At 39.6% G+C, this 953,240-nt stretch overlaps 109 protein-coding genes and 11 long non-coding RNA genes across 323 annotated transcripts; 58 read left to right on the top strand and 62 right to left on the bottom strand.

The window, feature by feature from the left end:
* The first annotated feature begins 12,547 nt into the window (after positions 1-12,547).
* Positions 12,548-24,878, top strand: LOC100880975 (cilia- and flagella-associated protein 74). Its single transcript, XM_076534483.1, has 21 exons — positions 12,548-12,650; positions 12,719-12,779; positions 12,839-13,099; positions 13,173-13,379; positions 13,449-13,565; positions 13,641-13,849; positions 13,932-14,119; positions 14,177-14,379; positions 14,436-14,559; positions 14,616-14,769; positions 14,823-14,956; positions 15,013-15,268; positions 15,352-15,581; positions 15,647-15,810; positions 15,949-16,240; positions 16,312-16,624; positions 16,698-16,830; positions 18,771-18,923; positions 21,803-22,105; positions 24,307-24,377; positions 24,767-24,878. Exons 3-21 carry the CDS (start codon positions 12,899-12,901, stop codon positions 24,876-24,878), a joined length of 3,564 nt encoding a protein of 1,187 aa, XP_076390598.1. The 5' UTR covers positions 12,548-12,650; positions 12,719-12,779; positions 12,839-12,898.
* Positions 16,846-19,006, bottom strand: LOC143264966 (ciliary microtubule-associated protein 2). Its single transcript, XM_076534281.1, has 6 exons — positions 18,341-19,006; positions 18,025-18,260; positions 17,823-17,961; positions 17,642-17,724; positions 17,413-17,560; positions 16,846-17,241 (listed from the first exon to the last, which is right to left on the bottom strand). Exons 1-6 carry the CDS (start codon positions 18,568-18,570, stop codon positions 16,932-16,934), a joined length of 1,146 nt encoding a protein of 381 aa, XP_076390396.1. The 5' UTR covers positions 18,571-19,006; the 3' UTR covers positions 16,846-16,931.
* Positions 22,180-59,034, bottom strand: LOC100880751 (QRFP-like peptide receptor). Of its 6 annotated transcripts, none has more exons than XR_001095832.2 (11): positions 58,828-59,034; positions 50,676-51,065; positions 49,964-50,094; positions 33,369-33,490; positions 31,057-31,180; positions 29,650-29,855; positions 28,083-28,206; positions 26,598-26,758; positions 26,156-26,317; positions 25,857-26,017; positions 22,180-25,329 (listed from the first exon to the last, which is right to left on the bottom strand). XR_001095832.2 is itself a non-coding variant. In XM_012283954.2 (11 exons), the coding sequence occupies exons 2-11, from the start codon at positions 50,806-50,808 to the stop codon at positions 25,320-25,322; spliced, it is 1,209 nt and encodes a 402-aa protein (XP_012139344.1). In that variant the 5' UTR covers positions 50,809-51,065; positions 58,828-59,034; the 3' UTR covers positions 22,215-25,319. The 6 variants fall into 6 exon arrangements, 5 of the variants coding, with proteins under 5 accessions (XP_012139344.1, XP_076390395.1, XP_076390394.1 ...); XM_012283954.2 differs by having other exon boundaries at positions 22,215-25,329; positions 25,982-26,017; XM_076534280.1 differs by lacking the exon at positions 58,828-59,034 and adding an exon at positions 56,883-57,013 and having other exon boundaries at positions 22,215-25,329; positions 25,982-26,017.
* A 759-nt stretch (positions 59,035-59,793) lies between these two features.
* Positions 59,794-62,103, top strand: LOC100876538 (protein LSM12). The gene is made up of 3 exons (XM_003702700.3): positions 59,794-59,961; positions 60,491-60,867; positions 60,926-62,103. The coding sequence occupies exons 1-3, from the start codon at positions 59,841-59,843 to the stop codon at positions 61,019-61,021; spliced, it is 594 nt and encodes a 197-aa protein (XP_003702748.1). The 5' UTR covers positions 59,794-59,840; the 3' UTR covers positions 61,022-62,103.
* LOC100875517 (NACHT and WD repeat domain-containing protein 2) lies at positions 61,572-70,410 on the bottom strand. Of its 2 annotated transcripts, XM_076534679.1 has the most exons (23): positions 69,784-70,410; positions 69,640-69,728; positions 69,297-69,413; positions 69,022-69,225; positions 68,580-68,950; positions 68,078-68,519; positions 67,816-68,013; positions 67,556-67,695; positions 66,894-67,496; positions 66,722-66,827; positions 66,493-66,665; positions 66,212-66,431; positions 65,938-66,150; positions 65,608-65,809; positions 65,415-65,538; positions 64,778-65,350; positions 64,554-64,700; positions 64,274-64,479; positions 64,001-64,200; positions 63,769-63,938; positions 63,551-63,709; positions 63,300-63,489; positions 61,572-62,327 (listed from the first exon to the last, which is right to left on the bottom strand). In XM_076534679.1, the coding sequence occupies exons 1-23, from the start codon at positions 69,884-69,886 to the stop codon at positions 62,181-62,183; spliced, it is 5,097 nt and encodes a 1,698-aa protein (XP_076390794.1). In that variant the 5' UTR covers positions 69,887-70,410; the 3' UTR covers positions 61,572-62,180. The 2 variants fall into 2 exon arrangements, with proteins under 2 accessions (XP_076390794.1, XP_076390793.1); XM_076534678.1 differs by lacking the exons at positions 61,572-62,327; positions 69,784-70,410 and having other exon boundaries at positions 63,357-63,489; positions 63,551-63,689; positions 69,640-69,723.
* Positions 70,411-70,450: 40 nt separating this feature from the next.
* On the top strand, positions 70,451-87,725 carry Nipped-A (Transcription-associated protein Nipped-A). Of its 2 annotated transcripts, none has more exons than XM_003702910.3 (12): positions 70,451-70,583; positions 70,661-70,960; positions 71,034-71,228; positions 71,305-79,074; positions 79,154-80,512; positions 80,592-80,766; positions 80,843-81,074; positions 81,148-81,790; positions 81,874-82,087; positions 82,161-87,286; positions 87,347-87,488; positions 87,548-87,725. In XM_003702910.3, exons 1-10 carry the CDS (start codon positions 70,458-70,460, stop codon positions 82,502-82,504), a joined length of 11,358 nt encoding a protein of 3,785 aa, XP_003702958.1. In that variant the 5' UTR covers positions 70,451-70,457; the 3' UTR covers positions 82,505-87,286; positions 87,347-87,488; positions 87,548-87,725. The 2 variants fall into 2 exon arrangements, with proteins under 2 accessions (XP_003702958.1, XP_012139337.1); XM_012283947.2 differs by having other exon boundaries at positions 70,458-70,583; positions 70,724-70,960.
* MED24 (mediator complex subunit 24) lies at positions 83,091-86,660 on the bottom strand. 2 transcript variants are annotated; one of them, XR_013039113.1, is made up of 8 exons: positions 86,526-86,660; positions 86,329-86,454; positions 84,494-86,259; positions 84,336-84,428; positions 83,968-84,258; positions 83,632-83,899; positions 83,452-83,570; positions 83,214-83,379 (listed from the first exon to the last, which is right to left on the bottom strand). XR_013039113.1 is itself a non-coding variant. In XM_003702826.3 (7 exons), the coding sequence occupies exons 1-7, from the start codon at positions 86,652-86,654 to the stop codon at positions 83,233-83,235; spliced, it is 3,000 nt and encodes a 999-aa protein (XP_003702874.1). In that variant the 5' UTR covers positions 86,655-86,660; the 3' UTR covers positions 83,091-83,232. The 2 variants fall into 2 exon arrangements, 1 of the variants encoding a protein (XP_003702874.1); XM_003702826.3 differs by having other exon boundaries at positions 83,091-83,379; positions 83,452-83,899.
* A 483-nt stretch (positions 87,726-88,208) lies between the features above and the next one.
* On the top strand, positions 88,209-98,347 carry LOC100883027 (uncharacterized). 2 transcript variants are annotated; one of them, XM_003702756.3, is made up of 5 exons: positions 88,209-88,849; positions 91,489-91,936; positions 92,569-92,837; positions 93,141-93,678; positions 95,913-98,347. In XM_003702756.3, exons 1-5 carry the CDS (start codon positions 88,733-88,735, stop codon positions 96,323-96,325), a joined length of 1,785 nt encoding a protein of 594 aa, XP_003702804.1. In that variant the 5' UTR covers positions 88,209-88,732; the 3' UTR covers positions 96,326-98,347. The 2 variants fall into 2 exon arrangements, with proteins under 2 accessions (XP_003702804.1, XP_076390795.1); XM_076534680.1 differs by lacking the exon at positions 88,209-88,849 and adding an exon at positions 90,654-90,674.
* A 139-nt stretch (positions 98,348-98,486) lies between these two features.
* DNApol-alpha50 (DNA primase small subunit) lies at positions 98,487-100,568 on the top strand. The gene is made up of 7 exons (XM_012283952.2): positions 98,487-98,754; positions 98,822-98,972; positions 99,035-99,210; positions 99,301-99,499; positions 99,583-99,787; positions 99,860-100,253; positions 100,330-100,568. Exons 1-7 carry the CDS (start codon positions 98,658-98,660, stop codon positions 100,347-100,349), a joined length of 1,242 nt encoding a protein of 413 aa, XP_012139342.1. The 5' UTR covers positions 98,487-98,657; the 3' UTR covers positions 100,350-100,568.
* Positions 100,569-123,980: 23,412 nt separating this feature from the next.
* On the top strand, positions 123,981-135,109 carry LOC105664115 (uncharacterized). Its single transcript, XM_012297287.2, has 2 exons — positions 123,981-124,252; positions 133,150-135,109. The coding sequence occupies exon 2, from the start codon at positions 133,155-133,157 to the stop codon at positions 134,076-134,078; it is 924 nt and encodes a 307-aa protein (XP_012152677.2). The 5' UTR covers positions 123,981-124,252; positions 133,150-133,154; the 3' UTR covers positions 134,079-135,109.
* Positions 135,110-135,995: 886 nt separating this feature from the next.
* Positions 135,996-155,089, bottom strand: LOC100876033 (uncharacterized). The gene is made up of 2 exons (XM_012297291.2): positions 154,912-155,089; positions 135,996-137,834 (listed from the first exon to the last, which is right to left on the bottom strand). The coding sequence occupies exons 1-2, from the start codon at positions 154,926-154,928 to the stop codon at positions 136,847-136,849; spliced, it is 1,005 nt and encodes a 334-aa protein (XP_012152681.2). The 5' UTR covers positions 154,929-155,089; the 3' UTR covers positions 135,996-136,846.
* A 2,224-nt stretch (positions 155,090-157,313) lies between these two features.
* Positions 157,314-160,411, top strand: LOC100875920 (uncharacterized). Of its 3 annotated transcripts, none has more exons than XM_076534742.1 (4): positions 157,314-157,849; positions 159,109-159,366; positions 159,442-159,594; positions 159,858-160,411. In XM_076534742.1, the coding sequence occupies exons 1-4, from the start codon at positions 157,731-157,733 to the stop codon at positions 160,150-160,152; spliced, it is 825 nt and encodes a 274-aa protein (XP_076390857.1). In that variant the 5' UTR covers positions 157,314-157,730; the 3' UTR covers positions 160,153-160,411. The 3 variants fall into 3 exon arrangements, with proteins under 3 accessions (XP_076390857.1, XP_076390855.1, XP_076390856.1); XM_076534740.1 differs by having other exon boundaries at positions 157,344-157,849; positions 159,442-159,618; XM_076534741.1 differs by having other exon boundaries at positions 157,345-157,849; positions 159,112-159,366; positions 159,442-159,618.
* A 536-nt stretch (positions 160,412-160,947) lies between these two features.
* Sce (E3 ubiquitin-protein ligase Sce) lies at positions 160,948-163,557 on the bottom strand. Its single transcript, XM_012297293.2, has 4 exons — positions 163,274-163,557; positions 162,250-162,682; positions 161,872-162,174; positions 160,948-161,797 (listed from the first exon to the last, which is right to left on the bottom strand). The coding sequence occupies exons 1-4, from the start codon at positions 163,514-163,516 to the stop codon at positions 161,580-161,582; spliced, it is 1,197 nt and encodes a 398-aa protein (XP_012152683.1). The 5' UTR covers positions 163,517-163,557; the 3' UTR covers positions 160,948-161,579.
* Positions 163,558-168,536: 4,979 nt separating this feature from the next.
* On the top strand, positions 168,537-202,008 carry mwh (multiple wing hairs). Of its 4 annotated transcripts, XM_012297295.2 has the most exons (9): positions 171,425-171,533; positions 171,655-171,874; positions 171,983-172,218; positions 172,556-172,744; positions 187,708-187,780; positions 190,599-190,828; positions 197,722-198,013; positions 198,807-199,025; positions 199,096-202,008. In XM_012297295.2, exons 5-9 carry the CDS (start codon positions 187,718-187,720, stop codon positions 201,466-201,468), a joined length of 3,177 nt encoding a protein of 1,058 aa, XP_012152685.1. In that variant the 5' UTR covers positions 171,425-171,533; positions 171,655-171,874; positions 171,983-172,218; positions 172,556-172,744; positions 187,708-187,717; the 3' UTR covers positions 201,469-202,008. The 4 variants fall into 4 exon arrangements, with proteins under 4 accessions (XP_003708292.2, XP_012152685.1, XP_012152686.1 ...); XM_012297296.2 differs by lacking the exon at positions 172,556-172,744; XM_076534737.1 differs by lacking the exons at positions 171,983-172,218; positions 172,556-172,744.
* A 363-nt stretch (positions 202,009-202,371) lies between these two features.
* LOC100880363 (sodium-independent sulfate anion transporter) lies at positions 202,372-206,240 on the bottom strand. 2 transcript variants are annotated; one of them, XM_003708243.3, is made up of 9 exons: positions 205,961-206,240; positions 204,611-204,834; positions 204,340-204,535; positions 204,053-204,273; positions 203,412-203,976; positions 203,112-203,338; positions 202,856-203,029; positions 202,627-202,789; positions 202,372-202,546 (listed from the first exon to the last, which is right to left on the bottom strand). In XM_003708243.3, exons 2-9 carry the CDS (start codon positions 204,818-204,820, stop codon positions 202,395-202,397), a joined length of 1,908 nt encoding a protein of 635 aa, XP_003708291.1. In that variant the 5' UTR covers positions 204,821-204,834; positions 205,961-206,240; the 3' UTR covers positions 202,372-202,394. The 2 variants fall into 2 exon arrangements, with proteins under 2 accessions (XP_003708291.1, XP_012152676.1); XM_012297286.2 differs by lacking the exon at positions 205,961-206,240 and adding an exon at positions 205,047-205,192.
* A 193-nt stretch (positions 206,241-206,433) lies between these two features.
* LOC100880249 (uncharacterized) lies at positions 206,434-213,708 on the top strand. 5 transcript variants are annotated; one of them, XM_012297282.2, is made up of 6 exons: positions 206,434-206,754; positions 207,220-207,337; positions 207,655-208,077; positions 208,161-208,363; positions 208,441-210,587; positions 210,672-213,708. In XM_012297282.2, the coding sequence occupies exons 2-6, from the start codon at positions 207,225-207,227 to the stop codon at positions 211,323-211,325; spliced, it is 3,540 nt and encodes a 1,179-aa protein (XP_012152672.2). In that variant the 5' UTR covers positions 206,434-206,754; positions 207,220-207,224; the 3' UTR covers positions 211,326-213,708. The 5 variants fall into 5 exon arrangements, with proteins under 5 accessions (XP_012152672.2, XP_012152674.2, XP_012152671.2 ...); XM_012297284.2 differs by having other exon boundaries at positions 208,441-210,096; positions 210,295-213,708; XM_012297281.2 differs by having other exon boundaries at positions 208,441-213,708.
* On the bottom strand, positions 211,015-217,171 carry LOC100880133 (sodium-independent sulfate anion transporter). Of its 4 annotated transcripts, none has more exons than XM_076534738.1 (10): positions 216,536-217,171; positions 215,749-215,949; positions 215,508-215,662; positions 214,828-215,125; positions 214,390-214,702; positions 214,149-214,310; positions 213,932-214,072; positions 213,647-213,792; positions 213,344-213,535; positions 211,015-213,034 (listed from the first exon to the last, which is right to left on the bottom strand). In XM_076534738.1, exons 2-10 carry the CDS (start codon positions 215,881-215,883, stop codon positions 212,771-212,773), a joined length of 1,806 nt encoding a protein of 601 aa, XP_076390853.1. In that variant the 5' UTR covers positions 215,884-215,949; positions 216,536-217,171; the 3' UTR covers positions 211,015-212,770. The 4 variants fall into 4 exon arrangements, with proteins under 4 accessions (XP_076390853.1, XP_012152675.1, XP_003708289.1 ...); XM_012297285.2 differs by having other exon boundaries at positions 216,514-217,171; XM_003708241.3 differs by lacking the exon at positions 216,536-217,171 and adding an exon at positions 216,231-216,502.
* Positions 217,172-234,227: 17,056 nt separating this feature from the next.
* On the top strand, positions 234,228-248,427 carry LOC100875809 (uncharacterized). 2 transcript variants are annotated; one of them, XM_076534445.1, is made up of 5 exons: positions 234,228-234,822; positions 241,872-241,956; positions 242,037-244,142; positions 244,217-247,158; positions 247,235-248,427. In XM_076534445.1, the coding sequence occupies exons 2-5, from the start codon at positions 241,890-241,892 to the stop codon at positions 247,529-247,531; spliced, it is 5,412 nt and encodes a 1,803-aa protein (XP_076390560.1). In that variant the 5' UTR covers positions 234,228-234,822; positions 241,872-241,889; the 3' UTR covers positions 247,532-248,427. The 2 variants fall into 2 exon arrangements, with proteins under 2 accessions (XP_076390560.1, XP_076390561.1); XM_076534446.1 differs by lacking the exon at positions 234,228-234,822 and adding an exon at positions 239,340-241,089.
* A 263-nt stretch (positions 248,428-248,690) lies between these two features.
* Hrs (Hepatocyte growth factor regulated tyrosine kinase substrate) lies at positions 248,691-252,482 on the top strand. 2 transcript variants are annotated; one of them, XM_012297268.2, is made up of 12 exons: positions 248,691-248,882; positions 248,961-249,045; positions 249,291-249,366; positions 249,456-249,644; positions 249,723-249,997; positions 250,071-250,146; positions 250,218-250,394; positions 250,456-250,811; positions 250,888-251,201; positions 251,272-251,564; positions 251,683-252,160; positions 252,230-252,482. In XM_012297268.2, the coding sequence occupies exons 1-12, from the start codon at positions 248,846-248,848 to the stop codon at positions 252,298-252,300; spliced, it is 2,427 nt and encodes an 808-aa protein (XP_012152658.2). In that variant the 5' UTR covers positions 248,691-248,845; the 3' UTR covers positions 252,301-252,482. The 2 variants fall into 2 exon arrangements, with proteins under 2 accessions (XP_012152658.2, XP_076390568.1); XM_076534453.1 differs by having other exon boundaries at positions 251,683-252,482.
* Mt2 (tRNA (cytosine(38)-C(5))-methyltransferase) lies at positions 252,247-259,248 on the top strand. 2 transcript variants are annotated; one of them, XM_076534456.1, is made up of 3 exons: positions 252,247-252,347; positions 257,653-257,757; positions 258,187-259,248. In XM_076534456.1, exons 2-3 carry the CDS (start codon positions 257,685-257,687, stop codon positions 259,209-259,211), a joined length of 1,098 nt encoding a protein of 365 aa, XP_076390571.1. In that variant the 5' UTR covers positions 252,247-252,347; positions 257,653-257,684; the 3' UTR covers positions 259,212-259,248. The 2 variants fall into 2 exon arrangements, with proteins under 2 accessions (XP_076390571.1, XP_003708333.2); XM_003708285.3 differs by lacking the exons at positions 252,247-252,347; positions 257,653-257,757 and adding an exon at positions 257,915-258,057.
* Positions 252,611-257,414, bottom strand: ema (C-type lectin domain containing ema). 4 transcript variants are annotated; one of them, XM_003708238.3, is made up of 14 exons: positions 257,278-257,414; positions 257,081-257,209; positions 256,853-256,986; positions 256,620-256,768; positions 256,118-256,347; positions 255,852-256,044; positions 255,135-255,782; positions 254,941-255,061; positions 254,714-254,868; positions 254,476-254,637; positions 254,234-254,372; positions 253,837-254,140; positions 253,636-253,766; positions 252,611-253,561 (listed from the first exon to the last, which is right to left on the bottom strand). In XM_003708238.3, exons 1-14 carry the CDS (start codon positions 257,349-257,351, stop codon positions 253,119-253,121), a joined length of 3,012 nt encoding a protein of 1,003 aa, XP_003708286.1. In that variant the 5' UTR covers positions 257,352-257,414; the 3' UTR covers positions 252,611-253,118. The 4 variants fall into 4 exon arrangements, with proteins under 4 accessions (XP_003708286.1, XP_076390566.1, XP_012152663.1 ...); XM_076534451.1 differs by having other exon boundaries at positions 254,234-254,396; XM_012297273.2 differs by having other exon boundaries at positions 256,611-256,768.
* maf-S (MAF bZIP transcription factor K) lies at positions 259,160-260,453 on the bottom strand. Its single transcript, XM_003708237.3, has 2 exons — positions 260,214-260,453; positions 259,160-259,957 (listed from the first exon to the last, which is right to left on the bottom strand). The coding sequence occupies exons 1-2, from the start codon at positions 260,238-260,240 to the stop codon at positions 259,592-259,594; spliced, it is 393 nt and encodes a 130-aa protein (XP_003708285.1). The 5' UTR covers positions 260,241-260,453; the 3' UTR covers positions 259,160-259,591.
* A 254-nt stretch (positions 260,454-260,707) lies between these two features.
* On the top strand, positions 260,708-336,418 carry wake (ankyrin repeat and fibronectin type III domain containing protein wide awake). Of its 9 annotated transcripts, none has more exons than XM_012297279.2 (17): positions 260,708-260,851; positions 261,907-262,046; positions 279,466-279,602; positions 301,596-301,744; positions 301,969-302,094; positions 302,402-302,591; positions 305,664-305,920; positions 326,378-326,539; positions 326,821-326,899; positions 328,270-328,373; positions 329,447-329,707; positions 329,789-330,091; positions 330,339-330,778; positions 330,861-331,240; positions 331,312-331,918; positions 332,018-332,812; positions 333,800-336,418. In XM_012297279.2, exons 3-17 carry the CDS (start codon positions 279,490-279,492, stop codon positions 334,133-334,135), a joined length of 4,302 nt encoding a protein of 1,433 aa, XP_012152669.1. In that variant the 5' UTR covers positions 260,708-260,851; positions 261,907-262,046; positions 279,466-279,489; the 3' UTR covers positions 334,136-336,418. The 9 variants fall into 9 exon arrangements, 8 of the variants coding, with proteins under 8 accessions (XP_012152669.1, XP_076390564.1, XP_012152664.1 ...); XM_076534449.1 differs by lacking the exon at positions 260,708-260,851 and adding an exon at positions 261,272-261,431; XM_012297274.2 differs by lacking the exons at positions 260,708-260,851; positions 261,907-262,046 and adding an exon at positions 264,321-264,632.
* On the bottom strand, positions 266,562-273,135 carry LOC143264986 (uncharacterized). The gene is made up of 3 exons (XR_013039033.1): positions 272,591-273,135; positions 272,347-272,540; positions 266,562-267,788 (listed from the first exon to the last, which is right to left on the bottom strand). It is a non-coding gene; the product is annotated as an uncharacterized LOC143264986 (long non-coding RNA).
* Positions 336,419-341,599: 5,181 nt separating the features above from the next.
* Positions 341,600-350,154, top strand: LOC100875470 (uncharacterized). The gene is made up of 11 exons (XM_012297259.2): positions 341,600-342,276; positions 342,969-343,573; positions 344,460-344,586; positions 344,672-344,857; positions 344,921-345,099; positions 345,169-345,254; positions 345,327-345,546; positions 345,632-345,934; positions 346,019-346,201; positions 346,383-348,696; positions 349,206-350,154. Exons 1-11 carry the CDS (start codon positions 342,260-342,262, stop codon positions 349,339-349,341), a joined length of 4,356 nt encoding a protein of 1,451 aa, XP_012152649.2. The 5' UTR covers positions 341,600-342,259; the 3' UTR covers positions 349,342-350,154.
* Positions 342,969-344,465, bottom strand: LOC143264988 (uncharacterized). The gene is made up of 2 exons (XR_013039035.1): positions 344,107-344,465; positions 342,969-344,004 (listed from the first exon to the last, which is right to left on the bottom strand). It is a non-coding gene; the product is annotated as an uncharacterized LOC143264988 (long non-coding RNA).
* A 1,710-nt stretch (positions 350,155-351,864) lies between the features above and the next one.
* Positions 351,865-357,827, bottom strand: LOC143264987 (uncharacterized). Its single transcript, XR_013039034.1, has 3 exons — positions 357,089-357,827; positions 353,409-356,981; positions 351,865-352,849 (listed from the first exon to the last, which is right to left on the bottom strand). It is a non-coding gene; the product is annotated as an uncharacterized LOC143264987 (long non-coding RNA).
* On the top strand, positions 352,142-381,971 carry LOC100875359 (prominin-like protein). Of its 3 annotated transcripts, XM_012297260.2 has the most exons (16): positions 352,142-352,702; positions 370,071-370,338; positions 370,664-371,016; positions 371,100-371,221; positions 371,313-371,336; positions 372,310-372,605; positions 372,691-372,840; positions 372,919-373,134; positions 373,207-373,762; positions 373,827-373,985; positions 374,066-374,187; positions 375,028-375,078; positions 375,976-376,143; positions 376,515-376,604; positions 377,665-377,781; positions 377,918-381,971. In XM_012297260.2, exons 1-16 carry the CDS (start codon positions 352,375-352,377, stop codon positions 377,928-377,930), a joined length of 3,033 nt encoding a protein of 1,010 aa, XP_012152650.1. In that variant the 5' UTR covers positions 352,142-352,374; the 3' UTR covers positions 377,931-381,971. The 3 variants fall into 3 exon arrangements, with proteins under 3 accessions (XP_012152650.1, XP_012152651.1, XP_076390567.1); XM_012297261.2 differs by lacking the exon at positions 371,313-371,336 and having other exon boundaries at positions 352,210-352,702; XM_076534452.1 differs by lacking the exons at positions 371,313-371,336; positions 375,028-375,078; positions 376,515-376,604 and having other exon boundaries at positions 352,245-352,702.
* Positions 381,972-382,001: 30 nt separating this feature from the next.
* Ttc26 (tetratricopeptide repeat domain 26) lies at positions 382,002-384,754 on the bottom strand. Of its 3 annotated transcripts, none has more exons than XM_076534455.1 (8): positions 384,428-384,754; positions 383,771-384,297; positions 383,610-383,702; positions 383,256-383,505; positions 382,987-383,196; positions 382,624-382,930; positions 382,319-382,559; positions 382,002-382,258 (listed from the first exon to the last, which is right to left on the bottom strand). In XM_076534455.1, exons 2-8 carry the CDS (start codon positions 384,127-384,129, stop codon positions 382,147-382,149), a joined length of 1,572 nt encoding a protein of 523 aa, XP_076390570.1. In that variant the 5' UTR covers positions 384,130-384,297; positions 384,428-384,754; the 3' UTR covers positions 382,002-382,146. The 3 variants fall into 3 exon arrangements, with proteins under 3 accessions (XP_076390570.1, XP_076390569.1, XP_012152648.2); XM_076534454.1 differs by having other exon boundaries at positions 384,381-384,754; XM_012297258.2 differs by lacking the exon at positions 383,610-383,702 and having other exon boundaries at positions 384,381-384,754.
* A 130-nt stretch (positions 384,755-384,884) lies between these two features.
* On the top strand, positions 384,885-390,893 carry Nubp2 (NUBP iron-sulfur cluster assembly factor 2). Of its 2 annotated transcripts, none has more exons than XM_003708236.3 (6): positions 384,885-385,075; positions 385,138-385,226; positions 385,370-385,591; positions 385,882-386,035; positions 386,107-386,309; positions 388,781-390,893. In XM_003708236.3, exons 1-6 carry the CDS (start codon positions 384,965-384,967, stop codon positions 388,800-388,802), a joined length of 801 nt encoding a protein of 266 aa, XP_003708284.2. In that variant the 5' UTR covers positions 384,885-384,964; the 3' UTR covers positions 388,803-390,893. The 2 variants fall into 2 exon arrangements, with proteins under 2 accessions (XP_003708284.2, XP_012152646.1); XM_012297256.2 differs by having other exon boundaries at positions 390,521-390,893.
* On the bottom strand, positions 386,482-388,786 carry r-l (rudimentary-like). The gene is made up of 3 exons (XM_012297255.2): positions 388,375-388,786; positions 387,793-388,276; positions 386,482-387,725 (listed from the first exon to the last, which is right to left on the bottom strand). The coding sequence occupies exons 1-3, from the start codon at positions 388,534-388,536 to the stop codon at positions 386,932-386,934; spliced, it is 1,440 nt and encodes a 479-aa protein (XP_012152645.2). The 5' UTR covers positions 388,537-388,786; the 3' UTR covers positions 386,482-386,931.
* Srp68 (signal recognition particle 68) lies at positions 388,915-391,339 on the bottom strand. Its single transcript, XM_003708233.3, has 3 exons — positions 391,030-391,339; positions 390,432-390,769; positions 388,915-390,371 (listed from the first exon to the last, which is right to left on the bottom strand). Exons 1-3 carry the CDS (start codon positions 391,127-391,129, stop codon positions 389,076-389,078), a joined length of 1,734 nt encoding a protein of 577 aa, XP_003708281.1. The 5' UTR covers positions 391,130-391,339; the 3' UTR covers positions 388,915-389,075.
* Positions 391,340-394,260: 2,921 nt separating this feature from the next.
* Positions 394,261-433,039, bottom strand: LOC100875135 (extracellular serine/threonine protein CG31145). Of its 4 annotated transcripts, none has more exons than XR_001097396.2 (9): positions 431,001-433,036; positions 410,748-410,872; positions 408,087-408,162; positions 402,965-403,057; positions 402,514-402,818; positions 402,145-402,418; positions 398,716-399,000; positions 394,631-394,903; positions 394,261-394,508 (listed from the first exon to the last, which is right to left on the bottom strand). XR_001097396.2 is itself a non-coding variant. In XM_012297226.2 (7 exons), exons 1-7 carry the CDS (start codon positions 431,465-431,467, stop codon positions 398,799-398,801), a joined length of 1,542 nt encoding a protein of 513 aa, XP_012152616.1. In that variant the 5' UTR covers positions 431,468-433,036; the 3' UTR covers positions 396,274-398,798. The 4 variants fall into 4 exon arrangements, 1 of the variants encoding a protein (XP_012152616.1); XR_013039231.1 differs by having other exon boundaries at positions 398,703-399,000; XR_013039232.1 differs by lacking the exon at positions 398,716-399,000 and having other exon boundaries at positions 431,001-433,039.
* A 26-nt stretch (positions 433,040-433,065) lies between these two features.
* Positions 433,066-512,794, bottom strand: LOC143265084 (uncharacterized). The gene is made up of 5 exons (XR_013039240.1): positions 512,652-512,794; positions 512,493-512,566; positions 512,168-512,336; positions 511,928-512,079; positions 433,066-433,185 (listed from the first exon to the last, which is right to left on the bottom strand). It is a non-coding gene; the product is annotated as an uncharacterized LOC143265084 (long non-coding RNA).
* LOC100879054 (coiled-coil domain-containing protein 137) lies at positions 449,864-470,087 on the bottom strand. Of its 4 annotated transcripts, none has more exons than XR_013039238.1 (5): positions 468,909-470,087; positions 468,198-468,840; positions 467,910-468,120; positions 460,373-460,577; positions 449,864-449,931 (listed from the first exon to the last, which is right to left on the bottom strand). XR_013039238.1 is itself a non-coding variant. In XM_076535152.1 (5 exons), exons 2-4 carry the CDS (start codon positions 468,983-468,985, stop codon positions 467,911-467,913), a joined length of 930 nt encoding a protein of 309 aa, XP_076391267.1. In that variant the 5' UTR covers positions 468,986-469,091; positions 469,263-470,087; the 3' UTR covers positions 449,864-449,931; position 467,910. The 4 variants fall into 4 exon arrangements, 3 of the variants coding, with proteins under 3 accessions (XP_076391267.1, XP_076391266.1, XP_076391268.1); XM_076535152.1 differs by lacking the exon at positions 460,373-460,577 and having other exon boundaries at positions 468,909-469,091; positions 469,263-470,087; XM_076535151.1 differs by lacking the exon at positions 460,373-460,577.
* BORCS5 (BLOC-1 related complex subunit 5) lies at positions 465,620-467,775 on the top strand. The gene is made up of 3 exons (XM_012297227.2): positions 465,620-465,826; positions 465,957-466,829; positions 466,967-467,775. Exons 2-3 carry the CDS (start codon positions 466,516-466,518, stop codon positions 467,460-467,462), a joined length of 810 nt encoding a protein of 269 aa, XP_012152617.1. The 5' UTR covers positions 465,620-465,826; positions 465,957-466,515; the 3' UTR covers positions 467,463-467,775.
* LOC100875023 (ATP-sensitive inward rectifier potassium channel 12) lies at positions 471,953-500,293 on the top strand. 5 transcript variants are annotated; one of them, XM_012297239.2, is made up of 10 exons: positions 471,958-474,354; positions 479,613-479,727; positions 480,128-480,366; positions 481,084-481,357; positions 481,478-481,670; positions 481,870-482,091; positions 482,556-482,791; positions 482,943-483,241; positions 483,329-483,596; positions 500,155-500,293. In XM_012297239.2, the coding sequence occupies exons 1-9, from the start codon at positions 474,077-474,079 to the stop codon at positions 483,594-483,596; spliced, it is 2,124 nt and encodes a 707-aa protein (XP_012152629.2). In that variant the 5' UTR covers positions 471,958-474,076; the 3' UTR covers positions 500,155-500,293. The 5 variants fall into 5 exon arrangements, with proteins under 5 accessions (XP_076391243.1, XP_012152629.2, XP_012152627.2 ...); XM_012297237.2 differs by lacking the exon at positions 500,155-500,293 and adding an exon at positions 491,202-491,340 and having other exon boundaries at positions 472,111-474,354; XM_076535127.1 differs by lacking the exons at positions 471,958-474,354; positions 500,155-500,293 and adding exons at positions 474,599-474,642; positions 491,202-491,340.
* LOC100878943 (Inwardly rectifying potassium channel 2) lies at positions 488,031-507,897 on the top strand. Of its 7 annotated transcripts, XM_076535121.1 has the most exons (8): positions 491,559-491,800; positions 500,155-501,212; positions 506,435-506,669; positions 506,745-506,877; positions 506,942-507,138; positions 507,204-507,350; positions 507,447-507,620; positions 507,690-507,897. In XM_076535121.1, the coding sequence occupies exons 1-8, from the start codon at positions 491,565-491,567 to the stop codon at positions 507,820-507,822; spliced, it is 2,313 nt and encodes a 770-aa protein (XP_076391236.1). In that variant the 5' UTR covers positions 491,559-491,564; the 3' UTR covers positions 507,823-507,897. The 7 variants fall into 7 exon arrangements, with proteins under 7 accessions (XP_012152632.1, XP_076391236.1, XP_003708278.1 ...); XM_012297243.2 differs by lacking the exons at positions 491,559-491,800; positions 506,435-506,669; positions 506,745-506,877; ... (2 more) ...; positions 507,447-507,620; positions 507,690-507,897 and adding exons at positions 498,116-498,996; positions 499,417-499,457; positions 502,563-505,441; XM_012297242.2 differs by lacking the exons at positions 491,559-491,800; positions 506,435-506,669; positions 506,745-506,877; ... (2 more) ...; positions 507,447-507,620; positions 507,690-507,897 and adding exons at positions 488,031-488,357; positions 502,563-505,441.
* On the bottom strand, positions 507,810-508,901 carry LOC100884127 (uncharacterized). Its single transcript, XM_076535169.1, has 4 exons — positions 508,771-508,901; positions 508,375-508,698; positions 508,101-508,254; positions 507,810-508,015 (listed from the first exon to the last, which is right to left on the bottom strand). Exons 1-4 carry the CDS (start codon positions 508,825-508,827, stop codon positions 507,954-507,956), a joined length of 597 nt encoding a protein of 198 aa, XP_076391284.1. The 5' UTR covers positions 508,828-508,901; the 3' UTR covers positions 507,810-507,953.
* Positions 509,005-511,926, top strand: LOC100878836 (uncharacterized). 4 transcript variants are annotated; one of them, XM_076535157.1, is made up of 6 exons: positions 509,005-509,147; positions 509,567-509,653; positions 509,860-509,944; positions 510,072-510,160; positions 510,223-510,724; positions 511,471-511,667. In XM_076535157.1, exons 1-5 carry the CDS (start codon positions 509,079-509,081, stop codon positions 510,418-510,420), a joined length of 528 nt encoding a protein of 175 aa, XP_076391272.1. In that variant the 5' UTR covers positions 509,005-509,078; the 3' UTR covers positions 510,421-510,724; positions 511,471-511,667. The 4 variants fall into 4 exon arrangements, with proteins under 4 accessions (XP_076391272.1, XP_076391273.1, XP_076391271.1 ...); XM_076535158.1 differs by lacking the exon at positions 511,471-511,667 and having other exon boundaries at positions 509,012-509,147; positions 509,570-509,653; positions 510,223-510,531; XM_076535156.1 differs by lacking the exons at positions 509,005-509,147; positions 509,567-509,653; positions 509,860-509,944; positions 510,072-510,160 and adding exons at positions 510,803-510,944; positions 511,091-511,324 and having other exon boundaries at positions 510,425-510,724; positions 511,471-511,926.
* Positions 512,795-513,224: 430 nt separating the features above from the next.
* Positions 513,225-525,756, top strand: Nasp (Nuclear autoantigenic sperm protein). The gene is made up of 3 exons (XM_012297249.2): positions 513,225-513,479; positions 523,735-524,511; positions 524,612-525,756. The coding sequence occupies exons 2-3, from the start codon at positions 523,735-523,737 to the stop codon at positions 525,263-525,265; spliced, it is 1,431 nt and encodes a 476-aa protein (XP_012152639.2). The 5' UTR covers positions 513,225-513,479; the 3' UTR covers positions 525,266-525,756.
* LOC100878722 (uncharacterized) lies at positions 514,182-522,608 on the bottom strand. Its single transcript, XM_012297248.2, has 5 exons — positions 522,281-522,608; positions 520,258-520,482; positions 517,227-517,334; positions 516,553-516,690; positions 514,182-516,104 (listed from the first exon to the last, which is right to left on the bottom strand). The coding sequence occupies exons 1-5, from the start codon at positions 522,357-522,359 to the stop codon at positions 515,845-515,847; spliced, it is 810 nt and encodes a 269-aa protein (XP_012152638.2). The 5' UTR covers positions 522,360-522,608; the 3' UTR covers positions 514,182-515,844.
* Positions 525,535-531,214, bottom strand: rempA (intraflagellar transport protein rempA). Of its 2 annotated transcripts, XM_012297250.2 has the most exons (7): positions 531,083-531,214; positions 530,303-530,603; positions 529,966-530,213; positions 529,586-529,904; positions 529,297-529,513; positions 526,260-529,230; positions 525,535-526,165 (listed from the first exon to the last, which is right to left on the bottom strand). In XM_012297250.2, exons 2-7 carry the CDS (start codon positions 530,564-530,566, stop codon positions 525,853-525,855), a joined length of 4,332 nt encoding a protein of 1,443 aa, XP_012152640.1. In that variant the 5' UTR covers positions 530,567-530,603; positions 531,083-531,214; the 3' UTR covers positions 525,535-525,852. The 2 variants fall into 2 exon arrangements, with proteins under 2 accessions (XP_012152640.1, XP_003708275.2); XM_003708227.3 differs by lacking the exon at positions 531,083-531,214 and having other exon boundaries at positions 530,303-530,939.
* On the bottom strand, positions 530,883-532,929 carry LOC100883904 (uncharacterized). Its single transcript, XM_012297251.2, has 6 exons — positions 532,561-532,929; positions 532,351-532,489; positions 532,157-532,289; positions 531,606-532,089; positions 531,329-531,529; positions 530,883-531,271 (listed from the first exon to the last, which is right to left on the bottom strand). Exons 1-6 carry the CDS (start codon positions 532,828-532,830, stop codon positions 531,074-531,076), a joined length of 1,425 nt encoding a protein of 474 aa, XP_012152641.2. The 5' UTR covers positions 532,831-532,929; the 3' UTR covers positions 530,883-531,073.
* A 219-nt stretch (positions 532,930-533,148) lies between these two features.
* LOC100878387 (hexosaminidase D) lies at positions 533,149-536,144 on the bottom strand. Its single transcript, XM_003708225.2, has 9 exons — positions 536,041-536,144; positions 535,897-535,951; positions 535,362-535,577; positions 534,949-535,297; positions 534,798-534,872; positions 534,525-534,720; positions 534,192-534,467; positions 534,036-534,122; positions 533,149-533,968 (listed from the first exon to the last, which is right to left on the bottom strand). The coding sequence occupies exons 1-9, from the start codon at positions 536,142-536,144 to the stop codon at positions 533,794-533,796; spliced, it is 1,533 nt and encodes a 510-aa protein (XP_003708273.2). The 3' UTR covers positions 533,149-533,793.
* A 364-nt stretch (positions 536,145-536,508) lies between these two features.
* not (ubiquitin carboxyl-terminal hydrolase nonstop) lies at positions 536,509-542,224 on the bottom strand. 4 transcript variants are annotated; one of them, XM_003708226.3, is made up of 6 exons: positions 541,411-542,224; positions 539,737-539,869; positions 539,449-539,664; positions 538,969-539,383; positions 538,328-538,894; positions 536,509-538,252 (listed from the first exon to the last, which is right to left on the bottom strand). In XM_003708226.3, the coding sequence occupies exons 1-6, from the start codon at positions 541,528-541,530 to the stop codon at positions 538,195-538,197; spliced, it is 1,509 nt and encodes a 502-aa protein (XP_003708274.1). In that variant the 5' UTR covers positions 541,531-542,224; the 3' UTR covers positions 536,509-538,194. The 4 variants fall into 4 exon arrangements, with proteins under 4 accessions (XP_003708274.1, XP_012152642.1, XP_012152644.1 ...); XM_012297252.2 differs by lacking the exon at positions 541,411-542,224 and adding an exon at positions 540,091-540,299; XM_012297254.2 differs by lacking the exon at positions 541,411-542,224 and adding an exon at positions 539,965-540,105.
* Positions 542,225-542,536: 312 nt separating this feature from the next.
* On the top strand, positions 542,537-543,729 carry LOC143265090 (uncharacterized). The gene is made up of 2 exons (XR_013039254.1): positions 542,537-543,400; positions 543,581-543,729. It is a non-coding gene; the product is annotated as an uncharacterized LOC143265090 (long non-coding RNA).
* Positions 543,730-546,877: 3,148 nt separating this feature from the next.
* Positions 546,878-550,146, top strand: LOC100883791 (cilia- and flagella-associated protein 100). Its single transcript, XM_076535175.1, has 8 exons — positions 546,878-547,096; positions 547,334-547,515; positions 547,579-547,786; positions 547,881-548,138; positions 548,412-548,778; positions 548,955-549,184; positions 549,304-549,627; positions 549,698-550,146. The coding sequence occupies exons 2-8, from the start codon at positions 547,433-547,435 to the stop codon at positions 550,004-550,006; spliced, it is 1,779 nt and encodes a 592-aa protein (XP_076391290.1). The 5' UTR covers positions 546,878-547,096; positions 547,334-547,432; the 3' UTR covers positions 550,007-550,146.
* LOC143263931 (uncharacterized) lies at positions 548,134-576,266 on the bottom strand. Of its 5 annotated transcripts, XR_013039245.1 has the most exons (5): positions 574,534-576,266; positions 554,576-554,699; positions 554,019-554,119; positions 548,919-550,682; positions 548,134-548,829 (listed from the first exon to the last, which is right to left on the bottom strand). It is a non-coding gene; the product is annotated as an uncharacterized LOC143263931 (long non-coding RNA). The 5 variants fall into 5 exon arrangements; XR_013039247.1 differs by lacking the exon at positions 554,019-554,119 and having other exon boundaries at positions 548,919-549,178; XR_013039246.1 differs by lacking the exon at positions 554,019-554,119 and having other exon boundaries at positions 548,919-549,619.
* Positions 554,978-574,536, bottom strand: Arl4 (ADP ribosylation factor-like 4). Its single transcript, XM_076535168.1, has 4 exons — positions 574,274-574,536; positions 561,710-562,588; positions 560,839-561,054; positions 554,978-560,516 (listed from the first exon to the last, which is right to left on the bottom strand). The coding sequence occupies exons 2-4, from the start codon at positions 561,918-561,920 to the stop codon at positions 560,320-560,322; spliced, it is 624 nt and encodes a 207-aa protein (XP_076391283.1). The 5' UTR covers positions 561,921-562,588; positions 574,274-574,536; the 3' UTR covers positions 554,978-560,319.
* Positions 576,267-576,289: 23 nt separating the features above from the next.
* On the top strand, positions 576,290-577,862 carry LOC100878274 (uncharacterized). The gene is made up of 5 exons (XM_003708224.3): positions 576,290-576,427; positions 576,576-576,673; positions 577,039-577,179; positions 577,245-577,375; positions 577,462-577,862. Exons 1-5 carry the CDS (start codon positions 576,418-576,420, stop codon positions 577,676-577,678), a joined length of 597 nt encoding a protein of 198 aa, XP_003708272.1. The 5' UTR covers positions 576,290-576,417; the 3' UTR covers positions 577,679-577,862.
* Positions 577,863-578,117: 255 nt separating this feature from the next.
* frj (membrane bound O-acyltransferase domain containing farjavit) lies at positions 578,118-580,689 on the top strand. Its single transcript, XM_003708223.3, has 6 exons — positions 578,118-578,383; positions 578,834-579,105; positions 579,184-579,335; positions 579,407-579,615; positions 579,693-580,014; positions 580,083-580,689. Exons 1-6 carry the CDS (start codon positions 578,118-578,120, stop codon positions 580,302-580,304), a joined length of 1,443 nt encoding a protein of 480 aa, XP_003708271.2. The 3' UTR covers positions 580,305-580,689.
* A 1,612-nt stretch (positions 580,690-582,301) lies between these two features.
* Positions 582,302-584,473, bottom strand: SC35 (SR family splicing factor SC35). Its single transcript, XM_003708222.3, has 4 exons — positions 584,163-584,473; positions 583,834-583,977; positions 583,538-583,735; positions 582,302-583,456 (listed from the first exon to the last, which is right to left on the bottom strand). The coding sequence occupies exons 1-4, from the start codon at positions 584,342-584,344 to the stop codon at positions 583,450-583,452; spliced, it is 531 nt and encodes a 176-aa protein (XP_003708270.1). The 5' UTR covers positions 584,345-584,473; the 3' UTR covers positions 582,302-583,449.
* Positions 584,474-585,409: 936 nt separating this feature from the next.
* LOC100877935 (uncharacterized) lies at positions 585,410-597,872 on the bottom strand. Of its 4 annotated transcripts, none has more exons than XM_012297202.2 (8): positions 597,508-597,871; positions 596,616-596,771; positions 595,663-596,114; positions 594,977-595,223; positions 593,947-594,129; positions 593,607-593,853; positions 593,077-593,276; positions 585,410-593,000 (listed from the first exon to the last, which is right to left on the bottom strand). In XM_012297202.2, the coding sequence occupies exons 1-8, from the start codon at positions 597,643-597,645 to the stop codon at positions 592,866-592,868; spliced, it is 1,758 nt and encodes a 585-aa protein (XP_012152592.1). In that variant the 5' UTR covers positions 597,646-597,871; the 3' UTR covers positions 585,410-592,865. The 4 variants fall into 4 exon arrangements, with proteins under 4 accessions (XP_012152592.1, XP_003708269.1, XP_012152594.1 ...); XM_003708221.3 differs by having other exon boundaries at positions 595,663-596,117; XM_012297204.2 differs by lacking the exon at positions 596,616-596,771 and having other exon boundaries at positions 597,508-597,872.
* LOC143265086 (uncharacterized) lies at positions 597,630-598,871 on the top strand. The gene is made up of 2 exons (XR_013039249.1): positions 597,630-597,766; positions 597,890-598,871. It is a non-coding gene; the product is annotated as an uncharacterized LOC143265086 (long non-coding RNA).
* A 965-nt stretch (positions 598,872-599,836) lies between these two features.
* Positions 599,837-603,377, bottom strand: LOC100883456 (thioredoxin domain-containing protein 11). 3 transcript variants are annotated; one of them, XM_003708270.3, is made up of 10 exons: positions 603,160-603,377; positions 602,790-603,000; positions 602,493-602,723; positions 602,209-602,415; positions 601,894-602,091; positions 601,385-601,824; positions 601,016-601,322; positions 600,719-600,949; positions 600,434-600,627; positions 599,837-600,372 (listed from the first exon to the last, which is right to left on the bottom strand). In XM_003708270.3, the coding sequence occupies exons 1-10, from the start codon at positions 603,375-603,377 to the stop codon at positions 599,874-599,876; spliced, it is 2,736 nt and encodes a 911-aa protein (XP_003708318.1). In that variant the 3' UTR covers positions 599,837-599,873. The 3 variants fall into 3 exon arrangements, with proteins under 3 accessions (XP_003708318.1, XP_012152597.1, XP_012152599.1); XM_012297207.2 differs by having other exon boundaries at positions 603,153-603,291; XM_012297209.2 differs by having other exon boundaries at positions 600,224-600,367.
* On the top strand, positions 603,272-608,385 carry PIG-Q (phosphatidylinositol glycan anchor biosynthesis class Q). The gene is given in 9 exon segments (XM_076534484.1): positions 603,272-603,412; positions 604,095-605,387; positions 605,458-605,650; positions 605,715-605,829; positions 605,912-606,099; positions 607,110-607,215; positions 607,331-607,586; positions 607,703-607,871; positions 607,932-608,385. Coding segments are annotated over 8 exon segments (2,448 nt in total). The 5' UTR covers positions 603,272-603,412; positions 604,095-604,242; the 3' UTR covers positions 608,208-608,385.
* On the bottom strand, positions 606,081-607,088 carry LOC100883345 (uncharacterized). Its single transcript, XM_003708269.3, has 2 exons — positions 606,651-607,088; positions 606,081-606,511 (listed from the first exon to the last, which is right to left on the bottom strand). Exons 1-2 carry the CDS (start codon positions 606,713-606,715, stop codon positions 606,193-606,195), a joined length of 384 nt encoding a protein of 127 aa, XP_003708317.1. The 5' UTR covers positions 606,716-607,088; the 3' UTR covers positions 606,081-606,192.
* Positions 608,369-609,258, bottom strand: LOC100877598 (thioredoxin, mitochondrial). Its single transcript, XM_003708218.3, has 3 exons — positions 608,934-609,258; positions 608,732-608,855; positions 608,369-608,656 (listed from the first exon to the last, which is right to left on the bottom strand). Exons 1-3 carry the CDS (start codon positions 609,104-609,106, stop codon positions 608,543-608,545), a joined length of 411 nt encoding a protein of 136 aa, XP_003708266.1. The 5' UTR covers positions 609,107-609,258; the 3' UTR covers positions 608,369-608,542.
* Positions 609,259-620,632: 11,374 nt separating this feature from the next.
* Positions 620,633-623,937, top strand: LOC100877492 (L-dopachrome tautomerase yellow-h). The gene has a single exon (XM_012297201.2). The coding sequence runs from the start codon at positions 620,633-620,635 to the stop codon at positions 621,929-621,931; it is 1,299 nt and encodes a 432-aa protein (XP_012152591.1). The 3' UTR covers positions 621,932-623,937.
* LOC105664110 (DET1- and DDB1-associated protein 1) lies at positions 622,814-629,115 on the bottom strand. The gene is made up of 5 exons (XM_076535171.1): positions 628,975-629,115; positions 628,575-628,713; positions 628,435-628,496; positions 626,743-628,349; positions 622,814-626,459 (listed from the first exon to the last, which is right to left on the bottom strand). The coding sequence occupies exons 1-4, from the start codon at positions 629,023-629,025 to the stop codon at positions 628,242-628,244; spliced, it is 360 nt and encodes a 119-aa protein (XP_076391286.1). The 5' UTR covers positions 629,026-629,115; the 3' UTR covers positions 622,814-626,459; positions 626,743-628,241.
* Positions 629,116-629,559: 444 nt separating this feature from the next.
* LOC100883233 (TBC1 domain family member 31) lies at positions 629,560-633,331 on the top strand. Its single transcript, XM_003708268.3, has 5 exons — positions 629,560-630,945; positions 631,031-631,500; positions 631,570-631,799; positions 631,872-632,125; positions 632,749-633,331. The coding sequence occupies exons 1-5, from the start codon at positions 629,560-629,562 to the stop codon at positions 632,803-632,805; spliced, it is 2,397 nt and encodes a 798-aa protein (XP_003708316.2). The 3' UTR covers positions 632,806-633,331.
* On the bottom strand, positions 632,214-633,310 carry Aprt (adenine phosphoribosyltransferase). Its single transcript, XM_003708215.3, has 4 exons — positions 633,171-633,310; positions 632,833-633,064; positions 632,676-632,754; positions 632,214-632,595 (listed from the first exon to the last, which is right to left on the bottom strand). The coding sequence occupies exons 1-4, from the start codon at positions 633,254-633,256 to the stop codon at positions 632,456-632,458; spliced, it is 537 nt and encodes a 178-aa protein (XP_003708263.2). The 5' UTR covers positions 633,257-633,310; the 3' UTR covers positions 632,214-632,455.
* Positions 633,332-633,930: 599 nt separating the features above from the next.
* Positions 633,931-636,363, bottom strand: Herp (Homocysteine-induced endoplasmic reticulum protein). Of its 2 annotated transcripts, none has more exons than XM_003708213.3 (4): positions 635,914-636,363; positions 635,272-635,660; positions 634,867-635,193; positions 633,931-634,796 (listed from the first exon to the last, which is right to left on the bottom strand). In XM_003708213.3, the coding sequence occupies exons 1-4, from the start codon at positions 636,046-636,048 to the stop codon at positions 634,511-634,513; spliced, it is 1,137 nt and encodes a 378-aa protein (XP_003708261.1). In that variant the 5' UTR covers positions 636,049-636,363; the 3' UTR covers positions 633,931-634,510. The 2 variants fall into 2 exon arrangements, with proteins under 2 accessions (XP_003708261.1, XP_076391265.1); XM_076535150.1 differs by lacking the exon at positions 635,914-636,363 and adding an exon at positions 635,740-635,778.
* A 339-nt stretch (positions 636,364-636,702) lies between these two features.
* LOC100883122 (uncharacterized) lies at positions 636,703-641,324 on the top strand. 3 transcript variants are annotated; one of them, XM_012297195.2, is made up of 8 exons: positions 636,703-636,876; positions 637,123-637,165; positions 637,248-637,378; positions 637,469-640,363; positions 640,443-640,606; positions 640,680-640,884; positions 640,959-641,081; positions 641,151-641,324. In XM_012297195.2, coding segments are annotated over exons 1-8 (3,690 nt in total). In that variant the 5' UTR covers positions 636,703-636,874; the 3' UTR covers positions 641,278-641,324. The 3 variants fall into 3 exon arrangements, with proteins under 3 accessions (XP_012152585.1, XP_076391217.1, XP_076391218.1); XM_076535102.1 differs by lacking the exon at positions 636,703-636,876 and adding an exon at positions 636,946-637,019; XM_076535103.1 differs by lacking the exons at positions 636,703-636,876; positions 640,959-641,081; positions 641,151-641,324 and adding an exon at positions 636,946-637,019 and having other exon boundaries at positions 640,666-640,804.
* Positions 641,196-653,187, top strand: Lrt (Leucine-rich tendon-specific protein). 4 transcript variants are annotated; one of them, XM_076535123.1, is made up of 6 exons: positions 641,511-641,751; positions 641,967-643,765; positions 649,196-649,595; positions 650,049-650,363; positions 650,458-650,790; positions 650,867-653,187. In XM_076535123.1, exons 3-6 carry the CDS (start codon positions 649,197-649,199, stop codon positions 652,238-652,240), a joined length of 2,421 nt encoding a protein of 806 aa, XP_076391238.1. In that variant the 5' UTR covers positions 641,511-641,751; positions 641,967-643,765; position 649,196; the 3' UTR covers positions 652,241-653,187. The 4 variants fall into 4 exon arrangements, with proteins under 4 accessions (XP_076391241.1, XP_076391240.1, XP_076391238.1 ...); XM_076535122.1 differs by having other exon boundaries at positions 641,967-642,266; XM_076535126.1 differs by lacking the exons at positions 641,511-641,751; positions 641,967-643,765 and adding an exon at positions 641,196-641,336.
* LOC100883012 (IQ and AAA domain-containing protein 1-like) lies at positions 644,723-648,820 on the bottom strand. Of its 2 annotated transcripts, none has more exons than XM_076535116.1 (9): positions 648,675-648,820; positions 648,454-648,606; positions 648,223-648,356; positions 647,850-648,107; positions 647,476-647,777; positions 646,745-647,261; positions 646,220-646,572; positions 645,885-646,133; positions 644,723-645,172 (listed from the first exon to the last, which is right to left on the bottom strand). In XM_076535116.1, exons 1-9 carry the CDS (start codon positions 648,818-648,820, stop codon positions 644,723-644,725), a joined length of 2,562 nt encoding a protein of 853 aa, XP_076391231.1. The 2 variants fall into 2 exon arrangements, with proteins under 2 accessions (XP_076391231.1, XP_076391229.1); XM_076535114.1 differs by having other exon boundaries at positions 647,850-648,113.
* Positions 653,188-653,432: 245 nt separating the features above from the next.
* On the top strand, positions 653,433-657,464 carry Coq8 (ubiquinone biosynthesis protein COQ8, mitochondrial). Of its 6 annotated transcripts, none has more exons than XM_012297189.2 (11): positions 653,433-654,033; positions 654,500-654,713; positions 654,904-655,413; positions 655,485-655,704; positions 655,780-655,989; positions 656,064-656,179; positions 656,252-656,414; positions 656,475-656,677; positions 656,762-656,914; positions 657,006-657,106; positions 657,183-657,464. In XM_012297189.2, the coding sequence occupies exons 2-11, from the start codon at positions 654,522-654,524 to the stop codon at positions 657,355-657,357; spliced, it is 2,043 nt and encodes a 680-aa protein (XP_012152579.1). In that variant the 5' UTR covers positions 653,433-654,033; positions 654,500-654,521; the 3' UTR covers positions 657,358-657,464. The 6 variants fall into 6 exon arrangements, with proteins under 6 accessions (XP_012152579.1, XP_012152577.1, XP_012152578.1 ...); XM_012297187.2 differs by having other exon boundaries at positions 653,434-654,033; positions 654,493-654,713; XM_012297188.2 differs by lacking the exon at positions 653,433-654,033 and adding an exon at positions 654,058-654,154 and having other exon boundaries at positions 654,493-654,713.
* Positions 657,465-657,569: 105 nt separating this feature from the next.
* Positions 657,570-659,058, top strand: LOC143263918 (gamma-glutamylcyclotransferase). Its single transcript, XM_076535170.1, has 4 exons — positions 657,570-657,844; positions 658,018-658,316; positions 658,415-658,519; positions 658,762-659,058. Exons 1-4 carry the CDS (start codon positions 657,740-657,742, stop codon positions 658,781-658,783), a joined length of 531 nt encoding a protein of 176 aa, XP_076391285.1. The 5' UTR covers positions 657,570-657,739; the 3' UTR covers positions 658,784-659,058.
* On the bottom strand, positions 658,527-666,539 carry LeuRS-m (Leucyl-tRNA synthetase, mitochondrial). 3 transcript variants are annotated; one of them, XM_076535112.1, is made up of 10 exons: positions 666,493-666,539; positions 666,099-666,192; positions 661,840-661,885; positions 661,556-661,763; positions 661,092-661,485; positions 660,141-661,018; positions 659,694-660,050; positions 659,377-659,617; positions 659,060-659,297; positions 658,527-658,919 (listed from the first exon to the last, which is right to left on the bottom strand). In XM_076535112.1, exons 4-10 carry the CDS (start codon positions 661,740-661,742, stop codon positions 658,704-658,706), a joined length of 2,511 nt encoding a protein of 836 aa, XP_076391227.1. In that variant the 5' UTR covers positions 661,743-661,763; positions 661,840-661,885; positions 666,099-666,192; positions 666,493-666,539; the 3' UTR covers positions 658,527-658,703. The 3 variants fall into 3 exon arrangements, with proteins under 3 accessions (XP_076391227.1, XP_012152687.1, XP_076391228.1); XM_012297297.2 differs by lacking the exons at positions 666,099-666,192; positions 666,493-666,539 and having other exon boundaries at positions 661,840-662,090; XM_076535113.1 differs by lacking the exons at positions 659,060-659,297; positions 666,099-666,192; positions 666,493-666,539 and having other exon boundaries at positions 658,726-658,919; positions 661,840-662,090.
* On the top strand, positions 662,175-663,567 carry RpL13 (ribosomal protein L13). Of its 2 annotated transcripts, none has more exons than XM_003708309.3 (4): positions 662,175-662,268; positions 662,693-662,842; positions 662,921-663,170; positions 663,242-663,567. In XM_003708309.3, exons 2-4 carry the CDS (start codon positions 662,700-662,702, stop codon positions 663,506-663,508), a joined length of 660 nt encoding a protein of 219 aa, XP_003708357.1. In that variant the 5' UTR covers positions 662,175-662,268; positions 662,693-662,699; the 3' UTR covers positions 663,509-663,567. The 2 variants fall into 2 exon arrangements, with proteins under 2 accessions (XP_003708357.1, XP_076391278.1); XM_076535163.1 differs by having other exon boundaries at positions 662,229-662,330.
* On the top strand, positions 663,713-668,604 carry LOC100878019 (kinesin-like protein KIF23). The gene is made up of 15 exons (XM_003708306.3): positions 663,713-664,349; positions 664,462-665,037; positions 665,101-665,271; positions 665,352-665,550; positions 665,620-665,758; positions 665,833-666,032; positions 666,111-666,215; positions 666,275-666,360; positions 666,433-666,563; positions 666,632-666,735; positions 666,792-666,896; positions 666,951-667,097; positions 667,169-667,327; positions 667,396-667,632; positions 667,705-668,604. The coding sequence occupies exons 1-15, from the start codon at positions 664,339-664,341 to the stop codon at positions 667,897-667,899; spliced, it is 2,565 nt and encodes an 854-aa protein (XP_003708354.1). The 5' UTR covers positions 663,713-664,338; the 3' UTR covers positions 667,900-668,604.
* On the bottom strand, positions 668,256-669,861 carry LOC100878473 (dual specificity protein phosphatase 3). Of its 4 annotated transcripts, none has more exons than XM_076535164.1 (5): positions 669,706-669,861; positions 669,367-669,563; positions 668,967-669,157; positions 668,660-668,883; positions 668,256-668,561 (listed from the first exon to the last, which is right to left on the bottom strand). In XM_076535164.1, exons 2-5 carry the CDS (start codon positions 669,397-669,399, stop codon positions 668,365-668,367), a joined length of 645 nt encoding a protein of 214 aa, XP_076391279.1. In that variant the 5' UTR covers positions 669,400-669,563; positions 669,706-669,861; the 3' UTR covers positions 668,256-668,364. The 4 variants fall into 4 exon arrangements, with proteins under 4 accessions (XP_076391279.1, XP_003708359.2, XP_012152575.1 ...); XM_003708311.3 differs by having other exon boundaries at positions 668,967-669,154; positions 669,706-669,855; XM_012297185.2 differs by lacking the exon at positions 669,367-669,563 and having other exon boundaries at positions 669,608-669,858.
* Positions 669,862-670,453: 592 nt separating this feature from the next.
* Positions 670,454-671,921, top strand: shrb (charged multivesicular body protein shrub). The gene is made up of 4 exons (XM_003708307.3): positions 670,454-670,840; positions 671,111-671,288; positions 671,362-671,612; positions 671,692-671,921. Exons 1-4 carry the CDS (start codon positions 670,660-670,662, stop codon positions 671,745-671,747), a joined length of 666 nt encoding a protein of 221 aa, XP_003708355.1. The 5' UTR covers positions 670,454-670,659; the 3' UTR covers positions 671,748-671,921.
* Positions 671,922-674,535: 2,614 nt separating this feature from the next.
* LOC100882900 (pyruvate dehydrogenase phosphatase regulatory subunit, mitochondrial) lies at positions 674,536-678,368 on the bottom strand. Of its 4 annotated transcripts, XM_012297176.2 has the most exons (13): positions 678,226-678,368; positions 677,898-678,145; positions 677,586-677,817; positions 677,245-677,508; positions 676,995-677,157; positions 676,647-676,928; positions 676,280-676,582; positions 676,062-676,201; positions 675,794-675,999; positions 675,578-675,719; positions 675,242-675,511; positions 674,964-675,136; positions 674,536-674,876 (listed from the first exon to the last, which is right to left on the bottom strand). In XM_012297176.2, the coding sequence occupies exons 1-13, from the start codon at positions 678,241-678,243 to the stop codon at positions 674,615-674,617; spliced, it is 2,703 nt and encodes a 900-aa protein (XP_012152566.1). In that variant the 5' UTR covers positions 678,244-678,368; the 3' UTR covers positions 674,536-674,614. The 4 variants fall into 4 exon arrangements, with proteins under 4 accessions (XP_012152566.1, XP_012152565.1, XP_012152564.1 ...); XM_012297175.2 differs by having other exon boundaries at positions 676,062-676,198; positions 677,898-678,330; XM_012297174.2 differs by having other exon boundaries at positions 677,898-678,325.
* Positions 678,369-678,401: 33 nt separating this feature from the next.
* Positions 678,402-680,394, top strand: LOC100882789 (uncharacterized). Of its 3 annotated transcripts, XM_076535166.1 has the most exons (9): positions 678,403-678,898; positions 678,969-679,001; positions 679,075-679,119; positions 679,232-679,297; positions 679,540-679,677; positions 679,755-679,826; positions 679,897-679,966; positions 680,074-680,105; positions 680,207-680,394. In XM_076535166.1, the coding sequence occupies exons 1-9, from the start codon at positions 678,806-678,808 to the stop codon at positions 680,222-680,224; spliced, it is 567 nt and encodes a 188-aa protein (XP_076391281.1). In that variant the 5' UTR covers positions 678,403-678,805; the 3' UTR covers positions 680,225-680,394. The 3 variants fall into 3 exon arrangements, with proteins under 3 accessions (XP_076391282.1, XP_076391281.1, XP_076391280.1); XM_076535165.1 differs by having other exon boundaries at positions 678,404-678,898; positions 680,074-680,394; XM_076535167.1 differs by lacking the exons at positions 678,969-679,001; positions 679,075-679,119 and having other exon boundaries at positions 678,402-678,898; positions 680,074-680,394.
* A 297-nt stretch (positions 680,395-680,691) lies between these two features.
* LOC143265083 (uncharacterized) lies at positions 680,692-682,792 on the bottom strand. Of its 2 annotated transcripts, XM_076535172.1 has the most exons (4): positions 682,662-682,792; positions 682,218-682,417; positions 681,592-681,892; positions 680,692-681,371 (listed from the first exon to the last, which is right to left on the bottom strand). In XM_076535172.1, the coding sequence occupies exons 2-3, from the start codon at positions 682,255-682,257 to the stop codon at positions 681,603-681,605; spliced, it is 330 nt and encodes a 109-aa protein (XP_076391287.1). In that variant the 5' UTR covers positions 682,258-682,417; positions 682,662-682,792; the 3' UTR covers positions 680,692-681,371; positions 681,592-681,602. The 2 variants fall into 2 exon arrangements, with proteins under 2 accessions (XP_076391287.1, XP_076391288.1); XM_076535173.1 differs by lacking the exon at positions 682,662-682,792 and having other exon boundaries at positions 681,592-681,886; positions 682,218-682,414.
* Positions 682,793-683,057: 265 nt separating this feature from the next.
* Liprin-alpha (PTPRF interacting protein alpha) lies at positions 683,058-708,174 on the top strand. Of its 18 annotated transcripts, none has more exons than XM_076535101.1 (23): positions 683,071-684,312; positions 684,489-684,782; positions 697,554-697,655; positions 697,761-697,925; positions 698,189-698,263; positions 698,355-698,450; positions 699,274-699,480; positions 700,416-700,703; positions 700,793-700,936; positions 701,596-701,755; positions 701,833-702,194; positions 702,258-702,500; positions 702,568-702,750; positions 702,820-702,912; positions 702,989-703,149; positions 703,522-703,569; positions 705,193-705,445; positions 705,519-705,664; positions 705,767-705,979; positions 706,051-706,314; positions 706,401-706,557; positions 706,629-706,745; positions 706,823-708,174. In XM_076535101.1, exons 2-23 carry the CDS (start codon positions 684,534-684,536, stop codon positions 706,910-706,912), a joined length of 3,816 nt encoding a protein of 1,271 aa, XP_076391216.1. In that variant the 5' UTR covers positions 683,071-684,312; positions 684,489-684,533; the 3' UTR covers positions 706,913-708,174. The 18 variants fall into 18 exon arrangements, with proteins under 18 accessions (XP_076391215.1, XP_076391204.1, XP_076391203.1 ...); XM_076535093.1 differs by having other exon boundaries at positions 702,995-703,149; positions 705,749-705,979; XM_076535090.1 differs by having other exon boundaries at positions 683,072-684,312; positions 705,749-705,979.
* On the bottom strand, positions 687,123-697,874 carry LOC143265089 (uncharacterized). The gene is made up of 2 exons (XR_013039253.1): positions 697,734-697,874; positions 687,123-697,103 (listed from the first exon to the last, which is right to left on the bottom strand). It is a non-coding gene; the product is annotated as an uncharacterized LOC143265089 (long non-coding RNA).
* Positions 708,175-711,827: 3,653 nt separating the features above from the next.
* On the bottom strand, positions 711,828-716,692 carry Pldn (biogenesis of lysosomal organelles complex 1 subunit pallidin). 2 transcript variants are annotated; one of them, XM_012297159.2, is made up of 6 exons: positions 716,547-716,692; positions 716,352-716,462; positions 715,872-715,959; positions 715,693-715,779; positions 715,533-715,629; positions 711,828-713,541 (listed from the first exon to the last, which is right to left on the bottom strand). In XM_012297159.2, exons 1-6 carry the CDS (start codon positions 716,609-716,611, stop codon positions 713,483-713,485), a joined length of 507 nt encoding a protein of 168 aa, XP_012152549.1. In that variant the 5' UTR covers positions 716,612-716,692; the 3' UTR covers positions 711,828-713,482. The 2 variants fall into 2 exon arrangements, with proteins under 2 accessions (XP_012152549.1, XP_012152550.1); XM_012297160.2 differs by lacking the exon at positions 711,828-713,541 and adding an exon at positions 714,277-714,566.
* O-fut2 (O-fucosyltransferase 2) lies at positions 713,527-715,472 on the top strand. Of its 4 annotated transcripts, none has more exons than XM_076535145.1 (8): positions 713,527-713,702; positions 713,846-713,911; positions 713,985-714,110; positions 714,170-714,437; positions 714,525-714,717; positions 714,776-714,953; positions 715,011-715,140; positions 715,214-715,472. In XM_076535145.1, the coding sequence occupies exons 1-8, from the start codon at positions 713,624-713,626 to the stop codon at positions 715,362-715,364; spliced, it is 1,191 nt and encodes a 396-aa protein (XP_076391260.1). In that variant the 5' UTR covers positions 713,527-713,623; the 3' UTR covers positions 715,365-715,472. The 4 variants fall into 4 exon arrangements, with proteins under 4 accessions (XP_076391260.1, XP_012152548.1, XP_076391259.1 ...); XM_012297158.2 differs by having other exon boundaries at positions 713,540-713,702; positions 713,775-713,911; XM_076535144.1 differs by having other exon boundaries at positions 713,540-713,702; positions 713,775-713,911; positions 715,225-715,472.
* Positions 716,693-716,992: 300 nt separating the features above from the next.
* On the top strand, positions 716,993-722,612 carry tamo (PUB and ZnF_RBZ domain-containing protein tamozhennic). Of its 2 annotated transcripts, XM_076535135.1 has the most exons (6): positions 716,993-717,276; positions 717,333-717,401; positions 717,617-717,757; positions 717,830-718,029; positions 718,108-718,287; positions 718,363-722,612. In XM_076535135.1, exons 3-6 carry the CDS (start codon positions 717,625-717,627, stop codon positions 719,701-719,703), a joined length of 1,854 nt encoding a protein of 617 aa, XP_076391250.1. In that variant the 5' UTR covers positions 716,993-717,276; positions 717,333-717,401; positions 717,617-717,624; the 3' UTR covers positions 719,704-722,612. The 2 variants fall into 2 exon arrangements, with proteins under 2 accessions (XP_076391250.1, XP_003708349.1); XM_003708301.3 differs by having other exon boundaries at positions 717,260-717,401.
* On the bottom strand, positions 720,974-731,821 carry LOC100877379 (activating signal cointegrator 1). 6 transcript variants are annotated; one of them, XM_076535139.1, is made up of 12 exons: positions 731,535-731,821; positions 728,077-728,143; positions 723,900-723,996; positions 723,718-723,830; positions 723,537-723,655; positions 723,372-723,471; positions 723,025-723,292; positions 722,648-722,951; positions 722,390-722,553; positions 722,201-722,322; positions 721,934-722,125; positions 720,974-721,858 (listed from the first exon to the last, which is right to left on the bottom strand). In XM_076535139.1, the coding sequence occupies exons 3-12, from the start codon at positions 723,965-723,967 to the stop codon at positions 721,782-721,784; spliced, it is 1,527 nt and encodes a 508-aa protein (XP_076391254.1). In that variant the 5' UTR covers positions 723,968-723,996; positions 728,077-728,143; positions 731,535-731,821; the 3' UTR covers positions 720,974-721,781. The 6 variants fall into 6 exon arrangements, with proteins under 6 accessions (XP_076391254.1, XP_076391253.1, XP_076391256.1 ...); XM_076535138.1 differs by lacking the exon at positions 731,535-731,821 and adding an exon at positions 729,220-729,447; XM_076535141.1 differs by lacking the exon at positions 731,535-731,821 and adding an exon at positions 728,379-729,190.
* Positions 727,603-734,262, top strand: LOC100882572 (uncharacterized). Of its 6 annotated transcripts, XM_012297164.2 has the most exons (8): positions 727,603-727,882; positions 728,217-728,350; positions 730,776-731,102; positions 731,847-731,917; positions 732,015-732,267; positions 732,354-732,482; positions 732,567-732,843; positions 732,913-734,262. In XM_012297164.2, exons 3-8 carry the CDS (start codon positions 730,909-730,911, stop codon positions 733,870-733,872), a joined length of 1,884 nt encoding a protein of 627 aa, XP_012152554.1. In that variant the 5' UTR covers positions 727,603-727,882; positions 728,217-728,350; positions 730,776-730,908; the 3' UTR covers positions 733,873-734,262. The 6 variants fall into 6 exon arrangements, with proteins under 6 accessions (XP_012152554.1, XP_003708310.1, XP_012152557.1 ...); XM_003708262.3 differs by lacking the exon at positions 728,217-728,350; XM_012297165.2 differs by lacking the exons at positions 727,603-727,882; positions 728,217-728,350 and adding an exon at positions 730,048-730,180.
* LOC100877149 (HEAT repeat-containing protein 3) lies at positions 734,200-736,957 on the bottom strand. Of its 2 annotated transcripts, XM_012297168.2 has the most exons (7): positions 736,766-736,957; positions 736,539-736,696; positions 736,201-736,461; positions 735,178-736,127; positions 734,748-735,030; positions 734,495-734,668; positions 734,200-734,416 (listed from the first exon to the last, which is right to left on the bottom strand). In XM_012297168.2, the coding sequence occupies exons 2-7, from the start codon at positions 736,680-736,682 to the stop codon at positions 734,306-734,308; spliced, it is 1,923 nt and encodes a 640-aa protein (XP_012152558.1). In that variant the 5' UTR covers positions 736,683-736,696; positions 736,766-736,957; the 3' UTR covers positions 734,200-734,305. The 2 variants fall into 2 exon arrangements, with proteins under 2 accessions (XP_012152558.1, XP_003708346.1); XM_003708298.3 differs by having other exon boundaries at positions 736,539-736,957.
* A 341-nt stretch (positions 736,958-737,298) lies between these two features.
* On the top strand, positions 737,299-743,117 carry aub (aubergine). 3 transcript variants are annotated; one of them, XM_012297171.2, is made up of 11 exons: positions 737,299-737,457; positions 738,549-738,747; positions 738,988-739,017; positions 739,356-739,443; positions 739,688-739,795; positions 739,866-740,074; positions 740,168-740,353; positions 740,452-740,622; positions 740,697-740,976; positions 741,064-741,419; positions 741,594-743,117. In XM_012297171.2, exons 2-11 carry the CDS (start codon positions 738,565-738,567, stop codon positions 742,641-742,643), a joined length of 2,661 nt encoding a protein of 886 aa, XP_012152561.1. In that variant the 5' UTR covers positions 737,299-737,457; positions 738,549-738,564; the 3' UTR covers positions 742,644-743,117. The 3 variants fall into 3 exon arrangements, with proteins under 3 accessions (XP_012152561.1, XP_003708345.1, XP_012152563.1); XM_012297173.2 differs by lacking the exon at positions 737,299-737,457 and adding an exon at positions 737,927-738,065; XM_003708297.3 differs by lacking the exon at positions 738,988-739,017.
* LOC143265087 (uncharacterized) lies at positions 740,382-741,142 on the bottom strand. Its single transcript, XR_013039250.1, has 2 exons — positions 741,005-741,142; positions 740,382-740,615 (listed from the first exon to the last, which is right to left on the bottom strand). It is a non-coding gene; the product is annotated as an uncharacterized LOC143265087 (long non-coding RNA).
* A 296-nt stretch (positions 743,118-743,413) lies between the features above and the next one.
* LOC100876929 (coiled-coil domain-containing protein 130 homolog) lies at positions 743,414-745,312 on the top strand. Its single transcript, XM_012297148.2, has 5 exons — positions 743,414-743,587; positions 743,775-744,090; positions 744,155-744,415; positions 744,513-744,645; positions 744,741-745,312. Exons 2-5 carry the CDS (start codon positions 743,779-743,781, stop codon positions 744,968-744,970), a joined length of 936 nt encoding a protein of 311 aa, XP_012152538.1. The 5' UTR covers positions 743,414-743,587; positions 743,775-743,778; the 3' UTR covers positions 744,971-745,312.
* Lamtor4 (Late endosomal/lysosomal adaptor, MAPK and MTOR activator 4) lies at positions 745,002-745,958 on the bottom strand. The gene is made up of 4 exons (XM_003708295.3): positions 745,897-745,958; positions 745,721-745,801; positions 745,408-745,644; positions 745,002-745,237 (listed from the first exon to the last, which is right to left on the bottom strand). The coding sequence occupies exons 2-4, from the start codon at positions 745,790-745,792 to the stop codon at positions 745,217-745,219; spliced, it is 330 nt and encodes a 109-aa protein (XP_003708343.2). The 5' UTR covers positions 745,793-745,801; positions 745,897-745,958; the 3' UTR covers positions 745,002-745,216.
* A 322-nt stretch (positions 745,959-746,280) lies between these two features.
* Positions 746,281-790,997, top strand: L (zinc finger protein Lobe). 10 transcript variants are annotated; one of them, XM_076535079.1, is made up of 11 exons: positions 747,210-747,349; positions 753,629-753,709; positions 753,789-753,851; positions 761,977-762,048; positions 779,893-779,946; positions 782,833-783,071; positions 783,867-784,009; positions 785,337-787,080; positions 787,193-788,281; positions 788,341-788,565; positions 788,645-790,997. In XM_076535079.1, the coding sequence occupies exons 1-11, from the start codon at positions 747,310-747,312 to the stop codon at positions 789,038-789,040; spliced, it is 4,146 nt and encodes a 1,381-aa protein (XP_076391194.1). In that variant the 5' UTR covers positions 747,210-747,309; the 3' UTR covers positions 789,041-790,997. The 10 variants fall into 10 exon arrangements, with proteins under 10 accessions (XP_076391199.1, XP_076391200.1, XP_076391194.1 ...); XM_076535080.1 differs by lacking the exon at positions 747,210-747,349 and adding an exon at positions 752,578-752,712; XM_076535084.1 differs by lacking the exon at positions 782,833-783,071 and having other exon boundaries at positions 746,281-747,349.
* Positions 790,998-794,797: 3,800 nt separating this feature from the next.
* On the bottom strand, positions 794,798-796,783 carry LOC100882349 (uncharacterized). 5 transcript variants are annotated; one of them, XM_012297144.2, is made up of 5 exons: positions 796,584-796,783; positions 796,014-796,236; positions 795,767-795,936; positions 795,481-795,665; positions 794,798-795,418 (listed from the first exon to the last, which is right to left on the bottom strand). In XM_012297144.2, the coding sequence occupies exons 2-5, from the start codon at positions 796,214-796,216 to the stop codon at positions 795,143-795,145; spliced, it is 834 nt and encodes a 277-aa protein (XP_012152534.1). In that variant the 5' UTR covers positions 796,217-796,236; positions 796,584-796,783; the 3' UTR covers positions 794,798-795,142. The 5 variants fall into 5 exon arrangements, with proteins under 5 accessions (XP_012152534.1, XP_012152533.1, XP_012152535.1 ...); XM_012297143.2 differs by having other exon boundaries at positions 796,014-796,243; positions 796,584-796,782; XM_012297145.2 differs by having other exon boundaries at positions 795,776-795,936; positions 796,014-796,243; positions 796,584-796,778.
* Positions 796,784-796,880: 97 nt separating this feature from the next.
* On the top strand, positions 796,881-800,450 carry LOC100876599 (uncharacterized). 3 transcript variants are annotated; one of them, XM_012297146.2, is made up of 6 exons: positions 796,881-797,177; positions 798,313-798,506; positions 798,579-798,741; positions 798,800-798,963; positions 799,055-799,414; positions 799,491-800,450. In XM_012297146.2, the coding sequence occupies exons 1-6, from the start codon at positions 797,117-797,119 to the stop codon at positions 799,632-799,634; spliced, it is 1,086 nt and encodes a 361-aa protein (XP_012152536.1). In that variant the 5' UTR covers positions 796,881-797,116; the 3' UTR covers positions 799,635-800,450. The 3 variants fall into 3 exon arrangements, with proteins under 3 accessions (XP_012152536.1, XP_003708341.1, XP_012152537.1); XM_003708293.3 differs by having other exon boundaries at positions 796,882-797,177; positions 798,821-798,963; XM_012297147.2 differs by lacking the exon at positions 796,881-797,177 and adding an exon at positions 797,311-797,734.
* A 264-nt stretch (positions 800,451-800,714) lies between these two features.
* LOC100882129 (prostatic acid phosphatase) lies at positions 800,715-804,311 on the top strand. 2 transcript variants are annotated; one of them, XM_012297107.2, is made up of 7 exons: positions 800,715-801,267; positions 801,399-801,497; positions 801,679-802,101; positions 802,269-802,392; positions 802,472-802,683; positions 802,756-802,936; positions 804,045-804,311. In XM_012297107.2, the coding sequence occupies exons 1-7, from the start codon at positions 801,169-801,171 to the stop codon at positions 804,053-804,055; spliced, it is 1,149 nt and encodes a 382-aa protein (XP_012152497.1). In that variant the 5' UTR covers positions 800,715-801,168; the 3' UTR covers positions 804,056-804,311. The 2 variants fall into 2 exon arrangements, with proteins under 2 accessions (XP_012152497.1, XP_012152496.1); XM_012297106.2 differs by having other exon boundaries at positions 800,725-801,267; positions 803,046-804,311.
* A 597-nt stretch (positions 804,312-804,908) lies between these two features.
* Positions 804,909-813,118, bottom strand: Mvl (solute carrier family member malvolio). Of its 10 annotated transcripts, XM_012297112.2 has the most exons (14): positions 809,657-809,771; positions 808,875-809,071; positions 808,656-808,778; positions 808,330-808,556; positions 808,099-808,237; positions 807,843-807,998; positions 807,561-807,719; positions 807,423-807,473; positions 806,954-807,336; positions 806,670-806,880; positions 806,516-806,586; positions 805,496-805,528; positions 805,224-805,238; positions 804,909-805,094 (listed from the first exon to the last, which is right to left on the bottom strand). In XM_012297112.2, coding segments are annotated over exons 1-13 (1,866 nt in total). In that variant the 3' UTR covers positions 804,909-805,094; positions 805,224-805,237. The 10 variants fall into 10 exon arrangements, with proteins under 10 accessions (XP_012152502.1, XP_012152499.1, XP_076391246.1 ...); XM_012297109.2 differs by lacking the exon at positions 805,496-805,528; XM_076535131.1 differs by lacking the exon at positions 805,224-805,238.
* Zyx (lipoma-preferred partner zyxin) lies at positions 811,960-816,144 on the top strand. Of its 4 annotated transcripts, none has more exons than XM_012297116.2 (7): positions 811,960-812,672; positions 812,766-812,831; positions 813,264-813,402; positions 813,573-814,074; positions 814,181-814,518; positions 814,619-815,034; positions 815,117-816,144. In XM_012297116.2, exons 3-7 carry the CDS (start codon positions 813,268-813,270, stop codon positions 815,367-815,369), a joined length of 1,644 nt encoding a protein of 547 aa, XP_012152506.1. In that variant the 5' UTR covers positions 811,960-812,672; positions 812,766-812,831; positions 813,264-813,267; the 3' UTR covers positions 815,370-816,144. The 4 variants fall into 4 exon arrangements, with proteins under 4 accessions (XP_012152506.1, XP_012152504.1, XP_012152508.1 ...); XM_012297114.2 differs by having other exon boundaries at positions 812,149-812,672; positions 812,766-812,982; XM_012297118.2 differs by having other exon boundaries at positions 812,171-812,672; positions 812,766-812,982; positions 813,585-814,074.
* A 126-nt stretch (positions 816,145-816,270) lies between these two features.
* Positions 816,271-827,237, bottom strand: LOC100876378 (uncharacterized). 2 transcript variants are annotated; one of them, XM_076535117.1, is made up of 8 exons: positions 826,850-827,237; positions 825,820-826,110; positions 824,015-824,299; positions 823,795-823,930; positions 823,587-823,706; positions 823,400-823,503; positions 821,928-822,353; positions 816,271-821,624 (listed from the first exon to the last, which is right to left on the bottom strand). In XM_076535117.1, the coding sequence occupies exons 2-8, from the start codon at positions 825,820-825,822 to the stop codon at positions 820,167-820,169; spliced, it is 2,532 nt and encodes an 843-aa protein (XP_076391232.1). In that variant the 5' UTR covers positions 825,823-826,110; positions 826,850-827,237; the 3' UTR covers positions 816,271-820,166. The 2 variants fall into 2 exon arrangements, with proteins under 2 accessions (XP_076391232.1, XP_076391233.1); XM_076535118.1 differs by having other exon boundaries at positions 824,015-824,312.
* A 144-nt stretch (positions 827,238-827,381) lies between these two features.
* Positions 827,382-842,811, bottom strand: LOC100881804 (uncharacterized). 19 transcript variants are annotated; one of them, XM_076535070.1, is made up of 9 exons: positions 842,459-842,805; positions 841,265-841,406; positions 839,208-839,567; positions 838,989-839,069; positions 835,391-838,883; positions 834,199-834,477; positions 831,953-832,151; positions 829,048-829,102; positions 827,924-828,099 (listed from the first exon to the last, which is right to left on the bottom strand). In XM_076535070.1, exons 2-8 carry the CDS (start codon positions 841,310-841,312, stop codon positions 829,066-829,068), a joined length of 4,497 nt encoding a protein of 1,498 aa, XP_076391185.1. In that variant the 5' UTR covers positions 841,313-841,406; positions 842,459-842,805; the 3' UTR covers positions 827,924-828,099; positions 829,048-829,065. The 19 variants fall into 19 exon arrangements, with proteins under 19 accessions (XP_012152529.1, XP_076391185.1, XP_076391192.1 ...); XM_076535069.1 differs by lacking the exon at positions 827,924-828,099 and adding an exon at positions 828,159-828,718; XM_012297139.2 differs by lacking the exons at positions 827,924-828,099; positions 829,048-829,102 and adding an exon at positions 827,382-827,604 and having other exon boundaries at positions 842,459-842,804.
* Positions 842,812-842,956: 145 nt separating this feature from the next.
* LOC100881588 (protein dj-1beta) lies at positions 842,957-844,003 on the top strand. The gene is made up of 4 exons (XM_003708254.3): positions 842,957-843,188; positions 843,262-843,420; positions 843,496-843,685; positions 843,779-844,003. The coding sequence occupies exons 1-4, from the start codon at positions 843,006-843,008 to the stop codon at positions 843,898-843,900; spliced, it is 654 nt and encodes a 217-aa protein (XP_003708302.1). The 5' UTR covers positions 842,957-843,005; the 3' UTR covers positions 843,901-844,003.
* A 76-nt stretch (positions 844,004-844,079) lies between these two features.
* On the top strand, positions 844,080-846,532 carry LOC105664103 (uncharacterized). The gene is made up of 2 exons (XM_012297104.2): positions 844,080-844,273; positions 844,367-846,532. The coding sequence occupies exons 1-2, from the start codon at positions 844,241-844,243 to the stop codon at positions 846,410-846,412; spliced, it is 2,079 nt and encodes a 692-aa protein (XP_012152494.1). The 5' UTR covers positions 844,080-844,240; the 3' UTR covers positions 846,413-846,532.
* A 2,172-nt stretch (positions 846,533-848,704) lies between these two features.
* Positions 848,705-859,623, top strand: LOC100876262 (polyamine-transporting ATPase 13A3). 5 transcript variants are annotated; one of them, XM_076535106.1, is made up of 19 exons: positions 848,705-848,822; positions 849,134-849,293; positions 852,788-852,896; positions 853,921-853,988; positions 854,051-854,218; positions 854,446-854,516; positions 854,605-854,871; positions 854,970-855,174; positions 855,259-855,457; positions 855,530-855,641; positions 855,727-855,916; positions 855,979-856,179; positions 856,337-856,522; positions 856,596-856,973; positions 857,058-857,199; positions 857,283-857,431; positions 857,516-857,744; positions 857,830-857,911; positions 858,075-859,623. In XM_076535106.1, the coding sequence occupies exons 3-19, from the start codon at positions 852,881-852,883 to the stop codon at positions 859,102-859,104; spliced, it is 3,693 nt and encodes a 1,230-aa protein (XP_076391221.1). In that variant the 5' UTR covers positions 848,705-848,822; positions 849,134-849,293; positions 852,788-852,880; the 3' UTR covers positions 859,105-859,623. The 5 variants fall into 5 exon arrangements, with proteins under 5 accessions (XP_076391221.1, XP_076391219.1, XP_076391223.1 ...); XM_076535105.1 differs by having other exon boundaries at positions 848,729-848,822; positions 849,001-849,293; XM_076535104.1 differs by having other exon boundaries at positions 848,725-849,287.
* LOC100876148 (testis-expressed protein 10 homolog) lies at positions 859,429-861,696 on the bottom strand. Its single transcript, XM_003708289.3, has 5 exons — positions 861,496-861,696; positions 860,262-861,426; positions 859,941-860,178; positions 859,661-859,815; positions 859,429-859,583 (listed from the first exon to the last, which is right to left on the bottom strand). Exons 1-5 carry the CDS (start codon positions 861,694-861,696, stop codon positions 859,480-859,482), a joined length of 1,863 nt encoding a protein of 620 aa, XP_003708337.1. The 3' UTR covers positions 859,429-859,479.
* A 273-nt stretch (positions 861,697-861,969) lies between these two features.
* Positions 861,970-865,980, top strand: Hmt-1 (ABC transporter ATP-binding protein/permease Hmt-1). Its single transcript, XM_003708253.3, has 11 exons — positions 861,970-862,111; positions 862,483-862,956; positions 863,023-863,222; positions 863,343-863,505; positions 863,566-863,774; positions 863,846-863,992; positions 864,064-864,287; positions 864,399-864,679; positions 864,743-864,843; positions 864,918-865,419; positions 865,502-865,980. The coding sequence occupies exons 2-11, from the start codon at positions 862,648-862,650 to the stop codon at positions 865,880-865,882; spliced, it is 2,517 nt and encodes an 838-aa protein (XP_003708301.1). The 5' UTR covers positions 861,970-862,111; positions 862,483-862,647; the 3' UTR covers positions 865,883-865,980.
* On the bottom strand, positions 865,776-866,589 carry LOC143265085 (uncharacterized). Of its 3 annotated transcripts, none has more exons than XR_013039243.1 (3): positions 866,449-866,589; positions 866,162-866,330; positions 865,776-865,963 (listed from the first exon to the last, which is right to left on the bottom strand). It is a non-coding gene; the product is annotated as an uncharacterized LOC143265085 (long non-coding RNA). The 3 variants fall into 3 exon arrangements; XR_013039242.1 differs by having other exon boundaries at positions 866,125-866,330; XR_013039241.1 differs by having other exon boundaries at positions 865,776-866,330.
* A 164-nt stretch (positions 866,590-866,753) lies between these two features.
* On the top strand, positions 866,754-868,680 carry LOC100881371 (serine/threonine-protein kinase 16). The gene is made up of 6 exons (XM_003708252.3): positions 866,754-866,890; positions 867,158-867,392; positions 867,475-867,679; positions 867,750-867,904; positions 867,984-868,118; positions 868,190-868,680. Exons 1-6 carry the CDS (start codon positions 866,781-866,783, stop codon positions 868,304-868,306), a joined length of 957 nt encoding a protein of 318 aa, XP_003708300.1. The 5' UTR covers positions 866,754-866,780; the 3' UTR covers positions 868,307-868,680.
* An 867-nt stretch (positions 868,681-869,547) lies between these two features.
* On the top strand, positions 869,548-878,533 carry ATPCL (ATP-citrate synthase). 2 transcript variants are annotated; one of them, XM_003708271.3, is made up of 11 exons: positions 869,548-869,694; positions 873,701-874,056; positions 874,124-874,317; positions 874,401-874,711; positions 874,856-875,174; positions 875,271-875,703; positions 875,788-876,113; positions 876,200-876,719; positions 876,846-877,151; positions 877,248-877,665; positions 877,742-878,533. In XM_003708271.3, the coding sequence occupies exons 2-11, from the start codon at positions 873,715-873,717 to the stop codon at positions 877,831-877,833; spliced, it is 3,261 nt and encodes a 1,086-aa protein (XP_003708319.1). In that variant the 5' UTR covers positions 869,548-869,694; positions 873,701-873,714; the 3' UTR covers positions 877,834-878,533. The 2 variants fall into 2 exon arrangements, with proteins under 2 accessions (XP_003708319.1, XP_012152486.1); XM_012297096.2 differs by lacking the exon at positions 869,548-869,694 and adding an exon at positions 872,294-872,453.
* Positions 878,534-878,771: 238 nt separating this feature from the next.
* On the bottom strand, positions 878,772-882,080 carry Tango9 (transport and golgi organization 9). Of its 2 annotated transcripts, XM_012297097.2 has the most exons (9): positions 881,763-882,080; positions 881,168-881,295; positions 880,995-881,081; positions 880,782-880,929; positions 880,350-880,697; positions 880,185-880,269; positions 879,915-880,073; positions 879,687-879,841; positions 878,772-879,567 (listed from the first exon to the last, which is right to left on the bottom strand). In XM_012297097.2, the coding sequence occupies exons 3-9, from the start codon at positions 881,069-881,071 to the stop codon at positions 879,391-879,393; spliced, it is 1,149 nt and encodes a 382-aa protein (XP_012152487.1). In that variant the 5' UTR covers positions 881,072-881,081; positions 881,168-881,295; positions 881,763-882,080; the 3' UTR covers positions 878,772-879,390. The 2 variants fall into 2 exon arrangements, with proteins under 2 accessions (XP_012152487.1, XP_003708299.1); XM_003708251.3 differs by lacking the exon at positions 881,168-881,295.
* A 699-nt stretch (positions 882,081-882,779) lies between these two features.
* LOC100881696 (integrator complex assembly factor Brat1) lies at positions 882,780-886,825 on the top strand. 2 transcript variants are annotated; one of them, XM_076535110.1, is made up of 11 exons: positions 882,780-882,961; positions 883,030-883,199; positions 883,348-883,653; positions 883,733-884,376; positions 884,446-884,658; positions 884,736-885,053; positions 885,119-885,317; positions 885,382-885,554; positions 885,642-885,739; positions 885,824-886,085; positions 886,152-886,825. In XM_076535110.1, the coding sequence occupies exons 2-11, from the start codon at positions 883,070-883,072 to the stop codon at positions 886,671-886,673; spliced, it is 2,865 nt and encodes a 954-aa protein (XP_076391225.1). In that variant the 5' UTR covers positions 882,780-882,961; positions 883,030-883,069; the 3' UTR covers positions 886,674-886,825. The 2 variants fall into 2 exon arrangements, with proteins under 2 accessions (XP_076391225.1, XP_012152485.1); XM_012297095.2 differs by having other exon boundaries at positions 883,053-883,199.
* Positions 886,152-893,929, bottom strand: LOC143265088 (uncharacterized). Of its 2 annotated transcripts, none has more exons than XR_013039251.1 (2): positions 888,251-893,929; positions 886,152-887,906 (listed from the first exon to the last, which is right to left on the bottom strand). It is a non-coding gene; the product is annotated as an uncharacterized LOC143265088 (long non-coding RNA). The 2 variants fall into 2 exon arrangements; XR_013039252.1 differs by having other exon boundaries at positions 886,152-888,167.
* stv (BAG domain-containing protein starvin) lies at positions 887,263-901,562 on the top strand. Of its 2 annotated transcripts, none has more exons than XM_003708250.3 (2): positions 887,263-887,622; positions 897,002-901,562. In XM_003708250.3, the coding sequence occupies exons 1-2, from the start codon at positions 887,449-887,451 to the stop codon at positions 899,075-899,077; spliced, it is 2,250 nt and encodes a 749-aa protein (XP_003708298.1). In that variant the 5' UTR covers positions 887,263-887,448; the 3' UTR covers positions 899,078-901,562. The 2 variants fall into 2 exon arrangements, with proteins under 2 accessions (XP_003708298.1, XP_012152482.1); XM_012297092.2 differs by lacking the exon at positions 887,263-887,622 and adding an exon at positions 893,965-894,317.
* Positions 901,563-902,905: 1,343 nt separating this feature from the next.
* LOC100881037 (abscission/NoCut checkpoint regulator) lies at positions 902,906-904,878 on the bottom strand. Of its 2 annotated transcripts, none has more exons than XM_012297093.2 (6): positions 904,609-904,878; positions 904,233-904,432; positions 903,905-904,133; positions 903,687-903,842; positions 903,471-903,611; positions 902,906-903,407 (listed from the first exon to the last, which is right to left on the bottom strand). In XM_012297093.2, the coding sequence occupies exons 1-6, from the start codon at positions 904,654-904,656 to the stop codon at positions 903,219-903,221; spliced, it is 963 nt and encodes a 320-aa protein (XP_012152483.1). In that variant the 5' UTR covers positions 904,657-904,878; the 3' UTR covers positions 902,906-903,218. The 2 variants fall into 2 exon arrangements, with proteins under 2 accessions (XP_012152483.1, XP_012152484.1); XM_012297094.2 differs by having other exon boundaries at positions 904,233-904,365; positions 904,609-904,871.
* Positions 904,879-909,497: 4,619 nt separating this feature from the next.
* On the bottom strand, positions 909,498-910,433 carry LOC105662583 (uncharacterized). The gene has a single exon (XM_012286192.2). The coding sequence runs from the start codon at positions 910,431-910,433 to the stop codon at positions 909,498-909,500; it is 936 nt and encodes a 311-aa protein (XP_012141582.1).
* Positions 910,434-911,090: 657 nt separating this feature from the next.
* On the bottom strand, positions 911,091-915,517 carry LOC100879394 (solute carrier family 12 member 9). Of its 2 annotated transcripts, XM_012297090.2 has the most exons (11): positions 915,363-915,514; positions 915,080-915,106; positions 914,827-914,993; positions 914,575-914,709; positions 914,111-914,448; positions 913,821-914,034; positions 913,463-913,732; positions 913,186-913,393; positions 912,309-913,097; positions 911,802-912,233; positions 911,091-911,720 (listed from the first exon to the last, which is right to left on the bottom strand). In XM_012297090.2, the coding sequence occupies exons 3-11, from the start codon at positions 914,855-914,857 to the stop codon at positions 911,522-911,524; spliced, it is 2,616 nt and encodes an 871-aa protein (XP_012152480.1). In that variant the 5' UTR covers positions 914,858-914,993; positions 915,080-915,106; positions 915,363-915,514; the 3' UTR covers positions 911,091-911,521. The 2 variants fall into 2 exon arrangements, with proteins under 2 accessions (XP_012152480.1, XP_012152479.1); XM_012297089.2 differs by having other exon boundaries at positions 914,827-915,106; positions 915,363-915,517.
* Positions 915,518-915,627: 110 nt separating this feature from the next.
* On the top strand, positions 915,628-917,256 carry LOC100880923 (enoyl-[acyl-carrier-protein] reductase, mitochondrial). Its single transcript, XM_003708248.3, has 5 exons — positions 915,628-915,987; positions 916,073-916,309; positions 916,390-916,611; positions 916,671-916,901; positions 916,984-917,256. Exons 1-5 carry the CDS (start codon positions 915,796-915,798, stop codon positions 917,212-917,214), a joined length of 1,113 nt encoding a protein of 370 aa, XP_003708296.1. The 5' UTR covers positions 915,628-915,795; the 3' UTR covers positions 917,215-917,256.
* A 355-nt stretch (positions 917,257-917,611) lies between these two features.
* On the bottom strand, positions 917,612-921,676 carry OSCP1 (Organic solute carrier partner 1). Of its 4 annotated transcripts, none has more exons than XM_012297078.2 (4): positions 921,499-921,676; positions 918,453-918,772; positions 918,117-918,394; positions 917,612-918,059 (listed from the first exon to the last, which is right to left on the bottom strand). In XM_012297078.2, the coding sequence occupies exons 1-4, from the start codon at positions 921,674-921,676 to the stop codon at positions 917,684-917,686; spliced, it is 1,152 nt and encodes a 383-aa protein (XP_012152468.1). In that variant the 3' UTR covers positions 917,612-917,683. The 4 variants fall into 4 exon arrangements, with proteins under 4 accessions (XP_012152468.1, XP_012152469.1, XP_076391263.1 ...); XM_012297079.2 differs by having other exon boundaries at positions 919,714-921,641; XM_076535148.1 differs by having other exon boundaries at positions 918,903-921,641.
* On the bottom strand, positions 921,621-926,271 carry LOC100877148 (uncharacterized). Of its 6 annotated transcripts, XM_012297080.2 has the most exons (10): positions 925,781-926,257; positions 925,223-925,288; positions 924,228-924,395; positions 923,995-924,157; positions 923,664-923,735; positions 923,429-923,548; positions 923,044-923,148; positions 922,270-922,572; positions 922,102-922,197; positions 921,621-922,024 (listed from the first exon to the last, which is right to left on the bottom strand). In XM_012297080.2, exons 1-10 carry the CDS (start codon positions 925,858-925,860, stop codon positions 921,914-921,916), a joined length of 1,284 nt encoding a protein of 427 aa, XP_012152470.1. In that variant the 5' UTR covers positions 925,861-926,257; the 3' UTR covers positions 921,621-921,913. The 6 variants fall into 6 exon arrangements, with proteins under 6 accessions (XP_012152470.1, XP_076391261.1, XP_012152473.1 ...); XM_076535146.1 differs by lacking the exon at positions 923,664-923,735 and having other exon boundaries at positions 925,781-926,271; XM_012297083.2 differs by lacking the exon at positions 924,228-924,395 and having other exon boundaries at positions 925,781-926,265.
* Positions 926,272-926,367: 96 nt separating this feature from the next.
* On the top strand, positions 926,368-937,334 carry smid (nuclear valosin-containing protein-like smid). The gene is made up of 11 exons (XM_003708308.3): positions 926,368-926,747; positions 926,981-927,202; positions 927,268-927,519; positions 927,667-928,020; positions 928,111-928,330; positions 928,404-928,686; positions 928,780-929,239; positions 929,365-929,532; positions 929,629-929,955; positions 930,041-930,265; positions 930,330-937,334. Exons 1-11 carry the CDS (start codon positions 926,565-926,567, stop codon positions 930,453-930,455), a joined length of 2,820 nt encoding a protein of 939 aa, XP_003708356.2. The 5' UTR covers positions 926,368-926,564; the 3' UTR covers positions 930,456-937,334.
* Positions 931,031-932,928, bottom strand: LOC100877266 (aurora kinase C). The gene is made up of 3 exons (XM_003708299.3): positions 932,387-932,928; positions 931,720-932,245; positions 931,031-931,638 (listed from the first exon to the last, which is right to left on the bottom strand). Exons 1-3 carry the CDS (start codon positions 932,926-932,928, stop codon positions 931,540-931,542), a joined length of 1,167 nt encoding a protein of 388 aa, XP_003708347.1. The 3' UTR covers positions 931,031-931,539.
* Positions 934,027-937,130, bottom strand: Fer1HCH (ferritin 1 heavy chain). The gene is made up of 5 exons (XM_003708292.3): positions 936,877-937,130; positions 934,994-935,112; positions 934,762-934,923; positions 934,522-934,662; positions 934,027-934,434 (listed from the first exon to the last, which is right to left on the bottom strand). Exons 1-5 carry the CDS (start codon positions 936,944-936,946, stop codon positions 934,279-934,281), a joined length of 648 nt encoding a protein of 215 aa, XP_003708340.1. The 5' UTR covers positions 936,947-937,130; the 3' UTR covers positions 934,027-934,278.
* On the top strand, positions 937,187-938,953 carry Fer2LCH (ferritin 2 light chain). 3 transcript variants are annotated; one of them, XM_003708277.3, is made up of 4 exons: positions 937,187-937,334; positions 937,867-937,974; positions 938,053-938,330; positions 938,429-938,953. In XM_003708277.3, the coding sequence occupies exons 2-4, from the start codon at positions 937,872-937,874 to the stop codon at positions 938,717-938,719; spliced, it is 672 nt and encodes a 223-aa protein (XP_003708325.1). In that variant the 5' UTR covers positions 937,187-937,334; positions 937,867-937,871; the 3' UTR covers positions 938,720-938,953. The 3 variants fall into 3 exon arrangements, with proteins under 3 accessions (XP_003708325.1, XP_076391277.1, XP_076391276.1); XM_076535162.1 differs by having other exon boundaries at positions 937,195-937,330; XM_076535161.1 differs by lacking the exon at positions 937,187-937,334 and adding an exon at positions 937,575-937,694.
* sl (small wing phospholipase C gamma 1) lies at positions 938,827-945,390 on the bottom strand. Of its 2 annotated transcripts, none has more exons than XM_076535109.1 (19): positions 945,117-945,390; positions 944,905-945,054; positions 944,690-944,828; positions 944,446-944,608; positions 944,067-944,392; positions 943,773-943,979; positions 943,260-943,692; positions 942,875-943,186; positions 942,602-942,783; positions 942,336-942,513; positions 942,209-942,274; positions 941,949-942,140; positions 941,617-941,838; positions 941,336-941,542; positions 940,872-941,253; positions 940,656-940,795; positions 940,470-940,577; positions 940,300-940,375; positions 938,827-940,224 (listed from the first exon to the last, which is right to left on the bottom strand). In XM_076535109.1, exons 1-18 carry the CDS (start codon positions 945,289-945,291, stop codon positions 940,355-940,357), a joined length of 3,603 nt encoding a protein of 1,200 aa, XP_076391224.1. In that variant the 5' UTR covers positions 945,292-945,390; the 3' UTR covers positions 938,827-940,224; positions 940,300-940,354. The 2 variants fall into 2 exon arrangements, with proteins under 2 accessions (XP_076391224.1, XP_012152464.1); XM_012297074.2 differs by having other exon boundaries at positions 944,067-944,380; positions 945,117-945,389.
* Positions 945,391-953,240: the final 7,850 nt, after the last annotated feature.

Consider the following 953,240-nt stretch of genomic DNA (forward strand, 5'->3'; position numbering starts at 1 on the left):
TAATTCTTCGAGACATTCTTCGAATACTTTTCGATCGCGTGCGTTTACTTTTCCTAATATAAGATTTTGCTGGAGTCGAACCATACACGACTTACGTAATTACGTCAAAGTAAAGTGTTAAAGTTGCTCAACGCGAGAAACACGTAATTCCTTGAATTCGGAATCTACCTTTTTTCGCGAGAGGGAGGAAACATCTCATCAAGGACTGGGTGTAACAAAATTAATCGATATTGGTGTCTCGCGTGTGCCGGATTGCACGTGTCAATCAAGCAAGTCGGCATTATGCACGAAAATGAGAGCGGCTTTCGACGCGCCGCAGGCGCGAAGCCTCGTTGTACGGTCAAACTAATCAAGCTTCTGGAATTAGTCCGTGCACGAAGAGCGACGAAGAGGGACATAAAGGAATCGAAGGAGGATAAAAAAACGAGGCGAGAATATGAAATTTTTCCCTGGGGGCGCAGCGGGTCGTCGGGAAGAAAAAAAGAAAAGGAAAAGGGAGGGGGCACAATGCGCCCCAATTTTTATTCCGACCTCACGTTGCTCGTTTCGTCGGCTCCATGGACTTTGTTCCTTTTTGCTCGGGACACTGGTACACGGAATTCTCCGGCCCATGAATGAACCACGACTCCGGTATCATTAATTAAACTTTCGGGCTACCGGGCTAGCGGTACTCAACTCATTTCTCCCAACATATTCGATGAATTTTCGAGTCTTTTGAAATTTCCTCCATTCCGCCAGCAGGAATATGAAAAGAAAGTGTCCGTTTAATTTCACCTGCTGAAATTGATCCTCGATGAGTCAGTATAGCTCGCTTTATAACAAGGTTTTTCACTTTTTAAACGCGCTCGTCGAGCGAATACGAGAAGCAAACTTTGTATAAAAGTTGCCTATGGATAAACGTTTCGTTACAGCGTTAACGAACTCGGGGACCCCAGAGTTTAAGATGTTCAATTTCGATCGAGATTATCGAAGGATCTGTCTCGGTACACTTGTCTACTCTATCTTCCGGCCTTCGATAAAGACGCTGTACCGTTAGGAAGGACATCCTGTAACCAGGGGGAAAAAGCAGCGTCAGAGTCGAAAATGAGATCAAAACGGAGAAGCGAACGAAGAGGGACGCGGATAAGGATAAGGATAAGGATAAGAAGTAGAATAAGAGGAAGAAGAGGATCAGGGAGGAGAAGTATCCGCGTCGGCTCGATCAAGCGTCGATGACTGGACAAGTTTCCGCGGATGGGTATCCTGGTAGGGCCGAGAAATGGCGGCCGAGGCGACAGCCTCTCCCGCCCACCTTCTTCTGCACACCGCTGGAAACCGTCGGGGCAAATTAGGTAAAAACAAAAACACCTCACCCTCTTCCCTGTCGAAGGAGCCTGGCGGATCGACCGAGGCGAGAGAAGAGGTGTTACAGGCCCCTCCGGCTTCATTGTGCTGCCGATAATGGGCCTCGAGTAATTAACCTGGCCAGTTCGACGTTTCTTGGCTACGATCCGTGCGCGAAAAATCTTGCGAGTCGCCAGACTGACAGACATTCCTCGATTGTCGGCGTTTCTGCTCGCGCACACTCGCACAGTCATCGAAGGGCGTGAGACTTCGTTTCACACGCCGAGTCTTCTTTGCCGGATTCCTTGCTTCTCTTCTATTTCTTCCTCGACGGATTACCTTCGATGGCAGGAAGTACAGATTCCAACATTTCATTCCAATCAATTTTGTTTTTCCTCCTTTCTCGGAGGAGAAGAGACAGCCTTTTATTAGCCGTGAAACTTTCTCGATCAAAGGCATCTTCGACAATTCCTATGGATTTTCGTATTTTGACTTCGTTAATACACTCTTTAAAATCCTTTTATTACGGGCTTTCATGCTAACGTCCCCTTCAGGTCCCTTTCTCTTCTTTCTTTTGCTCAACCTTCAACTTCGTCTTCCGAACTCATTATTCATCTTCTTCAGCTTGCTCTAAATCTCTTTCTGATTATAGCAATATTAATATATCTTCTATCATAATTCCCGACTTTATCTTACGGAACGTTGTTGAAATCCATCAGCAATAATTGTCGAGTGTTTTTCTAAGCGATAATGGTATCGCGTAAGGAACGTTGAAAGAAAATTCCTCGGATCGTCTCGTAAAGGTTTCGTTTTAAATCGAATTTTATCCAACTCCCGATCCCCTGGATCCCTGTTAAATCATTCATTCGTTCCCGAATTCGTCTTCCCTTTCTTCCTGCCGCTGCCCCCGAGATTTCTTCGTATGTTAAATCCGGTAGCTGATTGCGATCCGACACGGCACGATCGTAACGGCCAGATAACTCTCCGTGCACGATCGCTAAACAAATGATCCCGATCTCTCCGAGAGCGATGCTTTTAATTAACCACCGACACGATGACGTGAGCCCATTACCGGTTACCTCGTAGACGTCATCGTGTTTGCCGTTGAATCGTCGCTTTTTTTATCAGCCACAGAATACACGTATATCTATATATCTCTTCCTTTTTCTTGCCGTTCGATCAAATCGTTTCACGACCAGGCTATAACGAGCATCGCACGTTGCAAGGCATTATAATCACTTCTTTATTTTGCCTTCGAGCGATCGAAACTTCTTTAATGAGAATTCTCGAAATCGAAATGACAGGGATTTATTTAGAAGATAGTTTGTTTGACAAGTATAAGAAGATAACCTATGCAGACTCTAGATCCCAGAGACACACCAAAGTCTAGGATCATAGATCAGGATTTAGGAAAAGCCTAGAACCCAACAACATTTATCTCGACCAGAGATTGTACTATAGAAGGAGCATCTAGCAACACCTCGCGACAATTCGAATTGAGATCTAACAAGGATAATGGTTGTAGCGATCTCGGGGATAAACGCATTCCTCGCGGAGTGTTCGTCGATGATGGGCCGTCTGGAAAACAATGAAGAGCGACCGGCTCGTTTTCGAGTGGGTTGATTAGTCATTATCTGTATAGGTGGTGCATCATCCTTTGGATGCTGCTGGCCGTATCACAGGTAGCACGCCGAGAATCGTGCCCTGGACATCCATTGTGCGTAGTGGCCAGGAAAAACTCGAATCTACCGAGAAGGAATAATAAAAAAAGAAATAAAGCGGAGAAAGATGGAGAGAAAAAGAGGTGGCAAGGGGAGGAGAGGAAGAAAAGGAAAGAAAAAGCAGACGAGGTTGGAGAGATTCTCGTTTGAGGTAGCCGCCGGCTCATTCACGTTTCGAAATGAGATCGTCGTCCTTCCTTCTCTTTTGATCCTGTTTCTTTCTCTTCCATTCCCTTTTCTTTTCTTCTCGGGACCCGTGTAACCTCCTCTATCACGATCTTGTTGCATATTAGACCCGATACGAACGACGATCTTGCTTCGACAATCGTGATTCCATCAAGGTCGATCAAATATAAAGGCTCGCGTTGAAACGTTTGTACACGATAGTAGTAGTTACCGGACAATAAGTAGCTAGTGCAATTACACGGACCCCACACCGCCATTGTAAGACAACGGATGGAGAATCAGCAATGTTCTACCGTTGAAACTTCCCTTTGTGTTTTCTTTACGATCCCGATTTATTGTTTCGTTCGATCGATTCGAGTTTCCCTACTGCGGAGATACTCGAGATTTCTGAAAAGTCCGAACAACTTCTAACCGAAAAGGTTAGACGCGACAAAAATAGGGAAAATCGAGCGAGCAGAAGAAAGGGAAGACGAAGCGGTTTCGCTCACCCGGTAGCATGTAATGGCGTCATTTCCTTGTCAGGCGTTTCCGGTGCAAATTAATTTATCAACACAGCGAGCCACTCCTGGCCAACAGGCATTCCGAGCGTCGCATCTCGTCGCTCGGCTGGACCAGCCACGAAATTACAACGCTTTTTTGTTCGAAGCCATCCTTAAATTAGGAGCCAATTGGTCCGCGCGCGATCGGTGCCCCGCTGATCTCGCTATTCCCCGCCGAAGAAAATTGGATTTCGTGCCTTGGTGTCCGACTCGGGGACGAAATCGCGGCAAGATTGATGACCATCGCCATAGGAACCTCTAAGGAAATTTTTTTCGAACCGTTTCACCGGGGCCAAACGCGAACCACCGCAAACGCTTTCTTGCCGCTTCTCCGTACAGTTTTGCTTTCGTTGCCGAAGAAAATGCCTCTTCTTGCTCGCCTTCATTTTCTTCTCTTTGTCATCGTCAGCTTTTTTGCTCTCTTTGTCGCTCAAAATTGCCGTATGCAACCACGTACAATTTTATCGTTCTTGTACAATCGCGCGGAACACCGCAATTAATCGAGATCGAAGATTTCGGTTACGGAATTTCGATGAAATATCATTGCGAGCGTAGTACAAAGGATGACGCGCGATCAACGTAATCAAGGCTGGATTCGGTCGAAGTATCTCAGGCAACGAGGATTTCGGTCCCGGATGAATGTTCCGACGTTTTCACGGATGCCATCAGGTGTAAAGACCGATCCTGTGACTATAAATAAGCAAAAGCACGTGTCAGCGAGACCGCGGTGCTCACCTATTATTAGTGGCAAATAATGAGATACGCTTTCTGCGGAGAACGTATCCGTGGTAACGCGCGTTCGACTCGCCTATCTCCCCGTGGAAACTTCCTACCAGCCTAATTGCGGCCGCTTATGTTCTCGTCAAAGCATTCTCGACTTCGCGCCTCGCTCTTTCGCCTCGACTCATTGCTCGCCTACCCCCGTTTCGAGCTTCCTCCCGAGACTAGGTGTCGAAGCGAATCTTTTTTCTTTCCTGTCTTACTTTTAACCCTCGAGTCTTTAGTCCTGCGAAGCACGAAAAAATGTGCTCCTAAGCGCGCGTGTCGAGTGCACGCTCGTTCAGCTTTCAACCTTCGACGTTGAAATTCCTTTCGTAAGGTCTCTTGCGTAACGTACGAGACAATAGCTTCGACTTCTGTTTAAGAGATCTCACGCGTGTCCACCCTAATCCTGTTGTTACCAAAACATTTGCTCAGTCCATCGTGAAGACGTTTGACAGCATTAACCAGATTATCTCGAAAGTTTAGCCAATTCGCAGCGCGAACCGAGTGCCAACAGTCCGCCTAATCCTCCGCTAATATGGCCACCGCTGAAAGCCAAAGGGCGACTCCTTTTCGTGGTTAATCCCATAATCCCTCTAGTCTGTTATGTGACCGCTCGTGGTGACTGTCCATTAACCGGTCCCGTGGGGCCAATAACCGAACAAACAACCGCAAACGAACACAGGCAAATAAGGGTTGTGGTTATTCGACAGAGAATTCTTTTTATTCAGACGATTCGAGCATGGTTGAGAGAAAGAAGTCGTTGTAAATTTGTCAAAATGTCCTTTGGCCAAGGAAAGGCTCACCACGCCCATCGAACGCTGTTAATCCTTTTCTCCGATTTCTCAGCCTCTGCAAGCAGCCAGGATTGTTCTCCGGTGTTTTGTATTTCCTCCTGTTGTTCCTCCTTGTTGCTCTATCGACATATTCTCGAAATTACTCCGAGCGGGCTTGGACAGCAGCGACACGGCAATACCACGGTGTTGCTCGCTCGTAGCTTCGTTTAACTTTACGATAACTTATTTGCGGTAAAAACTTAGAATCTAACGCGCGCACGTTCGTATAATCGTAAATTCGTTAAGACCCGATACTCCAAAAGATCCGCCAATAAATGCATAAAGCGAGGTCGTAAACGCGTGAGCAAAAGTCTTTTCAAGGCTCGATGGAAATCAAGTGGGCGAAAATTTACGATAGTTTGGCCGCGCACGCCGGCCAAGGCCTCGAGAGGGTGCAAGGATCGCGTACGAAAAGTTAACGCCGTAAAACCGTTTATCCGGTTATACGACCGGTCGCAGGCAACCAGAAATTGGAGCTAATTATTAGCAGTCGGGGACAGATTTTACCGTGAATTACGACTAATTGTCGGAGATAGTGTACCTTGGTTCCTCGTTTAATGCTTGCTTACGGACTGGTTGCGAGGCTGAGGGTATACCTTCGTTTCTTACGAACCCTTTCGAAGGATGCCTCTCTCGTCTTCGGGGTTGAAATGGATCGATTCGAGGATCGATCGCTTGGACAAAATACCTTCGGGTTCAAAGCATTAACCCTTTCGCAAATGGGAGAGTCCTTGGGATTGTTTCATTTTTTCTATACAACGGTATCGAATACTTCGTTGAAATTATTAACTCCGATGATGGTCCATAGCGTTCGACGTTGAACTCGAGGACCGTGAATCGATCATCGGACTCGGAAATTGGTATACCAAGAACAACGAACCGTGTCCAATTCGCTTAATTTCGAAATTAACGAATACCGATCATGCCATCAGGTTTTTTGTCGAGTTACGCGTCTCGAGTACCGTTCGCCCCCATAAAATATCAAAGGACCGATATCGCGAAGATAGCGCCGTTTTTGCTCGGCTCGTATCGAGAAGTTCTTGCGACTGGAATGAAACAAGGATAAGGATTATCGCGAAGTCGCTGACATTTATCCCCCACTTTAGGATTCGATGCAAAGCCCCACTACGATCGCGAAAGCGACCAAGTGTGGGCGTTACGGAGGCTGGCCATACGAACCCCACCATTCTCAACCTTCTTCGACGTGGGTGTTTCGGTTCCTTGGAAATGCACCCTTTGTTCCGTGTCTCGAGTTCCTCGCTAGGCGCCGATCGGCTTTCTTCTTTCAAAATTTTACACGAAAATATTTAACGAATCGACAATCTGGTAGAAAATCGACCAATCGTGGTTCGAAGAATTTTCCTATACGTCCAAGTCAGTCGATCGACTTAATTTTCGGAGAAACCGAAAGGGTTGAAGCAAGAAAAAACGTTATGCTATCCGCGATAAAAAAGATTATTCGTGTATCTTGTTCGTGGAACGAAAAATTACTCGAAGGCTGCACCGTCCCTTTCGTGCCACGTTATTCAATTTTAGCGGAGCAAAAAAGGGCAAAAAACGGTCACAGTTTCCCAAACGTTGATTTTCCACGGTGTGGAAAAAGAGAACGCGTAAGTACGCGTTACACAGACGTCATAGGAGCCGAGATCAAACGAGACGCGATCGCGGCACCCTCAAAGGAACGAAATACGACTTCCTCGTTTCTTCGTCTCGTATTTGACTCGGTTTTACGAAGCGTTCTCCCTTACCAAAGAATAAAAGGTCCACCGGCATCTATCGGTAAATCTCGACATTTTCCGTGCGTTGCGCGTAACACGCTTATCGAATCGATAAATCATAATCTATGTATTACGTTTCCTTCCAATTTTTACTCTCGATCGGAATTACGGGGATCCGTTTATTTTCTATAATTTTTTCGTTTGCAAACTGCTTATTACGATAGAAAAGAGAATAAAATATTTTCAAAATTATAAAGACCAAATGTACTGCTATTCCTACTGTGGTATTAACGCGTTGACTAGCACAGTGAAAGTTGTCGTTTGTAGTCAGACAGGCATATAATTGCAGTTCATTAAAATCTGACCGCTCCGTATTATAATTGAAGCATTCAACACGCAAGTTTGTAATGAAGATACTTAAAGTTTAATGATCTGTCAGTAGGCACGAAGAGAAGGAAATGACCAGACGGAAAATTCCGTTGGAAAAGGGAGAAAATGTGCGGTGAAGTTTGGAAAAAGTGCCGGGTGCCTGAGACTTTTCGACCGATCCCTGCTCTTCTGCGCGTGTGTATTATTAGAGGTTATGATTTACGAGGTCATCGTCGAAGGAATGCGAGCGAAAATCAACTTTTATGAGTTGACGAGTTTATGGGGGTACCCGATGGTGGCCGGCGTGTGGCCGTCGTCCGACCAGACGAAATTTGTCGTCGAATCCACGATTTTCACGTTTCTCTCAAATGGACGCAGCCTCCTTCTTCGAGGCCACGACCTTTCGTTTTTTTGATTTATTGAACAGGCCCTAAAATAAATTTTCCTGCGTTCCTCAAATTTCTATCTTCGTTCATTCAGTTTCTAACGAGTGCCTTGGCTGCGTTAAAAATTTCAGAAACTATATAAATTTTGTTTAAATTTTAATATGTTTAAACAATCGTACATGTATGAACAGAATTTTATATTTTCTAGTGAAGATATTTTAACAACTTTTTATATGTTTGCAAGCGATCGATATTGATTGAAAATATTAAAAAAATTTTTTTGAAAATTTGGGAATTGGGAATTTGTTTGTAACTGCAGATTGGGAAGTTGCAAAAGGCGATGGAAGTTAAAAGTAAGGAGAAAACAAGGGACAAGACCCAGCCGTGTCCCGAAGGACGTGCAACAGGGATTTTACGATCGTATTTATGGCCAATTTTATAGCTAAGTCCCGTGAAATGTCCTTTGTCCATTCTCGTCTTTTCGTGTTCGAGGACAACGGTCCGGAAATGAACACGAGCTTTCCAAAAATCTCCGCAGAATGCACTCGTTGCAGCTTTGCGAAAAATTTGCAGACGGGTACATTCTCGGAATAATTGAAATACCTTCAGCCTTAGCATTAAATTGAAACTATAGAATCTAGTAGGTAATATTCCTTCGCTTAACACTTTAAGTATCGTAGCAAATTTGTTCCGTTAGTCGGAATCCAATAAATTTTAAGTGGAAAAATATCAGTGTTGGCACGGAAAGTGTTATAATACTAATTAGAAAACAAACCGATACAACTATCGACCTAATTTGAAAACCTGTTGCGGCATAAACACACTGTAGAGAGTAAGAATCGGTTATAGAGTACACGAATATCGAACACGTTTCTAATTTCTAGTTTCCAGAATGGAACAGGATATTACGATCCTCTCGATGATGCTAATTACATACACAAAAAAGCAAATAATCGCTACCGGTGTTTCGGCATCCTCTAAACTCCCCTTGATCGTTTTCCGAACCATGATGTGGCAGATTTCCAGCATCCGTTTCTAACCAGGTGAATCGATCGACACTGGGTTGATGAATTCCTCGCTTCACGATCACCTGAACGTTTAGAGAATACAGTGATTCGAAATTTGTTAGTTCAATATCTTCTATGGCTTTAGAGAAATTTAAACGTTTGCTTCGACGAATGCAGAATATTGGACCAATGCCAAAACTTATTTTTCCAAAAATTCAAAAATTCTTACGTCCGCAAAGTGTACAATGGAACTCCCTTTTTTTGCGCTTTAAAAAAAAAAGTTCATAAAAGTACTACCTACACTCCAAGCTTGATTTATACAAGGGCAATCTCTTTGACCGATTTCCGATTCTCCGTTCGCCTCAGACTGCAATAAAATGAGAAAACTCGTGCTCTCGACTAGTCATCAAACGCTGCTACCGTAAGGCCATTTTCACGAAAAACCAACGGCTACCGTAAAACTATATTCACGAAAAACCATTGGCTACCGTGTGCCAATAAAATTTATGAGACCTTGCGGTGCCCACTCTGCCCATCTACCTTGGCTTTTTGACCAGAACAAGTCCCTACTGACCTACTATTGCCGTCATTGTTCCATCGAGCTGACCTTGACCGGTAAGGGCGACTTCTGCCCCATCGGTCCTTGGAATTTTCCTCGAGAGCCAATGTGGGTTACCGGGACATCGCAATCTCGATACTTAAGGTCATATACCCTTAAGATTGCTTCGGAATATCCTCCAAGACCAGTAGAGTAAACCGAGTTTAAATAAAAAATTAAAGGTTCCATCGATTGTTGCACAGAAAAAAGTTCTTATAGCGTTTAAAATACAATCGTATCGTCATCGCTCAGAGAATTAAACTGCTTTCACCGAGAATAAACCAGCCACGAAGATCACCGTTGAAGAGGGTGAAAAAAAAGAACCGCGAGGGCAGGTCCGATTTCGTGCGCAGTTTTCTGGAGGCTCATATTGAAATTTGTCGCGGCGTTCACGGCTATCTTTCTCCGTACAGCTGTTTAACCAGCTGTAACGCATCACACACCTCCCCTCGTGGCGGTTTTACGGACCCGTGGCACCGTTGCCCACCGTCTACACGGCGGAATTTTTTCACAAAAAGGCACGCGTGCATCGATAATACGTTGGGTGTTGCGTGACCGGTGTTTCCGTTCGCTAACCAACCACGATTTTTACTCTAAATGCCGGAGAAAGTTTGCGTTTCGTTGAAACTGTTGATATACCTGGGCGGGCGTTTCGAATCTACTCTTCGTTCCTTTGATTTTTTTCCGAATCTAATACATGGTTGACAAGAATTTGCTACTTGAACCAATATTATTCCCAGGACTTATACCTATGCCAGAACTTCTTAAACTTTAGACCTAGACCTAGTAATGCACTATTTTTCAAAGTCACAAATTGAATGGTTCGACACCCACATTTTGGGTCACTCTCAAAGTCTTTCCTTCATTATCTTCTAACATTTTCCAACTTTCTCGAGGAAAGACCTATCAACCTGTCGCTGAACTTCTCCGAAGTACGACCTTGAAATATTCGGGTCACGAGACCGACCATCGAATGTTTAGCTCGTTGAACGAACACCGAGGGAGAATTTATGCGTTTATAACCCGTACGAACACCAGTAGCGATCGCAGCTACGGCGAACATTATTCCAGGCAAGCACTCGTGGCGGGACATCTCCATTGTCGAACCCAGTAGCCAGCCGTAAAAGTGGAAAGTCTGGAAGAAAGGTTCTGGTGGCTGGCACAGTTTTCGAAAATTTAGGGCCACTGGGTCTCTGGGCCAGATCGAGAGGGCTTTGGGAACGAGACGCGAGCTGAATTTTCACCAGATCCACGCTTTTCTTCCGAGAGAGAACGACACGACGCGTTCTCGCCCCCGTCGAGGAGGCTGATTTACGACCAACCATCCGAGAAAATACTCGACCGACTTCTGTTTGGCCACGCGACCCTCTGCACGAGACCAACAGAGAGAAAGATGTCTCTCTTTCACCACCCCCTTTAAGACGTTTGACAAATAACCTTTCCAGAGAGAGCTACTCGCCCACCCGTGGTCCATTCGCGACCAGATCGAGATGTTTTCAAAATGTTTGGAATTGTTTGACAGGGGGCACGTGCCTTGTCCTACTCCGACGTCGTTCGAAAGTCCTTCGACACCTCCGTTAGATCTACAAAGTGAAATTTTTCAAATTTGTTTCTTTAAGCGTTTAAGAAACGTTATAGGTGCCAAAGAAAAGTCGAACTTTCCATTTCTGAGCGACTTTGTCGAGCTGAAATGGTTCTATAATGTTTCTGTAACAAGCTGAAAGATACAAGAAACGTTCAAGCACCCTGATTATTTACTAGGCAAGGAGAACAAGGTGTCGAGAGCTGCTGCTCGTAAATTACAAAGTTATTAGTGGCCAATTGGATGTCGATTAATTAACCCCGGCGAACAATGAGCACGCTTTGTACGAGCGTGTTACGTAGCCCTCATCTATGGGAGTATCTATACGGGTGTCAGTTGCTCCGTGAAATTCTTCATCAATCTACAAAATTATTCGACATATGGTTGCTGGAGAATCGCTTTTTTTGTGCATCTCGTACTATACGTGCAACTTCCGGTTTAACCGTTTGAATGCTTAACGAAAATCGTTGGTACACCAACGTTAAGAACTCTACGGCGTAAATTAAAAAAAAAAATGATTATGAATTCCTGGAAAAGGTGGAGTGAAAAGGTTCAAAGTTCGAAGCACGAGTATAAATTATGCATTCGGTGCAGCATGTATAATGGTACGGTGCATCTCAAAGGTTTCTGTTACGATTTCATTTGATACGAAATATCTCGCAGTTTCAAGAAACCACGGACAAAAAAAAAGTTCCAGGATATTTACCCGAGGGCAGATCAATTTCAAGAGATTTCAAGAATAATTTGTACTTGCAGAAAAATAACTCAACGATGTCAAACATATTTATTTGTTTCTAATTATACTTTAGAAAGAACCTTCGATTATTCCTCGCTCTTTTTTTTCCACGTTACAGCCGATGTGTTGGCAAGAATCACGAAATATTAAAATATGGCAATAACGAAGAAAAAGGTAACTAAGATGTTTCTCAAATTATATGTGTTTGTTTAAAGATCTTTTCTTCGAAAGAACTGTACCTACCCTTTGGATGAAAAGACATTAGCACGGCTCGAAAGAGAAGCTCTGCAAACCTTGAAAGGTAAAATTTCGTATTTAAAAGACTGAAAAAATATTAATTTCTATTGCACTTCAAGGTCTGTTAACGTTAAGAATTTGCAGAGGGTTTTGTAAAAAAAGAGCTTCGGAATCACGAAAGAAAGGACAAGATGGAACCGAAAAGGTTAGAGTATCAAAAATTGTCTACTTAACATATTTGAATTAATTTAATTTATATACACCAGGAAGCCGAGACAAAAGAATCGAAGGAAATTGTTAAACCTACCGGTAAACTAAATATCTTATTACTTATCGAGCATTTGACAAATCTATTGGAACGTTCTCTTAAACGTAGGTTATAAATGTGCAAAGGCATTGATATTAAAAACGCTGCGATCGATAAGGGAGAAGCAGAGAAGAGAAGCATTTACGAATCAGTACAAAAGATGGAAGTTTTACACTTCTTTAATTAAACTAAAGGTATCATCGATTATAATGATTAAATAATAAATTGAAAGGAACAACTAAACATTTTAGACCAATCTACTGAATCAAAAATGGGATTACTGTTGCCATTTGAAAGAGAGGACAATTATTCGAGAAAGCAAACGTCTAGAAACTATTGAAAGGTATATCAAATGAAATATTAAGGAGATTGTTAATAAAATACGCAGTTCTTGAAGATTACTATTTACAGATTGAGATGGGAATACAACGTTGACGCAACTGTACCTCCGGATTCTATAATTTTTGACAAAGTTAGTTTCTATTCGTATGTTGACAATTTTTAAAAACTAATTTACGCAATAAAAAACAGATTTTGAGATATAAACGAGAAAGAAGGAAGCAAATAAAACTTCGAAAAGAAAGAACGATTATGATCATCGAGAGGATAACAAAGGAAATGATCAATGGAATTCGAATGCACAAAAGACCTGCAGACATTCGTGTTATAAAAAAGATGAGAGAGACAAAATTTGAAATATATGATGAAGAGAGTTCTACAGAAATTCATTTCGAAGAAGCTCAAAACGAGGAAGAAGATTCAGACAATCGATTAAAAAATATCGCTATAACCGTAAAGTATATTCGAATGAAATGTCAATTATTAATAAAAAAAGCGAAGTTAATATTGCATTAAAAACTCATAGGAAATCACAGACAAATCGGTAAAGAAAAATGTGACAGAAGGACAGAAAAGCACTAAATCTAAACACGAATCGGTTAAGGACTCGATTAAAAGTGAACACATTGATAAAAATCTTACAATTGCAGCAAGAAAAAGAACTGAGTCGGTGCAGAAACTTTATCCAGAAGATACTTGTTTCTTCGCAACTCCGAGCACGGTCATTTTCGATGTAAATTTGCTAATTTTTTTTAAATTTCTGAGTGTCATAAAATGATAATATAGCACGCTTTTCAATCAGGATTTCAAAGTGAACAAGGTATATAACAAGAAAGTAACGATCACGAACAAAACGACAAAGTGGGCGTACCTCAGATTTCATGAAGTGTACACTGACGTTTGGGAACCTGTTGTGGAGGTTTTACGATCATAATTGTTTGTTTGATTTTAAAATAAATAAAGTAAATGGAGTAAACGATCGTTCGAAAAACAGATTGACATCATCGATGCCGCGAAAGTCAAACCTGGTCTACACGTAACAGTAAATGTGAAATTTTCACCTGTCAACGATGAGAAAGTGACAGCAGAGATTTCTTTTCTCACTCTGAATCCCGACCATCCGAACACTTTCCACAAATTTCGTGTTCCCGTTCGGTGCACACCAGAGAGTCCCGTGCCTATCGTGGATCCTAGGGAATTGAAGTAAAAGAAAATTAAGAGCGTCGCTTAAGAAAATTCGTTGGCAATGTTCGGCCGATTAAAATAAATAATTACCTGAGAACAGATTTCCCTCGGCTCCGATTTGGAAATATAACGATTCAAAGTTTAAGGAAAAGGCTCTTACTATCTCTAACGAAGGTAGAAAACCGTTTTCGATCTTGATCGGAGAAAGAAAAGATTCCCACGATTGTTTTCTCTGGTTCTTCGACGAAGGGGAAGTGCAAACTGCAAGATCGTCCATTTTAGCCTCAGGTTTATATCAATATCCTAAATAGTTTAACTAATACTATCAGAAAATGTACCTTTCAGAAAAAGATTCAAATGTAGAAAACAATTCGGAAGAAGCTGAGAACGATTTGGACCGTAAGGAGTCTCAAAAAATGTATCAAATCGAGGTTCCTCCAAAATTTAAATGCACTTTAAGAATAACTTTTCAACCAAGATACATTGGTCTACATCACGAAGTCCTGGAAATCTATTTCTCCAGCAACGAATACATATTTAACAAGCAGGTATGATTAATCGTGAAAAATAATCGAATGAAAAGGAGTTACAATTTTGTGAATAGGACGTACCAATTTGGGCAGAAGTCACTGGATACGAAATTCATTTAGACCCACCCTGTGTTGATCTGGGCATCGTGATGATCGATTCTGACGTCCGTCAACAAAGTTTTAATATCGTTAACACTGGTATCGTTTAGTGTATGATTAAGATATGATATTGTAATTAAGAGTAACTATTGCAGCACGGTATGTCGTTGAGGTATCGATGAAGACTCCAAAACGTTTGGGATCTCAAGTAACAGTATATCCAAAATCGACGATCATACAACCTGAAACATTTTCTACGATTAGCGTGAGACTAATACCCGAATCGAGCATCGTCAGCTTGTCAAAACGGTATTGATATAAAAAATAGTTAAATAAGTGTCCACTGTTACAACTGTTTCCAGATTTTATGATCGAACGTCGAAGATGCTGGAGTTCCCGATTCGTGTTCAAATTCTAACTCGAGAATCGGAACAGCCACCGCCATTGATTTTGAAAGTTCTCGCCACTTTAACAACCTGTCAAAGTCTAGTTTTAGGTCAGTGTTCTTTTAATCCCCTATCTCGACTATTAGAACTTCGTAATTATTTGTAGAACCATCATACGTTGACTTGGGCCTCGTGTACACGCACGAATCAGTTAACACAGAATTATCGCTAACGAACAAGAGTTTATTGATTCAAGAATACGCGTTTTTTAATTTACCGCCGTTCATGGAAATTCATCCGAATCATGGCTTTGGAGCTATTTTACCCGGGGAAACTATCAACCTTCATTTAATTTATTCCGCTTGCTTGATGGATATTCCTGGCAACGAAATTGGAGCAAATGGCATGGCTGGCGAAAGAATGTTATTAAATTTTGGCATTCTCTTTACTCTTCAGTACCTACTGACAATAATTTCATACGTTTATTTCAATAAGCAATTATTAGATTTCAGGTACAAGTAGTATCATTGGCAGAACTCGCAGGGAGAAAAGGAAGAACACAATTAAATAAATTGAAAAATTTACAAAATGTACAATCTATGATTACAAGAAAATGCAACGGTCTCCCCCCGCCAATGTCTCTAAAATTAATAAACGAGACAGCTAATGATAATCACAGTAATCGAACAAAAGAAATGAACAATGACTTTACCGACAAAGAAAATTCGGACGAGGGTAAAACTAAATTACTTTGGAAAAAAGATTATGAATATACTGCACGTACAATTTTTGTATGTTAGATTACGAGGAGTCCGAAGACGCAACGACGGAGAAATCGTATCGTCTTCGTAAAAGAAAGAAGAAAAATGTGATGGATGTTCGCGTTTACATCGTGGACACGTTTTGCGAGTTAAGCGAACAAATCATCGAGTTTCCTGCCACACCTTGTGGCTCGTTTTCAATGGTAAATCAATTACTAATTTACTGAAGATTGATTCAACTCTTGTGTAACATAAAATTCTTCTTCTCCCCGAGCACTTTAGTCGTTTACACAAAAATGATGTTACGTTTGATTTCATTTAAAAAAACTTCGTAAACTTAGGTCTCTATCCATCTCAGAGGATTCAATGTGTCTTCTTATCCTCACTGCACTTGTGGAATAGTGAAGAATCAAGTTAAAGAATTCACAGCTCGATTCAAGTTTAAATCCTCCTCCGACCAAATGGAGGTTGTACCTCCACATGGTGTTTTGTACAGTAACCAGTATATTCAGGTAAATTTTATCTTCAAACCAAGATTGCCTCAAAACGTGGTCTTCGATAGAGATAACAAATTGAAGATAGATATCGAAGAAGAAAAAAAATTCACTAAAGACGATAAGTCCGTAAAAAAAGGTAATCGAAAAATATACAGTATAATCTCGATGAGAGAAAATGTAGCTACCTAATTTCTGATTTCTAAAAAGGAAAAGCTTCGAAGAAAGCTTCGAAGAAAAAGGAAAGCTCGGAAGAACAGAAAGAGCAAATAAATGAATTACCCAGTGAAATAGATCCATTAGAAACTCTTGAACCATCTATTTCCACGATTTTCGTAACGTGCGTTATCGACCTGGAGACGAGAGATAATAAAAATCACAACGAACTGCTGTTCGCAAAATTAATTTGTCCGGTTACAAAGCCAGACATTATAATTTTGAAGGGGCATGAAATTGATTTTGGATCGACAGGAATTGGTCTCTCTTCGAGACAATTGCTGTTCGTTAAAAATATTTCCACCAGGTATAAAATTCTATTTATCAAATAAAATTGCTTCTAATCTCAATTTGTTAACAGAAATGTTTGCCTTCGTTAGGAGCGTAAAGGTGGACGTTAGTTTACTGGATCCATACGGACCATTTTTCATCCCGCCAGGTAAAATTGTCGAAACTGGTTCTATTTTGAAGCTTCCTGTTACATATCGGCCCACTCAAGAGGGACAGGAAGAAGTAGGCCATATATAAATTTAACTTACGCTACCTTTTATTTCGTAAAACACACCGAGTAGGTAGAAAGGTCTTTATTTGAGAAATTAGCATTTCTCGAGAAACTAGAAAGCATTGTACGTAGGGATAACAATGAAATTTGTTCGAGGTGCTTTGCTTTTGAAGACAAAGGTCCACCCATGCCCTTTGATGATATCTTTGCCCTTGATATTGTATCTTCCTGGACCAGGTTGAGTATCCGTCAAAATGACTGGCCTAACAAACTCTACGTTCATGTCGAAAGGATAATTCTTCGCGTTTTTCGGTTTTCTCGGGGATTTAGGATCATAGTGGCCAGGTCCCGGGTGTTTCGGATCCTTGTAACACAAGGCTATATCTTGCAACACCATTCTTATCCCTGGTACTTTGGGAAACCTAATTTTTATTAATCCTTTAATGCCAGCAAAATTTCTTTGCAAATTTAAATTACTATCCATACGATATTTAATTGTACACTATTGAATCCTCAAACGGTTTTCGTATATCGAATCGTAATATACCTCGTGAATGGAATTTACCTGGCGGCTATAAATTTAATGAGAATACCTTGGGCAGGTGATCCAACGTCCTTTAAAATAGTTCGACTTGTGCAACAGTTTGTCGAGTTCGCTTGGCAACAATTTAGGCCAGTCGCCGTTATCTTCCAATTTCGCGGTAGTAAGGTAGCTTTTGATGGTGCTACTGTCTCTCGGCCCTGAAAGAACGTCAAATAACAGAGAAAAATGACCAACAATCACTCTTTCGAGTATTGGTATTTCTTTTTTGTTCAAGAGACCTGTGAACAAATCGTAGGGACCTCTTTTCCCGGTGGTCTTCTTCAAAAAAGCTTCGATGGTATCTGGGTGCTTCACGTTATATCTATTGAAACGTGTTTTAAAATATTTACAACGAACGTTTCGACACTTCCTCAAAGAAATTCTAAGTTTTCAACAAATCTAAAGTATAAAAATGCCTACAAATTGCATGGCAAGGACCAGCTTTTGGAAACCCTACGAAATCTAGGCTGCAGACCATCGTATTCGAAAGTGGGTATACGAGACAAACCCTCCTGTCTTCTTTTATCTATGTAATAATAAGGATTCTTCCTCGTGTATCCTAAAACGAACGAATAAAATCGTCAGTAAAATACTTTGCAAAATCAACGCTGAAAGATATCACCAGGTCCAGGGATTTCAGGGATGGAATCAAGTTTAAATAAAGGGACTGTTCCAAATCCAACATCTGTTCGAACGGTTTTACAAGATTTTTTCAAAATATCATCGGGCCATTGAATAATCTCGTGCGTTCCTGGACCACGTCCTGTTCTCATCAGGTTTCTTTGCGTTACATATTTCTCCAAAAGTCTTCCCCCCATGGTTGCAGAAAATTCTTCTACTTCCAGCTCCCTCTTCCAGCTGGTTCGTGAAAAATTTTCCTCCAAAATTGGTACACGAAGAAAAGTAGGAAAAATTGTTAGGTAAAAATTTATGTTTACTCTCTGGCGACTGATTTGCATTTAAGGCGCGGAATATCGTAAGTTCCCACAGGAGGTGCATCCGATTTGCTCGCATAAAATTTTGGATGCAATCCAATCTTAGCGTCGCGTTCCGAACTGCTGTTGAACGGTGGCCGAGGTTTCTTCTCTCGAGGAATTAAACACTGACATCGCCATTTACACCCGCATTTACATAGCTTAAAAGTCTGCGTCTTGTATTCGCACGGCATTCTGACTTTTTGCCCCTTGCTTGAGTACAAAATTGAGAAGGTTGAGATGTTAACGAGTACAAGAAAAGGTTAGTAACCAGGTTCGATCGTAACCAGGCACGTTGGAGTCGATTTTTCGCATTTATTTTGTACACAAATTTTCGAAGACATTAATTTGTTAAATGGATGAGTATCCACGATATATTTATTTATGAATTCAGGAATATTTCGAAGTGGGTAGTCCTGAAACGAGAACAAGATGGCGTCTAAGAGTCGCAGGATGCGGAGTGGTGCCATCTTATGTCGTGAAACCTAAATTTGGAGTCGCCCGTTACGAAGTTATCGGTGATGAACCGGTAGAACTGAAGATGGCTGTACGTTCACTAGTCGTTATAAATATTCTCCAAATTGTTATAATTTAATATCGTATAAAGATTAAGTAATCGACAAACCTACAAAATCTAAAGTCGAGATATCAACAGATAGTAGGAACACTGTAAGTGCAAAATAATTCTATCAACAGACGATAAAACACTTCCCTGCTATTATCTATAAAGTCTATCTTATCATCTCTTTGATCTTTATTGAAGAAACATGTACTAAAAAGACGAAACATTTATTGGACAACATATTTCATTACAATATTAAATTTCACGAGTACATAATTCAAATTATTGCCTTGAGCGATAGAATCTTTCAATATTAACGATTGATTAAATTTCTAAAGTTCTCCTGGATTCAGATTGCGCAGTGTTATCAAAACGCGCAGAATGATAAGAGCAACTAATCACTTAAACAGGTCGAATTAGGAGACAGGGTACGGTGGACGCGTTTGAATAATTTAATCCTGAAAATGCAATCACTAACAGGATAATAGTAATTAGATCCTGTAAACGTATGAAAGGATCGTTACAAGATTAATTAGAGAATCGACACGCGAGAGCACACTAATTATCCACAGTAATGCGACGAATTAATTGAGAAGCATTATCTTTCATTTCATCTTATCGATCGACGATTATGCCACGCGTTGAACTATAACAGTCTGCAAATTTTAGTGACGCTGTTCAGCTACGGTTCTCCCCAATATTTACCTTTCGTTGCGATCGTTCGTTTGCTCGATTAAGCGCTCTTGAAAAACTAATTTAAACAGAAGTAATTACTTTCTCTTTAAACTACTTTTTCCCAACATTTCACAGATTTAATCTGTTAACCATAAAATTATATGAAACAAAAAGAATAGAAAAGGATAGATGTACACAGACGAGAGATAAAACTTTATTTCCGGAAAATTACAGTATAAAGTCGAGTCACGACGTAAAAAACACCGGTGTTTGCTCTTTCCAGATTTAAGCAGGTTTTTCGCTTATCAAGTTTATAGCTTACACGCGATCCCACGACGTTGTTGAGTAAGATAAAATCGTGTTTCGTATTGCCTGAAACTCACGTACCGAATGAAGATCCTTAGGCCACAAGGGACGCAGATAGAGCTATCGGCATCCGTCGTTTCTTCACACCCCTTTACGATACTTGCCCTAGGCGATTTACAATATTTTACCAGCGAAACCACGAATCTTTTGATGGAGCATCCTCGTCTCTTTTGTTGAACTTTGTATATCCGATGTGCTTTGCTTAAAGCACGACCGGTTTGCTCAAGATAAAATTGAAACCTACGATAACGAGGGATCATTGCTAGTCTTCGTATAAGTCCCTGTAAAGATGACGTTAACGAGAAGCTGCCATACTTCGCGTCGTGTCAAATAAATAAATCTCATTTATTTTTCGTCGATAACGATGCTAGAGATATCGATGTTATTATAGTAATTAAAATGTAGGAACCCATTTCAGAGAGATTATAAGATAAAAGGACATCCATGAAAATCCGACCACGCTTCCTAGTACGATCGATTAATAAGCTGCTTCGATATTGTGTCGTCCTGTTTCATTTTATTTACGTTCCGCTATAATCCATCCTGTTAATTAAAATAAGGTCGCACTTAATCGCTCTTGAAAGTTCATCTCTGAAATTCGAACTAGTAAATTTCCTGTCAATTGAGCTCGTTATTTTCACTGTCTTGAAACTTTGAGCATCCTCCGTTCGATCTGCTTAAACACCACCAACTTCCGGCCCTTTAACCCTCAAAGTAACCACACGAGAATTTCATCTGAACAATTTCCGCTCGTGGTTTCACCATGGACAAAGCTGCAATGCGATCGAGCGAAAGATCTTACAAAAAAACTTGATCTAGGCAAAATAATAACTAGCTTATCGACATCGGGGGATGATCACGGTAGGTTAGCAACATTGGAAATTGCGAACTGAAAGTTCAATCAACGCGGCAGAAAATTGAACGGGTTCGATGAATAAATTTTACGGTGAAATATTTAACAAAGGTTTCGAATAAATTTGGTACATGACGAGGTTAAACTCGAATGATAAATCATTTCATTTATATGCACGGAATATGGTAGTGATTTTATCACGACTGATTGTAGAGGATAGAGGTGCGATTGATATTTGAATACCTCGGATAGTAAATACGTCGTGACAATTTCTCGCCGATAACCAGTTCGTTAAATTAAGTATTGAAAGATGCAGTTACACAGAAATTGCATTACAGTTAAATTCCTTGGGCATTCGTTCCCTACTTCCCTTCATTTCACTTTAAAATGAAATTCAGCAGCCTCCTTACTCGCATAATGAAAGCTGCTTCATTTGACAGATGTCCTGAATGGATAGACAAAACCAGTCAAAGAACTTTCAGTCTTTGGTAGCACGCTGATGGTAATAACTTAATTAACTCGATGATAAATTACTACATCTTTGTCAATTCAGTGATACGAGAGATCTAAGGCAAACGAATCGAGGAATTTCAACCATCGGTGCGCGAGAATGCACACCATTTGCACATCCGTGCATCGCGACTTCCAAGACAGTTCTTGGTCTTTGTTCTAAAACACGTCTCTTGATATGCATAGAATACGTTGTCGTACAAACTTTCTTAACGTACATCACGAACATAGAAATTCCAAGATGACACATTTCTCTAGCTTATTCGTTTCAAACAAACTGAATTAAGAACCAAGAAACTACCTTGCTAGTCTTCTTGTTTTTTCCTCCTTTTTCTTATAAAAATTTTACCCTCAATTTGAATTCTGTCAGACTCTTACTACTACTGAAATACTAATTGTACCATTGACAAGGTAATAAGATGAAATAGTAAGCTTCTGTTTGCTTATCACGGGTTTTCAGATACAAAACACCGGAACTTGCCCCTTGATATTTCAACTATGCATAATTGACGTGCTCGAAGGTAATATTCCGCGGGAGCAACAAGAATCTCCAGATGAACCGAAGAAAGGTAAAAAGAAAAAAACAGTGGACGGTGGTGGCGATAGAAGTTCATCGAGAAAAGCGGAATTTAGAGATAATCTACAACCGCAGGAAGCATCGGCGATATTTGGCGAGAATTTGAAGCAATCTCCCAATCGTCGCTACTTTTCTTTCGGGAATTTGGATGAAAATATGCAGTTAATTGTTCACGAAAACAAAAAGGTATTCTATATTTAACCAGATTCGAAATATCTGCAAATCCAATAGAGATTTATATATGAAATTAAATTCCATCGTTTGATCAACGTCTTTTATCGCATATTTCATACTCTACAAAAGAACGGTTTATAATAGCTGACATTAGGACAAAACATAGTAGAATCGAGCAATAGAAAACAAGTAAAAATATTACATCGATTTTAGAAAAAGAAAAATGGTTGAAAAGATAATTTCTGAAGAAACTCTCCACTTACAAATTTACATTACCACTTTTTCTTTTTCCCTTTCCGAGTTAAAATGTATCGAATTCACCAATATCCGAATGTTTACACGATTGGAAAGCTGAAGCAAACTTTGAAAACTTTTTCCTTCCGTTCACAGGCGGAATTTATCGTTCGATTTCAATTGCGAAACGAAGAGAAAATAAGTGAAGATAAAAACACCGAAGTGATATCAAAGAAAGGGAAAAAATCGCAAAAATCAATGAAACAGGAGGAGAACGAGAAATTAAATTACTATTACGTAGCTCTGTTGAAATTAATGCTTGGAAGCTCAATCAGCGTACACGACTTCGTAATGATATGCTCGACAAAATAGACACTTATCCGTTTTTGCTCGAATCCGATAAATTTCATTAAACTTCGGGGATAATTCTGCTTGTTACTTGTGCACGCTCATTGATCCAATCAATTTCTACGAATATTATTTCGATAACATTTCGTTTTATTCCGTTCAACATTCTGCGATCATACGAAATGCAAGGAAAGTTCGTCGTGACGATCGAATTTTAAGTATTCATCCGCAATTTGTAGGAAACGTGATTCGAGAGTTGATCAGAAATTCAGAACAACTGGAACATCAATCGAATTATTTATGCGGTTTCCTTGAACTTTTTTTGGTGTTACAGAATTTATTTATACAAGCAATTCGCGGTAAAACGGAAAAATTTCTAATACAACTCACTTTCGCCACCGATATTACCAGGCTTTAGATTTGTAAATTTTAGATTCCTGTTTATACAATTATTACAACAATATTTATAATAGTCATACTTACTAAGAGTTCGCTAAAGAAACGGCACAACGTCGATCGATGTACCTTTAAGAGTTTATTCGTATATTTACATGCGAATGTCCACGTAAAAATCGAATACGCTTCCGCGTAATCGTCACCGATGTAAAAACGAATTACAAAGAAAGCTGATAAAAGGTCTAAAAAAATCGAGCTTACGGAATAACAGTTTGTTCGTTGAGAAAAAAATCGGCTCGCAATAAAGCGTTGAGTCGCAAACGCTCGCGACGTGCACTGTTTTAACAGAATAAAAATTCACGCACAGACACACACGGTTCTCACAATAACACGCAAACTATACGTAGATTCAACGAATTCGTAATTAATGCGAACGGAAGCTTGTCGATCGATCGGCGAGCTTCATTAAGCATCGCCATCGTTCTCGCATCGCTTAATTAGTCAACTAATTGAGCCGTCGTCGCGTGTCAGAAGAATCTTACAAAAAAATGCTCTCGGACGAAACGTTTTCTTGCATCGTTTCTTACTGTTCCTGTTACGGATGTAACACAGATATAATCAGAGATAAATACGAAAGATTTTCTCTTCTGTCGTATTCTAAGTATTCGCTATTCTAACGATACACCGACAAAAGCACGATTTCGAAAATTCTTCGTCTAGAATGAATATATAGAGTAAAATGCCCGAGGAATTTCCACAGAATTTCCTCGAGTACTGGAATTTGTCTTACGTCACTGCAAACGTGTCGTGTTATAAGCGATAAAAGCTACAATTCTCGTTTCTTTTTTTTTTATCTGAGGGGTACACAGATTGACGTAGAAATATTATATGTTTCTCTGTCAGTCGATTAGCGATTTTTTTCCCCATTTCATGAAAACCATTCGAGATTTTCATTGATAAGCTATTAACACTTAACTCTGATTCAGGATTATCGACCTATTCTGCGAATTACTGATCATTACAGCACGGCATCAAGATAAACGGTACGAGGTATAATCCTATTATCCCGTACGTTAATTTTTGCACAGTTACGCCACTGTCGAAAATCTCGAGTGTCGATTATATTTAAAATACTCCAAAACAGGAGAATACTGAATAAATTCATATGTACAAATACATGTTTCACAATCAATTACATCGAATACTAGAAAAGATACTATTTCTTCTTTTTGTAGGAACAGCTGGAAAGATTTACCTCGAAAGATTCAAAGAGTGTACATCATTTCTTATTTCCTACGCTTACAAAGTAAGAAACGCCTAAGTGGACCTATTTACTACTTAAAATATGGAAAAGATTTCGCTAATTGTTTCATTCGAGCCCATCGTCGAATCTTTCTCATCGAATTTATCGAATATGCATCGATTCAAGATTTTTGCTGGATCCTTTCCTACAATCGTAGAGAGTACAAATTTTCACGCACACGTAAATCGATTAAATTTCTGTCGCGTGGACGAATAATCACATAAATCTTTCATAAATGATTATTTACTCGATGAACAGGTTTCTGTTTACGTCCAGAAAAATGGTTAACACCTTGTCACAAAAACGATCATAAAGTTCCTTTAAACGAATCGGTATCCCGTTCGATGTTCGAGTCAACAAATGTTCTTAATTTATGAGTGTTTGTATTGCAGTTGGGAGCAACAGTACAGAACAGTGATGGACAACTATGCCCGCGAGGTACACGGACATGCAAGCAGTGCGTATTCACGAGCACTGGAGAGTAATCTGAATTTCTTAACTTGAAAGTACTATATTTCTCAATTTCAATGCGTGGATGTCCGTCAACTCAACATTGCAGACATCGTGCACGCTGATATCCGTGAGCTCTTTGTCGGGCACGTATTCCGCCCATCACTGTTTTTGGAGTTGCTTTCTAAGCGAGAACAGACAGAGAAAAAGAAGAAAAATCTCTTCCCGTTCCACTACCTCGACTATGAAACATATTTTTGAGACGCGTGGAATTCACAAAAGAGAGCGTTTTTGCACAATTTACACGAACGTTCTTGAAGATAATCGGCTTGAGTGTCGTGGAGAAATGTGGTCTTCCTGGGTTGGAATCTCGGGCAAAAAAAAACAGTTTTCTCAGGATGGCGCTGGCCTCTTGTTCTCCTTCGGCACTGCTGTTACCGCGGTTTTTTTACCTGTGAAAAGCTGCCTCGACGTGGGCCGGCCACGACGAAAAAATCAAGTCCATCTGAAAAAGCAAACGCGGTGGAAAGGGTCGAAATAGAAAATGGAAATGGTTCGCGAGATACATATTTCAACGTTCCACCGACGCGACGAAAGGGTGCGAAGCCAATACTCGAGATCGATATCGAGCTATCAATTCTTTAAACGTTACGAACACTTGGTACGGGTTAATTTTTCTCCGTTATCTGATTACATATATCGATATAACGCGAATTAACCAAGCTGCCACTTATAAAGATAAGTAATTTCGAAACTCGTAACAATGTTCTGAAAATTGAATCCTTACGACAGAATTTCATTACGCGAATTCGTGAAGCATGCTACTAAACGGCAAGTGCGCGTAAATTTTACGAACATCGAGTTTTTTCTACCGACTTCTCGGAAGCTTCGAAAGAAGCCTGACGGTCGGAAGAGAACGAAACTGATGTTAATTAAATTAAAAGAAAACAGAAGAAAGTAAGATTCGTACTAACATATTGCGAATAAAAATATTGAGTTAATCGAACAAATATATAGAAGAAAAATACAGACCATCCAAGGCAGAGGAACGACGACAGAAATAAATGTTTTTTGATCAGCAAATTACACGACTAAACGAACGCATACAATGCATTTTTTTGCGGTGTATATGATTTACTGGCGTGCACAGTACCTACCGCCTCAGGGTATCATACATATTTATCCATATCAATCTGAAATTCAAAATAGTGATTCTTCGGCTACGCCTGCTGCGTTCCTCGTTATGTTAAGCAGCAAAAGACAGAAGCAAAGTGAAATAAAAAATAAAGAAAAATAAGGCGAGAATAGGCGTGCTATCACGGGTCGCGTACCTGACACTGGTCGTCCTGGTTTGGCTGAGGCTAGGATGCCTCTTCACCGGGGCCCTGTAACCTCTTCTGGGACAACAGATCCACCAACCACCGCAAGCCGCGGATAAGAAACTCTCCCTGAAGTGCTTCGACATAAATCCATAGATGATCGGATTTATGCAACTGAAATTCAACGTTTTTCCGACTGACAGATCTCGCATGAATTCGACTCGACGCATTACGCTATCGATATTGGATGAACTGTTTCCGACGATATATTGTAACAGGAATTCGATATCTGACGGTACGATACATCGACATTATTGTGATTTAATACGATAAAAATTATTGTAATTTAAGACGATACAAAAGTCCTTAATATCAGAATACAACAGTTGGTTAACGTAGTATAAATCCTGCAGAAATGAAGAGTTATACGATCGTTTCAAGACTTTAACTTTACCTGTTAAAATAAGCCATCAACTGAAACGCCGTGTTAAGGTGTTTATGCATTCCCGTTTTCACTCGCGGCAGATAACCATAAGCGGTGAGGGTGTTGTCTACAAGAATTGGACCCCAACAGATGGCGAATAACACCACCACAGCCACCAGCATTTTCACCACCTACCGTGCAACACGACGCAAATAAATTTCAGATCCTTCTTTTACGATTAAAGGGAGCTGACTCGCTTTCACTTATATTTTCTTCACCTTTTATTGCGATAATCGGCTATACTGCGGGAAGTTAGGAAAGGTCAAGGAAAAATAAGTTTTTCGTTAATCCCATTCCTTCCGTAATCGAAGTTTTCAAAAGTTTAGCCTGACTTCGTTCCCTTTTAGTCGCCTCTTACAACAAGCAGAGAATGCCGTGAGCGAATTCTATCCCCCAAGCCACAGAGGCTAACTTTGCCAATCGATACTGGATGCCTACAAATTGTTTTCGACTCGACAATGACGTGCAAACTCATTAATTTTAAAGTTCCATCGATTCGATTACATTTCCCGAACACCTGACATCGTATCAACTTAATTATAGTTTACGATTGTGCTCGAATCGTAAAAATCAATTTATTGTATCCGGTGGTTTGTGCGCGTATCGACGAAAACATTAAAGAACCACAAAAAATCGGAAGGATTAAGTGAATGACGGCCCCGTTTACGATACTATTAACATAAACGAGATCGCGTTTTATTTATTCGTAAGTGCTGCTTGAAATGCACAATAATTAGCATTCGAATGAGGGAGGTGGTTTACTTAGGCAAATTGTCTCTCGTGAAACGAATCTTGTTGCGACAGAAACGATATCGAACTTTTATCAATTCTAATTATATGCTATCGAGACTTTTCCGAGCTAACGAGTTTCTATCTCGTGACTCGACTTCCAACGAATTCACGATGTTAACACGGTGTTAATTGTTGACGAGGGAACTCGTGTTTCGAATAACTCGACTACTAATTGTAATTATCGCCACAGAACGTGTCAGATTTCAAAACAGTGTTAAAATAGTTTGGTACAATTAACACCAATATACACTTTAATAAATGAAATAATGGCAAGGGTGGCTACCTAAATGCTAAAGCTGATTTGCGGCATTTTAATTATTAGGTTAGCAAATAAATTCGCGACTTTTTCACTGCTTTTACGCAAAAATTTGTGATGAAGATATGTTTTCGTGTTTATAGCAGCTTTCGCAAAAAAATCACGGATTTAACTGCCAAACTAATACTTTCCAAATTATTAATTACTATGTGGTATTTACCTGAAACCCGTGAATAATTTAATACGATAAAGTTTCCTCAAACCTGTGAATAACTTTACAAGGTAAATCCTTAAACTAGTTTCATCATTATTAACGATTATTATAATAACTATCATATAATAATATAGATAAGAACGATTAAAATCTTTAGTGTTTTCTGCAAATAGTTGCAGAATAATTAACAAACCTGTTTCATCGTGCGGGATTCTTCTTCGGTCTGTCCGTCTTCTCGATAAGTACGACGACCGTTCCGCATGCTCTGCCTTTGTGTCATGGGTATCGATTCCGTATCAGCATTGTTCGGGCTCAGCCTGCAACAAATCGGAAGAAATTATCAACTTACAATACCCAAAGCATCCGCTCTTATTTGCATTTTCAAACATGCGAGAATTGCAACTTGTACTCCTAATAATAGTCACGTAAATTACGAGAGGAATATATTACGATACTTGTATCGGAAAACAGGATCTCCTTGAAGAAATATCGTTGTCACGACCAACTATATTGATCTCGTTCATCAAACTTTTTAACGAGTACGCCAAACGACAATGGATCCCGAAAGATACTAGGTTGGAGTTCAAGATCGACAACGAGGTATCGTGCACAAGCTGCGATCAAAACTTTCGACAAACTTTGACGGTTCTTCTCGAGAGTTGCGATTTCGTAAAATACCGAAACAATAAAGTTACCTACCGTTTAACCCGCGTCGCATTTACAACGGTGGAAACTTTCCCCGAACTTGTTCAACAAGTTAAACATTTTTTTGCGCAAAAATATTTCCCATTTTTATCGAAATCTGTTTCGCTTCGTTGTTTTTACCTTAACTTTCTCCAAGTACAATTTTAATCGTTCGAAAGTCATGTTTTGTTATCCGAAAATTGAACGCTTGAATCGACTAACAAGGATTACAATTCGAGAGTAACTCCATCGATAATGCTCTTGAGTTGAACAAGCTCGAAGATAATTTTAGAACACATTTATCCGATCGCGTAAAGAGCTTTAAAGATTACTTTAAGCCCTCTACGGCGCTTAAGAGTCGAAATACAAGACTCTGTACTTCACTTAACACATTCGAAACGACCATGTACGCGTCTGAAAAATTTATGACGTCCAGAGAAGACAATTTCTCAGCGACATGTTCCGCGCGAGATTTCTCCTCTTTCTTAGTATATGTGCAAAATATATTCGAATGGAACAATGCATCAATGTAATTACTCAAATTTTTTTTCCGAACATTCAGATATCCTAGAAATTGTAAACGTTGCATATTTTCGATCGACGTTTACAAGGAATTGTCACGAAACGCGATCGCAATTCTAGTCACGTCGAATCGATACACGAAATACACGATAAAAATTATTTGGGAGATTGTAGACATATGTTTGCAGTTCCATAACAAACTCGAGACACGGTCTAACAGGTTTCGCTTTATATTCTGTTTTCGATTGTTACTCATTTTTCGTACAATAGTTCAAACATGTTTGCCGGATTTAATGAAACTTTAAAACGGTACTGAATAGCAGCCAGAAATGTTTGATTTCACGTTTTTTATTTGCTTCCTCGTGTTTCGCATGAAAAAGAATTTCACGTGTTCCATTTAATTTCTCAGTGAAACTGTTCTCCACCCCTTAGAAGGTGTCACGATATAGCGCGTGACCATATGTATAATGCATAACGATCTAATGACCCCCATCGGATCAAAACGAATTCTAGTTACGCCAATGGGTTATGATATGAGAATCGTAGAGACTTACGCGTGACGCGACGTCATGTGGTATCGCCGTTTCATGACTAGCCAAATTTCCCAACAAATAGCGGTGTAACAAAACGCCATAACCGTTAAAGGCAACACCAGAACTAACACGAGCATGTAAACTTCGTGTGCACGCCATAAAAGTCCTGCATCCGAATCCCGAACGCACCAGTAAGCGATCACCCTTAATCCAACCACTTTGTGTGTCTGTAAAAAGCAAAACACCGATATCAGCTGACATTGCGCTAATTAACACACCAGAACTTTTATTTAGATAATTAACGGAATTATCGACTAAAGCTGGTAAATGTACGAAAACTCGGTTCATGTAATTAACATAATTAATTAGCCGGGGGAGCTTAAATTTCGAAACACGTAATTTCAAAGTTTAATGCATTATCAATTACGAAAATAATAAATAGCTACAAAAGAACGAATGTAGGTACGAAAACGATTACGTGTAGCATATTTTTCTCTCGCGAAAAACCTTGCGAATACTTCATGAAACAAGCTTTCAGGATTTCGCATAAAGAAGAACGTTATTACACGATTCGTATACATACATCCTTCACGAGGCCTGTTTATCGTTTCGTTCGCGCCCTTTACTGTACGCGACACACGCGACCCGCGTTCCTACAGATTCCATTAATTTCCTCGTCCCTTTGTTCTTCCCTCGAATCTCCTTCTATTCCGAAAGAAAAAGGATCTCGTTTAAAACCGGCTCACGAATAGTTTCCACTTTGAACGAACGAATCCAGGTTGTAAGTTGACTTGTATACAAAGCTGGATGCAATTAATTAACAAAAGTAACGAAGGAACGGAACGGGCAACAGATATTCGCGGAGCAAAGCGTTTACGAAGCTTGAGAAAGTCATTCGGCGAATTATCTCGAGTTAGTCTTTGCCGCAATCCAGCAAAACCGGCTAAAAAAGGATCCTTTTCCTTCGCGAACCGATTTAGTACGTCGTTTCACTCGATTTTCCAGTTCCTGCTTGCTTCATCCCCTGACGAAAGTGCCTTCTTAACGCTCTGATAACCAAACGTTTCTCGATGCGATACATCGACCAAACACGCTCCCATTTTACACGTTATACACTTCCCTTCACATTTCGTATATTCGAACAAACCACCAATTTCTCCAAATGGAGTATCGGAAATTGAAATTGCAAGAAAACGGAACTATCTGCGGCCGCTGACTTCGCGACAAACCACACGGAAACTCGACCAACGGAAGACTTGACAACCGGATAACCGATCGTTTAATTTGTAAGCAGATTAAACTTTAGAACCATCCCGATGGGGCTTCGTCTCTAACATCGCGATAGTCCATGTGTCCGATACTCGTCGATGTTCCTAATTAATTCATGCTTCTAATTACGTACTGTATAGGATACGAGTGGATATTTACCTGAGTGAAAATCATTGGAATACCAAGAAGGAACGATGCCACCCAAGTTATAATCACTATTTTACGGGCTTGGCTTATAGTGCAGGTGTATTGTGCCCTCATTGGATGAACAATGGCGTAATACCTGAAACACACGAATAGAACTTTCAATTAGTTCCCTTCGGAACGACAACTCTGCAATTCAACTTATATTAATTAGTTTACGCATTTTCTATGAATAGACGCAAGGATGATCGAATGAATGTACGAAGAACGAAGTTCATGGAAATATATCGGGATAAACTTTTGACATTATGTAGCAGTGCAAAGGTAAAAAAGGTGAAAGATATAAACGGGAATAAACAATGAACCTGAATAACGACGCATAGAATCTCCATGAACCATTCCTTTCACAGGCACCGCTATTTTTGCTGCTCTTTCCTGTTTTCCTCTCGTTTCAGACCTTTATCAATTAAAGGTAAAAAAGACAGGCAGATGTAACGATTATCCGGATCTCTTTCGATTAAAAGGGACTATGAATACAAAATAGCTGGAGTTTTCTGCGCCGACTGTCAATCAGCTCACCCTCCTCCACATCGAATACGAACGAATTAAACGAGCATGGCTGTAAAGTTACCGTTTAACCGTGATTGACAAGATCACGCTGTCAAGAATAAATTCTATTTAGTCCGATAAATGATTCAACCGACAGTTCTGACTTTTACGAACAGTATTCGATTTCAATCATTTGACTATTTGTAATACTACACAATAATCTCCAGATTGCGGTTGATAAATATATGTATGCTACACATATACGTTTAGCACAACTTCGAGATCAAAACGAAGACAAAATTATCAAAGAAATTACCGTTCACGCTCACTGTTCTCGTAAAAGCAGGAAGTATGATCAGTTTCGCAAAATTTATTCGTTTCATTTCACTGCAAACGACCCATAAAGGGAAACAATAAGAAGCTGAGTCTAGAGAGCAATCGATTTAGCGGCTGGAAGAGAGGCTCGCTGATAGGGAGGCTCAATTTCCCCGAAATCAAATAAATTTTCAAGGTGACCACGCGATGGCAAATGGGAGAGAAGACGTTAAATCACGTATCCTGGCCATTTTGGGGGGCCTATTTCGGTTCTTTATTGAAACGAAACGTGAGCAGCGAACTAAACCGAAGGTTCCACGAAAAATCACAAACTACAAATATTACGTGATCAGAAGATACGAAGCGTTTTAATCGCGACAAGTCGTGTTAACCGATTTCTTCGATGCGACAGAAAATGGGAACAGAAATAAAACACCTGGCGATCTTGGCTCGCTCGGAATTTGATCTGAAATGGAAAAGACAATTCCTGGATCTCTCCCTGTACTAACTGCCCTCGAAACGCGCTAAAGTAAAGAAGGGAACGAATTCGCAGAAACTACGCCAACGAACGTAAACTTTTAGATGGATCCGAATCGCTCGAGCACCGAATTCCTCTTCGCGTGAAATTGAAAGAGAACGTTCTCGATAATGAGCAGAGTCTCCAAATGAATTTTACGCCGATTCATCAGAATTTCTACCATCGATTGTCGCCTTGAATCACTGCGACTAATGGCTAGAAATATAAGATTTAAATTTATTCTCCGAATTTTCATGTTGCGTCTCGATACAAATTATCAAAAGTTCTGCCTAATGATCACGGAATGTATAATTCTGTGGGTTAAAGGAAACCCATTAATCTTGCAGGGGAATATTAAGAAGAACCTACGGTACTTTGTGATAGAACGACCTTTCCAACTATACGGACAGAAAGTGTCGACAATGAAAAATGCAGCTATAAATAAGACGGTCTTTAGACAACTCGTTCGAGCACGTTAATTAAGTGAAACTGTACTTCATGAATGTGCAACGACATTCTCGAATCGTTGCGTTAAACGATCTTACGTCTTCTATTCTTTGGACCGTTTCCCTTAATAACGTTAGAGATGACTTCCTTGCGAATAATTTTATGCTCTTCGTTTTATTTTAAAAAGGGAAATATGTTTCTTTATAGAGCGCAACTTTCGCGATTCAATTTCTTCGATGGGTTTAATCGATAGGAGAACTTTTGTAATAAATTCTGCATTCTTAAGGTTGTTGAAGAAAATTGACAAATATTCCTTTTCGTTTATCAATCTAAGGAATTAAGGTCGTTTATTAAAATAGAAACGTCGACTTAATAGGGACAAGAAATGTGAATTATAATTTTTTCTTTTTGACATGATTTTGCACGAATTGCAGATAGAAAGCTACGATATAAGGTTAAGTAATGGGCGATCTAAAGGAGGTAATAACGTTAGATTTACCTTTCGATCGACATTGCGGTTAACGTGACGACCGAGCAAATAGCCGATACGCTCTGCATATAATGCACCGACTTGCATAGGAACAGGCCCATAGTCCACGTGTAAGAGAACAGCTTGGCGATCTGCAACAAACCATTAACTATCTCGTTAGATTAAATCGTGCTAATATCGTTTAGAAGATCGTAAACCTCTCCGTTCGATATCTGACGAGAAACGTCCGATCGACACGTCCTGAAATTAACGCAAGTTCTGTGCAATAAAATTTTGCAATGCTTCATATCGAAGAAGTGACGGAAAGTAATTTTATGTAGCATTGAAGAGAGAACAAAGCTTGAAACAATAACGCAACAACGATAAGATAATTATTCCATCATTCACGGCTCTTTCCTTGACCTTTATCACTATTCTCCCATTAGTTCCAAGTCACTCGAAACACGGCAACAGCGTCGAGAAAAGTAACGAAACAATACCAGCAAGAACAAAAAATCACACCGAACAATGGAATGTGTATAGAAATGAAAGAAAGAGACCGTGAAATGAAGGAAGTACGGAAAAACGTTTCTCGGAGCTTTAGAGGTGGATAAAAAGGTCGACGTTCTCTCGCAGCAACGTGTTTAATCAACCTCTCTCAAGAGAGAGACGAAGAAGATGAATACGTTATCGAGGTATGCTTTTTGAAGCTGTTAATGAGCAGAAAACGCGTTTGGTCAAAGAATCTCTGTGTTTCGAGTTGAAACGTGTCACTGACCATTCTGAACCTGCTTCCCCTTGTAACGACCTACCGTTAAAACGAGAAATCCGAATGAAAATTATCCGTCTTCAAAAGCGTTTCAAAAGTTTATCTTTATCGCTTTTTATAAATTAACCGAGTTCAAGTTACATTCGCAACTTAAGCGATATCGGGTAATATTGCGGCAAAAGGAGAACTACTTTTCTGACGATGTCAATTTAGCAGACTGGTTCGCGTTTTACATCATTTGCTCGTACATTTCGGAGCATCTGTCACTTCAGAATATTAAATCCGCTCAACATTTTACTTGAGAAGGTATCAGGGCGAAATAATGGAGCATAAAATTGTGAAGTACACGTTGTACCTAATTGCATAGATCATTAGGTTTACCAACTAATGCGTTCTTGATCCGGTCGTTCGAAGAAAAAAGTTTGCAGGAGAGAAAAGCGAGAATAAATTATTACTTGCAAGTATCGGATTCGTGTAAAGCTCCTAATTCGGTCGAACGGAAGTACAACGGGAGCTATAAGCGTTGGCAAGCTAAGGAATCGCAAGAACAGCCTGTTCTCAATTGCTCCAGTTAAGGTTAATGTCAGACGCAACGTGATCCAGTAAAGAACGCGTTACATGCTGAACCGAGCAATTCGCAGCTTGGAAATTTGTTGGCTGAAAGAAACGGGAACGGGAGTTCGTATTCGGAGGAAACTTAAGCGTCGAATCGATCGGATGTGGTCGAACGTGATCGTCCTTCGACGGCAAGCTGTCGGAAAAAGTCGTTATGTCAGCGGGAAAACCTTCCATCGCGGTCAGGGAGAATATCTTAAGTCGTCGGTAAAGAATGAAGTACAAAACGGAAAGCGAGGATTCAATGAAAGCAATCAACTTCGGCAAATAGGGAGGTATTTTCGGTGTCGAATGCGGCTCTGATGAAGCGTGCCGCCGTCGCTCAAACGCGACGGAGGTGTATTTTCGAATCGTTTTATTACCCGGGAGAACTGGGAAATTGCAGTCGAACATTATTGGGCCAACATCGAAAGAATAATCTCCTGAAATTGGAGAATTGTCCGAAAATTACTTGCGCGATTCTTTTATTTTAAATACTTTGTTAACGTACAAAATACTGGCACGCGTTGTTTGCAGCGCTGCATGGATTATCGATATACATAATTTACAAACGAACTGTCGCGTAACAAAGCGTTCATAAATGCTTTATTGGAAAGTTATAACGAAAATCTGAAACGTAGAATAAATCAATGTAGCTGTGTTTGCGTTTCGAAGCATCCTTCACTTTTATCTGATATTGAAATTGCTGTAGTTCGAATTTTATTACTATTTTCTTTCGTTTCACATTTTATTTCTGGCACACCTTGCAACATTTATAGGAAAAGTTATGGAACACCCTACGTCTTGTATCGTTATAGGGTAAATTTATCGGCAACCTGTAAAAGATCAAAGCGCAGTCGCCGTAAAATTTCGATTCGATAAATTAAATAGCCAGTTCATTTTCGATTCTGAGAACGCGAGCTATCACGGTTCTAGTAATTTGAATTGAATCGAATTATCCGGAAATCGTGTCTTACTCAACATTCTGGTACGCTAGATCGTACGCGAACATCTACAAGACGTTTTAATCAGATCGCAATTTACAAGAGAACGTAAGCACGAGGTGCGTGCGTTCGAACCGTCGTACAAACGGTTTCAAACATGCGGAAATAATCTCGTTACGCGTCACACTTGCTACTAGAACGTTCTCGAGTCGCTTTCTCAATAATTAGACGCTTGTTTTGCAGTCTCGGATGCTTTAAATTCGACGTAAGATATCCTGTGATTCGCGGAACAAGACGACTCCATGTAACGCAGTTATTTTCTGACTGCTTATAAATTATAAACTTCTTGGTAACCCGTTGCAAAAACTGGAGACCTCGCGTAGGATACAACGAGACGGTTATTGGATAAATAGCGTCGAAAGCGTTTCTACGTCTCGTGCGCGAGGACTCTAATTGAAATTAATACGATTAAGGGTAAAGTTTAGTCGATTACGGTAATTGTACAGGGACTAGCCGGAATGTAATACGATTACTCGAGAAAATTGTTGGAGGATGATCGTATCTAGCAAAGATTAAGTTCAAGTTTCGATCCGAGAAAGGAACTTTAATGGATCCGCTTTAATCATGATACTGGCCCGTATTTGACGGGAAAGCGGGTTAATTATGATCGCACCAGGGTCAAGATCGATCCAACTTTCAGACAAGTTGTCGCGAAATATAATTCCTCTGCCAGGATAAACTTCTTTTCGAATGTTCCACTAATCGTTCCATATTTTCTATTCTAAACGATCGTCGAATTTCCTGGTATAATTCGTTCAATAAATAACTGGCCTTTGCTCAAAACATTTAAAAGCTTCGGCCAATGTCCCATCTAATTTTAGTATGCCTAGTATCGTAATTATTTTTAGAACGACAGAAAGGAAGTTGTTCTAGGCCGAGAGATTTCGCGGTGATTTTAAAATAAAAAACATGTTTCAGCTCTGACAGAGAGAGGTGGTATATCCGAAAACTCGTGATCTTCTCCGATCGATACTTCAGGTCAAAGGTTGGACGCTTAGGGTGACAAAATGTTAAGGAAAGGGATTTGGCTACTTTAGGATACCGTTTCCGGAGTAATCTAAATCGAAGCTTCTTTAGGCCGAAATTACCAATTCAAATTTTCGAATAAAACTTACCGAATAGCCCAATACCGACTGTCGACCGTGAAACGAAACAAATTAACAGTTACCAGAACGTTCAATTTGGTTCAAAGCATCGGAAATTAATAACCTATACTACTGTACATATAATCGAAACCTGTGTGCCAATGTAAATCCTTGCGTCCCTACTAATCAAAGACATAGCACAACGAAGTAATTATTCGCTAGTTGTTAATTGAATTCCTTTCACTGTCAATTTCATCTACGATAAGAATAAGAATTAATTGCAACATAGAATCCTATATCGAACAACTACGATCATTCCGGGAATAGCTGCAGCGATTGACATTCAATTTCAGTTGTCACTTTGTCTGCTCTGGCAGTAGTCGAGAAACAGATAACCTTTGTTAATTAGAAATGCACGTGGCATGCGATTCGCGCGGCAAATATAATGTAACGTGACCCACCGCTGCTCGGTTAATTAGTAGCGGTATAACTGCACGGTTATCGTTGACGATAATCAAGCTGTTGCGATTAGACACGAGAGTTTTCTAATGTAAGTTTTAATTAAGTTAACTCGTCGTTTATCGTCGCTGCATCATTAATCCGGCTTGCGTCATTGGAACTCGAAAACAACCGATCTGTATGATCGTTGTCCTCAGTGAAATTCTGTACACGTAGACGAGTAGAACAGATCGTTCGCTCTAACGAACTTTCGTTAAAGCTGAAGAATCGTCTAACAACGCCGCCGCAGGTGCAAGTGAATAAATGTAGGTAAAGTGAACCATCGATCAATCGAAGCGATCTTGCCTACGAGTAATTCAACGGATTCGAGATTTTCGTCACGAAATAAAAACCGTTTCTATTGCTCGCCACATCATAAGAGACTTATCGGTTCGACCTTACGAAACGAAATAAACGGGATCCTGTACCATCGTTTTTTAAAGCAGGCGAAGATAAAAGTTATCGCTTGAAAGGAGCGTTCTCCGAAGGACTTAAAAATTTCTTTATGGCCGCGAAATTTTACAGACTCTGCTGATAACCGAAGCTGTCGATAACCGATGTTATATGATACAACAAACAATCGTACGTGAAAGGTCATTCTGTCGGAGGATTCACAAATCTTTCAACGTGAACCGCATCCTATATGTTAGGAGATTCTTTCTACCTGTTTTCTGTCGTGATCAATTTATCCGGCAAAAACATTAACGAAATATGTAATTAGAGAACACGCGAAACGCTGACCACCGACAATATTATCCCTCATTAAATTCCCTGGATGGTGTATCGGATTAATGGTAAAACGAAAATTTTATTGCGCTTCGTACCGAATAATTAAATTACCGATCACGTTGGCAGACTCAATCGCGATTCCGCCCAGTAATAATTACATCAACGGTATAACCCACGAGTAACGACTGTTTCGTTCTCTTTTCTCGCAAACAGTCATTAACATCGTGCAATATTCAGGAGATAATAGCAGAGCGAAGTGATAAGTAGACAATACCCGCTATTCTTGATTTAATGACGTCCTCTGCTCCGGACGTGGAGCATACTTCGCTCGCAAAATATTGTTACTTGTCTTCTCCACTATTTACAATAAATCCTCATCTTTTGTACTTAAGGTCAAATATAATATAATCACTACATCGCACAGAAAAATTCATTCGTGCGATAATTCGATGTTATACAAATTTGATAAACTAATGCGTTGTCGCAAAACTTAATGGACGTGTACAGAGGATAAATTATGGCAGTAAGAGCGGTGAAATCATCAAAGAGATATAGATTGCTTCCTATTAGCGTATATTTACGAAGGCACGAAGCGTATATATGCACACGGTTTTACGTAGTCAAAGGGTTAAGACATCGATCAAAGAGAAGAGGGGAGAAACATCTTCGGAGCGTGGGTTGCTATAAGCTGAATATACTCTGACCAACCTAAACACGGTACCGAGAGTTAAAGTTGAGAGTAAGTCAAACTTTATCATCCAACTTTTTAGAAGCTGTGACGGCACACCACCGTAACAGAGGGAAGTGACGGAAAGTGGACCCTCCATTCGCAAACAACTATCAACTAATAACAATTTTTATGAATCCCCCACGCTGCTCACGATATTTCTTCCGTAAGTTCGCAAACAAGATAACCCTAGAAGAAACGCTATCCGGGTGTTCCCTATCGATTTTCTTCCTCTTGAAAAATGCTTTTACGCGCTGCGAGATACATTTGGATTAGGTTAGAAAAGTTTAAGCTTCGTTTAAATAAACTTTATACGCCTTGAAAGATAAAGATATCCTCCACTGCATCTGCCAAATATTTTTCTAATCTTTATACTTTTAATCCTTTCGCGAAAATGTACATTTCCAAAATATTAAATATCGAAATTTTGATAATTAATTTGTCGCTCGATTATTCATACAAAGCAATGCGCTGTAAAATTGTAAACATGAAGTTACGTAATTAGTAAAATGCCAAACAAGACAGGTAAATTATAAAAGGCAAATATGACAGCGCAGGAGATTAAATTAGATGGGTTATAAAATCGATTGCTGCCAAGCTTGGAAAAAATTATTTCTCCTTTATTACCAAACGCTGCCGTCATATTTCTTTTACTACTGAAATATCGAGTAAACCTTCCAAGTTTTATGCGATACTTCGATTGATCACTGAAATTCCTCCTTCAGAATTTTACTCTGAAAAATGTAATGGGTTCGGAGGAATCGAAGCGAAATTAATTTAATAGAAAACAGTCCGTACGAAAATATACAATTTCTGAAAGCAAAACGAGATCGAAGGAAACTGCAGGAATATTCACCAAAATCTAGAAGCAACGACATCATCGGTTTTTCCAGGCTTGAAATTCGTTTTAACGAACGGACAAATTTCTTACGGAAAAAGACCCCACCTTCGTTTCTTCGAGTCGTTGGAACATTCTGCAAATTGCGAATCGTCGTGGTTTGTTGCGCGTGAAATTGTCGCGTTTTCCCTTTAAAACGGTATCCCATTCTAGAAGAAATGATAATGCGTTCCTTTCCACAGATTAAAAGGCAACTCGAACTTTTATTCGTTGACCATTTTCGACCGGATCATGAAAAAAAATTTCTTTTGTAGTCTTTCGTTGTCGAGCAATCGGTTGTCAACAATGAACGACAGGCTATCGAACCCGTTAACCTATCGACCAGTATTTTCTCTATTTTTTTAGTCGGATTGGTTTTTTCGAAAATCCATCGTACCCAGAAGCCACAGTTCGAAGAGTTGCGGTTTCACGATGTCTGGTTCGTTGATTCGACATACATTCGATTAAAAGTTAGGACGTCGAATAAACAGGATACACGACTGAATGTATTTCAGTTGTAACAACAAAAGGCACAACGGTCAAAATGCGAACGGAAGGATCAAATACAATGAACAAGAATACAAAGGAGTGATCGAGTCGCGGCTTCAATTTTCAAAATATCGACACTTTCGATAAGCAGTAAAAGAACGACGCAACCATTTTAATTATTAGAAACTTGATACGATTCGACGCTATTAGTCACGACCGCTTTAAAATGCACATAGCGTTGGAAAAACGAAAGCCGTTTACGAAACCATAAATTTGCGAACTACGACAGCACCATTTGTAGAGGTTCTCGTGAATATACTATATTTTAGTGCTTTAACGAAAGATTTAACGACGCCACGTTAAATTCGTAAATGCATTTAGAATGCATCCTCGGAGAGCGTGGTTTGCAACTTGTTTTCTCCGTAATCTTTAAATGCCGCGAAAGACCTTGATTCCACTTAAATTTCGAAATTAATTGAAGTGTAATAAAAGTACTTTTATTTCGCGACAAAATTTACTTTACGAACGTGCTTTCTACCCGCTAGGATGAAAGGTACTTTTTTCAAATAAACTGCAGTTAATAAAGTTCCATCACAAGTCGAATATTATTACGAAACTTTTGTAAATTGTAGCTGGTATGCTCGCCTCAGAAACTAAATCAAATTTTTACTCCAAACAATCGTTGGCAAACGTTAAATTTTATATCGACGATACTCTCAAGTTCAATTCGAAATATCTGCGATCAAAACGAATACGTAGTGGTTCGATACCTCTCCACGATCGTGCGCTAAAATTTAATGGAATAACAATCTCTATCTCTATAATCTACCGTGAGTGTTATAATCCACTGTGCGTTCTACGAGCAAGTATTAAATCGTTGCGCGCTGCATCGCCAAGCGAATTAGCGGTGTCTGATCCATGACGCAAAAAAAGAAAACGAGGAAATTCTGCTTCTCAGAGACGTCAATGAAGCGTGTTCTATCCTTGCTTGTACTTGAACTGAAGCTAATCGATCGAAGAAAATAAATCAATAAGAGGAAAGTATCTACTCGGAAAGCTAATACATTCATTCTCACGGTCGTTCCCGCTATTTTTCGCCCTTTAATCATCCCTCCTTATTAAATGTTTGCTGTTAACGATACACGACGCGGAAAAACAGCTTCATCACGAAAAAAATAACCGTTTCCTTTGTGTCACTGCTCGGAAAGAAAATAAGGAACATGGATATAAGATCCCATGGTATTTTTATTAAATCTCCTGCAACGTTGGTAAAGTTACCGTTTTCGTAAAGAAGCTTAAAATTACAGCCACGAAATGACGAATCTCGCTAAAAAGAAATTTACTTTTACGAGAATTTTTTTAAGGGGAATCTTGTAATCGCGATAAAAGATTATTACACGGAAATTTATTTTCAGAGTGTTCCTTTGAATTTTCTATCTCGCGTCTTAAATCGTGAGATCAGTTCTTTCGTTACGATAAAATATTTCGCTCTAGTCACGACCACGGAAAATTTGTCGAGATCATCAGCGTGACGTAAGAGGAGCTAGAAAAGCGACGACGAGAGAAAAAAACCGCGAGATCCAAGTGTAATAATAGATACGGGAACGAGTTTGAATTAAACACGCTATAAATATTTTTTCAAGACAGTATTTTGTCGAGATACGTTCGAAACCGTGAGAAAAATCCCCACAATGATTCAATTATCAAACGAAAGAAACATCGTGCAAATTTTACGACGCTTCTCGATGTATTTATGGTTTTCTTCGAATATCTATCTCGTTTTCTCGGAAATTTATTATCTCTTTTACCGGAATGAATTTTGCGAAATTCCAGGTGCGGGTCAATTTTCAATCGCAATTTTTCACCTTTCCGATCATCTTGCTTCGCGCGAATGTCGGCATAGCAACCGAACACTTGATCAATGACATTGCGTAGACATGTCAATTGATACCTCGTTAATGATTTTTTACGTAAAGCGATATTTTTACTCGTTGCTTCGAAATAAAATAACATTCACAAAATCATGTGGTCGCGTGTGCCCTGCAAGAGATAAACGAAAGGAAATATCCTGGTAGAAATTTCTCCGTGGACACGACTATGGATGTTGTAAACATAGAAACGAACCAATGTGAACAAGCAGACCCATTTGCACGTTCCTAACTTCCCAACGGCCTATTTCCACCAAGAAACAGCAACGTCTGAGTTCGCGTTTTCACGGAAAACTACGGTCTTCAAATTCCCTTCCAAGGAATACGAATGGAACTTTGTTAAAATATTCGTGGACCTTTATTCGCAAATTCCCATAGGTCTCGTAACAGAATTTCAAGAAAGTTGGACACGTCATAGCGGTCACCATGGATTGAATAACATTCGTATTATATCTAATCTCGTACACTATTATTTATGTATTTAGCTCGACCGAGTAAACAAGGCGTATTTTGAATAATTGTAATTATAATGTACCTTGCTACACCTTATCTAATCACCTTACGTCCATTTCTACCGTTACATACGATGCGTTCAATTCACATAATAGCATATATCCTCCAGAAATATAAATCATCTTTGTCGAAGCATTCGCGTTGGCAATATCTTCCAAGGAAGTCGTTTTTGTTTCGTACGGTATCCGTTTTATGTGAAACAATGGCTGTCAGAAGATGGCAGGCTCCTTGGGGAGCTTCTCGAAGGGTAGTCATTTTCCTTCGCAATCAAACTTTATGGTGTCATCAGAGAATCCAAAATCGTTTTGGAAACGACAAGGCGTTTCCGATTCTTACGGTTAAATCGAGCCGAATAATCCGAGGATTTCCACGCGTATGATTACAGTGATTTTCAACTGGCTTTCGGACGATTCCAACTTTCTCTGACCTTTAATAAGATATTTTTAGCTGCAACAGTTTACCGTCGGAGAAAGATGATAATATTCTATCTCGCGAAGGTATCCTTCCTTTCAAACATTTTCTCGCATCGAGCTCTTTCCTTTTGTTGCACAATGCATCTTCTACCGTGTAAAAATACGACTGCAAATTCCTTGCGAAACTTACGTAAAGAAATATTCCGCAAAAAAGAAATATCAGAGACTTGGTTGTAAATCGTTAATGCCGTTATTCATGCCACAAATCGACGTCCATACGAATAGCACAGGACGAATCACAATATGGCATAACCGAAGGGAAAGAGATAGAACGAAAGGAAAAAGAATATTTCTCGTCAGACTCTCTATTTTCGTTTCCACGAGAGAACGAATTCATTATATTCCACGATACGATGTATCGCAACGAATTACGGTGCAATTGTCCTATGCTAAACCCATGGCACATTCCTATCGACACGCACGCGCAAGCTGAGCATCGTTAGTGAGACATTGTTTAACGCTGACCGGTCAACTTACATTTATTCTCTGCTGAAACCGTGAAACCGAAGTTCGATAACAAGAAAACGGGGTGGTAACTTCGGTAACGGTGGTATCGATCATGATTATCGAACGTAACTTTGAATAAATACGCTCTAATTGGGATGACGACACCTGTTGTTTCGAGAATTCTATGTCAAGTGCTACCGATTATGAAATTCAATATTTCTCCTTTGTTAAATTGTTCATTTTATGGAGGAAGCGAACAAACTTCAGTCTACTTTATTTTACACCACTACATCAATTTGCGAACGATAAACAAATCGATCCTTTGTTCAGTGTATCTATAATGTCAATTATCCTCGATTTTACCGCTCTCTTCGTTTCCTTGCTGATATAATCTACACGACGCTATAGTCAGCTATTGAAAGAAAATATGGTTACACCATTAAATTGCTGCGCGATACTCAAGTGATTAAGCGGTAATTGTTTTCCTTGAGAGCACCGACGACATTGCGGTTTTAATTCGGTCGAATGAAAGAAACTAAATTGAAATCGCGTGTCTTACCACGCACAGTTATTTTTACCGAACAAATCACTGGAACCCAATGAAGATCGGGTGAAACAAGCACTGCACCGTACTATGAACAAACATTTAAAAATAAGCCAAGGCTCGTGTGATCGTAAAGTTCGATAAGCAATCGTGAACATTAATAATTCGTCGGGTTGCGTTAAACGAACGTCTAGCTCGCAAACGTTTATATTAATATGCAAATGTACGCGCAACAACGAAACGTGAGAAACGAGGACTAATCGCGGAATCAACGCAAAAGTTAGATGATTAATAAATCGTCCGAGCAGCTTGCAGGCTGGCTTCCTATTACACGGTATTCCAAAGTTTCAAGGAAACGTATGCGACGGTCAAGTAGTAAAACTCGTTATAAATCGGCCAAACTGTGTCAGTGGAACGCAAAGCCATTCGACAATATCATTCTTTTTCAGCCGAGATAAATTTGATAATCCGTTAAACATTTTACGCAACTCGACTACTTTATTTTCATCGGATATCTGCAATTTAAATGTTCGTTTATTTTTATTTATTCATCGAATCGCCAACGCGGAAAAATTAATCTAATCTGAAGAATTTGCATCGATATCGCGTTAATTGCGAGAATTCACGAGCGGCAGCTTTTTATTAAAAAATTTCAACGAACAAAAATTCAACAAGCTATTAACAGTGAAATTAATGACACAGAATCGCTCGATGGTGTACGCTTTATCTTTTACATGAGTTAAGAGATCAAAGAGGTTATGAAAACATATACGACACGCTCGATACCTAGCCCGTCAAACGCCATGAATGTAAACAAACGACAGCATTTCCGGTTACTTCCGGCAGTATCGACGTCAGGTTTATTGCTTTTTCACCTCTGGGCTATCGCGATTGCCTCGTTTCCACGTTATCTTTAACTTTCTTCCTTTTTCTCAATTTCCTTGGATCGACGCTTTAAGAGAATTAACTAATTTCAGGGCATGTTATAATTAAATTTATTCGTTAAACCCGTAGGAGGAGATCAAGCGAATAAACCTCGCAAGTGTTTTATAGAAAAGACTCGTAACTGAAATGAATTTCGATTTCCTATTACATAATTGTCTTGTTTCAAAGACCTTGCTTAGTCACGATGAGATAATGTTATGATTATCGACGCTGAAAAAGTCACCATAGTCGACACTCGAAAATAACAATTTTATTCGGGACCGTAACAGGAGAGAACACCATCGCGACAAATACGCTTTCCAAATGTTTGTTCGCTGGCAAGGAATAGTGCCAAGAAAACGTCAAAAACTCCCATTCCCCAGTAATACTTAACATTTTAATCCAACGGACCTCGCTCGCATATTCCCGATCGTTATATCGCTCGAAGCCGTAACCAGGGACAACTTCGAACCAGTCGATCGCCAAAAGGAGCGGCAAAAGATACGTCATGATATAAAACTGCCAAAGTTTCCGCGTCGATGGCGAAAGCGATTCTCGCAACACACAGTCAAGGACTTCCTGTCTGGAAAAGCTAATACTCCGAAAGCTCGACAAGCATCGAGAAGCATCGAACGTTTTCGGAAATTTCTGGCGTTACGCGTTCGAGAATAATCTCTCTGGCTAGATAATCAAATAATGCGAGAAACTTCTGCAATCTGGAATAGTGGTTCAACATTTTTTTTTTTTTCTTTTTTTTTTCGAAAGTTCAGAACACGCGATCGGTAGCTCACCGTCCAAGTTCTATTCTATTTCGCGATTCGATGAAAGGAAAGTTTCCTTCTATTTTCTTCTCGAACACGAAAGCCCACGACTACTTTTAATACTTCGCGAAAATACGTAAGTGGAACGAATTCAGGCTCGTACAGTGAACATCTGTGAAACAGTAAATCAAACTTCGCTTCAAGAGTTATGGGAAGAAGAATCTTTCCTTCTTGAGATCACACAATATTTATTGGAAAGTTGATCACGAATGGCCATGCATCGTGTATTATTTACGGACGTAACGCGATCGAGGAGAAAAGCAGACACGTACGATTTGACATGCGCAAGTAGTAAAGATCAGTGCATGATCAGCCGTTCATTCAGCAGACGCCAACACGCAAAAGCGTCGCTCTCATAATCGAACAAATAACCATTTAATTTTAGTACCAGCTCCCTCGATGTTTATCTACCTACTAATAATGGAATCTATTTTGAAAGAGGGCAAAGACTTTATCGTAATTCACTAATGTTAATAAACTACTAGTAGTGTAATAACCCTGTCGACTCCTACAATATTCGACAAGTAAATAATTTACATAAATATGAATTCGTTTAAGCGTGTGTACGACTAAACGATTACGGTTAATTGAATTATGTGTAATCAATGTATATTTTAATTCGATCATCAAAATACGATAACTATTGAATTGTTATGGAGCGTCGTAATGGTAGCACTCTATTTAATTTGTCTGTAAGGCAACAAATGTGTACATCGTTCGATAATAACCGAGGGGATTATAAAATTTCGGAATAAATTAGCGAGCTGCGAGGCAACCGATAAATTATTTCGCATCGATGGCTCTCGTACCTGTTGCTCTCTACGGTACTCAAGTTATCGTTATGCCAATAAAAATGAATTATTTTAAGTTGATAAAAATGGGTAAACACGAGGAAAAATGCAAAGCAAATAATCTACGATCGAGAAATAATATGAACAAATTAACGAGATTGTCTTCGAGAAAGTGTCGTTTCTTTCGTTGTCGCGCCTGGAAACGCGAATACAGCCCGATTCAAATAACTAAAATTACGGACTGTTTTAGAACGTATTGTGACGACAATTGTGACGTAATTTCTGTGAAAAGCACTCGCCTGAAACGGGATTGAGGGTAGTTACACGAATCGATTATAATTACCCTTCCAATAAAACTACGTTCGCGTTGCTCGCACTGGGACAAGAGAATCAACACTATACTTCTAAAGCAGAGATCTTATTACCGAGATAATATTATTTCAACGTCTGTCTTTTGTTGAATTTTTCATTTTCCTCGTGCTCGGCTCGTACCCGTAATCAGGACATAGGAGGTCAATTTAACGGGACATATTAAAACCCTTTGCGAGCTTACTTGCCCAAGGCATGGATGTCTTAACAGTTGAAATTATGCATCGATAAAGAAACTAATCATCTCTTGAGGCACGAAAACGTGTTAAAACCTAATGTATGTAATAACGTCGATATGTCATAACTAAATTCGTCTCGCTGAATGGTCGGCAACTACACAAAACCAACGATCGTCGACGTGCATAAATATTTATCAAGCTCCATTGAACCTCGTCACTCCGAACCCCATAGCCGAAAGAAGCTTGCGTTGAGCTTGAATTTCCCATTTTTCTCGCGTCGAACGCCAACCGGAATATACGGAGGATGTCGTTTCTAGCGCCACCCTTCGACTTTTTCGCCTCATGGAATGGCCAGGGCAAACCTCCAGGATATTATGTTTTTTTCCAAGAAAGGAAATAGGAGCATGGGACAGAAGAGAGATTTTATTTCTACGGCATAACGAATAAATCTGCCGGGTGCGGTGTCGTTGCTTTTATTTCGTGCTCGGGGTGTTCCCCTTCCTCTTCTACGAGTAACACGATATAAGTCGGGTTGCGTACCCGGCCAACAATGTCACCACCATAGATAATAATGATCGAACCAACGAAACACCGTGGAATTACGCAGCTGCGGGATATCAACTAATAACCTGCCAACTCAAATTTTACCCATGTACGCATACTCATTAATATACATTACTGGGTTACCTCATTATTTTCACCTAAAACAATTTCAACCAGTTCGATCATACTAAACGCGTCACGGCACTAAATATAGTGGCTGTCCTACTACAAATATTCTCACGAATAATGAGAGAAAAATTATTCGAGCTGACCCCGATAGCGGGACAAACTATAAAAGCATTAAATAAATATCTGCCCGCATACTAGCATACGTCTATTATACAGAAACGTGTATCCAGATTGAAACTCCTAAAATACCCACGGAATCCAGCGGCGAAAACTTCTTTGATAGAACGTTAAACATCTATCTCTTAATGGAAGATCAAGAATCTCGTTTGAGGAAGTTTCCTCTACTAGGAACGTTACTTTATTTCTTTCCACAAATAAATGCTAGAGACTCGATGATTTCTGCTCGGAAAACACATAACGATTATGAAGAACGACGCGGAGAATTTACATTCGGCTGGAAGTTTCAAAGAGAAACTTCGAAACATGTAAATAAGCAATTATTTCTTTCGCTTCGGTCCTATAAATTTGGGAACGTCGCGGTCTAGCGTAGCATAGAATATTTTCGACGTTCAAACTCGAAAATAAACGAGTTTCCTTTTCATCGCGTGAGCTTTGGATTCGTGGAACTTAGTTTCCTGATTTAAACAATACTCGATCATTTTGAATGGCGGTCAATGGTTCCTATGTGTAATTTGAATTGTTAAATTCATGGGGTCATTAAGAATACAACGTTCGAGCTAACGAGTAACATCGATTTAACGAGCATCAATCGGGAAACATAAACCTCCAAAGTTAATAGAGTAGAAAAAAGAAACGAAAAAAGTGACGGAAATACGTCACCCCATTCCCGGAGGCTGTCATTAAGCCTGAAAGGCTCGAATTGATCCGATAATAAATTGAATCATGACCCCTTGAAGCGTGTCGCGAAGAACGATCTCAAAGACAGCTCTCGCTGTCAACGAAACGTCGGTAAATCAACACCTCGTCATCGCCGGATTAAACTGTTGCCCCGTTTATAAAGTAATAACCACTGTCGAAAGGAGACTCGCTTTTCATGCCGACCCTTCGACCCTTTGCGAATCCCGTTCTTTCCAAACAAGGACAAGTTACGTCGAGGGATTCTCTTATCTCGAGGGAAAGCGCGAAGGCAAAATCTATCGAGATACGCAGTCTTTGAAAAAAGAAGTCAGCTCTAAACGAGTGTAATTCTTTGCAAAGAGAAGAAGTTGATTTCCATCTTGTTAAAAGAAGGAAAGATTGTTCGAATCGAAAGGAGCGAGGCAAACTCGGTAATAAAGTAAGTTTCAAACGAAATAATCAATAGTATCGCTTTTAACTTGAAAAGGGTGACTTTAATTAACTTCTTAATTATAATCTCCTTCATCCTCTGTGCATTCGCCTCGGATATTTACAGTTCGGTGCAACGAAAGAGGTGAGGAAGGAAATTTAAATGCACCTTCCAATTAATATTTTTCATCTTTTTATTTTATTCTATTCCATTTGAAAATTAAAGTAATTAATCTCGCTCGTACGCGTTCAGGTTTGCGTCTCGAGTAAAACAACTAAGAGTCCGAGGGCTAAAGATTGATTGTTTTCGAAACGAATTTCAAAGGTATCATAGAATAATCGCGTCGAAACGAAGAGAAATAAATAACGATGCTAATAAAACGCACGGGTGGCTATAACGCGTAAAGATAAAAGCAGAAAACTCGAAAATACGTGTATGTCAGAGCTTGCCAAGTTCAATTTAGCCGGCCGGAAAGAAAATAACAAAGTCGTAAGGAACGAAATGTAATTGGCCTACAATGGCTGTAAAAGAGAAACGAACGTAACGGCATACACGTACTCGACACGAGGACCGATTCTCGGATACGTAATTTTAGAACTTGGCACAATTCGATTTTATATTCATTCAGGCCAGAACATCCCGACACCTTCTTGACACTGACTTCCCGTCAGATCGAAGACAACGTGTCTCCGATTCCGTCATCAAAGTCCATCCAACCTCGTGACAATCTCGAGTTTGTTGCTTTTTAATACTTTATTAGACTTTTAAGAAAAAAGCGTTCGTGAAGGGAACAATTGAAACTCTACCACAACTTTTGAATATTAAATCACGAGGTAGTTAAACTTTGGATCTTGTTAGTAAAATTAATGTACCGAGTATATATGGTGTGTATGATAAAACTCACCTTTACAGGAATGCAGAAAGTTATAAGCAAAAGGTCAGCCGTAGCCAAACCGCCGAGGAAGACGTTGGTTGGTGTAGCTGGTAAGGGTCTCAATCTCGGGCACAACGTAGAAGCGATGATGACAACATTTCCTGAAATAAAAATTAGACATCGAACTCGTTAAATTTTCACAGATCAACCACGCATTTTTCACCCAAAGAATATTCACGAAAAATAACATTCGAATAAGTTAAAAATTATTTCGCTTGTTTATCAAAAGAATAATGACTAGTAATTTAGTGCAACTCGATCGTTACTCGTATAACAATGACATAACGGAGGAAGCGGATGATAAAATTAATCATTGCGTCGCCTCTTGAAATAATACTTTTCCAGTTCGTCCGTACAACCCGATAGGCGGACAGTAACAGCGATAAGGGAAAATCTATCGCGATAACTATGCAAACGTCCGAGCAACTTTTATTGTCAGCGTGTTTTATTTGCGGGCGAATAATTTGAAATCTATCGAGGAATTTTTATTACAACAATTTTCAAAATAAAAACTGCAATTCCATTTGGTTATACGGTCGACTTGAACCGCTCGATAAATAAAACGAACAAATTTTCAAATTAATATAACTGAGATATTGCGAATTTAAATTTCACGCGTCCCTTCGTTCGTTAATCTATTTCGGTACCGCAACAAAATAAAAAATTTCATTTATTCTCTCACCGATCAAACCGAGGAAAAATGTGAGGGAGTAGACGACTAGCGTGGGTGCCAATTCCGTCCAGTCGAAGAAGCTGAACGACTCGTTGATGTCGTAGTCGAGAAAATCGTCCGTCGCGTTAGTCTCGTTCGACATGACTGCGATTAACTTCTTAACGGCGACACTTTGGTTGCAACCACTTGTCGGCCATTTGCGACCATGTTTTCCATCGCATACCCCTGCGAGTTTCGCTTAACTGCGTCCGCAATTTGCGAACTTTCGGACCCTCGAAAGAATTCCTTGTCCGCCGATGAGTTCGCGTCGAGAAACGTTCGGGTGCTCCTCGATTATCGATCTTTTTCGCATACTTCTCTCTGCACCGTTCTTAAACACCGTAACGCGCGATTGTGATCCTGCACAGAAAAAAATCAGCGTCAGAAAAAAGGATACACTGGAGATTAATTTCTTTTTTTCTTTAGAGTTCGTACTCTAAAGTACAAACAATGGAGTTCCGCAATTCGACTAATGAAAATGTTTTTTATGCTAATATAAAGCCTAGTGTGCTGTTTCAAAGATACGAAATGCACGATCAGTATCCGCTTAGATACACAAACTATGCGCGTAGCACTGACTCATACTAATGACCACTGTGTATAATTTGCTCGTATGAAAATTGCTTTTGACGCGATCTCTCGAAACATGAAGGATTCCACTCGAATCAACGGGATTAGGATCTTTGCAAAAGCTTCAACCCTGTTAGACCAATGAAAATACATCGAGGACTCATCTTCCAAATCGTTCGATATCAGTAACTGATGAGATTATTGGAGGTAATTTTCCATTTGCATGTAATTTGAAAGAGAACGTTCTATATTTTCGACACGGACTCGCAACTGCGCACAGAAAGCTGTAAAGTTTTCGGGAAATTTCTAAGATGGAATTAATGGCGGAAACTGCGAAAGATTTAAGAGTTATCCGATTTGAACCGACTAAATACATACTTACTTTACACTTTAGGAGAAGAAAAGAACGAAGCTTTTTCACGGTGCTCAGCATTTTCTTTTCTTTCGACGTCGAAGGTCTCGGCTTCGTTTAAAAAGACTACAGCACGATACTCGCGAGGATCTACCCGGTTTCAAGGTTTTTCCACGGTATTGAAAACATGTCGAGCTTTTACTAAGGCAAACCTGCTAAAATCATCAAAAGACGCAAGCGCATCGCGTTACACAACCATGACCCCGTTTACGTGCTTCATTAAACCTGATTGCCAATCGAGATTCGTTCTATCTGTTTTCTTGAATTCGCTTCTCCAAGTAACCGTATGAAACTCCATTTTTTCGGGGATTCTCGAAAGAGAGCACCGCGGGACTCCGACGCGCGAGTAACTTAAGATCTTTAATGAAAATAATTCCAAGGAAACCTGCAGGAAATTCCAAACACCGAATGAAAAATTGAAATCGAGGAGACTATCGAATTTTAAATAATTACAACGCTTCCTCGAACATCGGTCATCGATCGAATAATCAAGGATCTCATCTGGTTAGGGGAAACGTGACGAATCCATGGTCGAGGCGAACCGGTTAAGATCGTAGCGGACGTGTGATATATTGAAGCCGTGATTCATTAATAGAGGATTCCCTCATCCCGAAATAAAGCTCTATTGACCCTCCGTGACCACGTGACTGGAAGCAAACGCTCGACAAACTCGAGAGATTCTATCAATTCCGTTCTCCGGTCTCCACGAGTGCACAGAAGGAGTGTTGGACTTTGAGAGTCGATAAAAGTACAGTTTAACAGACGGTATTTCATCCGTACCGTACTTCGAAGCCTATACCTAATAAACCGAATGTCCAAAGTGTCGTTAAACGACATTCAATTCCCAAACAAGCTTACGAGATGTTACGTGGTCTTCCCAAAATTTCAACCAACCGTAACTTACGACAAGGAAATCTCATTTGCTAAACGATCCGAGTCTGGCTGCGCTCTAATTCTGACATAATTACTTCGCGTAAATCCGGTTTAAGTATCGGTGCAACTAGACAGCTCCTTCACGAGTCGCTAATTACAACCGTGTCGCAGTTTCGTGTCAAGTTCGACGAAATTAGGCATAGAACGACCAAGAACGGAAATAAAACCAATTACATTTGCACGATACTCCTCCGTGGAACGTTGAGAAAATATTCTATTCAGACTAAGAAAATTCTTGTTTAATGCACTCGTTATCTTATCTATCTCTTTCGTTTTGAAAGCTTCTAACGAACGTTTCGCGACGAAATAAACCTATTTAAGTACTTTTAACGCGGAAAGATGTACGCGATTTTGCCACTTTCGCTGAAAACTAGTACGTAAAAAAAACTATATAAATAATTCGATAGCCACGCCGAAGTTCGATCTCTGCCCGCGTGTGTGGGCGAAAAAGAAACATTTTACGATGTATCGTTGAGCTGTTAACATAAGAGCAGTTTCGATTTCCAGACTACATCGAAGAACGTAAATCCTGCTTCTACTTCAAAGTACCAAAAATTAATTCTTGAACGCGTTCAGACAACATTTTCTATCCAAATTATGTGTTGTAGATACGTACAAATAATTCAGTTCCCAAGCAATATTGTGTTAGTTCGATTAAATTTTGAATTAACGTTACGCACAACCAATCGCATAACCAAATTCGATGGCAATCGGTCTGATCGAGTTTCAAACGATCCCTAGCTAAGAGGAGATGAGCTTTATAATATTTTCTTAAATAAACTAATCGTACCTACTCAAAGGAAATCTTGCATCGAAATTCCTCGGCTATAATTTCCGCAATTAGAATCGCGAGCTGTAAATCAGGCTCTTTGGAAACAGCCTTCGGGCTTCCACGCGAGACATAAATTCAGTCCTGTCGGATACGCTTCGAATATCCAAAAGATACAGCCCCGAAGATGATAAAGGAATAATATTTTCGAGCTTGGCGTCAACGTTACGAAAATACAGCGAATCTCGTTACATATTCCCACTGCTAAAGTCAGCGTTTCGAAAGAAAAGCGCGGAACACTAGAAACAACGGAAATTTATTTCGCTCACGTCGCTTTTCTAGATTCCTTGCCCTTTACCGCTAACGACAGCGTTTTGCGTACACAGATGCTCGACATAATGGCGCAACAAACTTTCGTTCGACACTCGAAAGGTTCGTGTTTTCCGTAGCGAAATGTCAACTTCGTAAATCACGTTCGGCTGTCGAACGATTTTATACCGTTTCGATTGAAACATTTTAAATGGAACAGCTGTGTTGTGGGTCCCTAATAGCGAGATTAAAGCGCGATAATAAAGGTAATCGCCGACGCGTCCCAACTCGCAGAAGTCACGAAACAACGCGTGCAGAGATCTATAGATCGAACTCTGCAAAGTCATTTTATTTAGCGATGATCGATAAGCGAGACTATTCGACGCGGTCAAAGCAGGAAATAGGTACGAATCCCGATAATTAAGGATTAAAGTTGATCGGAGAAAGTTCGAAAAGCAATTAAGACAGGATTAACGAAGATCCCTTTTACGCAACCTTGTCAGTTCCCACGCGCTAATAACTATCAAATCCCAAAATCTGCCCGAATTTCGCGATCGTGGACGTTAGTTTCAATGCGCCAAGCTTCCTATCTTCCAAAATGGAAGATAGCAAAATCAGCATGAAAATTATGGACGGATTAATTGATTTTCCATTGTTGTATCGGATAGCGATTTTAACGTGAAACAAAGCGAAACATTGGCGAGGAAGTTCGAATCTATTTCCAGACTTCACCGTCATATTGACCGTGCTTTCAGTTTATAAAAAAACTCTGAGTTCACTCTCCTCTCATTTAATGTATCTCCGTCTATTTATTTTTCTCCCTGTTTTTTCATTATTTTCTTTCGAACGAATATGTCGCTTTATTTTTAAATTCTGACGCCATCTTTTCGTTCGTTTCGTTAATCTATATACTCTAATGAATCCATGTAGAATCAAGATGCAATAAACATAATTTGGTCGGAAAAAAATTGTGTTAAAGATTGCTTTACTTAGATATTAAGAAAACAAGTCGAAAGAGAAATGGACCTTCTTTACCCCGAAAATACGCCACTGTCGATCGCGATAGCAAACCATGCGGGCTTTTTGCCAACAAACACCGAATTTTTGGCCGCGATATGAATTTTCGATGACAACGGTCGACCGGCATAACGACGCTTGTTGCGAATAATGACTTCGTGACTTCGACAAACGATCACGAGTTTCCAATCGATCAATGAACATTATAATTTTGAAACGTTATTTATGTAAAACTAAACAATTTTTCTTATCATACTATCTCGTGTTGTTCGAACCATTATAAAAATTACTCGAGCAACATTTATTCGTGTCGCTGATAAGGAAATCGCGTTACATAATATACCATAGTAAAACTTCGTTTTCCGCTTTTCTTGCTACGCATCTACACCTCTAGATAAAACTTATAGCGAAAAATTCAACTAATTTAGAGGATATTGGAGGAAACTAATTCTAATGCGTTATCTATTAAATTGACAAATTCGTGAGGTTATCAGTTTCGTATTTGTAGAATTTTGTCACTCTTTAACGAATAACGGAGCTTAATCAAAGTGAGTACTATTCGAATAAAGTATTGCCACGTCATGCGAATTTTTCCTTCACTGCGGAATTCGTAGTTTTGAAGAAAAATACGCAAACTCCTACGAGAGCTTATCATTGATTTTCCAAAATATAATAGGAGAAACAAAATATCCGAAAATAATAAATTACGTTTCTTCGTAACAGCAGCGCTGTTTTCGATGAATTTTGTGACGACAAGCAAAATATCGAGTGGGGAAAACTTGTGAAATTTGCACCGTAGTTAAGGCACAATTAGCCCGAGAATTAACCAAAATATGGACCGAAACAATGGCCATAAATGAAACTTCAAAGACACGTCTAACAAAATTAGAAATGAAGCACGCAAGTAATTTTCGCATAAACTTAATTTGCCGGTACATCAAAGTTTGATAACGGAACATAATTTATGCGTCTAAACAAGTGGCACGTGTTCGCAATAAGTTAGTATTTATAGGACGTAGCTAAGTCGGCCCTGCGCTACTTCAAACGCGAGTTCATTTTCGACGATACTTCGTCAAACTACTACCTTTCTCTATTGTAAATCATTCTCGACTCGAAAATATATGCAGCGAACATAATTCTCTCTTTCATGTACAAAGTCTACTACGAATATTCAGCAACTTCCATCGACGTAGCTAGGTAGAGGTCAAAGTGGCACTGATCCCCCAAAATACGAGCTAGCCTTCTTCCTGTGAAATCTGATCGTTTTAAATTTTTAACAAGACTGATCCGCCCAATAAAAAAGTTCATAGGAACACGCCAGTGGTAAAATGAAGTGAATTCGATAACGAACGATTCTGGAATACAATATTTATTCTATGCGGATTGCGAATCGAAAAACACGGAATGTGTAAATACAAACAGAAGGAAACAGAGTTTATGAACTTTCCTTGCAAAGAAAAAATATGTTGCACAGAGTTTTAAGCGAAAGAAACTTTAAAGGAAAAAATTGTTTGCACGGATTGAAATAGCAGACACGAAAATGAACCCAGTTTGGCCTAGTTCTACTGTATAGCTAAAAGATGGCCGCACAATAGTGCAATACGAACGTCCTACTGATTTATGCTCGCCGGATCGTATCCCATACTCCTATACACACAAATAAGCGGAGTCTATCTATAAACACGTGACACGGACAATCGTTCCTGCTCTAATTGTGTTTACCGACATCGGCCACTGAAAAAAACGTGTTTAAATGAACGAGCAAATCGTAAATAACGTCTACGTTTTCACGAGACGAAACCACGAAAAATCGAAGTTCGACACAAATCTTTTACGTCCTTCAATAAATAGCATTTTAACGAGCCTTGTCTTCCTGTTCTAAACTTTCTAATTTACCACCGCTAATGCATGTAAAATGAGACATTCGCTAATTTCGACTATACAATAATCCTTTAATTGTTCCGCGTACTAAGAGGATGAACGTCGCTCCCAAAACAATACCCACCTTATCCGGTTGAACTTTTGTGCAAGCGGATTAACGAGAGAAGGTGGTGGTTCGTAAATGCAAGACTTCGTGTTAAAATTGCACGTAAGAAAACGAATGATTGTATCGGTACGAGTACAACTTTTTAATTAACTTTGAGACAAATGTACAATGAGTAATAACCTTATTACGATGTTTTAATAAGCTTCTGAACGTTCCTCGTAGAATTTGAAATCCACGTGGCACGGTAATTGATTCCAATCGATGAAACTAGGCAAATAGAATCGTTGTTCCGTGATATACATTATTTTCCCATTTATCGAATGCTCACATAGTTAAATGGTCCCGGATATTTTTCGGTCGAATTTACGAACACACGGGCCTGCGATTCTCAATGACTACGATCTAATCGAACTCGAAAATTCATGGCCAAAGATGCGGGCGTTTCGCGTTATCGAACAAACGTACACGAATGCCTGTTGTTTCATGCAGATTAACGATGGCTATAGAATTCATTAAAGATCTTCGCAATGTTTTATGTAGAGAAAATTCAAAATGAAATAAAATAGCTACAAAGTCACGGACAATCATTTTGTCGTAAAAATACACGATATTCGTACTTGATTTTCTTGTTGCACAAGTTACAAAGCATAATACTTTTTATAGGAATTTTATTATGCGAAAATTGGTCGATTGATTATCGGTCAAATTTTTTATATCGTTTGAAGCGTACGAAAATTTCCAATATCAGCGTGAAAATCCACGTTACAGCCAATCGAACTTTATCGGATGAATCTATCGGCGGAACAATTTTTCACGACTCGTCCCACGTGGAAAAGACGACAAAGCTGCGAATTTTTCCCGAAGGTAAAAGCTCCGAAACAATTTCAATCAAGCCTGTTCAGTGCCAGAAAACGAGCACAAACGTATCTGAGCTTTTTTTTACAAACAACAAATTCTAGTTTAAACAAACAACTGCAACGTTCTTGATACGAGGTACATAAATTATTCCTGAACTTCTACAAAGTTTAGCAGAATAACGTATGCTGGTGCTTTGTATGCATTTCGTAATCCGAGGTGCATAACTAGCGTCAGAAAACATAGACAAGATATGCATGCACATAATTCTGAACACAAACGTATCGATCACTAGACAAAAACTGAGCTGGTAAAATTACAATCAGGTCATTAAGGAGCTACTATAACACCGCGTCATATTATTTACATTTCGACACCCTCGATCGGCGGCTACTGTTGTTCGGAACAGTACCAACCGCCTTACAGTTTTCGAAAGTTCTAGTTGATGTTTCGCCTCGAGCATCGTTACGAACTCTAAGAAAGAAGCACGCTCTCCACGATGCAACGATCTTAAACTTTGAGAACTTCAACCGAATAACGCGTTTCACAACGTTTATTTCGTCCCGCAACATGAAAATAACATTACGTTGTAATTTAAAATGCAAAAATCTAACGGACGCATAATTCGGTAATTTAATATAATTTGGAAACTGTTTGCACTAGAGTTCTATACTTTCGAATATTAAATATATTTCAACGAGATAGAACAGAATATCTTATGTCAAACATACAAGAATCTGGAATTAAAATTAAAAACTAATTTCCTTAAAAATTTATTAACAACATATGTCTTTTCAGAAAAAGAAAAGTAACGTGTTCAAACATGTCTTACGGTGACGTCTAATGTGTCAAAATGGCCGCCAATAATGTAGCGTTTTAAACATTAATTTAATTAATACAATATCTCATGCGTCCGTTAATCCGGATAAGACACTGTGAGATTAATAATCTTGGCTGAAAAGCTTTTTACCGACAAAAAGCGTCATCACGACATATTTCAGACTAAACTTCAGGGGAGGTGTTTCATAAAACAGAATAACTTTACCGTGAAATTATGATCCTAATCCCCTTTCCGTACGAACAGTTAAATGAAATGAACTGAGTCTACAAATCAACCTACTTCTATCCTCAAAATATATTAAAACGCGTTGACAGCAATTTAATCATCGATATTTTACATTATTAATCAAATTATGTATGAGTTCTGATATGATATTTACTTATATATAAAAATATATAAACTACGCAACAAAAAATATAGTTAACTTACCCTGAGAAGAATTCTGAAGAACTGATGAAAAGATGAGCATCACCCTCAACCATCGTGTACATGTCCATGCTGATGAACTGGGGAAAGTAGAAACACTCACAAATAATGTCACTTAATTAATTATTAAAAAAAAATTTTGAAAATTTGACAACACACGCGTTACGACGTATCACGACGGAGCGAAATCTATAGACTGGAAGCCGGACAGAAGCCACGCGATCGTGAAACTACCCGCCAAGCCGATTCCCTCCGATGTACCCCGGACACGACCGAAGGATTACGAACACCGTACGAAGGCAGCCGAAATTATTCGCAATGCTTGAACCATGCACCACGCAATATAAAAGCCAGTGAAATTAATAAAAGATGAATGTAATTGTTTGAAGGTAATAAATTTTACTCGCAATAATAATCTTTTATAATTTGATTCATTTATATACGTGTCTTCAATTTACCTTAATTCCATTTGTCTAAAGATGAAATTTTATTAATTATCTTTATACGTATAAGAAAGCAATTGTCAAATAATTATTAATAAGAGAACAATAAATCGAAAATTATTAAAAGCTATTTAATATATATAAATGTTGTTGCCTCTTGGAACATAGTTCTGCACTTTTGATAGATAAATTTATTATCAAAATTTATATCCTTCCAATTCCTTTACTCCATTATTTATTATATTTGACTCAAAATTTGTCTGAAGAGGAAACCTCTTTACCGAAGGGTACGTCTGTCGTTTTCCATAGTTTTAATTTTAATCTAATACCATAACAAGAAAATAAATTATTGCCTCAACTCTTCTTGTCTTGTTTGCGACTATTAAGATCAGCTTGTACTTTCTAATAATATAATGTTGAATTTTATTCTTCGAATAGACTGATTTAAATTCAAAAGAATTTGAGTTCTAAGTTATTCACCAAGGAGGGCGCAAATTGTACAAATTTTGAGGGACATTTGAAATCAGAACAGATGGCGATACAGAGTCCGCGGTTTAGAGTTCGTAGTGAAAAATGGCCGGCGCGAACGATTGTTTCAGCATTGGGAGTACGGTGGCCTGTAAAACCTGTTACAAGGAGGAGATCGAAGGCGAGGTGTTAGCGTTCGATCCACAAACTAAAATGCTGATCCTAAGTATCCTTTTCTCGTAAATTCCCTCAAAGTATCGCCCTTCCCGACGAATACATGTATTCAGCTCATCCGTAACTCGTTTAACATTGCCGCAGTGTAAATAACTTTCGACGTATTCGCGATAGCTTTCATTAATTTTAATATACAAGCATGAAGTTGTATTTTGCAATTTTTTACGAGGAGCGTATAAAAACGCTTGTCAATTATTTAGTGATCATCTAATCAACTGCACGAAGTCAGGTTAGTTTCGTCATTTAATCAACCATGCTGGATTTTCCGTTGCTTTTATTGTTCAACCTATTCATTCACGGCCAAATTTTCACGACGTACGGGAACACTTTCTCTGTTGTTCCTTGAAAAAATCGCGAACACGCGCGTTTCTAATCCAATAAAAGACCTCTTCTAAACGCCATGCTTATAACCTGAGAATGTATTTTCAAGCTAATTCTTATAACGGGAACGTTTGTCGAATAAAGTATATATTATTTTGCTATTTCATGGTAGACATGATTCCTTAACTAATTACAATTAGAATGTCCGTCATCTAGTGGTGCACCAACATTAAACGATGTACACATAGTAAATTTATCCTTGGTATCCGAGGTCCAAGTTAAGCGGGAAGTTAGTCCTACAACTAGTGAACCACCACAAAGCCTTAATTTGCAAAAACTAAACAGAAGAGTACGTAATCAAATTGAAGAGAAAAAAAAACTGGTAATGGCTCTGCAGGCCGGAGTATCTCCAGAAGGACAGAAACTCTTCAATACAATATCAAAGACCATTCCAGAAATCACGTGGAATGGTGCCAATATTGTTGTATTTGACAATGTCACGATTAGACCGCCGTACAAAGTGGACAATGTTCATGGAAATGCAGAGTCAGGAGCGTACAAACATGTAAAGAAAGTGGTAAGCATATATTTTGAGATTGTAAGATTACAGTGTACTATAATACGTACATTTTTAGGTGGAGAAACACATTAAAGATACGGAAGCGTCCGCGCAAGCACAACAGCGAGAACAACAGCAACAACAAAAGCAAAAAGGAGGCGCGATGCAATAAAAGTTCAAAAAGGCACTATATCACAAATAAAGCTACCATGCTTTCACGGAAGTTCCAGTCTTTGAAGAAACGTAGGAAACGACGATAATGAGATACAAAACAAAAAAAAGTAACAAAAAACCATTGCAGAACTATTAGATAAGCCTACCTTGAAAATCAGCGTCGTAGATTAAATTCAATTTGTTTCGATAAAAGAGCATTTCGTGGAAAGAAAATGCTAACGGATTATCGAAATTCAAAACGAATACCAAATACATTGATTGTATTGTATGAGCAGCATTTTGTAAAGAAACGAAACACACCGTACTCGATTTTTAACACAGAGCATAAAGTCTTCGACGAAGGACGCTGTTTATTTTATCTAAGCTGCCATACAACCTTATGTTCTGCTGGAACTATTGTTCGTACATGTGCTCTGATGCAGGTGTGTTTTAGTTTAGTTTAACATTGTTACAAAATACGTTTAATAGTTGTTTACAGATCACTGATATACAAGATGGTAGCATGATTCTATCGCCATACAAGTATCAGGTTTTTAAAATACAAATCGGTCATCGTGGTATGATTTAAGCCCGTATGAAACGGTTCAACCTTTTTAACTAATACCGTAAATGACAAAACAACAAACGATCAACGAAAATTTTCATACGCGAATCATCCGATTTCAATATTGACTGAAATCTTACGTTCATTCGTAAACTGTAATACCATTTCTTTTAAATCACTCATCATAGTAATTTCGAGTGCGTCAAATTTGTAAACAAACAAAGAAAAAACGAAAAATATAAACGTTCAATACTTGATCACGCCTGCGTCGGCACGAGACGTCTTCAGTTATTAAATTAATGTCGTTGCAAGATGATAAAGGACATATTCCCTTGCATAGAACAAGCTACACAATTGTTATTTAAAGAAACAATGACTTGATTTATGCAAGGGTATCCGTCTTGCATCGACGAAACACGGAATTCGTCTCGTGCCCTTTACTTTTTGAACGCGGAGAAAAAATGTAAGAGAAAGAAAAAAAGATTATAAAAATTAATTACACTAAAAGACACAAATAAATGTAATATAAATTCTAACATTGCAATTTTACATTTATTATACCTACATTATTCTTTTAACCAGGAAAAGGTTTTCTACATAATAACCATAATCTTTATTCAATATTTTCATCTACTTCTTCGATTGTTTCTGCAACATTTGAATTCCTTATGATCGCATTCAACTCGTGCGTTACACGAGCAATTCGAGCAGCAGCTTTGAATTTAATAGTTGCTCGTTGTTTTTCAGTTTTCCTTTTCCACTGGAAAAGTAATAAAATCATTTTAATTTTTATTCTCAATTACAGATACTGAATAAATTTTTATATTATTAAACAAAATTTAGAAGTTACAATAATGTGTAATGCATTGAACCCGTTATAGCTTTCAACAATCTATAAATGTAATTTCCAAATCGATCACTTACAGACCAAAATGAAATTAATATCGTTAAATCTAATTTTTATGAATAAAAAATGAGAAATTTATACGGTCAACGTTTTATTATAAGTGACCAATGAAATCATGATGCATCTAGTAAAATAAAACGCATCGCGACAGTATTCCTTGTTAGCAACGGTTGGTACGAAACTTAACTAAATTCGATGCTCTCGTTTCCCTAGGCCAAAGGATAAAGTAAGAAAGAAAGAATATCGTGGTTGAGTGTTTTGAGTGAACGTTTTGGTTTGTTGGGCTGTACTCGTGGTGTGTGTATAATTTTCTATTTTTTCTAGCCAAACGAACTAAGGTAATTTTAATCGATCTTACCGAGAAAAAGATATTTTTTACTGTTTGTTTTACATCGTACCGGCCTGGACGTAAAAACTACATCGAGTTTCATGTTTGAGCGGGACATTCTTATGATTAAAATTTTGGCAAAAACAATAATGAAAAATATGTTGTAAAATGTGCTGAGTTCTACTAAATTTGCTCGTTAAGCATAGTTGGTTTATGAAGCTTGATAGTAATTTTTATGTATTTTTTATACGACAATGCGGCAAGTGTTTATCCTAACCTATTTTGATAGTTGACAAATCAGTGACAGAATTACGTCCAAACTATTTGTGCTAGACAAATCAAATCGAAATTTTGTTCATAGGATTTGATTATAAAAAGAGTATAGATTAAATTCCATAAGAATTATAAGATAGTTCTCCTGTGTATCGTTTCTACAATATCTAGGATCATTTGTATTTTGTTTACTAACAGAGTATTATAAGCAATTGTTTACTTACATCTTCATCACGGGATGGTAAGTTTGCTATATACTCTTTCATCTTCTCCTTTTTAGGATCTGCTATGACTAAAACAGACACGCACCCATCTACTGTTCCTAAAACAATACTTTTACCATCGTAGGTGCTGTCTATCGCGCTAAGTTCTGCCTGAACCCTATAGTTTGCTATCATCTTGCAGTCTGATGATCTATAAGCAAAAAAGTATGGAATTCACATATTTTATGTTCGTTAATTTCACACATGTTTACCTGAACACTCTTATAGTTTTTCTTCCACTATGGTAATATAGAACATATTCATCTGTACGATTGAACATTGATATTACAGTAAATACACCTTCTGCTACCTTTGGAATGTAGGTCTTTACCGTGGTACCTTTCTTTAGCTCTAAAAGTTCCAAACCTCCCCTGTTATATAAACATAACTGTAAACATTTTGTCTAATTATTTCACATACTGAAATCTACCTGCTAGGTGCATATAAGGTATATTTTCCATCTTTGCTGATGTTTCCACTCCATTTTGGTATTGTTCGGATAATTTTCTTCTTATTTATGTCCAAAATAATACCCTTATCGGATCCAATAACCCCCACCCATTGTGGTTTATTTGGCATTGGAGTGATGCACAAAATATCCTAATAAAACATTTAATATATAATAGAAGCATCACCATGCAATATTTAAGCAATGTCCTTACTTTAAATCCTGGTAACTTTACGGGAATTTTATTTATTAATGCACCTGTTTTTGCATTATATATGATAACGCAATCTCTGTTGCCCTTATCAGCTGCTGGTGCAATCAGATACAAATTGTCAGAAGTAATTACAATATTACGAAACGGAGTACTCGTTTGACTTCTGACTGGATATTCCAACGAGAACGTCGTTGTACCATCTGTTAATCGATATTTATGATACATTTACGGTAATCAAATCATTCGGAAACATTGTGCTGATAACTAGCGTACCAGGTATCGTTCTCATAAAAAGTGTAGCAGTTGTTTTCATATTTTCTACTCCAACAGGATTCTTAGGTCTTGAAACAGCCATAAACTTGGATGAATTTTCGATCAGTGTCAGTTGTTTCACGTGTTGTTGCTCCTCCTTGAATAACACCTGCTCCGTAATCCGGTTCCATATTAATACATTACCTGATTCTATCGAAACGATGTATCTAAAACGAGAAACAAGTTATTCCACCTGCTTGTCAGAGTTATAAATTTAAAATTTATTAACATAATTAGTGACCTGCCATCGTGCGTTATGCAGGCATGCGTTACGATTGCCCCCAAAGGACTGTCGGCTAATTTGGAAATCAACTTTCCTGTTTGCAAGTCCCAAATACCTACGCAATCTCTGGTTACCGTTGCTGCTAAATTACATTCTTCTGCCAGGCTATTAATACAAATGGAAAATCATAGCAATTACGATCGAATCACGTTCGAGGAGTAATGTAACGAAATATTGGATACCTTATCATGTCTATCTGCAACTCGTGTCTGTCTATTACGTGAACCTGTTCGAATATGTTATTTATATTCCATACTTTAACGCTTCTGTCGATACTGGACGTTACCACGCTATTCCAGTTTCCTACAGTCAGTGCTTCGAGTTGAATTATTCTCGCGAAATGAGCATCCAGTGTCTTTACCAGCTCCCTTGTTTCGAGACTCCAAACGTATAAATTTTTTCTAACACCAGCAACAGCGTAATTCTTAGTGCCACTGATCATTATAGAATTCGAGCACATCATCTTAGTACTGATGTTCCTGACTCCGTTTGGCAGCATCAAAACATACGCATCGCTTTTGCTTTCCAAAAACCAAACGACGAAACCATTCGCACTCGTAGCCAGCAGCATTTCCTCTTCCCTGTCCAGTTTCAGTTGCAACAGGTACTCGACGTGATCGTTGAAAGCTCTAGGCATGTCGAAAGCCTTTTCCCATTCGGAAGAGGTATCGTCGATGGTGTATTTCGTGACTCGATAATCGTCGTTACTTGTACACGCGTACAAAACTTTCTTATCGTTGGTCATTACCAAGGCGCTATACAATTTTTGTGAAGAGAATGCTCATAATTAGTTGACGATGGATTAATTCGATATCTTACCTGTGAAAACGTAAGGGCTCTAGAAGTCCTTTTTTCCTGTAAGTGTGCAACAACATATTGGTTTCCTCTATGTTCCCTGACCAGAACACTATTCTGTATTCGTCTAAATTCGTATGTTCCACCCCTTTAAAGGTAGATACAGGTTAAAAAAAAGATTTACTCGTACCATTTTCATATTCACAATATAACTTACATAAAATTGGCCACTTATTCGAATCCTCAGGATTCGTATGAGTCTCCAATAAATTTCCTCGCAAGTCGAATCTGCACCAGCCTAATTTACCATAGACGAAGAAAAATTGATTCGTCATGTGAACTCCGCACACTGGATCCTCGTTTGGAAGTGGATTATCGAGGACGACGAACTCGCTGGTCAGAGTATTCAACACGACGCTCTGTTTTCGAAATTATTGAACGTTGGAAATAATTTTGTTGCGTTAAACGCGAAGAAATAGTGACTATTTCAATGCGTTAACATAATTCGCGCTTCGAGGGTAATCTGTACCGATCTATCTCTAAACACCTGATTATTGGTCGTAAACGCAGCGGCGTATCTGTTATCAGGGCTCAGGACCAAGTTTTGCATAATTCCCTCTACGCCAGGATTAACATCCCTGGTCATGTCGCTGGTGCTCAGATCCCAGGTGATAAATCTGTTGGATATCGAGACCACGTAACGGTAATCGGACGTCAGACAAAATCCAAATACGGCGAATTGATGTCCCTCCAGCGAATACTGAAAGATATCCACAGATTAAGAGGATATTTCGATTAATAGAGGAAGTTTATCGAGTTACTTTAAGCGGTCCACCAGGAGTATGTAAACAGTGATAAACAGGAAGTAGAGCAGAATCTTTCGCGCCGTCGTTATCGCACGCTCGTAGTAGCATTTTTACGTTCTCGTTTCCCCCGATTTCTGGCAACAATCGGCCGATCAGCTGAGGTGCTAACATGTCCGGGTGAGAACCCAAGATTGCACCGCCTAATCTGAGCGCGTCGGCTACTAGCATGAGTTCTCTGCAACCAATCATGTTTCTTCATAAGAATCTGTCACGATTGTTTGTCACGGTATTATTACCTGACGATACTCTGATTATCGATGAAATTGCACGCGTCTTCAAAATCTGATAGCACTGCCTGCAGCGGACAAGAACTGAGTTTGGCGTGAAGCCATTCGTAGTTGAACAAAACGTTTTCGAAGAGATCATTGAAACGACGCGATCTGACCAAGTGAAAGGGTAATTCGCCAAACTGAAATTAAAAATTGCTTATCAAATCGAAACTGATACAAAGACTTCTCTGTCTACCTTTCTCAAATTATATCTGGTAATCGTGCCATCTTTCGAGTAGAATGCCAGGGGTTGTTCGGGTACTTTTCTATCTGCCACGCCTTCCTTGTCCGCCAAATTAAATCTACAAATATTCGGTACTGAGAAAATTCTTCAGAGTTCCTTGTTAACGTCAGGATCAATCTTTTACCGATGTCTTTGAATCTCGGTGTACTTAAAGGGCTTAGGGCGTCCACCTCCCCAAATGCCAAGGTAGTAATCGGCGATCATCGAGTGAAAATACATTGCCATGTTCATGTTCTTGAAGTATCTCTCCTTGGCGGTGTCTCTAAATTGTCTGTGGTACCAATTAAGGACACTGACGCCATCGGCTTCTCTTTCGCTAAGATAATTGGGCAAATCGTTACGTATTCTGGTCCAAAGCAACGGTGGGATTCGTCTAACCGGTGGCAAGTGATACTGGTACACGTCGTCCAACACCTTGTCGTCCAACGAAATCAGATCTTCCAGTTCGGATTCCGATAATCCCGACTTAGCAGCGGTTATGTAGGCCAACGCATGAAACACCAAAATCTTTCCGTGTTGCTTTTCGATCCTTTCGAACAGCATCATGATGCTATCCATCACGGTACACGTCAGATGAGTATCCGCTGGCTTCGTGTAACTTCTCCACCTGCAGATTTCTGCGAATACGAGCTTTACGAAAATCGGCAGGGAACACTTCGATATAGCGTTCGCCACCAAGCGCCATTGATAATTGTTCAGATCTCTATGAGCTGTTTTCATCCACATTCTGCAACAATTACTTTCCAGATTAGTTCGATAGTATTATTTTCTCGTTAATAAATTTACCGTATCACTTCCATAGCCAGGTCTTCGCCCAAGGCAACGACCTCGATGAAGTTTTCCTCGGTATCGATCATCCTTCGTAATAATTGATAATCTCGAGATATTACGGGATTCGATTCCTCCGCTGCGCAAGACAAGATCATCTAAAAGGAATTTGACTTCCTTTAGTTCGCAAGGCGAACTTTAGATATAATTAAAGGAGAACAGAGGGAGAACCCACGAAGAAGCTAAGGCGTAAAGGAAGCCTTCAATATACTCTGTACCTTGCAATTTGTCGGAAGTCTAGTAGGTAACCACGATAACTTATTCCCTTGCACTCCAGTTAACTGATCGACACTATCCAGGAATAATAGAATCGGTTGTTCGGAGGTAGCTAGAGTGAGTAAATATTTGAAATAGGCTGTCAGTGGTACTAAATCATCAGGGATCTCTTCAAAGGGTAGCATAAAGTTGTAGGAGATCTACGACAGAAAATATCTCCATTGCGAGAGTGTAATGTAAAACATTGTAATAAAAAAAAAATACCTGTTGGCAAATGGAAATCAGAGTGGGTGTCAAAGCGCTGCTGTCAGGTGTAGTGCCAAGGAATCGAATTATGTTAATTGGCTTTTTACCGGTAAGCCATACGCTGCTCGTCAATCCTGCACTTTTCGCTAACAAAGACGTCTTTCCGCACCCACCTTCTCCGTACAAAACCAGGGGTTTATCGCTGTCTCCCAACATGTACTCTTTGATGTTCTCCAAGGTATCTTCTCGTCCATAAAACACCTTCACCGAATTATTACAAGCGTGTAAATGTTGCAAAATTTCTGTTATGATCTGCCCCTGTGCCGAACTGTCTTCTTTTCTCATTGCACGATCCACGAGTTTTACTATGTTTCGATAGAAGTGTGTAATAAAATGTTGAAGGTACTCGCTGTGCGTTTCTGGATCTAAACCTTCTCGACCAATCCATTCCACCGTGTATCTGAGTAAGATATAATAGAAAAATTAATCGTGTAATTGGCTTCTGTAACATAAGTATTACCTTTGTAAATTTGTGCTTTCGATTTTATCCGGAAGTCTTTCGTCCCTCAAGTTGGCCAATAGTTTAGAAGCTTCGTTGTCCAAACTTCTATTGACGATGTCCAAGAACAAACTAGCTTTTCTCAGATTTTGAAGATTTATGTTGTTTATGTATCGTATGTATGCCAGACAGTGATTCTTGGTGTTTTTCACGTTCAAGATACCATTGATTACTTCCCTTTCGGTGACTGACATAAAATAATTGTGCATCGTATCCTTGTCAAACTTTCCTGCATTGTACAAAGACTGTGCACCTTTTCTAAACAGTTTTTGCATCTTTACCATGGTGTCCCACCATTTAGCCTGATCCTCTTGTTGCAACTTCGGTATTCTCTAAGTTCCATAAAAATTTAATGTTCAAATGTTGCAATTTTTCGTGTCGTGTAAAAAGAGAACTTGATTACTTTGTTATTAAAATTTTTCAAGATCGACGATATAGGTTGCAAGATACTCGTCGCTGGTACAGCATTGCTATCCTTCTTGTACCATTTATCTAAGACACTAACATCCATTCCTTGACTTTCCAGCTCCGTTCGCAACATTTCCAATTCAGAGCTTCGAACGTAGGTCGGTATAGGACGATATCCATACTTTTGCCCAAGGAAAACCTATGAATTCACAAAAATATTGTGTATTCTCGTCATCGTACTAAGGTGTACTGCTGTAATTTGATTTGTACCACGAAATTCGGGCCCATCGAGAGCCTTTGGCAATTTTCTATTTCTCTCATACACAATTCTGTTGTCATATGATCGTCGGTAGCTTCGTCTCGTACACCCCATCTCATATCAACTACCTGTAATTATAATTTTGTAGAAATCCTAATTGAATATCATCAGGTGTAATTTGTTACGTCGAGTAGGAAATTTAGGAAAGTTCGGAAAACTATCGTTCGTGCCACGATTTGGTACCTGGTACGATGGAAATCAATTTTCTCTTCAAGGTCGATTAATCCTGCTTGTACGATACAGATATCCTTCTCATACATATATATATTTTATAACTATTCATTTTTTGATTACCTGAAATTCTAATCCATGTTTTTCCCTACAATAATCTTTGAGCTTAGGGTAACATTGGGCCATTAACGTGTTTCGTTCCATCGCCGTATCTGAATCAAAAGGATGATTATTTTTTTTAAATGTACACTCAGAATGGAAACTTACCCGTGAAAGTGGAACTTGTGAATATTCGAACGATTTTAGAGCTAACAGCTGGGAGGGACTTCAAAGATCCCGCGAAGATCGAATCGATCACGGCTTCATCCATTTTTATTCCTTTTTATCTATTTTCCGGATTATTAAAAATAGTTCTTCGCTGGTGAATTTGAGTTGCATCAGGTCACGTGCAACATTTCAGAGGTACTGAGATCGAGTCCAGAAGTTCGTGAGCATTTATAGGGTGTGGATATATATTCATATGTGACTACCATTTTTGCGCGAACTTTCACCCCTTCTAACTATACGACTTAATTGGTTGATCTCGTTCTGTCTTTCGTTTAAAAATTTGAACCATTAGCTTCGCGAAGATATTAAGGGAAAAATGATTGCTAATGAAACGCGCAATTATTTTGGTACTTCGGTTTAAACGGTGATTATAAGAAGGAGCATTTACGTGGTTGCTAGGGATTGTTTATTCAGGTCAAAGGGTATCTCATCGATTTCAGGAAAACGATATAGGTTCCTTTATGTGATTCTGACGAGTGAAATTAATTTTTCTGTGCACAATTGCTTTCACGAATTTCACCAGTAAACTAACGTGATGTTTTCTTTGCAATTTTACGCAGGTTTTCTAATGGACCAGACGTAGCATAAGCGGAAATTTTGATTAAACAATCAAAATGGCACCACCGGACCCAGTGACGCAGATGAACACGTACAGATCGTACGTGACCATGTTGGCAGATCCTGTTTCGAAAGATGAATTGAAACTGAAAGCAGCTCAAGAATTGTCGGAGAATTTCGAGGTATCCGCTGATCGGTCACGCATTTAATTCATTCGTTTCTGCTCTTACTAAACTATTTAATGATCTTTGTTACGTAGGTCATCATGTGTTCCTCGCAATATCCGGCATTTCTTGACCACATGATGAAAATTTTTTTAAAGATACTTCAAGAGGGTGAACCACACTTCATCTCGGAGTACAACATTCAACAAGTTAGAAAGCTGATTTTAGAAATGATACACAGATTGCCTAGTAACGATTACCTGCGTCCTTACGTGAAACAGATTTTAAGCTTGATGTCGAAATTATTGGAAACCGATAACGAGGAGAACGTACTGGTCTGTCTGAGAATCATCATCGAGTTGCACAAACAGTACAAACCAACCTTTAATCCAGAAGTAAGGATCTTTTTCTAATTGTATCTACACGTGTCTGTAGCAGGATATTAATTCGATTGTATCGCACTTATAGATACAGTATTTTTTGCAATTCGTTAAATCGGTGTACAGTGAGTTACCAAAGAACTTGCCAAAAATATTTGAACCTAGGCCGCCGTTAAGGGTGAAAGATTTATCAGAAATTAATATAGACGCGCTGCTAAAGGAAACTTTCACAATCACGGCCATTCAAAGCGAGAAGAAAGCCGCAGACGGTACTGTCGTTACGGTGAGTATCGCTCGATATCATCAAATATTCTAGGGAAATATGAAAATAACGATAGCGACGACAATTTGTGTTCCAGTATAATCTTATTCCAAAGGCAGTACTGTCTTTGAAAGTGCTTCAAGAGTTACCAATTATCGTAGTACTTATGAACCAACTATACAAACAGAACGTGCACCAAGACGTATCGGATTTCATTCCTCTCGTTATAACAACGATAACGCTGCAGCCGAGTCCTCAACATCGTGCATCGCCTGGCTTTAACAAGGAAGTTTTCGTCGATTTCATGGGTGCTCAGATCAAGACTCTATCCTTTTTAGCGTACGTTATCAGGGTTTATCAAGACGTGGTATCCCAACATAGTTCGCTATTGGTGAAAGGTATTCTTGGACTGTTTACTTTGTGCCCGATGGAAGTAGCGCATTTGCGGAAAGAATTGGTGATCGCCTCGAGACATATATTGGCGACCGATCTTCGAAACAAATTTATACCGCACATGGAGTGTTTTTTCGATGAAGACATCTTCATTGGACGCGGTTGGACAACACACGAGAGTCTCAGGCCTTTAGCCTACTCCACGCTCGCTGATTTGGTTCATCATGTTAGATTATTGTTACCGTTGAGCGACGTTTCTAGAGCGGTACACCTGTATAGCAAGAATTTGCTCGATCAAAGTCTTCCAACAGCCGTGCAAATGGTATCCTGTAAGCTTCTGATGAACTTGGTAGACACGGTCAGACAGAGATCCGATGCTGAGAACAGTAACCAAGGTAGGGAACTGTTGATGCGCATTCTTTTGGTGTTCGTGTTGAAGTTCAAAACAATCGCGAAGATCTACATACCGATTCTTCGGAACAAGGCCAAGCAGATGACGCCTCCTGGTTTGGACGTCAAAACCGAAGACGTCAAGCCAGTTATCCCTGACCTGAACGATGACAAGGAGACAGGAAAATCAAAGTTTGGGTTTCCATCTTCTCAGGCTATGAGTTACAACGTGGCCGACTACAGAAACTTGGTGAAGAGTCTGGTGCACGGTGCTAAAGCTATTACAGCGAACTGTATAAATAGCAAGACCAGCGAGGTCACGCAGTCCAACCAATTTCAATCGAAAGAAACATTGGTTTACATTAAATTAGTCAAATGGGCATTGCCGGCGTTAGACATTTACACGATAGGTCCTCCAACGATTGGAGCGATCCCTCAACCGGGTAGGCCAGCACAGTCTCAAACTATAAGAACACGCGAAGAGAAGGAGGTGCTGGAGCTATTCGGGAACGTATTCACCCAGATGAATCCACAGACATTCCAGGAAATATTTTCGACTTCGATCGACTACATGGTCGAAAGAATCTTCAAAAATTGCGCGTTGCAAATCATCGGAAGTGCCTTTCTGTCTAGCCCCACGATATCGTCCACGTTCGCTACAATATTGGTAGAGTACTTATTGGAGAGAATGGGTGACATGGGTTCTAACGTGGAAAGAAGTAATTTATATTTGAGATTATTCAAACTCGTATTCGGCAGCGTGTCACTTTTCCCGGCCGATAACGAACATATGTTGAGGCCGCACTTGAATCAAATTGTCAATCGAGCCATAGAACTAGCCATGTCGGCTAAAGAACCTTATAATTACTTCCTCTTATTAAGAGCTCTATTCAGATCTATCGGAGGTGGTTCTCACGACCTTTTGTATCAGGAATTTTTACCGTTGCTGCCGAACATGTTGGAAGGCTTGAACCGATTGCAATCTGGTTTACATAGGCAGCACATGAAGGATCTTTTCGTCGAGTTATGTTTAACGGTTCCGGTAAGGCTTAGCTCTCTTCTGCCTTATCTTCCGATGCTGATGGATCCTTTGGTTTCCGCGTTGAACGGAAGTTATTGCTTAGTGAGTCAAGGCTTACGCACTTTGGAGCTGTGCGTGGACAATCTTCAACCTGATTTTCTGTACGAGCACATACAGCCGGTACGAGCCGATCTAATGCAAGCTCTTTGGAGAACCCTACACAATCCGACCGATCAGGCTCACGTAGCTTTCCGAGTGTTGGGAAAATTCGGCGGTGGAAATCGGAAAATGATGATTGAGCCACAGAAATTAGAATACAACGACCGAGAAACCAATTCACCGGCTGTCGTAGTCTACTTTCAAGAACCCACGAAACCCATCGATTTTCCTGTCGAGAAGGTTATCGAAACCGCTTTCAACGCTTTGAAATCGAACAACACCGATTCGTTTTATCGTAGACAATGTTGGGAAGTGATAAGCTGCTATTTAGCCGCTTCGCTTCGGTTAGACGACAACAACGCGATTCTTTATAAACTATTTATGCATCCTGCTTTCAAAGAAGGCAAAATTCCGCATCAGCAAGGTCCCCATTATAAATGTCCAGACGCTGTCGCGAGAAATGTTCAGCAAACCGCACTCACCGGATTATTCGTAGCCGCAGAAATTAAGGAGTTGAGACATTCCGTGTTAGGTACAGTCGTGTCGATCGTAAGGCACTACACTATGGTCGCGATTGCGCAGCAAGCTGGTCCATTTTGTCTAACCGGAAGACAGATTCGTATGCAGGGCCAGGATCCTCTGGTGTTGATCGATGCCCTGGCCGTCATCATGGGCCATGAAGAGAAAGAGTTGTACAAATCTGGTCATCTGGCTCTAGTTTTAATTCTCGAGACGGCAACCAATATTTTAGGTTCGAAAGAACGAGCCTGTCAACTACCTCTGATGGAATATCTAGCCGAAAAGATGTGTTCCCTCTGTTACGAGCGTGCTTGGTATGCGAAACTCGGTGGTTGTATAGCGATTAAGTTTCTTTTCGAACGAATGGCAACCAAGTGGGTGTTGAATCACTTGTTCGTGTTTCTCAAGGCTTTGATGTTCGTAATGATGGATTTAACGGAGGAAGTGTCAAACGGTGCTATAGACATGGCCAAGGCCAACCTGGAGAAAATGCTGAGGGTATGCGTAAATCCTGGCATCCAAGACGGAAACACTGAACTGATAGAAGCGCAGAATAAAAGTCTGTACGAGGTAACCCACGAGCTTGTGAGACAGGTTACTTCCCCTCACACTTTGGTACGAGAACAGGCTATGGCTTCGTTGCGATTGCTCGCTGAGATACAAAACAAAACCGTAACGGAAGTAATGGAACCGCACAAAGAAGTTTTGGCTGACATGATTCCTCCGAAGAAACATTTGCTCAGACATCAACCGGCGAACGCTCAAATCGGTCTCATGGATGGAAATACGTTTTGTACCACGTTGAATCCTCGTCTTTTCACCATCGATTTGACGGTCATGGAGCACAAAGTTTTCTTTCAGGAATTGTTGGCTCTCAGCGAGGCGGAAGATGCGAATCTCAACAAACTACCTTGCTACAAATCTGTCTCGAATCTCATACCTTTGAGAAAATCGGCGTTGAGAGCGCTTGCCGCTTGTCATTACATCGTGGCATGTCGAGAAAAAATTTTTGGGGTTCTCTACAAAGCTTTGGAGAAACCGAACGCGGAATTACAAGAAGCGGCTTTCGAATGCATGCAAAAGTTCATCGCTGGCTACCAAATCGATATGGAGTCCGTCCACGCGATCATGCGACCAATGCTCCTAACTTTGGGCGATCATAGGAATTTGAGTCTGAACTGCGTAAAACGACTGTCGTATTTGACTCAACTGTTCCCTAGTACTTTCAGTATTACGCTTTGCGAGCAGTTGTTACAGCATTTGAAGAAGCTTTTGGAAAATTTGATACAAGCACACAAAGGTATATCGAAATCCGGCGAAAATGAACAGAAAATTGCTACTATTATAGGGATATTTCACGAAATTCCTGCGGCTACTCCAAAATTCATCGACGTTCTTTGCAGACTCGTCTTGCAAACAGAAAAATCACTTATGGTCGAAGTATCCAGTCCATTTCGCATTCCTTTGATGAAATTTTTGTTACGATACCCCACAGAAACTCTGAATCTGTTTCTACACGATAATAATATTAAAGATCAGCAGTGGAGTAGGTATTTGGAATTCCTTATTAAACAAAAAGAAGGGAAACCGATTCGTGACGTGTTGCACAATAGTACAGCGAGATTAATAACGATGTTGCTCGCGCATTCACAGACCAACTCGAATTTGACACACAACGAGAAGAGCGAACTTCAGCATCAAGCGATCAAGATCATTTCCATTCTGATCAAATTCGACGAGCAATGGTTATCGACGCAGACACAGCTGGTAGGTGCACTGAAGCAGATTTGGTGCAACGACGAATATCAGGCATTGCACAAAAAAGTCGAAAGCGTAGATTATTGTCATTGGAAGGAACCGAAGTTGATCGTGAAGATCCTGTTGCATTATTTCCGTCATCATCCAAACGATATCGATCTTCTTTTTCAATTATTACGAGCTACGTGCGACAGATTTATTCCTGATTTTCAGTTCTTACGAGACTTCTTGGAGCACACCGTAGCACAAGAGTATACCGTTGAATGGAAACGAAGCGCCTTCTTTAGATTCGTCGATCACTTTCCTACGAACAATTTATCGCAAGAGTTGAAAGCGAACGTATTGCAGTTAATCATCATCCCCTGTTTCGCCGTGAGCTTCGAAAGAGGAGAAGGCACGAAATTGGTCGGTGGTGCACCGATGCCTTATCAAGACAACCCAGAGAACGTTGTCTCCGTGTTCATCAGCAAAATAATCGATCCTGACAATCCTTTCGGTTCGGCCGACTGCGTTCGCATCTCTTTGCTTCAATTTTCGTGTTTGTTAGTCGAGCAAGCGTCTCAACATATTCACGACGTCAGTAACAAGAGACAGGGTAATAAATTACGTAGACTGATGACTTTCGCTTGGCCCTGTCTTCTGGGCAAAAACTGCGTCGATCCAACTACTAGATACCACGGTCACTTGCTCCTCAGTCACATAATTGCTAAATTCGCTATTCATAAGAGGATAGTTTTGCAAGTTTTTCACAGTTTACTGAAGGCACACGCGTTGGATGCGAGAAACGTCGTGAGACAGGCACTGGAGATCTTAACTCCGGCCATGCCTGTGAGAATGGAGGACGGTAACACGATGCTGACGCACTGGACGAAGAAAATCATCGTGGAGGAAGGACATTCCATGCAACAATTATTTCATATTCTACAATTGGTCGTGAGGCATTACAAAGTGTACTATCCTGTCAGGCACCACTTGGTTCAACACATAGTGAACTCTATTCAAAGATTAGGATTCAGTCCTACCGCCACGATAGAACACAGGCGATTAGCCGTAGAATTGGCAGAAGTGATCATCAAGTGGGAGCTGCACAGAATCAAAGACGAAGCCGAAAACGCGGAATCCGGTGGCAACAAAGGAACGATGGGATCCGTAAAACGACCGATGAGCGAAGATCCAATGGGACCCAAACGTATGACTACCCAAGGAGCCACGGGTAGCTCCACAGTTCCCGTAATTATGCCCAGAATAGAACCAGGTTCCACGAAACCCATCGAACGCGCTCATGCCGACGCGATTCTAAATTTTCTGCTTCGATTAGCTTGTCAGGTGAACGACGTTACGACGATTCATGGTAATCCTGGAGAACAGTTGTCCAGAAGATGCGTAGCCCTGTTGAAGATGGCTCTGAAACCTGATGTTTGGCCACAATCCTGCGATCTTAAATTAGCGTGGTTAGACAAAGTGTTGGCTAGCGTGGACAGTGCTCAACCGAACTACGGCAACATTTCTACGGCTTTGGAAGTGTTAACGTTCCTGCTTGGCGTGATGAAGAGGGAACAAATTCTAGCCGGCTTTAAACCTTTACAACGCGGAATCGGAGCTTGCATCGCGAGCAGTAATACCAAAGTTATTCGTTTGGTTCATGGACTGCTGTCTCGTTTGATGACCATTTTCCCAGCAGAACCGACTTCGTCCACTGTGGCTTCCAAGTACGAGGAGCTGGATACCTTGTACACCACCGTTGGCAAATTTATAGTCGACGGATTGGCAACGTACGAGAAGAATACCACAGCCTCTCCGAGTTCGTTGTTCGGAACGCTGATGATGCTGAAAGCTGCCTGCACGAACAATCAAAGTTACATCGATCGATTGATCACTCCGTTCATGAGGGTTCTTCACAGAATGGCCAAAGATCACTTGCACTCTACTCAAACAGAGGCCAATCCGGTTGGCAGTGAACTGTTGATTCTGAGTTTAGATCTTGTAAAGAATCGAGTGGTAGTAATGGGAGGGGAGATGAGAAAATCGTTCATAGGCTCGATTTTGGTTGGACTGATCGAGAAAACGCAAGACATAAAAGTGATGAAAGCGATCACGAAGATGCTCGAAGAGTGGATGAAGAACAAGAATCCTATTGCGATGAACCAAGCGCCTAGTTTGAGAGAGAAATCGATCTTACTAGTTAAAATGATGCAGTACGTCGAGAAACGTTTTCCCGATGATTTAGAACTGAACAGACAATTTTTGGAACTCGTTAATTTCATCTACAGAGACGAAGCTTTAAAATCGTCCGAATTAACTTCGAAATTGGAGCCAGCATTTCTTTCGGGTCTGAGGTGTGTTCAGCCTCAAATACGAGCGAAATTTTTTGAAGTATTCGATGGATCGATGAGGAGACGTCTTCACGATAGACTTCTATACATTATTTGCAGCCAAAGCTGGGACGCGATCGGTCCGCACTATTGGATCAAACAGTGCATCGAATTGCTCCTCGTTACCGCGAACTCGACCACCCAAATACAAATGTCCAATCAGGACACCTTATTGCCGAGCGTAACGTCCGTGATAAATATGGCAGACAGTGAAGAGCACAAAAACTTCATGATATACAGTTCCGTAAAGGAAGAACCTCAGGATATTTCCGAAACAACCGATGTAAAAGACGAAATTCTAGACATGGATTTATCCAACGTGGATTCGACCACCGTACCCGAAGAAATTATCACTACTGGAAAAGCCACGTTGACGCAGTTGATCGCGAAACAAGGGGAATTCATAGACTACGCCAAGAAAATCAGAACAGAACAATTACTATTGGCCGCGGCGCAACTTTGCCACATGGACACAAACTTGGCTGAACGCGTTTGGTTGGACACTTTCCCACGCATCTGGAGCATCCTGGATGAACATCAACACAATACATTAATCGCGGAGGTAGTGCCGTTTATCTGTAGCGGTACGCATGTCATTCAAAAAGATTGCCATCCAAGCGCGATCGCCACGTTCGTCGAAGCGATATCTCATTGTAATCCTCCGGTGCCAATGCGGCCAGCCTTGATGAAGTACTTGGGTAGATCTCATAATCTCTGGCACAGAATGACCTTGAGTTTGGAGCAAATGGCTTTTGACAATGGAAATAATCAGTTCAAGGTGAAAAGGGAGTCCGATTGCTACGATTTCGAGCCCGACAACAGTCCTCATGCCGAAATTCTGGACTCGTTGTCGGACATGTACTCTTTGCTATGCGAGGAGGACATGTGGTCCGGCCTCTGGCAGAAACATGCTCATTACAAGGAAACTTTGCAAGCTACCGCTCTCGAGCAGCAAGGATTTTTCGAACAAGCACAAGGAGCTTACGACGTGGCGATGACAAAGTTTAAGCAAGACTACGTGTCCACTCCGGCTCCTTTCAAGATACAACGCGAAGCTATGCTTTGGGAACAACATTGGATAAGGTGCGCGAAGGAATTGAACCAGTGGGACTTATTACTGGACTATGGTAGTAAAAAAGCAGAAAAGAATCCGTTTTTGATTCTGGAAAGTTCTTGGCGCATTCCCAATTGGACATTGATGAAAGAAGCTCTCGCTCAGGTAGAGCATAATTGTCCAAAGGAAATGGCCTGGAAGGTAAAACATATTTATTCAGTTTTATTGTTTAAACAAGTTTGTACAATATTCTGCATGTTCAAATACAAAATTTTCACAGGTGAACTTGTATCGTGGCTTCTTGGCGATATGCAACAGCGAGGATCAACACTTGAACGCGGTTGAACGATACGTGGAATTAGCATCCGGCCTCTGTATGCGCGAATGGCGCAGATTACCTCATATCGTGAGTCACGTACACTTACCGTTGCTTCAAGCTGCCCAGCAGATCATGGAACTGCAAGAGGCGATGCAAATTCATCAAGGACTATTGCATGGAAGAAGTACGTCGTTGCACGACATGAAAGCTATCGTAAAAACCTGGAGAAATCGGTTGCCCGTAATAGCCGACGATTTGAGTCACTGGTCGGACATTTTCACTTGGCGACAACATCATTATACCTTCATTTCGAGTCATTACGATTCTCAGCAAGATCAAACGACTAATCATTCGATGCTTGGCGTTCATGCGTCCGTCCAAGCGATCATACACTTTGGTAAAATAGCCAGGAAGCATAATCTTTGCGGCGTATGCTTGGATTCTTTGTCTAGGATCTACACGATACCCAGCGTTCCTATAGTGGACTGTTTCCAGAAGATCAGGCAGCAGGTTAAGTGTTACTTGCAAATGGCATCAGTCAGTGGCAAGAATGAATTGCAAGAAGGCCTGGAAGTGATCGAGTCCACGAACCTTCGATACTTTACCAAGGAAATGACCGCCGAATTCTATGCGTTGAAAGGTATGCTGTTGTCGCAGATAGGTCGATCCGATGACGCCAATAAAGCCTTCTCAGCTGCTGTTCAACTACACGACACTCTGGTAAAAGCTTGGGCACTATGGGGCGATTACTTGGAACACATCTTTACTCGCGATGCTCGTCAGATATCAATTGGAATCTCAGCGATAACCTGTTTCCTTCACGCGTGCAGACATCAAAATGAGTCCAAGTCTAGAAAGTATTTAGCGAAAGTATTGTGGTTACTCACCTACGACGACGACAAATCTTCCTTGATGGAGGCTGTTGATAAATACGCCGTGGGTGTTCCACCCATTCAATGGCTACCATGGATACCTCAACTGTTGATGTGTTTGGTCAGACACGAGGGCAACGTAATTCTGAATTTATTGAGTCAAGTTGGGAGAATGTTCCCGCAAGCCGTTTACTTCTCTATCAGAACTTTGTATCTGACGCTGAAGATCGAGCAACGAGAGAGATACAAGAGCGCGGAATTGGCTGCTGGAAAGAATCAAGAAGGCGTGGAAGGCCGTGGTGCTGCTGGAAATGTGCAGCAGCAAGGAGTACCTGAAACGGGACCAATTCGAGCTACGCCGCCAATGTGGAGATGCTCGAAAATCATGCATATGCAAAGAGACATTCATCCTACTATTTTGTCTAGCTTGGAGGGAATCGTAGATCAGGTTAGTGTGTATAAGTTACTATTTTCTTTCTCCAATAATCTGTGTTCAACGTAAAATGCTATCGTATCGATATTGGTAGATGGTGTGGTTCCGAGAAACGTGGTACGAAGAAGTCCTGAGGCAATTGAGACAAGGCCTAGCCAAGTGTTACGCGATAGCTTTTGAAAATCGTGGTGCAGTGAGCGAAGCAACCATAACTCCGCACACACTGAACTTCGTGAAGAAGCTGGTGTCGACGTTTGGCATAGGAATTGGTGAGTTCAAATAGAAGGTTGTTCGAATCTTTACTCTGTAAGAGAAATCGATTAAGACGAGTTTTCTAAATCGTAGAAAATATATCCTCGTCTCAAAATGTGAACAACACGTTTGGCTCAGCGGCTTCAGAATCCTTGGCGCGCAGGGCTCAAGCTACCGTTCAGGATCCCGTCTTCCAGAAAATGAAAGGACAATTCACCAGCGATTTCGATTTCACCGTACCTGGAGCAAGGTTGCTTCACAATCTGATCAGCAAACTTAAAAAATGGATCAAGATTCTCGAGGGAAAGACTAAGCAATTACCAAAGTAAGAATCGTTTCTTGGAAAATTTATAACATCTAATGTTCAATTTTTGTAACGAATTAAACATTTTTGACAGGTCCTTCTTGATCGAGGAAAAGTGTCGATTCCTGAGTAATTTTAGTCTAAAGACTGCCGAGGTGGAACTTCCGGGCGAATTTCTATTACCTAAACATTCTCACTACTACGTCAGGATAGCCAGGTTCATGCCAAGAGTCGAAGTTGTTCAACGACACAATACCGCAGCCAGGAGGTTACGTATTCGCGGTCACAATGGTCGTCTGTATCCTTACTTGGTCGTGAACGATGCCGGACTCGGTGATGCAAGACGAGAAGAGCGTGTTCTACAATTGTTACGAATGTTGAATCACTATTTAGCAAAGCAGAAAGAAACTTCCAGACGATTTTTGCACTTTACCGTACCTCGAGTTGTCGCGGTTTCGCCGCAAATGAGGCTAGTCGAGGATAACCCAGCTTCCGTTTCTCTGTTGGACATATACAAGCAAGGTTGCGCGAAATTAGGTATAGAACATGACGCGCCTATCGCTAGATATTACGATAGGCTAGCAACGGTGCAAGCGAGAGGAGCGCAAGCGAGTCATCAGGTATTAAGAGACATACTTAAAGAGGTACAAACGACGATGGTTTCCAAGACTATGTTGAAAGATTGGGCGGTGAAAACTTTCCCAGGTGCAACTGATTACTGGACCTTTAGAAAAATGGTAAAATTACATGCAACCATATACCAAAGTATAATTACTTTTCGTTCAATGTAGTAATTGTTTCGTTTATTACTGTTTAACAGTTTACCCTGCAATTATCTTTGGCTTGCTTCGCGGAGTATGTACTTCATCTGACCAGATTAAACCCTGATATGATGTACGTGCATCAGGATTCGGGACTCATCAACATCGCTTACTTCAAGTTCGACGTTGACGACACATCCGGTGAGCTAGATGCCAACAGACCAGTACCGTTCCGATTGACTCCGAATATTCTTGAATTCCTCACGAGTACAGGTTCGTATAATTGGTATTAATTGTACGATGACTAAATATAGTTCGGTATTTAAAAAAAAATTATCTTTACCAGGTGTCTCTGGGCCATTGACTGCCAGTGCCATTGCCACGGCACGATGCCTAGTGCAACCGTCCTTCAAAGTACATACGATCCTCCGTGCGATCTTACGAGACGAAGTAATCGCGGATCACAACAAGAAACAGGAAGATGCAGAGAATGCGTCTCAAACTCCGACAGACATGAAAGGCGAACTTCTGATAACGATGGTTACCCGTGCGGTGAACGCGATCGTTGGCAGACTTAATTCTTTGGCCAACTTCGATGGGACCGACAGTAAAGTTAGTACACTCGTTGCTGCGGCCAACAGTCACGATAACCTGTGCAGAATGGACCCGTCTTGGCATCCGTGGCTATAGACGCGTTTTCAGATAGGCCTACTTGTGCTTCCAATAGAAATTAAATGCAGGGAACATCGATGGGCGTGGATGATTTCGTTTGGAGAACAACTACGAGCATCGATATTCCCTGGACTTTGGATCTCTTGATACACACAGCTTTCATTTCAGATCAAATGCTTCGTTCTTGTGTAATTTCAGTCGGAAAGAATGATTGTAATTCGTGTAAATATTACGTGAAAACGTTAGGGATCGTTTGCAAGGGACGTTTCCAAGATCGAAGAGGGAATGAAATTGTTCGATTAAACGTTTCTTGCGTCGAAAAATTTCGATCGTTTATTCTCGACCTGTTTATACCGTGTAAAAATTCTCGTTTCGAGAATACTCTATTGTATCATTTACTGTACATATTTTTAAATGTAAGCGTTATTTATAGCGATTTGTCAGAAAGTGTTTATAAAGTGAAAGAAAAGAGAGAAAAAATGCGAGAGAGCGAGAGAGAGAAAGAGAAATAAACTATGTAAAGTAATTACCTTTTCTGAATTCGGCTGTTTCGTTCTTTATATTCCTCGATAAATCAGTCGAAACGAAGAAGAAAACATTAAAATTGAGTTCGTATTAAATTCATATATTTTAAAATAATTATACAATCGAATGTCTCGCTATCGTGTACACCTGTTTTCCTCCTATAAAAAGAATTGTTCGTCCAAAGAAAAAGGCGCCCCGTGTCTTTGACGCGCCGTTACTAATTATTTAGTAGGTTTCAGATTGATATTTCGTAGCATGCACAAATCTCGTGCCGTTGCCTTCCTACCAGCTGCTGTCTGAATATCGTAAAATCTTAATAAAATGTCAGTCGTGAACAATTCAGGCAGTGCTTTGAGAAGACAAGGTACCTACAACATAATCGCAATCATAAAAATATTTTACTCTTCTAGCATCACACGATAGAAAAAATAATGGCTCACCAATGTTTGTGGCATTCCTTGCAATACAATGCGAGTTCTGTCTTTCCCACATTGTACCATCAGACGTAAAAATTGAAGTATAAAATGAGTTTGTTGTGATACCTCGCCGTCCCTACCAGCTAAAAACGTGAATATCGTAAATAATCCGTTCAAGGAAGAGAGAAGAGGATCCCTCAATACCACCGATTTCTGGCCATTGGTTGATCCTTGAGATTGCGGACTCTGGGAACCAAATATAGGATTCGAGTCGCCTGCTTCGTTTAGCCTCAGAATTTTATTTGCTGGGACGCCCAAAGCATCCAGCTCGTCCGCATCCAAATCACGTCGTACTCGTTTTCTATTGTTTCCGCGACACGGGTTCGAATTGTTGTATTCTAACGTAGAAAATATACAGTACACGCACAGCTTCGCTAACACCGAGGACTGTGGTTCGACTAATTCTTCGCTTCTACAAGAACATTTAAAATCATTGAAAGATAAATAATTTAAAAGAAATTTAAGAAGAATGAAACTTACTGCAATGAGTTGTATAAATATTGTGGAATGATATGATTGATGAGATCTAATGTACAGTTCTCGATGTCGAGATGAAAAATAGCGAACGCTAAGTCTACGGCTTGGTCCAGTTCTTCCTGATAACGATACTTCAACACCTCCTTCACTATGTTCGACACGAACCATAACGAGCCACCAGTGTTTAATAAGGATTCTAAAGATTGTGTCGCCTGAATATTTATCCATCCCCGTTGATTTATATTTTTCCATACAGTTTCCAACTGTTCCAGTATTGGTTGCCTCGAGATAATGCTAACGATAAACAGAAAAAGAAACATTAAATAACTAAAATATAAATCAATGGAACTCTGCAAAGCTATACGAAATACCTATGCGACATCGAAAGTACTTTCGTTTTCGACTGAGTCGGAGGATGTACATCGTACTGCATTTTACGAATGATTTGAGACATCAAACTGGATCTAAAAAGTAATTACAGTAATCGTAACTCAATACCGACCAAAACGCTAACTTTCATAATACCAACCGCTCTTTGAGGTTGTCCTGCATTTCGTCGCCAGGAAGAGGAGTCAAAAAGTGTTGGACCATGTTCATGGGTTTCAAAAGAGCATCTTGGTGCGTAATGCTCATATACGCGCATAGCCAAGCAGCCGCACAAACGGGCAAACAGCAGGCAGTTGCACGTAGGCCGTCTAAAGCTCTCTTAACATCGCCAGCGCCAAGCACATCGCTTTCCCACGCGCAGAGAAGCTCTTTCACGGCACCCATCGCCGATTGACACGCGATGTGCCATTTAATATTGCTAGATTTAAAATCAGGATCCGGAGAATTGATTTGTGCCAGTAACGCATCCACCCTTGCAGGGTCAATGTTCTGTAACATTTTTTGGGGTGACTTTGGTTGGTTCCGTTCAGGCATGCATTCGCGCACCCATTGCTCGAAAAACGAGTCTCCTCCTCCTTCTTCCAACACGGCATCAGATCCATACGTTTGCACTATAGAACACAGCATGAGGAATGATACATCGAACAACATTGCTCTTGTCGCGGCAGTCTTTGGTTGAACAGGTTCATTTATTTGTTTGCTACACTCATTGAATTTAATTAGTTTTGTAACGAAGGTTTTCAGTTTTCCCTCTACAGTGGCCACAGCCAACATCAGCTCAAAGCTCTTTCCAGACAGAACTTGATACAACATGCTCAGCAACGCTTCGTGTATTTTCGTGTAATCGGCGTTCAAAGTTTTCAAGATTCCGGATAATGTTGGCTCCGCTCGAACGATTACTTTTGGAATGGAAGGTGTGGACGTAGAAGACTCCAGCTTTTGTAAACTCGCTGTGACACCCTCCCTTCTGCTGCTCAATTGTTTCGCTTGTTTTTCCGTGACTAAACTAACTTTTTGTAAAGCATTTAGTAAACATTCTACGCTATTGCAGGAACACGCCGTATCCATTATATCAAGAAGAGGCGTGAATTGAAGCAGAAATTCAAACGCATCTAAAATGTCCTGAGAATATTCCGATTTATCATCCCCGTTTGAATGAGCCATATGCAGCTCTTTCAATATTAGAGGTACTTTCAGGAACGTGAAAGCACCCCACTGGGATTCTTTGAACGTTCCTGCAACGTTATGCAGGCACATCAAACAGGCACGAATGATTTCGCAGTATAGTCTCGCGTTCGTGTAATTCTTTAGTCTTTGAACCATTAACATTTGATTAACAAACACAGCCGTTTCCGTGCTAGGATTCAGCAACACTTGAACCGCGAATAAAGGTTGCAGGCAGTGTGTTATAGATTCCATTTGCGTCATTTCAGGAGACAGAGTTAGGCAATCGATTTCCAAATTGCACAGCTTCTTCAGAGAGTCTTCTATCGGTACCGAAGACTTTAAACTACTAGTTTTTAACAATGTTTCGATTTCTTGACACTTTTTCACGACTTCTACGTACAAATCCTTATCGTCGTATTTGGCTAAGTACATCATGGCGCAAAGAAAATCAGAACTGAGCATCTGTTTCAATATGCTGGCAGGTTTGTCCATCAATTCGGTCGGTTGCGGAGTTAACGGACTATTCTGCGGCATTTTCGTTAAAGCGTGCAAGTAACACTGTAACAACCAATGCACAATGGATAACACTGCTGCAGCCAAAAGATCTTCTTCAGGTTTACCACGACACGTTATTCCTATCTGAATAGATTCTAAAAATTCTAGTAAACTTAAAATACAATGTGGCTTGTGAAAAGCATCGTATTTACTTATTCTTTGAAGTACAGCAGCATAGGAGACCAACTGAAAAATATATTTATACTCATGAATATTATAAGAGATACTGGAAATTAATTTACAAGCTATGCGTACCTGAGAACTTAGAGAATGTTTCAAATATGATAGTACTAACTGATTTGGACCAAGTCCTACCAATGCCTGCTGCAATATACAGTCTGCTAAATTATATACATCTCCGCTAACACCTCTTGGTAAAATCTGAAAGAAAATGATAGAAATGTCATTGACAGTTGTTCAAGAAATATTTCTATAGTAAAATCATTACTCACCGTTTTAATATTAATACCCCATTGTAGATCACTCCAACGTTCTCTCCATGCCCTTAACAAAAGAGCTTTTAAACTGCTGGTTTTACTAGTAACTTTAGTCTCCATAGCCGATGTCAGGAGATTACACATAATTTCTTCTACTTAAGTAAAGTCTGCAAAACATAGCAACATTCAACATTTTTGTGAAACAATAACTCGTGTAAAAGACTATAAAAATTGCTTCTCAACAAATAAATTAATTGTATACAATATGACTTTAACACAGTATATAACCTCACAAATACTTCAAGAATACAAGGAATTGTGCTCACTTAAGAAGAGAGAGCCAAGAAAAATTGTTAGCCTTTCAGTTTAAGCAATCATTTTGCCTACCTCATTTCAGAGAAATATAATTATTTAATAAATTACTATAATTTGCATATTTTTGGTACAGCTCGAGCTTGCAACCTTTTCACAGCGGCCATGATCAGCGCCATGGTGTGACTGATTTGAAAATATTTCAAACAAGCCGCGATACGTGCCGGCAAGCGTCAAACGAATAATCGATACTTGTATCGTTTTACGTATCGTTTGCAATAGTTAAATTACAAATGTTCATCTACAAATAACCAAAGTACATCTCGACAAAACTCCTAACAAAATTATTATGAAACATGTTTTAATCAAAACCTTTTTCTGTTAAAATCTATTGAAATTCACATGTCAATTACTATCATTTATCATGAACAACCACCTCCAACTATAATTCCAAACGTTCAAAGGTTAAAAATAAATGTATTTGTAACAAAACGAAAATTTACGTTACGCTCTATTTGAAACAGTTTTATCAATGAAAAGATGGGTGTCTGTACGAGAAGAAGCTTAGCAACTGGAGTTTCATTCTACGCTTGGAGAGGATGGAGCTTTTTAACTTTTATTGGACTACTCGTGGGAATTGGACTGTTTTATTACCATTACATTCATGTACGTGTATTTACCCTCCAATAACGCGAAAAGTTTTTACCGTATCTGATATATTACAGAAAGGCTCATGAATGAATAATAACGATTCCATTCCAAACCTGACTGTGCTCAAAGGGAGGAAGGTTTATGACCTAATCCTTTTTATGACTCGGATTAGGGGGCCGTGCATTCCAACTTAAACTTCGATTCAAATGTTATGCTGTAAACGATCGACAAATAAAGGAACACCTGTTTATATATTGTTTACAAAACTCAATTTCATGTTTCACGTGCATCTTGATGTAAAGAGAAGCGCAATTATCTATAAAAGATGCTTATAAAATGTCGTCCAATTCTAACCTATGAGTCAGCGAGGCATGCGAAAAGCATGATGCACTTTTCAAGAGTTTAAATCGATTAGTCTGATGTAATACCAAGGCCAGAAACTATAACTTGAATTTTAACGACGCATGCAATCTGCGCGCTTTATTTCAATCGTTTTATCTCTTTGATATCTCTTACAAAATATCTATCAACTTTCGTTTCTACTCGAAATCTTTAAAGCCTAACCTAACGCATAAATCATAGTACGCGAATAAAAATTTCGTTTAATAAGCATCAACGATTTCATCATATTCGAAAAAGCGATTCAACCCTGACGCCGCGTCGCGGGTCTCGAGAAATCGACCTATCGCTATCCACTGGTCGGCTCGTCCAATCATTTCGCCGCAAGTGGTGCGCCTCCGTGACGCACTTACTGCCACGCTGGCAGTTCAATTGACAATTGCGGGATTCGAAGATCGCGTCTTGGGCATCCTCGCGTAAAAAACAACAACAAGCGGTTGTCCGAGGTGCTGGTGAACGCGTTTCGTATCGAGTTTCTCGCCGTTGAACGTACGACCCAAGTGAACGGGTCCAAAGTGGCACGCTAGAAAAATGTTGGAACGAAGAGCAGGCAGACTCTGAACACCGGTCTCTCTCGTTCTTTCGGTGTTCTTCCTTCCTCACTCGATGCAGTAAAATCTTTAGGGTGGGGCGAACAGGCCAAACGTCCGTCTGTCTGTCCGTGACGAGTTCTTTCGCTCCGTTAGTCCGGTTAGTCGGCTGGTGTGTCGTATCGCGTCGAGGTGCAACGTCGGTGCAGTGTAGTGTTTTTGATGGAAACATAACGCGGTGCATATACACGCACACGCGCGCGCGCACACATACACGCGTGTACACGACAGGCAAACAGACAGTGATTGCGTTGACCAACGAGGATCGAGATGTCGTCGGATATGAATCTGATGGATTTCCTGTTCCCGCGGGAGGATGCATTCTTGAAAGGCGATATCAAAGACGAGCCTTTCATAGATCAAGCCTATAACGATGACGCCATCGCGGTAAGTCTTTACAGCACACTTGTCCCGTCTTCGTTTTTCAATTTTTCTTTATTTTTTCTTTTTAACGTACACGCCCATTTTCAAGTACGTTCCTGCCGCGATAACAAGGTCTTGATAAGTGCGTGCACTATGGACTGACTTTTTCTCGACGCAAGATCGCGTACCGATAATCACTGCTTAGGGAAAAACAAGCACATACAGCGAGATGCTTGTACTCGCTGATTTCAAAGTTCTTGGAAATTGGCGCTGAAATAGATCCGTCTTTATATAACGCGTACGTAGTGAAGCAGGAAAAATTCCGACCAACGAAAAGAATCGAAAGTTTTGGTTATTCGGAATGCCGAAAAAAAATGATTCGTAGGGTTCGGTGAACTCTTCTCGCGTTGGAAACCACGGGGAAAACCGGTGTCTCAAATGTTGACGTTCACCGATTAAAATTTCGTCCGACGACAGTTAACTGTATCGGAGTAAAAAGCGGAGTAAAGTAACTGTATGCTGTTGTTCCACTTTCGAATTTCATGCGGATTATTCGCAAATTTGACGGAGAAAAATATACGCGATTCCGTTCCATTCAGCGACGGGAGAACGGTTCGAAGACGCGAAAAAACTACGGTAACGTTTCACCGCGATCCGTGCCACTTTCATCGTATCTTCGATTCACCGTTCGATCAACACCACCGAAGCATCCTTTGCTTTCGTTGCTAACGATTATATCCAATTACGCTCAACGAGCCACGAAACAAACTGTATTCGTACGATTCTTTGAACCGCGAAGCGCTAATTCGTCTAATATACTCGGTGAAACGAAGGATTATGCTAGATAGCCTCGTGAAATAGTTGTCACGATTAATCCATATTCGAAGAGATGAGTTTCTGTATGAACTGATATACTCGAACAAATATTCTTCGTAAATAAGTATGTTAACATGCATTAAAGCGTGCATAGTTTGCAGTAGCCCCTATAATTCGAAGGTGAATTAAACAAAAGGACCGTTATCTGTTCATTTGCCGTTGAATCGTAGTAACATATGGCGTGTGCAACCCACGTGTCGGACGTCTCGTAAATCATAAATCGTCGCTGCGACGATCGTTTTACCGCTCGATGTACGCACGTCTATCGTTATGCCTTATCATCGTACCGACACAATTTATCGTTAAGTGTCATATATATATAATTATCAAAATGCGATGTAATTACCACAAGCGCGTCAAAAACAAATTATTCTTGTTTGAATAATTTATACAGACATATTTCTGTTGCGTAACAATTTTATTCATCGATTTCTTTGACGCGTCTGTCAAATTATTATCACACGGTTAACGATGCTCGAATATTTCATTGATTAATGAAAAATAGATTAAAACATTATGTTATTACGTAATCGCGTTGGATTGTTTGTAACATATGGAATGGTCCGGTGCACGTGCCGGCAAGCACCGCCATATTGGAGCTTTCGAACAGTTACCTGTACGATGATCACGTTAATCCTTCATTTTCAAATCGTAGACAAACATTAACGACCCGGATCTTTTGTTCAATGGATAATCGTTAAACTCGATGAATCGATGAGTCATAGTCAATTAGACAAGTCTCTAAGGCAATACTTTCTTTCCTTATGACTAAGTTTACCGTAAATAGAGCTTTATCCTTGATTTATGGTGTTATACGTTAGCGGGGGTAAATATCTTTATGCATGGAATAAGAAAAAGAATGAGAAGTTATTCATGGTGGCGAGCGACCTTCGAACGGGAAGTACCGTTAGCTTACGGGACTTTTCGTAAATAGTCTCAAAAATTGGCCCCTCGTTTTTAACCGGAAACAATGGTGCGTAATTGTCTCGGAATGTACACAGGTGCTTTTGTGTTTTCATTATTTCGATCTTGCATCAGAAATATTCGCGGCTACGAATAAACGAATCCATTAAAAGTCGGGAGAAAATTTCACGATAAATTTTGTAAGGAATGCACGAATTTTGAACGATAAGAAAATGTACAGAATTTGATCCGGCAAGAACCTCGGAGTAAGTCGTGTAAATACAGTTTGTGTTAGTTCAGACTTATTTTTAGTCCTTCTACGCTGTATGGAGAAAATTGAATTAAAGTCACACGTTGTTTCCTCGTAGAATTTTGATCGACTTTACGAGCCAAGTACAATTATAAAGTTTGAAAATTTGAACGACTGTTTTCCGTGAGCGCTTTAGCGTATTTATGATTACTCGCTGCTTAAAAACTGGGTTACCGACATTGGCTAAACGCTTGATTCACGCGAGCCGAATGACAAGCACAATGCAAACGGGCATTTTTCTGGCTCCGCTAAGCTAATTAAAAAGTGGTATTCCCACTATTTGGAACGTACAGATCGAGCCGTTCTAGCTGTTCTGCTCGATGCAAAAATATAGCATGGATCTACCGGGTCAATAATCTGATCTAAATGAGAGACCATGCGCGAAACACGCGCCAAAGAGCACGGTGAATCCACCAGTTACCGTAGAGTCAAGTAAAAGTCTGCTTTATTTCGAACAAATTTTAACTACTTTTCATTTTCTACGCGCACCTCTGCAATCGCGTTTCTAAAATTAAATTCTAAATTAACGCAAAGGAAACTAACCGTATTCTCGTTTCGTGTTTGTTTTTTCAAGGCGGAAGAATGGCCGACGAACACGGACGACTTCCTCGAGTCGATCTTCAAATTAGAGGACAATCAATTCGATTTAATCGAGAATGATTTAGACACGATTCCGTCCTCCTCTTCCGACAGTGGACTCTCCAGTGCTCTCAGTTTATCCTGCGAACAACAACTGAGTCCTCTTTTGCCGATCGAGGAGGATCAGATAGAGATGAGCAACTCCGAGAGCAGCAGTCCTCAGGATGTCATGGACTTCGATCCGTTGGGCAGTTCTAATCAATCGATGATCAGCGTCGATAGTCCTGTGAGATCGATCGTCGGATCCAACATTGGTTCACCGGGTTGTGCCGAAGTTGCCGAAGAGATGGACGTCGAACACACTCTCGTAGCAGTAGTGAATCCAAACAACACATTCACGGATGGAAGTTTAGTCGTGACGGAGCAACCGGTTGCCGATATAGGTACGATTTGATAGAACGTATTTGAAACAGATAGTCAGGAAGGTCAAGGTTTGATTCGCGCTGCCCCCAATACTTATCTCTCGTCAATTTTAACGTTACGTAATAGAGTTCCAGAACGTAACAGTCTTTATTTTTTATAAAATACTATAATATCGTGGATACTCTCAGATCTTAGAATACTAAAAATTATAACGGGTTAAGCAGAATAATTTCGAGCATTCTAAAGCATCTTATCGTCTAAATCGACTCGTCGAATGCGTGGTTGCTCGTTAGTCGGTCACACCTAGGAAACTTGGCGTCGTCGAATTCCTCTCGCAGATCCGAAATGGTAAAGAGTAAAGACAGAACGAGCGAAGCAGATCTAAAGGAATGTGTGTCACAAAACGTGTCGCGGTTATTGTTCGTTCTAGCATGATGAAACGTCTTTCTTTGTAAAACAAAATTAAGTTATTCGAACACATGTTGCCGTTGTTTATCGCCAATTGAAACCGAACAAGGTGATAACACTTGTTCGAATTGAATTAATTTATCGAAACGATATATCGAAAACATTGATAATATTTCAAAAATAATAAGAAGCTTCTAGATTCTAGAGTTAGGATTCTTAAATATAAAAATCTTTCGATTTCTAGACAAAACACCGAAACAACAAATCCACGTTGCATCGCAGGAAAGCAACACGGTAAATGTTCGTAACATCGCGTGCAATGGAAAACGAAATATCAGACAGTTGATTCGTGTTACGCCGATGGGGTCAGGGAATCCAAGATCCATCCTATTGCCAGTAACTCTAAAAGACATGAAGGAAGTGCGAACTATCAAAATCATCAACGCGTCGCAAGCGAGAAACCTGAAGGGATTCAAGATCAACCAGGCGAACATCGTTAACAAACCAGTTCAGGTAGATCTTATCAAATTCCCTCGCTAATCGCGTAGTGCTAATCTTTCGAATCAAAAATGCGATGCCGAAATCACGAATTCGCGTGTTAACGTTGCGTAAGAAACCGAGTTCGCGCTTCAACGTTAAACATTTGTATTTTAACTAACGTAAGTCGACGTAAAAGTATCGAAAGAACGGGGGATTCTGTACGGTGTTAAAAACGAAATAGGATTCTTGGTATTCGCGCGAGGGTCAACGCGATTTTCCTTCGAATAAAACATTGAACGCGCTTGCATAATGTCCTTGTTTCCGTTCGTCGCGCAGATGACTATCAAACAAGAAGATTCCAGCAGCGAAAAGGGATGCAATTCGAGCGACGAGATTTCAGAAACGGATTCTCCGTATCCGAGGTTAAAACTGAACGCAGAAGAGAAACGATTGCTCCAAAAGGAAGGAATCACGTTGCCCACTCATTATCCACTGACAAAGTACGAGGAACGCGAGTTGAAGAGGATCAGGCGCAAGATACGCAACAAAATATCCGCCCAGGATTCACGGAAGAGGAAAAAGGAGTACGTGGACGGGCTGGAGGATCGCGTGAAGCAATGCACCGAGGAGAACATGACGTTGTTGAAACGCATCAAGGCGCTTCAATTGCAGAATCAGAGTCTGGCCGGCCAACTGAAACGACTTCAGGCTCTTTTGCAAAAGGGCAACAAGAGTGCCCAACCAGCCACTTGTCTCATGGTTTTGCTGCTCTCTTTGGCTCTCGTTGCCGTACCGAATCTGCGACCGCACTCCAATACCAGCAACGAACTCTCGCAAGAACAGGAACAACCTGAAAAAATGCCACCGTTAGCGGGTGAGTTGATTGATTTTATTTTTCGCCACTGTAAATATCCTATGCGGTCTATACCACACAATCGAAACACGTGCGTCCAGACGTGTGTATCCCTTTGCAGACTTTTACATAGTTGGACTCCTATATCCTCTTAGCTATGTCCCTGGTTAAATATTGAAAATTGTCAGTCACTACGAGTTACGTTAGACTCGAATGCGTCAAATTTCTGTACGAATAAAAATGAACAAAGCATTCTGTACAAAACAATGACTCATGTTTCATCGAAAGCTTGACACGTTATTAGAGTTTCTAGTAATAGATCTAGATTATTTAATCATTTAAAATGATAATCGTTTCGTTACCGATTTGTACATGCTCCGTTTTAAATCGTTTTTGTAAAACGATTATTATTAGATAATGCAACTACGATGCGTTTATGTAACACTTCCAGTTTATTTCTAAGCCGTAGAAATTGATATCAGGTACTTATCAGGTACTTGTCGCATGCCCGCCCACGAAATAAAATGTTATCTAATCGATCGGTTAACTTAATCGCGTTGATTTTGATTTGAAACTTTGTAAAAAGGGAATAGCCGCGATCGAAAAGATATAACGTTCCAAGCAATTCCACCACGATCGAAGCTTTTCGAACCGTTACATTAGCGGTTACACGGGTCCAATGGGTATGATAGCACCGCATTGGCCTGGAACATTGAACCCCGTGCCCATAGGGTCGTGAAAGGCACGGTCGTGTTGGACGTGCTTCTTCTTTTTTCTCGCTGCACCTTGTTGCATTTCAGGCCTCGCACGGTTCATCGAGTATTTACCTGCCTGAAAAATGAAACGAAGATCCGACTTTTTTTATTTCTCCGCATACTACCATCGGTTCGTATAATGTAACTTCGACCGCGGTGAGGGAGGTTCGTAGGCAATATTACCATACAAATCGAAAGTAAAAATAACATCGTTTCGACGGATATTCGAACGACTAAAAGTCCATCAAACATGAGTTTCATTTTCAAGGACTTTGAGCTCGATATTTCGAAGTTACTATCGTTTCATAAGAGCTGCGTTCATTATCGAATATAATTTGTATTCGTGCAACTTCTTCGACTTAACGAGACGAATGGAAGACGCATCATCGTCGATAATATAACACGCGTATCGATGCGTATTGTTATCTCCAGTTGCGACTGAGTAACCTTGGATAAAATTAATTCGCACTGGCCGAATTTCACGTGTAATCGTTGCGCCGATCAATTTTGGTATCTTCTTGAAAAAAGTTTCATCTTTTTACGGTTAACGATTAATTTTACTGCACTGTCGAACGATTGGATACCGAATTCCATTGATTGCTCGCGTGGGACTCGAGTTACAAATAATTGGCGAAAAACGATACGGTATCAGCGATATTTCTCAGATTGCGAAATAAATTCGTTTCGCATTTTTTATTTCTAAGTCATCGTTCGAGTAATACGAATATCGAATTCGAAATTGCTTTCGAAATGTATAGCGTCTAATCGAATTATCGAAACCGAGAAGTATCTCCTATCTGGTAGATGCTTTATCAAAAATACGTGATTGATCTCTATAGAGAAGATACGTATGACATTTCGAAATCAAAAGGTATGGGGTCGATATTAACACCGGTATGGTGAAACCGGAGCAGGCTATGGTCGAAGTTGTTCAGCTACTTTCTAAAACGAGAACAAGAAAGCTTGGATCCTTTCTCAACGCTCCTTACTGGACGATCCTTTTTCATCGCGTTGTAATCTTTATTTTTAGCTATTTTCGACAAATGCGTATTGCGTCATATGATTTTCCACTTTCAAACGAGTAACGTATTTTACGTAACTTTCATTCATTGCTCGTCATTAGCGTAGCGACTCCAAATCGGGAAAGGTGCGGTCAAAACTTTACGGTGTCATTGACCTTCGTTAAAATTCGAACACCAATATCGTAGGGCCGTTCGTACGTGGAAAGCCTCATAACCAGTTTCTCCTTATGGTTACGAAATGATCGCACCGACCCGATCGAATTGTAGATGCAGCCATCATCGACGCTAAGCTTAGATAATTAGTCTACAGGGGCGATAACGACAAATGTACAAACACGATAACTCTGTTTCGTCAACTTTCGTACCGATATTGCGATGTTGAAATTTGCAACAGTCTCGAATCGACGTGAATCCTTTATACGCGAACAATTAAATGATATTTGGATAATTAACTAACGTAAACAAATATTAATTACAGGGCGTTCCCGAACACTGCTCTACACGAAACAGCTGATGGACGAGGAGCTGCAGCAATACAGCGAGGAGTTGCTGCAGGAGGTTGAGGGTCTCCTGGATCATGATTACAGTCCAGCGATTCAGCCACCCCTCTACAAACGTCCTCGCATGGACACGGAACCGGCGCCAAAGTGCGTCTCGTCTTCGGATCACGTTGGCGGAACGCTTCGTGGACGGCAGGATGTACCTGCGTCGAAAGCAGCTAGGAAGTACATTGAACCGCCATTGGATGACGTTTGGCCACCACCTAATCCAGGCGGACAGAACACGAAGGTGGTCGACAAGCTCGGAGCGTTAACGAACGAGCTTAAGATCAACATTTCCGATTCCGAGGGCACGAGAACGGTTCTCCTAAAGTTCCCTCAGGAACAATAGGTCAATGATCATCCCACGATTTCGTTGGAAATCATTGTCACGATCTTTCTATATAATTTTTATAACCCTTTGCGAGATTTAATAAGATTTTTAAGGATGTTCCTTTCAAAACAGCCGAGAAAGATGGAAAAGTATCTGGTATATTAAAATACAGTAATTGCACTGTCCAGCGTAGCGAGTATAAATATCTCGAATAATTAGAATATTGTTATCCACTGTTTTGAGCAGCGTGTCTTTCGTTCGTTATGAAAGATTTAGCAAGAAATCGCAAAGAGTTAATCGTTGGTGAAAGTAAACTTCTTCGAAAAGAGAGTTTGTGTATTTTCAAACTGATCTTTCGCACGAACGTTTTATCCGGTTTACCGAGAATCCGTTGAGCTAATGTCTCGTAATAGTTACCGAGCATGCTGCGACACCGATGAGGTTGAACACTTTTATTTAACAATTTATAAGTTTAAGAGTTATTTTGTTTTTTCTTTTGTAGAAAAAAGTTCATCTTCACGCGTTCCTCGTTAAGACTCGTATTCGTCGATAAATCGTATTGCGAGTTTGATTTTTCACCAACTTTTTCGTCCATTAGTCACATGCATCGTCACCCTTTAGATCAATTATTCTTAGATCATTTTTCAAAATGTTTTTATCGATTAAGCGACATTTAACATTTATCTATTTATAAGGAGAATTTATTACGAGAGTTTTACAGTTATTATTGCTGTTGGCGATGGTAAGAGATACTTGTAAATAGTCACGATACGAATCGTCAAAATGACACAGAGAGAGTTATATATATATATATATACATATATATGTATATGTATTAAAAATATATCGTAGCTTTAATTTAACGAGATACAATTTATAATTCTGTACTATTATACACGAGAGAAGCTATTTACAAAAGTATAGTATACAGATCGCCAGTAACTCGTTGATGAAATCTGTTCATAAGTACATGCGAAGAAATGTGTAGTATACACGGAAGTGCAATGTAGACTTCTTTGTTAGTCGAAGAAAACATAGGCTTTCCCTAGATTTCTTTTGGATTTGCCTGGAATCTCCGTGGGTTCCCTCTGAGTTCGCTTTAGGTCCTCTCCCTAGGATTTCGTTTTAGTAGTTCTCCGAAATTGTAAAGGCTAAAATCTCTTCCCACGATTATTCTTAGTCGATGGAAGTCCGCGTTGTACCCGAGTGCGCGTTTCCATCCTTCGATACGTGATAGATTCCATTAGTAAACGAATCAATTTCGTCGTATACTTTTTGGGGGGGCTGGGCTATCGCAGAGTATAATTAATTTAGGATCATATCACGCGAAATATTTGCGAGCGATCCAACGAAAGTGAACCCATTTTACTATGACCACGTTCAACCGTAAAACGTATTTAAGTGATTACTGCGTGTTGTCGACACCAGATCCGAAGACTGTATCATATGTTAGTCATATAATAACGTTTTCTTCAAACTCGATACATATTCCTCGCCCCATCCTTCATTTTTCGTACATTTAAGTTAAGTTAAGCGAATGTCGAATCTATTTTTACTTTATATACAACAAACGATGCATGTTCGTACGCGTCTATTCATCGAATTGTAAATAAACACACGAAAACAATCGTATGCAATGAGAAAACATTTCATTCGTTGTTTAATAGTTTGTACTTATGTTAATCGTATTATAATTATTTTTTTCTCGACGAAACTTGAGGAAGAAGACAAACGCGCACAGAGACGAACGAACACTCGAGCTAAATTTCTTTTTCTTCTACGAAATGGTCAAATTTTGCGCACTTCGAAACATTGTCGTTCTTCCAAAAGGGAATCGTAAAGTGCACGTAGATGCGAATGTAGGAATATCGACGATTTTTATTTAGATAAGTTCAACGATACATTCCTGTTCCAGTAATGTTTATTCAAAAATAGATCGATTCTATTTTTGCACCTATGTAAAAGGGTTGAAGGTATTGCACTCTAAATTTCATTCACTATACGTGTAACGACATTAGGGAATAAAAGTTACAACTTGAATATTATTCTTGTATTTTTTCGTCCCTGTTTCAAAAACAGACAGAGATCATTGCTTTTAAAGAAAATTATATACTTTGAAAAATGAAAAATAATTCAAACTTGGCGCCTTTTTACATAGTCTATGATCGTTCTTCCAGTGTTTCGCGTAAGAAACAGAAATTCCCTATGAGCCTAGCCAACTGCATTCCACGATATATTTATTTTCCCGCCACAATCTATCCATAACACTTTGTTTTGAATAATGACAGTACATTGTACGTATCGCAAAGGTATTTATATTTGTTGAATTGTCGACAAGTTAAGAAAAAAAATGGGAGATTTGGAAAATTTGGCCGATTTACTACCGACCTATTACGCGAGATTATTTCCTTTCAATGATTATTATCGTTGGCTTAGCTATGGGAGCGGTAAGTCGTGTTTAATATACTTTTCAAGCATTATTAATACATTAGTAACGTGATTATGTCGTTTTAGCGGATTTATTTAATCGCAGAGAATTTTCTTTTACCCTGCAAGATGACATTTACCTTCGTTTTCAAGCGTATAGAAATTTGAGTCAATTGGAGTGTGAAATGAAAAGGCTTGTTCCATTTAAAATAGATATAGGAGCTGTATACAATTTGTGGTATGTATAACATGTTAATTGTACTACTGTTATACTGTTTTACAATGTTTATATGTTACCAGTCCAAAGAATCAGCGTAAAGGCACAAATTTTCAACCTGTTGAGAGAGAATTGGTATTTGATATTGACATGACAGACTACGATGAAGTAAGGACGTGCTGCAGTGGGGCTGATATCTGTTCTAAATGTTGGAAATTCATGGTGCTTGCCTGTAAAATTTTGGACAGCTCATTAAGATGTATGCATATATATAATATCTGATCAAATATGATATAGAAATATTAATTTTTCATTGAATTAGTTTTCTCAATTAATGTTTCAATTCCAGTGGATTTTGGATACAACCATATTTTATGGGTTTTCTCTGGTAGAAGAGGTTTACATTGTTGGGTATGTGATCCTTCTGCACGTAGCTTAGGTTCATATGAGCGTGGAGCAGTAGCAGAGTACTTGCAAATTTTAGATGGTGGAGAATACATGAAGAAGAAAGTCAATTTGTCTGGTGATAAAATACATACATCTATCAGGTAAGGTTTTGAATGTTTTTGGAACAAAGTTAATTAGACCTTTGGTTTTTATCGCATAAGACAAAAGGATTTCATGACTGCAGGCGTGCACTGGATCACATAGAAGCAGTTTTTGTGCCAGTATGCATAGAAGAGCAAAATATACTTGGTACAAACGAAGGAGTGGAAAAATTCTTGAATGTATTTCCAGAAGAGGATAGACAAGAAGCGAAAGCATTGTTCGGTCAATACAATTCTAGCAAAGATAGGTGGAACGCGTTTGTTAAACACGTTAGAAATAAAAATCAGGTACCATTTAATTTTTGTACAATCAGAGCAGATCATCGAAGATGTTTTTTTAACAAAATTTGTATACCTCAGGGTGATAAAAAATGGAAACAGTATCGACATCTTGTAGAAGAAGTAATGCTACAGTACGCGTATCCCAGATTAGATATAAATGTTACCAAAGGAATGAACCATCTCTTAAAGTCTCCTTTCTGCGTTCATCCGAAAACCGGCAAAATTTGCGTACCATTCGCACCAAGTGCAGTGGATAAATTTCAATTAGATCAGGTTCCAACTATCACGACAGTGATCGAAGAAATAAACGAGTTCGATCAGAAAGAAAAGGTAGAACAGGAAACGTACGAATTAAGCGCGAAAAGAATAAAAGATTACAAGAAGACTAGTATCAATAAATCACTCCGCGTCTTTCAAGAGTTTTTGTGGGGTTTAGAAAAAGAACGAAAGGGACAAAAAATTAAAGAAAGCGGTAAGTGCTTGATAAGTTTTTTTTATGCTTGAAGTATGGATATTTTAAAGTACGTTCCGTTTTACTTATTTTACAGACGAGAAAATGGAATTTTAATTACAAACTGCAAATTCTCCAAAGATCGAAGACTTTTTCACAAAATCAATAAAAAAGTAATTTTTTAAAGTATTTGCGAATAATACTGATGGAATAAAGACAAGAAATGCGTTAGAAAATTATTTTTGTACACAAACCTACGAGCAACAATAATTGTATATTATAAAGAAAGCTGTACTATAATTAATTATACTAATAAAATCAACTATATTAATTGAATTTAATGGAAAAGACACGTGGCGCCGTCCTGTGGCAGTGTGGAGAATTAATGAAACTACAGTTTCAAAACCGTGTAGTTCACCCTGTTCGCCGGAGAGATGGCGTTACTTCGATTTTCGTTGATGACGTCACTTTTTAAAAAACTGCGCGTAAAACTTTCACAAAATATGAAACTATCATGTGTTCAAAACAGTTTGCACACTGTACTGAGTCTCTCCGGTAATAAATAATTATAAAGAATTACATAAAGATAAATTTGAATACAATAATTCGTAGATAATTTACAAGATACTCGCACGAAAAACTTATGAAAATAATGAATTACAATAATTAATTTATATAATAATGAGTTACAAAAAGAAACATAATATATTAATTGACAATCATTTTACAACATATCTGCTAGAGTAAGTTAATAAAAACGACGAATTCGAATAGTTACAACAACAACTTATTAAATAAATAACTAAAAAATTATTAATTGCAGTAAAATATATCGTAATATATTAATTAACAATCATTTTGCAACATATCCTCAAAAGTAAGTTAAAAAAAATAATAAATTTAAATAGTTACAACAATAAATTTGTTAATAAACAATCGAAAAATATAAAATTATACAAAAATTAACATTAGAATAATAATACAACATGCAATCATAGTGGCTGCACGCTATTGGTCGATTACATGATGTCTAATTGGTTACTGTAAATCACCAATCACTAAGGAGATCGAATTAGATCGATTGATGGATCATTACGATGTCTAATTGGCTGTTGTCAACTACCAATAGCTCTCACAGTGGAGGGAGGTCAAATGCTCTCAGTTTTATTTTGGAAGTCGAGGAGGTCAGACGGCACCTGTCAACACTTACCGGTACGAGTCAAGGCTCACTTATCCGATATTGTGCTTGTCCTCGGGTTACCTACAGTACTACTACTAGTCTTTAGTGTGCTTTAACAAATATTTTTTAATAAATACGTGGGTGTAATAATAAAATTTATGGTGTAATTCTACAAGTGTCAGTGACTTTAACAGTGTGTTTCCTGCATGCATATACGGATATATAAGTGTACCTAGTGTACTAATACTAGTGTTTAGTGTGCATTAATAAATATTTTTTATTAAATATGGGGGTGTATTAACAAAATTTATGGTGTGGTTCTACAAGTATCAGTGACTTTACTAGTGTGTTTCCTTAAGTGATTATGCGTGTGTATACGGATTTATTAGTGTGTTCTATGGTGTGGTTATTTAAATGTTTTATTAATTTTTTAGTGTTTTAATGTATTTTGTGAAGTGATTATTTAAGTGTTTTTACAAATTGTTAGTGGTTATTAGTGCACTTTATGTAATGGTTATTTAAGTGTATTGGCATAGTGTTACTGGTGCTTTAGTGTATTTTATGCAATGATTATTTGAATGATTTGACATAGCGTTACTGGTGCTTTAGTGTATTTTGTGGAATAATTATTTAAGTGTTATGACATATTGTTACTGGTGCTTCAGTGTATTTTATGGAATAATTATTTAAGTGTTTTGACATATTGTTACTGGTGCTGTAGTATATTTTATGGAGTGGTTATTTAAATATTTTAACAAATTGTTATTAGTGTTTTAATGTGTTTTACAATGTAGTTATTTATTTATTTTAGTATAAATTTGCAAACGTTTTAACATGTGGCATACAATAATTATTCAAGTGCTTTGACATACTTTTTTGAATATTTTCTAATGTTTTACTGAGTGACTATACGTTTTGATGCACGTTTGCAAATTTATTACCAGTTTTTGTAATGTAGTTGTATGTAGTTTTGCATGCATGCTTATCAAAGTCACAAAAACTAATCGAAATGCAAATTGATAGACAATTACTAAATTGTTGTCCTGCTATGATTACAGAGAGTCACTTTGCCAATCCAATGGTCACTCTGCCAATCCAATGGTCACTCTACCAATCCGATGGTCACTCTGCCAATCCAATGGTCAACTTGCCAAATCCAAACGTTGCCAAAGCAGTCCAAACCAATCCAAAGCAGTCCGAAGCAGCACGAATCTCTGATGCTTTACCGGTAAAACAATCGCAGTGACGCAAGTCAGCGATCGGTGAGTCGCATGCTTTACGATTCCTCCGGTTCCCATCATGTCGTAGGACGAATGGTCCGAAGCGACACGGGAACTGGTTGTATTTTATATTTTTGAGCGAGCATAGTGACCACGACTGTACGATCGTGTAAAATTCGTACACACTATTTATTTCATTTATTAGCTCAGGTCAGGGTTTTCTTGTACATCGCGTTTTAACTTCTTTACAATTTAAAATTAAAATTAGTACATAGAAGTCGGATGACCCTCCGATTTCACAGTAGTTTTCGAGTCATTTTGATAAAGTTATCGAGTCACTTTCAATTTTTACGTACGCGTGAAAATTTTTTAAATAAATGTACAAGAAAGCATCGCGAGAAACAGATTTCGATATCAAAGTTATTTACGAATGTTTGAGTCATTTAGAAATGTACTTTGATATCACAAATCTGTTAAAAATGAAACAATCGTATACTTAGATTTTTGCGAAGTGATCTTCCATTTTCCATTTTGAACATTTTTGAAGTTAGAGTAAATTTTTGCTGGAAGACACTTCATTAGCATGTTTCTAATCATGTTTTTTAGCTCAGGATTTTCAGCACACATGAAGAAAACTGGTAGGTAAAAATACATGTGGCCGTGTTCATTTTTATGCCCTAAATTCATGCGCGTGCTTAGTTGCTACTCGCATGAGTTAGGACAGGTGGACACGGTTTAGTTTTAAGATGTTTGGCGATCGACAAATTGACAGTGAATTATCGACACAAGTTACACGTGTGTGTGTGTGGTTAGGTCGTGGACCTTGTGTCGATTAAATTTATTTTTTAAATTTTGCAAAATTCTATTTGAAAATGCATAGAAATGCAAGTAGAGTCATTTGAAAATGCATACAAAATGCAAGTCGAGTCATTTGAAAATTTTATAAAATGAATAAGTTAGAAAATTATATGAGTAGTTAAAATTATTACAAGTGCATATTACATTAAATATTCGAAAGAGTACGAAAATGAAATATGTTCAATATTCACTGTCGATTGTCGATCGATTTCAGCAAAAAGGTATGAACTTAGAGTGTGAATGTAGTATTGAACTCGGGTGTCGGAGACGTCCCGGGACGTACTCCCTAGGATTAGGCTTTTTTGCACCCGGGTGGTATGTGTGAGAACCGTGGAGTGTGTTTTTGTGAGAGTGGACTTTGCAATTTTTTAAATATAGCGATAGGCAGGCAGGTAGTTTACTTCTGGTATGAATGAGTTAGTTTTAAGTAGGTAGGGCCAGAGCAAGCTTTCACGTTTCTCTTTCCTCCTCTCTCACACGTGAGATGCTTGCATCTGGGGGGTTCACGAAAAATCGAGAAGAGAAAAATATTAAATATAAATTTATTTAATATTCTCTTGAACTCGATTGTTCGTTCAGGCCAGGCCTTTTAGTTTGTAAGTCGTAGTCGGGTTCTAGATCCGACTGCAAAAATGAAGTATAAGTGAAGTGAAGTGAAGTGCAGTGAAATAAAATATTCTGCTCGGACATTCTTTTACGGACAGCGCATTCTGAGAATCGCTGGTCGTATCTTTTTATTTTCTTTCTTATTAATTTAACTTATTACATAGAATTTCGATTTTGTTATCGATCGAAATAAATGGATAGTGGTGCAATTTTATTTCTATAAAATTGTTTGCTATCTGTTTATGGAGATTGATAGCAAAATTGAAATTTTATGTGAAAAATAAGAATATCCGAGTTACCGTAAAAATTCGCGAGTGATTTTTGTGAGGCTTTGCCGAAGAGAGAAGAGGCTATATGCCGAAGAGCCCCGGCAAAAGTTGCCAAAGAAGAGGGGAACTATTAATGAATGTCCATCCTAAGATCTTAGGATGGACAGTCATTCTGTCACTATGCTCGCTATTATTTTCTTGTATTTTACATGTGTTTTTTGAACGATACAAAATGTATCGTCAAGCTTTGCTCAAATTTTTACGAGCATAGCCACTCGCGATTTTATTCGCGATTCGAGATTTTTATGCCCTCCCTATTAAATTCCGCGATTAGAGATTTTTGTATAACTTTGCGATTACATTTTGAGATTAGAGATTTGCATATCCCTTCGCGATTCGAGATTTTTATGCCCTCCCTATAAAATTTCGCGATTAGAGATTTTCGTATAACTTTGCAATTACGTTTTGAGATTAGAGATTTTTATATCCCTTCGCGATTATATTTTGAGATTCGCGATTTTTATATCCCTTCGCGATTTTAATTTCTCCCAATTTTATGTGTTAATTATTTTTCTCTGTTTCAGGAATTGATTTTGTATAAATTGTTTTATTGTTGATTGATTTTATTGCGTTTTCATTGCGTTTTGTATTTTTTGAAATTCTTGTATGAAATAAAGAAAAATTTTCCACCCTCTCCCACAATTTTCTGTGTTAATAAATTTTTCTATGTTTCAGAATTTAATTTTTGGTAAGCTATGTTCTCTGTTCTCAAATTTCTGTGTTAATAAACTTTTGTTTGTTTCAGAATTTAATTTTTTGGTAAGTTATGTTGTTCTCTCTTCTGAAATCCGCAATTTTCATTGCGTTTTGTATTTTTTGAAATTTTTGTATGGAATAAAGAAAAATTTTGCACCCTCTCCCACCATTTTCTGTGTTAATAAAATTTTGTCTATTTCAGCATTTAATTTTTGGTAAGTTCTTACATTGATCTCTATTCTCAAATTTTCTATGTTAATAAATTTTTGTCTGTTTTAGTATTTCTTCTTTGGTAAGTTGTGTTGCCTCCTCAAATCCGCAATTTTCATTGCGTTCTGTATGTTTTTATATTCTTGTGTGAAATAAAGAAAGATTCTGCTCCCTCTCCCATAATTTTCTATGTTAACAAAATTTTGTCTGTTTCAGATTTTTATTTCAAGTAAGTAATGAAATAATTTATATTTGTCTTAATAAAATTTTATCTGTTTCAGAATTTAATTTTTGGTAAGTTCTGTTTAATGCATTAGTTTTACATTAATTCCGAGCTTGTGGGTGGAAGGGTGGGCTCGGGCGCAGGTTTTTCGTCACGACATGTGACGAAAAACCTGCGCACATTGTAAGTGCCTTTTGTTCTAACTTGCACTCATCTTTACGTCAATTTTTTACCTTTTTACTTATTAGATTGTAGTAATAGCCTATCATTTTTATTGCTAATTGTTCGAAACTTAAAAGAAAGTTCTTCTAACTTTCTTCTTTACCCCTTTTCTTTACAAAATTTTACACTATACGAGTGCAATTTTAGAACAAAAGGCACATTTAGGGCTTTTAATATTGTAGTATGCGTGAGTGTGTGAAAATGTGAGTACAGGATGCAGGACTTATTCGTCACATCGTGGGATCATAGAGTTTTTCAAATTCTAAATGATTTTATTTTCCTCTTCCAGAGATTTCCAGTTTCTTCTCTGTTTTACATCTGGCACAGAAGTTTCTAAGTCTCCTCTCTATTTTATTTCTCCCCTGTTTTACTTTATTATTTCATTGGTTTTTAATACTTGTACTTTCTTTTCAATTTCTCTTTCATTTCTTGAGATTTTTATTTCAGATTTGAGGTTCTCAAACAGTATCGTGATTTTATTTCAAGTTTTGAAGTTTCTGAATCTCTTTGTCTTTTTATTTCGGAGTTAAGGTTTCCGAATCCATAATTTCATTTCGGATTTTAAGGTTTTCAAAACTTAAGATCTCTATTTTTCATAAGTTTCGTTTCGAATAAAGGGAGATTTCATTTCTTGCTCCTTCAATTTTCTGTCTTAATGACTTTTGTCCGTTTCAGGTTTTTATTTTAAGTATGTAACTCAATGTTTTATATGTATATGTCTAATTACATTTCTCTGTTTCAGATTTTTATTTCAAGTAAGTAATTCAAGTTTTCATGTGTCTAATAATATTTGTTTGTTTCAGATTTTTATTTCAAGTAAGTAATACAATTTTTCATATGTGTCTAATTATATTTGTTTGTTTCAGATTTTTATTTCAAGTAAGTAATTCAATTTTTCATGTATCTAATAATAATTGTCTGTTTCAGATTTTTATTTTAAGTAAGTAATACAATTTTTCATATGTGTCTAATTATATTTGTTTGTTTCAGATTTTTATTTCAAGTAAGTAATTCAATTTTTCATGTATCTAATAATAATTGTCTGTTTCAGATTTTTATTTTAAGTAAGTAATTCAATTTTTCATGTGTCTAATAATAATTGTCTGTTTCAGATTTTTATTTTAAGTAAGTAATACAATTTTTCATATGTGTCTAATTACATTTCTGTTTCAGATTTTTATTTCAAGTAAGTAATACAATTTTTCATATGTGTCTAATTATATTTGTTTGTTTCAGATTTTTATTTTAAGTAAGTAATTTAATTTTTCATGTGTCTAATTACATTTCTGTTTCAGATTTTTATTTCAAGTAAGTAATGCAATTTTTCATATGTGTCTAATAACATTTCGTCTGCTTCAGATTTTTATTTTAAATAAGTTATTTAATTATTAATATGTGTCTTAATTATTTTTGTATGTTTCAGGCTTTTATTTTAATAATTCGTGTTTGTTTTAATTTCACTCAAATGTTTCAGATTTTTATTTTAATTACGTAATGAAATGTTTCATATGTATCTTAATTACACTTTTATGTTGCAGATTTTTATTGTAAATAAGTAATTGAGTATTTCCCAAGTATATTGTAATTTTATTTAGGTATTTTTATCGAGTCGACTCGAGTTTTATTTCACTTTTATTCTGAAAATGTTAATATTAATTTTGCATGTTAGCATGAATTGTGCATGCCTATATATTATAATGTTGCTAATCTTGCATTTGCTTCTCTGTTTCCTCCTTTCATTGTTACAGCTAATTATTGTATAGGTAATGAATATGTCATCATTGAAGACATCCTTCGTGGGATCTCATCAAGTAATGCGCTACTTTTAAGTTAATTTTAAGTTAATTTTAAGTTGCGTCCATTGTAATACATTGTAGTATGAATGAGTACATGTGTGAATGGCGTATACGCGAAGATTGAAGACATCGATCATCGAGGTATCATCGAGGCATCATCGTGGGATGCGCGCGTTAGTTTTAAGTTAATTTTATTCGTGCGTTAGTTTTAAGTGTATGCTTGTGGGTAGGGCGGGTGGGTCCCTGTAAGTGCCTCTTATTCTAACTTGCACTCGTCTTCTGAATTCTCAATCTTTGTACGCGTTAGTTTGTAGTATGCTCAGTTATTTTTTGTCAATTGTCCCGAACCCAAGTGGATCATTGGGGGTTCATAGCGCCGTGAACACGCGGCAGAGGTGAGCTGCAAGTGCTGGTGTAGCGCCTGGGACACATCTCTGCGGGGCCGATCGATCGATGAACCATCTCGATCTGCCGCCTCACGGCAGGGGTCTCCTCTCTGCGGTCAGACTTGCTTCAAACGCAAGCGGGGAGAAATGGGAGACCCTCCGCGGATGTGTCACTCGTTCTTACCAGCATTTTCGGTTCATCTCTGTCTCGTGGTTCACGTAAGTCACTATGGACTACCCTTTGACCCATGGAAGGCGAGGTTCACTTGGCCAAAAATACTGATCCCCTTTTTTCACAGAAAGTTCTTCTAACTTTCTTTTCTTTTAGTAGAAAGTTCTTCTAACTTTCTTTTCTTCCCCTTTGCTTTTTGACTTCGTCATAGATTATTTGAGTGCAATATTAGAATAAGAGGTACCCTGCGTTAAGCGTGTGTGTGTGATCCCATGGGATTAGTATTAAGTTAATGTATGCGTGCGCGTGTGATACAAGTTCTTTGCAAATTTGTGGTAAAGAACTTGTATGCGAGCCTATGAGCTAAGTAGAGTCAGAACTCATTTATCCTTCTGATAAATGAGGTTGCAATGGAGGGTGGTAGGGATTTGGAGTTAGGGCGGGTCACTATTGTAACGTAGCCACCTCCTCGTGGTGTGACCTGGTAATCGATGTCGTTTTTTAAATATTTTTCACGAAATTAACTTTAGAAAACGATATCGAGCTAAGAGCTACGATTATAACTTCTCAATTTCATATCTAAATTACATTAATTCCGAGCTGTGGGAGGAAGGGTGGGCTCGGGCGCAGGCTTTTCGTCACATGTGGCGAAAAGCTTGCGCAAATTGTGCCTTTTGTTCTAACTTGCACTTATCTTTACAAATATTCTTTAACTTGTTACATATTAGATTGTAGAAATAGCCATTTTTATTGTCAGTTGCTCGAAACTTAAAAGAAAGTTCTTCCAACTTTCTTCTTTACCCCTTTTCTCTACATAGTTTTAAATTATACGAGTGCAATTTTAGAACAAAAGGCACATTTAGGGCTTAATCATTTTTGTATGTTTCAGGTTTTTATTTTATGTATGCAATTTATTTATTCATATGTGTCTCAATTGTATTTGTATGTTTCAGGGTTCAATTTTAAGGATTCTTGTTTGCTTCAATTTCATTGAGATGTCCCAGGTTTTTGTGTTAATAATACTTGTTTGCCTTAATTTCAGTCAGATATTTCATGTTTTTATTTTAACTAGACTTTATTTTAACTCATGTTTTTATTTTCCTTTTCTGTTTCCTTTCTTCATTCTCACACCTATTTATTTTACAGGTAATGAATAGTTCATCATTGAAGACATCGATCATCGTGGGATCATCGTGGGATCATCGTGGGATCATCGTGGGATCATCGTGGGATCATCGAGGGACCATCGGGGGATGCGTGCGCTAGTTTTAAGTTAATTTTCTGCGTGCGCTAGTTTTAAGTTAATTGTATGCGTGTGTTAGTTTGAAGTTAATTGTAATCGTGTGGGTAGGGCGGGTGGGTCCTTGTAAGTACCTCTCATTCCAACTTGCACTCATCTTCACAATTCTCAATCTTTGTACGCGTTAGCTTGTAGTATACCCTCTTATTTTTTGTCAATCGTTCTGCGCCCAAGTGGATCATTGGGGGTTCATAGCGCTGTGAACACGCGGTAGAGGTGAGCTGCAAGTGCCGGTGTAGCGCGAGTGATATTCTTTGCCCGGCGGGGCCGAACGGGGGGAGCACCTCTCATAGCATGATGTGCCCCCCCGATCTGCCGCCATACTGCCAAGGGGCATCACGGCAAGGGTGTCCTCTGTATAAGTCGCCCGCGCGTCAGAAATGGGAAACCCTCCGCCAACTGGGGTGTATCACTCGTTCTTACCAAAGGTATCTTCGGTTCATCTTTGCCGTCGTGGTTCACGTAAGCCACTATGGGCTACCCTTTGACCCATGGAAAGCAAGGTTCGCTTGGCGAGAAATAATGGTCCCCTTTTTTTACAGAAAGTTCTTCTAACTTTCTTTTCTTTTAGTAGAAAGTTCTTCTAACTTTCTTTGCTTTTAGTAGAAAGTTCTTCTAACTTTCTTTTTTGCCCCTTTGCTTTTTGAATTCGTCATAGATTATTTGAGTGCAATCTTAGAATGAGAGGTACCGTGCGGCGTTTAGAATAAGTTAAGCGTGCGTGTGTGGGATCCCATGCGATTTGTATTAAGTTAATGTATGCGTGTGCGTTTGTGTGTGTGATACAAGTTCTTTACTGGATTGTGGTAAAGAACTTGTATATAGAGTGAGAACTCATTTATCCTTCTGATAAATGAGGTTGCATTTGGAGGGTGGAAGGGATTTGGAGTTAGGGTGGGTCACTCTCTAACGTAGCCACCTCCTCGTGGTGTGACCCGGTAATCGATGTCGTTTTTTAAATATTTTTCACGAAAGTAACTTTAGAAAACGATATCGAGCTAAGAGCTACGATTATAACTTCTGAATTTCATATCTAGATGACATTAATTCCGAGCTGTGGGAGGAAGGGTGGGCTCGGGCGCAGGTTTTTCGTCACTTGTCGTGACGAAAAGCCTGCGCACATTATAAGTACCTATTATTCTAATTTGCACTCATCTTTGTCAATTTTTAAACTTACATATTAGACTGTAGTAATAGTTTCTGTCTTTTTCTCAATTTCCCCAAACATAAAAGAAAGTTCTTCCAACTTTCTTTCCTATCTTCTTGCAATTTTTACAAAGTTTTATATACGAGTGCAATTTTAGAATAAGAGGTACATGTAGGGCTTTTAGAATGTATTACAGTATGCGTGAGTGTGTGAATGGTGTGTGTCCTGATTTTTATTTTAAGTAAGTAATGTTTCATATGTGTCTAATTATATTTTTATGTTTCAGATTTTTATTTCAAATAAGTAATTCAATTTTTCTTATGTGTCTTAATAATATCTCTCTGTTTCAGGTTTTTATCGAGTCGATTCGAGGTTTATTTTATTTTTATTCTGAAAGTGTTAATATAAATTTAAATGTTAACATGAATTGTGCATGCCTACACATTACAACATTACTAATCTTGCGTTTGCTTCTCTGTTTCCTCTTTTCATTGTTACAGCTATTTATTCTATAGGTAATGAATAGGTCATCATTGAAGACATCAATCATCGAGGGATCATCGTGGGATCATCGAGGGATGCGTGCGTTAGTTTTAAGTTATTTTTATGCGTGCGTAAGTTTTAAGTTAATTTTGTGCGTGCGTTAATTCTAAGTTAAGTGTGGTCGTGGGCAGGGCGGGTGGGTCCTTGTAAGTGCCTCTCATTCTAAATTGCACTCATCTTATCAATCCTCAAACTTTGTACGCGTTAGCTTGTAGTATGTTCAGCTATTTTTTGTCAATTGTTCCGAACCCAAGTGGATCATTGGGGAGTTCATAGTGCCGTGAACACGCGGCAGAGGTGAGCTGCAAGTGCTGGTGTAGCGCCAGGGACACATCTCTGCGGGGCCGATCGATCGATGTACCATCTCGATTTGCCGCCTCACGGCAGGGGTCTCCTCTCTGTGGTCAGACTTGTTTAAAACGCAAGCGGCGGGGAAATGGGAGACCCTCCGCGGATGTGTCACTCGTTCTTGCCAGCATTTTCGGTTCATCTCTGTCTCGTGGTTCACGTAAGTCACTATGGACTACCCTTTGACCCATGGAAGGCGAGGTTCGCTTGGTGAAAAATACTGATCCCCTTTTTTCACAGAAAGTTCTTCTAACTTTCTTCCCTTTGCTTTTTGAATTCGTCATTGATTATTTGAGTGCAATCTTAGAATGAGAGGTACCGTGCGGCGTTTAGAATAAGTTAAGCGTATGTGTGTGAAATCCCATGCGATTAGTATTAAGTTAATGTATGTGTGTGCGTGTGATACAAGTTCTTTGCAATTTTGTGGTAAAGAATTTGTATATGCGAGCCTATGAGCTAAGTAGAGTCAGAACTCATTTATCCTTCCGATGAATGAGCGATTCGCAAATGGAGGGTGGTAGGGATTTGGAGTTAGGGTGGGTCACTCTCTAACGTAGCCACCTCCTCGTGGTGTGACCCGGTAATCGATGTCGTTTTCTAAATATTTTTCACGAAATTAACTTTAGAAAATGACATCGAGCTGAGAGCTACGATTATAACTTCACAATTTCATATCTAGATTACATTAATTCCGAGCTGTGGGAGGAAGGGTGGGCTCGGGCGCAGGTTTTTCGTCACACTTGGCGAAAAGCTTGCGCAAATTGTAAGTGCCTTTTGTTCTAACTTGCACTCATCTTTACAATTTTTTAACTTGTTACATATTAGATTGTTACAAATTAGATTGTGACATATTAGATTGTAGTAATAGTCTATCATTTTTAAAGTCAATTGCTAGGAACTTAAAAGAAACTTCTTCCAACTTTCTTCTTTAACCCTTTTCTTTACAAAGTTTTAAATTATACGAGTGCATTTTAGAACAAAAGGCACATTTAGGGCTTTTGTTATAAGTATTATAGTATGCGTGAGTGTGTGAGTGAGTGAAAATGTGAGTATTAAAAGTTGCGTCTATTGTAATACATTGTAGTGTGAATGAGTGCATATGTGAATGGCGCAAACGCAAAGATTCAAAACATTTGTCATCTAGGTATCATCTAGGGATCATCGAGGGATCATCGAGGGATCATCGCGGGATCATCGAGGGATGCGTGCGTTAATTTTAAGTCATTTTTATGCGTGCGTTAATTTTAAGTTATTTTTATGCGTGCGTTAATTTTAAGCTATTTTAATGCGTGCGATAATTTTATGTTAAGTGTGCTCGTGGGTGGGCGGGTGGGTCCCTGTAAGTGCCTCTCATTCCAACTTGCACTCATCTTCTCAATCCTCAATCTTTGTACGCGTTAGCTTGTAGTATGCTCAGTTATTTTTTGTCAATCGTTCCGAACCCAAGTGGATCATTGGGGGTTCATAGCGCCGTGAACACGCGGCGGAGGTGAGCTGCAAGTGCTGGTGTAGCGCCAGGGACACATCTCTGCGGGGCCGATCGATCGATGTACCATCTCGATTTGTCGCCTCACGGCAGGGGTCTCCTCTCTGTGGTCAGACTTGTTTAAAACGCAAGCGGCGGGGAAATGGGAGACCCTCCGCGGATGTGTCACTCGTTCTTGCCAGCATTTTCGGTTCATCTCTGTCTCGTGGTTCACGTAAGTCACTATGGACTACCCTTTGACCCATGGAAGGCAAGGTTCGCTTAGCGAAAAATACTGATCCCCTATTTTCACAGAAAGTTCTTCTAACTTTCTTTTTTTTTAGTAGAAAGTTCTTCTAACTTTCTTCCCTTTGCTTTTTGAATTCGTCATTGATTATTTGAGTGCAATCTTAGAATGAGAGGTACCGTGCGGCGTTTAGAATAAGTTAAACGTATGCGTGTGGGATCCCATGTCATTAGTATTAAGTTAATGTACTTATGTGTGTGTGTGTGATACAAGTTCTTTGCTGGATTGTGGTAAAGAACTTGTATATGCAAGCCTATGAGCTAAGTAGAGTCAGAACTCATTTATCCTTCCTGATAAATGAGGTTGCATTTGGAGGGTGGAAGGGATTTGGAGTTAGGGTGGGTCACTATCGTAGCCACCTCCACGTGGTGTGACCTGGTAATCGATATTGTTTTCTAAAAATGTTTTTAAGAATAATTTTTAGAAAACGATATCGAGCTAAGAGCTACGATTAGAACTTAAGTTCTAATTTTACTGGCGTTTCGCTAGTTAGTAATTATATGATTAAACAATAAGTTTAATTAAGTTATGCACTGTATGAAAAGTGGTGAAAATAAAGAAAAATTTATGAACAAACATTGTCTATTTATTGTTACCCAACAAACCCACCCGAATAAAAATTTACATATTCGAAAGAGAGAATTTGTATGAAGAGAACATCAGAATTCTAGGAATTTGACGTCACAAAAATTCCAAGAAGTAGCACGAATACCTCCTCGCAATTTATGTTCTCCTGATACAAATTTCCAAAATTGATCGGTGGAATTTGAAAAATTTCGCACGGGAATTCTTGGAATTTGACGTCACAAAAATCCCAGGAAGTGGCACGAAGGATACCTCCTCACAATTTATGTTCTCCTGATACAAATTTCCAAAATCGGTCTGTGGATTTTTAAAAATCTCGCCCGGGAATTCTTGGAATTTGACGTCACAAAAATTCTGGGAAATGGCACGAATACCTCCTCACAACTTATGTTCTCCTGATACAAATTTCCGAAATCGGTCGTCGGACTTTCAAAAATCCCGCCCGGGAATTCTTGGAATTTGACGTCATCAAAATTCCAAGAAATGGCACGAAGGATACCTCCTCACAACTTATGTTCTCCTGATACAAATTTCCAAAATCGGTCTGTGGACTTTCAAAAATCCCGCCCGGGAATTCTTGGAATTTGACGTCATGAAAATTCCAGGAAGTGGCACGAATACCTCCTCACAAGTTATGTTCTCCTGCTACAAATTTCCAAAATCGGTCGGTGGAATTTGTAAAATTTCGCTCGGGAATTCTTGGAATTTGACGTCACGAAAATTCCAGGAAGTGGCACGAAGGATACCTCCTCACAACTTATGTTCTCCTGATACAAATTCTCAAAATCGGTCGGTGGAATTTCGAAAATCCCGCCTGGGAATTCTTGGAATTTGACGTCATGAAAATTCCAGGAAGTGGCACGAATACCTCCTCGCACCTTATGTTCTCCTGATACAAATTTCCAAAATCGGTCGGTGGAATTTGAAAAATTTTGCTCGGGAATTCTTGGAATCTGACGTCACGAAAATTCCAGGAAGTGGCACGAGTACCTCCTCATAACTTATGTTCTCCTGATACAAATTTCCAAAATCGGTCGGTGGAATTTCAAAAATCGCGCCCCGAGAATTCTTGATATGACGTTATGGAAATTCCATGAAATACAAAGAATACCTCCTCATAATGCATGTTCTCCTGGTACAAATTCTCAGTATTCGGTTTTTTATTTTTCTTTTTTTTAAGTTTGGAGCAATTTTTGGGGATTGGGATGACGGGTTGTGTAAATAAGTAAATACGTAAATACATGTTTTATTCATATTTATTTTCAAACGCTTTTGTACATCAAATAGCTTAATATACATTTTTTATTAATACATAGATACATTATTGACACTTAATTCTAGTACGCAATTATCATAATAATATGTATATATTAGTGTGCGCTGTTGTGCAGGTCGTAGAAAGTGTGTGGTGTAATAAATGTCGTTCACATTAAGCTATTTTCACTTCTTCTTGTACTAATCCGAACGCCCTCTTATAATGGGCCGGGGCAGCGCCATCTAGCAGTGATACCCGGAACTTCAGTTAAATGTCGTTCATATTAGGCTAGTTTGAGAGACATTTGCCTGATCTGAACGACCCCTTCAGGTAAGCTTGCTGCAGCGCCATCTAGCGGCGGTACGCGAAACTTTAATTAAATGACGTTCATATTAGGCTGTTTTGACTGGCAGTTGCCTAATCTGAACGCCCCCTTTATGCTGCGGCGCAGCAGCGCCATCTAGCGGTGATACGCAGAACTCCCATCGAAATTCCGCGGTTGTAGTTCCGCGCACTACCGCTAGATGGCGCTGCGGCGCCCCGCCGTAAAGGGGCGTTCAGATTAGGCAACTACCTGTCAAAATAGCCTAATATGAACGTCATCTAATTAAAGTTCCGCCTACCACCGCTAGATGGTGCTAACATGAGTGGTGATGGTACATTACCGTTGAAGTGTAATCGATTAATTACCGACAGTATCCGGTCGGTACTTACGCGTATTCATCACAGTTCAGCAGTTTGTTGTTAGATGGCGCTGCATATGTTTGTCCATAAAATGACCTTTTTTTTTATTTTCCTTTCCAGAGTTTTTAGCAAGCTTTTATGACATTATTTCGCTTCTAGTTGCATTATATAACACTGCACAAATCTCCAAGATTCTTAAAATTCGCTCATTTTGTCGCAAATTGCATTTTTTAATTTTTGTAGTTCCACCTTTCACCGCAAGATGGACGGCAATTTTTTTTGCCATCCTCGCAGGAGATACATTTCTGAAAACGAAGAGAAGCAATTAGAAATCTTTTTCCGAACTTTTCAATCAATGCCGAAAGAAATAGAGATGCTCATTGCATTGTTTCAACAATCTTACAAACGTTCTTAGGTTTTCTTCGAATAAGTTATATTTAAAATTGTAAGCAATTCTCCAGAAAAGCAAATATTTATCGAGATAATATTTAGAGACGCTAAATAATGTTCTGACGAAGGTTGGAAAGCGAAGTATAAAATGTTCTATAGCTGCGAAACGTCGGAACGAGAGATTTTAGACCCGAAGAGACAAAATAAATTGTGTTACAGTAGTCGTGTAAAGACAGAATCGCCAATTGTTTGATCATTTATTCATTCGATCGCTTTCCGTACCGAGATAATCTATCTTTCGAGACGATCGGCGCGACGTTCTTCAACTGGCAAGATCGATTGCCAAGTTTTCTAAAAAAAAAATCACTTTCTCCCACGTGTGTCTGCCTATTCCGTCCACCGTGACTTTTTCTCGTTTTCTCGTGAAATACTGCAGAAACGTGAAACGATTCTTCCATCGTTTGTTCGCATCCCATTGTCCTCCGTTCGATTCGGTAAGTAGCTTCTTTTGGCAGTGGTTCTTCGCGAGCAAACGATATATCGCCATTAACGATCTCACGAGTGCGATCACGGTGTAGACTCGTAAATATTTGAATTCACGCGTATTCGTATGAATCAGTCAGTGTCACGTGTCTCTGAAAACGTGCGGCCGTATCGAAAATCATCGCACGTTTCGCCAGTCCTTCGACTAAAGTACACCGAAGTGACTGTGCAGCATCTTCTCTTCGCGAACAAAAGCAAACATTTGTCATCTTGAAAATACAGATAAGTATGCTCGACAAATGTCCGTGTCGAACAAATTGGCAGCTGCCGGTGTGAAACTAGCTTCTCGTATACGACAGAGCGTTAAACGAGTCTCACCACCGTGAATCTCTCGTTTCTAGATAATAATATCGTCCCGTCCTTTCGGTCTCGAATAGACACGGCCCTCGTCAACGGGACGAACTTTCTCGCTGCGATTTCTGACCGACGATAGCGACTAGATCACGACAGGTGTTTCGCGCAATGGATATAGTCATTAACCGATGGAAAAATTCTATATACCAGAAATGGGTTAATTATCTTTAAAAGATGGCTCGTTTCTCGCTGCGAGAGCGATCATTACGTTCTCCGGAATTGCTAAATAAATTGGGCGTCATGGGCGGAACGAGGCAGGGCTTCAGGAATGCGAGGATTCGACGCGTGGTCGTATAATTTTTCATTTTCGACAAGATCGCGATATTATCGAGAGAAGGGATTCTCGCACGGGCGACCCTTGTTCCTTTCTCGTCCACCTTTCGATCCATCTCCGTATTGTTGAAAGCAAAGCACAGTTACGCGAAACCGAATGTCCCGAAACAAGTCCGAGGAACGTTCCTTTTTCAGCATCGCTGTAAATTTCGAGCCTCACGCGATACTTTAATTTTATAACGATTTCATTCGTTGGTTTCCATCGAAATTATAGGTTTCGGTGGGGCCGATTAAGCTCGCGTGAATCTCGTTCAATCTGTCTGGACATTTCACTCGAGTAAATAGCAATTACTCGATTCGCGTGCCATTACGAGCAGAGTTTATCGCGCGCGTGTTTGCTCGACTTTCATATATCCCCCCGAATAAAAAGGAGGAATCCGCTGCACCCGGACAATTTCTTCTCACGAAAGTATTTGAAAGTACATAATTCCAGAAGCAGAAAACTTAACCTAAAAATCGTGAAAGTTTTCTCGCGGGAGGACGACGATCACCGGTTCCGCGTTACCGAATCTGTTTTGCCTTTTTCCTTTTCTCGACAGCGAAACGGCTAATTCGCTCGTTCCGCTATTTTTTTCATTTTCGTACGGTAATACGGATTTGACTAGAAATCGATACCGTCCTTGTTAGCCCGTGTCCATTACGCTCGAACGCAAGTGGGTGGATCTCGATGGAAAGCGAATCGAAAGATCGACCATAAGTTTTTGCCGGTGTCGTGTTAGCGAAGTCTCGCGGCGATCAAATTCTTTCCTCGAATATTACCAATTATGATATTAATCGAGTGTGACCGAACGAACGCGAGAACCTTAACGAAGCAGCGAGCTAAATTAAACTTTCTTTCGCGATGATCCTCCTCGATCGATTTTAAATGGAGGCATTCCGCAGCGTGTCCTTCCTTTTTCCTAATAAAAATCTTGCGTTCGTTCGATCTTGCTCGTGATCGGATTAAAAGCGAGGTTCCTTCTTTTCTTCGTCGAATGCTCGAAAAGGAACATTCCTTGCAGGTGCAGCTGAATCGCGACCGATCTTGAGTCATTGTCTCTTAACGAGCATCGGTCTCTTTATTGCCATAAACGATACCTTTTCTGTTATTCCTTCGAATCGTCGATGTACGAGTATGTGGGTCAATTTCTGCGGATAAATTACTTCGAACGATGACGATATCATTGCGTTCTATTTGCGCGACGATTAGAAGACGTATTGGTACTTTCTCCGAACGTTATTAATTAACGATAAGTACGCATTAGCGTAATTGATTGGACTCCAGAGCGGACCTTGGCCCTTTAAAACGGCGCTGTAAAGGAGCAAAGCTCTACCGCCTGTTCGAACTTATTCTGCACTATATCTTTTCCGCTTGCCTCGAAAAACGTTACCGTGACGGATTCTACCGCAGACACGTTCTAAACAACGATTCTAGTTACGCCACTGTAGTCGTGAAATTGTGGCGATATCCGTGCAATCGTCAAAAAGAAGAAGAGTAAACGACCAAGAAATTTCATCGATTCGATATCCATTTGATTAGCGACGATCGAGAACAGTGAAAGCACGGATACTCGCGGAAAGACACGAATTTCTCTGTTATCGACGATGATAATCGTAAGAACGCGACTTTATCGCTTCGCGAGGAATCCTTCCCCGTTTAGATAATTAACGAATAAAAATCGACTCGACGAATTGTTCGCGTGGCGAACGTAGGTGGTTCAAAGTAAAGACGTTTGCGCGCGGTCGAGTGCAAGCGTTTTACAGTTAGACGCGTACGGCGTAAGCAGAAGAGTTAGTTTGAACAGCCTCTCTCGAATGCCCCATAGATTACCAACAGATTAAAACCGAGGGGCGAACGTGACGCGTGTTCGGAATGCTCGTCATTTTATCTGATCGCGAGCGTAACAGAAACTCTGCTGGAGGGCAGATGAGAGACGAGATGCGTGGCGAACGATACGAAATTAATAAAATCTACCTCGGTTAATTAACGCGATCTTTCCTGTTCTCGCGAATTTGAAATCTCGAGAAATCTGGCCTTCCCGCGTCATCTCGTGATTCGCGAATCGTTTCGCGTCACTGTTCCACCGAGTAGCGGTCGAAACAGCAATTTATTCGCTGGCGTATATTCGATCGAATAATTTAGGAGAAACGCCATGCTTTCGAGAGGAAAGCAAAGCGATCGTTTAAACGCGAATCGTCTAACGCCAGTTATTCGTTTATAGCATAATTACTAGTCAGTGAGAAGACCATTATATCTACGCGTAAAATCTTCGCAGTAGCTATTAAACGAACCAGTTACAGTGTTATTCTGATTAATGTGGAACGATGGGTAAAAATAGTTTACGATGCACTCGATTATATACAAATTAATATCTCTCGCTCGAACCTGCTTCGCGTCTCACGCGTTTTTTTTTTTTCATTTTTATAACGTGCCTGCCGTATAATCATTGTATCAATTCAACAGCCTAATTATCCTTTCTAATTGGTTATGAATATTCCAACGCGTACGTTTCCAATCTATTTCTAGCTATGAGCGCTCTACTCTTACTTTTCTTCGATGAACTAATTGTTTTCCGCAACGTTCGCTTCCGTATCTCCATGCCCTTTTCTCGAAACAATCGATCTCCCTCGATTCGTCGAAAGTTTGATCGCTCGGACCCCGAAGCGTGCTAACAAAAACGTCGCTCTTAAACGAGGTACCATAAATTCGTTTTTTCGTCGGTGGTTCCTCGTTCCCGTTACCTCGAATGCACGGTTCGCGTTAATGCTCGTTGCTTTAATTGCTCCGACTGTAGGCCAATTCTCACGGGGCCAGATTTGTAAGGAGCTTTGTAAGGCCGCTATTGTTGCCGAAAAGCGATACCCTGTACGCAACGCGGACCCATCTGCGCGCATCGGCGTTTTTAATTAATTCCTCGAGAAGCGGAAAAGAGAGGAAAGTAAACGGCTATTCGCGATACGCGTAAAGTACCGTTCCGAGTATGGCAACGATGTTTTAAGAAAGGAAAATCGTTCCAAAGACATATTACTCAACGGGCTAATTAACGCTTCGTTAAGATGAAATCGGTGCATTTGAGTAATTGGTTCCGCAGGAACTTTCTCACCAGCCCGAAAGTTGTCCGATGCATCGTTCGCGATTCTACCGATCGAATTTCCTTTCGACGTCGGAACGGGATAATCGTATTCCCAGAAGGTCGAAATTTACATATTTTCCAGCTTCCTAACACTCGGCGCCTCCGAAGGCATAATATTTCGATATCGCAGTTTGGGATCGCGACAGCTTCCCAAGCCGTAATTAAATTAGTCGCTTGAAAAGAAATAAAAATTATTCGTTTGAAAGCATGAACCGACACCGTCCGTGAGAGAAGCGTAAAGTTAAAAAGCCACCGTTTGATATCGGTACGGTGCATTTACCGTACACGCGTGACGAAAGCCGTTTCCTGCAGAGGGAAGAATTTTTGTAAGAAGTTAATTATGGAATCTCGTCTCGTCTCGTCTGGTCGGAGGCACACGGTAAAACGCGAAACGCGACAAGAGGGTAGAGGAGGATAGAGGGAGAGGGACTCGCACAGGTGGCATATGCCTCGACTCGTGGCCAGGGTACAGTACGGAGCAGCGGCTACCTGTCGGTGAGGAGGAACGTGATTAACAAACGTGATCGATCCTCGCGATGCCCGAGATAATTCGAGTGGGCAGTCTTCGCACGCACGATCAATATTTATAACGCGTGGTGGTCGGTGCTCCTGTTTCTTCGACGCGTGGAATCCTACGGTAGCCGCGCGTGCACCAAACGCACGATGTTCTCGCGTGCAAACGCGATCATTTTTTAAGCGTTGCGAATAGAAATCGCCGGCGCGAGGCAAACGAGAGGAAACACGGTGCTTCAACGTTCGCGCGTTTTGTACGTCCTGCTCTAAAACCTACAAATTGCACGCTAAATTATCTCTCTATTCCTACGATACTAACTTTCGTTTACCTGTACGCGAGACTTTACTTTGATCCTACCGGTGCGAAACTCGCACGCTTCCGTATCTATACCCCGAGTCGAACTCGCCTGTGAAGCGATCAAACGGAGCTTTATCTAACAGAACGACCGTTTCGACGATAACCTTGATACTACGCGTTCGAAATCCCGAACAACTTTTCTCGAGTCACGCTTCCTAAGAAGAATATTTCCTTGAAATTTTTTCCCTCGAGCAGATACCGATGTCCGATTCGAGAAAAAAATCGCCCTATCGTTCCGACGATCGCATTTCTTTCGCCGCAACCTTTTACGAATTACGGTTTCCGAGTTCACACGTTCGCTCCGAGTCCTAATTGTTCCGAACCGGAAGAGCCGCGGTTTTTTCTATTTTCGTTCGAGAAATAAATTCTCACAACGCGCGCGATTCGCGCAAAAGGACGAAGGAAATCAAACGTCACCACTCGCCTAATTAACATCGTAGCTGCTTTCTTATTTACCGTAAACGCTACTGCTTCCACTGTTTCACCGTTGTTCCTATCGTTATCGCGGAGAAAACACGTTCGACGCTTTCGTCCGCAAACAGCAATTTATCGATGTTATCGGCGTCGAGTTTGCTCATCCTTTTCCGTATCCGATGAAAAATCCCGCGTAACCGTGCCTTCATCCTAAATATCCGAACGCTTCCGCCTGACGTGTTTCTCATTTTCGTCTCGCGATCTACGCACGTATTAGATCTCGATAAGTGTAATGTACGCATCGAGCAACCAGGACAAATCGAGAACATCGCGTTCCAGATCTTAATTGATTCGAGACCGAACGAACCCGCGAGTTAATATGCAAATTCGTCGTTTACTGAAAGATCGAAAAACGTCGCTCCGATATTTGTTGGCAAGGTTACTGACGCGCGATCAAATTCCTCGACTCGCGAGGAAGATAAATCGGCACTACACCCGTTGCGTAACCTACACGCGATATTATTAATTAGCTTTCGGAGGATCGAGATAATCGCGTTGTTCGCTATATAATTTCCAGCCCTGATTTTACGACATCCGAAACGATCTCTCCGCTCGGATAAATAATTTGTTAGGAAGTTAATGGCGCGATCGTTTCATCCTCCGAATTCGTTCATCGTAATTAAGTACACCCGCGATATCAATCACCGTTACATTGTTCTCGATAAGTACCAAGTTGGCGAGTTTCGCGAAGAAAGGACTTTCCCGAAATCTCGACAGCACGGACTCGTTCTTCGCTGTCCCAGACGTCGCACGATTTAATACGTTGCTCGAAACACTTTACGAGCTCGGCAAAAAGAAACGGGAGACTCGTGGAATAGCTCAATTATTTAACGCATCGAGACACGAAAATAGGTACAATCGCTTAGGTCAAGTTTCCCTTTTCGCGCGAAAAAGTGACGAGCGAAGAAATCGCGTTTAGAGACGCGACCAGAACGATTCATCATCATCATCGTCGTCGTCTTCATCATCATTACCGCGAGCCGCTTTTTAGATCGGACGCAACGTACAACCTGTGCTTACCACCCTCGTGAAAGTTTAACGAACCGTGGTATTCTGGTTTCGCCGAAATTTCGGCCAACGCGTCCATGTTGCGCGACTAGAGATCAACGCGAGGCAGTCGATTAATCGAGTGTACCGTTCGCGAATTAACGGCGACGATCGAGACCCGTAGTTATCCATCGATATTCCCGAAAGAAATAACAAGTGTATCTAGAAAGCGTTACGACTCAACATTGTTCCATTTCGCTGCAACTCGTTCCAACGTTTCGCGTACTCCCTGTAAACGACCGTTTCCAGCAAGTACATATCTATTCCGACATGACACACATGTTTCTTGCTACTGCCATCAGATTGCACGGTGTATAAACTGTGCCAGATTATCCGCGAGTCCACGGAGAAAGTAACCGTGCGAATAATTCACGGATCAAAAGGTAGCGCGTGCCGGAGAATCGTCGCGAAAAAAGAAGGATCGTTCGGTGATGCGTCTAGTCGGGCAGAGGACCACCGTTTAACTTCGCGCGAACGCTCGAATCTCTTTTCGCTGCGTTGTCACTTTTTCACCCGGGGAAGTTGTTGTTCGTTCTTCCATTTTCTAATTTAATTCGTATCGCCAACGATTCGATTGTTAACCGCTCGGACAATTAACGCGCAAAATGAACCGTGAATCTAGCGAGAACAGTTGTATAGACGGGCGAAGAAAAAATGCGTGATTCGCGTTTTGCGGGTAATGAAAAAGCGGGCAGGCACGTTCGTAGAAAAAATGAACGATCGAACGGTGTGTCCGGCGAACACATTCAGCGAATTACTCAACCGCGTCTACGAGTTGATTTATTTGGCAAAAAACTGGTAGATTGTGCGTGCGGGAGTCTTTTAACCGCGACCCAAAGGGAACTCTGGTAATTCGATGGACGGAGAATAATGCGACGCGACGAGGCGTCTCCGCGAGGAAAGTGTCTTCGAAGAGCGAAGACGAATCGTCGAAAGAGCGACGAACCGACGAATCGACGAAAGAACGAACGAAAGTGTGTCGTCTGTTCTGGCACGTATTTCCTTTTCTATGTTCAGAGGGGGGCATAGTTGTTCGGGCCCCGACACGCCGAACAACTCGAGGAGAGCTCGGCTCCTCGCGTTGCCCCATAGTGGGGGCAGCGACATAAGTACGAGACGGCCTTAAGAAAAGCCTTCATTCTGATAGCAGATCGCGATTCATGGAGTCAGTGAATTCGTGAAACGCGGTCGCGCGACGAAAACCAAACGAAAGGCCATCGAGAGCAGATTCGCGAAATCCCTTCGATGCGCCACAGAAAACGATCCGTGGTGAGCGTTGCTGATCGTCCTCGGGTGCAGCGGGTGCAAAGGGTGCAGTTTTGATCGGAACGGAACATATTTCAAGACATCTCGAAAACTTCAGGTAGGTAATGGAATCTTGCGTAACGACCGACGGCGTTCGTTTACGTAAGTCGAAGGTCGACGATTTCCACCGCGGGAAGAATCTCTTTGAGTTCGCGCGTTAAAAATCCCCCGGTGAGGCCGTCCAACTCTTTGCGAGCCGACCTCAACTTTTTCTGCGGTGCCGTGAAAATCAACAATCTCACTGAAATAATTAACTTCCAAGCATCGTTGGAACGTTTTTCCACGATATCGAGACGGAAAAAATTGAATAAATGGAAATTATTAACTGCTCGGATATTACGATCGATCGTTATCGCGGAAAGTATATTCGACGCTTCCATGATTCGCGTATAATCGTCGGTAATCGTTTAGGAAAAAGTTAAAAGTAACGCGGCAAGAATCGAGCGGCAGGTATTACTTCTATCTACCGTTATATTTATTCCTGGGTACAATGAATTCTCATCTAATTTTCGACGATCAAAAGAATCCGTTTGCATCGGCGGTATGGTATGTTTCGTAATTTCGGACTTCGAACAATGTAAAACGGCTCGCACGTTATTCACGGAACGCGGCGTTTAATCGGATTCAAAGATGGTGCGCGACTACTCAGAGATGCGGTTTTACCACGATCCTTATCCGTTTCGTTTAAAGTTTCCCCGATTATCGGAAGTTAATGCGGCGTTCGCACAACGCGATACCGTTGCACTCTTCGGAGGACATCGGCTGAAAACTGTAATTCCCAGACACTCGGAGGACTTCCTTGTTGCCACGACGCGACGTTACGCTGTTATTCGAGCAGATACTCGCTTGCCAGTGCAACAAGTCGTTTCGTTCATTCATTTTCTGTGAGCTTCGTTTCTTCGAAATCGATCTCTTTGTCGAACCATGACGGAATTTTTTATCATCGAACGGGAATTACACAGCGCACGAGCAACAAACGATTCGTTGGAATGACTCGACGGGTTCGAGACACCGAATTTCGTGGACGATGTCCAGACAGCGATAAGGCTCGAGTAACAGTTTGAAAATAGTGTACGATCCGGTAACGCGAGTCGCCTCGCGTGTCCGTCTAACTGTTCGGAGAGTAAGCGACCACGAAAAATACATCGGAGAAGAATAGAAAAAAAGTTAGCTTGCTCGAAGCGAAGTTTCGAGGCGAACGGAGGCAGATTCGCTGCTTGTATCGTCCGGTGTTTCGCTGCAAGGACGAACGCTTCCTACGAGTAGCGAACTTTGTTCTTCGTTTTGCACTACTTGTGCGTCACGGAAAGTGCTTTCCACTCTAACATTAATGACGCCGTTGTCTAAAGCCGTCGGCCGAGTCAGCGAAACCAGTTCGATACGTGGCTCGAAACGAATTCGATTGACAAACGTCCAACAACGATAATGGAACAAGATTACAGGTGCGAGAATCGAGGAAGCTTACCATAACTAATATCTAGAAATTACCAATTGCAGACCATATATCTGCGCGATCACCAGTTACGTTAAACGTCGATCGAAACAGGAACTATGATTTCTCGCGTCTACACGCGTGCTACTTCAATACTTGATACTTTAATGTTATGCCGCTAGATCGGAATTACTTTATAACGTTGCTTAATTAACATTTCAGTAGTCACTCCTCAGCTTCGTAGTATTCACAGCTATTATTAATTTTATTATTATCCAAATAGGGCCTTCCGAAAAGATCGCGTTCGAGCGGTCCCGGAAACAAATTATTAAGTAATTACCTAGAAAGGTAAAAAGTAGTGACCTAGAAACGGACTAAACAGCGGCAAAATAAAATGCCGCGTATCACAAATTATTCGAGTTTGGGGTTAAAAAACTCGAGCGAGACTCGTCGTTTCTACTAGAACGGTTAGGTAATAAACGCTGTGTGGTCCGCCTGTAAATACTGCTCGACTCTCGATCCTGAACTTGGACAAATATGTATCTGGATATTACGCAAGCGTCTAGTTTCGACTTTCTCTCTCTTCGTACTTCTGGTTCTTCCTCGGAGTTTTAAGTTTGCTCTCCCATAAATGCTACCAGGGGAAATTATTTTACCCGATTAACGAACTAATTCGCGTTTAAACATTTGCCAAGATTTTCCGAAGAGGGATTAAATTTGGATCTCGTGGCAACAAACTTGGCGCGATATGATTCTTGGAAAGTCGATTCACGAGTAACTCGAGCGCAGGCGTGTGCATACCTTACAGTATTCGCACGTGATGCATCGGTGAGTGCACGTAACTCGTCGATCCGTCCATCCAGACATGCCGATTATCATACGAGAAACTGGCGCTTATAATCTATCGACTGATTGAAATGTGAGAGACCACCGTTCGGTTACCGCTTTCTTGGCCAACTGCCAGATTTTCTTTTCTCACCCCTTCTTCTGCATATCGTACCCTGAGAATTTGCTCAGTCATCTAACGGCGAATTATTGTACATATTGTCTCCGGAGAAATAAGCTTGAACCGGGTCTGCGTTTAGGGCGACGGAATAACGGTCCCATTTACATCGAACCGAGCTTGGATTCGCTAATTGAAAATCCGTGTAAAGCTACCCCGCTTAAGACCATTTGTGGTCGGTGTCGGTGGTCTTCCGTAATTTGTCTAATTCGCGTGGACGACATTACGGTCTAACAGTTTCAATCGAAGGCAGAAAGAATTAGAAATAAAAACGTAACCATCGCGCGTGAAAACGAAAATAATCGATAATTATAGAAAAATAGAGGCAGGACGACACCGGTTCTATCGACGCGATTCAGACAGATTGTACGGGACAATCACGATCTTTATCGCCGTTGGTGATTGGTATTCCGATACTAGCAGAGGTTGAACGTTATTCGAGCAGCGGGTATGGCATGAGAAAATCGCGAAGAATTTGTTTCGTCGACTAGCTAATCGGCACCTCGAGAGCATACAATATTTCCAACGCGAGTCGAGCCAACAAACTTCATAAAACTGGGCTCTGGCGGATCGCGGCTATCCGTGCAACGATCTGTACACGCTGCTTAAAACAATTGAACAATCGTAATTAAGAAACGGCAAACACGGAGACACCGATGCATCGGACTCTTGCGCTTTTCTCGCTTCCGTTTAATTGTCTCGAACAACGTGCGTCGAATCTTAAACGGTATCCTCGTTTCGTCGGAACTTTTCAAAAGGAGAGATGCCGCGTCGTTTTCGATGCAAAACAGGAATTCTCGAAACACGAGCTTAGAATATCGACCCAGTTGCCGAAAAATCGCTCGACTTTCGCCGTGCACTTCCAGAAATGGCCGGCGACCATCCTGTTATTTGCCAGGAAGGGGCAAAAGAACGTTCTTTCGTGCGCGCGGAGTAGATCGTTCGTGAGTAGCTTGACAATAAACGATGGGCAATTTTCGCACGCTCGCCGCGCAGCTCGACGACATATCCGACCGATTCAAAGTTTCGCTTCCTAGCGATTCCGAATACGAATCGCGACGCTCCGAATAAACGAGCTGTCCAATTGGGAAGGAAGGAAGAGTCGCGTAGCGCGAAATTAAGAAGGAAAGATTCCGTAATTTCTGAATTATCCGGTGCAACGCGTGGAAAATGACCGTCTGATTCTCCAGGCTGTTAGGGAGAAGAAAAACGCCGAGAACACGAAATGTACGTACTCTCTGCTCCTGGAGTAAAAAGCCAGACGTGATTAATTGACACCGAGACGCAACGAAATCGTTATCAAAGGTAATTACGCGTCTGAGAAAATGCTTAAAATACATACTGGGATAGAAGCGCGCGAATCTGTATCTGGGTTAATCACGGTCCGTGTAATACAATTTCCAGACGTACCGTTGCCACTGGCCATTGCGATGAAACGTTTTACGGAACGAACAACTCTAACGGTACGATGTCTCCGAAAAAAAAGAAGAATGAACGTTAACGCGTTTGACAAAAACCATTCTAATTGCTTCTAATCTGCGTAGCTAATTGATACTGATTCTTGCCACCGTTAAAGGAGCGACACGCGATCAATCCTCGCGATCGAATCGTTTATTTCTACGGAATCAATTTCAACGTTTTATCGGGTTAATTCGTATGAAAAGCTTTTAATTTATGCGCTACCACCTTATAGTCGATAAAGTCATTTAGAAATCCAGCTCGACGGCTAATATATCAGATATGGTCCGCGTTGCTGCAGCTTTCCTCACGACTACGTGATTTTCAATGACCGTTTAATCGCGTTCTTAAATACCGGGGCCAAAGTAACGAGTCACAGCTTTCACCTTGAATCGGTAATCGAAACTAATCGAGTCGCGCGTGATAATTCAGATAAGTTTTTATTCGTTAAACTGGTAGACACGTACGATACACCTCCTACTGGAATTAAAGATAGGACTTTCTAATATCATTGAAACACGAGTCCACCTAAAAATAGATATCGTATAATTTCAGGTCGATTTAGTTTTCGATCGACGCTTCGAACATCGTCGATCTCGATACCCGGACATCGAGTCCGCTCATTGTCGAATCGGTGATCTTGGAAAATATAATTAGTCGCCAAAAAGACGGTAACCGGAACAAAACAACCGATTCGAATCGCGTAATTGACGCTCGAGTCTCTTCGATATTCCGGGTTCTTTGTAAGCTTCCTTTTTTTCCCTTCGCCATTCAGATTTTTCAGCGAACGTTTATGTCGTGAGCGCGTGCGTTTCAAACGATCTCGATCCTCGTAAAAATTTGCGAAAAAACCTCGGAATCCGCTAAGGTCTCGAAAGAGGTTAATTCGGTTTTCGTAACGCGTGATCGATACCTGCCGCTTATTGTGTTTTCGAGCTACTGTATCATTATATCGTCGAAATCTACGATCTTATTACAGTTAGAGGATATCAATTTTTCGAACAGGGATTCCTTACGGTACCCCTAACATCAAAGGATCTCGTTAACTTTTACGTAACAATGCTTCACTCCGAGCGATTAAACGATTACGAGTTTAGTCGCAATTTCGCCGTTTCCAGTTCGTCACGAGTTTCGAGCATGGACGTGTTCGGTGTAGGAAGAGATCGAGAGGATCCATCTAACGGACGCGCGATCGAGATGGCCGGGCTACGAAAAGAACAATCGCGTACAGTTGTAAAATTAGAGCGCTTCTGAGAAAATCTGGAATAGCGTTGCACGCGATAATGACAGGAAGGTAGCGTCGCGTAAAGTTGAAGCACCTTGACTCGCATGATCGAGATCTCGAAGCGGCTGCAACTAATCCGGCCTTCGCTACTGCCGGTGCAATTATGAGAAAGTCTAGCAAACTCGCTTGTTAGACGAGTCACGTGCGACCTTCGATGACGCTCAAATTGGCGATACTTGAATTAGTGCTTTCGTGACTAACACTCCCCGTTAGCGCTCATCTCGCTAACGCGTTCTTTTTACCGGTACTCCTTTCATCGTCTATCGCTTCGTTATTCTCCGAGCTACGAGTTAGAAACGCGACGCTTCTTACTCCGAGCGAACACAAAATCTTCTATCTTCTGATAGCGCGATTAAACTGGAACTGGATTGTTCTTGGCGGTTGCTTTGATCCGCGACAAAAACGAACTAATAAGCGTAGTATTAGATCGCTACGAGCGGACGATTTCGAAACGTAGAAAGCCTGACACGATTCGATGACGTAAAGGTATCGGCAAACGAAAATATTTACGAAATATCGGAATGTATGCATATATATTAGCGACATTTCCGTGTCGCGAAATCGCGTCGGCGCATATTTGTATTTCGAGATGGTTCATTCGATGCGGAACAACGTAATTATTGCCGGCAAGAAACACATGTTTTTCTTGAACGTTTCATTTGCGCAGACTTGATGAGCTACCTCTTGATTGTTCGTCGGCTCTGAAACAAGTACAAAAGCAACTGGTTATTTAGATAGGACGATAACCAGTATACGGATACACAAAAGGGCCGTTTGCAAACTCCCAACACGATCATTTGCTCCAACGTGCATTTGCATTTATTCGTGCGATGAATGAATCAGACTATGAAAATTCTAGCCTGCCACGAGTCGATACGTTGCCGTGTATGTACGAATATTTACGTTATACCGTACAATGGGCAGTAGCGTAAAATTGCCCAATTAGGCATGCATCGGCAAGCACGGGCAAGAACGATGAACCAGATCACGGATCCCTTTTCTTCTTTGCCACTCGTGCCTTTGTACAAACGTTCGATCGTCTCGAATTATAATGTCGAAAATCAAATGTTAGCGACGCGAGAAGGCTCGTTTCCAAATGGAAAGAATCCACCGTGGTTGTTTATTAAAAAATTATTTGCCGTAATTATCTACCGTTGCTCGTCCAAGTCCAATTAACGAGCGAGCTTCGCGAAGTGCGCGAAAATCCATACCGGGCGAAAATCTAACCGAAACCGGAAGAAACACGTCGATACAATTTTACGGATTCCGTCGAAAACTCGTTAAAACGTAAGTATCCTTGCCTTTCGCGTTCAACGTCGATGAAACTCGAGATACACGCCAGTTTCCATGTACGTTTTATTCGATAATGACCCGTAGCTACCGATAGGAACGACCAAAATGATTATTTACGATTAAAGCGCAATTATTTTTGAAAGTCGAATAATCGGGAACGAAAGAACAAAAAATTATGATGATTTATAGAGAGTAAAACCTTACTCTTGGAAGAAAGTACAACGGTCAGCGCCGTTTCTAGAATGATAAATTAATTAGGCGGTAATGGTTCAAAAAAATTGAGCACTCCGCTGCGCAGAGACTAATTATCGCGTATAACTCTGCTTCCGTATAATTTGCACCCGTTTCTTAACGACGACGCGTTTCATCCTTAATACGTTAATGCTTTCGAATTTAATACGTTAATCCATTCTTTGGACATGATTCATTTCGACGCGTGGGCTAATGTATCCACGAAGATTCGCGCTCGAGTCTCGAGAATATCGGCAGCTAACGGAAGGGACGAATCGAAGGCGAAAGAACCGCGGGCCTCGTTCAAACGTTCTCATCCGAAAAATATGTCGAGACTCTCGATTCTCGTCTCGTCTCGTATTTCGTCTCACGAAGCATTATGTTGTTCTTGACGAAGATGCCCGTAAAAAGGAACGCGTACGCACGAAACGGCATTTTATTTCGGCAAAATAACGGTGAATCACGCATCGCGTCCCGCCGCGATAAAAAACGAGCAGCAAAACCGGAGCAGAAACCGAGAAAAGGGACGAGAGGATAACGAGGAGGCAAAACTCTGACACGGTCATTAATAAGCGACAAGTTTCATCGTGCAATTTAACTTATCATCGTTGTTGATCGATGAGAATCCTTCGCGTGCTGCGGATGCATCGCGAACGATGATTAAGGATCTTTTCGCGAAACAGCAACGCCACTTGAACGTCTCCGAAGAACGAGGAGAGCTCTTCTTTAACCGTACCGAAAAAAGAAGCATTCGCGCGACCGAAGCTCGAGAAGCGACATTACTATTAAAGCATTCGTTCGAAGAAAGAAAAATCGATTCAGCGAAGCGAACGAATCGAAATTTTATGCAAAATCGTTCGCCAGGACGTTTCGAGAGCAGCGGAGAAACGTTCGCGGACGAGACCGAAGACAGGTAAAATAAGACCAATCGTTGATAACGCAGGTTTCTGTAACCTGTCCGCGTCATCTTCGAGCGGAAAGGTAGTCCGTTTACTTTACTGACCGGGACTGGAACGGGTAAAAGGAATCCGACGTTGATAATAACGAGGTATCGATCCAACGATATTTCATCGTAATGATGACGGATCGTTAAACACTTTGAATCGTGCCAAGTTACACGGCAATTATGTTAATTAAAATAGCCAGTATCGCGTGTCAATTTTCTTTTATTTCGATACCGAGACCAATAAACGATCCGTTTTATATCGACGCAGGATAAAGCGAAGGAAGTAACACTTAAGATTCTGCGATATACCAGATAGGTCAATTAGTATCGGTTTAACGAAGCGTTTCTGCCGACACTTTATAAAGTTTCGCTGGCAAAAAAGGAGCAAAGTCTAACATCGCATCGACGTATCGCTTACGGAAGATGATCTTTACACGATTACTCGTTAATCGGTAGATTATCAAGGAGGTAGGTGGAGAGAGAGGAAACGTTTTTATCGCGGTCGGAAGCGGCGGTTACGAGATCTGCAAGTACAAAAGAACGAGATCCTTCGCGATAGGCGAATAAAAGGTTGGTCTAACGAGAAGGGCGTGGATATTACGAAATCCTGTTTCCTTTCCTCCTTCGAACGACTCTCTTCCTGGCAGCTTTTCCTTTCCTCCCTCGTGTTCGACCTTCTGCAAGGTCTTCGAGAAGAAGTTCGCGGTAGGAATGCGTGACTCGACGATTTTATAACCCGCATTCAATTACCATTCCTGGTGCTCTTGTTTCCTCGGTTTCGCGCTGCTGTGGTTGCGTTCGCGAAAAGAAAAGTTGACGCGCGGAATGTACGCGCACCGTCTAAATGCCGCTGCGAGAGTATGTCCCCTGTTCCTTTCTTCTCCGGTTCGGTCCGTTCGGTCTTTTTCTCCTTTTCGCTTATGCTGCCACGAGAACGTGATTTATTCGACGTCGGCTGAGGAGAATGGCCGGCGTAACGTGGCGAAGGAAGGAAGAGCCGTGATAGTGGTTCTCGAGGAAACGAGTTATCCTTAAGAACGTAGCAGGCAGACTCGATGGGCCGACAATTTGTTTTGGCTCGTTTGCCGATGATACGGCCGACTCGGGACCATTTTCTACCGAGACAACGTCCCCTCGATGCGACTCGCTACCCCTGCACGAAAACGAAACGCTTATCGGCTTAACGGTTTAGCGTCTCCCGACCTCCGATAACGCGCGATAACGCCAAGCGACTTCGAATCTTTCGTAGCATAGCCGTTCTTTCGCGTTCGAAAACCAGCAAACTAAATCAATGTCGTTTTTTCCAGTCATCATGCGGACGTCGTTGGTTCTACTGGCGTGGATGGTGACATCGGCGACAGCGGCGTCTTTTCGAGGCAGAGCGCGATTGTTCCCCGACGACAAGGACGATGCGCTTCCACTTTCTACGGAAACCGAGATTGTCACTGTCAAGGACGCGACGAATCAGCCGACAAGAAAGCAATCAGTGAAGACCGACAGTGGAACGAACGACTCGTTGCTAACCTCGATTCAGAATCAGGATAATCGAGCGGAAAGCAGTAAGCGCGTCAGCCAAGGCAAAGACAAAGTGGCGAAGAGAACTCGAAAGCATAAAGCCATTTTCGTTAACTACCCTGTCGTCCAGCAGCTTCGCTACGACTCGCCGTACGACGTCGATTACACCGGCAACGATTTCGATACCGAGGCGAGGTCCGTCTCGGAGCCCGACTATCAGGAGAGCGACATCTTTTACATTCGGCTGCCACCGACGCCGTACATGTTCGTCCCGGGTTTAGGCTACGTATCGCAACCACCCACCTACTCGACCGCCAACCTACGGCCACAAATCTCGTATGCGAGGCCGAGACCGAAACCGGCGCAACCCGTTAACCCGTTCATCAAGCTGCCCATAGATTTCGTGAGCAACGGGAAACCCACGGCCGTCTATCAGTGGCAAAAGAAACCTTCGAAAAAACCGACCGACAGTCCCATCACGAATCTCGACAGTTTATCGGCGGAGTTCGTCAACAACGGGAAACCGACGTCCATTTATCAGTGGCAGTCGAGTCTGAAACCGACCAAAATATCCGACGACGTGGTCAACAACCTGGACAAAGGCCCGTACACGTTCAACGGCAAACCGGCCAGATTCTTCCTGCTGAAATCCGACGGAACATCGTCGCGCCGTCAGTCTTTCCGATTCCCCGATTTCCAGCTGGACAATTCCTATTACTGAAGAATAGGCGAGACAGTCCCTCTCGTTGCTATCGAAACGTGGAAAACGTGGCTTCCTCGAGTCGTAGGAATTTGCGACTCGATCTCGAGGTCGGACGAGGTTTCCGGATCGGCGAAGCACGGGACAACGGTGAAACGAAACATTCTCGCGTAATCCGTGATTGCCGATACGAACGCTTGCACGAGACGCGAATCGACTCGAGAACGCGAGTCGATTGCTTAGAAATGGTCGTGGAAGCTCGCCAAGTTGTAATTCGCGCGTCGATAGACGGTGTGTTGTTCGTGCTCTCGATAAAGAAGTTGCGTCGGTTGAACGGTGAATTATCCGTGCCGCGTGTTCGATTACCATGTTAGAGTATAGGTTATTATTTCGATGATTACAGGGGATCCGTCGAAAGACCGACTGTTAAAAGGATAGGGTGCACCTCGTGTGAAAGTATCATTAGCGCGCGACGAATGATCGATTAATGCGTACGTAATTCGGTTCGAGATAAACGGCGAACCGAAGCAACCTAGCGACTGCAACCGTGGAATTTATAAATTCTTTTATACGCTCTGATTTTCTATTCACCTTCCACTTCGCGATAGCTCGACGCTTTGCCATGAATATATTCCGCTTAATTGAAACGTACGTTGCTACGTCCGATTTCAATGGAGCTTATCCTCGGGAAAAAACGCGTAATTGCTAAGTATAAATGTATAGTTTCTGTTTATAGATTATTCCTATTTATACGTTAATTAATTAGCGAACACTTACATTTACATTCGAGTAGGTTACACGGAGGGTAACGATTCATCGGGCAACGACGCGACAAGCGATTGCTCAAACTGAATTTTATAGAAAATCGAATGTCGCGTTCTGCTCGCGCGGATATCGTATATTTATTTGTAAATTCCAGTCATATTTATATATTTTCCTGTCGTCGTAATTATAGTTAAGAATCAATCCAGACTTTTGTTTATTTTGTACATAGGCGAAAAGTACAGGAACGCGAAAGATGGGCGAAAAATAGAGGAAAGTCGAAAGCACGAGCTGTTGGTACTTTTTCCGGAATCCTTAGCAACGTTCGCGCTCGGTTGCTGGCTGCGTCGACGAGAAAACGTGTTTCATATGGTTCCCCCTACCTCTCCCGGTCCCGACCCCACCGGTTTAACACAAATATTGACTCGGGACGCGAGTCTGTTCGGGATTATATCCTGTCTGGTTACGGGAATACTTGGCGATCTATGCTACTCGCACTCGAAGAAATTGAATTCGAAGATGACGATAATACTCCGCCAGATATCCCGGAAATTCCGGCTCGGAATGGAATCTCTCGATCGGCGACCGTTGCGCGTAAGAATTCGGGCTGCTTCGAATTCAATTTGCCATTGAAAAGGATCCTTCAGGGAATTATTCGTCTATCAAGTTATATTTTCCATTACCGAGTCATACATAAGCGTGTATCCCGCACAGGAAGCCTGTAATTTACCGCGTAATAGAAAGATACCGGTTGGATACCGGCGATATTCGTACGTTTCATTTTTTCTCACCAACAGCGAAATTATTTTTATCCCGCGACGCGATACCGATTAATTCCTGTCTCGGATGATAAATTAACTTATTAGCCGAGGGGTGAAAAGAGTAAAGAGAAAGAAGAAGCGATATCGTTCGCTCGACAAAGAAAGATAAGCATTCTTCTTGTCATTTGAGAATTCCGATGGTCAATTATCGAAAAAAATGATAGGCCCCTCGAGGCACTTTGGGGCCCATCGAGGCTGGTCGTGGCTCGATGCTATCGCAAATGTGCTGTAACGGGTTAAAAGTGGTGCTCATGCGAACGTCGAACGCTAAACGGAGTAATCGTCGATCTTTCTCCTACCGAAATAAAGAACAAACTCGTATCCCGCAACGGGCGCACGCACCGATACACGCATATAATCGTACAAAGTATTATAAATACTTTTATTCGCTACACTGAATGCCATGGTTCGATACAATTGAGCTTCCTCCTATAACGTATAATATATAAGAATATAAAAAATGTTTGCTGCTTTCACGCTCTGCGACGCAGTAGTAAAAAACCAGTAAAAAATGCTTGCGCGGCTGTATGTAGAAAAGGCATGTACATCCCGTCGAGAAGTCATATATTGTCCAGTCTTTCGTGTAAGGATCGCTCGTGACCGATTGCTCGAGAGAACGCGAGAGATCTCTCGAGTAGCGATCGCACGCAATAGCGCGAAACGGCACGTCGACGTACAAAAGTATCCGTTAAACTTATAAAAATATATTGTACAAGTTAAACGCGGCGTCAGAGGACGATCCGTAGTGAATTATTCGCAAAAAACGAAAAAAACGACACGGGGGATCGTCTCCTGATCCTTATCAAAGTCGTCGGAGTACATCCAACTCATTGTCAGTCGAGAGGCGGGCAAAATGTCCTTAAAAAACTAGCCTAATTTAAGTTCTCCTTTCCAAAGAAAGTTTCGACAACCTAGTCTAATCTCCCTAACAACTGTAACGGAAGTGGAACGGCTTGCAGGAAACGCGGTGGCCTCGAGCGAGAACGACCTCGATCGAAACGTCTGTCTCTCTTCGTCTCGTACTCGCTCCTACTGTATTTTTCTTCACGATCTCTCTCTTTTTCATTGTCAAAATTTGATCATCGTCTCACGAAACGACGGCCCCTGTTCTTGTTTCGCCGCGATCGCGCGACCACTTGGGCTAACAAGCTCACGGGCCGTTAACGCGGCACGCGATTACACACAATTTCTGCACCGTGTCACGGATTAAGGTAACAAGGGATGGTAATAGACGGGTTTGCGACTTTTCTCCATTACATAGAACGCCTTGGGTTTGCCGTTTCCGGGGAAGTTCTTGTGAATGCTGGTGGAGCCAGACTTGCCGGCGATAGGAGCGTAGTAGGACATGGCCGCCTTCTTCCGGTGTTTCTTCAGCTTCGCCGCGTTTCTCGAGCCGTGAAGTTCGTTCGTCAAGTGAATCCTGTGCACGCCCGAATCGTCCAACCTGTACGTTTTGTTGCTCGCGTTGCCGTTGCTCTTCTTCGTCGTTTCGCCTTTCTTCTTTTCCGGCTCGGGATAATTCAGTCTCTTGTCGTTGTTTCGTACGTGTTTCGACGGATTAATCTTCTGAGGAACGACCACTTTATTCCCCTCCGAAACGTACGAATACTTTCTCAGCTCCTGAGCTTCCTGATTCGCTTTCGACACCCCCTCTTGAACGCTCTGCACGAAATTCTTCGGCGACGAGTTCTGATACTTCTTCGTCTCTTCCAATTTCTTCTTGGCCTGCTCGATCTTCAGTTGAGTGTGCAGTCTCTTCTTTTCGCTCATCTTCTTCACCACCGGTAAATTCCAGTGATAAATCTTGGCGGGTTTACCGTTTCCCTGAAAACCGACTGGAAAATTAGGCCCAGTTTTGGTTATCTTTTCGTCCTTGACGAATTTGTGCGGTTTCGTGATCGTGTAATACGGCGGACTGGCCGGAAGCTTCACTATGTAGACGTGACTGTCGCGATGTCCGTGTCGACGGCTGTAAGGCTGATGAATCCTCGTCTGAGAGTTCAATCCAGGCGGCTCGGGACCGGCCAAACGCTTCTTGTGATGTCCATCGGGGACTTGAAGCGGCGCCAGGCCGAGGCGATTCAAAATCGCCGCGTTGCTCGTGTGAACCGTCTCGTAGTTCGACACCGATTGTTCGGCCGCGATTACCACGACGGCGCCGGTCCACAGGAGTAGCAGCGAAATGCCGAATAACCTGAAACAAAAAACGACACAACGATTAGAAGAGTATCTCGACACTTCTTGCGACACTGTTCCTTTCACGGTCGACACCTCTCCGAGGCGATTTTATCCTTTCGGAGATCGATTACGGCAAGTGGCTCCGTTATAAATGAAGCTATCCTTCTCGAATCGCTGCAAGCTGTAATTACGGCCGACTGATTAAAAGACGTTCCGAGTAGCATCTATTTCACGCTCGGACCCTACACAACGAAACGCGAAAGAATAGCGAGTCGATTTAAAAGTCGATTTATCAACTCGACAGGCGACCGCTGATTCAGCCATCGGCCGGTCTATCGCGTAACTTCCTCGAGCGGACAGCGAACCGAATTCTAAACTACCTAACAGATCGTGAACTAAACGGTGGGTGAAAAGAAACGAAAGCGAGGAGAAGTTTCATTGACCGCAAAAACGATGACTCGAAATTTTACGAGCGGACAAGCGCGCGACGAAAAAACGCGAACCAACCTGGAGAGGCGTTAGAAACGCGCCGCGTGCTCTTCAACCATCGAGACACCGTTCGCTGCTCGCTTATCGTCGTCGTCTCGGCTAAGGGCAACTAAGGCGATAAATCACCTTTTCCTCTTAATTACTCGCTACACGCGGTACTGTACTCGCTAATTATTCCGCAGTCGTTTTTCTCCCTTTTCTCTTTCTTTTCTCGGACGACGCTCCACGCATAATACCGAGAAACGTGCGTCCCATGCCATTAACAGTAACCCGAGTGCTTCGTCGATTGCCTGTTAATTTCGAGTTTCGACGAAAAAACCTGGCTTGCCGTGCGATTTACTGGGCGGCTTCGGAGCTCGAAGAAAAGACGAACATAAATCTAGCCGACACCGTTACGTCGTTATGTCACGATTAACTGCGAGATGCAATATTTATGCTCTGACCGTGCGATCAACGGCGATCCGTGTACTTCCTGTTATTATTTCAGACGCTGTATGCCACCTATTAGTTGAACGATTTCGCGAATGTCGATCGGTTAATTCTATTATCCAAAAACAACTCGGACAGAAATATCGGCAAAACGAATAATTAAACATCGAAGTCGCATTTGAAGAAATTAATACGCCAGCCGGGCGACTCGACACGAAATTATTTTCTCGTCCAGTCGAGGAGAGAGGTCACGCTGGCCAGACGAGCGAGCTGGATCTAAAAATAAGAGGAAAAATCACGAGTCGGCCGATTGAAAAGACCGTCAGAAAGTAAGTTATACCGCTTGACGAGTATTCATCCGGCACGCTGTTAGAACCACTCTCGACTAACAAGCTCGTTAACTAATTCCCATTAAAAAGGAATTCTTTTTTACTATCAGAAGGATCTCGATGTAACGTTACTCCCAAACAAAGCTCCATTCACGCGATTCTCTCGAATTCTAAGCCATCGGTGGTTCTATTAGTTCCGTCTGAATGCGGTTTTCTCAACGAAATCATTGTTCCACCAAAACCATTATCGTTCGACCTATCTAAAAATTGAACAGCCGGGATCGAGCAACGTGCTCGTCCGACACGTTCCTGTTTTAAATATCAACGACTGCGCACGCTGCCAGTTACAAAAAGGAACGGTAAAACCTTCCTATTGAGTAAGTAACCAACAATAACCGAACATAAATGTCCGACTGTTTGCAGGCGATCATTATTCCCGAGCCGTAAAAGCACTGGCGTAACTAGGCAGGAAGCAAGATAGAGGGCACCTGCGAAAATATTTTGTCGCGCGACACGGAGGAAATTCGAGCTCTCGGTTTGCCGATTTATCGAGAATCGATGAACGGAAAAGTATCGAAATTCGTGAAAGCGATTCGAGGGAGCAATGTAGGGGATATGGCCAGGTCAGGGAAGAAATTCTAGTTACGCCAATGACGATAACTCGATCGAGCAACCTGCATGGTAAAAAAGGTTTGGTTCGCGATTACGATGCCGGTTGGCCGGATGGCCGTGTGCCGATCGTCGGTCCATTAAGGTTCAACGCATTCGTCGAAAGCACGCGATTGGCAGGTTAGAAGAACGCGGAAGAGGACTCCTCTCTCGTAGCCGCGGAGAAGAGAGCACGACCCAAAGAGGCGAGGCGAGAGTGGATGAAAAACAAGAGAAGAAAAAGAAAGGAGAAGAACCAGAGGAGGAAGAAGTCGGAGGTAGGAGAAGGTTGAAAGACGGTGTAACCGATCGAGCGAAAGAGGCGAGCACGAAAGAGGCACGCGAGCACTCGAGGATGCGTGAGAAAAAGCTTAGCTCGAAAACGCGTGGAACTGCGTCGCGGTCACGAGGATGGAATAAAAAATGAAAGGCGAACGGCGTTGCGGTGAACCGAGATTAATCTCCGCGATCATCGGCTGGATCAACGTTTGCGGGCTATCGATTTTAACCTGCCCCAATGATTCCGGATATCGAATAATTCAATGGTATCTCGATCCGACGTATCCCGAGATCGAAATCCATCGCGATCCGATGTAGTCGTTTCCTGCGAATCTCGCACGAAAGGCACGCGCATTCTCTTCGGACGTTTCGACTCATTTGGCTAAATTAACGGGACAATCTGTATGCTTTCGCTTTAGCGGACCATAACATTTCCATCAAGGAAGATGAAAGGCCGAGTCGTTAGCCGACGCGAGCTGTAAGTACCCCCGACGATGATTGTTTCGGTGTACTTGTTATGCAGTCTGGTAATTTGCCACGTAATTACCGGGCTCGTCTCGCCGACTACCTGCGTCGATAAGTACCCCCAACGATTGAGCAAATTATCCATCATTTTTTTTTTTATTGGACAGTAAAATCGAGTACGTGGATCCGCGCACGTTCGGTCGAAGCGGTCGATTGATTCGATAACGCGTCGACAGTAGTAAGTATGTATCTCGTTTCTGCGTAGTTACGTCGCGTTCGCGAACCACTTTCCGCAACAAATCGGTTACGATCACGTGAAAGGTTAAACGGGAGAATAACACGCCAATCCGCGCTAGCTTCATTTGACCGCGAGGCGAAATAGCTCGCGCGATGGAGGGCGAAGAGGATGCAACCGAGTTCGACGAGACGTCGGTGGTTGCCGCGGGGTTGTAATGGCCCGCGAAGCCTGTAATTTGTGTCTTGGTCGAGTTAACATTCGACTACGAGAAAAGCCGAGTTGCCACCCAAGCCTCGTCCCATGCCGAGGGTAAAGCTCCTTCGTCCGAGCGATTCGAGCCGATTTAAACGACTATGCCGCCTGAAAAGTTGACAATTTTCTCAAGTTAATATTCCGTCGTTGCGCTCGTAATTGTTTCCGTTGGCGCCAACACGTAGGGTCGACACCGACGGGAAAATTGCTCGCATCGATCTCGCGATCGAGATACGTTTACCGTCTTCTTTAACTCGACGTCTACCGTTCGTGATCGCTATCGAGCATCCTGGAAAGAGATAAGAACCAGCTACTTCGATCGTCTACGGTCGCGTGATCTCGCGATATAAATTCGTTCGATATTCAGCGAAACTATGTCTCGCGTCCGAAGACAATTCGAAACTCGACGAGTTTCTAGATTGGAAACAAATCATCCCGGGGAATCGGCTGAATGGCTACAACTTCGAATAGCTCGAATTCCGCGAGACTCGGTTAAAGGATTCCAGCGGAACGACTACCTCCTCATTCCAGAAATACCGTGCGGGCGGAAAGACGTTTCTCTTATTAAAACGCGAGATTTTCTCGACTAAGAGGCGGTTAAATCCGAAATCCGCGAATCCTCGAAATTCTACCAACCACTCGTCCCGTCGCGAAACCGATGCGTCCAATTAATCCGCCCGTATACGAAGCAGATTAATCGCCGTGTGGCGTTTAAACGGAAAAGAAGATTTTTCCGCTGATCACGAAGAAGATACGAATCCTAAGTCGCGTTAACCCCGAGGCCGGAGACACGTTCCGTGGATCCGACAGAGGATTAATCCGTGGCACGAGAGAGTTTGTTCACCTTGCTGATCCGAGCAGACTATAGCGAAGACCGTAGGCTCGTGTCCACGATAGAATCGAGCGTGCACCCTCGTCGTTGAGTTCGTGCGAACATCACACGTGCTCGCGCACGCATCGCGTATCGCACACCTTTAAACGCGCGGCTTTCTCGCGTACATCGTCCCGCCGGAAAACGCTTCAACTTCTTCTCGGTGTGTTTCCGCTGAACTCCATTTAAATAAACTTTACTTCGTCGGAATGTTCGAGTTTAAAAAGCGATCAGGAAATAGATAAAAGGGGATAAATTTGCGTGACTGATTCTAAGCTCGAGAATCATGACTCGCGCGAAACAATGTTTCGTTCCGTCGTAACAAATTGTTCCGATCCAAAGTTTCGTAAGGCAATTGAAACCGTGCGACGATAGTATCATCGGCTGCTCGTAGAAAACCAGTTACCGCTGCGTCCATCATCGTGATAAGTAATTTTATGCCATCTCATCTGTACATAACCCGAGGTATATCCGGATCAACGTCTACGCGTAAGAAAAATCGATGAATGATGGCAAATGAACGGATAAAATCACGCTCGATGAAGATGCATCGACGTGCCTTGAGACGCAGCAACGAACGCGACCGGAAAAGTGGTTGATTCGATACAAAGTATCGGAACTACCGCATCCCATAGCTGTCGGTAACGGTCTTTCTTGCGATTCGTTCGATCTCTAGTGGTCACGACTCGTAATCACGCATCGCGGCGTAAAAAATTAATTGCAATCGCGGTTGATGGATGTCTTAAGAAGGCGCGTTCACCGCGAAGCGGACGACAGCGATCGGTAGACGCGTACTCAAGGAATTTAGCTGTTCCACGTGACTGAAATAATATATCGATTTCCGTCCGCTATGCTTTCGAGTATGTACGCCGTCATAACCTAACATCGCGTCACGTTCCTGCTGTAGCTAGAGAACCTGACGGACGCGCAGTCCATAAATCTCAATGCACCGAATTCGCTTGGACCTCGTCCGACTAACGTTCGTCGCAATTAACTCCTTCCTTCCGACCGCAGGATCGTTCCTCTAATTTCCATCTTTTATTCGACGCAAAATCACGTACGAGATGCTCCACCGCTGTTCGGAACGACGCAATTTTCCGGCGCATAAACATCGTCAGAGAATCGGAAAGGGGAGTTGTTACGTAAATTCTCGATGGTCCTTTGGTGGCTTTTCAATTACGTCGTCGTCGACGAGAGAGGAACGAACCGCTATTCTCGATCGAATAAATCTCGCGAGATGTTTTCTCGACTTCCTGCACCGGTGATGGACGCGAAGACACGTTGCACGAACGTACAAACGGCCATTGTATTCTCCTGGCTATTGAAAATAGAAAAGTACCACTGGACTCTACTGACTACTCTCCGTCGATTTCTCTGTAGACCGTCGTTACGAAGGCCAAGATTTTGTGCGTTCTCGAAAAACCATGACCGACGAGCAAAGTATGTCACGAGTTCCCTACGTTCTCGTCACCTGCCGAACGTGTCCGCGAAGGTTCTAAGCCGACGGACCGAGGGAGCGAACGCGCAAACCGGTCGCCGACCGGTTCGACGATTCTAGCGAGAATTTAACGAGATTTCCACTACCTCGTTCGACAGGGACGGTCGAAAAAGGTTGGCCGTCTTCGTCCGCCGCGTGGAGCCGCCAATGAAACCTCGTACCTTTTCGAGAGAGCGCATTAACGAGCACCGTGATCGCTAATGCCATGACAATTGATGAGCCACGCACGGAGGCTCGTGCATGCGCTCGGGTAATTGGAATTGTTCGAAGGTAACCGCGACCCTTGCTCGTTCGCGAAACAACAGCCGTCGCGTTGATCCGCACATAAATTTCCCATCGAACGACTCGTCTCTCTAAGAAACGTTAAGACCAGAACCAAAAGGTTCGAGCCAAAAGGAGCTGCGACGTTTTTGCTGGAGTTTTGTTAGAGAAACGGATAAATAGTCTTCCGTGTATCGCGAAATGGGAGGATCGGTAGCCGGGAAAGGTATGGCCAGCGGCGATTAGCGCGAGGAAAAGGCATCGCGGTGCTCGGAAAACCTATTAAGGGCTCTCCTCGCTGCAGCTTGTTACGCGTATCCGTAATCAGGTGACGATTCGCTGATCGATCGTGCTCCCTACATTACCAAGGTCGCGTTTCATCGGAAACGAGGAGTAATTTTACGCCGGCGTTGATTAATGAATCGGGAACACGAGCGGAGAAAACGAAAGTGAACCGTGATAAAAATAAGAAAGAACGCCGTGGGAGACCGTCATCGATTCTACGTGGCGCAGACGTCGCCTTATATAGCGTCAACCCTCCATTACGGACCATTGAATCCACGCGTACTGCCAAGAAATCGGGAAAAGATAGAGACAAAAAGGAGAACGAATAGGACGAGGAGGAAAAAGTCGATCGTATCTCAGGACAAATGCGTTCTTGCGATTCCCTTACCGCTCAGCGACGAGCAGCGATTCGAGCAGGAAGCAATTATCGCTCCTTAAAAGCGCGTTCAGATACGCATCGACACGTAACATTTTCCGAGGAATCAAGAGCGACAAGTAAGCAATTAGTCCACGCGGTGAGTTACTTTGTTCCATTTCGTTTCTCGAATTCGGCGAAAATCTTTCTATCGAACTTATGCACGCGATTCGACGATAGCAGACATGTTCGACGCATAAAATTGTTCTCCGCGTGCAAAACGGTCTGGAAACATCCGGTGGTCACGGACCGTGCTTCCGTGTACGTATCACGAGTCCCGGTATTCGAATTTTCTGCAAAAATCTATTGTTTCGAATTTACGCGTCGAATTCGTCGAGATGCAAGGGTGCAGCGTTTTCGGAGGAAAATGGGTCAGCGTCGCGAACGCGGAAACCCTTTATCGATCCGATAAGCGTGATTAAATAATGGCTGTCGTTTCGCGAGTCCGAAGACGTCTGCGCGAAGTCTCGAGAGATAAAGGAGGCTTGTCGGCGCACCGCGAAAGTGACGTGCGGCGAATTGCGAACAACGATCCTGCGGAAGAAGGAACCCGAGCCGAGAAGGACAGGGTTAGCCTCCCTTCGCATTTACATCGATCGTAAATTCGCCAGCCATAAACGTATATCTCGCCATTAGATTCCGCACCACCCGCGTCGCGTGCGCCTCGAAAATGTCGCGTACACGTAAGTACGCCGCTGTTCAAAAGGATCTCCCTGACATCAATTACGGTACCTCGACACTCGCGAGCTCGAGACTCCCAATCTATTCGCGGCGAGCAACCGCATTTTCATCGTAGTCCGTGATTAAGTTGGGCAAAGTTTACCCGTTTGCCGGTCGATGGAAAAGCGAAGCGAGCTCGCGTTTGCTCGCGAAACTTTGGCACGATCGATCGAGCGGAACCCTCTTGCGTCGTTCGAAATATAATATACGACGGACCCTCCTCTCTTTTCCTTTCGAAAGAAAAACGCACCCCAAACAAAACGATATTAAGCTACCATTAAGAAACACGAGTTCCTCGAAGAGAAACCCCTGAAGGTAATTTAGCCGGTAGCTCGTATACACCCCCGAACGGGCACAATAGAACCGCTCTCGTCGAAGGGACTCGGAGCTTCGTATCGAGAATTCGGACGCGAATCTACGGCTTCCGAGCTTTCAAAGGGAGCACTTGCCACCGTTTGCTCGCTATTTCGTGAAAAATACCGAGCATCGGTTTCTCTCGGCCAGCGAACGATCGAATACGAGGAAATAAAAGAGAAAAGAAACGACAACGGGAAGAAACGAGAAGAAAAGAGAAGAAAGGAAAAAGAAGGGGACTAAACGAACGTCAAACAATACGATCGAGTCCTATGTAACCTGAAAAGACCAGGCTAAAAGGGCATTGTTTTGGTCACGTAGCCCTTTACTCCCTTGTGCCCTATAATACACTCGAGTGTATCTTTTTACCCGCGTATCTCACGCATTCGTTCGGCGCGTAATATCCTGAACATTCTGAACGTTCCGAGGAACCTGTTACTTGGTTAGATACCAGATTATACCAGACCTTTTTTTTTTCATCCGGGATTCAGCCTCTTTCTTTCCGCGCCGGTGAGCACGTTAATTGGCGCATTTATAGGACTACGATTCGCTAATTAGTCAATTGGATTAATGAGTCCGGATGATAAACGAAAGTTCCCGAGTGTTGCGATTAACGGGACGGATAACGATAATCGGATCGCGCCGGGAAAATCGTACAAGCGACGAAACGCTATCGAAAACGATCGATCCGTGATCGTCTCGTCGACGAGATAATTCGACGAGGAGAGAATTTGTCAAAGCCTAAAGCGAGCAATTGCCATGCAAAAGCCTGTTCGACCGATCGACTCGACGAAGAACGAGACTCCACCAGTTGACGCGAGCCTTGTAATTGGCTCCACTTTGACTCTGGAGGACTCTGCTAAGGAAGTGTCTTCTCGTTCGAGTAACGGGTAACAGCGGTTCTCATCGCATCGTCTTTCAACGCGAACTTTCGCCAACCGTTTATTCCAATTTCTCGACTGCCGCTCTTCTCCCGCTCTTCTCCGAACGGGACTAACGATACGATTACGTTTCCTCTCGATGCGCTCGCTGCCGCCGCACTACCAGTGTTTTCTGGATAGTTCGAATCTTTGAAAACTCCGAGAAAACTGCGAGTCACGTCCGCGATTATCGACTCGGATCGCGAGAAATCCTTTTCAGGTTCAGTCGGTTGAAAAAAGGATCGCTCGAGCGTGGACGGGAAAATCTTTTTCACGGCGATAATAGCGAGGTGCGTCTAGAATGTTGAACGTGACGAGAGTCGGAAACGCCGTTAACGGAATCTGATGCGGCCAGGTAGAGGTCGATAAAACGAGGAAGCGCGAACGATCCCAGGAATCTCGTCGTCGCGCCGCGCCGTTTCTATTTTTCGTTCCTACGAACTCTTTCGCGTTCTCGCGTCGCTGCCACTCAGTTTCGCGTTCTTCGAGTCCGATGCAGAAGAAGGTGTCGAACGCTATTCGAAACACGGCGATTCTTTGACAAACGATAGATTCGATGGGGATGCCGAAAGCGAACGAAGAATCGAGGAATGCGATTCCGTCCGACGAACCGGAGAATTTCACTGTCTAATTACAAAGTTGTCCGAACGTTTCGTCCCTCGGCGAACGAACGAACGGAATACCTGGCATTTTTAAGTGCCACGCTTCGCGTAATTAATTCTCGAGTAATTCCGTAACGGAAGTTACGCGTTTCCATGAACAACTGCGGACCTCCCGAAAAGCGTTACGGTAGTTACTATATAACGAAATGCAAAGCGAGTTCGGGCAAGCGTTGACGATTTAATCAAAGGGAGCGCCGAGCACCGGCAATTCTTTTCGAGAAATCGAGAAACAACGATCTACGGAAAGGAAGAACAGGAAGCAGAACAAGTTGTACGCGCATGGGAGATCTCTCAGGACGCGTGTAGACACCATAAAAGTCTGCGAGAACGTACGATGTCCTGGAGCGAGTTAGCGAGCGAAAAGAATATAAAATGTAAGATCGACGAATAAAAAGCCTAGAGAAAAAACTGAGGATGAAGCTAATGAAGTTCGAAAGTAGTCTCGGAAACTACCTTACAGCTAATGCAACCATGTTTTTATCGCTTTCCGTTCAGACAATGTTCTTTTTACATTATTTCGAGAAAACTTAATGCATGCGCACGTTTTTCTCTTAGAGATTCGCGATCCCGCTGTTCTTTGCTCGATTAAACTGCCTCGGAAATCTAACGTTATGCACAGAGACGACCGCCCCGAGCGAGGAAGCAAAATGAAATCGTGGCTGGTACGAATAAACATGTTCTCTCGGGTTAATGCGTCTTTTAATAACAGTTCGCTGTTCGCTTTAATGTCTTTGCGTTACGATCCAACGATTCTGCGAAGGATTATAATGTTTACTCGCAGCTGATAATCGCGTCATTCTGATGCCTTCGGGGAAAGTGAGACATTAGTCGGTAAGCCGTTCAGAGTTTATCATCGAATCCCAAAGATTACACCTTTCGTGGATTACGGATCCCAAATAGCACGCGTCGCTACCTGAGTCTCGTTACGGCACGAGATATAGTTGAAAACGATCGAGAGGACTAGGTAGGTAACAGGCACAAGTGCAAGGGGATAAAAGATCGTCTCGACAATGGACGCACCTGTTAATCGATCCGGAGATGCTGGTAGACGAAACACGAAAATTCGATTCGCCTCTAGATGATCCACCCTCTTCCTAGTCCGCTACGGAACATTCCAGGCAACGATACGAGACGCCTGGAACATTAGACACGCGCGACTCGTTCTCTGCCGGCGTCCTTTCAACGATCGATTCGACACCCTTCGGATCTTCGGAATTTCACGAGTGTCACACTTTGGAATTTTCGGAAGTTTAGCGTCGAAACGTTTCCGTGATTCCGGCCTTTTCGACGTTCGTCGCTGACAGAAATTCTATCCTCGTGTCTCGAGTATGAATCGATCGTGGCAACGAGTCGGCGAATCGACCCCGAATAACGCGCAGGCACAATAGAGGGCAAAAAAGAAGGACCGGTAAAAGAAAACGTACGGAATGGAACGGAACGGAACAGAAAAGAGAATCCGGAGAAAGAATGGAGAAAGAGACGAAGCCTGAAGTTGGAGCAGCCAGCCGCGTCCGAAACATCCGCTGCCAGCTTCTTTTTTTCCTTCTCCCTTGACTGCCTCCTCCATTTGTCTCAAGGATTCCTCTTTGCTTTCTTTTCTCTCCTCTTCTGTTAGCCTTCCTGCCGCAGGACCTAACACGAGCTCCATTCAAGCAACGCCTCGTGAAACAGGAGGTATCTATACATACGTACAAGGCTCCGAACGGCAGGGAGTCTAGCCGTTGGCTCGTTTCGACCGGCCGAACCACCTTCGTTCTGACCAATCGCGATTAACGAATGTTCGACATCGACTCGCTTCGATTACAAATTGTCTCTCTGCTGCCTTCGACGTTTTCTATTCGAAACTTTGCTTCCAAATTTCAACTTTTCCCCACTACCATACACATCTCGATGACGAAAACCGCGAAGAAGCGCCAAGACACGGCTGCGTTCGAGGCGAACCGATAATCGAGCGAAAAATGACAAACGAGGCGAACTTTGTTACTGTCGCGGAGCAAATGACCGACGAAAATAAAGATTGATAGCGTCGATTACAAAATAAAAGACGATAATAAAAGTTCGCGAATTATCTCGGTCGGTTCGCTTTTATGGCGGAAGAGCACGTGAAACGTAATTGCAAGGCCGCGAAATTTGTGCGCTGCCCAAAGCTCCATTCCCAGATCGTTAATTCGGCGCTAGTGCTGACCCTGTCATTACGTATCTTCGGCAGTAAACTTTGATTACATGTTTCGTGCGAACGGCGAGGAGATACTCGAAGGGAAAAGAAGAAAAATGGCGTATGGGGTGAAGGCAGTCGGAACCGCGTTATCACCGATAATCGAACGCGCACCGGCTGTGATACAACCCTTTTTTCCTGCCAAATTTTCCGAGCGTTTCCGGTAAATTTACATCCACCACCCAACGTGAGACAAAAGCGAGGCAACCGCTCGAAAAGATCGATACCCACACGGTGAGCTTTTAAACCGTTATTACGAGGGTCGTCACGGATTTTATTATGACATCTCCGCGAATAAGTTTTTCCGCTACGCGCGATCGTTTTGGAGCAAAACATTTTATAACCGATTAAACTTCTACAAATATTATTTTCTACGGTGTATGCACGCAACACCTGTCACGGCTGGCGGAGTCATTAAACGGAGGTTCGAGTAAACACGCGTCAACGTCCAAAGCATAAACGCGGGAATATCCGACATCCGACGCGTTGAACCGAGTCGAGAAAACCATCTCGCCGTTTTTATCGCATAATCTTACCTCCCTGTGATACGGTGACTGGTACAGGAAGGGCGTAAAACAGGCCTAGTTGATTTTCGCGATCAGTAACGTAGCGCTATCTCTATCTTTTTGCACCGATTTTCGCGTCAAGCCGTAATAGCTCCGACTTCATTAATCTGTCCGCGCTCGAGCTTAGAACGACCGCTCGACAGTTTGTCGCGGCTACGATTTTTGATGCGGTCCATGTCTTTCGAAATTAATCGCCTTCGTCGATAGGTTAACGGTGTCGCAGCTGGAGCTTCGATCCACTTGACGACTAACCGTTAAATTTGCGAGTATTATTTCGAATATACTCAACGACAACAATTTGCAGACAACAAGCTATTCGTCGAAGCAACCTCAAATATTTGGAGCGGTTACCTCTAGGACAATCAATTATTTTGGCAAGTGCTCTTCGTACGAGTTCCCTTTTATTCGCCCCTATATTCTCCCCCAGCATAGTTTACTACCCTCTCGTACGAAACGTCCCAATTACAAGTTGCTCGCGCTGTCGGAGAGAGACGGAGGGACGCGAAGAAAACAAGAAAAAGAGAAACGTGATTTACCGACGTCAAAAACGAGATCACCGGGTAGAAAGGCAACTTGTCCCCGGTCACGCGCAGGATCATAAATCCTCGAGGAGCGTATCCTCGAACGGGGATTAACGCGAAGCACGTATGGACGTCGGAATAATTTCTGGATAAATTTAGTCCCGAACAATACGTTAGATTTTACGGTGTACGCAAAAGTGGGCCGATTTTCTCGAAAGATGTTATTTCGTTTGCCTGGGCGTGTTAAGTGCAAGCGCATGGCCAGGTTTATTCCTTTTTAGGTATTTACGAGGCATCGCACGAATAACGAAGAGGATGCCGACTAACCGATTATGCGTAAAAGTAACTACATGGCGGTAAGTGAAAAGAAGAAGCCGATTGGCAACTACCGACGCGGCTTGAATTTATAATTTCCATTTCCATGAGAGACGTACGGTGTGCGGCGAAATATCGCCACGCGGATAATACGTCGATGCGGTTTGCAAATCGCGGTGTAGCAACTAGCCTTATACGTCGAAAACAGATTTCGAAATGCAAACGAAAGCGGAATACAAGATAAGCGCTGATAGCCGGCTCTTATGCCGCGCGCTTCGAAAACAGAAATTTATCGAACGATCGGTAACGATCTACATATTCTCCACGGGATTCATTAAACGCCCCTAAACGACAGCGTCGACGCACGCTGCGGTATAAACGCGATTTAAATGCGTGCATACGCCTAACACCCCAATCGAGACGCGTGCTGCGTTCAATGGACATTCAGGAACAATCCATTTAACCCTTATTAGGTCAGTGTCAATGGCCAAGATTGAAACGCCAGCGGATAGCCGTATCGCTTCTCCTTCTCCGTTCATCAAACCTTATACTACAAAAGCGAAATGCAATATGCATATTAATTCCTAAACTCCTTCGCTTCTATATCTCTAAAACAATCAATTCTATTATCTTCCATCGCTTTATCTCAACAGCTAATATTCGTTTCCTGATCACGATTATTCCAGCAAATGGTGCGAATCGTTGCGCTTATCGAAGAAACAATCTTTTTTGAAGCTTTTACTTTTTTTGAAAGTGTAATTAGAATTGTTGGAGGTACGCGAATTATTCCGTATATTACGGTGAACAGTGCCGATCGTATTCAGTAGGTTACAAAAGTTTACTCGGACATACCGAACAGTATCCGGTGATCTTTCGACTTTTAAAACATTCATGAGTGAACCAGCCGAACGAGCATATCCGATGCACTCTCCGAACGCATCCCAGACTCTACTTCTTCCCTTCCATCCGTGCCGGCTCTTTGACCTCAGCACCATTCTGCATAACGGTGCATCGGCCTGGACGTTTGCCTATTATGTCACTATATTCGCGAAAGGATGCTGGGTACCGTAACTATAGCCTGAATCGAAGTTTCTCGGATTTTCCTTGAACCCGTACACGATCGCTTACCGCGGTACGACGCAATCATCGCGAACAAACAAGAAAATACGGACCGCGCATGGTACAATAAAACTCCGAGAATCGCGAATGTAACAGCAACGAGGACGCGGTTATGGTCTCTATCGATCTTACAAACGGATCCGTAACGCTTCTTTTCTCATCGTTTTCTTATAACTGTCGCGAGAGTTGCACAGTTATCCTTTTCGAGAATTATGGCACGATCGCAACTTAATACAGACCGAACGAATTGCCGTGCAAATTGCTGTTAAAGATAAGACTCTTATGCCCGTGTTATTGGTACTCGTAAAAACGATAGCGCTGCTTAGAACGACGGCGAATGCAACTTCTTTACGACGTCTTTCAATTGCGTCTAATATACTAATATCAACTGGAAAAGGAAGAAAATTATCTAACAATTATTTCACTTATAAATGTTTGCACTCGTTATAAACAGTGACTCGTTCGATCAACCTCAACTTTTTCGAACGTCGAGTTAGAAACAAGGAAATTGTGTTTTACGCCGTCACGGTACTACCTGCTTCCCAACGAATCGTACTCTCGACGCTGTTGAATAAAATTATTCGCGTGGACTACTTCCTTACGGTAATTTTCATACTCGAAATCCCGCAACGCTGTCTAATAATTGAAATATCACGAAACAATGTCGGTGATATCGTACGAAATGATCGAAGCGACGTTACCTATGCCTGTCGATTACGTCTAGTAAACCGATCATCGTTCTTACGCGGTTCGAACCACTCAGACGAGTTTCTCCATGCTAATCGACCTCGAAGAGAAGAAGCTTCGCGTTCAGTCAGTGACTCTAGCCGAGAAAAAGAATCGCAAAGGGGAGAAGTTGTTCCGAGAATCAAAGGGTGAAACCACTCGCAACTAAAGACCGTTTATAGCCTGGAGAGGAACTGTTCACCTCTTTCGACTCCCCTAAAAGCAGGAAGACGGGGCAAAAGAACTGGAGGAATTAGAAACATCAGAAATCGTTAGGACGCGCGTGCTCGCGTTTCCCGCATGCCAATCTCTCTCTCTTTCTCTCTTCGTTTCTTCGAACAACGTTTACACACGCATCCAGCCTGCCTATTTACGTATGCCCGTGCCTACTTATGTACGAAGCAGTCAGCACGTACGTGCCGAGCACATAATATATCGCGTGTCCCAATCGAACTGCCACCCTTCCTTCTCTTCTCGATTCTCCTTTCCTACGGGCTACAGGAGGGTCTCTCAACAAATAGACCTGCCGCCTGGAAATGGTTGTAGCCTGTGCGAGCAAACACGTACCAGCGTTTCGACGATCGTGTTATTTTTACGTGTACAACCTAAAGAAAGCTCCTTCTCACGGTCTTCGAGCAAATAATATCGAATGGACGAGGTTCGACAGATAATGTCACGTAACGCGTACGCGCATTTGTTAAAAAAAATATCGACTACTATAATCGCAACAACCAATAACGTGAATCGATTCCCGCATCAACATTTGATACGTTCAATGAACTAATAAGGTAATTGCGGATTCGATTCGCGCGAAACGACCAAAGAAACGTGTACAAATAATTACAAATTATAGTAGACACGCAGAGCACATTGCTGGTTATATCTTCGATCGATTACGACAAACGATAACTATTCTTCTCGAAATGATACCCTTTTGAAATCGATTGAACGGATTAAGGAAAGCTGATTAAGCTCAATTAAGGAAATGGTCGTTCGCGATACGAACGAGGAAACAAGAGGAACTGAAACCGGAGAGGAAAGTCGACGATCTCTGTATTACCGGTGTAATAATCCACGGCAGGAATGGTTATGCCCTTAACACGCACCAGCACAGCGTATGCAAAAGTAAACACGTCGAGCCTGTTTAACGCGTTCGATCGTGTGCGTGCCACCTTTTCTTTCTCTCGCTTTTTTTCTCCCCCTGTAACAATCATGCGAGTCCCTTTCACCCCCTATGGTCGGTGACTAACACACAAAGACAGACGGTGCCCTTACCGTAAATCGGCGACGCACACGAGCCACGAGGAGCCACGATGAGACTCGTGTCCCGCGTGTTGGTGCGTTGGCTGCCGTACGTGTCGATGCGTGGGCGACCCCTCCGAATCGCGTATCGAGTGCCGACAGACTAACGGAAAAAGTGCACAGTGCATGCTTACACCTTCTCCGCCGCGTATCACGATGCACTCCTCTCGCTATTTAACCCTGCGTTCGGACCACGTTTCTCTTCCGACATAACCATCGACCGACAAACCAGAAGTAACCACGTTTTTCTCTCGCTTCGTTCGAAGCTGCTAGCAACGTTCGTAATCCATGGAGACGCATGGTATCGATAATCCCCCATAAAGATGATTTATGCGGCGCTTCATTTCGAAACCTTATGGCAAATAGTACATAGCCGCGCGAGAGATTGTCCGTCGTTTAATACGGATCACCGCAGGACTTTTATACTCTGGTCTGGTTCCACCAAGTCAATAATTTATTACGATGGGCTTTGGCTCGAGCCAGGGTCAATATTGACCGTGCTGGGATAGAGGATACGGCGCCGTTCGCCGCGAACTACAACAAATTCGATCGAGGAGTCCATCCGCAAATGTTTGCGATTGCTTTCTAGAACTTGCTCTTTGGTCGGTGTATGAAATAAAAAAAAAATCAGACCCGTTAAAGAGAAACGACCGTGACCGAACAATCAATAACCGACAGAGATTGCTGTACCAAAATTTATTGGAAACGTAACGCGCCTTCGAGATTTATTACGGGACCGTGCGTTATGGATTTTCGATATTTACCGGTGGACACGATAAAACTACTCCATCGAGCGTCGACAATGAATGAACGAATGAATGAACTCGGAGTAACTGTTCGACGATGCGTCATGGACCGTTCGACGAAGAAAGAAAAAAAACCCGACGAAAAAAATGGAATGTATATTATCTGGACGAAACCAGCGAAGAAAACGAATCGGTAAGATTTACAGGAAGCGGTTAGATTCGTCGCTTCCGCGAGCATAGTTAACCAGAAGAATTGTTTATCGCTTTCAGCGAGCTGAGAACATTCTACGCCGTTCTGGAATCGTTCGCGAGGATTTTAAAGGATCGTAAAACACTTTTCGCCCACAGAAATTCCTAGTCGAAGGCTGTCGTTAAAAATGATGTGTACGGAAGAGGAAATCCGAAGCGTGTAAAATTTAATTCGACGGAAAAGGTATCTGTAATTTCGTTAAAAGGATCGGTGCTTACCTTTCAATGGTACACATGTCGTGGCAATATCGTTTTCAAAAGGGTACAGGTCAAGTACGGCTACTTTTATGTTGAACTTGGACCGTGAAGTTCTCTCGTGGTTGTTGAAGCACCATTAATACCCGAAGCAAACCAAACGAGCGCGCGTCAACGACTGAGTCGAGGCAGCACGAGCACGAGTTAAGAGTACCACGAAGAGCGTCGGTAACCACCGAAGACGCCCGAAGTCCCATTCGAAAAGCCGATTCTTGTCAACCCGCGACCCTACCATTTTCAACCCTTTCGTTTTATCCCTAATTAAGATTGGTAAATACGAATCTGCAACGACGTTTCAAGATACATCGTTCCCCTTCGTCCTACGTATGTCGGTTCTGCAATCTCGTATGCGTACACGACAAAAGTCACGCTTCTCTCTGACAAAACTCCCGATTTATAATTCCTCGAGGGATTAAAGCGTTTAAGCCATTTTCGAGTCGAATATCAGTCATTCCTATGGATTACGTATTTCTATAATAATTCGGTGTAAAATTTAACGAAGTTAAAATCGGCTTAACAAGTCTATGAATAGATTAAATAACGAAAGAGAGGATTATAATCTTCTTCCTGGACATTCGAGCTAAAACGTGCGGCTGTTATAGTCGATACAACGGTACACAATACTGATCCTAACGTATGAAAGGACAACCGAGAGTTTCCCACACAACATGTTCGCATCAAGCTACGTACTCGGTTGTGCATATCCGTATGCCTGTAATCGAGTCAAGAATGCCGTTGCACTTCTGTACTACAAATTACTTACACGGTAAAAACCTCGTAAATCTTAATCTCGAATCGTGAACCGTTTGAATTTTGAGTCCATAGAGTAAAGTAGCCTTGCCTTATAACCAACTAAAATTTCTCGACAAACTGATAAGGTGTCTTCGCTAACGCGTCTCCACCTAAACATTCTGTTATGACTCACGGTTCTTCGAAACGTTTCCTGTTGACACGAGTCATTTCCATGGGCGAGGAACAGTATTCAGGACAAGAACCTGAAACTTGTAAAGACGTTAACGTCTTACATGGCCCAAGTAAATATCAATGAAACACTCGTCTTGCACAGCAAGTTTAATCAAAGTTTAACGGGGATGCTCAAGAAGAAGGGATATTTTAGTTTTTTAACGAGGTGTATTCGATATCGTTTTCTTCCTCCGATGTTTCTCGACTCGTCGAGCCTTGTGGAAAAAAAGAAATCCCTTCGATTGGGCAATCGCTCTTCAGGACCGCGCCAGTCTCTATCGTACTGTCGTATATTTTCCAGCTAACCAGTACTCGCATCTTGCACTCGTGCTTCGTAATTAAAACCTGCCGACGATATCTTTTATGCAAACACGCCTCTTGTGTGTAAATCTTATTTTTCTACGCCGGGACACCCGGAACGAGATACGAAAACGAGGCTACTAGATCATTGGCGTAACTAGGCAGAGACAAAAGTAAGGTGGGATAAAAAGTCTATGGATATACAAGACGCAGAATGCCTCGCACACTTAGCGCGAGAAATTACGGATTTGCAAATTCCCAAAGCCTTCCAAAAGCCACTTGGTCATGCTTCACGTGGGACCTTGGCCCACTTCCAGACAAAAGTCTTAGTTACGCCACTGCATTAGATGCTTTAATTCAATGCGAACGTTTCCTATGGGAAACAATTAACAGACAACTGTTTCTCAGCTCGAACAATAACGATCGGAAGAGTGGCGATCGTAGCAGAATAATATGACCGATTCTCGCGTAAGAATCTCAGAGCGCGTAAAATAAAAAGTAACAAGAGGGTCGTGCAAGGTCTTTTGAACCTTTGAAATATTTAGCATTTCTCGATGCAACGAGCAATAAATAATTTTGTACCCACGTCAAGAGCAATGGGCTCCTTTCGTTTTCTCCGGGCACGTGCATAAGATATGCATCACACGCCGGCGACGCGGTTTTGCTCCCTTTTCTCGCGCCGTGCACGAATTCGAGCCAGCCTTCGCTCTTTTCGATCGTAAATAAGCACGCTTCTATTCCCCTTTTTATCCGCGATACACTCGGGGGTCTCCCGGTACCTGTCCACCGTTTATTCTCTTCTCGTGCCACGTTTTTTCCTTCTTTTCCTATACTGGCCAACCTTTCTACGGTTTCGTGATATATCATAAATACGAAACAACATATTTCACGATCTTTGTACCTCGGGAATGTTCCCTCGACACGTGCTTACAACAGGACACTGTTGCAAAAAAACGTTTATTAACATTCTGATACCGCTTCGTTTACCCGTTTAATTTATTACGTTCATTACGACCGACGAACAAAAATCGGAGAAGTGTTCGTCGAGAACGCTTCCTCCATTTTATATCACAAACCGTTTTACATCGAATACCTGAACGCAATTAAATTCCTTTAATATGCTTCGTGTTCTCGTAATTTCGAACGATCCATCGAAACAGGAGTGTTGCGGTTAATCGTGGTCAGCGATACGTTCACTGTGACATAGGAAAAAAAGTATCCCCTTATCGACTTTGGCTCCATTAAAACGATTGCACCGCGTACCACCTACCAATCTAATTCCGTTAAAACGTTCGTACCACGGTATTTCCGAGATTAATCTTGTGATCACGACTCCACCTTCCATTTTTACGTGACCATCGGAAATCTTGACCGAACGAAGGCTAACGAAATGAATCACCGAACGTACGATGAAAACTTGACCACAAACAAGAAAATGTCAACGCCTCAAAATTTCGCGTTCAACACGATTTACGTGACGACACAAAATTGCGTAAGAGGACATTTATTCGCTGAAGAATATGTCGAAGAAATCTAAAGTAAAGTCCGCGACAGGAATTTCTGAACGACGTGGAAAGAGTTTTAACGCCCCGTTGGATAACCTACACGCATCGCCTTCGTTCGTTGCAGAATTTCAAAAGTGAGTGCATGACAGTTTGGAGGAAAATCAGGAAAATCTTGGAAACTCAGAATTACACAGAACGCGCAGTAATCGAATAAAAACGAAGCTTCGAATTCCTCTGAAATTTCTTGCAAAATTTCGCGTTTATTTATTTCAATTTATTATGGTCTCTTTGTCATTCGAGATAGGAAATTGTAATGTTGAATGTAACTAGTTGCACGGCCATCGCTCAGCAACATCCGCGAGCCGTAATTCGTTCGAATGAATAATTCATGCAATTCGACGCGATTGTCATCGACAGCTGATACAATACGACTTTTATAAAGCTCTTTGCACGTCCATCGAGTGTCTCTTTCCCTCCCTTCTTCATTGTAAATTTCTCGCAAATTGCCTGTCACGATGAATTAACCGGTACAGCCCGTCAATGTAAACGTTTTTCCGTGAACGTAACGGAAATAAATGTTTCGTAACGGTGTATACGTTAATCGTATCCACGGTAGCATCGAATTAGACAGGCTACACGGCAATGCGTTTTAACCTATTTGTGTCTGGCGACCTGTCTAACGCAACAGCTACAAAAAGTAATTAAGGAACAACATAATGCTGCTCGTTGCTACTGACGTAATTAGGATTTTTGTCTGCGGTGGGGCCAGATCCCCTAGCTTTACCATTAGCATTGACAAATCGAGACTTTGAAAATTTGTAATACTAGTTATTTCACGGCCTCCGTTTCTCGCGTGGGAAAAACCAATCTGTATCTCGAGGGTCAGGCCATTCAGGCCTTTACGTAGTTACGCTAATGTTCATTACACCTTACAAATTACCTCTTACCGTAAGGTTAAGGACGACTACGTTTCCGTGACAACAGTAAATTCCTTTTTCGGCGTATTTCGGTAAATCTGTAGTTGTAACATCGTAAATAATTATAGGGCTGCTTGGTTATTACCAAGATGCGGTAACAGGCGCTTCGAAAATTGAACCCCTCAGGAAACAGGTTAAGCGTCTCAAACTCTCGATTAGGGAAACGGGAATTCTGTGTAAAAACGTACGAGAACTATTTACGGCGAACGGGATAACAAAGTTTTAAGTATAAGTAGGTTAAAAACATCGTATAAACGACTCCAACGCGATAAAGGAGGTATTTAACGAATGTAATGAGCTACAAACGAGTCTGCGCAGACATCGGCTACGCATGCGAGGGTATCTGGCCTAACAGCTTCTCGTATATTGAACTATCATTACCTTTATGTCGACTATTATCGACCAACGCTCGCCAGCAGGAAGAAAAAATCTCGCTTTCCGAAAAACTCGTTCATCGTGGAAAGCAAGGAAGCCAGTCCGAAGAAAGTTTCCAAAGATACCAGGCTAACTTCCAACCTTCCGAAAGACGCTGCTGTACACTTTGGAAGCTTTTACGGCGTCCAAGGAAACGCCAATAAATCGCAACCCCGGGAAGTCCACAGTCTTCTGGAATCTGCCAGTCCTTCCTATGCAACAACGCCTAGATTAGAATTCACCAGACAGATGGTTCAGAAGTGAATAAAAGATAAATTGAAGTAAAAACTGCGAGTTTACTGGAATATGTAGAAAATGATCCTTTAATATTCCAGGCTGGAACGAACAGCTGGCACAAAGGACTACGCGCGACAAGTGTCAGCTTTATTAGAAGAGACGGTGGAACCGCCGCATTTCAAGCTGCATTCTCCACCAGTCGAGAATTCAATTCCCGACGGGAGACACAATCCCACGGGATATCCTCTCTGGTACAAGGATCCTTATAAGATGTCGTTAGTATTCTCCCGTTAGTTGCGTTATTCGATCCATTCGGTCGTCGATGGGATTGCTCTCGTATTACCTGAAAATAGGATAGACCGTAGTGTTATAATGGCTTTCTTCTCCATTAAGAAAGAATAACGAGGACAGTCGAGTCGACAGCCTGATAATAGATAACAAGATTAAAAAGGAATTCCTGAGGGGCTGATGCGATATTCCTCTCGAGCGTTCTAATGGAACGATGCGTTTTTAGGTTTAACTCGGACGAGATTTACAAACTTCTGAAGGAGGAATACGATAACGATTCGAAGAACGCGAAAGACATATTCGAAGAGGAGATTGTGGAGCACGAATTTAACGAAGAAATAAGCAACGACGAGCAAGCGGAAGATGAAAACATGCAAGATATCGGTGCTGATCGTTTAACGGAGGAGGAAAAGTTATTGTTAAACGTACTATCTCACGAATATTCGTACACCGCCGAAGCAAAGGCCGCGAATTCGAAAAAAAGCGACGAAAGTGTGACTGTTTCTGACAATAGAGATTAACTGAAGTAAATCGTAGAATTTCCCGTACATTAACGAACCCGATGTAATTTCCACTCAACAATATTGATGCTCGTTACTTCTCGTTCCTATATACTATACGGGGATACGGTAATTAGTATCGTGTTATTAATGACTCGACCATTATCAGAATGTCTATCCTGCGATGTACAATATTCCGAGATACACTTAATTAGGATCTCTGATTATTACTTTTTTATGTTCCGTATAATTACACGTTACTAAATCGCTGTGAATCTAACGTTGCTTCTGAGTTTATTAATTACTAAAGTGAGGATTTGCGAAAGGACGAGGAAAGCCGATGATGGATTACCGGAAATTCTGTTTGCCTCGTTTCCGTCTATTTGTTGACCTTTTGAACTCAAAATTCTCATTCGACGATATACACTAAGTTTCCAATATCGGAAAGGTTCGAGAAAAATTTCTGTGGTCAATATTGGAACGGTCGAGATTTCGTACAAACTAACGAACGAAATATCCGATGTAGTTTCCCGTTTACCGAAAGAGGGTGGCATTATCCATGGTGGAGTGTTCGCATTGTTTTCGGTTCAGTGGAAATGCAAGAGGGCGCAGGATGGGGGTTGGGCTCTTATCGATTATTCCGTCTACCACTGCAAAGACGCTTTTCATGTATCTTTAACGTGATCGAAAATTAGATTTATGTATCAAAGAGTACTTCGAAGAAAAGAGGAGGAGCGAAATCGACGAATCGCGTTAAACGAATAAACGGAACCGGGCGAGGAAATTCTTTGAACCGGTAATTCAAACAGCCGTCTCTTAACGAGTACAGTATATACATTGGTTTATTTGTTCGTGAAACTATACAGAATGGTCCACAGCGAATCGTAGCTTACTTAAATAAGTTAATTAAACATTGAGGCCATCCGCTTAAAGAAGCGTATACCAGTTAGACACATCGGCTTAACATACACCTGTCAAAAAAGGGCATAGTATGAAAAATACTACGCACAAATCACTTGTGTTCGGCAACACGAAATTCATCGTTCCATTCGCAATGCAATCTGGTGAATGGCAGTTTGAACGCGCAACGAGACTCGACTGCGTTGTTTGTAAAATTAAACGCTGTACAAAGAAGCATCGATTTAAAAATCTATCCGTTTCTATGTTCGCTTCCTGTAAGGAAACACCGGTACAGCAACCAGTCCCATGAAGATAAAAATTGCACCACTGTTCGTGATTACGAGAAACTCGATTCTCATACTTCCCTCGACCTCGAACGTAAGGCGCGTCGAGGTTACCGAAGTACAGTATCATTACACTATCGATAGTTTTCTTTTGATACAATAATACGTTTTCTCTCTGTTTCGTACTTCACGCAGTACAAACATTGTTCTTTCTGGAGCTCGACACGACTAGCTCCCATCGGATTGATACTTTCGAGGCCTTCCCTAGGTCTTCTTCCACGAGTAATACATTTCCAGAGGCCGATTGACGCGCCAGAATTTGTCGTTCACCTGTCGCAACGTCTGTGATCCGCTCAATACCACTAATTGACCAGGAGAAGGCGCTATGTAGATACAAAAGTTCAGTAACCTATCCGATTCTGACAATTCCGTGTCCAGATCCAGCGTCAATCTCATAGCCAAGTATTTGCTCAAATGATCCACTGTGAATGCAACAAACATTGTTATTCCCTTATTTTCATCCGACTCTTAGATGTTGTTCTGTCAGATAATTTACCTGTCGCATTCGCGGTTGTTTTGATATATCGAATGCTGTTTTCCTTTAACGCTTTAATCAGCGAATTATCGCCGGCCATCTCTGTGGGGTGCGGTTTAAACACAAGTTCGATCTCGTTAAGCATCAACGGTTCGCTGGGACCTTCACCCTCCGTGTCCACCATGGAATCACCTCCGCCGGTTTCGGCTTCTGCACTGGACGAATCGTTCTCCGAATTCTGCAAGCTTTTTTGCCGTTTAGGTGGTTTAGGGATTTGATTCGCTGGATTTGGCGACGGCGTGGTGGAGTTTCTAGACGTCGTGCCTAAAGTATAAAAATAATCAATTTCACTTACACCGGATCTGTCTGTTCAACTACTCCTTCGCTTAACAATATTACCAGAAACAGCAGGACTACTGGCAGCTTGCGAGACGCTATTGGAACTTTGAGAATTACCGCCGCTGCTGTTGTTTAAAGGCCCTGTTGCACTCTGAGAAGAGTCGCTTTGATTTGCAGTGTTGCTAGGGTTGGGGGTTGCAGGTGCACTGACATTTTGGGAGTTGTTGTAAGAAGTCGCGTTACTGGCATTCTCTGGCTCTACATTCTTCCTGGATCGCTGAGGACGGTTCTGGCTTTGCAACTTGATTCCCTCTGTGATAGAATTCACCAATGCAGCCTGCGAATGCGACTTGTTCAACTTAGCCAACACTCTTTCCTGGTGGGCTTCATATTCATCCCGGCTTGGATAAATTTTGGAGATCAATAAATCAAAATTAGGATCTGGCCTAAGCGATCTCTTGGACACTAACTTTTTTCTACAAGTTGGACATTCCTGGAAATAAAATGAATGGCTAATGTTCCACATTCTGAGAAATATCTAACTTCTAACAATGCTTCATGATCATTAATTATAATCACAAATTAGCACAAACCGTATTGTTGGCACAAACAGATGTAGTCGAGTCCTGATCAAAGAACCTTACCTAATTACACCAAACACTTTATAAAACTTCACAATATTTTCCTTTGATAACTAATAATATAGAAACAGATAATAAAAAAATATTCCGACGCAATACAGAAACAATTTGCGACACATTTTAAAAAGCGCGCTAAACTCGGAGTACTTGACAGAAGCAAGTATAGAATACGCTCCGATTCTGTCGAAATATTTACAATATAACCTGGTTCGTAAACGCAAGAATAGTTATTACAATTCAAGGACAAAAAATAATTCTCGACAACAGATACACGTATATACATATATATATAAATACAAGGAAAAAAGTGTCACAATGCCGACAACAAGTAGTAGCAACATTTATTTATAGTGTAATAAGGATCTTTGAAAAACAGTTCGCAACGCGCTTGCGTTAAAAACTTGTTATTTTCGTGCCACAATGATTCCAGAACAATTACGTACCTTGTTACCGCTTCGAAGTGCCGTAATGATACAATCGGAACAGAAACGGTGAAGACATTCCTTCGTGGTCATGGTTTTTTTAAGCATGTCCAGACAAATTGGGCACATGAGCTCACTGTGCAAACTTCGCGGACTAACCGCGATCTCTGTATTGTCCGTAATTGCATCCTGGGGTGTCCGATGTAGCTCGTAAAGCGATAATTCCCAGGTTTTGTTCAGACCGACTTGCTCCGTGGAAGCCATCTTGACCACACACAAGCCGTCAGCTGAAAAGCTTGTACACATAGAAGCTGTTCGACAAATTTGTGGCCCTCTCGTGGTTGGAACGATAACTTCGAACATCGATCCGGTCGGTTAAGAAGTTTCGCGTTATAAAAATATACAAAATCAATTTCAATTTTCACTCCACTTCGATCCTTATTCGGACAGATGATTTTTTGAAGCTTCTATTTGGTCAAAGTACCATTTTACCGAACTCGTTTTGCAACGATTCAAAATTTAATAAAATATCAAAGCAATATAAGTCGATAAAGCCAGGCTCTATAAGTGGCGGGTCCCTTTGAAGGCGCTAATAGGAAGCGGTGCATCTTAATCATTCCGCGGCAAACGATAGAGACATCTATATAGTCGTTTAATCGACACGAATAAACGACGCATCGATAATCAACGGCGTCGAACGAAAACGACTGCACGATCGCGAAGATCGGAAAGAAAAAAAATAAAATGTGTAGTAGGCAGGAATCAGTGTAAGCGTAGGCAAAATATGTTTCTTCCGTATCAATAATATAACGGTATATAATAGGATGTAAAGATGGGCGTAGGCTCGGCTATTGCCGCGTAGATACGTCTTTCCAGCGAACGAGTTCAAACACATTCGTGCATCGATCGAACATGGCAAACTAGATCGACGAGACCTGAACCTTTTTTTAGTGACCTTAACTGTAGATAACCGTAATTGCATCTGTCGGTACTTATCGGGAAAACGTGTTTTATCACCTCTCTATAACGATTCCTCTTCTAGCATCTTCAATCTTGATAGGAAGAATTATCCATTTCTGGCTCTATTCATTGCTGTTGCTCGACCGTAATGATCCACATTCGAAATTGAAGAAAAGAACGACCAGATGGATCGTATACTCCACAGCATCGTATAAAATCCAAGGTTAATCAATCGATGCTGGGTCCAGTCGATACTGTGCCACTTCCGACCATTGGCGTAAGGATTTTTATCCGAAGTAGGCTATCTATTTTTACGAAGAATGTTAATGACTCGCTCAAGGCATAACCAAGCGAGTTTTCGAAACCTGATAATTTAGGAATTTGGAGAAATTTAGGATTCTTTTTCTGCCACATATTCACATCGATAAGAAAATGAGAAATTTTGGGCAACGAGACACTGTCGTATTCATGAAGTATAAATTTTAAATCGTGTTTAACGCAATTATTTAAAAATTCGAGTAAACTTATACTCGACAATTTATAGGTCACAGTCGTCGAATGATACAGAGCGACAGCTTGTTCCACTTAACGGCGATCTTGCACCGTCCACTTTTTAACTCTTTAATTCCCTGTCTTTACCGAAGGTCGACGCGTTAACCGTTCTCTTCGGTTTTTGTGCGCGTTTCCTTCGAAAAGAGAGATGTCTCGTCGAACAGATAAAAAACCGGAAAACCTCGTATCTCGACGACGCGCTTTCCGTACACTGTAGGTTTTCGGGAAAACGGTGATCTTAATCGAATAAAAAGGAAAAAAAGGTTGATTTCGTTGGTGGGTGGTGAAGCATGGCGGGGAAGAGTGGCGTAAGAAACAATCCGATATTAGAAAACTACGTAAAAACGGTTAGATTGCCACATTGACATGCTTTCTAACAGACAATCTTTCTCTTGAGAAACTTACGTAATTCTCCGAAGCACGTACTCCTCGTGTACTACCTACACTCGTACACAGCTACATACAATCTCGATGCCAAACCACGGTCACACGAGTATTATAGGTATTATATGTACGTCTTGTGTGTCGTTTTTGTGCATCTGCCTTTCTCATGGAATCGTATCTTCGCTTTACGTAAGATCGAACGTTGTAATAATAAACACCGCCTATCGAACCAGCAACTTCTACACTGTTGTACACACCGTACCTGTAATTTTCGAACAATATCTTTTTACGTTAGCCCAATCGGTACGCTTCCGTTTGAAAAACCGTGTAGGTAATTTTCGAATTCCTATTCGCGGTATTCGCATCGTCTGATCACTCGAAGAATGTTCGCGAGGTAGCCGAGTACAAGCTAGGGCTTTATGATCCGAACGAAACGTTTAATCGACCGTTTCGAATCGATCGACGCGATTAAACGGCATCGATCTCGACGGCGTTACAAAAGAACCAGCCATGATAATTCAACGAATTAACAGACGCGATCCTATTAACGACTAGGAAGCAGATTTACCATCCACCGTCTAATCACACAGAGAATAAAATGCTCCACTGATTTCCTCGCTCGACACACCATTTGTTCCTCTATCTACACTCTAATAATTATCATTTCTTTCGTTACTTCCTTGTTCCCGACATTGCGCAAGCATCCGGAAGGAGCGGTGTTTCTTACTGCTTGATACATGGTTACAAGGATCCGTTCAGCCCAGGTCAAGCATGAATCTGACCCACTAGAATCGCTGCAGTCAGAGATCTGTCTTGACCCACGGATTAACCGGCAGCCACGTTTAACACTTCCTACGAAACGATACTATACGATACGATGCGATGCGATGCGATGCGATGCGATGCAATCCGACGCGATCCGATGCGATGCGAGATCTTCTCTGCTCCTGAAAGGTCAGTGCCTCGCGTGAAAGGATTGAGAAGCTTTCATTCACGATGCTATTACCACGGATGGATTAACCATTAAGCGAAATAAGCACGTGCTTAGGACGCCAAAGAAAGGGAGATGCCATAGAAATCTTTCATTACCGGATTTATTATGGACCATATGTTCCAAAATTACTAACTTCTAAATCGTTCAAATTTTAAAGTTCTACGTAAATACGTACGTACACGAAGGCACGCAAATCTTGAAATTGTTCGAGACTTTTAAAGGTCTTAACGCGCCTCTGGTTGTTACGCAAATGTTACCACCAAGTAAAATAGTTTGCATGTTATCTTCTTGTTTCTCGTATCCTCCGTTCACATCGAAAGTAAGCAAAAGTAAAAATACGATGAAAAAGAACATCAGCCGTGCTTTACTTTCTTCGAACAAAAACCTACTATCCACTATCGGTAAACGTAGTCGGAGTTGTTTATTAAACATTAAAAGTCAATCTCGTGTAAATAATAACATGCATCGAGGACTTTGCCTTCTATACAGAATATGGTTATTAATACGATAAGAAACACGTACAGGAACGTAATCGAGAGGATGATGAATGGTTGCGGTTAAAAAAAACTGGAAAGTTGATACACCTAGGAATTACATTAGAACGGAAAAATCAAATCTCCAAAGACTATAATAATCATTCTAGCAGAATCCAGCTCAGGTTAGCAGCGTTTCCTTGTTTCCGGTACTGCACAAGAAGCCGGAAGCGGACACGGTTTCTTTTCACGGAGTGATATATGGTTGCGATCGTTTATTCGTCGCACCGTACATCCAAGTCTATTTTGACCGAGAAAATTCGTGAAATTGTCGCAATCTAACCACGAGACGAGTTTCCGTCGACCTTACGGTTCAACTTACAAACCACGGAACGCAGAGTTCCAGTCCGAAACCTGTTGGGTCCGCCACAAGATTTACACTGACTATTAGTACTCGTTTATGTCTTGGGTCAAACGTGAAACGCGACCCACCATCGGCTCATAATAATGTACGTATGCTTCTACGATTTGCTCAATTATACCATTGCAAACTATAGACTGTCGGAAAAAAATACGCAAGCTCTATCGGACCAACAAAAGATATTCAACGACGAACATAAAGTTATCAAAATGTACAACGCATCGAAAGAAAGAAAAACTTTTACGGATTAAACGGTACTTTAGCTTGATCAGGCTAAGTAAAGAAGTTAGTGAATCGATGACGAGAGAGCGAAATTCTTCGGACAAACCATAACTCGTTTGGCGAAAAGTATGTTTTCTTCGAGTTTTCCTGCTTCGTTGATTAAAGGGGTCTTCACGTTGCGCTAGTTACTCTGCACGGTACAGACCCATTTTCATACATGAAAACTGCATCTCCAGCGAATCCTATCATTATTTCATTGCGAAATGTAATTTCGTTTTAAATCTACCGACCGGTTTCAAAATGTTTCGATCGTTAGTGAAAATCTACGGATGCAAATGATTTTTCCACGACGAACGATTGGATCACGAAATAACATAACCTCTGGTAGATTAAAACGATCCGAAATGAAAGGACGTACCGACGGACGATGCAAATTACACTCGAAGGAAGTATCTATTTTACAAGGGGTCTTATTAATGCTGGAACGAGGCTTTACCGAGAAGAAGGCTTGCCTGGAATTTCACCTTTTACCTCGATGAGCGAAGTAATTCAAGCCCAGCTTGTAAATCAAGAAAGCCATAACAATTTCCTCTAGGCAACGATATTTTTTAAAACGCGCCGTGAATCACTTTTCTATTCGCATATACGGTATGACTGATCGTCTAATTTCTCATCAAAGTGTACCATATTTCTTTTCCAAGATATTTATAAGCTTCTCTCTGCACGTCGTAACATCGAACAAAATTAAATTGCAATTTGTTACGTTTACCGGAAAGTTCTGTCCGCGCGTCTCAAACGCATATCCATTAGGTACAATTTGCCCGAAGATATATTTCCTCCGTTGCGAAGTCAAAGTAAGGGACCCTTCACAGCTTTCGACTCTGTACAGAGACCACCGTCGTTTCGGTGAACGACGATCGGTGCAAAGAATAAAATAAAAAAGAAAACACGCATCAGAGTCAATTGAATGGAAAATTGGTATTTCAATAAAACGATAGTCGTATCGTAGAGATCACGTTCCGGCAGACTTAATCCTGGACGTTTATCTCTATCCGCGTATATTGATTTACGAGCGATCCATCGAAAGGAAGACCGAGATCGATCGTTTCTCATTAGCCAAAGATCACGAATGCACACGGGCGAGGGAGTTGACCCAGTAAGAATCGAGCTCCTTGTTTACGCGATATTTGGTGCGACCTGGAGGGCATTGGTGCGACGTAGGTCGTGGCTTGACCCACAGTCTGAGAATCCTCCTGGACGTCGGAGCCAACCGCGAGGCGAGATGTAGAGGAGTCTCGTTGGAGAGAGGCGATACTCACACGTGCACCTCGAGGCATTCACGAGTTGGCAGTCGGCTGTTGAAACCCGCCCGGTGAATGCCTCTCGAGGCTCTCCTATACGGATTTTTACCGACCTTTGGATGCACCCAAGGGGGTTCTCGTCGTTCTACGCACGCCGAACAGTTTTGCGCGTGCATACTCGTAAAAGGGAAATTTCGATCATCGGCGAACCCGAGTATCGCGTCGATCGTTGGCGCGTGACAGGGATTACGAAGAAGAAAGTGAAAATGTGATTCTGCGATGGTGAACGAGGGAATTACAAGTAACTGGATCATTGACTCCTCGATGGATTTCATTAGTTTTGTTTTAGTGATATTCAAGAGAAATCGAGCGTAATTGAAACGATTATATTAATCAGTGGGGACTCGATGCAAAACCGTTTCAGTGACTCGAACGCTGTCTCAGCGGTGATTTCGTTTCTGTGATCCGTGTTGATAAATACGACGAGTTAATTCTCTGTTCGATAAGTGTGGAATTCGAAAGGTTGGAAATTTTCGAGAAACGAAAATTGTTCGCTCCTTCACGAAAGATACGAGATCATTACAGTTTACGGTAATTTAAGTGAAAACGCGGTAAAACGTGTTACGAATAACAGTTCCACGAAAGAAAGGCGCAAGAAATCATTCGCCTTAAACGGAAGAAAAATACTCGTCGAGTTCGTAACGCAATGTAATAACGGTTCCAACGATTTTTCACGTAGCCTCAGTGGATCACTAGGTTTTCCAACCACGTCGTCTGGTTCACTTTTTGCCAAAGTTTCCACGCAACTGTTCCAGAAACGTGACGGCTAACCGGCGGTTAATTAATTTCTCGTTTCTTTTCTCCTCTAATCGAGTAACGTCGTCCGTGTTTTTAACGCGGATGCGCGTCGATTCTCGAGATTGTTATCGCGACAAATTGCAGAGCAACCGCGAAACGACAAATCAATCTGACGTTTGGTATGCGACAGGCAGAATTCGAATTCATACGGGGCGCCGTTACTTTGACTGCAAGAAACTTTTTGCGCGATGAAAGGTGTAATCGGTGTTCAAGATGAATAGCCGGGGGCATATGCGAGGGGACACGCAGGAACGTTTCGTAGGAGCTCCTTCTTTTCCATTCGAGTGCGCAAACGGTCGCGACGCGAGTGTGAGAATCCTCGAGACACCGACGACGCTGACGGTGACGACGACAGTGACGTTAATGACGTTAACGACAACGTACGACGATGCAGCGAACCGATAACGTCGCACGAAACGTAACAGGAACAAGCGTAGCGTTATCGGTAACGAGACTTTAATTGTGCACCCGCGCGAAGTAACACGATATAATTAACGCGCGCGTTAATTAAACGAAAATTCGGAATACATTTACGGTGGGAGTACATGTAAAACGCGTTCGATTCGCCATCGAAAAGGAACGATTCTAACCATAGACTAGCTTCAACATGAAACGAGCCCGCGTATAAGTCTCGAGAATAATTTATGAATCTGCATACCGGGATATCTTAATAAAGTCGCGTCGTAAAGAGGCGCCTTAATCCTTTTACTCTTCGAGGAAGCACGGCACGCAGCTATTTAATAAATGCTCTCTTCGAAGGGTGGTTGGCCAGGCCCCGTAATTACGCAAGTATGAACACAATCGCGGAGGTAAAGACAATGCAGGGGATATCGCGATATCGGTGAGACATCGCTGAAGAAAAATTTCTCATTGTCCGTGGAATGTGGGCGTATCGGGAAAGATATCTTGCAGATACGAAGAAGGATTTCGCTTCTAAAGAACTACGCGTAGCGGTTTATGGAGCACGCGCTGTCAATGTATATATTAGTTATTTAGGTTAATCGTGTAAAAGACCAGTGGAACACTTTAAATCTAATTGCAACAAAGTAATCGTATTCGCGATGTTCCAACAAGATTAAAAACAGATAAACCTACGATCCTCTGTGCTTCTAACGGAGATTAACAGAGCATTTAATGCTGTTAATTGTGATCGAGTTATAAAGAAACTTGCCAACTCGCGATGTAATGATTCAACGTTTTAAGTTCAGTGAGTTTGATAATATCAAGAAAACCGACGGTATTTGTGCAAAAATTGTTAGACCGAATTAAAAGTTGTGAAGATCGTTCGTGAAACTAGTTGCATCGCACGCTGCGAGAAAATGGGAAACGTACGATCGCAACCTTGTCGACGAGGTAAACCTCACTACCTGTTCTACCTTATCCACAAAACATGGAACATCGTAGCTGACCAACGAAAGGAACACGATCGTTCTGACAATACCGACCAGGAAACTGACTTATCGTCGAGATGCTGTGATTGCAATGGCTGCGACTACCGACAAGACAGTCTTATCTTCGACAGGTAATATAGCACGTTACGATAGCAACACTTTCAAATACGTATACGCAGCATACGATTTATAATACGATTATGAACAATATGTGCTTAATAATTATATTATGAACGAAAATTACTGCTCGAGTCTTACCTTGTGCAGTGGCTGCAACTGATGACGCAATTCCCTCTGCGATTCCACTTGCCCATTTTATTGTAAAATAAAAATGAGTTGTCCAATCTTGTGTATTGTCACAATTTATCAAAAGTTTCACTTTTATAATAAACAACAAAATATGCCATTATACATTGGTACACTCTAAACACTAGCACTTGACACGTAATAACTGTTAAAATCCGCGTCTTGCTTCTACGATCTAATGCACGCCGATATTACCGCAATCGATACATTCGATAGTACAACCAGCGCCATATTTCTCGATCGACTCCGTAACTTTCCCGCCAAATTGTTGATCGTCGGAAGCATGCGACGCCTGGTGGTTGAATGCAATACTAAAGTGGCAGTGGTTAGAATAAAAACAGGATGAAAGATTTGTTCTTTTTTTCCATTTTTGTACTCTGCTACTGCAATCTTATCGTTTAGAAGTAAATCCAGTATGGGTAAATCGACATTATTCGTTATATAATATTGCTTTTAATAGATTTCTATATTTTCATCAATTACCATGTCGTGTAAGGCTTCGCGCTTTTCAAACTAACAAATTGTTAACCTATTTCCTAGGAATTTGTTCGTTGAAAAAGGACGAGAGAGAAAGAGAGAAGATGTAGAAACGTTATTAAGCATCGATTTAACGGAAAACGAATTCCTGTTGATCATTTCTATCCCCGCAACAATATTCAAGCCGCGCAATAACTGTCGCAGTCATCTCACGAAAATTACACATTCTGAAAGCTAGTTCTACCACTCGACGTCCGTCTTGTGCTTATTTCACATGCATGCGGTAAGAAAACGACAGAATATTGACCACATACTCTTCGCGTTTATCCATTCTGCCCCTCTACGTGACGCATCACAGGATAAACTGAGATCTGGCTTACATTACGAGCAGGTGGAGGCGCCGGTGTCAGTAAACCTCCGGTCGTCTCAAAGAACGGATCGCGTCGTCTCTTCCCTCGCGGAGCCTTGGTGAACGAAAATCGTGGTAGTTCGATTTTTTGTTTCAACGATGAACGTCAATTTATCGTTGCACGTGCTAGTTCGTGAATGAATACGATTTCGTGTGTTCTTCGAAACATGTGCTGGAACAGTTGAACGAGGTGCACGTGTAACTCTCAGATAATTCAGGTAATTTCATCTAATAATCTACGTTTAAATGGATTGCGACAGACACAAAACCTTATCGATAAAAATTCGAATTTTTTGTTTTCAAGAATACATTTGTAATTCGACGTTATTGCGTTAAGGGCATTGGCATAACTAAGACTTTCATTCTATGATACCGGCCTTAGATTATCACGCGATTAGATCACCATTCGATACGTTGTTACGTGTTGTATGGTTTCTAGTTAACTTTTTGTTACTTGTACTTGTATATGTATGGATATATCTATACGTATCAATAGCGCCAAAATGATTACTCGTAGGTAAAAACGACACTGAAAGTAAACTTATTTTCATACAGGCAAACACGAAGAAGTTAGAGCTCCTTGTTATCGAATATTCTCTGAAAAATAACTTCCCAAACGCTTCTCTCCGAAGGAACACGAGTTTGAATTACTCCAAATCCGATCATCTCCTAATGCATTTTCGACTATGGAAAAGGTTTTAACGAGACGGACAATTTCGTTCACACACGACTCACCATAAAAAGGTACACAAACCCACTACTAATCAGTGCACGTAGATTTGCGCATGTACGCACGCGTGCCGAAGCGTTCCTCTGCTTGTAAATCAACGCAAGAAAACGCGTGCATACATCCTGACGCAAAAAATACGACAGTCGTTACTTCTATGCCAATTACAGCAATCATAGAATACCGTGGTTTTTTAAAATATGCAATGATTCGACGCGTTTCCTCGCGTATGATCGCATCGAGTTTATTATTCCCGGCTTGTTACATGAACGACCATGGTGCACGGTGTCGTAGAGTTCCATTGTTCTTTGAATGAAAACCTTTGCATCGTGGAACGTGTTCGAAAAACAAGCCGTGGAATCGGGACTATTATTCTTCCACGACCTGTCCGGGGCGAATAACAATTATGAAATGTTCCGTGAGACAAAGAAACATCGGAGAAATGACGCGAGGAATCGCAAACGCGGTAAAACGTTCAACACCGTTAGGACTTTCTGCACCCGTTTCAATCGGTGTTGATCGATTATTCTTTCGTTAACCGTACACCCGGTGATTTGTGACTCAACGAGTATTCTATAATCGTGTGGGCATTCGCACGCAAAAGTCATACGAAACGGTAATACGAACTCGAGTAATCATTTACGTTTAGAGCGATAGAGGAGTAGTTGCACTCGCGTTGCCTTCAACGTTCCTTACGATTTCCTGTGAAACGATCAATTTATTACCGTACGGACTAATTTTTTCGCAGCGTTCTTTGATAGTAAAAATTAATTTAAGAAAAAAAAATCATAAATTCGTGTAGACTCGGTTATCGGCTAAGAAAATCGTAGATTAGATCAAATTTCGAAAGAATACGCTCGCATCCTGTGTATACGAAGCAAACTTCACGGTTAAACATCCTCTTTCCCAACGGATAAAGTTAGCGATAATGGGAACGGTTGCCATTCCTGGGGTTAAGTAAATCAGCGCCGTTCGATGTCCATTCTCGATAGATAACGGTGCTTGGATTTCGTGCGCATAGATTCCTCCAAGTTTCAACGTAATGATTTTATTAGCACAGCGTACGCACCAATTTACGTAAATAAGCGCAACCACTTTTTCTTTGGGTGCTCGAGCATCCTCGTAATCCGTTTCACAGAGACACAAGAGGAGAACTTATTCTTCTTGGGACGGTGACTCGTTAAACGTAGCTTGTAACTCGGTACCAATTTACGTTGTAGCCGATGTACCGAACGATTTAATGCCTTCTGATGCTAATAAACCGTTTCCACGGCCTGGCTACACCGTTCTACGATAATCGTAAGATGCACGGGTCCGATCGGGCCGCGGTTGCGCGCGTTTTGTCCGGCAAAAAAGATCGATTAAAGAAGGAAACCTGCGAAAGGGATGCTGGTCGGATTAAGATCCCGGAAAGGGCTTTGAAAGGAACGATCTCGGGAATCTTTGAATCTCGCTTTACCACTGTAACCGGCCACGGTTCAAACTGGGACTAGCTGCTAATTATTCTTACGCTATTTTATCAAATTCTTATTCTTCGATCTGCGCTCCAAATATCAAAGATGGATATTGCATAGGCCGACCGAAAAACAATTGCGCAGAACAATTGTAGAATCCTCGTTAAAGCTACGGTACCGCGTTCTTATTGTCGTTTTTATTTTTATAACCTTTCTCGGACAATAATCCTACTTACGCCAATGATGCTATCGTTTAGAAACACGAGCACCCGGTTATATTACGCTTCCACGCGAACTGCAACATTCTAGTAGCTAATGAACGAATATTAATCTGGTTTACGTTGTTCGTAATTATAGATAAACGAAGGAAAGATAGCTGTAGTGATTAAACGATCGTAGAAAGTGGTAGGAAAGCAATTTCTTAGCGGGAGAAGCGTATTTTTTTACGATCGAATATTCCAGCATTCAAACAAACGGAAGTCATTTGATGAACGTTAAGGATTTAATCTATGAATCTCGCGACGTTTGTAACCAACGCAACGGCAAGAGTAGAACGCGTAATATTTTGAAAACATTGAATTGTTTTCCTGAGAACTTCCGCTCGATTCTATCCTCGCGTATTAATGAAGATAGTCTAGAGAAACGCTATTTCTTTATCGTACCTGACAGTGCGTAGCTGACTCATTAATTTATACTGGCGTCGCTTAAAAAAAGAAAGAAAAACAGCGAAGAGTCTCAGTTTTAATTGACGATACAAGTCAAGCACGAAACACGTTTTACTTTTAATCGCGTAGGATCGTATCGATAGAGTTTCTATGAGGCGACCGTAGATATTTGTCAGGATCGTGGTTAAAAAGTACAAAAGTCGATCTAAATCGAAAGCGTATGACTAGCTGTGATCTAAAGTGACTAAACGAGTTCGGTCAAAAACGATTGTTAAAAAACGTCGAAAAAAATGTTGAAAGAAAACCACTCTATTAAAGCAAACGCAATCGAGATCTAGGCGTATAAATTATCGGGTACGAGTTAATGAATACGCATCAATTACGTTTATAATAATCCGGATATGAAATAACGGGTGTAACGATGATAAATTTCTACGCACGGTTCCGAGCTAGATTACAATTAGTTAGCGGGGTGCTTGAACTTTACGCGTGTGCGCGTGTCGTAAGTACGCGTCCGTCCATAAGTTGCCGGCAATTAAAGCGAGAACCTCTCGGTAGATTGTCTCCTTGCGTTTTTACATTTGTTATTAAAGCCTCGTTCAAACTTCTATGCACCCTATCGTAAATGCAATGATGAATTTAATTTTGGTACGCGTTGGAACGCAACATTCCCTAAATTAGTCGACGACCTACATTTCGGTAATGTCTGCCTCATCTGAAATGCAGCGTAAAATCGATGATTCGATTGCGTATCGCGTTAGAAAGTAGTTCAGGGACATCTCGAAGAAACGAAGTGTTCGTGTCATTCTCTAAGTTTAACGATGTGGAACGATATCATTTGACGACATCGTAGAACGTATTCGTGTCGATCTTACCGAGGTATAACGAGTTACATTCTTATCAAAGGATTTGAGGGGACATTAATCGGCAAGGAAAAATAAAAATTATGAGGTATATAGAGCACGACGATCGGAGAGAAGGCACGCGACAATTTTCTTTCTCCGCGGTTCGCGTGCCGTTCAAGTTTCACCGCTTTACTCTTCTTCGAGGAAAGTTAACAAGAAAGTCTTCTTCCCTTATAATTACCGCGACAAACCGCGTTCGCTTCGGTTCTTAAACGCGTACTGACTAGTTGAATACTCGGTTTCGATGTACCCGCTTATGCGCGTAAGCGAGTACCTACGTGGTTAGAACGATGAATGATCGCTCGACGTACTCGCTAAAACCTTAAATCGATCTGTCCGGAATGATCGAGAATGCTAGTAGGAAAACCGAGCGCTTTAACGTTGGTAATCGGTTGACACGATAAATGACGAAGGTATTTATCAGCTGGAAAGTTGCACGGGACGCTCGCTCCGATTCAACCTGGTACACTTTAGTCTCTTTTCTCTTTGTTTTCCGGCTGCGTTATTCGTACACGATGTTTGTTGTTAAAGTTAAATGCACGAGCAGGTTCCCAGATGATATAAACATCGAAGAAAACACGCCGGCATACGTTGGTTGATCGACTGAAAGAAATGTGAGAAACAAGCGATTCGCGCTCAAACTTTCCTGGTACCGAGCATAATACTCGATGCCACAATTATCTTCGTCATCGCTGTAATCATTATCGTCATTATCATCTCTTAATTACAGACGTCCAATTACGAAGGTGGATTTTTCTTTCTGTTCCTCCATTCTTGCTTTTCCTCTTTCTTTTTCTCTCTGTCTCAAGAGGAACGCTCATTTTCGATTCCGTTCACCAGTTACCGTTCCAAACGAGATCGCGAGCACGCGTTGATCCATTATTAAACACGGCCAACTATTTATTTCCGTGTTACCGAGTTACACGCGAAAACTGCCGGGAAAACAGGGACATTCGGTCGGATTAATTAGAAGAAAGTCACAGCTGCGGAAGCAGCTTTCCAACGTGACGCGTGTCCATCAACCGAAATGATTTAATCGTTGGAATTACTGTCCTCCGTTGCTCTTCAAACATGTTTTTAATTCGTTGAATCATACGCATTTTCTTCATTGTCTTCTGCGCGAGGTAAACGGTTCTATTGTTAACAGATCCGAGGGATCATGGCTTTTCCGTAGAGTTAATAGACAGTTAGTACTTTCTATGCCGACTGAAAACGTTGCTCAACCTTACTATTAGCGTCAACGTCCCATTTCGGGCATAATAGTTTATGGAAATTGAAGCATCGATAAATTTGACGACTGTCTTACGAAAAATAACAAAATATCGTGCGATAAATCATCTCTTTGGTCTTAACTTTTGCGCGCAATCGTTGTGAAATCATCGCTCGAGATGTTCGTTGTCGATCGAGGGAAATATCTTTGTTTGACTGGACTCGGGTAAAAGGTTTCGCGAAAGGTTTTTACGAGACGTTATTTATCGAGGAGCTTCCGGAACGTCTACGAGGATTCCCAAGGCGAAACGCAAGAAAGCGAACGATGATCGTTTTGCAGTAACAGAGTAAACGGTCTGCGAACGACCCATTAAATCGACCCGTGAACGATCGAGAACCAGCTGAATGAGATAACGATTCGTTCACGCCAGCTTGCCGCTGCTACATAAACGATTCATTGTAAAAGGTATTGCGCAACAATGGAACGAGTACCGTTCCCGTTTGTCATTGCCTCGCAAGCCAAATTTGGCGTTCTGTCTCTCCCTGCCGTCGAGCAAAATTACGGTTCACCCTGTACGCTCGTTCATCGGACGGCCTTCCTTCCTTCCATCGTCGAGTTCAAGATACCGTAGTAAATAGTTTTATAGATAATTATCGTCTAACAAAATTGTTAGAAATTAGGGGATTAAGATGTTGTATATTTAACAACCAACTTCGCAGGATAGCTCGATTTGACGATATAGAGGTATTATAAAATAGCGCTTATGGCGTATAAATCCGAAGCTTAAGGTTTTATGAAAACGATCGCATAAAAGTTTCATCGATATTCTTAACGCGATGCAACCGGTTTTCCACTGAAACAATAAACCAGCAAACACACATCTGGTATTGTTTATTAACGAACCATCCATTTCGAATTAAGAGCGTCGATAAAACGTTCATGCGGATACTTTCAGCGAGCTTCGAGCTTGAAATCGATGCAATATAAATTATATTTTACGATATTTTTACGCGATCGAGCTGCGTCTAACGTTCCAAGCTGGACCGTCTAATCCATTTGGTCGGTAAGCTCGTAGCACTAAAGCGGCAATTAAAATAATTCCTACGCTATCTACTTCGCTGTGATATGATCCGATCTTGCCTGAAAGGATCATAAATCAGGCAAGACCACCTCGAGTCGAGGATGGGACCAATGCATCAGCGCGATTCGTGTAAACGCATCACGTGGGTGTAAGCACGTGTAGTAATGCCGAGCTCGGAGCGGTCCTCGTGCTGCATGCGAAATCAGGCTGGCGCGTTTGAATTTCAACCGATCGAACGTGAATTTCTGCGAGCGCATACGACTTCCTCTCGCGCATTCCATGCCCGTTACACACGGCATTCCATCCGTGGAGTTCCTAAAGCCACGTTCACAACGCGCACACGCAGCGTAGCCGCGTTCCTTTGTCTCTCGAGTGCTCTCCAATGCTCTCCAATGCTCCCGAGTGCTCCCGAGGAGAACAAAGGTACGCCAACCACGCAGGAAATGTCGATTTTGTAGGCGAAATTGTTTGGCCGTTGTTCCGAGTAAACGTTCCCACGATACGTCGCGATTCGTTTCGCGACGACAACCGCGATGCCACGCTCGATATTCATAAGTCGAGATGGAAGGAAACGATGTCGGTGTCTGTCATGCGCCGTTGCGAAATAAAACCGAACACGATGCGATCACTCGTTCGAGATCTCTCCGGCATCTTCGTTTGAATTTCTTCGGAGCGTAATCGCGCAAGAAGCTCGAACCGTCGAAGCTGGACAGGCTTGCACGGAAATAAACGTTTGCCAGGCAAAACGCCACGAATCGAAGCACGTAACGGTGCAAACGACCGTGCGCCGGACTCTAGGGCAGTTTATAGGGAGCCGTAAATTAGATTTCTCCCGGCACACCGAGTGCCGAACGTCATTTCGGATTCGTTCCTTTCCTGCTCCTATTTTTTCATCCTCTTTCTTCCGAGCGCGCGGCAACGACACGCTCGACGTTGCACGTGTGCTCGTGGAAAGGATACAGTTATGCGCTTTGCGGAGAGAAGAGATGGGTCCCCGGCAGACGAAGGATCCGTTTTATAACTAGAGATTCATAACGGCACACGATCTCACAATGGACACTAGCTGCCAAGCCACGATCGACCAAATGGCTGCGACCGCACGAATCGACGCGACACGACGTCTCTCGCGAACCACGCCACGTTGAAACGCCTCGCAGAATACACCAATTAGTAAATAGTCCAATGCAGGCAACCAGCTTCTGTTTTCGAATAATTCTATTTCTCGTCGATAGGGATATGTTTCTAGAATCGAAACATCTAGCATTAGCGAGTGCACGCGCATTTAAATGCGATAGCGTGAATAATGTACACGCTATCGGCTTGTCTTCGAGAAACCAACGTAAGAATATTTCATGAATTCTGCAAGAACTCGCTGGTACCGAAGAAGCACGTGAGAATTATTTGAAGAGTCGAGAAAATCGATAAGGGCAGAATCAACGATGAAAACGGCACCGAACGACTTGTATTAGCCACATTATTTTCCTGATTGTATAACGGGACACGGTAAACGATAGATAATAATTAATATCATTATCGGATCGAGCAGCCGAAGAATCGAGCACTGTGCGTGTCGATGAAAAGCTGGTTACGAGAAGTACGTTCGGGATATCGATTACAGCGAAGTTTATCATATTAATTACGAAAAGAAGAATCACGAGGAACGTAACGCGAGAGATCGTAAGGTTTGCAGCGTGAATTACGATATCGACGACGGTGATCGTGTTGCCGCGATCGATGCTAATTAGCGTTAACGAGTAACGCGGAAAAAGAATTTCAAGCATGCTCGAATGGTCGAAGGAACGGAGCAGAATTTCCTGCAGGAACCTTTCACGAATTCGTCGACTTATCTCTCAGACGTTTCACCGCGGGAAAAAGTATTTATCCTGTAGATCGATCTCTTCTCGCGGAAAACAGAGGAAACGCCTTCCGTTAGAAATTTCCATGGTACGCGAAACGCGAAACAGGGTAGAAAGCAGCAGTTTCGCGCGTTTCAACGGGTTAATAATCCTTCTGCGTGGATCTTCCTCCGTGATAGACGATATCTTTGCTGAAAAAAAAAGCAAAACAGAGTAAGCAGCTTTCTGCTCGCGATTCTAGATTCTAGAGAACATCGCATCGGCCCCTCGGGTAGAAAGTCCTGTTCATGGAAAGAAGCGACCAATGGGCGTATCGTCTCTCTTGGACATTAATGACTCCAATTTCCTGTAGATACGGTAATAGACATCGAGACACGAATCGTCCAACGATTATATCGTACCGATTCGCGATGGAAAATCATTTTCAATAATCTTTCAACTATACGTTGCTATCTGCTATAATGTCAAAGTTTTCGCGATCGGACAATCTTTCGAATACCATCGGCTGAAATTGAAAGTATGCAGAGATCGTTGTTTGATATTCTTGGTAAACTTGCGTTTAATCTAGCGTTCGTGATCAGTAATTTCGAATTACATTTTACACCCTCGGTTAACGAAACGCATCTTCTCTACGAATAATTTAAGAGATGAAACCGTATCAGATTTTTCGCGTTTCGACGACCTAATAATTCGGAGAAAACTCGAACAACTTCGCGCTTGCGAGACTTTTATGGGGCTCGTGATTCATACCGCAGACTGGATTTATGTTCCAAATGAGCCACACCCTCCTATCACGGACACGTATATTGTCTTTGCGCTCCTACAAATCCTTACCGTGATAAATTATTATCGTCTTAGCCAAACTGGCTAGCCGCGTTAAAACAGGCTTAATTAAATCGTAATTTGACCGGTCTCGTTTAGCAACCGCAAAAACTAAGTCTATACGGTCAGGCCGGGTTAACGAACCAGAAATATTCAAAAGCGGGCACGGCCAGCTTTTTTGAATGCATAATTTATCGCGACGAAGGGAGTGTTTCAAAGCAGTCTCGCCGTTACGTTGACTCGACGATATTACCACGGTAAAAATCTTCTTAACGTTCTGCTCTATGTTTAGACGGTCCACGGACTAACCACAGTCCACTCGTAATTCTCCCGGTGTCTTTGTTGCGCGCCCATGAACAACGTATCATTTCGCGTTGCAAAGCCTTTCGAGCGTCGTGTTAAACGCGATAACAGCCAACAATCAGCTCGGTCTACGTACGCGTGGATGAAAATGACCGAAGAAGAAAATCTTGGGTGTGTGCCGATGCCTCGGGTCTTGGTATTTTGTTCGAACTGCGTGAAAATGCGATGCATTTTACAATTAGAGCGAAGATTCTCGATACGAGCAAATAGGTCGCGGAAGAAAATACGCGTTTTCGAGCGTGGGTCGCTAGCTCTTTTAAGGAAAATGGTAACGGTGGTGTAAAGGAAAAGATTCGCGTTACCTAGCCATAAACGCTTAACGAATGCGATAAGTTCGCGGTAGCCGTAATTCGCAGCTTCTGAAGTTTGTAGCGCGGTAACGAGGAAACCGTGTAAAAGAAAAATTTTGCAATTTAAAGTAAACAACGCGAAATCGTTTACACGCGTATAGGAGAAATTTTGGAAAGCGAGAAACATGGCCAGTCATCTGGACGCTGAAATTTCTTCATTTCAGTTTCACGTGCTACAATAATAAATTCAGTAGACGTATTTATGGATATCGTTGGAAAAAGTCGGCCCATAACATTCCTGACGACTCTTTCTTAAAGAAGAAATAAAAAGAAAGAGCGTTGTCGGGCAAGAAGAATCTGAATATTTTGAAACGCATCGACACGCGATCAATTTCACTGGAGCGTCCCGTTCATGCAAATCATAGATTGGATATATACGGTCGCGTATACACTTTCGATTCCAAGTAGTACACACTTAGCGCGATCGAAACTTTTCTTCTGATCGTGGGAGAAAAAGAAGAACACCGAGGATGGAAAAGGTGTCCGCGTTCAAATCGCGGATGCACTACTTTCCTTTCATCGGCGGACTTTAGTTGGCCGCCTTATCAGTTTGAGTGGCTGTCTTGGTTGTTTATAATCGTCAACTGTGTGCTTACGGCCGTCATTTTCATCCGACCGAGCGAGCATTTACAGGACGATATTCAAATAATCTCGATCGTTGCTCGCTCGAGCGAGTCGAAACCAACAGGATGACCAAGCGAGAGATTCAATCTCGCATTTATTATCCTGAATCGCGGTAGTGGTGGTGACGTTAGTAGCTTCTTTATCCTCTTTTCTTTCGCTCCTATCGTCTCCGCGTTTCATTTTTTTTTCTAATTCCTACTTCTGTCCCAGCTACCAGGTAGCCATTCGTGAAACACTGTAATCAATACGCGCATCCGAGATCCTGGTGCATACATCCTCGAACGTTTCCGAATCATCCAGATTAAGGTCATTCTAGCTATTTTCCGTCGTCACGCATGATGGTCTTGCGAAAAGTACTCTAGCCGACCAAATGCTCGGAGAAATCATTGCTCCTAGAAACTGCTATGCATATAACCCTTGGCGTAACCTTTGTATTCGAGAATAATACTAGAACTAGCGTAATTATTGTTGCATTTCGAAGGGAAATAGGTTGCATATTATGTGCATGCTTGAAATGGAAACAGAATATTGCCAGAGAGGTTTAAAACGGTTCTCCGATGTACCTTTAGCCGTTTCTGGATGGAAAAGATAGCAATTTTTAGAAAGTGGAAATTGCAGCACTAGCATCGGCACCAGCAGCAGAGATGTACACGTAGTAAACATAGGTACCGAGAGATCTAAATTTGCAGATAACGAGATCGTAAAAAATGCTAAACAATTACCAGGACTCGAGCTCTCGAGCATTATGGTGCAGGTGGAAAAAATGGCTGGGTTAATCGTAGATTAGCCTTTTACGCTAAAGAGAGTTGTTGCCGGGCTAATTATCAACCGAGAAGGATCTCCTCGTTCATTTCTTGCTACGCGGCGAACACTTCTGTGCACCATTTTCGTCTGGCGAGGGAACGCGTCTCTGACCTCTGCAGTCGTATTTACAGTTCAGTTAATTCCAGCAATTATCGCCTTTCGTGGAACCGACGTTTCGTCTATTCTTCGAAGAAAAATCTCACGATCGTCGCTACCCTCGCGAGTCGATTCTTAGCCACGTATTACGACTTCTTTTAAACGCTCTGACCTCGGTAATTGTCTCCGCGTTCTTTCGCGGTTTTCTTTTTAAGTCCAATAGCGACGTAAAATCGCTTTAAGCTGGTACAGTTTGGTTAAAAAGTCGGCCCAGATTTTAAACGTTGGTACGGTCTCGTTTCGAAATCTCGGAGAAGGAGAAAACATTCGAATAGCGTGCGATTGGAGGAGCAAACGTTCGAAGCTCGCGTTCAGTCACGATACCATCATTGTGGTCCAGCAAACGTTTCGTCACAACCGCTATGCTTATTAACGGCGTATTAGCATTGAATGGGACCGGTTAATTGGCTACGAATTGCCTCTCGCGATGATCGTGGACGACGCGAAAGAATTTAAGAGGAGGAAAACAGGAGAGTCGTTACGCAAGAAGGTAAGCAGTTTCGCGGAGAGACAAGGGACCAAACGCCTCGGCAAATATCTGAAAGCGTTTTTCCGTAGTCGAAGGGGAATGCGAATTGACTTCTTTCTCGGCCGCTAGAAGATCAGGTATGGAAGATCGACTGCACTTCCGGGCGTCGCGCGTCGGTTAGCATTCCACCGTGCGAACAACTATGAGCGGAAAAATCTCGGTGTAGTCCGCTAATGGTCGTCAAGATCGACGATCCGAGGTCTCGATCGACGCCATTTTTCACGAGGATTCAAAGCCGGATAGGTAAAACCGCATCGAGTCGTGGCGCCTGTTTGTCCGATCCCGCTCCTTCCAACGGACCTTCTCTCTTCGTCCCTTTGCCAAGATAACCGATACCTCGAGCAAACAGCCGACGGGAAGCATTACGAGCACGGCGTCACGCTTACAATGTGTTCGCTTCTATGGATTCAACTGTATTTCCCCAGTTCGTGCGGCCTTCGCCGTAATAAGCCACCGAGCGCACATGTACGATATTTTCAATTCCCTTCGTTACGCTCTGTAATTGCTTCGAATCTTTTCCAACGTTGTACCGTTGTTGCTTTTTCCTTTTATCGCGACCATACTAACGCGACGCCCAGCGAAACCAACGTGCTATGCGACACGGTAACGTTAGTCGTTATCAACGAGTTGTGATAAATATTACGCGCGACTAAATTTCTGAACGAAAGGCGTTAGCTACAACCTTCGTGATTTTTCGGCCGCAATAAATATTCCTGAATAGTCTCTTTTCTTCGATAAGAAATTAAGCGTTCAAGGCGTGGTATAATTGGAGCGGCTTCTCAAACGCCAGCCCTTGTCCGAATGTTCGAATCACGCGATCGATTTCAGCCGACCGCAAACCGCGTAATTATCCGTTGTTTTGATCGGCCCTGAACCTTCGGACGAACCCCGAACGTTGCATGAAAATTTCTTAGCTACGAGCAGCGACGAATAGAAATAAAATTCTGTCGAAGTTTCGACGAAGAAAAAGAGAGGGCAATGGTATAATTGGCAAGATTTCGGATCGGGACTGTTTATCGACGCGATCGAAGCACAATCGGTTGAAAGCGGAGCGTACGCTATCACGAAGACGAGCTCGCGGTGCAGCCCACGGAACGGCAGAAATTCCATGTTCTCGCATATCCCACTAATGGCCTGCTCGAAGATCAACGACGCAGCATCGACGATCGTTGGATTTTTGTCGCGGTGGAAATCCGTGCCGGCAAAGCACGAGGACACCGGCTGCAACGAGTCATGGCGCCTGTTCGCGCATTGCATTACCTATTCATGAGTGGAACGTGCGTTCTCCTATGGTGCACGCGACTATTCGTTCTCGTACGCCGTGCAGCGCAGCCATCACGTCCTACCGACGACGATTCTACTCAATAACGGAGCTATTCGTGCGATGGTAATTTCAATGGAATTAAAATCTTGCCGATGCTACTTCCAAGAAACGCGCCCGTAAATTACGGAACGAACGATCATCGGTCGAATATGAAAAATATTTCCTCCGCATCGAACGTCGATGCGATGCTACCGTCGACTCCACAAAGTGGACCAAGCGTACGTCCGTTAGATCGCATCGTCCGTGCAGTTATCGCGATTGACCCGATTTCTCGAACACCGTAGTTTGGTAGACTAAAAATGAATCCATCGGTCGACGTATGGAAGTAATTTCCTGTGGCGTGGCATCGTCGATCCGTGACGGATTGCCTCGCGACTCTGACGCACGGCGAATTACCCGCCACTTTCACCGATTTTCCTTCGTCAAAGGGAATAGCAGCAGTAAACTGGAATTCCTTAAAGGACACGACGGGTAGTCGATGTATCCAGCTCGGCTGTGCGCGCATACGTACGCGGGAAGCGTGCAAAAGTGCGTGCGTATGCGTAACTAACCGCTCGCGCGCGGGTCAATGCCTCGGCTGTCCTCCTCGAGTATGTATCCACATCCAGCTAGTCGACGCGACGCGACGCGACGAGACGGCTACCTTCGCTACTACGTTATTGCCGGTACCGCGTTCAAGATCACCGAGCTGACGAGCACGCGTTCCGTATGCACGCTCGACGTTTCCGCGAGCCGCGAGGCGGCCCTCTTTGACGCGCGAACAATCATCGTGACTGCTCTCCGGCCGGTGAAACAACATTTTTCAAGATTAATGATGATGAGCAGGACATTGGATTCGGTACGATTCGTTGACAGCAACGAACGTCAACTTCTTAACGCGGTTCAGACCGCGAGACCATTCGTACCAAAAATAGTGAGCAGTGAATCGAACATCGACGTCGCCTTACATGATTTCCAGCTTCGCGAACGACTGGATTATCCCGACCACGGGGAAACTATTCGCGTGCATGAAATTATGTTTGTACCGCTCGTATATAGAGCACCGTAGGAAAATTAACAATCCTCGCGATCACGATATTTTAACGCTCGATAATTATCACGAAACGCCAATTAAATACGACGACATCCAGTTGCTTGTGGTACGTGCACGCACGTTTGCCGGACTATCATCGCTCAAGTGTTAATGCGTTAATGGCACCTCCGCAATTACTAGTCACGGAACAACGATGGAACTCGAAAGTAAAGTATTAGTAATATGCTTACGTCGTGAAAGGATATACTTCCTACGTTCACGTCTCCGAGAGCAAAGGTTTAGATCGAACGTTGACGGGTCAACGACAACGTTTACCTTTACTCGTGTACCTACGTGTGATGTACGGTCGATTAAATTACGCGATAAGCGGTACGAATTAATTTCTGAGCTCGTTCTCGTAAATCTTGCGGAAATACAGGCTACAAAACTGTCTAGTATTTCTTTGGAAATTCGCATAAAAAAGTGCGAAGCGCTGAATAATTCTTAAAACGTTGCTGCATCGATTGCTTCGGCAATGAAAACCACTTTCTGACGGTTCGATTATAATACTTTAAAGTCATCATCGCTGATAGCAGTACTTACACGAGGGAATTACTCGAATCGACACGATTCGTGGCAACCCGTAAGGTCAGGACGAGCTTGCCGAACATTACCAGCATACTTCTGATCGAGTCGGGGAGACGAAGAAGAAGTAGCAACCGTCCCTCTTTCGATATACCGCTTCTTCGTGATCGTGGTAATCGTGACTCCTATTATTATCCTGGCCAACCCACGAAATAAAGTATCCTCGACTCGTGTCCTCGCGGTGCACGTCGTTCTTCGAGTGGAACCGTTGCATTACGTCGCATCGGACCGTGAAAACTTAATACACCACCAAACAATGTTGTTCACCTGGGATCTATCCGGATAACTTGGTCTCTACATAAAACATATCGTAGACATCGATAAAAGAATTAATATTTTTTATCTGTGTCCAAGAATTTGGGGTGGGTGTCGAATTATTTGACTGTAACGAAACACTGAATTAGTTCCAGTGTTATAGTTCGCACTCGATCCCTCGGAACAATCTAAATATTGCTCAACGCGTAATCACCCAGCCAACTCCTAACGAAGTGTGAAAGTCCATAATTAATAAAATCGTTGTTCCGAACTCGTTAGGCTAATTATTATTGTGTGGCCGGGACGGGATTGACGCAAACGCGTTACAGCAGGGATAAGAATTTGTTGTGGGTTGGCATCCGTACTTCCCACAATGCGATAAATCGCGGAATCGATAGCCGTAAACCGTGTGATTCGGTACGACCTAGCGGAAACAAATTTTAGACGGTCGCGTTACAAATGTGATCGAAACGAAACACGGTAGACTCCGCTGGTATTCGTCTCCGTTGCCGCGGAACGAAACGAGTGAGCGAGGTACCGTTTGAAAATTCCACGGATGAAATTCTCCAGAGTCGTTCCGTGGAATGGACGAGCGTCGGACACGTACAACTTCCCAATTAACTGTATCGTTGACCAATAATCTCGAGGATGTAAATGAAACGACGAAAACACGGCATGGAATCCGTGCTATTCTACTCCCTCCTCGTCAAAGTATTCAAAAATAATTACCATGTAAATTATCTCGTCTCTTCCCGTTTCGTCGACGTAAACATACCGCTTACAGGTATTTCGATAACTTCGGATATAACAGTAGGATCGAAAAAAATGTCCAAGTCGCTCGATCATGTTCGACGTACGTCGATGCTGCAGGAAAAGCAGAGAAAACGAAGACCGAATTAACAGAGCATCGTTTCGTTTGTTTCAGCGAGACGGACATGGCTCCGAACGCAGAGGAGGAGTTACTGGTGGTAAAACCATGGGGACCGCAACCGGAAAAGGTAAGTAACTGATACTTACATCGAAAGGATCGCGTCGCCGATAACGAGAGTCACCGAACAAGATAAAAACTGTCTAATAGTGTGATGCCGATGCATTTGCGGTGCACAGGATGCTTTTGATTAGCATATCTCTCAACACTGATCGATATATGTATAGAGTATAGATAAGAGCACAAAGTTTTGCTCGATCGTTTTGTTCGTATCGCACCGTGAGAATCGCGTCGTGTTCACGGATAAACGATAAACAACTTCGAAATGTGTTAAAGGAACAACATTACGGGTGGTTAATCTCTCAGAATTGGCTCGTTTTCTGTCATTATATCGCCAATATTAATCTGTCTGTGGTAATCGTCGATAAAGCCGCCCTATTACGTATGCGTCGTGCTCGTCGCTCGGTTTTCTCGTAATTATCGATGCGTCGCGTAATGAAATTCTCATAGAGGATCTCGATGTTGCGGCATTTTTACGGCGGACACCCTTAAACGGGTACTAGCGACTCGTTACAAATGCAAAATGAGATTCTTCCGCTCGTTGGAATTTAGGAATGATCGAGCATTAATTTACGATACGAAAGCGATTTCCATCCGAAATTAATGAAACGATCCGAACGCGAAAACAATTTCATGAATATTCGTATAGCTTCGCTGATTAATTACCATTACCTCGACGTATTTGTAAAACGCGGTTTTGTCAAGTGTTCGTAGCACCGTCAAACACTTGATTATTATTATTATTAGCCGATTCTGAATGGTCGAAACGATCGTTCGTCTCGAGTTTCGCCGAGCCACGATTTTAATACTCACGCTTTGCATTAACTCGCGCTACTCGCGAATGCATTGAATTCTGCGCGTTCGTAATGGCTCCGCCGACATTTATACGCGTCGCAAAACTGCGAGGGAGGTAATTAGTCACGGATAATATGATTAATATCGAGAAGAGGCCACGGTCCGCCGTATTAACCCTTTCGAGTTGCACGCTCTTGCATTCCGTTCGAATTGTTTCTGCGTGCACGCGACAACGCGTTTTTCTTTCTCTTCCTGCCGCGATCAAATTTTCGAGCGATCCCCGTTGAATCGCGAGCAATCCTTGACCTTAATCGAAGACCTCGTTGTCTGCATTTTCTTATTCAAAACGATTGTTACATTATCCGCTAATGAGAGCCGCGTCTCGTTACAATGGAACGTGTCTAATGAAACGCGGAGTCGAGTCGCCCGTTACAATTCTTGATTCGAGTGCTCGTGAAAGTCGAGACTTTTACCGGGATTCGAATTCTTCACTCTAATTGAATAAAATGTGAAAAGAAGACGCGTTGAAATTGGATCGAGTTCGACGATTCTCTACGAGCAGACTTCTCGAAAGCTTCGTTCGAATTACATCCGTGCATACACGTGGTCCGTAGGTTGCGCGTAAGCGAAATTTCTTTTGTTTCGCGCGAATCTTCCGAGTGCCGACACATTATTTTAGTTGACCAGACGCCTAATTACGTGCATAATTGCCACGGTTACGACTAAACACCCCTTCTCTTTAACGATTTCCTGCTCGAAGATCCCGTTCCAGCCGTTCAACCGAACGAAAAGGAAAAAACTGAAACATGATTGATCTCTGCAGCACATCTCTACTCTATCATGATCGCCATTAGACAATTTACGTACGTGTCCGTGGTATCCGTGGCCGTATATCCCGGAAAGGAACTCTAATTACTTTATTGCCCGTCGAAAAATGCATCGTTATAGGGAAGCTCGGTATTCATCAGACGATGATGGTCCATCAGCGTCCTTCGTCGATGCCGGTTCACGAACGAGCGTATGATTGATCGCGACTCTCGACGACCTCGATCGTCCTATCAAATATTTAGTCAACCCCATTGCTCCCAAATTATGAACCGACACTCTGCAAACAGAATTCTAAGTACGCCGATGGTCACCCGATTCTGTAATTTCTCCGTCGTTCTAAATTAGAAAAATATCAATTTTAAATGTCGTGGTGGTTTTCCCCGCATCTTTTCATGTATGAAAAATCGAGCGACCGCGAAATAGAAACTTGATTTCTTGCGCAAACTTGACCGATTAACCGCTTCCAATCGAAACCACACTCGACCGAGCGATTTAATTTACACAAAACGTTCCAGGTATGCTTGAATTGCTGTTTAGAAAGCGATCACGCGGCCTTCGGCGCAAATTGACCGGATAAATAGTTGTTGAATTCTGCCCACTCGGCCATTGTAACCTACTGTGCGTTTCAGAACGTCAAATACTTGAAGGCTTCGAAGCGAGACTTAATCGGTTTCGGGACGATCGCTCGCGATTACTCGGGTTTGTTGGTTTCCGCCGATAAAACGGGAGTCGAAGGCGGTAAATTAATTTTCACGATCGATCCATGTTTCAACGGGGAATCAATCCCCATGGCAGCATTACCTACACTCTAGACCGCAACCTATGGGCCACGAGACTATAATCACTATAATCCTATCAATTTATGGTTGCGAGCACCGTGAAATTAACTACTCCCACTCGTTTCTATCTCTCGTGCGAGTACTTCGGAACTAAGTAACATATACAAATTATTCGTTCTGTTTTGTTATAAAATTGAAACGAATAGAAAATACGCGGTTGAAGATTGTCGCGCGAGTATTCCTAATTAAACGCGTAAAATTATTTTGGCGAATTTATGCTGATTAGAAGGAAGTTTTATCGGTATCACCGTAATTTATTCCGATGGATTCGTTCGTAAGATCACAGTCGCGATACGGTTTCCAGCGTTTTTCTAGAGCGATACGAACGCGTAATTACGACTGTAGACTTTGCGATTTTATTTGCAGGAGCGATTAAGACCGCCCACGTACAACGCGGAGGACTACGCGATCGCCTTGAGACGATGGGGAAGACGTCCATTAGGAAGTGTTCAAGACTCGCAGGGCACCTTGCCGTCGACAACCAGTTCGAGTTCCGGTTACGCTTCCGGAAGCGGCGAGATGACCTTGAGACAATTCACGTCGGTCAGCGAGCTTCTGAACAAGCTCAGAGCTGACCTGAGGCTGGCATTTCCAAGGTTAGTGCATCCTCGACCAGCTCGAAATTAGAAACGAGCGATCTCGCTTTCGAATAGAAATTTTTTAACGTTACTTCACGGCACGAGGAAGCACGCGTATTCGATTGTCCGTGAACAATTAAACGAAGCGATCGTACGAGAAAATTTCCGCTCTCTTGCTGGAACTAACGACAAGAGCATCTTAAAAATCGGCGATACCGATCGAACAGGAAAGAGTTCAAGCCAGCTCGAACGGGCCAGGAATTACAGTTGCTTTTTATGAATTATTTCTACAGGAGAGCCTGTTCGATTTTTGATTCGCGAGAGTTCTTCCTCGTTTCCAATTTATATCGTAAAAGAAAAAAGCGGAAATTACGTTGTGGATCATGAGAAAATGCAACGAATCGTGAATCATGACAGGTTCGATTTCTTATCTAATTAATTTTCGTTAATTACTCGTCAATTATATGGTCAAAGATTGAATTACTTCGATACGGTAGTTTTGATCGAAGTTTTCTCATCCGTGTTTTTACTCTCATTCCGATGTTCATCGTATACTCTATTTCAATAAATGCGTTTCACCGCATTCGAGGATAGCATTAACTATTTGGCAGAAAGAAGGCGCGAAAGATCGGTCATCCATCATCTTGACACCTGGCTCGTTGGTAAAAAGCTTTCTCGCAATAGGTTCGTTTTTACGCGGTTGCTCGTTGTTGATAGAATTACCGAAGGAACGAGTTTCCTCGGTGGTTCGAGCACAACTCGAATAAATAATAGTTTGATTCCTGTTAGGCGCCAGAATGATTAAAGATCAAACGTAAACGCGGAGATTTGTTTCTGGATGTCCGGTGTCTCATAGATGCAATTCGAAAGATCGACGATGTTTGCCTCGAAGTTGTTGCCCGAGGCAAGTTCGTACATACACACGCGTTCATTTATAACGCGTCTAATCACGACCGTTAGACACAAGCTTAATTGACTCGGGCGATAGAGTTACGATTTTCTCTGCTCTTCCTGTGTCGAGATTCGTATCGGTCTGTACGAGATTGAATCTCGCTCACAACCACCGGATCGTTTTCTATCGACGATAACTTTTAATTCGACGATGTGTTCGTGTTCGTTTCGCGTTTGCCAACATTTCAATTACACATATAACGTTGACGATCGTTCGAACACGCTGAACAAACGTATGGTTACCGACCAACAAATTAGAAGCAACCGTAGTAAAACGATTTTCTTAAGGGAACTTTACGCGTTTACGCGTGTTACAGGATACGTCGATCAACGACTATAATTACCGATATACACCGGGTGTTTACAGGTTCGCCAAAATACACGAGTTATTTGGACAGCTCGCGAAATCGGTCGTTCGAGAGCGGACGGTAGCGTCTATTAGCTGTCAAAGTGCAGGAAAGAGTCACATTGAAAGCATCGAAAAGCGTTCTGATAATATTCTTGAACTAACCGTTGGCCGATCGGCGTGCTCGTTTACTCTTATTAAGCGCAATTTCAACATGCACATCGGTGCACAATTTGCGGCGAACGGATATACCAACGACGCGGTGCGGCGCGGTGCGGCAAGAACTGCGGCCTGCATAGATGAAAATGATTCTAATCACGAGCCGACGAATGTAAAAGGACAGAGAGGCAAGAACGAGCTGTCGGTGGTCGTCTAGAGATGGTTCTCGTAAAAAAAAAATAGAAAAACCGGGCTATGCATGCGCGGCGTGTGAAGGATAACATCGTGTTCGAGCTTCCTTGGCCGAGCGCGCGTTTAACCACGCGACCGGCGCAATTTGCGAGCGGAGGCCTACGGCCGTTCTAAAATTAAAGTTACCGTATACCCCGTAGCCGTTTCTCCATTAACGAACGGTTTAGAGACCGATCGACGTGTCGCGATCGACAGGAATGAACGATGTAACCCCGTTACGAACTTCGATGCGGTCCTCGGTGTCACACTTTTCTTCCGTCGATTCTTAGACAGCTGCCAACCTTTCCGAACAATCAACGAATGTCCATATGTTCGACGAGATTGTCCTACATATTCGCGTTACGTTTACAAATTGTCTCGACAATTTCTTATTCTTTCAAGGAATATCGTTTATGTTCGATAGCGATTTTAATTCGATGATAGCTGGCGTTTCTTATAAAGCACCGACGAGGAACTTGAAGGACCTTCCTGTTCACCGAAGAAGGTCTACGTTGCAACAGAGTGCACATAAGTGACTCGTAACGCTAGAGAAGTTTCTTATACGACGCCTAGATTAGCCGCAAATAACGGCCCCGGATCGACGAATGTCGATATTACGAATAACTGTACCGGCTGGCCGAGCGTGGTCAATGCGCAAATCGATCTAGATGAAGCATATCCTCGAGTTTCACGATTGAATCGTGTATCGTTTGTCGGAATCTTATTAGAGCGTTTAACCGGAATTTTGTTACATCGTTTTTGCCAATGTTCCGACTGACGGAATCGATTTAGTTTCCAAGCGATCGTAATAATTGACTGTCTAGAACGATTACGTCCACGTTTCTTATGTACTTTGAAATTTCTGCCCGGAACGTGCGCGTTTTCTAGATACGTTGTGATCTCGCTGAAGTTTATGAGCCGACAAGAGTGTCGAGAATAAACTATTTTTCTCGAATTTTAGGTTGCTCGTAAAACGATATCCGGTCGAAGAAGATTTTTGCTTTTTCCTCCGCACGCTGTGCAGTTCTACCGTTTGAACGAACTTTCATCGGGAACACGCTTGTTTTTATCGTTTCTGGATATCACCTAGGCTCAAGGCGCGTGCTGCTTCGTTAATGAAAAGCTGGCGCGTTATAATGCCCTGAACAGCTGGCCACCGAAGCAAGAAAGGAAGAAAAGAATTGGCGGACCGCGTCGAGTTACTATCGGCTATTAACCCAAGCACTCGACGTTTAATTAGGCATTTGTATTGCTCTAATTACCCTAGTGGTTTGCGTTTCGAGACAAAACGATGTTAGACAAGTGCGCTTTTTTAAAGAACCGCGCAACAGATTTGTCATTGAAATACACGAAAGAGTGAAAAGAAGATACAGAAAGAACACGTGACTCGTATCGACGTTTCCTGCTGAATTTGAAAAGACTCGCGTGTCCGTTGGTCCTTGTTATGCGAATCAGGCTACCTTTCCATTGATATTCCTCGTGGTCAGCACCTTTTTTCCATCATTGTTACTTTAAACCGTTAATAGCTTTCAAAGAATCGCTTTCGATCCATTCATAAAATTCGCATCCATCCTTCGTATGCCAGAAACGAATGTTCGCCACAATAGAAGGCGTTGTACCTTGAACCTGCCGATGAACGTCAGCTTCCATTGGCGTAAGCAGTATCGCCGTCTCTTACTATAGAAATATCCAAGTGGTCGAAATTTTTCTGAAGACAGAACCCGCTACACGGTTACGCGAATATCTGATTATCCGAGAAGAGATCGGTTTTATTTATTCGTACGCGCCGAGATTACACGGTATACGATAAAATCGTACGCAACAGTTTTAATTGAACCGAAACTCGAACCGCGTAACTGGTTGGATAAAAAGGAAGAGACCCATGGTCGTGAAATTTATACGATGTATTTTGTATAAAGCGGTCTGCTTCTCCCTTTTTCCGTTTCCACGCGAAGGAATATCAACCGCGTCGAAGAAGCCTCGACCGGCCACCGAACCCACGATACCCCACGATGCTTCCGGTTCGCGTAACAGCGAATGCGTAACTGCTTCCTACTTAATGAAAACCAAGGAAGTCTTTCTCTCTCTCTCTTTCTTCTTACGCACATATATATTTTTTTCCACGCCGTATCAGATCCCGTTTCAGCTTCTTATACGGAGCGATGCATCGTGATCGAAGTAGATACTTTCGCCAGACACCCGATTGTCCTCCAAACAGATCATGAAACGCGTTTATCTCTCGACGCGTCACGTTTCCTCGGTTCGTCAACCTATTCGTATCAATTCGAACAAACTCGTACACGTATGTATATTGAACTTGCTCTTCGAAGAACGTAAAGTCAAGTTCAAGCTTCTTAGAGGCCAGTCGGTTCTGCGTTCGACGTAGAACGCGTTTCGATTCGACCGAGTGCATTTGGTAAGTGGTTTTAGAGCAGGCGTTCTTTGTCCTGGCAAAGAATATGTGCACGAGTGGCTTGCATATTATTTCCTCGTTTATTTACGACCGTGGTTTATGTCGCGTATACGAACAACGATAAAGTATTACGACGCGAAGGGATCAGAACGCGCGTTTATCGTTACCGTTTTTGTACTTCGCGGATGTTTACACGAATCGAAAGATGCTTTATATTATTTCGATTGTATCGGTGTTAAGCAATTTTCATTCCTTTTATAGTACGATGCTCGATAGTTTTCTCACTTTCCAAAGACCTTCTCGCCAGCCGAAGATAAAAGGAAAGAATGAAAAGGAGCACACGGATTATGTAACATTTTCAAAGCAGAGAGCAAAAAATGTCGCGTGAAAGAGAAACGTTTCAGCCTTTCGTTTTCTCGTGTTCGTGTCGTCCGTCGCGCTGAATTTTAGGGTGTGCCCACACAACCGGCCAATAAGGAACACTTGATATTCACGTCGCGTCCGCCGTAGGCATTCTTACGTGCACGCCGTAGTCTGCATAATGCGGGGTGTAATATAATGCACCCATTGCTGGCCGAAGCATCGTATGATGTCTCCAGGAAAGCGTGTTTTCGATAGCCGTTCTCCTTGGAACAAATTCCTCTTTATCTTCTATTCTTGTCTGCCTGTCGCGCGAAACTCTTCCACGTTCGCTGCACGAATAATACCGTATTTGAACAATTTGGACACCGCGAACTTTAGAATACCTTCGAATTGACGCGTAACACGCTCCGGAAGAATGGCTACGTTACACTCGAGTGTACTTAGAAATTCAAACGGGAGTGTTTAAGACGAATCCGAGAAAAGCGACGTACCGGTGATCGCGGCGTGAATCGTAATACCCTGGTGTATTTTACGCGCGCGCGTACACGCGCGAGTATCGCGATACGCCGTGCGGTATGCATAACACGACAGGTAACATAATGCATCTATTGTTAGAAGACAACTCTTTCTCTCTTTCTCCCTTGGCCGCTTTTAAAGGCCGTCGGTAAATAGGCGACGACTACATAGTCGGATACATAGAAAACGTTTTAATACTCATTTGCATGCATTCAACTGGCGTTACGGCGCTTATATACGATGTTTATAGAGTCACCGTCTAGACTCTAGACGAACGTCTTTCCGAACAGCTTTTTCCGTTCTAAGGCCTCTCGGCTACGTGCCGCGAACGATTTACGACTGTTTGTCCAAGTTCGCGATAAAAATTTCTCGTACGAGCGAGCGTTTATAAACTCGAAATTCCTGCGAGAAACTTCTCGGACACGCGGGATTTTCAAGAAAAATTCGCCGGGTTGTATAGTGAGCGACTGCGTCGAATAATTGGCCGAAGACGAGTGGTAATGCTCGAAAAACATCCGGGTCAATGTCGATTTATCGGTCGTTCGCGTCTCTCCCTTTATTTTTCCGCATTCTGACGACACCAGAATAACGGAACACGCGATATTTCAGATAACGTACCGATCGACCGGTCATTCTGCTTTTTGTCACTTTCTCGTACCTCGGAATTCGACAGTAGAGTCGAAGGTTCGTTCGTTGAACTCGCGTTAGCTTGTTTCGCGCATTTGCCGATCGAGAAATACGATGGAATTGCATAACGCGCACGCACACGTAGAAAGTGACAAAAGCATCGGTTGCAAGAAAATTCTCACGGCAGCGAACAGAGAAACTGCTGTAAGGTGTACAAAGCCGATGGCCTGGCTGGTGCATCGAGGGGCTACACGTGTCCCGGCTGTATAATTAAGGAAACTAACGTGACACGATCAAAGATAGCTCTCGTCCATTACGAGGATTCCATTCGAACTAAACGCGAACAAGAAACGCGATTTCCACCTCTGCAACAAACTCTCTTCCTCTCCGGCTCTGTCACCGTTTGACAGTAGTAATATCTATTTCCTCGTCCTTGCACCTGTCTACCTTAAGGCCATCACACTCGTATCCACCTGTTCAATGTGCTTGTAGCGGAAGAACTATCGTCTTGTTCTTCCTCTTCCTTCTCCTCTACCTTTTCTTTTGGAAATTAATTTTATGTTTAGGGAAAACCATACGCTAACGAGCGGATTACGCGCCGAACGATAAACGTGAGGAAATCCTACCATTTTCGTTGCCATTTGTGTCAACTGACACTTAAAACATACTGAAAATCGATAAGGCGATGCACGAGAGAACGATACGCCTACGAACGGCCGATCCAATGCTTGGCTGTACAACGTGCAACGCATTGCGATAGAATGCGTTAGAAAAGTCAAGGCAATTCTCTCCTTGAAAATTAATGCTTGATAATTTATGGAAGTCGTACGCGTAACGCGATGTTCCGATAATTGGGAGGGTGTGTAAATGTTATTGAAATATACTTTCCTGTCCAGTTCCTATGTATTTACTTTGTTAACAGTTACCGACTTTTTGCCTCGTCACTCTTATAATCGTTCCGTTGACAACGTCAAAGGAACTTGCTTACCAGTGCACCTATAAAACCGGATTGGTTTTTCTCTTAATCGCAAGGTCCCATAATTATGTAATTATACTTTTTCTTCCTTTCTCTGTCACCGGTTCAATGCCTGTTGCGCGTGCGATCGCTTCTCTTCAAGGTAAACGTACTTATACGTTCGTTTCGTTCCGCTATCGATACCCTTCCGGTTCGAGGCCGTGTCAAATCGAATAGAACTTCGGTCGATACCTTGTATAACTTGCCGTGTTTTTCTTACGACTCCAGATACAACCACTTCGACTGAAATTCTTTGCACGCTTTAATAACGCCGTCCTTTTTTCTATCAGTTTTGTCCAGGAATTCGCTTCACCACCCGCCGACGGGATTACTTTGCTACTGGAAACACTTCGAGGCGTACAACTTGCCCAAAGTTCACCACCCTCTTCCGGTCACACGGGACCGAGAGTCGGCACTAGAAGAGCTGCTCTGGACGAGTTGGGTTGCGTCGAGTGCCTGGCTGCATGCGCGGAACGATGCACAGATGCACCGAGGCTCCTGGTGCAAGCTCAACCGGGTCTTCTTGCTCTGGCAGTTTGTCTGACTAGTAGCTTGAACCGGTCCCGAGTCCTCGCACTCCAGGTAACAATCGTCACTTCCGTTCCGGCTGCCACGGTACTGTTAATCAAAAAAGATCGCGAGCAAAATCGTGCGTGCAGCATTTACATTCGTCGTATGTTTCTTCGACACCTTTCTTACAGATATACTCCTATAAGTATTATAAACTGACAGATAATCCAAGTCTAATCCGAGTTGGTCAAATACAATAATCGTACTTAATCCCGAAATATTTGCTCCGCGTTAAAAGATAATTATATTTTTCGCGTCGTTGAGATTACAGATATAATTAACCAACTCGTAGAGTATAGTGGGTCGATCTTGCTGTATTTTGCGCGCGTACAGGCTCGTTACGTCTCTGACCTATTGAGATAGTCGTAAACGCTCGTATCCAGTAAACTCGGTCCACTTGACGAGCCGTAACCCGTTATTTTGAGAGTGCTCGCTGTCAAAACCAGTTTTTATCGTCTATCCGAACGTTATTCGGCCGGCTTCATTTGCAAACGCACGGCCACTTTTTATTTTCTTCGACCGAGGAAGTGCACCCTGCAAGCATCGCGACTACGATCAGACGTTGACTGACCAAATTGGATAATTACCTCCACGCCACGTGATCACAGAAAACTACAGTGCCGAGCATTACAACGAGAATAAGGAGATCGTTATCCCGTCCTCGAAGAACATCCGCTGGACTTTACTCGCCAGCCGGACTGTTGTAAAAATCCTTAATTCCTATTTTCATGATACGCGTTTATTCCCTCTACGAAGGCAAAATTCATTCGCAGGAAGGGATATTCGAAAAGTTTCAATTTTTCAGCTGCTGACGAAGGTTTGCCAGACTCCCGGTGGTCACGCGGCCGTCTCGGAAGCCGTATCGACTTTGAGGCTAAAATACGGCGAAGGCGGAAGGTTCCGGTTCCTCGCTGGCGCACTCCTCGCTCCCAGAGCAGCGATTGCACTGAGAGTCGCAGGAGTTTCCTTCCTGAACGCCTTCCTGAAGTCTGCTCCGCGAACCCAAACAAGACTGTACATTCAGGTAAACGTATTGATCGATACTTTACGATTAGAACGAACCTCGTTACACTGTATTCGTCCACGATTCACAGGCCGAAGCCTGCGAAGCTGGATTAGAGCCGCAGGTCCTTCAAGAGTGGCTGAAAGAATTGGACGGCAGAGAGGAGGACGCTTTGAACGATCTTCTACATAAGGAGGTTCAGAAATGGACGCACAACTGCGTGGATGTGGACGCCCTGCAGCGAAGAGTCGTACGTGCCGAGGAAACTTGTAGGATTCTCAGCAAAAAGGTTTCGGCGCTGCAGACTCAGCTACAGCAGCTGCAGCTGGAAAAGCTGAACAATTACAACCTCGAGGATCGTGAGAAGATGACGTTGCTTGGCACGAAACAGTCACCGAAGGTGTCCTCGAACGCCGAGGACGAGGGTATCAGCTCCTCCGAGAGGTCGAGTAGTCCAGAGAACACGAAACACCAGTCGAGATCCAATCACCCGAAGATCAACCCGTCCCCGGATAACGATCAGGAAACGACGATAGAGGACGTGATCGAGGAACTGAGGATCATCGTGAAGGACGCGGAAGAGGAATTCGGCGACAAGAATCATGAACAGACTCGGATCGATCGTGTAGCGGATCAAGACTTTGCTCGCAACGATCACAGAGCTGGCTCCAAGATTTCGCTCGATAATTCCGAAGCTTATCTGTACGACAAAGTGTTGAAAAGAGATCATCAGACCGATCCAAAGATCCCGAAGTCTAACACGGATTCCAATGTGTCTCAAACCGTGATCAAAGGCGAACAGGTTACCTATTTCGGCAATGAACGTGATTATAGCATAGACTCGAATAGTACTAAGCGATTGAATGGCGAAACGCGACGAGTTTCGAAATCTTCCGTGGAAGGGAGCGTGAAGATCGTCATAAAAGGACCCGACGTCGAAGAAGCGATCGTCCCAACTATTCTACACCCCCAACCACCCAGAAGATCGCCACCATGTTTGTCGGCTATAATGGCTGTCAGGCACTGCGATTTCATCGACCACGAGGAACCGTACAATTCTCATGACGAGGATATCGAAGAGGAAACTCTGGGAGACGGTAGCGATTCTCTTCTCAGCGCTTCTCGACTAAAGTATAACGGCAAGAGTCAGCCATATGACGAACAGATCAGAAACACGGGCGTGGATCACTTTCAAAAGCATTGTAAAAAAGAAACGGAACACTGCAGTGAAATTAAGGCGAAGAAATCCTTGGACGATGTCCGGCATCATTTCGGTGAAAACGAGGCGAAAGACAAAAAACCGATACGGAATTATGAAAGTTCGTGCAGCGGGAAGAATAGAAGCAACGAGTCGAGATCGAGCAGCAAACAGACCGATGGGTTCGCGCAAAGACACGGATCCAAGTACAGAAGCGAAGTAGAGAAAAGGAAGCTTCTCCGTAGATCGTCGAGTCACGATTACCTCGAGTCCAGTGCCTCGAGTCCGCGCTCGAAGAGATCCTCAAAAAGCAGGGTCGAGAGTCACATAAGGAAATTTGAAAGTCTCAATTCGTTCGACGAGCACCGCAGTCTGCGAAGTTACGGAAGACCGGGTAGCTCTGAGAATTTCAGCAAAGAGGAGCAATTTTTCGGGGAAGAGAATTCGAGGAACAGGATGCGTAGGTCCGAATCCTTCCATCACGTATCCCACGTTTCTAGGAAAGAACGATGCTCCTCTCAAGGAGGAAGTGACAGCGGATTATTCTACGTGACCGACTTCAACCTGGATCCCCTGGTAACTCGAAAACCGAGATCCGTCGATGCCCCAAAGTCTCCCAGTTTGTTGACCAAGTCTTTGGATAGAATCGACGAAGGTTTGGATTCGATGGTGGATATCGTGATCACGGAGGAGAAAAATCAATGGAATTCGAACAAGTATCAATCGAAAACGAAGAAATCTCGGCAAGAAAGACAACTGGTTAGATCGAAATCGGGTAGATTGGAAGAATCGAGGAGTTGTTACGAACTTGAATCAAAAGAAAAAATGGAGGAATCAAGGAGCAAACATTTGAGGAACGATGAATTATATTCTGGACACGTAAATAACAAACAGCTGAGAAGCGACGAATTGTACGAAGAACAGAGAAATCGGGAATGGAATTGTCAGAATGAACAAAACTCTGTCAGAAAGAACGAATTAAACTTGAGTTGTACCCCTATGATATTAACGAAAAACGGCGTAAGACACAATTCTTTCAGCCAAAACGAGAGTATTGGAAATAAGTTTTCAAACAGATCCACCGATTCCGGTATTTTTGCTGGTCGAACTTATGACACTTTTGGTCTGGGGAAAAATCGATTCAATGCTGGCAAATATTCAGGAAATCGACAAGTGAAGGAAAGTCCTACCGGGAGAAGAAATACTACTCCATCGATTATTGGAAATCGTGGAAAGGTCACTGACGTTGTTTCAGGACTTTATTAATATTAAATTTGTACTTGAAATATTGTACAGTATTACTAAAATGTATTCTTGTACAGATTTTATACCTTCTAATGTCTTGTAGATGTTGAAAATATCTTTCATCGAATTCGATGCGAGCAAACATCGAAAGTGAAATGTAATATCATGTAGCTTTTAATAGTTGTCTCGATGAAACCAATACGATACTTGAGTGCAATATGTAGAAGTATTATCGGCAAAAGTTGAACACTTAATTTATATTGTAATTAATTCTGTTAATAATTGCGGTAAATATATACCAGTTTTCATAATGAAGATACATACATACGTGTTTCGGTGATGGACCAATTACACGATTTTAATCGGCTATACACGAATATATTGTATACATATGTATCTTTTTGTAACTACTATATCGCGCTAAAGACTGTAATTTATAAACACTTACAAGAACATGAACATAATATTTCTGAAGTAATGCAAAAACCAATTCATTCGATTTACTCACGCTGAAATAAAATTGTAAGTATCTTTGAAATTTAATAAAATTGTTGCCTTTAATACTGCATAGCTTTCTTCGGGATGAAAATAGAAATCTATAGTTACATAACATTTTTTTTATTTCTTATTGGTATAACAAACGTAAGAAAATAAGAAATACACTACACTTTCTCTATGTATACAAACATTTTTTTATGTATTTACATTTTCAACTAACGTATAATATGTTACGTTTATCATTTTCTGAATTATACGTTAATAATACTGAAAATTATTTAATATTAGGTAACTGAATCAGCATTTAAATGAAATGCAAAACAAAATGTATAACGCGGTGAAAATCGATGAAAAAATTCATAAATAGTGCTTAACATAAAGTCATGAGTTTAGAGCTTTAAAGGATGCGAAATAAAATTTTCGAAGTCATTAAAGTACATCTTATTATTTTAACTAGCTGTAGCGTGTAACAACGTGGTCGTAACTTCGCTCAGATCTTGGCACGAACGCCTGGTCCGATGGATAACTTCGAGATTGTTTAGCATCAAAGGTTCGTGAGATTTATCGCGTGTTATTTCTAAAAGCTGTTGCGACGATTTATCTACGAACAGGAGAAAATTAGAATATATAAATAATCATGTAATAATGAACTCAAGAGGTCAAACATTTTCACATTCCAACCTTGACAAGTTGTTAACATGTAGGAAAGTTCGTCTTGAGTCGATATGTATTGAAACTCTTCTCCGCAAGCTCCCTTAAGAACGGCTATAACATCCGATCGTGGATTGTAGAAATATAAAGCCTGTTTTCTACTATTGAATTCATTTATCAACGTAGCTATTCCCTATAACGAAAAAAATGACATTACTATCGCGTACGCGGTTTATCTTTCTATCATTTATATATTTACTTTAGCAGCAGTAAAATCAGCTCCGAGGACGTATCTACAATCAACTACGACTGGAAGTTGACTGAAACCCTGCTTTATAGCAACGTTTCCAACTGACTTTTTAATAAAATCTACGGCAGGGAAGTAAAGACTGTTCCCAGGTGTTACTAGCAAATAATCAATTCCAGAAGCAGTCTGCAATATTGAAAATTTATGTTTACCTAAAATCAAATGATGACTTGTTTAATCAACAGTCGATTATCTTTTCATTACTCACTGTACACTTATCAACGTGAACCGTAGGTCGTGCAGAAGGATATAATAAGAATGCAAGGTTTGTTCCTACACCTAGTAAGATTCCATATTCCACTCCAATAATCAAACAGAACAAGAATGTAACAAACATTGGAATTAAATCCTTTTTGCTACTTTTCCATATAAGCTTTATAACTTCATATTCAATCATATATATTACTGCACAAATAATGACTGCTGATAAAGAAGCTGCAAAAAATGATTTCTATTTAAGTATAACAAATATTTATGTCATGAATAAATTAAATGGCAAACATATTACCCTTTGGTATGAAGTAGAAATATGGTGTGAGTAACCCTAAAGCCAATAGTATTAATACTCCAGTGTACAAACCACCCATTGGAGTTTTTACACCGCTTGCATGATTCACTGCAGATCTACTGAAAGAGCCTGTAACTGGCATAGAGCTTGCACAAGATCCAAGCACATTACAAATTCCCAAAGTAATTAATTCTTGAGTAGCATCTACTTTTCCACCATTTGCAAAAGCTTTTGCAATTGCTACATTTCCAAGGACCCCGATCACAGGTACCAATGCTATGGATGTACCTAATTCTGAACACATTTCAATGAAACCAAATGTCTGATTCTTAACTTGCGTAGAGAAAGGGGGTAAACCAAAAGGTGGAAGACCAGATCTCACAGGACCAGTAAGAATAAATGGAGAACCAGAATCTGCAGAATTAAATATGTAAGCTATGGTAGAACAAACAATAACAACAAGAGCATTTCTAGCTGTTGCTATCAACCATATTATTTTTAATAGTATTCTCTGATATTTATGTGGCTTTTCATTACTGGATCCAAATTTGATGTCTTTCAATTTCTATATAATAACAAAAACATGTTTTACTTCCATCATTCAAAAAATAAATTGTAACAAATAAGCATTTTTATATTACCCTAAACAGCAGCAAAACAATGATGCAAGTGAAGCTCATGCCAGTATCCCATAAACTGGTACTGTGGATATTCTGGATTACTTTTGTTAAAGTATCTAAGAATCCTTGAGAAGAAATTTTTAATCCTAAAAGTCCCTTGAGCTGAGAAACTACAATTATAACAGATGTGGCTGAGGTGAAACCAACTGTGACTGGGATCGATATAAAATCTATAAGTACACCTACAAAATAATTATGTAGCTTAAGCATTTGTGCTTGCAACATAAATATAGAACATGATACATTACCTAAATGAAGGAAAGCCATTAAAAGTTGCAAACAGCCGCACAAAAAAGCTAACAATATTGCAAAATCAGCATTTCTACCCTGTACATATTCATGAGTCATCAATGCCATAAGTGCAGTGGGGCCAATTGTAATATCCTTGCATGAACCAAATATTATATACACCATGGCACCCATAAATGCAGAATACAGTCCATACTGCAAAAGACATAATATCATATTAGAAATTAGAAGTTGATGGAAAATTATTTATTAAAAAAAAAAATGATTCACCTGAGGTGCTAATCCAGCTAACGTTGCATAAGCTAGTCCTTGAGGCATAACGGTAAGTCCGACGGTAACGCCGGCAATGATATCATTTAAAAATTTTTCCGAATTATATTTTGGTAACCAGTCCACGATCGGTATTCGTTTTCTAATAAATTTAGTTAATCGACCGCTTTTCAATTGCCATTTTTTCTCGTCCATTGTTTCAAGGCCCATTATAGAAAATGTTCCTTTAAAAAAATCAAATTTGACGATGCAACCACCGATGCAACTATCGACACGCACAGCTTTTATAAAATTTCATGCTACATTCGAAGTCATGTGACGATTTTAATTTATCAGAATGTTACAGTAGCATCCGTTTATATCATATCATAAGATGATAAGAACCGAAGCATCCTTTTTTCTTTCTCTTTTTGAAAAAAATTGTGAAATTTTTTACCTGTGAAAGTCGGAACTTTCACCGAAGCGCAACAGCTTCCCACGCAACTTTTATATTTTCAGTTGGTCACCGTGCTATCGGAAGTCGTGACGATACGAATAAAGCGAAAAGGATATCTGATTCTAAATTTTCAATGTTTTCATTTCACGATATAACAAAGAACTGAAAGGCGTCGAAGGCCTTTCCGTTACTTATATACCCGAACAGAACGCAAAATTGGTCTCACATTTGCGGAGGAAAACTTACTGCTAGCCTTCATACTTTTTGCAGACTAATAAACTCGAGAGTAATCACGTGTATGAATAATCTTAACGTTCCACCGATTCAATAAACTATGATAAATAAAAATTCTTGACGAAAACAGAATTATCGTCCTCCATATAAAAACTCAACTTCGATTTATAAAAAAGAAGACAAAAACAAATGTCGAAGAAATTATGAATTGAATAAGTCGATAATTTTATCAATGTATCTTCTACTCCATACAACTTTTATCATCCTGAATTTATATAGTATTTCTAACTCGGTACAACACTGTCACGCATGGTAACAGTGCATTTAATATTTTTATGTAATTTCATTTTAATTCTAATCGGTGATTATGACTGTAACGAGTGAAGGTGGTTTTTTGCTATTTTACGAATCGTTGAACATTTCGGCTATACAGTAATTCTCAACATTGTTCAAATGCTATTTATTAACGAGGCCAACGTGCTTTATTAAAGGAATATAGCTACTTGACCCTTTCCATTGACAACTATCGTATACACGTTAAAAAAGTGTTACACGGTCACACGAAGAAAGATTTTATATAGATTTTCACGCGACAGTTAACTCAAAGTATCACAGTTCAATTTTAACAATCATTTAGAAAGAACATAACAATTTTATGATGCAAAAAGTATCATACATACATTTCCGTTCAACTATTCACCATCATTGAACATACGGTTAATCATTGCGAGAAGAATTTCATTCATGTAGATAATTTTCTCTATAAAAATTATCGATCGCATTTATTAGCGAGCATAACCTTTCTCAGAGCTAACTCCCTGCCATATTTTATTGACATCTTAAATATGCCATATTACAAATGAAAGTTGATGACACGCACTACTCGATCCATTCGCGAGGAAGAAATGTGCAATCAGTGTACCAATACCACGCGCCGAACGCCGAACACGATCTCACCATAAACTGAACGTAGGAATCGGTACTTTATACGAGATGGTTTCGAGAGAAAGTACAGTTTGCGTTCTTGTCAATAGAGGGACTGCATTTCTACGCTGCAGTCGGTAATTTAGAACAAACAAGTTCGGTTCACTGTTTCACCGAATAACAACCAATAAATTTTCAGTGTTTTCAAATGTCCTTCGAAGGGTGCGTTATTTGAATTTCAAAAACCGTGTTCCAGCCTTAAAGTGCCGTTTTCTAACTTAATATAATCCATAATCACGATTTATCGTACATGTCATGTATTAAAAATAGTGTCAAATAAAAGGGTTATATGAAAATCATCTTTTTTCTGTTACGTTTGAAAATTTTACTTTCGTTTGCATTTGCGCATCCTCTAGTATATCAGTATTATGGCGTCCTGTACGATGGTTGGATGTTCTTTCTAATCTCCGTATATCAAATGGAAGACAGTTTTTTCCTGCAGAAGATTCTGTTTTAATATTTCGATTTTCATCAGCAAATTTAATATACGGTAACTGGATAATTTACCATCCTTGTAACTTTTTGTGAAAGTAATTTTATATTGAAGAATCTACAGAAATTGAACATGTTCATCCGGTATCAATTGCGTCGTAAATGTACTATAATTTAGTTTTTTATCTTTGTGTTAATTAAATACAACGTAAATTTAAAACTGATTCGTTAATTAATGCTCGTTATTTTTTTTACTATTCCTCTTGTTTCGTCTATTAAACAAGTTGAGGTAGCATGTTACTTTAAGCTATCACGAAAACTGTGTCGTTCTGTTATTTCATTATTTTGTACGATTCTGTTGTAATTCATTGCAACAAATGTAAGCATTATATCTATAATTATTCCAAGACGTTTGAAATTTGATAAACTCTTAGTCTTTGGTCTAAATTACTTACAAAATAACGTTAAGCCATGATTTTCTGTGAAGAATTATATTTAGTTTTTGTAAATAAATTTCTGTTAGGTAAAATGGATTACACTGATACAGATTTACAAAAAGCATGCGATACCAAGCAGATGGCCATAATCGGCAAGATACATAATATGCCATGGCTAAAAAGTAATTCTCAGTTATCAGGCCAGTATGTTTGAATTTATTTCATATATTTTAGTTTATTTCATTCTTTGTATTTCTATATTATCTTATGTTATTTATTAATAATTTCTTTTATAAAAGACAATATACTACAAGTAAGATATTTGTAGTCAATTGCTATGTGGTATATTTGTATTGTTGATAATTATTGTGACATGTTTGTTGATATGATAAACATTGTAATGGTATGAACAAATTGTTGCTGGATGTTAGGGTAACTCTATATGTAATGATTACAAAATGTTAGGAAACGATTGAAACAAATACATTTATTAATCTTTGATGTTCATGTTTGTATTATAGCGTAAAAACGCTTCAAGGTGGAACAGAATTAAAAAATAATTCATTCAAAAGTAAAATAAATGAAGAAACAAAAGAAAGAATTGAAATTGTTTCAACTAGCACCGTTTCAACTAGTCCCAAAGTAAATCACATTGATAACGCTCTAATTAAAAACTTAAATGAAGACGATAGTATTATAAGTAAAGAAGAATTTATTAATTTACCTCAAAAAGACATGGAGACTGTTTGGAATGAAGATGTTAATGTACCTAGTACATTGTTTCCAAATTCTCAGTGTTTGGTTATGCAAAGATTGGATGAGCAGGAGAGGATAAGTATGACCTTGGCAGAGAGTATTGTTACAGTTCAGCTAGATCAATTTAGGCTTACCGAACAGGAACAAAGTAAATCAACTGATTCCCATAATGAAGCTGATAACGAATGGTAAGTAATGGGTCAACTGAAAAATTACAATTGCTGCATTGTATTGTTATCCTTCATTTTACATATGCAAATTTAATGATTAGGGATAGCGTTAATGGTATCTCTAACTTGCCAAAGTCGGACAGCGATTTAAGTAATCAAGTAAGTTCAAAGCAGTGTCACGACAACAATAATAATAATGCAAAATCTAAAAGTCAATCCACAGTAGAAACAAAGAAGGCCATGCAAAAAACAACAAAAGTTAATACCAAAAAATTAAATGAGCAAAAGACTAAAAAACAATCTGGTGAGCATTCTGTTTCTGAACTTGATTTTAATATTACAGAACACAAATTTCATGGAGTACATATTTTTCTATTGCAGGCAATTCTTTGAAAGAACCTTATGATATTTCAAAACAAGGTTCTAAATCTAAGGATGACTTGTTGAATTTATGTAATGATGAAAATAAAACTTCAACTTCTACCGGAGAGCCGAAAAAAATAAGCGTTGGAATAAGTCCTAAATTTATCGATAAATATAATGAAGTTAATGGATATAATAAACAGTTAATTATGGGAAAGGGGACGCGAACGAAGGAGCAACAAGTTTTTAAACCACATTTTTCTACATTTAATGATAGCGGTAATAATAGCAGATCCTCTATAGGAGGGTTAGATGACAAATCTAAATCTGTTGCTACAAAGTTAAAAGTATCTAGAAACGAATCAGATAAAAAGGGCAATGAATTAGATGATACAAAAAAGTGTCATAAAGTTCAAATAGCACGCACTCAGTCATATAATTATCAGTATATCAGAAGTAAACCATCGGTAAAATCACAACAACAACAGCAACGATATTTAAAGAACGTAATTAAATCAGAAGAAACTAGTTCAATTAAAAATACATCTGACTGTAATAATACCGCGTCTACTTCAATCGAGAATTCGTCTAAGAAAAAATGTGAAAGTCAACAGAGTATAACGAATAAGCAAGTTAGCGATATACATTCGACTCACAGTATTTCCGGGAAAAGTATTAAGAATTCAAATGTTCCAGAATGCAGTATAGGCGAAAGGAATGCCGGAAAGTCAAGCTCTGTCTCGTGTAAACGAAATTACCAAAACTTAGCTAACGCAAAAAATATCGTTGAGAGAAATGTTAAAGATGATCAAACGCATACGCAAAAATTTAAGAGAGATTCTAACGTTTACAGACGTTCATCAACCGTTATCCCGACATTTTTTAAAGATTTAAGCGGACACGCGAAAACAGAGGATAGCAAAAAGAACGTTAGCGATAATAATTCAGCAAAGGATTATAAAGTAAAAGCTGTCAGCACGGCAGATGCAAAAGTACATTGTGAATCAGAAGGCTCAAGAGTATCAGTGTACTCGCATAAGACAAGTAATGGTGCTAGTAATATAAACAAGACTGATACATTAGATTCGTCTACTGTAAATAATGTACAGTCTGTAAAGTCATTAAATTCTTGTTCAGACAACACCAAAGATTCTATAATTGTAAATGTGTCACAAGAATTACAAGTTTCGCAAGTCTCTTGCAACAAAACTGAAGTACAATTTGTGAAGACTGAACAAGAAAATACTAGTAATAATAATAGCAATAATAAAACAAGTACTAGTAATTCAGATACCAAATCAGTTAAATTCTCGGACAATGTTCAAGAAATTAATGTGATGCATCGATCAACGCCATCGTATTCAGATAATTCTATGCATCAAAATAAAATACCAATTAATCCATTTTATTCGAATTTACAAAATACATCTAACACGAGTGATGCTCAACAAATGGAAAACCATCAAAACGTACAAAATAAGAGTTATTTCGATAATAATGCTGCTCAATATAGTAATACAACAACCAATATGCAACATACCGAAAGAGATTTACAATTGCTGGATGTGGTACAACAAAAACCAGAACAAACTTCTCATATGACTCCACAGAATGTGTTGCCACAAAATAACAGTAACACAAGCATTGTAATGGGAAATAGATTACCTTATCAAAGTATGCCTGCTATGTATTTAAACCAGTATAATAATACACAAAATGTACCAAGGAAAACGGCCGACAGTACAATCATTTCTCAAAATGCGTTAATTTCAAGTACCGCTTCTTACAACGTAGAAAGTCAAAACGTTTTACAAAATGATCCTTCTAACATTCTGATGCATAATACTCAAACGTCTGTTTTACCGCCGCCAGGTTTTCACAATCATCCTGTAACTACCCAGCATAATCAATGGAATGTGCCGTTTCCGGATATGTTTCTGTTTGGAAATATGATGAATCCAGTTCCTCCTATGAACGTGCAGCTTCAAAACTCCAGACACGTGTGTGGCACAGATTACAACAACATCCAACAAACGGGTTATTTGCAGCACCCAATGTTTTACGTTCCGCCAATATGTATGCAGAGTTGGAATCCTCTATTGCAGTATCCCGCGCCTTTGTTTCAAAATTCTCCATATGCTAATTGCAACACGTATCCTAATCAAGTATTATCATCACCTAATTTGGTAGATTCCGCTAATTGTCCCGTTTCAACGTCAATACAAAACAATACGTACAAACATTTTCAGCCAGTGCAGCAAATAGAGAATCCCCCAAACTTCTCTGTACCCGTTAAACTCGACAGTTACATGGGAAATATACAAGGGTGCAAGTCGAATAATATCAGAATGAAAGATAACTCGATGGACACTCACGCGAGGGTGAATCAGTACCGAGCTCCACTGCCAAACGAGTATCAAAATTGTTCTCAAGATGGTCAACTGATGGTGCCGTTCTCCTATGGAATCGCGATGGACTCGATGGCAAGAAATTGCCCACCAAACGTGCACATGCAAATGAGTCAGAAGTATGCACCGCACGCCCTAACTACCGCTAATTATCAAAGAATGCCAGAGACCTGTTCGCCGTTCCAAAACAATCAGGACTCCCACAATAGGAAAGATGACGTATCCAAAAATGATTCAGATTGTATACCGCCAATGGTGTCGCCAAGGGAATGCATGTATTACGGAGTCAATTACTCTCGCAAGACCGATACGGTACAGCACTCGTCCCTGCGGTCTGACATGAAACCCGTTACATACAATATTCATTCGGTAAACAATCAACATTACGTTCCGCAATATCAAAGGAACAACGCGATTTATCATAACTCGACACCGAAAGAACTTTCAACCAGGGTAACTATGGGTCGCGGTATACGGAAAACAATGGATCAGTAAGCGTAGAAAAAGAACGAGTACCATAAAAGCCATGCATACATGCTACATCTATATTTATTTCCTAAATCGTTATAAAAACCGTTACATACTTACTTTTACGATTACTCATCCATTTGTATCATCGTTATCTTCGCATATGTATATGTATGTATATTGCAGAGTTTAGATTTTTCATTTATTCCATTAATCTAGAATCTACTTGTATACACACACACACACACATACATTCACACATACTAATACACACACACACACACACACACACACACACATGAATACGCACACACAGATATCACGTACATCGTGTTAGATGTTTCGCATTATTAGAAATAGTTTCCAAAGTTGAAAAAAAATGTAAAAGAAAATTTATACGATACTGCCATTTGTCGGGAATATTATTATAATAGCTTTTCTGATTTCCTGTCACAACAGTATGAAAGTAGCAGATCTATTTTCTAGATTTTCTTCAGATATTTATATCCACATTGCTATAGAGATCGATGTTACTCGTTACTTGGATTCTATGTACTTTTTAAATAACGAATAATCCGAGCGCTTGTTTCGGGGCGTAAAAAGCGCGAAACGGCAACGCACAGTATTTCAGTGCAAAATTCTCGGGAGAACACTTTTTTAAGTTCCTATGATCGAAAGTATTACGACCACTTAGTATTTAGTTCGCGTTACGAAAATTTTCCGCTCGTTCTCCTTTTCCTTTTTCTTTGTTTCTTAAAAAAAGAACGTTGCGTGTTATGTTTAAGTATCTTATAATTAATATTAGTTCTATGCGATCTAATACGGTAATAGTATCGAACAATTTGATTTTTATGACAACGTTGTCCAGATTATTTCATTCGCATTTTTATTTTTTCGATTTATTTCTTCGTTTCAATTTGATTTTGAGGCAAAGGATTTTTATATAACATATATATCCGAGCGATTTATTTTTGTTTAAATATTACTTATATTGTTAAGAAATATCATATAGTTTATTTTTCGAGGACTTACAAGTTTTTACAAAATAAAACGTAAACTTGCCGTACTTGATAGATGTTATATATATATATACATTATACTATAATCCCTCAACATATTCTGATATGCATTTATAACCACAGTATTATTCTTTCATCTCTATTAAAAAATGCACGTGTCAATAGTCTTTTTGAAATAGAAAAAGCAAGTAATTTCTTATGAACTACGTCATTGCTGATCGATTCATATATCTTTATAAAAAGTTACAAAAACGTACGAATTATCATATAATTGAAATATCATAAATACACGTTAATAGTCATTACGATTTTATACGATATCGTTGATAGTCTTATAACTCGAATTTCATTATACGATTAAAGAGGAAAACTGCTAGGGATAAACCGGCAGAAATTTTCAGTAGTCTTCTTTTCCTAATTCCAATATGTACTTATTAACTTTTCGCGATGATTTTAAAGTTTCGTACTCGTGTGTTCGTTCTTGGTAGCAATGACAGTTTTTCCATTGGACATATCTAGTAGTTCTGCGCCGATTTCTCGCGTTCGTTTGATCGTGTTCCATTCTTTCAAAGCAGCCATCATTTCGGCGTCGGTATTGACTACTCTGATAGGTTCCTCGGAAAGCGATTGAATGCTTCGTAAAATTTCTTTGGAGGGTCGTAACATTATCAAGTTATGATTCTTCTCTTTGAAGTCTCTCATCACCATGTTCAATCCCTGTAAATGTTACAAATCGAAGAAAAAGGTTCAAACGAAATCACGAAATGTGTTCAAATCTGTCCTAGATTTTACGTCTTTGAGCGATCGCGAACAAACAAACTTGTATATTTTTTCTTCGTTATTCTTATAAAGTGGATAGAGAAATATTTAATACGAAGATCGATCTATTTTTGTTCGGTGGAACGGTAAAGATGCTACTGATCTAACTTTATTGGTTCAAATACGAAGAAAAGGAAGTGGGAGCACGAAGAGGTAAAATCCAGGCCAAATTCGAAATATTTTGTTTAAAATAAAAATCGCTCGTACGTGCGCCGCAGTGAAATCAATTTTGTCGATGTGTTTGCAATCTAACACGACCACGTTCGAGTTCTTGAAGGTTCTCAGTAATTTATGCTGGTTGGTAGCCAAGTTCTCGAGCAAGTATATCCTCAGATACTCCACAGCTGGGAAAAGCAAACCGGCACTGGGCTGCACGAGGATGTAACTTAACGTAGGCGTCTGCAGCGTAGAACAAGAAGAATAAGAAGAAAGAAGAAGAAGCAAAACAAAGGGATATTTTTAAAACTAGCAATCTTTCAGAGTCTTCGTCGATCATTGTTATGTACTTACATTTCTGTATTCGATATATATTGTCGGCCTGGCGTTGAAATAAATTAATATTGCCAGATCAATCAGTACCCCTATTAAAATCCCAAACTCGACACCGGCGAACAAGCATGCGAGGAACGTTGCTAGAGTCGGTATTAAATCTCGTTCTGAAATAACGTTTAAGCGTAAAATTAATGACTTGAGTTAGTTTCTGAAAAAGATTTTTATTTCGATATTACGACGAATTCCATCGAATCGATACAACGCGTACGTTGCTATACAATGGTAATATATTTTTGAACTTACTACTGCATTTCCAAATCGGTCGAATTATTTGCACCTCGATCATGAATATTACGGCGCAAACAATTACGGAACTCAGGGTGGCTTTTGGAATATAGTAGAAGTACGGGGTGAGTAAACTTAGAGCTAGAATGACTAGAACACCTGGCATAGAAATTTCGTTTACTTTTCCTGTTCCATTCATCAACGTTTCTATAGAGTTATGAAAATTTTGTTTTACCCGTGTATATGCCGCCGAATGGTGTTCTTACACCCGAAGCATTATTTACGGCGCTTCTAGAGAAAGAACCGGTAACCGGCATCGATTGGAAAAAGGAACCGGCGATGTTGCATAAACCAAGGGTCAACATTTCTTGGGTAGCGTCCAGAGACTGTCCTCGTGCTTAACGGGAGTAGTAGTAGTCGATTAAACTTTTTTAAAGGTAGCGCGCTTAACGGAAGAAGTTATATAGGAAACTCACAGAACGCTTTCGCGATTGCCACATTTCCAATGATCGAGATCAAAGGGACGATCACGATACCAGTGCCTAAATTTTTGCACATGTCGAGGAAAGTCTCGGTCCCGTTACCAACAGTTCTGGAAAAGGACGGAGGCGCGACGGAAGGTAGTCCCGCGTCGATATGTCCTGTAAGGACAAACGGAGCTCCACCATAGATCTCGTAGACGTACGACACTACTGCGCACACGATCACGACCAAAGCGTTTCTACCAGTTCCTAGGAACCAGATTGATTTTCTTAAAATTTCATTGGAGACCTTCAGGTCTTTCACTTTCTGCAACGAAAAGAAGAAAAAAAACACGAACCGTATATCACGGGATACCTTTTACCATCAGTTTTTGTTACAATTTTTACACGTTCGCGGAATACCTAGAAAAACTAAGTTGTACGGCGATTTACCTTCAAGGTCAATAGAATTAGAATGCAACAACAGGATAAGATCAGGTCAGGTATTCTGGTCTGACCCACGTTGTTGGCCAACAACTTCCAAAGGTCCACGAAACTTTCTCCGTGTATTTTTAAACCGAGCAAATTTTTGATTTGACTGCAGGCGATAATGACACTGGCCGCTGAAGTGAACCCGCTGACAACAGGTATGGAAACGAGCTCGACCAGGAAGCCTAGCCGGAGGATTCCGAGAACGACCGTAACACATCCTGACAAAAAGCACAGGAGAATCGCGTACTCTGGAATGCCTCTGTGAACAACACGAAAATTAATGAAATGTAATAACTGTACTTACTCTTGCTACGGTCTTTCATTAATTGGAGGGCAACGGAGGGTTCGATGATCTAACACGTTTCGTCAGCTCGCAAATTGCAGACACGAGTTAGATATCACGCGACGAATACTCTCGCGATAATTGCTTTTCAAGGGTTAATAGCATCCTTTCAACCGCTATTAAATAATATTGGTTGCCATCCCAATTGCTCGCGGTCGTTACTCACGAGCAAATTCAACTATTATGTCAACCGATTAAGATCCGTCGTTCACTGGTTATCAAATAAAAAGTTATCAATATTGCACAGAAAGCACCGTCGTCGTTCGACTCGATAGGGATGCAAGAAATAATCGCTCACCTCGCGTACGTGTACGTCAACAAAGAGATCAATGCGGTTGGACCAATATTGACTTCACGACAGGTACCAAAAATGATGTACACGAAGCTACCGGCGAACGCGCTGTAAAGACCGTACTGTGGCGTTAGCCCTGCCAATCCAGCGTACGCGATTGCCTGTAATCGAAATAGTAGTTGGTCGTTGCGTTGAATCGTGACACATTGTTTCGCCGTGATAAAATCGTGCGTTCCTTGGAAAGTACCTGCGGTATTAAGGTCAGGCCCACTGTCAGGCCAGCAACTAGGTCGCCCAACGCGTCGCTTGCTTTATACAAGGGTAGCCATTTCAGAATAGGAACTCTGTTTTTCAGTAGTTTCTTGATATTCAATCCGGTCATGGTTTTCGTGTTTCCTCGTCGCTCACCAGTTGATTTTCTTCTAGTGCATCCTTTCTCGTTTCACATCTGTACAGAAAGTCTTTTTCATTATTTTATTTTATTATTATTACTTTCGATTATTTCCCGGTTTTATGAAAAGCGTCGGCACAAGGAAAATTTCGATTACTACTCGATCGGTGGACGTGCTCGATCACTATGCAACCGACACTGCCAACCGCTAATCGTACGGATTTTAAGATGCAATTGGTGAAGACAGGCTTTTGACGGTAAGGCATCGTGTTGCGACGAGTCACATGATCGGCGACCATGTGAAACCGATCGAAGCACGTGATTGTCCTATTTCTTACTTCCTGACCGCAATTTATTTCGAATGCGCGTTCGTCGCCTCCGTCCACTTTATCACTAAAAGTGTTGCTACCGTTTCCATTTGTCATTAGCACAGAAAACGTAGACGGCAATATCGCCGACAATTTCAAACTCTAACGTTCCACTATATCATGCTCAACGATGGTCGACACGTTGTTTCTTTTATTCGAAATTCACTTATTGCTCGCGAACGATGCTATAACCGGAAGACGACGAATTCGAAAGGAACAGGTCGACCGAATCGTCGGGACGTTCGGAGCTTACCAATTGATGCGTCCTCTCGTACCTGCTCTACACTCTGATTAAATCTACAGCTGTTTCACACGTGCCTCTGCTCTCCCTCCACTCGAACAACCTGCTGATACGTCGTCCAGGATACGAACGCATGCGTCGCCCCTCTAAATGGTCATTGGCTTCGGCAAACCCAAATCATCGACAATTTACCGAACAATTTGTCTTTTCTTTACCGATCCACGCTCGAATTTTTATTCACGCAGCTTCCTGCTGGGTGTTTTCCATTCCGACGCCACGGTAATCGTCGTCGATTGGCTTTGAAATTGGAAACGAGCTTTCGAATTCTCTACGGTAATTTAATGAAAATTAAACGATCGCCCGCACGTCAGTACCGTCACGCGTTCAGAAAGAAAATAGAGAAAATTTTGCTGCAAGACGATCGCGAAGTATCGTTTCATAGAAGATGGAAAGTAAGTTTTAGGACAGTGACGAGTTGGCAACTGGTAAAAGTTGTCGTAGCTCTACGATTACGTGGTAATGGTTTACGCCAGAGGTGGAATACATTAACCAGTTAAAGAGAAACAAACAGATCGTTTAAAAAACAAACAACGCTGTACGCTCGATTGTACTAGCTTCTTCATCGATTATCATGGAATGCGTCGAACGTTTACACGATCCGCGAGCGACAACAACGCGTACCGGTACGATCTTCCATACTGTCTCTATTTTTCCTTTTTCTCTCAAATCTTTTTTACCCGTTTCGGTTTTTTATCCCGAGAGAATGGTTGAAATTCTTCGCGTGTCGGGTACCGCGTGCATGTTTGTAATTACAAGGACGGTCCGTGTTCTTGAATGACGATATGTTTTGCATGTTAACGTGCTACTCGTAACACGTTAACACAAAAAGTAACATTCGACGTTCCGCGAAGATAATATGTTTCTTTCCAACAACTTTATCCATAACTATAATATTCCGAATCGAACGAAATTCATAATTCATACGCATCAGAAACCTATGTCATCGAGTTGTTTCGAATGATAAATGGAAGTGACATGACCATAAAATGCAATATTATTTACGGATATCCAGTATTGATACAGCTGAGACGAGATCATCTTATGCAGTCGTCATAAATACATAATCGTCCGGTATTCCCCGAACAAGAGGAGAACAGTAACTTTTGGAATCGCTGTAAGTAGAAATAATTGACTTGTTAAGACTATTGCTACAGTACTGTCTGATTTAGTTAGCGTGCAGTCTCGGCAGTAATTGCGATGTGAGAATTATCAATGAAAACTGTGAACGCGCTAAGAGCTGTTAACGCGTTAACATTTATATTTAAGACGAACTTCGCAATTAATCCAGCGATCCTATTTTTAATAATTGCATTACAGTCTACGCTCCTTTAAATGTCTCGTGTAGCGTTGCAAAATGCAAAATTTTTACCATCCTGTTCATCAGACTGTCCGACACTTGGGACAATATTTATATTGGTTGTTATTTACGAAATCAATTGTGGTTTCTATAAATACCCGCTGGACCGACTGTCAGAAGTGCAGAGTCACGAAAACAGGCTATGAACTCATTGTTTAAAAGGTTTTAATAATTTCCATTGTAACGATCTCTCGGCTAAAAAAAGATTATTTAAGGAGTAAAAAAAGTTACTCCGGAAAACGGTAAACAAAAACGTCCGTTGTAAATTAAAATGTTGAGCGTGTCGTGGCGGAGTAATTTGTGATGTAATCAATAGATTTCTCGGAAACGATAGGAGTAATTGCAAATTACTCGTTGGCAGATCAGAAGATCACGTAACTAGATCCATTCGTTGAATCGTAATTCTAACTGAAATACACTAGACGTCGAAGAACTAGTAGAATAATGTCTAATTAAACTTCTTAATTAACGCTCACGGTATATTTTATTCATGATACTGTAACGAATGCAAAGGATGAAACGATTAAAGTCAGTTTATTTTTAAACGGAAAGTTAGCGACAGACTCTACCCATGATCTAACTAGAAGATAATGGCCGTAAAATTCCGAAAAATGCTCTAAATTTATGTTTACAATTACCACTCGCTAAAATTCTTCTAGACACGAATCATTAGTTAAGCTCACAACCACCTGAATATCTTCGGATAGAGCGTAGAGAAACGTTCTAAGAAGCGAATGCTAAGTGCAGACACTTTTTTATTAGCGTCTGTTAATCATCGAAGTATCTAATGCAATTACTGAACAGAATAATAAATGAATTAACGATTCTAATGATAAACTTCTATTTTATAAAGAGTAGAAAATTTAAAAATCGTCTTACTTGCAGTATTTATTCATGATCTTTATATTGATAATATTCAATGAATAGTTATTTTCCGATAAGATCGATCGAAATTAATAGGAACATGGTGCGTAACTTGATTGTTCGACATGATGCCTTGCCGTATTTCGATTCCTGATAACAGGATAACAGCATAAGCAAAGAGGTAGCACAAACTTCGTATCACCAACTTTGGTTATATGCTCCTGTTACTTGGTCTAGCCGGACGCACGGAGAGCATGATGTAAGGAAGTATGGCGTCGTGCTGCTGTTTTCCCACCAAATGTAAGGGGTTATAGGTAAGTAGCAGAAGAATCCTTGATTACTCTATTATTAGAGTAATGAATTAAACTTTTATAATTGATTCTGAAAGTACAACGTCTGGCGAATTTTCTAATATCATATTCGGGCATATTTTTGTGATATTTACTGGCTTATCAGCAGTTATTACATTGATTGCGTAAAAATGTACTCTACACCTTGTACTTGTGTCTAATAAATTTCCTGTTAATTTCATTATAAATTAGAACAATTTGCAACTTTATGATTGTAACGTAAAAAGAAAAGTTCAATCTGCATTCCTTAGTCGTCTACACGAATATAAGGAAAATAAAAAAATGAATATTTCGGCACTTTGACGACGTAGTATGGTTCGTGAGGGATTTAGAAGCAAATTTCTATTAGGGTTTGATGCGTTTTGATGCCTAATAAAGCCAGAAAATCAATTTTTGTCGAATTCGGTAGAAAACGGTACAGGTGGCGCCATCTAGCGGTGAGCGGTGGAACTAGAAAAAACTAAAATTTTGATTTTCTCCGAAATTAGACAATTTTATGTATTTCTGAGGGTCGGAAATTGTTATGTGACCTGTCTAGAACCTATATAATGCCACAAGAACCTCCTCAGAGCGCTAGAAAAGAAAATAGAAAAATAGGTCAAAACATGGACTAAAAAATTGGCGTCCATCTAGCGGTGAAAGTTGGAACTACAAAAATAAAGAAATGCGATTTTCTCGAAAATTAGAGAACTTTGAGTACTTCTGAGGCTCAGAAAGTGTTATGTGATCGCATTACAAGCAAAATAATGCAATAAAATCTTCCTAAAGGCGTTAAAGAAGAATATAAAAAAAATGTCATTTTATGGAGAAAATTTGTGGCGCCATCTAGCGGCGAAACTGCGAACTAAACTGAAAAAACGTATGTCCGAACACGCGTTAGGGAAAAATATAAAAAGTAATATTTCGCAACTTTGACGACTTAGTATGCTTCTTTAGACATTTTAAAGCAATTTTTGTTGAATAAGTTATTTATTTTTTTGCCTATTAAGCCCAGAAAATCAATTTTTATTTGACCCCTTAAGGCGTGATCGGACATACGTTTTTTCAGTTTAGTTCGCAGTTTCGCCGCTAGATGGCGCCACAAATTTTCTCCATAAAATGACATTTTTTTTATATTCTTCTTTAACGCCTTTAGGAAGATTTTATTGCATTATTTTGCTTGTAATGCGATCACATAACACTTTCTGAGCCTCAGAAGTACTCAAAGTTCTCTAATTTTCGAGAAAATCGCATTTCTTTATTTTTGTAGTTCCAACTTTCACCGCTAGATGGACGCCAATTTTTTAGTCCATGTTTTGACCTATTTTTCTATTTTCTTTTCTAGCGCTCTGAGGAGGTTCTTGTGGCATTATATAGGTTCTAGAGAGGTCACATAACAATTTCCGACCCTCAGAAATATATAAAATTGCCTAATTTCGGAGAAAAAAGAAATTTTAGTTTTTTTGTAGTTCCGACGCTCACCGCTAGATGGCGCCACCTGTACCGTTTCCGACCGAATTCTACAAAAATTGATTTCCTGGCTTTATTAGGCATCAAAACGCATCAAACCCTAATAGAAATTTGTTTCTAAATGCCTCAGGAACCATACTACGTCGTCAAAGTGCCGAAATATTCATTTTTTTGTTTTCCTTATATGCGTGTTCGGACCCTCATTTTTTTAGTTTAGTTCATCTGTTTCGCCGCTAGATGGACGCCAACTTTTTCGTCCATATTCTGCCACATTTGTAGAGGTTTGCTACTGCGCAGGAGTCGACGTTAACTGATTAATTCCCCGTGCAAAATATATTAATTCCCCAAGTTACTAATTAAATGATTAAACAATAAGTTAAATTAAGTTATACACTGTATGAAAAGTGATGAAAATAAAGAAAAATTTATGAACAAACATTGTCTATTTATTGTTACCTAACAAACCCCACCGAATAAAAATTTACATATTCGAGAGAGAGAATTTGTATCAAGAGAACATGAGAATTCTAGAAATTTGACGTCACCAAAATTCCAAGAAGTAGCATGATAGATACCTCTTCGCAACTTATGTTCTCCTGATACAAATTTTCAAAATTGGTCGGTGGACTTTCGAAAATCCCGCCCGGGAATTCTTGGAATTTGACGTCATCAAAATTCCAGGAAGTGGCACGAATACCTCCTCACAACTTATGTTCTCCTGATATAAATTTCCAAAATCGGTCGGTGGAATTTGAAAAATTTCGCTCGGGAATTCTTGGAATTTTACGTCACGAAAATTCCAGGAAGTGGCACGAATACCTCCTCACAATTTATATTCTCCTGATACAAATTTCCAAAATCGGTCGACGGACTTTCGAAAATCCCGCCCGGGAATTCTTGGAATTTGACGTCATGAAAATTCCAAGAAGTGGCACGAGGAATACCTCCTCGCAACTTATGTTCTCCTGATACAAATTTTCAAAATTGCTCGGTGGAATTTGAAAAATTTCGCTCGGGAGTTCTTGGAATTTGACGTCATCAAAATTCCAGGAAGTGGCACGAATACCTCCTCACAATTTATTTTCTCCTGATACAAATTCTCAATATTCGGTTTTTTATTTTTTATTTTTTAAAATTTGGGGCAATTTCTGGAGATGGGAATGACGGGATTTATAAGGAAGTAAATACGCAAATATATGTTTTTATTCACATTTATTTTCAAACACTTTTGTACATCAAATGACTTAATATACATATTTTATTAATAGATAGATGCATTATTAACACTTAATTCTAGGACGTAATTATCGTAATAATATGTACATATCAGTGTGCGCTGTAGTACAGGTCGTAGAAAGCGTTGTGGTGTAATAAATGTTCACATTAAGCTATTTTCACGGCGAACCTGCATAAAGGGGGCACTCTTATGCACATGCACTCTTATTCTACGTAAAGATTTCTACTTTATCTTAATTGTTCGCTGTTAATATTAATGAACCTCGTAAACATACACTTATAATTCGTCTGTTGAATGGTATCATTTACTTTTACCGATAAAAAGTAGTTCCTGCAGGAGAATAGATTTTTTAACGACTAGAATAATTAAATTAAACATTTGTTACACAATAGTGACGCGTTAATACGACATTTATAATTTTCCAGCAATTATTCGATTAAAGAATCATCATAAGGACGTTTCGCGATTGAATTTTGTTTGCAAGTTATTTATACTCGTTGCATCGTAATGGACACTCGGACAGCGTAAACTCTGTCGATGTCCATTTCATAGCGGAAGCAGTCTTTTATCGTTTACGATCCAATGGTCGAAAAATTACGTAAAATCCTGAAGAGTAGAATGACGTAATAAGAGACGCGGAACGAAACGAGTACTTTTTTGTTTTCGAGCAAAACTGCCCTTTAAGATGAATCACGGGCTCGTTGTTATCGCGCAAAAGCCTTGTTCGTTCGTTCTTTTATTCGCTAAATCGCTTGGTTTCCGGTGGCTAAGCGAGCGTTCTTGAATTTCGACCCGGTGAATAAGATTCTTTTGATTCGCATCTACGAGCGCTCGTTAGCCGGACAAACGAGCAAAAATTGAAGAGGAGAAGTTACTCTCGGAGACTCGGTTCTGCGACAAGATCGAGCGATTTACTTAATCGATGGTAATTGTATCCAGCTTAGACGAAAATTCTACTCGCGCCAACTGTACTCTGCGCGAAAAGTAACAGCCACGTTTCTCCAAACCGTTTGTCGATACGCGAAACGCATCGGGATTTCCCGCGCGAGAGGTTCTTCGAGTCGAAAGAATCTCGTGTGCCTTCTGGAATCTCGATGGCAATATTCGTAACGGAACAGGCGATTGTTAAAAAGCGGCACTCGATGCGTGTCGGAGTCGAGGAGCGGCCAAAAATGGCGCATAAAGCAACGGCAAAGAAACGCTCGAACCTTTTATCAGCTCCGAATCAGCGTCCACGAAAGCTCACCGTCCTGTTTCTCGCGAAAAAGAAACCTGTTGTTTCTACCTGGATCTTCTTTGCTTTTTAGTCTTCTTTCGCATTACGGTGGCTCCGATGTTTGCCATTTCCGTTCGCAGCCACTTCGCGTTTACCTTTCATGTTTCCTCCTCGTATTATCCAACGATCCGAGCAGGAAAAGTATCGTGGACCCTCTAAATGTGAACGGAATTCACGGAAAACGATGTGCAACCATTTGCGCGAGAAAAAAGAACAAGAAGAACTCGCGTGCCATCGACGTTAGCGTGCAGTAACGTCACACCGCACCGTCTTGTATCGCGAGAATTTAGAAGGGAGTTGAAAAAAAGATACTAATTAATCGCTAGACTCTATCGATGCTTTTTACGACGCTGTTTCGTTCGTGCCGTTCGTTCGGAGACACGGAAGCGGAGGAATTTGACGAATGATGCCGTCGAAGAAGTCGACATACGTTAGCGTGTCTCGATTTATCAATGAACTTTTTAATCGCGATACTTGACGTCGTCGATAAGGCTTCCAGGAAGCGGCGAAGACGATGTAACAACGTTCGTAAAGCTTTAAGACCGGCTAACTCGTAAAGTTAGTCGGTAGAATAACGATCCAATTAACGGAATTTTGTTTAACTTAAAGACTGGAAGATCTTGCAAGGTTCGATCATTGCATTTCGAAGGTGAAGAATCGTCTGTTTAATAGGCACAGCTGGAGACACTAAAATTCTACATCAACTACCGTATAAAAACGTTCGGACATTCTAACTTCTTCCTTCGCGGCAAAAGCAACGAGCGACGATAGAAATTGTGCTCTCAGGAAGTCGAGGACGATCCACGAAGATCCAACAACGTTTAGCGAGGACATTACAGCTTGTTTGATTATTTTTCAAGGCGCCAAAGTCGTCGATCCTTTCTCCCTCGCGAAGCCCGTTCGCGCGTTCAATCGACGCTCGAAGCGTGTTTCACCGCGGTTAAACGAATCTTTTCTCTCTTCGCTCCGGCGAATAAATTCTAGTCGGTCGCGTAGGATGTGGTCATATTTATCGACTTACAAGGAACGATCGAGGGAAGATCAAGTTCAAGATCGACGTCGTTGGCATCGATCGAAGAGAACGGGGACATTGTTCGAGGAGGCTCGGCTCCCGTGGACCAAGGCCTTCAAAATTTGCATTCGACCGAGCACGAATACCTCGCCTTCGAATTCGAGTATTCCCCTTATCTTCGATCTACATGGCTCGAACGAAGCTGGCGCCTTCTTCCGTACGCTTCTCATTATGCGTCAATTTATCGCCACGTTTTTCGAGTCAATCTTTTTCACCTACACGGGTAATTAGCCGGCGATTATGGGATTGTCTTGGCAAGATCAAGATGTCGTAAACAACGTTTTTTGCGCTACCGTGATACGCGTCCTTCAAATCGACAAATTCCGAAGACGAATCGACGCGTGTCTAGGAACGCGTCTAAGACACTGGAATCTATCGATACATCGGAGTTGCTTCGAAAGTTGAACTTGCTAGCGATATAAACGGTCGACGCGATCTATGGGATATTTCCTTCCCTCTACGGCAATATCCTGCACAGCGCGTCGAAATAGGTTCCTCGAGATGAAAGTTATAAACATATTTCGTGTACACGGAAAGCGAAGAAGCGCGAAAAAGAAATTTATTTCCAAAGAAACTGCATAATACTAAATCAACGTTAATCGAGGTAGCGTTAAACCTGGTCTTATCGTAGATCCTTCGAAGTCAGAAAAAGGGAAGGCTACCTTGCAGATGACTGTACTTACGAACCGGTGAAGGTGGAATCCAACGGTTAACTGTATTTCGATAATAAAATTGTGGCGAGATCGGGACACGGTCCAGGTTTAGTGTCGCGTGAATTTCCTTATTGGCCCTGAGAGGCCTTGTGACCTACAGCAGGGTTTGTCGAAATTCTGAAAAGTGAACGAAGCGGGATACAGCTTTCCATAAAGATTATCTTTAGAACCCTGTGCTGATTTTCGCCGCATAACACCAGTAATAAACGAACATGCTAGGAGCATAATTACCATGTAAATTGGATTTAGCGCTCCGCAAACGAAATTAGTAAACGTCTAGAAGTTAGTCTACGTAAACAAATCGTTGGCGCCTTCGCTTATCTCGTCACGAACCGTGTTACCTACCGTTTCGAAATGACACTAATAAAAATAATGCTACATTTGTGGATCACGAATTTTGGTATGTTCGAATACAGACGAGGAAAGGAAGACGAGAGATCCCGAAATCGGTTCGAGAGGACACGTCGCCGGTTAATTAGCACACCTTTCTGCATTTCTTTATTGCCTTGCAGTGGCAATCTCTTCTCGTATACCGTTAACCTTATGCTTTTCCTTCGAATCTTCGAAACGTTCACGACAATTTTTCAGCCTTTAAACGTAGCAGTGAAATATAGACAATAAAGCGTTCACGTAGATACCGTTCCTTTCCTATCGACAAATGCGATTCTTCGTTGAACGTTAGATCGCCGCGGACTACGTATATCGCGTTGGTACGAGATCGATCGAAAGCATTTAACACAGTCGTAAAGTTTTTCTTATCGAAAGAGAGATTCGGAAGTGAAATGTTTTGCAGGTCGATTTACATAAATCAATCACGATTAACATAATCTTGTCCGATTAACATAATAAGAGTAATTTCGAACGTCGGAACATTGGAATTCCCAAATAGACAAGGTTGCTCGTTGATAGCAGTATCAGTTCGTATGTAACTTTCAGTGATTTAACACGTTTATATCTTTTTTATTGCCTCGAAGCAGCGGAGTCGAGATACGTCAGCTCTTTACCGTTAATGTTTTCGGAGGCGAACCTCTCGAAAGATTTATCGGACGATGCCGCGAAAATGCTTGTATACACGAACCGATTATCGGGACACTGAATTCTATCGCAGTCTCCTATTTGGAAGAATAATGAAGCGATACGGAATAAGTAGATGTTAGAGATAGCCGATACACGTGTATCAGATACCGATTTTGTACATAAACAACATTGAAAATGTAACAAATTTGTAAGTCGATGTTTACGCGCGATCAAACTTTACTTCGAGTTCCTCTTCACTCGATTTTCTGCCTCAAGAATTTAGGACCTACTTACTTTTTTTACGGTGATGTATTAGTACACGGGCGAACGATTATGAATACGAAACTAATATCCGTGCGTGGTTGTTTCGAAAGGAGAATTCGAACCGGGCCCATTTTTCACAATTCCGCAACCTGTTTTCAATTACGCCTTCGCATACGATATCGCAACCGTTTCACGGAGTTCCGTTACGTCTTTGATCGAGAAACGAAAATACTGAAAGTTGTGACGAGTCTTCGTAACGCTGCGCGTATTTTCATTCACGAGGATCATTGAATCGTGAACGGGACTTGTTCGTATACGTCGAACGACGGTTAAAATATCATTAATACACCGATGTATTTTACGCTCGATTCACACGTGAGATGATCATTTTTGATTTTCGTTAGATCGACGACTTGGCCCAAAAACGTAGTCTCGCACCCGTTATATTAATTAGATGTATCGCAATGGCCCGTGTTTATGTTGCTGATATTTTTCGAGAGGAACGTTATTTGACAGCAACACATTATGGAGACACGAGTCCTTCGTTCAACGACACGCGGTTCGTGGAGAATAAAAAAGTGGAAGGTACCGCAGGAAGGTTCTCATGAATCCCGAATTTATATATGCGAAACATAGATTCGGCATACGTCATATCGATTAATCTCAATTCCGTCCGTGAAATATCAACGAGCTGCCGCTCGGTAATCGATAATTTTGGTCACGGAACTTAGTTTTCTTCTGGGTCAAGGATAGCTTTCAAAACACTGGGTACTTTGGAATACTTCTTTCTCGCGATCCGCTGTAACACGTTTTTGGACAATCGATACGTCAATAAGTTTCCTAACACTTACAGTTATCCTTGATTTATGATTTATTAAAGAACTATCGCGTCATGGTATTCGAATTCAGCAAAGCCCGAGATGACGTCTGCAAATCGTACGTACTTACCTCCGATGGAATTTTATAGACCGTTAATGATACTCGTGCCAGCCAATGATTCAATCGACCTCCGTTCTCGATGAATCGAAATTATCGATGCAGGCGAACAAAGGATATGGAGGGAAAGTCGCTTGTTTCTCGAGGAGATATTCATAATCGTCGAGATTAAATTGGAAAACTCTGAACAGAAAAATCCTCGCAAAACACCCGATTTCCTTTTCCAAGATCGAAAAAGAAATATAATTATAGGAAGGCGGTAAAACAAGGAAGACAAAAAAAGCGGTAACCAGGTTACCGATAAAAATTACGTTCGAACGATCCTTCGATTGTCGGTTGGTGAAAATACGTCGATACGCTTCTTAATTTATCGTCGCCATACGTTTGTTCCTGCGTTTCGAATCGGACAGGAACTTCCGATAACAGTGTCGCACCCGTTGTTGCTAATTCATCATTTTTATCGGTATCCGAGCGTCATTCGACCGTTATGCTTCGAGCGAAAAATAGGAAGAAAGGGATGCTTCGAAAAACGGGACACCGCGATCGATTTATCGAACGACATAAAATTTGATAACGCGGAGAGTGTGGGTCGCAGGTAACGCGAGAGATTAGAACAACATTGGAATTGTCGGAGGAAGAACGGAGACGGAAGAAATTAAAGAAAATAAAATACAAAAGCTAAATATACGGTTAGGTTCTCGAAGAAAAATATACGATGTCGAAAACGAGAACGATGAGGTATCGAATTACCTGTCGATCAGGGAGGAATCGCGATCGCGCCTTCGATTCAACCGAGCAAAAATGTCGGGAATGTTGAATGAATCTTTCAAGAAGGATGGCTAGGTGTGCGCGGAATAAATGAATAAAAGAACTCTACACGACCCGGAGGAACCGACCGGTGACACTTTTACCTATGGTTAACTCGTGAACGAGTGTCCTTGTGTACGTTCGTTTTTTCCCTCGCTTCTTCAGGCTCCGTTAGCGATCGCGTACTTTCCTTCGCATTTTCTTCGCGGATATCGTTTGAACTCGTGCGTATTCTTCTGCGACATATTATGCCGGTAAATAATTCTATCGTTCGAGCACGATTTAAGAGATACTTATTTATGTTTCGCCGATTCTTCGACTCGTCTTCGAAACATTCTCGAAGAAACCGTTAGCTCGCGACGTAGATTCTTTCAGAGATGGACATCCGTCCGGTGTACGATCAGGCAAAAAGTTGACAAAATAATTTACATAAGCCCTCGCCTTTCTTGGTAGGCGAAATGCGAACGATTGCACTCGAGTTCCTCTCGAACCGCGAGTTGACCCAAATTCTCTTTTATTTAGACGCTGCTGATTTCATTATTTTTTTTCCTCGTCGCTACGTTTTAACGAACGCTCCTTTTATTCTTTCGGTTCTTTTTTAAAGACGCGTGTTCGCGAGCTTTCTTATCGCGCTTCGACTCGATCGCCTAATTAAAAGTTATGGCAATCGTTTACTTTCGGAGAAGTTCGCGGGCGCATAGTAGTCGGATTAACTTTGCGAAGCGCATCGGAGAGAAAATTCGTTTCTCTCGGAGAGTATATATTTCATTTTTATTTCGTTTACGCGTCAGAAATTCCTGCTCTTCCGTTTAATCTTGCCCGAAGTTGTTCACCGAAATTTACGCGAGAAGAAAATTTCACGCTCGAAGACTTCCAGCTATCGACATCTCGGAACGATCATTACTCGCGTCTTATCGGTGGTTTATCGCTTTTGTACCGAGCATCATCGATAATTATTACCTCGAAACGTTAGCCGAAAAGAAACGTCGACCTCGGCTTTTAACGGCTGGCTGAATCTCCGTTTCCTCTTCCTCCAACCTAGTAATTATTTCTAACTCGTGGAGCAGATTCGTGGCTACGCGAAAAAGATTTCAGTTCCCCGGGTTTCCTTTTTCAACGTTCAAGGATGATCCCTTTCCCGTGACCGATCATTTCCTTTCGATTCTACTCGGTCCCCGACGGTTGCATTTCTTCACGGGTAGCCTAACGGAAACGAACGATTTCCTACGAAAATAACTAACACGCGACACCGATCGAAATTCATAGCGTGCAACGATCATAGCGATGCGTTTTTGCCACCGTGTAGCGACGGACCCGTTCGAGAATCTATACCGGACCACCTGATCGTGTCCTTCGAGTATTATAACGCTCGAACGATCGCCTTGCCATTTGCATATCATGTTCAATCATTAAGGTAGCAAATTAGGGAGCCAAGAAAATTATTAGCGATTTCTGGCTGATTCACGAGCGTATCCTTCCTATTACTCAGCACGTATTCGACTCGTTTTCGATCGCCTAAACGATCATTTTGATGTTCCGCTATCGAAATATAAGTCGAGCTAATAAGTTACATCCGGTTACGAGCCGTTTTAATCCTCCGTAAAATTACGAAGAAAAATCTTAATAGCACGCTTTTTAACGCTGCGTCGATTTAATTTTTTAGTTCATTTTTGCATCCGAAGCGGCTTTATTTCGCTGTCCTAAAGCTCGTAAATACTAGGAGGTATTTTTGAAAAGAAACGAAAAGAATACGTTCGAAAGTACGAGCTCCGACCATCTCCGTCGCTGGTTATTATCTACGTGGTGATCCTCCTGGAAGAATCTCAAAAAAAGGAGTACACTCGCAAGTCGTTATCCGTTTACGGCTCTTCTCACGTTCTATATTATTAACCCTTAAAAAGTATGGCGCTGTCGTGGCTCCCCCTAATTCATGAAAATTGAATAAAACTTGCTCTATTTTTTGCGTTAACCGGCCGTCTTTTCACCCGGCGATCCCAACGAATAAATAATCGGTTCTCCTGATGAATTTGAACGAGCAACCACCACTTAAAGATGCAGCCCGCTTTTGTTTTTTCGCCTTACCGAAAAATACTTTCGGTACATCAGACATCCATTTCGGTACATCGCGATTAAAATAACGTTTCCAGCCGGCTTGATGCACCCTCTCGAGAATGACCATCCGTAAATTTATTGCGTCCATTTGCCCGATAAAAATTATTTCGAATAACCTCTAATTTCTTCCATATCTTCATAAGCGCATCGTTTATGCGAGCAACGAACTCGGATAAAAAGAATATGTTCGATTCGTCGCGACGAAACGCGAGGAAGGACCTCAATCTCTTCGGTGAAAAATTGACTCGTCCGCTAACTCGGTTTTGACAACGAATACAAACGGACAGTTCAGTTTTTCGACCGCAGACATTAATTGCGTCGATTGTACGCGCGTACGTGCGAAGGAACCTGAATTACGGGGTCTCTGATCGCGAAAGCGCGTGCGTCGGAGGTGAGCAAAGGAACGGAGAAGAGAAGAAGGAGAGAAGAGAAAGAAAAGAAGCGCAAAGAGATGCAAAGAGGCGCTTGGTTATTTATAGGTTGCGCCCGGTTTCGAAGCCTTCCAAGCAAGGGTTCTCTCTCGTTCGTGCTCGCTATCGACGCCACGGCACAGCTAAAAACGAGAAAAAAGGATATTTCATGGGCGATCTTTATTATTCCTTGTCATTATTCGGTCGATACTCCACGGGATAAGTAAGTAACAGGTGCATCCTGATCACTTTCTCGCCTGGCGCTTCCGTCGCTTCTTTCGTTCGCCGACTTGTTCGATTTTTCCTCTCGTCCTCGAACGCTAACCAGGAATTATCTCGAGACGTTTCAATTTCGTTCCATCCGAACAAATATTATCCGACAAATTCCCACGACTCTGTACACGTTTCAATATTATTTAGAAACACTCCCCATAAATTTCCACGCGAAGCAAGGTTCGATCGAACAGAGCGAATACCGAATGGAGCGAACGAACGTAGAACGAAGACGACAAAAGAAAAATAAAGGCGAACAAGTGGCATAATAAATAGGAGTCAGCGAGGAAAAGTCTGGAGGGAGGATGCGTAGGTTGGCGTAAGAATAGTAAGCTGGCTCTAAACAGAAATTGCAACCCCGTCGCGCCTCATCGGCGAGTTCCTCCGCTTTTCTCCGGAAAAATTGGAAAGACAGGAGAATCGAGTTAGTCGTTCGTAGCGGAATAATTCATGGATCGGGTCTGCGGTACACGAAGAGGCTTGGACCATGGCAGCGCACTTCCGCGCTTTATTCCGATGCTCGTTAATTCACGTACTTTTCCGTGGAATGAATCGCCTCCTCCTTCGTTGGAATCCAACGTAAAACGACAGCTATAATCGCTTGGACAGTCGCGGTGATTTTTCCTTAGGGACGTTTATGGTTAGCCGAGCCACTGAGATACGGTCCATTGTTACTCTCTTTCTCTTTCGATCCTGTATTTTCTATATGCACGGCTGATGCACGCCGTACCTACTGTCTGCCCATTCCTAACCTATTCTACTACCTGCTACTCTGCCCGTGTTTCTTCATCGACGTTTACAGACATTCTGTTATTAGCTCGTTTCTTCAACTCGTTGCTACAATTAGCTACTGACTCATCCGTACCGCTACGCATTTGCATTCGAATGGCAATAGCGTCTCCAATATCGTTTGACAAACGTTCGTTTGATCGTATTTCGACGATCGTTTAACGCTGTTGATATCGCACGATACGCGTATGTCGAATAATTGCAGATATTTATTATGGACTGCCGGTTTCTGTCACGCGAAGCTCGAAATTTTAGCCGGCCTATAATTAACGGAGGATTCGCGATCGCGTACGTCCATCAAAATTTCTTTGCGTCTCTTTTCATAAATATTCGATTAAATTAAATTAACGGTGTCGATCACCGATAACTTCCATCCGTTACTCGAGTAGGTATTACGTCGGATATACTCGCTCGGTTAAGTCGACTCTCGAAGAAGATGAACGCGTACACCGTAATTAATCGATTTTCATACGCATCGAAAAAAACTGCCGTAAAATGCAACGAACAAGAGTACAACGTACGATAAATTCGGTTTCAATTAACGTTGATATCGAGTAACGAGTCCGGTTCGTCACGATTCCAAAACCGAAATTCTGACTTGTCACGGCTTCTTTGTCCCCAGCGATGACTCGTTAATAAATTTTAATGATTTTCTTGTTCGAGTTTAATTTCGGAAGACACAAGGTGTTAAAACGAAACCGTTCGGTGTTATCTTTACACGAATCTCCACGACGCGTACATATATTCGAACGGTAAGCTCGTATAACGAAACTAAAAGCCGATTAAAGTTACGCGATCCTTAGACGTATTCCCATAATCGCAGATTTCCATGCGACGTTTATAGTAACGTTGTTGCCTCGAAATGATATTGTCGGTGATCGCAGGAATCGTGAACGCTAAGGGTTAAGTTTACCCGAAGTCTGTTGCATTCGTTACGTTATACTGTTACCGGTGACTGGAAACACGCACGTTTATAACCGGCATTCGTTATTCGAGGCTCCTCTAGCAAGCAAAGTTCAACGCTTCTATCGTTCCTCCGGCAAGGCGACGAGGCGTTGTCCATGGGCAGCCTTGGTCGACAGGAAGAAAAAGAAGGGACGGACACGTACGCTTAAATTCCCACGGGCGGCATCGTTATTCCGGAATTCGCGTGGAACGGCCACGCGAGAACAATCGCTGATAATTACTGATAATCCACGGCCCTTGACCCTGCCGAAACCTGCATATCCTCTTCTATCAAAATTACGATCGACGCTTTTCTTATTTTCTTCTTGTCTAGCAGTTCCATTTGCGCCTTCAAGTTCGACGAACCTTGGCCCGGACGAACGTTCACCTTTCTCGAGGCTTTTAATTTCGACGAAACAATCGGACGAGTAATGGTCCACGAGGTTACACCGAATATCTTACGAGCGCGTAGATCGTTAGCGAATAAATAACTACTAGACGCGAACATCTATAGACCATTTTTGTGACAAGCACCGGCTATTACTCGCTTACGATTTTTAAGCGACGCAATTTGTTAAAAGGCGAAAAGATTCATCAAAATGCGGAATGAGAGAACCCAGTAGGAAAACGCAGAAAAACGTGGGAAGAGTAAGAATGTGTAAATTTAAAAAAAAATTTCGAAGAAAACCTGTTCCATAAATTGTACAAAGCAAAAGCAAATAACTGTTTGTCTCGTGGCGTATAAATCAAAAGTACGAGTCGTTATCAGACACTAAATCTAACTCTCGCGAAGGGAGCGATCATCTGTGGGATCGTTTGGAGCGTTATCATTAATTTCAGCAGGTGGTTCTAGGAACCCAACGACGATCCGAGGGCCAACGTTCGACAGGATCGATCTTCTTTTTCGGATCGTGTGTCGATTGAGATATTAATAGTGGAACCTGTTGCCGGGCACTCGCGTGGAAAAGTAACGCGTACGAGTTACAAAATAGGAAGAACACGAAATATTGCATCCAACGCGTACACAATAAGGACGAGTCAAAAGAATTTATGGACGATTCGTGACGATCGAACAGTTTCCGTTTATCGAAACTTCGAATTTTTGAAATTACGAAAATTTTGTTCACCGAAAAATAAACCAGTAAATTTGACGAGAACGGAAGCAAAATAGTACGTACACTTTATAAGCAAAATATCGAATAGATTATTTCGAATTATAATCAACGTCGTAAGCTAGAATCGAGAACTGGTTTCAGCATCAGGCACGATCTCGTTAATTAGACTCCTATGTTTCAATTAGCTTGCCGCAGCAGCTACCACCTAGAGAAAAAGTAAATATTTTTCTTTCGAATCACCGGTATATTTTATCACGATTTACGAGTACCAAGAGTAATTTTCGTGGAAATAGTCGTGAATAAATGAGCAGAACCTGAACGTCCTGATTGCGAGTATCCTCGAGAAATCTCGATTCATGACAGTAAACACAGTAGCGTGCAATCAAACCTGTTCCATTCGATGTCTACATACATGGATCATTGTATATGCGTACAATTCGGGGATAAAACAGCGGTACGAAATATTCGGCCAAACCGCGTTATTACGATTCGTGACAAAATCGACGGTGTCTCGCTTGATCGATCGTCGTACACGAATATCGAGTTCACGAAGGTAAATCGAAACGCGGTTATCGCCCCAGAATTTAAATTGAACCCGAATCGAAACGTATTAATCGACTCTTCCGATCGAACCGATAAGTATCGAAATGTCGTACAACGTTACTCGGAGGCATCGAAGGCAAAATGTAAATGACTCGTTCGAGACGAAACGTCGAGGTTCGTTGAACGTCGAACCGCAAAAGTTTTCGGTTTGTTTCGAAAGCAAAGCGAAAAGGGAATCGACAGAAGAACGAATCGATTTGGTAAAGAGGCACCGGCTCGGCATTGACTGTGTGTAATGTGTAACAGCAGCATCGAGCGTATAACGATCGGAACACGGTTTGTGCCCCCTTCTACCTGGACGAAGCCACGATTCCTTCTTGTGTACACGCAGACACGCATACCTACGCACGTGCAGGGGGTACCGACTTACGTAGACGTTGAACACACACGTGGAAGCCAATTGGAGAGCCAAGTCTTGGCCAAGTCTTTATAAGTAGGAGCCATCCGCGTCCTCAGGACTTACTCCCTCTCGAGAACGTGCCACGATCGGCAACCGATTTACAGAATAGTACCTGAAAACGTCTCGCGACGAGTCTCACTTTCGACCATCTTCTCCTTCACGAAGCTTCGGTACAGATCCCCCGAGGTGCTTATCAATTGGAACTAATCGCGAGATGACGATCTGTTCGATTTAAAGAGGACTTTTCAGTTCGTCGTTGATCCTGCGTACAGGTGAGTGCTCTTCTTCGGTCCTTTTACGCGATTTTTACAGTGAATATCGAGTGTCTGTGACTTTCTTGACAAAACCGAAAGCATCGATGGATAAAAATGCCGCGTTGCGAATTCGTTATTCGCGGCAGAATCGATTGAAACGTTTCCGGGAACTGGTGTATGGATATTAAACGTTTATGAATAGACAACCGAAACAATTTTTTGCGTACGTTTGTCGAGCAATCGGTGATTCACTAATGGTAAACTCGTGAATTAGAGTCCCGTTGGAAAACAAATTGGTCGAGAACATTGATTGTCTAATTACACGACACGTTAGATAACCGAATTTAATTCGACGCCTTTTTTAGTCGGTAGCCTGTTTCGTATTTTGTTCGCGCATCGTAATAATCGTGTAACGGTGACGTCAAAATTTCGGTGGTATTAATGCAATACACCTCCCGATTCGGCACTCGAGACCTTGCATACATCGTCCATTAAACTTGCTGGACGTCGTTGCGTGTTCGATTAATACGACTTTTTAATTCGAGTAAAGGACGCGATGATAGGCAGGTCGAATTTTACTCTTCCCGACGAGCGATTAATACGTTGCTCGGCTACGGCAGCTGGTTATTACGTTCGATAAAGCTTCTCGGTTGCTACACGCTTGCATCGCCGTGTCGTAATTGGTCTGTTACTTTTATCGAACAACTAATTATTCGAAACGCGGGTTTTTTTCGCTAACGAATCGATCGAGGAAACAAGGATCGCTCGTTTCGAGTTCACCCAAATCCAACACGATTCGAGGTTTACTACTCGAAATCTAGCACGATATTCGTTGGTTCTGTGTCTTCTTTCTGGGTTACTATCGGCAAAGTCACGTAACAGCTTTACCGGGTTACAGACACGATTTACAGAGGTTACAAGGTGTCGGTCTACGAACGTGTGTCCGGCCGAAAATCTCCGGCTCGATTGTCGATTCTCGTCGCGTCGCGAGGCCGAAAATCGCGAGCTGTATTCGGATCGATCGAGCATTCCGTTCGAATAATCGGACCGACGAATTCGTCGATCTTGGCATTGAGTCGATGCAACCGCTCGTCCTCGACATTGCCTCGTCACGATCTTCGTGCTCCGTAAATGTATCCTTTTCGCGTTTCGAAGGTCGTCGGCAAATATTTTTGGAGGCACAGTAATTGTTGGTAGATGTACTAGACTGTAAATAAGGTGGAAGTAGTCGGTAAAACACGCCGTTCGCAATAATAATAAGATCCATTGCATACAATGTTTCCGGTGTATCATGCCGATTCAGCGCAATAAGTAAAATTCATTGTGAGCAGAAAGCACGGATGCACACGGTGCTTTTTCGCGTCCCCTTAACGAGCTCTCTTCCCGGATTCGCGATAAAAACTGGGGATCTTCGAAGGACATTCCACTGGTTCGTGCACTTCGTGAGCAGCCAGTTGAACAGTACAGTTTTTCTCTTACGGCAGAGTTTATTTCATTGTCAGAGGCAAGGAGTCGATTAAAAGCGGATTATAGCATCGAAACTGCATAGCGATCCTCGACGATGCGACGCGATACCGCCTGTGCTCGTGCAACGCGCTATATTTCTTCGAAACTCGAGAATTAAAAGTATCTGGTAAATAAGAAAAAGTATCGGTAGATAAATGCTTTTGAACGTTGGCGCAACGCGTTGCGATTCTTTCCGTTTTTGCATCGAGGTTTCGATCTAATTATTCTCGAAAGAAACAAAGAGAATGTGGGAAAAAATTTGATTTCTTTAACAGGCTCGATCGAAGCGCAACCTTGGAAGATTGCAGAATTCGCGATAGAGACCGATTTTCCATAATAAAAATAGAAGAGATTTCTTCTTCGACCGACAAAATGAGTCATTCCAACGTCTAATGATATTCTCCTTGTAGGATGAATTTATACCGCGATACACGATAGTCGACGTTACCGTGGCATCGATGAGATAGCCATCTCGGTAATTCTTCCGAACGTTATTCCCGAGAACTTTGCTATTTTCCACGTTGTTTAATTAACCTGAATGGTAATTGACAACCTGACACGTTATATAATTTCTGCTCGAAAACGTGCGCGCGATCGTTAATCGTGGACACGCGTTTCACCGGATATTAAGACTCGATTATTTCGTTTTAGAATTTTGCGTCGGTAAGTATCGAGAAAGATGCACGCCGGTGTTTAACCGCTCCGAGGAAGGAAATTCAATTTCCTGCGGCGACGAAAGCTCGCGATATATTCTTCCCGCGTAAATGATCTTAGTCAAGATGAAATATCTAGCAGAAAGGCCTTACTAATAGACTCAAAGAAGGTCCCAGGCCTGTCCAGTCCCCGTCGTTTCCTTTCGTTTTATTTCGTTAGGCCGCGTACGCAATTACGCTCTATTTACGTGGACGTTAATATAGCCGGGACACGGGGTTTCTCATTTTCTAGTAAACGTGATACACGAGCATCATCCGGAGCCTTGAACCTCGTTGAAGCGGAGCCCGCATGCGATGCATGATAAATCTACGGGTTAGCTCGGATGCAGGATCGCGGTCTCGAATAAGGGATATAATGAAAAAATGAAGAGGACGAAGTAAACGGACCGAGTGGGAAGACTCGAGCGCGCAATTTACAAGTATTCCTTTAATTGCGGCTCGCCAAGGATACGATTACCTTCGGTTAGGGGACTCGTCGTCGTTTTGCTAATTGTTTTGTTTCGAATCGCTCAGTCGTTGCCGTTAAAAGTTCTTCTACCGGTAATTTAAGCAAGATCCGAAAGGATATCGAAGAGAACGCGTCTACGTACAATGAACGAGTACTTCCGTGCCGAAGAAATAGTAATATGAAAAGATCGCTTATAATTATACCGCGAAGGTTGGAAGAACTCGATTCAAATAGAATTCGAGACTCGCACGTCGGACAATTCCCGGACGCAAGGATTTCGCGAACGAATGCTACGATTTCCTTAACGACGCATCCTGCCGCAATTTAATTAACGTATCGCGATTCCCTTGCCACCGCGTATCAGCTCGAACGCGAACGAGGGGGAAAGGTGTATAATCGGTGGGAGAAGAAGCGGCCTTGCGACTTTCAACGTCTTATCGGAACGAACGTGCCATCATAACAGTTTAGGTTCATTGCACCGGATTGCGTTCACGCTGTTTCTTTGTTCGGCTACGTCTTACTCTCGATTAACTCTTCCCCTTCTCGCTACTTACTCCGCATCCTTTCCGCTACGCAACGAATTCGATCCATTAAATAGACCACTCTTGTTTCGCTCTCCAGACATTTCCACACGCACGCGTCTTTGCATCTAGTTCATTCTTTCTCGACAATGTATCCAATTTTCCTCCATAACGAATATGGTAACGCCTGATCGTCCATGAACGAAGCGATTCACGATGGCAGAGATGTTTCTCTGTCGAACCGCAACGTTTATCGTTTCGAAGAAGGTTCGATCGTCATTTTGTGTTCGAATCAAGAACTGGTTCGATTAAAGCGACCATTCCGATCTGTTCAAGGACGTGCTGCGTTCTTGTATCTCACTGAAGCAATTTCGAAGAACACGTCAGGGATTATAACTTACAACGATGATGGACATACGAAGCGCTTGCCAAAAAGCTGACGGACACCGGCGTGCGTGGCGAACGGGATTTACTCCAGCGGCCGCTGATTTACGATAATGCGCGCTCAAATTTCTGTATCCGCGATTCAGAAATAACGACGAGGAGAAGGACTTTCTCCTCGATTTTTCCGTTATCGATCGACCGGTGCATTATCCACGAGGATAACTGTACACTCTGCTTTCCTGAATCGTGATTCGCGACTCATCAGCCAATTGATTTTAATTCGAGGCCACGCGTTTCGAGCGTACAGTTACACGATTGTCTTCGCTGTTAATCCTGCTCGGCGGTCATCGGGAAAATTATCGCGTTTCGACGGAGAATCGTATTTTTCGATCATCGTAAAAAGTTTATCGCTTCGAGTGAAAAATTCGTGACGAGCCGGTCTCTTAGGTTTAACGAGCTCTCTTAGGCATCTCGGGATCATTGAACCGACTTTGCGTTTTACAGCACCGATAGGGAAAGCATTAATTAAATCGTTACTCGGGTCGTTTGCCCGTCATCCCAAATCTCTCGTCTTCCGGGTGCTTTTAGCCCGTGAAATCGTTGAACCGCAGACTTCGCCTAATGATACCTTAGATGTCGTTTCCTTTCGGTGTATCCTGAAAAACGCTTTAAACAATGCGCGCCGAATTGTTTTTAATTGGAGGAATCAGTTTTTACAGCGGAGGTAATCGTCGACGAGAGACTTTAGCCGAAGGTAATGCACGACAGAGATCGTCCTTGAGTTCTTCTCTTCGAGTTCCCTCGTTCCTCGGATACCTAACAGCAGGTGGCAGAACGACTTGAATCGGTTTATAAATAAGTCGTGTAACTCCTTAACAACCTGTCGTTACCTCCGCGTACCTTCGTGGCGTATTTCGGACGTCCCTTTACGTTCTTAATCGTTGATGATCTCGGGTAAAATATTGCCGATGCGCAATTACCGATAAACGATTCATTAAGAGACCGATATATCATGCATCTTGTTAAAGTAACAATTAGAGACTCGCAGACCGTATTTAACGTAGAGCGGTCGAAACTATGAGTAACGACGCTATTACGCGTAGCGATAATTTAAATAAGACAACCATTCCAGTTTAACGTGTTCGCCGCGATGGAGGCAGAGACACGTTTATCGTATTTAATGGTATTAATTCTTGGACGTTAATGGGAGGCGGAGACACTCGTAGAATTCCAAGCGAAGAAAATTCCAAGAGATTTTTATTAAAGATTAGTATCGGACAATCTTCCGCTCAAAGTCGACTTTATAAATTTGCCGACCAGAAATCACCACGTGCTGACACCTTTTTCTCCTGTATTGCCGTTTGCTCTAGAGAAGCCTACGATACTTGCTAGTGGAACTTGTTTAGAATGCGATGCACGAAAAGTATCCTTCTGTTTTTCGCGCGATTCTTGACGAAACGGGAACGTAGTCCACATGGGATACGATCGATTTGTATTCAGGCAACGATTCTCGTGTGAACGGGGTCTGAACCCTCGGCACAGAGAATGTTTCATTCAACGACGAGAGGCGCTTCGCCCAAATCTTACGGGCCAATCGATATCGTTAAATATCCACGACCTACGTATAGTAACGTCGCTATCTACGCTCGTCTAAAATTCAACGAAATTAATGATACATACTGGTAGCAAGCTTTACGAAAATGCGTCACCCGCAAAGTAATATTTCAAGGTACAAACATAAAGTTCGCTGTTTCGGATTTAGCCAAACCTCGCTGCTCCTGCGTTCGAACACGCAACGTTCACCGTTCGGCTTCGTAAATCGGAGCCCGCGCGAATCTGTCAAACGAGCTTCGTCGTAAAGCGTCGAGTAAACTGGTTTCCAATAACGAAGCGACAAATTTCGTTTAATTAACGAACGATACGAAGAATTCGATACGAGCAGGCCAGTTTCCGTTTCAACTAGCATGGTCTACCTCAATGTCAGGATCGCCGACACTGACATTGACTCTGCCTTACGACTTATGTCACCGCGATCTCTTCTCTTCCTCGATGTTGCAGTCGCAGCCAGCTCGGAGAAACGGCATTCCTCTGTTATGTCACCGTTCATGCAATCCTCTTTTTCATTCGAACAACCGAGAGAAAGGACTACGAGAGTCGAACAACGTGGTCCGCTTCGATTCAGCCTTTCAACGAGCAGCTTTCTCTCCTCTTCTTCGACTCACGCTCGAACACCTTCGATCGGTCGTCTCTTTCGGTCCGTTCAGAATTATCGTGACTCCTTTCATCGACCAGTCGTAGGTCGTGCACGCTGTAATTCGTTACGAGATTGCACGGCACCAGCGACGATATTTACGGCACTGAACCCGATTCATAGGCAGCTCTCCTCCCAGACAGGGATCATGCAAATTAAGGCGATGATTAACGATTTCGCGCGGCGCCACACAGCGCGGAGCATTATAACGCGCGGTGATAAAACGCGTGGCGTCGTAACGGTCTACGGTGTTGAACGAGAAACTCGCGATCGCGTTCGACGATATTCGTAAAGCCTGCGATAATTGCAGAGCGCCACTATTATCCGTCGAGTTTCATCTAAAGGTAGCGATACCCTGGAGTGCGCTGTATATTACTTACGATGCTGAATAACGATAAGACTACGCCCGTGAGACATCGAATGTCCGCGCATGGAAGCAACGAACGAACCAAGGTGTAGAAGGTAGGGAATTCTCCCTGCTGTGTGTACCTTCCATCTCGATAAACCATAGGGATCGTGAAGTCGCAGCAAGGTTCGCGCGATACCGTCTTCGAAGTATATTAAGATAATTTCTAACATAGGGGTGACGACGCGTTTGTCCGTTTGAAATTCCATCGAATCGCCTTGTAAAACGAATTAGCGGAATAAAACGCGAGAGAGCTAACTCGTTTGGATCTCGGCTTCTTTATTCCGTTCACGATGACGACGCCGATTTACGATCTGGCGAAAACAACATACGGTGTCAAATGATTAAAGGTGTGTCGGAACTCGATGCTAACGTAACTGTACAAGGGACAAAGTCATGGTCATGGCCAAGTATTCAAATTGTTGTAGCACGCGCGTATCTATCGAATGTACGACGATCGAATGAGAAAAAAATCGAGGTCACCGATCGGCCGGCAAAGACGCGGCAGAAATGTGAATCGTTTGATCCTGAAACGTTGATGATGCGTGAATTATTCCATGCAAGGTCAGCAGGTCCGACAGTTAGAATCCTTTGGCCGTCGATCAAGGGGAAGATTGGACGTGGGCCAACCATCGCGCCGAAGTAACTGTTCGATCGCTTATCTTTCGCTGTTTGCGCGGGATTCACGATCGAGGAAATCCACGCCTCTTGTCCTACAAAACGGCACGGATTACGTCACGTTGTTTTATCCCGTTAAAATTAATCAGATAGGGTTCCTAACAGGCGTTGAATTATGACAGCCACCTACTCGTTTGCCGATAACTGTTTCTTCTTTCAGATCAGCTGAATCGTAACCATGTGGATGGCTGTACAAATCTTGGCCATTCTGATAATATCGATTTTCCCAGGGTCCGAAGAAACTGGTAAGATTTTCCGCGTCAAAATAAATGCTACATTCGTCTTCACCGAAACGTTAACATTTGGGTAACGCTTAAATTTGCAGGTATTTATACAAGTTCGGATCCGTATTATTACTTCCGCGCGCAAACCGGACAAGGGAGCAATGCTTTTGCGTGTACGGAAGAGGGATATCATCCTGATCCTCGCGACTGTAGGGTATACTACAGATGCGTCGATTGGGGAAACGGTAGTCCTCTAACGAAATTTCAATTCGAGTGCGGCGCTGGAACGGTGTTCTCGAAAGACAAAGGTAACATCTGTACTCATCCGAACGACAGCGGTCGACCAGAGTGCGGTGGTAACGAAAACGAAATCGATTCGAATGATTCTGTCGCGTCGCAATCACCCTCCACGCAATGGACGACAACACCGGTTGGCGAAATCACTCGTACGACCGCAACACCTACGACTACCACTCGGATTACGACCACAACTGGATCACCGCAAACGTCTTACCAAACGACTACTACAAATCCATCGACGAGTCAGCCTTCTACAACCGGTGATCAAACGGAGAACGATGTTGACCAAGGTCAGGTTCAGTGCACACGAGAAGGATTTCTATCCGACTCGAAGGACTGCAGAAAATTCTACAGATGCGTCGACGAAGGAAACGGCAGGTTCATTAAGTACGAGTTTACTTGCGGGGTTGGCACTGTTTGGGATCCAGAAATTCAAGGGTGCAATCATGCCTGGGCGGTAACGCGCCAGGATTGTAAGCAAGGTTTAGAGACTGCTGACAGTGGTACCGATAATGCTGGACAATGGAACGAAGATAACAGCGGACAATGGAATGGAGATACGGGTGATAACGGAGGACAATGGAATGGTGATACCGGAGATAATGGCGGACAATGGAACGGTGATACGGGCAGCCCCGGACAGCCCGGAGATCCTAATGGCCAACCAGGACAACCGGGTCAGCCTGGCGATCCTAGTGGACAACCTGGCACTTCTGGATCTCCAGGTACACCTGGCACTGCTGGCACCCCCGGCACCTCAGGTACTCCAGGAACGCCTGGAACATCTGGCACTCCTGGAACCCCTGGTACACCAGGAACACCAGGCACTTCTGGCACCCCTGGCACACCAGGAACACCAGGTACACCTGGAACTCCTGGATCCCCTGGCACTCCTGGAACCCCTGGAACCCCTGGAACCCCTGGCACACCAGGAACGCCAGGTACACCTGGAACTCCTGGATCCCCTGGCACTCCTGGAACCCCTGGAACCCCTGGCACACCAGGAACACCAGGCACTCCAGGTACTCCTGGTACTCCTGGTACACCTGGATCTTCTGGTACGCCTGGAACTCCTGGAACTCCTGGAACTCCTGGTACACCTGGTAGCCCTGCAACTCCTGATACTCCTGGAACTCCTGGTAAGCCTGGCACGCCTGGAACACCTGGAACTCCTGGTACACCTGGAACTTCTGGTACTCCTGGAACTCCTGGTACACCTGGATCTTCTGGTACGCCTGGAACTCCTGGTTCTCCTGGTACTCCTGGCACTCCTGGAACCCCTGGCACACCAGGAACACCAGGCACACCAAGCATTCCTGGAACTTCTGGTACACCTGGAAGTCCTGGTACCTCTGGCACCACTGGTACCGCTGGTACACCTGGTACGCCGGGAACCCCTGGAACACCAGGAACACCTGGAACACCTGGAACTCCTGGTACCCCCGGTACCCCTGGAACTCCTGGTACACCTGGAACTTCTGGTACACCTGGAACTCCCGGTACTCCTGGCACTCCTGGAACCCCTGGTACTCCTGGAACCCCTGGCACACCAGGAACACCAAGCACTCCTGGTACTCCTGGAACTCCTGGTACACCTGGAACTCCTGGAACTCCTGGTACACCTGGTACCCCTGCAACTCCTGATACTCCTGGTACCCCTGGTACTCCTGGAACTCCTGGAACTCCTGGTACGCCTGGTACGCCTGGCACTCCTGGAACTCCTGGTACTCCTGGAACTCCTGGAACTCCTGGTACTCCTGGATCTCCCGGTATGCCTGGCACTCCTGGAACTCCAGGTACTCCCGGCACCCCTGGCACTCCTGGAACTCCTGGTACTCCCGGCACCCCTGGCACACCTGGATCTTCTGGCACGCCTGGCACTCCTGGCACACCTGACACATCTTCAGGTATTTTTGCTGTCGTTGATCGATGGAAGAGTACAAATGATTGTAGCAGTATGACCAACTGTATCTCTTTTCAGAAACTCCAGGGGCATCGAAACCATCGGGGACGTGTACGGAAGAAGGATTCTTCCCTGACCCCCGAGACTGCCGGAAATTTTATCGTTGCGTCGGAGGTGGTTCGACATTTACGAAATACGAATTTCAATGTGGTGCTGGTACTGCATGGGATTCGGTACTTCAGAGTTGTAATCACGAGTATCTCGTTCCTAATTGTCAAAGTGAATCCAATCCTCCTGAATCTTCGAGCGACAAGGTTCCAGACGAATCGAATAACGAAATCGATGATCACACTGATAAGCCAGGTACATCTGAAATTGTAACAAACAGTCCACCATCGATGTCATCTTCGAGTGTTCCACCACATTCGACCAGTTCATCCACTATCGCGTCATCGAGCGCTTCGACAACAACTATGTCAACTACTGCGTCATCTAATCCTCCATCGATAAGCGATTCAACATCGCAATCCACATCTCCTACCTCTCCAATTCAGTCGAGCACAACCACTCCTCAATCGATAACCCCAGATTCTACAGAATCTACTTCTACTTTGCCTCCTTCGAGTACTATTATCGAAGTTGAGACCACGACGTCTGCCTCGTCTACTGGATCATCGGAATGTACCGAAGAAGGATTCTTCCCTAATCCTAAAGATTGTCGAAAGTTTTATCGTTGCGTCGGTGGTGGTTCCACCTTCACTAAGTACGAATTCCAGTGTGGTACCGGAACCGTATGGGATCAGAGCATTCAAAGTTGCAATCACGAGCACGCAGTTCCTAATTGCAAGGGTGGGTCTGGTTCTTCCGATTCTTCGAGCAGTACGAAACCCGATTCATCCATTAACGAGCCGGGTAGCACTACTAACCCACCGGATGCATCTCAATCACAAACGAGTAGCACAGCATCTTCGTCGTCCACTAACCCTACATCGATCGTTACTACGTCGAGCGCACCATCGACGTCCGAGTCGACTACCTCGTCGACTAGTACGTCAACGTCACAATTCCCTACTACGTCTGCACCTGAAACTAGTACAGCCGGTTCTGAATCTACGCCTGCAGGTATTACAGAATCTACACCAGGAAGTAGTACCTCGTCCGACGAGCAACAATCTACCACGTCCGATGTGTCTACTGGAGTATCAGGATGCACACAACAGGGTTTCTTCCCAAATCCAGCGGATTGTAGAAAGTTTTACCGTTGCGTTGGTTCCGGAAGTCGCTTCCAAAGATACGACTTTGAATGCCCATCCGGCACCGCTTGGGATTCTTCTCTCGAAACTTGCAATTATATAAGTCAAGTAGCCTCCTGTTCGACCGAAAGTAACGAGATCGATCATAGTGGTCAAGAGTCTACAGATGGTACTTCGACAACTAGTTCCGCTTCAGGAGACAGTACCACGTCTGCAGGAGACAGTAGCACGTCCGCTGCTGGACAACCGGAATCGACAACATCTTTGTCAACTACTGTCACTGCAAGCACTTCAGAAAAATCAGAAGAAATTCAACAATCTTCAAGCACCGAAACTCCTACATCGTCGACTTCGCAGTCTTCCACCGAATCCAACGTGCCGGATTGTGCCACGAAGAAGCCTAATAATACTATAGTTTGTAATACCGAAGGTTTCTATCCGCATCCAACAGAGTGCGATAAATTTTACCGTTGCGTCGACAACGGAAATGGATTCAACGTGTACCATTTCAACTGCGGACCTGGAACCATATTCGATCCCAGCATCAATGTATGCAATCATCCAGAATCGGTCTATCCTGCAAGAGATTGTACGATGCCTGCATCTAGCGCGTCGGAAACTCCTGAAGCATCGACAACGGAACAAATGCCGTCTACTGCTGAAAGCGGTATAGAATCGACGACAGTGTCAAGGGACACTGAGGGTACTACTGAATCTACGCCAGCGTCATCGTCGACAGAAACGTCTACGGATGCCACGACAGCTACCGAATCGACCGAGTCTACTCAAACTACTGGTTTAACAACCGAGTCCACTACTTCGGAATCAACCTCCGAATCGACAACGGAGACTACGTCCGAAGCAACGACAGAATCCACTACTGAATCTACGTCCGAGGCAACTACGGAGTCTACGTCCGAAGCAACGACAGAATCCACTACTGAATCTACCTCCGAGGCAACTACGGAGTCTACGTCCGAAGCAACGACAGAATCCACTACTGAATCTACCTCCGAGGCAACTACGGAGTCTACGTCCGAAGCAACGACAGAGTCTACTACTGAATCTACCTCCGAGGCAACTACGGAGTCCACTACTCAATCTACTTCTGAGGCAACTATGGAGCCTACTACTCAATCAACTTCTGAGGCAACTACGGAGTCTACTACTCAATCTACTTCTGAGGCAACTACGGAGTCTACTACTCAATCAACTTCTGAGGCAGCTACAGAATCTACTACTCAATCTACTTCTGAACCAACTACGGAGTCCACTTCTCAGCCAACTTCGGAGGCAACTACCGAATCTATGACCGAAGCAACCACTCAGTCTACTTCTGAAGCAACTACAGATTCCACCACGACAACGGAAGGAACCACTGAAAGCGATGCAACTTCGAGCTCGGAACAAACTACGGAAATAGCAACCTCGTCGACCGCGTCTCAAGAATCCACTACGGAACCGGCTTCCAGTACAGATTCTTCTGTTTCCACGCCTTGTCCAATTGGAAATCTGACCGACGAACAAATCGTGTTAGCTTGTCCAACTGGTTTCCGAAGACATCCAAAGTACTGCAATTTGTTCTATCAATGCACCAACGAAGGCAGCATGGAGATCAAGGTACTCGTACTGAGCTGCCCAGAGAATACGATCTTCGACGAGCAAAAGATTCAGTGTTTGCCCGAGGATAAGAGTAGTCAGGCTTGCACGACTGGCATAGCCAGTGGAAGATTTTATAGAGAAATAGCTGATAGTCCTGTCTTTCCTGTAAGTATATTCAGCTAATCTTTTCAGGAACTTTACATCCTTACAGATATTCTTCATAGGGTCTATTCGATTTCAGATAAAAGTGTCGACCGATCAGCTCTGCCCAGGAGAAGGACATTATCCTTACAGACAAGGTTGCAGCACTGCATTCTATAAGTGCAAACGAGATTCCAGAAACAACATTCAAGGATATTTGTACAAGTGTCCGCAGAACTTCTTGTATTGGTCGGTGTCGCGAAGGTGCGAGCGTGCAACGCGATTACCAATGTGCACGCATTTAGCGTACAGAACGAAGAGCGAATATTGGGACAATCGATGGCAGATTCCTATAGAAGACTATAACCTTTCTGCCAGGAATCTGCGTTTCTTCTAAATCGTACACTTGTGAGGAATGAGAAATTAGGACCAATCGTTAAATATTAGAAAATAAGCGAATCTCTGTACAACATGGCTGCGGAAGATCCCGCAATAATACTGTCTAGATCTTCAGCAGTCATCTTGTTACGACATGTAATTAATAGGAAGGTAAAAAGCGGTTTTAAACCACTTAGTCTTTATCTAATTACAACAAAAAATTCGTTTGCTAATAATTACTGGTTTTCTTACGATTTTCCTGAAACGATGTAGCAAAATCGTTGGAAAACCATATATCGCAAATGTTGGGGATTTAGGTTGTGGGAAGCGTATGCAATATTAGACTGTATTCAGTAATTTATATCACGTATTTATTAAGTTGATCATTCTTTCGCCTATACGTGTTCATACTTTTAAAATATCTTCTTTAAAAATTTTTCTTTTATATTCTGAATTCAACTTGCGTGGATGAAATTCGACAAATGTCCAGAGGAGTGAAAAACTGTGGATCAGAGCGATTCAATTTAATAAGTAGAATACGCTTAAACATAGTAATGGTATTAGAAAGTTTATCAATTTTATTGCATTTATTTCATGGATTTAATAGTGCTTGGCACTATTTTCTGAATACAGTACAAATGTATAACCTTGAGAAGATAATCTTGTACATAATTACGTCTTAATGACTCTAATCGATACTTCCTTTATGTAAAACATTATTCATTCTCTTTGATTTCACGAATGTGAGCAAATGTTTCTTTAAAGGAAGCTGTAATTTTAAGATTTTTTTCCATACTACAGTATAGTTATGGAACGTTATTAGTTTAGTTATAGAACGTGTATAAGTACCGAGAGTATTTGTATTAGATCTCTGTGAAAATTTACATTAATAAACAACGAGATCGTCCATAAAAAGTTTAAAACTTTCCCTCGATTCCTAATTAATTTTCTAAACTTCCAAAGATTTATCCGCTTCGTATGATATAACCTCAAGTATATTAAAAATACTATTATTCCGAAATAGAAGGAGAAACATATTAAAAATAGTATTAACATTTTGTAATGCTCGATTGTAAACTTGAAGCATTTCAAATTTAAAATTGATTTGATGAAATCGATTATATCTCGCTCCCCTTACTAATAGTCGATTGTCCTAATCGATTGTAATTTACGTTTGTGTGACTCATATTTTGCTATACTACAGTCGACAGAACAGTGCTGTTGAGATAGGTGTTTGTTAAATTGAATTAATTGTCAATCGTATAATAACTCTTTAGAAATATAAACGCATTAGAAAAATTGAAAATAAGACAGTCATTTTTGTCGAAACAAAATGTTTCGTAGTCAACTTGTGTTTGATAAACTGTTAGGTAGGATTTTATTCGTTGTAGTGAACGAACAAAATGTCCGACTTTCAAATTTATTAATTATCCTTGCATTTGTTGTAGATAAAGCAACAAGTAATTTACTACTTGAACCTGACTGGTCTCCAATTATCAAAATTTGTGATTTAATACGCCAAGGAGATGTGCAGTGAGTGTCTACTCTCGTTTAACCTAAAGCTAACCTCTATATCTTAATCACTTTAAAGATACGGATTGCATATTCTTCGTGTTTCACATTTACTCTACATGTTTTAAAATATTACCATCATTCCTTCGTTCTTGTTAATTTATTTTTTTATTATCCTCTACTTTAAACGAATAATAAGCCACATTTCAGGGACCATAAATTTGATTTATAAAATAGTGAAATGTCATATTTTTTTGTGTATCTAGACCAAAAGCAGCACTTGCATCTATAAAGAAAAGAATGACACATAATAATCCACATGTAGCTTTATATGCTTTGTTGGTAAGAATAAGATATTTGTAATCAATAAGATTATTTGTTATTAATAATTAATTAATATAATTCTTTAATTTGAATGTTCTTAAATACAGGTATTGGAATCTTGTGTTAAAAATTGTGGTACACTGATACACGATGAAATTGGTACAAAACAATACATGGAGCAGCTGAAAGAGCTAGTTAAAACAACGACCAATGAAAACGTTAAACTTAAAACTTTGGAATTGATTCAAGCCTGGGCACATGCTTTCCGAAATTGTCCCAAATACAGAGCAGTACAAGTATGTTTATTAAATATATTGATGAGTTTCAAACAATGAAAAACATAGACATTAAAAACATATATGTGTGTGTGCTAGGATACACTCAATATCATGAAAGCTGAAGGGCACAAATTTCCTGCTTTGAAAGAAAGCGATGCCATGTTTGTTGCTGATATTGCTCCAGCATGGGTAGATGGTGATGTTTGTCATAGATGTCGGGTTTCATTTGGCGTGATGCAGAGAAAACATCACTGTCGAGCTTGTGGGCAAGTGTTTTGTGGTCAGTGTTCTAGTAAGACGAGTACTTTGCCCAAGTTTGGATTTGAAAAGGAAGTTCGAGTTTGTGAAGCTTGTTATGAGCATGTTAATAAGTAAGTATAAAATAATTATTGTCTGTTCTTAGTCAGTTTTTTATTTCTATAATTTTGTTAATCTTTTTCATAGACCATCTACTGCACAGATTAAAGAAGCGGATCTGCCTGCTGAATATCTTAATAGTTCTTTAGCCCAACAACAACAAGTGAGTAATTTTTTCCTAAAAATGTTATAGAACTTAAAAAATGTATTTGAAAACGTGTAAATCTACGACAGGTCCCGCCTAGGAAAACGGCAGCAGAACTTCAAGAAGAAGAGGAACTTAATCTAGCTATAGCTTTAAGTCAAAGTGAAGCTGAACATAAAGAAAAAGAAAAGAAACGGGCAACTAGTGCTTTAAAATCAAATACTGGAACAATATCGAGGACAACGTATTCCCCGCCACCATCACCCGTTAGTCTTTAAAATAAATATAGATTTATCAGGAAGATGCGTTACAGATTTTTATTTTTAGGGCCCTAGTCCGTCAAAGTTGCAGGAAGAGGAAGAAGTTGAACCCGAACTCGCAAAATATTTGAATCGTAAATATTGGGAACAGAGACAAACGGCAATAGAAGAACATGGTTCGAGGGCAGATGTTACCAGTCCTTCTGCACCTAATATAAGTAGTCCAATGCCTCAGAAAGTTGTAATCGCGAAACAACAAAATGGAGAAGTCGATAATCAAATGGAAGAATTTGTTAACGCTTTGCGTTCCCAAGTTGAAATTTTTGTTAACAGAATGAAGAGTAATTCGTCGAGAGGTAGATCGATTGCTAACGATAGTTCGGTGCAAACCTTATTTTTGAATATCACTGCTATGCACTCGAGGTTCGTTAAAATGTCAATTAATATAGAAAATAATTATGAAATTTTCCGAATGTATAAAATGAATAAATTTCTGTAGATTGTTGAGATACATTCAAGAACAAGATGATAGTAGAGTATATTACGAGGGTCTTCAGGATAAATTAACACAAATGAAAGATGCTAGAGCCGCGTTAGATGCGTTGCGAGAAGAACATAGAGAAAAATTACGAAGACAAGCTGAAGAAGCTGAAAGGCAAAGACAGATGTTGATGGCTCAGAAGTTGGCTATTATGAGAAAGAAAAAACAAGAATATCTACAATATCAACGTCAGCTTGCTTTACAGAAAATTCAAGAACAGGAAAGAGAAATGCAGATGAGACAAGAACAACAAAAGCAACAGTATATGATGGGTACAGTTCAAATAAGTAGTATGCAATTGTAGTATGCTTTTAATCTTATTACTGAATATGTATATCATAGGTTATCAAGCTGTTTCCGGTTTTATTGGACCATCTCAAGGTTCACCTGTTCGTCACGTTCAGTATCAAACGCCTGGCTCCAACTATAATCCTATGTCTCCAACAAACCAAGGATATATGTATGGACAACCTCCGATGAAACAATATCCGTTACAGAATTACAATATGCCTCCAATGAATACCATGCTACCGCATGTAATGGGGCCGATGACGAATCAAGAGCAGCAACCAACAGATCCGTCTATTCAAGGACATGAAGCTATGGGTCGGGTTTCTGTTTCCGGACCTGGAATGGTAATACATCTAAAATTTGTTACCTATGCATTACATTGTTTCTTTTTTATTTCGATTTCATTCGCATTTTATTTGTTTGTTTTCCAAATTTTGTTGTTTCATTTACTTTCTTTTAAAGATATCTCAAATGACAAATCCCATACCACAACTTCAGCAGGCAGGTGGACATCAGATGGGGCTGCCACCACCACAACAAGGTCCCACAAGTCATATAACACAATCACAGCCTGCGCCAGGTCATATGCCACCGCAACAGGGTGCTCCTCCGCAAATTGCGCAACCAGGACCACCCAATCAAGCAGGTATGCCCCAGGTACCTCAAAGTCACATGGGCCCATCATCTACACAAATCGGACCTGGTGCGCATGGCCCTCCGGGTCAAGTTGTTGGCCTTCCACCACAGATGGGACCACAACAACCATCTACGTTGCCTGGCCCTCAAGGACCTTCGATACAGCCTCATGTTTCGAATACTCCTATTTCGTCCCAGGGATCTTCTTCTATTCAGGTACCTCCAGGAACTACAGCTGCGCCGATTATGACATCGAATCCGACGATACAAGGTCCACAAGGGTCTACTGTACCCACGTTACAAGGTATGAGTCAAGTACCGATAACTCAAGGGCAACCGTTACAATTCCAATCATCAACTCCTCTGCCACCAGCATCAAATGAAACTGTACCGGTGAAAGAAGACACGAAGCCGGAAACAGCAGAGCTGATTTCCTTTGATTGAAAAACCCATACATGCGTAAATAACTGATAACGAGAAATGCATTTAAGGTAATTACTAATTGCATATGAATTTTTATCTTATGTTGGCATTGTTTTTATTTTGCTAAAGAAATTTTTATGTTCTTTATAAAATTGACAAGAATTCAATCTTTTAAACGGTTAATAAAATAAAGGAAAATTAAATTCGTAATGTCGGTAATACCTACCACATTTAACGTTAATTTTTGTTCTATTTTATTTACGTTATACGAATTAATAATAATTATTAATGGTGATATTATGATTTGTTAGTATATTGAATGAAACACGTTATTGTATTATTGGTATTTATTTCATGTTATAGAAATTGCCAACAGTATATACAGAAATTAAATACAAGATTTTGTTGCATAATTGTAAAGTATATCATATCTAATGAGAGGTTGTTTGTAACATTTCAATAGAACAAACAAACTTCCGATATATGTATCTAGATAAAATGTATGTACAAAATACTTATATGTTACATAGCATAAAAGAACTGAAAAAAATTAGTTTCATCTTATACCTAACCTTTTACTGGATATACAATAGCTTGTTTTTTTTTTTACAAAATTTATTTTTAAAATATGTCCCTCTATTAAAATAAAATATTGCAAAACATATAATATCCCAAGTTATTGTTTAGAAAGTGCCTTATAGTAAAGTATGTTGTTACATCAATTAAAAATGTTTTACATTAACTAAAAATTACACATACATTCTCATTTTTTCTCTAAATTATCTAAAAAGATGTTGAATTTACTCTACTTCTTTTTTCTCAGAAATTCATTTTTATGATCATACTGTTTCCACTTGTCCTTTTCTACGTGGTTTCAATTCTTGTGGACAAGTGAACGACGTTTCTTCAGAATGTTTTCTAATCACAGTCGATGGTTCACCGTTAGTTGAACAAGCAGAAATTTGACCATCTTTCTTTTCTTGACACATGTGTGATATGCTCAATCCATTTGTCGTCAATGAGGCTTTTCGAAGACGCATGTCTTCCAAAGGTATTTCCTCGCTTCGAGGCCTCGGCATTTTAGGAGAACTGTCTCGGGAACGCAATCCGTTTTCATGACTCTTTTCATTCGAATTATCACCACGTTTTGGAGTTGACGTCGCAATACTAGAAGTAGCCCTAGTAGTATTTTCTCTACGCATTTGTGCTGCGAATCCAGGAACTTTGTTGACGGTAAACATTGGGCGAGGTTGATCTTTTTGTCTCTGTCCGCGTCCTAATCCTGAAATCGAATAGACAGATATTATCTAATTTTCGTAGTTTTTAACACCTGGTTTACTTCGTAATGTATCTCACGTTCATGTCGTAGACTACGTAGTGCATAATTGGGTGGTGTTGCAGAGTGAGGTATACTTGTGGGAATGTCTAGTAATCTTGCTATCTGATTCATTTTCTTTTGACGTGCTTTTATTCTTCCCTTCGTTAACCTTCAACAAAAGATAAATTTAATAAAAAAAAAGGATAACCTATTACCTGGCTTACACAGTAACTACTCACCTTTGTTTGGCGGCTAAACATCTGATATGGTCATCGAAAATGAATTTTGTTGATAACAACGGAACACGATTCCCGGTAGTACTGCTAAGCGGTTTGTAAATTGTTAAGTGTAAACATCTGGAATCATCCTTGTCGCCAGCTACTTCAATGTCCTGCAAAAATCCTACTAATTTTGCTACTCCCCAACCGAGTTTGCTGGTATCAGGTTCGACAAGAATCAGCTGCACAACGTCGATGACTAGAAAGCGGCGAATCTTCTGACCATCTTTCCATATAACCGTACATGCGATTAAATCGCTATTATCTATTCAAGAGCATAACATAAATTAGGTATATGTTAGTATTTGATTTCCTAATTTATAATCAAATAACATATAAAAAATGAAAGAACTTTTACTTAAATCAAGAACATTATCGACTTGAACACAGTTGGCTGGATTTGTCAATGGCAGCTGTGTTTCCGTTTCCAAGCTTAAAGTCAATGACAGTTCTCTTATCAAAAAAAATACTCTTATAGCGCGTCTTGCTCTTTCAACCTGCGCAAGCATTAATTTTATTGTCTATTAGTAAATTTAATAAGTGTATTATGTCAATAATACACGGTATATGGTAAGAAGAATTAATATTTAATGTATTTACTTCTCCACACGGTAATCTCTTAGTAAATTCGATACCCGTCATTGGAGTACCTGTTGGTGGTAATAAAATGTTACTGTCCATCATTAACCATTCAACATTTAGAGGCCGCTTCTGAATTTCGCTATATTCATCCTCAAACATATCTAAGAATATGTCTTCACTCTAAAAACAAAATAAAATTTATTTAACAACAATTTTTCAACTGCATTAAAAGACTATAAGTTATGTAATAACATACTTTGTAAAAATTTTTTAATAACGATGTGCTTTGTTCTTTAGCTGCATCAATTGCCGTCAAATGCGAATCCCTCAATGCATTTTGCCCTTCTGACATTACTAATTGTATTAACAATTTAATTGTCAATTCCAATGTAACGAGCCTCACTTTAGAATCTGATAAAGATATCATTCATTAAAACAAATTATTAATTCAAAAATGTAAGAAAACCTTTGAAACTAACTCACTTGTTTGGCAACTTAACGTTATAATATGAATCAGTCTATCTATTAAAGTTTCATTATATAGATTTCTTGCGGAATTTCTTGAATGACATAAAATTGGTTCCAACGTTTTACGATCTATGCCCTTAAAAATTGACTCCATTAAACTAACTGTATCAAACTAAAGCACACAAATAGCTATTCTCGAAATAGCTTACCTGATTGTTAACTAGAGCATAAAGTAAACATAAGGCAAATAATGCAGCATAATCGTTTTCCGTGCAAAATAAGGAATTTAAGATCGTTTCTAAGAATGGCTTATTCGACAACGATTCGGTTACACTTTTTTGTATGGAAGGCGTTATAGGACTTTCTAATGCTAATCTCTGTTCCTTCTCTTCGTCAGTAACATTCAGATGATTCATTTCTTCTAAATCTTCGGGGTTATTCAGTTGCTCGGGACTCATAAGTACAGATATATCGCCAGATGAAGCGGTATCAAACGATGTGCTTGGATGATTTGTATCTAATACTTCTTCGCCCTCATTTTCAGTGCTATCTTTTCTTTGTTCTAAATTAGCTTCTTCTTCTTCTTCGCAAAGATCATCTGACGCAGTTAAGGATTCGCTTAAATTTTCCAGAGATTTTTCTAAACTTTCTTTTGGCGGTGAAAAAGCAATTGGTTTATCCGATGAAATATCACCATACATTTCGAGCACTTTACTTGCCCCTGTTTTAATTGTTTCTAAGTCTGATAATAGCATTACTGCTGCTAATGTATGTACAAGAGGACCATGAGAAATTATTAAAAATACTTGAGAAAGTAGAAAAAGGGCGACTACGGTGCTCACGTGCTTTCTCTCTTCCTGTTAATAAGAAACAAAAATTATTGTCGTATCATGTAATCATCGTGAATTCGCTATGCGGAAACGTACCTGATTTTGACATAAAAGATTCTTGTGTCTCATGAGAGAATACACATACAGTGGAACTAATAGTTTGTGAAGTAAATGTTCTGATAAAACTTTATTTAAATCAGATATATTTAAACAAAGAATGTCATTTAAGTAATGTAAATGATCCAAGTGTTCTGCTACTAAATCTGATAATCTGTTTTGACTTTGATGACTGAAACATATTATGAAACGTACATAATGAAATTTCTTTTTGGTATAAGTAAATATTCAATAAAGTCACTTACTCAGCATCATTTCTAACACAAGTGTCAAGCTCTATAATGTGATTACCAATAAACCATACAAGATTGCTGAAATAGGGTGCAGCAGTGCGATCTCGTATAAATGCGAGCATAGAGGCATCCTCTACCCGATATACATTTAAAGTTAACGTTCGCACCGCTATACGAACCATTCCCTCTGAATGATTAAAAAATTTAATTGCCTCTGTATATAAGGGAAAATCATTGGTGTGCTGATAAAGAAAAATCAAATTAAAAGATATCCTTTTCTTATATATGCTTAGTGCAGAATTGAAATAATGATGATGACGATGACACTATGACCATGAGAATAGCCATTACAATAAAAAGCACAATATGAACTCATTTAATTATGTACACAGTTAAATACTTTAATTCAGTAGTAGTAAACGTGTATTGGGTAGTTACTGTTCAAATCAATGAGAATGAAATTAGCAAAAGTGAGAAAAGAGACACAAAGAATTATCATGTGTACCTCGTTTACCTCGTTATAAAAGAAATGGATGGTATGTGCATTCAGTTTCAAACTTAAAGTTTTTAAGAAACTGATATAATATGCCATCACTTCTTCATCGCTGAAGTCAAATTTGTGCACTATTATACTGTTTACATGATTGTTACTAAGTAAATAATCTATAAGAAAGGAGAACATTTGAATTAAAATATTGTCCATAGATGATAAGTGGGCTATAATAGTAAAATATGAAAAGAACTTACATAAAGATGTTTCATTACGTATATTTTCAAATAATATGTTTAGTGTTTGTAATAACTGAACACATACATAGCTTCCACATTTCTGTTTCATTATACGTAGAAAAAATGAAAGCATATTTTTCTCTAGAAAAAAGCTAAAAATCATATGTAATGTTATTGTCTGATATATAACAAAATACAAATATAAAAGTATAATAATTTATTAGCGATTATCTTAGCTATACTTACTCAAATACACTGCTATCATTTTGGTCACCCCATATTAAAATTTCAGCTATAGAACGAAGGGTTTCTACCAATAAACCTCTATTATTTTCAGATACAGTTTGATTTTTTGATAGCACATTGTATAAATACCTGAATGTAACAATGGAAAAATTTAGATAGGATGAAAATATAAAATATTGTTAAATATATTTACGTACTTAAGATGTTCCAAAGAATGAGGATTTTTGGGTTTCCATAGCCCTCCTCCAAACCAACTTCGGCTTCGAAACATTTTTTAATATTATAATTGTATTTGGGTGGTGCCCAACATTTAATTTATGCTTCGTCTTTCGTCAAAGAAACGTTATCGAAATCTGTTAGCGTCATCCAAATGATAAAAAATATTTACTGGGCGCTTCTAAAGTCTCTTAAACATTAGAACGATTGTCGAAACTACGATAAAAAAGTCAACACATTGTTCAGGTTAATTTGCTTATTTTTAGATCACTCATTTTTAGTTTTGCTTTAAACATCAGTCATCGTATTCTTTAAGAGACTGCATTCACATTTTTCATTAATTTTTCTAATTACAGCATAAACAAATTTTCAAAGTTACATTAATCGAATGTGTTTAACTTTGCACGACGCAAAACGAGCCTATCTTCCATTACTAAACGAACTATGGAACCACACGTTAGGTTAGTTCAATTATTTTCTATCATTATTTATAATTTTTAACAGTTAAAAACGTGGTATTTATTTAAAAGACTATTTTTTTTAAAATTGACGGATTTCGTGGAAAACTGTGTCAACGTAAATGAATAAGATTTTAAAACAAATGAGAAAAGGAATGATCGATGGAAGAATAGATTAGTTTGTTGACAATGAGCGAGATACGTTTGTGGACATTTATATTAAAGAATTCTTTTATGAATCATTAACGATGAGAGTCTTAGAATTATATAGCGGTATTGGTGGTATGCATTATGCTCTTCAAGGTAAGACTATATTTTTACTTAGCGTTTTATATAATTCAAAATAACTTAACCTATAGTTGATTAAATTACTGTAATTTTTAATTAAATTTTCAATAGAAAATTATAATGAAATAAATTTTTTACTTTCAGAAAGCGGTGTTGAGGGTAGCATTATTGCAGCAGTTGATATAAATACTATTGCCAATAGTGTATACAAATATAATTTTCCAAATGTTTTGCTTATGAATCGTAATATTCAGTCACTTGTTGTGCAAGAAATAAATGATTTAAACATAGATACTATACTAATGAGTCCTCCATGCCAACCTTACACAAGGGTAGGACTCCAAAAAGACATATTAGATAACAGATCATCTTCACTGTTCCATGTTCTTGAACTTATTCATCAAATAAAATCTCTAAAATATATATTATTGGAAAATGTAAAAGGGTTTGAAAAGTCAGAAATGAGAAATGCTGTATTAAAATGTATGAATGATTGTAGGTTTCACTATAAAGAAATAATTATAAGCCCTTGCCAGTTTGGTATTCCAAATACCAGATACAGATATTATTTATTGGCTAAAAGAAACGATCTTAAATTTTGTTTCAATCATATCATATCAAATTTTCATCTACCAGAAGATATTTTAAAACTGCTACCAAAAAGTAAACATAATCTATTAGCTGAAAAATGTTGTATGGAAAGTTCTAACATGGATAAGAAGTGTTATAAGCTAGAGAATATTTTGGAAAATGTTGAAGATTCAGAATATATGATTCCTAAAAAATTGTTACAAAAGAGAGCTTGGTTAATGGATATAAGAACATCAGAAAGTACTGGTTCTTGCTGTTTTACAAAAGCCTATGGACGTTATGTAGAAGGTACAGGCTCTGTATATTGTCCCTATTCAGATGAATTAATTAAGGAAACATTTTTGAGAGCACGCGAATACAATTGTCAATCACCAGAAGCAGCAGAAACTTTAGAAAAATTGAAATTACGATATTTTACTCCCAAAGAGGTGTGCAGATTAATGTGTTTTCCAGAAGAATTTATGTTTCCCAAGTCTATAACATGTAAACAGAAGTACAGGTTGCTAGGTAATTCAATCAATGTGCATGTAGTTAGTAGATTAATATATTTATTATATACTGAAAAAAAAATTATATAAATTTGTTTACAGAAATATATTTTACATATTTTTTTTACTAAGATATTTTTTTATACCTTAAAATAGGAGCACAAACAAATTCTTGATATTGTTCACATAGCATTGAATATTCTGATGGAAATGTTTGTAAAAAATACAGAAATGAACATTGTACACAACATTCAGTTGTCATAAAACAATGTACATTTGTGTACATATGTTCAGTAACTTTACAGCTTTGTTCCTTTATGCTTTACTCCTTGCTAACATAAATGTCTTTATATTTCTAATACTTAAGATATTAACAATGTAACTTGTTCATTGTACAAGTTTTTTTCTATTTGACATCCAATTATTTGATTGCTTTTAAACATATACATGTGCAGTAGGTCATAAATACTTTACATTGTTTCTAGTTCAGGTGGAATGTGAATCTTCTTTTCTGCTGCAAATTTCTTTAATGCTTGATATTTAGAATGCCAAGATTCTATTTCTTCTCTCATACGATTATTATCTTCTTGCATAGCTTCCATATCACGATATTCTTGTGTCTTTTCCGATTCTAGTTCATCCTTCTGTTCAATTCGTTTGATGCGACAACTGGCTGCATATCCTCTGTTTTTTAAAGTACGTCTACGTTGCTTCATACGAACTATTTCCTCCCTTGATAGCCCACGTAATTTTAGTTGCCTGTTTAAATCTCTGACTGATATAGTAACAAGTTCATCATCACTGATATCTAAGCACGGTCCAGGTGATAATGGGTCCTACAAATCAGAATAATTTTTACATGAATTTTATTTATGTTATAAATAACAATAAAGTACGATTATCCCGTGTATATTCAATCATTATATATTGCTACAAATTAGAAAAGTTAAATTTTCATGAATAAAACTCGTGTGAAATATACAATGTTGTTTCAGAAATTGACGGTTCTTTTATACGTCATAACACAGTTTACACAGGTGTACGATACATCAAGAAAACAGAGATCGCATTTGCATTTGTAAAGTAACGTACCATTTTTATAGACCGCTTTCCATCCATGGATGTTTTCTCAAGCAGAATTTATCAAGTCCCAAATTCAATTAACCACAAAACCCTTGATTTTCTTCTAGCTTTCTCGCTTTGAAGAAAAATTTGCTTAGTCATCGTATACAGAACTCCCAGCGCATCAATTCGCCATTCCATTAATGGAACATACTTTTCTGGAAACATGCTTTATTTTGGTTTATTACAATCCAGGAATAATTTGATACTTCGATGAAAACAGTATAATTCTGCTATTTTATAATTTTCCTAAATAAATTTCGTTAGAGTTCGTAATTACAGAACAATCAGAATTTTACAGATGGCGTATCATGGTAATAAACTCAAACTGCTTTTAATTAAATTATTTCTCGGTAGAGGGTTGCGAAGGTGTAACTTCTTGTGTATTCTCATATTCATATAATATGTGCAAGTTAAAATCAAAATTGAGAAACATATTATTTGGCATTTACTAGTGCGATGCAACTATCTGCAGGGTTAACGTCAGTGTTCTGTAGCGATCTAATTCTAACCTATAGTCTATTTTTTGCATTTCGCTTGAAGTAAGATGGACAAAATTATATCCACAGTCAATATTTGTTAGGAATTTCTCAAATATATAAATTATGGTACGTATTGATATTTGAAGTACATTAGTTTCAATTTTAGTTTATTCTTCGTATCCTAATTAAAATTACGAGAGTAATCTTGTTAAATTCGTAGTTTTAGAAATTTTTGCGAGGTAAAGATTTCTTTTGTATAATTTAAAGTAGTTGTACAATATTTTACAAAATAAGATAAAGTTTTTTACTAAAGATTGTAAAAAAAGATAAAAACTTGTATCGATGTATTCATTTTGAAATGATCGAAATTGGCGCCAATGAAATATCAAAACAATTTTTATTGCAAAATATTTAAATATCTTTTACTTTTTATACTTTTATTATTTTCATATTATTTGATTATATAATATTATGTTTTTTTCTGTTTTAATAACATTATTTGAAATTAATTATTTATAGTATAGAAATGAATTGCGTAGTACGCCATCTTGATATTATAGAGGACGCTTCTAGTATGTTCGAATCGTTTGAATCTTTCTGACAGATGAAGTGTGTTTTGCTCAAATAGCTTCTTTTTTCGGTGTTTTATTAGTTATTAGTGTCAATATGAAGTGTAATAAATATAATAGTGATAAATAATATAAAGGTACGTAAGATTAATTACATTTAAGGAATAGTCATGTAGTATAATCATGGAAAGAACGAAATATTTCGTATCCTATTATTAGCACGTTTAACAAATGGCTACGGAGTTACTATAACAATAAATAAACTCGCCATGATTATACACATGACATTTTCTACTTTGCTCTACAGTTAAAAAATAAACAAAAAATTAATGGTCCGATAAATATTAACGGGATAATGCGTAATTATCAAAACGAGAGTGTGTAGTTTTACTATTAACAAAAGCCAAGTGTTAGTTACAAGTAACAAATAATTTTAGTCTATGACAGTACGATTCAGAAACTTTCATTTTGACGTAGATTTATCATTTACGAAAAAAAATTTTATTCACATTTATACAAGACATAAACGTATTGTTTATTTTAATAAACTTGATTATACATTGTTTGAGAAAAAAGACTCGACTTAACCGCCATTTTGTTTTCCGATTTCAGATCACCAGAATGACTGTTATCCAGTAGCAATAGCTGAACAGCAGGACAAATGACAGGGACGATGGTGTATCCTAGGAAGACGGGAAATAATATGAAAATGAGAAAGAGAGGAGAGAATCGTTTGTCAGGAGGAAATACGGGTAAGTCGAAATTCAGAATATATAACACTGATCGAACGAAGAATAAAGTCGCTAGTCCATTGCGCGAAACAATTACTATTCTGAGTGAAAAGTATAATTGTTCCGTGTAGATGAAATAATATCGTTTCGACATCTATTCAACTGCCTTGGTCAATGCGATTTTCTGACCAGTTTATTAATTAATTGTCAGAATATAAGTTGAGCTTGAGTACAGTTCCTCGAAGGAAAAGTTCTATAGTTACGTCGAACAAGCGCGATAAACTTTTTGAAACGAGCTATTATTGGTAACAAAGAATTGTTACTGCGATATGATTATCGGAAAATTGCCGTCCCCAAGGGAAGCAAGCGAATCGATACGAAACTTCTTAACGCCTCTATTTCCTGGCACGTTCGAATAAATATATTACCGTGACATCAGCTTGTGTCTCTCGGAGAGAACACTGATAGAATTTTGACCAGGCGTTCTGGAACTATGCGATTTATTTAAGGAACAATAGCCGAAAGCAGAATACTAGGAATAGTTACAGTAAATAACTGAAATATTTGATCGATAATATAATTATCTTTTAATCGAACGTACGGACACATACATTGTATAATATAGTTCAATTCGGAATTTATTTTACACGAATCGTTCCGAATAATTTATTTGCGCGTCGGACCGCATAATTGCTTCTCTTAAAATTCAACAACGCTAAAGCTTATCGACTTGGTTCACCTGCGGCATGGCGTTATTCAAGTCGAGACGATTTCCAACACGATCGTGTAATTACACCATTTATAGCTTCTAACCACGAATCGGGAATAATTAAACCTGCGATATCGTTGGGATGCGTCTAACGATCGTGTTGACTCGGCTTATTTTCGCTTTAACGCATATACCCTTAAGCATCTAGTAGATCCTATTAAAACGATGGAATCAAGGTTGATCGAATATTTCTTGAGTCGGTATTCGGTATCGGTGAGAATGCTTTTATTATCGCGCTTACACCGCGGATACGATTTCCTCCGGGGAATTTCGGGAAAGGTGCCAGCATAACGGACAATGAAATCTATGTTTCGAGGTAATGGGGAAGGACGTCAGACACGAAACTAAAGATCTGTATGGCACGTAGACACGAGAGATATAATCTCCGAGAGAATTTGATTTCGATACCGATCTGTCCTCCTTTCTTACGCTTCTCCGGATACCTTTACGCCCGGTATCATTCTTAACGAGAAATTTTAGAATTCCACTTTCTTGTATCAAAGAGGATAATTAAATTTACAAATTAGGTAGGTTTGACAATTACGCCAATATAATAGATACCTATTCTATGATATTGAAGCTACCATCGTGCCTGCACGATACTGCATTGAATTGCAACATGATCAGCCACGATCACGAATAGAATTAAACGATATTGGGACAAATTTCCACGAACTGTTACTGACGTAATTCGTGAGTCTCAACGGTGTAAATTAATTAACGTAATTTCAAACCTCTTTCACTGATGGTTACACAAACGATACGGTATTAATATTGCTCGCCACGTTATCCGAGTCCGACGTGTACGAATTTTCTATAGAAACCTATACACGCATACTCGTTTCGTGAAGCAGATTATCTTAATCGCTTAATTAGAGACGGCTGTATTAAACGATTAAAGATACCGTGAAAAAACGAGAGAAATCATTTGGTTTTTCTAATCATTCTGCTGTGATATTATTCCTAAAGATTATTATCTAAATTAGAACAATTATGGTGCGAAGTCGTAGCACAGTTGAATTACCGGTGGTTGAAGTTTATTAGCGGGCATCAGATATCTTTGACGGTATCTCGATCTATGCGGCACACCGTTCGTCACGTGTCCCTTAATCTTTTAATTTGTCTCTACGTCGTGATTCCCTCGTTTTATCCCAAAAACGTTTTATCTCGATGCTATGGTCGATAAATTACTTTTCTCGATCTCTGACGCGTAATTATTGAAACGGCTATTCTTTACGCACATGTTTGTCAAAAGGAATCAAGTTAAAATATGTATGCTTCGCATTTTCACTCTGGAGTGAAATTTCCTTAACCGTTTATAAGGGTCAATAAGTGAGAAGAAAAGTAAATTTCGTAGTCAGAAGTCAGAATTGGCAATTGAAAAAGGAAAATTAGTCGAGGATATAGGCAGACTAATAGTTAGAGGGTAGACGGCATAGAGCGGGCGTCGTTTCGACGTCCTCGGTCGTCCTCGTAAGCGTTCGGGGGTCGCGCCGTCGTTCTGTCGCGACGCAGCTGACAGTCGGTGGTCGAGCATCGCGACGCGCGCAACGTTCCGCGTGTCACGCGAGACGCTTTTGATTCGCGACGCGCGACGCCTCTCTTATCGGATTTCTCCTGATAACAAATATTATCGTGAATCAACATCATCGAAGATCATCGAACAGAAATTTTCATCGATTGCTTCGTTTGTAAAGAAATCTTGTAATCGCACGATATCTTTCTCTCTTCCTCGACCGATCGTGAATCTTCGTGCGACTAAAAGGGAACGTTTGGTGCCAATTGAAAAACTTGCGGAAAATGCACAGCTGCTGTTTGTCACGCGGACGATACTGATGGTCTGTATTTAAATCGACGATAGAACATTCTTACATCGTGAAATCGTTGTACCAATTTTTGGAGCAATTCTTGTAGGGGTGGTTTTTTTAAAAAACTTAAGTCGAAGCAGTATTCGAGGTTGTTCGAAAGCAAGGATGTTCACGATCGAAAAATATGCGCGAGGATTTATGTTTTCGATGTAATTATCTCGCTTTCTTTACTTATCAATTGTTACGCAATCTTTTTTGAAACGAAAAGAGAAGATTTACGAAGATTTTTTTTATCGCGAAGACGATACGTATTTTACGACAAGAAGCATTAGTTTCGAATGTTCAAGATGTTTAGATTTAATGTTTGGGGTTGCCCCGAGGCAGGGACATTTGTAACCGATAAGGGATGCGTTTCGTGGCAGTTTCTTTATTTTCTTATTTATGGATTTGTTCGTATTTACGAAACTGTTTTAGGAAATACTATAAGATATAATGTATAAAATGTTATTCGTCCTCCTTGCGAATATTCAACAATGAAACGGCACGATTGGTAAAGATACGACTTTTTCGCGGAAGAAAATTTGTTCGTATATACCGTAGGTGGGTGAATGCAGCAGGAATGTAACGTTTCACGCAGGAATTCGAATGCTTCGAGGAGAAGAAAATACAAGCGGGGTCGCGAACGGATTCTCGCCGACGTTTCCGGATCAGAGATTAAACAGTTTTGCGTTTGAAGCTCGCAATCGATTCGTTTTGAGGCGTAACATATGTTTGCACCCCAGTTTGATCCATAGTTCGTATCGCTGGCGAACGAAAGTAGTAGTCGTGGAAACGGTGCAAAATAGTGCATGATATCATCTGCATCTCGATGGAAATATAATTGTATTTCCTGTTTCGTTTCGTATGCCTTCCGCTTCGTTTCGTTTGTTGGAATAAGCCGCAAGGAATCTCGAGTTTAGCCTTCGTGCACTTCGATGAAACACGCTTGTTTATCCTTTTCCAGCGGTACTTTTATTCGAACGACCTGGAAATATAAATCCTTGTCGGTACGATGTTCATCGACGAGAAAGTTCTTCATCCTCCCGACGGAAATTTTCGCGTTTTATCGGACCACGGATATCCTGAAGATTTTTCTTGCCAGCTTGCGCTTCCGATATAAAAAGGGAGCTTCTACTGATTATCGCGAAAACGTTTTATGATCTACGTTTTAACTAAAGAGCTAGTACACTGGATGGAAGAACGTAGCCAAATGGTCTTCACTGTTTCATATTTACATTAAATTTGTTTATTCTTATCGTTGTAGTTTTCGATAGTATTTTTTTACAAAATTGAACATATCGAAAAAATCACAGCTAGGAGAGTAGGGGAGGAGAAGACAAAAGACAGACGTTTGAAGAACGTTGTTTGAATTAACGAGATTTTATTGGGGACGAAGGGGATGAAATTTAGCTATTGAAACGAATCGAGAAAACAGGGTGAAAAAGAAGGGGTCGAAAGTATCGTGAGTCAGCGCGAAACTCGATAAGAGTCGTAAAAACGATTTCTCTCGAAACGAAAAAGAATTTGAAAGAATTTCAAGTACACTCGCGGATCAAGTCGATGGCGACGCGATGCGACGATCATCGACGAGAGGTCGTAATCGAAGATGATGTCGATTGAACTCGTAATTCGACGCGTAAACGTTCGCTTTGAAAATAAATCGTGCTCGGATTTATGAAGAACTTGAAAGAGAATTTCTTTAAACCGTGAAATTCAGTTCCTAGACTGAAAACACGGTGGAACGTTTAATCTTCGTTACACGAAATTAATGAAATTGCTTTGATAACAAAGTCAAAAGCAATAAGAATAGTAATAAAGGAGAGGCAAAACGGAAAGAGAAATAAGAGGATTAAAATAAGACGATCGTGGGCGATAAATCTTGAAAAATGGAAGCAACTGTGGAACATAGGAATAGGCTAGCACGGAAAAGCAAAGATCCGGTATAGTAGCTTGACAAATCGAGCGAGTTAACGAAAAAGAAAAAGAAAGAGCCGAAAAAGCCGCAAGGTTTCAAGGATGGCTCTGAGTTATCGTGCACGTAAGCTATCAAAATCCTTCGGTCTATCGTGTTCAACGTAGACAAACGACGAATAATGCTTAATCTCGTAGCAACGCAACGCATGTGGATACAACGCGCGATGTTAACGTTGTACGGGGATCTATGCTGTGCAAATATAATATAATCCTCCTGCTTAATCATCGATGCTAATTAGAACCAATATGCAAATAAATGGAAACACGTGCATTCAAACACTCGAAAGACCAAACATCGTCGATAATTGTGTCATAATTGATCTGTAAATTTCAGAACGAAAAGATTCGAAGGATTTAGCTATTATCGAACGAGTTTGAAACGCGTTGTTAATTTCGAAATTAGAAGGTTCAGCGGGTGCATCCTCTGCATTTAAGGTTGTCCTGGCCACACCTTCGCGATAATCTGCTTAACGTCGATTTTATTGCCCTCGATATCAGTAGGAATCGTATTCCAGCCAAGCTAATGGAATCCTTGAAATTGGACGCCCTCGTTTCTTCGGTGTTCGGGTTCACGAGCATCTCTCGTCGATTTTCTTCCGCGAAAAAATTGCGAGAAATACGAACTTGAACTTTCCAAGATAACTACCTTTTTTTCTCGCTGATTAATGTCAGAAATTTCTGTAGTACGAGACGTACGAAGAAGAAGCGAATTCTGGACGATTGTCCAACGAAATTCCGATTAGACTCATACATTTCGAATAATTGCAAAATCAGGCAAGAGCAGTGATTTTTATCTCCGATAAATGACAGCGTTATCGGGCAAGATGTAAAGTACAAAATACTGGTCGTGTAAGCAAGAGCGTTCCAGGATGGTTATCTCCGTGAATGATATCCCCAGTGGGAGAACGAATTTGCATCTTTCTGTGCAATTTCCGGTTTAACCGTCGGTAATACAGCCATGTTTCACGGATCATCGTAATTGTGTCGTTAATTGATTTTCTCGTTATCGCGCTAACAGGGTAAATATACTTAACCGCGCATCGACGAACATCGAACACCATCTTTTCACGGAACACGCCCTGAAATTGCGTCGAAACTATCCGATTATCGAGGAGCTAGCATTTAGGTAGCTTCGTGGCGATATAGCTGACGGCGATCCTGCAAGGGGCAGCCCTGTAAAAGAAGAAAGTTGTCGATAATAATTAGCGTCAGAACTTGAACCAGGCAGTTTTGAAGGTTATGTTTTGAATGTGCCGGTATCCAGTTTTCGAGGGTGAACGTTAATGCCGTTTGGTTGCATTCAATTAGCGAGAAGCACGAAACAATATATCATTATCTCGAAGGTTGTTTCTCTTAGCTTTTGTTTTTTCCGTGTCACGGCCCATTGCCGTAAATTTTTCAATAGCCACCTGTCAGCGGAAAATGAAACATCCTCTGTCGAACAAAGAGCATCATCCCTTTCTGTTTGGCGATGTGCCAGGACGGCTTGCTTCGACAAGCCGATTTTTTTCGTCTTCTGTTCACCCTCCCGCGTTCGGCAAAATGAAACGAAGACACCGCTCACTAACGTGTCCATCCATTTTCTCCGCTATCGCAGGAGAAGCAGGAAAAGGAAAGAATTGTTCGATATAAAGCTCCGAACGCTTTCTCGCGAAAATTCTTTTTCCGGAGATCCTCCGAGAAATGGAAGCTTCTCTTTTATCGCGGCGACGTTTCGCGGTTCGAACCGAGTATTGGAATATATCAGTCACGATTTTCGCTTTTTTCTGCACGAAGGATGTATCGATAGATCAGCATGAGGAGACGCGTCGTTCGTTTTTATCTGCGCTTCCCCGTTTTATCCTGACAGAGACGAATAATTTTCGAAGCGTGCTGGTTCATAAAAGTATTTCTACGATGTTACATTTGTCGAGCGTAAAATGTAACAATTGCTCGCATAAAATAATATTTCGCAAAGGTCGTTTAGCATAACCGGTGACGTTATAAGTCGCGAAGATGGAACACGCGGGATACGAACTCGCGACAGTAATGTCGTCTAAATACCATCGCAAATTTGTATGCGTGTAATTTATCGATTACACTCCATTGAAGAGTTTTATTTCTGGATATTTGTTGGTTGTACTCGAAGAATTTAGATTTCGTAGAAGCAGAGTGTATTTTTAACCCTTACAGACCGTTCGATGTATGGTGGGTAGCAATCAATTACGTCACCTTTTATTTGTGTCGTTATAATCGCAGCTTGTTAGATTTACGTTTGTTCGAATGTCGAAGCTATCGAGTCATTCAAAACTCGATGGTTGTTATTCTTCGTAGTATTTTGTTTCGGATCGGGAAATTTTCCCTGTGCGCGGTACGTGTATCCATCGATTCATTTCGTCATCCGATGCAATCAATTTTTATCGAGAGACCCTCGAATTCGATTCCCTTTGAAATCCTCGTACAGTGCGTGTTTGGGAAACACAGTGATCTCTCTTGAATTTTGTTGGGGAAGAGCAAAGCGGCTTGTCCTTCGTTCCCGAAGCTTTCTAAATGGGTTTCGAAGTAGCTTTGACCGGTGTAAAAGTGTAAAAGGGTTCTGGTTTCCAGCGTTTAGTAGCTGAAAGGAACGTCGTACCGGAAAGCTTTTTCAATGTTTCTTTTTCCTCTGGAATCTCGATAGAGGTAAAGGTTAATGTTAAGAATTAAACGATGTGTCGGTAATGCTTGTTAATCTGAAGCTCTTTAAGGATTTTCCTCGCATACGAGAATCGTTTCCGCGTTTTGGGTATAGCACGAAGCGGAACATGTTAAATTCAATGATCGTTTGGTTCAATAACGAGGAATTGTCGGTAAATTGGATTAGTTTCGAAGCTTTGGTATTCCATTTTCGAACACTCTGGTTGCTAGTTGAACACGAATCCGAAAACCACTAGGGTTCCGTCGTTTTGCATGCGAATTGTTAGGATGCGGTATTGCGTCGAGTCTCGAATGAACTTTCCATCGGAAGATAAATTTGTTACTCGGTCTTCCGGTCTTTGTCCGGTCTTCCTTTATTCTTCTACCGCTTCTTCAGCGAGCAGACGTCAACGTTTCCTTCGTTTTCGACTCGAATCCTGTCAAGGTCGCTCTACGAAAAGAATATTCCTTCGTTCTCCAAGTTCATCCCTCGCTCTCGAAAGTTGGCTGCCCTTGTGGTTCGCGAAGCAATATCAAATATCGTAATCGATAATTCGAATGAGTCTCGTTGAGCGGTGCCTAGCCAGTCGAGGGTTTGGTTGAACGTTCCAGGAATAGAGTCTGGAAGTTGACAAGCGAACGAGATAAAGTAAAGGCTGCGTCAAAGGGGACACGGACAGGATAAACTAGTTGGAAAGTCACGATGGCAATTTTTCATTGACGACGCGTCACCGGCTCGCAAATTTGTTTGGTCGCTCGATACGTGTACACACACACGCGGGGACAGTGTGCAAGTTTTGGATTAGTCGGTAGGAGCATATCCGGTCTGCGACATTGGCTTCGATCCAGAAGCAATAAAAACGAACGATTGTGCAGTCGAGTCCCGTGTATCGCGCGTTTCTTTTTATTATTCGTTTCGTTTGTCTCGGCTGATAAGAGCCCCTCATCGATACCGGCTGTCCTTCCTAACATTTTCATAAGGGACTAAATAATTGTAGGCTTTATCTCGAGATTCCGTTTAGGCCTATTTACGTCAACGGTAATACGCGCAATTTACAGAAAATAAAAATACTCCACGATACGCCCATGTTTCCGTGTACACCTAATAAAAGACGAGAAACGCAAACTACTCCTTATCGCTTTATTCTCTTCGGTTATAAAAAAAGGAAAATATGAAATTGTGGGTGGCGTGGTTTTGTAGAGCGAGGACAGTTTCTCCTTTATACGTTGACTTTTACTACTGAAAGTAGTAAAGTAGGCGGTTGATTCATACCGACAGGCTCTTTGTTATTAGTTTTCGTTCTGCGGTCATAGAAAATTCTGAAATATAAAGCCGTTCATTCCCATCGTGGTTGGTGCACGGCTTTCGTGCGCGTGCACCTTCGTTCCATAAAAGTTTATGATCCATCCGGGTGTAAATAAAGGAGAATGGAGCTCAAGGAATAAAGATGCTTCACAGATTGGAGGTACTCGATCATTCGAATAAACTCGATGACTTTCTTTCGTCTCGATATCGTTACACACTCGGTCGTTTCTCTCGACGAGCAAACTTACCGCGTAATTAAACGATCGAGGATTTCTTCTGCCGTTCTCGAAAGCAACAGCAAACTAAACAATCGTCTATAATCGACGCATCGGTCCGAGCGAAATTTCCCGCTGCAATTTTTAGCATTGACGCACGACGGTTGTCTTCAGTCACCGAATCGTTGTTTTTCGCACGTCAGCGAAACGCTTTCGCGTTCGAACAGTGCGCGATTTTGATTTACGGAACGTTAATGGAAGGACCAAACGGGTGACGCAAGAAAATCGAAAACTTTAGATCGTTTGGAACACTGCTCGTTTTGCCTCTGTCGTGTGCCTCTAGAATCTGCTATAATTTCTGGAAACGATTCACTTTTGTGTCGAAACGCAATTAACGAAACGTAACCAAAGTTGTTAGAGCATATTCAATTTTGATGGTTTCGTCGAATAACAGGTAATTTATTCAATGATTTTCTGGGGTACGTAATATCGAAGCAGTAATTTCCGTCATATTGTTTGTCGCACTTTGAGTATCGCTTGTTAGCAGCTAGGTAGTTATCATGCAAATGATATCTTTAACAGAGCCAACTATGTGCGTGTGCGTTTGTGTACGTGCTTTTTCAATGGAAATTTTGTTTCCCTGCAGCTACGCGTACCGAATCGGTAGTTGGTTCAATTTACGTTGTGCCGCAATGAAATTTACATTTATGCATTTCTTCCTCGATAAAGACGGAATTTGCAAACGCGTATTAGCTAAATGGAGTCGAATAATTTTATCGCGTTATCAGATTATTTTTTACGTGTACGAAGGAAGAGTGTCGCGAAAAAATACAATATTTCCCTTTTTTATCGACAATCTCTTCGACGTTAATTTTCCTGCCAGAATTTGGTTTTCCTTTTATGCGTACACGCACGAACGAAATTTTCATAAATTATAAGATTGTCTCAAGTTGTCGATCAGAGAGGTGTATATCGATAATGCGAGGTTATTGCTTTCGACATAGCCTCTAAATTATGGATAAAGCGTGTGGTCGTCATCGTTATGGCGACCTCAACTGATTAATAATTAATTAGTACGTGCTTCGTCCTCGAGGCACCTTCGATTAAAATTCTTATTAACGAACTCGTTGAAAATGCTTAATTGGAAATATTACGATCTAATTTCGTGTCTTACCTTGTGGCGAGCGAAATTATGCACGACCGCGATGAAAATCATGGACAACGAGTTACAAGAATTCAGCGATATCGTTTCGTTTCTACGTTTTTATCGCTAGCAATACATGTTCGACGCGTTGCACGCAAAACGATAATTTAATTTATTTCGAAAATCCGATATATTTCTCGACGAGTTTGGATGAAAAAGCGAATTGAAGGTTGACGAAACGAAAACGAATCGAACCCACGCATCGAAATAGTCGCAAACATACAAAGCTAACTCTGGCAACGCGATGTCGAATAATTGAAGAAGTTCGCGTTTCGATTCGCGAACGTTTTAGCGAGAACGTTTAAGCCGATGTCTGTCACGCCGTGCGGAATGTAACAACGTACGCGTTACCTTCTGCGGTCGTGCTGTTGTCTCCTGGTGGGGATTCCGTTAATTTCTCTGGGTTAGGTTGCCGTTGAAACTCGTCCCGAATAGTTTCCGCGATCCATAGTGTTCGGTGGGCGCGGTACAATCCCCTGACAGGACCTCGACTAGTATGCGAAATTCCCTGAATGATTCGCCGTCGATCAAACCTGCGCCTCCATCTAACAATTCGATTACTTAAACAATCAGATATTCGCGTTGCTCGACGTACCGTGCACGCTGTAATTGGATCGATCGAAACTGGACGGGGGTATCGTGTAAACCAGGTTACATTTATATCGTCTTCGTGGTAACGCGCGCTTATGGTGGTCGAGTTATTTTCGATTTATAGGTTGAAACTTATACATTATTACGTACGATTCTCCAACTAAAATCGGATCGCAGCTTTTTTGAACGAACGACTTTTAAACGGTATTTCGGACGAAAAATATCGAAAATGAAATTCGGTCGAGATAAAACGTCTCGTACGTTCGTCGTTAGATTATTAATTTCGAAACGATTGATTCTATTTATTGCGAAGTACGTCGCGTATCGATCTACGAGCTTTCGTTTGTTCGATTTCATTACGGTCGCGACCGGTTCAATGTAATTAGATCTCGGGCTTATTAATTTTCACGCAAATTCGATTCCACACAGGAAGAACCATCTAGGTCGACTAATTTCCGTGATCTCCAGAGTTCCTGACAATTCGAACATCTCAAGTTCCACGTTCCGTTTCTGCTTCCATTTACTACGGATCCCCTAGACAGATCCCTTCCGTAATCATTTCAGACTACAATTTGCTTTTCTCCTCAACCAAATTTCGAATCCTTGTTTAGTTTTCATCGAATTAGTTCCCGCGATGCGACTCTGTCGATATTGAAATCGGAATACACGAAATAGCGAATGAAATGTTACAATAACATATCGTATACCAAAAGTATACGCAAAGCTAGTCGCGATAGCAACTTGGAGTACGTTAGGTGTCCCCGTTTCTAATTGTTTACTGGTAAAATCTATGCTTCGAAAGCTAGTGCGCATAGTCTGTAGCATCGTGGCAAGTAAATCCTCGTAAATCAGCCTCTGTTTACGCCAGTCGCTCACCCCTTAATCCTTGTTTCCTTGGTCGGAAAGCAACTCGAGGCAACGTCATCGTGACGAATGTTGGCCAAACTTCTCCAAAGGCTCTATTCTACTTCCAACTTTTTGCCAATTCCATCCTCCTCGAGTAGCAATTAAATTACTAAGTTGGATCGTACAAGGGAAGCTTTTCGTTCCAGCTTTTACGTAACCGATTCTTCCGAGGGAACAATGCCCATTTCTTCGTTCAAAATTTTATCGAAATTTTTTTTTCCAAGTACGCAGTCCATCGATTTTTCCTTCAAATTTTTTACCATCTCGACTTTTTTAAGCGCCTCTGAACAACGCGATTCCACGTTTACAGTGTATCGTTGAAAGCTGCAGCGTTATTAACTGTGTCCTAACCATTTTTTATCTCTTGAAAACCATCTCTTCTTTCCAGTAACGGTGATATATTTTTTTATCAATGCCATACATCGGTCAGATATTTTTCCTTTTTTCAGCGGCTTTGACCAGCTCTATTCAATGCTTCGTTCTAAATGTTCTCTCCCGTATCAGCCACTTTCGCGGCTATTATTTTCTGTGTTTGCCGATTTCGCGATTAATAATTCCACGGTTTCGATTCGTAACGAAACGAGTTACGTTAGACGTTTGCGGATCGTTGCTTTATCGCGTTCTTTTTTTACTACCCGTTAAACGCAATATCAAGCTCTTTAGTGTCTGTTACGTTGAAATATAAATGTCCTAGCTGTAAACTGTTATTCGAAATGTCGGGCGAACACGCGATAAACTATTAAATACGATAGGACTAGACATTAATGGATCAATAAAAAAATATGCTCGCTCGCGTGGACAAAACACATGTTATTTGTGTCGCTAGTCCTTCCTTTTTATTCTCGTATCACTGCATCACGAACTTTTAGTTTCATCACCTAGCGCGTGACAGTCTAACGCTTGTTATACTTTTGCGATTTATTCTAGTATATCGGTGTTCATTAGTATCTTTTGATTAGAAGCGTATATGCATACCGTCAGATTTTGAGGGAGCGTATTTTGAAGAGGAATATTTTGTGAAAGGGGTTGTTGTGGAAAATGTTGAACTCGTTTTGGAAGCGACTTTTATCGTTGCTTTTATTCGTTCTACAGGAATCCTATGCAAATTTTTTTCGCCCCGTGTACACAATTTCTTCGCTCTTATAGCAAAAACACGCCGCTTTTCATGAAATATTCTGATTATGATTCGTTACTTGTTCATCGTGCGATGTCTTGTTCTCGTTTTTAATTTAGCGAATCCGCCGGTTAACCCATGAAAATGTTCATTTTGGATACGCCTTTTATTATATCGCGAGCATATTTTTAGAAGTAGGTCATAATAACCAAAAAATGATATCGAACAGAATGAAGAATATTGGAAGAGACCACCGAGACAAGAGTCGTTATTTTTTGTTTCAATAAGGGGTCGTATGTACGGGAATCCGTGATCGATAACTTCTTTTCTCGCACTCGTTTCGAACACGTAAACCTTTGAATTATGATTTCGTAATTTGCGCGTGTGCACACACTTTGCCGCTGCTTTTGTCACGACTGCTACACTTCTGATGGTTATTTGTTGTCTTGTTCCTTATTCCACGATATTCTTTCATTTAGCCGTACAAACATTTTCCTCGCTACTTTTCTCCTGACGCGACGGTTCATTTCAACTCCGTGTATCGCAAAATCGTCGTACCGGGGCCGAGAGATTTACTAGATTAGGAAAGTCCCAGGGTTTAAGATTACCTTCTGTCAGATACAGCCGCGAGTCCTTGGAGTGTGCTTAAAAAACACAAGAGAAGTCAAACACAAGAGAAGAAGGAGAAAACGGGCTGATATTCGATGTAGAGTCGATCATTTTATTTATTAATTTCTATATTATTTGATTTTTCTTATAATTAAAGTCCTTTTCCGTAATTTTACTCGTGGTCAGAACTTTGGAAATTTTCTAAGGGAGCACCATAAACAGCTACAAGTATATAAAATAATTAATGTAGCGTGCAGTTATTATGTAATTAGCGAAATCTGCATTCACGACCAGAGGTTAAAAGTACGCGCTTTAAATATAAATGCGACTTACACAAATTTATGCAATGATGTTTTTACCTTTTTCCGCATTTAATTCCCTTTATGACTGGAATTTTCCCGAATTCAAATTACGTTTCTCCGAATATACACAAGCGCATCAATTGACTAACGAGATAATAAATACTACCAGAGTAATAATCTTTTAATTAAAGTGCATCGAGTTATCTCCTTTTAGTACGATTCTGAGAGATCGGCAAATTTACAATTTAGTCGGTTATAATTTATCTCTTGTTTGTACGATCGATATTCGGGTGCGATAAAGCGTGTTAAAAGGTCCATCGTTTTCATCGAAACGCAGTAAAGTTAAACGCGATGTAGGTAGACGAATTATAACGAACGGAAAGTAATTACTATGTCATTGATTCAATTGTGTTTAATGATTAGCCAGTAACACGTGTTATAAAAGTTCTAATTCGTTAATTAGCGTGGCCGGGATAAGCGATGACCTTCCTATTCTATACCCGTGAAATAGGCGTGGTTAGCTATTGATCTCTTGATCGAGGTAAACTTTACGATGTTCTTGTAACCATTGTGTTCGGTTAGGATCAATTTTCAATAATGGATGCACTTTGCTACATCGGTCGAAAGAGGTAGGCAGATTAATTTCACGAGTCAAAAACTTCTGATCGATATTTCGCTCGTTTCATTTCAATAACAGATGATTCTGTTTCGTTCGTCGAATAAGTAGAATGTTTTATTCGGAAATAATCGAATATTCCATTTCAACTTTCTATTGTTTGTTAAGATATCGGGTCTCCGGTATACGATTCAAGATTGAAACGTCCAATTTTTCGACGCATCAAAGTTTCAGGCTGTATATGCGGTTTATATCCAATCTAAGTAATCGTAACAAAGGGAGGCAGTAAGGAGAACATATAGGCAGCAAGAATTTAAAGCCTCGAATCCAATAAATCAGTTTAACGTGGATGCTGGATGAAGTTGGAGCGTTATACGAGAAGTTTGGATAGCTCTTGCCATGGACGAAAATCAAACTGCGTAACTGTTCTCGAGTCGAACGAGCGGATTTATCGTTCGTTTACGAATCTGCAAGTTATCGATGTAAAGTTCAAACTCTCCAGCAGATACTAATAGAAGCACCTTCGTAGACTACGAAATTGAATGTAAAAAATTATTTATCGGTTTTTCGGGACGAAGTCGAGTTAATAACCGGGAAACGGTGATGTCGTATATAAAAATGCTTCCAATTTTAGGATCGTTACGTAACGTTGTAGCAATATATCGCGACGGGTGGCACGATATTGGGCCATCATTAATCACTGCCTTTTACCGATCGTATACTCAATAAAATTCACGTTCCGCGGTTGCGATTAACTTTTTCTCGTTGTCGAGTACCATTATTAAGAAGGTACGCGAGAATCAAGGATGAAAGAAGACTTTATCGACTATACTTAAGCTTTATCTCGAGTAATTTAGCGAATGTTAATAGCCAGAGGCGGGACAGAAAGAACAGATACCGTTGCAAAATGTTTCATTCGGTAGTCGCTTCGATAATCTATCGGTAGTTTATCGACGATCGGTTAATCGCTATTTTCCTTAACCTTTTACGTAAGCTCACGCGTTTCCCAGATTGCAGGAGTAGATGAAATTATGCAACGATTGGCACCTTAACCGAAACTTCTCTTTCAAAGCGTCAGATTCGTTTGACGTTCGCATTTCGAACGAGACATTCGCGATGTAATAATAGCGAATAAAATTTGCCGACTTCAACGAGAGACTATTAAGATCTTACGCGTCGATTTTATCTCGCGAACAGATTGCATCGAGTCGGAGTTTCATTAGAAACGGACTGGTATATCTTTTGTTGAAAGTTAATTAACAAAAGGAGTTTCCTTGTTAACAAGAAGCATAGTTCTTCGTCCGGATCAGTGTCAAGTACCGTCGAGTGCTATTGGAAGGAACATTTAAGCCTTTCATTCAATTTATGCACCTGTTCTCCTCGATATCGCGATGGAAATTTTACTGGTACATTTCTCTATTCAGATTTAAATTGTCGCGTTAAATTTACCGAAAGTTTCGTTAAGAGGTAATTAGCTCGTTAACGACGATTCCGAGAATCCGCATTCGTGCCGATTTCCAAATTTCCTTCGATGAGTTAGAAATTAACGCAAGATTATATAAAGTTTCTACTAAAAAAGCAAACGTCCATATTGCGTTTGTTGCGAGTAGGCGAGCCAACAGCGGATCTGGCGCATTGTCCTTTTAAGAAAATGAAGCTCGACGTAGCCAACTCGTGTTTACAAAATAGTACTCTTCAGAAATAACGTACAAGTCTCGTGTCCGGCTTAGTCAGTTGCATGTTGTATAAGCCGATGCATAATCAGTCGGGACTCGGGTAGAAATAGTTCGACTACTCTTTCCACTCGGAGAAAATGAATTTTTTATCGTCGCATCGGACGAACAATGATCAGCGGCCGGACAGTGTTTACATCGAGGAACTTTCGTTTCTATTTGTTAATTAATTGAAAGGTCGGCTCGATTATAGACTACAGGAAACTGAAGGTTGATGCTTGAGTCAAGGATAAACACACAGGCGAAGAGAGAACGGTTGTTCGAAATTTCGAGCCAGTGTACCGTAACCCGTGAGCTAGCTAGTATCGTGGGTTGAATTTATTCCGCGAAACGGCAAACATGCATTGTAAATTGTAAATATAAACCAACGGGATCTTGATGGATATGTTTGATAAGAATATTTAGCTTCCGAACGTTTATATCTGTGCAGTCGCGAGTGTAAATTATTGTGCTTTAGTGACAAATCGACGTTGAAAGGGTATTAGCGGGTTGATGATGATGGGGGTTGCCGAAGGAAAACAGTGTTACACGTGCGATTAAGATCGTACCAATTTCGTAAGTTACGCATACATGTGCAAGTTATAAATTATTTTCTTTTTGTTAATTACTAAATCGTATGAAAATTGATGTAATTGTACGGTAGTGAACGCGTTAACAATAGATCCTCGGAAGATAATCGGATTAAGGAGTAGCGTTCCTGGCGGGCAAGACGGAAGAGGATTTCCATGATTGTATTAGCTGGAGTGTGACAACCTGACGCTGGTTGCGCACCGAGCTCGAAGAATCTCGTTGTTCTAATTTACTGGAACGAAGCGTTTAGCGCTTAACGTAACACGCGATCGACGTTCCCGTTCAATGTTCAGAGACGGTTGTTTTGTCACCGTGATGTATCGCCTTCTAGTTATTCTGTCCGGCGTTACAAATGTTGTCGGTGTTCGCGATCGACGCTGAAATTAATCGAGGTCTTCGGACAGCTGAATTTAAAGTGCATTCGGTTGCAAGTGACGGAAATGCGATTAGTCCAGAAACTCTGCGTTGACACGCGTTAGCAGAATGATTCGTTAAATAGTTAATTAACGACGAGCGGAACTTATCGCTACGCAGAATTTCAGCTTTCGGATACTTAAATACTCGCTAATTAACAGGAGCTATCCCCAAATATCGCTATTCAATCCTGCTACACATTGTGGCGAGCTTACGCCCTCAAATATTTGGGGGCTGTTACTACGCTAAGGGCTGCAGTTAAGCAACCTGATACGTTCAATTTACGCTACGCGCTAAATACTTGCTAATTAACTGTAGCTATTCCCGAGTGCCCCATTCGGATACGTTAAACACTGTGGCGAGCTTAACCGGTCAAAATACGTGCTACAATATTATCTAGTAATTAAACCGAGGACTGCCGTAAAGTTATCCGATAATATTTAACTACATGTATGTTACGCGTTAAATGCTTGCCAATTAACCAACGCTGTTTCGAACTATCGTAGATTTCGAAATGTATATATTTCTGTTTTATCGGATTAAAATCATTGGAATTTCAGGCGTCACGTAATAATTTGTCCGGCTAATTAACAGTGTTTCCTTTGTCGTGTGCAGGTGTTAGGAGGACTAGGACGCAGAATGTCGAGCGGCGACAAGGCTTCACCGAGCCTGACCATCGATCGCGCCGCATTTCTCCTGCTGAGGGTGAAGAAAGCCTTCAGGAAGAAGAAGCAACAGCGAAAGGAGAAGAGGTGAGTACTCTACCAGCTTTCCATCCTTTTCAAACGTTTCGCGAAAAACAACGCCTTCGGGCGTGAAAAATGCTGTAACAAACGGACGATCATTTAGAAAACTCCTTGGTTTTTTACGGCCGCGGTAAAAGCACAACAAGGATAATGTTCGACATAGTAGATCTTACAAAATTCTTCCGTAACGTGTAGTAACATTCCTTCGTTTTATTACGCGTTATCAACGTTCTCGGAGCATTCTTCCTCGAACGAGCTCCTCTTCCTTACACTGGGAATTATTTATGAGGCAATTCGCTACGTACGTCGTCGTCCCTTTCGCAGCGGTCGAACTTAATATACAGTTACATATTTTCACGATATTCCGGCTAGTCGTTCAATCTGAGGGAGTTTAATCGAGCCATCGAAGCTTGCAAAATCATCGGGCGTGGTTAGGGAGGCGTGGAACTTCTTCAGATTTTCTATAAACGCGAAATGCAACAGATTGGAATTTCTGCTTCCCTCTATCAAAAAGTGTCCGTCTTCCGTGAAAGGGGCTTTAGAATTTCAAGCTGCTAAGCGTGTTCTACTCGTGTCGCGATTACCTCGCGTGTGTTTCATTCGAAGAAATTACTAAGAGGTGTTTTATGGCTGAAAGGGTTAAACGTTCTACTCGTTCACGATACCAGTAGATTATCATGATTTCTATCACGTACGCTCCATTCAGAGGTTGAGCCCCGTAATTCGCGAGCAGAACCTTATACATTCTCTTACTAGAAAATTAACAAACGGTGCAGAGGCCGTCTAAGAGTCTGACATTTTCTGTTTGCTCATGATATTAATAATTCCCGACAAGCTATACTGAATATTCATAGCGCTTCGTATTCAGACGAACGCATAAAGTTAACAAACGTTCCGCGTTTCCGCCGTAATTTCCGTGCTGGAACTTAATTAAATGGATTCAAACGCGATCGAAGTTCGGTTTTTAAAAATACGATAATAGGAAAAGGTAGAGAGCATTAAATCGGTCTCGTTCGCTGTGAAGCGTGAAATCGAGATGCGATTGGATTTTGTTGCGAGGAATTTCAATCGATTGATATTCATTTGCCGGCGGGTGTTAAAATTTAACCGTCACACAGATTTCGCGCTTTTTCCACACAATCCAGGCATTAGCTTTATTAACTTAAACGTCGCGTTTCGAATGTTCACATTTATATGATAATTTCTGAAATTTGCAAATTTGAATCATTAAAAATTCCACGCATCTTCCTCGTTAGAAAATGGGCTTTCCTTTAGTATACTACGCTTTGATCACGATGTCTCCATCCGTGGAAGTATCGATAACGCGTTGTTAAGAATTTCCTGGCATCACGATGTAACGCGTTAGTTAGGAAAGTTTCCGCTTTCATTCGTAAAGTCGACTGAACTGGTGGGACGAGTAGTTAGTATTTTCCAGCGAAACGTGCAAATTAATGTTTCCAGCAGAAGGACGGCACGCTAGATATGCGCTTATCTATACTTTGCAACGTAATCAACACGAGGTATCGAGGAACGATTTGAAGCGGACCTCCCGAAGCTTTGCTATTCAGGTCGCGCTAAAACTCGATGCTTCGTCGATTCGTGCTCACTGTGAGTGGCTGTCATGAATTTTGATAACCGGAAATCCGAGTGCACCGCGTCGAGGACCATCTCCGTGATAGCGGTACCGCAGCGAATCTGAATAGAAGAGTAGAATGCAATTTACTTTCGAAGAAACAGATAATGCAACCGCATCTTTTTAGATTTCATTTCTTTCCTGGTCTTAACAATTTACGTTCGTTACCTCGTTTTTCCCTTCTTTTCTTCTTAAATATTAGTAACGCATAAATAAGCAGAAATTAATCCGGTAAATATTCAAAGGTAGTTTTATTAGTAGATTTTTGCAGGAGAATGTCGTTGAACGCGGCGCAAAGTTCGAAGATAAATACCGATGTCTGTGTCCGTGTAATTAACCGACTGTGCCTCTTAACGGTTGAGAACACGATCACGTCTGTTTGATTCCTAACGAACGAATATCCGTCGGATTATTCGACGGCAAAGGAAACACGGAAATTCCGTGACTCGAATATTCGCGACGCTACCTAATTTCTATCCCTGTGTAAACGATGTCACGACCCCGATTATTAATTAACCCGAATGGCGATCGCCCTCTCCGAGCTTCGTGTACCACTTTATCAAGGGGTGCGACAAAAAGCGAGAGGGTGTTAAGTGAATTATTACGCGGACTCGTCTCCCAAGAAACTTTGTCGCGATTCTTCCACTATTGCTAACGCATTTAATCGACCAGAGAAGAGAGGGAAATTCTTATCGAATTTCCGTGCCATCGCGTGTTTAAACATCGAAACAGACGGTTAATTAACCTTTGAACGCCGGGTAACATCGCCGGACAATAAAAGGAAATCTGCTCGTTTTCGCGTGGAAATACTCGACAGAATTGCATTTTTGGTTGGTGAATTTTACAAATTCCTGAACTTTAGAATCTCTAAATTTCCACATTTGGAAATTGAAAAACTCGAGCGTCCTCTTCGACTGGCACTTGACCTGCCCATCATTGGCTTAGCCGATATCGATAATCGGATCTTTCGTATAGATAACAGACCGTCCCTTCTTCATCCGTTATATTAAAAGAATTCGAGTTATGAAAGTCTAAGAGATATAGTCGATTCCAATTTTTCCAAGAATATTGCGGTTCAAGATATAATTCGGGTCTATCGATCCCTTGAAAAAAGGATCGCAAATTTATATTCTACAGCGCGCGGTGTAATATACTGAAAATTATTACGTAAAGGGTGCGGTACAAATCGGTGAACGCATCGGTAACGCGTTAATACCGACAATTTAATTATTTTCGATATAGCAATATGATACGAAAGGGATGGATACACTACCGTTTTTACGCCTAGTCTGCCAGGACCATTTATTTTCGGTTTAGTTTTCTATCAGTTGGCACGAGAAGCAGCAAGGGAGCAATCTCGAAAGGAGGTCGAGCAAAATCGAATGGTGCAATTTGCAGAAGACTGTAAGAAGATACAGCGAAGTTCGCTAGCATTCGTAAGATACCGAAATGCCAGTATTTCCGCGATCGCGCATGAAAACTGCTGAATACGTAGCGAACTTGCCTTTCTCTCCAAAATATTCGACTCTTTCGCGAAATAGACAGAAGAAATAGTGTTCGTAAAACCGTTGTACGCTTCTCAGCTACTTGTTAAATCTACGCGCTAGCGATTGTCTCAAAACGGTAGTAACGTAGACCTCTTTACTCGAATAATAATGGCGAATAAAATTACCGTTAAAAAGTTTTCCATCCTCTCGAATGAGACGCAATCTAAAAAACTGGTCGATCCATATCATGTTTTTTGCGTTAAACGGATAATCGTCTTCTTATACATATTTGCGTCGGTTACAGATGGAAAGTTTTTCTTGTGTCTACTTCGTGCTTTTTTGCCACGTACATTATCGAAACGTGGAATTCGTATTCGATTCGATTTTTCTACGATCTTTCTCCAGGAATAAATGCGTTTCCATCGAACCTCTTCGACGCGATAGCAAGAATGTACTTGTTCGCTGAAAAAGCAATTGTTTCATTTTTCTTTCGAAAAATATTGGAAAACGTTTTCGTTTCATCCGATAATTGCTAATATTTACTTTTTTTTCAACGAAGATACGAACTATCCTCGGAATTTTCTTGTACAGAATTTTTACGCTTTTTTTATGGAGCGGAGTCTACGTGTATTCATACTTCGACACCGTAGATACATATATTTGTATGTTAACATATCGAACGTTGATTAATTGCGCGAACATTCGTTAGCTCTCGTCCATTCAGTTATTTTATTCCAACGAGGTAAATGAATTAATTCGAAAGTGCTTTCAAGCAATTCTGACATCGACGCGATTTTTAAACAAAAATTTCGTTCGCCGCCGAATAAAAGAGAAACAAATAAAATTTCGTTCGTGAACACGATAAGTCATGATTTTATATTTTGATCCGACGCGTACATTAAAATAATGGTATTAAATTTCAATTTCCTTTTTCAAATAAAATATTGGTTTACAACATTGGTGTATGGAAAATCAAAGAGTAGTAACAAAGCCTTAATCGAATTGCTGCGTGTTCTTTGCCCTCAGTCTGGAGCCAGCCATTTTTCACGATGCCACGGATAATGCGGGAAGCAGTCGATTCTCGAAGGAAACGTAACACGAACATTTCTTATAAAGCTTTGGTAAAACGTTACCCACGTGTCTTTTCGACAGACAAGATAATTCCAGAAATATTTCTTCGCCAATGCACCATGTAATCGTGATAAATGCTCTTCTGTTCTCTATCGACAAGTTCACTTCCATGGGGGCTGGCAATAACTCGTATCGGAAATGTATTGTAATCGAACAATTAACACGCTGAGTACCGTGTCACCTACATTTGGGAAACGCTCTAACTTGGGAGGAACATTTTCGCTTATCCGGCAGCGAGAAAGTTTATGACATATTTCTACGTATATTCGAGGACAGGATTTTTTACGAATTTCACGCTCAAATTTCGTACGATTGAACCTTAGTCAATTGCAGACGTTCAGATTTTCCTCTTATAAAGAAATGTCACTAGTAGTGGTCTGTTTTATGTCAGAATGTCACAGTTGTCAGTGTACATAGTTAATACTATGCAATTACTCTTAACGGAACGTATATCTGAAAAGCCTTTTTTCTCGAGAGAGTCGTATTCTCGTAGCGAAAATTGCGAGGGAACGAATTGCTGCTTCTTAACTCGTTCCACTTTTTTTTCTCAAGATCATCCTCGAAGCGGACTAACCCTAATTGCCATTGTCACAGGATTGTCACGGTCACGGGGAAATAAAGCGAGGACAAAGATGTCTGAGAATTTGATGATTCTGTAATGTTCTGCGGTTGTGCGAAGACAAGTTTGCGCATCTTTTCTCCTGCACTTTTTATTATTCAGTCCGTCGCTATTCGATCGATAAATTTACAGAATGTTAAAACTTAGAGAATATTACCCTTGTGTGCCACAAATTTGGCGTTATACTTCCCAGGACCTCGAACTTTCTTCTTTGTTATCGAAGAATCTAGGAAACATTTTTGATAAACGATAGTAACCCTTCGACGAAACATTGTTTCCTTTCTTCTCGAACGATATATCACGTTCGACGAAAATAAGGATTTTGATCGATGATCTTTTGCTCGCTTATCTCTAGTACGAGCAATATTTTTTCTTTGGTCACCGATGGTAAATTTATTTTCTCCCGATTATTTTCAATTTTCGTGGCATCAGCTTCTTTCGCGAAAATATTTTCTCGCATCTCTATGGGCGAGAATAGCTACAGTTCGATCGTTCAGAGACGAACTTTATATTGCCGGTATTTCCACGAATTGTTATTTCCTTTGTTGCTTTGAAAAATATGTTCGTATCAAAGGTTTATTCATCATCGCTTTCGAGTTTCCACGAAAACATTTTTCGTCGATCGTGCATTCTGCGAAAGACAGTCATAATTGGGGAGAAGTTTTTCTAATAGAAGTTCGATGAAGTACGAGTCTATAAATTCATTCTCCTATATCATTATCGGTACAATATATTTTCATTTTACGGTGTAACGTTAAAGTTAACGCTACATGGAATCTCGTTTAATTTTCAACCTCTCTCGCGTAAATATTAGTTACTGTCACGAGTCAAAAATTCATAATTTTGCATTGCACGTAAACTGGAACGCGCAAATATAATTCCCTTGGTAATATTTTAGCAGGTATAAATATCAAAGTGTTAACGTACCTACTCGAAAATTTGATTCCTCGATTTCGCAGATAAAACTTTCCATTTTCTACGCTTCGATGCCGGCTTTATTAAGCAGGGAATGAAATATTATCGTCGGCGGTTGTAAATTTCGTGTTTTCCTTGAAAATGATCTTCTTAGGAGATTTAATCTCGACGGATTCGGGCTATGCCCTAGGTTTATGGGAAGTTGGTAGCTTCTGTTACGTATGACCCGATGCAGGTAATTATAGGATGGAGAAGTTAACCGAGGTAAATTCGTTGCTGCTACGTGCCGGTGGCGTAGCCTGCAAATTGGCCGACTATTTATCGAACAAATCGGTAATCAGCCTGATGACCGATTCGCCGGATTACTTCTCGCATTTTATTCGATTCGATATTCGAGTTTTAATCGACGTTCCCTCCTCGTTTATCAGTTGCGTACATGACCTTATTCGTCGTGCAATATTTCACTTGCAAAATAATGTACGGGGGAGGGTATCGATCGATCTCTTCTTGCAATTTTTAACTTCGAGTCGATGGCAATTAAACGAAACAAATTTCAACGGGTTTAATATAGTACGAGAGAGAATGCGAACGTAAGTACGTGGCCATTTTTGTTAAATTTAAGGTACTCGAAAAGGTTGATTCGAATAATAATCGATCGCTACTGGGACAGGGACACGCGTCGACGTGGAGGAGAAACAGAAGAAAGGGACATTTATCGATCGGTAAAATTGACGCGACAGATTATAGCGATTATGGAACCTTTCGTCGTAGGTCGAGCGGTCGAACAATTTTCCTATCTCACAACCTTTCGATACCTTCTTTCCGCAGAAGTAAACGGGTTTCGTTTCTGTCGTGAATTTAAATTATTCGGCGTAAACGATTTTCCGCTCGACGAGCAACCAGCTACGGAGAAAGACTAGGTCGATCGGTAATGTCGATGAATATTCATTGGTCCAGCGTATTTGTTTGCGGGATAATAAATTGCATCGTCAACTCGAATTTATGCGGCGGTAGATAATGAACGTCGAAAGCGACAGTCGAAAGTAATAAATAAGTACCCTTCTTCGGATAAGAAATTCATTTATTTTCTAGAACAAGTTCTTATCGAATTGCGGTGTTCGCTGTTTAAAATAATACCCAATCGATCGAGGCAGCTTAAGCGTAATTTATTCGATCACCAGGATTAATGAATAGAAATACCGGGTATATAATATTATCCTGTAACGTACACGAAAAGTGGGAAACGAGAGGCTGTTCGTTATACGATGGAATTTATTAATCAACGTTCGAAAGTTGTCGATAAAAATAAAGAGCCGAAGAAGAATAGAAATTAATCGATTAATTGGTCGAAACGCATAGACATCGAGTATAAGATGTCGTTCCAAGGAGCATCGTTTAATGAACACCATCTGTTTCACGGAACTTGGCTCGGCTACCATTTTCAATGGCGCCGTGAAACCATTAGCTGCATTTACACGTGCGCAGTGTCGTCGTAAATGGCCAACACTATAACCGTACAGGTGTGTGTGTGTGTGTTCCATTTTGTCAGCCTCTCGACCTACCTACACCTGGAAACTGTCACGCTCCCTTGAATCTACGGAGAACGGATGTCGTTCAGCCTGTCGTTAAATCTCTGCAGAAAACTCATTTTTCGCTTCGTTTTCAACGAAATTCCAAATAACAACGTACTCGATAAATATTCGATCGACAGCGTATTTCTATGCAGATAGAGATATTCTAAATACGACCTCGGCGAGCAGAGTATCTTGAGTTAAAACGCAACTGTTCTACGATAATTCTTTCGACGTGCAGAAAGTTTGCGTGTGAACGCGAGCGAAGCGTGACGAGTAATAAGGGGAATTTTATTGTAGAATATCGCCAGGTAACGCTCTGGAAGAAAGATTGCCGCATTCGTTTCTAAATATGCATACGAATCGCTGCAAATTTCTTTTCATATCTATACATTCGTAGCGCTGTTGCATCGTCGGAACTTATTTTTGCATCAACTGTCGCATCTTTGCTATTTGAAAAATATTCATGACATGTCCTCGTTTTCCGTGTATTTTTTTCGTGAAACTATAAACGAGATTCTCATTAAGGAAAGAAAAAAGCTCGTTAACCTTAACGAGACTTAACCGGCTAATTCCCTTTGACACTGAAAATCCGTTCTCGTAGATGCACGAATCTCTGGTGCTTCATTTTGTTCTTTGATACAGCTGATCCGTGAAACGTTTGACCCGCGTACACCTTTTAAATGCATTCGATTTAAAACCGATCGCTTCTCGAACACTTTGCAGACGTTGCTTTCCATCAGGCAATTACTATTCTTCCTGATCAATCTCTGATCGATCTCGAATCTAATCACGCTTTCTGTTAGCCAAACCTTCTTGGAATGCGTCGATTAAATTCTTTTCTTCCGGACGAATCGGAAACCGAAGATATAGAACGTTTCGTAACAGTCTCCAACACTCGACGAAAGAAAATAGAACGAATCGATCAATCTTTACGAGACTGAGAATTTAAAATATCATCGAAAACACGGAGTTAATCGTAAGAGGCGTACGATAAAAGCATTATTTCGCTTTGTCTTGTCACTCGTCGAAGTGCCTTAAATACCCTGCTTACCTTTTCCAAGGGATTAAAGAATACCGGACGACACCAGGAAATAGGGAAAATGACAGTTCTATTTTCTCGACCAGTCGAATGGACACATCGTTATTTAGCCTGACAGTGTTTGCCACGATAGAACGTTGTGGCGTATCCGATGACGATGTTTCTTTCGAAGAAACCTACGTATGTACCATACGACAACCGATTCAAACGAACGAAATACGTTGCAACAGGAATTTAAATATCTTTGTTTTCTCTGAATTTCTTGATAAGACGATACCGAGTCGTAGAACACGTCCGAGTAATCTCTGATCAGATTTCGAATGAATTGTAAGCGCACTTCGAGGGCCTGTGATCGCCTTAAAAATCTGAACGAGCCGAATCTAGGCCAGGTCTTTGATCAGGAACCTCGAGAACCGAGATTTCTGGGAACCTCTTTTATTCCTGACGAAAATTTCCCCGAAATAGCGAGCCTATTCCTTAGTCCCGAAAAATTAGAGAATAATAATACTTAAAATAGCAGCGTAAACTGTATCTTCGACCGTGAATTATGTGGACAAGCTACGACCGTGGAAAGTTTGAAATCGTGCTTTTTTTATGAAAATTTTCAATATTTCACAATGGTATACCACCCGAATTTTGTCCTGTTATTTGCACAAGCGTGAAACGTTTGCATTTGAAAACATGAAACCTGCGAACACGGTGTCAGAAAGTGTCAACTCTTTAATTTAAACATTTTTTGTTGTATTGTACGCGGTGTTTGCGCAGTCCGTTCGTTAGTTACATTACATAACAATTTAATCTTTTATACCGTACAGTTTTCAACTCATGAAACATTAATAAAACATTGATGCACTCGGGGGATAATCGGCGTATTGTGTGCTATTTCGTAATTGTAGGTTGACGCAATTGTAAGGATTAAAATTCCATTGTTGTGTCGCTTGTTTTAGTTACTAAATAAAAGAAGAACAATTACACTTCGATTTTTACTCTTCGTATTACATTTTGTTTCCGTACACGGTGCAACTTATTTGTTGTTCGCGTTTGACACTGTTCTACAATAAATTTTACATTATTCAACAGTTATATCCATACGCGAATAAAATGGAGGAAAAAATTGACGGGCAACCGAAAGAGAGAAAACTCTAATAGGGCGAAGATCAGCACGGAAGATACATATTGCGTTACACGACAAGAACAAGCAAATCAATCATAGTCGATCTCGTAGACGAAGATCGATCATGTTGGACACTTGTAGTAACGCGATATCCATCTTTGTTTCGTACTTAACCCAAAAATCTGTGCGACGTGTATCGAAGTAGACTATTAAAAGTAAGGTCGAGATTAGTTGTCCTCGATTTTTGATTACGTAGAATATAAAGTTAAAGAGTTTAAAATATAAAGAGAGCCGAAAAGTTTCGGAACAGAGAAAAGAGGAGAAGAATCGAAAGTCCTGGTAAGCTATAAAATCCCTCTAAAAGTGCTTTGTTTCCTGCTCGAAAGAAAGGTGTCGAGAACGTGTAAATACGCGATGGAATCGATTCGTCTCTATCCCCAGAGTAATGAGGATCGATTAAATCTCGACCAGTGTTCGCTTTATTTCGTTTTCACCCTTGCAACTATTCTGTCGCGGTGCAGTTGTGAAAATCGCAGCCACATGTACAACCAACTCGCGATGACCCAGTTTTCGATCTCGCTTTTGTACAGGTTTATCCGCCACGCTTCGTCACCTTGCACGCGTTAATAAAGTCGCTCGCTCGTACAAGTTGGCGGAGACCTTCTCTCCCTGTTTCTCTCTTCTCTTTGTCCGAAGACAGCTTGGAATCCGAGATGGGAATCGAAGGCTCAATTAAGGGTCGAGCCGAGGCGAACTTACTTCTCGATGAATGGAGGGTGAATCTTTCTCGGCGACCTCGAAATGCATTAACACTTTGACCCACGTGCTTAACTCGTCGACAGTTTCGACGCTCGACAATTCTATTTTTAATGGATTTGATCCGTTAATACGACGATCATTCGATCGCGAGCGCAAATTCAATACTTTTCCTTAAGAGGTAATATTACTTCGATATTTATATTGGAATCGTCTGGATTATTAACTCTCGAAAGAACCGTATTCTCCGTAACGCGAATTTTAATTAAATACTTTGCATTTCGTTTCGCTTTATGTCGCACATTGTAGGAAATTCAGTTCGACGGTAACGTAGAACGAGTACGTCAGTCGAATCGGCGAAATCTGATTGACAGTCTTGCCGTTTCCGATGAATCGCTATCGACCTACGTGAAATCGAGAAGATCTCTCGTATAGGATTTTCATCGACAATTCCGGATTCGTTTTTTCTTTACTTCCTGTCGATTCGTCGTTCGCTCGTCGTTCTCTTTTACAGTATCTCCAAGTTTCTCTTTCGCCTTCGACCGAGACAAATCTAATTTAGCCGTGAAAAAGTGCAGCGCAAAATGCGAGCATAATACTGGGAGAATTCTCTTTCGTGAGAAGCAACCGTAAATTCACGGTAAAACGCTGACATTTTTTTGACCAGGTTTACTCTTGTCACGAACGGAATATATCGATGGACGAGTCGACCCCTAAGGGAATAAAATATCCGGATAAAATTGCATCAGATCCTTTCTGACACTGCTACGGAAATTTGTACCTTTGCTGACGAAAGGTATCGCCTTTTGAACTGTAACGCGTTCAGAAAATATTTTTGTTTCGCTTTAGAATACTTTTAGTAGGTAACGACGAATAGAAAACGTAGAAAGTAAGTAGCGTACATGATCAGACAAGTAGAATAGGCAGAGCGCGTGGTCGGACAGGCGGCGAAAAACTCTAGATTGCCGAATAATTGGAACAAAAACGATATAGCCTCCTTGTCTGACAATCTGTAGCGCCCTTCCACTTGTCTGGCTATACACTGTACATCTGTCCTGCTTGTCCGACAACACAAAGTACTCTTTCACGTGTCCGACGATACACACTAACTATTCTACTTGTCTGACAATCTACATCGTCCTTTCACACGATTAACTCTACCGCATTCTACTACTGTGCCAATTTACGTATCGCGTCTCACTGGTCTGACCGACACTGTTGCCTTTCTACTTGTCAGACGATCTCTAGTGCTCTTTCGCTTGTCTGCTAGTACACCGTGTCTTCTATTTGTTTCACGATCTAATAGCGTCTTCGAGAATACCAATAGTCCCAAGGATGTTTACGCGACAATCTAGGCATCTTGTTGCCTCGGGGTCATCTCGGTACCTTTTCACGGACAGTGTGTTCTATTATCTCTTGTAAAGTCGACGTCGTTTGCCGTGGTTTCCAAAGCTGTGCACCGTTATATCGGTTTCTACAAAAGCAGAGCGCTCTGTGCACGCTTTCTACAAATCGAGATAGTTTGTTTGAATTCCTGGCGACCTACAAACGTATCGCTATCGATCAATCTCGTCAACTTGTTCGCGTCTACCCGTTTTCAATCGATATTATGTATCGATTATGTATGTAGAATGCACAGGTAAAGTTTCCGGACTAGACTCGAGAAATTTAATTAGTTCAGTGATACGGAGACGAAATCGTAAGCACGTAGGATTACAAAGTTTCTCGAGGTTAGTCTTCTACTATTACGGCCTTGGTTGTTAGATCGATGAAACTTGGTTCTGGAGCTCCAGGCATTTTAGTGGCTTCGAAAGTCTAATACTTTGGACAGGAAGTGATCCTCGTTTTTCTCGTGTTGTTTACTCGTCTTTTCGCCGAGGGTCGCTCGTTCGCGCGTAATTTTCGCTCTTTGGTAACTTTTTCTCTCTCTGTTCGAGACAGAGTTCGAATCGACGGACAAAGCAACTCTGTTTCCGCTTCGAAATTTTACGCAACCCTTTTAACAATTATTTTCCACGGAATTTTCCTTTCCTCTGCGTAGTACGATTGACCATGTTCGTACAGCGATATAATTTAAATTTTTGCATTTTGCTGCAACGCCGCAATTGCGCACTGCAGTCGAAATCCCACGCTCGCTGCTTTCAACTTTTGAACATAAAATTAGAAACGTTTTTTATAGAACGCGGAAACATCGGTCCAAAAATATAATATTTTTCCATTCGCGATCTTTCTAAAAATACGATTCGACCCAGTTTGCGTGTTTCGTTTCCGAGACCTTCGGGTGTCGCGAACTTTTCCAATCTTTCAACGATAAAAAAGAGAAATTCGTTAACCTCGTGGAAGACCGGAAGTGTCGAGAGGAATTATGAGAGAGTGGCGCGAGTCGACCGGTAGTCGAGTAAAAAGTAAATGAAAACGAAAATCCAACGGCCGTAGAAGGGTTTCCGGGATGCAAGAAAACTGTTGCCTCCTTTGAAAAATTTCTCGTCACGTTGCGAAGCTGAGAACGTGCCGTCGGCGAGGTGCACACGGCTTTCTCGGTAATAAAGAAAAATCGCTATAGAAGATCTTTTTTTCCCCGCGTATCTTTTCAGCGCAAAAAAAAAAGGAAACGAACAACGCCTACCGGTCAGCTTAGCAGCAAAACCCACGCGCAACGACGATGATTATCTCCGAGAACAGGGTAGATTAATCGGTTTTGCGCGATAATGGAAATTTTCATCTTTCTTTTCGCCGAAATTATTCAGTGAAAATTGTGGACATAGAACAAACAGGAATACGAAGATCCGATCAAGTTTTCCGGAAATATTAACTGCGGGATATGATCCGTCGTCGGCTTAAAGTCGTTTAATGCGAAATGTCGATACACTATGGACAATGGAAAGAGAACAAAAGATGGCGTACGATTTCGCAACTATTATTTGGCCGCTTTATCCAGTCTCGTTTAGCCGTCAGCTTTGTTCGCGTCTCAATTTTCCGATCGTAATTGCAAAAGGTTTGATTGACGGTTCAAAACATTCAGTTTGAAACGCATCACCCCTTTTTGCGTCTTTTCACCAACCTCTTACGCGTTCTCGCTTCGTAGAAATCCATCGACGAGTTGTTATTTTAAAGCCACTTTTGTCGATGCTTTTATTCGGCCGAATAAGCTTTCGAAAGATGGATAGGATCTTTCATCGTATGCGTGTTCGAGCATCCGATATTTATCCCCTTCCACGTTTATTTGTCTTTCTTCGGATATCATGGTATCGTTTTAAACACGAATAATTAGAAAAATGCTGATATTATCGGGGCGACGAGTTCGAATACTTGATAATACTTGTTATCGATTTTACGATCGTATTCGAGATCGTCGAAGATCAAAAGGCAAACAGTCGACGGATCAGTTTCCAAAGTAGAACGAACGGGATCGAATTTCAACGCGATGAAAAAAAACGACGAATTTTACAATCGTTCGAGAAGCTCGTTGAAAGTGCTTCCTTTTCGAGAACGGTTCAATGGTTTAAGTTTTTAAAACGTTTTTGGAACTTTCTTTTCCTTATAGCTTGGTAGTTTTTACTATTTGCAGTTGCCAATTTTCTTCGAACGCTATTTTAGCAAGTTCGAACGAGATTGGACCCGGCAAAGAAAGTGGTGAAAAATACAAGCGTAAACTTCGCATAAATCCTCACAAATTGATTTCAATATTTATTATACAGTTCGCTACTATCTCTCGCAGCACGTCTAATTTAATGATGAAATTTCACCGCGCAAACAGACCGGTTTAACCGCATAATAATCGTAACAAACAAACCGATAGCGTGCATAGTTTTCGTCGAAATTGCATGTTAATATTAGGCAAACGAAAACAGAGATGAAAAGCTATTTTCGAAGACGGGAAAAATAAGAAGAGGATGCCGCGAGAGAGTTGTAAATGACAGGAATGACGAAGAGCATCTTGAAAAATAAGATAGAAATGGGAAACGTGTTGGCAAAAAAAATACACGAGAGTATTGTTAACGCGAACAAGGCAGATGCTAAAAGGAAAAAGAGTAGAAACGAATGGAACAGTAACGCGTCGTAGACAGCACTCGAAGGGAAGTCGACTTCTTTCTGTTTGCTTAATGGATTTTTCTTCCGGTTCTTTCGCGTTTCTTCGTCGACGGTTCAAAACGCGAAATTCGCTGGCCCGGAAAGAATTGTACCACTACGAACTTTATTCGATTATCCACGATCTACTCGTTTGGTAGAAGCATTTTAATTTCTTTCTGAAAGTACACTGATTCGTTTCATATACGATGCAGATAAATGCGCATCTTTTTCGAAGCTTAAAAGAATCGATGCACAACGGACTCTTATCTCGACGAAATTTAAGCTCGAGATATTGACAGCGCGATAAGAAAGCATAAGGAATAACTGTCTGTAAGGTAGAAAATCGATAGGTTGCTATTTATACGACCAGAAAGATTATTGATCACGGTTGAAACACAAGCTAATCCTCCCGTTATCCAAGAAGGCCGTTTTGGCTGATCACAGGCTTGCTGGGACTACTGGCCGCGTGCCTTTCATTTCTTCGACCGATAAATGCAGCCACCTTCCTTTCTCCATGCTGCGCGAGTCAATTTTATTTCGTTTTCGAAACTGCATCGATAATCCTTATTCGTCGAGATTACCAATTCTTAAATATCAAAGTCGACATTAGTTAAGCAACGTCTACGCCGCATCCGATAGAAAGCGGATGGATGAATTTTATCGTGCGACGAGAGAAAACGAGAGGAAACTGGTCGAGAATGTGTCGCAATATTGGATAATTCCCTGTTTCGTAAGCTGAAACGAGCATGAAAAGAGTCTCTCGTTTGCGGGCGTGGAACTGCGATCGATAACAATACGCGATTCCGCGCGCGAAAGATTCGCGGGACAAAGCTCGTTCTCGTTGAATCTCTTTTTTCTCTTTCCAATTAGCGTGGGTTATAATAGGGAGTCCAAAAGCGGAAAATAATGTCACTGGAAAGCTGCAAATGTAAAATACGGAATGAATTTTTCCCTAGCAGCGAGAAGAAGAAAGGCTGACTCGAGAATGCATCGCGAGACAAGTATACCGTTCGTTCATAAATTTTCTTTTTATTTCTCGAAATATTTCATTTAAGTTCGTAATGTTTCGCGCAAAACCGTTACCGAAGTTACGCCGTTTCACTCAATTTATGAGCCATTATTTTTGCGGCATAATGTTTCGCCGATGCAGTTTTTGTCGGGTATCGCGGTGAAGTTAATTTTTAATTTCTGCCGTTGAAAAATTGCTGTGTTTTTCAAACGCGAGCGAGAATATATTTGATTCGAAATTTGTTACAGCGTCCACAAGTTTCATTTCTCTTATCATTAGTATCATCATATTCTCCTGTTCTTATCGTTTTCTATCGAACAGCTATAGTTCGCGCATAAATATTTTGCGAGATTCTATCACGCGACGCATTTCGATTTCGTCTTAAAACGTTCTCATGGCGCATTTATTAAACGGTAGCAAGGGTTTGTTCGTACTATAATTTATCTTTCGAATGCAAAGCATTCGCAACGTGTGCCCGTAGGCTGTTCTACATCGCGACCAGACATCGTGGCAAAATTTATGAGGATGTTAAGCGGTAATGGATGCCAGAAAGTTCAACACGCGTGTAGTATATCGTGTTTCACGAGAACCTATTAATTCTAATTTCGAAGATTTTCGTTTTTACGACGTCGTAATCCATCATCGAAAGCGCAGATTTTACTATATCGGAGGATATTCCTACTAAGATCTTCCGGGTCGAATTTCTGCCGAATACTCCCCTTCTTTACCGGAACCGAAATCGATCCACTCGAAACGAAATGAAAAATTGCCAGAGCTCTCCAACTGCACGCTATACGCAACTATCTCCATTAATTATTCATGCTGGTCGAAAGACGTCTCGTATAAATTTTCAAATTTGCACGATAATTAAATCTAAACAGGTTTATCAAGGAAATACGAGTATATTCCATGAGAGAAAACGTGCTCTATTTTACATATGTCGCTCGAGCTAGAAACAGGTCTCCGAAATCGGGAAATATATACAGTATTTTTCCCAGTTTGGTCACGTTCTCGCGTTTTAGGTCGAGCCGAACGTACGTGTTCCTCTGCTTTTCCACCGAATCTTTGGTTAGTCGAGAGTTTCTCGCCCAAAATGCATGCATCGTTGCTCCTAGACGGTCGAGCAACCACGAAAATCGATCGACGGGAACCGTGCATACCGAGCCAATCGTGTTTTTGCATCGACTCGTTTATTCGCGGAACCTCCCCAAGCTCTTTTACAAAATTGAGGGGAACTAAAGGTCGAGGGCTTGTTCTCCGCGTTCTACCAAACAATTTTTCTTTCTTCTTTGCGGTCTTTAAACGCGCCCGATAAAGTTGAAACCCGATTCGTGCGTTCGCGATCATAGAACAAAGTTGTTTAAGGAACGCGTAACGTATCCCGATGGAAAGATGTTTATACGCGATAGCTTCATACGTTTCGCGAAGAAGAAAATTGCTTCTTGTTTCTATCGTATTCGAGGTAGATTATCGTGAAAAAGAAACCACGATAGATCAAGGGAACTTCTGTCTAAACGATTTTGGTATAGTCAGGTAAATGTGATTGACCGCGAAACATTAAGACGAGCTGTCGGAGGATGAAAACCGAAATACTGCAGACGATCGATCGTATTTTAAGACTGGATATCTTTGATCGAGTACCCAATTTGTTCGTTAATAATATCTGAATTTCAGTTAATAGACTCGAGTTATTTTCGACGATTCTTTTCCAGTGTCTAAGTACGCTTTTCCTATATTTATCTGTATACGATGTGCGTTGTATCGGCGCGCGCAGAAATTCTCGGAGTCCTACGCAATATCGAAGGACGATGCAAAAATTCCTTCAGTTTTAATCCATCCTGCTCTCAATATCTTCTCTTCACCACGAGAAATTCAATCAGATATACTTCTAAATAGTTAATAAAGTTATAGATCGTTAATCGTTATAGGAGGGTGATAAGATTTTTATGGCGATTCGTTCCCCGTCGAAATATGGACGGCGTGATAATGAAAACGTTAAATATAACGCATCGACCATTTCCTTGTTCTCGACCACGATAATGGCTTACGCGTTCATCGTCGAAAAGGTTCGTTCGCTAAAATCCGATCTCGTCAGTCTTCTCGGGGTTTCTTTATTAGCGGCCAAACGTACGAGAGAAATTGCGCGGAGAAAGCGTGACTCCATTGTTCAGGAGAGTATTGTGCCAACGTTGCGTAATTCGATAATATTGCGGGACTAGAAAAGGTACCGGGATAAGTCTTCGCGAAAGGGAAACGAATCTCCTTTGGTTGATCTTACGACGAAGGTTAGGTTCATTGCCAACTTCATTTTTGCAACAGAAAAGTTGTAGCTGGTCGCTGCGCTCGCTAAAAAGGTGTTCTGTAAACGCTCTTTGAATATTTTATTATCGTTTAGGTCTAGGAAATTGGATCTGCTTTGTACATACCAATTAGGAAATCCGTTTGCAGCACAATGTACACCAATTTACCTACATGTTTGTTCGTGTCACGTTGCTCTCAAAGGTCTTTTATTTTTCGTATAGTTTAGCTTCATTTGATTCATCGTGCTCTACCTAGCTCGACAGATTGTGCTCTAAACTCTAAAAGTACTCGCTCTCACGGTAGAGACTTGATCAATAATTGTACGCGATCGATTTTTTATTTTCAAGAGTCTTTCCATTTTTAATTAACCCCCTTTCTACTTATAAAGTCTTTTAAACATTCCCCCTTGCATCGGAGACTATCGAACTCGACTCCCTTCGCATTCGCTAAATTAATTTTTATTAAATCTTACCAGCTCCCACGTTACAGAATTGATCGATAACTCACTTCTTTGATCCTTCCGCAAAATCTCCGCCGCTGAAACAAGGGTGTACTTTCCTTCTGAAAAATTGTTTTCGTGGAAGTCGCCGATATCGTACAACTCGTAGAAAGGCTGGTTGTTACATTCTAACGAGATTCCTTGCACTTTCGACGTCGCTTTACGACACATTCCAGACGATGCTTTTCTTAATTTGACACCTAGCGCCAACAGACACGCCCGTGGAGAACCACAGTCGGGAAATTCCGAGAATTAGATCGAGACTTCCTAACGAACAAGTAACGAAGGGAGTGAAACTCGAGTCGCATCCTCACGGAAGAAACCTCTCCCTGTAGAGTCCTTAACGGAAGAACAAGAAAAAATAAATTCAATCGGTGCTTTGTTCCGTCGTGAACCGAGAAAAGATACGACGTCCTCTGTCTTCTCGTCGGCTCTCATCGAGGAAAATTCGCTTAATATTCTTCGATACTTTTACTCGGATTTTCTAGCGAACCACTGAAATGGAGCTTTGTCGATGATAACGGTGCGAAATATTCCGAACCTTTCGTTCTCTCTGATTTACCAACGTAGAGATCCGAGTGTTTAGAATCGACGTATAAGATTTCGACTGTTAAAAAACTGCTGGTTATTCTTTAGAGTTCGCACGAGAGCCAGCTGAATTTTCATGCTGCGATGAAAATCGACGAGAATCGGGTTTCACAGGATTCGGTAAAAGGAGAGCTCACGATTTCTCTGAAAGCTTCGCTACCGTGTTCCGAGCGAAATTTTGTCATTGGAAAAGCTGATCACCTTGGATAAGACCGTGTGATTTATACCGAGCAAACAGTTTCTTTCCTTCTTTCTATGGAGGATCGTGCTCGAAATATCGTATCTCCGACTCGAGTGTTCGAATAATTTTTATCCGGGAACGTCCAGATGGATGTATTTCGTTCCAGGCGAGAACTTCGAGCCGGATGTTAAATGCACGACGCAACGTCGATATTCGAAAGTACGCTCTCTTAAAATCGTATTCGATCGATGCAAAAACGATTAAATTTAAACTTTCAAGTTACCCATTAAAATGTTGCAATTATTTTTGCGCCAGCCGAATGGCATAAGGTCGGGGATTTGTCTCTGTGAAAAAGTAAAAGCTTCTTTATTGCTTTGATTAATTAACTCGAGAAAGAGCCGCTTTCAAAATTCATGGATTTTCATGTTATCTGATGTAATTAAGGCGAATTTCGTAGTCTAATTGCGTCATTAGTAGTTGTTATTCGTGCAATTCGTGCGACATTTTAATGAGAAAAGACGGTAAACAAACGCCTGGCTGGCTTCTGTAGATCCCCCTTCAGGCTGGCACTCTTGGTCCTGTTTAAAAATTCATTTTCACCAAGTTATATGCATGGTACGCAGCATACATATTCTCGGAAACGAGCACGACGCTGCGACAATTCGCGAACTAAACCAGCGAGTTTCGCGTGATTATTACGTTTAATTGTACCCATCGCGTTAGCACACATCGAGTTAGTACACAGTTAACTCGCTGGGGCATAACAATCAAAATCGTAGTTGTTCCACGATAATTTTCAGTATTTCCAAGGTAGGCGAAGCTAAAATACAGTATCGTTCTCCTTTACCTCTTCGTTGCAAAATTAAAATAGGTTTTTATAAGAAACGTCACGATTTCCAAAGGACTTCGTCGATACAAATTGTACTTTTCGAACTTAACAAATGCTACAAATATTTATGGATGAAAATTCAGAAGCGCATACAAATGTCGGGAAAAATTCCAAAGAAAGGAAAGTTAAGCATCTTGGGTAAAGTTTACAAATCCTGTACAACTCCGTTCAGACACTTCGAATGTGGAAGAGTTGCCGCGATCGAAAGGTATTACCAAATTTAGAAGAAATTTACAGAACGGAAGAAAGAAACGAAAGACGAAGGCGTCGGAAATTTCGAGACAAGTATCGCATAGTCGGAGGATTAAAGATCGATGGAAAGCTCGTTAAAGGAATATCGAGCATGCTCAATGACCGCGACGATTGGAAAACAGACAGTTCCCCTCGAGTTTCAGTCCCGTTTACTAGGCTCGCACGCTCGACGCGATGTTCCTTCGTCCAAGAGGAATCCTCTTACTCGAGAAGCAATGTCACTTTGCATCGGTCTTTACTACGCTTGCTGGTCGTCCGATTTTCAACGAGAGCGTGAAAACGGCGTGATTCGAAGCGGAAAAAACAGGGGTTGAATCGAAGCGCGTCGATGCAGAAGACCGCTCCACGAAATGAATGTCGAACGAGATACAGCCCCCTCTATATCTCTGCCTTTTCTCCTATTTTTTTTTCTCCTCGCGCTTCTCGCTTTTCACTCCCTGACGTTTATTGTTTCGATTTGCCAGAATTTCGAAGGTCTGCGAGGAAAAAATCGAGAAAAAGCGAGACAGTTTTCGAGCTCGATTTACGAACGGTAATTTGTTCATTGCCTTAGCCTGAATTCGTTAAAAGTGTCGCGTTTACGTTTCGCGTTTCAGGTATCGAACAACTTACTGAAACTTGTAAAACAATCATAATAGCGATCGAGTAATCAACTATCCGATAAGATAGTAAATTTACAAACGTATCCTAAAAGTTCGGCATTTTCTCGCTTCGTTAACGTTCGCTCGAAACGCTTTCTTCAGAATTTCAAGTAGCAAAACCCTTGCAGCTACTTCGAGGTTGTTTAATTTCACGAAACGAGGACAAGCGACGTAAAACGGCGCTGAAAAATAAAGCAGAGTCATAGAAAAATATTTTCAGAGTAGCTTACAACGCCGGAGAGGTTGTTACAAGACATTACCGCAAACGTCTAGAAAATCGTAAATATAAATATACCATTTAAGAAACTTATCGAGTTTCTTATTTCGAGTTGTTGAGATTCAAATCTTTTACCTTCTTAGCAACCTTCTACGCAAACTTCAAGTATTTTTTCAGTTACAGGAAAGGCACGAAAAACTTTTTAACGAATCGTGTTGCAAATGTTTAGTAGAAAATTGAGAAACGTTGGAATTTTTTATTTAATAATTAAAAGTTTATATCGAATGCAAAATGTGACACGATAGAAAGTTCACGAAGCGGCCGAAACACGAACGAGACGCAATTGCGTCTATAATATGTTTACCGCAATTCGATGAAGTTGGTAGCGCGAAGCTTTTGAACATCCGAGAAGTTTGTCTCGACAATGTCTCTTGTTCTTTGTTTGACACCGAATAAACAAGATCTGTTAACACGCCCTCCAGTACAAGGATCGTTTCCGACAATGCTCTGGATAGTGTGCTTTACAAGTCGTTTACAGAAATGAATTCCAAACTTTGTCGGGTTTGGATCCGAAGCTTAGAAGTTTGTCAATTTAAGAGCCGGGATGAAATTTTGCATCGGTGCATGTCGATAAAAGTAAAAATTTCACGAAAATTCAATTGGCCGATGCTCGCGATTCGATTCCGGATCGGAGGTGAAGCGATTTCCGCTCGGACTAGATTTTCCAGCGATTTTCGATATCTTCTTCTGTTCGTCTAATAAACGTTCGTTCAATCGAGAGAATAACGCAGAATTCAGTGGTTGGTTCGTGACATCGCTGCTTTTATACACACCGACGTGATCATCGAAGGGGAATAAAAGGAAGTCGTTGCTTCTGCTCGGGAGACAAAGCACTCGAGAACTAGACGAACTTCCTGCGAGTCAGTATCCGTAATCCCGATCTCGTGACAACGGTTTCCTTGTTCGTTTGTGCGAGGGGTTACTTCGGGTCATTGCCACTGACCTTTTCTTCCTGGCCAACGCGAAACCATAAATCCAAATAAAAACGATGCATTTTTCTGACCAGTCATTTCTTTGTTTCAGTATTCCTACGGTAGAATGCAAACCGGAAGGCAGATCAACGAGAGGTTCTGGAGGACGTCCTGCACCACTCTTGCGATCCAGGACTCTACCAGCCATCGTTGCGCCTGGATTAAGTATTCTGCAAGCCCAGATCGATGCTCGTTACAATGGTATGTCCAAATATTTTTCGCTATCAATCGCTACTTTTTTCATATAAATCGTGCAAACTTTTGTGACTATTTTTAATATAAGGGGAACTACAAAATGTTATGTTCGGTAAAGGAACATTGTGCGTAAATGCTTTATTTATCATGGTGTGCATTATTTGCAACAGCTTGAGTGTATATAGCAGTGCCATTGAAGAAACAATACAATCGTCTCTGAATGGTTACAGCAACTTCAACGGGTCTATCCGTTCCATCCCCTGCAGAGAGCGGAAGTTCCGCAAAACGTGGGAGTACCGCTTCCCATTGCACCAAGTTGCTCACGCCGAGGATATCTTTTACGAATGACACGATAGGTAAGATATCGGAAGTTTGTTCCGTGACTTACAGCCCCACTTCTTCGATCCTTGAACCTGTCTTCTAGACATAAACGAATTTCCTTCGCGAAGAATTATTCCGTGAAAAAGAAAATCCGATAGGTATACCGTATAGCGGATATTTCAAAAATTTTCCGATATCCTCCCTTCTTCGAGTCTGCTGCCTAGCAGAGAAAGAAACGTATGCAAGTATAATTTCGTAGCGCGTCACTTCCTCTTTGATCGTATCCTGATCATAGCGTCCGTCTCTTGGAATCTATTCCTAACGCTCTTTCGCTTTGTTTAGAACGTCGTGTTTCAGATTCTGGAGCAGAAGCGAGAGAATCTTCGAAGGAACACTCGACAAGAAGCAGTAGATTATTGAGCACCTCTAGTATCGGTGGTTCTCAACCTTTGACCAGGCTGGCCAGGCTCTTGAACCAAAGACCGAGCTTCACTCCTAGCGATGAAATCCCGCGAAGACTCTCCTGGGAAAGGTACGCCACGAAATCGGTTAGCGTAGTATCCCTAAAACGTGCACGGCAAAGGTATTGCCTCGGAGACTCGAAAAATTAGTTCGAGACCGTCGCTCCTTACATTGTTCGATCGAGCAGAAAACACGCTTTTTGATCTATCCTTGTTTTGCTATCATTATCGTATCATTCAAAATTTAATTATTTCGAGTTCGTTTTACCGTTACCGTTCCAACGATCTATGAGCATTATTTTAAAACCCAGGTAATCAGCGACGGCCAAGCCCGTCGAAACAAAGATCTATCGCACGGCACGGGGGAAATATCGCGGTGCAACAAATGTGTATAGGGACAGGGGTTAAACCACAGCGATGTATGCGCGTTTTATTCTCGTGGAACGATTCGTGAAGGGTGAAGAAGGTTCAATTTGCAAATGGACGTGGCCCCGTTTTAACCAATGAAACTCGATTTCGAGCAAAGAACGCATTACCACTCGACCCCAAAAATATATTATTCCGTTTCGCGAAGGGAAGTTTGTTTATTTGGTCGATGCTGCCGAATTTGTCTTACGGGAAGCTTAGAAACTTTGATTGCTTATCCGATCTACTTCTAGTTCTCGACATAGCCATCGATAAGTTTGATGGCAATTAACGCGTTAAACTTGTAGTTATTAGATAAACTTTTAAAAATATTTAAAAAATTCCTTAAGAAGAGATCATTTTTGTTCGGCTGTTGAAGGAGCTTAATCTTAAGTTGCTTCAACCACCATGAGGGAAAAATATAGTCGAATTTAACCTGGTCGAGTAGATGGTTTCTCTTCTTTTTTTTATCACAGTTAGTGTTATCTCCTCTTGTGTCTGACCTTTCCTTCGCCGTCAAGTCTGAAACCTTATCCCCTAGCCAAGAGGAAAAGCAATTATCTTCCCTCCGGTGGCGTTGAAAATTATTTATAGTTCACACGTTTCCTTGAAATAGCGAGATGCAACGAAATTAATATGTTGTTCAAACGCTTGAACCGCAATCTATCGAATATTTCATCGCATTTAGAATGTTTGCGCGATGTTGCAATTTTGCGGAAAAATAGAAATTGTTGTTAATACGCTGTTTCCATTGATCGCTCGAAGTAACGAGAGCAAGAAATTGCATTTTTTCTTGCAAACGACTAACAAACGAGTCGTTACGCGTATGCATGTTACGAAGGACATTAAATTACGATCAATGGCAGACAAAGTGAAACGACTGTGTTTTTTTACCGAGATAAAACGAATTCGCGATTATCGGTCGCCGCCAACTGGGTAATTTTATGTCACTGCTATATAATTTGAATGGAGATAATTATGAGGATAAAAAGACGACTTGCCCACCAAGAGCGAGCAATGGAAAGTTTTCTTTTTATAGAGGACGCATAGAGAGTTACCTGCGTTAATTAGAAACTGGAAGAAGCGACGACAACTCGAAGAATATTATCGGTCAACCGTCTAGTTAAAAGATTCTAGAATCGATTCGAAACGTTATTTTATTATTGGTATTATTTTTGCTAATCAAGAACATATTGAAATTTGAAACGAAGTTATCTTCGTTTCGAATTCATCGGGGCACCGTTTGATAAATTGACCAGATAACCGAGATCGAGAGTAATTCGATTTGTAACGGCAATTAATTCATGATTCGAAACGTGGATAGTCGCGAGAGCGGTAAAGCGAAAGAAAATCCGACTTTCATGATCGTGGAGGGAAATGCTGGGCGCCGGGTGTGAAACGAAAACACGAGAGACCTGCAAAGAGACAAAGTGTGTCTGCCTCGGAGGTTAGCTTCTTCCAGTTACTTTGACGAGCTGAAAATCAGAACGAACCCTCTCGTTCGCCAGCTTGTAATCTGGAGGCCCAATCTAGTCGAATAGCGTGTATAAAGATGGTCCTTTCTCTCTCTTTCCTTTGCCATCCTTTCAACATTGAAAATAGAGAATGTCGTGACCGAAAAGGCAAAGTGTCCGAATTAATTAGCCTTAGTTGACGGTCAAAGCAGCGGTTCCTTTTTAATCTTTTACTCTTATTCATTGCACAGTACCGCGAATATTAAAATTCTTCGAAGCCGGCGTATTTCCATTTTTCATTTTTCCCTATATTTCTTTGCGAGCGAGGATCTCGAGTTTGAAGAGATCAACGTCGTTTCGTGTCTGGCTGCTTCTACGAGATATATTCGTAGGACTACAGAGAGAAGAATAAGGAAATTTTATGGTATATTTAAAAGGTTTCTGCGAATATAGCTGCTTTACAAGCGTGCCGCGTACGCTCCGCTTCCCGTGTATTCTTTATTTTTCTAGCTAAAATATTTCAGTCGACGATTTTCAAATATACACTTGTTATAAAAAATATTACACAAAAAATAGTTCGAGCAAGAGATGATTTGCCGTCGCTGGAAATTTCAATCGGGTTTCTTCTATTATTCATGTTCCTTACTCTTTTCTTCTCTTCCTTCCGCTTACTCGCGATGGATGAACCAATAAGAGAGAACGAACAATGAAAATTGAATAAAAATCGATGTCTTTTATATATATTTTGTTAAAAATAAAAAATCCAGGGATAATAAAGAAAGATACTATTCGGCAGAATAATTTTATCAATTGTAATGCAGGCAACGCTGAACGGTAAAAGCAGACGAAACGGAGAAAAAAGATGATTCGTTAGCCAAACGAGATTAATATTATTGCATCGATGCAATTTTGAATAAAAACACGACTATAGCCTTGGAGCATGAGGCGCTGTGTGCGTGTGCAGCGTGTGCCAAAGGTCAGCACACGCTGGAAAGAGGATGGTTGTAAACGAATGGTTAAATGGGGTGAAAATTAAATGTTTGAAGTTCCGTTCGGTCTTTATGAATTTAATAAATCCAATTTGCCGAATGTCATATTCGACTGTTCAATTATTACGAACGTTTAATTACCGCTTGCTGGTCTTACCACTTAAAATAATTGTTCCTTTTCTTTTTAAGAAACAGCGTAGCTTTGTCGGATAAAATTTCCATATCGTGTCGCAAATCGAATAGAAAATTTTTACGATCGGTCGAAAATGTGCAAATGGATTTTTCCGATTGACAGACGAGACTGCAGCACAACTAGTTCGTGCCTTCCAAGAAGCAGTTCAATCGACAGCGTGGCGGAATGGAGTGCCACCGGAGGGGTTGGAACTGTCAGTACCAGTAGCACCATGAACGCTGGCAGTAGTTATGGACTTTTCGTTGATCAACCACCACCGAGGAGGAGTCCGAGTCCCCTGTTGGGTGCCAGAGGTGACAGACTCAGCCTCGTCTCGCCAAACATCGGAAGAAGGGTGAAGGGTCAGAGAGCGGTACTGGGTAAGTGCCCCATCTTTTCTGATTTTTTTTTTACGAGAACTCGTACGGAAATGGAATTCGATTTATCATTCTTTGACCGTGGAATATCCGTAAGCGCGTAGAAAACGCGATTCCATGTGTGCTCTGTCAACATTTATTTCTTGAATTCGTGTCTGCGGTAAAAATATTGACAAGCGAAAGATGAATGTCAGGTATTCTCGAAATATTTCGTAGAACTTATTGGCGTCGATTAAACTCGATAGCCACGAAACGCGTTGATATTTGTCCGAGTTGAATCTGCCTCTCGCGCACGAGCTTGTCCTCGAAGAACAATCGAACGATGAAAAGTTTCCGACCGCTGGGAGCACTAGTAGTTTGAAGTTAAATTGCAGGAACGCCTCGTTATTATCGCGCTTCAAGAGAATCGGGGTTCTGCGACTCGGCGACGCGTAATTGTTTCGAGCGCGTTAACGAATTCCTTTATTACAACGAAGAGAATACTCCATTTTAGGCTCCGATTTTTACCACAATTATTTATCCCAACATTATCTCGATATAATTAATTCCTTATTCCCGTTTGCCTCGCGCCAACAACCGACGTTAGTTACGCTCCTGAGTACGAGTTCCATTTCCAACCAATCGCCAGGTAGTTTTAACCAGCGACCGGAGAATACGCGAGGAGAAGAACCGGTCGGCCCCACTTGGTCGACGAGAAGGGAGTAACGTTCCCGCCGAAGAAAGGTGCACAGTGCACGAGCCTCGTGAATCTCGTGACATTCGGGGGGTCCTTTCACGTGTCCCGATCATTCTGGCATCCGTAACACGAGATTCCATGGTACGCGTACAGTGTGCACCTTCGATTACTTGGCTTGTGTTTAAACCCGAACCGATCGCCTACGAACTTGACCAGACGAAGGTCGTACTTCGTCGTCTCCGCGTCTCTTTCTCGAATTTTCTTTTCGGCCACGTGGCGTGACTGCTCAGAAACAGCAGGAAACCTCCTCTACAGGAACGTAACTGTACGTCGAGCGTGTAAACAATGAGGTGAAAGTAAAAGAAGCTGCTTGACCATTGTGAAGATCGTTACGAGTCTGATTCACCCTATAAATTCATAGTAAATTTATACGCCAGCGTAGACGATTAACTCTGCGTAACGCGTTTTGCTGTTTGCGATTATCGTCGACGTAACCTTTACCATCGTGGACAACAGATTAAAGCCGGTGTCAGTGACTGTCAGCAATGTACCATGAGCCAGAATTAATTTCCATTTAATATGTTTTTTTTATGAATTTCGTTAATTAACCAGGAGGATCATTCGATAAAATTACTCAGTCTTTCGGGAAAATTAGGTTTATGATACATTTAATAGCACAGCGATATCAGAGGCTTTATGGTTTCTTGTTACAGGATATCTTAATGCGATAACTGGAACGTTATAAAATTATAATAAATAACATTGATTAGAAACAGAAATAAACGAGGTGTTAGCATTTCGATTCAAGAGATATCCTCCTGTTTCGAGTACTTGGAACGATAGCTGAATTAGGAATAATTATACTTAACCTCACTTTTACACAGACGTTTGGTTTTCCAACATATAATTGCTGCTATTCGTTGGCTATCTATCTAAATTGAAACTTGTACGAAAATAATTAAAACCGCTAGCTCATCCAATACGTATATATTTTTTGAAAATTTTCACCGAAATAACAGAAAAAGGAGGCACGCGATATCGCGTAGGTTCGAGGTAACAAGTTGTACCATCGATGAACCTGTTACCGGCAAAGCTTGGTATTATTCGAAATAGAATTTCTTTGTGATACAGTCAGGTCAGAAAGCGTCCATGAACGAGCCAGTATACCTGAATGGTCAGGTAGCGTCTCGTCCAATCGTGTTGCACGCTTTGTTTACGTCCTCGTGTTCGGTCACGCGGTTGGCTACTCGGAGTCGCTTGTCTAAAGAGGCTCTCAGTCCACGATTGTTCGCGTGCACGGTTGTTTCTCCACGAAAAGGTCTTTCGTTTCGTGTCGCAATCCGATGATTCAATTCCCGCAGTGTCCCCACAGGTGATTTTCTAGCGTGTGAACAGGTGAACGAGACGGTTCGCGTTTGAATTTTCGCGTCGATTTCGCACTCTCGTTTCCCATGGTGCAGTGCGTGGCGTCAAAACCTTCGAAGATGTTGCGAGAAGCGGTTCGCGTTTCTTCCACCAAATTCTCTTCGTGAAGCACTCGTGAAACACAAGCGAAATACCCGTGAAAAGCAACGAGATACAATGGAGCACCGATTGAATCTATCGAAAGCGTACGATTGAACGTTCACCCTCTGTTGGCCTGGATTTTCTGGTAATTCGACCAACCTGCGGTAACGAGATCGCTTTTACAGAATACGATAGTCTTTGGCAAACGACACCAGCCAACGTTCAGTCTCTAATGTATGGCTTTCTTGATTAGATACTTTGTTCCTCGACGAGACTCCGTAAATCAACCCTTTGTAACTTGTATTAATTTTCTTTCCTTCTTGAGTATTACCTGCAAACATCGTTCTTACGTTTCGCTAACAACTTTGTTCATTAATTTCCAATTAGTTGTTCAGAAAATTGTTAGATAATTTGCTACTTTTGCGGCGATATTATAACAGAGGATCAAATTGCTGAAAATTGAATCTTAAACGAATTTTAGAATCTCTGGAAGCATCTTTAGGATCTGTAGGAAATGATAATAAAATTAATTAGACCGATGGAAAATTAAGAGAATGTTTGAAAAAATATTCGATGTTTGGTAAAGTTTATCGAACAGAAGAACTTGGTTGGATAATCAAGAAGAGCAAAGGGTCGAATTATTAAGTTCGTCGACGTCTCCTGTTCGGTAACTCCAAGTATGCCAGCATGATCATAAATTCCTGTCACAAAAAGATACCGATAGGAGACAGGTGTCGTTCTAGAACAGCCTCGAGTAATATCGCCTCGAGTGTCGAATAAGTAAGTCAGGGAAAGTCTAAGCGCAGAGGGTGACGTTTTCAGCTTGCGAAAAAAAGCGTGAGATAGCCGCAGGATGCGGCCAAAGAAAAAACAGTTTCGTTTCGCGAGATATCGAGAACATCCCGGGGAAGGAGACCCGACGAAAATGAACGTGGCACATCTTTGAGGGACACGGTGCAAAAGGTGGAGGACCTTGCCACAGCATCCCAGAAAGAGAGAACTAAACCGGTTTCTGCATTTGGTGCAACGACGACCCGGCTGCCGTCTTTCACCGGCGAGTTTTCGGCAAGAAAATTTTCACGTCCCTCTCGTTCCCGCCACATTTTTTCTAATTCGTTGATCGGAAAACCTTCGGAAAGTCTTCGTCGAAAAACACGGATGAAATCTTAGGGTATGTTTTCATATTTTATTTTTATTTTTATTTCTATCGTTCATATTCTTCCCTCCTATATTTACACGCTAATACCTTGTAAGTCTGTAGCTTTTCCCGATAAAACTTTAAGTAATCTCCCTTCGCTATTATTGGAAAAGCTACAACTCGTACCTTTCAACACATGTAGCATTTACTTATTTTATAAACGACATTTTTCGTTTCGAGGCTTGTACGGGTAAAAGAAATTGTCGAAAGTAGCTCCGCGGAAAATGATTTCATAGACGTCGCTAGAGTGAAAGCGACGTAAGGATCGAATTTGGATTATTATTACGAAACAATTAATTAACATTTATTACACATAGACGGAGAGAGAAAGAAAATACTTGCGGTCTAATCGTAAGATTATTTTATCGTTGTCATGTGATTAATGTACGTTATACATAAATATACGATACGAAGAAGATGAAATATTTAAATTACGTTTCCCTTTTTCTTAAGCAAAAATATTTTCTGGACTGAAATAACCGTCATACTTTTCAGCTACGATCACGCTTTAAATTGAGATTAAAGGACCTGTTCGAAAGAACTGTAGCGTTTTTATATTTTTTTTAATTCTTTTCTGTGTTGCTTAAGCCGCTTCATTTTGAATCGCGCGTTTAATTTACCTGCAATTAAGTTTTCTCCTCCAGCTTCTCCATAATCACTTTCAGCCTCGTTTTCTTCTTTTCTTCTTTTTTTATTTATACGAAAAAGGTTACCTGCTAAAGAAACCTTTTATTGCAAGTAAATTATAACAACAATAATCTTAACATTAATCTTCTCGATTTTTTATTTTTATTAAAAAAAAAAATGTTCATATTTGACGTAACAATAATGGACTGTTAATTTCATAATTAGTTTTACACATTTCATATTTTATATAGAAAATGTTTCCGAGTTCTAACAGTATTTCGAAACCCGCTATATGTATTCAGTCGAAATAAATTCGTGGGATATTAATTTCCGAAAGTTTCTCTCTGACTACCACGATTAATGAGACACGTCAAGGAGGATTTAAGCATTTTTCAAAGTTTCGGAAGTTTGTGGCATTCCTATTTTTCTGGATTAAATATTTTCTCGTGGAATGAAATTACTTCCAACAAACTTTGTCGCATATGTTGAGGCATTCGAATTTGTTCGTCAAAGAAACATGATAGTTGTATGGAACGTAGATTCGTAAAACGTGAAACGGTTGCATCAGAATACTGCAAATTTGTCGATATCGGAAAATTAGATTACATTTCGATAAAAGCGCAGAACACGTGCTCCATAGACGCGTTATATTGGCAATTGTCGTCGTTTCAGCAAGAGAATCGCCAGACGATTTCTAGGTAACGATTTTACGATTCGAGGAATATTCCACGAGAATAAGCATAGGGGAATTGCATTTTGAGGCTTTATGGATATTTCTTTTCTCGTCATTCTTTCGTTCTCAGCGAAACGATATACGACAAAATATGCTCTTTATGGAAGATAATTTCGCTTTTAAGTGCAATAAATAGTCCACGTAATGTGCATCGGATAATAAGTTTAGCTTTTAACAGGTTTGCTAAGAAGAATGAAAAGCATATATTTTTGGGAATTAAAAAAGAATGAATGTATCTTTTTGAATAAGCTTTTTCAGTTTAACAAATATGTACATGGTAACGAATTGGTGATACGTTTTTTATGACTATAATTTGCAGTCTTCCTATTTGCAGCATTACGAGTTCGGTTTATACGTTACTGTCCGAATATCATGAAGATAAATGACCGAGTAGCATTTATGGATCAACGTGATCCGATTGCACGTTCCCATAATTCTTCGTCTCCTGCCCCTTTCAAATTTTGCATTAAATTACGCGTCTACATAGGCTATCTAAAACAGTCCGTTACGAGCATAACGCTCACCCTTCTTCCTGTCGCAGACTCGAAGAAAAACAGTCCGGAAAAGGGCGGCACCTGTAACGCAGGTATCGACATACCGGGTGCCCTAAAATACTTTCTATGATTTTTTTTCTTTTTTTTCATTAAATTTCAAGTGTTCGGTACATGATTTTTATTAAAGTTTCAAACCTCTCTACTCGATAAGTACAATTTTGTTCTAGCAAGAATTTTTCAAACAACATGTTACTCTTTAAAACGAAATTCTATTTCGGTGTAAGTTAACGTTTTCAAAAGAAACTATCGGAGAAAACTTGCGGTACCGTTGCTCGAGAAAGTACGTAGGGAATTGTGGAACGGAGGAACTTTATTTTCTCATTTCTTGTAGCGATCTCTTCTGTAGATTTTTCCGATGTCGATTATATAGCTCCCCGAGGATACAGGAACTTCTTAACAACGTTCGACCGTTGTTATCCGGATAGATACTAAAGAAGGTGAACTAAAGAGACCGAAGTTTGGTTCGACGCACGAAAAGTTCGCGTACCACACCCTGTAGGTGTTGAGCCGAGAAACAGGTGGCCTCCATGCTACTCTTCTCAACGATCAGTCTCAAAATTCATTCTAGTCTCTTTTAATCCTTAGTTGAGCCACGTTGGAAAAAGTTACTCTTCGTTAATCTTGTAATTAATAGTTGAATATATTCGAAAAAAAATATCCGTTTAAGCTTCAGCTTTGAAATTAAAAATTTCACTTTTTTTAAATTAGCCAAAAATTTTGTACAAACGTTTTATTAGAATAAATTGTAATAAACTATGAAAGATTAGGCAAGAGTTAAATGTTCGGAATTATTGTTCTTCGTACTCGATGATGTGTATACGGCCCTGGGTTTTAACGAAATTCGAACTCACCTGCCCTGGTGTCATGCCCAGTTGCCCAGCAGTCCTGTGCATCTGTTGCAAAGCCTTCCCTTTCAGTCGTTGTCCTTCCTCGCTACCGTAAAGACCTATTTTCGTGTCTATTAAGGTTCACGTTCTTATTTTCGCGATCAAAGTCGATAAAAAATCGAAAAATTCACTAGCTCAGATCGCGACTTTAACTCGTGGGATTAAAAGACAAAAATTTCATTACGAATCGATCACGAACGTCGATATCGGACTAATATCGAACATGCGCGAAGAATCGGACGAGCAGAACGACAGATGGACACGAGATTCGATGCGTGGGAAAATGACAGAGGATTACGAGTTTTGGTGAGTGGGAAAGTTAATCGACATTCGATAATATTTCGAGGAAAAAATATCCTTTTTGCAGAGAAAAATTATGTTAGACCTTTATATTCGATAGACACGAATTATAAAGTAATCGTGATAGAAGTTCTGTGCTGTATTTTTTAATAAAAATGTAGGATAAGCGAAGAGCGGGAATAGTTGCATGTTAATTGGGACCCAAATGGAAAGCGATCATTTTTAATACAGGTGAAAGGTATCGTTAATAATGACGTCATGAAAAACGAAAAACAGATGCAAATTTCGAAGCACTTCATGAGCTGAATTTTCAATGGAATAGACTCGCGTCCATGCTGGTCACGATCTTATGAATCGTTCTATGACAACGCCGGTAATGATCACCTTTTCTGATCGGACAATTCGTTAAATTTTAACATCTTCAACGAATCGAGCTCGATTTCACGGAAACGTTTTATCGTGTTCGTTGCAAAATGCTTGGCGTACAGACATTGTTAGGAGCTATACGGACGATACGTAGACGCGGAGGAACTGCAATAAGAGAACGACGACGAAGAATTCCGTCCATGAAGGACTTTATTATGCCGAGTATAACGTGGCATGATAATAACTGCATAATGCGAGTGAATCAAAACTGCGCTCCCATAAGAATACGTATTACGTGGCTCTTTGCTGCGTCGTTACGAACGCGATGCGTTCTTGGTAATGCTGATCATGCATTGATAATCAGCATTTCGACAAGTGCATCGAGACTGTTCGCCTGATCGATCACCGCGCGCGAAATCACCTCGGGTTAAATCGCCGTGCATCGTATAATCAGTGCCTGTCACGTTTGAATTTCTTCCGTCTCGTGTAACATTCAGAGACACTTGTTGTTTCGTGACGATTAAAAGCTGGAATCCACGCTTTCATCCGTTCGATTAATTTTCTAAAAGGAAGGACAGGACAGAAGAGCCGTCCGGTCTCCCGATAGTTTTAATTAATTTCGGCAGTCGAATGTGTCGAATGGAAAGGAACGTAACAGATGCAGCAACAAGATCGCATGCGCTACGTTCACCTGTGATGTACGATGTACTTTGTAATCGACAATGCGGAAACGAATAGCCGTGGAAGCTTTATCGACCAGGTCGCACATGTCGTAGACACACCTACGTTTTAATGACGACCTCTCTACAGCATCGGCTCGAAAATCGTTATCGAACATCGATGGATCATTGTCCTAAACGTTCATGATACGTTGTTCAATTATCCGATACTTAACGGTCAATGCAACACCGTGCCATTTAACAATTGTCGCGTTTACACGAAACGAATCTCGACCATATCTGTTCGCCGAGCATCGAACTCGAAATCGTACGATTACGTGTCTACCGACTGACGTTACTAGAGCGATGTATTCTTTTGTCGATGCGTGTTAAACAAAATTGACAAATCGACGCGCAGAATAATTCTCTCGTTTCCTAAAAATTTTTGGAAAAATTCGGTTCGTAACGCTGCCCGACTGATCGGTATGACAACCTGATATTAAAATACGTGTATAACACGTACCCCGCTGACTTTCACGATTTCGCGTACGCGTTGCTTCTGACAGATGAACCGATATCGACTCAAACACCAAATCTAATACACGTGTTTTGATAGGAGGAACGTACGCGCGTGTATGTGTGTCGATGACGCATGCAATCGATGCATACACGAAGGATCGTCCGATGTGTGACTCCGTGTGGTTCAATCTCGATTTCACGGAAACTTGCGAATGGAATATTAATCCTTTGCGCTCGGAATTGCTTTCGAATAAATACCAACGTCTCAAGACCAATGGCGTAAGTAGGTAAGCATCAGGGTGGTAAAACCTCTTCCCTTCGTACAAAACAAAGTTGAATGTAGAATATCTGGTATGTCCTCGTATTTCCTCTTGAATTTTCGTCCCGAATGGCACAGATTCATCCAAAACTGTAATGAAAGCAGAAACAAAGTTATCAGAGAGTTTGAAAATTATATTCATAATTTTCGTTCCGAAACACCATCCTGTAGTGTGTCATTGTTGCGAAACCACATTGCACACGCGAATGCATTATGTATATCGCGAATTGCAATAATATCCAGGCAGACGTGCTCCGTGTCAGTTTTATGTTGTGGAAAAAGTACCTGTTTATCCGATGAAAATTCGTCACGAGATATTTGCAACAATATCACTTAAAAAGTTTGCGTTCGTACACGGGTGGTTATACACGCGAAAACTGTATCGATTTCTTGTTTTTTCGTTGTTTTATCGAATCGATTTGAAATATCATCGAACGGTGTTTATTTTAACTTGACAGTTGCGGTTGAAAATATTACCAGCAGAAGCCGCGAGTTTCAACAATTTCTGGGAAATCGAATACAGAGCACTTGAAGGAAAACTAACTGCTCGTTAATAAGCATTTACCGTGAGAAATTTACATTCCCATAGAAATTGAACGAATTAATGAACGTTCAATGAGCGACGAAGATACAATTTTTCGCTAAAAAATTTCCATACTGAAATCGCTCGTGTAACAGACGATATACTTATAGCGTAACTAGATTCCGCGGCAGTTAATATACTAAAGTACAGGCTTTGCCTTTGCCATAATAGGATCGTGGTGTTTCGAGAGGAATAGATTATTCCCTGGCAAAATTAGAAATTTTACTTAGACTAACCCGTTAAAAGAATTATGTGTTAAATTTCTTTGAAAAAATCACTTAAAGACTTCTTTAGAAGAGCGTTTTTTAACTTTTCTCTGTCCGAATTTTAGCGCGATTAATAATTTTAATCTAACCGATTAACCATATCCGGTTGTGGTCATTTCCAATTACGCGGATTAATTGAACCGGCCTATTAGTTTACCAAATTGTCGCGAATGATTGCGCAGGTAATTAGATCGACTGTCGATTTAATTGTGCCTCTGACTCTGATTCCAATATAAATGTTTAATCTGATATTACGCTATAAATGGACAATTTTGAAATATTTCGTTATTTATGGGAAAATTATGTATTATCGACGGAAAGAAAATTTTCCGACGGCTTCATTTTCTTCTCTATCTCTCGTATTTATTCGCAAAAACATCATTCATATTTTCACGAAATGTGCTGCTCAAAGTTTAATTAACATTTTCGCTAAAAAATGAAGCAGATTTCAAACCGGAGAGTCATTAGAATAATTGGAAAAACCTCCTCTAATGTATTTCCGTTTGATACCGTATTAAACGCGCAATGATATATTCGCGATGAATTGAGCGCGCTACGCAACTAGATAAACGTGTTCTTTGTCGCTTTCCGTCAATTAGAGGGAATGCTCGCAATTAAAGCGACTACAACGAAAAATAGCTCAAAGAAACGGACCGTGTCAACCCGGGAAATATGGTAGAACGTGATACGATATTACGCTCGCTCGTGTCCAACGATTCTAGTTCGATTTACAAATTTCGCGTCCCAGAGAAACAGAGAAATTCTACCAACGAATTACAATTTTGTCGATATAAGTACATTACATCGTGTTTCACGAACAAAACGAACAAATAACTGACGCGTGATCTTAAAAAGAAAGTAACGAATTTACGCATTGCGAACATTGCGATAGGAGATCGCCATGATAAATGCGTGTACTTGGATCGATTAATTACGAGTCCCGCTAGCGATACGTCTTTTTAATGAGAAACTGGGAAACAGATGTGTCGAGCAAACAATCGCGTTTTCTCTTAATTGTACTTTACCTACCAGACATTTCCCCGCTAAGCTTGGAAATTAACTTAATGTCCTTCGATTTATTATCATAGAGAAACAAGTTACGATGTAATTTATGTCTATGAAAATCCATGTTCTCCACCGATTTCCCCTAGGTTACTTCAGTTCCCTCCACATTTTCAAGGAGAATTTATGTAGGAAGAATTTCGAGAAAAGTTGGCGATACCCAAGAGGAAACGTAAGAGAACGATTAGTTCGAGGATCTAAGATGAATCAAGAAGAAGTTAAAGATTTACGAAGATCATGGTAGAGGAAACCTAGGGAAAACCCAAAAAGATTATAGGAAGATGTTAACCTTGATATTCCTCCTACACTTTCAACGTTCGAGGGTTAATTGGAACGAGATAAAATCGAATCATTGTGTCTGGTTAGAGAAGTCAGTGTGTATTTTCTCAGGATAAAGATTAGCAACGAAAACGTATGATAAATAGAAGTTTCCTTTTCGATTATGATCAACGCTGGAGATTCATTCAGAGCGATGCATTCTCTTTCGTGCGAACAAAAGTGCATTGTGTTGATGATGCATCCGAAAGAGTGGAAATTAAATTCTCACTGAACAATAGACGTCTTTCCTCGCGAAGTTTCACTTAACGAGGTGGACGCGATACTTTCCCTTAACCCTGTGCTTTTCATTCATAACGATGTTTCGAAACAGGTACTTTCGGATGGATTCGCATTCAGATTTAAGCGCGCAGACGGGGATTTAAAGTGTCCCTGCAACCAACTCCATTAATATGGATTTTTAATAACGAGATAAGGGATGCGTTTCCCTTTTCTTCGAGATTGAAAGTTTTTATGAACATAACTATTAGCATGCGAGAGCCGTTTCCCTTAAAAATTCCACAATCAGATACGCACGTGTTTCTCAAGTCACCGGAAACCTGGCTCCATACCTGCCTTTGTACTTCCCTCTATCTACCTATTCACAATTGTACCCGTTCCACATTCTTAACCACTACACTTCACGAGTCCGAAAGATAAACTGCCAGGATTCTTCTGTTGACCTTTACCGAAAATATTCGCGCGCTTTAACTTTTTATATATTTGCAGTAAAAAGTTGGAATCAATCGCGTAAATAGCTGAACGTAATCAACCGCTATCGATAATTCAATTTACTCATCAGTGAAATGCATTAGGTTAGGATTAGGTATATCTAGCCTCGCCAACACAAGCAACAGATGTTCAATCAGAGAACAGTAAACGCTCGAAGGTTCTCTTCAAATATTGACAATGAAAATATCGCAAGTTCTGCTGATGTGATTTTTCTCACCAATTCTACGTAAAATGATTACAACGAAAACTTATCGGTGAAATTATTTTATAATCAACATTTTCATATGAAACAATACTAATATTTTTATTAGCTACTGACCTAATGCTTCTGTTTTATTTATTATCATTAACTTATACTTAAGTAAGAAAAATGAATGATATAATTGTCGAATAAGGGCAGCGATAAGAGTGTTAAAGGTTGTTAGATAAGAATTTGGCAGTGTCGTAAGGAAATATTGTAAATAAAAAGATTGTTAGGAAGTCCCATTGATAAAAAGGTGCGGCAGAGGGAAGGGTACGGTGAAAACGGCAAGTATGGAAGGACGGGGGCGTCCAGTTGGAGGGGGTAGACGGCAGCTGTTTGCTCGGCCGTCGGCCACACGGTCGCCGCTGCCGAGGGTCGCGTTCCATGTGTACCCGCCAGCAATGCCACATCGCTGTCGCTGCTCTCCGTACAACTTCGTGTGTATTTCACCCGTAAAAACTGGTGCCAAGTGTTCGTAAAAAAGCAACGACAAGGAAAATGTGACGCTGAATTTCTTGTTCGAATACGCGTTCGTTCGAGATTCGCTCGTCGTTGACAACAGCAGTGCGCGCGAGTGTTGAGAAAAAAGCGAGTGAAAATGATTATACGTTAGGAGCAACGACGAGAACGAAGGACATGGAAAGGTTGGATGCAGCGATTGCACGATGTTGTGAAAACCAGCTACATTGTGGAGAAACGTTTGTGGGCGACTGGTAAAAGGAGGTCTCGTGTTGGCGGTTAGAATACAACGAATTTATTGGTCGGTCGTGTGACAGACAGGTTAAGTTTCGAACAGGGGACGCGCTTACCTCCAAACAATTCGACCTCCTCGGTCGGTAACGTGACACGGATCGATTCTATTTACTCGACCGATCTACGACATTTAAATTTGCGCGGGCTTCTGAAAACAAGTTTAAAAGTTAATATGCCCTTTAGAATCATCGTGGCGTAGTGTTTTTAATTTATCGCTTAAAATACAGTATCAAAAAGAAAAAGTTATAAACTTAAAAGAGTACGTATATCGTTGATGTAGAAATGTATCGCGTGTCCTGAATAGAACATTCGACATACAGGTAATTTATTATCATGACAAATATTAGAACAATCATTTTTATCGTTGTGCTTTGCTGACATATTTAGTAATAGAAGGTGAAATTTAACAAATAATTTCATTACTCTAGTAGTGTTTGTCTAATAATTCGATAGGATATCTGCTATACTCTGCTTTCGATTAATGTAACAAGCTGTTCTATTAACTCACGTTGCTGTATGTATTATAGAAGTTCAGTGACTCACGTTTTTGAAACAGGTACATCGAGCCATACGGCAAAAATGATTGTTGTTAGGCAATTGTTCTTGTTCTCGGAAAACACGATGAATACTAAGCTGTCTAAACTTTAACGATCGACTTTGTATCGATGGTATTCGAACGGTAGTGAACGGATACACGTGCGTCCTTGCGAGGTGAACCTCCATGCATGGAAGGTTGCATAACCACAAGTAGATCTCTCATGGACGTTTTCCTACCAATTTCAGACATTTTCTTTCTCTACGACTAAATATTGTCTTTTGCCAACGCCTTATCCTCTCTATCGATCACGTCTCTTTAGCCCTTGTTCTTCTCGTGTACGTCGCTTCTAAATCGTTGCCAAGTCGTCTCCTACCGAGCGAGATCTAGCGTTTCGGTAGTTTCTCGTGAAAAATTCTATCTCACAGATTACACGAAGTTGAAAACGCTCGTCGAGCGGAAAGAGGCGTTAGCTGATGTCAAAGAACCATAGTTGCATGCCGGAAGGCCGGTAGATTGCAGTTTATCGCTGGCAGAGTTTCGATAAGAAGCACAAAGTCTTCAAAGGATACGGTTGTTTGCATGAAGGGGGTATATCCATGTTCCAATTAGCCCAGTTTTCAGCAACGCCGCGGTTCCTTTCATTCTTTCTGTCCAATTGAAACTATTGATCGAACCTCTACGATCATACTCTGTGAAATTGATGGAATTCGAGGATCCTTCTTCTTCGTTTACTTTAGAGGCATCAAACTTTATCTCTTATAGATTCGTTCGAAAATTGAACGCGATCAATTCTGTTCGCGTTTATTTTTTATTTCGTTAACTCATCGGTTTCACCGAAAATGGAAGTCCTGTCCACCAAAACGTTGCTCAACATTTTCAATTTATTTTCTCACGTCTGATTCGCCTCCTGCTTTTTCCTTTCTGCTGGTACCATCGGTTATCTATCGACTCTTTATACATGTATATACGAGCTCCAGTTTAACGAAGAAAACTGAAACACAGAGAACTGGAAAAGAACAGCCTGGACAAATAGTAATTAAAGCGTTCCTCTGTCTTCTATCAACGCTCGTTATTTACTCCCTTTTATGACATCGTCCTCGTTATCTCTTCGATAAATAACAATCTACTTCCTCCGCTGGGTTACCGTTCTCTCTCTCTGGCATTGTTAATACATCGTCGTTCCGTGACGAATGCGTCCCTGTTACAAACCACGAACCGTGGAGTTAATGAATCGGTGAGAAAAAGTCGGCGGAAGGTGGTCAAAATGGAAAAGAATCGGCCGCTCTCAGAATTCTTCGTTGCTTTCGAGGCAAGGTCTCGATCGGAACGTTCGATACGGGGATTAGACGAGAGGAAATAAATCGAGTCATAATATTGTTATCTTTTATCGTGTTTCTATTAACTTTTCGCTGGTTGCCATCGACAAATAGTCATTTTGTACATAGAGAATATCGAGGAAACCTCCGAAAATGAAGAAAATTCGTCCGATTACAGCTCGATTCGCCATGACTTTTATCTTTAATTCGACATAGAGACACGCGAATAGCGTAAAAAAGGCCCGTTACAATTGAGAATCAGTTTTTTCAGGATTTCTGCATCGCTGACAGAGCGTCGTGGTTCGCTGAAAATATAAAGAAAAACAGTTGAATAGAAGAGCCGTTTGTTAGCTCGTTTCTCGGGTTGCTCTATCGTGTCTTTCCTTCTACGATCGAGGATCAACGGTCGTTACTTCTCTCGATCGTGTTCACCGTAATCGAGAGGGAGGAGGGGGGCGATTACAATTTCTAAGTAACCTTTTCCTCATCTTTTAACACGGCTCGTCGCGTGCACGTTCCACCGACAGATTTATTCATCTTTCGTTCGCCTAGTCGAACGAGCTGCAATTTTCTCTAATGTAATCCACTTTCGTTGGCGTTCTCTTAATGGCCGCGAAGAGAAGTTCTTCGAACGTTGCTCGAGGAAGTAGTAAAAGTTCTAATCTAATTCGCCCCTGGAGGAAAGTAATATCGTTGGATTGGTGCCGAGTCGATGTCTCGAAACGCGAACCACCTTTCTAGCGCTCTTTTTTCTTTGATAAGCATCTATCTTTTTTTAATTGTTACTCTGCGCTGTATACCGCGTAACACTTCTTCAGGAAACGATTATGTCGATTCGTTAGGCTATCGTTCAATTAGCATTTAGGAAGAATGTTCGAAGGAATAGGAAACGTTATCCGATTTCCATTAAATTATACTTTGATTTCTCAGTTTTTTACGTAAGGGCAGAAAATGAGCGATACGATGCAAGTATTATTTTTCGCATCGTCGAAAGTAAAAGTAGATACGCGAAAGAAATTCTTCTATTATCTTGGATTTCGCTGAAAATCTCGACGCATCGTCGATACGATCTCCGCGATAACGATCGTGGGACTTCGGCATCGCGAAGAAGAAAGGGGAAGCATTGTTAGCGATTATTAGTGCAACGAGCGTTGAAACTAGACAGTCATCGTATATACTCTTGGTTCGTTTCTGGTCTATTTATTCTTTTCTGCTCTAAGGATCGATGAAGAAATCCAAGTACCGTTATTAGCGCCAGTTATAAAATAGCGCGTCGATAGTAAACAATTTTTCAAAACTGTCTATAAATCTGTGCTCTCCTTTCGACGCGTCCGGTGTTGGACTCTGTCAACGCGAAACATCGAAAATAATATTCGAACGCGAGTAAATTGTAGTTAATCCTCGGTCGATCTTCTGAAGTTTGCGAACCAACGTCGAAGCGAATCGCCAACGAATCTATTTACCGGCGACTTTAATTATCCCATTATCAATCCGTCGAGGCATAATTGCCTCGTTAGCTTCTAACGTATCGTAAGAGGGTAGTTGTATTCTTCCTGATCGATTCGAGTGCGCGTCCTGTCTTTATCGCGCGATTCTCTTTTCCTATTTATCGAACGATAATTCGGCCATCTGCGCTTCGATCGATCGTTCGTTTATCTAATCAGGGTACTTATAATATCATTTCTCTCGTTTCGTTTGACTTGCACTCGATGTTGCTCGTTGTTACAAGTGTCGATCGATTTTTTACGACGAAACGCACTAATTGTTCGCGCGTGTCCCTTCTCTAGAATATCTGTTTGATCTGCGATAAAGCTTTTGCCGCGATTATTAGATTCCCTTCGCGTTTATATTGGCAGAAAATCTTGATTTCGTAGCTGAACGCTTTCTACCGACAATCGTAGCTCGCGTTCTTTATCGAATAAGTTAATTGATTTAGGAGAAAGGAAAATACGGTTTCGTCCTTACATCGGTGAGATCTGTTTTTAGAAATTTCATTTATTTCGTTTGCTTTTTCCTCCGTCGTTCACTGACAGACCAACGTATCCAATTTCTTCAGACTTCCGCCAACTTCCCCGAGTATTATGGTAAATCTTGCAAGTTGTCTCCGCAAATACTTCACCTTCTTTAAAATTCCATATCTACCGAAAACGTTTACAGTATACACTCCATATCCATTCCTCGTACATTCTTAGATAGACTCGCTAAATCATTTCTCGTTTTCATATTGCTTCTCAGATTTCATAATTGGATCACAAAAATAAAGTGCACACTTTGTATCAAATATTTTCTTCTTCGTCGATATGCTTCGAGAATCTTCGAGATCTGCTTTTGTTTTATGATCATAGTGCATTACCCGATTCTTTTTCTTTCTTATAGCCTATAAGTTTTCTACGGCGTTTTTTGTCTATTATCCAGTCAGGATAAAGTTTGCACGCGCTGATCGGTCAAAAACTTCACCACAATCTTGTCACGGTTCTGCGTTATGCACAAAAATATAATCTCTATCTCTGAATCGATCATTTATCCGTGACAGTAACAATCATTGTTTCATAAATTTAAAAATAGGCTATGCTTCGCATCTGTCATCGTCATAGCTTGACGGTTTTTCGTTGGTAAATGTTCGAATATAAAAATATTTGATATTCGTAAATGTTCGCGTATTTGATCGAAAAAACGGAGGGTGAGCGATGAGAAGTCGTTCCACGTACGCTTGTTCTTAAGCAGTAATCGAGCCGACATTTACCTTACACTCGATACTGGTTTGCTCCTGATTCTAACCGTCGATCTCGATACAATGCCCTCGATCTTGAGCGATCCAGCGAGCAGTCCACGGACGCTGGCAATAAGTTTGATTGGGCTAACAAATTGTCACGCTTGTCTCGAGGAGGAAGAGGCGACGTGTTCAGGCCACTTCTTCGTAATGGGCAATTGTGGGCTGGCGCACTGGAATCGTCCGGGTGCTGTGTCCTAAGTAAATAATAAAATCGTTTCATTCGCCTTCCACGAGTCTCGGACAACGCTAGACTTTTGTCTCGTCGCGTTTCGACCGCTGCAATCGCCTCTTTCGTAAAGTTCGCTTTCTCCTCGTTCGATACGCGATTCCGCTCGAGATAGTGATCTTAGATTTTCCAATTGTGGAACGTGCTGCTTTATCCTGCTTCGGCGTTTCGTGAATTATTAGACGATTCGGTACATTAAGGACTATCGTTTACCGAAAATGTATCGAGATAAGGATCTAAACGGAGACGATGCTTTTTCGAGTAACGAACGTTATCGATTTTAATTTTGGAAGAACTACCTCTGCTAACACCTACAACTGATACAGTGAATTTAGGTTTTCGTGAATAATTCAACGATTCGATGGTTTAAGAGTTCCCTCGGAATAGCTTTGAAAGAAGAAAATCGATTAAAACTGGAAAATTGATTCTCTGCAAGTGGAAGGTGGTAATCCTTTAAAGCGTCGTTTGGCATTGTCAGTTTCAATTTCGCCCCATTGTGTTTAAAATGGGCAAATCATCTTCTAAGATTTCCTTCTTTCATCGCGTTATTAACCGACGAAAAGTTTCATAAACCTTGAAAGCTTCGTTCGATGCACAATACCGGTACCGTTAAACATTATCGCATTCCGTAAGAATGAAATTTATAACGTTTTTGTTCCTACTCGTACACTAAAAACTATAACGGTAGGTTCGATTAGAACAGTGATTTTTCGGAGCATCCTAAATACTCCAACCATTACTCGTACGAAAATTTTCTTCTTATCAAGTAATACGGCTCCAAATGGCGGGTTTGCCAGTATTTTACGATAGATCCAGCCTTCTGTGAATAATTCAACGATTCGATGGCTCAAGGACTGCTATTTGCTCGAAGTGGTATTAGGAAAAGGAGAATTACGGGCCTATGGAAGGTGGTAATACCTCGAAACGTAATCTGTGTTATCGGTGTGCAGTGATCTCGTTCTTGATATTCGTGTCGTTTATCATCTTCTTGCATTAGCGTGCATAGTTGCTCCTGTCGTCGTTGTTAACAACGGTCTCGAAACGAAGAAAGCTACTAACCTTGTTGAGAATTCGAGTATATCGGCACGTGATGTCGTTAATTATCGGAAAGATGTTCATCGTGTTTTCCGACGAAACTAGCCGAGATTAATTCGGTCCGTTGTCATTGTCCCGCGAAAACAATCGATTCGTCGTTTTGCAGCTTGATCGAACCAAAGAAGCGCCCGAAGGATCCCGGGAGACACGCGTACAAAATCGTCTCTTGCCAAAGATATCTATTCTACGTACCTGTATGTAACATTAAAAAGTTTACGTTTCGAATATTCTTCGACATTTTTTTATTGGATCAAAGGATAATTGGAAAACTTATGAACAATTATAAATAAAGTTTAGAAGCGTATTAAAACTCTTAACTTATGAATAAGATGGTATCGAACGTTTCGAGCAATCTGAAAGGATACTTGGAGCGCAATTTACGAGGATAAAGCTTATAAAAATATAACGAAGCATTCGCTGTGAAGATTGGTCTTCTCCAGATGAAATTTCGCAAATCGTCCATATCCAGTCCAAAGATGGAATTGCTCTCGAGGCGGTCGTCAAACGACGGCAGGATGTCGACCCTGAAGAGGTCGAGGTCCTTTCGAGCGTCGATGAAGCTGATGTCGAAGCTGAAGAGTCACGCGAATCTGCGTTTAAATCGGAACGCGGGTTTCGATCTGTCTCCGGTGGCTGTGCGTGATCAGCGCTCGAAAAAACGCCGAAACAAGTTATCCTCGTTTGAAGAATCCTCGTCGAGTCCTGTGGCTGACACGGAATCCAACGTTATAGAGAATCCTGCGAGAAGCGAAGAGAAGATACTCGACGATCTCGAGAAGGACTCGGTGTCGTTGAACGAGCTCGAATCTCGCAGAATCAGCAAAGAGTTGAAGAATAAGTTATGCCTGACGGACAGGATAATGAGGAGAAATCGCAAGGACACCGAGAAAGCTCCGAAGAAATCCGCTGGACCATTGTCGCCCAAAGTAACACATATTTTTCGATGGAAAAGCAACGAGGAAAGTCCAACCACGGAGAAAAAGGATGTCCACGTGTCCTACGAAAATCCTACCTTCTGTTTGGACAGCTCTCTGGACTCGTCCGTCTCGAGTTTCTTGTTCGATCCGGAGAATTCTAGTCGCATCGCGAGCGAAATCGAATGCAACGACGAGATGTCCTCGGAAAGGTCCCACCAGGATCCTGTATTGACTCTGCTAGTGGACTCTCGACGTCCTTACGCGAACGAGACGGTGTTCGAGGGAGCGGCAAATTTCCAGTGCAATAAAAACAATCGTCCTTCGTTTCGTAGTCCCAAAGCTAGGAGTTTGTCGGTGAACGACGTTGTCCTGCAAGAGGACGAGGAGATTGCCAAGAGTCTGGATTTAAACGAGTACAGGACGAATTTCTGTTGCCAGTCTCATCGAGACGACGATTTATCCTCGAAGGAACGCAAAGCGTCGGAGAAAATGAGGAAAACTTCCGTCTGTTCTTCCAAGTCCTGCAGGATCAGGACCGTGGATAATATAGCGAACTTTTGGACGAACGGCCGTGGCAGCAGCTTCCGTAATAAGGTCTCGGTGGGGAGAAAGAAGTCGATCAAAGATTCGAGGGACCACGAGTCCATTGGACAAGATAGACAACTCGTTACGACCACTTCTGGATCAAGTACGAGTTATCAGCTTTTATCACTAATTTCAACGACTTTAAACCATTATTATCGTAATTAGCCTGCGTCTCATTACGTGTCTTGTATTTTTCGTTTAATTTCGTTCGTTCTTAATTAACGAAACGGTAACGTTTTCTTCGATAATTGCCAATTAAATATCGTAAGAGAACAGAAATCGATGGAAACAATTTTATCGAAAGAAATCCTTGTTTTTATCGTATTCGATCAAAAAATCGCGAACTTTTAATTATTATTTACCGACTGAACTTTAAGACGAGAAAGAACTCGAAATAAAATTGATACGAGAAGACAGACATCGAAAGAACAAGTCGAAGTAGAAAAGACGCGTTGAAGCGTCGCAGTTGCACGAGAAAACAGCGTATTGTCACAAATCCAACAAACGTGTTCCCGCTTTCTTGTGTATTATGCAACGGTTGGTCACCATAACAAGTTGAACCTGGACAAAGCTTCGTTAAGCGGCGCAGAGTCTTTCGTATATCCCTTTTTCCGTCCATCTTTTCCCAGAAGCACTTCTCTAATTATCGTGCACTCGTGTCTTTTCAATTAGTACTCTTTTCGTTTCGTTTCTTATTTTTTTTTTATTCAGTTTCTGTTGTTTGTGTTCACCCAGAGCTGTACTCTTTACAAGGGATGGAGTTCCTGGAGGGTTTCGGGAAGAAAAAGCAGCAACCCCATCAACAATCGAACAGTATATCGTCGGTGCACATCAATCCCCTATCGGCACAGTCTCTCAACATACATCTGCATGGTATTTTTTATTTATTTTTATTTATTAATTTTCAACCTTCGTTTTAACCCTCGAACCGAGGGTTGAATTTATAAATTTTACGTTTAAACTCGAATCGTCTCTCGAACGTACAATTTTATTCGTTTCGCAATATTTTTTCGTGAAAAGAAAACAGTGACCAAAGTTCGAGGATGCCTAACGAATACCGGCTTTCCAATTTCCGAACGTTGTATAGCGTCGACGAGAAAAATCATTTGTACCGCATACGAGTATTCAGTTCGCATTTTTAAAATATTTTTCAGCGCTATTCGCAGCCGTGGAACATGGTCATCTCGACAAAGCCAGAACAATTTTGGAATCGACGGACGTGGATGTGAACAGGTGAGTTTATTGAACGCTTCGTGAACCTTTATTTTCCCCGGTTTCTCGTTTATTTCAGAAAATTTCGCGAGAACTGTACGATTCTCTCAATTTTCTCGATCAGAAAGCCAAATAAATGGCGATATCGTAGAAATTGCAAAATTTACTCTAGATGATTTCGAACACGAACAACGAGCCGAACACTGATTCTCCACGCGTCGTAATGTAGGTTAATTGCAGCTGTTAATTAATTTTCTCGCCAGTCCCAGAAAACAAGCCAATTAACGCAGGATTGGACAACGTCGGCTTGGACTTGAAAGTTTCGTAACGGTCTCGAAAGTTCATTGATTCGAATTTTTAATGAGTTACCAAACGAACTTGTACTTTCTTTTCTACCCTTGTAATCGAAGTACCATTCGATTTACCGAAACGATCCGAAGCGAAAATGTTAATAATAATTTCATTTCACGGAACAAGCTTTTACGATCGGTTTTTGTTACTAGCCCTCGGTTCTTTCTTTTGTCGTTCGCTCGTTAAACCAGAATTCAGAGGTTCCAGTTTAATATTAATACGCTCTCTGTTATTAGCCATCGAATGGCGTAATAACAGACAGGAAACGAAGCAAGTCGATACAGCGTAGCATAAAGTTTCATTTACTACCGGCTGGATTCTGTTAGCACCAGTTAATTGGCGTTCGATATGAGGATCGCTTTCGAGACAAAGCCCTGCGCGCATTTCGACACGTTACACAGAGGTTCTACATTGTAATCGTATCGATCCCTGACAGAAGGCTCGTCGTGGATACGTAGCGATTCCCAACAATAATTAGATTTCGTCGACTAGATGGACACCGTAGACACAGATACTTTGCAGCATCGCCGCCTCTGTGGCGAGCTTCTATTAGACTCGTGATTCGCTTAAAATATTATTTTCTTTTCCTTCGATGTTCAGGTTTAAATCGGCGTCGCAAACAAAATTTATCGTTCGTCTACGAAATATCCGTTCATAAACGACGAGTATAAATTTTTATTTCGACGTTGAACCGAGCTCGAGTACAGACCGGTTTCTGACTTATCGACGTTGTTAAGAAACGTATCGATCTTGGAACGGAATCGAACAATATGGATCGCTGAATGTTTCAACCGGTGTACGTATGCAACGCCCGCTTCGTAATCGTCGCTGAATGTCCATTCGCTGCAACAATAATCCGTTTATCCACTTCTCCTCTCGTCGTCCCCGTTTTACTAATGGCAGTTGGCAAAAGCGCGTTTACGCAAGAACGAAATTGATGCCGATTACCTCACGGAAATAGTCGCAATCGTTTGTTTTTCCGTACGAAGACACGAGATCGATCGCTTAAATTTATTTCGTTCGATAAATTTCATTTTCAGCGTGAACAGCGACGGTCTATCACCCCTGGATGTGGCGGTGCTAAGCAACAACAGGCCACTTGCAAAAATGCTGGTCGCGTTTGGTGCACAGGAGGGTAATCAATGTAAGTGTTCCTCGATTTTTTTTCCATTAATTTATCGTGCACGGTGGATACCAGATTAAGAACGAAAATGAACGAAACCGAGCCGATCAACGACGCTTGGAACATTCGTGCTGCTGTAATTGATCATACAGCGCGTATCGACTGCAAATTGCGTAACGGTAGTCGGACGCGAATAAATTGGTATTTTCAATCGTGTCTGCGGTCGAATCGATCCATCGACGCTGACGTTACGAGACGTAACGAGGGAGATCTCGTATCGGCTCAGCGTTCGATGCGATTCGAGTTACGGTTCTTGGCACGATTTTCGATCCATGCATTACATCTGCCAAACATAATTTGTCGATCGAATTCTATCGTCACGATTTACGTTGACGTTAAAGTCGCTTCTACCAAAAGTCATGTTTCTTGCATAGAAAAGTCTCGATCGAGTAAAACATAGTCGCGGTTTTTAATTTTTCGACGAGAGCCTGGTTAATCTTTTGAATCGTATTTCTCGCGAAAGTCGTAAAATAAACCGCTGGAAGATAAAGTGTCTCGATAGAAAGTGGAAATCGATATCTCTGGTGTGGACACAATTGCGGTGAAACGGATCCGCCATACATAACCGGCTATTCTGTCTGGAATTCACCGCAGATTTTGCATTCATAAACATCGGGAACAGCTGAATCGAGTTCAATTAGCTGGATGATTTTTCTCCGCTCACAAACCACGTTGATTCGAGCAATTCAGCCCATTACGCGTGTTCCCTTCACGATTTCATTGCTCGTTTTCTTCGTGATTTTTCTAACGACTAAGTAGTCTTTGAACAATTTACCGTATCCTCTAATTAACTGTATTCATAATACGGTCATAAATTCTTGATGCGTTTGCTTCTATTAACGCGTTGTGTATGAAATAGTTGATGTTAACAGAGCTTAGATTCTAACGCGATTTCGTAATATAAAAATGTTATTAATTAGACATTTAGCATTTCTGAGTGAAATCCTTTTGTAAGGTGTTTAAAAGTTCTGAAAGCGAGATGGCGTGCAATCAAGAGTTTAACGCGAGAAATTCGTTTGATTTGATTACGACAGTCAAGTCTCCGGAGTCCCTGGGCAGCCATTTGGCTTCGTTGTTGTCAGAGGCGGAACACAGAGTTCAAGAACTCGGCGGGAGTACTTCCGGTAGCGGTGGGACCACCCTGTTGGAGCCACCTACCAGTCATAGATCAAGTTTTTCGTCGCAGCACAATAATCTCACGGGATGCGGTGGTAGCGCGGAGGACAAACAACTTGCTCTATGGGAAAGAAGGGCCAGAGCTCTCAGGAAGATGCTTCTTGGATTTGATCAAGCGAGTAAGTTCCCTTAACGATGCTCGAATTATTCAACGACGAATTTCCTAGAAACTAAAACGGCTTTTTATCGATTCATCGCAGGACCACCAGATATGCCATTTTTGGTAGCGATCGACGTGACAGGAACAAATTCCGTAACGGTGAGGTTCCAAGAACCAGATTCTCACGATTCTCCAATCTGCACCAAGTTCAAGGTTCAGTGGAGCAGCAAAGAAGACTTTTCGGCGATCGGTGGAGAGAGAGAAGTTCTGGACATGAAACAAAGAGAATGCAGGATCGACGATCTAATCCAGGGACAAAAGTACTATTTTCGAGCCGCTGCCGGCAACTTGAAAGGCTACAGCAGATTCAGGAACTCCACACCCGCCCACGTTACACCTAGCAGTAAGATGATCTGCAATTTTCTACCGTGTTACGTTCGAGCGATAGCCGAGAAACGTAGTCGAATAATCTGTTCAATTTCATTCGGATATAAGTCGCGTCTAAATTTGCCCCGTGTGTGCAAACTTCGTTTAGTCGCAGTTAATTTTGGAAGTTGCATCGCTCGCGGATTAATCGTTGTGTCGGATCCAATTTATTATTAGATCCGTAAAAATGTGACTGCTTGTAAGACCGAGAATTATTGTTCCAGGCTGGAGAGACATCGATGGCCGAGTGCCAAGATTCGCTGGCCGATTGGAACAATTGAATACTCTGTTCACGGATATAAGACGACCGGAGTACACTCAAGAGACCCCGGCGGTGCAGCGGCGTAATCACAAGAAGAAGACAACGATAAAGCAGCTCTTCACGGCGACCAGTAAATTTCAGAAGAACCTCAGACGAGGAGTATTCCTCGCTTGCTTGCTCTATCACGAGGACAAAGTGCTAGTGACTAACGAGGATTTTTTACCCGTGATCGAAGTCGACGAAACTTATCCCAGCTGTATCTACAACGATTTCCATTGGCTGATGAAGGTGGCCTGCACGTGGGACGATGTCAAAACACTTCGCCAGGACATGGAGAAAAGTCACAGCAGCTCAACGAATCATTTCAGGATAAAATTGTTACAGGCAGCTGCGCAAATGCAGGTTCGTCCGTTGTCGACGGAAGTTGTACGTTCTCTGTTCAAAATGTTACCGGCAGAAAATAATTGTTTGATGGTCATTTTAGGCAGCACTGTGCATACAGGACCTTGGACAACTGTATCACAAACCTATCCGAGATATCCAAGGCACCCTAGTTTTCTCCACAGTGAATTATATAAAATCCCCAAAATTGATCTCGGTATTGAACAGCAGATGGTTACCTCTTAGTAAAGTTACGAAGAAAGTCATACCTCACGAAGACAGTAACGTAGCGGATATTTTAATATCTAGTATACAGGAACAGATGACTTATCATCAAGTTAGCAGTATTAAATTATCGAAGGGTCTTTATCTTGGCTACCTAAAGATGCAAAGTAGCGTGGATCTCATTCAAGTGGTGGTACCCGCAAAATCGCCCAATGTTTTACCTCACTGTAAAATTCGTGATAATCCTCATGTTTCTGCGTAAGTATCGGCTCACGATAGACGATATACCGTGCATGCGCGATCGATCCTTATCGTTTATTTCGTTTCAGAGAAGAATGGGATTATCTGAAAAGGATAACTCGTATGTACGCGTCGGACGTTTCGGTGAAAGACTCTGAAGAGAAAGAGAACGTTACCAACGAATTGCAAGGCACCGAGCAACAGAAATTGTTCGTTGAACTAGTGTCTGCCACCGCGAGACGATTGTTCAATTACATGGAGATCAACCCCGAGGATTCCTTGGTTCATCGACTCTACGATGCCGAAGTAATCGACCTTACTCACGATGTGTCCTTCCTGATCGCTGTACCTCCTGCGGAGACAGCCTGTTGTGTACCTGGAACGAGGGAGATCCTCCTTCAGCGCGGTGATCTCCTATCGTTACCCATTCAAGTATTCGAAATGGTTCATTTAAATACGTATCAAAAAGACGTAATCAACAGATACTCGAGATTGAGTTGTATTTTGGAGCTTGATACCGCGCAAGCGCAACACAATCACAGAGAAGCCTTTAGCTCTTTGGAATTGAGCGTAGCAAAGGATAAACTGGCGAGGTTACAGGATCTTCAAACTCAGGTGAATACAGTTTGGAAGGGTGCCAGGTGGCTTATAGATGTGATCACCTTTGCAAGGGATCGTGGATCCTCCCAACAAAGCGTAAGTGGTATTGATCAGAAATTTAATTAACAGCTAAGCAATCGCTTAGTTATAGGATGTAATGTATCACGAATCAACCGTGTACACTTGTAATTACAGAGTACATCGCAAACTGTCGGAATATCAATGAAACACCTTCTTAGCCTCGACAGAAACAAAAGTAACAGCAACAGTAACAGCTTGAAAAGGAGTTTGCTACAGTTACCACCACGCGATCCAAAACTTGTTAAATCGAGCCCAGGTCGAGGTAGTTGGCCAGGACCTAACGTGACAAATTCGTCTTCGAATCTACTCACGACAGAGTTCAGTAAAAGCGAACAACAATTACCCAGCGGCCAATACGTTCGCAAAGGCAGCAACACGTCAAACGTATCGACTGGATCGGAACCGCAAAAGTCCTCTATACCCATGAGCAGCACCAGCAATCTGACCAATACGACCAGCGGTGGCAGCAACAATCATTTGGTACCGTTGCAAAACACCAGGTTACCGCCTTCTAAATCCGAGGACACACTGATCCTAACGAAATACAAACACAGCCCCAGAAATAGGTCGGCCACAATCACGTCCGCATCAGCGAGCACCAGTCCTTTGCTCAGCATCAAACCCATGATCTATGGCGGCTCGCTTTTAAGCGTATCGACCGCCATGACAAACACCACCAGTCTACTAAGCGTCAGCAATACCAATTCTGACAGTTTACATTCGCTTAGTAGCGACGAATACTCGACGCCAAACTCGAGTGTTTGCATAAAAAGCGGTCACGTTAAGAGCAAACCAACGAAACCTACAGCCAGTGTCGCAGCCATGGCGACTGGGTCACTGGAGAGCCAATTGGAGGAAGAAAAGGACGAGGCAACGATGATGCCGGCTCCTTTACCTGGTATTCTTCAGGTAATTCTTGGAACACCGAGTGTTTCAAGTACAATTCGTTTAGACGGCCGAGATTAATGAAACTTACAAACTAGGGAGTAGGTCTTGTAGATTGAATTAAAGATTAGGGTATAATAAAAATATTATGGTACAGTGGAATCTCGCTGAGTGACACGTAGAGTTAATAACGCGTAACATTAACAGTAACATTGATCACTGTACTTGTACAGTACTATAGTGAAATTGCACTGTACATATATTTTAGGATATACTGATAATTACATCGTGGTGTTAACTCGCCCTTTACACTAGTTTCACACGGAAACATACTTAAATCGCGATTTTCGAACTCTAATTCACAGTTGCTTCTCGTTAGAGGAGAGAATATATTTTGCGCGAGCTTTCTTAGAGAAAAACACGTTTGTTTCGCAACCACCCGTTGAGTTTAAATAATATTTTTCCTTGTAGGGCACACAAGTCTAACCCGATTGTAGTTAAACACAACTCACTCTTGGTCTTCTAGTGCAGACCGATGTAGCAGACGTACGAGTAAGCCGCCACACAGCTAAAACTTCAGTGCTTGTGTTTCGCTCGGATGCGCTTTCCAAATTACGCTTTCCATGTATTGTCGATCTGGTAGAGCATGAAATTTCATGAGAATTTCAAATTATACATATAAAACATATATAATACACCTACGCGCGTTCACGAGTTATAATAAACTCATGCGTTGATTTAGGTAAAGTTCATTGCACACGATATATTCTGTGTCTGTTTCGTTTTGAACAACTATTTTTGTCCTTTATTATTATCTTTCTGTTAGCCAGTTAGTACTAACTTCCATTAATTTATGTATTCATTGATAACAGCCAAATGTATCGAGCAACGTGCTGTCGCTGCGCTACCAACTGAATGTCACGCTGATTTTTACAACAGACAATTTATATATTCGTATATCTGGTCATAGTTTAATAATATTTCTAATAACAAAATCCGATGTCTTTGCAGGTTTACGCGGCCTACGAGACTGGCCTGGCTTCTGGAACCAGCCTAAAATTACATGTGACACCAAGAACCACGGCCAGAGAAGTTGTGAACTTGGTGGTGAAGCAGTTGAACATGGCAGTAGTTCTGAAAGGACAAGAAGGTCCTATTTACACAGCCGACGAGCTACCAAATTTCTGTTTGGTCGCTGTGATCGGTGCCAGGGAACGTTGTCTGAGGGACGACTTTAAACTTTTGCAATTGCAAAACCCCTGGAAAAAAGGCAGGCTGTACGTGAGGCAGAAACAAGACGTCCTTGCAGCTCTTGAGCACAGTAGTAAACACACCGCGTATTTATAGCATAAGTAAAGTATGACAGAAACAGGATACGATTAGATAAAAGGGATCGCGACGAAGAAAATCCCTATCAGTATAAAAAACACTCCGTCTCGTACATAATTGGCGATAGCAGCCAAAGATTTATCGAGTTTAACGCGTCTCTATTCCCTGTGATATTTTTGCGATTAGATTCTATGTATTAAGGCTTTTTGTTCTTCAAATTTCACTCTTTTTTTTTTTTTGACTTTGATTCGTCGACAATTTGCAAGGTATAGAACGCGTTAAAGTGTAGACAAAAGACGACAGGAGAATTCTTGAGTTGTACCTCCCGAGGCTCTAAGTAAATCACACGTAATTAATTAGATGAACAAAAGAAACGAGCGACCGGTCGTCTGACGGACAAGGATTAAAATTGTATTTAGCTGACCCGTATGTACATTCCAACCAAGTTTCGATTCGACTACGACCTAAGTAGTTTGTAAAGGAACGAATAATACTCAAGGTAATATTATATACTGTTATATTTTAGCTACCGATCTCAATGTTTAACTCGATATACGCGTCGCCGAGTGTAAACGCGTCAAATGCTTCGAAGATCTCGTTCGTCTCAATTGTATATTCGACGTGCCCAAGTTATTGTCGGTTCAGATCCTCGTGATCCGGCGTGTATTCCGTTTAAAAAGCTTGGACATTTCGAACGGACTGAGAGCACAAACGTACGAATTTAGGGAAGATTTTGTATTTATATTTTTAAATTCATGTAAATGCGTATAGAGCGATTTATTTTTAACAAGCTGTGTTCTGCTTGATCGTCACTTTGCTAGGAGAGTCGATCGATTCTCTACATAGGCATCGTTCTGTTCTCGACGAGGTGCGCAAAGAGATTCTTGTCCGATTGTCTTTCGATGGGAACAATGCAAGCATTCTACGAAATTAATTCGAGGCGCTTAGCTTTGGCGCAGGGATTCTCAATGTTTCATTTCTCAAAGGTGCACGATTCAAAAGCTCCATAGCTTTGAATTTCTGAAATATCGAAATTCTAATTTTGAGAATCTCTGCTCCAGAGAGTAACGAACGAGGATTGTAGCGCGAAGAACGAGGATACGTGATTCAGACGAAAATAAGAGGCTTTATAGACTGTTGCGTAGTTAACGAGAGAGTATTACTATCGTTATTAAGATTTTTATTCTTGCTGAGATTAACCGCGACTGTATTTCGAGCGTAGAGCAAGCGTTTTTCTTACGTCCATTCTTGATGCGCGAAGAATCGGTGTGTATATTTTATTATACGAGATCGCTGGCTCTCTTTCGTATTCTCCTAAATCAATTCTACTATATTTTATATTTGTTTACAGTACAAGCATTGTATACTTCTGTTTCCTGTTTTATCGACGAAGCTGAACGCAATTTGTAAACTTTGTTTTGGAGTTGAAGTTCTTGCTGGAGTTCTGAGCATTTCCTGAAATCGTGACTTAGAAGACACATTGGTGATAAATTAGATGCAAAGTGGATTGTAAAATACACCATATACGCATGGCACCACTGTCCAGTAATCCAAAACTTTGTAGTCAGAAAAATCAGACTGCAGAGAATCAAAAACTATAGAAATAAAAATTGAGAATTTAAGCAATTGGAGTTTAAAAATGTAATCCGGATACTTTATTTTATTGGAGTTCAATTGTCAAATATTGTAATCGTCACACGATACAAATATTAAGATCCGTCCTTTCCCGGTAACGACAAATTTTTCAAAATTTAGATCGACAACGATTGAACAGTGGTATCGTGTTTCGTGGGGGCCAGCTAAGTTCAAACAAGAATATACGATGCACATATTTTTTTATCGAGAAAACAAAAGAGAGGGGAAACACGTGAAAAAAGAGAGAGAGAGAGATTGAGAGAGATTTTTCTATATTTTGCAAAAATGCAAACGTGATCGGGGTACGAATTTTCAAGAGAAATAAAAATGCGTCTGTGTATCAAGCAGAAACGAGATTAAGAAAGAAGAAAAAGAAAAGTGGAAGTAGAATGAAAACGCGAAAAATCTTAACAAAACGCTAGAAAATTTATTAGCTCTACCTGAGTGTTTATCGATGTTGAGTGTAAAATAATCATTAGCAGTTAAGCGTTAATGTCGGGGAGGTAAACGAACCTGTGTAAGATTCGAGAAGTCCTGGTGTTCCTCCTTGCACGGGTGTTCCAAAATGAAGGAGCTAATCGAACGAGAAGAATGAACTATTTGTAAATATTCGAAAAAGTCTATGTATGTATAAAATATAATTGAGAATTATCAAAAGAAGAAGAATTATTTATTTCAAGAAGAACAACAAACCGAATGCAGGCAAACAACAACTCGTTATCATTGTTATACATCGAATCGAATATTTTGAAGTTTAGAATACTTTAGCAAGTATCAAGGTAATCTCTTAAAGTAAAGGAATATTTTATTTCAATTTCATCTAAGGATCATCTTTAAACGCATTCGTTACCATATCATTCGTCTATAGACTGTGGAATTATAAACGATAGAGATAAAAAGTCCTATATTGTCCTAGAGTGGTGACGAACGCGTTAAAATTTTCTTCTTTATTTTACAAAGTTAATCTATTTGTTAATTTACTTGATCTCGATCGCAAACACTTTTGTAGATTTTAGTTCGTTAGCCGGAGCTCACCGTGACTCTCGTGAAGAGGAGAAATGAACCCGGACCCTCACGACCGAGAATCCCGCTGACCCACTTCCGTCTTGTTTCTCGCCTCATCTCGTCGTGCCACCTACTCCTTATTTATCCCCCACCTGGTGTAATTGTACACTCTGGTCTTCCGGCTGGTTCCCAAGAGGAGATCACCGGTAATGAAAAACTGCCAGGCCATCTCCGAAGAGCGATGCTTCTCCTAGGTCAGACCTCATTCTTTAAATCAGAAATCAATTTCCCTTTAGTAGATACGCTCTGAAAAGGTAGTAGAAATTTTATTCGATCCTTGAAAACTTAGAAAAAGCAATTTTGAATATTCTGATAATTAATTTGGAAACGAAATTCCTGAACGTTTGCAATTGAAAATATATACACGAAGGTCGTTGCACTCGCGGTTTTACGTCATTAAAATCCACGTAATATTGATCCATTAATATTACTACTTTGCGCGTGATGTAATCGTAATTGCATCACTGCAGTCATTGGCAAATTCGGTTTTGTGGGTGCATATACAGTTAATAGTTATTGTCAGGAGGACGGAACCTGACGTGGTGATTGGTTGACCCGCAGCCCGGATTCGCCCTCCACTGACCCCGTTGTTAACTGACCCACTGACGATACTGATAGCGGGATACCGCGATGCTCGGTTCACCTCGCTTGTTCTCTCGTTTCCCTGCAGCTTTGACGCGTCGAAACTTTTCTAAAAACAAGACTAAACAATTTTATTTAAACACTATACCTGATAATTATCTCGAAATTCTAACTTTCCTCGATACGAACATAATAATTTTATCTCCGAAAAATAATCTGTTTTCGATAATTGGCCTTTTAACGTATACTAACGTAGCGTATAGAAGCACGAAATAACCCAGTTTCCCAACAGTCGATCAGGGATCGCTAATAACAACGTCAGAAACCTATAAACGACGAGCACGATTTCTCGACTGACAAAAATTCATCTCCGGACGCATCTGGGATCTCAGTTCACGCGTCTTTCGATCGGTCGAACGATTGCAACACGCTTGCATTGTGCTGGAAATTGCTCCGGAGGCTGTCACGAGAACCAGATTGCCGTAATAATTTGATTGATATTCGCTCTCCTTCTCTCAGGAAACGCTTCGAGGATTAAAATCGTGCAACCGGTCACGGCTTCTGTGCAACAAAGACGGCAAAAAATTAAGCAAATCGTCACTTTTGCAAATTGTTAGTTTTTTCGTTCTCTTTTCAAACTCTTCTACCACAATTTTGTCTTTCGATAATCGCCGACACAATTAACGATTAAGGTAAAAAATTTGTTACTCGGGAAATCGAAGTAAAAAATTGAGGCAAAGAAATCGACAGAAGTCGAAGAAGATAGTCACGGATGCTGGGACGACAGGAAGCACGGTACGACGTTAATGCGAACCAGTAGGTCAATTTCTAGAACGAGGCTAGAGACTTGTAGCAAATCCGGTGTCAATGAGATCGATTCACCCGAGTCTCTGTCGCTCTAGTTATTGACAGGGAACTGGATCGTCTAGTTCTTTCACGATGACGTCTCCTGCAACCACCGCAACCGTAACAACGCGAGGTGAACAGAGAACGTGTAACAATCCTTTCGAGAAAGGATATCCACTCTCGTACAAAGAGATGTTTCAAGTTTCGTCGGTACGCTACTCGTAAACCTTTCCAGTGTCTTGTGACAATTGCACGATTAAATGACGATCCTTAACGATAGAAATTTGGGAACATGTTCTACTGTTCTAATTTAACGCATAAGCGAGAACGTAATCACTTTTTTTTTAGATATCGGGTTTTTAGATTATACATTCCAAAATGTTTGTTTCTATGTCCACTTTACATTTAATAAAATAAATTACGTTAAGTATTTCTTTATGTACACGCTACGAGGTAAAAAGACCATGTAGATCCGGTACCGGGAACCCCATGATCGGCAGGGGGCTGGATTTTACACGGATCTTTGAGGCGCTCGTGCACGTGTACCAGGTATATTGCGAAAGAATTATACGGGGCACAAGGTCCGGCCGTTCGCCGGTCGAATTTTTACCGATCGAAGGTTAGGTTTCGCAGTTGGGTCCGCGTACCGATCTCTGGCCCCTGCATGCCCTCTCCCTACTTCGCCAATGTCCCCATATCACGGTACAGTCAGCTCTGCTATCACGTTGCTTTTCCTTAAACGGCCGTTCTTTTTCTCCGCCGGAATTCTTCCGTCTCCGAACATTCGCGCAACGAACAAATTCTTTCTTTGCTTTAGACAAACTTCCTCTTCTTTCGTACTTTCTTCTTTCAATCGGGCCAAATTCTTAATTCCAAATTTTATTTCAAAATTAACAGATCAATGTAGGATAACATGGTTATCGACGGTGGTGATACATGGAACAAAGCATTCATCGACCAACAATTTTCATCGTAGAAGAAAGCAGGGATGGAAATAAATGGTTTTAATAAAAATCAGAAGAACATCCTGTTTTGAGTGCATGTAGCGAAGTAATTCTTGGATAAAAATCAGGGTCAACAGGTTTAGTGCTACTGTATAAAGATCCCTTATCAAAAATGGAGACGCAATGTGTTATCAGGAACGACTGTACCTCAGGATCGTGAGTCAGAGCAAGCAAGAACGAAGAGTGGAGGCCAGTTGTCCGAGTCTGTCCCCTCTTGCAGAGACACGTTATTGTCGGCGGACAACAACGACGATGACGACGACGACGACGACGACGACGACGACGACGACGAAGACGACGAAGACGACGACGGTGGCAGCGGCGGTGGCGGCGGCGGTGATGGCGACCGGCAGTAAGACCCCGAGGAAGAAGAAAAGAGAGACGAGCGGCCCGTGGTGCAGCTTACCACGAGGCCGTCGCGAGCGATCAGTTTGTTCAACGTACACAACCGGCTCGGACGTAGTCGTCGTCGCCGATTGTGAACCAGCAGTGAGCTACCGTCGAGTACGAGGCGACCCATAGAGAGCACCAGCTGGAGGATGCTTCTTTCCTTCGTTGGATAACGTCCACTGATTTTCCTGTACGTTTCTAATTATCATCCGCGATTATTACTTTCTTTCTTATCGCTTATAATTTGTTACTTTGAATACTACTTGATGACCAACGACACACCGTCTGCGTCTTGTGTCTCAAGCATTCAGAATTTTATAATCGCAAGTCAGTTATTATTTATTTTTACGAATTTCGTTTTAAAAGCTATAACACATAGCGGTGTGCGCGTTGCATTACCTGTTCGTTGCAACTGGTGACACATCGTATGCGTCTCGCATTGTCTACCCGTGTAACCGATGACGCATCGTATACAGCTTAGGGAGAAATTGATATTATCAATTGGTAATCGAAATGATGTATGGAAGGCGAAATCGTACAGGCGTAAAATCCATTAGAAAGTGTCTAAAGAGATTAAAATTTTCATTAGTTCGAAACGAAAGCATAAAATTATTTTAGAAGGATATAGCATTGATCATTTTTTATTTTGCGACGATGTGCTCGAGATAGTTAAGTGAAAATAGGTTACCTTCAAATCGAACCTCGTTTGCAATCGAAATGACCGTAAAACTCTATTACTTGTTCATCGTTCGAAAAAAAAAAGAATTTCAGGGTACTGCCTTCGCGTCGAGCATGCTTGAATATTTTTCCTTTCCTCGAAAGCAGCAGCTAGAAAATTGGCGAATATCGTTCCATTAAGGACATTGTTCTTGCTTCGTTGCTGTAAAATTCGCTTTAACGATCGTGCCAGGGAAGTTAGCAGGTCTCGCCTTTTTCCGGTAAGGTCGCCGGTAGGAAAGCTCGCCTTATACTGCCATTAGTATAATTAACCCAGATTTTCCCGGATTTATGGTGAACGGCGCACGGGTCAGAGCTGTGCCGGCTACATTATAATGCCTCGTCCACACAGTTGTTTCCTTTAGTTCGTATACTCTACAGAGATGCTATGTTGTTTCTAAATGAAATTACGAAAATTAACCTTCTTAGTCGATTCATATAAATCGAATGCGAAAATTCACGGTTGCCATAACGGTTGATGAACGCGGTATTAATGATCGATGATATTCCTTTAATTAACGAGAAACACGATCGAAAGATCGTGGAAAGATTGCGCAGCACGAGTTAATAATTGCAACGCGTTGCACAAGATTAATTCGTATTCTTCGCGAGCAATTAGCTTTGAAACGCGTCCACCGTATTGATGAATAGGTTTCGGTGAATGGAACAAAGAGGCAAATCAACCATGAACGTCTCGCTATCGTTTCTAATTAATAATGCTCGTTGCTTTCCGCTTTGTTTAAATTAAGAACCGTAATTAACGCTTAATCGAGTCATTCGGGATTAAAATTTTCATTCAAAATCGTATTACATCGAGAGAGTATAAAAAGTTGAATGTTTTTATAAATTTATCTGATTTAGAGTCGGTCGATATTACAATTATAAAACATGCTTTCGTTTAGGAAACACATTCGTATTTAACACGAAAGGATATTCAAGAAACGAAAATGTCGGAGGGCTGCACGAGTTGCAGAGGTGCAAATTATGCAGGTACCACCCTGCAGTTAGGCTCGACTTCCGGTGGCGGGACCGGAAGTGGGTCCTCTACGGCTGGTACTTCTTGCACAACCACCAGAAGAGTTCAGGTACGGGCGAAGGTGTTGTACGGGTCTGGAAAGGCGATCGCGAGCTTGCAAGCACAAGAGAAAGCTGCAAGACACTGAAAAGGTACGTATTATTCGGTTTAGAAATAGCGCGTAACTGCTTAGGTAACTAGGTGAATAAATAACCGAAGAACTGGGGAGAATAATGATCGAAAGGTTGTCGTTAATTAATATAATTAAGCAACCTGATTTTTTAACATTAGAATTCAATGTACTGTACTTTATTAATGACGACCACAATTAACATTCTTCCTCGCCTTCTTGTCTCGTGATCGGACACGAGTCTTTATGTTAATCAAAAGAGATGAAAGGCCATCAACCAAGAATTACCATAATGTTGATCTCGGTTTCCCTCCAAACGACCGTTCTAACAGGAATCGAGTACGCGCTACCTCGAGGCACGGATTCGTCGATTCTTTCCATCTTTGTTAAAAGTAGACGAGAGAGAGAAAGAAAGAAAGAAATCATTGGACAGTAGATCGAAGAAGAAGAAAAAGTTGGTCGAAATCACGGAGGTGACGGCCGGAGGGCAGCCGAGTAACAGTAAAAATCCCAGAAAAAGGTGCACGACCGACCGATCGATCGAGCAAAAAGTATACAAAAAATATCTCTTGCATCCTTCCTCGTGGATAAGACCGGTCGATCGGCCTCCACGAGGCTTAGTACTTGGTGAACCGTGTTCGGGAAGACCGCGTTCACTGAAAGACGCCTCCGGTGATCCTGTTGGGTCCTTGCGAGGGGTTGTATCCATCGTCTATATAGCTTCCATCGCGATCGGAACAAGTCTTTTTACAGACAGCATGCGATCTTCTTTTCTGTGAGTTTCTCCATTTTTATCGATCCTCTGGTATATACATACATATAATATAAAATTTTAAATACAATTTCGAAACGTAAGCGTCTAATATTTCTTTTTCTAATTTTTTACGTTATCGTTATCGTGCAAGAATTTCATTATCCTGGGAGCAAGGAAAAAATTCTTTCGTTATTTGATATCGTAGTAAGATCTCACAATGGATGATCCCGTTACATCTGTCGACATTCCAAATAAAGGATTCGTGTTAGTTGGCCGTGGTTACCTAGTAGCCTCGCTCTGTTATTATCTATCTTTCAATTAATCGTCATAAATGGCACTCGATTTATATCGCTTTCACGCTTCCTTGCGTAAGGAAAACTGTTCTACGCATTCGTCCTTTAAATCGGTATTCGCGGTGAGTAATTGAGCGGTAAAAGTTGATAACGGGTATTTGCATATCACGAATGCGTATCTATGCATCGTTGATCGATGATCCAGTTCGATTTCACCGTGACACGAATAACGATGCGTGTATGCACATAGTGGCGGCGATTGTCTATCAGGATTCTTCTCGTAACTGCCGATACCGCTACGAGAAACCATTAGCGCTTTGTACAACTTATTCACGCAGCACTTATACTTTCACTATAAATCGGTGAAAGATGTAAGCTTCGATAAAGTTGAAATTGTAATTGTTAAATATTACTTTCCAGCACTTTCTTCGTTCTCCTCTCCTCCGCGCTATCAAAATCATCCATAAGACATGAGGCACTCGAATCGACCAACACCAAACACCTCACGAAAGCGTCTACGATCTCTCCATTAGATTCCACGTACCATAAACAAAGGATCAAAAAGGATCTCGATTCTGAACCCGTAGAAACCTTGTTCATTCCCGAAGATCCTAAGAAGTACGAGGAGATCCTGACCTCCGTACGAAAACTGTTCGAAAGGGTACAATTGAATCAGGATGTTCGGGAGAGTCCTATGATGGACGAAAGGACCACGTTCCAAAACGAGAAAATACTGCAACAGCTTCCTGAGAACACGAGACGAGAAGAATTTTCAGCGGATACGTGGTCGAAAGACTCTGAGGATCAATCTTCGAGATTGGAAAGTCTTCAGGAAAAAAATTCGGGAGGATTTTTAGCAAGGACGGGTATGGAGGATGATAGAAAGGCTGGGCTAACGCTGATGGAAAGAAGTAAGGATGATAGAAGTGGACCTGAAGAAGAGGACTTTCTGGAAGCAGCTAATTTCGGATTGGAAGCTATGAAGGAACTGTACACCATCAAGGAACCGATGCTGTACTCGATGGGTATGTTTCAGGCTACTATAAATTATTATTCGTTTTCCATATGAAATAATATATACACGAGTTCAAATTTTATTCGATTTTAATTTCAATTATCTTTCTTGCCCACCGTTTGAGGGTTAAGAACAACAATTAATTATTTAAGAGTAATTGCCCAATTTTTCGCACGACAAATACCGTAGAAATGAACCCTCTATACATCTGTTTTCCGTCAAATTTCGTCTTGTGGTAGCAAGATCTCAGAACAGTAAAGGAGCTTGCATTTCGTCAAAGTATACGTGCTACCAAATTTTAGTTATACGCTCCTGCTATCTCAGGCACCCTAATAATAGGGTTGCATATTGCAAGTTGACGGCACTATTTCCTACGTGGTAGATGCATGCATGACAAGTGTGCTTTCCTGCGCAGTAGAAATGCGCGTAATAAGTGCGTCCCTGTGCAAAAGAAATGCGCGTGGTAAATACCCTCTTATTTTAGATTTTACAGTTCTGAAACAACTTTTGCTAATAGGATATCATGTTGTTCGAAGAGCATACTTAATGGTATAGAATTTATTCCACCAACTTTGATCGTGTGACCCTGCTACTTGATGTTTCTTGTACTAGAAAAGTATAATGCAGGATATTGATAGATAAAGAAATCAGAATAAAATCGCATATGAATCGTAGCTTCGCCAGCGCCTCCCAATGCTAGGATAGTAGAATCTGCAAAGAGGTGTTTCCCCCATCACAATGTAGATTGTGATTGTATTTCCGATAATAATTATCGATTATACCGTTAAGGCTCTTAGGTATTTATTCTCGTTCCAAGCGATCATTGATCATTCGATTCATTTTTTTTAGAGGAAGGTTTAAATTATCTTTTCATTTTTTCAAACAACACGTAACAGGCATATATTTGGATTCCGACAATCCAGCGAGGCACGTAGCAATTTTTAACGATCAAACGAAAGAAGCAAGAGCTCTCGCGAAATATGGATTCGCCGTACTTCAGGGCACTACAAGATTCAAACGGAAGTAAGAATTTCAGCCCTGTTTTACCTTTTCCGTACCTTCATATTCGCTATTTAATTTAGAAATCTCGTTAATTCGTTTACTCAAGATTTCCAAATACACCAACGGACTCGCTGCTGTTTCGTCGAAGTCAAAGTAATCCACTTCAACGTCATTGTCCGAACAGAGGAATTCCTATCTGCCCAGCGGCTAGTTTGAGGTATAGAACATCCGACGGAAGTTGTAATAATCTTCGACATCTCTGGTGGGGCTCTGCGATGTCGACCATGCAGAGGTAAAGCTATTATTTGTATTCTTGAATTTTAAAATCGACGTACTTACTGTAATTTTTTTTCAGATTTATGCCACCGGTGTACAGCGATGGGGTTCAAAGTATTCGTAGATCCGTAACGGGAAAACAACTTCCTACTGCAAGGGAAGTGACCGTCGTGGTACACGAAGATAAAGATGTACCCTTGGCATCCGTTACTCATATGCTGATGCAGTGGGGACAGTTTGTTGATCACGATTTGACCGGTGAGATAATACTAACAAAATAAAAACAAAGTTTAAATAATAAATATTTCTATTTGTTATTATTATTAGCGACCGGACAAAGCAGAGGATTCAACGGCACCGTACCGCAGTGTTGTCTCAAATTTGGCTCTGGCTTCCAACCACCAGAGTTCATGGTAATCTTCACCGCTCTGATATTAAATAGCACTTTTGATTCGTTTAGAGGGAAATAGAATGTATCTTCGTAGCATCCAGAATGTCTGCCGATATCTGTCAGTTCGAAAGACAGTTTCTTCGGTCCCCTGGGTGTGAAATGTTTAGAATTTGTTCGAAGTGGTCCAGCACCGAAAGAAGACTGTGAATTTGGCCCTAGGGAACAGTTAACACAGGTCACTAGCTACCTGGATGCTTCTACCGTCTACAGTAGCAATGCCTTTCAAACTGACACTTTAAGATTATTTAGGAACGGTAAGATGCGATATTTATTGAAAGGAGCTTTGAAAAGAATTCTTCGATCTATGGACGTATTACGGTTCGTTAAAATTATGATCAGGTTTATTGCAATACGGAAAGCTTCAATCGCAAAGGCCGGTGCTTCCCAAACTCGATTCCGATCTCTGTAAACGTGGATCGTTATCGACGAATTGCTTCAGAGCCGGAGACGGTCGTCTAGGAGAACAACCTGCGCTCACTTCGCTCCACGTGGCGTTTCTAAGGCTCCACAATAGAATAGCGACGAAGCTAGCCGCGTTGAATCCTCACTGGAGCGACGAGAAACTATTTCAAGAATCTCGGAGAATCGTTGGCGCAATTGTTCAGCACATCACTTATAGAGAATTTCTTCCCATTGTTCTTGGTAAATATTAGATCAAATTAATATTTCCGACTATCTATTTATGATCGTCGAATATCGAGGACAGATGAAACGGAAATATTCTAGGTCAAGATGTGATGAAAATATTCGACCTTGAGTTGCTGAAGAAAGATTATTACCAAGGCTATGATCCCAAAGTAAATCCAACTGTCGCTAACGAGTTTTCTACTGCGGCTTATCGCTTTGGCCACTCTTTGGTACAACAAAGTTTTGTTAGATTCGACAGTCATCATCGACCCATTTTCAACAGTGAGTATGCCAAACCGTTTCCTAAAATGCCTATGTCTTAATGCTAATAAAGCCATCTCGGGTTATCTGTCCACTCATTGAGTGAAGCCTAATCTAATCTAACCAATATTTAACAAGACCATTAAGTTACTATCTGTAAAAATAAAAATACAATTAAAGGTTCGTAACGACGTTGTTACAGACGTCTCTATCCACGATGAGTTCACCAATTCGGTAAATTTAGAAACGGCAGGTTCGGTGGATCGTCTTCTTCTGGGGTTGATCAATCAACCCTCTCAAAGGAGGGACGAGCACATCAGCGAAGAGTTAACCAATCATCTGTTTCAAACCCCCAATTTTCCTTTTGGAATGGACCTTGCTTCCATCAACATCCAAAGAGGCAGAGATCACGGCATCCCTCCATACGTTCAGTGGAGAGAACCTTGCGGTTTATCGTCGATAAAAAGCTTCGAAGACTTGGACAGAGTAATGTCACCATCTACTGCCAGAAAATTCAGATTCGTCTACTCGTCGGTAGAGGATATCGATCTCTTCAGCGGTGGACTGGCGGAGAAGTCGGTTAAGGGTGGTTTAGTGGGTCCTACATTTGCCTGCATAATTGGCCAACAGTTCAGCAACCTACGTCGAGGTGACAGGTTTTGGTACGAGAATCCTGACCAGGAAAGCAGTTTCACTCTTGGACAACTTCAGCAAATTAGACGGGTCAGCCTGGCCCAAGTACTTTGCGCCACGATGGACAACATAGAAACTGTCCAACCCTTCGTGTTCTTGACGGCTGACACCTTGAAGAATCAACGGTTGCCTTGCAACGATCCTATCATTGGACAACTGGATTTAGAATTCTGGGTAGAGAAACAGTCGGACTTAAAAGGCAGAGCTGGTATTCTAGATAAATTCAGAAGAACTACGACTCGATCCACCCTCGCGAAAGAGAGCAGTTCAACGAACGCCTTGGAGCAACGGAAAACATTTTCTCCGAATCTGACACCACCCAAACCGAGCATTCATCAACAAAACAGAATCGTCGTAAAGAAACCTTTAGGTCCTCCAGATAACGTGACCATAGTTGTTCAAAACAACGCTATCAATTCTCCTGTCTTTGTAAACGATGCCATTTACGGGTCAAGCATTAAAGTGAATCCTGCTCTGCATCAACAGACACATCAGTCTAACTCTCCTAACCCGAATTTAGATCTTGCTGGCCACAGACCAGTTCATATGGACAACTTACAGTCTGTTCCAGTTTTTCTGCCTCCACCGAGACCAATACCTACTTCGCCTCCTCTAACGAACCTGGCCTATGCGAGTCCTTATATTCCGTACACTTTTAACGATCCCAACAATCCTAATCCTCTGAGCCAAGGTTTCTATTCTAGTTATCTTTCCAGTGACGTTGTCTTTGAAAGTTATCCAGGGTCCAATCCCAGACCCACTTTGTACACCTATTATACAAATTTCCAAAGACCTACTACTCCAATACCTGGACAGGGTGCAAACCTCTACATCATGGGCTATGTCCCACAAGATCAAATAATCAGACCAACGCAAACTTCTTGGCCTCGTCCTGATTCTCCTGATCAATTGTCCAGACCTTATGCAGTCAAGTGGCAAGATGTGCTTAGACCTGAACACTCGAACTCGCAAGGATACAGAGAAAGACCTTATGAGCCGATTAATCAACACTCCGATGACAGATACGGGTCTTTTGATAAACCGGCTGATAAAATTGAATATACGACTTGGTCTAGTGTTTCGCAATATCAGACAGGGTTAAATAATCGTTACGAATTAGACAGTCCTACTTATAGCTCTCAATCGACGGATAAACCTGCTCAGGTTCATCCTGGCAGACCAGATGTTAGCTCTGATCAAATTTCGACTGGAATAAAGGATTTTGTTAGTACAATTAATCCTAATAACGTCTATTTGAGTATTCCTTCTGGCAGACCGTATTCTCAAGACGATGCCAGTTCTTATTCGACCCAGAGCAATTACAAAGCGACAAGCAAACCGCATTATGATCAACCCGATAAGTCTGTCGATTCTTATCAGAATCTAGGAAGGCCGAAACCACAAAAGACCCATAGTGTCACTATCGTTGGGGCGGAAACGACGAGTCAAAGTGGACATGACATCGTCGGAATGGAGAATCGAGTTACTAGTGAAATTCCAAAACCATTAGTTTCTCGGATAAGCAACAAAAGGAAACCTGGACAATATTATTACGAGCAGAATGTTTTGCATCGATATCCGGATTGGCCCTCGAAGGAAGATGACACTGAAGAGAGACACAAAGCGGTGAATAACGAGGAATCGATCGACCGGTTACTTATCAATGCTATTACTAGGAATCCTCCGCTTGTCGATGAGAATGGAAACGATAAAACGGAAACAGCGAGTGAAACATCAAATAGAACGTACAATGGGATAATAAAGGATGATGTCGATCAAGAAATTGTCTCGGAAGCGATCGAAGAATCTGCGGCAGCGGACAGGTATCTTTTGATTACGTTTGCACGATTTTCTGTCCTTGTGCAATATTCCGCATTTAGAATTTTGTTCTTATCTTAGTCGGTATATGTATGCGCAATAGGCACCTTCCATTTATTGTTAGCAAATGATTGTACAAGGATTTCTTATTTCTACTTTTCGTTTACATTCGTTTTGATAAGAGAAAAATGGATTAGTAACACGTGAATCACAAAGTACTATTATTTACCTTCAATTTAGAAATAATATTTCTTCCAAGGTGCATCGTTTATATTGTCTTTTGAAATTGCGATAACGTCTGTTAAAGTTTGAATCATCGAAAAATTAATCGGTCGTAAAAAAACAGTATTGTCATGGTATTTCTTCGTTAGAGTTTTAATGGTCACGAAACATTCGACGCGAAAAGGAAGCTCCTCTTTGAAGTAACAAAGTTCGGTGAAGAATCTCGTTAAGAAAATTCCACACGTGACAAGTAGACTAGGAAGTGGTTCACCTATTTTGTTTCTGTTTTCAGTACGAGCCATTGGCTGAATTCGCAAGAGGATCCAAGCTTGCCGTCAGCTCTGGAGGTGCCAAAAATGTCGTCTGACAACGCCACGGTTGCCAAGGAATTGCCTAAGCCCATTAAATTCAGAAGTTACGCTTCCTAAGTCCTCTTCGTATCCCGGTTCCTCTATGTGTCTTCTCGAGTTGTTTGACCTCTCAAACAGACGTCTCATTTTACTAACGCCTCGCGATCTATACAACTCTTACATAGGTATATCACGATACAATCGTCGATTTATAAAATTAATAGCTATACCTCCGTGATTGCGTAACAATATTTATTGTTTATTCGAGAAACAAGTGTTTTTATGTAGTTTAGCGATTTAACGGTAAGTATCGAAGTTCAGACACGATACGAACATTGTTAATAGTACGTAAGACGTAGTTATAAATATTATACATGATTTTACCATAACGCGGTAGACTTTCCAAATGGAAAGATATTCCATGACAGGCATTCGGAAAAAAATTTCAATGTCATTACTATTAAATTAACAGTATTAACGTAAGGTACTATTGGAAAACGCTATACGAACGGATTGATTTATTTTGATAAATGCATCAGTCAACGGCAAGTTGCTAAAGGGTCTAATGGAATGTAGCCCAGTTTTATGCCAATTTTAAACCACTCGCTATGACTGGAACCATACCGTACTATTTTCAGATATAGCCCCCGACACACTAAATTTCATATACTGCCAGACACATCGGTAATTGTAATTATACGTTTAATCGTGTTTAGACTGAACAATGTAAAATTTCTTTCGTTTACACACCGGGAGAGATTAGGTTGGCAAACGAAGCTAAACAACTAGTATAATTGTATAAATTTGTAAAACTCGTTTGTAGATAAAAGTTATCGAGTTTAACCTAATCAATCATCCTTTAAGATATTATATCGGATAAGACCAAATGAATCGATTAATTCTTTTCTTTTCCAATTCATTAAGGGGTTTTTCAACGGTAAAGCGTCGCGCATAAAAGCTATTTCAGCCGAGTAAGTTTCGTGGTTGTTGGCGAAAGAAGTTCCCAAGAAGTTCTTCACAAATAAAGCTCGCCAACTGGATCGCTGGAAGGGTATTCACATAGTGTTGGACATCCTCGAGAAAACTCAGTCTTTACACAATATTGTACGAGACGTCGAAGACTGTTTTTATGAACTATTCAAAACTACAAGTTTTGCTCGAAAACTTTTTATCTCGAATAACTAACTAACCACGAGATATAATTCTTTCCAAAAAAACGTGTCCATGTCTTCTCGAGAGAAGTGCAGGAGCGACGAAATATCAATAACGAAACGAGATCCAATAATATTATAGAAACGTTTAATATGACAATTAATAATAACACGTGACTGTACAAGACATAAGAATGTAACTCGCGTCGTTCACCAATGACCTCCTAAATACTTCGTGTCGAAGTTTCTCTTCATTCTGGGTCAGTTTTGGCAAGAATTCCCACAGTTCTCGATGCACGATCTAAGCGGTCGCTAAGTAGTGGTTTTCGGGTCACCAGAAAACAGAGGCAACAACCGATCGAAATGCAGTTTTCGATGTCGTGACCTGAATCCAGAGTTTCTGCGGTTAGTTACGCGTTGAACCCAGTGATGAGAAACGATGGAAACTCGCATTGACCAAAACCAGTTCGCACAATATTCAATTACGAGACATTACGTCGGGCGTATAATTCGATCTTTTCTTTTTCGTCTTAACGGCAAACGATGTCGTAGATATTGCAACAATATTTCTCTGATAATTATTCGAGCATATTGACGTTCGCTTCGTCGGTACAACGAGACTTCCTACTTAATTATAGGGGATTACTTTTTGCTGGAAATCTCTCCATCTTTTTTACCTTTGTTCGATTAAACTGGTCTTTAAAAGTCGATCTCTTTGTGAAAGCTTGAACGGACTGGTATCGAATGACACGAATAAAATGAGGTAACTGCAGGTGCATCGATTTTCATGCTTTGTTAGAAATTTTATTTTTTTTTTAATAAACATCACATTGCAACTACCATCAGTTATACGGAATAGAAAAAGTTCTCTTTGACAGCATGTCAGGCACATCGTTTATCATTCCGACGATTAAAATCAGTTGAATTACCAAAACTGACCTAAGAATCGATATCGATTAGATAAATACGATTTTAGAATTCTGCTACTATTCAACGGTAATCTTTTATCAAGATGTAAGGCATTAGTATAGGATAAACTAATAAATAGTCCAATCTTTGAACGTTATCAATAAATCACACAGGTGGAAAGATAGCAAATAGATAGTAGATAGTAAATAGACATAAAATTTCAGTTGGAAAGAATGAGCTAGAAATAGAAGACAACAGGATGCTTTAACGCAAGAATTCGTCGAAAGAATATCTGCTGGAATCATTGCATCAAGCTAATTAAATGACGTAAGAAACGCTGCGCGTCTTCTGTCACGATTCTCACGTTAATTCGTTGTTTCTGCTCCTTTCGCTGATGCGATTACTGTACGAAAACAATCGTCACATCGCGATTAATTAAACTGCAATCTTGCACATTACAGGAACAAGGACACGTAGTTTCAAAATAGCGGGGAAAATCCCGCGCCGATCGATTCGTACCTCGAATTCCTTTAGCCAATCACGCGAGTCCGCGAAAATCAATTTTTGCAACAATTGCACAAGCCCTTTTTAAATTACGTAGACACTAAAATTTAATCAAACGAGCATTTTACAAGCTCAGTTAATCGTAATTACGGTAATCAAAGTAAATGAACAAACTGCAGAAAAATTTCAATACGACCATTCGATACTATAGTAATAGCATCAAGGAACAAGCGGATAAGGAACAACGAGGCATAAATTAAAAATTTGTAATTATTAAGATTTTAAACATTCAGTATTTATAAGGCTGATTATAATTCATCGTCATGGTATAATATAGTATAAAAATATGTAGTTAAATTGTTGGAAGAATAAAGAAATCTATTTTCGTAGCAGAGGTCGTTGAACGGCGGGAACAGGCGAACGAGGACCACGAGCTTCGCTATGGACAATATGGCGACGGAGTGGGGATGGTCCGGTTCCGCGTGCCTCTCGAACGAGACGAGCCATCAGTCCGTAGCGACGCGTCCCCGGGGCAAGTCGCTACACAATGTTGTCACGTTGTTTGTCAGGTTTTCGTCTGGATGCCATGGTGTATCATGGATTCGCGATACTCGTTTTGTTTTCTGTTCTCCTCGTGTCGTGTCCTGTTACCTGTCAAGAGACGTTAACGAATCGGATGCGTGTAATCAGCGAGGATCTGGACCGGCAGCTAAACGGAATCATGGCCTTGCAAGCTCTCAACTACACGACGATGAACACAACTGGACTGCCATACAACGCCACCACGAAGTTCAACCCCAAGGGCATGGGCCAGCTGTACAACGTGACCAACACGTTCATCGACTTCGTGCAGAGCAAACAAGCATATCCAGAGGGTGAGTGTTTGAGATATTTTCTTCGTGTATGTTTCTCGTTGGAGACATTGCGCGCGCGCTTAGTAGGGTTAGGGACAAGTTTTTCCGCGGCCTTGGTTACGCCCTGCGCGCTCGAAAATGGCCGGCTCCTTGTTGGTAAACAGATCGCTGTCAAATCAAGAATACGACAGAATTAATTACGATCGACTTAAGTTATCCCGAAAAATCGTTTGCGTCGGTAAGGTAGTCCCTAGTACTCGGTACATTGACGTACGTTCGAATACTTGCTCGAAAATCTAGTACGTACACGTAATTCGGAATAAATGTTGGTTGTATTTTCGAGTGAATATTTCTGCGAAGGATCGAGGAGGATATGGCATCTTGCGATATCCTGTTACTGGTCAGTTTATATATTCCGTTAGATAGCGTTCGTTGAAGATTTCGCGATTGTTTTGTACACGCGATGGAAATCTAATTTGTCAAAAGGTGAAAGAGCAATTGTTACGAATTTCTCTGCTCGGAGTTATTGATTTCTTTCTCTACAATATTAGTATATACTTAATTCTGTTTCGTTATATGGATAGAAATTTGTAACATTGTTCGTTAAATATCACGCGAATCTTGCTCAATCGCGACAAGGATATTCGATATTAATGACCACGCTGTACGGCGTGTGCCGAAATTTGCTATTGACAAAGCAACACGTGATAGTAAACATGTTAAATACCTGTTTGCATCTACTCTCGGCGACGGTGATTAGTTTCTGTTATAAAGGTGTAAACGTGAAAACAAAAGAACATTGTACGATCGATGGACGTTCGAAATAGGGAACTCGTTGTCGGACGATTAGCGTACTCGAATGGTCGATATTTAAGGAAACGAAATATTTGTTGACAATATACATCTTGATCGTGGAAGTTCTCCGAAAGGCAGCTGTGTTTACTGATTGACAGGCGAAAAGCGGGCAATCATTGGGAATAAAAAATGCGATAACTAGCTAAACTAACCGGATCAATGACCCTTTCGTCGCGCGAACGTAGGAGCAGGGCTCGTGCATCTATATCAATTCCAACAGGAAGTTGATAGCGAGCGTTCGTCATCGTCTAACAAACCTGACGTCTGCAATAACCTCGTCTACGTTCTTTCTATCCGTTTTCCTTTTCTATCTGTAACGGATACGTATGCTCTTTTTCTTTCGTTGGTTCTTCCGATTCCGGAAGAGCATTGACAATGAAAGAAGAGCTGTCGATGATCCGTTCGTTTTGCGGCCAACGTCAGTGGTTCTCAATCGATGCTCCATTTGACGACGGGATGTCGAACGAGTATCGATTAACGCTTCGCGCGCTCGCTCTCGAACGAATTCTGAATTTCAACTCGACGCTTTTGACGGTCGTACGTTTCATGAAATCGATCGCTCTTGTAATTCTATATTGAAAATCTTTTGTAATTCTATATCGAGAAAATTTTATTTGTTAATCTTCAATTTATAAACAGTATTTATCGGCTACTTATTCGAATAGATCTTGTTACGATAAAATTAACGTTCGGCTGATTCAGAAAATTATAAGATAACAATCGAATTAGCAAAAATTTGAAAAGAGTCTGAAACGGAGAACGAAGAAACGCATAAAAATTGACACCGACAGGAAACCGCAGCTCGGTTTTAAAGTCGCAGAAAACTACGAGAGCGGATCCACGCACGAATCACTTTCAGACAAACGCGAGAGAAGCCGATTTTCTGCTTAGTTGTCCACGACCAGCGTTTTTTAACTTACGATGCTTGATTCAGTTCTTGGTCGTTTCCTTTCGTTTCGTTTCGTTTCGTTTCGTTTCGTTTCGTTTCATTCAATTTTCTTATCTGTTGTACGGAAGACGTAGTATCGCGAACGAGTGTTTCGAGTGTCATCGACACATGTTATCGAATACAATTATTCGTAAAGTGTCTGCTGATCGAGTACCTGTTATCATTTTGGTAGATAGATTTGGTACCATAGATAGATGAGAAGTTTTATTGGCCACTTCGAGACGCTTTCATTACTTCCGTACCACGAACAATTGCGTCTTATTAGCTGTTATTGTTTCACGAGGCAAGGACTCGCGTCGCTTCGTTTCTTTTCATTCGCGGCAAAGTCTTTGATTCCTCTTGTCTCGTTTTTGAAGAAGGAAACTTTAAGCGTTAACGCGTTACTCGGAATTACGGATGTAGATACGGAGTAACCAAGTAATAGATTATGTAACACGAATGAGTGGCTTCCTTTTTAGATATTAGAAATAATCGGACGATAGTCGATGATACTTGGTAACTAAATCTGACCGATAATACTCTACACAATGACTAGACTATCGTTGACTTAGTCTGTGTACTTATCCAGATTTTATCAGCGAAAATTGGAGTTTTAATTTCGTTCGACGAGTACTCTTCCCTTTTTAGCTTGACAGGCAGGAAATTTGGATTGACATTATTGCAAAACAAACTTCCTAAAAAAAGATAGAGCAGTGGAAAACTTTGATTCATTCGTTAACCAATAATTTTGGTTAGAGATTTTTCCTCTGGCTATCCATGTTTACAGACAGTCGTCGTGTCTAATTTAATTTTCGCTAAGCGTACGTAGTCGCCATTTATTTTCGATAACGGATCGATGAAATGTCTATCGGGTAAACCGTGCACTGCCTCGCAGAAAAATGAGAGAAGTTCGGCAAGTTCGATGGAAAATTCGTGGACGAGTCAGGAGGAAAAGTTACAGTCGTGATTTACTTGCTATTCAAACTCGAATTCCGCCTGTTTTTTTACGTTTCTTCTTCTATCGAAACCCGTGTAAAATATTGCGGTAGTTCGCTTAATAAGTAATGTACTTGGATGCGTGCTAATACGTTAATGCGTGTCAGGTAAAAATCGTTAATAAAAATTATGGTAGGTTATCTCTGTTTTATTACATTTTTATTACTTCGTGGAACGATTTGCAAGAAGAATGCAGACGAAAGCGAAAACAGCGAAACTGGCGTTGCACCGCAATCGAAGTTTATTGAATGAACAAATATTCATTGATCAACATTCCTACTTGTTAACTATTGTTGGACTCGAGATAGCGTATCGCGTCATTGTTAACGCGATAAGGCAGTCAGAAAAAATTTGAGGAAAACATGATCGTTTTCTAATCAGTAAATAATGGGTAATTATCAAAACAGAACGGGATTAATCTTGTAATAATCTTCGACTTTGAGAGTGAGGAATTTTTGAATGATAGGATCACTGGAAAGTTTACAGTCTTAGCAGTGAAACGAATTAAAACGTAAAATCGGGACGTAGGTGGAACGTTGGTAGACATGAAATAAATAATGTTTGGAGCGCAAATAAGTCGACTAGGGAATAGGAGAAATTGTAGGGGTCAGAAGGAAACTGGGAACAGAGGGAAACGGAGGGTCCACGGTGAAACCTCACCGAGAAGTTTACGCGTGGAGAGTGTAGTCCAGGTAAATTACGGCTTACACTGTTCGCGGTGCCGCTACGATGGAAACTGCATGAACATTCTATGACTTGTTCCTCCGAAAAGACCAGAGAGTTTGCGGGTCAGCGTGGGAAATTAAATCGAAGTTAGATCCACGTCGAGAAAGTTTGATTTATATTAGTACGTATGCCTGGAGAAGCAGCTTTTGCTACTTGAAACTTTCTGTTTTCGCTGATGAAATTCGCCATTTTTCTCCTCATTTTACTTCCGTACCGTTTATTCAATTTTTCAATCGTATTTTTCCGCGTCCATTTATCATTATACGTAGAGCAGCGATTCGTTAAATATCCACGATTTATGATTACGAGCTTCGAAATTCGTGACTAATATATTATAGCGATACGAGTTGGCTTTTAATTAGACACGGGATATTTGGTTGGTTGTGCGCAGGGTCGTTAAGCAAAATTTAATCTCGTTCATCCCTCGGCGACTCGGTAATTACTGAATTGAAGAGGTACGTTAAAAGTTTATGATGTGAATTCAGTTTGAATTCGAAAGATGTTAAGATAACGAAACGTTAATTTCCTTAGCGGAGCTCATGGACAAAACGTGGAAAAATCTTGATTTCGCATTGCGACACTTCCCGTCCTCGACTCGACGGGATTCTGTTTATTCCGATAGATTTTTCTTTATTAATACGAACAATGGAAGCGAAGGTTGGTCCGGTTAACCAACCGTTATCGTTAATAATTCGATAAATAATGGTTCGGAAGTACTTCCGAGTGTCTAGATATTTTCATCATTACCTTGGAATTGGAGCAAGTCTGTTCTTTTGTTCTCGCTTGTAATAACAGCTAAAAAGAGGAAACAAGAGTTTCGGTTCGCTATCGAAATACTAAACCGAAACGAATCTCTTTCCATCTCTGGTGGAAAAGTCCAATCATCCGGTATCGAAACTCACCGGTAATCCGGACCGAACAACATCCTACCACAAAGGTAGCCAGCGGGCAAATTAAATTCCTCTCTTGATACCTCGTTCCCTCCATTTACACGAAATACCAGCGGAGGCGATGGTATTAACTCTCCGATGGAACGAAAAACCGATTTTTCCGAAAGTCCACGAAGAGGATTAGGTAGATACGTAATTCGATTCGTCGTCGAGCGAAGTCTTTGACAATTTAATAGAGACCACTCGCGACGGTAGGTGATCGTTTTCACGGGATTTACGGCAACGATTTCGTCGGACCATATCGAGAATCGGAGAGCAAAGGGATGCCAGACGGAAAGCAACGATGCGATATATCACGGACGACAAAGAAGGACGTTAATGAGCCAGACGGAGCTGGAATTGAATCCAGTGTCGCGCCAAGCGCACAGACGGACCGATTCTCGCTCGAACAACGTGGAAAATATTCTATAAAATGTTAACATTGCGCGAGTAGTCGACGCGAACGAGATTTCGTTTGTAACGACGCCGGATGAAAATAAGGCGAAATCGGTCGTTTCCCGAGAGGGTCGCGACGCTTACTGTTGCTTCGCTGGAAAACACGATCGATCCGTTCTATTTTCATTCGTTGCACCCTCTTATCGATACCGCCTATCGAGCGTAGTCGCATACGCGGTATAAACAATAAATAAACGTGACACTTGTTGTATGTACCTCGCGAATCGCGCGTACGTACCGTGATAAAGATTCGTCGAAATCGAGTTCGATAGGTCGCGGGATAAAATATTGCTTTCTGAAACGTCGATAGGCAATTGACATCGATATCGAGTTTAAAGGAAATTGGCCGAACCGGTGTCACCGATGTTAACAGCAAATTGACACTATCGATTACCAAATTAAAAGGGATATTGCGCCGATAAATTGTGCAGAGAAAATAGATTTTTGCGCGGTCCCTCTTTTTTTCCTTTTTTCTATTTCAATTATCGTTTTGGTTACTTTCGAATTTGATCGCACGGTTTCTATAAATTTTAAGTAAACGTTCAAGATCGATTTACGACCTACCGCGTGCATTAGTTTTTTAAATCCGACGTGCACGGGAGTACGCGACTCCTATCTCCTGTGCGCTTATCTTGTTTTCGATTAAACGTTGGAAAAATGGAAAGTGTCGTACAACTGCAAATATGTATAAATGATACAGTTTTCCAGGAGATTTGAACGGTTCGTGTAGGAAGAACGATAGGTCGGTAAAGCCTTAACGAAACAAAAATAGCAAGAAACTTGTTTGACAGATGTTGAAAAGTTTTATCGCGGCCGAGAGACTGTTCCCATCTTGTTCGTCCGTTCAAGTCGTGTACAACATGTGTTTCGCAGGTACATAGAGGCGGCTGCATGCGCGACACTGCGCACACGTGTCCGCGATGCATTTCTGCAGTCTGTGCAATCTCCGCTGGAAATCCGGGCTTCTTCGTGTCTCCCGATCGTCGCGTCGATTAAACGGCACCGCTCGAAAACTCTGTCCGTCTCGTACGATATCTACGTACTATTTTCATCGGTTATTATAGAAATTAGCTGATAGCCAGCCACGAAACGCTCTTTACGCTGTCGTAAACATTCTGTTCGAAGTTTGGCCGCTTTCCGATTGAATTTAACACGGGTAACGCAGGGTACGCACTCGCGTGTGCAAACGTGACTCACGCAAAGGAAAACAACACTTGTCGGTTTCGGCATTGAACCTTCCAACAGAACAGGGCGAACGTACTCTCGAATCGTTACTTTCTGCCCTCGTGCACTCCGTTTCACGCACACCCACGCAACCGCTTCCATTGTGTCTTCTCCCTTCTGTAGCTACTCGCTCACGTATTCCGACATTCATTAAATAAGTAGCGTGTAAAGTCTTCGTTCTCGACAGCTGCGAACGCACACAGAAGGGGGGAACAGTTACGCTCTGACTCTCTTTATTAAGACCATTGTCTTTATTGCCGGTGTTTTTCTTCGGACACTTATTCGTTTGTCCGCTCCGTTACTTACCAACTCGCGTTACTTAATTCACGAACAACCAACCGTCAAACGACCTCGCGAACGACCGATGCAGGTCCGATCGTCGCCATTGCCGGAACTGGGATTTTGCCAACTCGAAAAAATACTAAAAAAAATCCAATTAGAAATTAGAAATCCCGTTCGAGAGCAGGAAAAAGTAAAGAAACGAATAAACGTAGGCTTTAAAGCGAAGTTTAGTTTCTGGCACGACTGTACCACCGTTTAAATTACCATAGAGATTCATCCATAAAGAAGATATCTCTTTCTCTCTCGTTTCTTCGGAAGAAGTCTCGAGGACGATCTCTTTGAAAGAAGAAGGGTTGCTGATTATTTCAGCATGCACGGATGTAAAGCCGGCAAATAGAAGAAAGAGAGACAAGCGTGAAAGCGTACGCGTCGAGCTTTTCTTTCACTCAGGGTTCAAGTTTGTTTGAAGAACCTTGGATTCTTGGGTAGCTTCGGTCCACCTTTTCAACCTCGCTTTCCACCGATATTTTCCTTTCGTTTTTCATTACCGAATTCTAAGGAAAATAGGACATTGGAAGACGACGTTACAATTACACGACCGATAAGAAACGAAGAATGGAACGTCGGTGCTTCCATCGATTATTCTGCTTTTGCATCTTGTCAACTGGCAAATTTGATAATTTGCGTAATTACGTTCGGTATTACCGTTCGGTGGAAATAGTAGCGAAATTTCGGTAACATTCTCGTGTTCTAAATTGCGAAGAAGCGTATTCATAGAGGCGAAAAAGGTGTTTTAGAAAAGCAACGAATCGTTTTAGCAAGGACTGTGCGCTTTAATCTGCAGGGTGTTTAGTCGAGCACCCCTTGGCTCATCCTCTTTGCCCTTTCTTTCGCGTGCACAAGCGGAACTCTATGGAGCGGAAGGCTCCGGTTCTGGCTCCGGCTCGAGGACATTCCCTTTTCAAAGCTCGAAGGTTCCGGATTATTTCAACGTGCGTGCACGTGTCTGCTAAATCGAGAAACGAAAGTTGCGTTCAAGACGCCAACGCATCCTTCCGATAACGTAATAACTTCGTTTCGAAGATGTTTTAAATAATCTTTATGATCGCAATTATTTTCGAGAAGCGATAACGGATCTATAATCTTCTGCCGCTCGACGATACTTTTATCCATCGTTAATTAGCTGGCGTCTCTAAGAACCTTTCTTATCTCCGACCAAAGATAGCGAAGCGTACAATCATTTTTCTTCGATCTCTTGAAATTTTGTTCGAAGCTTGTCTTCGTGCAAGGACTACGACGTATCAATTTCCTGCCATTGTGCGCATAAAGAGCATGCACGAGGATAGTCGAGACGCGAATGCGAATACCTATTCGCAAAATAAAGGGAAAGAAAGGACGAATCGTCGAGTAATCCTTCCTTCGACAAGAAAATAACGAATGTCGCCAGCATTCGCGTAACCGCGTAGGTGTATTTCTTTCCAATACGACTTCTCATAATTGTTTGTCTATAGGTGACAGCGATTTTTCTACACGTTTACTCCTTTCGAAGCGTTTGTAAATTATTCGGTCTTATTTTCAAAATATAACCACTCGTTACGAAGAGAATCTCTAAACAAATGAGATTGATTATAATTAACTACTTTCATACTCGCTCGTGCACGTGGCCTTGTTCGTCGTCAAATATTTGTGTCAGCTATTTATAACGTTGAAAAAGCGTAATTATTTGATCAAATTAATCGTGTTCCTCGACTCTGAATTGCGCTCGTTTCATTGAGCTAGCGTTACTCTTATTTACGAGAAAACGTTGGAACGTAACCATTCAGAAACTAAGTTACGTTTGTTCGTTACAATCGAAGCGAGTTGATTGAGAATATCGGTGCACGCGAATGAAGAGCAACGAAGAGAAAACGAACGTTCTGGACTTGGCTCTTCCTACGTTCGTCGATCCCGGTTAGATCGAAGCTAATTTTGCATGCCGATGGAGCGTGCACTCGTTAATTTGTAGTAGAATTTATCGATGTTCGATAACCGTTCGCGAAGCCTAACCGTGGAGGAACAATCTCGGTTGACGTAGCGAGGGATTGTAGCGGACAATGTAAACAATAGGTTCGCGATTATCGTCGCTGGTAAGGCGATCGATGAACGCGCGAGTCTAACGTACAACGAAACGCGATAGATCGACCACTGGGGCACTAATCTCGCTTTTGATAATATTTTAATGCTAGCGTATCGTGTCTTCGATAAAATATCTTTGGACATCACTGACGATCGGAATGAAATTTGGAGAAATTTCGGGCGAAGAAGCTGAAAGATAGGAGTCGAAGTGTCGTAGAATCGGAGAGCATCGTATCGGGTCAGTCTGTTGCAATTAAGTCGAACGCGCGATAAATATTTATGTCAGTCGCGTGAACACGTTTCGTTCGCTTACGGCTTACGGTGTATGCACTCGCACCTGCACCGGTGCATATGCACGTGGCAGAAATTCTGCATGCGAGTTGAATCAATTAGTCCCTTTGAATCTCGCCGAGGATTTTCTACCCAATCATACTCGGTCCAGGGTCGTTTCCGTATCGCGACTAAGTTTAACCCTATAAATCTGACGGGATATTCGTTTGTTGGTCGTGCAATCGCGATTGGAAATACCAAACCAGTTATCAGAACTGGAAATGACGTGTACGGTACACGGCATGTTTTTGCCGGATGTTTATATACATTCAACTCGAACGGAATACCACATATTATAGTCGCGTGTGGTGTCGCATCTGCTAAATAATAATGGTACCAACGTTATTAATTGTATCGTCTCTAATATGGTCAACATTTCTAATAACGATCATTATTTTGAACAGTAGTTTGAAATCGAACCATGATCGATTCGAGTTTTGTTTCTAATCGTTCAACATCTCCTTTTGAACCGTGAAACATTTTATGGTAAGTTGCTCTTCTACTTTCGTATCGAATTTCTCTTCGTCCAGATCCTGTCTCCGTGGATTATCGTGAAAATGGTTTCATTGTTCGGCGAGAAAATCGTGGTTTCACGATGGCTATATTTTTGCAAGTGTTCGGGAACAATTATGTCGCGATGCAATGATAACCACAATGATAACACCGTTTTAATGACTCCGAATGCAGCGACTGGTGAAAAACGTTGCGGTTGGCACGTTGCCCTCGACCAGCAACGTTTATTTTCTTGCTGACAGCTTTCCGCGGAATTAAAATGATCCGGCATTAACATTATACGATGGACAGAAATTGGGAGAAAATCGAACCAGTCGACTTTCCGGAATTGAAATCGTTAATTACAACGACCTTATTCTTTCGCGATGTACGGAAGGAACTTTATATTAATTTTCATAATTTCTCCTTCACTACTATTCTTCGTTTATTTCTTTTTGTCGTTTCAAATGATTCGCGAACAGAAACTTCGTTATCGCAAATTTCATTCTCATTTTTCATCCGTGAACGTTTCGAGCTCTTTTTGTCAGGAAAATCAAGTTTTCTTCGCTCGATGTCTGACGATGAATGTACCAGCGAATTTTTCCATTTCCTCCTTTTTCGCAGTCGGAAATCCCGTTCGTCCATAACCAGCAAAGAAATTCCAGCTAAAATTTTCCGCAATTTAATTCCTCCGGTTTTATTCCCGCGGAATAATTCTGCTTCCGTGGTTCGACTCTTCGCGCATCTCCTCGAAGACAATACTTTTTTTTCCGTATCAAGAATTATTAGGTAAATAGAAATTTAAGGACTCGATCGATTTAGAGGCGCAGAGAAATAAGAAGCTCGAATCTTTTATAGCGTAGATATTTTCGCGCGATTGAACGATCTAATTCTCTGCCAATTATTCGTTTGATCGAATCGCCGTTGCGTCGAGAACACGCTTCTTTTTTATTCTTGCCGCTGTAACTCGAGGTCGAGGACGAAAGACGAAAATGTCTCGTATAAGTAGTTAAATATCAATTCGAAAGGTCGTCAATTTTTCCGTCAGCCGTGGAAGAAGAGATCTCTGGTACTATAGTTCTGCAGGAACCTCTCAAACGCGATATATTTTTTCTTGAACAAGGGCCAACTCCCGAATAAGCTACGGGAAGGCTCGATTAACACTCCGCTAGCGATTAAGCGACCGACATTCTCCGATGCACGAGTCACGAAGAGTTAGGTTCGCTGTTAGGTACGGACTCGTGCTAGGAACCGACGATGAATAACGAGGCCGAGTGCGGTTCCGTTCGAAATTCGACCAAACGTCCGGTCACTGCTATTAACGGTCTTTCGTATTTTAATATCTTAATATTTTTAATCGACGCGTAATATCATCGTGATTTATGATACGGTTCTGTACGTATTTTCACGCGCGAAATTACTTCGCTCAAGACCAAACCTGTTAACCCGTAGATTACCCGCCGGTTGAAAATTATTCGTAGACGGTCCATTTCGGTGCATTCGCGGCTCTAGCGTAATGACGGCTGTCTACAACGAGGTGCATCATGGTCGTGGCAGTTACCCGCTACGATTACAGCACGAAATTAACTTTCCACTCGGGACATTGGTCGTTAAAGTAATTAGGGACAAGTAGAGAGATACTAGCCACTTCGATGCGCAACACATAAATACCGTAATCGTCGAAACGCGTACAGAAATCGTTTCCAAATGGCCGAGTGTTTTTTCTTTTTCCCGATTCCTCGCGGTCAGTTCGCTTTTATTTGTTCGACGAAACGCGCGCAAACTTCTTTTTCTCGTTAAGTTCGTTACTCGGGTTGCTCTCGAGATGCTGGGCTACACGTTCGAAAGAAAATAACTGGTCCGATAGTGGAAAGTTTCTGAGCTGCAGAGATTAGATTTGGCGGAGCTTTATCTTGCTCGAATAACTTTCGAACCAATGATTCGATGCGTCGTGGCTGCACTTTGAAATTGCATCGTTGCAGATGCTGACCACGTGCTACAAAAGTATATTCTCGTTGTTCCTCTTCGCGACCAAGAAAAAGGTTGTGTCTTTCGTTTATTATTTTCTTGTCGCTATTCTTGATTTATCGTATCGTTTCGAAATTTTTATCTCGTTCTTCCGACAAATGTTTACCGCATAAAATACGAGAAGTCCGACACGGTTTCACCGAAATGAAGGTATCGTCGATGTCGTTTTTTCACAGATATTTCAAAGTCAACCTACCAAAAGTTAATCGCGGCGAATTAAACAATTATTCGTCGCTATTCGTTACATTTGAGACAATTTATCAATGGTCGCATCCTTTCTATCGCTAACAAGTGGGCCTATCACGAAAACGCCCGACTCGACACAGAAACGACGCGAAACCAGGGAACCAATTAACTCGAAGCATTGTTTAATGGAGATTTAAATTTTTCCAAGCCGGGTCGAAATGAAAGCTGCTTTTCGACCCGTTCAAGCCGGGTACAATGCGTGGCACACTGACAGACGCATTTCTGGGCCACCGTTGAAGCTGCAGAGCATCGCAGTTGCACCTGCACTCGGCACTCGGCAGTCGTTGCATCTTTTCTCGGTACCTCTCGTATCTAACATCTCTCTCCCTCCGCTTCCTCTCTCTTCCATGCTATCTTCTACTCGCTTATGCGTCGCTTTTTTCTCTCCTTTCTCTGTTCTTTGATCCCTCTCATTACGGTTCCTTTTGTATCGAAGAGAATGCAACCGTGCACTGGCGCTTCCACGACAATGGAACCCGGAGCCACTCACGATGTCATAAATATTAAAATCGAGCGAAGTCGAACGTTTTGTCGATCCTTGGCACGATTAACCGCCATTCTTTTTTTCTTTTTATTCCAAATTTACTTGTTTCGAGTACCGTTAATCGGTAGCGTTGAACGCGCGAGCTGCGACTAGGCACGTCGAGTAATCGAGAAATTTTCAAATCCATGTACACCGTGACTTGCTTACACGCGACACGGATTAACCTCCGAAAGAGACATTCGGATAAATCGTGTTCCGAAAGCGAAAAACGTCTGTTCGCGAGAACAATTGGCATCGCGAACGCGCGTTACGTCACCGAAACGAGACCAGAAAACCCACGCGAATCGAAAGTCACCAAGGAAAGTATCTGGTTGTTCTCTGGCGTAAACCGCAGCGTAACGTTGGCAAACGTTATTCTACCGGAAACTGTGTTCCCCTCCTCGAACACCTCTACCTATAGACAGGCAAAAAGATAAAAGCGGAGTCGACTGTAAGCAGGAGCAGACGATGAGATCACCTGCGAGCAACGGATGAATCAGAAAGTCCCGTGTAGCAGGATCCTAACGGCACTCTCGAGAAATTAACGACCTCGAGGGACGACGGTGAGCACGCGCGGTCGCGAACGAATAAAAAAAAGATCCTTAAGAGAACCGAGGAAATAAAAATACCGAGGGTGGGAACGCACCAAAGCGTCCTCGAAATTCTGCGTCGCTAGGGAGAAATACTCGTTCGCCCTGGCCCAAGGATCGATTGTGCACACGGAAAATCGCTATATGCTGTTCCCCTTCCCAACGATACGCCAGCAGTTACCTCGTTACGCGATTCGTTTCACGATCGTTCGACCGCGTCTACTTCGACTTCGCTTTTCGTCTTCTCGGGACTTGACAATTTTCGAGTAGTTCGAACTCCACGATTAGAGCATTCGTTCCGTTTCGAATCTTGCCACTCCGTCGATCGAATAAAAGATCCTCCTATCTCTTTTCGTCGAGTTATTACAAAAGCATAATTTCTCCTATGCAATTTTTAACCACATTCTAACACGTAACACCCCGTAGTTGGCGTTAAATTAGATCAGAACATCATATTCGTAACAGAAACTTTCGAACGAAGCGCGATGAACAGATAACGTTACACGCATTGCAGGTATGCGTTATATTCCACGTGTTTTAAAGCGTATATCTCGTTACATTCATCGATATCAAAGTTTGCAAAACCGCATTGTGCAAGCATTAGGATCGTGTGGGAAGCGTTAATGACTTTCTAAGCGTTCGCATATTTTCTGATCGAAGGACACGCATGACTAAATGGCTACGATTATCGGAACGACGCCGCATGGTTTTGCCTACTTCTAACCGGAGAAAGCCGTGTCCAATGGAAGACCTCGTTTTCAACCTCTGACTTATCACCGTGTTACGCGTTAAGTACCGTAATACGTATTCTCGTAGGTGACCAGTTAACCGCTCGCTAATCATTCTTTTTATTTTTCATCTACGAACCTTTTGTCTTTCGTCAACTACCTTCGATTACGCGAACAAATGTTCGTTTCGCTTTACACGATATCGAATTAATAATTAAATATATCGAATAAATGATTACCAAATTTAAGAGTGACACGAATTTCAGCGTGTTCTTGATTCCTACGTCGGTATTCCGCGAGAGGAAATATATTGAAAAGTAGGTTGAAAACGAGGCACGGGTAATGTTATAAAAGATTACGACCAAAAGCCGCGGTAAAGTATTAGCATAATCGTGCTAGAGGTCAATGACTGGGAAATCGATCGAAACCCTGGACGACAGTGAGTCTGTTGCACCGTTGCATCGGTGCAACGAGCACTCACCTGACTGTAATGCCCTTCTTTAGTTATTCAAAGGGTTTTCCTCTAACTCAAGTTCTTTGACCTACGTTCCTTTTATACTCGCGTGGAATACACGACTCAAGGATTCTCACACCGGCTAAAACATCGTTCGTTAAAACCAAAGGAACAACGAAATAAAGAAAAGTTACAAATACGTTAACGATACTTTCCGAAATGTCGCATCGATTCCTTTCCTTATACCCGATGCGATGCATTACGAGCAATGTAACCGTGGCTTTGTAACGCGAGAAAAGCTCGACCTCCGTACTTGGTCGATTTCCGGTTTGCCACGACGAAAGAGGATTCAACAATCACGTTCGCGGAAGATGATCTCTGTTCCTACATAACGCTCGAACGATTAAACGAGTCGGAGATTACGGTAATTAGGGACTTAACGCTAGTATCAAAAGTGCAACAAAAAATTTTTAATCCCTCATCTTTCCGGGAGAATAAGAAAAGCTTCGTTCGTATTATTGAAAAATTTTCGCATAAAATGTTTCGGTGACGTTTAAATTTACACTCGTCGTTCATCGTTAAATTCGGTGAGCGATAAGATCGTTTTGCTGATCGAAAAGCGATTTTATATCCTACTAGCGCGACGTTTTTCGCTTTATTATCCGAACCTTCTTCCCTGTAATCCCAACGGAAACGACCGCTATTACCGTAATGAAGAAATCCATTAGCTTCTCATACGGTAAATATTGGTATATCGAATATTCTGATTGAATATCTCAACTTTCCTGCTCGCGGATGCGCGATGATATCGATTTATCAACTCATCGTTGACTGGAATAATTCTTGGCCGGATAAAGACGCTGTCAGAAACGAAATTCATGCTTCGATACGTTCGAACTCCGTTTTATACGATTCTATGATAAAGGTGTCAAATACTAAATTGGCAATTTCATTTTGAACTGTCAAGATTCACGTATAAGTTATGTATCGTTTCCTGTTAATATTAATAACTTGGAAATAATAAACCGAAAAACGGAAGATACCGATTGAAAAAAACGATAAAGGGGAGACTCGTTTGTTCCCTTCGGTTCGTTTTTGCAAGATCCGCCAGACACACATCTCATTATTTCCGAGGAGAAAGTACACTTCGTGCTTTCCACCCCGGGTCTAAAAACTCGAAGACACCTCCACTTCTAGTCTTGTCACGCCAGCTTTCGCCCCCTTTTGTTTCGTTTCTTCGTCGTCTCTGTGAAAGGGAGTAATTAACCGTGCCAGGATTTACACGGTGAACGAATAAATTTCAAACATCGAACACTCTTGCGGAAATCGCGAAATTTTTGAAACGATCGAACCGTTTCAAAATATGCGTTTAACGAGTACCTTTGCCGATGTATCGCGATTAAAATAAAAATTTCCGATTCATTCGTGACAAAGATAATTGTTCGTTTGGCTAAAAATGAAGGTGACAGACAAACCACCGGTTAATTGAGACTGAAATCCTGTCTGGACGATAATGAAACCGTTTCGGTCCCTGAATACGAGACAGGCTCTTTAAGAGGTGAGAATAACTCGATACCTAGAGGACATTGGCCTGTCCCAAACTTCCGGTGCATTGTCCAAAAAGGAAACGCGATGCCAGAACGTGGCGGAGTCATCGGCGAGCCTGTGCCAACCTCCGGAAAAGAAACCGACGACGAAACTCTTGATTTCGTTTTACTTTCGACGATCGAATTGTAAAAACCCGTTCTAAATTGCTCGACTTTACGATCACAGGGATATTTTACGAACGAAGATAGAAGGGATGGTTTTCTGTTACGTGGTCAGGGAAGCGTGATACATAAAAAAAAGAAGAAATAAAAAAGGGGCTACTCGTATCGCAGAAGCCTGTGAAGCTTGACGGGAAGTGCTACAAGTATTGCATAGCTCTGTAAGATGATAAATCTTTGCTCAGCATTGTTTAACGTTATCTTTAATCTGTATAGAAGGTATTACGTGTATTATATTACGCTTGTAAGTTAATACAGGTGCTTCCTGCGTTTGTTAACCGAACAGGTATTCGACGAAGATAGGTTTGAACTAATAACGTTATCGAGACGACATAAATTAGAAAGTCGAAGTATCGGATGATCGAATAAGATCGAATAAATTAACGGGTCGCGTTAAGCGTTAAAATATAAGAAATTTCAAAATTTCCTTAGAGTCATTTAGATACGGAGCTGCATAGTTTACGTGTTCTATTCGCGTTATCGTTATCGCAATCGCAATAACTTTCGGGATAGTGAATATTTGCGCTTACGGCCGTTCCGTAATAACACCCTTTTCGCTCCACTTTCATTTATCACACCGAAACTATCACTCGTTCATGAAAGTTCAAGTCCTTCGACAAATTACTGCGTCCCTCGAATGTTACCGTGCGATTTATTAAGTAAAATTTCTATGTAATAAAGATCCTATTATAAAAGATGCAGAGAAACAAGGTCAGCCGGGGTGATATTCGTGTACGAATAAGCTCTTCTAAAATTTTGAAACGTTAAAAGAATAAAATAAGTTTGTTTTCCTCTTATTTTCGTGCAAACAAATTCTTTTAATTACGAAATTTAAATTCTACCACGAGACATCGTTTGCTATGCTGGTTTTCACGCGTTCGTCGACGATTTTCCAGTGGGAAAAACGTGTCGTCAACTGTTCCAGCGGGATGCATCGCAAACATCAGCACTTCTTTGCTCGTTCCCCTATTTCGAGCTTGCGTATAAAAGCTTTAACGACGATCTTTCTACTGGCTATTATCACGGACTATCGCTAACTAGCTCTGCCCCTCTATTCGTGCAACTTGATTGCCAGTGTCCTCCGTTTTTTATTGGTCCGGCCATCGTTCGATCTCGTTTTCGACTTTTCAAAGCCTTTGACCCTCGACAATTAGTTCGACTTCGTTTTCGTCTAAGCGCAAGATTAAAATATTTTCGATAAAAAATGTTTCGGATTATGCTTTTCGTTCAATTTAGTTTCGAAAGAATACGATGGAAATTTGTATACACGTAGACGGAGTATAAGGAGAACGCAGCCAGGATGCATCAGAAAATCAATGCAGCGGGTCCAGCAGGGTCTTAATCCGACCCGACCGGTCATCGACGTTTGATCCATTTTTCCCAGGAACAACTAGGAAATAAATTTTCCTCCTCTGTCCCCATTACGTTCACCCTTCGACCTGGCAACCCTTCCTGACCTACGTTCTACATCCGACCGTGTCCTCGTTTCCCCCCGTTGTGTTCTCGCCCCAAAAACCAGTATCGGGACTGCAGATGGAAAATATACTCTTTAATGTCTGTTACCACACTGCATTTCTTCCGTTAGCTTCCTTCGTTCGGTCTTTTTATTTTTTTCTTTACGAATGCTATAATCGTTACTCGACAAACGATTAGCTATAATCAAATATCGAATTGTTTACGAATGATCCTTGCGCGAATAACGACGATTCGATGTGTTGCAGGAATGTTTAGCGTTATAGATGGAATACCAGCATTCCAGTACACCCTGTCCGAATGGAGGATCATCGTGACTCATTACGGTGGTCTGGCAGGTCTAGCTTTCGTTGGTCTTCTGTTGGCGGCGATTTTACCCTGCGTCGGATTATTCTTCTGTTGCTGCAGATGCGCTGGCCATTGCGGTGCTAGGAGTCAACCGTTCGACAAGAAACACGATCATTGTAGAAAAGTGTTACTGAGTATGGTGCTGATCGCAGTGGCTACTATTATATTGTAAGTATACTAGCGTTACACTTGTCTCGCATTGGGAAAATGCCAATGAAAAGGGAAATGCAACAAACGAATGCAAAATCTCTTGAACATCGTTCAGAAAGTAGAACGCGACAACAGTCTCTTCGGAGTTGATCGTTCATTCGAATATTCTATTATATAATCAAACGGTATTTTCCATCGTTAATTTCTTTCAAAGGCAATCATCGTGATTCGACAAATGTCAACAACCGTTTCAAACAGAATCAAATAAATTGCTACTCGAAAGAGAAACAAGAGATCAATTTATTCTTTCGATACGGACAAAAGCATTGGATGCAAATTACAGGTTTGGCGTAGTCTGTGCGTTCGTGACGAACGAGTACATGCAAGATGGCACCAAGGAACTACCGAGCAACGTCAAGACCAGCCTGAAGGACGTGAAACTATACCTAAGCACCACCAAGCAGGAGATCAATAATCTTCTCAAAACTAATTTCGACGAACTCGAAATTAATTTAAACAACATCCTGCAAGCGAGTGGCCGAATCGTGACTGAACAGCTTGCCGAATATTCCCATGCAGTCTCTTTGACTAATCTCAGCGACATTGTAGCTGGATTAGAGTCCATCAAGGAAGACTTGAAGACCATGCATACAATCACGAGGGATTTAAGGACGAATGCTAGTCAATTAGACATTGGTACATATTACTAAATCCTATGTTAAAGTCTTCACGGATCGAATTAATTCTTACTCGATTAACGCGACTCGTTTCTTTTTCAGTGGTACGAGGCGTTAAAAACAATCTTCTTCACACGCTCGCCGCATGCAAGACCCAACATTGCAAACAGGTGTTGAACGACTACAAAGTGAATCAAATGTCTGTTCAAGTCGACTTCGACAAGGTAACGCTTCTTCGTTTACTTCTGTTGCGTCCGACGTTCGTCGTTTTCATTCATCGAGATCTAATCTGCTTTCTCTTTTACATGCATGCAGTACATGGACCGATATTTCCCGAAGGTATGAGTTTATTATTACCCTGAACCATTTATCGTTCAACTTTTCTTTCTCCTTTTCTGCTTTCTTTTGTTTTACGTTGCTTATTTTGCGTAGTTCCGCGGGGAGAGTTGCTTTTTAGAAGGATGAATCATTTGGTCGACGAATTTAGATTGGGAAAAAACTGAAAGGGATACTTCAAAAGTTTGCTTCGCGTCCGAAATGAAAGAAACCCCTTTTTCTTTTCGATCGTTCAAATATCACGCTAACTTTATTTCAGCCTTTAGATGGATAAAAGTGATAGACGATAGGATCAAGTGTTTCCTATCATTGTGAGGTTTTACTATTTTAATATAAAGTTCTTTGTTTAATCTTATGACTGTGCAACCGTTGGTTTTGCAAGCAAAATCACTGTATCAATTTGTCTGATTCCATGCTTGCCACAATAGCTTCAGTCTGTAAGTTGTAAGCTCTAAAGCATGTAAATCTCCAGTTTTGTGTATCGTACCATATGTGTGTCGTTCATTGGACAAACCTGTGTTAAGTGTAACGTTCAAATTGGCCAATGTTTATTTCCATTGATGATTAGGGAAAGAAAAGTTGCATCTTTTATTTTTTAACAACCATATATAACACTCGTTTTACTTTGCACGTTCGAATGAGCTGCACAATTTTATAGATCACTTACATTTCATTCGAATCTGTCGAACACTTTATTTCCAACCAAGCACTCTTTGTATTCTCTAATAGTTTCGGAGAAGGAAAAAAAACTCATACACTTCGTTGCACCTTTCGTGACACGGTTCCACTTGTTTCTTATTCATCTACGTATCGAAATCATATTCATTCACGAGAATATCGCGGCATGACACTTTCGAACTTCCATCTCGATAACGTTAACTCTTTTTTTTTTATAGCATAATAATCGTTACTCCTACATTTTTATGGACACGATGATTCATCGTATCAGCTGGTTACACGATTAATGTTCTTTCAGTTGCCAAACGTCACTTCGGCGTTGCACAACATCACCATGTTGATGAAAGGTAACATCGTGTCAGAAGTCAGCCAGGGTAAAGAATCATTCCTGAAGATACAGAAGGATATTCAGCACGCGGTGAATCAAACCATTCCTGTAGTCAGCGCAAGTATTAGAAGAGCCGGAGTCTTTTTAACCGATCTGGCTGATAACATGACGATGCTTATTGACAGAATAAACGTTGACATCGATAAAATTTATATTAAGAACATGGATGTTGTTCGAACACACATTGATCAATATGCGCCATACAGGTAAATTGTAAAAATATGGTAGACGGACGATACAGTATATTACCTTCGATTCAATATTTTCTCGATAAAATTCATTTTTTCTCAGGTACTATCTGGGTCTTGGGATATCGGGAATTCTATTGACCGTTTTAATGTGTCTGACATTTGGTCTGTTCTGTGGAATTTGTGGAAAACGACCTGATGGTTACGGCGACGACTGCTGCAACAAAGGATCAGGTGCACGATTCCTGATGATGTGAGTCCCACGAACAAAATGGTTAAAGATCGTGATGCGATATAACAAATACTTTTATTTCGTGCTATTCGTACTTAGGGCTGTTTGGATTATATTCCTTTTAACGAGCGTTCTAATGGTAATCACCGTTGCACACATGGTTACCGGTGTCCTGGTTCAACGAGCGATCTGCGAGCCTTTAAAGAATCCTCAAGACAACCGAATGTTCGCTCTACTCGACGGAACTGTTCAGATAAAAAAGTTACTGTATCGTAATAATCCGAATGCCGACATAAACATGAGCTATATTCTCACGTAAGTGTACCGCGAAACTTTTATATCGGAGAATCGAAAGTCTACAACTGATTTTGGTTTGTTGTATCGCAGAAACTGCCACCGAAACGAGTCGTTGTACAAGGTGTTGAAGTTGAACAATCTGTTCGACGTGGACACATTGCGCGAATACACTGGCCGTTACGATATCAATAACACCATCCAACAATTACGTCGTAAAATTAGTTTATCACCGGGTGTGGTGATTCTCACGGACAGCGCCAAATCGAAGTTGAACGATCTCGCGCAGAGCGGTCTCAGCGACATCAAATTTTATCAATACGCAGAGATCCTTGCCGACAATATCACCAACATCAACTTAGAACATTTGGCAAGACAGTTATGGGAGGTCTCTGCCAAATTACCCGAAGGACAAGAGGACATTCGAGTCAGTTTGGAGAAAAATGCAATGGACCTGGAACATTATCATAGAGATTTGGTAGTGCCAATGTCAACGCTCAGCGAACAGTTAGCCACGAAGGCTTTGGCTCTCGAGGAGAAGATAAAGTTTAATCATAGTTCGATGGCGGATGCCATTCACGACCTCGTTGACGAAGTTACGAAAGCTCAGCAGTTCCTCAACAAAGACGGTCCAGAATACGTGCAATATGTATGTATTTCCCGTTGCGTTTTAACAATTATTAAAGTTATTAGAGCTTTGATTTCTCTTGCAGCTAGCAACTAGATTTGGAAACGCTTTTCTTCGTCAAGTCGATGACTTCCTCGAGCGAGTGATCGATCACGCGCTATTTCACATCGGCAAATGCGCCCCTGTTTCAAACGCGTACAATGCCACGTTAGTCGCAGGCTGTAACAGGATTTTAGATCCGTTTGTGAGTACCAATAAAGTAGATCTAAATGCAAATATATCATTTTCGGAGTATAATCTTTTATTGTATTTCTTAACATATAGAACGGTTTCTGGGCAAGTGTCGGATGGTGTTTAATCCTTTTCATTCCAACCATAGTACTCTGCGTGAAGCTGAGTGCGTTATATCAAAAATCGGACCCTTACCCTGGACCTTTAGTCGAAGCGTAAGTTTCTAATATTTTCACATCGATTAAATCCAAACGATAGATTAAACGCTATTATATGTTTCCAAATTATAATTAAATATCCAACGCATGTCAACCACCAATGCCAGTTATCCTCTTGGTGTGAAGTCAGGGTTATTCATTGTCATTCGTTAAATTTAAAAATTTACGAAATTATGATAGACGCGTAACTTGCAAAAAACCGAGAGATATCGTTAAAATTAAGAACAGAATACTCATTACATCCACTCGAAAACAATCGCTTCCATGATTTCTTCGCTAATTTCTGGCCAACAAGTTCTGAGCACTCCTCATGTAGCAAGTTTTGAGTCTTCTGGTAGTTAATCGAGCTTCCATATATCCAAAAGCATGCATTTAATCGCGCCTGCAATATCTTTTAGTTTTTTTTTAGCCGGCATGAATGTTCCTACTATTATCGTTATAGCGAATTTCATGAATTTAAAAACAATATATCATATAGAGATCGGTAAATTTGTATCATAAATGGCAGTGTACTGTCTACACTTACAGTTTCCGTCTCCTCGGTGTATCCACATGCTATTAACTAATTATTTATCCTGTCGATTGTGCGCGAAAACGCAACAGGAAAGAAAAAGTACAATGTTCGAAGCAATGTTCTTTCGTGGCAGGAATTCGACTGTTCGAATTGCATTTTTCGTTCGATCGACTGCGATTTGTGTTTCGCACACACATTTTTATAGTATCAGCAATTGAATCCCTGCCCATGTTTTCGATGCAGTAGTTTATATTAAGTTAAAAGTAGCTGTCTAATGTGTGGAATGGTTGTTGGAATCTAACCGCTAACACGCTCCGTTCCAGTGAATATTTGTATGACGCGTACGCAGACAGGGATAACATACCCCTTACTCAGTAAGTATACGACAAAAGCCAAATTGCTCGCATGATAAATTCTGTTTGTATTGCATGCCTTGGAGATCCTTGATGCTGTAAACACAATTTCAATTATTTGTTTCATTATCCAGTAGCCTCAGTATCCTAATAATCACGCATCTCATATCAGTTCGTTTAGATAGGTTCCATAGATTAAGTATTCTCTTCGATTGCATGAGACGTGGTTAAGGTACTGTAGGATCAAGAGTATCTTTTATAAAATAACTTTGGGAACTTATTTTTCCTGAACGGTAATACATTGAATATTTAATGAATTGGAATTTTAGCCGAGTAAACATTTAATATGGATTCTACAGTATCGCCTTTTCTTTCTTTATTTATTTATCTATTTATTTATTTTTTGTCATTTTTACGCAGTTGAACTTTGGTAATTTGGATCTGAAGGAAATAGATAGCCGCTATCAAAGTTTTATATTGTTATTAAAATATTTGTAATTTTTCTTCGAATCAATATTACAAAGGTTCAATCGTAATGTAATTTCTATTTTTCTCGTTTAATACCTTCTGGGCTACATTGTTTCGAAGTATTATTAATATACAGATGTAGATTAATCAGCCAAATATCGTATTGTAATCCAGAAGGTGTAGTGGAGTATCTTTTAGTATTCCGATACTAATTCTCGTGTAGTATTGATACGAAAAAGAGAACAGCATTGAAACTATCTTTCTTGCATAAACACAAACACAGGCACACAGTAGTAACGCGAAAACTAGTCTAGCTATTTAGGCTGTCAATTACACCAGTAACACGCAGAAAGAGCTTAGCAAAAAATATATACCGATTTCTCTAACTCGCATGACGAGTCGTCGTTCGACTCACAATTATCCGGATTAAAATGTTTCTTTTGATTACAGTGTTCACGACAAGAAATACGTATCTCATAGTAGAGACCCTTACGCCAAATACGAAAGTTACGATGGGCCTGCAGGAGGATACAGCGAGCGAGAAAGGGTCAATGATGCCCATCAAAGCACATCCCATTATCACCATCACTATTCCAGATATTCTGATGTAGCGCCAAAGTAAGTATTCTAACCGACATGTTGATAATTTAGATAGAAAGCTCTTAAAGCGACAGGATAATTCATGTTTAAACAAAGATTCGATGTCACTTACGTTGAATTAATTGATTTTCACTCGATTAACAAGGAATTATACCGTCTCTTTAGGAAGTCATTTTCTTTCCAATCATTCCACTCGAATCGTGATCTTACATTTCTCGGATAAAAAATGAAACTCATCGTCTTAACGAAATATAAAAATGCGTAAACCTCAGGGTTAATCGTTAATCGTTAAAAATCGATTTTGGGATCAGTAGGGCTATATAAGAATTTCGACCAATTTCTCTTTTTGTTTCTCCGGTTCACTAGTTCACTTCTGGTTTATTTTACAGTTCAACCCCTTCGTGGCGAAGCCACGAAACTACCGCTCCCTCCAAAACTGAACCTCACAATAAAGTCTTTAGCATATCGATAGAAGCGCAGTAAGTCTTGAATTAATCTCGGAGCGACAATCATAAATTCCGCTTTCTGTGACACGTTATGCAATTTTCTGTTCACTCGGTTCCTCTGTCCGGGACCTGGTCTCTTACTGCCACCAATATTTTTTCATTTTTCTCTTCTCCCTTTTATCGGTGAGCAGGGTTCCCACTCATTGCGCGACATTCTTTGTGCATTCTTTTTTCTCATGTTTTTTTTCTCTCTCTTTTTTTCTGAAACGCTCGATTTAACGAAGGATGGGATCAAGCTCCGATTAAAAAGCTTGCATGGATACCTAATAAAATCAAGATAATATTGAAACTTGATTCATATCAGTAAGTACTTTGAAATCTTTTTTATAATTCAATTAGAAACCGTTATCGATGAATCGAGTGTTCCAATTATTCTTGATTCTATTTGCAATTGTTGTACTTGATCCTATCCCGTACATGTCATTGGAATCCCGATGGTCACGCTTTTTTTCCCGGTTATTTCCAGGTGAGTGGGAACCTTGCGGGGGGGCAACTTCTCGCGTCTCTCGAAACGCCTCTGCACGTAAGTCGCAAGACAGATTTGTTACCAAATGTGTCACCGTACTTCGTTGTCCTTTTTTTCGTTCATATCTTTTGTTCAGATCGTTTGCGTGGCATATAATAGCTTCGCTAAAGCTTTTTGTGGGTCAGGACGAGAAATAGGTTCAATGAGATACGAAAGACTCCCTTGTTTTAAACGCCACGGTCAAATTTCATTCGGTTTCAAATGTACGTAGGTGATTTTCAAAGCAGCATGTCCAAGTCTCGAGGTCAAACCTCGTTTAATTTTCTACAGGACAATATTTACCGTATAAAATTTACTTTAATTTCGCTTCAGCAGCTTCGTCATTCGTTTGTTCGCTAAGGCATATCTACGCTATGGCCAACGATAACTTCGTTCAGTGTTGACAAATTTTCTCTTCCTTTTTCTGTTTTTCTCAATTTTGTTCGCGTCTGACAAAGGGAATAGAGAATAAGTTGCGATCGAGAGATGTAACATTAGTTTTGACTGATGTAGCAATATTATTTTCAGAAATTGTGATTTTCCTAACGGTGGACCTCCTGGATATCAACCAGCTGCAGCTGCTCCGCCGCCTTTGAGCACAGAATACGAAAGACCTCCTCCTTACTATTATTATCCTGGGCCAGGGTAAGTTTCTACGGACCTTCAAATTTCATCTTGTCCATGATGAATTACTAAGTTGTGGTGCAAATAGGACAATATAGTCGAAACGAATGGATGAATCAATCGTAACATAAAATAACCATTTTAATATATTTTTTAGGGACACAAATTAGGAAACAAGTGCCGTGGCATGCACAAAATTAGCGCTCAGTAGCGTGGCTACCCATAGTCTCACTCGCAGTTACAGGAGGACACTCAGAAAGAAAGAGAAATCCAAATGCAGACGAGACTACGTATAATTGTAGCGTTTCTTATTGAGCGTGCCACGGACCGTGCAAACGGCGAAATCACTGAAAGACCAAGTTTAAAACACAGACTGAGGTAGGCTAAAATGGATCCTTCGGCGAGTGCAAGTAGTGTGATCAACGTGTGCGATTTGTTTTGTTTAGTAATTATTGTTTAGACATCGTGTAATAACCACGAGAGAAACGGTACGTTGTATCTCGAATGGTTTTTGCGACTCAACAATCTTTTTAATAGCGTAACAATGTATCCTTTATTTTTGTCCTTTTTTATTACGAGACAAACTGTAATGAAGCGATGATTTACATCGTTTGTGCTATGTTGATCGTTGGACAATCGATATTTAACACGACTGATTATTTACCACCGTTTTGTAACTTTCTTCCCGTAAAATGCCATTTGTGACCAGCATTTTTTCTACTGCTCGAAGATGCGTTGATTTTTTAACAGTGTTTCAAGAATAATTATTCTAAAGTTTTTTACACACATTTAGTACCTAGTTACACACACTCACACACAGGATTGAAATCATCGTCTACATTAATCAGTATTAATGAAAGTTCATTATCGTGCCTCCCTTATTGACCCACTGGCGTACGCTTCTCTATCACTGAACACGAAACTTGTCTATTCAAAAAGTAGCGAACGTGTATATAATTCAGCCGCTTGTGTCTTATGAATTTTCACTGTCTTGTACGCAAACTGCCTACCAACGAACAACAGCAACAACAAAAAGGAAAAATCAAATGCACAGAATTAATTAATTGCGACAATGATCCTACGCCAAGACGTCAATGAGTCGTCGTTACGAATAGACTGTGCGGTCGATTCGAATACGAATCAAAGTCATTTATTCTTTAGAACGAATAAATATCCCGTCGCGTTAAATATTAATTCTCTGCATGGACTAACTCGTATCTTTTCTCTCGATATTATGAATCTTTCTCAATGAAGATTTTTAACAGTATTCAAAAAAAGTTCAAACTTGTTGGATGCATTGTTAAACATCTGATTTAGATGAGACTGCAACGGATTTAGATTGAATATCTCGGTGTTTTATTAGATGTAGACAAAGATTTAGCTGCTTACAGATTCGTTCATGAAATTCTGTTCTCTTCAAACGACACTGCCGTCTTGAACGAGTCGTAAGGCAACAACGGTAGCATCGCGTCGATCGTACAGTCTTCAAAAAATATGTATGAACGTTCTTCGAGCGAGCTGGCGACTCGACAGAACAATTCGTCAGAATTTCGAGCACTAAACAACGCCATATATAAATGCCAAACGACAATTTTTCGTGGTCCGTGAAGTTTGAACGTTACTTTATGCTGTCTCGAATTTCACGATCCACCGTCCTCGATCTTGCCAAGGATCGTGATCGTATGGTAAAAATCCAAAAATTCACTTCCACTTGAATTCCATTTAACGGAAACAGTGATTTCTCGATAGTGGAAGGCAGTTTCTTGGCAAGATCGTCGTCGCAAAATACTCTATGTACATCGTTCTTTAAGTAGACAAACGTTCTTCTTTTCTTAAATTTATTAACTTCTTCGTGTAATTTACCAATCTGTTCACACCTAGAGCAGTGATGGGCAATTACGCCCGCAAAGATGTGAAAGCCTGGACTTGCAAGCGACGATCACCGAGTAGTAATCTATAGTCGTATTCGTCCGGTTATCTGGAATGGGCAGATGTCTCTGAGTTCCCCTAGAATATAGACTTCTCCTGGACACTCCTTAATTCCCTCTCTAGATTCTCTCTGAATCTACCCATCACTGATCTAGAGGAATATTTGCACGTCGCATAGAGACGTTGTACGCGTTATGTTGAATCTACGCGACGCGAGAATGTTCTCGGTGAACAAATACAGCAGCCACTATGATTGGTAAATCATTTTCTTTTTAACGACGGAAGAATACGATTCTCTACTAGATAGATTCGTTGTTTGTAAGTTATAGATCGTTTAAGGATAATAGAAACCTGTTCGAATGAAAGTCTTTTTGAGAGCTTTAGTGTCTTTAGAGGGAAGCGACCCATTTGCGGTACGACCGCGTTCAAAGGTGCAATCTGATTTCTGGAACAGAACTCGGTAGATAAGCTTCACGTTGAACCGCAAAGGGTTAGTGTAACGAGTTGTAAGTACAGTTTCAAGTTTCACAATTTAGATACTTTAGAAGACAAAACGTCGACTGATAAAGGAGTTCATAACTTGGATCTGGAGAACACTTTACAATTTTCAGTGTTCATCCGAGAAATGGATTCGTACCATTTGGTATCTGAAACTTCTTCTTTGTAGATTCGAGTTGGACAACGTTCCCACGTGCGTTCATCGAGCTGTAGAAATTACTGTGCTACAGGAACACGTGTCAGGACGTTGCATTATCGTAGAGAAACTGTTCGTCATAGTTGCCAGGCGAACAGCGATTTTTAATGTTAACATTGTACGGTAGATTACGCCGCCCATGCTACGGTATTTAATTGACCGTTAGCTGATTGCCAAAAGATGAAAAATAAAAAAAAAAGTACTTCCCTCTTGTTGTATGAAGGTGCGAGAACGTGGAAGCACAAAATCATTCGAGTCTTTTTAACAATGACGATTAGCAAGGAGTAAATGAGGATCGCGTGCGTGTAAAACATACTTTGAATGGTTGTTCGATAAAACGAGAAGAGATGAAAGAAAGAAAGAGGTTACAGATTTTCCGCTCTATCATTAACTGTATTTACACACACATTTAGTATAGTGGAAAGTAAGCTACGTTTTTAGCGTAATATCGACGATCGAAGAATGCAATATCATCGTCATCGTATGTATGCAAACGGAGAAACCGTGATGTTTCGTTTCTGTTTTTCTTTTTCGTCGAGGAAAGAAGGAAAGAAAGGTATAGAAACGTAATAATCGAATTACTGTGTGGTCTCTATTTTATCCGGTGGACTATATTAAGTAATGTCTCGCATAGTGTACGAAACTAGCCGGAGAACGAGTGCCGCCGTGTGGACATTCGTGTGATGAACACGACTGATAAAAATTGTAATTTTAACATGCCCGTTAAAAGGCATCTCGCGAACCCTTTTTTCTGGTGCTATTTTTATATGGAAAAACGTAGCGATGATTTGATACTAGGCACTCCTTCTCTACGTTCAGAGACGCGACGAGTAAAGTGTAAGATGTAAAACACGAAAGAACTCATTTTACTGCCTTCTAGAAGAAACGACGGAACATGAGAAGACACTTTGCAATCAACTTGCCTGTCGATAGTTTAGGTCCTTAAACGTAGACTGTATCTCTTTGAAAGTTCATTTTAATCTGTATCTTTAAATTGTACAAATGGACTTTATATGTTATTAATAATTTGCTCTAACGACTAGCCAACGAACGTTAAAACCTTAGCAGTTTCGTTATATGTTTTTATATTAACACGGTTTAGTTTAAAAGCGTTAACTATCGACGGGTGACGTATGAGTGTTTAATGATTTCTATGTAACGGTGTTTATATTTTCAAGAGTACCGAAAATTCCTTTGCATTCTCGTGTCTGCTCAATTTTTGGGACTCCTATGTCATTTGAACTGGGTATTCCCGGTCTTCGTTTCTTTCGCTGAACTTCGGCAAACCATTCCATCGGAATTATTTTTAGAAAATTGTAAAGAACGAACAAGAAGGCTTCCTTGCAATTTTCCAAAAATGTATTCTGTTCTGAAAAATGTCGAATCTTTGATCGAAGATGTGCAAGTATGCGAATGTGGTGTGTACCACTGATTATGGTGTTTTTACGATTCACCGATTGTGTTTGTTAAAATTAATTATTATTGCTATTACGATTATTATTATTATTATTATTATTATTATTATTATTATTATTATAAAATGAGTGTATCACAGTTTAAATATATCTATTTTATATTAAATCATTAACGCCAGGTATTTGTTAATGTTATTCGCAGAAAATTTTAACCAAAATTTATTTATCAGAACTCGAATACATAGTTTATGTATATTATATCACACATATAAACATTCTTTAGATGTTCATTTTATGATAAGGCCGCTTTTACTGATGTAACGATAAGACTAATCCTCTTAATTAGTATTAGCAATTAATTCTATTATCTTTACCCCATTTACGCATTACTCGAATAATTTGTTCCACTTGTGAATTTGAAGTGTTTTTGAGAAGTTGAATGATTTCTGATAAAAGCTCTCTGAAAACGAGTAGAATCATAAACTATTATAGTAAGATAACGCAGGAAGAAGAAACATACTTTGGTTGTCTTTCAGCCACAATGTATTGGAATGTGCCACAACAAGCACCACGTTTTCCTTCCCAGTTTTCTGGACTAGGATCCATACGTTCCAGCAGATCAAACGCTTTCGCTGCATACCAAAATTCGCCAACTTTATAACAGTCATTTGCAATTAATTGCAATAAATTGAATGATTCTGTCGAGGTATCCATCTTTAAATACAAATCCCAGGCCAACTGTGGTTTCTTATTCATTATATCTGCAGTAAAATAAATCAAAATTATTACATAGTACTAGATATAATAAATATTATACATGCTTACAGCAGTGCGCTAAGAGGCTAATGTAGATATAATCATTTTTATATCTTTCATTTCGAATGTTCAAAAAAGCTTCCTCAGCTTCTTTAAAGTAACCTGCTGCTGCCCGTGCCTGAGCATAATTAAAATTGAAATTATCCTCATTAGAGAAGTAGGTCTTGATGGAGTTCAGATATATTAAAACCTCCCCGAATTGATGATACAGAAAGAAACAAGACGCCATACATTGTCTTCCAGGAATTGTATCGCATTCTGATGCCGAGGAACCCACTAGTTGAAAATACTGTTGTGCAGTTTTTATGTTGTCACGCTGGAAAATAATTTTACCGTTAATTCCTTTAACTCATTGACAGAGTAAAAACTTACAGAATTGGTTTCTTGTCCCATCACCGCATTAACTATCCCCTTTAGAATGTATTCCTGTGGTACAGCTGGTTCAAGATCTTTAATTAATTCAAATGCTTCTTGTACATCATCTTGTTTCAAATAATAAATTACTAAATTCAATCTAGCCTCTGGTATAACATCTACTAAACTAGGCAAAATTTGCAAAGCACCTTCACCACCTTTAAATACCTACAAATAATTTTTACTAGGTTTATTAACATCAGGCAAATTTAAATAGTATTTCTTACAACTGTATTATGTCGTATTAGGTCGTGACTGAAGCTAAAGGAATTAGACATTTTTTCTATTAATTGCTTCATTTCATTTTGCGCAGCTGTGCCATTGTAGAGACGAAAATGATTGCATGCTTTTAAATTAACCGCGATTGCGCTGTCAGGGTACTTTTGTAAATAAACTTGAAGAACTTCTTGAGCTGCATCATAGTAGTCCAATTTATAATAGCATAATGCAACATATACATTTAATGCGAAATACTCTCTGCAAAACAAGGATAACATTTATTTTTAAATATAATTTTATGGTGACACAATAAATTTATAGAAACCATGTTGGAAAAGTAGGATAAGGAAGAAGGTGGATACCTGGAATCATGCAATACTCTAATTAAACGAACATCTAGTTTTCTAACAATTGTATCATCTTCTATACTAACTGAGTCATCACTGTCTGAATCACTAAGCAGTAATATGATTTAGGTCAAAGTTTGAACTATTTATTTGTAAAAAAAAAACAATTTAACAACCTATTTTCCAGTAGAATCTTTTTATAAACATCAATTGCTTCCTGATAATGAGCTCTAAGGTAATGAATAGATGCCAAGCACAACTGATCTTCTATTACATCCTCAAGCATATGAAGATACTCCATTAACTTTGATTCATTGCCCATTTTATGAGCTAAATGAAATAAAAGTCTGTTCTTCAATTTACTGTATGGAGCATCCTCCAAAATTTGTTGAGATTCAGGATACATTCCAAGATAAAAATAACAACATGCTAAATTTGTGGACACATCTGCCGGTACTTGTTCCTTCTTCTTCAAACTTTCGTAAATGATTGCTGCACGTTTGTAGTCCCCCAGATGAAAAGCACAATAGCCCATCCATAGTTCAGAGTTTAAATTGTTCTCTGAAGCGTTGTTGAATTCTAGAAGTGTTAAGGCACCAGTGTAATCACGCTTCTCCAAGAATTCTTCTAATTTAGGAATCCTTTTTTCAGATACAGATCTTTTCACTCCCTCTGAAGAAGCTGGTTTAGCTCTTGACAATATCTGTTGCAATTTATCATTATATGCATTAGAACAATTTAATGAAAACAAAAAAAAGGAAAGACAACAGGTAATGTAATGTTTACCATTTTCAGTCATCTGTTGCTAATAGAAACATAAATTTATTGATTACCTTAATAAAAACATAAAGTGGATAGGGTGATCAATTTTATATACACTAAAATAGTAATTCTTGTGAAAAAATTATCCAATCATATTCCCACTTTTTTATGAGTGCCAATTTTACATGAAATAATTTCAAATTAAATTTCTTTAGTTTTTTAACTACACATTATAGATGTCACTTTAGCCGCGGTAGATTCAAGTAACTTTAACTAAAGTTTCAATATGTCATTTTTGTTTAGTTTTGCAAAAGAATCTATGTAAGAAATAAAAGTTTATATCACGGAATATTTATGTTTAATATCGTCGTTAAATTTAAAAAAAATATTTATATATTTTGTCATGATAAATATTTCGTTTATAAAGGATAATTCTGAAAATGTATCTTGCATTTAAAAATAATTTTAATTATATTATTCTAAGATTTAAGAATTTATATAAGAATTGCCCCTCTTTAAAACGATGTTTCAAGAAACATATTAGTCAGAATGCGATCGACTGTCGTCGAGGTTACATTGCCGGTGGTGCTATTTCATTTCTTTTCGTAATGTTGGAAGGTGTCAAACATGTTTTATTAGTGCTCTCTGGTAAAGGTGGTGTCGGAAAATCAACCGTTAGCACACAGTTAGCTCTTGCTCTCAAAGAATCAGGATTTCGAGTGAGTCCTTTTATTTTTATATAGTTTTAGGTTAGATTGCTTACTTGTCAAAAATGTTTTAGGTAGGTTTACTCGATGTTGATCTATGTGGGCCCAGCGTACCTTATCTGTTAAATTTGGAAGGCAAAGATGTTCATCAGTCATCTGATGGGTAGTTAAATAATATAAATTCACTCTTTTTTGTCGAACACTGTATATTTCTTCAGTTTCTGTTTACAATATATAATGTTCAAATGGAACTGAATTTAATAGTACACGGTTGTCAATATTTCTTTAACATTATAATTGTTGTAGTTGGATCCCAGTGTTTGCAGACAAAGAACAAAAATTGGCTGTCATGTCAATAGGATTTTTATTAAAAAATCAAGATGATAGCATTGTTTGGCGAGGCCCAAAAAAAACTGGAATGATCAAACAATTTTTAACTGATGTTGTTTGGCAAGATATTGACTATTTAATCATTGATACACCACCAGGAACATCAGATGAGCATATAACAGTGATGGAAAACTTGAGGTATTGTATTATATATATATTTCCAACAAATTATAGAAAACAATGTAATGTTTTGCTTCATAAATTTCTAGCAATAGCGTCATGTGCTTCTGGTTGTTCACATGTGACTATGATTAATAATCATGTGACGTCCAAATGAAGCATAAACTCTAGTTAGATAAGCGATTGGTCATAAGATTGATAAGCTTACATATTTTTTTAAAGCCTGTAATGGAGTAGAATGACATCATGTTGTATATCACTGATCAAGTTATACTTTTTGATTATAATTAAGTAATAATATATTACAGAAATGTTAAATGTGATGGTGCACTAATAGTAACTACCCCACAAGCAGTTGCAGTAGATGATGTTTTGAGAGAAATAACATTTTGCAGAAAAACTGGCATTCATATATTTGGTATCATTGAAAATATGAGTGGTTTTGTCTGTTCATCCTGTTCGGTTTGTATACAGTATTTAATTTGTATTATAACAGTGCATTTCATTGCTTGAATAAAGAATAACAATTTTAGGAATGTACAAATATATTTTCGGCGGGTGGAGGAATAGCTCTTTCAAAAATGGTAAATGTACCATTTTTGGCTAAATTACCTATAGATCCTCAAGTTGGAAAATTGGCTCAAACGGGTCAGAGTGTTTTGGTAACATTACCAGATAGTCAAGTAGCACAAGTGTTTCGAAAACTAGTCGAAGAACTTACCAAGAGCAAAGAAGCGTAAGAGTGAAATTTTTAATTATGTGTTGCTAGAAATTTCCACTGAAATACAATACTTGCTCATAATCTTACAATTAATTTTGATCTTCTGAGAACAGTAATATAATGCATTTTTTTTTTATTATTTTATGATAAGCGTTATAAATTAATTTCACGAAAAAGGAACACAAAGTTTAATTATGGAAAATATATATATATATTTCATGACAGTGTGACATACACCGTAAGATTGTAAAATATTTGTATTGTATACACGTAATTTGTGACATGAAAAAAAATCTTAATCTACTCGCATTTTATACAAAAGAGGTAGAATGTACAGATATAAATACAATGATTTTTACATAATAGCACGCGGACATATTCTATATCATGATTGACAGGGACGTGGATATATTTTGAATCTTTTGTACAAAAGTGTGAATAGACCAGTATATCATTGTACAATGTATATACATTAAAATCTTTGTAAATTTATGTATCGCTCTATTTACAGTCTTTTCAAACTAATTATTACCTTATTATTTAAAATTTTTAAATGAAGCGCATATATTAAAAAATATATAATAAAAAGAAATATATATTTTCCTCGTATTTAATGTTCTTTGCGAAATAATGAAAACTATTGATCCGATATTCGCTTCTCGTAAGCTGCCCAAAGTTCCTTTTTATATTCCAGTGTTGCAGACAATTTATCCTGTGCTTCGGTAATACCTCTACCGACCACGGTCAAATCAGCCCCAGAATTTATAACTGATTCTGGCGTATTATATTGTTGTCCTAAATTGTCAGAACTCTTCGACATCTTTATTCCAGGTGTTAATTGAATAAGTCCTAAATTCGAGAAAATGTTTGACTGACAAACAATACCGGTTACCATATCCGAACTTCGTGCAATCGATATCGCACTTTGCGCGTATTCACTATTTGTCAAAGCATCTTTAGAAGACATTTCTGCTAATATAAAAATACCACGGGGTTCGTTTATACATTTTAAACCATGTTTCAAGCCATTGATGATGCTTTGTCCAGCGACTGCATGAACCGTAACAATATCCGCCCATTCGGATATTTTGTATATGCCTTTTTCGTATTGCAAAGATACTGTGTTACCAATATCGGCAAACTTTCTGTCTTCCATCAATAAGAAATCGTGTTTCTTAGCTAATTCTTTTAAACGTTTTATAAAATCATGATTAAAATCATCTATTATATCTACGTGTGTTTTAAGCACTACAATGTGCGGTCCTGTTAAATCTGCTATCTCTAAAATCGCGTCCACTTTAGTTAAATCTACTGCTAAACATATAGTAGATTGTTTTGCTTCCATTAAATTAAAAAGCTTGGATGCAATTTCATTTTTAGCTTTGGTTGCACGAACATGGAAAGGGGTCTTCAATCTTTTCTCTGGAATGTCTAGAATGAAAAATTTAAGTTATTAAATTTTAAGTAAGACAAAACTTATTAGCATTAAAAACATTACCTTGAACAGAAACAATAGGTGCTTGGTATTTCAACAAATAGTCTGTTACTTCTTTCACAATTTTTGGTGTAATTTTATTAGTCTCTAGAAGGTATGCCATAAGCCTGGTGACTGTATACAGACTTCTCACTTTTATTCCATGATTTTCAATATTTTTCTTACCACCTTGTTCTCTATCAATTACTACAAAAGCTTCTGTCACTTTTAAACCTTCTTTTCTTAAGGCATGTACTGTTTCTAAGATACTGCTACCGCTTGTAACCACATCTTCGATAATTATACAATGATCTCCTGGCTTGAAATGTCCCTCTATCATTTTCTTTGTGCCATATGCTTTTGCTTCTTTCCTTTTAATCAACATTGGTATATCAGAATCAACGGATATTAAAGTAGCTAAAGGTAAGGCTGTATAAGGGACACCACAAATCTGATCTACTTTCGAGCAGTCTTCTGCAAACTTCCATAATATTTTAGCCAAACGAGCCTATTTAATGTACGACAATAATTAGTAAAAAAAATCAATTTCAACTGTAAATTAATATTAAATGTCTGTAATTAATGCTTATAATTAATAAATCTTACCATTACTTTTGGGTACGAAATTATTACTCGTAAATCAAAGTAGACTGGTGTTTTTAGACCAATTTTAGTTGTAAATTCTCCAAATTTTAATGCGTTTATTTCATAAAGTGAAATAGCTAATTCTTTTAATTCCGCATCCATCGTATATAAATTCTTCGACATGTTGCTGGTTTTCTTATAAATGTACAATATATAAAGATAACCTCGAAATGATACGGTGGCAGATATTTAGATAAGGTTAACTTATTATTTTGACGGCAGGATATTACTTTTCTCTTTGAATCTACGTTTTTAAAAGATTTTCAGTTTTCGAGATATAAAAATAATTAACTCTGTAGTGGTGTCACATATACAATTGTGTACTTTACTCTAATATATTGAATCTTATCTTTACGCGAATTTACAGGTTACACCCGGCAGTACATTGATTATTTGAGATTGCAGAATTTAAAGTTTGAGTGCACATGAAATTTGTACATAGCAAGATTTTTGTATTTATTTTTAAAATCGTGAAGGTCAAAATAAACATAACATTACATATATATTAATAATATCTTTTTATTTTTGTTATTCAATATTGCTGTTGTTATAAGTGAAAACTGGATATCCGTCAAAATGATCGAATGCCGGTAAAAATACATTATCGCACTACGTGCGATAATATTCGAATTGATAAGTATTTTAGTTTCAATGTTTTCGTTTTATTTATTTCCCCAGCCCCAAAGACCTTTAACAAATCCTGTAAGACCAGCTTGTCCGGTTTTCTTAGCTTGGTCACCAAGTTTCTCACTTAAATCTGGAAATTCAACCATATTAAAAGCTAAATCGAAGAATAGCGGTTTGCAAGGTATAGGCTGCATAGATGGTGGTAGTTTATAAACATTAGGTTGTTTAGTAAGAAGTGCAGGATCTTCTCTGTACTCGTGCAGACGTTCGTACAAAGGCTTCTTCGTTTTCGTATATTTATTTAGTCCAGATTCTTCTTCTTGTTCTTCTTCCAAAACACTGTGTGCATGTGCTGCGTACTTGGCACTTTCTATAGATGTCTCCAGTTTTTCCAGAGTATTCCTCAACGATTCCGGAAGCGCTTTGCCATATCCTAACGCGTCTTGAACGTGTTGCGCGGATCTTTGGTACAAAGCCATTGCTTCTCGCCATCGGTGAAGATTTGCCAAAGACTGCGCCATGTAGTAACACCTGAAGGCTCTGTAACCTTTGGTTTTAGCTTCCTGTTCGCGTAGGAATTCTTCGTCGTCCTGTAATTGCGATATTTCCACAAGATTGTGAAGCGTTGCTTCGTACAGTCGTACGATATCCTGTGGTTTCGCTTTTGCAGATTCTTCGGCTGCTTTGATTAATGCTAGGTTCCTCTCTAGGGTACGCGACAGTCTAATGTATTGCAAGTAATTGATTAAATGTTGTGGTGGCGATAGTTTATCGTTATCTTTACTTTTCAATTCGTTTTTAAAGGAATCTCGCACGGCCGAGATCGCATCTTTACAATCTATCAAGTGTGCTTCCAACAGTTCGATTTTAGATTGATTTGTGGCCGCTTTCTCTAAAGTTTGATTTAATCTCGAATCAGCAATCAAAAGACCTGCCGCTCGGGGTGGAACAACGCCACATGTTTTTCCACGCCAGGTTACTTCTTCTGCGCTCGATTGCTTTTCACGTGTTTGTGCTATCAGCGAATCTAAACTAGCTAGTAACTCTCCGCTTAGTTGACCCCTCATTTGCATTAAATCATCTATGGCAGTGGTGTCTCCGATATTATAGGCACAGTATCTAAGGCTAGGAGTAAGTTCCTCAACACGTGCATTGTACATTACTTGCTCAGATTCTGGTAATGCAGAAGCCAGTTTACCATATACTACTTGAGCCTTTTTTAAATTCTCCATAGCTTTTTTCCACAGTTGTAGTTCAAAGTGTAACGAACCATGTATCCATGCTGTGTATGCTTGAGCTTCTAATTTTGTCCTCGCGTCGCAATTAACATTCTGTGAAAATTATTTGTAATGAAAAATTGATATTGTTTGACAGTAAAAAATTTGACTCACCTCTATTAATTCCTGTAACTGTAAAGAATATGTTGCAGCTTTCCTTAATCTGGATATTAAATGAAACTTTTTTCTTGGTTCTGTATTAGACTCTTGACGTAGTTGCATCGCGTAACTCCAAGCTCTTTCAGCCATCATCAAAGGAACTTGAAGAAATTTATCGTCTGTAACCATCACTGACGTAATATCTTTCCTTTTGAAATGTCGTCTATCCCCTTGCGGAACCTTCAACACTTTTCTTAGACGTCTGAGCCTTCTGGAGCAGTAGCCACGATACCGTTGATAATCACCGTGTCTTAACCCATGTTGTTGTTGAGCTTCTTTTATTATTTTTAAAACTACATAGCTGTTAAGTGTTCATATAATTATACAGATGCTCATGGATTAAAAGAAGATTGTTAATTATTCATGTATGGCCTGAAATATGTGTTTATATAAATATAAACAAAAACATTACTACAATTTTTAATGTAGTTTTATATAAATGAATACTCTTCCCATAGTTTTTCAAATACACCATGAAAGAAACAGGTTAGGAAATGACATATGGCACTGACAGAGTTCTGTTTATGTTTAAAAAACTTTTTGAAAAGGATACTTTCCAACGAATACGTCTTTTGTTCTTTCGATAGCGCGTCATCGTTTAGCTGATTTTCTTTCAATGATTCGCTATTTTTCTCCTCGATAACGATGACCATCGTACTTTATCCACGTATCCAATTTTTAGCAATTTTTTTACTATGAACATGAACGCTGAAGTGCAAACTGGTTTCCCTAGGGAAAATGGCGTCCAGAGGGTAAGACTTCCTTTTGAAAGCGATAACTAATAAAATTTTTGTAAGTAAATGTTCACTTTTGGAAGTACGCGATTGTATTGCACACTTTATGTTTAAGAAAGGTGATTCTAGGAACAACATCTTCATAATAATTACCTTACTTCGGTAAGTTATAATTTTATATTCGAATTTACATTCATGACAGATGTGTCGCGGCGATTAAATATGTAAAGAAAGTATCAAAAACAATATATTATTGCGAAGTAACTACTTTGAAACACTCAAAACATTTCGAAAATTTCGTTTTATATGTATTTTAAAATATATTTTCGTGCGCACTGTTGTAGTACATTACTATTGGCGTCATCTACTGGCTAAATGCGAAACTACGGGAACATTAAAGTGCTTAGCCATCTAACGGTAAACTACGATACCAACGCCATCTTGTGGTTAGTGTTTCGAAATTACGCCTGGTAGCAGGATCGCATGAAAGGAGAGGAGGTGTATAACATTGATAAAGAATAATTAGTTGCGCGTTTTCTGAATACAATTTACGAACTTTTATGAGCGAAGAACGATTAGTGATTTACTACCTACCTTCTCCTATTACATTTATTCACAGTTTTTATTGAAAGAGATTAGTTACTGATATTTCGTTGTAAATGCAATAACAGTATGTCCCTTTCAATAAAAATCTGAACACCTGCAATACCAGAAAATAGATAATAAATAACTGATCATTCTTCTATCATAAATATTCGTAAATTGGATTTAAAAAACAAGTAATTAATTGTTCATGCACATCAATATAATCCTTCATTTCGAGAGACGCCATGTTGGAAGAGCAGAGGCACTCCGGTTTTCCTGCGCATGCCCGAGGCCACGTTGGGTGGGGGTATCCACTTCGGTTGTACTGCACATGCGCGACGCCATATTAGTTGGGCGGAGCCACTCCTCTTCGACCGTGCATGCTCCACCCCTCGTTGGGAGGGCGGAGTCACTCTTCGACTGTGTATGCTCCACCCCCTGTTGGGAGGGCGGAGCTACTACTCTTCGACTACGCATGCGCGCAGCTTAGCGGGAGACCAGCTCAGACCTGCTTGGCGTACCTCCTCTCCTTTCATGTGATCCTGTTACCAAGAGTAGTATCGAAACACCAAGCGCTAGATGGCGTTGGTATCGGAGTTTGACTTTAGATGGCAATAGTTGTATTATTCGCCAACAAATGCAATCACTACTAACATTGTCGCTGTAATATGCGTCAAATTGTTTCAAAGAGCAGCAACATTAGTTAACATTAGGACTTTTTAAAGGTGTTATAATATCAGTATTGCCTTTAAATGTACAAGGTGCAATGGAAGTTTTATTTTTCGACAAAATGCCATTTTCTGCTCTTCTAATACTGCGTTCCTCCGTTAGATGGCGCCGGTGGGATCGCGTTCGCAGAGCGCTTGAGAAAATATAGATTTAAAAATGTATTTAGGTATGTATTCTCAGTTTTGCAAGTAATCGTGCACATCTAATAAATTATTTAACCTATTTCAATAATAACAGATTCGATTTTTATTGTGTTATAGGACAGGTGATACCTTTCTCAACAACACCAACAATTCTGGGACACGGTTACAACACCGATGAACAAAGAAGAAATGAAAATCCGTTTATTTTAATAATAAATATAAGGCTTACTGTTATCATAGTATTATAGACTAGTTGTTTAAGAGTTGCACAAATTTGTATGACACATAGCTGTAAGTTTAAATATAAGTGAAACAGATATATGTATTTTCAATGTAAAACTGGCACATATCAGAAAGTTTAAATAAATGCAAAATAAACAGTATTCATGGTGTATTTATTTAACATTACCCTATGCCCAAAAAAACACCAATGGACGAACATTTATCAATTCCAATTGTCGATTCTGATAGAATTTTATTATATATCAGGAGAACATAACAGACGAGGAGGTGGCACGTAAATTTTTCGCTTTTAAAATCCAAGTTTTTAAATTTGGTATCAGGAGAACATAACAAACGAGGAGGTGGCACAAAATTTTTCTCTTTGAAAATCCAAGTTTTAAAATTTGGTATCAGGAGAACATAATACAAGAGGAGGTGGCACAAAAATTTATCGAACCGGGAATTTTGTATCAGGAGAACATAAGTTCTGAGGAGGTATCCTTTGTGCCACTTCCTGGAATTTTGATGACGTCAAATTCCAAGAATTCCCGGGCGGGATTTTTGCAGGGCCACCGACCGATTTTGAAAATTTGTATCAGGAGAACATAAGTTGTGAGGAGGTATCCCTTGTGCCACTTCCTGGAATTTTCATGACGTCAAATTCCAAGAATTCCCGGGCGAAATTTTTAAAATTCCACAGGCCAATTTTGGATATTTGTATCAGGAGAACATAAGTTGTGAGGAGGTATTCTTTGTGCCACTTCCTGGAATTTTCGTGACGTCAGATTCCAAGAATTCCCGGGCGAAATTTTTCAAATTCCACCGACCGATTTTGGAAATTTGTATCAGGAGAACATAAGTTGTGAGGAGGTATTCCTCGTGCCACTTCTTGGAATTTTCATGACGTCAAATTCCAAGAATTCCCGGGCGGGATTTTTCAAATTCCATGGACCGATTTTGAAAAATTGTATCAGGAGAACATAAGTTGCGAGGAGGTATTCGTGCCACTTCCTGGAATTTTCATGACGTCAAATTCCAAGAATTCCCGGGCAGGATTTTTGAAAGTCCACCGACGGATTTTGGAAATTTGTATCAGGAGAACATAAGTTGTGAGGAGGTATTCGTGCCACTTCCTGGAATTTTCGTGACGTCAAATTCCAAGAATTCCCGGACGGGATTTTTAAAATTCCAGCAACCGATTTTGAGAATTTGTATCAGGAGAACATAACAGATGAGGAGGTGGCACAAAAATTTTTCGGTTTGATAATCCAAGTTTTGAAATTTGGTATCAGGAGAACTTAATAAGTAGTGACTTAATATAGGGAAGGATAAAGGGATTGGATTTGTTAAATAACGCAGTACACTAAAAAATCTTTTTGACTATTCTTTATTGTTGAAAAGTTTAGTTTACATTTACATTGTGTTACAAGCAATCTAATATATATGTATAATGTTGTAATAACTTATTCTAAGTAGGTTATACAAAAAAAGTATATTAACAAAATAGTACTGTAGTATTTGAAGAGTTTGTCCTGAAGGTGCCTACGTCGAAGAAGTTTCGTGTTAAATTGGTAGTTGTTCCTTTTGTAGCGCCTTCCACGAGTAGAAATTCTCACTTTCTGCAACAGAGGAATGATCATTTTTATAATAATTAAATAATATTCTAACATTGTAAATGAAAGTTTGTAAATGAAATGTAGAGTTGCACGTGTACATAAAATGTTTTTGAACGATACTTAACATAAGAATGGGTCCATTCGAACGAGAAAGCCACGGCGTAGTGAAAAGGAACACTCTTCTCGTCTTGCGAATCCGCCGCGATTATGCAAATGATGCATTAAAGTGTATATATACCATCGAAACACGTTCGACATTCTCCGGGAAAGTGCATTCGCAAAATGCTACGTCGTATTGACCGTTGTTTTTGTGATCTTGAGAATCGAGAGTCGTTCCGACATATTATAATTTTCATATGTAATTGTCATTATACGGCGGAAGAAGTCTCTGGTTTTCTCTGAAACAAGAAGAAAGAGTTTAAATATCGGTATCAATATCAACATCTGAGTATAGGTTTTAAATTTAATTTTTAAATTTACTGGGCATGTATTTATGTACACGTTTTTCGTATAATCGCAATTTCGAACAATCAAACAACGCGTTAAATCGTAAAATCACACACCGACAAACAAAAGCTAGTTTAGATTATGAGTTTTCCATTAGAAGCGTTCCATTCGGTGTCTCGTAGCAGACTGACTGCCCTTGCCGGTGTGCTTGTCCTTAATTGGATTGGTTCTATTACTGCGATATTACGCGTGTGCTTTAGATCTCGTCGAAAATTATTGAATGTTACTGACGAAACAAAGAAAAAATTCGATTCTATTTTACGTATGTATAATAGGCGACGAAAACGTAAGAACTGTACGCTAATATAAGGCTACGATATATGTATGTATAAAATATATTATTGTTGCGGGATTTACAGCGTCGCGACAAAGGGAAGTAACGTCAAACGAAGTCAGCCCTTCGTTTACGGTCTACAGAGGAAATTCGAGCTGTCAGGAAACAGACGTCCTGGCTGGGACGTCTAACGTCATAGGCAAACCCGAGATCGCGTAATTAACAGGATATATCCTTCCCAATCCACCCTAGTATCGGTGGAAAGGGTTCTCTGTCTTGCAAACAGGGATTGAGATCGTGTTACGCTCCTGTCGGTTACAGGAACCACTTGCCAAAGTCACCTAAGACGATTAACAAGATTGATTGGAATCTGGAATCCTTGTTTCGTTTCTATAACCATTGCGTAGATTCTATTTTTTTTTTTTTGGTACTATCGTAATCTCGTTGATACCGTGTCAGACGTACATGTATATACGAAATTAGATACGATAACTTTCGATTAAACGAGAGATTTAGTTTATCCTGTAACATTAATCGGCGAGCGTTAATTTTAACGTCGAAATTGCAATTTATAAGATCGAAAATTTGCGCGAGTTTTCGATACAAACGAAGCGAAACGTTTAATATTTAATATTTCGTTGATTAGAGTTTACGCAAACTTTGACTAGTTAGTACCGTAATGAAATTACGTCGTAATTTAATCATTTTTTGAAATTTGCTTCCGAGAAATTGACGAACGTATCGATTAACTAAAAAGACGTCGAAGATAAAAAAAATGTATTCCCGGTCTACTTACTATTATACAAGTATTTCTATTTTAATCAGCTGCCAATCATTTGAAATTTCCTAGATTCATAATTCATCTCTGAATAAAGAAGCGATTTAATATCGACGTTAACGTAACGAACGTGTGCATTATTAATATCCGTTTTAAAACAGATCGCATCGTTATCGATAATGAGTCGAGATTAAAGAAGAATCTGAAAATCCATGTTCGCGATCGTTTAATAATTTTAAGCTCAGAAATACATCGTGATTAAACGCACGGTTGTTGCAAGAAACGGAAACTTCGTTCTGTTCGCGCAGTTTTATTGATCTTACGTGAAAATTTCGTCGTTTACTTTAGCACGTGAAGGTGGAAACTTTCGGAGAACGAAAGTTTCCCTAGAAATAAGGGTGCTAACCGCCCTGGGATAAAGTGGCAGACTACGTACGCGCGAGTTATACCTGTATCCAAATGAAACTATTAACTTTCGTACAATGCTCGTAGAGAAAAATTCTGTTTTCCTTTCCGTTTGAAAATATCTCGATCGATTTGGAAATTCGTCGCTTCGATTATAGAGTATTTTAATAGCTTATCGTAATATGTAAATATAATTTTAGAGGATTCGTCGAATGTAGGATTTTGAAGACAACTTCCAGAAAGATTCAACGATGAAAACTATAAATTTCGCGGAAAAGAAGAAAAAGAAATTCAATGGTAGATCGAATCGACGGGATGGAAATAAAACGTTCCAGGGTCTGATGGTTAATAACGGAAGGAACAGCGAAGATGGTCTGGAAACTCTTAAATTTTGCAGCACGACGTAATTAAAAGACCCACTGAATCTTTCAGATTCGCTTAATGAAACGCCGTGAAAATTGATTTTTTACCTCTTTTGGCCCCATCTTTCTTTCCTAGAACAGTACGACATCGCTGAACACGCTCGATTCTCGATTTTAATAATTCCAAGGTTTAACAAATGAAACGAAAAGAAAAATCTCTTATAAATGCAAGAGTTTTGTTAACGAATAACGAAGATTATAATCGCGACCGAAAACACCGTATTCTTTTACGAGGAAATTGGTCTTGTTCGATGAACGTAAAATTTTTAAAAGTTCGACGATTTTGAAAAATTTCAGATTTCGCGAAGAAAAGAGCCGAGAAAATATGTAGATCAAGTATTTTTAATGGTACATGATTGTCCGTTCTTCGAGTGCGGTCGAAAGAAGTAAAAAAGGAGGCGAAGAAGTTTGATCGGTAATATTATTAAAGTAACAAGTCCAACGGGATGTTTAAGCTTCCGGGCCAAAGTTGGGTGAACTTCCGAAGAAATTACAATATTGAATCGCGCGAAATTAATTCTGGAGAACTCTTTATATTCGCTTCGCTTTGTTCGAGACAAACGAGCGAAAGAAAAATAAAGTATAATAAATGGCTTTAACATAAGAAAGTTACGCGCGAATCATTTGAAAATAGAAGAAAACTAGGGAAGTAAACTGTTTTTCTAGCGACTTTATAAGGTTCTTTTAGGTGAAATAAGAAAAGGAAGCGAGAGGGAAAGAAGGAACTTTCAGACGGTTTCCGGTATTTCGAATTTCAAAGAAAGTACACTCGAAAGATTCTTCAACGGAGCTTTTTTCTTTTCCTCACTGACCAGACAGAGAAAAAAAAAATCCTCTTACAAGTACAGGTGCACTTTCGAAACGTTCACATAAGTATCATGCGTACGAAAAGCACACTCTTTACAAAAGACGCCTCTCACGCATACATGAAAAAACGCATCTATCTCTTTCGATTTTCCATGAAAATTCGACTTCCGTAAAAAAATCTGACGCTAGATTTTATCGCGAGGAACTGTGGCTCCTTCGATTCGTCGAGGAAAAACGATAAATCGCAATTTCTTGGTGGGTTTCGTCGATTCGGAACGATCGAATCGAAGTTAAATCGTCGATAAAATAATAGGACGATGACGATCGCGTCGGAAAAAATATTTTGGCTCCGAAAAGCGATATCGATTTTTCCCTGGTATTCTATGTACACGCAAAGCTGTACGTTTTTAATTCCTTCCTTTCTCGCGTACTCTATAACGATACATACACTATGTACAGTATCTTTTTGTACAATGTTCTCTTAACAAGTTAGGACATAAACAACGAAAAGGAAAACAAAAGAAGAAAAAGAAAAAAACGTAACGATAATTATGCAGACTAGGATACATTTTGCTGACAGAGGAATTGAAAATTTTCAAACCGGGAGTACCGATTATCTATCCGATAAGGAGTCGATTTAACGATTACGTTACATTGTACGAACTACTCGTAGCGCGTGAAAATTCAAATAAAAATCGATAGGCGCGTATCCTATATTCTGCATAATTATAAAGAGAAGAAGAACATGCTCTCGTAGCTCGACGAATAACAATTTTGTAAAAAGTTAAACGAAGTCGAAGCTCGGCGGCTCGGTGATCGATTCAGATCGACCAGCGATAATTAAAGCTACAAAGTTTCAAAACATGGATCAACGATAAATATCGGCCGATAACCACGATAATTAATAGACTCTTTTTTTAGATTCGGTCGGTCGATATTCGTCGCTCAAACGTTCACCACTAGCCTTTTTGTTACACGCAAATAGTCCAATTTTTTTTTTTTACAAATTCTTTTTACAGGAAGTTGCGAGCGAAAAATCAGCCGGTCTCGCTTTCGAAGAACGGTCCGAACGATCGTTTCACTGGAAAATCTGGATAAGGCTAGGACGCCGCGTTCTCGGTTCTTTCGTGCACAACCTGGCTCGAATCGTCGCGATTTATACAGTCCCTGATGGCTTGAAGCACCATGCGCACCCTCCTGTCGAGGGCAGTAAAGTGGGGTTCCCATAATACCGGCGCTACGGGGTCCTTTGCCATGCTTTTTCGTAACGCTTCGCTCAATGGCACTGGTCCGTTATGAAATCTGAAAAAAGAGAAAACGGTTATCAACGTTTCCCTTAAACTTTCCTTTAGTTCTTTTAATTCCTTTCATTTCTCGTTATTATTAGTACTTTATCGAATCGATATAAGCGCGGAGTAACTCGACGAGTCCGTGGACGACGTTATAGGTCGATAAAATTTCGAATCGTCGAATCGAGATAAATTCGATTCCATAGAGGGTAAAAGTTTTGAAATTGGCGAACGAATAATTTGACATCGAACGAGCAAAGCGTCGACAGATTAACGATTACTTTGTACCTTAACGATGCAAAGAATTTATGCGGCGATGCGAGTTCCTCGTTCGACCCCGATAAAAACATGGATCGTAAACAAGCGAGAAAACGAGAGTAAATCTAAAACTGCTCGCGGCAGGCAGGCAGGCAGGCAGGCAGTCCCAATGCTCGAGAGGCCAGCATATTTAAGAGAATAGCTCGGAAATAAAGCTCTTCCATTAAATACAAAAACAACGTGCTACGATACCGGTAGAATAAAGAAAAATTTTACTCCCTACGGAGATCATTATCAAACGGTATAAACGGAAAATCGTTTGGAAGGTTCGTTAACGATTTACCGAGGAAAAAAAGTTCTGTTTCGATCCCGAACGGGATCCTTCCGACTGGAAAAACACTGTATCGTCGTAAGCTTTCAATATTCACGGAATCAAAGTACCCCGAACGTTTTTAATAAACATGCAAATCCGTGGATGCAGAAGTCGTCGGACTCGAAAGATTAAAAAACGTGACCCTTCGCGGCGCGTCGGCGGATTGATCATGTCAGCAGCAGTAGCAGAGGAATTTTTCAATAAAAATGCAAATGCCAGCAGGGTAATTAGAAGTTGGCCGTAGCGGTAAAACGCGTTTTGTCCGACAACTTCTCACCTTCTCGTTCGTCTCCCGAACCGTTCGCAAAATTATACTCTTGGAAATATCTTTCGAGCTGCTCGAACGTCCTTCGAGATTTCGAGAGACACGGTCCGACGATAATGGAAGATCTGGCTCTTCCTTGCGGAACAGCCGATGAATAAAGTATCGACTTAAGCGGACGCGACTCGGCAATCCTATTTCTACCACTCTTATCTGTACCGGGTGATCCGTTTAACTTTCGTATTTCGAAACGCGCGAATTTCGCTTTTTACGATTTCGCGTAACCGGTCGTTAATCGGTTCGGAAAGGCTGCAGTCGGCGAACACGGTTTCTTCCTGGCTCTCGCCTACTCGTGATCGTAAGTGGGATTACTTACTTATGGACGGATCGTTTTTAACGGAACACCGTGTACACGAGGGCACACACGTACACGGTTAGGGGTACGTATTCCCGAAGAAAAGCACACGAGGATAAAAGTATTTTTCTGGCTGGCTACTTTTCGATGTCACCGGGGAACGCAGAAAAGCACGCTCCCGACGAGAAAAGGATAAAGACTCGATCGAACAGCTTTTATACCATTTGTACGATTATGGTGTTGGAGAAAATTGATGGTCCTAAACGACGAATCCATTTAATATTTATCCGATCGAAATTTCAGTCAGCTATCGTGTCTCTTTAAAAATTTATCTTTCGTATTCTTTTCGTTCCAATTTTCGACCCTAATACCTCTGATCGGACGAAATTTGTCGAGAACAGAGAATATTAGATATTCTATAAGTCTGTAAGTAGAATATAGAATTTGATCGCGTTTAATGGTTCGCTATTGTCTTACTACCGTGACAGAAGATCGCTAGCACGAGTATCGTCTCGAACGAAATCGTGCTGGTAGTTGAAGCCGCATTAAAGAAGCCCACACGCTGTCCATTAAACCCGACATTATAGGATAATTGCATCCTGTGGCTACTTCATTGCAGCTACTTCATCGTGTCAGTCACGGTTGCTTCTTTCATTATGACTTCGTTTTCATTCAATTCCCCTTTCATCTATGAAACAGGGTCGACGCGAGGCTATGTTGCTAAATAATTAAATGTACAACACGATACCGTTTCTAATTAACTAACCGATCAACGTATGTCCCGCTACGCGTTCACAATTTCGCTGTCGTTATTACCAAGAAATTATCCGTCGTCGTAATAAATTTACTCGTTCGTCGGTATATTACCGTTGTTCGATTCGCGACTGATAATAACAGTCGCCGATACAACTTCTCGAAGCGAGTTCAACCGGAGGAAATTGCGGAATGACCGAAATTCCGAGAGGATCGTCGCGACACGGACGGAAAAAGACAAATGGCGACCCATTAAAGCGTTCAAGGAATCGCGTGATCTCGGTTCACGTTATCCGTACCAGCTTTCGCGAACAGAATTGAATCTGCGAAAGAGATTCCATTCTTATCGAGACAGTGGCAGGTGTCGCATGGACCGTGCAGAGAAATCCGTTGGTAAAAGAAGATATCTCGAGCAGTGGGTTCGAGTTAGTGGGTCGTAACGAGACGCGGGCGAGATGCGGGCGAGATGCGAGAAGCTTAGAGCAACGCGGCGAACAAATCGATAATCGACCGTCGAAATCGTGCATCGGTCACCGACGCGTGTACACGCGCGTACGCGTATAGGATCCTATACACGTATAGGATCGCGAACGTACAAGCTAGGCGCGAGCACGAAATCCGCTCTCGTCGAATTTATCGCGACCGTAAAAAGCCCGTCCCCGTGAATCCGCATCAAAGCGGAGATTCACGAGCGATGGCGGCCAATTCTGGTAAAACGTTTCACTACGAAATCCGCCTTATCCAGCCCCGGGGCCACGGCTCGTAAACTTTTCCCGGCGTTTTCCTTTTTCGAAATTCGCCGCGAGAGGCTGTCCGCTCTGAATTGTAAATTCTGTCCCGAATCGATCCGTCGCTCGTCGAGAACGTCTCGATACGATCGCGTTACGGAAGCTTCGAAAGATCGACGATCTTCTCCGTGATCTTTCGTATCGGACGCTAATCGAAAGACGCCACCTTTCCGGCGAATAAAAAATAAAGCCCGTCACGGCATTCGAACGTTCATCGAAACGAAATATTGACAATATCGCGCTCACGGATCGACAGGTTGCGCGAACGAGTCAGCGAACGGGAGTAATTTATAAACGGACCGAGTCAAGTTTAAAAATCGAACGAGATTTTTAATCGTATTCGTAAGGTAAAGATTTTCGAAACTTACTTCAATAGGGTGCTTAAGGTGGTCTGCCTGATCATGCAACACTGCAGAATAGGGGCCAAGATCGAGAATTCGTCGTGAAAAGGCTTCCCAAAACCTCTGCCGTGATCCAAGTGTAAAGGAAACGTGTTGTTGCCAAAGATCTTGAACGTTTCGTAATGGTGTCTGTCCATGTTACCCATAAGGAAGTCCAACACGGCCATATCCATCAAATCTAGCAACCTTCGCCCCTCGTCGTAAGGTGGTATTTCTTTCACCAACGAACAATAGTCGGAATCTGAAATACGTTACGAGACACTTTATTCCAGATAGACTACGACAACCGATAAATAATTTCGAAGAAAGGATTAAAGAGAAGGAAGAGAAGGTCACCGTGTTCCCATTGCGCCTTTTTCCGCTTGTGATAACTTCTTCTCCACGGATGTCGCCAGGCTTTCCTCGCGGCGAAAGATTTATCCGGCAAGTACGCGGCGAAGCTTCCTTCGAGAGTGTCCGGATTTCCGCAAATCGCGTGCGCCGTATCGCAGTAATAACTGCACTTGCCGTGGAAGCAGATATTGCCGGCTGGACTGACGAAAAACGTCTTTAACAGTTCACCGTCGGCGATCTGATAAATCTCCGTGGTTAAGTTCAACGTTCGCCCGGTGACTGGCATCGCTCTGCGGAATCCCAACAGCCTGCAAAAGGAAATTATTCGATCGAGAAACTGTCAGCCTACTACGACGATGCCGCGAGTTTGTCGGTAGGCGAGGAGAGAAAGAAGAGAAAGAAAAATCGATCATCTTTATTCTGGCCTCCCCGTTAACGATTAATAGCCGATTACCTGTCGAGATGAAAGGCCGCAATTTCTGCCGTGTGCCTCTCGAAATCGGTGAAATAGAAATGATTCGGCAGGGTCTGCTGCTCCCGTGGAAACCTGCGACAGAAAGCAAACGCCGCACCGTTCTCGTTAAACCGTTCGAATCGTAAACGCGACCGTATTTTTTTATCGTACTTTCGCGTCGCGATAGACAAAGGCGTTTTACAAGAGTACCCATGGGAAATTCTTTCTTTTCTCCGACGAATTTTCCCGTTCAAGGGCATCGTCAATGAACAACCGAGAGAAAGTGGAAACGGAAAGTGGCTATCTTTCGTCCGGGTGTATTTAATCAACCGCGAAGAAACGATGTCTTCCTCGATTAAACGCTACAACGTCGTTTCGTTCGAACGGACGGGTTCGAGCAGAAACTAAATCGCTACTTTCGTTTTTCCCCGCTTCTCGATCGAATCGAGAGACCGCGTCGAATCGGCGCTTTTTTATTTCTACCCTTTCGTTTTAATTCTCCTTGTATTTACTTATTCGGCCGATACTCGAACAACCGACCAGTAAATTTCCGAGTAAATAAATAAGAGGGAAGAAAATTGCCTTTCAACGAGCCGATTACCGTCGATTCGAAACGCGTCACGTCATCGGCAAACGCGTTACCGTCGACTCGACAATTTCTATAGCTTCCAACTGTTCGACGATCGAATTAAATCGAGGCGGAAGGAATTTTTCCTCGATCAAACCGTGTTTTCCCTCGACGCTTTTCGTTCTTGGAAAAATATTTTCCTCGTTCAAGGCCACGCGGCACGTACCGACCGACCGACCGAGCCTCGAGACGTTGGAATCTAAAAGGAGACGATTTCTCGAGAAAACACCGGCGAAATATCCAGCGAAATATCCAGCGAAATAAAGAGAAAGACGGAGCAACCTTACAACTCTTTCTACGCTTCCATCGCGCGAGACTCGACGACGATAAATAAAAAAGACGTCCCTAGGGAATCCTTCTTCTACGTGTACGCGTACACCTTTTCTCCTTCGGAATATACCGGCAGGAACAAAAAGCCTGAAATTCTCGAGATGTACCGACGTTGAACGAGTACGCGTCACCGAAACTCCATGGAAATGTAAATAATGGGAGAAACCTGTCCGACGAAACAATCGTTCCTGATCGATATTTAACCGCGAAAATATTTCGGAACAGAATATTAACGTTTTCAGCGTCCTTCTTCCAGTCCTTTCGAACACTAAATAATAATTTATCGCGAGCGTGCCGCGAGTTTTTCAACGGTACACGAATTATCTGGAACAGAAAACACGCTCGAGGCGAAAAAACTTGCGTCGACGAGGCGGCGAACAAATAATAAAGTATTTTTATTCCTTTAATCGCCATAGCCGATATTTCAACAATTTTTTACGCTTCATTCGAATTAATCGGTTTCGCGTTTAATCATTAATTTGCCCGCAAGTTCGCGGCACCGCGTTTTATCGTTATTCCATCTGCACCGCGTTAACGAGAATTTTCATTCTTTACTTTTACGTACGAACGCGCAAACTGAATATTTCATTCTTAATTACGACGATCAAGATCATCGTGCGCAAAAACTAATTATCGCGGAACGATAGCTTCGTCGCGCGCAACGAACGAAACAAGAGAATCGTATAAACGTTTGCAAAAGAGAAGGGGAAAAGGGTAAAGCGGAGAATCGAGATCGTTGTACTTTATCGGCCCTCCATGGTAACAGGAAAGGAAAAAGAACGAACCGTGCAATCCGGTAAGCCACCCAAGAAGATTCTTTACTCGATCAAATATTTACCCACGATCTTCATGTAGATTTTACGAGCCACCTGGTACGTATTCGATGGATCTATGAACGCGGCTATCGCGAAACTGGCGCAACCAAAGAGTTTTCCTTCGAGCTCGTTCAAACGTAGCCTCGATTTTCGACGAGTTACCCTTGCCCTTCGAATCGGCCATCCTTAATTAATACCCGATAACTCGTTCGATACGAATTACCGTACATAATCGTAATGCGAAACGATAACGCGACGACGATATCTCGTCTGCGCGCGTCGACGAAGAGAATTTCGACGTTTCTACGCAAAATGTCAACGGAAAAGTTCAATGTTTTATGGCGACGACTCGAGGGCGCTCGAAAGGTCGCGAGTGAGGGCGGAGGAGATCGTTACCGAAAATACGCGGCGTAGATCATCGTTAGATCGGCAGATAAAACAAACGATTTTTATACGAAGAAGAGAATAAAACGACGAAACGCCGAACGAACGCGAAAGGATGAATCGTAAAGTTGAAACGAAAAATGATTTTAGATACGGTCAGGTTGTTGGAAGAAACGAAACAACGAGGTCTGGAAAACCGCAGACCGAAGGCAGCGACTTTTCCGAGCGGACCAGGCTAATTAATACGACGGTCGCCCGGTAATTAGCGCGTAATTTGCATCTGATTAAAAGTTAACTGGCGTCGCGAGGCTGCCAGACCAGCCGTTGCCTCCTGACCTTCCGACTTTGCTGCCATAATTTTGTTTACCCAGAGCTTCTTGGTCCGCGAATTTTCGCCGAGCATCGTTTCTCGAAAGTGCACGGGAAAGATAACCGGTCTTTGGCTCGAATAATTGTACGGATCAAGACCCGCGTCGCCGTTAGTTTACGTCCGAACGAAAACGTCGTTGCTTTCGACGAACGCCTTCGAGCAATAATTCCTACGCGATTCTGGCAAATTTCTCGCTTTTCAACCGTTCTAAAAAGCTTCGTTGTTGGTTTATTTCTTCGAATTTGTCATAAAGTCCTCCTTGTACCGGCTCTCGCGTACGACCGAATCAGAATATTAATGATCTGTGTATACGTATATACATATGTACCAGTAATATGTTCAATTTAATCGTTGAAAAAGTAAGTGGTTCGATAAAGGGTGGACATTTTTTTTTTTTTTTTTTTTTTTTCCGTTCTTTTCGCCACTCGTGGACCGATCGAGCATCGATAATTACCATCGACCTACATCATTAACTAGCTCCGCAATTAGCGTTAGGCCATTCCCGGTATCGTGAATTCCAATGGAACTGGTTTTGCAGGCTTCGCGAAAATCCCAAACACTCGAGTACTCACCGACCGACCATGTCGACTCGTTCGCGCGTCAATATTGTCCCGATACGAATGCGCGTTTACTTGTTCGTTAATTGGATAATATTTCGATAAAAACGTAAACCGATCGATCAACGGAAAGGAGAAAATTCACGAAATTTCGATGGTAGATAGAACGAGGCGAAGAAATTTTCGAAATTTTTTACCGAAAAGAAGGAAACTAGGAGGCGAAATAAAAAGAGTAGCCGATCGTAGAATATCGCGAAGAAATCTAAAGGCTATAGGATGAAAGAGCGTCGGAGAGACGGTCGGCGATAAAACGATTCGCGCGAGGAAATAATTTGCCGGGAAAGAGCGTCGGCAGAAATTGTCCATTCGACGAATCTCGGCCGGTTGGAGTGGAAAAAGGAAGGTAGAACTGGTTCGTTTCGAAAGGAGAAAAAGAGGTGTCCTCCTTAACGCGTAACGAGAGCTTATTGCGGGATTGGTGGCGTCGGGACGCTCGCAATTTCGAGCCGAAATCTCTTTCCAGCGTTCCGCGAAGGTCGAAGGGGGGTTCCAGGCCGGAAACTTTCCATGGAACTTATCGGCGAACTTATTACCGGAGTTTAAGCCGGCCTCGGCCACTTATCGCGGAATCTTCGGCCGACCGGAAGTTTAAAGGGCCAAGCGTGTGCACGGAAGTGGTTCGAGGACGGTCCAAGACGAGGCAGAGATAAAAAGAATCGCAATAAGCGTCTCGACGAGCCTCGCTTGTCTCGAATTTTCTTCTCCGCTTCTGGATATTACGTTTTCTCTGCTTTATTCTTCTTCCTCGTTCCTTTCTACCGGCCCTCGACCATCGAGATCCTGGGAAAGACGACGAGAATCCTCCTCCTCTTCCTTCTCGGACAGATATTTCGGACGAGTCGAAGAGAAGATGCTTGTCGCGACTCGATTGAAGAAGAAAAAAAGAAGGGAAAGAAAGCGCGTTATTTCGTAGGAGTTTCGGCTAATTTCGCGACGAAGCGAGTTTTCAGTTTGAAAATCTGGAATATCGTGAACAAGTGGAAAAAAGAAGGAGTTATTCTCGCGTTTCCTCGGTCCCCCTTCCCCGGTCCCCGTCCACGAAAGAGATCTCCGTTCGATTACACCGGAGAGTGGAGGCCTGCGGTTTTTCCCGCCGCGAGGCTCGCCAACTTACGTGGATGGGATTACGAGCACAATTACATAAGTGGAGGGGCCAAGTAGTTCCTCGTGCCGTAAAAGAGCCACTCGAACTGTCCTTGCCGCTTCTATTCAATTATCATTGCCTCGTTCTCGCTCGTTCTTTCTCCCTTCAGAAAACGCGATACGTCACATCCTCCTATTGTCTCAGGGCTCGACAACTTTTGCCTTTCGAGAACGAGAGAAGGCAAACGAGCAACGAGGGTGGCGATCGTGACTTTTTTTTCCGCCTCGGGTGCACACGAGGGGTTCGTCGGGTCAAATAAAAAGGGACGATTTATAGCGCCTACAATTTTTCGCCAACGTTTTCAACTTCCTACGTCCACTCCTACTGCGTCATACATTCAATTTTATCTTCGTTAATTACAACGATTCTATCCTAACCGTTTCGTACGACTGTCGCCAAACATTTTTCCGCCATCCGAAAGCCACTATTCTCTTCTCGAACGAGTTCTTAACGATGTCGCGCGAGCCGTTTTTTCGCTCTGCGGTCAATTGCTTCGACAGGAAGTTACGGGGGAGCGATGTTTTACCGTTAATTTCCCGTTCTTATCGACGCCGATCTGTTCACCGATTCTCCCGGGATTTCGCGACTACGACGACGACGACGACGACGACGACGACGACGACGACGACTTAGCCGCGTCACGGACAAACTGGCCAAGTAATTTCGCGCTGGCTGCGACCCCGAGATACGAAACTTTCTGACCCTATCTTTGCACGTTGCCACCATCCTTCCTAAAACTAGCAAGTACACTTACAGCTTCAGGGAGTTTCTAATCGCGACTGCGAGACCGATTCGACGCTAAGTGGAAAAATAACGAGAGGATATATTACTCACCTCATCGGCTTGAAAAGCGCCTGCATGTTCGAATAGTTTATTTGGAGTTTCAGCTGCGTACCACCTTCCTTCTGAACTGAAACCAGACAACGAATATATTCGTAAAATTATTCAAAAAATTACAACTATTTTGCTCCGGTAAAGTTAAGAAAATAAACGCGATCGTATTTGAGGTTAAAAGGAGTAATTTCGAGGTTCGGGAACCGCGCGAACCAACTTCGTTAAGAGAACTATTTTTGACGGAAACGCACCAACAGCATATCGATCGCGTGGCTCCTCCACTGTGTCAATTTCATAAATGATATATGCCTAATTCAGGTGGCAGCCGTCCGGGTTACCCGCCAACGATTTATCACGCGAGACAATTAATCGTCCACCTCTTGTCCTGTCGATGAAATTATCGACTCGAACTACTCGCGAACCCCCCTACGCTCGATATTCGTCGCTCTTTTCTTTCGATCGAGCTGTCGTAAATAAATAAACAGAATCGAATAAACGCGTTCGCTGTCAGCGGGGTGATCGGTGATTAGCAAAAAATGTTGCAATCTATTTGAAAATAACGCGAACGATACGGAAGCAAGACGAACGGTATTACGTAATGAAATACGCCAACATCTTTATTGGAGTTTATTGCCGTTGATATCTCGCGTTTCTTAGAATTCTGTGAGCGGCAACTGCTCGGAATCGCGGAGCAAACGGAGTAAACTGAAAAAGCGCCGACGGTGGTACTTTACGTAGATAGAAGATATCGATTTTCGAAGTGAACCGATGATAATTTCACCTTGAACTCCGGTAAAGTTCGAAGGTGAAAAAGAGGAAAAACGCGGATAAACGAGAACGTCGAGCAAAGTTTGCGAAAGCTCTGCGCGCTCTTCGAGCATCGTTTAATCGATAATTCGAATTAACTATTTTTCAACGCGCGAGTAAACAAAAGAAAAGAAATTTACATTTTTCGCACGATTTACGCGGCCGCTATAACTCGTAGCTAGCGACAATAGGCTGCTTGGTTAAATAAATATTTAAACAAGATCTCGATCGATTCTCTTTTAATCGAGTTCTACGTATCTTATCAGTCGAGTCGTTAGTTTCCAGAAACGAAATTTAGTTTGGAACGATTCTCGGAAACAGTGAATCGATCGCGAACAGTGTCATCGAAATTCCTGGATGATTAAACGTCTAATCTCATGAACCGTGTCTACGTACCGAAATTAATTTTCGGTCTACTATATCGGATGGCGATAGTCTTACCGGCGCAATTTAATTATTGTTTAGCAAATTGGATCGATCTCCTTTGTCAACGAGATACAACGACAAATAGAAGACAAATAGAAGACGTTCGTCTCTTTTTCCTTTTCGACCTACGGCTCGCGACGCGACGAAACGATCTAATTTCCCACGGCAGCTCCCACGGATGCCACCACTGATAGTCCTATATCCGTCCGCGATCGTTCGACTTTCTTCTATCTTCAAATCTCTTTACCGTACTACTTGTCTAACTTGTCTCGCGATAGTCTAAGAAATTTCGAACGAACGCGTCCAAACTTGAATTTATCTTGAAATTCTTCTTTCGGTTGTTGGTTCTTCTCGAGTTCTCTCTACAGTTTGGCAAATTCGTAGGTGAACGCTCTGTGCAAAGTTGAAATTTAAATCGATTATCGAACTATCGAGTAACTAACACCGATATACATAAATAATCGTACACGAGTCGACGCGAACCTCGAGCCGGAAATTAGGCGTGCAACATCGTGCCAGATCTAATTTTAAATCGTTACGATTCGAGAGAGCGAGAGAGAACTTCTCTTTTCTTCTTTCGGATCGTACGATCGTGGCATTGTTAGTCAATGAACCGCGTCGTGGCGATTACTAAGCACAAAGCCACGGTCACAATAACACCGGTTAATTGTCTGGCTTCATGGGCCGAAAAGAAATTAATTCCGACAGAGAAGATTATACCGAAGCCGTTTCCAGATTAATTTTATGCCTATGCTTAGGCGTTCGATTCGCTCGTTGTATCGGCTTTGCCTGATACCTACACGTAAATTGGACGTAAAAATTTTCAAAGGAGTATTTAAACGATACAAAATCGCTACAATGAAAATAATATAGTACGAAACGAAATTTCCACCAAGTTTTATAGAAGACGACGTATCGCGCGACTATCGAAGAAGAAGAAGATTGGCGATTTATTTTGATTCACGGAAAATTTAATAAAGGTCCACACGTACAGGTACCGGCTTACCATCCATTACTTTACCGAACGGAAAAATTCCAGGCACGATTTGCGTGCACTGTCACTCGAAAATTTATATTACAGTATGTTCGATCGCGTATTACGTCGGTGGAAGGAGTCGAACGAGCAGCGCTCAAGAATTTCGATTATCATGCACTCGGTTCCGATCCGATGTCTGACCAGTGTCGTCCAATTCCACTGAACGATACCGTTCGATTCTCCTCCTTTCGCCTCGGTTCAACCTTTCTTACGAAACTCGAATACGTGCTACCCTAACCAGCCATTTTAACGCGCAACAAATGCAACTCGTATTTCAGTCTTACCGCTGCACAGACGCGTCCAACGGTTGTAAATCCGCATTGAATTTCTCGTATCGCGAATCGAATATTATCAAATTATAGGACTGACGTACGAAAAGAAGATTAGCTCACCGACGTGAACGATAGGCTCCGTTGCGAGTTCGTGTAACAATTGGTCCACGTATTTCGAATTAGCCGGATACAGTTCCGTCCTCGAGATCTTCAGATGAAATTTCTCCAACGTCGAACTATTTTTCCTGTAATCAGAAACAAAACGAACCAACTCAGCACGCTGAAATAGCAGCGACAACGAATCTCAAAATTACTCCGCAGAGTCTATCGAATAATGTATACTAGAAAATTTCGTTCCCTTATTTAACAAGTTAGCAATATTATAATAACATTGTTACATGCATATATTATGTCGCACGATGTCGGACGATATTCTCCGGATTCGTACAGCGAAAACAGCCGGCTGACGTTTTTCATTAATATTTAAGTCGCGACGAAGAATCGGGTCACGAAAGTTCCCTCTCGTCAGAAATCTGATAAAGTTTCTGGCGATATTGAAATCAGTTTCTTCCGAAAATGAACACGATTTACGTCGTAAGCATCCGACAGAATAATTTTCTTAATCAGAACGTACAAATTGCGGTCGCCTATCTTTTTTAATATTCGCGGACAGCCTGTAATCGAATTTTTCTTCGCTAAACCTATTTTAATTAGAAACGAACTGTTCGTCCGCCTACACAACTTCGCAAACAATATTTCAGGAATTTTTTTTTAATAACAAAGCGATGTTCGCTCGAAAAATTTTCCAATCATTTGTCGCGATATACGAATTCTAGGGACGGTTAAAATTATACGTTGTTTCTCCGAAAACGGTACTACTCGTCAGGACCAACCGATCGATCAAAAGGAATCTTGCCGCTTCCCCTTTTTCAAACAGACGCTCTTTCGTTCCGATTCCAAGATATTTCTATATTAAACCGGAGAACGAGTAATTATTCGCTATGCTTTTCGATTGTTTGAAGGCGTTACAAAGTCGGTAATATATGTGATGCACGCGTAAAGTTGAAGGCAATTAATTCAGACACCTCTGAAGTTACGTAATTAAGATGTCGCGTGATCCACATCCTTGTCAGGTTTCCTTCCGAGAGACTGATTCGCTTCGAAGAAGCTTTCTCGAGACGCGTTCGCCTCCTCAAAATTGAACTCGGTACGCGTACAGGAAACTGGCCTTTTTACCTTTCGAATTCCGCCAGAGTACAATATTAAAGCGAGAACGCTGAGACACGATGAAAACGATCGCTCACGAGACGCGCACGCTGTTCGAAGTATTATTCGTTTCGCTTTTTAATTTAAACGCCTGTTATCCGTTCGATGTCTTCGACATAATCTGTGCCTTCGTCAGTGACTCGTTACCGCGACTATTTCTAATTTTCAACGAATTGCAGCTTTTCGAGATCGAGCGAGCAAGAACAATAGACGATTCTCGAAACAGCCAAGCATTCGTAACCGCCACAAAATGACCTCTATCATGCTAATTCCCTTTGTCCATACATGCGGCTATTAATTCCAAGGACTGTCGGATGCCGTTTTATAAATAACAACTAACGCGGGAATCATATTAATGCGTTCATGATTCAGTCGAAATCACCGACCGGTGACTAATTCCTTTTGCGACGTTGGAACATGTCATCGACTAAAAAATCTGCACTCTCCGTGCTTACTCGTTCAACGATTACTCTAATTACATAGTTTTTATTAGGTTCGCGTAATCTTGTTCGCTTTGCTCGAGGATTCAAAGTATGTTTGGACGTCGGTATTCGCGCAAATAGCTTACGAAGGAAGTTGACTATGTCGTTAGAACGATCTTGTTCGACGCGACGGCTAGCGTTCGTCGAAATCTACGTTTCTCCGACCGCACACTGTTCCTACTAATTCATGCGCGTGTTTCCATTCCGCGTAGATGCGTTTAATATGCATGTAGCGTCGCGTGTATCGTCGAGGATTAAACTCCGTACTGGGGCAAAGCATCGGATTATCCGCAAAACTGTATTCCCCGTCATTCTGACGCGTCGACGCGTTCGTCTGAACTGCCCTCTGTCAACGAATCGTTCGAGCACGTTCGATACATTCGGTCATGCACGCTCGATCTTTCGAGTACGAAGAAAAATTTGTCCAAGAAACGCGCGTCCATCCCCGTGCATCGGCGAATTTCGATGCTCGACGAAAGCGTGCATCGAACAGCGCGAGGCAGAGATTATAACCCGACGATTTATCGCGATAACTCCCCGTAAAACTGGATTATCGTATCGCGACAAAATATTCGGAAAACATCTGTTTTCGCGGATCGTTAAGCGAACCGTTATTTACCGTGGCACTCGCGTTTCGATTCGCTTTCGCCTTTGGTAATTTTCTTGGAAATGGACCAAGGATCTTAGCATTCTCGAAAGGTAATCCGCGGCGCAGGCTTTTCCGGATTCTGTTTCCAATTATCCCGTCGACGAACCTCGAAAGCGTCTAGACGAGGCTTTAATTCATAATACGATTGGACCAAGGCTCTCGCGGTTGAATCGGAATCGTGTCGGAGAACGCTGGCAGCTACTTTGACGCGAGATATCGGCATCGGATCATCGAGACCATCCTGGATTCGTTAGGAAGATTAATTTTAATTCGCCTTTGAAGAAACTCTCGTATCCGATGTTACTAAGACGCTCTCTCTCTTCTACGACAATTTCGTTGAGAATCGAATAAAATAGCAAATTAATCGAAAGGAAGGGACAGAGTTCGATCTCGTATCGAATCGTTTCGATGAAACGACACTCGGATAAGCCTAGTTATCACGGGTGCACACATCCACAGGCAAGACGTAATCAGTCAGTGTACATGAAAGCGTGACCTAAGCCTTCGTTACTGCACGTGCATGCGCCATGAAATTGCATTAGCGATCACTGCATATTGAGGCAGACTGTGTGCATTCTGACCTGTGCACACAGGGACGTACAGCGGGATCTGTACACGTACGTTGCACGTGTACACTTGCACGAATTGTACGAAACCCCAACTATATATACACGGTGTGCCTACTTTAACGATCTCATCAATTGCCGGATGGCCAATATGTGCCGAGCTCGTTGTTTCTCCTATCGATTTTCACACCCGTCACAGCCATCCTGCCCAAAAAATCGTCGAAATTTCGACGGCATAACGAACGCGCGGAAATTAGACAGGTCCTTAGAGTGGGGGCCCCGCCGGTCTATCCAATTAATTTCGATCGCTTTCAATTTTTCTTATACGACGTTCGATCGTCGCGGGCCCGTTTGCTCGTTATTAGGTAAGAAACGAACTCCGATATCGGTTAATTCGAGATTGTTTCGAGCCGGCTGGCAAACGAGCCCGTTCTGATTACGGGATTGTCTGATTAGTCTCTGTTTCCTGGCGAGGTCCCGGCAATGTTTCGGGGAACACGGCTATAGGAAGAGCGAGTCAAGGAAACATCGCGAGTCTTCCGGTGTGGCTGGCAACCGGCGTGTTCGCGAGCAAGCCAAACTGCAAACCGAATCTTCTAGAGTAGATTGAGTTCGGAAACACGCGCGCCAGTCGAAATAATCTCGCCCCATCCTCGCTAACTCCTCTCGCCGTAGCAGTCGACTGTAACTCTATCAGAACTCGGATTTAAGCTTCGTTCGCATGTACGAACCGATCGCCGGCCAACAGATTCGAAATCGAGCCTTCGCATGTTCGCTGAATTTCTATAACGAACGCGGTTCGATCTTGCAAACTTCCTTCCGACAGACCCGACAAATTCCCGTGGACAAAAATGCCATCCTTTATATTACATAATTTTCAATTATTTACGAATTCAACTTTAGTGTCCGAAATCCTGTTCATGTGATTTTCAAAAGCTAATTCTGGCTTATTAATTACGCGGCGATTAACGAAGCTGTTCCGTCATGTTAATTTCATTTTGACCGTTTCTACTCCGCCAAACATTTCATCGTATTCCCATTGAATCATGATATCGAATCCGGCTATTGTTCCGTCGTATTATTTCAATTTCCGAAAGTTTGTAATTTATTATCGAAAATCGCATTGTGTACGCGTATACAATTGGGAGCGTGTGCTTTTTCGATTAAATTCATGGTATGTGAAACGAAGCGTGATTTCGACGATCGCGAATATAGCGTAAATACAGCGAAGAAGGGAACCGAGGAGGTTGTGGAAAAAATCATTCGAGAGCAACTAGGCACGTTTTCGTCGGCGTGGCGCGGCACGGCGGTTCGATGTAAAAGAAATCCGTGTAATTGAAGTTGTCGGATGAGTACGCGAGCTTTGCGACCTTCCGTGGATGTATACGTGTTTGAAACCAGTTCGACGACGTGCCAAGCTGCGATGGCGACCCTATGAATAACAAATGAACACCACCTTCGTTGCCCGTTCTCTTTCTCCTTGTTCGTTCTAAGCCCGTTTTACGTCCCCCTTGCTGGCCAGCAGCACGTGGATAAACCACCTTGAAAAATTCAGTGGTAAATGTCGTCCATTAACCGTCCCTTCTTCTACGGTTTTCCCAATTTTTCGCTAACGACGTTTTCTTTTCTCTACCGCTCTATTCGAACTTTCCATTTCCAAATTTCCACTTTCGACTTTCATTTCAAAATAATTCGTTCGTTCGCGAATAAAGCTTCCCAGTCGAAGCTCTCGAATCGTTCTCGTCGACTTGTCAAAGATGCCACACGATATCGGCCATACGAAAATACGAAACGAGCTCGATACGACTGTTCAAAGCGCGCGAAACACGCGTTCAAAATCGATCGTTCGTTTTGTCACGGTTATAAATCTACTCTTTGTTAATTAATAGATTTGACCGATCGACGTCTATCACTGTCGTACAAATATAATACCGTAGCAATTGGTAATTCTGTTAATAGAGATATTAATAGAGATATTACAGTAATATTTATACGCGTTTCTACCGTTCTTTGTAATTGGCAATAATTATTGTCAGACTGTACACAAATATTAATTGTACATCTCCCGAATGATACTGAAAGTGTATAAAAATTGGTGATTCTAGCGAAGATTTATCGGTCGAACAAAACGGAGACAGAAACTACACATGTATAGAAGGGGCCACGTATTTTACGAGGCATCAGCAATTCTCCTGGGCAAATATGTCGGTTGTTTGTTTTAGAGGCGGTTCGCCACGATTCACGGATTCGCTCTCCCTCTCTCTCTCTCTCTCTCCCTCCCGCAAATTTATGCACCAAGAGTGCAGAAAGCGAGTTCGAGAGTTCCGTGGCCGCGTTGCGAACTTGATCTTCCCGCGGCGCTTGTTGAACGTTCGAAACTTTCGAGAATTTCGCACGAATAGTTATTTTTATTTTTTATTTCTCATCTTTCGGAAAATTTCAACGATCCGGTCGTCGTCCTTGATTTTTTATTAAACGAACTTGACGTACGATCGGTCGAAAGAATTTCGGTGGATCGAAGTTCTCGCTCTCCGATGATTACGTAAAAGGAAGATGGATTGAACGCATCGTGGAGCAGATTTTGAGAGATCCGTCAGATCCGTGGAGTAGTCGAGGAAATCCCAAAAGATTCGGAAGCTACACACGGACCGAGAATCCTCGACTCTACAGATTCGTGGATCAATCTATCGGAGAATCCTCGAGGATTTACCGACTGCGGTGTGAGACAGTAAAAATTTTCGACGAAACGGATCTTCGGATACCAGCTATTCGCTTAACTTAATAGTAATTCGATCTTTTCGATTCTTCGATTCGCGATAGAACTTTGTTCCGACAAAATTCGTTCAACGGATCAACGATCCGTACTAAATACAGAAACTATTCGAGTCGAACCCAAATTTAGTAAGGGATCAAATGGAAATGTAACGATATAAGAATAAATAGAATGTTATTTCTAAAACTAAACGATAGTATCGATAGTATCGTTTGGCCATTTTGAAAGAAACGATTGATGGACAGTGTTTGGTAGCGATACTCTACACGGATGGTTCTACATATAGAAATATCGAGAAAACCGATGGATTTTTATTATTTATTCGGTCGGTATTCTGTTGTGTTCAGGCTACAGGCTACGTGTGTCGTGGAATAGAATTCAGACAAACCAAACGACACTCTCGCCTCTTCGCATTGATATTCCCGAGTCGATGATATTTCCTCGTGATGCGGTCCAGATCTGGTAAGTGCACAATATGCATTATGCATACCTTACTGGCGCGACGCGACGGCAACGTCGTGGAACACGTGTAACGACGGTCCACGATTTTTCACGTTGGATAGAATTCCTGACTATTTTAAAACGTTCGCGTGACTTTTTCTCGCGGAAAAAGATGAGAACTGGCACGACGGGACGAGCCTTGGACAAATTTAACCTTGTCTACGTTACTTACTAAGATGATAATAAGATCTATCGACTTATCCTCCGAATTTCTAAATTTTACGAATCTTATCGATTCGGAGTACCGTTTTAGACTGCTTCTAAATTGCTACTAGTTTATTCGACGAAACTTCGCCGCTATAAACGTTCACTAAATTTCCTCTGATCGCGTGTATCGTACATTAGTAATTGATCGATATCGTTTGAACGCTTTAATAGACTAACAACGCTCGAGTTAACTAACGCTTTTACCGAGACAGATAGAAACTTCTTTCGAACTGTTCGATAACGACGAGAGCACACGCAACAAGTTTTTCAGCTTTCTTTATGAAATAATAACGACTTTGTAAATTACATCGAAGATCGCGACACGTAATAGCCGTGCAATAAAGATCAAGTTCACCTTCGGTAAACGTCGACGAAGAACGATTAAGCGTTTAAGAAAGCAATAAGAACTTCTCGAGAGCTTCGCGTTCTACGTTGTGCCGACAATTATATGAAAATTATCGCGTTCAAACATAATTACAAGCTGCGCGAGTAGCTAGGCAGATTGCATCTTCCGTTGCATAGCGATTGTACGAGAACCGACTGGGAGCTGCGTAAGAAACGTACCAAGTTGAACGTTACCAGTTTATCGCGAATTACGGGAAATTTACGCCCTGAAGCGATTATTCGATATTTGCCTTAAATATTAGAATTTTTAATTCATCACGTATCTTTGTAATAACCAGCAAGACAATACTTGAATGTCCAAAGAGTAATTAAACTTTGGAGGTTATTAATTTTCTATCGAACGTAAAGTAATCGAGCTTCGTCGTCGTCGATTAGCGCAAATTGAATAGCACGAATTAATCGCAAGACGACAGGATGGCGACGTTGCAATAACCCTACGGCAAATTAATCATGCGTTCGTGCACTCGCGTCGAGAAAGTATTCGATACATTCGAAGCAACAAATTATCGACCGTTTCGTTTATCTTTTTTTTCGAAAAATACCTGGACCTAGTAGCCGGTAAAAAAGGTCACTGTCGCGAAACGCAACGAAACAGAATGATTTCTGTCGGAGCAATATTCGCGCGGTTCGTGACGGTTAACAATTTCCTGTTAAATTCTCTCCGGTTTCTACGCGAACCAGATAAACAGAGATATTGGTTCGATCCATCGATTTCGATTCGCATTCGCGACAACAAACACGGAGACGGAAAATCATTCTGCGAGATATTGCTGGCTCGAGTCGGCCAATTTTGGCCGGATTTATCGAAGAAAGGGGCGATTTCCGTCGGAAAACTGATTACCATCGAACCTCGACACGGCTCTCCGACAAGAGAGTTCGAAGCCGAGAAACTTCCGACAACGACAATATTCCTCGGTCTCGGCCTCTGTAAACACCTGTCGTTGTTCCTAACTCAGTTTCATCGGTAACTCGTTTAACTAGCAGCCAATTTTTATCTTCGGATACTCTGGACGCGCGAAATATGATTATTCAAGTTCCCTGGTACCAGTCCACTAGTCTGTCGGCGTTCCTAGTTGAAACGCGGTTCCACGAATACAATGCAATCGCGTTCGAGGACATTCGCTGTCTTTGCTTTTGCGTTTAACCTCGTTATTCTTGAATTCCGGAACGTTTCATCCTATAATATCCTATTCGCGGCTTCGAACGTATTCGCTTATATACATATATTTTAAATAAAAATTTAATAGCTAACTAACAGATATCGTCGCCGATAAATATTTCTTCGATTATTTTGTCCAACAACGCGACGCTTGCAAAGTTTCCGTTTCCACGGCGCGACATTTTACACCGGGCCATTCGGTATCCGACACTCGATCGTGTTCCTCGTTAATTGCCCAATTAATTAAGCGTCACTGACACGCGCGTGTACACGCGCAAAGACACGCGCACGCTTTGTCCCACTTAGCGGCCAAACAACTGCCACCGATATACGACACGCGACAATTTTAATTACCTTCTTCTCGATAATAATTACTTCGACTATCGGCGGTAATTCGATAACAACCGCTTCTAACAATTACTTTAACGATGTTCCGTAGTTTCATCCAACTTTGTTCTATACATACGTGTATACGTATTTTATCGAGAAACACCTTTTTATAAAAATAATTAATAACGAAGACGAATCGACGAAGAAATCAGCTCGTGTCCTAAAAGTTAATCAACGAGAAATTTTCTCTTCCTCCCTGTATATTTAATCTCCGATATTAGAAAGGGGATTAATGCGTATCGTAAGATATTTAAAGAGTAATTAGAGGGATCGTGGTTTCATGAATTCGCGCTACACCGTGGTCGTCCGCCTTCTCTGTTCTAATTCTCACAGTGTACAAAGTGTCGTTGCGGCTTCGGGGCTCTTTTCAAAAGTTTCTGCGCTTCTTTCAAGAGGTCGTTTCGAGTCAATAGGCCATCTGACTTGAAGATTCGGTGGTGGTAGAACGCCAGGAGACAGAGAACAGAAGGGTCTCTCTCTCTCTCCTTCTCTCGGGAGAGAAGAAAAGAAGCGGTTCAAATATTTGACCAAAGAGTGACCACAGAGAGAAAGAGTAGATGGCTATCTTTAAAATTCAGTGCTCTTCGTCCGTAACGGGTGTCGTCGAAAAAACTTTTCCTTCGCTTTTCTGCCAGATAAAATTCTAAAACGGAGCGAAACCATTTTATTATATCGTTTCGAGCGTAAGGAAAAATTGAAAAATCAAGGTGACGACGCTCGTAATCGAGCTATCGGGAGAGGAGACGATTGCACCACAGCTCGATTCTAAAACGATCTCACGCTCTCTTCGCAAAACTGTGGGATCGAGTACGACCAACGCAACGGAATGAAAAAAGTAGCAGCTCTCGGTTACCAGTCGAGAAGAAACAATGCCAGCTCGTTGCAAACGACCAATGTGAGAAAAAAATATTGCTCTTCTCGAGCAACGATACACGCCGTTAAACTATCGATATCGTACGACGATCGAAGCCGTTCGTCGAAACGTTCTCAACGAACGAAAAGTATACCATTCTATGTTAATTGGAACGATCGACCGTTAGACGCTTCGAGTGCTGTACGTACACGCAGGCTCGTTTAGATCCGTAGGTAAAACGAATCAATGTATGCAAGTTCGAAGGTTTAATCGCGCGCAATGTTCGAAATACTTTCGTCGCAAATATCGTATTTAAACTCTGTCGGAATTGTTGCAGCAACAGGCTTCATTATGTCGAGCCTTTCGATGACCTCGCCGCTCTCGTTCAATCTTGTCCCATTGATTTTTACGGCAGCCCGTTAACGGAGATCCACCAACGAGGATTATACGCGGCGTAAGCCGCAACGTTTAATTACAATTAATACTTCCCTACCGCGGTTGTAAAATCACCCCTGGCATTTTGCAGTCATCTTATGCGCGCGTGTGTTTGTTTGTTTGTCAGCCTCGTGGAACGCGTGCGAGAGAAAATCAATACACCGAGATACGTACCGCGTGTTTGACGAGCCAACGGTTTTCCTCAATTTTCTTCAATTATTCGTTTACCCATCGAAACGAGAAGTATTAATTTGTCCCTTGTTTCGACCCTACTTCGAGCGAAATCGGACGCTCGAGTCGATGCAAGTTTTCGAAATTGCACAGCGATCGATGTAGGTTCTAGTTTTCGTGCAGGCAAGACGACCGAAAAACTCGTAGCGACCGATTCGAGAGACGGTGAAAAAAAGAAAAAAAAGAAAAAAAGAAAAAAAAAATAAGGGCGAAAGAGCGACAGAAAACTGTTCACGGATGAAAAACTCGTGATACGTGTGTAATAAATTGTTGGAGAATACTTTTATTTGCTCCGACCTATTTACTAGCGGCAACTTCGTAATTGCAAACTAATTTTCAACTTCGACATTTCCTCGTCCAACCGGCGGTAACCGAGGCGAAATTGAAAATCCATCCGCAATCGAAAGTTATAATTTATCCCGGTCGCCTTTTAATTACTCCTTTCACGTCGTACTCAACTTTCTATCAATCAGCGGAGAAAAAAGTGTGAAACACGCAACGAGAACGACGACGAACGCGCTGCAATTTTTCTTTTTTGTCATTTCGTTCGTTTCATCGTTTCTTTCATAACCAAACATCGAAATATTTTATGAACCATCACCGTAAACATTGCTTTTTCACGCTTTTTCGCTCCTTTCACGATTCTCTCTATACAACCTGTTTTTTACACATATCGTCTGTTCATTTATAAATTCGCACCTCTGCGACCGAATAAAAGAAACGACATCGTCTTATCGAGTTTAATCGGACTTTCCCTGATTAACGCGGCTTCGTTTATTCGCTCTCGTGTCGTATTCGTTTGCGAAAATTCTGAAACGTACACATTCAAGTCCGTCTCACGAATCTCGTATTTCTCCATTTTGCAACAAGATCGAGCACGACAATCTTTATCTTTCGGAATCAACGCGAAATTAACAAGAATCGCTTACTATACGTGAAAGCCCTGTCTGGTAAACGCGATTCACCCTGTTTATCTCTTCATTCACCGTTTATCGCATAAAACTTGCCCACGATAACGTACATATATAGCGATCGTTTCGACAGAAGGATTCTGACAGTCCATAATTATCGGGAAATGTATTTATCAATGTTTTTTAAACTTGGACAAATTTCGACCAGGCTTGCAAAATTGATTACTCGAACCCTCTCTAGTTTGCTCATCAATCATGTATGTATATCGAGAGGTAGAAACGGTCAGTGTTCGATAACGAATTTCGGATAATCAGGTTGTTCGCGTTTTTGCCAAATTACGATTATAAAGTTATTTTCTGTAATTTATACATACAAGGTCGCGTACGAAATGTTCGCAGCGCGGCATCGTTCGGTGAGAAAGAATTCGAAAGACAGAAGAAGACGCGCGGTCGTTCCGGAACAACGCGACGTAGGAACGAACTCGACAACGCGAACGAACGGCACCTAATGGATCAAGCCCCATGAACGCATCAGCCATCCTGAAACGTAGCTGAAAGTGGCTTTCAAGCCCAACAGGGCAAGCACGGTGCCCATAGAGGTAGCACGCTGGAAAACCCAGGCAATTTCAGGAGGTGGTCTAATTGCGGATGTGCTGGCAGGCGCGTACGAATAACTAATCAGTGCAAATGTCACCGGCTGTGTGCACTAGCTGCATGCATGCACGTTCCTGGTTCCACAAAGCGCACCTTGTGCACCGTTTCAACGACGAATATGTCTAGCACGTGCGGCTTAGTCTAGCCCCGTAACGCGAAACGCTATCGAATCGCGATCGTATCGAATCTACCCGTGCTTTCTCGCTCAAATATTAAACATCAAATTAGCCCTCCAGACGAGCCAAGAGCGCTGACCGATGTCTTCTATCGAGTCGCAGAGAAATGCAACCGCATCGAAAATATTAAAGGAAGCATCGTAACGTAGAGGGTATTAAATGAAAACCGGCTTAGGCAACGACATCTGGAATTTCTATCCGCGAACGTACTGTACGCTATTCATATACTGACCAATCAAACGAACGAGAATCTTCGCTTCCAACGAACATCGTTTTACCTTCTGATTCGGGGACAAACTGGAAAACTCATTAGCGATATTCATGGAATATAATGTAGAGGCAAAAACAAAATTACACGCTTCGAGAGAAACTTTATCTTGAAAGGGAAAACGTTCGAATAAGAGCTTCTCGCGTAACGGTATAGAAAATTCGCCCTTGCTCGTTTACTTATTTTTTCTCCGTCGTTTTACGATTTCCCTTACAAACGTATCGCTACTCGAAACTAACAGTTACGATTTCACGGACGAACGGTAAAAAATGAATCGTAAAGGAAAGAGAGATCGCGATCGAGAGACACGAAGTAGCGAAGTACGCGTTGTCTGTTACAAATCGAACCGAGAGAAGAATTTCGAAAAGGAAAAACGCGCCTGTTCGACGCGCGCCGTGCCTTAACGGCAAATAAATTGAGCCGTCCTTTAAATAAATAACCTCGGGCAGAGTCGTTTTTCGATGATCGCGAAACAGGTTTGACGGGAAATTTTCCTCGCGACGGTAGACGGAACGATGACGAACCAAGAATTTATGTAATAGATGCAACATCCGCCACGCGACATCCTGTATTCGCGTCCAACCTATTATTCCTCTTTCATCGAACAGCCTGTTTCTCTGTAGGTTTACGCAATCGATGTGCACGATATACGAGAGGATTACGGCACAGCTGCGCGTCGCTTTTAACCTTCGTCTCTCGTTTCGATGCGTTTCGATGCGTTTCGATGCGTTTCGCGACAAAAGCCACGCCGATAAAGTAGTTCATTTTGGCTTTCAAATAATTTTTCGTTCGTTACGGGGTATCGTGAAACCGCGAGAAAGCATGTTTTCGGACATACGGCAAGAGAAACTTTCGGAAAGTTCCCCTTACGAACACGAAATACGGCAACAAACTCATTGAAACTCATTTAAATTTATTCGTTCGAGCGTAATGCTCGGGCGGAACTTCATTTTACAATAATATGTGTATAAATTCCGCGAAGTAGACAAAGTTTCGCGTTTCGAGGTTCGAGCGGTCGTAGTAGGATGAAAAGTTGGCGGACTTGGCGAGCGAAAAACCGCGAGAAATCTACGCCTTAAAGACGAAGAACGGAGGATAAAAAGCGGGTTAAAAAGGAAAAAGTTGCTCGTCGTTTCGAGCGTATAACGTTTTAGCTGACGATACGTCTGTTCGAAGCACCGGACGCTCCGGTTTATCTCCGACGCGTGGTAACGCTGTATTAACACATTCTTGGAGATACAGAGCGTTGCAACTAACAGCGTCCCGGTGATAATATCAGCGACGGTGGTCGAAAAACGACGGTGGTTAATTTCGGTGTTAAAGGCGGAACGGAGGAGAATTTTTTCCGCGACGATTCGCCCCTGGAAATCGTCTTAAACGGATAACTCGCGATCCGTACTACACTTAACGAAATGACTTTCCAAGGGAAACGACGATAAAAGGTTAACGAAGTCGCAGTCGAGGAAGTTGGTCGAAATCCGTTGTCCAGAGAGGGTGGTAATCGTCGATTCGACGGGACGTCGTAAACAAGAGGCACAACCAGCCAGCGTGCAATGGAAATTATAAATGACCCGGGGTAAACAAGCGGCGCGAGGCGAGAAAATGGCTTTTCCTCGAGAGAAATGCATCTTGGATTTCCAGAGCGGAACACCGAATCGCACGTACCGTGTCTCTTCTACTTCTTCCCTTCTCTCTGCTCGCCACTCTCCTCCTCCCTTTCCACTCTCGGTTTCTCGGTTACATTCGATTCGACTAGACTACCGGCCGAACCAAAAAAGCCAACGGCTTTTCGCTCCGATCGATACGAATCTATCGATTATTCGACGAGCAGCGAGAGTTCGTCCTTCGCGCGGAAAGCTTCTCGCCGCGTTTCCCTGCTTTTCATCCTCTTTCTATCCCGTCGATTTCTCCTTATTTATTTTCACTCTCTTACGGCCCTCTTTCCTTTATTCCTCTTTTTTCGGTCGTAGTTTCGGTCGAGAGAGGAGAAAAGCTGTTTGAAAGCTTTCGAAATCTCCTCGAGGCCCTTTGAATCGAGCCACTAGAGTCGGAGAACGAGCGACGAAAGAGAAGGACGTCTCGGCGCGACGATGGTTAACGAAGAGAGAATCCTAATTAGGATCGAGTCGAACGGCGACATTTAATTAACGGAAAATCAATTTCCTCTCGCCAGCTACTTCGAACGAACGGGTGAAAAAGTAACGGGAATCAATTTGCATTGTAATTAATCCCGATGCGATGGGAGGAGATCGATGTTGGCCACGTTTTTCTCGCGAGTACGCGCGTGGTCGCGGTTTCATCGGCAATTTTCTGCGCGAATTCTTCGCTCCGCGCTCGAACCTTTCTTTCGCGAGAAAGAGAGAGAGAGAGAGAGAGAGAGAGAGAGAGAGAGAAAAAAAGAACAGCTTCCGTTCGCGGCTAACGAGGAACAGTAAGAGCAGCCATCGATCGCGCTCTTCGATCTCGACCGATTCGGGCGTAGAAACGCGGAGTCTGTGGAAGACAGTGGGCAAACAACGGCACGCTACCGCGTGAAAATCACGATACAAGCAACGTATCTGTTTGAAACTCGTGAAGGAGTAGCGTCGAAACGGATCCGTTCTAGTTTCTAGCGATTTCAGCGACACAAAGCGGCGACGTTGTGTTCGTTAGCAAGGGCAATTATTCGACGTGGAAGGATGCGATCTAGCGACAACGAGCGAGAATACCTCCACTCGAGGCGTCTTCGAACAACAAACACGCTACTCTCCAACTTGGAATCCTTTTACCTTCCAACTCCGACTCTTTACTCCATTTTCTCCTTCTATTCTCCTCGTCTATCACGATTATCTACTCGTTCGCGTAATCTACTCGTTCGATTAATCGAGGCTACGAAGAACTGGTCGCAACCGGTGTCTCCGATATCTCCGAGACAAATTTTCTCCGACAGAAAGTTATACGAACCGTAAATGCTCTCTCTCGGAGTTGCGACGCTTGCTCTCCTCCCCCGCGCAAACCTTTCAATCTCGTAAACGTTTGTTTCGATTCTCGATTCTCGATTCTCGATTCTCGACGGTGTAGAAACCACGAGGAAATCAGGATTTCGATTAATTTTCGTCAACGAAGAGAGCAGCGTCGCTCGGATCCGGGATTGCCTTTAAATCGTTGGCCAACGGGGCCAGATGAAAAATGTCCTCGGCGCGCCACGTCGCTGCAAAATATACAAGCTGTATGCTCTATGCTCGCGCGTACCTTTCGATATCACGAAGGAAAAACGAGGAAAAAGGGAGGGAAAAGGAAGGAAAAAGGAGCAAATCGCCGCTCTCGAATCGGATGTTGCAACTTTTACGATATATTTTAACTCGATTCCCCTGTCTTTTTTTCTTCTTGGACCGTTTCGAAGAAATATGCCTCCCTCCTTGTACGTTTCCTTCGCCGCCGTGCAGTAGTTTTTCAATGATATTCTAAATCACTGCTGGCTCTGTCGAATCGAGGGCTCGTTGATTAATGACGTCCAACTGCCAAGCGAACTTACAAAAATTATTCCCTTTGCCTTACAACGTCCAGTTACGTGTCGCGTGATATCGCGTGATATCGCGTGATATCGCGTGATACGAGTTACGAGTTCAAATGTAATAAACGCGAGTCACGAACACGATGTATCGAGGAATCGAGTCAAATTGTTTATACGTACGTGTACCTACAGTCCTTTATCGCTTCATCACCGTTTTCGTGTTACCAATTTTCGTTCGGACTAACGATTCGAGCGATTCTGGATCAAGGTAAAATTATATCGATATTTTTACCTGCATACCAGACCGAAACCGATACGTTCGCGAGCCAAACGTTCGCGTTGTCGAAAAAAAGAAAAAAAAAAAGAATCACTTTCGTGCTCGATATTTTCTTTGAATGTCCACGATACAGTTCGGAGCTATCTAATCTGAAAATTCCACCCAGTTCAATTTCCTCTTTTGCTTCCAAGATCGATTTATCCCCGTTCTTCTTCTTCTTCTGGTTCTCCTTCTTCGGAGAACGCTATCGCGTTCGCGATTTTTCCGCGACAGCAGCGCCGTTATAAAAGTAAGTTTCGAAAGTAGTCAATTTCCGGGTATGTCTGTCACCAGCCTAAATAACGTACCAGTCAACTTTTCGACGTTGGATAAAGATCGATTCGGAACGAGATCTATTTCGATACGGGTCAAACGTTCGACCAGTATTTCCGGTAAACCCAGAAAATCCAGCTATTCGATTCGATCTGTCTGGTTTTCTTCGTAATTACGCAAGCGTTTTTCGACCCGATAACATTTCTAATAGAAGAATCCCCATAAAAATACGAGCGAAACCGATCCGACCAGAATTATGGAAGTAGAGAAATTCGGTCGAAATCCGGGTGAAATTCGGTCGGACGAGCCGAGCGAGTTACGCGAGACGATGAATTATTCCCGGACAAACAAAGCTTCCCGATTCGAATACCTCTGTCATTCTCGGCCGAGAGATTCCGCGGTCTTTGTAAGCTTCTCAAGTTGCCGACGCGACGTTTACCCTCTGTCTTTGAAAATTCCGTCGATCAATCGATAGAACGCGCGCGCTAAACCGCTCCTCTCGCCGATGATGCACGCGCTTGTTTGTTCCCGCGTGTACACACGCTGCTGCTGCACGATCTCCCTCGTACGCTCGTGTACACGATTCTCTCGGTTACAGGCTATTATACGCGTGTACGTTCGCGAGTAATAATGTGTACATTCATAACGGTAATTTGCGACGACTAATTTCCAGCGTAAGAATACGCTCGAGGGGAGATCGGCGTTGCTTGCGTTACACGCTCGACCGTGAAAACCTGATTTTCCTGGACGAACAGTAATCTCTTCGTTCAGGAAGCTAATTAACGTTTCCCTCCGACTATCGTAAACTATCTCTCTCTCTTTTGATATTCGTGTGGTCAGCGATATTACCGGCTGTTTGATTTTAGAAAATGTTGCTCGTTACAAAGTTTCGCGAACGAGGGATTTGGAAGCGAGAAGGGTGTTAAGCGTGTTCTCCGACAGTTTAGAAATTTTTCCAACTTTCGCTCGTGGACACGGAAACGATCCAAATTGCAAATTTGCAATTTAAACGAGCATCGGAACCTTTCGATGCTCCTTGATAATGATGTTGCTTGAAAATTTGTCGAATTTGTTATGCCGATTATCGGACAACGAGCGAACAACTTCCGAGTTCAAACGAGCATCCAGACTTGTTCGTTAACCGAATTGTTTGAAAGTTTGCAACGGTGAATATCGAATTTGCAAAATTTCCAAGAGCGAAAACGTTGAACGGCGAGTAGAGAGCTTTTAACCTCGGCCAACGCGCGAGAAGATTCCAACGTTTTGCAATAATTAAACTGCTGGGAAATTTGCAACCGTGAGTATTAAACTCGCGAACTTTGTAACGGTGAGTATCGTGTTTTGCAACATTCGCCACGACGGGGTCCGAACGACGAATATCTATCGTCGCTCGAATTTTCGCCACTCTCTTATAACTTGCTCCAAGAACTCTCGGAACTCGATTTCCCCCCCCCGTAAACGGACCGTTTCGTCGGCGTAGCCGAACGCGCCGCGTCTATTCGAGGCGAAATCCTGAACGGAGACATTAAGCTATTGTCGACGCTTGTGCAGCAAGAAACAATGCCGCGTATTCCCTGGATAGCAGGGTCACTACAGTTGTCTATCTATCTATCTAGCGGGAACGAGGAGCCCGGGCTTACGAGCGAGCTTATAGCGTGCACAACCTTCGGGGAAATATGCTAGTCCTTGTTTTCCATGCCAGACGCTCGATAATACGAGCAGTTCGGTCACCTTTCGTAAGTGTCCTTGTGTTCTCCGGGATCGAAGAAACGCTATGAAAAATTCAGTCTGTCGCAGTCAACTTTTGCAGATACGCCTCGGGGACCGTCCGGCCTGCCTTTTTAAACTACTTCGATTCTCTCCGGAATCGGTCGGATGAATTTTTTCAGAATTAACGATATCGTCTATTATTACGTCGTATCGGTTCGGAGAAAATTTACGCCAAGATCGTGCTTTTCCGCGACCATTCGTTCGAGCGAAACGAAACGAAACGAAACGAAACGAAACGCTAGCGAAATTTCGTCGATATTCCGGGAATTTTTTTCATTTTAATCATCAACGACAATTTCGATAGTACGCGGTTAACGCGTTCGATTAATTCGACGGTAAAGCGAACAAAGTGAAAAGAAACGTTGTACCGTTCGGCAATTCAATCAACGGACGACGTCCTAATTTTGATCGAACCCTTCCAGATTATAGCGATCGAATGCGGTCTGAATCGTCGATTGGCTATGCGCTCATTGTCCGCGACAATTACGCGTGCTTCGGACCGGGACGAATTAGGTTCCGAATGAAAAGAGCGAAAAAGCGAGAAAGGAAGGGAAAAGAGGATAAAATCGACACGGAAATCAGTGGTACGCGAATGTTGGTATTTCCTATCGAACGGCGAAGATTCGCACGATCAAGAGAGCACCACGGTAATCGACGAGAATGCGTTCGCGTTCAAAGACCATTTTACCGAGCCAACAAATTCGAACGAATAGGGATCTCGCTAATTAATTTCGGCCGCTCTTTAATCGAATCGTCGATTAACGTTTTACCGGCAAGAGAGGTCTTACGAGAGAATAACGTGTTCGAGAAGAAAGAAACAGAGGAAATCACGCGAACATGTTTTTCACGTTTTTCACGTTTTTCCTAGGACGAGTGAAAAGGGCTCGGACGTCGATCTATGGTCGATGGGAACCCATCCATGCAAACACAGCCGTGAATAATTACATTTGCCGTTGGACAACCTGCCCGTACTAGCGGAGGTTGGTTATGCGCGAGAACACGCAACGCGCGCGCCTACACACACGGTTGCCAAGTGGATCCTAATACGAGCGCTTGTGTATCGAAGCTCCTGCAACAGAACTGATATTTGCTTGCCAGGCAATAAAATTGCTTAAACACGGTGAATTAGCGTTCCAAGACGTACGTGCCAGTTATTTCGATTTGCCTCGTGGAACGACGATTAATGATAAAATACGATACTAATTACTAACGCGAAAATTACCAGTACGCTAATCTCGTCGAAGAAAAAGGACGTAAAGCTTTTCGGCGAATTCGAAGAACGCGATTTCTCCGATAAGAGAAATGCCACGGAGATCGACACGGGACTAAGAGAATAGCATCCGTATTCGAGATATCGCGGCGTTTCTTATCGGCGCGATTACGCGAGCAATTCGCGTCTTGGACGAATTACGAATCCGAGATGCGTCCTGCTTTTCTCTATACTTTGCTCTACTTCCCTGCAAATTGTTTGAGAGGAAACCAGTGACCTCGCTCGGAGTTCAGAGTTATCGCTATTAACACTTTCGTGACCTTTTCGTGCGATTTCGAAACTACAATTCTTTCGTTTAGAAACGAGAAGAGGAAGATATTATTTCCATTCGAGCCTTTTCGCTTCTCGGTCGATCCTCGATAAATAATTATATGCTCCGAAAAATGTTGAATGCGTCTCGAATTATTCCAACTTACGGTATAGATTTTCAACGAACGATCTTTTGTAGAAAAATTCAATCGACCATTCAAAGTCAAACCGATTTTCCTTGTTTCAACTGATTGCTTTTCCCCCGAGCTTCTCGTTCGACGTAAAAGAAACTTTTCCAACCGAGCGAACGGGGGAAAAAAAAACAACGAGTTTCCGTGGAAAGTTCGTGAAATCGGTTTAGGAGATTTCGATGCCCGACAGCGGCGAGATTTAAACTTGTTACTTTCGACGTTGTTCCGGTTAATTAGGTGTCGCGTTCCAACCACCGAAAAGCTCCCTTATCTTACGTAGAAACGGGAACAGATATTTTCACTGGCCGACCACGATAACAACGGAAAATTTTCATCGCCGATCGTCGTTATCGAACACGATTAAGAGATTTCGCTGTGCGCGGTATAAGTGCGGTATAAGAGCGGTATAAGAGCGGTATAAGAGCGATATAAGAGCGGTATAAGAGCCATTCTGCCGCTATAATATAAAACCGAAATAACGCGTATCGGGGCGCGATATATTCTTAAATTGTTATTGACTGTGCGTAATCAGCGGTCGCTTTTATATTCGGAGTTACGTACGACGGGGCAAGAGAAACGACGCGACGCCAATTGATTCGCTCGCTCGATACCGTAATTGACATATTCGTTTAACAATGTTTCGCTCTATTTCCTTTCGTTCGAGATAAACGAAATATCGATAGACATAACGGATGACCCAGTTACGGATAAACGCGATTCTAGGAAATTCTAAGATACCACCGACAGACGTTACAGACAAATTGATATCAGCGTTCAACGTTAATTACGACGGATTCGTCGCGCATACCGCGCCTCTTACGTTCGATAGTACGTTGCCGGTAATGTCTAAAGCGACGTGCCAGAGAAATCTAAATATCTACTCACTTTGGGCTGACTTTTTTCAACTCCCCCAGCGTAGGATTGTTGGAACGATCTTCACCGCTGATCCTGGCCACACCGTCGTACGCACCGACACCGTAACCGTTCACCACAATGTCCACTAAATCCGGAAAACTGTCGTGCACCTCGACGTTCTTCTCTGTTCTCGACTCTTTACCGTCGTTACCGTACACCTTTCCGCTACTCGGCGCGGTGGCAACCGCATCGGCCGTTTGTTCCTTGCTAGCGTTCGTTCGTTGCAGGAACTTCCGTCGAAAGGTGTTATAAATGGTGTCCGCGTTAGGATCGTCGCCGATTCTAACGCGTCCGTGACTAGGCACCAGATGGTGTCCACTGTAACCCAGATCCATCTGAAGGTCCATCACCAACAGCACGGTGAACAATATCGCGAAGGCGCTCAGCCCTAGCATCAGTTTATCGCGAATCCTGATCATCCTCAGGGTAAATTTCATTTTCGAGCCTTTCGATTCTCGAACGTCTCGATAACCCTTGCGTTTCACTTTCTTCTTGCTCGTTGATCTTCCTTGGAAGTCGTTCGGAGGCTTCGCGACGGCTTGATCGGACAGAGGAGCACAAGACGATCGTACTACGTTCGCCGTCGAGACATCCTCGAGCGAGTCGATGAGGTCGACGCGAACGGTCACGAGGTCAAAATCGCTGGTTCCGGCGAAGGTTCGCGGTTCGTCGTCGATTCGTTCATCTTTCGAGCACGACTCTGTCCGTACTCTGGTCCGTTCCAGAGCGTGGACGGACGCGGGATCGTTCGAGTCGACTAGCTGTTCACTGGCGGCCACCGACCGCCTCTTCTCTTGATCGTCCCCGCCACGGTGCTGTCGGGCATCCGCGAAATTCGCGAGTTTGCATTTTACGCGGACGGTCGACGCTCGCGGTTCCCACCGATTCCCGCCGTCTATCCCCGACTTCCTTGCCGAGACGAGCTTATCGTCTTTATCGTCGACCCTCGACGACCTCTGAACCTGCCAGTCGTCCGGCGGAGGCGATCGCTTAGCCTTCCACCACTTGTCGCGATAATCTACCTTGTCTCTTCGCTCAGACGACCTTGACTCTCCTACCGCGTATCGTTCGTGAGCGATCGGCGAGCAAACCGAGTCGGCGGACACTCCGCACAGTGGAGATCCTGCCCAAACTCTCTTGTGAACCCGCTCGATACCGGAAACGAGCCTCTCCTCGCTCCACGATCTTCGATGATCGGAATTAAGACTTCGGAGGATCTTGCTCGACTTTTCCAAACGTCTCCTCACGAGCACGCGCTCCTCCAAAAGTCTCAGATTGTCCTCTATCCTGATCAGATCCTCCACGTCCTCTATGGACACGCTTTTCGACGAATCGTAATCTTTCGGGGATACGATCGGAGATTCGCGCGAATCGTTCCGTGTTACCTCGTCGTCTACGCGGACAACGGAAACGGCTTCCGGATCACCGAAAGACGATTTAACGATTAAAGGCTCGGTCAACCAACGTTTGCCGTTGGATCTTTTTCTTCTGATCGGCGGCACGGGTCTGTCCTCGTCGCTGGAATCGAACAATTTCTTTCGGAGAAACTGAGGACTCTTCTGGATATTCCTTACCAGCCTCTCGCAGCCTTCCGCGATGTTGTCTTTCGAGTTTTTAACGAATCTTCTCAGGAAGGAGTCGGTTTTCTGCAATTTGCCGCGAGTCGCTTCTTCACAGCGAACGATATCCACGGCCTGCTGCTGATCTTTGCTCTTTTCCGAACATTTTTTACTCTTGTCCTTGAACAACTTGAATCTACGCTTGTCCGAAGAATCCGATACCCTCTGACCGTTCCGCGAGGATCGAACGCGATCGCTCAGGCTCTGCTTGATCCTTCCCTCGTTCCTTCGAGCCCTGAATCGCGAATCCTCATCGTCCTTGTCCGGCGAATCGTTCTTCAAACTGAACGTACGAAGCGATCTCGACTCGCTATCTTCCAATGTCCGGAGGTTTGAACGCGTCGTCTCCTCGCTCGAACCATTTGCGGGACATCTCCTCTCGTCCAGAGTTCCTCTCGCTCGCGAAATCACGCGAAATTATCGTTCGCGAATCGCCGATGTTAAAGCGCCGACTCGTCCATCGACCGTTCAAACGAATCGTACTCGGTTCGAGACGACTGGACACTGTCAGCCCTTCGATTCCACCGACTCACCGCCTGTAAAATAAACGTACGTACAATTATAATTAATCGTTCTTCGGATAATCCAAACACCGAAGCAATTTCAAAGTTTCTTCGACGCGCGAATCGGTGGCGAATCGAAAAACTCGGAAACAACGAGAGTGAACGTCGATCGAAGCGACGAAATTTTATCGCGAATCTTCTCGACGAGGCAACAACCTCGTCTCGCGAATATTCGGATAAACCGATTTTCTACCCTGGATATTAAGTCGCCTCGGATATTGAATTACGCGGCTCCGTTGTATACAACGATGTTTCCCGGTGTAAAAGACGCGAAAGGAACGAAGCCTTTACGATCCATCTCTCTCTCTCTCTCTCTGTCTCGAGCGTATCCTCTATACTCTCGTACTCTTGTATAACGTTCTCACAGCATCGCCTTTATGACGCGACTTTTGCGATAACTGTAATGGCCACTCTCGCAACACGAAGCACACCATTACCGTCACTCTATTTCACAGTTGATATCTCTCCCTCTTTCAACCACTACTCTCTCTACGGCCACCCACGCGCCTTCGAGCATCCCCTCGAAGGCTGCACCTTGACCCACTGCATCTAACGGTTCGCGTGCACCTGCAGGCAAATTCGATAAAAACCCGTGTCACGTTCGTTTATTCTTCGACGATGAAAATCGTCTAGCTACTTCGAGATAACTGCCGACAAGACTGAATTAATCGTTCGACGAAGTGGCCGACTACTAAGGCGAATCACGTTGCAACGTCGAAACGAACGCGCGTCCAATATTTTTCTCGCGTTTCATTTTTAAAACAAATTTTCCGACAACGTCCCGGAATTTCGGTGATCGTTGTATACGGAACGCGTATACGAGCTAATTGTTTATCGAGTTTTCCGCGATCGATTCGACGAAAACGAGAGACGGTCGAGAATCGAATCGCGGGTAAACACGGACAACGAGTCGTATCGGAAAAAGTCCAGTTTTATGGAAACGACTCGGTTACCTCGATAAGAGCGTTCGAGCTTCTCGAAGGTATCTTTATTATCGTCGAAGAACGCGAAAGATCCGAAACGACGCTTCCGCTGGTTCCTCCAGGGTCGTCCGCGTAAAGTTACGACGTTTCGTTTCCTTATGTGTCCGACGAGGCCCCTGCGCTCTGAACAGTCGTTCAGATCAAAGATTCGAACGAAACGGCACCGATTTCCAATCGTTTCGAAACATATACGAAGAGAAGAGTAAAAGGTAGACCAGTAAATCGGCTAACAATCTCTTTTTCGAGACATTAGAGCAGCAGCAATTTCGCGACAAGTACGCTCTCAGTTAGCGAAACGACTCTGCTACTGTACCTGGGCCAAACTACGACAAATACTTTTCGTTCCTATTCCTGGACCGTATCGCGTAACGTGTCCGAATTACCCGTTTAACCCCTTGCCTTGCAATGTCTGCTTACTATTTAAACGCAACAATGACAAACATGGATCGTATTTATGATATTGGAATTGCCGATCTATAACGGCAATCTACTAATGTAGTATAATGTAGATAATCGACCCTTTCGAAGAAAGAAAAGTATCCTCTTAATCGACGCGGCTCGGGTAAACGAACGTCAAGAATCACGGATGAAAATAAATTATACGGGGAATAAGTTCATGAATTAAACAGAGGTCGATCAGCTCTAGTCTCGGTAGATGTTAAAGAGAGAAATCAAGTGCAAGTTATTCTAGTCGACGGGATAGAAGGAAATTGGATTTCAAATAACGACGAATATCGAGAATATTTCACGTTGCCTAGAACGGTAGTTTCCTGGAGGATAATAAATTATCTAGTCAAGTTTACGACCCGAAATAACGCAGGCAACAAAACAAAGCTTAACTCAAAAATAAAATAATCTGTCATATTTCCATCGCGTATAAATTATCTTGTCAAACTTTCCGACTACGCCACTTTTCGAGTAAACCGTATAACGATAAAAATAACTCGGTTCTTTAATTCAAATATTTATCTGCTGTTTTCTTCTACTATATTAAGTCCAATAATAAGCACGGTAATTAAAACGCGTTCGTTCGTTCGTTCGATCGTTACGTGTCTCGTTCGCGTCGAAAATTTCCAAAAAGGAAATCAGCTGACCGAAATGGAAAAAGGAGATCGAATAAAACTCAACAACGAGCAGATATTTGCAATAAAGGAACGACGATTCTTGGCAAGTTCAACGTGCTCGCACGTGTGGCTTTCGTAAATATAAATGCAATGGCTAATGGTATGCTGGAGCCGATTTCCTACGATAACGCTAAAAGCTCGGCTTTCGTGCTCGCTTCTAATTAGAAATTCCGATTATTAAGGCGAACACACGATCCTTGGCGAACGCGATTCCATCGTACAATCGGAAAGCATCGAATTGGAAAAGCTGCCGCTACCTCGTCATTCCTGCTGGTTTAGGATATTCTCGAACGCGCGTCCGTATTCTTTTTTTCCTCTTTTTTTTTTTGCAAGAAAAGAGTCGACGCGCTTTTTCAAACGCGAACAAAGTTGAACAAAGAAACGTTTCGAAATTTTTGCGAAACAGAAAAGGCAAACCTGTTTTTACGTTCACAGAATTTTTCATTTACCGTTCAAGTTCATTGTTCTGCAAAGGAAGTTTCACGGAGACCAGAAAATGGAATCTCTGTTACCTGCTTGTAATCTTAATATTAAACCACGATATTAAAACCGATATTCGAGCAGGATCCTTGGAATTTAGCAAGATTATACTTATATTAAGCTCGACGACGAGAACACCTCGGTAACTAAGACTAGACCGTATACTTGCTCTTACGTTAAAAGTAAATTGAAAAAAGTAATTGCTCCGTACGTAATCGATTTTCGTCCCGAGACGAGACACTGAATATTTGAACGGTGACGCGGAAAAAAGATAACTTAAAATAGAAATAAGAAATCTGATATTTTACTCGAGTTACTGATTCCGATATTAAAACTTGGCGAGATCCGAAACGATATCGAATTAATCGACTTTATCGATGCAACCAAGGTTTAGAGCAGACTCCCTTGTTTCGACGTCGTAATAGAGCGTTTTCTAACCGTGGAAATCGATGGAAAGACGACGACGAGTTCGTCTGGTCGCTGGCTTCACCTCCAGCGACTTAGGAGCGAATTCTTAGGTTTTCTCGCAGGACTCGCGGATAATGCGGCAGAATTTCCAGACACATTTCTTATTTTTCATCCGACGGTCGACGAATAATAAACGCGAACGTTTCGACAACAATCGCGCCGTAGGAATTCTATTTCGAGCAAACAACGTCAACCTCCGATTCGTTTTTCTCGCTTGCCAACCGAAATGATAGTTTCATATCGAAATGAAAAAACCTTCTCGTGCCAACAATATCTAATTAACGATCCAACGATCGACACGATCGTTTATGGCAGCACGATATTCTCGAAAATTTTCGCTTTCTACTTGGTTTTTCTACTCGGAGTACCTAACCAGAAGTCGAATCTCGACTCCCTTTCGACGCCAACAAAGTTTTACGACGCGAACTCGTACTTCTGACGGACAAGTTATTTTCGGAGATTGTAAACACGTAGGTCCCCCCGAAATAACGATACGACAACGCGAACCGATAAGAGATCTACCGCGTTTCGTTAACCGTCAAATGTTCGACGACTCGGCCGCGAACGAAACGCGAACGAAACGCGAACGAAACGCGAACGAAACGCGAACGAAACGCGAACAACTAGAAAAAAGGGTTCTTTTACGACATCCGTATCTCTCGATACGGATCTTTCCAAGTCGACGTCCTTGCTTAAAAAAAAAAAAGGCTACTCGTTCGTAGCGCGTCCGACAAGCGTGACAAACTCGATATCGAAATGATCCGTCGCGTAGGAATTCCGTATTCGAAAGAGAACCGAGGAAATTTATGCGACGACTATGACCAGATTGCAAATGTTTCTGTAATGTCGATATAATACCTTTGCGCGTGTTTCGAAAAACCCGCGGTATAGTAACGGCTAATTCGTTGAACGTTCAACGCCGCGCCGTCGTTCGTCGACGGAGTTGAAAGATTAATCGGTCGAAAATTCGCAAGGTTCTCTTCGGAAGAGGAGTCGGACGTTCGAGACGAATCTCATGAAATATTGAAGGACCAAAAAATTATGTCGATGGCTTTAACGTCCGACGAGTGTTCCCCCGGCGTCTCGAGCGCAAAAGAATATGCAAAACAGAAGGATGTAGTTGAGTGGCAGAGGAGGAAAGGGAAGGGAAGGGAAGGGAAGGGAAGGGAACGGAAGAACGGGGAAGAGGAGAATCCGAAGAAGGTGCTCGAAACTCTGCTCGTGGATCATTTAAATATTGCACAGGGAAATGAGTAAATAAAAGCAGAAGGTCGAGAGCGTACGGACAGAATCTGGAATCAGCTCTTTCGGAAATGCCGGAAAAGTCCATCGACTGTTTTATCGAAATGCCTGGAGAATTACGCGATTCCTGTAAAATCGTATCGCGAATATTTATTTCGAAAATCACTCCAACGAAAAAAAGCGAGCTAATTTCAAATTTTTCCCCGATATCGTAAGGAACAGATACGATATCTGGTAAGTCTTTTAAAGATTTCCTTCTAATTACTTCGGTTCCATGACGATTTTCCGGTAACGCGAGTCATCGATGACCCCCGCGGCATTCGAGGGAGAAAATGGACCAGGTAGGTAATTGGAAAGCGCACTTTCTGCCGGCCGTAATAATGAAATTTCGAAATGAAACGTTGCAAACACAGAGTTTACCAAACACGTTAATTAACATGCGTTAAATTTCCAATTAAGCAATTTAGGATCAGTCGTGTCGGCACGATTCGCGAAAAACTAAATTTCAGTCGCATATTTTCAAACCTTTCCATCGTTCGCCCTCATCGACGTTCGAATGGATTTTCTTTTAAACGGAAGAAAAAAAAAAAAGAAAAGAGCGGGCAAAGGTAAAACGGTGTTCGCCTTCCGTCCGAAACGAAGCGACGCGACACGCCGCAGCTTACACGCGCAACCCGCTTCGACGCCCTAATTAATTGCGAGCCGTTCTCTCGAAACGAGAGCCGTACCTCTACCTGCAACAATAGCCGCGTTAAAATGCGCTATGGTGTTCAAGCAAGCCCGTTTTCCACGAGACCGAGAGACTCTACCGTCTGTTTCGACGGGCCAAACCGTTAACACCGATCACGAACGAACTAACACCGACATATACGTACACCGTAAAAAATAATGAAAAAATAAGGACCGACGATGTCAGCGATGACGATACGCGGTAAAAACGCTGTTAGTTTTATATATCTTTATTTCTTCGATTCCACCGTTCACCCCTGAAACTCAAGCTCGGTTTAAGCCCGCTAATTAATTGCAGTCTGTTCCGGAGCGCGTGCCAACGGAGTTTACATTGCCCCAGGCTCGTTCCCTAATTATTAACTTAATTAATAACTTGATCTTTACGGTTACGAATCACAATTTTCTTACTGCTCTATTCGACACTCCGCGAATCTCCGCGTTATTACAGCGTACTCGAATTTTGACCAAGTATCCTGCTACGCTTAATTAACGACGTAATTAACGAGCGACCCTCGGCAATCGTCTCCTCTTTGCATGGAAATCCTCGAAAAGACGTAATTGCGGTAAGAAAAAAGGATATCGCGACTTATACGAGTACGCTTGGCGGAAGCTCTTAATTTATCGTTAAAAATTCTCCGACAAAATGTTTTTCTACCTCTCCGAATCGGACGAATGTTCGTATAAATATCGTATATCGTTCCACGCATCGCGCAAAATAACGAGATTTATTAGAGAAACACGCTCGTTAACGAGAGAGAAACGAATCGACGTTATAAACCAGTCGCGATCATAATAATCTACGAGATCGTTATTTCGATTAATTGTTAGGTGACGAGTTCCCTTCTTCGGCGTCTCCGCTTTTAATCGGCACCCGATCGTCACTAGGTAATTAGAAAGTCTTGTTTGCCGATGAAAATTAGGTGTCGTTCGCGTCTTCGTTGCAACCGAGTAAATTGAACGAACGCGTAATCAACGGTCCCTCGGATTATAAGCGGATATTTCTATTTCGATCAATTAGTGAACGGCAACCGCAAATTAGCGAATCACGGTATCCTTGATGAACGTAGCCAGATTCGACGTCGAATCGAATGAATGAACCGTGAATGACTAGTGAATGGAGATTAATTAGACCGGCAATACGTTCGACTGTTCGTCTAAACAGAGAACGACAAATCGTAGCGAAGGATTCGGACGGCAATAATCGATGCGTTGAACACGGTTCCAATTCGTTACCGAGTGTCTTTACGATTTTCACGCGTTTCGACTTGAAATTCAAAGTTAGCCAACCTTTTTTTCCGCGTTGCGAGAAAAAATGCTGTTCCCGCGATGACGCGTCTAGAAAAAGGCCGCTCATTGAATTTCCCGTAAAATTTACTCCACGGGTTGGGAAAAAGTGGAAACCTCGCTACCTAACCAGATTATCAACGCGACGAGTAATTTCGGTAGAGCAACAACGCGAACGGTGTGTCTCGAACGAATTCGCCACTTATTACCGTTAAAACGACGTCTACGCGCGCGAATACCTATAAATGATTATCGCTGAAAAAATACCCACGTTTCTCGCTCCGCTATCAACATTTTCAGTTTCGCGGGGAAAAAAAACTCATCGAATCACGCTTATCGCGAATTCGTCATTACTTCCTTTGTTTCGAACGAACAAAACTGCCAAGTTAAATTTCCGACAGAGAAACAGAAAAGAAAAAAGAGACATAGTAATTGAATGGATACCCGTTTCGAACTAACGAGTGACAAATGAAACGAGCAAAGAGTAGATTAATGCGTTACAAAATGAATCGCGTATCTCGCGGGTAAAAGCTGTTTCGAAGTTGCATTTCGTACATTGCGTACAATCATAAATGCAATTTTGTGTACCGACAAATCTAGACCGCGTTTACTCGCTCGTTTTGCCGTGAAATTTTTAATTAAACGTCATCCGCATCCCCTTACAACCCCTTCTAGGTTTTCCCGGCTTCATTTGCCAGCCAGAAAGAAAAATTCTACTATCGAGGAAATTTTATTAAGCTCGGGAATCGACTCCCAGCTTCGCCAACGTTTCACCGATCTCGGTTTCTCCGCTTCGATTCTATCGAGTTTCCTCGAGTCTCGATTTCGCTACTCGCCGTCCGATCATTAGCGGTTTCTAGTTCGATCCTTTGATTTCGTTAGAATTTTACCGCTGTTCGTTTCGCGGCGAAACTTTCATTATTTTCAAATTATTTTCAAATTATTTTCAAATTATTTTCAGCCGTTTCGTCGAAAGAGCGCGCGGTATCGTCGCGGAATTGTTTATCTACTCCGAAGCGATACGTAGTTCGAAGCAAGATCGACGAGCGAACACGACAAACAAATAGAAATAACATAATCGGACACGATGACGGGTGTTTCGACGAGGGTTGCGTGCTTTTTCTCCTCGTGTTCGAATTATTTTCGGACGGCAAGTAGAGGCCAACCGCCAAGAATACTCGGCACGCTAATAGTGGCTTGACAAGTCGCGCATACACCGGTGGAAAATGAGAACGTTTGTGACGCGAGCCGAGAAACTGCTCGAACACGCCCGAACGCGTAAACCTACAATAAATATATAAATAACATAAAACCGACTAAGAACCTACCGAAAACTTGTCCACTCGAGAAAGAAAGACAGAAAATACGCCTCGCCAGTTTAATACGAACACGAAATTCCAATATTCCGAGCATAAATCGTCTCTTTTGCTCTCTATCGGAAATCCGATGATTCGAAATTTCGAGAAAATTCACGGAAACCTAAGTTACTCTTTATCCGATCGGCGCAGCTAGAAAACTTCTTCGAAGCTTTTGCAACGAGACCTCGAAACCCGTTGGAAAATATACAGGTTCTTGATGAATAATTAATCGAAAATTATTAACCGAGCCAACGAGAGGGAAACGTTTCTAGTTCGCGTGAAATCCAATAGTATCGGTCACATCAATTATACCAAGGTCCATTAATTAAGCATCCGAGAACATACAATGTTTATGATTGTTAATGTGCCTGGCGCTATGTATCAAATTACGTCCAGCGAACGGATGTTTTATCACGATTCGAATTCGATAAACGAGACAAAACGATCGAACGGTGTCGTATCTATTAACCGAAACTTCTGTAATTTACGTATTTTAATATACTACCTGCTGATAAATTTCAAGCGTACCGATACTACCGCCAATTAAACGATCGATTTAGTTTACGAGGAACGTTAAAAGCGATAAAAACGGATACGACAGCCGAAATTCGCGTTGAAAAATATTGAAAGTGCATAAGAAAAAGGTGTTCTCGTCGGTAGAAATATTCGTTGATCCCATGGCAAGGGTTAGTCGTCGCGCAGCTTGTAATCGTCGAGTGGCAATAAAAGCTTTTATTTGGCGCGATCGCGCGCGCAACGAGTTCGATGTCGACGAAAGCACAGTTTCCTGACAACCGTAATTAACCTTCGTCGGGACTTTCGTCGTCGAAAAGTTTCGTGGCACGATAAACGCGCTCGTTAACTCGTCCAAGAATCCGTGTCGTCTTTGAGCAGCCGCGTTAACAAGAAACGCGAACTCGCGTCATTAGAACCGCTTCCCATTCTCTGCTTTTTCCGCAACGATGATTAACCCATTTCTTTGACCATAAGTCTCGTCGAGGCGAAAAAGTTGAGAAGGAAGGAAGAAGAGCGCGGAAAAAAAATATTTCGCGATTCGATCGATCTCGAAGCGACAACGATCGGGGTTACGAACGAAATTCGCCGAGTTATCCCGCGCTTATTGTCGATCACTCGAAACAAATATACTCGTGAATCGGCAGCATTTGCTCCCGCCTTTTCTCTGTCGTGACTCGTACGTCACGGATAGATTAATGTTCCTCTCGAAGGAACAGCTACAGCTCTCTTAGTCGATAAATAACGCGTGCTTCGTTGTCGAGTGGAACGCGCGACCTGTTCTAGCAATATTCGTTGAATACGCTCGCGAAACGCCGTCGAGAGCTTTTGTCGGATGCTGCACAAAACGCGACACTTTCTTAGCAACGCTACGAAAGAACGAGCAAGACGAGAGAGCGAGCTATAGCCCGTAATCGAGATGAAAATCTCCGAGAATGAATGTTCGCATTTTTCGGGACATCGCGCGTTCACGGTCCTCCCTACGAAATAACGTACAAAGCTCGATAGAAAGGTGTAACGGACGATATTAACATTTTTTCCCCCAGATTTCGAGCCTTTTGAAGTAATCGATTATGTCCGATAGAAATTATAGCGTTTCAGAAGCTACCGCGAAACGTAAATTTACGTAACGTCCAGCCACGTATCGCGACAACGAAGCATATCGACAACGCCACTGCTCGCGCGCGGCACGCGTTACAGTTTGTAAATTAATAGCGCATTCCTTCGTGGCAATACGCAATGTTCGACGTCCGAGCACGCGAGACAAATTTCAAGCGGCAATTAAGAGAAAGCGAACGGATAATCGAGACATAATTTGGAAAGCGAACGAGGAGCAAAGAGCTCGGGAAAAGCGCGTTAAAGAATAGACAAGATCCACTGATCTAAATCGAAACATACCAGAGAACTGTTTCTTTTTCCGCTAATTTTAGATCGTCACGCTACTCTATATCTCCTCCGGTTCTAAATATACCGGGTCCTCTGATACAAACAGAAATACGAGGCTTCGTAATTGTCGGACACTCTGTATATTAGTCGTATTTTCGATCGGTGGTCATGTCGGTTGGTAATGGTACCAAAACAGCCGAGTAATGCGCGTATATTAATTATGCAGAATGGCGGCCGATTGCACCAGTTTCCCCGTCGCGTCGAGCGAGTTTTGCTCCGTTTCAAAGTTTCACCAAGTTTCCAAGCTCGCGCGATTAAACTGTGTCAATAAATTGTCACACGCGATTCGCGAACCAACGATACTCGATGTCGCGGTAACACGCAACCGGCGACCACACGATTTTCCACGATACACGATGCAAATATACACGGTCGACGACGAGTTTTCGACGACGTTTCGTTCTTGCGTTCGCGCGCGATAGATAAGACGAAAAGTAACGCGTTTCGCTAACGAATCGACGAGCGTCGCGCGAAACCGAGGGATCGTCTTCCGTTTCCGTTCCGCTACCGTTCGAACAAACAAACCGAGGAAATCGATCGTCGAGACACGGTCGAACGAACAACGGCGTTAACTCTTTGCCGCGAATATACGAGTCACGAAATAAGAAGAGAAACGGTGTGTAGTCGAAAGCGCCGATGCAACATCCGACACGGTGACGTCAACGCGTTAGGTGGTCGTTGCATTTACAACTCGACGAATTTCCCCGGCTAAAATTGTCCTGCGCCCTCGCGTTCTGACGTAAGCGATACAAACAAGCGCCAAATCGCGGTTGAATTACATTCGATCGCGTCGAATCGAAATCGCGCGACGAATCTCGAAAGGTTATTTTTCCTTTCCGAAAGAGTACGTACTCGCGCTTTGGAATCGTCGCTTCTAAATATATCGACTATTATCTCGAATTATCTGTGGAAAACAGCACGGATGCCTTTAGGAACATTCATCGCATTATCGCGACCGCACAGCCGGGACTCGGCGAGAGATTGTTGAAAACGAAGCTGACTCGGACGGTTCTTCTGGATCCGCTTTGAAGCGATGAAAATTCAGCTGAAAAGCCGAAGCAACAGTTGACGAGTCATTTAATTAGTTTCGCTTTCTGCATCGAGCGAGCCGAGTTCTCGTCGCGCGATGCTGTAAACTGTAAACGCTTCCGGTTGTTTCCTTCGCTCGTCGCGATCCCCACGGATCAACTTTCCGCCGGAATTCGTCAACGCGCGGGCCAACCTCGTTCGAAAAATATAGAAATATGCTGGAATAGCGACGCGCACGAATTACTCCTTGTAACGTTACAACGAATTCTAGTCGACGAGAGAAAGAGTTACTTGTTCCGAATGTTCAACGACAACTACGAATCGAACGAACCAATTTTCTGGCACGCTTAATTCGAACACGACGGGAACTCGCTACGAGGTCTGCCCTTACACAATCGAATTAATGACAGGAAACAATGATACAATTACTCCGGTGCCGCTTAAAGCAGACACTCGACTGCGTTCAACCGTGATTGCTCGAGAAGAAACAGAATCCGGTGAAATCTGAATATCTTCTCGTTTCGCTAGAAATTAGTTGAACAAAATTAGCCTGCTCCAATTGCAGCCATGTTTTCAGCTATGAAAATTACGCGTCTCGATGGCAGCGCGGCATGCAACAGTTTAATTTTCAATCGTTAACTTTGCGCGCTCGTGCAGCTGAATTTCTCTTTTAAATTCATCGTTTACGATACCTACTGTGCCGATTAAATTCTAACAAAGTTAAGGGAACACCGTGTATCTAGGCAACGAGATGCCGAAATTTCGACAGTCGCGAACAGAAAAGGTTCCGATACTTTTTTTTTATCGCGTTTGTCCCGACGACTACTACGAAGCGAACAGAAATTTCCATTTACGCGTTCGAGCATCGATTAGAAAGAATCGCGGTGCAGAAGCAGGGACTTTTAACGGACTTTTAACGGAGAAGTTTGTCGTTGAACGAGCGAACGGACGAATGCTCGAGGTCGAAAAACAAATTAACACCGCGATAAGTCGATGAAAGAGCGAGTCAATTTTTCTCCTTCTAAGCAACGTTTAGAAGTGCAACGATAAATGCTGCGACCGGACACGCTAATGTTACTCGACTCGTTACATAATGCAAAACATAGCGTAAAACGCGAAAATCTATCAATTGGAAATTCTACGATATACACTTATCGACGAGTTATCCGATTAAAGGACTAAAGGATTCGAAATAAGTCGCGAGTATCGAATCGGACGCGTAAAGAATATTATGGGGTAATCGATATATGTACATCTATCGGTATAAACGACTGAAAAGTACGGTTCTTCCTTTTCATACGAGCGCTGGAACGCCGTGGTTAAGCCATAAAAGTTACATTACCCTCGTCACACGAATAAGTTTCACCGGCAGGTTATTAGGTAATTTGCATGAGTTTTATCTCCTGACCGCGACGAGGAAGGCGTTATCAACCGACCAGTTATCGTAAATCTCCTAGATCTCGTAAACACGAAGGTTATTTCAGTGTCGATGAAAAGCACGATGGGAAACTTTTATTGTCTGCTTAATCATCTAACGACCTCTTCCTCGAAATGTCTGTGTGTTCGCGTTTTATAACTTCTTATCGAGGTCCTTTTCGCTTTTTCGAACGTAACGCGAGAAAACTTTGCAAAGAATATAAGCGTAGAAATTGAATAACGAGTAGGTTCGAGGATGGAACGCTTGGAGCGTCGTAATCGATCGGATAACGGGAGGAAAGCGAGAGACGAGGGAAAGAAAGCGAAAATTCGAATAATCTTTCGAGAACGAAACACGCGATCGTTCGCCAATCCGAGCGAACGTTTTTTCGAAATGACTAAAGGTGAACGAGATCCCCTTACGTAAGCCTAGAATTACTCGATAATCTGGTCGTCGCGTCGTTCAATGACCAGAGTTATCTCGTAGCTCGCCGGAGAACTGGTCTTAGATTTTTTGGAAACAAAGATATATGCACTTCTCCCGGGTGACTGACCGGCTTCGAGAAAGACGAAGAACCAGCTTCGAAATCGCTTTCCTTCTCGAACCTGTCTCTCGTACGATCATTTTAAAGAATCGAACGGCACGAATAACTCGATTCTCCTTAATCGACCGCAAGTAACGCGAGAACTTCGTTACGACGTACGATGTACGCCATTTCTGATCGCGATGACAAAATTTTCTTTTCCTTAATAAGTAATCTTGATAGAAAACGCGAATAAACGAGAAAATCAAGAGTAGAAATTGCGGTAAAGCAACAAACAATTTATCTAATACTTTTCAACGTAAACAGCGGTATTTGTTCAACGTCTCCCGCACGAGTTCGCGTCTACCTTACAACTTACATCTCGTTCTTATCCATTACCTCTCTCAAACATGTACGTTTCCCTTTCGCTATTTGCAAATCCTTACAAATGTTATTATACACCCTCCCGCTACGCGAAACACGGGACACACCGACCTTCTCGAAAATCTACGATCCTTCTTATTTACGTTATTTCCGTGCACATAGGAACTACGTTACAATGGTTCGCGGCGACGCGACGTAACGAAAAGAAGTTAGCCAAAATTCGTCTCGATCGAACATTCTTTTTCGCTTCGTCCTATTTAGGTTCGCATTTTACGTCCATCAGGAGGCTCGAGGAATTCGTTAGGAGGGTCAAACGAAGGAACGAGGGAAAAGCGACGATTCCGATTTATCTTTGATTCCGTAGGTAGAAGACGGTGGAATAACGAACACGGTGTTGCCGGACTAATCCCTTAAGAGTGTCGCGCGAACGAAAGGCAGCGAAGTTGCGAAGAGCGGAATCGAGAAGAAAAAATAGACGAAAAAATAGGCGATCCTACGGGGACACGGTTTCATTGAAATGCCGTGGAGCTCGCAAGAAAAACAACATCTGGGTTAAATTCCCGAGGATATTTCGACCCGACTCCGGCGCAGTCAGCTCTTCCGCCACGGCTGATAGAATTCCCCTTGCGAGACGGAAGAGACAAGGGACGACGACCAACAGCTAGCCGAGAGAAGAAACAACATCGTCGAGCTGTTGAAACGATGAAGCTTGCGACACCGGCGAACCCGCGGGAAATAAACGCGACGGACGGCTCGCGAATTTACGGATCACGGCTGGAAAACGAGACTCCGCGAAACGAACAATCGATCCGACGAAACCTGCTGGAACCGATCAACGTTTTCGGACACGGCACCGTGATACGAAAAAAAATAAAAAACTCCGAACAAACTAACTTTTTACTCTATCCAGGGATATCCTTCGACGCGTCTAACAGTAGGAGGTCGTATAGAGCGTCCAAAGGGATCCGATACTCGAGGTATCTGCCACACTTTGGCAAAACCCACGGGAAATCTAGCGAGGGACTTTGCCTTTAATTTTCGACAAATCTTCGCTTTTTCCGCCTCTCTCCTTCGATTTCTTCTCCTTTCGAATAATTATTTTAGTCGAGAAAATAGGATAGCAAAGTATCCGATAAATGGTAATTACCTAACGAATACCTAGATCGGTAAACGTCGTTAACGACTTAATCGTACGATTCCCGAGCAAGCGTACAAAGTACTCGGTGAAAACTCGTTAACGGAGGCAAAAACTGTCTTGGTTCGCTGTTCGGGTTCGGATAAAAAAATGTCTCGAAACGGCTTCGACGGTCGAGATACCGGTCAGAAAAGAGAAGCGATTACACGGTACGTGACTACGTAACAAATAGACCGAGAATACGCAAATCTCGTGGATCTGCATCCTTGAATCCTAAGAAAAATCCTACTACGGATGGCTGATAGTCATAAAGCGTGACTCGATGTGAACGAGACGGCCAGCATAATGGCCAGCATAATGGCCAGCAGCCACGGAACGCTAATAAATATCGAGCCAGGTTAATTAAACGGCTTCGAAGCGTTAACGCGTTTCTTTCTTACTCCGACAAAATCTTTCGAATCCTTTCGCTAAAAATTTGTCAATTTTCGCTTTCCCTAAAATAGATCTCTGAAATTTACTGAAAATTTCCATCGAACCACGCCCTCGCCTTTTTCCTATATTAATCCCCAGAGGACAAAACGCTTCCAGGTTGAACCCTTCGTACACATTCAATATCTTTCGCGCTTACGATTCGTGCACGATAATCTACGAATTTGTACTCGAGAGACTTCCATCTTCGAATAAAATAAAACGAGATATTATGTATATTATAGGGGGAAAAATGGAAAATCCTAGCGATCGGTGGAAGAAAAAAAAATGTCGAAGCAAGAAATGGCATTCGTAGAGGCTGGCCCAGGCTTCAATGGTAACAGATGCATTCTGCGTACGCGTTGGAAAATTATGCGTTCTTATGCACCGGCACGTGCATCGTGGATTATGCAAGACGAGTATATAGCCTCGTGCCGATCGAGGAGCACTGCTTAAAATGCTTGCCACGAGCGAACCGAGTTACCTTCGCCGCTCTTGATCACGATCGAAATAAAGAGAAGTCACGCGAAAGTCCGTCGGAGACGACACTTCCCCAGACCGCCATTAAATTTTCACAGAATAATTCCGTGATCCGTGGCTGCTTCGACCACGAAATCCTATTTCGATTCACTTTTGTTCGCATTTATTTTTTACGCTAGCTACTTCGTCTTCCCGATCCTCGATTCCACGAAAAATCTCTTCTTCCTAATTTGCATCCTTTCTTTTCGATTCTATTGTTTATCGCGTAAACGCGTATAAATACGAATACGAGTACGAATTCGTCGCGTTTTCTCCGCGCGATTAGCGCGATCGGGACATTCGACGAGCACGGTCGAAAAAGCTCGACCGAACGAATCGATTCGATTTACCGCGATAAAAGAAATTTAACCAATCCGCTCGGAGAAGTACGAGTGTCGTTGTTCGACGAGCCAATAACCGAGAAAGTCAATCGTTCCGACGACTCTCGCTACCGCGGTTACCGGATGAAATTCTACCGGACCTATGAACGTTCTTCGAAGCGACACGACTCGAAGAAAGCGAGCGCTACTTTTGTTTTACGATCGAAGGAGGATCGAAGGAGGATCGTGGATACCGAACGAAACGGAAAGTGAATCGTCGACACGTAAGTCCGTGTTTCGCTAATTTGTTTCTCGGAACAAATGGAGAGAACCTGTTTTTGACCCCTTCGATTCGCTGCACCGTCTCTCAAAGGTATAAAACGCTTCCTGTACGTGCTCCAACTGTTAAGCTTTGTACACGCTGGATAAAACTCGTCGTACACGGATTCGAATCGTGTACGAATCGATGACCGAATCGATCGATCGTTACACCCTCGACTCGACGAGAAGAAAATTTCGGTCTGCGTCTTATCGTTCGTAACGTAAGGATCGAAGTAACAACAAGTTAATTCGTACGTTTAATTATAGCCGAAATTCTAATCAATGACGCGGTACATCGATACGCAACGCGTTCAATCGATTTCTATTAGAAGCAAATTTGTTGCTTCAATTTGGATTAAATTTCAACCCCGTTTGAATTCGATTTCGATGCTCGATTCAAATTTCAACTTAATTTCAATTTATTCGGGATAACTTAATTACGAATTAGTTTCGATCGAATTTGAACGTTGGTATAGCGACTAACGTTGCCTTACTACGGCTGCCTGAAATACAATAAATACGCGAGCGACTCTTAAACGAGGAAAAAACTAAAATCTCCAAGGAAAATGTTTTGATACCGTCGAAAAATAGTTGGACCAAAGTTAGTTCGAGCCACGTTCGAACTACGACGCGAACGTATAGATGTAAGAGAAGTTGGCTGGCGCAACGATCATAGGTACGTATACATGCGTACATAGAAGAGAGAGGCGCATGCGATCGTCGAAGAAACAGGATAGCGTAACAAGTGGTAAAAGTCAAAATCGACTTACCCTTGGTAGCTCTCGGATTACTCGAGCGTAAGCTGCAGGCCTTCTCCATGATTACTTTGGCGGTGTTCGTTACATGACGTTAATAACACGTTGTTAATGCGGCTCTCGCTTCAACACTCGGTTAATTTCCACACTCTGTTAGTAGAGGGATTTCTCTCATCGTCGCCACTCTCTCGTTTGCGTTTCTGCTCCCTTTCGGGTCTGATCTGAAAAATTTCATACGACACTCCGTCAGCTGTTTCTCCTTCTTCCGAACACGTTCGCCGAACGTATTCTTCCGTACGCGATCCTTCGCGAGACGTTACTAACTAAACAGCTAAAATCAATATTTGATCCTGCTTCAACGTTTCTTCGTTAAATTTATTTTTTACTCGACGTCGCGTCATCCGTTCGAGATTCGTCGCTAACGCACCGATTTCGAGCGTTCGAGTAACATGGAAAATTAAATCGTTTCCACAATCAATTTTTCGAGCGAATAAATATTAACGGAATATACACCGTAAGTCGACGAAACATGTCCGAGTAAAACGCGATTAAGGAATTAATCGAGAAATCGTTTCACTGAAAATTCCAACGAAACGATATCGGGTAAATTAAAGCCAGAAAATGCGAGGGTAATTTCGACGATACCCTGAAATCGATCGATATCGAGAGGCAGAGAGAGAGAGAGAGAGAGAGAAAGAAAAAAAAATAAAAAAATGAGAGAAACGAATGGACGAACGTGAAAAATCGGCATCACTCTTTAACGCCGTCGTGTTTTTTTATATGGATACGAATCGGTTACCATCGATCACGCGCGACACCATTTATTTTCCCACCAAAAATGCCAATAAAAAGACAATTTTTTCTCTCGTTCCTCGTAATAAATTCTAACCTAAAGATCTACTATTTATGAGATCGATTAAATCATGAGAATCTATCGCGCGTTCGTTTTAACGCGTTAACTGCCACGGTGAAATTAAACGCGTGTAATCGGAGAGAACGCGATCGGTGAATTTTTCAATTCAGACTATTAAATCTGACACTGTTAAAATCTCAACAACCGTGTTAGCTACTGTACATGTGAAATTTAAAATTGCCGATTCAATTAGAAATATAGCGGCGAAGAAATATAATATAGTGTCGCATAGGACGTAGGTCGACAACCAACTAACCGAAATCCGTTTATCAAGGTTTTTATGGGCGAAGAATGGTGCTCGAAGGAAGATTATCCGCGTCCTTAGTCGCGAACCACAAAGAAATACGATTAAACGTCAAGCGATAACGAACGATTACACTTTTGCTACGTCAGCTCATAAATATTCGTTTATAAGTATCGCGACGTCCGTTTCAGTTTACCTAAGTTTGCCGTTAAGGAAACGATACGTAAAAACGATAATAATATTAAACGTTAAAGATTATTGCGATATACTGCAATATCGAAATCATCGAAAGAAAAATGAGGCAAACGAGCCGTGCAAACAGCCATGTTATGCATACCCACCTTTTCGCGCGAGCGAATATTAATCACCGGTGAAAATATTTGCCTGTAAATTTACCGCGTTATTTGTGCCCTATTAATTTCTGATTAATCAAACGTTATCATCGAGCGTCCTTTCTCTTTCTCGCGCGCATTGTCATCGGTGTCGACTCGATTTCGCGGCTACGCCGAAAATGACCCCCTTTCACGAATCGTATCGATTGTCCAATTTTTCGACCCCGACTTTTCGACTACAAGTATACGCCACCGGTTCTTTTTCGCGAGTCATCGTCGCGAACAATTAAACAACTGTCGTATAAATTTGGCAATATTTTTTAATACCGATTCACCTTGCCAACGCAAAACGTTCGCTCTGAAACGATACGTACGATAACGAGGGAAAGAACGAACCGAAGAAATCGAATAAAACGATGAAAAGTTCATTTCTAGCAGACGCGTCGCTGCAACCGGATTAAAAATGATTTAAAAACGACATTTAATACTCGAGGGCTTAACGTTTCAACAGATATCTCGGTCGAAATAGTATCGAACAAACGAGCGAAATCCAGTAACCGATGTTCCCAGGAAAAGCCGCAACACCCACGACTCGGCGACCGTGCGCACACGTCCTTTCTAAGAATTTAATTCCGGCTCATCGTGATCAACGACACAGTAATCGCGAGCGAGCAACCGACTACAAAAGTCTTTCTGCTCGTATTAAACGTTGTAGAAAACTTTAGGAAAGTCTAAAGGAAAGCCAAGCGTGGGAATACGAAGAGACGAAGGGTCGCGGTTTATTAATCGGCGCAATTTCTTGTCAACGACTCTTTGCTCGATCACGCGAATAACCGTGAAATTCCTTTCGTCGCTCGAAACGAAATTTTACCAAACTAGTAGTGGCGGTAACCAACTACGAAGAATGCTGTGGCCGAATTTATTCGTCCGATTTATCATCTCTCGGTCCAGCTTCGAATGAATCCACGTTTAATCGCGTGTTTTACGGCTCGCGCTCTGCTCGTAGTATAGGTTGAAAGAGCGCCAATTCAATTAGTCATTCTCGCGAAACGAACCATCGGTAACGCGATCGATCCTTCCTACGATTCAACGAAGTCTGTTCGTTTAATCCTATCATTCTTCTAATAACAATTTGCCAATAAAAATTTGTTTCTCGCCTTTACGCGTTACGACGTATACGTACGTAGACTTTTCTCGAGTCGCTCGAATTTAAATGGCCAAAAAGAAGAAGTAGAAGAAGAAGAGGAAGAAAAAAAAAAGAAATAGACAACGGCAGTCAACTCGTTGCAACGTCCTTCTCGCGAGGAGTCGATAAAAATTCATTGTTCCAAGGAAGCCGTAAACATTTTGGCAAGAAAGGATCGGGGTTCCGCGGATAATTTGACTTTCATTAGTCCGGAAAAGGGAGTCGGGAGTTAGTGAAACGACGGAATATCGACGACTTTCAAATTCGCCGTCGCTAATAACGTTTCACAGGGGGTGGTGTCAAGGAAACGTATGGCGGTTTATTTACTCGGCATCCAGCTGGCCGATCGCTTTCAAAAACCGAGCATCGGGCCAACGAACTCGAATAAATCTATTCCGCTTCTTCTATCTATCTAGAAGAGGACAAAAATATCGTGGTATCGAAAATATTTGTCGAAATAAAAATACGATCGTTTGTACGGCGAATATTTACAAGAGAACGCAAGGATCTAGCGCGATTATAAGAGACGGTTTGAAAAAATCGAAAACCGAAGAGTTTCGAATCGGGAAGAACGTTAACGACTACCTCTTAATTACTTTCCATTAAAATTCGCATTACAAATAGCGGAGCACGCGAAAGAGATTTACGACCGGCTCGGTAACACGCAACCCCCCTATACACTATGGGAATGAAATTTTAAGGCCGTACTCGGAATTAATTAAACGACACCGTGTTCACGAGCGCGTAAAAGTAAATACGTATGCATTTACCCGACGATACTCGGTTGCGCCGAAGCTTTATCGAAATTATCGAACATCTTCGTCAAAGAGAAGCAAAGAGATTTCACGATCAAACAAGACTGCCTCCTAAACAAATTCGTGGAGAATAAAATCTGACTGCACGTTCAACGATTCGACCCAAGCTGAATAGACGATGAGCAAATTTGCACGAGTCGAAGATAATTCCCCGAAGAACGTATACTTTTCAAGACATTTTATCGTTTCTGAGCGATATACGAGCATGTTGACAACATCTTTACCCGGAACAAGGGACGAATATTTATTATACGTTCGTCGTCTGCCGAAACGATTTTTCCTTCTTTCCGTTGACCGAGTAACCGGTGGTAACGAGGTTACAGCTTCTCGCGACAGTTTCGATAGGTAGGCGAACAAGATTTTCCGACCAAGTGAAAGGTAATCGAGAAAAAGGTAACGAGTTTCTTGCGCGACCAAGCGACTGATAAAACGCCTCCGATAAAATGTTTCGCTTTCGATCGATCGACGTTCACGCACAATTTTATTTCGCACGATGCCGATCTCGACATCGGCCCGCGTTAACGCGAACATCTCTTTTGTGCTCGATAAGATAACTGAGTATCCCTCGCGGGAGAATTCCTTTCCTTTCCTTTCCGTTTCTTCTCGCGAACGATTTGTTCGTCTCGGAATCGAATTTCGAACGGCCGAAACACGTGGCGATAGAACGCACGGTAAGCGATACGTACAACGTAATAATGTGGTACGAAAACGAATACGAGCAGAAAAGGCTCGTTTCGCTGATTACTCTTTATCTTGTCCAAGCGTACGCGATATGGGCCCGTTAACGGCACTTGTGCATGGAAACCACGTACAACTCGCGCCTGCGATACGAAACGGGAAACGCGCAAGGCGAACGAGACAAATACCATCCCTTCTCGACTTCCTACCTCTGTATTTTATTAAACCGACTAATAAATTACGGATCATATGGAGATAGAGAAAACCGAGCGCGATAGAGGAATTAAAAAGCGACCTGTAACGTATTAGCGAGTCAAAGAAACGAATGGAGGGAGATTAAATCAACGTTGCGTTGCTCTTTTCTTTTATAACCGAAACAAAGGACAGACATACATTTTAGCTAATTGTAATAAAAAATGATCGCGGATTGAAATATTTTTCTAGCAATTTTCCTTCCTGAACACGATGCGATTATCTTGCTAGAGAACGACACCTTACTCGGTGTCGACGAGAGCAAGCTGCTCGACAGACGCGTTTCGCAATTAATTCGCGAACGGGAAACGCGTTTCCTTCATCCATACTTTTCTGTTCTCTCGACGCGTTCGCGACTAAAAGCGACTAAGACCGACTAAAAACGACTAGACGCGACGCGGCGAAAGCAAAGCGCACGCGGGATCGTTACGGGTCCAAAGTATTCGAAGGAATCGCCTAGAATGGAAAAAGGGAGAAAGAATGGTCGAACTCGGTGAAAAGAAACTCTCTCCTCGCTCGCAATTTGACGGAAGAATTCTTGTTCCGCGAGATTCCAACTTCATTTATTCGGCCAAGTTTTTCAATATCGGGATGAACAGCCTCGAGAATACGCGAAGTAACGCCAAAATACACCAACCTCGAGAGCCTGAATAAGAAGGAAAAATTAAACTGTCCAGCTCGGTCCGATAAGGAGAATAGCGCCGACTTCGATCACCGAGCAGTTTCGACGCCTTTTGTGCGATATTTCTTCAATTTTATAAGGGAATTCTTTCTCGTGCGAAAAGACCTCATTAATTTTAACCAACGAGCGATCTTTCTTACTTGGACAATAAGTAACGAATCAATGGATTAACCGAATCGATTTAAAAACTGCTCGAATCACGGTTAGGAGAAACAACTGCAACCAATTCTTCGATCAATTGCCAAGTATCCGGCAGTTAAGCGTAAAAAATGTTGTCCGCTAACTTTATGACCGTTTCTACACGATCGCATTAGCGACACACGTATTCGCGTCCCGATTACGCGTAAGACAGCAGCAATATATCTCACTTTCGCGCTGGTATCCTCTTGATTGCCCTTTATCCCGTCCACCCACCACCGCGATATTAAGAAGAACACGCTAGACGCGTGCAATGGGAATTCAATAGCCTCCTGTGGCTCTTCCGAACCATTTATGGACTCGTCGAAATAGAGAAATAAATTCGATCGAATAAAGACGATTTAATGGATTAACCTAGCAAAATTATTAAGTATCGGATCTAAACGGTAAACGGGAAATTTCGAACATTTCCAAAGTTCGCCGCGACTATTCGAAATAAGAGGGGAGCTTACAACGAAACGCGTCCTAGCGGCGAAAATATGTCGCGCGATCTGCAGAATTAACAGATTCTAGAGGAGCCAAAGAATCAGGCCGACGACTTTGGGGGCGTCGATAAAAATTTTACTCCGATCCGAGCGTTCGATTATCGTCGGCCCAAAAGAAATTTCCCGATATTGCGATAATAAAGACGATACGCGTGGCGTTTAGGTGGAAGACAGGTGGTACGAGATTAAAGGAAACGCGAGAGAAAAGAGGGAGAAAGAGGGAAGCTGTCGAGAGCGTCGGCAGCGTGTAACGGCGACAAAATTGCGATGACAATAAAATTACTCGCCTATTGGGCCAACATCGACGACATGCAGATGCACCTGAACAACAAGCTGTTGCGACAAAAAGTTCGATAAAGGAACAGCAATTGAATGTAGATAAAATCTTAACTTCGCGGTTACACCTTGCTCGATAAAAGGTATTTAACGCGAAAGCATCGAGAGAGATAGAAGTCGATAAAGGAAATAAGTTATTAAGCAACTTGACTTATTTTAATCGGATAATCGGTTACGTTATTTAGCAAACGGCATACGGACAGAAAAGAAAAAGTATCGCATAAAAACTGGAGAAGAGTACTCGAAGGATCTTAACTCGCTGACTGTACTTGAAACTCGTTAATTGCGAGTAATTAACGCGACTAATAACTGACGGCTGTTCGCGATGCGCAGTTGGACGTTCGACCGATAAAAGTACATATACATATACGACGAAACGAAGTCGAAACGATCGTTTCGATTCGATGAATCGACGAAGATGAATACGCGCTTTAGACCGTGTACAAAATAATTAACGAGTTACGAGTTGCGGCGAACATACGAATTTAATCGAAACAAGAAAATAAACGTTTCGAGACAAAAATCGACTCACCCGTTCGCGTAGTTCCGTGCACGCGACTGCTGGTGAGTCTGCGACGATCGCGAATATTCGGGAATCAGAATCTCGGTCAACGATACTTGTTCGGTACTTTTATTTTCGTTAACGTTCCACGAGTATCGATATAAGAACAAAAACATTTTGCGATTACTTAAAATTTTCACGAGTACGTAGTCGACGATCATCGATTTACGAACGAAAATTTTCTCGGTACTTTAGTATTTACTCGATAACACGACTCTCCGATCACGCGTGTTCTTCGTGTTTTGTCGCGCACTCTGACTAATTTAATATATCAAGAAACTTGTTCGACGGCGAGAAGCGAATCTTTCGGCCTTGTTTCGAATCGGACGAACCTACAGCGGAGTATTTTCGAATAACTGGACGCGCGATCGCGAGCCAAACCCTGTTGACTATCGTTCGAACAACGCTAAACTCGGAGCGTACGACCTTTACATCCCGTTTTCCTCGATTCGACGTATCAAACGTCTTCCATAGGTACGCGAGCGTTCGATGCATAAAAATGCGTCGTGACTTTCACGACTCCGTTCGACGATGCGTCTATCGTTTAATCAAGCATCGTTATGCAACGAGTAAGTATACGTACGTGACTCTGTGCAAATGACGAGGTTATTCGCAACGTCCTACCATGCAAACGTAATCCACCGACAAAATGGAATTCTTACACCGTCCTGTTAATGGTTAGAACGCGAACGAACGAACGAACAAAACGGAAACACAGCGTTTTTACCGAATTTTAACCGCTACAAAATTATACCTTTCGATGCTGAGTAATGCCGATAAACCGTAATTGTTCTACGAGTCGCTTAGAAAATAAGCATCGCGACGCGCATCGATTCATAAACACCCGAAGAGATAGCGAAAACAATTATCGGTACAAACTATAAACATATAAGAGGGAAAAAAATGGCGAGTAAAGTTCGCCGACTGAAAACTGCGAACATTCTCGGCACGAAGTTGAAAAAGTAACGTAAATCACCCTACCTGTGTCTAGCCTACTAATTTCATCGTTTACACGAACCTACTGAAAAAGTTCTCGCCGTGGCGTAGCGTGGCGCGGCGCGAATTCGACGATTTACGAGCAACCTACGATTCAATGACAAAATACTTTTCCAGTCTCACGGAACGAGAAGAGCTTTCGTTAAATCGTAAATCTCTGTTATCCTGTCTTCGAGAAAATTACGATGAAACGCAATAACGTGGGAATTTCATGTTCCTGCTCGAACAACATCCGAGCGCGCGTCTTATCAGGACGCGCAAACACGGTACAATTACCGTCATTACGCAACAAAGATCTCTGTCGGTTTCAGTGCCAGTTTCGACGCTACGAAAGTTTATCAACAGTTTCTCAAACTTAGTTATTCTTTATTTCGGCTACATGCCGATAGGAAACACGGGAACAGTATACGTGCGCGCGTGCTCTTTTTAACAAAACGATTACATTATTTTCCTAAAGTTGGAAAAGCATAATTAGCGTATTCAGAAAATTACGAGTGGATAGATTTTCGGAGGTTTACCGGAGCAAAAGTTTCCGAGCGAAAATGAAACGAAACGAAAAAATATCGTAATCGAAAAAGATAATTACGGTTTCAAAGGTGACTAACTATGTAAAACGCTAAAAGTACGAAAAGATAGGTAAACGATATCGATCTCGATTAAATCGAAAGTATCGCGTAGCGAAACGCTTCGACGCCAGGAGCACGCAACCAGACACGTACAATTTTCACTCGTATCGAGAGATAAGCGTTATCGCGTTTGTTGTCGTGCTACCGAACTGTACGACGAAAAGAGAAAGCTTGAACATTAACAGATCGATGTTTTCGTCTTTCGGAGCCGATACAGCGAGACGCGAGGTGACCGTACGATACAAGAAAAGAGGGAATAAAGTAGCTGGAACTTACGTGCGGCAAAAAGAGACGATGACAAAAGGAGCCGAAGAATGATCCGCTATAATTCGGCTGAATTTGAATTTCAATAACCTCCGACCCGATTTATCTCGGGTCACGCGAACACGCGATCCCTTCTTTTTTTTACGGATTCGTCCGCACAACCGATGCACCTGTTCGCGATTTTCTTTCGGCCACGAGAACCAGCGACGAAACAGCTTTATTTTCGCCAACGGAAACCGGTTTGGAGAAAGTTACGCGACGTGACGCGTCGAACAACCACGTGGTACGAGCGTTTTCGACACACCGATAACGAGACGATGTTTACGCGACGAGAGCTCGTTGCTCACTGACGTTACCCGCCACGCCAGCCTACCCTTATCCCGGCTTCTCCCCGCGCCGCGCACCCCCCACCCACGCCCGCGACGCCTCAAATGCCTAACCTTCCACAGTTTACTTTCTTTTGCATTTTTTCTTTTCTTTTCCATTTTTTTATTATCTCCGCAAATATTATCACACCTGCATCTTATTTTCATACTTAACGATATAAACTGGTTCGCGCCACTCGGCTTTTTCCACTATTCTTTTAACGCGAACGCGCATCCGATACCTTATTTTTTATTTTCTTCTTTTTAACGTTCCAGTGGCTACAATTTTACGCGAAGAGTACCGGAAGATTCCTACTATCTTTTCCCTAACCGACCGATAAATTTATATTTCACAGCTGTTCTATTATGCCTTATAAAATCACTACTTTTTAATGCGTACAAAACACGTATATCGTAATGTATATATACGCTGTTAGGAATAAGCGTCGATAATTGATAATCGTTGGGTCTCGAACGAACCTAGTTTAATCGCGATTACACGCTCGTTACTTCAATGTGCATCTAGAAACGATACTCGATCCCGAAGTGTACATTAGCGACGTAATGTTATTTTCAGCTGTATTTATTTAATCGAGAACATAAACTGTCGAATTAACAGGATACGAAGTTAATCCGACAAGAAAGATTGATCGGGAAGGTCAAGTAGATTTAACATCTCTCTATCGAGTAAGACCTTTTACGGTCCATCTGTCTCGCACGTACAACCTGTAAACGGATCCAACTTATTTCGAGCTGGATCCATTTCGACCGACTCTCTAATAAGTAAATCTAATTTCGCGGTTATTCTAGTAGAATTTTTCATTGATAATCGGCAACTAACGGTGACAAGCGTCCTTGAATGAATAATAATAGTAATAATCGTTAACGAAGCTTATCAATCTTCGAAGAAATTTTTATCGATACCCACCGTCTTTTATTACGTACCAAAAGAGTTTCAAGAGCATCGTCGCTCGTAAATCCAGTCGCGACTCGGTAATCGATTTAAGCTGGCAATCTCGATCGACGATAACCGTAGTCACGAACAACGTACGAGATCGATTCGACCGCGTAATTAATAGAAAGAAACAAGCTGTTGTGTCGCTTCGACTCGTGCAACGATGAAGCAATAAACGAATCGACGATTCCGAGCGACGCGATGGTAAGTCTCGCTTTGGTTGTCGCGACGAGCTGGCAGTAAAATGCAAACGACTTGACCCGAGAGGAGATCGAACGAAGACAAGACACGTACCAGGTCATCGTCTTTCCGTTTGAGTGTCTAACCGATGCAACGAGTGCATCAGCTCGCACAAAGAAACGCGAGAGAGATCGTGGTCCGTATACGGTTGCAAATTCAATTACGATCTGTCCCGTTAACGGACGCGCCTGGTGTCTCGCTTAAATATCGATAATTTATCGCGATATCTCGTGTGAAATTGAAACGCTGCCCATCGGACAAAGATTACGAGTCTTACGAAAAGCTGGACTTTTCCAATGAAAAATTCGTGGGAAATTCGATACGGAACTCACCGGTGATTGGTTCCAATTTAGCTAGCGCTACTGTCCAAGCGTTGCATATCGAATGAGCAACTTCGAAAAATAGAAAAGCTCGCGTGATTTTGCGACGTAAAAACATCGCGAAGGTAATTCCAGTTATCCAGGGAAAGAGAGAGAAAGAGTTTGTCCGAAGAAAAATAGCAGGATTTCTTAGAAACTGAAATGACTTCTTACCTCCTCGGTTAAAATCATTTATCAACGAGAAGCGCTGACGCTTCTACGGGTTCCGACATCGAACCAATGACTCAAGAATGGTCGTCGATTACTAGACAAGATGATGAATCGCGGACTCGGAGGACTGCTTCGCAGGAAATCTTCGAATCGTGATCTTAACACGCATCAGGCATCAACGTATGTACTCGTTTCCGGGACACCCTACCTAACAAATAACGCGCGAATAAAGAATCTTCGAAAAGTAAAGTAGAAACGAAAGTTTGAATAATAATCGAAGAAAGAAGCTAGCCGATTTCGGTAAATTATGAGAAAGCGTTTAGTCACCGTTTCAAAAATTCTAATAGGCTAGGAAAGAGGAAAGAAGGGAAGCAAGTCGCGAATAAAGATGCACGAATGGCAGATTCTTATGCTGATCTGCCAGGCAAACAGCCTTAAGCGACCAAATTTCCGACTGGTTCGACGAAATTTCGATGTTTGCGCAAACTAGTCTGCATACCAAACACCGATCAAGATTCGCATCTCGCCGCGAATCGCTCGCTCGGACCTCCTTTCCAACCGAATTACATACTTTTGTGCGCGCGTTACGAATAAACTTGACGAATTTTATCGCGATCTAATCTTGCAAAAGTTATTTCTCTTCGACAGAAGAACGGAAACGCGTCGCTATCACAGTTTCGCTTCGAGTACCAATTAAGTCGTGATCGCTTCGATACATTTTTTTTTTTTCGTTTGTTCGCCGGACATAACGTCTCGTATCGTGACAACGAGGTGCCGCATTTATTCGGTATAAAATTACCAACTGGACGGATTTAGTACGATATTCGAAGCGTAAACGATATTCATTCATCAGCAATATTATATTTTAAGTATACATACAGAGACGAGTAACGAACATCGCAATTGAGGAAACAACAATGTCGACGTGTTGACACTTGTTCAAATTTCTCTTCGAAAGAATATCTTAACGGCGAGACTGATAAAAAACGTAGGAATCAGTGGAAATTAACCCAGCTTCGAATCGTCGAATTTACGAAATTATAGGCATCGTTTAAGCATTCGTTCACCGGTTTGGCGAGATAACCGGGATCGAAGAAAACGAACAAACATATCGCTCGAAGGCTCTTTTTTTTCGTGATTAAACCTCCGAGTCAGCGGAACGTGCTCCTCGAAAGGAAATATTTCGATCCGCCGCGCCGCGCTGCTGCCGTGAACAATCGCGCTGTAACGTACGTGTGTGCCGCGATTAAACGGTAGAGACCCATAAATCTGCGAACGTCGATCAAGCGAACATTCCTATCGAATCGTTTCTTTCGAGATAAGCAAATAACCTTTTCCCTCCGTAACAATAATAATGTTTCAACGAATGTAATCTTGTTACTCGACAAATCCGATCCAAAACGGACACTTTTTCAAGCACTTGAAATCTAGCAATAGACTCGATCTCGATAGGTCAGGTTAGCCCCATTGTGCTAGTTATTTACGTATTCTAAAATTATCGACCCGTGGCGATTTTTACGCCGAAATCGCGATTAGGGTAGATTAGGTTCGAAACTGTCGCGGACTAGAGCTATCGTTGTGATCGTAGTTAAACGCCGCGAGTTATCAAAGCCCTCTTACTCGGATCTATATACTCTGAATATTTTCAGAGAAAAATGCAAGATGGAAGGATAAAAATTTCTCTTTATCGACGATAGAACGGAATAAAATCGTAATAGAGATCTCGGGAGGAGGCCGATAGTCGTTCAGACAATCACGTTTAGCGGTGTAATCTGTCGGGGCCAAGAAGAAGGGTACGGCGGATACGCATCGCGGCCGTCTTTTTTACGACGAAACGTCGTCGTCTTTCCATTTTTTGATGACGCTGCCTCTTAAAGTTCCACGCTAGGCGCGCAGGGATACGAGCAATTTAAATTTAATGCCGCTTTTACACTCTCGTCCTCCTCGGCCAACCCCTCGGTACATTTTCTCTTCATCGTCATACATGTACGTACATATATTCGTCCATCTTCCTTCGTCTTCCTCCAACGTTTGCTCTCTCTCTCTTTCTCTGTCAATGCGTTCTTCCTTCTGATTCCTATCTCGAGATTGCGACTTCCAAGGGAGCAATCTTTTGGCCCAGTTTAAAAAGAGTAGGCCTCTAGTCGCGTCGATCTATTTAGATATCGCTGTGTCTACTTTGACTCTACGATCGTAGCTCTCTCGAGGCTCTCAGCCTTGACCGCTTCCTCGCGGCTCGAGCCTCTCCGGACCGATCATCCCTTCAACCGACTCCTCGAAAACTAGCCTATACGTGTATTATTTCGCTACATATATTTTGCCTTAAATTAACGACTCTGAAATATTTTTCCAAACTGATTGATTTACCTTCTTTAAGAAAACAACCCGTTTGAAATAACGAATGGTCTGAGCGTGAAATAACTGTTAATAAAAAACTTGCTTGTTAATGTCACCCCCGTGTATCCGATAAGCTGTAAATTTATCAATTTATTTAGTACGAGGCTCGTTTAAACGATTCAACAATTTTCATGGATTTCAATACCCTGGAAAATATGGGAGCGATAAATTTCGCGTTGATCCGCTAGTGAGAGTGCGACAAATCGTTGAAAATACGCGAAGCTCAAAAATAAAAAGGAGCTCTTGTTTTCGAATTTAATTGCCCTCGATTACGACGCGCGCGTTATCCGATAAAAATATTTCAATTACTCGGAATTGGAGTCGCGAGGCGTCAACATCCGAACGGGACAAATTTATCCGGAAGCGAGATTGTTTATTCAAACGCGTCCGTCCTGGAAAAGCCACGAACGCGAAACAAGAAACGAAACGTGTTCCTTCCTCGAAATTTCCCGTTGCCTCGTGCACGATTAATAAATAACTGGAAAATAGGGTGTCGCGTATCGCTGGCCATACGCGGAAGAAAAACGATCGCGCGAGAAACAGCTTCCATTCCCCCTGATTGCGAATACTTTCGTATTTCGCGCAACTGTTCGTCGACGAATGAAAAACGTTCGCAAGCTCTCGATAAACTGCATATTTCAAATAATTTTGAACGCGACTCTGGAGCATCGATCTATCGCGAGAAAATCGTTGTTAGTCGACGCAACGCTTTACAACAATTTTTCAACGAACGAACGCTCACAAAAATATTAACGGTTCTACCTATTCGAAATACCATTTTCACGGAAAGATACCTCGAATAATTGAACGTTACTTTTTCGACTACGCGACGACAAAGTCGCGTACTATTTGATCAGAAAAAAAAAAAAAAAAGAAAACGAGGCGAGAAATGAATATACGCGAAGAGTAAAATAAAATTAGAGTATAGAATTAATGTGTCGTGATTATAAGTTACCGTAATTTCTGTAATCGTGGCAAACACCATTTTCTTTTCCGTGGGCACAAAAATAACCGTACTTCGAAAGCGGTGGTAACGTGTAATTTACCTTTCCGCGATGGAAAACACCGCTCCTGTTACGAGCGTGCTGCTTAACCGTTCGGTGAGAAACAAATTTCAATTTATTCTCGATAAAATTCGTCTCGATCGCGGTATCGTTCGATCGCGAATTTGAACAGGGTTTATTTAACGGACGCATCGATAAAAAAAGAAAAAAACGTGAAAATTTGTAACTTTCTAAATATCTAATAGTTCGTACCGTGTGGATGACCGGTTGCACCAAGCAGTCGGCGCGTTATTGGAATATGTGTTCGGCAAACGGGAGACAGAGTTAACTTGTTCTTTTCTTTTTATTTGCACTTTCGACGAGTCTCGGTTGACAAATATCGAAGGATCGAAAACTATCTATTATAGAAAGCGAATGGTAGAAAACAGGAATGATAAAACGAAGGCATTAACGAAGCGTTGAATAAAGCCGAAGTACCTAATGATGGTACCAGTTGAAAAAGCGATCGGAAACGCAATTATGGTAGATAGAGAAATTTCTATCTCGCGCGACACGCTTCATGTTTCATCGCAACTTCCTCCTCGTCGCTTCCCGTGATTTTTAACGAGCACTCGTTACAACGACTTTCTAACGCATTGACGTATCCGAGCATTATCTTCACGGTCCGCGACACAACGACAGAAATCACCGTTCGTGTTTCTTATCGAACGATGGAAACGTTCGAGCACGATTCTCTAAATACGGGGCCCGCAGCCAAACTTCTCCTACGATTTTCTTCCGTTTTTTGGCCAACGCGAAAAAAAAATTTCCCCATCAACTTCTGTACGTTGTACCTTCGATTAAATCGGCTATGCTAACTTATTTAAGATAAACGAATTGCAAGGTCGCGAGTATCGTTGAAACGGAAGAAGAAAATAGAAAAACGAAAATGGTTGCGCTGAAATTTAACGAAGGAACGTGAATTACGAACAGGGAGTATTGCGTCCGGAACTTGGGTTAATAAGGGCTACGAAGCAAATGGAATATGCATGCACGAGGGCTATGATGTCTCGTGCAAGCTGCTCGAGATTCCAATATTCCTCTCGGCTGCAAAGAGAGTTCGTCTAGTTACGGCCAGACGGTACAAGCTCGAAATTTTTCAGAAATTTCAAACTTCTTCGTACCGTCTCTACCCAATTTCCCCTAAAAAGGTTTTTTAATTTCCCCTCCGACCGAAAAATGCTCTTTCGAATAATACGTTCTTCGAGTTTGCGATCAGAAAATAATTCTGATTCTTCTCGATAATCCTACATTGCGCAACTATCGCGATTGCGCAACTATCTTCTTTCGTTTTGAACCGTACATGTCACGGTTGGAAAAAAGCGACTGCTAACGGTATGCATCGCATCGTTGCGTAAACTGATGTAAATTTAATGTTGATACAGTTCTGTGAAGTTGAACGAGCAAAGAAGGACTGAATAAGATTCAAAAGCGTGAGGATCGTTGCACCCAATGGAATGCAAGAATCGTCGCTTTATTAAACGATGGTAAACGATCTAGCTGAAATTTTGATTTTTAACGAAGAAATTTTCATATCTTACGAAACAGAGACCTTCGTGGATCGTGCTCATAGTTTTCTGCTTCGGAAAAAAATACTTAAGAATGCAAATGTTGCTTTTCCTAAATACGTGCAACAGCAAAATACGATCTCAACTAGATAAGTTCGGCTAAACTTTTACAGCTACTGTAATAGCAGCGTTTTAAATAACGATAAGAATTCGAGATTGTTCCCGACGGAAATACCAATGAAATACTATATTCTTATCTACAGTGCTGCGTAGAAGCGTTAACGAAAAAACATCGATTATCTGGCTCGTAAGGACGTTGCAACGCGTCAGCTTATCGCTACCTTAAACAGCACGCGTTGGAAACACGAAAATTAGTGGCTAACAATGTCGTTGCATCGGTAATTTATGCGTCGCTAATCGAGCCGATAGTAAAACGTTCGGTCTTGTGTTTTTTACGCGAAAACCTTGGCCAACTTGTTCAACATAAAAGAAAAAAGATGAAATTAAACGTAAGTATATCGGTTCCATAAATTTGCTTCCTTCCTTCTTTGTTTTTACACACATTGCAACGTGTATTTTCTCCAAAGAAAAAGAAAACTATCAAATTATTCAAAATATTTTCAAAGAAAATTACTTCAGGAATACGCGTTATCGAGCGAAAATTGCACGTTCAGCTTCGACCAGGACTTCGACAGATGGTGTTCTCGTCGAAGGAAGGAGCATAATACGGAAATCGAATCTAGAAATGAGCAGTCATCGACAAAAAAGGGAAATGACTTTTGACAACAGAAGCAAAAGTTGAACACCGAGTTTGAGACAATCGTAAGCGCGCTCGTTGACAGCATCCCCGACGTGAGCGAGAAAATAAAGAAAATACAGAAGACCAAGATGTAAAAAGACAGCCCGTTGTGAAGTCGTTTAATAATGAGAAAAAATGTATATTCGGAATCAGCTGATTAGAACGTTGTACGTGAACCAGCAATGTCAGATTACGTTAAATCAAATATGACGATTATTGTTATTACCGAGCAATTGTCACAAAGTATTTATATGAACTAACCATATAAATTATGTATCAAATTTATAATAGTATTCGTTGCAAAACCAATGAGATTATAATATATTGTTAAACAAGTGTATATACTTTGTGTAAATCTGGTCAAAAAGTTAGCAGGAAATTTGGACAAAATTGAACAGGATGGGATCGGAACAAAGTTCTCAGGGTGGTACTCAAGGTGCCAATGCTAGTAGAGCAAGAAACACCCCTCTGAGACGTGGTAAAAGTGTACCTAATCGTGAGAGAGTACCAGAGGATACCCCTCCAAGATGCATAAGTCCTGGTGCCAGTATTTGTTCGGATTCTGATCTACCATATATATCTTATACAGTGAACAGACCTATCGGAGATTCACCAAAAATGACTAATAAACAGTCCCAATTATACAGAGGAAAGAGTTTGGGTGCACAAGATATATCTAGACGTAAAAATAGTTTAGGTTCCAATAGCTACAGGTAAGATACATTGTTTTTTAGAAATCTGACCATTACTTTTAAATTATTCCATTTAAAAAGTAGACCGTTTTCTATAATTTGTTTAGTTTCTATAATTTATTTTATTTATATAATAGCAATGCAACTATTTGTTACAGAAAAACTACATCCGATAAGATTCACAACATAGTAGTGGTAAAATCAGCTGCTGCTGATCCTACAGCCGACAAGGACCCTGATTTGGTTAAGCTACAGAGTATCCCAATGTTCTTACCCATCATGCGGGGTACACTAAATTTACCCCCTGGTGTTAGAGATCCAGAAGTTTTGGAAAGACTAGATCCTATTGGTTTGTTCAACTTATGCGCGCGTTATCAGCATCACCTTAACACTAATGCTCAAATGATCGCAGCTGAACAAGCTGCTTTATATATAAACATAGAACCAGAAGTTACAAAAATTCTTAATCTGGCAACAGACAGGCAAAAAAGATTTGCCAAATTCGCGGAACAATTGAATAAAATACACGAGCTCAGCAAGCAGCTGACTAAATGTCATTCCCTTCTCAATCAAACCTTGGAAAGTCTCGAAACATTGAACAATCTTTTACCTATCGAGGAGAGGTTGGAACCATTTGTATGGACTACAGGATGAGATTAAACGTAATTACAATATTAAGTTATATTCAAAACGTATTTTTACTGGTGCTAAAATAATTTTGACAAATTTAATACGAACTCTATTCGGATTTTTTTTATTTTTACTATTTCTTATTATTTATTATTCACGGATAAATCTTTACCATCGGTCTTTAGCACCTACGAAACATTGTGCACAGACATCCCTACATGAATGAATAAATATATATATATGTATATATTTTTGTGTTAATTCTAACAAACTTACAGTTGTACAAAAAAATGTAATGTTTAATTTCAAAAATACATACAATTTCCCATTGCCAAAATTTGTACATTTCATTAAACAAGGATAATTTTATGATTACAACAAAACGATGCAGAGCATACTTATTAAAACAGAATTGCAACAAAAATGTATTGGAAAAAAAATGCATTTCATAGTTTGTGGATGCATACATACCCTAGTTGTTAAAACCAGTAGACTTTTGCATTTTTAATTTTCTGTATGCTGCTATGATATCGCTTTGTTGCTTCTCCAATTGCCTCCTTTCTCCGATCGGTAGCTTTTTACGTTTGCCTGTTCTATCCATAGAAACTATATTCTTAGAATTTATTTTAGACTCTTTACTCTTATTTAATACAGAATGTAACAAAAGATCTTTCTTGCCAGGCTGTAAGAAGTGATAAATGTTCTGGATAAATTTATTCGAACATAGAAATACATTATAAGCAAAGTAAAAGATTGTACCTTGGCATTATTTACAGAATTGGCCCATTTTGGCCCAATTTTTATCTGCGGTGGTTCATGTACAATCTCTCCAAATTGAACTTGATCCTTCAGGTTTTCAAACTCTTCTACTTCTTCCTCTTTTCGTTTCTCTTTCTTTAGTTTCAACTTTTCTTTCCTTTTCTGACCTTTTGTCATTTTAGGTTTATCGATGCTTTTCTTTTTTTTCTTCTTAGTACCTTTATCTTTGGCTGTCAATTTCTCAATATTATCCAATTCATCTTTAGCAACTTTTGTAACTCCTTCAATATTTCCTGTTTCCGGATTTCTGTTCACGAGAACGCCGTACTTTTTCTCAAATTGAGTTTCTTTAAGAAAAGCATGCGTATCTCTTTCGACTCGGTGTAAAAATTGCTCCTCGGTTTCTCCAGGTTTCTGTTGAAACAGAGGAACAACTTTGTCCGGTTTAGCTTTCGGATGTAACGGTTTAGATTTCTGTGCACCGACGGATATGAGAACATTATTCTTTTTTCGTTTTCTCTTCTTTATTTTAGTTATCTTTCCCGATTTCACTGCTTCTTTCAATTTCACTATTCTCTCTAAACTTTTCGGTATAGCTTGATCGTCCGCGTCTTTCGGCGGTGCATTTATTTTTGTTTCTAACCTATAATACAGAAGTTCCCAACCTATGTAAATAATTCGAGAAAAAAACTCATGTTACGTTCGACTCACTCTGCCTGTCGCTTGGCCAGTTGCTTAAAAGGATCTTTTACACCTCGATGCTTTTTCCCAGGAATTTTCCTACCCATTGTTCTTAGAAAGAAAGGAAAATATAACTTTCACGTGTACTAAAGCGTCGTCTGCTCAGAGATAAACACGATGTATGGCAACATTCGAAGTTTGAAATGACAACCGCTAGAAATTTTCACGAAATTACATCCTTGCGATAGAGGTACCCACCCCGATATACATATATCTTAATTATTTGCCATTAGATCGGTAATAAATTAATTAGGAAATTTTATATTTATAACGCATCGATCGAAAAGCCTCGCATAAAGTCGAGAAGAAAAATGAGCATTTTACCGTTCAAGATCAATAACGAAACTTTTGATATAGCTATATTAACGCTGAACGATCATTTCATAACAAATGAAATTATATTGCGAGATGAAGATTTTTGAAAGGCAACGCGTTAATAATAAAATTACAACTAGAGACATCTATAGATTCGTGATGCATCCAAGTCAGAAAGGTATTTGCAACGATCGAGGAGGTTAGGTGGCAATGTTCGTTTCTTTGAAATATTCGAATTATTAGCAATCTTTATACGAAAACATCTTGCTATTTATCGGTACAACTAATTTTTCTGATTTTCTTATTCTAAAACAATTTCTAATCACGAATGCGCTTATCACGAATTCGATTGTCTCGTGTGCATCAGGTGCATCAGGTGCATCAGTAATAAAAAGTGGATAAATGATGAATCTAATTCGGCCGTCGGTTTTTTTCGGAAAAAATCAAACGCGCAACTGTCGACAAGTATATTTCATGCGCGATCGATGTATCCACGGGACAAAAGAGGTATTATCATCGGAGGAGAAGAAAAGCGATACGAAGGAAGATTCCAGTTTGGTAGACGATATGTCAGAACCCACGAATTGCTGTATGTCCGGATGTGCGAATTGTGTTTGGATCGAATACGCGGAGAAGTTAAGTGCCACTATCGCAAAGAGCGACGCTGACGTTCAAAAAATGATCTTGGATAAAGTTCAAGATCCTAACATGAGGGCGTTCCTCTCTATGGAACTCAAGTTTCGAAATATAATTAAAGATTGAATAGGAAAATTCGTCGCTTGTAAAATATTGTATATATGTACATACGAACAAGAAATTGTTAGAAAATAAACGTTGTCGTTAATTTAATCGCGCATTCAATCACGTTTCTTGAATCCCTTCCAATTACTACACAATCGAAATAGACCGTTACGAAAATAAAGTTACGTTTTCGGTAGTTATAGATACACCGCGTGAAAATTCAAGTAGAAAATTTATTTAACGGCAACCGTTCGGCTACGGTTCTGATTTATCACCGTTGCGAAAATTTTCATCAAAATGTCGTAACTAATGACTTTCCGCGGAATTTCGAACGAATACCGCGCCATCCGTAAATACTGGCAGACTTGTTCGCAGATGGCAGCACGCGCACGGAAGCGGTTCAAAATGAAATACATATTCGTAATCGTAACAAGAACGTATGCATAGAAATCAGTTACCGAGCTTTTACTCGGGAATGTTTGTTTTTTATTATTATTTCCAACATTCGTTCCAGTTTCTTTCGATCTAAATCGTTCGAAAAATCGTAGATTCTAGAGCGCGCGGTAACGAGTTTCCATCGACTTTCAACGAAATAGATTTTCTGTTCGCAATTTTCCACGTTAACGAACAGAAAGTAAAAATTTCAAAGTTTCTCGAAACATTAAAAACGAGCTAATAGAATGTATAACGATCAGCGTCGGATAGCATAATTGGCATATACATATTTGAAAGAACGAATTTCTTCCGGCATCCTTGACGATACGAACTAAAATAAACGATAAATTGATTATCCGATCGGTTCGTTCGCTGTATCGATACGTTGTTCCGGTAATCCGTATATTTTTGCGCACCGTTTACATTACACGGTCGCGTATTTACATTACATACATATGTATAAAGCCACTTGTGCCGCTTACGCCAGTCAGGAGAATGTGTGACACGTAGAAACGTGTTGGCGATCGAGGAGGCGTATATGCCACTCGTTTTTCTATTTACTCAACGAATACGTTTAACAAAGGCATTAACCGATTTTACGACTAACGAACCGGAATCGATTCTGACGGTGAAAGTTTCGAATGCTAATATAACGAGATTTGCAATTTACACACTGAATATGAACGAATCAATTATTAACGAGAAACATATTATCGTATCTTTGTCTGTATTAAGAATAACCGGACTAATGATTGTAAATACTCGAATGAAATAATAGATTAAAGGAAAGGCATAAAGCGAAAAAGCGAAAAAGCGAAGCGTGGTAAGCGCGATAATTAATCTGCACAATTTATCTTAGCACGCGTATCCGTTTCCAGGAGGAAAGTCGCGGCGTTAAAGCAACGTCATCTCGATTTTCAATGGTACATTCGGTATTCTTTCTAGAACTCTGCGCTAAACAATTGTCTATTGTAACGAATCATATTCTAGCTAAAGAATAACTAACGTCGTTGTTAGGACACACGTGGTAAGTAGGCGCAGAGCCGATACAAAAGTTGTTTGTTATAAAAGCCACAAGTATTCGCAACGAGGCCACTCAATTTCCCCACCCGATCGAACAGAAAATTTCAACGATGGTAGTAGCTTCGAAACCATCTCGTTCCACTCCTGTTCCACGTTCGAAGCGTGGACCTCGCTTTAAAATAAATATAAAGCAAATATCGTTGTCTAAAAAAAGGAACAGTCATCGACGCCCGTACGATTTTTCTCGGGGCTGAATCGGTAGGGTTAACTGCTCCAGGCTATCGTTTCGATGGGGGTAGGCCAGCCTTGTGCCGACCGCTAACTTACGCCAATGCGAATAGTATGAAAAATTAGTTCGCCAAGCAAAATAGATAGCGAATAGTAGAAGAACCGCGATAAGAATTTCTGTTAAAGATGTCCGGTAAAACCGTTCCACCTAATCTTATCTCTGTCCCTGCCCACATGTTGGGTCTTTCTAGTATCCGCAAGCGCGTAGTCGAACACACGAGCGTATTCCGTTTGGACAAGTTCGTCGGTGAGTCGCGTTTTCCCTCGCAACGCCGACTCTGCTCGGCGCGGCGCGACGCGGCGCGGCGCGGCATTTACAGTTTGCGTGCGCACCTTTCCGCGTGTTTCAACACGCACACCCATCTCCAAGAATACTCGTACGCGTGTACGAGCGTATTCGTTAACATACGAGTTCGGGTTAGCTCGCGACTGTGGATTATTTTCGCTTATACCGTGGCGCACGCAATCTTAGAAGTGGTTCTCGCGTTGACAGATTCCAAGCGGGTTTTCGCCGGCTTTCAGCGTCGACCGATAGTGCTTCGTCAACGGGATCGATGATCGACGCCGTTCCAGCACCGAGGTCGACGATCGACGCTAATCTTTGACGGAGAGATCAACGATCGACGGGACATCGACGATGCTTAGACGATTCGATCGATAATCGATAGTGCTTGGATCGCGGGAACTTCGATCGGAGCTGTTAACGAAAGATCGTCGTTACAATTCGTTCGGCGAAAGATCGCGACGAAACTGGACTAGTTTAAAAGAGTATCGTTAACCGAATCGAGCAAGCTTCGAACGTAACTCCTCTCTTCCCCACAGACTGCGCTATAAGCGTTCAAAGTTCTAGTGCTGCTTCTACGAAACGATGAAAGCGTCAGAAAGCAATTAGCGATTAAAAAAGGCTTAACTAAAATGCACGAGAATATGTAAACGCGAGCTACTTGGAATTAGAATTTCGAAGAGCGGTTTACAGCGCCGATCGAGCTACATAATTAAGTTTTGTTAACGGTCCCAGTTGCAGTCCAGAGAGCAAAATTAATCGGTGAAAAGTGAGTAAACGCTGGATGAATAATCGATGGTGCTTAAGTAGCGCGAGCGACAGTTATCGGTGATTGTGTCGCGAAAACGACAATTAACGGTGCTTACACAGTGGCTGCGACGATTATCGGTGTTTAGATAATGAAAACAACTATCGGCAACGGTTAAAGGATAAAATCGAGAGATACGCTCGTTCGGTTCGTTTCGATCCGATCAGTCGGACAGAGTAGATGCAAGAAGAAACACAGCGGAAGTGTCACGACAGCGAAGCAGCGGAGGAATTCTTATGCAACTCGTTCCGAACGCAAGTTGCATACGTGGTATATAGACGCGTGGTCGCGTACGCGCGCAAACAACGCTACGACTAGTTACGGTAAATTATGAATGATCTCGGTAACGAGGATATTCGCGCGGACCAGGGTGTTCGAATGCTGGAAATAGCGCGCAATCCGTGCACGGAAACGCCAACAACTGGACAAATACACGTGTTGGCCGCGGAGTTGCTCGCATCCCTATATTCCGTACTCGAGTCGTGACGAACGGAGAACTCGGATCTCTCTTACGAAATAAAGAAGCTGAGAAGATCGCGTTTTTCGGTGGAAACGACGAAGCGGAGTATCCGGAGGAGGAAAGGGTCTAAGCTAGATCTAACCTAGATCGTTTCGAGCACGAAGCGAACGTAGATAGATCGTGCGCGAGCACCGCGGAAAAGTGATAACGATGACGAACCTGGACGAGAATAAACGATAGAATGTACGCTTATAGTACGCGAGGAATCGTACGGGCAACGCGCGAACGTGGCCGTGGAACTTGGAACGAACTCGCGTGAATTTTAACCTCGTCGCTTCGTTCTGTATCGTAAACGAAGGGACACTCGCGGAAGCGTCGACGGCCGTGCGCGACTTTCTTTCGACGCTATTTTCGGCCTATCAAATGACGGAAGTGCTCGTAATCGTAATAGAAAAATGCGAACGCGATAATGTTAATCGGCGGTGCTCGCGGCGAATCATAATTTTCGATTGACGTCAACAAGCGTTATCGTTCGCTCTTTATATTCGACGAATCGATCGTTTCGAAACGATTTTACGCGCGAATCGATGTCGCTCGTTTTTCGGCGATCGAACGAATCCACGCGCTGCCATGTCGACGAGGAAAGGAGAAGCGAAACGGTATCGTTTTACGACCGTCTGTTCGGATGTTCGAAAAAAGAAAACTGATCGAGCAATTTTTCCGTGGACTCAGTGAAAGAGAAAACGAGGGGCGAAACACGGCTGGCATCGGAATCGTTCAACGAAATGCTTATGCCTAATAAACGTTCTTTCACGAAAGGAACCAACGACGAATCGGAAGAGCATACCAGCGAAAACGTTAACAGCATAGTGCCATTGAACGAGCTACTCGTTAATTCGACTGTACCTACGGCCACGGTCGCTGTAAAAGTGTGCGATGATTCCGCGGACGAAATCGGCAGAACCAACGCGGACAAACAGAAACGGGGCATTCTCAGCAATTTCCAGAGAAGAACGTTCAGCAGGATCAGTTTCAAAGGAGAGACTGGACCTTTGCTCAGCAGGTTCATCCGTCTTTTATTATTTTTCCACGACGCGTCCTTGTCCGGTTGTGTGCGCACTTTGCAGAGGGAAATTATAACGTTTCGATTTATCGTTATCAAGCTTATTAACGGTTGTATGAATTATAATTAGTTTCATTTTCAAGCATAGATAATAGAATTCCATAAAAACGCTCATTCTTTCAACGCATTCGCAAACGATGTTTGCGCGTAATGCATTTGCACTGGAAACGTAATAGAATGCCGTGACACTTCGAATAGAATGAACCTCGCTTTTCTGCCGTATTATTTGTAAGTATTTCATCAATTTTTCTCCTTACTTTACCAAAAAAGAAAAGGACGCTTCCGAAGAGAAGCGTACATACGGTCATTATTTCAACGTTCCCGGTATGCGTTAAAAAAAAGTAATGCTAATTTTGTTGGAACGCTTTTCGAGCGAAAGGTGTACGGTAATTTCGTCGAAGACGCCGCGAAATTTTCGTAGGCGCCGTCAGAAATATCCACAACATCGCGATGAAAACTGGATCACAATACATGGCTCGCGACCCCGCGAAAATAGCGTCTTACCGTTCCCGTTTCGTTGCCACGATCGGCAGAAATCCTGCTTTTCGCGACAAGAATAGAAGCACCTAATTGCGGAAGACGCCGTCGCGTCGGTGGGAAACAGGGATTCCCGAAACGACGCGACGCAACGAGACGTCTTACGTGACCGTACGATCACTATTTTATCCAAAGTAACGTCCACGTTAATATACCCGTAACTTTTGCATTTTTGCCCTTTTCATGACCTTACATTCGAACCGACGAATAATCGCTCAGGAGCGCGAGTCTCGACATCGAATTCGTTCGAGTAAATCAAACTTTTCACGCTATCGCGATTCATCGAACTCTGATTCATCCCTTAAAAAATTGTCTCTGACGCGATACGAGTTCTAAAGAAGAGATAAAACCGTCGTCGGATTGACCGACGAATATCGCGATTAAACGGTTCGGCGAATCTCGAGCGATCATTAACGAAAATCGGCCGGTTAGAAGGATCATCTGTTTAGAAATAGTGTTCGGTGTCATCGAGGCTCCATCTCTGGCGGCTGAAACGAATCTGGCCGATTGGCGAACCGTGCCAATCTGGCGTGCAAAGACAAAAGGGAAATTCGCTGGCCAAGGGTCGAAATTGGATCGCTTCAGTATCTGCCGAGCCTCAGTTCGCTAACGAACCGTTAACGATACTTAATTAACTACCTTTCCGTTCCCCGTTCTTCGCGATCGTCACCGTCCTCTTCTCATCCTCGACTTTACCTTGAATCGTACTTTTTTTATATTTCTCGGTCACTTTCCCCGATGACGCGACCTCTTTATAAATAGTCCGCGGAGTGCGTAAATCGGTGCGAACTAGAATTTTTCGAAAAGATCAATTTTCCTTCGTTTTCGATTCCGAAGAAAAACATCGTTCGTCGAATCGACGAGGAGTAACAGTGTAGCGAAAGCGAAGACTCGAAAGTCAGAGTGCACGCGAGAATCGAGCGCGATTCGTTGGATAATCGCGAAGGAAATTCGTGGATAAACGGATGTGGTGCAAAAGACTGATCTGGATTTTCCAGTGGCTCTGGACACGTTGCGATATTTGGCTCTGACGATGCGTTCTTTATTCGTTCTGTGTTGAGAGCATCCGCTAGAACCGCGGCCTCGCTCGAGAAAGCTTAAACTTAGACGGCGAAATTCCGTTGCAGCTCCAACCGAAATACATGTGTGTCGGCTACTCGACGACTACCGAATGTCGAGTCATTGTTCATCTTCCTTTCCTTCTTTCTTTCTTTCTTTCTTTCTTTCTTCCCTTCTTTTTTCCAACGCGTAGTACTTTAAAATAGACGCGTTAAGCCAAGTCCACGATTAATTAGATTCTCGGGCATTTATTTTTACGACTGAATTTCGTTTAGAAACGTAAAGACGGGGATTAATCGTTGCCACGGTGCGATCGACCATGCGTGCAAGTGATACGATAAATGACAAACGATAAACGATAAACGATAAACGAGTGTTTCCGAGACGCTGTCGTTTATTCGAATCGAATTCGAGTGGGAGAGAATCGAGGAGAAAAGAAAGAAATGGACGGTACGACGTCGAAAACCCTCTCCCCGAGTTCTTCGGGTTCTGGAAAGGTCCACTTGGGCGAAGGAATGGCATTGTCCGGCTTACGAAGGGCGCTTTCTCAAGTTTCCATGTTGGTCGTAAAAGCGACCACCTCCGGAGAAGCTGCCTGGAGAGAGGAGTTGCAAAAGTACGGAAAATTCTTATCGCGACAGGATCGCGTCTTTTTCCACGTTTTCCCACGTTTTCCCACCCGATGGATATTAAGGCATATTAAGTGCCCAATTCTATTCACCGTTACCACGCGTCCTACAGCCACGTGTTACGTTACCTATGGTCGCTACAAATAAAAACTATCGAACTATTATGGAGAAATAGAAGAATTTCGATCAAGAGCAATTTCCAACTGTCGAGTTAATGCTCGTTTCGTGTGGCCGTTTACATTCTTTAAACAACAATCTCTTTGAACGGTTTATGTCATTAGGTTTATTGCGGCTAGTTATCATAATCACAGCCACTTTCTCGTGTCTGCTCTAAATCGCTCCGTTTTAACGGACGCGTGGGTCGAGAAGCTTTCGAAACTCCGTTGCGAGCGTATTTCCTAATCGATGCTTCTATTTTTTAAACTTTAGGAAACGAACAAGAAGCGGAATTGCTCTCCGCGATCGCTAAGTAAGATCGAAGATAGTCCATGCTCCCGCGCGTTACGAATCTCGCGGGTTTCGCCGGTTTTCCGAGACAGGAAAGAGAATCTTCCACGTTTTCGCGTCTCCGCGCGACATTTTCCAGCCTCTATCTAAGCAACGGCTCGAACACGTGTACGAGTCTTAATCTATTTTTATCTTGGGTCAATATGTCAGGGTTGAAAGATGCGAAACCACGCGAATTTAGAACGTCGTTTGCCAAAATGACCAATCGAGTCAAACTGAACCTTCCGAACCTCCTGTATCTACGATACGAACAAATTTTATCTTACATTTTCAACCTATTTTCGTCTACACGATTCTATCTTGCCGAACATTTCTTTCGTTTCGTCGGAATAACCACGCGAACAAAAGTCTCGACCTAAACACGAATACACGATGCCATTTTACCGAGATGGTTTCGTTCCAACGCCCGACAAACTCTAACTTACGTTATGACTATTATAGAAAAAGAGGGAAAGCTCGTGTTTCCTTGTACAGCGTCGCGTTCAGGAACAAGGAAGGGCAAATTCAAAGAGATCGCGTCGTATTCTGGCAAGAAAAGCTTAGCGCCTTTGACACGAGAATCGTAATAATCCGTGAGTGCGCAACACCGTCTGTAAACAGCCGAGCCCGACTGTTTTAATCTCGATCTTGTCTAGCTTTACGAATTTTCGGTGTTCCTCATGGCCGCGCTTATTTTTGGTCAAGTCGATCAGACGGGAACTCGCGCGTATCGTCTAGCCGCGCGTAACTGGAACTTTCAATCTCATCCGGAAGTTCTCGTTAAATGCTGTCGCGCTTATTGTCGCTTCCTTTCATTTTTAAAGCGCGTACATTTTTCCAAGTAAACCGTATATCGTAGCTAATAATGATAATTTTCTTTAAAACCGCTGGCTGCTCGTTTAAAATGATCGATAAGCAAGAAACTTTCGACTCTGGTCAAAAACGTCAAAGTTTCGACGATAAGGAAACTTTTGTACCAACGGTTTCTAAAGCGTGTTAACCAACCTCTTTGGTAAGCGGCAAATTATTCGTCGATAATTCTGGAGGCAAAGCTTTCCGACTTTACGCTCAATAGCCTTTTATACATCTGAACGACCGTTCAAGCTTCGAACGCAACAAGTAGCTGTTCTCCTTCCCTATTCGATAAAGTTCGGTGATCCAGTCTGTCTTCGAAATCGGTCAGTTCTTCGCCGAACGTCCAGCGCAACGTTCGACGACGAAACTTCGAAAATCCAGTACGTCACGCACGAGGAAAACCTTTCAGGATGTATTTTTAGCGGAAGACTCGACTCGATATTCTTGGAGAGGTCAACCGTCTACTCCGTGGCATCCGAAGTGCTTTCGGTTTATCCCGATGAAAAGGATTTCGCGAAATTTGCTCGTTTGCGCTAGAAGACGGCTCGATTTACGTACAACTAAATTACGATCTCTTACGCGAATTATTAAGGTCGATCAACTAGTGTCAACATCTTCCTCGAACGTTCCTTTATGCCGTGAGCCAACGTCGATGGCCCAAATAAAACAAGATCGATCAAATATTTGGACGACTCGTGTTCCTTCGAACACGTTTTCGCGTACACGGCAAATCCGATAGCACGAAATTTATAGAGGAATCGAACTTTGTTTTGTTCGCTTCATAGAATCCATTAACCATCCGTTAAGTTCGAAAACGAGGCTACCGAATTTCTTGTTCGTACCGAGTCGTTACTTGTTCTACGTATGTATGTCCTCTATCGTTAACGGATCCGATGACACGCGTCGATTCGTGTGGACGAAATTTTCGACAAAAGTGCTGGCCCTCGAAATTATGGTCGATCGAAAATCATGAGTCACGTGGTAACGGACAACGAGCAGGTTTTCCTTCGTCTGTCGATTTTTTGGCAGATTGCCTTCGATCGATTTCTGTCCTGGCTCGTACGAAAGCTGTTCACCGATAAATTACGTCCTCTGGCATTAAACTTCGTATATTTCGGAGCAGGCGAAACGACCGTTTTAAACGGCCTTTAGAGTAGCCGTGGGAGGCGGACTGGCGTCTCGTTCTCCGTTTACCGAGAAACGCAACTGTGTTACCATTTCTTTCGTCGAACCAAGAGGAAATAAAATATCAACCGGTTGTCTGAACGGCCACGACTCTTCTACTTACACTTACGATTCAACCCTCGTTAAAAGAAAGAAAAGCAAAACTGAAATAACGATTATCGAACCTGCAGTATAGACTGATCGCTTGAATACGAATATTTTTGAGGAAAAAAACTGTAAACATAAGAATTTGTCGATCCTTTAAATAGATGGTTAGCTAGACTATACTAGAAGAGAAAAAGAAAATTACAGTGAAAATACTAAGCCGAAACCGAGCACATAAATTGTCGAAATTATAAGCAAATAATAAGATAATAATATATCGAGCTCCGCTTGTTTTCCAAGTCTTAATCTTGCAATTAAGATACGAAGACGATACGAAAGGTTAACGATATCGATTGTTTTCAGATACCGACAAACGAGATTCAGTTCTCGAAGGATACGAAAGAGGGTGGTTTTCAAGCACGGTGATTGCAATGTCGTACAAGGAAATGTCGCCAAACGACGGCGCCGTTACCTTCAGGTAATTTTAAAGCATTTCTAAAATCGTACGCGTGTGCCGGTTCACCTCTGCGAAACGCGTGCATCGTTCAAGGCGATCGCAACAGTTTCTGCCAGTAAAAACGATCGTTTTCCTTTTTTATACGATCTTCTTCGTCCAGTAGAAGGAGACGAACTGTGCGTGTCTCGATCTATTTTGTGAACGCGATTACTTGCCAACTTCTTTCGACCTATGCCGTACGCTTTCACGTAATCCGCGTATTCTGATCCGATCGAAACGTTTACGGTACGTTGCGGATATTAACAATAAAATTAGTTTTTCTCGATCTTTCAGATATTCTCGCGATCGCGAAACCGATTCATTCGCTAGGTATACCGATCGTTCGATCAATCGAATAGTAAACTGTTCGTTTTCGTTACAGGACATTTTCACGACACTGGTGGACGCACAATGGCGCTGGACACTGTTGGTGTTCTCCATGAATTTTCTGCTCTCCTGGCTTGGTTTCGCGTTGATATGGTGGTTAATCGCGTACAGTCACGGAGATCTCGATCCGGAGAACTATACCAATCCGAATGCGACCTTCACCCCCTGTATCGTCGACATACGCGGATTCACCAGCTCCTTTCTCTTCTCGATCGAGACTCAGCACACGATCGGGTGACTAATCACTTTTGTCGCGGATCCTCTATTATTTTTGATCAGTGATTCGAACCCGTTTCAGACGCTATTAATCACACAGCCGCTTTTGGATCGACTTTCCCTCCCTTCGATTATTTAACATTGACTTAACTGATCGTGCGCTAGAATGGGACTCGCTGTTAGGACATTAACGAACGAGAAGAATAAGAATAAAGAACGAATTCATCAAGATTTCTCGTCTTAGAAACTCGACAAGATATACCGATAACTATGCATGATATCGAGCCTTGAACAGGAGGTATCTAGAATCCTGAAAAAGTACTATGCGCGTTTCAAGTATACCTCGGTATAACGTACTTTTTAAGCTTTTAAGCAAACTATTTGTCGAGGAACGTTCGCGTTCGTTCGTCGCGTTGTCTGGTCCACGCTCGATACGGAAACGATCGTAATCTTAGGTCGATAACTAAATTTCCAAAAGTACGTTTAATCGAGAAATACCGTATAACCGGATACTTTATTGCACTTTTCTTATTCTATGCGATATCGAAAAGTTATTGAAAAGGTACGTGTAGATATTCGAATATCCACTTATCTTCTGAACCGGTTCGAGAATAGAATATCGATTGAGAATTAATTGAATTCTAATGGAAATACTCGACTCGAGCAACCGTTAAGAGAAACGTGTCTTTTAATTATTACGCATTACATATCGATAACGTTCGATAAACTTTGTAGGTACGGATCGAAACATCCGACGGACGAGTGTCCAGAGGCGGTGTTCGTCATATGCATCCAATCGATGACCGGCGTGATCCTGCAGGCCTTTATGGTCGGTATAGTGTTCGCGAAATTGTCTCGACCAAAGAAGAGGACACAGACATTGTTATTTTCAAGAAATGCCGTGATATGTCAAAGGGACGGTCAACCGTGTCTGATGTTTCGTGTCGGTGACATGAGAAAAAGCCACATTATCGAAGCTCACGTCAGAGCTCAGATGATCAAAAGAAAGGTGAGTTTTCGCTAAAGACATTTTGTGCTTTCGCTTCGATCTTACAATATTTCGATATCTTTATCTTCGGGATTTACTCTTGTCTCCGATATCGACGTAAAACGTCTGTTGGAATTTCAGGTAACCAGGGAAGGAGAATTGTTGCCGTTCTTTCAGACGGAACTGAAAGTAGGCGGCGACGGGGAAGAGGACAAGATATTCTTTATTTGGCCGACAACCATCGTACACAAGATCGACGAACAATCGCCGCTTTATCACATATCGGCAAGCGATATGCTGCGCGAACGGTTCGAGATCGTAGTTATATTAGAGGGTAAAACGTTACTTTTAAAATTACGATTTATTAACCGTCATGCTTGTAATTCGAAACGGTAAACTAAAAATACGTTACGTAAAAATATCCACGAATGCTTATACGTAGATCTTTTAATATACGCGTTCGTCAAAAGTCTCGTAATATTTGAAAGAACGAAAGTCCGTGAAGAAAAATGACACTAATTCGATGATTTCAGGCGTGATCGAGTCGACAGGCATGACTACTCAGGCCAGAAGTTCGTATCTGCCGTCAGAGATTTTATGGGGTCACAGGTTCGAACACATAATCACGTTCAAAAAAGAGACCGGGGAGTACGAAGTGAACTATACTTTGTTCAACAACACGTACGAGGTCGATACACCGTTGTGTTCGGCGGCTGATTTGGATAAAATAAGAGCGATGCAACGCGCGAAGGGAGGTACGGGAAATATTCAATTTTAACGAGTTTTCCAAAACAATTTTCACGATTAAAGGACAACGATAATTAAATCCGTTCGAAACATCGAGGACAATCGTAAAAAGCGATCTCTACGTTATCGACGATCGTTCGGTCGACCGTGTTCATCGAATCCGTGGTGCAAACCTCTCGCGAGGCAATTTCACGCATCGAATGCCATATCGGACAAAAATCGGAAAAAAGTCTTTCGAAAATAATCATTTTTAGCGAACAAATCGTCTTTGAACGAATCTCGCGTACGCGATGAAAACCGAATAGCAAAAAGAGACCGTACCATTTGAAGAAAAAAAAAAGAAATTAATTCGACTCGACTCGTCTTCGAGAAGGAGAAACCAGATTGTTGGAACGTCCGATCGGCGCAGGATGTTTCTGGTGCATCGACTCTTGGATTATCACGGATTCAGATTCTCTGTGTATAATTTCAGAACGTATGAGCACCGGTGGATTCGCTCATTATCGCGACGTATCCAGCAGTTCTTTGACCACCGGATCCGGTTCCAGCTTAGCATCGTCTACCGGCGGATTACACATGAACGTTCCGATGACGCCACTGACTCCGATTCCAGTCATGATCACCGGCCCTGATGGTTCTTTGAGACGCGAGAGTATGCAAAGTGGACAAACCGACGGGAAACAAGCGACATTTTATACGCAGAACGAGGTACGTACACGCGTATTTTCTATATTTTATGCTTTATCGAGAAACTTGGAATATCTGTTGCGTATTATAGGGTACGATTTGTAACTCGTTGTATCCCATTAGAGACTATCGGGAAACACGATAAACTTGATCGCATCCCCGATCGTTTCAGTTTCTGGATAACGAACCTCATCCCGCTGGCCACGTTCAGGAGGACGCTACGAGCCAGGAAGATTACAATCGCGTGCTGGAGGACATAAACGCGACGTTAAGGAAAAATCGCGTACCCGGTAAAGACGAGAAAAGAATGCACAGAGAAGCGTCGAGGTGCACCCTCGACTCGAGAAAAAGCGAATCTAGATCGAACGTAGACGTAATAAGAAGATCCAGCTCGAGAACGGCCATGGATCAGATTCCAGTTCTCTCGAACCCACCTCCGAAGTCACCTTCTCGACAGCATTTAGAACCCAGGTAAAAGAAAGAACTTTCCAACGCTTATACGCGTTTCTTTCTACGAGAATATCGAATTTACTGGCGATCTGGTTTTCGTTCGTCTAGACACACCAAGTTCGCTGAATCAGGAGAGACGTATCGCGAGCCTCCGCCTCAACCTTTACCTTCCTCCAGAAGATCGAGTTTAGGCGACAACCACAAATCCAAGGATACGCACAAGAAGACTAGTTTCATCCTGGGCGACGACGAACACGTTATCGACGTGGAGCCAATCGTTTCGAGAGGGTATTCGACTCGGCAAGAAGCGTTGGACTCCGATTCATCGAAGACGAATCATCATTCTCGGCAGAGAGGCCCTCAGGAAGAAGTTTAGGTGAGTCTTTGACGCGAATTACTTTGATCCGACGCGACGCGACGCGGTGATAGGACGATTAGATTTTCCCGAAATAAATGGGACACGAAAGCCTTCGCTTCGACATCGATGACCGCCTCGTAAGCTCCAAGGATCCACCGGAGGCAAATTGCCTTCGCGGTGGATCAATTACTCCACAGGCGATTCGAAACGATCGAGCCCTCTTAGAACAACTCGACTTGGCCGTAGAACGGTCTTCTAAATTGTTTTAACTGGGACACAAAGACGTCATGCCGAGTAGTTTTCATGCATATGCGCCGTTGGCTCAAGTTTGTCTAACTGGCCTGTATCCGGTTCGTTTCTAACAGAATATTCCTGCTCTCTTTCGGTTTACCCATATTCCGTCCGTTTCGTTTCAATTACAAATATAATAGAAATATTACAGATCGACATACGTTGAATTTAGAACGATATTATCAACTACGTATCAACTGTATAGTCGGATAATGTATGTCGCCGTTTTAATCGAGCTAACACGCGTTCGTTTTACGCGCGACAGATAACGAGATCCTGATGTGCAACGGCTCACGAGACTCGCTGTCGACTCGTTCGTAGATGGTCGATGGAGTTTGGTCCCGGCAAAGATACCGAAACATTTTTGAATAAACTGTGCAGAGGGTTTTTATCGCTGACTTTTCGAAGCGTAATCGAAGATTACTTTAAAGGACTTACTTCCGAGAAAAAGGCGCGTTCGCGAGATAGTTTCGAAAATGCAGCGAACATCGATAGATTCTCCGAAGAGAAAAGGTAGGCAGTACGTCGAAGGAAGGTAATCGGAATTGGTACGGTCGAGGTATTCCACGTTGCGCGTGATGCAACGCGGGATGCTTGAAGGGCATATGGACGAGTAGAGGATTAAGTGGATATCCAGAGAGCCGTAGGTTAGTTAGACGACACGACAGGATGAGTTTAGTGGCGGGAAGTGCCCTCGTTATCACGCCAGTCAATTGTTTAATCTCGGCCTGGTCTCTTCCCTCTTCGCTCCCACTTCTTGGACAGGGTTTCCATGCGCGTATGTACGCTATATACGTACAGACGAGCCATCATACCGCGCGAAACACGCTAAACCAGCTATCAAGTTCCTCGAGTACGTAGATTCGCGCAAGTACACATGGCCCGTGTCCTTGCTTCTAGGTTACTTTTCACCTGTCTCGTTACGCAGCCTCGCGAAACGAACGCTCTCGCGGATGTCCCTCGATCTCACGAATCCCACAGACTTTCTACCATTTTCTCGCGTTTCGAGTGTTCCTACGTCTCCGTGGATCAATGGCGTCAACGACCTTTATTACGTCAGGTTAACCGACTGTAATTCCGACACGGCGCGTCTCGATTTTTCTGTCGCTGTTCGCGATCGTGTTATCGCGAATCTCTCCGTTTCTTATTCAAAACAGCTATTGTCTGGACGACAATGAGCAGCGTCTAGAATGACAGCCGACACACGGGGATAGAAAAAACGGCGAAGCCGTATCACCTTGCAACGCGAATTGCGACATCCTCCTCCGGGATTGTCCTCGGTCTGATATGCTGATTGTACTCGCTCTATCTCGCGAATAACGATTCGCGTGCGTCTTCTCTTCGCACCTAATAACCTGTTCTTTCGATCGACTCTATCCTCGTTTATCAACGAGCCGAGATCGACGCGTGGAAATTGGCGAGCAGATAAAAGCGGTACAACCTTACGGTTTGTCGTAAACAATTTCCAAGGTGTAGAATGGTAAGGATTCGCTGAGCAGAGAAAAGGTGAGAGATCCAACGAGTACAGAAGAGAACGGGTATCCCGGCGAGTGACTTTGACTTTCCCGCGATAAAATTACCGTCGTTTCCCTGAGCGCGAGAAAAGGAGTAATTGTTTGAAATACAATTTCATTACACACTCTTGTTTACCTCATTTTCACGGTAACCGTGACTAAGATAGCCGTGTCCGAAGGTCGTCACACTTTTAAAAGCCAAACGACGTTTGCGTAATCCACGAGGATGTTGGACAGAAAATTCATCCTGACGTTTTAATACGAAGAAAGAACGCGCGTATGTACCGTTCAAACAGGTTCACGAACCTGATAATTAACCGGACGAACGCTTATAATTATCGTTGACTCAACATCGTATAAATACGTGAAAAAAGACTGTCACGGAATACATTTTCCGCTTGTCACGGCAACGGCTCGTACGTTCGGAGAAATCCTGAATGTTCTCTTTCCGATTACACGGCGAGTCAACCGAAGAAAGACGCACGAATTTTAACGCGTTAGCCAACGGAACACGTAACGCAGGGATTAACGATCTTGAGTCATCTTCGAACACCAGAATTTAAGATTTCGAGAATCTGACCTCGAAAATTTGAAAATTTCGAGGATTCCGAGACCGACCAAACCGTTCACGAAGCGTAAAATAAAAGTCGCGCGGTATCGCTTTCTCCGTGCCACACCTCTGTCCATGGCTATTTTCTACCGGCCATGGACGGAGCTGCGAATTGCTCGACAAACGATTCGTTAAAATCGTAGCAACGATTTCGACGATTCGGACGAAAACGAGAGCGTATCGTCCGAGTACCGACGGTGTTCGTCGAAACGTCACGGTCGTGCCCTCCGGCCTCGTTGACGTAATTGGTTATTATCACGACGAAGTGTGTCCCCTATTAGTGGATACCGGTGTACACAGTGTACCCTGTTAGTGCGCATTGGCGTGCACAGCGTGCACACAAGCTACGAACGCACGTGCTCTGCTCGCGAAACGATTCGGCGCGGCGCGGCGCGGCGTAGCGCGACGAAAAATCAGCTTAACGAGGACGTTCCTACCGTTCTTCGATGGAATAATGGATGGGAACCATGCCGGGAAAATTGCTCCAGCCTATCGAAATTCGTTCACAAATTGTTCGGTCAAGCTCAAATTGCCAAATGATTTAACGACAAATCGTTGCAAACGTTGGCTCTGCACTGTGCCTAGTCAACTAGAGTACATAATTTGGTAGGTGAGGGAACAGCTGACAGGTGTCGACGAATTAATACACCTTAAACAACGTGGCGGAACAAGCATAATAAGATAACGTTGTCCTCTATAGTCTACGTATGCAATAACCGTACAACCAAAAATTCAACCTTTAAATCGACGCGTGTTCGAAGAATCTCATCAAATATACGTAACATCCGTGTGCAAACCGATTAGATCGCCGAATTCGTGTATTTTATGAAATGTACGTATTTCTGAGAATTTGAAAACTGTTCACGAAAATTTATGTAATCGTTACTTTCTCTTTCATATATGTATACATATACAAGTAGGTTTAGCGAAAAGAAATTTAAAGTACCCGTAAAAGATCCGTAAAAGAGTCGAACGTCCTAGATACAATCGTTCGCGGTATGATACGCTACAATACAGATTTTGTTAATACTCCTATTTTTACGTGTTCCCGTAACAGCTCGGCAGAGTTTTTCAACTTTTAAGAACCTACGTAACTTTTCCGTGAAATATTTTTTACCTTATCTTATCTGCTCGTGAAACGTCACGATTAAAAATAACTAATTTACAGCGCAAAGGAAACGACAAGTTAAACCACGACTTTAGTCTAGTCCTAGTTAATTGGAAAAGTGGAAAGAGGAACGGATTATCGAGAACGATTAAATCGGTAATTCGATCGGAACGAGCGTAACTCGAAAGTTCCCCGTGATAGCTATACTATATTCGATCGGTAGAAGCAGAGAAACTGGTGGGTAAAGTTCTCGATCGAAAGTTCTGGCGGGCCAAGATATTCAGCTTAGAGGAGCAAAAAGGTCCAGAATCGAGTCCGTCGAGCAACAGGTTCGCGAGTACGTGTACGTGACTCGTTGCTGATCGGCGATCCTCGATCTCGTCGAGAAGTAGGAGGAAAAGGCTAAGTAAGAGAGAAAAGAGAAGGGATAAAGACGGGCGAGGAAGGCTCGTTGACGTCACTGGACAAGCTCGCTGCTTGGTACGCTGGTTGGCAACGCGATCACAGTTTCACGAGGTTTCGACGTCGACCTCCGGACCTCTGCAGCCTTTTTTCGATCTTTTTCGGGGAAAATCGAACGATTCGAGTGTAACGAACCCCGGCTTCGAATCGTTCGATCGTCGCAGGAAGGTGGGGTGTTTTCGCGGCGGGAAATTTGTAATTCAAAAAACCGACGCAGCTCGTTCGAACGACATCTGTGGAGACAACGAACACCACGTGGCCAACAGTGTCAATAGACTCGTGTGTTCGAAACTCGATCGGAGAAAAGGTGTCGATTTCGCGCGTGTTCGCTTTGCTCGTCGTCGAAAATTGTCGCTTTCGCGAGAATTCGTTGCTCGCGACGAGTAACGTACGAGGCGTTTTCAACGGATTTAATCGACGATCGTTGGCATCACTGTTCCCCGTCTGAAAGGTAAACGTCGATGACGTGAGAGAATGCGTTAATTGATCGGCGCGGTGTGGCGCGGCGTGACGCGTTATGGCGCGGCGAAATGATCGTTCGGTGGGATAGTTCACGTGATCCGTCAGCGGAAAGACGACGACGCGCTCGGTTAGATGATGATCGGTGATTAATGGCTGGCAGGACGCGAATTTTCCAACATCCGATCGCGTGTCGACCTCGTTGTTCGTCTACCGAATGATTCAGAATGCGCACGACGTTTTCGAGGAGGAAGATCGAAAATGCAGGACCAGAAATCGATTTTGCGAGGATTTCGAGGAATTCGATCCAACGGGATTCGCCATCGGTTGTCACGGTACTTTCAATTCATTATTCTAATTTGAAAAATTCTCTTTTGCCGCCTCGATAAAAATCTTCTCGACCGTACGCGCGAACACGTGCTCGCTAACGCGACGCAACCACTAGGGTTTTTCTCCTAGCTTCACCGACAGCGCCGGCTCTCGTTCATTGATCTTTCCTTCGATAAGTACGGCGATACCGAACGGTTATTTAACCGAGGCAAACGTTGATATTAGCTTACTCGGGCGGGCTAGGTTGAATGGAAAAACGAGATAAACGAGATAATCGGAAAGGATTAACGCGTTGTCGTAAGGAATAACGGATATCGAATGATCTGCGACGCAGCATGCGAAGGATCGCATCGTATCAACCTAACTCGAGACAGTTCGTTACGCTCACGTGCAGAGATTTCTGCGTTCTCCCTACCGGAAACGTCCCCCTTCTGTCTGGATCCCTATGCAACGATCGCGATTAAACGCGCAATTATAACGATGGGAGTCTCGCGATGTTTATCGATAAGCGTCATTCGGACGCGAACGGATCGCGAACGAACGAGGAAACCGATTGCCCATTAAAACAGGTAATCAGGAATGCTCGAAACTCGAGTGCCACGTAACGCGTATTTCCTCGTTCGTTAACAAACACTCGCGACAGGCCGAACTCTCTTGAATTAAAGAAAAAAAATATTCGAATCGTGTCTCTCGTTTAAAACGCGTTCATTCACCAGATATCGTATCGATGTTCCGCGCAGACGTCGATAAATCCGTTCGATAAGATTCACGGTTGCAGTGATTTTGATCGATGGACGAACGTCCGCGATCGTCCGAACGATTCGCTAATTTTCTTTTATCTGAATCGAGGGGAATGTTCTTTGACGAAAGTTGAACGTTATCGCTGCTAACGTCACGATTTCAGAATGAAATCATTCTTCTCTTCCGCGTACCGAAACGCTTAAATCCGACAATGAAATACCAACGCGTTTGTCGAACGTTTGATCGATCGTCTAAAACCCTGACACGTAACGTTATCGAGAATTACAGTCGGTCTAATGAAATTTTCACGGAATTCGTGAATTTCTCCAAACACCGAAATCCGAATAAGTCGACGAAAATGAGAAAAAACGAGAAAGCAACGTCGTTTTTCGGAGCTGGCCTTAGCCGAAACGAGTATTACGCAATTTGGAACGCAATTTGAAGGATTTGTCGACCTCAGGGTCTCCGAAAGCCGTATCGACTAGATAACTCGACTCGCGAAGGGGCTCGTGTTTCGTATCCGGCGAAATTCGCGAATAATCGCGCGCGAGTCGTATTTCGCACACGTGCCAAGCTCGCTCGCGCGTATGTGGCACCGTGTCTGCATTATCCCCGCCATAAGAGGTAAACGCCATGGCATCCGTTGGCACAATCTCGTGCTACCGACGCGAATCCGAAACAGTTGCGAGTGCGACGCGCTTACGTGCGCAACTCCAGCTGGAAAACGCGGGAAACGATAGAAAACGCGAGAATACGTTCGATCGTCGAACAAGAGATCGATCTTGTCAGTGAGAATTTCCTTTATTTTCATATTTTGCTTTACGCTCGCGTTACGTTCCTAATCGTAATTTAATGCTCGTTTACGCTTTTGCGTTTCAATTTCAATTTTCGATCAAATAGCACATTTTTTTTTTAGATATATCCGAAATTATCGAGTTCTTCCGTTAGTAGATCGAATCTACGAGTTTCGATCAATCGTTCACGGTAAAAACAATCGAATAAAATATCTCGAATAAAGCTGTAAACTTTCGCTTTTATTTCGCCGAATAATATGGAAGAAAAAAGTTACTGTACAGAGTTACTGTCAAGATACTTGTAACAAGCGTGACATTTATAATATTATTACCGCATAATCGTCACCGACAATCTCTCTGGATTAATCGGATCGATCGACTTAAAAAATCGTTTTCTTAATCCTGGAACGAAAATTCGAGGGTAATTTCTAATCACCCAAAACGTTTTAACTCGATGATTCAAAATTACGATTCGTTGTAATCGATCAAATCTGCCAAATAATTACGTAACGACTCGCGTTGTTAGTCATTTTTCCAAGTATGTTTTGCCCATATTTTTCGTCCACGTAATTCTTCGTTTTTCGTTTAACCTTCGAGTAATCTCATCGCGTACCGTTTCGATACTCTATCGTTGGAAGTTCTTTTAATAACGAAAATTAACCTGTCGGGAAACTGTTGCGAAACGTTCCAGACGTTTTTATCGAAAAATCATACATACGCGTTTCGTTTGTCCGGTTAACAGAATCGTAGCCATCGATGTACTCGAGTCTCTCGATCTCCCTTCGCGCGACAAACGTATTTCCACTGAAACCCGCCGCGATTGCCGGTTATTGACTCATTAATAATTCAAGGTGTCACGCTAATTTCCTAAACATCGTCCAAACACTATTCTTTCTCGATATCGAATAAAAACCGGAAACGGTACACCCCAATCGCGACGCGTTTCCGTTCGCCGCCGTGACGCAAATTCATCGGCATCTTTTTTCACCCTTCCTCGTTCATCGATTGTACCAGTGCTTCCCGATCAATTTCTTTCTAGTCACGAGCCTCTTCTTCCATCGAGCAAACGATTCCTTTTACCTTCGAAACCGAAGAGGCAACGGAACGTTTTGCAGTTTCTTCGCGTCGATAAAATACTCCGTAAAAATAATCGCGAATAAAAGTGGCAAATACGTTCGAAAATACTTGCCGATCGATCGGGCTCGCGGGTCGAGGTTTAAACGAATCTCCATCGAGCTCCCTAAGGCAAACTAAAAAAGAAAAGAAACGGTACGAAAGGCGTCGACTAACAGTGTCATCGATTGTCCGTCGTAGGGACGAGGAATGGTGGGATTCCAGGAACGGAAGAACGGTACGAATGCCGAAGGAAAGTGAGAGGGAAACGAAGAAACGATGGCAGCAGAAAACAGAACTTTGCTCTTCGTGGCCGACTGCCGTGAATCATCGTCGCGTGGTGCCTTCCAGCGACTTCATTCATCCTCGATAATAAAAAAAAGAAACAGTTGTCTGTACTCTCGAATCTAGAATCGAAAAATAGAAAACACGCGGTAAACGCTCGAGCAAGTTCGATATCCGCGCGAAACAGAGAATCGAGATAGAACCGATCGAGGACGAGTTTCATTTTATCGATGGAGCTTTCTTCGAACGAGTAAAAGCGAAAGAAGAAAATTGAACAGCATGGAGGAGCCGCAGAAGCTGTTTCGTCTGCCGGGTACCATCGAGGAGGAAGAAGAAAAGGATACCGAGGTTCAAGGACATCTACCGATACCAGAGAACCCGATCACGGCTGACTCACCTTTGCTGGGACAAAGGAACACCGGAACCTTGTCCAGTCTACCCAGGAACGTCACCCTCGTCAGGGTAAGCACCCAGAGCAGTAGCATCGGCGGCGTTGGACGGCAAGATTCCACCAGGTAAGTAATTTTCGTTTCGCTTTTTCCGCGTACGCGTAGGTTGTCGAACAAGATACGGAACAACTCGATTTCTTCGAATCCTTCCCACCTGTTCCACATCCGCACCTCTACGCTATCTCGACTAACGAAATACAATAGTTAATACGGGTTAGTCTCCTATCGTAAACACTGCTAATTCCTACAGATGTTCTCGTTATCGTATCGCCTATTTCTGCGACTTGTCGCACAGTTTACGAGCGACCGCTTGCCAAGGCACTTGAAACTACGGACGGAATTCGTTTCTGTTTTAACAGTTGCGGATACGTATCTCGAAACGTAAAACTATTTCTTACGAATTCGTTATGAACGACGAACTAGAAACGCGACAATTTTTACACCCGACTCGTTACAGCCATCGTGTTTTCGTACGGAAGCGGAAATTTCTACTTTGCATGCGAAAAATCAACGTATCGCCAGGTGTAGCGAAGCAGATGTAATCGCCACGCGGTTACCAAACAAAACATGCCACTTTAAGAATCACGTGTACTCTATCCAAGGTAGCGCATCTCGGAAAACGTAAATCATTCTTGAGCGAAGATCGTTACGTTTTTGTTCGAGAAAATCGGTGTCTCCTCTTGGAGCACGGATGCTGTTTGCGATTTTAAATCTACAAAATTAGTAGTAGACTTCTCTTAATCTATCGTCGTTCGGGCAACGAGCGCGCGAGATCCACCTTGATCGTTTTCGTAATTATTGTCCGTACGCGATATTTACAGTCGTGGCTCGTATTATAGAGCAAGAATAATTTATCGAGCAGTTCTATTCGCGTCGTCGATGTAATATATCTTTCAGGCGTACCGAGGTCGCCTAACAAACCTTTATCCACCGCGTTTATCTTCTTTCGTTTACCCTTTACCTCTAATTCGCGGTTTACAACGAGTCACGCATCCGAGTCGTCCTCGAATTGCAAAATTTGTAAACGAGCTACTCGACCTTCGCCGAAATCCGCCAGCTTATGTCCGTTCGTTTCAGTTTCATTTGAAACTCCTTCTAGTCGCGTTCGAACTAGATAGACTAAATTATTTCAGCTGTATCTGTTTGAGACAGTGATAAAATGATCGGACGTCGCAACGAATAATCTTTATTCGCGAATGCCGTTTGTTCGAGTATACATACATATATTTAAAAAGTAGCCCTCAAATAATTCGTTTTCCAGTCTCGGCATTTCTCTCCAGTTTGTTACATTTGCTAAGAATATAGGCGCGCGTTCGCGATTCGTCGTTGGAATCGCTTACATTCTTTCGACGTGTTTTCAACAAACTCCGTGCCAACATTGGAGAACGGTAGCGGATAAAAAAAACGAACTAATTAGTCGACGGTTAAAAATAACTGGAATTCTTCTTCGAAGACCTATATTTCAGAAACGTTGTTGCAGGATTCTATGCCGAGCAAACGTTCGGTTCTCGTTGGATACGTTTCTACGGGTCGTGATTCTATGCACTGATCTGGTCGGAGAAACTAATTCCTCGGAGGTAAAAAAAAAATGAATTTATGAATGGCTGGAAGAATTTTAACTCTCTCGCTGGTTCACCTTCCACGAGCCGAAAGGTCACCGGTGGCAAGTTGATCGCGGTCAGAATTAATCGCGGAAACTCGCAACGATTTCTCGCGGTGTATCAGATTTCGCGTTTCCTGCATGAAACGCGATCATCCGCCTCGCGCGAATTTTCGCTAATTTCTCGACAAGTCTCTACAGCTTCGTTTCGGTTAGCTTCAACGGAAATTTCAGTGTGCCGTGAATAACGACTAATCGTCGGATTTTAATCGTTGACTATTTTCTTTATCGCTCTATTCGAATGTTACTAAACTGATCCAGACAACGTACGGTAGTCGTTCCAGTTTTTTATATTTATTATTACGTTACGCAGCGACGGTACGTATCGTGCGTTTAATCTCGATACGCGAAGATAAACGTGTATCTATCTATAAAGGATGCGCGAAAACGTGTCGCCAGTAATCCAATTATTAGCTGCGTGTATAATCGTCTAGGCGTGTATTTATCTGTACGGATTAAACGCGCAACGGATAACACGAACGAAGCTATTGTATCGTATCGTATCGTATCGTATTGTTCGATTATTGTTCGCTAAATCGTTATTTCTAGCAAAAGAATCGGAATAAGAATATTTAGGAAAGGATTAAGACTTTGGAAATTTGACAATTTGAAAGGTAAAAATTCTCGATAGAAAATCGTCGAATGTTAAAACGGATCGCAAAAAATAGGTAGCGTTTGCGCACGAGAGGAGCATAAAAAAAATGTTCGTGCGCCTCAACCTCGTAGCTCGTCCGATCTCGTTAGTTTAATTAAAAGCTCGTTATCGAAGCCGACGACGTTACGGTTGGACAACTCGCAAAGAGACTCGACCTACAGTGAGCTTACATCCGATCACATTAACGGCGGTGTCGCTTTCGATCCTCGGAGGAAGACACCTCGACAACGATACCGAGAGTGCGAACGCTTTATCCTAGCATGTCGAATCGAAGCAAACCGAGTTTCTGTTCCGGCCGATGGACAAGAGTCGTCTCGTCTCGATCAAAATCGAAGCCGAATCGACGCCGCGCGAAACGAGACAGCTGGTTGGTTTTGTGTTCGGAGGTAGAGCATGTGTTTTTTACAAAATCATTTGAATAAGCGTGAAAATCGTGCTTCGTAATTTTTCTCCGAAAGTGGCCACGCACGATACATTGCTTTTGCGGGAAACGAACAATTCTAGTAACCGATTTTTTTTTCGATACGATAGACAGAACGTAATCGAGAGTAAAGCGAAAAACACGGTGTTAAATATATTTTTCGTGACCGAAAACCAGTGAGAGAACAGGCTTTCGAGCACTCGTTCGGTAGAATTAATACCGTTCTCAATTGACGCCTACAAGCGATACGACCTCTTCCACTATGGGATAGCGCCATTATAATGCGCACGGAATAAATTACTAACAGCTGATGCGATTCAGCGTTACCGGTCTTGAACAAGCCCTTCCGGTTACGGTTTCTTTCGGTCACCACTGCCAAATCTTTTTTCTACGAGACTACAATTCGTCGACAAAGGATCGAGTTAACGCTTTAACGACCCGTTTCCCGTATCTATTCTTTCGATACTCTTACTGGTTCTTTTTTAGTATTCTTTTGCTGTACGCGCGTATTACGTTATATCAACGCTCGCTGCGTTTGAACAGCTTGCAAATATGTATATCGTTTCGAAGTTGTTTCGATACAAAAGTAAATCCCTTCCTCGCGTTCTCTGTTCGTCGTCGTCGCGATGACGATGATCGAGAGCGAAGCTTTCCGAACCGACAAATCTGAAGGTGGAAGGAGAATTTTGAAACGAGCGAAGACCGTTATCAGGGTAAATCTGTAGCATGCAATAATACTTTGGAAAACATTCGAGAAACGGGAACATGCTCGGTCGAGATAAAATCGTGTTGCATACGACAATTGATAAAACGTAGGAAAAAGGAGAGCTTAATCGATACGACAACATAAGCACCGTCAGAGATAACTTTGAATTATGATTTTCGTACTTTAGTCGTCCGTGTAAGATGACGATATTAACGTACGCCACGAGCACGGCGTCGTCGGTCATCCGATTAGATTTCGATCGCCTAAACTTTCCTTCGATTCGAACTGGAGAAAATCTGAGAGGTCGAAAATTGTCGAGTTTCGCTCGCGTTTAGCGAAAGAAAGGCTACGATGTACCCGAGTGTACATCGCGTTCGGCCCAATTTACCAATTAGTACGTAAGTGCGGGATACGACTCGCTATTGCTTCAAGTTCCATCGCATTAAATTTCAGCGTGGACCCCGAGTACCGTGGTCACGCGTTAGTTAGCCTGTAACGATATTTCGCTTCGATATTTCGCGGAAAAGTTTATCATCGCGTGCTATCGAAAGCAATAAAATCCTGAAACGACTGTCATCCGGGTCAATTACCAGCGATTTCGTGTTTACGAATTCGCGCTCTCTCACCGATATCGGCTACTTTATTAACGAACAAACAAAATACGATAGTTCTATCGTTCGCTCGCGAAGGATCTTCTCTCATCGGGCGTACGATGGAAACGCGTACGTTTACGTGCGATCAGCGATTTCGCCGTGTACGATTCCGATAAGGAGATGCCTTGTCGTTGATAAGACATGCCTCCGGTCGGAGTTTCAGTGAAACGGAGTCGGTAAAACATCGCGGCCGCCCAATGAATTCCCGTCGCCCGTATGTTGTCGCTGTTTTACGTGCCGGAAATCTATCGACTATTAAAAATAATTAGTCGAAAAACGATACATAAACGATCGATAAACGTTCGAAATAATACAAGTTTCGTTCGGCAGTATTACGAGAAACGCCGAAAACGCGTTATCGGTGGACCCGTTACACTCGTTTAACGAGCAACAGATAATAACGGTAATATCGAAGAGGACAGAAAGTGCAACCTCGTAAACGATATTTTTTTTCTTCGAGTTTTTTCAATTTCAGTAACAGTAATAAAACCGTGCGATAGCATCCCTGTTGTTGGATCCGCGATAACGTACACTTTTCGAAGCTTTAAAAGTCGACGTTCGACGTTTCCTTCGATTCGTGCGCGCAACTTCCGCGAGCAATTATGTCGTTCGATTCTCTAATAATTAACCCTTTACGAGCGAAAATCGCCGACATTCGGTCGTTCCTCGACACTCGGAAGATCACGCGTTTCTTCTTACATTTCTAATAATAGCTATTAACGTCGAAAAGTGTGTAAAGTGTGACTACGAGAATATCGATCAACGCGCGAAATGCTAATCGAGCATTAACGATCGCGAAGGAGCGTGCCGCGTCGAGGAATGATTTAAGGAGATGCAACGTCGATCCGAAGAGTCAGTCGACGAAAAACAGAGGAAGCGGAGGAAGTATCGATAGGACAGGTGTTTGGTCTGACGTAATCGGTCAATTTTCTCGCAAATGAACATAGCAAACGTTATTGTTAGTAACTGATAAGTGGAGACCAGTGGTCAGGTATTGGCTCGCGCGTATAAGACGTCCTACATGATTGCACCGACATCAGTAGATTCTCCAGCAGCTAACTCGACGCCTTGTCATCGTCGTTCTTGTCAGCGAGACACAGCTGTTTAATCGGCCTCGTAAACGGAGGAGCTTGGACAATAAAACGAAGCTTCGACAGGATTCGAAGGTGTCCAACGACAACTTTCGCCGACATTTCCATAGAATTCGAGGATCAACCTCGTTTCAGGCTCCAAGTGCATCGTAGTTTAATCGAAGCAAACTAAACCAACGAACGACTTTCATCGTGGTAACACTCGATATAAATAAAGAAAATCGATAAAAAGTCTTGTTCGCTTTTTGATTCGAGCGTGATTATCGATCGCGATAAGTGAATAAAAAAACCTAACCGATAATTAGAATCGCGAAACAATCACGGGTTCGCTATCAATTTTTCGACCGAACAAAACTTTCCTGATTCCAGAAAACGATCGATACTCGAGGCGAGATTTTTCTCGCGTTTGGAAATTCCTTTGCTTATCGACGAGTCGCTTGTCTACGATCTTATCGCGCGGAAAACCTCGAGATCGCGGAAACGATTGTTTGCTCGGCTGGGAAAAAGAAAAATTGTTCGGACAGTGATCCTCGATCGATACGATACGAGAGATGGAGATCGCGGAGAGGAAAATTGTTTCGAAAATCTGAACGCGTGCCTAACGAAAAACTGGGAATCGCCGAAAGAAGGAACGTTAATAAAACTCGTTGATCGTTGAAACGATCCAGCGAATCGTATAGAAAAGGTAAACGTAAAAAGAAGAAGAAGAAGAAAAAATGAACGGAGACATCCCAAAGTGTTCGAATTCGGAGGAAAAATCGTCGTTGGACAGAGGAGAGAAACAAAATCTGTTGTCAGCGTTTGTTCAAACAGCTCCAGTGATCGTTAAAATACCAAACAGTCCGTGCGCCTCGTTCAGAAGCAGGTAAATCGCGTTTGAGAAATAATTAACTGTCAGGAGGAGTTTTCGCTGCGCAATTGCTTCCGCGTTAATAAACGGAATCGCGTCGATTAGCTATTCATTAATGCCGCGAATCAACGTACGTCGCGCCGAGCTTGCGTCGCGTTTTCCCTCCGATTTACTTTTATCTCCTTTCTACTTATCCTAGTATATTTGCAACCGATGCGACGCATCTTAATTCGATAAACGACCCTCGCGCTTTCCTACGATTATCTGCTAAAGTGGCAGACGTTTGTACGTCTTCTTCCAGAGACATGGTAATAAAACGTTTCTATACGTAGGTGCTAATTTAATAATCGACTCACCGCTTCCACCAAAAAAAGAACCAAAATATCTTCTTAATATTTGATTAAGAATTGAATATTTTCTCAAGTTCCAACAGTTCGAAATCGTAACGGATCGATGCAGTTTTCGACCTCGAGCCAACTATCCTCGTGAACGTGTTGCCTATAACGATATTCAGGAATGAGAAAATTCGGTCTGTCGAGACGCCTCGTTATCGTAAAAAATGATCGAATTCGCGTTCTACTTAACTGACGATCGTTGTTCGATTCGATTCGATCGCGATCGGACGATAAACGGACGAAAGAAATCACGACGTTCACCGCGTGTCAACGGCACGCCGATTGATTTACGCGTGGCAATAAATAAATTGGTAGATAACAGTTGCTCGGTTATCGTACGGAGCCAAAATGGCGACTTCCTTTCGACCGTGTAGCAAAGGGTGGCGAGCTCGAAGGTCTCAGACGGATCATCGAACCGGCCGCGACGATGCGTCGTGTTCGTGCAACTTCTCTTTCGTTTTTACAACTCGATCAATCGTTTGTCGATCATTTTTCGCGTCCGACGACAAAATAGTTCTTTCCGAGTTCGAATCAGTGATCGATTAAAAAGCTATTCTCCATTATTCGAATAATTGTCAAGTTCTTCTCGGCGAAGAAACGGATGCAAAAGGAACGACAAGAAACGTGTACGTCTTTCGACGTTATCGAAATTCCGAGTCGGAGCGTAACGAACCCCGATAATTGTGCCGTTAAAAAAAAATTGGGTCGGTGTCGAGATCGATCGAGTGACCGAGTGTCTTCTATCGGATTAGAGGTTTCGTTTTCGAGAGAGGATAGGGCTTGTCATGGAAAGGTTCAAGAACGATGACGTACAATGCGAAGAGATCCATCGTGAGTACCCTATTTTCCATCGAATAACTATACAGGCTGATCAAATACGAATAACACCTTATCCGTTTCGACTCTGTCGGAAGATGTTTCGACTATCGCGAATCTTTCGAGATTTCAAGATAAAGCCTACGGCTACTCTGTACAATGCCCGGATGAAATTATGCCGAAGGAAATGCTTCTTCTATCCGGTGAGACTCTGCGTTTCGCGATGCAAATACCGAATGCGCGCGATTATTTTCCATATCCGTATTTTGTACTTGTTGCGGAAGTGGAACGTTTCGAGTCGTCGAGTATCTAAACGATTACCGTCTATAATTCTTGAATAATAGCTATTTGTGAATTTAATCGTTCGCTGGTAGAGCTAAACGGGAGAACAAGAAGATTCCCCTCCGTTGAATCGAATAAAATTTTCCGTTCCAGATCGTCGCGCGAAAACGTCCATGCTCTCGAAGATTATCGAGGTAAAAGTATGTTTGTAACACGATAAATTCTCGACGACGCTCGAATCCCTATTGGAGTTTTCGTAACGAGCCGAATCGAGCAACGAACAAGGAAAAAACTCGCAATCAGCGAGAAACAATATGATCCTCGAAATTTGTTATTCAAATCTGGTCTGATCTTCTCGAGAACACGCGCAGACCTTGGCGACAGTTTTGCAACGCGCGTAACATCTTTACCAGCGGTCGCTGGTATTCGAACGAATAATTTGTTAGCGTAGGCTCGCGTTACGCGAGAGAAAAAAAACGTCATTTTGTATCGCGACGCGACGATAACTATTTCGTTCCGATTCGTTCGTAGCGTACGCGTAATCAGAGAAACTGATCATTTTCTCGCGACTAGCGATCGGACAACGAAACATGCTTCGTGGAAGAGAACGTCACGATTAAATAATCGTCCGTTACTATGCACAAGATCGACTACCGCTAGTCGCTGTGCAGAGATAATCGTTTCGTACGAAATCACGGTTTCTAATCGCGACGATACGAGATTCGAGCTCTCCTATCTTCGTCGATCAGATAAAAACCTGTTATTGTTCGAATTTTCGCCTTTCTACTCGACCCCATCCGTCGCGAATATAAAATCGTAGTAGGCGGACGGTGCAATCTCGAGGAAATATCGATTGGAACGGTTGAAAATAAAATTTGCACGAATTTTCAGGAGTCGGTACAGAGCCGGTCCAACGCGGAAGCTTCGGCGTCGCGCCGTGCTGAAGAACGGCGACTGCAACGTTCTCCAGTCCCGTATCTCCAGACGCTCCCTCCGCTTTCTCCAGGACATCTTCACGACCCTGGTGGACACGCAATGGCGATGGACGTTGCTGTGCTTCAGTTTGAGCTTCGTGCTCTCCTGGTTAGGATTCGCGGTGATCTGGTGGTTGATCGCTTTCACTCACGGTGACTTCGAGGAACGTCACCTGCCGCCGTACCAGACCGAAAACAATTGGACACCCTGCATCTACAACATCTTCTCGTTCACCAGTTGTTTTCTGTTCAGTATCGAGACTCAGCACACGATCGGTTACGGTAGCCGTTCGACCACCGAAGAGTGTCCCGAGGCTATATTCGTGATGTGTATTCAAAGCATAGCCGGTGTGATGATCCAAGCCTTCATGGTCGGCATAGTGTTCGCCAAGATGAGCAGACCGAAACAGAGGACCCAGACGTTGTTGTTCTCGAGAAACGCCGTCATTTGTCAAAGGGACGGTGAATTGTGTCTGATGTTTCGGGTCGGTGATATGCGGAAAAGTCACATCATCGGGGCCGCGATTCGAGCACAGGTGATCCGATCGAGGACCACCAAGGAGGGCGAGATATTGTCGCAGAATCAACAGGAATTAGCGGTGGGCACCGACGGTCAAAACGAGAACCTCTTCTTCATCTGGCCGACCACTATCGTGCACAAGATCAACGCGGATTCTCCGTTCTACAACATGTCCGCGGAGGATATGCTGACGGAAAGGTTCGAGGTGGTAGCCATTCTCGAGGGTACCATCGAGTCTACGGGGCAAACCACTCAAGCAAGATCCAGCTACCTGCCGCAAGAGATTCTTTGGGGCCACAGGTTCGAGCCGATGGTTTCCTACTCGAAAGAGAGACAAGGCTACGAGGTCGATTATTCGCTGTTCAACAGCACCACGCAGGTCGACACGCCTCTGTGCTCGGGCAGAGAGCTCGCTGACTTTTACAAGGTGCAGGAGGAGCTTCGTCACGGGAACGGTAAGTTTTCCTTTTCTCCGGCGTACACGCTACATACGCGTTAGAATAGAGCACGCTGTATCGCGCGAATACGTAGCGAGAAGAATGCTCCAGCTCTCTCTCTCAAAGTATCGCTACGCCGGTATGTCCGGCGCAATTAAAAATTTGTGTCGCGTGGCATGGCAATAACGCGTTCGAAAACAACCACTAACGATCGACAAGGTCGGTCGAGTACGATAATTGGGATGCATGCGCGAATCGAACTAATCGATATGGAAGTAACCACCCGCTATCCTCGTGCACGATGCTCGCTTCTTTCCTCGCTTCTTGCTTCTCCCTGCATGTCGCGTCGCTCCGTCAACGGGTTTCGTTTCTTTCTTTGATTCTGTTGGTGCTGGATATATCGTAGATGGAGGCCTGAGGAAAATTCCTAGCGAGCCGAAATCTGCGCCGGTGATATTGAACGCTACGAACCAACAGCTCGACGCCGCGGAGTTCCTTGTCTCTCAAGGACACTCTTCTTCCCACGGATCATCGAAACTTCACATTGACATTCCATCGATCGACGACTGCCCGGGAGTCTGAGCGAACCTGCGCTCTCGAGATCAAAAATATGCTTCCACGATTCGAGGAATCGACGAGCGGCGGTGAAGATTCTCGTACGATCGAAAATGGCTTGGAAAAATGATCCTTTTTCTCGTACCGCGTCTCGTCCCATCTCGTCTCGCGTCCCGTCGCTCGCGTCGACTACGATTTCGACGAAAGGAAGACACTCTTCTCTCTACCAACTGTCGCTATTAACGAATCTCCTTAACCCTTTCAACGCGCCTACGAACCCGTTTTGCGCGTCCGGCGTTGCTGTTCCTTTGCCTATTCGAAACGCTCGAAATCGACTGTCTCCGTATTCTTTGCTTCGAGACGTCGATCGATGTTTCTTACGAACGTTGACCGGGCGAATACGAATCTGCGAATCGTTTTTCTCCGTCGTTCTCGTCTCTCGTCGAAAAATAAATCGAATAAACGAAATTCAGTTATGTTTGTTCGTTTTGTCGGAACGAAAGGCTAATTTGCAGGTTCGTATTCGCCGTTGAAAGGATTCAACGAATCCGAAAAGGATTTCGATACATAGGTCTATTATTGTCTGTCTATTTCCGTGCTTTTGTCTGTCTTTCGTGTTGTCCCGATTACGCCGAAGATCGTTTCGTGACACGATGCGAGGCAACTTGGAGGTTGTGGGTAAAGGGTTATATCACGCATTTCCTAAATCGTTCCGTTAAAGCGAACCATCCGCTACGTCTTTCGAGAGAACGAACGGTTAGGAAGATATTTTTCGCGACTCGAGTTACTCTAAAGCGTTAGGCGAATTTGCAGGTGCGATAGTCGACGAGGATTTCCTAGGGGAATCCTGTCACGACACCCCGTGCCATTGCGGTCATCGTTCGACGAGCGTGTCTTATCGTCAGCACAACCATCCCACGATGTACGCGGATTGCGCGAGAAGCGAAACCAGCACCGAGGACGCGACACCGTATCGAAACGCTTACAGAGACTCTGCTTATCACGGAGCTATGATTCCTGCTCGAGATCACGGCCACTACAAGATCCTGGACTTGGATCCTGACGGCATACAAGTAATGGCCGAATGTGATCTCCAGCATCTTCCGGAAGCGGTGAACAGGGAGATCTTGAAGAACAGTCGCGAGATCATCTTCGAGGAACCGGAAACGTCGCGAGAGGGGAGTCCATTGTTAAAGTCCAACTGTCGACGTCTAGTAACGAAACATCCTCTACTGGACGAGGAGAGAAGATCCTTGAACAACTCCAGAAGAAGCCTCTATTACAGAAACGTCCCGCGAGCCACGGAAGAGGACAAGAGATCTCTCGACGGATCCAGGAGGAACTTGAGCGGTTCCAGAAGGTATCTGTTGATTTCTTTGGACAGCAAGAATCCGGATGCAAACATCAAGGATAACGTACCCGTAAGTAGAAGACACACGGGCAGCAGGGAGCGTTTGAATTCGATGAGGAAGAATATTTGCGCGAAGGGATCGAAAGAGACACCGGAACTAGTTAGCGGAGGAAGATCGAACTCGAACGACGACAGACTGACCATCGAAACGGAAAAACCGGCGAAATCGCAGCGACTGCAGGAAATATCGTTGTCCGAAAGTAACAGGACATCCCTGTCGGACCCTGACTTATCACCGAACGGGTACGCGTCGTCGAGATGCCGATCGCACGTATCCCCGGAATCTGGCTTTTACGAAGGAGCTCAATGGAGTTCGAGTCCGGAGTACGTCAGAAAGGATCTCCGACTTCCCAACGAGGCCGTTCTCGCGAGAAACCGAAGAAGCTACGAGAACGCTCAACTTCAAGACGTGAACGAGGCTCTGTCGAGGCCGAACAGCGACAACAGCTCTGTAGACAGCGACGAGTGCGTCAAGAATTTCTCAAACGACACCGTTCCTCGGAAATACGTCGACAAGAACGTTCTTTCGAAACAACCGATCTCTTACACCAGCGTATGACGAAGAAAATGCGCTGTCGAGCTCCGATTCAACTTCCGCATCACCGTCGGTCTAATCTCCCCTCTACCACTCTTACCTAATATTTCCAATTTACGAAATCCGAAACGCGATAAAATCTGACCCGTCGTAGACAACCGGTGCACACGATTCCGAATCCGAACCTCGATCGTTGCAAAAATTTCCCGATTCCACTTTTCATTCTCACGAGCGCGATATACAATGTAGAACATTCTTTTCCCGATGCTTTCCCTTCGAGTCGAAAATCTTTGATAGCCTGTTGATAATTACCGACAAAAATGATTTTGATCGGTTACATCGGAGGGTCGACAAAGATAGATTAATTCCACGAACTTGTTCATATAATCTTGTATAGGATCATTCCATAAGTAAATGTTTTCTGTCACGGTGAAAAAGGATACTCGTAGTACGACACATCGAAACATCGATATATCAAATTATTAATTATGGAATGATCTGATAAATTTCGCGTCAAGATACATATATGTATACGTACGTGAATTTCTACTCTATCGATTAGGACGAAAGACGAGTATTTTCTGATTCGTTGTTTTTGCATTGACTGTAAATCGTTTTATACCGCAGGTCGGTTTCGAAAACTCTAACTCGTATTAATTAAGAACTATTAATCTCGTAGAAATCGTTAGTTTATACCGAAAACATTTTCGATGTACGTGTGTCCGAGGGCGAAGCACGCGAAACACCTTAGTCCAGTGTAAAAATTGTTCGCCTTTAAAGCGTCTTGACGACGACGACGACGACGACGATGAAAACCAAAAGTTGGAGCATTTAAAGCCAGCATATTTTGTTACGAATTTTTAGGCCGTTGAACATCGAATAGATACCGCGAGAATGTCGCCGCGCGAACACCACACGCAAACCTGTATTTTTGCAATTTAGAACGTACAAACGTTAGAAAAGTAAGTTAAACGCGTTGACCAAAGTCGCCGATACGTTGAATCTTTTCGTGCTTACTTCGGTTTCAGAAACTCGCACGATCGTACACAGGGCACGCGTGTTCGAACAAACTTTCTACGCTTTTACGCTTCTTTACCAACCGTTTTCGTGCCACGCCAGATCAAATAAATCGAACGATCCCATAACAGTATCGACGTTAGAAGGCGAACAAACTTTTCGTTGTAAGCGTTTGCGCGACGTATTTATTTAACGAGAAAATTGTACGACATTCGAAATTCCAGATTGGTCGAAATTTTTGAATAATCGAAGCGAACCCAAGGAAAAGCGAAAACGTGGCAACAGTTGACGAGCGTATTAATTACCGTTTCGAAGGTCGTACATTTTCCTCGTAAGATCGAGTAGCAATTTTGCTACGAGAAAGTGCCTTGTTCGAATCCTCGCCGGAAAGAAGGTAACCGTCTGTTCGCTGTCCGATTATTCTCCTTGATATTTATTGCTTCCACGATACTTTAAGTAATTAGCCAGTCTTTTTTGTACATATATAAAATGTAATTACGCAAAGACACCTTCGATCGAGCAGGTTGAAATCTATTTTACCGTCTCGGTCCGATCGATTAAAGGAAACTAAGCTTATTCCGATATTATTTAGGCGGAGAGCGCCGAGAAAGCTCGATTAGGACGGTAGTAGCTTCGAGTGTTCCGAGAGGACATGGAAAACCTGCCATCGTGTCACTTCTAGCATAAATTCTGAAAATGTTATTTGTAATAAAGACCATTCGAAATCTACACCAGTGTTTCTCTTCCCTGATTCCGTACGTTCGTTCGAATGCTCGTTTCGCGATAGTTGTTAATTTTCTATCGATAGTTTCGGCTAAAATCAAAGAGTTTCGCGAAAAAATCGAGCGCGTGTTGCATGTCGAAACGAAAAGGAAAAAGAAAAAAAAGAAAGAAAGTAGAAAAAAAGAAGCGTGCACGGTACGATAGCAACAGATTTCGCGAAGCTTGCAATTCGAGGATTGCCGTTTCGTTGCTCCACTTCGAACGTTTTTCCGTCGGATCGAAGCAACGTGTAGTCCCGTGTGCTCCGTAGTCTTGCAAATAGTCGTGACTCAATTTAAATACGGCCAATCGTTGCGAAATGCTGACTCGGCGAACTTGGCTACCGAGTGCATGAACGACCGGCGACGAGGACGACCGTCAACAGTGTGAAAGCATCGACATTATGCCGAACACGAAGGGTAAGTGATCGAAGACTTTATCCTTAGCGTATGTACCGATCGTTCAGATTACTCGGATACCGTTGTTGCCTTTCGAGGAAGGCCTCGAGAAACGAATGGCTGATCGAATCTTTCTCGAATTAGTTGTTGGTACGCGAACGTCGCAGGCTCGTCGTCTAAATTTCGCTCGTAATCGAAATGCGCAATAATAAAAAAGTAGTTAAAATTTAATCGCGGTTACAGTCTCGATTACGACTGAATCGCGAACGAGGCGATTCAGTAGCGACAGCGAAGTTGGCCGAGATCGCAAGATATTTTACGTACGAGATTTTCATTCCGAGATCGGACATGTTTGGACGCGAGTCAAAATTTAACGCGGTTCAATATACAAGGTGGTTAAAATTATACCGTGCCAATGTACTTTCGTTCCGAAAGTAAAGGAAAATCTCGCTTGCCAATTTCTTTTTCGTTCCTTCTTATCTCGAACTTAACCATTCGCGAACGCATACATATACGTGTACAATGAACGATAACTCGTTGATCGTTAAAAATATAAATACAGATTCTTACGGCGAGGATGCCTCGCTTCTCTACCCGGATATGCAGAACGACAAGTTTAAGAGACTGTCGGCAACGTACTGCGAAACTCCGATATTGAAGGGTGCTGTGAACCAACTAAGAAAATGGCCAACGGATTTGTTTCTCGCTTTCGTGGCAGCCTGTCTGATACTAGGGAGCTTAGTGTTCCTAGTGTTCGTCACGGTAGTTGTTTCTTTACCTAGCGTCGTCCGTTGTCGGTACGAAGAAATTTCTACGCGACAAAACTCCTGTATTCGCGTACGGTTATCAAAACGGACCGTTAAACGTTTCAGAGAGGAAGAAATTTCGATGCTGCAACTGGGAGCGTCGCGCAACGTCTATTTCCTTAAACTGGCGAATCAAAATTGGTCCACCACGGACCTTTGTTACGTCGAAACAGCCGCTTACAAACATCCGGACTTAAATGTAAAATCCCGAAAGATTTCCGATCTCGGTATTCGGTAAATAATAATGACAATTTATCGCGCAGATATATTTGATAAAGTTAACGAACGAAGAGCCCGGCAGAGCGAGTTTCAACGAATCGACCGATAATAAAACAAACTCGGAATATGGACAATACGATCCTTCGTCGCTAACTATGGAAGACCGACTGAGAGAAAGACTGGCGCGCGCTAATTCGAATATAAGGAACGTGAACGTGTCGATCGAGCAATTCTTCAGAAGGTAAGATCTAACGTCGCGCGTAAAGTGGTCGTTCGATCGACTGGAATAATCGCTTTTCTTCTTAGGTCACAATTGTCGAGAATCGTAAGAGATCTGGACCACGATGCGTTGGAAATAGCCGCGAAAACGCAGTTGCTTTGGAGCGTTCCCGGAATTACGCTCAGACCGGATATGTTTTGTAATTTAGATTCCGTGAAAGAATATTTTTGCACGTGAGCATATAACGTTTCGTTCGGAAAACCGTGTTGCTGCGTTACTCGAGCGCGATAGTCGAAAAGTTAATTATCGATTAAAAATCGTGCTAACAGGAACAAAGAGAAATGTCTACCGGATACGCTCGCGACGATCGAACCGGATAACGATATCCAGATAACAGGAGTGCCGTGCCAGGCTTTTATGGGATTTCTCTTGCAAGACATATCGAAAAAACATCGCGAAGGAAAATACACGCTGAGGAAGGCCTTAGATAAATATTGCCCAAGGTGAAACGCGACGAATGAAAATTTCGAATGCGTCCGATTCGTCGACGATTATACATATTTTTGTTACAGATCGCATTACTGTCCGGAAATCCGAATTCTCGACTCGCGATCAAAGTGTTCGAGCGACGCCTTGAATTGTCCTTTAATTTATTCCAGCGTCTTGATGCACGACTACATGAATCTCGAAAATCTTATAACGTGACACTGCTTTATTGATAAACTGTACACGCGTAGTTTACAAAATACTATATAAATACACGGTATAAAATTTCACGAACGACCTGTTTTTTTCTCTTGCTCCTCGATTTCTGTCCGCTCTTATCCGTTTCGGTTTCATTTAAACGTTCTCTGTTCGTAAAGGCGAACAACTCCCAGCCATATCCAAAATTCTCCAACTAGACGATACAAAAACGGTGTCGTTCAACGCTCCTATTTTCTCTTATACAGTTAATATTGAGAAATTTATCGACTAAAACGTACGTATCAACAGTATCGTTCCTATCGTGTAAGAGAAGGCCATCGATATCGAAAGATTCGAAAACAGCAGCCAAATTACGAGGACAGCACCGCTCGCGTCGTACACCAGATCAGTCAAATAGAGCACTATCGACGGCAGACTCCAACGCGGTTGTTTCTACAATATTTCCATAATCGACTTATGACCAATTGTCGAGTTCTGTACGCGATAAAACTTCGTTTATACGAACACGTTGTATCTGAATTTCTAGCGAATAAAAATTGAACCGATTCTCACCGACACGATCGAATAGGCGAGCATACCGATAGCCAGGAAGGAAATCACGGAATAAGGGACAGAGTAACCTAAACTCAACGTGATTATAGCCTTATGCGCGTATCCTTCGGCTATTTTCCCGTTTCTCAAGATGCTATACTCTGTTCTACCGTAACGTATGCTGTGATAACTCAACAAGAGCATGCAGGTCGACAACATTAAGGCTTGAGAAATTCTTAAGATTTCGTATTCCTTGCGAATTAACGAGTCCTCTTTGGTCGGTGTATCGATGTTAGACGGATAACTCGGTTGAATTTTTCGTCTGGCAAATCCATGATCGATCATCTGAAACGTGACACTCGTATTCCGCGAAAATTCCAAACTCTGCGTCAAGATCGAATAATCTCGAGGACTCACGGTCGAGGCACGGTGATCCTCGTGAACCGATCGCATTTTACCGGGGTACTGGTTCATCGTCACAATTTTCCGAGAGATTTTTCTTCGAAAACGTAAACGGGAAACGAAAAACAATTCGTCGTTGAAGTATATCGCGGCACGATCCTGAATGTCACGGCGTTATTCGAATGTTACGCCGGAAAACGAATCGGTAAATTGTCAAGTGCGTCGCGTAACCTATAACGAACAAATTTTCGCGAATTTCTCTGGTATCGAAGGAAAATGATCGAATCTCCTGATCGGATAAGTCTCGAGAAAACTTAAAAGAAATGGCACGTCGTCGTAAGCGTTCTATTTTCCCCTCGTTGGAAACGGTCATTGGAAAAAATAAACATTCGGTAAGATTCGTCGAATGCAGCCGCGTGCATGCGTACGTCAATGCACGTTGTTTCGGTATCGAAGCCATTCCAGTATCTCTTCTATCGTCTAATAAGTGAACCGAAATCGAAACGAAACGATCGAACTTGAGCCTTCGCGCGCTACGATCAGCTACCAGAGTTCTCCTTGTTAGATGACCTCGTTTAATTAATCGATCAACGCGTATATTTATGAATAGATAAACAAGTCGTGAAGAATCGATCGATTAACCTTTCAAGTTTTGCGAAAGAAACAATGAGATTTCGGTGTAGACGAAAGATTAGCGAACGTGACGGACACTTAGTTGGTGTCTTTTTTTTCCTTCCCTTTTTCCTCCGTAGCTTTCGATGCAACTATGTTCCATGATCAATATATAACGTGTTCGATATTTTCCTTTCAGCAGATGGGACAGTTGGCATGCACCCTGTGCGATCATTACATCATGGGAAATTCGGTTTATGTGACGTTGCTTGGCTTCATTGGGACCGTTAGTCCATCGTAATACTCGTTAATTGTTTTGCGTATTATAAAATGTTCATTTAAAGCACGGAATTCTTCCGATTAATCGAAGCGACAGAGGACTCGTGTAATTGGCTGATTTTGTTCGCCGAATAACGATTCATCGACATCGAATGACATATTATTGCAACTGTAAAGGAACTGATGTTGGCATAATAACTTTTTATTTATCAGGTGATTACCGCGTTCGACATTGTTCGAATAATGAATTGCAATACAACGGACAGATCAACGTCTCGAACGGGAAGCAACGAGACCGGTAATTAATTCAAATTTCCAGAATGCTTAGTTTCCAAAAATTCCGAATGGATGAGCTAATTACGTACATGTACTTGCGTCGATGCTTATCGTCCTTTGATAACGATTATTATTTGCTTTTATATTAGTTCCTTTAGAAGTGGAAAGAGACCTGAAACTAATGACTTCGATTCTAGGAATTGAACACTACACTTTCATCATGCTGGGTGCAATTACGGTAAGCGTAATTTCGATTGCTCTTTAAACTTTCTCGATTCTTTTGTCGATATTTATTTTTAGGAGTACCCTGTGTTACACACACCCTGGCTATTGATGCAACTATGCGTGATCATCGTGGAAGTCATTGTATTCTGTGTGAAAGTGTTTCTCGACGGACTTCACGTGAAACGCGACGAGATATTACTGTCTATTTTAACCGTGCACAATTGGCTTCAAGTCTTTTGTCTGTTTCTTCGACAAGCGCGACATACCCGTTAAAATTTATACCAAATTATCGATCTATAGACGCGCGTTTCAATTAATGTCAAATTCTATCTTAATGTTAGAAATAGAAAAATAAAAGTGAAAATAAAAATACAAAATCGCGTCGGAGCGCTTGAACTTGTTTTTTTTTCTTATAATACGTGTGGACAATTTTTATCGATTCATAGCCAACGAATAACTTCGCCGTGTATAAAATTCAATGATAATGATGAAATTAAAAAAAGATCTCTATCGAAGCTCTCCTATCGAAGACGAGAAAGAACGCGAGACGAATAATCGCGTGAAAAGTTTCTCCAAGGTATAAAGAAAGATGCTTAACCTTTCTTTTCTTTTCTTTTTACACGAAATAACTACGTATTTAATAACGTTATCGTAGGTAGAAGCACTATACGTAGCTTTAATATGTTTCTCAACCTATTGTTTGAGTTGTATCGCTTTCGAAGCTGGAGGACGTTCTCCAATTGGAACAACGCTGACAAAATCGGCTGCGTTTAATACGCTTTTCAGAAGATCTTACAGTAACAATATTTCAGTAACGCGCATTATATAATAGTAAAAGAAATAATTCGGTATCGCTCGATCGATCGTTCCCTCTTACAGTGTCCTCTCTTCCATTTCGCATCTCGTGTGAAAGTTCTAAATGAAAACTCTGCTCTGTTTACAGATTTAAAGATCACGATACACGCGAATAACGTAATCACTGGACTGATAAGTACGATAATGATGATACTCGGTGATAAATACAATATTCCTTATCTCTATTTGCCATGGTTGGTGAACACCATGAAAGGAATGGCTCTATACGAAGGACCGATTCTCGTCAACCTAGTCAATATGCTTCTACCTAACGTTACGCTTCCCGCTCGCACTCTTATCCTTGCAGCTTTTCTTTTATACGGTATAAACGTCACGTATATTCGCCTCTTATCAATTAACGCTTGTATCGCTTAACGATTACTTTGACCAATCAACAAAAAAAAGAACCAACCTCTAATACTTGTCGCTTTTATATTGTACATATAAAGCAAGATATTTCTTTTACAGTGGAAGAATTGTTTATTTGGAATTTCGCTTTCATAAAATTTCGACATTGCTGGAACGATTACCATTACCAAAAGGAATCTACCGTCGAAAAAGTTCAAGAGAAATTATTCATTGTACGTCATAAGAAAATGCTGCATCAAGAAAATACAAATTATAAACCGAATATCGCTTTTGAAAAATTAAAAATCGAACGAAAACCGATCGAAATTTCTAACAAAACTGATCATTCGAATTCTCTGGACTGTCTTTTGACGTCTGTCAAAAGTTCCATTGCAAGTAACAACGATCTACTTTCAAGAAATCAATTTTTAGATACATCGGGATAATGAATTTTTATACTTATGGATTTGTACCACGTTGTTTGGCAATTTGACGTTTGGCTTACATACGTGACTCTTTATACCGTATTTTTGTCAAAAAGTGTCGAACATGCAAACAATAAAAATATAACACTCACGTTTCGTCGTCTTCGATCAACCGATGACTGTTGCCTGTCATTTCTGTTTCTCCTGTGATGGAAGAAAAATTGCGACTCGTAACGTAATGACCATCTTGCCCTTGGTAGAACATTCTGGATCAGGCAGTTTCCTACGGGGTCCATTGTTCGAACTGTAGAGCGAAAGTTTCACGATTGTAGATTTTTCGAAATTTTCTAACTAAACCAGTATTTACGATGATTATTAATTATATTGCTTACAAGATATCACTATCACGATTGTTTTTGGCACATTGGACACTTCGTTTCCGCACTTTTATCACTGTTTTCACTGTCAAAAACCGGAGCCGAAATTTTGCCCGACAATTAGACGCCGTTAGACACCGGTAACCAAAATGGCTGCCACTCTCGATATTTCGACAGCTTCCCGCTAAAATTCATGGAATAGTGACGTCATACATTTTCACGAAAACTCTCGAAAACCGATATCATAATTTATATCATATTTGATAATAAATCAAAAAAAATATTCCGTTCTAAATTATTCCGATGAAAATTAACGTTAATGTAAATATAAATCTCTTACCTGCAAGTACACGTTAATTTATGTTGAGGGTAGCAAGCTAACAAGTGTCGGCGACAACAAGCAATTCATATTTTCTGCAAAATACTATCGTATTATCAAGATTTACACATAAACTATTAATTATCGTGAAAGGGAGTTAATAATTAATATATTACGTACATTTAGCGATTCGTAATTAACAATTAGTATACAACTTTTCCTCGCAACTAACGACTCTGTACTTCCTATTACCGAAGCGAAACTGCGGGAAGTAATGGAAAGTGCGCAGAATTTGAAAAAGTTACAGTGCGCAGATTGCGAATATCGAAGTGCTTCGATCGATGGTAATCCTCAATACGTATGATATATATGCTATTTTTAACACGTTTTCGCTCCATTCTCGTTATTATCACGTAAAATGTTCCGATATTGTGACTGTTGTTACCGTGATGAAGATAAATATTAATATTAATTATTACATCCTCATTTGTGAATGTAGGTAATTTCGATATATCGAAATAAATTTATTCGAGATTTATTGCAAATATATATTAACTATTAATATTTAGATTTATTTAAAAGTTATGCGTAAAAAAAAGCAAAATTATAAGTATAATCAAATGGAAGGTATATTCTGAAGAAGTTATTCAATTTGAAATGTCGCGTTTGTAAAATAAATGTGTCCCGCCTTGAAGCTAGAAATGGCGGTAAAAATAACTGCGCGTGCGTGGCAGGTGTTCAGTTCACATCGATGCAAGTTCCTCGTTGTGCTCATGTTGTGCTTGACACTCGTACATACAAGTTGCACGCGTGCCGGTAATAAACCGTTGTTTGGTATAACGGTCGTTCCGTTAAATCTCCTCGAATCTTTGTACATAAATTTGCTCGTAACCGTTAAAGTAAAGCTTGTGATAATTAGAATTTCGCGTGCAATTTACGAACAGTATAGTGAAAACGTGTCTGTCCTTAAAAGAGCGTCAATTCTCCAACAATTGAAAGAAAATCAAGGTATGTACATCATTCTCTTCGTATTCTCTGCACGCTACTCTTTTAATCTCGTGTTTTCGTTACACAATTAACAAACATTTATACGAATAAATATGTTAAAAAAGTATATGTTTTGCACATTTGTAAAACAAGGTCGTCCTTATTTGAACGATTTTAACGGATATCATGCATAACGTGGGAGTTTATTTTTGTACACGCATACTCGAGTACCAACGAGTTCACGCTTACCTACCTTTGTTATTTACTGTTGCAAAAAACATTTTGATACGCGAGAAACTGTGATACGTTTATGAATGTGCGCGTGTATGTGTATAGAATGTTATTGAATGTAAAGTACAACGTATCCCGCGTTACATATACTTGTAACGGTCGGTCACGTGTTCAGTATTTTAGTGTTCGTTCGTACGTATAGCACCGGCATGTGTTTGCGCGACTGCTTGTGGTCGTTTGTCGAGATCCATATTTTTGCAAAGATTGTTTGCGAAACATAACCTCTCAATGACACGAATATATTTTCAATTTCTTCATAACGTATACGTCACGGAAAATCTTAAGACGCTTTACGAAAATAAGTCTGTTATTTCTTCTTAAAAGTTACGAGGAAACGTTGTTGAATATTTTAAACGATCAGTAAAGTTATTACTACTCGCATTAACGTTGATCTGTTACGCGTTCAAAAAATGAATCAATCGGGATACTACATTGTTTATACATAGCTTATTCTTTTTATTGCATTTATGGTACATTAATTTCAATATAACAAATAACACGGGTCAGGTAAAAAATGTGACAATCAAGAAAATATCATCAGAAAAATGCATTTCACTTAAATAAACACACGGAGAAAAGTTTTGCAAGCTTATTCGTATATATCTTTATAGTATCCGATAACTGGCAAAACTTAGTCCCCGGGTATAATGGATGCTTCCGTTCGAAGCACCTTCATTTTCCTTAAATCTTAATGGACGAATTGTAATTCACAATCCTTCGTACAATATACATTTTATTAGCGTATGCCCTCATTTTTTCACCGTAACAAGTTGTAGCAAAAGCTAAATTCTTCTTGCAGACACGCGTCGTTGCTCGTGTTGGCTCCAACAAGTTTACTGCTATGCTAACGCGTATTACAAACATGCTTATCTCTCTAACTGTAAGGCGATCGAATTATACTATGGGCATCTATGGTATATATTACATTTCGTATTTAAATTTTCAAGCAAAGTTCAACCAATTTCATCGTAGCTTCTAAAAAGTTTCAAATTACTTCGAGTTTAAATCAGACCCGATATAAGTTTAACAATATCTATCATGTTTTTTGCGAAAAGAAGAGAAACCGATTCCAAAGATTTTCGACTAAACATATAGACTAGGAGATGCAAGATAGCATTACTCTTACGTTAATTGACTAATTTGACTGCAAATCAAAAGCGAGGTAACCGTGTACGATGTTTCTTATCGTTTCTGTTCTACTTAGTACATCATAGTATCTTTGCCTCAAAAAACTTTCTTCCTACGTGTTATCTCGTATTCATGCATTTATAAATAGCTTAGGTCTGTGTAAAAATCTATACGAGGAGAAGGTGTTTAAATGATCGAAATGCTTAAATTGAATATGAAGTAAAAGAGACAAAAGAAATAAAAAAAAAAAAAAAAGTAGGAAGTACGGTTTAACTTAGAGATACAAGATTTAATATTTGAGAATTTTCATAAAATAGAAATATCTACTACAACCCTTCTCTGCATATAGTTGTTCGTTCGATCATTTACCTTTATATTTCTTTTTGTCTTTTTCTTCTTTTTTGTCAAAGACTAGAGATTCGATAAATTGTACAAAACATTGCATTCAGAAGGATGGGCAAAAATTGTGCTCCTTCTTACTCTTCGTGCCTTACATAGATTCAAGCTACAATCGACAAACAATATGCGACGCACGTTACCTGTTGATAAACAAATGATTATGCCTTCGAGGTGGTCTTTTTCAATTGTCATTTCGTTTCTGGAAAAAATACTCTGAAAGTTTGTTTCAATGTCGAACCCTATTTTCAAACTGTTCCTCTTAAATATCGAAGTTTACGCGATACACCTGAGTTGTTTTAATTTTCAAGATAAAATTGACAATTTGGCAAGACTGATCATATAATATACGATTGTAATTTCACGTTTCACCGATCAATCGCGTATCATTAACGAGCTGATTCGGTCGATATTTGGACAAATCGAGGGTTTCCAGTCGAATCAGCAACGACCCACGTTACTTTATGGATAAACATTTCTCTCTCCCGCTGAGCATACCAGAAGGGTCGTCGACATCGAAACACTATCATAACTCTTGGAAACGACCTTAGACCTCGAAGGCCTCCCACTGCTACGCTATCATAGCCGCGATGGGGCTGAAACGCATTATTTTGCTGAGCAAGATCCACGCCACCGAGGCGAGGGCGCAAAGCGTGACTCCACCCCAACCAAAGTCCATACTCCAGGAGCTGGTGAATCGTCTCGCCTTGAGAACGTTACGTGGAGCGGGTCCACCGATCACGCCATCCTCAGGACCATCCAATATTCTCGCACCCCGATCCTGGGCTCTTTTGAAATGAATGATCGTCAGGGTGAACAATGCGAACGTGGCTGAAACAATTATTATCGTTTAAAAATTCTTTCTTTTTTTTTTCAAAGTACTCGAAAACAACAACACCGTTCATTATTTCATTCGCGTTGAAATCTGGAAGAAAAACTTGATCAAAGTGCAAAGTCTTTTGTTTAAAACTACGGATAAGTTTAATCCTGCCGTGATGGAATTATTGAACGGTGGTCGAGACTCGGTATATTTATGAGACGGCGATGGCTGTTTCACAGATTGCACACGAACCGAACGCGTAACTTTGTAACGTTAAGCGATCTTCGCTCTTGCGAACAGCGGCTTATTCAGCTGCGGTCAGCCCGACGAGAGAGCATAGAAATCCTTCCCGCAACCAATATCCCGCCACAGTATATTCTACGCTGACGAAGTTTGTTTAGCTAAAGCGATTACTATCGTAACGTTGCTTTCCGAACATCTGTTTAACGATTAACTCACCTGCCAGTAAATACATGACACCGGTAACGAGAACCGCCGATATCTGATGCCTGCACAGTCCAAAAAATCCTATGAGGACTGCTGTGCCCAGAATGATCAGGCACACTAGAGAACACGAGATACTCAAATTCTGCATCCCTGAAAGGAAACACGAACATCTACCGTTTGTATCGTTACTTGTATTTAACCCTTTCAGTCTGATATTTTTTACGTTCTCTAAACGGCAAAAGTATCGAAGTATAACGAGTAGACTCCTTTTATATTATATCGGTAATTTAGCTCGGATTTTCAGGCATATTATTAGTGTACCGCTAACGTCAAAGCACATGGCGATTGCCACGATAGCGCGTTACCATCAAATTTTTCGTTTTCAAAGCCTCGATCCGTGTGGAAATTTAACGAAAGTCTACCGTACTTTGATTATAATCCGATATCGTAATATTCAATATTCTAGTACTACGCGATAATCGTTCGATGCGGATACCATTTCAGATAAGTATTTTAATTGATATTTTTAGGACATAAAGCTAGTAGGTGAACTACTCTCGTTTCGGGAGAATTATCAAGTTACAGAGAGTCTTCTGTCTATTCTAAAGTGACAGTAACGTAACAGTAACGTAACAGTAACGGTGAAAATAAAAGAAGGGAAGAAAGGAAACGTTGACCGTACTCACGGTTTTGCCAGGCGGCACGGATCTCCTCGTGTGCTTCGTCGGGTGTCAAGTAGTTAATGCACCTCTCCTGCGGAAAACCTACCTGACCCAGTAGTCGTATTTCCTCTTCTGAAACGAGAGAAACGAAAAAAAAGCGTGAACTTTAAAGCTGCGAAGCGAGACCGAACTTTCGCGTTTCATTTTACCCTGTTAGATTCGATTTATCAATTGAACGATTTCTCGTGTCTCGTTCTTTCGTATCATAAAATTTCGATGACAAGTTTTTAACGTTCAGCTCTCGCATATTTAGCACGAGGAATGTAATGTCGGAGTTGGAATTTAGTTCTTTCTTTAAATTTTAATATTCCTCGATCCGAGGTTAATTCTTACGGGTATATATTCTCGTAAATGGAGTAGCAAACCTTCGTCTGTTCCGAATAGTTAATTAATTTAATTTACATAAAAATAATTGAAAAATGTGTAACGATTTCATTCGGTTGTCTAATTACAGGTTTTAGCCCGATAGAAACGTTTGCCTCTATTTCGCGCGATCGATCGATTTTTATCGGCCGCTTAAGAGTCTCGTTTACAAATGGATTTACGTACGTTATCGATTAATCGGATACTTGTGACGAGTAGTTGGGTTAAGTTGGCCCACGAGCACAGAATAGTTGGAGCGTGAGATTCGATATCAGATTCCGAATACTATCGTCGGAGAGGACGAACTTGAACGTGGATTTCCGTGAAATGTCAGGAAGACGAGGGATAAGGCCATCATCGAGGTCGTGGAAACTTTGAGAATCGAGTAATAATAAATCCTGAAGCAGAAATAGATCGATCCAAGTTCATCGGGTCTAGGTTACCCGTCTTCGAGCTTACATGTACGTATCGGAAACTCGTACAGCATCGATCCAAGATAATTAAAGACCAGCTTTCTTTTTTCGTCGATCTCGAATTCTCGTGTGTTCGAACATTAGTCGAGAACAAGACAGATAAAACAATAAATACATAGACGAAATTTTGATTCGTTTCTACGAACGATCAATCTGCCTTCGTTCGAAAAATTTTGCATCGGCATTCGTCGTGAACCGTATAAAATTTGAACGCTTAATAAGCTTCGTTCTCGCGCCACGATTAAAATCAAGTAATCTTCTAAATGTTAAATCTCGTACAATCGAATGAATTCTGTTACTACGTACATAATTCGTGCAAGAACAGAAGAACACGATGTTAAAGCAAATCGCATGCTGACACAGGATAACTAAAATCGTAAAGTTGCTTCAGGATTTATGAGCTCAGTTTTCGTTCGATTTTCGCGAAGAGATCGTGTTATTTCGAGAAACGTTGCACACGCGCTATTCTAGACAGAGCGTTTCGTGCTTGGCGTGACCAGGAACGATCGAATGAAGTTCTCTAAAAAAAAAAGTTAAACGAACGAATCATGCAGTCGAACTCCTACAAGGTCAAGTTCGCTCCTCTAAAAAACGCATCCCGTTGCTTTAGAAGAAGCATCGGTAAGTTACACGGGGTAACTTTAGATCAGAGTGGCTAGGTCATAGATCGTAATAAATAGAGTAGCGATAGATCGAAGTGTTCGTACATTTATCTGGCAGACGCGAGGTGGATACAATTTTTATGCGAAATACCAAAAAACTCATTTTTTCTCTACGTTTTTTCGCGACGAAGCAAGAAAATTGAACGTCCAGAAGGTACATTCGACCGTAATTGCACGCCCACTCGTATAGCGATACGATCGTCAGGAACAGAGTTACCGGTTGACGATGGAAAGTTTTGGAGTTCCAGTGTCAGGAGTTTTTTCAATTAAACGTTCGACGACAACGACGCGTTGACAAAATGTCGAGCAACAACTTGGAACGACTTTATCTTTCCTGTGTTTCAACTGGACATCGAGAAGAAGCGTTAACTAATTGCATTACTCGTTATATCAATAACACGTTGATTAACCTGTGGTTGTATCGTAAAAGTCTTCCAAAAGACAATCGAACGTGATCTTATGTCGTTCGACTGATGGATTCGATCTCGTTCCACAGTAAAAAATCTCAGTCTTCGTAGCACCTAAGCCGAAACAAAGAAACGAGTCGATACTAAGTGCCATCGATAGGAATATTTGTCGCTAGCGATAATTCTTCACCCGATACAAAGAGATACGAAAAGTCGTTTTTCGAAAGGAGTTTAATTGAAGTTTGATAGTCGATAAAAAGTAGTTTGATCGGAAGTACAGGCAAACTGTAATTACGTGGGGTAGATAATGTTTTTCTGTTCGACTGGCTGTTCGCGTCACACCCTTTCGTACTTTTCCACGATTGACTTTTTCCGGGACGCTTTGTTCATTTTTTCCCCCGTGGGAAAAACGACCCGATTTCTCCGGTATTTTCTTTAGATGCTAGGAAGTTAGGCCGACTGCTTCTCGTCGAATATCAGGGCATGTAATAATTTAGCATAGGCAACGAGATAACAAATTTGTCAGCTATTATCGTCATGAAAGAAAGAAAGAAAGCCAAGGTATCCTTAAAAAAAGGTTTACAGTTTCTCTACGCTTTCCTCTTTAAGTAAACGAAAGTGATTGGCAGGGCCTTCCAACAACGAAACATCCAAGATGTTCACGGTCACGACATGCTTAGTCAGACAGCACGATGTTTCAGATCCTAATCGACTGGTCGATAGGCTGGTCAGAGTCAAGGTGGTGGTGTCTATGTATAGAACATTTTCATACAGAAACGCGTCATGGCTACATCGAAGTGATTACGCGAAAAGGTGTGTACATACACTTGCATTAAAGCGCAAAACACACTTGCATCGTACAAAATCGATTTTCCATACGAGTCGGCAAAGGAAATTCTCGAATTGTTCTGTCCTGCAGGATAATATACTTAATATTTTCGAGATCTTACGTTTTCAAAAATTTATGACTTTTCTTTGTTTAGAATAAACATGGTTAGAATTATTTTAAAAAGGGAAGAATTATTCGTCGGGTAAAAAAGACGAGGATCCGGCGGGAATTGGAAACGTTTGATAGTATTCTGTATGTTACCTGTAAGCGAGACGCACATGATCCAAATACCGCCGTACATGGGGACAAGAAAGGTGGACCGTCTGTTTGTGTGGTGGTTCCTGTGGCCAGAAGGCGGCTCGAGCAACGCGACCTGTCCATCCAAGTACCACGTGAGGGTAACATTAGCGTGACTGAGCGCTTCCTTGTCCCATCCAACTTCTTCCCAATGGTCCGACATTATCGCGCCACATAACAACCCAGTTGCTGGAACATAGAGAGAAAATTTGTTCATGGACCAGTCACGTTCTGTATCGCGTGTCAGATATATCCTTTGTGGCGCGGTGGCCTCGTTATTTTAAGTCTCTGGAAGTTTGCGATGTCGAAGACCCCCCGGCGATGTGCATAATAATGGAACAGTGAATAGAGTTGCGGAGTACTTTTCAAGCTTTATGCTAAGCTTCCGAAACTTTCGATCTTCGTCGATTTTCTTTCAAGGGGCTATCTATGACAAAACTTGACCAGTATTATTAAGAAATTATCCACAGTTAGGAAAGAAGCAGAAGAGCTAGAATTTAGCAAGTTAATTGATAGAATAATTTTTGGTTGAGCTCGCGAAAAGAGAGATCGATGTCTCGATTTTCGGCGTACGCGGCTAACGAAAGAAAAGTATTTGCTTGGTGCCGTTAAACCACTGTCTCGGAGCTGACTCGTCAGAAAAAAAGAGCGCAGCTAGTCTTGTGTTCCTGCGACGCGTACTGATCCCATTACGAAAGATTAAAAAGAACGATTCCACAACGTTGGTCAGGATCGATGCTAATATACAAGAATTTCCGCGTTTAATGCCCATCGTGAGCTAGCCCGACGAGAGGCTTCGTTTTCCTTCGCGCCACAGCTCCACCGCCGAGAAAATTTTATCGCATAAGAAATCTGCTAGCGGTCGCTGTCGAGAGCCCTTTAGCAAAACAGGAGCACTTCTCTCTCTCACTCTCTCTCTCTCTCGAGTGACCGTATCTTCCTCGGTCGAAAAAGGAAAAAAAAATAAAAGAATGGAGTACGATGCAACGAATTCAACCGGTGGTTGCTGACCCTGCCACGTGAACTGGAAAATGACACTGACAAAAGAAGATTTTGTCAACGATCGGAAAATTACCGATCGACGTTCGAGATCGTAAGAGGATCTCGAAGGGAAGACACGTCCGTTCAGTTGTCGTAGTATGTGAAATACTCTTTTCTTTTCCGTTTTATCTCGAAGGAGATATTTTAATCGCTGCGTATTCGTTCCAGATACCGATAGTACTATTCGTTTACACGAAGCTCATCGAATCGCGCCAGGACCATCAAAAGCAGCAAGAATACCTTGATCGATTAAAAATCGACTGGAAGGAGAGCAAACGTCCCGTTCTCTTGGATAACGTTATTAACTAGAAACAAACGATTCGAAGGCGTGCCGATCGCGATAATAAACAGAACATATGTACAGCAAATCGGCGAGAACAATGTTAAACAGGTTACGAAAGCATCATTATCCACGTGCTTCAGCCTGAACAGCCGTGGTCCGTCTAATTAGGACATCAAACACAAACCCAGTCGTCTCACCGTTTCAAAACACGCTCCAATTATCACGGTTAACGCGGTAGAACGAGAAAAATTCACGCGATTTTCAAGAACAGTCAGATACATCGAAAGCTTCTCGTACCATGCATGTCGGAAGCTCGACGTAAATGTATCTTCGATCATTCTGGTATTCGAACCATCTTTCAAAATGGCCCAGAAACGCGATCCTTCGGATCAGCTGATCGCGTAGCAAGATATTTACACGCTTGAAAAGAGACGGGAAGAAGAGACGCAGCTTTCGCGTCGTCGAACACCGAGTCTACGAAGCAAACGACGGAGAAACAAACGGTTTATCGATTATCTATTGCGTGGATCTTGACGAAAAGCCGGTTGAACGAATCTAAACAATAACACGACGCAACGAATAGGAAAAAAGAGAAAGGGGAAGGAAGGAAGGAAAAAGCGTATTCGTAACGATGAGAAGCAAAATCGAATAGAATTGCGTTACCTGCAAAAGTGAGAGCTAGCGTAGCAACGAGAAAAATCAGACGTGGACCAGGGGCCCTGGGTACACGGGTAGGCTCCATCCATGCAGGTGGTGCCCAGGGCGACCGCTGGCAGCCCACTGAAAACCCGTACAACCGCACCGACAGTCGCCAGTTACGCACTGACCAATCGTCACCCCCAGAGCCCCTATGTTTTCGGTGACTGTTCACCACGTCGAGAGAGAGAGCAAACGACCAGCACGCCCTCTCCGTTCTGCGTCGAAGCGCACGAAAATCGACCGACGTACCACCCGACCGACTACCCCACCCGGATGCTGCGGACAACCCATTTTCTGATCCTTTGCCTTTTACCTTCTCTTCTTCTTTCTGAAGCTCTTCCTTCCACGATTTTCTTCGTTTATTCCCTTCTTAATTTCGCTTCGGTGCGAACGAACGATACACCACCCGATGTACGCTGCATCGTTCTCATTTAGAAGAACCTTCGGAATAGATGATCTAGACTCGCTGCTTCTTTTCGAGGATCGTTTCTTTCCGTCGAAACAGTCGCATGACTTTGGTACATCGTTAATTAAACCGTTACGCTTCGCCTATAAAAAGATATAAAGAACGGTCGGGGGAGTAGTTGGCACGTTATTAAAATCTTGTTTTTAGTTTTCATAGACTTTATTGTTCCCTCGTGCTGCGTTGTTATTGTCCCTGAAAACTTTCTCGGTTACTTCGGTAATTGCAAACATGAAAATTAGCTAATCGCTGTTGCGGCAAAGTTCTTTCGGAGATTCTCGACCGGGCGTATCGTAATCAGAGGTATAGTTACGATTCGAACACGCGACTGCGATCCATTCGATGCGAACTATAAACTGCGCCACCGATGTCACTCGATATTATAAGGGGTTAAGATGGCATTAGAAGTATCTTATGTTACATAACGCTCTTAAGATGTTTTTTGCACACGAACATAACACGATTTTATTTACCCTCGTTCTCGCGAAAAACAACTCGTTTCCTATTATTCTACTAATTATCGATCTGTGAACTGTGTACGGTAATCGTTTGCAGTGTTTCAAACTGTATCGGTTCAAGAAACTCGATACAACCGCGAGAAACTTATCTCGAGAACTCGGCTTGTTAGCTGCAGCTCGTTTGCGAGAGAGTCAGGAAACGACGATTGTCTCTTAACGAGGTGCTCTTGCTATTCTGACGCTGGCTCGATACTCGACGGCCATTTAAATGCCAGCCCGTTATCCAAAGCAGAGCGGTAAATTCTTAACACATTCGGAGATTTCCGAGTTCATTAACGTTAAGTAACGTATTATACCATGCCCAAGGAAAATGTTGCGCCGTCAGGTAGAGTCCGTACGGAAACACGACACGTATTACCGGGAAAGCCCAAAAGACTTGGTCAGCTTCTAACCGACACGATTCGCTTCTAACTGAAACGATCTATTTCGTATTGCAGATGGCTGACGTTGCCGAGAATACAGCATTTACGGACCCAGCAACCGCGATATCCCACGGGAAACGTCACCTGTTGGTACGCGATTACACCATGGCCGTGACCGCATTGGCGCAAGCCTGTCAGATGCTCGTCGAGAAACACGGGGACACCGCGGACGAACTGGGTGAACCTTACCTGCTCTACGGCCGTGCTCTTCTTGGTCTGGCCAGAGAAGAGGCCGGTGTGTTGGGCGGCGGTGTGCCGGGAAACGAAGATTCCGTGGAAGACGACGAGGAGGACGAGGAGGAGGTTGAAGACGAAAAGTTAAGCAACGTGGACGAGAAAGAAGAAGAAAATGAAGAGCGCGCGAGCGACAATGGAGCGAGCAACGACGCGAAAGAAGTCGACGGGAAAGTTGACGAATCGAGATCGGCCGAACAGCCCGATAAACCAGAAACGGAGAAGAAAGGAGAGAAACTAGAGGCGGGTAGCGAGAAGAAGGAAGAAAAGAAGGTGGAGCCGCAAAGCGAAGAAAAAAAAGAAAATGTTGAATCTAACAGCGACGAAAAGAAGGAGACGGGAAAGTCGGATTCTAATAAAACCGAGGACAAGAAAACCTTAGAGCAACCAACCCAAAAGAAAAGCGAGGAAGTTAAAGCAGGATCTAGCAAGGACATGAATCATACCAATGGTCCTTCTTGCTCGACGACCGAACAAAATGGAGACGCGAAGGAGAACGGAGACGATGGAGAGGATATTGGAAAGGAGGATGAAGACGACGAAGTCAATAACTTGCAGGTACACGAGTAAATGTTTCTTATCATTTCCTATATACGTATATATCGAAAGTTTTCTAGCTCGTGAACACAACTATCTAACGTTCACTCTTACGTTAAAGGTGGCTTGGGAGGTGCTGGAATTAGCGAAATTAGTGCTGCTGAAGCGTGGACAAAGTGGATGGAAGCTGCTAGCGGATGCTTATCGACTTCTAGGAGAGGTAGCCATGGAAGGTGGAAATTTCCAAGGTGCCTTGAATGATCTGCATCGATGTTTGGAGTTGCTGCAACAAATTGAACCTCAAGAACCAAGAGCAATAGCAGAAATCCACTATCAGCTAGCGTTGGCCCATTCTTTGGGCAATGAATTCGACGCCAGCATCGAGGAGTTCAACAAAGCGACCGAATTGTTGGAGGCGCGTATAAAAGAACTGGAAGAGATAAAGGAACCGCCAAAAACGGACGATTCTTTTTACACCGTGGAAGGGGAGATACAAGAGCTGAAAGAACTTTTGCCAGAGATTCAAGAGAAGATCTCGGACATGAAGGATTTCAAACAAGAAGCTTGCAAGCTTGTTATAGAAGGCATTAAGAGCAAAGTAGCCGGTGGATGTTCCAACGGTGCTGGACCGAGTGGCAGCAGTGATTCTACGACAAAAATTCAGAAACCCGCCAGTGACATATCGCATTTAGTACGGAAGAAGCGAAAAGCCGACGAACCAGAAACAGAAGTTGCGTCACCGTGCAAAAAACCAACGCCGGAGAAGACTGTTTGAACAGTTTTAACTAGTTTGGTGCACTTGAGACATTCTTGATATCTTGTTGCTTCGTTTTACAAGGCGTTTTACGCGATGATAATTGGACAAAAAGAGAAAACCGTATCGTACGCGAAACTTTTAGCGTTGGACCAAGAACGTAGAGCAACGATCATCGATACCGGCGAGAACATTACAAATTGTGAATGTCTCTCGACACCGCGAAACATATTTTATTCGAAAGCAGACTCGTTTCATCATACTCTCTTTTATTTCATGATTACGATTCGTCTAATAAATGTCTTTTATTTTCGTTCTGTTCGTTGCTCTGTACAATTCGTCTATTTATTATGTATCTAATTTGACTTTAACATTCAGCGAGTCGATGTTCATCATCCAAAATTACAATCTTTTATAAATTCTTATTTTCTAGGATGTAATAAAACGTTAGGGAATAAGGCTGTTTATGTATAAGTCTGATTAATAAACGTTAAATGATGATTTTTTTTAAATGCATAACTAAATGCATAACTCCACTGCATAACTACATAATAATCGGACTCATGGACGGATTGATAATTTCACGTGTATCCTATCTTCTAATTTACTTATTCGCCTAAAAGTTCTTCGATGTCGTCTTCCCTGTCAGAACTTTCTTCTCGTTCGATCTTCATTTTGTAACCGAGCGCTTCCAACACGCTCACGTTGTAGTAATAGGTTAAATTAATTCCAGGTACTAAACGTTTTAATTCCTCTATAGTAGCGCGTGCTTTATCCGTGTCGCCGATGTCGACGTAGTGCTGCGTGATAGTCGCAAACAAGTCACCGCGACGTACCGATTGTTCCAAATCAGGTCCATGAGATTCGAGCAACTGACGCACTTGTTGCGTCGCTGCGCTTGTCTCTCCCCTATCGAACAATCTATAACGAGCATTTACGACACCTTATTAGTAACTGTGTTTCATATTAATAATATTTTACATATGAAAATAAAAAAAGGACAGTTATAACGTACTTCTTGATGTCTAGGTAACGTCTGATCGCAGTTATCCTATTGTTCACCAGATCGATAGCTCTTTTGTGAATATCTGGATCTCTCGGAACGGTTACCTTCGCGAGACACCTACTGGCTTGATTCAAAGCATCGAGCGCCTTCTCGTAGTTCTGAAATTCGTCGATCTCCACTTGCGCACAAGCCACGTAAAAATTAGCCAACAAATCCATCGCTTTTCCCTTCGAATAAAAATTAATAATATTCTTTAATATTTCCGGTTGATTTTGCCAATCTAACGACTGTAGATAATTTCCAGCCATGATATAAATCTCTCTCTGTCTAGAGACTTGTGCGAAGAAGCAAATCTTCTCGGTATCGCCCGATTTCAGTAAGGCCTTCATGGCTCTCAACTTGTTTCCAGCTTGAGTGAACTTCTTCGTCGCTAAGTGGTAGTTTCCTTGTTCGAAAGCGATCTCGCCTATTCTATGTAATATGGAAATTCGAAGTTTCTCGCGTTCTATGTCATTATCTGCTTTATCCAGGGTCATCTTTTCCGCCAGATCTTCGCTCAACAGAATGTTGTGTTCTTGAATCAGTTCCAGAGCTTTCATGTATTTCCTTCCTGTTGCGAGCAAATCAACGGCTTTCTCGATTTGATCGTTTTCAACGAAGTAACTAGCGCATTTCTCTATCAATGCTGGATCGGAATCCGCATTAACATCCATGATAATAAGTTGCAGGGCACTATACTGTTTGGTCTTGAATGCAATGTCCAAAGCCTTGTGCAGCAGACCAGCTTTATGATACAACAAAACAGCCTTATCCGACTGATCATTTTCTTCGTAATATTTCGCAACATCTATTTGCGTCTGTCTTGGTGCAAGCACAGCTAGGGGCCATAATTCTTCGAACATGTCATGTTCTTTACACAAGCGGATCGCGTTCGTGTAAGCCTTGGCTATCGTATAAAAGTGAATGGCATGCGCTACGTTGTTTTTCGATTCATAATACGCAGCCAGATGATACGCAGACGCGGCATGATTCGTTCGCAACACCAAATCGCTAGCCTCGTCTTCTCTACCGAAGTAACAGAGTAATCTTGTCATTGCCAACGTGTTCTTTGCTTGTTCGTACAGTCGTAACGCTCCCTCCATGTCGCCCGTTGATTCTATGTACTGTGCATGCCAGTTTTTAATCTCCGGATCGTCGGAATTATTAAGATACGTCAGTAATTCTCGCGGTCTCGTCAACAACATTCTTGGAACTTCGAATCTATGACACTCTGCTCTCGTGTACATGTCTATAGCTTCTGTTATTTTACCTTCTTTCTCGAGAGCTCTCGCATAATTGTAACAGCTCGTTTTTTCACGAATTTTCTTCTCGTTTCTAGCCAACTCTATGGCTTCCTTAAACTTATTCCGCGCTTCGAGTAGCTTGCCCAATAGATCCAGTCTCCCTGCCTCGCGGTAAAGACGTTCGGCGTCGTTATACAATCCAAGCTGTACAGCCAACATCCCCACCTTGGCTTCCAGGTTTAAACCTTCGTCTTGCATAGCTTCTCTCAGCGCCCTTGCCCCCTTAACTTGTTTCGTGTGACCCAAACACAAAAGAGCCATATTTAACTGTTTCGTTTTCACGCACATTCTAGCCAAACTCTTCCAAATACCTTCGTTTTTTATAGATTTTATCGCCTTGAAAGCTTCATCCATGTTAGCAACGCTTATGTGAAAACTGAAATCCAGTACAGCTTTTTTTGTTATAGCATCGCATGTGTCTAGTTCCTCGAATTCCCTCATGGCCAATTTCCTCACTCTGCTACTATTTTCGACGTTCTTCTCCGAGTTTAGAATAATTATGTGCGGAGCCTGAACACCCAGTAATCTGGAATTTTCATCTGTTACCGGTTTTATGTCCTGTACGACAATCCCGTGATCCGACGTCGCGAATATAGAAACCAAAACTACATTGACCTTTGAGACATCGTAGCCATTTTCATTCATCTGTTTCGTTGAATGTTTAGAATCTCGACTATCCAATCTTTGAGCACGGCATATTAGCAGTCTAGGATCATCCACGTCCCAGCAATGAGCAGTTACTAATCTTCCTTTGCATTTTACAGCCAGACCAGTATCATCTTCGTCGATGTCATTAGATTCCGCGAAATCAAATTCGTGTATCTGATCGCTTTCTATGTCCCAAACGTATAAAATCGAACTGGGCATCAAGTTAGTCATGGCAACTGTAACGGATACTAAACGACAGTCCGAGTTACACTTTGCCTCAATGATTTCAGCAAAATCATTGATCGCTTCGTAAGTTGCCATTGCTCTGGTATGCAATTTCGCTTCCCTTTTACTTAAGTCCCAAATTTTTAAAATTCCACACAAAGATGCAACCGTAAGATATTGTCCAGTAAGGTCCATCGTGATCGGTTCACCTTCTTCTGGTAACGTAGGTAACACCTGCATAACTGTACCTTCCATCGATCGCAGTTGAATAACTACAGGGGTCAGAACGATCAAAGTGTGCTCGTAAATTAACAGCTTCTCCGTATCGCAATGGAAACTTGTGACCATCGTAGTCGTCACGGAATTATCTTTATATATTCCGTAAATCACGATTTGTCTACCCGAGGATACAGCAATGTGCTCTTTGTTTACAGCTACCAGTTGTATTTGAATGTCGCTTTTCAAAACGTAAGAAAGCTCGTCAATTTCTAGTAAAATTTGAGTAGGTGCGAGTTGACTGGCGCAAACACCGTCATTATATGCAGCACACATTGGTTGTTGATGTAGAATAAAAACATTCGTTATACAATTAACCGCAAGTAATGGATTTCTCAATAAAACAGCTCCCCATGTAAGTTGTTTCACTGTTCCATGAATGCTACAAGATTCTGGTATACTCAACCAACCATTTTCATCATAATCCGTTTCAGCTTTACGTTTCCATAGATAGATTGTTCCCAGATTTGTACCAGCAGCCAAAGTACCTGGAAAATTTTAGTAATGCATTTGTTTCTACATATTTTATGCTCCAAATAATATACAGACAGCACCATTATTTTTGCAAAAAGATATGCTTGTGCAAATCTCTTGCGGTGTAGCGATATTTCCAGGAGATGAATCCGGAGCAGACAGCACGTAACTATCGCCGGTATGAAGATCCCAACAACGGACACCTAATTCTCCTGTAAGAATTGCTAAAGTATTTCCACCGGCCCAGCACATTGCTGGGCTAGTTCGTGACACGTCGCATCTACCGCTGAGTTTCACCTAAAAATAAACATTTACATAAAATTTCGATACTCTTTTCTGGTGGAAGTAAACAGTATGTAATTGAACTACTTTTGTTAATTCGACGAGCCTTCCAGTAATTGGATCCGCTTGAAAATGCCCTATATTTAACCCTTCCGTCATAATAATAACGGAATCTCTACTTTGATGGTGCAATAGAAACTGTAACGCGACACCGTTCGTGTTGAGAACTTCCGTACATTGACCCTGATTGTCAACAAAGTATATTACTCCGCTGCTTGTTCCAACATAAAATGCATAATTATCTCTTTGCGTTGCAACCGTTGTTGGTACAGCCGTTCTAGGACGCCAAGAGCTAAATATATCCAACGATCTTTCATCTCCTGCAATCGCTGCTTTCGCTAAACCACTGAAAATGGTTATTATTTTTTAATCTTTTCTATATCTTCAAAAAATATATTTCAACCCACTTTATATCGAACGCTGATTTCGGTGGAATTGTTTTGAATACTATTTCTGCAAAAGAATCCTTCAGCTCATGGTGAAACATCATTAACAATTGACCTCTCGAATCAATTTTCCAGCCAACTATAGAACCAGTTGCATCCGCCGATACCAATCTTCCTCCATGTTGACTCCATTGCAGAAATGTAATAGGATCATGGTGCGGTGTGACTATTAAGTTAAATTCAACGCTCCCAGTATCGCCTGGCCATACCTAAATACGTATATAATTTTACATATATGTTTACTCCTGTTTACTCTTACAAAACAATTGCTTTAACAAAGTTTTAACAGGTTATTAACCCTCAATTCTCCGCTTTCCCATCCTACAACGAGCCAACGTCTTTCTGGGTGCCATCCAAGAGCTGTCACCTGCGATACTGAATGTCTCGGTGATTCCACATCCTGTACGAGTTCTCCTTGATCATCATAAATAGTTACAAAACCACCCTTATCTTGAGAATATGCAGCAACAGCTAACAAAGGATAATTGGCATGCCAGATTGCGTGAGTACTTATAGAAGCTGTTTCCGGGTTTTGTACGCGTGTATCAAAGTACAGCGACATTATGTCCTGATAGTTGTTTTCACCGTTAATGTCACCGCTGTCATGCGAATTGGTTTCAGTATGTCTCATAAAAATATGTTAAAAGGTACTATTTTAACGACGCAAAATACTGTATGTACATATGTAGGAGTTGGAAATCCATTGAGAAATTAATTCTATTTACATGTTGAAAACTGAAAACTTTTCATTCAACATTTTTCTTACACTTGCTTTATATTGTTTGACAAACAGTTGCCATAGCAATTTCAGATTTAGCGCCATCTTTTATCATTTTAGCAAGTTACATCGGCAAGTATACCGGGAAGTTAAAACATCGTTACTGTTTTCAGAACATTTATTACGAAGAAGTATGATATACAATTGTATGATTATAACGTATTACGTGTTACTTTACTGTTTTATAGATTCGAGTTCTTCATATGAAGTAACTGATTTTCTAAAATGACTATTTTCTACAATTTGTAATATTCTTAATTAAAAATTGATACTATACGTTTAAAATGATATTCATGGTACCTTGAGATACTCCTGTGTCTGAGTTTCCGACTTAGCCTCTGTTTCAGCTAGTAGCGTTCTATACTGTTCCTCTAACAAGCTAACAACTTTATCCATTTCAGTTTGCTTTTTTCTATTCAAATATGTACATAGTTCGTTTTTCTCTTCTTGCAATCGTAATTGTAACGTTTTTATTTCCATATCTTTATTCTATGACACAGAATATAATATAATGCAATGTTCCAAATATTATTTTAAATAAATTACCTTCATTTTGTTCTCAAAATCATGTTCTAATTTCTCTTTTGATTTTTCAAGCTTCACAACAGCTTTTTTCAGGGCACAAACTTTAGACATTAAAATATCATTTTGCTTTTGACTTTCACAATCTATTTCGTTTCTCATTTTGCTAAATTCTCCTTTCATACTTGTATATTGTTCAACTAACATTGCCTGTAATTTATCCTCCTGAGAAAAATATATTATTCGATAACTTACTTAAATGTAAATGAACTATAATATTTTGCAATGCGTAAAAATATACATCTCTAATCTTTGTTTCCAATTTTGCTTCTAAATCACAAATCTTATGGGTCAATGTTTCAATTTCTACTTTTGTTCTCTCGTCTTTGTTCGACAACTCGGTATCTTTCTTTACAAGTAAATCGTGTTTCTTTTGTAACTCCTTATCCTTTTCCTTCATTAACGCATCGAATCGGTCGCATATTATATTCACTTTATCCATCCATTGTCTCTCCACCTCTTTCATTCCTATATCCTTCAAAATAACTTGTGTACTTCTTATTTTGCCGATGAAATTTCTTCTTCTTACCTTACCATGGATGATTTCTTCTAACTTTTCACTTATCATGGCTATACTGTGATTCAATGACTTGTTCTTTACTCGCTCCTTTTCCAACTGGTGCCTCAATTCAGTAAACTGTTCTACAACTGAATAATGATATTCCTGAATAGTTTGCTTATAACTTTCTTCCAAATAACTTTTCATTTTCTGGACATCTGTAAATCTTTTAACAATTTATAACTGTTTAAAATTAATCACCCCTTTCCACGTTCATTTAGTGACATACTAACTTAGCTTTTAAATCAGTCACATCAACAGTTAACTGATTAATACTCGCGGATAAATAATCATGCTCATTCCCGTTATATCTGTCTCGATACTCTACTAACTGATTCTTTAGATAATCATTTTGAGCCTGTAATTCTATAATGACGGTATTATTATGTGCATTGTATGCATGTATACATTTACTCCTAAATCATACTCCTGATATCCATCATATGATGTCTTAATAATAGGTTACTTCTTTGATGTTGAACACATGTTGCATTTGGTCTTAAACAATTACGATGAGATTTCATGGCACAATCCGACAGATCACTTACAGATGAACTAATGCAAACCTGTATTACACATTGATCATTTCTCTTTTTTTTTGTTAAATCAAGATTTACAAATACTAAATTATTAGTACCGTATGATGAGGCTTAGGTAATGGTAGAAGAAGTCCATTGCATGGAGGCTTGCTAAAAATTCCTTTTATATGACCTGCTTTTAGCTGCCTGTACAATTCTAATAGATATTCGTTCCTCAAACGACGCTGCGAACAAGCAGCGTTTAATTTATGAAGCCAAACCTTGCATAACTCTGCATTTTCTGCAGATGTCAATTCTAATACATAAGGTCTAACACGTGCTAAAGTTTCTTTATAACATTCGTCCAATATTACATCTGTCTTATTCATTATATTTTCAAATTTTCAGCATTATTCCCTACATTTGTCACTATTGTATTACTTTCCTGGCTGTAGACACTATTTGAAGTAACTTTAAAAAAAGAATTTTTTAAGAAATTTTTGCCTTTTAAAAAATTGTTGCTTTTGTTTTTCTCGCTCGATGACGAACAAGATGGTCATGAAACGTATAAAAGGTGAAAAAAAAAAGAAAAATAAAGAAAAAAAGAAACAAGGTATTCTTTTTGCTTGATAAATAATATTTTTATAGAGATTTGTATGTTACACAAAATAAACCGTAAGTTATAGGCTTATATACAAAAACATTGATTAAAATTTACTACTTATTTATTACTATCGCTTTGACATAAGCTTTATCTACGTTTGATCCGTCACTATTTTTCATGTATTACATCGATAAGTATATTTCAAAAACAATTATTAGTTTGGAAATTCATTGATAAAAAAGGTTCCAGAAAATATATCGCGGACTGCATAAAATCTTTCTATACAGTTGATAATATTTTCATGATATTTTTCAAAGAAGTTTTTAAAAGAAGTACTACAATATTTTCACGCACTATGAATACATAGAAATAGTAAACGCAGATAGTTAGAAGCATATACATCAAGCAGAATAGCGAAGAAATAAGTCTATTAAGCTTAATTACAGTACTATAATCCTTTCATAGCCAAATATCACAGTACAGCTCATAAAATGACAAAGCTTGGTGACAACGTCATTGTCACAAGTTTATTCACTCTTAAGCCATGTATTAAAATAATCGTTCCTTCTCTTATAAAATTATATCCCATGCACCCAGCACGGTATCACTTTTTCAAATCTATTTTTACTTTCCTACGACTACTTATAAAATAAAATTTTACAATTTACTAAATCTTTTCATTCTTTGTTCATTGAAGTTGGTCATTGAGATCTAAAGCAGTAATTCTGCGATATTATTTATGAAAGCATTAAACCCGACTGTTTAATTTAATTTGATTTTCTGTGGTTTGTTTTAATTCCACGAGTTTTCCTTTCATGGGCTGAATATTTGTACCTATCCATTCATCGATCGTTGACGAAAAGAAAATACTCTCCATTTGAAATCTTAAATATCCTTCTAAAGAAGATAATTCCAACAGTAATCTACAAGGTTCATTTTCGTCATTATGAAGTCTTTCGTTTATATTACTACAGCAATGAATCAACTTACTCCGTAAAAGCGGGTACTAAATTCTCTAACTGCATAGGATTCGTGTAATTGTTTGCGACTTGCCAAGGATTCATCCATGTAGATATTCTATAATATTTAATACGATAAAAAAATATAAGAATCGAAATTTTATCTATCATTTAAAATTGTACTTACTGTTCGCTAGTGGTAATGTTATGATATTTAACTCGAAAATTTAAAAACCATTCTATGCCCACTGCAACCTGCCATCCAGGAAAAAGTAAATTACTAGGTATTGGTGCAGGTCTTGGTTGTGGTGTTATATGCAACGGATGGTCGATGTACCCTAAACTTTTAGCCACTTGATTATGAATTTGTTCGGAATAACCGTGAAGCCAAACTTTCAAGCATAAAGCTAACGACGGAATCGCTGTTGGTAACAATTCGCATAATGTTGCATAATGGTCATACCTAAAATATAGAAACACCAACTATTTCTCGTTTAACAGAAATACGAAAATAAATTACCTTGACCACCCAGTGAAAGCCGTTCCCCGAAATTCATGAACTTTACTCGCGTGTATACCTAATTCTTCTAACCACTTTTCATGATTACTTATATGATGTCTTACAACCGGTACATGCTGACAAGATCCAGTAGCACCTTTAAATGCAGTGGCTGCCCAGATATGAGGAAAAACTGCAGTGTATTTGTCCCATAATCCTACCAAATAATTTTAATATTTTTTACTATAGGGCTGAAATATTTGTATTTAAAACGATAAAAAGCAGAAATATTACCATGAGGTAGTGCAAAATTATCTCTAGGATTATAATGCCAAATCATAGGTTCTACATATTTTCCAATATAATGATCTGAAAATTTTGAAAAGTATTTTTCTATAATTATATATGGAATAAAAAAAAAAATACGAATAAACTATCAAGATACCATTCAAAACTTGCAAATCTATTGATCTTAGCATATCATCCCATATAATAATCTTTAAGTAGGGATATGTTTCTTGAACGTATTGTGCAATTGCCAAAACATGTTCCAGATACAAAGATGGTTTTCCATATTTGCTGGATGCAGCACGTTTTGTACAAATTGAGCAAAGACCTAAATGCCAGACTTCATCGGCACCTATGTGCAAATATTGTATGTCCGGATGAAAACTAACTATTTGCCGAATTAATGATTTCACCAAAGGCAATGTTCTCGGGTTAGATGGACAAATTGAGCTTGGAAAATTTTCCACTTCTCTTAATGATCTCCATTCGTCGTGTTTCAAAACAAACTAAAATTATTTATGTATTAATTGAAACGTTTATGATCGTAAATCATTGTAAAGTTCTCTTTACCTCCATGTGACCAAACGTTTGTACTAAAGGGACAACCGTTAAACCACAGTCTCCTGCAATTTGTAAAATGTGCTTAACCTCTTGAACCGTATATCCAATAGTTAAATTGTTCAATCCATTGCTTCCTATGTGAGAGAGTTCTCGGTTGTATGGGAATGTATCTTCCCACTCTAGGAGGAGCCCAGTGGCACCCCATGTCCTCAAGAGTGGAAACAACTAAAATAACAATCGCATATTCTTAATAATTAGATATAACTTATCGATGAAAAGAAAAACATAACAGTTACAATTAATATATAAGCTACAATTACGTATACATTATTATGCTGTATTACGCATACAAGTTCATTCTAGAACGTCGGAAAATATAGGTTTTGAAATTGAGAAATTACTGATTAAATAAAAAAAACCACGCGTTAATGACATCTGACAAGGAACGAAGGAGAAGTGTCATCACGATTATGTTTCGACGACACTGTTGTCGGATAAGAGATACGGTGTGTAAACAATGCGGTTGTTTATAGGGAAAACAAACCTTTTCGAAATAACAGACTCGCGGCGGACCACCCTTGAGATCTAAATGAACTAGCCTGCAAAAAAAGGGTCATTATTCTGTGACGCGACACTTACGCGATCGCGAAAATTTTTAGAAATTTATGTCAACCTATCGGACGTTTACCTGTGCGAACCAAACGTCAAGGCGTCCATCTTTCCTCCATTACTATTTACAACGTGACTACAACGATAATTAAAGAACATAATATATCGGAATACCATTAACATTTTGCGTTTAACAAATAACGACATTTATTTTTTTATATCGAATTATTTTACGATCTTGTTCGTTTCTCGACTAACATATTTTATTTCATATTTTGATTAGAACGCGCGAATCATGATTCAAATTTCAACTCTCGGTCAGAAATTTTTCTCGAGACGATTTTAATCAACGTTATATAAGTGATGAATATTTGAGAGTACTCAAATATTTACCGACAGTACTAAAATATTAGCGATATTATGATTATCCAAGATCTCTATACAACACAGCACGTTGCAGCGCGATAACGAATTCGGTTAAAATACAGAGTTGTGTGCGTAAAAGAAATCGTTAAAAAAAAAAGCAGGATAAATTAAAAATCATTCATCGACGAAATATAACTTTATTTCTGTATACGTTCAGCCTTATATAAAACATTACAACTGCACGCGTTATACGAACTTCCAAATATATAGATATTATTGGTCGTGTCACAATACATCATGAGATTTGATGAGATTGGGCGTACAGGTGCAGTTGATTGTTGCATCGCGTACGTTCGATGAATACGTCGAGCAACGACAAAGTTTACGACACCTATTTTTCTCCTACGTGATTCTGCACGTCGTTGAACGAGACTCGAATCTTCCCTCGTTCTCGAATATAATTACACACACAAGTCTCTGTTAATAGTTTTAACAATTTTTGTAGCTTACGCGGGCAATCGAACGAACTATTTGACTGGAAAATCAATTAGATGTTCACGATAATCTTCCTCCGGGTGTTATTTAATTATTCATAAAATTATTACACATACGAGTTTATTTAAGTAGTGTTTCATGGAAACATCACGGAAAATTTCGACAATGAACACAAGATGGAAACTCATTATAATAAAAAAAATTATAGGCACAGAATTCAAAACTTGGCACTTTTCGTATAATTTATTCTACGGAAAGTGAAGATAAAATTGCTGAATTCTTTATCAGTTCGATGTCTCTTTTATATTCTAAACCATTGCGATCGTACAGCAAGGTAAAACGATCAACCAGAAAAGAAAATGTGTTAAACAATGATTTTTATTAGTCACAGTCGTGCGAAATAATTCGCCTTGCTTGGATAATATTATCCTCATTCATTTTTTGCTATAGGTTATCTCGTTTGTACAAGACTGATACACCTAAGAATGGCTCACACGATAAACTAGAACGTAAATTGATAATGCTTTTTAGTTTAATTTTTATCTATGGACGAACTTATTAATTGAAATATGATTTTGATACATAATCTATGATACGAATCGCGTAAACCACCCCTGGTGTCTCATGTATACAAGTGTCAGGGCAGGAATATAATAACAGTCAGCGATGTACAAAAATGTGATCGATCATTTTAAAAAAATTGAGCTAATCTTAAAACTACGCTTATGATTACTTTGGGACACGAACAGGGAAATCGATCGTCGTGTGCGCCAGCCTAGTTTTCGTCGAACGTAAAAAAACCACAAACGGTGAAATAGAAAACTGAAACAGAGCAACGAACGCGATCTTTATATTGATCTTTGAAAGTTGACAATTCAAAGTTTCGTAACAACACGACAAACATCTATGCTATCAGAGCGACATCCGGTCGAACTCGACTATTTTCTCTTTTTTAACAGGGATTAATTTCTAATTTATCTCTTTTAATCGTACGATCAAAGCGTAATAATATAGTTGTTCGTTAAATCTTTGTGTCTAATTTTTAAAAGTAACTCCATCGAAATCACTTTTTAACGATTATCGTTTCAAATAGAAATTTCGAATCTTTTTCTTTTGAGGCCTGCGTTTCTTTGTTTTCATTTCCTGTCGCGTAGATCATGTACATCCAACCGATAAATGAATTTGCGTATGCCGGATGAAACGTACGAAACAGTTCCCACAACGGAATTAACTGTTTTTACGATTTTCCTCTTTTCTTTCTTTCTCTCTCTCTCTCTTTCTCCCTTTTTTTTTTCTTTTTAATACTAAAGAAAACTTAAGTCTACCGCCCATGATTCATCGTGATAAATAAATTAATTATACAATCTAACGTTTACACCTTGGTATTTCGACCGTACTCCAAAATTTGTTTATGATAAAAAAGAAGATACCTGAAAAGGAAACGTTTTTTCACTGGATCCTTCGTAATGGTAGTAACTGCAGTGTGGCCAGTGCCGCGAACTCACCCTTCGCTAGTCAAGACATCTTTTAATCTTGCTCTCGTGATCAAATGATCGTCACATTTGAACCACTGATCTCTTTGCTGCCGTATGAAGGCAGTGTAGTGTCCAGTCTCCAAGGAACCTTCGTGATTTATCACCGCAAACAGGGAATACCTATTATCGCTGAATGCCATGTCTTCTCCGTTTTTTGCTAGTCCGTCCATCATCGCGCTATTGTTGTTACCGTTCCGCCTATGTGACATAAAAGGTGTCATGTCTAATTGTTCTGGAAACGAGATGAACGTAGAAATCTTCTTGTCCTGAATGCTAGAGTGTTCGAATCGTTTTAAGTGAAAACTGGCCACGATAGGGAGCTGCTTCATTGTCAATTGCTTGGTACTCTCTTGATAAGTCTGACAATTGCTACACTTTATTTTGGCGCTAGATCCCAAATGCTCTGCACGCGTGAACCTTTCCAAACAATCTAATAACGAGGTAGGAGGACCAGAGCTATCAGAACCAGACGCACTAGCTGCTGGACCCAGATCCAAAGAAATATCCCAAAATGGATCTATCGTCGTCGACACTCCGCTAAAAAATATAATTACGTCAATACAGACTTTCTCTGGTTACGATATATGCAGTATTGTGCATTTGTGTCGTACTTGCACGCCTGACAAACCACGTCGCTTTGTAGACCACCGGTGAAAATTTGATCGATGATACAATTACAATGATGTGGATTATCTTTTACTAAGATCGGCGCTGCTTCGCAGTGCCTGTGCAAGACGTCAAGCGTAGCTATAAAGAATTCATGAGCATCCTGCTGCTCGTAACCAGCTAAATGTCTGGCGTGTGTCCAGATTAAATGGAGAAGCTTGTGAAGCGTCAACGGTGCTTTGCTACCGGAGTAGAATTCCTGAAAAAGGTGGGACACTTCACAGACCAGGCAGCGAGTCGGTTGCGGGCAGTGATGACGGTCAGCAAGGAAATAATCTCTTAACAGTGGTGTGTGTATGAGTGCCTGTACGATACAGTTCATGAAACATGTACTTCCAAGATTTATGAGTCCTCTTAAACCTGCAAACATTACATGGTAATGAACAGACGTTTAGCTTTTACTTTAAACACTCTGTAACTCTTACCTATGGTAGAATTTTCTACGACGCGCCTTCTGCGCGGATGTTTTCTTAACAATTCTGCCTCTATTTGCGTCGGTTCCCATGCTCTATAAAATTCTCCGAAGCTCAATGATTTTGCCGATTCGCTCCACTGCGATTTGGCAACTGTCAATAATTCTCTATCGTATACGTAATCACCGCATTGGAAGCACAAAATATTTCCATAACAAAGATCAACGGCTGTAACATTAATCACATAATTTATACGATGTCAGTTTTATACGACGAATGTCAGTTTCTTCTTGTAATTACCTAAAAAATGCTTTTTCGTCTTTGCATGTTCCTGTATATGACCTTTTACATAGCAGCCAAAGAATATACAGTGAAGACAAGAGTGAAGACGATCTTTATACGTTTTACACGTGTGACACAAACAGCTGACAGCCTAAAAAAAGATACAGAAGTTGATCAATTGTTGTATTATACAACAAACATAAAAGCATGATTTCAGAAAGGGTACAACACATTTATGGAGCATACGTTTTCATACATTAAACGCGACACAGGGGAATATTTAATAAAAACATGATCGCGTTATATCGCATTAAGCGCTGCAAATATTCATCGGCTGAACGGTACCGGCAAAAGTATAAATCTATGCAATACCGTTACTTTACGTAAGCAACAGATCTTTGTATCTGCAGAGTAATCATATACGTCGGCCATTTTTAAATCCGCCTATGAAAATATCAATACAGAAGTTAACAAACGAATTAAATCTTTATCGCGTATTCGAATTATCGCGACACTGCAGTACACTTATTTAAAATTGTTTTACAGAGACTACCGTCTTTAAATTGAACGGTTTCACGAGAGAAATATTTGCTAAGAAGGTGACAGACAATTAAAAGTGAAAAAAGAGCAAATAAAAATACGAGGTAAAAGGAGTAAAGAAGGAATTCGGAATAGATTTTGTTTTTATGAATTTTCCAAATCGTTTTTGCTTTTTTAATGTTTTCAAATAACACAGCCAAAGATCGTTGAGGTTAACCGTTATATTTGGACAGAAAAACAAATTGTTTACCTAAAGTGGTAATAAAACATGAAATACATCGATAAATATTTGAAACTTATTGTACAAACATGAATGAACCACAAGAAAAAAGGAATAGTACGTTCCTGCCTTCTAATATCTTGTAAACAATACACGCGTGTTCGTAGAGTGGGTTGGCGTTCTGTCTAAGATTTGTATACCTCGTGACTGAAGACCGTAAGTGCAAATAGAAACCACAAAGAGAATGATCTTGCAATTTCTCACATTGCGAGGATCCTTGATATCTCAGCGATTTGTTTTACCCTTTTTTTTTTATTGCAACCAACGTATCCGATACGTATACTCTGTTCATCGACGAATTCATCGCACGAATTTTCATTCGTTCTGCGCATGTAACTCTGATCAGATCGTGCAGTTTCATAACCAAGAGTAATACGCATGCGTCGTTATGACATTTTTTTTTTACAACGAGCGTGTACACTCGGCGACCCAAATTTACAAATGAACAGAATCCGAATCACTAAATTTTCAAAGTTGGTAAATTATTAGATCTCCTAAATTCCCAAGTCACTAGTTTCGAAACATCTACACTTTTAAATTAAGAAATTTAAACTTCCAAAACGACAAATTTGTGAGTTGATCATGCCCTGATCTGTACCTTCTCCCGCTATTCGTATATTTTATCCACCGTGTATATGATCGGCAAGATGGAAAACTTAGTAGTGGGGTAACAGCAAGCGGTAGGAAGTGTACTGAAGTTAACCGAATTGCGCGAATCAAGCTTGATCTCTCGTCGAACAGGGTATAGTAAAGGTGGCGAACGACGAAACGGAAAACGGTAAAACATCGAGTAAAGAGCGAAAGTGATAGAAAGAGAAAGAGACAAAGACAGAACCTTGACCACGGATCACGCAAGAAAAAGATAGTCGCACCTTTCTTACGCGTGCCTCGGTCGACGTGCTGGTCACGAAATAGGAGTGTATCACTTTGTACGGCTGGATACCCTTGGCTGCTTTGAAATTATTCAAGTGTATGCAGCCATGGTCGCTCATCTCAGGCTGGCACGAGCGACGCTGTCGTGTCTCCTTCTCCTTAGCCTGCTAATAGCCGTGGACGAACTTCGATGCTCGCCGGCCCTCTTTGAACTTAACCACCAAACCGATGACCACCGCGAACAGAAATCTGACCACCGACGCGACGCAGACGACGAGTCGTCGACGACGAACACGATTACGTGTATCGGTCGTTTAACGACAACGACGACGACGACGACGACGACAACAACGACGACGACGTCGACGGTGACGGCGGCAGCAGCGACGACGATGACGGAGGCTGCTCTGTGCGGGGCGTAGCACGCTGGCCTTGGCAGGAGCGCGCGTGTCGTTGACATGGAAAACCGCGTGAGCCTTGGAAAAAAAGAGCGCAAGGGTTGCCCGTGCAGTGTCGTACCCGTAGCCCGTAGCCAGTCGATCGCTGTCACTCCGCACCGATCTATCCCCGTTGCGTTGCTTGGAAAGAGACGGACGATGGAAACGGGAGAGACAGACGGACAGAGATAGAGGCGCGCGCGCGACCGACCGACCGACCAAACGGATCCGTCTTTACACCAACGATCAAGGGCTAGTCCACCGATATTATCCTTGGATAATCGATCTTTTCGAGGGAAACCACAATCTCGTATCTTGCCACTTTTCGCCTCCACGTTTTCGATACCCGGGTGCTCGCACACACCAGCCGGTCACTGCAGGCGCTGCCGGTTAGAGGCAGCCCCTCTGTACCCCCACCACTAACGGTAGAACGTTCTCAGGGATGACTCGTGCAAAGGTGCTTAAGGTTCTTCTCTCTTTCTTCCAGTTTTTACCGTTATACGGAGGTGTCCATTATTCGAGGGATCTTCGAACACAGATTTCGAATAAAACGAAAATATTCGAAATAACTTTTATCTAATTATTCTGTTAAGAACGTGTATTCTTATTCGAATATAAAATTACTTTTTATTCTCGAATATCTTACTTCTACTGGATCCGAGATTGTCAACGAAATACGTGATTTTCTAATATTGTTTCCGTCTCTAAAAAGGACTCTGGCTGGCACAGAGTCTCTAAATGTAAAATCATGTCTACCAATAACAACGTTTGCATTTTTACGTATTAATTCATAATTGGACATTAACGTTTCTTTCCTCTGAATTTTATTATCTTATTTACGAGATAAAAAAAATACCGATGCGAGCGTAGCTTAGCGCGCGTTCATTGTCAATATAATACAAGTTCATTGTTTGAGCAGTGCTTCCGAGATCCTATGTACAGTCCTGAAGTCTCCGTTTTCATGCGCCTCTCACCCTAAAGTAACAATTGCGCCCCTGCGTATACATCCCTTTGTAATTGTGCTGTGTAGCTCGAAAAAACCGTTAACTGATAATTCCGTTATTGCGTGACCTATCCGGATTTAATGCGATTCTATAGCTTCGTCCTCCGCACTACGATAGGCTCCAATCACATTAGATTTACATAGATGGTTTGTTCATTATCTTGCCACGATATCACTACACGTAATTAACACTTTTTCGATGGTCAAACCGAAACTAATTCGCACTGTATGTATTTGGATAAGCACCATGAACACGTGATATTTTAACTTTGAAAGTCATGGCGGATAATCTACTTGAAGAGTTAAAATCGATAAGAGCGGTTTAACGACATTGTAGGATACCCACGGTATTGTCGGTATTTCAGAAAACTTATCCACCGTAACTCCAAGTGGTTATCTACAGCGCCAGCGTGAGTGTTTGTGTGCCGCCATCTAGCGGCAAAAGATTAGAACTAACGGAAGTGTAGTTCCAAAAGTGTGTAGTTCATATTATTACGCAGGAACATGTCCGTGAGTTCCTGAGACGTTGTACGCAAGTTCGAAAACAAGGTAGAAAAATATTATATGTGTACTCTTACAATGATGGTACAGTAAAACCCTTATTAAGAGACAGTTTTTAAGGGATACGTAAAAACTAACTACGCCATCATTGTGGGTGCTTCGACTACTTTTTCTTTGATTCCTTTCTTTGCAAAAATTTACCGCGCATGTCTATCTCTTACGATTTAGGACTGCGCAGAGGGTCAAGGTTAACTGATTAATTTCCCGTGCATAGCACGGCCGTCACACAACTTAATAATTAAATGATTAAACAATAAGTTTAATTAAGTTACGCACTGTATGAAAAGTGGTGAAAATAAAGAAAAATTTATCAACAATCATTGTGTTTTTATTGTTACCCAACAAATCCAATAGCATAAAAATTTACATATTCGAAAGAGAGAATTTGTATCAAGAGAACATGAGAATTCCTGGAATTTGACATCACAAAAATTTCAAGAAATAGTATGATAGATACCTCCTCACAACTTATGTTCTCCTGATACAAATTTTTAAAATCGGTCGGTGGACTTTCAAAACTCCTGCCCGGGAATTCTTGGAATTTGACGTCATGAAAATTCCAGGAAGTGGCACCAATACCTCCTCACAACTTATGTTCTCCTGATACAAATTTCCAAAATTGGTCGGTGGACTTGCAAAAATCCCGCCCGGGAATTCGTGGAATTTGACGTCACGAAAATTCCAGGAAGTGGCACGAAATACCTCCTCACAACTTATGTTCTCCTGATACAAATTTCCAAAATCGGTCGGTGGACCTGCAAAAATCCCGCCCGGGAATTCTTGGAATTTGACGTCATCAAAATTCCAGGAAGTGGCACGAATACCTCCTCAGAACTTATGTTCTCCTGATACAAATTTTCAAAATCGGTCGGTGGACCTGCAAAAATCCCGCCCGGGAATTCTTGGAATTTGACGTCATCAAAATTCCAGGAAGTGGCACGAATACCTCCTCAGAACTTATGTTCTCCTGATACAAATTTTCAAAATCGGTCGGTGGACCTGCAAAAATCCCGCCCGGGAATTCTTGGAATTTGACGTCATCAAAATTCCAGGAAGTGGCACGAATACCTCCTCAGAACTTATGTTCTCCTGATACAAATTTTCAAAATCGGTCGGTGGACCTGCAAAAATCCCGCCCGGGAATTCTTGGAATTTGACGTCATCAAAATTCCAGGAAGTGGCACGAATACCTCCTCAGAACTTATGTTCTCCTGATACAAATTTTCAAAATCGGTCGGTGGACCTGCAAAAATCCCGCCCGGGAATTCTTGGAATTTGACGTCATCAAAATTCCAGGAAGTGGCACGAATACCTCCTCAGAACTTATGTTCTCCTGATACAAATTTTCAAAATCGGTCGGTGGACCTGCAAAAATCCCGCCCGGGAATTCTTGGAATTTGACGTCATCAAAATTCCAGGAAGTGGCACGAATACCTCCTCAGAACTTATGTTCTCCTGATACAAATTTTCAAAATCGGTCGGTGGACCTGCAAAAATCCCGCCCGGGAATTCTTGGAATTTGACGTCATCAAAATTCCAGGAAGTGGCACGAATACCTCCTCAGAACTTATGTTCTCCTGATACAAATTTTCAAAATCGGTCGGTGGACCTGCAAAAATCCCGCCCGGGAATTCTTGGAATTTGACGTCATCAAAATTCCAGGAAGTGGCACGAATACCTCCTCAGAACTTATGTTCTCCTGATACAAATTTTCAAAATCGGTCGGTGGACCTGCAAAAATCCCGCCCGGGAATTCTTGGAATTTGACGTCATCAAAATTCCAGGAAGTGGCACGAATACCTCCTCAGAACTTATGTTCTCCTGATACAAATTTTCAAAATCGGTCGGTGGACCTGCAAAAATCCCGCCCGGGAATTCTTGGAATTTGACGTCATCAAAATTCCAGGAAGTGGCACGAATACCTCCTCAGAACTTATGTTCTCCTGATACAAATTCTCAAAATCGGTCAGAGGACTTTCAAAAATCCCGCCCGGGAATTCTTGGAATTTGACGTCACGAAAATTCCAGGAAGTGGCACGAATACCTCCTCACAACTTATGTTCTCCTGATACAAATTTTCAAAACCGGTCGGTGGACTTGCAAAAATCCCGCCCGGGAATTCTTGGAATTTGACGTCATCAAAATTCCAGGAAGTGGCACGAAAGATACCTCCTCAGAACTTATGTTCTCCTGATACAAAGTTTCAAAATCGGTCGGGGACTTTCAAAAATCCCGTCCGGGAATTCTTGGAATTTGACGTCACGAAAATTCCAGGAAGTGGCACGAAAGATACCTCCTCAGAACTTATGTTCTCCTGATACAAATTTTCAAAATCGGTCGATGGAATTTCAAAAATCGCGCCTCGAGTATTCTTGAAATGACGTAATGAAAATTCCATGAAGCACAAAGAATACCTCCTCATTTGCATGTTCTCCTGGTACAAGGTCTCCATACTTTGTTTTTTATTTTTTATTTTTTGAAATTTGGGGCAATTTCTGGGGATCGGAATGACGGGATGTGTAAGTAAGTAAATATGCAAATATGTTTTTATTCATATTTATTTTCAAACACTTTTGTACATCAAATGACGTAATATATTTTATTAACAGATAGATACATTATATGCACTTAATTCTAGGACGGAATTATCATAACAATATGTACATATTAGTGTGCGCTGTAGTACAGGATTTTGTAGAAAGCTAATAAAAATCTGTTGAGAGAATAAAGATAATGTAGCAATTAATTTGCCTCTAAAAAGTTGAAGAAAACTGTAGGTTATAGAAGAAAATATGATGAATATATAAATCGGACGATTGCTTTCTTGCGCTGTGTTAAATGTCGTTCACATTAGGCTATTTTGACATGTACTTGCCTAATCTGAACGCCCCCTTAGGCAGGTTCGCCGCAGCGCCATCTAGCGGCGACACGTGGAACTTTAATTAAATGTCGTTCACATTAAGCTATCGCGACTGGTAGTTGCCTAATCTGAACGCCCCCTTTAGGAGAGGCCGCCGCAGCGCCATCTAGCGTCGGTGCGCGGAACTACAATAGAAACTCTGCTGATGGTATATTACCGTTGAAGTGTAATCAATTAATTACCGACAGAATCCGGTCGGTACCTTACACGTGTGGATCATAGTTCTGTAGTTTGTTGTGAGATGGCGCTGTTTTTTTTTTTTTTTTAAAGGATTGTTTCCTTTTTTCTCGATGTATTTATGTGTTTCACCCTATGGTGATCATCAGAGTCATCGGACAAGATGACTTAAAATTTATCTTTTCATGCACGCCGGCTCGAAACACCCAAACAAGTAATTGCGTTTCTTCGAAAATAAAATATTTTTAAGCGACGTTGACGCTCGGAAATTGTTCTCCTAGCACGATAAAGCGAGAAAAATGGCTTTTTCTATTTGAAAAATTTTGACTAAGCGAATCTTTTAAGGGAATAATGGATTCTTAATTACTACTGAACACGATCTAAACCTTAGGCAGAAGCATTCGTCGAAACAAGCCGCGCATGCCAAACAATTACACTTGACAACGGTTGGTTCAAGAAACGTTAGCGGTCAGTGTGCTGTCAATACCGACAGCTGATCGGGTTGTCAGGTTATCGAGTTCTTTCCTTCCAGCGAATGTATCAAAAGAGGAGATCGATTTTCTATTATAAAATATAAGTAGCATAGTGTTAGTACTAAAATGTTTTATAAGACGCTCTTACGATTATATATAAGTACATCGTGTATCGACAGAAATATGTAGAAACTACTAACTGCACGCAAACTACGTTACAAAGAGAGAGAAAATGAACTATTGTAACAGTTAATTTAATCACAAGTGTAACGGATTATGCGTATATACACGTTAAAAGGATCCTGTCCTTCCGCGCACACTATCTTTAACAGAAACATTTCTTTTCTATAGGTGGTACGCGGAGAAGAGCTTTCTTTAGAACGTTCAATGCGAACGACCGTCAAAGTGAAAAGACCAGCTTAAATAAAGTACGAGGTAAATTAAGGGAAAATGACCGACGCGACGAGATTATGCGAGCCCCGTCTAATCCGGAAGAAGACGAGGAAGTCTTCCTATCAAAAGCGATTTTTCAAGTACATTCGATTCGTGTTCGTCTTCTACGGTATTTTAAAAATATTTCAAATTTCTATTCTCAGAACGCAGTACTACTTTACAAAAGGCCACGAACATCTGGGAGAAGCGAGAAATGTCTTCGAAGAGCAATCACCGTTCGCGTATCCTCCTTGCTCTCTCATGTTCTCGTATTTCCAATATTGGAAAGCAAAGAAACGTTCGACGAATTTGGACCAGAGGAGTGGCGTTTACCAGAACAAGCGAATACAAGAACTTTTGCGTAGTCTTCGCGTAAGTAGTTTCGATCGATCGTCTTTCGAAAGAAAAATAACAATCACTCGATCGAACGATGTTTAATATTTAATATTTTGCTACTTTTATCGAGGTCGACGTGGACATCGAGACTCTGGAGGCGAAAAAACATAAAGAGCTACACGAGGCGATAGCGATAACGGACGTGGATCCACGATTTTTCAAAGAGCTATCTGGACGAGTGGTGAAAGAAAAGTTCTCGGTGACCGAATACGTGAACGATATTCGTAACATTTTCAAGGCTCGATTGTTAGCCGGAGAGGAACTGGACGATTGCATTCGTATCGATCAGCAGTTTGTCGAGGAGCAGAAAAGTTTAAACAAAATCAAGGTTTTAACCGGTCTCTTTTTTAATCATTTTGCCCGGTAATCAGCATTTAACGCTCTTACATCGATATACGTCGAATACATAAATTGTTAAATTTAATATCGCATTATCTACATTAGCTATTCGTCGTTTCCACATTCTCCGCGTTAACTACCTTCGGGTATTCCACGATTAAATGAATTAGTTTCTATTATCGCGTTATCTACGCGTTTTGCATCCTGTTACAGACGTACGTAGAGACGTACGGCAATTACATTAGTCGCGTTTTCTCATCAGAGACGTTATCGTCGATACGTCAGCGGTTTCGAAGGCTTTCTGTCGAGGGATCACGAGGAAAGCATGAAGATCCTCGAGGAAGCCGAGAACGAAAGCAAGCTCACGAAAGAGATCACTTTGAAAAGGAATCAGCTCTCGAAGGAATTCGGTCAAGTCAGACTGGACGTGTACTACTGGGAAGAGAATTGGAGAATGGTGAAGATGTGCCAAAGATTCTTGTATAAAGTGTCTCCGAACGCCTGGCGCATGGAACACGATTGGATCTATCGTAGAGAATCCGTAGAGAGTATCGATACAGTCGACACGGCTGATATATTCGGTCGTTATCGAATGGTGGAACAAGTTCCTTCCATCGACGCTTTAATAGGTGACGTATCATCTTTACTTTTCGTTGCCGTTTCTTCGAAATCTTCTTAATCTGAGAAGGATAAAGCAATTAGATACTTAACGTAAACGTAGATTCTTTAAATATGCTATAATAGCTTATTAGTAGCTCTCTTAACTTACCTCGAGTTTCTCGAGTAAGATCTCGACGATCGACAGATTTGTTCGAGGAGGACATCAGATACGAGGGTCCGGCCGAGTTGTACTTCGAGGACCCGTACCAATTGGTCAGAGTGTTCAGAACGATAGAGATGCAAAACTTGAACGCGTTGATTCATCTGGAATCCCTGGCAGAACCGTTGACCGAAATGGTGTTGACGATCGACTCGGCAGAAGAGCAAATCCGGTTAGAAGTACAGGAATTGATTAACGCCATCGATGAGCTGAAAGTAAGTATCGTTATTGGTCGTTATTAGTTGTTAAGGTCCGAAGAAGAGTGGCGAAAAAGAAAATATCGGCGGCGATCGGAGAGGTAGAAAAAGATGACATAGGATCGCGTTGACCGAAGGATTCCATCGAAAAACTGGAGACGAGGGCGATAGATTTGGAACAATACGCGAACAGGTTGTTGAGGAGCGTGTTTCGCGAGGCTGTTTGTTCCGAGGAGGTGCTTCGTCTTCGAGTGTTCATCGAGGATGCTTACGAGGCTTGCATCGGTCCAAACGATGCCAATTTCGACACTTTTACGATGATGAAGTGGATCGAGAAAACGCACGAGGAGCTGAATCTGGAGCTGGACGCGTTGCCTCCGGAAATGGTTCGAACTTACGAGAAGGAAGGCTTCAAGCAAGAGCTCAGGGCAATGAAGGAGACGGAGAACGCCGCTAGAAAGGTCGGACAAAAACGTAAACGTTATCGAAAGTCGACGAATTTGCGAGTAACGACGTCTTTTCGATTCGTAGTTCGAGCTTATGCATCGACTGTTAGACTCGTTGAAGCGGGCGATGGAGCCTCCGATAATAAAAAAGCGGCCTTTGATGTGGCGTTCGGTACCGCTCGGTCAAAGGGTCAAAGAAATTCCAGCACCGCTGGAGCCTACCGAGGAAGAGAAACAGTATCTTGCCTTTTTCACCGAGTACTGCAAGGACGAGGACTTCGAAGCCTATCGTTCTTTATTTCCCGACGATTTCGACCTTAGTTTCGAACCTCGACGACGCGAAACTATCCCGGAAGAGGAGGAGAGCGAACGGACAACCGATCTCGACAACTGATCATAACGCGGTCAAACGTTTCGCTAATAATTTTTCATTCGATGCTGTTCCATACCAATTTTGCGTTCTCAAAAAACAATAAACGTTTCTCGTTTTCGCGAATGACACTCGGCAAAGAAGAAAAACCGTTCCACGTATAATTTTTCACGCGTATAATCTATTTGTCGTACAATATCACTCCTGAAATTACTTTCCTTCCCTTAAACCCTCTCTCTCTCTCTCTCTCTCTCTCTCTCTCTCTCTCTCTCTCTCTCTTTTCCCTCGCTTCGTGCACTCTTTCTTCCCGTCGCGGCAACGGAATCCTCTTGTTCTCGATAGACTGTAGCCAGTGTCCTTTGGGAAAGCAGAATGCAAAAAAGGAACCTATGGGCATTCTTCGTTGCAAGCTTTTCGCGAAAGTAATCTGGAGTTATGGAGGCTGTTGGTTTTTCACTTTTTTTCTCCTCTTCTTTTGCTTGTCGCGAAAAGAATTTCGCGACGAAGCTGCTCCCCTCTCGAATCGAGTTTACCAGGAATTGCACGAACGAAGCTGAAGCTCTTTTAATTCCGTTTCGCCCTTCTTGAAAGTCTGCGTGGCTCGCGATAATTCAGCCGACCGAATAAACTGTTTGCGCCGGTTAACGGATGTGTGCTCGAGAACGACAATCTATTTTCTACCTTTTCGAATCTATGTAATCTGTAAAAGAAATAATGGTTAATTAGTTAAGCGATTCGTGCACTCGACAGATTTCCCAATAATTTAAGAGATAAGACGAGCACGTTTATTCGAAACGTAAGTTCGCGAAGGTACGCGTTGTTCTCTCTCTGTAGAGAGAGGAGTCTCGGTTTTGACGATTTTGATCGTTAACGAACAGCAAAGTAATCGAGAAGAAGTCGAAGGCATAGACAAAGAAAGGCATTCTTGCGAAATGTTCACGTTTGAACGCATGCGCCGGCGAACACGCGCGGTCTGTACTCGGCAGAACGGTTGCTTTCTTAAAACTTGAATCCGCGGTTTTTCATGTAAGCGAGAAACCATGGATCCGCGTTAAACCGCGTTAACGGTTAAAGGCGAAGCGATAAAGGGGAATCGTTCGTCGGTTGTTGCGCTTCGAATGAATTTTCGCGCGGAACAAACAGTTCGAATTCGAAGAAAAAAGAAAAAAGCGACGCAAGAAACGCGGAAGCTTCGTAGCTGTCGCGACGCGAAACGAACCATCGGAGCGTGCAGATTTGATTAATTCAATTACTTAATTGGACGACGAAGATTTCTGATCCTGAAAGCTCGATGAATTATTCAGAACGGGCTGTCTGTGAAAGTAATATCGAAACGGTGGAATACGGTGGATCGCGAATAATTGAAGAGTCGTCGAACGATCTTGCTACGATTCGATCTTTCCTTCGTATTCGCGGTTACACGAGATTTATCAATTTTCTTTTTTTTTCTTTCTTACGATCGTAATAAGTCGTTGTTAATATTAACCTAACACGTAATTAGCAAGAATATTCGTAGCTTCCATGCTCCTAGAAGAATGGGTAATGGTCGGATTTTACGTACCTTCGCCAGACCTATCGTGATTATCCCCATGGCAACGAGGATTGCTCGATAGCGCAGTGACTAGGGTGCTCTTCAACCACCGCCAACTACCCCTCCGTTCTTTCTCTCCCCTGTTTATCGTCTGTCTGTTTTCAAGCCTCGAGCCTCGGTACAGAGCATACGCGTATAGCTACCTAGCTACCTCCTCTCCTTTCGAACCGCGTACTTTGCCCTTTATCACGTTCCTCTGCTCCTCCTCTGCTATATTATTCGCTATTCAACTATCCGCGACCCTTTTGTCTCGTTCGCGTACGTCCGCGTAATCGTACTCGATTACGCTAACCAACGTTTATGCTCGTCTTCTTCGTGTTCGGCGATACCTTTAATCAGGAACGCGCGAGAAAATATTCGACGAGATACGCGAATAGAACCGCGTGCAACTTGTCTTCGACTTTTGGGGACAATATCTCCAGTAGTCACGCGAAGTAATTTACAACGTTTCGCAGTCTGTAATCGATAAGAGAGAAATAAGAAGACGTCGGTAAACCGAACATTTTTTCGTAAATCGTGTACCACGCGAACGAGTCTGCTTCGATTTTCGCGGCGAAGGTAAAAAAAAAAAAGCACGAAATACGCAAATCTGCCGTTAATCCAGCAGCAGCCGGACAATTTCAACAATGGATTCTCCGTAGTCCTGCTGAACTACTTTATTCGTTATTCAACCGTCCGTGAACTCCGAATAAAAGAGCTCTTTGTCTCGAGTGCTACTCGTCCACGCGTTTCGAACACGAAACCGTCTCTGTTTGCCGTTGCGCACGAGCTAACATCGTTTACGATACCTAGTTCGACGTCGTTACTACTAAAAAATATCCGATAACGTTATCGACGCGCTAACGATTTCGTATAAACTATCGATCTTGAAGCCGCCGACAAAGGTAACGAACAATCGTTAATTCGTTCGACGAATTTCCGAGCCTGCCCGTTCGCGAACTTAAATCTTAAACGTTAAATCTGTTCGATTTTAAGTGACCGACTTTGCCAGTGAAACTAATGCCGTCTTGTCCCCCTCGTGGCTACGTATTCGGGTTAATTAGGTTCATTAAAGTGGACGGGCAACGGCAACGCGAGATCTTAGCGTCTTTGTTCGTAGTTGCGCGACGTGTTCGGTGAGAAGCAAGGAAAACCGTCGTTTCATCGAGTCTTTCCAAGGAGTATTCGAACTTTTTCGATCCGTTTCGCTAGAAGAATATTCGAATGTCCGTTATGACGTTGGTTGGAAACCCTTTATTCGAGTCGAGAGGCGAAATAAAAGAGTCGGTGCGTGGTCGGCTATCGAAACGCGGATCGTATCGTATCGGCAATTTGGCGAAACAATAGCTGGAAAGGATGAATTTTCGACACGACTATTCGAATTTCAAAGAAAATTTCATTCGTATCGAACGATTTACGGTCGAACGATCCGTGTATCGAAGTCGAATTGCTGGCCGATTAGGACATAGGAAACGCCTTTGAGATTGATCGAGAAGGCGCCGGGCGAGTGGGCGTCCCGACCTATCGGAAGGAAGATTCGTTCGAAAAAATAGTACGCTACCTTATATGCGCAATCTTGCCCGATCGTTCACTTTTCCATCGTCGTTTCTATAGAAGGAGCGAAGCACGATCCGAGGCGCCCACGTTGATTTTCCCAGTTTCCTGATCTATACCCGTTCTTCCTAAAGTTACTCTCGATTCCGCGCCAAACGACGAGCAATCGTTAAAAAGTTCTTTCTCTTTCGTTTTACGCCTTTCAGCCGCGACTCTACGCACGTGTGCAAACGCGCATCTAAATATATTCGCATACGAAGCACGCGCTGCACCGCCTACAACGCGCTACACCACGTATTCGACGATGATCCGAGGAAAGCACTCTCGTGTCTCGAGAACACTCGCTGCAAACTTTCCTCGAGCAAAAAAAAATCTTCGTCGAAAAATAATTTATTCTCGTGTTTCCGTTTTACTCGCGTTCGCGTTAGCGGACCGAACAAACTTTATTTATCGATAACGAAACGATTAAACGGTAATTACGCGAGATCACGCAGGCTACGAGCTTTTAAAACGCTCGCAATCGGACGTCGTTTAGCATATACCGCGGTCTCTTCTCTCGAGCATTTCGAACGCAAACCGTCTTCTTTCTTCGACTAGATTTTTCGCGTTTTTAACGCGCCGAAACGAGAAAGGTGTAGAATTTTGCGTCGATTTCCAGGAGAAGTTCATCGGATGCTATCTAATTTTCACGGCATCCGTCGCCCAAACGTATATTGTTTCCATTGTAACGATACGAACTTTCTATCATTGTTTCCGCGAACGTTCGCAGCCTTCCTCTCTAACGAGGCAACGTTTTACAGCTTGTAAACGCGAACGCTTTCCATCCGGACGGATGTTATCGACGTTTCCATACAATCGAACTAGACTCTCGACAAATCAAGTAATTTATCCAACGATTCTTCTTCGACTTACTTTAATTTATACTTTTCCTTTCTTTCGATCGGTACCTTACGTTACGTGCCTCCGTTCAAAATCAAATGTATTTGTACGGTTCGCGTTTCAAATCTTGGAATCTGAAATACACGGTAAAAACCAATGAAACAATAACAGATAATTTTCTTTCATTATCGTAATGTTCGAGCATCGGGACCGCGACGTCGACTTCTAACGAATCTTCCGGTAATTACGTCGCACCATGCGAATCGAGCAAACTTTCTATGGCGAGCTCGAAACAACGACGCGCGGTGTCAGACTGTCAGCGAACGCGCGTGCATTCTCTTATCGAACGACACGATCTTCTACATTTTTCTAATTATCCAAGTTTCTACGTTAATCCCGGTACGGTCGGTTTACTCGAGAAAATTTTTCAAAATTTCTCTCCCCGAGATCTCTCCCATCGAACGTATAGAAAAACGGCTGAAATCCGATCGATCGAATTCCTCTAATCAGTCTACGGACAATGAGAGCCCGAAATTTTCTCGAGTTCCGAGCACGAGCCAACAAACATTCTCCTCGAACCTTGAAATTACCTTCGTCCGGTCGATAACAATTGGCTGGTGGGTTGTTCGGAGCGTTTCCTCTCGCGTAGTCTGTCGTCAGACTACTTGTTCATGCGGGTCAGTCCGTAGAGGCGACGTCGGAAAAAAATACTCGCTGGAAGAAACGGAGAAAAGGTAAAGGGTAAATAAAGGGACGGTTATTGTTCGCTTTGGATAGGATGTACGTTTTCAGGAACCCGACGTCAGCCTACTCGTACCGCCGTACGAATAATCGCAGCTACAAGAGTTTCAATTACCGAGAATTAGACCGAAATAATTATAGTATTCGATTCGAATCCGTAGCGTTCGGTAAATAGCGGAAAGTCGATCGTACGAAACTAGTTGGAAAGAGAAATAAAAGCGGGCTGAACTGGATAAACGAGTAGTCGTCGGTTAAAACATAACGGAATTTATTTGGAAAAAAATTGTTGCCGACGATCGAAAAGGATCCATCCAGTCTGAAGGTGGTATGGTGCACCATCGACCATCGTACGCGTACTCGCAACGTACGTACGCGCGCAATACCGCACCGGCGAGACTACTACACAAATATACGAATATTTTTCTTCAAGCAGCGAACGACAATGCGATAATTGTTCTCGTTACGGTAAAAACATGATCCTTTTCTTTTTTTACAATTGTTCGTTCATCGCTATCGTTAAATCGTAGGTAATCCGATAATACACAAATATACGATCTATCGTTCGATCGAAGCACGAGATAAAATATTTGAAAGGTAATAAAACACAACAAGGGCAAGTATAGTATACAATAGAATTTTGAACGACAGTCGATATAAAAAACAACAACCATATTCGACAGATATTGGTCGACTTCCATTTCAGCCTGAAAATTCGCTGGCGCTTATCGAATCGAGCCGACCGATTAATTAACCAACGTTTATCGTTTCTTAAATCGTTGCTGATATGTTGATAGCTGCTATGTTCTTTTCTTTTCTTTTCTTTCCTTTCCTTTCATTGCTCGCGACAATACTTTGAAATTTATAAAAGCGAATTGGAAAGTAAACTCTCGTTGTTCGATTAAAACGATTATAACGAATACCATAGTTTCGTGCACTTTGCTTTGGTAACTTTTATTTACAGTATACGAAACAATGAAATTCTTATAAATAATTATGCATCGAAATTCTAATCGAATTACTTTCTTTCCGAATTATTCGATCCATAACGCAAGATACTTAGGAAAATGAACGGTAACCGTCAACTATCGATCTACGCCAACGAATTTTCCAGTGACCAGGAAATCCTACGAAACTTACAGCCTGCGATTATCTATTTACAAAGTGTCCTTACAGTATAAATTCTGTTTTATACTCGTTGGCGTAAGTAGGTAAAACCAGAATGTTCGTAGCCCTCTCTTCGAAATACGAGCTGAGTCTTCTCGCGCGGTGCGAGATACTTTGCATCGGCGACGTAAAAATTTCCAAATATCGCTCCTGTCTCTTCGACGAAGAAAGGGGAGCTGCGGGTCCATTCCGAACAAAAATCCCAATTACGCCAATGATTATACTCGTTACGATTTGCTCCTCGATATAATTCTCGGGTCGACTAGCATCGGTCACTCGTTACAGTCAAAATTTCTTTTTAGTTGCTTTAATTTCGTTCATTCGTTCCTCTGTTTCATCGATATACGCGATAAATCGCGCGTTCTCGTGGCGTAACCCTTCCGAAACGTTCGAGACAAAATGAAAGTACAGGTAGTCGATAAATGGCACCGGAACTTCTTCCAAATTGGCTGAACTAAAGTGAACGTTAAACAGACAGAATTTGATCAAACTTGTCTATTTCCTAGAGATAAGGATCAACACGCGATATCGAGTGTTCGATAGTTTTCCGGTTTTCTCGACGCGTCGCGACGTTCCATTTCACGCATCGCCCCCCGATGCATCTTTATTTCCTTCGTTCTACTTTTCCTTACGTTTGCATACCGTCGATGACACGGTTCCCGCTGCGCAAACTTTCCTGCAAAAACAGCATTCTTCTTCTTGCCACGTTTATATCACAATTTTCCCAGATATTCTCTCACGACCGTCCGATTGGCGGTAACACGATAGACGGTAAATCGATTTCGATTTCCACTTTCGACAAATTTACGAAGCGATGATGCCAGCTTTTCTTCTTCTACCTTTTTTCTTTCGTAATAATTCATGAATAATAGACGCGCGAATGTTAACATTTCTACGAATATATCTCTTCGTTTCATCTTCCGGTATGCTTTAATGTACGAAGCGAAAATTGTTATGCTCTGTTAAAAAAGAAAAAATTTGTGCTTCCGATGAACACCGTGATCCGGTGATCCACCGATGATTCGTTCGACGAAATACATTTAGGAACGGCAGCTTTCTGTCAGTCTTCATTTTCGCGAACAACACTTCCGACTCTATTGCGACTTCCGTCTCACAGGAGATCGGTGTTCCGGATAATAAATGTGTCGCGTGTATCGTTCACCGCAAAACCACCGTTTCCGGTCTCGCGTTCCACCCTCCGTCTCTTGCCATAATATCGATCTGTGCACCGCAATAAATAATCAGTAAATTTCTTTCATCCGACATTAAAGCGACCAAACCGAAGTTTAATGCTCGACCACCGTTTCGGTTCTTCTCCTATTTACTATTTGTCGATAGAATCGACAAGCTAATAACGGTATCGTTCTTCTTCTTCGTCTTAGATTCCGTGAACGTTGTTTCATAGAAATTCGACGTTGATAATCGATACTTCGGCCCGATTCTGTCGGTTTATTTTCTTTCGTTTTAGAAACAATTTATTCAAGATATCGGAAATAATTGCGACGACGAAGCGCATATATCGAAACAAAGAAGGGAGAGCCACGAGAACACCGAATAAAATCGCTCGTTCAGACAGTGTTCGTGTTTTTCGCGATGTACGAGATCCAAAATCGAAACATTTGAAATCTAAGCAATTCTCATCTTGACCATTAAACGCGACAATTTACAAATAAAAAAAAAAGGATTATTTTTTTTTTTTTAATTCGTCAGGTACCGATTATCACGAAAGAGTTGTGCTTTCTTTTGTGCGTGAATCGTTCGAAAATATGGCCGCTTTGTTTGCATTTACCTAACCACTCGCAATCGTATAATATTTTTCCAAGAGTACGACGTTTATATGCTACTATTAATTTTGCTTATCACGATGGTTCAGAAAATTTTACAATGTTTCTGATAAAAAAGAGACCGATAACGGTTTCAGTCGCGATCATGCGATAATTAATAAAAATTTAGATAAATGCTTATAAAATCCGAATTCGAACCAACATTTTTTTAAGCGGATATACCAACTACGTTTACATAAAGATATGGCAAAATTTCCTAAAATAAAGTTGAATATTAAAAGTCGAAGAAAGATTAAATTGAAGCGCGATATAGGTAGCTCATAAAACGGTACGCGGAAAGTACCTATATCGTGTGTCGTGTACGGTGGTCGATAAGAATTGCTTGGAACGGAAGTGCGTGCGTCGAAGGATCTCGACGAAGGTAAAAAATCCACAGGCACGAAAACAACCCATCGTTTTCAGCTCTACACCGAACACCGCACACATTCTTATAAAAGTCCAGCTAATCTTACGAAAAGACGCGTTTAAATCTACTAACCTAAATATATCGCAAAAATGATCAACGTTTTAATTAATAACAAAATTTCAACTAACGAACGTATCATCGCGTAGCAGCACCTTCCAACTTTTCCGAGATATGTTTTTCGCCGAGCTCAAAACGATCGATTCGTCTTTTCCCATTGATTTTTTCCATTTGTTCGATACAACAAATACGATACAGACTCACGTGTACACGTATACAATGTACTAAATATCCGGGGCAAAAGAAAGGGTTCGTTATCGCATCGAGCTATTTTTTTTTCCTTTTCATTTTTTACAAAAGTTTCGTCCATCAGGAAGAAGCCATGATATTTTATACATTGTTTTTCATTCTCTCTCTCACGCGTTCGCTCTCTCTCTCTCCCACTCTTTCTCTCTTTCTTGTATAAAGGTGCAAAAAACTTGGAGAGGCACGATCGTTGTCGGAACTCCTAGGGCTCACGATTCACCTCTATTTATCGTTTACGATTACTGATAGTCGCGATGATCACGATCGATAGGTCTACTGTCGTTTTCTTCTTCTATTCGCTGCATCGATTGAAAATTTTCTACGAAACGATCGGTGAATCGTTATCTTTTGACCGTTTTCCAGGATTTAAAGAGGTTTTTGGGTCTTTCTTCTTCCATCTGGACTATCGGTGTCATACTCGTCAGACTTTGCTACATCAGTTCCGTTCTCTATTCTTTCGTACGACACATGTTAAATAAATGAAACAAACGTATGCTAGCGTTTAACCCTCTGCACCTCGAATGCGACTTTCTGGTAATAAGGTAATAATTATTAGCATCTCGATTGAAATTTGTTCCGCTGGTTAGGTGAAAAAGTCCCCTCATCAATTTCGGTGTAAAAATAAGAAAAACTTCTTCAACTTCGAACTATTCGCAATTACTCGAGGGCAAAAGGTTAATATTGGGTAACGTATCTCGATCCGTTTAAATCGAATTCGCGCGTCACCGTTACGAATACGTTTCGACGCGATCGTTATCGACAACGAAGCCGACGATGATCTCTCCTTTCCCTGAAAAATGACCTATGCGTTTTCGATATTCGGGGTAGCTTGCACCGGAAACGCGTAATCGTTATTCGCGGTAAAGCCGAGACTCTATCGGCGATCGAATCGTTAAAAAAGTTTCTCGAGGAACGTTTTCGCGATGGAGAATTTGGCAAAATAAAGCTTCTATAGAACGGGCGAAGAAGCACTTTGTTTCGTTGTCGTTCGACTATCAACGGAGTTTCGAAGGAACTCTCGCGTTACCGTCGGAAAATTCTTTAAATCCTTACAATTTATTATTCCACGATCCTCGAACGTGTTTCGCAGCGAAGGATAGGCTTTCGAACCGGTTCAGATCGGTTCGTATCGACAGAAAATAGTCTAAATTAGGTTCAGATCGTGATCCGGGCTTTCTCCTCTTCGTATCCTTACGATTCTATCTCGCTTCAACTCGCTTCTCGAGGGAGACTAGGTTCCGAATCGACTAGGATCGATCAAAGTAGCCGAGTTAGGTCGAAAATCGGACATATAGCCTCTGTTGTTTGTATCCTTATAATAACGATCGGTTTTCGAACTTTTAATCGAACGTTGTACCGATTCTGATCGACAGGAAGTAGCCGGTAGGTCCGAAATAAGATCTAGATCGTTCGTTGTTCGCGTTGTTCCAACAATCGGCAATTCTCAGACTCGTTCGGATTGGCAGAAAGTAACAACCAGTTGTTTTTATTGTTGTTGCTGTTGTCGTCGTCGTCGTCGCCGCCGTTGTCAAACTCTTTCTCGGAAGACAGATTTTTTGCGCCTTTCGAGATCGGCAGAGAATCGTTTTCGGAGCTTTCGAAGCCACCCCGCCGATCCGTGCATTCGAATCGTTTCGAAGCTGTCCCCTTCGGGATCGTACTCGACGATTGGCATGCACCTTGAAACGCTCTTCTCGTCTCGACGCGAACGCGACTGAATTCACTCGAACACGGACGCGTCGTGGACGCGAATGTCGCAGCACGACGAAGAGGACGAGGAAGAAGACACCGTGAAAGGCGTGGCTGTATCCAAAGGAGAGACTGTTCGCGACTTACAATATCAGAAGACGCAAGTGCAGTCCTCCGAAGCCCTGGCCTACCTGGCCCGTTTTCTGTTCAGCTTCGCGAGTTTACGTCGCTTCAGGATCAGCTGATACAACGTGTCCAAACCTTCGTGGAGACCCTCGCCGGTGATGGCGCACGCTGGTTGTACCTTGATACAAGCGCTACCCGGCATTCCTGACAGTTCCAGAACACCCAGGTGCTTCTCGAGCTCGCCCACTTCTTTGGCGCCTGTGGACAGCAATATCGTTCGATCAGACGGAATAGGCCGAGCATTTTTGTTCGGGACAGCAAGCGCGATCAACGAAGGCATCAACGGAGGTTCCGATATCGACGTTGACGAAGATGGTCGGACGACGATGGACGGTAGAGAAATGTTCAGGATAGCAAATAAAAACGACCTTTAGCTTTCCAATCGACTGTTCGCGTGATCGATTCGAAAAAGAGATTCTAGATCTGGCTAGATTGAAAGCGCGCGTATCGTTTAAAAATAAATGCCGTGTACGGTCGGCACGTTATCGTAAAAGCCAACGCGTTCGCGAAATCGCGTTACCTGGCAGATCTTGTTTGTTGGCCAGGATCAAAATGGGTACACCGGCGTTGTCCGGGCTCCTAGCTGTCCTGGTCAGCTCCATCTTCGCCTCCTCGAGCCGCTCCGCGTCGCAGGAGTCGACCACGAAGATAATACCGTCCGTACAACGGGTGTACGATTTCCATAATGGTCGTAATTTCTCTTGCCCGCCCACGTCCCATACGAGAAAATTCACACCTGTAACGCATCGTAATATCGTTTCTTCCTTTCGTGATTCGACCGTGCAAAAGTATCCTTAAGGTTAATGTACCTTAAGGGAAAGCAACTATCTATTCGCGCCAACCATCGAAATATTTTTAAATTCCAATTTTCCTCGTTCGAGTCGATTTACGATAAGAATTTAGCGGTTTAAGTCGCGGTATAATGAAACGAGCGAGGAGCATTCTAAGCGACCAGGAAACGATAACGATTCTTCCTCTGTATACCCTATAGAAACGGAATTTTACGGAAAATCGATGCCACCGGATAACGTAGAAAAAGGATAACAAGGGGAAGCTCTTGAACGTTTCGATTCGTTGGCTCGATCGATGCTAGCAGGTTTCTAGGACGCGGAGAGATCTATTCGTAGCAAGAGGAAACCGACGCCGACATATTTCTTCCACGCGATAACTGTAATAGCCTTATCTCGGCCATGTAACGATTACTATATTTGCGCGTTACGATCGTGCCAGACAATTTCTGCTCTGTTACGCGTGCACCGAAAATCCTCGTTACGACCGTGAGATTCGTGCCACGGTCATCTGTTACTATTTCGCTCATTTCCACCGTTTTATTCTACGATCGAGAGTAACGAGGTTTCGGAGTCGCAAATAGAAGAACGGCGGCGAGTTACCTTTCGCTTTTCCGATGCCACCACGGATTCTCTCGCAGTTGAAACCGATAGTGGGCACGGTGTTGAGGTACTGATCGAATTTTAACCGATATAACGCGGTGGTTTTCCCTGCACTGTCCAGACCAAGCATAGCCACGTGGAGCGGCGTTCCCGTAGGAAGTGCCTCGAGGAAGCCGCCGCTCGTGCCGCTCCTGCCCATCCCGGCACCCATTCCTCTCCTTCAAGACCAGCTCTCCTGCCTCCGGACACTTTACCTTCCGACTCTAACCTTCCCTTTCCTCCTTCTTCTTCTTCTCCTTCTTCGCTTTTCTTCTTTTATCTGGCATTTAGCTTCGACTTTCTTCCTCTACCGATCACACCTTACCGCATGTACCTTACTATAATATCTTATCGCCTTACGCGGTTTATTTCTTTCCTTCTTTCCTTCTTTCCTTCTTTCTTTTGCTGCCAGGATAGCCTAAACTTCTCTCGAAATCTTCGGATATCTTCTCTGCGCACCTTACATAATTTTACATATTTTTCGCGACTCGTTCGAATCGTCGAGATAATAGAAAATTCGATCGAAACTTTTTGCAGTTTGCGTCAGGTTAGGCCGCTGAACGTCATCTTTCCTCTCCGTTGCCGCTCACCGGTTTATCTCATCGTGACCGATACACGCGACTCGAGACTCGCATCTAGTTTTCGACGTTTCTCCTTCCGATCTTGTTCCGTTCGTTTTTGCTTGTCCGTGTTCGTTCCTGTTACCGTAGATCCGTAGGTGGCGGATACCTTTCGTGTCCGCGGACCAAAGTCGAGGATGGAGAAGGAGGGTGACCGCTTTCGATGCTCGTCCCAGCCGTAAAAGGACTCGCTTCGAGGCCACCAACACTACCGCACCGGCTGAAAATGAAAGGAGAAACGCGTTAACGATGTGCCTTTGCTCGATCTTTAGCTGCTTTTCCACTAATCTTTTCTTTCTTTCACGATTATTTCCTAACGGCACGCTCCCTCTCTATCCTTTCCTTCTTTATTGTTTCAACCGTTTCAAATAATCTATATGTATACTCTCTCGCTTCGTATAACCAGCTCTGTTAGCGAACCAAACGATATCCGCTACACGAGTAACGTTCTTTCGTTTATATTATCGAAATATTAATGCATTAATGCATTATTTACTAACGCGTCTCGTCGAAAAAGAATCGACAAAGAGAATTCTCTTCTGTCGAGTGCCTAAACCCGTCATAAAGCGGTCCTAAAACCTCCTCGATTCGAGATGCTCGCGAAAGAATCGTTAGGAGATTCTCCAGCGGGTAAAACTTCCAACCGAATATCGCTATCGATATTTCCGAACGAATTTAGGACATTAGAGAAATTTCAGAGAACAATGTTAGACGATTAATGACCGATATCGAAGAAAATATTCTGTGCCGTTGATTCGAAAAGAACGGAGAGAGGGAGGAGGACATTAACCTTGGCAATAAACAGCACGAGTCTAACCAGTGCACATGCAAATCTACCGACTGAATATTCCAGTTGCACGAGCCACGATTAATCCCTTTCCAGACTGGTAAACTTTATGGATAACAACGGTTACAGGTTTTCGACTATTAAAAGCGCCGCATGCATATTGCACGCGTAGACACCGCAATTCTCGAACCGCTATTATCCGCAACGAGATATAACTAATACTGAGACGGTCATTCTTAACAAATTATTTAATAATTAATAAATGTTAGAAAACAACAAGCAACACGATTTTTATTAACTCGATAAACCAAAATGCGTACGTGGCAAGTTTCCATTTTAGAACATTTGAAACAGATACGATACACGACACGTTCTGCCGACTTGTTCCGGTCTACCGTTCCGGTCTTCCGGTCTCTACCGTAGCGTTTTTCATCGATGCAAGTGAATCCTTTATTCTTATTTCCGTCACGATCAAATACACGGGTACAACGTCCGTGTGTTCGCTTCGATTCCATTTCCGCATATAAATCCTTCTCTCTCGCGAATTTTCAACGATTCCAACTTGAAATTATGTTCGAAGCGAATCGTTTCTATCGATAGCTAATCACTGGCGACAATAGTCGAGTATCGTTCGAATCGTTTTCTCTCATTTTTTTCTCCTCTCGCTCGTCTTCCCGACCATTGTTCCCTGTACCCCGATTTTCTCTAATGACGCAACTTGCCGCTTTTCTTCTTACTTTCCAACTAATCCGACACAATTGCCTGGGGCATTCTTGGTTATATACTCGTATATTTTTAAACGTATCGTTAACCTAACTCGATAAAGAGAAAAACAAATTACTTTTTAATGTTCACAGCTGTTTGAAAAACTTCGACGTTTCGATTCCGCGTGGATTTACTTGAAACAAGTAATTCGAAAAGAACGGGAAATACAAAATATTGGCAGCGATATCCGTAAAATGCATCCGATACACGTGCATCTGCATTGGCTCGCATCCCGACCCACTTTTATATCTTTTTTTTCTGGACCAGTTCGCAGCACCTGCCAGCAACAACATTTTCAAACACGCGTTCTTCTCGTCTTTTTTCTTCTTTTCAAGAACGGACTGTCCTCTCTTCGTCGACACCGAATTCTCCCGATACGCTTCGCTGTACCTACTAAACGACTGAAAATGAACCGAAAGACGAAAAGCGACGAGTCTTTGAAAAACAAAAAAAAGAAAAAATGAACGAAATGTTTGTTCGCGGTCTATTAGTTTAGCTTTAGGTTTCTTTAGGTGGCTCGTACAGTTGGCGAACCAAGAAGCCTTAAATTCACTCGAGCACGTACGGATTACGAGTTTCGTCTAGTCTAGACAGTCGAGGCGAGGAATTTAAGAGTCATTGGAAGGAGTGCCGGCTAACACCAAGTGTCGTTTTACGAGTCTTTCGAACGCTTTTCCGCGAAAAATATTACCAACGTAATAAAGCACGTTCGAACCACTCCAATTTCGAAGAAATTTCCTGACGAAACCTTCTCGACAGCGCACGTGTCCTTTCTTATTTTTAATCAGACAGACCACGGATAGTCGAGATTCGCGACGTTGATCCTCGATTATGAGCATCGTCGTTAACGAACGTTCAATGTAAATTATTATACTAGGCAGTAGGAAAAAGCTACTCGAGATTCAATGTAACGTTAACGAGATTCGTGTGTACGGGATCTTTTTTCCCTGCTGGCAAAACGTTTACACGGGTAAACAGAAACGATTGAAAAGAGTTGAAAGAGCATAGATACGCCCCATACACCCTCCGAAGCAAAACCGCGCCGGTAATTTTCGCTCACCGACTTGGTTCGACGCTCTTATTCGAATCTCGCCTCTTCGTTCTTTTACCTGTTTTCCTCGCTTTTCTAAAGAATAACAAAATTGTTCTCGCGAAGGACGACAAATCGTGTCTATTCGATGAACGGAACGCGGAGAAACAACGCGACTTTTGATCGCCGACCAAAAAAGACAAGAAAATACTGAACGGTTACTCCTTTTCGTACGATTTTAATTCGATTTAAAGAGAAAATAAATTTCTGCTCGTACGGTAGGTAAAATTAGAATAGAGAAAAATGGTGTATAGTCTAGGCGGAAGAACCGAAAGAGTCGTGATAATCGGAGAAGTCTGAAGGATGATGACCCAGAACGGCAGATTTCTCTGACCGTGTGTATCCCCTCGCCCTCTCGGTTTAAATTTGATTTACCTACTTTTGCGCGTGCATGCTAAGTGTACCTTCTGTCTCGCGTTGGTCCCAGCGCATTCGAGGTCGCATCAATTAAAATCCGTGGCACGTCGAGCCTCTGAATATTTATAGAAACCATGCCAGTCACCTCTATTATACCTACTGCATAATATTGCATAATCGCCGATCGAATCGTACAATTCCTATCAAATTTTTAATCGATAATTAACTTTTACGTGTTAATTAGAATATATAAACAAACGCGAAGGAAGAGAATTTTTTGGAAATCCAAGGAATTTCAGAAACAACTTGACCAATTTTCGTGGAATTCCTCGATAATGAGACGCCGTTAGCGGAGTGATCGATAGCTTAGCAATAATTTGCTGGAAACGAGGAGAACCATTAGGGGAAACGAAGGAGATTACTCGATCACGATAATCGGGAAAGAGATCGATAAAAGGATCACGCGTTCCTTACAAGTCTTTCGTGTTTATGTTCTAGTCGCGATGAACGATAACGTTCGGACTTCATAACGTAGGCTTTCTCGCTCGCATAAAGCACGGAGCAGAATAGCGGAAGACGACGAAACTAATGTAATAATCTATTAGAATCTATTGATTCGTGTTTCCGCTCTATGCGCTCGACATAGATATATTTCGAAGTTCATAGGTGACCTAAAAACGCATCGACCGACCGAGATATTCCGAGGCACGCGGAAAAGTAGGTAAACGAAATTTAAACCGCGCTACAACATCGACCAACGTAAACACCCTTACAACGTTTATTCGCCTACCGCTACACTGTTCCGTTTCCGAATTACTATCGCGTTATCGTAATGCTTTTGCTCCTCATTAGCGAAGAACGTATTTGCCAGTTTGTTTCGGTAGGTTATCCGAACGGTATTCGAACGGTATCCGAAAAAGGAAGAGGAAAAGGTCGGAAAAATGTGCAGGATCCCGCGACGGCTTCGAAGGCAACCGAAACTAATAATAGAGCGCGTAACAGCAGCACAGGATACATAGGTTAAAAGTTGGGTAGAGCGTATCTGGAACGCGGGACTTGGCAAAGGGAAATCAGTCTATCGAGTAAAGTGGGCCTGCCTCGTTATTCGCGATCTAGCTCGATAACCCTATAGCCTGCTGTTTCCTACGATCCACCGTCGCACTTCGACCGGTTATCTCGATCGCGATAACTAGCTATTCGGACGAGAGCGCGATCTTCGCGATAAGTCACGGGACTCGGTGGAAAAACGCGACCTCGATCGTGCCTTCTTAACAACGAATATTACACACGATTATTATTAAATCATTACGACCGAAAGTACGATCAGGATAAAAGCGAGATAAAACCGAGATAATTAAGCCGCTGTTTGACCGTTTCAGCGATCCGCTTGCAGTGGATTTCTTGCAACGTTTATTCGAAGCAACGAACACGCCATTCCGATTCGAAGGAAAAATATGCAAAAGAAAGATAGGCGAGTGTAAAATTGCAGCTAGAAACGAAATTAGATTTGGCAGCATTTTATTGAAAGCGCACGTTCGTACGGTGGCAAGGCTAGTACCGTTTTAATAATAGAAAACACGAAGGAGGAGGCGGTATCCAAGTATGCGGTGAAACGTAAGACCGCTGCCATTCGTGAGAAACATGGTGTTAATTAGACGAATGACTGAATTACCGGCAATTTATTCCTGGGAAAACATCGAGTGTTCGCTTTCGTACCGGCTATGGGTTTACCGTACGAAAGTGGATCTCTCGTTCGGTTTCACCGCGATTCAATTTCGATTCCCGCGCAACTCCATTCAGAAGCTTCCTCGTTGTCGGATTCGCGCCAACTCGAAACTCGAACGTTCGATCTTCTTTCAACGATTTAAACGCCTTTGTATCGTCGTTTCGTCGCTTTCTAGCGAAAGAATTAATCGTTAACGTCCGATACGACGAAACGAAAGTAATCGCGAAAGGTTAAAGGCCATGGTCACTCCCCGATGCTTCACGCCATTCGTTGCCAATTACTTCATTTTTCTCGATCGAGTAATTAGCATGTTCGAATAATTCCAATAGCGTAATTTTACTGGTTCTTTTATGCGCGGAAAAAGAATGAAGGCTAGAGCCAGAGTCAGAGCGTAAAGCGTAAAGCGAAGAGTGTGCAGGGAATCGCTTTCACGAGCAGGAATTACGGATGTTACGAGCGCAACGACGAACGAAAGAAAATGGAAAAATTCCTTCGAATCGTGGAAGCGAAATACGCGGTCGAAAGAATTCGAGGAAAACGTGTTCCTCGGGTTTAACCACCATCTTAAGTCATCGCGCGGTTTCTCTCCAATGCACCTTCAACTACGTCGATGCACCTACGGCCTGCAATAATTGCACTTTCCGTCCGCGTTTTACGCGTTCGTGATTATTACTTTTCCGGTAAACCCCTTTTACTAACGGGCTCGCATCAACGCGATCGAATCGACGAAAAGATCTTTCGATCGTATACTGCAAATTGCAGTAGATCCGAAAAAAAAGAACATCGATTAATTTTAACGCGTAATTAATACGATTCAACGACCACTCTAACCGATACAATAATTTTGCAAAATACTTTTTTAATTATGCGAGTACGAAACAAGCTTTGGAAATACGTAGTGTATACGGAGAACAGTATCTCGTACAAGTACTGTTCGTGTATTTGTAAAGATTTGAGACAGAATATTGAACGCGTGTACGCTCGTAATGCGTCTATGCTGCAATCTACGATACACGCAAGGTTGGTGCATTTGAGAGCACGGCAAAAACAAAAACAGGAAGAAGGAAAAAAAAAAGAAATACCAAAGGAGGCTTTCACTTCACGGCCGATGCACAGACGGAACCGTCTCGAGGGCTTTTCGTTTCGTTTCGATTCCGAGGTTCGTACGATTTTTAATCGCCTCTGAAATCCGAGGGTGAACGAACTAGTGTCTAGTATCGACAAACGTCCACTAAACGTCGATTAGTCTAACGCGGTCTTCAAAATGTCATCTTCGATTCGGATCGCGTTTAAATGGATCGCGTAACGTCGTTAAAGAAAAAGCTGTTACTACTTTAACCGTAACTTCGGTATATTTGAAAGCGAGAAGAAAATTTCGCGATACATAGGAGAAGTCCAAGTCCAATTCCAATTTCAAGTTCGAGCGTAGATCTAGGTCTGTGTCAAAGTCTAGGACAACGTCTACTTTCGAATACGGTATTAAGTACAAGTCTAACTCTTAAGATAGCAGATTCGATCAAAATCTACGTCTAAGTTTACCGAGTTTACTAAATTTCAACCGAACTCCGTTACGACTCTGACTCGGCTGATTTACTAATTCTTATCTGACTAACCACGATCTACGGATGCTGCGAGTAAATAATCGTTAGTTCCGTCTGCCGATATAGAAAAATCGTGTAACCTACTGCAATAAAATTGAAGATCGAGGGAAAGAAATGTAACCTAGCGAGGCACAGTTTCAACCAACTACTCACCCGGAAAAACTTGTGACGGAGTCGAGCAGGATGATGTTCGACGAACATACCGTTACACTGATGTAACAGACCTGTCGACCCGTAAACTTACTCTTGCGTACCAACATAGTAAGGAAAAAGAAGATATAACCTTGAAGAATGCAACGACCCAGCTAAGATAACTTCAAGGATGAACGATCGTTTCTAATCGAGTCTCGAAACACTATTTTTTTCTTCTCTTTCTCTTTCTCTTTTTCGTTTAGCTCTCCTGATCTGAATATTTTTTTCACTCGGCGATCTACGATTCGTGAAATATTTTTCGTGCAATATCGTGTTCGAAGAAACTTTCACCGTGAAAGAATTTTGCCGTCTCAAAGATTTCGATCTTTTACGATCGACCTATCAGAATTTATCTTTTAACGGTGGTAAGCGAGAAATCGAGCGAAATCGGGTCTTCCGGATCCAATTATTTTATCGACGCGTTTCTCTCGCTATCGTTAATTTCTTAAAGAAGAAAGAAAGATTTAAAAAAAAACATTGAATTCGAACTTACGAATTCTCGTTTCGTCGCGATTATCGACAAACGTACTCGCGTGAAAGTCGACGGAAAGGATTTTTCGTGCGAGCGAAACCAACCGCGTAGATAGGAATCGTTTTGAAATACGTTCTCGCGATGGCGAATCCTCGTTCGCTAAGCTATTCATGATTTATTGTTCAACGTCCCGCTTATATAATAACGTCTCGTTTTCGAGACGTTTCCGAAACGTTACCGACTCGCTTTCGCTTCTCTCGGAACCATCGGATCGGCATCCAGTTTCGAGAAAATCTTCGAGCTTAAAAGAGGATTTCTGTGCCTACCGCTCGTACACGTGCAAACTGGTAAATCGATTAAAAGAAAGCAGAAGTCATAAAATCAGAAGCGGAAATCAGGCTAACGGTCCTTTCCCCGAAAGGACAACTCTTCTCTCTCGTTCGTTACCTAGATTAAACTGAACAAAGTAAAAGTCGATACATCCGATGTCTCGCGCGATCGGCGACGCACGCGCGTATGATCGAGTTTAACGTCTCGCGAGAGCCCTTTCTCTCTCCTCACTTTTTTCCTCTCATCTTTTGTTCGAAACCTTCGCTCGAAAACATAGAAATTTTGATGTCGAAAGGGAAGAAAGTCAGAATCCGAGACTCGGTCCAAACAGAGGGAAGTTAAAAATGGAAGGTACGTGTTTCTATATGTAGGTTGGCGCGTTGAAAGTTCGACGACACTACTGGGCTAATTCGAGCGATTTCAATTGACTCAGAGGGAAATTGCACCAATGGCGCCTGACAATGTCCCTGAAACGAACATCTGCACCGTGCTCCAAACGAATAAACGAGTCTCGAATTAGAATCCAGCATCGAATCGGTTTCACCGCGTCCAACTACCGACGAGAACAATAACGTCTTTAAACTTTTAATTGATCAACTTGGTGTCGTCGGGAAGTTTGACGGAATCTTCGTGTTTGTCTCTTCGATCAGAATATATACAATATTACGCTAATTTGGCTAAATTCGCATCGTTACGGTTAAAGCATCGTATTGGACGATTTTCGAAAGAGGACAATTTTCGACGAGCCGTCCTGCGCGAACGTCGATATCCGGGACAGCTAGGAAATTCATCCACGCTCTACGAAGAAGATTCGACCGATTTTTATCGCGTTTATAACAGCGTGAATAACGCGCTTACGAAACGATACGATATATCGCAGATATATTTCCGTTTTAATCGTCTAGAAATTGTTTGAAACGTTCGGTGCGAAACAAATGTTTCCAAGAGTTTCCCCACCTCGAAAACTGTTCGGTATCGCGTTATCGTTAAAACGATTCGAAAGGTTCCCGTAAAGGGGTGGAATTATTTCGACAAAAGGAAGTGTTCTCTATTTACAGGATCAGCATAGGATTAGCAATGTGGATCGGTGTGTCAATGTTGCAGCTAGCAACGCAGCTGGTTGCTTCGCTGTCGGGGCTGTTATCGACTGATAAAGGGGCGCATGCGTGCAAACCAACCACCCATCCCCCTCCTGCCCTTCTTCCAGCAGGACGACAACGTCCGCGTCCTCGTATCCAGGAGACCGTTCAATTTTCTAAACAAATGCTATCCGATCATTGCCTAATCTCCTTATAATAAACCACCTTCTAGCGAAATTAAACAGATATCGACATATTTTAGTTACGGTGTCGAATAACGTTCTTTCGGTAATCGGTTCCTGACAGTGTTTCGTCGCAAAATTCCCAACTTTAATTACACCGATAATTCGTTTTTCCGTCGAGTCGCATATTCGATCATCGAAACAGGTCCGAATCCGATGGGAGAGGAACTAGAGTCCTGCTCTAATGTTCGCGGATTAACGTACCGTTCGTATATATTTCCTGAATACGCGCAAAGTATAAAACGAAAATAGGAAATCTCTGTGGAACGATTTTCGAACAACGTTTCGACAAAGATACTCGATGCACCGATAAACGATGCAAACAGAATTATCTGCGCTTTCGCAACGCGATACGCATACTCTCTAAACAAACTTGTCTAATCTGAATCACGCTGTAATTAAACAAGGATCTTGAGCAAGTAAAATTGTACTTTGTTCGTGACGATATGTTCTCGTACATAAAAAAGATCGAATGAAGCGCTAGTAAAACATAGAGAATTCGTTAAATTTAAATAAAATCTTTTCTTTCCTCGCCATTACGCGATTCGCGCGTCTCTTCGAAAATGTAAGGGCGACACGATATAATGCATAACTACGCGATCCTCGACGATCTCTAACAGGGTGAAAACACGCTTCGGCTATCGAAGTAACAATTTCACCATTAAAATTTTCTCGACAGCCTTGTCGTACGGTTCACGACCTCCATCGACAGACCCTTTTTATCAACTTATTAGACTCGTTCGCATCGTTTCCCTCCAATTCAGAGGGATCCCTTTGATTGTTCTATTTGTTTAACGAGACGAACCCGTATCGTTTGAAATTCGCTTAGAAAAAAGATTACGCTTAATCAACAAATTAGCTCAACATTCTGCAGGTTTTCGTCCTTTCTACCCTATAGATTCTGACATAGAAAACTCTCTTAACCTCGCGGTACAATAATTCTTGGAAATTTCAAAACGTAAAAGTTGAAAATCTGGAACCGAGGAGTTTCGAGGAAAATTGTTCGGAGTGGGTGGACAGGGGGTGCGGCTGGAGGGGAGAGTTTAATCCGGGCATCGTCGGTGTAGCGGATGAAATCCTTTCCTCGCGGAATATTCGTTCGCAAACGCGGTTCGAGTCACGACCAACTCCGTTCGTTGCATTATGGTCGATAAATCGATATAGCAGGCATCGAAGCCCGATTCTGATCGCCACGTGCGGCTGGTAACGGCATTCTTCGTTTGCCCGTTCCTTCGCGAAAGCCGCGCTCGTTTTCTGACGCTTCCTCTACCAGAGAACTAGGCGAATCGAATCGAACCCTATTGCCACGAACACGAGCGACACGCGTTCCAGAATTTCGCGTAGAAACGTACGATAGAGACAGGCGAGAGAACCGGTTGTTTTCGCAGCTGTGACGATCCTCTACACTCTACACATCTTTCCATCTTATGATCGTTTGTTTCTGTTTAAACCATCTAGACACGATGTTGGAACGTGACGAGCAGCTCGTGAACGGTAACTGGGTATTTAAGGACACGCTCGAGAGCACGTACGAAAATACATGTAAATACCAATTAAATATTTCTTACAGAGATAACATTTTTCGTTCAAATACATCGATCACATTCCGCGCAAATATTTTACACCCATTTTTACTCTTTCATACTCGTATTATACGTATATTATGTCGAATAAATACGTATTACAGCGTATTACAGAATGAATAGATAAGAAGATTTACGATCGACCGAAATATTTCGTATGATCAGGAATCGAGGGGAAATTCCAATTCGTAAAATAAACGATTAAAAGATCAAAATGAAAATTTCGACCTTTCGCGCTCATCATGATCATCGGTTAACCAACGAGCCCTTGGTACGATGGAAAAGAAAGGAAAGAATCTAGGCCTTGACTTTTAACCTGTCCGTCGCGTCGGTGCATGTATATTCCCTATTCTTTGACGGTTTAGTTGTGCGCGTAATTATTGGAAATCCATTATTTCTGAATGAAGAGTTTCTCGCATGCCTTACAGAGCCTATCTACCTACTTATCGAGCTTTCCATAAAACAGCCTGTCCGCATTTATGTTCTCGCTAAACGGCTCACCTTTTTCACCAACTTCGAGCGAACTTTCTATAACTTGTCAACAATTAATTTCACCGCTACAAGATGCGACGCCATTAAATTATATGCTACGATCTCTACATATAGGCAGGGTTCGCGATATTAATCCGCCTATTCGACGATATAGTCTCTATAAATAAAATCTCCGCCTAGAGAGATAAGTCATTGATAAAATCTCGGTGCAATTTCGTTACAACCCTTGAGTAACCGACCAACTGCTTACGTTTTAGTTCGCTACGTTCGTCGAAACGGTTGCATTAAAGACGATCCGTAAATGCCGAATAATTATTTCTCAGAGATGTCGAATATTATATATTATTTGAAAGATACTACTTTTTATCGTAAACGTAAACAGTAAAGGAGTAATCAGGTAATCAACGCGATATCGGCTGTTCGAATATTACTATATACGATGAATCGAATCGCGGCGAATTGAAACACGTACAGCCGAATCGCGCCGAGTCGAATAACCGTAACGTCGTTGTTACGTGTATATTCATACGTATGACATGGACGTTCCATCTAAACTATAATATCTTCCTCGCGCGATTACCACCGAACGTATCAAAAATATATTTTGATAAACAAAAATCCCCAGAAACGCTGCATACGTGAACCTGTATACACGAGGCGACACTTCACCGACAACTTTATAGAATGACTGAATATTTATAAAGGATGCCAATCACGCTATCACTCGATATGCATTAATTATTGTTGAAAAGTTTCTTTATAAAAGAATATAATTTTACAGAAGATATGTTCGATCGAAGAGAACATTTGATTCGCGATACTACGCGCAACGTTTCGTTCGATGATGGTATTTTCGATTACTTTTACGGCGATTAAAGGGCACAAGAGAACAGGTATTCTATCCATTCATAAGACACGGCGAGGGGAACGCAGTAACCTTGATTCCTCCTCGAAGCTGTCACATCGACACTCGCAACATCCAACGCGGAGATTCATTCGCACGTGATTTAAATTGTTCTACCGTAGACCGAATTAATGGTAGGTCGCGACTCACAGTCATCTAACGCGTGTCAAAATTCACGAAAATAATCGCGACCGTTTTTCCTTCATTGACATTGGGCTTACGATTACATAATCCGTATAATTTCGACGCAACCGAATCGAATAAATGTATTTCTATATTACTCACCATTTTTTCCTTCGACGAAGACCGTATCCGAGCTCCGAAGACACAGCTATGTTGATTATGGATGCACAGAACACGTTACATCGACTTTGACACACTTCTTCCGAATCCTGGAAGACCGGTCGAATATCGTTTTTTCGTGCGAACACAGGCAATCGATGTTTTCGTTGATCGCCACACGGAAGCACTCGCGAATAAAGTAAACTCGATATCGTAACAACGTTAAACGAATGACATTAAAGCACAACAAAACAATCACTCACCGGTTGACATTTAGGAGCATTCTCCAAACGTAACCAACCACTTTGAACGACCGAAACAGACTGGCTGCATCCATCCTCCTTGATTTCTTCGCTGTTTTCGTGAACAGTCGGTAGAGGTCGACACGGTCCGACTGGCGCCATGTTTAACCGCCAATAAGAACGTCTCTTCTTTCGATTGTTGCTCCAATCAGAGAAAACTGACTACGTGCCGAAATTCTCGTTGGAATATCTATGGGGTGTCTACAAATTCTATGGAATGAAAACTACGTTATTTATATCTATAGACAATTATAGATCGAGAAGAAAAATTGTTTCGAATCAAATTTTACACGTTTTAATTTTAACATACAGAAATAATTATATTCAAAGTAGATCTAATAGATCTGCATTTTTTTATCGTTTCTTTGAAAATGTTCAATGCTCTTTATAAAATATATATATAGTTCTTTAAAAATTGCACATTTCACAAGTTTATCACCATATGTTTTACGTTATTTTTTATACAATTTCCGATATCGTACTAAACTGTACAAAATAAAAAGTACAAAAACATCGAAGAAACAAGATTTTCAGATAAAATATTAAATCACCCTATATTATTTCTCTGATTTTACGAGCTGTCTACATTCCCAGATTGTGCTCCTCTCTTCCTCCCCGCAGCCATCGTGCCGCCAAGAAATGCCAGACCATCCAAGTCAATTGTTCTTAAATAATATAAATTGGATACTAAAAGCGTAAGCCAACAGCAAACGAGTTCGAACAAACAATTCGTCTTTCGTTCATGCGATCGAGCGGAACACAATGCACGGGAAAAAAGAACAAAGTGAACGCCCAACTCGATCCTCATTAAATAATTTATCGTGTTTCTCTGAGGCTCTGTCCTTATTTGCTACGTTCAAGATCGTGGGACTCGATCATCCGGTTTTTTATTCTTCGCGTTGCGTGAATAGTTTTCTAAGCTTACGACAAAATAATATAAAGATTTTAAATCGTTTACAAACGTTTCGATAACTAATAAAAAGAAAAATCGAATTATTCATGGTTTAAATAAAAATGATCAGAGTTACAAATAAATATTTCATATACAACTTGTAAATCTAAGGTGACAACAGGTGCATGATAAAGTTCGCGTAAAATTTCATGCACAGCATGACTTGCGAATGGTATCTAATGAACCTTCTGTCCGTGCCAGATGCATCCAATTATCGTTAGATTTCGTGTTGTAGATAAAATTGAAAAAAATATACGTACGAAGCTTTAGAAGTAATCGTGACCAATGCCGCGAAACGGTAACAGTTCGAAAAGTGCAAGTAATAATTTAATTATCAACTTTCGTTCTTACAAAGCACGCCAATTCATTCTTGAATGTTTGAAAGTACGCAAAAAGCTATTTAAAATTATGTTCGTTCAAAAAAAATTGATCAGTTGAAAAGTCGATTGTCGATAAACGCGTCAAGATGAATTTTTGTTACGTCCGTTGTTTTCATACTCTTGTACTTTCGTGGTTAGAAATTTCCCTAGACCCTAGAATGTCAATTTCCACAAATCGAACTAATTATTTTAGACAAACTATGAAAAAATACACGTTTACAGACTCGTTTATGATATAAAATAACGATTGTGTTAAAACTGTTGTAAAATAAAACATTTCGATTCAGTCGTAAAAGTTACCAACTATATACATATATGTATTTGATTCACATGTATTCCATGCAATGGTTTATGCCGCTAGAGCTCGTGGCCGACGCATGACGTTGAAATCAGGAGCAGCGCAGTGTTAATCTGACATCAAAGGAGATTTTTCTTTCGGAGTAGGGAAAAGATCTTTTCTACGACAAATTTCTGTAAAATATTCTTTAGTTTGCTGCGAACTTCTTCGATAAAATGCCGCGCGGTAAGCGCAAAAATTATTATAAGTAGTTTCTTTTCGAAACAATTATCGTCTTCTTGTCCCCACCACATTTGTATTTCAAGGAAAAACGCAATTTCCTAACTTTTGACCTCCAGAAATAAAATTTATTCAAAGTATGATTGTCTTTCAGGTAAATTTGTTAGTCATAAAGGCCGAAATCGTCACTTCACTAACCCCGAGGAATTGGAGGAGCAACGACGCCAGGAGGAAAAAAAACTCCAGTGGAGAGTCAGTATTTTTAGGTTAACCAACAGCACGACGGCTTAGATATTATTGTTAAGTACGTAAGGTCGAAAATTGTCCTTTGATGGTCGTGCGTGATTCCGTACACCGCTAACTGAGATTTTTTCGGAACAATACTCCACGTTGGTCCCAAGTTTCATTCGAGAGACCAAGCACAAGTCTTCAGAAATTCTTAAACATCCTAAGCAATGGGTAGAAATTAAACTGATACATTTTGCGTCTATTTTTTCTTCATATTTATGACTTCAAAAGCATTACTTGAATATTATGTTTATAAGGCTAGTAAATGAAAGTTCAACCAATTTTAGTGAATGATTCGGATGTAAATATTCCAATATGGACTTTTCCAGAAAAATAAAGATGAAGATAGTTCCAGTGACGAAGATGATGAGCCTAAAGCACGAGGCGGCGGTGTTAGATCAAAACATCTGAGTGCTTCAGAAACAGATAGCGAAAGTGAATCGGATTCGGATTCAGAATCTGAAATGCATGTAAGTTGGTTAATTGTTCGATTAGAAAGAATGAACAGATAATTTCTAACTTTTGTTATTTTCAGGGAAAAGCAAAGGGCGTAGAAAACTTAATCCAAGTCGAAAATCCAAATAGGGTACAAAAGAAAACAAAGAAGTTATCACAATTAAATCAATCTCTAGATTCGGCAAAACCAGAATTGTCACGAAGAGAACGGTACGAATTAAAAAAATACATATTTAAGTAATATATAATTCAATGATTTGAAGAATCAGTAAGTATCCTTGTGTTTCTCCTTTCAGAGAACAACTAGAAAAACAAAGAGCTTACGCGAATTATCAAAAACTACACGCGGCAGGTAAAACTGATGAAGCTCGTGCAGATCTAGCAAGATTAGCTATAATAAAACAACAACGGGAAGAGGCAGCGAAGAAACGCGAAGCCGAAAAGAAGCAGAAAGAACTTGCCCAGCAGAAAAAAACGGAACTTACGCAGAAAGCACTCGGAAAAAAGTCCTAGAACATTTAAGCATGAGTCAATTATAAATATTTTATGTCACAGATACAATTACATTAACATAACGAGCAGTTTAAACTCTACTTTCGTATTGATATTAATTGACTAAATGAATTCGCGCATTTACAATATGCGTTTGAGGAAAATATCCTTGTTTGTATAAATATAATTATTACCTTAATTGAAACCGTATTCGCATTTTTATCAATTACCCCATTTCATTGTACACGCGATGTATTTTGCGTAAATAGTTCGGTAATTTATACAAAAGCGTATAGAAGATAATTCAGTTCACCTAAAATTAGTCGTTAGTAGCGATATTGATACGAGCAATATTATTAAAATATTAAATAATCTGAACTATTAAAGCTCGTGCAAGATAGTCGAGTACATTCATTTACGAAGTTCAAAGGTTCAACTCTCTACATAACTACGGTATTGAATGCGCGAACAAGTCGAACAGAAGATTCAGTATAACTTGTGCGGTCGAGTTGTCACGATGTGGGCAGATGTGATTTACGTTGCCGCCTTATTATTTTGTGTAGTCATTGGATTTTATTATCGACAGATTCCCGATCCTCAAGTTAAGAAATGGATGGGTACAATTATCGGCTTTATAGTGGCTAGAATTATTTCTGGAAGTCATGTACTTCATCTTTTAATTAGTACCCTGATTAACGCGATTATCATAACCAAGCTCTCGCCAAAGTATGATACATTAATTGATTTTATCATTTAATTAGCTTAAAAGACTTTCCTCGTATTTATCATTATGACTTTATCAATGAAACTGTTACAATGATATATCTGAATTTCTACAGATTATTTTTGCCATTTCGTAATTGTCAAATATAATCCGCAGAGTGATGTATTCTGCATTATTGATTCAGAATAATTTAAAATTATACGTTGCAAGCAATTTAAAAGTAACTTACAAATACGAATATGTAACTATGTCTCAAGACTCCTATAAGAAATAGTTACCTGTTACGTATTACATTACAGATAATCACAATTTCATCATTAGGTGTTAATGTTGTAATTACAAATGTTTAAAAGTATAGATGTAAAATTGTATTGTTTTTTTTTTATACTTTAAAAGTTTATCAAAACCATTAATTTCCTTTTAAACAATTTGAAATTATTGTTTACTTACAGAATATGTCATGCGGTCAGCATTTTTTTTTCATTCTTCTATCTACTTGTTATATTTCGATTAGGAGATTGGGTTGGTTTACCAACACCGCCAACCCATACGAATCTCATGCTTATGATATTAACACTGAAGTTATCTGGACTAGCTTTCGAAGTAAATTCAGCTACTAATCCGCCAACCGATGATCCAGAAGGAGTGAGTTCTGAAGCTTTAAAAAATATTGGATTTTTGGACGTATTTCATTATGCTTTTAGTTACATGGGACTAATAACTGGTAAGTTTATGATATAATGATCAATTTGTAATTGGTTTTATCGTTGCAATAGATTAAACGAATCAATTTTTTTTACAGGTCCATACTATCGATACAGAACATATTGGGATCATCTGCATAGACCATTTTCTAAATATGTAGATCCTTGGCCTCCTACGCTTTATAAACTAAAACTAACTGCATGCTTTATCATATTATATCTTATAATGAATGCATTATATCCCAGCAAGGTAATTCATATTTTGTTTAATATCAGACATACAAAGCATTATCAATGATACAGTTTTTTCTGTATGTATAGTACATTTTAACAGAGGAGTTTGCAGAACGCTCTTTCCTTTATAGACATCTTTACATGTATCCCACATTTGCCACTTTTCGATTAAGGATGTATGTTGGTATGACACTGGCTGAATGTGCTTGTCAAATGGCTGGACTTGGGGCATACCCTACAAAATGTCGTCCTATACAAGGATTGGGACCAAAAGATTACAAAACCATTGAAATGCTGTGAGAATAGTTTCCTCCTACCAGACCAGACATACCTCCTTTAATTAAAACAAATATAAAATAATAAAGTTTTACAGATCTACTACACCTGAGAAATTGAAGAACGAGGAATTCAGCTTTGACACGATACACAACATGAATATCTTAAAATTAGAAAAGTGTCAATCAGTAAGAACAGCTATGAAAGCATGGAATGGTTGTATTCAATATTGGATGGGTGTTTACGTATACAAAAGATTCCCAGTGAAATGTTTAAGAACTATCGTTACTCTCACACTCTCTGCAGTGTGGCATGGTTGGGCACCTGGTTACTTCTTTTGCATTTGTCAAATTCCACTTTTCATGCTGACCGACGACATAGCTATGAAATTTTATAACCAAAGCGAAGAGAACAGCCTTGTATGTTCTATATATTTATAGCACTTCCTCAACATTACCGATTGAAATTTATCCATTTTCTTTTCCAGGCTAAGAAAGCATGGTACATGCTTTTATGGTATGAAAAAACAACCTGTATGGCATATTTAGGGACGTCTTTCCTATTATTAGGTTTCCATGAAACTATGCACTATTACAAAGTCGTATACTTCTCTGGACACATTGTGGCGCTTCTACTTTATATCAACGTTCTTTGTCTTAAGCATTTCGTCTTGAAAAGAACCGCGGAGAGCAAGGACAAGGACAAATAGGCTGTGATCCTTTTGCAAAGGACTCAAAATATTTTGTAAATTTAACACTTGAAATTATGTATAATACAAAGTTTAAATATAAAAATTAGGTCAATTAAATTCTTCTAAAATAGCATAGGTTGTCTTTGAAAATATGAAATTGTTTAAATTAGATGATAAACATGTAATGTCAACAATTAAAATATCTATTAAAGAACATATATTACATACTATTGTTAAACTAGTCAACTAATAAAATAATGAAGGTATTTTGGCATCATACTCTTTCAAGTGCTGTCTCAACAGAAAACAAAAGTTTTCCTCGAATATTTCGAGGATTGCTACACATTCATTTATACGAACAAGTAAATTAGAAATAAAGAGTTCTATTTCTTTGATAAGATAATCTTTATTTACCATACCCCCTCCACACATTCTCTACAATGGCTTAATACTTTTCTGAAAGAGAAAAAAAGCGAAAAAAAAGAAAAGAAAAAAAAAATGTGATTTACATATCATCATCTTACCTCCAGAATACTTACTATACCAAGGTTCGCCGATACCTGAAAAAAAAAAGAACAACACAGAAAAAGCAAAAGGATCTCAACCCCCATCCTTATCATTCCCAATTATATGTGGCGGCAAGTGTTCTAAGCGATGATCACAAAATTAAGATCTGACCAAGTTTGAACGAGGATAATAGTTGTTACATGAATATTCATTTCAAAGCTATTAAAATGAAAACTAGAATAATTAAGTCTCAGACGCAAAGGCAATATTTTTCATTAAATACGATAACTTTAAAAGGAAGTCAGATAATAACGATAAACTCTTAAGAATCGGAAAATATTTGTAACTCGATACGCTGATTTTAAGTACGAAGGTCGACGGTAAACGAATTCAAAATAAACTTGCAAGTCAGACCTATACCAGCTGGAAAGAAAATACATGCTCAATTTTCTAACGAACCCTTGTTGTAAATGATCTTATAAGAAACGCGAAGCAATTGATAGACAACAGTTGAAATGTCGTTGCTCGCGAGGTCTGGTGATGCTCACGTGCTACCTGCAAACCGGACGATGATCGAGACCAGCAACCTTGTGGGTTTAGTTGTGTTCTCAGCGTATTTCTCTGTGCTCGACCGTACCCTCTGCGATTTCTGCATGCCGACCCCCCAGAGAGACAGCTTTCGCTCACACACTTTCTCTCTTTTTCTCGCCCTGATCGACTCGCGAACCTGCTTTCACCAGACCACCAACCGCTCGCTACTGCAAACTGCTTACAGCCCTGCTACTCGGCTTACTGCTTACTCTCAGCTACCCCATCATCGGCTACACTCGCCACGCCACTCCTTTCCACCGCCTGTGGCACCATAAAATTACAACTTAGTTATAAGGAATAAACGTGTTACATCCGTGTGTGAGGAATTTTTATCTTTCTTTTCTTTCTCTCTCTCTTTTTTTTTCTCTTGGAAGATATTGACGTTCAATTAATTGTACATGATTAAAAGCTACATTACCTTAATTCCTATACATTATTCAATGCATGATTATGTTTTATAAAATGTTCAACGAAATTAGTGATATTTAGGCATAAAAATTGAAATACAAAATTTGTTCTCTTTTAAATACGTATGCATAAATCGCACCAATCCTATTATTAATTCACAATTGACATTGTGAGTATTACAATCCTTTTATTTTTACATATTAAGTACGTGCGAAATTATATGTTTTCATTGATGATATTGTTTCACAGATGAATAATGAATGTTAGAAGATTGTATTAAAAATTGAAAGGAGAATTAATTTATATTTACATATTTTACATTTAATCGAGCTACTGTCTGAAGATTAATAAAGTTTCTCCTCAAAGCTTTAAGAATAAACGTGCAAAATGATTGTTTAGTTAACACATTTCAAAGTAATACAAATAATTTACCACTGTTCTCGTAGTAATATCTACACCTATATTCTTAGCACGTAAACACTGTCTAAAACTATGCGAATAGTTCCGTCTTCTGCATTTAATTATACTTTATTATAAATGGCAAACTTACATAAATAAACCTGTATACTATTACAGAAACGCAGAACTTAGTCTACAAATTTGTATGTATCATGAATTTTAATTTCTTTCTCTTCCTTTTTCTAATGTTTAGCATTTATCGAGTTTTAATTGTAAATAATAGAAAATTAGAGAATCATCAAGATTTAAAAATTTCGTTTAAAATTTGTACAGAAGTCGGACTCGTGTCGACCACATACATTTTACATTACCTGCTAATTACCACTAAACATCAACACCCTTATGCATTTCCAGGAATATTAAATCCACGTTGCTCGGTTCGAACAATTTCGTAATGATGGAAAACGATTACACAATTTCGAAACAGTTGCTTTCCTGCTATTATACCCACATATGCAACATGGTTTAAAAACAGTTACAACACGATTCGAGAAAATAAAAGGGAAAAGAACGAATTTCTATTCACTTATAACTCACTTATATCGACAATGTACTAGAACTTGTGCACGCTATTATTTTTTAATGTAAGACAAAAACGTTGTATCATCAAACTAATAACAATTTTATTTATTGATAGAGTGTAAACTCAAACGTTCTCTGTTCCGTTTTCGAAGTTGGAAAAAATAAAAAATTCTTGAAGAGTAGTAACAAACATGAAGTATAGTGCAAGTGCATATTTTCGAAATTATTAATAAGATCGTAACGAATTTCATATCTAATCACAAGAACAAACTGTTTCAGTCGTTATACAACAGCGTTCTTAGACGCGAAAGCAAAAGTACATTTACTTTTCTTCGATCGAAATAAGTATTACTTTAGACAATATCGCTTAACAAAGTTAGAATAATTATGAAAATTTTCAAATGAAAATCTTTATGAGTCCATTAAACTCACAGTCTAAATACAATTACATTAAAATTAGTTTGGGTTTCTATATTTTTTTTGTCCTTTTTTCTTTTCAACCCAAGAAAGTGCGTTGTCATAATTAATATGTAAGTGAGAAGAAATGTGAACGTGCGACAGTGTTGCTCTAGGTATAGAGGGTAATAGAATACCTTTTTGTTCTCAAGAAACGATTATTCTGCACTCGCGGCGCGTGCATCTGTTCACAGTTGTACTCGCATATGGTTCAATTACTTCAGTCCCTGTAAAAGAACAATACATACATGAGTATTTAATTGTAAAAAGAAATCGCATAATTATTCGATTACATTATGATCGCTAACCTCGACTTGGAACGACTGTCCTTTTGTCTATCAGGAGACTTGCTGCGGGAACGAGATTTTCCACGAGAACTCTTACTATCGGAACGCGAGCGGCTGCGACTACGGCTGTATGATCGCCTACGATCTCTGTCTCGGCTTCTTGATCTACTACGCGATCTAGAGCGGGAACGTCTCCGATCCCTGCTTCGGCTGCGTGATCTATAATCAATAAATAGTGACTCGGTAAGAAATGTAAATGCATGCCTAGAAAGTATCTAGTAGGATCTAGTAGCGTAGATCTGCGTAAGATATATTACCTTCCACGACGACGACTACCACGGCTACGATGTGGAGACGTTGGCCGTCCATAACGTGCCATTTGAACTCTGAGTTCCCTACCGTCTAACAATCTTCCATCCATCGCGTCTAACGCGTCTTCTGCATCTCGTTTATCGTAAAATCTGAAATAACGATTTACTACGATGAAAATAAAATAGTAACGATACGCGAGTATCTAACACAACGTTTGTTGGTATCTATAAGCTGTACTATAGCTACTTCAAAAATAATGACGTCATGCTTATGTATTACCAATACGAAAACTCATAGATTACAAAAGGCGAAGAAAAATATATTATCGACGTACCTAACGAATGCAAATCCACGACTTTCTCGAGTAAAGCGATCTCTGGGTATATAAATATCACCAACTTCGCCACATCTTTCGAACACGCGTCTGAGGTCTTCCGGCGTCGTTCTGTACGTGAGATTATCGACCTTAAGAGACACCATCCCGTCGATTCGAGGCGGTGGTCTGCCGTAACTCATTTTTTCAAGCTTCTCGAGACACTCGAAAAGGGTGAAAACAACACTTCGATCACAGAAATCAGTTTCGGATCAAACAGCACACGTCCACGCACATCGAAGACAAGATGGCGAGTGGCGGAAGAACGAGTTTCACGCGCAGTACGCTTGGAAATGACGTACATAGAGTGGCTTACTACGTGACTCAAATTTCTTTCGGTACAAAATCTTCCTTTCGTTCAAATCATTTTTAATTAATCTTTCAAATAGAAGATTACTATTGTATTAATTGTACATGTTTATATTAAATACTCGAAACGAAAATCATTTATGATCCTATCCTTGTCAAAATCGGGATTTCGTATGCATGATATATTTCAAATATAATTTTGTTTAATTTACTTCAATTTTTTAATACGAATATTAATTTTATTACTTTCGTTGCAATTTAAATCTATATTTTACTAAAATACAAAATAAACTGATTTTCGTGCCGTGTCAGAAACGAATTGACTCGTATCGTTCGCTTCCGGTTAAATTCAAATTCATAGATGTTTATCAAAGAAGAAGAAAACTGCTCGAATACGGCAAATTTTAATTATACAATAATTAAATGTAAATAAGAGTAAATGCATTATTGTTTTTTTTTATTTTTATTTTTTATTTAAGTTTCAATGAAGCTGCATCTGTGATATCACAACAATGCCCTTGCACAAGATGCTCCCCAAAATAATGAATGTCAACATCGCTTAAAAATCCTCGTTACGCCAACACGTTACAGCTTCGATCGTTTTACGCATTTATAAAAACGAATCGTACCAACCGTAGAAAGGGCAAACGCAATTATTGTTGTACATTTTGGTCCTTTGCCCGCCGACTGCCTGTATCTGTTGCTTTCGCGTTTGTGCGCGAATCTCGATTCACGAAATTCCCATAAAAATAGTGAAAAAAAAAGACAGAGCGAAAAGAAAGGAAGATAGACAAACGTTCTGGCAACAAATACAGTTCGTGCAATACTTTTTGACTTAGCTAGGCGGTAGGCACACAAAAAAATAAAGAGACGTCGAGTGATCGCATTTTCTCTCTCTATTCTTTTTCATTTTCTATATTTTTATTTTTTTCAATTTTTATATTATAATTTTTTTTCGAAAAGACTCATCAACGAACCATGGGACAGAATCGCGGACACGTATACGAAACATCGTCTTCGAATTAAAAAAAAAAGGATGTCAAAATAATTTCCAACAAATCACATAGCAGCCCAATAAATAGCTTAAAATGTCTAACAAAGTTCTTATCGTTATAAATACAAAAAAAAAGAACGAAGGACAGAAATAGATCGTCGCTGGAAGGTATACAAAGATTAATTTCCGAACGAACAGAAACAAGAAGTGAAAAAGAAGAGAAAAGATAGAGAGCAAAAGCAATAAAATTTGTCAATTCGATTAAACAGAGTAAAGAAAATATTAGGTACACTTGTCATGGGAGGTTTCGCGTAATATGCTTCAATAATCATAAATTAAAATATCCCAACGATCTAACAAATGCATGATCATACTTGAAGAAGCGTTACTATACGTATTGTTATGTATACAAAGTATTTCTGTTTTGAATTTAAGTTTCGTTGGATAGATATTCCGTAATTCCGTGTCGCTCTCTTCATGACGTATATACGTCTTTTCAAGTATTATCATACATTTTCGGATCACCTTGTATACCCGAGTGCAATATAGGCTTCTTTTTGTTTCGTCGAAAGATGGAAGGAATAACTTTGCATTGCTGTGAATTTTAGAAAGCTATCGAAAAAATCTAGAGAACGTCTGAGCACATTTTAAGAGAGTCCAGGATTTTAGAGGGAAAACCTACAGTTCAGAAAGAAATTTCTAATTGAAGAAAAAGTCGCACCTTATACTTTCCCTGAACTAAAGGAAGCCTAAATTGCGCGAAAATGTACATATACATATATCGGTATGTATAAAGTAAAAGTTATGAAAGTCGATCGTGCGGGGTTTAATACGATTAATTCAAAGACGGAGGGAAAAAAGAATCGAATAATTTCGCGAAATGTACTTCGAGAGCGAACTTGGGCGACGCGACGTCTCTTCAGGGTGGACGCGGGCATCCGTGGGCGTGTGACGTCGCTCCGTTCAAACCTCCGCTTACACTATTTACTATTCAACAATTCAAAATACTTATAATGATACACACAACCTTGAATAATCTCAACAGCTGCTGGCCTTAGCCCAAACTAACTTATTATCGTAGATCCATGGATACAAAAGTAATATTTTCTTCGTAAATTTCTACGACGCTCATTTATGTTATACATACATACATACACACATACATACGTACATCATACACACACACATACATACATACATACATGGACGCATATACATATACACATATATATGTATATGCATATGCATATATATATATATAAATCTTCGATTAAGTTAGTTTCCGGCTGATCAAAACTCTTAACACTTTCACAATCATTAGAAATTGTTTCGTTATTTTATTTTTATTTCTCTTTCATTCCCTCTCTCTCTCTCTCTCTCTCTTTTACGCTCGTTACTAGCGTTTTTATTCAGTTCCACCTACATATATGGTTTGTATGCAAAATATGTAATCAGGGCACTCGCAATCATCAGTCGCATGCGTTTCATTCCTCCTTTCTTTTTATCTTGAGAAACGGAATGCTTCTTTCTCGTTACTATTCCATATTTTCTGTTATTCTTAACGAATTCTCTGTTACGCCAAATTTTGATGAAAATTTTATTTAACGCTGTATATACTGACGAGCACCGGGCTCTTTCTTCTAACTCGTTATACATTATCTAAAAGAAGTGTGATGTTCAAAATATCAAAGTATTTAAAATACTAACTGACACGGAGTTCATCAATGACGATATTCGAATAATCGTAGAAGAAAAAAGTCACCGTTTTAAACTACATTAATGAAATAAATCGATGCACAACAGAGAACTCGTTAAGAAAGAACACAGTGAAACGCATATCTCTCATCAGCTGCTGTACATTTAATTCTCTCGGCATCACGTACGATAACCATTATTTCGCGATTTAATTTATCCGTTATTTAATATTACGTTTCGATATAAAAATAATACTCAGTCGATTAGTACAGATTTAATACTCAGTGTAAGAACTGGGGAAGGGGTCTTGGCGCTCCCATGTACCGCTTCTCTATTATTTATCATTTTCACTTATGCTTAAGTAAGTTTCACGTTACGATGTATGAAATTTATTTATGTATGTTGCTATGTAAATGTATGTGTGACTTAGAATTTCTACCGAGGAACCCGGTGAAATCAGAAGATTCACGGTCGTGCAGACGGACGGAACAGTGCTGCGAGTAATGATTTCTCGACGAGCAAAGAGTGTCTTCATCCTTTTCTCGTCATTCGCGAAAACCCCTTCTCTTTATCATGTACAATTATGCATCTTACGCTTCCTTTGTGTATGTATTTCTTTCTTGCCCTCTTTCGTCCTAGACACTTCCGTATACGATTATTCTAACGATCCTCGTACTTCGTGGTACTTCTTAGCCATGGAGTTCACTCTTGAAAACGTTCCAACGCGATGGTAAAAAATTTCAACAGTTGGCGAGATAAACTTCACCACTCGCTAACTTTTCATTCAGCTTATTATCAAATTTCAAAGGGCGGAATTCCATAAATTTCGGAATTTCAGAGATTCGCGAGTTTATATATTTGGACGTTCTTCTCTGCACTCGTCTTAATCGACAAGAAAACAGTTTATTTGTTTGCAATATCTTAAATTCAATGATCTTTATCGAAATGTGATAAACTTTTTTGAAAATTTAGTATTATTTACATTCAGGCAAATTTTACAAACAATCTCGGTATAAAATGAGTTTGCGATATAGCCGCTTTAAAAGTGCCATCATGGCGAAGAAATACCTCGTACACGATTTATTCAACTTTCGATCCATCTGCAGTTTTCTCGCCGGTTATTGCTAAATATTACACCTGAGAGACAGTTGTTACGATACCGACAAAGTCAGTTCATTTTTTCGACGCTAACAACACCTTACTAACCGAAAGCGTAGACCGAAGATTCGTTCAATTAATCATTTCTTATGATTAATAGAAATTTGTTTACAACAAAAATAGACATTTCTTTATAATACAGAATACTTAAGCTTCATTAAATTTAAGTACGCTAACATTTAATTTACGACACAAATTATTTGTTCGAATTTAGTTTTGTACAAACGGTAAGTAAGATGTTAAGCAATACAGAGGCACGCGTTTTACCGAGATGAAGGTAAACCGAATGGATCGAAAGCGGATAGATTTTTTCTGTTTGTCGTTAAACATTCGATCGGACAACAGGTGGCTAACAGATTCCATCTGTAATTTTCTATATACATCGAATACTCGTACATACACGCGTGTACAGGATGCTCAGGCACGATTAAACTAATTATTATTATCATCGTCGTCGATCATTCGCTTACAAAATTTTGTAATCTGACGAAATCTCTAGGTGGAAGGCACCTAAAAAAAGCATTGACCGTCCGCATCGTCGTACCGCGTTACAGAAAACAAGAATGGGAATTACCATACGCGCAATGCCTGATCGTACCAACTGTAGTAACCGTTTGTTAAATGAGCGTCCATTGAATGAACATCTGGACAATCTTTGTTCGATATGTAAGGTCATTTAGCAATCGGTTATTGTAACGTGTTTTCGCGATGAAAAAAGAAGAAAAAGAAACGAGAGAGAAAATCCATAATAATAATAATAATAATAATAATGATAATAATAATAATAAGAATAATAATAATAATAATGATAATAATAATAATAAGAAGAATAAGAATAATAATAGGAAGAAGAAGAAGGAGAAGAAGAAGGAGAAGAAGAAAGATAGAAAGAAAGAGAGCGAGACTCGTATAAAGTACAATATAGAAACAATAAATTAAGCCAGTCGTTGCCAAAATATGTCTTACATAAACGTCGGTGCAAAAAACAGAGAATACAATAAATTACAGTTTAAATAATATTCGGGAAAGGTCGCTTATGTAAAAATAGACGTACAAAAACGAGGAGCAAGGAACTCGGGTAAGGAAAAGGAAGGGGTTCGAACGAGAAGGTAGGGAGATAAGGATAACTAAATAATTTAATAATTAAGTAAGACAAATCTCGCCGTCGGGGATCCATAATTAAGTAGTGTTGGTTAAAAACTCTTAACAACTAAAATCAAACGCGTAGAATACTGATACATAAAAAAAGAAGAATCTATAAGAAGCCTCAGCTTTTTTTTCTCTTTACCATGGTTAAAAACGAACCGTATCGAGTGGCGGTCTTGCAACTAAATCGTATAAAAAAAAAGAAAAAAAAAAAAAAGAAATATTATCATTATCGTTTAATCAATCGATATTAATAATATACGTATAATTAGCAATACTCGATTCCTCGATTCTAGTAATTATAAAAAATATCCTCTAAGTTTCAGAATTAGTAGAGAGCTCAAACCTAATTCTACTTACGCGCCTACGTTGGTAATAATACAAAAAAAAATATATATATATATATATATATATAAAGATAATAATAGTTAGGTTTTTTTTGTTATTAAACAAGCTACGGAGAGCCAAATATAACTGAGAAAAAAATGCCTAACGAAGAAACTGTCCATTGCTGTCTTCTTCCTATCAATGTTATTCATAAATAAGTTCGTTCTCTTCACGTATGGTACACTTAGAAATGGTATGTTACAATGTTCTGTCGACAGAATTTAAAACTGACGGTTTAAGCCTGATCAAAAGTAAGGCTGTACATTACTTTAATCAGTGATTACTTTCAATTTCATTCCCTATTAAAGGAAGGAGATACGTTAAGCCTAAACCTGTGTCACGTACCCTTTAAATAAATATTTCACTTAAAAATGATAGAACATTTAACTAAATGAAATTTGATTTGCAGTCAATCGTGTCAAATTCGATACATGATGTTCAGAAAGAATTCGCTAAATAATATTTTTTAAAATAAATAAATTCGTTCAGACTTATTTAAAAGATACGCTCATTCTCAACCCGACTGTAACACAGATGTGTCAAATACATACTAAATGGAAGGATCATTTTGACGCATGAGAGAAAAGTTTAGCAATCTGTTATTCCTGTACGGATCTCACCAGAGTGAAATCTCATCGTACTTTATACCTCTTTCTCCGATACTCGTGTATAATATCAAGATACCACGCTTTCGATATCATTCCTTCTTGAAGTAAGTTAAATATTAAGTAAAAGCAACGCACTGTTCTCCATTATGCAGATTGTTATCGGTTAAACGAGTTATTTTCTATTAATTTCAAGCGAGAACAGATTATTCGAATAACTATTATACAGAAGAAATATCTGTTAAAATTGTAAAATGTAAAGAATATATAAAGGAATGATACTGATATCTGGTATCGTCGGTACTCGTATAACAGTATACAATAGTATATTTGCATGTGTGTATGTGTACGTGTAAATGTGTACTTGTAAATATATATTTTTACGAGTATTACGTATATATATTTACGAATGTGTTCATAAGGCTCCTTTGATAACGACTAAATCTAAGATGCTCCACAAAGTTACTGTAAGCGAATTTAGAAACTCTACGATGCGACAATATCAAGAGGTATCACTGATGAAAAAGAATTATAAAGAAGAGGAAAACGAAGGAGAATGTAAATGCTGTGTATGACATGAAAGAGAAAGATAAAACGTTAATTTTAATCGTATGCCCTTAACTATATTCTATGTTACATAGACTAAATCTATTTTTGGCAAAGTTGTTTAGGTATACAATGTTAGGTATAACGATACATGAGTAGATGCACTGGCCATCGTATTATGGTGATATTTAACGTTGCTTAATATCTGTTCGTTAACGCGTGAACTGTACATTCTGGAAAAACAGATCAGTGATAGCCCTTAAAATATAAAGAGATGAATTATTAATTGACAACAAAAAGAAACATCACAGCTTCATCTATACTGTTCAACAACCAGTAATTTTATCTATCTACAACGAGATTTCTTTTTTTCTGCTTCCCTTTAATAATACAGATAAAATTAAGTAGATTCGAAGAAGAGATTCGAAAGATTGTAGAGTTCGTGGAAACCTACAGCAACTGTGGAGCAGTAAAATTTGTTACTTTTAACGTCTGGCATACGAATGAATGTTATCTAAGTATTACTTCCTGAAATTCTTGTATGTTTAATAATTGTCGTCGAGAGAGCACGTTAACGAGTATTGTATGACGACAATTTATCCTACGTTCCATCGCGTTTCTTATTGCTTTCGGAGTCTTAGCTTATTATGGTGGTGTGCCGCTTGCCTATTAAGTACAAATTATTGGCGACCGTGTGAACGGTCAAGAAGCCTTCGAGACAGAGACAAAAAAAAAAAATGTAGCGTCGAGTGCTGGGAAGGAGAGAGGGGAGAATACATAATTGGTAGAAAGAGTATTAAATGTGTTTACACCGGCAGTCTCGTGCTCATGTAAAAAAAGTACCTACGTCATCTAAATTAAGACTTTATCTGCAAACAGATTATCTGCACTTACTGCGCGAGATAACAGCTAAGAAAATGGGAAGAGAGAAGAGTTAAATCGCTGAAAGGCCACTAGAATACGGTATTTAAAATGATACTGGCATGAACGTAATTTGGTAATGCTCGAATTAACCGAGCACGCGTCGGATATCTTTCAACGAACATTTGTCACGTCGTGCAACCGTTTTCTGTTCCATCAGTTTCCTCCCGTTCTTAAAGTCGATTCACTTGGGTCTGTTTTTTAGCTTAAATATTACGCAAAAATAACGAGACTATCATGATTGTTACTTTTCACTGATAGCTAAAAGCCCGTGGAACAAAACGGTTTAATTTTCTTCACTAATTATTTTCTTTAGTGACAAATCTTTTTTCATCTCTAATTCTAAGCCTTTCCGAACAATGATCTAGCACCGTTCCAACAGAACGTTCACTGGTCACTGATTTTCTTACGTTGCTAAGAAAACAGACAACGACCACCATTTCTTTCAACGCGAAAAATACGTGCGACACCGAAAGAACAATTTGCGCGTGTATGTACAACGATCGCCCGTCGCTCTCTAGTTGCAAGCATAGAAAATTTTGTATAAAAATATTCTTCATATTCGTGTATATATATGTACATATTTTGAATAACCACGTAATTAATACTGCGTATTTAATATCATCGTTCCTTCGTGCGCTCTGCACCACGGGCTTGGTAGCTCAAGGGACAACAATTTATCCCAAAATTCTACCACCTCAAATTCTCGAGACCGTGGAGAAAATAAAGGAGAAAAAAAGAGAGCTCGAAAAAGGATTATGGACGAGAATCAGTGACAGAAAGGAGAAGGAGAAGAATCTCGTCTTCTACACCCTGCGTATCACCGGACAGACTATTCTGTCTACAGATTCTTCGTTTCATATATACCTAGTAGAAGTCGTTTCCAAGCTGGCAGAAGAATTTTCAGTGCGCTTCTTCGGATAACGACGTCGCAACTAGGTTTAACGGTACGTCCGAAACATTCTCTGTATCTCCTTCTTCTGTGTCTTCTGTGTCCGCGGATAAATGACATTGTTCTCGCCCTTCCGTTTTCACATGCTATTCAAAAATTACCATTTCAATCAGAACTAAGTTTTTTATAAACCAAAGATCATAAAAGTCATCGTATACTTACATGCATCATGTAACTTGGTAAAGGAAGAGAGTAATTAAGTTGACTGGCTACTACCGGTGGATGAGCTCCAGGTATACGTGGTGGCGTTAATGCTGCCATCATCAGATGGGGTTGGATTTGTCGTCGAAGTGCAGCTAACATATCTGCACTTTCCGCATCCATTTGTTCCGATTGCGGTGTTAATATCGCGTCACCCTTTTCTAATAAATATTCATTGTTCAGAGAAAAGAAAACATGCAGTCGAAACATTGGAAGAAAGATAACTGCATTGAAATAACTAGGATTTTTGTTTGCGTTGTGTTCATTCAGCAGCGTTAATATGGTCAACACTCGAGCAAGAATGATCGAGTAGCTTCGCAAAAAAAAAATTTGAAAATTTAAGGATTTGAAAATCTGAAAGATTGTAACTAGGAAAATTTTGTAATTTCTGATACGAGATATTCTCACCCTAAGCGAGGAGAATCAGTTCGTATTTTGGAATGGCCAGACCTATTCTGGTCCCTATTATTCCAATGTGGGTATAAACTTACTTCTATGCCTTGTCGGTTTTTCGCCCTTGGGTCTACGTCTACGCGTATGTATCGTGTCCCTTCGCATGGTAACTGGACGATTCACTCCGTGAAGTTTGTAATATAGCCCGCAAGCGTTACAAACGATTTCACCCTTCATGTTTCTTCTCCAAATGGTCGTGGTCATTGTGCCACAATTTGTGCAAGACATATCTACCTTTTTTGCCATATTAGCTGGATGCTGATCAAACTGTTTAGAATCTTCTACCTACGATAAGAAGAAAGTAAAGAAAACTACGTTTCGGACACCATATATTTCAATATCATAATTTTTATACGATTAGTGTCTTATAGATCGCACCTTTACTTTCATTTTGCTTGACCACGTTGTGAAGTCTTGTGCTTGTTCTTCGTTAGATTCATGTTGGTAATTGATATCTGGGCTCATCGGAGCTTTACTGGGATAACTTTGCTTCCTACGACCCTTAGTCTCTTTCCGACCAATACTGGCAGGGCTGGATGGGTTACTGTCCACGGAAGTACCCTAAATACATAAGCAAATACATTTATTATACCTGTATTGTGACCATGTTAATATTTTCAATAAACAAAATTGAAGTACAAACATGAAATGTTTGTTAATCAAAAGTCGGAGAGTACAGATACTAAGAGTAAGAGGATACGGTAAAGTAGCAGCAATTCCCTGTAGGTACCTGTTATCAGGACAAAAAGCTAACAGAATGGAAAGTAACACAAAGAATGCGCTAGTCCTGTTTCTTATTATAGGAGAAATTGAAGAATTCCTCACGCGGAACAAAGCACGCTTTAAAATCTATAGAGACCCAACTTATCTGAACATCTGTTAACAGCGGGTTGACATGGCGGGCTTAGCGCTTATGGCCTATCACAAAGAGGTTCTGAGTTATCTATTATCTACAAGGCCTACCACGTTTCTTACCTGCAGGCAGATGGGACCTGAATAGCCCCAAAGGGATCCCTTGACACCCAAGGGTCACCTGACCTGTCTTCTTTTCTATACCTGCAGTTCTCTTCTAGCATTTGCACTGAACAAACTGCAAGGACTTCCCATGGAAGAGAACTTTTATTTGCGCGGTGATCAGGATCAAAAGAGTACGAGCATAAAAGAGTAAAGATTTTCCGTGAATCTCGGAATTCTATTTAAACATAGAACTTTGAAGAAAAAAAAGACAATCGGCTAATATTGTACATTTCATTAATGTCTAATTAGGATTTAGTAACTTGAAAATATGTTTGGGAAGCCCTAGAGAAGAATGCAGAAGAAAAGATTTTACGATTTCTTTCAAGTGCCCTTAACGTTAATTGTATAAAATAATGATTTCAGTATAAAAATTGCTTAAAATTATACAAACCTTGTTCTCTATACACGGGACATTAGTACGATTTCCGAGTACAGAACAATCAGGTACAGTACGTTCGATCGTTGTCCCTTGAGTGTCCCTGTAAAATCTAATTTGTGGTGATACTCTGTCGGAATCAACAGTAGTAATACCGATTTGTCTGTTGTTGATTAAAGAACGCAGCAGATTAGTTGCTTCGCCGGTAAATCCATTATTTAATTTGTCACCATTTGTCCTTGTAATCTCTAAACTCCTGTTGCTATATGAAAGCAAAAACAAAAAACAGACATGTTCTTCCAGTTCTATAAAAATGCAACGATAATAACAATAGGCATACGCGATCAACGGTAAACAATCTTTTACTCTGTTATTTAGCCTAATATTGAATGACCACAAGTTATCTTATCTTCAAAGAAACACCTGTTATAAGTAGCAGTTTCTTTGGTAATCCAAAACGTAAATATGTGTTAAGCATACAAAATGTCTGTTTGAATAATCTTCACGAGTGATAAAATGAACCAAGAGTAAGGGTCTGTACTTGAACTATAAAACTGTTCAAATATATTTTCATCAAACAAATAAGAACACTCAAACAAAAGGTTGTTACTTATTAAATCTACATTTCCATCAATGACTACATCAGAAAAATTCCTTTGCAGATAAACATAAAATAAACAAATTAAAAATATGTTACTTACTTTGCTAATGCCTGCCACAATTTTGTTGTTTCCTGATCAATATTTGTATCCGAACAATTGCTTTCGGGTGTATCCATTCTATTTACTGGGCTATGATCCGGGGTATTCGGTTTTGATTCCTCATAATTTGTTTCCACTTTCATTCTCTTATTAATGGTCATATCATAACCATTCTCTTCTCCCTCTGTATCTTGTTCATCTCGATCTTCTATTTCCAATCTGTCTGGATCAGAACTGTTTGAATACGTGTCATCTTCAGGTTCACACTTAATGTTATCATGATCAGGCATGTCATTGGCACGCAACTCCAAATGATGCGTTTGTGTCTGAGGTATAACGTTTTGATTAATGCTGGCCGGAGAGTTAGGCTCCTCATTGAACAATGTTTTGTTCAATTGGAGAAACGACTGTAGTGGGCTTAAGCCTGCTACTTTGGCAGTGGAGAAAGACTTCTTCTGGAACAAAGTTAATTATTATGTTTATACCTTTTTAAAAACTGGTTGAATTTATTTCTTGAATTTTAATATTCATATTTTACACTTTTTCAGGATCATCCTATAAAACAAATAATTAAATACACAAATTTTGTTTATAGCCTCATTAGTATCAAATTGGTAAGGTTACAATTGACTGTGTTGCAGGAAACCTTGTAATCTTTTACATAATTGCTAATATGTCATAAAAAAGAAGTAAATAAATTGTATCCTATATCTATTACAAATCTGTTTGGAATATATATATACCCAAGTATTCTTATCTACAATCAGATGTTGCACATTCTGAATTACATCATTACTTGGAATGAAATGACTGCTCATTACTCACTATAACTTCTGTATTCGACTAATTTCTACTATTTAATCAGAGGATGATATGATTCATATTCAATAGCAACATTTATCAACAAATTCAAGCACGTGAAAAGTATAAATGTAAAAACATTTAACCAATACCTGATCATCGTGTGATGATAATTGCTTGGCATAATCCAGGTACTGTTTGAGTATGACATCAGATTTGTGTGACACTTCACGGAAATTGTGCAGTACATCCAACTTGTACACGCATCGGTGACAAATGATTGGTGGCAAAGAATCACCATCTTTCACCTGATTAAGACATAGGTAATTACACGATTGATTTTTGCAATTAACATTCGCATAATAATTTCTATTAAATCAGTTAATGACTTAGGAGAAAGAGAAACAAATTGCACTTACTTATAGAAAAATGTAAAAACAGAAAAATTTGCAGTTTAAGTAAGTGAAATAGATTCATAATTTTTCGTGATCTCTATTAGTGTAAAATTTTACGAGAAACAAAATAAATTTTTCAATTAAATAGGTTAGACAGAAGCAAAATTTTCTTTCAGAACAACGAATCGCATCGAAAGCAAATGAAGGAATCACAGAGGGAGGAGAGAAATACAGAGCAGAGCCGAATGTGACAGCGACTCGTGGAATCCGCGTGTGAAACCTGATAACAGGCCGTCTAAATAAGGAGGTGCTCCCCTCTCCGTGAAATTTGCACGAGCGAGAAGCACAGCTTATCACTGCCATTTTAAATGCCCCCGTGAGTCGGCTTATCTCGCGGACACATCTCTTGCCAAACTTTCTCCCGTGGCACGCGCACACACACACACGCACCCTTGAGACGGTAAGAAAAACAGAGACAGAAGGCGAGGTGGATAGAGAAGAACTAAGCACGACGAAGAGAGAGAGATAGGAGTACGCGTGAAAGAGAAAGAGACGCATTCATAATGAAGAGTACCACAGATGGTCGCGTCTGATTTATCATCGTCTCGGCACGAGGAGGACCGGGTGAAAAGTTTGTAACGAGACTCACCGTAATCGAGAGGCACGTTAGTATCTTATCGGCGAAGTTCCGCTGGGCGCCCTCCTCTTCGAATATGGACAATTTGACACCATCCGACGATAAACAAAGGCGACACAGCTCGTAGAACTTGGGCGGTACATCGAACATAATTGTGAACTCCGGCTACGTTGCGCCCTGCGTAAAGCGCGAGTCATCAAGAGGTAGACTCTTTCCTTGGTCGACGTACTATCTTTCTCCACTGCCACTACGCGTTTAGCGACGAGGAAGGGTACGCGATCACTTATCACAGTCACCGCCGCGGCTCATTGTCAGCGGCACAGTACACACGGTCATACAATTACGCTTAGATACAGAGGGGACACTACCAAGTGACCAAGGCTCTTCTCATTAGGTTCTCAATCTTGGTCACTGGGAGGCGCTGACTATCGTCGCTATCGCCGAGATCACCGGCATCGATCCTGTTCGAATTCTTAAACCTCAGGGTGTCTCAGGTCTGTCAAACGTGTAAAAACATTCATTTACGTTCGTACAACATGTATGATCATTGAACAACATGTTGAATAAAATCATGTAAGGTCGAATTAAGTCATGTTGACGACTTGACTCGACGTGCAAGCGTTCTTATCGTAAATTATAAAAACATATTCTGGAGCGCATTCTCAGATTCTCGATCAACCATCGCGCCATCTTTCGTCCTTTGCCATTCTTCTGTTAAATTTCTTACGCAATTATATAATTTCTAAAGAACACGAGAAATTCAATAGTTACAAGTATGTAACCCAAACGTAGAATTTTATTATGCGTATTACATTATGAATTATCTTTAACGATTTTTCTAAAATACATTCATTTCAAGTTCGTTCTTGTTCTTCAAATTTAATTGTCGCTATTTCATTTACACACGGACACACACATGTGCACGCGCGCATACACACCTGTATATATCTTTTAAAAGACCGTAAACTATGAATTCAAAATATGGTAAATCATCTAAATTTATAGATTATTCTCGACTACTTTTACATAATAAAATGGATTGAAAATTTAATTAGCAATTCTTGACTCCGTGTCAAGTGTTGATTCGAGATCAATAAACAGATCAATGGAGGGAACAGGTTTCTTATCACGTGTTATTTTACTAGGAATTTCATTACATCGAATAAGTAGCCCAACCCATAAATAAATCAAGCAAATGGGGGGAATGACTAACACAAGATTACGCGACCCATCGTCCACCTTCGGCCCACACTATTTTATCACATGTTTGATGCGATCTTTTTACATACATGGTTATGATACAGCGATCTATAAGTTTTAAATTATATTATCGTTTATTTTTATGTATAATACTATTCAAGAATTTTCGTTCGGTATTATTTGTAACATTATTTACAGTATTTTTATACATCAACATATAACTTTTATTTTTTATCGTGTATAACAATATTTACACAAATGTACATGTAACATACATTTCAGTAACTGAATGTATGTCTAAATCACATAACGTATAAGGCAAAGGTAGAATATGAAGAAATAAAATTGTTACTTTGCTTTAGGAAGCTAACATATAATACTTGCCTTTACATCTTACGCTTCACAAATGAAATCCCGACAAAAAAAGCTTACCGCATATGTCATTTATTGTTGCTCTATGACTGCGATAGTATGAATTTCATTTCTCTATTCTAGGATTGAACATCATGAATATTAATCAGAGATGAGTAATTCTAACGTATGCACGCTCCTTGTATAGAATCATGATGTACTGAAAAAAGAATAGTCTTATCAATCAGTAACTATCTTCGATAAAATAACTATAAATATCCATTTCTTGCAAAATCCTTATAAAAATTTAAATAAAAATCTATAAATGTACACTTTTTACAAGTATATGACAAAAATTACATATAGCATGTATAATTTGGCATATACAATTTTTTCGTTATTTCGTAATTTAGATATTCCTATTCTTATTTCATATTTGTTTAAATCTATTGAAATCTATCGATTGAAATTATAATTACTTTGGTTTTGCAGAATCAAATATTCTTGAGCAGATCATTTTTTTTTTTTTTTATAGAATGTCGTAAACTTGTATAAACGCATTTAAATATCCAAACGTAATCAGGGAATGTTTCATACAGAGATAATAAACGTATACCTCTTTTTGCAACGTATACTTACGAAAAGGGCAACACAGAATTGTTTCTGTATATTATACTATTCATTTGTCTGCGACATGTACAACTTAGCTGAACACGTTTCATGTTTGCAAAATAAAAATCTTCATGAGGTATATGCGTTAGTACGTAGTTATAAAAGAACTTAAGTGAAATAACAATTATTATAATATATCTATTATTAAGTTTATATCACAATTCGCTTTTAATTGTTTTTTTTTCGATAACATTTTGTCGTAAAAGAGAATTTGTCGTACTCTCGGTGACACTTTGTTTACTATCTACTTCAATTGACCTAATAAGTTCATAATATTTTTTGTATTTTTCTCTAATAAATTTTACTTTATGTTGATCCTTTCTCAGGTCATCAGTAGAACCTAATATTAAATGTATATCCTTGATGTGTGCTAATTTTAATAAAATGATTTTCTTCTTATTCTTTGTATTTCTTCTTATTAAACTAATGTGCCTTATTAACTTTCTATAATCTCGAAGCAATTGTTGAATGATATCTAAACACAGCCAACGAGTTCGAGCAATGCATACATTTGGAATTTCACCAGCTCCAGATTGACAAATATTTACAAGAGCTTCAACGTGCGAATCTCCGTCCAAATTCGCTAAGACGAAATTAACAAGATTGGATATTGTAACCGGTAGAGAAAACGGATACACTGTGCTATCTTCTTTTCTGAAATAATGATGGTGAATATCTATCGTAAAACACGATAATCAGTACTCTTATTAATTACCTTTTGGCAGGGAAAAAAAGAATAGATGGGAATCGATTCATATTATATTCCCATGGTAAATCGTTGTTATCACCGTCGACTCTAACGAATAAAAGATGATCCATTCCGCGAAAATAATGAGCTACTGTTAAGTATACATAAAATATCGCGCTACAAAATGCACAATAAGGAGAGTAGTACATTACAACCACATCCTATGAAATAAAAAGTATTGAATTTGGTATAATCCTTGAGCAAAGTTTTACATTTTAACTCTATAATATCTTCATAGTTCTATTAATTTACCTTTGATGTATCTAAAACGATACTTGAAAAGCTTTCAGTTGTTAATTCTGGTATACATATACTTTGTGTATCTTTTGGTTCACAATTAATTTTGGTTTTAAACTTTTGCAAAAAACGTCTCGAATTATTGGATCGTAGCGTGCGTTGTAAAAATCCTTGAGTATAATTGTTTATAAACTGTACGAGATTATATCGATTAAAGTCATCGTGCATAACATATTGACTCTCGTGCTGAAAGAATGGTTATAAATTAATGGGTTTAATTGCATAACAACAAATTAAACTGTTTAAACTTACAGCAGCATCTACTATAATGACAGCAGTCTTATCTTTTTTTCTTAAAATATCTATTCCAAAACTTTCCGCAAAATAGAAGTAATACAAACTATCGATTGCTATTAATGCCAGTGTTTTATTAATTTTACAAACTGACTCTGTTAAATTAATATTTTGATGTTCAGAAGAATCTCGTGGAAATACTGGTTGATGATATTTGTTTCCTGCCATCCATTTTTTGCATTCTGTTTTTAAATATGATTGTTTAACATTATTTGAAGATTGTACATCGTCTTCGGTTGAAGTAGACAACATTTTGTACTTTTGGCTAAAATAGGATAATACATGTATTAATTAAGGAAATAACTTTTAAGATAAAAGCATGCATACCTTTTAGATTCAAATCCTTCTTCATCTTTTACCGTTTCATAATCCTTATTGCAACAAATTTCGTATTTCTCTGGCAAATTAGCCACAGAAGAAATTTTAAAAATATCTGTATCTTTACATACGTGATCAAGTTTGTCAGAAATAAGTTTACAAACGGACATATCCTTTTGGGCACTGTTTGATATACTCCTTTTACACAAAGTACATTTATTCATTACAATATTAGCACAGCAGCTATCATTGATCCATCGTTGCATAGAAATGCTCACTGTCTTTTTAGTTAACAGGCCTTTGCTTTCCTTCAACAGCTTCGTACATAATTTATTTTTTTCCGAATGCCTGGTAATAGCAGTACGACGTTTGAGAATGAAATTTTCAATTATACCTTTGGCCAAGATATTATTTGTGCAACTATAATATTGTAATCCGACTTCTTTCATCTAAAGAATTAATGTAACGTTTATTCTTTATGATTTAATAGCTATATTGGTATTTGCATTGCTACACACCAGATTATAATTGTAATTTTCAGAATGTAAAGGATTACGAGGTGTGAAGAGAAAAAGTACAGGTCCTTCCTTCAAATATGGCGCGAATGTTAGTGATTTTACTCCAGGAGGTTGCAGCCAAAGAGCTGGTTGATGAGTGGAGCTGATAATCCAATTTAATATGTTTTCTGAAGTCCACTCAGAGTCTTCTGGATACCTCTACACATTTGAATTCTCAAACTCATTTAACTGTGCTACATATGCAAATGTTTCTGCTTTATGTATCCCATATATGTGTACTTCTGCACGAATGTAAAAATATTATCTAATACTTACCAGAGATTCATTCCACATGAGCAAATTTGCAGATGGAAATTTATAAACGTTATAATCTGCTTCGCTAGATAATGCACTGGTGACAATAGCGAAAACTAATTCCCTATTTGGATCCCTTTCTAGAGCTCTTATAGCAGCCTTATAAAATTCTCTATAACCAGGAGTTCTATCTACTCTTGTGAAATTAAAATAACCTACTACAACAGCCTGAAACGAAAATAATAGGTAATTTATATGTTTATAAATATATTTTTCGATAATACAAATAACTTATTAACACTTACATCATAATTTACAAGCAATTCTACTAATTGTTCTTTACAAGTTATCCTAATAATTGGATTCATCACTGCATTAACAAATCTTGCCATATATGGCCATGTACGTATACCCCTGTATTGTATACCAGAATCCCTCGAAGGATAAAGCATAAATACCGGGTAACTTTGAATTTTGTCATATTGAGTTCTACATTCTGAATTCGGATGCCAGCAATTAACGGCAGCAAAAAAAATCTAAAACTCATATTTATTTCAATCTGATAATACAACATAAAAGAAATCTGATAAAACTTTTGATACCTGAGTATGATAAAATTCAGCAACTGCTTCAAATTCTTGACGTACTGTTTGACTTTCTGCATCCCATGGGGCATAAAACATAACAAAACTAAAATCTGCCTCTGTGACTTTTTCTATCATAGCTCCTAGATGCCCTTTATAAAAATCCAAGACCACTGAACTCTGATTAAAAAATGGTTTAGCTGATGGAGGTTTTGACACTTTGGGAGGTCTGCAATGAGAATAATTGATAATTTACAGTTATACACAAGAAATGAAAAAGAAATTTTACTACATTCCAAATTGATGAAACTGTTACCAAATGAAGAAACGTAAAGTTAAATTACAATACGAATTTTTAATCAAAGAATCGACATAACCTACAACTTACGAATGATGTAGAACAGCTAGAGCGGTAAAAATAATCGCGAGAAAAAAACAAATGTTTTCTCTAGCATACGAAAACATTTTGCTGGCCAATTTCTCTTCTACCGCAGACTTCTGATACGACTCCTTGGCCACGTCGTTACTTCCTGAATTCGATGCAATAGCGGGCGAGTTATCACCATTTCTCGGTGTGTTTGCTTCAAACTCTTCCTTCTCCAACATTATCCGTAACAACGAAAAGGAAACCAAGCAAAAAGGTAACGTACATTAGAACTTCATTACACACTGCTTGTTTATTCTGGTGCTGATAGTTAAAATGCTCCTTATTTAATTAAAAATAATTAGCCGGGTTTTTCGTGGATTCCTATTGAACCACCTATATTTTTATAAACCGGAAACAGCTGACCACTTGTCAACATTTCGCAAATGCACTGTGCGTAAAATTAACATTCGTTTGGTTTAGAATTGCCTGAACCGCGAATAACAGAAAACAAGAAGCGTACCATTTTGATGTGTATTTGTGTGCAATGGAATGAGCCTCCCACCGCTTGCTTTCGAGTTCAAGAAATCAAATACATATATATATGACATGTACACAGAAATTTGAAATTTTCAGATTTTTGACTTTCCAAATTTTTATATAATCGAATTTTCAAATTCTCAGATTCTCGAATTCTTGAATTCTTAAATTCTCAAATTTCAGCCACTTTCTAAACTTCTGTATTTGAAATTTGATGATTTACCGGCCAAAAATTAACGAACAGTGGAGCTTACCTCTACATCAACATTCTTTTTAAAAATGACTACCATTCTATCTAATGTAAATATCAATGTGTTTATATTTATATATATATATATATATATATATTTACATTCAAAAAACTAACCTATAGAAATCAATTAATAATTATACATATAAATATAATATTTGTGTTCCAGATTTTTTGTCGTAATATTGAGCACCACTAAACACAGCAGTATTCAAGGTAGCAGTGTGCACATGCATCTGATAATATCAAAACAATGACTTTAATTTTTCAATGAAACAGATTCAAACAGATAATATAATTTGGTTTATAAAGGCATAATGAAAACTATCTTAATTTTTTTACCAAACAGACTTTATCAAGAAAAGTCTGGATACATGTTTGGTAAAATTGTGTATGATGAAAATAGGGGAATTAAAAAATTTTATGTTATCGGCACATATAATTTGGATCATTTGGAAACACTGAAATGTGCTAATATAATTGGATATTATTCTGGTACAGAAAATAAACGTGGATACATAGATAAAAAATATTTAGATTGGATTACTATATATTTACACACCACTGCTTCTTGTCAAGGAAATATTTACAATTATGGTTTGAAAGGTATCATTGTAAATAATAAAAAAATCTCAACTGTACACTATCATATAGTTATCACGATTTATGATCAACTAGCTTTACAAAAAACAGAATTATTTGCTTATAAAACAGCATCTGGGGATCACTTTTATGAATTAATGAATATTGTACAGAACAAACAAGTGGAAAGAGAAATACAAAAGAAAGGAAAGTTCACATATATGAAAGAAACTCTGTTAGTTTATCATATGCTTTTATACTTTTATCCAGTACTTTTCCTCAGCAAAATAATGAACAAATTATCATTGGTATTAAAATATTCATTCCTTGGTTTACATGTTAATGAATGGCTGGAAAATCTTAAGTGGATGTTGATCACTGTGATAAAGAACAAAAAATTCACACTAAAAACTGGTAATTATGTATTCGCAGTGGTGATAGATATGTTATTAGGAATATTTCTATTACAATTATTATTACATTACCTTGAATATATGTCTCCCTCTCAAATACTTTTAAGTAATGCAGAGGCAAGTTGAACAGCACTTTTCTATGATGAGTAATTTTGTACTTAACTGATATTTGTAAATATTTTTCAGAAAGTAGTAACATTTTTAAAAGATTTAATTCATTGGCTAATGGGTGTACCAGCTGGTTTAAAATTAAATCATGCTTTAAACAATATGCTGGGAAAATTTTTTTTATACCACATACATTTGTGGTGGACATTCTTAATATTTATGAAACCTGTAATGGATTTTGCTTTTGAAGTGCTGATGTTATTTGGCAAGCTTGGCATCACGTTTCAAATAGCAATAGCAGCTGATCTTTTGGCTCTTGTCAGTTTTCATGCTTATTGCATTTATGTATATGCTGCAAGGTAGTAAAAAATTAAATAAACACAAAAGATTCAAAAACATAATTAAAACATTAATTTGGTCTTTTTCTAGGCTATTTAACATTCAATTAAAAGGTATTACCGCCTTATTTCGACTATTTTTGGGTAAGAAAAAAAATCCATTAAGAGAAAGAGTAGATTCTTGTCAGTATCAGTCTGATCAATTGTTTGTGGGAACTTTACTATTTACAATTTTATTGTTTCTTATGCCAACAACATGGGTTTACTATGCAGTATTTACTATGGTATATTTTATTTTTGTCATTAGATTTTGATTATGATTCAGAAGCTAATGACTACTTATTGCAGCTTAGATTGATGTTAATTGGTTTTGGAGGTTTCTTGACAAGAATGAAATTTTATCTTCAAGTCATGCCTGTATATACATTCTTCAAGTGGTTATTCCACTCTTACAATATGTGCAGTAAGTGAAATATTATATGGTTTGTTTATTAGTGCATCGATTGTGTAAATTTTTTATGCGTTAATTTTTTTACAAACTTTAGGTGTTGTAAATATTAAAGTGCACTCGCATGGTACAGAAGGACCAATTATATTAATAATGACAATGGTTGTAGCACCATGGTGTGACACATGGAATAAATGTATACCAGATACAATTACGCGTCATCCTCCTATTGAATGGAAAAAAATAGTAAATAACATAATACGTGGTGAATTATTATATCCGCTATAATTAATTTATTTAGTACCTGTTACAATCATAGAAATACTTTTGTGTAATATTTTGGTAACAACATTAAACTACATTAATTTACAACTATGTTTATTTGGCTTTTGTGGCATTTTTTCCATATACTTGTTCCAGAATTTCTACAGGTATATTTTCTACCATTTTCTCATCGATATCGTTTTCTTCTCTAAGCATAGTAAAATATACATAAAAAACAATTAGACTTAATGCTATGATTTCTGACTGGTACGTTGGTCTATCCAGATGCTTATCACTCGAAAATCCAGCAGGCCATGTTGCTGCTTTAGATGTTGAAAACTTAATGGGCTTGTCAAGCTCATCGTCATAATCACTTTTGTTTTTTTTATCAGTATTATACTTTGAAATACAAAATATTTGAGGCAAAGCGTATCTAAAACAATGTTATCATACCTTAAGCTATTAAAAACGAAGGTATTTGTAAAAACATTATAACTATACGGCATTTAACCTATACTGTGTAATATATTTCAAAATTTTACACGAATAAATCATTGCATACTTAAATATACCTTCTTTCTAGTAATGCTTTTGCATGTTCACTCCGTAATAAAGCACCAAAAATTTTTTTGTTCATTGTTATTTACTAATAACAGACACTATTTTCTACCTTGAGAAAAAATACGCAATATAAATATTGCGTCGCTGAGAGCGTTGAAATTTCACAATATATATGTTTAATCTATAAAAGTTGGCTCGAAAATGTAATTGTTATTTTATAATTCAAATTTATTTTTAATCGTTACAATTCATAAACGTGTTTTCGATATTCTATTATTACCTTATTTAAACATCATTAAATTCGTTTTCGCGGATAATCGTGATTCTATATATTACAATAACGTACACATATGACAACTATGTTTTAATTTTATTTTTTATATATCAATTAATATTTACTTTTAATGACAAGAATATTATTTTAAAGGCATAAATGTGACATTGTATTTACATATAAGTATATATAAAATCGATCGATTAATTTAGATGTTACGATGGGTAGTGAAGACACGTTAAAATGTAAGGTTAAAAATTCAAAGAAACAGAATCAATTAAAAAGCAAATATAAATCAAAAGGTAAATATTTCGTAATTTTTATTTATACGTGGTAACATGTTTAATTAGACCGAAGTTAAAATAAGAGAAAGGAAAGCAAAATAGAAAGTAAAGTTCTACATTATTATGCTTTCAGATTTTGCTGCAGAAACGAATGATGACATTAATACATCCGAAAATTTTTCTAGTATAGTTGAAGTTAATGAACAACGCATAAAGCATAAAAAACTGAAAAAAACAAAACGGAAATTAAATAACAGTGATTGCAATGATAATTCTGAAGAAGTTACTAATTGCAAAGAAGAAAAAAATATTAATAATAAAAAGACCAAAAAGATAGACAACGAAGAGGAATTGGATAATCAAACTATGTCATCAAGAAAAAAGCTAAAGTAAGTTATTAATCATTAGATAACAACTTATTAATTAGATTATTAATTTTGTGAAATAAGAAAAAATTATTTTGTTTACCGTTTATATACAATAATACCACATATTTGTCCCACAGTTCAAACGAAACAGAAGATTTAGGAGAAATAAATGAAACCGATTCGAAAACTTCGAAGGAACCTTCTAAAAGGCAACTAAAGAAAGAAAAAGCTCAAATAAAAGAGAATGAAAAAAAAATGGCTATTAAGAAAAAGGCAATGAAAAAGGGACTTAATTATGTTTCAAAGGTACAATATCTGGATTAATTTGTCATTTTCTTCGCGATACAAACATATTTTTTATTATAGTGGAAACATGCACGAAACGAATGGAAATTTGAGAAATTGCGACAGATTTGGCTTATGGATAATCTGTTGGATCAGACTTCTATTCCAGATGACATTTTCCCCACAGTTTTAGAATATTTTGAAGGATGTAAAGGAATGGCAAGAGAGCAGCTTCTAAAAAAAGGTATGGATGTTATAAGAACAATAGAAGAAAACGAAGAAAACAAAGACAAAGTTGAGTCTGTGGCTTATCAAAGAGCAAGAAAGCTTTTACAAGCTTTACCTACCGAATCATAATTTCTTTAAAAGCGTAACAAAGGAGTAACAAGTTGCTTCATTTTAGTCACTTCTGTAATATATTGTTTACACGTTTTTTATCTTTCGTATACACCCTAGAAGCAAATTTTATAATATGCCAAATGTACATTTAAATACTTGTAATACTTAAATATATTAAATATTTATATGACAATCATTTATTCAACAATTCTTTATATATAGATAAATTATAAAGTTTAAGATTCATTTTACAAAAGAATGACATTTTTTAATATACAATTATTGCCTGATAAGATATTATAAAACAATATCTTATTGACTACATAACAAAGTTACGGTCAAAACAAACTACATTATTCTGTATATTTATCTACGAATTGTTTAAGTTTATCTACATCTTGAAGGCCAACAATTCTATCTAAAACCTTCCCGTCTTTCATCGCGATTAATACAGGAACAGACCCTACCTACACATAAAATTTTATATTATTTCAGTTATTTTAATTACAAGTTATGGAAAAATAGATATGTCAAAACTTAACCTCATAATCCAACGCAAGATCACTGTTCTCATCAATATCCACTTTCGCCAATAAAACTTTTCCTTGTTTTTCAGCAACTACTGATTCTATGCGTGGTGTAAGCATGCGACAGGGGTTGCACCATCTGCAGCATGAATTACATACAATATCATTTTCTTTCTTGTTTTCAATAAATCATTGCGCAGCTTAAATATTTACATACGTTGCAAAAAAGTCAACGATCACGGGTACTTTAGAATTTTTTACACGATCATTAAAATCTTTTGGATCTTGAATTTTAAAGGCTGTCGAGAGTGCTTGTTCCTGAGCCGGTGCGTTTGCAAAAGTTTTACTTCCTAAAGCATTACGAACAGCTCTTACGCTGACTCGAAACATTTTAACCTCTTATAAATATGTGATATTTGATATAATATCGTAATAATCACAGATGGATTTTAAAACGAAATACGCAGTGAATTCGGATCTAACCTAATTCCTTACTTTAAAGTTTAGATACTGACTATAGGCATAACTCAGTCAATGATTTAGACTTGCTGTACTATACATACATATATAAGTGCGCATAGTTTATTGCGCAGTTACGAACACGCTACCAACGTAGTAAAAATAACACTCGCATTTCTGTATCATAGAAGAAAATAAAAAAAAATATCGTATTAATAATATTTAGTATTCTGTCGTACAAGCAAAGGAATAGTAAAATTTTTCTTTCAACATTGTTGAATTGTTTCCATTGTATCTTGCAATTTACAATTCATCATATATCATTATAATCAAATCACCCAATTGAATACACAATATTTTTAAACAAAGTTTGTTTAAGCATTGTTTTATGATCAAGAGAAATTCGAATCATTTACTTAGAAGCCATAACTTGGATCGGGAATAAAGCTGCGGAAACCTTTCGTGTCTCTGCAATTGTTACGACGCTTCTTTTAGCGAATGTATAAAAGATTAGTTTATTTCATTCTATTTTATTGAAAATTATCGATCAGATTGATCATTTTATCGGTAATTTATTTTACTGATCTTGACAATTTAAACCGTCGAGTTGTTTCGTTAATGACCCACTCTAGTTTTCGAGGTCTTACACTTATACGTTCGGTCCCCGATCGTATCGAAATCCTTCGACAATGTGTCACGTATCAAAACGCCTAAGGGCAAAATATTGTATACGATAAGAGGAGTGTTCGACGATTCAGTCACTGCCTCTTGGGAATATCCTCAGTCAGGTTTCTTAAAGGGCTAAGACAATAATGCTTTTATCGTACATTTAATTAAGTTGTTAAAGCAATCGTAAGCCGACTGTTAGCGCGATTATCATGGCACCCATTCTTATAGTTCTCAGTTGAATTTTACGATCTGAAGTTTAAAATTGCATATTTCAGAATTTCCAGAATTCAGTACATAAATACTATGCGTCATGTAAATACAATAATACTTAATTCTTCTCTACGCAAAATATACAATTTACTTATAAAACGAAATACAGACAACTTTATGCTCTATTTGGGCATTTATAACGAATAAACTTTAAAGGATGTCGGAAGAAATTCAACGAATAATAAAAATCAATGCTTTCGACGTATCCTTTCGCGCCTTCGAATAAATATGCAATAAGTCTATCACATGGTGATTGTTTGACGAGTTAGTTTGTGATATCGATTTCATTCCTACCATACTTACCAACAATATTAAACGTTTTCTATTCATCGTCGTCTATTATTGGATCCATGACCAATGATGTAACACGATGACGAGTAATTCGTAGGATGTCCTGCGTCCCTCCCCCCTGGCAAACTGCATGGCTGTTTAATTACTGAACTTTATGCCTGTATAAATGTAACGAACATAGAGCGCGTTATTGTCTCAAAACTAAACTATTTGAGGGTTAGACAAATAAATAGAGTAATTAAAATGAATGGAATACTGTTTTTTCTGATTCCGTTGCAAATAAATGATGCTTTCCAAGTTCGCCGACGTTCTACCAATTGTTATATAAAAAGAGAACGGACTGCGTAACGCTTTCTTCTGTTCTGAAGCGAATGGATACCTACAAATTATAAGTTGAATCATTAGAAATTTGTACTTCGTTGCCGACGAAAATTATTTTTAACGATCAGATTGGTGTACAGATTACGAATAATTCGCATTTATTAAAAATATATGGATCTCATATATGGATCAAAGCTTACCTCTTCGTCGTTTTAATTGTCCATAATTATTTTTTTTCGCGATGTTTACGCCTATTAAAATAAGAAAAGCAGATAGATCGGCGAATACGAAACATCAGGCTTGAATCGAATGCAATGAAACGAAGGATGTTGCACAAGAAACGATGATGCATCGTCCAGGTATGACGCGAAACATTACGTTTAAAGACAGATAGCTTCTTTTCATTCTGCGTTTCGTTTTCAAGGTCTTGGTTACCTTGGTCTTCGGACTTTTTCCTCGTTACACGGCGATCCTGCTAATCCTAGAAAAATGTTTTTGCAAACAGGCATACAAGGTTTATGTATTATCTCGCTAAGGAACGGTCACGTTCGCGTGTTTGCGTGTTGCGTAAAACTCGACATTGTTTCCTTATGTGTATATACAAGTTGGCCTAGCAAATATATATTGTATATATATATACATATATATGAATCGACCTCGTTCGATGTAGTATCAGGACCTAGATTCAGCATTTTCCTAAAGCAGAAAAAAGTTTGATAAGTTCATTTATATCTTACGCATAGAGGGAGAAGGATTAATAGCTAACAATACGAGACTTTAGCGTTTCATTATTCTCCTTGACGATTGTCAAAAGTTCAATCGAAAGCCCATTGTCGTTTTCATTCGGTCGTGAATTTAGAAGGATGGGTGGAGGGATTGACAGACAGTGTTGGACGATCGAATCAGTCGCAAGCGTGGATTGAAATATTATTACCGGTCAAAAACGAATCGACGTTTCTTCATTGAATTTACCGAAACGTACTATGCAATCTGTCGAGTATAGGCGGCGCGATAGAAAAGCTACGATGAAAAAAGAAAGAAAATAGAACGCTAGGGGGTTGTGAATGAAAGCATCTCGTCCTGTAATCACATGGGACGGTGGGACAGGGGATGCGGAAGATCTGGTAGTGTACTGCAGTGTACACGAGCGTGATGTAGGGAAATAATAAAGGGAGAGCCGTTGGTCGTTATGGTAACCGTCGATCTAGGATTTCATCTGGCCGGTATCATGCTGACTAGAATAGGTGACCCACTGCTCTCGAGGAAATACGTTCTAGGTTCTATGCAAAATCGAACAAACACACGATCTTTTTTACTCTTCGATCAAGTTAGATTTATAATTTGCTCATAGGATTTCTGTCCTTCTTTATCTCGTGGTCATAGACATTTGCATATTTCACCATGATTCGCAAATATTCTTAAAGGTTCTTAGATATTTCTTTGAAGCAACCTGAAATCGTTAAAACAAAATTAGTTTGATACGAACAAATAATAATTGCTAGTTAATATGTTCAGCGATTAAGTTTTTTACATCATTCGAGTTATTAAATATTGAACGTCGATCAAAATTCGATGTCGTTGAAAAGCGAGAATTAAAAATCAATGAAAAATTCTTAACTTACTGACTGATAGTGAAAAAGGATCCGATTTGTCAGTCTAAACCTAGGGTTCACTGAATATTCGTCGCGCGTTACGCGTTCTCCCGCGAAATATCGTTCAATTTGATTAAGCGACCTGCGTTCCTCGGCGAACCGTGAAAATCTCTGCAAGCCTCGAATCCTCTCTCGCTTTGCGCTTTGAAGCGGTAACGATCCAATCGGACATTTAACACTTTGCTCATTTGGCGCATTATCGTCAGTTTGTTTGTCAAAAACAAACGTTCGTCACTTTGTTACTCGTCACAGGAGAAAATAGTCAGCGTCAATACAATAAAGTATTCGGAATACTTTCTTATCTAGCAGTTTCATTTAGTCAATCGCTATTTATCTATATAATTTTCCTTTTCAATCTAAATAGCGCGAAATAACGATGTAATCCGATTATACTTGAATCGTTAATTTGATGTGACGCGCAGTCTAATTATTTCAGTTAGACGAATCAGCTTGACAAAGTTCGTTTTCCTTGTGATTCTGGTATAGCACAGATTTTGACGGTTCATGAAAACACCGATCAGAAGACGCGATGTATCGCCCATCGTTTTTCTCGTACAAACTCTTCAACAACGCGTTGCGGTTGCTCTAACCTATCGCTAAAACAGTGTAACGGTAGAGGCAATCGTTTCTGTTTCTATGACGCGTGACACCACGACCCAAATTAGCGTGGAACGTTCATGAAAATGTTTCGAGCCTAAAATTGCAACTAACATAATTTACGATACACGAGTTTTATCGTATCAGTCAGTAGGTCTGGAATTAATTAAAGGAATGTTCTGCAAACAGATCGTATAGAAATCTGTTTATTTCAATTTCGATAGAATGAAATTTCCTCTGGAGATGATCCCGACTGGACAGATAGTTAATGATTTTACTCGCAAGTAGCTTTCGCTGATCGCGTGTCTCGAATAATTCATGAATTCTTCGTTGTTACGTAGTCGGATACGCACCATGAGGAAATACACAAAATTCTTATTTATTTCTATGAAATGTATGTCCAGGTGTAACTCAAGTTTCCTCTGGATAAGAACCAGTAAGAAAACTATAGCAAACAAGTGATCTACCGCTCTTATAGCTTAAAAGTATTATAGTATTATAGTTTTCCTTGTCCTTTGTTATTAATCTTCGAGTTAATTTATCGTAAGATACAACCTTTGACATAGAGATTCTAAAGATCGGTGTTACTGCTACGTAACGAGATCATTATGCGTTTATTACTTCTAAATCGTACCAAGTTTGTCCTTCGCTATGGAATTCATCCCTCTTGGGATAATGAAATTACGCAGCCGCCTTAAAGAGTAAAGTTGGCACGAGTTGGTCCGTGTCCTCTTTACACCTTGACTACACTTTTGTTAGAGAAGTTCAGCGGTTCGAAAACACCGGAAGCTGGCCTATTCAAGCTGGTAAAAATCGGTGCTACAGCGAAATTCACTGGTCGACCATTACACACCATTGGGTTGCTTAAAATCGAAGGTGATCCGATGTATCTAGAAACAGGAAGCATTAAATTTGTTTCATTCGATTAGTTAATGGACAATATACAACAGTTTAATATATTAAAGATTAATGTATTAAAATTGACTTTAAATTAATTGTAGTCGTATAATTGGTTACTATAGGATATTCTAATCGACAATTTGAAAGAAGAATTTCACTTTTCAAACGAACCTTCCGTGTCACGCCTTCGATCTGCGAATTAGAAGCTATCGTAACGAGCATATTCTTCGATACCAGCAGTTCCATTGAAAGAGAGGATCACGCGATGATCAATCGCACGATATCCATTAGGCTAAAGGTTGGAACGATAAGAAGAACGTTCGTCCTTCCCGTTCATCCAATTTCCATCATACATCATCGTTTTAGTTCCTTCCTTCGATTCGATCCACCGATTGCAACGTTTTATCGTTCTTTCTGTTCGGACTCCTCCTTTCGTTTCTAATCTACGAATCGACTAGCTCTTCTCTTGCCACTATGACAGTTCTATTTTCATACACGACGTGGATTTTAGTAGGCCAGTGGAAAACGGATGCTCAGGGCGAGGCCTCTGCCCAATGTTATATACCGGATCGCACGTTTATGTACGTTTAGTCAGACTCGTTATTTCCCCATACTATATTCCATTTTTCTCGTTTACTATAATACTTTCACGCGATCTATAGAGAAATGTGTATTCGTCGCCTGGATAGTTCATACAGCATTATCGTTCATATTTCCACTTGATTTTCTTTGCCTAAAACAAAAAATTAGTACTATATTACTTAGCTCGAATTCTCGGAAACAATTTAAAAATAAATTATCTTGTTAACTTATTAATGCATTCCACGTATCGCGTGAAATTCAAGGTTCGTGAACGAAGCTTGAAAATAGGTCAAAGAATTATTCGTTTAATTATCGACAGAGATGCTAAGCTGTGTTAAAACTTTAACGTGCTAAATAAATATAATTTACTCGCGCATAATGGGGATTTGATCGAAGGGATAGAAAGAGTGAAAACTCTTGTCAACGAAGGTTTCAGTTGATCGTGACCGTGAATGTTTCGTGTGGTGAATATCGAAAAGGAAACGCGTAAGGTGAAGAATACGAGAAATTGACGAATTATTACGCATTGTTCAATACGGCCGAATGGGAAAACAAAGCTGGTCCGTCAATGGAAACAGAAAAGAAAAAGGAAAAGTGTGCCACGACACGGAATATTCAGTCGTACGAATGCAAACAGTGTTTCACAGAGGATGTGAAACTGCATCGACGTAAAAGCACGACAAGGACATAGATTATTTTCAAGCCTACTCACACCAGGATATATTTATTCATGACTCTGAGATACGTGGTTAATTAGTCAGGTCGATTCGCGGTATTACGTAACCATCGACTGCATTATCGTCGTGCACTAGTCACAGCGAAAATTGATTATGTGTACATGTATATATATAGAAATTTCCATTTGTTAAAGTACAAATTTCCAAATTACGATACATATTTTCAGAAGTCACACGGTTAACCTTCGCTCATAGTGTCAATTCGTTTGCGAACAGGATATAATTTAGCAACGATGGAATATTCAAATCATTTGCATCTACTTAATATACATAGTATATGAGACGGAGAATACTTGAACAATCATTCACGCGACACATCTTTATTCTTATCATTAGCAGAATCACTACTCGAATGTCAGTCAGCCGAACGGTAGGAACAATACTATGATCGTTTGTATTATTTGCACGTATCAATTCGAAAGAAGAACCCATCGATAAACTTTTAAGAATCAGATGCGGCGACAAGATTTAAAAGAAACTTACGTTAAAATTTGTGCTTTTCGTATTTCGAAGGTTACAGTCATGCAACGTTTGGGACGCGAAACGATAAGTAACAGATGTAACGCGACGCGACGGAAGGAAAATAACGATGATGTTTTGCGTTTACATTCTTCTTTACGATTTGCGAACGTCTGAGAAAACGATTATATATAGTTGTGCAAATAGTTAATCGTTGATTTTATGCAGGAGCGGGCAAATCGAGTGGTTGTTCAAGAACTCGGTACAACTGTGTACGCGATGCGTGCAGTTAAAAAACGACAGAGATTCTTGGAGATTCGAAATTTTAACGTTTGGAAATATAGGAATTTGGAAATTTATTGATTTCGAAGTAAATCGAAGAATTTTCAATGTTTGCAAGTGCACGCTCGTCTTTGCGAATGTTAGGTAAAATTGTTTGTCACTAATTTGATCGATGGAATAGGAAAATTTTTGTCCTCTGTTATATCGATGCCAATAATGTTTCGTTACGTATTTCAAAGAAACCGTTAGATATGTACTGATGCGTTGCCTAATTAAATAAAACGAGAACTCGATTGTGTAGGGTGTCAGTTATGAGCCGACATTCCTGCACGTCTATCGAGTGCTTCTGAGCATTGAAAATGGCGCAACGTCTACGGGATAGCAGCGATCCAATTCCCCGTAACAATATTAATAAGTATCCGATTAGCATAAATCTGTAATTCCGGTACTTCTCATCTCAGTTTAGTTCTAATTCCTTTTATGGCAGTCTTGTACATCATCGTCATGAACGGTTTACTATTGTTTACCCTGTGGGCACAGAACGGAGGTACAGAAGGGCTAAGGGCTGGAAATATTGTAACTAGTCTGAAACATAATATTCGATAATAATAAACGCGTTGTTAAAACGTTAATCATTTTAGCTACTAGCTGTCAAATATGTATTTCAGACTTTGCTTTCACGTTTATGCGTTGAAATAAAAAAAAAAAAACTAAAAATATCTTTGAAATAATAAAAGCTAAAAAAGAACGTTCAATCAGCAGCATCGAAGTTCTATCCTGAATAGTTGTTTTCAAATTTCAAGAATTATATACCTATAAAACAATAATCTAACAATAGAAGGGTTTCAATGGCTCGAGCGAACGATGACAAGCATGGTATAACTGTTGACTCACCATGATGTGACGTATAATGTAATGTTATAACAGTAATAAAGAACGTGTGCACTGACAGTATATCTGTAATAGGTGTCGGTTATTTCGACATCACGGTCATCCAGATGCTTTCAGACACGTCTATACGTGATCATTCGTATTCATTGTTTTGATCCATTATCACTGATGATCCACTCGGTGGACGTTGCTACGGGCGATCAAGACTCTATTCGCGTTTCTGCAATTATACATATAATAGGAACGTATTATTCAGTGTGGAATTTATTAAAAAACCATCGTCACAATAATGCTATCGATCAGCTATTGCGAACTCGTCAAGGACAATTTCACAATCGTACACTCGAATTACACCCACCGTCGTTTCTTTTTTTATTTTATAGACGTTCAGCGGATGTTTCACGTTTTAGAACAGAGATTCCCAAAGTGCGAAACTCGAGATTCGAATTACTGGCTAATTACTGGTAAAAAGTATATCTAAAGTATATATCAAGAATTTTGGAAAATAACGAATACAAACGAGCTGGCCGGTTCGCAAAAGATTATTTCGAAAACGAATCTCGATACATAAAAATTTAGCGAGCTCTGCTTTAGAATCCAGAAAATATTTTTCATATCCGCCTCGTTATTTTCAGTAGTTTGTCCGTTACGAATAAACGTTGCTACAAATTATATGCGAACTTTTTCGGTGAAAAATATTTCCTAACCGTATTTGCTCAGCGATTTTGGGTTACGTATACCGAGGTTTATTTATGGGACGACTGTCTATATGGGACGTCGATATTATTGACTTGTCCGTAATTTCAGCGACTTCGTCATGGCCAGTGATCAGCGGTTACTTTGGTTTCGTCGTTCATTGATCTTCGCTTTCGGTCAAACTAATTTTATCTGCTTTAATAAGTATTATCTGTGTCTAGTTTCTGATTCGATTTTTATTCAAATACCGAAATTAATCCCGTTCTAATTTATCGAAAACGCGAAGCTTTTAAGCCTGGTCACGGTCGAAAACGGAATGCGAATAAAAGTATAGTAATATCGATTAGAGGCTTATACACGTTACACCTTAGGAAAAAAATATTAATGTGAATTTGTATACATATTTGAACAACCGTCAAAAGATTATTACTCCAAAGGGTACTTTTTTTACGAGAGATCGTCGTTTCGTATTCGAAAATACGATTCTCCAAATCGATACATCTGTTCTAGAACTCGTCAGTCAAATATAACGACCATGGATGGGACTATTTTTGAATATTGCATCAACCACGGACATGTTCATAAGAATGAGAGAGACGCGTGAGCTTCACGAAAAAAGAGGGGAATAGATCCTTGGTATTTGCTGGTCGCTTAAAAGACGAAATCAGTTTGCTTAATTAACATTTTCAGTGGCATTTCATCCGTACCCCACATCTCATTCGCCCCCGTCTTCAAGCTGGTTGAAGACAATTTTCTTCTTTAAAGCCTGGTTATTTGATCAAACGTATATTTGCGTGTTTCAATCTTATGTTTTCTATCTAATTGAAAGTTTCCATCGTGAATCATTTCAATAATTGTCCTCGTAGCACGGTAATGATCGCAGAACCTGCAATTAAAACTACCATTAGATGCTGCTTCAAAGAAACTGATATATTTATATAAAATACAAGGATATAATCTGCAGATACAAAATGTTCTATCTACAAAATATGAAGATCGCGTATAAATATTGTTATTCAGAATTTTGAATTACCGTCAATCGCCAAGATAAGTGGATAAAAGTTTCGCGACAAAAGGTATACTTATATGTTTGTTAGATTTATAGTTACAGGATATCTTTTCGAGGAAAGCTCGTGACATTCTGTATGCATCTCAGAAACGATACTGTTGAGTCAAACGATTAATCATAGTCTGAATAATGCGCTAGTCCATGATAATGTTACGAATTCCAGAAAATATAATAGTAACCAAACCTCAGACCACACGATGAATGTCGGTTACAACTGTTACCCCGTGCATTCATTGATCCATTTCACTCGGTGGGGATCAACGGACCATGAGAGAAGAAAACCGATCGGCATACACACGGTTTTTCGAAACAGCACCCTCGACGAAATATTCCTATCCGTGACGAGTATCGCTGCCTGAAATACAAATATAAATAAATTAGTACCGAAGTATGTATCAAATCATTAGCTCGCCTACGGGTGCGATAGGAGCCGCTATCCTTGCGCCGACATCCTTCTTGAAATTTGATCGTAGACCTTTTTCCCTGCTAAACAATTGTTCGTAGTTAAATATCATTCTTGCCTATTTAAACTAATTCGCTATGCTATTCTGATGTTTGAAACATCATCGAGTTATCGTTATCCAAACTCTTACGTTCATATAAATAAACTTTCATCGTAGACTAGAGCGTTTTAAAGTAAGGCAGAGTGGAGCACGACCTCGTTTCGCTCGTAAACAATTGTAAGTTTCATTAAACGCGTTCTTTGACACGACGTGTCACCCTATGATACAACGTTCTTTATTCAACTAACAGAAGAACAGGTCTAACGGAATTCTGAGCAGCGTAGTTTCACGCCGAGCGATGCGAAGAAGAGACACGACGCGACGCGACGCGACGCGACGGGACGGTTGAATCGATCATTCGGGATCATTTCTAGCAAAGGGGAGAGATAAAGCAAGGCATAACAGCCTTTTCTAAGCTTACCCCCTTTTAATCGTTTCCTTTTCAAACGGACCGGCCTCGCCTAATACGTATACGCCTTTTATCCGATTCAAACACAACGTCTTTCGTTTAGGCTAACAATGTACGTACAGAGAAAAACCATAGGATTCTGCGAACAGCGTTAACTTAATCGCCGATTATAAACTACTCGAGAATCACGGAACAATTCTGTGGCTATTTTAGGACGATATTCTGCGATACGATGAAATTTTCAGTAACTTCGACGTACCGGTTAACGCGATAAGTCGAACGCTATAAATTTCAATTAATAGCGCGATATCACGTTCCCGAAGCTCGAATAAAATCGTGAAAAATCTCGGTCGCGTCGATAAGAAAGTTAACACGGGGTTCATTTACATCGAGAAACAGTGATTCGAGTAAGAACGTTAATTTGCATGTTCGCGACGCATCATCGTCACGTCACATGGCCAGCTAAGTTACGTTTGGCGTGTAAATCAGTGGTGGGGATACACTTGGGTGTTCCTATTGCACGTATGTACACGCTCGCTTGCAACCCCGCACATAAGTACGTGTATATGTATGTACGCGCGATCGCCGGTACACACGCGTGCGAATCGTTTGCACGTGCACAGAGGAACGTAGCGTGTAAATAGAGGTGGCGTACGGTGGGGATAGGACGCCTCTCTAAGCGACGCTTCGCGTCTTCGTCAGTCAAATCGCGATCGTCTCCGCGCGATGGGCCGCTGAGATCGCTAGTAAGACGCCGCAGCAACACAGCTATCATTGATGACAATTTGGAAAAACGGCTGATCGTTTACGAAAGCAGGCCAAGTAACAAACACCCAACAGTTGGCACGCGCGGATATTCCGTGTAACGCGTAACGTCGCGCTGTGCCGCGCCACATCGCATCGTATCGTACCGATCCTCCTCGACGAGAATAGATATTTACTCCGTGTGCTTGCCTTCCGGATTTTCGACGACACTTACCAGAATACGAACATCCGGATATCGGCTTTCAACCGGATCCTCTTTCACTGGTCTTCGTATTATTCTGTCACGCGAACGGACAACAACAAGAGTGAGACAAAGTGCTAGATCGTATAGTGAGAAAATATAAGATCAGAACCTTTTTTCGAGATGAAGACTTTGACGCTGGTGCTGCTGATACTAGTCGTCGCGACGACGTGTCACGAACCGTTCCAGGTGATTTTCCAATGGAACACCATCGAAGTTGTCTGGCCAACGGAAGAGGAACGACAATTCGCGCTCGACCACAATGATTACGTTCAAGCCAACAACTTTATAGCCGGTATCAAATTCTGGAAGGGTAAGATGTACTTGACAGTGCCTCGATGGAAAAACGGTGTACCCGTGACTCTGGGAGTGACCTCGGCAACCCCGGTCAACCGAGTAACCAATCCCAAACTAGAAGCTTTCCCAAACTGGGAGATGCAAAAGATAGACGATTGCAGTGCCCTTCAGTTTGTCCAGAGTATGGAGATCGATCCTCTAGGACGCATGTGGGTCCCCGACTCTGGGAAAATGTCTCCTCTATCCATCGAGACTAAAACCACTTGTCCACCCAAGCTGGTGATCCTAAATCTAGAAAAGAACGGCGAGGTTTTGCGTACGTACGAGTTTCCTCCGCACGTGGCTCGTCACGGTACCGCTCATTTGAACGACATCGTTCTGGATCACGAAGACGGTGGCATGGCGTATATAACCGACAGCGATCGCGAGGATCCAGGAATAATCGTCTACTCGTTGAGGAATAACACCTCCTGGAAGGTCAGACACGATTCCATGAAAGCTAAACCGGAGGCTGTCAGTTTCATGATATCCAAGACACCGATTAACACGCCCATAGCCGTCGATGGAATCGCTTTGTCTCCCGCGAGCGTCAGCGAGAGACAGGTGTACTACTCACCGTTGTCTTCCTTCCACTTGTATTCCATTCCAACGTCGGTTCTCAAGACCAACATGACCAACGTAGACGAACACGTGAACGAACTGGGCAGAAAGAATTCTCAGACGGATGGAATGATGATGTCAGCGAAGGGAGTGCTATACTTTGGCCTGTTAGCCGACGATGCAGTGGCCATGTGGGACACCAAACAGTCCAGCTCGTTCGCCACCGGCCAGAGAGTGATCTCTAGGGATCACGAAAGGATGCAGTGGCCGGACACGTTCGCTTTCGACGAGGATGGTAACTTTTACTGCGTCACCAACTCTCTGCAAAACATTTTGAACAATCGTGTGAACGCCAGCGTGCCAAACTATCGCGTGGTCAGAGCAAGAACAGGGGTCAAGAGTTATCAATATTTGGAGGACGGAAGCGCACCGGAGCAGCCGGAGATACCTACTTCAGTCGCTAACAGGATTAGCTTCGCGATGGCTACCGGATTAGCCATTCTGTTGGCTTACGCCGCACAGTAACGTCTTTCTCCCTCTTCGTTCTCCTTTTTCTTCGTAGAGATAGACCGTGTAGTGTACGGACACGCACGCTCGGGCATACCAAAGCGTTTAGCTTGTCTCCAAAGAGACGTTCGTTTTATCTTTTCAGTTAGATAACGAGCGACGAAACGACCCGTTCGATGCTTCTGCCGACCTTGACCGTGTAGACCACGTTCTCTATGGAAGCTCGATGTCTCGGACAAGAAATCTGAACGATCTTCAAGTTGTTCCTTACTGTTCGTTGTCCAACATTAATCGAAGAGTATCGAGCAATCGATTCAACCGTGCTTCGTTACCGATCTTCGTTATGGTTTCTTCGTCCATCGAACGACGTTCCTCCGGACGACGATCACGATTCTGATCCTGAAACGCAAAACTGAATATTTACTTATCGGTATTGTACTTCGAGTCGATCGGGAAACAATGATATTTTCGCTGAGAGCGAAAAAATATCGAGACTATCGAATCTACCAGTGAAATTAACACGCTTCCAGAAAGGAAATTGAACGGGTAACGAAGAAGAAATCGGCTCTTTTCGTGATTCAGGATTCAACCCCTTGTCGAGGGTTGAAAGGGTCATGAAACGTTTGTCACGATCGCGACGAAAGCCATTAACGATGAAAGTATCGGCTATCGAAAAATTCCTTTCTCCCGCGACCGAAATAGAAGAAGAGTATGACATATTACCGATTATAAATGACCGTTTGCGATTTTTGTAATACGAGATTTATCCCCTGTAACGTGCTGTTGACAACATTCCATTTCAAATCACAATTTTAATGCTTCGCGACAGAAACTATCTAGTTGCCGTTGAATATTTTGAAATTTCAAAGTTCCGACTTTTGGGGATCCGAGAATCCTGAGAAATTTGAAAAAAAAAAAAAAAAAATAGATTACGGAAAATTAGTTTTCATAAAGAAACAGTCATTTATTGACCCGTTACCGTATTAGTTAGGAGTAGCGTTACTACAGTAATTGCCAGCAATTACGTCTGCTGTTTCTATCTATGACCCGAGCTCTCTGGCTTGCAACTATATCGCGGATCTATAAATCTCGATAAAATGATATTTACGTTTTCTCATGGTTGTTTTATCGTTTAATGAAAATAAGGAGAAGGACGGAAATGAATCTAATAAGTACCTTAAGTCTCGTCGCCTTACAGCTTAAACTGTGAATACGTATACTATATATAATATATATCTGTATGTATGTATGTATGTATGTATGCGTGTGCAAATTATTGTGTACACTACACATGTACAAATAGCTTTAATGCATATGGCCTTATTCGCGACGATGAATTGAAATTGTATACCACACACCGTTCGAAAATGTCGCGTTATGAGTCATTTGTCTAAGCCTTGGTGAACGCAACAATTTTCCGCCATTTCGTAGTAATTAATGCCAACTATTCTTCTTATTCTTATTCGTTCGAAGCTGGATCGATCCGGAACGTTCGCCTCGTTAACGCGTCGATCAGAATCCTATTACCGATTCCTTCGTACAACGCCAACTCTCCTCCCTGTAATTCAATTTCTCTAAACAGTTTTTGCATCTGCACGCACCACGGCTCACGCGTTATCGATTACGATTTTAACACCATGTACAAGTTATATCTGTAATTGAATTTTCATCGATTTACCAACAGAATAGTCCATAAGTTATATTCGGTAACGCGATCGTCGCTCTTTCAGCCGATAGCCAGAATCCGCATGCTCGGCTGCGATTAATCGAAAACCAGGACTGCCGTCAAAGCTTGCGAGAGCTAGGCTGAATTACTTTCTATTCTGTTGAAGAGTACTCTGAGTTAGGTCGGTGATAAGGATCGCGCGAAATACAGAAATTTACGAGTTTAAGAATTTATAAATTTCACAGTTGAAAATTTCGACATCGAAAATGAATCGCGGATCAAATGCACGCGCATCGTTTGTAACCTTTCGCCAGAAAGGTGATACGATAAAAAATAAAGAAACCACTCTACTATTTTATCGGAAATTGTTATTCGTTGGAAAAACTCAAAGACGTACGGTCAAGTAGCATCGAGGCAATCTCGCTTTCAACCTCTCTTCCCACAATTGTCTCCTCTTTCAGCACGCAGCGTCCCAGTTTTGCGGCAAAACGAGGCACACGCACATTAATACGCGCTACAAACGTAGCCGAGGCTTAGCCCTGAACCGCGAGTCAACGAACGCCCAGGGAGAGGCTCGGAAGATTACAAAACTCCTCTGAGAACGCGCACCGTGCACCTGAGATTAACAGCTTAAATCTAGGAGTCATCATGTACCACCGTGTGCACTCTGCGTTCTCGTTTGCGTTGCGCTTACCATCCAGCTTCGATTTCTCGATCAATGAATGGAAAGCGGAATTATAGAATCTACCGTTTCTAAACTGTGCTTTTGGATTTTCCAATACATAGTAAAATTAGTCTCGTATCCATTGATTCACTGCTTCGGAAGTCACAGTAAAGCAGATTAGCGGTGTATAGATTTGATCCTTCGGTGGTGCTGCAAAAACAGAAATAACAAACAGATGATTTATTCTTTAGTCACACCAAAGTTATTACTAGAAACTTCATTGCGTTATAAACATGTTAAAAAAAACAGGCTGATACCGACAACAGTCGAAATGATACATTGAATGAGTAATAAATTCAACGTAAAAGCGCGAACGCGTAGCCTTCGATGCGAAATTCGCGGTAATCGATTGTCTTTATAACAAATGATGTCATCGCATCGTGCTATGAAAAGAATATTAAACGTTTTTGACTCATACACGGAGAGTTCGATGATGATTACTATTTGCACGTTGAACGATTCGTGCGTTCATCGAAAATTCGGACAGTCGGAATTCGAAAAAATGAAATCAGCAAATTAATTATTTGTATTTCTCTTTGAAAACAATTGCATACCCAAATTGTGAAACGTTCGGATACCGATACTGTTCTCGAGTACAGTGTTCTTCCGTCTTTCGTCATCGTTTTCGAACTTAGAAAAATATCTAAAGTAGCTTTCGCAACGCTTTTCAATGGTAAAAATATCTGTAGATTATACACGACAGGTAGACCGATCTGCATGATGAGCTTCCTTATTCTCTAGGTCCTAGGGTAATAGCGTAACTCGTAATATATTTGAATTTTCAAACTGACAAACTTTAAAAATGAGTAAATCAGAAATATAAAAACTTGAAACCTGTCCAATTTACAAATATCTCCCCAATTGTTCTTCATCGAAGGAAACCTCCAGTGCATAATAGACCTGCAAGTAATGCTTTCTATTACGCGAGAGTCTCTGATTGCGTTTGGTTTCGTCGAGGGTTTCGGTCGGTTGAGCTCGATTACAGTTGATTTTCAGGCTGGAACGCTTCACGCGCGATCGTAAAATCGTTTCCTGTTTATATTGTTCATTTAAATCCACGTGAAAATGTTTCGTGCCAACTCATAATTGGTATAAATTGATTCAGTTTATTAGCAACGTTTTTTCTAGACGACGATGCTCGATTAGTTGATTCTTACGAGACGATACGAAGCGAGGCGAAACTAATCTCGGCACGCGTTAATTATATTATTTCGAGGTCGTTTCATGTATCAACATATTTGTACATGTAGGATTAATATATTTTCTACGATCGTAAATCGTCCGGAGTGTCCTGTAACAAATGAAATAAGTTAAAAATAATTTCATTCGATTATGGGTAATTAAAAAGTAAGAAGTTAAATCTGTTTTTGGAAATCATTTTAATTTTTTTTAATGAAAACTAAATATTAGCATTTTGTTCCTTTTTACCATGTATGTTCAACTTACTTTTTCGTGAAGAATCAATTAACATCATAATATTTTTACGAAACATACGATATATATAATATTATATAGCATGGAGATGCGTCTAAAAAAATTTTATATAATCGTGTATCGTATTTGTTTAAAACTTATTACGCTGTGTAGTAGTTTGTAATTTCGTTAACGTATCATGTTTACATAAGTTATATCCTATTAATAAAAAAAATAGATGTAAGTAATCCTTGAATTCCTTCTTCGATTATCATTCTCGACAATTCTTGATCATTCGTTGCATAACTGCATCATAAACGATGTCTGTCTCGTTAACATATCTAACCAGATCTTTGCCCAGTGCTTTTTTAATAGAATTTGCAGGCTCTATTTTTAGGACGTTACGTTTGAACCGAGTGTTATACGCGTCGGTAATTCAGATAATCCTTTCTATTGTCACAGACTTAGATAAGTACATACAGTAGCGAGAACGGTGGATTTCCCTCGCAAAAATGGCGACGTTGAGACTGTAGACGTACTTATTTATAGTTGAGATATACACTGAACTGTAGGTTACTCGAAAAAATTTAGAATTCGGTCGAGACGAAATGCCCCATTACTATTTCTTTTTTATTTTTAATTACTTAGTTAAATTTAAGGATTCACTCTGCACTCGCCTTTATTCGAAGGAAGCTGCGTTGCACACAAGTGCATGAGATGAATCCTTTGCAATGCCTCAGATTCTGAAAATAAGGCGAAAAGTTTATTGAGGGAATAAAAAACGGAAAAAAGGAAAGATAAATTAATCGTACAATGTTGATAGTATCCGTTTTAATACCGACGATTTCAAGAACTACAATGAACAAAATGATTAAATGATTTAATCAAAATGAAGTTGATTAAATAGTAAACGTAGAATGTAGATATTTCTGTTAATGATCAATACAATATCGAACATTTAAATAATCTAGTGCATGAAATTGAAAATTTGCATTACATTTATCATAAATATTTAGTAGTACTTACTTGTAATATTTCTACTCAAAAAGAAACAAAAAGAAATAAACTATTACTTTTAATTTTTGTAATTTACGGTTTAATTTTAAAAGTGTAAACGGCTTAAAATTGTGTTTCCATATTCCGATTCGAATGCTTTAATCGCAAACAATTGAGCAGACATCTGACGGCAAACAAACAAACTAATGAATTAGATAATAATCGATACATCGAATATAAAATACTGTACCTTGACGATATGCTTCGACCGATAACGTTGCAATTTTTTTCAGAATAATATGTATCATGATTTTTTTTAAAATCGGCCAAACATTGGTGTTAGTACATACTCAACAAAAAACAGAAGAAATCACCATATTCAAAATTCAACATTTTTCGATTTTTTACAGACACAAATAAAGTACAACACAGGTGAAAAAAGGAAATGTAGAAAAAGGAACGCAATTGTTTCAAACAATAGAGACAACCGTTTAAAAAACAGGTTACTCGTGTACATATTTTATTGCATTAAATGATACAATATCACGTATTCCTTTTGAAATAAAAGTTTATTAAAATTACCTATGTGATTTGACTGAAATTTAACAAATTCAATCTTTATTTAAAAATTAAAATAACGTTATCAAAAATATGAAATAACTTTCTTCGATAAATATCTATATTTATTTTCATAAAATGTATTCAATAATACGTATTTTTCAATAATTTCCTCTAAAAAGCATGCAAGAATATAATTTGTCTTCAGATATATGTATAAATGTCATCAAGATTTTCGTCTGATTACATTTTTCTCTATACTGTGGTAACAATAAAACACTATTATTATTTGCTACTTAAGCTGAATGTCTCAAAATAATAAATTGTCTTATATTCCATATACTTTTTCAGTAATTAAACACATATTATGAATTTATTACTACTTATGCGGTACAAAAACGAACTGTGTATTGTAAAATAAATTTACAAAATTACCCTCAAATAAATGCTGACATACTGATTCTTAACTACAATGATATTAATAGTTATTTCCTCGATTTTAATGAATATATGTATCATCAGTTATGTTCCTGTGCCTTGTCAACATTCGTACACAAAGATCACAAGCGAGAATGAATGTCTCTACTTATACAAACTGTGTAAGGTAGCATAACATGTCATTTGACATTTTATAAACCAATCTTATTTTCAATTAATTCTATGCATGTAATACAAACAAACGTATAATTAACACAAAAGTTATTCTAGCTTTTGTTACGTTTTCACATACTTAAAGAAATATTATTTAAAAACGTTCCTTCTATCTTTTTAAGGTCAATATTTTATACAATGTTTAAATTAAATTGTTATTTAAAAGTTTTAAATAACGTTTTGAAATAATCTTTCTGAAGTACAGATATGTTTATAATATATAAGATTTACATTTGTCCCATGTTGATGTTTACATGACCTGCTCTCGTAATATAAACATACTTCAGCAAATAAGGAAAATTAAAAATGTGCAACATATTTTAAATAGTATTGTTCAACTCAAGACGCGGCCTTTTGCTGCGAACTGTGCCACCGTCATCTTCGGAATCACCATTAGCGGATAAAAAATCTCTTTTCCTGACAGTATGCTAAAAAACAGAAATAATAAATATCTTCTGATATTCGAATTATTGGAAGCAAACTAGATTTTATACATAAGCAAATAATTCATACATTTATATCCCAATGTTGATGGAGGTACCTTAATAATATGGTTGTTTTTTCTGTAACTATAACTGAAAATAATGATTACATTTACAGTTAATAATTTTTATTTCCATAACATACATCTATTTGTTTCAACTTGAACTTACTTTGCTCCGAGGGATGATCTTTTGTGGGAAGATATACCGAAGGTTTCTTTACACAGATTCTGTTTCCGCTATCCGTGTGAAAATTGGCAAAATTATTTTCATTGTGTGAAGGCAAACCTTTTAAAAATTCAGCAACAGACTGGAAATAATACGAATCCAATTATCATTACATTAATAAATATCGAATGCAAGAAAAGTTTTTAAAAAGATACGAACACAGATAATTTAGCACAAACTACCTTCTTCTAATGATTACAAACGCTTTAGTAAATTGAGGAATCATTTACAGTGTCGGTAAAATAATTATTTTCTCTCATAATATTTAGAGACATACATAACCTAATATGATGATTTTTAAAGGAGTCGAAATCACAAAATACAAACGAGAAATAAATTTTACCATTTTTATATATTCAAATGTCTCCACTTTATAGTCCTTCGAAATATTCATACACTTTCGAAGAAATATTAATTCTCAAAACTCTCTAACTAATACAAAAGTAATTTCCATCACTCGCATCACTTCAATATTCTCCAAACAACCGCAGACTCGGAAATATATAGATTCTATTCTCCCTGTCAATTAATGACGTAAAAGATCTGTGAATTCAAATGACGAGAGTTAAATCATTAATTATATACATCAGCTTCTATTTTATTTGTCAGCGTACCAAGCTTTTATAAAAATTCTCTACGATTATAATTATAATTTCATTACTGATTGCCAATAATTTTATATAAAAAATGTTATCAACGTTTGAATTTTAATTTGTAAGCATTTTAATACAGTCATATAACAGTTTACGAATAATATATATACTTGTTACACAATTTGCTAATTACCTTCGTTCTTTTTGTAGCTTATAAAAGGATGTATGTAAGCAAATAATGTAAACAATGTCACGTCTGACACTTCCGAATATAAACATAACCTTAAGAAGATAGTGAGAATGACATTATATTATTTCTAAATACCAGTGATATAATGTACAAGAAAGTATGGAAGCATTTAAGAAAAATTGATGATACATTTGAACTTGAACCAGAAACGATAAAAAAGACACAATGCTTTGTAAGAGTTAATTTTGTACACATAGCATTTGATTGTAACGAAGAACATTTTGTTGCAACTGATACAGCAGGATATTTATATTATATTGATCTAACAAATAGTTGCCCTTCCTACCAGAAATTAGGAAATGTTGGAAGAACAACTTTTATAGCATTCAATCCTATTAATAACTTTGAAATACTAATTGGCCTGACCACAAGCGACATAAAAATTTTAAGAGTAAATATAAATATTTCCCAGTGTTGTTTATTGATCGCTCACAAGTTACCACCTGTACACATTTCCTTTTTTAAACAATACTGTTTAACATCTTCGGATAAAGAAGTCATAATATGGTGTTTGCGTTCTTGCACCAAGGCTCAACAATTAAAAATTAATACAAAGAATATTATCTTAAAGAAAGCAAGTTTCTCAAACTTGGGACATGTTGTTGTGTTGTATAATAACGATACGTTACAAGCATGGAACTTTAATCAACTGGAAAATGATACTAAAATTGACACAAAAGTATATGGTATACGAAATATTAAAGATTTCCTTTTCACACAAAATGGAAGAGCAATGATCATAGCTAGTGCTCAAAATAAAATCATTATTCTAAATACATGTAACTGGAATTTAATGAAAACTTTGAATTTGCCAGAAAATTTTATTAACATGAAGCATTTGTCTCTTGTACCGCAACCTTTAGATGGCGGTGCAAATAATATAGTGGCATGTCTTTCTCCAAGTTGTACCCTTTTTTTCTTTGATTTGAATCGATCCTGTACATTTGAAACTTTGCATCTTATGAAGCCCATAAAAAAAATTGTAATTTCACCACTTGGTAGATACATAGCATACATCGAAAAAGAAGGACATTTAAAATTAGTAGTTACTGAAAAACTATTTTCGGAAAAGTGTGGACCTTTACAAAAATTAAAAGAACCATGTAGGCCAATCTCACACGGAATACATGATCATTTGTCATACGTTCAAGAAAACATAAAACAAGAATTACACTTAGACAGACTGATGCTTATTTTGAAAGAATTCGGAGAATACCCTGAGAACTATCGTTTACTAATATGGTCAACTATTTTGAAACTACCAGCTAATAAAAATGCGTATAATAATCTGGCTAATAAAGCTGTCAACTCCAATTTTGCAACTAAACTTTTAAAAAGCTATCCATTAGCTGACAGAAATAAAAAAATATTATTAACTACAACAATAAATTGTTTAATACAATGGTGTCCTTTATTGGTACAATGTTCATTTCTACCAAACTTAGTTTTTCCGTTTGTTATGGTATTTCAGGTAATATAACATAAATTATAGGTAGCATATCATATGAGGCTAAACTTTAGACCTTTTTGTAATAACTGCTTTACTTTTATTACAGAAAAATCTTCTAGTTAGTTTTGAACTTATATTGAGTGTGTTGCTAAATTTTTGTCAAAAATGGTTTGAATATCATCCTTTACCACCTTTAAATATACTTGGTATAATAGAAAATATACTTCTGTATACAAATCCATCTCTACTGAATATTTTTTGTGAACGAGGAATAACATCAAGTGAATATGCATGGCCACTTTTGAAAACTGCAATGAGCGAAGTTTTGTCTGGTTCTGAATGGATCATTTTATGGGATCATTTAATATCGTTTAAAAAACCTTCACTTTTGTTAATGACTGTTGTTGCATACAGTATTTGCTCTCATGAAATTATACTCTCTTCATTGCAAACACAAGAAAGCATTAAACGGTATTTTACTAGCCAAGGCCATATCGGAGCCAAGGAGTTAATAAAAGTTGCTCAGCAACTCGATAATGATATTCCATTAAGAATACATCCTAATTATTATATCAAGTAAAGCAGTTGTCATTATCACCTGTGTAAGATGATGTATCATTTATAAAATACTTCTTTTTTTTACAGGAACGAAATAGATATACTATCTTCCAAAGGACCATATCAATCATTTATGATACATGATTTCCCGAAATTTTTAACTGACGATCTTTCTGTCGCTGAATTAGAAAAATTAAAAGAAAAGGAGCGAATTTTTCAGGAGTGTAGTTGCAAAGAATTAAAAATTGCAGAAAAAAATAGACTAAAATATGAAACGAAAGTTTTCATGGATCAAATTCATAGAGCAAGATTAAGAGGTGAAAATATTTTGTCAAGAAAATAAGATAATACCTTTATTATTTGAATTAAAATTCATTTCTATTTTTTAGAAGCACAAAAATGTAACAGAGAGCAATTGTTAAGCATAGACTGGAAATCAATGAAATACCAAGCAATGGATACTTGTCTTTGCGATTGTTCACAAAATATTCTACATTTAGATTTATGTACCCCAGATAATCAAGGTATTACATACTCTAAAGATGACAAAACAGAACATTATCACCAGTTGCAACAAAACGTTGATAAATTAGAATATGAAGTACAAAGTCTTTTGGATTCACTAAGATCTCAGAAGACGAAGGTAAGCGCACCTATGTGCATCTAATATATTTTGTAGTTATCTTAAGCAAAATAGCAGTTTTTTGTTTAATAAAGATATTAATGAAAGCTACAATTCATATAAATTTATTATGCAATTTTTATATAATATTTACAATTTAAAAATATTACAAAATATCTGTGTAGACGAAATTATAAAACAATAAAATTTTGTATGTACATGTAAACTTGATAAAAATATTACTCTCTTTATTTAAATGCTTTACTTGAAGAATGTTAGTAGTATTGTACTGTAGTATTATTTAAATTTTTCATTTGGAATTATGCTTTCAATGTTTTTTGAAGGTAAAGGTTAATCATATTGAACAAATGAATGGACAGGAACGTCAACCTTAGCCCTTCCATTTAAATTAGTTAGTTCAATTATTACTAAACATTCAATTACTTCAGCTTCAGCTGATTTTACCAATTTTATCGCAGCTTCCATGGAACCTACCATTAGTTTTGTCAGAATTAATTTCTTCGTATTTCATGTATATAAGCTTGTATACATTTTATTATTAGTATCTTACCTCCTGTTGCTAATAGGTCATCTACAATGAGCACTCGTGTTCCTTTATTTATATATTCTTCTTGTATTTCAAGGGTATCCTACATAAACAGTGTTTTTTAATAACATCAAGAGCAATATTGATGATATAATATTATAAAATAAAATTGTTTATATACCTCCCCATATTCAAGGGTAAAGGCTTGTTGTAAAACCTTTCCTGGGAGCTTTCCTTTCTTTCTAATTGGTAAGAAAGGCTTACCCATTTCCATGCATATAATAGGTCCAAAAAGAAAACCTCTGGAATCAAGACCTATAACCAAGTCAACTTCAAGAAATAGAATATGCTCTACTATTAAATCTCTCATTGCTCTTATTGCTGCTGTATCACGAAATACGCCAAATATGTCTCTGAAAGTATAAAAGCATTTTACTTTTGAACCAATATTGGTTACATTGATTAAACAATTGATAAAAACTATTTAAATAAAATAAAACAGATATGTATATTATTTACCTAAATATGATACCAGGTTTAGGGAAATCGGGATAACTTTTAATTGCATTTCGTAACAATTCAATCTTTTCGTTTTTATTCATCATCGACGATCAATGGCTCAAATTATTAAACGTGTATTTATTTTATTAATATACCACCCAGACATGTAAAATACGAAATATTTAACCTAATAGCTATTAGCCTCATCGCATTCGCCTCAATGCAGCCAACAGACGATCATTCAACGCACATATTATTTTACACTAGGCGATTTTGGGTACTGATTGCAGCCCGGTTCTTACTATTCGTTTGTTTAGTTTGAACATTATTCATATCTTTCTTTCCTGGACTTTATTCATTCTTTCATCTTTTTCTATTTCATAACGTGGAACTTAATTTCGGCCAACTCTTCTTCTTAACTAAAAGTATCCATAGTACATATAAAAAAAACTGTATAAATGTAAATGCAAATTATGTACAATTACAATTACTTAATAAAATTTAACAGATTTCATTTCAAAATCGTTTATTTCCTTCATTATTATATCATTTATTAGTGACGATTTATTAATCGCTAATTAAGAAATTACAGAAATTCTACAATTTATTACAAACGTCTTTACTTAATGTACTGTTTTATGCATAAAATAAATATTTGAGCCAAACTCAAATATTTAATAAATTGTGAGACGTGCATTTGAAGAATTACCCCCATTAAAAATCACAGAACCAACAATTATTGCAGTATGATAATCTTTGTAAATAAAAACTGGCAAGCTTTAAATCTTACTATTATCTTTTTAGCGTTTATATTTATCAATACCTTACAAGCTCTACAATAATTTTATTTATATACACAGTATATATTTTTCTCGTTGTTTTCTCTTATAACCACAAAACCAATTTATTATATAACAATATCTAAATATCATAAGATGATATTTAGTAAATTAAAATAATCTATAAACAGATTAATTGTAAGTTTATTTTATGTACTCTGAGGTAGTCTCAATGAATTAAAGCAATGCTTAAAACTATTATCAGTACACGATTAGTAGCAAGAATGTTTGTAAAAATGCTATTCATGCATACTCATACATAGTGTTAAACGTTACTGTATACAAGACTTCTGCTATAGTTGAAAAATTTACAAAATTTGTTGAAAATTATGTCTGTTCCAAAAATCTCATTTCTTATTTAATTGATAATAGCATTACCACTGGTTCAGACATTCCTAATTTTACACACTGGAAGAGACCACCTCGTATAGTTTAATGTCACATTTTAAAAATAACCAACAAAGAAAAATAATTAATTTGATAACGAAACCAAGCGAAGTAAATTAGTACTTAGATAAATTAAATAACATTTGGCTGATCGGGAATAAGAGAAGCAAAAAAGGTACTGAAAAATGTCCAAGTGAATGCAAGTGCACCAGGTCTCTCTTCTTCATTGTCTTCTTCTGCGTTTGTTCTTGCTTCGGTTTGTACAGTTGGTACCTGACCATTTGGTTGTTGAGGCACAAGTTGAGGGCCTATTGCTTCATTTTGTAACACCTGATTATTATTATCTCTTCTGTCTGCTCTACCATTGTTATTCTCAGCTAAGAGAATAGGTTGTACTCTGAAGAAACCACCTTGATATCTGTAAAATATACATTTGTTACGTATGTGTCCACTCTGTTAACACAAAATGTATAAATGTATGAACTTACAAATACATTGCAAATCCAAGAAATGTAACAATAAGAAATCTTAATGGAGAGGAATAAAAGTATACTATACTGAAGAGAACAATAATTCTTGACAACATGTAAAAAAAATCTAGCCAATCTCTATTAAAAGCACCATCTTCTCCAGCACCGTTATTTCCAGCATTAATATCAGCTTCTTGAGCAGCTGGTTGTTGCTGTTCATCGCCTACATTGTTGGCATTATTTATATTATTTGTGTATGAAGTTTGAACACTATCGTTTGTATTGATGTTCATTTGTTGAACATAGGGAATGCTGGTTTGTAATTGTATTCCTTGTGCCGCCATGCTATAACAAAATATTATATTTTATTATACATATTTCAAATTTCTTTTTCGAGTTTAATAAGTTACGAGTATTATTTACAATTGCATATACTGGGTAAAATAATGGGTATACGCTTGTTGCATCCAAGCCACTTGTTGACTATTCCTCGGATCAAAATATTGTTGTGCAGAATATAATTGCGTAGGCGCATGTTGCATGGAAATATTATTCATATTTTGACTCTGATTTTGTACATTATTTGGGTCATTTAATCTCATATGTTCAATAGTACTTCTTGCAGTAGGAATTGCATTTGTATTTTCCATAACTTGTTCCATCTTATTCACTGATGGTTTTTGCGAAGCACAAACTAAATGAACTATGTAAGTTTGATCTTCTTGCCCATCACATTGTCTTAAGACATCTTTCAAACATACAGAATCACTTAATAATTGTCCTGAATATATCAGTTTCTGACTTGCTCGTTCCTAAAAAATGCAAAACAACAATTAATGCAATATGTCTTTTTTAATTTGCAATTATCGTGTGGACTATTATTTTTATTGCCTTTAAATACTGATATATTGACATAATTCTATAACCGTGTATTAAATTTCGCGAAATAATAAAAATAATACAGATTTGTTATTAATAATATACTGCTTTCGCGAAGGATCTACAGACTATAGCTTTCACATAATTTCACATAATTGGATTCATGATAAGAACAATAAAACTCACGGGTTTACTAGGATAAACTTCGGCCAAATGTTCTTTTAATTGACCAACAGTCCACCCAATATCACAGTTCACAATTTGATCTTTAATTTGCTGATTCGGTACTTTTATCATTACTTTAACGGCAGTTCCTTCCATTGTTATCAATTTTGTTATTTTATATGTTTCGTTTGATCAGCTGTTTCTACGATTAGTATTAATTAACAGTGCCACCGAGGCAACCTGATACTTTCACGCTCTTAAAATTTATACGATGGTACTGTCTTACTTATCAAATTAGCTTGCCGTTTTGTACAAACTTTGTTGTATTATTTATTTGCATGCTAATTATACACATTCGTTGCTAGACAAATACGACTGGATTAAACTATACAACACGAACGAATATTTAATCGCTTGTATATTTTTCTGTCATTAAATGGAATCATGTATTTGGCGACTTGTCATTGGTTGTAGATTACAATTCATCTATATTTAAATAAAATCTGATCTCCATGTAGACTTCTTTGCTCTGTCTTACATTATGTCGATATCATAATGCATAACGTACGCAGAAGCATTTATTTCAAACTCGTCCAAATTTGATTACTCTTTTGTTTATGGTTTGCACCGCTAATCATTAAGAAACTAAAGTCGTCGATTAATAAAGATTTTTAAATACCGATTAACTAATTTCTTTCTTTTCTATATAAATATATAATGACATACGAAACGAAAATATATATATATACTAGATAACAACGAATCAAAACTGTGCAGCGGTTTAGGGTGACCTCGTCGCGTCACTCCGTAATAGGTTTTTCCATCAAAAGTATACTTATGTCCCTATATTTTTAGGTTCATGTGTTTAGTTTACTTTATTTTACTTTGATAGTAATACAGTTGGTAGTCGTTGTTTATGCGACGATGTTGAAATATTCCGTTTGAATTTGAATAGGTTCTAAATAATTGTAATACAATAAAAATGTAAGCGTTTCTTTACTCGTTTTGTTGTGTTTTTCCTTAATTAGAGGCTTTTTTCATTTAATTTTAATTTAAAACTTACTATACATGAGTATTAAACAACATTTAACATTCGATAATATCGTGTACAATTACTTTTTGTGCAAGTAATATATGTAAAATATACCCAATGCTATACGAAGCATTAATATATTTGACATGTGTCTTTTTAAACGAATTTGTTGCGATTCAAACATTATTTTTTTGTAGGTCTCCTTCCAGATCTAGAAGAAACAGTTCAAGACGTTCTTCCGTAAGTACATTAAACTTTTCATACAATATATATTTAATAGTAATTAAATATTGTTATTAACACTTTTTTTTAATGTATGTAGATTCTTAAGCCTTCTAAGCCACGTCAAGCTCTACAAAATTTAAACATCAATAGTTCATCCAGTGAAAACAGTCCAGCTACTACATCAAAATTTAAACGACGAGTTAGTTTTGCAGAAAAAAAGCATGTTAAGTGAGTCATTTAGTTTTTCTGGTATATGATTTTTGTGAATCCTACAATATAGTTCAGCTGTTTATATATTGTATAAAATTCTGTGTGCAGAGAATTTTGTAACTCCGTGGAGCAAGGAACCGTATGGGATACTACATACGAAGAACATGATTTAAGTAATTTAAAAATTCCAGGTACTTTTAATCAAGAAGAACATAATGTTCACATTGCTCATAAAGAAAATATTGTTGTCTGCAATGAAGAAAATAACATGCAAGTTACATATAAGGAAATGATTGAAGAAGATTTAAGTACAAAAGATAGCGATTTACGTTGTATAAATATAACTGATGGCATAAAAAGTAATGATCCGTTATTAAGTCAAATCAAGATTAATTTACAGTTGGAAAATGATAATGACATTTTTAAAACTACCATTTCATGTAGAAATTCTAAAGAAAACTTATCCGATAAGATTTCAGAAATTTCACGATTAAATTTGAATAACATTGATTCTAATAATTTAGACACAATATCTGTTCAGGATGTGCCAATGGATTTTACTGAAATCGTTTGCCATGCTATGTATTATGACATAAATTATGTTCAAAACAATAAGTTAGAAAAACCACTTCAAAACATGTCTATGGAATTAACACAACCTATCTCTTCATGCGTAAATATGTTACAAAATTCTCAACAAGAACAAAATATCGGAGAACTTAATTGTGTATCTCAATTGGATAAATCCGAAGCAATAGCTGATCAATGTACGTCAATGGAAACGACTGTTGCAGTACCATCTACTATCATTACTAATACTACTGATCGAGTAAATTTGTCAATATATTCTCCAAATGACAAGATTAAAAGATTTAATAATATTTCAATGGAAATAACTACACCAGTACCATCTGTACTATCTACAATAGAGCAGTCAGCAACTAATAATGAATCAGAAACCTGTGGTTCAGGATTAATGGCATATATCAATAATAAAACTACCATTTTTCATGATACTTCAATGGAAATTACTAATGTTGTGAAAACAAAAACTAATAAGTACTTGGATTGTCAGCTCGACGAACGTGATAGATTAACAGCAACAGAAGAAACAAACTCTCAGTGTGATAACGAAAAAACCATATTGTCAAATATATCTATAGAAATGACTGCAACAGTTCCAGCTAATATACATTCCATAACTGAAAGTCAAGAAAAAAAAGAAGCAAATTGTAACGTTACAAATGTTTTTATAGGTAATAACTTTCAAAACGTAATGTTTGATGTAGATGGTTGTAAACCATCAGTTGATCTTGATAAAACCAAAATATGTGATAATGAATTAATGGAATTTACTGAAGGTATAACAATTTGGCCTAAAAGCAATTTAGCAAATAATGAACCGATTCAAAATAGTTTTCCTAATCAATGGAACAATGATGGTGAGGATGAGAACATAAACCTAATATTAAATAATTCGCAAAAAGTAAAGTCCGACATAGATTACTATAAAGAACCAATTAGTGCCAATCAAACCAAGGTATATGATAATGAAGCAATGGAATTTACCGAAGCTATAACAGTTTCACCTAAAACGAATTTAATAAATAGCAAACTTGTACAAAATAGTAGTCCCAGCCAATGGAACAATAATAATAAAGATAATGATATAAACTCAACATCAAATAATATTACCATTTGTCAAAATAATTTAATGACATCTGCAAAGATGGTATCACCATCTGGTATAAAAGATAATTTTGAAAAAGTAACTGATGATTATGAATCAAATAGTAATAATCAAGATACAATTAAAACATCATCCTGTTCAAATATGTCAATGGAAATTACAGAAGCCGTAATGGCATTGCAGTGTCATCTTCCAACAGAGAATCCTTTTATAAATGGTACTTATATTACAGAATCAACATTGATTGAAAATGTCGAAAACAAAGATAAACATTCTATAAATTCTACTGCACCAAATGATGATGTTTTAAAAGATCTGGTAGTTTCATCTTCTTTAAACTCAGGTTCAATTTTAAACAAAGAAACGCATATAACAGATAACTTTTCACAATGTTTTGGAAAAATGACTGCAGAAATACCTGTTTCAACAGAGACTGAAAATTTTGTAAATGTAACTAATATGGCTTTGCTCGAATCGATGCAAGCAGACGTTGATGTTTCGACTTCAAAAATCATTAATACACCTAATGTCGATTTGATTGAATCCGGGAAACAGAATACGGATGTATCGTCGAAAGAAAATATTCGAGAAAAAACTTATACTCTAACTCCTGTATTAAATGAACCTTCTAGTATCGTAATATCAGAGATAAGTCAGAATGAACTTTCATCGCATAAACAGTTACAAAATGTTATATCAAATCCAAGACGAACGTATGTTATTCAGCCATTAAATACTATTGATCACTATTGTAATAAAGATGATAGTGAAACAACTAATAATATCAATAATGAGATAAAGAATGATAGTTTTTGTTACACATCAAATGATAGCAGAAATTGTGCACATAGTAGTTTGAATGGCATAGAAAGTCTGAAAGACTTTCAAAATAATGAAGTAGACCATTTAACAGAGCAAGACGTTATATTTTTCAGTAATACCGTGGAAGAACTAAACACAATTACACCACCATCATTTGTTTGTATGAATGATTCGTTAGATTTAAATACGTCGGTAGATACGTGTAAAGAAGCAAATTCTGATTCAGATAAAATTAAAATTTCACAGACAATCGAACTAGAAAATATTTCAAAAAATAAATATAGTTTGGAAGATGTTAGCGATTTTCATGAAAACATTTTGAAAGCGGATCAAGTACCCACTGTACAAATAGAGAAAGTAAATGAAAATTGTTTAAACGATGATTTAAGATCAAGTTTAAAATCCCATGATTGTTTGGAAAAGAGCGCCATAACTACCGAATTCGATCCTTTTTCTTCGCTAATGAATAAATTGAGAATTTGTGCTGAAAGGTATTCGAAACCAAAATTCTTGATTAACATCTTAATATTTATATTTTGCATTCAATAATGTACACAATGTATTTTTTAGCGATAAGATTATTTGGGAAGTCTATCATGAAAATATTGAGAAGAACCTGTTTGTAATTGGTTTCATATCTTCTTCCTTGTTAGTAATAATATATTTAAAAGATCACTGTGATGCTATAAGTGATCAGCCGATTAAAGAAATTAAAATATGTTCTCGCCTAAGAGGTGCGTATAAAAAGAAGAATCAATGCAAGAATACCAATTATTGTTAATTTATCTGACAGTACTTTTTTGTTAGACGACGCTGACGCCTTAATAAGCATGGTTCATCGGGTAATCTTAGAAAAGTTAGACACCCAAGTGTTGATAGATTTATGCGAAAATTCTGAAGATATTTTTTCATTGTTAAATTACATTTCAAAAGAAGTAAAATTAGCTATGGACTTCATGTTCGACGTGGAACGTATGAGAGATGTAACTCTGATGGAAATAACTGGTGACAGGTAATGTATTATTAAAATAAAGTTACCGATTCTTATATTAAAATAAGTTTCATACATGTTTCTTTTTATTTCAGCATATCTTTTATAGCATTTGGGAAAAAGAAAGATATTATACTGAGGGTGACGGTAGATATAAAACCATTTGATAAAATCGAATCAAAAGATATTTCTATTTATTGTAAATTAGGTTCAGTGAGGTCAGTTCTAGATTCATTGTCGATGACCGTTATAAAAAGTGCTTTTACCGTAACTTTATCGTTTTATAGGGAAGAAGACGTTAAACGACTAATAAAAAATATAAAACGGGACCACAAATTTTTACGAAGATTCATAAACGACGTGAACGATTATATATACTTGATGGAAGAGTCTGTTAACATAATTAAAAGATGATGTTAAAGTATCATAGTGACTGGTATAAAAATATCGTTGTCAACGTACTTCGCTAACACGTAACGTAATTTTATTATCCCTTACTAATTTTATACACGAGTGCAATGTATAGACATAAAAATATTTTTTTCTACCGTCGTTTAAAAAAATACTCGAGGTAGAAAAATAAAAATGAGATTGTGGATTGATTTCCGCGTAAAATTTTTCGGTGAAATTTTTCTGTTTCTTTACAGACCGAACGTAATAATCGTGGGTGGTACACGAATGTCTCTTTCTTATTTGAACATCAGCACTGTAAAGCTGCACAAATGTTAAGTTACGAGTAAAGGTCGATCAACTAGTTCTCCGATACAGCCGGTTCAGTCGATACAGCTTTTTGTGCAAACATTTGTAGTTGTGATAGCATCGCGTGAACAGTCGGCTTTCTCAGAATCGTATGACTTTCCGTCTTATTTTCCAGCGTGTTCATCGTCGGTAATTGCAGTAACGATATTGTTATTTGTAAGATTCTATTAGTTGATCGTATAATTAAAATCGTACGCACAGTTTGGATCGATTAAATTTGAATGAAATTTGAATTGCATGTTGTCACGGTCTATAGTCTATAAGAATCACGAGATTCGATCGTGGTCATTCTGGTTGAATAAAAGTTTGTTTACGCTATATATGCCAAATAATGTTTTTTTTAGCAAGGATGGTGGTACGTTAAAACGTAGTTATAGAGAATGCCGAGCAACGCGGAGGACTGGAATTCACGAAACTTCCGGTAGTTGTACAGAGAAATTGCTGGAGCATGGAGAAAAAAAAACATTGACTGAACATGTGACACTGTTTACGGTGACGAAATATTATCGTAATGATTTTATTGCAACACAAAGTACGACAGTATACTTCAGAAACGTAGTTGAGAATATTTTTCTTACCAAATGATACAAACTTCTCTTTAATTCAGTACGAGCGAATCGTCTGCAAGTAAACGCTTGCAAGATGTATGTATGTTCTATCGTTAATAATGTAAGAGAATTTAGATACTACTCAATCTCGCGAACCATCGGAGAACAGTATAAGTACATGGTTCGTTGAAAAAGTTCAACTTTCTTTCACCGTAGTGACATTAGTTCCAGTTACGTGGGCGTAAAGGCCCGGTTTTACACGATTTCGTAACAGCTACAGACCGATTTCCACTGGTATCAAAAACCATTTCATGAAGATCCCGAAGACCTTCGAGCCTCTCTCTTTCTCTTTTTCTCCTCCTCTTTATCGACTCTTCGGAACGCCCTTACGTACTTACAATACAGACGAAAGTCTGGTCACATGCAAAGATCGCTTGTGAAATTGCTGGTGGTTATGCTAAATAAGAATAAGGATCGAATCGTACCTTGACAATGGACAATAAATACAACAATACCCTCAACTTATTACGTATTAGGATCTGGTAAGACGCATGCGGTAATGAAAATTCTTTTTAACCATTGACGTCGTAGCGTCGAAGATCGAAATTTAACAGTAACTGGCGATCTCGCTGAAAATTCGAGTGAACAATGATGAATCGCGCGGTGAATTTGAAAATGTGGCATTGCGGTGTGTTTGTATTCGCAAAGGAACGACGGATCGGAAATATTCCAGATGATCGTGGATAAGATGGATAAGTTGGAGGATGAACGTCGACGAAGCAGACGAACAACCTGTAACGATGACGGTGTGGCACGATACGGCGTTGGTTCGACGATACCTGCTCAGGGCTACGAGAACGATAGCAGGCGGATAGCAGGCGGATAGCAGCAGGAGTAACAGTGGCAGCGACGCAAGTGGGCGTAAGGGCTGGGAGAGAGAACGTCGTCCCGTGTTCCATACATGGTTATGCTATGTGGAAACTGAGAGACACAGAGAGACGGACGCACCGGCGGAGTCCCCACCGTGTGGACACAGCGGAGGCGACGTTTTCTCGGCACGAATACCCACCGCATGCTTCGTGCACAGTATGTGCTAGCATCACGTCGTCGTACGATCGTTCTTCTTTGCGTTTACGATAATATACATATATAGTCGATAATACGGACTTGATCGCAAAATCCTCTGACAAACGGGACGCGAATCGAGGGTGACAACAGGCCAAACGTAACGTTAACCCGCACGAAAGATGCACCCGCGAACACTTCACTGGCGCGAGGGTTACCGTTTCGTTCATTTAGCTTAGTTTGAATTCGGACGTGCGATTTCGAGTTTCAAGCGTCCGCGCCTATGGTCGAGTGACAATTCTCTCGGTTTAGCAAGCGTGCTATTGGTCCGCTTGCGCTTAGTCTCTACGGTGTAGACGCGCGTGTGTGGTGCCTGTATGCGAGCAGGCAACGTGGGTTGGATGCGTGAGTGGCCGTGTCGCGCTTGCGTGAGTGCTACGAGGTACTAGCCACGTGTGCGTTCGCCACGCGCGAAGAGAAGCCGCGGGGCCCACAAAACCCGGACCACCGAGACACGCACACCGTTGTAGGTATGTGTCGTGCATGCGTACCCTTTACACTTACACTTTGCATAGCAGGATTAAACCTTTGTCGCCTCGTGCCCGGAACCAACTTTCAGGATCGTACGACGCCAAATAATTTGTACTTTACTACGGCGGGAACGTTCCGAACTTGCGTTCTACTAGTTTTCGATGTTTCACGTAATGCCTTAACCGCTCGTCTCATCGATTATTTATTAACAGAAATTTTGGAATCGTTGCGAACAGTATAGGATTAAAAATTAAAATACGTTTCTTAGGTTTCGATGCGTGAACGCGTTTATCGATACATTTACCGCGAGTGTTGTTCACTCGTGTCTCGATATTGGTCTGTTTAATCAGTGATCGTTGGACTTAATATAAGCAATTTTTTCTTCCAATGATATTCCTCGCTATATCTGTCTTCTGTTTTTCGATGATCGTTTTTAGCGTCTCACGAAGACGAAAACCAGTTTCACGTCCGGACACGGACGTTGGCGAATCGCGATACGAAAGAAAGAAAGAAAGAAAGAAGGAATCGCTCAATCGATGATCGTGGTTCTACCAAAGACGTTTCTCCCGGAAAGGTCACTGTCTTTGAACAGGCATCGCGCACCAAATACGTTCGTGGTCCTTCGTTTTCCTGTCAATTTATTTCAAGTTTCCGATTTTCTCGGCATGTTGAACGATCGACGAGTTTCCTGATCGCGAGGCAAGGACTCGTTAAAAACACCGCAGCCTTGTCTCTCGATGCAGCTACATCCCACGTTTTACCTAGCAAGTTCCTGTCGTTTCCATTCTCTTCGTTCCAGCGAAGGGTGGCTCGCAGGATGGAAAATGTTTCCGCAATCTGCTTTGAGAGACGTTTTCTCTCGAACCGTTCATGAACAATAATTTCGAGGAAAGTAAACGCAATCTTCGACGAATATCGATATAAGACAAATATGTTTGTCATTTTACCAATCTCCATCATTTACGAGCTTTTTTCTGTTTCGCGAGGCGCTCGCGTTCCTCTTTCTCTTTCGCCAACATCTTCATCCTCATTCTTCCAAGCGGAGTTCGATTTTCGAAATTCCTTAACTGTTTCAACGTCTTTGCTGGAGGAGACTCGTACTTGAACACTTCCTCCATAATCTCTTGCTGGTTCAACGGTTTGAATTTCAAGGTGATCCTACGTCGAAGGTTTAGGACATTCTCCACCGCGTTTCTTATGAACTCCAATGGAATGCTCACGGACATCTTCGCCAGACAAGAGACATCGATATTGCGATCGATTCCGTGGTACTTCATCAGCAGATCTTTGTAAAACATGTAAAGCGTGTTGTAGTCCGTGAGAGGAATCATTATGAACTTGTCGTGGATCCTGACAAAGGGTCTTGTTGCTTTATATGGCTCCGAGGAGGTCGTGAGAAATAGGATCTGAAAAGTATCACGTCCCGATGGATCGAACAAATAACAACAATCCCGCGATAAGTATTTTTCTAGGTAGTATTGTTCTAGGTCTATGGTAACATCGTGTAATACGAAATTCTCTCGAAATAGCCTTTTTTAAGCTCTAGACCTCCCCTAAATTCTACAGTAGGTACTCCGTAGGTGCACCGTATCGTGCAATTATTTTTGCGAGATCAGCATAGTTTCTGTTATTCTTCGATTCGAACGTTTGTTTCGTTGTTTCTACGTATTCTACGCCAATGAGTAACAGTAACTGTCCAGGATTACCGACACACTAAATCCTACGTTAACTCGTTACCACCTACGTACTCGGTTCGTTCGGTAGGAGGTGTTTCATTGATGACCAGCTTCGAACGATCGAGACGCGTTTGGGAAAGAGAACAGGAGAGGTGCGACGGCTTATCGAGGTGGTTCATTCATATCGGAGAAAGAGTCGAAACAGGAATATCGAGAATTTCATAAAGTAGGGGGGGGGTTACCGGATCACCGACTTTAACGCTCCTTGCCAGTTTAGGAAAAGCGTTGCCGCTACACGAGCTCATTCAATTGCGACACCAGCCACCATTTTTATTATTCTTCTCGACTCGAATAACCAGCAGTGAAACGCGGAAAACCGATACAGCACCGACGAAAAACTCCTACACACGATATAGAGATAATTTTGCGTAGTACGTATTACCTGATCACCGCGTTTGATACTTTTCACTAGTTTGGTGTAGTGTCGCGCGAATCGTTTTGGCTGATACTGTCTCTCTTCGGGGGGTACCTTCTTCAACCAAGGCTTTTCACCGTTGTCGATGAAAATTATCGAAGGAGCATATTCTCTGGCGACTTTCGAGATCATGTTCATCAATTTTCGTTCGTTTTTGCGTCCTACATATTTGCCTACCAATACGTTTGGTGTCATATCGAATAACAGTGCTCCAACCTATTCCGGCAGCGAGTAATAATTATGAAGAAACGCGAAGAGACGTGTAGAAATTTGATAAAATTTGATGATTTTGGTAGAAATACCTCGGAACAGACTGCATTCACCAGAAAACTCTTGCCATGTCGTGGAAGGCCACAAATACAAACGGCTCGTATCAGGGGTGCGATTTGATGGACTTCCTTCGAGCTCAGAGGAATTATACAATAATCCATAACTATCTGTTTGACTTCACCCATTCGATAATTGTAATCGCGAAATTCTCGATCTGCTTCGTAATTTTGGTAGGAAAGATCCCCTATCCAATCCTTCAGTGATGTTACGGGGTAGTTTCTGATTATATTAGCTTTCACTAATTCGTTAAAAATATCTTGCACAGGGACGTCGTCCAATGCGCCTTTCTTTTTTCTTCTTCCTTTCTTTCCTTTGGTTTTTTTACCTAGATCGCGCGTTCAAATTAACGAATTGAAATTAACGAGAATTATCGAAGCTAATTCCAGCACGCCCACCGTCACGACCGTGTATAGTGCATAACGATCGCGTTAATTAACGAGCGATTAACTGTATAATTAATGGCTCGTTGTCGCGTTAAAGCGAAACAGAAGTCTTACTTTTATCTTTAGGTATGTTGAGCTCTCTTTTATCGGCTTTGTAATCCCTTGTCAACGCTGTATTCAATTTCTCCAGTTCCAGTCTCATCAGTTCATCGACTATTCTCCGCATCTCCAATTGCAATTCGTAGCAAAGTTGATCCTTGATCAGATCCTCGTATACCTTCTCCCGAGGATCCGAGTTCGAGCGATCGCGAAAGCTCCAGTTCTTAACGAAATCCTGATTAGTATCATCGAGTAACGTGGCCGCTTTCGTTTCGGCTATCCACGGTAAGAACTTTTTTTTCTTTTTCGTGCCAGAGTCTTTAGCCGCTTTGCCTGCTGCTGCCGCTTTATGCCTCTGCACCAGATACTCTTCGGGTGTTAAAGTTTGCCCGGTGACTATTAGAACGCTACCCCCTAAGCGCGCGGCTGGATACGCGTCGTAATGTCCAACTCTGTCGTACCAAATGATGAACCATTCTCGAATCTCGTCGGTGATGTCCTCCATTAAACCTGGTCCTCTGATCTTCCACAGCTTGTGAAATATAGGTTCGTTCGCAACGTTAGATTACCACGCGCTAAACTATCACGCGTTGGTTCACCGCGCGCAGGATCGTCACACGTTAGATTACCGCGCGATGGATTAGCACGCGCAGAATCATTACGCGTAATATCACCGTGCATAGGATCACCAAGCGTTATTATACCAATTACTATTAACAAGTTTTGAACGTTTCTTATTAAATTACTCTAGCTCGTGTGTCGTCTGTCATTTTCGATACTCGAACAACGGACAGTGGCATCGATTCTAATCTCTTTTGAAAATTCTCCTCGTCCTTCGCCAAAATTTCTCGGGATTTCCAGCTAGGTATCGTCATGTCCAGCAGCTCTTCGATACGATCCCTTCGTTTTTTCATTTTTTTCTTCGCCAGATAGCTTCTCCATGCTCGCTGTATCGTTCTAGCAGCGGTTACAAACGTAACTCTGCTCATCTTCTTCGGTACTATTTGTCCCGCTTGTATTTTCTTGTTGTAGTTGTAGATTCGTTGCGCTAGAACGTTAATACGGATGGAAAAATTCCTACCTATACTTTACTTATTTCGTTTCTTTAACGAATTCGAACCTTCGATCCCGGCGCACCGACCCCTCCTTGCCCTTTCGTGAGACTGTAAAAGTAGTATCGCATCTCGCCTAGTATTTTCCTCGGCGATTTCAGCTTCTCGAGCCCTCATCGTCTCCGAAGGTACTCGAAGGACCGATGCCGATTTAGATTCCGTGCTTTTCTCTCGAATTTTTCTTCTTCGCAATCTCGGCATACTTTCTTCGGATTCGGCGATGCTTTCGATTTCACTGACGATCGCCTTTAAGCTCTCGGCCTCTTCTTTTACTTTCGTTCAAGAGATCAAATTTACTAGTTCGATTCGTTCGCGTTTACGTATTATACGTAGAACCTATATAACATTATATGTATAGAAAAAACTCTTCGAGTAAATTACCCTTCAGAGCATCCTCTATCAATTCTTCGATGTATTTCCTACGGTGGCAAAGAACGTCTTTGCCAGTCGCTGAAACCGACAGATCCAGATCATCGGTAGTGTATTTCAGCTGTTTCATCGAATCATCGGGCCATCTGTACAGTTAAATAAACAGACTACGAGTTTAGGTAGACTAAAATAAAATGAAATTTTTCTTTCGTTCATCGAAGGAAAATTTAATGTTAAACGTACAGGTAATCCGAATAATTTAATTTAACAATTTCCCGCTTGTATTCGAGCATTCGACCGATGGAACAATCCAGGACACGTTTTATCAGATCTCGTTTCTGCGATTGTACCATTTGGTCGTGACAAACTATCAGTCTCTTCACCAGGTTACGATACCTGAACAAGTAGTTTATTAAGTAATTTCAAATGCGAAGAATAGCCTTAACGACACACGACGATTGTACCTGAGATACGTTGGAACCAGTAAATTTAAACCCTGTTCTTTTCTTTCCGTCCTTCTTTGCTGTCGTAACCTTTGATCGAGCTCCAGGAGTTTCTCCAAATCGTTTCTCGCGATAAGCCATAGTTCGCTGTAATAAGCATACGACATTGGTTCATTAACGATAACTAATTATTATATGGAGTGGCTGGCCATTTATGCATATGGATATGGAACTAGATAATTTTGAAACGACTGGAAAATTTGGAGTTTGGTTAACTGAAAAATGGATACCAACGTTAAACTGACAAAATTCAGTCGATTACCTGTTGCACCTGTTGTTGCACGGATGCTTCTATTTATTTCCTTATCAATATTCATGTGTACGCAAATCGAGCTTGAATAAAGCTGCCAAATTCTTTGTAAACTCATTGTTCGTATTATATTATATTATCGACATTTCGTATACCGAAAAATTTCGGTATTTGCCAATGAACATATGTATATCGATCATCCGAATGCGCCTTTAAAAAATGCGAATTTCAGGATGCTGTGGAAGTCCGGATGTTCGTTGATCCTGTTATTAACAACGATTGCGTCTTTGGACGCGACAATAGACGATTTTGTGGAAGATGGAACGACGGCAACGATGTTCGCTAACTCTTCCGTGTCGTCGTTCACGACGATGTCCAGCTCGGATAGAAGAGAGAAGATGACGACGACGACGACGACGACGACGACGACGACGACGACGACGACGACGACGACGAGTTCGTCGAACGTCGTAACAATTCCGGACGAAGAAACTATTCAAGACTCGTCCCACGCATCCTCGCCTTCGTCTGACACCGTTTGGGAGTGTCCAAATATTACAAAAGCAGGCGTCGAGTGCTCTTGCGACTTTCCACACACGTTAAGATGCACCGGTGATAGAACCGCATTGCAGGTAATCTTGCTATACGAAATATGTTTTCCTTTTAAATATCTATTTAAAACGAGTTAATACTCTCCGAAAAGACTACCGAAAAGGCTACCAAGAAGAAAGAAGCTCTCGTGCGACGATTAAGTTTCATTAAACTTATCTAAGCGTTATCATTTTGCTACGTTATCTAGATCAGCGATTTTTTAACCACCCGCCAAGAAACGTGGGCGTATAGACTGCCAATGAAATACAAGTCGTGTGTATTGTCGAAGAGAGCATTGTACGGCCTCTCTTTCTTCTGTCTTCTACAGGCTCGTTGCTTCGTCTCGAATGTCCCGTTACCAGTTACTTCGACGAATATTCTATCTTACATATCGTCGCGAATCGAATGGCTTTCATTATGCAATTCGAAATTGCTAATTATCTGTTATCCGACAGATTAATAGTAACGCATCGTACCTACATATTTCTCTACAGACTATTAGCAGACATCTGAGATTCAGTCGTCCAGGAACAATATCTCTTCTGGATGTAACCGTGACGGGGATCTCTCTATTACCGGCTCGTTTTCTTGAAAATATTGCCCTCCATGGACTAGTGGTTTCCACCGGAGAGCTGATACGTGTTCACGAGAATGCCTTCATCGGTCTAATAAGACCCCTTCAAGCGCTTGGACTTCCGAACAATCTTTTGGATTCCGTTCCTACGGCTGCTTTGTCGCATCTGAGCGGATTAGAAAAATTGGACCTATCTCAGAATAAATTGAAAATGTTAGAAGCTGACTCGTTCAAGGTACTCGTTGGAACGATAAACAGAATAGTTCATTCTAATAGTTAATTAAGAACCATCTGATTCGTATCCGATACCGTACGTTCGAATGTTTCAGGGCTTGTCCAACTTGACGTACTTGGATTTATGCGATAATTTATTGTCGCAATTATCACCGCAAGCTTTCGCTTCACTGCCCTCGTTGCGTTCGTTGAGGATGCGCGGCAATCGCCTAAGCGTATCCGCGTTATCCGCACTGAGAGGTCTCAAGATTTTAGAGGAACTTGATTTATCCAACAATTTACTGCTAGGTTCTATGGGTCCTACTCTTCTTCCTCGGATGCCGCGGTTACGTTTCCTTACGGTGTCTGAAAACGAGTTAATAAACGTACGGCAAGGAGCTCTCATGGGATTAAGAAACTTAACTTATCTTAGCTTGAGTCACAATCAGGTAATGCATCTGGATACTTCGCGGATACGGTAATAATTAATATAACAATTTAAAGTATTATCTTGTTTCACGGTAGATCGACGTGCTGGAAGATCATTCGTTCAAATATTTATCTACGCTAACTAGGCTGGATTTAGCAAACAATCGGATCGTCGCGGTGTCCAGCGCATCCCTGGCGCATCTAGAAAAATTAACTATACTAGATCTAACCCACAATTTTCTACGCTCTCTAACCGCGGATCTAGTGGTGCCCTTAAAAAGTCTTCAAGACCTTCGACTCGACGACAACGACATCACCATGGTAGCCAACGATGTGCCCACTTCCAAATTGCGATTGAAAAGGCTCTCTTTAGCCGACAATCCTTTGAACTGCGATTGTACGCTGCTAGAATTTGCCAACTGGTTAAGTAATTCCAGCCTGAACGAGGAAGATAAGTCTTCGGCAGTGTGTGCAACACCGCCTGCATTGGAAAATGGTATACTGACACAGGTGTCTCCTGGTAGCCTGCTATGCGGTGAACCAACGCCACCGATCATGACCAGAGTACCTTTGGCTGCTGCTCAATTAACCTTAAAGGAGTTTCATTATGACAAATCTACCGGTGTCAATCTCTTGTGGCACGTAGAACCATGCACGGAACGATACACGTGCGACACCCTAATCGTTTATGAGACTGTGGGTGACAGTGAAATAGAAACGGACTCTAGTTCTCTGCATTGCGATTCGCGCATGATGAGAAACCCCTGCTCGCTACCCGTAGCGATACCTGCTTCGTTGCACTTACAGCCGGGACATAAATATCGCTACTGCGTGGTACTGCTTATACCAAGTAACTACGAAGAAGTTTCCTTAGGTTTGGGCTGCAGCGACGTGATTACTCTCGAAGAAACTAAGCGTGACCTACAGCAAGATCAACGGACCACGATATCGGAACCTTCTTCGGATACTAAAATAACTGCGGTACACGTCAACGTGTCCGATCAAGGCTTTCTGCACGTCGATGTTAGCTTGTCAACCTCGAAGAAATCAAGTATACCCGAATGTAAATTGTCGGTTGTTGTCTTCGATACCGAATCGCCGGTGCACAAACAGAAGCTGAATTGTACTTTCGCGTTTGTGACGTTGCCGGTATTGTTGCCTGGACGTTACAAAGTTTGCGCGAGCTTGGATGAAGTCAACGAAGAAGACATCGTTGGAAACTTTTTAGACGACCGGGATAGATTGCGTTGCGTCGAGGTACAGGGATTCAAGCAAAATATTGAAATCATCGTTTTGGCGATCATAGGAGCTAGCTGCGCTCTTCTGATAACTCTCGCTGTAATTGGTCGAAGCGTTATAAAGAGAGTGAAACATCCCAGAATACAGACACAATGCTTCCTACCTGCTCAGGAATTTGAAATAACTCACAAAGCACATTATATCAAATTACTAGCTACGACGAAAGTTTAACTTGTTGCCATCGAATAAGTCAATGTTTCTCATCTTGTAAATAATACGACCTATTTTTATTCATTATTTAAGTCTACCGAAAATCGTACAGTGTTTACTCGGAATATTATGAAGACTTCATAATTTCTTTTTATCGGTTTTATATTCTATGTCATTGTCTCCGTGAATTACTAGTCATAAAATCGATACTTCAACATGACGATAAATATTAGTAGATCGTAAGGATTAATATCTTGCAAATACGTGAAGTTAAAGTAATTCGATTGTTCTGAGATGATCTTAATAAGTCATATAAAATGTTAATAAAAATCGTACAAATGGATTGCTATAATGATCTGATAACGTTCTAAAGTATCAACTTTTGACACTGCCAATATAAATTGTTCTAAGTTAATAACGTGCAAGGAAACGACATACTCTATTAATAGTTTACGGATAAGTCTTTTAATACAAATGTTACATAATAATAGCACGGTCTCATGTATTTTATAACTTCTAGATAAATCTCAGACAACAGAGCTTTGCTTTTTAATTTTTAACGGAAATAAAAGTTATTTATTTTCAAATAACTTTACAACATAAGCATCACCTATCTGGTGCAGAATCGACTATTAACGGTGATTGTAGTTTTCTATACTGCGTATAACTAATGAAAACGTTCTATTTATATTAATTTCAAAGTAAAATAGTTTATACGCAAAGTATACAGTTTAAACGTTAGTTTGTATTGTTTATGCGATTTTGTATAACCACTCATCGTACTTATAATATGTGTGTACATATAATGATAATAGTGAATATTCTACTCTATATCGACACCCAAAAAGTTGTAAATATTTTGATAGATCTTAAGAGTTAGAATTGTATAGGCATTTTACTACAATTTTTTATTGTAATATTGTGTAAATAGTTCTTAGAATCTGAATAATAATTGGCATAAATATAAATGTTCAGTAAATATTACTTTACTATTTGCCTATGTATTGCTGTCGCTGCAGTTATAAAGTAACATTATTTATATAATGTTTCGGAACTTAAATTGATATAAACGGGTTGCATAATGCAGGGGGTACAAGATGGTATACATATATCGAATTGAGAATGCTAGTAACGCGTTCTGCGAGGTAAATCGATTGGTCGATACGATCCATTCGATCTATCGTTTTATGAAATGATATCCCCGCCTCGGTTAGACTTCCTTTATTTTGGTAGCGGCGTAGAAATACCAAATACTTATAGCAAACGAATTCGAACCCGTGTTACCCGTGAATTGTAGTATTCCTCGTTCGATTCTGTCTCGTATTCCGCTTAAGTCATGATTCGACCATTTTTTGATCCACACAGCCGACATTCTCTTGGCAGGAAATGCCGGCTAATCTTCTATCAAAAGTTCAGTAAACTTTCTGCCCTACACTTTTGTTTAGTAAATCGTTTTAAGCAACACTAGCACAATCTTAGAATGTAAAATGTACGAATGTACAATGCAAATTCTTTGCTGAACATTTGCTAAAGAATTTGCCACCTCCACACGATGTGATCTGATAATTAATATTGTAATCTAAACGTTTTTCGGAATATGATTTTTATAATACGGTATCGATATTGTTCGAGTTAAAATTTCATTTATTGTTCAATATCTTTTTACGGTAATCTCTTTTTCAAAACGAATGCATCCGCGCTCGTTCAAGATGCGTTATTCAAGATTCCAGGAATCATGCATTTAACACGCATGGATTAAGTAAGCGTGTGTTGTGAGTTCTATATGTAGTCACCGTTCCAAATCTAGATACATGGTATGTATAACGAAACCACTATAAATACGTACATTGATACATGCGTTATGAAGACATTGCATTAAGGTTGATATTCATTCATTCATAATAAACAATTGGTCGGAATTTTCTTGTATTACAAGTAAGAAAATCGTATCATTCAAAGAATTATTCTAATATAAAAATGACGTGAAACGAGTATTCAAAATTTGTGTAAAAAATATAAAAGAAAAGTAAATACTGTTGTATTGTACTATAACCTTATTTGTAAATTTCAAGGTTTGTATTACTTGCATTAATATTCAAATGCGTAGTCTTCTGAATTCGCAATCATCCTTATAAGTAGTTTGCTAATAATACAGTAGACTGTCACTGAAAAATATAAAAATTAAAACATGTTATATGTAAAATGAAAATAATTTTTGTTACTCATAATTCTATTTCAAAAATTCGAATTAATCTTCACATCCCACTCTTAAGTTTGTAGGTAGTTGGGTTGCCTTGTAAAAATGTCTCAACATAGAATGTCTGATGTCATCAGTGTGCTTAAAGGAGTTAAAGCAGTGACCGATGCTGCTATAAAGCATCAAGAAAAGTCGATTAAACATATAATACAAACTTCGAGCATAAAAACTTGTGCAGAAAAATGTGTGAGGAATAACGCAAGGAAATTGGGTAATATAAAACCAAGTAAGGTTCCTGTAAGTTTCAAAAATAAATGAAATAATTTTTTAACGATGAGTAGAAGTCATTTCTATTTATTTTTTATATAATATTAAGTCTTTTCATAGCGTAATACATTTTCTTCATTCTATATCGTGTTAAGCTTATTAATTTTAATCAATTTCTTATACAAAATACAGTTTACCGTATAATATATTATATGTACAGAGTCAAGTAACGGAACAGCTGAAAGAAGTAGCAGAACGGATAAATGTCGTTGAGAAAGGTATAATTGAATTTATGAAATTTAAAGCTAGCGAAACTATTGGAACACCGTTTAATGAAATTACTCCTGTAACATCGAGTAAATCCAAGTTACATGTTTATAATCCTGCTAAAGATCCTAAAGAAATAGTAGTTGTAATGGATGTTTCGGATATTAAAGCAGAATCTGCGGATAATATACAAGATAAACAAAATAAATCTGTAACAAAGAAATATACAACTGTAAAGGAAAAAATCGAAACGATATCTAAATTAGATAACGAAATACCGAAGATCGAACTTTCGGAAAAAGATAAGGAAATTTTAAGACGACTAGAATTAGAGCATGAAGAAAATACAAGAAGCCAGAAAACGAAACAAGATGATTTGCCAAAAACTTATTCGAAAAATAAAAATGCGGACATAATTATGGAAAAGCCTCGAGCTAAACCATCTATTAGACCAAAGCAAACTGTAGGTTCTCTTTCTATCTTTTGTATAACTTACATGTTGCATATGTAAATAAATTAATCGTTATGTTGAAGCTTTCACCTAGCGCAAAAGCACAAAAAGTTCCAGCAACTAGATTACAAAGGATGATGAGTTTCGGGACATTAGGAATTGGTTTAGGCGTTGGTACGGTTGCAGAGTATACACGCAGAACATTAGGATTGAAAAAACAAAGTCTTGGAGATACGTTTGACAATATGTTTCTTACCAAAGCAAATGCAGAACGAATAGTTTCAACTTTATGTAAAGTAAGAGGTAATTATTATTTACAAATTTATTATATTCTTTATTGAACAATAATTACATATTCTATACATGCTTATATATTAGGTGCAGCTTTAAAAATTGGACAAATTTTAAGTATACAAGATGAAACTATTATCAGTCCTGAATTGCAACAAATTTTTGAACGAGTTAGACAAAGTGCTGATTTTATGCCAAAATGGCAAGTTGAGAAAGTACTAGCTAATGAACTTGGACATGATTGGAGAAGCAAATTAGCCACATTTGAAGAAAAACCATTTGCTGCAGCTTCGATTGGTAATTGTCGTTTTTAACGAATTACCGTAAACGAATTTGTGAAATATATATTTTATGTTACAACAAAATTACAGGTCAGGTACATCATGGTGCTTTACTGAATGGGCAGGATGTTGCAATAAAAATTCAATATCCTGGTGTAGCTATGGGTATTCAAAGCGATGTTGAAAATTTAGTGGGCATAATGAAGGTATTAAAATATCCCCATATTTATATCAGTAGATGTCCTAGAACGTAATTATATCTGTAACAAATTTTTCAGCTTTGGAATTTGTTTCCAAAAGGTATGTTTATAGATAACTTAGTAGAAGTAGCAAAACGAGAACTTGCTTGGGAAGTTGATTATATTCGAGAAGCAGACTGTACACGAAATTATAAAAAACTTATGCAACCTTATCCAGATTATTACGTTCCTGCTACAATAGGTATGACATTTGCAAAATTAATAATTAACTATAAAAGTAATTATTTTATTTTATACATAGATGAATTATCAACGAGTCAGATTTTTACAACTGAAATGATAGATGGTATTCCAGTAGACAAATGTATGAACATGGATATGGAGATAAGAGAACGCATTTGCAAATTAATAATGCGTTTATGCCTTAAGGAATTATTTGTTTTCCGATATATGCAAACTGACCCGAATTGGTCGAATTTTTTCTATAATCCTGATACAAGACAAGTTTGTATTCCAATACTTGATAACACTAGTATATGATCCATAATTGTGTTAATATCTGTTATATTTTTTTCTATAATTTTTTAGTTAATATTATTAGACTTCGGTGCATGTCGGGAATATGATAAGTCGTTCATGGATAAATACATTGAAATAATTTATGCTGCAAGCGAAGGTGATCGTGATAAAATTTTAAACTTATCTAAGGAAATGGGATTTCTTACGGGTTACGAATCTAAAGTATGAAGCAAATTTTTTAATGTTATTAATACGTATTGAATGAAAAGCATTAAATAAGTATACACGTATAATTGTACTGTACTAATTTCAGATCATGGAAGAAGCTCATGTTGATGCAGTAATGGTTTTAGGTCAAGTATTTGATAAAAATCATAAATATTATGATTTTGGTGGACAAGATGTAACTAAACGGTAACTTATTAAGTTATTTCTTAGTTAAGTTCTACTAGAAATGCGTATAACTAATTAACTGCTTAATTAATTTCAGAATACAGTCATTAGTTCCAACAATATTAGATCATAGACTTTGCCCTCCACCTGAAGAGATATATAGTTTACACCGAAAGTTGTCAGGTGTTTTTTTGTTATGTGCTAAACTTCAAGTTAAAATAAACTGTCGTGATATGTTTCGCGAAGTCTATGCAAATTATAAATTTGGTTGATGTAATTTAGCTGTAAATAAATACATTATAGTCCTAAATATATTTACATAATGTAACTTTATATACATGTATTTTTGAAAATAGAAAATAAATCATTAAAATGTCAATATTTGGTAAAAATTTTTTAGGTATAAATAAATATAACTTAATATTTATTAGTTGATACGTATATAAAATACATTGTTTATTTCTGCACGTATTTTCACGATCTATAATTCTATCAAAGCCGTGAATAGTACTTACGTATTAAAATCGCGTAATTATATTTTATGTCAATACAGATATCTATTACATACAGCATTGATAGCGATAGTATCTTAACCTCTTATTGGTTTGTTAAATTGTTGTTATTTGGTTTATATTGTTATCAACTAACGAAAAAATGTGTAATAAATTTTTATATTTTGCGTATGGAAGTAATATGTTAACAAAAAGAATACATATTAACAATCCAACTGCGATACGAAAAGATATCGGTTTTTTAAAAGTAAATACATGTGCAACGTTTAATTGTTTGAAAAAAGTTCATTCAAGTTTCCGTTTCTATTTTTTCGTCGCAATTTGTATTAATTAGTTTTTATTTAAATACTTATTATTGTTTATTGATTTATATATTTTTTCATGCTAAATATTATTTTTGCAAATACTGAGCTGTATTAGAATTTCAGGCTAGACTTTATAACACACTCTAGAAGATGGGGTGGATGTTCTGCAACAATTGTTCCCACAGAAAATTCTGTTGTATGGGGTGCAGTTTGGGAATTACATGAATGTAATATGTCTACATTAGATAATCAAGAAGGTGTTGCAGATAAATTATATTTTCCTTTGACAGTTGACATTCAAACTCCAAGTGGTAATATATTAAAATGTAGAGTATATCAACAGTGTAACAATCCAGATGAACATGTAAATTTGTGTTCATTACCAAAACACAGAAGACCATCGCCACTATATCTGTAAATTATGTTATTTTAAACGTTCTAATCTATCTACATATGCATATATTGTTCAGTTTCAGTGAAAATATAATCTGTTTAATTTACTTTCATTCTAGAGATACAATACTAAATGGTGCAAAAGAAAGTCAATTGCCACACAATTACATTAAATGTTTAGAAACAATACCACATAATGGATATGATGGAGAATACGATATCGGGTATGAATTATTCTTAGTTATTAATTTATTTCTACTGCCTTGAAAAAAAAATATATATACATATATATTATTCACATATTTGATACTGCAGTAACCCATTTTAATAAAAAAGATGCTTATTTACATTGTAAATATAAGTCTAGTACAACTTATTTTTAAATCAGTTAATTTTTTGATAATAATTTTACGATGCTAGAGATTCTGTACATTTTTTTGTTAAAATATTCATTGTTGCATCACAGCCTACCCTTGAAAAAAATTTAGTGTCGACAATCTTCCGATTTTTCAAACGTTTCTGGATGGATGGTTCATTCACTGCTAAGTCAAAGGCGGCGTCGATTTGTAATTTCTCCAGTTTGTATCTAGGTATCTTCATCTTTTTGTAACATATTCCATTTATCTAATTACAAATACAAGTAGTATGGTTATGGTATATTATTAGAGTGTTACATGCTATATTATATTTATGTAAATCGATATTGTAATAACAGTGAATTAACATTCACAAAACAAGAAATACACATCAAAAATTCAACCTACACTGATTTTCATTTCCATGTTATATTCCATGTCTATTTCCGGCCAATTTTGTTCCATAACATTTTTATTTAATTTGACTTCATTTTCATTTATAAGATGATATTTCGCTGAACAAAATGCAGCCCACAATTCTGAAGCAAAATGCGGTGCCAATGGTGCAAGCATTATAATTTGAACTGCTAATGCGCGTTCGAATTCACGGCTTTTTCTCAAACAGTCTTGAGAAACTTTGCGCAAGCTTATTGTTAAAAATAAAAACCAGATAATAAGTTTAGATTTATTGTAACTATTGATAAATGTAATATGTAAACATGTACCTGTTTGTAAGACCTTGCATTCTTGATATTGCAACGCTTAATTGCTGGGAATAAATTATATTAAAAGTTACAGCTTTTAAAAAATAATTACGACTATCAAACATATACGCATCATCGTCAATAAATTTGGAATTAGTGGGTATTTCACCGAGTTCTTCCATCGTTACGTTATTACGATAGTCTATAAACGTTTTCACTGTTTTCCACAAACGATTTTGCCAATTGATTATTCCCGGAATGGCTAAATATTATTAAATAGTGTTATACGATATTATCGTAAGATATAAAAATTTATTACGAATCAAATTTTAACTTACTATCATCGCTCCAATTTCTAGTCGAAGTTGGTGCAACATCAGCCAGTATTAGCAATCTAGTTGTATCAATTCCATGCGTGTTTAATAATTCGAGAGGATCAACACCATTGTGCTTTGATTTAGACATTTTTTCCCATGTAACATTCACTAATTCTTTGGTACTCTTTTCTACATATTGCTCTCCCACTTTTTCTACTTCGTTCGCATTTAAATATTTTCCTGTATTCTGTACTTGATAGGTCTTACCCATTACCATACCTTGCACGAGCAATTGTTTAAATGGTTCTTGAGTAGGTATCAAGTTTTCCGAATGTAGAAAATGACTTATAAATCTGGCATAGTATAAATGCAGTACAGCTGAAATTATAATACTTTTATATTAAAATTTTTAAACAGACTGTAAATCTTACTTATATTTATAAAAGGTTTAAATATTAAATTATATACCATGTTCTTTTCCACCTATATAAAGATCAACAGGAAACAGTTTCTTTACTTTATCGATTGAAAACATATTTTCTGTATTTTTTGGATCAATGTATCTCAAAAAATACCACGAACTATCTACAAACGTGTCCATAGTATCCATTTCCCTAAGTGCTTGGTCTCCACATTTCGGACAAGAGGTATTTAACCAATCTTTAGCTTCGTTCAATGTAGACTTTTTATTTAACAATTTCACTTTTGGCAAAAGTATAGGAAGTTGGTCTCTTGGTACTGGTTGAGCACCACAATTTGAGCAATGAATAATTGGAATTGGTGTACCCCAATACCTTTGTCTAGATATTAGCCAATCCTGTAATCTCGAGCTAACTAAATATCCACCAATTTTCCATTTTTGTGCTTTCGATAATACTTCCGCGCGTTTGGATTGCTGTTCTTCAGAACTTCTTACCGAATGTCGTTGAAATTCAATACCGACAGTTTCGGAAAACTGATAATCATCCATCGAAGCAGACGGTATACCAATGTAAGTATCTCTGAAAGGTTGAAATGAAACTTTATCTGTCACAAATATTGGTAGTTCTTCTCCATTGAATGGATTTAATACTTTGGCATCTAATGCTTTAATTTCTTCATCCACGTTATGGCAATGTTCCGCTCTATTTAATAAACTACTTGAGCGAATTGCAACAAATTTTGCATATTCGATATATTCTGGAATATCAGTCCAAACATTGATTGTTTTCGGATAATTTGGAATATCTGTTACCAATTGCAATTCAAAACTAGTTCCATTACATTCACCTATCCAATTTTTTTGTATCTTTTTAATGTCTCCCCATTGTTTCAATGTTGGGTTCTTTAAACCATCAAATAATGACCTAATACATCATAAAATAAATGAGCAAAATACGAAATTGAATAGTTTAAATGTCTGATTATTAATAAGCTTACTTAGCAAATGGTGTGGTTCTAATAAACCATTGATTTAACAGCCTCTTTTCAACTTTAGCACCTGATCTCCATGAACAATTATTTGGATCAACTTGTTCCTCTGCCAATACAGTTTCATCAACAGGATCCCAATTAACAAATGCTTCTTTCTGATAAACAAAACCTTTCTCATATAGCTTCAAAAATAACTCTTGTGTCCATTTGTAATATTCTGGATTACATGTACAAATTTCTCTATCCCAATCGAAGGCATAGTTTAACAAGCTTAATTGATTTTGCATTTTTTCAATATTTTCTCTTGTCCATTTGTCAGGATCAATTTGTTTTTCAATAGCTGCATTTTCAGCAGGTAATCCAAAAGCATCCCATCCCATTGGGTGAAGAACATTATATCCTAAAATTGAACACAAAACGATAAACGACTTATACTGTACAATCGTTATATTTTGATGTAGATAACATACCTTTCATTCTATAAAATCTAGCAACAGCATCACTTATTGTATAAACTCTTATGTGACCCATATGAAGTAATCCAGAAGGATACGGAAACATTGATAATACATAAAATTTCTCTCTTGTACTGTCTGTTTCATCAAATTTATGTAAATTAATTTTATCTTTCCAATATCTTTCTATATCTTTCTTCATTGAATTTGAAACTGTTTCGTTCTAAAACGGTATTTAATTCTACTGTTAGTGTAAAACTGTCAATCTAAATTGTATTCATTTACAAAACCATACATACCGAAAATAAATTTACGCCAGTCGAAGCATGTCGAACTGTAACATTTCTAAACATTACATGATTTTTGTAATAAACCAACAGTCTTCTACAAAATAGTTTTGTAATCTTCATTATTAAGTTATATTGTTCAAATATTTATACAAATATTATATACATTTTATAATCGGAGGACAAGCATTCAACTCATATCATGTATGAAAATTGCCATCTTGTTTAACTACTTTAAATAAGTATAATCTTGTATTATAGTAAATATATTTTTGAAACTAATGATTATTTATCATTTAGTACCACTAAAAAATCAATTTTTATGTATACATGAACAATGTCATATTTTAGTAAATAAATTTCAGTTCGCCGCAATTTGTTACCGACTTCCGCTTTGAGCCAATGGTTCCTTTTTCCGGTGTGTGCGGTGTAAACAACTTCGTGAGTAATATTTCAAATTTTAAATCCAGCAAAACTTTTAACATCCGAAATTAATATTTAATGTAAGAATAATGAATTATTATTTTTAATTCTTTCGACCATGATTGCAATATATTTGTGATCTTATTCTTTTATATGTGCACAAATTTTGCTGATTATAAACGAGAAGTTAACTTTTCATACGTTTTCAATTACACTCAAATTTTTTAGTAAAACAAGTACGTGGATAATTATTATATTAATATAAAGCGATATTATAATTGTACAAGTTTTAATGGAATTTAAAATGTTTCTTAGCAATTCGTGACAATATTAGATTCTAACCTTTTCTTACATTAAGTATTCTACTTTTTCTTACTTTCTGTATTTAGAGAATCTTACAAATTATTTGCTAAATGATTTAATAACAATATTTTTGTTCTAGTTCAACCATGGGTAAAAGAAATAATATGATTCCTAATGGGCACTTCCACAAAGACTGGCAGAGATTTGTCAAGACGTGGTTCAATCAGCCAGCTAGAAAGCTTCGTCGTAAACAAAGTCGTGTAAAGAAAGCTCGTGCTGTTGCGCCAAGGTAAGTGTAGTATACGTACATTTAGCATTTTTTCTTACATTTACTTTTAATGTATAACACTTTGAACTTGTTGGATAGACCTGTAAAATTGTTGAGACCTGTTGTTCATTGCCCAACATTCCGTTATCATACAAAAGTTAGAGCTGGCAAAGGTTTTACATTGGCAGAATTGAAAGCCAGTGGTCTAAATAAAAGATTTGCCAAAACTATTGGAATTGCCATCGATCCAAGAAGACGCAACAAGTCTGTGGAATGTTTGCAATCAAATGCTCAACGATTGAAAGAATATAAATCAAAACTGATTCTTTTCCCATTGAATGAAAAGAAAGTAAGTATTATGGAAAAGATTGTAAAGTATAATGAAAAAGTGTATTGAATTAATGTATTTTTTAAAAATAGCCTAAGAAGGGTGATGCAACTGAAGAGGAAATGAAAGTTGCAACGCAAGTTAAAGGAGAAATTATGCCAATAAGGCATCAAGCACCAGCTAAAGCCAAGGCACGTCTCATTTCTGAAGAGGAAAGAAAGTTCTCTGCATACGTGACCCTCCGTAAAGCTAGGGCTGATGCTAGATTGGTTGGAATTCGTGCAAAGCGTGTCAAAGATGCAGCAGAAAATCCTGATGATGTTACAAAAGTAGCTAAGGATAAAAAGATTAAGAAGTAACTTGATGGCACTGTATAAATATAAAAAATAAATTCTCAAATGAGAAATGACTTGGTTTATCAATGCGTTATATCATTATTCTCATAAAAATATATATTTTTTAACAACGTTTGCGAACTTCTCGCAAACGGTAAATTTTAAATATTTTCAAAACAATTCCGCTATCGTTAATATATAATCCCGCATACAGTCGAGTGCATATCTGGTTACCATAGGGGATATTGCATTGAAGGGGAACAGTCTTCACAAATTGTAGGAATTAACGGAACTAGATACTAGAGTTCCTCGCTGGTAGATGGCGCCACAAGAATCTTTCCAGAACCGTTTAAATCTATAATCACTAGTTATCAGCTTTAGCACTCCTGCATTATCATGTATTATACCTAATTCTAACCATTTGACGGATAGCTTCTCAGGCGCCATCTCTTGTGAGAAAATAAAATACAATACAATACAATTTGATGGATAAAAAAATGTTCCCAAGTATATGATTAACTGGAGTTAATGACTACAAGAATTGTCGTCCACATGTGTGGACAACTACACAATCGATTATCTGTAAAAGCGAGTGGTTCCAGTTTGCAATAAAAAATGCACAAAAGTTTATTTGTGCTTTCTTTGTGGATGCTGCATTTTGTGTGCTGGGATTTTTTTATATAAATGATGGCTGCATTGTATGCAACGGTGATGTTATTGAAGTTTGAATTCTGAATAGTGAACAGTAGCGAATGAAAACGACGGTTTACAATTTGTGAAATCTATCAAAAAATAAGAGGCTAAACGTGTTATTTATAGTAACCTGATATAAAAATAAATATAAAGACAACAAAATGAAATCTGTGTAAGTTTCTATGTTTTTTCCTTTTTTAATAAATTGTTAATTAAATATTTATTGCTGTTTATGTATAATATTTGTAATTACTAATTATAACCATTTTATTTAAACATTTTAGACGTGTAAGGGCACCAGTCTCTGCTCGTAAGCCAGTAAATCGGCCAAGAGTTAATAACATGATATCTAAAGATCCAGTTCAAGTTTACTGTCGTTTACGATCAATGCAACATCCTACTGATATATCATGTATGAAGGTTATATCCGATACAGTTGTTGTTATAACTCCACCTGAATCAGCAACAAATTTTCGTAATTCAAATAATAAAGAAATCCAAACAATGTTCAGTTGTGTATTTACGCCGAACACAACGCAAAAGGAAGTGTTTAATGTGGTTGCTCTTCCTTTGGTTGAAAATGTAATTCGTGGTAGAAATAGTCTTTTATTTACTTATGGAGTAACTGGGAGCGGTAAAACATACACAATGACTGGTGAACCACAAGATCCTGGCATAATGCCTCGTTGCCTGGATGTAATTTTTAATAGTATTGCTAATTATCAGACGAAAAAATTTATTTTCAAACCAGATAAATTAAATGGTTTTGATATACAAAGCGAAGCCGATGCTATGCTTGATAGACAAAATGAGCTGCATGCAGGTCTCATATCACAAAGGAATGGAAAATTAGGCAAACAGTAAGCAGAAAAACATATTTGATATTTATTTATATTGTTACAAATATATAATGATTTTATTAGACGAAAAGCAGACAGTGATGGTGACAGTAATCCAATAATACTTCGTGAGATTGAAGAATCACAAGCAATAACAGTAGATCAAGACAATGCTTATGCTGTGTTTGTTACTTATGTTGAAATATATAATAACAGTGTGTATGACTTGTTGGAGGATGAAGATATTAGAACTAAGTATTATTAAAAATTCACATTTTATTCCGCGAATGTATTCACTAATTTAACCAGTGATAATATTTGAAACTAATTTGCAGAACTTTACAAAGTAAAATAGTCAGAGAAGATGGTAACAAAAACATGTATGTACATGCTGTCACAGAAATTGAAGTGAAAAGTTCTGAAGAAGCATTCGAAGTATTTCATCGTGGACAACGACGACGAAGAGTTGCGCACACCGCGCTTAACGCAGAGTCAAGTAGATCACATAGCGTTTTCACCATTCGTCTTGTACAAGTAATGTTTTTAATTTTATTATTCTTCATATAGTTAATATTTATAAACACTGTAATATACTTGTAATAGGCACCTTTGGACTCAGAAGGTGAACAAGTGATACAAGATAAACGAGTAGTATGCATTACTCAACTGTCATTAGTAGACTTAGCAGGTAGTGAAAGAACTAATCGAACCAAAAATACTGGTCAACGATTAAGGGAAGCAGGTAACCTGGTTTTAGAAATAAATATAACTGTAAATTTGTAACATGTGTCTTTAATTATTGTGAATTTTGTTTAGGAAATATAAATAATTCTTTAATGACACTTAGATCATGCTTGGAAATATTAAGGGAGAATCAACTACAAGGTACAAATAAAATAGTGCCTTATCGAGATTCAAAACTTACTCATTTGTTCAAAAATTATTTTGACGGTGAAGGTCAAGTTAGAATGATTGTTTGCGTAAATCCGAGGGCGGATGATTACGATGAAACAATTGTACGTAAAAAATGAGTGTACAAAAATGTGAATATAAACAAGTGAAATGGATCAATTTTTACTTACATACATTTTCAGCAAGTTATGAAATTTGCGGAAATGACACAAGAAGTACAAGTAGCTAGACCAACAATTACCAAAGTAGATCTTGGTTTTACACCTGGAAGAAGACAAGCGAATAAGGTAAACGAATATAACTATCGTAATTTGATGAGTGTTTTTAAAAAAATGATTGTTTATAGATATTTAAAGAGGCACGCAGTAAATTAGAAAAAGAAGGTCGTCCTGAAGCTGCTGATTTGGAAGTAGATATAGGTTTAGTGTATAGGTAAGTAACTTCCAATTGTTCCTTATCTTTTTGCATTACAATTTTATTCAATGTTACTTTACTTCTATTTAGTTTGGGTGGTCCGTTTCCCGAGTTAGAAATTAGCTCTCCACGCAATGACCAAATAATTACCAGTTTAATGCATTTTCTGGAACAACGTATAAACAAACGGAATATACTACGCTCTGATTTACAACAAAAACGTAAGAATAAAATGTTTCCTTTAACATACCATAGATGCCGTTAAATATTGTGATGATTCTATTTACAGAAAACGAGCTTAGAAAAATGTTGATGACGGTGGAACAGGAACATCTGAATTTAAAGATTGAAAATGCATCTTTAAAAGCAGCTAATTCCCAACAAAGAAAGAAGGTATAGGTAACTTAAAAATTGTACAGTAAAATAGAAATAACCCAGTTTTATTCTAGGTGTCTGCATTGGAAGGTCATTTATGTAAAACTGAAGAACAAATAGATAATTTACTTCGTAAATTAAATAATGCAAATGATACAATACGTAGTTTGCAACAAGAGGTATGTGAAAAGTATGTTTATTATTTTCGATATGTTTACATTACTGTTTTGTAGCTGAAAGACCGGGATATGGCATTGAATCAACGTTTGATAGATAAACAGAGAGCAAAACAGAAATATAATACTAAAATACAAGCAGAAACTGATAAAATGAACAAAGAATTGGAAATGAAATTACGTCAACAACGTGAACATTTGCAGGTAACGAGATAAAGTAAATTCTCACCAAATGAAATTGTATAATTTTTAATGAACATTTATAACTGTTCTAGAATCAAATGAGAGAAAAAGACGATAAACTAAGATTAGTAAAGCAAATTTTAGTCGATGATGATCTTAATCCCGTACCTTCTGCTCCTAAAGAGCGTATTACAACTACCCCTAGTTGTTCAGATGCAACTCCAAGAGCAACAGATTATCGATCACGAAGAGTCAGTTTTTTCCACTTATTTTACTTTTAAATAATCAACTTAAAAATATAGCTCATATAAATTTGCAGGATAAAACAGGTGTCTCAAATCCAAGACACAGAAGATCACAAAGCGCTGACAGATGGATCGATCACAGACCAGGAGCACTTGTTCCTCTAGGAACAGTTCTTCAACCATTAATGCGTAGAAGACGTAGTGTCACACGGCTTACAGATCCAAAAGAAATTACAGATGGTGCATCTAGATATTGTCTCGTAGCACAAGAACACGATACAGATGGTGAGCTTGAGACAAAACTATACAAGGTAATTTTATTGTAAACAGATTAAAATCAGTTGTTATAATTATACGTTATAAGAGTACTATTGATATTTTAGGCAGATATATTACCCACTAGTGGAGGCGGTGCGCAAGTTGTATTTAACGATATGGAATGTTTAAAACAATCATCTCCCAAAGCAAGGAAACGCAGTGGTCCATCAGAAATAGACAATATAAATGGAATCGGCACTCCAAATCATTCGTCTACGTTGATAGAAACCCATTCCAAAAGACCACGCGTAGTAAATTAATAAATATACTAATCATCGATGTGTAGAATTGAAACTTATTACAGTATTACAGCTCTGCTTTTATAATTTATTATATAATACATTTACAAAACAAAATAATTAAGATACAACAGGTATAATACCTTGTATGTAATACTTGACTCATAAAAGTTGCTAACTGAATCAATTTATTTATATATACTTTATATAATTTTTAAAATACGACGATAGAGGTTTTTATTTTCAATTTGTAAATATTAAGCAAGAATTACAGCAAACAATCGTGTATAAAAACAATTATGTTTTTGAATGACTACGAATGTATTTGTCACGTAGTTTGTAACATTAAGATATGGAATTGAATCTACTCGTCGATGTATATTTCACTTTGATCTATTCTATTTTTATACGTGACTATTTATATACATAGCTGTAAAATTGTACATTGATACAATGTTCTATCAGTTTAAATGACAGTGTATTTAATTACAAACGTTGTCTTCGTAATTGATTGTCTAGTTGCGCTAATTGATAAAGAAAACCACTGTTTGGTTGAACATTACGATTTTTACGAACTGTTCGAATTGCATCAACAGCTAGCATTCCTTTTTTTATCATTAAGTATGCTAATACGCACGTTGCACTACGGGAAATGCCCAACATGCAATGAACAAATGCTTTCCCTAATAAAAGAGACATTATCATTTTTCGTCTGTTTGTATAGTATTTGTGCTTAATTTCTTTGTATTTATTATTTTCAATTACATCATAAACAAATTACCTCCTGTGGAAACAGCTTCATCAATAAAGGCTGCAGCAGTATAAAAATACTTGCTAATATCTGTAGTTAATAAATCAGCAAGAGGCAATCCAAGGTACTTTATCGTTGTATTAATGTAGTAACTCTCATCTGTATTCACAAACCCAAATTTTTTTCCTTGTGCAGCATTCAATAAATGTGTTATACCCAACATTTTAAGATATTCTATATTCTTTGCTGTGGCACTTTACGATATTGAATGAAATTAATGTTTTCATAACTGTAGCTTGCAAAATATTGCTTTATAGAGAAACGTTAAAATACTTACGCATCACCGATATATATACCTGGATACACTTCATCGCAATCGATACCCTGTTGGGCACGATAATACTGGACATGATCCACATTTGGATTAAATCCAGGTATTGGCTTATTATCAGTTCGCGTCGCATGTAAAGCTTGTGCTAAATGCTGTTGAGTAGTTATTCCATCAGGTAGGTGTTTTTGGAAGTCCTGCTTATAGAAATGAACATTAAAAATAACTTTTGCAAGTTAATTAATATTTTAGAATTTTAATAAGGTAAAAAATTTAAGTACTTCAAAGATATTTCATTGAAAATTAAGAAAATAGAAATTCCACAACTTTAATTTCTTCTGAGAATTATGTTGCATTACTTGATAATTACAGTTTTTGATATTAATTGAACACGACTTGAATATATTACCCGATCTCTGTCTCTCCATGTACTTCGCATCATGCATAGATACTAATGCTACAGAACTCAGAAAAGAAGTGGTATCGTTGGACGCGTTTATTTATTTTTAAATGCTCCTACGAAATGTTCGACAAACCAAATATGGCTTGTATCGTGAAGCGTGTAGAAATGATTATCAAGTAACAAAAGACACATATGGCATATATCTATATTTAAGAAATATCAATTATTTTTAACGATATAAACTTACATTTTTCAAGGTACCCTCCATTTGAAAGGGTTATTCAAAAAACAAATACTTCGCGAAAAGAATGATAGGATGATAAAATTTTTTTGATTGTAAGATACCTTTTCTATTACTGCAATTAAGACTGTAACGCATTTATGATGTCATAAGTGTTTACTAATTGCAAATCTCTGTTTACATGCGAATTGAGATACCACACGTCACGAACGCCGTCATAGAATAGATGTATCATGTAATATAAATTTCTGTCGCGCGATCATTGTATACATATATCTGTATGCATTTATATGTGTTACATAGTGATTATACATTGTCATAAGCATTTCAATTTTTGCCTACAATTACATTTTGGTTGTAAAGTAAAGAACAAGTTTACATCTTGAACATATGGAAAATTATCTAATTGCATATTTTATTATAAAATTTCATGTTCTATCAAACAAATTTTCCATATAATTAACTTTTACACTCTGATTATTTTCTAGAAATTGTAATACATATATTTAATTAAAGCTTATCTATTTTTATTGTATATAAAAAAAGATTTTATGAACTATTGCCCGTAAAATTTAAAATTTGTATTACGTTCATCAGACGACGAATTTTGGTTCCTACTGCACATTTTAGTTCTGATAGGCCGAATACGTTGCAAAGAGTAGTGCGCATGTGCTCTTGTAACATTTGTAGTGTCGATTATGTATATCGAGTGACTTTTTTATTCTGTACACTACTTACATCACAATCTCTTTTCGCTATTCGTGCATTTTGTCCACTCTGTATATAATCGTCAAAATGTTGGAGAGCATTCTGAAGTTAGTAGAGTTGCGCAAATTGAGTATGATCTATCGTGGAGCGAATAACAGTTCAGATAATTGAAGCGAATCGAAGATTTCAAACTAAGTAAGGGATGAGTCATGACGTATATCAATGCCAGAAAGAATATGGCGGAGGTGTACGGATGAAGCGGTGTTTTCTGTTGATTTTGTTTAAAGTGATCGATAATTGTGGTGTTCTTGATTGCGATTATATTATAAAGTTTCAATTTCGCTGAAACAATGAGTTTCTTTACCAAAGTGTTCGGTGGTAAAAAGGATCCGGCTCCTATGACAACGGCCGAGGCTATCCAAAAGTTACGCGAAACCGAGGATATGTTGATAAAGAAACAAGATTTTCTTGAAAGTAAAATAGAACTTGAAATTCAGGTTGCTAGAAAAAATGGAACGAAAAATAAAAGAGGTATTTATAAACAACTTTTGTTTAATTATTATATATGTGTACAAGATTCTCAAGCAGTAAGGTCATTTGTCATTATGACGTTTCCCATTTTTGTATCTACTTTCCTCATTTCTGTATTCACGAACAAAGTATTGAGAAGCTTCTGTTTCATGATACATTGACTGTATCGTGAAAATAAATTTACATGGTACAGCTGAAACTATTTATTTTGGCATTTAATTTAAATATTTTACTAGATTGCAATCAATGAAAAAAACATATATTTTTCAGCTGCAATCCAAGCTCTCAAAAGAAAAAAGCGATATGAAAAACAGTTACAGCAAATTGATGGTACATTATCTACGATTGAAATGCAAAGGGAAGCACTCGAAAGTGCAAATACTAACACTGCTGTACTTACTACCATGAAGAATGCAGCAGACGCATTGAAATCTGTACATCAGCACATGTAAGAATTTTATTTCTACAGTATAATTAATATTTTTGTAGAATAAATTTCAATGTAATGTTAATTTATTTAGGGACGTTGACCAAGTGCACGATATGATGGATGATATAGCTGAACAACAAGATGTGGCAAAAGAAATTTCTGACGCGATATCTAATCCTGTAGCATTTGGACAGGATGTGGATGAAGAAGAATTAGAAAAAGAATTAGAAGAGCTTGAACAAGAACAACTTGACAAAGAATTACTTGGCATTGAACCAACTGATGAACTTCCAAATGTTCCAGCTACAACTATTCCTTCTGCACCAGCTAGGACTCGTGCAAGTAAGACTTTTAATGTTTCCTACGATGTGTCATTATAATAATATTCTTTTTGAACGAAAAATTTAATCAATATTCACAGAAACCAAACCTGATGAGGATGAAGACTTAAAAGAATTAGAAGCATGGGCATCGTAAGGTGATAGCATAATAAACATAAAAGTAAATTTTGTAAGAAATTAATCAATGAAATTAAGTATATATCATTGAAAAATCAATTATGTACATGAATGTACTTTTCAAATTTTGTAGTATTTTTCTGTGCACGTCGGAAAGGATGTTGATCAAAATAATAACGAAGCTTTCATTATAGCTATTGTGCTTTCTATGCATATACATTTTTTTACTAATGTACAAAAACGCTTATATGTAACAGAAAACAAGTGTTTATAACAGAAAGTAATAATTACTGATAAATTATTATATCATTGCTGGTATATATATATATATATCTACATATGTATATATATATATATACACATATGTATATATAATTTACACTCGCAGTAAATAAGTATCTATAAAAATTTTTTGTATAGAGGAAATGACAAATTAAGATGTAATAGCGTTTATTAAATCTAAATGTTATTTTCATGTGTATATACATAATAGATATTGAAAAATAGTATAGCGTTTAAATTGTTAAATGGCCTTTTATCTTCGTGTAAGTTTAACAGCTGCAAATAAATCCATTTAAATAACATAGCAATAAAGTATAACTACATTTAAAGTAGAAATCGTTATAAAATAATAAGAGTTTTTGAATTGTAATTCAATTATAATTGACAGTACTATAAACATTTATTTTTACATGAAAAATTAATAATAAATAAAAAAAATAAATATTAAAATTTTTAATCAAAAGTGTATTTAAATTTTAATTTAATGCAATTAGTGGAACGGCCCGTGCTATGTACTTAGGAATTGTCTTCCTATATTTTAATAATCAATAAGTTAATACTTTGCAAAATAACTGATTTTATTGGACTTGATTCTGAATTTGATTTTAACACGTGTTCTTGAATAAAGGTTTGATTACAGAATGAAGAGCCAACGATTTTGTTTTTAAAATAAAATTGAATATGATCAAACGATGATAGCCTTAAATATTAATCATTTGTTCACAAGTACAAATAGAATTCTTCTTGATCGATGACTCTGATGATCACCATAGGATGTAGGAATTATTCAAAATGATACGCATATAAATGTATCAAGAAAAAAGGAAACAATCTTTTAAAAAAACCGCTACAAAGATTGTTAGTAGCGCCACCTATCCACAAACCGCTGAACTACGATGAATCCGTGTAAAGTACCGACGGGATTCTGTCGGTATTTAATTGATTATACTTCACCGGTAATGTACCATCAGAGAAGTTTCTATTGTAGTTCCGCGTATTACTGCTAGATGGCGCTGCGCCGACCCTAATAATGCAATAAAAGCTTCCTAAAGGCTTTAATAAAGAAAATAAAAAAATGTAATTTTATGGACAAAATTTGTGGCGCCATCTAGCGGCGAAACTGTGAACTAAACTGAAAAACGTATGCGCGTACACGCGTTAAGGAAAAATATAAAGAGTAATATTTCACAACTTTGACGACGTAGTATGTTTCTTTAGACATTTTAAAGCAATTTTTGTTAAATAAGTTATTCATTTTTTTGCCTATTAAGCCCAGAAAATTAATTTTTATTTGACTCCTTTACTGCGTGTTCGGATATACGGTTTTTCAGTTTAGTTCGCGGTTTCGCCGCTAGATGGCGCCACAAATTTTGTCCATAAAATTACATTTTTTTTATTTTCTTTATTAAAGCCTTTAGGAAGCTTTTGTTGCATTATTTTGCTTCTAATGCGATCACATGACACTTTCTGAGCCTCGGAAGTACTCAAAGTTCGCTGATTTTCGAGAAAATAGCATTTTTATGTTTTTGTAGTTCCAACTTTCACCGCTAGATGGACGACAATTTTTTAGTCCATGCTTTGACCTATTTTTTTATTTTCTTTTCTAGCGCTCTGAGGAGGTTCTTGCGGCAATATATAGGTTCTAGAGAGGTCACGGAACAATTTCCGACCCTCAGAAATACGTAAAATTGCCTAATTTCGGAGAAAATTGAAATTTTAGTTTTTCGTAGTTCCGCCGCTCGCCGCTAGATGGCGCCACCTGTACCGTTTTCGACCGAATTCGACAAAAATTGATTTCATGACTTTATTAGGCATCAAAACACATCAAACCCTAATAGAAATTTGTTTCTAAATGCTTCAGGAACCATACTACGTCGTCAAAGTGCCGAAATATTGCGCTTTGCATGTGCAGTAGAATTGACATAGGCGGCTCATGTACGTATCGCAATGCTGACACAAAATAATTAATTACTCATTACCCGAATATTATTTATGAACTTTTATGATCGAACCATTCTTTAATCATAAAAGTTCATAAACTGTGTTCAGAAAGTGAGTAATTAACGATTTTGCATAGTCATTGTCGTGTATATTCCTCCTACGCGCCGCCCGCGCATGCCACGGAGGAATAATTACCGAAAAACCATATCCTCGTAGACTTTAATGCAAAATTGAATTTGCTCGCGCTTATGTACTTGACTTTTCAACTTTTTTGTCCACGCTTTTCTCTTGCACCACTCAACCAATTCAACCGGATGACACGGTTGACTACTTTTGCTTTAGCGTGAAATTTACTCGCTCGCTCAACATTGTTAGCTTAGGCGCGGAGCGCCTCAATCAAACAGACCTAGTTAGTTTTTACGTATCCCTTAAAAACTGTCTCTTAATTAGGGTTTTAATGTACTATCATTGTAAGAGTACCGAATACCGAAAGTACTTACTTAAAAATAAATATTTTATAAACTCTGTATTAAAAAACATTTGAAAAACAAATTTAAAATAGGGAAAATAAGACTTTGGATAAGTAATACTTTACTCTTTGTTTAATTTATAAGTGTAGTGATTTGTATCTGATTAAAATAATCATATATACATATAAAAGAATTAGCGAGATACCTCACTTTTGTATACAATAGCAGGTGTAGGAATATACTTTTTATTAAGTTTGCCACTCCATGCCGGTATCGGTAAGGGATGAATGTGCGGTTTAGCAGGAAATCTAGTTCCAGCAATATCGATTTCGTAACGAGCAGTGGGTTCCATTATAAAATCTGTCGTAACTACATTTGTATTACTTTGAATGTGCGTTGATTCAGGACAACTGATGAAACCAAGGCAAATATGCTTTTCTGTAGCAAAACCATATCTGTCATAAATATAATATTTCAAATTATTAATCACTTTACGTCATTATCAAACGTATATTTTATTACTAATTATCCAAAGTACCTACCCTGCCGATGTAACGGTGCCTACAAATTCACTGTTTCGATAAATTGGTTCACTACCCCATGGCCAAACATCCTTATTAACATCTAATTCATTAACAACAAATAATACTAATCTCTTTGATACACCTTGTTCTTTTTGATATTGTAAAGCGAACTTGCCAATGAAATATTCTTTCTATTGTAACGAATTATTACAATAAATTAAACGTTTATCAAACATTCAGAATGCTATTGATGTTAACATAATAAATAAATAATAATATCACATATATCTTCTTACGTCTAATTTTACGCTGTATCCACTTCCAGCTTCATACGGGGTTACAAACGGTGTCAATTCTTCGGCCCAAAACGGGATAAATCTTTCTATTCGCATGAAACGTTGTGTCAGCACACCAACATCTCGTGCTCCGTAATCTTTACCTATATCCATTAGTTTAGAGTATACATGAAGCGCGTACTCCGATGGTATGTACAGACAATAACCAGATTCACCAGTGTGTGTGAATGACATTACCATTACATCAGAAGCATACGCTACATTTACAGTCTATTAAAAATGAAATTATTTGTAAAATATTTATTTGTTGTCAATGAAATCAGTTAAATTGATTACCTTATAAGTGAAAGGAGAAAGATTAATATCAGAATTTGATAATTCTGACAGTAAACCTGTTGCTTTAGGTCCTACTAAATTAATAACAGTATATTTTGATGTTACATCGTTCAAGCCTACTGAATGATCAGCTGGTAAATGTCTGTAAAGTAAGTTTATTTTTTTGTAGAACTAATCTATAAAATTATAAATAACGGGTACTCATTATCTTTTTACCTCGACATCCACTGATAAATGCGTGTTTGCTGCGATGTAGGTGAAACCATAAAATAACTATTTTCTGCTAGTCTTACTAAAATGCAATCATTTTCGTATCCTCCTCTTTGATTTTGCATTCCTGTGTGTACTATGCCACCGACTGGTATATTCGCATCGTTAGAACATAATTGTTGAAGATATTCCACGACTTCCCAACGACTTGACTATAAACGCAAAATGGTAACGATTATATAATTATACTTCTAAATAATCGCATTTCACATACCCTAATTTCGATTTTTGAAAATGAACTCATATCTATTATTCCTACTCCTTCTTTACATGCTAAGAATTCTTCTTCCATGAAGTCAAAGAATTTAGGTTTATAAAAACTACCTGGTGGCATGACTGGTTTTTTCGATCCTTCTATTAAAAATATTAACGAATTTTTATTTATTCAGGCATAACAAAATGAAACCAAAGATCGAACAATTATTTGTTTACTTGTGTAAGTTGAATCGAAATAAAGTGGACGTTCATAAGCCATCTTTACGCCGAAAATTGCACCTCGCTCTTCAAGAACAGAATATAAAGGTGAACAGCGCAGTTTTCGAGCATATTTATATTCGCATTGATGAGGATATAAAATCGCATAGTTTCTGCCAACAACCTCCTTTGTTCTTTGCTGTAAATATTGCTTGCTACTATGCAAATCTAAGAACCTCTGTACATTGAAAGGAAGTAATTCTTGCGTAGATTCCCCGTTAATTAAACATTCAGCGACTTCTTTCCCTATTCCACCAGCACCTAAAAATATATTACATCTTTAATAATCTATGAACATAATCAAAAGTTATACAATATACATTACCTTGTAATGAATTTCCATTCATGCCTCCAGCAACAAAATAATTTTTCACTTCTGGACTTTCTCCTAATATCCATCTTCCGTCTGGTGTAAAAGTATCAGGACAGTTATAAATATTTGGTTGTATACCTTCTAAAATTGGTAACCTGTGTACCACTTTATCCCATAATGGCATCCAATGCGATGTATCAACTGTAAGATAATTCTTCCAGTTCTTTATAGGAACAGTACTATTTTCAAACGCGGGTTTTGAGTTTGGTTCAAACCATCCAATTAATAAACTTCCTATATATTTATTATGTTTTATTAGTCTTATGTGATGCAAATATCATATATAAATGTATTAAATACCTTGCCATTCCCTCATGTACGAATATGAATCATAATCTCGTACACACGGTAAAACAAGATTTGTACAAGATGGAAAAGGAGAAGCAATCGCGTAAAAATGTTCTGCAGGATATGCTGGAATTCTAACAGGTGGATCGCATCGTAATCCTAATTCACGTGCCCACTATACAGTATAATTAAGTAAATATTTAACTTAAAATATTTTAGATATACTATATATTCGTTTAACATAAAATTCAGATACATTTACCATTCCTGCACAGTTAACAAAATATTTGCAATGGACTATACCATGTTCCGTTTTTACACTTTTGACAGCTCCATTCTCGGTATATACTTTGTCTACATGGCAATTTTCAACGTACTTGGCTCCTCCGATCTTTGCCAGCTTCGCTAGAACTTTACAGATCGCGCTAGGATTCGCTACTGCATCTTCAGGTACCCAGACAGCACCTTCGACATCTTCAATATGCAAGTACGGGTGCAGTTGTTTCAGTTGTTCTTTCTTCAAAGTCTAATTTATTTGTGATTTACCAGAAACGTATATTAGGATTTTAATATGAAATCTGGTTATTGATTAAAGAATCTTACTTCGCAATGTAAGCCTGTAGGTACATTATAAGCCATTCTTCTTTTCAAAGCTATCATTCTGTCTTTAGTCTGAGCTAAATATATACTACCGCATTGTTTTAATCCTATGTCATATCCCATTTCTTGTAACTGTCGATATAATTTAATGCTATAAGATATTAAGTTTCTATGCGATATCGGTTTGAACAAACCAATGGTGCCAGAACCAAAATAAGATGTTCCGCTTCCAATTCTGCAAAAAAACTGTTTTTAACAGTTGATAATTCTTAAAAATAATTGTTAATAATTTCTTTTAAATAAATGAATGTATACTTGTTTTGTTCCAAGACGAGTACATCGTTCCATCCATTAATAACAAGATGATAAGCAACCGAATTAGCAACTGTTCCTGCACCCGCAATAACAATTTGTGATTGCGTTGGTAATATCGTTGATTCGAATGAAACATTGGATTTGGTAACAAACTTTTCTCGATTTTCTTTATCGATTTGTTTAGATTTAAGTAATCCATTGTTATAGGTTATATAACTCGAACAACTTCTGTTAACTTGTAAAATTTCCTTTTTTAAAAGCGTTATACAAGTACATCTTGAACTCACGTTCTTCAGCATTAAATTACGTGAAAGCTAATAATAATTACTTGGTTGGTTCGGCTCATATACAAAAGTAAACGCTGAAAATATCTTACGTTACTGTCGTAACATGTATGTTCTATTATTATATAAAGTTTATAATACAACCTGGTACAATCTAATAGATTACAGTAGTATTTCTGTTATAAAATTTAATAATGAAATAACTTACAGAAAATGTGATCATTTTGAGAAAGTTTAGCAATATTTAATTCACTTATTATTAAACAGAATTAATTAATTAAAAAACAGAATGATCATAACACGAATTGTTGTTCAATACTTGGAAATAATATAATAGTATATTATATTGAAAATGTTTTAACGAAAAATATTTCTAACATAAATTTATATAATTTGAAATGGTTCGATAAATGGCGCTTTACAGCGATATCAATCGATAAGTTGAAAATATTTCGATTCTCGAAATGATATAAAGCAATCGTTTAAAATGGAAATGGCGTTTGATCTTTTGTTTTTATCGATAAAATGTTATTCGTGATAAATTAAAATATTTTTTTTAGTTATCAATGCGGTCTCGATAAATTGTTCGATTAGAAATCGTTAATATTAGAAAAATTTCGCGTAATGTGGCTTATATCGTTGACATTTTATAGTTTAAAAATATTGTGTATTTTCGTATTCGTCGTTTATTGCGTGATCGCTTTCCTCATGATCATGGTAAGAATTCCTTTTATTCAAAACATTCAAAATGATTTGACAGTAATTAATAACGTTTCTGTCGATAAAGTACAATAATCGAATAGAGGAATTGAAAAAATGTGTAAGTATTTAATATAGTATTGCACGTTCCATCAATATCTTAATGTTAAAATAATGAAAATTCTTCGTTTCAGATTGCCGTCCCAAATGTAAATTCGGAAGCAGAATTTCTAATAGAAGTCAGTTATAAATAATATTATCAGCAAAAATCAATTGTTAAAGATACGTGACGATATTTTATTTCAGAATAATTTGTCGATTTTCGAGAAAATTAACAATCGATTGTTTCAGACTCGCGATAGCGTGGAAGATAGATTGGAAGCTTTAACGGAAAAGCTTACAGAAAAAGAGCATGTAGTAAGAATACTCGATAATTATGTTAAATGCAAGCGAGCGACACGTTCCGTGTGATCTTGATGCGATCACGTTGCTTGTCTTCGTTGCCTTTGATCGAGAAAACAGATAAAAACACGTGCTCGCAACGAAGTCGCACAGAAAAAATTTGCTCGTGTGCTCGTGGCGGGTCTTTGTTATAACCGAAGTTTCAGAAGCAACATATACGATGCATAACTATATGACGCATATGTATACACATGTAGCTGGAGCGATCGCATTGCGAAGTAAACCGCACGGAGATGGTGTTGAGTGATTTGGAAAATAAAACGTCAACCTGTCATGATCGATATCGTTTGTTGATGATCGAGCTGAAGAACGACATTCGAAAAACCGAGGACGAGGTTAGAGTGTCAAATGTAACTTATACAGAATAAATAAAACGATACAATTTTATCCGATTACACTTATGCTGAAATAGGTAAAAACGTTGCAAAATCAAATTTCGGGTTTGTCGATTCGGCGGGAAACTCTTAAAAACGATGCAATAAAGGTAGTACCAATTTCACAGGAGGTAATCTGTAGAAGGTGAAAGAAACTAATAATTTGTAATGTAATCTTAGCAACAAGAAGATTATCAAAAAATGTTGAATAATTTTACCAAGGAGCTAGAAAATAAAAAGCTACTGTTTTGTAGGTTTCCATAAGTCTTTTCTAATTTTATTTAAAAGTTGATTTTTCCGTTGCAATATCCGATCGTCTTTCGCGACATTAATCATTATTTGAATTAATGATTGCAGCTTCCGGAATCGAGAAATCGAGGCACCCTCGCGTGAGTTGTCTCGCTTTATTACTTACAATATTTTTGCTTAAGTATTACTTAAGTATTTTATTACTTACAATATGTAGTTACTTTTAATTCACCGTTCGCAGTATCGTTTTTCATATTAAACAGAAAGGAACGGACCGTTGAGAGAATATATAAATACAACTTCGACCTGGAGTGCTAAGGTAGCACCGAATCAGACGAGGATATATTTTATATTTTCGATCGACTAATTTATTTAGTATTCACAATATGTACATTGAAATAAACGGTAAATATGAAAGTTGTGACTGCATATACAATCATACCGAATGATTAATTAATTATTTTTCGGAATTTTTTTCGAACTCGAAAGGAGAAGAAAGAAAAGAAAAGGAAAGGGAAAGAAACTTGAAACATATATGTGACATATAGTAGATTGATCAGCGTAAATTTCAAAGAAAAAAGAAAAAAAAAATGAAAATTCGTGAAAGTAATTTTCGCATGTAGCATTACATATATGTTAAACTTGGCAGAAATATTATATCGGATTTCACTTTGAAACACCTTGTAACTGTCTTACTTTTAGAGACAACAAAATACATGTATCAGATAAAGAAAAAAGGGACGTTTATTTCTTGTTTCACAATGTACAGTAGTGCTTAATAGTGGTTAATCGAGAAGTATCTTCGCTTCGAAAAATTTTCATCGTCTCTAAAATTAAGGGAGTTATTTGGATTATCTGTTTTAAGTGCCTCACCCTTTATAATCATCGAATTATTCATGTTATAGAAATGCATGAGAATGAAAGTTTCGAAAGATATTTTAAGGCACTTTCTTTCCTTTTTACGATAAACAGGTTTTCTCGAGCAAAACGTTACGTTTGTTTCTGGATACATGCGAAGATTGCAGTCGTTGCAATGAACATAAAGGAAGGATTTTTTAATGGAAAAACCTGTATGAAATTTTCGTTGAACTCCTCACAAGGAATCACCTTTTTTTGCTCCCCTAATTCTTTCTCCTTTTTCTTCTGGCAAAATTCAAATTCTCCGCATCACGATGCGGAGCAGAAACAAAGGAATATCTCTTACATTTCAACATCGGTCGTTGAAAATTATTTGCTATTTGTTAGTAATTTCGTTTTACGCGTCAACATCGGTATCAACCAACATTTTTTCTCAACTATCGGGCACGAAAAAACGCATTCAATACAGTTAAAAAATGTTCGTTAACATGCCTCCTTATGTCACGAGTTCTGAGAATCGGTTGCAGATATATTAATTCGTCGTTACCCTGGAAATTATGATGTTGATTAGTAAAACGTGTTCGAAAATTGCAGTAGACTCTCGTTAGGTTGCCAAGCTCGATGTCATCGCGAGTTATATTTCTGCATTATACTGTCGCGCGTTGTAAGAAAAAATTTCATTGCCTGTATCAAGAATTACACGGTACTATCTTAATGGCGATATAACAAGAGTCTAACTATACTTTGATCCAGTCAAGTAATAATTACCACTTTTTCTTCTACAGTTCAGTGTGATGCGAGGGGAATTTCTTGAGAACCGCATGGTACAGATTGTAAAAGGCATAAAAGCTGACACTCAGGATTATTACCAGTGCTGATCCAAATATACAGGAGAGAAAATTACCATCTATAATGTCCGAGGTCTCCTTTCTCTTTCTAGCACTTATCTCGCCTAGGGTGGTGCCTCTTCGTTCTTCCATCAATTTCTTCATATTTGCTAATTTTTCACGCAGCTCATCCACGGATTCGGCAATCTCTTCGATCGATTCTCCACCAGGTAGATCTAAAACTTAGATAACTGCGGAGTAATCCGGCAAAACAGAGACTCTCGAGGATGACGGTTAAACGATTGCTCCAAAACATTCCCAAGACATGTTCTCGTTTTGGAGATCATTCATTTTTATTAAACCATCTATGATCAATGAAAAGGACATAACTAAATGAATCTGAACTCCGTGATGAAACGCGAACCCTGTCTCATAAAATTTGTGAAAAGACGCGAAAAGGAGAACGGTCAAATATTTTTGCTATAATAGTTTCCTCGTTTGTTAAAGATCGTTTTATAGCGATAATAAGTTTATCTTCCTATCGTAAATTAAAACAGGATCACCTACCGGTAGCTTCTGGCGTACAAGTATGCGTTACTGTTTTCATGATGCCCGCTTACGTTCTTCGTAACCGTATTACGGGATCCAGCATCCGACACTGTGGTCAGTATTGATCATCCAGCATCCAGCACTGTAGCGCAGTCTCCATCCGCGATAAGTTAAGTTCGCTTGATCTTTTTTTTTTTCTTTTTTTTTTTTAACATCGACTGAAATGATCGTATCGAACAACGAAAAATTGATCAAATAGATTGAAATAAAAATATTAGAGAGAAATTTCTCTAAAATCTATCGAATAATTTATTCGTAAAATTCTTCACCGTACTAGATAATTTGATATTGTTAGAGCAAACCCGGAAGAATTTCTTAAACGTATCTTTTATTTCGATATTATATTACTTAGATTACATAATATGATTTTTACTCGAATTAATATCTAAAATTTTTACTGACCAATCGGACATCGCGTAAATGGAGTACGCACACGTGCAGCGTACTAAGGGACCGTCCGTATTTGTTGTATACCCGTACAATATAGTAGTGTATGCAGCATACAACAAATGCAAAGAGATCCTTGATACGTTACGCCAGTAACTACTTCGACTACGCGTCGACAAAATGACCGAATTTCAGTCCGTTCCACGGCTCGGAATATTAACGTAGAATTCCGAGTTACTCGACACGTTGCATATTCTACGTCGCGATGTTAAACGCATTTAAATATCCCGCAAATTGTCAGCAGGTTCGAATTGCGAACGCGTCGCAAATGATCATCGACCTGTCGCAGGATCGTAAACGCGGCTTGAGCAGTCGTCGGCTCGAGGCGGTCGGGTGGAGTAGGCTGCAACTTCGGGGACGAAAGCTGACGTCACGGCGCAAGATGGCCGCCGGTGTTGGAAATGAAGTAGCATAGAGGCTGGGCGGTAGGAACGAACCGTAGGCCGTAGGTGTGTCAGTACTCGGTTTCTCCGTGATAATGCCATCGAAATGCCGATCGTTGCACGCTAACTCGCGCCTCGTACAGTATTCGTACGTACGATCGAAGTTATTCCGTCGGCCGTGTCTCGGATGGTGATGATAAATCGCGAAATAACCGAGCAGCAAAATTAAGCGGTATCACCTTCGGAACGAGGTTTCTCAGTCAACACGTCGCGAATTCATCGGTGATACGTATTTGATAGGCACTGTGAACGAGATCGAAGTGAAAAGTAAACGGTGACCTGTCGAGTGTTCGTCCCTGTGTCGTTCGAGTTTTCACGGATGTCAGACTCGCCTGCCCGGCTCTGGAAAAGAGTCGAGCGTGCTTCATGAGTGTCAGTTGGATTCCTATCGACGTGTTTCGATAGAAAATCGCCCTACGACCAGGAAAAGGAGATGTAAAGGAAAAGATACGCGTATAAAATCGGTTCGTAAAAAAATTCAAGCGTTCAAGTGCGTGTGCGACACCTTTCCGCGATCTGTCAAAACCGATTCGGCAAAGTAACGGTCGTGTGTGTCGATCTATTCTGACCGATCTCGTGCTCCGAGCCCTGAGCTATCGAAGCGTGCATCGATCGATTTTTCGAAGGGAAATTCACTGGGCTACGAGTCTCCCTATCGTGTGTGTATGTGTGTGTGCGTGTGTGTGCTACGGCCGACACATCGATTATCCCTTTCCGTAAACAATATACAAGGACAAGAATGTGTTACGCGGTGGTAGAAACCAGATATGAGTTCCGATTACGCCGAGAAGACTCGCACGACTAGTCAAAGTGATGTTGAACTGTTTAAAGATCGAGCGATGATTCCGCCGGTAGGTACTAGTTAACCCGGTAAAAAGGAAATAAAAACAATTTTTATCGTACAACTGTCGTTGAAATCGATGAAAATTTGACGAGGAAGATCGCATGGAGAATTCTAGTGTTCCTTACAGTGAATGGTTAATCGTTTGAAAGGATAATAATTTTGATTCCGCGCGTGGATATTGTTAGAATCATCGCGTGAAGAAGAAAGAGAGATCGAAGGATAGCCAGAGCGAAAGAAAGAGTGAGAGAGGGAGAGAGAGGGCGAGCGAGGAAATCGAAGAAAATGACTATTTGAAAAGATCGAAACGAACTAAGGAAAGGTACATATACATACATATATATATATATATATATATATACACACACACATATATATATATATCAAAAAAGAAAACAGAATTGATCGCACTTGGCGTGCACTCGCCAAGTAGAGTGTACGTATAACTGTCGCGTGTCTTCGTGCGTATGTCTGATTCTGATTTGCGTGTATTTCAAGCGGAGTTTCAGTGTGCCGGAGGGTGAGAATAGTAGGATACGCAAAATGTGGAATATGATGTGCGACGTGATGCCGACTATCGCGGAGGACAGCATTAGCCAACGAAGTTCGCAATTCTCCGGCGAGGATGCGAACTTCGAGCAGCTGATGCTTTCGATGCTCGACGAGAGGGACAAATTAATGGAATCGTTGCGCGAGAGCCAGGAACGGTTACAGGAAACGGAAGCACGTTTGCAGGAGGTCGAAAAAGAACGAGACTCCTTGAACCGTCAGCTGAATGCCAATATTCCCCAGGTTTGTATTTTCTGTTTACCTTATTTTTATTGCGATCGTTTTGTCTGCTTCTTAAAGGGATCAAAAGAACGTTCGTCGTAAACTGATGCTGTACCAGGATCCAAGGATGCCTCGTTTCATTTCGTTACGTATACTATACGTGTATCAGAAAAAAGAAATTTATGCGTATCTGTATAATCACAAACGAGGCTGTACGAGCGAACAACTATCCGGAAAGGGTTATAAAAACAGAATTTCTTCGATGCAGAGATCGATTGTTAATTCGTGACGATGCGATGCGTAACCATGCAACCTTGCCGATGTTACGCTTAGTTGTACAGTGTCTGCGATACAACGTATCATCGTATAATGCAACGCATCACGATACAACGAGTACCGATATAACATGCAACGATGCGACGCGTCGAAAGAAAGAGTAATTTATGGATAGCATAAAAGTAATGCGTGTAAGGAACGCATGGTAACCAGTGTTTGTAGTATTGCGGGGATTAATCGGACTTGTTTCTGTTTTAAACTGGATACTCGAGTAACGCAACGGTTCGAAACACCGCGTTGAAAGTGTTTTCCAACTCGAAATCACTAACGTACTACCTGCTTTCAGGTAATTCGCCGAAGCTGAATTAGCACGTGTTAACTTGCTCGATAAGCGAAGAAACACGGATCAGTATTTGTTCGTCTATAAAATTACAGAACAAGTCTAAGGCACTTCATAAGGATGACAACTTCCTTCCGTGCTTCTTTGTTTTATCGTGATTCATACAGTTTTTAGTTACGTCTGTCGTAAACATTCGTATCTTCTTCTGTAATAAGTGATTCATCGATGACCCATGGAACATTTTTCTTCGTTTTCTTTCGAGCTAAAGTTTGCCTGTACTAATAAGCTTATTTGCCCGTCGTTTATCGCAGCCGAGGCGCGTCAATTTTAAACGAACGAAAGGAATGTTAGTTTAATATTATTTTTCGTTTGAAAAAATTTAATCCGGTAGTTGAAAAGGTTAGAAATCGACGCTCAATACGCATTCGCACGAGTTGCGTTCTATTACGGTCGCGATTACCGTAGCGAAGGGAAACAACCGACAGCAAACGTGTCTTGTGTTTTTCTAATTGCACGATATGTATAGCCGACTATGGATCTCTAATTGTCGAGACGTTTACGTAATGATTACGGTAGAAACGATTTAACCGACACGTTATCTTCCAGTGTCCCACTTTTTCAGAGAGAGAGAGAGAGAGAGAGAGAAATGTCGGTGTTGTACGAGTCGCGTTATCGTCTCTTCTTGCGAACATATCATTCATTTTATTGCAAAGGTAACAACTAGAAAACGATCCTCAGAGTATGCGACAAAGTGTTTCATTTTTATAGAATCGCATTAACATTTTGACAGTCAGAGGTAATTCATCTCTGCTCTACGTATTAATGTTCGAGAAATTTGATGTTACGCGGTGTTATTACCACCGAAGCGGTGATTTTTCTTTTTTAATAGAATTTAATAGAAATTTTTTGATAGAAAATCATAACTTTAGAGTACCTAGTAGAGTTTGTTCGATTCAGCATTATTTTCGATATTAAATTACTTGAATTTAGGATGCATCCATATTTGTCCGCTAACAGTATAATATTTTACAATTTCAGGAGTATTTCCTTTTAACCAATTACTTACTCGAGACTGATCATTGCAAAGGAGAAAAAAGAAAAGATCGCCGAAACGGGAGGATCGAATCGTATTTATTAAAAGTTCTATCGAAAAACTGTAGCCGACTAAAGAAAGTTTGAAGAGGAGAATGCGAAGAGAATTGTAACGTTTATTCGAAAAAAGAAAAAAGGAAAATTGTGCCGGTCGCTTAAGTAAAATGGCCAATGCGCGAGAATTTCACGCTTCTTGGAAAGCGATTAAGGACGCAAGAACAACGTCGCCTGTGTGCGTATTGATTGCAATACTTATTTCCTTGACCGGCGTACGTACCATGGAGGATTTCTTCGTGCACAATGTGTTTCCTTCGACTGGAAGCGCAGAAATATCTGGTAGATCATCGAAGATAGGAAACAATCGTTTTCGTTAAAGTTGTTCGTTATGGGACGCAAAGGCATTATCAGAGACGATTCTGTTTTGTATTAGTAGTAGGTAGAGAGTAAATCGATCTGTACGTAATTACCAGTTATTGTAATCTATGAACGACCTTTTTCGGACGAATTTCGTTCTTTACGGATGATTCCTTTTCTCAGGTTCGAGATTCTCTAAATTTCTGACTACGATTCTGACTACGATCTGTGACTATGATGCGTTGGTTAGGTTCTCTAAACATTTCTGTCTCTTTTTTGTTACATAAAATCGTCCGAAGTTCCAGCAGCGGTGGCATTTATTAGAAACTCTCTGTATAATACGCCAGCGCGTACATAAAAGCCAATCGGGCGACGGATGGATCGATATGGCCGTCAGGTTCTCTCCCTTATTCCACGGATATATCAATGCTCCACATTGTGTTCCTTCCCTTCGCGCGTACTAAGTATTCCTTTTTCACAGTCCGCCTCGTACGATGACTTCGATAGGAACCGAAGGAAAGGATAAATAGGATTAGAAAGCGGTGTTATTCTTCGGATCGCTCGAACAACACCGTAGGGCAGATTCTGCCTAGCGAACTGTTCGACGCAACTTCTTTCAAGCTCTTTTACCCGAAATCTTGGATTTCGCGTTAATTAATCCCCATTAATTTGCCTGGAACATAGGATTTTCCGAAAGTCGGTGAACGCTTACCGTTAATAAGAATATATTATAAATGTGTTAGGCAAAAAAGATATTAGTAAAAAGAGAATATTCGACACGGCACGTGTCGAACGTTTCGTCTGCAACACTTATCGTTTCGGTGAACATTTAGCGAGATACGCTAGAGAGAAGTTACCGGTGATAAGGTGTTTATCGCTCGTTATCGTACAACAAACGCATAGACTCGGCGCAGTTCTCTGTCGTACACGCACCATTTGCATCGATCGGCGCTTCTATCGCGACGATTTTTCTCGATTTTTCTCGATTTTATCTATCGTACCAATCAATTAACCCATCGTAGGCAATTTAAGTCGTCGAACTGGCTACTAGTATTTCACCGTCACGGTGAAAATATAATATTTTCATTTTTATTTTCATCGGAAAAATTTGAAATCGGTCATTCTATCGTAGAGTAGATAGTTGGAAAGTTGAACATTTCGAACGATTATTTGAAATAAATATCTGTTTTCGCGTAGATGTTGTTCTGTTCGCGACGTAATCGGTTCCGTGAAGCTTCTGGTAGCTGACACACAGCTTTAGAGATTACATGTTCCGTGATGAAGGTATACCCATCACGGTAACGAAAAAAGAAGAGAGAACGGTGCATTCGTGATATGCAAATGGCATGGCAGAGGAAACAAAGGCATGCTGGCTAAATTCACCGATAAAGCGAGCGTATTTTCGAGACTACTTCTGGCAAGATAAGACGCTGTCGAAGCCAATACGGCTTATAGATTTTCATTGGATCTTGCCAAACGTTGCAAAAACACGTCTGGATAACTTGTCACGTTCTATCTGCATAGAAAGATCGATAAACGAATGGTGTCGGTATTGCAGCGAAGTAAAATAAATCTCTACCTGTAACTAGATTAGAAAACTTTTCGATAATAGAAAAAGCAGGATCTAACATACGTAGATACTTCCGCTCGAGACGACGCGACGGAGAGAATCTCTTTGGTCAATTTGTAACGATCGGAACGTATCTGCATCCATCTCGACGAGTGCATACAATTGTTTTCTCTTTCTCTGAAATTCTGTTGGAATTTTTTTTACGCCAGGACTACGTTTCCTGCGCGACCTAGTGGCACGTATTCGCTACCGAGACAAAGCCTGAAAATGCCAGCAGGGAAATAAATGGAAGGCTACTCGAACGAATATTTAAGCTTCGTTTTTTCCTTTTCTTCTAACTTCGTTAACTAATCTTATTTCGAAATTATTAGATCTGATTCTGATTAGAATTTTCAATTAATCATGAAGCGACGAAAGAACGCGTACGATGTCGTTCACGCAAAATCTATTAATATATAAATCTATCAATATATAAATCTATTAATATATAAATGTATTAATGAATTAATTCGATCATTGGCACTTATTGTAAATGCCGATCCCACAAGAATGATAACATCAAATATGATTAGAGAAATAATTGCGAACGCGTGTAACACGACGAGGTTTCGAAATCTATTCGATCAATGTGTCTCAACGAATCGATGTTAGATCGATAATCGATAACAGTTTATTTCGAACGTACGTTACATATTTATGTATGGAAAATTTCTCGCAATTGTAAGGTAAATCCGAGACAGTATCGAAGTTTTACTGAAATTTCGTGAAATTTTTCAACGAAAATCGTTGCTAGCTGCTCAGCGCGGTGTTTGCAGCTACGGCCACTGACTTTGCTCTACATTAATTTCGCGTTACTGCCTTTAGCTTGGCCGTATCAAGTGCACGTTCGAACAGAATATCGATTCTTTCTGTCGCGCATCGTAAATGCTACCTCGTACTTACACGGATGTACCTCGGACCACGTTATCGAACGTCTTCGCGTTCGTTTCCGATCGAATTTCATCTTTTTTCGATCGATTTTCGCTTGGCTGACATTCAAATTTACTTTCTCTTCTCTTTATCAAAGCTCGATCGAACGAACGCGTTTCATCAAATTTTTCATTTTTAACATATCTGTTTCCACGATCTTACCATTACAATAATCGATGAAATTTTAGGCATTCGTAAATACACCGTCCCCTCGATGCTTGTCGCGTCAATTCAGATCACTTCGGACGGATGATTTTAATAGCAATTTCGGTTAATTCAGGCTCTTAATATGAATCAGAGCGATTGAATTAAATTGAACTTTTAACGAGAGAGAGAAGAGAGAGAGAGAGAGAGAGAGAGAGAGAGAGAGAGAGAGAGAGAGAGAGAGAGTGAGCTCGTTTGTCGCGTACGAAAGTGGAGTAATATCTTAGGTTTCCTCCTTCGAGCTGTCCTCTACTGTCTTTTTTCTTCATTAGAACAACGCGTTACATTTCTGCCGTTCATTTCATACTACATACTCATTGATTGAAAATTTCCTTCCAGTTAATCTCGTATTATTTGTTTCGATGAAACAATAACCATAGAATTTCTTTGAATTATTTAACGGTGGCGCACAGTTTCGTTCGTATCGCGATAAAAAAGGAACATTTAATAAGCTGTTAGTTATAAAGAATTGGTCTTAATTCGAATGAACCTGATCGCGGTCGTTATGGGTCTAACGTTAGGCGAAACGTTACGTATATCGTAACGAAATAGAATTCCTCGCGTTAATCGCATTCGGCTAGAGAATAATCGTAAAATTTTTCAGGGTATCACGGTTGTATTACGAGCAGGAGACAGGCCTGTATTCGTTGGCGATCCGTGGCCGCGGATTCCACGGGTTCCACACGCGTACGGAGATAGGGTGTGGATATCGTGATCGTGATCGTGATGTAACGTGTGCCGGATTACAGGCTACCTCGAAGCAATTGGAGTGCGAAGGGCAGAGTCGCTCGAGTGGCTCGTATTACGTGATTTCTGCTTTCGTCCTTCCGCGATTTTCCTCGGGATCCTTTAAACCCACTTCTCCACCCGGCAAACAGGTTCTTCGGTGCGTCCAAGATCCTTCTAAGGTCGTTACCTCCTTCTTCTCGGGATTCTTCTTTCTTATCAAATCGTCCTAGATTAATCACGAATCTTTTAGCGAAAATCATCTTTCTTTCACAGTTTAATACTTAAATACAATTTACACGGCAATAGCGTTTCGAGAGCGTTTAAACAAACCTAATACACCGATCGATGTATCGTTTTGAAATTGAATTTAGCGAACGAAAGAAAGATTCGATCGATCGCCTTTGGTCATGGCAGAAAAGTTCGTATTCTCGATAAAGCGATCAGGAATCTCTGGATCCTCGAAACAGACGGACACGTTCGAATTACCGGTTCTCTACGATATTGCTCGGCATTTCCTACAATATTTCGATATTACTCGGAACGATCCTGGCCGTACGTCGACCAGAAAGAAAGGATTTTCCCTGGCTGGCAAGCATGCTCGGAGCGATCTCGGAGCGATCTCGGAGCGATCTCGAAGCAGCGGCAACGCGACACAAAGACCGTTCCATTTCTGATACCGCAGACAGTTTTGTCCTGTCCTGGAACTCGACTGCGGGATAGAAGCCAGGGTGAAAAGTTTCGACGATGAAAACTCATTTTTTCCGCCTGCTTTACCCACGCTCCTTTTTCAACTTGCTCTATCCAACGATCGACCGATGAGAAAACTGACCTGCTCGTAGTTTCGACGCGCGTTGCTGCCCAGAGAGAATTGCAAAAAATTCCAACCACGTGCCACGAAAGATTAAATAGCGGCGAAACATTTTCGAAAGTTACTCTTACATATTTTCATACTTTTATTATCCATAAATCTCGTGTTATCGGTGCTTTTCAATTTTACAGATACTCGAGCTTAGTAACTTGTAAGTTACTCGTAGCATAATTAGTACAGTTAGGAATTTGCTAATTTTCAAATTTCAACTTTCCAACTGGAATCGTGTTAGGGTGTGTGCTCGTGCACGTAGCTGGCCCCACTCTAGATTCTACCGAATCGTGTCGGTGCCAATAATGGAGAAATTAAAAGAATAGCAAATGTCATAATAACTTGTTCGAAGTAGAAATTTCTTCGATGAATCGTAAAGTATCGTAAGAAATTTTCTTCTCGTTTAGAATCACTGTTATTTTCTCTCGATGCCAGCCAACACGTAACGATCTGTGCACGCGAAAATGGTCCCTCGAAAGCCGGCGAAGAGGCCCCGGGAAGTTTATCGATCTCCGCTGGTAGGACTGATTATTCGTCCAGGAAAAGCTTGGAAAGCAACCTATTCGGCTTGGAAATTTGTGAAAGGACGAAACGAAACGAAACGAAACGAAACGAAACGGAACGAAACGAAACGAAGCGATAGGAAACGGAAGGAAAGGTAGAAGGAAGGTGGCGCGGAAGTTTGGGGTAAAAATTTCTAGGACGAAGCGACCGGGTGCAATGCACCGGTGTACGCGATATACGCTTCGCGATCAATACCCACCCCACCTTCTCGGCTGGCGGCGCATGAATGAACCTCGCCTTTTACACACTACTCGGTAGTAGTAGCTCTACTCGCGCGCGGCTCGATGCAGTAGCGCCGCTTCGCAGCGAGCTGCAAACGCCACGCCACATCGTCTTCTACATCGAACGCAGCGGTTTTCATATTTCTATTCGCACTTCGAGTTCACTTATTTCTTCAAATAAAAGGGTTCCTTCGAAAGAATCTGTAGCCTTTCGTAAAAAAACAGATATCTTTTTAGAAGATTCGGATTCGATCGACTAATCGGTTACTCGGAATATGAAAAGGAAAAGAGTTAAATGCGGTCCAATTTTTCGGATCCTCGATAATCGCTGGCACGTAACTGACCGACCTATTTTTTTCCTTCTTTTCCTATTCACTGCGTCATACGATCGATCGGATCTTTCTTTTTTTTCTTTTTTTCTTTTTTCCTTTTTTCGCTATTCCAGTAGCATCGAAAAAATTAGTTTCTGGGTCATCCTATCGCGTTCACGATATTCCTTCGCACGTAGGTTGAGAACCATGTGTTCAAGAGTATACTCGCAAGACACACTGCCGTATATAGTTCGAACGTTAGCCTCCTCTATCCACCCACCGCATTATTACCGAGGTCTCAGCTTTTACGATTAATTCGAGACAGTTCGATTCATCTTGCGCGATCGTGCAAACTCTTCGAATCATCTTTGTCGAGAAACTTTTCGAGCTTGCACTCGGTGTACGTTAGAACCATACGTTTTATATCCTCGTCATTTTCGAACTAAACTACATTTTAACTTGTTTCGTCTCCGGTTCGTGAAACGATAATATTACCAGTTTTATCTTCGACTCTGTACGTTCGTTCGTTGAATTTATACGATTATCGAAATTCTTTCCTCGAATCTGGCCCGGATAAGAGACGCGCGAACTCGTTGTTCGACGATGCAAAAATTTCATCTGTTCCGTTTATTTTTTAAATCGAAAATTGCTTTATTTTTCTCGTGGACCAATCGTCGAACCGAAAAGTTGCCACTCCGTGATATATATATACATCGAAGCGTATGCTTAGTTACGTGGCCTTAGATGTCTCTAAGGCTGAGGCAAGGGAACAGGTGTGCAGTAGCTTTTCGCCACATTCAACCGCGATTTCGCAACATTATCTCGCCGCTTATCTGCCGCGTTTTATGTTTTACATCCGCTCGAGTTTAATTAACGGGTAACACGAGACCCGGTACTTGTAGCTTGCCATCGAAATGTCCGTCAGATGGGATGCGTGGGTGGTGAGCACTTTCCTTTTCCGAGATGCCATTCACCCTTCAACCGCGCGACACTTTCAAACGGTTTAACAAATTCATCGGCCGAGTAATCCTCTATACTCTATATTCTACGAGATACAACTTGCTTAGTAATTCCGTAAATAAGACGAAACGTACGAGAATAACGTCTCGATTCGTAATCGTAACGTTATCGGTCATTCTGGAAAGTTATTCGTCGCGCAAAATCTTCTCAGCCATGTACCAGTGCCATAAAGGACATAGTTCTATTTGTTCGGCAACTTATGACGAACAGTTTCCAGAAGTCGGGCATAATATGCACCAGATGTTTACGGTTCGACTCGGTCACCGTGCAAATACCGACTTCCTTTGTTACGCTCGACGCAGATAATACACGCGTATTGTCCGATTCACCCTGGACATTCTCTCCGATAATTCGCTGCCTACGCTTTCACCGTTACGCTTACGCTCTGACCACGACGAATCACGATCGCTAACTTCTATTTGGTGAAATGAAAGTAGCCTTCTTAGAAGTTCTAGGAACGATAGAGCAACGGTAGTTGGACTCGTCTCGAAGAATGATTGATCGGTGAAGGGTAAATATCGTAATACTCTTGTACGCGTAGGTACTTTAAATTCGCGTATGAATGAAGCCATTCGCGTGCACCGATGATTCAGCCTAGAATCAATGTACATAACGTACGTATGTATAATCTGTGCGCCACCCCGTCTCGTCACACCCTCTTCGTAATTCTTTCTTCCTTTCCTTCCCTTCCCTTCCCTTCCTTTCGTTTCGTTTCGTTTCGTCTCGATTTCGCCTCCGTTCTCGGTATTTTGCGGATCTTTGCCAACGTTTCACTCGTTTCCGAACAACCGAGATTAGACTTTGAAAATCCACTCGATCGTTCTTGACACGGATCATCTATCTATCTATGCGCGTGTGTTTCTAACGCGAGCGATCACCGTGTTAATACGAGCGTTAGCGCGTTGGAATGTTAGAATTCAGCATAGACGGATAAAAATCTGTCATGGCAACGCCTACAAAAGCACGTAGAAATTGCATCCGTTAGAACAGGGTGTTGGCTGCTGTTCTCTTAGCAGCGTGGTAGCGGTATCGTACACGCGTAATTGGCTCGTGTTAGTGTTAAGAATGCAAATCGCCCGATACACCGAGTCCCATTCAATCGCGAACATACGCAGAAGCATGCACCTCCCCTCGGCCCTCGACACGTTCTTATTTACATGCTTACGTAACTCTCTCTTCGTCCGCCGCGTTTACTTCGTATTTATTTATTCTTCTTTTTACTTTTCTATTTTAGATCGCTCGTAAATTGTTGCATCGAATACCGATTAAAGCTATTCAGGATCATTCGATTCGAGATTTTGACGTTAACGATCGGTTCGACGGACTCGAGGCGCGTTTCTCACATTCGAACAACCGAGACACGGACATTGCTGCAATCGTTGCATATTTTTCAAGCTGCGCCACGTTATTGAACCGTGTGGATGGACGCGCGTAATATTTATGGAACGCAGGTTCACGGTACTTCGTAAAGTCTCGAATATACTCGTCTAATTTAGTTAAACATCGAGATAGTTTCTCATTTCTTTCTTCTAATTGTTCTCTAATTAGTCTCTGTTTTCTTCCAATTATTCGAACGAAACAGATATTTTTTCTTCGAAATCTCTCCTCAGGATTTCATCTTAACGACATCAGAATTCTTTCCATTCTGAATTCTGCTATATCATTGTTTCCCGTGGTCGATAACTGACAGTCATACGCTGCCACGTGTTCCTCTACCTATGAAATACGTGAACCGGTATCGATCAAGGTCGCACGAATCATTCGAATCATTCGAATCATTCGAATCATTGAAAATCCAAGTTACAGAATAGTACAGTAGTAGTATAAATAATAAGTACTCTCCGGTTTTTAAGAATAATTACGTTGATACGGTCGAGAGAAGACTTTGAAAAAGTTTCGCGTCTGCTGGAAGAGAGAAAGTTCCTTTGTACGAATCTGCTCTCCTCCGACTAAAAATAATCGCGGACTTGTTGATTCGAAAGGCTTTCCAGCGTGATTAAAAGTAGTGCCGCTAGATTTACGAGTGGAATTCGTGATAAAAATCTTCCCCTGTATCCGAGACGATACAGAGACGGTACAGAGACGATTTATTTTTACCGCAAAAATATAGCGTAAAATATATGTATTCGCGAAGCGAGCTACTTTCGAATCGACGTTTCATACGTACTATACGCAAAGACGAACTTACAATTAGAGAATTTATAGAAACGAACGAACGACTAAACTAACGTAACAGCGAGCGCGTCCAAAAATAGTTGGCTTAACTAGGTAACCGGTCAATTATGAGTCGGTATGGTCGAGTCTAATTATTTAGCACCGTTCAATGCGAGAAAATGAAACTGAACGGCTCGTACCGTTTCGACAAGGGAGAATCTTTCGACAACGTTCAGCTAACCGGATAATGGCGTAATTGTCAGCAGGTGAGAGTTTTACGCGTTGATCGATTGCTCTTGGCGTACTTGTTCAAATTACCGCGTAACGTTCTTTCAGCTTTCTTCCTCGCAATATCTGCCAATGCAACTGCAGATTTTCAACCGCAATTAGAACGAACCGATTCTCGCTACAATATCGATACGCGGAGCCACTCGGAAAAGCCAATAAATTAATAGTTTTTATTTACGACATCGATCGCGTTTCGGCGCAGAGAAAGGACAAAATACAAAGTATCGTTCGAAAGCTTGATACCTTAGATCGATCGATTCCATGACGCAGCGACGATGTCGTCGAAACACCTCGGCTGGATCGTTGATTAGTTTCGCGCGATTAAGATTGCGTACGTAAGATGGGATTTAAACTCGCGTGCTAACGCGCACTTTGCACCGCGATGGTGCAACGGACTGTGAGAGTTTTGCAGCTGCAGTTCGTTAGAAGTGCATGCCCCTTGCTGCTGCACGAATCGAGATACATCGAAACGTATACCTTTTCGCAAGAAATATAGCCAATTTTTCTTCTCCCTAACTTCGACACTCGAATCGCTCGACCGAAACTCTTCTACATATATCTCGGTTAATTACCGATTTTTCCTCCCCTTTCCTAAGAATTTGAAGCATCCTAAGCAACTTGGAATCTGTTTGATAATTTGTTGAAACAGTGCAACAAGTAGATAAAAGAACGGAATCGTTGGTGTGACTTGCGTCGGCAATTAAACACTTTCACCAGTACGCGTTTCACGAGATTTAAAGGTAGCCTAGTTATTCGAGTACGAAGCCAATCTGTGATTTCCTTCGTACAGAGGGTCATTCGTTTGGTCTTAGGAATCTATTACCTTAGACGAGTTATCATTATTTTTCAAATGTTTAAAACGTCGATAGAATTCCCTGCGAGATAATATTTTTTCTTCTCTAATTACGGGTGCTATCGAACGATTGTATTTCTCGGCAATTTCGTTCAACGCACCGCTGATGTTTTAATAGGATCTCTCGATCGACTGTAATTAATCAACCCTCGTCCGGATAATCAGCTCCTTGCAAATCCATACCGATATCGCCCCTGTCGAAGACAATATCCAACCGCTTTAAGGCCTTATCAGCTATCGTAGCGCGATCTAAAAGGATCGCTTCTTGTGCTACTGTTTCCCTCTAATAAGCGTTAATCACTCGATGCTTAGCGATTCGATAGACAAATTAATTTAGCTTCGTTCGTTGTATCAACGTGCTCGTGTGGCTCACCGGTAGCTCACAAAGCCTAAGGCTTTCGAACGAATCACCGTGTTCCGACGAACAGCGTGAACTTGTCGCTCTCGTAGAAATTAGTTTGTTTTCTTATTTTAAGTTGGCCGTGAGAAGGCCAACGCGTCCAAGAACGCCTCCTCCACCCCCGTGGTCGCGACGTAACTTAAAAAACAAAAAAAAGAAAGGAATTATAATATAATTCCCGTTTGTTTGTAAAACGAGTTATTAAATTGTCTCGTCGAACAGAACATAACGTTCGAAATCGAAGATTAAATTTAGACGAAGCTGTTTGCCTCTTTTAAAATGTGATACTGCTTGCTCGTTATCGATCGTGGCAGCATTTATAAATAAAGATTTAACATTCTGCCGGAATGTCGAGCGGAAGTAACACGTTCGAAGAAGTGTATAAAATGCGGTTGAGTGAAAAAGGTGAAAGCGAGATTTCCCTGTCGAGTTTCCCGTAGAGACCGAGAGTCTATGGACACCTGTGATACGATTGCTTTTCCAAAACTGTCTCATCGAAATTATTTCGAACAACATTGATAAGATATTAATATGATATTAATAAAATATTAATAAGATATTAATAGGAGGGGTATTGTTTGATTTCAGGAATTTTCGCAATTGACGAAGGAACTAGCAGCAGCCCGCGAGAGCATTTTAGAAAGGGAGGAAGAAATATCGGAGCTAAAAGCGGAGAGGAATAATACTCGTGTATGTAGAACGCGACTTTAACGCGTTTGATAGTTCGAAGCGGGTACTTGTGCGGCTGTGGGCCACGATATTACTCACCAAGACGATTCTATTGCCATTTCACAGCTTCTGCTCGAACATCTGGAATGTCTGGTCTCTAGGCACGAGCGATCGCTTAGGATGACTGTGGTGAAGAGGCAAGCGGCAGCGCAATCTGGAGTATCGTCCGAAGTTGAAGTGCTCAAAGCTCTGAAAAGTCTGTTCGAGCACCACAAGGCTTTAGACGAGAAAGTAAGAACTTTTCAGTCTTTGTTTGACGACATTGACGCGTTGGCAACCTTCACGGAGGATCAAAACGATTCCTATTTAACCCCTAAAACTAGTTACATAACTGATAGGAGAAGGCATTGTCGAACGAAAGAATGTATCTCTTATCCTAAAAGTTTTCTACGTTTACTAGCGATACCGTGTTACTTTCAAAAATCTCGACAGCTTAAATCTCCGATTTAAAAGGTTAACAAGATTCGCTAATGGATATGAATCGTTGATTTCAGGTACGGGAACGACTGCGAGTTGCATTGGAAAGGAATACGAGCCTGGAAGAAGAACTAGCCATTATTAAAGAAGAGGTACCGTCCTACGTTTCCTACGTTAACAAATAATTCTGTTTTCTGGAAACGATCGTAAACACCTTGATAATTCGAACGAATTCAATTGCAGCTTCAACAATATAAATTAAGCGGTCATGCACCGAAGACTATGGAGGATAGGCCCAAAGAGAATGGGCAAACGGATGATGGACAACAACAGAACAAGGTAGCCACGATACGCCTCTACGATATACCGCATACCCGTGCAAATGCACTCACAGATATTTCACATACACTGCCTCCCACCCCTCATATCTCACATTCACAATCATCGTGCATACATAAAGAGTGTTCGACATGTTCGAGAATCGTGATTTGCATTTATGCGATCTTTTCACTATGCATGTCCATGGTTTTTTTTATATAAATCAGCATATTTCACGTTAGCCATCGTTCCGTTTGGACCGATAAACTTCGTTTCCTGTGTCATCTAGCCTTCCTGGTTCTTCTATCTTTCTTCGATTTTTTTCTTTTCTTTTTTATTTCGTAATACGCTTCTGTATAATGTCACCGTTATAGATACTGATCGGTTTCGACGTTATTGGTCACAGATTTCAGCCCTCTCGAAAAGGACATGTCGTATCGATATCATCGTTCTTTAAATCCATTCGATCGACGAGAATTTATGTGTCATTATCTAAAAATAGAAACAGTTACCGTCGATCATTTCGTCCCTCGTTACCGGTTCTTTTCAACTAGAATGCTAAGCTTTTTCATCCTCTGCAACATAAATTCCTATCAACTTGGACGAATCATATAAAACAACGTCGTCGAGTGAAAAATCTGTACCGATTAACGGACAACGACCATCATCCGTTTTTCTCGCTCATCTCGATCGTTGCATCTATAAAAATGCATCCGCAATAACGTTGCACGGTAGTGGCTGTAGTCGCGTAGCTTGGTATAGATGTAGTTGTTGGGAATTGCGCGGCGATGCTGGACGGGCAATGCGAGCGAGGCATTCTGAATGTAGTGTTGTGATCGGGCAGAATGAAACTGAGCAGGCGGCAAGCCAGCAGGAACAACAGCACGAACCGCAGCAGCAACAACAACAACAGCAACAACAGTCGATACAAAAGCTAGGTACGGAGAAGTCGACAGAAATCGGGAGTAGACTGAGCAATGGAACTCTTGATCCGTCCGACCAGGATTCAGCGGCGCGAGTAATTGATTTACAAGCCACTGTCGACAAGCAGGTATGCAACTGTAACCACGACAAACTACTTACAGTATGTATCATTTCGCTGACACGGATAAATGTATATCTGTGAAATCATCTTGTACCCGCAACGTCTTTTATTTCATCACGAGTGTTTCTGCAAAACTAACGTGCTGTTACTCGTTCTACTCTTTTTGCATGCGTTTTTAACCAGTTTTCATATGTATACATATATACCTAGTAGTAAAAGTTTTTTGTACTTAATCGTTTTTCGAACGAAAAGATAGAAACCCTCGGATATTTCCCATTATAATGCATGATGTTAACGCCTAGAAATCTAACCTATTCGAAAGATAGCGCTAACTTACGCGTATGACACCGACATCGATAAAGTTTTAGAGTACTCCTATTAAGCGTTGTAGGTTGCAGCTAATAGCCGTGGAATAACTTGTCAAGTTGCACCCACTTTTATACCGCTATTCCTATATAAAAAATTTTGAAAACGTTTAATACAATATTCGTATAAACAATGTTCCGGTGTAATAACGCTAGTTCACATGTTACCATATTATTATTTTTCTCATTGATCGTGCTACTTTTATCGACACCCATGGCATGTTCTGGACTGTGTGTGGAATGCGTTTGACGACAGATACATACATGTTCCACTATAATTCAGTATTCGCATGATCTCCAGTCGACGGAAGTAAAATTCTCTCGAACAAACTTTTTATATAAACTACTCGATTATTAATGAAATTGTATGTCGACATGAAACATTTTATACGATGAGAAAACACGTACTTAAATTACACATTAAGTTATACATAGTAAAAACAAATGATTTTGTCTCGTGAAAAACCGCATACTTGCATTACTTTATTAACGCAAACACAATTTTCTCTACTCTGATCCTGTACATAGAAACGCGTCGAGTAGTATTTAAGTAACATGTTACGATGATTATTTTAGAGCTCAGAGTTAAGTACATGGCAACGACGGGTGGCCGAATTAAGCGGACGAGTAGCGGAATTGGAAGAAAGCTTATCCAAGGCTCAAAAAGATCTGCTGAAAACGCAAGAAACGAATGTCAAACTACAAAGAGATTTGCGTGAAAACGTTGCCCAAAAAGAGGACCAGGAGGAAAGGATAGCAACTCTTGAAAAACGATACCTTAATGCTCAACGCGAATCCACCAGTTTACACGATCTCAATGAAAAATTGGAACAGGAGCTGCAACACAAAAAGGCTCAATTAAAGGTAACCCTCCCCTGTCTTTGATAATACCCTGTCTCGAGCTAACCGAGATTCGTCGCTTAATCGAGATTCCTATACACAATATCTTTCAGCTCCAAGAAGAAAAAATAGCAGCAATACAAGAAAAACTAGAACTCGCAGAACAGAAATTAGCTCAATATGCTAAGTTGCCAGAAATGGAAGAGCAATTGAAACAGAGGATGGAGGCTCTGACGCAGGTGAGGAGGCCCAACCAGGTACGCAGGGGAATTAAATCGTATCATCAATTTATTCTTTTCTTATTCCTCTGCACTTTGATTGATACCTTTCAGAATACGTATAGAACGCTTGCCTTTCTCAAATTTCTTTCTTACGATTCATGCCGTACACCTCGGTTCACGCGTTCAATTTGCAACAATGTATTCCCGCTATACATATAATTTACTATTATTTACACGATACTTGACCGCATACGCTACACGAACAACAGTTTTCTCTACAATCTTTACCCGATTCAACGATATTAGCGTCTCGATGGTTAAGTATTAATTACACGGATTACATTGAAAATTCTACCGAATATTTGCTTGACAAAAACGAGTTATTTATATTCTGTTTAACACAGAGATCAATGTAATTATTTTGACAGCTTTTTAGTAACTTATTATTTAACTATCTTATCACGTTTTTCTACGATTATAGTAATTGTACAAATCTTGTGTCTTCTTTTCTACAAGCATGTCTTCGTTCTTCGATTACATTTATTATGACTTCGAATTAGATCATCCTTTTACCCCGTTTAACATAACAACTAATTAAATAGTCATCTTATTCTTAAGAACAAAGAAGTAATCGATTTTAAGTCTCTGCTTTGTCGAAGCAATTAATTTTAATTGCATGAAATGTTTATAATAAGCAGGCTCAAGAAAGGCACGGTAGTGCAGAGGATAGGATACAGAGATTGGAAACGCAACTAGAGGAAAAGAACGCCGAAGTGATGCGTGTTAATCAACGGCTTAAAATGAACGAAGAGCATAATACACGACTTAGTACAACGGTTGATAAACTTTTGTCGGGTAATTTATATTCATCTTGTACGAATTCGTTTTTGTTAACAACCTTGTTATATTTATGTCTAGATATATTGTTTCAGAATCTAACGAAAGGTTACAGGTGCATTTGAAAGAACGAATGCACGCGTTAGAAGAGAAGAACGCGCTCACGCAAGAGCTTGAAAAGACCAGAAAGATCGCGGAAGATCTCCAAAACGAGAAGGCTGAAATAGTTAAGGAATTAGGGAAAGCTCGTCTCGAAATTGATAATGTGAAAAGACAGATGCTTCAACAAGAAATCGCATTCAATATTCAACAAACGGACGCTTTGACCAGAAGTTTGTCTCCCAACGCGGTGGATCCAGGCTCCTTTTCTAGAAGCGCGAGCCACAGTAGCTTCGATACCCATTCTTTACCGAGGAGAACGGGTAAACGACCTGCGATCGAAGATGATCCATCGAAGGTAAACAAAATATATAAGCGTCTACGGATAAGGATGAGTGTTGACGAAAAAAGTTTATTTCAGAATTACGTAGTTCGCACTTTAGCCGAACAAGAATGGGAAAAATTACAGCAAGCGCATGTCCTTGCCAATGTGCAACAAGCGTTTGACGTTTCCAGTGACGCGGAAGGTGACGGAGACAATGAAAGCCTTTTTAGTTGCGCAGCCGATGTAATTAGCCCAACAGGACACACAGATGCTCAAACGTTAGCTCTCATGTTACAGGAACAATTAGATGCGATTAATAACGAAATTAGATTGATTCAGGTAATTCAGTATTATTAATCCTTTTTTACGAAGCGTATTTTAACGTCAGCATTTAATTTGTACGAAGGAAGAAAAACAAAGCACGGAAGCTCGCGCGGAAGAATTGGAATCGCGAGTTGGCAGTCTTGAACATATGAATTTATTAGCGAGAGGTAGAAGCCTGGAACGAGCATCTCCACCGTTAAGCGGACGATCTACGCCAAAATCGCATCATAGTCCTAACAGGGATTACCTACATAAATATCATACCGTAAGTATTCAAAATGAAATCTTTGATATTGCTATAAGTATCTTTGTAAAACGATTGGTTCGTTCAAAGGCACCAGCATCAATGTCCCCGGCACACCTCCACCAATACGCTGCTTCCTTAGCTAGTCCAGGTCAACTTTCGGAATCCCTTCCTGCAAGTCAGGTTAGTTATCGTGGTTAAAGTCATTTTGATACGTTAATTAAAGGAAGTGCATATGCAATTTTATGCATACCGCTAGTTACAGTTATCAGGTGAAGAATTACATTCAGTGAGCGAAAGGGATAGCACTGGCGGTGCAGGAAGCGGTGGCAGCGATGCAGCTTCGCCGTTAACTGCTCGATCTATCAGGCTGGAACGAGTAGTACAAGCACTTGCTCACAGTCAAGAAGAACTAAGAAGGTACGTTTTTAACCGACAACTTGTCAAAATATTTTGTTCGTGGATCCGATGCCGGAACCGCACACAATCGCTACCAATGAAACTACATATTATACGGTACTTTAGCAACCGCATCTCTGACAATGAGGACTCTACTTAACAACTTTAATTTATCGTTATTTCTTCTTTTCCGTTTTCCTTCATTCTCGTTTTTCTATCAATTATTTTGCCAAGAAATACGAAATACTTCTTTTGCATATCAATAAACGCTATTCCGTCGATTAACTTGCCGAACGTGTTAAACAAAGTCCTTGCATAGATAGAGGTGGGATTGCCAAAGGTCATGTAATTATTTTGTAAGTAGTTAGTATTGTGCGTTGTTTATGCTGCCAGACGTACTGGACAAGCCGGATTTCCCAGCAGTGGTTTTCCTGCTCACAGGTTAATTAAAGATTGTAGTACTGCATGTAATCCGCAACGTATGCCGCTGTGCACGACATATTTGAACGGGCCATGTGGGCATGAAATGAACAATCTTGAGGTCGACTTAAGCGACACTGATGGTAACACAGATCCTTTTTATACCCTTTTCTTGGATAGAAAGGATTATTTACTAAAACGATATTAAATTTTCATTTATATAACGAGAAAGAAGTAGGCTGTGAAGGAAAGAATACAGTAGAAATTTATACGTAATTCGATTTGATCTGCTATTAGAAGAAGAAGAAAAAAAAAAAAAAAGAACATAATCAACTATAAGTATGCAAGGTATCCATATACATGCCTACAGCCCCAATTTTCGAGCACAGTGGTACGGACGAACCATCCGATAGATCCGATAGAAATGAATCCCTGGGAGAAACTGATAATAGCTTCTTCCACCCATCGTACATTCAAGCCTGCCCAGTTCACGACAGACATCGTTCTCTCAGACAGACGAGGGAATTTAAACAGCCAAGAGAATTGCATCGATTAAACGTCGCGTTCGAATCTCCTACGCGAACAAGGTTGTTTCTTTATAAAATAGTTTACAAAGATATAGATCGATTAGATGAAATGATACAATCTATAAAAAGCGAATTAATTAATTACAATCTATAAAAAGGAATTTTATTAATAAAATAGTCCTTCTATATCTTTGTCCTTAAAGAGTGTTAATATGGCAATCCCATCTCATAAGCAGTGATTAGCTATATTTCCAGGTTTTTATGCCTTGCCTGTAATACTGAGTAGGTATTACAATATTTATCTTTTTACAAATTTTTATTCTCATAGATGTCCCTAGAAAAATATCTTACTTCGCTCAATTTTTTATTATACGTATCGCGTTCAAGATTACAAAACAGATTTTCATTTAACGAATGTTTTCTATGGACCTCTGAACTTTTGCTGGTATTGCTAGTTTTCTTTAATTTGATCGTTTACGCGCGCTAGTAGTAGTAATTGTCGTGTCAGTAGATTAAGGTAAAACAACGAGGCTTGAGGCTTCTTATGCTTGCAAAAACAACTCACAGTCATTATCGGTTGAAAAAATATTGTAGCTGTACCAAATGGTAAACGATTGCAATTTGAACGCTTTAACATAACGAATAGCTTTCGGTTCATCGAACAATGAAATATCGTTTTCGAATGAAATCATTTCGCACACACTCTTGAAAATTAAACAGCATTTGTGCTTATGCCTGTACATAATCATACATAAGCACTTAATACATAACATTGCTAATATTGATAAAAGTAATGCAATTCACTTGGCTCAGTAAGTTCCCTGATCATATTTCACTATTTTAAATTTTGTAAGTAGCAAAAAGTGAAAACCACCACGACCATTAGTCAGTTCTTAATACGTACTGCTGGTAAAATTCAGTTGTTTCTTTACGATGATATATACGGTTGAGAGAATTTTGAAATAACTTGAATAATTTGAATGAAGTGGTTCGCTAGGCAAAAAAAGAAACGCGTAAAAAAGAGAGGATAAAAGCAAAAGAGATAGCGTGTGGGCTAGAATGCATTGTTTAGAGTTTAGAGTAGAGATAGAAACTAGATTAGCGCTCCATGCAGCAGGCATGGGCAACATAACAACGGCGCACTCAATTCTGGGACTCCCCCTTCCCCATTGTCCTCACGCCATAGCAGCCAGGACAGTTTGCACAAGAACAACTTGCCCGGTGTCGGATTGCCAATCGGACAACTATCCAGCTCGCATTTGCACATGCAGTCAACGATGAGTCCAGCTACAGCGGCGGCAGTGGCTGCTGCTCAAAAGAAAAAGGGCATCAAGAGCAGCCTTGGAAGATTTTTCAGCAAGAAGGAAAAGGTGAGCAGTTTACGATCGTAAACGCGTTGTTAAAACAATAACGTCGAAGGAACAAAAACTATTTCGGTCCCAGATAAAGGGAAAAGACACAGCGATGCCTGGAGATATACCCGGTATGGGAGGAGCAAGTACTCCCGCTGATCCTGATTACGGGGATAGCGTATCCGTAGCTGGAACTATGGGCAGCAAAAGCGATTTCGATCGTAGAAAAAAGAAAAGGTATCTATCTATCTATCGTTAATAATAGAGAGTCGATACAGATTCGAAATACGATAGTTAGAAGATCGAAAAATTTTTGTTTAGTCCTAGTATGTTTGGAAGTATGCTAGATTCCTCGAGGCACGAACTTTTGGCGGAAGCGATGAAAGCTGGAACACCTTTCGCGTTATGGAACGGGCCAACTGTCGTGGCTTGGCTCGAGCTGTGGGTGGGCATGCCCACCTGGTACGTAGCAGCTTGTCGAGCCAACGTAAAAAGCGGTGCCATAATGAGTGCTCTTAGCGATACCGAAATCCAACGTGAGATCGGTATAAGGTACGCAACGAAATTATCTCGATCATAATATAGTACACGCTTTATCATTAATTTATTAATCTTTGTCACAGTAATCCTTTACATCGATTGAAATTACGATTAGCTATTCAAGAAATGGTGTCACTCACAAGTCCATCAGCACCGAAAACCTCTCGCACAACTTTAGCTTTTGGAGATATGAACCACGAATGGATTGGTAATGTTTGGCTACCAAGTCTCGGATTACCTCAATATCGATCCACTTTCATGGAGTGCCTTGTCGATGCTAGAATGTTGGATCATCTTACCAAAAAGGACCTTCGCGGTCAACTTAGGATGGTTGATAGTTTCCACAGGTAAAAAACTCGGTGCAAGTATAAATACACGTTTAACGATAAATCTGTGAATACACGATTTCACTGAATCCAACATGTTTCCGCAGAACAAGTTTGCAGTATGGCATTTCGTGTTTGAAGCGATTAAATTACGATAGGCAACAATTAGAAGAAAGAAGACGAATGGCAGAAGGTGCCAACGTCGATGTTCTTGTGTGGAGCAATGATCGTGTTATAAGATGGGTGCAATCTATCGGCCTGAAAGTAATTCCACCAGTCAAATTTTTCTTAGGGTTTATATAATCTATAATATACATATAATCTGTTGTATTTAGGAATACGGGAACAACCTGTTGGAATCTGGGGTACACGGAGCTCTTATAGCCCTCGATGAAAGTTTCGATGCAAATAGTTTCGCTCTAGCCTTGCAAATACCGACTCAAAACACGCAAGTAAGTTTCCGTTTTAATTAACCGTTCGTTCTTCCTTAGTAAACGGTTTATGCCAATTACGTTATCTGCTCCAACAGGCTCGACAACTGTTGGAAATGGAATTTGCAAATTTATTAACTGTGGGAACAGAGAGGCGAATCGACGAATCGAACAGTATGAAATCCTGATCCAACTCATCCAGTAGGCTGCCTCATCTTCAACCACACCATGTCTAGTCCAGAACCCCAGATATTACTACTCTCTGTACGCAAGTGTGTTGTAAAAGTTGTAAGAGCTTTAAGTATCATTCTAAGGGTAACTTTATACTGTTAAGAGTGTAACATGCGGTGGTATGAAAAAGTGATTGAACATAAAACTGTTAAAAAAAGGATGATTATATCGTACGTTCAATAAGGAAGTTTAAAGCGTTTTATCGATTTTGACGTCACGCGTTTCATAAATCGCATGTTACGCGTTTCGCTGAACAAATAAATAATTCTGAATGAAATTGCTTTCGTATAGATACCGAAATGTAGTGAGCGGTCGAGAAAATCACGGGATATATATATATTTTTCCTCGAAAGCCAAAAATAAATCAGTTATAGGTAATTACGACAATAATTCTGTCTAATTTATCTTGGTTTTTTAAGGGTAGCGATTTGTAGTTTCGAAATAACAATATCATGGTAGTTTGTAAAAAATTATCAACGCGTAATCACATATTTCTTATACTATATTGTGTACTTATACTGTCTAACAAATAGTTAAAGCAACATCTATTTTGATACCACTTACCGCACAAAATAAAAATCCCCATATTACATTAGTGCCATCGCTCTCGAGGAAACTATTTATGTACAAGGAAAAGACTGCGTTCTATATTTCTGCATCTATAAGTTGGTGACCTAATAAGCCATAAATAAATAAATAAATAAATAAATAAATAAAATAAATAAATAAATAAATAAATAAATATATATATATATATATAGATATATACATATGTATATTTGTATACATATATGTGTATTTATATGTATACATATTTATATATACATATATACATACATATAGTGTATATTACTTTACACGGAAGGGGCACCAGAATACTTGTCCTCCTCTGTTATTTCGATGAATTTTAAATGTTTGTAGATCACGTATAAACACGTAATATATTCGAAAAATTACACCGAAGCAAAACAACTATCATAACTAAGAAACTATCAAGCAGGAAAGCAGTTGCATGGGACGTGTTTGGAAAGCTCGCTTTTTATTTACCGTCGACTAAAAACAGACATTTTATACCAAAATAATCGCGCAATGTATAAGTACGGTGTACGAACTTAGTGGATGTTATAAAATTAAGAAATTTTGTAAATTTAATTAATTAACTGGAAACTATCGATCAGTCGTAACTACAGAAAAATATAATTATAACTTTATCAAGTAACATCGATTTTCTAATCGTATCAAGGCAATCTTATTTTTCATTCCGCTCTCTAACATTTTTTAATTTGTTTAAAGATATCTATTCGTTGATCATTTACTTAGCAAGTATCGCTTAATGTCTAATTTTATGTTAAATTTACAGGAATTTATTATCTTTGGACTCGATCGATAGTGGCAAAAATTGTTATAAATGTAAAGAAAAGTAATGGGTTAAGAACATTGGCGTAACTAGGATTTTTGTCCGCGGTGAGTCGTGTCTCCTCGGTGTCACGTCTCGGTGGCACGATCAAATGAAAAATTAAGAATTTTTTAATTTTGCCACGAGGAAGTTTGAAAATTTTATCATCTAAGATACGAAAAATTTGGACATTTGGAAAATCGTGATTTTTAAAATATGGAACTTTAAAAATTTCTAAATTTCAAATACTAGATATTTGAATGGTATATCCTACATCGTACGTTCCTCGCACTACATAAGGGGGCCAGTTGATCATTTAGGGAAGCAGGCCCACTCAGATTCCTACCTAGTTACGCCAGTAGATATAAGCAAGAGAAAAATGGCCGTAACAAGAACAGCAAAAGAAAAAATGAATACTAAAAATGGCCATAATTATTGCTATAAACGAATAGTGATGATGTTGCTGAAGACAATGATTGCGATGATAATTATAATTATCCACTAAAAATGTTATCAAACTGAAGGTGTGGCGAAAGACTGAGACTTATGACAGTGAATATATTGAGAAAACTGGTCATGATAGAGACGATCACAATGATGATGATAAGTTATAATGGGATGTTGTTAACGTTGTTGATACTTGAAAAATCATTGTTGTTGATGTTTGTTTCCCCGTGAAGTAACCCCTGCAAGCTGTTCATTCGTTGTAATTCCGCGGCTCTGCATTGACCTTCCGAATGGGCGCAAACGTACCAAATAGTTTCTACCAAAGACATCGCAATACAGCACGATGATTTAACAGTCGTATATGTGTAACTTAACGTTGGCATTCGAAATGTATATGCAGTAGAAAGATCAAAATATCATCTTACGTGTAATGGTCATATAATGTATAGTTTCATCCTTCGGCATTTAATAATTCTTTCTTTCTCTTTCCTTTTCTTTTCTTCTGTTTACCAAATACCACCGATCAGTTGAAATATTTCTAGCTAATCAGAAAGACTCGCTAAGCCAAAGCAACATTACGCTACCTCACTACTGAGACACGGTGGTACGTTTATTTTATATTCTTTACACGAATATATCTTTCCATGATTTTTAATTACAATTGAATCGGAATTTCTGATTGACCTTGCGTTGAAAAATTATCATAAGATTCACTTGCAATTGTTAACCTTTGACTGATCACGTGCCTTAGAATCGCATGGTCATCCGCTCAAGATTTGTCGAGTCATATGTAATAATCGTTTATAATCTGTATTATTATTTCAGACGTTCATTACGATTGGTACATGTAAAATTGCGTTTTTAGAATTCAAAATAAACCATAATGTATTATCTTTGTTATCGCAGTCGAAAATGGAAAAGAACACATAAAAGTAAAAGAGTACTTTGTATAATGTTATGAACGTTTAATGTTAGGTGAGTGCTCGGTCAAAGATTAAAGAATAACAAGAGAGAAACATTAACGTGGTATTACACGCATATTTAGTTTTCTAACATTACCAAACGATTTTCTGAATAAATATATATTATGGAAGAACTACGTTTGAAGTATTTCCACAATATGGTACTAGAATACGTATTCTTTTCACCTTAATATAAAGCTACACGAACGATTGTACAGAACCAATTTGTACAAATGAATAGATATACAAAGTCGAGGCAGTTTATGAAACAGAATGGCCGTCTCTCCCTTTCGGAAGTGTCTGCAGTACATGTAAATGACTGAACTTATTTTTAATGTATGCTAGTTAATAGTGTCTATGGACATTCCAAGAAAAACAAAAGAAAACAAACCTTCCAAAAAAGCAGACACATTCATAATGGCATATATGTAAATCATGACTCGGTATGTAGCAGCTTTGCCGCCTTCTATGTATTTAACTATAAATATATACATAGATAAAAAGAAAAAGTTTTGCCTGAATCCAGCCTCCGACTGCTCGGTATCGAATAGAGCTTTAATAAACAAGGCTAACAACTATTATATAAGAAATGTTTTTACCAAAAAATAAGGAATTATCTACTTAAACTTCGATTTCCTTTCAAATTTCTTTAAACAATTTTTACCTTTGTATTTGAAAAATTATTTTGCAGTATTTTTCTGTGCATACGTACATGCTAATAAAGCTATTAAAATTGTTCGATATATATACACACACACATATATATATATATATATATAAAATATTAAATATTGTACTTCAACAATGCTTGAAGAGTTTCGTTTAAACAAATGCAATTATTTTATGCAACCATAGTATTGTAACAGTGCCCAAATGAAAGACATACATAGTATATGTAAAGCATTTAAGTTGTTTTATTCTCAGTTCACACATATCATACAATTGTAAAAAGTGTTTATAGTAGGTAGAATTACGTGGAAACATGATTATTTCTCTGTTAAAATAATTTATTTTTGTTTTATTACTTGTATTGAAAAGGGATACATGTTAAGATATACATAAATGATAAAACATGCACGTAATTATATGTAATATTATGACGTAACAATACGTAGTGGGTGTTACTTTGATATGTACCTTTTTCTTCGTGAACTTCTTTTTATGCTCAATTCGACCGAACTGGCGGAAGAACAAGCTCGACTTATTCTGGATTTTTGTACGACATACGTTTGTGAGTGTTGACGCTAATACTGTACATACTATGTATGCGTGTGAGTGTGTATGTGTATATATATATATAATTCTTTATGTATATATGAATTATTTATTAAGAATTCTGTAATTTTCAAACGTTTCGTTTCATGCCCAATACAGTTAACTAGCCTACAGCCGTGATATAATTTTAATGAAAATTAAAGTTTCATCGGACAGTAAATTACTTTACTTCTGAATAAAGTCTCTAATGAATTTTCTTGCAATTTGTTGATACAATTATACATGGCATTAAGCTCCAACAATAACTTTGAAATATAAAAACAATGATGATGTTGATTTAGAATAATTATCGCATTGTACAGTATGAAATTTTTATGTAAAAATTATGTGTGAATGAATTTCTTCAGAAGCAAAGAAATTATAAAATAAAAATTGCACATAAATCATTGGGCACACTTAGCATAAAATAAAGCAAACATTTCGTTCAATTTAAGCGGCATTTTTTATCAGGATCATCACCTATACAATATAATAATTTATTAAATGATATTAAAAGCATTATTTTATATGCGATGATTCTGTACACTAAATGCCTAATTATCAATATTTCCTTTTTTCTTTATATCTGACATTTTTATCCAGAGTGTCAGTTAATTGTGCCAGCAAGGAAAACAACTGCAATTGTGCTAATAAATAAGTAAATAATTGTCAACTTTTTAAATGTGAAGTAGTATAAAAATATATATGTACACATGTATATATATTTTTATGTATATATATGCGTGTGTGTATATGTATATACATGCGTGTATGTGTATGCGCGCGCGTATGTATGTATGTTGTACGTATGTATGTGAGTGTGTTTGTAATATATATATATATATATATATATATATAAATATGTGTACATCTAATATGTATATATTACAATACACATTGCACAAAGAAACAAATTTTAATAAAACTTCATACATTATTGGTACAGGAACGACGAGAATGTTTAGTTCAATTTTTATGTTGTTCTTAAATATCAATATTTAATGCAATTTGTACTTATTCATTTATCATAAGATTTTGTCATCCACTTAAATTATATATTTCTTATATTCGAAATAATTTTGTACTTGAAAAATGTAAAAAGTATAATTTTCGACATCTATGGATCAGTTCGTACGATTATTTATTACTTTAAAATGCTTGTAATTTTTTAGAGAATAAATAGAACACCGATGTAAATCTTATTTTAAATTTTATTTCATTTTTTGGAGTACTGTATTTCAGTGCATATGTACATAAATATTATATTAACTCTATACATATACAATACACTGGAATGAGTGCATTGTGCCGTTTGTACTCATTTTGTTCAAAAGTTATCGATATCATGTACTACTTCACGTTTTCTGTATTAAGTGTAAAATATTGTCTCACGTTGACGTAAAACATCTTTTTAGCTGTGATGTTAACAATAGAGAATTCGTATAGAGATGCAAAGCAAAAGGAAAAATAGTATAATATAAATGAATTTCGTGTTATATTTATTATAATGACAATTCAGTATTATGGTATGTACCACTGTTTGCAGAATAAGAATTCTGCTACCAGTTAACGTCATTGCTAACGAAATGTGAGAAGAAATTATTAACAATACAGATTTAAAAATTACAACGAGGCACAAAATTTTTAGGACCCTGAAACTTATAAAAAATCAAGAATCAGATTTAAGATTTCATCAAGTATACGTGTGAGAAATTAAAGTAATAAAAGAGAAATAACAGCAAAGCAGTTATCAAATAAACAATTATAACGATAACATTATTATCGCTACCATTATTACTGCTAGTATTACAATTATGACTACTACTATTACTATGCTAATGTTAGTGATACCACTATCATAAACATTACTATATGTATATATATATATATATATACGTATATGTATACTATATGTATATATATGTATATATATATATGTACAACTACAGCTAATATCATTACCAATATAAATTGTCCTTGTAATTTTTATATGCCAAGTGTATACTTTAATAGGATAAATTGAAAAATATGAAAAACGAGTCACAGTAAATGTAACATAAGAGCCCTACTTTAATATAAGAAGGGTACAAACTATGTTAACTGAACTATAAATTATAAATACTGTATAAGACGATAAATAATAATTATTATTATCATTATTATAACTATTATTAATTGAATTAGCTAATTGTAATCTACCCATCAACCATTTTCAAATAACGAAAATTTGAGTCTGTAATTCGTGTATAACAAAAATCAATCTGTACAATGTTGCTGTTATTATTGTTGTTTTTTACTATCCTTAAATCATGTACAATTATTTAAGAAACAGATATGATCATAAACGAATATAAAAAAACTATAAATTTATGGAAAGAAGACAATTATTCCGATATTTCTTTATTCATAAATCGATGGATCTCGATTAATTTATTTATTATATATTCTTTCGGTTAATATTATTTAGATTATTTGAGATCGTTAAAACCTGAAATATTGTCCCTCCGGAACACGTGTGAAGTATAACCTAAAAATGTTCAAGTTTTTATCTTTCAGGATATTATATTTTATATTGTGTTTTATTAATTTTGCACTAAGTATCGTTGAAAATGACTTTTGTGAAGAAGCAAACGAGTATGAAGAGACTAATAATAAATGTAACATCCAATCACGCTATTCACGAAATCGGTTTGAAATCATTTTACATTTTATTCCTGATGCATAAAATTAATTATACTTTTATAAACAATCATTTTTTAGTTATATACTTTATGATGTTAATCCGTCAGAAGGTTTCAATTTAAGAAGAGATGTTTACATTCGTGTTGCAGTTTTTATACAAAATTTGATTAAACAAGAAAAAGAATTCAAATGGCAATTAGTTTTACCACCGTGGGGTACGATTATAACTTATCAGTAGTTTTTTCAATATGATTTTTCTTTTTCTAATTAATATCCTTTTATTTATAGGTAATTTATATCATTGGCGAAGCAAACATATAGGAATTCAGACGCAACTGTCTTGGGGATTATTTTTTGATATTGCTAGTTTACAGAAATATATACCAGTTATTGAAATGTACCAGTTTTTACAAGGTATAAAATTTTATTCATTCATTTGCATTTATAAAATTAACAGATGTTCATATTTCTAGAGTATGCTTCAGAAAATAAAATAACGCATCTTGATGTTACATATATCTTACAAAATGATGAAGAAATGTTTAAAACAGGAAAATTTGAAGACAAAAATGAAATAATAGAATGTGGAGATAAATCTTTATGGTATCACAAAGTTGCGCCCAATGAATACATTGGATATTTTTGGGGCTACCGTAATATAACTTCCAAAGTTGTCAAGTGTATTAAGTTTCACGGTACAATATCAAACCTTAAAATAAATTTAAAACCTACTGTTTATAGGTAAGAAGGTACAATGTGTTTTTTATATTAATTATTGCTATTATCATTATTACTTCATATAATTCACTAGCTTATTTATTGTTGCAGGTCTGTAATGTTTGATCGCATGGAAATTGCATTACACGATTTCTATGGTACAAAAGAATATTGGAGAGTTAGACGAAGTATGAGGTATAATTCCGATTTGTATAATATTGCTAATGAATATAGGAAAATTTTTCTTAATTCAACAAATAAATACGATAATACAGAACTACCGAATGACTGGACTAAGGAAAAGGTATTTAGTTATAAGCATTATAAAATGCGACGCTTCAGATGAAATTATCTCATTATAGAATAGAAGAAATGCAGTTGGAGGGCCATATTTATCAGTACATTTGAGAAGACGTGATTTTCTAGTTGGTCGTGCTTCGACAGTACCATCAATAAAATCTGCTGCTTTACAGCTGAGAATACTGTTAGATAAACTGGGATTAAAACACTTATTTGTTGCTACTGATGCTCCGGAAGAAGGTAATTTTCGTATAAAAGATTTTAGTAAATATACTGATTAAATTTTAATCCTTGCAGAATTCAAAGAACTTGAAGGACATTTATCTGACTACACGGTTCATAAATTTATTCCATCGACTCACATACTAAATAATTTTAAAGATGGCGGAGTTGCAATTGTGGATCAAATAATATGCTCTTATGCCAGGTAAGAATTAATAACGATATCTTTTTCTATTACTATAAACAAAATGAATGTATTACTTGCATTCTCTTCATAGGTATTTTGTAGGAACACACGAGTCAACTTTTACATTTAGAATACAAGAAGATAGAGAAATAATTGGTTTTCCTACTGAAACAACATTTAATCACTTATGTAAAGAAGGTGGAACATGTAATTCTAATGGATATTGGAAAATTGTTTGGTAGTAGCTAGTTCGATAATATGCATTATATATGATGTTACATTTAACTGACTGATTTTTAGATGTAAAGTTTACTGTAATATATAAATACATTGTTTTTTGTACAGTTAAATATCATCGATGATAATCATTTTCTATGAACGATATTTTTCTTAACTTATTGTAGTCTTACCAATTAATTCTTGTTCACGACGTACTTCTTGTTCTCGTTGTCGTTCTCTGTTCAAGGCCACTTTTTGCTTTATCTGTTTCACCATCCTTGCTCGTTTCTATGTAAAAATACCATTGTACTAACACCGTGTACAAATCATATATAAATTATAAATACTTACTTTCAATTTGAAGATTCGTTCATGAACAGAAATCATTTCTTTCCTCATTAAATTTAACTTCCCTTGATAAAGTTCAATAGTTTGAAACTGTAATATATTCTTTATATTCTATATATTCTTCTTTATATACATATTCTTTATTAGAGCAAGTCGAAACATATTGCCATATAAATTCTTACCATTTCAATCAATTTGGGTTTATTGCAAATTTCGTGAAACTTTTTATTTTCAATTTGCATCTGACGAAGTAAAGTTTCTTGTTTATTTCTAAATAAAGGTAACAAGAAACACAAGTATTGGTAACGTTAATACATTTTAAACAGCAGTCTTTCACATTTTCTTGGTTTGGTTAGGGCTATTACTTTTCACATTATCATACTTAATGCATTGATATTTAATGCCACTGTGTCTAACTTTATTTGAAGTTTCTCGTTGCAAGTTGTATTCAACAGAAAAATGTTTGAATGCTTCAGTATCAGTTTATCCTTCAAGCCCGGACAAAGAGCTGGTTGCAATGTTTCTAAAATATCAGATGCAATTCTCTACTAGATATGACTTACGTTTAGAAACCTCGAACAGTATTGAATGTAGCAACATTAAGTGTAGCAACGCAAAGTATAATATTGTGAAGTGTATTAATACTTTTCATTTCTTCTTACGTTATTTCAGTAAATTCTTTTTGAACTTGTTCCAATGGTAGTTGTTCAATATTTAATAAACTTTCAACTAACTTGCTTGCAACTTCTGAAAAATTCACTTCGACTTCATTGCTGAAAAATGCAAAAATATTTATTATTCACATGTAGCTGTCATTGGCTGATAACATAAATATATTAATGGAAATGACAACTTACGTATCGTGTTTATCAATTTGTAACTGAATTTTCTTCACCTCTACCTCTTCCATGTCTGTCATCATTTTGTAATTCTAATGTTTTTATAAAATCAATCAATCAATCAGTTGCGAGAGACAAAATATCCTTAATGCGATTTATCGCCCTCATGCGGCGACTTGCAAAAGTTCGTCGACCTTTGTCTATCTTATGTGTGTTTGGTTAAGAGAGACAAGGATAGTTTTTGCAGAAATGTGGAAAACACGAATTCCTATTGCCAATAGCATTTTGTTAAAAAGTAATATTTCGCCATAATTTCTTTTGCATGCTATTCTCAGAACTTTAGTCTAGGTCGGTATGGAGCCTGATTTTGCAATTTTGTCCAAACAGATTTCATAAGGTTTTCAAAATAACCAAATAAAAGTTTGATGTAAACAACAACATGAACCATATATGCCTTTTACATATACACACATAAGCAAATACAAGTTGGAGTTTGTTAAAAGTTGAGGTCACTTGCTGGACATGAATATCAACCATGTTTTTATTATGTTATACACATTTTAAAAAATTCATTTTACTTGGATCTCTAGTATGTGTTTATCTCGTGGTCGTGATATAGTGTGAACCTAACCAAGAAAACAGTGGCGAAGAAAAATATTTACTGTTTATGAAGTGATGTAATATGTAAAAAACTGAATGGACGTTTTTATTTGAGATGGGGTGCCTTCCAAATAGAGGATATATTATGGTAGCTCCCAGAGTAAACACTGTAGCAGTGCTTCTAAATATAGGATTTATTTTTAGGTTGGAGCTAGCCATAGTTTGAATCAAGAATTTAATCTAAAACTGCATTTCTAAAGGGTTTTGTAATAGGTGCGAAAGATCTCTGTTCTTAAACATCGATTATCTATTTCTTGTTTTACATTTATTTCATCCCTATATTATTTCTTATTAATTAAATTTATATATCAGTTATACTAACATTTATATTTGAGTATTTATTGCATTTCTGCAAATTAGTTTAAACATTAATATACAATAATGACAGAAGTACAAAAGGAGTAGCGTTGTAAATTATGTTCTTGCAGTGACAAAAATGGCGAATGACTTAATAACGAAAGGTAAAGATAGATTACAGGAAATTAGTACAAAATTAGAGCAAAGTCACTTGGTTTATTTACAAACGGACGATAGTCCTTTGAAATTGCAACAGCGTCACAAACTAGAAGGTAAATTTTACTTAATGCGTAGCAAAGAAATTAAATGGTTAACTTTAATAAATTCAATCATATATGTTGAAGGTTTTATCAAAGAGTACCTTTGCCTTGTTCCAAATGAAAACAAATACGTATTTCAAGAAACTGCAGATATATTACATAGATCAGCAGCTACGTTACAAGATTTTAGCGGATATAGAGCTGTAACTGCCTGGAGCGCTATTTCTCTATACGCTGCCAATCTTCTGGCTCAACCATGGAGGAAAGAATATAGAACTTTGAGGGTTAATATTTCTAAAATTTGTTATACGTGATCCTACAACAATGTAAAATATCAAATTAATTTGTTTCTGTTTCTTTAGACTTACAGTGGATATTATAAACACGAGGTAGAAGCAAATTTAATTGGGGCAGAGTTAATGTTTGAACAAATGGGATACAAACATACAGGGTTAGGAGTACTCACTTTAGAAGGTCCTATTGACCCTGATAAGGTGTCTAGCGTTAGCAGAGACGCGATCGTTGCTTTTGTTGAATGTCAGGTAATATTGGATACGCGAACCTTGAAATGAATTTTTATGAAACCTATTTAATCGGATTAATTATCTTAAATACAGATTTTAAAACAAATATGGGAGAATGTTTCACAGAATTGTACCATCTCATGGTTGGAAGTCTTAGAATTTCGAGAAAATCATGTTGGTACACCGGAGCAGGCGATTAGAGCGTTAAATTATCGGTTTCTTGAAAAAATGCATCAAAATCGGCCAAAGGCAGAAAATTATAGGGAATATCATTATCCACAACCCACGTGTACAGATGCAGCATCGCCGTCAGTTCCATATCACATAATGCCTCCCAATTATAATATGCCAATGCCTGCATGCCAGTCAGATTATCGGTACATAGAAGATACAAATACAATACCTGGAAATTACAGATATTTTCAGCCAATGGATCACGGTTTCGTCAATCGATGTAGTGCCTATGGATGTTTGCCACACAGCAACAAATATTTAAGCGGTGTTAATCCTTATTATACTACAATGCCAGCATACACGAGAGTACCGACGTGTAGATTAATCGAGCTTGATATGCCAGTATCTGTTGCGAATTATGATAAATTACATAATCGAAAGTCTTCTCATCGAATATCAGATTTGGATGACGTAGTTTTTTATAAAAGACAATCTAGTGACGGAAACCATTACGACTATGGAAGGATAGATAAGAAATTTACGAAATCGGTCAGCGAGAAAAATAATTATGATTCGTGGGATTTTGTATATAGAAATCTAGAAAGTTTAGGATATTCTAAGGATCTTGGAGATCGAGAGGACGTATTACACAAACGAGAGTATGATTCGCGAATGGGTAAACAAAAATTATATAAACATAATGATAGCGATGAGAAATTTAGTACGCATCGTTTTGATAAAAATAAAGGTGGCAGAATCGATGTGAATGAAATAGATTCGGGTATGACAAACGGTCGGCATCATCACGATACGTTGCCTTTCAAAAAAAAGTCTTCTTCTTTTGACTTAATGGACTCCAATAAGTATCACGATACGTTTTCCGAGAATCATTTATCTTCTCATAACAAAGAGAAAAAACACGGTAGTCAAACACTTCCGCTTCAGCGTTCTCATAGGTCATCGGATCAAATTGTCAAAATTGCAGATACATTAAAAAACTTGGAACTTTCTCGTTCGGAAAGAGAAAATGCAAAAGAAAATGCATCCGTGGGATGGAATTGTGCTACTTGCACTTATCTGAATTCTTCGTCGAAAGAAATTTGTGAAATGTGCGGAAAATCGAGGCATAAAGGAAACGAGGATAAGCCATTAGCAAGTGGCGGGAAAGAATGTCCAAAATGTACGTTAGTTAATGAAAAGAACGTTTCCATCTGTGATGCGTGTGGCACCAGCTTAAAAGATTCACCTACCTATATTTAGATAAACTAATTGGTAAAATTTTATATATGTATTTAAACTGAATAGAAATGGTGAACACATTGCCCGGATACTTGATACTATTCTAATATTAATATTTAAGGTGTTTGAAAGAAAGTGTTGATAAATACGTGTACCAGTTTACAACATTTGGTACAAGTAGTAACACATTTTTTTCTGATCACTTGATTTAGAAAAGAATTTTTAAAGTATTACCATTATATTAATCGAATTTAAAATTTTTCAAAACACATGTATAACGGAAATATAAAAGTATTTATTTAAAACTGTTCAAGTAGATTTGTGATATGGATATATTAGTATTATGATAATATTGTGATGGCCTATTATTTGTTGTTTGGACAGAATAAAAATAAACATATGCGGATAAGAAATACATTTTGATTCTAATCAAAATTAAAATAAAGAGTAATTAAAAAACTATTACTCGATTAAATTATTACGAAATTGTTTATTTTCGCTGAACGTTTAACAAAAGTATCTGCATGTGTTTATGTAAAAGTTAGGCAACTAAAAACTCATCATCGATATTTGATAGCCTAAATAGTTTGTAATACCACGAATAATATGAAAATTATTTATTATACAACATATATACTGATGTCCATAACAAAAATAAAACGGAAAAAGAAAGCAGAAAAATAATTGTATGTTATATGTATTGGAATGTTGTTTAGAAGAAAAGAGATATAAATTGGTATTGTTATAGTGTGTATTGCAAAGGTATACTGCAAAGTTATAAGATTTTATTTTATTTTTGTCAAATTGTAAATTATTGTTTTCTATTTGTTAATTTTTATTAATGTTGACATAACAAAATCAATTGTTTTAACTGCCGAGCAATTATTGGAAATTGTACGTTGTTGTTTTACCTAAATCGAAAATAAGAAAGAATATTAATCGCCTTCTTCATGTTTCGAATCCTAGTCTATATAATGTTGGCCATAAAGTTAATTATTTTTAAAAAAATGGCACGATTTAAATTTGACAAATATTAAATGATTTTAAAGAAAAACTGATACAATTTACTTGGATTTAATGTCTTAATCATTTTTTCTTGACTGTGCAATATTACCATTTTATAGATTCATTTAGGAAGCAAATGTAAATTACTCGATACTAGAGAGATTGCACGATATCTTGATTAATAAAAATATGATCCGAGTCTATCGTATTTGTGTCCTGTTAATGCGTCTTCAATATTCGATTTTAATATTGCAACAGGTGATCGTTAATTGTACACTGAAACCCATAGAAAATAGTTTGGTATTTATTTGTACATTCCTGATACATCGATTAATATCTGTACACTTATTATTTTCAAAAACTGGTTTCTATCTTAAATATTTAAATAATGTATTACGATGTTTACATTACCGATGTATTTACGATAACCGAGTATCCTTTTATTGCATGTAATGGGTAGTTCTGAATTAATTTGTAAGTAAAAAATTTCATTTTTATACCTTTACTTCTTTTAAGTGTTAAAAAGAGATAGGTGTATATTTGAAATTTTTCAACATTAATTTATCAATTTACTCATTATTTTGATTTTGTAGAACATTATTGTTATTCTCAAAATTATTAAGAATAATAAACTTTATAACGATATATTTCGCTTAAAAAATGTTCTCTTTGTACTTCAAATATACAGGCTATGTTTATGTAAAAAAGAAGAAAAAAAAAAGAACAACTTTATCAAAATCTACTTTTACTATTAATACAGTCTGGTATTTTAAACGAAATAAAAGAAAGCTGCTAATATTTTTTCATCGAACGCACGTAAAATAATCTGAAAGAATAATATGGAATCAATAGGCATCTTCTAAGGTAGGAATGAACGTCGGGACAAGAACAGGATACTTGAAAAGTTTTCAAGTAGCTTGTTCTATTCTGATCTATATAAAGTAAACTATGCTTATACTGTAATATATTCTATTATGTACAAATTAATAAATAATATTTAATATACGCTATAAAAAGATGCTTAATTCACTTTGTAGTTTTAAATAACAGCATTATGTTACATGTGCTTTAGTTCATGTACTTTAAAATATATTTTAACGATTACTTGTACCTTTCGTACATTTTTCTAACAACTTAAGAGCAGCATGATGAATTTTTTCATCCAATTTATCTAAAAACGATAAAACAAATCATCGAAATTATTTTTATGGGTTACTTCACAGGATAAATTTATGATAATACTTACAAATTTTATTCTTTCCTTGTATTGGAAATTTAATTGGCAATGTACAAGGATTTTCGCATATAAAAACATAAGGACTATCGCTTTCTCCTTCAGGATAACATTTTCGGTATTCTTCTTGAGGCAGAACATCAACAACGTTTACACAGCCTAGTAAACTGCTGGTTGGATAGCTTTCGGGAAATATGATTTTTTCTGAAAAAATATAAAAGTTAGTAACAAATAAAATTTATAACGAGAACAGACCGATGTTTTTAAATTTATACTAACCATCTTTTAATACACGATAATAATGTTCCATGTTTGAAATATCCTCCATTGTTGGTGATTTAGATGTTGAAGCAATCCATAATCTTCCTCTGTGCGATGTATACCATATTCGACCTTCATGACTATAACATTCACAAAGAATTAAGAACTGTATTATATATTTGAGAAGTTGACTGAACCGAATCTTACATTTTTATCCCAGCTACTAATAAGGACGCGTAAGGCTGATGCATACTCAAACACAATCCAGAATCTGTCATTTCTAGATACTCTTTATCCTGTACAATATTTCTGATCTTAGAAGGGACGTTTCTTTTTTGTGTTCGTGGTTCAGATTCGTTTAATTCAATGTACTGTACAATAATAATGTAAATTATTTAGTAGTTTTTTTTTTTTTTTTTTTTTTTTTTTTGCTGAACATTAAGATAACATTAACAATATCTTTACCATTGGACGATCAAATTCTATGTCCGGGCAGACAGTAGAATTTTGAACATCATTGATCGATTCAGAAATAGCTTGAATTTGTTCATCGTATTCATCATAATCATCATCTGGAATTTCTTCGACCACTTTTCTAGCCATGAAATCAAATGTCATGTTTGTCCTTTTATTTAAACGCGACATATGCTTTATCGCATTCATTTCTTCTTCCAACTTTTGTAACCTCTCACGTTTCTTAACATCTAACCATATGTTGTTCGACTGATAATAATCACATTCGTCGTCGATTACTTTTGTACATTGTATCCTGTAAATTTGTACAAACATTCAATTTTAATTAATTAGTAATTTGTTTTTAACCGAAATTGTACAATACATACCCGCTTTGATCATATTCAATAAGTTTGTCCCTCTGTTTTATAGATTCTTCTAAACTCTTGCTAGGTTTTTGATTGATTAATTTATTGTATAAGTTATCGGCCTGTTTATTATTGGCAGAAAGGATGGTTTGGTCTTTCGGAGAACACACAAGTTCTCCGCAAAAAAAACACGGACCAGCTCCTTCTTGAGTACAAACTATTCTACCGCAGTTGTAACAATTATTGATCAACGCGTGCCTTCTTGCCTCGCAATCACATTTATGTCTCCCTAATAAAATATAGCTAAATTAATATCGCCGTATTACAATTACACGATAATTCGTATCCTCTTTATAGCCTTAGCATACCTTTTAACTGAATTACTCTATCTTTGCCTTCTTGGGTGTATAGATTAATAAACTTGGGTTTCTGTTTCTCTACTTTCTCTGCCTTAACAACTTCTTGCATCTAAATAATGTTTAGTTACGTTACATTTCCCTGGAATATGGTAATAAAATAACATACCAACGTACCTGTTTATTTTCTTGTTTCTCTTTAGTTTTTAATTTCCCTTTCTTCTTTTCATTTTGCTTTTTCCTTGTATCATCTGTATCGTTTACTTTTTTATAACCGGTCTGGCCTTTACTCGACGCTAAAAGAATATGACAGAATAGTAAAACGCATTAAATACTGTAATAAATGTATCTTCTATACCTTGTCGTTTTTTCACGTCTATAATAAATTGCCTGTGTTTTGGATTGTTATTATCTAAGAAACTTTTGAAATAATCATCGAGATCTCTTTCATTTTGTATTTGCATTATATATCTAAAAGACAAATAATATTAATTAACCAGTTTGGTTATACAGAAACGAGTAATTTTTACAGATGCTTACTTTGTAATATCATCCGATACCGGGAAATCTAAAATTTTAGATAAATTTTCATGTAACCACCTTTCCATTTTTTTATTACGTTAATAAATGTCAGCTCCTGCAAAATAAAATAACGTTTTTTATATGAACAATTCCAATGTTGTCCAGTACGGGATCATAATATATATGTATATATACTATTTCAAATCCGCAGTGTTGGTCAGGCTGCTTCATTTAAGTTCCGTATCGCAGAGACTCTCGACGCGTGGATAACAGGAAAGCGGAACTTTAGACTTTTAAATTTTAGAATTTTTATCGCGTCTTTGGAAATTTACAATTATAAAATTTTATAAGTTGGATTATAGAGGTCGGAAAATAATATTTTATATGACGTAATTACATAACTTTTCGAGGGAAAATGGACAATAGTGGCACCTACAGGCCAAATCTGTACTTAATTTGAAGTTTAAATTACATTCGCATAAAGTAGATTATGCATTATTTTTATTTACTACATCACGGTTGAAAATTTATAATGGCTGTTCGGTATAAATATATGTTAAAATTCAATCGAGATGATTTCAGCATGGGGTATCAATATCATATTACCATTATAGAATGAACAATATAGTAAAGAAAAAAAAATGAAAATAGTCATTTAACGATAAATTACGCTAAGCGTACAGTAAGTACGATAGTATAGAATAAAAAGTTGGGTTAATTTTTCTTATCGAAACATTAAATTGAAATGTTAGGTTAAGTCAGAATAATTTTTCTACGTATTCCAGCTGCGGAACTTAAAAAATTTGCGTAGGTTAACGCGAGGCCTTCGGAACGTTTAACAAATGGATCTTCCTGCAGTTAAATTTGCATAGCTAGTCATTGGTACGTGTCGACAGAGTCACGTAGTCATGCAGACATAAGCCGGCTGTCTCAATTTCAGCCGGTGTTACATAACAATTACTGCATCACACCGATATTATTGTTGCGTTTCACGGATCCATTAGAATGTTCCATTAGCGTTCGGCATTCTTTAGAAGGATATGCACGTTTATATCGCACAAGTATGACATTTATTTTTTATATAAATATTTTTCTAAAGAAAATTTTCATAGCAATGAAAAAATATCGAAGACGGTTACGTATTTCGTATTCCATTTTAAACACATTTATGGATTTATGGTTAATAGCATATCTAATGATAAAGAAATGTAACAATTACTATGGGAATTATTGTTCTTTCTAGGAACGATCGTAGACTGGTAATCGTTAACGCTCGTTCCGTTGATCAAGTAATTTGTCAGTTGTTCGAACATCCGTTAAACGAAGAAGGAAGCGTTCAAGAAATAACCATTCCACGTGTTTAGAAGTTAGGTTCCTGTTGCACTGCGATCGAAATAGATTAATGTCGCATCGCACGGATAACGGAATATCGTAGACGTAGAACTTAGAAACATGAAATATTTAAATTCGACATACACCATCTTAAAGTATTAAGCGGCAATAGAAATTGCAGTTTAGTGCAGCTGCATGCACTCGGGTGAAGAGAACGTAAATAGGTCATCTCGCTAGTTGTTCTATTAAGATTGATCACGATGCGTATCGTAATTCGATTTCAACGAATATTTGTCAATAAGACCGAACGAATAGGAAAACAATGAAATTTCCGATGTTTCTTTGTCTAGGTAAGATTCTTGAATAAATGAAACATTTTTAATTATGTTATAGGATATTTTCGAAATAAGAAGGAAGTTTCAGGGAAAATAAATAGTAATAGCTGTTTTATCGGTTATTTATTCCGTAGACACGTTACGAAGTCGATTGGCTTGTTAGACGATAAAAGATTTCTGTACAATGAACTTTCTATATCGTTCCGCATCGAGATCATTTGATAATTAGTTTCAATCGACGGTTTCATTTGGTCGGATGCTGTTGAAAGGCATCTTCATTATTCTCACGTACAATGCTCGAATTATACGATAATAAAGTCGAAACGATTTCAACAGATTCACGGTTCCATCCTGCACCCTTTGGAACTATCGTCTCAAGGTCTACGCCGGTATAGACAATTTCGACTCGTCTTCAATAAATCGTCGTACTCAATCAACTACATTCTGCTTGTACATTCAGCAGTTCATCGCACTACTCTTCCGCTCGTCGTACCGGTATTTACTTTATTCTCAGTTAAAAATAATTTTATACCTATAATCGGAATTCGATACCAAGAATCGTAAACTTTCTCTATGTACCACTAATTAATATCCTGTTACAGAAATGATGGAAGAAGTTATGATCGTAAACATTGGGACGAAAGCGAACGTGGCTCGATAACTCGATATCCAGTTATACAGCGTTGCAGGTATCTTATCAGTTCGATTCGATAGGATCGGTGGAAAATGAAATCGAGATAAAGTGGAAGATAAAATAGCCGAGGTTCGAGTGTACGCGAATACGTAGGTACACTATCGGTTTCGATCGAATAAAGAATATCGTTTAATACGCGCGAATCGCTAGAACGCGTTTTAGTCGACGATGAATCGCCGATTAAAAATAATCATGACGAATCGTTGCTCCGAGACCTTTAACGAAGACTATTAGCAATCGTGATCGGTAAAATTAGTAATTCGTATCGAGAAATAGTCGAGGCACGTAAAAATTCTTCAGTTATAATTCTGTTCGGTTTGTTATCGTCGTCGATACAGTCTCTTTACGCAGCCGTCATCTACAGAAATACAACGAGCTGCTTGAACGAACAAGATATCGTATTTATTTGCGCTATTATACTCGACTTCTTTTAATTTTCACGTTTATCGAGGCGATAACCGATGGCTGAAAAAGATTAGCTTGCTCCTTGACTCGTACGCTATCGATGCTGTGCTATAATTGCGGAGGAAACGGCCATTGCGAATAACGCGAAGGAATATATTCTAAATTAAGAACTAGCGTGGAATTAATTTAGCTCGCAGACGCGGATAATCTGCACGACTGATGAATAATGTATTTACCTTTCCTTAGATGCATCGAAAAACTTCTACTAAACGAAGAATCGAGCAACGAATTATTTTCGCTAAAGAAGAAAAAAGTAATCGCACCTTTTTTTTCTTCAAAGTTTACCATTAAATCGATGCATATATCGTAGCGATAAAGTAATCGCGGATTCGTCCGCGAGCAGATAAGATAAAAGATAATGTTCGTCTGGCAAGGTTTATTCACAATTTACCTAGATATTGCATTTTTTCTTCGACAACTTTCTATGCACGTTCCATTAACGCCCACGTAAACGGTAAACCAGTATCGGCAGCGTACGTATTCGATCATTAGTTCGATCAGCACGGGTAAACGCGAAATTATCGTATAATTCGTAACGCGTGGTAATTCGTTTACGAACTCGACGATCGACGAAAAGAAAAAGAGAACGAAAATGATATAGCGATATGGCATCGATGAATCGGAAATTTCTTTAGTTCTGCTGGTAAGTTGCTCGATTACAGCGAACATAACGTTAGATTGCACGATAAGGGTTCGTTTGTTCGTTAATTTTAAAGGAATCGCAGATACTTTTGGGCACGCGACGCCACGATAGATGCATGTACACTTTTTCGAATCGACCGCCACGAATCGTCGAATCGCGTGCGCGGAACACAGGATAGGCGAGAGGCGCGAAGTTTGCCGCAACGTTCGAAAGTGGCCGAAGTTGGTCGAAAAAGTCCGATCGCGTATGCCGTATGCCGTATGCAACCGAGCACAGTCGACCGGCAAACTCCGTCGCGTTAAGGCGGTCCGCGTTTCTCGCGAACGATGTCGCACGCTGTCGCACGCTGTATTTCGGTGCTATTCGTGTTTCTCTTTTAAAATTCGGACAGTGAGCGAAACAGTGAGCGTCGAAGACGCGTAAATTCGGAAGAAGTCGAAAGCGATCGATCGTCGATCGTCGGTCGTCGATCATCGAATAAGATTTTTCCAACATTTTTCGTAGCAACTCGTAATTATTCGGACAGCCTTACGTAAGTGTTATAACTAGAATCGTATAGCAATCGGTAGAAAATTTCCTTATTACATATAATGAAACGTATTGGAAAAGATAGAGGATTCGCTTTATCGCGTATGACGCAAGGAGTTACGGTTTCGGCTGACAGGTAGCGCGTGTCGCGACAATCGATCGTTCTATCGAATCGTTTTAAATAGCAAATGTACTAACGTGTTCTCCTCGGAAACGTCGACTATCGCGTGCATCCGTTGTCCATTGCCGTTAATGTTTGTCGAAACTGAAAACGATACGGTTACACGTTTATATCTTAATTATATCTTAATAATTCGTATTCTTTCGCGGGACTACAGGTTCGACGATAAAAACTTTTATCGCGACGTCACCGATTAATCTTGCCGTGTAAATCGAATACCCGACGGTATCGACGGTATCGACGGTATCGAGTATCGCGAAGGGAACAAACGATGCTGAGAATCGTGTAAATGTAAGAAAATTTCGGAATTCGAAATTACCGTGAGCGTCGACGAGGTGCGACTAACAGCGAGTTATCGTTCGATATAGCCACTTGGTCGGGTCGGCAAATTTCAACCGTTACGAAGCAAGAACGACGTTGATAGCTTCAAGTGGACAAAGACGGACTCAATTTCTTGAGCATTTCTTTTTTCATGGCCGTATAATACGTAGATAGCGTTCGTAGCGTGTAACATAACCAGTGCACGATCATTTCGAGCTGCGATTCACTGACCTACATGACGACGCGTATAATTTAGCCGGACACGTTTCGGGCTTCGGGTTCCGTTCAACCTATCAACCTTTTCATCGCGTTTTCGATTGGTCGCGTCGCTCAGTTTCTTTCGTTCACGCTCGCTCGTTTCGCGGCTAAACGATCGACCGTTAAGGAGTAAGCGCTATTTTTACCTTCTCCCGTATTTATTTCGATTAGCTTATTTATTTGAATAAACAGTAAACACCGGCGAAGCACGGGGATTTACCTATATTTACTATTTTCTTCTTATATTTTTATTTCTTTACTTCGCTTATTCGTGCGGAGATGTAGTTAAGAAGGTATCGATTAGCGTTTCCGTGCATTGCCAGGGAAAATATAAAATGCAATACCGATCGTTCTAGTGACACCGAGCGTGCGACGTTCTCAACGATGCCAACTTTTTTCATAATAATTTTCCTAATAATTCTTCTATCGAAGTTTTATTCGAAAGGCAGTTGGCTCTATTAATTAGAATCGTTTTCCCCCCCCCCTGAGTGTTCGAGAGTGTCCATTGAAACGGAAGGACAACTTGGGACAAAGTCAAGTTCATTCGCGACTAATTTACATGAAAGTTGAGCGCGACTTACCTTACGCTAGTCGATCCAGAATGTCTCCCTCTAGCGTTTTCCGTAGGCTAAAATCGTCTTTCGACTTTACGAGAAATTTCTATCGCGAATCGCGAACAATTTCGGTCGAAGAAATTTCCATGAAATCCTCGCACGAAATCTATGCGGTTCTATGTATATCGACAAAAGGTTGTTCCAGTTACTTACGTGTCACGCGAAACTGAAATTCTGATCGATAAATCTGAACCGCGGTTTTAACTTACCACACTTGCACACATATCGGTCATTAAGTTTCACGAGACCTCGTGTCCTTACTCGCTCATCAGAAGAGTAATAGTAATAATTTCCTATACTTTTTATACGGATAACGTTAAAAAGATTATTTTTATTAACTGGACTACTTCGGATCTACACCGATTCTAATTAAGACGTTCGCGTCGCGACCGAAAGCAACGCGTCCTTTTCATTCTTACGTCGAACGGAAATAACGGAGCGCTATTTAAAGAAAAATTTTCTTATCGAGTCTGTAGCGCGAAGATCCATCGCGCGCGGTTGCGTTCAACATCCTAAAAATACTTGCTTGAATTTCCTCCGGTATCTCGTCTCTGTACTTTTGGGTAACAGCCAACGAGATTCGCGGCGATATCGGTAAATCGTCTCAAAGATTCTTTTTTTTTTCCGTTTCCTTCTCCTCTCTTCCATAGACTTTCGACTTTGTCCCCGAGCATTTCATAAACCGTGTTGTCGTGTCGCGATCGCGTACAGTGAGTCATTGAAACGCACAGTAGTTTGTTTCGAGAATAAAGAAAGGCGTTCGAGCAAGATAAGAATTTCGTTCCGTTTCGAGTCATGCCTCGTTCTTTCTATACTTGCTGGTATACTAAGCTGGTCTCTAAGCTTGTTTGTAAAACGATAGTCGAATGCGCGCGTTGGCCCTCGTAAACGCGACACGGGGTGACAAGAGACGGGGAGTAGACGTTCGGTAAATAGATATAGGTCAAAGATATGGGATTGTAACGAAAACGTCGAAACGCGTGAAACAGTTTGTTCGATTAGCGCTGGCCTTCTCGACGATTAGCGTGCTCCACGGAAAAAGAGAACAGAGAAGTCTCTTAATAAACTAAGTCTTTTAAATTATAGTAGGTTCTAGTTAACGGTTGTCCAAGTTTTCAGATCGGAAACGAACCGCGCGCGTAACGCGAGCTAATCGCGTTAATTGCGTTCGTTAGTCGCTGCTTGTCACCGGCCATGCACGCGCGATACGTTTGCTCTATTATCTTTTTCATCGGTATTGTTAGTCGCAAACGAACATCTTTTTTCCGATCTTCGAAACTTCAAATTTACTCGTTCGAACAGTTAGGAATTTCTGTAAAGCGGAGATTATCGAATACGCTGGCAGAACGATCGACGTAATTTAATACGCGGAAAGAAGCAAGTCCATCGATTAAGATGCATAATCGAGCAAACGTTACGTAAAACTGTATGTGTCGCTGTCTATTTTCGTAATCCGGTATTAGACGGCTCGTTAACCTAACCTTCGCGGGTTAACGCGAAATCTAATATAGCGGGATGTGTAGGTATTTTCAGGAGGATAACGAGACAGCAGGATGACAAGGAGGGATCGATGAACCCTGTTACGACGTCGCGAACACGATATCTCGTTGCCCTGGATCGAGATCAAATTGGAAAAGTTACCGAGGACAGTAAAATATGTCGCGTTCGAGACGTCCGAGCGTTTCCATCTACGATTATCCGGAACACTTGAATCCGTTCAACGACGAAGTGACCAACGGACAGCCTCCACTGTATCGCGATGGAAAAACGAAAGATTCGAAGCACAAGTTTTGGACCTTCGGCAGAAGCAGGAAGAAGAGATCGAACAGCTTCTCTATCAAATCCACCTGGTAAATACGATCGACTCGACTCCTCGGCTTACGGTTGTAACAGACAAAAATCTGTTGGATCCGATCGATTCGAAAAGTTAGACTCGCGAGTTTGTTGAACTTGAACTTATTCCCGCGGCGAAAGAATCGCGCGCAACTCGTACCTGCGTTTGGCTGCGATCCAAACGTTGCAAATAAGAGAGAACGTAGCAGACAATCGAAACATTTTCTATTTCAAGCCCAGTTTTCCAATTTTTACATTCTCGTCCAGCCAAAACGGTCCGACTACTTTGATCGATTCGTTTCACCGGTTAGATAACGATTACGTCGAAACTAAGATCGAGTATATATTTAAAATATATTCATAATATATACATTCGTAAAATCATTGGTAGAAATTTGAAGGAACATCGTCTCGTTCGAGAGTAGTCGCCGGTGAAATGTTGCTTTTACCTCCACTATATTTTCCGTCCATCGAAACAGTTCTGCTCTGATTGACGCTCCAAATAAACTAACGTCTGCTTAATAATTCACTGAAATTAGCGCATCGTCTCTTACGCTATGTGTCCCCTACTACTACCGCTCGTCTCTTATCTCTTTTATTCCTACAGAAGAGTCTTTAGCTAGACCGATCGACTAACAAATCGTCCGTTGTCCGACCGGCATTAAATTTTAATCTATCGATGTACGATACGATTATTCGGACTTACTAGCGTTGGTAAGAGGCGTTTCACGAATAAGAAACTCGTTTGCATTTGTTTTCAGGAACGGATTGTTCGGTAAACGAAAAGAAGACAAGTCGGAAGCGCAAGAGAAGAGGTCCACGATTACCACGGGTGATTGTTTAAACGCACTGTCTATAAATTTTCGTATTTTTTAGGAAATAGGATAGAATCTTGAAATAAAAGTTGCTCGATTATACTCTTTTTACAGTTTCGTCGACCTACAAACGAGAGCCTTACGCGAAACCGATGCCGGCAACGCGCGCGACCAAGGATCAACAGGAGTTCGACGAGGCACTCGGTACCTTGGCGAGACGAAGAAAATATACTTTAGATAATTCAGCCTCGAGATACGGTTCGAGTTTGACCGTGAACGGTGATCCTGCTCGAATCTACGACGGTAGTCCGCAGGACACTACCGCTTCCATCATGGGTGATCTCACTCCAAAACCACCCGCGAGAAGGTGAATCGTACTTTCTCTCTCCTCGCGAAAACATCGTAATTAATAATACCTCGTATACGATAACGTCGTTTACTTTCGATTATCAGGTTCGGTCAAGTGAGTCCAAAACCAACCGATAAAATACCACCGTTGAACTTCGAGGATAAGAGTCCGCAGGAGAATGGGAGTGTGACGCTTCGCGAGAAAACGCAGGAAAGAACGCCTGTACCGCCTTTGTAAGAATTTCCCTTTCGTTAGATATTACTTGTTTCCGTTTGATCGATCCGATCGACGATATCGATATGTAATGTACGTTACAGGCGAAGATTCGGTAACAGATCGTCGCAAAGGACGCACGCGAGTGCCGTGGATTCGGAAGAGGAAGCGAGTCGATCGGGCGACGTCACGTTATGTGACGAGAACGAAAATGTTCCCGAGGATTACGTGTTCAAGAGATATTCCCAGGATGCGGTTAGAAAGTCGAATCTTTCGATAAATAGTTGCGTATCCGTTGGAAGCACGATGAGCGCGTACGGTCGTAAAAAACGTAGAGCACCACAGCCACCGCGTCGCGTAGAAAAACTAGACACCACCGAGGTAAGTTGCGAAACCGTTTTTAAAAACCTTGAAACTTCGTCATCCTCTTCTTTCTCTTATGTTCGACAGCAAGTTTCGCCTAACATAGAGCTTCGAATAGTCGAGCCAAGCGATATAGCAAGGGTTACCGAAAACATCGACCAGATGACGAAGAAAAGCAAAAATTTTGATCGAGAACAGGCCAATATCGTCGACACCGATACCGATCGCGAGAACAAGCCGTCGGAAGAAATCGCTACGGAAATTGCTTCGATTAAATCTACGGAAGATAAAGAGAATATCGCAAACTCGTACGAAATGGAAGCATCTAAGGAGAAGAATGTAATAGAAAAGGAACGGGATCAATTGGAAAGCTCGACAACGAAAGAAGAAGAAGAAACGTCGAAGAAACCGGACAACGAGGAGGATGCCGCGAAGGATGCCGCGAAGGATGCCGCGGAGAAAAACGAACATGTTCGGGTCGAGTATCACAGAACTTCTCACGAGAACATAGAAATTATCAAAGACGTTGATCGAGATGGTTCGTTATCCGAAGATGCGTTATCTAGAAGCGATAGCTTCTCGGTAAAAGATGAAATCGAGAAAATCGAGAAGCAGATAAAGGCTCTCGAGACGAGAAACGCTTCCAGGGATTCGTCGGAAGAAAAAGATGCGAACGACTTGCACGAAAACACCAGGCAATCTATTCAGGCGAATCGTCGAAACTTTTTCCAAAACATGGTGGAAAATGAAAATGATACGAGCGCGATTAAAATAGAATTTAAGGAATTCCCGAAAGAACAAAAAGACATTCGCGTGGTGAGATTGAACGAGTCGCCTGTTCCCACAACTGCGCACAGAGAACCGGTGAAAGTGATCGAGCTTCACATTTCCGAACCTATCAGGCAAAAGCCCGAAATCCTCGAAGATGTGAATCCGATACCGAAACCAAGGAGACACAGCTCGTTGAATCTGAACGAGTCACGATCGGACGTGACATCGATCGATGCACGAAACAATTTTCACTCGATCCGAGGCAAATCCTTTTAAAACCTACGTCTTACGAGATTCTGCAATTGTTTCGGCTTCGAAATTAAATCAACTTCGTTAATTTTAGTCGAAACATCCTGTAAAGACTGTGCAGACATATTGTACATGTGCCTTTATTTAACATAGAATTTTTATCGATTTTTTGATTAAGCGCTGTCCGTCGACAACGATTATTACATAAGCATGTAGTTGTATGTACTTTTCAAGAGATACCTTCTTCTGTAAATACCTCGAAAGATTAACGATCCTTACTATGCGTTTACTAGGCGTTTACTAGGCGTGTACGCGCTTCGAGCCTGGTTACAAACAAATGAAACTCTGACCGTATCTATCTCAAACTTATTTAGTCTTTCGTTATTTATTGATACAGAATAAAGTCTGAAAACTTTATTACGTTTATAATGTTACTTCCTTCTTTTTAGATGCGAGCTTCTTAAACATGCCTCATTCGTTTTTCCTTGTACTTTATAAACCTCATGATATTGTTTTTAACCGTAGACACTACCGCAATGTTATCCCCTAATGTTTTCCGTTGTTGTCGCATCTGTTCAAATCAGTAGCGGTTACATCGATAGCAGAAACTATGTTTCGCCAAAACAGACTATTAAAAAGAATATCTTACCTTGTCTTTAAAAAGTGGTACCAGACCGTACAATCTTTCTATCAATTTCGTTTCGCTCGCTATTTTATCGCTATCATCTTCCGCGTATATGTCCATTATGGCATCCATGCATTCTGCCATTACCCACACTTTTGACTCGTTCAGGCAAGTGTCCAACAAAAATATGGATATATGCTAAAAAAAAAAAAGAAATACTCTTTTTTAAAAAAAGATTATTAACGATCAAACTTCGATTTAAATATCTGATCCTTACTTTAATTAATTCGCTCGATTCGGTAACGTTATTCCTCGTTAAAACTGTAGCTAAGTTTCCCAATATTCGCAACAAATTCACTCGAATGTTAGGATCTTTGCACTGACGTTCTCCATTTAACATCGGATGAATATCGTTTAACGTTAATTGATTAAAAACGTTTACTTCTGCCTCGGATAATTTTTCGAGGGCTGCTCTCATAGCTGCGGTAGCAGATTCTAACAATTCGGTATCGTCTGGATTCGCATCTTTGAAAACAACTGTTCCGATATTGCACCACATTCTAAATTTCGAAACATCGTGATTAAATCTTTTTTTTCTTTTCTATTATTATTATTATTATTATTATTATTATTATTATTATTATTATTATTATTATATTTTTTTTTCAAAATCACAATTTTAAAGGAAAGTTTTATCAATATTTTACCTATATATATTTTCTATACCACCGAGTGTATCCATTTCTAGACACGATATCAAATTATTCAAGCACAAATAAGCTCTACAGTTTAGTATATGCATTTGCTTCAAAACAGCTTCTCCTTCCACGTTTTGTTCCAATATTTCTGCTGTATCTTTATCCACGGCTACAGTTTTATCCCATACTTTTTTTAATGTATTACAACTATTAAAAACTTCGATTATTTCCGGTGATAGAGAAGAACTTGTTTTATTATATAATTTATCATCCATACAAACATCGTTTACCCCATCAATTTCAAACTCTATATCATTTATATCGGAATCGTTGCTGTCATCGTTTTCTTGATCTTCTACGCATAAATTAGCTAAAATTTCTAATGCTTGTTGCTGCGCGCTAAGAATTTTTCTATTTGTCTGTACTTTCTTTTTTGCACTATCCGAGTAATCATTCTTTTTATGAGGTAAAATTGATGTTAAATCGGACAACAATTGTTTACAATCAATGGAGAGTGTATCGGAAAGCACACATATTACTCTCTGTACTATATCGGTCGTATCGTTATCCATCAAGTTTACTATATTAATTATTAATCCGCTAATAGCAGTTTTAAGATAAATCAAATCAGCAACATCGTTATTACCCGTCTCAAGATTTAATAATCGAGAAATAATATTTTCGCAACTACAAAGTTTTTTAATAGCAGTGGGATTGTCTTCGGACAAAGACAATAAACACTGTGCCGTTACTGTAGTAATTTCTATATTGTAAGTATTGATATCAAAAAATTTCTTCAAAATTGAAACAATATCCGCTTCGTTAGCAATTTTTACCGCATCTTCGTTATGTTCACATAGCGTCCATAATAACGTGACAACCTGAATAAATGCATCCTCTTCTGCTTTGACGTTACTTTCCTTGTCCTGGTCAGATTTCGGTTCCCATTCTGCGTAATACTATTAATAACGAGTTGATTATTACCTCTTAGAATGACAAACGTTACCGTATCTGGCTATTTTATAAACTTACGTTCTTCAATAAACTACACAATGGCGTCATAATATCATCTTTTAATAAACTTGCATGCGTTTCAGTTTTTCCATTGTCCACGATATGCCTTAAAGCACTAGCGCTATAGGCTCTCACCGTTGCATTTGGATCGATAAGCAATGGTCCTATCATTTTAGCAATTCCATCTGTCGCAACTTGTACAGCAATCGTTGAATCGTAAGACATTGATTCTAACGTTTGCAAACCGGATAATTTTTCTCCAACATTAGCAGATTGTATCTATAAATCCACATATTAATTATTACATTTATCCATGTAAAATTACAAACAAGAATTTCGTTTATGAAGGAACTAACTTCTTCGTATGCTGTTTGTAAAGCAACCTCTGAAACATTGTTAACCTTGCTATCATCTTCTAACGCTTCGAAATCCTTAACAGACGGAAGGCCCGTAGGATTTTCTTTATGAGGTTTTCTCCTCTGTCTTCTCTCTTTTCCCATTTTCCAACAATGCACTAGCAACACACAAATTTTCAATAGGTATCTTGCTTTAATACATTTCAAAAAGGTTACGCGAAACCCACGTGTTTCTTGTTATCTTCCTTTCCTCGGTGATTTTAGTGACTAAAAATATTAGTCAATGGTTTTTTATTTTTATTTCATTGGTCCTACCAATCTCACATTTTAACAACCAATTAGCATCGAGGAACGTCCTGACCAATCGGAAAAAAGCATTTCCCTTCGATGATCTCTAAATGTATTTTTGAAATTTCAGTAGCAAGAAATTACCCATAATTCCTTGCGCTGCATATGTGGTGGGACGTTTCACGCATGCGTTTTAAAAGCTTACATACCCGTATCTATGGCGTACATTCGTTAACAAATTTTTATAAATCATTTACACTTTTTTTCGACGTATACAAGTAAATAAAATTAATATTTGGAGAATATTTTTGTCTACGTTGTTCATGATTAAAGTGGACACATCACGTTTACATAATATCGAAATATGTTTTAAGAAACAGAAATGTCTAAAAAAATTTCAATCGAATACAGCACTGAAACAAGTGAATAGCTTTCGTATTTTTTTTTCTGGCGCATGCGTGATGAGATAGCTTGGGTAAACGAAATTTTGTCTATGTTTGAAAGATGAGGAATGTGCACGCGCGAGGATACGCTAGTCTTTAGCTCGCAATAGCGAACGTGACAATAAGTTTTTTGTTTTTATCTATTATTACTTGCAAATTTTGCCAAAATCAGAAAATACATCGATTAAGTGAGTAAATTTATTTTGATTTTTGTAAATTAATCTTATAAAGCTCTGACAAAAATAGTTGCTTTATTTGTTGATTTATATTTTACTGATTTTCATCTTGATTCATTTACAGACTATTTATGGTGTAAATATTCATTGTTACGACTACAAAGTATCAGAATTCAGTTTCTTTTTAAATAATTATATAAATCTTTGATTTTGTAAAAAGTAAATATATTATCGGAATATTGAATAAGTTATGCGTTAACAGATTTTTTGGTTTTTATAATAATAATAATAATAAGAATTCGAATGTTGAACTTTTCATCTCACATTGAAGACCACATTATAATGGGTTGAGTGCTAATTTTTGTAACTTTTCGTCAATTGTTTCTAGTTGTTTATTTAATATGATTGTTTTTTATTAGCAAAAAAAGTTACGGTGTTTATATGATTATTGTCAGTTAGTTTCTTTAGTTCTATTTTCTTTCTTTGTTTTTTTTTATAAGATGCCGGGTGGTTCAACTTTCAGTTGACCGGTATTGTCTATATCGGTTTAACTACGTGCTTTGTCGTGTAGAACGTGAAACATTTGAATGGTCACTGCGTGTCTCCTTAATCTTCGTTTGGTAATTAGTATAAATATTTCGTAGAGAAAGTACTTGACAGAATTTTCTTTTTCAAAAATATTTAATTTTGTTAATCACATAACGCCGGTCTACATTATAGTCGCTATTGTTATTTATAATAGACGTATGTAATATTGGTGATTACATTTTATAAATGTATATAAAAAAAAGTTGATAATAATGATGACGGTTTTATAAATTGAAGTTGTTTAACAAAATTAAATATTGTTGAATGATAAGAGAGTTTCCTGCAAATGTTTCTTTACACGTAATATATCAAAATGAAACAATTTGTGATGCAATATCATTACATTCAAATTAGGAAAAGAATATACATTTACCTACAGAAAAAAATTAGATTGTTCTTTCATTAATACGTTAATGTATACAATGCTTGGTTTCTAAATGAAGCGAATATAAAAATGCTATTTTAATGCAACAAATTAATTCAATTATGTTATAATTTTCTTCAAATTTTCATAGATAAGTGCTATCGATCATGGCTGATCAAGGTAGGGGCAGGAGTCGTGGGCGTGGAAGAGGTCAAGATGATAAAAAACCTACAATGCCGACTCAGTACCCTCAGCCTCAGGGTGCCTGGAGTCGCAGACCTGGACCATCTCAACCGCAACCAGGTCCATCTTCACAAACGCCGTATTCCAGACCACAACAGCCGCAACAGGTAACCGAAAACATACAGAAAGTATTTGTCATTTACAATATATTAATTAAATATTTTTTTATTTTCAATGTTACAATCTATTCATAATATGAATTATTATTTAGTGCATTTTTTTTTCTCTTTTTGTTTGAAAATAAGCAAACGATGTATTTATTTGGAAGAAATAATGCTGATATATTCGGAGAGTAATTTTATTAAGAAATTATGATTTAAATGTTATTCTTTTTTTTTTTTGTGTAGAGTTATTCCAAAGTAAAAGGCACGGTGAAGGTTAGTGTTTATATTATTGTTTAATGTATTCTTGTAGTTGTCTTGTTTATTTATTATTTATGCAAAATTTGTGTATTTTATTTTATTAGTAGTATCTTGATTGTTCTAGTATAACTTTAAATTTAGTGTAATAATCTTGTACATTGTACTATATACTATGTATATATTACACAAGATAATCATATTGTACAGAGTACAAAACTAAATATCAATATACGTATGTCTGTATACTTTTATTTTAAACATCGCATCTTCTTTACTATTAATGTAAAGTATTAATTTCAGTAGTCTGTTTCTGTCAAACATATTTAACTATTTGCAAATCGTTGATGTCACAGCCGACAACACGCGCTGTGGAACGCTTAGGTCCTAGAGGCGACAGCGGACCGGGATATGCAGGTGAAGCTACCTCGGAAAAAATGGATGGTAGGTCCAGCAAAATCCACTATTTGGCAGTAACATTCATTCCATTCTTCGGACCGATAAATTAAGTTTAATTAATAAATTATACACACTAAGACATTTACAACGCATCATCTTCTCTACATCTTTCTTTCTTTTTTCTTTTCTCCTTACAATCCTTACAATCCTAAAGGAATTTTCAACACAACCGTATTTAAATTTGTATTATGTATTATACACATGCTCACTACAATAAAACTATTTGTAGTTGGCGCAGGGGGCGATGTACCAACGCTTGGAAGAGGAGCTATGCGAGGTCGACGGCAGTTACCTGTAGAAATATTTACAAGACCTTCGAGCCTCGTAACCAAAAAGGGTTAGTATATTAATAAATTGTATGTTTATGCAAGGGGAGTAAAATTATTTTGCGTACATCTAATTTCTAGGTACTAGCGGACCAATAATACAGTTGCAGTCTAACTATTTTAAATTATTGACTACCACGAATTGGTGTCTATATCAGTACCGAGTCGATTTCGCTCCTGATGAAGATCGCACCGTAGTGCGGAAAGGTTTACTCAAGCTTCACAAGCAGAAACTCGGAGCGTACGTCTTCGATGGAACTGTCCTTTATTCAAGCAGGCGGGCAGATGATGTATAATCTTTTATTAAATCAACTTTATTCGTATCAAGCGTGTATAGTGTGTATAAAGAATATATGATATACATATGTGTATTACTACTTTAGGTAGAAGAATTTTGGTCCACACGACAATCAGACGGAGCCAATGTTAGAATCACTATACGCCTTGTTGGAGAATTAATGAGAAATGATCCACAGTATCTTCAATTTTTTAATATAATAATGCGCAAATGTTTGGATTTGTTGAAGCTTCAGCTTGTTGGACGGGATTACTTTGACGCTCGTAGCAAGGTATATATGTATATATGTATATAATAGCAATGTTATCCAGCTATTTATTATTTTAAAGCGCGTGTATTTCATTTGAATAATATCTAATTATATTATAGGTAGAAATACAAGAATTCAGATTAGAGCTTTGGCCTGGCTACCTTACTTCCATTAGACAGCACGAAAATGATATCCTTATGTGCGCTGAAGTAACACACAAAGTTATGCGTCAACAAACTGTACTCGATATATTAAATGATTGTTATCAGCGAAATTCTCGTTCCTGGAAAGTAAGAATATTAATTAATAATATAATTCCAATGCTGGTTATTGTACATGCGCATTAAATAACTTTTATTCTTAGGAATCGTTCGAAAGGCAAGTTACCGGTCTTGTTGTTCTTACGGATTATAATAACAACACATATCGTATAACTGACATAGATTACGACACAAATCCCACTTCTACTTTCAAGTTACGAAGTGGTGAAAGTATATCTTATAAAGATTACTATCAAAATAAATATCGGATCGGAATAAGAAATGACAGTCAACCAATGCTCGTTACAAGATTAAAACCGAAAGAACGTCATGCAGGTCAACCCGAATTGGTCTATCTTGTTCCTGAATTATGTCGTGCAACAGGTATTTGTTTTATATTTCAAATTCATACCAGTTATATTGTAAACATACTATAGAATATATCGATTAATCATTGTATCTGTATTGTAGGTTTAACTGACAATATGCGAGAGAATTTCCACTTGATGGCTGCATTAGCAAAACATACTCGAATATCTCCCAAATCACGTATAGCCAAACTAATGACTTTTAATAGACGACTTCATAGTGAAAGCGCGATACGTCAAGAACTTGATGAGTGGAATCTGAAACTTGACGATAAACTTGTTAATATAACAGGTCGTGCGTTACCGCCGGAAAAAATAATTCTCGGAGGTAATCGTCCCGTTTCCGCGGGCAAGACAGCGGACTGGACGCGGGAATTACATAATAAAGCTTTGTTTAATACCGCCAAATTATCTAACTGGGTTTTAATCTGCATGCATCGTATGAGACACGAAGTCGAGGTGAGATACTTTTAAATTCTGTACAATTAACTTCCACTATTCCTTTTATATCTTATTTTCTATCACTTTTTCGTTATTTTGTTATTTCGCTGTTCCACTAGCCAACTATTTTATATAAAAGCAAATTAACCTTTGAAATTGTATTCGTTATCACATGCATCTTCGATTTCACAGAAATTCATCAGAATGCTTCAAGAATCAGCACGTGGAATGGGTTGTACAATCGAGAACCCTAGATATTGGGATATCAACGATGATCGATCCAACACATATTCCGATACCCTCGAAAGGATAATGAGTTCTTCTAATCCTGAATTAGTTTTCTGCTTGGTATTGAACAATCGAGCCGATCGATACAGTGCTATTAAAAAGAAATGTATCGTTGACCGGCCTGTACCCTCACAAGTTTTCCTTGCGAAAAATCTCAACTCTAAAGGCGTAAGATCGATCGCTACCAAAGTAGCGATCCAATTGACTTGTAAACTTGGTGGTGCTCCATGGAGCGTGGAATTACCGCCAATTAATTTAATGGTTGTCGGTTTCGACGTGTGTCACGATCCAAGTGATAAAAGCCGAGATTTCGGTGCTATGGTTGCATCGCTTGATAAAGGTTTAACTAGATACTTCAGTGCAGTAAGCGCTCATAATTCGGGTGAAGAATTGTCGAATCAGTTCTCTGTAAATATGATGAAAGCTTTGCATTGTTACAGAAATGCAAACAAGTGTTTTCCGTCGCATATCGTAATTTATCGCGATGGCGTAGGTGAAGGTCAAGTTCCGCATGTTCGTGACCACGAATTGGAACAACTAAAATCAAAGTTGAACGAAATTTATGGAGATAATCCTGTTCGAATGGCATTTGTAATAGTTACCAAACGTATTAATACTCGTTTCTTCTATAATCAAGAAAATCCTCCACCAGGCACCGTAGTCGATGACGTAGTTACAAATCCGATGAGATACGACTTTTATATCGTATCTCAAAGTGTATGGCAAGGTACGGTAACGCCATGCGCTTACAACGTAATTGCCGATACAACTGGTTGGAAAGCAGACCAGTTACAAAGAATTACTTATAAATTATGCCATATGTACTTCAATTGGTCAGGTACTGTAAGAGTACCAGCGCCTTGCCAGTACGCTCATAAATTGGCTTTTATGGTAGCGCAGTTCATACGCCGTTCACCAAGTACACAAATGGAAACATTATTGTATTACCTCTAATTATCCTATAGAGTTTATATTTGATACAAGATATGTTAAAGCTACTTATACAACTGTATAAGTAAAAGTTGATCTGCAAGAGTACTTGTTAAAGATATTTCCAAAGGGTATATATAAGTACAAATGTTTGTTTTAGTTTTTATTTTTTTTTATAATTAAACACTTTTTTTTTCTTTTTTTTTCGTATTTTGTAAAGATACAAGTTATCTCGAAGTATTACGTAAGTTACGTAAACTATTTGGATGACGTTTTATTTTCTTTTTTTCCATATTTTTTTTTTTGCATTTAATATGACTTAAATCAAGGCTGAAATAGAATAAAATGAGAAAGAAAAGAACACATATGATAGCTGATTTATAAATTGGTGCAACAAGATCAGTATTATCTTAGTTTTGTTTTTCTTTATGTTCATATATATCTGTTGACCTAGTTTTTTTTAAATAGTTTTGTATTGTGAATAAAAACTATCTTAAATTCCGGGCGTTAATATATTTCTAATTAATGTTAATGTTAATAAGACTTCAATGGTTCAGCGACTATACTTCATTTTATTAATCTCCACATTGTGTTCGTCAAAAGAATATTAGCTATAAAAGATTTCTATGGAACATTGTGAGGTTAAACATAGAATTACGTATTGTAAATCTTACATATGATAAATGTAACATTCTATTTTAATAATAAAGTGTTTTTAAAAACAAAATGATTAAAAGTGCAATTGAAAAATCCATTGAAATTTGTAGACTACATGTTTCGCCTTTAGATGGCGCTTCACTGAACTTATTATAGCGTGAAACAACTATTCTATGGCGCACTTATTTTATTGAGACAAGTGGAATTTGTTGCAGTTGTTATCGAGCATCACGAGTGTGAACGTAGATCATTGTTCAAAAAAGAAAAACAGACGATTTTATTTTACTTCTGAAAACGAAATACAGTTAAAGGTATTTTTTATATAGAGTTATTTCAACGTTTTTTTACACGGTGCATATCATAAATGCTTTTAACGATAGTAATGTTATTAAAATTTCGAAATCTGTCCTATTCAAAACACATCTTACATATAATCTAAAATAAGTTTTATAATGTGTATGTTACGTGATACGTTTATACGTTTGTTAAATTTTGCAGAACAATGGGGGAACGTAAAGGAACAAATTTGTATTATCCACCTGATTATGATCCACGTGTTGGTGGATTAAACAAATTTCTTGGTACACATGCATTACGTGAAAGAGCGAGGAAACTCCACATGGGTATCCTTATCATCAGATTCGAGATGCCGTACAATATATGGTGCGAAGGATGTGGTAATCATATTGGAATGGGTGTACGTTATAATGCAGAGAAGAAAAAGATTGGAATGTATTATAGTACACCCTTGTATCAGTTTCGTATGAAATGTCACCTTTGCGATAATCATTTTGAAATAAAGACTGATCCTGCTGTAAGTAGCGACTTAAAACATATGGAATAAGTTGAAAAATTAACAGAAAAATGTTTCTGTTCAGAATCTAGATTATATAATAGTGAGTGGAGCAAGACGTCAAGAAAATCGGTGGGATCCAAAAGAAAATGAGCAAGTTGTACCAGAAACAAAAGAAGTATCATGTAGACTTTACGACGATGCAATGTACAAGCTGGAGCATGGTATAGAAGATAAGAAAGTAGCAAAGTCCCGTGACTCCTCGTTGGAGGGTGCATTAGCATTGAACGACGCTACTTGGAAAGACGATTATAGTTCGAACTGTGCATTACGCTCGGCATTTAGAGTAAGTTTCATGCTACTTATAAGTACTTATCGTTATTCCAGTTTTTATATCGCGAACATTTTAATCGTTATTTCCTGACTAATGCACGGTATTACAGACGAAAAAAAAGGAATTACAAAACAGACAGGGCACCGATCAAATGTTGCTTAAAAAAAGTGGACTAAACATTGATTTAGTGAACGAACACGAAGACGACATAAAGTTGGCAAAGTTATTAATGCATAAAAAAGGTATAAATTTATTACCTTAATTAATATCGATTAACTAGTCGATTAATTTCCTTAACAGTAATAATATTTGTCTTGCGAATATATTGTGATTTTAGAAACGAAAAAAACAGGGAATACTTCTTTGAAACGGTTGGTATCAATCGTTCGATCGAAAGATAAGTTAAGAAAATTATCGCAGTCCGCACCGATTAACGACGCTAAAAGACACAAGGACCAATTAACAAAGCTGCCAGAATTGCCGCAACTAGAATGCACATCAGCTAACGATGTATTAAGTAGATCGTTAGTAACATACGACAGTTCTGATACTGACAATGAATCATAGTATTAGGTATTTAAAATAAAATTATATGTACTTAGTATAGTAAATAATTTTTTTATTTATTACATACGATGTATATAATATTTATACGTAAAAATGTAAGATTAATTAGTAACGTGATAAGTAGAGTTCAGTATAATTATAATTATAATTATTAGAAATGGTTACTGTTGTATTTGTTCACGTTACTCGGTGTCCCAGTAGCGAATTTTCATCCCTGCTGGAAAGTATTTATTTTGATCTGTAGCACTATCGTGATAATTCATAAAACTACAAGATAAAAAATATTTATTACAATCGGAAACAAGTTACAGAGAATAATTGAATAAATTTACATTAAATCTTTATGCGTGTAAGTTCTAAGAATATAGATATCATTATTATGTTACACATTATTTTCTTAGAATTAGCATTACTAGAGAAAGAAACAGAATTCATACATCGACTAAAGGTTGCGGTTCTATAATCGCAGTAGTGGAAGAAATTAGTTTTTTCTTCACTACGTGTATCTTTTTATTGGAAAGACAGATAACGTAACAATGATCCGGGTATGTTATGGATATTTTATCAAAAATTTCATTGTTAGGAAACGCTTTAGGATCAATTTTATTAGTCAAAGTGACTAAACCTACGATAATGTTTGCGATTCTTTCATCATTTTCCAGTTCACCTCCAGACTAAAAAAAAGTGGTTATCAAAATTTATAAACAATAACCGTAAACTGATCGAAAAGAATAAAGAAAAATGTTATACCGTCAACACAGCTCCGTCCTCCGTTAAAATCAAATGTCCAACTTGATCCGGTATACGTTCCAGTGACAACATTATTTCTATCTGTCGCAATTATTAAAATATTAATTGTTATCGAATGAAATCGCGCAGCAAATTGCTCGAAGTTGGGTTTATTTTCGCGAAATTAAAATGTTAACCTGTTAAAAAGGAAATTGAGCAGAATACGTCGAACGCACTAGTCTGAGAAGTCTTTACATAGAGGAAATCGTTTATACAGAAAAAGACGAATTACTCGAATGAAAATTTATACCACGATTACGCAAAAGGAGAAACAAAATGAAAATTTATGAACAATCATTATAACGAATCCATAGATTTTTAGTTTGCGTGAAAGTCCTATCGCAGACTAGCTGAACAATAAACCATTAGTCGTTGTTCCGAATCTCATCGCTAGAGGACGTTGGCAATTCAGGTTTCCGAAGATTTGTTGGTAATGTACGAAAATTAGTAAATAGTTCGCAAATGAAATGTCCAACGGGAAAAAAAATTGTATAATAATTATTATTTCGGAAAAAGTGTAACATGAGCGGTAGAAAGCGATCAACATATTTCGTAATCTCGTTTGTATCTCTACCGATTGTTTCACGTCGCTAATATAGAATTCTTTTATACGTCCTACATATTTAGTAAATACGTAGAATGTACTTTCAGAATGCGTTTAGAATGATGAAAATTTGTCGCGTTTCCTCCAGGTATTCTCAGCTAGAAAAAGAATTAAACAAATATATCGAAATATATCGAAATATATGAAAGATGTCAGTAGATGTATACGCGGAAAAATTTCTTTAAACGACATAGGAAAATGAAGAGAGTATTATTAAATAGAACGCGTTGAAAAAAGAGTTATTTAACGGAATTTTCATAGGAATTTGTTAAAGTTACGGGTACGAAGAATCGCGCAGGCCAGTCTCGTCGAAGAAGAAGACGCATGCGCAGACGGTGACAGTGGTTCTCTGCGCCGATGACGTCGCGGTAGCGGCTAGCCGTCATTCACCGCGCGTCTTTCGAGCGCGTTCGTTTGGTGTGCCGCGTAGTGACATATTTTAAACGGGACGCGTACTCGAGTGATGCGAAACCACGTGGTTTCCGAGATCGTTACGGAGATTCGTGCGTAAAAACAACCGAGTGAAATAGTTGGATAAGTTTTGTTCGAAATTATTGGTACGAGCGATCGGAATGGTTTTTTCGATAGCCGTGTAACACGGATTCGCAACGCACGAAGATGTTATTGTTCGTTACCATGGTTACGAAGCGCGGGTAACCGCGATAGAGAGAGAGTAATTTGTCGTCGAAATTGGCGCGAAATCGTCGATCTTGACCGGTAGTAGGTATTCGCGTTCGTGTTCTGTAAGCGATGCGTTTTTCGAAAGAAATGATCTGAACGTTTTGCCAACGGTGCGTTTTTCGAAAGAAATCGTCGACGTTCGGTCACTGTGTGGTCGTTTAGTGCGCGAATGTATCGTGTTCCGTGAAAAGTGCGAAATGTGACTGAATGATCGTTACCGATCCGTTATTGCAACCTGGCCGGCGGTGCAACGAGCCACCCTGATATGTCCAGAAGGAAGCAGGCGAAACCTCGATCTCTGAAACGTGAGTACCTACGATCTTCTCCTCCTTTTCTTCGTTTTATCGGATACACCGAGCAAAGAATTTCATGACTCAGCCTCGAAAAGCTCGCGACGATAATTGCGCTAACGTTCGTATCGTAATTTGCGGCGCAGATGTTTCGCTTTTTATTTTTCTTTCCTTTTCGTTCATGTTTGTAAATTCGTCGTCGCTATTGCGACACGCGTGTTCGTGACACATTGTTTCGTCGAGACCTTGAGATCGTCGAATAAAGAAAAAGCGTCGACGCGTTAAAAATTTTTCGTGAAAAATATTGTTTATATAAGCGAAACGTGCTCTTATAATTTTCGGTAATTGTCCACGGGTCACGTGTCACGCTCACTAAGATGGCGTTGCAGATTCGAAATAATCGTGGCTTCGTTCGCATTTTCCATGCTTTTATCGTCGATTATTCTGCTATATTAATCGTTGGTCGTATTATTTACTAACAGTAACGTAACTGTTATTAATTTATTAAAGAAATATTTGAAGAAATACTTTATTCTTGAAACGACTGCGTCGAGCATATCGGTAAGCGCGTAAGTAGAAACGGAAACGAGATCGAGAAAGAGCGAAATCATCGAGAATCTGTCGGAGTCGATGATCGTTCGGTGGGAAATGCGGTAAAAAGGGATTACGATCGAACTCGTTCGATAATTGTCGCGTCGAGCACGTTGCGCGAACGGTGTGCATGCAGGATGCTCTAGCACACATATTCCTGGTCCGGATAATCGGAACAACAAGAGAGCAAGGATGATCGCGTTCGTTTAACGAGCGACAGAGACGAAACAATCGAGGCGAGAGGGTGAAAATAGGAAGAGGAAACGGACGTAATAGGGTAAAATCGAGAGAGAAAGAGGAATACGCGTTACGCGATCGGCAGAGAGAGGAGAGACAGAGAGCGAAGAGACGGGAATAGCGATAGAAACACACAATGGTCGGTTAAGGGGAGAAGGGGGGAGAGAGAGAGGGAGGAGTGGTAGGTTGGGGTGGTAGGAGAGAGAAGTCAGCCAGGATGGAATTAGGTGGAAACCCACGGGACTGCCGCCTCTCCCCGTGGAATTCCCGGCCTCTGTAATCACCAGTTCTCCTATCCTATCCAATTCTGGTCGCGCGTTCTCCTCGTCTCTTTTCCTCTCTGTCGGTTTCACACTTTTCTCGCTTGCTTCCTCTTTTCGGCACAACGTCGTTTCCACTTTTTACTCTTCGACCTCTTATGTTCCTCTTTTCCCGCTTCGCTCGACGTTCACCTATTCCGTTGGGTTCCTTCTTCCTCCGCTGCTTACTCTTGCTTCTCTTCTCTTCTCGGTTCGATCGGAAGAGGGTAGACAGAAGAGTTTTATCGAGCGAGGTGCGTAGAGCTTCGAAAGAACGATTAACGGTTCAATTATTGCACCGCGCCGCGAGCTTTCGACGATATCGGCTATTATACAATTGTTTAGTCGAGATCGGTAGGTTCGGTAAGCGAACGGTTAGGTAGGAGCTGCACGATTGGAAAAGAAGTAATCGGATAAACTGCCGGGACAGAGAAGCGTAAAACGTGTAGATACATAAGCATGTAAGAACTTATGCGCGTAAGTAAGAGGACTAGGCTGACGCTAGTCGGACAAGTAGTACGGGTATACGATGTGGTCAGCCATGCTAGAGCAGTCGGAGCGCGTAGATTCGGAAACAAAGTGTCTGTGCCGTGATTATCGTTTCGTCGTTATTCGATAGGAATTTATTTGGAATAATAGTATTTGTAAATGTTGAAAATTCGTGGTAACTTGGAAATTTGTATGTTGGGAAAGTTGGACCGGCGCGGCGCGGCGCGGCGCGGCGAGGAAGCGTACGTACGCGATGTAAAGGGAAATTTCATAAGAAATTATCTCGTTTCTCTCGACGTAACGTATTTCGCGTACGTTCGTGATCGACCGGTCAAGTTTGTTCTACGCGTACACACACGGGAATATAATAATTTGGCGGTGAAAGGAAGAAAGAGGGAAAGAGAAGGATAGAGAGGGTCACAGCGAGAAATGGCGAGTTCCTAGCGAAAGCAATTCGATGTCCTATCGGATCAGCAGCAACCACCACCACCACCACTACCACCGTCATAGCCATCGCCATCACCATCGCCACTCTACCAGCGAGCATCACGAACACGCGGTTAGCCACGAAATAGCAAGCTTGGCCCGATAGCATTTCGAGCATTCGTGATATAGGGTGTCGCTAATTAATGCACGATAATGAACCTGGGCGCAACCGAAGCTGTATTAATGGATTCCAATGTTCGTCATAATGTGGACAATCCGTAGGTGCATCGGAACCCGTTGGTAATTGCGTTAATGGAGGCCCATCTGTTTGCGATGTCGGCTTTCGGGCTACTTATGCTCGTCATTCCTCCATCGAATAATCATTTCCGCGAGACGCGTCAAGGCCTCCCGTACATCGAAATTCCACTAATTCCGTTCAACTATCGTTTAACGATACGTAATCGTTACATATCGATCGTTCGAGATGAAATCTTCGAGGACGACTACGACGAGCAACTCGTATTATACTCGTGTCAACTTGTCGCCTATTAAACCTTCGATGGATTTTTTCTCATCGATATTCCGATACGATTTCGTCGGATTAAAAGAGCGCGAATCGTCGCTCCTAGGATATCGGATGGGAACGTTAATCGTTACAACCAACGAATTCTATACTATTCGACGACGCAAAAGTATTATATAATTTAAGCTCGAGAATTTTCCGACATTTTGAAACGTCTAGCACGATCTACTAGCGGTATTTCTTGCCTAGCAGTCATCGACGCCCGACAAACGATTTACGGTCGCATTCAATATCGGTAATATTCGGCATCGCGTAGTAATATTCTGCTGTCCTATAATCGTAAACATTATAATCGTGAATCGTTGCGCGTTATGCTTCCCTCTGCCCCATAAATGCATAGTAACAATAACAACAACAATAACAACAACAACAATACTAATAATAATAATAATAATTATTATTATTATTACTATGATTATATGGCGGTCGTATAATCTCGAGAAAAGTAATAATTATCGAGGGTGTTTGGATTTGGTCGGATCGAAAAATCGTGGTGATTCGTGTCGAGCAGCCGAGTCGGGCACGTTCGAGACGAAACAATTGGAAGAAACGAATTCGTGTCGAGCAAAATCGTCTCCGAACTCCGAAGCCAGTGGTAACTATGTAAATTTCCAGCTTACGCTTCGAATCCCTTTAATCGCGGCTACTCTAAAACTTAATCCGCTATTAGTTTTTGCAGTGACAGCCCTAATTCCTTGCTGGTTGGTTATAACGATTATAATGCAAGTTGCAACGGCGAAATTGGGGGATTAAGTTATCGGATTTTCATGAAATTATTGTATGCAAAGTGTAGGTTTGTAGGGTCGGTGCATCGGTGCATCGGTGACAGTTTCTCGAGGCTAAACTGGAATTTCTTCTCGAATTCCTAGGGGTAGATCGGCTAATCGAGGCTAAAGTAGAAATCGTTATTAAATAATAATTGGTATCGGACGCTGTCGAAATTAATCGACTACTCTAATTACGCTCTAATCAGGAAAAAGATCCGAATCTTATCGCTATCGGCGAATACCAAAGGCTCGTGACCTTTTCGTCGCGATTTCAAGTTGGCGAGCTCGACGAGCAAACGAGAGCGGCGTACAAAAGATAGCCAACGATTCACGATCGTTGTAGCGACGCGACGCGACGCGACGCGCGATTCGCCGCAAAACGGCCAAGTCGACGGACGTCGACGCGTGGCGCTGCCTCAAAGGAATACCCCAGCCACGACTATGTCTTTCACGAGGTCTCTTCCGCTTCCTCGAAGTGGCTAGCCTTCCGCGTGCCGCCTACTTTTAACACCGACCATCGATCACGTTCGGCCTTTTGGAATTTTACCGTTCCGCCGCTAGCTAGCGGAACGAAGGAATTTTCAAATTTTTCCCGAACGCTTCGGTAGGAAATTCTTTTCGAACGTTTCGGTCGGATTCGATGTTTCCTTCGGGAAGGTAACTTCCAGTCGGCAGTCATTAATCGATATGCCGTGAATAAAGGAGGTTGCTGCGGGTTATCCAGAGCTCTCGGTATCTCTGCTCCCCCGTGTTGCAGCGACCGTACGTCTTGGATTCGTGACAGCCAGTCAGAGGTGTATCGGGGAAGGAAGGGCTGCTGCTTCTGCTTCTGGGTGGCTGGTACAAGGGAAGTCGAGAGCTGCCGGTGTTCCCAGGGGAATCTAACCCCGGGCCAGCTCTGACGCGGGCTCAGACTCCTCCGGGAACAGCGCATCCGTCGACGAACACCCTCTGGCTCCGACACGCTACCTGGAGCACCCGCTACCTGGATATTGCGGGATAACTTTGCTGTTGCCAGCCGAGAAAACAAATATCTTTTTCATTCGTTCGACTCGAATCTGGCTAAGTCGAATCGTTCCAAGATCCTCCGACAAATATCCTAACCGTATTCTACCTCGGATTCACCGTTTACGATAGCCGTCGACGTAAATCTCGCCCGTGATTATCGTTCTCCGACGATTTCCTTTTCTCTCGGATCGCTCGTGTTCGGTCGCGAATCTATCCGTAAACGTTCTCGAAAGTACAACGTTTGCCGAGTTAAGCCGCAATATGCAGTTATCCAAGACGAGCTAGCCATACTCGATGTATTTTCGAAAGGTTAAGTGTTCGATTCGCTCTTCTGTTCCGTTCGCGGTATCTCCGTTCGCGGAGACCGCTAGAAATTGGCAACGTTCTCGTCGGAGCCGCGCGCGTCCTAGAGAAAAGTTCGTCGCGCGGTCCACCGATAAGCCGATTCGATATTAGGTGGCTCCTTACGTGCTCGTATCGTAAGTAAACACGCGGCTACTACGCGAAGCTTACCGAATAGCCAATCCCCTTACGTTTACGATTATCGTTCGACCGGGTTATTTTAGCTCTGCCGCAGCGGCGAATTGTTTACAGTATTTACGACAGATCGAATCCTGGATAGGTCGGCAGACGCATACGAAGGAGAGCCGCGAGCTATTCGGTATTCCGTGTGCCGTGTGGGTCCCGTACGCGACCACGTTAACCCTATGGACCGAGAAATTGCAACTTCCGTTTAACTCTCCTCGAGTCCTTTGAACGTTAACCCTTCGCTCCGGAACTCGGTATTACCCGGTTTACTCGGTTTGCCAGGATAATCGTACATTTCGACGATACCGTTACGATACCGTTACGATACCGTTACGATACCGAAATCGTCGATGATGGATGAACTCGTCCGGTATCTTTGCTAGGCAGCTTGACAGCTGACAGGACAGAGGATGCGATCGAAGGGTGTTTGCCGGGAACGTTACCTTCACGGTTCGTGTCTTTTGGAATATTTAACAGCGTCTTCCTTCTTTTCCCCCTTCTTCTCCGCGTTAACTCCTCCGCGGGCTAATGCTCCTTTCGCGAGTCTCTTTCGAAGCTTCCCGACAATGTCACCCCACGGTAACTCGACTTTTTCCGAGTTTCCTTCAACCTGATCGACTATCCTCGAAAAAGTAAACTCGCGCGAAAGGAGAAATTGCCGCTCATAATCGTCCGGTTCTTTCGCTCGAACCGGACAGTTTTCGGGATGCATGCGAAATAACAAACGACCCGTTGGCCACGTGGACAGGGGTGTAATTTTTTAAGTTTAATTTTCTGGTCCCACGCGACAAACAGATGGCTCCGCTATACGCCAGCCATGTCACTGTGCTCCGCGGCTATATTTCACGTTGGAAACACGACTAGTCGCGTTCCGTTTCGTTCCGTTCCGTTTTCGATGATATACATATACCTATAGAACGAGAAGAATAACTTTGTCGTTCGTTGTTCGACGATTACCCCTCGCTCGAAATCGAATAAAGCGAACAGAGAGATTCGGAAAAACGAGTATATTTTTCTAACCTAAGTTTGCGCGAAAACGATGCTTACGTCCTTCCAGTGAAACGAGGTTCGTCGAGGGTCGTTCGTTTTCGTTACGAGATCGGTCGCGAATCGTTTTCGTTCGTTTCTCGGACAGCGAGGAAAAAACGCGTTATTAATCGTTACTCGGAATCCGTATTCGCGTAGCGCGAACAACTCGAAAGAGCGAAGTCGGAGAAGCTCGTTACCTTCCAACTCTCTTCTCGTTCCTTTTCTTTTCTCTTTGATTTTTTTCCTCGAATCTGTTGTCGCAAATACAGATTTCATTCTTCGTTACTGATATGCAAATGCGACGAAATTAATGGTTGCTTGTCTCTTTTCTCCGCAGGAGACGAAGAGTGGGACGAGGGAAACGAGCCGAATGTCCTGGAGCTAACCGAACAGGATAACGAGACCACGGGAATTAAGCGTGAGTCTCGCTAAATGCCTGCTGTTCGTTGTTAAATATTTGTGCGCGATCGTTTATCGGATAATTTTCTCGGTTTCAGAGGATGAAGAAGAGGAAGAGGAAGAGGAGGAACTGCAACGCGCGTTCGGTCGTCATTCCGAGGGTGAGTCGACGATCTCGGAAGTCGTCACGATCACGATTATTATTATTTCTATACATAACGGCCCGTCGCGATTATTAGTTATTCCTCGAACGATAATTTATATATCGTTCGCCGATCCAGCTAGGAGAAAATCCCGCGTATATCGTTAAGATGGCATTGTCGTAAGCCCCAAACCCGATGTATATCGACGTAATAAGCACGGTTAGATCGCGTCCTACCACCTGAGCCCGTATTACCATTTTCGAGCGCTCAGCGATTGCCGCGCCCCGAGAAGTATCTCCGAGCCCCCCTGATGCACCTCCCTCCGACAAATTCCGAGTAGATTTGCCCCGATACGAAAAGAAAGTTGCGAATAAAGAATAAAAATCGAACAAGCAACCGAAACGAGAGGAAAGGGAAGAAAGAAATTTGACTGGAGATTACAGGATTACAAGGACGGTCGTTGGTCGACGAATGCTCGACGTACCAAGTTGATGCACGCAAAACCTTGCTATCCTTCGGGACAAAGGAATCCCATATTCATAGAGTCTAAGGTGAATTGTACGTTTCTTGAGCGGCCTCGAACAATGAGACCGACGTGTCTGAACGTATTGTTAGGTCGCAACGCAATGTCCCGCGAGAACTGATAAAAGTAATGCACCAGAATGCATCGACCGCGCCTCCCTCAATTCTTGTCTATTGTTGCGCGCGTTACGCTTCTCTTCCGGCTCTATCGTCGAAAAGTGTGCGAAACCGAGAGTGTGCGCGGGCCGAGATTCGCGGGAAACTAACCCAACCCTGCCACGACTGTACGCTCGGAATATCCTGCGTGTACCGGTCGATTTTTTCGAAATTCGTTTCGACGGTAATCGAAAAAACGGAGAAACCATCTCGATGGTTTCTAGCCAAAGTAACCAGCTAGAGCGAACGATAGAGGGGAGAGGCGAGTCCCTTGGGAGTCGCTGCCCTCCTCGGGGATACAACCTCGTTCGAGGCTTCTCCGAGCCGGTTTTACCTCGGAGTGTAAAGCGCGCATTCGCGAGTACACTTGGCGAAAGGTAACCTGAAATAATAATCGGTTGGTACCGGCACGCGGATAAAAGTCGGATCTCGCTTCTCCTCGGGGAGGACGATCTCTCGCACGGGCTAACACGAAAAAGAGGAGGAAACGAATGTGTTTCGAGCTAGCGTAACAACGGCCCACCAAATTTTATAGGGGGTTAAGATTGCCACTGGAATCGTTAGACGAGATTATACGATCCTCGCTCGCTCCTATTTATTCGCGCAACCCGGACTCGACCGAAATACGTCTCGAGGATGCTTCGAGCTTTCGCTGGAATATACATAATTATTCGCCTGTAGCATTTTCCGCGCGGAAAATATATCGAGCTACGATTCCGGCTAATTCCAGCGAGAACCGAAAGCGACGCGAGAGGGTGAATCAGGAGGCGTTCGTCGAAGCGATAGAAGACGATAGAAAGCGTTGTATTCGGTAGGTAGCGCACAGGTGCATCGAGGAGTTGGCGCGCGTATCGAAGATCCACGTGTGCGTTTTATCCCTGAGAGGATTGGAACGGCAAGAAGGGGAGAGACAAGGAGGAGGAAGCTAGAGTCGGCCCCAGGGGATACGTAGAGCCGTGCCATGGCCCGAGGCAGCTCGTGTCACCTGGGACAACCTTATATCGGCGAGTACAGTCGCAACGAGAAACTGCCATTTCTACCTAAAGCCGTTTTCCTTGCTCGCGATCAACGGCCATTCTTCGACGACCAATCACCGCGCGTAATGCTCCGACAATTTTCTCCGCAAACTCTAGTCACTTTCTTCTTCTTGTATTCCTATCTTTTCGAAAATCCGAAAATCCGATAATCCCGAAATTTCTTCGAACGTTCGATCTTGGATGACCAACGTCGATTCTCGACTTTGCATTTCGATAAATAGCTAGTTGTCGTTCGTACATTCGGGAAAAGGACAATCCACCGCAAAAGCGGCTGTAACGCGGTATTTTAGTCTTTTTTCGCGTCGCGGACCAATCGCGATTCGTCGCGAAGATCGCGGAAATAAGACCGACCATAGCAAGGTCGAAAAAATGGTAAAATAAAGAGAGAGATTCGTCGAAAATCGAGAGAAACAGAAAGTAGACGGAAACAGGAAGAAAAGCAGAGCAGAGCAGAGCAGAGCATAGAAGAGTAGAGGGACGAAGAGAGTGGAAAGTGCGAAGAGGCAGCGGGGCCAGATCCCTCGGGACTCGGTGCTCTCCTCTGGCGCTGCCAGCACTCGGGAACGCGAAAGAGTGTATAGAGGAGAGAGAAGAGGAGCGAGAGGACAAGGGAAGAGGGAGAACTAATCAGCTCGACGCATGCGCACTGGGCTGTTCTCCTGGTCCCTCGGGATTCCCTTGGCATTCCCTATAATTTACCCTCGTCCAACTCCCCTCGCGTCTTCCCCTACTCTCTTCTCTCCTTCCTCTCCCTCTGCGCCCTCTTTACCTTCGTGTCCTGTTCCTCCTGCTCCTCTTGGATTCTACCGTCGTCGCTCTACTAGCTACAGGACTTTCGGTTTCCCACGGGAGACACGCGCTCTCTCTCCCTCCCTCTCTTTGGCGCGAGCGAGCCTCTACGCGTATACGCGTACATCTTCTTGCTTTCTCTTTTTTTCCTTCTTACCGGTTTTTCCAAAGGACGCGGGTGTCAAGTTTCAAGCTTTTTCCACGAAAATGCTACTTTCACGGATAGCAGAGTGGCCTCGATAACTTTCGACGAAAGTTAACGAATCGCCACGTACGACGAGAAAGAAAAATCTAACCCCCGAAAGAATTTTAAGCGAGTATCGCGTCGACTAGTCCGATTCCAAGAGGCCAACGCGAACGAACGAATCCATACTTATCAGTGTTATTTAAGAGACAGGAAAGACTCCGTTTCTCGAACAGCTTTCGCGTAATCTTGCTAGCAGCCGACACCCTCTCGCTTTTCGTCGGCCAGCATCAGTTCGGAGGGCCTTCCAAGTTCTCCCATCGGGAACCGAGATCCCTCCATTTTCTTGTGTCAGAGATTTCAATTCGTCACGAACCCCTAACCTCGCGATCGCTAAACTTTACACCGAATATACTCCAACTATTCTCTTACCGCGTTACTTCCTTTCAACTACGATAAATCTCGACACCTTTCGTTTCGTCGACCAATTATTTTTTCGCTTTTTCGCTATCGAGAGAAGACGTTGGTCCGAAACTTTCGAACCAATTAACTGGTCTTTTCGAGAGAATTCTGTCGCGTAAACAATCGAAAAAAAAAAAAAAAACTACCTACTCGGCGGCTAGTAATCATCAGAATTTGTATCGCGGAGGAAATATAGACATTCGCGCGTAGAAACATTCACCAACCGTAAATCAGCTCTCCTATGTTATTCGAGCAGCTTGCGCGAAAAATGCTTGCCGGAAAAATTGCATGCTTTTTTAATCTCCGTATCCGGGTGTAATTATTTTCTTCATCGTCACGGACGGATTTCCCCCGAATTATGCACTTGCCACCACATACACGCGTCTTCTCTCTCCTTTTCCCAGGGTTATCGTCTCGATCATTTATCTCGTCCAATTAGCTCTTGGACGAAATAGTTGAATTTTCGAAGCGTTTCTACTACTCGTACGTTAAATTCGGAAATATAGCATTCGATCGATAGAGAGAAAAATTTCAAGAGATAAATATACATACACGCGTATACATACATATAAAGAGAGAGAGAGAGAGAGAGAGAAATAAGAATAGTATCCAGAGTGGATGGACAGTCGGATCAAAGTTAAATTAACTGTTTGATCTCTGATTTCTGATGCGCTCTCTCCCGTTCTGCATTTCGGTGCGTGGAAACTATCCAGCGAGGATACGAGGGAAAATATGATACGGTCTCGAGCGGGTTAGACCTTCTAGTTCCGTCATTATAAACTCGCTCTCCCGACACTCGCTATTCCCTGCTCGTATCTAATACGATTGTACTCACCCTGGTAAACTCGTGCAGTTGCAACTGCGACCGAATCGAGCGTTCGCGGTTCCAAACATACCTACAGCGGATGCGAATATCACTCGATTACCTTTGATTCGGGATTACCTTTACGCTTATTCGCGTTACTATTACAAGAAACGATGTTTTTAGTACACGTATTCGACGCGATTCGACGTGTTCGATGCATTCGTAGGAGAAGAAGAAGAAGAAGAAGAAGAAGAAAAAGAAAAAGAGGAGGAAGAGTATACAAGCTGTTATTCGCGACACAAACGAACGAGAAGAAAGCCTGGAGGAAGTTTGCGAGGCTCGCTAATAACTCCAGGGTACCGGTGCTCGTTGTCGAGGCGCTTTAGTCTCCGCGGTAAAAGTTGGTAACTCGAGGAGATAAAGGTAGCGCGAGTCAGTGTCCCGAGGCCATACTAACGATCCACCTTCTGGATCGTGCTCGTGTCTAAGAAGGTCTCGTCTTTTGCCGGGAGATCTCGTCCTCGAACTAGTTGTCGGATCTTTGTCAGCCTCGTCGACCGATTCTTCTCGATTCGTTGCTTCGAAGCTCCCAATCGAATGAAACGATTTTTCGTTCCTCGGATCCGACACGAAGTGTTTCGATGACGGTACGTAGGTCGAAGTTCGATTCGGCGAAAAAATCTCGACTATGATCGTGTCGAACGTAATACCGCTACTACGATAATACGAAGTTGTATAACGCGACACGCGTTCAAGTTCGTTAGAGTACAGAGTACATGGTACGGAGTAAGAAATTGTATTTCTGCCGGGATGATGTTCCCGGAATACGGTGTTAAGCCGGTATTGAAATGTGACGAAGCTAGGACAGAGTATCTGGGGAGTAGAAGCGCGCTACCACCAGCCAACTCGACTTTCGTCCGAACGTACATAGGTATACGAGCGAACCTATCGGAAGCGTTGCGCTAACTTTATGCTAATCTTTCTCTCTTTGGGCCGTAACGTCGTACCGTCCCTCCGTCACTTTCGATCGAAAGATAATAATTAAAAACTAACGAACGATTTGAATTCGATGAACGAAAAATACACTGAAATAGAATAATTTGGCAGCCCGAGACGACCTGAAAGGTGGCCTGGAAGGTGGCCTGGAAGGTGGACGAGCTTATGATTCGGCGATGTCGTGTTTACGACACGTACGCAGCTGCGCGTGCAGCTTTACGCTTCGTCTCTTGTCGTCAACTATCAGCTGGGATCGATACGCGTTCGACGCGATCCGAAATTTCGCTAGATCGTTTAGTCCTTTTTCCGATAACCGGTGTTCTATAATTTATCGAATCGTCTTCGGAGATGAAATATTCCTCGGTATCGTGTTCGAAAGGACGCGTCGTAAGTCGACTTTTGGCCAGGCCAGCCTCGAAACCTTTCGAAAAGTCGTCGCGGGCAAACGGTTCGAAGAACGGTGCACCTACGTCCCAGCTGGGACATACGACCGAATTAATTCCTACGTAGCTGTCTATGTCTATAGAGGCGAATTCACCGCTACGTACACGACCGAACGAACAGACACGTACTAGCACACGGAGAAAGGCAACTTGGCCGATCCTCGTGCGGTAGCCAACTACAAGGAACAGCCATCTTTCTCGGAAAGAAATTAAACTTTTCCCCGAGGTATACCCTCTATCTTTTTCCCTCGTAGGTGTTCTCTTTGTCGGTTCGCGTCTTTTTCTTTCGATATAGCGCCGTTAGGATGGTGTAAGCTCGGAGAATACGAGCACACGGTACCGCACGGCACAGCACGGTACAGCACGGCACAGGACACGTCGCTCGAAGGGTGACTTTGGCTAGCCTATCGCTATTGTTTCTCTTATTCCCCAAAGCCCTACAGGGATGCTCCTGCCCTTAACAGCGGCGCGTGGAGGTCGGATTCCTTGGAATTCGAGCAATCCGATATCGATTTAAACGATTTAAAGAAGTCGCCGCGTACAATTTGCCAGAGATCGACAAAGTCGCGAGCTAATTTTTTCGATCGCGTAAATAATCGTACGTAGGTTACTTATCGGCGGTAGCGTCGCGCGCGTACAACGTGTCACAAAATTTCCAACCGATTCTCCTTCGTTTTTCTTCGCGTTTATTCCGCACGAAATTTCTTCGAAGTGTAACCCGATTACGTCGTAAAATTTTCCTCGAGTCGACTCGCCGCGTTCGGTTAGCGGAAGTATAGAGGACAGAGATCTCGAACGTTCCATTTCTCTATAGCCGATACTTGGATACTTCGAAGAACATAAGACGATACTTCTCGAAAGCGACATACACGAGGATAGATACTCGATAGAGGGGCACGGAGGAACGAAAGAGAAAGAAATTTGTAAAAATAGGGGTCTCGAGGTTGGCGGTAAAGAGGTTTATGAAAGAAATTTCAGATGGCGGCCGCGTTCACGACCTACCGCGAAATACCGCGAAATACCGCGAAAGCCAATTTGGGTCGAACGGTATGAGAGCCACTGGGATGCTCCCGTGGGAGCAGTGGGAACTCTCTGTAGCCGTGCTGGGGCTATAGCCTGGCTACGGCTACGCCACGGAAGGGGACTCCCCAAGGAGGTAATTACCCTCCCTACGTTCGCCCAACCACCCACAAGCCATCGCAACTTCAACTCCTACCGGACGTTACATGCTAATACAAAACCAAAACCGGTTCCCGACAGCTTCGAACACGCTCGAAATTTCTACACGCGCGAATCCCGCCACCGAGAATCGCGACTTAACCCTTTCTTCCTATCTCTGTCCATCTCCACCCTTGAAAACTTTCCTCCTTTCGAACCCTTTCGGCGCGCGCCGAGCATTTCGAGCATATGCGAAATCGGCATATCGTATTTCCGGTAGAAAAAAACAGTTCGTTTGATCCGCGTAAGTCGTGGACGCGTTCGAAACGATCGAAATTCCTCGTTAATATCGTAATATCGTAATATCGTAGTATCGAATCGAAAATTGCACCGTGCACGATACGTTTTTATTCGTTGGTTGGCCAGGCCAATTCGCCTAGCGAGTACCATATTTCGGCGGCAACGACAAACTGATTACCAACAGTGTCCCAAGCGTGGCCTTGGAACTCCCAAAAGTCATACTCGTAAAAAAAGACTATTGTACTCCGCGGACTTCCGGGTTATTTATACGAGTTATCTCTTCTCTGGAAACCACCAACTGGCTGGTTGCAACGTTTCGCGGCCATGACTTACGACCGATGATAATTCCAGAAGCTTGAAACGTTCTCCCGACTTTCGCGCTGGCATCTCGCTACCTTCTTGTTATAACTCCTCCTTATCAATGAATTATTAACGTGTTCGAATAAACAATTAAAACCGAGTAGCTAGCAGTCGACAAAAGAGTCGTGCAGCCCGCTTCGAGAATCGCGTTACTCTTTCAACGAGCTACCCTCGTGTCTTTCGATCGCTTGACGACCAACCCGTCACTCGTCGCGCTAATTCCCTTCCTGTCTACTCGGAATTATTCCTCGAAATTGTCCCTCGTTTATCGCGGATGATTTTTTCCGCGACGCGACGCGACGCGACGCGACGAGAGCTTACGCGAGAGACGTATTCCGAATAAAATGATCGATACCGGGGTGTTAAGAGGAAGAAAAAGGAAGGTAAGGTTCGTAGTTGTTTGGTACAAGTTACGCTTAAAGTTGCGCTCATACTCCGGTGGGAAATTTGAATTTTGGCCAGTTTTCCTCGATGCTGGCCCAACGTGGCTTCTGGTCTCCTATGCGCAGGAATGGGCTATGGGAGCCAATATCACCGGGCTATGCCACCCATGGGATTATCTCGGCTCTTTTCCACCCTTTCTCGTATTATACGCATCCGTGTAGCATAAGGGCTTCTCTCTGGCCCGTTTACCGTCGACCCGTGTATCCGACTTCGTTCTGCTCGATCGCCTGAAATCCCATGAAATTTCAATGTGCACACCCCTATTAGGGAGTCCAGGGTGCCCGGAATTACCGTCGCTGGCTGGATTTCGGGGCCGGCTTAATAAAAAGCGAAACCGTATGCTCTCCTCGGACATATTTCAAAGTTCTATCGAAGAAATTCGAACCGGACCTCGCGAAAAGTCCATTTAGAGGCAGCCAGTTACCGTTATTATCGACATTTCTAGCCACGGGTAAATTTATTAACAAAAGTACTCTCTGCGTTTCAGAATTTTTGCCCGAAAGAAGACCATCGTCGGTTCAAGGGGCGGATTTGGAGAACCAAAACAGTCTCGACAGCGGTAAGTCCTAACACCGTGCTTTTCTTTTTCGACTGTTGTCGCGAACCTAGCCTCCGAAGTCTCCGAGATCCCGAAAAGACGTTAAGAAGCAGCGATTAAACGGGATTTATAAAACAGTATTTTAGAAGGTCGGAAGAGAAGTTGCAAGAAAGGCGCTTACACCTAGCTCGAAAGCGTAATCGAAATTGCTCGTCGAGGTAGGAGTTTCCGCGGAATCGTGATGCGGCCGCGGTGATTCGATTACCGTACACTGTACGGCAACAGAGAGATTCGGGTTTAGTCGGAGGCCAGGCGAAGGGAAGTTGAGCGACGTGGTTTCTGATCCGTGAATAAGACCGAGAGGGTTGGTTTGGCCGGCGGCTAGCCGGATAGCTAACGCGCTCCTGACAACTGCCAACACATAAACGCGTCCCTTTACAGTAGCCGCTCTACTCTGCTGCGTGTTTTCGAATCCTCTCTCGCTGTTACCTCGCGCGCTTTGCCATCGCTCACGAATATCGCTCTTTCTCTCTTCGCTCGAGATCGATCTCGGTCGGTTTTATCGATTTTACCGATTTTACCGATTTTATCGACCGACTCCGAGAAAAACAACGCGAACTCGCGATTAACGAAATCGATCGAGCGAGAATCAACATTTTTCAACGTACGCGTCCAGCTAGTTACGACTAATTAATCGGTTCATCGGTCAGTCGATTCCTCGTTGAACCGATTCTTGATGCCCTAGAGAACGATCGAAAGTTTTAGCGCGTAACATTTCGAGCGTTCGGCTCGGAGATTGCTCCCTTCTTTCTGCTCTTAATTTAGCCATCCCCTTAGGCCTCTCTCTCTCGCTCTCTCTTTCGGTGGTTCGTCCCTCGAGCCACCCTTTGGAATTCGTTTCACATGTTTATCTTCGCCAGAGCCCGAAAGTCGATCCTCGCGATCGACCGACCGCAAGATTTAGTTGACCGAATCTACCGGAACACGAAAGGAGGGGGTTAACCGAGAAAGGGTTGCTCCTACACCGATCGTTGCGCGATACTTTTCACGTTATCCAGTATTTTCGATGAGCAGCGTCGATACGTCACCGAACGAATTCCGTCAGTCTAGTCTCGAAGCAACCTCGCTTGACCATGTTCTCTGATTAACTAAGCCGTAACAGCCTCTGTGGATACGTTGAAAATTTAAGTCCGGGCTCCGTCTTTGGACACCGGCAAACCTTCGACTTAGTCATTCATTATTCGAAAGCGGTGCAACCTGTCTTCTCCTCTGTGCACCTTCCATCACCCTCGGAACTAGACCGACATCGATTAAACGAAACAAATATATCTCGCGGAATTTCCACCGCGAAATCTGCGAAAACGACGTTAAGAACGTTCCGATCCCTGCCCATCCAAATTGTCGAATAAATCCCCGATTCCGTCGTTTACAAAATCTCTGCCGGAACGGACGATTTTCGTCGCTTCGTGCCGTTCGATTCGTCGTTTAATTGACGTTAAGTGAAAACGGTGGCAATCGCGCGTGCAAACTGGCATCGATCCGCCATCGAAACAGACGGCTAAAAAGCCTGTTGACGAACGCGCGGGAATAGAGCGTGTGGAAAGAACGAACCTGACCGGCGAGACCGTAAAAAAAGAAGAACGGGAATAACCAGTTTGAATAATCAAAGATAAGCAAAGATCAACGCGAAAATGACACGAGCGAAGAGAGAGAGAGAGAGAGAGAGGCGAGGAGAAGGGTCAGGAGAGTAGCCGGTGGTTGAAAATTATTTTGTCCGGGATGAAATTTGCCGTGGCAGGGATCGGGCTCGAAGTCGAGGCTAATTAGAAACGACGGACGTGGACACGGACGAGCACTTTAAACGTCTGCCAACCATCGTCCCGTTGCTTTAATTCGCTTATTATTTAATAAACTTGTGACACCTGCTCGGACCTTTGTCACGAAAGCCGTGCGCGATCAGCCACCTTCTTTTTTAACCTTCCGACAATCCCGCCGACGCGACGTTTTCGCCGAATCAACCAAAATTCTATCGTCCCTTTACATTCCCTTTCGTTCGTCGACGAGATCGTAGTCAACGCTTACGACTATCTTGTTACGCGCGAAATCAATTTCGACTCGACGAATACGCGACACCGAACCATTCCGGTGTGTAAGGGAATTTTAACGCTATTTTTTTCGTCCTGTTTGTCGGCACATATATCGTTTATTTCGACGGTAAAATATCGACGCTACAGGAAAACGCGTTGCTCGTCGTTTTAGAATTTCGTTTAAACGAATTTTTTCGGCCGTTTTCTTCATCTTACATTTTATCGCTTGTCGAGAACGTGATCCGTTCTTTTTTTTTTATATATCGAAAGAATCGCGGTAATTTTTGAATTCGTTCGCTTACCCTTCGATACAAGGATTCTGGTAGGTCTCGTATTTGTCGACCGCGTTACCGACAGCGCGATCGACTTGGTTTGTTCGTACGTAGTTGATCGGATTCTCCGTTGGCGCTGTCGCTCCGTCGGTAACAGCTCGGTCGCGTTCGTCGACCTTACCGATAAAAAGGAATCTTAATTTCTTAAAAATTCGGTGAAAAATCATGGAAACATCGTTCGGTCGATGTCGACGCGTTCGTTGATCTTAGTATTTGTTCGTTTCGAATGCAAAGTAGTCGATCGTGAAACGAAATTTTTGGAAATTTTTGGAAATTTTTGGAAATTTTAATGGACCGCGCTTATCGAGAGTCTAAGCAAATTTCTGTTCGGGCCACCTTTCTTTCTCCAAGTTTCGTGGCTTCTGCAGCTAATGAAATAATAATAAATACATACGATGCGGGAGCATTCTCCTCCTCCTCCTCCTTCTTCTTCTTCTTCTTCCTCTAGTAGCTTCTTTTTTCTACCACCCTCCTCAGGATCGTAGCGTTAGTTTTACACCCCCTTACAATACCTTGGCGTACATTACATACAAGCCGGTTATTTCTCCAGGGAGTTTTCTCTCGCGAATGCCGCTGGAACCACCGACACACCGAACGTTAGGTGTACAAGGGATTCGAGCTGAACGAGAATTTTCCTCGCAATCTTTAATGTTTTCGTTTTCGCCGAATATTATCTCTCTCTCTTTTTCTCGTTGAGAATTATTTTTCTGTCCAGGTTGTAAATTCCTTGTGGATTGGAAAAAATTTGGGAAAAATTTGTAAAAAATTTGTAAAAAATTGCTATAACGATCGAATAAAATAAGTGAACGAGCAATTATCGTATCGATCGGAATAAAAAGATGATACGAAATAGTTTGTAAAAGTCGGGAGAATTTTCGGACGCGTTTACCAACAAACGAGCTGGCAAGTTGTTCTCTTTCGGCAGACAGGTTGGGTGGTTGAATAGGCGGTGTACCAGTTGCCGTGGCTTCTCGTATACGACGGGGGCTTCCTCTCTTTCTCTCATGGCACCCACGGGAATTTCGAGGAAAACTTTGGCCAAGTCGGCCGGAGGCGAGAAATTCTTAGGGCATGAGGGGCACAGCGTCGCGGAAACTCGAGGCCAAGCAGCCAGCCGACGCTGGCGAGATTTCGCGTTATCGCGCACTCTTCGCGTAGCCTTCTGGTTATCGTTTCACCCTCGGAGAAACATCCCTTCGCCGAAAAAGAAGAATTTTTTCTTTCGACCTTCCGCCGGCCGCGTTTCTTCCTCGCTCGCTCGAATGTCTAATTGTTACCTTACCGTCGACGTACGCGCAACGTTTAATAGACGAAAGAGTCGTCGAAAATCGAGAAAAACTAAAGATAGAAAACCGACGGAACAGTTGACGCGGGAAAATCGATTTGGCGGATACGTTGTAGTCGCGTCTTTATTAAAGTGTTTGACAAAAACAAGCACGAGTTATCTGCAGGATCGCGACAAGGTGGTCGTATCCGCGAGGTGGCTCGTTTACGAATGCAAATGGGCTGAATTAATCGTAGCCAGGGTCGAGTGGCGGGTAATCATCGTTACCCGGGATTATTGTTTTCCTGGCTCGTTCCAACCGCTGAAATTCCATGCGTGGGAATCGTAATTCATGACCTAAGGAACGAGATCTTCGATAAAACGATTAGTAGGATCACACCGGTGTTCGATTCGCGAATATTTTATAGCTTTTATCGCGATTGAAATCGTCTCGTTTATACCGTCACCGACGAAAAACGCTTCTACGTAAGCCGAAATTTCCGAAGAGCTGCCAGAAGAGCTTCTCGATACAGAGTTCATCGTCTATTTCACGGTCTTACGCTGAACGCAACACCGATTTCTCTTTGTATCTCGTATGTCACGCACGCTAAACACGCCATCTTCCGCATTCGTATCTCGTACAGATATGCTCGAATAAACCTTGCCCCAGTTGTTCCGTCAAAGTATCCTTTGAAAAGGACCTTGCACCCGAATACTTATTATCTATAGATGTATCTGCATCCTCGAACGGTATACGCTTGGTTAAATCACGCATACGCGGCGATACGGAGTCGACGAAAATATCATCCGGGCAACGCTACGAAAAGAAGATTTTCTAACTGTTGCTAGCTGGATCGAACGTCTCGAGAACGATCGAACGGGGCTAGGATCGTTAATTCTGTTAGGTCTGTCGCGTCCTGGCAAGCGAAATACAAAACGGAGCCGTGCGGTGGCCGTGACGCCGAGAGACGAGAACGTAACCGCGTACAAGCATATAGCTCGTACAGGAATCTCCTGTGCGATAAAATCAGCCGACCTACACCTCGACTACTTGGAGCGCTCGTGCTCAAACTCGTGCCGAAGAAACACGCGCAAAACGCTAAACATAGTCCAGCCACAAGCTGATAACCTAGTCTCGTTCCTCCTATCGGTGCAAATTGTCGATTCGAGACGAATACGAACGACGTTGCTAGGACAGAGGTTAGCCCGAACTAGTTCGAAATTAACATTCCATCGAGTCGATGGGACGAGGCGAATATAACTTTGCCGTATAACTTTGAAGCACCGTGTATTACGTTACATATATATATATCCCTTCGCTACAATATTATCGCGAAAGAAACCGCAAATCTCGGCTGAATGGCAATCCGTTCTCTCCGCGAAGAGAATTGCAAAGCGTTCCTTCTCCTTCCTTTTGTCCCTGCGCTTCCCTATGCTCTACGCTCCCCCGTACTATTAAGCGCGTCCTCTCGTTTTCTCTTATTTTTTGCCGTTTTCAATTTATCCATTTGTCACCGCTCGGTTCGTAAAACGCGAAAAGAAAGACGCGTGCATCGATAAATACTCGCGTTCTCGGCAATCGACGCTGTCTAATCGTAAGTTGAAAATATGTCTGGTAAAGGAAGAAAAGAAAGCGCGCTTTGGTATAGCGAGCGAGGGAATGCGTGGAGTCACCCGCGGTAATAGATCCGTGGGGAGATCCTCGATCTCGGTCGCCGATCCTGCTGCTCTCCCCTGGGACGGATCGTGGAAGGTGATCCGTTCTCGTGATCACCGAACGCCAAGATTTTATCTGCTCGAGCCGGTGGCCAAATACTAATTGGACCCGAGCTTTATTTATACCCTGTGTTACGCTTCGATGCAGCTCCCACAGTAGCTCGCGCCTGTCAAAGGTTACACGTGGCATTCTTCGATGCGTTTACGCTTCTAGAGTCTACCGATCGAACGGGTGCCACTCGTTCTTCCTATACCTCGCTTATACCTCGCGATACACGATTCGATTTCTTCCAATTATCGATTGGAATTTCGATTCCGTTGAACTTCGACGCTACCGTGAAACTGCGTATTCGGAATTTTCACCGGGTAATCCGTTTGCGAGGTAAAAAAAAGCTGTTTGTTCGCGTGAATTTACAGTCGTGAACGCGTTTTTCGTGCTGGATTCGGGCCATTCGTCAGTCTCGTTCGTATACGTGCATATACAGATTACGCGTAGATGTAAGAGCAACGTCGAAGGTTCGAGCACGTTATGGGAGGTTGTTGGGTCCATGGTGTGCAGCATCGTACAGCATCGTACAGCGGCGAACGGCGAAGGGCGAGGGTGGGTCAGGTATAAAGCATAGGTCGAAACGAGACCTGAGGGTGCCGTGGCTGACAACACCCATGGGGTCCATGTTGGAAAAACTCGGCCGTTAACTGGCTCAGGCCGAACCTCGGCCTCGGACCGAACCTCCGCCACCTGTGCCTCTTCTTCTTCTCCGCGATTCTTGCGGCGACCACGGTGCAACCTTCTTTTATCTTTACTCGATCAGACGGAAACTTTGCCTCTCGATGCGAATTTTCTCTTCTCTTTATACCTTCGTCTCTTTATACCGTCTACTCTTCTTTCTCGACCGAACCCAGAAACGGATACGAGTACGAACAAGGAATACGAGAAGAGCGGAACACCAGACAATACCTGTACGAACTTTTAATAACGCGTACATCCTCTTTTACCCGCAACAAGGTGTCTGTTAGCAATTTACGAGCGGATAATTATAGGATGATGCTGCAATATCCGTGCAAATATCTTTTCACCCTTCCCGATTCTTATTTTTTTAACGCGATCCGCGCCAATCTTTATGACCGAGCTAACGGTTAGTTCTTTTCTTTCGACCAGTTGTTACCGACAGTTGTAAAATAAAGAACTATCGGGTAAAAATTCTTTCGAACGTCGTTTCGCTCGCTCTCTACTCTCGGCGTGAACTCCATTAGTGCCGTTAGCGCGTTAGTTAGTAAAACGCTGGTATATTAGAATCGCGTAAATAAAATTTATCGATCATTAAGCTCGTCTCTGGCCGTATAAGTTTCTCCGGTTGGAAAGTATTATTTCTGGTAGAATAGTAAAGCCCATCTCGTAACCCGTAACGCGGATTCAATTAACCGTAAGGGCTTCTCTGCGGTTGACACGTGGGCGTACGAGTCGATTATCGTATGCACGCGTGTGCATCGAGCCGCGTTACGACTAGCAGGACGCCACGGATCGAAATCTCCTTTTTCTCTCGCCGCCAGCTCGCTCCTCGACACGCCAGCTCGACGCCAAAAGGCAAATTGTTTCGATCCTTGTCTCAACTGGCCTGAAACCGCAATCGCTTAACGGCCGGACAATTAAACGGCGCCACCGCGAGATTCGCGTTCGGCAGTACGAATCCGTGTCGTTTATTTTCGAGAAATCACTGTGTTTCTTCGATCGTCGCTTTGAAACGTGGCAGAGAAAGTTGGGAAAAGAAAAAATGTCTGCCAGGTGATTCGGAAGGAAAATCGATACGGAGCGACGAGCGTAGAAGCCCGTTCGTCGCGTCGCGCCGCGCCGCGCCGCGCCGCTCCGTGTCGTTCGAAATTACGAAACAACAAATATTTGATTAGCGAAGTATCTGGAGGTTGGTCGGAGGTTGGTTCGACGGGAGGAGTATGGCGAATGGCGAAAGGCCAGGGGACCAACAATCGGAAAACAGCATTGTTGGTGGTCTGGGTAGCTAGAGCCAAAGCCGGAGACGCGAAAGTGCCGTTCGAGGATTTCTATTTCCCACGATCCCACCGCTGCCATACGAGCCCCGCAATACTCTGTCTTTCTCTGCACTGCGGTAATCATAATTACACCTGCGGGTGCCTTCTTATCGCTCCACGCCCGATCCCTCGGCCATCGCTGCTATCCTTCGAGAATCCTGCTCCACCTTCTACTTCCTCCTCTTCTTCTGCTTATTCTTTTTCTTCCGACTCGCCGCAACTCCTTCCACAGAGTTTTAACCCTTTCGTCCCCCAACTTTCGTTTCCTCGCTCTCTTCTATTCCGTAGCGATTTCATCGTCGAAAAGTATACTTAATCAGCGAGGTGTAAATAAACACTCGAACGATAGTACTTCTTTCTATTACGATCATCGTGAAATTTCCGAAACTCGTTATATTTACGCATGCCGCTATATCGTAGCGAGGAGGAGGGAAAAAAATTAGCACGGAAAAATGATCGATCGAGACGGTAACGAAAATTCGAGAAAATGTTTACGGTAAAGGGTAGTTAGACAACGGGCTGGGCCAGTGGGTGGAGAGGGTGGTATAATGCATTGAATTAGACGCAAATGTACCCTAGGCACCAATTGAACGGGCTTCGTGCTGCTCCATCTCTCCCGCGGGAACCCCATAGCCTTTCCCGTGGATATAGCACGCGCGTATACCGCAGGATACTTGGACGCGATACTACCGACGATCTTCGCGTTTTAGCACGGCACCGCCCTATCTTACCGGTTCGAAATATTAGAATCGAGCGATCATTCTTTAATCGTGACTCTCGCTGGTCGCGATCTTCCGAAAGAAATTTCTTTGTCAAGTATACGTTGGCTATTTTTAAAGATCATCGGTTGTTCGTCGCGTCGCGTCGCGTCGCGTCGGACGGACAAACGAACTCGATCGTTCCGTGCAAGGAACGCGATAATTGCCGCGAAATAAAAAGAAAATCGATGTTTTTTCAAAGTTTAAACGGGGCGGCGCGCATTCACCTGCAAGCGAGAAACCAGATATCCCAATCATCTTGTCAAGGGTTATAGAAACGTGTACAAAGGGTGGGCCACAATAAACCGCCCCTGTAACACACCAAACCCCTTAAAGCGCTCTCGAATGCTCCAAGACATAGTCCCCGTTTTCTCCGATCGAAATTTCTTTGTTCCGAAATCGAGCAAGTTTGTTCCCCGATTTCCCGATATTCTTGCTCTCCCTTCAGCCGTTTAATTAAGTCAAAACAGAGATTCGCGTCTAACATCTCGAAAAGTACCCCGAAAGATCGCGAATCGATCGATGCTCGGAACGGGGTAAGCGTTTACTCCCGTACCTAGTTTTATCCCCGTTCGCTGCCGCGAAAGATATCGGGTTACGGTACCACCTAATAGCCATGAAAAGGGGACAACGCACGGACCCCATCGACTCTTTCTCTCTTTCTGCCTGGACAGGATATCCATTCTATATTATATTAAATCTCGTGGCCTCGACCGTTCTTTTTCCTTTTCTCTTTTTTTCCTTCGTTTCGTTTCGTTCGTTTTTTTTTTCTTTTTTCTTTTTTCTTTTTTCTTATTCTTCCCCCGTCGTTGTACGCGGACGTTCGGCGAAAAAAGGGTGACCGGGGGTGAGGTACGAAGAAAGGGCGGTACTGATTTTGGTGGTACAGGGCCCATTGTCGTGTGCTCGGACATCCGATACCAGGAGAACCCTTACCCTTAGGAACATAGAGGTACATAGACGGCAAACGGAGCAGCACGCGAAATGGAGCGAAACCTACCGGCCGTGGCCGCCGACCGAACGATTCTCGAACGACGATCTCTGCCTACCCTTCCTGGAAACTTTAGAACATCCGGCGGAATCATCGATTCCGGGACCCTTTTCGACCGCTTCCCCGAGCATGCCTTCGGGGTAGCTCGGTTTCGGTTAATTAGCCTAATTACGGCTACCATCCGGCGTCCGTGGGCTAGTTGCTCGGTATTTTCTCCCCTCTAATCGAGATTCTCCGCTCGGATCTTCGAATTTCCGCGGTACGAGTTTCGAAGCGCGCGTGTCCCCTACTACGATTTAACCGGCACCGTTCGATTATTACGATAGGTAGATATTCGTAGAAAAGAAATCGGTCGAGCGAAATTTCGAGCAGGGGAACGAGCGAGACGACCAAGGTACGAAGAAGTTTAAACATTTACAAGTAATTCGGCAACTCGAGCTTGCTCGTTTCGACTCCGTTACCGTGGAAGGTGGTAGGGTTCGAGGACGAGAAACCTCTTGCGATGAATTACGGAAGTTTCCCCCTGAGGGACCAACAGGGAGAATCAAGTCGTGCCTCGTCTCGCGTTAATTTTCGACTCCAGACGCGTATCTTATTCGCCGTTATCCTTCAGCCAAGGTTTACTTCGGCATCATCGAATTTCCTGCAACCGCTTCGAAATGTCTATCTACTATATGTAGAGGCCTAGTCGTTACGATAGACGATCCGACGAACGCTAAATTTCGGATTAATAAAGAAGATAACCGAATCTTTCTTTCTTTCTTCCTTTCTTCCTTTCTTTCTTGTACATATATCGTCGAGGAATGTACGCGTTTCGCGCGTATTATTTGCATGCCTCGAACAATTTACTCGAACGACGCGCACCAGACTTAAGAGACCCCTGTCTCTTAGAGTCGTCGGAGAGGAGGAGAAGAGCGAAGAAGGGTGCAGATACGGTGGACCCGATCTCCCGTGGGCCCGCGTCGAGTAAGATTGGTTCCGATGCTCGCTTCTCTTGGGACCAAGACTCAATTAAACTTTAAGATGATATGCTGATCCATCCTCTGACCCCCTTCGACGTCGTCCTGCTATTCTCTCCGAGTATTCCATCGGTCCGCTCTCGCATCGATAATCAACGTGCCTGGATAAAAGATAAGTAAACGCGCGTATATCGCGCGCAGTTGCTTCCTTTATTCCGAATCGAAACCTATTATACATACGTGCAGAAGCCAAACTTTTCTTCGCTTTCTAATCCCTCTTGCTATCTTCGCGTCCCGTCGTCGTAAATACTCGATCGATTTTGCACGCTCGGTCGTATATTTATTTCTAACGAGCAGTCTAGCCCGACTAGACTAACCAGAGTAAAAAGCTAGAGTAGAAATAGCAATAACCGAGTCGAGTTATTCTCACACTCCGTGGAGGAACTCTTTCTTCTATCTTTTGTCTTGTCACCTCGTTCTCTTTCCATACGATTCGCTCTGCTCCCACGGAAATACGTGACTTAACCGCGCCAACGTTTCACGCTGATTTCCTATTATCGATCTGTTACAATCCGCTTCGCTTATCGATCTCGATCTATTCTTTATTTAATCTGACGAATCGCGTACCACGTTACTCGTGCGCTAACCTCGCAAAGAAAGTGAGAGAGAGAGAGAGAGGCAGAAAGATGAAAAAAAAAAGAGAGGAGGTGCACAAAGAAAGGAAGATTTCGCGGTACTGTTCCGTGTCTTATTCATATTCATGAATAAGGTTCCGCTTTATTTTCGAGGATACGTGGGTGTCGGAAAACACCGAACGGACGGTGTGACGCGACAGGAGGTCTCCGATTCCTCGGCCTCCCGAACTTTGCCCGAAAACGAGATTCGTTCGTTCTCGAACTCGCGAAATACCTCCTCTCGCTGACAAAATTAATCGTTCGCGTGTACGAATCCTTACATATCGATCTTTGGTATCCGAAGCAAAGTTTATTCGATACTCCGAAGGAAATTCGACATACGTATATACTTTTCTCTCCATGTACGACACGTTCGATTCCGCGTTACCGTGGAACTCGGAGAGAGGTTGAATCGGCTCGCTCCACGACCTTACGTGCACGTTCTTACGGAACGTATTTGTCCCTCGGCATGCACGTGACATCTTAATCTCTCCGGGTCTCTTCTTCTTTCTATCTTCTTTCTACCTCTTTCCTCTTATCTTTCGTCCCTTTTTCTTCTTATTTATTACCCGTTTTCCCTTTCTTTCTTCCCTTTAGCGATCATTATCTCTTTTCTTTCACGGATTCCTTTCACGGTCGCGTCGCCCGCTAACGCGTCCTCCCTTTTCACGCTGCTCCCGAACGGCGCTCTTTTTCTTTCGTTATTTTCTCGTTGATTCCGCGCGTGTATCCTTCGCGCGCGTACACGGACAGGCCCTTAAATTTTAACTACCGTACACCACAGATCGTAATCTGAGATTTAGGCACCCACCTTTTCGTGCCACCTATCGCGAGGGCTCTCGAACCATCCCGAGCTACGATAAATTCTCGGCTGATACATCGTCGACGAAGCGCAACCGTTCTTTCGAATTTTAACAGAATTTACCCTCGATTATCTACGATGGCCTCTCGCGGTGATCTCGCCGAGGAAATTGCCGCGCAAACTGTACGTAAGTACGTAGCCGAAGCAACAAGTAGTATCGAGCCACCGTGCTGCGACGTTAAAGCCGACAAAGTTCTCTTGTTAACCTTCGACTTCTCCGTGTCCCGTTTCTACCTATTCTACCCTCTTGCTTCTCCGCGACAACAAAAATTCTTCCGTAAAAAGAACGTTTCCGCTACGCGTTCGACTTTTCTTTTCTTTCGGTTATTCGCGATACGTCGGTGTGGTCTTGTTTGTCCTCGAAACCATTCCAAGACGAATCCATTCTTCGCTCGAGTCAACGTCGAAAAATAGAAAATTTCGATCGTTGGAAAACTTCCCTCTCGATTCCTCCTCGATTCCTCCTCGATTCCTTCTCGATTCCTTCTCGACTCGAGATCGTCGGAGTCTGTCGAAAGTCTCGATCAGCTGTTTGTTCACGGTGCCCGAACATCGGGGTCTGCGAAGAAACTGGAAGTATCCGACAAAGAATCGGCTGCTATATAACCCGACACCTGCTACCGCGTCGATTTAACTCCGCTAGACCAGAAACGCTTCCTCCACAAGGATTCCTACTGTATTCGTATATAGACGTTGAGAGTGTCGATCGATCATCGATTATTCCGTTGGATCGCTTCGAGTATCGGTTAACTATGCTCGGAGGTATTATTAGACACTCGACGAACGTTCGTTCCGTTCGGTCACGAGTGATCGAGCGAAATGCAGACGAGAGTGAACGGTTCGGTGGGCCTTAATGGCGGTTTCGTTGAATCTTCCAGACTCCGGAGTCCAGGGAATCCTGGCGGTCCTCTCTTTGATACCAAGCCGGCCCCCAACGAATTAAGGCTTCACCTGTCTGACCTCTTCGCGGTCGGAACCTGTACGCGTTTTCTCGATTCGACCGACAAAAACTTGACGCGGGGTGCTTGCTCCTCCTTGCCTTAACTTGCTTTGCCTAACCTTATTTTACCTTACCTTACCTTACCTTACGAGCGTAAGGTGAGGTGTTACGAAAAAATAAATGAGCTCGTCTCGCGTCGATGTTAAAATCGAAAATCACTCGCGCGAATCGCTCGAGAACTGGACTCGCATCGTTTTCATCCTTGATCGATTTCGATTTCGTATCTCGAAATATTCGACGACGTTTCCTCCGGACAGGAGCCGTTAAATATTTCGATCACAAGCAGTTTAACGACTGACTGTCTCGACGACGGTACGCTTCTCGAGGCGAAAAACCGCGGACAACGACTTTCCAACGAAAGAGAAAGAAAAATAATAAGAGATACTAATTTTTCGTAGAAAGACGGTAAGGGAAGAGAGCTCGGAGGGTGGTCGATCTCTCGAAGGATCGCTACCGGAATTTTCGAGTTGTCCAGAGATAGCTTCTCGAAACCGAGAGAAAACTAATTTGTTCGCTTAGAAAATCGTCCGATTCCCCGAGAGACCTCCAGCTGAAACTATTCGATACGCCGGAGCAGGAAATTTGAAAAACTGCCAGTCACACTTTGGAAGAGCGACCTGCTCCAAAAACCTCGACAACCCGGATGAAAATTACACGGAGATTAAGCTTCTGTAGGATACCGACACGTATCGGCCATTTTTTCGAATAAACGCGATTTAAATGTTCCGAAACGCTTTATCGGACATTCTACGGGCCGCTCTCTTCCAACACCGCCGGTAAATTAATTTGAAATTTACGAAAGATCGTAAAAGTAGCCAGGAAAATTTACGAATCGGGAAGTAATTAACGATGCGTCATCGGGTAGATTATCGGGAGATTAGGAGAAAACGCTGATAGAGATCGAAGATATTGTCGAGGCAATTACTTGGAAAGTACTCGTGAGTTTTAATTACACCAGACAGACCGATCGTACACGCGTATACGTCGTTTCGTTGCGAAACGAAAGGTAGTTGAAAAAATGACTTTATTTTCGCGACGTTCGTCTAATTTCTGGGGAAATGATAGCGATCGAAGAAAGGAAAATAATTTCGGAAACGAAATCTGTTCGTACGAAGAAACTGTTGTCCATTAAGCAAAAGTCGTAAACCTTTGGACTAATGGTCACGCGACTTAAGACGAGGGTGTTTAGGTTCTTTGATCCTGAAGATGGCGGTTAAGATAAACCGCGTCTAGGGTGCACCGTTTACTCGGGTAGCCACTTCCGGTCAGAAGGTTGTTTCCTGACTCGAGAAGCTGAACTTACCCTCCACCGAACCGGAAACTTACCCCTTCTTACGCGAAATGCCTTTAAATTTATCGTACCCAGAGAACGTAACTTTCGTTTCTTGCCTTTCGACGCTTTATCACCGTTTCTACTATTATATTATTTAAATACCGCTCGAATAAAAAACGTACTCGTTTCGGAGATTCGTAAAGAGGAAAAAAACGCTCGTTGCGAATACGATCGACGGCGCTTTATCGGCTGATAGAATTCGAAAATTATTTCGAAACGTAGCAGTATTCGCAGGGGCACGGTTCAAGCGGATCGATTACTTATGTACATCGTTTATGAAATTTCGCGTTCGGTAGGATTATCGCGAGAACGATTACGTTCAGACGGTTAAACCGGAAGTACCCTAAGAGAGTAACAACTACCGGTCTCTGCGTTTCTCGGGATTGTCGAGACAGTTTCGAGAAGTTTATGTTCCTTGACCGGAAGTTGCTTTACCATTAACTCGAATTTGCATTTCGCTCGAAAACAAACGAAACGGTCGCTAAAAGACACTTTGATACGATTTATTTCCACGATTGCCATAACCGGTGTATCCTTTTTTCGGATTCTCTAGATAGAAACGGATCGAAAGCGAGAGAAAAAAGTTTCCACTCGATCGAACACGACGATGGTTAATCGAAAGATAAAGAATCGTATCTAGAAGATAATTGTTCGAGGCTAGTTCTCGCAACGTTATCGGCGCGACAGCGCATCCGGTTGAAAAGAAAACACGACTTTTCCGTGTTACTCGTTCAAATTTATCGCGCTCGAACAAACACCGAAGAAAGAAACGATTCGCCGCTCGTAATCGGTTCGATATCTCGACAGATGTTTCGGTCGTTGAATGAATTTGTTTGCCGGTGAGCAATTTACGGCGAGCAAAGTACGAGACAAATTTCTAGACCGCGCGACGACCAATTTTCTTCGTTCATCGACAAATATTTACCGGAACGAACTCGAAACGAACGATTGTCTTCTCGTCGGAGTAGCTCCGATTGTCTAAACTATCCAAGAGATTAGCAGTATCTTTTTTCGATCGATATAATTGGGCTAATGATAGAAGAAGAAAACGGCAAAAAAACGTTTCGTTGCGCGAACGGGAGGATGAATCCGCGAAGGTATTCCCGATTTGCGGTCGAGAGATCACACGGAAGCGGTGGAGATTACTCGGATATTCCACGAGCAACTGTGAGAACGCGGACGACGTTTCTTCGTGAATTTATTAGATTGAGACGCTCTCACGCAAGCATCCCAACGCGACGCTTTAACAGCCACGATTTCTGTACCGTCATTTCAGACGATCGGAGACGCTTTCTATCGTCTCGTCGTCGATCCGTTGCCGATCAAATCCGTTAAATCCTGGGGAATATTCGAAGGAAATCGTGTCGAAGCGGACGCGGAGGAGCACGGAAAGCATGAATGAAATCCGCTAGCGCGTGCCACTAGCGCGTGCTGGGAGGGAAGGGAAGAGAAGCCGCGTGATGTGGACGCAGCCTAAACGTGGGTGGACGCGATTCATCTCCGGGGAGAAGGAGTTCCTTTGTGAACGAGCCAAAAGGGAAAACGAACGCGTTGCATCGAACGCGTCGCGACGCGTCGTAGGCGGAGTCGATCGTGACGAAAACACTGGAAACGCGCACATGCGCCTTATTAAGGAGCCACCCACAATCACCGTACCAACGACACTCGCGCATTGCCGATCCTTTCAATTTCGTATACACACGATTTTCCTCCTCGAACTATACGTACTCGTACATACATATATCCTAATGGGAAAATGATCGGCTCGATAACCTAACGTTTGCCCGCGGAGGGCAGACGAACAAAACAAGACGTAACGACGCGAGATCGTCGAGAGCGTTATCGAGTTTTCGTCGAACGATTCCACCGGTTTTTGTCGCGTACGCGAGTGGACCGCAAGTGGACCGAATCCTCCCGTATTCGACACCGAGACGGGAACTATGCGACTGCAGCGATGCGAAACAGTCGAGACAAAAAGGAGAGAGACTTTGCCATTAGAGATCGCCTCTCTCTCGAGTCCTTGAGCCTCGAGGCACGCACGTCCGATCCTTGCACCTTTTTTCTCCTTCGTCCGTCGTAAAAACGTAACAGGGTCAACGATCAAACTAATAGTTACCCGATAACACCTACAAATACCCGGAAAAACGTTCGATTTCGAATAAACGAATAATTGAAAGCAATGCACAGGATCGCGGCGAGGTAAATAATCGCGATGGGTGGGCGCTCTGCTCGCGTTTCGAAAACGGGTTGCAGGCACACCTTATGGATCCCCTAAGGACCACGGTAGCCCTAAGAACCGTAGGCCGTAGGGAGTCGGTCTCCTCTGTTGCCCCCATAAGGTGGCACAGAGCTCCAACGGTGTGTGAGAATCCATTCCAGTCGATTTCACAGGGGTTGCAGGGGGTCTAACTTTGAATTTCGCTCTCGACCTCTTTCCCTCGCTCCATCTTTTCTTTTTTTTTTTCTTTTCTTTCCCTCGCGCGTTTTCGAATGTTTCTCGCGTGGCACACCTTCGATCGACGCGGTGCAGCGTTCCTGATCGAAACCCCGCTGGTGAACCCTAAAAATAGGTTCGAAGAAAATTAGGCCGTCGGCGTATTATACAAAGTACACGGCGTAATAGAGTAGATAGATCCTCGTCGTTGTTAGCGCGAACGTTCCGTCTATTTCGATATCCGTGGCGACGGACAGCGAAGGTAGACGAAAGAGACAGAAGGGGAGCAAAAGATCGGAAGAGGTTAGGCGGAAAGGTTCCGGTAGCAAAGTATCGCGTTAGGTCGGTAACGTTGGCCACGTAAGGGCACATAGGTGGATTAGGTTGTCGGACGAAAGGTTAAATAGGTGCGAGAGGTAGCCGGAAGGTGGGTGTACTCGTTAGTGTAGGATCCCGCCTACCGTCCAATACGGTGGCTGGTTTCCCAGGGGACACCGTAGCCTCTCACGAGCGGCTTTTGTGGTCCCTTCTCCTTCGCCCCACGTACGGCACTCTTTCGCTTTCGGAAGGAGGACTCGGTGTGTCGTAGTGTCGCGATATGTTCGTGTTCGCTTTGCATCGTGCGCGATAATAGGTATGCTTGCTTGCTTACTTGCTTACTTACTTACTGCTAGCTTCCCGACTTACTTAGTGCGCGCTACACGCTCGAGTGTTCTTCTCCGCTTCGCTCGGTCGCGCTTAACCCGCTTGTTCGCCGTCGCGATCCATCGGCCGATCCGTCAGTCGACGCGATCGAACTATCGGGGTCGGATCGATCGTCCTGCGACAGGATCCTCTGCGCGGATCTCTCCCGAGCACGTTTCCAAGAGAAACAGGAACAGAAACAGAGAGAGAGAGCTTGCGTCGTTTTCAAAGAACGAACCACCGACAACAGTGAATCGTTGCAGGATTTTTGTGAGATCGTTTCGCGCACGAAACCAACCGACATCGTCGGACCTCTTTTCTCCCCCTATCCCTGCCTCGCGCTAATCACCAGGAGAACGGTGTCTCGGAGTACTCGAGAAGGACTCGTCGAGGACTCGTCGAGGACTCGTCGGAACTTGAAAAAGTTTCCGTCGTAAACGGTATCGATCGTTAAAGTTTCGTAAGGCCCTCAAGATTCGTGACAAGTATGTATCTAGATCCACGCGACGGAATCAATAATTTCGGATCGATTCGATACTTCGTTAAAACGAACAAAGTATTTCTCTATCGATTCGTATGAAATTTCTCGGATCGATTAAAACGCATCGATCGTATCGATTGTGATGGTGATCGCCGGTGAACATTCGTACACGAGGTTTTCCTGAACACGCGAAAGACCAAAATGTTGTTCAAGGGTAACAGTTCGAGACTGGAATTGTTGATAGGGAAAATCCAGGCTCACAAGGAACCTTCCCAAGACGATCAACACAAATCAAAAGGTACGGACATGCTTTTTTCCTTTATTTTTCGCTTTTTTTTTCTACAAACTTTTGGTACGACCATCGAAGAGCGTCCTTCGAAAGCGTTGTTCGATTTCGATCTGATCCGATAATCGATCGTTAAGCCCCTAGCTATTAAGAACCATTAAGAAAGCGCCTGATAGAATTTTGTAAAAAGCATAGCAACTTACACGGCCAACGATACGAATAATCTATTAGATTCTAGTTGGCTAGCGAGTTAGATGTGTCGTTACCGTAACGATATTTCACAAGAAATCGATGTAATTAATTACGATGTTTCGAAATCGTAAGTTGTCCGCTTCGAAGATTAGAACCTAACTTGTTAGGAGGTTGGAGCGTTTTAACGAGGGTTAGCAACAATTTGCACGCTTTCAATCGAACTTTGTAGATACGTCGAATATGTCGGAAGAATAGAAAGAATTCGTCGTTGTTGGATTCTATCGATAGGATAAAACATGGGAGATCTGTTTGAAAGTATGGGAAATTTGATCGACATTCGAGGTGGAGAACGAGATCGACGATTAAAATCGTAGATGACATTATTGAAAGGACGCCAGTGGCGCTTTGAAAATCTGCGCAAACCACTGATAGAGTGTCAAGAGTTCGCGTGCTAACATAAGTCACAATTAACGAAGGCGTTAAGTCGGCCCCCTATTAATAAGCGTTGTCGAAGCGTCCTATAAATAGCGACGGGCACGAGGTGACAACGTTTACGCAGCCAGATGAACACGAAGGGAGAAACGGGTATGGGTGCACTAACACATCGACGAGATAAAAACACGATGCAATACGGCTGGCATCGGCAGCTCGCAGAAAAGAGCTGCCAGTGTTAAGTGCGACTATTTTCGCGTCGATGACACATCGTCGCTGATTGGATGGAATCGAGCCTCTAAATTTAAATAATACCCCTTTCGATCCCTCTCCGAGATCAAACTTTTCATCTCCTTCTCTTCGTTCATTTTATATTTTCCCCTTTATTCTCCGTTTCTTTTTTTCCTTCCATTTCCTTCACGAGCATTGTCCCGATCTTGATGTTCTTCCAGGGTTCGATTTCGAATCGAAACGTTACTCGTTTCTTAATAACTTCTCTCGATAATCGAAACTTTCTATCGACGGTTTAATCGCGTATCTCGAGGACAATTCCCATAAGTAAATCCGTAACGTCGATAAGGTACACATTAGTAGTTACGGCAATTGTTTGTCTATAACAGGAGTATAAGAAAGATATCGTCTGCGTCGACGCGTAATCGGTACGTTCAGAAGACGAAAGAAGCGTCGTCGCTAAAAGATCGAGGTATTTCTCGTAAAGGAGCGCGTTACGATCGAATCGAATAGAGCGAATATTCGAGCGAATCGGTAGATGATTCAGTTAACAGAGAGGGAGAAAGTATCCATGAATGGATAGCCGAGAGAGACGGTAATTCGTTGGCAAGCGACGAGAGGCAGTCAGCTGGGGTGCTTTCGTACAGCCGATCGGCAAAGCTCGATTTATATTTATTGCGTGCTCAGCCGATCCGTCGTGTCTCTCTTTTCACCCGAGAAGAAGCGCGCGTGAGTCATGCCGGATGCCAATTGGGCGAGTGGCCCGATTAACGTTGCACAATCTACCGAACACCTGATCAACGCGCTTTCCTTCGACGTCATTTTTTCTTTTCCTTTTCGCTGTTCGATCGAGCGATTAATCGCGAGTCGAGTTAAAAATCGTCGAAAAAGGAGAAGAAGAAATAACCGGTGACAAAGACATCCGGACGAGGCGAGGACGAGGCGAGGACAAGGCGAGTTCGAATAATTAATAATTGGCAAGAATGAAGGAGACTCCCACCGGCTCGGATAGAGCAAAGTGGCCCTGATAAACGGTGGAAATGAGTCGGCTAGTTGGCCGTTTCCTCATTTGCCCGGTCCACACGCTGGATCCGACACCCACCATTAGATTTAAGAGATTTTACGGAATCTCGTGTGTACGCTCTATCCCGGCTACACTCGGAGAGACACCCAACGAGATCGGATCCGCTTAAATGGCTCGCATCCTCCGCCTACGCGTCCGCTCGTCCGATTTTCCACCACTTTTTTCCAGCAGACGTTCTTCCTCTCCTCGAGAAGAGTCGAATCGCGGAAACGGATCGAACCGAACGAGACCGCTTTTCTCTATCCATCGAGAGAGGGAGAGAAAGATCAGTTCCTCGAGCAGCAGGATCTTGTACGACGAAGCTTCTCGCGACCAGGTACGCGGGTTAATGGTACCAGTTTCACCGGCGCGGCGCATACTCGTTACGAAAACAATATAAAGGGACACGTAACGGGCGAACCGAGGTCACCGAGCCTCGTAATATTCCTCTACGTAGACCTCTATGTATTCCAGTTCGTAAGGTCATTTATGAAACTGGTCCGTCTTACGACATTTTATAAACCTGTTCCCGAAAAAGATTGCGAGTACACAGCGGTCGACGTTAACGCGCCGTCAAACGGATCGACACTTTGAATTTCAAGCATTTTTTCCAACACCGACTCTACTAAGCTTACCCGTTCGACGCTACCCGTTATTCAGCCGGATATATTCAAGAGAAAGAGAGAGAGAGAGAGTATTTACTCGAAACGATGAAAAATAGCTGGCCATAAAGAGGCGAGAAACTGCTTCTTCCTTGCCGTCATTGATACAAATCGCGGGAACGATCGTCCTCCCTTTTTCTTCGCGAAAAGGCGTTTACGCTCTCTTTCGCGAATCTTATAGAAATACGTTTCCGTTATCCTCGAGAAACGATGATAATAATAATAATAATAATAATAATAATAATAATAATAATAATAATATTAATAAAGACGATCGAAAAGCGTAAATGTTCTAAGAGAGATTTTGTTCGATTACAGAAGTGTTGGGGACCGGCAGTTCGTCGTGGCAAAGCGAGGATGCCGGAGCGAACTCGCGACGCGGAGGAGAGACGCCGTCGTCTTGCGCGACACCAACGTCGGTCAGCTTTCCGTCGGAGCCCGAAGTCGACGCCGACGTCGCCGCGAACGCCGATGGAAACAACGCGAACGCGCCTTATCCTTGTCAGTTTTGCGATCGCACCTTTCCACGACTAAGTTACTTGAAAAAACACGAACAGGTATATAAAGATTCTTAGGATCTAACTTCGAAAACTGTGTGGTTGGCGCGTAGATAGTTTTTACCGAGCGAGTTAGAATTTATCCGCGCTTATCGAGGTCGCGTATGTGGAAGCGGCTTTTATCGAAGTTACCGAGAAGCCACCTGGACGGAAGAACCTGACCGGTACAACCTGTTATGGGCCACGCGGTACAGATTTTGACCCGACGATGATCCGCCGCCAACTTGAACCGCGTGATCGCGAATCTCTAATGGCACCGGCACGCGAAATAAAACGATCCCTCCGCGCGTCGCTCGTTCGGTTAGACGATCGTTAGAATTCGCTTTCCAGTAACATACGTATAAGTTGTTTCGGTGGCTCGCGATCGGTTCGCTGTTCGGAAGGTCTTTGTCCGACGATAGTATGGTAGTCGGTGGTACGCGTCGGAGGTAGAGAGCCGTTGAAGGTGATCGCTTCGCCCTTCCGTCCGGATTGTCTCTTCAAAGGAGCCGACCGCTCCGCTACGTGGTACGTGCCGAGGTTAACTTGCTCGGACGAACACCGACTCGAAAAGAGAAGGAAAAAAAAAGTAACGGTTGAACAAAGAGAATGACCCGGCCGTTTGCTCGCGATCATATCGGTCACACTGATCTACCTGGGTGACAACCATCGTTCCTCACCGGGGAAGAATTCCTTCCTCGGTGAGGAGAAGACGTTTCTTTTCTTTTGCCGACCTGATCCGTCAGCCATCGGACGGATCTATACCTACGATTTCATTTCGCTGCTGGCTACTTATCGTTTCTCGATATTTTACAGAGTCACGGCGATCAGATGCCTTACAGATGCAGTTGGTGCGCCAGACTGTTCAAGCATAAACGCAGCAGAGATCGACACGTGAAACTTCATACCGGCGACCGAAGATATCGATGCACGCACTGCGAAGCTGCTTTCTCCAGGAGGTCGGTACGACGCTCGAACCTTTCCTAGCCCCTTTCGCTCCTCTTTCTCGGACAACTCGATTGAACCAATTCTAACCATCCTTGTAGAGATTCGCGGTAAAAACGAGTCCCTCAGGCCGTGCAGAAACGAAGACGGACAGCGAATTCGCCGGTGCACTTTGCGTTTCAATAATTCACGCGTCGAAATTATCGACTGCCGTTACCCTCTGCCCGTTCTATTATCGCGCGTGTCGTTTCCACCTACCTTGCCTGTCTGTAAAGACCGGACGCGACGGGACGAGACTGCTAGAGGTCTTCCGTTTCCCCCCCCCCCCCCAAAGAGATATCTCCCGAGTTACGATCTTTATCGAAATAAGAGGAAAAATTGTTCGTGCCGCTGGACGATGCACGAACAACGATCGATCGGACTCGTATTCGGTCGAATCCCTCCCATGGTTGCGCGAGATGTATGCGAGAACCACGGGGGTTTTCACCCTTTTGTTGGCTCACCCAAGCCAAAAGCCGACCGTCAAGGTGGGAGAACGAGAATAGAGACGTGGCGTAAAGATCCGGAAAGCCGATTATAATAATGGCTGACAGGTTAAGTCTCTGTTACGACTTTGCCTTTCGTTCGCGTCAAGTCGAATCGGATCGAAGGCGGTAACCGGTGCCCGACGAGATTCGCCGAGACGAGCCAGACTTTAGCCGCCTACCGAAACGGGAATCGTGGCCAGATAAGGGGAAAATATTAGCGATAAGGGGCCGCGAAAAGGTTCTCGTCGAAAAGTCTCGACCGCGACGTAAGGCGATGTAGTCTAGGGACGAGCAACAACCAACCACTTGACTAATGTTCTACCTGTTGTCCCGTAACACCTATGCGCGCCTACCTGTCCACTCGGCTGAACAAGGACTCGTTTCTCCTACGTGTTCGGAGAGGGGTCCTCTCGTGTCGAGCAGGAAAGACTCGCGCCACCCTACCGGCAGCTCTCGAACCAGCTTACCATTTCAATACGCGAGCGAAAAGAGAGAAATAAAGATAGGAAAAGGGGTCGCGCGCGTTCGGTTGAATCAACGGACGGAGAGGGAAAAGAGCTGAAAGAGAAGTCACGTAAGAGAGTAAGCTTGACTAATGCGAGCCGCGGGGACGCGCGGGATCGCGGGATCGCGGTCTTGTTACGATCATTAGTCATTTGTCACCGTTGGAACGATCCTCTTTCGAGTCTCTCTCTCTCGTCGCTCGCCGCTCTTCTCCTTCGAAATTCGTTGTTTCGTATCGCCACCGAACGTATTTGCCAATGACGCGAAAAAGAAAAGAAAAAAAAATATGCCTGATTTAAACGATTTTCAGCGATCACCTCAAGATCCACATGAAAACGCACGATACCCAGAAGCCCTACCAGTGTACGGCCTGTTCGAGAGGTTACAATACAGCGGCAGCCTTGACATCCCATATGCAATCGCACAAGAAGCATCATCAGTCCCAGGGAACGAAGAAATTGCAACCGCAAGAGGCGGATCACGGACGAAGGAGCGTCTCCTCGCACAGTACGTCCTCGCCTCCGGTAGCGAGTTCTCCGTCGCCGTCCTTGAACCTTGCTCCGAATCCAAAGTCCGGATTGAAAAGCTCTCAGGGTAGCTGCTCGACCACCCCGATCTTAACCTCTCCTCTCAAGTTGGCCTGCATGTACTGTACCAGAGACTCGTTCAGCTGCATGCAGCAGCTTCAGATGCACGTGCACACGATGCATCGCGCGATCCTGAACGGCGAGAGCGTCGCGACCGTTTCCCCGTCGGGCAACGGAAGCGGCGAGCAACTGGTCGGTTATCACCGCGCGGACAAATCGTCCTCGGAGCGGCTCGAGGGATCCGGCACGTCCGCGGATCACGAAAGAAAGCGCGGCACGACGGAGAAGGAGCAGTACGAAAACGGTCCGTTCGCGTGCAATCGATGCACGATCAAGTTTTCCGCGTTGGCCTCGTTAAGGGATCATCTCCTCTCCATACACGGAATCGACCAATACGGCTCGGCTGCGTTGATGATGTGCCCGTTGTGCGGCATCCCGTGCACCTCCGCGGCCGCGTACGCGGAACACTACGTTCTGCGACACTGCGAAAATCGACGACCGTTGGAGGCTCGCGATTACCCGGAGACCGAGTTGAACGGCGGCTACGACTCGAACACCGGCAGGAGTCAGAAGCGCAGAGAACAAACACCGACCGAGCCGGCCGATCTGACCAACAAACACGCGACCGAGACCAGTTACACGGCTGGAACTCTGCTTTGCGGTCAGTGCGGCGCGGCTCTCAAGGACTTCGAGTCGTTCAGGGAACACCTGGCCAGACATCTCCAAGCCGATCACCGAAACGACCTCAGGCAGCATCCTTGCCCAAAGTGCGACGCCACTTTTCAGGACAAGGAGGACATGCTGGTCCATCTGACCAACCATTACCTAGGCCAGGTCAGCAAGGAGTACGCCTGCGGCGCCTGCAACAACCTCTATCCTCATCCCGATCTTCTGCAGAGACATCTGCTCGACAGCCACGCTCATCATCTCTACAGATGCGCCCTGTGCAGGGACACCTTCGACACCAGGGTTGCGATACAGGTTCACTTCGCGGTGAAACACAGTCAGGAGTGCCGAGTCTATCGGTGCAACGCCTGTTCGACCGTTCCCGACCTAGACAATTCGCCCGGAAACACGACCGGGGAGGGAAAGAGTTTCTTCAGAAGCGAATCCGAGATGGCCAACCACGTGAGAACCGTTCACGCGCCGGCCACGCTCTCCGCCGGCAGTCCTCTCGCTACCAGTCCAGCTTCGACTCCTGGAATCACCGCCGCTGCCGCCTCCTCGGGACCCAGATGCGTTTTCTGCGGGATTTTCTGCGGATCCGAACTCGAGCTCCAACTTCACTTGGCCAGCCATTCCGCTAGCCTCTACAGATGTCCAGTCTGCAGAGAGGGTTTCGCGGTCGAGTTCTTGCTCGACAGGCACATCGCCCAGGCGCATCGTTCCGGCGATCATCGAGCCACGACGAGGACCGCGTCCAGGGAAAACGGACGAATCGGCAGAAGCTCGAGATTGCAGGAAGAGGTACGCAGCTACTCGTATTCGCGTTTACGAAACCTTCCATTTTTCGCGATCTTTCCAAACCGAGCATAACCGACACTTATCTTTTTTGCTGGAAAATAATAATTTGTTGCAGAGTAAATCGCAGAAAAGAGGTCGTTCCCCGGCATCGAGCAACAACAACCTTCCGAACCAACGCGACAATAACAACAAACGCGCCAACTACGTCGGGCCAGCCTCCCAGCAGTGCGATCTATGCGAGAGAGGAGAGTTCGCGAACGATGCGGAACTTCAGGCTCACAAAAAGGTCGCTCACAGCCCTGCTGGGAAACTGCAGAACAAATCGTTGTCGAATCTCAGCATGAGCTGCGCCTATTGCGGAGAGGCGTGCCGATCTCGAACCGAGCTGGAATCTCACACCAGAATCCAGCACGCTTCGAACGAACCCGGAGGACGTCACAAGTGCAACATCTGCGACGAGGTCTGCCCGTCCGGGGCCAGTCTCGCCGAGCACAAGTTGCAGAAACACTGCAAGATTCGACTGAGCGACAGCTGCGTCGTCTGTCGCGGATGCTTGACTTCGGAATCGCAGTTCCTCGAACACGTGCAAAGGCACAGCCTCGAGAACGTGGATCCTCAGCAACGGCACGACGCTTCTCTTCCCCATTTACCCGCGGCCTGCGTCGTTTGCAGACAAACGCTCATCACCGATCTCGAGTGTCGTCTTCACGCCAGACACCATCTCCGAGGTTCCGCCGGATCCCGCAGCCTCGGATCCAGTCCCAATCCTAGCCAGAAGCCGATCCAGAACCCGATCCAGAACCCGAGCTGCTGTCTCTGTCTGAGAGATTACCACGTGGACGAGTTGGTCAGTCTGCCTCCGAGCCACGTGACCGGAGGAGGACAGTCCCTGAGGGTCTGCAAGTCCTGTTACGTTCGTCACTCGCAAGGCCTGCCTATTCTGAATTCGCCTTACGAACCGACCAGGTTAAAATGGTCGTCGAGCAGCAAGGAACCGCCTCGAGGAGGAGAGGGCTCGAGAGACAAATGGGAAACGGACCGTAGAAACAACACCGAGGACAAAACGGACCGAACGAACGACGGTATTAGATGCGACGAGTGCGGCCTCAAGTTCGAGGACTCCGAACAAGCGGAGAAACACAAAATGCTCGAGCACGACAAGATCGGAGCTGCTTCGAACACCTACACCTGTATACAGTGTCAGGTAAGCCGAAACATTCGGTTTATTTTAATCACGATTATTACGATTAACCACGATTTCAGATGTCCTTTTCGACCGAGGCCAAGATACAGCAACACGTGAGAAAGGATCACCTCGAGTCGTCCGGGAAAACTTCCGTGGATGCTCTCAGGTGTCATTTGTGTCTGTTCGAGGCCAGCAGTCCGTTACAGTTACAGAGTCATTTGATAGAGCACACATTCGCCGGATGCGCCGCTCTCAGCTGCTACATTTGTCAATCTCTCTTCACTGCGCCAATCGGTCTTCAGGTACTTGCCTCGCTATTATACACGCGCACGCGGTGCCCATAATATTTAATAATATACATATATCGATATATCTTTTCAGAATCACATGCTGCAAGAACACGGTTTAGGTGCCCGCCCGTACGACTGTTCCAAGTGTCTCCTCAAGTTCTTCTTCAGAGCCGAGTTGGACCATCACGCGTTAACGTTCCATCGACCCGGAGACGCAACCGAAACCCTGCAGAACGCCAACGAAACGAAAAGGGACGCCGCTGCTACTGATGCTGTTGCTGTTGACCAGCAAAATTGCAAAGAGGAGATGATCACGGTAAAAGAGGAGCTACTCGCGGAAGCTGCGGAGGAAGACGAGGAAGAAATCAACGTGGAAGAGCAAGCGGAGCAGGACGCCTCGGGAACGTTCAAACGATCGGACGCGGATCAAAAATTTAAAACGGAGATAGAGAGCGTCGATTCCGTTCAAGAGAAAATTCATTCGTGATCGTTTCTTCTCGATCGAGATACTCTCTCGGCGTTTTATTAACAAACTTTACCGTTGAATAATTTCAACGAATCCATCTCCCGGACTAATTAGTTTCTCTGATTAATTAGAGAACCAAGGAATATACGTATGTTCTTCTACGTTCTTCCTACTTCGTTACTTTATTTCTACATAGTATGCTTAGCTGATCGGAGTATCGTTCGCGTTAAATTCTCGTTGAGACACAGTCAGTTTTCGTTGCTCGAAAGATCGTGCGTCGATTTTAACTGTACCGATAATGTTATGCTAGAAGATTCTCTTACGGACGCGACATACGCCAATGATAAGAATATTCTTACTTCTTATCACAAAAAGACAAAGAAAAATAAAGAGCTGTCCGGTGCTACAATTTCTACATACGTTGAATAGTATTAAGCGAGTATTAGTCGCGTTCCATCGATTTAACCTCGTAATCATTATTATTTAAACGAAGCAAATGCAATAACCTGTCCACTAACTATAAGCTTACGACGTCGATTTTAACTCGCGAAACCTGTGCGATTCTATTTTCTTTCGCCGTTTTTAACCAATACCCTTATCGGATTGAACGCGAAACGAACAGAAGAGTGCGAATCTTTCGGAACATTCGGGAACGCGTAAGCATGGATAATCGAGAAATAATAAAACGATTAATGTAAATATCGAGTACATGGTAACGCGTCGTTTCTGTTCCACCGTAGACAATATTTTATAGTTATTGAATCTGAAACATCGTTACTCGTTAGAGATTACAGGGCAATAACAACGCTTGTACGAAGAGAGTTTAGAAACGCCGTAACACGTTCCGATTCCAATGCATTTCGCGAGCCTTTACCCCGATTTTCCTCCAGTCGAACAAATCAACAACGGAGGAATCTTTCGCGTATTCAATAATCTATACAAACTAATATGTGATATACATATAAATTATATATATATATATATATATATATTTATACATTACAATTGTAAAAAGCTACGTAGATTGTAATGAATATACCTTCTATCATATTGATAACAATGTACATTATATGTATAAACGAGAATTGTAAAATACTATTTATATCGTAAGAAAATTATATTATTTCATATTGTTATATCGTTTTAACGTTTCCGGCTTATACGCGTGAAAAATGTTTGACTAAATACGAAATAATAGAAAGGAAAACACCGAAGCGAATCGAAGAAATTCGACTTGGTCCAACGGAGAATCGAAATTTTTTATCGAAAGAGCATGACAATAAAAGAGTTATTTCGGTTGATCCTTCCTTACTGTTTCGTCTCGGCGAAATTCCAACAGTTTCCTTCCAATTAATTCCATTCCGTTCTAATACGTACTAATTACGTACTAATTACGTACCAATTACGTACTAATACGTACGAGTTCTGTATATGTAGAAGAAATACCCGTGTTACGTAGTCTTGTTCAGTTGTTAAATAATCGATAGATTATATGTATAATTCTCTATACATTGTTTGTTACTTTTGCTCACTTTTTTCGTTCGTTCATGTTCGTGTAGAGTCTGTAATGTAACAACGTATACAATTGTGAATCGGTCGAGTGAGCGAACGATCCGTTTGTTAAACACGATCATTGTATAAGTATTGTGCGTCGAGGAGAGAAGCAGTGTACCACGAAGCTGTCCTCGCCTTTTGAAAAGCCCTTTTCTTTCTCCGAAGAGCTTCGCCCCTGCTACACGATTCGTCTTCTTCGACGTTTTAAATTTTAAACGATACTCTCCTCGACGAATTTCGAAACATCCTTCGACAACTTCCTACAACTTTGATTCGAGTGCCGAGCACAGAGTATGTCTGAAAAAATATGTAACACGTACAAACGATTATTTCCACAAACCTGTAACGATCATTTTCTTTCCGTTATCGAATTCATTGTTCGAATGACGTTCGTTAAACAATAAAAGTAACATAATTGCCGGCACCGAGTGATTTTTCATTAATTCATGTCCTATTTCCTATTAATCTATATTCCGCGTCATCGAAAAAACTAAATTACAATTACATATTAGTCATTGATTCTTATACTTGACTTTGCAACTTCTTTGTCCGCGTTTTTTCTTTTGGACCACTCAATCGATTCTCATCAAATTTTGCACGCGCATGCGTATGTACATCCAGATGGATATAGAAAAAAAAATTTTTAATCAGACTTGCCACGGAGGAATAATCACCGAAAAGACTGATCCTCATAGACTTCGATGTAAAAATTGAATTTGCTCGCGTTTGGAATTTTCGTTATTGGGAATATTGCAAAACACCCATTCTTCGATATTCGACGCATACATTTTAAAAACACTATTTCCGAGACCAACTTGAGCCGTCCAGGTTTAAGGGGTGGAAAAATTTCACTCTGGGCTGAAATACACTCCAGGAAATTAACGTTCAATTTTGAACTTTGACCCTATGCGCAGTAGCAAACCGTTACAAATAGTACAATATCTTCTTTTTTTTTTTTTTTTTTTATTAAAATACACTTCAGATCCAAAACGGACCTATACATATATGTTGTCTTTATTAAATACAAATATAAAATTCTATTGACAGAATAACAAAAGATATAAAATTACAAAGTATTACATACACAAATAGTGCAGCTTATGGACTAAAAAATTGGCGTCCATCTAGCGGCAAAACGGGCGAACTAAACCTAAAAAATGAGGGTCCGACCACGCATATAAGGAAAATAAAAAAATGAATATTTCGCCACTTTGACGACGCAGTATGGTTCCTGAGGCATTTAGAAACAAATTTCTATTAGGGTTTGATGCGTTTTGATGCCTAATAAAGCCAGGAAATCAATTTTTGTCGAATTCGGTCGAAAACGGTACAGGTGGCGCCATCTAGCGGCGAGCGGCGGAACTACGAAAAACTAAAATTTCGATTTTCTCCGGAATTAGGCAATTCTACGTATTTCTGAGGGTCGGAAATTGTTCTGTGACCTCTCTAGAACCTACGTATTGCCGCAAGAACCTCCTCAGAGCGCTGGAAAAGGAAATAAAAAAATAGGTCAAAACATGGACTAAAAAATTGGCGTCCATCTAGCGGCGAAAGTTGGAACTACAAAAATATAAAAATGCGATTTTCTCGAAAATTAGCGAACTTTGAGTAATTCTGAGGGTCAGAAATCAATCTGTGACCTCTCTGAAACCTATATAATGCCACAAGAACCCGCTAAAAGCGCTAGAAAAAAAAATAGAAAAATAGTCCAAAACATGGACTAAAAAATTGGCGTCCATCTAGCGGTGAAAGTTGGAACTACAAAAACATAAAAATTCGATTTTCTCTAAAATTAGCGAACTTTGAGTATGTCTGAGGGTCATAACGTGTTATGTGATCGCATTAGAAGCAAAATAATGCAATAAAAGCTTCCTAAAGGCTTTAATAAAGAAAATAAAAAAAATGTCATTTTACGGAGAAAATTTGTGGCGCCATCTAGCGGCGAAACTGCGAACTAAATTAAAAAAACGTATGCCCGTACACGCGTTAAGGAAAAATATATAATGTAATATTTCGCAACTTTGATGACGTAGTATGCCTTTTTTAGACATTTTGAAGCAATGTTTGTTGAATAAGTTATTCATTTTTTTGCCTATTAAGCCCAGATAATCAATTTTTATTTGACCCCTTACTGCGTTTAGTTCGCAGTTTCGCCGCTAGATGGCGCCACAAATTTTCTCCATAAAATGACATTTTTTTTATTTTCTTTATTAAAGCCTTTAGGAAGCTTTTATTGCATTATTTTGCTTCTAATGCGATCACATAACACGTTATAACCCTCGGATATACTCAAAGTTCGCTAATTTTAGAGAAAATCGAATTTTTATGTTTTTGTAGTTCCAACTTTCACCGCTAGATGGACGCCAATTTTTTAGTCCATGTTTTGGACTATTTTTCTATTTTTTTTTCTAGCGCTTTTAGCGGGTTCTTGTGGCATTATATAGGTTTCAGAGAGGTCACAGATTGATTTCTGACCCTCAGAATTACTCAAAGTTCGCTAATTTTCGAGAAAATCGCATTTTTATATTTTTGTAGTTCCAACTTTCGCCGCTAGATGGACGCCAATTTTTTAGTCCATGTTTTGACCTATTTTTTTATTTCCTTTTCCAGCGCTCTGAGGAGGTTCTTGCGGCAATACGTAGGTTCTAGAGAGGTCACAGAACAATTTCCGACCCTCAGAAATACGTAGAATTGCCTAATTCCGGAGAAAATCGAAATTTTAGTTTTTCGTAGTTCCGCCGCTCGCCGCTAGATGGCGCCACCTGTACCGTTTTCGACCGAATTCGACAAAAATTGATTTCCTGGCTTTATTAGGCATCAAAACGCATCAAACCCTAATAAAAATTTGTTTCTAAATGCCTCAGGAACCATACTGCGTCGTCAAAGTGGCGAAATATTGCACTTTGCATGTGCAGTAGAATTGACATAGGCGGCTCGTGTACGTATCGCAATGCTGACACAAAATAATTAATTACTCCTTACCCGAACATTATTTATGTACTTTTATGATCGAACCATTTAAATAATGCATTGCTGGCCATTCTTCAATCATAAAAGTGCAGGAAATATATCCAGAAAAAGTGTAATTAATTATTCAAAGTGACCTCGTGTATAGCGCTTGTCACCGTGGCTGGCGTTAGGTTATTAGTTAATAACTAATTAATTTCGTTAAACATCTGACCAAATGTGGTACGAGAAAGTAGCTGGGGGTTCACTGAACATTCTTTTATAATAAGAGTGCATAAATTGTGTTTGGAAAATGTGTTATTGATTATTTGAAATTAGCTCATACGTACGATGTATTCCGGCGACTTCGTGTTGGATATTAATTAATAACTAATTATTTACAATAAAAATGTGAACATATGTGATATGAGAAAATTGGTAAGGAATCAGTGAGCATTTTTTAATCATAAAAGTTGATAGAGTGTGCTCAGAAAGCGAGTAATTAACGATTTTGTATAGTGATTATCGTGTATATTCCTCCTGCGCACCGGCCGCGCATGCCACGGAGGAATAATCACCGAAAAACCATATCCCCGTAGAGTTTAATACGAGTTATGAATAGAAAACTCTATGACACCAGCAAGTACAAGAAGCTATAGAAAGTATAGGAACGGTAAAGTAATCGATTGTTTAGGAATATAAGAATCTGAACATAATAATATAAAATGTATAAAAGCTTGAAGAATATCGTAAAGAAAAAGTAAGGGAAGGAAGATACGAATTGCGATCCCAAAATCTACTCCTGCCAGCAAAATAGCAGAAAGCGTAAGGAGGTTACTTGGAAAAAATCAATTACTTATGCTACCAACTTCCGTTATATACGGTTGATATTAGGGTATCAGGAGTATTAGTACAGCAGGATACGCAAAGAGGTGGCACGCGTGCGCAAAATAGTTCGCGCAAAGAGAAAATAAGGCTACACGGTGGGGGAATCGGCGCGGCTCGAAAAATTGCTCTTGGTATCAGGATAGTAGAACGCGCGAGGGGGTATATCGGCAATACTGCTTTCCCGCCAAAAATACCAATTTTATACATCGCACAACAAATCATTAATCACATATAGTACTATCAAAAATTGAACTTTTAACGACTAAACGAATTGCAAACGGATGATAATTCCAGAAAGAAAAGAGATACACTGATAACAAATAACGAGCAATCTGTAATAAGCTGGGATTATTTAAGTAAATTGCCAATTTACTAAAAAGTAAAAATTAATCACCTTTTTCATAGGTTACAATTTTACTTAAATAATTTGAATAACAAATACAATTTAATGTCACAACACACACTTACGATATACGCATAATATACAAAGTTTACATGGCGCATCGCATATCACGATACTGTTTTCTTTATGTTGTCCATTATTTTATTTCACTTCTCATATTCCTCACAAAACTTTCAACATCTGTTGCACCAGAATCTTTGAAAATTTCACATTTTGCAAGTACGAGTTCTTGTTTCTCATTATTCGACTCATACTTCGAACAATTATGTTCTATAATTCACACTTTTATTCGTCGTTTAACAAATACAAAAGCATTTACTAACTATTCAATATTATTCGCGATTACCATCTTTCGCTTTTGTTAACGATTTAATTATGATATGTTTATCGTCTTGCTTAAAATCGTTTTCCAATTGAGATTTATAAAATTTCTGCAAGCTATCGGGAAGCACGTCGAAATTTCTACTGCTTAAATCTATTACGTATAATAAAATTCGACGAGACGTTACAGACATATTATCATTGATTAACTTCTGTCTTACGGCAATCATCAAGTTATCCGTTTCTTCTTTGCAAGAACTGTACAAATGTTTTCCATGTATGATCACCTGAAAACAAAACGTAAATTTAATAAAATACAAAGCAAAATATATTTCGTTCAAACGCGTACCTGTTCTGCAAAAATCTTTATATCTTCGGCCGAAGATGTTTCTATCAACATTTCCATGTAATTCAATAACGCTGATTGTACTATACGGGAAAAATGCGGGCCTGTGATGCAACGTAAGAATTCAGAAAATAAAGAAATAGCGTTATAAAATTGCATTACGTTCTCGTCCCTTAACTCTTTCCTTCCTAAATTTAAAACAGAATTAAAAGCCAAATAAAATATATGTATATACATATATTTATATATGTATATACATATATGTATATACATATATTTATATACGTACGACGCATACTTTCGTAATCAATTTGAAAACATTCTACTAAATGCCCGTAGAAACTTCTTTTTTCGGAATCGTACACGCTTTTAAACACGGTACAAGTATATACCTTTAACAATTTTGAACCAAACTCCTTATCGTTTAAAGCATGTTTATACAGTTTTCTGTGTATATTCCTACAATCGATTATGTTAGTTAACGAATCTGAAACGCTTTCAACTTATCTAGAAGATAGCGAATTTTTATACGTTACTCTAAATTCTGTTCGTTCGTTTTGTCGTTGACTAATTTTACAATCGCTTCGGCTTTTTCTATTAAATTTTCATCGTTTACGGTATTAATTAAGTTAATGATATTTGTATGATTAACATCCTCCGAACAGAACGATCTTCCTGGTCTGGGTAATGGATTTTCGTCGTTCTGCATCCATCCCCGACCACGACTTATAGTCGTCATTCTTAATTCCTCTCCGTTCCCTGAAATCTTACAAAGAATTAAATTTTATTTTAATATATCGTACAATTGTTACAACAATTATATAAATAGAACATCATGATTTCAAGAAAAACCAGTTCAAATATATTTGAAACTTTGCAACTTTACATAGATATTGCACAAAAACAGCTATCTATGTAACCTCGTGTTTAAAAACTAACCGTCAAGACTCAATGATTCAATTAAAAATCGTTATTCCTATCCCGACAGCTTAAAAATTGTCAATTCTTTATGTATGGATACGAACAATCTGGTTTCTTCAAGGAAAATTACGCCTAAGAGGAGGAGGTGTTGAAAATGTCTCTCGACAGTTAGATACAATACTCACCGATGCTTCGGTACCAGAGCTTATGGTAGGGACCACGATGTTTTATTTCTGCACCGTGATAACGACCTCTTTTTTTTCGTCGCTGTTTTCTGCAGGGGGCAAACCAGATTTTTGCGCTAAAAATTATACATACGATTCGATACGAACAAGACAGGTGTCATATAGAGCAACACTAACTACAGTGCGACCACTGTCGACAAGCTTGCGAAAACGAAGGAAGGGGATCAAACCACGGCAAATTATCATTTAATGCGCATGCGCCACTGTGAATGTATGATCGCCGGACGATCGCCAGTCATCAATCGGTGATCTGTCATTCCCTTATTGTAGTGGACTTTTTAACAGTTTTTTTTTTTTTTTCTCGTCCAATACAACGGAGATCAAGTAACTTTTTAAATTGTTTCGTTAAAAAGTATATCGATCGAATTCTTTGAAAGTAATAATCGATATTAAAAGAGGTGCGATAACGCTCTAACGAAGCGAGCGTGAATACGTAGTCTGTTCAAAGACTGCAGATTTTGCTTGATTTTACCATGACGACGGAGGAACAGTTTCAGGCGGCTGTTAATGTGATCCGGAATCTACCAAAAAATGGTAAACTTTTCTAATAATTGTTTTACTTATGTTACTTCGATCTTCCTGTCTTTCGATTTCATTTTTAAACGGGTTCAATCGTTAACTTGCCTCGATACGTTGTACAATGCAGCACACATTTTTAATACAATATGATATTATACGCTACGTTCCTGCGACATTTTATTCATACAATACTTGTCAGGCTAGTTTTTTTTAATTAGCAATACGCAAAACAGCAAGCTTTTACGAGACTAAATTCATACATGAACTACTACTCGTGAAGCAATCGTTCAAAGTTCATGTCTGACTTAACAAAATATTTATCCGCATTTTTCATCGAAATCAGATAAATTTACGATGTTGTTCGTTTAACAGTACATTCCTATCTTCGTTTACATATTACCTGATATTATTTGCATATTGGACTCATAACTGTTCTATTATTTTAAACGAAATTAATAAAAATTTATATAAAAGAACCGTTTAATAACTGATTTCTTCTTTATACGTAGAGATTGTATACATAGTATATACGTACAATTTGTTTACAGGATATGCAAGTTTTAATGATCATGGTAATACTAAATTTCAACTTTCTATTTTAAAAGAATAGTAGACGATAAATGTTGAATAGAAACTGCTTAATACATTGTATAACTTGATAATTATATCAGGGAACTATATTAAAAATAATATAATATAACATCATTGCATTCATAACTGAACACGTATATACTTTCTATTTATTATAAGCAACTGTGTGAGTGTTCTCATTTCACTTTCTAACAGAGTAGGAATAAGTGAATTGCACTTTGTATTTAAAGCTGAAATGTTCCTATTGAGCGATCACAAATATATCTACGTGTTTGTTAATTGTACCATTCAAATTTTTAATCCGGAAACAATTTCATAAATTTTTTCTAATCATTTTTCGTATTTAGCCTATGGTAATTTTGTTCCTCACTTTGAACTTCATAATCGATAAAGTACTAATCCTAATTAAAGGATCGATAGGACATATCATAAGATATTATTAAAACGAATATTCTTTTACTCCTATGCAAAATTATTAAAGCACAATAATCCTTTATCAACCAGAATCTCTCTCCAGATGTACGAGCCTGTTTGCTTACATAAAATATTTATATTCTAGGAGCATATCAACCTAGCAACGAAGTCATGCTACGTTTTTACGCGTATTATAAACAAGCGACAGAAGGTCCGTGCGAACAACCAAAGCCTGCATTCTGGGAAGTGATTAAAAAGGCAAAATGGGATGCTTGGACACGTTTGGGAAATATGAGTAGAACAGAGGCAATGAATAATTATGTGGAAGAATTAAAAAAGGTTAATTTTTTAAATCGAACGGAACATTATAACGTCCAAAAATTATTTAACATTTACCTCTTAATTTAATAGATCGTAGAAACAATGTCTTACACGGACAAAGTAGCTACATTTCTAGACAGTTTAGATACATTTTGTGAAAGTGTTCCGCCCGAAGATTTGGAATTACTTCTTGGCCCCGTGTTAGAACGTATGCGTTCACAGCCCGACTTACCATTATCTGGTTCGCCTCTAGGTTAGTACGTATACAATAAATACATGCAATTTCGAAACGGTCATTTAATTATTTATAGTCCATCCTCTTTTTTATGCAGCATCTAGGGAAACGTCACCGCATAGAGCTTGTAATATGTCTCGGCATATTGCTAGTAGCTTAGAAACTAGCCCAGCCAGTAGCCATAGCGTAAGCCCACCCGACACCGATGGAGAAGAAGAAGAATTTATCGACACCGTCGAAGTAAGCTACTGGTATTATGGAGAATATGCAGTAGCCGTTGAATTTTTATTTTTAACTTGTGCGCCCAAAATTCATCTTCTTTCTTTCTTAGTCTGCTCCAGAACGATCGCAAAAGGACACGATAAGAGGTTCAAGTAGTACTCAAAAAATGTCCAACGGATTGACCAGCAGTACCGATAAAGTTAACGAATCGATTACGTCGAAAGAAAATCATCTTTCAGAATTAACCAATGGGTACACTAATACAAATGGTTACGCGGAGACAGTTACAGAAAATAAACAGGACAAAAACAAGCAGCGTACTAAAAAAGACGAGAAAACCAATGATGAATTTCTAAATCAAATAGCTACGACTATGCAAAATTTACAAAGAGACTTAGATAGAATAACAGCCAGAGTACGTAGCTTAGAAGGCCAAACACTACAAGCATTGATGCCACAAATAGTTAATGTAATTAAGACTGTATCAAATTTTTATTTTCTTTTTCTTATTATGTTTCCTTATTAAACAATGCATTATGTTTTAGAAACAACCAACAACGCCTTCGTATCCAAAATGGTGGCCTTTACAAGAATGTTCACCACGGTTATTCAGTATTTTAATTTTATGGCCGTTCGTAGTACAGTTTCTAATTTCTTTAACGCAACGTTATCGTCAGCGAAGACTGTGATTTAAACGTTATTGTTATCTTGTTCAAAGTATATTTCACTTTTTGATATTAGATAATGTTAAGAGCAAACAATACGAATATTTTAGAAGAATTATAATTCGAAAGTAAACTTCTATCATCTAAATACATATTTGGATAAAGGTATTCGCATCAATGATAATTATAAAAAATGTAACTAATCGTGTAAAAGTTTTAAATTTGTTCAATGAACTGTTTACATTTAAATGTGTGTACAGTAACTGTATAGGAAGACTTATTTATTTTGAAGATTGTGAAAATCAGGGAAAGATTTGATCGTTATTTCTGTGTTAATGCTTTAAAAAGCAACAAAATTAATCTTATATCCAAAGTAATTTCTATGTACAATAGATAGTCACGTGTATTCATATATTGTAATATAGAAGAAAAAATTATATACAAATTTTATATTGTAAATTCAGGTTAAAGGTATAAAATAGATTATGTTATATATAACGTGCAATCTTTTTTAAAGAAGCAATCTATATTTAGTACGTTAGTAGATATAACTGATCTTGATATTACCATAGAATCCTTTTCTTTTCTTCTTTTTTTTTTTTCTTTTTATTTTCTTATTATGTTGTAAGATGGAAATAGGTAAGCCTACTCGTGTACAAATATTGTAAAAACAAAATGTGCAATTTTAAATCGTGTATTGTAATAATACTTATGATTTGTAATTGTTTCGCAAAGATTTTATTATGTAGTACAACTATCAGTGATGATAAAACTTGTCTCTTCGTACATTAATATTTTTCACTTTGTACAATTTCAATAAAATATTTACAAATCACTATATTTACGTATTCAACTTTATACATTTAATTAGCCGTTAATAATAAAAAAAAAAATATTCTTTTGATAAATTGAATTTCGTTTCCAAATAAAAGAAGGAGAGAAAGAAATTTTTGCAATCTGAATATGATTAAATAAACTTGTAAGATGTTTGAAACGTTCGCCTAATTGATATAATTAATTATCCATAATTACTTATAATTACATATCTTTAACGTGCACAACAAAAAAAAATATGATAATCCATTATATGTATATCACAAGACAGATAAAATGAAATTTATATTTATATTACAATCAGCGATGTTATGTTTACGCAATTTATCAACGATCTAAAGTTTGAACAAAAGCAGATATCGCGCTGATAAATTTCTTTATTTGGAAAGTACTTTTGTTAGATGAGTACCACTGTTAAAATAACCCTTTTCTGTAAACAGAAAGAAAGGTTGGGAACCTACTGCCGACATCGAGACATTACACAAAACTAAATTTCGCAACGCTAGTTTTTCAAACTTGTTGATTATTCGTATTTCGTATATTCTGCACATATGTAATCTAAACATATCTGGAAGAACACATACATGATATATCTCACCAGATGTTGGAACGCTCGCAGTATTCCACAGGTTGCGGTAAATAACAGATCGATGTCTTATTCAATTTCTACCTGAAGCCTCTTTATCAGAGAGCTAAAAGTGTAAAATCCAAAGAAATTGAAAATATGAAGAGAAATTTGTTCGTCGCTGTTTTAGCATTCTATATCATAAACTTATCATATGCTCTAGATGCAAATGTGGGAACCATCGTCTTCGCAAATGTTGTAAGTTTCATATTTACTTTTTTTCCAAACTAATTTTCTATTGTATTCATAAAGCTATATAAAACGAACAGTGTATTTGTTTTAAAATTATGGCACATATTTATTAAAAATAACTGTAATGTATTTTACAGCTATATAGACACGGAGATAGGACCCCTGTAAGGTCATATCCTAATGATCCTTACAATAACGAAAGCTTTTGGCCTGTTTCTTATGGCCAGTTAACAAACGTAAGTGATCTTCGACTATAATATGTATGTTCTAAAAAAGAAAACTTTTGTTACAGCGATCTTTTTGCATATTTTAAAAGAAAATCAGATCAATTTCGCAGTAACTAGTTTGCACTTTTAACCATTTTCACCTTCCGACATGCCTAAATTCTTATCATTGTATTTATTATGTTATATACAGCTTGGTAAGCATCAACATTTATTGCTTGGTCGTTGGCTTCGAAAACGTTACTCGCATCTTTTAAGCGACATATATTCTCCATACGATATTTATATCCAAAGTACCGACGTAGATCGTACTTTGATGTCAGCAGAATCGCATCTTGCTGGTCTATACCCGCCAAGTGGCAATCAAGTTTGGGACAGTATCAAATGGATGCCTATTCCCGTTCATACTATTCCAGAAGATAAGGATAACGTATTAGCCGCTAAAAAGTATTGTCCTAGATACGATTATGAACTAAGGAAGGTTCTCGATTCTCCAGAATTAAAAAAAATAGAGAAAGAAAATAAAAAATTATACGCATATTTAACAGAGAAAACAGGAAATAAAATTTCTTCCTTAAGATCCGTCGAACAATTATACGATACGTTATTTGTCGAGGTACGATTTTTAATTATTCTGTTAGATTTGATTTATATAACGTTTATAACACGTATTATACGATTATATCGTATATAACGCGTTAGGATTTGGAAAGAAAAAAACGTCTACAGTCTAATAAGTTTTTGTTTTAACAGTCGTTATCTTTTTTTTTTTGTTTTTTATAGAATTTGTACAACAAAACATTACCAGAGTGGACAGAGTCAGTATTTCCTGGCAAACTTAAATCTCTCGCTGCGAAAAGCTTTACGGTTAGCGCTTACAATAAAATACTTCAAAGATTAAAATCAGGTAAGAAGCCTTTATTCTAACGTATTCAAGGAATTCAAATATTGTACGTATATTTTAATTTTCTGTTAAAACGTAACAGGATTATTGCTCGGAGAAATGATAGATCATATGGAAAAGAAATCAAAAAATGCATTAGTGCCAGATAGAAAAGTATGGATGTACAGTGCACACGACGAAACCTTAGCCAACATGTTGATGACTCTAAACGTATTTGATCCACACTGTCCTCCATACACTGCTACGATTCTGTTAGAATTAAGAGTAAATTTGAAAAATCAGTATTTTGTAACGGTAAGTATACATTGAAATATTTTGAAACGTAAACACCGACACAAGAACGCTAATCATATCGAGTTCTTCTAGGTTTCTTATAAAAATAATAGCGACGAACCAGTACTTCTAACGTTACCTGGTTGCATCGCATTATGCCCTTTAAATCAATTTATTGCGCTAACAAAAGATGTCGTGCCCATAAATTGGGAAGAAGAATGTACATTAAAGTGGGATAAACTTGGATATAATATAAATACAACGGCAGTCATTGGTACGTAGTAGTTTTTAAATGAAAAACTTAATTTTCAAAATTGTCTTGTTCGCATTATTTTTATCGTATGTTTTATCGATAATAATGCAAACGTTCTACCTTATTGCAGCGATTCTGACGTCCTCGATACTAATGTTAGTTTTACTAGTGTTATCTATAATTGGCTTTATTTATTGGCATTATAAACGAGAACACAACCAGTATTACCTCCGGTTAACAACAGATCCTATATAACTGAATATATAGTATATACATATAGTATTGCCAGAATAATGCGTATATTATGTCTACCATACAATCAATGTCTTCATGATTAGATTATTAACAAAACTAAAGATAAATTAGAAATTCGTATTTGATTTTATATGCATTTACAGATAAATTGCCGATACGTGCAAAAGTGTGATATATCTTGTATGAAATTTGGGAGAAATTTTGCTACATTTTGAAACGTTTAGACTTTTCTAATTCACTAATAATATAATTTCAATTTGTAATTAAACGAGCAAATACACCGCTATGTACTTAATCATTTGCAAATTTGAATCGATAAAAAAATAAAAAATATAATTAATAAGAAGGGAAAAGTAAAGAAAATAATAATACAACTTTTATAAAAATAAATAAAATGTGGCATTGAATTCTTAATTATCCTTTGTGATTGCAAAGCACTATATTACTTAAATTGATTTCTAGAGGTATAGAAGAACTTTATCTGTGATTTTTAAAAATATAAAAAGGAAATTAATTGCAGAAGAGATAATAAAAATTATTTGCTGTTAATAGTGTGTAGGGTGATATAAAGAAAAGATAAAAAAAAATCGTACTAATAATATCGGCAAAAGATATTTTTCTATAAATTCTGTAAAACAGCCGTAATTCTACATTTTTTGACTCAGGGTATATATCTATTCTTTCTCACCCATCATTTCTCCTTATTAAATGCAAACGTATCGCAATCGTATTCGTATTAATATTGAATATGAAACATTAAAAATATTACGAAATGTAAGAATACGTTCGCCATAATTTATTAAAATGTCTAGTCATATTTTTATCAAGTTACATTATTTAGTAACTAAAGAGAAATATTGCGTATGTTTAACAGGAACGATTTAAATTTTCGACAAAATTTCTGTTATCAAAACTACAATATTTGTGAACAGCGTGTTCAGAGTGAAAAAATGCAATGACCGAATAGACTCAAAATGAAAGAGACAATACTTGTTTTTTAATTCAAGTATATAATAATTAAACTATTTAATCAATATCATGATACATGTACAAAGATGAATTGTATCCCATGCAAAATATTTTTGTGACACTTCAAAGCGAATAAAGAAAAAATATTATTAAAAATATAAGAATCATACAATTGTTCGTATTTTTATTATCCTTTTCAACGGTGTACGTTCGTTTTAAAAGTAAAAACCATACAAGTTTTTATTTTGTTTACTTTATTTTAAAAGCAAAATCGTTCGCTATTCATTCTGTAATCAAACCTTAATGTAAGGACACGTGTTAAAATCAAATTCAGAATCAAATCCAATACAATCAGTTATTTTGCAAAGTTATTAATTTATTGATTATTAAAGTATAGGAAGACAATTCCTATGTGAACGGTAAATGCAGCGTCATCTAGCGGTAAAATACGCGAACTAACGATAACCGTGTTCCCGCCGAGTGTAGTTCACCCTGTTCGCCGGACAGATGGCGCCACTTGATTTCGAAAAATTAAAATTGCTCTAATTTAAAAGCCAATTACGTAATCATTAAATATTGTTTTTTTTTTAGCTTTTCTGCAGAAAGCCTCTTTGTAAAAAATCTACTGCGCATGTCTATCTTTTACGGTTTAGGACTGCGCAGGGGGGTCAAGATTACGTGATTAATTCTCCGTGCACAGCACGGGGCGTTCCACTAGCATATTTAATTATGTATTCGAAGGTTTTTATCGTAAAAAAAAATATATATATATATATATTTCAATTTATCTAGTCTAGTTTTGTACAATTTCATATTGTAAAAAGGATGAGAGTCGAGACTCGTTGAGTATTGTACACTTTACCGTATTTTTATAGAAGAAATTAAGAATTAAATTTCCGGTAGCGTAGAAAAACTTCCTGTCCCATTTTCTTGAATAGTAAATGCAGGATTCGATCTGAAAAATGAAAAATGAATAAGTTAAAATTATTTTTGACCAAGTAATTTTAACGATGAAGTAATTTTATAATTTACGCGTGCAGAATATTAAGCTTAGTGCAATAAAAAAATGTAAAATGATTCTTACCTTCTGTTAGATAATCTAAAAAAATGAAATTTATAGCGCAAACCCACAGTTTCGTTCGTTAAAGGTGTACATGCAATGAAAATAAATACGGTTAATCGTTTAAATAATAAAAGAGATTATTTACTACGTTTTAATAAACAGAATCACATATGATAACGAATAACTGACAAATAAAAAAGTAAATGTGAATTCTATTATCTTATTATATTTCTATCTAATTCTTGAAATGGGGGATTTATTTTTGAATAAATGAAATTAATACGAGTACATACCATGAATAATGCTGAACTCGGGCGATGTTGCAACTGTTTTAAACATGCACACTTTTTAAATTTAGAAAAAAAAAATAGAACTTATTTAAAGTAGTTTCATGAAGTAAACTTAATTGTGTATTTAGTGATGTTTTTGATACATTGTCGAAACTATGAACAAGAAAGAAAGGAATAAATCCAAGAGCTTATATGATACATAATACACACTTAAACAATAACTAAAACAGCATGCTTTATTAAATAATTAAATATATCTATAATTCGAGATACCGAAAATCGACAATATTATTTTATTTAAATGATGCATGTATAAACTGATTATGCGTTCATCCAAAATCCCAAAAGTTTTGGAAGCCGATACATATCCAAAGGTAATAACGATATAAAGTGCATTTAGTTTCTCGTACGAAATGTAGCGAATGATGTAAGACAACACAATGCTTGTACACCAAACATATTTTATATTAGTATTTATTATAAAATGAAGTATACACACATCGTTAATTGGATAAAAAAATTCTCTAAGTAACATATATATTTCTATTCGGTGTATAAATGCAAGCATCATTTCATAGCTGTCATGCTTATACAATGTTAATTACACGAAATAGCACATAAATATCGTGTTTTAAACTGTATCTTCCGAATTAAGATCCGTTTGAAATATTTTAGTTTTCACGAATATTTCCAATGAAAACTTTGCTAATGAAATGATACGACTTATTTGTTATCATAATAGTTATGTACCAATAAGCAGAGTGTTCTTAAGCGTAACAGAAACTGATAATATATATAAATTAACATACATATATAGTTTGAAAATGTACATAAATAAAGCTATCGCAAGTATCGAACAATTATTGTAGGTACTATTCTTTGCGAAAACGTGTATCAACAAATAAATATTATATATGTACATTAAGTATATATATGTATATAACAAAAGAAATAAGTTTCTTTCCCATGATTATGGTGTCAGTATTACACACAGCTGATTAACTCGAATAAAAACATTCTTACCTTGCATATGCAGCAGGATTTGATAATCCGAGTGTTGTACTTACAGGACTGCCAATGTATTTTTTCACGAACTGTCATGAAAATTAACAAGAAAATATTTAATAACAGAACGTATGTGCTTAATATCGATACGCTATATGTATTCAGTACGTACCCAGCAATCGTTAAGGGAAGTTGCACCCATGCTTACAGCCATATGAATTACCAGATAAAGACAAAATAGAAGATACAAGACAGAATATATAGAAATGGCAAGTATCACTGTCCAGTGATGCGGTAGATCCTCTTGAACCGTATTTATTACAAAATATATGTTTATAGTTATTACAATAGCAGACAACGCTGTCGCAACAACTTTATTCGTTCTAAAATAATAAATTTCATATTAAAAATGGAAAATTCGTGCAAAAAAGGAAGATGATAACACTTAGCACTCACATTCCATTCCGAAATTCACCCATTATTTGAGCGCTACTGGTGAATGCTATTGTTGGTAACGTTGCGAAAGGTAACTGAAGCGTCATAATAGCGTTTAAAATATCATTCATTCCGGTTAAATTATTTATATCGCTGTAGAATGCAACGAGGAAAGTAGGCACAATAGCGATCATTCTCGTGAAGAGAACTCGCTTCCAACGTGCCCACTGGAGGTTCAAGAAACCTTCCATCGCAAACTGTCCCGCATATGTCCCAGTCATTGTAGAAGATTGACCAGCAGCAAAAATACCAACAGCCCAAATATACATTGCAGCTGCACCAAAGGCACAACCAAGAAAGATACCACCTTTGTTTAAATCTACTGAAATAGTTGTATTTTCTGGCTGTAATTAATAAAATTAAGAACAATTATAAATGAATAATTTGTCAACGAACGAAATCAATTTAATCATGTGTTATTGTCACTTACTTTAAACGTATCCATTCCCATAGTGTAGTTGTTGCTTTCACAAAGATCGTGCTAGAACATAACAGAATACTTAACGTATTCTTAGAATACTAAACGTATTGTACAGATAGCTACGATACAACCATTTTGCGTACTTACAACTTCTTGGTTCGTTTTTTCATAAAGACCATGCGCAAACACCGCAACAACGAAAACGTTAATTATGAAAGAAACCAAAAGCGCGATGCAAGCTTCGATGAAGTAATACATATTTGCTTCTTTCACTTTATTATATTCCCTACGATCGATATCTCTTGACTGAAAATTGTAAAATCTAATTAAAATTCTTATCTTATAGATGCACAAGCATTTGAAATATCAGAATGCCTACTTCTTCAACTTCATGAAAAAGACTATTTATACTCTTTGTTCTTTCCTTACTTTAACAAGAGCACTGTGAAGATATAAGTTATGCGGCATTATGACCGCACCAACAATTCCCACAGCTTGCAGTAACATTTGACTGTCATAATGTTTATACCAAGGTACAAACATCCCGCTTATCACATCACCTTGCGGAGGAGCAGAAACGACATACTGTAATACGAAAAATTAAATAACAATTAAATTACTTGAATTTAAATCTAAATTACGATTACATTACCGGTCATTTATTTATAAAATTATGAAAATTTACCTCGTAACCGAAAGTAACAGCCATGACCGTGATAAGAAATCCAAAAAAGAGTTCCAATTTTCTTAAACCGTATTTGTCCAATAATAAAAATGTAAAAGTATCGATTACCGTGATTAGCACCCCGCCCCATATAGGGATGCTGAAACAAATCCGATACATTGTATATCGAACAAAAAAAACACATTAAATTTATAGGAAAGAATATACACTGTATTAATATTTGTCACTTACGCCCCGTTAGTCAATAAAGATAAAGCAATGGCTGTTCCTATTACTTCTTGCATGTCACTACCGATTATAGCTATTTCTATCATTATCCATAAAATCAATCTAGGCACTTTTTTATATTGTCTGTAACACATTTCTGCTAAATGCAGACCGGTTACCACGCCGAGCCTTGCGCTTAATCTCTGCATGACAAGGCCTAAAATTGTTGCACTAAGTAATACCCATAATAACTAAAAAAAAATAAGAAGAACAAAAATAAATGTATCAAAAAGTAAAGCAACTAATCATCGTATCGTATAGAAAAAAAGAATCGCTCTCTGAAACGTTACTTTATACTTGGCAGCTACTCCAGATTGCAAATCGGATTCTATATTTCCAGGATCTAGATACGCTATAGACATCAAAAATCCAGGACCCGTGAATGCCCATAATTTTTTAAAACTAAATATGCCCTGTAAAAGAAAGAAAAATTAAAATTAGGATAATAAAAAAAGTATTCACCGAAAGGAAAAGAATTATTCCAATGTTCATTGGTATACGATCATTACATTATCCGTATCCGGTATAAGAACTTTTTCGTCCGCAAAATATGTTTGACTCCTGTTCGGTGTTAAGCAAGTGTTTTCTGTCGCATTGTTAATGGTCTGCGCTTCTTGCGTACGCTGACCAGGCACAGTCTTGATCGTGGAATCATTGTTAGACTCGATAGTGTAACTATTCTGCATGATATACCGACAAGATGCGTCTGAAAATTAAATCTATTCTTTAAAACCTTAAAAAACTAACTATACATTAAAAATATATTTCTAGGTAAAACCAACTCCGTTATACTTAGAATAAAAAAAAAAAAGACGAGTTCCCAAAATATTCTAAATTGTAGCGACTACTTCCATAATTGATATAATTAATAAAATATTGAAAAAGAAAAGCAAGAAGAAGATACGTGTCGCGTTAAAAGCTAGACTTTTACCGTAATTTTAATAAAGCACGAAATTACAGGAGCAAATATTTCGACGTTACTTATTAAGTAGTCGTGTAACGAGAGAAAATGAAATAACATTTAACGTTAACATTAATTCTTATTCGATCGAAGAACAATAAATTTGAGACGAACACGCGAAACAATAAAACAACACTTTACCATAAAATAAGGAAAAGACGAACGGTACTCGATATCAATTAAAAGGAATACATAATACACGACGAAAACACGAGATGCAACCGAAACGAAAGCTATCGACAAACTGAAACCTAAGTCACTGACTAACGCGACCGCAGCCTCGTTAGTCCCCCATTCCGATGTGAAACAATCGGAAAGCAAAAGACTTACAGTCACAGTCAACTTTGTCGTACGTTCCCCTTCTCCCGCCTTCTCTGGCTACGGGGATGCCCGAGTTCAGTAGTGGCTCAAAATTCGCGTACAAATGCATATGTATAACGTACATATTTTTGCAGAAATTCACGCGAAGCGTAGATTTTATTCGGACAAGGATAAATATTGGGACGGTTTTGTCTACCGCTTGGCCAGATAAAATCTGTACATTTAACAATTTTCAAATTTTTAAATATTGAAATTTCTGCATTTCAACGTTTGCAAGTTTGACAATTTACTTGACAATTTATTTAATTTGTAAATTTGACGATTCAATTTACATATACGTAGAAAGGATCAAAGGTAAATATAAAAATGAAAGAAATATTTATAATTAAACATATAAAAGTAAGAAAAATCTGAGCGGTTTCTGAGTGGGGCGCCGCCGCGCCGGAAGAGCTAGATCATGCTCTGAATGTACATGCATGCGAAGTGCATGTAATTATTTGATAACGTCATCGAGTGGCCCGTGAATTAACAACTTCGCCGGAATAGTTGAATCTAAATAACCATTGTCCGACGTCTGTCGCTATCATGACCAACGATTAATTTCTTTAAAATCTCTTTGTGACCTCGAACTTCCGCGAATTCGTATCTTATATCACTGGAGTTTCCCCATCCATCATATGTAGAAGACATACGTCTCGACAACGGGTTTATTACCTGTTCGTCGGTTGCCGCGACCGAAATATACACACACCACAATTTCTAATTTCGATTTAAGATACAATTTCTCAATCGACTCCAATTTAATCCTCCGGTCGAACTTAACGCGTAATTCGTTTAGATTTTACACTCGATCACGTTGATATCGATCGTTCCGGTTATTATTTTCGGTGCATTCGTTAGAAACATATTTTTAATAAATATTTGATAAAACTAGTGGAGAATATAGATTTCCCTAGCACGATATATACGATGTACGATCATAGTACGATACATAGTTTCAAGTATTTCATCTTGGTTAGTAGCGATTTAAAAAGATCTAAAATTTCCTGCTACTGTCCACGTATATCGATATCGTGATTAAATCTGCGTTACGATTAGATAAACAGACAATCGTCTCGCGAGTGGAAAAAATAAAAACAGATGAATTATCTCGCATGCACATCCTGTCAGTGCTGAGAACACTTCTTTCTTCATCTTACAATTAGACGGTAATAATTCGTTTCGTCGATCAAACAGCTCCATACTGTGTCAATGGTTGCTTTTATACTATATACATTACACCATCGCTAAATAAACGAAATTTTTGTTTTGTATCGAAGACACTTTTCCTGTAAATATTTAACTGTCGTTATCAGACAAATTTGTATTAGACACGCGATAACGATCGATAAGCAACAATAAGGAATTATATAACGCGTTATGAAAAACAATAACATATAATATCTTCTTTCGGAATTTCTCGAGTAAAAATAAAAAACGAACAATTTCCGGCGCACGCTTCGTGATCAGTCTCAAGTTTCATAGTTAACGATATTAAATAAAAATAAAACGTCATACGAGATAGTGCATAGATCAGTTGGGATAATACGTTGGAAATTTTAGTAAAATGTTTCTAGTGAATCACTGCGGTAATCCCCGCGAACGAGGAAAATCAAACGCGATGCTCGAATAAAAATTTTCACGAAAAATATCTACATATGCATACATGTATGTATAAAATAAACTCTCTCTTTCTTCTCTTGATCTCTAGATACACCACGTGTGTGGATACGATATTTATCGATTTAATCAAAAACATAATTAAATCGTGACAGTCGTCACTCGCGTGCTATCAGTATAATCGATTTATCAATGCTGTTCAATCAGATCGTATCTATAACGAGTACGTGTCAACGAAACGAGGTCTGTAGCTTCTTGTACATAGAAACGAAAACATCCGTAGTTGCCGTTGCAGATGTTGGAAAACCTTTGCGAACAATCTCACCTTGACACGAACGTAAATGTTAACGATAGAAAAGACAAAGAAAAAACTTCCTTTTGTTCTACGCTAGAAACGTGACAATAATTATCTAATTGTCTTATAAAAAATAAAAAACTAAAGGAGCGATATGTAGAAACTGGAACAGACATTTTTTCAATTGACTGTCTATTCCATTGAAAACGACAATTTTATATATATACTTGTATATTCGCATGTGTATTGTCCTCGACTGTTATACTCGGTCACGTTACAACGTAACTCATAAACGTGTAGGTTGTAAAACGTGTACCATAACGAGTTAAATCTTACGATTTTCAATTATCTTTAACGAGGCTAGAACAGTGGAAACGAATAAATTTTAACGATACCCGTGTGTATCGATATGTCAAGAATACATATTTTGTAATTTTCGGATGGAAATGTTCGCAACACCTGTTAAAACGAACATTTTTACATACATACATACATACATATATATGAACGGTGAATACAATTAGTGGATAGTTTCTTTCTCTATATTTATTCTTATCCAAAGGAAGCTTATGGTTGTATCCGAACACATATGATAAAACGCAACGCTATCGATGATGTGTATTTGAAAATGGCGCGACGCGGTAACCTCTGTACAATTTGTACAACTTTCTGAATACACTTTTATAAAGCAGTTACCTAATAATTGTGGAGTAAAGGAAAAACACGATTCTTCTGTATAACTACTAAGCATAAACCTTTTGACATTACGGATGTTTAATCTTTCGAATCGAATATAATTTCAACATTCGTCCAACTATTTTTATTCGTAAAAATATCATGCTACTGGAATGAAAATTTGTTATACCGCCAAACGTATGCATCGTACATACTATTATCCGCATAATAGAAAAACCTGTAGAAATTTGTCTACAGCTTGCTTAAGTTTCATCATTTTCGTAAAATATCGATACACACGGTGGTTTGGGCGTGGTGTATCTGTTCCCCGAATAAAGTTGGTACTTCAATTACCAAGACCGCAAGACCACTCAAGACTGATGTATTTACGATAAAGTACGTAAAGCTATTAACCGTTTGTTTGTATGCGTTCAAGTTTATTGATAATTCGTTCGACGTTTTCATATTAACCGTCCAATTATTTCACAGATATTGTACAATCAAGGTTAACTCCGAAAATTCATTCTAAAGGAATTTCTAAGGTTGCGAGATAAGGTATTTATGAGTCAGCCATTCAGTTGTGTCACGGTAATTGCACGAAGTATATTTGAAGATTTTTTGGAGTGAAAAACTTTTGGTTTCTCAGTTTAAAACAATATTTTGGACAATATATTTGAGAAGAAAATCATTTTTGACCACTTACCAGGTGGGTCTACAGATTTTTTCAATGGTATAAGTTCCATTTTGTAATAGGCAGGTGGTATATACTTTTACTTGATAGATACAAAATCCAACTGATGATAATTTCATACGATAACGTTTCCAATACCATATATTCTATTACACAACGCTAATAATAACTACACAGACGTATGTTTTACAGATAGTTTGTTCGATGAATGCGCTTTTTTTGATTAATCTATGATCCTTTATCAAAGTATACGTTCCTTTGCAGATTTAATAAAAATGTGTTATCGTTATTTGTAGAAAAATGTCCAATGTCGGTAATTTGGAACAACAAATTGCAAGTTTGCAAATTAATCATGGAGATAATGTCGCAACTATCAAGCCTGGAAAGAAGGTGGGACCAGCTGTTCCTCCTAAACCAAAAAAATCACAACCCCAGGTCAGTAAATTATGCGAAATTAATCAAATTTATAGTAATTTTTATTCTAAAAATATTTCATGTTCCCTTTTCATGTCTGTTTCGTTATTATTTGGAAATGTCGATGGTAAAATTACGAGATTTACGAACTATCTGAAATATTTTGTTAAAAACACTGCGATTACGCGTAGAATTTGTTCCAGATACCACAAAGTTACACTATAAAGGTTCCATCTGTGCCATCGTACAGTACTGTACTTAACAATTCCGGAACGAATGAGAAATCATCAAATTTATACATGAATTCTCCTTCGTCATATGTGCCATTAAATATGGAAAAAAATGATTTTTCATTGTCATCGTCCACAAATGGAAAAGATGTTCATAAAAGTTATCAAAACAACGAGAATTATTACGCGCACCAAATAGAGGAGAAGTTCGAACCGAAATATGGTTACGATGAAAAAAATTACTACTCGAATATTGGAAATATACCTGCTCCTCAAGTTCCAGTCGACGATCATTCAAGATCAATGAGAAACGTTGTATACAGCAATATAGATCCTCCGATATCCATGCCAGTTAATAAAACTGGGCCTAAGACAGAAAAAGACATTATCTACAGTAATATTCAATGGAACTCTAAACCAGAGAATACATATTGCAATATACCCGCTGCTGCTCATAACAATGGTATTATATCGTCCAAAGTATATTTCAACCTATCATTTTATTCTATATACGTATAATTTATTATATTTTTAAACTGGTTATCGATTGAAATATTATCGTATTGCAGATGACTTACCACCACCACCAGAACCCTCAGAATACGTTCCTTGTGTACCAGGCAATTCTTTCCCGCCTCCACCCGAAGAACTACCACCTCCGCCAAGTCCTGTATCTTCCAGCTACAGTGAATTAAGACGTGCCACTTATCAAACAGATTTTCCTTCGGATAATTATCCAAACGATATTTATGGTCCAAGCTCGCAATCCAGTTCGACGTACGAATCTATATACGAACCGATTAATCCCAGACCGCCATCGCAGCTTTCTTGTAATTATTCCATGTATTCTGGTTACGGATCAGCTACGTCCACGCAGCCACAAGGGAAAGTATCTCCGGTTAAAGAAGTATGTCGATATTGCTTTTCTTTCCACAAATATTTTTCTCTTCTTCTCTCATCCTTGTTAAGATTTTTCGGATTACAGTCTTACCAGTTGTTTATTTCAGGTGGATGTTCTGACCGACCTGTTAGTCCAAGGAATGGAGGATAATGCCGAAGATGCCGACATTTATGGAATTTGTGCACAATGCGGTCGTAAAGTCGAAGGCGAAGGTACCGGTTGCTCCGCGATGGATAAGGTGTTTCATATCGACTGTTTTTGTTGTTACGTTTGTAAAGTAAATCTACAGGGTAAACCGTTTTATTCGTTGGAAAGCAAACCGTACTGCGAGGAAGATTATTTGAATACTTTGGAAAAATGCTGCGTTTGTACCAGACCGATACTCGATAGGATATTAAGAGCCACAGGAAAACCTTATCATCCATCCTGTTTCACGTGCGTAGTTTGTGACCAAAGCTTAGACGGTATACCTTTCACGGTAGACGCAACGAACCAAATTCACTGTATACAATGTTTCCACAAGTAAGTAGCATTTCGGACGTAAACAGATATTAAATGATAAAACAATGATACGAGCCTGTATCCATAACGTTTTTCTCTGCAGGAAATTTGCTCCACGTTGTTGCGTTTGTAAATTACCAATTATGCCAGAACCAGGGCAGGACGAAACTGTACGGGTTGTAGCATTGGATCGTAGTTTCCACATTCAGTGTTACAAATGCGAAGACTGTGGGTTAATTCTTTCTTCCGATTCCGAAGGACGCGGATGTTATCCTCTGGATGATCATGTACTGTGTAAAAGTTGTAACGCTACTCGCGTGCAAGCACTGACATCACACATGACGACTGAATTGTAAATCGTACAAGCAGACTAACTCTGTGCATATACTATGCTATTGCATTCGTAGTAGTTGTTGGGGAAATCTTGAACGTATTTAGACGAGTACATTGTTAAAAATAGTTTTCAAAGAACTTTGCGAATCGAATCCTTTTTACAAATATTCACTGAGGAGAATAAGCTAATTTCCATCAAAATTACTATTATTTTCTGTACACTGCCATAATCAAAATGCCAAGAATTTTTTATACCTTTATAACTATATATTATTCGCTATAAAGTGAATAAGTAATAATTAAAGAAATTTTAAAGCCGAACGATGATTGTCGTAATCAAAAGTACGTCCTCGAAATAATTATTGTTCACTAGGCTACTACGGTGATCGATGTGATTTTAACGATATTTTGCATATGCGATAAACGTAATATCTAATGTCGAGGTATAAAAGTATGCGAAACGAAATTCACATAATAGAGCGCGTCAATGAGATAAATGAGATACGAAAGAGAAATTGTGCAATTTATATGCTCGTTTTTATTAATGAAAAATATGTAAAGTGTATACTCCAATATACCGAACTTGTTATTGTATTTAGATCTCCGCTTTATGGTAAAACATGTGATACGATAGAATTAATACAGTGTATTAGTGCAAATACCTTACATTATACTGTGTCTACTTAGTAAACGAAAAGACTAAATATATAGTAAGTAATAGGACTTAATTATAAACTGTACTGTTGGAATAAATATCGAATTAATAAAATATCCAATATATCGAACGAACAAATGTAATTTCAGTTCGATTATTTTTACGTTGTGTCGAGGAACGAGAAACGAGAAACGAGAAACGAGAAACGAGAAACGAGAAAAGAAAAATGAAATTATAAACAAGAAAGGTAAATTCACAAATACAGTGTATATGTACTGGAGCATTGTATATTTCATATCTTTTATGAGATTTTATTATTATATATTTGCAGGAGAGATTCACACTTATTTTAGTCTATACCTTTTCTTCGCTATGTCTCTTCCATCTATATAATGTTCATGCACAGATATTTTTATTTTATTTTCTTTTTAAATATATGCATCCCTTACACGTAATATATTTTTTTTTATTATCATCGAGTACTTAGATAGATTTTTGTTGTACAACCTACATGTCATTTTATGTATAAGTTATGTTTTTTTTTAATACATCAATTTTTGTGTTTTAGGAGCTGCATGCTTCGTAGATTGTGGAACGTGTCTCATCGATTTTCTCTTCGAAGAAATGAACTCTATACTCAAGTGTTACACTAGTTAACGTTTCTTAACGAGCAAAACATAAAACCATCGACTGGTATATATGTTTTTTAAGATTGTCCTATATTAGCTTTTTACATTCTCAGAAGTTATTTAGTTAACCGTTTATCTTAAGATTATCTTAACAGCGCTATAAACAATACTAATTTAGAAACGAAAGAAAAATCAAAACGAAAATAAGCGACTGTTCGTAATAAGAAAACCTTTGAACGAGTACCAATAAAAGCTACTTTACCGTATAACATATCATACATACGCGTACGGTAATCCACAATCGTAGAAAGCATACCGCTTATACCGTGTATAATATACATCAATTATATATCTATATTGAACTACGCATACCCTCTAATATCTATCTTAGATTTTTATATTATAATATACTTTTCGAAGTATATATTATATATTTTATGTCGTATCAGCACCATTCTACGTTGAATTTAGTACATGAATTACAACCGCGATTAAACGACTCGTTTCCTAGCACACGTTTCATTTATTAGACCGGTACCAAACTGAACATAGAATCGTACTTTGCATTTCTTCTTACATGTATATATGTATGTGTGTGTTTGTTTGTTTGTTTGTTTCTGTGCACGCGCGTGTGTGTGTGTATATATATATATATATATATAATATATATTTGTGTGTATGTACGTGTTGCGCGTGTGCTAGTTATGTATGCATTGGTAATGTATACGCGTGTAGCGTGTGAGAAACAGTATCGATACAACGACACACGAATTCTTACACACATAAAACTATCTTCCTCTTTTCGTTTAACTTGCATGCAATAATCACAGCCACCAATCCAAGTTCACGCTCAAGCACACCCAAAGTACATACCCTTATGATACTCGCATTTCATATACCTTCTAGCATACATTTTTGTTTCTTTTCGTTCGTTAATATCTATCTTTCATATATGTATATATATATGTACTATATACTATACACATATATATATAACATATGCATATATTTATATGTATGTATATATGTATATTGCTGGAGATATCCTTTCGTGTATTATACATAGAAATAGGTGCCGAAACGAGCTGCTCAGGGTTTTTATCTTCGATTACGTGTTATTAATAATATCGTTTTCTGTACCATCGTAATATGAGAGAAAGAAAAGGGGGCTCGTGCGACTCGGATGCCACAAATGGGATGATGATTTTTTTCCTCGCTTTACTATTTTCCTTTTCTCTACGTGTACCATCCTAAAATCATCGTTTCTAATTAAACTTCCTTTCCCAATTTCCTTCTTTTTTTTTTTTTCTCTAAACAGCATACTTTCACACTTTCAAATTCGCTGGGTGCTGGTGGGCCATGATCGGCCTGTAAATCAATAAATAAATAGAGGAACAACATTCTTCAAACATCTTTTTTTTTTCTTATAACAACATTAGAGGCTCTTGGAACGTAACGCAACAAATGTTCAACAATACAATTACGAAAACAAATAGAAGGCACTCTTGCATTTCTTTTTTTTCTTTTTTTTTTTCTTTCGTCAATAAATTAATTTCTTTCGTAACGACTCACGGGTAATCTATGCGTCCTAGGCCTTTGTCGTCTGTTCAACTACATACTCCTCGAATATATAACCTTTTTTTTTTTTTTCACTTTTCACTCTCTCCTCGTGTCTCTCTCCCTTTTTGTATCTTTTATTTTCTTTGTTTCGTTTAAGCTTCTTTTATAGTCTTTTCTTCTTCCTTGTCTACGTTGCCGCGACATCTAAATCACAGCGCCACAAGTTCCGGCATCGTTCTCAGTTTCCGGTATCCTCGCTTTTTTATTATTTTTCTTTTTTTAAATAGATAATAATAGCTACAATATGCGAGATATGAGATAACAAATTGTCTCATTTATAGATAAAAGAAATTCACATTCATAACAATTAGGTAGAATATCATTTAACCCTTTTTATATTATAATAATTTAATTATTGTTATTTGCTTGGAAGCTCACAGCCGACACATTTATTTAATTCAGTATTACATTTTTTTTCTTTTTTATCGTTTTTTTTTTTTTATCGTATTCATTTGTTGGGTACAGGGCATCATCTCTTTTTTCCTCTTTTTTTTTTAATTCGTTTTGTAACAACTACTTTGTTACGATCATCTTTTGTCCCTTTTTTGCGCGCAGATAATTTGTCGAAATAAAAAAAAAAGAAACGTAAAGAGAAAGAAACCGATAAATCAAGTGTCTGCTACGTGTCTCGAAATGACGTGAAAAATGTTATTAGATCACGGTTACTCTAATCAAAACCTATAAGTACTGTTTCACCATGTTTCAGGTAAAAAATCAAAAGTGAGAGATGTGGCAGTGCCTTGAGCAACCGTTTTTACGAAATCAACTTCTATTTCTGCCTCCCTATTACCCTTCCGATTCGTCACTTTTTTTTCTTCTCCTTCTTTTTGAACACATAACAAATCGTTCGTCCCTTTGTACGATAATAACATTATTTGTTGCTTTTTTTCTCGTTTTCTTCTGTTCTATCGTCTGTTTTCGTTTTTTTTTCTTACATCCGTCTATCCTAATCTAGCCTTGCTCGTGAGATTCAATGGTTTGTCGAGCCTATCGCGCATAACGTCAAATACTGCATATATTAAACATACAGATGTTAAATAATGTAGCGTATCTGTGTGTATCTATTAAATATCTATAGTATTAACTCTGTTATTATTATTATTATTTTTTTTCGTTCATCTCGTTAATATTCGAATGTTATTAAGAGATAGTACCGTAACTGACTCTGAATTTCTTTCCTTTACTCTAATTTTATATCTGGTTTGTCGATACATACATATACATATATATATATATATATATACACACACACACACACGCGTATATAATATACCTGAATATACGTATAAACACGTATAAACAAGTATATACATAACGTGTATATATAATATTGTATATACATATATATTATTCGTGTATATCATTCTTTCTCATAACTAATATAATAATCTTTAAATATCGTATTTTATCTTATATATAATATATATGTATGTATATATATATATATAATATAATATATAATTCTTTTATAAATGCTTAACAATTTAGTACGTTTGATAATTTATCGAAGAGTTTCATTTAAATATAATTATCGATTTTGTCTAGCTTTTGTTATAGTTTTTTTTTCTGTCTATTCGATTTGGAATTGAGATCACAAGAGAAAAAGAATCGTATTCGTTCACCTTCGTGTCTGTTTTACATGTAGTTTCAATCAAATATGCAGATCGTCCGTGAATCGACGTTACAATATACGGCCTCGAAATCGATTAATCGTCTCTTATTTACTATCTACGCACATCGTGTTTACACGGATAGAACCAAAAGAAAAAGAATTGGTAAACAGAGAGAGATTAGAGAGAGAGAGAGAGAGAGAGAGAGAAAGAAATAAAGAAAGAAAAAAAAAAGAAAAGATAAAGATAAAGAGAAAGAGGAAAAGAAAAAGAAAAAGAAAGAAAAGTCGAATTCGAGGATCGAGTTCAAAGGCTCAGAGCTTGCATCTGATGGCACGTGTCGCTCAGTTGATTTTGATCGCCAGCAGGATGACCCGGATGAGTCCGAGGTGTTCCCGGCGGAGTGATAGGCATTCTGCCAACACCCGGAGGAGCGTCGCCGGCTCCTCCGAGACTGTCGTCGGGCATTTTGTTCCCGGTCTGCATGATCCCGTTCACCTTGTACTTGCTCTGTCGCAGCATCGCCGTTTGGGAGCCGGAGCTCGAAGCGTACTTCTCCGTGGATGGTTTCCTGGTCGCTGACAACGCTGGAGCGATGGTGTACCGACGTTGGTTGGCACTGCTCGACTGTTGTTGTTGCTGATGTTGGGACGGGGCTAAGGATGGCTGGTAACGGTTTTGAGCCGGAGCAAAGAACTGGACCTGGGAGTTGGGCGGTGACAAAGTTGGAAGCGGTCGTGTCATGGGCGAATAAGGTGGCGGCGGTGGGCTCACCGGCTTATCCGAATTACTGCTCTCCGTCGCCTGTACACTCTGCGAACCGTTACTCTCGCAATCGACGTTGCTCGCGTAATTATCGTTAGACGACTGATTGTTAGAACCGTTACCCTCGGTATGTCCTACGGAGCCGTTGTTTCGATAGCTGTTAGCCGCGTGTTTACGCAAATACCCGTCCACGTTACAGCTACTCCTCGAGTTATTCCTACGGGCAGCGTTCGCGTAATCGAAGCTCTGGCTCGCGTTCAACGTCTTCTGCGAGCTCGAACAGTTGTACGATTGACCGGTCGCGTTCAACGCGTAACTACCGGGCTTCTGAGCGCCTTGAGCAGTACCGTAGTTTTCAGACTTTTGTGCTAGAAAGCAAGCCGGAGAGCCCACGCTCGAGCCAGTCAGTGTTTTTTTATTGTACGGCATGGAGAATCGCGAGGCCATCGCCGGTGAGTACTTGTAATTCCCGTCTACGTTACTGTGCTTGTACGATTGAACGTTTCCTACGTTTTGAGCTCTAACGAACGGGCCCTGATGAGACGACAACGCGATCCCATGGTTCTGAGACTTCGAATAATTTGTTTGCCCGTTCACCGATCCCGATTTCGTGTACTCTCTCGAACCGAAGCATTGACTCTTGTTGGCCGAATCGAACATTTGCTGGGACACCGTGGCGGCCGGTGTCGGCAACAAACTGCTACCACCGGAAGCGTTGTGAAACGTAGGTGTATGCGCGTGAGGAATGTATACGGCCGCTGGATGATAGACGATAGCCCTACAATGCATCTGATTGCCGCTGCAATCGTCCGTATCGTTCAAGCATGTCTGGGAACTGTACAAGTTAGCTGTGTGTATCGCGATCGGGTGATAATTCGTGTAACGACCAGACATAGGAAATTTCACGGGCATTAAGGACACCAGGGGTGCGGCCGAGCCTGAAGCAGCCTGTGTTTCACCGTGTGGTTGCTCCGAGTGGCTCGATGTCGAACGAGAATCCTACGATTTATTCAACAGATGATGGTAATAATGCCTTTCCTTCCTTCTCCGCGCGGCTGTCGTACGTCATAAAACTACCGATTACGACAACAGGACACGCAGCTACGGGTTTCTCGATTTTCCCCAAACACTCGATGGATTAAAATTAAGATCAACGATTAAAATCGACAACTCCGTAACCGTGTAACCTCGTGTGCCTTGTTCGCCGCGATTATCGCGATTATCGGAAACTTCTGTTCGATCTTATCGCGATGGAAGCGATTCAAATTATCATCGAATCTTTGCTCGCTTAGAAGAACTTACCTCTTGTGGAGCGTTTTGACCATCGGACGAAGACGTCTGTTGACACTGGGGCTCCGTATTGTAAACCATTAACTGTTGATCGGTCAACCCCATAGGTGCATGCGGTGGTGGCGGTGGATGCGGTCCGGTCGGATAAGGATAGTAAATGTGATCCATCTGATGAGGAGGAGGAGGACCTGCAGGCACCGGTGGATGATGATGCGGTGGCGGAGCTGCAGGAGTGTAGAAATGCGTCGATGGTGGTGGAGGCAAGGACGGAAGTGGCGGTGGAGGGCCTGTTGGTGGACTAGTAGCCCCTGTACCGTTATTGCCACTTCCTGAATTGCTGTTACCGCCGCTAGTATTGCTCTGCGAGTTACTGGTTGCAAACAAGTACGAAGAAGTTCCTGCGGCTGCGGCTGTTGCTCCCGGATAATACGTCTCGTACTGCACAGAAATAACGATTCTATTCTCGATTATCTGCTCCGTTTCCGACACACAACACCAATTATTTCAAATAATTTCCAATAACAGTATCGCGTTCAAATCCTCGTGTCGTGAATCCATCTAGTTCCGAACCAACGAAACCAGATTTCTCCACTTTTTATCGAATAACGGTTACTACGACAAACAACTATCGCATACTTTACCTTTATACGAGAGTGTAATCTATTCGCGCGAGCTCTTATTCCGTAATGTCTACTCGAACGCGTACTTGTCTCGCAAAGAATTTCGAACCATTTGGAACAAGGAGAAGTACAAGTGTCGCGCAATACGTGTGTTACATACATTTCGTATTCTATGGAAAACGGAAATTGCGATGCAAGATAGTATAGGCGTGAAACGAGAAGTCGAAAGATACATAAATACATACTTAAGAAGTAATACGTAGAAAATTAGAGGTCATTAGAAGAACGTTATATCGCGATAATGCACTCTGTGATAATCTTTTCGGCCGAGTCAAATTTCTTTACTCTTAACAACTGGTAAGCAAGTGATAACGAGTGTATGTTCGATAAGTAAATGCGAAAAATCGAACAGACGAAAAAGACGAAAAAGACGGAAAAGAAAAAAAAAAAGGAAGAAAAATACGATCTTCGTGTGACGATATTATTAATATAAACCATGAATTATGAAAGATAAATGTGCATGCATTGATAGGCCATGCAAAAGTTTGATAAATAAAATGCACAAAGATAATGCGCTGCATGCTAGTCGTTTTAGCATAGACCATGTACCTTTAGACCTCAATACTGTATAGCGTCGAGAAGGACGTAAGTAGGCATTTGCTGAGGGTTGGGCAGAAACGCCGGTGGTATGGCTTCTCCCATCAAACCATTTGTCTGTCAAACCGCAACCGATTTACCGTTTAATATAAATATAAGCTATACCCGTAAACAATTCATATTGTAGGATGTATGTGGGGGACCCAAGATTACAAGGAAGTCTCTGAGAAGAAGGTTAGCATAATTCTCGTTTGTTATATTACCTACCGGCATAGGTGAATATTGATGGTATTGTTGTGGCATGTAGAGGGATGGAGCAGGACACGGATACATCACAGGCGCATAAGTTTGATGACCAGCAGCTTGCGGCCCTAATTGTTCAAGTCAAATCGTTCGATTACCGAAAATATTTCGATTCTATCGAAAAATCGTTACAGTCTTTCGTTAAATTTACCGAAAACCCCTGTAGCTTGATAGATTGTTGCTGGATCGGTTGGCGGAGCGATCGGTGTTGTGGGTGTTGGCGCCGTCGTATTGTAAAACGTCATCCCATTTTGGTATGTAAGACCCATACCTGAATAACGAAAATAGATTTTAAATGAAATTTCTATGTTTTACGATCGACGATAATTTATTAGAAATTATTACACGATCATACTAACCGTTCGCAAAATAGTAACTACTAGTAGGCACAGAAGGTGGTGATCCAGAACCACCATCGAAAGATCTATTAAAAGGTTGCTTTTTAATCGCGGGCGCTATGTTTAATTTTCTTTCCCTTAACACAATGCATTCAGACTACAACCAAAATAATTTCATATTACTAACATGATTTCATTTTATAGAGAAACATTAAACACGCTTCGAGTACGCGTTACAAACCTCCTGTTGAAGTCTTTTCGCTTCTTCTTCCGTTTCAAACGTAACAAATCCATAACCTTTCGAAACGCCTGCACGATCGGAAATTATTTTTGTCGCCTTCACATTGCCGTAAGTGGAAAAAAGTTGAGCAAGTTCTTCTACGCTGGTATTAGCTGAAATACCGCCTACAAAGATGCGATTTGGTACTAAAGTACCGTACTTTGGAGCAGCCATGGTCAGACTCGTAGCTGAGGCAGGGCTAGAGGCTGGACTAGACCCCTCGGTTCCACCCGTTGATGCTGAACTCTAAATAGCATAACTAATATTAAAACAACTCAGCTAATATTTATGCGAAATACAAATATGCGATTAATAAACTTGTAATATACATATATATGTGTGTGTGTGTACGTATCGTTTCAAATATTTATATGTTACTTCGTAACATATTTATGCACACTGTTTTTAGGCGTTAAAACGGGCCATTAAAATAGGGCCAAAGAGTAGCGCGTATTCTTTTCTAACACGACAGCCTTAAATTAACTACAATTTACAAATTTTTATTACTTAACATTTTTGGACATTTTCGTGTAGAAATCAAATCAAGTTTGCGTTGGTATTAATATTACAAAATTAATACCGATATATCTTTCTTTGAAAATTTTGTAGAAAAAAATTCAATAATTATTTATCGTAAAGAGAAAGAATAGAAATTGTAAATAGAAAATTTAAGGAAATATCTGAAAGTATTTAAGAAACGTATATTAAACGATTTCTATAGGAAATTTCAAAGCGAAGGTGGCTCACAAAACTAATTGAATTCTCGAACCAAGTACCAATAATGTACTCGGTATATTTAAAATTAAAAAATAGTTCATCAATAGTATAGATCAAAATCTCATAAAGAACTTGTAGGCACTATGGGAAGACCAAACATATTAGAGAAGAAAAGCAAAAATTAGACTCGACGTGAATATATATAAAGATGGTTATAGCGCTTACGCGTGGAAGCGTAACAAAGCGTTAAATAATATGGATCATTGTTCATCTTTTTGCAAATTTATGTCAAATACTTTCTCTACAGAACCATAGTCAACCGAATACTTCTTTCCGGGCAACATTTGGTTGGCTGATTGTTCTCTATCGAATAATAAACAAAAATTTTAATTATCTCTCGTGTGTTTACCGGATAAAAGACTAATTTAACATTTCCCAGAGATGTACAATTATACCATAATGTTTTACACAGGAGAAATGATTGTTTTCAGTGAACTTAGTGAAATTGCATTTATGCAAAAACTTACTGGCAGAAGTAATACGCGAACACGTCGTAAACAAGAAAATGACGGTATTCATGTCGCAATTGCATGACAGCAGAGTATCGACACGAAATGTACGAGACTGTCAGTAATCAGAACGTTTATACTCAAACAAAAACAACTTGTTCGCAGGTCTACATTTTACGCATTCTATTATTTATCCAACGATAAATAAATATAGATTCCGATTCGGTTGACAGTGTACGAAAATGACAGGGAGGAGTATATGAAAAGCGTGTCGATGGTACGCATCGAAGTCTTGAAACGATCGCTTTAAGTCGAGCGCTACATAAAAATATTGACAGGCGAAAGCTCTGATCGTTTCGTTGCCGAAATTTCGGACATCGATAACCCTGAAATTAGCGATAAACGTTTTACGGAGAGAATAATATTCTAGTAGGTTTGATACGTTGCGTAGGAAAGGTTGTGTCAATCATCGAAGATAATCGCGAAGGAGAAAAACGAATTTTTCAGAGGGTTAGATGAAAATCCGTTCAAAATGCTCACCATCTTCACGAGAGTCGGGCGTGTGAATGAGTTTTCTCGCTACCAAGTTGTCCTAGCAGCTTGAAGGTACCCTGGCCTCGCACGAGGTCACCTGGGTGGCCAGGGACTGCCAAGGACCGTTGCAACCACTTCAAAAGGACTTCCAGCCTCCGGCGAAGCTGCTGTTCCTTCTTGCCAAACCTCCAAACACTACAGACACTTTTACAAGATGGCGGTCGTACGCGCCGTACAGGGCGCTAATTTTCTTGATTTTAAATTTTCATTCCGTCAATCTTGCAGTTGGGACTTTTGCTACACATTTAGGTGCAACGTAGGCTTTTTTTTTAATCAAGACGAAGCATCTCTTCTAACGAAATTATTCAATTCTAAAATATCCGAATCGTGAAATTTCTATATTTCGAAATTTTCTAATATTCAAATTTCCACAAGGCTAAATATCAAAATTCCACCGCTCGAAATGTGTCCGACTTTCGAAAATGTCGAAATAGTTGAATTTAAGAATTAGCCAATTCTCGCAATGAGCAAAGAGGAAAATATGCAAATTCTCGGTTTCTCGAGTTTTAAAGTTCTAAATTCGAAACCGAAAGGGCGGAGAAACATTTTTTTCCTGCAACGCCATTTTCCCTATAGAAGATTACTATGTTCGCCGATGTATTCGCACGGACCGTTTTTATAAGATAAAATACATAATTATGCAAAATTATATAAATATCTAGTAATTTGAAAGTTTAAATATTAAAGTCTCTCTCCGTATACGTAGATTTTTTCACACGATTTTTAAACGGTATACTATCCGAAATTATTTTCGTTTAGACTCGATAACGTTATATTCACGAAATTTATTTTTATTTATTATACGCGGCAACAACACTAGCCGCGTATATATTGTACACGCGTACGTACATACATACGTTATAATCGTTAACATACGTTTTAACCGTCGCGTAAATAAAATTTTCGAGCAATGGCGATAGTTGATCGTTTGGTTACCATGGTTCGTATTAGATGCAAATACTTTTTATTTACTTACCTAATTCCGAGGAAGAAAACATTCGAGGAATCGCTTCGAGGCAACGGGCATGATCACCTATCGACTAGCAGACAATTAATAATCGAATAGAAAAACACCGAAATTGAAACGAGAACGAGAACGGAGAGAAAAACGAAAATGTGCTTCCTCACAGCATTGTTAACTTCGAAAGACTGAAACATTCGCCGCCGTACTACGCTCGTCAGCCTGACATCTGCAACTTTATCGATAACACGACGAATTTAATTCTTCCTCGCGACTTATTACTTCGAATGAAACTTTTCGACCGATACGATAAACTGATCGTATAAAACGAATATTTTCGACTAAAATATCAACTAATAAAACGTATTCGATCGAGTATAATAATAAGAGTATCGAGTCCAGTTGTCCTCGTTGTTTCGCGTCGTTCAACGTTCAAATGTTACGACGAAAATAACAAACGATACTCGTAAACGTGTCCGAACTAAATGATTCTTGCGAATAACTTTATAGTTACGTATCTTGTAATCTTGTAATAAACGCGATATAATTAAACAAGCCAATATAAACATTTATTAATCTCAGTGAGAGTCTTATATACAAGAAATACATATATATATATATATGTAATAAATTATTTACTTATGTAATTAGGTAAAATAATGCTTTTACAGTAAAATATGATTTTTACAGATTCTTTATAATTAAAGTACGCGTCAGCTCTCGCGAATTTAGTAATAATTCGATATTACCTCGGGGACGATGTTCAAGTTCTGAAAGCGAAAAAGAAAACGAATATTAAGTACCATCGATAGAGTAACAAAGTGGCAGATCTCTATGTAACGAGTAAACAGATAGAGAAATAAACATAGATCGATCGAACGCATAATGTAATCGACGAACTTACATATTTCTTGTGCATGGCAAGACAAAAAGTGCAAACTTGTGGCCTTGCTTGCGAATCGACCCAATCGTTTGTCCCGTAAACATTAGCGGGATCCTCGACGCGTAAACATGGTTGATTTACGGGACCAGCGACAAGAACAGCACCCAAATGATTGATATAACTGCTGGCTAATCTTAACGTTTCAATTTTCGATAATTTCCTATCCGCGGGCTCCGTCGGTATCAATGTTCTCAACGCACAGAAAGCCGTGTTCACGCTGTACAGGAAGATGAAATTTCTCGAATAGAAGACTAGTTTCGTTCAAATCGTTTTTTCACCGAGCTCTCCGACGATCGATATACATACATATATATCAATGATACTGTATCGAACATTTGAAAACTTATTGTTAGACACACGGATTAAATATATATATATGTATCCATTAGCAAAACGAGATATATTTTATTAAAATGTAACAGCCAATGTCAGATTAATTCTTATCGTGCACGAGTGTATGTTCGTTATTTTATAACGATGTTTAACTTGAAAATCTACAACACGGAGTACAATAAATTATAACGGTCCGTGAAAAAGATGATGTTTTCACCTATGTGTGCGGTCCCTTTCGCGCGCGTTCGCTTGATAACGTTGTTTCGACGAATCCTCTTTCTTTCGTGCAGCCATGCCGCGACCACCTCGCTATCGGTCAAATCGTTCGACGACTGCGTTCGCTCGAAACGGAGACGTCCGGCTTTGTCAGTAGCTTATTCGTAAATGACTAACTGCTGCGGTTTCCTTCCTTTCCTCCACAATTCTCTTCTTCTTCTTCTCTTCCTCGTCTCCTCCTACTCTCGCCTCCCCTCCGGCCCTCCTTCGCTGAACAGGCACCCCTAATCCCTACCCTCTAACCTATCCTGCCCCCCTCTTTTAAACGTACACACGTGGAACGCACGTGTATTCTCGATTAGGGGCGACCGAATCATTCGCACGATGCTTCGCTGACAAAAAGAGGACACGTTAGTAAACGATACAGCAGAAAGATTGTCAAAGAGTAGAGAAGCGTCGAATAGAGAAAATTTGGAATTTTTGGGGCAGGCAGATACGCGATTAAACGAATATTTCGGTAAGAAAAATAGAAAGGAAAGAAAAGTTTAATACGTCGACTGCCACGTCGCAGGCCCCTCGATATTACTTTCTTCGTTAATATTTCTACCTTTTAACAAACGTTATCGATCATTCTCGAAATATCCGGCACGATTACTTTTAATCCGACGAGTTAACGAATTTCTTATATTGTACACCTGATAGATTCCTAATTACTGCTTACGTAGAGGTGATATGGCAGTCAACGCGTTAAATGATTCGATGCAGTTGGATGAAATCTGAAAACGAAAAAACATCCTATTAGCTTTTCCTTTCTTTTATCGGTTGCTTTACCTGTTGCTTCGTATATACATATAGAAACACGTAGGCTCAAGATCGATATTAGAACTGAAAGGTAACTAAAGAAAAACGATCCTGTATCGATTTAACAGGGCGTTACGGACCTTTACTTCCTTTTTCAACAAATTTCGGAGTCCGACTCGTTTTCCCTTCCACCGCTCGTTCAAATTCGACGAAATTTATTCAGCAGAGACAACGTGCCTTTTTCGTACGAACATATTTATATAAAACGTACTAGGGTAGAAAATTTCACGTTTTTCATTAGGGCATACGCTTAAAAGCTCGAGTGTTTTCGACAAACGGTTTGCCGAAGAACACGAAGCACTTGCGCTTCCTACATGGAAACGCACGGACGTAGATGGATGCGACGTCTCCCACGCAAAGTGGTCGGTGGCTGGGTTTCACATTACGGTCAATAAAAACAAACCGACAACCGGTAGGAAAGGCGAGGAAAACAAATTCCATGTGTAAAACTAATTAGGCCAGTTCCGTGTTGTTTCTCTGCTTGAATCGTAGCAGTATTTTTCTGGAAATTTGTCCGACGTTACCGCTCGCGAATGTCGATTAACGTAACACAAGTTACGCGAGGTGCCGAAAAGACAAGTTTCTTTACCAGACAGGCATTTATTTTTCTCCAAAGGAAGTCGAATGACAAACAAACTGGTAATAAAATATACAATGATCCCTCTTCTTCCTTTTTTTTCCATTTCTGCTTCGATTACATCAAATTTTCATGTCCGATATCATTTTTTTCCCCACCCTCTCCCATTTCTCTGGTAACAAATGTACTATGAAATGAAAACGTCTGCTCGAGATTTGGTTGCAGCGATGCAAATATAATGTTCTTTACAGATAACACGAGTGAAAAAACCACGATACAGCCTTTTAAGTGCAAGCAGACAAACGATAATTCACTTTTTCCACGATACAAACCATAATTCACGCTCTAAATTAATCGGAACGCTTCTTATGGAGAAACTAAAACGAGAACGATACGATTAAGAACGGGACACGTTCCTATGAAATATCTTTACTTAGTTAAATAACTAGATTACACTGAATTAATTATATAGCAGAAAATTTACACGTATGAATGGTCGTCAGAATAAAGATTACTTTAGTATTTCTATTTCTCTCTCACGTATTCTCTTTTCTTTTCTCTCTCTCTCTCTCTCTCTCTCTCTCATTCGCTCGCTCACTCTCTCGCGTTCTCTTCCGTTTGTTGAAAAAAACATCGTTTACGTATTATTTTTCAGAGCCTGCACCGTACAGGATATATTTTCTGTGAAATCTACGAGGCGCACGACCATGGAAGATTTCTTTCTTCTATAATCTTTCTTTTAACTTTGGTCACTTTGTTACAAAGTTTACTCTTTCTTTTCTTCGCGTAGGGATTTATTACTAATCAGCCGCTCGATCTAACTAGGTATCAAACGCTCGGTTGTTTTCGGAGTAAAATTTTAAGAGGATACATATATAGAAAATATACAAATCGTCCGACACAAAGAATTACAATAATATTTAAAACTTAAGTTACATCCTTAGAAATACGATAGAATACGGGAAGTCTGTGGAAAATACAAAGAAAACTGCCCCAAAACAGTTGCTATACCCACGGACAGTTTTAAGAAAGCATATTCGAAAGTTGTTTATCTACACCAATAACGAGCAAATCAAACGCTTGCCAAAGTGCTCACTAATTAGATTAGATGTCGAACTATCGAATTTAGCAACTCGGAAATTCAGGACTTTCGGGATTTGGAAATATAGAAATTAAGGGATTCGGTAGATTGAAAAATTCATTATTTTATAAATATAGAAATATGAAATTTGTAACGGTGCCCACGGGTGTGCGTCACTTCGTACGCGTAGTTGTCTATCACTGTTCTAAACAATATTCGAAATTAGTATTTCGTGTTCGTTTAATCCTATGATATCCAATAAGTAAAACGAAGAAAAGAGAATAATCTACTCTCTAGGATAATCACTTTCCTTTTGAACACTTTGGCATTATCACCTTTTGAAAAAGAACGAAAGAACAATCAAACGTATGGTAATATTTTGAGTTTGTAAATACTATAATTAATATATATGTATATATGAGAGAGAGAGAGAGAGAGAGAGAGAGAGAGAGGGGGGAAGAGATTCCAAATAAATTTACGTGTAAAGGGATCGAGATGTATATATATATATACTTTATAGTTCTCTACGGTGTTAAACGAGTCATCTTTCACGTAGCAGTATGGTTTAAACTTTGTGTATTTACACTAAAAAGTTAGACGTAACGTAACGATCTTTACGTTTTTCCCCACCTTACTACTATTACTTAGCTCTAAGGGAGACTACGTAAAAATAATTTCTCAATCTGAACGTAAGGTTAACGAATGTAATCTTTTGTGGGCAAATCTTTCTCTCTCCCTTCATATATATGTTTGTATCTGTCTTTGCACCATTGTTACTTTGAAAACAGCGTGTCGTCAAAACACACGATCTAGAACGAGATCCTAATTCTGAAGGATAATCATTCTTAATATGTGCATGTATGTATGTATGTATACATATACACAGACACGCGCGCGCTCGCACACACACTCTCTCGCACACATATATATAAATTACAACGATACTTAAGGGCGTGATCCACGTGCAGCTTCTTCCAGTGCGCGAACTTTAAGCTCACGCTCGCGCTGTTGTCTAAAAAACACCCTTTGTTAGTCGGATACGGTCGTCGTCTAATGCAAGCATACGTAATGCATAGTATCGTTTTTATGGATTTTCAAAGGACGAACCTTAGATACTCCTCGTGGTGTGCTACGAGCGATGCGTGAGGAGGAAATCGGTCGCGTTCCATCATTAGATGACGTTGTAATTGCTCGTGATGAGCCGCCATGTCAGCGTACGGTCTTCCGAGAAGTTCGGCGGGATGAAGAGCCAGCGCTGGATCACGTGGCATCAAGCCAGGTCGCGGATAATTTGCACCGGCTGCCGCTGTACACATAAGAAACCGTTAGTCGATCGTAAATAGGATGAAAGGTTTGCAAGGAGAATAATACGAAGCTTCGGAGATTAACGCATAGGCGGGCGGGCATGCATGACGAAGCGTGTCAAACTTAATTTGGACGAACATCGTATATATGGTCACGCGCAACTTATCATTACTTTGGTTAAAAGGAAGCGTAGCGTTTCATTTAAAATTCCAAAGCTCCCGTAGGAGCTTCCTAGAACCTCGTTCTCCCTCGTTCTCCCCCAAATTTTGGTTAAACTTTTCATCGGATACTCTCCGAGTTCGTTCTACCCACGTTTATCCTTGATCGAAAAATTCCAAGGTTCCGAGATGGACACTCGCTTCCCGGATTTCCCGGATTTCCCGGATTTCCCGGATTTCCTGGACGCAAAGTACTTGTATCTTCCTTTTTAACGAGTGGAAGCGTAAGTTACACGGGACCATGATGTAACAACATTTTCGCTCTACATATAGTCTGCAGACAATTAATCGTCGATCACCCAAGGCAATCTTTTCAACTATTTCTGTCGTTAAAAATATTAACAAGTAGCGCTTATGCCGTATCAATTCGAAGCTGGAACTTCTTAGCACAAAATAGTTGGTTGTCACCGGCAGCTAACGACGAGCAATTTATGACATCGAAGTGCAGGGTATAATATCGGTACGAAAGAAAACACGCGTTCGGTGTTACCGTTTCGCAAGCAATCGTGACAGCCTTGGGTGTATAAGCGATTTTGAATAGACTAGATCGAGGCTGATGATCGTATGTTACAAAAGAATAATACGATGACACCGATAATACGAAATGTCCGATCGTAACATAGATAATCGTGACGCGAAAATTCTTCGTATTATATCGAGTGACGTAATACGAAAGTACTTTTGTGCTAGTACAGGCAAAACATCGTATCGTTTCCATCCACGCGCGTACACGCACACAATCATACTGCTGCACTGTTCACTTAAAAAGTAATTCACCCTCTGCTATCGAAAACTCGTATAGAATCTTTACCGCGCGCGCGAGAGAGAGAGAGGGAGAGAGAGAGAGAGAGAGAGAGAGAGAGAGAGAGAGAGAGAGAGAGAGAGAGAGAGAGAGAGAGAGAGAGAGAGAGAGAGAGAGAGAGAGATCGTACCTTCACCCAGAAGCTGCGCTCCATGATCGTTAAGCTCCGATTTGCAAGTTAATTAATGGCATAGCGAGAAAAGCGACAGAAAAATGCAAAAATAAAGAAAGAAAAAAAAAACATTTGTTTCTTGGTTTTTCCATTTTCGTCGAAAGAAAAAGATGAGCTTACGAATGGCAATTACAACGGTTTTCTATTTAATTAGTACGACCGACGCGACGCATCGAAAAGAGATGAAACGAAGAAACACGTGATAGTACGCTTACACGCGATCGACCGCTTGACCGATCACATATTCGACGTAAAATTCGAACGACAGATCACGAGTTCTCGACAAAGTCGCGACACCGTGTACACGTACAGTGAAAGCTCCAGGCTGTACACTCGGCTGCAACCCGAATGATCCCTTAATTAAGAAGCACTCGTTTCGGTATAACTCGAGCTTTTCCCAGCGATCCGAGTAGCGTTGCGGCTTGGCCACGTTCGGAGAGTCTATAGGCCTACAATTGGAATATCCTAGATCCTAGAATCTAACAGCTGTCTACGGCGTAGAAAGCTTAGAATCTAGGAATCTGCTCTTTGATTCTCGGTGGTTTGTTCGAAAAGCAAAAAGAATGCTACGTTGCATCCGAGCGTACAACACGGAGACACGTAGTAATCTGTGAAGCTGCGAATACTCTTGTCGACAAAATCCGAAAGTGGAATAACGTCTCGGATTTTCGACAGTTTCGAATCGAAAATAAATGAAACGGTACGATATCACGTAGATCGAGCAGAATCGGATATGACGAACGACAAGTGTAACAAGTAAGATGGAATTAGTTGATTTCGAAAGCGTGGCTAGTCGGTGAAAGGATCGATCATCGTGCATGGAGCGTACTCAAACATCCTGATTGTTAGGACCTACCAGGCAGGGGGAATCCAGCTGCAGCCGCAGCCGCTTCCTGCTGTTGCTGAGCCTGTTGCTGGGCCTGCTGCTGTCCCGGATGTAAGTGTAAGTGCGTATGCGCATGCGTATGCGCATGAGTGTGAGCATGATATTCGGGCGAAATGCCAGCCATCTGCAACCGGACCATCGGGTCAGCAGCTAGAGCCAGTCGCTCGTCCAGCTGGCCGTGGTGATGAGCCGCCACGGGATGGCCAGCCCCTGCACCCGCTGGCCCCCCGCCGGCTGCAGTCGGTATCCCTAAACCCGACAGCGCCTCGATCAAACATACTGTTCCAGTCCGTACTCTTAACGTTAACCAGCTACGTTCGATTGTTTTCCCGACAACCAACTTTTCCTTCGTATTCTATTTTTTGCGCCACTCTTCTATCAGGTATCCGACTACGCTTCCGACCGGTAGCCGCGTAACGCCGTCACCGAGACGACGATCGTTTCACGCGGCCAACGATCGGAAACGGCTACCGTTTCGCTTTACTTCCAGACCAGCACTGTCCATGTCGAATCGACAACCGTCCGAAATTCTAAACAACTCGAGGGGATCGTAACGGACAGCGCTGATTTAGATCCTAAACTCGCGCGAATTCGCAAAATCGTTCGTTCGAAAGAGAAATGGGCACGAACGTGCCTGTGCGGCCAGCCCATGTGTCGGCATCGTTTGCGTCTACTCTACCTTAGTGGCCAATCGCTAAACTCTGCGTCGATCAAGCGCGAAAACTTTCGAGTCCACGGGCTGTCGCAGGTGTCCGTGCCCACCTTGCTACTTGCTGCCCATGCTTGGCTTAGGATAATCGACTAGTAAGTAGTGGTTACTGCTCGAAACTTTCGCGCGTCTTCTTACGTAGACACGATACTCGTATACTAATTTCGACTATAAACGAGAGTATCGTTCCCGACGGGAGACGAGAGAGACCAGAGAGAAAGAAAGAGAGAGAGACATCGGGAAAGTTCGAACAGTACGAAGCCGGACCGCGAAAGCCTAAAATCACTCATTCAGAATCGTAGTTAAATTTGCGTCCAGTCCGCTATGCGAGAAAAGAGATACCGCGTACTTAGGTATATATATATATATATATATTTATATTTATATACACACACACACACATATATATATATATACATATATATATACCCGTAATTGAGCAATTAACATTACCTAGTCTTTCTAAACGTTCCCTTTCCAACTGACTCGGACCAGGTGGAGCTCCGTAAAGACTAAATTGATGCAAAGCTTGAGGCGGTCCCGAGGGTCCTGGCGCGAGTCCCGCAGCCGCGTAACGCCGATGTATCTCCAGCCAATGAGGATCCACCGGTGCCGGCATCGGTCTAGGTGTTCCTTTCAACAGTTCTTCCTTCAATCGATCGTTCAATTCTCTTTCTCGCAGCTCTCGGATTTCCCGTTCTCTTTTCTCGCGTTCCAGATGTTCCAGTTCCAGACGTTCGCGCGCCGCAGGGCTGTACATATAGTGCAGCATCGGATCCGGCGGTGCCGGATGCCTAGCGGGCGAGAACGCCGCGTGCGGCCGAGCGTATTCGGACAATTGTCTCAAGGCAGGCGTGTCGGCATACGACCCTGGCCTCGCCGCGTACCTATCGTACGGAGACACCACTGGTTCGAGCGGTCCCCGGCTCGGTGGCTTACAAGCTTCCGGTTGCTTCTCCGGAGTCGTCATTTTCCTGGCTTGCTGCGCCGCCGCTCTGTCGCGTTCCTCCCTTTCTCTTTCCGCTTGTTTCCTCGATCTTTCCTCTCGTTTTCGCGCCAGCTTCGAATCCGGAACAGGCTTGAACATCAAATCTGTCCTGGTGCAAGAATTATTTTCACCCCGATTCCAATGTCGCAGGAAAATAGCAGACTGCGACCTATGACATTCCGAGTCTTCGATTCTCGGTTCCGGGGACGGACCTCGTGGACTCGCCGGCTCCTCTTGCTCCTGCTCCACCAACTCGGGCTCTATCTTCGGCTCCTGAACGACCGACGGTTGCGCCTGAGGTGGTCTATGATGATGATGCGACGAACTACTGGACGTCAAACAAGCAGCGGACACCAACGATGGCTTGCGTTGAGCGTTGTGAGAACTATGCGACGACGAATGACTATGGGAACTATGCGACGAGATCGTTAATAATTTATCGTGGTGCAACGCCGTCGCTTGATGCATCGTGGAAGAGTGATGATGCGTGGCGATCAGATTTTCTCCTTCTTCTCTGGTCGTCACGCTCGAGCTTGTACTCGAATGATGCGCCGTCATCATAGTTGTACCTTCTTGACTCCTTTGCGGGGACGGCGGAGGAATAGCGTGAGGTACCGGGCCGTAAGGATACGGCGGAAACGAAGGATATCCCCCGACCGGAGCGTATCCTGGATAAGCGTGCGGATGATACGGATGCATGGCAGTGAACAACGAATGATGCATTAACGGATGATGAGGATGGAACGGATGGGCCATGTGCGGACTCGGTTGTTGTGCCGGATGCATCACGGGTTGAGGAATAGACGTAGGCGGAGGTGGAAGAGACGGCGTTGGGGACGCGGTCACCGATTGCATCTGAGGAACTGGCTGGCTACTCGGCATCGAGTGTTTGCTAGGTGTCGGTGGCTTGCTCGAACTATCCGGATCCTTCTTAATGTTCTCTAAACTCGGACCAGGGAAGCCGGACTGGAAACCAGGAACTTTCACCTCTTTCAGGCTCTGAAGCGGATCCGGTTCGGGCGGAATGATTTCCTGCTTGATCTTCAAATTCTGTGGCTCCATCGGGGGCGTGCCAGCCAAATTGTACATGGAGGATGGTTTCTCCATCGATAACATTCCGCTCGGTTGAATCGGTTGAAAGAGATTGTTTGGCTCGTTCCTCTCCGGCTCGTTATTTTCTGCGCGTTCCGAAAGTCTTTCGGGTATCCTGTCCGGTATTCTGTCCGGTATCCTACCGTCTCTTATCCGTTCCGTCGATAATCTGTCGTCCGAAATTCGTTCGGACATCCTATTCTCGGAAGACATCACGGTCAAACCAAGAGGTTGCGGTGAACTCGGCATCTGAGGCATTTGAGCGATGTTTGTCGGTATGCTTTGCGAAATATTCAGATTTAACGGTGGTCCCGGTATGCTTTGGGGCATATTCTGCGCGCTCGACAAATTTTCACCGTGACCTCGAAGGTTCTGCGTTGGTCCCATATTTTGCGTATTCGACATACTCTGCGGTATGCTCGTCGGCATTTGCATGCTCTGCGACAAGTTCTGCGGCACGTTTTGTACGGGAGGAACGTTCGATGCGTATTGCATATTAAGCGGCAATCCTTGGTGCGTGGGAGACATGATCTGCGAATTCTGTACACTTTGCGAACCAGCGGAAGCTGTACAAATACCGCTATTCTGAATCGTCTGCGACAAATTACGTGGCATATTCTGATTCATCTCGTTCATGTTCAACGACTGCGACGTAGTCAAGTTCAATTGCTGTTCGGGTTCTTTCATATCTTCGTTCGAGGGGGACATGGCTGGTTCTATCGGCATAGGTTCCAACTTCAGAGGTTGATTCATGGCTAAAGGTACATCTTCTATTTGATCCTTCGTTTCCAACGGTTCCTCCAACAACGGTTTCTTTTCCAACGCGTGAATAACAGGAACAGATATGGGTAAAGTTTGTATCGGTGCTGGCACGGGGGTTGAAACAGGCGTTGGTTCGGAAGGCTCTTCCGGCGTGGTTACGGCCGGACTCACTGGCTCCTCGGTTGGCACTGTAACTGGAGTGGGTTGATTCTCGTTCGTATCGCCTTCTCCTTCTCTCTCAGGTTCGTCCATCAGAGAGTTGCTGTCGGTTGTGAGCGACTCCGAAGGGCTCTCAGGACGTTGTTCGCCAGGACGTTTTCGTTTCTGAGACTCTTTATCCTCGTCTACCTCGTCGGCTGGCGGCCGCTTTTGACCTTTCTTCGGTGTTTCTGGCTTACTGGAAGATTTTTTCTTGCTTTTATCCGGCGTTTGTTGTTGTTGTTGCTGCTGCTGCTGCTGCTGTTGTTGTTGTTGTTGTTGTTGTTGCTGCTGCTGCTGCTGCTGCTGTTGCTTCTCTTGATCGGGGGTATCCGTTCCACCTGTACGTCGGGGTCTCGCGGGTCTAGGCGTCTCCTTAGCCTTGTTTCGTGTACGCATTCTCCCTGGGCTATCTGGTGATTCCGCAGGCACAGGGCGGAACAGATACGGAGGAGCAGGCGGCAGTTCCCCGGTCTTCTTCAAATGTGTTCTGCATTCCGTACAAAGCAATAACCTATCCTTGCCGGCTACCTGATAATCCTTCGAATTCGTCGAGAAACAGTGCTGACACGAATGCGTTGCTCCGTTAGTGTTCGTATCCCTCGAATCACTATCCTCTTCCGAATTATCGTCCTCTGTCACAGAACTAATTTCCCCGCCAGGATTATTGCTAGCGGGTGTTCCAACAGGTACAGTTTCGGGCTCCGAAATAGGTTCCTTTTGATTAACGCTAGCTGCCGGAGTATCTTTCGGCGGAGTTGGAATCTCTTCTTTGGGAGTACCGGCTCGGGAGTTGCGCGTATTGCGAATTCTTCTAAGGGAACCCTGACGTCGTCTTCGATGAGGTCGATTATTATTCGCCCCTGGCGTCTTCTTCCATAAATAGTAGAATTCGACCAACTCCGGCTAAAAAACGAAAGAGTAAACTTGTAAACGAATAAACGACAAGAGCTCTACGATCGCTTCTATTCTTCGAATCTGATCCTACTCGCGCATTAATATATCAGTTACCGTGTCTTTATGCGGCAAAAGATCCTTTCTGATCCTCGAAAAATTCTTTCCAAATTGTCGAAGTCCTTTGACGAAGCGTTTCTACGGGGGGCAGATCGACGGCCAATTAATCGTTACAGTCTGACACACCTTTCCTTTTAACTTCTAACTTAAAATCATGCCCAACGATAGACACACCCGACATCAGCTTTATTTTCCCGTTTAATCGTTGCTACTTACAGTTTCCTCTTCGGACCATTTCTTATCGATGCCTTTAGGTACGGGACATTTAACCAGCGCCTGCAGTGCTCTTCCTGGATCATAGCCAGAGTCGTGCAAGATGTCCAGAGCATTGATGGTTGTATCGTCACGGGAAGCAGCCACACAACCGTCATCCGGGGATCCTCCATCACACATGCCAGCAAATGCAGCCATAGATCGTGCTGCTCTTAAGTACATCAGAAGATCCCCGTCCAATGCCATAGCTGGAATCCATCTTAGCTCTTCTCGTTCTTTAGAAAACTCTGGATCAGGAAGCAGCTCTCCAGGAGGTATACCCGGCCGATACTCAGGCAAACGGGCCTGACAAGAAACCAATTCCTGTACCCAAAATTCGGGATTGTGCGTGGTTAGCACCAATGCCAAAGCGAGTTAGTTGTACGCACCTAGAACTCCGGCTTGTTTTTTTCGAAACTACACGAGCCAGTATCATTTTTTTTTTTTTTTCCATTCTGTCCCTCTTTGTTACGTTAACTGGTACAACGAGTAACGTGAGTACCGAATGTTTTGTGCACAAACTAATCACCATAAATGCAAGCACGAGAAAACGAGACAATTATTTACCTTTCTTTTTTCCTTTTTCCTTTTCCTTTTTAAATAACACGGTGATCGTTACGTTTACAAATGTTGCCAATTATGCGTCCAACGGTCAGAGTTACGTTCACGGCCAAAGCTGAATATAAATAATGTACGGGAACAGAAAGCACATTCGCGTGAGATTTTTCTTTTGCCGAATGGATCGAAACACGAACGAAGGAAACAATAAAACCAAATACGATTTCACAAATAATTATGACGATGTAACGCAACACGCGACAACACGGTTAACTTATGGAAAAGATGATCAAATAAAATAATTATTCTAATATAATCTAAATTCGAAGATAATAAAATCTTCGTAAATTCTTTCTTTCTCGCTGCAATGTTTCGCTTGCGACATTTTATATTTATAGATGGTTCAAGTAACCAATGGGTTATTATATAAAGTAGAATAACTTATCATTTCACCGTGACTAAAAACCACTGTAAATATAAAACTATATCTTACGCTATGTAATACTATCCTATATGGCGTTATTAGGATGCTTCATCATAATAACTTGCATCATAATTAGGGTCTTCCAGCAATTGGAACAGTCTGTGGGATGATAGTACTTCGGTGTTAGGTATATATCGTTAAGTAAATAAAAATCGTTATTATTATTATCGCTTATATATATTATCGTAACTTTATTAAAAAATAACTATCATTGTTATTTGAACCATCGACATACAACAAAGCTGTATGAGGAATAGGTAGGTACCGGTGACTCAATGTTTACCATTAAAATTTCTTTGTTAACGTATAGAAATGCAAATGAATATCAAAGTTCTAACCGCATAATAAAAACTATACATATAAACTTCAAGCGCTAATAAAAACACCGGTATCCAGAGTACTATGAACCTTTAACTAATCACACGTCATGCATATTTTTATTAATTCCTAAATAAAATAACCGCGTTTCATAGCGTAATAAACCATTAAGGGTCTGTTAATATCCAGAAATTAACAGAGCGTTTAAATATCAGTCTAAACCAAATTTTACTCTAATAAATATTCCTCTATTTTTCCATTATTTCATTCTTATACGACACAATAATAGCACGCGCGTAAACATCACTCTCTATAACACGAATTCCCAAGTTTTTACCTTTAGAAACTACTTTGATAACGTTCGAACAACATACACACTTACTCAACGCTGTAAGGTTACGTGGAAATTACTCAAAAGACGTAGCGTTAATCTCGCTTATGTTCGAAAGAAAAGACAAGTATACGAATTTAAATCGATTACCATTGAAAATATTAGGTATTGTGAAGAAAATGATGTCACAATTACCTGGTGCTTCAATGATCATATTTTTATCTTAATCTATACACTCATAATACATAATTTAAGAGAACAAGCCTTGAGTTAGGTACAATGTGCAATATAGCTAAGTAGCATAAAATGTTTTCAAGGTATATGGCAAACCTGGTGCGAAGGGCCAACCCGAATCTCGCCCTGGGTGCCGGCAGACATCTCCTCCTCCTCCGAAGCTCCACCGTCTTTCTCCAGTGTTTCAAGCGGCTTCTATCTTGGATTTTCAGTAAATTCCTATCATCCACCCCCTGAACTATATAGTTATTCTATCAGTATATTTGTTAAACTTTTTTAAGAAAAAGTACTGCTAACATGCTTCCTTTTTTTTAAACGACCCTTTTTCTATAATGATGTCAGTTATTATGGTATTGTCATTCAAAACATATAAATTCTTTCGTTTAAATTAATATTTTATCAATATTTTACTCGAAATAAAATAATTATTAATGCTATTACATATTGAACGAAGTAGTTATTCTTAATTAAATATTTTCTTTGAAGCACCTTTCTTTGTGTACCTTATATCACATATGTATACATACATACATATATATATATATATGTATGTATGTATGTATGTATGTATGTATCATATATTTATATATATTTTATACATTTTGCTTAAACAAAATTAAAATATTTCCAAGTTATAACACACTGAAAGTATGAAATGTGTACTTTGAAAACTAGACACGTTAATTTATTTGATCAAAAACAGATTTATGTGACACAGATGAAATTAACAAAAGCACATGTAAACAAATCCTGAAAAGTTAGTTCTGATTCAATTTGCATAATCATTCGATAAAAATCATTTGGTTAGGCTTCGAAAGAAAAATCATACAATTTATGAAACGAGTTTAATATCCGTATAATAACCTATCACGTTGGTAAATACATATTTCTACTTTCTTGAAGTGGTCTTGAGTCACGGTGAAAGCGGTAGATAGTACAAATGAGTTTTACTTAAATCGAAAGACTTTTTCGTCATCGTAACGCAATTAAGGCATGCCAAGGAGTGATGGACATCGTAAAAATTTTGATTGACTCATCGACGTGCAATGCGAAGATTCAGAAAAAAAAAAACCAGCTATTTACACAATTTCGTCATGTATGCGGAACACGTAAAAGAAATATATGCATAATAAATTTCGAGCCGCAACTCGGTTACAACATTGTTCCGATACACCGTGAATGATTCTCTTACACTAAAATTTTTCATCCCGTCAGACACCTCGCCTTGGCGAAATTCCGTGGAGCCGTTAAAATACAGTGGAAAGCCATAAAATTTCAAGGCAAACTCACCCGTGATAAATGTTTCAGCGATGTGTTAGCATTGTTCCTCCCAATGCGAATCGTTCCCGCGTGTACGCATCACGCACAAACTCAATTCCACTAACGAATAACTGATCAAAATTTAATATTTCACTATGAATTAACCATCTAATATTACAGAAATGTCTTACACAAATTAGTAGCCACAACACCCAAACGCAGCCATCTTGTACTACGTTTTGTTTCCTTTTTCTTCTGTGGGGGTGCGTTCCGATTCCACTCATTCCCTCGTTTCTTTCCGTTAATGGATACTTAGCGGTCATTTCAAAATTCAATTTTTATACCCGTTTCGTGCTCGTATTCTATCCTTTCGAACATTTAATGGCTTTAAATTTACAAACTAAAATCCTCGGTATTAGTACGATATCCTCAATTTTTTTTCTATCTTTTGTAATGTAATCTTTAAGCTTTCTTTTAACTTGTTATTAATTGATCACTATGTAGCGTACATTAGACACGAAATGCTCTTTCTTTATCAACATACAGTATGTAGAATACGTAATGCGTACTTACATCTATGGCGATATTGCTTCGTACGCTTCCACATTTTGCACGGTCGGCTTCTGAAGGCTTATCAGTTTTACGATCAAACGTACGGCAAAGCGTAAATATGGCGAAAAAATCTGCAATCTTATTAATAGCTGACGGCTCCGAAGAAATGGAAGCTGTGATAACCGCAGATATTTTGCGAAGAGCTGGGGTAACTTTTGTTTTTAAACATGTTAACCTTAAATTTATCTTAAGTTTACCTAATTGTTATGAATTATTCTTAGGTTCAAGTTACCATTGCTGCTATTACCGACACTTTATGCATCAAATGCAGTAGAGATGTTAAAATTTGTGTCGATGCAAAATTGCAAGATATAGCCGACCAAACATACGACGCCGTAGTATTGCCCGGTGGTCTTGGTGGTTCAAAAGCTTTTTGCGCGGTAAATAAACTTAAATATTTTTACACGATACACTAATCATAGAAAAATAAGAAAATTCATTTAATTATAACGTAGTCGGCAGAAGTAGGAAAGCTGTTGCAGAGACAAGAGAAAGAGAATAGAATTATTGCTGCTATTTGTGCTGCACCAACTGCGTTGAAAGCGCATGGAATTGCTAAAGGGAAACAAGTTACGTCTTATCCTTCGATGAAAGATGAATTAAAAGACGAATATAAGTATTTGGAAGATAAAGTTGTAATTGATGGTATACATGAATTTTAGAATGGAAGATTTATGAAAGAACAGTGTACTTTCAAAGGCACATTTATGGTAACATATATATATATATTCGTTCCAGGTAATCTGATAACCAGCAGAGGTCCAGCTACCGCATTTGCTTTTGGTTTAGCTATCGTGCAGAAATTACACGATAAAGATACGGCGGATAACGTAGCAAAAGGAATGTTGTATTCTGAGTGAAAAATCCAGTTAAAATACCATTGTACCATTGTATTTGTAACATATATATATATATATTTATATTTATATTTAACGAATAAATATTATGCATGATGCAAAATTATTCTTGTTAACTCATTTCTTAAATCTCTTTCGCCGCTCGAAATTCAAAATACCCGCTTCCATTATGGAGTCTATAAACGTTACATTTTTTGACGCATACCATCTTCCTCTTTGATGGTTAATGGTCATAAATTTGACACTTTGAGAATATTTCTTTATTTACTTACAATATGATCTTGCGAATATTGTACGTATTGTTTAAAATAAAAGTAAATATTTAGGAGTTATTATTGTAAAAATGTTCGAAAGCGATGACTGGGATCTCGATCAGGTAAACTTCGGACGTATACTATATGTGTATATATATATATATATATATATATATAACTCATGAAAAACATAATTTCTTAATACATATTTTTAGGACTTTTTGAAAGATATAGACGATAAAGCAGTGAAATTTTATTCTCAATCCGATAATCAAGAAACCGAGTCGAAAAGACGTAAAATAGAAATTAGTCATAATTCTATTCTATCTGCCAATGACGTTGAGTCGCATGACAAGGAGATCACAGATAAAAGGAAAACTAAATACGAAGGAAACAAAGAATCAAGGAAGAATTTAGTTCTTGGTATACTTAATAAGAATCTGTTACACGAGAATGTTTCTCAGGTTAAAATCAAACACGATTCAAAACAGTTTCCTGACGATACTCCATTAAAATTACATTCTGATCGTATACAGAATCATGAGGGTAATCGATCGACTAGAAAAAACTTGGTACTTGGAATACTGGCAAACAAAAATATTCAAGATAAAACTGTAAAAAATAATATAAAAAGCACAGATTCACGAAAAGGCGAAGCAAAGCTTAAAAACGATATCGACATAAATATAACTCAGGGATCCAGAGCATCCGGCATTAGTGGAACGAGATGCCAGATTTCTAAAAATAATTTAATGGACAATTCAAGAAAGGAATCGTTTTGTAACGTAACAAAATGTAAAAATGACGCTATCAGAAATACTTCATCCGTTACTAAGCACCTACAGAATCAATTAGAATCGAATCAGAAGATGACATTGGTCAGAAAATTTCCTGGACCCGCTGGTCTGTTGCCAGACAATATAGATGCCAATATTCCTCCTATTTCGTATTTAAATAGTTTAGAAGAAAAGGAGCAAACCAACAAAGAAAATAAATCTAATAAATTACCCGATTATTGTTCTCAAAATACGAAAAACTTGTTTACAGAAGGTGCTTGGCAGTTAATGTTGGATGACTTGCCGTATAATTTTTTAAAAGGCTATGAAATTGCAATTGTTAAACAAATGGCAAGTACAAAGGGTTGTAATAGTACGAAAGTGAAATTTTTGGCAGGGATAATCGAACGTATAGATCATAGCCACGAGAATCCTCCTATTGTTCTAAGAGATTTCACGGACAATATTCAAGGAATTGTTCACAGGGATATACCGCTTAAATATCCTGGTTTATTGGAACCAAATGTCGTTGTATTATTACACGATGTAGGATTATTAAAAATTTCTAGCACTTTTGTTTCGAACAAATATCAAATTTTGATCTCGCCATCAAGTTTATTGGGAATTTATACTAACAAGGGTGAGATAGAACGTACGCGTCACTTGTCGACAGTTTTAGAAAACATTTCAAAGGAAGAAAGAGAAAAAGAATGGAACGAAAACGGAGAGCGTATATTTACGAAAGAATCGGAAGCACGTTCATCGAAATCTGACTTTCAATTTAAAACAAAAGCCAGCGGCAGTATTCAAGATTCGGAACATTCTAAGTACAGTAGGAAAGATATTGGGAACGAAGGCGTTGACGCGAATTTCAGCGAAAGAGCTGGAAATGAAAAGGAATCAACGAATTTCGATATCGATCTTTCGTTTTCAGTTTCTTTCGGTAAAATTACGAATTCACAAAATCAGAATAATTTTGCTAGTTCAACGCTTAAAAATCGTCTAAATAAAGAAAGCAAAGAACAGAAGTTTAATTCATTGGTAGAAAAACGAAAAGAAAATATATGCGACGATGATAAAGAGAGGGCCGCAAATTTGTTAAAATCATTGAAAAGATTTACTCCGAACGTAAATGAAAAAGCACGTTTCTCCTTTAGTTTAGAAGATGAACAAGTCGAAGGAAAAACATTGCACGATAGATTTTCCGAGCAAATGGATATCGATGATTGCGGCGTAAGTAGTTCGCAAGGAAAAGTAGAAAAAGTAGAAGACGTTTGTTCGGTTGTTGGTAAGAAAACAGAAAGTCTTCGGTCGAATAGTGTAAGGTCGAAATTATTACAGTTTAAAAATCCAGAGACATTAAATTCGAAAGAAAAGAATCTGTTTAACAACGTATCCTGTAATGCCGAAAACGATTCGGACGATGAAATGTTATCTCAACTGGATATGGATACCATTTTCAGTAATTACAATAAAGAAACTTAATAACATGAAATTCTATCGCGAAATTTAGAGCGTAATATTTAAGCGATAATAAAATACCTGTATATATTAATTATGTATTTCGATTTTTATATATAAAATATAAATAAAATAATAAATATATTTGTTGAAAACGTTGATAATTAAAAGGAAAGATATTATTTTCGAAACGTAGATCAGGCAATTAGTCGTTGATTAATTAGTTTCGAATTATCTTCGCGAATAACGAGAATCATTAGATTTCCGTTTAATTTTGTTTGCTAATAGACTCTTCGAACACGATTCGAAAGACTAGTTACATCAGCGTGATTATGGAATAATTTAAGAAGCTATTACAGATACAATTACATTGAGCGATTATAAAATCAGTGAAAATAAAGTACATAGCGTAGCTAGTAAAATAAAATAGAAAAGATAAAGAAATTTTGCGGTCGATTCTCGAAGTGATCCGAAGATAGAGATTTTATTAGCAATGATCTCAATTTCGTTGACATTAACCTGGATATCATCCCTCGACGATCAGGAACGCGCGGTGGTCGATGATCCAGAATCCATGATAGGTACGATCTCGGGCGTACGGTGTGCGTACGCGGGTACGCCAATGAAAATCTATTGAATCAACCTTGATGTACCCTGATTATCCGATGTACATCTAGGTATACGATCGCGCGATTATCAAGTACAATTTACTGGCATTACTTGCACGAGACAGACTTTTGTTTTATAATAAAATCACAGGTTACGCGCAAGAATCCTGGTGAAAACGGACGAATGAAGATATTTCGGTCGATTGGATCTAATAGAACTTGGACGAAAAGTTATTATAATCGTTTCTACGAGTAATTCAGTTTCCGACTTATACGACTCGTAGATCTTAATTGATATTTAGCGAGAAAATTAATATGTAGATACGCGTGTATCTTAGAATCGGTAAGCCGATAAATGATCATTACGATCTATTTTTCCATCGCGTTTTATCGACATTTATCGAGATTGATACGAATCTGCGTTTAATTATTCTTTTTCGATAACCGATAAAATGAAATTTTGCTCGACGATCACTGGAACTTTCCAAATTCCTTCGAATTCGCGATAAATCGATAGATAGAACGTATAACAATAACCTTTCCAACTACATATTGCCCGATTACATGGCGGAAGACTGTAGAAACAATTGTACATTTTCGTTTCTATCGGTCTTTTCGATTTGATCGATAACGCGTATCTGTAAAATACGCGACAGTAAACGGTTACGTGTACGATCGTATCTTCGATCATTGAAATTACATACTAAATAAAGTTCATTAAATCGACGATCTAAAGATAACGCGTATACACACACACATATTCGTGTATAATTATTATCATTGGTTATAAATTCCGTTGCTACATAGACACGAAATGCCAATACGATGAAACGCGTTACGATTCATCATTCTGTAAATTAACATGATCGATCGTGAAGATTACTGGAGACGTTACATGTACAGACTGTGCGTCTCCACGATAACAGATAACAGATCAATTGTTTTACCAACGAGTAAAATAAACAATGATCGTCATGGATTTTCGTAACGAAAAAAGAATCGCTTGTAACAGATACTTCCTATATCCGACTATATCCATCGACTATAATATCTGAAAAATTGATCATTCGAATAGACATTCGTGTTTGTCCTGACAGTAGATTATATCCAATAATATGTCCGCGTAAACTAAATATCGGCAAATCACGTAGATCGTTTAGCTGAAAAACGAGAAATTTGCATGATCGTTAACAGATTAGGTTGTTTTTTCTTGTCTAGACTACGTTTACCGAAATGTTTCGAACACTTATTCGCACTAACTTTTGGGTTTAGAATGATAATTATTCTTCTTGCCGTCATACGTGCAGGGTATTGTTTAGAGGGTTATATAACGTATATCGATCGTTTACGAAAGATCTTGATCATCGGGTACATCGGGTTTTCGGTTTATTTTCTTAAGCTGCAACGATTCGTACGAACACGAATACAAATAATATGTATATTACGTTTAACGTATAGATACAGATAAGTAAATTAGTTAAATAAACGATAGGGAGTGAACGACGTTGAACTTAGAAAAGAAAAATGCAAAAATGCAAATGTTTTCGAATTCGTTTCGATAATCGCGTCTCCTTTACGTGGAAGCAGTTGATCGGTTTGACGTAAATCACGCGTTGTCGCGGAAAAAGAAGGTAAATATCGGCGTGCGATCTACCGGTAACGTTGTACCACGGGAAAAGTGAACGATTGTCGATAGCGGGTACAGAGAGGGGATAAATTCGTGCAGCAGAGTTCAGGAACGATACGGAATACATAGTAGAGTACAGCCGGGCGTACGGCGCGAAACACGCGAAGAACGGTGTAACGCGAATGGTTAAAATGATAGGGTAACTCTCTCGACAATTGTCCTCGAAACAGTATTTCGATACGATCGATCGATATTCTCGATTAGAATTTTTTCCGTCGATCCTTTTACAACGCGTCGACCTTGTGACACTTCCTGTAACAGAAACACCTATCGCGACCGTCGAGTCGTCGGTTTATTTTTTATTTCGATTTATCTAGATTTTTCGCCTGGCGTGCAACACGTTCGAGCGCTTTCTATTTTTTACCTTGAGTCGGTAATTTCCGGTCGTGTTTTCTCGTTGCCGAGTACTCCTGACCATCCGAAACACGGGACAATAAGAAATTTTTATAGGTATTTTTCTACCCGACGGAATTATTGTCGATTCGCGAAGGATCAGTGAAAATTCGAGCATAATTCAGTGGGAATGCGCGAATCAGTGCAAACGTCCTGCATCGCGTCTCTGTGAAACCGAAGGGATCGGGGAGCAAGGAAAGCGGTACTAAAGGTTCGAGTAAGTTTCGACTTTGATCGAAATGCTTCGAATATTTTCTATCTTCTAATTATTTTCTACCTTATAATTATCGTACTAACTCGTTACTCGTAGAGCGATAAGCAAATTATGCTTATTTTGTTTCTGGATTTCCCTACATTTATACGCTTTCAAATTGTTTCGCGCTCGACAACCGAACGGCCTCGATAACTAATAAAATGAAATTTGCGAGTAACCAATATCCCGGGTTCTGCTAAAATCGGCCTGGTTAAATTTCTAAATTCACTCTGCAAACTTTCCAATTCTGATTTTTACAATAATCCTAATCGGCAAAGTTTCAATTTCGAAATTCAAACTGGCCCGATTTTCTACGACTTCACGCGAGAACGTGATCGAGTTACTACTACTCGAGAGGTCTTTGGCCGAATTCGTCCGATCTTATCCGACCCTACTCGATTCGAGCCTACAGCGTGGACACGCATTCGGTAATATTCGATAATATTCGATAATATTCGATAACTCGACCGCATCCCTAATGCGATTGAAATTTCGATATCGGTAAATCGATTTTTCATTCGCGAATATTTGATCGTTCGTTATTGTTTCGAGCGTCGTTGACTAAACGAAAAATGAAATTAATTGCTTGAGTGAAAGCAGTTTAAGCCAGGTTAAATTAGAACATACGAGGAAAAAAGTTGTTTTTGATGCAACGTACTCCTCGACGGGACCATTCTATCCCTCGTTCCTTTCATTTTTCTTTTTCACAGATCACCGATCACTTTGCGAAAGAACAAGTTACAGTCGATCCAAAGTTATAGCTATCGCGTTACGCAATGATTTCTACCTAAACGTATAGAGGCGCGAGTTGCATTTCTAATGAAAGCAAACACAGCATACTCTAGGGGGTATCGTGACATACATTTCACAATAAAATGGAAATTGCAGAAACCGATACCGGTTAGGCATAACAAGACGAGGTAAAAGCGACGTACATTGATCGATGATACGCATAAAATATCCACGAAGATTCGTCGAAGTTTTGTCGACCTTTCTCAACCAGGCGGAACCGGTTAAAAACATTATTTTAACTAATATCGTTTATATTATTGCATCTCGGTTAGTAGATACGCAAAAGGGTCCAAGAGTTTCTTCTCTTCGATCTGGTAATTGCTGTTTCAACCTAAATTTCACCGGCCGTTGCAACGCAATATTTTTCTTCGAGTCTTATCAAAACATTTCAGAAGTATGTCGCATTTCCATACGCGTTGCTTACCAATTTACGCTGTACCTACGTTTGCATACGTTTCACGAGCACAACGAGATTGCCTATACGATTTCCTAGGTAAAGACACAACCGCGATCACGAGTCGGCAGATAAAGAAATTGATAGGTGAAAAAGGTGAATAAATTTGTTGTCACCGTTCTAATCGTCGCTGAAGCGAAGCGCGTCGCGTCGCGTCGCGTCGCGTCGCGTCGCGTCGGATAAAGTGAATGGTAGACGAATGAAATATTTGTTTAATCGCACGGTGTATATTACTTTTCTTGTCGGTGTACGAAACAGGTAATAAATGAACGACCTACTTATCTTGGTATAACTTGGTATAACTTGGTATGATCGGTTCATGCGTTACGTACGTAAAAGAACACGCGTACAGAACCTTGTACGAGCGAATTTCGATCCTATTTTATCTCGTTATTCGACCGATTCGACCGGTTGCAGATAGAAATGAAATATCGATAGGAAAACGGTCGCGTACTATTAGATAAGCAATTAGGGTATACCGTAGAAAAATAACATAAGAAAATGTCTGCTTTCAAACAATTTTCATTACGTATAAAGATTTCTCGCCGTATAGAGAGACATTTTCGAAACATTTACGTATAAAGGAGGCGTGCATGGTCGAGGATATTCCGCGTATAAAGTTCTGCAGGAAATAAGGAAGGATCAAAGAAGGTCGATAACGTGCCGAAGGCAACATTTTCAAGGTACTGTCTCCACGATTCCGCGCTTCTATCCGACAAACGATAAACGATAAACGATAAACGATAAACGTTAAACGCGTTTGTTAGAACCGTTTATAGGATCGCCGATAATCGCTGTTTTTCTTTATCATTATATTTGACCACGCCGTTGAAAAACGGAAAGAAATTTTTGGTATTTTAATCGGAAAACGTTTAACAATCACAGGCTACGCAATTTCTAAGAACAGATCTTCCGTTTATTCGTATTTCTTCTTGCCGCAATTTCTACCTAGTTGTCGTTGGTTCACGGAACCGATCCATCAAACGAATTTTACTTACCGGAGGCTCTTCCTAACAAACTCGGACCGCAATAGACATTCTAAGAAGTAAAACGGCAGTAAAGACAAAATACAAAGAAGAAAAGATAAACGCGAGGAGATCTATAGTCTATATAGTAACGACAGCGCAGGCACGCGTAAACGACACGTACTCGCTGCCATTGGTAGCTAATAATCGGTTTCTCGTTTCGAACATTGGCAAATTTACGACTTCCAACATTCTCGAACTTTCGAAGCGGTCAAGCTCTCGGATTCCCGACTTTCCAAACAATTCTGTCGGAAATCCGAAACTTGGAGAAACGAGTTCGCGATGGGCCCATTTACGTTTCCGGATTCTTTTAACCGCTACAAGCGTTAGAAGATCGCTAACGTGGTTTTCGTATCGACTCGACTGTGGCACGACAGAGAATACGCATCGTACACGCGTGCGTTGCGTGTGTGTTAGACCGATAATCAACCGTGTGTCGCTACTTACAATTAGTTGCATTATTGTTAACGGTGTCATTGAAATTATCTTTGAAAAGGAAAAAAAAGAAATATACGTAGACGCGAACTCGTATCTCGTATTCCGACACACGTAATCGTTAGCGTTACCGCAATAAGAAAATCTTCAAGAAAAAGATAAATTCTAAATTTATAGAAAGATCAGCAGGAGAATGCCTCTTCTGTACGGTGTAAAGCTGTAAAGCGCAGGTTAACGAAATCGGACGGGAGTTTACGTGCTCTTCGGCGAGCACTCGATCTACCCATTACCGGTGCACAGCATACAATAACGATTTAATTAGTAGCTACTCGTATGCGATGTTCGACGAACATCACTTATCTCGTTGCCGGCTGTTCATTCATCTATTCTCGATCGAAAAGTTGAATAGGAACGCATAGATTAGTCCATCCACGTAGCTCACTGTAATTTCGCCACTTGACTCGCCAACAATTTTATTGTGCCGACTGTGTAATTCAAGTGCACGGTCACCGTAATCGTATGTTCAGTGTCGAACTACCTATTCGACGTCTCTTTTGACCGTATCTTCTTTCATCGTTTAACCTCATTAGTATTCTTTCCCTACGCCGTTCCATTCGTAGTCCGGCAACGTCTGATCACCTGTTCCTTTTCATTCACTTTTACGTTTTATGCGTTCCGCTTGCGCGCGAAAAAAAGAAAAAGGAGCGACGATCTTTCGGTCGATTAAAAAAGTATGTCCCTGTTCGTTACAGCGAACGGAGATTCTTATTTCACCGAGCCTCCAGTTTAAGGATAGAGCTTCCGTACTTGCCTGCCGCTAGCATTAACAGCAAAAGTCCGAAGTTATGACAACAACTAATGGTGAGTGTGCTCTAAACAGCTACTATCCTGTCCGCTTAATTATTTCTACATTCTACATAAGTATATCGAGCGAGATACGTTATTTGCATCCATTAAAGTATCGATAAAGATCGCGCCATGCATTATCCGTATAAATATGTAGGTATAGGTCGATCAAACAAAACGTAGAGACAATCGAACTGTTTGCAAACGACTGCTATCAAAGCACGTGTTCGATGAATGGCGTGGCGTTGCATCGTAACGACAATAATCGAGGCTCTAACAGCGAAACAGGGGTACATCGAAGGATCGTTATTTGCCGGTGATAAGAGCAAATTGGTTCTGCGCGTTCTTCGTCTTTACCGTTCCTATTCAATACGTACATAGAATTTTTAGTAGAGAGAAAAATACGTTCTTTTATTTTCCACCGGAGACACGGTCGTGCCTGTTGACTCGATAACGAGCAACAATTATCGCTACTCGATCGCGTAACGCTTGCGGAACAAGTTATCGATCGTTTTTAACGGAAATACGTTTTACCACGAAAATTCGCGAGAATCAGAGCAGTTTCATCCATCGAGACTTATTCTAACGAAGAAATTTCGTTGCAGCTCCTAAAGAATGCCCCAGCTGCATTTCTTCGAAGCCGTGAAACTGTGCTCCGTGTGAAAAATATTTCGCTACTTTGTATTTATCCAGCAATGTTCGATATCGAAGGATTTATCGAAGGATCGTAACTATTTGTCCTAAATAATTTACGACTAGATAAATAATTCCTGAACAGTTTCGTATTTACGATATCCTTCGTCGAATAAAAATCTACCCATTAAAATTCATTCGCGTCGAGCGAACGACTAATCGCGATATTTCCTGATTTTTTACCGTAATTTGCCTGACGATTATGACTCACGGTTGCCGTTACATAACTCGTCGAAATTAATTGATCGAAGGTGGAAAAACGTGCACGCGTGTGTACGCGCGTGTATTTGTTAGAAACAAAGAAACAAAGTTTAATTAATCAAAGGATAATTTTCTTCCGAATCAGGCCTGAAGAATGACCAATCGTCGGAAGTGTTGTGGCAGAAGATTCACACTGGTCAAGATGAAGATATGGTATGTTTAACTACAGTATTAGATTAAATAATGCAGATTTCGATTAATCGTATCTTTTACAGAGAGTTTATGGGTTCGAGAAGAACAAATTTAAAAGTGTTCTGGTTTACGTGTCGTACGTGTTGACGGCTGGTTGGGTCAGACTCTTTTTCCATTGGTACCCTCAGTTACACCTTTACGCGACTCACGACAAGTGTCCTTTGAGTCGCGCGACGAAATTGCTCGTAACTGTAAGAATCATTCTAGATAATAATCGGCAATAATCGGTAACTTTTTCCTAAATGCTCTTTAAGAACGTTCACGTATTATCTTTCTTCTAACGTAACGTAACTTTATTTCGGAGAACGATTCGCGTTCACGATCGTTTAGCGAAGCGTTACCGATTCTGCTTACGATTCCTAAGATAAATTGGAATTACGTTTAATACCAATAACGAGGGAGCTAATTTAACGCGTAGGATAATTATCAAGGGAAATACAAGTCGTACTTCGTGAAAGAAGTGAAAACTATTTCTACCAGGAACATCAGGTCAGTTCTGCGTCCTTCGTTTTTATCGAATCCGCGAGAAAAAAGGAACGATTTCTTTCATCCGTTTGTTCTCGGTGATGTTCGGTAGCGCGCAACAACTATCGAGAGATCTGAACACGAACGACGAACAACTCGTGGAGAAGATTCGATGCAAGAGGTTGAAGATCAATTTAGAGAACGGTACGCAATGCGAAGTATTCGAGTACAAAGCGTTTTGGTGCAAAAAACAATGTTACGTATGGGACATCACGCAAAACGCGTTCTCGAGATTAATAGGACTAGACAAATATACGTTATGTTCGGATCTTCATTTGAACAGTAATCAAGGACTCTCTAAAGAGGAACAATGCCTCAGGTAGGTGTATCGACGACAACCTAACCGCAACAATTTAATATTTCTTAATTAATAATATTCCGTGATATTGTATAATAATATAATATTATTTGTTGCAGACGTATCGTCTACGGGAACAACGAGATTATCGTTCCCGTACAAAGTATAGGCGTATTGCTTATATTGGAGGTTCTCAATCCGTTTTACATATTTCAAGTTTTTACGCTGTGCGTATGGTTCGCAGAGGGGTACTTATATTACACGGTAGCGATCGTGTGCATGTCGTTCTTCGGAATCACGAGTTCCATCATACAAACCCGTAAGGTAAAACGTTCGTTTCTACGCCGTTTTAGATCTTACTAAACCGCTAAGAATCTTGATCAAACACGCGTTTAAATCCTATCGTAGAATCAGATTAATCTTCGTGGAACAGTCGCGTCGACGGAGACTGTTCGCGTGCACAGGAGTAAGAAAATATCGGAAAACATATCGAGCAGCGAATTAGTACCAGGGGATATAATAGAATTACCGAAGCATCAAGCTACTGTTATTTGCGACGCGGTACTCTTAACGGGCCAGTGTATATTAAACGAATCCATGCTAACCGGTACGATATTTTACTTATCCTATTTATTTACGTTTATACTTAACATTTACGTTACGTTATGTTACGTTACAGGGGAATCGGTGCCGGTAACGAAAACTCCGTTACCCTCGCGCCACGTGTTGTACGATTCGAAAGAATGCTCCCATCATACCATATTCAGCGGCACCACCATCATTCAAACCAGGTCTTCCGAAACTTTAATTAGCGAAACTTTACGTAAAAACTTTACGAAAATTCGTATTGTTAGCTAATCTTCTGTAATTTCGCAGAAGTTACAGCGACAGTCCGGTGTTAGCACGGGTCATTCGAACAGGTTACCACACCAGCAAAGGGAGCCTCGTCGCGGCCATTTTGTATCCGCCACCGGCAGATTTTAAATTCGATCAAGATTCTTACAAGTTTATCGGTATATTGGCGGTGATCGCGACATGCGGTTTCTTATACACGATCGTGACCAAGGTACTTTTCTTTTTAATTTCTCCGTAACGGATCGTAATTAACCGTAATTCGAACGCGCGCAGGCTTCTAGAGGAATCACGGCCGACGATATAGCGATAAAAGCCTTGGACATAATAACGATAGTGATTCCTCCAGCATTGCCAGCAGCGATGACAGTGGGAAAATTGTACGCTCAAGCGCGGTTGAAAAGAGCAGAAATATATTGTATTAACAATAGAGTGATCAACGTATCGGGCGGCATAAATTGCGTGTGCTTCGACAAGGTAACGTTTATGACATACATTACTACATACAGACACGAAGATAATTATTGCTTGGAGCGTAAGTAAGCGCCGTGTCAAGGATTAACGCGGAGGACACTTTCTCAGAATCGAACTTCCTAATCACTCGATCGATTAAATACGTGCATATGTTTCGTAGACCGGCACTTTAACCGAAGATGGATTGGACATGTGGGGTATTGTACCGTGTACCGACGGTCTTCTCGGCGAATCGGAAAGGACCGTTCCTAAACTAAGCGGTCATCCTCTATTCGAGGGTATGCTAGTTTGTCATAGTTTAACTCTGATCGACGGTGAACTCTGCGGGGACCCTTTAGACGTTAAGGTATTTTCTTGCTCGAGCTTCGTCGCAGACGCGATTAATCGATATTTCAATAATCTATCGGTCGTTTAAGCAGATGTTCGAGAGTACCGGATGGATATTAGAAGAATCCGAGCCGGAGCATTTAAACGAACACGATCTCGTAACACCGACGATAGCGAAACCAGGGAAAAATAAGAACGGTGTCGCGGAAAACGCGAACGAAATATTTGAAATCGGAATAGTGCAGCAATATCAATTCTCGAGTTCTCTGCAACGAATGTCTGTGATAGTACGCGTACTAGGCTCCGAAATTTTCCGAGCTTACACGAAAGGATCGCCCGAGATGATACTTAGTTTAAGCAAACCTGAAACTATTCCGAAAGATATAATGTTTTGCTTAAAACGCTATACGGAACAGGGCTATCGGGTCATAGCCATGGGACGAAAGGAATTATCGGAAAGTAACGCTAAGGTATTCGCTTCTCGTTTAAAACCTCTCGCTTCCTTCCATTCTAACCGAGCTAAGCATATTTCTCTTTTCTATTTCTATTTTCAGATAGTGAAACTGCCTCGAGACGCGATCGAACAGAATCTCGAGTTCTTAGGTTTAGTAGTTATGGAAAACAGATTGAAATTGCCGACTATACCGGTCATCCAGGAGCTAAGAGCCGCCGACATGCATGTCTTGATGATTACGGGTAATCGATAACGTCCAAATTCGAATACTTCGGCGTTATTTAGTTTTTCCCCGATACATGAAAATGGTTATGCTCGGTTTCAGGGGACAACATTCAGACTGCGGTGAGCGTCGCGAAAGAGTGTGGCATTTTATCGTCGCAAGAGTCTGTGATAGACGTGACCGTCGTTATGGAAGAGGATAAGTCTCAGCCGAAGATTTATTTTAATGCTCAACAGTTATCCCCGAAGCTGGTACGTTCGCGGAGAACTTTTCGAAGGATAATAGGAAAAATAATTTCGTAAGCGAGAAAGTTCATTCATACTGTTCGTTTTCAGAGCCTTCGCGATAAAAGGATAAAAATACCGGAACTACACGATATAGAACGGAATATAGGTAGTAGGAATTATCGGTTCGCGTTGACGGGACAATCGTGGCAGTTACTGCGCGAACATTATCCAGACATCGTGGCTAAGATCTGCGTTCGTGGAGCAATATTTGCCAGAATGACTAGCGATCAAAAGCAACAATTAGTGTTGGAGCTGATGCAACTCGGTTATTACGTGGGTACGCATTCCATCGCGTTTACTATTAGCCACGATTCACCGTAAGATTAAGACGGTCGTTTGAAAATCTTTCGTAAACATTGCAGCCATGTGCGGAGACGGTGCTAATGACTGCGGTGCCCTGAGAGCGGCGCACACCGGTATATCTTTATCCGAAGCAGAATCCAGGTAATATTTCAATGTTTGCACGCTAAACAGGCTTACTTGCTTACTTACTTACTTACTTAAGTAATATTCGTCTAAGAAACGTATGCGATTTTACACGATTACTTTCAATTTCCATAAGTTTGCTTATTATTATTATTATTATTATTATACATTCTTGTTTCAGCGTTGCCAGCCCTTTCACGTCCAAGGTACCTGACATAACTTGTGTTCCAAAAGTAATGAAAGAAGGCCGCGCGGCCTTGGTCACGTCGTTCGGAATTTTTAAATTCATGGTCACTTATTCCCTTACAGAATTCGTGTCCGTTATTATACTTTACTCGATCGACTCGAATTTGACGGATCTAGAATTCCTTTTTATCGACATCTGTCTGATCGTTAACTTTGCCTCGTTCTTCGGGAAGACCAGAGCATACGAAAAGAAATTAGTAAAGAAACCTCCGATGACTAGTCTATTAAGTTTCACCACGATATTTTCTTTAACTGTTCATATGCTGATAATGACGATCTTTCAAGCCGTTGCTTATCACGCGGTTCGTTCTTTTCCTTGGTTTACTCCGTTCGTTCACGCGAATAACGCCGAAGACGCCTGCTACGAAAACTATTCCGTTTATTGTGTCTCGATGTTTCAATACATAACAATGGCCATAATATTTTCCCGTGGGAAACCGTACCGAAAACCTGTTTACTCGAACATCGCGTTCGTATTTTCCATTATTCTCATGACAATCGTCTGCGCCTATATCACCGTTTATCCAGCACACTGGATAATAAACACGCTAAAATTGCGTCTGCCTCCGTCTTACCATTGGAGTATTATCATTTTGGCGCTTGCCTTAGCCAACTTTCTTACTTGTCTCTTCGTCGAAACGTTCATAATAGAATATATCATCGAGAAAAAGTTTAGATCGCGATTTTATAGGCCCGAGAAGTCCAAGAAGGAATATTTCAAAGTAGAATACCAATTGAAAAATGATTTCGGTTGGCCACCGCTCAGTAACGAATTACCGATTTTGCCCTTAACACCGAGCATAGAGAACATCATGAACGTTAAATATCCGGAAGAACAGTCCAAAAACGATTTCAACGATAAAGTCGAACGAAATAAGGAAAACAATGGATTATACGCGTTTGATAATTATACCTTCGAAGACGACGAATTGACAAAAAACACAAACATGATAACTAGATTTTAACTACTTTGTACTTTGACAACGCTGTATCCGTTATTGTCGATTAACGATACACCAGTATTTCTCAACAAAGTATTATGACATACTTATAAAACTGTGAAAAATATCATAATGTAAAATGTAAACGCACAAAAATGCAAGGTGCGCGATATCATATATCGAGCACCGTCAAACAGTGTAATCTACCCGTATTGACAATTCTATTCTAGTAGAAAGTTTTACTAATCTAGAAAATTGTTAATTTATTAAAAAGGTGTAAAATACTGCCGAATTTTATCGATTTTTTAAATAAAAAACAATAAAAACAGAAAGAAGTCTACGTGTAGATAAGTGGAAAATCTACGTGTTTATTTTAATTGAAACTTTCAATAAAAAATCTTAATAGAAAATTTGAGCGTCTAAAAAATAAAACAAATTACATATCATCAGACGAGATCGCTTCACGTCGTCGGATCCGATCACTTGAATTTTCGAAGCATTCTCTGTAATATATGTATAAATAAATTATTTCCAAACATCCAACCAGCTATAAAAAGATAATATCGTTTTCGATGGTTACCTATAATATCCTCGTGATTGGCTATAAGCTCTCGCTGAATCCAGTCTTTGTACCGGAGTACAATTTTATTTATTATCTGCACCGTATTGTCGTGTATTTTTCCCTTCAAAAGAACACTCGGCAAAGTCGAGATAAAATCTTTAAACGCGCATTCCCTGTAACGTGACACATTGATTATTCGTTAATACGACTCGTTAATACGTATGTTCGATCGACCTTTACAATTTTACAATTTTACAATTTTACAATTTTACAATTTTACAATTTTACGTTCAATTACCTATGCAATTCGTGCAAAGTATGGTCTAACATGATCTCGCTGATCACAGAAAATAGTTGCAATTGCATATCCTTATTTGATCGATCGCAACACGCGTTTACCACAGATTGCAGCGTTTCTCTTAAATCCAGACGATTTTTGTACCAAACTTTACTCGCGCTTAAAAACAATATTCTTAAAAGTTTAGTCAACACCGGTAATACACCGTTATTTAGGCTTGACCAATTGTCAAGTTTTCCTATGTGAAAAAAGCAAACGTTACATTTCCTCCTATCTTTACTAATTTAACTTAATTTAATTATATTAATAACTTGATCGTACCATTTAAATACTTCACGACAGATACGCAATAATTTTTATTAAATTTCGCTGTAGTTTTCTCGTTGCTATGTATAGATGTAAACCATACATAAATCTGACAAAGACCTAAATTGGCTCCTAAACAAGCATCGCGCGATTCATCCGCAGAAAAATCTTCTTGACGTTTTGTTTTTCCTAGAAAAGTTACCTCCAGCTTACTGTATGGAAATTTTGATAGTAAATTCTTTTCGTACGTATGCTGAAAATTCTTTTTGAACCAACACTTCATGTTTACGTCGCATTCGGTGTGTAATATGTCTATACATTCGGTTACTAACTGTATTATTTCTACGATACTCTTCAGCAATTCGGAAGCCTCCGTTGAAATTAAAAATGCAGAATCGTCGGAATTTTTATCATCCGGACACACTTCGATCCAACTATCGAATATCAATGACATTAACAGTTCTATGTATTTCCTAAGTTCCTCACCATCCAAACTTACTTCGACCATATTCTCTCTTGAACTATCGTCTAATTCGAAATCGATTTCACAGTTTTGAACGTTCAAACTCGTGTAAACAGGAACGTATCCAGTAGTTTTATCTACGTGTACAACTTGGCCGCGTGCATTCGAATTAACGGTTTGCTCAGATTTAAAAAAGTTAACGATAGAGCTAAATATGGTGGCGAGTCTTTCCAATACTTTTATTCTCCATTTGACGTTCGTATTTTTAGAGTTTAAAGTAGTAACTAGTTGTCTTCCAGGTTTTAATTCGGTCTGCAACCTGGAAATCATATCTAAAAAGTTTGGAAGTATTTTGTAGCTGTTTCTTGCCAATACGCTGCCGCAATGTTGCACGAGTACGTCTAAGAAAAGCAGAGAATCTTCTTTGATACGTGGATCTATGTGCGTCATGGCGCATCTCAAATACGATATTATAACGTCGCAGTACGGATTAAGTTGATCCCCGGAAACTGGGCCAAGAATTAAACTTAAAACTTTGAAAGAATTATGTCTGATGGCTTTCTCTTTATCCAGAGATAACGTGCAAATGCCTTCTAACAAGATCCCGAATTGTGAACTTAACAATTTTAACGAATGTTCCGATAAAAGTTCCTTTAACTCTTTCACAGCATCTTGACGAACTGTCGAGTTATGGTGTTGAAGGCGTCCTAATAAATCCTGTAAATTAAATCTACATGTAATAAAGAATTTACACTTTCGCTAATTAACAATCATTTGCATTTTTACCTTAACATTAAGCTTCCTTTTACTCAAAATCTCTGTTTCATCGTTCTGCTTTAATTGCTCCCTAATTACGATTTTTTTAACTTTGAACGAAGGATCCGTGACGTTTAATCCCTTTGGTAAATTCTTCGTTTTCTTCGTTTTCAATTTTACTTTCGCCTTCTCCGATTTCAAACGTTTCATGTGTTTATTACCTTTACCCATGACTATTCACTTTCAAATGATACCACTCTTTAATACGATTAATTATATAATACTGTCATTTGAGGTTACGTAGCCACGAGGTTTCCCCATTCAAACGTCGAGTACATACAATCAAGTGCGCGTCCGATCCGCAGTTTAGTTTAAAGTGACATGTCAAACGTGCGTATAGCCTCTGCTGACTAATAATGCAAATTTTATACATTTTCAAAAATTCCTAACTGTGTGCAGGCTTTTTTTTCCACCGATTCAATTTTCATGCTTCGTTCGAAAATAACAGAGTTGTTTTAGACATGTTCGAACATATAACAACATTAGGTTAAGCTGTATACCTCAAAAATATTATATGTGCGTACGTGATAAATTGTTAATTCAATTATACATGTTAATCATGACGAGGCAAATTTACTAAACATAGGTAAACATCTATTTTTTTCGCCTTTCTCTTCTGTTAAAATATTTAACCGACATTTATTTTACTTCGGTTTCGAACTTTCATTTCATGTTATCGTGCGTTTAGAAAATAATTATTTTCTTTACAATGTTATGCGCGATACAGTATAATACATAATTAAAAAATTTCGAGCTGAATACGAATACAGGATAATGATAAGCTCTGATTTTTTTGATTTTTTTGTAAGTAACAGTAACGATAAAGCTTATATAATTTAATTTTGACAAGATAATCGTTCGATAAATATAAGATTAGAAATGATAATATCGTTTTATGTAGATAAAAAAAATGAAAACGACAAAAGCAATATTAACGTATTTCGTATAATTTTTCAGATAGTTCAAAATTTCGTCTAATCAATGTATAATAGATAAAGATAATGGTAAACAAAATAGAGAAGACAACATCGAATATTAAAACTTTACATTGAATCGACGTATAAAAAGGGAGATATCGTTAAGCGATCTTTCTTCAAAGTATTTTGATGACATATATTCAAAATGAATACAACGTTTACTTATTGTCCTCCAAATATAACGTTCACTGATATTTGGGTGAAACATGGCATGTCCAAATGTTTCATGGACACTGTTAGTACTAGTATCATCTCTTTGTATTTACTTATTTTTGGTAGTATTCAACTTTGGATGTATCGAAAGTACGGAACAGAAACTAACGCAAGTTTATTACCAAAAAGTAAATTGTATATCGTACAAAAGTTTTTCTTATATTTTGTTCCAATACTTAGTATACTAAGATTAATTCTGCAAGGTACAATTTTAGATGAAAAAAAAATTTATGGCTATATGGTAAGTTCTGACTGGTCGTTTCCGGTAACGTTATTTGCAGAATTTAAACTACCGTAATGTTTTCAGATTCTAACAACAGTATTAACCGTAATTATTTATTCATATTCTGTATGTATATTAAGAGTAGAAAGGCATAAATTGTTACCAAGCGTGCCACCGCATGGTCATGGACTTGTTTTATTGGGTTTTTGGACTTTGGCATTCGTCTCGGAAAATCTTGTTTTCGTTAACATCGGAAAGCTTGAATGGTGGTTCCATTTAAATACGTAAGTTTCGCTTGAATCGTTTCTTAAATTTATAACTGCATGCTAATATCAACATTGTTAACGATTAATATACTGTATCTAGTAAAATATTTTTTTTACGTACGTGTGCGCTATTTACAGATTAACGGACCAAATTGAGATGGCACTGTTCGTTTTACGTTATGTGAGCAATCTTATGATTTTTGCTTTAGGACTTAAAGCTCCAGGAATAACCGGTAATACAGATACCGAATACCATAATCTACCCGATAGTTCATCTGCGCGGTTACGATATTATCAAGGTGTAAGTCGTCGAAAAGTAATTTAAATATCTTAATATTACCATTAAGATGAACTATTTTAGAGGCCTGTGGATAATTCTTCCACGTGGAAAAATGCATGGTACAGAATAAAAACTTTGGCACCATTCCTGTGGCCAAACAGTTTTATGCTCCAACTGCGAGTTATTTTTTGTTTTGGACTACTCATAGCAGGGCGTTTGATAAATTTATATGTTCCAATTTACAACAAAAGAATTGTGGATAGTGTTTCTGAAACACCTGTTACGTTCAGGTATACAAAATTTATAATAAAAATATAAACAATGTTTAAATGTTATAATTCACGAAATATTTGTGTAACAGGTGGGACCTTGTACTGATATATGTAGCATTTAAATTCTTACAAGGGGGTGGTACAGGTGGTATGGGAGTATTGAACAATCTAAGATCATTTTTATGGATTCGGATACAACAGTATACAACTCGAGAAATTGAAGTAGAATTGTTCAGGTAATCTCTCTTACTTTTCTCTATATTTACATATTTTACTTCAGCGATGTTTAAAATAAATTTTCTTTCAGACACTTGCATAGTTTAAGTTTACGTTGGCATCTTGGACGAAAAACGGGAGAAGTTCTGAGAATTATGGATCGTGGGACAGATTCTATAAGCAATCTTCTAAATTATATTATATTTTCAATCATACCGACGATCGTTGACATTATTGTGGCCATTGTGTTTTTTATTTCTGCTTTTAATAAGTGGTTCGGTTTGATCGTATTCTTAACTATGAGTCTCTATATAGGTAAATATATCGTGTTCTTCATTTTTGTTTTTTTTTTTTTTTCTTCTTTTCTTCTCACAAGCATATCATAATTTTATCAAATATCGATACTTTGTTTCATGTATTATTTAGCGGCAACGATCATGGTTACTGAATGGCGCACTAAATTCCAAAGACGGATGAATTTAGCCGATAATGCTCAAAAAGCGCGGAGTGTCGATAGCTTGCTTAACTTCGAAACGGTTAAATATTATGGAACTGAATCGTACGAAGTAGATAGTTACAGAAAGGCAATATTGGAATACCAGATTGAAGAATGGAAATCAATGATTACACTGAATATTTTAAATACTCTGCAAAATGTAATTGTTTGCAGTGGCCTGTTAGCTGGATCTTTACTCTGTTTGCACATGGTCTGTATGAAAATGTACTAAGTTCAAATAAATCATGATCGTATTTGAAAAATGAAATTGCAGGTTGTAAATAATCAAGGTTTTAAAATCGGTGACTACGTTTTGTTTGCCAGTTATATCATTCAGCTTTACGTACCATTAAATTGGTTTGGAACTTATTATCGGTAAAAAGCTGTGACAGAATATTGCATTAAATTTGAGCTCGTATTTGAAATATTTATACTTACTTTATTCGTAGATCTATACAAAAAAATTTCGTTGACATGGAAAATATGTTTGATCTTCTCAGACAAGAACAAGAGGTAATCGATGCTCCAGGTGCTGGGCCATTGATAGTAAAACGTGGCCATGTGGAATTCTCGAACGTATCGTTTAGTTATACTCCTGAGAAAATTATATTGAAAAATATTAACTTCGTTGCACCAGCAGGGAAAACAGTCGCTCTAGTTGGGCCATCTGGAGCTGGAAAATCGACTATAATACGATTATTATTCAGGTTTTACGACGTGGAACACGGTGAAATTTTAATTGACGGACAAAACATTAAAACTATCACTCAAGATTCTTTGAGACGTACTATCGGTGTTGTACCTCAAGATACAGTATTGTTTAACAACACTATAAAATATAATATTCAGTATGGCCGCATTGAAGCTGTAGAGGCAGATATAATAGCAGCTGCTAAGAATGCAGATATTCATGAACGAATTTTATCATTTCCAAACGGTTATGAAACGCAGGTTTGTCTTGTTATGTTACCGATGAAAAATAAACGTTACTCTCTAGCATGACGGAGTAAAAGTACGATTTTCAATTATATAGGTTGGTGAAAGGGGACTTCGTTTAAGCGGCGGAGAGAAGCAACGTGTTGCTATCGCGCGCACGATATTAAAGGAACCGGCAATAGTGCTTCTGGATGAAGCAACGAGTGCGCTCGATACTCAAACGGAACGTAATATTCAAGCAGCGTTAAATAGAGTCTGTGCTAACCGAACAACCATTATTATCGCACACAGACTATCCACGGTAATACATGCAGATGAGATTCTTGTCTTAAAAGAGGGAGAAATTGTAGAAAGGGGAAAACACGAAGAGCTTATTGCTAAAACTGGAATATATTATTCGATGTGGCAATCACAGTTACAAAATGATCAAGAAGCCGTTGAGGATTCGTCGAAACATACAAATTTAACAACATCTTAGCCACTTTTAACAAAAATGGAAAGAAAATATCTCATTTGTTGAGTTTGATAGTTAAACTTTTAATAAAACATGTACCTGTTCCTGAAAATTAACAATAATTCATGTTACATTACTTCCATATAAATACTCGTCAAAGAATTCTATTATATTTCTCATCGCATGAAATACGTTTCACCGTTATACTGTCGTGTTAAATCTGTGTATATTTCACTCGTAAACTGCATCATTGCATAAATATTTACCAAGGTACTTTATATAGAAATATAGAAAATTTTTAACCGATTTATTCTGCCGGTTGCTGTTCATGGGCAGATTGACTTTGAATTTCTTTTATTAGCGCTCCATCTGGTACCCAGCCAGATTCATCGATTGGTGCAGTTACAGTTATTTCGTTTGAGCCCCAATAATAATAACTCGTAAAGAATACCCATAGAAGGGTGTGTAACACCTAATAATACCAAAAATTATGTAACGGAAATAATTGTTTATAAACCATTTGATTTTTAGTAAGATTTTTAAGATAGTGATACGAAGGTATGATTTATTCGTAAAAAATAAAAATTTACCTTGAATGCAGTTTTCGTTTCTTCATTGATCATCGTGAAAAATTACGAGAATATTCTTTCTGAATTGAATCTTTAGCGTACGAGGAAAGCAAAAAATTTCGAACTATTTAATGTCAAAAATTTTTCATGCGTAAATTTTAATTCGATCAATTTGACGACTCCATGTACACAAATATATGTGTATACACAGAATAGTATTGTTTGTAAACAGCTGATACACGATCATCTAGCTTAAGCTGAGGCTTTTTTCGATACGTGTCACGATGTTAGCACGCCGATAAAAGAAATACTCCAGGTTTCTTGTTTATTTATTTTATTATGCGCGTTTCGATATGAACAGCCTTGGTTTGAGTTTAATTTTAAAAATGGGCTGTATATGCTCCAAAGAAACTATCACCGTAAATTCAAGAAATTATACGGTTCGTGAACATCTTGGAGAAGGGCAAGTTTTACATAAAATAAATTTTCTTTGGATTATCATAATATTTAGATGCACAAGCTTTACAATATAATTTCGTGTATTGTTCAAATATTTTATGTTACACAGTATCCATTACTGATCAAATAAATTTCATTCTAATCTTGTTTAACCTTAACCTACCATATTTTTCATTTGAAACTTTATAGTAACATTTATAGCGTACGTAATCTAAACATATCTGATATTTTATGATTCGATTAATTTATTGTAATTTTTATAAAACCTTAGCGGATTTAGTACCATATTATTAGTCGAAGATGCCTCAACTCGCAAGAAATATGCCATTAAAAAAATCATCTGTCATGGATTAGAGGATCAGAGATTAGCCGCAAAAGAAATAGAGTATCATAATCTTGTTAAACATCCGAACGTGATAGAATGTATCGATTTTACTTATAAAGGTACAGCAGATCCGATAGTTAATTCTACGAGCGAAGCATTAATGGTTTTACCGTATTACCATGTAAGTTGGAGCATTATTAAATAACTTAGATGCAAGAATTATTTATGAATTAAATTTAATTAATATACTATTTCTCTTTTAGAGGGGAACAATTGCTAACGAATTAGAAAGACGCGCCAGAAATAAAGATTACATGAGTACAATAGATATTTTAAATATTTTTTTACAAATATGCGAAGGCGTAAAAGCATTTCACGAAGCAAAACCGGAACCTCTTGCTCATAGAGACTTAAAAACCGCGAACATAGTTCTAGGAGATGGAAATACGCCTGTTATAATGGATTTAGGTACGATAACTCGATATAATATAAAATAAAAAGTAACTTATTTTACTGCATTATCAAATTAATGTTACAGGTTCTGTAGCCCCGGCTAGAGTTAAAGTATGCGGATCCCAAGCAGCTCAAACATTGCAAGATCTAGCAGCCGAAAGATGTTCTATGCCGTACAGAGCACCAGAATTATTTAACGTTGAAAGTTACTGTATGGTAGATGAACGAACGGATATTTGGGTACAATTAATATTACTGTTCATTAACTTAATTTTATATACCATAAGCCCCTGTAGTCATAAACCTGTATCTTTTTCAGTCTCTAGGTTGCATCCTCTACGCGTTGTGTTATTTCAAATCACCGTTTGATACCGTATACGAAAGAGGGGATAGCGTTGCCTTAGCTGTTATAAGCGCAAATATTACATTCCCAGATGATGCTCCGTACAATGAGGTTGTGTATTTATATTTAATTCCATGTAATCGAAGTTTAAATATCTAATACTCGAACTTTAAATTTTACAGGATATGCAAAATCTAATTTTATCAATGTTGAAGGTAAATCCCATGGAACGTCCGTACATATACAGCGTTATAGAAAACGTGCACGATCTTATCACTAAATTAGAAAATAGAGCATAACCATCTACAGGGCAATAATTTAACTGTTCATTCGCAATTATTTGTAAACAGACAATTTTTAACACCTGCATTCTGTGCACCGATTTAAAAGGTTTTCCTATGGAAAAGCAAAAACGTAATTTATATAATGCAGCGAGATAGAATAGAAATTTTTACGAGAAAAACTGGAAATGTTTGCATTAGTTCGACATATCATTTTAAGATGTTTTATACTTAAGAGAAAGAAAAAAAATTTATGAAAAGTAGATTTCTCATCAGTAAGTTTTAACATATACATATATTTTGAACATGTAAATATGAATATTTTAAAGGTATTCAATCATATTTGTACGATGCTGTGTATAAAATATTTAGATATAAATTTTTTTGTTGGCTAACGAAAGCGATTTTCCGCTCTTTCATAAAAATTGATTTCAATTGATATTGTATAATATTCCCGTCTAAAGTACAATTTTATGAACTGAGCACTTTTTCTAAAAGTATGTAAAGCTACATATTGTTTAAATATGTAAATACGTCAGCAATACGTATTATTAAAATTAATATAGGTACATAAATTATAACATAACATAATTTCATGTAATATTATATGCATCATTTAATGTAAATTTTTTTTTTTGTAATACCATTGTTTTTATATAATACAATCCAGTATTTCTTTTTTCTTTATTACTATTCATACAAATTAACAAAAAATTATTTCGTTAATCTTGATAAATATAACATATTTTTTACACATATTACATTATCTTTTATGTATTTTACATGTTTACATATGTATACATGTACATAGAGATATATCCGAGTACTGTTTCCCAAAGTACCAATTATAAAATTGAAACATGTAAAAATTCCGTTCCACTGAAAATCCAAATAATTAAAAAATTATATATTAACGTTTAATAAAATACATTATATTCCATACATTTCGAAACTTTCCATTAATACAATTAAATCGGAAAATCTAATAAAATCTGCACGTGAACAGTGAGTTACAAGGATCGTACGATATGACGTATTATCGCTACGTCACAAATAAGTACGTCACAATGAAGCAATAATATTTAAATAGAATCGATGAATGATTAATAACATTTAAAATTAATTCGACGTAATCTTATCGTTAAATAAAATTTTTATTTCGCTAATAATATGAAAAGATGATAAATATACATGTAAATACTGTGTTTTCACTGTACAAGACACGTCGATAATCTTTGAATCATACTTCACACCGGTAACATCGATGCAGCTAAGAATGTAATTCTTTTTTTCACGAGACTGTGCTTTAAGTAAATATCTCTATCTGGTTTTTCAGAGCACAGATTTCTTAGTTTATTCAGCAATTGTTCGGCATTTTCGCATCTGATTAAACGGCCTGTAAATTCGTAAGTGATTCAGTATTTATAAACATCCGCAATATGACTATATAATCGATACAACAGCAAACTAACCTTATCGCTTTCAATAACTACTTTACCAGATACATGTGTGATATTTAACAAAAATTAACGTGTTTCTCGTGTTGTCAGTATTAGCGCGTAAATAATTAACAAAACGTTAGTAAAGCTGTTGCCAACAGTTTTCATTAGTATTTTTCAAATGATATATGCATATGCATCGGTGCAATTATATGCAATTGGTATTACATGGAACATATTAGAAAAACATAACCTTGATTCTTAATTGTTACATAGACTCGAATGTAACTATCTAAATCCTCGTTATTTGTAACGTATTCTGTCGGTGTGTTCATTTATGTCTTTTTCTTTATATTCAGATTATATTATTTAAAAAAAAAAAGAAAAAGAAAATGGCATATTTTCAACAAGTAAATAATTTTAATACTTTCCGTTAGTCATATTAATTTAACAGTTGATTATTTCAAACGTCGAATATGCACGTGTATCATTTTTCGTGAGCATAGAAAATATGGCAGCTTATTTTATTTCATCGTAGCATTAAAAGTACTAATTATTTATTAGTAATGTATGTATTAGTGTCGCAATTCAAGAAGTGATGACATCCAGTAATAAGAATTTCGATATCGAATACTGTTTCTTTAGATGTAATTGTTAAAGATCGAAAATTGTATTATTATGTTTTATCAGATTTACGTTAATAAATTTTACGATTGTACGTTTTCATTCGCTTTCTTTCTTGCTTTGTTTTCTTTTTTCGTTGATTTATAAGCGAAGAATCATAATTCAAAAAATAGTTGGATGTTAATATTCAAATGAGTTAGTCGCGTAAAAAGGTCAAGGCTGTACTTGAATATAGAGGATGGTTACAAGTGGAACGATAAGTGGAAGCCTGCCACGAGAAATTACTGTTTAACTTCGATCTTAATTTCGTTAAAATATATAAGGATAATTAATGAAATTTTTATTCGTTTAGTACGTATTGTGCAGGATTTTTTCTTTCGATTAGTACAGAATATTTGGAAATCAAGAATCATTAGACGATATATGATCAAATAATTTTCTTAGCTAATGTTCTCAATCGCTGTGCGAGTATAACATTTATTATCTAGTTCGACAATCGTTAGCGTAATTTTGAGAACCACTGGCGTTAAATTGGTATTTAAGAGTCGTGATTATCACGGAGGTAATGGACACCAAAGCGCTGCCACCGCGTGATCTTATAAAAATAACAAAATTCAAGAACGATGGAGTGACATTTTTTTCTTTCTTCCTCTTCTTCTTCTTCTTTTTCTTCTTCTTCCTTTTTTTTCAACGATACCCGTTATATGCCGTTGTCATTGCCACCGTTCGTGCACTTATACACAATTCGAATAATTCTTGTCAATACTAATGGCAATTCATATCTTCGCCTTTCACGAAATATATCTTGTAATATATGAAACTCCAGATTTGTTATAATACGATAAAAGCGAATCCTTAGTATTCCGACATTTAAAAAATTCCCATATCCTTAATATTAGTAACAATAGTCGATGTTTTTCCATAAATAGTAATTTAGTTGTTGCATTTACAGAAATAGCTAAACGTGTCTGTTTGCGAATTAATATTTCTTTCATATAAATGTATTTATCACGTTTGAATATTGTTCTTAAAGATAACCGTTAACGGGACGATAAAATCATGAGAAAATTGCATAATAACGATAAAGCGTGAAAACTTTGCTATCTGTCCACGTGGTAAGCAGAAATCGCGTTACAAGTCACGTGATGAATAGTTCACTCTCATATGATTCTTCAAATTTGAACGTTTCGTTTAAGTATCAATACCTATGTACATACATATATGTACAATTTAAATGGTAAAGCCAATTCATTGAGTAATCTTAATAAATAATGCATTAAATGCATCAACAGGAATTTCGTTGCATTTCATAACTACATACATGTAATGATGTGTAAGTTATGTCCATACGCATAATCTCTTTAAGTACGTGTAAGCATTGTAAAAGAAAAGTTTAGAGTTATGTGTTTCCTTCGATAAACAAACACGAGGCCGATACTGACTACCAAAAAGATCGATACGTTGAACTTTTATATAAAAGGAAATAAAATAAAAATTAATCGTTTCTAAGATTATAGTACCATGTACATGTGATGTGGTAATACAGTTAGACGTACAGAAGCACGTACGAGATAATACACAGTTATCAGCAAAAAATCGTAAATTCGACAAAATTTATTGATTTTCTTCTACTTGCACGAACCGTTGTACGATCAAATTTCAATATTAACACGTATTTTTGCGTTTCGTACGATCCTTCAAAATTAATTCAGTTATTTCGTACGAAACTAAAAGAGCTAAAGAATTAAATTACTTGTTAGATTTATATCGTTTTATTGAAATATGTTTTTATATCTTTTTAAACCTTTCAAATGTAAAAAGTACAACATGTAACGTGTAAAAGAGAAAATAGGTTAATAAAATGAACTGTAAGAAAAAAATGCTAGAATCATACGATACCTCGAGATATCGCGAGGTCCTGATATTACTTATGCGCGCGGTGTCACTTTGGACGTTCAGTTAACGGCCAGTGTTAGTGCGCGGTGGACGTTGCTCCTCGCTTTCTAATTGAAATCTCGTAGGTTAGGAAATTCACCGGTTAAGCTTCAGTTGTTACAGGGTTTAACAAGCTCGAACGAGGAGTATTTTATATTTCTCTAAAAGTGAGTGTGTTTTTATTCAATATATCTCGTATATTACCTCGGTACTGTATAATATAAGCGAGATACACACCCGCGTTAATTCACGCTCTTTTAACATTTTTATCTCGTTGATTTATTAGAAATTTTTCGCGTACGAGGTTGTTGCATGCTTAAATATATTACCGATGAAGAAAGGAAAAAAAAAAAACAAAACCTGGAATTACGCGAATGACACGTAGGCAATCGTACCAAAGTGAAAGTTTATATATTCAATTTATTTAGTATTTTGTACTTGTTCTATATAAAGTAAAGATGTTTTAACAATAGTTTTATAATGATCATGTTTCTCAATTAAGTCCCAGCAGATATTCGAAATTATCGTTGCGTACCTTTCTCTTCTGAATCTTATTTAAGGAAGAAATTTCGATACCAGTTCCTGGTTGACATAACTGTTTTGATTCGTCTGCTGTGTTCCGAAGAAATTTCTTTTCTCGCATTCAGTATGCTTTCTTTATCTTCCTGGAAATATTCGTTTACAGTATTTTAATACTAATCGTAAGAAAGTTCGATAAAATTGATTTTTTTCGCGTTTCTTTCGAAACGTTAATCAATTGATTTTCTTTTTCTTCGAAATTTGAAAATTATAATTCGAATAATTATGTAAATCTTTTTCTTGTATGTTTTCGCATATACGTGTACATTCTAAATATATGCAACGATTATGTAACTACATATATTCCTATTCTGAAAAAACTGTATACATTATTTAAATTAAGCAACGTGACGTAAAAAGCAATCTGAAATGCTGTATAATGGTACATACATACATTCATTCAGTCCACGCGAACAAGTAAAATTCTTCTATTAGTTTTTGTTAAAAAAATTTCTTGCATTTAGAAAATTATTTTTTATTCGAAATATCTTCGAAATTTTTTCTATTTTTCTTTTTTTAATTGTTTACGATAAAATTTATTTTGAAGCACGTCTGTTTGTACGCGATAGAATTAAATTACATCGTAATGTTTTGATAAATTATGTTCGTTCGATACTGGAATGCGGTCGACCGACTTTTACTTTTGGGACCAATCAATTTCAATTCGAGAATTTTTGAAACCAATCATTTCTCGTTTCGTCTCGTACGCGTGTAAATATTTTCAAATACATCGATTTTCAACCCGAGCAACTGTACCGTTTCCAATAACAATATATCGTACACATTTATTAAAATGGTTTTTTTCAATAATAAACTTTTATATTTGCTTCTTCAGGAACATAATATAAAATGTCGGCAAAAGCGATTCGCGAAGCAACTGGAAAAGATCTGATTAACCGTAAACTTTCCCCTGGCACAAATGCGGTAAAATGCAGATTCGTGACAATCACGGAAAATACAAATTGGACCGATGTTGTGAATGACCACCCTTGGCTACTGACAGAAAAATTGGTTGTAAAACCTGATCAATTGATCAAGAGACGTGGAAAACTTGGCCTAATTAAAGTGAACGCAGATTTGAATACGGTAAAACAATGGGTCGCAGAGAGAATGAACAAAGATCAGCAAATAGGGAAAGCCACAGGAAAGTTAAGAACATTTATCATCGAGCCGTTTGTTCCTCATAAACAGGTTAGTAGTTATCGTTGTCAAAAAGTAATATAAAAAGAAAAGAGAAGCTAACAAATTTTATTTATAGGAAGAAGAAGCATACGTTTGTATTTATTCTCATAGAAGAGCGGATACTATCTTATTTCACCATGAAGGCGGTGTGGATATCGGGGATGTCGATGCGAAAGCTTTGAAATTAGATGTACCTGTCGGAGAAGAAGCACCGTCTCAAGCTGTAATAACGGAGAAACTACTAGTTAACGTGGCAGATGATAAAAAAGAGTAAATACTTATCGAATTAATTATGTTCTGTCCACGTATACATCGAATTCTTTTCTATTAACAGTACACTTTTTTCTTTTTAGAGTGATCGCAAAGTTTATAGACACCTTATATAACCTTTACGTTAATTTATATTTCACTTACTTGGAAATAAATCCATTGGTGGTAACGAAAAATGGAATTTACATACTTGATCTCGCTGCAAAGTTGGATACAACCGCGGATTTCGTATGCAGACCTGACTGGGGAGAAATTGATTATCCACCGCCATTCGGAAGGGATGCTTATCCAGAGGAAGCCTATATCGCCGATTTAGATGCCAAGTCCGGAGCCAGTTTGAAACTAACTATTCTTAATCCAGCTGGTCGGATATGGACAATGGTTGCTGGCGGTGGTCAGTAGAAGCGCACAGCAGTATCATTTACGTGATTAATCGGGTTCATTCTAACCAAATTGTGATTGTCAAGTCGTATGCTTTATTCCGATAAAATTCACTGTGCTCGCGTGTATGTTTCATTTTCCAAACGATGTTTTTCAGGCGCATCCGTAATATATTCTGATACGATTTGTGATTTGGGTGCCGCAAATGAACTAGCTAATTACGGTGAATATTCGGGTGCACCCAGTGAGCAGCAAACTTACGAATACGCCAAAACGATTTTGAGTTTAATGACAAAAGAGAAACGAAAAGAAGGAAAAGTTTTGATCATCGGTGGAGGTATTGCTAACTTTACGAATGTAGCTGCCACTTTTAAAGGTATCGTAAAAGCTTTGCAAGAATATCAGCCAAAGCTCGTCGAACATAACGTGAAGATATTTGTGAGAAGAGCAGGACCTAATTATCAGGAAGGTTTAAGGTATAAAAACGTATTGAAACATTTTAATTTTAGCAAGATAGTAGCATAAAAAATACTAATCAAATCTGGTTACTGCATTTTTATTTGTAATTTTAGAATAATACGCGAAGTTGGTAGAAGACTCGCTATTCCAGTTTATGTGTTCGGTCCAGAAACTCATATGACGGCTATATGCGCGATGGCTTTAGGTAAAAAACCGATTCCGGATCCTGAGGCTCAGGAATTTTCCACCGCAAACTTTTTGTTGCCATCTGGACAAGATGTGGGTCCATCAGCTCCTGCAAAAAGTACTTCCTCTTCGTCTACCAAGCAATGCAAACTAAAAACAAGCGAATCCGTCGATGGGTCGACAGATAAGCAACTTTTTAGCAATAAAACTAGAGCCATTATCTGGGGAATGCAAACCAGAGCTGTTCAAAGTATGTTGGACTTTGATTTCGTTTGTCGTAGATCTGAACCGTCTGTTGCTGCTATCGTATACCCCTTCACGGGTGATCACAAACAGAAATTTTACTGGGGTCATAAAGAGGTGCGTACACGCATGAATTTTCACTTTCTTCGATTAATTGAAATCTATTGGAACGTTAACGAGTTGTTCGATTTCCTGTAATAGATATTAATTCCTGTCTATAAACAAATGAAAGACGCTATGACCAAACACGCGGACGCGGACGTTATGGTTACATTCGCGTCTTTGAGATCTGCGTACGACAGCGCAGTGGAAACGATGCAATTCCCTCAAATTCGAACAATTGCCATTATCGCTGAAGGTATACCAGAAAACATGACAAGAAAATTAATCTTAATGGCGCAACAAAAAAATATAACAATTATCGGCCCGGCTACCGTCGGAGGTGTTAAACCAGGATGTTTCAAGATCGGTAATACCGGTGGAATGATGGACAATATCCTTCACAGTAAACTTTATAGGCCTGGCAGGTATTCTGGTTATTCGTGATTGGAACTTCCTTTGACCCTGCCGAGCGTCATTATCATTTGACACGCAAAGAAATTATTGTTTTCAGTGTGGCCTACGTTTCTCGTTCCGGTGGTATGTCTAATGAATTGAATAACATCATCTCGAAAGCTTCCAACGGAGTGTTGGAGGGTGTCGCGATCGGAGGAGATCGTTATCCAGGAACGACATTTATGGATCACATAATGCGATATCAGAGGAATCCTGACGTGAAACTTATAGTTCTTCTTGGCGAGGTTGGTGGTGTAGAAGAATACGAAGTATGCGAAGCACTGAAAACTAAAAAAGTTACAAAACCGTTGGTTGCTTGGTGTATCGGTACTTGCGCCAGTATGTTTAATTCCGAGGTGCAATTCGGTCACGCTGGATCAATCGCTCATAGCAATTTAGAAACAGCTTCTTCTAAGAACGCTGCATTGAAAGCGGCAGGCGCTCACGTACCTGATAGTTTCGACAACCTTGGTGATCTGTTGCAAAACGTTTACGAGAAACTCGTTAAGGAAGGAACGATCGTTCCAGAACCAGAAGTTCCACCACCGACCGTACCCATGGATTATAGCTGGGCTAGGGTAATTATACAAATTATACTCGTATGCGTTCAGTAACGAAGAAAGTTCTTGCCGTTTCTAGTTTTTCCAATCGTTGAAAAAGTAGATATTATAACTTGATACTTAATAACATCTGTATTCTTTTAGGAACTTGGTTTGATACGAAAACCGGCTTCGTTCATGACGTCGATATGCGATGAACGCGGGCAAGAATTATTGTACGCTGGAATGCCTGTAACCGAAGTTCTTAAGCAGAACGTAGGAATTGGTGGCGTAGTTTCGTTATTGTGGTTCCAACGATGTCTGCCGTCTATCTATTGTAAATTTCTTGAAATGTCTCTAATGTTAACGGCTGATCATGGCCCGGCTGTGTCTGGAGCACACAACACCATTGTTTGTGCAAGAGCCGGTAAAGATTTAGTTAGCTCTCTTGTATCCGGCCTTTTGACCATAGTAAGTAAAAGAAAGAAAAAGAAAAATAATTGACGATCTATTTATCATACAAAACATAAAATCGTTATTAACGTTTTCTGCGTTAAACGTTGATAGGGTGATCGTTTCGGTGGAGCATTGGACGGCGCTGCTCGTATGTTTTCGGAAGCGTACGATGCCGGTTTGCATCCTCAAGAATTTGTAAATAACACTCGTAAGAAAGGAAAGCTCATCATGGGTATCGGTCATCGCATAAAATCTATAAATAATCCGGATATGCGGGTGAAGCTTATCAAAGAATATGTAATGGAAAACTTTCCTGCTAAACCATTAGTAGAATATGCATTAGAAGTTGAGAAAATAACTACAACGAAGAAACCTAATCTAATTTTAAACGTTGATGGTATAATTGCCTGTGCCTTCGTCGATATGTTGAGGAACAGTGGAAGTTTCACTAGAGAAGAAGCGCAGGAGTACATTGAAATCGGTGCTATAAACAGTTTATTCGTTCTCGGTAGGAGTATAGGATTCATTGGTACGTAACTTTTTCCCTACTATCTCATCGCGTTATAAGAATTCGTAAAAAACTTAATTAAATTTTGTTACCGTAGGTCACTATATGGATCAAAAACGATTGAAACAAGGTCTATATCGGCATCCTTGGGACGATATTTCCTACGTATTGCCAGAGCAATACAATTGAATTCATCTTCCATTTACATTGTCTGTCGTAAATGCATAATAAATGTTACGAGTTCATTTAAACCTTAGATAGTTTCGATGGTTATGCCATGCGTGGTTCACTTATAGCTACAAGGACGCATCAGTTCTTGGAATGAATATATAATGCTTGATTTGTAGTATTGATATTAAATATTGTAATGTCAATTTGTAATCGAATGCCGTCATACGACATACTGTACTATGTTTCCGTCGTCGTAATCGATGGAGTGGTACATGAATGGTAACTGGAAAGTGACAGCATTCTATCAACGGTTAGAAGAACATAAGGATAGAAAAATTTATTAAACATTCCATACAGCATTTTCAATTTTATCAGGAGGTGGGATGTAAGTAAAAATAACACAACGATCACCGACTAACGTGCAGTAACGTAAATATATTTGTTCTTATAGACAATTTATTGAAAGGAGCACAAAAAATATATCATTTTTCATTTATGAAAGTATCATTTGTTATTTTATATAAAAAACTGCTATGTATCTGTACATATACATGCATGTACTTGCATGAATGTGTTGTATTATTACACTCGCGCGCACTCGCGCGCACTCGCGCGTATGTGCACGTACGTATATGTTACATCACAATTTGTTGCACAAGATAAGCTATCATTTACGTATACAGTATGTAGGAAATAATAAACACGTGTAATATTGAAACATGACTCCCCTTTTATTTAGCTTCATTGATATTTCGTAACTTAACAATTGACTGATTATGAACAATTAATAAGACATACTTATTTCGTAGGAAAGCATTGGAATTTTTATCGAATAAAAAGAAAAAGACGATCAAAAACAAAGATTAACTTTAAACATTCACTGCGTATTAGCAATTAGGTCAAATTCCATTTTTGAATAAACATGGGATAAAAAAGAAAAAAAAAAGTAGCAAAGATATTATGAAGTAATTAATTTATTTTTTTACGTTAATACCTATTAACAGATTTCTCCCATAGTAATAAAATACATTTAAATGTATAGATATAAAATACTCTTATTTTATTTATAATACCTGGACTGTACAAAATTTGAAGACCAGGCCATATGACGAGCCAATGCTTTCAATAAAGAAAAAAGAAAACAGTGGCCACGTGCTATAATAGTGTGGCAAACGTCTTTAAGCCGAGAATAGAAAAGAAAATGCCCAACTTTCTAATCTTTGCAATGACTCGTAATATTATAGTTGATTACGAATAAGCCCATAAGTCCAGGCCTGTTAATATGTACCATTATAATTTAAAAATTTATCCTAAGCTGAATCGATAGTACATTTTAAAACTGAATCAAATGAATCTCATTGATTGATGATGTTTTTATGTAACGATCACTAGATCGATCAAAATTCCACTTAATTACTTTTGGTATCTTATTAAAATGCAATAATCAATTTTTGAATCGAAGAGAGCTAAATGTATTTCACAAATTATTAAGATCACAGGCTTGACCGTTCTTTAGAGAAACGAATAATAGTTCTCAATATCACGATATTAGTTATATATCCAAATATGTCTTAGTTAAAATACACATTGAGTTTCTGGAACATCGTCTGCTGCAGTATTTATAATTCGTACGCGGTCATTTGGTGGTGGTCTATGACGACATAAATAATATCTACATTTCCTTACTAATTGTGGAATAACGATGTTGTTGTAGCATGACATTCCAATCAGAAGAATGGTAAATCCAATTAGCTGCATAAAATAATAAATTTATTCCGTTAATTGTTAAATATTATTTACAAAAATCTATTTCTGACTTAGTTTCGATTTTGAATGAACAGATTTGTAAGAACTGAAAATAGACGGTTTACCTGTAAATAATGGAAAATTTGCCATCCAACTATTAAAGAGAAACCCCATATAAAAATAGTTCGGACACTATCTAATATCATTCTTGTAGTAGCACTTATTTCTTTAGTAACACTAATACCGGCAAAATTGAAGAAAGCAATGCTGAACGATATACCTAGATATACACAATTTATAAAACGAGTCTTCAATAAATATATATAATAAATAATATACATGCATATACTGACCAATTATTGCCATCAACAGATGACCACTGTTTCCAATCTGAATTAATGCATCTTTAGTAGCTTCAAGAGTACCCTGGGAATTGTCAGCGAACGGAGGCGAAGCGTGTATAAAATTAAGAGGAATCATAATGATGCATATACTAATGAATCCGAATACACCTGTACACAAAATACTTTTTAACGTGTACATTTTTCAAAACAATACTCACGCATTTACGTATCAGTTATTTTGGTTATTTAAACAGATATTTTATAAGTACGGTATAATACCTTCCCATCCAACTGCTTGTAACGCAGGAATATTTTGTCCTGCTACAAACTTTTCTTCCACCACCATTTGAATCGCGGTTATGACCTGTAATATTTTTATTTAAACGGAAGAACTTTGTTATTCGAGCAGAGAAGATCTGAAACCGATGTAAAATTAAATTTTACCTGAGCACATATAATCAATAAATCTCCCGTTAATATAGAGTTTATGCTATTATTCGCATCTTCCATAGTTATTATATCACTGAGTCCAACAAGAGCTAAACCGACTATAACCATTCCTATACCTATCCATTCTCGACTACCTAATCTTCTATTAAGGAAACCCATTGAAAGTATGGCCGTAAATATAATAACAGCACCGCGTAGCATTTGAAAACTACTCGCGTACGTCATATTTAGACCCACATACATAATAGAAGTAGCGAACGTATCGCATAATGCAGGGATAAGTAAAATAAAGGGGTTAAACACTTGAGATCCTCTAGTTAAAGGATTATCTATAGAATTATCCTGCAATTGCATGATTTAAATGTAACATATTGTATAAGGTGGAAGCGATCTATATATCCATTTAACATTTAATACAAAACTTACGCCTCTGCGGCTATAGTAATAATAAGCGATTTTAAATACTGCAAGACACATCATTTCACCGATGAACATGAAGGAAGATTGCATAAAAGGATGATTAAAATGTCTTGGCTGACCATCTTCGCCAGGCACAACTTGCTGATCAGCGTATCTGAAACATGCATCAATTCTTTTCTCTATCTACTCATTATTTATTTCGCTTAATAATTTACTTACTTCACAGTCAAAGTATTAAACGATCCGGTAATAACCATAAGAACTGCTAATACACATTGATAATGTGTCCATGTCATTTTTAATAATCTATAAAAGTTTTGAAAATTATATTTACAAGTTCATAGAAAAGAGGCACGTTTAAACTGTAGTTATAACCATTTAAAAATATTTACATTACTGAATTTGTAACTGCTAGTCGAACGAAAGTAAAGACACAAAGGCACGTAATATCATGGTTTCAGATAACAAAGGAATCTTACTGTTCATTCTTGGTAATCGTTGCTTATGTGTCACCATTAATCTAATCATGTAACGTATAAATACTTTATGAAAATCTAATTTTTTAATTTGAATATAAATGATTTTATCTGCTGACATAAAACAACTTAATATACTTAGATATTCTGGAAATATATGCTTTATTCAATTGAAACTGATTACTGTATAAATGGAATTAATTAAAACACCAATAAATTGCATAATAAAAGAATTATACAAGAATTGAAAACATATTCATGGATACGAATGAAAAATATGTAACCTACGGTATATAGCGCTATTATAAGAAAATTCATTAACGTTAAGAGTATGATGAACGGATGTCTTGTCATATTACAGTACTGTTAATAGTTACAGTGGTATCATAAAAACGAGAAACCTTATACTATGAATAATATTATATTTCACCTCGAGAATAGCAAAACTTTAACAATCAATTTAATGATCGTTAACGTTTTAAGAAGAAAGTGTCAGATAAAAATCATATACCTTTGTTATGAAGAAATTAATAATAAAAAGTGTGCACAATTTTCATAATGTTATCACGGTTCGTATAAAATTACGATCTTCTTCATTTATGATAGATAAAATAGCAAATTAGAGTTCATTACACTTCAAAGATAAAGTCACGGTAAATATCTACCACACTTGTTCAAAATTATAATTATTACTTTGTGTTACTCAATGATAATAACACGATGGATGGAAGTGAACATATAAGACAAACCACTCGTGGCACTGCTATTGCAGCGCAAGATCTGAAATACCGACATTATCGAAAACTCTGCTTTTCCAGAGGTGTTTTACTACTTGCTTTATGTTTTAGAAGCTTTGTTTTCTCCTTCAGTAGCATAATAAAATACTATACTTGTACATTATATCTGTTTAAATAACTTTCCAGTATAATTGTATGTTATATACGAGTTCACGTTGTTAATTGAAGTATCGTGACGGTTAAATATGTAGAAAATAAAAAAAAAAAAATACGAAGAATAATTATATTTTGCAAAATCATTTTATTCCAATTCTCTAAAATATGTATTTCGAAAATTTCGCATTTACATGCACTTCGAAATTTACCCGAGAATTGTATCTCAGTGCCATCTAACGATCAAACGCGGAAATGACGAAACATAGAATCATCATTTTTCGTATAATAATATATAAAAATCTGTTAAAAATAAATTTAATATACAAATAGAGTGCTTTAGAATGCTGCTGTAGGTCTGAAAATCATCTTTTTGAAACGTAAATCAAGTAATGAAACTCTCACTGTAAAAGCCTAGTTTTTGATGATGCCGGTATTACAGATTTTATGTTGCAAATAACAGTAGCATGTGTGATTTATCTTATATGTACATATATAATTCGTCTGTGTTAATTACATCCATAATTAAAACTGAACAATTAAATTTTTTTAAATATTACGATAATTTCGATGAAGTAATCCTTTTTTTTATACAAATTTAAATCACGTAATTACTTATCAGAATTTATATAAAATAACCGCTATAAATGAATAAAGATTTTCTACTTTGATGAAAATAGTACTTAATTCTGATTTGTACAAGTTTTTTCTTATCGTTATATTGTTTACAGAATAAATGTTCAAGTATAAATATTTGTTTGATATTAAATAGTTAATATTCTCTGTTTATTCCGTTTGCGAGATAAAACGTGATAAATATGTGAGTATCAAAAATAGTATTTATCGTTAAAGTAAATACAAGAAGAATAAAAGTGGGATTTGACATAGTTTATTGCATAAATCTATAAAAGTTTAAGATCAGAGCACAATGACATCGTTGAAAACTGACGAAAGGTTATCAGAAGTTTTGGAGCTATTCCTGTTACCTAATTACGACATTGTGTCCACAACGTATCTTGATCTTATGCTGTCACATATTTCTAAGAATATAAAAGAGCGTAAGGAAATACTTTTCATTATTATACACATTACTTAGAAACTTTTGGTCATATTTGTTACGTAGTTTTATAATTTACACGTTACGTAAATTTACATTTACATTTTCACTTTATTCCTCAAGTATTCCTTCAAGTTATTTTATTTCAGGCAACACGAACGATTACGAACACTGCGAATTATTTTGGAAATGGATATCAAAGGCATTAAATGTTTGGAGCGTCGAATTTTTACCTTCACAGCCCATAATGATATTTACTTTAAAACTTGTGGGCATAATTTCGCGTAACGAGTTACATTTTCATTATTGGCAGAACCAAGATCTATATAATAGACTATGTAGTACTTTCAAACTACGCGGAGACGATATACCGGTATCCGTTAAAATGGCATATACCACAATGTTGTCGAATTTGATCGAACACAGAAGCGGAAGACAATGGATTATAAAATTTGGTAATTGAACCGATACGTTTCTATAATAATTTTTGAAAATTATGTACAAATATAAATATAAAATGTAAATATTTTCTAGGTATTTGGAAAGACATTGTAAAATATGCTCATTGGAATCACACTTTGTACGTTACACGGGCAAGTCAAAAGTTCGTATGGCTTTTGCTATTATACGAACAGCAAAATATAAATTTTTGTAAAGAAGTTATTTTAGAAGTGGCTTCGCCGTTAATGACTAACACTTTCGAGACTCAAGTATACCACGTTTTAAACGATAATTGTTTGGAGCAGAATAAATTATTATGTACAACATTAGATTTGTTGAGTAACATTATTGAAAATACATTCTTTGTAAATATTGATAATACGATACCTGAATTATGCGAGGAAGTGATCGATTTAGAATTGAGAGTAAAAGCTCTTTTCGAGACATGCATCAGTACTAGACTGTTATCGTATATTGAAAAGCTACTGTTACAATGTTTATTTATTCCGCTAAGGCGTGCAATTAAAGAAGGAAAGGAAGCTGTCGATTGTGATACGTCGCAAAAATTCTGTTGCGATTTAACTTACATACTGCTAATGCTTTTATCAAAAACATATTTAACAGAAGTAATACGAATACATAAACTTTTAATGATATATTGGAAGAAACTTCAATCGTTACGCGCAATTGCTCTTCCGCACGAACACAAATTTGAACATCAAATTATATCTGTAATGGTAAGTACGTTTAATACCGTGCTTAATATCGGTAGCATTTAATCGAGTCACATATTTTCTGATTAACAGGTTTTACCTTTGGCTATATGTATTAGACTGAAATATAGAGATACCGATATTTTTAACATGTTTGTTACTAAAATATTTAATATTACATCTACAACCGTGCATAGGCTAGCATATAAGGTACGAGATACTATTATTAAGAACGACTTGCCGGCAGTTCAAATTGCAAAGACATCTATCGACATGGTTCTAGAAATAATAGATATTATAGATAGGGTACGTACGATGAAAATTAATCGTAATAATTAACAGCTCTATATAAGTAAGATAATGATATTGTATTTTCTCATCAGGACGTAGCGGTAATCGCATTTCAAATATTTTCTCATGTTCTAAAGAATTATGTGCCAGATATAGATACAGACGAAAATGCAGATAACGCAGGGATAAATAATTTAACAAACGTGGATAATGGACCGAAGAAATATGTATTTAAATGTCCATTAGAAGGAGATCCGATAGTCGATCATCCTACATTATTGGCATCGCTGTTAAACGCTCTGGCAATTATGACAGAAAAATTTAAATTAAAATGGCAAGAATGCGTGGAGACTGTGTGCTTGTTATCTATAGCGCAAGAAATATTAAATCATCCAGGAGCATTGGCTACGGTACTTGATAAATATAAAAATAATAAATAAGTATTCGCGCGTATATTTTGGAATTTTTATTTCAGATTTGCGTGAAAGCTTTAAGAGTATGTAAATTAGCGATTCAGAATTTTATGCCATCGAATTTAGTGCTATTGATCGAAACAGATAGCCATATGAACGAAATAGGACCAACGCTTTTCAAACGATTACACGATGTCAATTGGGAAGTTCGTGATAGCGTGCTAGAAGTTTTGAATACTATAGCAATTATTTCAGAAGACAGTAGGTAACAATGTATAGTAAAATTAATGAACATAATAGGTAAGAAGGATAATTATTTTTCCAGAATATCCAGCATTTCAAGAATTTTTATTAGCAAATCAGTTTGTACAAGTGGCAATTGAAATCGCTAAATCAGACTGCGAAAGTTACGTTCGAGCTTCTGCTCTGATTTTTATTTCCAGCACCGTTCGAATTAACAAAATATGGGATGAAAAATTATCGCGGTACAACTTACCTGTATGTTTTTGCTGAAGCGATTACATAGAAACGCGTGAAACATAGAAAGAGGAACGTATCGTTGTTTTATTTTCTTTCGCATTTCAGGATATCGCGATGAAATTACTAAGGGAAGAAAGCGAGGCTATAGTTAGGAAAGAGGCTGTAATTCTAATGAAGGAATTATACGTACATCGTAAATGGCAGTGAGTAAAATTTCTGTTTAAAATCGTGAAGCGTTACTGCAAGACGACTGTTGATCGCTTTAATCTGGGAAAGTTTTAATTTAGGAAAGACGTTATCGATTTAATGTCACGCGCAATGTCAACGGCTGCTGTTCTCGATCTCCATTGGGAAGTGAAGATAAATGCTCTGGATTTTTGGATAGAATCCATAAAATCGCATTTATCCGACCAAGGGGTACTCGATGGTCAATTTCCAAACGTAACATTTTCCAAAGAACATAGAAAAATCGTCGCTTTAAACGAAACCGAGATTAAGCGAAGGCTTAACAAAGCATTGGACGAATTAGCGAGGCAAAATTGTTTAGGAGTAAGTTAACCGGTAACATTTGTCGAGGAGGTACAATAACTTATATTATATTTCATTAAATTTCAGGTGCTTTTAGTAACTCTCGAAGATGAAAGTGATTTCGAAGTATGCAAAAAATCAGCATTGATCATAAATAAATTGAAAAAATTTCTTTTAAAATACAAACTTAACGAACCATTACCAGAGCTGACTTTGCCTGAAAACAGTGCCGTATTAGATACTTGTTACGTTAAATACGAATTATCCGAGGATGCGAGAAATCCGAACGCTAATCAAACGTTAAGTAATTCCAGCAACGTAATCGAAGAAATCGTGGACGCTAACGACGCGAATTTGCTTGCTTCTATTTGCAAGAATTCGATGAAAATGAACGAGGAAATGGAGAAAACGGAAGGGAAAACGCTTAAATCGGTTTCTCGCGTTACTAGGCAAATTTTCCTTAAAAAAATCTTTAATTCGGATATCGATGCTTACGTCGCAGACAGGAGCCGATGGTTATCTACTTACACCACCAGTTTCGAATCTATAATGGAAGACATACTAACTATACATAAGAAAGGAGATGTAAATTCAATGGACTGCTATTAATTATAAAATAAAGCGCATAAACTGTGCATAAAAAGAGAAGTTCGATCTCGTTTATATGGAACGATTAATACTTAATATTCTTGCATTATTTTTAAGGGTAAACGATACACGATGTACATAATTAAATATATAAAATATTCGTTTATAGAAAATGTTCTTTCTCTAAAACGCATATGGCATCTATAATATCTATACGTAAGAAAAATAAAAACTTCTCGTAGACTCGATGCGTTATCGGATTGTTATATAAAGCGGTATGTAATTTTGTCTCGATTACGTAGCAATAAACGAATGTATTACACGATAGATTCTGGGCCGGTTTATAAATACGAAAAAAAAAATGGAAAATATAAATTTAGACGTTTAAATTTCGATTAAATTTAGATGGTAAAAAGTCCGAGCGTTGTATGCATCGAAACGTGCATCGGGATTCTACTGGTAATTCGATGTAAATCGATGACGATACACATCGTGATTGGCTAGTGATCGAAAGCCGAAAAGATAGGGACGATGTACGATCGCAAAGGGTAAAACAAAGTAAAAGAGCGCATGCGCGTTCTTTGATTACTCTCCGTACGTTTCGGCGCGCGGTTTCGTCGTTTCAGTCACGCGCGACACCTCGAACGAGTTTTTATGCGGTGCGTTTGATTTTCTTACTTCGCGAAACGAGAAGTACATATTTTATGTCGAATCGGAGATTTTGTGTCAACCGAAAAGTAATTAGTGCAACGGGCCAATAGTACGTGTAACGTTGGTGTGCATATAGGTGAGAAAAATGTCGTTCTACTTTCGTGATAAGCCGAAATTCAGCGATAGACTGCGCGGTAAATCCGGCGACGAACTCCTAGAAGAAATCAAACAACAATTCGACGAAGACAGCAAATCGTTCTTCGAGCCGTCCACTAGATCAGGACGAGATCCCTTTGAACGACATTCCGCTTTTTCAAGGGTAAGTTTATTATTTTCCTCGTTTAATTCAAAGTTTTTCGATAACGATTCGTATATCGAACCGTCAACTCGTCGATGAGTTTCTATTTAGAAAATCTAACGAACACGATCGTAAAAGGATTTTTGATTCGTCGAAACGATGAAAATTCATTTAAATGCCGTTGTCCAAAAGTTCTTTATTTATAGAGTGGCCCAATTTCTGCGTCGTTCGAACGGTGAGTATTTAGTTTTCTTTGCTCGCCGGTTATTCTTGCCACGATCTTGATATTTTCAGAAGGCAAGGAACTGGAAAAGAAAAAAAACGAAGCGCCGTGTTTGTTGACCATTGGAATTTGGCAAAGTACGTCGGGCCATAAAAATGCAAGCGAATATGTATGCTACGTATACATATATGCACGTATAGTATTAACCGCGCCGTTGAAAATTCTGTCGCTGGATATATTTACGTATAATTTCGAGTTTTTAGACCTTTCTTCGTTAATCGCGTTCACTAAACGTTACAATCTACCTATCGATATAGATACTAGTAGTCATCCAGATGCTTATCTACCATTTAAAAGAGGAATAAATATTTTGGCAAAAAAATCTTCTTCTTTTTTTTTAACATAATAGATATTTCATGCGCTTACCTTTCTTCGTTTATCATTCTTCTATGATTGGTAAATATTGTTTGTTTTTCCAAAGCGTGTTTCTTTTTGGTAGGGTTAGGTTAGTTTCGCGTAAGGCCTTAAATATATGTAGAGATATTTATTATTTGGAAAGAAAGGGATCGGTGGCGTATACTCGCGTACGTTGGTTCGAACGGGAAAGTAAGTTCTGCTTCCACTATTTACGGCACGTTTCATTGGTAAGACGAGGGGAAACACGATCGAAACGAAAGACACGTCGCCTAAACGATTCACTTTCAAATTCGAGGTAACCAACTTTCGCGGTACATACCGGGCACGTGCTTCACAACTTAAAATACGCGAACACGCGCGCCATTATGCTTTCTTGGCACGGTCTCTTCTTTGCCCCTTTCGAAAGCACCATTAAACGCGGCGAACGATATCGTCGAAACAGCGAAAAAGATGAACGAGACAATAAAGGTCGACGCAATAAATCATACCCGCTGAGAAGGATTCTCTTGCTCTCGACGAAACGGTTGCAAACGGATCGAAAATAGCTGTCGGTAGCCGTTGTCGGCCATGTGGAACTATACACGCTTTTACAAGCTTACAATTTAGGTATTTTATCGTAATTGTAGGTATAATCGAACCGCGTTCCAAGCAGTTCTTCACGACTCGTCTCGTTTTATTATTCGCGTAAATGCGCTGATGGCGATCGGATAGCCATCGATAGCCATCGCGGCATAATTTTTGAAAAACAGGCCGATCTTATTAAATGTCTGTTCGAATAGAGGAGGGTGAGCATACATGGTCCGTTTCACTGCTCGAAACTGGATCAATATGCTGGCCATGGGTTTCTCGATAGCGTCGCATCGCAAAGGTTCGAAAGCGGTTGCTTCAGAAGCGCGACTCGAGAAACGCAACGGTCCGCGCGAAGGACCCAGAAATAACGCGTTTGTTGCCAAATGTTCTCGGCTCGCGTTCTCGGGGATACGACTTGCCGTTTACTCGCCTGTTTGTCTTCTTAGCTCTTAGTCGACGAACCGCGTACGATTTCATCGAATTTTCTCTACGTATTTAATAATCTATTTAATAAGTTGAAAAATATTTGAAATATTTCTCTCGTACGTACACAATACGGTGTTAACAATCAGTTATTTTCCGAGGGGACGTTCTCGAAGGAACTTTCTCGACGACGACGACGACGACGACGACGACGACGAGACCTCAAAATAGCCGCCATTGATTCTCTTTCGCCATTCCAGAGCAACGACTTAGATCCAGAACAATCTGTCGTATCGTGTTGAAAACGAGATTTTTCTTTCCTTTTTCTTTTCTCTCTTTATGAATTTTGCAGAAGGTGGCAACGTTTTATGGCGAAGTCTATCGCGAACGAGAAAAATCATATAGTCGTCTGGTTCGTCTGTCAATATTTGCGTTGGCATATTGGCGTCGTCGGTGGGGTATCGGTTTTCCCACGGTTTTCATTCGTTTTCTTTCGAATTCGCTGGACCAGGAGTTCGATAGAAGAATAAAGAAAAGAGAAGAAGGAACTCGAGACGAACGGGAAGTTCGTCCGCGTTTCCCAGTCGATGACCTAGCACGAATTTCATTCCGTGACTCATACGAGTGATTGGGATGCATCGCGCGTGGAAAGGGACATCTTGCGAGTGATCTCTTTCTCCGTTCCACCGAGTTCCACCGAGTTCCACCGAGTTCCACGAAACACGTCCCAGGCCGAGAGTCATTCATAAAATACCTATCCGCTTGATGCTTCCCTTCTGCGAATCGCCGAAGGGAAAGAGCCCTTTACGTCGCGTCACCAATTTCTTACAGATTCTTACCGATACTTTTTATTCCTACGGCGCTCGATAACGCTTTGCACCTAAAATAGTATTGCCTTATCTCTCGATCATCTCTTTTGTTCGTGCATGCATCGTGACGGCACCGTTACAGACGGCGTAACGTTACAGCGATCAAATTCTTGCATATCTTCCAAGAAGCCGCCGAATGAAATTTCATTTTACAGACATCGAATCGAGCTGGATTACCGTCGGCGTGTCGATAGACACCGCCTGACCTTCCAAGCTTTTAGCGAGCTTTTAGCTTTTATCGTCACACCCTGTCGTATCGGTTACGACCGAACGACGATTTCTCCTCGAACCGTATTCGAATAGCATCGAATAGCATCGAATAGCATCGGACAGCACAGGGTTGATTCTGAGAATCTCCGTATTAGCTTGTAAAACGGGTTTTCGACGTCCATCGATAAAGTATTACCCGTTGACGGCCGACTGTAGGTCTCGTACGTGCGAGAATGCGTGTATACGCACTTATGCACGAACGTACAATGTCTCTCGTGCTCTCTAACAATAAGTAAGTATGTAAGTAAGTAAGTAAGGGAATCTGCCTGCCGCGTTCGGTCTACTGCAGGCCTCGAATGACGTCAAGGAAACGTCCGAGTGTTGCGTGGGTCGTGGGCACGATCGTGAAACGACGATAGAATCAACTTCCTCGGGCCTCGTGCGCTCCTGGCATTACTATCGATCACCGTAGATCATCGATCATCATTGTCGATGATCGCGCGCGACCGCGAACGATCGAGACGCGTGCACGAAATCGTATGATTAATTAATTCTCTCTCTCTTTCGAGCTTTAACCAACGAATATTAACCAACGTAAATTAAATTAAATCGTACGTAACTCTTCTCGATTAACCAGAATATCAACTAATATTATGTATTTTTAGCCAACATATTCTTAACCAACATTATATTTGCGCGATTATTATTTCTAGTCTTATAATTGCTTCGTAAATACTGTAATTAAGTATTTTCAGGTTACTTATCTTGCCGTTAGATGGCAACACCTCTTCGGCACGGCTCTTTCATCGGATAATACATCGCTGTTTTACCTCGAGTAAAGTATCGTTGCTTTCCTTTTAAGCCTCGACGCGAGTTCAAATTAATAGTTAAAACGAATAATTATTATCTACGATAAGAAGCGTAGAAACGAACTTATAGGTATATCAATGCGTCATTCTAATTCCAATTCTAATTCCAATTCTAATTCCAATTCTAATTCCAATTCTAATTCCAATTCTAATTCTAATTCTAATTCTAATTCTCATTCTAATTCAACTTGTACTGCACTTGTTATATATAGAAGGTGCAAGGTTAATCTCGATAAGTATTCTATATATTGTTCCGCGATGGATTAACGAAACAGATAATTACTAACCGCATAGGATTTACATAAAAAAATCCTCTGCTTACATAAATGATTTTGTCCTATAGTTAACGTTAAATTTCGCAAACTAAGTCTACTCGTATACCGATTTAAATGCGAAAAATAAAATCGAACAGTACTTTCGGAACTCGGAAGCGCGAGCCGAATACATCGACATCGTTTATTTCGTTGATCTCGTAGGCTGTCGAAACGCGATGTTACGCGCAGTCCGCAGATGCTACTTTTTGCCGATGTATTGCCATTCGATCGATTACATAATCCGTATCCCATAGGGGGCCTGAAGTGAGTCATCCGTCCAGCAAACTTAACTCGTGCGTTCACGGTGCGCAATGAATCGACGCGACGATGTTTCTTCGAGTGCGAGATGTGTAGGATTACTCTTAATTTATCGAGCCTAATTACGTTCGATACTTTCCGCCGCATAACTTATCCTGTAGAACCTAACGGTAATCAAATGGTTCGCTATTCGCGAGAACGCGACAAGCACGGACTCTCTTCTTCTTACGTGCCTAGGTAAGTGGCGCCAATAATTCGGCTCTTTCTTGCGCGTCTACGCAATTACAATTAATTTGTAATTATTTTCAACGATATCGAACGCTTTGATACAATGACCCTGCCTTGACAATTTGAAATAGCGTGGATGGTCCGTTTTCGAAATAGTTCTCTTTCAACTTTTCCTGGCACACAATTTTAAACTTAAATATAAATATAAACATCTATTTCAATTATTAAACGTCGAAACAAAAAGGTTTCAACAACTTTTTCCATAAACTTTGTTCGCTCTTTGACTACTCTCCAACAAAGATATACTATGCATAAAATACTCCCCGAAAGTAACCTTCGAACGTAACACAACATTTTCATCGTAATATCATAGTAGTATCGGCATAGTGTACGTACATATTTTTACGATAGATAGATAGATAGATAGATAGATAGATGAACTTGGACCAGGGCCATATGATCGTATGACTAACAATTTTCACAGCGGACTCTATGCGTACTCTGTACTCGAGTGATTTTGCTCGAGCGAGAATGAAAGTCGAGTGTTATTATTTGTCGTTCCGATAAAGATTTCTTTCGGTAAGAATGGATTCCCGGTGATCCATGCCCGAAATATTAACTGTCGGTTGTACAGGGTTCTTCGGTTACCACTTAATATTATCGTCGTAAACTCGGAGATTCGCGAGCGACCTACCATACGAACCTTTCAAACGATCCTATTTATGGCTCGAGTGATTCCAAAAATACATTTTCACCATTCGATTTATTTGTTAACCGGTCGATTCTATTCGATTCTTCATCGAGTACAATCTGTGATCTACATCTATATATGTATAGATTAAGCAGTGTCCATTGAATCAGCCGCACGCTATTAATACACGCTCGCGATGATTCACGATTATATCGTGAATAATAAAATAATAAGAAAAAGTAGGCAGAATTCCGCAGAACAATAATTACGACCATAAATCCTAAATTAATCGAGTGATCTATTTATACGGTATAAACGGCGTATGTAACCGTCGAAAGAAAGTGTATTGACCAACTTTTCGTATTTGGATTCGAATACGAAAACGATGAGATTTCGTGCTTACTATAAAAGGATATAGGTAAACAAGTCCAGGGTACAGCCTTGCCTGGCAGGTTAATTATAAAACGAAAACGAAGAAAACGCGAAAGAGAGCAATAAATCTCGTTCAAGGGATATTTCAACGCCTTTTCAAGATCAAAAAGACAACATTCTCAACGTTGTCAGTGATATATGCATTTATTTTCGATAATTATATCGATTATTTGATAATACTTTCATTTCAGTCATTACTTACGAGACACAGAAATCGCGAGCATTTTCGCTTATATTGTTTTTATTATGATTGTTTATAAACGAAGCGACGTGAAATGTCGTCATTGATCAGCTGCAACATCCGCGAGCATCGTAATCGGCCCTCGTTTCTTTCTCGTATTAGTCGTCGATAGTCGCGTGCCGTTTCTCGAAAAAGCGAAACAGGGACGAATGTTCTAGTATACTCTGGCACGTTCTTTCGGTCGTTTCCGCGAACATTCGGCCACGCTCGGCCAGCCAGTCACGTGGCCCCCGATGCGTCCCACACAACAAATATATTTAAGTTCCTCTGGGCGCGCACTGACAGTTTCGCTATTGACCTGAACCCGCGTTGTTCGTTAACGCGTGCGTCTTCCCGATTATTCGGAAGAAACGATTCTTTTCAACGCACGAAACTTTGATTCGCGAACGTGCGCGCGCGCGCGTGTGTGTGTGCGTGTGACAGTGTTGTACAGTGGAAAAAACTAAACGAATACTAGCGTGTTTCTCTTATATAACGATAAAAGGAAGATTGTGCGAGAAAGAGAAAAAATAGGGAGAAGGAAGATCGAACGAAGAAACGCGTAGGCTGAGACAACTGTCACTCATTGTTCTCTCGGTAATTTTGAAAGATATTTAAAAAAAAAAAGAAAAAAAAAACGAGAGTGTGCTGCCAAAACGTTTAATTTTCGTTCGCCTTTTGTTAACACACCGGCACTGTTATTTAGTGAGCTTTTTGGCTGATTCTTTGAAAACGTAGCAAAGCAAATAAAAAGAGAAACAAACACTTAACCTACAAATAAGTAGTTAACCGTGAAAAAGGCCACGACTAAACTTCTCCCTAGAAGCCAGCAATTTAAAAGAAAGGTCTTGTTGTCCGCGCGAGAGACAAAAAAGGAAAGCCCGTGTTCTAAATCAGACACGGACCAAAAAGTCCAGAAAATGGACTCGCCTGTCATCGTGGACAAAGCATCCGAATTCGGAGAACCGATTGATTTGGATCATCCGTTCCCCGTAAGTGGTGTAATATTTTTCCATCGTCACGTTCGTTTGAACGGTATACGTTCACTGTCATTTGTACAGGCTGTATGAATTTCATTCTATGCCTCTATACATACGAAAAGTAACGAGATTCGGAAGGAGTAATTCGAATCGTCGATAAGGTTACGTCAGAGTGTGCAGTTTTGAATCGTGCCTATTTAGCTGGTACATATGTACATAGGTAGTCTGGTGACGTTTGCGAGACTTTTCCAGATCTTTCGAGACTCGATACATTTTTCTCGTCGTTCTCCTTCGATCACGATTTATTAGTAGGAAAATTTTCATATTTTTCAGATTATGCGATACCTTCGAATTTCCAAGTTTTTCTATCAGCATGTTTTTGCTAGTCACGATCGAACGTGTACTATACGTATACGTGTATACGTGCTCGTACACTTGTCACTCGTGACATAATCGCTCGTTACGTTAAAAATTCTGGCGTTCGTGCAATTCGCTAAAAGATTTCCGTACACGTCGTATCGATGTTCTCGTTTTTGCGTGTAACGTTTCGACCTTCTCTTTCGCGTTCCGCAAGATCGCGTGGAAGTTAGAAATAGAATTCGCTAAGAGTGACGTACGTTTTCGTTGCTCCGAAACGGTGACTCGTCGACTCGTGGATTCCTCGCTTTCTCCGTCGACCAGATAATCGCGTAACATTCTTTTTTTTCCGAACAACCAGATACAAGTTACGTTCCTTTTCGACTTATCGTTCACGATTCTTTCTTCTCATCGTTGCGCGTTCGTCGCACTTTTATCGCGCTTAAATCGCGCGAGATTCTTCGATGGAATCTTTACGAATTTTTCGATATTTTTGAAAATTTTCAGTTTCTATCTGCTGGTTGGCATTCAGTATTCAGGGGAGTATAGAGATACGTAGAAATAGGAATCCCCTTTTTAATATAGACACGCGTGGCGCGCGGAGCCCTTCGAAGGTTAAATTCGTCGGTGACTACTTCCGTAAACTGTATTCAGAATATTAGCAGTTCCTCCGCTGCTGTTCATCCTGGCTTCTTCGCGATTATTACCGATGATCTTATACCGATATTCGCGTATCTCTCGATTGGAGCTGCCGTTATCGACAAAATGCCATTGTCGTTGTTCGAAACGAAGTTAGACGACATACGAAGTTTAAAGAGTTTTTAACGTTTTTCGAATATACTATCGACAGATCGTTAAGCGTCGACAACGTAAAATTCTATACTATCGAGATAGTACTAATCGGTGATTCGCGCGAGTATTTGGTTCGAATAATTCTTGGACAATTTTAGCCGAGAATGTTTCGAGCACGCTCTCCTAGAAACAAGGTCCATTCCTCCAAAACACAAGCGTGATCACGCTAATAATAAACTAACGGAGACGTTTCTCCTTGATCCTCCCCCGCCCTCTAGCCCCGTTGAGGACACGATGCGCGTTACTCGATCAGGAGGAAAAAAGATAAATATCTAAGGAAATATAATCGCGGTCCGTCCTCGTACACTTTATTTTCTCCCGTTTACACTGCTCTCGACCGTATTAGGCTCGTCTCGAGACACCGTGACGGTTAGAGTCGCTGCTAGCAATTATCTCGACGTACAGCGATGATATACTTTAGCATTAAAAACACTCTATTTAGTGTCTATATTATACTGCGTATAAGTATAAGACTACGTATAGTACTAGTAGTCGGCAGAATCGATTTTCTAATCGTCCGTAAGTGTTCCGCTAGAAATATTTTTGGAAAACTTCAACGCGATAACGTGCTTAATGCTCGGTTAGGCGCGTACGATAACACGGTATTTTTGCTAGTGATCTAATCGACTTTCCACGCGCAAAATAAAAAAGAAACGAAACGAAACGAAACCGGTTTCGATTGAACGATGAAACGACACTGTTAACCGTTAATGCCATCGGCAATGATGTTTCGAAGCGACGGATGTCGCGTGGGCGGTAGTAAGGTGTTCTCGGTTAACAACGACGATTTTTCTTCTCTATTCTGGTTAGGTTTTTCGAGGCTTAAGTAGATCGAAATGTCGTGTCGCGAAGAAATCAGGAAATGAATGTATAATAAAAGCGGTATCCGTCTCGGATCATTTCGAAGCCCATGACACAGTTCGCGAGAATTATTTATACGAACACGTCGTCGACATTCACCCAGTTTTCTGATTTTCTGCTTCTCCGGTTACGGTTACCCATAGCCGCCTAAACTTTTCTTCGCACCCTTAGATATCGAATTTGACCTCGGCCTTTTATTTTCCTACACCTCGAATCCACGCGGGTTCGATAAAAATTTTTAGAAACCTTGCCTCTCTAACCGATTCTTATATGTATATTATACATATTCGGATCGTTTATTTTACTTATTTTATTATTTGATCATTTTAGGGAAAATTTCTCTTTGCCAGCTGTCTCGCTAACTTTACTTTCGCTTATTTCTTTAATAGTTTATAGAATATCTTGCACGCGAGAGCGAATGCACTTATTTTATAACTTTATTATAACTTGGCTTATTATAATCGCAGCTTTACCGAACAGCAGATTTTCGAGTGGCGCTTTAACACAGCTATTACATAGAATCGACATTTTCGAAGCAAAGAAAATTCTATACTTGGAACGGAGGAAGCTAAGGCTGGATAATCGAATAAGAAGAAAAATATCTGATATTCTTGTTTTATTCGCAGGGTTTTCCATTCGACGACGAAGGGTTTGGTCGTCGCAGCGACATTCGAGCCCACTTGGACGACTTAGCAGCCCGTCATCCAGAGTTCGCGGACCATCTACTCGGACCCCCTTGGGGCGACATACCTTTCCAAAGTTCTTTCCGCAACCGAAACCACCACCGTGGCTCTGGAAACGGTTATCAGCAACAACAACAACAGGGTTATTCCGACGAGGACGCGAGGAGCCAAGCGAGCGGAAGCAGCGCTACGAGCGGAGCAAGCGTCGGTTCCCACGGTGAACCGGAGAGTAATCAGTACCAGGAGCCGAATCATCGATCACACGATTCCGAGCACACCCCTAAAAAGAACCAAATACCTCAGTACGGACTACGTAACACGGTAGACATAGGACAACATCGTCACAACATGGAGAACCCGGACAAAGGAAATCGCGGGCAACGTTCGATGTCCGCTCCGCCAGAAAACAGACAGTCGTCGAATCAACAGCAGCCTCATCAAGAGCAACAAACCCAGCAACAGCCAACGGGACAGAGATACGTCTCGAGGATAGACATAACGCCGCAACACAATCAACCTCAGCACCAGCAACACCAACAGCAACAACAGCCTCAACAGCAGCAATCGCAGAAACCTCAACAGCAGCAGGGCAACGTTAGGCATATACCTATTTTCGTAGAAGGTAGAGACGAACCTGTGTTGCCGAGAAGCTTCGACGAAAAATCGAATTTCAGAAGAGAACCATCTCCCACACAATTTCACGCGCCACCGCCTCACTTCCAGAGGTCGTCCCCGTTCGGGGACGTATTCGCTGGAAGACACCAATGGTCCCCGCACTTTCAAGACACTTTCTATCAACAACCGACGTCCGCGTTCGAGCATCCCTCGCGCAGGCAACAACAACAACAACCTCACAGTTTCCAGCAGTCTAGAAAACCTCAGCAACAGAATTACGAGCAAGCGAAATCGCAACAAAAGCCTCGGCAACAGTCTCCGCAGGCTCAGCAACAGCAGCAGGAACCACCACCGCCAAAGCCTAAACCTACCGTTCCGAAAGATCCTCTGGAAAGGGTAGCGTTAATTCAGAAAGAAATCGACTCTTTGGCGGAACAGGTGAAACAGTACAATGGAAACTCGAGGACGGATAAGCAGTACATATATTTGGACGAGATGCTGACGAGGCAGTTGATCAAATTGGACGATATCGAGACCGAGGGTAGAGACAACGTCAGGCAAGCGAGGAAGAACGCTATCAAGACTATACAAGAGACGATCGGCTTGCTCGAGTCGAAAGCGCCTCTGCCTTCGCAACAGACACCCTCGAACGAGCAAGAGGAACAAGACAAACAGCTCTCCACCGACGCCGATAATTCTGGACAAATCACCGATTCCATGGACATCGATCAGCGACCAGAGGATCAGACGTCGAATAAAGACGCCACGACCACCACCGCTACCGCCACCACCACCACCACCACCACCACCTCCACTACCACCACAAACACCGAACAGCCAGAAGTTACGGAAGCTGATCGAAAAACGACGGAGATTCAATCGAAAGAACCCATACCGTTGCCCCCTCCTTGTCCATCGTCCGAAGAGAAGTCTTGTACGAACGACGCCGATCACCGGACGCTCGAAATGGACGTCGCTCCGAGTCAGACCCCTAGCGAACCTATGGACACTGGTTCGACGGAGAAATCGAAACCGACCGACTCGCAACAGACTGCTAGTACGGAGGAGAAGGTGGTCGAAGTCGAAAACACCGTCGACGAAACGTCGAAGAAACCGGAAGACGAGGCTGAACGGAGGAAATCGGATAAGGGGGACGCGAACAAGACTGATACGTCCGAGGAGATGAAAAAAGAAGAAACGGAAAAGGAGAAAAAGTCCAGGCAGCAGGAGGAGGAGCAACAACGACAGAAGGGAGACGAGAAGATGGACGTGGACAACGAAGTTAAACAGTCGCCGAAGACGCAAAAGAAAGGGAAAAAAACGAAGAAACAGCAGACAGCCACAACGTCCGATAAACCTATACCGTTGCCAGCGCCTGAAAGCACGGCAGACAGCAATAAGTAAATCTGTAGAGATCGGAGATGAAAGAGAAGAAAAACTGTTGCGATCTGTTGCACCGACGACGGATACACGCGAATATTATTCTGGCTGCGCGACCAACAACCACTTTCTAATCAAACGGAGACAGCAAACCCGTTTAGGTAATCGTTTCAGAGGCTACTACCTAGTTCGTTGCTGCCTATCCGGTGGTTGATATTCTTTTCCTTTTCGATATTTTTATTGGTGCCGGATTGGAAACGTCGTGGATCGACGTGTTCGCGCAATCCACAAGCGAAAGAACGGTTCCTCGTTTATGACCCTGACTATCGTTGTTGCACCACGCCCTTCATCGTTTTCGCGCTCAACGGAGTATCGCGAGTTAAACTCCTTAGAGAGACATTAGGCTGTATGTATAACCGCTAATACATCGAGCTGCGTCTCATTCTGAGAAGCTACGTCCTTTAGGAATTTTATCCACGAGTTTACTTTCTTTCTTTCTTTTTTCCCCCTTTTTTCTCTTTTTTCTCTTTTTTTCTCTTTTTTTCTCTTTTTCTCTCTTTTTCTCTCGTGCACGTTCACTGCCATCGATAAAAATGGCTGTGCGTTCTATGAAACAATATAATTTATTTCACTTTTCGATGTTAGTTACGCGAATGTGCTAATGTACCTTATCGACGCGGTACTATCTTACGATTAGAATTATTTCATCGTACTCTCGTCGATACCGTTTTATCTTTTTTACCGTTCGATCCTCGCTCTCGTCCTTTTCTATGTAGAATACGAGCGAATATGTTCTTTTCGCCTTCTACGTATCGTGCATCACGAATCGTTACGCTACTAGCTTTTGCATAGATCTTAAGATTGCTAGTGTTCACAAATTTTCTATCGATCTACGGAATAAAAGATTATCGTGCTTGTGCGTTTCTTACATAGAAATAAAATTTCCAAAAGGACTCTGGGAGACGCGAATGAAGAGCAGCTCTAAATATGTTCCGCCACATAAGCCTTAAAACTATTGCAACGACAAAATAAAAAAAAAAAGGGTTGCACTTTGAACGAGCTGAATCGTGTCAGTCTCCTAGACCACAAGAGTGATTTTCATTTATTGTTTCCCTTTCGTTCTTTCTCTCGGTTCTCTTTCTTTTCTATATTTATTGGACTAGAGATTTTTCTTCTTTCGAATATAAAAGCGAATATAAAAGAAAGGAAATCAAATTGATAATCATCGAGAAATGATCTCGATCGAGAGAAAAGGAAAGAGGAAGAGGGAGGTAGCTCTGTTTTACTTTCGAACCGTTTAAGAAACCGATATTTAGCGTATTATCGAGACTGACCTGATCGATATTCGAGAATTTTATTAATGATTCATTTTAGCACGAACGCGTTGGAACGTCGAAGATGAATGTTTCTACGAGCGGAACGTGTTCGTTTCCGGAAGTATTACAGCGCACGTCCTCATGCATAATGATTAATTAACTTTATTATTGTTATTATTATTATTATTATATAAAATATTTATAATTTATTGTGCGCCCGCTGAACAATTCAGTTACTAGTTTCGTGCAAAAAGTGTAACAGGGTGTTGAAATAAAATGCTTTAAAAAACGGACGCACTTATAGTCTGTACGTACAAGCGTTGTTATCGAGAAAGGTATTCTAGAACAACGTTAAATGATACATAAGTACTTTGAACGAATTTAATCGGTAACGTTTCAACATCCTGTATCTTATACGTATAGAGTGTTATCACCTAGAAAATACGCGTCTAGTGTACGGACCATGTACATATTAATATCGTACGTGTTCGTTTTGTAAAAAAATTATGCATCCTTCGTTCGTTGTTAATTATTCGATAGGAATTAAAAAAAAGTGTCGATACTCGTTCGGAAAGGACGAACAATATTAAAAAATCAGTTTCTTTTTTATTTCCTTTTCTTTTGCCACGTAATATTACGCAATTATATTTGGTACCGTTGCTGACTGACTCGTGTGTACAGAAAGTTATAAATTTACTGCCATCTCATTTGTATGGCCTCTAAATTAAAATACTTGAAACTGTGTTTAATCGAATCGAATAAAATATCGTTAAAATAATAAGTGAAAATTTAGTCGGGATACCGAATAACAACGGTCGCGATCATTTTATGGTTCCTTGTTCAGGATCGATACACTCGTCTTTTCTTATTTTCCTTTTTCTCCTTCCTTCTCTCCACAAGTTTTTCTTTTTTCTCTCCCTCTATATAATGTTTACTTATCTGTAGAGATGTTACACTGCACTTTCAGCCAGAAATTTTGTATTTTTTAAACGCGTGCGAAAGAAAAAAAAATGAATGTAGATCATGCGTGTGTTTAGGATGAATGTGCGAGCATGAATTTACAAGCTGGAATAAGCAAATGAAATTATAAAAGGAACGTTGTATTGTACAAGTGCGACGAAATATACTGTAATTATTTTACGAAGAAACGGATTCGATTGAAAATACACGGTATGGTCCTTTGAATCGTCAAACACTGGCTGTTCAATATATTCCTGTTTCCTCCGTATCCTTTATTTTTACACTAGTTTTACATTAGTTATTAATTTGGATTTAAGCGTAAAAGAAAAATTCGTTCGAGGAAAATGCGAGAGAGACGAACCTCAATGTCGAGAAATAGTGTTTGGCTTTGGTCCAGTGCGATAAAACGACAGAAAAATGTCATCGTCTGAAAATTCTCACGAATTCGAAACACGTTTAACAACAAGACGTGTTCTTTCTTTTCGACTCTTGAAACGCTTCAAATTTCTCTTCCTACGAAATTCATAATTTATGTATTTTACATATTTTATATCCAATTAAGAATCGAACAGTTTGTAAGAAGAGACTGAATATCGCTTTCGTTCGGACTCGAATAATATTCATTAAAACGATATGTACATGTACATTCGACTATATGCGTGCATCATCTTTGGAGAAAGTGGCAAACAACCGAGGAGAAAAATGCTTTCTTTCGAACAATTGCAATTTCGAGTGTTAACGAGATTCCGGGTATCAATGACCTGTTAACAAAAACATCCGCTACGTGTCTACGCCTTGTTCGCACTGCCAAACCAATTGTTTGCAGCCGTAAAACTTGGATAAATCTCCTTGAAGTATTATTGCCAAAATTAAATACGATCCACTAAGAAAGAAATTTAAATAATTTTTATAAAGCAGCTATAAAGTAACGGCTATAAAGTAAAAATAGAATTTAATCAAAGATATTTTTTATCGCTAGTCGACAATCATCCTGCAAATTATCAATACGTATTTCGGATGGAAGTAATTTAAATTCTGTATGCATCTTCTGTTTGCGCGAACGTAGTTCCCGCTACTGACGCAGACAAATTTTCAAGTTCGTTGCCTCGTAGATTACTTTCATTTTACTTTACCCATATTTTCAAACTGCTTACTGCGATGAAAAACCTTCGTTTTAAAAAACTGCCGTGAAATAAGACAAATAGTTTGTTCGTTGGTAACCGAAACGAACGTCGTCGTCGAAAACTTGGCACAGCGAATGCGTACGAGTCACCTAAAAATAGCAGCAGACCCGCTTCGACCGAGGTTTTTGCGTCGCGACGCCGATCACCTACCGCCAGGGAGAAATACTTGTCGGTAGTTGTCTTTGCTGACATCTACGATGTGCCGTTAAGTAATCGTTAAGTTAAGACGTGCCGTTCGAACCAACGTTATAATAGCCTGAATGTATATCTAGAAACGATTCTCTGAAAGTTACTTCTTTTACGGTGCATTCTGTGCAAAGTGATACACGATACGCTCGAGTATTTCGAATTCGAACGAAAAATTTCTTCGTAATAAATCTTCTTGGCGAATGTTTCTTAGCAAAAACATATACATATATTTATTACTAAATACATGAAATTAATAATATTTATAAGGCTATCCCCTTCGTTACATAAAGCAGAGAATAATTTCTACATCAGAGTACATCACAATTTCAACTTTAATCTTACAACCGTGTGTCGTTCGTTATGTCTCTATATTACTTTCGATTCTTTCTTTTCCAATGAATCAGTGTGACCGTGTAACATCAAAATCGCAAATTATAATACTATTCGTAAGCAGAATGTGGTCTCATCGATAAAATGCGATCATAAGCGGTTTCTTCCAATTTCTATCGATTCTATTCAATGAACATTTGACTTTGTAGCTGGCTCTCTTTTATGCTTCCGCATTTCAAAATCGTCGTGATTATCCTCGTAACAAACCGGACAATAAAGATCACCATGACAGCCGAAACATCGTTCCAGATTTTCCGTTTGTTCGCACATCACGCAAGAAGGTTTCTCATCTTCGTCGTCCATACATTTTGCTTCCTGCATTCGTTAGATTACAATGAGGATTACGTAAGGATTTTAAAACGCATCTATATCGCATACCTCCACTTCCATTTCTTCTAACTCGTCTACATCCTCTTCGTACCTCTTCTCTAATTCTGCTTCGGCTAAAGCCTTCGCGATTAATTTTTTTGATACGTGCCTTTCTTCGTCATCGTCGTCGTCTAGGTTTTTGTTGGAATGCTAGAAAAATATTAATCTATTCGTCTAACAACCTAGTATACCCAGTATTTTACTGACTGCATGTTAATTACGCACCATATGGGGTTTATCAGCGATACCCTGCAGCGATCTTAATCTCGCTTGCATTTCGGAAATGGAATCGCTACTCGAAGACAATTCTAATTGTTCCAGATATTCCTGTATCAAGTCGTCCGCTTTCTGTTGATCCGTTCTAGTATCCACTTGATTTATCTATACCGAACGAAAATATCGTTTAAAAAATACGATAAACGACTAGATTACTCTTTACATACGTTCGTTTTCTGACTACCAGCGTCTGGATCTTCGTCCTTTAACAAAGCTAATCTCCTCTTTATTTCGTCCACGCTTAAAGCGGTCGACTTGTCTTCTTCTTTCAATTTACGCAATCTATCCACTATTTCTTGATCGGCAGGCTCTAAACCTTTCTTGAACTTGTCCCAATGATTCGTGTGTTTATACATTACGATAGGAGGCTTTGCCGGATTTTCCAAAGAATCTAGTCTGATAAACGTATTAAATAAATTACCGTTTATTCAGCTTTTTATCGCATACGTTGCACTGAACGATCGTATATTATCAAACTTATAAGAAACTCGTTACTTTTTTGTAATATCCACGGGAGCCAGAAATTCTTCGTGTTCGTCCGACGTGTCCATATTTTTATCGGAGTTTGAGTTTTTTGTCAAATTATATTTACTGAAACAACGTCCGCAAACCTTTTTCACTCCTCTATCTGGAATATTACATTTATATTTGAGGCACTTATTGCAATACGAAAAACCACAACTTGGACAAGCAACCTAAATGGCATAAAAAGAAATTAAAAAATTAGAAAAATAGAAAGACGAGATAAATGTTCCGGTACAGTTTATGATTCGACTATCAATTTCAAAGTTGTGCATAGTGTTTTTCAGATGATAATAAAATGACATAACCTAAACGACCAACTATAGTAACATGACAAAATATCGCTTACTTCTTTAGTAAAAAATGAGAATTTTGTTTGACAAATATTACACGACATATTTAATTTACTCTTTGAATTACGTTAAAAATATCACAAATGCGGTATAAAATTGGTTAACATATTCTCTGCTTCGACACTCTGACGTAAATATACACGACCAAATTATTCTATCTGCATGCGTACACACACACACACACACACATATATGTATGTATGTATATAAAACTAATACGCTTAGTTGGCCAACTTCAGATAAAACTGATTTGTATTACGAACTAAGTAGGTTGTTTGATTGAGGCGCTCCGCGCCTAACCTAACAATGTTGAGCGAGCGAGTAAATTTCACGCTAAAGCAAAAATAGTCAACCGTGTCATCCGGTTCAATTGGTTGAATGGTGCAAGAGAAAAACGTGGACAAAAAAGTTGAAAAGTCAAGTACATAAGCGCGAGCAAATTCAATTTTGCATTAAAGTCTACACGGATATGGTTTTTCGGTAATTATTCCTCCGCGGCATGCGCGGGCGGCGCGCAAAAGGAATATACACACGATAATGAGTATGCAAAATCGTTAATTACTCACTTTCTGAGCACAGTCTATGAACTTTTATGATTAAAGAATGTTCAGCAATGCATTATTTACATGGTTCGATCATAAAAGTTCATAAATAATGTTCGGGTAATGAGTAATTAATTATTTTGTTGCAGCCTTGCAATACGTACATGAGCCGCCTATGTCAATTCTACTGCGCGTGCAAAGTGCAATATTTCGGCACTTTGACGACGCAGTATGGTCCCTGAGGCATTTAGAAACATATTTCTATTAGGGTTTGATCCATTTTGATGCCTAATAAAGCCAGGAGATCAATTTTTGTCGAATTTGGTCGAAAACGGTACAGGTGGCGCCATCTAGCGGCGAGCAGGGGACCTACGAAAAACTAAAATTCCGTTTTTCTCCGGAATTAGGCAATTTTACCTATTTCTGAAGGTCAGAAATTGTTCTGTGACCTCTCTAGAATCTACATAATGCCACAAGAACCTCCTCAGACCGCTAGAAAAGAAAATAGGAAAATAGTCCAAAACATGGACTAAAAAATTGGCGTCCATCTAGCGGTGAAAGTTGGAACTACAAAAATAGAAAAATGCGATTTTCTCGAAAATTAGCGAACTTTGAATATTTCTGAGGGTCAGAAATTGTTCTGTGACCTCTCTGAAACCTATATAATGCCACAAGAACTCTCTAGAAGCGCTAGAAAAAAAAATAGAAAAATAGTCCAAAACATGGACTAAAAAATTGGCGTCCATCTAGCGGTGAAAGTTGGAACTACAAAAACATAAAAATTCGATTTTCTCTAAAATTAGCGAACTTTGAGTACTTCTGAGGCTTGGAAAGTGTTCTGTGATCGCATTAGAAGCAAAATAAAGGAATAAAAATTTACAGAAAGCTATAATAAAGAAAATAAAAAAAATGTCATTTCATGGATATAGAGAATGCGTCTCTATATTTAAAATTAGTTAATAGATTAAAACTTCAAAAATAACTGATTTATTGATATTGATTTTGAAATGCGTGTTGCTGAATTTAAATTTGATTAAGGAATGAATAGCGAACGTTTTTCTTTTTAAAATATACAATTGAACAATAAAATTGAATGTCAAATATAAATAGAAATCTTCTTTATCGATGGCTTGAAAATGAAATTCTTCTTGATCGACGATGACTCTGATGATCACCACAATACTCCCCCCCGAGTGACGAGGTCGTCACGAAACTGACACGCTTCTTCTTCGCTGGAGGATAAGTCCGTAATTGAAATGAACCTTGAGGTTGAACTGATCCTGGAATGGGTGTGGGTTCTGAAGTGGGTGGGTGACTCTGCTCAGAGTGTTGAAACAAGCCTGTTGCAGAATCTGAGGAAATAAACTTAGAATCGTTGTGATTAGAAATTAAGAATGCAGGCTTCAATCTATCAACAGAAACATTAACAACGCGACCTTCAATATCGACTGAAAAATAATTATTGTCGACCGATCGAGCCGTCACCGGAAATGGACCTCGGTAAGGTGGCTCTAACGGACGTCGGACAGAATCATCTCGAACAAAAACGTGCGAACAGTTTTGCAAATCTTGATGAACGAATATTCGAGATTTAGTGTGATGCGAAGCTGGACAAGGTCGCAACTTTTGCATGTGCTCTCTGAATCTCTCAAGAAAAACTTGTGATGGAGGTGCATCTAAATCTGTATAAAGAAATTCTCCAGGAATTCTAAGTGTTGTTCCGTAAACAAGCTCTGCTGCTGAAGCTTTAAGATCTTCCTTATAAGCAGTTCGAAGGCCAAGAAGAACTGTAGGTAAAACATCAATCCAATTATTAGTTCCATGACACATGATCGAAGTTTTTAAAGATCGATGCCAACGTTCCAGAATTCCATTCGTTTGAGGATGATAAGCAGTAGATCTCGTCTTCTTACATCCAGTTAAATTGGTTAAAGCCTTGAAAAATGCTGATTCAAATTGATTGCCTTGATCTGTTGTAACAATACCAGGACTACCAAAACGACAAATCCAATGTCGGTAGAAAGCTGTGGCTACCGAATCTGCTGTTGCTTCTTTTAAAGGTATAGCTTCAGGCCAACGAGAATATCTATCAATCATAGTCAAAATATATTGAAAACCTTGAGATGGAGGAAGAGGACCAACCAAATCTAAATGCACATGATAAAATCTTTCATCAGGAACAGGAATGACTGTAGGTTGACGCTTCGTATGTCGATTGACTTTAGCAAGTTGACATGATAAACAAGTCTTAACACGATTAGTGATATCTTTCTTCATATGTGACCAAACAAACTTTTTTCCAATTAGCTGGCAAGTTGCTTTAGCACCAGGATGAGATAAATTATGAACCATATTGAAAATTCTTGAACGAAGAGAAACAGGAACATAAGGTCTAGCAATTCCTGTTGAAATGTCACAGAAAATAGTTGTGTCAGAATTATCAATACGCAATTGTCGAAGTTGAAGTGACGTAGAAGACTGAAGAAGTTGCTGCAATTCAGGATCTTCCTGCTGTCTTTCAGCTAATTCTTGAGTATCAACGATAACCGGTAAGTTAATTTCCTCCAAACGAGAAAAGGCATCTGCCACAATATTGCTGCTACCTGACACATGTTCAATATTTGTAGAAAATTGTGCCACAAAATCAAGTTGACGTTGTTGTCGAGGAGATGCTTTATCAGAACGTTTGTTGAAAGCATAAATAAGTGGTTTATGATCAGTGAGAATCTTGAAATGACGACCTTCAAGAAAATGTCGAAAGTGCCTTATAGCATCATATATTGCCAATAATTCACGGTCATAAGCGCTGTATCTAAGTTCCGACCCGTGCAGTTTTCGAGAAAAGAACCCAAGAGGTTGCCAATGACCATCATCAAATTGTTCAAGAACAGCTCCAATTGCAATATCAGAGGCATCAGTGCGTAATTTTAGCGATGCATTAGGACGAGGATGAACCAATAATGTTGCTGATGCCAAACTGCTTTTGCATTGCTCAAAAGCATGTTCAGCTTCAGCAGTCCATTGAATAGCAGTTTTGTCACCTTTTTTGCTATTTACTAAATAAGAACAAAGAGGAGCTTGAACATGTGCTGCATCCTTAACAAAACGACGGTAAAAATTAATAACTCCAAGAAAACGACGTAACTCTGCAACCGTTGAAGGTCTCGGATAATCTTGAATAGCCTTTACTCTGTCAGGTAAAGGTGTAATTCCAGAAGTGTTAACTTTATAGCCTAGATAAGTGACTTCTGTCTTTCCAAAAACACTTTTTGCAACATTGATTGTAATTCCAAAATCTTTAAGACGTTTAAATAAAATATGAAGATGTTCTTCATGTTCTTTAAAACTTTTAGACGCAACAAGTATATCATCCAAGTAACAATAAACAAAATCTAAACCTCGAAGAACAAAATCCATAAATCTTTGAAAAGTTTGAGCTGCATTTCTAAGACCAAAAGGCATCACAACAAATTCAAAAAGACCAAATGGCGTTGTAACAGCAGTCTTCGGAATATCCTCTTCAGCAACCGGAATTTGGTAATAGGCTTTAACTAAATCAATTGTCGTAAATATCTTTTTTCCGTAAAGGCTAGCAGCAAAGTCCTGAATATGTGGTATAGGATAATTATCTGGAACTGTAACTGAATTCAGCCTACGATAATCACCACAAGGTCTCCAATCGCCTGTTTTTTTCGGGACCATATGTAAAGGACTTGCCCATTGGCTGCTAGATGGACGACAAATTCCTTGTTCAATCATTGCGTCAAACTCAGCTTTGGCTACCTTAAATTTGTCAGGTGGAAGACGTCGCGGACGTTCGACAGTTGGAGGACCTCGTGTAATTATATGATGTCGAACCTGATGAGCTGAATTAACACTTATACGTCTTGGTCTAGTAACTTCTGGATATTGTGAAAGAATTTGAGCAAATGGGTTATCTTTTTCGACCGAAGAGAGATTTGCTGCAGTTTCTGTTGGAATACCTGGTGATGTTAGCTGTGTCAAACCATCACGCAAACATCGATGCTTAAGATCAATAAGAAGTCCGAAATGCCTTAAGAAATCTGCACCAAGAATTGGACGTTGAACATCAGCAACACAAAACTGCCACTTGAAAACTCGCCTAAGACCAAGATCTACTGTTTTTGTTAAAATGCCATAAGTATTGATAATAGAATTATTTGCAGCATATAATTTGTAATCATTTTGATGAAACGGCCCTTTGCATGCTGATCTAGGTAAGACTGAAACATCAGCACCAGAATCCACAAGAAATCGCGTTCCGCTGGTACGATCTGTGACAAAAAGACGGCTTTTCGCATTTGAACCATCGCCAACCATCTTTACTGACGATGGCTTGTGTAGTTTTCCTCTTCCTGACCAAAATTACAAGGTTGTTGACATTTTCTAGCTAATTTACCAAACTTCTTATGAAAGAAGCATACTTGTTGCAAATTATGATTGTTATTGGAATTATAATTATTAAAATTATTATAACGTCTTCTAGAATTTGATCGATGTCGATATTTGCTATGATGTCTAAATCTGTCTCTATTTCTGTTAACATCTACAGAAAGAGTTTCGACCAAACTTTTCAATTCTGCAACTTGTTTTGCAAGCGAATCTTTATCGACTAAATTTGAAATAGAATTAACAGGATCAACTGATGAGATATTATTTCCACGAGTCATTTCTATAATTTTATCAGCTTGCAGCGCTAATTTTGAGAGATCTGGTGTTTCGGAAATTGTCAAGATTGTTCTAATATTTGAGGGCATTTGTTCTAAAAATAGACTACGTAATACTGAGTCTGAACACTGACCTGAAGCAAGGTGTCTCATTTTTTGTAAGAAAACAGAAGGTTTTTCATCACCCAAATCATGACCATGCAAAAGCTTTCGTAGTCTTGACTCGTTGGTTTCTGCAAGAACACTAATAATCCTGTTCTTCAAAGCCTCGTACTTTCCAAAATCCGGCGGGGATTCCAAAATATCCGATACAATAGGTAGTACTGCTTGCTCCAAATTAAGAATAACATAGCGGAACCTCGAATCGTCATTTGTAATTCTTGACACAGCAAATGCTGCTTCGACTTGTTTAAACCAGAGGATTGGATTCTCCTTCCAGAAAGGAGGTAATTTAACTACGCGTGCAACTTCTATTGAATCTTGACCGTCTGAATTAAAATTTTGCTGCAAATTATTGCTTGTTGCTTGATTTGGTGATTCCTCAATATCAATTTGGGGTCTGCTTCTTTCCGGTTCCGGTGTGCGATACATTTTGAAAATTTTCCTCTTTAATTATAATTTCTTATGGCAGTTTAAAATATCACGTCGGGGTCACCAAAAATATAGAGAATGCGTCTCTATATTTAAAATTAGTTAATAGATTAAAACTTCAAAAATAACTGATTTATTGATATTGATTTTGAAATGCGTGTTGCTGAATTTAAATTTGATTAAGGAATGAATAGCGAACGTTTTTCTTTTTAAAATATACAATTGAACAATAAAATTGAATGTCAAATATAAATAGAAATCTTCTTTATCGATGGCTTGAAAATGAAATTCTTCTTGATCGACGATGACTCTGATGATCACCACATGGAGAAAATTTGTGGCGCCATCTAGCGGCGAAACTGCGAACTAAACTGAAAAACCGTATGCCCGTACACGCGTTAAATAAAAATATAAAAAGTAATATTTCGCAACTTTGACGACGCAGTATGATTCTTTAGACATTTCAAAGCAATTTTTGTTAAATAAGTTATTCATTTTATTGCTTATTAAGCTCAGAAAATCAATTTTTATTTGACCCCTTAACGCTAAATAGTGTCGGTATACATATAGAGAAATAGTAAAAATTCTTATTTACTTTTATATTCGTCTTTATTACATTTATCAGATTTATTTCACTATTAAATCAGATACAAAAAGTTGATATAGAAATACGTATTTTAATGTAAGAAGATGTTAGGATACAGTTTACTTACACGTGCTTCGATAAATATACATCAAATATTTAAAAAATATTTACTTTTGGATATCTCTTATAGGTTAAGTTCGTTATCACAGTAATAAACTATATAGTTGCTATAAGGTTAAAATTTTCTTACAATAAGAAAGTATTATTATTATCATTGAAACTACAAAAACTACAAAACTTGATAATAAAGAAGAGACATAAAATAAATGAAATACTTATAATATTTCTCTGATACGAATGTCAATTAAGTATTCGACAATTGAAAAATTTAGCGATAACTTAAAGCCACATAAATTACTAAATAATACTCTCTCTTGTAAAATTCTACATATTTACGTGTACATACATACATTTGTATATGTATAGAACGATATACGCGTCGTTATAACGTTGTCGACGTAACAGCACTGACGCCGTGTACCAATACTATAGGCGGTAAATCTGCCGTTAATTCTGTCAACAATTGAAGATACTGTCGATAAACTGTGTTTTCATCCCAGCTAGTTGATGCCGGGGGGGCAGGCAAATAAATAAACGTTGTCGCGGTTTGAGAAGAATGTTGCCGAATTAATTGGTTTACGCTGAAAAATCCAATTAAAAGTTAGTCGACAATTCATATTGAAATTTTCTTATCGATTCGATCAATAAATCCAAACGTATACCTTAAGATATAAGCACGCGAAATATTACTTAATATGTTATCGTTGCTTTCGGTGCTCGATTCGTATTGACTTTCCACTCTTGGCTCAATAAGAGATCTACCTTGTAATCCGCGTACTTGTGTACCCCAGTCGGGGATTTTCTTTATAGACGCAGATATTCTCAACATGTTTAACAATTTTCTTATGCGATGCTCGTTAGATACGTTCGAATATTCGCTAACTGAATTTTGTGAATCTGAAATACTTAAGCTTGCGTTGCTGTCCGACGTCTCGCAATGAAACACTCTAAGATGCAAATTTTTCCAAACGGGCACCATATTGATGATACACGCAAGTTGAAGCATAAACAAAGACGTTGTGTCAAATGGATCCTGATCTGTCGGTTGGAAAAAATTCACAGGCCATACGTCAATATATTTCAAGGAAGAATTCCTGCGACAAAGAATTTCTTTATGAAAGCAAAACGTGAGAAAAAAAAAACAACGATAATTAATTGCCTGTACTCACTTTGTTATTTGCGATTTATTTAACATATGAAAATTTCTGCATAAGCACAAATTTTTCTTCATCTTCAAAACATCTGAACACATTCCTACATACTGTACGGCATCAAGATTTTTTTCTGAATTTATCTGTCTTAACGGGAACACATTACTGTTTGGTAATGTTGAAACATTTTCAAATATATCTGTCGCATATTGAGAACTCTGAAAAAAGTCTACCGGTGTTTCTTCGTCGTAAAAACCGAGAACAATTGTATTCGGTTTCATTGCTCCCATTCCAGATATTCTGATTAAATGATGTAATCCTTCGCGGACAGTTTTCGTAATCGTTAGCTCGACAAATGCCTTCACCTTCATGTGATCGACTAAACTCAACCAATGTGGATATTCTTCTATAGTAGGATCAATATTCTGTCCCGAAAATTCTCCGACTTTTACGTGACCTATTACGTAAAGTCCACCTTTTTTCAAGTCATTTACAAAATCTATAAGCGGACACGCCGAACGCGGAGAAGCCACCATCAAGAGCATTTGTGGTCGCCAAAATTTTACGTGATCTTTGCGAGAATCTAACATTAATAAATACTTTCTAACTTGGTGGAATATAAGTGCTTGAGATATGCTTCCCCAAGGGGCATTTTTGCTCGGAGAAAATAAATGCAGCACGATAATTAGTATCAAGCACAGTATTATACTACTGGAAGCGTAAATACTATTTATAACAAACATCATTATCAATGTACCGAGAAGTCCAATTGTTGCCGTGTGCCATGTAAAATAATTAAAAGTTGGTCTATAAATAAGATAAAAACATTTCAATCAGTTTATCGCCGACATTTTATCGAACATTTCAAATAACGCGAATTCAAATTAAACAATACCTGAAGTTTGGTGCACTTGCAAGTTCGAGGCCAAGACAAGCCAAATTGGTAGCTAAGTAACTCAATAAGAACAATACAGAATTAATCTGAGCAATGGTATTCAAAGAACCTATAAGTAAAATTATTTGGACTAAAGTCCATGACGTTAAAACCGCAGCAATTGGATTTCCTTTCCATGTTCCTTGTGTAATAAAATTCAATCCGGATCCTGGAAATATTCGAAATGTTAATTTTAATCAAATTAAGTTAGCTTAAAAGCGATTTTTCTCTTATTTACCGAACACGTTGTCTTTTGCCAATGCTTCTAATACTCTACTCGATCCTATCAGATTACTTAAACCTGCGCTAAACGTTGCTGTTAATATGCCAACTGCTACAAACGGTGGCCAAACGTTGATCGGCATCATGTACATAAAATTGTTTTGCAACAAAAATCGGCTTGTAGTTGCAGCGGTAAGAATCGATAATAAAATGTAACATATAAATGTAAATAATACTGCTGATAAAGTGCCACGTGGAATGTTTCTTCCAGGATTTTTCAATTCGCCTATAAATATTAATAATCTAAATACAAATACTATTATTATTTTATATATACTATTATTTTCCATCGACTTATGTCGATAAGCGTTTACCACTCATATTGGCTCCAGCCATTATACCGGTAACACCGCTGAACAATACGCCGAAAACACTTGCAAAATCGGTCATCGCTCCTTCGCTTGAATAATCAGAATTATAATTTGAATAAAGGTTGTTAATAAGAGTAGACGATAACAATCCTGTGTAAGTGCCATTAACATGAAACGTTGAATTTTGGACCAATGTGTTTGCATCTGGAATCGGAATCTATAATAAACGATATGTACATTATTTATTCTACCATCGATTCGTAAGCATTTTCATAATAATTCACAATAATTACCTCCATATGTCCCTGTGCTAAAAAGCTTATAAAAACGCTCATTAAACAAACACAAACAACAGCCAAAATTGCAACGCTAGTTTTTGCAAACATCGCTGCCCCTATTAAACATACTATTAAATTGGCAGTGTTTAATACTGTACAATATAAAAATCGCCACCATCTACCATCCGGTATTAAAGCGCTTTTTCCAGCCAAATAACCGGATGGCCCAAAATTTTCTATTAAACCTTCGGCACAGCCAGAGATACAAAGTGCACTTGATACAATATTAGCCATAAAAAATAATGTTCCGATAGAACCACCAAATTCTGGCCCAAGTGTACGACTGATCATAACTATGTAATATTTAATAAGGAAAAATTATTTTATATAATACCGTTTACAAGACCCAATAGTAACAAAATGTTTTGAACATTGAAAGAACCGATAATTTTTCCTTATAGAAAAAAAAAAAAGGATACAATAAGCGCCGCCTCCTTCCACTGCTCCATTCGTGGAAATAGCGCATACAGATGCTACGGTAAATACTAAAATTCCATAAGCGATTATAAATTGTGCCAAAGTTACAAGTAATCCAGCATTTCCTACGATGTATCCTGTAATACAAAATTTATATGATAATTGGAAATGAATATAAGATCACCAATTAACAATGTATAAATGCTTAAATATGCAATATATACGAAATTGAAGTTTGCACATTAAATTCATACCCATTCTTATAAAAACTAAGGCACTGAACATGGATAAGGTAACAGGACTGAATACTCCTGCAAATGTTCCCAATGTACGTCCATTGTCTGCACCTAAACTACCAAATTCGACGTATCCATCTCCTTCTGTATTCTGTGTTCTGCCAAATCTAAAGAAATTACTTAATCTATAAAGAACACTTCTTCCATGAATTAAAGGAGCTTTTTCGCTATTAATCTTAATGTGTACAGGCTCATTGTTTGTCGAACCTACTTCTGAAGCCATCATTTTTACAAATTCCTGAAAACATATAATTAATATAGAAAAATATTTAATAATAATAAATTGTATTTGATATATATATATATATATATGTATTTGTTATGTATTTGTTATATTTATATATATATATATATATATATATATATATATATATATATATAATTGGAATTACGTTATTCATTTATTTGATTTAATTATTGTTTCCGTATTGTTTCTAATACAATTATTACCAACAATAAACAACAACGTTTACATATATTCATGAACAATGTACCTGGGTATTGCAATAACTCGCGTACTTGTATCTTTATTTACATAATAATGTATAAAACTATTACGCATAAAATACAAACTTATGATGTCACCTATTAAAATGTCAAATAATTGTACAGTTTCGAGGTTATTCAACTACATTCAACTCTATTCACCTCTCATTAGGAAGTAATAGATGGAATTTGTTCGAAAAAAAAAAAACAGTAGAAGTGGCGCTATCTAGTGGTAAGCGGTCAATATTTTTTTTCTCCGTGACAGTGTGTCAAGTAAAACATTGTAATACTTTAAATAATAATCTATATCTATGTTTTTTACGAATTTTTAATTGTATATATTTAATATTTATTACTTGTTACCACGACTGTTCGAAGCAAGCGTATATAATCGTCTGTCACTCAAACATTTTAATAAATTTCAATATAACCAACAAGAATATGGTCATCTGTGTAAGAAAAGTAGTTGTACCATTATCACGATCGATTATAACAAATTTTCGAGTAATTCGTCGAATGAATACAGCGATAAAAACTGATTCTGTAAAGTCCTTGTTTTATAAGGAATACGGAGAACCTGTAGATGTTTTACATATTACAACACAAACCATCAATCAACCAGAAAGCAATCAAGTAAACAAATTTGTTGTAATGATTAAGATGACACGATAATTTTATAAATATGTTAGAAACATTGTGTTAATTTTTGTTTTCAAAGGTTTCGGTAAAATGGTTGTTAGCACCTGTTAATCCTGCAGATATTAATACGATACAAGGTAAATATCCAAGTAAACCACCCTTACCAGCTATACCAGGTAACGAAGGAGTAGGCGAAGTAATAGCTGTTGGACCTAATGTGAAGGATTTAAGTGTTGGTGACAGAGTTATCCCGAACGGTGTTAATTTAGGAACATGGAGAACCCATGCGAATTACAAGTCGGAAGAACTTATGAAGGTGGAAAATTCAGTTTTTCTGTCAAGTCAATATAGTATCCGTAATTATTTAAATAAAATGATTTCTTTTTACAACATCAGGTTCCAAAAGATGTTGGCACTATCGAAGCTAGTATGTTAAATGTCAATCCATGTACCGCTTATAGAATGCTTAAAGATTTTGTGGCATTAGGACCTGGGGATACCGTGATTCAGAACGGTGGAAACTCTGCAGTTGGACAAATGGTTATACAGTTATGTAAAGCATGGAATTTTAAATCCGTTAATGTTGTCAGAGATAGACCAAACATAACAGAATTGAAGGTATAAGCCAAATTAAATATATAAAGCTTTAAATTACTTAAACATTAAACGCTTTACAGAATTATTTAATTAATTTGGGCGCGGACGAAGTATTTACCGAAGATGAAATAAGAAAGACACAAATTTTTAAAAATAAAAAGTTACCCCCACCGAAACTAGCTCTTAATTGTATATGTGGACAAAATGCATTAGAAATCATGCGTCATTTATCGCATGGTGGTATTATGGTAACTTATGGTGGCATGTCTAGAGAACCTATAACAGTTCCTACTTCTGCACTTATTTTCAAGGTGATGCATTTTAATCGAATTTATACAATATTTAATAGTACGATTAAATAAACATTTTTTAACGGTTTCGTGACGTGAATAGGATATTACCTTAAAAGGATTTTGGATGACAGCATGGACAAAAGCAAATATGAATTCTAAAGAGCGGGAAAATATGTTTACTCAACTAGGAATATTATTCAGAGATAAAAAAATGAAAGCTCCACCGCATAAATTAGTTCCATTTTGTCAGTATCAGGAAGCTGTTATAAATGCACTTAATATGAATGGTCGAATTGGGGTAAAGTATATTTTGGATATGACAAAATCTTAAATTTCCTTTCCTAAGGAATAAAAACCTAATAACTTCTTAAAATGCCTATTGCATTACTTACATATTTAGTAACTTTCTCAGCAAGATATTGACGTCGCAATTTAGAGAATATCTATTTTATAATGCAAAGTATTTCGTTAAAAGAGATTAATTCAAATTATAATTAATTAATATTTTCATTACAATTCACGACAAATATTCGATACATAGTAAATTTACGTAAATTATTATGAAAATAATTGCAAGACAAATAATTATATTTAATAAATATCAATGATTAATCGATGAATTTTTATATATAAAATAGATTCCTTTGTTTTATAAAGAATAAATTTGTGTATTATAAAACATTGTATTATAATGTACAAGCCATTTACCTATAATTGTAAAGAAAATGTATAAGAATATTTTGTTTATTTGTTACGGAATTGTTGCGGTGTAATTTACAAATAAATTAAAAAAGAAAAGTTTATTCTGCTTTATCCAGGAGTTCTAACAAATCCATGTTATGGTTTATTCCCTCGGGTTCATCTTCGAAAAAGTCGGCACGTATATTGTCAAGTTTTATTTTATAATCCTCGTTAAATTTCGTTTTCTCCTGCTTAATGATCGTTGTATTATCTTCACCGTCTTCCTTGGAATTACCTTCTTCTTTTTCTACGTTTGCATTATTATTATCTTCGTTTGATAATAAATTCAAACTAAATGGTCGTTTATACGAAGTTTCCTCTGTACCTAATTGAACAGCTAACATACCAAGTTCTGCTCTTGTGCCACAATCTTTTAAGTAATTGTCATTTTCTTGCTCAGAAGTTAATTTCGATATGTCATGCGTCATTGCATACCTATACAATATATACGAATATATTTATGTTTCTATGCAATTAATATCATTTGCTTACATATTCTTTCCCAATAACGTGTCGCGTTCACCGAAAAGATTAAAAGAACCATTGCAGTAAGTTTTCAGATCCACATCACATATTTTTGAGCGAGAAAGGTGATCTTTATTTTCTTCATATTTTTCATCGTATTTGTGATTTGTTATATTGAAAGTACCATCATCATTTTGTAATCCAAGTCTGAGAAGAACCGATACCCTTACGCGATACGGTTCTAATTCTTTTAAGCAGGTATTTCTGGCATTCCAAATTTCCTCAAAAGTTAAAGAACCATAAAACTGTAGGGAACGAAGATCGTTAAAAATAAGCAATTTAATTAACTAATAACATGCTTACATCGACCACCATCTGATGTATTAATCCCACGCATTGCTGAGCATTAGGATGGCTGACCATATCACGCATTGCATCCGTGTGATTCAATGTTAGCAAGATAACTTCTATAGGACCTGTTGCTACAGTCAGTTGATATTTTACCATCATAATCATTAAATCAAACAGTTTATTCATACTGTTTTTATCGAGCTTCATAATTGACGATAACACGACACACTCTAAAGTAGACCTTAGAACAGGTATTCCGGTCAAAGGTTTCTCCTCGAATATACAAGACAATATTTTTGGATTGAGTAACGCAGCAGTTACATCGTCCAACACTAAAAAACGAAATAAAGATTTAGTAATGTTAACTGAAATATATATATATATAATGCAGCAACGTAAAAAAGATACTATAAAGTTAATAACAAGCTAAATTTTCCTTTTTTCACACGGCATTGAACTAGCCTTGTATAGTTTTATCAACATTAATTCTTTGTGCCTTTAATCTCTGTCGTAAAACATATAACATTTCACCACCCATGTTTAAATAAAGAATAGGTGTTGCACATAGAGACATTTCTGATAAAAATTCGTAATGTTCGCTTTAAGTATAAAGTACTACTGGTTTGAGATAGACATTATGTGATTTAATAGTATCGTTGCCTTGGTGACAAAAGTATACACAACTAAATGATGCAGTAGAATTACAAAACGATCGATGGCAGCGTGAATTAATCGATGAAATTTTACACCACGTATCAACGATACTATAAATACACAAAACAACGAACAGTGGACAAGGATATGACACGTGCTTCTCTTCCATGGAGTCCCTTAACTTATAAAGAATTTCTTCATTAATTTACTACTTACGGTATACTTGCTAATACAGTATATTAAGAAAAATCATTTACACAGCTTTACGCAGCCGAGCATAGTATGTAAATTTATTCCAATAACGCGACTAAAATTCTGTAAAAGTATGCGATAGAAAAAGTTTTCTTTATAAGTAATAAGGTACAGGCAAACATTTCCTTCAACACAACGATCCAGTTCTAGTAGTTTTCATAATTAATTTATTTTTCAAAACACCTTAATGTAACTATAATAAGTTATTATAATTGTATAATTATAGAAAAAAATCATTCGATGATAATTAACAATTTAATGGTTAATCGTCAACAAACATAGTATTTATAAATTAACTTTTCGTAAGTAACAGTTTTTAACTCTGCAGTATCAATTTCAAATTTTCACAATATTAATTCATATGCACCTTCTATTTGTATTCCATCGTTCATTCGGAAACATTCTTCGAAATCGGACAAAAAACAAAGAACGCTTAATATTTGCATTATGTACTAAATAGCTACTAAGTAATCGAGAATAATATTTGTTCTTGTAACAATATTAAATAACAATAACGTCAATCGGTATAAAATAATACAAGTGGACGGTTACAGATAACAAAAGATATTGCATTCCGCGTTTTTTTTTTTATAAAATATCTTAAATCTAAGGTCAAAATTGGTTTAGTTATATGGAACAGTTTATATCGTAGAAAGAATTTAGTAGCCTTGTCACTTCAATTGTTTCTCTCTACTTACCTACATATTTATAACATACGACGATTTCTTTCCAAAAAATATGACATACATTTTTATCAGTCTAATATTAATCTATAGTACATATTACTGCACAGACTTGTTCTCCAAATATTTTGTATAGTAGATTTGTAATACTATTTTAAGTACAATTTTATTGAGAACCTAACGAACCGTAACGAAAATATCACTGAATTTCATACCCCATTAATGCGCGTATAAATGGAATTTAAGCATTAATGAAATTAATAATAAGTAGCGGTAAATAAAATTTTTATACAGATTTATAAATCTTAAGTAAATATAAATGTTTCGAACTGTGCTTGTTTAAAAGAAAACAATTACAATATTTAATGATATTCAAACAGTCTAATAACTATATGAAACACACTGTCGCAAAAATTGTCAAGTACCCTGTATACATTTACGTAACATTTTATTCCATAAATTATTGCACATTGTAAACGTTACGTGTTTGCAGCATTTAACATAAGCAGAATACTTTACTTAACTAAAAGTTTATAATTTAAAAAAAAAAAAAAAAAAAAAAAAAAAAGTCGATTTAACACGAATAATAAACTGATTAGCTTGCCTTTGATTGTATGCTTTATATACAAAATATTAGCTAAATACCTTACACTGTAATTTCTAGAGAGTTTTCGAAAAATAAATTAAACGTTAAATAATTATAAAAAGCATTTCAAATGAAATTCGTTACATGTACCAAAACGAATAAATAAAAACTGTATATTATATCAAAAAACTTAAAATTCATTACCTTTGATTTTCATATCATTTATTTAAAATGTATAAACCTGTTGCCATTTTGAAGATGCTCATATACTGTATCCTATCTATTGTTGTATGTAAAGGGACTTGTTCAAATATTATTTTCGTCGACGAAAAAGTTGAAACAGAAGATACTCCGAAGAATCAGATTATAATAGAATCAACTCTAACTATAGAACTCGAGGTAATTATCACAAAAAATTTTTAAGAATATGGAATTTAACAACGAACAATCGTTTAGTATCACAGTGTATTCACAAATGAATCAAAGGAAATTAACTTCCTTTAAAATCATATAAATTCAAGAAATTGGTAAAAAGATTAAAAATCTACAATTTTTTTTCTTTTCATCTACAACACGTATGCGTATCCGCTTTCTCTCCAGATGTTGGACAAAATTATACCATTTCTTTTATCTTGCGCAATGATTACCTTAACAATATTTAGGAATTTCTCGAAACGTATTTCATAAAGAATCTTTCTGTTTCAATATAATATTAATGCAATTTATATTTCAATTTACAAATTGTATGTCCAAGTCCCTTTTGCCGATTGAATGTAACGAAGCGGGACAACCGTGTTCCTAATATCAGGGCTTTTTGATCTCCTTACGCAATCCTGACTTAAAACTCTGCATCCCGGACTCAAAGTTAATCCAGTGTAATTACCTCGCGGAATACTGTCACTACTTGCCACCCTTCTAACATCATTGGCCTTCTTCTCTTCGCAATTGTTAACTACCGACATCAAATTGTCTGGCACAGAGTCTCTGAGTTTATACATGTACTGATTATTGCCGAAACACCTTGACGTTGTATTGATGGATACATTTTTTGGACTTCGCATCAAACGACTTTCAGCGCATCCGTTATGACGAATTTGACGCTTATCGACGTTATCGTCGATCGAGTGTCGATTATACGAATGATGGTCGAGATTTAAATTTGCGTCGTCGATACACTGGCAAGAGATGATCGTATTATCGACAGAATCCGAAAAATCTGGACTTGGAATCGAAGAAATGCTGCCTACGCGATGAAAGGCGACCGTTCCCTGGGTGTTTTGGGAACGGTGTCAGAAACATCATTCCTCTAATTCGTCCATTCGATTCCTAACAGCCATTTCTACCACTTCTAAACTTGGATAGTCAAGTTCTTTAACCAAGCATAATACAGCTGATAATATGTTTGAGTTCTAAAATAAAAATATTCGATAAGTGTAACGTTTACTTTTCTACCTCTAGCATTACATAAAATAATTCTGAAACATACTCTCGTAACAGGTCTTCTATGATAATGAAACTGAGATCTACATTTGTCCTTGTCAGAATGTCTTACCCAACCAGGCACTTGAGTCGAATCTTCCTGCTGTATCGAGAAATTGATTATACTTCTTTTTGTATCATTCGAATAGGTTAAAGATCAATGACAATCACGAACCCGTTCAACATTATGATGAACAGTCATTCGTCTAGGTTGAGATGGTAGTTGATGTTCCTCATAGTCCGATTTTATTCTTTGATCATGATGTTCCTCGTATTCTGGTTTCAATCTGTTATCATAATCATAATGGTTCCTTTCTGCGCGTCTGTCGTCCACGGATTCATTAACCGAGTACTGCATTCGAGGAGATGTTGGTGGATAAGAACGTTGAGGTGTATCGTTATTACCATATTCCACGTAATTTCGTCTTTCATCGTAATCCCCATTGTGCCTAGAAACTGCTGGTCGGTCATCGTATTCCTAAAAATTATTTCAACATAACAAAGCATCCTTATTAACTCGTATATATATATATATAAAATAACAGTAAACAAATTCTGTTTAATTTCTTGGAAATCTATGTTAATACATATAACGAAATTAATTTAATTTATTTTCATCGATCTGTTTTACTTGCATAGGATAATTATTTTCATAATTAAAATATGAAAAAAATTATCGAGAGGGCAAATTTTTTGTATACGATTTTGTATAGAAAATATTTTTACAACTTAACGTATAAATATTGCCAGAAATCTATCTCACGCACTTAACGGATTTACAATTTTTTTTTTTACCTTTTGTTTCTTATCTATTCGATGTTTAAAATTATATGCCACTAATCGAGCAATTGTACGTACTATAAAACTAAAACTAAAGAACATAAAGACTATCAAAGTAGCTCTAATAAACTACTATATGGCACAAACGTTTGTGCATTCTAAAATGTACCTTGATTATTTCAATAGTGTTAGTGGCCACACTTTCATTGACGCTGCGTGTCTCTGTACGTGCAGTATCGTCTTTGCTTTCATTCTTTGACTGTCCATTCTGTAGCTGTCAGTATACGATGGTAGGTAAGAGTTGCAAACAATATAATTTTACTTAATCGTTAAATATTAATTTTATTATTTCAATTACCAACATTACTAAGAGAAAAAACTCGATTACGCTTCTAAATTTAGCAAGTAAATAAAAGTAATTCATTAAAAATACGATAATCATGATTCATTGGCAATTCATTAAGAATAGGATAATCCGATTATTTTTTACAGGTAAAAGCCTACTAGCAATAACCTGTTCTCGTGCAAAGTGAACATACAATTAATTGACTTACTTCATACGTATACTGATTATTTTGTGAATAATGATGGGACGGCGAAGTATTATAATTTGCATTTCTGTGATCCGGATCATGATATTCTTCTTGAGCATGCTGCGTTTCTTCGAAACTTCTCTGTGAACAAATATAAAATGTTGCATTTTTCTAACACAAGTTACATACGAAAATTTTAATTATTACAAATAAAATTTTTGTTAAGTAAATTAAAAGAATGTAAACTTTACGTTACCTGATCACTCGAGGAACTGTATCTTCGATGTCTTATCACTTCAGTTTCTTCTATATATTCAGTAGCAATATCCTAATTATATAAATGTTATTGAAATGTTAGAATTACTTATTAAAAAAAGCATTAGTAAAATGCTTCGTTACAAATTTGTTATTGAATTAAGTAAAATTATAGTTTATTATATATTACGAAAGTTAAGTTTAGTACCTACTTCGATTAACAATATCTAGTACATGTTATCGATGAAACAAAATAAAAATTGTAACGTAAATATTTCACGCCGAAGTAAGAAATAATGATTTCTATAAAAATTTTATGGACGAAATCTTACTTCTGGACTAACTGTATCCGACTGAGGAGGGGATGCATCCATATCAAGAGGATGAACTAAAATTCGCCCTCTTGCTAATGCAGTTTGCACTTCTTCGGGTGACACGACTTTGTCATCGAGTTTCTGCAAGTTTGGTAAAGCTCTCAAAACAGCCATTCGATACCTAAAAACAAATTCATAGATCATAATACCAGTTCAATAATTATTAACTAATCCAATACAATTAAATATACCCTTCTTTTTCGGCGCAAGGATTTTCACCAAGCCATAGATTTCGTAAATTAGGTAATCCTTGAAGGTAACAAACTTCGTTCAAATCTTTAATATTATTCTTTCTTACAAACAAATCTTGAAGACTTAAACAGTATTGAAAATCAGCAAGAGTATTGATATTATTTACACTGAAAATAAATAAAAGTAAATAAATAAAAACTTATAGATGTACATTAATGTTATATCCTAGAGTTTAAATGTTTTCACAGTACCGCTTATGTACATGTACATATATGTACATAATTATTTTAATTACATTTTTTACATCGCTTATGAACTAAATCTTATGTCAGTTTACATATTCTGAATATATGTTATCATATTAATACAATTAAGAAAATTAAATCCTTTATTATAAATATAATCGCATAATAAATATAAATCATTTACATGTATGTACTTTTACTACAAAATTGTAAAGTAAAAATTTACATTCTGCCACCTTCTTTACTGAATCTTACTAAAGTGGGACTTTATTACTATAAAATAAAATGTAAACATAAAACAAAAAAAAAATTGCTATTAAATATCAAACTCACAGATGAAAATCTCATATTATTTTCAATATTTGCAGTTTTCATAGTTAATATTAATCTTAAATATCTTTTTTAAAATTCTAGATTTATACGATCAATTGGAGTTTTCTTTAATAGCATTGAAATATATTACAATGAATTCAGAATATACGTAGGTAGAACAACTTCTGAAGTTGTGGGTTGTACCTATGATCTTGAGTTTTATATAAACATGTCCATAGTAGGAGTGCAGTATTAAAAGTTTTAAATGACTGAGCTCATTGCTGTAATACAATCAATGTGTTAATTATTATTAAATCTTTTCTAAATGATATATATACATACATATATATATATATATATATATATATGAATCAAATAGATATTATATTAGAAGATAATTTCCTTATAATATAAAAGTGAATACTTCAATTTCTTACCTTAATGACAATACCTCCACATTTTTCATTTTCCTTAAAATGCTTACATCAGTCAATTCTGTACCCCTAGATTAATAATACGTAAATATAAATATACGATGTATCAAAAAATTTAAAAAATTGAAAATCATTTTATAAAGAAAAAATAAGATAATTTGTAATATTTCTGATTCAACTTTTAAAACGATCTATCTCGAATCGAATTTCAGATCAGTGTAAGACAATTAAATTGATTTATATAAAAATAAGACATCGTTAACCTGTATATAAATTATTCTATCTTAACGTATTACAAGATTTGTGGATGAATAAATTTTTCAGTTCATTATAAATCAAATAAAATGATAGAACGTAAAGATGAATTAATCATTACAACAATATATTTTTGAACAAAAAAAACGTGTAAAAAACTGTAAATCGTATACATTACAACTACTATAAATGATACACGGTACGCTGAACTTGTCATTTTAATTCTACAACTCATAACAATTATTTAATAGTAAAAGAACAAATAACAATTCGTTTGAAAAGTATAACATTTCGATTAGTACATACCAACAATTAAGTTTCTTCACAGCAGAGAAGTCAGACATTCGTGTTCGAGCCACGACCATTTCTTCCGTTAATTTTACCATAATGAAATTTACGATTTGTAAAATTAATTGAAATAAAATAACAAGAAATCCCGCGGATATTAGAAACAACTAGAAGAAAAGTATAATTAAGATCATCACGATAAATTTCTCAAACGTAAATCGAAACTGCAATCAAAACTTGTCGCCATCATGGCTTGCTGCTGTTGACTAGTTGAAAAATACAATGCGTAACTTTCACAAAATGCATATATACTTCATTGAATGGGCTAAGTATACGTATATGTATCATGTCGCTAGTGCAATATAGATATGTAACTCAGTACAATTTTTTGAATCATGTGTATACATATATATGTATATATAATTTTTATTATGTTCTAAATGGTTTGTGAATTTCTGTGAGAAAAAGTAAAGACAACAGTGGTTCGAAAAAACGGAGATATGCGGTGAATATGTCCTTCTTTTTTCTATTACCCTCCCTACTTGCAATAATACGTGTACACGTATTCCATTCTATATGTATTCTTTATTTCTAGCTTTCCAACGTGCTAGGGAAATTATTCCCGCTTCAATGGTATACTTTTTCTTTTCATTGTAGCATTGTATTGTAGCGAAGAATTGAAGTTTTGTAAAATCGTAGACGCACTCGTGGTAAAAAAAATGTGTATGATATTCATATGATAGCACGCGTGAGAAAATAAAAAAGGAAACAACAATTTTAATATCATTTTATTCACACGAAAATGTCGATGGCATCAAATATCGTAAAAATGCACAAAGTTGGGAAATTAAATTCCTCGATTGATATCATCCCATTACAAGAACTCGGTGAAGATCATAAATCAAAAACTATGAATAACAAACACAAAGTTGATTCTTCCCATAGATATTTACGTGATCAATTATTAATTTCACGTGTACAAACGGTAATTTGGTTATTTCATAACATTTTTATTTAGCTATATTAATATATATACATAAAATATTCGCATATATATTTTACATTCAATCTGTATGCAACAATTTTAGTTAATTCTTAATTAAAGATCTTAATTAATTCTTAATCACATCGACAAGCTTTAAACACTTGCTAGCACATGCATGTACAATTTTTCTGTGTCCGTTCGAACATTATAAAATTTCTATTTTTTTTTTTTAGTATATGCATGAAAATGAAAACAAAGTCTATATAGATGTTAATGAAATGGCAGATGCTTTACAAAGAAAATATCGTGATTATCGTATTAAAAAAAGAGGTCCATTTAGAGCACTAGTACGCAAAGCTTACGACGAACTTACAGAAAGGTTTGCAAAGAAATATTGTGCTCGTGACTGGCCTGCCTACGATGACGAAGACGAAGAAGAAGAAGTCGATGTTGAGGTAATTGCCTACATTATCGAAGCGGTATGTATATAATAGTAAATGTTAAAATATATCATTTTTAGTCAGATCCTCAAAATACCATGTTGGATGGTATGTTATTAAAAATGTATAAAAAGTCACAAAATAAACAAAATGGAAATTCCAGTGATAAAGAACTTATAGATATTAGCAGCGATGACGACGTAAGCAAAGTAGAATCAAATTCTAACAAAACAAACGAGTCCGAGATCACGGAAAAGAATCTACAACAAAAACCTGGTCCATCCTCCTGTGCAAAGCAAGCTGAACCTACTCAAGAAGAACATATAAAAATAGTAAAAAGATTCTTTCATTTATATCGTAACGTTCGAATCGAATACTTTTTTAATATCCTTCGTTTTAAGCGACATTCAAAATAAAATAATACCAATAAAACTTATATCGCGTATAAAGTATTGCATTACTCAATTTTATTTTTATAGCCAGTAAGAGAAACACAACAAGGTAAAGATATAATAAGAAGATCAAGAACAACAGCAATAACTACAACAGGAATTACAGAACTTGTTAACAGAAAGCGACAACGGGATAGAGATAGCGATAATACTCAATTCACGTTCTCAAAGAAAGCTAAAGGAGTACCTATTTCTGAGCCGAAAGTTACATTTACAGACATAGGAGGAAACGACAAAGTTTTAAAAACTGTATGTAAATTACTTGCACATATGAAACATCCAGAAATTTTCAAACAACTTGGCATATCACCACCACGAGGATTTTTACTTCATGGTCCACCCGGATGTGGAAAAACTTTATTAGCGTACGCTATCGCAGGAGTAAGATGCAACTTAATTATCGATACGTGTATTTTACTGTACGATCATGAAATTTAAATATATTAACGTTTATTTAATTTACGCGTATAGGAATTAGGAATACCCTTATTAAAGGTAGCAGCACCTGAACTAGTGGCTGGTGTATCAGGGGAAAGTGAGGCAAGAATTCGAGAGCTCTTCGAACAGGCACTTGCACTTGCACCCTGTGTAATTTTTCTAGATGAAATCGATGCTGTAGCACCACACAGAGCTACGGCTCAAAGAGAAATGGAGAGAAGAATCGTAGCGCAGTTACTGTCGTGTTTGGATGGTACAGTATTATATAAAATTACGTTAATTGTCAGTTCAGTGTTGCGATACAAGTAATATATTTTATCGAATAGAACTGAGTCTGAAAGAGAACGGTATTAGGGTATTAGTACTCGGAGCAACGAATCGACCTGATTCGTTAGATCCAGCGTTGAGAAGAGCTGGTCGGTTCGATCATGAAGTTTGCCTTGGGATACCCGATAGGGACGCTAGAGCAAAAATTTTAGCCGTACATACGGAAAAAGTGGCACTTGCCCCTAATGTTAGTTTATCTACGATTGCTTCGCTTACACCTGGTTTTGTTGGTGCTGATTTAGTTGCGTTAATTAGGGAAGCAGCCATGGCAGCTGTAGATAGGTAATCGTTGTTTGAACTTATTTAAAGATATTGCAAAGATGCGTTTCGATGTAATTAAATGTAATTTTTAAAATTACATTTTTTTATTTTCAGAATACTCGAAGATTTAAATAGGTCCGTGCCAGATAATAAATCGCCGGAAACATCGGAAGTTACTAACGACACCGATAAAGAATCACAAAATTTTGAAAATTCTGGCAATCTAGTTGAAGAACCAACAATCGAACCATCTACCTCAGATCAAAATGATGTTCCTAAATTAGACAAGACGAGTAATCCAGATAATCTGCAAACACCGTTGGAGATGGACGTAACGCAAGAAAATTCAAAATCTCCCGATTTAACAGGGTTACTCACTTGGTTACGCAACGATCCACCGATTCCGTCAGAACGACTTTCAAGCTTGTGTATCGAACATAGCGATTTTGAAGCCGCGCTTCGTATAATACAGCCATCTGCGAAAAGAGAAGGTTTCGCGACTGTACCTGACGTTACGTGGGACGATGTCGGTTCTTTAAGAGATATCAGAGAGGAATTGCAAATGACTATACTCGTAAGTAGATTCGTACTCACGAGATACTAAAATAATCTGACCAAATCAGTATACGTCGTTTAAAACATATGGTAGATGCTTTATTTTTGCTTTCTCTTCTTTTTCTGTTGTGTTCGACATTCTAGGCTCCAGTTCGACATTCTGAACATTTTACAGCCTTAGGATTAACGACACCTACTGGAGTATTATTATGTGGTCCGCCCGGTTGCGGAAAAACATTGTTAGCTAAAGCTATCGCGAACGAAGCGGGTATTAATTTTATTTCCGTTAAAGGGCCAGAACTGTTAAATATGGTAATGATATTTGTTACTGATTTTCTACCTTTCGAACGTAAATATTTTTCTATGTCACAAAAGAAGCATTATACATTTCGTTCTGTCTCATTTCAGTACGTCGGCGAAAGTGAAAAAGCAGTTCGACAGTGTTTTATCAGAGCAAGAAATTCTGCACCGTGCGTTATATTTTTTGACGAATTAGACGCGTTATGCCCTAGAAGATCGGAAGGTGATAACTCCGCGACCTCGCGCGTCGTGAACCAAATGCTTACCGAAATGGATGGAGTCGAAGGACGACAAGGAGTATTTTTGATGGCTGCAAGTAATCGACCCGATATCATTGATCCAGCCGTGTTAAGACCAGGAAGATTGGATAAAATTTTATACGTTGATTTGCCTACATCCGCGGATCGTGTCGATATTTTAAGAGCATTAACAAAGGTATTTTATCAAAAAGAGTATGATCGATAAGCGAACGTTACTTTCAATAATCTTTCAAATTACGAACAAACTTGTATTCGCACAGAATGCAACTAAACCAAAATTAGCGGTGGATGTAAATCTTGAAGAAATAGGATATAACAGTAAGTGCGATGGTTATACTGGCGCAGATTTGGCAGCTTTGATTAGAGAAGCTGGAATCGAGGCATTAAGAGATTTAATGGATATGCATTATTCGGGACAACCAGAAATCTCTATGCGACATATCTTGAGCGCATTCGATAAAATCAGACCGTCCGTGCAAGAAAAGGTAAGCTCTTTTAATAATAATTATTATTATTATCCGACTCATGAACGCAAATTACAAATCGTAGGATATTAAACATTACGAGAAACTGAAGAAACTATATTCGATAAAAAAAAAATTAGACGATACCCCAATGGAAACTCCAGTAGATACGCCTATAGTGGACGTCGTTATGGAACCCATGGAAACGTGAAATAAAAATATTTAATAAGTATGTAAAAATCTTCCAATTCAAAAGTACACTTTGGATCTGACTAGACCGGACAGAAAAATACATGCCGTATGGTTTAACTTTATTTTTATAATTGAAACGGTTATCCCTAATATTCTAAAATAAAATGTAATATCGTATTTTGATTTATTTCGAAAACTAAACGCTAAAATTTCAGTTGATTCTTATATTTGAACAATTAAATAATCTGAAATATCAAAATTGTTTTAGTAACTTTTCCATAGAGATATATGTTTATAACATTTTTATAAAGTTAAATAAAATTTACGTTGAATGTATTGTCGTCGTGTAATTTAAATAATTCCTAATCAAGTCACACTAGTTTCATGTGCAAATTACATATAATAAAACTATAGTTCTTTTTCTAACGCGAATTAGATGTATTCGTATATCGATATTAATCCTTGCCAACAAATATAGCATAGTTACTTTTTATCCGTTTATAAAAATTTTCTGTTATTTCGTTTACATTAAGTTATACACGTACATTTACTATATAACGCAGGTCTTTAATCGCGCAAATGTATAATTCATCATTTATCATTTATAAATGTTTTATTAACATTAAAAAATACTTAATATATACACAATTTTCTAATACAGCACACATTTCTGCTCCAAACCTTGATAATTAGTAAAATAACTATGAAACACCTGCACCGTCCATATTTTAAATTAATTCAAATAAGTTAGGTCGTAAAAAATAAATGAAAACTTGACTTTATAATAACTATACGATATAATAAATTTCAACTTTCGATCACGTTAAGGCTACGTTTAAAAAACTTAATATCCATTGAACAATAATTATCTGTATAATAAAATACAAGTCATAAAATCCAGATCCAGTCTAAATTGTTTTATATATAATAGGATGATATGAACGATGTAAAAAACGACTATAATTTTTTTTTCTATTTTTCTTTTTCTTCTTCCCCCCGCCCCCCTTTTTTTTATTTTATATGTTTATTATTCTAACGAAACGTCGTTGCTTTATAAAATCGATGATATAACATTTACTTTACGATATAAATGAATTATTTTGTCACTGTACATGTGGTTTCGTTGTTCGATTTTGAACAATCCAGGGATGTTTCAGAACATCCTCTAAAGGTAACCTTTTGTTTGGATCAACTACTAGTAACTAGAAAAAAAAAAAGAAATAAAAAAGAATCAATAATTGTGATAGAACCGAACATCGGTTTAATAAGTAAAACTAACTCACCTGAGATATTAGATTTCTAGCACCATCGCTAACAAAGTCTGGAAATTTGTATTTCGCTTTCTTAATTTTCGTATACGTTTCTTCGTAAGTTTTAGCTAAGAACGGAGGACTACCGACCAGACATTCGTAACATAGAACACCGAGTCCCCATAAATCTACCGTGTGATCGTGCGTTTTTCCAGCCACCATTTCGGGTGGTAAATAGTCTAAAGTACCACACAGAGTATTTCTTCTGGAAGAAGGTGCATGAACGGACCATCCAAAATCTGCCATTTTCAATTCACCCTTTATTCCAAGTAACAAATTTTCAGGTTTAATATCACGATGTATCACTTTTTTACTGTGACAATATTTCAAAGCATCCGCCAATTGAGATATATACGTTGCTGTCCTGACTTCGTCGAAACGTTTCTCAGGTTGGGCATTTAATTCTTTGAATAATTCGCCATTTGGGGCATACTCCAAAATTAAATATATTCTTTTATCGTCGTGAAAGTATCCGTACATTTTTAAAATATTTGGATGCCTATGTAAAAAATTGTTAATTATTTAAATTTATTTTATTATCCAACAATAAGCATTTGTGTCACTAACATGTTTTTAAGATCTTTACAAGAAAGAAACTTCATATTTATCTTAGAAATTTTTCAAACGAATAAAATTTTACCTTAAATGCGTTTGAATTTCTATTTCCCTTCTAACTTGGTGTTCTACATCCGCTTTCTGTATCTGTGCTTTAAATAATACTTTCATAGCGATAATAAATTTTGATTTTTTTTCTCTAGCTAAATAAACATTTCCAAATTTTCCTTTTCCTAAAGGACGACCAATATCAAAGTCAGTTAATACCCATTTTTTATCATTTTGATTTTTATTTTTTTCGTTATTTTTGTCAGTGTCTATCTTCTTTGTACAAGCATTTTCCTTATCACCTTCGTCATCAATTTTATTTTGTTTAGATTCTACCGTTTCAGAAGATGCAGACATAATTAGTTCTGTAGATATTTGTTCCTTATTTTCTTTGTATTTGGTACAACCGGTCAAATAAGTATTAGACTGATCATCTTTCACGGTACTCAAATTTTCCTTGATTTTGAATACATTTTCAGATAATGCAGGATTGACTTTTGATATTTTTAACTGTTTAAGATTATTTTCCATTTGTGCAGTTACTCGTGTTTGAAGAGTAGTTTTTTCGTTCTTTAGCATCGCTGAAATAATATCTACAAGAAAAATAAAGATTCAAAAACAAAAAGTATTTATTAAACCTTATTTGGTCGCTCTGCTTGAAAATGAAATTATATACAATTCCGTTAAAGATAACGTAAATCAACAAATTTTTATAAACACAATTAGTCTGAACATATTTTTATACTTACAAATAATAACTGCATATAACAAAATGCAACCCTTTAAATCTAGATGGCTTAAAACTCGATTTTCACAATTCAAAATCAGTCTATGCAAGCAGACATTTTTCCTCTGTAGCAGTATAATTTACTTAGCTTCGATATTAGTAAATAACGGACTTACTTTGAAAACAAATTATATATTTACAAATTCTACAATGTCGTTCGTGCCAACACCAATTTCAAAATAACGAATTTATTCGTTTCCTTCTGATTGGCTGCAGCAAACACTGTTTCGTAACGAGCCGTATTATTTTGTGCATGCGCGACCGATCGCAACGGCGTATCTATTATCCAGCGAACGTAACGCGGTAATACTACGAGTGCGAATGAACAAATTCAAAACAAATCGAACGATTTAAAAATTTTTCGTAGATCAATATTAATATTTACGCGCATGTATATTGTATGTACTCTTTTGAATCGTAAAAATTTGTTATAGAACTATACGTTAAAGGTACACCTTTTTAATCGTACACCTACTTCGCTGAGATCACTTACGCGACGCATGCGTGAAAAAAGTCCGCCGATCTTGTACACCAATAGTAAACAACCGCATCGCATCGGAGTATATATTCAAGATAGAAAACTCTAAAGAAAAATTTTGAATTCAACGTACACCGCCACCTATCCCACAATCGAAACCAGTAGATTATTCAAAACACGTTGAAATAATTACGTGTACATGTACGCACAATCTTAGAATAAATGTAAACAATTTAGATTTTTTATGAAAATTAAAATTTATTTTTAAGCTCGTATAAAAACTTCAAATGTTTTGTATTTATTATTTGCTTAATTATAATAATATATATACATATTACATTATTGCATTATAAACTTCTTACACATCTTAATGTACCAAATGTGATAGATCGAATAATATGCATTTTGAATATGAATCTTAAAATATTTATTTATTTGGTTAGAGTAATATACTTATTATAGTTTAACAAACATTTGTAAACAGGGTTCGTATATCTATATTACAGACCATATTTAGAAAAATATTCTATATAAAACAAAATTTATATTCTTTTTTATATTCACTTAAGATTAAATCAAACTAAGTTATATATATTTTTAAATCCTAAATATGGCCATTATATCATATACATTTGTAGAAACAATATCGACGATCGAGTAGAAATTAAAGTTCATTGTTCAAAAGTTTTTTATCGAATAAAAATTCTCCTAATTCTCCATGCGTAGCCATCATTTTACCCAATGTTGAGGCTTTTCCAGCTAGATCACGTTGACCTTTGTACTGTTCATCCAAAAAGTCTCCAGTAAAGTAATCTACCAACTGAAATAAAATGAACGAATGAAATATGAAGGATATAAAATACTACTAATTACTACGTTTATGAACAATTTTTTTAATACGACTTACGTGATAATCATTGAAATGGCTGGGTTTGGGGTTTTCGCACGTTATGATAATATCACGAATTTTATTAGTGACTTCTGCTTCTAAATTAAGAGCATACGTGAGAGCATCGAGACCGCTCGTCCAATCTTCACGCCGTGGCATCTGAATACGATATTCCAATATTTAAAAATTCCCGATACGTCGGAAGTTACGCAACAAATAACTCCGAATCGAAGTTTTACTACAGCTTTCAATACGTACCAATGGGAATTTCAAAAGTTCACCAACATCTTTCGTCAATTGACCGCGCATTAATAAGTATTCGATAATTTTGATCGCATGTTCTCTTTCTTCCTTGGCTGCTTCGAAAAAGAATTTACTAAATCCAGGACGGTTAACCGAATCACGGGCAAAGTGAGCACCCTATGATGAAACAAAATAAGTTTCGATGAATATATTATTATAAATAAAAAATAGTAACAATTATAATTACCATAGCTAAATAAGTCATAGCAGCTTCAATTTCTACTTTCACTTGCGATTCCAAAATTTTAGTGCACGGTTCAACCATGTCCAGCCATTTTTTTGGTATATCCGCAGGCTTAAGTGTACCTACGAATAGAAGTACATAATAAAATTTATTCTCGGAAACAATATTGAAATATAATCTTACGGGAGAATAATTTTTAAGTTTATTTACAAATTGTAACAAGATGTTTCGTTAATAATATCATAAGTATATTAAACGACGTAGCATCATATTTTCAAGAATTATTGGAACTATAAATAAGTAATATAATAATGGTCCTAAATTATTAGTCACAATGAAAATGTGTCATTGCAGATAAGATACACCCGTATCTTCTCTAATTACGAAAACATGTATCTCTACGTAGATCGTATCGATCAACATTTTATCATTTATTAACAACTTATGCTTCGCGTTATCTTTAATTCCTTTATAATATAGGACACTGAAACGTAAAACGTTTATGCAATGCTCCATTTAGAATATACATACTTTATAAATTATATTATATACATTAAATTAATGCATAGAAATAAATATTAATACAAATCATTATTGGTTGTTTAATACTTGGCAAAATAATAATAGTAACGTTAAAAGGGGCTGGACAAAGACAACGTTATATTAATTTTCATAGTTTGAAATCGAAACAAAAACTACTTCGCGACAATGAAACAGGAAATCAACGACATAAAGTAGTTTTGATTAAATTATCAGACCTCTCAGAACAATGTACAACACACTCATACTCAATGTGGACTTTAGAACATGCAGCAATCAATACGTTTACGTTGTCACGTAAAGCTTATCAAATGTTATCGCTGTGCAAATAAGATTGTCAACAATATCCAATAATTAACACATTCTATAATCACAGTAGTTTGTACCGAATAAATTCTACTTTAGGCCGAAGCTCTTTTAAATTCTAGCTGGTGAAACTTAACCTAATATATTATTAAAATATAAAGTATAAAATTTTCAATCAACGACTTAAAATAACGACTATCGTTACAAATAAAATATTTATATAACGTATATCATGCAATATATATAAAACTTTTGAAAGGAGAAATATGGTTAAACAATTAGGAATGTGTTATTGCAAAATCCAATTATGTCTAATAATAATAATAAAGATAAACAATTTAACTGAATGGTAAGAACAATGAAATTAAATAATGACATTGTTAAAAAGATTGCATCATATGTTGGATCGCTTGCACAATTTCTGGTATGACAAATTTCTGATAAGTTCTATAAACGGTATTAACAACATAAGGAAAACTATGAAATCATAACATGACTAATAAACTCAAAGTATGAGTTATCAACTTGATGACAAAATAGAAAAGACTTTGATACGATTGGAATGACTGGCGAAACTTAATGCAATTATTTTAAAAGGCTAAATTTTCCCATATACCAAAACATTCTATACAAATTATAGCATCGAAGCGACATAGATGAAAATTTTACCGCGCTTGTACCAATAGGTAACTAACATTCGCTATTAAGGTCATTGAATGTTTAAATTCTAACTTTACTCGTTAAAACATATATAATAGATGTATGTATTTAAGAAACGTGTAGATCGTAGACAATAATGTTCACACGCATAATACGGAATTATAAATAATTTTGACGGTATTCGTCGACATTAACAAAACTATCATATCTGTATAATTGTTGTTTTCGGTAAATTGAAAATACTTTCTTCGAAGACAATGGAAAGAATATGGGACAATGGGGGATATTCGTTAAGGAAACACGTTAACCTCACTTAATGTTTTTATCAATGTTATCGTTAAAATATATTGAAAGTATTACGAAACAAATGATAGACTTACACTTAAGTCCATCTCCTAATGATCCGTTGATGGAAAGGAAAGCGACGAGAAAAACGCAAAGCAGCTTCATCGTTGATTACTTTCAGAGGCTATAATTTAAGAAATCGCGACTATACTTCTTGTTTGTCTGTTTCGGAAGCAACCTTTATACGCACTGGTATAGAAGGCTGCCTTATAATAAAGTTAGATAAGAGAACGTGCGTGAACTAAACACGATGTACGGCCATCGATCATTTAATAATTGACCAACAAATGCGTACCATTCGTATTTTAATCGACGGGGAGGAACTGGAATTTTCTATTCCTTTTCTACCGCGCATGCGTACAACCTATCAGCTGACTATGACTGTGTGAAAAGTACCAACGAACGGTGTTGTTCGATGTTCATTGTTGGAAGAACGTCGAAGCGAGAGTATTCACGTTGCTTCCTTTTAAACGAGCACATCGTTCACGAGTAGGTACGTGTGATTTGGATCATTGAAATTTCGTAACTGTACAATTACTTACATTCGAATGTATAAATAAGAGATAAAGTCGGCACGATAATATACATATATATATATATCGTGGTATTTTTATTATTTTCGATTTTACAATCGAGATACTGCGCATTTCCTGCTAACGACGAGAATACCACTATGCAATATCTGATATCTACGGACGGCATAAATTTTTCTCGATATAGACTCTGCGACGTTTAAAGATTACACTCGAATTCGCATTTATTTTCGATCATAGGTTATATCCCGTCAGTATCAATTTGTACTCGTTACAGGACCGTCTCTTTTCTTTATCTTCAAATTATTATCGATTTATACGTACGTCTTTGTACAGGAACTATATTTAAATCTGTTAATCGTACAAATTAATTTTCCTAGTCAACGCTTGTAAATAATATTGATATTAAATTTTGTTTCCCGCGAATTTGGAAAATTCCTGTGTAGAACAAATTGTACACATTATTCATACTTTAATCGCATGAAATTTCAGAAAATATGTTGTTCTTCGCTGTATCGTCTATTCTCCTGGCAGCGGTCTCCGCTGAATTTTGCTATACAGACGTGGAAGGTGCTTGCAGCACAAGACCAACGGCGAATGGTATAACAGAAATTGGATATTCTACAAATATATTAGTCATTTAAATGTACGGCTTACTAAACGTATCGGTTTTTCTAGAAGGTGCACTAGTACCAAACTGTAACGCGAAATATGGAGCCATCGACAAGCTTCAAGTCGACCTCCAATCTTATGCAACTGCTAATATCGAATCCAGTTTCGAATTTTTATTAATGTCCAGTTATTTTGGAAATTATGAAAATCAACGGGAAGGATTCAAAGGATTATACCGTAAATATTCGGATAAAATGTGGGAGGACGCAATCGATATAATCAAATATATAGCTAAACGAGGCGGAAGAATGAACTTCAATCAGTTGCCACGTTTCAAGAGTCAAGTACGTGACTTAAGATTTTATAATTTTAAAAAATATTTGCATTTTTGGATCGTTTAAACGGCGATGCTAATCGACGATACCCGCTGGATTTATTTCAGACGAAGGAAAGCAGAGTACTAGAACTGAACGAACTGACCAGTTTAGCTAAGGCGCTCGACACTCAAAAACAGCTCGCGAACGAAGCGTTGCACGTACATGCTCAAGCACAGCCCAACAACAAACACGATCCTGCTGTTGCTCATTACATCGAAGAACAATTCTTGGAATCACATGCCGAACGCGTACGAGATTTGGCAGGCTACACGAGCGATATGAAGAAGTTATTAACCGTACGCGATCCATCCGTATCGATATTTTTGTTCGACGAATTTCTTAAGAAAACTCTATAAATTGTTCATAATCAAAATTACAAAGATACGAAACAAAATTTTATACTTATTATATCTGTCTATCGAAAATTCTCCGTATCAGTAAGGTCCGTTCATTACAAAGTATATTCTTTTTTTTTCTTTCTTTTTTAGTTGCGCAGCAAATATCTGCATTTAGAATTACCGAGATATATATATATATATACACATGTGTTAATTTTTCGACATGTTTCATTCAATAAAGTATATACTTTATTTATTATTTCTTTTAATCCTCGCATCGAGCGATTTCGTTTAAAATTATTACTCGGGCAGTGCTCGCCTCTTCTTCGTACAATTACAATTTTCCGGAATATAGCTTTCCTTACGTTTCTACCGGATACTGGATATATTATACCACGTCACGACACAAAGAGAATGTCATATTTCGCGTTACGTATTTTACAAAAGTGAAAAAAAATGCATCGATAACGTACATACGTAATCTATTAAGACGAAAAGCGCGTTAGATAGGCGTTGTTCCTTAAATGTAAAGTAGTATTTCATTTAGTGGATTTATTAAAATTCGTTACAATCGGAATAAATTAATACGTGTCAGAAACGATAAGTAATATGCCTAACGTAACGTATAAGATTGTACCTGACACTAAACACTTATTCTAAACGAATAACTTATAATAATTCTATTTGTAAATATAAAAAAAAAGTGTACGAATAATAATGATTACAAAAAAAAAAGAAGTACGATACATATATGAATTTTACGAGGAAGAAATTATATTTGCAAATAATTATAAAAATTTAAATCACAATATTTTATTTGTTTTCTTCTTTTTACTATTTCGTCAATCAATGCTTGGTTTTATGAACCTTTTAAACATACTTATATCCGAATTTACGACGAATAAATTTTTCGATATTAAAGTAAAAAAATCATAGTCTTCGAAGCGACAAATAAATACTATTAACATAAACATATTGTTTAAAATATCGAAGCACACGATGCAAGTTGATTCGGTCGAAATGAAATATCGTTTTCACGAAAATAAATCGTACGGATTAAAAATATGTTTACATATAAAACGATATTGATTATAATTGAGTTTTTCGACGTAAGTGATCGAAGCAAATCGAAAAATCTAGTAGAATAATAAAAATATGTTATTTACAGCGATTTTATAAAATCTGGAGACATTACCGTACTTTAATAATAATTTAGTTTTCGTAACAAAATTATTGCATCTTTTATTTTAAACATCTTGCTTAATCTAACCCCCCGTCCCTACTATTTATTTAATACTGTAACGATTTCTTCTTTATAATTACGCGCAACGATACATTATTTCTATATTATCGTTTACAAAGATGAGCATATTTTTTTTTTTTCTTTTTTTTTTCAATAACCACCAAGTTCAATTTGTAAAGTATAATTGTCATAAATAACCAGTCTTCTATAGCGACGTTTCACTCGATATTCCGAATTAAATATTTCATCTATCGACGGTATTTACACATCGAACAACCATCTAAAAGAATAAAGTTTAGATTACACGGTATGGAAACATACTTTTTTTTTATTTTTTTTTTTTTTGATTCCTTACCTTTGCACGATCCTTTAAACGTTCGAGAAATTCGCTAGTAAACGAACATTGGTTTTTATAAACCGTGCTGACGTGGCTGCAAGAGTTGATATTTACGATATTAAAATACGTATTCGATAAGAAAAAAAGAAGATTAGAAAGAAAAAAAAATAATAAAATAATTTATTTACTTCGGAAGATGTTACGCGAAGGTGAATCAATAACGACGCGAGTTCGAGATCTTCGCTAAAATTATTTTTTAACGGTACACTTCTATATCCTGGTCGCAAACATCGAACCTAAATATAGAAATCCGTTTCAAAGAGACTATAGGTAATTAAGAATTTGGAAGTAATAATTTTTGGTCGATTACGTACAGGAAACGTAGCTTGTCCAATAAAATTGCTATCGCCGAACATATCTTCGTCTTGCACTACGAATCTAATAAACGCGAAGTACGGATTGATAATTTCGAATTCGCAAGACTCGTTCCACATAGGATTAAATCCGTTATCGGCTGTAATTAAAATTACAATTATCTTTGTACGTAAGAAAGAGCGTATAAGCGGGATCGTGATATAGAAGTTACTTACGGATCGTCTTGGTGGTCAATTTTGTACCGGAATCGAAGTCCGCTCCTATAATTTCAATTTCGACGAAAGGACTAGCTATTCCTCTACCCGATCTGATTAAATGCCTCGCACCGATAACTTTGATAGCAAAGGTAAGCGATTCTATTCCGTACAAGCAAGTTCTATCGTAAGGATCGAAATCATCTCTAAACATAAAATCGGGTTTCAAGATGTAACCACAGTTGCCGTTTTCGCTAAATTTTGCTTGATTAAGTTGCATGGATTTATCGCCAGTTTGATAATTTAACGCTACCATTTGACAACCAGAATTCCACATCGGCACCGGATTATAATTCGAGGAATCGATGCGTTGTCCTTTCGGATACACTCTACTGAATTGAACCTAACCGAAATGCAAATCGTTAATATATCGTAGTAAAGATCCGAACCATTACCGATAGGAAAAAAAAATAAAAAATTTGTACCTGATGATATTTGACGAAAAACTTAGTTTCTTGTTGACACATAAGTTTCTCAGCTTTTGTCTCGGGAAAGCTACTCATCTCGTTAAATATAAAACCTTTGGTTCTTACTCTTTCGATATTAAACGCAACAGATCTGCAATAAACTATTAAATTGGACATTTCTTTCGCTATTCTCCATGCTCGTTCCATTTCCTTGTGTTGATTTTCCTTGGAAACGAAATCGATGTAAATATATTTGATATTCGACACTATCGGTAAAAGAAATCGTATATGTTTTGTACCCTAACGCTAGCATTTTGCGCGGTTTCTTTGATGCTGGACATCCATTCCAACGCCGTATCCTTGGAAGACGTCGCTACCTCGAAGACCGAACACATGCTAGGATTTTGTATCCTCAATATCCATTCTAATCCGGGTCTACCACCTACCCTCAATTCGACAACCGCGCCCATGATATCCAAGGATCCTTTTTGTAGACTACCGAACATCATGGAATCGGTCGACTGAGACGTAAACGTTAAATAAATAAATAAATAAATAGCAGAGGATTTATAGGGAGGAAAAAAAAAAACAAAAAAAAAAAACAAAAAAAAGTGGAAGAAAAGAGCCTTACATCCGATTGATTATCTTGCGGTTCTATTTCTTCGACGTAACTGGCAGGAAACCAATGTTGTTTTTTACCACCATAATCTCCTCGCCACCATCCACCGCTTTGACGATGTACGTTCGTTATTATAGCGTGTTTAACCAAGGTCAATTCGTCGTCTCTTCTGGCTTTGTAATCGTATATAGCTTTGACGGTTACCTTGGAGGAAAGATAGAAAAGATAGAGAAGATAGAATTCGTTAGGTTAGGTGACATTTCGTTACTCACTTTGGATGCAAAACTAGTAGGATCCATGTAACCGGGAATACCGTAAACAGAACCATCGTCCACGTCCTTAAAAAGCGACGGAGTTATATATCGCAACGTTTCTCGGGGAAAAAAATACATTACGTACCAATCCCATTCTTCTGATAACATCTTGATTGACCGGATGACTCAATTTGATCTTTTTGTACAACGGATGCCTTTCGTAATAATTAATTAATTCGACCAAACTTTCGAACTGTATACTACCGATCGTGTAAAGTCGTCCTTCCAATTTGATTCTACAATGCTTTATTTTCCTCTCTGCTCTGAAAGGAAAAAGAATCGGCGAGAGGTAGTCGTCGTCGTCGTCGTCGTCGACGTATTTCGAGAATAGTATTTAAAAGGGAGTATTACCGAAAAGATATAGCGTAAGAATTGGTTTCTTTCTCGCTGGGTCTTACTAAAAATGCTCCATCGGAAGGTATCCGTTTTAACATTTCCTCCGCTAAAGTACGGGTACAATCGGCGTGCCACCATTCTTTTTCTTCGTGTTTATTCGGTTGCGGTACAGGTTCTTGAAGAGTGATTAAAAATTCCTGTTCATTAGATCGACAATCGAATTAAGAGAGAGAAAAGAAAAAAGAAAAAAGAAAATCCGACAACGAACGTAAAAAATTAAATACTAACTTGACTTCTCAAAGGATGATTACGATAGTGCGTAATCAAACTGTACAAACTGTCGAAACAATTGGTATCGATAAGATAATATCGCGTTTGACCCATTTCTTGCTTGAGTTTGATACGACAATGATTTACTTTGCCTTTGCGCCAAAAGGATAGACAATAATCGCCTACGAACGTGACGCATTGTCTGACCAAGAACGTTCCATCGCCGAGATGAGAGTAACGCCTTAGTAATTCTTCGGCTTCCTCTCTTCCTCTGGCTAATTTGCCGTGAAACCATTTTTCTCCGAAATGTAGCTCATCGTTGGGAACTCCCTAATTATAATGCAGGAGTCGTAAAAAAAAAAAGTAATTATAAAATATGTTCGGTACATTAGGTTATACGTACGTCGGTTGGTCGTCGTGTAGCACCTTCTTCGTCGTCGTCGTCGTCGTCGTCGTGTTCGGTCTCTTGGGTTCTGGAAAAGGTGTCGGTGTAAAATAATTTTTGTTGAGTCAATACGAAAAAATGCGGATTCCATTCTCTGTCGACGGGATCTTCGAGATAAAGAATACCGTTTTTAACGGTATTTCGAAGATCCATCTCTTGTCGATTGTCATCGTTTCTAACGAGAAAAGAGGTTTCGTCGACACCGTCGGGTAATTTCTTGTGTTTCAATATAATTTTTCTCCTCAAGGCATTCGGAGAGGGCAAAGCGGTTTCATTCTTATCGATAGGTTGAACCAGTAACATATCACCGAAGACTTCTTGCATGGTAACAGCCATTTTGCGTTGTTGAGGGAGAGTACAATTATCCTCAATGGACAGTATGACAGGATAGCTGTATTTATTAAGATACAAGAGTATTAATACGCGAAAAGTTCGTAAGAACGAAAGGAGTTAATAGAAAATAATACGTACTCGGAAGTGGCAAAAGCGTGATCTTTAATGGTTTTAACGACATCTAAAAATTTAATTTTGGTAGTAAGCGTATGACCATGAAAAATGAACGGCATTCCATCTGGACCATCCCAACAATCGAGTTCTATGCATCTGCATCCAGCTCTTAAGGCGCGAACGTAAGCTTGACAACTGCTTTCGCTGCTAATTTGATCTCCCATAAGATATCTGCAATTTTTTTTTTTGTTCTTCAGTTGTTTGGAAAAAGAAGTAACGCGAGGTTAACATTCGAAGTTAGATCATGTAAACGTTTACGTGTTATGGGAGGAAGCTATCCAATAGCGAGACATCGGTTTAGTCATGTCTTGATATATTCTAGAATATTTGGAATCCCAAAGAGAATTTTGTTTGGAAAAGAGAAAATCGATAAATTCGGAAAAAGTAAAATGCGGTTCTTGCACGTCCCTTTGAGGATCTTGTAAATAATCTCTGATAAAAGAGGAAACCTCGACGTCGTTGTTTCCCAATGGATCTTGTTCTTCGTCGACGAGAAAATTTTGGAAATCTCGTACGGTAACGATTTGTCCATTTTTCGAGTAACGAAGTAATTTATTCCAATCCGTAAGATTCTGGAAATTTATCTATCGAGGATAATCGTGATTACGCAAAGAATAAACGTAATCGCGTTACTCACGTTTTGATCGAACATAAGTTTACGATAAAGTAGAACGAAATCGTCGAAACCTAGTTCGTTCCTGTTTCCGTTATCGATTTCTTGAAAAAATTCTCTAAGTTTGTTCGTAGGTATTTTACAATTGATTCTAGGCAAAAACGCTTTGATATCTTTCAAAGTAACTCTGTAAAAATGGTAACGTATAAAATGTAACCTAACGAAGGATAAGCACGTACATAGGTTAGCGTAAAAGAAGAATATATACGTTTCTCTGGAGTTTTCCATAGCGTAAAACTCTTTTCTTAGCCATCTTTCAACTCGTAAAGGATAGGGAGCCGTTACAGTGTCTCGAAGTAAACGACGTAATCCTTTAACCCAAAGATCGCATTCCTTTTCGCTGAGGGCTAAAAAATTATTTTCTGTTGTTACGCCGAATAGAAAGGAACAAGAGAAACGGACAAAAAATAAATATATGTTTACCAGAAATCGATAGAGTTTTGAGTCTAAATTCTGAACCGTAATAGACGACGAAGCATCTGAGATTTTCGATTCTTTTAGCATCTTCTGGCCACTTTTCGAAATCCTTGGAGTGCTTGCCTACTTTGATCTCTTTGATTTCTCTAATTTCCACTAAAAAAATATGACAGCGACAGTAGTATTAGGTGATAATAACAGTAAAGCGATAAGGTTACCTGAACCATCGAAAGGCCTAAAGGTAGGACTTCTCGACCATACGATTTGTCTAGTCTCCCTTCTGATCATAAGAGTTTTCTTCTCGGGTCTCTTTCTCGAAAAGAATTTCGTAACAACGGTGCCTCTTTCCAATAAAGAAATAATAATTTCCATTTCGGGTATAATAGGATTCATTTTAGGTTATGTCGCGTAATTATAGCGGTGCCAACTTATCGACTGTGTAATCAGAATACGCGACACAAAATAGTCACGAAAGGAATGAAAAGTAGATGGGTGTCAACGGCAGTAGCGCCAACTCGAAAGTTTGACGGTATCCAACACTGCCAACTGCACTTGCCCACAGAACACCTGACATCAAGAAGGTCATTCGTCATTATCGCAGTATCGCCACCCGTTGAGTATTAGAGCAGCGAAGGATCGCCAACATGATAACTGAACCGGAAGCGATTAGTTCGCGGAAGCGCCAACCTGAAAACGTAAATACCGGCCAATGAGAAAGACACAATCGCCGCGATTCGGAACAGCCACCTTCTAAAATAAAAAATGCGAAGAAAATTCGAAAAGACCTCGAAGAAGCCAAGGAAATTCCGAAAAGTCTATGAAAATCAAAGAAAAGAAAACAATAATCGATAAAAAAAGCAGAAAAGGAATCGATTTAGCGGTATTTTAACGAAACGAAGGAAACGTGAATCGCTATATACATCGATGTGAACGGGTACAAGCATCGATGTGAACAGGCGAAAGCAGCAATGTGAACGGGCACACGCACCGATGTGAACGGCACCTCGGCGTCCCTGATTGGTCCGCGCCCGAACCAATCGACGCGAAGGGTTCTCTCTCGATGCTGCCAACCTGCGAGACGCGTCGCCGCCATTCGCAATAGCCAACCTCGAAAAAGAAAACAAAGAACACGAAGAAAAAACGAAAAGACCTCGCAAAAGCCGAAAGAAACATCGAAAAGCTTCGAGGAACGAAAGAGAACGAACAGAGAGCGACAGAAACAAAGAATAGAACTCGATTTACCGTTGTTACAACGAAACGAAGCCAATGTGAACGGGTGTACGCGTCGATGTGCACGGGGCCGAAGCATCGATGTGAACGAGTATAGGCAACGATGTGAACGGCACCTCGACGCCTCCGATTGGTCCGCGCCCGAACGCGTGGACCTGAAGGTGTCTCTCGATGCTGCCAACATCGACGAAGCAACGAAAAATCGCACGAAATGCGAAGAAACGTCGAAAAACGCGAAGACGAGTCGCGAAAGCTTTCAGAAAGCAAAGAAAACGAATAAGAAGCGACAAAAAGGAAGAAAAGAAATCAATTTATCCGCATTTTAACGAAACGAGCGAAATGTGAATGGGTGTACGCCTCGATGTGAACGGGGCAAACGCACCGATGTGAAAGGCACCTCGACGTCTGTCATTGGTCCGCGCCGAAAACGCAACGACGCGAAGTAGTGTTCAGGAAGTGCCAACATCGAAAAAAGCAATGACAAAATCGCAGGAAATGCGAAGAAACGTTCAAAAAACGCGAAGACCAATTGCAAAAGCCTCGAAAAAGCAAAGACAACGAAGAAAAGCAATCGTTCTCGCCGCATCGCAACGAAGAGAAGCCGATGTGAACGGGTGTACGCACCAAAGTGAAAGGCACCTCGGCGTGCCTCATTGGTCCTCGCATCGACGTGAACAGTGTCTCGGAACTACCAACATCGAAAAAGCAAAGACAGAATCGCAGGAAATGCAAAGATACGTCGAAAGAAGCAAAGAGAAACTGCAAAAGCGTGCAAAAAGCAAAGAAAAGTACGAACAAATTGCTTTAGCCGCAATAAAACAAAGCGAAGGCAAAGCGAGTAGGTACGAGCATCGACGTGAACTGGCCTAAGCATTAATGTGAACTGGTAAAAGCATTAATGTTAACAGGGCATAAGCATGAATGTGAAGGGGCCTAAGCATAAATGTGAAGCGGTAAAAGCATCAATGTGAAGGGGACAAAGCACCGATGTGAACGGGGCAAAAGCATCGATGTGAACAGGTATACGCACCGATGTGAACGGCTCCTCGCCACCTCTGATTGGTCCGCGCCTCCAACGCATCGACGTGAACCGGTATTTCACTGTTGCCAACTTCGGAACGCTGCCGAATACATCGAACTCGTTTCCAAACGATTATCCCACCGTTAAAGCAAACGAACGCGCAGAAAACATTAAAAGCTTCGAGAACACCACGCGAACGAGGACGGGAATTGGTTATGCTCTATAGCCACAGCTTTCGACGGCGATTCATCGATGTGAAAGGGCATACGCAACGTCGTGAACGCACCTTCGGCCGCTCTCCATGGTCCGCGCTTCGAACGCATCGCTGTGAACGCGCCTTGGGCTCTTCTCCATGGTCCGCGCTTTATCAATATAGAAAGCTCGCTCGGACCGGCACCCTCAGTTTTCCGCCTTTTCGGCGGGTGGCTCCCAGCTTTGCTGGGGTTAGGGTGGGTATCCCCTGGGGAACCTGGGTGGGGCAAGGGGAAAGCAATCGAGAGGAGGGGGTGCTGCTGCCGCTCGCTCCCCCCACCCCCGGTGGGCGGGGCTACGCCCACTGGGCGGAGCCACCTGCAGGGGGAGGGGCGAGAATCGAGGGGGCGGAGCGGGGGCGATCCGCGGGAGGGGGGGGGGAAGGGGCGTGGCCAGGGGCGGGGCAGGGCGGTCCCAGCAGGGGGGGGACTATAGGGGGGGGGTTAGTAGAGGGTAACCTGTTTTAATAAACAAACCTAGTGGAATAGGGGTATTCCATACGAGTTAGGTTATTAAGACAGGTTATATAGTCAGCGTCAATTTGTGAAGTAACCTGGTGTAATACCTAACCTAGTGGAACAGTGTACAAGTGGAACAGTGAGTGCAACCTATTGGATACCTAACCTAGTGGTATAGTGTACAAGTGGAATAGTGAGTGCAACCTATCGGATACCTAACCTAGTGGAGTAGTGAGAGTGGAATAGTGAGTGCAACCTATTGGATACACCTAACCTTGTGGAATAGCGGTATATGGTGAGTACATTAAGGTATTACTCCAAAGGTTAGGTCACATTAAGCTTTACCTCGGAAGGTTAGATCACCTTAAGCTTATTTAATATACACCTAACCAACTTCCGAAGTTTGTTTGTGTTAGGTTAGGTTAGGTTAGGTTAGGTTAGGTTAGGTTAGGTTAGGTTAGGTTAGGTTAGGTTAGGTTAGGTTAGGTTAGGTTAGGTTAGGTTAGGTTAGGTTAGGTTAGGTTAGGTTAGGTTAGGTTAGGTTAGGTTAGGTTAGGTTAGGTTAGGTTAGGTTAGGTTAGGTTAGGTTAGGTTAGGTTAGGTTAGGTTAGGTTAGGTTAGGTTAGGTTAGGTTAGGTTAGGTTAGGTTAGGTTAGGTTAGGTTAGGTTAGGTTAGGTTAGGTTAGGTTAGGTTAGGTTAGGTTAGGTTAGGTTAGGTTAGGTTAGGTTAGGTTAGGTTAGGTTAGGTTAGGTTAGGTTAGGTTAGGTTAGGTTAGGTTAGGTTAGGTTAGGTTAGGTTAGGTTAGGTTAGGTTAGGTTAGGTTAGGTTAGGTTAGGTTAGGTTAGGTTAGGTTAGGTTAGGTTAGGTTAGGTTAGGTTAGGTTAGGTTAGGTTAGGTTAGGTTAGGTTAGGTTAGGTTAGGTTAGGTTAGGTTAGGTTAGGTTAGGTTAGGTTAGGTTAGGTTAGGTTAGGTTAGGTTAGGTTAGGTTAGGTTAGGTTAGGTTAGGTTAGGTTAGGTTAGGTTAGGTTAGGTTAGGTTAGGTTAGGTTAGGTTAGGTTAGGTTAGGTTAGGTTAGGTTAGGTTAGGTTAGGTTAGGTTAGGTTAGGTTAGGTTAGGTTAGGTTAGGTTAGGTTAGGTTAGGTTAGGTTAGGTTAGGTTAGGTTAGGTTAGGTTAGGTTAGGTTAGGTTAGGTTAGGTTAGGTTAGGTTAGGTTAGGTTAGGTTAGGTTAGGTTAGGTTAGGTTAGGTTAGGTTAGGTTAGGTTAGGTTAGGTTAGGTTAGGTTAGGTTAGGTTAGGTTAGGTTAGGTTAGGTTAGGTTAGGTTAGGTTAGGTTAGGTTAGGTTAGGTTAGGTTAGGTTAGGTTAGGTTAGGTTAGGTTAGGTTAGGTTAGGTTAGGTTAGGTTAGGTTAGGTTAGGTTAGGTTAGGTTAGGTTAGGTTAGGTTAGGTTAGGTTAGGTTAGGTTAGGTTAGGTTAGGTTAGGTTAGGTTAGGTTAGGTTAGGTTAGGTTAGGTTAGGTTAGGTTAGGTTAGGTTAGGTTAGGTTAGGTTAGGTTAGGTTAGGTTAGGTTAGGTTAGGTTAGGTTAGGTTAGGTTAGGTTAGGTTAGGTTAGGTTAGGTTAGGTTAGGTTAGGTTAGGTTAGGTTAGGTTAGGTTAGGTTAGGTTAGGTTAGGTTAGGTTAGGTTAGGTTAGGTTAGGTTAGGTTAGGTTAGGTTAGGTTAGGTTAGGTTAGGTTAGGTTAGGTTAGGTTAGGTTAGGTTAGGTTAGGTTAGGTTAGGTTAGGTTAGGTTAGGTTAGGTTAGGTTAGGTTAGGTTAGGTTAGGTTAGGTTAGGTTAGGTTAGGTTAGGTTAGGTTAGGTTAGGTTAGGTTAGGTTAGGTTAGGTTAGGTTAGGTTAGGTTAGGTTAGGTTAGGTTAGGTTAGGTTAGGTTAGGTTAGGTTAGGTTAGGTTAGGTTAGGTTAGGTTAGGTTAGGTTAGGTTAGGTTAGGTTAGGTTAGGTTAGGTTAGGTTAGGTTAGGTTAGGTTAGGTTAGGTTAGGTTAGGTTAGGTTAGGTTAGGTTAGGTTAGGTTAGGTTAGGTTAGGTTAGGTTAGGTTAGGTTAGGTTAGGTTAGGTTAGGTTAGGTTAGGTTAGGTTAGGTTAGGTTAGGTTAGGTTAGGTTAGGTTAGGTTAGGTTAGGTTAGGTTAGGTTAGGTTAGGTTAGGTTAGGTTAGGTTAGGTTAGGTTAGGTTAGGTTAGGTTAGGTTAGGTTAGGTTAGGTTAGGTTAGGTTAGGTTAGGTTAGGTTAGGTTAGGTTAGGTTAGGTTAGGTTAGGTTAGGTTAGGTTAGGTTAGGTTAGGTTAGGTTAGGTTAGGTTAGGTTAGGTTAGGTTAGGTTAGGTTAGGTTAGGTTAGGTTAGGTTAGGTTAGGTTAGGTTAGGTTAGGTTAGGTTAGGTTAGGTTAGGTTAGGTTAGGTTAGGTTAGGTTAGGTTAGGTTAGGTTAGGTTAGGTTAGGTTAGGTTAGGTTAGGTTAGGTTAGGTTAGGTTAGGTTAGGTTAGGTTAGGTTAGGTTAGGTTAGGTTAGGTTAGGTTAGGTTAGGTTAGGTTAGGTTAGGTTAGGTTAGGTTAGGTTAGGTTAGGTTAGGTTAGGTTAGGTTAGGTTAGGTTAGGTTAGGTTAGGTTAGGTTAGGTTAGGTTAGGTTAGGTTAGGTTAGGTTAGGTTAGGTTAGGTTAGGTTAGGTTAGGTTAGGTTAGGTTAGGTTAGGTTAGGTTAGGTTAGGTTAGGTTAGGTTAGGTTAGGTTAGGTTAGGTTAGGTTAGGTTAGGTTAGGTTAGGTTAGGTTAGGTTAGGTTAGGTTAGGTTAGGTTAGGTTAGGTTAGGTTAGGTTAGGTTAGGTTAGGTTAGGTTAGGTTAGGTTAGGTTAGGTTAGGTTAGGTTAGGTTAGGTTAGGTTAGGTTAGGTTAGGTTAGGTTAGGTTAGGTTAGGTTAGGTTAGGTTAGGTTAGGTTAGGTTAGGTTAGGTTAGGTTAGGTTAGGTTAGGTTAGGTTAGGTTAGGTTAGGTTAGGTTAGGTTAGGTTAGGTTAGGTTAGGTTAGGTTAGGTTAGGTTAGGTTAGGTTAGGTTAGGTTAGGTTAGGTTAGGTTAGGTTAGGTTAGGTTAGGTTAGGTTAGGTTAGGTTAGGTTAGGTTAGGTTAGGTTAGGTTAGGTTAGGTTAGGTTAGGTTAGGTTAGGTTAGGTTAGGTTAGGTTAGGTTAGGTTAGGTTAGGTTAGGTTAGGTTAGGTTAGGTTAGGTTAGGTTAGGTTAGGTTAGGTTAGGTTAGGTTAGGTTAGGTTAGGTTAGGTTAGGTTAGGTTAGGTTAGGTTAGGTTAGGTTAGGTTAGGTTAGGTTAGGTTAGGTTAGGTTAGGTTAGGTTAGGTTAGGTTAGGTTAGGTTAGGTTAGGTTAGGTTAGGTTAGGTTAGGTTAGGTTAGGTTAGGTTAGGTTAGGTTAGGTTAGGTTAGGTTAGGTTAGGTTAGGTTAGGTTAGGTTAGGTTAGGTTAGGTTAGGTTAGGTTAGGTTAGGTTAGGTTAGGTTAGGTTAGGTTAGGTTAGGTTAGGTTAGGTTAGGTTAGGTTAGGTTAGGTTAGGTTAGGTTAGGTTAGGTTAGGTTAGGTTAGGTTAGGTTAGGTTAGGTTAGGTTAGGTTAGGTTAGGTTAGGTTAGGTTAGGTTAGGTTAGGTTAGGTTAGGTTAGGTTAGGTTAGGTTAGGTTAGGTTAGGTTAGGTTAGGTTAGGTTAGGTTAGGTTAGGTTAGGTTAGGTTAGGTTAGGTTAGGTTAGGTTAGGTTAGGTTAGGTTAGGTTAGGTTAGGTTAGGTTAGGTTAGGTTAGGTTAGGTTAGGTTAGGTTAGGTTAGGTTAGGTTAGGTTAGGTTAGGTTAGGTTAGGTTAGGTTAGGTTAGGTTAGGTTAGGTTAGGTTAGGTTAGGTTAGGTTAGGTTAGGTTAGGTTAGGTTAGGTTAGGTTAGGTTAGGTTAGGTTAGGTTAGGTTAGGTTAGGTTAGGTTAGGTTAGGTTAGGTTAGGTTAGGTTAGGTTAGGTTAGGTTAGGTTAGGTTAGGTTAGGTTAGGTTAGGTTAGGTTAGGTTAGGTTAGGTTAGGTTAGGTTAGGTTAGGTTAGGTTAGGTTAGGTTAGGTTAGGTTAGGTTAGGTTAGGTTAGGTTAGGTTAGGTTAGGTTAGGTTAGGTTAGGTTAGGTTAGGTTAGGTTAGGTTAGGTTAGGTTAGGTTAGGTTAGGTTAGGTTAGGTTAGGTTAGGTTAGGTTAGGTTAGGTTAGGTTAGGTTAGGTTAGGTTAGGTTAGGTTAGGTTAGGTTAGGTTAGGTTAGGTTAGGTTAGGTTAGGTTAGGTTAGGTTAGGTTAGGTTAGGTTAGGTTAGGTTAGGTTAGGTTAGGTTAGGTTAGGTTAGGTTAGGTTAGGTTAGGTTAGGTTAGGTTAGGTTAGGTTAGGTTAGGTTAGGTTAGGTTAGGTTAGGTTAGGTTAGGTTAGGTTAGGTTAGGTTAGGTTAGGTTAGGTTAGGTTAGGTTAGGTTAGGTTAGGTTAGGTTAGGTTAGGTTAGGTTAGGTTAGGTTAGGTTAGGTTAGGTTAGGTTAGGTTAGGTTAGGTTAGGTTAGGTTAGGTTAGGTTAGGTTAGGTTAGGTTAGGTTAGGTTAGGTTAGGTTAGGTTAGGTTAGGTTAGGTTAGGTTAGGTTAGGTTAGGTTAGGTTAGGTTAGGTTAGGTTAGGTTAGGTTAGGTTAGGTTAGGTTAGGTTAGGTTAGGTTAGGTTAGGTTAGGTTAGGTTAGGTTAGGTTAGGTTAGGTTAGGTTAGGTTAGGTTAGGTTAGGTTAGGTTAGGTTAGGTTAGGTTAGGTTAGGTTAGGTTAGGTTAGGTTAGGTTAGGTTAGGTTAGGTTAGGTTAGGTTAGGTTAGGTTAGGTTAGGTTAGGTTAGGTTAGGTTAGGTTAGGTTAGGTTAGGTTAGGTTAGGTTAGGTTAGGTTAGGTTAGGTTAGGTTAGGTTAGGTTAGGTTAGGTTAGGTTAGGTTAGGTTAGGTTAGGTTAGGTTAGGTTAGGTTAGGTTAGGTTAGGTTAGGTTAGGTTAGGTTAGGTTAGGTTAGGTTAGGTTAGGTTAGGTTAGGTTAGGTTAGGTTAGGTTAGGTTAGGTTAGGTTAGGTTAGGTTAGGTTAGGTTAGGTTAGGTTAGGTTAGGTTAGGTTAGGTTAGGTTAGGTTAGGTTAGGTTAGGTTAGGTTAGGTTAGGTTAGGTTAGGTTAGGTTAGGTTAGGTTAGGTTAGGTTAGGTTAGGTTAGGTTAGGTTAGGTTAGGTTAGGTTAGGTTAGGTTAGGTTAGGTTAGGTTAGGTTAGGTTAGGTTAGGTTAGGTTAGGTTAGGTTAGGTTAGGTTAG

Source organism: Megachile rotundata, chromosome 8, assembly GCF_050947335.1.
Source record: "Megachile rotundata isolate GNS110a chromosome 8, iyMegRotu1, whole genome shotgun sequence".
In the NCBI taxonomy this organism is placed as follows: domain Eukaryota; kingdom Metazoa; phylum Arthropoda; class Insecta; order Hymenoptera; family Megachilidae; genus Megachile; species Megachile rotundata.

Bases quoted from the DNA above. Each gene is read 5' to 3' on its own strand.
- OSCP1 (XM_012297078.2), bottom strand. From the start codon at position 921,676: ATGCGAAGTCCAAAAAATGTATCCATCAATACAACGTCAAGGTGTTTC. The intron at 918,773-921,498 runs GTAATTACACTG...TTCGTTTTTTAG, and splicing joins TAGTGACAGTATTCCGCGAG to TGTTGGACGATGTAACTGCT. The intron at 918,395-918,452 runs GTAAGCATGTTA...CGTTCCCTACAG, and splicing joins TACATCAGATGGTGGTCGAT to TTTTATGGTTCTTTAACTTT.
- Nubp2 (XM_003708236.3), top strand. From the start codon at position 384,965: ATGTTGGAAGGTGTCAAACATGTTTTATTAGTGCTCTCTGGTAAAGGT. The intron at 385,076-385,137 runs GTGAGTCCTTTT...AAAATGTTTTAG, and splicing joins TCAAAGAATCAGGATTTCGA to GTAGGTTTACTCGATGTTGA. The intron at 386,310-388,780 runs GTAAGAGTGAAA...GCGAATTTACAG, and splicing joins CTTACCAAGAGCAAAGAAGC to GTTACACCCGGCAGTACATT.
- LOC105664110 (XM_076535171.1), bottom strand. From the start codon at position 629,025: ATGAATATTTCGAAGGACTATAAAGTGGAGACATTTGAATATATAAAA. The intron at 628,497-628,574 runs GTAAGTTCAAGT...CATTATTTTCAG, and splicing joins AGATCATCCCTCGGAGCAAA to TTATAGTTACAGAAAAAACA. The intron at 628,350-628,434 runs GTATGAATTATT...TCTGTTTTTTAG, and splicing joins ATCAACATTGGGATATAAAT to CATACTGTCAGGAAAAGAGA.
- ATPCL (XM_003708271.3), top strand. From the start codon at position 873,715: ATGTCGGCAAAAGCGATTCGCGAAGCAACTGGAAAAGATCTGATTAAC. The intron at 875,704-875,787 runs GTGCGTACACGC...TTCCTGTAATAG, and splicing joins TTTACTGGGGTCATAAAGAG to ATATTAATTCCTGTCTATAA. The intron at 876,720-876,845 runs GTAATTATACAA...GTATTCTTTTAG, and splicing joins TGGATTATAGCTGGGCTAGG to GAACTTGGTTTGATACGAAA.
- LOC143264966 (XM_076534281.1), bottom strand. From the start codon at position 18,570: ATGCCGTGCGAATACAAGACGCAGACTTTTAAGCTATGTAAATGCGGG. The intron at 18,261-18,340 runs GTAAACATAAAT...TTCACGAACCAG, and splicing joins TGCAAATCAGTCGCCAGAGA to CTGGAAGAGGGAGCTGGAAG. The intron at 17,962-18,024 runs GTGATATCTTTC...CGTTCGTTTTAG, and splicing joins CCCTGAAATCCCTGGACCTG to GATACACGAGGAAGAATCCT.
- Arl4 (XM_076535168.1), bottom strand. From the start codon at position 561,920: ATGGGTGCCGGGATGGGCAGGAGCGGCACGAGCGGCGGCTTCCTCGAG. The intron at 561,055-561,709 runs GTAACTCGCCGC...GATGCGTTACAG, and splicing joins TGGCATCGGAAAAGCGAAAG to GTGTGAATTTTCTCGTATGG. The intron at 560,517-560,838 runs GTAACGCGATTT...TGCTGTCCACAG, and splicing joins CAACAAACAAGATCTGCCAG to GCGCCAAAGAAGTGGGCGAG.
- LOC100875470 (XM_012297259.2), top strand. The intron at 345,100-345,168 runs GTGAGATAATAC...TATTATTATTAG, and splicing joins TGTTGATCACGATTTGACCG to CGACCGGACAAAGCAGAGGA. The intron at 348,697-349,205 runs GTATCTTTTGAT...TTCTGTTTTCAG, and splicing joins GAATCTGCGGCAGCGGACAG to TACGAGCCATTGGCTGAATT.
- LOC100883904 (XM_012297251.2), bottom strand. From the start codon at position 532,830: ATGAATAAGACAGATGTAATATTGGACGAATGTTATAAAGAAACTTTA. The intron at 532,490-532,560 runs GTACTAATAATT...TGTGTAATACAG, and splicing joins TACCTAAGCCTCATCATACG to GTTTGCATTAGTTCATCTGT. The intron at 531,530-531,605 runs GTATATTTTTAC...TATTTTTCTCAG, and splicing joins TGGAAACAAAGATTAGAGAT to GAGGATAAATTACAGGCAAT.
- LOC100880363 (XM_003708243.3), bottom strand. From the start codon at position 204,820: ATGGGCCTTGAAACAATGGACGAGAAAAAATGGCAATTGAAAAGCGGT. The intron at 204,274-204,339 runs GTAATGTATCAT...ATTATTTTGTAG, and splicing joins AATGGCTTTCCTTCATTTAG to GTGTACTTATAGATTTTATA. The intron at 203,030-203,111 runs GTGAGTAATGAA...TCAATATTGCAG, and splicing joins TTCACGTTGATAAGTGTACA to ACTGCTTCTGGAATTGATTA.
- LOC100881804 (XM_076535066.1), bottom strand. From the start codon at position 841,312: ATGTCTGCCGGCACCCAGGGCGAGATTCGGGTTGGCCCTTCGCACCAG. The intron at 839,070-839,207 runs GTAAGTAGCAAC...TGCCCCCCGTAG, and splicing joins AATGGTCCGAAGAGGAAACT to AAACGCTTCGTCAAAGGACT. The intron at 838,884-838,988 runs GTAACTGATATA...TTCGTTTTTTAG, and splicing joins TTTTGCCGCATAAAGACACG to CCGGAGTTGGTCGAATTCTA.
- Fer1HCH (XM_003708292.3), bottom strand. From the start codon at position 936,946: ATGAAGCTGCTTTGCGTTTTTCTCGTCGCTTTCCTTTCCATCAACGGA. The intron at 935,113-936,876 runs GTAAGTCTATCA...TTCTATTCGTAG, and splicing joins ATTAGGAGATGGACTTAAGT to GTACACTTAAGCCTGCGGAT. The intron at 934,663-934,761 runs GTACGTATTGAA...TATCGTATTCAG, and splicing joins AACTTTTGAAATTCCCATTG to ATGCCACGGCGTGAAGATTG.
- LOC105662583 (XM_012286192.2), bottom strand. From the start codon at position 910,433: ATGTATCGCACACCGGAACCGGAAAGAAGCAGACCCCAAATTGATATT.
- LOC100882900 (XM_012297174.2), bottom strand. From the start codon at position 678,196: ATGCTGAAGAACGTGAGTTCAAGATGTACTTGTATAACGCTTTTAAAA. The intron at 677,818-677,897 runs GTATACATTCAT...GTTTTTTTGCAG, and splicing joins CTCGTCTTGGAACAAAACAA to AATTGGAAGCGGAACATCTT. The intron at 675,512-675,577 runs GTAATCAATTTA...CATTTTTAATAG, and splicing joins TTTCTCCTTTCACTTATAAG to ACTGTAAATGTAGCGTATGC.
- LOC100878943 (XM_003708230.3), top strand. From the start codon at position 491,565: ATGGAGGAGCCGCAGAAGCTGTTTCGTCTGCCGGGTACCATCGAGGAG. The intron at 491,801-500,154 runs GTAAGTAATTTT...ACGAATTTTCAG, and splicing joins GGACGGCAAGATTCCACCAG to GAGTCGGTACAGAGCCGGTC. The intron at 501,213-502,562 runs GTAAGTTTTCCT...GCGAATTTGCAG, and splicing joins GGAGCTTCGTCACGGGAACG to GTGCGATAGTCGACGAGGAT.
- LOC100882129 (XM_012297106.2), top strand. From the start codon at position 801,169: ATGAAGAGAAATTTGTTCGTCGCTGTTTTAGCATTCTATATCATAAAC. The intron at 801,268-801,398 runs GTAAGTTTCATA...TGTATTTTACAG, and splicing joins CCATCGTCTTCGCAAATGTT to CTATATAGACACGGAGATAG. The intron at 802,102-802,268 runs GTACGATTTTTA...TGTTTTTTATAG, and splicing joins ACGATACGTTATTTGTCGAG to AATTTGTACAACAAAACATT.
- LOC100878722 (XM_012297248.2), bottom strand. From the start codon at position 522,359: ATGGAGCCTACCCGTGTACCCAGGGCCCCTGGTCCACGTCTGATTTTT. The intron at 520,483-522,280 runs GTAACGCAATTC...TCTATGTTCCAG, and splicing joins GCTAGCTCTCACTTTTGCAG to CAACTGGGTTGTTATGTGGC. The intron at 517,335-520,257 runs GTAACATACAGA...CTCTCGTTTCAG, and splicing joins CATGTGCGTCTCGCTTACAG to AAGAGGAAATACGACTACTG.
- LOC100880923 (XM_003708248.3), top strand. From the start codon at position 915,796: ATGGTCATCTGTGTAAGAAAAGTAGTTGTACCATTATCACGATCGATT. The intron at 915,988-916,072 runs GTAAACAAATTT...TTGTTTTCAAAG, and splicing joins ATCAACCAGAAAGCAATCAA to GTTTCGGTAAAATGGTTGTT. The intron at 916,902-916,983 runs GTGATGCATTTT...TGACGTGAATAG, and splicing joins CTTCTGCACTTATTTTCAAG to GATATTACCTTAAAAGGATT.
- Liprin-alpha (XM_076535086.1), top strand. From the start codon at position 684,534: ATGTGGAATATGATGTGCGACGTGATGCCGACTATCGCGGAGGACAGC. The intron at 698,264-698,354 runs GTACCGTCCTAC...ATTCAATTGCAG, and splicing joins TAGCCATTATTAAAGAAGAG to CTTCAACAATATAAATTAAG. The intron at 706,746-706,822 runs GTAAGTTTCCGT...CTGCTCCAACAG, and splicing joins TACCGACTCAAAACACGCAA to GCTCGACAACTGTTGGAAAT.
- Herp (XM_003708213.3), bottom strand. From the start codon at position 636,048: ATGGAAGGAACTGCCGTTAAAGTAATGATAAAAGTACCGAATCAGCAA. The intron at 635,661-635,913 runs GTGAGTTTTATT...TGCATTTTTTAG, and splicing joins AAGTTTATCCTAGTAAACCC to GAACGAGCAAGTCAGAAACT. The intron at 634,797-634,866 runs GTAAGTTCATAC...TATATTTTACAG, and splicing joins CTTGGATTTGCAATGTATTT to ATATCAAGGTGGTTTCTTCA.
- LOC100878836 (XM_076535156.1), top strand. From the start codon at position 510,626: ATGATAATGATGAAATTAAAAAAAGATCTCTATCGAAGCTCTCCTATC. The intron at 510,725-510,802 runs GTATAAAGAAAG...ACGTTATCGTAG, and splicing joins GCGTGAAAAGTTTCTCCAAG to GTAGAAGCACTATACGTAGC. The intron at 510,945-511,090 runs GTAACAATATTT...CTCTGTTTACAG, and splicing joins GCTTTTCAGAAGATCTTACA to ATTTAAAGATCACGATACAC.
- Aprt (XM_003708215.3), bottom strand. From the start codon at position 633,256: ATGATGAATAAAAACGAAAAGATTGAATTGTTACGAAATGCAATTAAA. The intron at 633,065-633,170 runs GTAAATAATATA...TTATACTTTCAG, and splicing joins AAACCTGGTATCATATTTAG to AGACATATTTGGCGTATTTC. The intron at 632,755-632,832 runs GTATATAAACAA...CTGTTTATGTAG, and splicing joins TTACCCTTGAATATGGGGAG to GATACCCTTGAAATACAAGA.
- LOC100877379 (XM_076535139.1), bottom strand. From the start codon at position 723,967: ATGGAAAGGTGGTTACATGAAAATTTATCTAAAATTTTAGATTTCCCG. The intron at 723,293-723,371 runs GTATGCTAAGGC...ATATTTTATTAG, and splicing joins TAGAGTAATTCAGTTAAAAG to GGAGACATAAATGTGATTGC. The intron at 721,859-721,933 runs GTAAGTATTATC...TATCGTTTTTAG, and splicing joins ACAAGGAAAGAATAAAATTT to ATAAATTGGATGAAAAAATT.
- LOC100880751 (XM_012283954.2), bottom strand. From the start codon at position 50,808: ATGTCGAACGAGACTAACGCGACGGACGATTTTCTCGACTACGACATC. The intron at 26,759-28,082 runs GTTTGTTAATTA...GTTGCACGGTAG, and splicing joins AATCCCGCACGATGAAACAG to GTGGTGAAAATGCTGGTGGC. The intron at 26,018-26,155 runs GTACGCGACCCG...TTTGAATTTCAG, and splicing joins ACCAGGACGACCAGTGTCAG to ATTGATATGGATAAATATGT.
- LOC100876262 (XM_076535106.1), top strand. The intron at 854,872-854,969 runs GTAGGTGTATCG...TATTTGTTGCAG, and splicing joins AAAGAGGAACAATGCCTCAG to ACGTATCGTCTACGGGAACA. The intron at 856,523-856,595 runs GTATTTTCTTGC...TCGTTTAAGCAG, and splicing joins GGGACCCTTTAGACGTTAAG to ATGTTCGAGAGTACCGGATG.
- Nipped-A (XM_003702910.3), top strand. From the start codon at position 70,458: ATGGCACCACCGGACCCAGTGACGCAGATGAACACGTACAGATCGTAC. The intron at 80,513-80,591 runs GTTAGTGTGTAT...CGATATTGGTAG, and splicing joins TGGAGGGAATCGTAGATCAG to ATGGTGTGGTTCCGAGAAAC. The intron at 81,075-81,147 runs GTAAGAATCGTT...CATTTTTGACAG, and splicing joins AAGACTAAGCAATTACCAAA to GTCCTTCTTGATCGAGGAAA.
- LOC100883791 (XM_076535175.1), top strand. From the start codon at position 547,433: ATGACCGACGCGACGAGATTATGCGAGCCCCGTCTAATCCGGAAGAAG. The intron at 549,185-549,303 runs GTAAGTATCGTT...CGTTGACCGAAG, and splicing joins ACGCCATCGATGAGCTGAAA to GATTCCATCGAAAAACTGGA. The intron at 549,628-549,697 runs GTCGGACAAAAA...TTCGATTCGTAG, and splicing joins CGGAGAACGCCGCTAGAAAG to TTCGAGCTTATGCATCGACT.
- LOC100877935 (XM_003708221.3), bottom strand. From the start codon at position 597,645: ATGTTCGATGTACCGCCCAAGTTCTACGAGCTGTGTCGCCTTTGTTTA. The intron at 594,130-594,976 runs GTTTGTATAATT...TTATGTATTTAG, and splicing joins TCCCGTGTATAGAGAACAAG to GGTACTTCCGTGGACAGTAA. The intron at 593,854-593,946 runs GTGCGATCTATA...TTCTTATCGTAG, and splicing joins CAAGCAAAATGAAAGTAAAG to GTAGAAGATTCTAAACAGTT.
- Tango9 (XM_003708251.3), bottom strand. From the start codon at position 881,071: ATGACATGGACACATTATCAATGTGTATTAGCAGTTCTTATGGTTATT. The intron at 880,270-880,349 runs GTAAAATTTAAT...AAAATATTACAG, and splicing joins TATTGATTATATGTGCTCAG to GTCATAACCGCGATTCAAAT. The intron at 879,842-879,914 runs GTCAGTATATGC...GTGTATATCTAG, and splicing joins TCTGTTGATGGCAATAATTG to GTATATCGTTCAGCATTGCT.
- tamo (XM_076535135.1), top strand. From the start codon at position 717,625: ATGGCGAATGACTTAATAACGAAAGGTAAAGATAGATTACAGGAAATT. The intron at 717,758-717,829 runs GTAAATTTTACT...TATATGTTGAAG, and splicing joins ACAGCGTCACAAACTAGAAG to GTTTTATCAAAGAGTACCTT. The intron at 718,288-718,362 runs GTAATATTGGAT...TCTTAAATACAG, and splicing joins TTGCTTTTGTTGAATGTCAG to ATTTTAAAACAAATATGGGA.
- LOC100877492 (XM_012297201.2), top strand. From the start codon at position 620,633: ATGAAGACTTTGACGCTGGTGCTGCTGATACTAGTCGTCGCGACGACG.
- Hrs (XM_076534453.1), top strand. From the start codon at position 248,846: ATGTTTCGTAGTCAACTTGTGTTTGATAAACTGTTAG. The intron at 250,147-250,217 runs GTGAGTAATTTT...AATCTACGACAG, and splicing joins CTTTAGCCCAACAACAACAA to GTCCCGCCTAGGAAAACGGC. The intron at 251,565-251,682 runs GTAATACATCTA...TTTCTTTTAAAG, and splicing joins CTGTTTCCGGACCTGGAATG to ATATCTCAAATGACAAATCC.
- LOC105664103 (XM_012297104.2), top strand. From the start codon at position 844,241: ATGTTCGAAAGCGATGACTGGGATCTCGATCAG. The intron at 844,274-844,366 runs GTAAACTTCGGA...ACATATTTTTAG, and splicing joins ATGACTGGGATCTCGATCAG to GACTTTTTGAAAGATATAGA.
- LOC100875359 (XM_012297260.2), top strand. From the start codon at position 352,375: ATGTTGTCACGTTGTTTGTCAGGTTTTCGTCTGGATGCCATGGTGTAT. The intron at 371,017-371,099 runs GTACATATTACT...TTTCTTTTTCAG, and splicing joins TGCTAGTCAATTAGACATTG to TGGTACGAGGCGTTAAAAAC. The intron at 371,222-371,312 runs GTAACGCTTCTT...ACATGCATGCAG, and splicing joins TTCAAGTCGACTTCGACAAG to TACATGGACCGATATTTCCC.
- Nasp (XM_012297249.2), top strand. From the start codon at position 523,735: ATGGCTGACGTTGCCGAGAATACAGCATTTACGGACCCAGCAACCGCG. The intron at 524,512-524,611 runs GTACACGAGTAA...CTTACGTTAAAG, and splicing joins ACGAAGTCAATAACTTGCAG to GTGGCTTGGGAGGTGCTGGA.
- rempA (XM_003708227.3), bottom strand. From the start codon at position 530,635: ATGAGACATACTGAAACCAATTCGCATGACAGCGGTGACATTAACGGT. The intron at 529,231-529,296 runs GTGCTGTCTGTA...AAAATTTTCCAG, and splicing joins ATCTTTTTGCAAAAATAATG to GTACTTTGGCTGCTGGTACA. The intron at 526,166-526,259 runs GTACGTTATAAC...TGCTCGTTATAG, and splicing joins CGTTACCTAGACATCAAGAA to ATTGTTCGATAGGGGAGAGA.
- DNApol-alpha50 (XM_012283952.2), top strand. From the start codon at position 98,658: ATGGGAGATTTGGAAAATTTGGCCGATTTACTACCGACCTATTACGCG. The intron at 99,211-99,300 runs GTATGCATATAT...TTTCAATTCCAG, and splicing joins TTTGGACAGCTCATTAAGAT to TGGATTTTGGATACAACCAT. The intron at 99,500-99,582 runs GTAAGGTTTTGA...TCATGACTGCAG, and splicing joins AAAATACATACATCTATCAG to GCGTGCACTGGATCACATAG.
- LOC105664115 (XM_012297287.2), top strand. From the start codon at position 133,155: ATGCGGACGTCGTTGGTTCTACTGGCGTGGATGGTGACATCGGCGACA.
- LOC100878387 (XM_003708225.2), bottom strand. From the start codon at position 536,144: ATGTTAATGGTATTCCGATATATTATGTTCTTTAATTATCGTTGTAGT. The intron at 534,721-534,797 runs GTAATATTTCTG...ATTATTTGGTAG, and splicing joins TAATTTTGCACTACCTCATG to GATTATGGGACAAATACACT. The intron at 533,969-534,035 runs GTAAGTTGATTC...TGAACCTTGTAG, and splicing joins TTAGTACCCGCTTTTACGGA to ATTACTGTTGGAATTATCTT.
- LOC100880249 (XM_012297281.2), top strand. From the start codon at position 207,225: ATGGATTACACTGATACAGATTTACAAAAAGCATGCGATACCAAGCAG. The intron at 207,338-207,654 runs GTATGTTTGAAT...TTTGTATTATAG, and splicing joins AATTCTCAGTTATCAGGCCA to CGTAAAAACGCTTCAAGGTG. The intron at 208,078-208,160 runs GTAAGTAATGGG...TTTAATGATTAG, and splicing joins AATGAAGCTGATAACGAATG to GGATAGCGTTAATGGTATCT.
- LOC100881037 (XM_012297093.2), bottom strand. From the start codon at position 904,656: ATGTCGTGTAATATTTGTCAAACAAAATTCTCATTTTTTACTAAAGAA. The intron at 903,843-903,904 runs GTATGTAAAGAG...CGTTCGGTATAG, and splicing joins CTGGTAGTCAGAAAACGAAC to ATAAATCAAGTGGATACTAG. The intron at 903,612-903,686 runs GTGCGTAATTAA...ATATTTTTCTAG, and splicing joins TCGCTGATAAACCCCATATG to CATTCCAACAAAAACCTAGA.
- LOC100876378 (XM_076535117.1), bottom strand. The intron at 823,707-823,794 runs GTTAGTATGATC...TTCGTTATTCAG, and splicing joins TAGTTACTATTTTGCGAACG to GTATGGGTCTTACATACCAA. The intron at 822,354-823,399 runs GTAGGTAATATA...ATTTCTGTGCAG, and splicing joins ATCAATATTCACCTATGCCG to TACGAGACGTATTATCCGGG.
- LOC100875809 (XM_076534445.1), top strand. From the start codon at position 241,890: ATGTGGATGGCTGTACAAATCTTGGCCATTCTGATAATATCGATTTTC. The intron at 244,143-244,216 runs GTATTTTTGCTG...ATCTCTTTTCAG, and splicing joins CACACCTGACACATCTTCAG to AAACTCCAGGGGCATCGAAA. The intron at 247,159-247,234 runs GTAAGTATATTC...ATTCGATTTCAG, and splicing joins CTGATAGTCCTGTCTTTCCT to ATAAAAGTGTCGACCGATCA.
- Srp68 (XM_003708233.3), bottom strand. From the start codon at position 391,129: ATGGTCATCGTTATCGAGGAGAAAAATAGCGAATCATTGAAAGAAAAT. The intron at 390,770-391,029 runs GTATCCTTTTCA...ACAGCTATGTAG, and splicing joins AAAGACGTATTCGTTGGAAA to TTTTAAAAATAATAAAAGAA. The intron at 390,372-390,431 runs GTGAGTCAAATT...TAATTTTCACAG, and splicing joins AGTTACAGGAATTAATAGAG to AATGTTAATTGCGACGCGAG.
- stv (XM_003708250.3), top strand. From the start codon at position 887,449: ATGTCGTTCTACTTTCGTGATAAGCCGAAATTCAGCGATAGACTGCGC. The intron at 887,623-897,001 runs GTAAGTTTATTA...TTTTATTCGCAG, and splicing joins GACATTCCGCTTTTTCAAGG to GGTTTTCCATTCGACGACGA.
- Zyx (XM_012297116.2), top strand. From the start codon at position 813,268: ATGTCCAATGTCGGTAATTTGGAACAACAAATTGCAAGTTTGCAAATT. The intron at 814,075-814,180 runs GTATTATATCGT...ATCGTATTGCAG, and splicing joins CGCTGCTGCTCATAACAATG to ATGACTTACCACCACCACCA. The intron at 815,035-815,116 runs GTAAGTAGCATT...TTTTCTCTGCAG, and splicing joins TGTATACAATGTTTCCACAA to GAAATTTGCTCCACGTTGTT.
- Lamtor4 (XM_003708295.3), bottom strand. From the start codon at position 745,792: ATGTTGTCACTGGAACGTATACCGGATCAAGTTGGACATTTGATTTTA. The intron at 745,645-745,720 runs GTATAACATTTT...ACTTTTTTTTAG, and splicing joins AGGACGGAGCTGTGTTGACG to TCTGGAGGTGAACTGGAAAA. The intron at 745,238-745,407 runs GTATGAATTCTG...TTTATCTTGTAG, and splicing joins AACCGCAACCTTTAGTCGAT to TTTTATGAATTATCACGATA.
- LOC100881696 (XM_076535110.1), top strand. From the start codon at position 883,070: ATGACATCGTTGAAAACTGACGAAAGGTTATCAGAAGTTTTGGAGCTA. The intron at 883,200-883,347 runs GTAAGGAAATAC...ATTTTATTTCAG, and splicing joins TTCTAAGAATATAAAAGAGC to GCAACACGAACGATTACGAA. The intron at 884,659-884,735 runs GTACGTACGATG...TTTTCTCATCAG, and splicing joins TAATAGATATTATAGATAGG to GACGTAGCGGTAATCGCATT.
- LOC143263918 (XM_076535170.1), top strand. From the start codon at position 657,740: ATGTGTAATAAATTTTTATATTTTGCGTATGGAAGTAATATGTTAACA. The intron at 657,845-658,017 runs GTAAATACATGT...GAGCTGTATTAG, and splicing joins AAGATATCGGTTTTTTAAAA to AATTTCAGGCTAGACTTTAT. The intron at 658,317-658,414 runs GTAAATTATGTT...CTTTCATTCTAG, and splicing joins AGACCATCGCCACTATATCT to AGATACAATACTAAATGGTG.
- LOC100882349 (XM_012297144.2), bottom strand. From the start codon at position 796,216: ATGACGACTATAAGTCGTGGTCGGGGATGGATGCAGAACGACGAAAAT. The intron at 795,937-796,013 runs GTAACGTATAAA...AATCGATTGTAG, and splicing joins ACGAACGAACAGAATTTAGA to GAATATACACAGAAAACTGT. The intron at 795,666-795,766 runs GTACGTATATAA...TTTTAAATTTAG, and splicing joins TGATTACGAAAGTATGCGTC to GAAGGAAAGAGTTAAGGGAC.
- Pldn (XM_012297159.2), bottom strand. From the start codon at position 716,611: ATGATGACAGACATGGAAGAGGTAGAGGTGAAGAAAATTCAGTTACAA. The intron at 716,463-716,546 runs GTAAGTTGTCAT...TGCATTTTTCAG, and splicing joins CAAATTGATAAACACGATAC to CAATGAAGTCGAAGTGAATT. The intron at 713,542-715,532 runs GTAAGACTACAA...GAACATTTTTAG, and splicing joins TCGTGAACAAGAATTAATTG to GTTATACTTCACACGTGTTC.
- LOC100875023 (XM_012297239.2), top strand. From the start codon at position 474,077: ATGCTTATGCCTAATAAACGTTCTTTCACGAAAGGAACCAACGACGAA. The intron at 474,355-479,612 runs GTTCATCCGTCT...GATTGTTTTCAG, and splicing joins ACTGGACCTTTGCTCAGCAG to ATACCGACAAACGAGATTCA. The intron at 479,728-480,127 runs GTAATTTTAAAG...TTTTCGTTACAG, and splicing joins GACGGCGCCGTTACCTTCAG to GACATTTTCACGACACTGGT.
- BORCS5 (XM_012297227.2), top strand. From the start codon at position 466,516: ATGGGATCGGAACAAAGTTCTCAGGGTGGTACTCAAGGTGCCAATGCT. The intron at 466,830-466,966 runs GTAAGATACATT...TATTTGTTACAG, and splicing joins TTAGGTTCCAATAGCTACAG to AAAAACTACATCCGATAAGA.
- frj (XM_003708223.3), top strand. From the start codon at position 578,118: ATGCGCGAACAAGTCGAACAGAAGATTCAGTATAACTTGTGCGGTCGA. The intron at 578,384-578,833 runs GTATGATACATT...GTTTACTTACAG, and splicing joins ATAACCAAGCTCTCGCCAAA to AATATGTCATGCGGTCAGCA. The intron at 579,616-579,692 runs GTGAGAATAGTT...AAAGTTTTACAG, and splicing joins TACAAAACCATTGAAATGCT to ATCTACTACACCTGAGAAAT.
- L (XM_076535079.1), top strand. From the start codon at position 747,310: ATGTCCAGAAGGAAGCAGGCGAAACCTCGATCTCTGAAAC. The intron at 784,010-785,336 runs GTCGGTACGACG...AACGATTTTCAG, and splicing joins GAAGCTGCTTTCTCCAGGAG to CGATCACCTCAAGATCCACA. The intron at 788,282-788,340 runs GTAAGCCGAAAC...CCACGATTTCAG, and splicing joins ACACCTGTATACAGTGTCAG to ATGTCCTTTTCGACCGAGGC.
- sl (XM_076535109.1), bottom strand. From the start codon at position 945,291: ATGAATCCTATTATACCCGAAATGGAAATTATTATTTCTTTATTGGAA. The intron at 942,275-942,335 runs GTACGTAATGTA...TCGCTTTTTAAG, and splicing joins TTATCAGAAGAATGGGATTG to GACGTGGACGATGGTTCTGT. The intron at 940,578-940,655 runs GTACGTAATCGA...TTCTATATTTAG, and splicing joins TTGGACAAGCTACGTTTCCT to GTTCGATGTTTGCGACCAGG.
- r-l (XM_012297255.2), bottom strand. From the start codon at position 388,536: ATGTCGAAGAATTTATATACGATGGATGCGGAATTAAAAGAATTAGCT. The intron at 388,277-388,374 runs GTAAGATTTATT...TACATTAAATAG, and splicing joins TTTCGTACCCAAAAGTAATG to GCTCGTTTGGCTAAAATATT. The intron at 387,726-387,792 runs GTAATGTTTTTA...TTTTCATTCTAG, and splicing joins ACCTATTGTTTCTGTTCAAG to ACATTCCAGAGAAAAGATTG.
- mwh (XM_003708244.3), top strand. From the start codon at position 170,737: ATGGGAAACGTACGATCGCAACCTTGTCGACGAGGTAAACCTCACTAC. The intron at 190,829-197,721 runs GTTAGTGCATCC...TTTTTCTATCAG, and splicing joins CTGAGGCTGGCATTTCCAAG to TTTTGTCCAGGAATTCGCTT. The intron at 199,026-199,095 runs GTAAACGTATTG...CACGATTCACAG, and splicing joins AAACAAGACTGTACATTCAG to GCCGAAGCCTGCGAAGCTGG.
- LOC100881371 (XM_003708252.3), top strand. From the start codon at position 866,781: ATGAACAGCCTTGGTTTGAGTTTAATTTTAAAAATGGGCTGTATATGC. The intron at 866,891-867,157 runs GCAAGTTTTACA...ATAAAACCTTAG, and splicing joins CGTGAACATCTTGGAGAAGG to CGGATTTAGTACCATATTAT. The intron at 867,680-867,749 runs GTACGATAACTC...TTAATGTTACAG, and splicing joins GCCTGTTATAATGGATTTAG to GTTCTGTAGCCCCGGCTAGA.
- LOC100878473 (XM_076535164.1), bottom strand. From the start codon at position 669,399: ATGATGCGAAGTACATGGAGAGACAGAGATCGG. The intron at 668,884-668,966 runs GTAAGTATTTTA...AATATCGTAAAG, and splicing joins GGTATATATATCGGTGATGC to TGCCACAGCAAAGAATATAG. The intron at 668,562-668,659 runs GTAATTTGTTTA...CTCTTTTATTAG, and splicing joins TGAAGCTGTTTCCACAGGAG to GGAAAGCATTTGTTCATTGC.
- LOC100876599 (XM_012297146.2), top strand. From the start codon at position 797,117: ATGACGACGGAGGAACAGTTTCAGGCGGCTGTTAATGTGATCCGGAAT. The intron at 797,178-798,312 runs GTAAACTTTTCT...TTTATATTCTAG, and splicing joins CCGGAATCTACCAAAAAATG to GAGCATATCAACCTAGCAAC. The intron at 798,964-799,054 runs GTAAGCTACTGG...TTTCTTTCTTAG, and splicing joins AATTTATCGACACCGTCGAA to TCTGCTCCAGAACGATCGCA.
- LOC100878019 (XM_003708306.3), top strand. The intron at 665,551-665,619 runs GTAATGTTTTTA...TACTTGTAATAG, and splicing joins TCACCATTCGTCTTGTACAA to GCACCTTTGGACTCAGAAGG. The intron at 666,033-666,110 runs GTACGTAAAAAA...ATACATTTTCAG, and splicing joins ATGATTACGATGAAACAATT to CAAGTTATGAAATTTGCGGA.
- LOC100876929 (XM_012297148.2), top strand. From the start codon at position 743,779: ATGGGGGAACGTAAAGGAACAAATTTGTATTATCCACCTGATTATGAT. The intron at 744,416-744,512 runs GTAAGTTTCATG...ACGGTATTACAG, and splicing joins CATTACGCTCGGCATTTAGA to ACGAAAAAAAAGGAATTACA. The intron at 744,646-744,740 runs GTATAAATTTAT...TTGTGATTTTAG, and splicing joins GTTATTAATGCATAAAAAAG to AAACGAAAAAAACAGGGAAT.
- LOC100883012 (XM_076535114.1), bottom strand. From the start codon at position 648,820: ATGTCGTATGCTTATTACAGCGAACTATGGCTTATCGCGAGAAACGAT. The intron at 647,778-647,849 runs GTTCGAATTCGT...TTAACGTTCTAG, and splicing joins TCGGTGCGCCGGGATCGAAG to CGCAACGAATCTACAACTAC. The intron at 646,573-646,744 runs GTAAGACTTCTG...CGCGCGATCTAG, and splicing joins CAACATACCTAAAGATAAAA to GTAAAAAAACCAAAGGAAAG.
- Hmt-1 (XM_003708253.3), top strand. From the start codon at position 862,648: ATGAATACAACGTTTACTTATTGTCCTCCAAATATAACGTTCACTGAT. The intron at 863,223-863,342 runs GTAAGTTTCGCT...CGCTATTTACAG, and splicing joins TGGTGGTTCCATTTAAATAC to ATTAACGGACCAAATTGAGA. The intron at 865,420-865,501 runs GTTTGTCTTGTT...TCAATTATATAG, and splicing joins CAAACGGTTATGAAACGCAG to GTTGGTGAAAGGGGACTTCG.
- LOC100875920 (XM_076534740.1), top strand. From the start codon at position 157,731: ATGTCGAAGAAATCTAAAGTAAAGTCCGCGACAGGAATTTCTGAACGA. The intron at 157,850-159,108 runs GTGAGTGCATGA...AACGCTCGCCAG, and splicing joins TTCGTTGCAGAATTTCAAAA to CAGGAAGAAAAAATCTCGCT. The intron at 159,367-159,441 runs GTGAATAAAAGA...TTAATATTCCAG, and splicing joins ACCAGACAGATGGTTCAGAA to GCTGGAACGAACAGCTGGCA.
- LOC100883345 (XM_003708269.3), bottom strand. From the start codon at position 606,715: ATGAACAAAAAAATTTTTGGTGCTTTATTACGGAGTGAACATGCAAAA. The intron at 606,512-606,650 runs GTATATTTAAGT...ACATTGTTTTAG, and splicing joins AAAGCATTACTAGAAAGAAG to ATACGCTTTGCCTCAAATAT.
- LOC100882789 (XM_076535165.1), top strand. From the start codon at position 678,806: ATGTGGCTTATATCGTTGACATTTTATAGTTTAAAAATATTGTGTATT. The intron at 679,002-679,074 runs GTAAGTATTTAA...TCTTCGTTTCAG, and splicing joins TAGAGGAATTGAAAAAATGT to ATTGCCGTCCCAAATGTAAA. The intron at 679,827-679,896 runs GTAGTACCAATT...ATGTAATCTTAG, and splicing joins TTAAAAACGATGCAATAAAG to CAACAAGAAGATTATCAAAA.
- Lrt (XM_076535122.1), top strand. The intron at 649,596-650,048 runs GTAATCTTGCTA...ATTTCTCTACAG, and splicing joins GTGATAGAACCGCATTGCAG to ACTATTAGCAGACATCTGAG. The intron at 650,791-650,866 runs GTAATGCATCTG...GTTTCACGGTAG, and splicing joins TTAGCTTGAGTCACAATCAG to ATCGACGTGCTGGAAGATCA.
- LOC100875135 (XM_012297226.2), bottom strand. From the start codon at position 431,467: ATGAAATTTACCCTGAGGATGATCAGGATTCGCGATAAACTGATGCTA. The intron at 410,873-431,000 runs GTGAGTAGATAT...TTCTGATTACAG, and splicing joins TTGAAAAAAGTCAGCCCAAA to GAAAAATAGTTCGACGTTGG. The intron at 402,419-402,513 runs GTGACCTTCTCT...AACGTATTTCAG, and splicing joins AAAGGCGCAATGGGAACACG to ATTCCGACTATTGTTCGTTG.
- shrb (XM_003708307.3), top strand. From the start codon at position 670,660: ATGAGTTTCTTTACCAAAGTGTTCGGTGGTAAAAAGGATCCGGCTCCT. The intron at 671,289-671,361 runs GTAAGAATTTTA...TAATTTATTTAG, and splicing joins AAATCTGTACATCAGCACAT to GGACGTTGACCAAGTGCACG. The intron at 671,613-671,691 runs GTAAGACTTTTA...CAATATTCACAG, and splicing joins ACCAGCTAGGACTCGTGCAA to AAACCAAACCTGATGAGGAT.
- LOC100876538 (XM_003702700.3), top strand. From the start codon at position 59,841: ATGGCCGGCGCGAACGATTGTTTCAGCATTGGGAGTACGGTGGCCTGT. The intron at 59,962-60,490 runs GTATCCTTTTCT...AATTACAATTAG, and splicing joins AACTAAAATGCTGATCCTAA to AATGTCCGTCATCTAGTGGT. The intron at 60,868-60,925 runs GTAAGCATATAT...GTACATTTTTAG, and splicing joins ACAAACATGTAAAGAAAGTG to GTGGAGAAACACATTAAAGA.
- not (XM_003708226.3), bottom strand. From the start codon at position 541,530: ATGAGCGACCATGGCTGCATACACTTGAATAATTTCAAAGCAGCCAAG. The intron at 539,384-539,448 runs GTAAGAGTTACA...TAATGTTTGCAG, and splicing joins CGTAGAAAATTCTACCATAG to GTTTAAGAGGACTCATAAAT. The intron at 538,253-538,327 runs GTGAGTTCGCGG...TTTCCTTTTCAG, and splicing joins GATGTCTTGACTAGCGAAGG to GTATCTTCTTTTTTATCATA.
- LOC100878274 (XM_003708224.3), top strand. The intron at 576,674-577,038 runs GTCAGTATTTTT...GGACTTTTCCAG, and splicing joins AAAAAAAACTCCAGTGGAGA to AAAAATAAAGATGAAGATAG. The intron at 577,180-577,244 runs GTAAGTTGGTTA...TGTTATTTTCAG, and splicing joins ATTCAGAATCTGAAATGCAT to GGAAAAGCAAAGGGCGTAGA.
- aub (XM_012297171.2), top strand. From the start codon at position 738,565: ATGGCTGATCAAGGTAGGGGCAGGAGTCGTGGGCGTGGAAGAGGTCAA. The intron at 738,748-738,987 runs GTAACCGAAAAC...TTTTTTGTGTAG, and splicing joins GACCACAACAGCCGCAACAG to AGTTATTCCAAAGTAAAAGG. The intron at 739,018-739,355 runs GTTAGTGTTTAT...TTGATGTCACAG, and splicing joins AAGTAAAAGGCACGGTGAAG to CCGACAACACGCGCTGTGGA.
- LOC100879054 (XM_076535152.1), bottom strand. From the start codon at position 468,985: ATGGGTAGGAAAATTCCTGGGAAAAAGCATCGAGGTGTAAAAGATCCT. The intron at 468,841-468,908 runs GTGAGTCGAACG...TCTGTATTATAG, and splicing joins CTGGCCAAGCGACAGGCAGA to GTTAGAAACAAAAATAAATG. The intron at 468,121-468,197 runs GTACAATCTTTT...CACTTCTTACAG, and splicing joins ATTCTGTAAATAATGCCAAG to CCTGGCAAGAAAGATCTTTT.
- smid (XM_003708308.3), top strand. From the start codon at position 926,565: ATGTCGATGGCATCAAATATCGTAAAAATGCACAAAGTTGGGAAATTA. The intron at 927,203-927,267 runs GTAATTGCCTAC...TATCATTTTTAG, and splicing joins AAGAAGAAGTCGATGTTGAG to TCAGATCCTCAAAATACCAT. The intron at 929,240-929,364 runs GTAAGTAGATTC...TCGACATTCTAG, and splicing joins AATTGCAAATGACTATACTC to GCTCCAGTTCGACATTCTGA.
- LOC100881588 (XM_003708254.3), top strand. From the start codon at position 843,006: ATGGCGATATTGCTTCGTACGCTTCCACATTTTGCACGGTCGGCTTCT. The intron at 843,189-843,261 runs GTAACTTTTGTT...AATTATTCTTAG, and splicing joins ATATTTTGCGAAGAGCTGGG to GTTCAAGTTACCATTGCTGC. The intron at 843,421-843,495 runs GTAAATAAACTT...ATTATAACGTAG, and splicing joins GTTCAAAAGCTTTTTGCGCG to TCGGCAGAAGTAGGAAAGCT.
- LeuRS-m (XM_012297297.2), bottom strand. From the start codon at position 661,950: ATGAAGATTACAAAACTATTTTGTAGAAGACTGTTGGTTTATTACAAA. The intron at 661,486-661,555 runs GTATGTTATCTA...GTTCAATTTTAG, and splicing joins TAGATTTTATAGAATGAAAG to GATATAATGTTCTTCACCCA. The intron at 661,019-661,091 runs GTAAGCTTATTA...ATGATGTATTAG, and splicing joins AGAACCACACCATTTGCTAA to GTCATTATTTGATGGTTTAA.
- maf-S (XM_003708237.3), bottom strand. From the start codon at position 260,240: ATGGATGGAAAGCGGTCTATAAAAATG. The intron at 259,958-260,213 runs GTACGTTACTTT...TCTGATTTGTAG, and splicing joins GAAAGCGGTCTATAAAAATG to GACCCATTATCACCTGGACC.
- LOC100875517 (XM_076534679.1), bottom strand. From the start codon at position 69,886: ATGGATGAAGCCGTGATCGATTCGATCTTCGCGGGATCTTTGAAGTCC. The intron at 65,810-65,937 runs GTGTTTAGAGAT...TTTCGAAAACAG, and splicing joins CGTTTACGACCAATAATCAG to AGCGTCGTGTTGAATACTCT. The intron at 62,328-63,299 runs GTAAGTAAACAA...TTACTTTTCCAG, and splicing joins TACCATCCCGTGATGAAGAT to TGGAAAAGGAAAACTGAAAA.
- O-fut2 (XM_012297158.2), top strand. From the start codon at position 713,548: ATGTTCAAGTTTTTATCTTTCAGGATATTATATTTTATATTGTGTTTT. The intron at 713,703-713,774 runs GTTTGAAATCAT...ATCATTTTTTAG, and splicing joins TCACGCTATTCACGAAATCG to TTATATACTTTATGATGTTA. The intron at 714,111-714,169 runs GTATAAAATTTT...TCATATTTCTAG, and splicing joins AATGTACCAGTTTTTACAAG to AGTATGCTTCAGAAAATAAA.
- LOC100882572 (XM_012297164.2), top strand. From the start codon at position 730,909: ATGTCGCGTTCGAGACGTCCGAGCGTTTCCATCTACGATTATCCGGAA. The intron at 731,103-731,846 runs GTAAATACGATC...ATTTGTTTTCAG, and splicing joins TTCTCTATCAAATCCACCTG to GAACGGATTGTTCGGTAAAC. The intron at 732,268-732,353 runs GTGAATCGTACT...TTCGATTATCAG, and splicing joins CCAAAACCACCCGCGAGAAG to GTTCGGTCAAGTGAGTCCAA.
- LOC100877149 (XM_012297168.2), bottom strand. From the start codon at position 736,682: ATGGGAAAAGAGAGAAGACAGAGGAGAAAACCTCATAAAGAAAATCCT. The intron at 736,462-736,538 runs GTTAGTTCCTTC...GTGGATTTATAG, and splicing joins TACAAACAGCATACGAAGAA to ATACAATCTGCTAATGTTGG. The intron at 735,031-735,177 runs GTAAAATATTGA...TTCGAAATTTAG, and splicing joins GGTATAGAAAATATATATAG to AATGTGGTGCAATATCGGAA.
- LOC100877266 (XM_003708299.3), bottom strand. From the start codon at position 932,928: ATGCTAAAGAACGAAAAAACTACTCTTCAAACACGAGTAACTGCACAA. The intron at 932,246-932,386 runs GTAAAATTTTAT...TTTTTTACATAG, and splicing joins GAAATTCAAACGCATTTAAG to GCATCCAAATATTTTAAAAA. The intron at 931,639-931,719 runs GTGAGTTAGTTT...TTTTTTTTCTAG, and splicing joins CTAGAAATCTAATATCTCAG to TTACTAGTAGTTGATCCAAA.
- LOC100877598 (XM_003708218.3), bottom strand. From the start codon at position 609,106: ATGTTTCGAGTCAGCGTAAGAGCTGTTCGTAATGCTTTAGGAAGTAAA. The intron at 608,856-608,933 runs GTATGTAAATAT...TTCATGCTGCAG, and splicing joins ATCGTTGACTTTTTTGCAAC to ATGGTGCAACCCCTGTCGCA. The intron at 608,657-608,731 runs GTTAAGTTTTGA...TTTTATGTGTAG, and splicing joins ATCTTGCGTTGGATTATGAG to GTAGGGTCTGTTCCTGTATT.
- Coq8 (XM_012297189.2), top strand. From the start codon at position 654,522: ATGTCTCAACATAGAATGTCTGATGTCATCAGTGTGCTTAAAGGAGTT. The intron at 655,705-655,779 runs GTAATTATTATT...CTTATATATTAG, and splicing joins AACTTTATGTAAAGTAAGAG to GTGCAGCTTTAAAAATTGGA. The intron at 655,990-656,063 runs GTAATTGTCGTT...ACAAAATTACAG, and splicing joins ATTTGCTGCAGCTTCGATTG to GTCAGGTACATCATGGTGCT.
- MED24 (XM_003702826.3), bottom strand. From the start codon at position 86,654: ATGTGTAATCTCCTGACATCGGCTATGGAGACTAAAGTTACTAGTAAA. The intron at 86,260-86,328 runs GTACGCATAGCT...TATATTTTTCAG, and splicing joins AACATTCTCTAAGTTCTCAG to TTGGTCTCCTATGCTGCTGT. The intron at 83,380-83,451 runs GTGAGCCATTAT...ATTATGTTGTAG, and splicing joins AAGGAATGCCACAAACATTG to GTACCTTGTCTTCTCAAAGC.
- Ttc26 (XM_076534454.1), bottom strand. The intron at 383,506-383,609 runs GTATCCACCTTC...CTTGTTTTGCAG, and splicing joins AGAGTATTGCATGATTCCAG to AGAGTATTTCGCATTAAATG. The intron at 382,259-382,318 runs GTATGTTTCTTC...ACTCGTTTTCAG, and splicing joins GTGGCTGAAAGACAACCAAA to AGAGCTTTTATCAGAAATCA.
- LOC100880133 (XM_076534738.1), bottom strand. From the start codon at position 215,883: ATGACCGGATTGAATATCAAGAAACTACTGAAAAACAGAGTTCCTATT. The intron at 215,663-215,748 runs GTACTTTCCAAG...TTTCGATTACAG, and splicing joins GCCTGACCTTAATACCGCAG to GCAATCGCGTACGCTGGATT. The intron at 214,703-214,827 runs GTAAATCGCCGT...TTTTCGTTGCAG, and splicing joins TAATTCTATTGACCTTGAAG to AAAGTGAAAGACCTGAAGGT.
- LOC100884127 (XM_076535169.1), bottom strand. From the start codon at position 508,827: ATGAACCAGTACCCCGGTAAAATGCGATCGGTTCACGAGGATCACCGT. The intron at 508,255-508,374 runs GTGAGAATCGGT...GAAATATTGTAG, and splicing joins TCGCCTATTCGATCGTGTCG to AAACAACCGCGTTGGAGTCT. The intron at 508,016-508,100 runs GTACGTTTTAGT...TGTATCGTCTAG, and splicing joins AGGAACGATACTGTTGATAC to TTGGAGAATTTTGGATATGG.
- ema (XM_012297270.2), bottom strand. From the start codon at position 257,351: ATGTTTCGAAGCCGAAGTTGGTTTGGAGGAGGGCTATGGAAACCCAAA. The intron at 256,987-257,080 runs GTAAGTATAGCT...TATGATTTTTAG, and splicing joins AATGATAGCAGTGTATTTGA to CTTTTTTCTAGAGAAAAATA. The intron at 254,141-254,233 runs GTAAAAGTTCTT...GCTCTTGAATAG, and splicing joins CGATAATGTTCTTGATTTAA to ATAATAGCGATTTAATCGCA.
- LOC100876148 (XM_003708289.3), bottom strand. From the start codon at position 861,696: ATGGGTAAAGGTAATAAACACATGAAACGTTTGAAATCGGAGAAGGCG. The intron at 861,427-861,495 runs GTAAAAATGCAA...TTTAATTTACAG, and splicing joins AAAGGAAGCTTAATGTTAAG to GATTTATTAGGACGCCTTCA. The intron at 859,584-859,660 runs GTAACCATCGAA...CATATATTACAG, and splicing joins CAATCACGAGGATATTATAG to AGAATGCTTCGAAAATTCAA.
- Sce (XM_012297293.2), bottom strand. From the start codon at position 163,516: ATGGCTTCCACGGAGCAAGTCGGTCTGAACAAAACCTGGGAATTATCG. The intron at 162,683-163,273 runs GTACGTAATTGT...TTTTATTTCCAG, and splicing joins CACTTCGAAGCGGTAACAAG to GAATGTCCAACTTGTAGAAA. The intron at 162,175-162,249 runs GTAATATTGTTA...TTTATACTTTAG, and splicing joins CAGTAGTCCTGCTGTTTCTG to GCACGACGTCTAGAAACTCC.
- LOC100880975 (XM_076534483.1), top strand. From the start codon at position 12,899: ATGATCATCGAGAGGATAACAAAGGAAATGATCAATGGAATTCGAATG. The intron at 14,120-14,176 runs GTTTATATCAAT...TGTACCTTTCAG, and splicing joins ATCGTCCATTTTAGCCTCAG to AAAAAGATTCAAATGTAGAA. The intron at 22,106-24,306 runs GTATTCTATATT...TTCTTTTTGTAG, and splicing joins TTGTTCACGAAAACAAAAAG to GAACAGCTGGAAAGATTTAC.
- RpL13 (XM_003708309.3), top strand. From the start codon at position 662,700: ATGGGTAAAAGAAATAATATGATTCCTAATGGGCACTTCCACAAAGAC. The intron at 662,843-662,920 runs GTAAGTGTAGTA...CTTGTTGGATAG, and splicing joins GCTCGTGCTGTTGCGCCAAG to ACCTGTAAAATTGTTGAGAC. The intron at 663,171-663,241 runs GTAAGTATTATG...TTTTAAAAATAG, and splicing joins TCCCATTGAATGAAAAGAAA to CCTAAGAAGGGTGATGCAAC.
- SC35 (XM_003708222.3), bottom strand. From the start codon at position 584,344: ATGAGTTACGGCAGACCACCGCCTCGAATCGACGGGATGGTGTCTCTT. The intron at 583,978-584,162 runs GTACGTCGATAA...TCGTTATTTCAG, and splicing joins CGTGGATTTGCATTCGTTAG to ATTTTACGATAAACGAGATG. The intron at 583,736-583,833 runs GTAATATATCTT...TATTGATTATAG, and splicing joins GGTAGTCGTCGTCGTGGAAG to ATCACGCAGCCGAAGCAGGG.
- LOC100883456 (XM_003708270.3), bottom strand. From the start codon at position 603,377: ATGTTGGAGAAGGAAGAGTTTGAAGCAAACACACCGAGAAATGGTGAT. The intron at 602,416-602,492 runs GTAAGTGTTAAT...TTTTCGTTTCAG, and splicing joins AATTGCTTGTAAATTATGAT to GCTGTTGTAGTAGGTTATTT. The intron at 600,950-601,015 runs GTAAGTTTAAAC...CCATTCTTTCAG, and splicing joins TCATTATAGTAGATGCTGCT to CACGAGAGTCAATATGTTAT.
- LOC100879394 (XM_012297089.2), bottom strand. From the start codon at position 915,094: ATGATGGCTTCAGAAGTAGGTTCGACAAACAATGAGCCTGTACACATT. The intron at 913,733-913,820 runs GTAAACGCTTAT...TAATATTTATAG, and splicing joins GGCTGGAGCCAATATGAGTG to GCGAATTGAAAAATCCTGGA. The intron at 912,234-912,308 runs GTGAGTACAGGC...TCTTTGTCGCAG, and splicing joins AATAAATCGCAAATAACAAA to GAATTCTTCCTTGAAATATA.
- Mt2 (XM_076534456.1), top strand. From the start codon at position 257,685: ATGTGTTTAACTTTGCACGACGCAAAACGAGCCTATCTTCCATTACTA. The intron at 257,758-258,186 runs GTTAGTTCAATT...TTTTACTTTCAG, and splicing joins ACTATGGAACCACACGTTAG to AAAGCGGTGTTGAGGGTAGC.
- wake (XM_076534447.1), top strand. From the start codon at position 324,605: ATGAAATTTCGCAAATCGTCCATATCCAGTCCAAAGATGGAATTGCTC. The intron at 329,708-329,788 runs GTAAGTTCCCTT...GATTCATCGCAG, and splicing joins TCTTGGATTTGATCAAGCGA to GACCACCAGATATGCCATTT. The intron at 330,092-330,338 runs GTAAGATGATCT...TTATTGTTCCAG, and splicing joins CGCCCACGTTACACCTAGCA to GCTGGAGAGACATCGATGGC.
- LOC100883027 (XM_003702756.3), top strand. From the start codon at position 88,733: ATGTCGTCGGATATGAATCTGATGGATTTCCTGTTCCCGCGGGAGGAT. The intron at 88,850-91,488 runs GTAAGTCTTTAC...TGTTTTTTCAAG, and splicing joins ATAACGATGACGCCATCGCG to GCGGAAGAATGGCCGACGAA. The intron at 93,679-95,912 runs GTGAGTTGATTG...TATTAATTACAG, and splicing joins AAAAATGCCACCGTTAGCGG to GGCGTTCCCGAACACTGCTC.
- LOC100877148 (XM_012297080.2), bottom strand. From the start codon at position 925,860: ATGGTAAAATTAACGGAAGAAATGGTCGTGGCTCGAACACGAATGTCT. The intron at 925,289-925,780 runs GTATGTACTAAT...TTATTAATCTAG, and splicing joins GTGAAGAAACTTAATTGTTG to GGGTACAGAATTGACTGATG. The intron at 923,149-923,428 runs GTAAGTCAATTA...GTATACTGACAG, and splicing joins ATAATCAGTATACGTATGAA to CTACAGAATGGACAGTCAAA.
- Mvl (XM_012297108.2), bottom strand. From the start codon at position 809,771: ATGTACGTTATACATATGCATTTGTACGCGAATTTTGAGCCACTACTG. The intron at 808,779-808,874 runs GTAATGATCGTA...TTTCTTTTACAG, and splicing joins TTATACCGGATACGGATAAT to GGCATATTTAGTTTTAAAAA. The intron at 808,238-808,329 runs GTAAGTGACAAA...GATTTGTTTCAG, and splicing joins TCTTTATTGACTAACGGGGC to CATCCCTATATGGGGCGGGG.
- LOC143265083 (XM_076535172.1), bottom strand. From the start codon at position 682,257: ATGAAAACAGTAACGCATACTTGTACGCCAGAAGCTACCG. The intron at 681,893-682,217 runs GTAGGTGATCCT...CAGTTATCTAAG, and splicing joins TTGTACGCCAGAAGCTACCG to TTTTAGATCTACCTGGTGGA.
- LOC100883122 (XM_076535102.1), top strand. From the start codon at position 636,961: ATGAGTATTAAACAACATTTAACATTCGATAATATCGTGTACAATTAC. The intron at 640,364-640,442 runs GTATTCGAAACC...TGTATTTTTTAG, and splicing joins TTGAGAATTTGTGCTGAAAG to CGATAAGATTATTTGGGAAG. The intron at 640,885-640,958 runs GTAATGTATTAT...TTTTTATTTCAG, and splicing joins ATGGAAATAACTGGTGACAG to CATATCTTTTATAGCATTTG.
- Fer2LCH (XM_003708277.3), top strand. From the start codon at position 937,872: ATGTTGTTCTTCGCTGTATCGTCTATTCTCCTGGCAGCGGTCTCCGCT. The intron at 937,975-938,052 runs GTATAACAGAAA...CGGTTTTTCTAG, and splicing joins CACAAGACCAACGGCGAATG to AAGGTGCACTAGTACCAAAC. The intron at 938,331-938,428 runs GTACGTGACTTA...GATTTATTTCAG, and splicing joins TGCCACGTTTCAAGAGTCAA to ACGAAGGAAAGCAGAGTACT.
- LOC100883233 (XM_003708268.3), top strand. From the start codon at position 629,560: ATGTACAAGAAAGTATGGAAGCATTTAAGAAAAATTGATGATACATTT. The intron at 630,946-631,030 runs GTAATATAACAT...CTTTTATTACAG, and splicing joins CGTTTGTTATGGTATTTCAG to AAAAATCTTCTAGTTAGTTT. The intron at 631,800-631,871 runs GTGAAAATATTT...TCTATTTTTTAG, and splicing joins TCATAGAGCAAGATTAAGAG to AAGCACAAAAATGTAACAGA.